At 45.4% G+C, this 1153433-nt stretch overlaps 3 protein-coding genes and 1 long non-coding RNA gene across 8 annotated transcripts; 1 reads left to right on the top strand and 3 right to left on the bottom strand.

The window, feature by feature from the left end:
• Nucleotides 1-37093: 37093 nt before the first annotated feature.
• On the bottom strand, nt 37094-80248 carry KCNK4 (potassium two pore domain channel subfamily K member 4). Its single transcript, XM_069205969.1, has 6 exons — nt 80060-80248; nt 64820-64940; nt 58441-58601; nt 57902-58088; nt 42419-42558; nt 37094-37952 (listed from the first exon to the last, which is right to left on the bottom strand). The coding sequence occupies exons 1-6, from the start codon at nt 80246-80248 to the stop codon at nt 37398-37400; spliced, it is 1353 nt and encodes a 450-aa protein (XP_069062070.1). The 3' UTR covers nt 37094-37397.
• Nucleotides 80249-381262: 301014 nt separating this feature from the next.
• LOC138259405 (uncharacterized) lies at nt 381263-466794 on the top strand. Its single transcript, XR_011198716.1, has 3 exons — nt 381263-381352; nt 464011-464061; nt 464907-466794. It is a non-coding gene; the product is annotated as an uncharacterized lncRNA (long non-coding RNA).
• Nucleotides 466795-470010: 3216 nt separating this feature from the next.
• LOC138259404 (golgin subfamily A member 4-like) lies at nt 470011-877886 on the bottom strand. 4 transcript variants are annotated; one of them, XM_069207148.1, is made up of 17 exons: nt 877823-877886; nt 836702-836768; nt 813752-813953; nt 783421-783617; nt 783009-783118; nt 718495-718592; nt 701624-701900; nt 701121-701323; nt 700655-700780; nt 683013-683141; nt 681744-681866; nt 631582-631708; nt 608533-610976; nt 573132-575121; nt 556039-556428; nt 553875-554045; nt 470011-472109 (listed from the first exon to the last, which is right to left on the bottom strand). In XM_069207148.1, exons 3-16 carry the CDS (start codon nt 813911-813913, stop codon nt 553909-553911), a joined length of 6513 nt encoding a protein of 2170 aa, XP_069063249.1. In that variant the 5' UTR covers nt 813914-813953; nt 836702-836768; nt 877823-877886; the 3' UTR covers nt 470011-472109; nt 553875-553908. The 4 variants fall into 4 exon arrangements, with proteins under 4 accessions (XP_069063249.1, XP_069063248.1, XP_069063250.1 ...); XM_069207147.1 differs by lacking the exon at nt 877823-877886 and adding an exon at nt 877228-877508; XM_069207149.1 differs by lacking the exon at nt 877823-877886 and adding an exon at nt 847062-847298.
• Nucleotides 877887-1017101: 139215 nt separating this feature from the next.
• On the bottom strand, nt 1017102-1148845 carry GPR137 (G protein-coupled receptor 137). Of its 2 annotated transcripts, none has more exons than XM_069207145.1 (8): nt 1148260-1148845; nt 1115696-1116872; nt 1091351-1091400; nt 1090698-1090923; nt 1084571-1084720; nt 1038014-1038142; nt 1024815-1024954; nt 1017102-1019426 (listed from the first exon to the last, which is right to left on the bottom strand). In XM_069207145.1, the coding sequence occupies exons 2-8, from the start codon at nt 1116065-1116067 to the stop codon at nt 1019261-1019263; spliced, it is 1233 nt and encodes a 410-aa protein (XP_069063246.1). In that variant the 5' UTR covers nt 1116068-1116872; nt 1148260-1148845; the 3' UTR covers nt 1017102-1019260. The 2 variants fall into 2 exon arrangements, with proteins under 2 accessions (XP_069063246.1, XP_069063247.1); XM_069207146.1 differs by having other exon boundaries at nt 1148159-1148387.
• Between the last annotated feature and the right edge of the window lie 4588 nt (nt 1148846-1153433).

Raw genomic sequence — 1153433 nt, 5'->3', positions numbered from 1 at the left:
GAAACATATCTTATGGTATCTCAAAATTGTACATTGAGTTCAATGTTTTCAACCCCTATAAATGGCATGGCTTATTTTTCAATTACTTTTCGTGCAAGAAACTGAAGAGAATATATAAAGAATAAACGAGTGTCAGGATGTAAAGGGAAATGCTTGCATAGGCTTAATTTAATTTCCACAGGATTTGCCAATTTACTCCTCTGCAGTAGCACAGGAAGCAGATCTATGATACGCCAGGACAGGAGTCATGCTAAGTGCACCTGCCTCAGATGCCAGCTGAATGATATGCAGCAGGAGGTCCTTCTCCCAGCCGCATAAAAACCCTTTTGTGACAAAGCTTCTTCTTTAATGCAGTATATGGCATGCAGGACATAAAAAAAGCCCTGAAAGCTTGCTCTTCGGCAGTACTGTATAAAAATATCCCTTTTGCTGTGCTTTTACAGACAAGCTGGGAAGGGTGGGGAGTAACACAGTGGGGGTGTGAGGGTATTTGAGGTGTGAAGCAGCACACAGGGGAGAGATCTAGGAAAACAAGCACCTTCATGGAGTGTTACATGAAATACAAAAAGTAGTTCCCCAAATATGAGTGGTGGAGGAATATAAGTCAGCCAATCAAAAGGACCTTAAAGAAGTTATGCTGCGGGGGGAGGGGGCAAGGAGAAGAGGAAGCCAAGTCATCAAATAACAAGCAAGGAAATGAGAGTAACAATAAAGTCAATCAAAGTAAGTACTAGTTAAGCTGTAAGCCCACAAAAGCTCTTGTGCAGCCAGACAGCTTGCACTGACTGGTAGGCAAGACCACAAAAATAACGGCTAAAACCTAAAATATTTTTTGGTCACAAAAAAAGCATACATTGCCACAGTAGTTCCTGGCACTGAAGAGAACTTCTTTGTGTATGGATGTGTTATTCTTGTAAGGGAAGAATACCACTACCTACAATGAAGTTAGTCAATGGTTGAAGTGGGCTGACCCATTGCCCAATGCTAAGTGCTGTAGGGAGCAGAAGAATGTGAATGTCAGCCGTCCAATGGATGCTGAAGGCTGGCTGAGAGCTCCTAAAAGTATATTACTCATATGATTTTAGTAAAAACCAAAAGGTTTTGGCTAACACCAGCCCTAAAAATGTGCTTGCCTCAATGCAAGTACAAACGTATTGCAAATGAAAGGCGGGGACCGGCAGCCCTTTGAAGAGGCAGCAGGTAACCCCAGGCCCAGACATTCCCCTCCAGCAGTTGTGTGACTGCACTCACCTGCTGGATGTGATGTCTGGGTTTACTTGTTTCCCTGTGCCCTACTCCTGACGTGGCCCTGAGGCAGCATACTCACTGTGCAACACTTCATATGTGGCACAAACTCAATGTATCACCACTGTTTTTCAAAGTGACCATGTCTGTGATGCCTCATCGGTATAGGGCAGAGTTCTGCAAAGTCTGTCCTGGAGAGCCGGGTCCATTGCAGGTTTTTAGCATATCTACATTTAGTAAAATGTAGATTCCTGAAACATCTTTTTCCTAAATGTGGATATGCTAAAAACCTGGCATGGACCAAGCTCTCCAGGACCGACTTTGCAGAACCCTGGTATAGGGCAATGCTATTCTATCATTTGTATGGGACCATGCCAGTTTTTGGCAAATGTTTAATTACTATCGTTCTATAATGAGGGCCTAGGATTTTATATTGGTTTTTCCGCCTTGCCACCCTCCCAATCCTTTGACTGATTCATAAACTTGTTACATCTCAGAACAGCAATTGTATTCTCACAGTCTGGTTTCTTAAATTATACACTGCTTATCTTTAGTGTTTGTTGAATTTAAGTACTCCTGCTCTAGGTATAAGCTATTTCAATATATTCACTCTCGAATTTGTAACAGGGGCTTCATTGAGCCCTGAATCTGTAAAAACAGCTTTCATCATTCATAACAATTTCCTGCAGTATGGCTAACTGTTTAGACTGATTTTGTTATTAGGGCTCTGTATCATTGCATCGTTACAATGGAGCTTTATAAATGACCTAAAAGAAGAGATACTATTCTCTGTGTGCCTATTATTTCAGTGTGGTTTGTAACAATAACATACCTTTACATAATAAAAATCCTACTGCAAGGTTTCTCTCCAATAGAAAAAAACATTGGGCCACATTACCTTCACTTGCCTACATAAATGGCTCCCAATCGAGTAATACACCACAATGGAACTCCCTACTCTCTGGTGAAACCTCTGAACCTGCAAACACCAAAACATCTGGATTAGAAACGTTCTTTATCTGCAGGCTCTTCTTCTCCCTTGCAAGGGCAGAACATGCTGGTCAACATCAAAATACACCCTCTTTTCAGAACGTCATGTACCTTCTTAAGAATATTTTCTTTGAGAAACACCTGCATCTGACAATCTAATCCTATCACCTGTGCTGCTGCTTTCTTATTCAGCTGCTATTTCTGCTTACTAATCCTCTTTTCCTTTGCATCTTTAGTATCTTTTTGTTAAATGAATATTGGATTCTCTAACTATATCACCGTGGCTATTGCTGATGCCATCTAATTTGCCTTTCACAGTGCAGCCTAATGCTCTGTTTTTCAGATTCCCCTCAGCTTCTGTCGTCTCTCTCTGCCATATACTGTTATGTTACATGATATGAATGTAGTTGCAGCATTGATCAGAACTCCTGTTTCAGTTTGTTTCACTGCTTTAATGTGGTGGACAAACTATTCTAGTCCACCACATTGCCCATGTAGTGAGGTGCCATGAACAATTCTTGCACCACACTAAAAGTAAGAGCCTTCTCGGGCAAGTACCCCAAAAATATTTTTTTCAGTCAGAACATGATGCAAGAGATTCCCTTGTGCCCGGAGTTTGTATATTTTTTAGATAAGCAGGATGCTTTTTTGCTTATGTCACACTGATGAAAGTGAAGCCATTTGAGCCATTACACTTTTACAGGTTTTACTTTGATCAGTGTCTGTTAAAAACGGATCAAGACAATGAGATATACTGCGGAAAAGTAGACTAGGCCACCTTTCCAAAGGTTCCTCTCCCTTGTGGATCACTGCTTGGGAAATAACACAGGACTACAATGCCCATGCAGGATCCACACAGAAGACATCAAGTAGTAGGTTTTGGCCAGGGTAGTGGTCCTCCTGGGCACAGACCAGTGCTCCCCCATAAATTCAAAACAATCAGTTTTTCTACCACTGTAGGGGTCATTATTGGCTTTACTCCCTGTAGTATCCTAGGTTTATGTATGCAGTAATGGTATTGTCAGGCATAGGCAGAACATAGCCAATGTGTTCTTATCTAGAATGTAACAGGGTCATAGAAGAATGTAAAGGGTGAGACGAGGAGAAAGGCTGAGAGACGGTTGAAGAGCAGATGGGACCTTCTTGTGCATAATAAACGTATCCTCCTGTTATCTTTTGCTCATGGACTTATTTATACAAGATCACCTTGTTACACTGGTGACGAAGGATGGGATTTGAAGATTCAAGATTGTCAACAGGAGGACTTTAAAGAATATTTTTTATTCTCTTCCTGGTATTGACACAAAGTTCTCAACACTGGACATAGCGTGATGTTAGACAAAAGGAACTCCTCAGTGTGTATTTGCCTGGGTTCATCATGGTTTTGGAATATGTTGGGTGATAAAGATAATGAACCCGAGGCTGACTAAAGAAAGCATCTTTGGAGGGCACTATACTTTCATTTTAAATGCAGGCAAGTGTGGGATTTCAGTGCAGCCGTGAACAGCTGTGTTCTGTGCATGTTTGGTTCAAGCGGAACAAGTGGATGTAAGATTGTGGAGGACACTCATTTTTATTTTTAATCCCTGCAAAAGGACTTTTGCCTTGGCTCGCGGTGTGAGCGAGTCCTGGATTGTGAAGGAGCCATTTGTTTGTGAAGGAGCCGCTTGCGGGGGTGCACTGGTGTTCAAACTTTGGTTTGCGACGTTGGAGAGTGGCGGTTTGTGGAGGAGCCGGTTGCGAGAGGGCTTGGAATATCGCATGTGGTGAAGTATTTAAAAATACCAAGACTCACCCGTTTCCTTGGCTGTTTGGTGAGTGCTCTCCTGCAGATTCACTCTGACGTCCTGGTTGCACGGGCTGCGTGTCAAAAATGGAATTAGTGAATACAACAATAAATCTAAAGTCGCCTTCTAACAAGGAGGAGTTAATGAGATTCATTGGTATGGCAGAGTATTATAGCAAATTCATGAAGGGGTTTGCTGAAATGTGTGTGAATATGAGAAAGTTACTGCGGTAAGGTGAAGAATTTGTTTGGAGTTTTGAATGTGAGGTGGAGTTTTAAAAAATTAAAGAAAGTTAGGGAAGGCCCCTGAGTTGAAAAACTTTGACCCTAATTGCAAACCTGTGTTAATTACTGATGCCAGTATGAAGGGTCTAGGTGGTGTTTTACAGCAAGAGGAAGACAATTCTGAACAGGTAGTACTGTTCTTGTCGCGGGCTTTGAAGGGTGCAGAATTGAATTATTCAGTGATTGAGAGGGAGGCCCTTGCAGTTCAGTGGGCCATTAAGAAATTAAGGAAATTACAGTGGGGAAGTAAATTTGAAGTGAGGACTGACCATAAACCCCTCTGTGAATTTGTTTTTAAAAAGGGTATTGATGCAATTTCGAGCAGACTCACCTAGTGGGTTGTAGCCCTGCAAGATTATGACTTTGAAGTGAAGTACATACCTGGAACACAGAACACAGTGCAGATAAGTGATGGAAACCAGGGAGGGGAGTATGAAAGTGAAAGTGAAGAGGATGAGATGGTTTGTGAAGTTGATTATAGTACTATAACTGAGGTAAATTGCTGAGATGAATGTGAATCTGATAAAATAATTTCAGAGGTACTATCAAAAATGAAGGGAGTTTGGAAGAATAGAAATGAGGAGAGTTTGGAATCTCAAAAATACTGGCATGTTGAAGATGAATTATCTGAGAGAAAAAGATTGTTGTTCCGTGGAACAAGGATGGTTTCGCCTATTGGACTTAGAGACAATCTTATTACCCTTGCACATTGTGGTCATCAGGGCATTTCAAAAACCAAAGAGAGACTACAGTTGACATACTGGTGGCCAGGTATGGACTGTCAAGTGGAAAGAGCTCTGAGGGAATGTATGCAATGTGTATTCAATGAGAAATCTGTCAAACCCAAGGTTCAACCCATGAAGATGGAATCGTCCTACTCATTCTTGGGAAGCGATCGCCCTTGATTTCTTAGGCCCAGTTCATGGGGATGGATGTGATACATATCTTATAGTCCTGGTTGATCTATATTCAAGGTGGCCAGAAGTAGTGTTTACCAGCGCTTACCAGGGAAATTGAAACAAAACATGTGATATATTTTCTAAAAGAGATATTTGGGAGCGAGGGTGTTCCTAAAACAATACTCATGGACAATGGGGTGCAATTAGTCTCCAAAGAGATGGAAATGTTTTAAAGAAATCTTGCTATCCTACACAAGAAGTATTCACTATATCATCCTGAAACCAATGGTATGGTGGAATGCTTTAATAGGGTGCTAAAAGAAACCATAGCTATGGCCAAAGACAGTGGACTAAATTGGAAGAAGGAGGTTGTAGTATGTAATTGTTTATGTTTTATTGGTATCTATAAATTATATGTGTTTTGCTTTAACTGTTCATGTTCCATGCACGCTCAGTGTTTGGAATCTTTTTTCATTTGCTAGCTTAGTTTATGTTCTTGAGAGCGGGTGACTTGGGATTCAGTCGGCCATTGCTTCAGGACGTGGACGCAGCTCCGAGTGTGGGTCCTCTTTATTGAAGAAAATAAACTCTTCTCTTACTCATACCATACGGCCTGCATCGTCTTTCATTTTGGCAATACCCTCCACTACAATTTGGTACCAGGAGTGGGGCTTGCCAAAGGAATTGCCTTCGACGACAGAGGACCCACCAGCGCACTGTTTTCTTTCGTCCTCCTGTGTCCTGGTTCCGATGCAGGATTGCCGGCTGTGTCTTCGGAGGCGGACGTCCAGACATTTTATTTCTCTACGCATCCACAACTTGAGCTGCGTGAGTAGGTGGGGCGGATTGCACTCTTGAGGAAAGACCGTTGAGTGCGGGCGCTTAGCCACTTCACGTGCTCGCTCCTCGCGCTTCTTCCAAGGCTATTGTTATTGTTCAAGTGTTGCCTTGGTTACGCTCTTCCACTCAAGCCCTCCTACTGCACTTGCGGCGCCGCTTTTTAAGCGTTGCCTTGGTGACGGCAATACACGCCTTCGGATTGGGTTTCTGTGGGTATCGATGTGTTTTGCTTTAACTGTTCATGTTCCATGCACACTCAGTGTTTGGAATCTTTGTTCATTTGCTAGCTGAGTCTATGTTCAGTCGGGCGTTGCTTCATGACGTGGACGCAGCTCCGAGTGTGGGTCCTCTTTATTGAATAAAATAAACTCTTCTCTTACTCATACCATATGGCCTGCATCGTCTTTCATTTTGGCAATACCCTCCACTACAGAGGTGGTTAAAAAAATTGAAGCGTACAGAGTTCCCCTTACTTTGTGGCAGTAAAAACTCCTTTTGAGCTGTTTAAAGGGAGACACCCCAACACCCTGGTAGCACGTAATTGGGTGCATGGTATGGAACTTAGAACTGGGAAGGTGGTGTCAGACACTAATTGGAAAGTGACAGAAGAAAAGAAAATAATGGCTCGCAAAGACAATTCTGATGCAAGAAAATCAGCATGAGAAACAAAGGTTCGAGTGGGAGATTGGGTATTGATTAGAAAACCAGTAAGGAAAGGAGGATATGTAGGTAGGCCTAAACCTGTGAGAGTGGTAAAGCTATTCACCAATGCTGTTAAGACAGAGGACTCTAGGATTTGGAATCTTAATAGAGTGATTGTAATCAAGGAGGACATTATTGAGAAAGAACCTGTAAGAAATGACTCAATAATTGGGGTCAGGAAATCTGAAAGGAGAATCATAATTCCAAAATACTTAGAGGCGTATGTTACATAAGTATTGTGATAGTCATATATGTTTTTTTTTTTAAGAAAAAGAATAATAGTTTGATGTATAATATTTGTAATAGTTTGATGTATAATATATTGATGTATAATATATTTGTTGTAACTCTGTTAACAATGTTTTTATATAAAGGAGGGGGAGTGTAGTATCCTAGGTTTATGTATGCAGTAATGGCATTGTCAAGCATAGGCAGAACATAGCCAATGTGTTCTGATCTAGAATGTAACAGGGTCATTGAAGAATGTAAAGGGTGAGATGAGGAGAAAGGCTGAGAGATGGTTGAAGAGTGGATGGAACCTTCTTGTGCATAATAAACTTACCCTCCTGTTGTCATCTTTTGCTCATGGACTTATTTATACAAGATCACCTTGTTACACCCCAAGTCTGTCACCCCCTCAGAGGGGCCAGAAAGCTTCCTAGACACTAGGGAAAAACTATTAACAAAAGAAGAGGTTGGGGCCCTTCAGAAGAGGACAAGAAGTCCTTCTGCCCCACACCCCCATGGGGCAGATTTAGGTTGTTTAGACACAATTTGCCCTTTCATTCAAGGGGGCAAAAAGCCCACTACATACTAGAGAAAAATGGTTAAAAAAGTCTTGTGTTGGCCTGCCCAGGCACCGCCCTGGCCCCCACCTCAGAACAAGCTCAAATGTCATTCCCCATCCCAGCGAGAGGGGCAGATTGGGTGATTTATCCCAAACTACTTCCACAGGAGGCAAACCTCCCACTAGACATCAGGGAAAAGTGAAATGCATCTTTCTGAACCCCCCTACACACACACACACACACTCTTTGAGGCAGATTGGTGGACTTTACCTCCAATCTGCCCACCCCACAAACACACACAGGAAGAGGGAGGGCGGGAAGACCACTAGACATCAGGCATTTTTTTTAAATGGAAAAAATGCAGTTGGTCGGCCTGTCCAAGAACCAGGTCTATCCTCTACTCCTAAAGCGTCAACACTCTTTCTGCCTTCCTGCTGGAGCCTAGACCACCCCTATCCCCATGGCAAGCAAGTGGAAATTTAGATTCTTTTGGTTGTATTTTTAATATATGGGCTGGCAAAGAGGAGGTAAATCCCAATTTGAATTCACTTGCCATGGTGAATGACGCACTATTCTGTTTCGGGGTCAGCCAGCACCAGGGAAACTTATGAACCCTATTCTTATCATGCACGATGGACCTATTCACCATAGGCCCTGGAAGTAGGGTTGTGGGAGGTGCTGCAGCACTCTCAAAATAAAACATGATGAAGTTCAGAAAGTAAGTGAACAATAAATATGTACTTAAATTATGTTTATCTTGTCAAATTGCTATGCATTCAAAGACAGAGGTCAAATGTCAAGCTATATCTTCGGGCAAATTGCTGCTTACTATTTTAACATGTAGATTAGTGTTTACTCTTCTTTCTCTGACTGCAAAGTTAGAGGATTTTAAAAAGTTAACTATTTAACAATCTTGCAGGGGTATAGTAAGTGTGAAGACTGTATGATGTCATTTCTTTTCTAACACTCAACATTTAAGTACCAGTAAGTTAACTGTGCAAATATTTCAAGATAATTCAGCACTTTGGAAAGCAGATATGAAGTACATTATTTTGGTAATTCTGAAGTGTAATGGCAACAAAGGTTTTTATTGGATCAAAACAAAACAAGACACTTTGCTCAGTGATGTGTGTTGTAAATGAAGATGGCTGTCTTGTAAGCAGGAGTCAGGTAGCCAGTCACACAGGTTAAATATGTAGATTTATTAGAATGAAGCATCTTAGGCTACAAGTAAATTAGTAAATGGGTAAGTGCCCCACCTAGAGCAGCATCCTACTGCTCAGCCCACTCTCTCCAACTGTCACTCTCTCCACTCAAGCACTTATCAACATTCCAATACATTACACACCGGCTTAGCAGCAGGGAACTAAGTAATTGTGGAGCAGTTGCATTTAAACAACATCAGGTTACAACCATGGGCATCTGTAGAAACATTTAAAGGGTGGGCACCCACTGTGACCTGTCCGCAATTGTCCGCGGCATCCCGGACTGTTTTTTGCAGGGGCCGCGGCTGTACTAGTGCAGGTAGAGTAACACTATGGCAGCCGTAGTGTTATGCTGCACTGTGAGCCTGCACACCAGGTTGCACATAAATCCAGGGGAGGGGCAAGCATCCCCCTTTCCCACTCCTGCAGATGTCCATAGTTACAACACATCTCTTCTCCTTAGAAAAACAAATACAAATACAATAGGACAAAAGATGCAAATTACAACTATGTAAGTTTTTGTGAATATATGAACATAGAAATCATCAAGCAAGAAAAAAACAAATACACTTCTAGATCAGTAAGATAGATAATTGCATGGCAGGACAAGGAACAAACACCTTTTACTACACCTGCTAATTCTTAGCCATTAATGAAGAACTAATGTTACATCAGGGTGCAAAACACGACACCCATGTTATACTGCATAGCACGTGCAAGACCAGTGCAAAAATAGGGTGCAACACACAACCCACTTTACTGCTCATGGATACATAACCACTTCACTTCTTCACTCCACACTCATCCTAACACACAGGGCATCTTGTGAAAATAACAATGGGTGCCTTTCAACCCTCAGAATGAGTATCTTTCCATCCTCACTTATCGCTACATACAGGGCATCTTCACACTGGGTATCTTTTAACCCTCACAGTGGCTCTCTTTCAACCCTTACTCCCTGCCACACACAGGGCATTTTGTGAACATAACACTGGGTATCTTGCAACCCTCGCAATAGGTCTCTTCCAATCCTCATTCATTCCAACATACAGGGCATCTTGTGAACATAACAATGGGTATCTTCCAACCCTCACAATAGGCCTCTTCCAACCCCACTCATTACAACACACAGGGCATCTTGTGAACATCATTGGCAAAAACAGGGCATCTTCGCAGTGGGTATCTTTCAAACCTCAATCATCCCCACACAGGGTATCTTGTGAAAATAACACTGGGTGTTCGCCCAAAATCCAGTTTGCTTTGTTGGGAGACCACACGCTGCTTTGCATCCAAAAAAGAAGGTTCAGGGTACTTTCCTCTCACATGTGTGTACAGTCCTGGTTGAACTGCCCCTCCTTTCCTATGGATAGCTTACACAATGTCCTACCTCACTTTCCGCAACAGTTGAAAGGATACTCCCTAAGCCTCCACAGCGACTTCCTGCACAGCACAGTTCTCCTCACCCTGATCAACTGTTCTCAGGACACCTTACCCGCTAAAGTCAGGACCGCCGACATGCTCTCTTCCCAGCTGAGAACACGCCTAAATGACACATGCTGTCTTATCTGAAGAGACATGCTGCTTAACAATGATGCCTATGCCCTACGTGAGCTACATGCGGCTATTTTCCCTAATGCCGCTAGTGTTCCAGTCCTTGTTTTCTTCATTGTTGGGTGATGAGTGCTCTCCACTCAAGCATTCATCAACATTCCATTACATCACACACACTGGTTGAGCAGCAGGGAACTGAGTAACCATAGAGAGGATGCATTCATCAGGTTACAACAATGTGCAAATGATAAATATGAACTGAAAATGATTTCCACACATTATAATTTGTACACTATATAGTTTTAACATTAAAATTGCATCTCATTGCGAATTCTGTTGCAATTTAAATGGAAATGGAAAATATGCTGTCGGTAAATGACAGTGCGCTATCGCAAAATGCTTTTGTAATATATTTGCGACAGTGTGCTCCAAAATGCACCACCCGCTACGTGCCACACTCTTACCATTTTCTTGCTGAAGGGGTGTGGCTTATTTGCTATTCTTGGTCTGTTTGTGAAGCTTGGATTTTTCACAATTTCTATGTCTTCAGTTACATAACATTGGTGGCAGTACCCCCACTCCAAAAATTGTTCCATCACCACTGCCACCAACACCCGTGGTATACCATTTCCACCATGAGATGAATGGGAACACAGATTAGTAGAACATTTGTTATTATCTATTTAATTTCTCTCCATTTTAACTTCCAAATCTAAGCTAACATGCAAGAAAGAACACATTTGGCAATATTCCATATGAATCACATCATAGGCTGGGTAACCTCAAATTCAGCATTCTACGTATAACCAGGATTTCTAAATTTGGTATATTGGGTGCATTTCAGAAATGCATAGGTTTTTTCCATACCCATGTTTCATTCATTAGATATACCCTATGAATTTCTGCATTGTTGGTACAAAGTGAAAACTTGTAAGCTGCAGCTTAGTTGTTGGCTCTGGGTATGGTGTGTGTTTTGGCTAACCAATAAACACCATTGCTCAAATTTATCATAGTATGGTGTTGTCCTTGCATAAGACTGGGTAACATAAGTGCAAATCAATCCTTTAGTCATATTTACCAAGCCACGCAAGACCACCTTGTGTGGCTCTGTATAGCTTTGTAAATCTGGAGTAACACAAGGCAGCGCAAGTCACTGCCTTGCATTAGTGTGAACTGGGAAGGTGTTATGTGGGTGGACAGTGGGTGTTCCCACACACCCACCTATCTATATTGGAGCATTCCCAGATTTACCAAGACAGGTAAACATGTGAATGCGTCAAAATGTTATGTCTTCCCAATAGAGTTACAAAAAGTAGAATATCTTTATTTCCCCCCCTTTTTTCCTCTTTCTAAGTGTGATGCATTCTGCAGCACACTTAGAAAGTGGAAAATGCCTCTAAGGATTGTTTTTGTGCAGGAAGGCGTCCCTTCCTGCTCAAAAACAATCCTGCTTGCAAAGCAGGCACCCTGCCATCATGATGCAAGTGTACCTTTGTTGGCACTAAGCTGTGCTGATTGCACTAGCGCAGAGAGAGAGAGCAGCAATACACCATATGTTAGTAAGTATGGTGAATTCTTGCTCTCTCCATTTGACGCAGTGCAGCAAGCTGTGTTGCTGTGCTGCTGTGTTGAGCTACGTCAAATAATGATAAATTTGTCTCTATATGTCCTCATGATCACAAGGATTTAACAGATGTAATGGTATATTACTTTTGTAAACCACTCAACTGGGCAAAAAAAATATTGATCCAAACATTGTCATCAATAGCTATATTTTCATATGTATTTTAAATATTGTTTTATTTCAAGTATTATTGTTTGTGGGAATATCATGAGTGATAAATGTAAATGACCCCTTGCTGAATTTGAAATTGAGTCTACTTTTTCTGAAATGTATAGCTGTCTGGTTTCACACATTGGTTTTACAGCTGTTTCAGGCAAGGCAGTAAGCATCTATGTATCCGCTTGAAAGACATACACATAAGAAATATTAAGACCAAGTTAGGGTCCCATTGTGGAATCACAAACAGCGAGGGAGTCAACATATGTGTCAATCCCTTAATAAACCTCATCATAACAGCTGATTTGAACAAGGATGGTTGATCCAGTAAACAAAGTGAGGCTGAAAAAACTGTCAAATAACCTTTTGTAGTGCCCAGTTCAGTGCCTTACTAGACTAAAGACAAAACAAACAGAAGGTTGTCCGACAGATTTGCCTTTAAGGGGTTATAGTTGCGAAAATCACGGCAAGTTATAAACTAGTCTCGGAGCCCAACATAAATGGATTTCATTGAAGGGCATCTGGGGGAAAGGATGACATATACCATGTCAGGCATCATATCAAACACCATAAATTGCAGCTACTCAATCTCTATACATGTAGGTGTGGCTTGCATTGATTCTGGTGGGGAATCGTGCCCTACTGCTGAGACAGGAGGTATTTGTGAAGTGACAGTCTAATTGGAGGACAGATGATCATGCCCAGGAGTTCCAGGTACCACTCTCTCCTGGCCCAGTCTGGGGATACTAGGATGACTTGGGCCCCTTTTTGATCTTCTTCAGAACCAAACTCAGTGAAAAAGAGATAAAGGCAGAAAGGCATGAAGGAGGCCCCTGTGCAACTCCAGTCAAATTGTGTCTCTAATGAGTATTTTTGGTGAAACCTGCAAAGCACACAAAATTGTTGCCACTGCTTGATATTGATGGTGGCCAGGGTTCATCCTACTGAGGTAAGATGTCCTGTGCCACCTCAAGATGCAGGTGCCAAGTTGTCTACTCTTGCATTTGTAGACCCTGCCTGGTGATTTGCAATCACATAGAGGGCCTGGCACTCTAACCACCTTCAGAGATGCAATGCATACTGGCACAGGACCCAGGACCTTGTTGCAGTACCATATCGCATTGCTTTTGTCTGTGAAAACCTGCACCAGCCTTCCCTTGACAAATGGTAGGAAGGCCTTCAGAGCCTTACAAATAGCGGGTTGTTTCAGCAGGTTTATGAGGAGTCAGCCATCTGCTGGAGACCAAAGTCCTTTGATTTGACCTCCACCTCCCCCAGATGTCCTCGTCATCCAACAAAGATGCATCCATCACCTTCATCAGCTTTTGGTGGGGAGGAGAAAGGGACCTGTTGCTGAACTAATTAAACTTTATCAATCACCACTGCATATCTGAGATGTATTTTATAAGAACTAGATGGTTTGGACAGTCTGTCTTGATTCTTGGCTAAACTTCAAGATTAATTGCAGAGCATGCATATACCCCCTGGTATGGTTGACAAGGAGGATGCATGAGGCCAAGAGTCCAAGAAGCCCCCAAAGTCACTGTCACCAAACTTGAAAAACTGGTATCTTAGCCTGAATGTACTTGATTAGCTACTGTGCAGGAAAAGTCTTGAATTCCAATTTGGCCAGGATGGCCCCAATTAATGTAAACCTCTGTGAAAGGATCCGGTGGGAGTTTGGCACCTTTATAATGTTGGCCTCCCAACATCCAGTCCTCTATTAGACTGCAATGCTAACTTATTTTAGTCCATTTCTTTGGGCAGCCTTGATACTTCATAAACCTGCCTCTCAGCCATAGTACACCAATGCAAATCTTCCATCCACTACTCTAAATCTGGTGAGCAAGACACACCCCTCACACCCCTCTGAAGACTACGGGTCTGATTTACATTTTAGCGGACGGATTTATCCGTTACAAGAGTGACGGATATCCCCTCCTCTGATATCTAAATCCCATTATTTCTCATGGGTTTTATATTTTGGTGGCCAGGATATCAGTTACCTTTGTGACGGAGTAATGCACCTGCCAAAATATAAATCAGGCCCTATATTCCATTTATCAATCATCGTCCCTAGGGTGATGAGCAATCTCGGGTATCTTGATGGTTGCCCCTCCCTGAAAATGTTAAATAGGGCTATTTTAGGAGTATCATCTGCGTTCCTGTGACTTGGCCTAGACTTGCACGTACTTCCTTCCAGTTGGGCCCGGGTGGAGGACATTCCCATATTAAATGCAAGAATGTGTCTCTGACCACACACTCATGTACAACTATCAACAGCAGTAAGCCCCATTCTACACAGTGGCATTCTAGTATAGTATGACCTGCGCAGTATGCATGCAATAGGCGCAATTGCAGTAATATGAATCCTGCACGAATTGCGAGTACACGTGGGTTTCTCAAAGCCTCCTTCCATTCTCCCTCTTCCATCTCACCCAGGAATGATTCCAAAATCCATTTATATATGGACTCTTGGGTCAGGTGAATTGTTCATTATTTACCAGTAGGTTACTGATATTCTCTCTTTCAGTAATGGTTCTGAGAGTAATAGGTCTTCTGATGAAGAGGATTCTTCTAGTATTGTAGCCCTTTCCATCTGAGATGATACTGTATGCCTGATGTATGTCTTTGAAGACCTCTGTGTGTGCTATGTTGTATTCTCTCTGCAGAAGCTCCCTTTGGATTTGGGCATAACCATTCCATATGTCTCCAAATTTGATAATTCCTATATTGGCCCAACTGGTAAAGGCCTGAAGCTCCACCTGATTCTGCCAAGATATCACTATCCCATAGTCTCAACTATGGGCTTCCTGTCCGAATCAAGGTAGGTCTTGACTGTCCTCTTTATGTCTACCATTACTTTCGTTTAGGTCTGGAGTTTCCTTGTGGACTTTGATCTATAGAGGGCCTGTTGGTATCCTCACACTCCCAAGGCCATATGGTCTGCCCTCAATGAAGGCTCCTCCTGGAGGGGGGGGGGCAAATGCCCATTCGTTGGTGACACAAGATGAGAGGCCCAATAAAGTTTTCACTCTTAACCGCAGATAATGACTGTGGGACTGCAGAATGTTATATGGAAATACATGTCCTGCAAGTCCAAGGACATCCGGTTGCCCTGATCCAGAGCAGACAAGATGAAGGCCACTGGAAGCATTTTGAATATGTCCTTCCACAGGAAGACTTTCAAGGGTTGAATGTCCAGGATGAGCCTGGGATCCCTGTCCATTTTCGGGGTGAGGCAATAGAGTAACAACTTTCACCTCTTTCAGAGTCCTGTAACTTCACAATGGCACCCTTGGAGAGTAACAAGTGCACCTCCTCTAGCAGGATAAACAGATTCTCCTCAAAAATTAATTCTGGTGTTGGAGGGATAGTAAGTGGGTGGGGGAGAGGCAGGGCATAGCTGTTTTCAACTATCTGTGCGACCCATCTGCCAGACATGATGGATTGCCAACCCTGGAAGAAATGTTGAATCCTGTCCGCCACTGGTTGGGCATGCACCAAAAATGGACAAACTAAGGCAGGTTGTTGGCCATTGTTGAAGAGGAGAAAGAGTTGAAAGACTGGTGTTCCTGCTGGCCTGAACAGTGCTTTCCAGATTTGCATCCAATGTTCTGAAAGTACTGAGTTTTAAGCTGCATCACTGGCTGGCAAGGCTGTCTCTGTCTACACTCCAGCCCTCTGGATCAGCTTCTACACCTCTGGAACTGATGCAGAAACTGTTTGGCAGCAGCCAGCAGTTCCAAGGAATGTCCTGTAGCTCTGCTGTCTTTAAAACATTCCAAACCAGAGTAAATTGTCTCTTTGAGGAGGCTGAATCCATCCAAACGAATGTCCATTAAGTACCCTTGAAAGTCTCTAGAGAATCCAGGGGATCACATTCAGATGTGTCTGTAATGGACAGCACTGGTACTGACTCGCCGAAAGATTAGAAGGCCCAATTCCATTTTAAGAAGGGTGAGGCTTAGTTTTCAGTATTCCTTCAGAATCATCAGCATGTCTGCTTCTGATACAGATACTGTCTGTCCTTTTCTTTCCAAGAACCAGTGAAAGTTTAAAGTCACAGATATAAACATCAACGAAACACAGGATGCGACATCAGTCTGGAACAAGTGCCTTATCTTAATTTCAAGGTGAAAAAAGAACAATAGCCAAATAAGGCCAGTCTGCATTGTCACATTTGTACTTTATTTGTTTAAAAGAAAGCATCTTAGACATATCTCTTTATGCTCATTGGTTACACCGCACATTCCTAATGGGATATTGGAAATTCCATCTTTGATAAGGTAGAGTACAAAATGATTGCCACTTGACCACTTGTCAGGAGAGGTCCTTTGCCACAGATTATCACACGAGATACTGCCAGAGAAGATATTGACTGCCGCCATATCGCACTTTCTACTGAAAGCTGATATCGAGCCCAGCCCGCCAGGAGCTGATGCTGATGCGATGCATGTTTACCTTTCGCGGGGGACACGGTCTTCCTGAAAACTAATAAATACATCACTTGGCTGTGAACAGGTATGCAGTGTGTTGGTTCTTCCTAAGAAAATATAGATGCAAGTTATGCTACTCCATGCTCTTGCAGCATAGCGCATATAAGTAGGTTTTAGTGTGTTAGGTTTTTTAGATGTTTTAGATTACATTTTAACCATGGTAGAAATGTTAATATTATTCTCAAAGTTCAGAACATGCATTTGTGCTGTTTTAATTATATTCTGTGTGGTAGTTTTAGATGTGCTGAGCAACAGGGCGCACCTGTTGAAATAAACACACAATTTAGTTAAAGTGTCTTTTTCTTAGCGCAGTTTGAGTGTGTGGTATTTAGAATAAAGAAACTGGTTTGCTTCCAATCATCACTGTGCCCCTGAATCTCTGTGTAGGGACTGTTAGTAACCCAAACGTATGGACACCACTTCAACTATGTATTGGGTGGGGCACTGTGGGGCTAAAAATACCTGTCTTTCTCATTCAAGTGTCGGTGCTTTGAACTAAGTTCACTTGTGTCACCCGTGGGTGTGAAAATAACCCTTGTAGAGCTGAGTCAGAGTCTTAGTTTACGCAACACCCTACAAAGGCAATCCTGTTTTTTTTTTATTATTTACTTTATTAAGAGCAACAACAGACATACAAATCTTAAGGTCAACAGTGTGCTCAACCAGTTAAATGCAAACAGAAGGCGCAATGAGGTCCAATACTCAAAAGGCATAAAAATTCAACACCCAGGCAAATAGCCTCTATAAACCTCAATAGCATAAAGTCACATCCATAGGACCTCTGAGCAGACAATACTGGGAGTGAAAACGACCCACACACATAATCGACAAGAAACATTGAGGAAGAATAGTGTATATCAAACGCAAGAGGAAAGTAGAAAGAAACAGGGCAGCCGTCTGGACGTATACAAAATGTCACCTATAATACAATAGGATATAGTAAAGTATCAGGGGAGCATGAAGATATCGCAAGCCGTCAGGGTGCAATTGCTGAACATTAGTCAATGAGCCGGTCTCCAAAAATTAGCGCAGGGGGCCCCAAATATCCTGCGGTCAGGATCCCTCCGGCATGAGGTCCCAGTATATCTGTAGCTGGTCCTGACAATACAAGGCATCACGTAACCACTCAGCACAGCAGGGAATCCAACAGCTCCCCCAACTCATCGCGACTCTGCGCTTAGTCAACAGCAGTAGCAGTCCTATCAAGTGCCTATGTGTAACCAGGAGTTACTCAACGTATCCCAGAAGGGCAAGCGCAACAGCCGGGTCTCAGTCGTCTGCTCAATCGCCGGCAACACCTCTGCCCAATACCCACCCAGCGCCGGGCAGCTCCACGCCAGATGCAAAAAGTCTGCATCAGGGGCCTTACATCTCACACAGTTCACCTCAGCCTGAAGACCAATATCCTTCAGCCAACGAGGAGTATAATAGAAGCAATGTAAAAAATTTAAATGTATAAGGCGCAATCTGTAATTAGGGGACAGCACTCGCTTATGCACACAGCAGCGTCTCCATACTTCATCAGAGATGGTTTCCCCCAGATCCATCTCCCATAGAGCTTTAGCTTTAGCTTCTTTCCCCTCCATCTCACGCTGCATACAGACATATAGCCTTGTAATAAGTCTACGCTGGGAATGTGCCGGATACAGGAGCTCCAGCGCCCCGCATTCCTTAGGCACTTCAGGAAAGCAGGGATAACGTGCATGTAGCACAGCATGAATCCTAAGAAAACATAGTCGGTGCAGCGTAGTATCGGGTACACCTCCAAGGGCAGTCTCCAGGGAGATAAATCTCCCATCTTGAAACCAAGATTCCAAGGTGGACAAACCAGCCTCATGAAGAAACTTGCCAACACAAATATCCTTCGACATCCGTATATCTCCCACGTCCATTATCGGCACTGAGGGTGCAAAGGCCACCCCCACCTCCGCGCGTCACAGGAGCGCCAACCAGGCACCGACCGTGCACACCACCGTGTCAACCCTCCGCGTACTGGGCCTAGGCCCTCCCATCAGCACCCTTGACAGTCTATCCGGCCACACAGCATCTCTTTCAGGTGCCAAGTGGAGTAAGTATTTGATAGGGTGTATCCAAAAATGTGCGAAGTGAGCCTGAGCACAATGGTAATAAGGTACCAGGTCCAGGGCCGCCAACCAACCCCACTCAAACGGAAGAGTCAGTTTTTCCCAGGATAAACGGTGGTGTCGACCAGCCCATGCCAAAGTTACTAAAGCCAATCAAAGCCGTTTAAAAAAACTAGCAGTAAGAATCAGAGGTGTGTTGAAAAAAGACATATAAGAACTTGGGCAATACAACCATCTTCGCTATAGCAATGCGACTGATCAGCGAAAGCGGCAGAGAGCGCCACCGCTCAAACTTCTCCTCCAGCCACCTAATGGCCCGTCCATAGTTAGCCAACCAGAGTGTTTCCGTGTCCCTGCTCAGCCATATACCCAGGTATCTCACTGGCCCCTCAGTCCGACAGAGGGGGTATCGGGATGTAAACTGCACCGTAGCCGCAGAGAAGGGCATTACTACCGATTTGGACCAATTAACAGTGAACCCAGATATCCGCCCGAATTCAACTATCTCGTCAAGCAAAGCATCTAAATGCAGGAACGTACAGAGTGACATCATCCGCGTGCATAGAGATTAACACGAATGCTGCAGAAAGGCCAAGCCTCTATGATTATAATGTTGGCGCAAGCGGGCCGCAAGCGGCTCCATCGCTACAGCAAAAAGCAGCGGAGAGAGTGGGCACCCCTGACGAGTGCCGCTAGCTATCGGAGAAGGATCTGATATGGTGCCATTAACTCTCAACCGCACGAGTGGTTCCGTATATAGCTGTCACGGTGTCTTTTCCTCGGGATCTGCACGCTGCTGAACAAGAAGGCCCACCTCCCGGCATCATCGACTCAGAAAGCTTTAATAGCACAGAGTTATGATGAAGCCAGGCAGGGGGAAGGGAATTAGGGTAGGGAACAGCTGGGAGAGAGATCTGAAAAGGAAGAGGTTAGTACTAGCATGCTTATACTCATTAATGACAATCTAATTCACCATTAGAGACTTTGCTTACATGCATCTTCATAATAGTAGATTGAAACTCTTTGTGATTGGGCAATAGCCCCTTCTGTAAATCACAACACCAAAATGAACTGAGACCTCAGAGTCCTGAGAAGACCAGAGATTTTGACCATGGAGACTCTCTGAAATATCAATCATAGAACCACTTATGCATTGATAAAACTCTAAACATTAGATCTCTGTTAAGATGACTCATAATACACTTAAAGAGGACTTTTTGAAAATCATTTAAAACACCTTAATATGTATCTCACATATCATGCATCTTAAACAATGAAACTGCGATTTCTTTATCTTTGAAATCCTTTTACAATAAAGGTTCTCCTGTGCATGAAAAGCGCTTTTACTGGAGCACATTGCTTCTGTGAATTGAAGCGCTTTACTGAACACGTTTTGCTGTCATGAACTGAAGCGATTTACTGAGCATGTTTGCTGCCGTGAACTGAAGCGCCTTCCTGAGCACGTTTGCTGCTATGAACTGAAATGCTTTACTGAGCGAGTTTGCCACCGTGAACTGAAGCGATTTCCTGAGAGCGTTTGCTGCCATGAAGTGAAGCGCTTTACTGAGCGCGCTCTACTGAGCGCGTTTACCGCCGTGAACTGAAGCGCTTTCCTGAGCACATTTGCTGCCATGAACTGAAGCGCTTTCCTGAGCGCGTTTGCTGCCGTGAACTGAAGCGGCCTAAAATGCCATGATCGTTAGCCTAGGGGAATGCTGAAAGTTAGGGAGAAACAACTCCCTTCTGACTTGGGCTCTTCACGACTTTACCGCCCACGAATACAACCTACTCGTGTCTGAATTCCCAAAGGGAATAACTGGAACCTTTGAGTTTCTGCCAAGCTGCCTTTGAAGAAATTCTGCTTGGCTCCAGAGGAAGGTCCCTTGAGGTCTGACTGCATCGAAGTCTTCAAAATAGTGAGCCACGAGGTTGGTTGTGGCTGGGCTTTATAGACCAATCACACCCCAAGATGGCTGCTGCCTTAAAAACATGGGAAATGTAGTCCCTTCATAGAATAGCACTGATAAGTGTATCTTGACCACCAATGGCCTGAACCTGCAGCTATGTGGGTTTTTCCACAGGGCAAGCAACGCTGCTGGCCATTCTTGGAACATGCGGGGATGACCAGTGGTGCACATAACGCGCCGCAAATCCGCGCAGCGGACCTTCGGGTGGAACCTGGACCGCGCGCAGCCTTGATCCTGACAAAAGCAGACGAATCAGCTTTATATTGTTGGAGCTCAGCCCCGCCCGAGCCAACAGTGCAAACAGATAATGCCAAAGAGTCAAAGGCCTTAGCAGCATCCAGAAACACTCATCAGGGTCAATCATACGGGAGATCGCAAAATAAGTTCGGAGGTTATATAAAGTAGATCGACACGGCACAAAACCCAACTGATCTGGCAACACTGGAGTGGAAAGCAAGGACTGCAATCATGCCACAATAAGTTTCGCCAGGATCTTATTATCAATATTTATTAACGAAAGAGGCCTATAGAAGTCGCAAGAGCACGGGTCCTTGTCAGGTTTTAAAATGATCTCAATAAAAGCTTCACGCAGTGAGGGTGGGAGGATCCCAGTCTCAAGAGCCTCTGCATACACCTCCAGGAGGTGGGGAGCTAATATATCAGCATACTCTTTATAAAAGGCTGGCGGCAGACCGTCCAAACCAGGGGACTTGTCCTCAGGCAGACTACGGATTGCATGAACAACGTCCTCAACCGTAAAGGAGTTATCAAAATATTGACGATGACCCCTCTCGAACCACAGAAGACTAATATCTTCAAAATAGTTAGCAATTGATGCCATGTTCATCCCAGGGGGCTCAGCATAAAGGTTCGAGTAAAATACAGTGAGGATATTCTTGATCTCACCAGTACCAGTACGACGCTCACCAGACGAGTCAGTCAACTCGACAATATAGTTACTGGCCCACGGCTTGTGAAGCATTGCGGCTAGCATCCGGCCAGCTCTATCCCCTTCGCCATATCTCCTCGCCATTGTGTTCTTCCCCAAAAAACAAACCTCACGAAGAGCAGCCTCCTCAAACTGTGTCATCTTCCCCTGCAGGTCCGCCAACAGGTCCGCCGAGCAGCTCAAAGTCAAGCGCCTTTCAAGATCAGCAATCTGGGCCTCCAACTCCACTAGCTCCTGTCGCAGTGCCCTCAGCACCCCATGCTGTTTAGAAAGTCAAACTCCCCGGATCACGAATTTAAAGGCCTCCCACACCGTTCCGGCAGAGGCCACCGGCCCCCGGTTCTCTGCAAAATAGTGTACAATAGCACCACAAATCTCCTATTTGAAAACCTGATCTTTCAGCGCCCCAGGAGGCAGCCTCCACATAAAGGTGCAACCCGGGCCACCCGGAACAACCAAGTCCAACAGGAGTTGAGAGTGATCTGACAGGGTGCAAGCCATATGCATAACAGAGCGCACCCAAAGCGTCACATCCCTAGTGCCAATTCAGCAGTCTAAGCGTGACCAACTGCCGTGCACATAGTTAACAGTACCATGTTTGTCCCGCCATAAATCCACCAGGGCCCCATCCATTATGACCCGGGACAGCGTTTGGGCAGCCGCCACATGCTGCGGGTGGGCCCGGCTCTCACAATCCACCTCATAATACAGTACCACGTTGAAATCGCTCCCCCCCCACAGCAAGGACCCAGGGCCCAACAAATCAATTAACCTCCCCACTTCAGCAAAGAATTCAGGATCATCAGAATTGGGGCCATATAGCGATACGAGTCTGCATGGCCTGTCCACCAGTGTTCCACGCAGCATGACATAGCGACCATTTGGATCTACAGACACCTTCTCAGTGCGCCACTGTAGCCCCCTACGGATCAAAATCACCACGCCACGCCACATGCATAACGCAAGTACATCGCAGCAAACATTCGAGGTGGACTCATCCAACGGGGCATCAACGAGGCCAACCAAACACCCATCCCAGACAGAACGGAGGGGCAGAGGGACCAACAATAAAGGGGAACATTTGCAAGCAGCCCACCCCACAGACGAATCAGCCACTAAGGCACATACTACGTGTTCCCGAGGAGGGTCCCTTGCGCCCCATCTGAAGGGGCCACTTAATCATTATCACTCAGAGAGCCTCCATCATCAGCAGCAGAACACAGGCTATCCAACTGCTTCCTCCTTGGGTCAGATTTAGGATACTTTGCTGCCAGTTTTGGGTCCGTAAAAAATGCAATTTGCCCTTATGTTGAACACGCAGCTTAGCCGGGTAAATGAGGGAGTATTTTCCGTCAGTCTGACTTAAAACGTGTTTAACTGGCAGGAAGGCCCCTGCGGGCAGCCTGCACCTCAGGAGTGTAATCAGGGAAAAAAATCGGTTCTGCATTATTGTATACCTCCGGCCGGTGCTCCCTAGCTAAGCGCAATATGGTATCTCTGTCTCTGTAGTTAAGTAACCAACAATGATGGGGCGCGCAGGACCTCCAGGCGGAGGCCACGGCCCCAGAAATATGTGGGCCCTCTCCACCACCAACATCCGAGAGAGCTCCCCAGGAAACAACGCAGATAACATAGTCTCAACAAAGTCCTCCATGCGCCCCATGTCCGTCGACTCTGGGAGACCTACAATGCGGACATTATTGCGGCGAGACTGAGCTTCCAAGTCCTCATTTTTATTCCTGAAATTTTCCACCACACGCACCATTTGCAGCAGCTTTCCCTCATCTCCACAACGTTCATCCTCTAGATCCGAGGTGCGGGACTCCAACTGCTAGAAGCGCTTGTCACTACCATCCACCCTTTCCTTTAAATGATCCATCTGTTCAGTGATATGGTCTAGCTTTGCATCAATACTCGCCAGGCTATGCTTAAGATTGACAAACATAGCCTTCACGGATGCCACAGGCAGATCCTCCACAGGCGGCAAGTCGTCAGCCATCCAGCTAGTTGAGCCACTTTTCTTCCATCCACTCTCAGAAGTTAACTTGGTCTGCTTCTGATCAGCCTTCCCCATGCCTCCCCCAGGCAGGCCAGCGGCGAAGCATCACCCACGTAACACACCAGCAGATGTCCAGCCGGCAGCAGGGCCCCTCAAAGTCAAGCCCCCGTGGAGAAACCACCACCCAGCCGGCTCAGAACAGGGCAAGATGGGGCAGAGGGGATGCAAGCGCCAAGGCCAAACCCACAGGAGGGGCACGCAACAGCTGCAGACCCAAAAACCAGCCAGGCCCCCAAGCACAGGGCCACTAAAAAAAAAAGAAGTCTCCGCCGATGATCTACACGGCCCAGCAGAAACAGAGTCTCATCAGGAAAAGGCGGATCCTCACCAGGGAAACCGCACACCATCTAGGGCACACCAATGGAGGCACGCAAGAGGAAACACCGCCAAGGGCTACAGAACGCCAAGCCGGCAGTATTTTATTCCAAAAAGAGAAATACAAAAAAAGGCCTCTATCCCGGGCAGACTTGCGCAACTGCAGGGACCCGCGGCCCGACCCATCCGCCAACCGGGCCCCCCCCAGACACATGGGCAGCACACCAAACCAGCCCGCCGCCAGCCCCCGCCAAGAGCCCAGGCCCGCCGTCACCAAACAGCAACCAAATCAACGGTGCCCAGGGCCACCAGCAGCAGGGGGGGTCCCCAGCAACCACTGGCACACCCGCAGCAGACTGCAGCCCAATATGGCCGCCGAGAGGGCCCCGCCGGGGTAGCAACTAAGCACTCACCTTGCGAACCGTGAGGGCAGCCTCCAGAACAAGTCGTTGATCGCAGGGAAGAGATAATTATGTTTATGTGGGGGCAACATTAAAGGCAAATAGGCAATCAGATGTTGTTGAAGATTTGCTGTAAAGCCTCTTTGAATGCCTCATTTTGCTGTTTGATTGATAATGCCCTGGGAAATTTTGGGTGCTTTAGGAACCTTCAAAAGAGAGTGACTTATATTGTGACACCCTTGTGCCTCCTCTTTGGAGTGAAAGTGGCAAGATGGTGTCAAATGCTGCTTCACTTTCTTATAGTTGCATTTGGACTTGGCCTTCGACTTACCAGACGACTTTGAGCATGAACTTGAAAGGTTGAAAGAGCAGAACTCACACCAAGACCAAGCCTTGGCTCACAACATTAAATAGGATATGTAAAGGCTGTGACTTATTTTTGTGTTCAATGACATACAACTCTGCCTCTCAGTTTCAGATCCCCTTCTGGTGTATGAGGGTCCACTTATCACACGACTTAGAATCCAGTCCTTGTGATAGTCTGTGACCCAAATCGGCTTTCTGCAGGGGCTGGTTGGCTTGACACCTGTTGTTTTCGGTGGGAACATGTTTCCCTGGCACACTGTGAAACTGTTGTGGAAGTCATCAGAAAACTGGCAAAATCAAAAGAGGAGTTCTGAATCTGCATCAGAAGGTGCCGAAAGAAAATAACTCACGTCAGTGTGCATTAGTGATGCTTATTTGTGGCTCTTTTCCCTCATTTCCAGAGTAATGTGAAGCCAATGTGTAGCTCCACCACCTAGTGCAAGGGAGTACTGCTATGAACAAATCTCCCATCCAATCTGGTACCTGGGGAAATTCTAAAGTGAGGAATCGCGGTTACAAATGTCCATCAGAAATGGAAATCTGAATTAAGAAATCCCGACCCATGACTACCATATTTTGGTCTTTAAAACAGACATGGAGACGTTGGCTTCACCTAGGGTATTATTTCTTTCTCACCTCTTGCTATTGACTGTTTAGTGAATCATTCCACCTCCTATGTATTGCTTGTAATGCAAAGCATGAGGGGCTATTGTGCATCCAAATAATGCAGTCAACCATCACCCCTTCAATGTTTTAATCATATTTATGAATTACGTAAAGCAATGCATTCTTTTATTTTGTTACAGCAGTGAGATACCACAAATACCACTACTGATGCTGCCACTACTACCACCATTAGCACCAGAGCATATGTAACTTGTGAGTGCATGAAATTCTTATCTATGGGTATTGCCAATGCTTGCTCTGAAAAAACACACATTTTGTAGACACTATTTTTTGTTTGTGCTACCTATATTATAAAAAAAGATAAACAAACGAATAATGCCTGAAACCTGGTCATAACCTTTACACTTAAAAACTGTAAACCATGTATTGTAAAACCGTATAATGCAATCACAGCACAATTAGTGTGAAATTGTTTTGTGACACGTTTGTTCGCTCCATTCCCTATCACACTAGCCTCTAAATTGGTGCAGATCGATTCGCCATTTTCTGGCACCAGTGCAACATTTCTGGGCTGGGCTTACCTGGAGCCTTCAGGAAATACCCTCACACCTTGTGCCCACTTACAACACTCCCGAAGTACCCACCCTTCCCGGTGCACCTCTTTTTCCAAACACGCCACAATTAGACATTGTGGTTTTATTAAATATTTATTTTTTTCCAAACTTACATTCTCATTACACTTTATTATTCGAACGTCAGACACACAATAAATATATAAGGCAACAGGTACATTTAATGTTATCGTGTATTCAAAGGAAGCCTATGAGCACGCCCCCTTTTCCATAGAGGCAAGACATGGAAAGAGACCACTTAAGACAGTTTCTCATGCTTTCTTTTCAGTACATTGGGCATGCCACGCGGTAAAAAATACATATACACATACCTTATGCCTAACAATCAGCTATGATACAAAAAGTAATATTAAATCAAGTGCAAAATTATTCAAATATCTGTCGTTTGCTTACAGTTTTGAGTTTTTTTCAAGCAGAAGTGGGCTGGGGTTCCAATAGGCCAGTGCCCCTAAACGGCTGGTATGGCTGGGGTAGAGTCAATATCATATCAGTCACTTGATTGAGTGTTCACATTCCTTATATCCCATACCCATTTAAGGCAGGCTTGGTGTGAGAGATGAATACTGCTTGAAATTATAACTTTGCCCAAAATGTTTACCTTTTCAAGAGCAATGTCGTAAACCAATATATAATATTGTTTGTGGAATGTGGCACAACCAGACTACGAAAGCATGTGGTGAAGAATGTCTTGACAAAATACCCCATTCCCTTGCTCAGCCCTAAAAGTTGCTCTTAGCTACAAAAACAAAATGTTCATGTGCGATATTGGGTGACTGTGCGATTTGGGTGACTTTTTGTGATCCTGACCCGCAGTCAAATATTCTTTGAAAGAGCTTCCTTTGTGGGGGGATGCGAGATTACTCTAGGATTTGTAGTCTAGTATCTTTAGAGGACATCACTTCCACTGCCCTTGTTTTTTAGATCTGGGCTTTGACAGTGCATCTGTCAGACGGATGTATTACTTACATTATGTATGGAATGGCATTGGATCCTATCCTTCCAACCTTTGTGGGTTTTTTTCAATCACCATTGGCTTGAGATGCCATCAATCCCTTATGGTCGCAGCCCAGTTCAGTAGTCATCTCTCAGCTAATGCTATCAGCTGTTTAGGTGTATCCTTCCATTTTAACTTCAGTTATTGCACTGACCTGCATGCGGGGATAATTTACTGCTGTATCTCTCTCTCTTCGGTCCTGCAGGCTCCCTTTATATCTTACTCAAATGTGCTAACACAGAGCGTTATCACATTAAACCCATACATACTGACTTTTCCAATTCATGTTTTTCCTGGCGGTAACATTCTGTGAAGAAGTGCCAATTCATATTTCGCAATGCTTCTCTTGCAAGAAACCAATTAAGGGAGCTTGAAGAACCTCAACTCCCCGGACCGACCCCTATGATGGAGGAAGATGAACAATTATTTGACTTGGGCAAAATTGACTAGGCCCGAACCTGAGCGAGCCCGAACTTTAGAATACTAAATTCACACTGCATCTAAATAAGTTTGCATCGAAGTGGCCTCTAAACAGTGCATGGTTTATTTATTCTAACTAGAATTATTAGGCCCAGATTTTACTAGAAAATAATCTGAATAGCCCAGAATCTGACCCAAATTAGGCCAGGTCTTAATACCTGAATATGAGAGGCAGGAACCTGCCTGGATCCGAATTCTGAATATGCTCCTGAATCTAAACATGGACGAATCTGTTCAGAGTTTTCTTAAACTACATAAGCACACGTGGCTATATCGGAATCAGGCTAGCCCAAGTTGTGGCCAAGTCTGAACCTGAGTACGCTTTATAGGTATATATATATATATATATATATATATATATATATATATATATATATATATATATATATATATATATATATATATATATATATATAGAGAGAGAGAGAGAGAGAGAGAGAGAGATTTTCGTTAGCAGGCGCATTGCTTCACTGAGCTATATTTCAGCAGCTTTAAAGTGACTTTATGAAGATTACAGATAGAAGGCTCCTGCATGTCTGCTTGAAATCTGATTTTTGATGCGTCAGTAGCAGACGTTCTGCCAGACGGTGCATAAATATATTTTCTTTCCACAGCTTTTGAAGCAGTTGGATCCGAAAATGGAAGAGCTCATGTAGCCCTAAAAGCTCGTGAAACACTTTGTACGGCGAAATGTAATCTTTCTCCCTTCGGGCATCAAGAGTGCATTTTCGTTATAGAGTTATGTATAGTGCTTCGAATAAAGTAATCGTCTGGGAAAAAAATCATATCTACAGGTTAGATGGAATTTCCATGCGCGCTGGATCCATGTTAATTGGGGATAAGCCCTTCTCCAAGAGCAGTGGCAAGGTCTGAACACATTTCCAGACGAAGAAAGGACCATTTTCTTTTTGTTTAAATCCTTTTTCATATTGAGGCCCAGGTAGCCCCATTACACCTAGAAGTCAGATTTTTAATTGACGGGAAGTGATTCTGTCCCGGCCGTAATGGCTTCAAATAGCTAGCCTTCGTAGGAAACATATGACACGATCTTGGCCAGCAAGGCCCCTCAACCGGGCCATTTCATTGCCTCTCCATAACCTGCCTTACGCACTGGAGACAGAGACCGCAACAAGCCCGTGATCGTCCAAGCAGGGAGTTCTGCAAGCGCAATGCTCCGACTGACCAGTGGGTGTCGCCGATGCACCATCTTCATTACGCTGACATCAATTCCTCGGCCATACCTAGGGTCTTGAGGGTCGTTTCACATTAAAAAGAGACCTCCTTCCCAACTGTCTACCACGAAGCCTGTCACCTCATTGGAGGACACCTTATAAGCAGGCCTCAGGCGCTCATCCCCCTGTTCTAACTGAGCATAATCTGAATCTTAAGCGATACGAGGTGCATTGTAAGGACAAGAGGGAAGATGAGATTGCATACTAATGTAGGTGGTTCCTGCCATTGTATAGAGATTTCCAAGGGGCTTGCATACATATCTAAATTTGGCATGTGGATTAAAGGTAGGCTGGCAGATATGAAGTCCTTTGCCACCCTGTCTGTTTTAGCTTCATCTGCCAAAACCTAAATGGGGCCCTCTATCTAATGTTGCAGAGGGTGAAAAACAATGGTTCATAAAGTCACCATAAGCAATTGCCTTTTGGGTGTTTGATTGCCAGTAGCATGCACGGAAATCTGAGACTAGCACTGCCTTCCAAGTTTAATACTGCCAATGTACGTGAATTCCAAAAAGTAGTACATTTTCCTCCATTCAAGGGATACTTCTATAGATGCAGATTTGCTACTTTTTTGGTAAACCTCTATATAAGTTCCTGATCCACAAAATGAACAAGTAAATACCTCAGGACAACAGAAAAAAACAACAGAGACAGTAAAGCTGACTCAGGGCCCCCAAACCCAACTACTAATCCAAGAAAGGATTTATTTGGTGTGGGTCACATCCCAAACAGTCCCAAAGCTAAATCCACTAGTCAGTCATGCAGGAAGTGCAGCCAAACGCAGATTGTTTCCAAATCCAGAGCCCTTTAACCCCACACAACCAACTTGTAGTGCAAGATGAAAGTAAATGGAGGAATTTTAAGTTGTGACCCTATAGTTATCCAAAATGAACACCACATCGGCCTCAGTTAAGAATGCTTAAGGAGTCTGCCATGAGTATGGCCAGCGAAGGACCAGAAAACATACCAAAAGGATGGAAATAATGTTTGCAAATAGTCTAAATCGCTCTCTGTCAAATTCCAAACCTTTCTTTTTCACTCACTGTGCACTCTAGACAAAGATTTGCCATATGTAAATCAGTACATATAATAGCTTCTCGTGACAACAGTCAATTATGTACTGCCAAGTGAGGTTCCCCTCCCTTCACCCCCTTCAGAATGGAACACAAGAAACCCCAGGCAGGTATGGGCCTTCTTAGGTCCTGTCTGTGAGGTACAGCTCGGATCTTGAGTCACCGTAAGCAAGGGACCTAGGCTTGGGCATACTTTTGGCCACTTAGGACGATACATAGAACACATAAAGGCAAAGGAATAGACAAGCACAGCTGAAACTTGCCCTCAAACTGCTAGCCAGCCTTGTAGCCAATTGCAAAGGTAACATATATGGCCTTAGAATGGCTGTCATTTTTTAACATTTATTTTGCAAACATATGATTTATGCAAAAAATGAGCAAAAATAAAAAATATAAAAATGGAGGAATGACTTAGCGATCCACACTACCCAGCCGAGGCACAAACATTAACTTCTTGTCTGGCAGCTCTGATCATGTGCTAGACAAAATGCTGCCCTCACATCGCAGCTTAAATATCCTTAATATTATTATTCTAAATAAATAAAATCGTTATAATGAACCACAACACTGTTTTTTTGCACACAGAAGAAAACCAGCTAGTGTGAAAACAGCATCATCCAGTTTATTTAAAGTCCTACTAGCCCACAGTCTGGGTCTCTAGACTGAATCAATAATTCAGGAGCAGGGCTTTTTCTTGAGGGCGCGCCCAAGTGGAGTTCACCACATTTCATTATGTGGTCCCTGCTTTCCCAGCATGCACTATTACCACTTAATGTGTGACCCAGAAGATGCGGTAAGGCAATGAGCCACAAGTGGCAAGGCCGCTGAGACCAGTGGTCTGGCACGCCTTTTGGCATTGAAAGATAGGCTTGTGATGGTCTGGTCACGTAAAAAGCTCCGAAAGTTAAGGCTTTGTGATAAGAAGCCAAACTTTGCAATACTAACAGCAAGGCAAGTGAACTGGAGGACACTGTTGCAGATGATCCATAGAAGGATGACCTAGTTCTCCACTGGCAGAGAATTGCCTTGTGGACAAGCAAAGCACAGCCTTGAACTGCGTCCTCAGGGGAACAGTGGACGTGGTGGACACTGGGTTGGAATGTGAAATTTACTATTCTAACTCCAGTCCTGGAATATTTGGAGGAAAGATGTAAATTCCCAAAGTACTTTTAAGATGGGTTGAAAGGTAGTGATTGTGCATTGCACTGCCTTGGAGGCATTGCTCATGGCAAAACAACTGGGACTACCACAATCAACACTGTACGCAGCGGCAGACACACCTGAGGGTGTGTTAGTGATCAGAGAAGGTATACATAAATAAATGTACACAATATTCTCTCAGGTGAGTTCTGTCCTTCACACATCTAGGGAGCTTTTTGCTCGGGAGAAAGAAGGTACATTCAGTTTGTACAAAAATCATGCAATCAAGCAGCCTCTGCAATAAGCGTGCAAGCGAGCAAACCTCTGCAACGAGTGCATATCTGTTCAATGAGTGGGCAAGTAAGTAACCCCTGCAATGAGATGTCAGTGAGCAGGGTGTGCAAGCCAGCAAGATAAACAATAAGGGAGTGATTCACAAAGATAAACTTGCACTTTCGTGTAAGTTTACATTTTTTGGGAATTCACAAAACTGCATTTTAATAGTAAGTTTACGGGCGGAAAACTCCACACATATAAAGATAAAACGTGGCTATCTTTTCATGTGCGGAGTTCTCTTCCCTGATTGCGGAATCTCTCAGCACTTGTAAACTTAATATTAAAATGCAGTTTTGTGAATTCCAAAACGTAAATTTACGGAAAGTATACGTTCACCTTTGTGACTCAGACTGTAGCTGTGCAAGTCACAGAGCGCACTACTTACTTTTGTAAAGAGTGTGAAAGCCAAGCAATTCTTTAATAAGTGTGTAATCGGTAACCTCTGAGGTGAGTATATCGACCATGTACATTTTCGGGTGTATATTAGTTGGTGACTTCTGTAAGGAGTGTGCAAGTCCGTAAGCTCTTCAGTAAGTGCAAAAGTCAGCAACCTCTGCAATGAGTTTGCAAACTAGAGCCCTGTTCAATGGTTGTGCAAGTCCGAGGCATCTTCAATGACCGTACATGTCAGTGAACTGAGTGTGTATGCCAGCATTCGGGCAATTAATTTATAACTATCCGAACATGCAAGTTACTTCTGCAAATAGTGTGAAAGTTAGCAAACCTCGAGTGTGCAAACCAGGTCTGAACGAGTGTGCAGATCAGGAACATTTACAATGAGCCAATCAATCAATCAATCAATCAGTATGCTTATAAAGCGCACTACTCACCCGTTAGGGTCTCAAGGCACTGGAAGGGATGCTACTGGTCGAAGAGCCATGTTTTGAGGCGTTTCCTGAACGTCAGGAGGTCCTGGGTCTGGCGTAACTGGAGCGGTAACGAGTTCCAGGTCTTGACGGCGATGTGTTAGAAGGATCTTCCTCCGGCAGTGGTGCAGCGGATGCGGGGGATGGTGGCGAGAGCGAGGCTGGCGGAGCGAAGATGGCGTGTGGGAGTGTGAAAGGTGAGTCTGTCCTAGAGGTAGGCTGGACCTGTGTTGTAGAGAGCTTTGTGTGCGTGGGTCAGGAGCTTGAAGGTGATTCTCTTCAGTATGGGTAGCCAGTGCAGGTCTTTGAGGTGGAGGGAGATGTGGTTGTGGTGTGGGATGTCAAGGATGAGGCAGGCAGATGCGTTCTGGATTCGTTGTAGCTTTGATTGCAGCTTGCCTGTTATTCCTGCATATAGGGCGTTGCCGTAATCCAATCTGCTGCTGACCAGGGCATGGGTGACGGTTTTTCTGGTTTCGACGGGGATCCACTTGAAGATCTTTTGGAGCATGCAGAGAATGTTGTAACAGGAGGAGGAGATTGCGTTGACCTGCTGAGTCATGCTGAGAGTGGAGTCCAAGATGAAGCCCAGGTTGCGTGCGTGGGTGGTGGGCGAGGGTGCGGTACCTAGAGAGTTGGGCCTCCAGGAGTTGTTCCATGCTGAGGGGTTAGGGCCGAAGATGAGGACCTCAGTTTTATCGGTGTTAAGCTTGAGGCAGCTTGATTCCATCCAGCTGGAGATGGCGTGAAGTCCGTTGTGGAGGTTGTTTTTTGTGGTTGTAGGGTCTTTCGTAAGGGAGAGGATCAGCTGGGTGTCATCTGCGTATGATACTATGTTGATTTGGTGTGTCCGTGCGATGTTGGCGAGTGGGGCCATGTAGACATTAAAGAGTGTTGGGCTGAGGGAGGATCCCTGGGGGACGCCACAGATGATCCTGGAGGCCTCTGACAGGAATGGCGGAAGGCGGACTCTCTGGGTTCTGCCAGTGAGAAGTGAAGATATCCAGTTGAGACCTTGTCGTGGATTCCGGCGTTGTAGAGCTGTGTACGTAGGGTGTGATGACATACCGTGTCGAAGGCTGCAGAGAGGTCCAGCAGGATGAGTGCCCAAGACAGTAAGCTTTGAGAGTGGAAGCCAATAATAACAACAGGAAGTGTTCGAGCAAGTGACTTATGTAACGTGTCTGCAAACCAAGAATCATTAAGGTAAGTAAAAACTATTGACTGGTAAACAGGGCAATGTGATGAGTGTGAAAAGTATTTACTTCTGTGAGAAGTGTGAAAATTAGCTATATCTGCAACGAGTAAGAAAATCAGCTATGACTTCGATGAGTGTGAAAGCCATGGGCCTTGGTAGAAATGTGCAGCAACCCCTGGAAAGAGTGTGCAATGCAGTGACCTCTCCAATGAGTGTGCATGCCAGAAAGCTTTGAAATAATATTGTAAGGCAGCAAGCTGTGCAAAGACTTTTAAGCAAGTTATCTGTAGAATGTGAATGCAGACCAGAAAATTTAATAATGAATGTGCAGCTCTTCATTGCCTTCAGATGTGCAAGCTAAGCCAGTGCTCAATTTCAGGGGCGGCTCCTCCATTAGGACGGAGGAGCGTTGCCCCCTCCGCCAGCAGCTGCAAACCTTTGAAAGAAAAGGATAATAAAGTATGTTTATTATCCTTTTCTTTTAAAGGGGTGGGGCCACTGGGGTAACGAGCAGGCCCACTCACCCTCATTGCGCATGTATGTTTGGCCGGCCGTCTCAGGCCGGCCAAACATACATGCGCAGTAGGCTGTCTCCAGCCCGGCAACTGTGTTTCCGGGCTGGAGAGAGCATGCACAGGCTCCCAGTCTGGCTGGGAGCGTCCTGGCTGGGTGCTCCCAGCCAATCCTGGCGCTGCTTTGAGCAGCGTCAGGATTGGTTGCAGGGCAGGCTGGGAGCCTGTGCCTGCAGCAAGACAGAAGAGGAGCGGTGCAGGAGCAGCGATGAACAAGGTAAGTGATTTAAAAAAATGTATTCATTTATTTTAATATTATAACCCCTGCCCACGCACCTCATCACCCCTTCCAACCCCTGCGAGCCACTCCTGCTTAATTTGTAAATAAAAACTTGTCGGTGCCCACAGCCTTTCTCTTAAGCACGCGGCTACTGCAATTAAATGTGGGACATGGAATACTGAGGCAGCTAGTCCTGAAGCCATTTCAGACCTCTTCAATCCATTTAAAGCCACTCCCTGTCCCTTCAGCTCACTCTTGCAGCTTTCTGCTTTCTCCCATTGTGATGCTGTTTCGTTTTTCTCTTACTCTGTCTTTCCCACATGTGTCTTTTTCTCGCAGTAAATGCTTGAGGCAGAAAAATAAGTGCCAGCCCTAAAAAATAAATGCTACGCCCCGGAAACAACAAGCACAAATCAAGCACTGAGCTAAGCACTCTGGTTTAATGCAGGGAGCGGTTGGAAGACAGTACATGTCATTAATTTCTACCAGATTGAATTCAATGGAGAAGTCAGCAACTCTTGAAATGAATGTGAAAGCCATACATGTGTAGTGGAAGTGTAAATGAAAGTGTAGTGAAAGTGTAAATCAGAAACACATGCAGTGAGTGTGCAAGACATGTGGCAAGGGTTGCCTTCTCGCCTCATGAGGCTGGGGAACCATGTGCCAAATCTGGAGCGAACATGGATCAAGTAGGTCTATTATGGTAGCTATAATCTTGCTTTGCTTGCAGATAACTAATTGGGCTAACGAACCCTGCAACAATGATTTGTAACAGAAGAGCCCAGGACTGCAAACATGGCGTTCAGCTGACACGGATGGAGGTATCAACCTTACATAAGAGTTTGAAATGAGTGTGCATGCCCATCAACATCTTCACTTAGCGTGCTAAACATAGAATATACCAATAAAGGCATGCCAGTGACCTGATTAATGAGCGTGCAAATCATGGAACTGTGCAATGAAAGTGCGTGTTAGCGACCCAAGCAATGAGATTACATGCTACAAAACGTGCCTAACATTCAAGAAGAAACACTTAAGGTTCACAATTACTGGTGCCAGAACATCACGACCAGAGACACCGTGACCACAAGCCCAGTGCATTATTAGAGGTCTTCTCAAGGGGGTATTCCACCAAAATATTGACTGCAGAAGACTGTGCTACCAGAATATTGTGGCAAAGAATGTTGAAGAACAAAACATCAAGAAGGTAAATTTATATGAGTAAGTGAAGATGTAACTTGACAATATATATACATACACATATCTTCAAGGTACGTAGATATGGAGTTAAGACTAGTAAGTAAATCTATACTTACCTACAAGGACATACTTCCTTGATATTCTGTTCCTCGATATTGTTGTCACAATATTTCGGTAGTACAATATTTCTGTTGTTGATATTACGACATACAAACCCAAAGGGGGAAGACCATCCAACAATGGAAGCGAAAGAATGCCCCATCAGCTTGCAACCTTGCAGAAACCTTCCATTGCTAGATGGGTGTTAAACTCCAAACAAACCAGGCTCTGTATTCAAACTTACATACCTTGAACACTGCTTTAAATGGAGAGATATTTCTAATGGGAGAGGTTTGGTGTGCCCCTTATTAGAAATATACGTCAATTTAAAGCACTCACCTTGGCTGACCCATGTTTGCTTGTTGGCAAACCTTCGGGACAATTTGAGGCAGATATTCAGGATTTCTACAATTAATACTTGAAATACATTTGTATTCCAAGTAGCCTAGAAAACATCCAGCATACATAATATGCCCTAAAAACTGTCAACACTGTGGTTAATAGAAGGTATGCACCCTAAGGGACAATATTTTTGTAAACAATATTTAGGCCACAATATATTGGTCAGACAATATTTCCGTAGATGATTTTGTGACATACAATCTCGAAGACCAAAGGAGAGTATCCTGTGCCTCTACTTATTGTACAGTTTGTTGTTTTTGTAGAAAAAAAAAATCCCACATTTTCTCAAAATCATAAGGACAACCCATTTATTTTCCTGCAGAGATCCTTGAAACTTATTGAATTTAAAATAGGAAAAATTATGATATTCCAATCATCTCCAAAAAATTATAATATTCTCTGCAGAACTGAATGGGCTTTTAGTATTATGGGATCTTTTGAAAGTGTATGTAAGTTTGTTTTTAAAATTAGAAGGATTAGTGATTAGACTTTCCATAGATTTCTGGCATGATCTGAAATGAGTATTCATTGGGATGGAGAAGATGGGTCATGTACATACAAACGTCCTGTTCTGTGCAGGAAAATATGACCATTAAAAGATTCAGTGTACCAGCTGCAAGGTGAGCTTGTGGTTTGGGAAAACTTGGGGATCACAAACAGGGAAGAGCCTCTGAAGGGGCAGAAAACTCAATCATGTCTTGCTGGCCTGCAGTGGGAGCCTATACGCATCACTGGATAAGACATTTAGGTATGTACCATTACAGAACTAGAATCTGCAAGGGTTAGTATCACGCCATTATAAAACCTTAAGCAACTGAGAAGTCACAAAAACAAGGTAGGTGGTCCTCAGTTCCTCATTTTAAGGCGTGATGTCGTAATGACACCGCTTTGGTTCCCAAGACATGCCTTTTCCCTTTTGGCATGCTGAGTAAGGCAGATTGGACATGCAAGCACAATTTTGGCGAAGTCTTTGAAGGCTGTACTCCTTGAAGCCAGGCATCTGTGAATGTAATTAATGTGAAAGGTTGGTGGCAGCTAGGACACTGGTTCATGGCCCCAGAATATGGCAACTCAGCAGAGGCATCATCATGGAAACAGAACATCTGTTGGGTCTCTGTCTTGGTGGGAAGAACATCACTCCCTGCGAAGTCAAAGGATTTTCACAGTATATTGGTAAATGTGCAAGGCACGACTTAGACTTCTGCCTGAACTTAAAGATGTTTTCTCTTGCCTTTTGAACATTTTACCTCTTGGCCAGCCAAAAAAGCCTTCATTGTGTCCTAATATTTAGATTGGCAGTCATTGCTCTTCAAGAAAGTCCAGGTATTTTGTAGAAAGTGGGGAGGGGGGACTGAACACAGCCAAGCCATTCATGATATAAAACAGCCACATCGCCAAATGGTAACCTCACAATGGCTGCCTCACACCAAGGAACATTGCATTTAAAACTTCACTGTCAATCAATTTAGGCGTTATGTGAATTAAACCTGCTGAATATAGGTTGCAGTTTGGATTCAGGCACAAGATGACATTGTGCCAGACTTTTCCTTTCTCCTCCTAACATATGATTGAGCAGTGGAAGTAGGACAGACATTGGCAAGCCTGGGGTGAAGTGCTACACATTCTCTCCTTTGTCTCTGGTTCTAGCAACAAGGTCCATTTTGATGTCCACTTGCCCATTGTCTTCTTTGGTGGTTCGGCGGAGCCGTTGTCTCCTCTTCTTCTTGCCCCGAAGCCGTACATCATTTGGCCCTCGTTCACTCTGCGTGTCAGATGACTCATCAATGAAAGCCAGGTTCTCACCGAAGTAGTCAATAGGATGTAGTTGGTTTTCAGTGTTGAGGCGGTTCATCTCTTCAACCCGCTTGGCTTCCACTGTGCTTGGGGAGGGGTTTCTCGACTTCGCTGGGGTCTGAAGCTTTTCCTTGGAGTAGTTGTTTGGATAAGGATCCTCCTCCTCTTCCTCATAGTCCTCTTCCTCTTCATCCTCATCATCATCATATTCTTCCTGGGATTCTGCCTCTTGCCCTGGCACTGTTGTCTTCCCTTTCCGTCTCCTGCCCTTGTGCAGTTTGTCTGGGAAGTTGATGCTCAGCCCTCGATGCGCCATTTTCATCTCAGCTGTCATGTTGGCGGTCCAGCTGGCTGCATGTGCAGTGAGGCCTCCCATCTGGAAACAGAGTAACAAAGCAGTGGATAGTCATAAGAGGAAGACCTTGTCATCTCTCTCACATAGCAAGCTCTTTGCAAAAAATATACCTTCACAATCTGAGGAAATGATTTTTCAGCCCTGACCTGGATAAAGATAATTTACACATTCCATGCCGTTCAACAGATCAGTGGTAAAATTCAGAAAAACTCTATACAAGAAACTGCCTGCATTGTATTTTATTTAGGAAGTGATCCTCTGTGTGTCTCTTATTAAAATGTTAGAGACACTCAGATAGATTTGGGCATGAGTAACACAACCCAAAGAGGAGCAATTCTTTATGCCCCACCTTCTGCATGGGCATACCTTCTTTCAATGAGAAGCACTGTGAAGCACATTACAATATCTTTTTGCAAGGGAAAACTTTTCGAAAATTGAACCTCAAATATATCAATGTGCTGAGTGTAGTGTTGCATGTAATTTAAACATGTAAACGTGTAAACGTGTACACTTTTCAATAATTTTACTACTTTTAGGCTGTTGACAAATTCTGTGCGGAAGGGTACACATAAGTGTTGACTTACGTCTCCACCCCCTAAAAAGGGGATAGAGCCTTATTTACAAGTGTAATTTACTACTAAGTCAAACAGTTGTAAGAGCAGCACTACTCATGGCCAATCACTGGTAATGCAACACCCTCCCATAGGAAATAATGGAGGCAGAGTCTTTAATTTAAACTTCATAGGAATTAATGTTAAATTAAATTAAATTCATATAGGTTGTTAAAAATATAAATAAATCTAAGTTAATGTTAAATTTATATATATATATATATATATATATATATATATATATATATATATATAAATATAGTACGTCTTAATTTATTCATAACGTATTATAGTAATCATTTTTCATTTAACAATCAATGTTGACAATACATTTTATTCAATAGAATGTAATTATTTTTAATTAATTCTACATGTTACTTTTAGTAATGATTAACGCATGATAAAAATACATGTTTTACTTTTTGTCCGAATTTATTTTTTAATTTAACCTTGAGAAAAATATGTTAATGTAATTTAAAACATTTTAACGAATGCATTTTTAATGGCAATAGAGGGCGGTAGTAGTAGTACATAGAATGTACTTCCCACATCAAATTGCTAAAACCCGCTCAATATGCAAAATTATTAAATACCACAGCACTCATAACAAAAGTTCAAATCTTTAGTGACCATATGTAGATGCATAGATCAGAGTCTATAGATTTGTATACCCAGAAACAAGTTTATTCTGTGGCAGTGCAATCCTTCATGTATTTCTTGATGCTTGATGACAATGGAACAAGACAGTCAACAAGTATTTTGTCACAAAACGTGACTTTTTCAAGGCTAGACAGTACGTTCAGATCAAATTCAAAGTATGGGTGGTCCAGAATAATCCTCCATTGAGAGTAAGTAATATGGAATGTAAAGAATTTTCAGCGCTCGTAGTATGAGCTCATAACGGCAGGTAGAAGTTACCGCATACGTCAGGTGTAACAGGCTATAATAAGCTGCCCCTAAAGAGAGGGAGAAAAATGTATCAGAGAAGCCACTTCTAAACGGATACCTTTTCCTCCCACTCACCAGGGGTGGCTTATCATGGCCTGTTACACCTGATGTATGAAGGCCTGAGGAATAAGTGAGGGAGGTACAGATAGGGAGTTTTATTATACTCTAGTGACCCTCAAGAGAGATCCTTCCAGAGTAAGAAAAATACTCCTCAGTAAAGTTGCCTAAATATAATTCAGCAAATTATTGGATACTTAGGGGCTGATTAAAAGTTTAGAGGATGGAAACATCGGTCTTTCAAACTCCAGACGAGGAGTTCGCCGCGGTACTGGCAACCTCCCCTGCCAGTCCCATTAAAACTTTCCCACTGGGCTGACTGGCGGAAACCAAGATTTCTGCCGGTCAGCCTAGTTAAAAAGATGTGGCAGCATTGCCCCTGGCTCATAATCGAGCCGGCGGAAATGCTGCCGCACGCAGGGGGCACCAGCACCTTTGAAATGCGCACTATCTTCACAGCTGACAGTGTGCATTTCAAGGGTGCTGGGCAGGGGGGCCATGGGCATTGGCAGTGCAGGGACCCCCCAGTGGCCCACTGCACTTGTTCTCCGCCAGCTTTTTCATGGCGGTGCAACTGCCATGAAAAGGCTGGTGGAGAACAAGGTTGTTATCAGCATGTCGGCGCTGAGTTCAGGGCCGCCCTGGCTGATTAAAAACAGCACTGCCGTCCAAGATCCTGGCGGGGACGGCGGTAGGTTGGCGGGTCTGGCCGCCTACCTCGTAATGTGGCAGTCTGACCGCCACAGCCGCCGAGGTTTAACTGCCACAGCAAGTCTAGCAGTCCTAGGACCACCAGACTCGTAAGTGGGCTCTTAGTCTGTGTATATTATAAAGATAAATATGAGCTGTAGTGTTCCTCTGTGGAGGACCTAGAAGTGGAAAATGTCCAGGAGCACCTTAGCACCAAGAAGCAGGAGTCCATGGGTGTTTGGAGCTTTGTAAGGGAGTAATTCCTCTGTCCAGTGACAGCATCCAACCACTTATACCGTGGCGAAAGTCACTTAGGAGAAAGGGAAGGCACCCTGTCAGTGAACACTGTGGCAGGAAGTCTGTGCTTGTCACACATTCCTGAGGTGTGTATTCAGTAACCTTCTAACAGCAACTGAGAAATGTCAATATAAGGCCCTTCAGCAATCCTGTGGTCAAGAGCGCTTCTTTTGGTTAGTAATTTCTCTTTAACACTAAGGCCTATATTTATACTTTTTTAGCGCCGCGCTTTCGCCGCTTTTTTACGCAAAAACGGCGCAAACGTACAAAATACAATTGTATTTTGTAAGATTGCGCCGCTTTTGCGCCAAAAAATGACGCAAATGCGGCGTTAAAAAGTATAAATATGGGCCTAAATGGCATCTCCTTTAGGAAGTATGGGTTATCATTCACAATAACCGGAGGGCATCTTGGATAGAGCATAAGAATAATTAAATTACTAAATTAAACTCTGTCGCCAGGAGATCTAATCTCATAGGTTCAAAGAGGATCAAAAACGTGAACTAGTCTGCAGTAGACACAGCAGCCTCTCCATATCTCAAAACCTCTAGGGAAGGGGAGGATCTATCCCAGTAACAGTGACCTCACAGAGACTCTTATCGTCTCTTCCCTGATTATAAGACTTCTGGGAATACCAGAAGGCACGGGATCTTTACCAGGCTCTTATTACATCACAGCAGGCTTCCTAGCCAAACTAAATAATTTTGTCATTACTTTTCCACTTTTAGAAAGGTGCATCTAGGCTAAAAATGCAACATTCATTTTGGCCTGTACTCAAGTGTTTATGCACTGAAAGCGAGTTGCCATTTAAATGGTGGGAAAAAAAACCAAAAAGCACAAGCACTGGTGGTCAACTGGTTGACACCCACGTTTGATTTCCTTATTTTTCTCTGTGCCACAGAGAGGAGAAATTAAGCCCCACAGAGTTTGAGGGCTCACAGAAGATGAAAGCCATCTAGATCCACACCAGATCACGATGAATGCACCACTGCCATAACTAGAGTTCAATCCAAAAGGCAAGAGAAACCAGAAACAATGAACCAGTGATTTTTCTTTGTATTTACCTATGATGAGTTTGGCGATGGTGATTTTTAGGGATCAACTGAAAGTATTTCTGGCACAATTCTGATAGGGATTTGGCATAATAATAAATGCTACTCGTTTTCCTTCGGCCACAGGGCAGCTAAATGGTTGCAAACTAAATGGTTTTGCTTGCAAATCTGCATTGTAAACCCTCCATCACTGATTATATTACGTAAGTTTCAACAATAGCAACTTGAAATGTATTGTCTTCACTGGCTTGAATTATGCTCTGGTATGCCGTGCATGATCTCTATGGCATCTGGAGCTTGGTATCTTTTGTGTGATGGTATAAAATGAAGTGATTGATCTGATATGGTCAAGTGCGAACTGATATTCCCTGGAATAACCGAGATGTTCCCTAATATGACAAGGCGTGCCCCGATATGACCTGGTCCGTTTCTAGTATGGCAATAACATATTATGCTTAATTTATGCCGGTGGTTTCAGGTGGTGGGCACAGGCACTCATTTTCTAGGGCCAGAACTTATTTTTCATAACTAGGCTTTGGCCAACATCAAGATATAAAAGGCAGAAAAGGAACAAGGAAAATAAAGATAGGAGAACACCAACAAAAGGAAAAAGTAGAAATGGTGAAAAAGAACAAGCAAGAAAAGTGAGAGAAAAACGGGACATTGTCGGGTGTAGGAAGACAAACCCATGGAAAGAAATCAAGACTGGGCAGCTTTGGTATTCGCTAACCCCAGCATTCCACAGTGTTGATGATGGGTTCCTAAGAAAAACTTTGCACTTATGTTTGTACAAACTAAGCACGGTTTACAGGCCATTGGTCGTTCTTCTTACCTCAGCTTTGGTTTTTCTGGATAGGACCCGTAGCCAGTTCCCTATCATGGTGAGGATGGAGGCAAAGTAGGCCAGGCCCAGCAGGATCCAGAACCAGACCAGCGGCTTATACCACACATATTCCTGCCCCGAGCTATCACCTAAGGACATGAAACACACACCAAGATAATCAGTCAGAAAAAGCACACAAAGCACTGAACATATAGATATCGAGGAGGAGAATGAATTTTCTGGCACTTTTAATACTCCACAGTTTTACCATTATTATAGAAAATCCCTCTCGATCCCTTACCACTTAAATTGACATCCAAACACAAAATTGTCATTTCTAGACATGTGCCTTGAACTTGTAATACAGCTGAACAACCCAAGAATCACTTGGCTTACAATCAGTATAGCTATTCTCACCAATCTGGCCTCCAATCCAGTTGTGGTACCGAGACTGCCAAATGTTGTGTGGTAGATAATGCTATGAATGTGCTGGATGATGAAAGTGCCCCTTTGCTTGTCTTCTCGGTCTCCAGCCATTGATCTCTCAGTGGGATATGGCATGGTGGATCATATGGATGGGCACTTTGAAAGGTCAACTCAATGAATCTTGAGCACCTAATCAGCTATAGGCAGGGCATGGGACCTTCAGGTCATGCTCCATGGCAATGCACGGATGCATGCCCAGGGTTCCATCTTCTTACCCACTTTATTTAAGGACTCTATGGAGTTACCAGAAGATGTGATGTTTCATGGGCATCTTCACCCACCAGAAATGAGTACACTGTACTCTTTTGGATGGTGCAATGTTTAAGACCTGTCCTTTGTGTGCTGGATTTGTCTCAAAATCATAAATGACGACGTCCGATGATCACAGAAATTAGATCTATCTAAGAGGAGCTTTCCTTCTTTTCATCTTGGGACACCTCTTCTTTGGTTCAGTCTTCGCTCTTTAGTCTTTCCTTACTTCTTATTAAATCTACTCTGGCTCCAGCTCTGTGATCTCCTGACTTGTCATTCTTCTCTCCTTTCACCCTCACCTCTCTATATTAGTACACCTAGGCTCTTTCCGGCTTTCTCTGCTGAGACAGATCAGATATGGACTTCTATCCTCTTACTTTTGGTTGTTGTTTCAAGACTGAGTTTGCTCTTATTATCTTATCGATGTTATACTTCATGGTTACCCCTCCACTAGAGGGCTCAGATTAAGATCACCTTCAATGCCCTTTCCATCTCTTATTCTGGTACAGAAGATGAGGGAGCAGGTGGTTACAGGGTTTTGGGAAGCCAGCAGGTACTCCGTTCCATTTATCCAGAATACATTTTTCAAAGAAACTTTGGGGGTCATTACGAACCCGGCAGTTGGCCTTAATGTGGCGGTATTTACCACCATATAATGGCATTGGCTGAAGCCAACCCGCCAATGACCACTCCAACCGCCACGGCGGTAACAGCTGCCCGGCTGAAGATATACATCTCCAGCCCGGCGGCCGCCATTGTTCCGCCTGCGGATTTATGACCCCGCCTACCGCCATGGTTTTCGTGGTGTTCGTAATGCCACGAAAACAATGGCGGTAGGCGGCGGTCTACTGGTGTGGCGCTGCTGGTGGCAGCAGCACCACCTTACCGCCATCCGCTGGCATGACTACAGTCGGATTTCTACCATTCTTGTGGCGGAAGTCCAGCTGTGGTCATAATATGGCAGACCGCTGGTAGCTGCGGCAAAGGTCTTTTGGCACCCGTTGCCGAGGTGGGTAGGCGGTTTTTACCACCGATGTTAAAATGAGGGCCTTTATCATCAACTAGCCCAAGGTCTCTAGAACTGTCAACATTGTGAATTATGCCCTTGCCACCACAGATGTTTTTCATAAAACTTTAAATTAAAGATTCATAAGTTAATGAAACCTTTGATATGTTAAGTTGAATGATTCATTTTTGCCGATGTTTGAAGGTGATGGAACTCAGCTCTGACCTTTGGGGAACGGTAATTAGTTTTCATTATCAGATTTTGACCAAGAGCAAGGCAGAAAAGATAGAAAGAAGGAAATAGAAGATGGATAATAATAGAAAACAATGACAAGGAAGGACAGCAGGTGGCGGAGCCAAGCCGGAGGCCAACATGGACATGCGACATTGAAGCTCTGGCAGAGGGGTGCCTTGAAATCACTAGAAGAGCTGCTTGTGGCGACTTGTCTGCAGGGCGACTCTTCCACCCGGCGAGACGTCGGAGGCCCTGCAGCAACAGGGGCTGCAGGAGAGCCTGAGAAACGAGGCCGGATGGCCCCCCTGGGCGGTTGGCTGCCCCCTCCTGTATTCATTGTGCCCTAGTCGCTTTGGGACCGTGGGCTCGCTCGCTGTGGTTGGCAGTGGCACCACCGAGCATGCTGGTCCCGGATGTGACTGTGCCACATGCCGGGTGGGGCCTGCCACGCTGTGTCTGCGGCCTGACCTGATCCTGCTAGCATGCTGGGAAGTGACAGAACAGATTACCTTTTAATAAATAAAAATGTAAATACATCGTCCTGGCCTTGTCCTTTTGAATGCCTATGACAAATGATATGACTACCGGCCTGAATGCAAGTGACGACATGTGGCGGCTAGGCTGCTGAGGCTGTAGTGCCTACACTGCCCTGAGTGGGGCAGGTATGGACTGCAGCGCTGCTCACTGCTGCTGTGGACGGTGGTTTCTAACAGACACAAGGTGCATTGATATACTTGGCTGCTTCAAATCTCATACCACATCAGACTTCTCCATGGGAATCCCCCTTCTTGCTTGCTGACATAACTTCACTCATCTACTATAGGCCCCCAGGATATAGCGATGTTGCGTGGTGAACCTAAGTAGTGTAAGCTTCCATTTGACAATCCCCATCCCCCCCTCCCTCAGAGACTGGCACCACCATGGAGGAGAGTGCGGCGGGAGGCAGGGCATTGGAACACCACACAGACCTCAATCCAATATTGCAAGAACTGCGCTCAGGATTTTAGGGGATAGACACAAGGTTTGATACACTGGCTGCTGAGCTGGCTAAAATGGGGGAGCGCTTGGAGTGGCAGGACGCCAGATTGTGGGGAGATGAGAAACAAACATCAGCAATGGAAGACGCCCACAATAAATCGGACAAGCATCTGGAGAGACTGGAGTCCAAACTATGCGCAGTCACCATAAAGAATGAAGACCTTGAGGCACAAGGCTGCCGGAACAACCTCCGCATGACAGGGATTGCCAAGTCAACAGACACTGGTAGGCTGGACACCTTTGTAGAGAAGCTATTGGGTGAGCTCCTAGGCAGGGAGAATTTTACAGATACATTTGTCATAAAATTCGCCCATAGATCCCTCGGCCATCACCTTGCCCGATCGTTGCAAGAGTGCTGAAGTTTAGAAATCGTGACATAGGAGCTACGACTGGCGGGAGAGGAGGGTCCATTGACATACCAAGGGATGAAAATCTCATTATTCCTGGATTTTACTATGGCGGTGCAGGTGTGTAAGGAAATGCCTCCTTGGCATGGTTACCCCTGACTTTTTGCCTTTGCTGATGCTATGTTTTGATTTGAAAGTGTGCTGAGGCCTGCTAACCAGGCCCCAGCACCAGTGTTCTTTCCCTAACCTGTACTTTTGTTTTCACAATTGGCACACCCTGGCATCCAGGTAAGTCCCTTGCAACTGGTACCCCTGGTACCAAGGGCCCTGATGCCAGGGAAGGTCTCTAAGGGCTGCAGCATATCTTATGCCACCCTGGGGACCCCTCACTCAGCGCAGACACACTGCTTCAGGGTGCCATGCCAACCTCACACTGCCTATGCAGTATAGATAAGTCACCCCTCTAGCAGGCCTTACAGCCCTAAGGCAGGGTGCACTATACCATAGGTGAGGGCACCAGTGCATGAGCACTGTGCCCCTACAGTGTCTAAGCAAAACCTTAGACATTGTAAGTGCAGGGTAGCCATAAGAGTATATGGTCTGGGAGTCTGTCAAACACGAACTCCACAGCACCATAATGGCTACACTGAAAACTGGGAAGTTTGGTATCAAACTTCTCAGCACAATAAATGCACACTGATGCCAGTGTACATTTTATTATAAAATACACCCCAGAGGGCACCTTAGAGGTGCCCCCTGAAACCTTAACCAACTACCCATGTAGGCTGACTGGTTTTAGCAGCCTGCCAAACTCGAGACATGTTGCTGGCCACATGGGGAGAGTGCCTTTGTCACTCTGTGGCTAGTAACAAAGCCTTCACTGGGTGGAGATGCTATCACCTCCCCCAGGCAGGAGCTGTAACACCTGGCGGTGAGCCTCAAAGGCTCACTCCCTTTGTTCCAGCACCACAGGGCATTCCAGCTAGTGGAGTTGCCCGCCCCCTCCGGCCACGGCCCCACTTTTGACGGCAAGGCCGGAGGAAATAATGAGAATAACAAGGAGGAGTCACTGGCCAGTCGGGACAGCCCCTAAGGTGTCCTGAGCTGAGGTGACTCTAACTTTTAGAAATCCTCCATCTTGCAGATGGAGGATTCCCCCAATAGGGATAGGAATGTGACCCCCTCCCCTTGGGAGGAGGCACAAAGAGGGTGTACCCACCCTCAGGGCTAGTAGCCATTGGCTACTAACCCCCCAGACCTAAACACGCCCTTAAATTTAGTATTTAAGGGCTCCCCTGAACCTAGGAACTCAGATTCCTGCAACCTAAGAAGAAGAGGACTGCTGAGCTGAAAAACCTTGCAGAGAAGACGGAGACACCAACTGCTTTGGCCCCAGCTCTACCGGCCTGTCTCCCCCCCTGCTGAAGACACTGCTCCAGCGACGCTTTCCCTAGGACCAGCGACCTCGGAATCCTCAGAGGACTGCCCTGCTCTAGAAGGACCAAGAAACTCCCGAGGACAGCGGCTCTGTTCACCCAAGACTGCAACTTTGTTTCAAAGAAGCAACTTCAAGACAACTGGGTTTCCCGCCGGAAGCATGAGACTTGCCACTCTGCACCCGACGCCCCCGGCTCGACTTGTGGAGAAACAACACTTCAGGGAGGACTCCCCGGTGACTACGAGACTGTGAGTAGCCAGAGTTGCCCCCACAGCGACGCCTGCAGAGGGAATCCCGAGGCTCCCCCTGACCGCGACTGCCTGACTCCCAGATCCCGATGCCTGGAAAAGACCCTGCACCCGCAGCCCCCAGGACCTGAAGGATCGGAACTCCAGTGCAGGAGTGACCCCCAGGAGGCCGTCTCCCTTGCCCAGGTGGTGGCTACCCCGAGGAGCCCCCCCCTTGCCTGCCTGCATCGCTGAAGAGACCCCTTGGTCTCCCATTGATTCCAATTGAAAACCCGACGTGTGTTTGCACACTGCACCCGGCCGCCCCCGTGCTGCTGAGGGTGTACTTTCTGTGCTAACTTGTGTGTCCCCCGGTGCCCTACAAAACCTCCCTGGTCTGCCCTCCGAAGACGCGGGTACTTACCTGCTGGCAGACTGGAACCGGGGCACCTCCTTCTCCATTGAAGCCTATGTGTTTTGGGCACCACTTTGAACTCTGCACCTGACAGGCCCTGAGCTGCTGGTGTGGTAAATTTGGGGTTGCTCTGAACCCCCAACGGTGGGCTACCTTGGACCCAAACTTGAACCCCGTAGGTGGTTTACTTACCTGCAAGAACTAACAATTACTTACCTCCCCTAGGAACTGTGAAAATTGCACTGTCTAATTTTAAAATAGCTATATGTGTTTTATTTGAAAAGTATATATGCTATTGTGATTATTCAAAGTTCCTAAAGTACTTACCTGCAATACCTTTCATGCAAAGTATCACATGTAGAATTTGAACCAGTGGTTCTTAAAATAAACTAAGAAAATATATTTTTCTATACAAAAACCTATTGGCCTGGAATTGTCTCTGAGTGTGTGTTCCTCATTTATTGCCTGTGTGTATGTACAACAAATGCTTAACACTACTCCTTTGATAAGCCTACTGCTCGACCACACTACCACAAAATAGAGCATTAGTATTATCTCTTTTTGCCACTTTCTTACCTCTAAGGGGAACCCTTGGACTCTGTGCATACTATTCCTTACTTTGAAATAGTGCATACAGAGCCAACTTCCTACAAGGAGGCTCACCGCAAATTCGTAGACACCAGGGTAGCGTTGCATAAGCTAGGGCTGCGCTATGGCATGTTATATCCAGCCAGGCTTAAGGTTGATGCTGATGGCAGAACCCGTATTTTTTACACCCTTAAAGAAGCCTTGGACTTCTGCGAGAACTATAACTGGGCTGGGTCACGCTTGGCGCAGACCTCCCCTGGACAATCCATGCCAGACATATATACCTCTGGTAGCATGGACTTGTTCCCACAGGTGTGGGACCACACAACCTCTCAATAATCTTATACAACACTGATGTCCCTACCAAAAGACTGTGATATCAGTCTCTGCGGTTTCAATTTTTTTATCCTTTCAAGTCATTTGCTCTTCTTCACTATAATGCATACCAAAGATTTACCACTGTAGCACTCACCGACAAGGTGTTGCTCCCCCCTTGGTTGAGGGTTGAGACCATGTTAATCGCTGGGGTTTTTTGTATTTGTCTTTGGGTTTTTTGAAGGAATTCACCTGGCTTGTTTTCGGTGAGTGTTGGTGGGGGGTTCTGGACATTTAGATATGTTTGAATTATTGTTTGTTTTTTGTATATTGGCACACTGCAACTCACCTCTAATTGACTTATTGACCCTCCTAGATGTCTCCATGAGGGTTAACATGAACGGGTCTATGTCCAAGTTGCCTTTAACCTTTATGTTCTGGAACATTAGGGGCTTAAATAGCCCCCCGCAAGGGTAAACAGGTAGTGCAGTATTTAACTCAACACAAAGCCACGATTGCATTCCTACAGGAGACACATTTGGCTAAACGTTCCACACATTCTTTTGCATCCCATTGGGGACCTAACTATTTTTTCTCCACCTACACTTCTTATTCACGTGAAGTCTGCATATTGAGCCGCAAGAAACTCTCCTTTCACATATCTCCACTACTGCTGACACCGATGGTAGATATATATTGGTTGAGGGAGTACTGGCCGGTCACAAAATGTTGCTAGCTAACATCTATGCCCCAAATCTAGACAACCCCGATTTTTTTCACATCCTGCTGACCAAATTAGATCGCACGGATGAGATAACATAATCATGGGTGGGAACTTCAACATGATAATGGATCTCCTAATGGACACCACGGCAGACAACCTGACATTGAAGCCCAAATCATTACGCCTCCTAAGGCACAGATGTGATACCCACCAGTTACAAGACCCATGGCTTGTGTAACCACAATCGTCTTTAGCATACAAACATTATTCAGCCCCACATAACACATGGACGTGCATAGATTACAGGCGGGTAACTCCCTCGCTTGCAGCATGCCTGACCTCTGTCAATCATTTGCCACGTACACTCTCGGATCATTTACCAGTGGTAATGGCATGCAATATTCCACATCCAGGTATGAGAGAACGCTGCTGGTGCTTTCCCACCCTAGCGCTTCAAGATGCTCTGTTCCACGCCAACCTTCAAAAGGTCTATAAGGGAACACTCTAAATTAAATACAGGGTCAGTCTCCATGTGTGCCTGCCTCTGGGAGGTATTGAAGGCCTATGCTAGGGGTATATGTATCGCTAAGTCAGCTGGCATCCTCAAGCCCATACGCATGAGCTTGCGTACGTGGAGACTGCTCTCCACGATCTAGACCGGGTGGGCACCTGTGTGGACGGAGACCTGAGTTGGGGATCCGTGTGGCTCTTATGGGGAAATTTTGAGAATTGGCAGATCGTGAGGTCCTCTATCTGGGGAAATATGCTACTGCACGCCGCTATGGTGAGGGTGAGTGTCCTGGGTGGACACTGGTGCGCCTGCTGAGGCCATCACACTCAGGGACCTGCACCCCAGAGCTGTATAACACTGAGGGGACTCATAGGGTAGCTACTGAGGAGGTACAATCAGAATTTCTTTCCTTTTTCTCCACAGGCTATGGCAATCACTGTCATCATGACACCTCGGTGTTGACTGGCTACCTGGAGGAAGTACTCATGGTGTGGCTCACAGCAGCACAACAACAATACCTAAGTGAGCCCTTCACATGTGAAGAAATAATAATAGCCATAGATGCTTTGAAGGGCTCTAAAGCGCCCGGACTGGATAGCTTAACCATGGAGATTTTATAAGGCCTATAAAGAGATTTTAGCTCCCTAACTTCTAGAAGTGTACAAGGAGGCTCTCACCAAAGGCACACTACCTCCAACTATCCGGGAGGTGGTCATCACTCTATTACCTAAACCTGGCAAAGACTCCGTTATTGCGTATCGTATCGTCCATGATCATTATTAAACTTTGATAATAAGATGCCGGTGAAATTATTGGTAATACACCAATCACAATTGATGGATAGCATCATCTCCCTGGTGCAATCAGGATTCGCCTCCCGCAGATCAACTGATATCAATTTGTGTGCATTAGGATAGATGCCTATACACCAGCATCAGTCGTCTTTCTTTAGGCCGAAAGGCATTCGACTCCCTGGAATGGCCCTTTCTTTTTAGTCACATGCCACGAACTGGGATTCCCCGGGCCTTCACTGTCCTGATCCAGCTACTTTACTCAAGCCCAACCGCACGAATCAGAGTGATCGGCACACTCTCTCCTCCCTTCCCAGTACACAGAGGGACCCAACAGGGCTGCCCCCTTTCCCCCTTGCTTTTTATAATAGCAACGGACTCATTGGTCCGACAATTACAACAACAACAAAAAACCTTCAAAGAGGACTGCAGTTTAGAACAGGACCATTAATCGTATCATTGTACGTGGGTGATATATTATTATTTATCCATCACCCGGACAGAAACTGGGAACCAGCATTGCAGGAAATTATTATTTTGGGGGCGTTTTCAGGACTTCAGATTAACTGGTCCAAAATAGAATTGTTCCCCCTGACTACCGCTATCACCCCAGTGACTACCTGTTAAATGGTGCACAGATGCAGACACGTATTTTGGTGTACACGTCCACCATGATAAATATCAAATCATACGCCTTAACTATGGGCCAGGGATGGAGAGATGCTCAAAACTTAAATAGAGCAATGGGTGAGACTGCCGATCTCCCTGAAGGACGAATTGCTATTATTAAAATAGTGGGTTTCCCTAAATTCTTATATCTCTTTATAAACATCCCCATCCCCTTAACTAATTTCTTTTTTGGAGAAATGCGCAGGAGGTGCTTGTACTCTACTACAAGAAGGGAGGTTTTGGCCTAACACATTCTCATCTGTACAACCTGGTGGCACAGTGTAGTTTCACATATCATTGGTACCACCCAGATAAGTGCATACAATACAACGTGCTCGAAAGAGACTTGATATACCCCGAACAATGCGAACGCTTCTTCCAAGGGGCCACGCTAAGGATGCGCAGACTCTCCCCCACATGCTGTGCTTGGCCGAAGCTGGCCCGTATGTTAGCGGACGGGACACTTAGAGACCTGCCCCTTTATACTCTGGGAGACGTGTTTCGGCATAGGCACGTCTTTTCTTGAACGGAGGACATACAGTTTTTGGCAGCATCACCTATGGACCACTTTGTATTTCATAGACTACAAAGAATGTTGAGTGTCCTTAACTCCACATACCCGCCCGCACCGAACAATTTTACACCGCGCATGATGCTCATTACAGAGACGAAGGGCACTAGGCTGGTCTCCAGGATATAAATTAGATGCTTGACCTTACTACCCTCACATAACACTGTGCTCCGCAGCTACTGGGAGGCAGATCTGGGGCACTCCATATCAGGTAAGATGTGGACAGACTGCTGCCCCCAATGCACAGAGTATCCATGAACAACCGCCACCGACTGATACACCACAAATTCCACAGGTGCATGTACGTCACACGAGCCACTTGCTCCCATGAATGCCCTAGATGTCGGACCCCGATTACATATGTTATTTATATGACATGGACATGCCCTACTGTCTCCCATTACTAGGGGTAATTGTTTACATGTTTGTCTCTTATGGTGGATATAGTACTAAACCCCGAGCTCCCGGCTTTGCTAGGCTATGTGAGTACCATTCCTACATCAGTCAGGCGATGTACGGCATTGGCATTACTGCTAGCTAAACGAAAGGTCGCCATACACTGGGGCTCACAATCCGCCCCTAAGGAAGAGACATGGATATGAAGCCTCATTTATTGTGACAGAAACAGCGAACTATACGCTTTCCTCCAACCATTAACATCACATCCCAAAAATATCCGGCAACCACTTAAGGACTACCTCACTACACAAGATGCTCATTGATGTGCTGGGGAGGCGGAGAAGGGGAGGAGATGGTAATGAGGCGAGGCCCCGGAATGTGAGCTCAGGAGCAGTGAGTGTAACTGGACACTACTATGGCGGAACTGTAGTACACACCTGACAAACCCCGTCAAATAAAGCTCATCTACTACTGTCGAGTGCAGCCTCATACGTATGGAATATTTTACACGTTGCTTATTTCTGTCTGCAATATTATTTTTCCTTTCGGTGGGAGAGAGTGGGTTGTGCATAATGTGCCATGTTATTTGTTGAATATTGATAAAATGATAAAGTTTTTAAAAAGAAAAAGGGAAGAGAGCAGTGGTGAAAAGAGTTAGCAGTAGCGAGAAAAAGGGATAGGAAAACATGAAGTATTTGGTGATGAAATAAAGAGGCATGAGGGGGAATCAAGACCTGGGATTGGGCGAAGCCTCGACTAGGCACTGCCAATGGCGGCCTCCTAAGTAAAACGCTGAGCCTCTGAAATTACGTTTCCCTTTTTTTTTTTTTTTTTTTACAAATTATTCACTGGGTAATTCTAATGCCTTACTTACACTCCTTCCCTATTCTTGATCTGAATGAAGTCCAGAGAGTGGACAGCTCTTCACTGACAGTTGCTTCTACTCTCTCCCTCTGGTCCATTTTTGGTGTACAGTGAACTGGAAATCACTCTACGAATATGAATTTTGAACTGAGATACCTTTCATTTCATTGAAGGGGGTGCGATGTGCTAAATTCCGTTTCACTCCTTTTCAATGTATTACAGAATTATTGCACACTTTTAAAAATTGCACTTAAAACATGTCCTTTAAGAAATATGTCATCTTCAATAAATGTACCCTGGTTCAGACTTGCTCATATTTATTCTAATATCTCAGTCAATAAAAGTTAACCTGAATAGGTGAGTGGACCAGGTGAAGCCACAAAGCCTGGGTAGCCTGGTGACCAGATGTAAGAGGCAACTTAGAGCATACACAGCATCATCAACAAACCGTGTAGGGATAAAGTGATGGGCTTGCACAGAATGCCTATTCCTTTTGTTACACTAACGTATATGTCTCACACAGGAGAGCTATGCCTCATTTATGCAGTTATATCTCAGAATATCTGCAACACAAATATCGTCCTACAAAAATATCAGCTCCAGAATATTTAGTACCATGGTATCAGGAAGGTAAATATGAATAGATAAGTAAATTAGTACACTTACCTCCACATCTATGTACCTTGAAAGTTTATATCTTCAAGGTATATAGTTGTGGAGTAAAGAATAGAATCGATGTACTAGTGTTATGTCCATATCTGTGTACCTCGAAGATATATCTTGAAGGTGCAGAGATGCAAATTTAAAAATAGTAACTCTATACTTACCTACATAAACCTGCATTATATTGCAGTAGTTGATATTCTGGATACTATATTTTTATAGGGCAATATTTGAAACTCGAAATACTGGTAGTACTTCAGGTTACACTGCACTGATAGGTCACAGGCAGCAGTACTATCCCGCAGCATACATTGACCTGATAGGTCACAGACAGCAGAGATAGCCCTCATATGAGGCTGAATTTACACGATCGGGCCTCACACAGCAGAATCACTCCTCAGGCTGCAGATTTATCTGTCAAGTCACACTAATCCTAACTAACCTATAATGTTATAGGCCACAGATAGCAAACGATTCTCACATGCTACATTGAACTGTGTCCTTGTTTAATCTCACAGTCTCAAAGAATGCAGAGCTGTGCCTCAGGTTACACTAATCATAGAGGACTCAGGAGGCATATACATCCCCCAGGTCACACCAATCTTAAGTGCCTCAGTTTGCAAGGTTATCACTCAGGCGATACTGATTTTACAGACTCTGGCTCATTCGGCAGAACTAGCTCCCACAATGCAGAATATGCATATGCTAAGAGTGCAGGGAGCAGAGCTAGCCCTCAGGATACACTGATCACACAGGCCAAAGAAAGCAGACATCTACCTTAACTCAATCTGATATTACATTCCCTAGAGATCAGATTTATCACTAAGATTATAATGATATTAAGGGCTGAGGCCTCACACAGCTGAACTATTTGCAGGTTTTACAGTGGGCAGTGCTAAGTTTCTAAAATAATGAGACAGGGCCCCAAATACTTCCCCAGAAGCCTGCAGCCAGGGCTATTGTCGGTGTGCCGAATCCCAAAGCTGTGTAGTCTTGATTCCACCTCATACCTCTTTCATCCATCAGCATACACCCTGCTCCTTTGTCTCACTCTTGCAGGTTCCTGCTTTCTACTTTTGTTATATTTTTCTGTCTTTCTCTTCTCCCTTCTTATCCCCTTGTGTGTGTTGCTTCTTTTGCTGTGGGTCAAAGTCTGATGAGGAAAATTAAGTGTTTTTCCTAAAAAATGAGTGCCAGTGAGGCCCACCTGCAACCACCCCTTAAATTAAGCAGTGGCAGCAGGCATAATAAAATATAAATACAATATTTAAATTAGCTGATCCTACCTTTAACCCAAAAAGACCTCAGGAAGTAAGGAAGTTGCATACCTGAAAGTGGGAAGTGATGAGAACCAGCTCTGACTTAATCCCTAGTCTTATGAATACCACCCAACTCTAACCCGAAAGGTTGAGAAGGATCTTGAATTATTCAATGGATGGATCCGTAACTGTGCAGTGGTAGTGGCTCTCATTAGGCCTGTGAAGAACAGTCATCCAAAAGCCTCGGTGCCACGGTACACCTCTGATTTGGCAGCTCTGAAAATCACTTGGATGGAGGTTGCGCCTTGCTTACATGCAGGAGGATCTTGCTCTTTATAAGGCCGCCCAAAAAGGTTATCATAGTCAAATAAAATCAGCAAAAAAGCTATTACATTAGAGAAATTGAAGAGGCTAGGTCTGACTCTAAAATGATTTTAATGTTGCAAAATCATTTTTGGCCCCAAGAACTTTAGCTAATGACATTCCTCCCTCTCAGACGCTCTGCAATCAAATTTCTGATTTTTTCGAGGATAAGATTCAAGATATCCAGCTTGGCTTTAGTTCTAGTATTTGCACTAATGCAGCAATTTCTACCCCTAAGTTGGTCAGTAATATCCCTCCAAAGGATGTGCTATATCAATTTGAGGAGATCTCTTTACTGCATTTGTCAAAGGTGATTCTATCTTGTAAGTCAGGATCTTCTGCTGGACTCCTGCCCTCCGACAATCTTGCATGCTGCAGTAGATGTGGTAAACCCCATCATTAACCACCTATTAAACGCCTCTTTGGATGCGGGGACAAATCCGGATGAGTGGAAATTGGCAATTATCAAACCCTTAGAAAAGAAGCAGTCATTGGTACCTACCACTCTTTCTGACCTACGGCCTATTTCTCTTCTGCCCATGCTAAGTAAAATCCCTGAGAAATGTGTCAATCAACAACTTATGTAGTTCCTTGAGAATGCTAACATACTCCAATTTCGACAATCCGGTTTTAGGCCAAAACATTCTACTGAATCTACTCTTCTTTAGGTCTCAGAATCCATCAAAATCACCCTGGCTGCAGGTAACAGCAAAGTATAGATATTGTTAGATTTATCTGTTGCGTTCGACACCATCTCACATGACATCTTACTGCACTGGGTACAAGGGTCCGATATCTCTGACAAAGGCTTAAGCTGGATGAGATCATTTCTGACAAACTGAAGACAGTCTGTCTCTCTTGGACAATTTTTTAACCAAAACAAACCAGTAGGGATTGGTGTGTCTCAAGGCTCGTTTTTAAGTCCGGCCCTGTTTAACATCTATATGGGAACTCTTATGTATTTAATTGCACACTATGGAATTGATACCTTGTCCTATGCTGATGACATGCAGTTGATCGTGTCCCCAGACAAGAATTCATCAAAATCTGAAATCAACCTGAAGTACTGTCTAGCTGACATTTTTCATTGGATGCAAGATAATCATCTTAAATGTAATTCCGAGTAAAAGAAAATTCTTCTGTTTGTGAAGTTTAATAATTCCCCCCCCCCCACACACAGTGGTGGCTATATACCACCCCTCCTTTTCCTACCATGGTTAGTGTGGCAAAAAATTTAGGAGTCAAATTTGACTCTGATCTTTCCTTCCTGCCACAATCCTCAGCGGTGGCTGGGAGGTGTTTCAGCCTCATAAAATCATTGTGAATTTGTTTTTATTTTCTGCTTCTGCGGCCAGGAAAACGGTGGCGTTTGCTCTGATTTCTTCAAGACTAGATTACTGCAACAGCCTTTATGAGGTCAGCACTAAACATCTGATTTGTAAATTGCAGATGATACAGAATGCTGCTGCGAGTCTGGTGCTCTTTCTTCCTAGTCGGTGTTCCAAATCAGGTGCTCTTTATATCCTGCATTGGCTTCCTATCCATAAAAGGATTTTATTTAAAATACTCCTGCTTGTTTACAGAGCTTCAAAAGAAATTGGACCTAAATATCTCAGAGTACGGTTCACATACTATGTTCCCAGAGGTTGCTAAGATCAGCCTCTCAGAACCTCTTACTCCTCCCTCCTTTCTGTCTAAAAACCAGAGGTGGAAAGTCTTTTGCTGTTTTAGACACAAAGGCATGGAACTTTCGTCCTCATAGCATGCAATTCATCGAAGTTTAAACCAATTTTAAAAAGGAATTAAAAACCTGGCTATTCCATGCCTCAGATTTTTTATGTTACTCGCTCATTTAATACATCCACAACTGTAGTGGTTATTTGAAGTTTAGTGCCAGGATGCTCCTTGGAGTGACAGGTCCGCTTTATAAGTACCCATCATTCATTCATTCATATGCTAAGACAACAAACAACAGACCTATCTCTTGAGTACAAGACTCATGCAGTCAACAGAAAGCCTGACTATCCTTCTGGTTGCACCGATTTTTTAGATCTCTTACAAAAGAACTAAGGCTTGTTACAGAGATCTTACAGGCATAGGAGAACCGTGTGTCAGTTTACCCACAGGCATAGGCCACGAGCTGCTGAGCGAACCTTCAGGTTCAGTAAATGTTACGGACTCAGCAACATCAAGGCACACAGTCCTTTTTTTACTATACTTCATTTTCAGAGTTCACTGCTCATAGAGGCACTAGCTTCAGACAACATAGCAGTTGCTCAGATTACAGACATCTTACTTTTTACAGACAGAAGATTGCTCAGGTTTTACTCACCTGCCACGTAGTCCCCAAAGCCAACAGTGGTCAGGGTGATTACCACAAAGTAGATAGACTCCAGCAGGGTCCAGGCCTCCACCCGCTGGAAGATGAAGGTGGGCAGCATCACAAAGAGCAGGCAACCAACCAGGATAAAGAGCACAGCAGAGATGACACGAACTATGGTGGGACTAACGCGCCACTTCTGCAGGCAGAGACAGAATCGGAAAAGAAACATTAATGGAATAGAAATAGACCATGACTGACCTACTGAGGAAGTTTGTGATCTCCCAAGGTCTCCATCCTATGAAATAGCTTGGCAGAGGTAGTCCCATGTCAAACAAGTAGGGCGTTTCTCAGGAGAGCCTCCAAAGTGGCAGCACCACATTAAATGTAAATTAATCTGCCACACTCCATTCATCCTTTCAGACGAACAGATCTATTAGGGAGGTGTAGTAATGCCTCTACAGGCCAGATCACTTTAGGGAAGATGTAACAGAACTAAAGAGGTGGACAAAAAAGAAGGAGTCATTGTCCCACCCCCAAAAATCACTTACTAGGAAAATTTGCTCCACTTTGCCAATGGCTTTCCTCAGCGAGGAGCCCAGGTGGTCGCCAACGCCAGCCAACAGTATACCAAAGAGCGGGATGCCCACCAGCGCATAGAAAATGCAGAAGAGTCGCCCTCCATCTGTCTTGGGTGCAGAGTTGCCGAACCCTAGATGGGCATGGGAAAACTCACATCAGGGTCAGAATACCTGCAGGCTTTCCACCTCTTGTTCATCCACACTTTGCCACCCCTCGAGCCCTCTTAAACCTCCTCTATCGCCCACCCCATAGCTGCTGTTTTCGTCATCTCCACCTACCACTCTCTAGTCCTTCTATAATCCCTTTTCCCCAAACTCTACTGTCCTCTGTGCTCGACTGTCTTCCTGTTTGCACTTGCCCTTCCTTTTCTTCTCAGTCACTGATTAGTGGGACTCATATCACTCCATGTTTAATGTAAACATATTTGCAAATGTACAAATTCTTGAAAAACTTTAATCTCTAGTGATTGAAACTTTTTTGCATCACCTTGGAATGTGTTAAACTATAATGGTTACACTTTATCATGTAAGAACAAAGTCCGAGCTAAAGGCTGAGCAGTGTGAATCCTGTTGCAGGAGACAGGGGACAGAGGGGATTAGGTTTGCCCTGTGGTCCAGAGCTCTCATCGCAATCTATTTATGGGATCGGTGCATGATGCTTCTGTCTGCTGGGCTTGTATTGTGGGGTGGGAGGATGTTGCTTTTGTCCGCCGGGCAGGGCTTTTATAGGTGGGCGTGATCATGCTGCCTTTTTCTTCTGGACTAGGCTTAGATTGTGGGGTCGGTGCATGCTGCTTGTACCACATTTCCCTAAGCCTGCTGCTTGTGTCTGCTAGGCTGAAATTTTTTGGTGGAGCCTGAGCAGGCTTTTGTCTGCTGGGCTGTGATTTGATGGTGGGGCCAGGGAATGCTGCTTTGATTTGTAGTGGTCATCTGTATTGCCCAGTGCATGCAATCCCTGATCTGAAGATCTGTGGTAATATTGTAGTGCTAGGACATGCAGCATTCATCCGGGAGCTATGTTTCCGTACTGAAGTCAGATCAAGCTCCTTCAGTCTACGCGGCTGCGTTTGTACTGTGCGACCAGTGAATGCTGCTTTGATTCAGAGGCCTGAGGTTGTATCGTGCAGCCAGAGCATATGGGTTTGATCTCAAGTGTGAATGTATTGTGGGCCATGATATGGTGCTTTGATCTGCTGTTTTGTGAGGCCTACACATTCTGCTTTGATATGCATGATTGTGCTTGTGTTGTGGGGATTGGCATGCTGTTTTGATGTGAATGCTTGTGGTTGCATTGTGGGCCCAAAACATGCTGCTTTCATCTACAGGGCAGAGGTTGTGTTCTGGGGTCAGGCCAACCTTATTTTATCTGTAGAGCTGTGTTTATAAGACAGGGGGCAGGGGCATGCTGCTCTGACGAGCAGGGTTGTGTTTGTATAGTGGGGCCATGCCATGCTGCTTTCATTTGCAGGGCCCTGGTTGTGCTGCGGTACCGGGGTTTGTTGTTGGTAAGGGAATGCTGCTTACAGTTTTCATTTGCGGAAACATGTTTTGCACGTCCAGTTGGATCTTGGTGGGTTGATGAACATGTAAAACATGCACAATATACAAAACATATCGCTGCACATCAAAATTGAAAGCAACACAAAAAATCATTAACCTAAACGTTCGATTAATTGTAAAGTTAATTAATAGTTTACATGGAGATATATAAAACTGTCGGAATAAGATGAATCTTGGCAAATTCTACTGAAATCAAAGGATGGCATTAAATACCCACACTAATAAAAGTGTTGAAAAGGTTGATGATTTGGCTTTTACATAGTGAACATGGTTTTACAAGTAACATTAACAAGAGAGAAATCTTTCATAAGTAACATTACAGCACCAAAGTCTCGGAGCAGGTTTACTTCTTATCTGAACAAGTACAGTATGGACGGCAGCACCCATGCAGCCTTTCATCTCGGACATCTCAGACAGGGCAGGTATAGTGTAACAGCTGCTGTGTCTAGCAGCCTCCACATACCGCACCAGATACAACCAGGCAGCAGCAATGCAAGCTTCCATCAGACACAGAACCACATAGATAATGTGGAAGCGATGCTAGCGTCCTTCAGACAAAGCAAAAATAACAGCCAGCAAAAGTGTTTCAGTTTCAGTTTTATTTAACAGTGTTCGGTTAACTAAAAACATTCCACAAACAATAAACACAAATAAAAAGATCATAAAAATGCTAAAAGGGCCAATTTTAGAGTATGCAAGCTTAATTATGTTTTTTTACGGATTTGCATGCTAAGTGCGTGCGAATATCTTTAGTTCCCAATCACTGGGAGCTGGGCCTAGGCCTGATCAGTGGAAGCTTCCCTCCCACATAAGTGAGGTGCTGTAACGGCAGCAGTAGTTTAAACTTCTCTCACACACAGATCAGGCCCAGGCCTGGCAGAAGCCCTGTAGTCTGCCCTCACGTATAAGCAGGAGAAGGTCCCAGGCCTTTCCTCCTCTTCATTAACCATCTGATGTCTAACGGCAGAAGATATATTCTGAGGTGAACTTGCAGTGATGGCTTCTCACTGTGAAAGGTGGAGCCGACGGTGGGTTTAGTGAAATGGCACCTCATCTACGAATAGTAGACTAGGCTTTGGGGAGCAAGTGCTACCAGGATCCAACTTGGGAAATCCGCTAGCTGAAAACTGTTACTGTGTGAACATACCATATAAATCAAATATGATCACACATCTTCCCAATCAGAACATCAGAGACAGTACTTAAGATGCACCCAATACTCACCAACCTTGCAATAGCACATTATCTGGAATTTATCAGATATCTAACAGCACACTCTCTCAAAAATATCATCATACAACATCTTTCCAGGTGGATTTGCATGTGATCATCCGAATATAGCAGGTGCCAGACAAAACTCTAAGTTACTTATGGACACAAGAGGTCACCAAACACATAAATTTGGAAAGCCGCTACCAAACAAGTAGCACTGATTAAACTTCGCCAGCATACACCCTTGTAACACTCTAATGAAATCAACAGAAACATACCACACTCTTCTGTGATTGTGGTGAGGTTCTTGTGCCTGTGGTTGAGACGATCACCTGTCCTTGATGATTTATCCATGTGTTTTACTCCTACAAGGCAACAATGACTGACTCTCAGAACACCTTACCTAACACCACAATAACATAGAAAAACATGTCAAGTTTTGCAGAATAACTAGTTTATCTCCAACTATTCACGCCATTGGAACCGAAAAGCTACACCCAACTCCACCATCAATAAATATGTTGCTATTGGCACATGCAAGTAACATACCTCTGTTAACATGTGGCTGGGTTTGACTGCACATCCAAAAGCAATCTATAGCCAACAAACCACCACACACCATTGATCTATTCTCGTCATACTCAGACATCACACACTAGACCGAACCCCTCGTGATCAGCAGTCAAAACAGCACCAGGGCCCCAGTGATTGCAAAACACTACTGCAATCAACACCACTGACACTAACCACACTGAAGTGCACCCTAGAAACATGCAATTAAAACGACCACCGAACAGTGAATCAAAAGATACCAACCTAGGTTGTGATATGTAAACAAAAAGCTATTTACTGCAGCAGAAAATAGACAATTAATGATTTGCAAACCCCAATCGAGAGAAAAATGGAAAACCCTTCAGCACACAGACTTAAAACAAAATAAAGGAATGTCTAGATAAAACTCACAAAGTTTCATACTATCTCATGCAAACCACTTGAAGATTTAGCACTGAACAAACTCTACTAACTACCGAGAACCAAATGTCACAAAATGACATACACTATCTTGCAGCAGGTTCCACTAGTTTAACTTTCAAGAACTACACACAAGGCCGCCCATTCTACAATGTAATAGAAAGGGTAGCTGAAAGTATTTAAATGCAAAAAGTATAACAAAACACAATATATAAAGCAAACAACTCAACATATTCCACAAAACATCCTACATACATCCAACACAGCTCAGAAATGCAATGTAGTAGGGTATCACCGTTAACACAACAGCGCATGCCCCACCTTCGCAACACCACCACAAACTATAGTAAACACAATTACATAATAATAAGCTGGCAAATTGAGCTTCCAATTAACCGGGACAGCAACTAAAAGCTTTTGGCAACACCTCCAGCCACACTCATTAAACTTCATAAGCTGTCAAACAATTAATAACAAGCATTTGCAATGCAATGGGTTTCGCATTTGCTCGAGTTAGAGCTATTGGCGTTGTAAATTCCTAACTGGACTTTTCTTCCCACATAAATTAAAAATGAAGTATAAAACATTAGTTGACATTAGCAAGCCGATTCAAAGCAACATGACGGCCATGAGAGCGAAGGAGGGACACTAAAGGAAAAAGAAGTTTGCTCAGTCAAATATATCAATAATCATGTAAACATCCATGTAACAGGGGTAGTCTGCAAGGCGTGACAAAAGCAGCCTCAAAGCGGGACAAATGTAAATCATTTACCAATGATAACAAGGGATTTTTGAAAGGCAAGCCCATGAACGAGTGAAAGTGCTGGACGTGAGGTGAGCATTGTGAAAAGCCCACAATACTTACAACAGGTCAAAGCACTTGCTCGATCTAAAAAACAGCTATTGTAAACAAGAGTACTAAAAGTACTCCACTAACCATTACAGCTCATAAAACCAGCTAGACTTCCACCTATTTCAGAATTATCAATATCAAGGCATGACGCAGCAAGGCCATACTAATGGCAGAATACACGTATTAAATACATACGTCAAACATAACATAAAATGGATCAGTAGATCAAACATATATATCAATAGGTACTGGAGCAGGGTGAACAGCAGAGGACAGGTGTTTATGCTAAGGCATCACACTAGAATCACAATAATTTCCTGCATCGTGTACCACTTAGGTAAGACCAGTGTAACAGTGTTCACTATGTAACACCAAATAAAATTTACACAATGTCTATTAGCTAATCTAAAACCTACCACAAAGTCCTGATTACGAGTTGAATGGAATTTGAGTGGGAATACTGGGTCTGGGATCTTCTACTTCAGCCCGTATCCCTGCAACACTTTCAGGCTGCTCCAGGTTTCCTCCCAGAAATGGGAAATAACCCCACAGACTTGGAAATCAGGGGTGGTTCTCCCACACTACGGCCGACATTTGAAGATACTTGATTTACTTTTGCAGAAGGTCTTGCGATCTACCCTGGTTTTAAGACTGATTTTGATGCCTAATACTATACGGAGGTTATAGTTATTGGTTTTAGCCTTGAACAAGTCTTGGTAGTTGTGCTGGACGATTCAGCTATGGATATGCTACTGTGAAGCTGAGAACGGATGAAATTGAAGATTTGCCTCAGTGGAGCTGAATAAAGGATCTGAAATCGGTTGCACATTATAGACTACTTAAGTGTCCTCTAATTGTGCTCACAAAATGTGCAACAAAAACGTATAAGTGCAGGACACTTTGGCCCTCATTATGACTCCGGCGGGCGGCGGAAGCCGCCCGCCAGAATTCCGCCCTCCGTAATACCGCTCCGCGGTCAGAAGACCGCGGAGGGTATTATGAGTTTTTCCCTGGGCTGGCGGGCGATCTCCAAAAGACCGCCCGCCAGCCCAGGGAAAAACTCCCTTCCCACGAGGATGCCGGCTCGTAATAGAGCCGGCGGAGTGGGAAGGTGCGACGGGTGCTGTTGCACCCGTCGCGTATTTCACTGTCTGCAAGGCAGACAGTGAAATACATTTTGGGGCCCTCTTACGGGGGCCCCTGCAGTGCCCATGCTGTTGGCATGGGCACTGCAGGGGCCCCCAGGGGCCCCGCGACTCCCCCTCCCGCCATCCGGTTCCCGGCGGGAGAACCGCCAGGAACTGGATGGCGGGAGGGGGAGTCGGAATCCCCAAGCCGGCACAGCAAGCTGCGCCGGCTTGGAGGATTCCTTGGGGGCAGCGGGAAACCGGCGGGAGACCGCCGGTTTCCCTTCTCTGACCGCGGCTAAGCCGCCGCGGTCAGAATGCCCCGCGGGGCACCGCCGGCCTGTCGGCGGTGCCTCCGCGTCCAGCGGCCCTGGCGGTTACAAACCGCCAGGGTCGTAATGAGGGCCTTTGTTCCTAGTGGTTAAAAAACACATATTGACACTAGCAGTGCATGATACACGGTAATCCTAGGGATGCCTAACACATGGTGGATCTAATATTTGACAACACACGATCACCTTAAAGGTGCCCACTAAATGGTGGATCTGGTGTTTACAACACATAATGACCCTCCCTGTGCCTCACTGAGGTTTTACTCCTGCCTTCTCACGCTGGTACTCACCAATGGTAGTGATGATGGTCCCGGCAAAAAAGAAAGCGCTGCCAACATCCCAGTGGGTGCTGCTTCCATTGGTGACATTGGCTGCTGGGTCTACACCCGCCCCCATAGCCTCCTTAACTTGCTGAAACGAAAAAGGAGAAACCAAGAGCAGAGAATCAAAGGCTAGCGCAAGTCACTGGTTAGCTCACTGCTAACAAGAATATAACCCACTCTGCAAGTGCACAGTTTTTGACCATTCAAATTCTGACCCCTCTCCTGAGACTGACAGCAACTGTGCAAAACGTACAATGGGGCCCCTTCACATCTGGTAACTGGACTGGCGCACGTGCCCTACCACCCCATCAAAGGTAAATTCATTCAGGCCAGCAAGCACATCAGATTGTAGTAATGTAGAGCCTTGAGTACCAGTGCCCTATGTGGGATGCAATTTTAACTGTGCTATATAAAATCTGACACTGTAGGTTCTGGAATGTATAGGTTACAATTAATAACATCTATTATCGGTTTTGACCAAACTAGGGTATAACGTAAATTTTGGTGCCTATTGCACCAAAATCAGCATATGGTGGTATTTACTAGGCATTTTCTTCCAAGTAAAGGCTGGCTGGCTTGATCTGCCTAAATATATCTCTGGTCGAGGACGTTACTGTGCCCAGTAATTACCGGTGTGGTAAAGTATGCACAAATTAGTAGTTGCAATCCCTGTGAAAAGATCATAAAAATCATAAAGGTGGCCCGTGTGCTTGATCGGTTAGTGATTTCTTCTGCCTTCTTGTGGTCCAGCAAGACACGGCAGACTGGACCCAGCAACACAGAGAAAGTGTCTGTAACCAAGCAGCAAACCTCTAAATAAGCGCAGTGTGTTGAGCCCCTGTGGCAGAGATATACGTGTGCCTTGCACTGTTAACCCATTTTATCCGACGCACCAGCAGAACATCCGTGGAGTGGGTAGTATTGGATTTCAAGATCTCTTAAAAGAAACATTTTTATGACGCTTTATAGAGCTCGGTCATATCAACCTACAGTAAGACTGCATCGGCTACACTGCCTCACTACATCACGAGTAACAGAAAGAAAAAAAAAGAAAAGAAAAAATGTTTTATCGCACAGTGATTGATTTTCAAAAGTGCGAACTGTACTGTGCCTTTAACTGTATATTAAGAAAATGCCTACACAGGGAAAAAGTCACAGACTTTCTCAGGGCTGTGTCCGTATAACTACAATTGGTGCAGCTTTCCACACATACTGCTGGGAAGTATTGTGAATTGCCAAAACACGTAAATCTACCCTGTGTGTAGGAGTACATCATTGGTCCAGTCCTGTTTCTATGGCTATTTTTAGAGTTGATAGTTAATGGAGCTAGGCTGCCAGGCAGACCGCTACGGTTATCAAGGATGCTATGATCCATATTCCCGTTGCATTAGTTGCATTGAAGCCCTAGATGCAAGGGGACACAACTTGGTTGGAGGTAGCCCAGGCAACCACGATGCTACGAAGAATGTCATAAAGTGTACAAACCTTTTATACACCCACCACTCAAATGTGATTCCGGATAACAGCCCAAATGATGATATTAGCATGCAAAAGAACTGGTCCACAGTCAAGGTTTGTAAGTCAATTTAGGGGGACTGTATGAGCTGACTGACAGTATGCACTGGACAGTTCAAACAGGAAGAGAAATTGAGCTAGAAGTCACAGTAAGTCTCCAGGGAATAATTAAATGTAAGTCCCCATAGATCATAAACATCTATTCACAGTTTAAAATGTTGGGTGGCGGGGCACCCATGCAATCTACAGCTTCATTGGGTAACTGGTTCCAATTTGCAACTGGGAAATTGTTATTTATAGTTTTGTGGAAGCTATCCCTGCACCTTCTCCAAAAACCTCGACACTCGAGAGATGGAAGGCTATTTCTATGTAGATCTGGATGCAGATCTGCCAAGGCATTGAAAATGGTTTATTTCATTTATTTTCATCCAGACATCAGTTGGATATGGTGAGGTGTCTGTCGGATTTCACCAGGAGTTTTTACGCAAAGAGACAAAAACGAACACACACACTCTCCCTTTCTCTGTTTAGAAATACTTCAAAAATGTTGGTTATTTCACAAAATAATGCACTTTCTCTCCCTTACTACACCCACCAATCCGCATTCCTCTCCCTTTCCACTGCCTCTTAAGCCCCTCTCCTGCTCCTTACTTGCCCTATAATGTATTGTAACATCATGTGCCAGCCTGATTGTCGGGAAATCTGAATCGCCTCCTACCCCCCAGTCATACTGACCAAGCTACGCCCCTGTCATTAATAGCATCTACCCGCCCTGCTCCCCATCCTTCAACCTCGTTTTTATGCCAAAAGCCAAAGAGAGAAAGCTCTTAAAGCCTTATTACCAGTGTATGAACACTGCAGCAAAACACAATGGTGAGTCTTGTAAAATTCCAGAGTACACGATCTAAAATAATGTGAATTACGCGCCAAGCAGCCTATAAAGCTGCACAGCAGCAGGTTTATGTTATGTGACGTTTTGTAAAGTGAGGTGAGGCTTTTCTCAGTTCTACTCTAAACGCTGTGCTCTCTGCTAAGCATAGAGATATCAGAGGAGGGTTTGGAGGGCAGGTGCCATGGAGATCTGCTCCTTGGGTTTTTAGGTAGGTGGTTCCCTCATTTGCATGGGGGCTTGGACCCATACAAATGAGGAAATCTCTTTGCTTTTGCACCTGTTATGTACTATAGACGCGGGCGCAAAGGCAAAGAAGCCATCAGGAAGCGTATTGTCTGTGCGCTACAAGAAGGTTGTGCACTGTCAGTGCCCCCCCTGATGGCAACCCTCTGGAGGGGGTGAAACATCCCCTTGCAGGTGGATGCAGTCACTCACTGCACCCGCCTGCGAGGGGATCTCTCACCTCTCTTAAAATTGTAGGTGGGTCGCCGCCGGCATAGTGAAACATGGAGCGTCTGCTTTCAAGCCGCTCCGTATTTCACTTGAATGCGCTGCCCCCAGGGCAGCGCGAGTTAGTGGCTGCCCTGTGGAGGTAGTACATTCATTCTAATGCAGTGCATTTCCCTTGTTGTGTCAGGCGCTTCTTTTGAATGGTGCACCTGGTGCAAACAAAAACAATGCACTGCTTTTGTAAACAAACCCCAGGTGGGCATGTTAAGGCACTGGAGGTGCTATGGGCACCCCAGATGGCGGGGAGGGAAGACCTGCTAGTTCTGGGGATGTATATGCAAAATGTTTAAGGGTGTAAAGGGTGCCCTTAGATGATCCTCTGAGGCTGTCCTGGCAGCAGTCATAGGGTGCTCCCAGCCAAAGTCTAAAGTTAAGAGGCCTGAGGTTCAGGGGCGCAACTAGACCTGAACTTTGGGGGCAAGGGTGGCTAGTACTAAACAGAGGCAATGGGGCTACTATTTCACACACCGGGGCCAAGACAGTATTATAATACACATTTTGGAAGACTAGCAGGTCCAGGTTTAATGTGCTAATGCATGGAAAAGGCATATGTGCCTGCCTGTAATTTCATGCTTTAGCACATTAAAGTCATATCTTTTGTCTTCTCCAATACAGTCCTCTGAGACATCAGGCACTGATAGAACTCGAAGAGTTCTTCACTAGACCTGCGAGCTTCGGATGTCTGCAAAATGGTCTGTACTAACGGAATCCTGTGCATGTCTGTCACATAGAAAAGAAAGAACTGAAGGCTTACCGGAAAAGTGTCTTTTCTGATTAAAAGTGGCATGAACTGCATAGTGATGAAATGTTGCCAGGGAACAAGGCATTGTCTGTGGGGGCTAATCTCCCAATGTACCCAAGAAAGTGCACCTGCAGAAACTGAGAAGTAGACTTGAGGTATTTAGAATAAACTGGGATAAAGAAAATTGTGGAGAGCTTCTATCTGGCTATCACACATTGAAGGGGGCTTGGCAACAGCTCAAAAGGAAGGGGTATCCACAGAGAATAATAAGTCGGGTACCTGATCAAAATGAACAAGCATGCACATGTTGGCATTTCTATAGCATGGCCCTAGACTGAGAGCAACAGAGTGTTGCACATTATGGGAGATAATGGAAAATGATTCAAGATTGTATTAACAAGTGGTGGATTACATCTTTTTGTTGCATGTACATTTACAATAGTATCTCACACATTTATATTTTTGGCACCTTGGGATTAATTGATTTTCCAAAACTGCATAATTTTCAGTCAGTGCAAACTGGATTCAAGCCAAGGTCCTTAGATCAACAGCTGAGCCACTAGACACATCTCCTTCCTTAGTTGATTTAATGGAACTTAAAAAAACTTCTAACATTTGATTTCACCACTGTTTGGGAACACTTATGTTCTGTTGATGTTTTAATATATCCATTAGGCTGCATTCCTCAAGCTGTATAACGTGTAGACAAATGCAAATTATTTTGGTATTTATATCCTATACATGAATAGCACCTAATTGAGTTGTCTCTTGTTTAAGGTTTATCTATTTTCATATAAACAATAGTTTACATTTAAGTACATACAGAGCATGCATACCGGGTAACTGTGTAATCTGGTCCAACATTATCACTGAGGGGTTCTGGTGATATCTTTGATCCTGTAGTTTTTAAATATCACCAGAAGCATGAGATGGCAATGACAAGGTGCTCTTTGTGTATTTTTAATATTACAAGATGTTTTATTAAGAGTGCAGCTTACAGTGGGCATTGACTGGAATTAAAATCTTGAGGTTTTGTTTTCTGTCATAAATAAGTTCTTGATAAAAACAATAGGCAATGGTGAGATCAGTGTATATATGTGAATCTGTTGCTGTAGAGTTTACAGCACAATTATAGATTTACTGAATTTGCCACATACTTTCCAAAATATGCAGATTTTACCAAAATTGTTGTTTCTAGCTCAAACGGATGAAAATACTGCCACCAGACATAGCGCCACATAATTTGCGTTTTTTGCTACATTACATAAAAATGCCCTTAGTCCTTCAAACCACATAATCTTAGTAGCCTGGACAAGGTAAAACCTCTTCACAGTGGTTTGGGGACTTCCATTATGACAACAAAATCTGATTTTCACAATAAACCGTGAAATATTTTCCATGGTTCCTTTAAAATACTTGGGTTTTATACTACTGTTTTTTGTGCAATAAAAGCACCAAAACATCTAATAGACACTTTTTAACTCGAAGATGTAATGCCTTTTCAATAATCTTCATTGTACCCATCCATCCATGTGGAAAAACAATCCTGGTGCGGAGGAGTATCTTTCTTAATGTGGTATTTTCTGTCATCAAAGGTAGTGTTAAAACAGCTGATGAATATTTTTTCAGTTTTTGGCCCTGCAATACTGCTTTAAAATGGTTAAGCACTGATGTGAGAGAAATGAAGCAATATCGTACATTATAACTATACAGCCAGTTCCCATTTTGTTATCTATAGGTTAATTTTCTTTTCAAAAAGCACACTTACACCAAAGCCAAACTTGCACCCCGTCACTGTTTCTTTCTCTCCAAATGAAAGAAGGGTGGACAAAGATGCATAGATGTAAATGTGTGCACGCTGCAACAGAAATGAATCATGGGAAGTAGTGTTGGCAGCCATATTAGTGAAGGAGGTGAAGCCATGTAAAAGTTTAATTTATTCTTGTTATGGTGAGCATCAGCAGCATAAGACACTTTTGCAGGATTACATTGAGATAGCCAGAAAGAGACCTGTGAGTAGACACGTGAATGTGGGAAAGTGTGTGCATCCCACCACCCTGCTGCACTCCTGTCAAAGAGCTCCTGTAGCTGCAGCTAGTGTACAACACCTGCACCCTTAGCCAGTGTTCAGCTCTTGTTCCTTCACCTGAACAGATGCCTGGTGCTCTCTAGCAGGAAGATGGAAGGTATGGTACGCAGAACTTTTGTCCACAAAGGAGACCATGATCTGAGGACACTGTGTTTGGAGTCCTTCCTTTTGTTTGCGGTGCCACCAGGTCATACATTAACAATTAACGTACATGCACGAACAGAGGCTCTTGCGCGGAATCCCTCCCATTGCACCCTTGAAAATTAGCTGCCTTCACAAGCTTTATGCTTGACTCCTCCATTCACTCACTTAGGGGTTTGCCTGTTTCAACCAAGCCAGGGAATTGAACATGTAGAAAGTCAAACTCTTTCAGTATGTGAAAGGTTTACGTTTGATACTCCACACGCAACACAATTTCAAAATGGACTAGACCACCTTTCACATTTCTAAAACATAGCTGCCAGGTGAAACTGTCACATCTGCAACACCTTACCTTCAACCCAGTACATAATTTGCTAATAAAAAAGTGTGCTGGTGACAAAAATGTTTCTTTGGAGATCAGTATTGGCACCATCCACAGCTAGCACCAGAACTGTCCAGTTACTTAGTGAAAGGCAGACTTCTTATGAAGGGAGCAAAAAAATGGGAGAAATGTGCTGTAAAGTTTGCGTTAGTTAATGTAGTCACCACCCCCTGGTTCCACCCCCTCAAAATGCTATTTTAATGGATCCCAGTCAACACATGCAGAAAGGTCACCAAACCTTTATCACCAGCAAGCTGAACTACGGTACATAATCTGTTGGAATCAGTATCTAACTTCTAGCAGAATTCAGACCATACAGAAGCCTCTGGCCAGACTCACACTCAGGCTTTCCTCAGCGTTCACATCAACCCACACCTCAAAGACCTCCACTGGCTCCCCATTGAGTGACCCACTCTCTTTAAACTGCTCACACACAGACACAAAGTCCAGAACAACCTCTAGCCCACCTACCTCAATAGCTACATCAACTTCAACACACCCAACAGACACATCTGCTTAACCTGACTCCTGCTCGCAAACATCCCTCACATACAAAGAACCAGAGTCAGCTATTGTGCTTTCTCCTACCTTGTGCCCAAAGCCTGGAATGATGCCTCTACACATTAGAGCTGTCTCCTTGGTACTTAAGCTCCACAAGAAACTGAAAACAGGGCTCTTCACCTGGACAAGGTTCAGTTGCAGCTGACATAACCCCTGGTTGCTCTAATATGTATGCAGGGACTTGGCTGCATCTGTACCAGAGCTCAGTTCTATCTGCAGAGGAGTTAGTTTAACTCTACAGGATGAGGACGCCTGTTTGCAGCAGAGCTCCACTGTCTCTGCACAAGGACCTATTTTTCTCTGAATTTGTTTATGTCTTCTAAGTGTTCAGCCTATCTTCAGAGGAACAACCAACTTCTTGATACCGAGCAGACTTCACCCTTTTGAATTGTAATTTGTGCTGTAAGAATTTGGACACATGGTGCTGTGTTCCACATTTGAACTCTAATCTCCATTTACCTTGTCTTCTTATCCCCTCTCAATGGCACACCCTCTTTATTCCCAGAGTATACTCTGTTGTGAACATCCTCTTGATGTTTATTGCTTTTATGTCATTTTGGTATGTCCTTCTGATGTATATTTGTAGTAAGGAAATTTCGAAAGGAAGGAAAGATCAGGCTGAGACAAGGAGACAATGTTAAATATGAAACAAGACAAAGGTGGAAGGTACGGGGTGCGAAGGGTCAGGTTGAGAAAAATGAAAAGGGGGATGGCAAGGAATAGGAGAGAAGGTAGCAATATGTGGAGTGGGTGACAAGAGGGGCATAGGGCAGATGAACAGTGCTGAGGTCTAGGTGACTATCTCTGGGGAACGCAATAGAAGTTAAAATGCACTGTAGCACATGGGAAGGAAAGAGTGGGCCTGAGCAAAAAATAAAAGTTAATTAAAAAATCAAATTTGAACTCTTGCCTATGAGCTTTAAAGCAGGTGGACTCTGGAAAAGTGGGGTCAGCTGAACCATGTCTCTGAAGTAGGTGTGTTAACCCACGGGGCTATACTTACTAGTTTGGATCCTGTGAAATGTGAATATGTCTTGGATTTGGAGCAGGCACTGTTCTCCCTTTGGCTTAATGTTTTCCAACCATTAACTGCCACTTGCAGAGATGGTAAGGATGATCAGGAGGTAGAACACATGAGAGCAGAGCGGATCGGGAAATGCCATGCTGGTGTGGCAGAAAGCTTTGGTGGGAGAAGTGCCACGTGCTGTTTATCCACATTGTAATTCTGAGCTGCCTCTTCAGTTTGTTATATGTTTGTCCACCAAACGCAAAGGGCAAGAGGCACACCAGGACCTTGTAGGAGGTGGACTGTGAGAAGTCAGACCCCGGCAGGCCTCGAACTGCACTTAGGAGCAAAATGCATCGCATGCACGTCCCTGCTGTGGTGAGCATGTCCAGCCCTACCAAAGCGAGCGAAAGAGCAAGTCTGAGGCAGATGAGCACAGTGAGGTACAGCACTGCACCGCTGCATGCATACGGCCTTTAAAAGTAACTGTGAGACATTGCGTCATTGTGAAGCCACCACCTTGATCGCAATCAGCTGCGTTTCCTTATCAGGGGCTTTGGGCCCAGCCCTGTCCCCACCCCGTGTGAAACACCAGTGCACTTTTAAATTTAGCCGTGTCCACGAAAACTCAAGTTTCATGTTTTTCATGAACACTGCCAGAGTGCACATCAGCCCTCTCTGCCTCTTCTCTAGGGTCCTGATGGCAGAAAGAGGTAGAGGGGTAGCTGAGAAATCTGCGGCGTGATCAGCTACTGATGGTGTTTCAAAATAAAACACCTTGTAGATGGATGTCAGGATGGCACATATGAGGGGCGTAGTTCAACCACAATCCCCTCACAGAGGCACAATCCATTTTATTAAGGAAACATACTGTGCATGCCTCAGGCAGTATATTTGCTAAAAATGGGGCTGTCAGGGTGTGCATTAGTGCATCTCTGAAGCCAATGAAAAGCCACACAGCTCAGCAGGGGCAGGAACCCCATCACTATCTGAGCTTCTTTTAGGCCTTTGCTTCCAGTCTTATCAAGAAGCTGGGAGAGCTACTGAGGTGGGCCTTCCCATTTTCAATCTTGCCCTTACTGCTCCGTCTGGTTCCTAGTTGGGAATCATGGCTTTCTGGTTCCAATGCCCAGCACCAGATTCTTGCTTTGAGCCTCCAAGTTGCCAGCTAAGTAAGCAAGGTAATTAAAACAAAAATGTTATTTCTCTATGAATGTGTGTATGTGTTTGTGAGCATGTTTGTGAGTGATTGAACATGAATGTGATTGAGTGAATGTCAGCATGTATGTTTGTGCATGTGTGTGTGTTTGAGAGTGAAAGTGAGAATCAGAGTTTAGGAATGTGTATGAATTGGTGAGAGTGAGTATGAGAAAGTAAGTGGTTGTGAGAAGTAGAGGTTGTGAGAGGGAGTGAGAGTTGTGGCTGTAGCTATGGATGGTGCAGCAGGTGCAGTTGCACTAGGGCACAGAGTTAGTGTGTGTGTGTGTAATTGTGTTAGTAAGTGAGAATGTGATTTTGTGAGTATGAGTATGTTTGCATGTGAGTAACAGTGAGTGGGAGTGAGTATGAGTGGGAATGAGCAAGTGAGAGAATGCAAGACTGAGTGGGGGAAGAGAATAAGGCTTAGATTATCAAAACTTTCACACAGCGTAGTGCAGCACCCAAAATTACTACGTCACATGAAAGGAAGAGAACAGGAAAGTGCCATATCTATAGAGAGATACAGCACTATCCTGCTCTCTCTCCTGAGCCCTGGCTCACAATTAGGCTGCTGAGCACCACGCGCACACCTTTGCACCTTAGGGCAGTGGTGTCTGTGTGAGTCTAGCATAAATTTTGTGCTGGAAGAGTACCCCTTTGACATAGAGTAACCCAAAGCAGTGCTTTGCAATGATTTGTGTTACTTTCAGGCAACTTTCCAATGCAAAATAGGTTTTGCACTGGAAAGTAACTTAAAAAAACATTTTGCGTAGATTTATGTAACTTTTATAAAGCAAACCCAGTGCAAATTATTTGTTAATCTGGGTCTAAATGTGAGATGGAATGAGTATACCTGAGGAAATTTCGAAAAAAAATGGGATGAATTTTTGGGTGGTACTTTGCCCACCACTTTCAAAGACAACCTCTGGCGGCTTGCACCAGAACTATCTGACAAGATAAGGCCCAATGACCTGAGCTGCCAACTGTAGAACTGGGGAAAGAGGTTTGGATCCTATTGTCAACTCAATATCCTGTGATCCTGTGCAAATCACGTAGGGCCTGATTTAGAGTTTGACAGAGGGGTTGCTCTGTCACAACGGTGACAGATATCCTGTCTGCCAAAATCTAAATCCCATTATGTTCTATGGGATTTAGATTTCAGCGGATAGGATATCCGTAACCTTTGGGAGGGATTAACCCCTCTGCCAAACTCTAAAGCAAGCTCTTAACCTCTGTGTGCCTAAAAAAAATCTGGTTTTGTGTAATGTAATCTGGAGCTCATGTACAGCACCCTGATATCTTTGGGCTGGGTTTGCTCTATATAAAACTGCACAAATAAAAAAACGACTGGCAGCCAGAAGCATTTTATCCAAAGGACTGGGAGTTCTACCCACTGGTCATCTTTGCCACCTACCAACCCCACTCAGCTCCTATTTTGCGAACATCACTTTGGATGTTCTTACGTTTTAATCAGTACTTATCATTTTTAGAACCAGAACCACAACCCATTCCCCATCCCCCAAAATAAAAGATGTTATTGGCAGAAACATCTGGAATATACATTGGTCACTGCATTTAAAAGGAGGAAGGTGCCAGAAATTGCCTTGGAAGTGCAGATGTGACGCCATATACCAGCACAATGGGCAAGCATTGTAACATGATAATTGCCTTTCACAATGAGAACCCCACTGTGTGGTTTTTGTCCTAGTGTCGTGAATCACCTGTGACCCCCATCGCCTCCTTTGAGGACTATGCAGCATTTTCATCAGATATCTATACAAGGTGGAACTGCAGAGAAAACACACTTGGATTATTTGTACTTTACCGAAGTGCTTATGGGGACCGTGGGTGGAGCTTGAAGGCCCCCGTCCGTCCCAGCTGGATCCTGTGTCCTGCAGGAGCCGGCATTGCTCCCGCACACAGGGAGCTGCTGCAAATAGCAGTTCCTTGAATGCAGAAAGCAATGTTTTCATTTCTCCCTCCACCCCCATGTTAGAGGACAGGGAAAGAGATGAAAACTCTGCTTTCAGCAAGCAGGAGAAGTTTTAATGCACCTGGTTGCTGAAAGCAGAGTATTTGCTTTTGCTTGCTGGGAGCTGTCAGTTCCTACCAAGCAAAAGCAAACAGCAACCTCCAGAGGGTGGGCACTTCAGGAGGTAGCAGGAGCCATCCCTAGGGGTGGATGTCCCCAAAGCCATGTATGGCTCCAAGAGGTGCTGGGTGGCACCCCTCCATGTTTTCACTTTTGCCCTGGGGAGGTGGAGGTCCTTTGAGCCTGGGGTGGAGGTGTGTCCGCAGGTCCCCCTTTATATTTCTTTAGTATGTTGACCCAGGCAGGCCCTTAGGGCATGGAGGGGGCTGTGCAGCTGCCACGCATACTTTATATACTTAGCCCCAGGAAGGTGGCGGTCTTTGGGGCCCAGAGGGTTTCAAGGGACTCCCCCTTATACTTGTTTAGTATGTTGCCCCGGGGAGGTGGTGGTTCCCAGTGCGCGGGGGCACAGAGTGTCCGTACCCCCTGCATATGTTGAACATTTCGCCCCGAGAAGCTGGTTGTCCCCAGACCTTTAGTAAGCCCTGGGGGTGAGGGTGGGAGGGATCTGAAGTTGAGTCTCAAAATGGCTTCCAACACTTCCTGGTTAAAGTGTCGGCAGCCAATCAGATCTTTGCACGAGATCGGCAGTGTTCGTGAAGATGTTGCGACCCTAGATGTACAACTTTGAATTTCCTTTGTCTTCTATTAAACTACTGAATGGATTTCCGCCAAATAAAAAAGGGTGATCTGCTGACCAAAAGCTGCAGTTTTGCCAAATTTGGTGTAGTTTCGCCCAGTGGTTCAGGCTGCAGGCGTGGCTAAAGAGTCTATGGGAATTAACAGGGGAAACACACTTTTTTTTTACCTCCTCTTTTTCTTAGCCCCCGCTTGACGGAAGATCTGGAAACATTCCATGCACAACTAGACCCAACTTGATACAGTTTTGGAAAATTTTGTGAAGATTCGTCAAACGGTGCCAAAGATATACTTCTTTTTTCTATGAAAAGTAGGTCCTAACTATAGCTACCTACTGTGGACTGCATGTAGGTAATATCTATCTATCTATCTATCTATCTATCTATCTATCTATCTATCTATCTATCTATCTATCTATCTATCTATCTATCTATCTATACATAAATATCACTGATAATATCAATGTAATATTTGCTGTAAAATCTTTGAAGAAAAAACTGTGCATGACGGGGCGTGAGTTATAGTTACCTTAGGGCACGAGTTATACTTACTTGAGATAATTCTAACTACAACAGGTGATTTTCTATGGTTTTGTACTTTTAAAATGTGAGCCTAAGAATTCTCTGTAAGTTGCTGACGTTGCTACATTCCATAATGACCTGTTGTGAGTGCGCTTTTGTTCAGGACAACCCTTTTTTGGTACAAATTAAACAGCCGTGAAGACAGCACCACTGCATAAAGGAGCAGATCTATGTGTGATTTTATGGATGGTCACTTTCAGAACAGCAGGTTGGAACATTGTCAGCAAAAACGATTTTCTTACTTTGAATTTGCCCACTGGAGTAATAAACTGTGTTTTATTATTTTGTTTGGCTTCAGAAACCCAGTTGTGATATTATTTTAAAATGTGCAGGACTACCCTTACCAGGATGCACTTTGCAGCTCACTTGAGGTCCACTGGGACAGAACATGTATTTAACTGATATCAGGTGCCTGCAATTAAATCTGCTGAGCAGCCAGGCAGTTGGCCTTTGAAAAAGGAAGGAATTGTTTGTTCTCTGCTGATGAAGGCATGAACCCAGAAACACGTGTCCAGAGATGCTTGAAAACATAAGCTCTGAAATAATGAAAATGCCAAAGAATTCTCTGTAAGTTGCTGACTTTCCTACATTCCATAATTACCTGTTGTGACTGCGCTTTCATTCAGGACAACTCTTTTTGGTAGATACATAGGCTCCCTAAATACCTTTTTTCCATGCAATATCCCATAGGGGTTTTAGACGTGACTACATTTCGAACTACTGAACAGAATTACACCAAATTTGGCAGAAAGCTTTATCGTTGACCAAAGAGTGCTTTTGTTATTTGGTGTAAACCTGTTCAGTTGTTTAGGAGTTATTAAAGAAAAAAGATGTATGTATATCTAGAGATGCCAACAGCAATGCCATGATTTGCTGCCACCAGATCAACCAGGAGGTGGTGGCAGCCACCTTGGGACTTAGGACTTGGCCTAAGTCCCAAGAACAGTGCAAAAAAAAAAAACCCACAAGGGGGCAGGATAGGAACTCCACCCAGGCCTAATAATTACTTCACAAATTACACATATTACATCAGTCATGCCACACATTTGATGAATCAGGATTTAATTGTAGGAGTACAAAGGAGCAGTTGGAGTGGCCGAAGTATTATGGAACAGTGGAGGAGTACAACTGTTTTATTTTAAAGCCCTGAAGAATGGCAGAGCTCGAAACACTTGTTGGCTTTATGTCAATTTGGAAAACAGAATGGCTGTTTAGCAGTGTGTCTATTTGGAAATCATTTCACTTGAAAATAAAAGAAGTTGACAGACAAGAAGTCAACTGTTTGACATTGTTATTTGCTCAGTATCTAATTTTGCAATTTACTGAATTACATTGGTGTGGTACCAGTGTACTGAGAATTAAACGCTGGGTACCATTCCTCATACCCATAACTTTTTCTATTTATATATACACATATATATGTGCACAATCTTGTCATCATTGATGTAATTTCAAATGTTGCAGTGATGTGATGCAGTGATTAATGATGTAATTGAATGTGTCAATAGTGATGTAATAGAGGCAATTACCAGTGCACGGCAAGGGTGTGAGTAATAGCTACTTTAGGGAAGACATTATAGTTGCTTGGGATAACCCTAACTACTGAACTTATATAGAAATATGACATACATTGTCACAAGAGTCATACTTTTCATGCTAATAGGAAAGGAAAAGTATTGTAAAATATACAATAATTTCCATACACCTATGTGAAGCTTCCATAACAAAAGCTCAGGTTATATTTACATTCTTGATCTATAGGCTATGAGATTTTTTAGGGTCCCATGCAGGGAATGACATGTAAGCTTTGTGGTTTTTCAGACACAGAAATAACTTCCCTAGCACCATTATTAAATATGTGCAAGCTATAGGCAGTGACACTCATTTTGGAGACAGATATTTATTTTTTTATCATCTAACTTTGGCCCAGAGCAGGAGAGAAAAAAACACAGCAAACTGAGAAAGCATAGGGAAGGGACAGATAGGAAATCATTCATTAAAAGAAAGCAAGGATGAAAAAGAAACTTTAACAATGAGATAAAGAGACTGGAAGTGTATGGTGGCAGACGTAAGAGACATGGGGCCTGATTCCGAGTGAGCCGCCGCCCGCCTCGCGGGAACCGCCATATGGCCGCTCCGCAGTCGAAAGACCGCGGAGGCCATTCAGGCTTTCCCGCTGGGCTGGCGGGCGACCGCCAGAAGGCCGCCCGCCAGCCCAGCGGGAAACCCCTCCCCACGAGGAAGCCGGCTCCGAATGGAGCCGGCGGAGTGGGTATGTGCGAAGGGTGCAGTTGCACCCGTCGCGTATTTCAGTGTCTGCATTGCAGACACTGAAATACACAGTGGGGCCCTCTTACGGGGGCCCCTGCAGTACCCATGCCATTGGCATGGGCACTGCAGGGTCCCCCAGGGGCCCCGCGGCACCCCCTACCGCCATCCTGTTCCTGGCGGGCGAACCGCCAGGAACAGGATGGCGGTAGGGGGTGTCAGAATCCCCCATGGCGGCGCAGCAAGCTGCGCCGCCATGGGGGATTCCAAGGGCAGCGGAAAACCGGCGGGAGACCGCCGGTTTTCCTTGTCTGACCGCAGCCAAACCGCTGCGGTCAGAATGCCCGGCGGGGCACCGCCAGCCTGTTGGCGGTGCTCCCGCATCCCCGGCCCCAGCGGTCCTTGACCGCCCGGGTCGGAATGACCCCCATGATGTGGAATCAAGGCCAGGCAGCCTCAATATTCGGCACCCACAGCATTTGCCAACCTCAAAATAGGGCAGCACTGGCAGCAGGCTCCTTAGGAAAATTTTGGGCTCTTGAATTTCTTAATATTACATTTCAAGTTAGCAATCCTCGAACAAGCTTACCAGGATCAGCTCATCGAGCTGTTCGGACTCCACACAGCTGTGCTCGGACAGGAAGCTGATGCGCTTGGCGGCCAAGGTATCCTGCTGCAGCCGCTCGTAGGGTTGCTCCAACATACGAAAGACGACAGCGCCGGTCACTAGGTAGATCAGCACGACGGTAAAGATGGCGAACACTGTCTTTTTCTTCATGACGTTGGTGCCGGGGTCTTGTGGCTCGCTGTTGAGGATGGACTCGTCCGAGGAGTAGGACACTGGGAGAATGCCCTGCTGCTCGTTGGGGCCCTGGTAACTCACTGGTCAAGAGAGAGAGAGGGAAGACAAGAATGTCAGCAATCTAACTACTCACAGTGTTGTAGTCACAGATATATATATATATATATATATATATATATATATATATATATATATATATATATATATATAAACTGTTCTCTAGTCCTGCACTTCTCACAAACAAGAATAGGCGTTATAGTATGTTCATTTATTTGATGACGTCTGCTTTGGGTTTTGAGACGTATTGTAACACCATTCACCAAATGGCTTTATATTATGGGGCTTTGTTTTGAGTTATTTAGATACTCGGTCCTAAACATGCCAAATGTCCCATCTGCCGTTTTGAAAGTGCATTAGAGCCTATGAGACTTGTAAAATGGCGTACAGGATTTCCGCTACGTTTGTGATGGAGTATCCCATCCGCCAAACTCAAAATAAAGCACAAAGTTGCAAGAGTAACAACAAATAACTGCAAAAATGGACCCAGAAGGCCAGATTATAGATTCATAAAGAGTCACATTCTCAAATTTCAAATCGGGAATCAAAGGCGTCAACTTGTTGCTTTGAAATGGCTTCAAGAGCACACAGTAGCACTGCACAAAATAACAACTTAAGTACATTCAGAAGTACACATTATTTCACTTGTTATCTTCATCGTCATTACACGGAAAGTTTATGACACAGTTTCAACAAAATATGCCACAAATATTTATAACAAAGAACTGCCAAATATGGCTACGTCTTAATTAAGGGCCTGATTAAGAGTGCGGTGGAAGGGTTATTACGTCACAAATGTGAAATACCCTGTCCGCTGAATTACAATTGCCATAGTATATAATGGAATCGTAATACGGCGGATGGGATATCCGTCGCGTCTGTGACGGAGCAACCCAATCTGCCAAACTCTAAATCAGGCCTTTAATGCGCAAAAATGTAGAAAACACAGTACAATCTAACATAATTTTGAGACAGTCCATCGAGCACGAACTGAATTACCTTGCAGTCTGTTGTGATGTGGTATATTGTGTAGTTGTATATTACAAAAGGTAAGTGAGTAGTGCTTTCATGTGCTCATTTTGTGGGCATTTTGTAGAGCGCTGAGATCTGTGGACTTTTTTAGGGTCGAGCCTGAGTTGCATGCGCTCGCGCATGCGTATCGCAGCGAGACTCTTTTGTATTTAGAAAAGGGCTTGGAGCCCTGTCAACTTCACGTCAGTGTTTTTTATTGGTTCGTGGGCTTCCCTAATAAAAGCTGCTTGCTTTCATTAGTCGAAGGCACCCATATGTCATGCCTTTTCCGGTGGCAAGCCCTCCTTGAGCGCAGCGACCAAGTACAGAAAACATGCGAGGCTCGCTGTTTTCCATCGGGCTCGTGGACTTTTTTTTCTCTAATTTAGGAGCGCGATCTCGCTTGGCAGAAGTCGAGCGCTTTACATACTTGATTTCACTTTTTCGGGTTATGCACATAAATGCACTTTTGCCCGATAGGTGAAAAGTCGGGTTAAGAGTTTACAACGCGATCAGCTCTAACATGAGCAGACGCGAGACTCGTTGCATTGTAAATGCTTGTTCTGTACTGCTCTTTAAATGTGGCCTGCAGATGGTCAGCGAAGAAATCTTCTCTTTTCACCTTCCACTACACGTGGTGGAGAAAACAGCTTTTTACAACGCGTTTGTGAGGATGATGGTGTATAAGTGTCCGTGCATGTATGTAAGCCTGTGTGGGTGTGTGCGTACATGATTTACTGTGCTTACAACTGTGACTGTGTGTGAGTGAATGTGGGGTCTCTAAAGGGGTATGGCCAAAGAAGAGTAACTAAGTATCTTTTCCAACAGGGATTGTCTTTTTAATGAAGGATGTGGCTTAAAACATGTAACCTACAATTCTGGGCTTCACAGAGCGCGGCACCCAGTTGAAAGCCACTCCCTGCCTCTTCAGCTCACACCTGCAGCTTTCTGCTTTCTCTCATTGTGACGCTTTTTTCGTTTTTCTCCTCCTCCGTCTTTCCCAAACGTGTCTTTTGCTCGCAGCAAATAAATGCTTGAGGCAGGAGACTAAGCGCCGGCCCTCAAAAATAGGTGCCGGTGCTCAGCACCGGAAACAACAAGCACAAATTAAGCACTGCCCACCAACCACATGAACTCACACAGACATCTTAAAAGGGATCCAATTCGCACTTTGTGCTATACAAGCGTCACGTGCAGCATGAAAGAAAAAAACTTAATGGTTGAGAACTGGCCATCGTGTCTCCTCTTTTCTCTATTATATTTTTTGCTTCAGCATGAAACTTTTGAGTTTAGTAGAATTTTAAAAAATACACTGACCCGTCAAGAGCCATTTGATGAAGGGTTACTTGTTACACACTTGTGAGCTTAACACCCAAGATATCCCTAAAATTTAACTTTTCGAAGCTTGCCCTTGAATGACGGCGTGCATCTCATACCATAACTTGCCAATTTCAGTCACTTTAAACTTTTGAGACAAAACCATAACTCAGTTTTTAACTATATGTTTTTAAGTGAATATGTATACAACAACTTCACTCGAAGGGATCCATTGGTTAAAGTCGACCCTCTAAAATGTGTAATAATTCCAAAGAGCTGTGCACCACAACTCCAACTATATTTGCTCATGACCTCACATATGATGTCAAAGATGGCATTACAAAGTTGCAATGTCAATGACATCCCTTTTGAGTTCACATATCACAGTGCCACTGACTTAATCAGATCACTTCAAATGTTGTTAGGGCTGTCGTTGAGTGGGTGGGGGTGTCAGGTGTTAATTCTAAAATTGATGAACAAAATGTAGCAACTGCCAAGTAAGTACAAATAACTTTAAATGCAAGGCACATTCATCAGTAACATCTTATGTTTTTAGGAGCACCAGGCACAGTACTTTTGAGACCCCCAAATTCAGAACCTCTTTCAATTTTGTAACTCATTTTCTGCTAATTCGAACACGCACAATGCCAAACAATATTGAATAATATGTCATATCTTCAGAAAAGTGGTCACACAAACCCAGCCAAAATATTTCTCGACTGGAGTCCCAAATTTTTTAAACTTATACTAGATAGAGTGAGACAGTGTGAGGTAGACATAGGCAGAGAACGGGAATTTAATTGAAAAAGAGAAATAGAGGGGATATAGGGAGAAGAATCGATTTCCCAGGGTGGCCGTTGGAAGGGGTAGGGGGAGGCAGTCGCAAACTGTCTCCATGCAGTAAAGAGTCATTGGCAATCAATGACCTTAAATACATTACATTTAGTAATTTTTTTATCAACATCTATCACTTAATTTGTGACACCAACAACGACAGAAAGGTGGCTTTGTCCTGAAAACAGGTATAGAAAATAAAAGGAAATGTGGATGTCTGTGGAAAAAAGAAAAGTGGTTTGTGAGACCGGTGAACTACAGGCATATGTGGAAAACGTTTTATCTCCCAGCTTCCACGCCTGCTAAACATGGAATGCTTTTTAGAAACAGTACTCTGCAGTACTAAACGATGTGTGATCAGTGTTTGTTTTGTAAAACAATAAGTGCTGGGACCAAGGCTGCGTAGTCCTGATTCCACTTCAAGCCTCTTTAATCCGCCATCCTTACTTCCAGTCTATTTATCTGACTTGCAGGTTCTTTTTCATCCCCTCTTTCTGCCTTTGCCACTGCTGTTCTTCCAACTTCTTTCCCTCTGTTGTGTTTCCCTCTTTCTTGCTCTGGATCAAGGTCTGATGAGTTAAAATAAGTGCCGGTCCCCAAAGATTAGTGCAGGTTGGCCCAACCTGCAACCACCAGTTCAGATTAAGCACTGTGTATAATAAAACACTGGACATATAACTGGTCGCAATCCTTTCAAACCTTTATTCCTTCCATCCCACACATCCCCCACTCTGTCCTCTACAAAAATGCTGATCAATGCACAATTTCCCATTTGCAAGATCTAACCAAGTGTCAGCTTGATGAGACAGGTTTCGAATTAAGGAACTGCTGATCAGAAATCCAGGCCCTGCTATAGGCTGGTGGGACTATCGCGCGCTCGCCTGACTGACAATCTCTTTAATGTGAGTGCAGCAGTGACAGAGCAGGAAATCTCATGAGTTTAGGAACATGTCAATCAGTTTGAGGAAGCCTTAAAAACAGTTGTGTCAAACTCAAAACCAGTAGTGTAGCAAGGGTACCAAGCGTTCTAGTGCAAACAAGGAAAATGGCCCCCCAGACCACTGGTTTATTAGTAAAATACAGCAATCATCAGGCTTCAGTGGCTGCCTCAGACCATAGGGTTCTGGTTCTGGTGCCAATGCACCTGCAGCACCATTGTTAGCTACATCCCTGATGAAAACCAAAGGTCATGGCATGTGGGAATGAAAAACCTGATGCCACCAAAAGACTGAGACAGAATCATTGATAAACTAGGCTGCCACTTTCTAGAGGCTGTAGCAGGGCTAGACTGGAAACCACAGTCATCCTAGTAAACACGCTTTAAATGTGCCTCACGCTGCAAGAGAATGTGGCTAAATTGCAGCAAGGCAGCCCTTCTGGCTCTGAAAAAAAACTGTTACGCTAAAGCCCACCAGGAAAGTGACAGAGTGGCAGAATGGTCAGTCCACCCCTGGTCAAAGGGCTGGGACACAATCACACCAATACCAGATCTCTGTCTCTGAAAGGCTTGAATGATTGGGTTATGGTCAGACACATATAAATGTAATTATAATTGTATTTATGTAGAGCTTACTATCCCTGAGGAGGGGTTGAACCACTTTTCGGCAAGAAGCATGCTACTCCGGAGCCGAAAGTGGATTAGTGGTGGATTAGTACATGGAAATATAAATTGTTAGTTCAAGCAGTGGACATGTGAGTGTGTTAGTTGGGTTGAACAAGAGAAAGGAGGGATAGAGGAGGGAAGAGTCTAGAAAGGGTTATTTGGGAGATTATAGTAGTAAAATCAGACCAGAGCCTTTCAAATACATTTACACGATGGCCCCTTGTTATCAGGGACAGCATGTTCCAATCCTGGACATTAATTTAACCGCCCACTAGATTTGGGGAGTCGGAGACCTGGTTCTCCTCAATTGAACAAATGGCTCTGGTGATCTGTAGTGAGAAAAGATTGACACAAATACAGTGTCCTGGATGACATAGAGAAATCTGGTGATCTTATTCGTATGGCCTCTCCACAAGCTTGAAGTTTGCGCATGGATCAGAATTCCAAGTTGTGTGGTAAGTATCACACCCAGGGCCTCATTTACAAGAGGCCTGGGATGCAGAAGCATCATTTTTTATGATGCTCCAGTGGGGCAGGCCTCTCAGTCATATCTATGAGGTGACTCAAAGCCACCCAGCGTTGCTTTCCAAGGCGGCGCAAAGTGCTGGGTTGCCTTACTCTACGACAAGGAGCCGTTCCATGGTGTTGCAGTGGTTTTACCACGCAAAACCCATGGGGTTTGACACATTCTCAGATTTGGATCTGTAAGCCTGTGAATGCATCAAAACTGTGCGCCTCCCTAGGGGAGGCGTAACAAGGAGAAATAGCTTTTTTTCTCCTTGTTTTTTCCTCTTTCAAGGTGTACTGCAGATAGAAAGAGGACAATGCTTCTATTCGTTGTTTTTGTGCAGAAAGGCATCCCTTCCTGCATAAAAACAATTGTGGCAACAACGCACCATGGTGCAAGGGTGCCTGCATTGGTGTTAGGCACCAATTTTGCACCAGTGTATGCAGAAAGGACAGAAATGCGCTGAATTTCATTAATACAGCACATTCCTGCCCTTTCCTTTTGACACAGGACAGCGCAGCAAAGAGACTTGCTGCTGCGGTGCCCTGTGGCAAAACCCAGTATATGAGCCCCCCAATGTTCATCCCTTTCAGATGCCAGGTGAAACCTGCTGATATATATTGGGAGAGAAGGCTGGAAAAAAGGAACAACATGTGGAATTCTGTACGTTAAATATCAATTTTGCATGTTATGCCTCGCTTTCAAACTCAAAACCTGAAACAGGAGGTATTTACCTCAGCCTATAAATATACCATCCTGGCCTGGGGAAAGGTATTTGGTAAGAACCCCACCCTATACCCACAGCTTGTAATGAGGAGTCTTAAGGGTTATTCTTGAGACCCTCATTACAGGCAAAGAGGGCTGGTACACGGTCAGCTACATGGCAGGAGAGGGCCCCTGAATAGTCATGCACCTGGAGCAGAGTCAGTCACATCGAGGTAGAGAACAGCGAATGGCTGAGGCAGCGTTATTGACGTAACGGTCGCTTTGTGTAAAGTCAGTAGAATTGGAGCCAGTCCAGCCTAATGCCAAGCTCTCCTCTGGAAGGCCAGTAGGACTGGGTGTAAGTTTTCAGACCCAAACCGTGTTGGGCACAATAAAGGAGACTCCAAACAGCTCAGGTCTCCAGTCGGAACTGCGTCAGCGCAGTTCCGTCTTTATTTTATCACCTCTGTTCTGCGCTCCGCCCCGACGAGCAGAACAGGATACATTGTTGGGGAGAGCCCGGATGGCTCTCTACATCCCTCCCATGTTTTACTTCACACAGAAGAGGAAATGAATACACTTAAACCATAACCAACTACAAATGCCATACCAGAGTGGGGAAGACGTGAACATGCAAATAAAAGAGAAATAGAAACACAAGAGCGGGAAAAAGAACAAAAAGGAAAACAAACAGAAAAAATGTCAATGAACCCGGAGGATACTCCAGCTGGTGATACGACCTCAAACGTGGGCTCCTCCTCAGCCAAGGGTACAGACAAAGGGCCTGATTACAACTTTGGCGGAGGGTGTTAATCCATCCCAAATGTGACTGATATACCACCCGCTGTATTTCAAGTCCATTATATCCTATGGAACTTGTAATACAGTGGGTGGAATATCGGTCACATTTGGGACGGATTAACACCCTTTGCCAAAGTTGTAATTAGGCCCAAAGTCTCTGAGTTGGCTGTTGGGCACAGGGTTAGGGTGCAGATGGTACCGTCCACCCCTAACAAGTGATTCCTCCTGGTCAGGGCTCTCACCCAGCAGGTGCCTCCTGCTGGGCACGGCTACCGGGGTCTTCTCTGTTCCGACTTCCCCATCCGGAGATTCAGCCATCGATTCGTCAACCTCTCCTTCCTCTATAGTCGTGCGCGACACTCCTGCTTTCCTGAAATGCAATATGTTTCTGGTGATTCTCTGTCTGCCTCTGGCTGCCATTATCATGGAGCCTCTTACACTGACGACCTGCCAGGGTTCAGGCTCAAAAGGAGTTTGGAATTTCTCTCCTGACCGGTGACTCTTCAATACCACCCGGTCCCCTTCCTGCAAGTTTCTGAACCGACCTTGCCTTCTTTCAGTGGCCTTCCGGTTCGTGCGCTCTCGGCGCCTCTGGGTGGCTTCGACATCTAGTTCTGGGGCCACCCAATGAGGGCCGGATGGGATGCAGTCCCGAGGCGGGACTTTGAACATCAGTGCAGCAGGCGCACACCCTGTAGTGCTGTGAGGTGTTTGGCGATAAGCACTCAAAAACTGTTGCAGACATTGCTCACTGTCTTCTCTTTGTTCAACACCTATTCTTAGGGCTCGGTTTAGAGTCCGCATGAACCTCTCAACGTCCCCGTTAGCCTGTGGCCAATAGGGCATGACCCTACAATGATGTATGGCCAGCCCCTCCAGGTAAGACCGAAATTCCTGCCCATGGAATGGTGGCCCATTGTCTGTCCTGATCTCATCGGGGAGCCCAAACATGGCGAATGCCTTCTGGAGCACTGGCCAAACATTCTCAAATGCCGTGGACGACACTACGTCAACAACAGGGAATTTTGTGCACGAATCAATGAGGACAACGGTCAACCGCACATCTGGGAAACTTCCAAAGTCCATGCTCAGCTTCGCCCACGGCTTCTGGCTTGCTGGTTCAGTGATGACTGGGCAACTAGGTGGGTCCCCTGATGTGATGACGCATGAGTGACATTTCCCCACCAATTCATCTACCTGACTGTCCATACCGGGGAACCACACCTTTGCTCGTAACCTTGCCTTAGTCTTTGCAGAGCCTTGATGACCCTGATGCGCTAACTCCACCACTCGGCCCATAAACTCTGCAGCAGCACAATTCTCCTTCCTCGAAGAACCAGCCCTTGACCATCTGCCGATAGCTCATCGCACACCCTCCACATCCCCTGCATGGCTACCTTGCACTCATGATTGGCCACTTGTGTCTTCTCCAGGAAGAGCTTCCATTTTCTGTGGTCCAATGCTTCCTTGACCTGGTTTAACACCATATCTTCCTTGGTAGCATTCACAATGTCTATTATACTAAGGGCCTTGGGACAGGCTGATTGTACAATCATGTTGAGAAACACTTCAGTGCTCTCCTCATCGTTCTCTTAAGAGTGATCGGTCGTCATTGGAGATGGATGGCGGGACAAATAGTCCGCAGGGTTATTCACTCCTGGTTGATAGGTAACGGTAAACCAGTAGGGTTGCAGGAGAACGGTCCACCGCTCTATCCATGGGGGCGCCAGATGAGGGCATCCGGCAAACAGTGCAACTAAACGCTTGTGATCCTTTACCACCTGAAACTCTTGCCCATACAAATACAGGTGAAAATGCTTGCACGCCCAACGAATCGCCAATGCTTTGCGCTCTATCTGTGCGTATCCTGTTTCAACGGCTGACAAAGCTCTGCTGGCATACGCAACCGGAACCCACTCTTGAGGGTTCTGTTCCTGAAGGAGGACAGCGCCCAGACCTACCGGACTGGCATCTACTACCACCTCTGTGCTTCTGTGGGGGTTAAAGTAAGCCATTGTTGCCTTGTCCAGCAACGCTGTTTTGATGTTCATGAATGCCTTGTCAGCCGCTGGGCTCCATTCCCACCGGTGCCCTCCTTTTGTGACCTGCCGGAGAGGCCCTGCCATTGTCGCAAGTTGCGGAATGAACCTCCCACAGTATGTCGCCATACCCAAGAAACTTCTTACTTCAGTGTGGTTCTTGGGAATCAGCGCTTGGCGAATGGCATCAGCTTTCCGCGGATCCACCTGTAGCCCCTCTTTTGAGAAGACATATCCGAAGAACTCCACCGATGTTTGGTAGAACTCGCATTTCTTCTTGTGGAGTGTAAGTCGGCCTCCGCTAGCCTCTGCAGGGTTGCCCTGAGATGTCGATGATGTTCCTCTCTAGTCTTGGAGTATATGAGGATGTCATCACTCAAGTTGATCACTCCCGGCAACCCTGACAGCGTCTCTCTTATCACGTTTTGGAAGACTTCGGCTGCCGAGGATACCCCAAAGCTTAGTCTCTTATACCGCCGGAGCTCGATGTGTGTGGAGACTGTCGTAATGTTCCTACTATCTGGATCCAGCTCCAGCTGGTGATACCCGGCATTGAGGTCCAATTTCGAGAACCACTGTGCCCCATTCAGATCAGCTATGATGTCATCCTTCGTAGGTGTTATGTGTCGCTCCCTCTTGATGGTCTTGTTGGGAATGCGCATATCAACACACAGACGGATGGCCCCAGGTTGCTTGGGCTTGGGTGCTATCACCAACGGTGAGACCCATGGTGTTGGTCCCTCCACCTTCTCGATCACCCCTTGGTCTTCGAGCAGTTGTAACTCTTTTTCCACTGCTGGCCGCAAATGGAACGGTACACGTCGGTGTCTTAGGGCGACGGGCGTGATTCTTGGATCTATGTGGAGTTTGATTCTTTTATCTTTGAGCCGGCCCAACCCTTCAAAGAGCTGCGGAAATTCGTTGATCTGGCGTTCAGCAGGGGAGTCGTATACCTTTAGCGCGAAGAATACCAACTCCAGCTCTTCCGCGGTGTGACATCCCAGCAAGGTACCTCGGTCTCCGGTCACCACATAAAATTTTGCCTGTGTTGCTATTTGCCCACTGGATACTGCCACTTCCACAGTGCCTTTTAGAGGAAGGGGTTCTCGGCCCCCGTAGTTATATATTTTGGTGGTGGTTGGGGTAAGCAATGGCGTTGGAGTTAATTGCTTGAACAGGGTGTCATCCATTACGTTTACGGATGCTCCTGTGTCTGTGAGGACGGTCGCCGATTTGCCGTTAATCAGAATGTTGCTCATGGATGGTGGTCGCTTTTACTGCTTCCCCTCGCCAGTGAATGAGATCACGAAGATGTCCTCGTCTTCTTCAAAGACTGGGTCTCTTTGGCCTGTGGCTGTTCTGGACTCATCGACGTCTTTAGTTACACTCCTGACTTTGGCATCTTTTCCTTTCTGGTTTCCTTGCCAGCCTCTCCCTGACCTGCACACCCTCGCAAAGTGGTTGTCTTTGCCACATTTGTTGCACGTTTTACCTTTCGCCGGGCATCCCATTGTCGTTTTGTGTTCATACCCGCAACTTCCGCAGGCACATGTTCCTTGTCTGACGGAGTTCGGTCTGCGCCCTGGCGGTTGACGGGTTTGTATGGTGTCTACCTGCTCTTCCTTCACCTGAACTGGGCGTGTGTTTTTTTCAGCGGCCAGCGACTGTCCCCTCACTGCCGCCATGGCATCTGCCCGGCTCGTCGATAGTTTATGGGAACGTGCCAGAACCAAGATGTCGTCGAGGGACATGCCTTGCTGGCGTAGGATGAGCTTCCGTAGTGCGTTTGACTGGCATCCCTGAATGATCTGTGCCCTAATCTCTTCTTGTTGATTAAGGCCTACGCACGAACTTTCCAATTTCCTTAGGCGTGCATAGAACATATCCATTGACTCAACATCCGTTTGATGCGCCTCCCAGAGTTTGAAGCGTTCAAAGTCTGAGTTTAACTGTGGGTCAAAGTGTTTGTTTAGGGCTTCCACTGCCGCGTTAAAGTCTGATTTATCACCAGTACCTGGGAGTGAATCAAATAGCTCTTGCAGCTCGTCTCCTCCCACCAGCAGCATGAGTGTTCTGCACACTGCCCCATCTGTCTCTCTTGTGGCACATAAGTAGTTTTCTAGACGATTTAACCAAAGGCGCCATCTTGGCGCTGCGTGGCCGGGTCAATCAGTTGGCTGAACGGGGGCAACGCAGTGACTGAAGAGTGAGTACTGGTGCCCGCCTGCACGGGCACTTGGGGTTTTTCTTGTTGTGGGGCGCTCATTATGCTTTTGGTCGTGCAGGCACTTTGCTGCTATATTGCAGAATTCTTTCTTGCAGCCTCTTTTGACAATGGTATTTTTTTTCACAGTTTAGAATGTCATTTATTATTGAACTTTAGCTGTTTGCACTTCTGTGTACTGCATATTCTGAAGTACTGGCACGTCTATATACTGTTTTTTTTTTGGCTCCACTATGCTTCTATTTGCCTTATGTGTGTTTCTACTTATTCCTCTTGAAATTCCTTTCTTTCTCTTTTTTTTTTTCCTCTGGGTGGGGGGGCTCCACCCACGTGTTCCTGTGCCAGGAGTTCTTTTTTTCCTGTTAGGGGTTTACCTCCCCCTTTTCTCTTTTTTTTTCTTGTGTGTATGGGGCTCCTGCCCCTCCGGCTCTTTACGCTGTGTTCCCCTCTACTGGGGAGCACAGCTCGAGCACACGCAGCTGTTTGTTCACAATGGGGTGTGCGCGGGCGCTCCTTGCCGCGCGCCGCCCCCCCCCACGTGTCATAGTCGGCCCCTGAGGCGCGTGCGCTGAGGAGCGCTGGCCGCGCCTCTCCCTTTTCCTGGGCTGCAGTAAAGAATCGCCCGAGGCCGGGTGCAGGACTCCTTCAGGCCGGAGCGGAGGCGGGGCTCACCTTTGGAGGTAGGGCACACGCCGTTCCTTTTCTTTTTTTTTTTGCTGCACGCAGCCCGGTTCCTCGACTTTGTGGCTGTCGACACGTCGTGGGGCACAGCACAGGTCACCACCTCCGTTGTCGTTTTCTTTGTTCTGCCTACGATTGTATATGCGCCGCAGGATTGCTGGATACCCGCCTCGTCACCAATGTAAGTTTTCAGGCCCAAACCGTGTTGGGCACAATAAAGGAGACTCCACACAGCTCAGGTCTCCAGTCGGAACTGCATCAGCGCAGTTCCGTCTTTATTTTATCACCTCTGTTCTGCACTCCGCCCGGGCGCGCAGAACAGGATACATTGTTGGGGAGAGCCTGGATGGCTCTCTACACTGGGTTCGAGTCAGACATCTTTCAGCATAACCTCATTCCTGAGACTGTAGGATTCTCCAGCCGCTCCCCTCGCACTTCAGAGTGTTAATCATAATTTGCTTTTCCTCAGAAATTAATTGGCAGGATCATACCATTATTAACTAAAGGCTGGCACAGGAGTGTGTGCTTATCGCTCAGCCTACAGGTAATAAGACGCCATTTAATCAGATTGAGCGGCCACCATTTACTGTCACCAAAGGCCTGTAAATAGAATTAATGGAAGAGGGATGAGGCCTGCGACAGCAGTGGCCACGCACCAGTAATCCAATCCAAGCAGGCTGCAAAGGTTAGGACGGCGGAACGTGCCCTTGGGCTCGTGGACTTTTACTCACAACTAGACTTTTGCAGTGGGCCAATGGTACAAATGAGACGGCAACACTGCATACCAACGCGTCCTCAAAAAAGAAAGCAAATACACAGTACACAAGTTTAGAAGTCATTTTAAACTCAACTGAGCACTGTGCAGACAGACAGCAATCCACCTGGGAAAACAAATTCAATAAAAGATTCAAATAAAAACACCTACGTCAACCACAGTCCCGACTAGAATATACCACATACACGGACCATGTCAATCAATCATTCTCTTCTCAACCCACACACCGAAAGCGGTGGCGTACCTATCATTAGTGGGGCAGGAGCTATGCTGTGCTGTGAAGAGCCCACTGCACTGTAGGTATGGTTGTCCTTAATGCCTATATATGGAGTCTAGGGTCTGGCTACTAAAGCTTGTCATGGGGCCCACAACACTCTTTTTACACCATTGACAGAAAGCGAATTTCATTGGCTATGAGGAGAAAAGAGAGCTATAAAATAATAAAATCTCTACAGAGCACCCCAAAAAGCAGTATAAACCTCAAGGAAGAAACTCAAAAGAAGAGAGCAGAATTAAAATACTTTTAAGTTCACTCTCAAAAACAAGAGAATGTAACTATGGCATCTTGAGGAAGAACCTCAGAAGACAAGAGAACTGCTACACCACCAGCAGGGAAAACTTCATTATGGAAGAAAAATAAACTACAACATCTTCTAACCGAACTTCAGAAAGACGGAAAACGTGTCTGTCCACTTTCGCGTCACTAAGGAGGATGATGTCAGGTGTCTACAGCTTGTGATCCAGTAGAAGAGATGGAGGAAGTGTTCTGATGGGTGAGAAAGGTTTGCTTGGTGGATGAATCCACTGAGGTCTGTAGGAAACATTTGCCACGTTTAGGGTGGATTTGATCAAAGGTCGGTGAAGCAATCCAAACGTTGGTGGAATGAAAGGTGTGGAAAAAACTACAAGCCACAATGGAAAATGCCACAAGAGAACTGAAATAAGGCAGTTGTCAACCCTCATCATAAATATTGCAGACTTCTGTAGGTGAAAAGGGGTACTTTCTTGGTTAACTAAGGTGTTGTTTTGTTTGCTGCAAATCACCTCTTGACAGGCACTATAGTTGTTTGAAATAGTCTACATTTCGACAGTTAGGTCGACCATGGCAGCGCACATGTGCTGCTTTTCCAACATGTTGGTATGTATCTGAGCTTTTAACCATGCCCACCGCACACCCATCACTATCACTCGTTCCTGGGCTTCTCTTTCAAAAATCCTTTCCTTTCATTGGTAACTGCTTTACTTTTGTCCCTCCTTAGGGCGATTTTGTTACTGCCTTGGGGACCGACCATGTTACATGGATAATTGCACATTTGCCGATAACTTTGACTGCAAGCAAACTTCTTTTTCCTTTTGTGTGTCTCCTTCATGCTCACGGCGGCACTTTTAATGTCTCACTTATGTCAAGTGTTTTACTTTTTATTTTCAGTTTGTGGGGCAAGAAAAGTCCAGTTAGTAATTTACAAGGCTAATAGCTGTAACTCGAGCACACGCGAGACCCATTACATTGCAAATGCTTGTTTCTTTTACAATCATGAAAATTCTGGTGCTCATGGCAACAGTTTATCTTCTGGCAATTAGTACCTATTTGTGGCCATCTTTTTTTAAGAACTAGCACTTAAGAGCACTTGCACTTGTGGTGTTGCAAATCAAATCAAATCAAATCATTAACATTTATAAAGCGCGCTACTCACCCGTGCGGGTCTCAAGGCGCTAGGGGAAAAAGGGGGGGTTATCGCTGCTCGAACAGCCAGGTCTTTAGGAGTCTCCGGAAAGTGGAGTGGTCCTGGGTGGTCCTGAGGCTGGTGGGGAGGGAGTTCCAGGTCTTGGCCGCCAGGAAGGAGAAAGATCTCCCACCCGCCGTGGAGCGGCGGATGCGAGGGACAGCAGCGAGTGAGTGGAGGAGGCGGGTGGGGACGTAGAAGCTGAGGCGTCTGTTGAGGTATTCCGGTCCCTTGTCGTGGAGGGCTTTGTGTGCGTGGGTGAGAAGTCAGAAGGTGATCCTTTTGCTGACTGGGAGCCAGTGCAGGTGTCTCAGGTGTGCGGAGATGTGGCTGCTGCGGGGTATGTCGAGGATGAGGCGGGCCGAGGCGTTTTGAATGCGTTGCAGGCGATTTGGGAGTTTGGCTGTGGTCCCGGCGTAGAGGGTGTTGCCGTAGTCCAGGCGGCTCGTGACGAGGGCGTGGGTCACGGTTTTTCTGGTGTCGGCGGGGATCCAGCGGAAGATCTTGCGGAGCATGCGGAGGGTGAGGAAGCAGGCGGAGGACACGGCGTTGACTTGCTTGGTCATGGTGAGAAGAGGGTCCAAGATGAAGCCGAGGTTGCGGGCGTGGTCTGTGGGGGTCGGTGCGGTGCCGAGGGCTGTGGGCCACCAGGAGTCATCCCAGGCGGACGGGGTGTTGCCGAGGATGAGGACTTCCGTTTTTTCAGAGTTCAGCTTTAGGCGGCTGAGCCTCATCCAATCTGCGACGTCCTTCATACCCTCTTGTAGGTTGGTCTTGGCGCTGGCGGGGTCCTTGGTGAGGGAGAGTATAAGTTGCGTGTCGTCGGCGTAGGAGGTGATGATGATGTCGTGCTTGCGTACGATGTTGGCGAGGGGGCTCATGTAGACATTGAAGAGTGTCGGGCTGAGTGATGAGCCTTGGGGTACGCCGCAGATGATCTCGTGGGTTCTGAGCTAAACGGAGGGAGGTAAACTCTTTGGGAACGGTTTGAGAGGAAGGAGGCGATCCAGTCCAGGCCCTGGCCTTGGATTCCGGTGGAGCGGAGGCGGGTGATTAGGGTGCGGTGACAGACGGTGTCAAAGGCAGCCGAGAGGTCGAGCAGAATGAGGGCGTCTGTTTCACCGTTGTCCATCAGGGTTCTGTCGTCTTCCCACATTGCCTCTCTTGTTTTTTATTTAACTTCTCCAAAAGACCCCTAATTTCCAGGTAGTCTTCCACCCGGTGAGTCTGTGATTCCCAGGTCAGGGATATCATTTTGATTTGAATTAACCATTAACTATCATGGGGTCCTGAGGAGAGGAATAACATCTCACAAAATCCCAACTTGATGGTAGGAATGTCCAGCTGCCACAGATAAACCATGAGAGGCACAAGTAAAAAGCATGTGTGTCTTGCACCTACCGTGAAACCCTGCAAGTGTGTACTTCCGCGGGAGGGCTGTAAGTGTTGCATACTGAGCCCCAACAGCAACATTTGATATACTGATTTGCTCATTTTTCGAAAGCACAAGTCATTGCAGATATTTGATTCTACATATAAAATCTTCATATCAGCTTATACAATGAAGCCAGAATGACCGGCAGGCATTGCCACATATGATCTTGATAAAAAGTCTCTTGTGTATGTAAGTTTAGTTTATTGATATTTATACACAATTCACAATCTGTCTCCGTACCTATGGGAATGCTTGAACGTTGACACCTGTCGCAAATCATAATCGCTTCATCAGGGCAACACAACATTCTGCAACTTATTTAAATGTACTCCCTGCATCTGGCATCTTCTATAGTCTTACCCAGTCCCCGGGCAACCCTTCCTTTCACCTTCTCTTCATATTTCTCTACACTTCCCCGCATTAGTCCACTTATTTAGTTCATACTTCCCTTCTACTTGAGTTTATCTCTCACAATAAATGTATGTTCAGGAAGCCAGTGTTTATCCTTTTCTAAGATGTACACACCTCTATGTAAAAAAGAACAAGAACAGACATTTCACAAAGGCAAAGTGAATAAACTACACCCCAAAAGTGCACTGCACTGCAAATATAAGATACAAATCACCCCCCCCCCACAAAACAATGTATATGCATTAAACACAAATTATTATAGTTGGCTACCCCATTAAAACCCGTGCTCCACCCAGCCATCTCTGAACAAGTCCTGCAGTCACCTGGAAGGAGCTGCAGTCGCCAGACATCTTGGAACTGGTGCCTTATCACACCAAAGAGATGGGGTCCCATAATAAGGTTGGCCAAATATGCTGATGTGTGCAGTGTGTGTTTCGTCTTGTGCCACCTTGTTGTTGAACACTGATTGTATATCGATCAGGGTGCATCTGGAATGAGGATAAACCCACTAATGAGGAAACATTACAATCATGGACATACCCTGTCAAAAAAAACTGCACGTGACGTATTGGACAATATTCCTTGTGCCCATGGGAATTAATGAACAAAGCCTTTACGAATGAGCTCAAAATGGTACAGAACTCAAAATGTGTGTTCAGAAACCTTATAACTCTAAGGGGCATTTACAAGAAAGTGGCGCATCGGCTCAGATGTGTCACTTTTCTTGCGTCACTCTGCGCACCCGTAACATCACCATGGTAGCGCTGTATTTACTATACAGGGCACCATGATGCATGTTAGCACAACATCCTCATAATCTATGACGCTATTGTGGTGTTTTGCTGGACTAGCGCCATAAATTATGGCGCTAGTCCAGCGAAGCACAGAGAGGCCCATAGGTTATTATGGGAGCATCACCTTAATGCCTGCCTGAAGCAGGCATTAAAAATGACAAACAAATGGTGTAGGGAAACTTGTACATTTTACTGCACCATTTGTTGGCCCTCCCTGCGTGGAAACACCCGCCTTGCAAACATTATACCTGGTGCAGGTATCATGTGGCGCAACGGGTTACAGAGCAGTGGAATGCATGCATTGCATCACTTTGTAAATATGGCGTACAGTGTGGGTCTCCTTAACGCCTCCTTGGCATAAAAAATATGACACCACGTTGGCGCAAGGAACTTGTAACTATGCCCCTAAATCTCTGCGTTATGTATGTACAATTGTGAGGTAAATGTTAGGAACTCTCTGGCATCTTCAAAAAGATCTCACTGGCCACATGGCTTTTGTGGCATTTGAGGAGTACAATTTCCAATACTTCTTGACCTTTGACCCTGCACATGGCTTCAGTAGTAGAGCACTTGCTACCTCATGGTGACAGGTCTAAAGACTGGGTGTGGGCATTACATGGGTGAAGAAGACAGAACAGGACCAAAGGCCAGGGTTGGTGTAATGCCCTGGATGTTACTGAGGGGAAGGGTGTAAAGATGGAACCCCTGTACTTTAAAAACTAAAGGGCAGAGGGAGAAGCAACTTTTAGAATCCACGACATGGCAGTTAATCCCCTCATAAACCCTACTAGACCCAACAGCGTGCACTTTTTAATTAAGACATTGTGGGGGTCATTAAAACCCTGGCGGACGGTGTTAAAGCGGCGGTAAGACCGCCAACAGGCTGGCGGTCTTTTTTTCAGTATTATGACCATGGCGGTTACCGCCATGGTCATCCGCCGCTTCTTCGTTCCGCCCGCCAGGGCGGAGACGACCGCTGGGCTGGAGACCTGGGTCTCCAGCCCGGCGGCCGTCACAATACTGCCGCCGGTATTTTGACCCGGCTTACCGCCGTGGATTTCCAGCAGTAGGAACCACCATGATATCAATGGCGGTAAGCACTATCAGTGCCAGGGAATTCCTTTCCTGGCACTGATAGGGGTCTCCCCCACCCCCCACCCCCACCCCGACTCCCTCCCCTACACCCCCACCACCCCTGCCACCCCCCAAAGGTGGAAGGGCCCCCCTCCCCACCCCAACCCCCAACATCACATAACTCACACACACATGACACGCACGCAGGCACCACCAACACACACAATCACACACACCGACACACATGCCTACATCCACACACACAGTCAGACACGCACACCCATGTACAGACATACACGCACACATCCATACAGTCATACATACTCACATACACACACTCATTGCCTAAACACGCAACACCCCCGCAAGCATACATGCACTCACACACCCCCTCTACATACACACACGCACACCCCCATGCACCCACACAACACCCAACACTCCCCCACCCCCCTCCCCTAACGGACGATTGACTTACCTGTTCCGTCGATCCTCCGGGAGGGGACGGGAGCCATGGGGGCTGCTCCGCCGACACCACACCGCCAACAGAACACCCCCGTGCCGAATCACAGGACGTGATTCGCTGGGCGGTGTTCTGTTGGCGTGGCGGTGGAGGTGGAGCAACCTCCACTTCCCCGCCGCCCGCAAGTACGGCTGTTGGCGGCTCTCCGTCGGAATAACGACGGAGAGCAGCCAACAGTCATAATACGCCGAGCGGCAAACCGCCACTACTGGCGGTCTTCCACGCGGCGGTCCCTCGTCGGTCTTGTTAAAAGACCGCCGAGGTTGTAATGACCCCCTGTATTTATTTAAGGTTTTTGTAAAGTGCCACACAACCTTGTAAAGCCACCTCACGGTGCTTGACTGAGCTACCATATTTTAACATGAACAGAGTTTTTCCTGTAAGGAGTGACCCCAACAATGTAATTAGCTTCTTATCAAGGTGAGGTCAGTATTTCATTAATTAAAAATAAAATGATAGTAATAATAAGTGCATGGGTGCCAAGGTATTCTAGATCCTACTCCTGGCACTGCCGAATGCCGTGGTTGCCCAATATAACAAGAATTGCTTACCTTAATTCCTCCTCAAGCCTTTTTTTCTTACCTCACTACACTTCTGTCTCTTTAGCTCACTCTTACAGGTTTCTTCATCCTTGGTTTCTCCCTTTCTCACTCTTTTTCTACCTGTCTCTTCAGCCTTCTTTGTCCTTTTCTGTCTTGCTCTAGGTCAGATTCTGATCATGGAAAATAAGTCCCTATCCACACAAATAAACACCGGTTCCCAACATCTGCAGGTACCGACACAAGTTAAGCAATGGATAGTCACATGATTAAATACATCGTAAGGCACAAGAATGCCACTCCAGGAAGTCAGTACTTCTCTCTGCTGGGCCTCCTTCCCCGACACCGAGGCACAGAATGGCATTGAGGACAAATTGCAGAAGCTCTTCCTGAGTGGTAAGTACAAAGGATACATAGAACTATACTATAACCAGGGCTACTGGAGTAATACGATTGTGCAGCTGCGGTGTTTTTCACATAATTACAGATCTGCTGCATTTGCCACATAATTCATTATCTGCTGCATACTCTGCAATTTGTAACCCCAAAAAATGATGTTGCTGGTCCAAACTGTTCAAACGTTACTGAAACGTGTTGTCTCACAGTGGAAACTCTTTGAAAAGGTTGTCTGGTCATCTTTCTGTTTCTTATTGCAATATTTGGGTGTTAAATGGATAATAATGAGGTGCACCAATGCCCAGACAGTGTAACCAGTGTAACGAGCATTGCCAAAGCCAATAGATTTTGCATAGGCAAAACCAAGGCAACCAACAGGTTTCACCTATGCAAAATCTATTGACTTTGTCCATTTTTTTACATGTTGCACAGCAGTTGAGCTGGTTTGCAACATTGCTTAAAGTTATAAAAGCACTATGATGCAGTGAACATTATCTACGTCATAGCGCTTCTTTTTTTTTTTTACTTTAAGCCATGTTTCAAACAGCTCAACTGCTATGCAACTTGTAAAAAACATTGGCAAAGCCAATAGATTTTGCATAGGTGAAACTTTGCCAAAGCATTTTTTTGTTGCTTTCTAGGCGGTGTTAGACCTGCCACGCTGTGGTAGTATTTCCCCAAACTTTTTAACTTTTTCCTGTAGATTTTGCTGATTATCTCTTAGTGGCCTTTGGGCACCTTCCCACTGTAAGTACTGTGTGAAACTGTGCATGCCTTTCTTACATATTTTAGGAAGCTGCACTTATCTGTGTGTAGGCACTTACACCTATGGTGTTCTTCAACATGAGTCTAGCCTGTCACAGCAGGCCAGTGTGTGCTCACTTGCACCCCTATGGTGTTCTTAAACAAGAGTCCAGTCTGTCACAATGGCCTGTGTGTGCGCACTCGTAGCTATCGTGTTCTTAAACATGAGTCCAGCCTGTTATAAAAGGCCAATGTGTGTGCATTGGCACCTATGGTGTTTTGAACGTGTGTCCAGCCTACCAATGCAGGCTTGTGTTTGCACAGGGGCACATTTGCCCAGGGAGTGAAGAATACTTATGTGTTTTTTTCCCTACCTATGGGAGTTGCTCTGCCCATAGGTTGATATGGGGAAGTTTATAATTACTCGTAGCTGCAATAGTGGACTGCAGGGGAGCAGACGCAAAATGTTTCCTATCATTGGATTCGTCCTGACCCCTTCCTATGGTAAAAGTGATTTTGTCAATAATATCTTAGAAATGCCACTTCTAGAAAGTGGATATTTCTATGCTCTTGAATGCTTTTGTGTGCCTTTTAAATTTGACTCCAATCCACCCTGGAGGCTGGGGGAACACATCTGTGCATTCCCCGGTGACAGTTATAAACCTTGGGCACACATCTGGAATGACACATCTCTGCCATTTGAGGGTCTGGCTGGAGAGATTGGAGGGAAGGGTTTTAACACTTTAACCTCTCAGAGCCAGATCATGGCCCCATTGAAGATTAAGATCTGCATTCCACAGCTCCAGGCAGGACAGAAAGTTAGGGGAGACATCTGTGATTCAAAGGGGAACCCTCAGTACCCTCTCTAACTTCAAAGGCACACTACAGTATAACTACTGGTGCCACAGTGCAGTAAACTAGAGATACTCTTGTCGGGACGCAGGACCGGAGATACTGGGCTGCGTGGTGCACACTGCCAGAGGAATCTGTTGTACACGAGGAATAATTACTGCCCTTGGAAGGAACTGCGCGCCCTTCCTGGATAGTGGCTGGCTCAGGCTGACCACCTGCTTGCTGTGTGCAACCCCAAAGTGTGCATTCCAAGGGCTTGTTGGCTTGCCCCTTGTTCTCTGGTGGAGGTTTGTTCTCTAGTGGAGGTTACATCAAACACCTCCCACGAGGGGCCTAGGGACCTACATCTTCTACCTGTGACACCTGGAGAGCGGTACCCTCCTGAGTGTCCACATCGTCTTCTGGGTGCCACCTGGTTGCGGCGTTGGGGTCATGGAACCAAGTATTGTGCCTGGAGACCGTATTGCCTGGTATGGAGCTCTAAAAGTACTGCCCAAATTCCAAGAGTATGGCCCTGCATTGGGGGGCATCCACTTTCATATGTGTCTTGTTGATGGTGGCTGGATTCACTGGTTGCTGAACACCAGTTGCTGCCTGCTTTGTCGATCAGGCTGCATTTCTTTCATGCAACATGCAGACTGCATTCTAATTGCATACAGTGCCCAATTCACAGGTTGGGACCCTTGGAGGTGGGGGTGTACCTGTGGCAGTTCTGCATTCTACCTTGTGTGACACTGCAAAACTTGCACCTGTGTGTGACTGGAATTGTCTGGTGCAACTCAAGTCATCACACACCAGACGTTGTGCCTCATTTGCAGAGAGGTACAGAATTTTTAACTCTCCGTCTGTATGACAGGAATTGTCTGGTGCAACTCAAGTCATTGCACAGTAGAGAGGCATGGGGGAGTGAATCTGTGTTCTGGAGTGCCCAGATTGCCTAGGTGCGACTTTGTTCAACCTGTGTCCTACGAGGTGCCTCCTCCTTCTGAGAGGCTCCCCTGCTTCATCTCTCACTCATTGATTGCTCCTTTTGCTGCACTCAGTGCGGCGGACCAACTCCCATCTCCTCACCTGGCCCTGACAACTCCTTGTTACCAAGTTGTATTGACGGAACGGGCCTGAGTGGTGAGAGTAAGTGATCGGGCTACAGAACGCTTCTGAGAGCGATCAGAAGCACATCACAAGATGTGGTGACCCCCTCTATGTGCTTCGCAGAACTATGCAAGTGCCTGGCGGCACGGTGGGGCAACCTTTGATTCAGCTTCCTGACAGGTGGCCAAACCTCCATTTGTTTGGCCGTCTGAAACCGCCTATTATCCACCCTCCTATCTTTTTCCCCAGGACCCTGAGTAAGTGTGACTCAGGCCATGATAGGCACAGTGTCCGGGGAGGAGAAAGGTTTACTTCAACTCCAGTCAGTTGCTGGTGGGGTATTGGAGGTTGGCGGAAGGGTGGAGGAGGGTTTGGACCATGGGGCCTGCGAGTACAATATCTATTGACCTGCTGGATATCAGTGCACTGCATCAGAGTGCTGTGTGTGTTTGTGTGTGTGTGTGTGTGTGTGCACAAGTGCATGTCATATAAACCTGCTTGATATCCATAGCACTAGGTATCAGTGGAGAGTGAGTGCATGGGAGTGACCGCCTGTGATGAACAATACTGCACAGTGGTGTTGCCCTACATGTTGACATGCCAAGCATGTATTTAGAGTGACATTGGTTTTACATGTGCGCCCTCTGGTCCACAAGGCTATTTAAAAGTGTTATAATTACCTATGTGTACACATGACCACTAGTGTTGTGAACCGGGGTTCCCCCTATAACTGTGTGGGATTGAATTAGAATATTTTTTTCAGGTGGCTCTTGTGCTGACAACATTTTGCACCACATGAGGATGCTGGGGGAAAAGTAGGATCTTTCTCAACGTGTACATATTGCTGATGTCATTTTAACTCGGTTGGGGCGAGTACTGCTAGTGATATTTCCAAATGTGATTTATGTCCAGAGATACATGATGTTCATGTTGTATTAACTAATGTGTGTTGAATATAAACTTTATTTACATACACCTCGTCAGAAGTCTCTTTTGTGAAACTCAGTGCATTTGCTGTGTGAAAGTGCTGTGCCGGTGCTTTACACATTGCCCCGTGATAAGCCTGAGTGCTTAGTGCCAAGCTACCCAAGAATGAGTGCAGGTCTGAAAGTTTTCAAATGGGCATTTTTAAATAAACACATAGTTCCAAGTTATTTATTGAGATCTTTTTACTTTCACTTTTTAATAGCTTATTTTAATCAGCATCAATATGAATTAATATATGCAGCTTTTTTTACTAACTCCCCTGTGAATATGGACTGATGTGGAATGCACGGAGGGGGTGGATTACATGGAGAACATGCAAACTGCAAAGTGATGTTGCAGGGCTACGCCATGAATTCATATATGTGAAGGGGGAAGAGAGTAATTTTAAATCCCAAGTGTATATAATGGAATTTTTTTACACTTTTGTCCCTTCAACACCTCCCAGTGTAGTAAATGTGATATAAATACAGTTACAATTTAAAAGCATGCACTTCACAGCCCAGTTGTTAACTCTTTGCACTGCCACTCAGAATCTGCCTTGAACATACGCTGTCTCAAATGGAGTCATGACCTGCACAAACTTTGTCTCAAACTGAGGCTTGAAGCGCATGAACTCCGCCTCAGGTCGTGCTAACGAGAAGTCTGTCAAACTGTGAAGTGGGACGAGAGTAATTTGAAATCCTGAGAGTATGTAATGGATTTTTTTTGCATTTTTGTTTCTTCAACAGCTCCTAGTGTAGCAAGCGTAATATAAATACAATTTAAAAGCATGCACTTCACAGTCCAGTCGTTAACTTTTTTCACTATTGCTCAGATGTGCCTTGAACCGACGCTATCTCAAATGGAGTCGTGACTTGCACAAAGTTTGTCTCAAACTAAGGCTTGAAGCGCATGAACTCCACCTCCGGTCAGGCAAATAAGAAGTTTGTCAAACTGTGAATTTGGTCCATAAAGGTGATATATGGTTTCATTTGGCTACCACTTATGTTCTATCTGTGATATGCACTTATTTACTTTATGTGAAGCGGTTTCAGAAGAAGGCCCTGACACAACAGACCTGTGTCAAACTGCATAAAAGAGAGAGAGTTAAAGTACTTTTTCACCACTCTTCCTGCTATGGCGACAATCTTTTGTACTTAAAAAAAAAACATCCACTCGAATGGATTGCAGGCATGAAATGAAAAACAAAATAGTATATCAGAAGTACGTGTCTGGTGGAAAGGCACTGGGTGTCAGCCATTGATCGCCAACCAGAAAGGGTACTTCGTCCAACCTCCAGGGAACAGCCAAAGCCGAGCAGCGGAGGAATGAAGAGACGAATTGCAGCAAGATGACGTCAGCAGCTGCTGCTGCCTAATAACAATCAAGACTAGGAGAGTTACCAGTGAAGGCTACCGATGGTAAGTAATGGGAAGTCTGAAGGTGGGCGATAAGCCCCTTTTCCGATTTTTATTCCGAATGCAAAAGATTTCGCCACAGTTCAAACGCGTGTAGGAGAAACCCAAAATTACTAAATAATGAAGTAAAATGATCACAAAATGTGCAGCATTATGCTGCATAATCTGCCTTTCATTGCCACATAATTTACTCAAACTTGCTGCATAATTTGGCCCTCCCCTCCTGCATCATTCCAGTGACCCTTGTTATACCTCTCCTACAAGAGACAGGTAATGAAAAATGAATGCATTGAACCCTAGGGTAAACATTAACCTGAAGGGCAGTGGCGTAACAATAGCCAGTGCGGGGGAGGGGACTCCAGGGGGTCCCCAGCACCTCCCAGGCACTGTGCACGACCCCTGGCCTAAAAGCTCCTGACTGCAGGTGCACTGACTTTGGTGACGGTGCTGTGTTTAAAAATAACTTATGGGTTTAGAAGCACTGCATTTGCTTGTGCATCCAGCAGTTTTCAGGCAACAATATAATGGTGATTAATGTTAGCGCTGATGAGATTTCAGAATTTTGTCCAGTGGCAGTTTTTACTCATCATAAAGTAGCGCAGACGGTTAATGTGCCTGCTGCGAAGAACGTGGTACTATGCAGATCGCAAAACTGTGAGTGAACTGTGAGTAGCACTTAAAAAAAAAAAGAATTGTATGTAAGCGAGGGGCTATTGAAAGTTGAGGGGCACTGTGGGATAATGGTAATGAGGGAATTCGTGGAGAAGGTCAAGGGGGGGAGATGGCACCAAAAAAGACTAGGTGCCACCAGCGATAAAGCCGGCCTTGCATGGAAGTGGGGGTGTGTGGTACTTTATGTATTTTGCAGGGAGGCCCCCTCAAGTTTCGTTACGCCACTACTGAAGCCAGATAGTTTCTTGAATCCAGGTACAGGTCGAAAATCAATGTATTGAAGGCAGAACGGGACATACCAAAAGCAAGGTTAGAGGGGGCGATTTCCCGGGGCTGATTTACAAGCAGCGCTCAATACACTTGCAGTGCTCTGCATCAGCACGGATATCGCCTTTGCAGAACGCGCAAGGGAAAAATATAATTCAAGCTCCTGGCAAGACCTAAGACTGATTTACAACATTTTGTAGGCAGGTGTCGGAGAACCCAAGTCCAGGAGAAGGTATATGTCTGAGATATTTTCCTATGTAGAGCTGTATGTGGAAAATAAAAATTCAACTTTCTCTGGTTCGTGAAATCTTCAAATAAAAATGCCACTTCCACTGGCTCATTAACGTGGAAACATAGAATGCAACCTCCACCGATTTCTGAAAGTGGGAAATAAAAACATCACCCCAGTGATTTGTAATACTGTCAAATAAAATAAAAAAGAGGTCAGCCAATTTGTGAAAGAGGCAAAGAAAAACTCTGCCTTAGCCAGTTTGTGAAATAGGAAATAAAAGTGCCACCTCTACTGATAGGTGAAAATAGAGCATAAAAAATGCCTTTGTTGATTTGCGAACGTGGAAAATAAAGATTCACTTCTACCAATTCAAGAAACTAGGGGCCATATGTACGAACAATTTTTCCCATAGACACAGAATGGGTAAAAACCTTTGCTACATCTGGCCCTAGGATCCTAAAAACTTCATCTCCACCAATTAATTAAAGAAGAAATAAAAAATGTCACCTCTAACAATTTGCCAAGGTGGAAAGTAAAATAATCCACCACCACCAGCAGCTCATAAAAGTGGAACATTTCAATGTAATTTCCACCAATTTGCAAAACTGGCAAAAAAATATTTGACATTTGCCAATATTTCTCTCTTATTCAACATCCACCTAATCCTATTACTAGACTTGATTAGATAGTTTAACCTCACCGGTTAGAATTATACAGATGTTACGCACATCAATGTACACATGGAGTCCTGGAAGACCTATGTACATCAAAACTAGATTGCCTCCATGATTTAAATGCATATATAATGAGTAAGAATCTCCTAGCTCAAAACTTCAAAGTCAGAGATCATGACCTGTGGACAGTGACACAAAAATAAGCCTACCCACACAAGGCCCAAGTAGCTCGATGCCCTTTCAGCTACAGAAAGAGAGGTGAAAAACCTAGGGTAATCCATGAATTCAGAAATATCCTTGAAGACACGCCAACAAGGTCACAAACAGCACCTTCAACACAACAAAAATACTGCAACATATCTTCCCATACCTTGCACACCAGCAAAATCTAGAGTCTATTCTCCCTCTTGTAGACTTCAGGCTTCACTATGCTGACAGCCTATACCTCAGCACCCAGTTGCATGATACGCAAAATATAACTGATCAAAAACCCTGCCACAAGACTCCTTCTCCACCTTCAATTCAAAGAATGCAAGACACCATTTCAGTAAGCTCTCCACTGGGTACTTGTAGCTAGGCAAGCAATTTTTAAAGTGCTTTGGGCCAGATTAACAAGAAACTGGTGCAGTGCTGTGTTGCGCCAAAATTAGCAGTGCCGCACCAGTTTTGTTAAGGACGGATGCACCATAATTATAAAAATACGGCGCACCCCTGCGTTTCCCCCTGCACCCATGCTAAATTAAGCAGCCTGCACCAACGAAGGCGTCCTTGCACCCTAGTGCAAAGGTGTCTGCGTTGAGGGTTGTATGTGCAGGAAGGTGTCCCCCTGTGCCTGCGCTATTAAGCAGCCTGCACCAACGCAGGCATCTTTGCACCATAGTGCAAGGGTGTCTGCGTTGAGGGGAGTGATTGTCTATGTGCAGGAAGGTGTCCCTTCCTGCTCATAAACAATCACCCATGAAATTTTGCTTCTTCTATATGTGCTGCAAAATGCAGCACACTTAGAAAAAGCAAAAAGCGAGGAGGAATACGAGTATTCATCTTTGTTGCACAATGCTAATGTCACCCCTGGGTGGCTTTAGATTTTGACACTGCCTCAGAATAACGAATTCTTGTAAGTCTGGGACAGCATCAAAAGTAATGGGTGTTGCAGTGGAACGCCCACTCCAACATCCATTGCATGCCTCTCTGACTCTGAAAACTGCATTGGAGGGGCCCATATTTACAAGGAGGCGTAAAGCCACAAAAAGTGGCGTTACACCTCCTTGTAAATAGGGAGAAGTCGTTAGCACCACCGAAGCATCGCAAAAAGTGATGCTCTTGTAGTACTAGGGCCTTGTAAATCTGACCCTATGAATCATCCACAGAGATTCCCAATGTAAAGGGTCACTATACCTAAAAGTTAGATTCAGGAAATACAAACAAAACAAGACAATGTGCTCAAGGCTTGCACTACATATAATCATATAGGGTTACTATAAGAAATCCACAGGAGCCACCCTTTTCTGAGTACAAGCTGTCAAGCGCTGGAACTCAAAACCAGAAAACATTTGAAGCATAAGGAACATTTACAGTTCAGAAGAGACTGTTTGCAAGATAACTACACCAACCCATAACCCTGGAAAACAATGCAGGACAATAATCATTCCTTCAAGTACAAACCCGGCCCACAGATATGAAATAAACCAATCATCACACTCTCTTCATATTTGCAAATTCAAACAACTCTTGATGTGCAGGTAAGTTGTGAAGGGCTGAACTGTGTCTACTTTATTACACTTGGGATGAAGTAACCTTCTCTGTACATTATAAGGGAAATGTAAGCCACCAAGGAGTTTCCTGACCAGATAAAGAAACAAGGTTGATCTTCATACAGTCATGGAACTCTAATGCAACTTGCAATATCCTTTTAGTGTATGGCAGAGGGTATTTATTCCCTTTTAACACATAGTCACACCATCTCCCTTAAAAAAAAACAATTAAGTCCTTGGTGTCTTGATTTTTCATCTTCATTGCAGCTAAACAGATTAAAAACAGAACTTGTACTGGAAATTAAACACACGAAAATTAGCATTTAGGAATCTTTGCGAAAAGATACTAGAGTCCGATTACTGTAAGTCAGGTTAACAAATGTTGTGCCTTAGAATGTGTAGAAGCACGAAGAGATTAATTCTTTCCTGTAATGACCTATAGTTTGGAAAAAATAAACATTTTGCTAGAAACATCCCCTTTTTGCTAATTTCTTTTTTTCTTTTTAGGAAAACATACTATATCAGATGGAGTGGGATTAGTAAATCTGACCCCTCCAAAGTCAAATAATTTTCCCTACTGTTATTTAGATTGCAGTGGAAATTGTAACTCTAAGGCCTCCAAAGTCCAACACTTTCCCTACTTTTGCTTATGTTGGAGCAGGTATAGTAAATCTAACCCTTCCAAAGTCTAACACTTTACCCACTTTTGCTTATGTTGGAGCAGGTATAGTAAACCTAACTCTTCCAAAGTCTAACACTTTCCCTACTTTTACTTATTTTGGAGCAGGTTAAAAAAATCGAACCCATCAAAGTCCAACACTTTCCCTACTTTTGCCTTGTCAGGAGTGGAAATAGTAAATCGTAGCTCTACAAAGTCCAACACTTTCCCTACTTTTTCTTACAGTGGAGTGGGAATAGTGGGAGTAGTAAATCAGACCCTTCAAAGTCCAACACTTGCTCTACGATTGCTTAGATTGAAGGGAAAACATTACATCTAACCCCTTAAAGTCTAACACTTTCCCTACTTTTGCCAGTGTTTGTGTGGGAACAGCCTATCTGACCCCTTCAAAGTCCAACATTCTCTCTACTGCTGCATGAATCGGAGCGGTAATAGTAAATCTGATTCAACCAACGTCCAACACTTTCTCTATATTTGCTTAAGTCTGAGTGGGAATAGTAAATTTGACCATCCCCCCAAAGTCCAACACTTTCCCCACTGTTGCTCAAATTGGAATGGGAGTAGACCTAACCCCTCCAAAGTCCAACACTTTTCCTAGTTATGCACACATTAGAGTGGGGATAGTAAATATGAGTCCTCCAGAGTTCAAGACTTTAACACTTTCACTACATCTGCTTACATTGAAGTGGAAATAGTAAATATGACCCCTCCAAACTCAACATGTTCCCTGGTTTTGCTTAGCTAGGAGTAGTTATATTTATTTTAAAGTTTCCTATATTATTTTCTCAATTTTTAAAAAATTATTCAGAAAGTTAAATAATCTGTAATTTTTTATTTTACACTTTTGATTTATTACTTTATTTTATTTTTGATGTATTTTGTGCAAAACGTTTTGCCACTGTGTATGTTTATTATGTTTATTGTTTTTCCTCATACATTTACGATAATTTATTTTTATTAGTGGTTTAAATAATTTTTTATTTTTGTAAAGTACATATTTTTATTTTATTTTTTATATATGTTCTAAATATATCCATGTACTTTCATTGTATAATTATTTTAAACTTTAATATCTAAATGAATATAAATATAATGATATATATATACATATATATATGTGTATATATATATATATATATATAATAATGATTTTATATATATATATATATATATATATATATATATATGGTAGTTATAGATAGAACCATGTTTCCATAGAATAAGTGATTTTTGACTTGCCTAAATCTTTGGCACCGTATGACGAATCATCACCAAATTTTCCCCCAAAAAATGTTACGGTGATTCTTGTTGCGCATGGAAAGTTTTGGGATATCTGTCAAGCAGGGACCATGAAAAAGGGGGCTCAAAAACATTGCATTTCCCCAAGTTAACCCCCATAGTATTCTTCCGACACAATTACAGACCAAACCACTGGATGGAATTGCACCAGTTTTGGCAGAAATCTAGCTGTCAGTACGCAGATTACGCTTTTGCTTATTTGCTGTGAATCTGTTCAGTAGTTTTTGAGATATTAAAGAGAAAATACATTTGTATATCTCTGGCTGCGAATATTTTGCAAATTCACAAAATTTGCAACATTTTCACAAATATGCGTGTGAAAAGAAGCATTGCAATTGGCTGACAGCAACCTGACTACACAATTGCGGCTGCCATTTTATTTCACAGGACATGGTCCCAGGAGGTGAAAATCCAAATTCAAAATGGCATAAGGGGTCAGGGTAAAGATACCCTGACTGCAGGGGTGTGAGATAGGTGTATTTTAGGTGCAATTTATGGGTTTAAAATAATTTTGCATCACCATGCATGATATTCACGAAAATTCACAATTATGGAAACATTTAAATGAAAAACCACATACTCATTCATACACAAATTAATTCACTCATACATGTACTCAGAGATTCATGCGTCCACTCACACACCCACTCAGACACTGATGCACCCCCTCACACCCACTCAGACTCACACACCCACTTTCAGACCCACTCAAAAGCTCATGCACCCACTCACAGATCCACTGACAGAGATAGGCCTTGTGGCAACCTGCACTGCCCACAGCCAAAGGGCGTACATCGAGTGGAGTTGGGTGGTTATAAGGGCTTGGCTGCAAGGCGTGGCTGTAGGCCAGGCCTTGCAACCAACTTCCGCCACACATGGCGGGGGTTGGAATAACGCATAGTAATTAAAATTGCTTTACCTTAAAAAAACATTGAAATTCACTGAAAAAAACAAAGGTTACAGGAATGTTATAGGTAGGCTCTGAATTTAATAGTAGAGAACCATAGAAATTCAGCAGTTATAGTTAAGATTTCTTTTACTTAACTATAACTCACACCCTAAGGCAGAGGTCTTCAAACTGGGGGGCGGGCCCCCCTTGGGGGGCCTCAAGTGATACCAGGGGGGGCGCCAAACTCTGGCCAAAAGAAATATTATACAGATAACATGCCTTTGTTTTAAGCAGATGCATGTTATTGCAGTTTTAAAAAGGTAACAGTACTTAACTGCAATGTTTAAATAGGTTTAGACCTATTTAAACATTGCCATCTTTCTAAAATAATTGTGAAAAATTCTGAGGGGGGGTCCAATGATTTTTATTTTTCAACTGGGGGGGCGCGGCATTAAAAAGTTTGAAGACCTCTGCCCTAAGGTAACTATAACTCGTGTCCTTGCCATGCACAGTTTCTTATTAATAATTTTATTGCAAAGGTTCCGGTGATAATATCAAAGATGCCATACAAGATCTTATCTATGATATGATATGTGGAGTTATTAGCTGTGCATTTTGAAGGTACGAGTATAGTTACCTCAGGGCACCAGCTCGAATTCAGCACTGGAAGATATCACATGTGCTTGGACGCTTTAGAGGTGCTTTTTCGTGTAACATTTGGTTAAAATGTAGACTGTTTCAGCCTGGAAGACATAAATTAATCCTGGGCCTTCAGATTGTTTTGTAGGTTGTGCTCAGGTGGCCATCTATGATTGACCTTTCAATTTTTATCCCACCAATATGGAGTAAATGTACAACATTAGGCACTATGGCCCTCATTACAACCTCAGCGGTCTTTTCCAAAGACCGCCAAGGCTGCGGGCGCCAGAATACCGCGAGTGCTGGCGGTATTTCTGGCTCCCTAGTACGACTTTTCTGCTGGGCCAGCGGACGGTAACAGTGTTATCATCCCCTGGCCCAGCGGAAAAGTCACATCAACATTGCTGCTGGCTCGTAATAGAGCCGGCAGCAATGCTGATGTGCAGCGGGTGCAGTAGCACCCGTCACGCATTTCACTGTCCGAAATTTGGGCAGTGAAATGCGCAACGGGGCTATGCCTGGGGGCCCCTGCATTGCCCATGCCACGTGCATGGGCAGTGCAGGGTCCCCCAGGGGCACCTCAAGTTCCCCTTACCGCTTGCCTTTCCATGGCGGTGTTTACCGCCGTGGCCAGGCTGGCGGTCGGGGACTCATAATCCCCCAGGGCAGCGGTGCTTGCGGAGGGGCCGGCGGTATGGCCACGGTCATAATAGCTGGCGCAACACCGCCAGCCTGTTGGCAGTGTTACCGCCAGCTTACCACCGGCCGCCAGGGTCATAATGAGGCCCAATATCTATTGTTAAAAAGTTTTAAAACTCCTCTTCATTTCACCAACACTGTTTGCTGCTCCAAGTGTTCTTTATCAAGTCCACTTTTTCTCCACCAGCGGTATCCTGCCTTAAAATCCTTAAAATGGTTCATGGCTTCTACATGTTACTGTGGGGATTACAGCCCTTCCAGTGATTACGTTATTTTGGCGTTACTGCACACAGCTCTCTGCTGACCCTCTAGCTCGTTTGGCACTATATAGATTCCTATAGACGTGCAGGCCACCACGCTTCTGCTACCAAGCAGTAATGAAAGTTATGATGCAGGTGGCAACAAACACACAAACTCCCAGTTTTAGACAGCCTCCAATCAGAAGCACACAGATGTGCCCTACATGTCCGGATTGACTATGTTGGAATAGGATCGGTATTTACAGCATCTGCTAAAAACTCATGCACTGGGGTGAGGCACATACCCCTTGTAATAAATACATCTTTTTCATAGTTTTGGCCCTTGAAACGAGGAATAGCATGCAGGTTTCAGTACTCAGCACACAGATATCCTGATGTTTTGCCTTTTTACATGCGTTTCTCCTCACAAATGTTGCTGATTTTACATGGCAAAAGTGGCCAGGGAAGGCGAGCATGGATTCAATAATTAACACACAACTTGGATTTTTGACCGCAATTTAATCCCCAAGTCGTAACCAGGTTGCAGTTGACTATGACGAGGTTCCAGTTAGCAATTACACCTAACAGAGCACATTAGGCAGAACACCTCACACACATCCACAAAATATGCTCTTTTGTCAGCTATAACAGTACCCAAGAAAGCTCTCTGCCTACACCTTACAATTTCTACTACATAGCGCCTTTCCAATCGTTATTATATTTCACCTTGCTCAAAAGGGACACACTAGGCAGACCCCCGGCACCCTCATGAGAACACCAGAGCACCAAAGCCACACAGTTGGTAAAGAGCTGCCAACTCAACAGCACACTACCACACCAACATACATCTTAGAATAATGCAGTTAAGCTTAGCATACACCTACTATACCCACAAAACATCACATCATAGCTATTTACCTGACTAGTGATGCTACCTAGAAAACATTCTGCACAGGCTGGGCAATGCACAACCAATCACCCGATTCAACAAAACTTGATTAAGTTTTTAGTAAAGCATCAATGCAATAAAAACACCCCAAAGATGGGTAACAGTCTCAAACTCATTTTACGTTCAGATTTACAAAAATAAACTATTGAAAATTATCTATTAATCACACAGAAACATGCAAACCTACACGGCAGATAAATGAAAATGCCAGAATTCTAGAAAAAGATTAACAACGTGACACAATGGCATTCTAACGGTAGACACATTTAGACAAATGCTGATGACAGAGTTCAGGGAGTGAATTTGTAGTAAGACATCAGGTATCTAGAGCAGTGGTTCCCAACCTGGGGTCCAGGGACCCCTGGGGGTCCATGAAGCCGCCTCAGGGGGTCCGCAACTGCTTAGAAAATGTACTATTTTTAACAGATTATGTCCCAAGCTTTGAGTAATGACTCAGTGGGGGGTCCCCGCATTCCAATAATGATTCAGTGGGGGTCACCGGGTTCCAATATTGATAAAATGAGGGTCCACAGAAGTCAAAAGGTTGGAAACCACTGATCTAGAGTGCTCTCACAGTAGAAGTCAGGTTACTAGATTGTCGTCACAGGAGCCATAAGGTTCCTCAAATTAAGACATTCAGACACTGTAGTGCAGTAGCCACCAGACATCAGGTATCTTGAAGTAAATTACAGTCAGACATCAGGTTCATGAAGTGAAGTCACAGTCAGATATTGGGTACCTTGAGGGATGTCACAGTCAGATGTCTGGTTCATGGTCACAGTAACACATTAGGTAAATAATGAAGTTGCAGTCAGACATTAGGTACCTGGAGGAATGCCAAAGTCAGAGGTCATGTCCTTTGAAGAAAGTCACAGTCGGACATCAGGTTTCTAGATCGAAGTAACAGTCCCAGATTTCTGGAGTGAAATCAGTCTGGATTCAGGTATTGAAGTAATGTCACCAGGGAGCATCAAGTACCTGGAATTATTCTCCAGTAAGGTCTAAGGAGTCGAGGGCCCGATTTACTAAGAATGGAGTTGGACAATTGGTCAGAGATTCCGCATCAGCTTTTACAAAATCCGTTCTGTTTTTGGAAAATGACCTATGTAGTAATAGGTCAGTTCACTGAAACCCAATTTGTAGTGGGTTGCAGCTCGACCTACCGCATGAATATTAATGATGTAGGTCACAAATTGCGACTCATTATGAATCATAGCCATAATCCTGAGGTCAGCAGACCACCATGTCTGGGACTGCTTTTTTAATAAAATATTTGTTTTGAAATGCAACCCCTTTCCTTAAAGGGAAACGGGATGCGTTTACAAAAAAAAAAAAAAATTAAGTAACATTTTTCAAGAGTAGGCAGTGGTGCATGGGAAAAAAAGAGTACTCTTAAAAAATGTTTTTTGTCAGCATATACAAAGGGAAAGGGGTCGCTTCGCTGTTGAAAAACATTAATACATACCATTCCAATTCAGTATTTGAAAGGGGTGCCCAAAACACGCGCCTTCCAATACCAAATTATTATTTGGTCCAAAACAGCGATTCGGTAATGTGTTACCAAATCGCAATTTAGGTTTCACACATGACAAACAGGCTTTTTGCTGTTGCAGAGGGCTCAATTCTACGAACTGAACCTTTTGCGAATACAAAAATCCTTCATACATGTGCCCCCTCAAGCGATATCAAAAACAGGGGTCAGGTTCCTGGAGTGAAGTTGCAGTCAGATAACATGTGTGTACACTGATATCACAGTCAGACATCATGCTTTTAGAGTGAAATCCCAGTCAGCCATTTGTCAGGCATCAACGTGACATCACAGAAGTCAGGTTCTGGATTGATGTCACAGTCAGGTTCTGGATTGATGTCACAGTCAGACATCATTTCTTGGAGTGATGTCACAGTCAAACATAGGGCACATATAATGCCACATTCAGACATCAGATTACTGGAGTGATGTCACCGTTACCACATCAGGCACGAATGTTGACACTACAATTAGATATCAGGTACTTAAAGTGACATCACAGCCAGGAGTCAGGCTCCTGAAGTGACTTCAGTCAGTCATCAATTCTTGGAGTGTTGTCACTGCCAGACATCAATTCCTGGAGTGATGTCTCAGTCAAAAAACATTCATGTTTGGTGGCACCACCGACAGACATTATGGCCCAGAAGGGATGTTACAGTCAGCCACAAAGTCCTGGAGCGGTGACACCATCAGACCTTGGTTTACAGTTGATGCCTCTGACAGAGAGAAGGAGAGGCTGACACTGGAGGTTGGAGTCTCAAGACACCACGCTGGGCACTCCGCTCTTAAGCGCCAGGAAGGGGAGCCAAAAGTCCCTACCCGCCGAGACTTACATACCTTCCTCATGCTAGCACCTGCTCTGACACCGCCCTGGATCCTGCACCTTGGGGTGCTGAGCTTCCCGACGCTCCCGGGTACCGGGCTCCATCCGACAGGATGCTCCAGTAAGGAGTCTCGGTTATCCGCGGGGCGCTCCTTTCTCGGTTATAGGGATGGAAATGGCGATGGGACCAGCCGCGGACAATAAGCACATGGCTGAGCTCGGCCACCCGCCAACCCGTGCACGCAGGGCGGCAGTACCGCGCGCGCCGCCAGCAAATGATGCCCCTCCAGTGAGGCTGCTCAGATTTAAAGGTACAGCAGCACAGCGAGAGCATCACGAGAGGATCCCGACACTGGGACGTGGAGCATCCTCCAAAGCATTGTACTGCGGCATCCTCAGGTGCTGAGTACCGGGCGTCATTAAGTCCTGAATACCACAGGCTCCTCGGACACTGGGTACCACAGCCTCCTCAGACATTGGGCACCACAGCCTCCTTAGGCACCAGGTACCATAGCCTTCTCAGACATTGGGTACCATAGGCTCCTTAGGCACTGGGTGCCACAGCCTCCTCAGACATTGGGTCCACAGCCTCCTTAGGTACTGGGTTCTACAGCCTCCTCAGGCACTGGGTACCCCAGTCTCCTCAGGTATTGGATACCACAGCCTTCTCAGGCACTGGGCACCATGAAATCTTCAGACACTGTGCATCACAGCCACCTCAGTTACTTCAGAAACGGTGTACCACATCCTCCTCTGGCACTGGGTGCCATGAAATCTTCAGGCACTAGGTACCACAGAATCATCGCGCATTGGGCAAAACAGCACCCCGAGGCTCTGGATACCTTGGCATGCTCGTACACATAATCACAGCACCCTTAGACACTGGATATCTCAGCATTCCGAGTCTCTGGACGCCACTGCGCCCTCGCACACAGATGCCACAGAATCCCCATACCTTTTTAACATCTTTCATTGTCTCTGGGTACAGTAGCATCCTCATACACTAGGCACTAAAGCATCCCAAGCACGGAGCAGCACAGCATCTTTAGACACTGAGAACTACAATAACCTGAAATAATGACACCGCATCCCTACCAGAACCTGAATACTACTGCACTATCGGAATCAGGGTATAGGAGCAGAGTCCGACACTGCATACTGTGGCCCTCTCAGAAACTGGGTACCAGATCAGTGAGATAATGGGGCAGCTAAACCTCAGGCACTGGGTACCACAGCACCCCAGACAGTGCATTCTAAAGTATCAGCCGACACTGTATATAGCATTTTCCAACACTAGTACAAAAGCATCACAGGGTACTTGGTGCAACAGCATCATCATCCACTAGACACTATAGCATTGTCCGGCCCTGGAGACCGCAGCATTCCTGGATCTCAAGCATTTTGCGTCGTAGCATCCTTCGGCGCTGGAAATCACAACACTCTGAAACACTGGTTAACAGAGCGTCCCCAGACATTAAGCCCAACATTATCCTCAGGCACTGTGCTCCACATCTTTGTAAAACTTGTGGTCTGCAGCATCCCCAGACACCGAGTCTCACAGCATCGCCAGACACTGGGTACTACAGTATCGCCAGGCACCGAGACTACAACATCCCTAGACATTAGGTATTACAGCATCCTCCAGCACTGGGAACTACAGAACGTCGGGCACTGAGTACCACAGCATCCTCAGACTCTCAGTACTACAGCGCCGTCAGACTCTGAGTACCACAGCATCCTCAGACACTAGAACAAAAGCATCATCAGATACTGAGTACCACAGCAACCTCAGGCATTCGGTATTACGGCATCCTCGTGCAATGGGGACCACAGCATTCCTAGACACCGGCTACTATATCCCCTCCAGGCACTGTTTATCATGGCATCCTTGGGCACTGAATATCACAGTATTCTTAGATAATGGTTACCAAAGCAGGATCATAAAGTAGACCCCACAGTATCCTAAGACATTGGGGACAAGAGCATTCTAAGGCACCGGGCACTAAAACAGCATCGGACACTGGGTACCAGAGTGTCTTCAGACAAGCGGCACTACAGCATCATCACAGGCACTGGGAACCGCAATATCCTGAAATACCGAGCCCGTATCATTGCGAGACGCTAAATACAACTATATTGTCAGACACTGGGTATCGCAGCATCACCAAACATGGGATACCACAGCCTCGTCGGGCCCTGGGTACTGGAGCATCCTCAGACAGTAGTGCAGCAGCATTGTCAGGCACTGGGTGCCACAGCCATCTCAGCCCCTGGTAACACAGCCTTCTAAGGCACTGGGCACTAAAGCATCCTTAGCCACCGGGACCCACAACAACCTGAACGGAGAATACAGCAGCACTATGGCCCTCATTATATCTTTGGTGGTAAAAATTGCCTACCGCCGTGGCGACAGCCGACAAAAGACCGTCGCTACCATCCGTCCGCCATAATATGACCCCAGCCGAATTTCCGCCACAAGAAGGGAGGAAATCCGGCTGTGGCCATACTGGCAGACGGTAGAAAGGTGGCGCGGCTACCACCAGCAGCGCCACACCAGTAGACCGCCGGCAGCCGTATTATGACAAATAATACGGCCTGGCGGTGTTCTGCTGGCAGGCACTGCTGGCAGTAGCCGTGTTCCGTCCCCTGCCGGAAGACCCCTGTATGCAGGTAAGTCGGGGTTCTGACAGGGGAGGGGGTGTTGTGTGTGTGGTGGGGTGTGTATGTATATGTGCGTGCATGAATGTGAGTGTGTGTGTAGTGTTGTGTGCATGCGTGTAGGCATGTATGCATGGAAATGTGAATGTGTGTCTGCGTGTCAATGTGAATGTGTGTACGGATGTGTGTGTGAATGAATGGATGCATGCGTGTATGTGTGTATGTCTGTGTGAATGAGTGTGCGTCTGCGTGTGTGTGTGTATGGGGGAGGTTGGCCGGAGGGGGACCGTGGATGAAGGGAGGGGTGTCGGGGGTGTCTGAGGAGTGTTGGGGGAGGGGGCCTCCTATCAGTGACAGGGAAGGAATTCCCTGTTCCTGATAGGGCCTTTCGCCATGGTTTTCGTGGCTTAACAAACGCCACGAAAACCATGTCGGTAGACAGGGTCATGATGCCGCCAGCGGTACAATAGTGCCTGCCGGGCTGGAGATTCTTATCTCGAGCCCGGCGGCTGGTACCGTCATGGCATTCGGAGTGGCACATTGGCGGGTTGGCTTCAGCCAACCGGCCTATGTCATAATGTGGCGGTAAGTACGGCCAGCCTGTTGGCGGTACTACCGCCACATTATCTCCGACCGCCAGGGTCATAGTGACCCGCGATGTAACTGTTAGAAATAAGGTCTCTGGTTGGCAGTCGGTTTGCACCTTGTCAAAGTAGGTACCCTCACTCTAGTCAGGATAAGGGAGATACCTGCTCAGATAACCCCTGCTCACCCCTTGGTAGCTTGATAAGAGCAATCAGGCTTATTGCAGAAGAAATGTGTAAAGCATTTGCACATAACACACAGTAATAAGTGAAAACACTGCAAAAGAACACCACACCAGTTTTAGAAAAATAACCAATATTTATCTGTGTAAAACAAGACCAAAACGAGAAAAATATAACATACAGTACTAAAGAGATGAATTTTGCAAGATTTACTCAAAAATACAGTTCCTTGAAGTCAATAGCTCCACCTGGGGCTATCATGGCATCATGGTCCACAAAACCAACAGTTCAGGCCGGCCCCAGCGTCATGGGCCAGCCATGGTGTTGGGGAGACCTGCAAACAATACCTTTGGAATTGCAGGGAGTCGTCATCCTAGCTGTGAGCTCCGGAGAGTGGCATCACAGCGCCGGTTCCGGAGTCAGTGCGGGGGTCATCGGGCCCTTGAAGTCACACGCATTGCACATTGAACTCCGGGTTGAAGAAATAAGGAGAGCTGGCGTGGGTGGCGTCGGGGGCTGCAGTGTGAAGCGGCACTATGCGACATGCGGTGCCCACAGGTCACGGTGCAGGCAGTGGCTTAGTGACGTTGTCCAGCGGCGTTGGTGAGACCAGGGCTGCGGTGTGACGCAGGGTGGTGTGACGTGCGGTGTCACCAGGTCACAGGGCAGGCAGCGCCGGCATCGTCGCTGGCATGCTGTCGTTGGTAGGACCAAGCCGACGGTGCAGGACAGGATGGTGCTTCGTGACCCTCATGAGCGGTGTCCACAGGCCACGGTACAGGCAGGGGTGCCTGGTGACGACACTGGAGTCGATGGTGCTGGCGTCAGTGAGACCAGTGACGCGGTGCGAAGCGGGGCAGTGCGGCTCTGTGCGGTGTCAGCAGGTCTCGGTGCAGGCCAGCAGCTTCGTTGACAGCGTTGCAGTGGTTTTCTCCTTGAACAGCACAAAACACACAGTGCCAGATTTAAGGAAACGTGGTGCAGCGCGGTGCTGTGCCAAAATTGGCAGTGCCACGCTGCGTCACTTTAGAAACTCAGGGATGTGCCGTATTTAACTGAATAAGGCGCACACCTGCATTTTCCCCAGAGCTGGCGCTAAATTTAGCTGCCAGCACCAATGCAGGCATCCTTGCACCATCGTGCAAAGATGTCTCAGTTGAGGGATGTGATAGTTTATGTGCCGGAAGGTGTCCCTTCCAGCACATAAACAATCACTAATGCGCTTTGGCACTTCTGTGTGTGCTGTACAATGCAGGACACACAGAAGTGCCAAAGCGTCATTTTCAAATGATTGTTTATGTGCAGGAAGGGGCACCTTCCTGCACATAAACAATCATTTCTGGCATTTCTTTCTCTTTCTATGTGTGCTGCAGAGTGCTGCACGCATAGAAAAAGCAAAAAACGAGGAGGAATAAAAGTATTCCTCCTCGTTGCAGCCTGCTAACGCCAAACCCTGGGGGTGGTGTTAGATTTTGGTACTGCCTCAGGTTTACGAAATTTCATAACTCTGAGGCAACGTCAAAATGCAATGGGTGTTGCTGTGGCACACCCACAGCAACACCCATTGCACGCCCCTTCCACGCACAGTGCTGCGTGGGAAGGGGCAGTGTTTACAAGGTGGTGTTAAGCCACAAAAAGTGACTTCCCGCCACCTTGTAAATACGGCGCAGTGCTTAGTGCCACAGGATCGTTACAAAAAAGTGATGTTCCTGTGGCCCTAGAGGCCTATAAATACGGCCCACAGTTCCCAGTGCTGTAGGAAGAGGAAACGGAAGTATTTGGTATCCCTGAGACTTCCAAAAGGAGGCAAGCTCTACTTCAAGCCCTTGGAGAACTTTCTCAAGCAGGACATATAGCAAAGTTCACACTTTGCACTCTTTTCAGGCAGAAGCAATAACTGCAGGCCAGTCGCAAAGCAACACAGTAAAGGGACTGTACTCCTCTTCCAGCTCTTCAGCTCTTCTCCTGGGCAGAGGTTCCTCATGATTCAAGAAAGATTCTAAAAGTCTGGGGTTTTGGGTCTACTACTTATACTCCTTTGTGCATTTGAAGTCAGAAAACTTCAAAGTTTCACATGTTTGCAAGATCCTTCCTTGTTCAGGCCAGGCCCGAGACACACACCTGGGGGTTGGAGACTGCACTGTGTGTGACCACTCCTCCCATCCCTCTCAGCACAGATGGCTCATCAGGATATGCAGGCTACACCCCAGCTCCCTTTTGTGTCACTGTCTAAAGGAGAGGTATAAACAGCCCAACTGTGAAACTGACCCAGACAGGGAATCCACAAACAGGCAGAGTCATAGAATGATGTATGCAAGAAAATGCCTACTTTCTAAAAGTGGTACTTTTCAAACTCACAATCCAAAAACCAACTTCACTAAAAAAATTATTTTTAAATTGTGAGTTCAGATACCCTAAACTCAATATTTCTATCTGCCCTGAAAGGGAATCTGCGCTTTAAAGTTATTTAAAGGCAGCCCCCATGTTAACCTATGAGGGAGATAGGTCTTGCAACAGAGAAAAACACATTTGGCAGTATTTCACTGTTAGGACATGTAAAACACACCAGTACATGTCCCACATTTTAAATACACTGCACCCTGCCCATGGGGCTACCTAGGGCCTACCTTAGGGGTGCCTTACATGTACCAAAAGGGAAGGTTTGGGCCTGGCAAGCGGGTACACTTGCCAGGTCGAATTGGCAGTTTAAAACTGCACACACAGACACTGCAGTGGCAGGTCTGAGCCATGTTTACAGGGCTACTAATGTGGGTGGCACAACCAGTGCGCATTTGATTTACAGGCCCTAGGCACCTCTAGTGCACTTTAGTAGGGACTTACTAGTAAATCAAATGTGTCAATCAGGAATAAACCAATCAACAATAGAATTTACACAGAGAGCATATGCACTTTAGCACTGATTAGCAGTGGTAAAGTGCCCAGAGTCCTAAAGCCAACAAAAACTGGTCAGAAACATTAGGAGGACGGATGCAAAAATATTGGGGATGACCTTGCAAAAAGGGCCAGGTGCAACAATAACCCTGTGTCGGCAAACACCACAAAAATTAGGTACCAAAGCAGCCTAACGCAGTCCATCTAGGCACTCTGACGCTTCAAGCCATAGCATCCTGGCACCTGAAGATACTACAGCTCATCCAACACGGCTTCGCCAGACTCATCCTGGACATTCCACACCACGAGCACATCTCCATTCACCTAAGAGACCTCCACTGGCTTCCTACTGAGAAAAGGATTAACTTCAAACTCCTCGTACATGCATACAAGACCCCCCACGACCTAGGACCCACCTACCTCAACCACTGCATTGCCTTCTACTCCCCCACCAGACCTTTCGGCTCAACAAGCACTAGCCACAGTACCCTGCATACAGAAGACCTCGGCTGGTGGAAGATCCTTCACCTTCCTCATGGCAAAGAGCTGGAATACCCTGCCCCTGAACCTCAGGCAGTCACCATCGCTGCATCAGTTCAGGAAGGACCTTAAGAATGGCTCTTCAAATGAAGCTCAGAGGACAAACCCTCTCAGTACCTTGAGACCCTTATGGGTGAGTAGCTGCTCTTTATAAACATTGATTTGATAACCAATCACAGCACCCAAAGTAGAAAGCTCAAGCATTTGGAACCGCAGAAATCCCAAACCTAATACAGAAACATCCTAGAACCCTAGGCATTTATGAACGTCAATGGGTGACGCAAAATCTCAACAATGGAAAATGCAGCATCCCAGGGTGCTAGCTACATCATTCTCAAACAGTGGTACCACAGTATTATGCCATTGACTACCACAGCATCCCCATACTGGCAACTTCAGCATCCTTAATAACATCGAACATCTGTATCTATCCTGAAATACAGAGTATCAAAGCATACACACAAACACTGACACACATACACACACAGTATAATAGCATCCTCAAACATTGGTTACCACAGCACCGTGACACTTAACAGTGTATATAACATCTTCAGATAGCTCACCTCCTGGTCAGCATCTGCTGCCCTTCCCAGCTCCTCCGGCTGCTGCTGTTGCTGCCTCTGCCTTTGCTAGGACGAACTGAGGGTCTCCTGACTCTCGGTTTGAGGCCCTCCTCCACCCACAGGCCCGTCCCTGCGCCTCATCCCTGGTGGTCTAGAGGCCATCACAAGTACGTTTTTCTTTTTCTTTCTCTCTGTCGCTCTTTCACTCTTGCTTTTTCTGCCTTTTTCTCTATCATCCCTTGTTTTTCCTCTATCCCTTTTTCCTTTCTCCCCTCTTTCCTCTGCCCCCCTCACTCTTGCGAACCCCCCTTCTTAATGGCGGCCGCACTGCTGGCACACTGAAGGCGCACCAAAGGCAAGCACGACTGTGCCCATCCATGCCTGGACAGCGGCAGGAACCCTAGAACTCCGTTAAAATACACCCTGGACTGCCTCCATTACAACTCTGAGACCCTCCCCCGCCTCAACACTGGACGTCTCAGCAACTGCTGCACCATCTCCCCCAAGGACACCCATAGACCTTTCACCTGCAGGAACTGCAACTTCAGCGCCAGCCTCAACAAGCCAAAGGTACTCTCCACACACAAAGATAACAATAACCTCTACAACCCCATTAACTACTTACTCCTGAACATCCGCAAATTTGGCTTGGGTAGCTTATGTGGACAAAAAGTTATGAGGGCCTAATCGGGAACTGCCCCTAATAGCCAAAAAAAGGCCTGGCACATGAGGGGGAAAAGGCCTGGCAGCGAAAGGGTTAAAACAGCACATTCGACACGTGGGGACCAGAACAGCAGGAGACATGCCAGACATTCAGTTATGGTTTAAATAAGCATAGTGACCCACCCGGCCTCTCCCTATTCTAGTCGGGATTGATTAGACAGATCCAAAGAAAGACAGCGGCTTTCCATCCATTGTGGCTTGCAGAATCAAACATGGTCCCCATCAGTGGCGTAACAAAACTGGAGCCCCTACCCACCACTCCCACCAAAAACATGAAGGGCCCCACCCCCTCCGGACTCAGGCCAGGCAGGTGCTATTGCTGAGCATCCCCCTTCCTCCCCCTGCACCTTCGGGTCTGCGAGGGCCTTTGTTACGCCATTGGTCTACACCAGACCTCCTGGGAAGCCCATATATTTCTTTCCTCCGCCTGAGTGGAAGGAGGGTCTTAAAGCTCCAGAAAAGGCCTGCACAAAAGGCTTTTAGTATTTGTTGTGGTCCCTTTAACGCAGGGCGTGAGGGCAGCAGTAACGAGGCCTACTTGGCAACAGAGACAGGAGCTACTCTGAGAGGCCTGTGGGGCTGCATATGCTTGCCTCTGTGGACTCCTTCTCTGATCATGGCCCGCTTTTAGCTCAGGAGCTGGCCCGGATGGCTCAAGCAGTGGCCAGCAACCACAGACTGTTAGTAGCAACCACCGATGTGCACAAAGGACCGGTTAATGGGCTCCCCGCGGTCTGTCGAGCTACAGTCAAACCACCTCTAGAAATTAGGGCTCCAGCAGCCTGTCACAGGGCCGTTGAGCACTGAAACAACATCCAAGGGCATCCCAGGGGCAACCCTGAATCAGTTCCAGGGGCATTCCAGGCACATGATGGAACATTCCACGGGCAACCAAAGAACATTCTGGGGTTTACACATGAGCATTCCAGTGGCAAGAACTGAGCATTCCAGAGAGGGTAAATGAAAATTCCTTGATTCAAGGAGAACTACAGAGGCAATCAAGGACAATTCTAGGAGCAGCTGAGGAGGATTAGAGGGGCAATCAAGGTACATTATAAAGGCAAACTGGGAGCGTTTCAGAATCAATCAAGATGTATGTCAAGAATCAATAACCATTCAAGGATGCAACAGAAGAACATCCCAGGATCTATTAAGGAACATTCCAGCAGAAATCATTGAACATTTAATGGGCAATCAAGGAGCATTTCAAGAATCAATGAGCCTGCAGGGAGTAATACAGGAACATCCCAAGATCTATTAAGGATCATTTCAAAGGTAGTCAAAAACATTGCAGACAACCCATGAACATTCCAGTGACTTGTGCGGAGCGTTTGAGGGAAAATCATGGAGCCTTGAACCAAGCAGTTCTATAGGGCTAAGTAAGAAGAACCGTAGGGGAAATCAAAGGACATTCCAGGGGCAACTCAGAAGGATTACAGGGGCAATAGAGGAATATTAGAAGACAACCTAGGAGTACTCCAGGGACAATCAAGGTGCATTTCAAGAATACACAAGCAATCGAGGAGCAATTTTGGAACATTGCAGGGTCTATTAAGGAGCATTCCAAAGCCAATCAAAGAACATTCCAGGGTCTATTGAGGAGCATCCCAGGGGCAGTAAAAAAGCATCCAGAAAACCAAGAAGTGCACTGGGCAATTAAGAAGAATCCCAGACCAACTGAGCAAAATTACAGGGGCAACTGTGGAACATTACAAGGCAACCTAGCACCATTCCAGTGGTAATCAACATGTAACTCAAGAACCAAGGAGCATTCAAGAAGCAATAGATTCGAAGGCCTAACAAAGAACATTCCAGGGGAAATAAGGAACAATCCAGGGGCAACAGAGAAGCATTCACGGTTATTTGATATTTTTTGGAGCAATTGGTGGGCTTTCAAAGGACAATCAAGGGGTTTTCTGGAAAAGTGAGGGTGTTCCTAGGCAGCCTAGCTAATGAGACTTAAGAGAGAAGTTAATACACCATTCAACATAAAAAAAAAAACATAGTAGGGTTAATTTAGAACAACTGCTTGAACAAAAATCAAGAGTTCAAAGGGTAAGCTGTAAAAACTTAAATGTGCGTTAACCATTCAACCCATCTGCACACAGCGGGTGAGAGGAGGAAAAGCTATCCCCTCAGAGTTAGAAAATCAGAGGCACCAGAAAAAACTGAGCTGCTGAGAAAATAAGGAGCCCCCCCTGGAAACCCGGCGACTCCTGTTAAAACTAAGAGACCCCAGAAAAAATGAGGGTACCATCGAAACATCTTGTTTTGTTCTAGAGTAGCAGGAGGGGGGTTAGGGGTGTTCGTTCACAATTCCTTCCTCTACGGAGCGTTTGGGCACATGTGCATCTGTTTACCAAGCAATGCGACAAGAACGTTCATCACCCCGTGAGAAAACGATTTTAAGCTGGTTTATTACGTCACATGGTTCAACAGAAGTCACTTTTAGTTTAGTAGCATCAAGAAGCTTTGGCGTAAGTGTGCATTATAAGTGAATAAACATAATAAACTGTCTCTGCCTAGCAGGGAGTATGGAGGGGGGTCAGTTTTTTAGGTACAGGTCACACAGATCTCCCTGGCTTCACCCCCTGAGGTACATCAAAGCAGCTGGAAACTATCGACCACAAACTCCACACTCTGCGACAGTCACCCCGGAACTGGGGGCCATATTTACAAGAAAGTGCTGCATCAGCTCTCATACGCCACTTTTCTTGCATCTCCATGCCCCTCCTCACGTCACTATGGTAGCGCTGTACTCACTATACAGCACACCATGGCGCACATTAGCACAATAGCATCATAATTTATGATGCTATTGAGGTGCTTTGCTGAATTAGCTCTATAAATTATGGCACTAGTCCAGCAAAGGACAGGGAGGCCCATAGGTTATTATGGGAGCATCACTATAAAGCCTGCCCTGAGCAGGCATTAAAATTGACGGAGAAAATGGTGCAGTGAAACCTTTTAAATTTCACTGCGCCGTTTTTTGTGCCTCCCTGCGGGGGAACGCCCCCTTACTCACATTAAACCTGACTTAGGTCTAATGTGGCACAAGGGGTTACAAAGTGGTGCAATGATAGCGCCACTTTGTAAATATGGCCCATGGTGGGGGCCTCCTTAATTCCTCCTTAGTGTACAAAATAATGACGATGGGGCGGTGCAAGGAGGCACAAGAGACTTGTAAATATGCCCCTAAGTTATAAAGATCAGAACCTCTTACCTGCAGAAAACACAAACACACCATTTAGGCACATTAAACTCTGAGCTACCTTGCTGAAATAGGACTAGTGACTTTCGAGATACACCTTCCAACAAGCACAGTAATATTCATTTATTGAGAATGCCACCTGAGAAGCCAAAACACTTCATAAGAACAGAGTAGAACGTGCACCATGTAGTTCACACACACAGAAAGCACCTTTTAAAAAAATATATTATTTCATTTTAACAACGTAACAACTATGCGATCATACATTATTGTTCGCCATATATATCTGACACATACCGAGCAACAGTACACCTCCTTATACCATGCCATGCTGCCCAGCAGCACACTGTTCCCGTGGTGTACCTTCAGAGTTCTGTCACTGTGTAGTCATGCATTTAAGGTGGTCTGATATCATTCTTCCTTTCTAATTTCCCAGCATATAAATCCCACATTAGACCCATCGGGTCGCGGCCTTCTTTCACCCTAAGTATAGTTAGTGGTCCAGCTTCTGCCTTTGCACACTTACACACAGAAGCAACCTTTATCCCTGACCTAACTTTCAGCACAGTAGACCCTCACGCCATCGCTATGTTATATTGCATGATAATATATCGCTTCTACTACATCACAAAGTGCCGGATGTATAAAGCTTTGATCTGCGAACAGTAAAAACCATTTTGGGATGTACAAATGCTATTTTGTGATACAAAATAGGTTTGTGAGTTGGTATTAGGAAGGGGCGTGTCAAGGATGTCCCTTCCTAATAGGGAGTCGCAAGGGGATGTAGGAATGTTTTGCGACCGAGAATGTGGTCGCAAAACATTCACAGCTACCACCAACTTCAAGTTGGTGGTAACCCATTCGCAAACAGGAAGGGGTCCCCAAGGGACCTCTTTCCCTTTGTGAATATGAGGCCAACATTTTTTAAGAGCAGGCAGTGGTCCCACGAACCACTGCCTACTCTTAAAAAAAGAAAAGAAGCCTTTTCAGTTTAAGTTCTGTAATGCATACCGTTTTCATATGAGGAAAACGGGATGCATTACAAAGAAAAGATTGCTTTATTAAAAAAAAAAATCACAGACATGTTAGTCTGCTGACCTCAGCAAGCCACCATTGCTGTGATGGTGGCCATTCCCAAAGGCATCGCAAATTGCCACCTGCTTCATGAATATTAGTGAGACAGGTCTCTTGCGACCCATTTGGGAATTTCAAATAGTGTTAAACACACTGTATTGCATAGCAGTTTGTGATTTTCTAATAGCAAATAGCAAAAAGTTGCTATTAGGAAATTGCAAACCTACAGGTACATACATCTGGCCCAAAAATTAGTATGAGAGATTGTGGAGGTAAGAATACTAATTTTGTTTTTCTTGCACTATTAATGCGGTTGCAAAAAACAGTCTCAATCTGAATACAGTTTTTTTACAACCACTAAACTATTGCACAAACTGACCTATCTACGAATCGGTCGTGTTCCAAAAATAAGGAATTAGAATGGGTCACAATCCAGTCTGCCTGATGACTGAGACAGATTGCAAATTGGGACTCTACGATTGCATGGCTTCTAAATAAACCTTTTTTTTAAAGCAGCCTGTTCTCTATAGCAGGGGTGGCTCCTCCGTTAGGGCGGAGGAGCGTTGCCCTCCTGCCAGCAGTGGCAGCCGCAAAACCTGTAAAAGAAATTGATAATAAACTTATTTTATTATTGTTTTCTTTTAGAGGGGCGGGCCATGGAGGTGACGAGTGTGAGGGGGAGTGCTCAGCACGCCCCCTCAAAGCGATTGTGTGTTGGGCCGGCCATCTCGGGCTGGCCAAACACACATGCACACAGTGCTTGCTCCAGCCCAGCAACACAGTGGCGGGGCTGGAGAGAGCCTGCATAGGCTCCCAGTTTGCCTGGGCGCTCCCAGCTAATCCTAACGCTGCTCTGAGCAGCATCAGGATTGGCCGCAGGGAAGGCTGGGAGCACGTGCCTGCAGCTGGCTGCAGCAGAGACGGAGGAGCGGCGCGGCCTACATTCAAGTAACCGTTTTTTAATTTTTTTTATTGTATTAACATTCTCCCTCAACCCCATGTTGTCACCCCCTGCGCCACCCCGCCCCATGTAGGAGCCGCGACTGCTTCCTAGAGGAAATGACACTGAATTTAAGAGGAAAAGTTAACTTTTTTCCTGTTTGGAAGTTGGACACTCATATCCTGACCATTTGTTTTAAACATTTTAAGTTAGATGGAGCTAAAAGGGATCCCTTCCACTTTGTGAATGGGTCACCCCCCTCTTTTTTGGGTGTCGGTAACTTTTCAGTTTTTTGCAACTGGATTTCAGTAGCAAAACATTGATACATAACAGACCGATTCGGTAGTTGGAAAGGATGCCTACATTACTCCCCTTCCAAATCGCGAAACGCCATCCATATCCAAACACGTTTACCTATTCTGAAACATATTTCCAAATGTGTGTAGAACATAAAAAAAAGTTATAGCATTTGCAACCCCTCTGATATACTGATTCGGGGACGGAGGTGTGGTCGAATTCAAACGCCCTTCGTACACGAAGCCCTGTGCACTTACCTGGACGATGTACTGGAAGCTATATTTTTGGAGGCCAATATCATTGATCTCAAACAGCCGCAGGCGCCTTAAGCAGCTGAGCTATCTTACCAGTTGTGTACGATGCTCTGGTTTCTGCTGGCGTCCGCTATTGTCGTCACTCGTGGACCTGAGGAGGTACCGGTGCAGCCCCACACTCGCTGCACCAGTGATCTGTGCGCTCAGCAGCCAGGCCGGACCCTCTGAGCAGCAGCGCGAACACTAACGATATTACACGGTGTTACTTAGCGATATATCACACGCTATGCTGCGCCGCGCAGTCAAGTGGCTAGAGACAGCCTACGCGATCTCTGCGCCTTGAGCCCCTCTGCATGTTTTATTTCAAGTATTAATCATTTTCTTTCTTCTCATAAACATTTTATTAGCCCGTCAATGCCACATGAAAAGCACAAAACAAACAGCACGTCGGCATTAACAGATTAAAAGGACTCCAGGCATCAATCGTGAGCGAGCGTAAACTGTCTCGATCCTTAGAGACTATTACCCGGCGGGCCGGGGCCTGGTGCCCCTTTGCAAAACTTAGTCTCCCTTACAGTCCGTGGGCTCCACGCACCCGACATAAACCAGGGGCCGTGTTCACATGTACCATTCCGTGGGCAATGAAGAAACCCTGGCTCCCTGCTGGAACAACCTAGATGGCGCCTAATGGTTCCCCTTCGTCCATACCAAACACTTCCTTGTAGTGTAGCAATATATAGCGCTTCTTAGCACTAGGGTGGCCCGAAGCACTCGTCTGGGTTGTTGGGTAAGAGGCGTCCTCCATTTTACGGCCGTCTACCCTGGTGCCAGGCTGCCTGGCACAATCAAAGATCAAGGATGGACATTCCAGGCCTAACTCGCAGTCTCGTGGGCCGTGCCCTCCTCTGCTCAGGAGAATGCGGACTGTATTTTAAGGAAAGCCTTTGAAACTAGTAGTCTGAGCAAAGAGGGGTGTCCTTGTGTGCTCAGGAGATTACCGAATGGGCAGTGCCAGGAGAGACATTTAGACTGGTAGTCTGGGCAAGGCACCGCTTGCTTGCAAGTTGGGTTTGTTTTTTAGTCACATGTGCTTTGAAGAGAACTGTGCCAGTAACAATGGCCTCAAGCAGAACAGGACTTAACAACTCGCACATGCTTTTAGGACTTCCACTAAAAGAACTGTAGCAAGATCACAAATGTTGGATTTTAATGCATTTTAAATTAGTAGGCCTGCCAGGGTGAAGAAATGTGGCTTCCAGATTCTGGGACAATTATCATTAACTCGTGTACTCTGAAACAAAGAAGGGAAGTCACAGAGGTCTCAGACTAATAAAGTTATTTGAACACATTCCATCACCACAGTAAATTTTGGAAGCATGTTTGAGAATGGTGTATTGTAGACATGTTTTACTTTTCACTGTAGTTATACAGCATTCACCAGTTCAACATCCTGTAGCACTATACAACACCCTAGGCCATCTGCATTAGTCTCTTCCTAATAGGACTACTTGAGCACTCTTTCATCCCGCAAATAAAGTTTTGGAAAAGTTTTGGGAAATGGTGTATGAAGCATATTTCCTCCGCTAGTCTTCTGTTCCTACTGGATTCGCCAGATCACAATACTTTTATGCTTGCCTATGCAGGTTGTTAGGAGAGCATAGGAGAGCACTACATTGCTGTCAGGCTGCAGAATACCGCACACCCAGGAATGTTGTTGGAGCTCTACTCCATGGTACTAAATAGTCATCTGAGTTCCAGGTCCCTTAAAATACTCTTGCTTCTGAAACTAATGGTTCTACCCTTTGAATGAAATGCAGCTCACCCCTGGAAAGATTGAAGCAATGCTTGTGTGACTTCCATACTAGGGTCTATGGCTGCATTCATGCTAGGATCTATTGTGTTGACACAGGCAGGAAAGAGGGAGAAATAGATAGGCCTGATAGTGTTAATCCCGATCTCATTTTCTTGTCAAAGAGAGAGTACTGGCTCTAACAAGCAGGAAGTAGGTACTACCAGTCAGTAAATACTTACATTTAGTATTTTGCCTTTCAACCACAGGCAATCTTCTAACCTAACTCTTTGCCTTCCACACATCACTGCATGATAAAATATATAACTTCTCTACCCCAGTTGTCGGTGTCGTCCCAAAAACTCTGCTATTTCTCCACTAGATAAATATAACAGTGAAAATAGTGGGACAGAGAACTGCCTCCCAGTGGCTCTCTAGCCTGCATGTGGATTCCTTGCACAGTGCAGATTGATTTCTAGATCTCTGTCATTCCTGGATTTATTTCTCATAATGTGTCTTGCTTCCAGTTATTTCGCTTTTCCCTCCCTCCATTTCTGTTGGCCAGGCACCTTAGGGCAACTACTTGGAAAGTACTGTAACTCTGATTCTATACCTGTGTCTTGAGAAAGACCTCTACTTCCACAACGGTTTTTACCTCATTTTTTGTCTTGTCTCATTTCCTTTCTGCTGGTCCTTCTATTCTACTTCACCCTTTCATCCACCCCTACTAATTGAGGCAACCTGTTAAAGGGTTGAAGTCCTATACAAAAAACAACCCGCTATTTGACAGGAACGCATACCGGAGGGTAGGTCCATTACTAAGGACCACGGACTGAATTTGTCCTTTCTAGTCCTGGGTTTTGCACTTTCCATGGAGCTACATCTCTCAGTTGGGAATGGGCGACCTTTTTCGTGATAGTATCAGTTGACTAAATGTAAGTGACTGTTTTTCATACTTGCTAATTGGAGAAGCTGTTTTTTTGGTCCTGATGAAGCGTCAATGGATCCAGATGGACCACTAGACGTGAAACATGTAGACCCCATATTAGAGGTACCACAAAGATTGTGGTCCTCTTGTGCTTTGAAAGTTGTTGAGCATTGTACTCATTTTTTACTTTCATCTTTTGTTTTTAACCTTGGTCTTCATTTCTTCTATACTGATTAAATTTATGATGTGAGTCAGAAATTAATAACCAATTTAAAATGTTTCCTTTTTGCTCTCTGATTTGTACTGGTGTTCGGTCCAGTCCATACCCATTAGTCACCCTAAGAGCAACACGGCTTAGAGCCCCCCATTCGGGGAGCCCGTCAGGCGTTGCAGTGCCAGCCTGGCGTGGAGCATTTCCCGATGATGATGCTAGTCATCCATTGTGATGCGTGAGGGCTTTTGCTCTTGAACTATTAGGTTCCCTAGACCTTTTTGTTTGTACTTGGAACAGTGTACCCTTGTTTGTTTATCATTAATTTGGGAGACTGTACACTGGACCATCAACCTCCCTGGTCCCTCCCCCCCTCTTTTGTCTTGTCATAAAACACTTACATTCAAGGTGGACTCAACATCTAAAATTAAGCCCCCCAAAACCACTGCAAAAATAAACGATACCAAATCAGACTGCAGTGGGAAATCAAGTCATTCATACCAAAAATGACTTAAACCTAGTTCCTTCCATGGTGGGCTAAGGCAACTCCCTACTGAGCGGCATTCCAAGGATCCATCTGGGCCCTTTAAAAGAAGTCCTGAATACAGTACATAAACGTATCTCCAGCTCCAGAATATCATCTCATATCATGTTAAACTTGATCATCCTAAAATGACTCATCCGTGAAATTTTGGAGCTCCAGATCACTCAAAAGAACAGAATTGCATTGAATTCTTCAATAAAACAAGAACTGTGAAAACATTTTCCCTCCACCAGATAGGACTAACCCATCATACATATTTTAAAGACTGAGTTTAAAATTCTACTTTTTGAGTGAAACTCATAATTCTGACAAGGCACAAGCCAGCCTGTGAAGGTTAAAGGGAGTTGAGAATCACAAAAGTGTTGCAGTTCAGAAAATTTCAATTTACATTTTTGTGGATTGTAATGCACTAAATAAAATGAGTTACTTATTGTCTTCCACTGTATTCATATTACCCCCAATAGAATATATGGATTTATATGCAACTTAATGTTTAATTTGTCCTGTGCCATCAAGAAGGGAAAAATTGAGTTTTTTTCTTGGCAGGCAAAGGTTAGGGAGAACTTCTTTGGACATATCTGAGCCCCAGCTTTCTATACCAGAAGCAGTGCTCTTGAAGAAGACTATGCTACAAAGAATTCTTGCAATCCTTTTGTGGTTGTGAAAAGAACAATCATTGCTTTTCTTAGATATAAATGCTACATCTTAAAACTATAGGACTGATTTATCAAGCTGCTGCACTGCTGCAAACTCACACACATGCAAAGTAGCACATCTTGATATGGTATTTCCTTTCCAGTGTAATACTTTTTTATTCTGGAAAAATTCCATTTTGTAGTGCAAATATTGCTTTGCACTCCTTGGTGTCAAGGAGTCATTCCATGGGTAGTACTTGAGTATTTCAGCGCTAATCCCCATGGTTTTTCTACTAAAGTTGTTAGGGATTTGCATCAAAAAATTACCCCTCTTCCAGGCAGGCCTGAACTAGGAGAACTTATCACATTTCACACACTGTATGTAAGCTGCAGTATATAGCATGCTTCCCATGTGGGAAATGTTTTAAAATCTGTCTAGGTATAGTATTTTGGACCGGAATGGTATTCTTCCAGTAAAAAAAAAAAACACCTATGCCAGACAGTGTGTACAAGTCTTTGTACTATGGTGAAAGATTTGTGTTCATCTTTATTCGGTTATAACAATATAACCATATGACACATAATAAATCAATAAAACATGTTTAAAAAATACAAAATACAAATCCTCTAAAAGCTTAAGTAGGATATAAACTAAAAAGATAAAAAATTGATGCTATTACGCCAGTGTATGGCACATTTGAGAAAAGACCCTAAATCACCACAAACTACATCATTAGGTACCAAGCACAGAAAAAGATAAGCTGGGCGACGTTGAACAAAACCCTTGCTCTTCAATATCGTCAATAAACACTCCCCTCTAAAGGGAGCATAAAAGTCACAAAAAAGAGTAAAGTGGGGTAGGGTCTGCGGAGAAACCCTATCACACGGGCAATGAAGAAGAGTTTTCGGGTAAAACTGACCAAGCGGAAAGTAGAAATTACCGTATTTATCGGCGTATAACACACACTTTTTCTCCCTGAAAATAGGGGGCAAATGATGTGTGCGTGTTATACGCCGATAAAATGTAATGGTTTTTTTTTCTGAAATTTCCTCTTAAAATGAGGTGCGTGTTATACGCCGGTGCGTGTTATACGCCGATAAATACGGTATATCTTATTTTACCATAGTGAAAACGAGTAATAAGCATCCTTTCCCATACATTGTGAACAACCAAAAGATAAAGCTCAGGACCCATCTGTGTCTTTAGCATTTGAAAATCCCTCACAGATGGTTTCATTAGTTCCACCGGTTCCCTGTTACCCGTCATACATTTCTTACAATTCTCCTTCTCCCAACACTTATTGGATCGTCTTAAACATTGTGGGGCATTAAAAATCTCTGGATGACCCAGAAGCATGGCAGTTTGTTTGATATATTGTAAGCAGGGGATAGCTAGACAGAGATCACAGGCCAAGCAGTCTCGGATCAGCTTCCTCTTCAGGGAGGTACATTCATTTGTCCAGACAAAAATCCACAGAAAAAGGGGCACAATCTTGATACTATCGCCAACAAAATTCAAATCCAATTCCTCATGCAGACAAAACCCAGCTGTATTGGCCCAACTCCTAGTAACCTTCTACAGAAGCGAATCTCCTAATTTTGGGGCACCATACTACCAGATTAACCCCAAATTGAGGCCCAGTACGATAAAACCTGTAGGCATTTATGCCTATACACCTCAAGAAGGGGTAAAATAGATTTATTTCCAACCATGGTTGAAAAATCAAAAGTGGCATTTACAGCAGCATTAAAACGAGAACATCGCCTAGCGATGCAGGGAACCCACAGGTCTTTGTCATCAAAAGTCACCCCAAGATATGAAAAATTGTGCACAAGACTAATTTGCTGCCCTTTTATGGTCAAAACCCCTAATTTACTCTGCAGCTTACCACAAACCATATAATGGGTTTTACCAATATTCACCTCCAAGTCTAGGTCAGTCATAAATTCCACATAAGCATTGACTGCTGATCGTAGGCCATTCATGGAATGGGCCAGCAACAACGCATCATCAGCATAAATCAGGGACAGCACCCTCTCCCCATACATTTTCGGGACATCCTTGCATCTGTCTGCTAGAAATTAATGCAGGCTATTGGTATACAAGAGAAACAGCACGGGGGCAAGAATACAACCCTGCCTCACTCCTCTATGTAGGTTAAAAGGATCTCTCATTTGCCCTTTATCCCATATCTCACAGAAGCGTTTGTACCAGAGTGGAGCTTTCGCAAAAACTCAACAATTTGGATTGCCAGACCCATCTTCGATAACAAGCGCCACAGTTTACTGCAAATTACCCTGTCAAAAGCACAGCAAAGATCCATAAAAGCAAGGTAAAGGGTGCCCCTCTTCACAATCTTACATTTGCCAATAAGCAAAAGTAAATTTAGACACTGTTCCTGGGACCCCAGTTCTTCCCCGAGCCTGTACTGCACCCAACTCATAAGATCATGCTCTACCACCCAAGTCTTGATGTGCTATAGGACAATGCAGCCCAAAATTTTCACCAAAGTGTCTAGCAGTGAGATAGGGCGATAGCACTTAGGGTCGCTGTGATTTCCTTTTGTAAACACTTGAACAATACAGGTGCATTTTCACGTGAGAGGGACCCCTGCACTCATCGCAGCATTTAAGACGCTTACAATAATAGGAGCCCACAGCTGAGTGTTACACTAATACAAATCCATAGGCATTGCATCAGGCCCAGGTGCCTTATGCGTCGGACTCTCCTGTAGGGCAACAAATACCTCCTCCAGGGAGAACCTAATAGACAGGCTCTGACCAGAGTCATCCAAATCAGCCACCTCTTCCCCAAGGGTCTCAAGCAAATAAATACTATAAAAGTGACTAACTCAAATATCGGGTGGAATATTACAGCCCATCCTCTCAGATGTTCTTGTCGTGAGGGTGCCCCTATTCACAATCTTCCAAAACAGACCTGCATTCTTAGTACGACATGCAAACACCAACTCATTCCACACCTGGTCTTTTAGCTGCCACTTCCTTGTCTTCAAGGAAAGCTTATACTGTGCCGTTGCCCTACTCACATGGTCATTATCTGTAGGCTGCTTTTTCAGTACCCTCTGCACGGTTTTCCTCGCAGTATGGCATGTTTTGTCAAACCAGCGGCACCATTGCTCACACGTTGATGATAGATCTAATGGAGTCATTTACTCTATCCAAGGCGTTAATCACATCTGCCGCTAAGGGGGTTTCTGACAAGAGGGTCCCAAGTATCAAGTTGAAGTTGTTATTCACCACACTTACAACAACCTGTGGGATATTAGCCTGCTGCCAACATACCCTATGTCCCTGATATTTAGCTACCATACCTATCAGGCCTATAACCGCCGTTAACAGCCTGTTACAGGAGAGATTCATGGTCATCCCAAGGGGATTGTGATCAATGTAATTTTGCTTTAGGACCCCACCTTGCCGAACCAAGTTGCTCGCTGAGATGGACACCAAAACATAATCAGCGTTAGGCCCCCACCCCTGCCCAGAAAGGTTGGGGCCTGGGATCCTGAGTTGACTCCCAGATCAAAGATATTAATCAGCCCCATCTTTGATAACCCCTTAATTAGAGTCCTGCCTCTGGTTTCCTGAAGAGCTTCACCAATAGGAAGACAATCCTCCCGATCAAAAGGATTGCCTAAGGTGAGATATCCACCATTCTTCGTACTAAAATCCCCTGCCACAATCACTTGAAATTAATTCAAGCAGGACTTTGGCAACCTGACTCCCACCCAGCATTATAAAAAATTAACAAGTAGAACATTATATTTGTTTGGAAAAGCCACCCAAAATAATTAGAATTCCCTGATGATTACATCTAATGTGGTACGCTTAATAAATCTTGGAAATCCGAACCAGGGTCACTAGCCCTCCCCAACCCGAGAGCGATGGCTGGGCAAACAAACAGCAGGAAGAAGCAAACTTTTTAAACCCATCCCATTCAGTTTCCCCCTCTGACCATGTTTCTTGGAACAGGATGAAGTCTAAGCTAGAGATATACCCTACATACAGCTTATCCTGAAGCTTGGTGTCATACCCTGCCACATTCCAAGAAATTAAGGAAGGCATGGACGAAATACCTCTGTCACCAGCGTCCTCCAGGATTAAAAAAGATGTAAGCCCCATTTTACCATACCCGAGACACCCATCTTGGCTGGGACAATAACCAGGCTTAATGGTCAATCAGTGTCCTCTAAGTCCGAGAGGACTTAAAATCTGCTATTCAGGCTAAGAATAGGCTGGGCACCATGCAAACTAGATACTCCTTGTGCACGGAAAATTTCTGGGTGTCGTGTGTGCCTGTAGAAGAAGCCAAGGGGCGCCAGCCCAATTGCCTCACAAGCGTAGGAATTTGTGTGGCAAGAAATAAATAAGATGACGGGCCAGCCCTGGAAGATTGTCCCAGTCTTCTCCAGCACAGTCTTCTGCAGCGGGCCCACCCACCCAATCCGTCTGACAAATAAAATATCCTCAAAATCTCTACATTTAAAATCACAGTTTTGCCCAACCAATGGTTAACCTTATTTTTCAATTGCTCTGTAGTTTCTCGTGAATCCGGTGGGAACAGAGATACATTAGTGAGAATTATCACATAGGGCACACAATCTGGTGGCAGCTCCAAGCAAGAATAAGAAGCACACAAAGCTAAATTAGAATTCAGCCCCCCATTCTTCTCTGTTACACGCACAGCCTTCCGAAAAGCCCTCCTACAGTTTCTGAGCACAGGACTGTCTCTGACCTGGCCCCCCACCCCCCAGGTCTTGCGGGCACAGCCACCGCTTGGCCGTGAGTTTGATTACCAAAGTTCCCTGCATTCGTGGGAGTATGCCAGGAAGACTGCCTACTCAATCCCTCCTGAGAGGTAGGAATAACCACCAAAGGGGCTTCCTTGACCGGAATAGGGCCCACAGGGCCATGAGAATCGGGCCCCATAGTATCACAAGATTGGACCAAACTGGCCCCCACCCTAGAAGATAACAGAGAAAACACTGATTCAGGCACATACAATTTGTCCTTCAAGGGCGGCAGGCAGTCTTCAGCCACGAGTTCTTTGATATGGCCCAATAACTTGTCTATAAAAAGAACTTGATCCTGCCCAGAACGAGGAAGCCCCTGGAGACAGGAAGGGGCGTCCAGATCTGCTGGGGCCAGTTTAATAGTTTTTTTCTCCAGATTTTTTCAGTGTTTTTTCTTTTTATTAGGCGGGCTACTGCAACTAGGGAACATAACCAAGGAGTCAGAAATATCCTCACTACTGCAGGCAGAGCCTCCCGGAGACACACTGTTAATTGATTCTGCCAAAAGGGGCCTAAGCAAATTGACCTGTGATGCCCCTAAAGTGCTGTCCCGTGTGTCAGTAATCACAGAATCATCTCTGTAGGAGGATGCTGGTTGCCGATCATTCTGTTTCAGGGAAAGGCATCTCTCGGCCAGGACTATTTCCTTAGATGCCACCCCCACAGCACGGGCCATGAAAGAGTTAAGCTTAAAGCTGATCGGCTCCCTTACACCCACTGGTTGATCTCCACTGCATACTGTCCTTTTCCTTCCCATTTCAAGATCACCCCAAACTCCTCACCAAACAAAAGGAATCATATTGCTTGCATTTTGGAAACACTCAGACAGCCAGACTCCGACTAAGGATATAAAGATAACAAGCATTTGCACTGTACTGGGTCTAGCATTTTCTTGAGTTAGAACTATTGGCATTTTAAATTCAGAACTGGACTTTTCTTGCCACATAAATTGGTCAATCCTGTCTCATAATTTAATATTTTCCTGCCATGTTTTGGTGGTCACTGGCAGCTACTGACATCAGAAATCACAAGCCCTTGAGGACAGATGAGATGAATGCACTACCTTGCATTGTGTAAACGTCTGAACAAAAATTGGAAAATAAGGCTGCAGAAGTATTTGATTTTTATTTTAACAGAAGAAAAAGTCTTGCAAGAGTTCTTGCCTTGCATTTCAACAAAGTTCTAATGAGGTTAACAAAAGCAGAGCAGTCTGAGAAGATTTGTGGTCCCAGTAAAGGAGATAAGCGATGCCCTGTGTGCGATGTCGTGAGTGCTGGCAGGGAGGGGCCCTGGAGAGAGAGACTCAAGATGCAACGCGAGGCTAAGCAAGTTTCACATCATTGCTTCTAGGTTTAGCTTTATTCTAGCAGAAAGGGCATATTGTGGCTTTTGTGAGCAGTGGGCTAAAGGACCGGTTGTTTCTTTTGTAAAATAAGCTTATTTTAGGAGCCAGAGGTAAACAAGGACAGCACTGAAATAAAGCCAAAACACATTTCAAAAACACATTTCAGCTGCATGAGAGGAACAGAATGCTGCAATAAAATGCAGGCAGCTACCAGCCTAAAACACCCACAGTAAAAGGAAAGCAGCACCAAAGAAATAGCAAATATAGACCGTCAAAGCAACGGATAAAGAAACCACCAAAGTGGAATAATACAGTAGTTGGTCACTGATCTGAAACAGAAAAAGGAGGGAGAAAAAGGCAGAACTGATCACGAGCGAGCAAGAATTTTCAAAGGACACTGCAACCAGCAAATTAAATTGCTTTAAGCCATGAGAAGTATACTAAAAGTAAAGATGAGGTCAAACGCTTACGCTCGACCTAAAAAGGGGCGTCACTCACCCGACTGTCCAAGACAACCAAAAATGCAGGGGTCGAAAAGTGAACGACTTTGGGGGGGAGGCCCAATCCAGCCTCAGCCGGCCGTGAATGGGCACAGACAGGCCCACTCTTGGCCCGGTCTTCACCCGGGCCGCACTCATGTGCGTCCTGTTCCGCAGTTCACCGGCCCTCCAATTTAGCATCTCCGGCCTCTTGACTGGTACGCTGGGAGATGTAGTCCATTGGAGTCAAGGCCTCCCCCATTTGCAACACCACTGGTGTGCATTCCACTGGTGCTAGGTGTCATTAAAGATCATAGCCGCATTGGCAGAGAGAAGCAGCAGGCCATATTTAGTCAATATGTCTTTGCATTGCTTTCTCCCCCTTGCACAAATAATAGTTTTGTAAATCTGCCCTAATGCATATAAGACATGCCTGTTTCAAAATGTCTCTGGCAGGTTAATTGTGACCCCTGGTTACAATCAGTCACTGGAAATCCCCTGGTAGCAGTTTATGATACATATGTTTCTTATTTTCCATCTAGATAGTTAGGGACCAGCTGGGTAACTGATTTCATCTAAGAGCTATTGTCAGAGAAATATAAAAAGTATGGGTGTGTGAAATTATTGGATTTTGTTTTTGTGTAATTACTCGAAATTTTAGAAAATAAGTAGAAATTACACATGATTTCGCAACATGTAAAACTGGCATTTAGTGCTATATTTTAGTGCAAAATGCAGCTCCTCCATTCTGGTTGTTCATTCTCCCATGCACTTGTGCTAAACTTTTGCAGGAAGCAGTGTGTAATTACACGACGTGGAGTAATAGTGGAATTTCGCATAACAAGCATAACAAAAAATTTCGCAAGATCACATTGGCAGAACAGAAATTTTATCTGGGCCTAGTAAAAAGCTTTAAAAGAGTATTGAGAAAGAACAAGGGCATTATCTTGAGATGAGTGTGTTGGAGAGAGTTCTTACCCTATGCAACATGAAATGTTAATCATGGTAAACATAAGTAGATTGGTAGTCCTTTCAAGAGATTCATAAAACTATTTTACAAAGGCAGCACCAGGGAGGCAACGTGGGAAACCTGCAGTTTTCACATCCAATCCCATGACAACTTGCAGCCAAGACAATTTTAAAATTATTACTATTACAAAAAAGCAGCAATGGATCTATATCCTATGCACAATGACCCATCCACTCCAAGTGGTTAAGTAAAAAGCTACTTATCTCCGCAACAGATCGTACCCCTGCTGCAAAGAGAGGCAATCACGGAAAAATGCACAACCACACAAGCTGTAATAACTATAAGTCAAAGTGCCCAAAAATAATTTAAGCCAGAAATGAATTTCATTCTATGTCATTTAGAAATCTGTATGTATAGAAAAACATATTTAATATTATTCGCACCCTTCTCAGAAATATAAATGTAAACGTGACTTAAAGTTTAACGTCCCTCCTAAAATGCCTTATCTAAATGTATGATCTCCAGAGATCCAAAATGAAGTCCATACAATCTTTGAAGTCTTTTATTACAGTTGTAATCCAGATCTTATGCCAAGCCAGATCGAAGTGGAGAACCAACAGCCAACACGTGTTTCCCCTTTACAATAAAGACTATTTCAGGGTTGTAAAGGCACATCAATAATACACAGAGGCAAATATGACTACCTCATACGTCAAAAGATAAGAAGGGAAAAGAAAATATTTGTGATGTTGTTCACAAGCTCGAAAGATGTGAGTAAAACAGAAACTACATCCCTAAAGAGAGTATAGCACAAGCAATAAAAAACAATATCCAAGCTACATTCATCGCAATCCCTAAACCATGTGAAAATTAGAAAGTAAACACTAAAACAAGTGATACAATAACCACAAAGTAGAAAATAGTACTAAATACCTTGACTACCATTTTCAATGATACCATCACTGAGCATCATCTAAAGATTAATTCTAAAGGGAAATAAATGTAAACCCCAAAGCATTATAAAGGACCAAAGAACCCAAACAAAATTAAAAATATATATATTCACAATAATTCCAAAGAACTTTGACCTACCAAAAATCTGAAATTCTTAATCGGTCACTTGTTGTTTAAGTATCATAGAACCGTGTCTCACTGTCAAATACAAAGAGTTGTCCAGTCAAACAGTAAATGTGGCCACAGCGAATAAGTGACAAGGATACAGACAAACAAAGAACCCCTTGATAAGGGTTTGCGTACCTAGAAAATATTTTTTAAAAACATCAAAATAAAAAATAACAATGTTCTGGACTTGTAGATATTACAATAATAAAATGATTGCTGGTAATCTGTGAACCCGTTAGGCAGACAGAGCTTGGAGGCTGGAGTACTACCGGAGAAGCAATAGATAGAAAAGTCGGACAAAACAAAGGCTCGGCTAGCCATCTGTAAATGGGCTCAGAAACACAAGCAGGATCCTTTGACTGAGGCCGATCTACCGGGCGGCAGCCCCAGCCCAGCCAGTCCTAGCTATGCCATCTGACTGGGTGGGTGTGGGGGTGGGGGAGGGGGAGGAAGGCTAAAGCCCTTTCAGCCCAATGGGCATTGCACACTTGACTCCATTTGTTGTGCATGTCCAAAGATGGTGGTTGGTGCAGGCCTTATCTACAAGTATTCTGACCTGGCCCACCCCACCCCACAAATAGCGGAAGGGGTGCCATTAGTCACGGTACTGTCTAGAGCTGGGGGGGGGATTAATCTGTCGTTGATGTTGGCACAAGAAGATGGTTACGTCATCTGGGTCTACCAACGATGTGTTAGAGGGCATTTAAGGGACAGCAAGACGAACAAGCAGCCTAGTTTTCCTCGGCCTCACACCCATGGGCAAGAGCAAACACTCACCCACCTGCGCCTAAATAAAAAGGAAGGAAATCCTAGTGTTGAACTCAGCTCATGTCTGCTGAGAGAAGGGGGAGACCCCAAGAATTGGACTGTTTTCATGGACTGAGCCCTTGGTGGAGTGTTGTTGAGGGGTCACAGGGCTGGCAGGAGGGGGGACTGACCCACTGGTGGCCCTGGACCCTTCTGAACTAAGCCTGAGTTGCCTAGATGTGCATGTGTAAGGATAGTATGCCTAGTGTAAAGTACCCCGGCAGGATCGCAGCACTATGAGGTATCCTGGTATTGTGTGTTGGAAGCAAGCAAACTGCAGGTCTCTCCACACCCCTATGTGTGAAGGTGGTATGTTACAATAAATGCATGACGTTGGTGTTGTGGCCAGTCAATGATCTTGTTGATGCATTGGGAGGGCAGGGGGAGATGTGATGCATTTGTACTACATGCTATTGGGGCCTTTAGGCACAATGTTTGCTGTAAAGGGTGGTATGCATGTTGGACGATACTATGTTTTGGTGTCATGCTGTACAGCTTGAGATGTGTTCCAGACTTGGGGTGATGGCATGTAGCAGCATCTTACATGTGGAGCAACATGTGAAAGTAGTGTGACGGAATAGCTTCACAGGCTGCATCTACAAAGCAGTATGACGTTTGGTCTGAGAGTCAGCTGAGTTATGATTTTGGAATTACCCAGGTCCTTATTACTTTTGTGAATCCAAGGTATGTTGTGATGACCCTTAATCTTTTTGGGAGCGTGTTTTTGTGTGGGTATGTCTTGTATGGGTAAGAGACCCACTTATGCAAGTGTTGGTGGGACTTCACCAAGGGACAACAGAAGCCCAACCGCTGGGGGCAGTATCAAGCCACTAGTAAGTAATATATGGAGTCCACCCAAAGACAACAGTTGCTCGTGCCTGGAAACATTGCTAAGCTTTTATTAAATATGCCGGAGTCCACCCAAGTGTGATGATAGTCCAAACACTGGAGGCACTGTTAAGCCATTGGTAAGTAATATGTGGAGCCCACTTAGAAATATCAGAGGCCCACCCACTGTTAAGCCACCATTAAATACTCTGTGAAGTCCACCCAGGTGTAACAGAAGTCCAGGCCCTGGAGACAATGTTAAGCCATTAGTAAATACTATATGTAGTCTACCCAGGTGATGCACTGTTCAGTTGTCAGTAAATATTGTATTGAGTGCACCCAGGAGCAAATGACGTCCATCCTCTGAAGGTACTGTTAAGCTACCAGTAAATGCAGTGCTTAATTAGTAAAAGCCTGAGTGCCGGTGCCCAAAGCTCTGCTCCGAATTCTAAGTCATCGCTATTAAATGTCTGTATAGTCTTCAGTCCACCTCATGCCTTTTAAATCCAGTATCAGCAGGAGCGTAGCTTGGTCAGTAAGATTGGAAGTGGGGGGGGCTTCAGATTTCCCAACAATCACACTGGCACCTAGGGGTCTATTTATCAAATTCTCACACAGTCACAAATGCTGTACTGCGCTGCGTGAGAAGGCAAGAGCAGAAGAGCACCATATTTCCAAAGATATGGCACTCTCCTCCCCTCTCTGTAATGCTGGTGCACAATCAGGTAGCCGTGGGCCACGCACATACCTTTGCACCGTATTGCAAGGGTATTGCATGAGTCTAGCACAGGTTTTGTACTGGAAGGATTCCTTTCAAGTACAAAATACAATGCTTAGGCTAACTTAAAAAAGTTTCCCACTTTGTATGTGTTCTGTGCAGCACACAAGCAAAGTCTGTAACAAAAGCAGAAATAAAAGCATTTCTCCTTGATAGTGCTTATTTGAAATGGGCGTATTTTTTTTCTTTTCTCCTACCTTTCTACTTTGTGTGTTTTTCCCTCTCTTGCTCTCATGAAACGTCTGAAGAGAAACAGTAAGTGCCAGTGCCCACCACTACCAACAACAATCTCAAATTATGTACTGAGTAAATGCCACAGATTCAGAAGGTGTCCATATGAAACCAACAATGGGATAGTGATAAAGCTCTACGTGTCAAAACTAATAGACATAGGTGGTCATTCTGACCCTGGCGGTCTTTGACCGCCAGGGCGGAGGACCGCGGGAGCACCGCCGACAGGCCGGCGGTGCTCCAATGGGGATTCCGACCGCGGCGGTAAAGCCGCGGTCGGACCGGCACCACTGGCGGGATCCCGCCAGTGTACCGCGGCCCCATTGAATCCTCTGCGGCGGCGCAGCTTGCTGCACCGCCGCGGGGATTCCGACCCCCCCTACCGCCATCCAGATCCCGGCGGTCGGACCGCCGAGATCCGGATGGCGGTAGGGGGGGTCGTGGGGCCCCTGGGGGCCCCTGCAGTGCCCATGCCACTGGCATGGGCATTGCAGGGGCCCCCGTAAGAGGGCCCCTACATGTATTTCACTGTCTGCTGCGCAGACAGTGAAATACGCGACGGGTGCAACTGCACCCGTCGCACAGCTTCCACTCCGCCGGCTCGATTCCGAGCCGGCTTCATCGTGGAAGCCTCTTTCCCGCTGGGCTGGCTGGCGGTCTGAAGGCGACCGCCCGCCAGCCCAGCGGGAAAGTCAGAATTACCGCCGCGGTCTTTCGACCGCGGAACGGTAACCTGACGGCGGGACTTTGGCGGGCGGCCTCCGCCGCCCGCCAAGGTCAGAATGAGGGCCATACTCCTTAGAATTCTATTTGATTGTATTGCAGCATTTATATAGCATTGATATAGCACATACTACCCTTGATTGTATGTGGGAAGTGTTTCCATGTCTTGCATGATGACCACTGAGAAGCTGTTATTGTGTTATGGGATGCAGCGCTTGGCATGGAGGTGGATGAAGAAGTGTGAGAGGAAGAGAGAGAGGCTCATGGTTTATGTTTTTTAATACGCCGGCAGCTCTGCAGGTTCCTATATTGTATTTCTTATCATCATAGTCCACTTAACTGGTTACTGCACAGGGTTGCTCAATCTGACATTTTGTTGAAAGTTTTTTTTTCTTCAGAGGAATGGTGACAGATTTGCTGTGATGGGCTTTGGTACTATCATTGAATGCCTGACTGCTGACTCTCATTGTGAGATGAACATAAGCGGTCGTAGTTTGTAGCTAGTTGGGATCTGCAGTGGTGACTAATAAGAGAGTCCTCCAGTTGACCAGCAGTGTATGAAAGATCTCTTCACTTATTCCATGTCTATTTAATTGGTGATAGCTTGTTTACTGGCTGGTACAGTACTGGATGATGGACAAGACCCACAGCGTATATGTCTTATATGAGTGTAAGATTATTAAGCTACAGGTGGCTGTTGACCACTGAGAGTTATGGTACTAGTATTAGTGTGGGCCAGAAGGGTTGTATATGAATTTACATTACTACATAATAACCTGGCTAGCCAAAGGCCGGCTCTTGTTTGCTTAACTGGATATAGATAGTAGTGAGGTGGTTGGGTTGTTCCACATCGGTGGGTTGTAAACTGTAGATTGAACTTGAAGGTGCAATTGTTTCACTGGGTTCAATTCCCAGGGTTGTGGGATGATGTAATTGTCTTGGAAATATCCATGTTTTCAGCTGACTTCTGAAGTATACATGTTCCTAGATAAGTTGAATCTTGGCTGGGAGCAAGTTCCAGAGCTTGGCAACCTGTACTGAGAAAGCAGTGCCTCCAATGGATCACTTCTCGGAAGGTGGTATGATGATTTTGGGGGCAAGCGTGGAGCACAGTGCCCTGTTTTGTTTGTACTGTTCAATTTAACTTGTAGATTTAATGGTTCTTTGTCTTGGAAGGCTCTGTGGACAATAAAGAGGGCCTTGGACATTGCCGTCCTAGCTATAGGTAGATAGTGGAGTACATGGACACATTTTATAGACTGTCAAAGTTATCTCACAAAGGTTTTCATTATGCAAAAATGGTCTTATCCAAAATAGTTATATGTATAACTCACAGAACACACAATAAAAAGTCTCTGTTCTAGACAATTGGATCCCTCCCGCATTCTTTTCTTGACAGCATTATTTAAATAATTGTCCGTATTACTTCTGTAAATCTTCTGATTTTATCTAAAAATGGAATGCTTACAAGTTTATTCAGTTTTCATTCATGAAGTCTGTACTGAAGAACATTATGAGCAACATTTTTGGATGAAATAGAATATTCACAGACGTAATACACAGTAATTTAAATAACTTTGACAAAAGAAATACGAGTGGGACATAGATTATCTAGAAAAACATTTTTAATAGTGTGCGTTATGAGTTGTATATTGAAAATTATTTTTGCAGAATGAAAGCCTTTGAGGCAATTTCGATAGTCTACAAAATGATGTATGTATGTAAAAAAATGGAATTCTACAAGGGGTTCTGTTAGCTTCTCCTTACAAAGTCACCAGTGAAAGCAATATGGAGTCTATCCAGGAGCGGAAGAGGCAGATTCCAGGAGCACTATTAAGCCATGAGTAAATACTATAGGCCAGATTTACAAGGGCCATGCGCCACTTGAGCGTCACTTTTTGTGACGCTCATGTGCCTCTGTTCAGTGAGCCACATTTACAAGGTAGTGCTAAGCCAGATTTACAAGAAGTAGCAAATCTGTGGCAGTGCTAAACACTAACGCCACCCCAGGGCTGGCGTTAGCATTGCATGACAAGAAGGAATACTTCAGCAGCACACATAGAAGCGCCAAACCACCAGTATAGATAGTTTATGTGCAGGAAGGGACATCTTCCCCCACATAAACAATAATTCTCTTCAACACAGACACCCATGCACGATGATGCAAGGAAGCCTACGTTGGTGTTGACAGCTACATTTAGCACCAGCGCAGGGGGAAACACAGGGGTGCGCCGTATTTTAGAAAATACATGGGATCCCTGCATTTCTAAAGTGACGCAGTGCAGCGCTGCCAATTTTGGCATAGCGCTGTGCTACACCACTTTATTGTAAAAGAGGCTCTATGTTGTATCTACTTAGGAGCAAGATGAATGTGGGTCTGAAGGATCAATCCATGAATAGGCAGGGTGCATATTATCAAAGATAAGAAAACCAGACAAACAGAAATAGTCAACAACTGTTTCCCTGATTTAGAAGCAAAACCGTCTCTTTGGAAAGGGACCTAAAAGGTCCCCTAAAATCCCAGACTGCAGGAAGGTCTCCCCTGAAGATAGAAGTAGTAGGTTCTCTAAGTCTATCACAGGAGCCACTGCTAACCCCACTGCAATGGGACAACTACTCACATGCAGAGACTGTGGGTAAAGAGTTTATTATACAAGCGTGGTCTCTTGCGGTTCTTGTTTATCGGCCCTCCGTAGTTCACAGACTCTCCCTACGTCTATGCCCTCACCTAGTTTTTCATCACAGATTGTAAATATTTCCACACCAGAGCCAACACTTACTTGGTTTCGCCAATATTTCCTCGAGTGTGTAAGATGATGCTGAAAATGTATGTGCCGAGCTACTGAGAGTATTTTACCACTGTTGTCCTCTGGATTTTGAAACTGAGTGAGAGTCGGTCATCTTTTTTTCTCACAACGACTTAAAAGGGGTGCAGAAGTTCAGATTTATCACATGGAAACCCACATGCCCAAAAATTGGTGAAGCATGAGTGGAATTCCAATAATTTGTGAGGATTACGGAACACTGGCTGACAACAAACACTGTGCACACCCTCTTGCTTGAGGTACAACTGTCCATTCTGGGCCAAATATGTAAGGATTGTATAGGGTGTGGCAGATTTTAGCAAATTTTAAATTAAGCTGGAAGTCACACTCTGACTCCTAGGCGTTACTCCGAACCTACATCATGAAGACAAAGCCCTATAATTTAGGCTATCCTCACTTAAAATCCTACATCTAACTACCATGAAGAAGAGAAAGCACCTTTCAAAAATATGTATTAACCTGCCTATGTTTAAAGGTGTCATTGACTAATGGTTGCATGGGCGCTCTCATGACGCAGCACAATTTTACACTGCACCTGTAGGCTTTTTTAAGTAATTAGTAAATCACCACAATGCTTTACATCACTTGCAGCCACCCAAGCTCTCGCGCAGAACCCTAGAACCTAAAGTTTCTGCTTTTAAATGTGGTGTGTGTTGTCTTAAACCACAAGCAAGAAAAAAAACGTGGGCTGGTAATTGTGCGAGGCGGACGCCTGAAGCACGGAGTCTGCGGATCACAGCTGCATTAACAGATTGCTTTTAAACATTTAAAAGCACAATAAAACCAAAATGTGCGGACTCAGTCAGGGAACATTTCTTATCACAGCAATTGAAGAGCTTTGACGCAGATGCAAGTGTGCCTGTTTGGGCTGCAAGGCCTGCCTTCCTACGCAGGGACAAACAGAACAAGCATTTGCAATGCACTAGGGCAGTGGTTCCCAACCTTTTGACTTCTGTGGACCCCCATTTTATCAATACTGGAGCCCGGGGACCCCCACTGAATCATTATTGGAACAAGGGGACCCCCAAGGAGTCATTACTGATAGCTGGGACCTAATATTATTAAATTTTTTTAAGCAGCCGCGGACCCCCTGAGCAGGCTTCGCGGACCCCCAGGCGTCCCCGGCCCACAGGTTGGGAACCACTGCACTAGGGTCTCGCATTTGTCGGAGTTACAGCTATTCACAGTTGTAAACTCCCAACCGGATATTTCTTGCATTAAAAGAAAAAAACAGCGCGATCGCACTGCTACAGTTCACACCTATCGGCAAAAGTGCAATTATGAACGTAACCGGCAAAAGTGCAATTAACTGTGTAACAAGGTCGATAGTACGCGAAGCGCTTGACTTCTGCCCAGCGAGATCGCGCTGCGAAAATAGAGAAAAAGTAGTCCACAAACCTGACGGGAAACAGCGAGCCTCGCATGTTTTCTGTACTGGGTCGCTGCGCTCGAGGAGGGCTAACCACTGGAAAAGGCATGATGTATGCGTGCCTTCCACTAATCAAAGGAAGCGGATTATAACAGGCAAGCCAACTTGCCAATGAAAGACACTGACGTGACATCGACGGGGCTCCGAGCCCTTTTCTAATACCTAAAGCGTCTCGCTAGTTAACGCATGCACGAGCGCATGCGACACAGGCTCGAACCTAAAAAAACCAATGGATACAACAACTCCACTCCTCATCACGGGTGAGGACATCATTGGGCCCAAGGGGCACACGTGATCCTGCCCTCCACTAATGGGGCGTTATAGTCGCATGTGGAATGTATCAAAGTGATTCCATGAGGCAATCACTACAACTCTCGCCTAAAACAGAGCAGCACAGCCTGTGGAGGAGACAACTGCTACAGACTGAGGGTATCATTTACGATGAAATGATGCAGCGTGACGCTGCAAGCCAGCTTGCTGTTTTGCTGCGTTGTTTTGAAAGTGCAGGGATGCATCGTATTTCCAGAAATACAACGCATCCCTGTACTCTCCTCAGCGCTGGCAAACTGCTGCCTACTGCCAATGCAGGCCACAGTTGCGCCATGGTGCATGGGTGCCTGCGTTGCAGGGATGATTGTTTGTGTGCAGGAAGGGACACCTTCCTACACATAAACAGTCACTAAAGGCATTTTCCTTTTCCCATGTGTGCAGCAGAATGCCGTCAGGTTCCCTGGGTGTTGTGTGGGACCACCCAAAGCAACACCCATGGAACGCCTTTTTCACACAGAGTTATGCGTGAAAGGGGATCATATTTACAAGGCCATGAAAAGCCACGAAAGGTGGCTTTGCGTGGCCTTGTACATATGGGTCTGCACGTTGCACCACAGGAGCTTAAAGATAAATGACACTTCGGTGGTGAAGTGTGCCACTAGGGCCTTGTAAATGAGACCCAAAGCTTTAAGAAACCAGTATACCTGTCAACAATGAAACCATCTGCTGAAAGAGAACATCACAACTGTCAAAGAAAAGCGTCACTTTATCCCCAAGTGGCTGCATGACTACACTTGTAATACAATACTAGAAAGTATCTCACTTGCTACAGGTCTTAAATATCTTACAACAAGTTTGTTATAACAGCTTTTAATAGCATTGTTTATGCACATGGTTACAAAATAACGGGGTTGCCTTTCTTGTCTTTTTACTTACTGATTCAAGTTGGATCACTAACAAAAAAAGATAAAAAACGCACAAAAGCCTTTTTTTAAGTGAACCGCAAAAGTTCAGAGGAAACAGAAGCAACATAGGGGCAGATGATGGACCGGGGAACATGTAAACAACACAGGGAAGGGTTGGGGCGAACACGCAAGCAATACGGGGAAGGGTGGGTGGCAACAAATGCACAAGCAGCACAGGGGAGGGGCCAGGAGGGACGGAGAAGAAACACAGGGGGTGTGGGTGGTACGGTGAAGCAACAGGGAAGGCAATGGGGAGTTGCACAAGGACGAGTGCAACAGGAAGGGGTGGTCGACAGAGAACAATTCAAGGGTAGAGAAGTACAGGAGGGTGGCATTTGAAAACACACGTACTTGCATGGCATGCTCAACAGAAAAAAAGTAGTGTTTAAAAAGCAAACAATGGAAGCAGACATGCTTTTCAATCAAAGCAATTGTAAGGTAACAATGCTTCATGGGAGGGATAAACTCAAGACTGATAAACTAGGGCAACAATAAAAAGAAGGCAAATGAGAGTGACCAGGAAAGCCAACAAATGATAAGCAATGGGTGGGCTCCAGGCATCTCTGTATTGTCACAATATACCTCGCAACAGACAGTGCACATGTTGTTTAGACGCTCAACCCAAAAAGGTCCTTACTCCCACCTTGAGAACTGGAGGATGTGTGGTTCAGATGACGGACAAAGCATCATTTCAATCAGCACATCTATTCTTTCTTCTTTACATTTCCAACTCACCATGACCTAAAAAATATTTCCACTGAACGCCTCATTAACCCTGACCTAGCACCATTTTTAGGGACCAATCATCCCAGCTAAGGAGCACCCCAAGCAAAGATCTTGTTACCATTCCACCACACTACAAGACTTACAGGGGCGGGGTATTCAGAGCATGAAATTACAAGCCTCCTACAAATGGGCCAGTAATGTCCATATAAAGTCACATCACACCAGGGCCCTTTATTACACAAAGGGTGCACTTTTACTGTTTGTGCAATAGCGCAGATTTAAATCGGTGCACTGTGCACAAACAGGAAAAGTGCAGCCTATTACAGATCAAACTTGTGCTGCCCTGGGGGCAGCGCATTCAAGTGAAATATAGAGCATCTACCTCAAAGCCACTCCATGTTTCACTGTGCAGGCGGCAATCTGCCTGCACTTTGAGGAGGAATTAGAGACCCCTTTGCAGGCAGGTGTAACGAACGGCTGCACCCGCCTGCCAGGGGATGTCTAGGAGGTCCTTGGGAACCACTTCACCCTCCTGAGGGCTGCCATCATGGGGCACACTGACATTGCAGCATCTTTTTGTGACGCACTTTCAGTGGGCTTTCTGACAGCTTCTTTGCCTTTGCGCCCAGTCCATCATACAGCGCAGACGCAAAGGCAGTGAGATTCCATCATTTGCATGGGGCCATGCCCCCATGCAAATGTGGGAGTGCCCTCTTGCGATAGCGCTGGTGCTACAGGTGCATCAGAGCTATCTGTATTACAGAAGGGGGCGTACAAGCATTTGCGGCCCCTTCTGTAATACCAAAGGGATGCAAAAAGCAGGCACACATGCCCATTGTGCCCCAGGGAGCTTTCCGTAGTTCAGCCCGATACTATACAAGTATTTGGAATTATATCAGCAGTTAGGAGAGCACAATGAAAGCAAGTTTTGTAATCATGAAGTGTGGTGGAAACAAAGATTCGAATAGGATCAAAAGAAATTAAGACACTTTATTTGGTAATGCGCAAATGACAAATATTCAATCAAACCTGATTACCACACATTATTGTTTACACTTTATAGTTTTAACAGTAAAACTATATGTCTGTGCAAAATGAATGACCATTTCAATGGAGAATGTGCTGTCTTTAATGGCAGCGTATTACCACACCATGCTTTAGTAAATACTTGTGACAGTGAGCTCCAAAATGCACCACTAACTACATACTACACCCTTACCACTCTCTTACCGACCTGAAGTGATTCATTTGCTACACTTGATCTTTGTATGACACTTGGATGTTTCACAGTCCCTATGAGTTCACTGATTTAATTTTGATGCCAGCAATCCCACTTGGAAAATTGTTGCAGCACCACGGGGGAATGTGAAGGTGTCCAAGTAGTGTTGTTCAACATCAAAGATTCATGAGACTTGTACTACAGTACATTTTCACTAACCTTGCTTTCCTCTGACTCGGAAAACCTAATATTTTGAAAGGGTGAATGCTGATCAGAAAAATTAAGGGACATGTTTGTGAGAGGAAGAAATAGCACCCGCAAAATCAGGGGTTCCATCATCTTCAGAAAAAAGGCCTGCGTTTGTTCACCCTGCCAGGTCATTTGGGGAAATGGGCGTGCAGAGGTCTGGATGTGGCATTTGTTGGAAACCCACAGTATGTGTCGGGGAGAGTGTGTGCTTTCCGTTAGACTTGTGGGGCAATTCACAAATAGTGATTGTGTATTGTGCAGAAGGTACCCTCTAACTTGTTTCTAGGTAGTTTTCTTGAAATGTATGCTGCAAAATGCACCATTTGAACATATTTTAAACAGATATCTAACGGGGGTAAACTTCCTACACCAAATTTCTTTTAGGTCTGGCACATTCGCTCAAACAATCCAGTTCAGACCTTGATTTTTCACCCACTACTTTTTTTTCACCAGCCGCCATTGAATTCTGGGTAAGAAAATACGTGATCCTCAAAACTGCAGTCTAGTTTTCAAAAATGTTTGGGGTGGACAGGTTTTCGTGGGTGCTGGGCAAGCCCAGGCCAGTATACATCAACTAACCACAATGCCAGAGTGGGTGTATTTCAAAAGTAAAATCTTGATGTTCCATGTTACATTTTTGGTCCTTCCCTGTTTTTGGTGATAGCCCACTGACAAAAGTGGGGTACTTTTTTTATTAAGAGAAGTGTTTCACAGAAAAGTGAGGAAAATCAGTGACGTTATCCAAAGTTTAATGATTGCAAGGGATTCTGGATAGGAAAACATAGTTGAATCCAAGCATGTCACACCACCCTGGACTCCCATAGGTGTCTAGTTTTGAGAAACGTCTGAGGGTGGTAGGTTTCCCTGGGTATCGGCCAAAAGCAGACCTAAATATTACTGCTACCTACATCACCAGAATGAGTGAATTTATAAGGAAAACTTATAATGTTTCCATATTGTCTTTCAGGGTGTTTCCCTGTGGCAATAGACCCGCCTACAAAAGAGAAGAAATACTTTTTGCAGGAGAAGTGCATGGGAATCATCTGTGGTTGAAATTGAGCTTTCCCTCACAACAATGTGAGACAAATCTGTGATTTTAGCTAAAGTTTGATGTTTGCATGGAATTCTGTGTAAGAAAATGAAGTAGGATCCACACAAGCCACACCACTCTGTGCTCTCCTGGGGATCTAGTTTTTAGAAATATCTGGAGTTGGTAGGTTCCCTGGATGCCAGCCGAACCAAGACCCAAATACTGCAGCTACCCACATCACCAGAATGAGTGCATTTCAAAGGAAAAATGTTGTAGCATTTTGGGGACTTTCCTGATGCTGGCAATAAGCTCATCCACACAATTGAGTACCACTTTTATTAGGAGAAGTTTTGGAAAACAGAATAATAGAGGATATGTTATTATAATTTGCATTTCGTTCTCATTTTAGACTTCTATATGTAAGTCAATGTGCAAGAAAAAAACAATTTTTCAAAATGCCCTCTAAAGCACATGATATCATGAATAACCCAAATTCAGAATTGTACAAATAACTACTATTCCTAAATTTATCATCTTGGGAACACTTCAAAAATGCATACGTTCCCTACATACCCACTTTTTATTCATTAGATTTTACCATATAAATTAGTGCATGATTAGTACATAATGAAAAATGATTAAAATCTGCAGCTCAGTTGATGACTCTTGGCATTGTGTGTATTTGAACAACTAACAAACCCAATATATTGTTGCAACCATACGTATTTGACAGAAGTAATGGTATATTACATTTATAGCTCAGCCATAGGGGCAACATAACACAGATGAAAATAAAGTCATGTATTTCTACTTTTTCCTACTTATTTCCATTCGTTTTTTATGTCAAAATTAGTTTATAAGGAAAAACCCTGAACGATCAAAATAATTGACTCTTTCTGAAATCAGAATTTTGCCTACTTTTCCGATATTAAATGTTTCCATGTTCACACATTGGTTTTACCGCAAACTGCAAATATGTAGAAACACCCAAAATAGAAAAAAATGCAAGAACTGTGAAAAAAATGAGTTTTTCACAACTCATCCTGTTCCTGAAAGCTGGGAAGAGATTGATCTTGGTACTACAAACATTTAATTCATGCTATTCTCAGAAAAAAACACATACTTTCCTGCAAAGCCCATTTTGTTTAAAAAAACACGTTTTGATACATTTTGGCTATTTTCTATGCTCCCCTAGAAGAGTACACAAATCGTGAGGACATTTGCAATCAACAACATATGGCAAAAATGGTGAAAATCTGGTGTGGATACCTTTTGTGGAAAAAAGTTGTGAAGATTAAAGCACAAACTGCCCGGAACATCAAAAAATATGCTCAGCTTTGCAGGGGTTAATACGCATTCAATTTGATGAGTTAATGTGATGTAACAATTATTTTATTAGTCGCATGTTTATTATAAATATTTGAAATTATTTTACATTTATATTGTACACTGAAATATGTTTTAAAAATAAATTGTGTAAAATTTCGCATAGGGAGACCTCCACCTCAGTGGTCAGGATGTCCACCAATCCCTAAATTCTGCTGTAGGAACCTCCACCCTTTAACTGGACTGGGTGGAAACATGTAAATCTATACATAGTTGTAAATCGTCACTCGAAAATGGTGAAAAAAAGAGTGGAGCGATACATAAAAGTGAACAGTTACATCTAGGTGTAGTAGTCGGTCTCATGTCACTATAGACATGGTTATATTTACCCTTGTGAATCAGGTCACTTGCATGAAAGAGAATACAGCTATTCCAGCGAGCAACCACTGCCATCCTGGCATGTAATGGAACATACACCTTCTAGAGGACAGAACAACTGTAGCCCTGGCTAGGAAGAGTACACATAACTAGTAGAGGTGACTTCCACTACAGCCGTGGAATATAGAGAACCCAGCACAACTACTGAAGGAGCCAGTCACTGCATCCATGTCATGTAAGAGAACGCAGTATGACTATTAGAGAAAAAAACACTGCTGCTGTCACAGGTGGGAGATGTTAAGGGAGAAGTTGGTTCAGTTGGATGAAAAGCAGGACTGACCATAACATAAGACAAACCTGAGGATATTTGCCTAGATTGCCTACGCAAAATAAATGTATAGAGTGCAGCAGACATGTCAAATTGGAAAAGGATGGAGAGCATTTAACTTTTCTCCATTTTTTGCCTGCCATGTATTTTTTGATGCACATCCCTTTTTATGGGCGAGCGCAAAGTGCTCCGTCCATGATGTAATCTCTCTTTGGGCTTCAAACCAGGCCCAGGTCACGTCAGTCACTTTCATTGGTTCCTGGGCTTGCTCTTTAAAATCTGCTTGCTTTCATTTGTTAAAGGCATGCATATGTCATGCCTTTTATGGTGTTTAGCCCACCTACACAGCACTGGTAAATTACTGAAACCATTCGAGGCTCGATGTTTTCAGCCCAGGTGTCCGAACTACTTTATCTGTTTATTTTTCCAGCAGCGCGATTGCGCTGGGGGTTGCATAGTGTGATCGCGCTCCGTTTTTATGTTTTCAATTTCAGCGTGATCGGGCTGCATTTTACATAGCGCAATCACGCTGTGTTTTTTTTTCTTTTAATTTGTATCAAGAAAAGTCTGTTTAGGAGTTTACAAAGCAAATAGCTCTAACTCGAGCAAATGCGAGCCCCCTTGCACTGAAAATGCTTGTTACCAATGTTAGTAGATAGGAATTAGAGTAAAAAATCCATAGGTGGTTGCATCGAAACACCCTTGTTTCACCAATAGTATGCCACCTTGATGCAAAGTTGCACCTGGCGATACCTTGAGCTACTTTAGGGCTACTTTCAAATGCAAATCAAGATTTTGTTGGAAAGTAAATCCGAAAGTAACATTTTGCGCCTGTTTCAGCACTTTTGTGGTGTAAACCCAGAGAAAAGTGTTGGTAAATTCCGACCCACCAATTTAGGATTTAAATATAACAGAGAGTTTTGGGTTGTCTACACTAATAAGAATGCATTACTATCTAAGGGACACATTATAGCAACCTATTATGTATTACTAGCCAAAGAAACCCATTTTAGCAACCTAAGAATACCAAAAATTGATAAAAAACAATAAGGTTCTAAACCTGTGGCTTTCAGTCTGCATGCAGCTCTTTGATGCCAGTTCATACCTCACTGTGCTATATTAGAAGGATTATGAACGGTAAGTGACAAAATGATCCCTGTGACATAGGCAGTAACCAAATGAGCTATCTACATAAAACATAAATCTGTGATATGCATGTTGCGTCTTGTGCTTTGCAGCAGAAACATTATCCATCTGTTCTACTTTATGATGAGTCAAAACCATGACTAGACAAATCACAAATCTCCCCATCCCTTGCGTTAGCCACCAGAATAATCTTGCCATTAATATCCCCCGAAAAATGCTGGGCACACAAAGATCTCTGCAGAGTATCCTTAGACGCTTACCCAGCACCCTCAGCACCGCATCTCAACTCTGCTGCCTCAGAGACTGAGTGCAGGGCTTTTGGACAAAAGTGAAATGTGGGTGCCAAGGACTGCACGCGCTGCCGCACTCCAGTAAACCTGCTCACATCAATGTGCTTGGATGAGGTAGACGTTCCTGGACACGCTGCCTTAGCTGGACTGCTTCAGATTGGACTCACACCCTTCTGTCCCTGCTGTTGCTCGCCTGGACACAGGAATGATCACCAATTTAAAGAAGTTGTTGGAAATGGAATGAATGCATTTCCATTAGCCACAAAGTCGCGGGCTGTCCTTTGCTTTAACTTCCTCTTTCACTTGGAAGGGCTAATTGGCTGATGGGGTGGAAACAAAGAGAGTGATGGTAGCGTTTCTGGTCCTAAAAGTCGTCACAAGGGCAATACTGCTTTCTCTGAAGCCGTAGTGCTGAGTCGGAAGAACTCTGGAGCAGTGCTTAATTTGTAAATGAAAAGATGCCTGTGCCCAAAACTCTCCTCTGAAACACGTGGCTGCTGCAATTAAATGGGCAAGCTCAGACTACTGAAGCAGCGTAATCCTAAAGACATCTCAGGCCTCTTTAATCCATTTACAGCCACTCCCTGCCCCTCCAGCTCACTCTTGCAGCTCTCTGCTTTCTCTCTTTGAGACGCTTTTCTGTCTTTATTTGCTCCGTCTTTCCCCATATGTGTCTTTTGCTCACTGTAAATGCCTGTCAGCAGAAAAATAATTCAATTTTGGTTAAACAAGGATCAGAAAATATGTTATTGATCTGAAGACTCTGTGGACCTTAAAAAGAGAAAAGGCATCTTGGCTACAACTATCAATTGTCAAAATTAGAAAGGAATTATCAAGGTCCTCTGGACTGCAAGAATTTCCAAACAAGACACTAAATGGCAAATAATGCCAGCCTAGTAACTCATCTTTCCGAGGCCGATAAATCGAGTGTCTTATTAAATTAGGTACTAGTAACGTTTGCTACTTCAAATGTAAAGAAAATGGAGAAGTGTGGTACAAAGTGCTATGTAAAAGGAAGTGCTTGTTATTAAATAAAACAAAACCATATAGGGTCTTCTTTTGTGGCTGATAAAATATTTAGAAAAGTCTCATATTCAGAAAATATATAGATCAGGGGTACCCAACCTTTTCTGTAATAAGAGCTACTTATGTTCAATGAAATCATCCTCAGCTCCTACTACTATAAGTGTTACAATAGTGACCACATAAAACAAGATTACATTAGTGGCTACTATATGCAAGATTACCAGAAGTGGTCATCTGAGTGCATCAGGTATGGTACCCAGCAGTAGCATAAAAAAGATAATAACATTAGTAATGAGTCTCCCCAACGCTGCACGATTTTTCAATCAAATATCAGCTGTCAAATTATTTTGAAAATGAAGTCATTTTTTCCCAAAACCAGCTTATGATTTCTGAAAATACACACGTTTTCATCTTGAATGCACACTTTTCAAAGATGGTTTTCAAGTATCAATTCAACCAAACAAATCTTTTCTACTAGTACAGAGGAGAGCTACTCACAGGTAGCTGGTGAGCTTCCTGTAGCTCACGAGATACTCCTTGGAGAAGTCTGATGTAGACATTTCCTTCAGTAGGGACAAGTGGACAAGAGCAGCGCCCCTAGAAGGGGGTCCTCGGCAGTTAAGGTAACCAGAACTTGAGAACCGAAAACCGGGACATTTTGAAAAAATAGAGGAAGGACTACAATTTTACATCAACAGGCAGCTCTCATCAACACAGGAACACAAAAGAGGCAGTAAGAAAGTGAATAAAATGTAATTTTTAAAACCAGCATCATACCTATTATTATAACAGCTGCTAACTAGCACAGCTTTAGATCATCCAAAAAAGTGACTCTCACTGTTTTCTGTCGACCTTCTCTAAAAACAGAAACATGAGCCGAATTTGCTGAAATTTGCAGACAGCTAGTGGAAAACCGGGACTGTCCTGGCAAATTCGGGACACCTGGTCGTCCTAGAGCAGGGAAGGAAATTGACCCCCTGGCCACTGTGATCTGTGATATACAGCAATGATCAGGGTTCAGCAGCCCTCTCATGCCTCTGGGCCCTGGCGCCACTGCACCTGTTGCACTAATGAAAGCAAAATCCCTATCTGCTTGTTGTGTCTGTTCAGCTCCTCTACCGACGACGATTTAAGTGCAGGGATATGAACAGGACGAGGTCACCTATCTGTCAGCTTCAGACTCCGGGTTGGGCTGGTCGGTTCCTGCGCTTGTGCTCAATTTCTGACCGGAAGGTTTCTGTTGCCAGTGCCCGTGTTCCGATCTTGGGATCGATTTGTGTTTATGTCTGCTTGGCAATTGGAAAATTGCCGTCCTGCAGATTTTGGGTGTTTTGGACCCGTGCCTCAGGCATATTGGCATCTTCTGCATAACCTTCTCGGTGGAATGGGGAAGAGGTGGGGACTACCGTTATGGATACGCAGTGGACTCTCCGTGCCTCATTGATTTATTATATCACAATTTTGAGCCGGCTGCTACCTGACTGTACACTTAATCTTTTGATTTCTAATTCTCTGCCTGGGAAGGGCTGCGAGGAGCCTGGAGCGTCCGCCCAGGGCGCGGGAAAGTTAACCGCTTGTTTCGATGCCTTCTCTGAGTGTGTGATTCCCTGCACCGGTGCTACTCTAGGAGTGTCCTTGAGGGGCCAACAGCAGTGGCGTGCAGGGGGCCCTCTGCAAAGAACCAGGAGGGGCCCCCTCCGGACTCACTGAGGCCAGGTGCTGTGCCGAAGGGGCCCCTGGAGATGGATTGCCCGGGAGTGGGGGGAGGGGGTGTTATTGCGCCATTGGAGAGGGTCCATGGTAGAGAAGCTAGGCCACTGGAAGAGGATGAGCATGATAGTGGTGACACCAGGGCATTGGGCCTGTAATTGTCCTGCCCCCCCCCCTTTCTGCCTTTCCGCAATTTGAGATGTAATCAGTGATATCAACAATTATGTCATTTAACATGTCATGGGTGGTGTACTATGTGAGGTCATAAGTAGTACGTAGCAGGGGCGAAATTTTAGTTGGCTCAGTGAAATATACTTGGTGAATCCCAAAATTTTCTTTGTTTTTGAGTGTTGGATTTTGTGTTATTTCAAAATGTAACTATAACATCACTTTAACCTTTGCTTTTTATTCAGTGAGTTTCGGTGTTTTATAAACGTGAGCTAAAATCTTATTACATACCTAACTAGATTGTCATTGTGAACTTTGATTGTATCATTAAGTTTCTGCTTTTGTTTGTAATGTAATTTGAAATCTCATTGCCATACCTATTACGTCACTATAACCTTCGTGATTTTCAATGATTTTCTAGGACTTTTTATTATATTCACTAAACGTCCCTGCTGATCACAGCTTTTGGCCATCCACAGCAGTAGGTTGACCTCAGGCACTCAAACTCCATGGGCACACAACCTTCTACAAAATGGCCTTTGGCCATGTGTGGTGCGGGATTGGCCATAGGGCCTGGCCTGTGACCAGGCTCTGCAGCCAACCACCTGCTGTGCACGGTCTTCCGCCATGGAATGTGTAGGGATGGCCACAGGGCACATACATGAACACTGGTAGAACAAGCTGTTGAGTTAAGAGAGGAAAAGTAGAAGGACAGAAATTGGTAAGGAACAGTAGGAGTTATGGTGGAGGTAAGAGATGTTAGGGTTCTATGGCATCTGTTATAGGTTTGCTCTTAATTTTGATGAAGCTGTTATGAGTTAGGTTTCATGGTAGGCTTTAATGCATGTAAACCATATTGTAAACACAGACCCATCACATAAAATGATCGTTTACACACTATTGGAGTGTATATCATGATTGCTACACTGTTCTTCAAGGTTACAGAAGACTTGGCACAGAAGAGGTATCATTTATGGGCCTATGTTAAGAGTCAAGCATGTCTGCAGGCGTATGTAAGTGCCTGATTTACACAGTTGTGATTGGGTGGCCTGGCATGGCTAGGCCTGGCAGGAGTTAGACTGCCCCGTATCAATATCCAGAAGACTCCTGGCATCTGACTCTGAAAGACTCTGTGCCAGAGGTTAGTGCCCAAGAGAGGTATACTCATCTAACATTGATGCCTTAACAGATGCGTCATCAAGCAGTGATACATTGCTTATATGTATATATAAGTGGTGTTACACAAGTGGCAACACTTGCATTGGATGGCTGGTATGCAGGACTTGGTGGATTCACACTCGCTTCCTTTACTCACTTGGATTGATCTGTTAACTTAAACAGGTCCTTGATGTATCCAGGATTTGAATGGGCCTGATAAACGTTCTAGGGTATTGTGACTTCTGAGCGGGACTGGTCATCTCATTTAATAAATACAACCTCTCTGCTTTGACACTAAAGTCACTGCTTTTTGTAGGAGAGCAAATGGGTGATTCCAAATTTGAGGTACTTTCCCCGTCAATTAGAAATCCTCTGTAATTTGTGAGAATAAGGTTGCTTGAACACTGTTTTGATATAAACCAAGGAGCAGCCTCCTCCTTGTACCTAAGTCGAGGTTGTTTGGTGTCTTAAAGTTTCACTGTTTGTGTGTTTTACGGTGTTATGATGGGGCTGCCAACCACTGGGGATACCCCTCCCACCACCAGCCCCCTTCCAGTCACAGTAATTCTACAGATCTTGCATGAGGGTGGAAGTTAGCAAACACTGAGTTAAATCTGTAGATCCTCAATCTTGACACAATTTATGGAGGCTGGGGATTTCTTTATAAACCTCAGAACCTAGTGAGTCCCACTCATCTGTTTTTGGAGATACATCACAACAGGATGCTTGTAGGAAAGACAATCAGTTATTCCTGAAAGTGCCTCTAGACTTTTATTTGTATGGTCGAGAGGCTTGTAATCTTGTAACAAGTGAAAAAAATCAACAGCAAGGTCAGTTTTCACAGTGTACCAAATAACTGAAAGATTATCCTAATAAACTAGACAAAAAATAAATAATCAGAAGTTTCCTACTACGAAGGATATGTGAAAGTTGATAGGTTTCATAATTTTATTAGCATTTATTTCCCTCATATCATCTAATTATTATTTATAGAGTACAAAGACTACATTAAATCTATGAAAACTGTTTGAGCAATGCTATCAAACAACACATGCCGCCTTCTTCCGGCTCAGCCAGATGCTCCTAAGAATTTACTGCAAACTTTCTAAAATCATTATCTGTATTTAGGCTTTAAAAAGTAACCCTTTACATTGTTGTTAGCTTTGCCAGATCGTTATGCCTCTTTTAAGATGTCATCAAAACGTTCGCCTTCTTTATATAATTTGTTTTGACACTGCTATTGACCTCTGTACTCCTAGGCTTGTCAAACGATCCAGTGACGTTTTAAAAATAATCAGCCTGGAACACAGCCCCACTCCTCTAATAAATAATAAAAGTACCCTTTGAAATACAAAATCTAAGCTTCATGTTCCAGTTCCATGTTCCAGTTCCAATTAATTTGGAAATCATTTTCATAAAACTCTGCCTAGGAGACCTATAGAGACAGATACCACATTTTGATTATGATAGTGTAAGGAAATCTCTCTTATTGCATGATCACCCCAAACATTTGGACTGATGGTGCTGGTTTTTCGACTCTCCAAGTGTGCTGAGTCCTTCCAATCAGGCTGCAGTGCCAGTGCGCTAACCCTAAAAACTGTATATTTAATTGGCTTACCTACATTTGGCATGTTAACTTACTTATAGGTCCCTAGTATATGGTACCTGGGTATCTAGGGCCTGTAAGGTAAGACTGTAGTACTGATTGTGCCACCACAAGTGTGACAAAGCAAAGCATGACTCCTAGTCTGCCCTTACCGGCTGGTATAGTGATGTTAACCTTCTTCCTTCACTTTGCCATTTAAACCAATAGCAAAGCCCCAAGCCTTCATTTTTAATATTTGTAAGTCACCCCTAAGGCAGGGCTATTGAGCCCTAAAGCAGGGTGCATTTTATTTTTGAAAAAGCATGGTTTTTTATATTGTGAAAATAAAAAATCTGCATTGCTGTTTTTACTGTAGAAAGGCTAGTAGCCCCATTGGCAAGTATGGAGTTACACAGTGACAACTCAACAGTGCCAGCTCCCACATGCGACTTCTAAATATGGTATGTCGGGTATCAAAATAATTGCTGTCTTAAACCTTACCTGTTGCTCAAGTCAAATTTAATGTAACTAGTTTACGAATTGCAACTTCAGAAAGTTGCCTCTTTGTTTCCCAAAGTTTCCATTAGCTGTTTAAGGTTGCACACAGCTGTCCTCGAAACTGCATGCTTCCCTGTTGGGGAGGGGTGAGGGTGACCCTCAGAAAGGAGAACAAAGAACCTGCTGAGGGAAGAGGTGTGACCTCCTCCTGGCAGGATGGCCTGAGTGGGTGTGACCCCAAAAAGCTAATTTCAAAGGGGAAGTCACCTTTGGAGGGTCAACAGTAGTCACAGAAAAAAGAGACTATTCTTTTGTTTTAGCCAACAGGCTGGTATCTCCAGCAGAGAGGGAAAAGCTGTCGTCAAACCATTTTTCCCAGGGAATTGTACTTCCAGCTTGGGCTAGGGAGTTCCACACACTGAGGGAAGGGTCCTGCCATTTTGAGAGTGGGTAGAATAGTGCATAAAGTGATAGCTAGATGCCACAATTCGCAGGGAGTAATCATCAAGCGAGAGGAGGCCTGGTAGCCCATTGGCTAGTTAGTCATTACATCTGCCTAGGTTCGTAGTGGGCATAAAAGTGGCATCCCTGCACCAAGACCTCAGATCAAGTCTGTACTGCAGAGATGACTGAAGAAGGATTGCTCTGTAGGTCCAAGGAAAGAGAGGCTGCACCAAAGACTGGATTGCACCTGCTGCATATGTGGACTAGCAAATAAACAACTTTGTCTGTGGTGCCCCACTCATGGAAAGGTTGCCCACAAATGCCAAACAAAGAAGGTGACTTCAAGAGCCAGCTGGCAGACTCTCTGTTACAGGCACAGCGCCATAAAAGCTGAATAGCTTGCACCCTTGAGAGCCCAGTGCCAAGAAGCCTGACTTCTGCTAAACACTGAGGTGCTGCTGGGGAGACTAAGGGCCTGATTTATGAAAAGTTAGCGCCGCCTTTCCATCATTTTTTGATGCAAAAGCGTCGCAAAGCTTACAAAATATAATTATATTTTGAGAGTTTGTGCCACTTTTGCGTCAAACAATGACGTAAAGGCAGCTCTAACTTTTCATTAATCAGGCCCTAAGTTGTGACCCTCAAAAGTTGCACCTGAATCTGTTGGACCTGGGAGAGTCACCAAAGGGCTGTTTGGCTACCGAGCAAGGAAGCAATTGACAACCAAAGGAAACCCCTGGTATTGCTCCGCACAGATAGTAGTAGACTGGCGGCAGCTTGTTTTGTATTGAACTTCACCTGGAATCTGTGGGAGATTGATCCCTGGCCAAAGTCACCTCCTCCAACTCGAGGATCAACGGCTGGACACAGTAAGATCTCCGACACCGGCTCAGCATCCTTGAGCATCTTCAGCATCCTGTATCCCTTGCATCAGGATCACTCCATAGACTTCAGTGGCGGTTTGACAATAAGATTCAGACCTGGACTGGAGGCTGCTAAAACTGACAGGTAACTGTCCCCCCTTGACCTGACTGGTCCCTGTAACTGGCTCCCTGTCAGAGGTGGCACCTCCAAGAGTGTCCATATAGCCAAAAGATTGTATACTCTACAAAAGACTTAACATAACCCCATCCTGTTCAGGACTATTGCCCAATAACTGCAATTAATGTTTTCAAACACTTTCTCTGTATCTAATGAGACTAACTGGGCAATGCCTACAAAGACAAATCTAAACAGACAATATGTACTCTGGGTGATAAATAATAATAAGGAAAGATGGCAGTACAATCATAAATGATGGTTTGTATGCTCCTTGGAAAGTGATCTCTCTGTGAGAGGACAATATTTGTACAAGGGCAAGGATCAGTTAGTCTTAGAGTCTAAAAAGACACCCAGCAGCTCTGATGGAAGAAGGACACTAGGTGAATCTCTGTGCATGATGTTTTATAATTCAATTATTTTTTGCAGTTCACATTATAGAAATTCTCTTCTAAACCTTCAGGTAACAACATGAAGCACTAATCAGGTCACAACACCCAGATCACATGATCATATAAAGGCAAATCAAGGTAACACATTGTGTTTGGCAAAATGAAACACGCAAGAACAGGCAGGGACACCCCTAGTATTTTTTGGGGCCTGGGCAAAAAGGCAATATGTGGGGCCACTCTAATTTTCAGACAACGTGACACATTCAGGGCTGTTAGGATCTCAATAGATGCCCCTGCTCCTGAAGCTGCTTTATGCAGACCCCACCTGGGCTGCAGCCCCCATGTCAGCCACCTACAAGCACCTCTGACAGCTCATAAAGGGCTGAAGGTGTGATCGTTGCTCATGTGTTAACACTGGGAGGGGGGTAGGACAACAGGCATCCCTACGTGCGTCTGTGTGGGCAGCTGGCAGTCGAGGCTCGCAGGGGGAAAGGGGCATCGCAGGGAGGTATCAAGTGACAAAAAAAAACTTACCTTCCTTGCTGTGCCGCGCCGCTGTCCTCACTGCAGGCACAAGCTCCCACCCTGCCCTGCAGCCCATCCTAACGCTGCTTTCATGCTGCTGGCAGCATGAAAGCAGCATTAGGATTAGACGGAGTGCCCTAGCTTTGCACTCAGAGGCAGAGTGGGAGCCCCTGCCTGCTCTCTCCAACCCGTCAACACAGTGCCCAGTTGGAGATAGCTCATTGCGCATGTGTGTTTGGCCGGTCTGAGTCAGCCGGCCAAACATACATGTGCACTGCCCCTCCTTCCCTGTCTTCGCCTGTGGCCATGCCCCTTTTACAATAAAACCATAATAAACATAGTTTATTATGGTTTTATTCTAAAGATTTTGCAGCTTCTACAGCTGACGTAGGGGGGAGGTTTTGGGGGCCACGCTCCGCCGCCATGGTGGGTGAGTTGCCACAGGCAGGCGGGCAGCTAGCCTAATTGCAGGATAAACTTGCAGAATGTGTCTCCTTGCAAATGAGACCATAGGAGGGGGCTCCCTTCCCATGGGCCTTGCCTCGCATGACTATAGCATTGAGGCCCTGGGGAGGCGTGCCTCCCTTCCATGGGCCCAATTGCAACGTGATGCCTTTCTTTCAATTGGCAAGGCTGGGGGGCACAAAATAACAGGTGCGGGGCCCCAAGTTGGGGGGTGAATGCAGGGCTCTGGGCAGCTGCCCACACTGCACATGCCTAACACCGGCCCTGAGTACATGGCATTAATGAATATTTAGTCAACTCTGGAAGACATTAGAAGCCATCTTAGAAAGGAAAGGGCCACGCTGAATCACTCTTCAAGTCTCACATGACAAACCTTTTTTTTTCACTTGTAAAAACAGTTTGCAAACAACATCTTCCCCTCCCCTTCCCACCCACTTGGGGCATCGTGTAGATTAATACTCTAATGGGTCCTTATAATTGCCCAGCCTAGGATGCGGGCTACGTTGGTTTACAAGTGAGGGTGTGGGTCTGAGCCAGCCAGGGTCCCAGGCCTCCCCAGAGCTGCTGATCTGTGTGGTTTAACAGAAGAGGGGCTAAGGGTCCAATGGGAACAGCAAGGTAGGGTTCAGATGGTACTGGCCCCATTGGGGGAGTTTGAAGTCTCAGGCTAGAGCAGGAGCCCGTCCGACAAGTAGACTAATTTGTGTGCACTCTGAGCCAGTCAAGGGGAGTCTGTCATCACCCTCACTGTGATGCTTTAGGTCTTGCACCAAGGCATCCCACTGATCTGCAATGGGACGTCGTCGCAGGCCTCTGCTTTCCTCTCCGTGGAGAGTCCTCCCTTCAGCTCTCACCCAGAACAAGATGTCTCCTTTCCAGGCCACTCCTGACGATGGGTGTGCAAACTTCCATCGCACTGTAAGGCACCGTTTGTCCAACAGAAGCAGGTGATCCAAAGACCTTGTTGTAACTTTAAGTTTTGGGGACCTGGGTGAAGTGCCAGTCAGTCAAACCTCAACGGATGTCAGCTTTAGTTTGCCTGTACCTACTGCTATTTTGGTCGGAACTGTATTCCAGTATTCTTGCAGCAATGGGCAGTCGAGATGGGCAGCTGAAAGTTTTCAGGGCAATGGTGACATATAATGCAGTCGCTATGCACCCCGTGAAATAAATGAAAACATTTCTGTGGTGCAAGGTAAGCCCTATGTAATACATTTAGTTGAATAAAACACAACTGCACATTCCTGGAAACCTTTCGAGGGTACTCTAAGGCCCTCTGCCATTCCTTGTCATTAAATGCCCTTTCCAAGAGCTCTTCCTTGTTATCTCTCAGTGGCTGCAGGGATATGTCTGCATGCTCTCGAATCCCTATAATCCCTATAGATCCAGGTTACTAGTCTGCGGTCTTGCCCCATGGTATGTAGAGCCTTTAGCAGGGCATTAGTAGAGAGCGCGTTTGGGGTTTCATCCCATCCAGTGGGAGGCATCCTTTGATCCTCTCATATCGTAGGATTTGGCCCTCTGGAAGACTAAACTGAATGTGCAGCGTGGAGAAGCCCATGAGCACATCCTCCTTGTATAGGTCACCTGGGGTGTGGAGACCGGCCCTCTCCCACGTCTCCAACTCCCATGCGATTATAGGTCGCGACTAGGAGGGCAGCCCACAAAGGGGTATGGCTGGGGCAAACAGAAGTGTGGTGTCTGTGTATGCAAAGCCCTTTTTGCACCAGGCTATGGCATTAGCCTTCAAGAAGGGGTCTTTACTACAACCTTCCCCAGAGGGAATAGTAGCTTGTTCAGTGCTCCATGGATCCAGGTGGATTATCTGGTTTCTTACAAATGGGTTCCCTCCAGCCACCTTGCTGGCTATTGAAGCTGGGCTGCCAAGTAATACCCATAGAAGTCTGGAGATACCCACTCTTCCTTGTCCAATGGGGGCTATCAGGAGCAAGTCCAGCTGCCCAAAATACATTTTGGGGATTACACAGGAAGGACTGCAAAGTAATAAAATAACCTAGGAACCATGACCATCTTGAATATTGCAATGCAGCCCAGAACAGATAATAGTTAAGAGGTCTAGAAGACCTCTTGGCATTGTAAGGATCTCACGGGCCCACCCAAATTGCTATCCAACAAGTCAGAGTGGGAGTGGTAGATATTAATTCCCAAATAACTAAATGTGGTAGTGGCCCACTGTATGATGTGAGCCCTGTGCATGATTTCTCTTTGCAAAGCCTTGTGTATCAAAGGGAGTACATGTGGTTTTGAAGGCTTGATCTTTAGACCTGAGATGCGACTGAATTCTGCGATCCCAAGTGAAATCGGGGTGAGGTCGGCTCCTATGTCTCGGACATATACCAGCATATCGTCTGCTTAGAGCGAAACTGCATGTGTGGTATTGACTACCGCCAGACCCATTGCCGGACTGCTCTGACACAGTTACATGGCAAGTACAAACAACAAGATCGACAAAGAGCAGCATGTCTTGTACCTCTGGCAATAGTATAAGCAGCCGATTTATGCTGACCTGTATTTGCCCATGCCTTGGGCACTCCGTGCTGAAGCTTAATCTATTTTAGCAGCTGTTGAGGTATCTCAAATTGACTCAGGGTTTTAAACATCTACTTCCACTTGAGGGCATCAAACCATTGCTTGGGGTTAAGAAAGAGGCATGGCAATCCCGGCCATTCTGTGGAGGCCTTCTCCAAAAATTGGTAAAATCTCCTAATATTCAGATATTCCTTACTGGGATGAAGCCAATCTGATTGCCGTGGATCGGCATGGAGAGGGTCGGGAGCAGTCTAATCACCAGGACTTTACTAAGGATTTTATAATCCGTATTTAGGATTGAGATGGGGCGTTAAATTGAAAGTTCTTCTGGTGGACCACCAGGTTTCAAGACTGAGGTTACTATTGCTTTGTTAGTCATGCTGGGAATGCACTGCCTCTAGTGCTGCCCCATACATTCATTGCAAGTTGGGAAGAAGTGTTGTAGCGAAGGCTGCATAGAATTAGGCGGAGAGGGTGTCGGGCCCTAACAGTTTTCCACTTGGCAATTGTCAATAGCTTTTCCTATTTCTTGTCCCAAGATCAGGGCTAGCAGGCTCTCCTACAAATTCCTGGGCAGGACTGGAAATCATAAGTTGCCCAAGAGTTATCTATGGCATCATCATCTGTTGAGAGCCTCGTAGTATTGCTGGAATGCCCCATTTATTTCCCACTGCATAGTGACATCGCGTCCTTTCCTCAACTGTATGGATAGTAATTGGCGAGCAAGTTTGCTGTGGTCTAATTAGCCATGCTAGTAAGTGCCCTGCCCTGACACTCTTGGCATGTGAGCACTCTGTGTAGGTGTTGTAGTCCAGGCAGATAGACATGGCTTTTCGGAGCTTCTTGTAATCAAGGGTCCCCGGTTGGGGTCCGTACAGCTGCTCTACCAAGGGTCATTAGGAGGACCTCCAACTATTTCAGCTCCACATGTAGCGTACCACGAGTGCCTATGATGGCATATTGCAGGCCCTTCTGAAAACCACTATTAATGCCTCCCACTCCACAAGTCCAGAAGGGGGAATTAAGCCACAGCAGCTGATGTTTCCGGGAGGGGAGACAACACCCATCCCTAATGGAATCCTATCTCCAGGGGTTGTGGTTAGGAAGGGTTTTGCCTAAGTAAGTAGCGTGGAGTTACCCACCGTTGCCAGAGACTGATCAAGAAATTTTAATGCAACTGGGTGTGCAACTCATAAGGGGTTGGGTAGAATGAATATTCCTTCATTCCTGGGTCCTGGACTCACCAGTAGTCTGCCAGTGCTGAATCACACACCCATGTCTGCAGAGCTTTGGGGTTACGTGGGGCTGGGGTGTTGGGCAGCGGAGGATGTGAATGGTCCATGGTTATGTTGAGAACCAAATTGAAATCCCCTCACAGTTGCCACGGCCAGCCCACCCACCCTGACAGCCTCTGTGAGAGTGTCGCTAAATAGTCTGCCTGGTCCACATTCGGCACATATAGGTTGAAGAGGACCAACGGGGATCCGTCTAACCTTCCCCTCAGCAGCACATACTGACTCTGCTCTTCTCTACCTGGTTCCTCTGTTTAAAACGGAACATTCAGCTTCAACCATACTGCTGCTCCCCACATGAAAGCAGAGTATGTGGTGAAGTATAGCTGCCCATGCCATTTGTGCATTAGTGTTCTCCCCTCCTCTTCCGTAAGACAGGTCTCCTGTAGGAACAAAAATTGTCTACCCAGTCACTGTAGTTGCACCTGAACCCTTAGCATTTAGGAGTTTGCCCAACCCGCACACATTCCATGTAAGTGCAGTGTATTTACTCAGACTCGCCGTGGTGTTGGCAGGAGTGGCTAGGGCTGGGCCCCAACAGTATCCCAGGGTTTTCTATGAGATAGAGTTGGATTATCAGTTTCTCAGGGGACCATAGTAAGGTCACTGGTATTATACCGAATCCAGGTGGAGCCAAACTCCCCTTCAACAACTTCTGGTCTGTTAACTGAACAATGCCCGACAAAACAGTAACAGGTGGACTATCTGAACAGATAGGAATAGCATATTATATGAAAGTTTGTGGCAGTTGCTCAATGCTACTTGTGAGGGTTTGGGGCTTTGGAAATTAGTAATGTAGGCAGTACAGTTGGCACATTGTACTCGGAGAAATGTAGGCAACTAATTTGAGGTGTCTTGGGGATCAATCGTCCACTTTAGGGTGTGCAAGGGCATAGCGTGGATGGCCAATAACGGATCTTAGTCAAGCATCACCCAGGTAAGGAAGTTCTAGCCATGAATGGCAGAATGCTGGAGTTGTCTGGAGTGGCACTCACAGGTTAATGTGCAGGTCAACCATAGGAGTTCAACTGATATTTGGGGGGGGGGACACTGGGCAGGATACTGGAGGTATTGCTCAGGTCAGTACCTGACTGGTCCCCACTGCCTCCCCCTGATTGCAGTGATGTTGTCCTGGCCCAGAATGCCTCCAGATCAGCCACTGCTGACCTACGGTCATCCCAGATCTACTGTGGGGTCATGGCCACCATGGTCCCCCTCCTCTTCATGTGTCCGGCCTTGCCAGATGCTGTCTCTGCATGAAGATCCTGGATTAGCCCCCGCCCCAAGGCCCAGTGTGAAACAGATCAATCCTTGTCCAGCTGTCCTCCAGCAATGCAACAAAGTGGGTTTTCTGTTCCACTATCACCTTTAATTTCTCAGGAAAGAGGAGAGAATCCATGGGACCAAGTTTACAAAAGTGGTTTTTGATGGACTAAAAGGAGGACCTCTGGGATTGGACTGCCAGTGTAAAGTCCATGAATATCATTTCTTTACAGTTGTTAACAGCCAAGGGGCCCACCACGCAGGCACCACTTAGGATGAGGTATTGATCTCAGAATATCAGGATAATTTGTATTATCGGTCTTGGGGGTGCTTTCGGAGAAGGGGCCTTGGCAAGAAACCGATGCGCCCACTCCACTGCATACATGAAGGAGAGACCGTGAGGGCACATCTATCCTTGGAGCCAATTTCGAGGAAGAGGGTGGTGTTAGAGTCCTCTATTTTTTCTCCTAGGTCCACTCTATGGAGATTATTCAGCCACGCCCTCCCTTCAGCGTCCATAGCTCGATGATCTAGAAGCCGAACTTGCTCCAACAGGGCAGGCAGCTCCTTCAAAATGACATTCAACTGTGGTACAAGTTTGTTAAGTGTCACCTCTGTTTGTGGTCTGCCATTCAGTTTCTCGTAGTTCTCCCTTAGTATATTCATGTATATGGCTAATGTGTCCACCTTAGCCTCCAGCTCGACTAAGAACTTCCCTACGGCCGCATGAATTTGTGCAGTGTCACTTAACTGTGGTGGTGCATCTGAGGATGACTTCACTGGCGTGGCCTCATCCAGGTCTGCAGTTCCCATCGTAGGGCATTCTGGTGAACCGGAATTTTCACTCCTTTACATTTTCCCACCTTAGCCTCATGCAATGTTGCAGTTCCCTCATCTGGCGTGGGGAGAAAGCAGGGGGTATAAGCGAGCCACCAATGTATCTGGGATCTGTTATATCGGCCCACCTGATCTCCCGAGGGGAGTATTCAGAGTACCTATGAAGGGGCTCCACTTGGTCTCTCCCACACTCTGGTGCTCAACCAGGTGTCCAAGACACCTCCCGGCTGCAATGCTGCTCGTCTCCTCCCAGGAATGAAGCACAAGCCCAGCCGTACACTCAACCGCTCCTCGGTGGGCCACAGGGACCTGGCGTCTCCTCAGGTACAGTGGCATAACAAAGGCCCCTGCAGCCCCCTGCTTTGCTGGGGGAGAGGGGTGAGCTCCAGGGGGCCCCCTCAGCACTGTACCTTGGCCTGACAGCTCCCGAGTGAGTCCAGAAGGGGGAGCACCTCCACGCACTGTGCAAGAGTGCCCCCTCAAGTTTTGTTACGTCACTGCTCAGGTAGGCCTATTCCCCCTCCAAGATCCAAGGGGGAGGGGGAAGGGCAGCACACATTCCAGCATCAGGCCTGTCACCGTATTACAGCTGGGCCCTAAGGGGGCCACGATCTACTTCACGGCCCTCCTCACTGCACGTGTTTGTTGCCATGGCCGTCAGTGCATTGTTTGCCACTTCCCTTTCACCAGGGAGGGAGGACTGCAGTGGTTCAGACCCCCCTCAGCTATGGGATGGGGGCAGTCACATCGAATATCGGGGGATTAGTTTGGCCGAGTGAGAAGCTCTTCTAACATGCATCCGCCATGTTGTATGGTTGGGCACGCCCACCCAGCACTTGACAGCATGAAGAAACCTATGGCCCTTAAGTCACTGGGTGTGATTCTAGGAACCACAAGCATGGCATTGGCGGTTGACACTGCAGAAGCTGTCTAGGATGCTCTACGTCGAGGTGAGGGCCAGGAATAGATCTGGGATTCCCTAAATCCCAGTTGAGGGCCCAGAACCCAATAGCTCTGTGTCCACTTGGTTTGACTATTCAGGCTGTTTGCTACTGAATGGGCAGCGGGGATCCTGTCTGAAGGTCCTATCTCCAGGTACCTACACCACGAGGACCAAGTCTAAGATACTGAGGTGCACCTGAATTCACAGTGGGGCCAGCGTGTGGTCCTCTCTCTACCGTTAAGACTGCAGGGCCCCATTTCCTCGTGTAGAGAGGGCTACTAACCCTTAGCTGGCACCTACCAACCTGGGGAATACCTCGGCATTCCAGTCGCTAACATGGCCTTGAACAAGCATAAGAAAAACAGCGATTTAAAAGACATGGGGCCAGATGTATTAAAATATTTTGCACTCGCAAACGGTAAAATCGGCCGTTTGCAAGTGCAAAATAGTGGTCTGCAATGCATGAAAGGCATTCGCAGACCACAAAGTAGAAATCGCTAAAATTGCGATTTTTAGCGTTGCGACCTGGATTTTGCGAATCGCAACTCGCGATTCGCAAAATCCAGGTCGCAAGGCAATGCTGCAAAAAATCGCAAATTGCGAGAATGGCATTTTGCACATGCAAAACATCATGATCTGCAACCAGGTGGTAACCTGGTGCAAAATTTAAAAATGCAGTAAAACTGCATTTTTAAATTGAACATGTAAAGCACACATGCCCTTTTGGCATGTGTGTACCTTACATGTTAAAAAAAAAAAAATTAGGGTGCAGGAGAGGGGGCCTTAGGCCCCCAGCACCCTGGCCTTTTGCATTTCCAAAATTGCGATTTCTGATTCAGAAATCGCAATTTTGAAATGCTAAAAATTCGCAGCTATGGGCCAACAGGCCCATAGCTGCCAATGGGGCCGGTATCGCAATTTGCGATTCGGTAATAGCATTTATACCGATTTTTAAGAAATCGCTATTACCGATTCGCAAATGTGATACATGGCCCTTTGCGAGTCGGTAATAGCGATTTCTTAAAAATCGCTATTACCGAATCGCAATGGGCCGTGATGGTACATCTGGCCCACAGTTACTAAATTAGTGGCCAAAAGACATGGCTCATGAAAGATCAAAGAAATAATAGCAGGGATAGCTGCAACCTTCCTCACAGAGACAAACACAGGGCTCCCAAGAAGCAACAGTCACCCAGTCTATCATGGAAGATCTATTTGATATGCTCAGGAACAACTTTTCAACTCTGTGGAAAGATGGCTCCAAAGACATGAATGAAATAAAGCCCAAAATAGAGAAACTGATTTCCACACTAGTAGATGGTAGTGACACCAAAGAAGAAGAACTAGAAACGTTTTCAGAGAAATGATGAACCTTGAAGAACAAAACATCAACCTCCAGTGCCATCTCGAAAATAGATCAAGACGGTCAAATATCTGGATATGAAAATAAGGGGACACTGAAAGCTACATCAAACAAATATTTCAGAATATACAGCCAGACCACTCAAAAGCCGATATCTAGCAGGCTAGGACACACTGTGCAAGCTGTCCACCTGGGCCCAGAGACAGAATCCAAGACACACTGTCCTGCATCCACCACTTCAGGCAGAAGGCTGCCCAGGCTCCCTTGAGGGACAGAGCCTATGGCCACATCAAGACCTTTCCCCCAATACCTTGCAAAATAATTGGCTTCTCCACCAGGCACTACTTTCCTGAGAGAGAAAGCAATAATAACCCCTTTTGCCTAATTTTCATGTGGAATGGTGTGTTATATGCTATTCACACCCCTTCAAAAGCCCAGCACCTACTGGGCCTGTCCGAGTTGCCTGGAAAGGCCTCCCCGACACCATCCCCAAGATCTGATAAGGGTGCCACAGCATGCTGCAGTAGGAGGTGGACTATGATTTCCCTAAAATAATCTCTTCAACCATTGCAGGATCAAATTCAACGATAAAGAAGAGTTGTCATAGACAAGCTGGAAGGGGGGGAGGTTGACTGTGAGCACGCTTCTCAGTTAGAAGGGTGGGAGACCAGTGGGACAGTCACGGCCTCAAAAGAATGTTGCTATCAGCTCTGTAGCAGACTGCAGCAGATCCACAACATGTAAGAAGTCTAGGGGCTGGAACACCACCTTACAGATGGTCTCATTGGATTGAGGCATAGGTAGGAATGGATGATGATTTTGTGCATGGATGGTACACCCAAGGATCCAATGGACTGTTTTAATAATCCTTTTCTCGATGTCAGAGACTTCGGGTGGGGGAGAGTTAAACAAGTTATATGTTTCCCTGTTTATAGTTTTAGGGTACCTCTGGATCACACATATCTAGTACCCAAACAATTTACACGCTCTAAGCCACCTATACAATCACCAAGATACATTGAAGGCTTCTGGTGATGAGACCATTTTTAAACAGCACACTTATACTAGGTACAATTTAAATCAAGAGACATCAAAAAAACCTTCTCACAGATCATGACTTCTCCAGATCATGAAGTTGTGGGGGAGGGTAACCTCAACATTGTACTTGACATCACATTAGATAGATCTAAACAGGAAGCGGGCCAGACTGAATCCCTATCCAAGAGGGGATTGGACTGGATGAGGGATCTCGGCTTAACAGATATATGGTGTTCTCTGAATCCTTCTAGCAGAGATTATACCTTTTATTCTGCTTCCCAACAGACCTATGCAAGACTTAACTACTTCATTAGCACATCTCACATCTTAGCTACATGCTTACTTTGCTGCCTTAGCCTTCTCGGACGTCTCGCTATTCACTGTCACATTAACAGAATCAGGGGAGAAATGATCCATGCAGATGAAGACATTGCACCAACTTTGAGCCACTTAAATGCTAATCTGTACCATGTCAACTCTCAATCAGAGATAAACAAAGAGTCCTACTTAGCACCTGTCCAGAATCTGTCTCTTGCACAAGAGCACGTCAACACACTGGGGTGGACATCATAGTGGAATTGTTCATCTTGGGGATAGCCAAATTACAAACTATCAAAGCCCCAGGCCCAGACTGTTACACTTCTATATTTTACAAGACCTTCTGTCCTCTTCTAGCACTAATCTTAACCTGACTATATAATGCCTTTACCCCCTGAGATCTCTTACAGACAGAATGAGAGAGGTGGTTATTACCATGACCCCTCAACCGGGCAAAGGCCCAACACAATGCACATCCTACAGATCCATATTCCTCCTTGTTGGAAATGGCCCTTTCTGCAAGGTTATCCCCAACCTTTTTGCCTTCCTCCTCCTATTTTTCTGACCTTCTTTTTGTTGGCCTAAGAACTCTGGGCACTTTACCACTCCTAATCAGTGCTAAAGTGCATGTGCCCTCTCCCCTAAACTTTGTATGATTGGCTTACACCTGTTTGTCATCCTTAATTTACACCATAACTCACTTGTAAAGTGGTATACCACAGACCCAGGACCTGTAAATTAAATGCTACTAATGGGCCTGCAGCACAGACTGTGCCATCCACAGAAGTAGCCTTTCAAACCTATCTCAGGCCTGCCACTGTAGTGCCTGCATGCACAGTTTACTGCCACACTGACATGGCATTTCAAACTACTTGCCAAAGCCTAAACTCTCCTTTTACTACATCAAAGTCACCCATAAAGTAGACCCTAGGTAGCCCTATGGCCAGGGTGCTGTGTAGGTAAAGGTAGGACATGTACTTTTAAGTTTTACATGTCCTAGTAGTGGCAAACTGCATATTTCGTTTTTCATTACTCTGAAGGCTGCAACACCCATAGATTAGCATTGGAAATTCCCTTACATATGTTTTAACTGGTGATTTCTGATTTGATTGGAGTAGCAATGCTATGTTTGGAATGGCATTGAGAAATCCTGCTTACTAGTGTGGTTGGATTTTACATTACAATTTTAGAAATGCCACTTTTAGAAAGTGGGCATTTATCTGTGCTGATAACTCTGTGTGCTTTGCAGCCTGACTCCAATCCAAGTCTAGGACAGAGTGACTGCTACACTTTGTGCATACTTTCCAGACAGCCACAACACAGGAGGGGCTGGGTGTGACAGGAGAGGCATCTGCATCCATCTGCATATTGATAGTCATCCTGGGCTGGGAGCGGGGGAGGTCATTCACACCTTACATGTCAATAGGCTGTGTCCTTCCCTCACACTAAGGGCTGATTTACCCACTACTGACGTCTGGAGCCAGGGCTGCGTTGGGGTGTAAGGGGTGGTGCTACACTTAAAAATCATTCTTTGAAGTCACACCTTGAATAAAGATATTTTGGAGTATAAGTACAGGGGCTCTGACCCCATGATTTTTAGAGCACTTTTGGAACTAGGACTGAACCTCTGTTAGAAGGACTGCTGCGCTGCACAAAGGACTCATCTGGTCTGCTGTTTTGCTGCTGTTGTCCTGCTACCTCCAATTTGCTGGGTGGAATAAAGGACTCACTGGATTGCATTTCTGCTTGTGGTCCTGTTGCCAGCGCTCTCTAACTGTGGTTTCACTAGGCATTGCGGGACTACCAGGAGGAACCGCCATTATTTGCTTTATGAGCTGGCCTGCTGTCTCCTCACTGTTCTAGTGCCCAAAAGTGTTCTCCTGGGACTTGTGGCTGCCAGGATTGGCTGTGGAACCCGGAGTCTGGCCGTCCGAGTCCTTGTACTTCTAACAAGTGCTTGGGGAGCGCTCCACGCTTCAGTTTTGCCACAGCGCGTTTTTGTTCCTCAGCGTGCAGTGAACACTTAATTTTATTCCCCATCAAAACTCTGGAGTTTTCAGCATAGCATGTGAGAGTGCGTCTTCCAGCTTCCACAGAGTGCGTGGCAAGCACTCTCCATTACTTTAAGAGAGTGGTGTCTGTGTAATACCACTATTCCCGCCCAGTGAGGCATCCGTGACATGCAACCCGGGTACAGGAGTTTTGTCCTGTGGCATCCTCCCTCTAATGAGACAGGACACCGATGGCCATGAGTAATCCTATTGGCGAGGGCTCTCTGTTGCGAGGACCGCCGAGAACAGGGCTGGCAGGCTGTAGGGCGCGACTTAGGGGGAAGAAGCCAGCACTGTGCTCAGACTGCGCAGAGACCTGGGGTTCCATACAAGCTAGCTGACTGCCAAGGCTGCCCCTGACACATCGAGAAAGGTACAGTGATCCCACTTTGGACCTTGGAGCTGCAAAATCTGCTAATAATCTGTTCTTCACTGCTGTGCCAGCTGCAGGGGGAAGGGGGCAGGCAGCTTTTAATGACCAGCGCCGTTTGGTGTATGTTACAACTTTGGCCATATGAGGGACCACGGCCAAGCATACCAGTGGGCTCTTGTCCCGTGCCTTACCTGCTCTTATGAGTTGCAAGAACCCCACACCAAGAAATCTCTACACCTAACCTACGAGGAATGCAGGTGCTCTGGCACTGTAGGATTATCTGCTGTGATTTATGTGTTCAGAGCCTTTTTGCACTACTCGGGACGAGTAGGATATTCTGGTTCTCCTACTCCTTTGCATGTTGCTTGGCCCAATAAGTTATTCACTGGCAGTAGGTGTACTGACTGTATAATTCCTGTCATCTTGCCATGGGGGGGTTTCTGCTGATGAACCTGCTTCCTTGCACAAACACTAGAATTATGTCAGTTGGGACTGTCATGCTTCTACAGGGATAGCTTGCCAAGTATATATGTGACTTTGTGTCCTTCCGTACAAAGCCTACTAATTTTGGAAAGTGCCTAGATTACAAAAGTTGTGATGTCTTTACGTCAATTTGAAGCCTGCACTGTCAGGATAAAGAATAATATGACAGCAATTGCATAGTATGCACAATACTTATGATTCATGTAGTTTTGGTCTATGTTATATGTGCAATACATACTGTATATCTTAGCGCATGTGGAGTCTCCTTTGTGGTGTATTTATTGTGTCACTGATGTGAATGTGTTGCAAAAATGCTTTACTGGGGAGCCTGGTTGCTCTGCGCCAAGCTACCAGGGGATAACACAGGTTATCTTTGGTGTGTAACTTACTTGCCCTGACTAGAGCGGTGGGATCTGCCTGGCTTAGGTGCATATGCTAGTCAACCAGAATCCTCATTTCTAACACTCCTCAATGTTGATATCAAAATATTTCCAGACGTGGGTCCCAGGCTCACTATGCCACTGGATTCAAGCTAGCCTGGCTGATGAAGGGTGATACCCTGAAACCGGTCCCAGGATGCTTGTTTCTGGTTCAGGGAGGACCTGGCCTGGCAGTTGGGCTGGACTGTTCCCATGGGGAACAGGGTCAAGACAGATTTGCATATGGCTGGGTCCAAACTGGGGTGGCATAGTGAACAACAGAATTGATGGATTAAATCCAGATCTGTGACTGGGGGTGAATGGATTGGTTCTACATTCCGCCCATCATTTGAGTTTGATTGCCAAAATATTTACGGGCATACTAGTCCATACATGCAGGGACTGGTGGCCCCGGCTCAAACCGTTTTTATCCCTGAGAGATGGTGCAGCGATAATACCAAATGAGTACTGCATATCATTGATAATGTCGCTCACATTAAGACCACAGCTCTCCTGCTCTCCATCGACGGTGAGAAGGTGTTTGACCATGTCCACTGGCTCTTCTTACAGTGAGGTATTTCCCCAAATTTGAAAAATGGATACTGTGCAATTATTCCCATCCTACCTCCTATATCCAAATTTAGAGTCAATGAGATAACATCTACTCCCTTTGAAGTGGCTAGGGGCACAAGCTAGGGCTGCCCATTGTCTCCTATTGTCTTCCCTCGTCTTTCCCCCCTATATGGAGCCTCTGGCTCAAATTATCAGGTCTAATCCCATAATTACAGGGATGAAAATTGGCAGCCGTAACATAAACTGGTCCTTTATGCTGATGATGCTCTTGCAGCACAGTCCAATCCTTGTAGCTCAATCCAAACCCTGCTACTTTGAAGCATTTGGGCGAGTGTTTGGCTCCAAAGTAAATACCCAGAAATCAAAGATATGGGCACATATTTATATATTTTTTTAGCAGCATTTGCGTAATTGTTTGACGCAAAAATGGTGCAAACTTGCAAAATATAATTGTATTTTGTAAGTTTGTGCCGCTTTTGCGTCAAAAAGTGACGCAAATGTGCCGCAAAAAAGGTATAAATATGGGCCATGGAGTCTTAACACACTGCAAAACACCTAAGACTCCCTGCTGATTTTTTTCTCATTCACATGGGCCAAGCACTACGTGCAACAAGGGGTCAAATTCTGCTCTGTCACAAATAGAACATCCTCATAGAACTTCACTGACTTACTAATAACTGCCTGCAAAGAAATGCAAACCTGGCAGATGGACAGACTGTCCATGCTAGGATGGGTTGAGTCGATTAAAATGATGTTTCTGTCCAGAACTCCTCGATTGATGCAGACTCTGCAGCCCCACCCTATCATTGCTGAGTGATTGCAATCTCCAGAAATTACTAGAGGGTTTCATATAGGAGCATAAAAAGCCCTAAATGGCAAAGAGCACACCTATCTATGTAGAGGGGTGTGGCCTGGGGATACCTAATATTAGAAAATATTCTCTAGTGGCACAAATCAAATAAATTGTAGAATGAAATAGGTCAGGTTTAGCGAAACACTGGTGCTTCATGGATCATGCATGGCATGCATTCACATCTAGAAAGTTACTTAGCTGCATAAGAAACACAGACGATGGTGTGTCTAATTTCTGGTCACTAGAGCCACACTAGATGCATGCAACAGGTTGTTTTCAAGGGACCTCACATCCATGCCTTTCCCTCACTAAGAGTTCTCCTATGCCATAGTAGGGACTGTCTGTTTAAAGTGGTAGAATGGAAACTACAAAAAGATAGGGGGCTTCTATAATGCTGAAGGTCTCCAATCTTTTGAACAACTGAAGGTGGACTTTGGTATCACCGAGAGAGAGGGTTTGCATTACCTACAGATTAGACACTAGATAACACATGCTTCCATTAAGCTTAATGGTAGCAGCCCGCTCACCATCTTTAAAAAATGTGTTGTCAAAAGGTGAGACAGTAAATGGATATTATCGACATCTAAAAATTTATTTGGACCTAACTCATGCCAGGAAGTCCTCAGTACAAAGAAGGTGAGAGGTGGCACTAGAACACATCGTCATTGATGAAGATTAGGCACAGGCACCCATACCCACTTGCTGTGGTGATGCCCCAAGCTAAAACAGCACTGGCGAGAGATATTAATTAATGAAAATGTAATGTTCGCCTCTAATGTTCCACAATTTCCTACATACATCCTCCTAGGTCTTCCCAATAAGAAACCCATCCCCTACTGTCCAGGAAGGGCAGAACATCAAGGCTTGCACTGTGTGCAGCCAAGCAAGTGATCACCGCCTTATGAGAAAAGAAACAGCCCCAGAACATGATGCTTGGCTCCAAGACTATGGGAACTCCTGGGGATGGAAACACATCGGAGGGTAGGGAGGCACAATTTGAGAAGATATGGGGCCCTTGGATCAATCAACTTTTGCCTCAGGAATTCAGTGAGTTTACTTGCTGTAGGTACTTGAGAGTGCTTGCTTCATCATACACATGATCCCTTCATCAAACAGGCAGAATGAACCAAACAAGCCTTCTTACCTGCCTACGGCCTCAACACACCTACCTAATCTCTCACTTCATCTTAAACCTCACCCCATTTAAGAGTGCATTATCTCACAAATTGCATCAGATTCTAGATGGGAGAGAGACTTCTTTTATATTTTAATTGTTGCCTGTTATACTTTCATATTACAAGTGTACTGTATCACACAGCTGTGAATTGTGACCCATCGGCCAGTGGTTGTAGGTGGGTGTATGTGGATAAATCAAGTAACAATAAAAAGATGTAATCCAAAGTGAGAGCATGGGCTCTATGTAGGGAATGAGGCTGTATAGAGAGGTTAGGAGCATAGAGGAGGGTAGGGGAAGAAGTGTTCATCAGGGGGTAGTATTGCATTGTACCCCATTGCTGAAGAAAGATTTGGGATGGGACTGCAGTCCGAGGCCTGGCTGCCGTTACAGCCGAAGCCCAAGACTATGTTTCTGTCTGGTAAAATAGAGTCTGGATTCCATGTACCAGGGAAACCTGGGTGCTGGAACACCTGCCCAGTCATAAGCGGGGGAGCAGAATTCCACACTACCACACCGGCCAACTTGTAATGGTGCCTGAGTGTCCTACTGCGGACATCCCACTAGTATCTCAGTCTAAAACCTCTTAGACCGACTACATCCTGTAATCATTTATGTGCATGTCCTTAAGAGGGTCTTTTTCATAATTTTCCAATTCCAATCAATGATAATCGTGATCCCATTCACCAGTTTTATGTTACCGACCCTATAGCTAGTAGTACCTCATTCAGTTTCTCCCCCGTGTAAATAGTGCAGGTATGTGAATTAACCCATAACTAGTCTATCCCACAAGTCTGTTTTTGCACCAATAACTTCTTTCAAGCTGGACTTTAAAACTACATTTATACGATTTTGGTGTCAAGTTCGTAAAACGGACAAACGTGATTTTTGTGCTGAAGTGCAAATTGTTTTACGTATCAGACACAATATGTTTCCCTGCATTTTTAAGTTGAAACATGATTAAACCTATTTCACAACTGGAAGTATGCACCTTCCTTTACTATTATTATTATTATTATTATTATTTTTTTTTAAATCAAAAATGCATGTCATGCGTGTCCAAGAAGGGCTGGATATCTTAATATCTCCGTTATTGGAAAAGGATTAAAGTGTCACAAGTAGGATTGATGGAAGACTTGAAGGGCACGTAAGCACAAGAAGCCCGGGCAGCGCTAGATCTCCACCACTCATCGTTCACCCAGGGTCTAAGAACCAGGGCATCATAACACTCTGGCACAAGTGACAAGATATAACACCCCGCTCCCCACACACACACACACACACACATGCGGAAACTAAATCATCAAAGTCAATATAAGTAATAATAAGGCAAACCGGCAATGAGGGTACAGTTTGAGCAAATCCTGCACAATAATTATGTACTCTGTGAACATATAAAACCCTGCTGTCATAACTTACACTAATAGGATACTTAAGAGCAGCAATCCCAAACGCTATTCACAATACGATGAAATAGAATCGTCATGCTCCCACAACGCCCACCAGGTCACTATGTCAAATGCTCCAATTTTCCAGTCGGACCCTTATCCTTCCTCCAGTCCTGTTCTACCTCATTTGCCATTTCCTATCATCTCCCCCACCTCGTGATGATTTTTCACCTCAACCAATTGCTTAGGTGTGGGCCATTTGGATATTCCTTTAATCACACGTTTCAACTTTCACTCAAATGAAGTCTCTGCTCAACCCCAGCCCCCCCCAGTTTGTCATCCTGCCTCTCAGCACATTTGATTTGTTTTATTATACCCGGGCTATGTCCACCTTGTGCTCTCCAGTTCTACTTATCCATTCTGGTTACACTGTAGCACACTGCAGGAGTAAAGGAGACCCCAGTGCGCGGAGCGTGGTGCGGTTCTATAGTGCCATAAAATTCTTTTAGGGTCGAGCCTGCGTAGCATGCGCTTGCGAGACGCTGTAGTAGTTAGAAAAGGGCTCAGAGCCCTGCCCATTTCACGTCAATGTCTTTCATTGGTTCGTGGGCTTGCCTTTTAAAATATGCTTGCTTTCATTACTGGAAGGCATGCATACGTCATGCCTTATCCAGTGGATAGCCCTCCTCGAGCGCAGCGACCAAGAACTGAAAACATACGACGCTCGCTGTTTTCCATCTGGTTTGTGGACTACTTTTTCTCTTTTTTCGCAGCACGATCTCGCTTGACAGAAGTCGAGCGCTTTGCATGACATCAACCCTGTTACATAGTTAATTGCACTTTTGCCGGTTAAGTAGATAATTGCTCTTTTGCCGATACGTTTCACTACGAGTGAACTGTTATTTCCGTTTGTGTGTCTATTTCCATTTTTTAGCAGCGCGATCACGCTAGTTTTTTTTCTCCATTTAATGAGGCAAGAAAAGTTAGGTTGGGAGTTTACAACTGCTAATAGCTCTAACTCTGAGAAATGTGAAACCCGTCGCATTGCAAATGCTTGTTATCACTTGCCTTCAATTTGGCGCCGTATTAAACCCTGTGGAGGCCTCCAGGCAGTCGAAGTTTCGCCCCCACCCCGCAAATAATAACCTAATACGTTTTAATTTTACCAACCAACAATTTTAATAAACCATTTTTATTACACAAAACTAAACATTACATGTACGTAATTTGCACTGATTTTGTTTTACAAATTGACCGCTGACAGAAGAGCTTATAAGAGACAAACTACTATGTGAATCTGATGTCTATGGTTTATGTACTTTAAGTTGTTAATGGGTACATTACATTAATACAGTATTTTCTCTTTAGAGTCATAAAAGTGAAGTTTTAGTTTCTTTGAGTTCATTCATTTTTTCCTATCTTTTAATCTAATTTAAGAAAGCTTGAGTGTAATTCTCTCTCAAGATCAAATCAATATTATTTTGATCCATAGTTGCGTGGGGCCCATAAGCCGGTGCCTCCTTTGCCTATTTGGTAATCAGGCACTGCTTCAAGTTAACCGACGATACACCAGCAACTGCACGTACTCTCGACTCTATTAAATTGTCCTACCAACCCATTTTTGTGTGGGTAGCACAACGCTGTCCTGTGAAGTCTCGCACTTTTTTGCCGATAATTTTTTTCAAATTATTCTGAGAAAAACTATGGTCCTTGTACTGAAGGATAACCGTTACTGCTAAAAATCTCACCACAAAACTTCACTGCAATTGCCATTTTCATCTCATTAATGAAACTAACCTCTTGGCATTTGAAAATACAAACAACAACCACAAAAATGTACTTTGCTTCCATTCTCGATAATGAAAATGCACCACTTCTTTCCATGGACACTTTCTACACATGCGTTCGGGCAAATCTACAGGATCGATAAGGCTCTCCGTCACTATGCCCAAGCCACACAGCCCCTCACAAGCCTTTCTTTTCCTGTCCACTAAGAGTGAAAGTGAACCCTTCTTTTCATGGCGGCTGTCCCACCGTGCCCTCATGCAATAAAGCCATCAACTTGCTTCGTGGACTAGTTGGCACCACCAGCCTGTCACCTCTTTCCAGAATTCCTCCCACATTGGACAGGATATTTCTGAACAGACTGATTGGTACTCAGCCAGTCTTGGTGAGTGGGGCCTTGCAAAGGGCCTTCTAGGCGTGGCCAAGGATCCGGAGATGGCGCATGCCTGATTTTCTCGCTCCGGAGGGGCCGGCGAGAAATTGTGAAAAAGCGCGCAGTCTCTGGGCCAATCGGGGGCCGAGCAGAGGAGTTATTCCTGCGGCGGGCACCGGGCGTGATCGGGCCCCCGCGGCGACCCCGGAGGGCACTGACGTGCGGACCTGGCCTGGCCGCGAGGGCGAGGGCTGGCGGCCTGGTCGTGCGGCTGAAGCCGCGGCCTCGAGTTGAACCGCGAGCGGTCGCGGCTCGGGGGCGGACGGCCCAAAAATGGCGGGGGACTCCGGACGAGTCTCCCCGCCGCAGCGGAGGTGCCGGTGGGGTCCCGGGGGCCCAAGTCAAGTGAAGTGAAGATACGCCCCGTCGGGTGGCGGAGCGACACTGCTCCTGAGAGCGGACACGGCCCCTGGCAGTGTTGGGGCCGGCCCGCGATCGGGACTGAGACGGAGTAATATGACGCCGGGGTGGCGGTACGGTCCATGAGCAAACTACGAGGCCATCTGACCGGTGGAGGAGCGCTGGACCCTGGCAGTTATCAACGAGGAGATGGGAGTGGCAGATAATGGACCCCGGCGGGCCCCTGTGGGCCCTGAGGAGATCGTGGTGGGCCAGGCTGGCCGATTGAGGTGGGATCCGGCATGGGGCAACCCAGGACTGCGCTGAACTGAGACTTCTGAGAGCTGACGTAGAGACAGAGGCAAGCCGACCCCCCCGACAAGATCAAACCAGCGAGGAAAAGGAACATCCAACGGTGCTGGTGAGTGAGGGACCGCCCCCCGGGGGAGCGGTGGGCAGATTACCCGGCAGATGGAAAGCATGGACCCCCCCGGGTACCCTGGAGCGCCAACGACCCCTGAATGAGCAGTATGGTGGACGGTATGTCTGAGGAGAATAGACCCTGTGGGGTAGTTGAGGGTGCCTGGATGTAATTTTGACGTCACAAGTAAAACAAGAAGGAGGCAGAATCGGCGCCAAGAGGAAGGGCGACCGGGCTGGGCCTACGGCGCACTGAAGGGCCCATAGCTGTAGAGACTAGCAGTTAACCATAAGTCGTCAACGCGGAGCCCCCAGCAACGCAGCCCGAAAATAGTTGGATCCGACGGGGTGCAGGGAACCTGCTGGGGAATACCTGGGGACTGAAGTGCGGCCTACAGAGAATAGGGTGCGAAGACTCGGAGGGGCGCTTACGATACCGCTGGGGCTGCTGTCGGGGCCCCTGGGGTGCGACCCCCTACCCGTCCGATGCCCCCCAAGAGCCGACACAAGCACAAAACCATGGACACTGCGGCTCTGACTGAGCGCAAAGAGGCAGGCCCGCAAGATCACACACAGATCAAAGTGCAGGATACCCTAGATAAAATACTCTGGGCGATAGAAGACACAAAGACAACGTTGCAGCGGGAAATCAACCAGGTTGCGGTTGAGGTGAGCCTGCTGAGAGCGGACCACCACAAACTGGTAGACAGAGTCAAAGAGACAGAAACTGTATTGGCAGACATCGCACCGAAACAGAAAGACCTGGTGGCTGAAGTGACTTCTCTTGTCGACAGAGTGACGCGCCTCAAAAAGAGAGCTGAAGATGCGGAGGGGAGGAACAGAAGAAATAATGTACGCGTGGTGGGCCTCCCGGAGGGGGCCGAAGGGACGAACATGGTTGAATTCCTGGAGAAGTGGTTCAGTACGACAGTGGCGCCTTTCTACACGCTGGAGCGGGCGCACCGAGTGCCGTCGAGACCCCTTGCTCCTGGTAGGCCCTCCCGGGCTGTGATCGCTAAACTATTGCATTATAGAGACAGAGACACCCTCCTGCAGAGGGCCAGGGAATCGGGCCCATTTAAAGTTGCAAACGGGGAGGTGACACTATTCCCGGAATTTACTCTGGAGGTACAAAACAAGCGAGCATTGTTTCTGACAGTCAAGAGAGCCCTAAGAGAAGAAGGGATCCAGTACTCGCTACTCTACCCAGCCAGATTAAGAGTGGTGCTGGAGGGGAAGAAAACGTTCCTCCAATCCCCTGAGGAGGCGTGGGAATGGCTGGAGACACACAGCTCCCAGGTGGGGAGGTCAGCAGGAGAGGACCCGCCTGGGAGCAGACCTCGCCGGGCTTCGAGAGGACGGAGGTCCAGAAACGGTCGACGACTGGCACCTACGCAAACACAGAAGGAGAAGGGCAGGAAGGCAGCCCTGGAAGCAGCGGCTCGCATGGGTGGAGAGCCGTCTCCCCAGGAGGGTTCAGGGGAGGAGTCGGACGACACACTGGTGTCTTCTGCTGGAGAACTGGAGCGCTCGGGCCGCGCCCCGAATGTGACCCCACAAACAGCTGACGAACTTGGCTAACCTAGACCCGTCGGGGGCCCTGGAGATAAGGCATGACATGGGAACAAACGGCCCCTCCGGACTTGGCCACCCCCCGGACCAGAACCTCGCCTATCTAAACAGACTGGCGAGTACTGCTGATAAGTGGTTGAACAAGTTGCACTGTTGCACAGTTTGCTGGGCAACCTACAGTTTGGGAGGCGCCCTGGGGATTGGGAGTTGGGATACACAGTTACAAGTTAATATGGCAAAGTGGGTGGTAGCAACCGACTATAGCAAGAACCTGAACATGCGAAAGAACAAATCCGAGGCTTGGGAGAGCCAGGGGCAAGGTCATCAGACTGATATTATGAGATGGCAGACTCCAATCTCTTAACATGGAATGTTAGGGGGATGGGCACACCAGCTAAAAGACACAAAATACTCTCCTATTTAAAGAGAAGGGGTGTGCAGGTGGCATTACTGCAGGAGACTCATTTGGCACCCGGGGAGGGAGAGAGGCTGAGACGCAGATGGAGGGGGCAGATATTCGCAACAGAATATTCAGCTTATGCAAGAGGCGCACTGGTGTGGATCAGAGCGGGGTCCCTTTTACAGTAGTCTCTTCCAACATAGACCGGGAGGGAAGATTCGTGATATTAGAGGGGAGGCTACATGGTATACCGATAGTCTTAAGTTGCATTTATGCCCCTAACCAAGATCAGGTACCCTTCATGACTGGTCTGTCGAGCCACCTCACACGTCAGTGCACCGGAGAGCTATTAATTGGGGGGGACTTCAATGCAGTACTAGACATAAACATGGACAGGTCTATCCCGCCTTTACAGGGGGCAGCGACAATCAAAACAGCCAAAAGGCTAGGCGAGTGGGTGGGCACGTGGGGGTTGGCGGATGTTTGGCGAGAGCATCACCCAACTGATAGAGACTACTCATATTACTTGGGTCTCCACCGGGTGCATACCAGAATTGACAGAGTGGTCTGCACAGCAGGCCTGATAAATAACATGAAACGCTCTGAATATCTTACCCGCACCCTGTCAGACCATAACCCCTTGCTATTAACGATGAGGGTATCGGAGGATAGACTCCCCATACCGTCATGGAGACTGACCCCCTCGGCACTTGAAGATCAGGCGTATAGGGAGGCCCTGCACTGTCAACTAGCTGAATATATTGAGACGAACAGTGGGTCCACCCCCTCTAGGGCCACGGAATGGGAAGCACTCAAGGTGGTGACGAGTGGCTACTGCTTGGGACAGTCGGTGGGGGTGAAGCGCACACTTGAAAAGGAACTGAATGCCCTAGAGAAGGCTATGCATGAGGGAGAGTTGGGACAAGGGCCTGCAGCTCAGGAGAATGAAAAATACAACCATGTCCGTAGAGAACATTCCCGGATTGAAGAACAACTTCGGTTCCACAACACGCAAAAATACTTAGCATCCCTACAATCGGAGGAGGGCAGATCGGGGAGACTGCTGGCGTGGCTGGTGCGCCCAGGAGGGCATAGTGAGCCTATCACGTGTGTACTAGATGGGGAGGGACTCCGCAGGTTCAGACCGGGCCCCATAAATGATGCATTTAGGGAATATTATACGCATTTATATGGGGAACCTAGCGACCTGCGAACGGAGACCTTCGATAAGTACCTGCAGCAAATTCCACTGCCAACACTGAACACAGAGGAGAGAGATAGTCTGGGGGGACCAGTGACAGTGGAGGAAGTAAGCGAGGCCATTGCGCAGTTAGCACCTGGGAAGACCCCTGGAACGGACGGTCTCCCCATGGATTTTTACAAAAAAAAAAAGTCCCTGCTGGCTCCCCAGCTGACAAAGATGTATGCGGAGGCACTGCACTGTGGAGAGCTACCGCGCACGCTGCGGGAAGCATTGGTGATGCCACTCCCCAAGACAAATGTCAGGGAGGCATCGGTGACGGACTTTAGGCCTTTATCAATGCTAAACAGCGACTTTAAGATTCTTAGCAAGATCATGGCCGACCGGCTGCTCCCCCTTATGACCAAGCTCGAGCACCCAGACCAGAACGGCTTTGTTCCTGGCCGCAGCACCTCCCTGAATCTGAGGCGGGTTTTCACGGTTTTGCACATGCCCAAAGACCTGAAACCCCCAATGGGGGTCTTGCTCGCGGTAGATTTCGAGAAGGCCTTCGACTCTATCAGGTGAGACTATCTAAGGACTGTGATGCTAAAAATGGGACTGGGGGAGGGGTGGGTGAAATGGGTGGACCTGTTGTACTCATCCCCGCTAGCAAGAGTAAAGACCGGAAAAACGATATCCAGTGCATACCCAGTGCACCGGGGAACAAGGCAGGGTTGCCCCTTGTCCCCACTACTATTTGCCCTGGCAATTGAGCCCCTAGCATCGCAGCTGCGACGGGAAGGTGTGGGTAAGGGAATCGTTTGGGGTCCGACTGAGCATATTGTCTCTCTGTATGCCGATGACATACTTCTTTACCTGAGGGACGGGACAAACGGACTCACGTGGGCGTTGGGGATCCTGGAGAACTTTGGGGGAATATCTGGTCTTCGCCTTAATCGAAGGAAAACATTTGTGTTCCCCGTGCTGCCAGGCAGCGTACGCCCTGATGCATGCCCAGCGGACGTAAACTGGGCCCGCGGACTTTTAAATACCTGGGCATACAAATATTTCACGAACTGAGCGACCTCAGGGATGGTAATCTTGGCAGGACACTCAGATCCCTGCACTCCTCGGTGGGGTTCTGGCGTTCACTGAAGCTAACAATAATGGCCAGAGTGGCGCTCTCAAAAATGATTATGCTTCCCCGCCTCCTCTACTACTTTGCTAACCTACCATTACAGGTCCCCTCTGCATGGTTCCGCAAGCTGAATGCTCTGCTCAGAGAGCTGATATGGGATGATGGTCGTAGGCGAACGGCGCTGTCGACCATATGTAGACCGACCCATGCGCCAAGTGGGGGAGGGTTGGGGGTCGTTTCTTAGACCTTACTCTGGCCCTCTATAAAAGACTGATTGCGAGGGGCTGGAAGTCCCCCGGCCACCCCTCACTGACTGAATGGAAAAGCGATGTCACAAGGTGGTCCAGGGCTGAGCTGCAGGTCCTTAAAGCCGAAGAGGCCAGGGGAGTTCGCCAGGACCCCATCGCTTCGGAATTGGAGAACCTAGTGACAAACTGGGACGACCTAACGAAGAGACCAATAGCGCCCGAGGGGATAGGGTGAAATAGTTAACATGGCCAATAGATGTGACTGCTAGGGAAGGTCCCTGAAACCAGAACGGGAGAAATGTCAGGCGCCAAAACAGACTACATGCAAGGACGGAGAGTAGAACGGGACAGGACACAACAACTAAAAAGACACTGGAGGGAGGGGAACGGACAGCTGGCCACCCCCGCACAATTAGACACGCCCCGGCAAAACCTCCCTTTAGAAGCTACACAGTTCCGCCCACATAAGCCAATAAGTTTACATACAGTTTGAAGTTGAGTTAAGTCTGTTATAAGGTCACAAAATACAAAAGGTAACAGGGGACACTGAAAGAATTGACACCCCAAAAATGGTGCGGTTAATGTACTGGAAACAATGATTAATGAATACTATATTGTAATTAAAAGGAACAAGAGATTGTGGAGCACAATACCTGTAATGTATAACAAGGACATGGCCCAATTTGTTGATATGTATAATAAGAACAAAATGTTGCTGCAAATAGATCTACATATGTAAAACAGCGAACAGTTAATAAAAATATATTTGAAAAAAAAAAAACAAAGGGCCTTCTACTGGGAGGCAGCACATGATACACCTTTTTAGGTAATTATTTATCCATTTGAGCTACAATTTTTTTTTTTTTAAACTCTGCAGATTATAGCAGATGATGGATTATGTGGCACATGCAGCAAATTTATCATTTTTGTGAAAAATGCCAAGCCCCACAATCACATATTCCAGTGGCCCTGCACATAGTAAGTGTAAAAAGAAGGACTGCAGGATGTACATTTTTTTTCTTAATACATAAAAATGTAAATATCTGTAAATGAAGTATACACATTTTTCAACATATATCAGCAATTAGGAAAGCACAAATAAAGCACATTTTGTTTTATAATTCTGAACTGAGATGGAAACAAAGATTTCAATAGGATCAAAACAAATCTTGGTGATACACAATGAAATACTGCAGCATTTGTTGCTTCCGACCCCTATGTGTGGCACTGAAGTGCTTACATGTATGGGCAGAAAGCTACATCACACAGAATGGTGTGTGGTTGGAAGGCGTTGTCTTTGTTTTATGATCCTGTAGGTCGAAGTGTTTCCATGTCATGCGTGATGACTACCGAGGTGCAATTATTGTGTTATTGAAGACAGCTCGTAGCAGTGTGGTGGGTGATAAGGTGTGAGAGACACATACAGTTTTATTTTTCAGTACGCAGGCAGCTTTGCACAGCCCTACAGGTCCCTCTATAGTATTTTTTATGGTTATAGTCTGCTTAGCTGGTTACTGCACTGGATGATCCAAGCAGAAATTGTGTGTATAGTTGTGGCCCTGAGCTGGCATGGCTACAGGGAGAGAGAAGTGGAGCGATCTACTGGAATGTGCACTGTTATTCGCATCCCATATCTGTGTGTCACTCTGACATGAGGAGAAGCAGCCATAGTGTATAGATATTTGGGACTTGCAGATTTGAATTAAAGCCTTCCAAATGCCCAGTAGTGTGTGACAGGACTCTTCAGCAATCACATCCCTGTTCATTTAGTGACAGCTGGCATATTAGCGGCACAGTACTGGTGAAGGACAACCTTTACATCAGATATGTTTTATGTGAATGTAAGACATGCAAAGTTACAGTTGGCTGCCGGCCACTGAGTGTTTTGGTATTAGTATTAATGCGAGCTAGAAATGTTACACTTGAAATTATATAACTCATAGGACAGCCCCCCTTAACTTGCCTGCCTTTCTAAAGTAGTTTGCTGTTTGGGTTGCTTCCAATCTGTAGATTGTGAGCTGTAGGGGGAGCTTGATTGTGCGACTGTCTTTCTGGGTTCTATTGTCAGAATGTGTGGAGGAGTAGCTGTCTCTGAAAAAGGCATGTTTTCAATTGTTTTCTGAAGTTTATATGCTCTTGAATGCTTCAAATGCTGGCTGGCACCGAGTTCTAAAGCTTGGCGGCTTGTAATGAAAAAGCAGTGCCTTCTACATATTTCTTTTGGTAAGATGGTATGATGATAAGTGGTGCAAGCCTGGAGCACAGTGTCCCATCTTTTTTCATTCCTTGAATTTACCTTGTAGGTATAGCAATCCTTTTTTTCTTGGAGGCTCTGTGGACTATGCAAAGTGCTTTGAACACTACCCTCCTTGCTATAGGTGGCCCGTCGAGTGATTGGATGACTGGTGTCAATCATTTGTTCTCTCAGGTGAATGTGGAGAAGTTTTGCAGCAGCATTTATAATGAGTTGTATTTTGTGTGTGTTGAATGTGGGTGCACCATGGTAAAGGGTGTTGGCATGGTCAAACCTGGAGATTACGAGTGTGGGGATAGCTTTCGGTTCCTGGTGGTATCCAAGGAATGGGTGGATGCAACCTTGGGCTTTCATTGTGTAGAATGCACTTTTTTTGACGTTAACATTTGGTATCAAATATAGTCCTGGATCCACAGTTATCCCAAGGTTTTTGTCAAACAATAATTTGCTGTGTGAAAACAATGGATAACTGTACAGGGCATTGAGTCGTGTTGTTCGTAAGTCAGCAACTGTCATTATGTTTCCTATTCCTGATTAACAAATGGGTGTTACTACCTAAACCTACCAGCTATTTAGATGCAATGTCTAATCAGAAGGCAGCACCTTCTTATATGGGATAGTGTTTAGTCTATTGTGCTTGGGCAAGTAATTACAAGTCAGGTATAACTTATATATTTGACTGACATTGCTCCAGTCAACACCAGCATGTTGTGAAATATAACCTGGTGAGAAAAGCCATCTGTTCTAGAGATCTTTATTTTGTTTGCAAAAGCCAGATATTATGTTAGTGTAATGCACCTATTTCAGTTGGCTGCAAATGCCCGAATTAGCAGTAGTGTGAATCTGAAATGACCCAATATAGCCTGTAATGTCAAAAAAATTACTCCTACAACTGACTCTTTATATTTAAAAAAGGTTAAATATCTAGATAACTCTGCCAGATTTTGACAGTCAACACACTGAGAACTAATCTCTCGGACCAAATATTGTGGAAACCATAATCAGCACTTTTGAGGCTGAAAAGCATTTGTTTTTAAATGAATCTATGTTGACACCTCAACAGGCCATCATCCAACATTTTCAGATTTTTATATTTTGGAATTCAAGGTCTGAATCTGATTTTTTAAATTTACTAACATCTTTGAAATGTTGCTTTATCTAAGTTATACATTGCTGTTCTGAGGGTCTATGTGATAAGGTACTAAATGCATAATACTTGGAAAACATTTGGGGTAATGTTTTTATTAGTAGAAGTGTTAGAACACTGAGTGGTAGGACATTTATGGATCCTCACAGATTCAGAAATTTTCTTTCACAGAAATATGAGGAAAGTCTGTGATTTAGCCAAAGTTTGGTGTTTGCAGACCACTCTGAGTAAGAAAAAATATTGAGAGCCACACAAGCCTCACCATCCCAGACTATCATATGTGCCTTGTTTTTCAGAAAGGTCTGGGCCTGGCAGGTTTCTCTGGCCAAATACCGCAGATACCCACATTGCCACAATTGGTCAATTTGCATGACAAAATATTGATGTTTCCATGTCTTAGAGGGCTAAGGGAGCATTCCTTTCACAGTTGATAGCCCAGTCATACAAGTGGGGCACTATTGTTATTGGGAGAAGTGCAAGAGCCCTTTGTAGTATAGTATTTTTGGAAGCCCCACAGATTCCATAGGGGCCTCTGCTTTCATTTTTGTACCACTGTGTAACGTCAGTGCTCACAGTGTAATGCACACTACAGCAAAACGAAAAATCCAACTCAGGACTTGTGGGAAGCATTTGTCTCAAGTCCTGACTTTGATTCTGGAAAACAAAATGTTGACGGTGTTTTTACCTGAAACGTTCTCTTATCCAATACTGTGGACCACCTGTTGAAGTTCACCACATTGTGACGGTAGAATGGTGGACACCAGCAAGTTGTCGTCTGCCTTAATGACATAGGATGGATGGTAGGGGTATCTAGGTTGCCCTGATAAAGGTCCTAGACTTTCCCCTGAGGGATCTTAGTGTGGCTGAAACATTTTGGTTGACTGTAAATAGAGAGAATGTTCGAGGCATAAGCTCACATTAGCATCCTGTTCTGTTTTTAATCCTTAAGTATTGATAATAAAATCAACAGCTAAAAAATAATTGTAGTCACTGTTGTCTGATACAGTTTGACAGCTAAAATTATTAAAGTAAAATAATAAACGTAGCCACCATTGTCTGAATGAATTTTTTTTAAAGATCGTGTATATATTCCATCACAGTTGGATTATTCTACTATTTATGTAGATTTTTTCCTTCACCCAACAGCCACAGGCAATGGCCATGTCGAGTATCTACCCTCTGCACTCAAATAGATAAACTGAACTGAGTGACCTATGCTAAAACAGCTTATTTGAATCCAAGAGTTCAAGACCATGTGACCCATACAAGTGTTTTTTTCAAGATGCAGATACGTGGAAGTTGACAAAAGAGTTGTTTGATAGCAACCAGTTAGCGAAGTGTAGCTCGCAGCCCTCACCCAACTGAGCCTGGCTCCTGGTGAGTGTTGTGTACATAAGTATTGCCTGCTGCACTCATGGCTCTTCCAGCTTGCAGCCCTCCCTGGGATGATCTGACTTCTGGTGTCAGCAGTATAAACACTGCTTGCTGTGCTAGTGCTGAAAGGTTCCCAGACAAAAAGTACCCAAATAAGCAGACCTCAGTGCCCTACACACGTGGATGAGTTATCTTGTCCCAGGCTCAAATTAGGCGATGTTGCCTTTCTAAGACGGTGACCTGCACAACTCTTCAAGGCTCATATGGCATAGCTGGTCCACTGCACTGCTTAATTTGTGCTTGAGGTTTCCGCTTCAGTGCACCAGTGCTTATTTTTGAGGGCCAGCACTTATTTTTATGCCTCAAGCATTTACTGCGTGCAAAATACACATATGGGAAAGACGGAGGAAGAGAAAAACGAAAATGCGTCACAATGGGAAAAAGCAGAAAGCTGCAAGAGTGAGCTAAGGGGGCAGGGAGTGGCTGTAAATGGATTAAAGAGGCCCAAGAGGGCTTCAGTATTACTCTGCCTCAGTATTCCGTGTTTGCACATTTAATTGCAGCAGCCACATGTTTAAGAGGAAGGCTTTGGGCACCGGCACATTTTTATTTACAAATTAAGCACTGGTCCACTGTATGCACCAGGAGCTCATCCTCAGTGTCAGGAAGTGTCACACTTGAGCACAAAGCAACACAGAAATAAGATACACAGAAAAGCTTAGGCCCATATTTATACATTTTTTTACACAGAAGCGGCGCAAACTTACAAAATTCGATTATGTTTTGTAAGTTTGCGCCGCTTTTGCATCAAAAAATAACACAGCGCTAAAAAAGTATAAATATGGGCGTTAATGTCACAAATAGACAACCAGCATGGGCAGTGCTAGATCTTGAACTGTCGGCGAACAGAACCTCCACCTCCTCATCATTCCATCATGGTTTTAAGAACTAGTGCCTCATGAAATTGAGGCACAAGTGATCAGATATATCAACAAACATTTGCAAAGCCATCAGGCCTCACCTTTCAGATACATTGGCTTTTTAGTCATGCTGTGCAGGAATCCCTTATGCTGTGCAGTACGGCTAAAGGAGGAAAACAAGACTATAACGGGCCTGCCCACGTCATTTTCTAGGTGCATGCACCAAGCATGCACTCCTATATAATGATGCACATGCTTCTTCCAGTTTGTTTATCGATCTGAGTTGGATCAGTAAACAAAAAGAAAAAAAGTAGCATTGTGGAGGGGAGCAACAAAGGGCGTGAAATCAACATATAGGTGCGGAATCACAAAATGGTGAATGTGGGGGAAAGCAACACGGAGGGCAATAGTAGGGCAGCACATGGGGAAAGTGAAAAGTGGAGCAGGAGAGAAAAAAAACAGGAGAGACAAAGCAGCATGGATCCTGGGGGAGAAGCACATGGCACAGAAAGAAATGCATGGGGCGACAAGCACATGAGGCTGAACACATTACAGAGTGGGGCAGGAGAGAAGAGCATGAGGGATACGGCTAGAAAACACATGCTCTTTTGTGAAGTGCTTAAACACAAAGAAATAAGTAGCAACAGGAAAAAATGAGTAGTGGAAGGGCACAAATAATAAGTCCATGCTCCAGGGCAGGGACAAACACAAGAAGAGGAAGTAAAGCTCACTCCAGGTAATGAATAAGAAGCAAGCAAACAAGAGAGATAATAAAGCTTACCAATGATAACCAATGGGTGAGCTTAAAGCCCGCTATAAGCCAACAATAGGTCTTTTCACCCACGGATCATTGACAGAATATCAAGGACAAAAATATTGTGTGGACAGTATATTGTGTCAAAAATATCTAAGACCAAAATATCAAGAAGGGAGGTGCAAATAGGTAAGTGTAGATTTATTATCCTTAACTCCAGATCCACGTACCTTGAAGATATTTATACCATCAAGGTACATATATGTGGTGTTAGGTACAGGCCACTTGTGCTATCTGGTAGGCAAGACCTAAAACTGAGTGAAAGAAAGAGGGGAGAAAAACAAACAGAGAATAAATGAGAGAAAGAAAGGAAGCCTAGGAAAAGAGAAAGGCAGTGATGGAGGGAAAGAAGGAAAAAATAAAGGAAGATGTTGCAAAAGAACCAACTACAATTAGCTTTTAGAAGATTTTCGGGTACATGGCCCTGAACTGCCAGCTTCCCAGGAGCCAGTTTACTAAGCAGACAAAGTTTAAAATGTTGCCACACAGGTGGGCAGCTGCATATTATCAAACCAGGCGATAACTAGTTATGTGCGAACTAATTAGAGACAGCCCCAGAGCTACTGGTAGGTCGCCATAATCTTGTAGGAGGCCACTGGTATAGTGGTGTTTACCTCTGCATGACTAACATTCGCAGGAAAGCATTTTCCATTTAAAGACAAAACCTTAGCCGTTGCTTGTGTTTGGCTTGGTAGCCGTTTTGTGATAGGATGGCAATGGTGGCATGAGCATCATTCTTTTGCATCCCAAACGGCTAGGAAACAAGGCTGCTTTGTTCTGGTGTGGGATGATCCAGTGGTTTACCTCTGATATAGACCCTTCCTTGATGGTATATGAGCCCCCTGTACGGCAGCATTCCTGCTGCCTTAGTCCTTTCAGAAAGAGCAGAGCTACGTGGGTGGTGTCATGCTTTGTGGAAGAACCTCTGTAACTAAACGTGGCATAAGGCCTTGAAAGCATCATACTGAACCTGCAGGCGGGGGTCTTATTTACTTGAAGAATACGAACAGGTAGTTTATTTCATGTCGGTGGGTTACATAAAGTAGCATTTGTTCACTCCAGTGTTCCTATTGGGAGTTTGCTCTATCACACCATTGCCAGTCTTCTTTAAACACAACTACGAGATGACATGGCAAGGAGTTAGCAACCATGTCATGGACGCTGAAAAAAAGAAGAGTGGGTGTGTGCGGTGCCCATGATCTCCACACCCACTGCAAGCCAGTGTGTCCTTGTCATCCACTCCAAGGTCACAGCATAGGAGTCGAGACTGAGTCTTGTGTTTACCCACAATAGTATGGACATCGTTTTTTCTCCATCTAGAAGGCCTCCGCTGTTGTTCTGGTGACCTGCAGCAGTGTGAGATCCAGCTCCTGTTACCATTATCCAGCCTTTACTCTGTAACAGAGTACGAATTTAGGGTTCATTAGTTAACAAGTACTGGCAGAGTCAACAAGTCTCAGTTTGAGGGCATACTGATTTTACAAATGAAAACTAACTGGAAAGAGGGTCGAGGGAGGAGCTGAAGCAACGTGCCAGAAAAATGTATGTGGCCATGTGTAGTGTAACAGGTGCTTGATGTAAAGCGCTCCAGTGTCACTGGTACTGAGCCCTACTGTATATCAAAACAAGCATTTGCAATGCAATCTCACCTTTTCTTGAGAGCTATTGGCATTGTGAATTCAGAACTGGACTTTTCTTGCCACATAAATTGGTCACCCCTATCTCATAATTTTGTCCTTTCCTGCCATGTTTTGGTGGGCACTGGTGGCTCCTGACATCAGAAATCACAAGCCCTTGAGGAGAGACGAGAAGATGACTGCACTATCTCGCGTTGTGTAAACGTCTGAACAGAAATTGAAAAATAAGGCTGGAAAAGTGTTTTATTTTAACTTTAACAGAACAAACAGTCTTGTAAGTATTCTTGCCTTGCATTTCAAGGAGCAGAGCAGCCTGAGAAGATTTATGGCCCCAATAAAGGAGATAAGCAATGCCCTGTGTTGGCAGGAAGGGCCCCTGGTGACAGAGACTCGAGATGCAATGCCAGGCTAAGCAAGTTTCACATAATTGCTTCTAGGTTTAGCTACATTCTACTAGAAAGGTTATATTGTGGCTTTTGTGAGCAGTGAGCTAAACAACTGGGTCTTTCTTTTGTAAAAGAAGCTTATTTTAGGAGTCAGAGGTAAACAAGGACAGCACTGGAATAAAGCCAAAACAAATGTCAGTGACATGGGAGGAGATGGGAGGAACGGAATGCTGCAATAAAACGCAGGCAGCTACTAGCCTAGAACACTCACAGTGAAAGGGGAGCACCAAAGAAATAACAAAAATAGACCATCACAGCAACAGATAAAGAAACCAAAGTGGAATAATACAGTTGTTGGTCACTGCTCTGAAACAGAAAAAGGAGGGAGAAAAAGTCAGAACTGACCACCAGCGAGCACGACTTTTTAAAGGACACTGCAACCAACAAATGAAATTGCTTTAAGCCATAAGAAGTATACTAAAAGTATACATGAGGTTGAACGCTTACATTCAACCTAAAAACTATGCATGTGGGAGAGAGGAATACGGGTGAGGGCGAAAAACTAACCAGGAGCGTGGAGGCTGTTGCACAGAAGCACCCTGTGCCATGGAATGGTAAGGGGCAAGCATCAGCCCCGAATCTAGGATTCTTGCTCTGGGAAGGCCATCAACCAGTATGGGTAGGCCACGAAAATGAATGGGCGGTGGCAAAAAAACAACAAAGTGCTGCATAGATCTGATCTTTTCTAACTAACATATGTTGACTTTTAACATTTTAACACTGTACCCACCAGCCAACAAGGTAGATGCTTTGCTTTTCCTGCTGCACTTCCGGTTTTGTTTGAGGGGAGGGACCTGCATACAGCATGCTCCTGGTCATGTCCAGTTGTAGAAATGTTCCTTCTTCCACACATGGTGTCTTTCCAGATTTTCATGTTTTAAAAAATACTTTGTCAGCTTTGCATCTTGCAAAGCACTGAAGTCTAAAAATGTGGTGCAGAAAGCCCTACTTTGCACACCCTGCCTAGCACCATAAGGTACACTTACCTTTACTTATTTATATTTTATTGCGTTTTTTATGCTTATTCAACGATTGAAAACTTCGGGTGACAACATTACAAAGGAAAAATGTGGAGAGTCTTTAAAATGTTCATATTAAAGTAATAACCAAATACAGAAAAAAGAGCAGGCACATAGGAACAATAAACCAATGTAGGCAGATGTACGCAGTTTCACCTACAAAATATTAATTACATGGTCGTTTTGAGTTCTTGTAATTACTAAGCATTTAGCTAGCAGCACTATTGTACATAACTACCCACTTTGTTTGACTTGCTCCCCTCTCTTAGCCAAGTACAATATGTTCCACCCATATCTCCCGCACCCAAATGTAGCAATTAACTCTCCCAGATTTACACCGCTGAAACCTGGTTTAGAAGACTCTATGGAGCATTTTAATTTAGGCCAAGTGGATATTAGATATTGCTGTTAACTCTCTGGCTGATGCAAATTCTTCCTCGTATAAGCCATTTTTATTGGACCTGTGTCTTTCTCCTCTCTGTTTTGAGGCCATCCACTTTTTTGTCTGAGACATTGCTTTTTGGCTATTCTAGCCTTCAGAAGGCTTCCCTTCAGAGGTGACACTTTCAGCATTCTGTTCTCCCCCTTTTTGAAAGACATAACAGCGTGCTTGAGCTGCCGGTAATGAGTTGCCTTGGTGTTTTGTAAAGTATATTTGGTTTGCAAATGTGTAAATAATACTTAACGTGTACCAAATGATAAAAAAAAGCTTTACTCATTCAGGAAACGAATACTGAGGTGTCCTCGACTAAACAAACATTGATATATAATTGCTAAGACTAGACAACACCATACTGTGCACTACAGAGCTGTGCTTAGCCACTCATTTAATACAAAGACTTCAACAGGAGTTAAGGATACAATCGGTGTGCAGTATGTACCTTAATACGCATATTTTGAAGGCACTGGTATACGTCAGGTAAAAGGCTTTTATAAAAAATAGTGCTATCCAAAATGATTACCTTATTTTGAATGATATGTGGACTCTTTTACCTTACATGCAGCTGCACTTGTTCCTATGAGTTAACCACTAGACAGCTATTTTATCAGCATCAGAAGAATGAAATACTGAGATGACCCCATTGGGAATCAAAAGATTGCCCTGCCAATTACACATAGGTTATTGCACAACACACCATTCTATCACATGTAATTATGGACATACATATGAAGGTGGTGTGAACTAATGACATGAGACATATAATGGTCTTTCTTCAACCCAATGATAGGGCAAAACATTCATTTTATTGACTTTTCAATTCATTAATTTGTCTTATTTTTCATATAATAAAGCAAGATATGAATAGCCGACTGCAGGAAGAAAATAAAACAAATCCTACTAGAATCTATTTGCTAATTGTATGTACATTTTCACTTATTTTTCTAAAAAAATTGAAAATCCTTTGCAAACTTTCTGTCATATCACTGTTTTTAGCTACCAAGTACTTTGTACATGCAGCTTTAAGCCTGATCTGTGTGTGAGAGAGCATTCAGGAGATCTGTGCTGCTCATTTCTGCATGACGGCAGCTACCATCCCTACTGACATCAGACCTGAACCCAGGCTTGAAAGAAGCCTAAATCCAGTTTCGGATTATGCCAAAAAGTTGACGAAGGCACCCAAATAAAGTGGCCCACATTTGTATATTGCACCCTTTCATGAAGCATTGCTTGGTTAATATCAGGGAGCTAATTTTTTTGTTATGGATCAATTCTGTTTATTGTTAAGGCAGATGCAAATCAGTCGAGATACACTGCTGTCAGCCTACAACCCTGGGGCCAGGAAATGATAACTCAAAGAAAACCCCCAATGTACCTCCCCTCTCCTCCTTCTCATATTGCAGCTTTGGTGACCCACACCAGCAGTATAGTGGTGTGAGTTGTGAGTCTGTGGAAGCCTGAGCGAGCAATCAACTTTCAAGTCGACATTGTGTCAGTAGGAGTCTGCACAGAGGGGAGCAGTTGTAGTCATTTAAGGTATTTGGGGAAGGTTAATTTGTTGAATTCAGCAGACAGGATAGTAATAAACGGGGCCCACAGCTCAGAGCAAGAAACGCGTCTCGGGTCCACAGCTAGGGATAACGTTTACATCCGAAAAATAAGCCATAATTTATGTAGCCATGCTGTGTAGTCAGGGATTGTACTGGTACCCCTGGCGGAGATTATGACCTGATGAGCAGCCCCTAGAGCCAGGGCCATTTGCCTTTCTTTCAGTGAGCGCAATGGATCTGCCTTAGGGTTATGGAGCCCTAGGATAGTGGAAGCAGGGAACCTCGGGGTAGTGTTATTGAAAGCCCCAGCTATATAATTAAGGATTTGTTACCAGTATCTGACTAGCTTCAGGCAGTGCCATAGTAGGTGCATTAACATGCCTGTACCACCAGAACCTCTCTAGCATTCCTTATCATGTCTTGGAAGATGTGTGGGAGTATGGCACCAATAAAAAACTATCTTGTATGCCGTCTCTGTGCTCACCATGTTTAGTGCAGTGTGGCGGGCCCAGTAGTAAATGTCCTCCCATTCTTTGGTGGTGAGTGCCCTGCCCAATTCTGTCTCCCATCACCCCTGACCTGCTGACTCTTCTTGTGTCTTAGTCCCTCCCAGGACTGCTTAAAGCTCAGTGATAAGTCGTCAGTCATCCCTTTTGGAAGACCCACCTCTCGAAGGGTGTGAGGGGTTGTCAGCGTTTGACCTGATGGCCAGTTGCAACACCCAGTGTCAAACTTGTAAGTACTTAATGTGGTCTACTTAATGCGGTCTACCACCTCCAAGCCGTAGTCCAACTTCAGGCAGTCGAATGAAATGATCCCCTAGGTGTGGAATAAGTAACCTATGCGCTTGCAACCGCCCTCCCGCCAGCCTCTAAATCTCTCCTGTTGCATGCCTGGGAGAAAGTCAGGGTTAGCCAATATGGGAGTCATGGGGGAGGGAAAAGACGTCAATCCAGCCCGCAGAACCACGGTATCCCAAACCCTGAAGGTAGAGCTGGTCACTGGGCACAAATAGAAGCACCACACTCTATCCCTGAGGGGTAGCCACAGTTCCTTCCAGATATGGGATCATTTCACAGCCTGGTCCATAAAGCACCAGTGTTTTTTGGGGGCAAGGCGACTCCAGTCCACTAAGAAGCAGAGTTGTGAGGCTTGGAAATATCTAGCTATCAAGAGGACAGCTCACCCCCCCCCCCCTTTTCATGGTCCTGCTTTAAAGTTTGTGCGTGTGGAGCTGAGGCTTCTTCCTCTCCCAAATTAACCTATTGATTTCTGGCTGTAGGGTTCTCAAAGTGTGTTTCGGTGGCATGAGCGGTAAGTCTTGGAAGATATAAAGAATCTGTGGGTGTACTGTAATTTTGACAGCTGCTATCCATCCTAGTCAGGACAGCTGCAACCATTGCCAGTTCACTAAGTCTGACAAGACTTAGGAGGTGAGGGTAGTGTAGTTAAGTGTCACTGTCTTTGCGACTAATCGGGCCAGCTTGATGCCGAGGTAGGGTATAGACTATCCTGCCTATCAAACAGAAACATGGAACAAAGATATGCCTCATGTTGCGGTGAAAGATACATGCTAAATATTTGGGACCTTTGTATGTTAACCTTGAACCCGGAGACTTCCTCAAATGAGGAAAGTTCTGTTGCCAGGGTGGGGAGGGATGACATCAGGTCAGTGAGAGCAATAATAACGCCATCAGCATAGAGGCTGATGACATGGCGGTCGCCTCCAAAAGGGATCCCCATAATGGTTGGGTCTGCTCGAGTACCCCTATGGATTGGGAAAGGCTGAGACAAAACACCATTGACTTTCACCAAGGCCTGTGGTGAACTGTAAATGCTCTGCACCCAACTTAAGAATCCCCCTCCAGAACCAGGGGCCAGGTTTAACAGAAAATGATGGTGTATGTTGCTGCCCCAAATTTGGCAGCTTCACACACCATCATTTTAAAAATGCCGGGACACGCCGTATTTACTAAAATAGACCGCACCCCTGTCTTTCTCCCTGTGCCAGCACTAAGTTTGCTGCCGTGCGTAAACAGAGCAACTTTTGCACCATAATGCAAGGATGGCTGCGTTGAGGGGGAGATTGTTTTTGTGCAGGATTGAACACCTTCCTGTACAAAAACAATCTTAAATGGCGATATGCTCTTTCTATGTGCAGCATACATAGAGAGAGCAAAAAACAAGGAGAAATTAAAACATTTCTCCTCGTTGCGCCATGCTAACATCACCCCTGGGGTGGCGTGAGATTTTGGCGCTGCCTTAGGTTTACGAAAACTTGTAAATCTGAGGCATTGTGAAAATGCAATGGGTGTTGCTGTGGCACACCCACAGCAACACCCATTGCACGACCCTTCCACGCAAAATGCTGCGTGTGAAGGGGCCATACTTTCAAGGTGGAGTTAAGCCACAAAAAGTGGCTTAACATCACCTTGTAAATGAGGCGCATGGCATTGCGCCACTGGAGCATCATGAAAAGTGACGATTGAGTGGTGCTAGGGGTTCCTAAATATGCCCCCAAATTGCTTGAAAGTTGCGAAAAGATAGGGCCAATACACCCTGTTGAATGCCTTTTCAGTGTCAATTGAGAGGACAGCCTCCATCCGGGACCAGTGGACCTTGTCCATAAGGTGGAGGACGTGCTTGGTGTTGTCCCCACATTGGCAGTTAGGGATGAACCCGGCCTGGTCGAGATCGACCAGGCCTGACATGAGAAGGTTTAGACGGTGGACACAGACACTGGTAAAAAGCTTAGCATCAATGTTAAGAAAGGAAATAGGTCAATAGGACCCACATGTTGCACTGTCTTTCCTAACTATACGGATGACTGAGATGGATACCTCAAGTATAGTGTTGGTAATGGTTTCCGTGTCAGCAAAGGAATTAAAAAGCCGGGTAAGTAAAGGGGTCAGGTCATGGCAAAACGATTTATAGAACTGAGGAGAGTAGCTGTCAGGAACAGAGGCTTTTAGCGGTTTCAAGCGAGCAATAGCTGAGACCATTACTTTAGTCCGGATGGGTTTCTCCAAGTTTTCAGTGTCACAAGGAGTAAGGGGAGTAATCGCCGCTGTCTCTGGGCAGGAAGATATTTTATCTACATGGCAATCAGTGGCTACGTATATTGTTTTTGTAGAAGTCTTGGAAGACATCTGCAATGTGTGTGTCTCTGCGAACCTCAAATCCCTGAGTACTATGTATCTCTTTCCACCGTAGTCGGTGGGCCAGCATTCAGCCACATCTGCTACTCCAGAGATAAAATGTATGCTTTAGGCAAAGCAAAGCATATTCCGCCCTGTAGAGGTCCGTGCACTTAAGTTGTAACCACACCTTTTCGAATTCCCGCCATACCCTTGAGGCCCCCGTGCATTTGTGTATAGTTTCTAGCTTGAAAACCTTTTGCTTCAGGCCTTGCCTTCTTCTTCTTGCGGCATATTTTTGCTGCTGAGATAGCAATCAGTTCCCCACTTACCACCAACTTCAAGGCCTCCCAAAGGAAGGTCACCAAAATTTCCCTCGTGTCATTGTTCCAGAGGAAGTTAGCAATCACTTCTCAGAGAGTGGCAACTGAGGACTCGGACTGCAGGAGGCTATCCCAAAAGCCTTCAGTGAGAGGGCCAACCGAAGAACCTACCCACTCTAATTACTATCGAGAGAGGCGCATGATTGGATAACGACATGGGAGCCATGGACACTTCCTGGACAAGCTCTTGTATTGTGGGGATGCAAGGTAGTAGTTTATGCAGGAATATGTTTTATGGTCTGCAGAGTAAAATGTGTAATCTCAAACGCTGGGATGGGAGGGTCACCACAGGTCCTCTAAGCCACAGTCGCCCAACCATCTGAGACCCTGAGTCGAGAAGGCACCAGATTGGCCAAAGTGTTGGCCAGAACGGTCCAAGTCTGAATCCATAACTAAGTTCAAATCGCCCTCCCACCAGGATGACAGCGTCTGGTGATTGTAGCACAAAGGTAAGGGTTCCCACAATGAATTCCTCCTGAAGGTCATTGGGTGCCTACAGGGAAACAACCGCGATGTGGAGGTGAGCCAGAGGATCAATACTGACAGGGGAACCAGCAAGATTTCATCCTATGGTCCTCCTTGGGGAGAAGGTGGGTCTCCAGAATAAGGCAGATGTTGCTGCCAGACATTTCTAGTAGAGACAGAACAGCAGTCACTTTGTCAGGTTACTAAGGCCTCAGACATTGAGGCTGGTAAATTTAAACTCCAGGGGGCCAGGGTAGGGTGCACGCCAACTCCTTACCCCCCAGAGAAGCTTCCACTAAGCCGTGGGGGTCCAAGCCAAACAAGGGAGGGTAGCTGGGCCCTAGATCAGATATGGAGATGTGATCATGCAGTGAGGTGTGATGGATTAAGGAATAACAAACTCCCAACAACATTAACAACCAAAATATAAGATTGGCAAGACCATCACAAATGGATAACTGGTAGCTGGGCATTGTCCATGTGAGGAAGTAGAGCACCGTCATCACTGAGTACTAGAGTTTAGCCAATTCTCCGCTGCCTTAGACCTGGCATTGAAGTGGAGTCCCAGGGTGATTTCAGATAGTGAGGTTTCAATGAGCGGAGGATGGCGATGGTCATGCCGTCATCTTGCCAGTCCAAATAGCACGCTATCCAGCCCTTCTTGGCATTCCTGAGCGCATTTGTTTGGTCTGTGAGCAAGTTTTTTTTTGTGTTTGCCAGTTTTCTGTCACATCGATGCAAGCAGGGGGGAACCCCAAGGGGACCCAGGCATTGATCCAGTAGGTGAGTCCTCCTCCAGCGTCTTGGATTGAAACACTTAGCTCTCCTCATGGAAGACCAGTCACAAAGGATGGCCCCATCCGTAGGACACCTCTTTGGAGTGGAGGTACTCAGTGATCGGCTTGAAATCTCTGCAACGCTGAAGGGTGAGCGCTGAGATAGCTTGGAAAATCCTTATTTGGTTACCATGAAAAAGGATAAGTTGTGCAGCACTGGCTTTTTTCATGATATCTTCTTTGGTCTGAAAATCATGAACACAGGCCAGGATGTTGTCTGGCTTTGTGCTGAGGCCGCCAGGTTGACCAACCTGGTGGACTTTGTCTTGCCGCAACACGGTGGCCTCTTCCCAACCCAGGACATAGCAGAACAGTGCTTGGGTGTAGCTTTGTATATGGGTGCCCTTAGATCCCACCGGTGCACCCCGGAGACAGATGTTGTTTCAGCAGGATCGATTCTCCAGGTCTTCTGCCTGGGCCAGGAGCCTGTCTTGTTGCTCGTGCAGGTGCTTGAACTCTTGTTGCAGCACCTCAACCTCTTCACCCCTTGCAAGGTCATTGTCCTCTAAGGAAGAAACCTGCTCGCCCACAGAGGTCAAGTCTCCTTTCATGTCTCGCAGTTCTTAAGAGAGGGACCGCTTGAGGTTGTGAATATCTGCTTTAAGCAAGTAAAACAAGGATGCCAGAAAAGCCAAGGTCACTGGTCGGGATCTCCCTTGGATTCCCCCTGGAGAGGTCACCTCAGGCCCATTACTAGATCCCTAGAGGCAGCTGGGGTGGAGCGCGTGAGCATGTCTCACTCTGAGTGTTCTCGCTTGCCCTTGGATGCTGCCATGTCAAATTGAAGTGTGTGTAGGCTGTGTATCTCTGGATTCACCTCAATGGAGCAGTCCTTAGATCATGCTCTTGCAGGCCTTTTCCAGTGTCTAGCGCACCAGCCAGCGGATAATGCAGAGGGGAAAGGCAGTGGTGATTTGTCCTCTCTACCGATAGGTTGACCAGCATGGGAGGACTCAACTAGTGTGGGACTCGGGGGTGGATGGTTTATGAGGCACATCTTGGGGCACGCTAGATCAGCTTCAAACTAATGCAGCCACAGAGGCCCCCGCACTGCCCACCAGAACCCCATCCTCACTGCGTCCTGGGCATCTAGCCGGTGTCTGTCATGGAAGAATGGAATAGGGCCCTTGAGTTGCTCCAGTGGTTGCTGGCATTACTCTTCCATCTAGAGAGGAATGTTGCACCTTGTGGGCAGAGTGGTAGACTGGCCCGGCTGTGCTATGGTTCCATGGTGCAAAAACCTCTGCAAGCACCGGGCCCCACTTGAGATCTCCGCTCAGGGACTAATTTGCTTGTACTGTCAGTAGGGGGCATCAGAGGCCCACCAGATCCGAGGCACAGTCGGCAGGCCTTCTCCGAAATCAGATTAGGCTGTGGGCATTAAGGTCATCACATGCTGCACTGGACATTTTGGGGCTTTCCAGCTCTCTAGCGTCACCCCTCCACCTTAATATGGCCCTCTCCTGAGGTAGCTGGTTACTGCCACTGCTAGGAGGTGTGTCTTGAGGTCCACTAGCCTTTTTGCTGGTGTCTGCCATTCTATCCCTCCTGGACCCACAAAGACCACCACTCATCGGTGGGAGACCCCTCATGACGAAGTGGGTCAGTGGCCTTATCCATGGGACTCTTTTTTATCCTTATGCCATTGGGCATTCCTACCACTGGAGGAGGCGGCAGGGAGCGGGTGGCGGTCCACAGTCTTGGGCAGCCGCCATCTTATCCAGCCATGTTGGCTGTATGGGCCACCGCTCTGCAGTCGGGATGTCCCAGGGCCAGGCAAGCCCCTCGCTTACAGCTCGCCCACCACAGCATTATCGGGGTAGGTAGAAGGGCAATTGGAGTCCCTGGATCTTCGCAGTCAGCAGAAAGGACAGTCCAGTCTCAGAGGAGTGATCAGCACGTCTCACTCTACTACCATCTTGGCCACGCTCCCTAACTTGTTTTTTGTTTACGTTTTCTAGGACAGTTAGCATTACCCAATGCTGAAAACACCATTTTTTCACTGCAGCTCACCCACACGTCTTCTGAAAAATATTTCCCTCAATCAGTTTCTCACTCGTAGATCCTCCAAGCCCTTATGCACCCTCAGATCTCTAAATTCTCTCTCTGCCATCAGGTCCTAAAGCTCCTGGCCATTCTTATGAATCTTTGCTTGCCCCAGGCAAACATGACCCCCAGAAACGTATGCGTATCCTCTTGTCTGTAGGCTTCTGTTCACCATTAAGAATGAATGTGCTGCTCCTTGCTCACCATCATTTGGTCTCTAAACTACTCACTTAATAAAAGGGCCCTGAAGCTTATTTCCACTCTTGGGTCCTTTAAGACTACTGCTAGAGCTCAGATCCCCATGGCTACAGCTCTCTCCCAAACGCCTTTGGATTCCAGCTCATTTTCTGGTCACCTGATTTCCCTGTTCGCCATCAGACCCTGTAGCTTTTGGTCACTCTTATCTGGAAGCTCCAAGACATCCTCATTTCGCTGAGGACCATGTTCACCATGAGATTCCACAAATGTTATACTCCTGTGTATCTCCCTTGAATGTCTGGTCATTGTAAAGGCATGAGGTCTACTGTCACCAGAAATGTGATGAAGCTCTAGCTCACACTCAATTCTCACTGTGGACATTGGGGGTGTACATTGGCTTCAGGGGCATTACTTAGTTAAAGGCTCTAACCCTCAGGTTCCTGAGGATCATGCTCACTCTTAGTTCCCCAAGCTCATTCTAAGATTTCAAGGCTCCTGCTTGTCCCAGTGACTCTTGCTCACGAGGAGGTGCCAAGGTTCCTGCTTAGTGCACTTTACCTGTAGCTCTGGTCCTGCTCAAGTGCCTAGAGGTTCCTTCTCAGGGAAAATGATCAACAAAGATCCTGCTCACCTTAGACCCCAGGAGCACATGCTCATTCTCAGGTTGCTGAATCTATTTCCCACTCCCACATCCCATAAGTTTTTGCTTACCTTCAGATCACTGACTTGAGCTCTCGTTGGGCTTCTGCCCCACCTTAGGTAGTCTGAAAGCTGCCTGCTAAACCTCAGACATCAGTAGCTATACAGATCCACGTTTTTCATGGATGCCTTTTTATTTGCCAGACAGACGTTTCTCTGGATGTGATGTCTAGGGGTCTAACACAGCTTGGGACTTGATGACTTTTATACTGTGGGAAGAGACATGATCTGAATCTGCTTGACATGCTGCAGGAAATCACTTCTTCAACTGTAGCCTTTCTTTTAATTTTCTATATATTATCTGTGTCCTTGCAATCTCCTTCGCTCACCGACACATACGAACAGTCTTTCACTCCTCCTGCCAGTTTATCCCTCTCTCCCCTTTCTTCACTCTCTCTTTTCAGTTGCACTGTCACATTCTCACTCAGCCCATCTATTGCATTTTGTATGTTTCCTAATGTCTGTCCATCTTTTATACCAACTTTTCATTCTTTCTCCTTCCCTCTGCCATTTTCTTATTCTACAAATGCATCTACCTATTTTAATCCCATCCTTTATCATGTTCCTTCCCATCCTTCCCCCCTCTTGTTTTCCACCTCTAATTTTCTTGTCTCTCACTCCTCCTTAGTTATTCTAATATTCCCCATTTCCATCCCCCTGCATTATTTCCCTGTCCCTCCTTTGACTCCTCTTCTCCTTTGTATCCCCTATCCTTCTTTCTTTTTCTAGCGCTCATGCCCGTATTCCCCACTCTTGAAATTTCTGTTGCCTCTTTGAGTTTTACTTCAGTTCTTTTTCCTGTCTTTGAAATTCTAATTGTCTTCAATTGTGTTTTCTCATGTAAGTTACCCTAATTTCTCTCTAGCCCATAAACTAGTGTGTGACCCACATCTAGTGTTGTACTTGGATGTGTCCCATTTATTGATTTGCTGCTGCCAGTAACTACTGCTTTATCAAACCTTGACATTTGAAGACCATTATCTTCACACATTAAATAGATTCCTGATCTCATGAGTGCTTTCAGTTCAGCATGCTTCCAAAGGTTATTAAGGGAAGTGGAGGGCCCTTGTTCTACCTTTAGTACAAGACAGACCAAAAGTCTGATTTAAAGTTGAGTGGTAAAGGAAAATCCACCTATTTCTGAAGGAAGTCTTAACAGTAGTGGAGAATCCACAGGTGAAATGAAATAAAAAATGAAATGTAGATTTAAAGAGTGGGGTTATCACCTGTGAGGGTCTCACAGCAATGTCCCTGGGCACGGGGAGATTAAGGCGGTCCCCGCCCACCATGCGGTCACTGCCAAAGGAGCACCCGCTGGCCCAGCGGGAAAAGCCCTGCAACATAGAAGCCGGCTCCGAATGGAGCCGGCGGTGTTGCAGGGGTGCGACGGGTGCAGTTACACCCGTCGCGATTTTCACTGTCTGCTATGCAGACAGTGAAAATCATGCTGGGGCCCTGTTAGGGGGCCCCTGCACTGCCCATGCCAGTGGCATGGGCAGTGCAGGGGCCCCCAGGGGCCCCACGACACCCGTTCCCGCCATCCTGTTCCTGGCGGTAAAAACCACCAGAAACAGGGTGGCGGGAAGGGGGTCGGAATGGAGATTCAGCCCAGACAGGGGAAATCTGGCGGGAAACCGCCAGATCCCCTTTTCTGACCGCAGATTTACCGCCGCGGTCAGAATGGGCAGGGAAGCACGAATGGCGGTGCTTCCGTGGTCCTCCACCCTGGCGGTCGATGACCGCCAGGGTTGGAATGACCCCCTAAGTGATTTGCCTAGAATCACAGGATGTTGCGCCAACACCAGTATCAAACCCAGGTCTCCAGCTCCTGAGGCAGTCACTCTGACCACTGCACTACATCCTCTCCCCAGGCAGCATTCCTTTTACCACACTAATCTTTTCTTGATGAAAATTCAGGTGGGTTTTACTTCAGATAGGGCACTTTCTCTAGGTATCACCAATCTCTAAATCAATCTGTAGATTTCTGGAATGTCAGATCTAAGAAGTGTGTGTGTGTGTCAGGCCTTGATCAATCCTCTCATTATTACTGACCAGGAAACTTCTAACAACCTCTTCTACACCCATCATTCATTTTGTCATTCACTGTTCTTTTTCTCCCTTTGTCATCGCCTTCTCTCCACTTTTACTTCCAATCATTCCGTCTCTATAGCAATCTGTCGTTCTACCCTTCTCTCCACTCAACATTTCCTCATTTCATCTTTCCATTGGCATTGTCCCTCTCTCCGTTTCCCCTTTTTCATTCTCTCCATTTGCTCATGCAGAATTATTTCCCTCCTCCCAGTCCTCTTTTCCTCTTTCAGTTTTTTCTTTCCCTTTCCTCTCCCCCACTCTGTTTGTCTCCACTCATCACTCTATCCCTCATTTCCCTTTTTCTGCCCCCTCTCTGTCTCTCTTCTTTGCTTATCTCTCCTCTGCTATTGTCTCTCCTTTTGCTCCAAGATACAGGGAAATTATTATTTTTTCACTGCAGCATTGTGAATTTTTTTTTTTACCCGTTTCTAGTCATATGTTTCTTTATTTGCAAAGTTATTTCAGTTATTCCTGCTTTTTCTGATATTCAGTCACTCTTGAGCTGTGCAAACCACTCTCTCCATTTCATAAACCAATGGAATTTCATTAGAACGAACCTCCCAGTCTCAATTTGTTATATCACTGCACAGTTTTTAACTCAAGAAGGCTGGGACCAGGCACCCCTAGCTTTTCTATCCCATGGTTGATTCCCGCTGCAAAGGAGTACACCTCCCTCGCCCAAGACTTGCTAATTGTACTGCTCAAAAGCAGCAGCTCCCCCTGAACCCTAGAATGGGAGGAGGAGCACCACATGCTGTGCCTCCTCGGCCGGGCCATTGATACTATGCACATGACAATGTGCCACCTGACTATGGGGCTCATTATGAACATGGCGGGATTCCCCGCCGTGTTCGTGCTAGCGGTCTAAACATAGCCCGCCAGCCCTATAACAGACATTCCACTGGGCCGGCCGGCGGAAACAGTGTTTCCGCCCACCAGCCCAGTGGAATGTTGGGCTAGGACATTGACGACGGCTCCACATGGAGCTGTCGTCAATGGTGCAGTGCGGCAGGTGCAGCAGCACCCGTCGCGCAAATCACTGCCCGTGAATCAGGCAGTGACCTGCACGACGGGGCTGTGCACAGGGGCCCCTGCAATGCCCATGCCAAGCGCATGGGCAGTGCAGGGGCCCCCGGGGGGGGCCCCGGAGCACCCCTTCTGCCAGCCTTTCCCTGGCTGGGGAAACCGTCAGGGAAAGGCTGGAGGAACAAGGGTTCTCTATCCGTAGGGTGGCGCAGCTTGCAGCACTGCCCTGTCGGATACAAAAATCTGCCATCGTCAGGCTGCCTGTCGGCAGAAGGCTGGCAGTGGCGGAGGGCCGCCTGTGGCGGTCTTCCCTTGTTTGTAATATGGCGGTCCAGACCGCCATGCCGGTGGCGGTAATTTCGGTCACCACCGCCATGTTCATAATGAGGCCCTATATCTTGCTGTGAGTCACATTCACCTAAGCTGCAGCAGGCATTCATATTAAGCAGAAGGAAAGTCGGCCTAGGTATGTGGACCCGCTTTTCCACTTCTGAATAGCCTTGGGCGGGCCAGAATCTTTCCTAGGTGGGCCCGGCCCACCCACTAGAACCAGGCTTTGGAGATAAAGGAGATAGCTGGATAGTGGAAGTGCTTCAGGAAAAGGAAAAAAAGAGTTCCCTAAAAGCAGCACTCGTGGAAGAAACAAAGAAGCCAATCAGAGAGCTGGTAAAGTGGCTATGCTCCACAGGAGGGACAAATACATGCTGGATGGACTAAAACAAAAATAGAGCCAGTGAATGGAAAGAAAGTAACTGTGAGTGACAAAACGAAATGTCAGTAGTAAGCAATGGGATTAATGTATCCCTAGGTAAGATTTCAGCATGTCCCCTTATATCTTTGCAAGCAGGCAGCTGCACTGTCTGTTAGGCTTTGACCTAAAAACAATTTATTTTAGAATTATTCCATTGTTCTGCGCACAAAATTGTTTTAACCCAATTTGACTTGCAACAAGACCATTGTTTCCTGTTTAATGAAGATGGCTCATAGTTAAATCTAGCTTCACAGCACAAACAAATGAGGACATAAAACTAAGACAGATATTCCATTGAGCAGTGGAAGACAGCCAAACCACAAATATGGCATATAAATCCTTTTTGTGAAGTCGACTTCATTGTGTGATACTGCTAAGTTAGCAGATTCCCTAGTGCTTTCAGCAATGGATGTGTGAACACATGGGCACAAACTCACAAGTGGGAAATCACACAAAGTACGGAAAGAGGCAGCAAAACTGCCCTATAAACACAAAGCATGGAAGCACATTTTGGTGCTGCTTTTTATTTAAATTAATTTTCATTAATTACATGCCAGAGAGAATCATTATTATTAGTAGTAGTAGTTGCATTAGGAGGAGTAATAATAATCACCACTAACACCAGTTTTGTATTATATTATATCATTGCTATTGTTATAAGGGGACTGCCACCATGGAATTGTCCCAAAATGGAAGCACTTAGCACTGTTGTCAAAGAAAGAGAAGGGTCTTGAAAGGTGCAATTTCCTCAAATCTGATTCTTGACCAATGTTGTCCGACTGGCCAGTCCACCATAAGTCCACAACTGCCCTAACCTCCGGCCTCCCACGGGCATATGTTTTTAGATAAAGATTCATGCATTGGTTCCGGTTTTCCGGTATTTCTGGCCTGCGTTACTGTTAAAAAATGGTGGACCTTTATGATTTTTTTTGGTAATGTTGTTACTGCTTGATGTGGGGGCAAGATGAATTACAACTAATGGGCACCTGGTAGGAGCATGATCAGGTTCGTAGACATCAATGGGAGAATACCAGCCAATATTCAGTCATCAAAGAGGTGAGATTTTTCAAGTTTCAAAAACACTAATTAACATATTGATTACAAAAGTGGAAAGCATGCCACATGGCCTATGGTTTGACAATGAAATCAAAGAAAATAACAACATGGCATGGGACATAGTTCTAAGCAAATGACTCTGTGACTTGATTATGTACATTTATGAATGTGTTATTTGTAAAGTACAAACCTAGCCGAAAGGCAGTGGAGGGCAATACATGATCAACGGCAAAGATACTGTCAGCAAGAGATTGGAGAGGTAGCAGGGTTCTGAGAGAGTAAGTGTATCACAGGCATACGAACCATGTGGGACATGGAAGCGGTGGATTTACCCCTCCAGATTTTGTAATCGGGGAACGCAGCATACTAGGGGCCAGATCTACCAAGCATTTTTCCGGACGCAAACAGCCCATCGGGCCATTTGCGAATGGAAAAATGCTTCTTGCCATGTTCCAAAAGCAAAATGCAACTTGGTGACTTGTTACTTATTACTAAATCGTTTTACGATTTGGTATTAGGAAGGGGAGAGTTTAGGGTGTCCCTTTCTAATACAGAATCGAACTGGTATGTATGAATGTTTTGCGACTGGAATGCGGTCGCAAACCATTCTTATTTTACCAACTCCGTAGAGGTGGTGGTAAACCATTCTCAAACGGCAAGGGGTCCCCAAGGGACCTCGTCCCATTTGCGGATGCATGGTAAATTATTTTTTAAGGGCACTACCTACTCTTAAAAAATGTAACGGTTTCTTTTTTCAAATGCATCCTGTTTTCCTTTAAGGAAAGCTGGTTGAATTTAAAAAAGATATGTTTTATTTAAAAGCAAATACAGAAATGGTGCTCTGCTGTCCCAAGCAGGCCACCATCTCTCTGTTTTTACCGATTCCCAATGGGCCGCGAACTGTGACCCACCTCATGAATATTAATAAGGTAGGTCAATTGCGAACCCATTGGGAATCACTAAATGTGTCAAGAGCACATTCATACATAGGTCTTTACAATTTCCTAATAGCGAATCACAAAGATTCGCTATAAGGAACTCGTAAAACGAACCCCACGTACACGTGGCCCTAAATCCCCTCGTATGTTTATTCTGAAGTGTAAACTCGCAGACAGAGCATGTCTGTCTGAAGCTATGCTGCACAGCGCCTAAGTCTCCTTGAAGCATTATAACCAGACGAGCAAACTCTGTGGTAGCTGTAATGCCTCTTTTTTTTGTTAATTATTGAATTGTGGTCATTAAGGTTTTGAACCACTGCTCAAAGTGGTCCTATGGTCAAGTCCGGCGAGACAACAGTTTACGGGAAGCAGAAGATGCTATTTAATATGATTGTTTCTGCTGGCTCCAATGACTTGAGAAAAAGCATGATTCTAGGAGAGGCTCAACACCTCCATGACCACAATTAAATAACTGACAAGAAACGATGGAGTCTCGGGCACCCACAGAGGTTGCTCCTATGGTTACAGCTCTTCAGGGAGACATTTGTGGAGAGCAGGATGATTTCAGACAGACAAATTCGGTTACAGTGTTTGATCTTCAGTGTCTGTGAACATATTACGAATAGAAAAGCACTATAAATCTTATGACTTTGCATCTGTATATGTGTGGATGGTGCTAGTTTTTTTAAGATGTAATAAATCCTCTTATTGAACTCCATATATTTATACTAAATGAATAACAATAAATGGATAACTGAACACAAAGCATTGTCCTTTGAAGTTAAACTGAAGAGAGATGGCTATAACTGTGCAGTTTCTGCCTTGAACTCTACAATATGCAATCCTGGGCTCGAATCCCAGCTCACCCACTTGCTCAAATTGTGTGATCCACAGCCCATTGCCTTACTTCATTATGTATTTATTTCCTTAACCATCGACGTTTGAGAATACACTAACAAAAATTCAGTTCAGAATCAGAGCTCCACAGAAACCTCACTTATATATGGGTAATATAAAATATAATATAACATTATATAATAATTTCGTATCAAATGTATTTACATATGCTATATAAATAGAGAACATGACATACTGTCAGATGTTAGGTATCCCGTGGCATGAATGATTCATGTTTGAAAAAAATACTTTCATTAAATGTCACTCAGTTCAACGATATGATTGTATCTAATTAATTGAGACACCGAGAAATGATGAAAAAAATATATTTTCAAGTCTTTATCATATTGTTTCATAACATTTTCTGCCTGATTTACATATTTTGATGACGTGGCTTATGCATTGGCTCTTAAAGCCAAGCCAGACCCCTGCCTTCGTTCTCCCCGAGGTTGTCTATGCACCCCCAACACACAAATGTAATGTCTTCTACGCCCAGCGGTGGACTGTTATTGCGGTGTAATGTGTTCTTTAAAGAGGTGTAGCTTCAGCTCTTTCTTAAATTAGAGCAGAATTTGGTTTGTCTGATTGATACAGGGATGGTGTTTCAGATTGTAGGTGCATAGATGGAGAAGGTCTGTTGCCTACATTTTTATTTCTTGCACATTTTCACCCGCAGTAGGAGCGTATTCTGGTTGTGGGTGTGGTGAGAGCCTCCAGAGATGGTGAGTTTGTCAGCAAGACAGACGTGGAAGCCAATCAAGGTAACTTTGTAAATAGCACATCTGGTTTTGAAGATTGTGTGGGCTGGAAAGGAGAGACACCGGAGATCAATCAGGGTGGTGATGGTGTTGTCATATTTCTTCAAGCTCTTGATGAGGCCTGCTCTGGCACGTAATATGTACTTAAGAGGGCTAGTGAGGAGACTGTGTGGAAGCTGTCGGGCACCACAGAAATGCCACCATCTAGTTGTGAAAGCACAAGATCTTGTAACATTGTATTCCGGGAAGTTTAAGAAAGCTGGTTCCCAGCAATCTACGTTTAACAAGATATAATAAATGTTAGGACCTAAAGGATTGAACGTTGATCAATGAGGCTTTTTAATCTCACTAATACTGTGTTAAAAGCTCCCGGAGCAATTGCAATGCAGCCATTTTAAACTCGAAGCAGACTTCAGAGTTCTTACATTTACCTTAGTTGACAGCCTTTCTCCTGCCCCGTATTCACAGCCCTAACTCACTCCCACAGAGTCCTTGCCTCCATAAACATTTGTGGCACCCTCCTCAGCCACAGCAGCTACCAAGTTTCCAAGATTCATGCATGAGTGACTAAATGTTTCTTCTTTGCATGAATTTGAAGTTATAGTTTATACTGAGATAAAAAGGACTATAGGCACCAGAATGCAAAGAAAACAAGGGTTGGCAAAGCCAAACGGTCTCGCCTTTAGGACCTATTTCTGTGCAGCATGACTAAAGGAAATACACTTTAAAATATAAAAGACACAGTGACTAGGCAGTCCCGTCATTTTGTAGGTGTGCGCACTACGCATGCTGGTGAGGGTCGAGCAACACAGCAGGCCATGGTGAGGGTGGAAGCAAATTGGCATGGGGGTAAGCAACACACCACAGGGTAGGGAAGCTACACAGTGGGTGGGGTCAGGAGGAACCTACACAGAGAGTCGGGTGGGAGGGAAGCAACATGGCCAGAAGAAGGTGGGGTAGGCAACATGGGGCGGAGTGTGACAGAAGCAGCATGGAGGGCAGGGGTGGGGAGGTGAAGCAATGATGGCAGAGGAGGAGGGCATGGATTGGGGGAAATAACACAGAGGGTTTGGGTGGGGAGGAGAAGCAATGGACAAGAGATGCGCACAGGCTAGCAGGCAAGTGGTGAAGGACAGGCGTGTGGAGGTGAAGCCATGGGTGAGAGAGAGAGAAGCAGTGCATGGGTGGGGAAAGCAACTTAGAGAGCAAAGGTTGGGAGGAGAAGCAACATACAAGAGGAATGTGGTCCTAGAGAAAGAGAAGTACACAGGAGAAAGAAAGCACCACAGATGGGTAGAAGACAACTACATTAGGGAGACAGCGGGGAACACACATGCACTCTTGTGGACTGCTTAAGAACATATAAACTAAATAGGCCCTAAAAGTTACAAGCAAATTGGAAATGCTCCAGGGCCGGGGCAAACACAAGATGGACAAGTCCATTGAGTAAGAAGCAAGCAATTAAATGTGACAGGAGAGCCAACCAGTGGTAAGCAATGGGCGGGCTTCAAGCCAGTGTGTGTTCTTGGCAAGCCCACAATATATATCTCGCAACAGACATGCTTTCTAATGGGCTCTACCTGAAATCTGGACCAGGCCAGCTACTTACAGATGAACAGGCAAATCTAAAGAGCTCAGTCCTTACAAGCCTACTTGGATTTCCCTACTGCTGGTCTGCCATATCTGGTGTTTGTAGAGGTTTCTATTTCTAGAGCCAATGTTTTTCAGTTGCTTTTATTGTTTCCAGGGCCCCTATCAACAGCTGCACAGGGTGACTTCTCCACTATGGTTTATATCAGTTTCCACTGGCAGACTGACACACATTGGGAAACTTACTCTGCCTTGGCAGAACTCCTTCATTATTTATTTGCATATGTATTGCAGGGGCAGCTTCTTCGTAATGGCAAAGTAGTGTCTCCACCATGGTTAAGAACCAGCAGCTGAAAAATAAAATAATAGTTTACTATTGTTTTATTTTTCAGTGCTTTCTCAGCCAGCATGTGAAAGGAGGGGCGGGCTGGGCCATGGGAGGAGAGAGGAGGAGTGGAGTGCACTAAGTGCACATGTCTATTTGGCCGTCCGTCTTTGGCCGGCCAAACAAACATGCACACTTAGGTTTCTCCAACCCAGCTGTGTTGCACAGCCGGGTTGGAGAAAATGCATAGACTCCCATGCAGTGGGGGAGCCTGTGTTGGTGTCCCAGGGAGTGCTGGAACATAACACCATCTGGAGGGAAGAAGAGGAGAGAGGCAGTAGGCGGCAGACTGGTACATTAAAAAAATGTTGTAATTATTTTATTGTTTCCCCATCTTCGTTCCCTTGACCCCACCACACCCCTGCCCCACTTGAGATTTGTGGTGGCTGCCACTGATGTACTGGCCATTGTGCTGACTTTTTCGATTTTTATTATATCTGAATTCAATGATTCAAAATCGGACCCTCAAAAAGTACATTGTAAATGCTGTGAGACTTTTCACGGATGCCTTAGCATGTAGAGGAGAACCTCGAGTGGTAATAAATAGCTGGTGAACCTCAATACCAAAAGAATGTCCCAGAGCCACATTACAGGTCCACTTGTCGGATTTTGAAGATGCCATGCACCATACTGGCGTTTGCACTCTGGAATCTTGAGCCCATATGTTGTGGACTGCAAAGTCCACTGTATGAACTTTGGCCCATTGGGACAAAGCTTATGAGTGTGATGTATGGGTTTGGATCCAGTCCACATGCCCACCATTCTTAAGAAGTGACTCCTTGAGCCCAAGGCCATTGACACCAGTAGCTGGGATCAAGAGGGCCAGAGCTTCTGGATTCCAAATTCTGAGGGGGGGGGGGTCTCTAACCCTGAAAGGGAGTAACCCCCTGTGTTAAAGCAATGCAGAAAATATTTTTTATCATTCGGTGAACCTCCGTAGTCGAGCTTGATAGGGCAAAGTTGTCAAGAATGATACTGGGATTGAAAGTAGATTATTGTAACTCTCTAAGGGCTGGTACAGCTAAAAAGTGCATTGCCAAACTCCAAGTAGTGCAAAATGTAGTAGTGAGAGCACCTCCAGACCATGTCAATTCTGCTAAACACTTCTTGAATTGATTACCTATATAGGACAGGATGAAATGAAACATTTTACCTTTGACATACAAGGCAATTTAGGGCAAAGCACAAGAGTATTAAATATATACTCTTGCCTTACATAATTTGTAAAAAACAATCCTAGTCCCACCCAGGTTCAAACAGGTCAGGGTAAGGGACATCCTGAGACAGGCATGTAATCTTTATAATAGCCTACTGAAACAAATGTGCTTAAACAACCAGGGTGTTTTTTTGGAGACTTTGAAGACTAGCATTTTCCAAAAACTGAGAGCATGTTTCTCTTGAACTAAGTGCTCAGTTGTATACAGAATTGAGCTCTATCTAAATAAAATAATGATGATAACCCTACATAAGAGGTATACAATGCCAGACTCAGGCCTACCATCATCCTTCTCAAAGTATACTTGTCACCTTTAGGGATTTGATACCGAGCCACAGGCCTCTGTATTTTTTTGTACCTGAAACTCCAGGTCTTCACAGTCCTTGTCTGCCAAAGATAAGGCCAACGCCTTCCAGTAGCCATGTTGCTTGACACTGGGTAGCTCCTAGGTGGTAAAGTGCCCTCCAGAAAAGGCCCCAATAGGGGGTAAAGGCAAAAACCTCGTAATAGCAAGGATCTAGCGCAGAATGTAGGATGGCCAAGCACAGGAAAAGAATGTTGGATAAGAAGAAGCGGAATCAAGAGCAAACAGTAGGATATAACTAAACAGGAACTACCTAACCACTGGAGAAGAATGGGCATGAACACTACGACTGGAGTACTTGAAGCATTACGACACAATGAGTAACCAGTGTTTACCCACTGTATAGAGGAAAAACAGTATGTACTTAAAATGTCATCTTAAGTTGACTCCTATGGAACTCTGCCAACTATGATTGGAAAGTTAAAAATCTTCCCAGAGTTATACGCAAGGCACTCTGGGAAGAGGAAGCTCTTTGAAGCTATACCTATCCCCAAGTAAGGCCCCAGGGAGGGGAATGTTGAACTTCATGGCAGCACTGGCAGGCAAGCCACCATGAGTTGAGTCTTATCGGGGCAGTGGCGGTCCACCGGCGCGTTTGTTCTCCCCTAGGACTTAGGGCAAGCCACACACCCCACCGCGGTGGGTGTGTCCACTGTCAGCAATCAGTGGGGTGGGGTGTGATGCTATGAAACAACACGGCCAGCATTCACTGCTGTTATCAGACCCCAGCACTAACCATCCCATAGAAGCTGGGCAAGAATCACCAACGGCCAGCTCCCCGTCATCCTCGCCAACCCCGCCCCCTCCATAGCACACAAAGACGACCTGAACATCGCAGTGCACACTTTTCACAAATGGATCTTCAACTGCGCCAACACCATAGTCCCCCTCAAAAAAATCAACAGCACCCATGCCAAGAAAGCCAGCTGGTTCACCACAGAACCCTGAGAATCCAGACGCACCTGTCGCCGCCTCGAGAAAATCTGGAGAAACACCAAATCCACAAAAGCCCTAAACAACTTCAGAACCACCACCTCTGCACACCACCAACTCATCATAAACACCAAAAAGAAAGCTATACAAAACAGAATCTCCTCACACGCACGCAACAGCAAGGAACGCTTCAGCATCATCAAGGAGTTCACCCAACCCAATAGTGAAACAACGAACATCCCTCCCGCACAGGACCTCTGCGACAGACCCACCACGAAATCAAGACCATCTATGACAGCTTCAACGAGGATAACCTACATGCAGAACCCCCTTCACTGAATCCCGACACCAACAAACCAACGATCACCAACTGGACCCCCCCTCACCACAGAAGATACACTGAAGACAATAAAGTCCATACACTCCGGGCCCCCCCACAGACCCATGCCTCCACCACATCTTCAACAGAGCTGCTAACACCATCGCCCCCATGCACCGCCTCACCATCAACCACTCTCTAGCTGCCGCCGCCTTCTCCAATGACTGGAAACACACCAAGATCAACCCCCTCCTCAAGAAACCCTCAGCAGACCCCACCGACCTCAAGAATTTCAGTCACATCTCCCTGCTCCCATTTCCAGCGAGAGTCATCGAGAAAGACATCAACAGACAACTCACCACCTTTATGGAAGACCACAACATCCTCAACGCCTCCCAATCTAGAGTCAGAAAAAACCATAGCACTAAAACAGCCATCCTAGTTGCAACAGACAACATCCGCTTCCTGCTGGACAAGGGAGAGATGGCAGCACTCATCCTGCTGGACCTCTCGGTGGCCTTCGACACGGTCTCCCACCACACCCTGATACATAGACTTCACGAAGCCGGCATCAGAGACAAGGTCCTTAACTGGATCCAATCCTTCCTCTCAGGCAGAACTCAACGAATTAAACTCACTCTTTTCCTCTCGGACCCCACACCCACCACCTGCGGAGTTCCCCAGGGATCCTCCCTCAGCCCCACACTGTTTAACGTCTACATGGCACCGCTAGCCACCATCGTCAGAAGCTATGGAATCAACCTCGTCTCCTACGCCGACGTCGCCCAACTCATCATCTTCCTATCCAACGAACCCAGCATAGCCAGTCACAACTTCTGCAAAGGCATGGGAGTAGTCGCCAACTGGATGAAAAACGTCTGCCTTCAACTCAACGCAAACAAGACAGAAGTACTCATCATGGGCCCTCAACCAGACGTGTGGAACGGCTCCTGGTGGCCACCCACCCTTCGAAAACCCACCCACCCCCACGAACCAAACCCGCAACCTCGGGGTCATACTGGACTCCAAACTTAACATGGAGCACCAGATCAACTCATTCACTTCCACCTTTTTCCACACCCTCCTCCTCCTACGCAAGACCTTCAAATGGATCCCCTCTAACACAGAAAGACCGTCACACATGCGCGTATTACCAGCAGACTGGACTACAGCAATGCACTCTACGCAGGGATCAACAAGAAACTTACCTGCAAACTACAGAACATCCAGAACGCCGCTGCCAGACTGGTCCTGGAGAAGTGTGGCACAATGGTTAGAGCAGCAGACCCTGATGCAGAGATCTGGACTGGGGCCAGGGTTCAATTCCCGCCTCGGTGGGTCTTGGGCTCAATTCCCTTGGACCAGATAATTCTCGCCTCGTGCCTAATCTAATTAATGGGTCCCACTCTGTAACTCTGGGCAATAGCTTGCTTAATCTCCACAACGGCCCTCACAGTGTTGGATGCTTGGCTTCACCCTGGGGCTGTCCAGGAGTGGGCGCCTCACAGGGAAAAGCCAGGAGGGGTTCCACAGCGGTATGCGTACAGCGCCTTGAGACCCTAATGGGTTTAGTAGTGTGCTATACAAGTGCGAAATTTACAGTCCTAGACCTGCCCCAACATTGCCACATCTCTCAACACCTATGCACACTACACTGGCTTCCCATAGAAAAAAGAATCACCTTCAAGATCCTCACCCATGAAGACAGAGCCCTCCACAACACCGGACCAGGCAAGTCAACTTCCACGTACCCCATAGGACCCTATGCTCAGCCCAGCTCTCTCTCTCGCCAACGTACCCCGTATCAGGAAAACAAGAACAGGGGGATGCTCCTTCTCCCACCTCGCAGCCACCGCCTGGAATGCCCTTCTGATCCACATCAGAAAGACCACCCTACTCCTCCTTTTCACGAAGGAGCTGAAGATATGGCTTTTTGAAGAACCCCCTCACTGCTGACGCTACATGCCTCCCCCCAGCGCCTTGAAACCCTTGCGGGTGAGTAGTTGCGCTATATAAACACTGATTGATTGATTGATTGATTGTTATGGGAAGGCATGGAAGCACAGTAGAGGTGCAACAGTATACTCCCTCTACAAAGACCTGGGCTTGTCAGAAAACAGTTGAAAGAAACTGCAGACCATGTTGAACTAACAAAGCACCCGCCCCGGACCATTTACTAGGGGAAAAACATTTCCACTGAATCAAAAACTGAAACATTTCTCTGAAGAATCTTGAATAACAAATCTCCTCTACTTCATATCCAGAGACATCATTCACTAAAGCAGGAGGAGGCCTAGAAAAGCTCCTATACAAAATGGCTTCAATTGAGAGGAATAACAAACAAACATGATGGATCTTCCAGTGTTGTGGCAACTGCAATCAAAAGGCCACAAGGTTGATCAAAGGGGCAATCTTAAAGGGACCATAAAAGTTGGGAGAAAATGACAAGGAAGAAGTCTGGAGGACAACCACAATTTGTCCCCTATTTTGTAAGTAGAGGCAATAATCCTACAGGAATTAGAAAAGCATTTCATCTTTTGTTTGGCCTCTTGAAGATTGATCAGTACCTTACTTCTGAAGGTGTGTAGTTGTTGGAAAAAACTTGGAGCCGCCTGAACTATGGTGGAAGACTTCAAATCAGATAGGAATGGATGTGGATGAAGACCATAAAGACAACAAAAAAGTGAAGTATGTGTAGCATTGTAAATAGAATTATTACAAGAGAGTTCAGCTAAAGCCAAAATCAAGGACCAATTGCTCTTAGCTGAGTTTTAAAAGCAACAAAGATATTGTTCAAGAGGTAGATTAAGACATTCGGTCTGACCATTTGTCTCGGAATAGAAACCAGAAGACAAAGACACGTCAATGTGAAGTGTTTTAAAAAAGGATTTCCAGAACTGGAAGATAAACTGAGGCCCTCCGTCTGAGATAACAACATTGTGGTAATCCATGTAACCGACAAATGTCTCTCAAAAAGACCTGACTAAATTCCTGAGCAGATGGAAGATTTTTCAGAGCTGTAATAGGAGCCATCTTAGAGAAAGCATCAACAGTTCCCATAATTACAGTGTTTCCCTCGGAGGATGGTAAGGCCACAATAAAGTCAGTGGAAATAGGATGCCAAGGTTCATGGGAAATGGGCAGGGGCCGAAGATAACCAGCAGGTGGAGCGCATGGGACGACTTATTTTGAGCACACGTTGAACAAGAGGTTACATAATTTCTGTATCCTTCCAAACAGTGGGCCACCAGAAGGAGCAAAGAATCAGTTTCAGTGTAGATTGTATGCCTCGGTGACCAGCGACAGGAGAGTCGTGACACAGCCTGAGTACTTCAGATTTAAGATTTTGGGATGGAAGATTGTGGAACCCCAATTATCTTTGGAAATGAAAACATATTGTGCTAAAAAACTAGGGATATATCAGGGTATCAACCGGAGAGACAGTCAGCTAGGACATTTCGGGAACCAGGAATATAGATAATGTTGAAGTCTTACTGATTAAAGAAACAGGTCCACCTAGCTTGACAGCTATTCCTACATGGCATATTTCTCAGATATTGTAGATTATGGTGGTCAGTTTGTATTCCAAATGGCTCTTGTACACCCATCAGCAGATGTCCCCACTCAGTGCAAGCTAACTTAATTGGCAGGAGCTCCCTTTCTAGGACTGAATAGTTTCTTTCAGCATCTAGCAGTATGTGGGACAAGTAAAAACAATTGGGTGTTCTAACTCGTCATCTTCCTGAAATTGCAGCAGACAGCACCAACAGCTCTGTCAAAAGTGTCAGTCTCCACTATAAACTTGCAAGTTGGGTTTGGATGATGCAGAATGGGTGCTTGAGTGAAAGCCTGTTTTAGTATAGTGAAGGCTTTATCTGCCAGTTTGCCCCAGCAAAAACTATGACTAAGCATTTCTATCTTAAAAAATCAGATTATGTTACTGGTAAGGAGAGCAAAATAATGTATAAATTGATGGTAAACATTAGCAAAGCCAAGGAAGTGTTGAGTTTCTTTGACAGTAGTGGGGGCTGGCCATTCCAATATTGCAGCTACCTTTTTGGGATCCATAGATACTCCTTGGCTCATCAGCCAAAACCCAAGTATTCCACTTCAGTTTGGTCAAACTCTCACTTTTCCAACCAACCATATAGATGGTTTTGTTGTAATCTTCCCAACACTTGGGCAACATGGGAACTGTGTTCTGCTGGATTCATGGAAAAGAAGGCAATATCATCTAGATAAATCAAATCTAATTGATTCAAGATGCCAGCAAATGGACTATCCATGAACCGTTGGAAAATTGCTCGAGCATTGCTCAGCCCAACGGGCATGACAAGGTACTCTTAATGACCCAAAGGAGTTCAAAAGGCAGTCTTCCACTCATCACCCTTTATTATGCGCAAAAGATGGTAAGCACAACAAAGATCCAGCATGGTGAAGGCTATTGGTCCCCTGAGTGACTCCAGAATGTCATTGATCAAGGGTATTGGGTAACAGTTTTTAACTTTTACCCTGTAATCTATGCATAGTCTTAATTCATTTGAATTTCAGGGTACGAAAAACATTGAAGCCCCACCTGGGGACTTGAACAGAGTGATGAGTCCATTATGGAGATTCTCTTACAAATACTGTCTGAGTACTTCTCTTTCGGATGCAGAAAGTGTGTATACCCTTCCATAGGGAATTGTTGCTCCTGGCTCAATTGCATTGGCACAGTCATACTCACAGTGGGATGGTAAGCATAATTCTTTGTTTTTTTTTACACAGTTCAGAAAAGTGGGAATATTGTTCTGGAACACTGTTGATAGCATTTATTGTTCTGAAATCTAACTAATTGCTTTATTTTTGCATTTTAGGAGCCCAATATTCATTGGAGGAATAGTAGTGGGGATGACAAAATTATGAAGATAACTTGATTGTTCAGGTCTCCCAATTGATGTTTGGACTGTGGCAAGTTAAACAAGGAATTCCTAGTATGATGGTGTGATATAAGGTGTGAAGAAATAAGGTCAAAAGAGACAATTTCCTGATGCTTACCAAAGCACAAAAATAAGGGATTAGAAATTTCTTTGACCAGTCTGAAGACCAAAAGAGTTCCATCCACAGTTTAGACTTACTCCGGTGATTCTTTCAGAACATGTGGAGGATTATTCACCTTTGCCCATGACTCATTCAATTAGAGGCCGCTAGCTTCACTATACAGTAAGGCTGAGACCAGTGGACTGGCAAGAAGAAGGAGTAACCAGAGTCTTCTGATGGAGCAATGAAAAGGAACTTGATGATCCTCTGTCCTTTTCCCTTCCACAAAGGACAGGGTTTGGGGTTTTCTGTAGGCCTTTGAGGTTGCAGGAGACAATTGCAAACCAGATGCTCAGACGATCCACAATACATGCAGAGTCCATTCTTCCAGTGATTAACTCTCTCTGCCTCTGATAACGATTCCAAACTGCATGGGTTCCTCACTTGCGGAGGGCATGGGGTCAACAGGAGGGACTTCGGTTCTGACAGGCGCCGAGGAATCCCACTGGTCGGGCTGAGTTAAGACCTTTGTTTCTCGGACCTGCTTTCATGCAGACAATGTTTAGTCATTAAGGTCAAATCAATTATTCCAAATAGGGTGGTAGGACGTGGGGACTGGATCAACTACTTATCCTCAATTTCTTCTTTCAGTCTTCTACAAAGGAGAGTCATCAGGGTTTCCTCGACCCAAGTAGTTTCAGCTGCAAGCTGGTGAAAACGGGTAACATAAGACGAAATGTCTTGTCCGCCTTGTTGGATTTGACAGAAAGTTCTTCAGCCATCAATTCTAAATCAGGCCTTTCAAATACCTTTTTAAATGTGGATGCAAAGGTGGCATAATTAGTCAGACGGGTCTTCTGTGGCTACTAAAGGGGTCACCCATGATAGTGCTGGACCTGAGAGTGCGTGATTAAGTAACCAACTTTGGCTCAGTCTGGTCCTGAGAGAATTGTGCAGGACAAACAGCAAAGAAGATAGCCAAGGAGTCCAGGAATTCTCTTAACTTCTTAGGGTCTCCCCAAAAATGAGGAGTTGCTGAAGAGACCATTGGAAAATCGAAGACTCAGGAGATCAGTGCTTGATGCAGTGCCAGATTATCATCATAAGGTTGCTGTATCTCTTGTGTTTGTTGTTATACATCAACGCATGTCTTGGTCCACCTGGACTGGTTACGCAGGGTCTAGCTCCCAAATACTATGACCAAACGTCGGATGTTGCAAACTTTCACTTTTAGGGATTTGAAGCCAAGCCACTTTGCCGCTGATACTGGGTAGCACCTAGGTAGAAAAGTGCCCTCCAGAAAAGGCCCTCATGAATAGGAGGAAAATGTCATAGGGCAAAAATTCCCTGTAGGCAAGGATCTGGTGCAGGATCTAGGATGGCCAAGCACCGAAGGAGAACGTGGGATAAGAAGAAGAGGACTCAAGAGAAAATGGTAGGATAGAACTAAACAGGAACTACCCAACCATTGAAGAAGGAGCAAGAACACTATGACTGGAGTCCTCGAAGCTTTACGATGCAATGAGTAACCAGGAACCTTATATAGGGAAAAAAACAGGAAATAATGAATACACCATCTTAAGTTGGGCGGCTTCCTTCAAACCTCATGGAACGTTGCCATCTTGGATTGGGAAGCTATAACTCTTCCCAGCGCCATGAGCAAGGTACTCTAGGAAGAGGGAGCTCTGGGGAGGGAAACCTGACCCCAAACATGTCTCCACAGAGAGAAATACTGAACTGGATGGCAGCAGTGGTGGGCCAGCCGCCACCATGAGGTGGGGCCCTTGGATGTAGGTGGCGGCCCTCAGCGCGCTTGTTCTCTGTGTTGCACCCATGACTCAGGGAAAGCCACGCACCCTGCCCATGGTAGGCTTATCCCAATGTCAGCAGTGGGTGGGGCATAATGCGCTGCTGCGATATACCCCGCCTGTGGCCAGCATTCACTGCTGGTACTGGCGGGCAGGCGAGGAAGCACCGCAGCAGCACAACATTTCCGTACTCTAATTTAACCATCTTCAATAAAGAGTTATTACTTTTCAAATAATAACCCTGACAGTCCTATGTATTGTTTATTAATAGCTGTGTAATCATGTATTTACCTCACCCTTCACACCATGTCTCTTGAGCCATGAATGCCTGACCAAGCTACTTGTGTGCCCGCCCCCCACCTTCTGTTTCAAAGCCAAGAATCCAATGTCATGGTCAGCAGTAAAATGATGCTGTCTGGCTTTCTGGATTGCCAGGAGAAACCTACAAATTCAAGGCCACACTAAGGGGATAACATACTTGATTTCTAGGAAATTAGACAATACTTTCACTGTCCAAGACAGATTCTTAGTCCAAGGGCCACCAAGGGCCTCGCTGCAGTGCGTGTGTGCCTGTGGTTGCAAGTGGCGAGTGCTAGCTTTTGGGAAACAGGGCTTATTTTTCATCATCAGACTTTGAATCAAAGCAAGGAAGCAAGAGGAACTCAGGTAGAACGCGTAGAAAAAAGAGGGAATGATAGAAAAACTGTCAGAACATCAGTATGAAAAAAACTTAATAAATGACATAAAGGGACAGGATGTGTACGATGCTGAAAGAAAGGTGAAGTGGAATCAAGACTAGGTAGCCTTGGTATTCATCAATTCTGACATTTGGCAGTGCCAGCAGCAGGCTCCTAAGAAAAACTTTGGGCTCCTGTACTTTTTTGTTTTTACAAATAAACCAATGCACTGCTGTGACAGCCAAGTAGAAGCAACTCCTCCGATGGTGAAGAAAGCTAATTGTTGATAGTAATGTGTTTCATTGATAATCTTGTATCTTGGAAGCCAAGGTTTTTGTTCCAGCTCATTTACTTGGCCTTATTATTTGAGCCTGGATAAATTAAGTCAACGTCTGAGATTGAGATCCCATATCAAGTACCCATATCTTCTAAAATGCAAGCACTACTAAAAGGGCTAAATGCTCGTATGAAAGAACTGCATAAATAAAGGCATACTTAATTTGTGCCAGTGCTTGCCAGTGGAAACCTCTGTCACTGATTACCTTTATAAAGGTCATTTGAATCGTGCCCCTTCTGTCATTCCAGGTTAGCCCGCCCAGGACAAGGCATGCACTGTCTCTCTTGGTTTTATCACGTTGGCTCGGGAGGGGTTGCCAATGAAATGCACCAAAGAGGGTTTTCAGAGTATCCTTCCTTCAACCTTACCATTTACATGCCTATCAAAAGTAACGTCACTTTCATAGGAGTGATGACAGTCACGGCATCAGACACATGCAGAAACTCGCTGTAACCTCCACATTTCATTTTGGGTTGCAGAGCTGCCTCCTCTATCAGTTATTAAAAATAACCGTTTCTTAATCAGGAGATGAATTAATGGATGTGTTTCTATATAATTGAAGCGATATAGGTTAACCTAACACAGCAAATGACAGCAAATGAGTTCATGGAGACAAAACCTGGAATACCCAACAAGAGGTGGGCAAAAATGATGGCCCGTATTTATACTTTTTGATGCAAACCAGCGCCGGTTTGCGTCACAAAATTTACCGCCAGCTAACGCCATTCCTAAGCGCCATGCGGGCGCCTTGTTTAAGGATTGACGTTAGCCGGCGCTGCGGGCTGGTCAGAGTAAAAAAAAAAATTACTCAAACCAGGCAGCAACGGCGTAGGGAAAAATGGGGGTTGTGCATCAAAAAAATGGTGCAAGTCAGGGTTGAGTCAAAAATCACCCCCATTGAAATGACTCCTGTCTTAGCAAAGACAGGAGTCATGCCCTCTTGCACAATGGCCATGCCCAGGGGACTTCAGTCCCCTGGGCATGGCCATTGGGCACAGTGGCATGTAGGGGGGCCCAAGTTAGCCCCCCCCCCCTATGCCACTTTAAAAAAAATAAAAAATTATACTTACCCCAAATTACCTGTACTTACCTGGGATGGGCCCCCCATCCATGGGTGTCCTCCAGGGGTGGGCGAGGGTGGCAGGGGGTGTCCCTGGGGGCAGGGAAGGGCACCTCTGGACTGCTTCCATGGTCAGAGACCATGGAAGTGGGCCCACATGTCCGTTAATGCTGCCCTCACCCAGGCGTTAAAAACCGGCGCTCATCAGGCTGTGCGCCGTTTTTTAAGGCCCTCCCCATACTGTGCGTCAAACTGACGCAGGAGTATAAATAAGGCGCACAGGCCTTAAAGTCATTTTTTGGATGGGAACACCTACCTTGCATGTCATTAATGCAAGGCGGTTTCCCACATCCAGAAAATGACGCACAATGAGTGATTTTGATGTTCGCAGGGTCGGGCGTCATTGTATAAATATGGGCAAGGATTGCGCCGAATGTGCGTCAAAAAAGTTTGGACGCACATTTGGCGCAAACAGAGTATAAATATAACCCTATGTTTCACCAGCAAACTTTTTTGAGATTTTCAAACATATTGCTTTGTCAAGGTTGGAATGTGTTTTTTTTCAAACTTAACAATATATCACCTGTGAGAGAATTTTCTTGCAAAACCTAATATTGGAAATGTTTTCCTTGCAATTTAAGCTTTGCAACAATTGCAGATGCTGAATAACTAGCTATGTTTTGAAAGAAACCACACAACATTTGCACAACTACACAACACTTGTTGGGGCGTGGCTAAGATGGCAGAGAGAACAGACGAGCTCTCATGAGTTTCGCTAAGACCTACACAATATCCTGCCAAATCCTGAGGTATCCAGGCCACTGATGCCTGGTACTGATCGCCACAAACTACCTGGGTGGCACATGGCACACATACATGATGTAATGCCAGGTCCTCACTGCTGATCAGCGGCTGGGTAACTTGCAGAACGAGGTGACGTTTCGGCCCTTGCCCGCAACTCTTGAGTGGAGAGCAGCCGAAGTACGATGCAGCACCACCAGCAGGCTGCGCATGCTCAAACTGCACTGCAAAAACAAAGCGGTAAGAGGAGCTGAGCTGAGCTATTCATACCTGCGATGCCAGACTGCATTTCTATGCCTCTTAGAATGATAAGCCTCTTGGGGTACCCTATGCTTGGGTGAAGCTGTGATTCTTGGCCCAAGCGAGTGATGAGGGGAAATGGTGCTTACCGTGACGCCAGACCTGCTCTGTACAGAGGGGATGAAAGCACCCACGGCAAGATGACGTGCCCAGCATTCCATAGGCGCTGAGCTACCTACAGTTCTGGTACAGTGTAATTGAAGCACAAAAAGCATCATGGCTCTGCTCCGACACCAAGAGGGAAGACCCACGGCCCGCTGTCCAAATGTGTGCCTTATAGCTGAAGTGCAGGTGTGAGAACGGAGACGCCTCCCAAACGGTGATTGTGATCCGCTGGATCTGAACGTCTCTTCCTATCCATTATGGTGGTCCCGGCATGAACAGAGAGGTGCGACTGTGAGTAAGCGGTTTCCGGAGATGTCTTTGCCAGTGCAGTCAACCCCCCTGGATACTGATGCTCTCACATTGAGGATACCGGATCCCCTGTGAGCGTGAGGGAGAACAAGACAGACACTACTAACCACCTGGATCTGGGATTCAAGAAACCTGATAACAGGGAGAACAGGACGGCCAGGGCTGGCAGGTGAGGTTGCTACTGCAAAGGATGTGAGTAACTTTCTGCCTGTACAACCTGTACACCTGGACACATTGTATGGCCCCTGTGTCACTGCGCCTGTGCGATGGGTCACCGCTTGATCCTGCAACATCTCTCTTCCCTGCAGTGCATCAATGACACTTTTGCTCCTCTTGCCTGGAACAGGGTTGAACAGCCTAGGGTGACAGCAGTGGATGGCCTCCCCTCTACTTGAGGACCCTCCCCCACAAAATATAAGTGCTACCTAGCAACAAAAGTGGTTGCTGGTCCAGGGACAAAAATGGGATCCATCACCCACGGTAAGGAGAAGGAACAAAGCTCTACACAACCCCACTCACCTGTGAAAAGCACCATGGTTGAAACTGAACCCAGCAAAAGCCTCTCCTTGGCCCCGAATGGTGATGCAGCGCTGTCTGGTCCTGCAGAGCCCGGCCTTGACCTGCTGGCCCAACTGGAATCCACACTTCTTTCAGCACAGTTAAAAAAAACTCCTGCATGCCATATGGGTCACCAGTACAGTGCTGGAAGCCAATACAGAAATGTTTCAATAAACGTCAATTTACTCTGGGCTGACCGCAGGAAGATAGTGGAAATGGTAGGGGGCCACATAGTCCTTGCTGACCTCCATGCGTCCGACACTGTTCGAACTCCAGATGAAATTGAAGGACATGCAGACAGAGGTGGCCTCCCTCCACAACTTCACAAACACCAGAAGATGCAGAGGACAGCTCGAGACGCAACAATGTCCACTTCTTGGGCTTCTCTAAATGTTCTGAAGGTCTGAGCACGGAGCTCTTTCTCATAATCTGGTTGCTGTATATGGTGATAAGTGGAAGAGTACCGAAATTGTTCTCGAAAGAACAAGCACTTTGCATCCTAGGATGACCCCACCTGGGCAGGGGCTGAACCAAGGCATGTTATCCCCTGTTTTCTTAACTTCAGGGATACTGCAGCTGTTCGAGACAAAGGGGCCTTGGCACCTTGAGAACCATACTATCAATGCTTATCAAGACTCCACTGTAGAGGTACAGCGGCTCCTGAGTTTCTGGACAGCAGTCAAAAGATGACTCTGGGAGTTGGACCTCAAGAATGCAATGCTATACCCAATGAAACTTAAGGTGGTGGATGGAGGAACCACCCATGTTTTTCTCCCCCCCGATAATGTCTGGACATGGCTTCACCCAAAGGGCCTGATTCCCAACGCCTTACAGGACCCCGCTCCAACTACGTGTTTGATTCCTCGACCCCGGTGCAGGAGGCGCAGATGAATGGAAGGTTGCCAAACCCTAGAACAATTGGCCCTGGACAGGTACAAGCCGTAGCAGAAGCACCGCACCATAGCCAAACCCCAACCTGAGGCATTGCAACTTCACCGAGTTTCGAAAACTGACTCGAACACTAGTCTCTCTGAATCCTTCCCTGGAGACCCAAACAGGGGACCAAAACTGACTCCAAGATTGGTAGATGATATATTATGAACACAAACACTGCCTGACCTGAGCAGCAGTTGGCTGGCTCCGTCTGTGAGATGCAAGTCAGTACCTTTTGTTCAGTGACTGTCTGGGGCCAGATGCATGGACATCTGACGTAGGGCCTCCCTTCCACTGAAGCATCTCCAATTATTGGTGTACCATGCCCCATGAGTACTCTGAACAGGACATGGTTTAATCTGTGTATTGATACGTACTCTGACATGGCCACTGTGTGCACAGCTGTGCCCTTACAATCCGCAATGCTCAGAATGTTACATGCCAAATTGTGCAACAAGATATTATTAATAATAAAATAAATGTAAACAAAAAACAACATAACATTTGTAGAGGAAAAAACTTTGTAACTTGACAGGACATGACAGGTTTCTGTCTAACACCTGTTTGTTTAATGGCGGTGGGTGCATATTTTCTGCATGCATGGATTTACATATGTTAACACGTTACACCCAGACCTATTAGCTTTGCCAACGCTTGTTTTTGTTTTTGCTTAGTGAGATGTCCTAAACGCACACAGTATATGCAGACATGGGACTTGAGCTCAGTGTTTCACCGAAGGACCATTTCTCAGCACTGCAGGCAAGACTGATTAGAGCCGGAGCATGGCTTGTTAGCATATAGTTGTTATGTGTCTGCAGTGGCATAGTATGCCTAAAGAAGATCTATAGGAATGCAATCCAAAACAATTACCTGAGGGCAACTTGAGTTCAAGCATCCACTCATCACTCTTTGTTTTTCTCATTGGTTGCAAATTAGGTCACTGCTGTTGTCCCTACCTTGCTCACCTTTGTTGTGTTTGCTACAGTGGCGACTGTTGTCATTGCTGTATTTCCTCCTGTTATAGCAGCTGTCATCCCTACAGTGGTTACAATTGTGATCAATGAAGTTGTTCCTGCCTCACTGCCAGCTGTTATCACTGTTGTTGTCAATGCTATGGTGGTTGTTGGGGTCACCGCTGGTTTCCTGTTATGATTGCTGCAGTTGAGACTAGCTTGGCCACTAGCTTGGCCACTTCTGTTATGACAATTGCTGCTGCTGCTGTCTCAACTGAAGTTACAGCTGTGGTTGCATGATGTTTTAGCAGCTGCTGCTACCTTGGCTGGCAGTTTTGATTGCCGCTCCTGTTACTGTTGTGGTGCCAGTTGTTTTTGCGGCTGTGATAGCACCATTCTCCCTGCTAAGGTTGCTGATGTGGCTGATGTAGTAATCCCTGCTGTGGTTACAGTTATTGTTCCTGTTCTAGTCCCTGCCATAGTGACAGCTGTGGCCATTCCTATGGTCCCTGCCGTCATTACGCCTGCGGTGAATAGTGGGCCCTCTTTTGTGACAACTATTACATAGGTGGTTCCAGCTGTAGTGGCAACGGTTGATATTGATGCTGTCCTTGTCATGTTGGCAGCAGTGCTATGGTTCCACCTGTGCTTACATATGTGGTTGGTGCTCTGGTCCCTGTTGTTTGGCAGCTGTTGTTGTTCCTACGATAAAGCAGCTGTGGTTGCTACTGTTGTGACAGTTCTTATTGCTGCTATGGTCCCAGCTGTTATAGCAGATGTTGTCGCTGTTGGAGTCCCCACTGTGCTCCTTGTTGCAGTTGTTGTGTAGGTCCATGATGTAATATGTATTTGTATCGCACACAACTCACCCAGGAGGGTGTTTGTTTTTTACAGCTGTGGTTCTGGTCGTTGTCCCTCTTGTGGTGGCAGCTGTGATTACTGCATGTCCCCTTCTGTAGTTATAGCAATTATAGCTGTGGTGGCAGCCGTTGTCACTGTTGTGGTCCCTGTGCTTGCAGTTATTGTTGCACCTTTTGATACTATTGCGATGGCTCTGGTTGCAGCTTTTGTGGCTTATATTGTAGCTCATATAATTACTTCTGTGATCCCTACTGTAGGTTAAGCTGTAGTGTCTGCTGTTGCTGCTGCCATGATTTTAACATGTTTGATGACATTGTCCCTGCTTTGATTATACAGTTGACCTCACTGCTCCAGTCTCTGTTACAGTCAAAGATTTAATCAATAAAGTGGTCCCTGTGGTCATTATTCCAGCAGAGGATGTGGCACTAATCCATGCTGTGCTGTCAGCTGTTATTGCTATTGTATTTGCTACGATGGACACAGTGGTTGCTGCAGTGGTCACAGATCTCGTGTTAGCTGTAGTGGCTGATGCCTTCACAGCTGTTATTGCTGCTGTGATCCATGCTGTGGTGGATATGATTGTTGCTGTAGTCCACGTTTGGACACGTACCAAGGTCACGATAAGCACGAGGCCAGCATTTGTGTCACAGAAGCTCCTCCGTGCAATCACAATGAGGGACTACATTTTTAATCCCCTCCCTATTAAAACAAGTCAATTCAACGCACCACAGCCGACATGAGCGTGAAGGAAGGACACAAAAGTAAAACAAGCATTTGCAATTCAACGGGTTTCGCATTTGCTTGAGTTGGAGCTATTAGCGTTGTAAACTCCTGTCCGGACGTTTCTTGCCACACAAATTAAAAGAAAAAAATGAAGAGTGATCTCACTGAAATTGAAAACGGAAAAACAGAGAGCAATCACGCTATGTAAACCCCAGCGCGATCGTGCTGCGTGGAAAATAAAAGGATAAAGTAGTCCGGAAACCATGCTGAAAACATGGAGCCTCGTATGTTTTCAGTAGTTTACTGGTGCTGTGCAGGGGGGCTAAACACCGGAAAAGGCATGAGGTATGCATGCCTTTCACGAATGAAACCTAGCGGATTTTAAAAGGCAAAGTCCACGAACCAATTAAAGTGACTGACGTGACATGGGTGTGGTTAGTAGCCCAAAGAGAGAATACTGCAGGGGACGGAGCGCTTTGCATTCTCCCCTAAATAGGTTTGCTCTCAGTCAAACATATTGGCAAACGTGCTATTCATGTAACAGGGTCGGTCACCAAGGCTGTAACAAAACTGCCCCAAGGGGGGACAAACGTGAAGCATTTACCAATGTCAACAAAGGATTTTTGAAAGGCAAGCCCACAAACGAGTGAAAGGGATAAGCTTGAGGTGGGCGTGGTTAAAAGCCCAAATAGATAACAACATGTTGGAAAAGCAGCGCTTATGCACTGCTATGCTCGACCTAAAAAAACACAATGCGTAATGATTAATTGCACAGGTCAACATTCAAAATCCCTCTGTGCAGTCTCTGTTTTGCTGTCACATGAGTTCTGGAAACCAGCTGAAGTAGTCTCTAGCCCTACCTAAAAAAGGGTCAGAAGAACCCTTAATAAAAGCTTCCGAGGTGAAAAGGTTGATGAAGTTCGTGCTGCCAGGAGATGGCCACTGCTACCATTGACAAGGGAAGATGGTGAGGAGGAAAGGTGAGCTTTTGATGACTGGAGGGACACCTGCAGTGAGAAAGATATGATGTGAGAGTAATGGAGGAACAAGGTAAGGGCCAGAGAAGGAAACCCGTGAGGTGCAGTGACGAGCCAACGATGAATGGATGGGCGCATCAAAGAGTCTAGACACAAATCTAAGCACAGGCGGGTGAGGAGAGAGAACAAAAGAAAGAGAGAGGAAGAGATGAACATATATAGAGAGAAATCTCTGTTGAACAAGTCAGGCCGAGCAAGAGCGATGCACTAAATTAGTGACTTGTTTTTGTAAGTTGCCTTTCCAAGCCAATTCCCCTGAAATGCTGGTTATTTCACTCCTGACTATTTCTGTGACTAACTGAAAACACTTAGCTTGCCTCCTCACTGTTTCATGTATTTCCCCAGGGATGGCAGGGAAATTTGGCTCCTTTCAGGACTGCCTTGACAGCACAGCTTTTGCAATTTTATATGGTCAATATAAAATAGTTTTCAGTAGCTCTACTGAGAGAGAGGCCTTGGCACCACCCACATCTTGATTTACTTGAGTCCAGCATTTGATTGGGTAGACGTAGTGTGCTCCCACAAATAAAGAGTGTTTGTATTGCAATGTTTGTCTTGTGCGAAAGCTTGCATTCAGTACAACAGCACTGATATGGTTATGGTAACACACCAATGATCAAGGCTATTGGCTTGATCTGTATATTATGTGAAGTTATGACAAAGGCAGTTGGCCTCTCATTATTGTTATGAAAAGCAAATGTTAATGTCAAAAGGTGTTTAAGGATGGATTGTAATTACACTGTGTTAAAGTCTGTAGCAAGGTATTATGTTACAGGGAATCTCGTAAATGACCATGGTGATCAACGGTTTTGGTGTTGGTTACACCATTTCGACAAACCATATGGGTAAAATATTTGCATTGTGCTTACCCTTGTTGAGACGTCTTTGGAGGTTTGGTACATTGTTTTTGCAAATGTACATTTGCATATATTTTCATTTTGAATTAAAAGATTTACACTGTGAAAATCCTTGATAAACACTGTTAGAAAAGGAGTCTTTGGTTGGCAGTCAGGTTAACCCCTGTCCAAGCAAGCAACCTCAGTCTAGGCAGGGTAAGTCACACACAATCCAAATTATCCTGTGCCCATCCTCTGGTTGCTTGGCACTGAGCAGTCAGGCTTAACTTAGGAGGCAATGTGTAAAGTACTTGTGCAATAAATCATGCAATAACACAGTATAACACCACAAAATACACCACAGTGTTTAGAAAAATATTTAATATTTATCTGAAAAAATGCAGGTCAAAACGATTAAGATTTGATAAGTACACTTTGAATTATTACTGTAGGAAATGATAAAAGAAGTCTTTAGTCTTTAAAAAGCAACAGATGCCTCTTGCAAGCACAAAGTACATGGTTTGCGTTCAATTTCTCAGCAAGGGACCGCAGAGGAGGTGATGCGTGGAAAACGGGGAGGTGTGCGCCGATTTGTTTGGCCCACACAGACAATGCATCTTTGAGTTTTCATGCAGGGTAGGCTTTGTGTCGATTTCCAGTGCATAGACTGGAATCCTCTTCGGGTTGCGGGGTTTTTGGACTCCCCGGGGACGATGCGTTGAAATACTGTGCATGCAGGACAAAGTCACAGGGGCTGTGTCGATCCGTTGGGCGATGCATGGAAATTTCTGCCGCACAGCAGGCGCTGCGTCGATTCTTCTCGCAGGAAGTTGGGCTGCATCGTTCCTGTTTAGCTTTGCGTCGATCCAGTGGGCAGTGCGTCGAATTTTCGGTCGCGACACTGGTGCATCGTCGATCTCCTTTTTGGGGAGCCATGCTGCGTCATTCCGGTTCAGTGTGCAGTGACTTTCTCACTGCGATGCAGGCTGTGCGTAGTTTCTTACTGGCTGTGTGTCGATTGTCGACGCACAAGGAGCTCTTTTGCAGACATGAAGTCTTTTTGGTCCTGAGCCTTCAAGGAACAGGAGGCAAGCTCTATCCAAGCCCTTGGAGAGCACTTCTAAGCAGACCCAGAGGACAGCAAGGCAGCAGGGCAACAGCAGGGCAGCAGTCCTTTGCAGAAAAACAGTCAGGTGAGTCCTTTGGGCAGCCAGGCAGATCCTCTTGGCAGGTTCCAGGGTCCCAGTAGGGGGTGTGGCAGTCCTCTGTGTGAGGGCAGGCTACTGTCCTTTGACATGTAAATGTCAGGCCCTCCACCCTCCCAGCCCAGGACGACCCATTCAATATGCAGATGTGTGCAAGTGTGACTGAGCATCCTGTGTTTGGGGTTGTCTCAGTGAATGCACAAGGGAGCTGTCACTAAACCTAGCCAGACGTGGATTGTTAGGCACAGAAGGATTTAAGTGCAGAGAAATGCTCACTTTCTAAAAGTGGCATTTCTTAAACAGTAATATTAAATCCAACTTCACCAGTCAGCAGGATTTTGTATTACCATTCTGGCCATACTAAGTATGACCTTGTTACTCCTTTCAGATCAGAAGCTACCACTCAAACAGTATATGAGGGTAGCCCTAATGTTAGCCTACGAAAGGAGTAGGCCTCACAGCAGTGTAAAACGAATTTAGGAGTTCTACACTACCAGGACATATAAACTACACTGGTATATGTCCTGCCTTTTACTTACATAGCACCCTGCCCTATGGGTTACCTGGGGCCTACCTTAGGGGTGACTTATATGTAGAAAAAGGGGAGTTTAAGGCTAGGCAAGTACTTTTAAATGCCAAGTCGAAGTGTCACACACAGGAGTTGCAATGGCAGGCTTGATGCATGGTTGGAGGGCTTTGGGTGGCACAATAAGTGCTGCAGGCCCACAAGTAGCATTTAATCTATAGGCCCTGGGCACCTGTAGTGCACTTTACTAGGAACTTACAAGTTCATTAAATAAGCCAATTGTGTGTAAACCAATGTCACCATGTTTTAAGGGAGAGAGCATATGCACTTTAGCACTGGTTAGCAGTGGTAAAGTACACAGAGTCCTAAACCCAGCAAAAACAGTGTCCATAAAGTGGAGGAAGGCAGGCAAAAAGTTAAGGGTGACCACCCTAAGGCTGTCAGGTTCAACAAACACTCTTAGTAGGGGTTGGACATTCTTTTGAGAACTATAATTGTGTTCATATTTGTAATTGTGCGCTGTATACCTGTTGGTTGCCTTGAGGGAAAGCCTGTGCTCTGTTTAGCAGGGCTAAGCTGTAATGGTGACAAGTCAATTTTAAATGGTAGAGGTCTAATTGGCTAATTTTGGAAAAGTTATGTCAGATGCCATAGGAATGGTCTGTTTACTTTGGAAGGTTATGAAAAGTGAAGCAGGCTTAACTTATTTTTTTCATAAAAACTATACATTACAGCCAATATGCCTTGAATGGTGGATTGTTAGTACAGTGTGTTGAGTCTGTTGACACATATTTGTTGACATGGAATCTCACAGAATACCTTAGTTGGAAAGGCGTTTAGTACTGATTACCCCTCTTCAAAGCCTGAGGGCAGAGGATTTACAATGTACTTCTGTAATAGTCCTTGCTAGACCCTCCTTTAGTAGGGCCTGACAGTTTGACTTACCAGCCAGTCTCTCAAAATGAAGTAACATTAATAAAAAAAAATAACATTCATTTAAAAAACATAAAAAACATATATATATATATATATATATATATATATATATATATATATATATATATAGGTCACTTAAAATACTATAGGTTACAGGGACTTTATAGTTAGGTTCTGAATTTACTTGTACAATACCAGAGCAATTCAGCAGTTATAGTTAGTTATTTCAAGTATCTATAACTCGCGACCTAATGTAACTATAACTTGCAGCCAGGCCATGCACTCGGTGCAAACAGAGTGTAAATATGGCCCAGAGAATAAATATGCCCCTAAATATGGCGCTAAGGCCATAGAGTCATTTTTTGCATGGAACGCCTACCTTGCATCTCATTATGGCAAGGTAGGTTTCCACTTCCAAAAAATGACTTTAACTCCATAAATTTGGCGCTAGACGGGTCTAGCACCAAAATATAAATATGGAGTTAGTTTTGCACCGAATTAGAGTAAAAAAAATGATGCTAATTCAGTGCAAACAGAGTATAAATATTCCCCTTAGCGTAAAAAAATGACGCTAATCTGGTTAGAGTCATTTATTTTGACTCTAACCTGCCTAACGTAAAAAAAATTATGCTAGCCTACCCTTTGCACCGGCTTGCACCATTCCATAAATATGGTGCCCAGCTGGTGCTAAAAAATGGTGCAAGCCTGTGCTAAACTTTTTGGTGCAAAACTGCGTTAGTGCAGTTTTACACCAAAAAGTATAAATAAGGCCCTAAATACGCCAAACATCGACTCAGCACTTCAACTAAGGCACACATGGCACGCATGAGCAGTATGTTCACACCACGTCAATGTATGTTCACACCACGTTTCCAAGAGAGCACTTTCCCCTTCAGGTAAGTTATCCCCTATCTCATTGCCACTTGTAGCGCCCTCCCAGGTCTGGGTACCCACCAATGACTACATCACACACAGAGCTGTACATCACATATCTTTAGTCCTCTGCATGTACCTGTGAACTCCAGCATTCTAAACCAAGCTTTCATTACATTCTATTCTAACGATTACGGAGCCCATTAGGAGGCAGAAAGGCTTTGTTCTAAAACTTGCAAGACATATATATATATATATATATATATATAAATATATATATATATATACATATATGTTACCTAGTGGCGATTGCCACTAGGCAGTTATATAGTTAGGACCATGTTTCCATAGAAAAGCTTATGTTGACTTGCCTATATCTTTAGCACCGTTTGACTAATTTTTACGACATTTTCCCAAAAAAGTGTTGCAGTGATTCTTGTTGCACTTGAAAAGTTTCAGGGTCGCGCGTCAAGCAGGGGGCGAGAAAAAGGGGACTAAAAAAACATTGCATTTACAATGTTAATTCCCATAGGATTATTTAGACACGACTACAGGCCGAACCACTGGACGGAATTACACCAAATTTGGCAGAAAGCTAGCTGTTGGTACGCTTTCGCTTATTTGGTGTGAATCTGTTCAGTAGTTTTGGAGATATTAAAGGAAAAACACATTAGTTTATCTCTGGCTGTGAATATTTTGCAAATATTTTGTGACATTCACAATTTTTCTGCGAATACACATGCAAAAAGAAGCGCTGCAATTGGATGACTACAACCTTACTACAAAGTAGTGGCTGCCATTTTATTTCAGGGGACAAGGTCACAAGGGTGAAAATCCAAATTGAAAGTGGCATAAGAGGCCAGGGTGAAGGTACCCTGACTCCACAAGTGTGATATAGGTGTGTTTTAGGTGCAAATTATGGGTTTACAATCATTTTGCGTCACCATGCACGATATACACGAAAAACAACAGACTCATTCATTTACTAATTCATTCACTCATACATGCACTCAGAGACTCAAGCGTCCACTCACACACCCACTGAGACACTCATGCCCTCCCTCACACCAACTTATACTCACATGCCCACTTTCAGACCCTCTCAAACAGGCATGCACCCACTCACAGATCCACTGACAGAGACAGGCCCTGTGGCCAACATATGCTGCCCACAGCCAAGGGACGTGTGTGGTGTAAGGTTGGTTGGTTCTAAGGGCTTGGCTGCAAGGCCTGGCTTGCAGGAGTTGGAATAACATATAGGGGGTCATTCTAAGTCTGGCGGGCGGCGGAGGCCGCCCGCCAGACTTCCCCCTCCGAAATACCGCTCCGCGGTCGAAAGACCGCAGAGGATATTCTAAGTTTTTCCCTGGGCTGGCGGGCGGTCGCCAAAAGACCGCCCGCCAGCCCAGGGAAAAACTCCATTCCCACGAGGATGCCGGCTCGTAATCGAGCCGGCGGAGTGGGAAGGTGTGACGGGTGCTGTTGCACCCGTCGCGTATTTCACTGTCTGCCAAGCAGACAGTGAAATACTTTTAGGGGCCCTCTTACGGGGGCCCCTGCAGTGCCCATGCCGTTGGCATGGGCACTGCAGGGGCCCCCAGGGGCCCCGCGACCCCCCCTACCGCCATCCGGTTCCCGGCGGGCGGACCGCCGGGAACTGGATGGCGGTAGGGGGGGTCGGAATCCCCTCGGCGGCGCAGCTAGCTGCGCCGCCTTGGAGGATTCCAAAGGGCGGCGGTACACTGGCGGGAGACCGCCAGTGTTGCCGGTCCGACCGCGGCTTTACCGCCGCGGTCGGAATGCCCTTGGGAGCACCGCCGGCCTGTCGGCGGTGCTCCCGCGGTCCTCCAACCCGGCGGTCATTGACCGCCAGGGTTGGAATGACCACCATAGTATTTAAAATCGCTTTAAGTTAAAAAACTACTGAAATTCCATGAAAAAACCAAAGGCTACAGGGAGGTGATAGGTTCTGAATTTACTCGTACAAAACCATAGAAATTCAGCAGTCATAGAGTTCTTTTAAGTAACTATAACTCACGCCCTAAGGTAGCTATAACTCGTGCCTTCACCATGCACAGCTAATTACTCCACATAGTTACTTAAAAGAACTCTAACTATAACTGCTGTATTTCTATGGTTTTGTATGAGTAAATTCAGAACCTAACTAGAAGGTCCCTGTAACCTTTGGCTTTTTTATGGTATATATATAAATCCATTGGAGTGCCAGCAAATCCTTCAGAATTTACCTCCTGTGTCGACGGCGCCATAGGCAAAAGCAGCTGTCGGAGGGAGTACAACTATTTTTTCCACCAGGCCAAACACAATGTGCCTTCCCGCCAACATAAGTTGGCGGATTGGGAGGGATATAGGCTGGGAACTTACCTTGGCCTCTTTTTTCACTCCCGTTTCCATCATAAACCCGATTGTCCAAGTCCTTCCTTTGCCTCTGCAACTTGACCACAAAGCAAATCAACCCCATCCTCACTTGAATCAAAGGTAACTGCCCTTTTTACCTGTTACCTTTTGAATCGGCTGTTTACATTAACCATGGACTTGTGCATTTTTAATTCACACTTACAAGCAATATTTTACTAATGTGCAATGCATATGTGTGTAATGTGGTTATTTAAGAAATTTAATAAAACACACCTTTATAATTTTCCTTCATTTACGAATTTGGTGCAGGCTGCCTTCATGGTAATGGACACTTATACAAAAAGTGACATTAATCCCAAATTCATAATGTGTCCATACAGGTGTGTTTAATCATTTGTCACAAACCATCAAATCATCTACAAATGCATTACACATTTTTTGGAATAAATTTTTTTAATGAAATTTAGAAACTGCACTAGACAAGAAAAAAGATTGTTTACAAGGAATGTAAAATTTATATTTGTGCAAAGCCTTAAGCATTTTATATATTTAGACACGTCACATTTTTCTATGTCTAGTGTATTTTCTGTAACTAATTACATTTTAATTTACTTTACATTTTTTAAATATGTAATGCATATGTGTTTATTTTTATCACTTAATAATTTAAAATTAACACACCTGCATTAACACTTTAAAAATGTGTAATTTTGGTGTGTGTCCATTATCATGATTAATGGTTGCACCAAAATGACCATGTCCATTTCAAATATTTATCACTAATGAATGCACTGTACAAGTATGTAATATGAAAAAACTATAGTGTTGAGAGTCCTAATTGTAGGTAAGTTTCTGTATCTCACATTTTCATAATTTATAGTGTTACTAATCCATGACTTGTAAAGAAATGTTAGGACAAACTTTGTGAAAAGAAAATAATTTTATTTTGGAATGAAATACCTCTCTCAAAATCTTTATTAACAAATACATTTATTGTAGTCAACAAAAATAATGCACAGCATTAACTCTTGGGTTTTTGGCCCAGAACTTGCCTCCTAAATAGAGAGGTAACCTCCTAGGGAAGGGGCATGTAGTGGGCACAAAGCAGGCACCGTAAGGATCCTTCTTGGGTGGCGTGGGGTTGGGTTTCACAGGGGTCAGGGACAGGTATAATGTGAATTTGGGTGGAGGAGTATGTGTTGGAGGGGTGGGTGAGTGTTGGGTTTGGGAGGTACAGGGAGCTGGAGTGGTTGATGTATGAGTGTTTGTTTTGCAGGTGCATGTGGGTTGGGTGCATGTGTATGTTTGGGTGTGTGTTTCTTGGAGGGTGTTTGTTGTTTGGGTGAGTGTGTACATTGGTGTTTAGTTGGGGTTGTAATGGGTCTGCTTTTGTAAGAGTATGTTTGTTTGGATGAGTGTGGGTGTTGGGTGTGTGTCTGTATGTTTTGCAGCTGCCTGTGTGCCTGGTGTATGTTTGGATATGTGTGGTGTAGAAGGTGTTTGGAGTTCAGTGGGTGTCTGCATTTGAGTTCTGTGGGTGTTGTTTTGTGTGTGGGTTTGTTTTTCTGTGAGTGTGCTTGTTTGGACGAGTGTGCTGTTGAGGTGGTTGTTATGGTTATGGTGCTTGTTGGTATGCTGGTAGTTGTGGGTATGCTGGTGGTTGTGGTGCTTGTCAGTGTGCTAGTGGTTGTGGGTGTGGTGGTGGGTGCAGTACCTGTGAAAGTAGTGTTAGTAGTGTGTGTATGTTGTTTGGGTGTCTGTGTTTCTTTGTGTGTTTGTTTGTGTGTGTGAATGCGCTGCTTGTGTCTGTTGGGGTGGGTGACTGCAAAGAAGTGAGTGTGCTTGGCTTAGGGGTGGGACTTGGGATTTGGGATGAGGGAGGGACCTGAGTTGAGGCACAAGGTTGGGCTGGTTGGGGAGCTGTGATGAGTGTGGAGGCTATTTTAGCAAGCGATCTCTGCATGCCAGACATCAAACTATGAATTGCTTCCAGAAGTGTAACATTTGTTGCATTTAGCAACTAATGCCATAGATGCCATTCACAATCACTGTCTGGCCTACAGGGATGCTGCATAAAAGGTCAATAGCCTCCTCACTCAGCTCAGCCAGGGGAAATGGGGGTGAGTTGCATGCAGCGAAGGAGACCTCAGTCCTTTTAGGGGGTCGGGTGTGGCCAACCGGGGTGAGGGAAGCAAGAGGGAGGGTGGAGATGGGTCTCTGGGTGGTGAACAAGGATGCGGATGGTACAGTTCCTGAAGGGTCCGCCACCACTAGGGACTGGCTTGTCGAGGCCTCCGAAGATGATGACCAGCTGGTGGCCTCCATTTCAGTCCCCTCACCTTCCATGGCACTTTGTCTATCATTGTCCGATGTCTCACCACCCGATACACAATGGCCGGCTGCTTCCCGGCCTTTGTGGCCAATGTCCCCTTCACCTGCTTGTGAATATGCTGAAAAGACATATACAATAGCCTTATTGTATCTGTGTGAATAGAACAGATCATGAGGTTTTTATTAAAACATTTTCAAAATGTACATATTTTACCTGCTTCAAGGCTTTAAAACTTAGGTTTACTTTTCCATTATCCCATGCATGTAGGGAACAGCTTCAAAAAACATTTTGTCACATTTTTTTAATTTCCCATTATTCGTCCTATAGCATTTATGATAATTTTTCTAAACCATTTTCTGTTTTCACCAGGAATGTTTAACACTTCTGAATGGTTCTGATTGGCTGTTTTGAATAGTGAACTTATTTTACAAAAAAATCTATTTCAAGCAAAAGACCTTTGTAAATTGTCCATCTGCAGAAGTTATTTTAACTAATCTCCTCTTCTTCAAATGTTATTTATCATCTGGACATACCAAAGGACACAGAAAGGTGGTTTTGGGGTGTGTGTTACTCTGTCACCAATGTGTATAAATTCCTGTCTGTTTCCTTAAAAAATGTTTGCCTATCAAATTTATTTTTCAAATAACAGACTGGCTTACATGCAAGTTTGTGAAGGAGTAAGACATCACACAAATCTGTCACTTTTACCATAAATTGAATAGTATTTGTCAGGTTGTCTAATATGTTTTTACAAAATATCTAGCCATTTATTCTCAGGCTCCTAGTCTTTTTGGCTCACATGTTCACTATTGTTTGGCTATAATACCAACTCTTCAATGTGATGTTTGGAACATCCACTGTATCATAAGTGCGTTAATGCCATGCCACCTGTAACAGGGCCAACATAACCTCTTTCACAATTGTGATGAAGCATCACACCTGACACAAACATCAATAGTGGCCTGTTTGGTACAACTGTCTCTTATAATATCCAATAAACTCATGTACATGTTTTTCTTAGGCAGGCATGTGTCTGCCAAAACAGTTCTTTGGTAGTGATCATAAATATAGTGGTATCATGTTCAACAACAAATATATACAAAACACATCATCATACACCTTGTACAAAACTTACACTTTCCAGAATTCTTCTTGTGCTCTGGACGTGTGTCAACCTTTATGTTGATGCCATCATTTCTTGCTGTAACAAAAAATAGTTATTTAACAGGAATAGCTAAAAAAAAGAATGTACCCCCTTGCTCCTGCTGTTGGGTTCTCAACTACCTATCAAGCTGGAGACAGGGTACCATGGGTATACGAGCCATTAGGGAGGTAAGAGTGCGGTGCACGTGATTCCCATGTTGGGAGGACTGGCCAAGCTGGACTTCTGCTGACTTCTTGGTTCAGACTCATAGGTCCTCCCATCTTTTGTGACAATGGATGCTGCTTCACGATGGCCTTTCAGATGGTTTACTTCTGATGGGAGTTGACCTGTATGGATATGAAAAATTAAAGTTTTTGTTTGCTTGTCTTGATGTAACACAATTCTTAGAATACAATCACAAGTGTTTTGAAACATAATCGATTCTTAATTTTTCTTACATAAAACTTAAAATTTGTAGTGACCTATTGAGTACCCTTATCCCTTCTCAAGTTCTTCTTTAAATTATCCTGGACAGTCACATTATCTAGGCCAGAAGTCTCCAACATTTTCAGAAGTGAGAGCTACTTTTGATCATTGAAAACTCATTGTGAGCTACTGAAGGCTAAGAACTTGCATTGTTAGCACACATCCCCATGCCTAGCTTCACTGACATTGATCATAATTTCCATAGAGCCAGATACTGTGGTTTGTATCTATTACAATGAGTAACAGCACTAGGAAAGGGCTACTATGTGTGTGATTGATTGCACTGTGTTTGGGGATGCATGAAATGTGTGTGTATGAAAGGGGTTTATTTTTACAGGTGACTGTGATCGTGTCATATGTACTTACAGCATAAGACATACCTTTCCCCATATGTGGCACTGTTATATGTATAACACAAACATAACACTTTTCATTTTAAATGGAAGAAAATTAAAGTGCAGAAAAATAATTTTCAAAAAGTTCATAAGATGAAAATGTTTCTGCACTTAAAATTTCTCGCATTCAAAAAATGCTGTATTTTTCCCTTACAGAACTACACACTAAAACAAAATAGGGCATCAAACACATGACACATGTGACTGTTGTAGTGTTGTCTGATTAGAATGTGTTCTAAAACAGACATCATGATTTTTTTATTTTTTTATTTACAAATAAGTGAAACTTCACTTCAATCACTACTCTTCACTCAGGAACTAAAACAGACATTCTACCCTGTGTTTCTGTAAAAAACAGAAGTTAGTGAGAATTATATTTTTCATTTTAAACATATGCCTGTTCTTCTGGTGAGCCATACAGCTGGCTATACAGGGACAGGACCTCCATTGCTAGTAAATCAAGCTCCTCCGCTGAGAAGTTAGGAGTCCTGTCACCTACCTTCCCAGACATCGTAGCTCTCAGAGGTCTGTAACAGCAGCAGAAGTGGAGGAGTGTTATTGGCTGCAGTGTTAGGAGGCAAGTAAGCTTTTTTTCGATACACCGCATACATTTACACAATGTGTGCAATTGTCAACAGATACGGACACATCCATTGGCTTTCATACATTGCTTTCACACACGCTAGCCTATAGCTTTGTCCGTCGTAGAGTTTACACCCACCTCCCGGTCAACTTCTGCCAACGGAAATGTCCTGACAGCGAGGTAAGGAGCCTGCCATTTTAGAATGTGAAATAGTCTGTTTGTTAATGTTAAGTGCGTCACTACCACTCAAAATGATGGCTAGCTTTTTTATACAACCAAATGCTAACGTTAATCATTTTTTATAACAAAAAACAGTAGAATGTAGTTTGTTACCATGGTTAATTATGATATTTGCGCCATTTTGTTTACACTATCATTGATGGAATTTTTGCAAAAAAAATAAAAAATCTAGTGTACATAATACATTTAACATGTATTATTTACACATTTCAAGAACAAAATATTAGACATGTCAAAAATTTTATCTAAAATTTAAAAATCACTAATAAATGTTGTGTACAGATATGTTAAGAAATCATGTAGATTTTTTTAAATACATGACATTTGTGTAAAATATAACATAAAGGATTACAAATGTTCTTAAAATATATTTTTCTAATTTTCTAATGCTGATGTATGAACTGAGGGAGAGGTAGAATATGACAGCCTCAAGTGTTTCAACCATTACCAGACCGCGCCACCATGGAAGAACGAGATATTATAAAAAATTCAGATGAATAGGCAAACTTTTTTAGATTTAGGTCATCAGCTGGAGCCAAATCCTCTGCCTCACAATAGGAATCTCACATCAATAACACCAACAGTAAAAACCATGACAGTACTCCATTTTGTGACCGCAGGGCCATTCCAATACACTGTGGCAGTATCTGGTGGAATGTCACAACCAACCTTAAGTGGTGTGCTACAAGAAGCACTTTCTGCAATGATGAGACACATCAACAGCTTCATACAGTTTCCACGAAATGAGGATTTTGCCAATGTGAAGAGAGGTTTCTATGCTTTGGGTTGCCTACCACATGTAATTGGAGCAATTTATGGCATACATATCGCAGTCGGAAGAACTTCCATTCAATCAATGTACAAGTTGCCTGCTTACATGATTTGTACATCACAAGCGTGTGTGCACGTTTTCCAGGATCAACACATGATTCTTTTGTACTGCAGAACAGCAGCATACCCCTGTAAATGTCCTAACTTGGAGAGGGCCTGGCTTGTTGGTAAGTACAATCTGTCAATTTGTTTCTAGGTTATTTTCAAGTTTACTGCTCTCCAACAGTATTACATAATTTGGCTCATGATTTTCTTTCTTTATATAGGAGACTCTACTTAGCCTAACCAACCATGGTTGTTAGCACCGCAGAGGAATCCAACAACGCCAGGGGAAGGCTGCTTCAGTGAGACCCATGGAAGAACATGGAGGCCAGTGGAGTGGTGCCTGAAGGCCAGATTCCTCTGTCTGGATAAGACTGGTGGATCCTTCCTCGGCTCACCTGATAAGATGTGCAAAATCACCATGGCCTACTGAATGTTTCACAACATAGCCCTGCAACAGAACATCCTATACATTGCAGAGGAGGGAAACCAAGATGAGCCACTGAGTGAGGATGTTGAAGTGCCAAATGAAGATGATAGTGGTGATGACGAAGGAATCAACTTATGTCAAGAGATAATTAACAACTTTTTAATGTAAGTGTAAGTATTTCTTGACAATTGTTACTTTATAATTTTGAACACCTTTTTATATGATGAGTCCAAAATGCTGAGAAGGCATTTTTATGAAGGGCAAGTTAAGGAACATCCAGTGAAAAAGTGTTTGTTGATGTAATTTGAGACACATTGAGTACTGTGTATTATGCTATTTTCCATTTTTGATTGTGTTTCAAGCATGTGTCTTCAACATTCATTTGTAATGGTTCTATTTTGAAATGTATTTAAATTTGAACATTTTTGTCTTGTTCATTTTAAGGTTCCTTCACCAAGTCATCTTCATTTGGACATTTCAAAGTTGGGACATTTTCAGCTGGATGCTGCTGTTGAGAAGTAGTAAGGGAACATGATTTGATTGTGGTAAAGACACACACACACACAATTTGGATGTACATATCTAATTTAAAGACTACTTGCACAGTAACGGAATTAACGTTTTGATGACTGCAGTAGACTTGTTTTCTGTAGAAAGGTGTCACCAAGGCAATATGTGCTGTTTAAATATGTCAGACCACATTGTTTTAGATGAGTCAATACATATGAATCTCCATTTATATTGGTTAATGTTTCAATTTGTAGGAAACTGTAAGAAGCTGTTGATGTGTCTCATCATTGCAGAAAGTGCTTCTTGTAGCACCCCACTGAAAGTTAGTTGTGACCTTCCACCAGGTACTGCCACAGTGTATTGGAATCATCCTGCAGTCACAAAATTGAGTACTACCATGATGTTCACTATTGGTGTTATTGATGTGGGATTCCTTTGGTGAGGCAGAATATCTGCCTCCAGCTGATGACATAAATGAAAATAGTTTACCTATTCAATCTGTGATTTTTCATAATATCCTATTTTTCCATGGTGTCAAGGTATGGACCTATACAGTAAATCTAGCCTGAAGTATTGTGATGATGCATGGTTAGTAATATATTTGAATGATTTGAAAAATGTAATTCATTACTATTTAATTAAACAATTATTTTGATGTGTGATTTTTGTCTTTGTTTGTTAAGCATTATCTACATATTATCTCTGATGCATTTACAATATTTTTCATGGTACCGTTTTAAAAAGTATGCTGAAACATGCAAACAAATTAAACAAAGTAATACAACACCAGTCTTGGAATGTATGTTTTTTTTATTGAAAACAAACAAAAGGTAATAATGAAGTAAAAAGGACAAAGAAAACAAAGAAAACAAAGAAATCATAACATCAATCATGGTGGATGACATCATTATACTAGAGCCTACAACAATATAATGTCCAATGTCCAAATTACAACTGGCATCCAAAAGGTAAATATGCCCATAAGATAGTCCATAGAGTGAATGGTAGTCACACACTGAGGGAAATTAGGTCCTGCATTTCTTGCTGGTGGTGGTGGAGGTCTTGCCTACCTCTCCTGCTGGTCCAGATGACTGTCCCCTCCTGAGAGTATATGGTGGACCCACCATTGCAGGGACTGAGGTGAGTACAAGTATTTCTTCTTGTGGCAGGGCCTCCCTGTGTGTGGCTGAGGCAGATTTAAGGGGAGATTTACAAACATTTTGTGCTGGGCTACCGTCACAAAAGTATTGCTAACCAGAACAAGATGTTTTTTTTCCTAATTTACTTTCCAGTGCAAAACATGTTTTGCACTGGAAAGTACCCTAAAAGTAACAGAAAGCACTGCTTTGCGTTACTTAATTCCAAGGGGGCATCACATGGGTGGCACATGGGAGTTCCCATTCCACCACCCATGCCTTATGAAGCAAACCCCTATCTACAAACAATTGTAGACAGGGTTTTAAGCCAGAAGTTATGGCCTTTTAAGAGCAGGGGTTAAAAGGAGAAATGTTTTCAGTTCTCCTTTCTTTTCTGACTTTGCATGTGTGCTGCACTGAGCAGCACCCACACAACATAGGAAAAGTTTTAAGTGTGTCTAAGCATAGTATTTTGTACTGGAAGGGAACCCGGAACCCTTCCAGTACAAAACTTATGGTAGACTCTCGCACACACCTTTGCACTATGGCCCAAAGGTGTGTGCCTGGCGCAAGGCAACTAAAATCTGTGCTGGCGCTAGAAAAATGGGAGGAGTGAGCCATATCTATGTAGATATCGCACTCTCCTGCTCCCTCCCTGCCATGCAATGCAGCGCTACATTTTTCGCTGCTGCGCTGGGTGACAGTTCTGTAAATCTGCCCCGTAGTTTGGCCAGACGTTGAAGGACCACAGACAGGAGAAGATGGTACAGGAAAAGCCCTACACATATGGTTGTAACAATCCTGCAGCACCCCAGTCAGGAAGTCCAAATTAGAGTCAGATTTTCCATCTCATAATTGTGCTCCCTCTGCAACTGCTTCTTCTCCCAGAACTCACTGAGGAGCTGGCCCATCATGTCTTGGGACTGAATGATAGCTCCTAAAACTTGGGAGATGGTGGCTGGGGTGACAGTGAAGCCAGTGACTTCTCTATGCTGGCCCACAGATTCCTTCCCACAGATCCTACCCCCACTACCCTGTGCCCTTCACCCAGGGTACCCATCCCACTGGGTCCAGTGGTGGTGGTAGTGTTGGCTTAACAGCAGCCAGGACTGAAAAGCACAAGATTGGTGTTGTGGTCTTTTGGACACAGGAAGTGGAGGTATCCAAGGCCTGTGATATAACTGCTTGGGGGGAGGTGTAGGTGTGGGTACGGTAGGGTGAAACTCACAGGAGCTGTGTGCCCAGGCAGACCAGATGGACTAGGATGCTCCTCATCATCTGGACGTGCAGGTGTAGTAACCTCACGGAAGGCTTCCTCCTAGTCCAGAGTAGAGGTATCCTCTGCTGTTGGCCCAGATGGTGGTTCACGTGCTCTTGGTGTTGGGCCTATGATTAACTGAACGTGAGAAGCCTGGATTGTACATCAGATGGTTTTGAGCAGAAAACTGAAGCAACCTAAAAGGTGAGAGACAGTTGATATCATTATTGTACCTTTCAGTTGTTTGTAATAAGTCACCTAACAGTTTAATCTACACACAGAACTCTTCAGAATAGCAAATAACATATTGTTTTGAAAGATTGAAAAACACGAATGAAATAAACATGGAATTTACCAAACTTTCTGCTCAACACAATGGAGTGGAGAAATATGTGCTAACCATTTTTAGTTTTAGTTAAACAAAGGGAACAGAAATAATGCTACAACTTTTTTATATAGAAAGGCAAATTAATAAATTGTTTGTTTTAATTAAATATGTGTAAAAGGTGGAAAACACGTTATCAACAGCTAAATTGTAAGAAAAAACGACATTTATGTTTAGTGAGACATTCAAAAGTCTAACTTACCAGCTCCACTCCACCAGGGAGCCTTCAGGATGTAGGATCTGCAAGGCCTTCTCCTCCCAGAGAAAAAGTTGTAGGGGCAGGTTTGGGGAGTCTGCAAGCTCCAGGGGGCCCCCTCAACCTAGCACCTGGCCTCAGTGAGTTCAGAGGGGGCCCCCTCCATATTCTGTGCAGGGGGTACTTCCTGTTTTGTTACGCCACTGTGTAAGGGGGGCTGGGAGAACCACCATCAGTCTTCTGGGTCTCCAGGTGATGCTTGGAGACCAAGGAACGCATTATCCCCCACAGGTCATTCTACCTCTTCCTAATTTCCTCCTCTGAGCGCAGGTTGTTTGCTATAGCATTCACTCTGTCAACTATTCTGGCCTGGGCTTGGGCCCTAAACAACTGTGGTTCAACTCTAATGATTTAATCCACCATGACTGACAATTCTCCTTCTGTGAAACAGGGATTCCTCTTCTCTGCCAATATGAATAAATAAAAATGAATGAAGTAGAGGACCCACAAGTCAAGGAATAAAAAAAAGACAAATGAAAAATAAACAAAGGGAGAAAAAAAAGAAAACCTGACTTGTGTGGCAATTTCTGCAGCAAAATGGTGTTGTGCTGTGGAATGGCAAAGGACCATGGCCTGAAATGGAGTGTGTTTTATTGTGTGGTATGCAGATGTTATTGATTAGCCAAAATGCATCAGGTGTGTGCTGGTAGCATCCATCCCGTAGCCACAGGCATAGTACACTGTTGAACGTGTCCAGCAATGGAATCCCTCTGTCAGGGATCTGGCTCTAGAACAACACCAGCACAACTGTGACATTTAAATATGCTTGGCGCACTCCTGCCATCATGATGGTGCCGGAGGAATATTAGCCAGCATAGGAGTCCACTGCATTGGCAGCGGGAAACCACTTACGCAGCAGAATACACACGACGGAGATTCAGCCTTCAGACACCTAAATCGGGTCTTCTGTCTTTACATCTCCTAGGTCTTACTATTGTAAGGCTCTGGCATGCCTATATTGTTTGGTGTTGATTAGGCTGTTTCCATTCTGCAGTCACTCAGGCCCTAATTACGACCCTGGCGGTCTCATGGTGGTGGTCAGAGCGCCGCCGATGTGGCAGTCCAGCCTCCACATTAAGACCAGGCGAACGAGCCACAGTCGGACCACTGGCACCTCCATGTTTCCGCAGGCTGGCGGCCTGGTGGTGCCGTTGGTCTCAATCTGCCAAGGCAGTGCTGCAAACAGTGCTGCCCTGGGGGTTACGAACCCTCTCTCCACCGGCGTTTAAATGGCAGTAGCATGGCCATGTTAATGCTGGCAGAGACGGGGTGCAGGGGGCCCCCATGGCCTGCCACGTCTTGCTTTTCAATGTCTGCTTTGAAGACAGTGAAATGTGCAACGTTTGCTGGTGCACCCTTAGCACAGCAACATTGCCGCCGGCTCAATTATGAGCCACCGTCAATATTGTGGGCTGGTTCCCACTGGGCCAGCGGGTGGAAACTCTGACCCAGCAAGAAACTCGTAATACGGGCTGCAGGAAGGTCACTGCACTGGCCTGACCACAAGACTTCGGCGAACTGGCTTTTCCCTTCACTGAAGTCAAAATGGAGGCCTCAGTCTTGGGTGTGTGTCTACCCTTGTTTTCAGTTTCGGCCCCCAGGTCAAATATTCTGCAAGCCTTAAATTTTGTGCAAGTGTTTCACAACATTCACATGCTTTATATTATCCCACTGTCCGTCCCAGTAGACTTGTAATGCATTTGTAGCACTTGTTTCAGTTTCGTCAAGGTACCTCTTCTTGTTTGTGGTTTCCAACAGTGTGATGGTGGCAGATGAAGACGCAGAGGGGAGTCAGATTTTTCACCCCGGATTCTAGTAAATATGTGTGCGAACAGCTGAGCTCATATGTTTCCAAGAATCATGCATGAATAGCTCATCCTTTCCAGTTTTTCCTTTTGCAATCTGGAACTTGTAGTTCTATTTATTCCATTATAAAATCAGAAACAAAAGTTCCAGAATTCAAAGAAAAGACCTGAGCTATTCATGCATGAATGTGGGTAACCTGAGTTCTCTGGAACAGTTTTTTAGGTAATGTACTACACCGGGTTACAAACCAGTCTGTTTTTCCATACTGACTGGTTTGTGGCCTTGGGCTTTATTTTATGAGGCAGGAAGCATTTTGCAACCTCCTGAGAATATTCAGGGGCAGAGGCCTTCAATGGACAGTAGATCTCCTGCCCTGCTTTTGTGTTCCCTGCATGTAAACATTTTTTTCTTAGCAGCCCCTGTCCCTTACTGGGAGCACGTCAGGAAAACTTGCATAGGATCATAACTACATCGTGTATAATGTAGATAAAATCGTAGACTTGATGCAAATTAACCTAAATAATTTTTAAAGGTTATAAAGTAAGCAATCATTTTCCTTTGAGTTATGTTTTTAATTATCGGTCTGTTTTTAGTGTCTGCAAAATGTAGAAAGGAGATGAAATAAACTGCCCGTCTGGTCCTAATTCACTCAAGGTACTATTTAGCACCATAATACCTACTGTAAGAGTGAACTATTTTTCTCTGTATATTGTTGATGCACCTAGCAACTTTCCACATAACCATTGCTCATTTCTGCTGTACATGTACACCCAAAATCTGTTGCGGCAGTCAGTTAAACAGAACTGAATGTCACAACTAAAACAGAGCAAAATACTACACCATTGTAGAGTTTGCCTGCGTTTCGGCAACCCCATTAGATGTATTCCCTGAGGGGTCAGAACGGGCACACCCCTCCTCTCCGAGGAGCAGTGGTTCTGCCGTTATGACTTATATCCAAAGGGTTACTAAAGGAGTGAGTGGTGGTGCGAAACTCAGTCGGAATGTGCCGCGCGCTATGCCCAGTTAATAAACGTATGGACATCGTATACCTTAGGCCTAGCGTCTCATTTCACACAGCACACCCTCTACAACCATTACAAAATGTAATACAATGCTAAACATCACCTTCTTGCAAATTAGTGCCGCCAAGACTGTTGTGTAATATTTTGCTGTGATATATAGACCCGCAGACTTCAAGGTGTATTGGAGGGGCTCAAAACCCCCAGCCTTAAAGGGGGCGCTTAGTGTTAGCTTAGATTTACAATGCCATCAGTTCTCTCATCCATCTATTAGTAGTGTGTCAAGTACGGGGGTTTCTTTGCAATCGCATTACTTTTTGTAACCACGACCCCAGGGAGCTGTGATGAAAACATGAAGCAAGGACAGAAGCTGAGGAAATTAAGAGAGGGAATAGAAAATTATCCCAAAAGGAACAAATGTGAAACTCACTTCATTGCTCAGCTTGGCTCCCCTTATGGTAAGATTAGAACAGAATGCAAAAATGCAAAGCACTTGGCAGAGCTTTCATAAGCTTACATATGCTGTTAGGGCTTTTATTGATGCACCAGTTTTCTTGCACTACCCTGCGCCCCCCTCTAACAACGCCATGACAGCACATTGTCAACAGCTGCATCAAACATTCTGACGCAGATCTGGCACTAACCCCTAGCTTTGCTGGACTAGCATAAAAATGTTGATGCTAGTCCAGCAATGATATGGGGGGGGGGGGCATTTAAAACAGCACAGCATCGCTTTAAGGCCTGTCCTGAGCAGGCATTAAAAATTTAAGCTGTGACAGTTGATAGAGCGGTCCGTAGTAATGATTTTACCTGTGTTCGGACGCTCTTTAGGCCGATGAATCTTTTGACTAAGTGGGAACTCTCTGTACTTTTATATCGATCAGTCGCATCAAATCAATAATCAATAACGAACATAAGCAATACCTTGAACGACATAACACTTAACAATTAATCCAGAATACATTTCGGCGAACCCTGACCTTTCAGTCAGGAATAACCACACCAGTTTATTCAAAGTTTGTGAATTTTATTTCACCAAAATTAATAAAGCTAGCACAATATAAATGTGTCTCAACACCAAATGATAAACGTAAATGAACATTAATAGCTGTCCATAACGTCAAAACAGGTGTAATCTATATAGCATTTGAATCACGAGGCATTCGATAATAGCAATGCAAATCACTAATACGATAATCTGAAATGAACTAATTGCATACATTTAGTCAGCATAACAAGATCTCAAATTGCAACGTGCGACATATGGAATCCTCATCTAACCTCAAATTAGCATCGGCATGTGGGACTTCATGCAAAAACAATTTAGCAACATTAATTTAGAAAAACTCCTATCTAGGGATCTTACCAAAATCAGCAGTTGGTTACCTAAAAGGAACACAATGCAATTTTACAATTTTCCTTTCATATTTACCAATTACGATCAGCATACAAGGAAGTCTTCGTCTCACAGGTACCGTTCTTCGGTCAGCATGGGTACCGTTTCTTGATCAGCATGGGACGGGACGAAGGGGCCAGGAGTGGACGGGGCAATTGCCTCACGGCGGCTAGGTAGGACTACTACTTCATGCAAAAGGGACAAATCAAAGTTAAAGTCTCTAGGGCCAGAATCATTCAAAGTCTCTTTCTCTCGATTAGAGAAAGCATCAAAGTCTCTCAAAATGGCGTCGCAGCAAAGTGGGCCATAATAGCTACGAAGTCTGCAAAATGGCGGGTATCGAGCTGGTAATGGCGACAATGGCTGCTTTCTTCTCGTGCACCTGGTTTTTATAGACAACAGTTCGAATCCAGTAGGGTCTCCATTGGAGGGTTCATAGGTTAGCTTCAAATTGACCAATCAAAAACGACAGTTCTCAAGCTTTTACTTAAGCATACATTATCCTTGGAGATGGGTACGCAAATAGCAACATTGTATACCAATTAGCTCACTTTCAGAGCCTCCATTGTCCGCACCTGCAAGTCGACCTTGAATTAAAGAGAAAATATGCTAGGCTGGCACGAAACCTTAAGATAAGCATGTGAACAGTTTCTGTGGAAAAGTACAGCTTCAAGAAAAATACACGTTTATTAGCACAGTGGAAAAATACGAGCATCTAAACCGTGAGACCGGACAACTAGGCCAAAGCCTCCGCTAAAGTCATGCTAAGCTAAAGCAATTCAAACAAGCAAATCGTAGCACACGTTTATGATTATGTCACCATCCTCTGCTACCATCTACTGATAGAGCGGTCCGTAGTAATGATTTTACCTGTGTTCGGACGCTCTTTAGGCCGATGAATCTTTTGACTAAGTGGGAACTCTCTGTACTTTTATATCAATCAGTCGCATCAAATCAATAATCAATAACGAACATAAGCAATACCTTGAACGACATAACACTTAACAATTAATCCAGAATACATTTCGGCGAACCCTGACCTTTCAGTCAGGAATAACCACACCAGTTTATTCAAAGTTAGTGAATTTTATTTCCCTATATTTACAAAGCTAGCACAATATAAATGTGTCTCAACACCAAATGATAAACGTAAATGAACATTAATAGCTGTCCATAACGTCGAAACAGGTGTAATCTATGTAGCATTTGAATCACGAGGCATTCGATAATAGCAATGCAAATCACTAATACGATAATCTGTAATGAACTAATTGCATACATTTAGTCAGCATAACAAGATCTCAAATTGCATCGTGCGACATATGGAATCCTCATCTAACCTCAAATTAGCATCGGCATGTGGGACTTCATGCAAAAACAATTTAGCAACATTAATTTAGAAAAACTCCTATCTAGGGATCTTACCAAAATCAGCAGTTGGTTACCTAAAAGGAACACAATGCAATTTTACAATTTTCCTTTCATATTTACCAATTACGATCAGCATACAAGGAAGTCTTCGTCTCACAGGTACCGTTCTTCGGTCAGCATGGGTACCGTTTCTTGATCAGCATGGGACGGGACGAAGGGGCCAGGAGTGGACGGGGCAATTGCCTCACGGCGGCAAGGTAGGACTACTACTTCATGCAAAAGGGACAAATCAAAGTTAAAGTCTCTAGGGCCAGAATCATTCAAAGTCTCTTTCTCTCGATTAGAGAAAGCATCAAAGTCTCTCAAAATGGCGTCGCAGCAAAGTGGGCCATAATAGCTACGAAGTCTGCAAAATGGCGGGTATCGAGCTGGTAATGGCGGCAATGGCTGCTTTCTTCTCGTGCACCTGGTTTTTATAGACAACAGTTCGAATCCAGTAGGGTCTCCATTGGAGGGTTCATAGGTTAGCTTCAAATTGACCAATCAAAAACGACAGTTCTCAAGCTTTTACTTAAGCATACATTATCCTTGGAGATGGGTACGCAAATAGCAACATTGTATACCAATTAGCTCACTTTCAGAGCCTCCATTGTCCGCACCTGCAAGTCGACCTTGAATTAAAGAGAAAATATGCTAGGCTGGCACGAAACCTTAAGATAAGCATGTGAACAGTTTCTGTGGAAAAGTACAGCTTCAAGAAAAATACACGTTTATTAGCACAGTGGAAAAATACGAGCATCTAAACCGTGAGACCGGGCAACTAGGCCAAAGCCTCCGCTAAAGTCATGCTAAGCTAAAGCAATTCAAACAAGCAAATCGTAGCACACGTTTATGATTATGTCGGATTAGTGCAATTCTAGTACACCACGTTATATAAAGCACGCGTATAAATGATGGCAAACTACTCTGAGGGCACATTTTGTCCCCGTACAATCTTTATTAGTTCGGTTAATGTCACACATGATTATTTCACATTACGTTTAAGCGTTAATAAATCAAAACCTTCATTTTCTGCTTCATCAATCCCTCCTCTGATGACTACTTGTCATCACAAAAATTTAGCCCACAAATTTTATTCCATTAAAATTCTGTCAGTTCCCTTTTCCTTTTAGTTCCCCTAGTTTGCGCTTTGTATTCTTCTGCCATTCTTTTCATAATTTTCTCTTCTTTTCTTCTTTTAATTCTTTCCATAATCATTATTATTCCCCTTTTTATTCCCCAAATTCCAAACACACAAATTATTACTATTAATATTCCTTCTATTATTTTCAATAATATTCCATTCCAAATTCCCCCAATCCAATGTCCCACTGAAGCAAGTCCCTTTCCAACCTTCTCCCACACTCCTGGTTCTTTCAGTTCCTTCAAATCTGCACTTTCTTTTGTTAGATTAGCAAGCATAGTTTTAATTTTCACACTATTGTCGGGTATATATGTACAACAGTGTCGGGCACCAATCATTTTGCAAACGCCTCCATCCTTTGCTAAAAGAATGTCTAAAGCAAGCCTATTTTGAAGAGTCATGGCTCTTTCCGCTGCAAGTTCAGCATCTATCAGGATTATAGCACCTGAAAACTTTGTCAACATGTTATCCACTATAGTAGACAACTTTCTTATTTTGATGGAATTCAACACAACTCCCAATGAAGGAATCATGGCTCCAAATATATCACCTACCACAGCAGCTGCGGTCTCTCTTTTCTGGATACGATGGGATCCAGATGTCTTTTGAATCATCGATACGTCATCCAGTTGATAAACCTTTGGGAACACTATACCCAAATAACATCTCCCCCACCATCCCTTTGGAAGACGATAATAGGCATTATGCCCACAAATGTAATATACACCTGGAATGACAGGGTCAAGTCCGTTCATCATGAATGTCCATTTGGCCTTAAAAATAAACGTATGTTTGCATTCACTCGCTCCTACAAAAATATTATCATAATAAGATTCACCTCGATATATACAAAATTTCCCTACATGCCAAGCATCTAAAGCTATTTTCCCTTGTGTCTTTATAGCAGCAAAATCATAATTATCTACTGAGGTCCTCTTATGTAGCTCTTTTTCTAATTTCGCCTTCATTTGTGCCCTTCTATCATCTGTGCGATCTAAAAAGCTTATTTCTACAGCAGAGACTGAGCAAGTAAGGTTCTCCCTATGAGCATGAGCCGTTTCAAAAGGTAGCATTGGCTCGAAAAATTCCCTCATGATTTTAGCATCCCAATCTTTAGCAATCTGGCTTAGCTGCGCTATTATAGGAACATAAGCAAAGGTAACATCATAATTCGAGTAAAAATACTGTATGTTAGTTTGACCATAAAATCTAGACATTACTATACTACATGTAATTCCGTATGTAAGAGGCATGTGGTGATAAGTTACCCCTTCCTTTACTGATGTCGGTATCTGTGTACACACATAACAATCTTTCGCATCCATAGTTTCAACATACTCTGTTAGCAAGCGATAGAAAACGTTATACGAAAGCTCTTTCTTATCATGCAAGAGCCTCTCATCCAATGCTAGTCTTTTCAATGGTGTTAGTTCAGTGACAGTAACAGGAGCAATAGTAGAAGCCTCAATATTCTCACTCTCACCCTTTCCATGCATTCCAAACACAATTGACATTATTATTACTACACAGGTAATTACCAGGCCTATACACACATATTTACAATATTTCTTTCTATTATTCTGCATAGCGTACCTAGTCATGATCTGTATAGAATCAGAGAGCTAGAAGCACCTACAAAAGAAACTATTTAGCGATTCAGTTACAGAGCTGAACGAGCGCAATGTTCACGCCGTCTTCTTCAAAAGGCCAGTCACTTATCGGTTAGCAGCATTTGTCTCAATTCAGCAATAACTCAGTCTTTATCAGTTTAGCAAGTCTCATCCGGTTTAACAATGTCTCAGCCGGTTGTTTCTTTCACGTTAGATTGTAGCGAGCAATATCATTTATTACTCTTTCAATCGACAGAGTCTATGAAACTTTTCTTTTCTATTGGTATCTCTTCTTCTTCTTCGTTCTCGATGCTTAGAGATACAAACTCGTCAGTCCAATCATCATTGACTGCATATGCCCATTCAGGACCGGAATATCTCCTGTTTGGTATCCTTTTCCTTTTCAATTTTGCTTCTCTTTTCGACTCTGCTTCGCTGGTACTTTCCTCTTTTGTCAAGTCTTTTTCTTCACTTGACGATTGTTCCACAACAGTCACTTCCTTTCTTTTCTCTTTCACTTTCGGCCTTCCACCTTCGTTCAAACTTTCTTTACCCCTTTCTTTTATTGGTGAGATACTTAGTCTTCTCTTTGCACCGTGTCCATTTGATGGACCTGCTGTCTTTTCCGTTGAAGCTTGAACCTTTTCGTTCTGTTCTGCCTCGTTCCCTTTTTCTGGGGAAGCAATCACGTTCTCTTTTCCTTTTTCTGTATCGTCTGTTTCTGGGAAAGCCCTCCTCTGATCAGGCTCTCCTGCCTTTTCACCTTCTTCGAGCCCTTCGTCACCGTTATTTTCTTCAGGCTCTTTATCACTTTCAGCTGCTTCAGGCTCCTTGTCACCTTCAGCTGCTTCAGGCTTTTTGCTACCCTCAGCTGCTTCAGGTTGTTTGTCACCTTCAGCTTCTGCGTCGCTGTCTGAACTTTCTCCTTGGTCTTCCCCAAGTGAGTCAGACTCTTCGCCCTCTAACGATATCTCTTTCTCTCCTGCTTCTGCTTGTTCGCTTTCAGTTCGCTTTTGTTCTGCCTCAGCACTCGGCACTGTTTTATCAGGCACTGGCAGTTTCAGCGCTTCAACTTCCTCATCTGTGGGGCACAACACCTTCTTTGTGTGACTGGCGTGAATCCAGTTGGGAACCCCCGCACACTTCACAGCGGTAGTTGTCGTCAGGATCACTTGGAAAGGGCCTTTCCAACGGGGTTCCAGACACGATTTTCTCACGTGCTTCTTTACCACAACCCAGTCACCTGCTTTCAGTGCGTGTCCTGGACCTTGGATCGGTGGCAAGGTGGTCGCTTCCACCTGGTGAGAGAAAGAGCGAACCACGTCAGCCAGTCCTTTGCAGTAGTCTAACACCATATCATCTGTAATATTCAAAAGCATGTTTGCGGGAACTGCAGGAAGTCTCATAGCCCTGCCCATGAGAATTTCGTGCGGAGATAATCCAGTCTTTCTATCAGGAGTGTTTCTCATTGACATTAGCACTAAGGGCAATGCGTCAGGCCATTTCAAATTTGTCGATGCACATATTTTCGCCATTCTCGATTTCAGTGTACCATTCATCTGCTCCACCAGTCCTGATGCTTCAGGGCGATAGCTACAGTGCAGCTTTTGCTCAATATTCAGCGCTTCGCAAAGTAACTTTATCACCTCGTTATTGAAGTGACTTCCCCTATCTGATTCTAAAGAGATCAGGAATCCGAAACGTGGTATCAACTCCCTCAACAATAGCTTGGCAACTGTAAGGCTGTCATTTCTACGTGTGGGGTATGCCTCAATCCAGTGACTAAAAATGCACACAATCACCAACACATATTTCAGACCCCCATGCACAGGCATCTCAATGAAGTCCATCTGCATTCGACTAAAAGGCCCGCTTGCCCTACCAATGTGACTCGCGTTCACAACTGTTCCCTTTCCTGGGTTCATCTGCTGGCAAGTGACACATCGATGGCAAACTGCTTCTGCAGCTTGACAAAATCTGGGATTAAACCAATCAGTTTTGAACAATCTTATCATGGCATCTCTCCCTAGGTGAGCTTGCCCATGATAGAACCGCGCAAGCTGTGATAAGAGACTATTTGGCAAAACAAATTTTCCCTCATGTGAAACCCATAATTCGTCTTGTCTCTTTATACATTGTGATTTAATCCAGGAATCCCTTTCATCCTCCCTGACATTATTTTGTAATGCTTTTAGTTCATCTATCGTATCTACAACCTTCAAGGCAAATGCTTCAGCCGGTTCGAGTTCTGGCTCATTTATCGTATTCCAATCATCCCTGAGTAATATACAGTTCAAGGCACAAAATCTTGCAACTTGATCCGCATATGCATTTCCCAGAGACACATAGTCCTGTCCTTTCGTATGGGCACTACACTTTACCACTGCAACTTCGGCTGGCACTTGAATGGCATGTAACAATTCCCTTATCCTCTCCCCGTTTTTCACTGGGGACCCTGAAGAAGTCAGGAAACCTCTCTGTGACCATAGTTGTCCAAAGTCATGCACAATCCCAAACCCGTATTGACTATCAGTGTAAATGGTGACTTTCATCAATGCAGACAGTTGACATGCTCTTGTAAGGGCTACAAGTTCTGCTACTTGTGCAGAATAGACTCCTTGAAGCCATCCCGCTTCCAAGACCCCTGTTACAGTACATACAGCATATCCTGCTTTCAAAATCCCCATCCCGTCTCTTAGACATGAACCATCAACAAAAAGAATTTGGTCATTTTCATCAAGCTTAGTATCTTTAATGTCCGGTCGAGGTTTTGTGCAAAATTCAGTCACCTGAAGGCAGTCATGCTCGACGTCTTCAGCGTTCTCAATTTCAGCATTTTCTCCAGGGAGCAAGGTAGCTGGATTCAACGTAGTGCACCTTTTCAGCTGCACGTTCGGTGAGCCCAGAATAATCGTTTCATACCTTGTGAGTCTTGCTCCAGTCATGTGTTGCGTTCGGGAGCGGGTCAAAAGTATCTCAACTGAGTGAGGGACCATGACTGTTACTGGGTGTCCCATCGCTATTCCTTCACTCTGAGTGAGGCTGATACCAACTGCTGCTACGGCGCGCAAACACCCTGGGAGTGCTGCTGCGACCGGATCCAAAGTAGCTGAAAAATACGCTACTGGTCTATTTACGCCACCATGGGCTTGAGTCAAGACAGACAAAGAACATGCATCACGTTCATGACAAAACAATGTGAAAGGCTTCGTGTAATCAGGCATACCTAAAGCTGGAGCCCTACACATGCATTCTTTCAGTTCAACAAAAGCATCCATCTCATCTCCTTTCAGCTCAATTTCATCCAAGGCATCCTTCTGGGTCAGTTTCAGTAGAGGCTTTGCTAGAGTCGAGAAGTTGGGAATCCACTGGCGACAATAGCCCACCATTCCCAAAAACTTCCTCACCTCCTTTCTCGTCTTTGGTGGACTCATTTGAAGTACACTCGTTATTCTTTCCTTCATTATTTTCCTTGACCCCTTCTCTATCTGGTGACCCAAGTATTTCACTTTCTTCTGACAGAACTGTAATTTGGAAGGAGACACCTTATGTCCATTCCTTCCCAAATGATTCAACAGAGCAATGGTATCGGCTGTGCAGCCACTTTCTGTCTTTGATGCAACCAGTAAATCATCAATGTACTGTACTAGGGTTGACTCGAATGGCAATTCTAATGCTTCCAAATCTTTCTTTAGAATCTGATTGAAGATTGACGGTGACTCAGAAAACCCTTGAGGAATTCGACACCAACTGTACACTCTATCTAGGAATTTGAAACAAAAGAGGAATTGGCTGTCCTCATGAAGAGGCACAGAAAAGAATGCTTGTGACAAATCGATAACTGAGAACCACTCGGCATCGCAAGGAATTTGAAACATTATCACAGCTGGATTCGGTACTACTGGGCAGCACTTGACTATGATGTCATTTATTTTCCTCAAGTCCTGTACGAGTCGGACCTTTCCACTCGGCTTTATTAGTCCCATTATTGGTGAATTACATGGACTGCTTAACACTTCTTTCAGTACTCCCTGTTTTACAAATTCGTCAATAAGTTGAGCAACTTTCATGAGGGTATCTTGTGGCATGTGGTATTGTGGGGTCTGGGGAAAGATTGCATTGGGCTTTACAGCCACTTTCACTGGTTCTACTCCTTTCATCAATCCCACCTCTTTCCCTGTCATATCCCACACTTCCTTTCCGACTGTTTCCCGTAATTCAGCTGGGATGTCTTCTTCAGTTATCATCGGGAAAAGACAAATCAGAGGATACTCTTCATCAACCGTTTCCATTTCATCCCCCTCTACACTATCCTCTTCTTCCCCATCACTGCTCGTCTGGATTGTTATTCCTTCGTTCGAACACATAATCGAACAACCCAGTTTGCACAATAGGTCTCTCCCTAACAGTGCTATCGGGCTTGAGTCACATACCACAAACTGATGTACCCCTTGATAGTTACCGATGCTGACTGGTACCGGATCTGTTATTGGGTTTGTCAGGTGTCTGTTTGCTACTCCCACCACTTGAACTGTCCTCCCTGAGAGTGGCAAATTTGGGACTTCACTGCTCTTAACTGTTGAACGTGTGGCTCCCGTGTCAACCAAGAATGAGACACGATGACCCATTACTCTTCCCTCTACGTACGGACCCCTTTGATCAACTTCCAAGGATGCCGCAAGCACACAATCTCCTTCTTCTCCTGAACTCTCACTCTCCCATACGTTGTTTATTCCACTCTCACTGTGTAATGGGAACTGTTGCACGGTGCCATTTGTGCTCATTACCTGACCCGAGACCTGTGGAGGAACCATCACTTGCTGCTGACTCATTGGTGCCAAAGGTATTTGCATTTGCTGATTAGGTACCATAGGTAACTGCTGTTGCATCGGCTGCATTTGCGTCATCTGCATACGAGGCATCTGCATCTGCATCTGCTGCGGCTGCATAGGTTGTAATCCCTGCAATTGATTTACGGTCTGAAAATTTGGGCTTGGACCTCTCAGTTTCGGTCCCCTCATTGTCTGAAATGCATTGACATCATTGTTTTGCTGACCAACACCTGCACCTGCACCTTCCTGCACCACCATCGGGCACTCGCGTTTCCAATGACCTACGATTCCGCACACGTGACACAGCATCACCTTCTTCATTGCCTGCACACCCGTCACAACAGTGTTCAAATCCGGACCATTATTTACAAAACCTCCCCTACCTCTGCCTCTAGGCTGTGGCTGAAACGCCACGTTTCCCTGCAACTGCGGCTGCGGTTGCGGTACCTGCTGTTGGAACCCTTGCATCCCTTGCAAACCTTGCAGACCTTGCAAACCTGTCTGAGCTGCCTTAAGCTGCATCATCATCACCTTCTCTTTCAGCCTTTTCTGTTTCACTTCAATTTCGTCGCTACAGTATTTCGCATAAGTCAAGACCTCGTCAATCGGTTTAGACTGCCAACAAATCAAATGCGACTTTATCATCTGACTTATCTCCGGCCTCAGCCCTTCCACAAATCTGAACACAAAATGGAGCATGTCCTTCGCCTCAATTGTTTCCGTGCCACTGTAATTCTTGAACGCCTTCAACAACCTTTCATAGTAACTATGAATCGATTCTTTAGCCTCTTGGGCAGTTCGATCAATCTTCTGCCAATCCACGTTTTTCGCGGGTACCTTCGTTTTCAAATGCTCAATCACCTTATAGTACAAGCTCATCACCATAGGTGATGGTGCGCCCGTCTCCCTGTCTCTCTCTGGTTCACTCGTCGGCCAACCTACAGCTCTTTTGCAATCCTCCCACAAATCTGCCGGAACCACAATCTCAAAGAGAGTGTTCAGATCTTCCCAGAGACATTTTGCAAGCTTCACAAACCTGTCAGTCTGCTGATACCATTCGATCGGTTTCTCTCTTAGTTTGGGAAAATCATCCGTAAAAGACTGAATGTCGCTTCTGTGCCATGGTACATGTACTAATTTTCCCCCTGCTGTCTCCCTCATTGGTAACATTGTTACTGCATCACTACTCTGTGGTCTTTTCTCATTGTGCTCTGTAGCACTGTCCCTCCTCTTTTCCTTCCTCTTTACCCACCTGCTTTCCCATTTGTCTAAGCACCTCCACACTTGTGCACTCTGCAGCAATTCTCTAAGGTGTGTCTTCATGCCTGCTGACCTCATGTGTTCAAAATCTGTGGTCCCAAAATCTAACCTGTAGCTCCTGCTTAAGTGTTTCATCTTGTCTATATCAACCCCGTTTCTGTCAGCTGCTTCTTGCAGACTCTTATGTACCTTGTTCACTTCCTTCGTAATCCTGGGACATAGATACCTCAGCTCTTCTTCCGTGTAGGACTCTAACCTGTTCACACCCATGGTCCCTTCCACCAATTCTTGTGCTTCCATGTTCAACCTGACCCTATTCATATAGTCTTCTCCTTTCCCACTAGCTGAATTTTGTGTGGAATTCAGACTGTTGTACCATTGTGTCAACTGTTGCGCATTTACCCCCATCAGCGTGGCATTCACATCGACTGCCATTGATGGTTGAGGCAACTTTTCAGTATTCGATGTTAGAGGTATTATCAGTGGGGGGCTCGACCTCACCAGTGTTGACTGAGCACATATGGGACTAAACTCCATCAAGGATCCGGGTCCATTTGGCTGAGCCGCTATCGGAGTTATCCCTGAAGTGTTCTCTATGCACCTTCTTTCTGTCCCATTCTGCAGCATTTGTCCCTGACCGCTCATACCTAAGTTAGGCTGACTATACAAAGGTACCGGTGGACCTACAGTAATGGGTAGGGATATCGCGTCTGGGTTCTGTCCATTTCCCATGTTCTGAGGCATGTTCATGCCCACACCATGGGTCATCATTGCCGGCATGCCCATCTGGCTCCCCGTCATCTGAGCATGTGCGTTTCCTCCCTGCATCTGTTTCTGGGGCAGCATAAACTGAGTTGATTCAGCTTGTGCCATTGTTTGGTTGTAACCATTCTGTACTCCCCTTACGGTTGGATCTAGAATCATTCCTGCACTGTTATCACTGTTGTAGTACCCTGGCATCTGCGGCTGATAATTTTCTGCTGGTTTCAACACGGGCACATCTGGATATATTCTCCTCACCTGCGGTATCTGCGGGGTGAACAATAAACTCGGGTCCTTAGATCCCGATGACGCTCCTGAACTCTGGGTTTCACTGTTCTGTACCGGTGCCGGAGGGGCAGAACTGGTACTTGGACCTTGTCCATTCTCTGCATAAGGCGGTGGACGGTCGTTCAGCAATTGCATTATCAACTCCTCATCCTCTAACTCCTCTTCTCTTCTCAACTTTTCCTCTTCCTCTCTATCCTTGGAACACTTCCTGTCTGTCTTACAGGTGGCTTTCTTACCTGTCTCCTCTCCTTCCTTAGTAATTGCGGGGAATAATTTTATCCCCTGAAATACATCTGACCTCCACACCTTCTGTGCATTATCCCACCTAGCATCCGCTAGTGTCTTTTCTACCTTCCTCATCCTTGTTTCAAACTTCTTCTGCTGTTGCTGTCTGGCCATTAGTTCCCAAATCACTAGAGCCTCAAACTGTGCTGGCCTTGGAGGCACCTTCATGTCGTACATCGTGAATCTCAAATTCTCTAGAATTTTTATATTGAATGTCCCATATATCGGGAACGCTACGCTCCCATGTTTCTCTGTCAGTTTGTGCCATTGCTTTAGCCAAAGACACGGAGCTACCCCCTTCTCTTCCATTACAATGTAAGCTGGTGTACCCTCGGGTGGCGTCTCTTCTCCTACGCTCGCTTTAATGTAAGACTCCCCCTTCATCGCACTCCTAAATGCTTTAAAGAATTTCATTTTTCTCGTCTTTTATTTCGCAACGTTTGTAATCAATAGGTGACTTTAATTCCACAAAATTTGTAATCAATAGATGACTTTAATTCCCGGAATACTCTTCACCTGCCTTTCCCCTTCCAATCGAGTCCCACGGACTGCGTCCAATCCGTGCGCGACCCTTCTCTGCAACCAACCTATCCCAGCGCGGCTCTCAGTGACGTCACACTCACACACACTGCGGCTGACAAAGCCTCGCGGCTAGTCCTTCTTCTCTCACCTCCTCTCGTAACAACTTCTTGCATATATTGCGAGCTATCAAAAAATAAAACAGATCTGTCGGTTTACTACAGGAAGGGTAACACAATCGCTTCAGGACCTTAGGGACCTTTCACCAGCCTCGGAACCTTTCACTAGCCTCGGCCGCTATTCCGTCTTTCTCAGTCCCCACATTCGCAAGCAAATCTGACCCGCAGACCTACTCTCAACTTGTCAATGATCTATTCTAGTGCACTTAGAATCTTGTCAGAGCCCGAAGTCGAAGTTTCTTTCACTCCCTAACACATGTACCGACTCGTTGACCACGCCCGATCAACCTACTAAACCGCTCAGACCACAACATGGATCAACATACTCCGGAGTCTCTTGACCTCGCAGGGCCCGTCTCAACAACAACAACCACGTGGACCTTTTTATGCACAAAGCGCCACACGCACATGAAGTTCGACGACTTCCCTACTCTCACACTCGGAGACGCACCTCCGATATCTCTATGAAGTTTGACGACTTCACTACTTCTACACTCGGAGACGCACCTCCGCTATCCTTAAAAAGAGAAAAAAAAAATCCTCGCAACCTTTTCACACACCCCGCGGCAATAAGCTGTGCAAGCGCAAAACCCTAACATCACTCATACCATCACTAGTACCGCCAACGCTGTTTCCACACCTCCGTTCTCTCCATCCGCAAGCTCCGAGATCCCGGGAAAGTCGCGGTGGACCTAGCCCATCATCATTCTGTCAATCAGTTTTATCCAAGAAAAATCTAATTCAACTTCTCGAATGAGGCCTCAAGATGCGTAACCGTTAATTCAACACCATGTATTTTAATAGTACAGGGTCCCAAAAGACGAAACCGTCCTCTGCTACCATCTACTGATAGAGCGGTCCGTAGTAATGATTTTACCTGTGTTCGGACGCTCTTTAGGCCGATGAATCTTTTGACTAAGTGGGAACTCTCTGTACTTTTATATCGATCATTCGCATCAAATCAATAATCAATAACGAACATAAGCAATACCTTGAACGACATAACACTTAACAATTAATCCAGAATACATTTCGGCGAACCCTGACCTTTCAGTCAGGAATAACCACACCAGTTTATTCAAAGTTAGTGAATTTTATTTCCCTATATTAACAAAGCTAGCACAATATAAATGTGTCTCAACACCAAATGATAAACGTAAATGAACATTAATAGCTGTCCATAACGTCGAAACAGGTGTAATCTATGTAGCATTTGAATCACGAGGCATTCGATAATAGCAATGCAAATCACTAATACGATAATCTGTAATGAACTAATTGCATACATTTAGTCAGCATAACAAGATCTCAAATTGCATCGTGCGACATATGGAATCCTCATCTAACCTCAAATTAGCATCGGCATGTGGGACTTCATGCAAAAACAATTTAGCAACATTAATTTAGAAAAACTCCTATCTAGGGATCTTACCAAAATCAGCAGTTGGTTACCTAAAAGGAACACAATGCAATTTTACAATTTTCCTTTCATATTTACCAATTACGATCAGCATACAAGGAAGTCTTCGTCTCACAGGTACCGTTCTTCGGTCAGCATGGGTACCGTTTCTTGATCAGCATGGGACGGGACGAAGGGGCCAGGAGTGGACGGGGCAATTGCCTCACGGCGGCAAGGTAGGACTACTACTTCATGCAAAAGGGACAAATCAAAGTTAAAGTCTCTAGGGCCAGAATCATTCAAAGTCTCTTTCTCTCGATTAGAAAAAGCATCAAAGTCTCTCAAAATGGCGTCGCAGCAAAGTGGGCCATAATAGCTACGAAGTCTGCAAAATGGCGGGTATCGAGCTGGTAATGGCGGCAATGGCTGCTTTCTTCTCGTGCACCTGGTTTTTATAGACAACAGTTCGAATCCAGTAGGGTCTCCATTGGAGGGTTCATAGGTTAGCTTCAAATTGACCAATCAAAAACGACAGTTCTCAAGCTTTTACTTAAGCATACATTATCCTTGGAGATGGGTACGCAAATAGCAACATTGTATACCAATTAGCTCACTTTCAGAGCCTCCATTGTCCGCACCTGCAAGTCGACCTTGAATTAAAGAGAAAATATGCTAGGCTGGCACGAAACCTTAAGATAAGCATGTGAACAGTTTCTGTGGAAAAGTACAGCTTCAAGAAAAATACACGTTTATTAGCACAGTGGAAAAATACGAGCATCTAAACCGTGAGACCGGGCAACTAGGCCAAAGCCTCCGCTAAAGTCATGCTAAGCTAAAGCAATTCAAACAAGCAAATCGTAGCACACGTTTATGATTATGTCGGATTAGTGCAATTCTAGTACACCACGTTATATAAAGCACGCGTATAAATGATGGCAAACTACTCTGAGGGCACATTTTGTCCCCGTACAATCTTTATTAGTTCGGTTAATGTCACACATGATTATTTCACATTACGTTTAAGCGTTAATAAATCAAAACCTTCATTTTCTGCTTCCTAACAGTGCAGAATGGTGCAGTGAAATTTTGTAGATTTCACTGGGCCATGTCTGCTGCCCTTTTTGCGGGGGAATGCTTACCTTGCATACATTATACCTGGTACAAGTAGATTGTGGCGCAAGGCTTTACAAACGGGCTCAATGGTACCATTGCACCAGTTTGTAGATGTGGCACTGGGTGTGGGATTTTTTACGCTGCTGTAGCATAAAAAAAGATAATGCTACAGCGTCACAAGGGGCTTGTAAATGAGCCCCTAAATGCCCTGCATTACTTCCCCTCTAAAACACACATGTGCTTTATAACACTTATTTTTTTCTATTTTGGGATTTAGGCAGCTGTATAAGCACTGTTAAGCACTGATATCAAAAGGTTTTTAAAACAATGAGAAAACACCTCTGAAATCCACAAAAATTAACACTGAAAACTGGATAGCCTATGTAAAACTAAGAAGTTTTTTTTTTTTTTATGGAGGACCCCTCAGCAATTTTCTAACTTAGGGCCTGATTTAGATATTGACAGATGAGTTACTCCGTCACAACACTGATGGCTATCCTGTCTGCCAAAATCTAAATCCCATAGGATATAATGGGATTTAGATTTCAGTGGACGGGATATCCATCACCATTGTGACAGAGTAACCCATCCGCAGAGTTCTAAATCAGGCCCTTAGGAGTGGGGCACCGGCACTTGTTTTTGGGGGCCGGCACTTATTTTTCTGCCTCAAGCATTTACTGTGAGCAAAAGACTCGTATGGGAAAGATGGATGTAGAGAAAAGCAAAAAAGCGTCTTAAAGCAAAAAAGCGTCTTACAGGGAGCAAGCAGTAAGCTGCAGAAAGCTACAAGAGTGAGCTGGAAGGAAGTGGCTGAAAATGTATTAAGGAGGCCCAAGATGGCCTCAGGATTACGCTACCTCAGTATTCTATGCTCGCACATTCAATTGCTGCAGGCACGTGTTCCAGAGGAGAGCTTTTGGCACCGCACGTTTTTATTTACAAAGTAAGCACTGTTGTACGTGTTCCCTGGTCCCTCGTGCAAAGAAGATGATTCCCACCCCTGCCACCCGTTGGATAGCAAAAAAAATCCATAATATTGGGAGCATTAGGCCCCTCACACCCTTGGGCCCTGGTGCTACTGCAACTGCTCTACTATTGGGAGCCACACCCGTATGTGGGGTGCTGAAAGGAAGCATCCTGGTTGTTACAGGATATTAAAGAGATGAGTTTTTGGCTTTAAAACTGAAAGCTAGAGATGCAGGGTCACTGGATTATTTAATTTGCGGACACAGCGTTTTCCGCATAACCACGAACTTGCCACATAATCTCACATCTGCAGTAAAATCTGTTGTTTTTAACCAAAAAACATTTGTTTTAAAAGTTATTAAAAACTCAGTAACACGCGTTGCTGTGCACTGCAAAGCTGTTAAAACGGTTAATTGTTAATCTCTCTGTTACTTATTGCTGTTTTTGGGGGTGAGACTGGCACTAACGAGGTGAAACTTTTGCACAGATAGCGTAAATGTGTAAAATGACAAAATAGAGAATTCTGTAGAGAGCCACCCGGGCTCTCCTATACTTTGTTGCCCTCTGAGGGCAAGGGGGTGGGCGTAAAGCCCAAGTTAATAAATAAAGAGACGGCTGCTGACCTGGCAGTCTGTGATGGTACCAAGCTAGTGTTTGGTCTCTGTTAATGATAGAGCAGGACGGGCCCACACTACATTGGCAACGGAGGTCGGATCCGCAAAGCCACAGAGAAAAGAGAAAAAAACAAAACAATAAAACAACAATCGCAGCACCCGCGGCGTGCAAAGCTCAACCTGACTCGCCCTGCTACACTCACGAGCCTGGTGGTGGACCTCCCCCACCCCTCGCTGTTGGACTGCAGGCACAGTGCGAGCCCCGCGTACCGACACCCAGCATCCACGAGCGGCCTACCTGCTCTTGACCACTCACTCCGATGCTCTGCTGCACGAGGGGTGTGCGCGCTCGCTACACTGAGCGCACCGGGGAGACGCTGCGTGGCAGGCGCGGTGCCTGTGGAGGCCTCGGGGTGAACAGCCCCGTGCGACGTCTCCGTCTGAGGCAAGCCGGCGTGAGGACCCAAGAAGGCGGCCCCCGCAGTGCCTGTCCACACGGCGATCGGGAGCAAGGTCGGTTTGGCCTTCTCCCTGAAGACTTCAGCTCACCTCAATTTGAAAAAAAAAAGAACATGCAGATGAGCAGCCCAGGTCAGGGGTTATTATAAGGTGAGAGGGCAAAGAAGGAACGTGGACAAGTCCCACAGTAAAATAACATGCACGTATGCAAGACTGATTGCATGTTGCCAGACAGCAGGGCCTGAACCAGGGCACACTGCCTACCACACAAACACACTGCCTGAAAAAGAAATACAGCATTACAACCAGAAGAGCCCAAAGTCAAACATACGGACTCCGTATATAGCACTCACTCTGCAAGATGAGTACATCACAGCAGAACCGAGAACAGCAGCCTGCACCTGCTCCCCCACACGTCACGCCTCCGCAGCGGCTCCACCCCCATTCATCCAGCTTATTGACCCTGCCACTGCTGGGCCGCGCTTGCGTCTCTGGCTCGGCCGTTTAGACAACTACTTCTGTGCCACAACAGAAACCGATGGGGCGGTGCGGATATCGTTGATGCTACATATGGGGGGCAACGAACTTCACCAACTTTTCGACATGCTCCCTAACAAAGGAGATGCGACGGACTACGACGCTGCGGTGGCAGCGCTAAACCAGCACTTTGACCTTCAACTTAACCCTGATTACGAACGTTTCAAATTGCGCCAGGCCCAGCAGACAGACGTTCTATGTTCTATGCCAGGCTCCGGAAGCTCGCCAGCACACGTGTGGGCCTGAACCAACACAAGAAGATTAGAGCGCAAATCATCCAGGGGTGCCGGTCCAACATACTGCGGAAACTAATCATGCGACAGCCCGGTATCTCCCTTGAGGAGATCCTGATCTTGGCACGCACCCATGAACTCTCTGCTGTCCGTGCGGACGCTATGGCCGCTGCAAGGGGCAAGTCCATGGCAGCTGCCTCTGCACCTCGCCCATCACCTGTGAAGGAGGAACAGGTCGAGGCCATGCAGACCCACCAGACTCCCACACGTTGTCAGAGCATCCCGAGACAAGGTGAGGGTACGTGTGGAAGCTGCGGATATGAGCAGAAGACGCAGGGGAGCTGACCAGCACGAGGAAAGTTGTGCAACAAGTGCGGCAAAGGTAACCATTTTGCCAGGATGTGCCCGATGGGAAAAGGGAGTCAGTGAGAGCCCAAAACGAAGGCGACCACAGTCAAAACCATAAGTTTGGGAGAGACTGCACCTAGGGGACACACAGACACGAACGTGCAGACGTTTGAGGATGACGACGAAGAAGATATCTTTGTCATCTCATTTGCAGGATGGAGGCAACAGAAGAGGCGACCACCTCCCATGAGCACGGTAACAATACATGACACTCCGGCAACCGTGCTCATTGGCACAGGGGCCTCGGTCAATATAATGGATAATGCCATGTACCAACAGCTCTCGCCTAAACCGTACCTGACCCCTAGTACAACAAAAGTCTACACGTATGGAGGTCGTGACCCTCTTACCCTGCAAGGCACCATAAAGGTTTCCATAGCGAACGGGACAACGCACCACCAATACAAAATTTTCTGTTGTCGAAGGAGACCGAGGCACTCTGCTGGGGTGCCATGCAGTGGAAGCTCTGGAACTAGTCTTCTTTGCCCGTCAAGTGTATGAGTCCCACACCGAATCTCTCCTCAGCAAATTCCTGCAGCTGTTCACAGGGCTAGGGAAACTCAAGGGCAAACGCGTCAAACTGCACATTAACCCTGATGTGACACCAGTGGCTTTGAGACACTGGAGAGTCCCCTGGGTTTCACCATTAGTGATCGCTCCCAAGTCCAAGCAGCCAGGGGCCATCTGCCTCTCTGTCACCATGCGTCTCCCCAACCGCGCCATTAAGAGAGAGCGTCACATAACACCCACCATGGATGACATTATTGCGGACTTGAATGGAGCTCAGTGGTTCTCAAAGCTCGACCTGAACTCTGGACATCACCAGCTAGAGTTAGACATGGACAGTAGAAACATAACCACATTCTCGACCCATGTGGGGCTAAGACGATTCAAGAGGTTGAGCTTTGGGGTGTTGTCGGCAGCTAAAGTGTTTCAAAACGCCACCAGGGAGACCCTCTCTAGGTTGGCAGGAGTAATCAACCTGAGCGACGACATCTTGATCTATTCTGATGCACATGAAGAACATCACCGCCGTTTGAGAGCCACCCTGCAGAGACTTGCCGACGCAGGTCTCATCCTCCACAAGAGAAAGTGTGCATTCTACGAGACATTGGTTGATTTCTTTGGGTACATATTCCCCAGGGATGGCCTGCAAATAGACCCGCGCAAAGCTGATGCCATCCGTCAAGATCCAACTTGGTGGAATGCAACCGAAGTCAGGAGTTTCTTGGGGATGGCAACGTACTGTGGCCGGTTCATTCCCAAGCTGGCCACGACAGCGGAACCACTTCGGCAGCTCAATAAAGCAAGTCATAAGTGGGAATGGAGCCCAGACGCTGACAAAGCATTCCACAACGTGAAAAAGGCCCTCCTTGATAAGGTGACCATGGCTTATTTTCATCTGAAAAAGCAGACTGAGGTAGTGGGGGATGCCAGCCCTGGGAGCTGTCCTACTACAAGAACAACATAACCAGGAGTGGGCCCCAGTGGCGTAAGCCAGCAGGGCTTTGTCCTACGAGGAGACCCGGTACACCCAAGTAGGGAGGGAGGTGTTGGCGATTCAGTGGGCGTGTAAACACTTTCACCTGTACCTCTATGGGCATGAGTTCCAAGTGGTAACAGACCTTCGGTCTCATTGTTTGCAGGGACCATGCGCCTGGCTCCCCCACGGATCGAGCGCTGGGCTGTCCTGCTCCAACCCTACCAGTTCACGGTCACTTACAGGCCTGGTGCGAATAACCCGGCAGACTAATTGTCCAGACACCCATCAACGGATACCCTTGACACGTCTCACAGAGGGGAGGAAGAGAACACCGAGAACTTTGTGGACATGATCATACAGTCAGCCTGCCCCGTGGCCCTAGCAGTGGCGGACACTGCAGAAGCTACGAAAGTGGGCCCAGTGCTGACCCGAGTCAAAAAAGCGCTCTGCAGAAGACAATGGAAACACTTCCTCGGAGGGGTGAGAACATATGACCCCGAAGAAAGAGCCACCATGCAAGGGATGTGGAAGGTGAAGGATTACCGTAGGAGGTAATGGACTTGTCCTGCGAGAACAGAGGATAGTCTTGCCCTACTGCCTCTGGAACCGCGTGGTGGAACTCGCCCACCAGGGCCACCAAGGAGCCGCCAAGACAGAGGTGCGGCTTAGAGCCAAGGTAAGGTTTCGTTCTAGTTCAAAACTGTCACTCCTGCATTATCACCTCAATTGAACAGCCTGTTTGCCCGGTGGTCACTGAACCTCCCAGTCAGAAGCCATAGTCCAAATTGAGCATGGACTTTGGAAGTTTTCCCGACGGGCAGCTAGCGGCCGTCACGATCGATTCATACACCAAGTTCCCCTTGGTGAAGGTGGTACCCTCCACTTCGTTTGAGAATGTGAGGCCTGTGCTAGACAAAACGTTTGCAGTTTTCGGACTCCCAGATGAAATCCGCACAGGCAATGGTCCGCCCTTTCAGGGCCAAGACTTCAAGAACTATCTGGAGAGATTTGCAGTACGGCATCGCAAGATTATGCCCTACTGGCCACAGGCCAACGGGGATGTGGAAAGGTTTATGAGGACTTTAAACCGTGCCTTCAGAATTGCAGTAGAAAAGAGCGAAGATGTAGAGCATTGTTTGCACCAGTTCCCACACAGCACCACCAACTGTGCAGCTTTGATGTTTAAGGTAGCCCCTCGAGATTGCATCCCGACTGACTCTCAGTGGGAGTCTCCAGAGCTAGACGTGGAAGCCACCCAACGAAACTGGATGCGAACCAGCTTGAAGGTGAATGAACGCAGGAGAACACATCCCTGAGACTTTCACCTACGCGGAAGTCGGAAGCCGGTGCCCTGGAGGGAAGTTTTAGACACCATTCGAGTCGGAGGTGTGAGCGGTAGTAAAGGTACACAGATCCATGGTGAACGTTGGTCGAGGAGAGAGGCGAGTGACGAGAAATGCATCACACTACAAGCGGGCCGGGGAATCAAGGATGCCCGAGGAGGAAGAGGAAGATGGTGCTGTGGTAGAAGGCGAACGTGGTGCAGAAGGAGGAACGAACACTCAAGAGGTCTCGCCACCTATAGAGATGGATCGGTCTGGTGACAGCGAGGAGGAAGCGCAAGTATGTCAGAGTGAGAGGTATCATCTTCGGCCCAATCCTGCACCCAGCCAGAGACTGAAAGATTTTGCCTGCTAAATGACAACTCGTGGCCAAGAGAACTCTGCTGCCTATAAGTAGGTAGATACACCCTACCATAAGGACATAGCAGTGAGAAGAACTGTTGGTGTAGCGACAGCTTTGAGGGAGGCACCGGTTTTTGAAATTGTATTACTGTTACGTTTTGTTGCCTCCTATTTCTGCTGTTCTTTCCTTTCTTTTCTTTTCTTTTATGTTTCTTTTCATTCTTTATTAAACCTTTGGAGTGATGTAGAGAGCCGCCTGGGCTCTCCTATACTTTGTTGCCCTCTGAGGGCAAGGGGGCGGGCGTAAAGCCCAAATTAATAAATAAAGAGACGGCTGCTGACCCGGCAGTCCGTGATGGTACCGAGCAAGAGTGTGGTCTCCGTGAATGATAAAGTGGGACGGGCCCACAACTACAAATACTATTCCTGAATGTGCCACATATATTTGCCTTTTCTTATTGCACAATTTAGTGAACCCTTCTGCATAATTGGGTCCTCACTGCTGCATGATTCCAGTGGCACTGGTGGGACTGTAGAGCATCTTCTCATCTTCTTTGTGACCAGGGTGACTCCATATGTAGTGGTTATTGGAGTGCTTAATTTGTGATTGTTGTTTCCGTTGCGGGGTACGGAACATATTTTTGAGGGCTGGCACTTATTTTTCTGCCTCAAGGATTTACTGCGAGCAAAAAACACACATGAGAAAGACGGAGGAAGAGAAAAACGTCACAATGGGAGAAAGCAGAAAGCTACAAGAGTGTGCTGAAGGGGCATGGAGTGGCTTTAAATAGATTAAAGAGGCCCGAGATGGCTTCAGGATTACGCTGCCTCAGTATTCTGTGTTCGCACATTTAAATGAATCAGCCGCCTGTTTAAGAGGAGTGCTTTGGCCAAGGGCACGCTTTTATTTACAAATTAAGCACTGGGTTATTGTGTCCTGGCTATGTGTCAGAGTTGGTAACCAAGAGACATGGTCTAAAATCCCAGCCTTGCCACTCCCAACCACTTAACGTGATTGCTAATAAGTCACTAACTGGGTAAACTGCATGTGGCACTGCGCCGTGTATGATGCAGAAGAAAATTGACTGCATGCATTCATTTGAATCTGTGAGGAATGGCAGACATAAAACCACTTCTGGAAAACTATAAAGATCAAACCATTAGAGTGCTCAACCTTTTAAAGTTGTCATGGAAGTCTTATAAGGAAACTCTAGAGCAATCTGAACTTCTCATTAGACGGGGCAAATATTAGAGGTTTGGGAAACGTGGACAAATATAATAGAAAAATATGAGTCACTTCAGTGCCACAAAACATGTCAGAATAGAGTAATATTATGGGGAGAATTGAAGTATTTTGCAAAACTGCAAGAAAGTGTGCAGATGTAAGGCTGTTTTCCTTCTATTGAGTGGTGAGGCAGTTTCAATTTTAGATGCATTTGTTATAATGGGGGGCATAACTAGGTATGGGTGAAATTTAAATTGTGTTGGCATCATTCACATGATTTGGGGAATTTTGAGTTACGCTCGTTTTGTAAAAGTTCCAAAATTACACAGATGCACCACATTGTGTAATTCTGCACCATTTGCGTTAAAAATTTAAAGCACAAGCAAATTATAGGAATTTCACACACCCTAGTCATAAAAGGCACTGCACAAAAACTATAATTCTGCTGCTGTAAAAAAGATTGTTGTATACGGCTTAAGCAAGTATCATAAAAGCCAGGGTTTCAAACCAGGTTTCTCTCTCTTGCTCTTGGTCAAAGTCTGATGATGAAAAATTAGTTCCGGTCCTCAAATTATAGTGTTGGTGCCCACCAACTGTAACCACCAGCACAAATTAAACTTTGGGGATTAGGCAGCTTTCAAGACATCAATGCTTTCACAGGGCTGCTCAGGTCTGCATGTGCTCTGGTGCTGGCTTTTCCCCTGACCCAAACCAAAGGAGAGGGGCAAGGAGGGGAGCTGATCAGCCTGATGGGGGATCCGATTGATCAGAAGCACATACCCTCACATACCTAAATAGGTGTCATCCTTCAGCATCGGGCTGCCCATCATCAGGCCAGTGCTGCATTGCCCAAGGGGCCCCTCACGGGCTCTTTGACGGAGATCTTCAATTGGAAAAATGCTGTAATGATGAATGCAAGTGAGGGGGTTATATGTGATGGGTGGTGAGATCCGTATGTTTAAATGTCTAAACGGTACACAATATAATTTGATATTATGGTCCCAATGACAAAAGTCAAGACCGGGAGTGGCTGTGCTTGGCAACAATGAAGCTAACAGCTCACAAGATGTAAATCAGGGTCAATATGTTTCTTGCCTTGTGTGTCCAAACCAGATCTTCAGCATATTTGTCGGGACCAGGAATATGACGCCCAACCTACACATGGTCCATCACAGTAAATTGCCGGTGACCTCCCATCTCTGCCTGCCTGGTCGGATTTTCTTGGCATGCTGTACCACAGCAAGGGTGATCAGCTCCCTCTGTTCTGACTGACAGCTTCTAACCCAGCCTGACTCCTTATCTGCATAACTCATGGTAGGATCCTTTTTCACTGTAAGTAGGATTGAACTCAGTATCTAACAGAAGATTGTGGTTTGACAGATCTGGAGTCACATTGCCTTTTTGTTCCTGCCACTTCCACTGCATGCTCTGAACCGAATGGCAATGCAAGACAAGAAGGTTGCAAAACAGTGACATGGGCTAGCAATCATAGGCATGAGGTAACAGTTTCTGTCCCTGGTGACCTCTGTTTAAGATCCATGTAGATTACTTTTTAAATAGGAGTTATTTCAATCGTTGACAACAGGCAACTGCAACTATCACAGATTCCATAGCTGTGCTCCTAGGATGTGTAGACGTATGAGTTCAGAGAAGATTTAAGATTTCTAGTACATAGATTTCTTATTTTTCCTGTCTCTATGTTGGTTTTGGGATCCATCCAACCAGGCTTCGCCTTCCTGCGTTTTAGCTTGGGTTTTTACTTGTCTCTAATTTCTCCCACAGAAATTAATTAGTGTAATTTGCCACCACTATTTGGGCTAGTGATTGTATCATAAAGTCAATGTTTATCCCTGAACAACAAGCCATTCCTGCACACAGAAGTATGACTCACTGTAAGGAAATCCACAAGGAAGGACTAAAGAAGCCACATATAGAAATAAGAATGTGAGAGAAAGTAAACAATTCTTATATTACTTTGAGGAAAATATCACCAGCGAAACTTTGACCAAAAGGAGCAATGCAATGATGGCACACTGTCATTTTATGTCAGGACCAGAGGCGAGAATTAGACTTGTCTTTCTTCGCTTTATTTTCAATCAGCAGCCATTAAAATGTTGTAACAGAAACAACATTAAAAATACACTTTCCAAGAAACATGGGAAAACACATTAAACAGTTAATCCAATCTGATTTAGGAACGCCTCTGAAGACCCTTCCGGTGCCAGAGGGTCACTTTTACTGAACTTGTGCAGCGTGCCAACCTACGTAAAACCCCGCCAAACTACGTAAGACCCAAGACCTCCTGACCTTAAGGAAGCGCCTCAAGACCTGGCTCTTCGAGCAGTAGCCAGTAGCAACCCCCCACCCCCCTTCACTCCGCACCCTCCAGCGCCTTGAGACCCTCCAGGGTGAGTAGCGTGCTCAACAAATAATTTGATTGATTGATTGTCAGTCGCTCCGTAACAACAGGGGCAGTATTGCTGTAATTTCTTAAACACTTCCAGCACCTGTTTCACAGATTGCTTGCAAGTAGGATATTATTGTGGGTGTGAGTGTCTAGTGGCTGAATTCTTGGGACATGATCCAGGGGGAAATTCTTCTATCCCCACTGTATCCCAGGGAGTGTGTCCTGACGTCCATTCGGCCAATCCTATACTACATTCAGTACCTTACATATTGTCTGGGCCTGCCTAGTTTGTCTGTCACACTCTTTTCCTTCATAACTGTTCCATACAGTCTATTTCTTTATGGAACACTCTGAGGAGGATTTGGAGGAGGAAATTAATGCCTGCCTCAAGAAATCCCATCTTCAGCAAGGTCTCACGTATTCCCAGTCTGTTCCCCTCTCAGAACAGACCAAAGAGGAGTTACAATGGTGTAGTCCCCATATGGAAGCTTGGAATGAGTGCATGATTTTTGTCTCCTTATCAGATTTGGTGATAGAGTTGGATGCCAGCGGTTCAGGCTGGGGCACTCGATGTAGGGACTTTTCCACAGGAGGAAAATGGCCCTCCACAGAGTAAAACCATCATATAAACTGTCTGGAGCAGTTAGGGGGGTCCTTCGCAGTGAAATGCTGGGCCACAGACAGAGCGCAATGCTGTGTTCTTCTCAAAATGGACAATGTAGCGGCGGTATGCTATATCAACCATCTAGGTGGAATAAGATTGAAAACTCTCTTTGACCTTTGCTCAGAGTTTCTGGACCTACTGGTTAGCTAACCAGATCTCTGTGTCAGTGGAACACCTTCCACAGGAGTCCAATCTAGTGGCTGATTGGTACCTAGAGAATTTGCAGGATGCCAGTCTTTGGAAGCTACATCCACTGGTGTTTTAAGCCATACAGACCAAATTGGGCCCTTTCACCATGGATCTTTTTGCATCTCAGCAGGATCATCAACTGGACAAATACTGCAGTTGGAGGCTTGACCACAATGCAGTTGCGACCAATGCTCTCCTTCAGGATTGTAGCAAGGAGAAGGGGTACACGTTTCCTCCCCCTGTGATGATCATGAGGTTGTCCACCCAGGTCTGGAGGCAACGGATGGATCTGGTACTTATCACCCCAATCGGGAGGTCTCAAGTATGATTTCCAGTTATGACAGAACTTTCTTGGGATTTTCCAATCCCTCTTCCCCTGCTTCCAGATCTCCAGTGGGATCCCAGGGGAATATTCACCTTCTGGTTCAAACATATGATGTTCTTTTATTTGAATACCATTCACAGGTTACATGTACGTAATGACTTGTTTTGTATTGATAAGTTTTCTAGCATGCATGAATTATCCGAGGTCTACTCATTTTATAGGCTATGTCTATGTGGTGTGATCTTCCTACGGTCAAAGTCCTATCTATTTGTGTTGTTTCTTCAGGGACAGACGTCATTAAACAAGATTGAACCTACATGAGTCGGCTGTTGTTGCAGGAAGAAAGAGGAGAATAGAGCTCCAGCGCAGAGTTTTCAGAGGCGTTGCTACACTCGGATTGGAAGAAATATTTCATGTGTTTTCCCAGTGTTTCTTGGGAAATGCAGTTTTAATGTTGGTTCAGTTACAAAATGTTAATGGCTGCTGATTGAAAATAAAGCAAAGAAAGACAAGCCTAATCATTGCCTCTGTGTTCTTAATAGAATTGAAACTTTCCGTTATGATGGCTAGGAAATTTTGTATTAACATTATCACACTGCACATCATGTCTAGAGGTGTTCAGTGCAGATAAGGGGCACACTCATTACTGTTGTTTGCCTGCATTCTACACTCAGTGACAGATGTAAAGCAAACAAAGAATCTGGCCCATTTATTTGCCTGTACTGAGTGGAATCAGGTTTCTCACAGAAGGAGTAGGGTGCGGTGATTAATTTGTGCTGTTGAATGCGGGTGAGGGACTCCTGCACTTCTTTTAGGGTCTGGATCGTAGTTTACATGATCAGATTTTGATCTAAAGCAAGAAGGAGAAAGGCAGAAAAAGGAGTAAGGAGGAGCTGAAACATAGGAAAACTGTCACAAACAGAGAAATTGGGGATAAAAAGAATATACAAGAGTGAACATTTAGAAAACAGGAAGTGTAAAGTATTCCACAACCCAGGCATTCTGCAGCAACAGCAGCAAGGTCCTACAACCCCCGCACTTATGCATTTTACAAATTAAGTGATGGCAGTGAGCTCCAATCTAGTCAGCTGTATCTGGTATATTCTCTGAATTAGTTCGTCCACATGTGTGACTCCCAGTAATGGTCTTACTTAAGAAATCCCTTCATTTGATAACACCCGTGGGCAAAACTTTTATTAGGCATTACATATGGCGCCAATCAGATAGAGAGTTCTACTCATCCCTGTTAATGAAGCCCCAAGGAACCATGAACTGGAACTGGTCTGCCTACAACAGCACTTCTGGGCCCTGCACTTCATTACCGCCAGCCTCTACACACAGCACATCCTGAATTTATTTTTTCCTAACAAATACAGAATCCAGAATTTTCACCCAGTACTTTTTTTGTACCAGCAGTTGCAGGAGATGGGCACCTACACTCATTGTTGAAAGTCAAGTATTATTTTTTTGTCATCAGTTTCTAAGCCAAAGCAATAGACAGGAAGGCAGAAAAGAAAGGAAAAAGGAAGAAAATGACAGGAAATCAGTGACAAAAAGGTTAAAAGGATGGATCTTAAAGAACCCACACCCCTTGGGTTGTAGGCAGTGGCTATGTAATTTCTAAAATGTTCAATGTACAGAACTGATCCATAAAAGATCCCGCACTAGCGAAATAAAGAGAAAGGAAGTGTATAGTGTTGATAGAAAGGCAAGGGGTGGAATTAAAACTTGTCAGCCTTGGTATTTGGCAACACCGGCTTTCCGCAGCACCTGTGACAGGCTCCTACAAATTAATCACAACTTCACCCTCTCTACCTGAACCCCATCCTTCCTTGGCCACTCACAAACTTTCTTCAAAATATTGTTGAACCGTTATTCTCGCCTTTCAACCTCCAACACACTTCTTGATGTGGGCTTACACACCATATAGATTTTTTCATCCAGTTCTTCTCCCTCTTCATTCCCTTCCCTTCCAACTTGAAGGTCCTGAACTTCCCCTCATTTCAGTACACTGTCAATGCCTGCTCTCGTAATACTCTGTTTCGCAACTCTGACCTACTCTAGCAGCTTCAGGCAGAAGCTTTCATGATCAGCTTCCCCTCCTGCTTCTATGATAAGATTTCCTACCAAATAATTGCCGCCATCACTGGTTATCACATAACTTTTCCTGATCTATTGACCCTGAGCAAACAGCATTGACCCTTATTTATGTCACTTGAATGCTGGGAGCTCCTGTGAAGATAATGGAGTGGCTCAGGGCCAATAATGGCTGATACAGGCTTTCTGCTCCAACATTCCAATGTCTGTCTTTCTGTTTCTCCCTTTTTAATCTAGAATATTCTATTGTTAGTAGCTGAAATATTCTAATAGCATTATATTGTGTCAGCCTCTGGTAACACCAATTGTTAAAAGCCCTCTCCCTTTTTATTACCACAAGGGAAGGTTTAAGTCCTTTAACACCGTTATGGTGCTCAGCAGAATGCTAGAATGCTACAGGAGCACTCTATAGGGAATACTGAAATGTGGTCAGCCAATCAGAATGTTTAGAATGCTGGCATTAACTACTGTTTTTGGCATTGATGTTTCTGTACAAAAGACATAAAGAAGAGACCACAGATGCGTTGATTTACCTTTGTTGGTTGAGATTAGAGGAGCAGATGCTAATAGCCTTATTATCCGCATGCTGTCAGGAAGTGGCTGATATTAACTGACTTTCCCCCTATTATGTGCCTTTCTATTTAGCTATTTAGATCGTGTCCATATTTGCTAGATGAATTTAACATAGGTTAACGCCCACTGGAGAGGGCTTTACCCAGTACTAAAGGTCTGAGAGAGAGCTATATACTTAAGCAATGACTGTACAAAAAGTAAACACAATCTCAAATAAGAATTATGTTCTGTACAAAACCTCAATAGGTGCTGATGGCATTTCTTAGGAAGCATTTGAATGAAGATAAATGCAACAAGGCGGGTGAAGAAGATAAAAAAAAACCTGGGGTGAAAGGTAAGGCAAAACAGAGGGCCGTTTAGGGAATGACGAGGAGGGGTGTCAGAGTCACCAGATCCTCAGGGTCTGCGCACGTTCCCAACACGTCCACCACAAGACAGCTCCAATACTCTGATTAGAATGTCACAGAGTCTAAGAAAGTCCACGTTGGGAAAAGGGGATTAGGTAGGGAACAGCAGGGAAGGAGACCTGTAGGAAGCAAAAAGGTTAAAACACACAATATCAAGATTATATCACATTAATCATTACTAGACTATGATTCTAAGCATTGTTATACTAGAAACATGGATAACTTAAGCATATACTAAATAGCTAGGCCTCAAGATGTCTGGTTACCTGTGAAGGAATCAAGAAGGATTAATACAACTGTTCAAATGAACCTCTCGATGAAATGTTACACATGGATTAGAAAACATCAGAACCTTCTAGAATTACGTTTTCAAATTCAAACATAGTCTTTGAATGAGGACAAGAAAATAATCTGAATGAATTCTATAACACCATAGGAAATGTACTTAAGGGACTGATTAGGCACACGCAATATAACATTTAGAATTCTAGCACTTTAGTTTCTTAGAATGCAGGACCATGAATTACGCACATTGCGGATTTCCACAAGAGTTTGTAAAATGCCATAAAATGGTTGCGCACAATGAATGACATTAATTAAGCACAAGAAATTAATCGCGCGTCTTGCCAATTCGAATGTTACCACGTAAATGCCAGGAAATGGTAACACACAATGCCTATCATGAATTAAGCACAAAAAATGAATCGCACGTCTTGCTGATTCGAAGGCCACCATGTGAATGCCAAGAAATGGTAGCGCACAATAATTAACGTGAATTAAGTACAAGAAATTAATTCCGCGTCTTGCCGATTCGAATGCCACCATGTGAATGCCAAGAAATGGTAGCGCACAATGAATAACATGAATTAAGTATAAGAAATGAATCTTGCCGATTCGAATGCTACCCTGCAAATGCCATAAAATGGTAGCGCACAATAAATATCAAGAGTTGTACACGAGCAATGAATTGCGCGTCTTGCCGATTCGAGCGTTAAGCATGTAAATGCCATTAAACACCAAGCGCACATTCATACGCCCAAGAACCAAAATGTTTCATCATGCAAATTAGGCCCAAGAACTCGAAAGCCTTCGAGAACGGGATCGGGGGCCCAGCCCGACCTCCGTCTTACCGCCCTAATCAAGAATCACCAACAAAGTGAAAGGGCAAGGCCTGGAGGGTCAAAGTAGGCCTCCGGAACAGGAGCTCAGGAAGTTGCTGCTGCTCTGCACCGGGACCTCTGAATATTGAGCACGTGGAGCTGGGCTGGCTCCCTTATATAGAGTCTTGGCCCAGCCCACAAACCACACCCAGACATGCTGCAGGGAAAGCTTCTAGAAGGCCCTGGAAAGGGACCACACCCTGACACACTCTGAAAACCTGCAGCAATACATTGCAAATGAACAGTATTTATAAGCACCTTGAAAATAAGTCTTCAGGATTAAACGCTGCAATGCAAAAGGTTAAACAACAGCATATCAGCACAATGCATAAATTACGTTATCTTGAAAGTGCTGGGTTTTTGCATTCTAGTCGCTCGTAGAGCGCGCACTGCCCTGATGTTGACAATGGGGCGCTTGCCACAAAAATGCTGGATACCCCATCCCTAATTGCCCAGTACCCCAATTTACAGGGGAAATCTCTGAGTTTCCAATGGCGTAGCCTCACCTGGCTACACCTTCGAACACCTTCACCCAGCCGGCGCATTCACCACAGGAACGACAGAGTATATGCACCGGAAAGCTGGGTCTATTTAGGGTGGGCCGCTTAACGATGACTCGAACAGGAAAACAACAAAAACGTTCCAACACGCAGGGAGAAAACACCCTGTGTGTCATGGGTATTCGGTATTTGTATTTTAATAACATGCCCTTGCTTTGAGTGTTGGTTTCTGATAGACAAAGGAAATGACAGCCCGCAGCCATGATATGTTAAGTCGCCCGGCATTATTTTTTTGCAAAAAGCACTTCTGCAATGCTGCCAGTAACACATTCAGTGGCTGCTCTTGTCTTTCCATAGTGATGTGTAAACTGGTACCCAATGTTGATGAGATATAACAAACATTCCCAGGTCTATGGTCCCCCCGGGACCGTGAACAGTTAATTCGGCACCTACAATAGGATGGCTGTGATCCTAAGCAAGTCTCTAGGCACGTCCATTCTCCAGTCTACGCTGTGCGCAACTCCAGCTGGTCCTCCAATTGGCCATCATTCTCCACCCCACCCATAAGCCAACTCACTTTAGATTAAGGCACCAGTCCCATGCTCTCCATCTACTCAACATTCACACCAGATCCTGGGGTGTCATGCAAGTCAGAAAGTATTGCCGCCCATGCAGTCAAATCATCTTCCATTCCGGCTTACATTTTTCAGTTCCACTTCTGCCACTGCCCATTCTGACATATACCGGAGCCAGCCGGAGTATCTTGGGGAGGGGATAGCCTTCAGCCAATTTATTGCAATGATGTGTTTTGGAAGAAGGATACTCTTAGAAATGGGGTCTCTGGTTGGCAGTCAGTTTACGCTCTGTCCAAGCAGGGATCCTCACTCTAGTTAGGGCAATGGAGAAACACACGTAGATAACCCCTGCTTACCCCCTTGGTAGCTTGGCACAAGCAGTCAGGCTTATCTCAGAGGCAATGTGTAAAGTATTTGTACCAACACACACAGTAATACAGTGAAAACACTACAAAGTTTAAACCACACCAATTTAGAAAAATAGGTAATATTTATCTATATCAAACAAGACCAAAACGACAAAAATCCAGCATACACAAGTCAAAATATGAATTTTTAAAAGAATAAGTCTTACTCCATAGAAAACTATGGAAACGTTGATTTTACACAAAGTACCTGGTTTGCGTAAAAAATAAAGCCGCACTGGCGAGCATGCGTCGGAAAAGCCAGCGATGTATTGATTCCTTACTCGCAAGTGAGGCAGTGTGTCATTTCTTCTCCGGTCAGGTAGGCAATGCATAGTTTTTCTCCCTCACAAGAGAGCGATGCGTCGATTTCCAGACAGGGCATCTTGGATCCGTGCCAATTCACGATGACTTTGCCGCTCAGGGATGATGCGTGAGAAATCCAATTGCATGGTGTTAGAAAACCATGCTGCGTGGGGTTTGCATCATTATCAGCAGCCGCAAGCAGGTGCTGCATCGTTTCTACAGCCGCAATGTGTCAATCTCTTAGCCGCAATGCAGGTGGAGCGTCGATTTGAGCCGCGAAGCGGGTGGCTCATCGTTTATCAGCTGCGTTGCAGATGGTGCATCGAAAATTTACCCACACAGTGTTCTGTGCATGGATTTCAGCTTTTGTTCTGCTAAATTTATCTTTCAAGGATCCAGGGACTCGATAGGACACCACTTGGCAGGGCAGGAGTCTCAGCAGAGAGTCCAGGTGCTAGAGGAAGTCTTTGATGGCCCTGAGACTTCAAAACAGGAGGCAAGCTCAGTTCAAGCTCTTGGAGATTCTTATCAAGCAGGAATGCACAACAAAGTCCAGTCTTTGTCCCCTTTCACAGGCAGAAGCAGGAACTGCAGGATAGCACAACAAAGCACAGCCACAGGCAGGGGCAGCACTTCTCCTCAGCTCTTCTCCATGGCAGAGGTTCCTCTTGGTTCCAGAAATGATCTAAAGTCTGGGGTTTTGGGACCCATACTTATACCCTTTTCTGCCTTTCAAGTAGGCAATCTGCAAAGGGGAGTCTCTGTAGTTTACAGGATCCTTCCTTGCCCAGGCCAGGCCCCAGACACACACCAGTGGGTTGGAGACTGCACTGTGTGACGGCATGCACAGCCCATTCAAGGAGTAAGTGACCACTCCTCCCTCCACTCTAGCTCAGATGGCTCATCAGGATATGCAGGCTACACCCCTGCTCCGTTTTTGTCACTGTCTAGAGGAGATTCACAAACAGCCCAACTGTTAGTCTGATCCAGACAGGGAATCCACAAACAGGCAGAGTCACAGAATGGTTTAAGCAAGAAAATGCCTGCTTTCTAAAAGTGGCATTTTAAATTGTGAGTTCAGAGACCCCAAACTCCATAGAAAACGCTATATAAATACTATTACAATACAATACAATATTTCAATCTGCTCTCAAAGGGAAACTGCACTTTAAGGATATTTAAAGGCAGCCCTCATGTTAACCTATGAGAGAGTTAGGCCTTGCAACAGTGAAAAATGAATTTAGCAGTATTTCACTGTTAGGGGATGTAGAACACATCAGTACATGTCCCACCTTTAACTTACACTGCACCGTGCCCACGGGGCTACCTAGGGCCTACCTTGGGGGTGCCTTACATGTATAAAAAGGGATGGTTTAGGCTTGGCAAGTTGGTACACTTGCCAAGTCGAATTGGCAGTTTAACACTGCACACAAAGACACTCCAGTGGCAGGTCTGAGGCATGTTTACAGGGCTACTAATGTGAGTGGCACTACTTGTGCTGCAGGCCCACTAGCAGCATTTGATTTACAGGCCCGGGGCACCTCTAGTGCACTTTACTAGGGATTTACTACTAAATCAAATGGGCTAACCATGGAAAAGCCAATTACGCATACATTTTACACAGGAACACTTGCACTTTAGCACTGGTCAGCAGTAGTAAAGTGACCAGAGAACCAAAACAGCCAAAACAGAGACCAGCACACAGTCAAAACATGGCAAGCAGAGGCAAAAAAGATGCGGGAGACCACATTAAGGATGCCAGGTCAAACAGATACCCAGTAAAGAAATTTCCTACTCAGTTTCTTGTTGTGTGGGGTTAGTATCAGGCCTAACAGAAAGGTATGGGGTGTGGGTTACAGGTCCCATCCAGTGGCCCTATTAGTGGACTAGTTTTGTGCCAGAGATGGGCTGTGTCATACTACGTGCATAAAATCTGCACAGGGCTCTTGCATCAGGCATATCTGTCCATTCAGGGATTATAAATAATATGTAAGATTTTAGATTTTATGCCTAGTGCGTGTAATTATATTGAATTAATTTAAACCAGCCATGTGAGCTGACCGTCTGTACTCCTGCATGAACTTTTTGCCACTTCTCGGCGGATAGGGGTCCCCCTAAGTCTCCCTTCCACCTGGTGCGGGCTTTTGGTATTATTCTTGGCAAGTCTTCTCTTAGTGCCCCACAGATATGCAAAATCAATCTGCACCCACCTACCGGTGATAGGAGTGATAACAACATCTGTGAGGGTTCTGGTGCCTCTGGGAATCAAGACCATATCTCCTGTGCTGTTGCAGAAATTTTTGCATATTGTAAGTATTGGCCCCTATCGAGCACAAAGGAGTCAATTGCGTCTTCTGGAGTCATAAATTGGCCCCTAAGGTATAAATCTCTAAGCAAGTCCTCCATCATTCCAATTCCGTACTAACATCACCTCCGCAATTGGAGAGAACAGTTTCAGATCCCATATTGGCATATCCCTCACACACGGGGCGCGCTGTAAACCCTTTTGACCGTTTCTTAAATTCGGCACACCTGTCGTACTATAAACGGAATGTCTAGTGGCACTTGCGTGCCCATTCATACGCAGAGTAGGGAGCAGCTGGCCCCTGTGGGAGCAACCCAACAGCTTTTCCCAGTTATCTGCTGGGCCCAACCAGTAGACAGTGTGTTGTAAATGTGCTGCCTTATAACAGAGTTCTATATTAGGTATCTCAAGTCCTCTCCGCCCTCAGGTCTGCTCAAACTTGCATGAGGAAGGTGGAGTGGCCCTTCCAATACCATTGAAGGAATCAAGTAACAAGCTTTCTGGAGAACAAGTAGAATGAGACCATATAAATATTCTACTACTCATTGCGCTACTTGAGCTTTTGCTGAATTCTTTCAAGCAAAATATGTGATCTGCTCGAAAGGTAGCTTTCTGTGATTTTATGTGTAGAAGACTCTGGACATTGTTTATTTGAATGTGATAACAATTCTTTACAAATCCTCTTTTTAAGTGATTGATGGTGTTATGTAGAGGCTTAGGGTGTAGGGACCCACCATATTTTTTTCTTTTGAGCTTTTTGTAAAGTATCACAGTGTGGTTTTCACTAATTTGCATATATGTAAGATGAGGTTATTTTGTGTAACAAGATAATGCAAACTGAATAGCGAAATGTGCAAATACATCATCACACAGGACTAATGTGCTGCTTTGTGTATTTCATTACATTAAATTATTCCAATTTGTTTCTTTTTATGAGCCCACAGGAGGGCTACAATTAGTCCCTCCAGAATCGAACTGAAGCACAGAGACCCTCCAATACGGTGCCAAAGTTAAATTCCAGAAAGGTCCTTTCTGTGTGAGCCATTCTGCCCCCAGATAGCATATCACCTCTGGTCTCCACAGGAACCCCACCCACACTCAGTGGGAGATCTGTGGGATGCCAACCAGATGTCCCAACAGGAGTAGCTGCCACTTTTTGCGCCTCTGGTCTCCACAGGAACACCCCAACCCCCCCAGTGGGAGAGCTGTGGGGTGCCAACCAGATGTCCCAACAGGAATAGCTAGCACTTTTTTTGCCTCTGGTCTCCACAGGAACCCCCCACAGTGGGAGAGCTGTGGGGTGCCAACCAGATGTCTTTACAGGTATAGCTGGCACTTTTTTATGTTAACATGCAGATCTGATAGTGGACCCCAAGTCATTATTAGGAGCATAAACGTTCCCCAAACACATCTCACACCCATCTAGGGTACCAAACAGTATTACATAGTGCCCCTCTGGATCAATTACCTGCCCTTTATAATGGAGGGAAACCCCTACAGAGCCACCCATATAGTGACTCCACGTACATCTCTGGAATACGAGGTGGCATGCAGTTGACTCTCCGTCTCTTCCAGAGACTGGGGTTACATTCACCCCAAACATGCATTTCTTTCAAAAGGGCAATAGAGACATGACTTCCCTTCAAATAGTCATACACTCTACAGCATTTCTTCAATTAGGCCTAACCTCTGACATTCCACGTTATAAAGTTAAATACTTCATCCGCAACTGTCTTGCAATATCAGCCCATTAACCGCTCAGAGGACCAGGACAAGCTGGCATTCAACAATCTCACAAGGTTCCACAGACATAGGTACCAGATTTTCCACATATGAGATCAGAAGTTAGTAACTTGTAAAAGCTTCAGACCAAAACTCCCCCTAACACCTCCTACCGCTTTGGCAGTAATTTTAACTTACCTTTCCAAAAGTCGATAGGCCGTAAAGTTGCATGTCCTGCCCAATACCCATAAGTTTAGCGAACAATCAACACAAGTCTCTTAATACAATAACTTTGAGCTGCGCTAGAGGCCCGAGCCGAGTGGGTGCTGCAAGGCCAAAACACTCAAGCAGCCCCCTTTGTGCTCAGACCCCTCTTTTCCCTATTACTCCTGCCAACTCATTAGTAATATTACGTGTACAGTCTGTCCACACCATCTTACGTGATATCATTGTCGATCTGTAGTGCTCTAATTGCTTAGGTGATCAGTTTCAGGGTTGTCCAGGGTGGCAGAAGGCCCTCTTACGTCACACAGCAGCTGCCACTCAGGCCACTTCTCACAGCAGAACAGTACTTACAGTTTCATAGATGTCATTTAGGAGGGACCCACAATTATGCGATCAATGCCCTTGCCCAGGTCACTCCTATGTCGCTGAAGCGAGCCCCAGGATTCCAGCAACCCACCTGCGTCCATAAGGGTGCCATCTGGACAGACCATAATTCGTCCTGTCAAGTTGGAGGTGTCACGTCCATTGTTTGTCTTTTCTATTTCTTCAGCTGGACTGAGTGTCTCAGTGTTCTTGTGACTGCCTCATTCGTTTCATGCCGACTCCTGGCTGGGCCCTCTGGGTAGCATGAATAGCCATTCACTTGCTTCCTCTGAAGTGAAAAAAAACAAAACTTTCTCCTCGTGGAACACCCTCAATTTCGTAGGATACGTCAAACTATGTCTCAGGTTAAGGTCTCTCAGGCACTTCTTGACCTTCAGGAAAGTTTCCTTTTTGTTTTGCACTTTTTAGGTATAGAAAGGGAAGATTGAGATGGGACATCCCTCAAACTGAGGGGGCCATGCACAAGTACATGTAATACAGCATACTGGTCCCTACAGTTAAAAAGGCATGCTATAAGGGCACTGTATTCCTGGCTGGGGCAGGGGCACCAGTGCCTGGTGGGGCTGCTCTATAGTAAAGAATTTTAAGAGTCTCTGAGGAAGCAAGGTACCAGTAAACCATTCTTCCAAAACAGTTTTGCAGATTGTCCCTCTGCCTTTTCCAGAAATCCTACAAATCAGAGATTATTTTTCCTGGCTCTCCCTTCAGAGTCTTCTATACATTCCTCCATTCACAGTATTAGGGTCTGCAGCGATGACAGTGGGGGTCATTCTGACCCTGGCGGTCTTTTCGCAAGACCGCCGAGTTACCGCCGCGGTGAAGACCGCCGGCCGCGGCGGTATGCCGCTGCGCGTATTCCGACCGCTGGCAGCGTTCCGCCGGAAAACCGCCAGCAGCCACACTGGCGGTTGGCGGGAAAGTGGAGACTGGTCAACCTCCACCGCCACGCCAGCAGAACACCGCCCACAGAATTACGACCCACATTTCTGTGTGGCGGTCTTCTGTTGGCGGTCTTCTGTTGGCGGTCACGTCCCTATGGCTCCCATCGCCTCCCGGAGGACCAACGCACAAGGTGAGTTGATCGTCCATGAGGGGAGGGGGTGGGGGGGTGTTGTGTGATGTGTGCGTGCATGGGGGTGTGCGTGTGAGTGTGTAGAGGGGGTATGTGAGTGCGTGTATGCGGGTGGGGGGTGCTGCTGTGTCAATGGGTAATGTGTGCAGTTCGGCGGGTGCACATGTCTGCATGTATGTGTGCGGGTATGTGTCCCCGTCGTGTATGTGTGTGTGTAGGGGGTGTGTATATGTGCATGTTGGGGGTGTGTGCATGTCGGGGTGCGTGTATGTGCATGTCGGGGTGGGGGTTTGTAACATCTCTGAGGGTGGCAGGGGGGTGGAGGGTGTGGGGGGAGGACTAGTGGGGGGTGGGGGAGACCCCTATCAGTGCCAGGGAAGGAATTCCCTGGTCCCGATAGTGCCTACCGCCATGGTTCGCATGGCGGTTCCCGACCGCCAGAAACCGCGGCGGTAAGCAGGGTCATGATACCCTTGGCGGTCTTGGGTCGACCGCCGGGCTGGAGAGCGCAACCTCCAGCCCGGCGGTCATGACCGCCGTGGCGGTCGGAGTGGTGAAGTTGCGGTCGATCGCGGCGGTGACCGCCGCGGTCAGAATGCCATTTTTTTTACCGCCGGTCTGGTCGCGGTCCGACCGCCGCCTCTCCGCCGACCGCCAGGGTCAGAATGAGGGCCAGTGTCTCTTGCAATGCAGTAATTTCTCATTGCAACACTCTCACATTGGCTTCCATGACCAGGTCTGCCACTTTCTGGCGATCCTTTCGAAGGAGGATAACATCAATGGCCATTGAGTCAATCTTGGTGGCTAATTCATCACAGGAGCCTTTGAAGGCTGCCATCACATCTGACAGTGACGGGGCTTGGTTCGGCATATCACTGGGACAGTTCTCCAGGTCTTTAGATGCCCCATATTTAGTTGGGTCGCTCACCAGTATGACATGGGTGTAATAAACATTTTTGTTGGACTGGCCAGGTCGTGCCGCTATGTCTTTTACAATGGTTTTAGAGTTGGGGCCCGGGTGTTGCTACCACTGGCACATATGTATCTGGCAGACCCGTGCACAGTAATTTGCTACTTAAAAAGCTGAGTTCGATAGTCACTGTCAACCTTACAATAGTGCCAGGGGTTGCTTCCACAACGACCCCCAAAGACCAGCTGTGTTTCCCCAGATAGCACTTCTAACACCCTGTTGTAGGGGGGTATACCCCCGCCAGACCAGTGGGAGCCCTGCACCTCTTATATCCAGGAATGTGGCTGGCAGGACGAAGCACCAGTCTGGCCTTCCGGACCCATTCGCTCCACTGCATAATATGACATGATATGAGTCCCTGGGCGCCACAGAAGTAACAGGATGTCATATGGAGGATGGAAGACCCTAATTTACTGAAACAGTTGGTCCTCACTATCCATCCACTTCTTTCAGTGAGTCATCAGGCTTCCTGGGGCCGGACAGGGATTAAGCCCTCAGGCCCCCACTCCTTGGCGCCAGGGGGCTCCCCTCATCAGGGCACCACCAGGCAGGTTGATAGGCAGGATGATCGTGTGACACTCATGCTCCTCCAGCCAGTCGAGCACTGCCGCCCCACTGATCTCCAAAGGTACTCACGGACAATCCCCGGTGGGCGACTCCTTTCGTTCATGGTTCCAACCGCAGGCCGCTCCCACTTTTCAACGGAATGGCTGGCTTGTCAAATTCTCGCCGGCCCTCCTCTGACACTGCTCCGGACCCGCTCACTGGTTCCAGGCCGCAGAGTTCTCAGGAGGGCAGCGCTGCACAGATGCAGAATCACACACTCAAACCCTTACTCCTGGGGGCCCGGTCTCTGCACCGTAGTCCCCTGCTTGATGCCGGAGCAGGTAGGCTGCAGTTCACTGCATAACAGGCGTGGGCCGATCACTGCATCAGGGCCAGCTGTCTCCAGTAGAGTGGCAGCCCGCACCAAGTTCATCCTATGAAACAGTCCGATGTTGGAGCGCCGCTCAAGTCATCTCCAGTCAAGGGCACACAGGCTGGACCCGGAGCGCACTTCCCGAGCCTTCACTCAGCACCAGGGTTGGGCCATCTCCAGTGGCTTGACAGGGTATGTCCCCTCAGCGCTCGGCACAACACGGGCAGCCAGCACAAATAACGTGAACCATCAAAGGCACCCCGGCCGCCCATTGCTCCAAACAGGGGTGCCTCCACCGCTCTCCCATATAATGCAGACAGGACTGGGGGGGACATAGACCCAAATTAGGGCAGATAATTCAGGATTTAATCAGTGGCCAGCAAGAGCTTTGTGAAAGGCAAATAGTTAGCCATCTTGGTTGGCAACGCCACCCCACACTGGTGTGTTGTCGGGCCGCCCACCCCAATTAAAAATATGCCATGTAGTTTGTGCAGTGTCACGCCAGTGATGTAAGTGGTCGCGGGGCACTAGCATTTCCAGCAAGAATGTAATCTGAGGGGAGCCGCTCTGACTCCCCTCCATGTATTTGTTAATGTGTTTGACCTACGGGTCACGTAGTGTTGTCTATATAATAAAGTGTGTCGAGTGGGCGGGGAACATACAGTAGACACAGGCGGACGAAGTAAGACCTGCTACGCCACATAGACACTACAGGCGTGTCATTGTTTAATTTTTGCGCTATCGCCAGCGCTCACCTCGTAGTATGTCAACACTACAGTCTGTAATTATTTGGAGGACAGACTGATAGAAAAAGAGGGACAGAGAGCTTGTGATGAAAGGAAAGACAGAATTTGGAAGGGAGATACAGAGCTTATGACGAATAGTGACAGGGAGAGAAGGAAACAGAAAATGTGTGAAGAATGGTGGGACATCGTAAGAAAAGAAAAGAAACGTCCTATAGTGAATACAAGAAGAAATGCATGTACTGGGTTCAATGGAAACAATGTTCCACAGGAAGTACAAAGATGACATATATCTTCCTTTAATGTATCGACCCAACACATTCATCAGTCCCTTAGTCTGTATTCCAACAAGCTCCATGGATGGCAAATAAATCACTTGTTGAGGTGCTTAAGGTCGTTACTCCATCCTGGGTGGCACTGGCACCAGATGTGTGCCTGTAGGAGTGTTCAAATCTGCCCTTACGTTTTGGAAGCAGTAGCCAGGCCATCTTCTTAAAACCTGTCCTCAAACAAATTCAGTCTCAAATTCCTAGCTTGCCTCTATTTCTCAGTATTTTACCTAAAAGGGAATTACCAGTTGATTTAATTGCTGGATTTAGAAGCAAAAATGTTTATGCAACTATTACAGATTGAACCTGAGCACTGAGTGATAACTGATATGTAGTTGCCTTTGTAACAAATAGGTTTTCGCCAGGGTGTTCTGCCTCCCATAATATAATGGTTCTCTCCATTTTGGTGCACTGCTCCAAGCACATATCAAATGCTCCTCTCTATGCTTGCCTTATAGATTACAAAGTGGCATTCAGTGGTGTGGATAGAAGTTTGCTCATATGTAAATTGCCTAGCTGGAATACTCCACCCATAGGAACTGGAAGTAGGGATGGGGGGATGCTACAGCACCTCTAAGATAAGCATGCTGGAGTGAGTAAAGGAAATGAGGAATAAAGAGGCCTTTAAATTTTGGTTTTATCTTGTCACATTTGCTGTGCATTCAAAGACGGAGGTCAAATGGCAGGCTATGTCTTCTGACAAATTGCTACTTATTCTTTTAACACAGAGATTAATGTTTACTTTTCTTTCTGTCACTTCAAAGTGAGAAGATTTTGTAAAGCGAACTACGGGACAATCTTACTGGGGAACTGGGAAGGAGAACGGGAAGGATGTAGAATGTCATTTTTGTGCTAACACTAAAACATTTACTTACCTGTAAATGTGCTGTACAAATATTTCAACAAATATTTGCCCTTAAAGCAAGCAAGGCACATTTTTTTGTGATTCTCAAGTGTGCTAGAAAAAAAGATTTTAACAGGATCAAAACAAATCAAGACTCTTTTCTTGGGATGCGCAAGTGATAAATATTGGCTGAACCCCCGGATGCAACACATTATCGTTTGTGCCTCTCCGGTTTTATCAGTAAAGCTGCAAATCAATGCAAATTTAGTGGCAAATTCAGTGGAAAACGTGCTGTCGGTAAATGAGTGCTTTAGTGATTTGTGTGCAACTGTTTGCTCCAAACTGCACCACTACCTACATACCACACCATTACCACTCTCCTGCTAAATGGTCGTGGTTCATTTGCTAAATATGTTCTTTGTGCGAAACGTGGGTTTTGTGCAGTGGTGTGTATTGGCACTCCTGCTTTACATGTTATCTACACAGTTCCTGGATCCGAGTTGGTTAGGAAAAGACTGATTACGCCTAAGCTGGGTGATGTCCAATTGTTATTACTGCAAAAAGCAGGTGATATCATTCTCCTTCTCACAATGATGAAGGGCTACACAGAGATATGGAGGAACTAGAAAGCTACACTCTTGGCCTATAGAATAGTTGTTAATATTAACAAAATTATGGTGATGCTCTTTGGCTGCCAAAGAAAAAACAGGATCAGGTGGCTTAACAACATTAAATAGTTAAGGTGCCTCATGTAATTATCTTGCCATGCGGTTTTAGACGTGATAATTAGAGAACTGATATGGTAATAATTAAAAGGCAAGTCTGTGGCTTTACCTAGTGCCATAAGAAAGTTGTAAGGAAAACCGATCGGCCCATCTATTACCCCTATTTAGGCTGCTATCAGAGCTAAAGGTCTTCCTTTTTGAGTATAGGAAATGGCAGTCTTCTCGGACAGATATATTTTTGGGTTAGTTCTGGCTCAATGTAGTTGTACAGATTTATTCATTATTGTCCTCTCTTCACAGTAAAGGCGGAGATTGATTTACGGTCAAATTCTTGAAACAATTATTATTTTGTTGAGTGAATTTTCTAAAATTATGCCATAAGGTTATGAAAGAATCACCAGGCATGCTGCAGAATCTGACCTGAAAAGAAACTAACTTCTCACAGTGTAATTCTACTAATCCTTGGTATTGCTTTTTGGATCCTTACACTATGAACTGGAAATTGAGAAAGAATGATTACCCTATATTCCTTTTTAATGTTTCAAATAATTGTTAAAAGTGATAATGGAATTAAAATCTTTTGATATCAAAGAAGTGTTCTGTCACTTAGAAAATACAGTGGTGTAAATAGTTTAATTCTATATTGGCAATCAAACCCAAATATTGTTAAGATAAGTATGTATAAAAAACAATCTGGCATTAATTAATTCACATTACATGCTTTCTTCAATCTTTGGCAGAGTTCTGGTCTACTTTGCAAAATAGTGGATTCCATTCAGAAAGATGCCGGTTATACATATCTTTCAGGTGTCCTTACAACATGTCTGGGAGAAAGGAAGCATTTGTTGCCCCCCATGTTTAGTTGCAGACCACGCCAATATGCAACCCTGTATAATATGAGTGAGGAGAAATTGGATTTGATGTCGAAAGTAGGTAAGTTCTTGGACTTAGCGTTAGGGTGCTTGAAGTAGGTATTTGATTATGGTAATAGTTACCAACACCCATCTTTACTGTAAGCATAAACAGATCAACAGTTTACATTTTTAAGGAGCTGTCTTGTGGGAGTACAAAATAGTTTGCTGATCCAGAATATCTGAATGTGAAACGATACCTGGCCTTTTTGTGGAAGTTGTTTTGAGAAGCAGCATTTTTTGCACATGCAAATTTTATCTTGATAGAGTTGTCCTATTAAAAATGTTCTTCTTTTAGCTTATGTATCATTATTATAGCTATCTACATGGAGGGATGGGGTGTTCTCTAGTTTTTAGGAACTTCTGATTTCATAGCTGTCTAGGACTTCTATTATGGTAATGATTTTCAGTAACCCTCAAAAAACTTTCTTTCACTTTGAATATGGCCGAAGTGTTGTTCACATTGGAAAGAGAACACCCACTGAAATGGACTCAATTGCACAACAAAGCTTTTGTGCTAGACTATAAACATGTCTGAGAAACAGAAACTGATTCTCAAAACATTTTCAGGATTTGGGTATAAAGCTTATATGTGGTGTAACATTGATCACTACATTCACCCTATTAGTCCAACAAATTATTATTTGGGTCGTAAGTCTCTTGTTATATGGTACAGCTCAAAGAGAGACCTTTGTCGACCAATCAATATAAAACTAGTAAGGACTCTCCATCTGTGAGGTAGTAAGTTTCTTAGTGTTTGAGTAGGGACATTGGCTTTGCGTTTTTTGGCTGCTGGAATGTTTGCCATGGTTTTATCCGCTGAAATTCTGAAGAAATATGGAAGACTGCCTTCCAGCCCGAGGGTCCACTTGAGCTGAAGTATAGGCATAACAGGTCTGATTATCTCTAACTGGGAAGGAAACATGTTGGCCGTCCTTAGAACATTTGCGAACATTTGTGAAGCTAACCAGGCAGGGGTTCTAAGAAAATGCACTTGCTGAGTCCAGGCTCCATACCCATATCCAGAGGAGAACACTCTGCATTCCATCATCGGTTGTCCCTCCACCAGTCATGCTTCTGGAATAGACCGGTAAAGAAGTTTCTTTCAAAAGAAAACACACCATCTGCAATCAGATGGCATAGAAAAACACACATGCAGAGAGAAGTTCATCATTTTGAGTAAAACTTTAACTCTGGGACAGTGAGTAGCACTAACACTTAACACCCAGCACTTAGGATCTAGTCTTGAAAATGCATTACTCAAAGTCTAAGTGCAGGCCAACAGGTTCACTTCCACTAAACTAGTTTTTCATCATCCCGACATTCTGGCGCTGAAAGCTCCTTAGGATCTGGGGGCCTAGCACGCACGAGTGATCTTCCGATGGCTGCTCCTTTTGTCCATGTCAGCGGCTGCATGTCAGAGTATCACGATTATAGTACTGACCTGCAAACAAATCCGCTCTGTAGTGCTGCGTACAGCTATATCGTCAAGGTAAGTACATCTATGGGAGATCAACCGTTTTACTTTTTTTAACAGATTTATTCAAAGTAACTATTCTAACCTCTACATCGCGCTACCTTGGCAATAGTACAGTAGTGGATATTATGGAGTCAATATTTATCACCACAATATTTTTGGTAAAACACTACCGTCTCTGCAGGCCTGACAAACTTTAAACACCATTTACAAGATTAGCTTTACACTGGCTTGCACATTTTTTAATTACATTTTATTGGTTGCACTTCAAACGGAATCAAAGATAGATACAAATCTGGGAACACTGAAGAAAGAAAACACGAAAGAAAACAGAAACACCACCTCCCCCTCTCCCTTTGGTGCCTCTCCTTATCAGAGCATTGTCATACATATGGGGTCTAACTCTATGGACATTCATGTTTGTACACTTTAATTCCGAAGGCTCTCCAGGCTCCCTTGGTTGTCTGTTGGCCATTATCTCTCCCTCCGTATCTGGGGTCTTTCACCAAGTCCTAGAATCCATCTGTGGTTTCAATATTTTATCTATCCCACCTCCCATCCGCCCCATATTTTCTCATACTTCTTTTCCTTACATCTGCCCTGATATATTTCCCTTTCCAGGATTCGGCATCTGTCCATACCCTCCCACCATTCATTGTGTCCTGGTGGTATCCCCGATCCCCAGTTCCTAGCTGTGTCTCTTTTAGCCACCATGAAACCAAGAATAATCCATAGCTTTTGAAACCTGGTATAATTAGTTTGTCCCCATATTCCCAGGAGAAGGTTTCAGTTCCAGAGGGTTTCCTGTGGCATCCTCCAGGCCCTCTCCCACCTCCCCCAGAACCCTACAATCTTAGGGCAGCTCCATAGGGTGTGATAAAAAGTGCCACTGTCTCCACAGCCAATTTGCATTCTTCGTCTTCCCTATCTTGTTTAGCAAGGATCTTGTAAAGTGCACATAGTGCAGTATTTTGAATTGTATTAGTTTAAACAATGCACAGTATTTTTCATTATAGTGCTGTATGTGAGAGAAATTAGTTTCCTTGATATCTCACCCTCTAAGAGGCTTAGCTCCAGTGGAGTATCCTCCTGTGTTTCCGGCTCTACAGGAATGCTGAGGCATAGAGCCGCCTTCAGCCAAGCACATTGTAGCCATTGTGTGTCTGCCAAGTGGTATTCTTTTTTCATGTTTGAAAATGGTACCACTCCATTCGCGTCCCAAACTTCAGCCAGTGACGATATCCCTATGGCATCCCAACACCTAAACCCTCTTAGGGCGATCACCTAAGGCAGTCGTGTGCCCTCCCATATAGGTGACCTTGGGGTCACACGGTTAGCCCACCCCATTTCTCTGGTAAGTTTCCGCCATATTTGGATGACCTTTGCTGTTGCTGGGCTGAATGCGGGTCCCAGTTTACCCCCCGTATAACCAGTGTAAGTAGCAGTTATTATGCATGGATTCCCTGTCCACCCATTACACCAGGTCCTCCCATGGGGCAAAGGCCCAGTGGTTAACTATGCTCACTTGTTCCACTTCTCAGAATATTAGGAAGAGCATTGCCCCATCGTATTTTTACCTTTGCAGTGTGCGAAGGGCAACTCTAGGCTTCCCATCCGACCAGAGGAGTGTGCGGACTAGGGCATCCATTCTGATAAAGAACAAGTCTGGAATGGGGCAAAGGGAGTTCCGGAGAACATAAAGGAAGCAAGGGAGAGCCACCATCTTAAATACCTCGCCCCTTCCCATCAAGGAGACTGTGAGAGATTGCCAGTGTTTAACCTCTGTTTCAAACCTTTTTAGGAGGGGGGACAGGTTTGCATCATAATAATGGGAGTGCTGACTGGTGATCCAAATTCCTAGGTACTTGAAACTGTCTAGCTCACCCCGCAAAGGTAATGTCAGTGTTTGACTGAGCATCCATGTGCCCACCGGGAATAGCAATGACTTATCCCAGTTAATTCCAAACCCAGAGACTTCACCAAATGCCGGGAAAATGCATCCTAGATTTCAGACCGAACAGGGCATCTGTGTCAAATATAGCAGGATATCATCAGCATACAGAGAGATACCTTCTTCTTTGCCACTGCAAGTCTACCATACCCATATCAGCACATCCGTCCTAATCCAGTTTGCCAGGCCCTCAATTGCCAACACAAATTGCATCGGCGGCAGGAGGCTGCCCTGTCTTGTCCCCTGTATAGTCTAAATTCTCGTGAAAGATAGCCATTGGCTTTCACTTTTGTGACAGGGTTGTCGTATAAAAGCCTAATCCACCTCAAGAATTTCGGGCCAAAGCCCATTTTTCACAGGACTTCAAACATATAAATGCATTTTACAGAGTCAAAGGCTTTATTAGCATCCAGGGAGACTATTGCTCTCCCTTTGGAGGAACTTGTTGTCAGGGCCAGGTTATTATGAAGCCGACAGAGATTAAATGCAGTGGAGCAGCCAGGTATAAAACCACTCTGATCCAGATGGACCAGAGTTGTCATTACTTTCCTGAGTCTGATCGCCAGCTCTTTAGCTAGGATTTTGATATCAACATTTAGTAGTGAGATCGGGCAATAGGAAACACCCTGGGCCCTGGCCTTGCCCGGTTTAGGCAGCAGAACAATCGTTGTCGATCTCATATCCCTGGAGAGTTCCCCAATGTCAGAGGCTTTTAGTGAGGCTGCATGCAAGTGCAGTATTGTCCACTTACAGAGCTTTCGGAAAAACTTGACCGGAAACCCATTGGATCCCGGGGATTTCCCCATCTGTAATTGCCCCATCACCTCTGACAATTCTTCCTCAGTGACATCCTCCTCTAGCTCAGGGCTCTGGAGGGGGGATAATTGTGCCATGGGACAGTCAGCGATGCATCTGTCTATTTCCTCTTCCAGTATATCTATGCGGGATTCATAGTATTCTGCCAGTTGGGTAGCCAATTGCTCAGTTATCCTTTTGGACTTCCTGACTGTCCCCCCCTTGATTGTCCATAGCTCACTGGTGAATGAGTCTCTTCATTTTTTCTTGCCTATCCAGGCTAATAATTTGCCTGTCTTGTTACCCGCCTCATAGAGGCATTTGCTTTTCAAAAGATATTGGAGTTTTACTTAATCTCTAGCCAGTACATTATATTCCTCCCTTTTCTGCACCATCTCTCTCTTTGTCTCCTGATCTGAAGCTGCATATCTATTCTCTAATGCTATGAGTTCACTTTCCAAGGTGAGTAATCTCTTGTGTCTCTTCCTCCTATCCCCCACTAGAGCCACTCCTCCGATGGTAGCCTTGTATGCCTCCCATAAGATCACCAGACTCTGTACTGAATTTGTATTTTTGGTGAAATAGTATTGGGATGCTTTCCCTAGATCTTCCACCACTTTTGTGCTTTGCAATCACCAGGATTCCATTCTCCAACCACTCCCTACTTGTTGGGTTCCCAGGGACATAATCACCTGCAACGGAGCATGATCACTAACTCCCCATGCCAGGTAAGTTTCCTCTGTAATTCTATGTAACATATCTGCAGTGGTAAAAAATAATCTATTCTTGAGTGGACATTGTGGGCAGCTGAGTCATATGAATATCCTTGTTCCTGTCCATGCAGGATTCTCCACACATTATAGAGGCCCATTGCATACGTGAACGCCTCCAGTTAATCAGTGGTAGGGTGCCCCTTCTACATTTTACTAGTTCTATCCAACCCAAAATCGATTTCTAGGTTAAAATCTCCACCCTGTAGTGTATGGGCTGGTGGAGTTCCCATAAGTATTGCACCTATCTTTTGGAGCACCTCACCCTGTAGTCCCAAGGATAGATATGCATTGAATAGTAATACAGAGGTATTATCATATTCTCCCAGTATTGCTATGTAACAGCCATATGGGTCCACCCATGTGCGGGTTGTGTGAAATGGGAGGGTTTTTCGTATAAGCACCATGACCCCCCTAGATCCTGACATATATTAAGCGTGCCCCACTACCTTAAATTTCCCCCTTTCCATGGCCCTATGTTGCATATCCATGAGGTGGGTCTCTTGTAAGTAAATTATGTCAGGCTGATACCTAGATAGTGCCTCGTATATTAGACCCCTTTTGATTTTGTGCCCCAACCCGTTCACATTCCTTGTTAAGAGGGATAACTTCTCCACAGACATCACATTAATTCGATTTAATAATCCTGTTGTACTGTTGAAGTAGTCCCTTCAACAAGTAGAATAAAAAAAACAATCAACATTGCTCCCAAATACCCCCTTCCCTACCTTACTGTGCAGTGATTTTTTAACGACCCCCCTTACCAATTTCGGGCATGTATCGATCCCAACCCCAAAAGGAAGGCTTCCTCCCATGTAGTAAACTTCTCTGAGGCATGACCAGGTGCTATCACTGTGGAAAACCTCCCACGTGCCTGTATTCAAGTTCCTCTGTCATGTCCCTTCAGAAGGGGGGATGCCCTTTGTGGAGCCCCCATCCGGCCCCAGGCCCAGTCAGGTAGGCCATGTCCAATTGAAGCATTATTGGTCCTCCGTTTCTCAGCCCAGCAGGTCGGCCGTCATCAGGGTAACCTTTAGAAGCTGTTCCTCCTCCGATCCCGATTGTTCTCTGCCACTACTGCTCGTATCTGGGGAGAGCTTCCTCCACATGTTGTTTGTCAGGGTCCCGATTTTCCCCTGGAGGTCTTGGAGAGTCTGCACTTGTGCACCCTTGATTTGCTCCTGTGTTGGGGTAGCAACAGACCCCTTTCGGGCTCTTGGCACCCTTTGTTTTGTCTTTTAATTTGTCTATTGTGTGATGCCATTCTCTCCAGGCTGGTTTTCATGGTGAAGTCCATGCGTTACCAGCCATTTCCATGCCTCCTGTGGTGGCAGTAGAAAGTGTGTTTTCCCCTAATATTCAATCGTAAGTTTTGCTTGGTACATCAGTGCATATTTTAAATGTAACTGTTGCAAGGTCTTCTTGACTAGGGCAAAGGCTCCCCTCTGTCTCTGGACCAGGTTTGTGTCGTCCGGGTAAATATTAGTCTCCTTTCCTTCAATCTTCCAAGGACCCCCCATCCTTGCTATCTGAAGGATCACATCTCGATCTCTGAAATTCATTAGCCTCACTATTATCCACCTTGGATAAGCCCCCGGTGACGGAGGAACCGCCGGGATCCTGTGGGCCCGTTCCAATGAGAAAAACTTGGAGGGCTTTCCTCCCAGCATTATGGCACTCAGCCAGGTCTCTAGGTATAAGTCCAGTGATGGGCCCTCCACCCTCTCCGGGACCCCAACCAGATGTAGATGATGTCTTCAGGACCTACTTTCGAAGTCCTCCAGCTTGCCCGCCTTTATTTCATTTTGTTATTCATGATGGCCATCTTCTGAGTGAGATCCTTCACCTATGGGACTGTTGTTTCCAGCGTATCCTCTGTTTCTTTAGCGCGATCCTTTAATTTCCCAATGGTCCTTTAACAGGAGGCTCAATTCCCCCGCGAGCGTTGCAATCTGTGTCTCTAGGGCAATCTTGGTATCATGTATGACCGCTAAAATCGCTGTGGTATGCTGAGTCAGGGCCTCATTCCTGTCTCCATCTTCTCGTGTGGAACCCTGGGGGGCACTCGCTGTGGGTGCTTCCCTGTCAGCCCGCTGCTTCCACAAGGTCCCCCACTAACATCACTTCTGAGCGGGCCCTAACCAGTGCTACAGCGGGAGCTGTTGTGTAGTATTCAGTCAGGAGGGGGGAAGACAAGAGAGCCGCAGATGGAAAGGTCCCCCCTCAGTAATTCTTTATAGAGTCTATCTATCAGCACATCTCCTGCGCCAGTGTCCACCACCCCTACTCCCTCGCTGCCAACTGGTGTCTCCCAGGCCTCGGCGGCCGCTCATCCACCTCGCCGGGCCGAGAGTATCACTCCCAGAAAGTGGGATCCCAGCCACCAGCAGTGGGCATCCATCGTCCTCTGTCTTCCTCTCTGACCCCAGTTACGCCCAAGGGGCAATTGCCACTGTCGCCCGCAGGCTGTTGAGTAGTCGAGGTGGGGTTGGGGGGGCACCACTGCCAGGCCCACGTTGCTCTCTCCGCCCCGTGTGTTACTGTCCCAGGATGAGGTCGGGTGTCGAGGGATACCTGGCGCTAACTTCTGCCAAAAAAGTGGGGGGAGGAAGAAGAAAGTGTACACAGTACCCCACATTGCCCAAAGCCTCCAACCGGTCCTGCCCCCTCCGCTGGACCACGTGGACAAAATGGCAGCCGCCGCGTCTCCACAGCGCCCAGCTGCTCTGTTTCTACCTGCACAGCTCAGCCAAACTGCTGCCTGTCGCACAGAATGTCCTTGGTTCACTCTTTTCTGCGGCCTTACTCCCCCGGAGCTCTGGCCCAGGCAAAGGAAACCTTGCTCTGTTGCCTCTCCGCCGCCGCGCCCCTCAGTCCTTGCGGCCCACTGTGACTTCTGTGCTGCCCTGTCCACCCTCCTGTGCTTGCCTCCATCCTCCCCTGACTCTCCCTGCCGCCCACTCGGCAGTCCCTCCCGCAGGCGCTCAGGACCCAGTGAGTGATAGAGACAACATCTACGGGCTCGGGAGCCCTGTTTCAGGATGCTCATCCCCCCACCAACTTTTTCGGGTGATGACTGTCGGAACTCCAGGCTACACGTCCGACTTCATTGCCGGCTTGACCACGCCCCCCACTTGAACATTTTAGAGCATTTTGCTCAACATCCATAGCTGCATCCCATGTTGCTTCACTATCACTAAGGGGTATGATATTAATATAGACAGGAAAACTTTACTAGATCGCATCTGAGTTTCCTTTGTTATGATTTGGCTTTATTGCATTTCATTTTATTGGTGTGCACTCTCCAGAGATTGCTATATGCACATACCTGGTAATGCATCACATTTATTGACTTTTGTTACAAATATAGGGGGTTATTCTAACTTTGGAGGAGTGTTAATCCGTCCCAAAAGTGACGGTAAAGTGACGGATATACCACCAGCCGTATTACGAGTTCCATAGGATATAATGGACTCGTAATACGGCTGGTGGTAAATCCGTCACTTTTCCGTCACTTTTGGGACGGATTAACACCTCCTCCAAAGTTAGAATAACCCCCATAGTCTTATACTTCCTTGTTACGTGTGAACTCAGATAGTTTAGCGGGGGCTGCAAACATCTCTGATCAAAGAGCATATCACATTTTTCATGGGACTTCTCTTCTGTTCAAGGTCGATACAACAGGGATCAGCGAGTTTGGTAACGAAATCCCATAATATTTACACAAGCAAATAGGTAATTCAGCTATGGAGCGATGTTTAGTGATGGTGAAAACAAGCGCAAACTTGCATATTAAAAATACCTTCTCAGGCAAAAGTGTTTTGTACTGGAAAAAATGCTTGTTTTTGTTTTGTAGACCCACCATATCAAGTATTTGAGTTTTGCATAGTGTTCAACATCTTGTCTTGCGACAAATGTAGTGACGAAAATTTGTTAGAGTTGATGAAGCAGAAAATGAAGGTTTTGATTTATTAACGCATAAACGTAGTGCTGAAATAATCATGTGTGACATTAACCGAATTAATAAAGATTGTACGGGGACAAAATGTGCCCTTAGAGTAGTTTGCCATCATTTATACGCGTGCTTTATATAACGTGGTGTATTAGAAATGCACTAATTCGACATAATCATAAACGTGTGCTACGATTTTGCTTATTTGAAATGCCTTAGCTTAGCATTACTTTAGCGGAGGCTTTGGCCTAGTTGCCTGGTCTCACGGTTTAAACGTTCGTATTTTTCCACTGTGCTATTAAACGTGTATTTCTGCTTGAAGCTGTACTTTTCCACAGAGACTGCTCGCATGCTTATCTTAAAGTTGGTGCCAGCATGGCATATTTTCTCTTAAATTCAAGGTCGGCTTGCAGGTGCGGACAATGGAGCCTCTGAGAGTAAGCTAATCGTGAAACAATGTTGCAAATTGCGTACCCATCTCCAAGGATAATGTATGCTTAAGTAAAAGCTTGAGAACTGTCATTTTTGATTGGTCAATTTGAAGCTAACCTATGAACCCACCAATGGAGACCCTACAGGACTTGAATTGTTGTCTATAAAACCCAGGTGCACGAGAGGGAAGCTCTCTCTCTATCTTCGGACATCCCGCCATTTTGACTTCGTAGCTACTATGACCCATTTTGCTGCGACGCCATTTGAGAGACTTTGATGCTTTCTCTAGTCGAGAGAAAGAGACTTTAATGATTCTTGCCCTAGAGACTTTAACTTTGATTTGTCCCTTTGCATGAAGTAGTAGCCTTAACTTGCCGCCGTGAGGCAATTGCCCCGTTCACCCCTGTCCCTTTGTCCCGTCCCATGCTGATCGAGAAACGATACCTGTGAGACGAAGACTTCATTGATTGCTGATTGGAATTGGTAAATATGAAAGGAAATTGTAAAATTGCATTGTGTTTCTTTTAGGTAACCAACTGCTGATTTTGATAAGGGCCCTAGCTAGGAGTTTTCTAAATTGATGTTGCCAAATTGTTTTTGCATGAAGTCCCACATGCTGATGCTAATTTGAGGTTAGACGAGGATTCCATATGTCACACGATGCAATTGGAGATCTTGTTATGCTGACTAAATGTACGCAATTAGCCCATTACAGATTATCGTATTAGTGCTTTGCATTGCCACTATCGAATGCCTTGTGATTCAAATGCTACATAGATTACACTTGTTTCGACGATATGGACAGCTATTAATGTTCATTTATGTTTATCATTTGGTGTTGAGACACATCTATATTGTGCTAGCTTTGTTAATATAGGAAAATAAATTCACTAACTTTGCAATAAACTGGTGTGGTTATTCCTGGCTGAAAGGTCAGGGTTCGCCGAAATGTATTCTGGATTAATTATTAAGTGTTATGTTGTTCAAGGCGTTGCTTACGTCCGTTATTGATTATCGATAAGAGGTGATTGATCAATTAAGGGTACAGAGAGTTCCCACTTAGCCAAAAGATTCATCGACCTAAAGAGCATCCGGAACGCAGGTAAACTGTTACCACGTTCCGCTCTATCAGTAGATGGTAGCAGAGGATGGTTTCGTCTTTTGGGACCCTGTACCATTAGGGTACATGGTGTCGAATTAACGGTTACGCATTTTTGAGACCCCATTCGAAAAGTTGAATTAGATTTTCCTGGATAAAACTGATTGACAAGATGATGATGGGCTAGGTCCACCGCGACTTTCCCGGGATCTCGAAGCTTGCGAATGGAGAGAAAGGAGATGTGGAATCAGCGTTGGCGGTACTAGTGATGGTATGAGTGAAGTTAGGGTTTTGCGCTTGCACAGCTTATTGCCGCAGAGTGTGTGAAAAGGTTGCGAGGATTTTCTTTTAAGGATAGCGGAGGTGCGACTCCGAGTGTAGAAGTAGAGAAGTCGTCGAACTTCATAGAGTTAGCGGAGGTGCGGCTCCGAGTGTGAGAGTAGGGAAGTCGTCGAACTTCATGTGCGTCTGGCGCTTTGTGCATAAAAAGGTCCACGTGGTTGTTGTTGTTGAGACGGGCCCTGCGAGGTCAAGAGACTCCGGAGTATGTTGATCCATGTTGTGGTCTGGGCGGTTTAGTAGGTTGATCGGGCGTGGTCAACGAGTGGGTACGTGTGTTAGGGAGTGATAGGAACTTCGACTTCGGGCTTTGACAAGATTCTAAGTGCACTAGAACAGATCATTGACAAGTTGAGAGTAGGTCTGCGGGTCAGATTTGCTTGCGAATGTGGGGATTGAGAAAGACGGAATAGCGGCCGAGGCTGGTGAAAGAGATCGAATAGTGGTCGAGGTTAGTGAAAAGTCCCTAAGGTCCTGAAGCGATTGTGTTACCCTTCCTGTAGTAAACCGACAGATCTGTCTTAGTTTTTGGTAGCTCGCGATACATGCAAAAGCTGTTACGGGAGGAACTGAGTGAAGGAGGATTAGCCGCGAGGCTTTGTCAGCCGCAGTGTGTGTGAGTGTGACGTCACTAAGAGCCGCGCTGGGATAGGTTGGTTGGAGAGAAGGGTCGCGCACGGATTGGACGCAGTCCGTGGCACTCGATTGGAAGGGGAAAGGCAGGTGAAGAGTATTCCGGGAATTAAAGTCACCTATTGATTACAAATCTTGTGGAATAACAGTGATCTATTGATTATAAACTTTGTGAATTAAAAGACGAGAAAATGAAATTCCTTAAAGCATTTAGGAGTGCGATGAAGGGGGAGACTTACATTAAAGCGAGCGTAGGAGAGGAGACGCCGCCCGAGGGTACACCAGCTTACATTGTAATGGAGGAAAAAGGGGTAGCTCCGTGTCTTTGGCTAAAGCAATGGCACAAGTGGACAGAGAATCATGGGAGCGTAGCATTCCCGATACATGGGACATTCAATATAAGGGTCCTAGAGAATTTGAGATTTACAATGTATGACATGAAAGTACCTCCAAGGCCAGCACAGTTTGAGGCCCTAGCAATATGGGAACTCATGGCTAGGCAGCAACAGAAAAACAAGTTTGAAACAAGGATGAGGAAGGTAGAAAAGACACTAGCGGATGCTAGGTGGGATAATGCACAGAAGGTGTGGAGGTCAGACGTATTGCAGGGAATAAAATTGTTCCCCGCAATTACTAAAGATGAAGAGGAGACAGGTAAGAAAGCTACCTGTAAGACAGACAGGAAGTGTTCCAAGGACAGAGAGGACGAGGAAAAGTTGAGAAAAGAAGAGGAGTTAGAGGATGAGGAGTTGATAATGGAGTTGCTGAACGACCGTCCACCACCTTATGCAGAGAATGGACAAGGTCCAAGTACCAGTTCTGCCCCTCCGGCATCGGTACAGAACAGGGAAACGCAGAATACAGGAGCACCATCGGGATCTAAGGATCCGAGCTTACTGCTCACCCCACAGATACCACAGATCAGGAGAATGTATCCAGATGTGCCCGTGTTGAAACCAGCAGAACACTATCAGCCGCAGATGCCAGGGTACTACAGCAGTGATAACAGTGGAGGAATGATTCTAGATCCGACCGTAAGGGGCGTACCGAATGGTTACAACCCAACAATGGCACAAGCTGAATCAACTCAGTTTATGATGCCTCAAAAGCAGATGCAGGGAGGAAGTGTTCATGCTCAAATGACGGGGAGTCAGATGGGCATGCCGGCAATGATGGCCCATAATATGGGGATGAACATGCCTCAGAATATGGGAAATGGACAGAATCCAGATGCAATATCACTGCCCATTACTGTAGGTCCAGTGGTACCCTTGTATAGTCAGCCCAACTTAGGTATGAGCAGTCAGGGACAGATGCTGCAGAATGGGACAGAAAGAAGGTGCATAGAAAACATTCCAGGGATAACTCCGATAGCGGCTCAGCCAACTGGGTCTGGGTCCTTGATGGAGTTTAGTCCCGTATGCGCTCAATCGACACTGGTGAGGTCGAGCCCCCCACTGATAATACCATTAACATCGAACACTGAAAAGTTGCCGCAACCATCGATGGCAGTCGATGTGAATGCTACACTGATGGGGGTAAATGCGCAACAGCTGACACAATGGTTCAACAGTTTAAATTCCACACAAAGTTCAGACAGTGGGAAAGGAGACGATTACTTGAGCAGGATGAGGCTGAACATGGAAGCACAAGAATTGGTGGAAGGGAATATGGGTGTGAACAGGTTAGAATCCTACACGGAAGAGGAGTTGAGGTATCTATGTCCAAAGATCACGAAAGAGGTAAACAAGGTACATAAAAGTTTGCAGGAAGTAGCAGACAGGAACGGGATTGACATAGGCAAGACGAAGCACTTGAGCAGGAGCTATAGGTTGGATTTTGGGACCACAGATTTTGAACACATGAGATCAGCAGGCATGAAGGCACACCTTAGAGAATTGTTGCAGAGTGCCCAAGTGTGGAGGTGCTTAGACAAGTGGGAAAGCAGATGGGTAAAGAGGAAGGACAAGAGGAGGGACAGTGTTACAGAACACAATGAGAAAAGACCACAGAGCAGTGATACAGTAACTATGTTACCAATGAGGGAGACAGCAGGGGGAAAGTTAGTACATGTACCATGGCACAGGAGTGATATTCAGTCTTTTACGAATGATTTTCCCAAACTGAGGGAGAAGCCGATTGAATGGTATCAACAGACTGATAGGTTTGTAAAGCTTGCCAAATGTCTCTGGGAAGACCTGAACACTTTATTCGAGATTGTGGTTCCGGCAGATTTGTGGGAGGATTGCAAAAGAGCTGTAGGTTGGCCGACAAGTGAACCAGAGAGAGACAGAGAGACGGGTGCGCCATCACCTATGGTGATGTGTCTGTACTATAAGGTGATCGAACATTTGAAGACGAAGGTTGCCGCCAAAAATGTGGATTGGCAGAAAATTGATCGGACTGCCCAAGAGGCTAAAGAATCGATTCATAGTTACTATGAGAGATTGTTGAAGGCGTTCAAGAATTACAGTGGCACAGAAGCAATAGAGGCGAAAGATATGCTTCATTTTGTGTTCAGATTTGTGGAAGGACTGAGACCAGATATAAGTCAGATGATAAAATCACATTTGATCTGCTGGCAGTCGAAACCGATTGATGAAGTCTTGACATATGCGAAATACTGTAGCGACGAAATTGAGGTGAAACAGAAAAAGCTGAAAGAGAAGGTGATGATGATGCAGCTTAAGGCGGCTCAGACAGGCTTGCAAGGTCTGCAGGGACTGCAAGGGTTGCCAGGGATGCAAGGGTTCCAACAGCAGGTACCGCAACAGCAGCCGCAGTTGCAGGGAGGCATGGTGTTTCAGCAACAGCAGCCGCAGTCGCAAGGAAACATGGCGTTTCAGCCACAGGGCAGAGGCAGAGGTAGAGGAAGTTTAGTGAATAATGGTCCGGATTTGAACACTGTTGTGACAGGTGTGCAGGCAATGAAGAAAGTGATGCCGTGTCACGCGTGCGGAAACGTAGGTCATTGGAAACGCGAGTGTCCGATGGTGGTGCAGGAAGGTACAGGTGCAGGTGTAGGTGTTGGTCAGCAAAACAATGATGTCAATGCATTTCAGACAATGAGAGGACCGAAAATGAGAGGTCCAAACCCAAATTTTCAGACTATAAATCAATTGCAGGGATTACAACCTATGCAGCCGCAGCAGATGCAGATGCCCCGTGTGCAGATGACGCAAATGCAGCCGATGCAGCAGCAGTTACCTTTGGTACCTAATCAGCAAATGCAAATACCTTTGGCACCAATGAGTCAGCAGCAAATGATGGTTCCTCCACAGGTAACGGGTCAGGTAATGAGCACAAACGGCACAGTACAACAGTTCCCATTACACAGTGAGAGTGGAATAAACAATGTATGGGAGAGTGAAAGCTCAGAAGAGGAAGGAGATTGTGTGCTTGCGGCATCCCTAGAAGTTGATCAAAAGGGTCCATACGTAGAAGGAAGAGTAATGGGTCATCGTGTTTCATTCTTGGTTGACACGGGAGCCACACGTTCAACTGTTAAGAGCAGTGAAGTACCAAATTTGCCACTCTCAGGGAGGACAGTTCAAGTAGTGGGAGTAGCAAACAGGCATCTGACGAACCCAATAACAGATCCGATACCAGTCAACATTGGTAACTATCAAGGGGTACATCAGTTTGTGGTGTGTGACTCAAGCCCGATAGCACTGTTAGGAAGAGACCTATTGTGTAAATTGGGTTGCTCGATCATGTGTTCAAACGAAGGAATAACAATAGAGACGAGCAATGATGGGGAAGACGAGGACAGTGTAGAGGGGGATGAGATAGAAACAGTTGACGAAGAGTATCCTCTGATTTGTCTTTTACCAATGATAACTGAAAAAGATATCCCAGCAGAACTACGGGAAACAGTCGGAAAGAAAGTGTGGGACATGACAGGGAAAGAGGTGGGATTGATGAAAGGAGTAGAACCAGTAAAAGTGATGGTAAAGCCCAATGCGATCTTTCCCCAGACCCCACAATACCACATGCCACAAGATACCCTCATGAAAGTTGCCCAACTTATTGACGAATTCGTGAAGCAGGGAGTACTGAAAGAAGTATTAAGCAGCCCATGTAATTCACCGATAATGGGACTAATAAAGCCAAGTGGGAAAGTCCGACTTGTACAGGATTTGAGAAAAATAAATGACATCATAATCAAGTGCTGCCCTGTCGTACCGAATCCAGCTGTGATAATGTTTCAGATCCCTTGCGAGGCTGAGTGGTTCTCAGTCATCGATTTGTCACAAGCATTCTTTTCTGTGCCTCTTCATAAGGACAGCCAATTCCTTTTTTGTTTCAAATTCCTAGACAGAGTGTACAGTTGGTGCCGAATTCCTCAAGGGTTTTCTGAGTCACCGTCGATATTCAATCAGGTTCTAAAGAAAGACTTGGAAGAGTTAGAGTTGCCATTCGAGTCAACCCTAGTACAGTACATTGATGACTTACTGGTTGCATCAAAGACAGAAAGTGGCTGCACAGCCGATACCATTGCTCTGTTGAACCATTTGGGAGAGAATGGACATAAAGTGTCTCCTTCCAAACTGCAGTTCTGTCAGAAGAAAGTGAAATACTTGGGTCACCAGATAGAGAAAGGGTCACGGAAAATAATGAAGGAAAGAATTACCAGTGTACTTCAAATGAGTCCACCAAAGACAAGAAAGGAGGTGAGGAAGTTTTTGGGAATGGTGGGATACTGTCGCCAGTGGATTCCCAACTTCTCGTCTCTAGCAAAGCCTTTACTGAAATTGACCCAGAAGGATGCCTTGGATCAAATCGAACTGAAAGGGGATGAGATGGATGCTTTTGTTGAATTAAAGGAATGCATGTGCAGGGCTCCAGCTTTAGGTATGCCTGATTACACAAAGCCTTTCACATTGTTTTGCCATGAACGTGATGCATGTTCTTTGTCTGTCTTGACTCAAACCCATGGTGGCGTAAACAGACCAGTAGCGTATTTTTCAGCTACTCTGGATCCGGTTGCAGCAGCACTCCCAGGGTGTTTGCGCGCCGTAGCAGCAGTTGGTATCAGCCTCACTCAGAGTGAAGGAATAGTGATGGGACACCCAGTAACAGTCATGGTCCCTCACTCAGTTGAGATACTTTTGACCCGCTCCCGAACGCAGCACATGACTGGAGCAAGACTCACAAGGTATGAAACGACTATTCTGGGCTCACCGAATGTGCAGCTGAAAAGGTGCACTACGTTGAATCCAGCTACCTTGCTTCCTGGAGAAAATGCTGAAATTGAGAACGCTGAAGACGTCGAGCATGACTGCCTTCAGGTGACTGAATTTTGCACAAAACCCCGACCGGACATCAAGGATACAAAGCTTGATGAAAATGACCAAATTCTTTTTGTTGATGGTTCATGTCTAAGAGATGGGGTGGGAATTTTGAAAGCAGGATATGCTGTATGTACTGTAACAGGGGTCTTGGAAGCGGGATGGCTCCAAGGAGTCTATTCTGCACAAGTAGCAGAACTTGTAGCCCTTACTAGAGCATGTCAATTGTCTGCATTGATGAAAGTCACCATTTACACTGATAGCCAATACGGGTTTGGGATTGTGCATGACTTTGGACAACTGTGGTCACAGAGAGGTTTCCTGACTTCTTCAGGATCCCCAGTGAAAAATGGGGAGAGAATAAGGGAGTTGTTACATGCCATTCAAGTACCAGCTGAAGTTGCAGTGGTAAAGTGCAGTGCTCACACGAAAGGACAGGACTATGTGTCTCTGGGAAACGCCTATGCAGATCAAGTCGCAAGATTTTGTGCCTTGAACTGTATATTGTTAAGGGATGATTGGAATATAATAAGTGAACCAGAACTCGAACCAGCTGAAGTATTTGCCTTGAAGGTCGTAGATACAATAGAAGAACTAAAAGCACTACAAAGTAATGTCAGGGAGGATGAAAGAGATTCCTGGATTAAATCACAATGCATAAAAAGACAAGACGAGCTATGGGTTTCACATGAGGGAAAATTTGTTTTGCCAAATAGTCTCTTATCACAGCTTGCGCGGTTCTATCATGGGCAAGCTCACCTAGGGAGAGATGCCATGATAAGATTGTTCAAAACTGATTGGTTTAACCCCAGATTTCGCCAAGCTGCGGAAGCAGTTTGCCATCGATGTGTCACTTGCCAACAGATGAACCCAGGAAAGGGAACAGTTGTGAACGCGAGCCACATTGGTAGGGCAAGCGGTCCTTTTAGCCGAATGCAGATGGACTTCATTGAGATGCCTGTGCATGGAGGTTTAAGATATGTGTTGGTGATTGTGTGCATTTTTAGTCATTGGATTGAGGCATACCCCACACGTAGAAATGACAGTCTTACAGTTGCCAAGCTATTATTGAGGGAGTTAATACCACGTTTCGGATTCCCGATCTCTTTAGAATCAGATAGGGGAAGTCACTTCAATAACGAGGTGATGAAGTTACTTTGCGAAGCACTGAACATTGAGCAAAAGCTGCACTGTAGCTATCGCCCTGAGGCATCAGGACTGGTGGAGCAGATGAATGGTACGCTGAAATCGAGAATGGCAAAAATATGTGCATCAACAAATTTGAAATGGCCTGACGCATTGCCCTTAGTGCTGATGTCAATGAGAAACACTCCGGATAGAAAAACTGGATTGTCTCCGCACGAAATTCTCATGGGCAGGGCTATGAGACTTCCTGCAGTTCCCGCAAACATGCTTTTGAATATTACAGATGATATGGTGTTAGACTACTGCAAAGGTCTGGCTGACGTGGTTCGCTCTTTCTCTCACCAGGTGGAGGCGACCACCTTGCCACCGATCCAAGGTCCAGGACACGCACTGAAAGCAGGTGACTGGGTCGTGATAAAGAAGCACGTGAGGAAGTCGTGCCTGGAACCCCGTTGGAAAGGCCCTTTCCAAGTGATCCTGACAACAACTACCGCTGTGAAGTGTGCGGGGGTTTCCAACTGGATTCACGCCAGTCATACAAAGAAGGTGCTGTGTCCCACAGATGAGGAAGTTGAAGCGCTGAAACTACCAGTGCCTGATAAAACGGTGCCGAGTGCTGAGACAGAACAAAAGCAAACTGAAAGCGAACAAGCAACAGCAGGAGAAAAAGAGATATTATTGGAGAACGAAGAGTCCGACTCACTTGGGGAACACCAAGGAGAAAGTTCAGACAGCGACGACGAAGCTGCAGGTGACAAAGAGCCTGAAGCAGCTGAGGGTAGCAAAAAGCCTGAAGAAGCTGAAGGTGACAAGGAACCTGAAGCAGCTGAAAGTGATACAGAGCCTGAAGAAAGTAACGGTGACGGAGGGCTCGAGGAGAGTGAGAAGGCAGGAGAGCCTGAACAGAAAGGGGCTTTCCCAGAAATAGACGATACAGAAAAAGAAAAAGAAAACGTGACTGATTCCCCTGAAGGTGGGGACAAAGAAGAGCAGAACGAAAGAGCTCAAACATCTACAGAAAAGATCGCAGGTCCATCAAACGGACACGGTGCAAAAAGAAGACTAAGTATCTCACCGATAAAAGAAAAGGGTAAAGAAGGTTTGAACGAAGGAGGAAGGCCGAAAGTGAAAGAGAAAAGAAAGGAAGTGACTGTTGTGGAACAATCGTCAAGTGAAGAAAAGGACTTGGCGAAGGAGGAGAGTGCCAGTGAAGCAGAATCAAAGAGAGAAGCAAAATTGAAAAGGAAAAGGATACCAAACAAGAGGTATTCCGGTCCTGAATGGGCATATGCAGTCAATGATGATTGGACTGATGAGTTTGTATCTCTAAGCATCGAGAACGAAGAAGAAGAAGAGATACAAATAGAAAAGAAAAGTTTCATAGACTCTGTTGATTGAAACGGAAGTAAATGGCATTGCTTGCTGCAATCTAACGTGAGATAAACAACCAGCTGAGACATTGCTAAACCGAATTGAGACAAAAGCTGCTAACCGAAAAGTGACTGGCCTTTTGAAGAAGACGGTGTGAACATTGTGCTCGTTCAGCTTTGTAACTGAATTGCTAAGTAGTTTCATTTATAGGTGCTTCTAGCTCTCTGATTCTATACAGATCATGCCTGGGTACGCTATGCAAAACAATAGAAAGAAGTATTGTAAATACGTGTGTATAGGCTTAGTACTAACATGTGTACTAATAATAATGGCAATTGTGTTTGGAATGCATGGAAAGGGTGAGAATGAGACTATTACTGCTTCTACTATTGTTCCTGTTACTGTCACTGAACTAACACCATTGAAAAGACTAGCAATGGATGAGAGGCTCTTGCATGATAAGAAAGAGCTTTCGTATAACGTTTTCTATCGCTTACTAACAGAGTATGTTGAGACTATGGATGCGAAAGATTGTTATGTGTGTACCCAGATACCGACATCAGTAAAGGAAGGGGTGACTTATCACCACATGCCTCTTACATACGGGATTACATGTAGTATAGTAATGTCTAGGTTTTATGGTCAATCTAACATACAGTATTTTTTCTCAAATTATGATGTTACCTTTGCTTATGTTCCTATAATAGCTCAGCTAAGCGAGACTGCAAAATATTGGGATTACAAAATTATGAGGGATTTTTTCGAGCCAATGCAACCTTTTGAAACGGCTCATGCTCATAGGGAGAACCTTACTTGCTCCGTCTCTGCTGTAGAAATAAGCTTTTTAGATTGCACAGATGATAGAAGGGCTCAAATGAAGGCGAAATTAGAAAAAGAACTGCATAAGAGGACTTCAGTAGATAATTATGATTTTGCTGCTATAAAGACACAAGGGAAAATAGCTTTAGATGCTTGGCATGTAGGGAAGTTTTGTATATATCGAGGTGAATCTTACTATGACAATATTTTTGTAGGAGCGAGTGAATGCAAACATACGTTTATTTTTAAGGCCAAATGGACATTCATGATGGACGGACTTGACCCTGTCATTCCAGGGGTGTATTACATTTGTGGGCATAATGCCTATTATCGTCTTCCAAAGGGATGGTGGGGAAGATGTTATTTGGGTATAGTGTTTCCGAAGGTTTATCAACTGGATGACATATCGATGATTAAAAAGACACCTGGATCACACCGTATCCAGAAAAGAGAGACCGCAGCTGCTGTGGTAGGTGATATATTTGGAGCCATGATTCCTTCATTGGGAGTTGTGCTGAATTCCATCAAAATAAGGAAGTTGTCTACTATAGTGGATAACATGCTGACAAAGTTTTCAGGTGCTATAATCCTGATGGATGCTGAACTTGCAGCGGAAAGAGCTATGACTCTTCAAAATAGGCTTGCTTTAGACATTCTTTTAGCAAAGGATGGAGGCGTTTGCAAAATGATTGGTGCACGTCACTGCTGCACCTATATACCCGATAATAGTGTGAAGATTAAAACTATGCTTGCTAATCTAACAAAAGAAAGTGCAGATTTGAAGGAACTGAAAGAACCAGGAGTGTGGGAGAAGGTTGGAAAGGGACTTGCTTCAGTGGGACATTGGATTGGGGGAATTTGGAATGGAATATTATTGAAAATAATAGAAGGGATATTAATAGTGATAATTTGTGTATTTGGAATTTGGGGAATAAAAAGGGGAATAATAATGATTATGGAGAGAATTAAAAGAAGAAAGGAGGAGAAAATAATGAAAAGAATGGCAGAAGAATACAAAGAGCAAACTAGGGGAACTAAAAGGAAAAGGGAGCTGACAGAATTTTAATGAGATAAAATTTGTGGGCTAAATTTGTGTGATGACAAGTAGTCATCAGAGGAGGGATTGATGAAGCAGAAAATGAAGGTTTTGATTTATTAACGCATAAACGTAGTGCTGAAATAATCATGTGTGACATTAACCGAATTAATAAAGATTGTACGGGGACAAAATGTGCCCTTAGAGTAGTTTGCCATCATTTATACGCGTGCTTTATATAACGTGGTGTATTAGAAATGCACTAATTCGACATAATCATAAACGTGTGCTACGATTTTGCTTATTTGAAATGCCTTAGCTTAGCATTACTTTAGCGGAGGCTTTGGCCTAGTTGCCTGGTCTCACGGTTTAAACGTTCGTATTTTTCCACTGTGCTATTAAACGTGTATTTCTGCTTGAAGCTGTACTTTTCCACAGAGACTGCTCGCATGCTTATCTTAAAGTTGGTGCCAGCATGGCATATTTTCTCTTAAATTCAAGGTCGGCTTGCAGGTGCGGACAATGGAGCCTCTGAGAGTAAGCTAATCGTGAAACAATGTTGCAAATTGCGTACCCATCTCCAAGGATAATGTATGCTTAAGTAAAAGCTTGAGAACTGTCGTTTTTGATTGGTCAATTTGAAGCTAACCTATGAACCCACCAATGGAGACCCTACAGGACTTGAATTGTTGTCTATAAAACCCAGGTGCACGAGAGGGAAGCTCTCTCTCTATCTTCGGACATCCCGCCATTTTGACTTCGTAGCTACTATGACCCATTTTGCTGCGACGCCATTTGAGAGACTTTGATGCTTTCTCTAGTCGAGAGAAAGAGACTTTAATGATTCTTGCCCTAGAGACTTTAACTTTGATTTGTCCCTTTGCATGAAGTAGTAGCCTTAACTTGCCGCCGTGAGGCAATTGCCCCGTTCACCCCTGTCCCTTTGTCCCGTCCCATGCTGATCGAGAAACGATACCTGTGAGACGAAGACTTCATTGATTGCTGATTGGAATTGGTAAATATGAAAGGAAATTGTAAAATTGCATTGTGTTTCTTTTAGGTAACCAACTGCTGATTTTGATAAGGGCCCTAGCTAGGAGTTTTCTAAATTGATGTTGCCAAATTGTTTTTGCATGAAGTCCCACATGCTGATGCTAATTTGAGGTTAGACGAGGATTCCATATGTCACACGATGCAATTGGAGATCTTGTTATGCTGACTAAATGTACGCAATTAGCCCATTACAGATTATCGTATTAGTGCTTTGCATTGCCACTATCGAATGCCTTGTGATTCAAATGCTACATAGATTACACTTGTTTCGACGATATGGACAGCTATTAATGTTCATTTATGTTTATCATTTGGTGTTGAGACACATCTATATTGTGCTAGCTTTGTTAATATAGGGAAATAAATTCACTAACTTTGCAATAAACTGGTGTGGTTATTCCTGGCTGAAAGGTCAGGGTTCGCCGAAATGTATTCTGGATTAATTATTAAGTGTTATGTTGTTCAAGGCGTTGCTTACGTCCGTTATTGATTATCGATAAGAGGTGATTGATCAATTAAGGGTACAGAGAGTTCCCACTTAGCCAAAAGATTCATCGACCTAAAGAGCATCCGGAACGCAGGTAAATTGTTACCACGTTCCGCTCTATCAGAGTCTACTGGCAGTAGCGATTTCTGCTAAAAAAGAGTCATTGCATCTCTGTATTACCGTGAACAATGCCTCACAGGCCCTCGTCCATTAGGTTTTACAGCCACCTCTCTGCTACCGCTGTGCAAGATCCAAGGATACACTAAACTCCCTGAGCCACACCCCTGCTCTGATGACTTCCCAAGCAGCACATGCAGATCACGAGGTACTCGTAACAAGAGCAGATGTTCTGTTGTGCAACCCAGCCCAGGCTTACACTGTGATTGTGTTGAAGGTGCTGCCGAGGTACCAGGTGATTGCTGAACGGAGGGCGACGTGTGAATTCCAGGTCCTCGTGAGTACCGGTACTCTCCTTGTTCGAGGAAAAGTGCCGGTACTCAGTGGAAGAAAATAAAAAAGTGACGGTACTCGGTACCAGTGAGTATTGGCTCCTTTAAAGCTCTGGCTACCACTTGAGAAAAGTCAGTCTTTGTGGCCACAAATACAAAAACAACAAGTGATGTCTTTGAGGCCAGACAACAGTGGGAAGTAGGGTTGCGGGAAGGCAAAGTCGGACCAGTGAGGGGCCCATGAAGATTGCCTACAGAAGACGGGGCAAGCCGGAGGAGGAAAGCTGTAAGTCTGTGAAAAAACACAGCTGGCATTGGCCAGCGTATTTCAAAAGCACCAATAGAGGCATTAGGGCGGGCCTACCACAAGGTCAAAAGAGCAGGAAGCTGCAGCTCCTGCACCGCGCCATGTCTCTGCAACTTTGTCCCACCAACCAGCCTACACCGGCATTGCAGGTGGCGCAGCTGCGAGAGTCAAAATGAATGGGAGGGCGGAGACAGCACACAGAAAATAGCGAAGAAAGCACAATCACCCACAAAAAAGAGCCTCTCAAACAGTGAGTGTCCTTGGGATGCCCTGCAGCAGGGGCACAGGGAGTAGGCGAATGGCCTGCAAAGGGTCAGCAACAAGCGGACACAGCACTTGCAGCCCAGGCAAGGCCTGAGGGCTGCCACACAGATGAACGCTTGACACATAGAAAGGGGCCTGCGACCAGGGCATGCTCAAAAGTGCTGTCAGAACTGACTTAAGGGTGAATCAATGGATTAGAGGAAAGAAGCTAACACACTCACTTGGGCGTTTACATGAGGGATGGAACATACGAATGACCGCTAACTCATGCTAACGGTGACGATCCGTGTTATTATGGATGTTACTGGACTACAGCCGCTTTTACACCAAGAAGCTGTACAAAGAATGGGCACAGGGAGGTGCTAGCAATGGCCAGTGAAGGGAAGGGTGATCACTTGCCCACCTGTGAGGGGTAATGACAGTACCAACCACGAAAACTGCCCAGCGCTCCCCACATGCTCCAGCAGCATCACCAAATGCCTGACAGACGGAAACTTCAAAGCAGTATAAGATCTGAGATCGTTCAATTGTTGAAGAGCACTTGCACGAAAGGTTCCGTTATAAATATGGCAGAAGGCCACAAACAGAACGAGGAATAATGTATTCCCATCAGATTGAATGTGTTTGCCCTCTTTACCTTGAGACTTGACACTTGGAGGCCTGTCTTTGCTTAAGTATGATGAATTAACACAGGGTTGAGACAGTAATTTATATAGGAGACTTTGGCTCTGGTTATGACTGGGTCAGTGGCTGGAATGCTGAACTATGTGGTTATTACCAGGTGGATTAAACACCTCACTGTTAGTTATATTTTAGCACCTCAAACCTTTCAGAATTTAACAGGGGAAAACAGTACAATACTTAATGTCACAAGTAGGTTTTGGTACAGTAAGCACCAAAATCCACACGTTATTTCCCAAAAGCGTGGAATAGGTGCTATCTATCATATCTGAATTCCGAACCCATGGGAGTCGAATTTTACTGTCAGCAATAAATAGCAACAGCTCTACCTACACGTTCATAGTTAGGATCTTTATTTCATCAGAAGACGCCCTTAAATTATTATTCAAGGTCTATTCATGGTTATAGAAGAACTATGATGCATTCAAACATCAGAAAAAATGCCCTCTGGAATTATCACCCTTTCCCTGTGCCTACTTGACACAATCGCTGCAAAGACTCTTCTGTTATGAGAAGAACCCAGGAGAAGGAAACTAGGAATGCAAACCAAGGTGATCTAAATCACCATGGGCTCAGGCACCTGATGAATTGTTAATGGCATTGTAGGAGTCTGTAGAACAGAGAAAGGTGTTTCTCTATAATTTTCTTTCATAGGTGGTTCTCTCAACTAAAGAATACAGCACATTTAGATTTGAAAATGCTACATTATTAAAAGCCTCAGCAGGCATTTGGAGAACCGTTGCAAAGCAGGTCCTAGGAAACTTGTTAAAAAATGTATTTGGCATTTTCTTCACTTTAGTGGGAGAATTGAAATTTTCTTTCACATTTGATATTTTCTTGACTTTTCTAAATTAGGAGAAGTGTCCATACCCTGACATTTTAGTCCCAGATTGAAAACATTCATGCAGCACAGTACTCAATGAAAACGTGATTCACAAAGGGACAAAATTTGCATTTCCATATGTATGAGGGTTGTGTGCTGATGATGTCATCAGCCATGATTGAGCTAAAGGTGGGGGTAGGGGGGGCAGGCATGCCAGTGGTGACTGTGTGAGATATAGGAAATCCATTCCGTATAGCTTTCAACAAGAGGTCAACAGTCCCAGGATAATTTGTGTAAAATGTTTAATTTTACATAAATTATACATATTACAGATATGAATACTACATGGTAATCTTCTTGTCCTTTGTTCGGTTTCATTTGGCAAAATCAGGTATTGCTATTTTATTAGATCTGGTTTTGCATAAAAACCTGTGTCCCAGATTTAAGAAGCACTAGTGCACATTAGTGTCATTTTCTTAAGCTAATGTGGTGTTAGGCTGCAAAAATTGCCACGCCATATTTAGTAGGTGGCGCAATGCATACATTGAGCCACTTTGTAACCTTTTGCGCCATGCATAATGCATGCAAAGAGGGCGTTCCCCCATCAGGGGAACTGCAAAAATGGCGCAGTGGAATCTAAAAGATTCCACTGTGTCATTTTTTGTGGCTACTTTTAACGCCTGCTCAGAGCAGGCATTAAAAGGTAGGCACACCATTGGTTACAATGGGCCTCTATGTACTGTTTAGGGTTAGTGCCCAAATTTTGGAGCTAACTCTGAACAGTACATCAATAGCGTCAAAAATGTTGACACTATTGCCCCTTACCCTGTGCCATGGTGCGCCATATTTTAAATACGGTGTACACATAGTGGCAGTAGGGAGGCGCTAAGGGGTGCAAGAAAAGTGGCGCTGCACCCAGTGCAGCACCAACGTTCTTAAATCTGCTCCCATGTGTTTTTGCTCTGGTACCACCCAATTACGCCCCCTATCCATAGGCTGTTTCTGGTGCTCGGCACTGGTACTTAACTGTCAACACCAGCACTTATGAGAGTCTGCCACATGGTGGCACTGTTTGACATGTTTAGAGATGGCAAGAACAAGAGTTGCTTATTAATATGGCCTACATTAAAATGACTCATACCTGCCTCCCAAGCCAATCTTATAGCTTTGGGGACCTGGAATAATCTGAATTGTTACACTTGCAGGAGTGTGATAGCTAGTAGTTGGGTTCATACAGTCATTGGCAGCGCTGACAGGGGCAATGGATAGGACAAGCTGCGGTGGCCTACTGATAAGGGCTCTGGCACTGGGATTGGTGCTCCATCACGTTAAATAAATCTAGTGCTGCATTTGCAGCCATTTTTGCCACACAATTGCTGTCTCTTTCTAAGGCAAGGTGGGAGAAAGTGTAGCTGCAATGTGTCACCTTGCGTCACACAAGCATATAAGGAAATATACAGTAAAGTAAATCTCAACCCTAGTGCTACTAGAAAATCGTGAGGGAGAAGGGCTGTAGACAGGTGCCTAGGTTTGGGGGAAAGAGGGGGGTTGCCCCCCCATGAAAAAAAATAAAAGAAGTAAATAGAAGGTTAAGGTTCAATGCTGATGGGATCATGGGGTAGGTGTTTTTTTAAGCCAGGTATTTCTTTGAAAATATTTTATTAAGTCTGATTAGGTTTTAACACACAATGCATTTTCTAGTGCAACTTGAAAACAAAGGTGAGCTGATGTGGTTTCGGTCTTCCCCGATTCGATGGTTGACCACTGCTTTGTCTCATTCTTGCTAAAATTGAAAAAAATATGCAAATAGGTTATGTAAATTATGAACATAAGAGCTCTTCATATATAGACTAATCTAAAATCTCCTTATTTGTAAGCCCCTTCCCAAAAGTGTGGCCTCCAATCTTTTCTCCTCTTGAGCACAAAAAAAACATTGCACCCAAGACATGGCTCAAACTCCATCAATACATCAGAGCCGCCTCCTCCTCACTTCTTGAGTTCTGCAAGAAGCTGACAACCTAGCCCTTCATATAAACATCTTGGGAGCAAACACCTACAAACCTTGCTCAAGCGCCTGGATATCCTCTTGGGTGATTAACGCACTGTACAAATCAACATAATATAACATAACATCTGTCATATCTGTCCTGATCTGTAGGCCAGAAGTTTGAATCTTGGCAAGGACAACTCAGACTTCTATCCTTCCAAGGTCATTAAATTGTGTACCATTACAATGGATAATACTAACACCTTTTATTAAGAAAAGGTAGAATATTCAAAAATAATGTGTGAAATACTAAATAAAAAGTAAGATATGCATTACTATCATTACTACTACTGTTTGTCTTCAAATCAGGCATTTTAGAACTAGCCATGTATAAGAGACAAGCACCCTGGTTATGTATTTGAGACTTCCAAACTATGAATTTATCAGATACCTGCATTCTGTGCATATATCTGAGACCTCAACATTGTTTATTTATAAGAGGCGTGTCACGACTCACGTGCTGCTGGCGCCTGGAAACCGCAGATCTAGTGGCGTAGGTCTTGAGGGTTCGGCTTTGGCCCAGAAAGGGGCGACTCTTTCTAGTAGCCACGGTGCTGCAGGCAGTGGAAACGCCAAGAACAGACCGTGCCCTTTAGAATTAGTGCCAGAGGGAAAAAACCCCAATAAAGGGGAAAAAACCTCCAAAAAATGGATTCCTGAAACGAAAACAAAACCAGGAATCAAACAGGAACAAAATGCAGGTAAATGCAAAATTGAAAAGATTCAGAACCGAAGGCTAAGAATCAGGAGCGAAGACACAATCTGAGCAGAAAGTGATGCAGCGCAAGGAAAGGGAGAAAACAGAGCCCTTATATACCAAGAAACAGGAAGTGACCAACAGGAAGTAAAAAGACACCATTTTAGATAGGGAAAAAGTACATAGGATAGAATAGAACGGGAACCATAGAAAATAGGGACCAAGGAATACTGGGAAGAAAAAGGTAACATGGGAAGGGGGAAAGACATAAAGAAAGGACAGAAAATGCCTCGAAAAGTAAAGAAGAAGAAGAAAGAAAAAGAAACAGGTAAGGAGGGGTCAGGGGAGAACAGGGACACCACAGAAGGCAGAGCGAGGCCCAAAATAATATCTGGGGCCTCGCGCTGTACAAAGAAGACTCGGGGCGCGCCGCGTCCTGAGAACGCGCTGTGCGGCGCAAGCCGAATGCTCGGCTCGCGCCGCACCACGCGGCGCAACAGTAGGTCCCCCCCCCGAAGGTCCAGGTTTGAAGGGAAACAAACGATGAAAACGAGAAATCAAAAGAGGGGCGTGAACAGAAGAAGCATCTTCCCAAGAGCATTCACTAAGAGGATAACCCTTCCAGTGAATCAAATACTGAAGACGCCGGTGAAAAAGGCGAGAGTCACAAATTTCTTGAACCTCATATTCAGGGACATCATTCACCAACACAGGAGGAGGACAAGGAAACTGACGAGAGAAAGGATCAGGGACATAAGGTTTGAGTTGGGATACATGAAAGACCGGATGAATTTTCCAAGTATGAGGCAAGCGAAGACGAACAGTGACAGGATTGAGCAACTGAAGAATACGAAAAGGCCCATAATAGCGAGGCGTGAACTTATTCAGAGAAAGACGAGAGGGCAAGAATTTGGAAGAAAGCCAGACTTTATCCTGAGGGTGATAATCAGGAGTGGGTCCACGTTTCTTATCAGCGATCTTCTTCATATACCTCTTAGTGTGCAATAAATTAGATCTAATGAGCTTATGGAGTTGCAGGAGACGTTTGGAAAAAGATGTAATGGCAGGCAGAGGAGAGGTAGATTGAGGAGCAGTAGGAAAAGAGGTCGGATGATAGCCATAGGAACAGAAAAAGGGAGTGACCTTAGAGGCACTATGGACAGAATTGTTGTAGGAATATTCAGCAATAGGAAGATAAGTGTTCCAGTTGCTTTGGGTGGAATTACAAAAACAACGAAGGTATTGTTCTAGTCCTTGATTCAAACGCTCAGTTTGTCCATTGGTCTGAGGATGGAAACCGGATGATAGTGCTATATTGATATTCAGTGTCTTGCAAAAATGTTTCCAAAACTGGGAAATATACTGGGGACCCCTGTCAGACACAATGGTATGTGGAAGTCCATGGAGACGGAAAATATGGTCGATAAATATCTGACTCAATTCTTGGGATGTTGATAATTTCTTTAGAGCAGTAAAGTGGGCCATCTTAGTGAAAGAATCAACAGTGACCATGATAACCTGGTTTCCAGCTGATGGCGGAAGTGAACACATGAAGTCAGTGGAAATAGTATGCCATGGCGTTGGTGGAACTGGCAAAGGCTGTAGTAATCCTGCAGGTCTGCTACGGGGAATCTTGACTTGGGCACATATGGGACAAGCCTGAACATATCTTTCGACATCTGATTTCCAGGTAGGCCACCAGAAAGATCGCGAAAGAAGTTCTTGTGTGGCCTTAATACCTCTATGTCCAGCAACCGGTGAATCATGGCACATCTGTAATGCTTTGTCTCGCACTCTGTTAGTAGGGAGGAATAACAGCTTCTGATGAAAAAAGAATCCTCCTTTCTTGCATAAAAAGGTTCTTAATTTCTCTATTTCGCTATTAGACAGGCTGGAATACTCCAGTTGTACCTCATCCAGAAAAGATTGAGCAACTCCAATGATCTTACTAGGCTCCAGTAGAAACTGAGATGGGGAAGGAGTACAATCTGGATAGCGTCGAGACAGAGCATCAGCCAGAATGTTTTGAGATCCAGGAATATAGGTGATGTAAAAGTCATACTGACTAAAGAAAAAGGCCCAACGCGCCTGGCGACTATTTTGGCATACAAAATTACGTAGACATTGCAGATTACGGTGATCTGTTCTCGCCTCGAAAGGCTCCTTGGATCCCATCAGAAACTGTCTCCATTCGATGCAGGCTGTCTTCAGAGCTAACAACTCTCTTTCTAGTACAGAGTAATGTTGTTCAGCTGAAGAGAGAATATGGGACAAATAGAAAACAGGATGTTCAAGACCATCATCTTCTTGAAGTTGAAGCAAGACTGCTCCAATAGCTTTTTCTGAAGCATCGGTAACTACGATAAACTGTTTATTGGTATCTGGATGTCTCAAGATGGGAGCTTGAGTGAATGCCTTCTTTAATTCTTGAAAAGCTGCTTCAGCCGCCTTGGTCCAGACAAACCCCTGTTTTAGATTTTCCTTCTTTAAGGTATGGGTTATATGGCTGGTCTGTTTAGCAAAGTCTTGAATGAACTGTCGGTAAAAATTTGCTAATCCTAGGAAACATTGTGTTTCTTTGATAGAAGAGGGAGAAGGCCACTCTAGAATTGCTTGTACCTTTTCTAGGTCCATAGCTATGCCGGTGGAACTTAAATGATAACCCAGATATTTGACTTCCGTCTTATCGAACTCACACTTTTCGGGTTTACAGAATAGTTGATGTGCTCGGAGTCTGTGAAGGACTTGTTTCACATGAGAAGAATGGAGTTCGGGGTGTCTGGAAAAAATAAGGATGTTGTCCAAGTAGATTACGAGTGTCTGGTTCAAGAGATCGGAAAATATTGAGTCCATAAACCTTTGAAATATAGCAGGAGCGTTCGTAAGACCAAAGGGCATGACTTTATATTCAAAATGACCGAACGGTGTCCTGAATGCTGTTTTCCACTCGTCTCCTTCTTTTATACGTAAAAGGTGGTAAGCTCCCCGAAGATCCAACTTGGTAAAACGTTGAGCCCCTCTGACTGCCTCTAAAATATCCTTAATGAGGGGCAAAGGATACCGATCCTTTATAGTTATCTTGTTTAGGCCTCGAAAGTCTATGCAAGGACGAAGATCTTTGGTCTTCTTAGGTACAAAAAAGAGAGGAGCCCCTGCTGGAGAAGATGATGGAACAATGAGACCACCCTGTACATTTTCCTCCAGATACTCCTTAAGAACTTCCTTTTCAGGTTCCGTGAGAGAATACATCCTCCCAAAGGGAACAACTGTTCCAGGTTCCAAAGGAATAGCACAATCGTACTCTCGATGTGGAGGTAATATAGGTCTGGATGGTTTTTGAAACACGTCTTGGAACTCTAAATAATGTTCAGGAACCCCTTGGACAGTGTTGATGGAATACTCCGTAGTACTCTTCATAGGTGTTAATCTGTTTGGTGACCAATATTTATCGGAAGCAAAGCAATTTTCTTGACAAAACTGTGAGGATAAAGAAATTGTCCGGGTTACCCAGTTCACATATGGGTTATGTCTAGTAAACCATGGAATTCCGAGAATAATGGTATGGTTGGGAGATGAAATGAGATCAAAAGAGAGGTGTTCTTGATGATTACCAAACTGTAAATTTAACATCAAGGTCGTAGTATCGACTGGACCTGAGGATATTAAAGATCCATCCACGGTGTGTACTTGTTCAGGAATGTCTTTGGGTTGAGTGGGAATTTGCAGATTAGTGGCCCATGTCTTATCCATGTATATACCACTAGCACCACAATCCAATAATGCCATAGTTCTTTCTTGGCGGCCATCTGGTAGTTGTAATATGACTGGTAACACGAACAAGTAAGTTGTATTGTCGTTGAATGAGCTGATAGAAGGTATAGCCAATGATCCCGTCCCCTCCCTTCTTACAGAGGACGGGAGGTGGCGTTTCCCAAGGGTCTAGGTGGACGTACAGGACATGTACGAAGCAGGTGACCGGCAGAACCACAGTAGAGGCACAATCCCTTCTTCCGTCTGTCTTCCTTCTCACTAGCAGAGAGTGGCCCTCGAGCAGTATCCACTTGCATGGGTTCCCCTTCTATATCTTTAGCAGGAGGACGAGATTCCCCAGGATGAGGTGGATACATCCGTGAAGAGCTTGGCTGAGACGCTCCTCTACTCCTTCTCTTCTCCATTCGTCGTTCTTGAAGACGATACTCGATGGAAAGTGCTTGATCCATGAGGCCACGAAGATCTTCAACTCTGGTGGAATGTACTAATTCATCCTTAATTTCTTCCTTAAGTCCTCTGCGAAACAAAGTTACCAGGGTACGCTCTACCCAAGTGGTCTCTGCCGCTAATTGACGGAAACGTGTAATATATCGGAGGACATCCTGGGAACCTTGCTGGATATCACATAATGCTTCCTCTGCCGATGCTTCCAATCCTGGGCGACTAAACATTTGTTTGAAGCGGGTCACGAAGGCAGAATAGTCCGACAATACTGGATCGTTGGATGACACCATCGGGGTTGCCCAGGCCAAGGCAGGACCGGATAATGCACTAATAAGATATCCCACCTTTGTCCTGTCATGAGAGAATTGGCTAGGTCTGAAGGCGAAGTAAACCGTTAATGCATCCAGGAATTCACGCAGTTTAGTTGGTTCACCAGAGAAGCGAGGCGTTGAGGCGGAGATAGTCGGAACATCGCCACTGCGGAGGGCCAAAGCCTGTCGTAAGACCGCATTCTCGTTGCGCAATTGTTGCAATTCCTGAGCTTGTTGTTGAATAGTAGTCAAAAAAGATGAATCAGGATCTGCAGCCGCCGCCACTGTGTCATCCATAGTATCAGAAGATGTCGGAACGGTTTTGCGCTGCATTCTGTCACGACTCACGTGCTGCTGGTGCCTGGAAACCGCAGATCTAGTGGCGTAGGTCTTGAGGGTTCGGCTTTGGCCCAGAAAGGGGCGACTCTTTCTAGTAGCCACGGTGCTGCAGGCAGTGGAAACGCCAAGAACAGACCGTGCCCTTTAGAATTAGTGCCAGAGGGAAAAAACCCCAATAAAGGGGAAAAAACCTCCAAAAAATGGATTCCTGAAACGAAAACAAAACCAGGAATCAAACAGGAACAAAATGCAGGTAAATGCAAAATTGAAAAGATTCAGAACCGAAGGCTAAGAATCAGGAGCGAAGACACAATCTGAGCAGAAAGTGATGCAGCGCAAGGAAAGGGAGAAAACAGAGCCCTTATATACCAAGAAACAGGAAGTGACCAACAGGAAGTAAAAAGACACCATTTTAGATAGGGAAAAAGTACATAGGATAGAATAGAACAGGAACCATAGAAAATAGGGACCAAGGAATGCTGGGAAGAAAAAGGTAACATGGGAAGGGGGAAAGACATAAAGAAAGGACAGAAAATGCCTCGAAAAGTAAAGAAGAAGAAGAAAGAAAAAGAAACAGGTAAGGAGGGGTCAGGGGAGAACAGGGACACCACAGAAGGCAGAGCGAGGCCCAAAATAATATCTGGGGCCTCGCGCTGTACAAAGAAGACTCGGGGCGCGCCGCGTCCTGAGAACGCGCTGTGCGGCGCGAGCCGAATGCTCGGCTCGCGCCGCACCACGCGGCGCAACAAGGCGAGCACACTATGCAATCATTGCTTCCATCCTAAGCATTTCCTAAAGGCCTGCACACTGTACATATATCTGAGTCAGGCATATTACATAAACATATTCAAATGCAAAACAAGTATTTAAGTAATAACAAAAAATGGTCGCTCAACTAAGAAGAGGGAGCACATCTTTATGTTCTGTATGGCTGGCCTTTTATTTGACAATGGTGCATGGTATAAGCAAGATAGGCCTGATTTCAAGTAAATATGACTACATTTAACAATAAAGACTGCATGTCTAAGTATAGGGTCTAGGTAAAACAGACTAGTTGTTTGAATTGTAATGCAAACACACGTGTTCGATCGTCATGCTTTAAAAACTCCATATCTTCCCACACTATTCAAACTAACAGCTCAGAGAAGGAAAGCTTTCTGATTCCCTGGTGCACTGTTGTTACTGCAGCTGCAAGGTAAGATGACTTTGTAGGGATCCATCTTTGTAGGAAAAAGAGAAAAGGAGCACTAACTTCCATCAGCTTCTGTAAAAGGACTTTATTTGTACATTCTTGTAGCAAATTAAGAGCCGAAGACAAGTGGCCCCGCCTCACTCCCCAAAACACCTAAGGTAATAATAAAGATATATAATGCACCGATAGAGGGCAGTGTTTGCACACTTGGGGTTAGTTTTACTAATATAGCACACATCACAGCAAACAAAATTGCTGTGCTGCATTGCAGGAGAGGGAGAGAGCAGGCCAGCACCATATTTACTATTCACACCCTTTTCCATTTCCCTGGCACACAATCAGTCTGGCTAGGGCCAAGCACATGCCTTTGCACCACACTATCTGCATGATGTTTAGCATAGGTTTTGTATTGCAAAGGTATCCCTCGAGTACAAAATACTATACCTAGAGAAACTTTAAAACTGTGTCGTACAGTCCAGCATATGTGCAAAGTTGCATGTTTTGGCGAGATAAAAACATTTCTCCTTTTTAACTACTTAATCAAAGAGATGTTATTTTTTGGTGCTAACCACTGTCTAGTAATATTAGTACATAGGGGTTTGTGTTACAAACCATGGGTGGTTGCATCAAAACACCCATGGGACACACCTTTAATGCAAACAAAGTACTTTGAGGCAGCTTTCCTCCACATGTCATGAAGCCAGAGGTTGGACATGGTGTTGGGATCACCCTAAATTCATAAACAGACGTGTATATTGTGAGAAGTGTTTATGATTCCATCATGAGCCTGTATAGGGGTGGAAAGAACACTGATCATTTACAATGCACTGTTTACATGTAAGGAGCTAAGTGAAGAGGACTAATAAGCATGGATATAGTTTAATTTGTTTATCACTGTGAATATCACGTATTGACTTGAGAAGGCCCACGCATTATCATGCTATGTAGAGTGTGTTCAGTCAAATTGGCCTGTTCACATCATCATCAAATCAAGGCACCCTTACACCATGTAGCAAGCAAGGCTGGTCTTGTACCCTGTTTGCACTCTGTGCACCTGAAACGCAAGGTGCCAGGTATTGTCTAAATACCATGCAATATGGCAAACATACCTTCATCATCTGAACATTTCAACTTAATTCCATGCTACATGTCCAATGTACTGCTGATACCAGTTATTAGTGAAGTCAATGTACTGTGCTTCATATGTACACACTGTAGATGTTCAGCATTCACAGAGCAATGTTCCTTTTCTTGTCTTTTAGGTGGACCTCATCACTACACCTGTGGCGGGTGAACACCTTCCGGGATCCTGATGCTACCAGTGAGTGTCTCCTGATTGTTTATGTGCACTGTAAAGAATGTGTGTGTGTACATGTATATTGATTTTCGTGTGATGTTTAAGGTGTATTTTGAGTCAGCAGAAACATCTTCAGCTGACATGTAGATACACAACAGTAGTAGAACAAAGTGGCATGTGCAATGGAAACGGCTACTTTGCAATGTAGTACAGTTTCCTATGTATGCATCCTCACATGATGGATGTATCTGAACCTGATGTGCTAATGTTGTGCCAGCTATGGTGTTGATGCTTATGGCACATGTACCTTCACATGTCCTGGTTATCTACAGATGTGCATTATTTCAAAAGTATGTTATGTATAGTACAGAGTAGGTGACATGTTTCCAGAAATAGGTGACATAAATGCTGTATGTTGCAGTGTGATTGACTGAAGTCATGTCAGACATTCATGCCACTTAAAATGGAAATTGTTCTGAGATCTATATGTGTACCAGTGTTTCAGTGTCTAAACACCATTAGTACTACAATGGACATGGCTGACCATGTGAGCCTGCTCAGCAATCCTAAACATGATTCCTCACTAGAATAGATGCCGCTGATGTATATGTAATGTGGCATAATCCACATGTGTCATTCAAGATTGCAAAAACAGTGTGCAAGCCACATACCCCTTTTTTAAGTTAGTGACTAAGGGCCAGATGTAGGAAAATCCGGCATTGCAACTCGCAATTTGCGAGTCGCAATGCCGGATGCAGGATGGTGTCCCTGACACCATCTGCGAGTCGCAAGGGGGTCGCAAAGGCCCGCCTCATTAATATTAATGCGGTGGGTCGCAATTTGCGACCCCCTTGTAAGTCGCAGCACTCACAGGGATGGTGGCCTGCTGGAGACAGCAGACCTCCATGTCTGTGACTGCTTTTAAATAAAGCAGTTTTTTTTCGTGCAATGCAGCCCGTTTTCCTTAAAGGAAAACGAGATGCCTTACAAACGAAAAAATGAAACATGTCAGTTTCATTCTTTCAGAGCAGGCAGGGCCCATAGGACCACTGCCTGCTCTGAAAAAATGTTTTCAAGGCCATTCACAAAGGGGAAGGGGTCCCATGGAGACCCCTTCCCTTTTGCGAATGGTACTGCAATTGCTTTGCGACCGCGTTCGCTGTCACAAAGCAATCTTACATCGCGCTGCGACTCGCAAATAGGAAGGGGAACTCCCCTTCCTATTTGCGACTTGCAGTCCCATTTTGCGAGTCGGTAACAAGGTTACTGACTCGCAAAATGGGAATGGGCATCGCAATGTGGGTTTTGCACCTCGCAAACCGCGATTTTCACTGTTTGCGAGGCGTAAAAGCCTTGCTACATCTGGCCCTAAGTCCGTTTTCCATAACAATGACTAACTTGGCTTCACCTCGTAGCACACATATATCATTGTATATTGCAAATGCCATTCCTGCGTCATGACAACCTGTGCATCCCTTTGAGTACTGCATATCATTGACATGTGAGACAGGGTGTCTGAGGAGCAAGAGCAAAATGGTACTGTTACGGAATTTGAGGTGACTGAAAATTTTGAAGGATGAACTTCAATCTGCCTGTCTGATGCACATTGCTAGTGTTGGAGTCCACGTGGCAATGTATGATCCATTTTGTCTGACAGCTTTACACAGGCTGTGTTTATTCCAAACTCTCTGCAGACAGAACATGTATGAGTCAATGTTTGACATGTCAGCTGTCCACATATGCCAATGCAGTTACATGCCTGACATTGCCCTCTTATTCAAAATGTCCTGTAACAGCCACCAGTTCTTACCTTTGTAGTGTTCTGAGAGGTATAGGGCCAATGTGTTAATTGCTACAGGCATGTTTGCACATTGTTGTCTGTATGCAGGCCATGTAACATTACACCTACTGCTGTCGTTACACATACTGGGCCAGATTAGGAACTTGGCGGAAGGGAATGCTCCATCAAAAACATTATGTATATCCTGTCCTCTGTATTACGATCCCAATATATCTTCTGGGGGTAGTATTATTGCAGACGTGATATCCATCATGTTTGTGACTGAGTAGTCCATCCGGCAAGTTCAAAATCAAGCCCACTGTATCCCAAAGGATTATTTACTATTGAAACATTTCTGGCTATTGTGTGCAAGGTAGAGCAATGTCTGCTTAGACATCTGAGATCTAGAGAATGCATGCAAACACCAATCACATGGATTAAGTATTTGTTGATGTGCATCTAGGTAACTAGCCATACAGATATGTTTGGACAGACACTTAGACATATAAAAGAACACATACTAATGTTTGAATGTCATTGTGTGATCTATGTATAAGTGTTCCAGGTATGTCCATGAATCAATATTGGAGAAGTGCCCAACAGGTCTGTTGATTTGGGGTTAGCTAGCCACATTCTGTCCATGTTAGAACTACCTGGCACAGAGTCAGTCAGTGCTGCAGTGGGTGTGGGTTTGTGTCATTCCCATTACAGTAATACCTTGCTGAGGCATGATATGTTTGCTTGCTACACAGTACTTATTTCACAAAGGTGACTAGAACATAATTCCTCTTCCAGGAAGTACCTACATGTATCGTGTACAATTCCATGTGTATAAATCATCATTGTTCAGATAATGTGTTAATAATGACGTGTATATGTTTTTTGGGCCAGATACAGCCAGTTCATACACTGACAAGGCCAAGACATTAGCATTTTAGCATTTTAACTTTAAGATAATGACATGTTTCCTATGATGGTTGTTCATGAGTTCTTACATAGGAGTCCTTTTTTGCTCTGGATATGCCACTTATGCTGCTAATACGTGTTCGTGCACGTAGCTGACGACAAAGGGGACAACCTCGTCTTGGTTTGATACATATGTCCTTCCACTCCAACAGATAACATGACCCCAGAGCAGATGAAAGCATGTTGGCTCAGGCTGGAGAGGTACCGCCACATTCTGGATGTAAGCCAGGCCTTCTGCAAATGGGGAGGAGGTTTGAGAAAGGCAAGGCTGCAGGGTCCTCGATGTCACCACCTCGGGGACATAGAGTGTCAGAGAAGGCATGCACAAGTGCAGGGGGAGACAGAACACTTTCTGGAATCTTGGGGCTGTGCCTGGGCCCTCAAATGCACAGTCACCCTTTGCACCACAAGCAGTCCAACCAATACCAGGGGCTGGATCCAGTGTGGACCAGCAAGCCAACACACACAATGAGCACTTTAAGATGAGACTGGCAGGCCTAGAACTTCAGGTGCAAACAATCTTGTAGAAAATGGACAAACTGCAAAAATCAGTTGACATGATTTTGTAACAAGTGTAGAAAACACGGACATGTTGCCCATCCCCTAGTATTTTGTTTTTGTATATGATGTTAGCATAGTTTAGTATAGATATTAGATTAGGGATAGGTTAGGTAGTTTGTAATCTTTTTATAGCTTTTCATATTTAAGTTGTTAGCTGGGCATAAGTGTGGGTAGCTTATTCAGGGGGTGGAGGGTTTAGTCTCTGTATAAAAAATAAAATAAAAAAAATACAAATATATATTTGTTTAGGTTTCAATGTTTAGTTAGTTTATGTGTAGTTTAGTGTATGTTTGTCCCATATTCTATTGTGTATGAAGGAGGGGTGGGGTGATGTTTAATAGGTCTGATGTGGTATATATAGATATTAATAAGTTAAGGATAGGTAAGTTAGGTTATTTGTAAGTTAAGGTAGGATAGATTAGTTAGCATAGGTTAGGATAGGCATAGTTAACTTAGGTTGTAATGTAGTTTAGGTTAGTTTTGTTTTAGATTTTATAAAGAACAGTTATTAACTTTCAATACAATACTGCTCCCTTATTAACAATGTGGCAGCTGTCATATATGCTTTTGCTGGATTAAGTCCATGATGTGTATCATGACAATACTTGTATATATGGTTAACTGGGTAAGCCCCAAAGCAGTATAGCACAGTAAGTTTGGAACAGAATTAATTAAGTGATCCTCCAATGTGGTAGTGCACAGAAAGTGGCATTCTTGATGTTAATGGACAACTGGCCCCATACAGGTATTCATCCAACTGTTGAATGTGTGTGTAAGTTTAGCTACATGTTACGTAGCAACACATAATTGATGCAATTGTGCGTAATCAAGGATATGTTGGCTCAAACACTCTTTACAGAAACATACACACACTCCCTTGCATCAATTTATTGTCACATCAGGGTCGAATGCAGACTAGTATCCATGAATATGTCCACCACCTGGGCAGTCAGATAATGTGGTCTGACCAGTGGTAGATTGTTAATTGTAGAGCTTCATGCATGTGACATTGGATAAATGCTTTCTAGTTCATATGCACATATGGTTCCCATATACTTTGGCCTTTGCCCTGTGCTAATTTTATAATGGGTCTATTGCGCACAATTTTTAATTTTGGAAATATGTTGAGTCTGTTGGGCCAGCACATCCAAAATGCTCTATTCCATCTGATCATTAACAGACACACAACAAGTTGTATGAGGGTAGTGATTGTATTTACAAGTGAACATAGGAGCAAGTTTCAAGTGGCTGTCCTTGGTTCAGCATTGTATCAGAGCCACAGATTGTCCAGATAGAGTCCACAGGGGATACATTGCATTGTATATATGTGGGAGAGGAGTGTTTCAATGAGGAAGAGATTTAGTTATTTCCAGTAGGGAAGTTCAACCACAATGGCAGTCAAAAATTAGTTGAGATCAACAGGTGAGACAGCAAATTGAGAACTGTTGCAGTTGTCAAGTACAATAGAATGGCTCAGTACTGGGCAAAGGAGAAACAGGCAATTTGGCACAGAGAGAAGCTACCGGGCAGTTTTACATTGGAAAGAGGTGAAGTCCACATCTTCCTACTCTGATATGTGTGGTGCTTCCCATGAGGGGGGTGTTGTAGGTGCTGGTTGGTGACAGAGGCACAGACGCATCAGGGGATGAAAATGTGGATCCCCAGTCCACAGCAGCATTTATCTGTGCCAACAAGTGGGGCAGCACTGCACTGACAAGGGCCTGCTGGTTTGCCAGCACAGCACCAAGGTTGCAGTGGTAGGCACCCATTGTGGCGATGTATGTGTCCTGCGTCTGCTCCATAGCCTCCAGGATGTTGCATATTTCCAACAGATGTCTGGCAACCTCGCTGGTGCCACTTTGGCAGGTCATTTGTTCATGCCTCTACCTCATGACACCAGTGATATCAGCCAGGAACTGTTGCGAGTCCACAGAGTGGAGTGTAGGTGTCTCGTATAGCAGACAAGGTAATCTTATTTGGACTGAAGCACCTATGGACTGCCTCTAGGGTGCCCGCCATGATCTCCATCCCCACCAGCCCCACATCTAGCATCTCCTGCTGGACTCTAACCGTACAACGTTGAAATTCTACTTGTTGGTTCTTGGAGTCCAGGGCTGGGGGTGGTGTGGCAGTTGGTTTTTGTTGTGAGCTGGGTGGATCCTCTGGACACCCTGCAATGCTGTTGGCCCTTTCCACAGCCAGAGATGGTGTGTCGAAGGAGGCAAGGATTTCTCAGAGAGTGTCTTGATCAAGGCTTGGCAAATCAAGGGGTTGGTCAAGGGGTTGGCATCCCAGACAGGCAGCTGCTTAAGAGTTGTAAGTGCATCCTCTACAATCAGGTCAGCTACTCAGGCGTCCTTGGAACATGGTGCAAGGGTGCTGGCAATTTGAAAGTATTCTGCTGGCAATTCGGCACTGTCCTGTCCAGTGTGCAGCAGCACAGGGGTAAAGGACAGGATTGCATGTTATCTAGCTGGTACTGGCCATTCCTCCTCTTTCTATGTGACACAAGGCAGCACAGCAAGGTGACTTGCATTGAGGTCCTGCACAGCTTAGCTTGTGATTCAGCCTCCATGTTTTTGACTATGTGTGGTATGACTTATGGTTCTGGACTGGTGCTGCACTTCACACATGTAATGGATAAAAGTGACGGCGCCTGAGTGAGGAGTGCGGCATATTACTGGGCTGAGTGAGTGACATTTCAGTGGCATTTTACAGGACATGATCCAGATTCTGACCCTCTGCCCTGCAGACAACGCAGTGGAGCATGGGGACATAGCTGGCTGCACTGCACAACATGACTTTTTGGCCCCCATTGCCGTTTGATATTATTTAACTTGTGTCTAGTTGTCCCTCGTGTGCTGCACTGTCGTGTCCAGGGACTCCAACCATCAACTCATCTAGGATAACAGCTGCCACCTGCCCTTCCAAGGAATCCAGGTCCTCCTGGAGCACAGGGCTCCCTCCTCCGGTCTGCGTTGCTGCCTTCAGGTTGTTGGCCAGTTTCTCCTTTGTCTGGCGCTTAGAATCGTGCCTCTGCTTCTTGCAGTCGGTGACAGACATTTTTGCTTCTCCCAGGCTGTTGATCTTCCCCCTGGTTGACTGTCAAATGGCCTCTTTCCTTCCTAGAGGCAATTTTGAGGCCACAAAAAGCTGGTGTTGGTGCTCTTTCGCCTCAGTGATCAAGAAGTAATTCTCCTCCTCACTGAAGGTTGCACTTCCTCTTCCCATGGGAGTCTGTCTTGACATATTGGCTTGTGCTGGGGTTGTTGTCCTAGCATCTGCTGCCTGCTCCATGCTTGCTTTCTGTGAAGTGTGCCATATTTTTCCCACAATACGTCGTTTTTTGTAGATTTTTGTTTACGCATTCCACTCTCAGAAGTCACGCAGGGTCGATCTGCGACACTTTAGGTGCTGCAAGTCAGCCCTGTGTCACTTTTGCAGCAAGAGTGTCAGATTTCCCTGTGAAAAGGCGCACATGGATGTTTCATTTTTTTGACGCACCCAAGCTCCTTACGCCATGGTTCACCATACTGCAAATAAGGCGCATCCATGGCGCTGGATCTGTTGTACTAAAGTGCAAGTATTTTTGACGCATCGCTGACTCACCGCAGCGATGTCAGTTCTTGTAAATGCGGCCCTCAATTTCTATTTCGCAGATTTTAAAATGAGGGTTTTTTTTCTACCTGCCTGTTCTATTCTACCTTTGGGGTGACGGGTGCTTGCTACAGTCCTGCTATTCTTTATTCAGACAGGTTCCGATCTCTGCTAGCTATGGCATCTCAAGAATGCATGTGTGAGAAAAACTAACTTAGTAGTTGACCTGGAGATCCACTTCGTATATGTGCTGCTATCCACTACGTGCAAGTGGTGCGCAGAGCGGCAGGAATGAACCGAGAGTACGCAAAGAGGTCCAGGTCATCCACTATGGTACCACTGAACTTTACTGCAGCTGCGCATTGCAGCCTAACAGGACATGTGGTGAGTGCAGCAAAATATTCTACATAGGAATACAGACACAGCTTGCAGTCACATTATCGTCAAAAATATAGACAAAAGGAAATCATATAGAAAATGTTTAACTGCCAGCAAAATGTTTAACGGCCAGTCTAAAATATGGTCTTGTTCTGTTAAATGTTATGTTAAAAAATGTATACCGGGCAAGGATGCCCCAGGCTGTGGCTTTCCCAGCCTCGTGCCCTTCCCCAGCCACGGCCTGGTGAAGAAGCACTTAGCCTCTCCTCATGGGTGCTTGCCATGTCCCTTTGCTCTTGCTAAATAAATGACATAAGATGGACTGTGGGCGGTGTGGGGCTTGTTGCAGGGATCAGGAGTTGAAGGCGGTTGAGCAGGGAGCAGTGCCATCTGTGGAGGAAGATTAAAGAGACTGTAGTGGATAGCAACGGGAGGCCGCGCTGGGCATTCGGCGCTGGGGCAGAGCAATAATCACACACACACAGACCAGTATGTTGCCCTGCACGAACTACCGCATAGGCAGGACCCACCTTCTTTTATTAAGTTGCCCTGACCTCCAATGTGGGGTCAGGGCGTGCGTGCAGGTATGCGTCCCAGCGCCAGGGCGTCACCCAGCACTGTTACATTCCTCAAAAACGTTCAACAAAGAACCAAATGATTGCATAATCAGGTTACCACAAGCGGGGCGTCCACGAGCCCGTTGAATCAGTTTGGTGAGGGTGGTGGCAGTCCACGGGGCTCTTGCACAAACACAGCCCTCGAGCCTCTGTGGTCTTGATGTTGTGCTGTAGGTTAGAATGGTCGGCTCAGGTGTTCCCGCCATTGCAGCCTCTCCTGGACTGGGCAGGACCACAAATTGTGGTGTAGGGCTGGCTTTGGTGTATCCCACTTCGGGATCTTGATCCTTGTCATTGCTCATCTGAGTGTCTTGGACCCCTGGGCACGAGGCTGCATGCCATCGGCAGATGCCATTTGGTGAAGGCAGGCACCTTTCTCGTTATGAAGTCTGAATTACTTCTTGCTATCATCATTTTGCCCTTCCTGGTGATGACCAGCAGAGGGCAGACTTCAAATGGAAGTCGGAACTTTCATCTTTGATGCTGATCTCTCACTAGGACCCAGTATCCTATCCTGATATCTGATGCCTTGGTCTTGCATGCATGACTGGCATGAGCGTTATTCTTTGTGCTCCTTGCATGCGTAGCGGTGATGTCAACAGGCTCCGGGGTCCATGTTGTTGCAAGGGGTATGCTGTCTTGGGCAGCACGCCTGAACAGAACATCAGTGGGTGCTCTGTGGGTCATGCTGTATGCTCCAAGAGTTTTGTAGATCGCCTTTTCGATGTCAACTTGTTAAGCGCACAAAATGCATATTAACTGGTCCAGTTTGCGCATCAGCCTTTCCACCTCCCTGTTGGCTGGAGGGCCACCAGGGTGTGATCCTCCTGTGTTTAATAGCTAGACTTTGTAGATATTGTTTGAAATCTAGACTCTGAAACGGGGTCTGTTGTCACATTTGAGGTCACACCTAAGGTTTTCGCAGATCTTGTTGAGGCACTTACTGGTGTGACTGAATGATGTGACCTGCATTACTTACACAACTGAGAATCTGGAGTAGGCATCAGAAATAACTAGTATATGCTGGTCGCCAGACAAACTGCTGAAGTCTACGCTGATGTTGCACCCTAATCTGTCACTTTGGGTGTCAGTCACGACTGAGGGGGTCTGTCTGGCAGTTTGCTGGCTTGGCACCAATGGCATTGTGCAACTGTGTCATCGACTTCAGCATCTAAGTCGGTAAACCACACTTTGTCTTAGTTGTGCTTTGGTTTTGGTGGCATCTTAGTGCCTACTGTGTGCAAGAGCCAGCATTGTTGTGTAATGTGTGAGGGGTAACGATCTGGTGGCTCCGTAGGAGGAGCCCTGGGGGCACAATACTGAGTGTATTGCAGTCATTTCAGAGGGTGGCCAGGCCTTGTTGTGTCGTATCATCATGCTCCCTTGTGTCCTGATGAAAATCCTTCAGTTTTCCAGATATAGCGGTTTCCCAAGTTCGTTAGATGGCAGGGTCAGATGTTGATGTGTTTGCAATGTCTTGGAGAGAGACAGAGTTAGGGTAAGTGAGCTCCTCCATCCAGTGAACGTAGTCAACTACGGTGAGGGAGAGGCTGGGTGTGCTGCTGGTCATAGTTGTCTGGAGAGGTAGTCAGCTCGATTTCTGCAGCTGGGTCAGTACCGCACAGTAAGTTAGTATTTTTGGAGCTGCAGGGCCCATTTCTCATTCTGGGTGGTGCGTGAGGGGTCATGCCGGCAAAGGGATATTAACGGCTTGTGATCAGTGATGACTCTGAGTGGGTGGTCATACAACTAAAGGTGAAAATGGTGACAACCCCACCTAATGGCAAGGGCCTCTTTCTCGTATGCGAGATTATTGTTTTTCAGTGTCCATGAGAGCTTTTTTGGCACATGCGAAAGGGGCCAAGTGGTCCTCTCCAATGTCTTGCATCAGCACATGACCTAGGCCAACAGGGCTGGCATCCACTACTAACTCAGATTCTTTGGTGGAGTCAAAGTATGCCATTATCGTGTCTTGGACAGTACCCTCTTGATGGCTTGGATTGCATCTCTCTCTACTGGAACCCATGCCTTGGGGGTTGAAGTCGTGATGAGGTGTCTTAGTGGGCCTGCTAGCATTGCCAAGTTTGGGTTGAACCTTCTGCAGTAGGTTCCGAGGAAGCTCCTGACTTCAGCTGCAGAGGAGGAGGTGGGTGTTTCTTTGAATTCCACGCATTTGGACAGGTCGACCTTGAAGCGGTCTTTGGAAACGATGTAGCTAAAGAACACCATCTTATGTGTGGGTAAGGATGAGGCCTGCTGGCTCGATCCTCGAGAGGGCAGCAAGCATGGAGCGGCGATGGCTGTCAAGAGTGGGTGCATGTATCGGGATGTCATCACTGACATTGATGACGCCATCCAGGTCTATCAGACCATCACAGATTTAATTTTGAAAAACCTCTGCGGCTGAAGATATTCCAAACTTGAGCCAGCGGCGGAGGCTCACATTTGTAAGAAAGGTCATGATATACCTGCTGTCCTCGTGGAGTTTGAGTTGGTGGTAGCCAAAGTTTATTTCCAGTTTTGAGAACCAGGTCGAACAGCTTAATGTTGCCAATGAGTTCATCTATGGTGGGAGATATGTGTTGTTCTCTTTTAATTGGTACATTGAGGGGGACGCATGTCAGTGCACATCTAGAGGCTACATAGCTGCCTAGGCTTGCAGGTGACTTCCATGGGTGATACCCACATGGTCGGTCTACAGACTTTCTTGATGAATCCCACGTCTTCCAGTTTTTATAGCTCTCCTATCACTGCTCGCTGAAGGTAGAAAGGGATTTGGTGGTTTCAGAGTGCGATTAGGTGAACTCAGAGGTTGATGTGCGGGGAAATTGGTGGACCTTTCAAGCAACCCAGACCAGTGAATAGGACAGGGAAATCACAAAGCAGCCTTCCTATGTGTAGGAGGCTGGCCTGGCTTATAGTGGGTACCAATGGTACTTACACCTTGTGCCAGGTCCAGTTATCCTTTATTAGTAGAGAAGTAGTGTTCTAGCAGCTTAGGCTTATAGAGGTAGCTATAGCAGAGCAGCCAAGGCTGAACTAGGAGACATGCAAAGCTCATGCAATACCACTTATATCATATAAGTACTATATCATAAGAAAGACAATACTCAGTGTTACTAAAAATAAAGGTACTTCATTTTAGTGACAATGTGCTGCCAAAAATATCTCAGAAGATATACTCCCTTAGGAGGTAAGTAAAACACACAAAATATACACAACAGACCAAATCAGGTAAGTAAAACAGGCAGAAAGTAGTGCAAACACTGTAGAATACAATAGGATGCAATAGGCCTAGGGTCAACACAAACCATATACTAAGAAAGTGGAATGCGAACCACAAATGTACCCCTAGGTTAGTGTAGTGTGTAGAGGGTTGCTTGGAGTGTAAGAAAACACTAAGGGTGTCCAAGATACCCCACCCCAAGACCCTGGAAAGTAGGAGTAAAGTACTACTATTTCCCCAGAAACACACTAAAGTCATGATAAGGGATTTTGCAAAGACCACAACATACTGCAAAGCACTGAAGACGGATTCCTGGACCTGGGGACCTGCAAAGGAAGGGGACCAAGTCCAAGAGTCACTAAAGTGTCCAGGGGGGGGGGGGCAGGAGCCCAATAAACCCCAGATGAATGTGCAAAATGGCTGCCTCCGGATGGAAGAAACTGAAGATTCTGCAAAAACGAAAGGTGCTAGGAACTTCTCCTTTGCGCAGAAGCTGTCCCACGGCGTGCTGGAGGATGCAGAGTTGTTTCCTTGGCAAAACACCTCAAACAAGCCTTGCTTGCTGCAAGAGTCACAGTTAGAGAAAAAGGGTGCTGCCCAGGCCCAGGAAGGACCAGGATGTCGCCACTTGGAAGAGGAGACAGAGGGGGCCCTCAGCAACATAGAGAGCCCATGCACAAGCAGGAAGCACCCGCAGAAGTCCTTGAACACGGGTTCAAGAAGTCTGAACACGGCGGTCATCTCAACACTGCCATAGGAGGTCCCACAACACCGGAGATCAACTCAGGGAGCTGAGCATCGCAGGACAGAGTGCTGGGGATCTAGGCTCGGCTATGCATGCAGGATTTTGTGGAAATGTGCACAGAAGCCCTTGTAGCTGCATAGGATTACTGTCTGGAGAGGGAAGGAAAGGACTTACCTCCTCCAAATTTGGACATTTGAACCCCTGGACAGACTGGGTCACTGGGGACCACCACCTGTGTTCCAGGGGCCACGCTCGTCAGGATGAGAAGGGTCCCAGAGTACCATTGAAGCTGAAGTTTGGTGCCAGCTGAAGCAGGGGGAAGATTCCTTCAACCCACAGGAGATTTCTTTGTGGCTTCCATTGCAGGGTGAAGGAAGGCAGCCCCCGGAGCATGCACCACCAGGAAACAGTCGAGAAAGCCGGCAGGATTAGGTGCTACAATGTCACTGGTAGTCTTCTGGCTACTTTGTTGCAGTTTTGCAGGCGTCGTGGAGCAGTCAGAGGTCGATCCTTGGCAGAAGTTGAAGAGAGAGGTGCAAAGGAACTCTGGTGAATTCTTGCAAGTCGTTATCTGTGGAAAAGCCCACTGGAGAGACCCTAAATAGCCCTCAGAGGAGGATTGGCCACCTGGTCAGGTAAGCACTTATTAGGTGGGGTCTCTGACGTCACCTGCTGGCACTGGCCACTCAGAGGCTTCCAGAGTGCCCTCACACCTCTGGAAACAAGACAGCAGAGGTCTGGGACACACTGGAGGAGCTTTGGGCACCACCCCTGGGGTGGTGATGGACAGGGGAGTGGTCACTCCCCTTTCCTTTGTCCAGTTTCGCGCCAGAGCAGGGACTGGGGTTTCCCTAAACCGGTGTAGACTGGCTTATGCAAGGAGGGCACATCTGTGCTCTTCAAAGCATTTCCAGAGGCTGGGAGAGGCTACCCCTCCCCAGTTTTTAACACCTATTTCCAAAGAGAGAGGGTGTAACACCCTGCTCTCAGAGGAAATGCTTTGTTCTGCCTTCCTGGGACTGGGCTGCCCACACCCCAGGAGGGCAGAATCCTGTCTATGGGGTGGCAGCAGCGGTAGCTGCAGAGAAAACCCCAGAGAGCTGGTTTGGCAGTACCCGGGGTCCATAGTGGAGCCCCAGGGATGCATGGAATTGGCTCCCCAATACCAGATTTGGCCTGGGGGGGGGACAATTCCATGATCTTAGACATGTTACATGGCTATATTCGGAGTTACCATTGTGAAGCTACATATAGGTATTGTCCTATATGTATTGCACGTGTGTAATGATGTCCCTGCACTCACAAAGTCTGGAGAAATGGCCCTGAACTATTTGGAGGCACCTTTGCTAGTGCAAGGGTGCCCTCACACTTAGTAACTTTGCACCTAACCTTCAGCAAGTGAAGGTTAGACATATAGGTGACTTATAAGTTACTTAAGTGCAGTGAAAATGGCTGTGAAATAACATGTGTGTTATTTCACTCAGGCTGCAGTGGCAGTCCTGTGTAAAGGTTTGTCTGAGCTCCCTATGGGTGGCAAAAGAAATGCTGCAGTCCATAGGGATCTCCTGGAACCCCAATACCCTGAGTACCTAGGTACCATATACTAGTGAATTATAAGGGTTTTCCAGTATGCCAATTGAAATTGGCAATAGTGACAAATTTAAAGGCAAAGAGCATAAGCACTGAGGTTCTGATTGGCAGAGCCTTAGTGACACAGTCACTACATAGGTATACACATTCAGGCCACAAACTATGAGCACTGGGGTCCTAGCTAGCAGGATTCCAGTGAGACAGGCAAAACCAAACTGACATACATGTAAAAATGGGGGTAACATGCCAGGCAGGATGGTACTTTCCTACACTATGTCTTCCACGTGCTCACTCAGGGCTGTTTTGCTGTGCCACAGCTAATGAGCACCTCAAAGTTCACAAAAGTGATGAATAACTTGACCTGGCATGAATGGCTGCCATGGGAGATGATACAGGAGAAGACGACGAATTGCAGCATGGTGCTTGTAATTCTGTATGCAAAAATGCAGGCGTCAGTGGGCTGCAGGGTAGGTTGTGGGACCAGGGAGTTGCAATGGTGAAGGCTAGTGCCAATCACTGAGGTACTTGTACTGGTGAGTGCAATGGTGGGGGTGTTGCTGATGTGGACTTTGCAGGTGGGGTGGATAGTCGTGCTGGCCTCCCAGTGTCAGGGTAAATGATATGTGGAAGATGTCATCGTCCTCGGCATCACCTTGACCGGGGTCAGGCGTGGGTGGCACATGACTTCGAGCAGGTGTGTGGTCTTATGTGATGGCTCTCACCCTTGGTGGCGATGCGTGCTTTAACCCCGACCCTGGTGGGTGGGGGGAGGGTGCAGCATCCGACACAATAGAATTTGGCAAATTGGTTGGAACGGCGAAACACTGAGCAAGTCTTTTTGCCGGCAGGGCAGTACGTTGCTCCGTCCAAACTACCGCATAGGCGGGACTCGTCTTCTTTTATTAACTCACCCTGACCTCCAACGCAGGGTCAGGGCATGCGTGCGAGTATGCGTCACAGCGCAAGGGTGTCACCCTGCACTGTGTTACAGTGACTACTATATAACAAATGCTTCTCATATTGAAAGTTGCTCTAGTGAGGCAAACCAGCTGTTGAAACCCCCATATTCCTTTGAATGGTGTGGTGTAGCTGCCTGAATTATCTAATGGGGTTGTACTGAAATGAGTGTCTTGTAAGCTGGCCTGAACCTGTGGACCTGTGTATGTGTGTGTATGCAGGCTTCCTGTGATTTTGCCTAAACTTCAATTGTTTAGCTAGGTGGGAGGTGTGTGATATGTCACTTTGCTGTTTAGTTCCATTGGAGGGATGTGTGTGAGGTCCAGTCCTTCGTGTTACGCTGTGCAACATTAAGTGATCCCATTATTATGCTAATTATTGATTTTGAATCTTGAAAGCGCCTACCTCTTTTTGGTCACAGAATAACAGATATTGTAATATAAACAGAGTAACATTTTGTGCCTGTTAGAGACCTGTCCGGTTCTTCTAAAATATGACTATATAACTAAATAGTACAGAGGCGCCTTGTTCTTCTCCGTTGTACGTGCTGCAACCACACTCCCTATTGTCCGTTGATAGTTTTAATTAAACATTTGACAGCCTTGAGCGCTCTCTAGGTATCTTCAATGAGCTGCAGCAGGATACGAGTGACATCTCGTGGTAGAAATGTGAACTGCGTTCAAACGGAACAATTATTGTCTGCTAAAACCAGATAAAAAAGCCATTGGGGATGGGATTTTACCGGATACGTTTTAAGGCATGGGCGGAGTGGGCTCTGGCCCAGGCCCCAGCCTTTCAGGGGGCTCCCTCTTAGCGCCGGCTCTGTCCTGCAGAGTCTTGCCCTGGGGACCTTCAATGATTCTTAACAGATAGTTTTAGATAATGTTTTTCTTTAATGTATTTTTAATGTGGGTGATTGATATGTGAGAGTCTATTATCGACATTTTGCAGATAAATGTTATATTTGTGTTTCATGCCACATCCATACAAATGTTTCTTTTATGTCAAAACAGGACCTCTCATATGAGAAATGGGAGGGTGTCCAGAAGTTATTTGGAGTAAAATTTGCGAGCGGCTGCTGTGTTACAGTATTGAAAACACACATCACTGTTCCTTAATATTAGATCTAAACACATTTCGAATATGAGCGCGTGTGCCCTGGCCACAGAGGGCACGAAAGTGCTTAACATTGGATCATATTTATAAATTCAAAACTGTTACAGGGCCCCCCAAAAATGTTTGGCCCAGGGTCCCCAAAATCCCTAAGATGTCCCTGAATTTGATAAGAAAAACCCGAAAACTAAATCCTTCACGAGAAGGAGTCTCAGATTCATAGCTGAATATTTGCATTATGGTGTACAGAGAGTAGTCCCTAAAGCAGACAGTTTTTCTCGCTTACAATTGTGTTGGGCGGGTAAAGGGATTTGTAGTTGTCAGGGCGAGGTTATGGTGTTTGTGACCCCGGGCACAATAGATTTTTAAGCCTTCCCATCTTACAGACATCTATATTAAATAGGGGGAAAGACTGTCTAAAAATTGGGAATGATAAATTGAGACAGGGGAACATTTTAATCAATAACACAGTACGATGCTTTCTGATTAAATAATACACAAAATATGAACTTGATTTTGCTTTCTTTATTTCTGCAGTGTATTTTCTGGAAACGCAGTACAAAATATGGAGAGCAGGACAAAGTAAGATGAAACAAAGAACACATATGCAAATAAAAATACATTAAGCAATGATACACAGTTGACGTCTAAGCTTTTATGGAAACGCCGAAAATATTCAAAACAACTCAGAAATGCTACTTAGAGGATGTCAGTATCGGAGGGAAAAGTAGTGTTTGAAGTAGTGCTTTCCACAGTTCAGGAATCGTCGTCGAGAACAATCAAAATCTGGAGTGTATTTAGCACAGGGCGCGCCGGGTGCAGTTTAATACTATCAAGATACAGAACAAAGTTCCACAGGAGAGCCATATATATTGAAATGAAAATGGATGGGCAGAGAATTGAATGTATTTAATATAATTGCAGAGAAACTGATACTGAAAATGTAAAAATGCGAGAACACTTTTCATAGACATATTATAGTGAAAAACGTGAGGAAAGAGTAAAGACCACAGAGTATCCAAACTGTGAAAAGAAGGATAAATTGGACAGAAGATCCGTGGGAAGTCCAAGTACAGAGAACAACAGTAATGCAGCAGCGCAAGGAAAATCATCTGAAACAGCAATTTAAATAAGCATCGGCCAGATGCTATGCAAAAAGGGTAAAATTAAAACAAAAAAGGCGCCATGACGTGGCCACAGCTATAGCTTCATTTTGTGGGCGCATCCATATATTAATACACACCTAGGAAATGAGACAGTTTTTTTTAATTTACTGATCCGAGATGGATTGGTAAATTAAAAATAAAATGAAAAAGAAATGGTACAAAATAGGTTTTTCCAGGTGGATGAGACGACCGCAATATGCTGCCTGATCATCCCCCAAAACATATATACATAAAAACCATAAGGATGGTGGGGATAGGGGTAGGGTAACAGAGGAGCGAGTGTGGAGGACAAGAAATGATAAGTGGACGGGAATGGGAAAAGCAACACACGAGGAAAATCAACATAGGGGGCAGGGGAAGGAATGTGAGTGAGAAAGTAACACAAAGACCTGTGATGTGAGAGTCTTGTGGAGGGACATGCTGCAGTTTATTTACATCAAAAGCTGGTACATAGGTTGTCACAATATCAACGGTAATTAACATCCTCAGCATTGGTAATCTTGCATTGTAATGTAAAGCATGTATTTCATAACTGCTCATGTGTATACTTTCAACTTTATTGCATATCAAATTCACAACTTGAATAATCATGCCATGTATCACCCTCACAGTTATCACGGCTCTCTTTAGAACGGTTGTCATAAATCACTTTTTTGAATTGCTGTGACAGCTCTCCTTCTGTCGATAAATTGGTACAGCGAGTCACAGCTTGGAGGCTACCCTTGCTACCAAATGTCTGGCTTTTGTGGCCCAGAGGTCATGCCTAGGCTGCAAGTGCCAAGACCGTCTACCGCAGACCATTTCTTTCCCCTTTATTTGCCCTCAAGTGTCCCTGCTGTGAGGCATCCCAAGGACCCTGTTTGGTCAATTGTGTCTCCCTGCCGTGAGCCATCCCAAGGACCTTATTCAGGCCATTGCCCTTTTACATCTTTGTGTGAAGATATTTATTAAAAACTTGTAACTCCCGCCACGCTGGCGATGGTTTGCCGAACCTCCGACAGCTCCCCCGAGAACTAGGAAAAACCCAGCAGCTTGAGTGGCCTGAATATTTCCAGGAGGCACATGTCTGTCCCTATGTTAAAAAAGGTGAACCCTGTCCTCTACATGAAATCCTGGCGTCCTCAGGTTAATAGGACCATGCCTTACAAACTCCCAACCCATGTCTTTACAGAACTTGCTCATTGCTATGTTCAACTTCCTCCTGTTCCTTCTGGATCTGTCTACTTCCCCCAGTTCTTCGCCCAGCCACTCATATGTCACAATGATTTCTGACCACACTATGTTGGCCAGGCGTGGCAGTCATGATAGGAGGATTACATTTGCTTGGATGGCCTCCAACAGGGCTTTTCGACCCATCGCAGCCAGATTGTTGCCCCCCCAGATGAATGACCACTATGTCAGGGTTCTTGTGTACCCGTGGCCCCTCCCATACCACCAGGAGAAGCTCCTTCCACTTCATTCCTGGTCTTTCCAAACCATATAGGCTTGTTGTTGTGCAGCCCTAGGCTGCCATCAAGTTTCTTGGTGCTCGCCCACCGCGGCACCCTTGTGATGAACAAATTTCCTGTTATCCACACTGTCCATTTCTGAGTTCTGTTCCCTGTAATGAGAGAGTATGCCCATGCTGGCATGATGCCAGCCTGATGTAAGAGTTAAACAATGAAGACCCCCACCTCCCTATGCGTTGGATCTCCTTCCCAGCCATGCCGTGTACTGCTGCAGTCATGGCAGCCCTGATGTAGAATGAGTGAGACCCAAAGCAGGTGGGTGCTAAGCATGCCCCTGCTAATGCCAGGCATAATACTGCTGTTATATTGAAACCTACTGAAGAAGCTACTGTCCTCGTGTATGAACAGTGGGAGCCACCCCTGCCTGTTCTGCATGTAGCTGCCAGTTATGCACACTTGGCAGTGCTCACTTGCCGTAAGTTACTTCAGCTACGTGACCTCCCCTCTCTTGCTGTAGTCAGTTTTTGACCTCCTCAGGTACAACACCAAATACTTGCCCCCTATTTGTAGGCCCTCCATTCTCAAACATGCCGAGCCTGGGGTCGCCCTTGATGGTGCTACTAACTAGCTCACCCTAAACGCCCCAAAGAACACAGCGAAAGTGGCCCTGAAAAAGTGAGTTTCCTTCAGGGGACCTGCAGAATCCCGGTTGACCTTTGGGATCTCCTTTAACCTCTCAAAGTCAATTGGTAGCCTGGCATCATGACACTATGGCTGCATGTGACCCCAGCCTTTCATTGCTGCGCGGCAGTAAAATGTGTTGGCCAGGACCACACCCCTGTGCAGCTTTGAGTGGTATGCCACTGTGCTCAGGTGTGTTTGCACCCAAGTTCTAGATTTGCCCTGTTTGAAAGCCCAACGTATAAATTATTCCACTTTGTCCCCCTCAGTCACCCTCCTGAAACGTTCCAGGCACTTAGGATAGCTGGTCACAGTTTTTGTAGCCAGGGCCCTGTCGATGACCATCACTCCAGTAGTGCCACATTCTTTGTTAATCCCATCTTGTGCCAATTCATGGGGCACCTGGAGATGCACTATTCATAGCCTAAAATGGCTCCAAAACCTTCGCTACCTGCCACATCTGTGTATAGGCTCAGCTGCTCCACCGTCACCTAGAGTTTCTGCCATACCAGGGTACCATTGAAGTTTTTCAAGAAGTCTTGCCATTGTCATAAGTTCCTCTTGACCCATATGGTCCGGCTGACCTTGAGGTGCTTCTGCATAATGCGTTTTATCAGCCATGCCAGATGCCTCGCGAATGTGTGCCTCTGAGGGATCACCCTGGTGGCAAATTTCAGCTTTCCTAGTAGCTGTTGTAGCTCACTGAGTGCCACTTTTTTCCTGTCTAGGAGGTTCTTGATATCCCTCTTTAGCTTTTCTACCTTTTGTACCAGAAGTCTACTTACCCCTTTCCCTGCATCCAGTTCTATCCCCAGGAAGGTGACACACAAAGTGAGGCCTTCTGTCTAGTGCTACCCCGAGCTGATCCAACAACACCTTGAATTGCTCAATCATTCTGTTGCATTGTTCAGAGTTTGGTACGCCTATAAAAAGGAAGCAGTCTAGATAGTGCAGCTTCCCTCCCCCTGGGCATCTCTCTTCCAATGCCCATTCCAAAAATGTGCTAAAGGCCTCAATGTAGCCACATGATATTGAGCAGCCAATGTGCAGTCATTTATCACAGTAAAAGGCTCCATTCCAGGTGAAAGCCTAGGAGATGACAACTATCTGGATGCACGGGGAGGAGGCAGAAGGCAGGCTCTATGTCTGCCTTTGCAATTAGGGCTCCCATGCCCTTTGTCCTTCACAGGTCAGTTGCCTCATCCAGTGTGGAGTAGGGTACTGAGCACTTTTCCCGATGTAGCCCATCATTCATTGAACCTCCTTCTGGGAATGACAGGTGATGAATGTGCCGGAATTGTCCCAGTTCCTTTTTGGGGACCACCCCCACCCCCAAAGCGGATACTATGAAATATTTTGGCAGGAGTTTCTCAAATGGTCCCAGCACATGGCTCAGTTCTAGCTCCTTGGCCACCTTCCTTCTCGCTACTTCGACACTGTCTGACACAGATTTAAGGTTGTTGCATAGTCGGTATGCAGAAGCCATTCCTAAAACTCTCCACTAACAGTTATGCATTGGCCCTCTTATGGTAATGGTTCAATAATTGTATAAGGCATCAGTATTTTATGGGCGTGGGGGCCAGTCCCCTTACCCCCATGTTCCCCTGTTATGACTTGGAGTTACTTTTTGAAGGGGAGCTTTTTCTTGTTGCTCCCTTCCCTTTTTCTGCACTTGGTGGACAGGTGGTTTCTTCAGCAGTGGCTGCACGCATGTTTGAATTTGCAGGCCGCTCCCACATTTGCAGTCACCTTTTTCAAACTTCCAGTGCGTGGCACCTCGCCTGCTTGTTACTTGGTACTGTTTCCCCTTGCTGCCCTGCTGGTACCAATCTGTCTTCCGCTTGCCCCTGCATGACCAAAAGGACTCCTCGTGTGACTCCACCCCTTCTCATGCAGCGACCATGTACTCCATAAAGCCATGCTATGTCCTGATGATTCCAGTCAATGATGGGTCACATCTGCATTTTTTGTCCTGAAACCATCATACTTTAACCAAGCCTCCCCATTATACTTCAGCTGCGTAGCCTGGATTTTGTGCTTATAACAATGCCGCTGCTGCCTGAGGAAATGTCTCCACAAACATGCAGGCCAAAGAGTGAAATGCATGCAATCGGTTTCAATGCACCTCTCTAACCTGTGCTTGCACTGCTCCTGCCTATCCTCCTTTTTCTTTGTCCTGCAGCACAAGGTCCAATCCTGTCTGCTTTGCCTCAAGCAGCGGAAATATATCAATGAACTCCTTGTACCAAATTAGCTCTCTGATGGTCAAGGGCACCATGCCAGCCAGCCCTGTCTCGTGCTATTATATGAGGGTCACCTGGGTAAGGTCTAATGTATTCGCTGGCTGGCTTGCCATTTGCCTCGCTTGGCGTGGCACTGCCTCCCCATGCTGCTATTGGGTCTACATCCTTAACTTCGCTTGTCCCCAGCCACTGCGTGCCGTGCTGCACTTCTCCCTGCACCTTGGCCCCTTGGGCACCCTGCTGGTATATGTGGCTGGCTGACCGGCATGCATCTGGCCTGCTGCTTGTGCCTCAGCGCTCTTGATAATAGTTGTAGGTGCTGCGCCACCTTGACCTAGGTTCTGCACGGGCCTGGGCCAGTAATAATGGCCCAGCCATGAGCATGGTAGTGGAAGTAGGGCCCCAGGCCTCCCATCCTCTGCCATGGCCATCATGCCGGGAGAATCAGCAGTGGGTGTAAGTATTGTGCCTGCCCAGGGTTTTGCCCCGGCGATATGCTCGCCACATTAAATACTCAGACCACAGTTGGCAATCCTGTGTGCTGCTATGCCTAGCAGTCCGGCCAATCTGTGCTGGGGGCTAGTCTTTGTGTTACCCTGTTGCACGCCCCCTTCATGTGCCTGTGCTGCGTGCCCTGAGCTTGTCTGAGGCGCCCCCACCTCTCCCTAGTAGTGCATGTCTCACTATCCGCTGGAGGGGGCTGCCTCGGTGCATTTTTGTCTTTGGTCCACCACGGGCACCGCTGTGGAGGCTGCATGTGCCTGCTGAAAGGTCACCAAGACCGAGTCCCTTTCATTGCCTTGTCCATCCTCGCTGTTTGTTGCAGAGCACAGTAGCCATCACCTGCTTGGGGCTGCAGCACCGGCTGCATGCCCCCTAGGTGGTGCACAGTCAGAGTCTGTGCTGGTGCTCGTGCTCCTGTTTTGTCCCTTCCTTTGGCTTCTTCGCTTTCGCTTTGTCCTCTGATCACTGCTACCCAGGCTCCAGCTGCTGCTAGACCCCCGTTGTTGGCACTCAGCTGGTTGTGCCTTTTGGTGCCCATGGTGGTGCTCCTCCAACCTACTGCTGCTTTCGCTCCTCACCTTCCTTTGTCCTGATCTGCCTTTTGGGCCTAGGACCTGCTCCATCAGCCACTTGCCTCCGTCCTGGTCTGCTGCCTGCCTCATCCTTTCTAGAAGTTGCTACATCTCTGCGATGCCTTAGTTCTGGGGACGCCAACCCCTCCCCCCGCTGCCCAGGGTGGCTGGCTTCCCACACGCAACTTCCACTGCTGTGTCCCAGGAGTCCTCACAGAACCTTGCAGGCTTCCTTTCTGATCTCTTCTCACACCCAGCCCTGGGGAGAGCCTTTTTGCTCTTCCTGTTCCTGCCCCTTGGTGGGCTCCGCGCATCCCTGCCCAGGTCAAACAGGATTACTTTAGAAGCTATCCCAGAGTCATTTGATGATCATCCAACTACCTTAGAAGTCATTTTCTCATCATCCGGTGTCATCAAGCTCTTGAAGTCATCAGCAAAGCTTAGAAACTTGTGCCTGATGACTTGAGGATGATTTAAAAATGACTACCTGATTACTTCACAAATTGAGATTATTCCTGATGATTTCAGGATGGGTATCTGATTACATCACAAGAAGAGATTTCTCCTGATGACTGCAGGATGGTTAGTGATTATTGCACTAACATTGTCTTGCCACCCCAGGGATGTGGAATTCCTATGCCCAACGCCCGGGACATCTTGTTTGGGGTCAAGGGCAACAAGTTTTTATGTTTACTTTGTCCTTGGGACAAGTAGGCCCAACCCCCTGCAGCACAAACCCTTTAGCTGCTTGTACAAACCCTTTAGCTGCCTGTTTACAGAGAGTTGAACTCTCTGCAGTTGAGGTAATGTGTTTCCAAAAGATAATGCTGTTCGAACTTGTATTTATGGTTCATTATTTGAAAGCCTACATTATTAGGGTGCGTGCTGTAAATAAATGTTTTAAGGTCACACTTCACTACTGACGTTGGTTCCAGTACACAAAAAAAAAAAACGTGTACACACGTTTGAAAAGTTTAGGCTAAGAGGCAAAGTATAATGCTCCCAGAATGCTCTCTGATTATATGCAAATGAAGTGTCATTTAGTAAAATGTGTTGATGCATGCTAGTATTTCCCAAAAATATTTCTAATGGAAAATCAGTGTAACCATTTTCAAAACGATTATGGGAAGCATGAAAATAAACAAACACTGACAAAGCCAACTGATCTGACATATTTTTATAAGTCTTTTAGTTTCATCAATGCGTGTCTTGTTTTGACATGGCTTTTGTAACACTTTATTGTTGTGGGAGCTACCAGGCCCTCAACATTGTAACAAACATTGGCAAAACCCCCCCAAAAAGTTTTTGAACTCTTAAAGCACACGTTGCCACCAGCGGCATAACAAAGGCCCCGCAGCCGCCCTCCAGGGGGCCCCGTCAGCACAGCACCTGCCCTGAGTGAGTCTGGAGAGGGGGCTCCTCCATGTTCTTTGCAAAGGGGCACCCTCCAGTTTCGTTACGTCACTGATTGCCACTGTAGTTCCTGACACTGAACAAAACTACTTTGTGTGGCAATATGCTCCTTGTGGAAGAGCAGAATGCAATCACTCACAGTAAAGCCAGACGAAAGAGAGAGAAATAGAAGTTTAATAAAAACAAAATGTCTTTGTTAACACCAGACCTAATTAGGGACCAAGACCCACATGTAGGTAGCTTTTTGCATGTCGCAAACTGCGACTTTCGCTGTTTGCGACGTGCAAAAAGCACATTGCGATGCACAAACCCAGTTTTGCGATTCAGTAACCTGGTTACCGAATCACAAAACGGGTTTGCGACTCGCAATTAGTAAGGGGTGTTCCCTTCCTAATTGCAACTCGCAGTGCAATGTAGGATTGTTTTGTGACCGCGAATGCACAACAATCGCAGTTTGCACCCATTTCAAATGGGTGCTAACACTTTCGCAAAAGGGAAGGGATCCCCATGGGACCCCTTTCCCATTGTGAATGTCACTGTAAACATTTTTTCAGAGCAGGCAGTGGTCCTGTGGACCACTGCCTGCTCTGAAAAAATGAAACGAAAACGTTTAATTTTTCGTTTTTGTTATGCATCTCGTTTTCCTTTAAGGAAAACGGGCTGCATTACAAAAAAAACAACAAAAAAAACTGCTTTATTGAAAAGCAGTCACAGACATGGTGGTCGGCTGTCTCCAGCAGGCCACCATTCGTGAGGGGGTCGCAAATTGCGACCCACCTCATGATTATTCATGATGTGGGCATTTGTGAAGCCCTTGCGAATCACAGATGGTGTCAAGGACACCATCCTACATTCGGATTTGAGACTCGCAATTTGCAGGTCACAAATCTGAACCTACCTACTTGTGGCCCCAAATTCTTAAAGAAAGTCACAAAAGTGCACCCATGGTATATGTCGTACCCCTATAAAATATTTGTGAACTGTATTTTAGCGTGGGTAAATACGATGTGTAGATTTGCTCATGTGAAAATCTATTGAGCATTTGCAAGTTCATTTTCCCTCCAGCCACTTTCTTCCCAACCCTGGAAGAAGTTCTAATTCTGCCATTGTCAGGAGTAAATGTCCAACCTTTCTTATTATGGGAAAATATTAGAGAGAAGCTGGTAAAATCTTTAACACATGCAGGTACGTAGGTTTGCAGACTCAAAGGCATTCCAGCCCTGGAACTATTGCTTACTGCTTCCTCCAGCCCCAGTATGCAGATCTGCAGAAAGGTGGCAAAATAAGGAAATTGCTACAGTAGGGATTGAAACTCCAAGTATTCAAGCCCTACTATGGTAGTAGCCCTGGCATAATCAGAGAGGCTATTAATTGCTGCCATAATTTGTCGCCACACTACATGGCACCAAAGGGACAAGTAGATCTTTTTACAGGACAAGTAGATTTGAGAAGCAACCTGTCCCCTGGACAAGTAGATATTTTAATAAATTCCACACCCCTGCACCCTATCCTTCAAATACTACAGGAGGTTAGTCAGTATTCAGTTTAACATCTAACAGTAAATTGGCCCCAGAGAACACGAGGTAAAATATTTCATGTGTTACACTTCGAGTGCAGTAACACCCTGCATGCCCTGGGGTACCTGAACTATGTTTCACACCAACTTTGCCTTTTAAACAAAAGTAAAAGCTCACTTTTGAGTTTCTACAGTAATTACACTGTTACTTTCAGCGTGCCTACCTTGCAATTTCATGCCTGTAGGTGCATTTAAACTAGCGCTCTAATTCAGAGGTGTGACTAATACCTAAAACAAAGATATTTTATTACCGACCTCAGAAGGATTAAAGGGTGAGACAGTTATTCTTGAATTAAAACCTGCAGGCTGCCGGTTAGTACCAGGTGTCTTCAGCAGGCACATTAACCCACTGAACTATCATACATTTTTCTAAACATGCACACTCTCTCTCTTTGTATATATATATATACATACATATATATATGTGTATTTATTGCTTTTAAGACTTTTCAGAAGGTGTAGAATTTTAGTTTAATTAGCATTTCTGCTTCATATGAACCACTGATTTTATATATGCACATTGCTTTTTTATCGGCCTCAGAAGGATTAAGGACGGTGTCTGTTTTTCTGAAATTTAAATATACATTTTATCAGCCTCAGAAGGATTATCGACTAGGTCTGTTTCCTGGAATTTAAATATATATTTGAAGTCTGGAAAAACTACCCAGTCCTTAATTTTTCTGAAGTTGATAAAATAGAAATGTGTATTTATAAAAAAGCTTGTTCCTGTGAAACAGAAAGGGTAAACATTCTGTTCAATGTTGCAAACCTTTTGAAAGTCATGATAGCAAAATGTGTGACATTTAATCAATATTGTTGTTATAACTATCAGTGACACATCAGTACATATTATAATCAAATCCTCATTTTTTGTAGTTTTATATAGCACAAAGTCGACCCAAAGATATTGGAGCGCTTTACTTGAGCACCAATTAAATTACACAAAGACGCATTAATTTGTTTGTTAAGAGAGATTAAGTGATGTGCTCATAATCACAGGATGTTGAGCGAAACTGAGACTCGAACCTGGTTCCTGATTTCCAAGCACTGCCCATAACGCCACACATCCTCTCACTTCTGTAAATCAGGGGTTGAATGTCAGCTGCTGAGATTTATCTGCAGCCTTCAAATTTACTAGGTCACTATCTTAGAACACAGACAGCGTGAGAAGGTTACACAGATGAATTATTTTAGCCCTCAGAACAACAAATGCGGCACTTTTGATGGCTTCAAATGCATAAGCAGCTGCTCTCACAGGCGACTGTGCACAACATGAAGAGCACAGACTTTTCTCTGACTTACTAGCAGCAGCTTTATAGCATGCTGAGTTCGGAGTACCCAGCTCTCACTTGCCCAGACAGTGCATACATGCTGTAGGACCAGTGGTTAATTTGTAAATAAAAACGTGCCGGTGCCCAAAGCTCTCCTCTGAAACATGCAGCTGCTGCATTTAAAAGTGTGAGCACAGAATATTGAAGCAGTGTAATCCCAAAGCCACCTCAGGCCTCTTTAATACAATTACAGCCACTCCCTGCACCATCAGATCACTCTTGCATCTTTCTGCTTCACCTGTAGTAAGGCTTTTCCGCCTTTCTTTGCTCCATCCATACCATATGTGTCTTTTGCTCGCAGTAATTGCCTGATACAGAATAATAAATGCCGGCCTTCAAAAATAAATCCCTGTGCCCCCCCAGGCAACCACCTGCTCAAATTAAGCACTGGCTCTGCGTCTTTTGAATGTGCAGTGGGAGTATCATGAGGGGCCTGCACAAGGTATCATTTTCACAACACTTACAGGAGAAAAGGTTTCTGTTTGAGCATGATTAGCGCATGATTTGGAGCGTGATTTGCAGCGGTGGAGCGCGCAATGCGTGCTGAAATATATATTCAACCGCCATCTTTAGGATTTGGGCTGTGTGATTAAACTTAGTATAGAGGGCCATTTTAATTGTTTGGGTTAAAACGATGCAAGAGATTTCAACATTTGAGCCTGAATACTGATCAATAAATCAGAAAGATGACTGAGATTAACGAAGAAGCTGAAATGGGAGGGAAATTAGAAAATTATTTAAATAAGGCACTGGGAAAATTTATACTTCTGATACAGTTGATAGTTACATAAACTATGGCTAAATCTTAGACAGAAGGTGATTGAAGATACATTTACTCCCGAAATAACTGTTAGTGAAGGCAATGGTAAGACACATCAAACTGTGCATGGTCACAGGTAAGAATGATCGAGATGAATGGGGACTACCCATCATTCAAAGTAAAACTATACCTCCTGGCAAACCAATCAAATGGGGGTTGCTTTGTTTAGACCTTGGTATTCTTTTTTGTTTTACTGAACTTTTTTGAAAAGCAGAAAAGCACAAAACATACCTTGAAGTGATTCCACGTTAGTTTCATCCGATTTAGAGGAAAGTGAAAGTTAAATGCACAGTTTGAGGACTATGCTTCATCAGAACTGCTTTTTCTGCAGTTATTATGCTGCATGAGCTTGATCAAAAGGCGTTAGACAGCTTTGCATGAGAACTAGATTATATTATGCAAAGCAATATTGATGCTTTTTTATTTGTTTTTTATTCATGGGGATATAAAGGGAATCAGAGGATAGTGAGCAGACACCAGGCAGATCCAAAGTCGGAAGCTCTGGTCAAGTAATTGGAAGTATATATATAATGCTTAGGAAGTATACAGTCTAAATTGAGAAGGTTGTCTTGTGTGTGAATTTGATTTCGCCATTACTTGCCTCGGAATGGGAGGCATTAAAAGCGGGTAAAAGCCAAAATAACATTGTTAGCTTAAAAATCAAGTCTCCAACTTGGAGAGAGAGCATTAGTCCATGTGCAACGTACAGTAATTTATTAAAGCCTAACTATAACTCCTAGGATGCAGTTTGTTGTTAAATGATACCTGAGAACTGTGGCCCCCATCTACTTAATAGGCAGTCCCTTTGTCAACACTATTACAACACTAAAACATATACCAAATGTCAGTGTTGGATGATTTTCACTGCAGTAGAATTATGCTCCTCTATAGGAGAGTTTTTGCCTTCCATTCTTTCCTCCATTTGGAGCTGCATGATTGTTTGTCTGTTTGCAATAAGTTTGCAATAAAGATTGTTGAGAACAATTTACAAGGGCTGTCCTGCAACCAACCTTGCTAAAGCCCGCCCGCATTCAAGCCATTTTGGCCAATCAGGAAGGGGATTGTTGTGCTCAAACCAACAATCAGGTTAATCGACCTCAGCCCATTCAGCTCTTTCTTCCACATGTTGCTGAAACCGAGGGAAATAATGCTGAGCCTTGGAGAAGCGTGTATGGAAACAAACAGAAGGGATTATATCAACAGTGTCTCTTTTCAAACTAAATCGAGGACTTTGCAGGGTGTTAAACTGAGCGCAGTGCTATGGCAGGAAGGGAACGAGTGTAGTGATCAGGGAGAAATAGATGAATGAGGTGAATGAGGAATCGGCCCTCCCCATCCCCCAAAGGTGAGCTGTTGACTAGTTTGGTATTTTTTAAAGAAAATCGGGGGAAGGGGATGCCTCGATCCTCATAATGGGCTTTTTCATTGTGCCTCCTTTCTCTTCTATCAGTCCTTTCATTTCTGCAGTGTATTCTACTGCAGCTTTGTTTCTTCCTGCCCACATCTAGCATCTACGCTCTGTTCCTTACCTGTGCACTTTTCACGCTGTAAGGTCTGTCCTTGCATGTGCTGTCTACATTACTTTCACTTTCTTCTCTATTTTCACACATTTCTCCAGCTCTTTGCGCTGCCAGCTGCTCTCTGCTTTTCACTAAAACATTTACATCTGATCTCGACCGTCTGCATTAACTCGGCTTGATTTTCACACCCTGCACACATGCTCTCCTGCTCGATCTGCGCTCGCCATTACACCTGCTCTCCACTGTCACAATTGCTTTACAAACTGTGCTGTCCACACCTATATAAGAATTAGCCACTCACCACCAGCATTCTCAACCCTCCACACCTCTTCTCCCTGCACGCTCTACAACCTGAACATCCATTTACCACTTTTGTAAATGCACGCTCCACCCCCCAAATTGGCTATCTACTTTCCACATGCACTTTCTACATGCATTCTCTCCACCGTCCACGTGCCCTCTTTACATTTAGGAAACCCAAAAGGCGATGCACCGCCACGCAGATATAAATGTTGCATAAAGTACAGAAAGAGTCCAGTACTCCAGTGATGTAGAAGAGTAATTCTTTCTTTTTAATACTTGTTTACAAGTCCGATGCTTGGTGTTTTCACAGTTCCGTAAGTAAAGCACATAAAACAATGGATGAACAGCCAACGCGTTTCGCCCGCAGAGGGGGCTTCTTCAGGGCTGTAATATAACATAAGAACAATGTATACAATGTACACTAAATTGCAAGAGTCCAATTAAATAAGACACCCGTAAAGTTCGAAATAAAAAATATAATAATCAATAAACCAGAGAGATACTATGTACCAATAAGAAAACAGCACTGTGAGACCGAAACAAAAGTACACAAAATTCGTAAGTGCATACAAGTACGCACATGTTAAAGATAACATGAAAATGCAATGGCATATATAATCCGAAAACTTAAAGCAGTGTGTAAATATAAAAGAGCCCCAAGTAATGAATAAACATGCAAGAAAAATAAACTCATCAAAGGAATATGCATGTGGAAAGAGGTTAATAAGAAGAAAAAGACACATATCCGTGTTCAAAGAGTCAAGTAGATAGAAAACATCACCCTGTGCTGAAGAGACGGAATCAAGAGACATATAGGAGATAGTACATAATATGGTAAAGCATACCACAGTGAAATCCAGTTAGTCGCAAGAAACAAAAGCAGTGCGTTTGGGTACAAAAGATGCCTGGCAGGAAAGAAACGCTCATAAGTCAAAACCGAAATAAAATAGAAAATAGAAGTTTCCGCACTTAGATTCAAGAAAAAACAAATGCGAAGCAAGTGCGGAAAAGATAGTCAGAAAAGTAACATGAAGAAACAGTAAACGGGCGGCAGGAAAGTCAGAAAAATGAATAAATAAACAGATCCCATTGTCACAAAATAACGTGGTCCAGCATAACAAGAAAAAATATTTTCAAAGACCGATATTACATGTGTGCAGGAAACGGGGTGCAAATACCAAAAAGAATATTTAAACATTAGATCGTAGCCGCTTCCAAGAAGTAGAGCAACATGCCACCGTAAACAAGTAGAATAAAATGTAGAAATAAAAGGGAAGACGGGAGGGTAAAAACATCTTATCAGTTTGGTTGAAAAGTAGTGCACGAAATAAAGGATAACACGGTCCGAACGACCGTTAAGGTAAATGCGGAGCCGGCACAGATATAATGCTGGTACTGAAATGTAAAAACGAACGGACGCCCCGGTTACGAGCGTCTTAAGTAAATTAAATGGAACCCGAAAGTCCAGGTTCTTAGAAAGAAGGACACAAAAATAAAGAAAGGACTATGGCGGGGGCCATCTTAGGGCTATGGTAAATTAAACGGAACCCAAAAGTCAGGGTTGATTAGAAGGAAGAGCACAAAAATAAAGAAAGGACTATGACGGCGGCCATCTTGGGGCTGCAGTAAGGCACAAGAAAGATCTAAAGATACAGTGAATAACTGTACCAAAAGAGTGTTAGAGAAAACACACAGAATCATTATAACCAAAGATGTGATTATTGAAGCAAAGAAGAAATTTGGTTTATGAAGTGGGTCAACAAAAGGGGTATATAGCGAGAGATTCTCACAGGGAGAAAGACCTAGTGGTGGGAAAGGACATCCTAGAAAGAGGGCGGGGAGTCAAATCAGAGAGGACAGTAAAGAAGGGAGATAATGAGAAGGGAGAAAGAAAAATAATATAAAAAGAAACATAAGTAGAAAATGGATGTGCCCAAAAAATATATGAAAAATTGCAGAAGTAACATAAGAAAGTGGTCAAGAGGAGAGTAGATTAGCCCAGAGGGGGTGAGGTACCCAAAAGAACACCCAAATTGTCTAGCAAGCATGACGAATCAAGTGTGTGAACAATACCATTAATATCCAATCAAAGTTAATATTAGTCTTGATATTGTACAATTCGAACATGTAAGAATAACAAACAAGGTTACATGAAGTTTACGCAGAACAGTATATACATGCAGTCTATTGAAAAACAAGGAGATCAAACTACAAAAAGTAATGGAATTCATGGTCGGTATTGTGGCCCAATTCCACCGCTCGCAGGTGGCAGATCCAGACTGCCTCCCTTTGGCGTAATGTCAGTTCCCTGTTACCTCCTCTGGGGTGAGTAGGAATGTGGTTGATTCCCTGAAACCAAATCAATGAATCATTAGGATGAGCAGATGCTATATGTGTTGTGAATGGATAGTCAGAATCCTGTTTTTTGATTGCTCGCAGGTGTCCCTGTATCCTAATTTTCAGAGAACGTTTTGTGCTCCCCACATAGATTTTGTTACATACACACCCCAGAACATAAACAACAAATTTAGTATTACAATTAATGAAGTGATTGATATTAAATGTCTTCGTATTATTGTAACAGAAATCCTTCGTTTTGTCACGACCAAAATCATGATGTGCAAAATCCCCTAGGTTTGATGGAAAGCCATGTGATGGGACTGGGAGCAGAAATGTAACTAGGACACAAATGGTCCCTCAAAGTTAATCCTCTGCGATAAGTGATCTTGGGTATGTAGGAAATACAACCTTTGAGGCCCGGGACTTCATTCAATAAGGGCCAATGGTGTTTGAGTATTTTGAAAATGTCCTGACTGTAAGCCGTATAGCGAGTTACAAATGACAGAGAATTTTTCGATTCTTGTTGTCCCTCTGTGATTTAACAATCAGAGTATTTTTTCTGGAAGTATCCATAATACGTTGAGCCGCTTGTGACAGAGTCTTTACCTTATACCACCTGTTCATAAACCTGTGTGTAGTAAGTTGAATCTGATTATAGAATTTATCATTAGTGCTACGATTGCGTCTAACGCGTACCATTTCTCCAAATGGAATATTCCGAATTACTGAAACATTCTTCAACACCTAGGGGGGGAGAGCCGGGAGACACTGATCAGTCTAGTGGGAGCTCCATATCCTCAATTGATAGTTGCACCTCAAAAGATAGTTGCTCGTCTAAACAAACCTCTTGTGGTGCCTCCAATTTGTTTGTGGAAATGGAGCGACTACGTTTAGGCACAAAAACAACTCAAAAAGAAACAAGTCCAGAAGGGGTGGGAAACGATGGAAACAAAGATATGGGCAAATCAGGAGTTCGAACCAGGTCCAAGAAGGATTAGAATCCATCCCCAGTAATTTTGACAAGACTGAGGGCGATTTGGCTATTATCAACCTGTCCGATCGTACTTTGAGTACTACTGAATGTAATTTATTGAGTAAAGGCTTGAGTTTCTGCCCAACCCAGACTAACGACCCTGTAGAGGTCCTTTTAGACCTATTTAAGTTTACTCGTCTTCTCAAACTTAACAACTACTTTACATCTACCCGTGATGATGACATAAGTAAATATCAGTCAGAGCCGCTGATGGATCAGTCCGTCACGGCAGATATTCATTTACCTACACACTCCGTCTCTGACTTACACGATTTAGAACTACTGATGTCCCTATCAGATGATTATAGGGAAATTGAGGGGATCTGAACGGATTTGGGAATATTAGAGAGAATTGATATTACTAGCGGTCTGAAACCACAGTCCAAATTTATGCCAGTCAATACTCATAGCAACATTGAATTGTTTAACAAAAAGGTATAGTCGGATTTATATAAATGTTTTAGCACACGTATTAGCAACTGGCAACGATTAAACAATTTATCTGTACCAGAAAGGGGGGCTCTTCGGAGCCTTAAAAAGGACCATTCGATTGTGATTCGTGAAGCCGACAAGGGAGGTAATGTGGTGGTCATGAACCGTACTGATTATATGGAAGAAATCAATAGCCAATTGTCTGATGTTACCTGTTACAAACATCTCACACATAATCCCATTGGTGACCTGATGGAATAAATCAATAATACATTGTGGGGATGGTATGAACTAGGGTTACTTACAATCGATGAATTTAAATATCTCACTGTAAAAAAAACAAAATTTCCCTGTATATACATACTTCCAAAGGTACACAAGGGTGGTGATTTCCCCCCTGGAAGGCCCATCATATCAGGCATAGACTCTCCGACAGAAAAAATGTCAGAATATGTGGATTTTTATTTACAGAAATAATTTATCTCCAATCTACCCTCGTTTATACAGGACAGCAAAGATATCCTCAACAAATTTGAAGACTTCACTTGGTCTGAAGATCTTATTTTTGTTACAATGGACGTGAGTAGTCTATACACATGTATACGTAAACCCTTTGGAATACAAGCAGTTACTTCATTTCTAAACACCAGGAATGCTGATTGTTTTGCACACAACCAGATGCTTGTACAGATGATTGACATTATTCTGTCAAAAAAAAAATTTCTACATGATAATGAGTGGTATCAACAGACACAAGGGACGGCGATGGGTTCAAAATTTGCTCCATCATATGCCTGTTTGTTCATGGGCTGGTATGAAAAAATGTACGCCTGGGGCAAACATGCCTCGCCTTGGACCGATTTCATTGTGTTTTGGGGGAGATACATTGACGATATTATCATTATATGGAATGGGACCATCGAACAATTGATTATATATCATACTTTTCTCAACAATAATCCTTATAATGTACAGCTCAGTTTACGCTACAGCAGAAACACCATAGATTTTGTGGACATCAGATTTTTTATAGAACAGAATAGCATACAAAGTGTACTGTATAGGAAATCTACAGCATGTAACAGTTTACTCCATGCTACCAGTGCCCACCCTATTTCGGTAATTCAGAATATTCCATTCGGAGAAATGGTACTTTAGACGCAATTGTAGCACTAATGATAAATTCTATACTCAAATTCAACTTACTACACATATGTTTATGAACAGGGGGTATAAGGTAAAGACTCTGTCACAAGCGGCTCAAAGTATTATGGATACTTCCAGAAAAAATACTCTGATTGTTAAATCACAGAGGGACAACAAGAATCGAAAAAATTCTCTGTCATTTGTAACTCGCTATACGGCTTACAGTCAGGACATTTTCAAAATACTCAAATGCCATTGGCCCTTATTGACTGAAGTCCCGGGCCTCAAAGGCCGTATTTCCAACACACCCAAGATCACTTATCGCAGAGGATTAACTTTGAGGGACCATTAGTGTCCTAGTTACATTTCTGCTCCTAGTCCCATCACATGGCTTTCCATCAAACCTAGGGGATTTTACACATGTCATGATTGCAACGTTTGCGCTTTTGGTCGTGACAAAACAAAGGATTACTGTTATAATAATACGAAGACATTTAATATCAATCACTTCATTAATTGTAATACCAAATTTGTTGTTTATGTTCTGGGATGTGTACGTAACAAAATCTATGTGGGGAGCACAAACCGTTCTCTGAAAATTAGGATACAGGAACACCTACGAGCAATCAAAAAACAGGATTCTGACTATCCATTAACAACACACATAGCATCTGCTCATCCTAATGATTCATTGATTTGGTTTCAGGGACTCAACCACGTTCCTACTCACTCCAGAGGAGGTAACAGGGAACTGACATTACGCCAAAGGGAGGCAGCCTGGATCTGCCGCCTGCGAGCAGTGGAATTGGGCCGCAATACTGACCATGAATTCCATTACTTTTTGCAGTTTGATCTTCTTGTTTTTCAATAGACTGCATGTATATACTGTTCTGCGTAAACTTCATGTAACCTTGTTTGTTATTCTTACATGTTCGAATTGTACAATATCAGGACTAATATTAACTTCGATTGGATATTAATGGTATTGTTCACACACTTGATTCATCATGCTTGCTAGACAATTTGGGTGTTCTTTTGGGTACCTCACCCCCTCTGGGCTAATCTACTCTCCTCTTCACCACTTTCTTATGTTACTTCTGCAATTTTTCATATATTTTTTGGGCACATCCATTTTCTACTTATGTTTCTTTTTATATTCTTTTTCTTTCTCCCTTCTCATTATCTCCCTTCTTTTCTGTCCTCTCTGATTTGACTCCCCGCCATCTTTCTAGGATGTCCTTTCCCATCACTAGGTCTTTCTCCCTGCGAGAATCTCTCGCTATATACCCCTTTTGTTGCCCCACTTCATAAACCAAATTTCTTCTTTGCTTCAATAATCACATCTTTGGTTATAATGATTCTGTGTGTTTTCTCTAACACTCTTTTGGTACAGTTATTCACTGTATCTTTAGATCTTTCTTGTGCCTTACTGCAGCCCAAAGATGGCCGCCGTCATAGTCCTTTCTTTATTTTTGTGTCCTTCTTTCTAAGAACCCGGACTTCCGGGTTCCATTTAATTTACTTAAGACGCTCGTAACCGGGTTCGTTTTCACATTTCAGTACCAGCATTATATCTGTGCCGGCTCCGCATTTACCTTAACGGTCGTTCGGACCGTGTTATCCTTTATTTCGTGCACTACTTTTCAACCAAACTGGTAAGATGTTTTTACCCTCCTGTCTTCCCTTTTTTTTTCTACATTTTATTCTACTTGTTATTACGGTGGCATGTTGCTCTACTTCTTGGAAGCGGCTATGATCTAATGTTTAAATATTATTTTTGGTATTTGCACCCTGTTTCCTGCACACACGTAATATCGGTCTTTGAAAATATTTTTTCTTGTTATGCTGGATCACATTATTTTGTGATGATGGGATCTGTTTATTTATTCATTTTTCTGACTTTCCTGCCACCCATTTACTGTTTCTTCATGTTACTTTTCTGACTATCTTTTCAGCACTTGCTTCGCATTTGTTTTTTCTTGAATATAAGTGCGGAAACTTCTATTTTCTATTTTATTTAGTTTTTGACTTATGAGCGTTTCTTTCCTGCCAGACATCTTTTGTACCCAAACGCACTGCTTTTGTTTCTTGCGACTGACTGGATTCCACTGTGGTATGCTTTACCATATTATGTACTATCTCCTATATGTCTCTTGATTCCGTCTCTTCAGGACAGGGTGGTGTTTTCTATCTACTTGACTCTTTGAACACGGATATGTGTCTTTTTCTTCTTATTAACCTCTTTCCACATGCATATTCCTTTGATGAGTTTATTTTTCTCGCATGTTTATTCATTACTTGGGGCTCTTTTATATTTACACACTGCTTTAAGGTTTCGGATTATACATGCCATTGCATTTTCATATTATCTTTAACGTGTGCGTACTTGTATGCACTTACGAATTTTGTGCACTTTTGTTTCAGTCTCACAGTGCTGTTTTCTTATTGGTACATAGTATCTCTCTGGTTTATTGATTATTATATTTTTTATTTCGAACTTTACGGGTGTCTTATTTAATTGGACTCTTGCAATTTAGTGTACATTGTATACATTGTTCTTATGTTATATTACAGCCCTGAAGAAGCCCCCTCTGCGGGCGAACCGCGTTGGCTGTTCATCCATTGTTTTATGTGCTAACTTACGGAACTGTGAACACACCAAGCATCAGACTTGTAAACAAGTATTAAAAAGAAATAATTACTCTTCTACATCACTGGAGTACTGGACTCTTTCTGTACTTTATGCAACATTTATATCTGCGTGGTGGTGCATCGCCTTTTGGGTTTTCTCGAGTAGGGCTATTTTAGCCTTTGTGGCTTCTCTTGCAGCAGGAGCCTTGGTGGATTTGCACGCCCATGCTGATGATAAATTACTTTATATTTACTTTGTCTTGTAAATTAACAGGTACTCACATGGATTTGTGCGTTGTTTATGAGCTTGCTGCAATTTTCATGTTAGCCTCTTTACATTTACTCCTCACAATTCACATCCACTTTCTTCCCTGTACATTACTATTCACCCAGACATCTTCTTTACACTTCACATGTTTACATCCTCCAATTGCAGTCTACAGCCTGTTCACCTGCAATCCTTTCCATGCTATATATCTGTTCCCAACCCTACAAATGCATTCTCCTCCCCCCGATACGCCCTACACCACCCAGACTCACTCTCCACCCACTCTCTACAATGTACTGCAACTTTCCACATGTGCTCTACACTATGCACATGCAACATCCACCCTATAACTCCGCTCTCTATACTGTGATCCACACCCACTCCAAGTCCATTTTTAACACCATTCACTACATCTACTGTGCAGCCACGACATCTACTTTCCACTATGAGCACCAGCACTCCATGACCCACATCCACCCACTAAAATATGCTCTGCATCCATTTTCCATTTATGTTCTCAAACTATACATTTGCCTTACCTCCTATCCATTCTCTTTCCATTGTCTGCACTCCATGCACTCTGCACATACACTACACACCACCAGCTACATGCACGATCCACCCATGCTCTCTACTCTCCAAACCCAATGTCTATGCTTTGCATTCACCCTCTACTTCTCTTCTACACAATACACACTCATTCTAAATCCTCTGCAATCATACTCCACGTTGCCCCCCACATTCACACTTTACATCCGCTCTATTCTCTCTCCTTGAAACACATCTCCCAGTGGCCAGCTGCTTTCTGCCATCTACATTTGCCCTCCTCATGGAGTTTCCACACTTTGCCTACCTTTCTGTTCTCCACCCTCCATAGGTGCTCTTCAATTGATAGATGTGTCCTTCACATGCAGTTGCCATCCAGTACTCTGCTTGCCACCCTTCACATTTGCCTCCCCACACTTCAGATCTGCTTCCCTGCCCCCCACATTTGCTTTTCACATTGCACTTCAACTCTCTGCTCTCCACCTTCACTATCCACACTGTGCATGCCCTCTCCAACCTCCATTTGGGACTTCGACTCCATACATCCGCTCTCCAACCTCAAGATACCCTGTACATCCACTTGCAATGGTCAACAGCCACTCCTATTATCTATTCTTCAGACTACTGCACCACATCTGCAATGCAGGTTCTACCCATTCTACTCTTATGTATATCTGCACTTCATGGTCTCTATCCTCTCTGCATTCCACATCCACACATTCCACATCCACATGCCCTCAGGGCACTATATAGACACTTTAGACACTGGTCATCTGTTTCACCCTCTAAATGTGCTATCCACCTCTCTTTTTGCTCCCCATACTCTCTTGTCACCCTCCATATGCAATCTTCAGGATCCAGGTGTGCACTCCACACTTCACATGCACTCTCTTCTGTGTATTCATTGTCTGTTAACCCTTCATATCTGTTCTTAACCCTTCACATCCAATCAAAGCCCTCTGCATCCACTCATCAAACCTCACCTACACTTTCCACCATATACATCTGCTCTCCATGTTCAGGTTCTACACTCTATCCTTTCATTGCACAACTCCCTTCTCACTGCAGTACATCTGATCGTTGCTCTTTATATTCTCTTGTACTACATGTGCTGACCATACTACATACGCAGCCTTGATCCTCTATATCTACTTTCCACACTGTACACCTCCTCTCCCCTCTGTAAATTTATTCCCCAATGTGTACATTTGCTGGAAACACTCCACTGCCTACATTTTCTCCACACCCAGTGCATCTGGCCTCTACCCTGTACATGCTCTCTCCATTTTGTACATATGCTCCTCACACTAAATTTGCACTCTTCTCTTCTACTTTTAATCTATACTTTGGCACGTCACATCTGATCTCCACCTTCCACCTGTGCGCCCCATTCTGCACATCACTATTCACATTTGCTATTCAACCTATACAGGTACTCTCAACCTCCACATGTCTTCACCACCCTAATTACACACTTGCCACCCTCCACGTGCTGTTTTCACTCTCCACATTCATTATGGTCTACATTCTTCCCTCCATCCTTTCTCCACACTACCTCCCCACATCTTCTGAGCAGGCTCTATATTCTCTTTCTACAATACATCTTCACACCACACCCACATTGACTCTCAAGCATCCCCTCTCCAACAAGTACTTCCACAAATCTGCCCACCACTCTCAACCTTCAAACTTATTGTTCATCCTCGTGGTGAGAATTTCAACTATCTTCCCCCTCTATCCATCCTGTACATCAGCTCTTCGCGGTACACAACCAATGTAAGCTCTTTTTATAAGCTTTCCAACTCCTTCATATCCTCACCCTGCCTTGTACATTTGCTTTCCACACGTGCCTTATCCATTCTCCACAAACACTCTTCGCGCTACATCAAATCTGTTCTCTTTTTCTGTTGTTTCGTTCTGCCCTCTACCCTACAGATTGACTCTTAGCCCATTTCATTCTCTCTCCAAGCACTTCATCTCTTCTGCATCCTACATACTAGGATCTGCATAACATCCACCACTGACCCTTTCCATCTCTGTCACATTCATATGCTCTCTCTCCACCCTCCGAAACCATCCTGCGCATCCATTATGACCCCTGACTTGAGCTCTCCACGTGTGAATGTCCACTGACTCTTCATCTCTGCTCACCTCCACAAGCACTTTCCATTCTTTTTCTTGAAACTGCTATCTCTTGATGTATGCAAACTGATCCACCCACCATACTTTACACACCATATACATGCTCTTATATTCACATTTGCCCTCCACAGGCACATCTGCTTCTTGCCGTCCACATCCACTCTTTATACTATACATGCACTTTCCACCTTCCATTTGCACTTACTACTCTATACATGTGGTCTCCACCCACTGGATGCATTCTTCAACCTCTCCATCCATTCTCCACTGTCCACATACACTCCACATCTTTTCTCCACACCATCTCGCCACATCTGCAGTGCAGGCTCCACCTACTCGATCTGCATCCTCTCTCTGCGTTCCACACCTACTCTCCAATCCCCTTCCTCATACTCTTAATCCATTCTCCACCCTGCTCTCCTTCACCCAATAAATGTTCAGCCCGCCGTCTACATGTGCTCTCTAGCCTGTATATTCAATATCCTTCATGCGCAGTCTTCAGTGTCCTCTTCAGAGAGTGCTCTCTGCGCTTCATGTGCACTCACTCCTCTACCTCCTTTGTCTGCCTTGTCATTCTGCCCTCCACATCTGTTCTCCACCCTACACATCAATTCAAAGTAGGCCTGGTGGATTTTTTTATTATGTCGAGGTAATTCGCATCATTTCAGGAATTTCACATTAAGCTTATGGCATACATTTCCTCTAAATTACACTATTGCACACCATTGACAAGAAAAATGTATCACTGATGCACGATTTACAAAAAAAGGTTTACTGCAAGTGCACAAGAACAACAGAAAGTGAGCGCTATTTACTGTGCTTTTGTTTTTTACAATATTTAGTCTGAAATGCGTTCTTGCTTGAAAAATTTACGTGAGGGCACATTTTGAGCTAAATTACCACGCAAAATGACGTATTTGAATTTTGCCTACTTCTGCGTAATTTCACTGAAATTTTGTCTAAGTGCACAGAAGCAAATTATGCACCTTTTGCACACCCCTAATTCAACGCGCTCTGTAACCTCCCCTTCAAGCCCCACAATCACTTCTCTACATCCAATCTGTTCTTTGTCCACACCACATTTGCTCTTAGTGGATTACATCCACACTCTGACTTTTACATCATCTGCTACTCTTTTTATTCACTATCTGCATCTGTTGTCCACCTTTGATATCCACCCAAGCACTCCCAATTTACTATCAAAGTCCTACCTCACTTTCCACCAAGTACAACGACTCTCCATTTTCACAGTTTACACTCATTCCTATGTGCACACATCCTTTCTCAATGATTTACATCCACTCATTGCCCTCTAGATCCTTTGACCAAACTCTGCATGCCATCTACTTTGGACTTCAACAAACAATGTCTGCCTGCTATATCCACTCTTCCCCCTACACATTCGCCCTGCACATTTGCTCCATCATTGATGTCCACTGTCAACTTGTGTTGTTCATGCTATATTTGCCTTCTCCATCATTCATTTTTACGCTCTGCACTTTACCTTCCCTGGCCACTCTGTGTTTTCCACCCTCTGCATGTGCTGTAAATACTCCACATGTGCTGTACATGCACTCTCCACCTTGTACGGTTGCTCTTATTTCCACTCTGCATGTCCTCTCCATTTGGTTCATATGCTCTAATATAGTCACAGCACTCCATGATTCCACCCAGCCAATACATGCCTCTCCACGCTAAATGAACACTCTCCACCCTAACATACGCTTGCCACCATCCAGATATTCTCTCCAAATACTTTACACATTCCTCGTGCTCTCTCCACCTTCATATGTTCTCTCCACCCTCCTTATTCTTTCTACCCAGTTCTTCCCTCTTCAGCCTCCACATGCTCTTTCCACTGTGTGTATTCACTATCTACCCAGTACATCCATTGTAAACAGTCCAAACCCTTCTCTCTGTATCTTTTCTCCACACCCACATAACCTGTTAAAATCATATTTTGCAGTAATTGCAATTAAGGATTGCGGTGACAGAGTTAGTGGAAGTGTAGTAATACTACAATAGTAGGTCAGGCAGAGATATGAAATGCTGTAATTGAGGGGCTTTTTTTGTATTTACTTAAAGATATGGTCTAATATTCTTATGGTGTAGCTGCAGAACAACTCTGAGAGAGAGATCAATCATAAAAAATTAAATGGATGCAATCATTATGGAATTATGCTGGACTCAGAAAAACATATCCAGAATTCCCCAGGGTCATACTGAAGTAATAAAAAAGAACCATGAAGTACTCATGGAGTTGTAAAATAATACATACACATCCTTAAGTAATCATAATCTTCTCCCATTCCCTAGTTGTAGCAAAGGCTTTGTGACGTACTCTGGTCCCATCCCCTAGTTGTCATGGAGACATCATGAACTAATCTTCTCCCATCCGCTATTTGTCATGGAGTCATCATGAAGTAATCTGCTCCCATCCCCTATTTGTCAAGGAGTCATCATGAAGTAATCTGCTCTCATCCCTTTGTTGTCATGGAGTCATCATGAAGTAATCCGCTCTCATCCATTTGTTGTCAGGGAGTCATCATGAAGTAATCCACTCTCATCCCTTTGTTGTCATGGAGACATCCTGTAGTAGTTCAAGATAATCACACATTTTCTAAAGAAGTAATCAGAAGACCATCCTGGAGTAGTTATTGTGATGACTTTGGAGTCATTTCATTTAAATATTTCACCCTATAGGCATACTCCATGATGGTTTGGGATGGCTTCACTGGATAATTACAGGAATAGCTCAGCTGAAGTCATCAGATGACTTCAAAATGACTCCAGGAAGATCTTCCTTTTTGACTTGGGTATACATAGCTACATGATAGTGCGTCATACTACTGCTCTGTGTGGTCTCTGCCCCCACTGCTGGGACTTGACAGCCTTGCCTTCAAGGGAGGGAGACATGGGGTGGGGGGGACACGATGCCCCAATACACAAAAACCCCTCTCCTCAGAGAAAGTGTATCCAAGCCCACAAACTTTTTCCCCCTCTTGTCGTGGTCTTTTCTGTTAAACCCCCACAATAGGAACTCCTCACGAATTTGCAGCCTGATGCCGGTGCTGCTCCTTTAAGGCTATTGAGTCTCCTCTGCCTTTAAGGAGAGGCATGTTGCTCGGCCTCGCGCACAGTCTCTGGACTGCAACGCAGAGGCTGGTTGTGCCCCGAGAGGCCTCCACACAGCTCGGGTCGTTGGAGCAACAGGTAAGTCCCAGAAACTTTGCTCCCTAGTCACTGGTCGGGCAGCATGCTCCCAGCCAAGCCGCTTAGTCCCCCAAATGCCAGTCGGGCTACGCGCTCCTAGCCACACCCCTGCCCGTGTCAGAGTTGCCAGTCGGGCAGCGTACCCTTCACCACACCACTGCCGTTCTCGGCACAGTTGCTGGCGCTCCTCACTCCATATGGGCTGCCTCAGAGGTTCTGCTCGTTGCTTCCAGTGGTGGCGATATAGCCGGCGATCTCTGATGACAGGAATTCCCCTGGTGATCAGTTTGTCCAGGCGACAATGTTGGGACACGCGTGTCCTTGTTGCCTTTAGTCGTGCATGTGGCCCCGCCCCCTCCCCTGGATTGGGTCATTCAAAACCCACATTCTTCGGTCACCTTTTGGTGCGCTTTTGCCGCTCTTGCTGCTGATGTGGCCCTTTGTTTGCTGTGTTAGCCGTGGCCCCTTTGAGGGTCAGCTGCGCCTCCCGGACCTGCAGTAGACTCATCTTAACATAGACCGGAGAATTATATATGACAATAAAGTTATTACAGGCATGTGTAGGTAGATTCCACACGACCTTGACTGATGGTAAACTGACACAGAATTTCTGACATTCAGAGCATACCACATTTCAGTAATGTGATCTGACTGTATTGCTCCGTAGCAGCATTCCAGTACAAATGTGAAGTAATCCAATTAACCAACATTTTTCCGATTTCTGCTGCACTGTAAAAAAGCACTTTAGGGACACGTGGTGTAAATTTCTCACGATAGTATACCAGGTTCATCTAAAGCTGGGCACCTCAACGAGAAGAAACTTTCTTTGCGACACAGCTACAATCCCGTTCAATGTTCATACAGGAGTTAGCACTCAAAAAGGATTTGCGGCTCCATTGACATCAGGGCCTCAGTCCACAGGCTTTTTTTATATTTAAACTTTTTCAGTACACTGTCACCTAGAGGCAGGATCATAAACTGTGTCTAACATATTGGGGCCTATTCACAAAGGTAGATTTACACGTGTAAATTTACTCACGTGTAAAGCTACCACTGTTCCTTTTGTTGTTCACCATTTCTGAGTACAAAGGTGCAGATTTACATGCCTCAACGCCCCGGGTGGTCCTTCACCAGAATTTACCAGGCTAAAGTTACTACTTTTAACTTTTCATACATAGGTGGAGACCTCCGAAACCAAAGCCGAGCTCTGCCAATAGGAAAGTAAAGGGAAAATTATTAAAGTTTATTAATATTTAAAACAATACATATTTATTTTAAACCCAACCTAAAAATGCGACAGCACATAAGCTTGCACGTTTATTAGTTATTATTTAAAATAAATGTATTTTGCGTTTAAGGCATATGTCAATATTAATAATTGTAAAGAAATTCCACCTACAGTAAAAAAAATTTTTTTATATTTAATATATATTACATTTTATTTAAAAATTATGTATATAACGAAATTCCATTATTACCTTTTTTAACATTTTTTAATAAATGTTCAGTGTAATTTTAATGTTAAATACGTTTATCAATTTATTATCAATACATTTTATAATTACTTATTAATATAATAATAATATATTAATAATATAATAATTAATATATGTATATATAGTTTTAAAGCTCAAAATAATGTTATTTGTTTAACATTATTTCCTCTGCAGTGTTATTTCAACCGTTTGAGTGCGGTGGCCAACCTGTTGATATCCACCACACAACCCTGATACCGTCACAGCGCAGTGCATGTTGACGGGTCACCCACCACACTAGAAATGAAAAAAGCTTCTGGTGAAAACAGCAGAAACATTTGTGTTTCTAAAATCAAAGTTGGGAAGGAAGAGAAAAGCTTACCTTGCATCCAGAGTTAGATTTTTCTATTGTTTTGCTGTTACGAGAAGCATTAACAGCACGTTGACATCACAACAAAACAAAGGATGGGTGTATAACTCTGCACCCTGTGCATTGATCAATGCGGGGGGCAACATTGGAAAGGGAACAATCTCCCCTTCCCTGTGCTTTCTCTCTTCCTACTTGGGAATTACTCAGGGCACAAGAGTTTTTCTGCTCACCTGGGGCAGGGGCGACACCGGTATTTACCCCTGTCTGCCCCCTGGGGAGCAGAAAGACCACCAAGGAATGTTTTCTTTACTGGGATTTACTGCAGAAAACCCACTATACTCCAGAGAAAATAGGTCGAAAAAGTGGGGTGACTGAGCTGTGCCCTCACCCCACAATGTGCCCAACAGTCCTTGGTCCCCACAGGGGGCCAGACTGGGGGAGTTTACCTCCAATCTGCCCTCGGGTTTGGGGGGGAAGTGCAGAAAAGCCCACTAGACACAGTGGCGGGGACAGCACACACAGACATCAGGCTGTGCCCACCCCTTCTATCCCCAGAATGGGCCCAACAGTCTTCCTGCCCTCTGTCCATTGGTTGATTGGGTGGTTTATCACAATTGTGCTCCGGACAGGAGGGCAAAAAGTCCACTGGATACCAGGGATATATTTTTGTGTTTTAGGAAAAAAGGGTGGGCCTATTTCCTTCCCTTAAAGCCCCAGCAGTTTTTCTGCCCACCTGTGGTGTACAGCATCTACATTCCCATGGCAAGCAAGAGGAAATATGGATTTTTTGGGGGCATAGTTCTGACATGGGGGCTGGCAGATTGGGGGTAAGTTCAAATTTTGTCTTACTTGCCATGCTGAATGGCTGAACTATTCGCGCCTGGGCTCAGCCGCCACCTACAGAAGCCTTCCAAACCCAGACATTTCTGAAAACTAGACACACAGTCCAGGGTTGAGTGCCTTTTATTGGATCACACATTTTCATGCCAAGAATGTTCTGCAAGCCTTTTACTTTGGTTAAAATCACAAATTTCCCTCATATTTGTGCAGGCAAAACTTCCGAAATCTGCACCATCCTGATGTATTCCAACCACCGAACGTTGCCACACTTATGATAAAACTGGTGCCCACTTGTGTGGCTGACCCTAACGCATTTGACAGGAATGGATCAAACCAGGGACAATGTAAGACTTGTCACTTGTTTGATTCTTTTCTGTCGTCCTTGAGCAAAATCAATGTGATTTCTTTGCCTTTGTTGTGCTGGGATAAGGGTTTTTGTTTGTCCCTTTTAGGCATCCCTTCTTCAATTTCGGAGCCACTACCCAATCTCTGAGACTTCAAATCACAATTGTTGGCTCATGGACAGACCATAGACCATGCTAATGGGCTACCATCAATAAGGAACAGAGACCCGAGGAGATTTTGTTCTGCAGCTCCCCTGTGCAGATTAAATATGCATTTGTACTTTTGGGCATTGTCTGTGAGGAAAGAGCTGTCCCTGTCAAACTTGTGCCAGATAAGCAGCTTATAGCTGGTTATGAGGGCATCTGCATTAACTCGTCGGAGGAACGCTTAGACTGACTGGTACATTTTCTTACATATACCTCAAGACACTGAACCTCCTTATCTATGTGGGAGGATAATGCATTGCTTTTCAGTGAACCAGATCTCGAGTTCCTTGTTAGAATGATTAGATTAACTTTGAGAGCCTTGTGCTTGTTGTTCAGCAGCTTCCTCCTGGTTTACTGATAGATTGTGGCTCAATGGCAAGGGTGGGCATTGATAGAAAAGCAGTTTCCACTATGAGAAATGTCCTCATTCTCCAACGGGGACTGGAACTTCAATTGGCAGTGCCTCCAAAGCCCTGGCCCTAACTGCACGATTATTGATGCAGATGTTCATGGTCTCCTGTACAGGTGTCCAGACCAGTGCCCCTCTCCCAGAAGCATGGCTTCAAACAGGGAGAAAGCCCGAAGGGATGGACGCATAGAAGCATGATCCATCTCTAAAGGGCCTGCTAGAGGTGATTGGATCAGATCCATGAAACAACAGCTGGATCAAAATCAGTTTTGAAAGTTGAGACTGGTGCCTGTGTAATGTCTTTGAACCTCAGAATCTCTACCATGGTTGCAAAGAATGCACCACGGCTGGCAGGAGCTGCACTGGAACAGATGGATTGGTACAGACTCCATAGCTTTCAGTTTCACATATTCAGATCATCCAAGGAGTCCAAACTGAGAAATATGGGCAGCACTGATGCAAAGCCTGTACTCAAGACCAAAGGGAGTCAGTTGTTATGTTATGCAGATCTGTAGAGTACACTATCACCCGGGAGGGTATCCTGGCACTGTGCATGTTTGAGTCTAGCTAAACCTAGCACCTAGTGGGTGTAATCGAAAAGCCAGGTCTTCAGCTTCTTGCAGAATTCATGCAGTGAGGAAGAGCCTCTTATGTGTAGTTACAAATCATTCCATGTTTTAGGAACGATGTAGGATTAGGCTTGAATGACAATGGGGGTAGAGGAGAGAGTCTTGGTGATCCTTTCCTTGAGAACGACCAGATCATGCTGTCGCTGGAATCAATGAAGGTGACCTACAATTGTTGGAGGGAGGGTCCCCGGGTAGGATGCCCCTCTGCCTCAGAAGAAAGGGTGCTAGGGACAGCATGCAGTGGCTGAAACGCTGCACTCATGCAATGTCTCCTTGAATTATGCACAGTAAGTCTGTAGGGAAACCAGGCCATTTGAGAGGCACCTTAAATTAATGGTAGTGCAAAAGCGTGCACCAAATAAACTCCAAACACATATGTTAAAAGGTTAAGCTGTTGCAAATGATCTGTGACATGGAACACATTACACAAAGCCAGAGCATTCCTGCATCAAAAAAGAACATCAGAGCCAAGGGATACCCTAGAAAATTACTAAATGAAAGACAAGGAGGTCTTGATTCACACCATTCATTCAACAACAAAAAGCAGAACTGCCTTGGACGCCTTTGTCTCTGGAGAGGAGGTGATGAATTTGATAGATGCAGGTGTGCATTATCAGTGAGCAAAGCTCTAGATTAACAGCTTTAGAAGCAACTTCTCATTCCATCTTTAGTACTCAGGGCCCGACTCAGGTGGGCTGCTATCCCACGGGATACTGCTCCATTCGATTCCTGATGTTCCCATCCCAGAATTATCAGACGCAGGAACACCAGGTCTGATTTTACCAGTTGGAACTGTCATCCAGTAATATCTAATGCAGGTTGGGCATGAGCTGCAGGTACAAGTGCACCCCAACCCCAACCCGAGATCCTTATGCCGCATGTGGGAGAATGGAAGGAACCGTGCCTGGAACGAGCCTTTCCTTCCACGGATGCCGCCAATGCCGCCCACCGACCACACAAGAAAACAGTTACAGTAATATGTGCCCCCAACTTGAAATTAATTGTCATTCACATATCAGCTTCAAACCTATCAGGACAATGAAGTAATGTAACCTCTAAACATATGCTCAATACTTCTTGAATAAGATAGGGGATGGTATATTTAGCACAATGCAGCTGTGCTGCGTTGCACAAGGTGTAGTAAGCAGCGAAGAGACATATATATTTTTAAAAAGTGTCCAAACCTCCACCTCCTCAACTCTGTTGTGCTATTCACTTACAACATTCTTGATGCGTTAGTATGTGGTGACCTGCAAATATTAATTACAAATGTTAGGAGCCGATAAATACCATTTTAAAGTTTAGCATGACCTGGACCTGTGACTGACAGTGAGTCGACACTCTCTAGCCCTTCATTTCACTGCAGCTAAAAGAGTAGGGGCTTAACAAACAAAGTCACTGGGCAGTAGCGCTTTAAGGCAAAAGGAGGGAGTGTCCTGGGCTGGAGGTAAAGAAACATTTCTAGGTGTCTTCTGGCTTAAAAAGACCTACTGTGGACTTATAGTAGGCTTACAGCCTGCCTATTGCTTAGCATTATTTGGCTTTACTAACTCTGTCATTTGCTTGCTTCTTATTCAGTGACTTACCTTACTCTTCTTGTGCTTATCTCTTCCCTAGAGCATAGCCTCTTTACAATCCTTTTTATTGACTGCCTTGTACCCTTCCACTATTCACATTTGGGGACCTACTTTGTTCTTTTTTCACTCAGCATTCCATAAGAAATACATTATTTTCTAGTTCTTTCCCATAAGTGCTGTTTCCCACCTCAAATAGCCACACCCTAATGCCCTGTGTTACCACCTGCTCTTCCCAGCTGGTCTCTGTAAAAGAGCAACAACAGTGATACTTTTGTTAGGGCTGAGGAACTGACTTTCAGGTTAGTTTTCATTTTATCTCCTGTATTCCACATGTTGCATGAAAGTACAAGCTATGACACATAAAGGCTTTTATGGCACTGAGAGAAAGGCCACATGCTGCACTGAGCTGGTGTCTGAGGCAAATGGTGTACTTCTCCTGGAGGCCCATAAATGTGCTCCTTAGGCAACTGCATTGAAATAAATGACTGAATCCCGCAGAAAGTAAATTTAGGCCTTCGCAAGTGTTTTCTTTTATATTATGACACTTCCTTATTCTTTTTAAAATTCCGTTCAGATTTTCTGAGGGGACACGTATTTGAAAAATAAACCATATCATTTATAAAAATTAAAAACATTGAATTCAATGTACAGTTTTGAAATACCATAAGATATGTGTTTTCCTCAGTATGTTTATTTAATTTTACTTTTTTAAACAATAGCATTAGCCACAGCGCTGCACTTGCATTATAAAGGTGATAACGTTTGGCTTTGCCAATGTTTGTTCTGATTTGGGGAGTAGTGGTGGTGAGGCAGTAGAGAGGACAATGACAAATGTGTCTAATTATTGTGGGGTGCTGATTGGCATCTCGCATGGAGTGCCTTCATACCTGGCCAGAAAGGGTAAAATGTCATTGCCCCTGGCACTTAAAAGGACTTTATAGATGAAGAATTTAGGGGGTTATTACAACTTTGGAGGAGGTGTTAATCCGTCCCAAAAGTGACGGTAAAGTGACGGATATACCACCAGCCGTATTACGAGTCCATTATATCCTATGGCACTCGTAATACGGCTGGTGGTATATCCGTCACATTTGGGACGAATTAACACCTCCTCCAAAGTTGTAATAACCCCCTTAGTGTCTCTAAGGCCATTGTGGACGATTAAGCAGGTTCAATCAAATGACACTGAAAAGCTCCATTTTCTTTGATATGCCTGGTCCCTGCGGCCTGCAACAAGGTGTTATAAGTGTGGGAAAAGAACTGAATGGCAAGGAGGGGATGGATGAACAATGAAGTTAAACATACCACAGAGGAAAGCAGTAGCATAGTGAGTGGTGGCTGTTCGGACACATGTCCTGTGTGTGTCTTGAAAAATCTGTATCGTACTCTTGTTTGTTTTTGTTGACCCCTGAGCCCACTTTCTAATGTTGTCATTCTTGACAAGACCCTTGCTCAGTTAAATATAGGCGCACGCAAAATCTACATCCAACCCAACTGACTACTCCAATTCACAACAGTCTATGAGGCACCTAACAATGTTCGCAGCTGAATTATAGTCGAGGTTAAAGGCCTTTTTAATGCACCATTGTGAGGAGCCAACTTACTGACTCGCATAGATAGAAGAGAATCATAGGGGTGTGTGACTGACCTGCAGGGCACCCCAACTGAGAGTATCTGAGGGGGTGTCAGTGAAGATCTCAACACAGACTACATGCTGTGGAGAACGGCTGGCAGAGTGCTGGCATGCTTTCAGACTGCTCATCCTGAATCCCCAGTGGTTGAGGTGATCCCTGATGAGGACCTTCCTCAGAGAGCAAAGATAAAAGCGCAAATCCAGAGACACTCCAGAGGTACAGTGGTGGAGAGCCTGGGAATACCTGTTTACATCAAAGAAGAGTCAGCTAGCCTGCAGGTTACCAGGTGATGGGATCTTGATACCTTCCAGGATGTGTAGGTCTCTAAAGATCCCAATAGGCAGGTGTTCCTTTAGGTCCATGATGAGTGTTCAATTCTGTTGGTGTGTACATGATGGGTTCGGTGCAGGCCACAGGTGAAGGTGCATCGGCCATCAAGGTTGCATGATAAGACTCCCACTTCATTGTAAGCCTGTTGATCCTCAGCCTGCATCTAGCGATAGGCTTTTTGTCTGAGCCATAGACATTTTCAGAGGCATGTACCTTTAGCATAGCTGTTTTTCATAAGACCTCAACGCATTGTGGTAGACAAAGTCCTTGTACACATTCGTTTGTTTTTTCAATCGTGTCGTGGACCCCTGGGGCTCCTTTATGGCTACTCAGGGGAGGCCACAACTCTTTATAAAGTTGAAGTTAAATCATATTAGTAGATTAATAAAGTACATATGCATTAAGAAGCATAATTGAAAACTGAAAGTTTTAAAATGCTTTGCAAATGTGAACTGAAATGGGAAGCTAAAAATTAAGTTGGTAGCTTGATTTGTTGGAGCAGGCAAGTACAGCAAACTTAATCTAGTGTGAATAATTTGTGGCCTCAATTGAAGCACTAGTATGAGCCGACTAAAAGATACCATGCATTAGGAGTAAAAAACAAAGTGATATGATAGAGCAGGGGTCTTCAAATTGTGGGGGGTCCCATTAGGGGGGCTGTAAGTGATCCTGGGGGGGGGGGAGGGCATGAATGTCACATGCCATTTGACTTTTACTTTTACTCACACACATGCTTACACACACTTTTACACATTCACACAGACACACACTCTCTCACATAAACAGACTCTCACACACAGGCACGCACGCACCATACATTTAAAAGTGTGTTTACTTACCTCAAATGCCAGTCGGGGTCATATTCTAGCTAATTGTACTCCATTTTTTATTACAGCAATAGTGAATAATCTAAACATAGGCTCTGACCAAAAGAAACATTATGCTAACAACAAGGCTTTGTTTTGAGCTGAAAAAATTTGCAGCAGCAAACCGCTCTGCAAAGGGCCATCACTAACACGTTTTGTCATTTATATCCAAGCTGGGAGTATGTCAAAAGGGAAGGGATTCCAAATACTCTTCAAAACCTCCACCCCACTTCTAATAATCACACTGTGGATATTTGTACTCGTTAGTAGGGCCTGCCTGATCAGAATAGTATGTTGGCATCATGTATTTGATTGAATTTTAAAACAGTAACAATGTAACTACAATGTTTAAATAAGTAAAGACATATTTAAACAGTGTCAATTTCATAGAATAATTGTGAAAAATACAGATGGGGGCCCATATATGTTTTTTATTTCACTGTGGGGGGCGTGGGAGCAAAACGTTTGAGGACCATTGTGCTAGAGCAGTGATACTCACAGTACGGCCCGGGAGCCGCATGCGGCCCTTTCGACCTTAACATGCGGCCCAGCAGCACTGGGCTGCTCTTAACTAGACTCGACACTAACATTAACAAATGTAAATAAACAGGCAAGCATTTATTTAAGGCGAGTTGAAGGTAAAGAAAAGAGATAAGAGAGGGGTTCTGTATAATGTAACATCAGAAACACATTCATTTTTAAAGACATATTTGAAGCAAAAATGTAAAAGCACGATAAAGTCTGCTCAAAATTCAAAAAGTGTATTTCATTAACACGCAGAAACTTCACCTTAGTACACCAGATTATATAATTGCATTGAAGAAATATATTTTTTCAAAGTGTTAATTTTCTAACCAGAATTTAGAAACATTCACTCCCCCATCTCCCACCCCGAAAACAATGCCTTTGATGAGCTACGAGGCAAGTCAGCTATGTGCACTCTTTCGGTAGCCTAGGTTTCAATTATACAAAAACATTATAGTTTATTAAATCGAATACAAAAAGGTTTTGTGCAGCACACATTCTAAAGTCATGCGAGGCCCTCATATGTGATAATGTACAAAAAGCAGGGAAAGTGAAATAAAACATTTGCTTAGGATCACACAGTTTGGTTAAGTGGAGAAGCCGTGATTATTCCCAAGTTTATGGTTTCACATTGTGCTATTCAGACACTAGTAGTATAGCTTTGCGTCCCTCACCCCCACTTTACTACCAACCCCCGACTGCCACCCTGCTGCCATCATTGCGGCCCTCGGTCACATCGAAGACCAAACTCTGCGGCCCCCGTGAAAATGTTTGTGAGTACCCATGTGCTAGAGTCTACAATATCCCTTCGTGTTTTAAAAATAAAACTTAATTTTGAAAAGCTCTAACCTTCCAATTAAAATGTTGATTTTCAAATTTTTTGCTTGTGAATTAAAAAAATAATTCCATAATTTGTGTATTTGTTTGATGTATATTTGTTTCTTGATTATTGTGTATTCTATTGGGGTTCAAATAATATAAATTGCTGAGGCAGGGGTCCGAGCTTCCATTACAGATTCCGTGGGGCTCCCCACTATTCCAAAAGTTAAGGACCGCTGATTTAGAGTAAAATGCTGATCAATTCTCACTGAGGCAATCTGACATCATGACGTTTTGATTTCATTGAAGAGTTTCATACAAGTTTAACCCTTTCAGTTGTGGTCACTTTGAATGCTGCGGAACAGTTCAGCTGGTAAAATACCCAGTTACCTATTTCAGTGAGAAAGCAATCCCTTGGGGCGGACCATTGGCACTTGAAGCTCCAACTTTCAATGACAGAAGCACAGATTTTAGCCGCACCAAACGTTTCACAGGTGTGCACCGCATAGTTTCATTCAGTAAGGTCCAATAGCATTGTGGTAGATGTAGTCCTTGTATCCTTCATTTTAATTTACAATCATTTATCAGTAAAATACTGATCATAATTCAATTAGGTAATCCTGAATTTTAAGTTAGTATTCAGTCTGGAGATTGTCTTGTATTAACTGAACAAATATTACTTCATTAACAGCGGATCAGTATTTTACCGTTAAATGAAGACTGAAAATGAGCTGCAAGGCCTACATCTAGCACAGTACTATGGGGCCTCACTGAAGGTCGCTCAAATGAGCACTACCACAAGCTGTGTTGATGAATCGACCACATGTCCTTCAATAATAGTAAAGACGTGCCTTCACAATCTGAGTAAAAACATTTTAAACATGTTTAAGGCTTATCTATCATTTGGATGTGCGCAGACTAAATAGGCATTCTTAGAAACAAATGTATGTATGTACAGTATCCACATAGCATCACATTAGTGGCATTGCAAGGACTCTGGGGCCCTAATATAAGTAAACCACATGCCTCTCAACCCCTGAAATATAGCCATAAGTGGTGTGCAGAGGACTCCTCAGACCCCTAGGCCTGGTGCCACTGCATCTGCTGCACTATTCATAGTTACACCTCTGTGTCACATTCAAAGGAGACAGTCTTGCACGCACGAAATGAAAGGATCATAGAAGAAGCCATGCCTATTCTTAAATACAGAAAGACACAGAAGAACCCCATTCAACAAACAAGGAAAGGATGTAGAAGTAACAACTTCCCTGTGTGTCGCATAACTCGTCTTATTCAGTCACTGTCACTCACTTAATACAACGCTGTCAATGGGAGTTAAGGGCACAATGGATGCAGATAACAGCCCAAACATAAATCTCAAAAGAAGCAAACTACATTATTTGAGATGCTTTTAAAAAAACACATCATTGTGCTACACAACATCCTGAGTCTATCTTCAATATTCACTGTACACCAGAGCACATTATTCAGTGTAAGCAAGATTATTTATTAAGCACTGTGATGTGTTCTTAAATCACACTTTACAGATGTAATTCAGCATTTTTAATTTTGGGAGTGTTGTCTTCTGCAACTATTGTACCTTTTAACTTCTATTTAAAATGTTTATTTTAACTATTTAACATATAACTTGTTTTATGTAGCACTTGCTACAGCAGATTTTGCCATTTTGTAGTGTGGTAAATAAGTGTTGCAGATATGTCAATTATATTATTTTTATCTAGCCACACCACAAAATAAAATGATGGACGGCGTGTCGAAACATTTCAAACACACACCCCCAGTCACTGATCTGGGTTTAATCTATTGTTATTTTGTTCGCCACGTCACCCCAGTTTGGACCCAGCCATATGCAAATCAAGCATGACCCTGCTCCCCATGGGAACAGTCGAGCCCAAACTGCCAAACCAGGTCCTCCCTGGACCGGAAACAGGCATCCTGGGACCGGATTCAGGGTATCAACCCTTATCAGCCAGGCTAGCTTGAATCCAGTGGCACGTTGAGCAAAGGACCCACGTCTGGGCGTACCCTGGCCACTTGAGGTGACTTTAGCAACACAAAAGGTTGCCTCAATTTCTGCGAGACAAAATAGAAATGCTGAAAAGGATGATTACACAAGTGAAGGGGCAGCTGCGGGGGTACTTAAACTTTAAAGGTGGTGTCACTGGCAGGTCTTTTCCCAGGAATATGCCAATAAAGGTGTAGAGATGCCTAACCAGAATGTCATCTGCAGGGTAAATGATGATTTTAGGATGAAAACAATGGGGCTGTGTGTGGCTGCTGGGAAATCGAGCACAGTCACGGGGTCCTCATTAGTAGTGGCCTTTAAAATTCCAATAAGGCCAGTACCAACAGGTAACAGCCCCATTGCCAATGAGAGCTCTGCAGGAACACCACTGATCACTCCTTTCACTCTGAGATTTCGGCTGCTAAAAGCACCTGAAATCTAATGTGAAAGTTCAGGAGAAAATAAGGAATTACTGGGTCAATCAGACACAGAATTAACTGATTCCCCTGGTAATTCTTCCGTGCATTAGTGGATCCTCAGGGTCAAACTCCTAATCTGTCAGATTTTCGACACCCCTCAATGCCCCCAACATCTTTAACTGTGAGGGTGAGGAAATACAGCCTCATGCTCCAGTCCACTCGTAATGATGGCCTCTGTCGGCGACTGAGTACACGGGGGGAATATGGTAGCCTGGCCTAATGAGTGATTTACAGATCATTTTAGCATCACGTCTCTGGCACTAACATGACACTTGGCTAGTGAGCTCCAGGTCTGGGCCTCCTTTCCGTGTGATGAACCTCTACCGGTGCAAGGTGTGGAGCAGCCGGAGGCGTGGGTCCTCTTCTAAACACCCCATAGCCGAGGCGGCTGTCCCAAAGACCGGAGCAAATGACAGTGGTCATACGCCGGCCCCATCAGCACCACATTGAGCCCATGCTCTTGTTGAGGGAGAACCAGTGGATGACATGGCCTCTCTCGGTGGCGTGGGCGTGTGTCCAGCCCCTAAGTACAGTGAAGATTGGCGAGCGGGGGGGTATTGGACTTCAAGCAAGGCACGGGGGCCTGACAGCAGAGGGAGGCACAGCCTGTATGCTCACAGGGCATGTCCCCACTAGCCTGTGATCTGGCAACCTTCTGGCCCGATCCTCCTCATCGCTCTTGCCCAGGATTGAGGTGAGCACCTGGCTACAGCCCATGGGCATCTGCAGGTGAGGTGAAGGGCTTGCCCCCCCCTGGATTTGGGTACAGCCTGGTGTGCAGGCTCACAGTGCAGCATAAAACTACTGCTGCTGTAGTGTTACAATGCCTGCATTAGTATGGCCTCGGCCCCCGCCAAAACGTTTGGGAAGCTGCAAACCACCCCCCATACCCTGAAAATATTTCTGCAGATGTCCATGCTACAGCCCTGACGACGCACAAGCCTGGCACTTGGGGGAGGCACCTCCTGGTAACAAAGGGCAGGACTGAGCACAGTAACCCCGCTTCCTTGGAGCGCACCAAAGATTGTCAGACTAAGTAGCTAGCGCCCTCTGAGCTTGGCTCCAGGATCACCACTGGTGCGACTGAGCTTCGCAATTTCACCCTGGTGCACACAAGAGTCTACACTGTCAGCCTAGCATTCAAAGGGCTCGAACCTAGGGTCCTGACCTATGGCAAAGCGCCCTCACCACCAAACAAAAATCTCTGACTGCTGGGCAGCCCTTACCAAACTGAGGAAACACAGGACATTATGGTGGCTAAGAAGAGCGAGTGGTGCCCCTAACCTAACTAAAGAGGATATACAGTCACATCTTGGCAATCTCCACAACAATCTCCACAACATGATACCACCAAGATGCAGGCCTTGAAGTCTGCTCTGGCTTCCAGGCTGGCTGATGTCTCAAGGGAAATCCATGCACTGGGCAACAGAGTTGCTACCAATGAAATGATATTATAACGATGAGCCAGGATATTGAGAAACTGCAAGAGACTTTGACGAAAGTGAAAGCTGAGATTGCCTGCCTTTGGGACAAATGTAGATCTGAAAGACAGGTGGAGACATGATAACATCCACATCATAAATGGTAATTGCTTAAATGCCATCTTTAAGTGCCATAGAGTGTGGTGAGAGATCAAGGAAGCAGCGCCTGATGTGGTGTGCCACCAGGAAACGCACCTCAAGGCTTCGGATACACACCTAATGCAAAATAGGATCTACTACATTCAGATCTCTGCCTCCACTCTCTCAAAGAAGTGAGGAGAATGGTAGTGATACACAAGGATTTTCCCTATGAAATAGGGCAAGTAAACAAACACAGCACAGAGGGTCGTTACCAAGGGTCATCTACGTGGCAGGCTCGCACAAGAGGAAACCATGCAACATATTCAGTGTCTAAGTAATCAGAGGCAGGGTGGCTATTTGGCCAGCTTTTCAAAATGTTAAATGTCTAGGTGCCCACCTCACTACTGTGGCTAGGTGATTATAATACAGTACTAAACACTCGATTAAACCAGCACCCAGGTGATAGGTTTGTGCAAGGCCTTATTTTGTCAACTCTCCTCCAAATCTTTAGGGATTTTGGTGTGGTGGACCTGTGAAGAAGCAGCTACCATAACGCACAGGAGTTCACCTTTTTTTCCACATTTTTATAGATTGTACTCTTGAATAGACATTATGTGGGTAGTACCTGACATCGTAGAACACACCTAAAGTGGTCTTGCACAAGGGGTTAGCAGTCTCCGATCATGCTTTAATCCAATGGGAAGGGGTCAGATCGACACGTCCAGACAATAAGCCACACTGGAGATTCGATAAATCCCTGCTCCAGGACAGACTGGCCGGGCAAGCCCTATGGGACACAATAACAAATTACTAAGAAGATAACAACGTGGGGGACATCCTACCTAATGTGCATGGGATGCCTTCAAAGCGGTTCTGTGGGGACAATGTATTGCAGAAAGGAGCAGACAGAGTAAAATATATGGGGACCACAAAGACTAGCTAGAAGCAGATTGCATGGCTGCTACAAGCCGCCATACAGAAACGGGCTCTTACAGCACTTGTGAGAGGCCATTGCCATTAGAGAAAAGTTAGACATGCTAACGGTGGAGAAATCAGAAAAAAAACCTGCTACACTGCCGCTAAAACATTTACGAGCAGGCTAACAAATTGGGTGCGTTATTAGCGCAGCGCCTCAGAAGCAGCACAGTATACATCTATTCATTGACAATATCCTCACAGTGACAAACCCCACACGATCAATCAAATAGGCGATGGAGGTTGTGAATACATACACCAAGGTATATAGGTTTCAAGTGAACCTACATAATTTGAAATGATGGGTGTGGGGTTGTCACTCAAGACACGTGTTGAGTTGACCCGTGCTGCTCCAGATTCATTGGGCAGCAGGTAATGGCCTCCGATATCTGGGGGTGTTCATTAACCCATGCTTGCACCAGCTATATGCATCTAATTACCCACTCCTTTTCAACTCTTTCAAAGCGGACTTAACTCACTGTAAACCCCTGCAAATCTCTTGGCTAGGAAGGCTGGCAGTCATCAAGCAGAATGTTCCACCCTGATTGCTCTACTTCTTTCAGACATTCCCAGTCAAGTTCCTGGAAAGCGAATTAAAATGCCTGCAGAAATCTATTGACATCTTTACATGGGAAGGAAACCGAGCAAGAATATCATGGGCGGTGCTGCGAGCCTGTAAGCATCAGGGGGGATTGACACTCCTGGATATTCGTAAATATTACCCGGCAGCCCAGGTCCGAATATTTGAGTGCTCCCTCTATGAAATGGAACAACATTGGGTGCACATGGAGACAATAGTGATGGAACAGACCCCATGGGCTGTACCATGGCTCCCGAAAACAGCAAGACCATCAGTCTGCTATGTCCCTGTGATATTGAAATCCTCCTTTGAGATTTGGGACACACTCACAGGAAACTCCAAATTGACTGCATTTCCCTTCAAAACATCATGGCAATAAAAACTTTACTCCAGGGATTTAGAGGGAAGAGGTATGTCCTAATACATTAGGATTTGCTCTCTTTTGCCCTCGATCCTTGGGGTGTGCTCTGCCATCTGCGGTTATTGCCCCTCATTTCAGATCAACTGGACTTACCATCCTTTGACTTACAGTTTTCAAGACGTAATGGTTAGAAGGTCATATTGTAGCCTAATTTCTTACCAGATAGGACCTTTTTTTTCAGTGGGATACAGTAAGACTAGAGTGTACCTCTGGTCTTTTGTATGCCTCCTTTATGTAAAATCTTGACAATGATCTACCTTCACCAAGACAGATCCATAACGACTGTTACACACACTAGATGCTAAGTTTAAGAAAGCAATTTCTCTCACTGGGCCATGTAGAAACCAGAGCCATGTGAGTGAGAGTTTAGAGTTACTACTGATCCACTGAACTGTCTTGTAACAATCATTGCCAGCATTGCAGCTTGGAGTCCCCGGTACCCTTGGTTGGTTCATAACCTTCATAAATGTGACCGGGTTCCATGGCATGTCTGGGGCTTATAAAAGTGCCTGATCCTGCCACCCCCCAAAGCTACTCATCAATTCAACGAGTAGCATCTGCTCTATTGATCGTTGATTGCCATTAATTTTTAACATAAAGTCACTGACTTGCAAATGCTTAAAAAGCTTTGTCTAGTCAAGCCAAATTTTTGCTGCAGTTCGGTATATGAATACACTCGGCCCTCGTTGAATAAGTCTCCTAAACTGACCTCCCCTGCTTTCTCTCACGCAAGACAGTTTTTGTCATCAAAAATGGTTGGCAAGATTGACGAACACCAGATAGGTGTGTAAATATTGTACTTTGCTATGCCCATTTTCACATTAAGTTGTGTCCAGATCTTGAATGCAGCCCCGACTGTCCTAAATATAACTTTTGTGTAGTAACTTGGGTCTGTAGTCCTTAAAAAGCGTCCATTACCCTCCTTTCCCAATATAATTTCATACACAGATGGCGGTCCTTAATGCCCCAGATCTCTGCCAGGCTTCCAGTGATAAAGACCCACAAGTGCTGAAGCATAGCTGCTTAATAGTAATATCTGAAATTAGGCACATTCCAGACGCCTCTATTTCTGGGAAGCACCAGTTATCTTAAAACACGTCTTGTCCTTTTGTATTCCTATATAAAATGACTACATTTCGCCTCCACTTTCTTAAAGCATTTCTGCTCGATCGCCAGCGGTATAGCCCTTAATAGATCTAAAACCTTTCCCAAAATCACCATTTTTGTTACATTCTACCGACCTATAAGTGTTAAATACAAGTTATTAATCCTCATTAGTTCCCTCCTGGCTCGTCAACGTTTTCCCAGAATTTAACTCCATCATATTCTCCACTTTGGCTGTCTCCATCATATTCTCCACTTTGGCTGTCTCCATCATATTCTCCACTTTGGCTGTCTCCATCATATTCTCCACTTTGGCTGTAATAAGTATTTCCAGGTACATTGCACTATCAACTCTACGCTCATCAATCATGTGTATTTCTTTGGTACATTCTATTTCTGTTTCCCCTTTATTCAAATGATAGCCAGATATTTTGCCAATAATTTCAGTCTCTCTTTCTACTTCTGTTATATCATTCACTGTTATTGGCCTTATTAGAACATTAAGCTCGAGCTGGGCTATAAATGGGTTGATATAAAGTGCAAATAAAAGGAGTGAGCATGGGCATCCCTGCCTTAATCCCCTTGTGATTGAGATCATGTCCGATTCCCTCCTCATTATTTGCAGTCTAGTGATAGGATTATGATACAGCATCTGTATCGCTGTTACAAAACCAGGACACAACCCTTTTCCCTTGAGTATCTCCCATAAATAGTTCCATGCGACCTGATCTAACACTTTCTCTGTGTCAAGCAGGATCATAGCCGTTGAACTCCCTGATACTTCTGCTGCATCAAATAACGAAGCCACCCGCCTGCGACCAGGGATAAACTCATGTTGCCAGGGTGAGACCAAGTTGGGTATGACCCTGCCTAAATGCATTGCATATACTTTCGAGTAAATCTTTGCATCGATATTAATCAGGAAATTGGTCTATATGAACCACGATTCGAGGGCGCTTCCATTCCTTCTAAACACCACAATGTTAGTAACTATCCACGAAGCAGAGGCTAAACACACTTTCTGTGCTTTGAGGGAGTTATTAACAATATTCTCAGCCAGGACAGATTAAAATATACAGTAGAATTTCAAAGGTATCTTTTCTGGCCCTGCTGCCTTTCCATAAGCCAGAGAGCTGAGAGTTAGCTTCATCTCTTCAGAGGTAATTAGAGAGTCCAAGCCCACCTTCTCTTCTTCATTGAGCTCCCCTACTTCCACTGCATCTAAATACTGTTTAACTTCAGCCAGCAAAGGGGACTCCTCTTCCTTACAGTTTATCGTAGCAGTTCTTAAATACTCTAACAATGGGTTCCAGGGTACTAACCAAGTGCCCTTCTTTGTCCATCCATTATAGCATAGATACCACTATGTACCTCTTTCTGTCGTATATGCAGTGTCAAAAGCCTTCAAACACTATCACTATACTAATAACTTTACACCCTGAGAGTTTGGTATTTCTCTGCTCTTTCCTTGAATAAAAATTGTTGATGCTAGCCTTAACTCCTACAATTCTTTGATAGATCTCCTGACCCCCTGTCCTTCAGCAAGCGACTTAGTATGTAAGGTTTTCTTATTCTGCCAGATGTTTATAATAATCCCGGACATAACCGGCCGGCTTCCTCTAACTGTGAAGACTAAAACTCCAACTTTTAATAACTCTCACACTACGCCCCCTGGGGCACTACCTCTACTCAAATCCATTAAATCTATCAGTCATTCTCTCATGTGATCTATATATTCTGATTTACGGAACAGTACCCTATCACAACTCCATGCCAGTGACGGCCTAGTTACTGCCAGGAGCTGACACTCTAGTTTCAAGGGAAAATTATCCTGGGAAATTTCTCGATACCAACCTCCCTCAATAGTCCAGCTGAAATCAAGAAATAGTCCAGCCAGGCAAATTATGAAGGTGTGAGAATTACGTAGAGCCTGGGTCTTTAACCTAGCCCAAACGTGATTTCCCATGAGGAGATGAACTGCTCTGTGTACCTCTGGGTTTTCAGCCCATATACATCCCAGGCAGTACTGAATTCTGAATAACATCTATGTGGAGATTAAAATCACCAAACACCATAAGGGAAGTTGTCCACAGAGCCAATTCCATATCCAAATACTCCATGACGGCTGGTTCATCCAGATTAAAGCCACAAATGAAGCCTACGGTAAAGTTTGACCACCCCCCCAACTTAACATTCTGCCATTGCCCACCTTCCTTGTTTATCCAAAAGACCTCACTTCACCATACCATACATTACTTCTAGCTAAGATTGAAATTCCCCTCATAGTAGTTTCCTGCGAGGTACAGATCAAAAGAGTACATCCTAGGGTCTTCAACAGAACTCTTTTGCCCCCAGCAATATGTATGCAATTTATCTTATTCTTTGCATCATAGTGTCACGACGTTTAAACAATTTCCAGAGCCTGACTTAGATGAAAAACGAGCTTTACCACAACCTACTCCATACTTAATAAGATGCAGCCTCACTTCATCAAACCCCTCACATTCTGTTCCTAAACCAGTTACCAGGGCACCTCTGAACACCCCTCAGCACTCTTGTCATCCAAACTCCTCATTTAACTCCCCTTTCTACCACCACCCTTTTCCACCCCTCACATCAGCCCTCCTCTCTTCTGCCACCCCACTTTCCCCCTCCCACCCTAGTGAGGCGTCCAGACTCGTGCTTAGTCTGCATGATGGTTCATGCACAATTCACTCTTCTGAGCCATAACATTCATCAATCAATAAACGGAGAGGAAAATAGAAAAAGATTTAGAGGAGATATAAGACAGAGAAGGAAAAGGTAAAGAACATAACCCAATGAATAACATAAATAGCTAAAATCAAGTCCAAGCTGATTTCCTTTGTCCTACTCCTGGATCCTGTGCCATGCTGCTCAGTTCAAACTCTCAAGGAATTCCTTCACTTTAATCTCTGACAAAAAAATGCAAGCTTTGCCATTATAAATTTTCTTAAGCCTTGCAGGATTTACTGGAAAGGTCTGCTCCCCTTTGTCCTGAAATGGCTTAATCATTGCCTCAACCTCTAAAGTCTCTTGACTGTAGTGTGACAAATGTCTAGTCTTACAAAGAAAGAGCACCCGCCTACACAACGCTTAAAGTCTGGGTGCAACTTTTCGAAATTCACCTGCTTGAGGAGGAAATCACCCAAAACAAGATAGCTCTAGGTTCCGCACTTCCCTGGTCCACCTGTTTCAACATTAGTGGAAATATGTGCACCCTTTGAACTTCGTGATTCCAGTTCCATCCTTCCAGCTCTCAGAAGGCCCTCTGGAATAGGCTGACAACAAACCTCTTACAATGCTGCCCTCTGCACCCTTTTCTGTTCTCAAAATCATTAGATTGTTCCGACTTTGCCGGTTCTCAAATTCTTCCAGTTTCCACTTAGTATCGGTTAGCTGTGCCTCATGTGCTACCGACTGACCCTTTATTGAGGCAAGATCCGACTCCAACACGGCCTCCTGGGTGTTTACTGTTGACAACATCTCTGAGATCTTTGAACGTGTTTTGGCAATCTTGCATATTCTCCAATATAGTTTCCTGGTCGCAGCTCGAGCTCTCCGGCTGTCGCAGCGTGTTTCCTCCCTATGTAAAGTTATCCCTTGATGAATGGCTACAATTGTTGGTGTCTCAGTTGTCACCAACAGCTCCTGGACTAGATGGTCTCGGGTCTCAACCAAGCTTTCATAGGCATGCTGTGTTGTAGTGTAATCCCATTTTAAATCACCCCATGTGCTGGCCCTTTGTCCCACCATTTCTGGAATTTTTCGCACTGTTGACCAAGTGTTGCCATCCAGAGTTCCCCCCCGGGGCAGAGTCACTTTCTCGCTCAGCAAATTGCCTGCTGAGTCACCTTCCGAGAGGGCAGAGTCATTACCTGACCTGTCTGACATTGAAAAAATACATTCCACAGCCTCAGTATCCGAGCCAGTCTTTGCAACGTCTGTACCGTCCTTCCTACGATTTTCCTTCACGGTCTAACACTGATGGGCAGCCTCATGGCCAGATGGGCCCACCTTGCCTAAAGAGTTATCCTCTCCTTGTCCTCCATTGTTCGTAGCAGTGGGTGGTCCGTGCAGCACACTGTATCCCCCAGCCTCAAGACCATGCCCCCCCCCCTTGGGCCCCTTCCTCAGTCACCTTAATACATCATTGAGACCTTCACTGATGTGCTGACCTGTATTCAGGTAAAAGAGGACCAGTCTTGCACCAATGCAAGACCCATGGAACTACCCCTCTTGGACCCTAAGTTGCAGAGAAAACTAAGGTAAAGTGTACACGTATTACAGCATCAAATACACTTTATAACAAATTATTGACTGGTTGATTCGTAATAAACACACCTAGGAGTTATTACCCCCCCCCCCCCCCTCACCCCCAAAGACTGATAACTGAGCTGCTGAGGCAATTTCTCTGCTGACAGCATAACGTTGTACCCAGAGGTTTATGGTTCTTCGTGGTTTAAAGGTATTTGTGATCATTTCTTGGTCACAGAACATGTTAGGGTTCTGGTTTGTAGTGTGGTATCAATTTTAATGGCTCTCCTTTGCCTCATGTAAATAAGCACCTATTCATTTTCAGAAGTAACCAGATATTGAGTGTAAATACTGTGTCATTCCCCATCGGAGTTCTAAAAGTTCTGCCAACTCCTCAAGGTAGCCTTGATTGCTCCTTCAAGCTGCTGCTAGAAGGCTAGGGGTACAAAGAAAGCCCTTAGTTATCCAACTGAAATGCAATTGGTTCCAAGGACAATGAGTATCAATCGTAAATTACAGTACCTAAAACAGACACTGACCAGTAACCACCTAACTGCCCCAACGTTAGAGAAAAGGTCTCATAAAGATATTTAAAACTCTTTGATGTTACAGTCGATTGATAGGTTAGACTTGACTACTAAGTTTGCAGGCATAACTTTTTACAGTAAATAATTTAGGGCATACATGCCATGTGGTGGATAAATGGAGTGTTGAATATTTTGGTTAGAATATGGAATAAAGTAGGAGAAGGCAGGGAGGCACTTACAGCACAACTATTGGAGAAAAAGGCTGGGGTCTTTAAGGATGTCTGATTCATAGTCTCATTCATAGTTTGAGTTATGTTGTTTAAGGTAGCTTTAGTGCTTATGTTGTGGGGTGTTTGGGGGTGGGGAACTCTAAGGATGTCTTGAGTAGGGCATGGTACATGGGGGTGACAAGCCCTACTGAAGGAACTGCAACCATGTTTTGGAAAAAGTGCAGAATACAGCAGAAAGGGATAGGGGAGTAGAAGGTAATTGACCTCGGTGTTATGAAAGTCCGGTGTGCCAGTGGAAGTGGTGGGGGCGTGATTCACGCCTATAAGGCAGAATAGACAGCTACTTTTCCCCATGTTGACATGGACAGGTTGAAGAATGGGAAAAGATAGAGAATGTCAATGAAAGGCCTTGTAGAGAGGCCTTGAAAAGACTAGCGCCTTATTTAGATATTGGCAGAGGGGTACTCCGTCACAACGGTGATGAATATCTTGTCCACCGAAATCTAAGTCCAATTATATCCAATGAGATTTAGACTTTGGCAGACCAGATATCCGTCACTGTTGTGATGGAGTAATCCCTCCGCCAATATCTAAATCAAGCCTTAAGTCATAACTTAGTAGAATTCAGCATGTGCTTATTCAAGTTTTGGGAATCCAGGGAGGGTTCTCAGTGAGAGATGACAGAAAGAAATGATTCAAGGAGGTAGACAGTGCTTAATTTGTTAAACAAGCATTGGCAGAGCCGAGCCAACAGGTATGACCTATGAGAGCTATTGGTTTTGGAAACATTTTGTAGCTGTGCTGTACAGCAGTGCAGATACTTTGTGGTGTGGTTAAACCTAATTTCAAGCAGCACTATGATGCAGCCTGGGCTAATGCACTTTTTTTGTAAAAGGAAAAATTGCATTAGCGCTGGATCACCATAGTCCTTTTTAGGTTGAAGCCTACCACACAGCACAGCTGTCTGGTTGCAAAGACATATTAAGGACATGCTGAAAACTGACCTAGAAATGCATTTCATCCATTGCTTACCATTAGCTTTGCCTTTTGTCACTCACATTTGCATGCTTTCTGTTCCCTGACTTTATTTGTTTTAGGCTGTCTAGCTTGAATTCGGCCCTCTCTTGAAGCATAGCCTTTTTACTACCTCCCTGATTGGCTCTTTCTATTCTTCCAAGACTTCCAACTTTTTGGGATTGTTTTTTTCTTTTTTTATGAACCATGTTTTAAAGCTATCTCTCCTTGTATGCCTTTCCTTCTCACCCCTCTCTGTATGAGCAATTTCACAAAGTATTGCAGCCCGTCCTGGACTCAAAAACCTCCTTGGAGGCCAAGATCAATACTGTCTCTCTAGAAGTTAATCTACTCACCGTAACCTGGTGGAGAGAGTTGACGAGTCAGAATCAACAATCACCTCCTTGAGACCCACCCTTCCAGCCCTCCAGTAGCAGGTGGAAGACCTACAGTTGGAGATTAATGCTCTACATTGACAAGCAGAAGATGCGGAGGGCCGCTCCGGGCATAACAATGTCCGGTTCCTTGGTTTTCCGGAGTGATCTGAGGGCTCCAGCATGGAATTGTTTCAGGAGGACTGGCTGATGTCAACTGTCCTGGAGGGTAAAGTACCAAGGTTCTTTTCGGTGGAACAGGCACATAGTACACCTGGTAGGCCGCCGTCACCTGGGTATCGGCCTCGCCTATTTCCTTAATTATAGGGACCGTGATCTGATCCTGCAATTGTTTTGCGCTAAAGGTCCCTGGAAATATGAAAACGTCAATTTTACAGCATACTCAGTCTTCACCACAGAAGTACGACGACGTTGTAATGCTTATAATGCAGTTAAGCAGAAACTCTTTGAACTTTCACTGAAGTACACCTTGTTGTTCCTGGTCAAATTAAAAGTGATACATGGTGATGTTGCGCAATTCTTCTCTACTCCTGAGGACAATTGGACTTTACTGCACGCCAAGGGAATAATGAGCGCAGCCGACACTGACAAACCAACAGAGGAGTGGATGACACCCCAATCTCTCTGCAGGAGGCGCTAGAAACAGACACATTGGCCCACCACAGAGCAGGTAGCCAGGGAGCGAGCGCAGGTGGTAGAGGAGGCCTCTCTTCTTGGTGCAAACTTGTTTGCGGTACTGTGCCACCAGAACTCCCTCTGATGCCAGCTCACTGATAAGCAACTCAGACTTCATTGGATGCCACGGCTCAGGGACCAGACGTGACGCCTAGACTAGCGGATGACTTGATCAGATATTTCAGGAACTTTTCAGAGATTGAGAGTCCATGTGTTCCTTCTGACCTGGCAGCCTGTCTGCTCGGCTGCCCAGTGGTCAGAATTCCATGTCTCGGATCCAGACTTCCCATCATGCACACAATGGTGGGCTACCGGACTGGAACTGCATTCCTAAAAGTGTTCCATGCCCCAGAGGGCCACCGAAATTGAAGAGGACCATGCAAGGATGAAACTAGTTTTGTTTACATACTGCTACTGTTTGCATGGGGGTTTTAGGCCGGAGACAACTAGTCTTACTGGCAAGGGTGGGGTTGACTTTAGTATGCTTTGTAGACGACCAATGGCCCATAGTTCCCGGGTGCAGGATACTTGTGATAGATCGTCACCACATGGCGGCACAACATTAGGGACTAACACATTTACACAACATGATATATGGGCGATCATCATCACACCACTGCCTCTCAATATAAATTGCTAACGTGGAATGTGCATGGCACGGCCTCTCTCTCTAATCGATGCAGGACACATTCATACTTTAAACGCCGCCACATACATATGGCGATTCAAAAGGAAACACATCTTGTACAAAGTGTACTGGACAGGGTGCGGGCTACATAGAGAGGTCAGGTATACGGCACCACAACATCTGCATATACAAAAGGAGTATTGGTGTGGATTGCCCCTGGTGCCCCCTATGTGGTTGATTCCCACAGGATCGATACAGAGGATAGAGTTGTGATTCTAGAGGGTCAACTGAATGGCCTCCTACTCGCGGTAGCCGGGATATATGCCCCGAATGTTCACCAACCTGGAACATAGCTGTTTCATATTACTCAACTTTCCATGCAAAGAGACAACAGGCAACTCATACCCATCCCTAAATCTTCTACATATGTTTATCTGGGGAAGAAATGTATGCATGTATGAAACAGCCATGTTCCACTCTGTGTGTGTTGTAAACTTTGGAGCGAGGTGTTGTCTTGTAGTCATTAAGTCTTTTTATTTGTTATCTTTTTCAGAACTGGAGGCAAACTTTTTGAATGATAAGATGGGAAGGAGCTATGATATCTATTTGACCACTGGGCGCTATTGTTGCGGGGGTACTCCTTTTAAGGTGATAGAAGAAGACTCTATGCCCACTGGGGCTTAATGTTTTGTTTGACTGAAATCTGTATCTCTGAGTATTTGGGGCATCATACAATTTTTATGTACGAGTCCACAGTGGAATATATTTTGTAACCCACTAGTATCATAAGGTTCTGTTTTCCAACCAAATTGTTATGTATTGATTCTGCATATTTTTATTATCACATTTTTAGCACAGAAACATTGCTACTTTGCAAAAACTGTTATTTGATGTAAAGCAGTTCTGATTTTGAAGAACAAGTTTTTCATAAAAAGTTGAACACACGCCATTGGTGCTGGTAATGTTACATGCTTCATTTAAAAGGGGAGGCAAGATGGAGCCTCACAGGTTGAGAAGGGCACTTAGGCGGTCATTCTGACCGCGGCGGGCGGCGGTCGCCGCCCGCCATGCGGTCACCGCCGATCTCATGCTTCTTCAGTACATTGATATCCTATGCAACGGTGGGGGATATTTTATATTTGACTACCTTTTTGCTTGTACTTGTTATACCTTTGATATAAATCAATATAACAAATATAAAAATATATATATGGTGGAGTGGTAGATAGAGTGGCGTTGAATAGAGACGCATATAGTAAAGTTGCGTGTAGTGACATGACTGACTGGATTGACATACAGTGGAGTGGTGAAGAGTGGAACAGGACACCACCGAGTAGGGAGTACCGAGGATTAGCATACAGTAGAGTGACTTAAAATGGAATAGTGTATAGTGGAGTGGACTGGCATACATTGCAATAACGTATATTGGAGTAGTGTACACTGCACTGCCGTAGAGTGGAATAGCGCACAGAGGAGTATTGTACAGTCGAGTGGCGTACACTGTTGTGGATTACAGTGGAGCGGCATACAGTAGAGTAGGATACAGTGAAACAGCACAGAGTGGAGCAATGTAGAGTACAAGGCGTAAAGGCGTAAAGTTGCTTCATCCCCTCAAGACTCCTGCAACCAGCTCAACCATCATAATTTTTTTTAAAGGAGCTTAGAGCTCCATTTTAAAAGAACTCTTGGGTACTACTTTTTTATTTATTGATCCAGCTCTGATCAGTAAATAAAAAATAAGATAGTCCCTATTGTGAATGTGTGCATGTGTTGACCAGGTGTGCCTACAAAAAAGGATGTGACAGTCATGTCATTAGTTCTTTTTCTCACCCACGTGCACAGCAGGTGTGATGCTGTACAACATTAATAAAGCTAATAGTGAAGCCAGCAAGAACTGGCCCAATAAAGTGCAGTGAAAAAGAGTGACAATGAAACCAAAAAATATTAAGCAATGGGAGAGCTGCAAGTCTCTTGTTGTATTCAATGTCTCTCGCAAGCAAGAGTGATCTTATCAAACTTATGTGGGCATCCTCTGGACTTATAGACAGTGGCCTCGGCTTGCATACATTATTCATGGTCCATGTTCCAAGACCATTCTGCATTACTCTGTGGCATTGCCACTCCCCACAGCAGTACTAAGTCACGTCTGGCCACTGTTAGTGTCACACTACAGAAAAGAAGATCATATTTAGGCACAGTCACCCCAAAACTCCAAAGGTGGTAAAAGACCAATCTGTTCTCTGACCACCGATGATAAACACGTTCCACCTGTTTCCAAAAATACTGAATACAGGGACATTTCCACAGTGAGTATAGTAGCGTCCCCACATGACCACAACCTATCAGGCAATTATATGTGTGAACTTTGCATATCTTGTACAGTCTAGTTTGTGTGTATTAGGCACAATGTAGGATCTTAAGCTGTTCTTGGCGAAACCCCGCTTTCATGTTAACCTCTCTGGGATAACAACATGCCTCTGCCCAGTCATCGTCCTCTAATTAGCCCAGAGCTCTCCCCCAGTGAGCTTTCAATGCCTCTAGCAGGCCTTGACAATTAATGTTGAGTGCTTTGTAAATCTGAGAAATAGCATGAATGTGTAGCGGAGCCAACAACACTCTATGTTCCAGCAGTGTCTCCTCCTCTATTCTGCGGAGCATGTCTGAGTAGCTGTGTAATACCTGTTTGACTTTAAGGAATCTTACAAACTACCCATTTACCAACTCTGCAGTGCCATTAGAGTTCTGCAAAGGATAGCAAAACATCTATTGCCCAAATGTCTCCTAGTTTGGAGAGTTGCAGCAGGACCACTGTCTCCAATATTGCAGGCCTTTCATGTTGACCAGCAGGTCCGATTCACATGATTGGGTATTTAATGTTAATTTATCTGCCCAGCCCATTGCCTTTGTGGCCTTCTTTCAAATCTCCGGAACAACTGCCTTCTGCGGCGGCATCTCTGAATGTCAGCCCCTGGCGTAAAGCCTATTAACATAATGTCTGTTTCCCATTGCCTGAACTGTCAGTTATCAAAGCCGGTTCTATTTGGAAGCCAAAGGCCCAATCATTAATCACTATTAGGTGAGTCACCCAGTATTAGAACTGTAGATTAGTGAGGGTGATTTCTCCCTCATACAGGCCCCTTGTCAATGTTCATAATGCGATCCACTGCGCATCCCTGTTCCACACCAGTGATCTTGTACCAGTCTCACCTGCCTTGAAAAGCGTTTCTGATATTTCATATGGTGTATTTCGTAGGATGTACAAAAAGGGCATATTTAATTTTCCTGCAAAGCTGTAGTATACGGCACAAGAGTTACCAAGGGATGGTATGTTAAACGTCACTAGTGGACTGCAGCACTTAATCGTGCACCACTGTCGTGACAAAGTGAAAACATGGCTCTACATCTGCCGCTGTAGCCTAGTTGGGCAGCTCTCAAATGCCAAATCAACATGGCAAAATAAACCCTATAGCCAAATCAAAACTTCATCTTTAATATTAATAAGCCGCGGAGGAGGACTGTGCCCAAGATAACTGCATTAGGAGAGCCTAAACTCCAAAAAGAAAGAGATTCATACCGAGGATTTCTATAAAAGTAAGCCAACTCCAGTAAAGCCTGCGTCTGAAGAGTTGCACCCATCACCCTCGGTGAGAAAAGTTACCGGTTGTAGGTAGCCTCGAATTCCCTCATAGGCATCCTATCGTTGTGGGCTGAAATCAAACCACTGAGTGAACTGCAGTCATTTGTCTTCAAACTTTTTACCAACTTTTTTGAAACTTTGAAAAATCCTATGTCCTGTTCCCACCAATAGATTTGTATTGTTCTGGTGTTTGTTTAAAGATAAAAATATTACCTATTGTTATAAGTTGGTGTTGGGCTTTTACTGTGTCATGTTTCTTAATTATTGGTTGTCTTGGTATTTGTAAATGCTGTACAGTTGCCCCTGTGACTAAGCCTGACTGCTCTGTCCCTCAGCTACCCAGGACTGAGCTAAAGCTTTGTGAAAGAACCTAACTGGATCTCATACAGAATTGTGACATCACTGCATGGTAATGTCTCACAACCACACCACATAATAATCCATTTTCCTACAGTCGGTACAACCATAATCGCTACAAACAATAAATCTAGCCAGAATCCGGCTAATCAGCTCACCCAGACATGAAAAATGTAATAAAACAAGCGGGATAGATTAAAACTCAACGGAGCCCTGTCCTAAAAGGCAGTGTCAATATGCATTGTCTACGAAGATTTCAGCTTCAAATAATCACGGTCAGCAGAAGCTGCCATCTGCTGATGTTCTTCAAGTAGCCTGAGTGTGAGGCCTGTGTGGTGTCAGCTTTGGAACTCAGACAAAATTAGCAACTGCTACGATCGATCTCACATCGAGTGATCACAAATTTCATTATAACATCCGCTCAAAGCACAGCCAATAGACTGCCATTATCTTGGAGGACATCATAGAAGAATATCACGTTTACGTTGAGAGCACGGATTTATCAGAAATAAGGCCAATTCCGGCCTAAGAGCCTGGAAAGAGACTGATTTTCTGAAGCTGCAGAATTGTGCTCTGTCCAGACCTTCAATGTTATTGAGTTTAATTAGTTTATAGCCGCCCATGCACGAACACCATCGAGACCAACACTGAGACCACGATCGCCTTGTAAGCAGTCGCTAACAGAAGGAATGGCAGCGCCATGAATCTTGTATTAAACGTAATAAAACCCCGGCTGAAGATTTTACGCAGGAGGGTTTAGCCTCCCTGCAAAAACCCTGCTCACGCCATCGTCAAACAAAATACCTGCCTATAGGTATTCTCCCTCCATTTCCAGCTTCTGGTCCCCAGTCCAAAATGCTTATGCTGTTGTTTTACTACATCAAATACCATTTCATGGTCTTTGCCCAATTAATTGTCAGCTATTTTGTACAATATGACGCACGGATTAAAAATGAACGATAAAAACAAGTGTTGGTGTGGCTCGGGAGAACAGCAACATCAAGTAAAGTATGGCTGCCAGTCCCTCCTTTAACAATTTAGGGGGATGATTAGCAACAGTCCTTATTAAATCTGCTGATGAAGAGAATCCCCAGGATCCATAAAGGCATCCCCTGCAGTCACACACAGCCTGCGCCTGACACAGGGATGGTCTTACACGATTACAAGAGGCTGGAGCAATTTATTAAATATAATCATACATGAAATGTGTACTGGCACCACCTCAGCCAGCATGTCTGTGACCCACAGACAACCTAAAATAAAGCAATGTCAGTACCTTCACTGCCGCCTCACCGGGAAAGACATCTGAAGGAAATGGGGTGCCGGAAAAAAGGCACATTTCTGACTGTCTGTGCCAGGGTTTCGGCTGAGGGGATGTGTATGGCTGTGCTGCGGTAGGCGCTATCTCTTTCTCTCTCTACCCTAAGGGCTGTGTCTGACTGTCTGCTCACTCAATCCTGATGGAATGTTTCTAGGATGTCACATTGGGTCATTGTTTGGAACATGTATGCCATCACTAGGGCCTTCCGGAGTGGAGCTCTTTCTAGCAGTGTGCTTACCACCCATGGTTCTAAGCTTCTTCGCAGACCAAAGTCCACAGTGCAGCAAATGTGTGAGCGTTGTCAGGTGTGCTGTGTGGTTAAGAGGCTGGCTAACCATTCTGTGTCATGTTTGCTAGGTCTTGGAAACACCTGTGGTTCAATTAAGGGTCACAGAGTATCCGTGTACCATATTACAGACTTGGATGTTGGATCTTGAGAAGTGGTTGCAAAGGCCTCAAGTGGATACCCCAGACACAGCATCAATTCTTTGGGTATCTTTTGAGTGGGTGGGCATGTTGCATGGGTGACCAGTTCCTCAGGGACATATCATGGGATGCTGACATCATCACTTTGTCCGTAGACTTAAGAGCCCAAATTGAAGCAACCTATTGACTCTTATATTGAGCTGTGGCTCAGTATTTTCCAATTCTGGCATCCATGAACGGCTGTCTTTTACCAACAGAACCAGTAGGAAAGCACCGCAGGTTTGACCCATAGGGTTAAAGTTCAACAGTTAAGGTTCAAAGTTATAAGTTCCTGGCTCAACTCCCAGCCGTGATTAGTTTAAGCATAACAGAACAGCGAGTGTAAGAGCCTGTTGGTGGCGTGGGTCCATCACCAACCACCAACAACAATGGGTGAGACTAAGAGCTCGGAGCCAAGGCCAATATGCACTGGCCCCAGCAGAGGTAGAGTAATTAGGTACAATGTCCCCAAACTGTTGTCAATCACCTTTTATTTCAATACTCATATGGATTACAACTTTTGCATCCCAAGCTAAAATTTTGTGTTTACTGACTCTTAGCAGGTATGAAAATTAGTGCGTGTGTGTATGTAAACCGAAGGGGAGGAGGGCAGCTAAGGGAGCTGTGCTCCTTTCATCCACCACTGGTAGGAGCATGGTCTGAGGCAGGGATCATTCGTTGATCAACCTAATCAACAAATCTTTCACTATTTTCTGAACGAGAGTGCCATGGACACAGGCAAAAAGAGTGACCCCTGGTGGACAGAATCATGTATCTGCAATGTTGAAATCAGGCGAATGTTAACGTGATATGCCTTCCTACTTTGTACAGCAAGAGGCAAGTACGTTGCTGCTCAGCTCACAAAATGTCTGTGTCAGAGACTTAGCAAAACAAAGAGGAAAACAGGCAACACACACATCACATAACGCACAGTCAACACACACACAAAGATGTACACAATTACAAAAACAGGCACACACCAAGGAAGCCGCACACATCCACACACAAACGTATACACAAACAGCCACACAAGTGCACAAAAGATGCACATACCCGAAAGAAAGATAAACGGAACACACATATGTAAATGATCACTAACACAGACAACACTAACACACAGGATACAGCCAAACACAGAGGCGAAATCAAAAACACACAAGCACCTTCTCGACACACACTCACGGAGGCAGACATTCAGGCATGAAAAAGAGCCATATGCGCGCACATCATAGAACAGAGATTTATATACAGATATTCATCACAAGCCACACGGCCAAGAGTCCGCATCAGAGGATGAGCCTGAAACCATCTCCAGAGCAGGTACGAACGCTCTACGCAGCTGAGGTCCGTCTAAAACCTCCCCAGCACATGGCGGTGGCGCCAGGTACGTACCTTATTCCTGTTGGGAGGCGTGGCTGTGACTGTTTCTGCAGAGCAGGGAGTCAAAAGCCCCACTCGCCACGGTCTGCCCCCTCAACATGATCCTTCTCCCTACACCATCACATTGTGAAAAATATTCTTAGATTGGCAGGTCGGAAACGTATTTCGAACTCACAAATAGCCCAGATACGAAAGGTACTCCAGAGCTTCACAAATAACAATTATTTATCGGACAAATACAGACTCATAAATACAAGAGGGTTATACTGTCATTTAACTGCCTGTTCACTCAAAAGCAAATACCACGACACACACAAACAGATACTACAGGTTACCCGATATATCTTGTCGACACAAATACCTCAGAAACACAGATCCATGACTGATAAATATTTCAAAAACCCAGTCAAACATCCAAGATAAACATACAGACAAATAGAACGGACAGCCGAGACACACAAACACCCCAGACAAGGTTTTATATCTAACAGCCCCTGACAAAAACAGATGCACAAATGACTCAGGCACTTACCGAAAGATAAATCAGATTCACAAATACCTTTTATGGAGAAGGCTCTCACCGACAGTGTTTGTTTTACCAGTGTTGTTTATTTGGGGGTAGCCTTCAGTTCTTGGAAATAGGCCCAACTCGCTACCTGGCGTGCTAAATGCCCTGCCATCCGATATGGCGGTTCTGGGCTGCGAGTGCCGTGTTCCGCTTAGCCCCCTTACTTTGCCATCTTACACCCTGCCGTGAGGCATCCCAAGGTGTGTGGCTTTTGTCCGCACACCCCCTTACTAGGTGTGTCCACCAATGATTTTTTGGTAAAACTTTCGCTGTCTTCCGCCACGCTGCCAGTGAGGCTTACGTCTCCTGGCAACTCCCCCTTCGTGTATTTTTTTTTTATTATTATTATTATTTTTTTTTCATTTTTATGCCAGACTAGCCGCTAGGTTGGACCAAAAGATGGTCAACCCTTCCTCTGATAAATGTACGCCGTCCGGCGCATAGAGCTCTGGTCTCCTCAGGTGGATCAGGCCATGCCGGATGCTTTCCCACCCGTTGTATTTGCAGTACTTGGCGACTGCCAGGTTTAGCTTTCTCCTGGAGTTATCCACTGCACTATCTGAAGTTGCCCCACGCCACCTGATCCGGGGGATTAGCTCTGACCAAATGATGGTGGTGTGTCCTAGCCGCCTGGCGATGCTCCACAGGACCTCTTTTATGTTGTTGAGGAGTGTCTTCCTCCCCAACGTGGTCAGGTCGTTGCCCCCCAGGTGGATGATAATGGCGTCCGGGTGTTCTTGGGCGGATTCGATAATTTTTTCAATTGCAGCCTGGAGCTGTGCCCATCTCATGCCTGGAAAACCCCACCACCGTATCCTGTTTGCTGGTCTGTCCTTTGGGTGCGACCTTCCGTTCCGTTTCCACCATGCCTCCAGTCTGGAAACAAATGAGTGCCCTATGATCCATGTGACCTTGGGGGGTGCCCCCGCCCCTGGAATGACAAGATACCGTCACAATAGGTGAGGCCGAATGTAACTTTTGAAGGCGTTGGAACGCCATCTACCAACTGCTTTGATTTCGTTTGCTTCAAGCCCCAGTGCGGCTGCGGTGGTGGCTGCCCCGATGCGAAATGAATGGGCACTAAATTCCGCCGCTGGGAAACCTTCCCTCCCTAGGGCTTTCCGCATGACCGCGGTGAACTGGAACCTGCTCAGGTTGTCCCCGTTGGCATGTTTGAACAGGGGGCCTGGCCCGGCCGGGCGAGCCCGCAAATACTCTCCTATGCTGACCACTGGGCAGTACTTTGGTTGGTTTATGCGCTTTAATCTGATGCTAGTGCCCTGGCCTGCTTGGTCCGTTTTGGATCGTCTCAGGGTTAGCCGTACCTCTTCTGGTTCTAGATGGCAGTCCCCGATCTGTAAGCATGACTTGTCCCCTGAGAGCTTGGCGGCTGCCGCCAGCTCGCCCACCCTGAAAGCCCCAAAGAAGGCTGTGGTGAAGGCTGCCCTGAAAAGAAGCTGCTCGTACCGGTCCTCCGCTACGAGCTGCAGGGAATTTATTAGCTTAATTAGTTTGCTGAAATCAATGGGGCGTCTGGTGTCTTTTCTACACCCCTCTAGGCGTTTCCAGCCTTTCATGGCTGTTTTTATATAGTGCGAGCCGGTGGGGTCCAATCCCAACTGTAATTTTGAATGGTGGGCGACCGCCGCAAGGTGTGCTTGTGCCCAGGACTTGGTTTTTCCCTGTTCGAATGCCCAGAGGATGAAATGCTCTGCTGCTCGCCTGGTTTCTGCGGCGTTGGTTAATGATTCTAAGCCCCCCATGTCCATAAAAACCTTGGTATACTTATCATACCTCCGCTGGGTTTCAGGCGTGAAAGCGCTCTTTACTAGAACGGACAGGTCTGCTCTGCCAGATCCCATAGCTCTACTGGGAAGGTGGTCATCCTGTGGTTTGCCTCTGGAGCGAGTTTCCTGAACCTGTCCATCTGAGAACGAGAAAGGGCGTCCGCACGTGAGTTCTTTGCGCCCTCTACATGCCTTGCCCTGATGTCCAGGTTGTTTCTCAACTGGATGGAAACTAAACGCCTAAGCAATCTCAAGGTGTTGTGGCAAGATGCCGATCCCTTGTTAATGGCCATGACCACTCCTAGGTTGTCTGACCACAGGGTTATTTTCAAGTTTTTTTAGCTGAGATTTCCATATTGTTAGTGCGACTATTATGGGGAATAGCTCTAGGAAGGTGATGTTCTTGGTGATCCCTAGCTCCAACCACCTGCGTGGCCATTTTGCCGCACACCACTCCTTCCCCAGGATGGCCCCGAAACCACAGCCGCCTGCGGCGTCTGTAAATAGAGAGATCTCCCTGGCAACCACCCAGCCTTTTCTCCATATGAGCTGGCCGTTGAATTCCTCCAAAAAGGAGTCCCACATGGCGAGGTCTCTTTTGACCCCGCTTCCCAGTCTCACGTGATGGTGTTTCTCACGCAGCCCTGCTGTCAACCGGCTCAGGCGCCTGGCGAACACCCTGCCTGCTGGGATAACTCTTGTGGCGAAATTGAGTTTGCCCACCATGCTCTGCAACTCGCCTAGGGTTGCTTTCTGTCTGCCCAACATGGCCCTGATGTCTGCCTTTAGCTTAGTTACTTTTTCGCGCGGCAGCCTGGATGTGCCTGTGACCGTGTCTAATTCTATGCCCAGGAATACAAGTGAGGTGGTGGGCCCCACTGTCTTGTCTTCTGCTAGGGGAACTCCCAATTCTTCAGTTAGTGTTTGGAATGCTCCCAGGAGGCTGGCGCATGTGGTTTCCTCCGCCCCGCCTATGAATAGGAAATCGTCCAAGTAGTGCATTTTTCCCCCTGCTGGGTGCCTGTTGTGGAGTGCCCATTCTAAAAATGTGCTGAACCGCTCGAAATATGCGCACGCAATGGAGCAGCCCATTGGCATTGCTTTATCTATGAATGTCTGCCCCTCGTGTTGGAAACCTAGCAGGTGGAAACTGCCCGGGTGCACTGGCAGGAGCCGGAAGGCGGATTCAATGTCAGCCTTCGCCGGGAGTGCCCGCTTGCCTGTTGTTCTGATTATGTCTATTGCGTCGTCTAGCGTGGCGTAGCCCACTGTGCACGCTTCTACTGGGATTGCATCGTTTACTGATGTGACCTCTGGGAAAGAGAGGTGGTGTATTAGTCTGAACTGACCAGGTTCTTTCTTTGGCACCACCCCTAGTGGTGAGACAATTAGGTCTGTAGGGAAAGGGGGGGAAAGAGGGCCCTCGATGCGCCCCAACTTCAATTCTTTGCTGATTTAAAAATATCTATGAACTCTTTTCGCCATATTCTTTCTTTCACTGGGAATGGGATAGCAGTCGCAAGGCCTGTTGCTTTGGTTGTCATGGAGGCGGGGCCCAATGAGGGCCTTGCGTATGATTCAGGTGGGTTACCTGTATTGGGCGCAGTGGTTCTCGCTGGCGCTCCCCAAGCCAACAAGGGATCGCTTGGGGCGGGGGGCTCTACTGTATTTGTTGGGGTGTTTGGATGTCTGCCCATGGGTTGGGTCCTGTCTACATTTGACCCTGCCCCGTCCCCCCGCAACAGCAGTGGCGCCAGTGACTTAAAACATTCTTTGATAATTGCGCTTATATGCTCACCCTCTGCTGGTGCGCTCGTTCCGCCCTCCGTCGGTGACGCCGCTGCCTCGACCTCTGCGTTCTGGATCACGACCCTTGCTTTCTTGGTTGGGTTGCTTGCTTGCTTCCCCTCCGCTCTTCGCCGCCTGCTTGGTTTCTGTGGTGGGAGAGCTGCTCTCTCCGGTGTCTTCTCCGGCGGCGATGTGGTGTCCTCCATGCGCTCAGTGGGTTCCCTGCTCTTGTCCTCCATCTTGGCGCCAAGCCAATCATTGCCTCACTTCAGCGCTTCTGCCCTCATGTGCGCTATCATGCTTTCCAAATCGTCCTGCTGCTCTGCTGCGTGGTCCTCCTCCATTTCGCTTAACTCAGGTCGAACAGATATGTGCCGGTTTTGGCCCCGGGCTGGGATTCAGCTAATTAACTCTTCTTTGCGTTGCCTTGATACTGGGAAAGTGAGTGCTCATGCTGCAGGGTCGCGTCGCGCTTGTGCGCGGTCCCCTGCAGGCCCTGAAGAGTAAATTTGCCGAGTTTTCCGGCTCCTGGCGTTGTTGTTAGTGCTTGCCGGCACGCTGGGGGTGTGTCCGCTTTTCCGGCTCCTGGCGTTGCTATAGTGATCGCCGGCACGCTGGGGGTGTGATCTTGCCGCTGAGCTAACGCTCCTTGAGCCCGGGGTCGCGTCGCGTTAATACACGCGGTCCCCCGAGGCGAAGGTATTGCTATGTAGTGAGAGCCGTGCGCTCTCTGCCAGCCCAACCCGCTTTGAGTCGCGGGTAACCGGTCCTCCTGCTGCCGCTTCGGCCGAAACCGCTTCCGGGGTCGCGTTGCAGTTGCGAACGCTGTCCCCCAATGCAATGCTCTTGGTGCCGGCTCTGCTCGAGTCTGGCCGGGGATGCGTCACGTACCGTGGTGGGTCCTAGGTTCCCCCCAATGCCACACAGCGATGGCGAAGTCCTTCGATGCGAGCCACGCGCTCGTTGGCGGCTCGGTCGCAACTGCCCGGGGTCGCGTCGTGTTAAAAAACGCGGTCCCCCACGCAGTTGCTGGCGCTGTTCGATAGCGCCGTGCGGTCGGTCCGGCTCGGACTAGCCACCCCACCGGGCGTCGCGTCGCGCTGCTGGCGCGGTCCGCCTCGGCAGGGACTCTGGGGTGTAAATGTACCGGTTGCCGTGGGCTACGGTCTGGACGAGGACGCCGGATCTGGGAAGCGAACCCGCGGTGCAACCTTCGTCCGACTGGCAGAGTTGCGCTGATCCTCGTGGAAAGCAGGTAAGGGGGGGGTGTAACGGCTGCAAGTCACCTCGATGCTTCTTTCTTTGGTGGCGCGCGTCGTCCTGGCCCAGCTGGTCCTGAATTTGGGAGGACCTGTAGGACGCGCTCCTTAAATCCCCAATCTTGACCCCCCCCTCGCCTCCCTAGGGAGGTTTCATTGGGGGGTTTGAAAGTTGCAACCCCCCTGCTATTGGAGGGGTCGTACCTGGCCCACTCCCCACTTTATGGTCATCCTGGGGGGTAAGGGGGGTGCGACGCTCCTTTGTTGGGCGCGCCCTCCCCAAACCGGTTAGACCGGTCCCTTTCGGGCCAAGGCGGCCGTTAAGGCGCCAGCCCTTCATGCCCCCTGCGGGGGCGGCCTCTGCACTCTCCAGAGCAGGTACGAACGCTCTACGCAGCTGAGGTCCGTCTAAAACCTCCCCAGCACATGGCGGTGGCGCCAGGTACGTACCTTATTCCTGTTGGGAGGCGTGGCTGTGACTGTTTCTGCAGAGCAGGGAGTCAAAAGCCCCACTCGCCACGGTCTGCCCCCTCAACATGATCCTTCTCCCTACACCATCACATTGTGAAAAATATTCTTAGATTGGCAGGTCGGAAACGTATTTCGAACTCACAAATAGCCCAGACACGAAAGGTACTCCAGAGCTTCACAAATAACAATTATTTATCGGACAAATACAGACTCATAAATACAAGAGGGTTATACTGTCATTTAACTGCCTGTTCACTCAAAAGCAAATACCACGACACACACAAACAGATACTACAGGTTACCCGATATATCTTGTCGACACAAATACCTCAGAAACACAGATCCATGACTGATAAATATTTCAAAAACCCAGTCAAACATCCAAGATAAACATACAGACAAATAGAACGGACAGCCGAGACACACAAACACCCCAGACAAGGTTTTATATCTAACAGCCCCTGACAAAAACAGATGCACAAATGACTCAGGCACTTACCGAAAGATAAATCAGATTCACAAATACACCGGCAGACACATACACGCATTCCTCACACACTTCCTAACATACAGAAGCACCCCAGAAACTTTCCTACATCAGACACAGTGATGAGATTATGCAAATAACCAGAACACACCCCACCGAATACCTGTCTCACACAGATACACACATACCCTGGACACACTCCTGCATAAATAATAAAAAGGCACAGATAAAATACTCAAAACACTTTACATAATACACCCCTAACATGCATTGAAACACAAACAACGCAGACACACATGGATACATAAACAGAGAAGAGACAAGTGGCCCTGACACGCAGATTCAATACCCCAGACATACACAAACAGCAGATATAAAACTACTCAAGGTAAACACATACATGAACATAAATATACGGATACCCCAGACATAGATACACGTAATCCCGCAGAGACAAATAATTCAGAAATAGAAAAAAAACCAAGATACACATGTAGACAAATAGCTCAAACAACACAGACACACAAACACCATAGACACTCTTATTGCTATCTGCACCCTCCCCTCCCCCCCCAAATAAAAACACAGGTGCACAATTACCTTAGACACTCTGTAAGAATACTCTGGTCTCACAGAGATACACAATGGACACACAGCCACAAAATAACTAAACCACAGAATGCGTACCTCAAAAAGTCCTTAAAAGTGCCATCCTTGACACACTTAGACCCGCATACACCCCAGAAACACACAGATACACAAACTCCTCAAAGAGACAACTGGCCCAGACACAAAGATTTACAAATACTCCAGGTCTGCATAAATACTTACATTCTTCAGACGAATGCACACATCTTCTAGACACTGACATACCTCAGATATGGGCACAGGACCCAAAAGCACACGAGACACACACAACAAACCAGACACAAATACTGATACACTCGCACACACAGAAACGCACGTGTCTAGATTACACAGACACCCAGGGAGTCTGAGCTTGTGAATACCAGCAGCAGCTCAGACTGTGATATTTTCCCAGGCATTAAACGTCACCTAATGTACCAAAAACGATGAACTCAATTATTATCGACCATGCTGCACAGAGGAAGGGACTAGGAATGAGGAGAAGGCAGGAAGAAGCAAGAAATGGACAGACACCAAGCCAACTTACATCCAACCCAAACCCTTCTCCCTCTCCCAAAAAACATCCGCTTCCTCCAGCCAAGAGCGGGTGATCAAATCCAAAGGTCGAGAAAAAGAAACAGACACTCACTCTTAGATGGTTTCGTCACAGAGCTTCGGTGGTAAGGCTGACTGGGAGACTCCAGCATTAACACCCGAGGACACGCTCAGGCGGTCTGACACCTCCACCTGGGAAGAGACTGACCAACACGCCCACTACAGAGAAGAGAATAGCAAAGAGAGCAACTCCAGCACACAAAAGGAGAATGGACTGTCCGACACCTCCACCTGTGAGTGACAGCTCACGAGCTGACACCTGTATCTATGTGGAGGGACGCCTCCTGACACCTGTCGGTGTGCTCAGGAGCACACAGTGCGCCACCACCACCTGCGAGGGGGAGCACAATCCAACGTTCGAACTATGGTCCGGCGGCACCTGTGGAAACACGTCCTAGAGTCTCTCCATCCTTGGTGGTGAGAGAGGGAGGCGGGGCCTTAAGGCGGACCCTTGACGGGGAATCCAGGGCTCCTCGTGGCAGCCGAGCCCTCACCAGTGCCTTGTCTCCAGAGAGCTGGCCCTGCGGCAGGCACTGGCCCCCTCATACACTCCCACGGCCAGCATCGTATCCTGAGCCTGCCTCTGCTTTAGACAGAGATGCAGCAAGAGGAAAGCGAATTAACTCTTGAATTGCCGCAGGCCCCCAAGCATAGAGCAGAGGAAGGGTTAACACAGGAGACTATAGGCACTGAGTGCCTTCCATTTCTGTAGTGCCGCACCACGATAAGGCTGCCTAGCGCTTGGTCTGAGAGAATCCTTCACATCTCCACAGACCTGTGGTGTTTTTGGGTTCAATGCTGCAATTCAATCCCCTACGGAGGGCAGCAAAGAACTGCCCTTTTAATGCCACCTGATGCCCAGTACCGTGACTGCTGCTCAAGTAGCACAACCTATTAAAGCCAAGTATTAGGGACATTTTTAAAGCACCCTTTCCAGACCGCCCGCTTCACACGAAGAGGCATAGCACTAGAACATGTGCACCATACATACATACACACACGCCCCGCTCAATAAAATAAGGCACATGTTGGTCGGTGCAAGGGAAGCCTGAGGATCAGCCTCTCTGAAGCATTGCTTGTCACAGCCTCCTTGGTTGCTGGGGCTCCCTACCAATGCTCCTCCCCTCAGGATCCCCAGAGAGGTCGACACGTGTGAGGTTGTACAATGTCTTGTGCAGACAGGCGATGGCCTTGCAGTTGGGTTGCAAACTTTGTACAGAGTTTGACTGGTTTGCATAAGGTTGGTCCTTTCTGTAATAGCACAGATGCACAAAATACAGTCTGATTTATATCTTGGCAGTAAGGATGCTTCCTCACAACAACAATGGAGTATCCTTACCACCAAGATAATAGTCCGCCCACCAGTTTTATATGCAGGTGGACTATTGGTGTAACCATGCCGGAGACTACTCCATCTCTGCCATGGTTCTACCCCTCGTATGGCCCACAAGAGTAGGGGCCACCAGAGGCTGACCTCTGCCCACTTAATTTAGATGGGTGGACAAACAGGTAGGTTTTCACGGCCCATCACTGCCAGTAAAACCCTGGTGGTAAGGGGCAGTGAAAACTGCTCAATGTTCCCCTTGCCATGGGAGAGAACTCGCATGGTGAGGGGAGCATTTCTTTTATTTTCAACAAGAAAATCCAGTTTTGGGGAAATGGCTGTTAGCTTGGTGATTATTTCTAAATTTCGCAGTGGGCGGAGTAGTCTCGGCCTGAATGACATTAGTTCCTCCACCAGGCCAAAGGAATGTACTCCGCCTGTCAAATAATAAATAAAATCCAAAATCACAGAAAACGCTGCGTAGACATATTTCGCCTGATTTTGATATGTTTTGTGAAGAATTTAAATCAAATTTTTGTTCTCCTGAGATGCTAAAGTAACATACCATTAGGAAAAAAAAAGCCAACTACTGCTTTTGGAAAGTCACCTGGAGTTGACAGGAGTGGAAACACTGAAGTTACACAGTCACAGGGAAAAGCTACACAAGTATTGCTCTCACAATAGCAACTGGTGGTGGCATGGAAGTGAAAGGGCTACTAAACAGTGCAACCACGGGTTCACCTGCTGCTCGTGGCTGAGTGTTGCTCAAGTAACAGAATCAAGTACTGCTTTTCCATTGACACCTGTAGGAATCAGTGGGAATGCCGCTGAGGAAACGGAGCCAAACATTGCTCTTACAGGTACACCTTCTGTCAGTGAAGGCAATGAGGCGGATCAAGCTAGATCCCAGACCCCGCAGCTATCATTGAGCCGAGCTTGACCCAGTGAAATATGCTGAATTTGTCCTAGTGTAATGTGTCTACCCTGGGACACGTTCAACAGTGGCAGCAATGTTGTGTGTTTTAAATTGGGAGCAGCAACCTGCAGGAGGTAAGCGGCTTTCCAATGTTCAGTTCCAACAGCCCCCAAAAGAAAAGCCTGTTTTAAAAGACCACCACCCCTTTTTTTGCGTCAATATCACTCTGGCTACTTATATGCCAAATGTAAAGGAGGGAAACAAGGCACTTTGATTGCTATCAGGTTTGAAGTACTTAGGAGAAACTGTGATTTTGAGGCTGATTTTTGTCTTCTTTCAACGCATGTTTGTAAGAAATCTGCATGCACTGTAAGAAAGTCAGATGTATCTGTACAAGTAATTACACAAATAACCTAAATAGCAGCTACTAATTTATTTAGCTTTATTTCACTTGTATACAGGGCCGGCTTTAGGGCGGTGCGAGCAGTGAGACTGCACTGGGTGCTGACCTGGATTGGGGGGTGCTTACCTCAAGGGGGCACTGTTTAGCAATGACTTACGAAACTTGCAATTTAAAAGCACCTATTGAAAAGTTCCTTGTGCGTCCAGCCTTCAGAAAACAATTAAAATGTCAAGAACCTCTTGTGACTAATGTTCCTGCTAGGGAGAGAGATGGGAGTTTTGTCTAGTGGCAGCTTTGACTCACCATAAAGTAGCATAGAAGGTTATTATGCCTGCTGCAAAGAACAGAACTATATTTTCCTTGGCTAGCTGGGTGGATTAGTAAAGCCAGCCTCTACAAGCAATTTAAAACAAAAGGATGTTTGTGGAAGGGGGACTATGGAGAGATGAGGGGCACATTTGCAAGGTTGTAGTGAGGGAATCCAATGAGGTGGTCATGGGGTGGAGGGCGCCAAAAAACACTGTTGCACAGGGCACCACCAGCGCTAAAGCTAGCCTTGCTGGTATATTATGCTAATAATCCCAATGGAGGCTGCCAGAGTGCTTTTCACAAACACAGATTTTATACCTCAACAATTAATTGTACAAGGGTGTAAATTAATGTACAGCAGACTTTACATAAGATATTGAGAGTTACAAGGTGAAGAAGTCGCATGACATCCACACTGATAGGAATTATATGTTGCGAGTGCATGGCCGACAGAAAGACAAAGTCATGATTAAAAACTAAGCAGTTGTTGGGTTTGTCTGCACTAATACGACTTTATTAATATCCAAATTAATTTAGCAACCTAAGACTAATAAAAGATTAAAAAAAGAATAAGGTTCTAAACCCACTGCTTCCAGTTTTCATGCAGCTCCTTGATGCCTGTTCATAGATCAGTGTGCTAGATTAGAAGGTCTGCAATTTATGAAATACAAGCAACAAAAAGGTCTCTGTGCTAAAAGCAGTAACCAAGTTACCTATCTACATAAAATACCAATCTGTGATCTGCATGATACATGATGTGCTTTGCAGCAGGCACACTTACGCTATAGTCTTCATGACTGAAAACTGTGACTAGACAATAACCGCCAGTTATCGCACTTTTAATATTATCCCCTAAAAATGGCGGGCACACAAAGAACTCTAAAGCAAGTACCTTGACAGCTTAAGATATTTAGAATGCAGCCTCTTTGTGACCAATTAAGTAAACCAGATAGAATTTTCTATTGCATTTACCCTCATTACCAATTTCTTTGTAGCAGAGTTTAGAAAAAATGTGTTCCATGACTTCACTTCAGGTGACTTCATCCCCTTTCTGCTGCCACACCCTGAACCCGAGTATATGACTTCCCCTGGGTATTTTTCCAAGTCCAGCAATGGTTGCTGGGCATTAATGGGAGTGTTGCAAAAGTAAAATATACAAGTTCTGCTCTAACAATGCTGCCCGAATGGCGTCACTGGGAGTGATGATGATGATGAGGGAATAAAGTTCCTACGAATGGACAGTGAAGTATTGCTCTTACAGGGACACTTACCGGGCATCTCTATAATGTTCCCGAGATAAAACAGCTCATGGGGATGGAAGGCGAAGTATTGCTAAGTGACTAAGATGGCTGAGGCTGGTTAGAAACCTTAGACATTTCCAGCACGTATTTGTATTTTGCCCCTCACTGCAGTGTGCATGCCCCGTCGTGGGCCTCTTGTTTTCTTCGACATAATGGAGACACAGGCTACATCTCTCTGTCAAGGCTAAAGGTGGCTGAATTGCATCTGGGTTACTTGGTGTCTAGTGCAGAAAGGATGGGGCCTTGCAGGTCTGGATGGACTATTTCCGGTTGAGCCTTGCTAGGCTGATTGCTATGGAGTTGCCCCCCCACCCGTAATGGCACAAGCAACATAATCGAGATGTCAGGTCAATTTTAATAGTTTTCTGTTTAGAAGCAAAGCTAAAGTAACATCAGTGTCAGGTGTCCGGAGTCTACTCACCATTTCCAATGCCCAGGACTCCTGGCACAGTATCCATGAACGGCAGATGGAATGACTGAGAAGGCTAGTCTCATGTGCAGGCCGTGCGCCTTGCCTCGAATCGTTGAGAGCATGTGGCGAGGTTTACCCTTTTCCACAATGTCCGTGCCCAATTTGTTAAAAAGTAAGTTTGGACAGGACAAAGTTTTATTTTAAGTCACTGAATGCTGGGGTTGCCGAAATCCTAGGCCGCCTAGTCTTGATTCAACCTACCTACACTTTCTGTCTCTATTTTATTCTTGCAGGCTCATTTTCATCCATGCTTTCTCCCTTTCTCACTGTTTTGCTACATTTCTGTTCCTCACTCTGTCTCCCTTTCTCACTCTTGCTCCGAAAAATAAGTCGTTGTCTGCAAAACTGAGCACTGACAACCAATGGTACAAATAAAGCACTCAGTTTGGATTGGTAACAGTATCTGAAAAAGGAAGATATACGTATTATTCTGATTGATAATTCTACCTCATGATTCCTCACCTTTTGAATATCTATACTGGTCTGAAAACGTTTCCAGTAGCTCTACCTCGATGGTAAGGGCACCGGCCTCGTTTCCTGTGCTGGGAGTGACATCATGTAGCATTACAGGGACTACAAAGTGCCACCACCATTGGGATGTTGATTTCCTTCCTTAGGTGGGGCCACATTACATCTAGGTCATCTAGATCAGTCAGCAACACTCCTTTCCTTTGTTCACCCTTTTTACTATGCTGAAGAGGAAAGGCTGCATAAGCTGGATCCTGAGTGGGCAGTCAGTTTTTATATTGACCGCACAAAGTAATGGACGAACAGCTCTTTGTGGGGTATGCAGTCAGCAAAAAGAAGAAAGTGGTGCAGAGAAGAACATTATCCAGATGGATTATATTTTCCATAAAGATCTGCTATGTAATGGCGCAGAATGAGCCCCTGGAGGGCATTGGGCACGCTCCATTACAGCCAAGTCCTCTACATCTACCCTAGCTAGGTGTGTCCCTGTAGGCGACATCTGCAGGGAGAACACCTGGTCATCTCTTCAACCCTTTGCCAAGCACTACTGCCTGGGTTTGGGGGTGAGGAGGGATGGGCATTTACCTAGTCTGTGTTGAAGGACTTCTAGTGTAATTGTCCATCAGGCCCTAGATTCCTAGGGTTGTCTTGTTGGAAATCTATTCAAGAGATGAAGAATCGGCACACAGAAGTATCCATTAGAATTAAAAGTAACTTGCCTTCGGTAATAATGTTTCTGGTGGATGCTTTTATCTAAATGGAAATTTAGGGATGAGGGGCAGTGGACAGTCTTCACCCCTTGGGAAGGACCTAATTGAGAGGGACCCAGCAAACGACGCTTTGTGCATAGAAAGGGCTGAAGGGCATGGCACTAGACCTGGTTGGGTCATCAGTTAGTAGGTTCCTGAGGGTCTCCGGGCATTAGCACATCCTAGTTAGGAACAAAAAAGATTTTCCATGTGCAGCAAGTAAATGGCGATTTGCTGTGAGGCACCATTGAGGGCTACCAAAACAGGTGGATGAGTGAAGGGCAACTACGGGATTCTAGTGCCCTGTTAATTGGGGTATGACCTACTCACGAGACAGAACTACCCACCTCGCTATGCATAATAGAGATATTGTGAGGCTGAAACAACAGCACCATGCTGCTAAAAAGCATTCGCAGAGTCAATAGATCTGGGTTTATTATGCTGAAGCATGCAACAAAAGCACATTAAATAGAGAAAAAATTAAGAAATGAAAGACATGTCTGTATTGAACGCTACCATGTCTTTAATACAGTCATGTTTTTGTTTTTTTGTCAATTAAAAATCAGGAGGCAAGGGACCCTTCATTATAGTCTTTCTTTAGTTTCTGTTGCATAGAAAAGAGGGATGATAATCAAGACTCACGCCACAGAAGGTTAATTTGTCATAAAAACAAACAAAAAATGTATCGAAGGCGAGGGGGGCTTCACCCTACACAGCCTCTTTTTAATACTAAACTAAAACAAGATTAAGAAAATACCTAGCCCTGGTGGCACAGGAAGGGCAGACAGGGTAAAGAGAGGGTCTGGCAGGCAGCTATAGAAAGAGCACGCAGGCGACAGGTAAAAGCAGGAAGGAGGAGCGAAAGGTGGCGAGCAGGTGGAAGGAGGAACATGCAAGGAAAATAATGAAATGCAAGAGGGAGAAAAAAGAGGGAATGGCGGGCAACAGAAACTAAGAGCAAGAAACAAAGGAAATAGGAAGGAGTGGGAGAGAGCCAGCTTCAGCAAACAGCGAGGCCTATCATTGTAAAGTAATCCCCCATGCAGTTCAGAGCAGGCACTCCACTGGAGGCAGAACAAAATACTTTACTAGCCAATCACCTCAATCAAGAGAGAAATACTTCTCTGGATGAGGCAAAATCTGGATCTGGAAGATTTTTTGTGAGCAGTTCTCTTGCCCTTTGGTAGGTGGCATCGATCGGCTCTGCATCCATCATTGGCTTCATGCGTGCCAGAAATTACATTGCAGTTCCCATAAAGGCATCACCCAGGCATGCCAAGGTTAGTTTCTTTTCATGAATTTCCTAGCCAGAGGCACAGAGCCATGAAGAACACTGACCACTGGTGTGTTAAAAATAGGGCCCTGAAAGGGATGGCTCTGCCCCTAGAAATCTGTTCATATGGCAAGGAGAATGGGAAGGTCAGTAAGGATTCTGCTGCTAGATCCAATCTCTCAGATAAGGCATTAACAAGTGTCAGTAACTTGTTCATCTGATAGAGACTTCGAGCTGCAGATTCCTTACCTTTGATTTAGATACCCAAGCAATACCATCCCTGGTGGTGGGTTTGCACACCAATTTCAAACGAGAAAGTCCTGCAGGACGGAACAGGCAAAGTGCACGTCCCTACGGACTTGACTGTCTGGGCAGTAGTGTCTGGCAAACATGTGCAGAGATGCCCACTTTACTGTGTGACAGATGCCCAGGACCGGGGCTCCACGTGCTAATGCAATGGTCGCAGCTTTAGCGCGGGTGGAATGAGCGTGCAAGCCCTCAGTTGGTTGCTTTTTTGGCCAGTGCATAGCAGATTTTAATGCAGAGAATGACCCATCCGAAGATGATCCACTTCTGCATGCCCCCCCCATTCTTCACATCTACATACCCCACGAAGAATTGGCCATCCACCCAGAACTCTTTTGCATGATCAAGGAAGAATGCCAACGTTCTTTTTGGGTCCAGGAGGTCCTCTCCTCTTCCTTAGAAGGATGTGGAAGTGCATAAAAAAAAGGCAAGGAGGCAAAATTGTGTTCTTGAAAATGTGTGACGACTTTTGGTAGAAAAGAGGCCCTAGTGCGAAGCACAACTTTGTCAGGATAGAAAGAGGTAGGGCAGCTTAGATGTTAAGGCCTGCAGCTTGCTCACTCTGCAAGCACAAGTAATTGCCACAAGTAAGGCTGTTTTCAATAAGAGAAGCCTGAGGAGACAGTTGTGAAGAGGCTCAAAAGGAGCGCACATCAAAAAAGTTGGAACTAAATTAAGATCTTACTGGGGCATAATGAATGGGGATGGAGGGAAGAGATGAGTAAGACCTTTGAGGAACCAATGTACAACAGGGGACTTGAACAAAGAATGTTGATCAGGCAACCGCAATAAGGCAGAAATGGCAGATAAATAGCCCTTAAGAGTTCCCAAAGCAGAGCCCTGCTGTGCAAGGCAAAGGATGAACAGTAGAACCTCAGAAAGAAAGGCAGAAAGGGCATCAACAGACTTGTCTGTGTGCCTTGCCACAAACTGTTTTCAATGACAGGCATATACCATTTTGGAGGAGGGATGCCTGGCTGCCAAGATGACGTTAAAGACTTCAGGAGGAAGGTCAAAAGCTGTTAACTGTCGCTGCTCATTCTCCATGCAAGAAGACGGAGAGTGGAGTGGTTTGGGTAAAGAACCCTCCCCTGCTGCTGCTCCCTTAGGGGCCGTCTGATCGACAAACTCAGCAGCTCCGGATACCAGATTTTCTATGCCCAATCCAGAGCCACAAGGATTACTTGGGCTCCTTTGTTCCTGATCTTCTTGAGAACTTTGGGCAGGAGTAGTATGGGTGGAAAGGCATAAAGGACGTCTGAGATACACTTGAGATCAAAAGCGCCTCTAAGCGAGGGTTGCCTTGGAAACTCCCGTGCACAAAACTGCTGACATTGCTTGTTTTCAGTGGAGTTGAACAAATTTAACTAAGGCTGTTCCCACTGCTGAAAGAGACTTTGGCCCTTATTATGAACATGGTGGTAAACACCGCACCGCCGGGGGCGGTGGTAAAAACCACCAATAGAGGTGCGGTCTGGACCGCCAAATAATGAACCAACTGAAACACAGGCATCCTGAAAACCACCCACCGCCAGCAGAGGAGTGGCGACAACGACAGCAGAGCCCGCCCACAGGCCGACGGAAAGGCCCAACCCGGCCATCAAAAAATGAACCACTAGACCGCCGTCAGTTCCGGGACGGAAACCACAGCCACGCAAAGCCAGGCGAAAATGAACCAAATATAAGGAAACACTCACCGGAGGCTAACACAACACGCCAAAGCAGACATGAATAGAGAGCTGCAGATCATGCAGCCCTTCTCCTTGCCATATACCTCCATGACGAGACTGCCGACGAAGACGACGATGGCAAGTACCGCAACCTACGAAACAAGGGAAGATAGGGCACAGTTACATACCGACCCACTCCACCCACCCTGCGACGCTCCCACATCCCTTCACAGCAGCACAAGCCATACACCCCACAGCAAGAGGTAATTACCAGACACAAGGCAAATCCAACCTGCCCAAAGTACATACATGTGCCCAACACCTCCAAACAATGAAACGAGAGACCAGGGATCCTGAGTGTGCCTCCAAAAACACAGGCAACACATTAACTTTAATTTCAGCTCTCCGAGCAAACAAATTGTAAATAAGGCCAATGGCCAGTCCATAATGGTAGAAGTCCCATGGGCCACAATGACTCCCACAAGTGCTACGGTACTCCACTTCATAGGGGCAACAATGGGGCATCCAGGCACCTCAGGGAACAGGGGCAGGGGGTGGGGATGTACGACGAGGGTGGGGCTTAGATTTGCATTCGGAAGGTAGAGGGGGTTTGGGTTTGGAAGGTGGGGGAGTGTGCTTGGATCGTGTGGAGCCAGATGGAATAAGCTAAGCACGGGTCTTCTTCCTCTCTGGGAAAGGGGCACGGGAATGTGAAGGGTGGACAGGGGTGGGCTGTGATGTGGAAGGAGCGGACAGGGCACGGAGGTGTGCACGTTTAGGTACGAGACGGGTGGGCCAGTGGGTTGGAATAGATCTGCACGGGAGAGGAAAAGTTTCTTTGGTGCAGTTTGGTTGGGCCTGGAGGAAGGAGTGGAGGTAGAGGGTGTGGTCGTAAGTCGTGTAGGTGTGAGTGTTGTGGGTGCAGGTGACTGGACAGTATGCTGAGGTGTGGTGTATGTGTGGTGGGTGGGTGTTTTGGTACGTTTGAGTGTTTTTGGAGGGGGGGGGGTGGACACAGTGTGACAAGACAGGCTGCCAGTGTGAATGTATGTTGTTTGGGTGTCTGCAAGTCTGGTGAGTGTGCTGCATGTGTCAACTAAAGTAGTTGTGGTGAGTGCAGGTGTGGTGTCTGGGTTGCATGTATGGATGTGTGCTATTGTAGTGACTGCAGGAATAGTGTCAGCAACTGTGAATGAAGGTGCAGTCCCTGGGGGTGTGTATGTAGAGGGGACAGACAGGGAGGCGGAAGAGGTGGGCACACTGGGGGAAGAGGATGTTGCTGTGTGTGCATGTGTATGTTGGCTGTGTGAATGCTTGTGGTGGGAGATGTGGTGCTTGTGTTTGGAAGTGTGCTTCTTGTGTGTTGAGGTGTGTGCCTGCATGTCAGATTGTGTGCTTTGGACAGGTAAAGGGAGTGGGGTGCTGGAAGGGGTAGAGGAGGCTGGAGGGGGGACGGAATGACCAGGGACACCGGCTGCCGTCAAAGAGGAGGCCAGAGCCTGAAAAGATCTCTGTAGGCTAGACACAGCACCGTGAATGTCATCCAGATAGGCATTGGTCTGCTGCATTTCTGATGCTAGCCCCTGGATGGCATTAACGATGGTTGTCTGCCCTACAGAGATGGTTCTCAGGAGGTCAACAGCCTCCTCCATGAGGGAAGCAGGCCTGATTGGGGCAGGGGAAGAGGTGCCTGGGGCGAAGGAGACGCCCACCCTTCTGGGTGAGTGGGCACAAGCAACTCGGTGGGGAGCAAATGGGAGGGCGGTGATGGAATGGGGGGTGGCGGAAGATGACACAGTAGGTGTGGGCCCATTAGGGTCTGCCACCGCCAGGGAGCTCCCATCGGAGGAGGTATTGGAGTCACTACCTCCAGTGGTAGTTGCCTCCCCCACGGTACTCCCCTCACCCTCCAACCCACTGGTCCCCTTGGGTCGGACGACTCTGCCTCCGAGGATCCGTGGGCCACTGCATCCCCACTCACCGGTGCCTCAGCTCCCTCACCAGATGATGCTGAGGTGCACAGACAACACAAGAGAACAGGGATGGGAAGACAAAAAGCAGAGACATTTGAAAATAGCTGAAGGGAGTGAACATAGTGATTCATACATACACCCCCCCCCCCCAGAATACCCTCCAACAAGCAGCACCTACCGCTCTACCCATGGCTATGCCCCTGACTAGTGCCCTGAACCCTGCTCTAAAGCCATTCCCCAAATAACTTAAGGACCCGAAGTGTAGGAGACCTGATTAAAACATCCCTACTCCCCACAGGGGCCATAATGTAGTCGGACATCAGTCAGAGTCCCTGCAACTAAGCAGCATAAACCCGAATGCACACACAGACATCCATCAAGGGTCAAAAAATGGTATGTGTACTCACCCCCTTGTGACTGCTGTGCAGCCTTCAAGCGCCCATCCAGGTCTGGGTACGCCACCGCCAGGATGCATAGCATAAGGGGGGTCAGTGCCCGACGGGCACCTCTTCCCCGTTGGGAGGACTTCCCCAGCTGGGCCTCACAGATTTTTCGCACCCAGCACCGCAGGTCCTCCCACATCTTCCTGCAGTGGGTGCTCTGCTGGTTGTAGACCCCCACGGTCCGCACCTCCTTGGCGATGGCATGCCAAAGTGCCCTTTTCTGGTGGGCGCTTACCTAAAAAGGACCCTCATAAATGTAACACAGAGGTCAGGCACTGGCCAAACATATACAGATGGCTATTCGTCCACTATGGGACAGAAAGTACAAACGGACTAACAGCACATACACACTCAGCATGTCAGGAATCCTGGCCCATCCAGGGTCAGAGGTGCACACATGTATGCTGCCAACACCAACCACTGCACACATCCATGGCCCCCAACCCTCCTATTCACCTGTACCTCTGGCCGTCCATAGAGCTTGGCGTACAGGGGCGGGACCCCGTCCACGAGCCTCTCCAATTCCATTTGGGTGAAGGCTGGGGCCCTTTACCCTGCAACACGTGCCACTTCCATGACCAGAGACAGGACACATCAGTACACTCAGTGGAGTACCTGCTTGCACGAGATCAGGGAGTCAAGTGAAGTCGGGGTGACGAGTTCTCGTACACACCGTGGCGGTGTGCACCGTCACCGCCGGGGACGATCATGATACGCTAGGATTCCCCTTATTGACATCCATGTTAACGAATGAATTTGCGCACGGTGGTAAACACCGCCTTACGCTCTTACGTCAACCGCTAGCGGTATGAGATCACTTCCACAACGACAGTTCTGGATTACATGGTGCAAACATTTTGGCAAAAACTACGCATTTATAAACCTACCATCTACACAATGCAGGCCCTACTGTTCCCTAAACACCCATAGGCATGTGACAATTAACATTACCTCACCTGACAAGCCCTGATCTATCGTTGTGGTCAAGTTGATGTTATGTCATACACATAATGCATTTGTGTCGCGACAATCAAGCCAGCAGTGCTCAATGACTGACAATGTGTGCCGATGTATGTGTGTTCCTCACTCGTGTTTCCAAATCCTCCTAGGTACAGACCCTTGTGGCGAGGAAGGGCCCCATCAGTGTACAGACCACTTGTGGATTTGCGGACCATGGTGGAGTGTAACATCATTATCAATTACAGACTCACCCGTGCAACTATTCTTGAACTTTGTGCATTACTGGTTCCTGCACTGACTCCGGCAAATCGTATTCAGCAAGCCATCCCTACTGAAGTGCAGGTGCTTTCTGTACTCCATTTCCTGGCCACAGGCTCATTTCAAGTGACAGTGGGCATGGGTGCTGGTTTTTCACAGCCAATGTTCAGCATTATACTGATAAGATTCCTGAATGCATTTGTACGACACCTGCAGTCCTATGTGAGGTTACCCCAAAGTACTGACCTCCCTGCCATCAAGTCAGACTTCTATGCCTTTGCCAACATACCCCATGTGATAACTGCCATTGATGGCACCCACATACCTATAATCCCCCCGAGAGTAAGAGAACAGGTGTACAGAAACCGGAAGAACTTTCACTCCATGAACATTCAATTGGAGTGTACTGCAGATCAGTACATCACACATGTGAATGCCATGTTCCCTGGTTCAGTCCATGATTCATTTGTACTGAGGAACAGTAGTGTGCCACAGAAGATGGAACAACTACAAGAGGACAGAGGATGGATCATAGGTAGGTGTTTCTGTCACTTATTGCCACATTGCAGACAGACAGCCTGTCTGCCTCTGAGGCTTTTCATTTAAAGTTGTGTTGTTAACCTTTTTCTAGGAGATTCTGGCTATCCCAACTTGCGTTGACTTCTGACACCAGTGAGGAATCCTTGAACAGATGCAGAGAGGAATTACAGTGAGGCCCATGGACCTACTAGGAGGGTGATAGAGCACACAATAGGTCTCCTGAAGGCTAGATTTCCTTGTCTACATATCTCTGGCGGTTCCCTGGCCCATGGCCCTGAAAAGGTGTGTAGAATAGTGGTGGCCTGCTGCATGCTGCACAACATGGCTGTGAGAAATTCTATCCTCCTCTTGGAGGAGGAAGGTGCTGTATATCCAGACCAGCTTCCTCAGAGAGGGGACGAGAGTGATCGTGATGATGAGGAAGGGGAAGATGTAAATTCCAGGACCCAACTGATACAACTCTACTTTCAGTAACTATGTGGGACAATTGGATGAGATTGGTGTCTGTGCATCATACTGTCAGTGTACCTTGTCATCTGGGGGTTGGAATATACTTATTGCCACTGTGCCCAGGTCTGCATAGGACAGAATACAATTTAGTGTATTTTTTCCAAACATATTTAGGCACAACTCCATGTAAGGCGAGTGGTGCATTTCATGCTACACCGGCACAAATAAAGGAGTTATCAACCAGTTGCATCCATACTTCACTTTGTTCACACATAGTGACAGGGGACATTGTAACTGGTGTGATATGTGTTTTATTTGGTGCAGGGATTAAATCGTGCAAATTACAGTGATGGCAGTGGCTCAAAGGTGGTCATCCAAAATAGCAACATGGTGGCAGCATTGTTGGCAGTATTGTTAGGTCCATCCATGCTTACATGAGTTTTTAATTATTGGTATCACTGTTTGGTGGTTGATTGAGTGGGATAGTTGGTGGACAGTTTTTTGCAGAGTCACTTCTTAGAGGGGGCCTTGTTCTTGGCAGGTGTTCCTGTGCCATATCTTGGCCTGAGGGTCCGCTTGGGTGCCTGTTGATGACCTCTAGGGGATGAGATGGATGTCCCCTGTGTTTCCTCAGAGGGTAGTACATGTGAAGTTGCTGCTGATGCTCTTATTGTCCGGTCTGTCTCCTGTGCTGTGGGGCAGCCACCTGTTCTCTGTGGGCCTCAGGCTGTGTTTGGGCAAGCTGCAGCAGCGCACCTGCTATGTGGCTGTTGTGGCATTGTGCAGGTTCCACTGCTCCATGGCCTCTTGGTGGTGTGCTTGATGCATCCTCTGACTCTGCTCCAGGGTGGATACTATCTGGGCCAATCTGTCCTGGGTATGGTGGTAGGCTCCCAGGACCTCAGAGATCACGTCATGGGCTGCAGCAGCCATCCTGTGGCTTCCCCCTTGGGCCAGTGATGCCCTCCCACTGGGCCTAGCCCCCTGAGCCTGTGTCCCCTGCACAGGTCTGGCGGTACCTCTTGTACTGGGGCCATCGTCTTCCTGCCTGTTGGTAGGGGGTGACTGTGGCCTCTGTACCTGTGTTCCACCAGTCTGTGGCCTGGATACACAGGTGTTGGGACGGTTGCCCTGGTCTGATGTTATTGGCTGGGTGGTAGGGGTGTCAGTGGTATCCTGGGTGGGGCTACTGGATGGTGATAGTCTAGGACTGTGTGAGGGGCCAGCCTGCTCATCAGTGTCCAGGGTTCCATCCCCAATGTCCTGTGAGGTGTCGCTGTCTCCCTGGGGAGCAATGCCACTCCTTGTCCTGTCTGTCAGGGTGGCATGGGTGGTGGTGCCTGTTGGGGGAAATGGACATGTCTGTTACATTTGCATGGTCAGATGGGGGCCAGGGGCCTGGGCGGGTTTGTGCAGCTTACACACTTTTGGGGCCATGGAGGATGCTTTAGTGGGGTTAGCATTGCTTTTGGCTTAGGATGTGGAGGTGCATTGTGGGTGTTATAGGCCATTGTGTTTCCTTGCAGGGGTGGGTGGCTGTGCACATGGAGGGATGTGGGCATGTTAGTGGGTTTGTGGGCATGCAGGGGGAGTGGATTCAGTGCCTGTGGGCTGGGTGGGGTAGTGGTCCTGGTGAGTGTTGGAGGGGCAGGGGTGGGGTGGTGCATGCATTACAGGTGTGATGGATATGGTGTAAATGTAGACAACTTACCAGAGTCCATTCCTCCAGTGATTCCAGTGAAGCCTTCTGGGTGCAGGATCGCCAGTACCTTTTCCTCTGGTCAGTGTAGTTTGGTGGTGTTGGTGGAGGTCCTCCCACAGTCTTCTGGACTGCAATGTAGTGCCTGAATGCCACGGCCCTGACCTTCCCCCGCAGGTCGTTCCATCTTTTGCGGATGTCGTCCCTGGTGCGTGGATGGTGTCCCACTGCATTGACCCTGTTGACAATAGTCTGCCATAGCTCCATCTTCCTGGCGATGGGTGTGTGCTGCACCTGAGCCCCGAATAGTTGTGGCTCGACCTTCAGGATCTCGTCCACCATGGTCCTTAGCTCCCTTTCTATGAAGCGTGGGTGTTTGGGGGGTGCCATGGTGAGTGTCGTGAATGGTGTCTGGTGTGGTGAGGGTGCTCTTCTGTGGTTGGATGTAAGTATGTGGATTGTGGCGTTCGGTGTCTGCTTCTGGTAATCTCTGTCTTCGCTGGACTACTTTTGTTGCAAAGGATTGTGAGGTGTGTCTGTGAGTGTTTTATGGTGTTGTGGATTTGTGTCAGGTGTGTGGGTTTCTAACTTATCCAATATGTGAACTTGTTACTGTTGGGTCCACTTGCCGTCCGTGGCGGGCTGCACCGCCAATGGCCGTTCGGCTTCCACTGACCGCCGAGGTGATTTGTGCATCATTATTTGGAGGGATGGGTGTGGGTGTGCTCGGTGGTGGCGGGGTGGGAGGTCCAGCATTTCTGCCTACAAGGTCCTGGCGGAGACTGGTGGACTGGTGATTTTTGTCAGAATCAGTTTTTTGGTTCATTATATGGCGGGTTTCTGTTCACCGTCGCCACAGTGGTCAGCGGTGTTTACCGCCATGTTCATAATGACCGCCTTTGTGCCACATGTGGATGGAGACCCCATTCGTGATCTGCTAGGCAATTTTGGTTGAGTTTGTTTGCTCTGGCAATCAGAGAGTCTGCCAGATGATGGACCACAAGGGATATGCCCTGCTGTTCCAGCCAGGTCAAGAAGCAAAGAGCCTTTTGATAAAAGATCCACAACCTCACTCTGCCCTGCTTGTGGCAGTACCACATGGCGGTGGTGGTGTCCGTGAATACCTGCGCTATCTTTCCCTTGATAGCGGGAAAAACACTTTTAATGCCAGTCAGATTGCACTGAGCTCCAGCAAGTTGATGTGGAGAGCCAATTCCACCGGTGACAAGATTCCTCTGATCTCCACCTCTACCAGATGGCCACCCCATACCAGAAGTGACTCATCTGTCACTACTGTCAGATCTGGTTGAAGAAGGGATAGGGATCGGCCTCTGGCCCAATCGCGGTTCATTAACCACCACTGCAGGTCTTTCACATTTCCCTCCAGGATCTGGACCATGTCGGAAAGATTCCCCTGATGATGCACCCGCTGGAACTTCAGGTCCAGTTGCAGAGTCTGCATATGCCATCTGTAAAGTGTCACCAGCACAATGCAGGAGGCCATGAGACCCAGCAGCCTCAGAGTCAGTCTCAGTGAAATCCAGGATAGAGGCTGAAACATCAGGATCATAGCCTGAATATCCTGGACTCGCCGCTCAGGAGGATAAGCCGAAACTGAACAGTGTCCAGAACAGCTCTGATGAAAGAGCGCATCTGAGAGGGAGTCGGTGTGACTTTGACACATTTATAGTGAACCCCAGTGAATACAGGAGGTTCACCATAGTATGGAGTTGGGAGACAACAGCCTGGGTCAAGCCCACATTCAACAGCCAGTCCTCAAGACAGGGAAGACTGAAAACCTAGATCTCCGCAGATGAGCTGCAACCACTGCCACCACCTTGGTGAACACCCGAGGAGTGCTGGTAAGGCCAAAGGGGAGCATGGTAAACTAAAAAAGGTTGTGGACTTCTGTCAACCGCAAGTAACGTCGGCGGGAAGGCAGGACGGGATTGTGAAAATAAGCATCCTGCAAGTCCAAAGATAGCATTCAGTCTCCTGGGTCTAGGGTAGACAAGACCTGAGCCAACGTGAGCATTTTGAACTTCTCCTTCTTGAGGAAGAAAAGGTCTAGAAAAGGGAGAAGACCCTTGTAGTTTTTGGGGAACAGAAAGTAGCGGGAATAGCACACACAGCCTACTTTTGGCACCGGAATCCTCTCTGTGGCTCCCTTGGCTAAGAGAGCCACAACTTACAACGGAGAAGGAACAGATGATCATGTGTCATCTGGTCATAAGATAGTGGTATGGATGGAGGGGTAACCTCAAAGGGGAGGGAGTAGCCCCTTGTAATGCTATCCGAAGACTTGGACTGCCAGGGGGGGCAGGTGACGGCGAATCCTGCTGCTAAAAGGGTGTCCATAGTGGTAGAGGGGCTGACTATGAAGGTTTAGAGGCTGCTGCAGATGGGTGGGGGAATCAAACTAACCAGACCGCTGGCCACCTGACCCATGAGGTAGGTGGGTCCCGCGCCCTCAGCCACGGAGAGGCTGAGCAGCAGGTGCAGGACTGTGGCTGGACGGGAATTGGTGCAGTAGGAAGCCCCTTCTGTAGCCACAAAAAGAGTGAAAGGGCAGATTTGGGGGGGGTGAGGGGGCACCCCTAGGCCCAAGGGCTTGGCCCTAGCCCAAGAATCCTTGAAGCACTTGAGAGCCAAATCTGCCTTGGTGCCAAAGAGATGGGAGACATTCGAAGGGCATGCCCATAAGGGGCGCTTGAACATCTACCAAAAAGCCAGATGTTCTCAGCAACGCATGCCCATAAGGGGCGCTTGAACATCTACCAAAAAGTCAGATGTTCTCAGCAACGCGTGCCGCCTCAGGGCCACTGTCGTTGAAACCGCTCTGCCTAGTGAGTCAGTCCTGTCCAGTCCGCAATGGATCTGAACTTCGCTGTGTTTCTCCCATCAGCAACAGCCTCAGAGAGTACAGCCCGGGCCTCCTCTGGGACCTTAGCAGCATTTGCACAACCATGTCTCACAGAGTGTGGGGAATAACTGCCCAAAAAGGCATGCAGTGTTCACAAACCACAATGCTAGGCTGGCAGAAGAAAACATTTTCTTCCCAAAAGAGTCTACTCTCTTGAATTCCCTATCTGGGGGAGCGGTAGGGAACGCGGCATGGGAAGTAGAGGCTTGGACCACCAAGTTCTCAGGGGTGGGGTGTTGTGTTAGGAAACTTGGGTCCCCAGGTGTGGGGCGATAGCGGCGGATCCTATGTACAGGAGCCGCTGTGCTGGATTTGGAGCAGGTACCCAGAAGGACATCCGTTAGGGCATCATTGAATGGGAGCAGGGGTTCAGAGTTGGAAGCTCCCAGTTGTAGCACCTCTGTTAGGAGATTAGGCTCGACTGCCACAGAGGGTAGGTGAAGGTTCAGGACCTCAGGCACCCTCCTTACCACCATTGCATAAGAGGCTCCCTCCTCTGTAGGCATGGCAGGGGAAGAAAGCATACCAGTATCTGGAGATGTGTCCAGTCCACTGGGTTCACCCAAGTTCCACGCAGGTCCATTTACTCTTTGTAGGGCTGGTATTCTAAAGGGTCCAGCAACCCCTCCCAGTGTTCCTCAAGGCCTAACCCAGCAGAATAGGGCTCAGGATCTGATTGAGCAGACAAAGGTCCTGCAGGTGTTAGGAGTTCCTGCAGGCATTGGAATCCGGCTCCGTTTTGGGGATGACCATGGGGATGGGGATGGTGCTGTTGGCGCCAGGAGCATTGGCATAGGGACTGGTGCTGGGGAATGCCAACGTGGTTTGACTGAGCGGTCCCAATCCAGGACTGGATCCCTGGGAGTCCATCAGCGCCAAGGCAGAAGCTGTCAGAGGGGAACCCGATGAGGCCCCCTACGATCTCATGGGGCCAAAAGCGCACTGGCAGGGTATAACTGCCCAAAAATGAGGCACATGGCTTCATAAAACTTGTTTAATTGGGCAGGGGGCGCTCTGGATCCCGGAAACTCAGTCGGCCCAGACGTAGGTTCCGAAGAACGAGGCCTAGAATGACAATGCTCTCTCATCCTGTCGGCTGACCGGCGAGAAGTCAAAGACTGCTTCGACTTCTTGCTTTTCTTCTTGTGCCTCAACGTACCCGATTGCGCGAGGACTTGGAATTGGATGATGATGATGATGACCTGGGACGCTGCGACCGGTCCCAGGACCTTCCAAGCAACCAGGACCTCAACTTGTGCCTAGTCATGTGCCAGGCTGCCGAAAGCTTTAGGTACTGCTCCCTCAAAGCCTTCAAATGCATGGCCTGACACTCGAGAGCACGACTTCGGGTCGTGGTCGTGCTCCAGACACCATAAGCAGATGAGGTGTGGATCAGTCACTGATAAGAGGGTAAGAGGATCTGCAGGGCCTAAAATCCATTTTTATGTGATGACATCTCGACACACCAGGAGGAAGAAACCTAAAAAAAAAGTCAACAAAAAGTAAAAAAAAAAAAAAAAAAAAAGGCCAGTCAAAATTTGACTGAGGGGTAGCTCTCTCTTGGATCTGCACTGGCTGGTGCATAAGGAAAATAACTGATGTTGGTGCACCTGGAAGGTGCTTATATAGGAACTGAAAAGTCATTTCTGGCGCAGATGACGGGTGCAAAGCTGATCGACGTCACATACCGGCACACAGTAGTACTGGTCACGAATAATCTTCTGAATGCAGAATGATGCCTGGGGAGATTTCAAAGGTAAGTAATCTGCAGCTAGAAGTCGCTATCAGATAGGATGTTTAGGATTTCTCCATTTAAAACCAGACTCTTTGAGCCACAAGATAATCTGTGTACACTTCTTATTCCCTCAGGAAAGCATCATTTATTACAGACTTAAGAGGATGATGTTGCTAGAAAACAACTTCCATCCTCAAGACTGGCACCACTAGGGGCAAAAATACAAAGATGTGCATGTCCTCAGAACTCCATGTTTTCTGGTACCACTGATCTGTGCAAAACCTTTAGAGAACTCACATGCATCTGGCCATTATGCACAATCACAATTGAGGATTCCATTGATCCAGTTGAGATAAGCTATATCATGCTGTGGATAACATGTTCTTCAAAGAAAGACATTTCTGGGAGACAGAAAAAGCTTAATCACTGACAGATTCATTCATGTGTCTTCTGTGTCAATTACAGTGTTAAAGTATATCTGTGTATGACACTAGGGCCTAAGCATGCACTGTTAATTGCAGGTGAGGCGGCTTCAGGTAAAACTGTAACCACAGTTTTTTCTCTGTATAATTAGAAACTGTCTTTACATTGGAAAATGTTTAATTGTTTGTAAGAGCACTGTCTGCTGAATCATTTGTTGATATGAATTTTGTACTGCGCTTGGTTTGATTATTTTTACAGTTTAACTGTATGATCGCATTGCAAGTGGCTCAAATTGCTTGGCTGGCCTTGACTCCGGAGCATGCTGAGTTTGTACTTCCTCTGCTGTAGCTCAGTCCCAGATTGCTCCGACCTCCACATCACAGGAGAACTACAGTTTTTGTCTTTTGTAGCCCAAAGGGATTGGTCTCCCACCCACCCCCAGACTAAACTATCCCCCTACTTAACCTCTTCTACTTGGGCTTCCATCCAGGTGTCTAAGTAAAGGACAGAGAGGTTAAGGGCATCTTTCTCAGTGTTTTGCCTGTCTGGGCCTATTAGGGCAAGGGAGGACCAGCAGCCACAACCCCATGTTTTCACTCTCTTACCCCTGACCTCCCACCCTCCTCAACACTCACTCTTCCCACAATCCTCCATCCCTCAACTCCCTCCCTAAACAACTACTAACCCTCACCAGCATCACCCTTCTAACAACTCCTACTCAAGTCACCTCTAGGTAATTTTTATGTATGCTGACCCTTGTTCATTTCTATTAACCCTATTCACCTAATACTGAGTTGCGGATAAAACTGCTTATTGTGGTGTTTTGCTTTTCTTCACACCATAAGACATATATTCGTAATGCCTTAAAAATGTACCTTCAGTGGTTATTTGTTGATTCCTGGTAGACACCATACAGCATATCCCCTTCTGTAAATAGTGTCTTTCAGTGATTTCCACTGGCTTAGCTCCTGTGTGGAAGACATAAAACATATGCATTATGCCAGCTGTGCCTTGTTGTGGGTTTCTCCCCTTTCGCTCCTGGACAGACTCCATTTAACATTCCAACTATGTGGGCTGTTTCTCTATCAGTCATGGATGGATCCCAGAGACCTCTTTCCCTCCCTTAAGCAGTGCCTCTCTATGATCTGCTAATTTTTCTTATGCCTTGATGCATTATTCCATATATCTTAAAAGATGAGCTCTTTCTAACCAGGTATTCACAAGCTACTTTGGACATTCATCAATGTAACACTACAGGGACACTGGGAAGCCATTGGGCTCAGTAGAGATGATCGCAATGCGTCGTCAGAGTTGCACAGGCTGTGACTTCGCTGTTGTCGAACAGCCTCTACGTCTGCGCTGAAGGGGTGATACATGGGTTCCAACCAGCACAGTGATTACGAAACATTGGTTTTTGCAGAACCCACTTCTGAGACAGAGGGCTGGAGGGGCCACCTCAGGCAAGGATAGGTCTGAAAGGTGGCATAGTCCAGCAGCACCAGGAGAGTTGCAAGCAGTCTTTGATGTCCCCAAAACAGCAGAAGAACAGGGAGCAAGCCCTTGGAGAAACTCTGGTTCAGCAGGATGGGTCCAGTCCTTATCATCAGCAGGGCAGAAATCAGCAGCCAGCAGGGTAGCTCAGCAATGCAGAGAAGCAGTTCATTGGAACAGTCAGTCAAGGCAGAGTGGCAATCCTTACAGCACCACAGTCTTTACTCCAGAAGAGTTTTTCCAAGTCCAGCAGTGATCTTATTTTAGGGGTCAGAGACCCAGGGGCATATTTATACTCTGTTTGCGCCGGAATTGCGTCGTTTTTTTTTACGCAATTCCGACGCAAAACTAACTCCATATTTATACTTTGCCGTTAGACGCGTCTAGCGCCAAAGTCCATGGAGTTAGCGTCATTTTTTAGCGTGGACACCTACTTTGCGTTAATTATATGCAAGGTAGGCGTTCCCGTCTAAAAAATTGACTCCGCGGCATGTGCGCCGTATTTACACTCCCGGGCAAAATTCACGCCCGGGAGTGGGCGGGTCAAAAAAAATGACGTACGGCCGCTTTTGCGCCGTTTTTTAGCACCTGTAAAAGGCAGGCGTTAAGGGACCTGTGGGCTCAGAAGGAGCCCAGAGGTGCCCTCCCATGCCCCCAGGGACACCCCCTGTCACCCTTGCCCACCCCAGGAGGACACCCAAGGCTGGAGGGACCCATCCCAGGGACATTAAGGTAAGTTCAGGTAAGTATTTTAAAAAAAAGAAATTTGTGGCATAGGGGGGCCTGATTTGTGCCCCCCTACATGCCACTATGCCCAATGACCAAGCCCAGGGGACAGAAGTCCCCTGGGCATGGCCACTGGGCAAGGGGGCATGACTCCTGTCTTTGCTAAGACAGGAGTCATTTCTATGGGGGTTGGGAGTCTGAAAAAATGGCGCAAATCGGGTTGAGGCGAAAAATTTGCCTCAGCCTGACTTGCCCCATTTTTTGGCGCCCAAGCTCCATATCCCCCTACGCCGGCGCTGCCTGGTGTACGTCGTTTTTTTCAACGCACACCAGGCAGCGCCGGCGGCTAACGTCATTGTTTAAATACGGCGCCCGCATGGCGCTTCAGAATGGCGTTAGCCGGCGCTAATTTTTTTTACGCAAAACTGCGTTAGCGCAGTTTTGCGTCAAAGTATAAATATGGGCCCCAGTACTTATAGGCCAAAATGCTTCTGATGGGGAGACAACTTCACAGGAACTCTCTGAAGTGCACAAGGATCCCTTTCAACCCAGCCCTGTCTGTCAGACTATCTGTGAGGGGTAATCAGTCCCTTGTGTGGGGTCAGGCTGTTTCCCTTTGAAGTGCAAGTATAGACCCCTTCCAGTCTCCCTTCCCAGGAAGACCCCTTAGTATTCAGATGAATGCAGATGCAGTTGAGTGTCCTGTGTTGTGGCTGTCTGGAGGGAATGCACAAATGTAACTGTCACCCAGCCCAGTCCAGACATGTAAAGGAGACAGGCTGTCAGGCACATAGAGCGGTACGAGCCGAGAAATGCCCACTTGATAAAAGTGACATTTCTAAAATAGTAATGCTTAATCCAACTGTACCAATAAAGAGGATTTTATCATTACCATCCCAAGGATATGGAACATGATGTGTCTACTCCTTTCCAATTAGGAATTACAGCTTAAAAGGATATTAAGGAATTCCCAATTCTAGTCTATTAGAGGAGCAGGACTCACTGTAGTGAAACAAGAAATAAGCTGTTTGTCACTACCAGGTCATGTAAAACATAATGGTACAAGTCCTGACTTTTACTTACATAGCACCCTGCCTTTAAGGGTATTTACGGCCTATCTTAGGGGTGACATGTAAAAATGGTTGTCTAAAGCTTGGCAAGAGGTTTTAAATGCCAAGTATAAATGGCAGTGAAACTGCACACACGGTCTCCGCAATGGCAGGCCTAAGGCATGTTTACAGGGCTACTTAAGTGGGTGGTACAATCAGTGTTGGAGGCCCACTTGTAGCATTTAATTTATAGGCGGTGAGTATATGGTATACCACTTTACAAGGGACTTACAAGTAAATTAGATATCCCAATTGTGTATACCCCCATGTTACCATGTTTTAGGAGAGAGGCAAGGGCTCTTTAGCACTGGTCAGCAGTGGTAAAATGCTCAGAGTCCTGAGGCCAACAAAAATATACAGCAAAAAAAGGAAGTTTGTGGCAAAAAAGTCTGGGTAAGACCACCCGAAGGATGCCAGGTCCAGCAACACCGGATTGTAAAATACAAACACACATTTTGATTGACCCACACTCAACAATACAAGCTGTTTTGATTGCTAGGCTCTGCCACCCAGAGTTAATATCATGCCTCCAAAAAATAATCAAAGTAGTTACCTAACTCACATAAAACAAGTACTGTGTGTTCCTGGAGCAGCGCTTTTTCTCCTACAGAGAATAAGTAGACTAATTAAACTGTAACACACAAAATATTGTTATCATCCAAACAAGAATGTTTAAAATGATCAATGTTCTCAATTAATATGCCACTGCAATGAGAAATGTTCCCAACTACATTGACTGTCACTGTCCCCATTCCTATACCAACAACCCCATCTTCTTTCCCTTCCCATCCCTGACTGCCAACTTTCCTTCACCAATATCTCTCCTCTCCATGCATACATTTACTTTCCCCATCTCAGCCCTCCCCTGTACTCATTGAGCCTTTCCCAACATCCATCCCCTTCAAATCTCTCACCGTAATGCTCCCAACATCTCACTTTCTCACCAGTCTTCTACTGCATCTACTATCCATTGTGCTCCATCCACCTTTGCTTGCTTCTTTTTTCCATTTACTGTGCTCCCTCTCTATACTCATTCCTGTCACTCCTATGTTCTCATCTCCTCCACATTTATTCCATTCCTACCAACAATTGCCAAACCTCTTCTCCAGCCTTAACCTCTGATCTCTACCAGATCAACCCTATTTCATCTCTCCATTCTCGCTAAACATCTCTCTTCAAACTTTCCTTTCATCTATTCTAACTGCATTTAACAAACTTTCCTAATTACTTCTTCAAGTCCACTCTACATTCCCCTCCACATTCCAGCCTGAAAGTCACTACACTAAAATATAGGCAGACCGTCACTCTTTCTTATTTCTCTTCAACCTCCTAACCTACCCACTGCTAATTCTATCTGCCTCTAACTCAACTCATTTGCTTTTCTACAGCCTCTTAAATGCAAAATCATTTAACAAAAACAGTCTGAACAGCTATTATATGGTATCAAACTCCAACCCTGATCTGCTCTTCATTACTGAATCCTGTCTAAGTGATAATGTGCTGCACACTCTACATGAAGATATACTACCAGGTTAAAAAATAGTTACTAGGAATTGCCCCAGGAAGACGATGAACGAGTACCTACCTATGTGGACAAAACCTCTTTAACTATAAAACCCACCCAAGATTTCACAGCTTCAAAATGGAGCTCTCTTCCCTTCCCCCTCTCTTATTCTCCAAACTTCGTTGCCTTGTTTCCTTTTGGCCACTGATCTTCCACTGCAAACCTACATTTGCCTAGCCTTTCCTGGACTTTGCTTCTAAGATTACATTTAAGCATTCCAACCTTTCATACTGGGGGGCTTCCTTACATGATGTGACAAACCTGAATGGTCCAGGACAAGATACCTTCTCTCTCATCTAAAATCATTAAAGCAGGTTCCATTGATCTCCTGTCTCGGATCCATGTATGGGTATACACTTGATACAATGTTCTCACTCATAACCCCATCACAGAAACTATCATATCAATCAACTATGATATAATTCAGTTACACCTTCATTTCTTGGCACCACCAATGAAGACTATACCCACAAGCCATGAAATAGCTATTAGGAGGAAACTGACTCTTTCCTCTTGTAACTAAACATGTCCTTACCTACCAACACATTAAAATAGTTAAGCAGTTCCTCCTCTAGCTGACATCACTTCTTGACTCCCTTATCCTAATCAAGATATCTTCAGCTATTCACCACTCTCAGAAAGCTGGCTGCCACATGAAGCAAAATCACCAAAACAAATAAAACTACTTGAAGAAAACTTACAACCAATAACAAACTGGTACTTCAACATCATCCCACAATTCAACAAACAACTGTTAAAAATGCAAGAAGACTTTTGGGTGTGTCGTAAAGGAGACCTTCCTATCAAAGTAACTTTACCGGATAGTAACAGAACTCCAGAACCTAGAATGCTCAACCTCCAAAGTCATCCAATCACAACAACTAGAGGACCACCATGCAGATTGCTTCTTCTCAAAAGCAAATGATCTGGAAAAATATATTGACATAAATTCAGAGGTCAAACAAATCCGTCCAGAAAATGGATGTAAATTGCTAGAGTATAGTGTTCAAAAGAAAAGCTAAAAACTAGTTCTCTCTCTATTGGATCAAGTTGCACAAGTAAACGTACACTTACTCTTACACTCTGTAGTAAATTTACAAGCGTTGAGTATTCACCATTTGCGAGTGTAAATTTAGTACAAAGTGTAGACTTGCAAGTCTTGACCCCCCTGAATTAATTGGATGGAGCCTAAATTATGAGCGTTTAGTTATTTCAAATGTAGGCAAAGGTCTCTCACATATCCCAATCCAGAAACTGGAATACTGTGCCTGGAATAGTAAAAGGCTTTTGTTATTTTTTTTATATCAGCGTGGATGGCGCATGGTAATCCTATGCTTAAAAGACTGTTGTAACAAGCATTTACAATGCATCGGGTCTCGCGTTTGCTCGTGTTAGAGCCGATCGCGTTGTAAACTCCTAACCCGACTTTTCACCTATCGGGCAAAAGTGCATTTATGCACGTAACCCGAAAAAGTGAAATCAAGTAGGTAAAGCGCTCGACTTCTGCCAAGTGAGATCGGGCTCGTAAATTAGTTTTAAAAAAAGTCCACCAGCCGGATGGAAAACAGCGAGCCTCGCATGTTTTCTGTACTTGGTCGCTGCGCTCGAGGAGGGCTAGCCACCGGAAAAGGCATGACCTATGCGTGCCTTCGACTAATGAAAGCAAGCCGATTTAATTAGGGAAGCCCACAAATCAATAAAAAGCACTGACGTGAAGTTGACAGGGCTCGGAGCCCTTTTCTAAATACTAAAGAGTCTCCCTGCTATACGCATGCGCGAGCGCATGCAAAGCAGGCTCGACCCTAAAAATGGCAAAATGATTTGTTGCGTCATAGTCCGGCAAGAATGGCAGTGTGCTAATCCTATGATTAAAAAGTGCTAGAAAAACACACAGTTGAGGTGAGTAGATTTGGATTGTCTATGGTGCCTTAGAGGGATCCACATAAAAAAGGAGCTCTACACCTAAAACTCAGGAGCTAAATCGAGTTTCCTGCTCTTTTTTGCATAATGTATGCAGCACTCTAAGCCTGAAAGTGCATTGTTTTGATAATTTTGTTATTACATTGAAACGTTATATATTGTTTTAAACATATAACTAAAATAATTTATTTTAACATTTCCTATGGGGTTAGTGACTAAAACTTTTGTAGTACAAGAGAAGTATTATTGTAGTACTATCATGCATAGTTCAGAATGCTTTTTGTGAATATGCCTCTGTGTTTAAGGAGCAGTTGTAAATCTGCTCAGTGATTTGCTTTTCCACATTGCTCACATATTGCTAATTCTGACATGAAGCACTGAAGTGTAGCAAATCAACTAATGAATTACTACGGGGAAGGAGCTATGTATTTTGTACCACAGAACAGTTGTGAGTACAATTATAGGCAGGCTTTGATACAGAGACTGGCAGGCGTTCCTAAATGATGACAACACTTAAAGCCTACTATCACTATGATATTGTTATTTTCAGATTGAACTGAGAAAACTATTGTAGTAACATTGAAAACAGACCAGGTTTTTTTAGACTGAAAAGGCGAAAGGGGAGAATGTGGTTAGACCAAAGCTAAAGTATCACCTGGAAGGCCCAGTATGCTGCCACTGCCAACAAAAAACCCTGGTATTCAATGTAATAAGACTTTATCTCGGATTATCTATTATCAGCAGCGGCTCGTGGTGCAAAAAGGGGGCGGGGTGGCATGTGGCAGGGGGAGGGATTGGGGATGAGAATTTGGAGGGAAAGAGAAAAAAAATAAAATAAAAAAACACCTGATTCCCCGCCATGCCGCTCTTCAGCCTCCACTGCAGGCACAGGCCCCCAGCCTGCCCTGCGGCTAGTCCGAATGCTGCTCTCATGCTGCTGGCAGAATGAAAGCAGTGTTTGGATTGGGCAGAGTGCTCTGGCTTGGCGCTTAGAGGCAGGCCGGGAACCTCTGCCTCCTCCCTCCAACACAGTGCCAGGTTGGAGTGGGCCCTGTCAGCATGTGTGTTTGGCCGGGTCGAGACGGCCAGCCAAACACACATAGGCACTGAGGGGAGTGCAGTCACGCCCCATGGCCCCGCCCCTTTTACAATAAAACGATAATAAACATAGTTTATTATCGTTTTATTGTTAAAGGTTTGCAGCTGCTGCTGCTGAATGGGGGGGGGAGGAGTGACACTCCTCCGCCATAGAGCAGGAGCTGCAACTGCCTATTATCCACGAATAATGCTACGGCCCGAATGGACCTCGATCCCATTGCTAGCTTGCAATATGTGGAAAATATAAAACTCCCTATTAAGACCCTATTGGGCTGCAAAGATTAATATCTACATTCTCGGTATACACAAAAAAGAACAGGATGGATACGTTCTAAAAAAACACACACAAAAAAGCCCAATGGCTCTCAACTTAATAAAAACATTGTTTGGTTCTCAGGGGAGGAATTGGTAACAACGGACATTTAAGGTGCAATTATCAAAACCCGGAACAATTTCACGTTATAAGTCGCAAAGACCAAAAGCTAAATCCCTTCACTTCACTTTCAAATCCCTGCACACCGAACTGTGTAGCGCCTCATTTGTTCCCGTTCTTGAAATCACCGATATTCAGCTAATGCTAACATACAGCTTCAGGTCCGAAACAAAGCGTGGGTGGGACTCAAATCACTTGGAAACCATTCAAGTCAACATTTATAGTCGCCTATTTAGATTGCAACCGTATATTTCACAGGAACAGATTTGCTTAGGATTTGGTCTCATGAAAGAAGAATTAGCTTGCCTAGGAGCAGTCATTAAAATTTACAAAAATTACGAGAAGTGCCAGAAAACTCCCTAAATTCCCGAATGTAGATCTTAATTACTATAATTAGAAAGCATAACCTGCGGCATGATTACCTCCACTCTGCACCGTCCTTATAGCCCGAAGCCCTCTGGGAATCAGCAGCTACACGGGCCTCCTTTAACAAAAGCTGTAAATATATCTGTGAGAATTTTCTCCTATTTGCAGGACAAAGATAGGTTTGCCAGGAAGGCTCACAGTTGGACGATAATAAAGTCCTATGCACCCCAACCTATAAGCAATATTCGGGTACCTCCTATTTGCCTCACACCAAGATAAAGTTTCTGAATTACACACTGGGCAGTCCGCTGAGAAAATACATAATCCCACACTGGCACCAGTGTTGGCTGTCTGCAAACTGGCTCTGTAGATATAAACAAGAAACTATACTGCATATTATATGTCCATGCCCTGTTGTGATAGCTGCACAGACATTTTCTGCAGATACACACTCTGATGCCTTACAAATCTACAGATCATGATCATATGTTTTATGACACCGCACTACATGTATCCAAGATGCTGGGAACTCGAATGCACTTTGCAGTTCCACTTTTCCTTTTAAAATGGATCAATAAATGTCAAACAGCTTAATTTTTCCTTCCAACAACAAACTTTGGGCCTGATTACGACCATGGCGGAAGGGATTCCTCTGTCCCAAATGTGACGGATATCCCGCCCGCTGCACTACAAGTTCCATTATATCCTATGGAACTTGTAAAACGGTGTGTGGGATATCCATCACATTTGGGAAGGAGGAATCTCCTCCGCCAAGGTCGCAATCAGGCCCAGAGTTTTTTAATCATGATAGTAATAATTTATTTTAAAAATGCATAATTATTCAGTCTTTTTTTCAACATTTTCTCTTAATCATGCAAATAAAAATCTCTGCAGAACAATCACTACAGAAACACTGATGGCCACAGTTTTATGTCCCTATTCTCAGAGTCTAACTGGTCAAAGTGTAGCAGCACTTTACTTGGAAATTATGCATCCATGTATTTCCAGCTACGGTATTACTTTATTGAAAATCCTGCCTTAGGACTAGTAAGGAAGTAGTAGTTTTTGTACATAAAAATAATGGTAAAATCAGCTACAGACCTAAATGAGGGACGTTGAGATTTAGAAACAATGGTTGTGTTAGCATTGCTCAGTTCACTCACAAAAGTCTCTTCTGCACACATGATAAAGTTATTTACCTTCAGTAATGCTCTTTCTGATGGATACTCCATCTAACCGCAGAATACTAACCTAAGAAAATGCCCCAGACACTAGGGGCCACAAAATGTAGTGGTGGTGCTCCAGCATGTCGATAGGTGGAGTCGTTTGGCTCTGCGCTCACTCCATATCACCTTAGAGAAGATACCAAAGCAGCGCCTCCCAAACGTGGAGAAGTCTGTAGAATGGACTCAAACCAAAAAGTCATGTGGAACTGGTTAGGCGAAATAATGTTCCAGCTGGATCTGGCTGTTAGGGCAATTCTTGGTGCATATATGCAGTGAAGCCTACATCCCTGCTTGGCAGATATTGAGAGCAGGTACACCTCGCACCAACATACTGGTAGTGGCCTGAGCCTGCTTGAGGGGGCTCTCAAACCTTCCTGGAGTAGCATGTCGGGCAGTGTGTGACAGAGCTTGATGCACAGGACTGTCAACCTTGGGAAGGTCCTTTTCTGTAAAGCCTTCCCTTTCTTTGTCATAGAAAACCCCACAAAAAGCTGATCATCGCCTCGACGGTTCTTGGTACGAGAAATGTAAAAACATAAAGCTTTTTTGTAGATGGAACCTACCATCCTCCTTCGAGGTGTTAGGAGAGCAACAAACGCTGTCAGATTGAAGGGCTATCTCAACGTGGAAGGGGATCACAATTTGAGGTAAGAAGGTCACCTGAATTCTCAGGATCAATTTGTCTGGAAAGAAGGTAATGCAGGGCAGTTGCACTGAAAATGTCTCCTGTTCACTCAAGCAATGAGAAGACATAGGCCTTCATTAGGACATTGGCGGTCCAGGTCTCACCCCCCGATGGCGTTGCGGTGCTGGACCGCCAGATTATGACCATGGCAGTGAATAGGCTGCAAAGCAGCCAGTTCATCGCCTGTACCGCCAGGGCAGTCGGAACGCCGACGGTATCTGGAGCCTCCTTTCCGCCAGGGATTGCCTGGTGGCAATCCCGCCAGCAAATCCCTGCCAGAAAGGATACTGGCAACAGGAATTGATATTCCTATCGCCAGTATGCAACTCCCCCAGCCACCCCCACATAGCCATGGGCCCCCCCACACCCACCCCATCCCAGCATGCACGCACCACACACACACACAATCACACACTCATACAAACACACACATATACTTGCACACACAACCACCACCCCTGCATCCATTCACACACTCACACAATTACACACATAGACGCACACAAACACCAACCCCCTCCAATCACATAAACGGACATCCCCATGCACGCACACACCACTCATCACCCCCCTCCCCTTCGGACGGGCACTTACCTGTTCTCAGTGGTCGCCCGGGAGGGGACGGGATCCTTGGGGCCTGCTTTGCCACCAGCGCCCTGTCAACTCAACACTGCCACGCCTATTACCAACTCATGATAGGTGTGGCAGTTTGTGATGACGGGGCGGTGCAAGCAGAGCAGCCTCCACTGCACAGCTGACCTCCAGTATGGCTGCTGGCGACTCACGCCATAAGTCATAATATGGCGGTTTGATGACTGCCTTCCCACACAGTCTTGTGGCTGGCGGGACTTCGGCAGTCTACGTTATAGACCGCCGAAGTCATATTGACGTCCATAATCACAATGAGGAAGACAGTTTTCAGAGTCGGGAGCAGCAGCAAGCAATAGGCTTGAAGGGTAAACACACAAGGAAAGTAAAGACCAAGTTTTTATTGTTTTTTCTTTTTTTTTTTGGATCAATTTTTATTGATTTAACAAGTGTTGTGGTACATTTACAAGTTACAGGCAGACATATTCAGGAATACTTGAAAGAGTATAATGGTACATTTTCCCTATGGTTCGCTGACAATTGTGACGTTGTGTAAAGTTTGGCAGGAACTCTTGGTCCTTAAGTATATACTAACAAATCAACAATGATGACAAATTAGGTAAAAACAGACACACATATTTGTGAAGGTATAAAAAAAAAAAAGAAAAAAAAAGAAAATACAGTGTATAAACTTCCTAGCTCATGATATAATCTCCACCCTTCATGTGCCCATTAGAGGATCGCTAAGTGCAGTGGACGACAGTTGATCAGGTAGAGGGGCATGATGGTGACTAGGGTCGTCTGCTGTGTGGGGTGAAAAGGCCTGGTGGCTTTACTGGAATTTCTTGAGAGGTGCAGCACCAGACTACTTCCCTGGATAAATCCCCTCAGTCAGGAATAGCCTCCTTAAAGGTCTCCAACTCATGCAGAAGTGAATCCCAATCTGACGCTATGGGAACCCTGCACAAGCCTCTTCACATCAGAGGACCGCAGATTCAGCTTTAACCCATTCAAGTGTCGCTGCGCACCAGTGTTTTAAGTTAGGCTGTGTATGGGCTTTCCAGTGTATAGCTATGGATCTGTGAAGTATGAGCTGCACCAGATCGAGAAATTTATTAGTAGATGTCAAGACCAAGTTAAACCCTTATTGGGGCATCAGAAATGATTTGGGAGGAAACGTATATCAAACAGTCTAGCAACCTCTTCAAATTAAACAAGAACAGAAGGTCTGTCAAACACAGAAAGGCAGTCCAATACAAGGCCTTGTCAAGCTAAAGACAATACAAACAAAAGAACTTCTGACAGCTTTGATTATAATGGGTCAGTGTCCCAGGTACCACAGCAGGTTCCAAACTTGTCCCACCATAGATGGGTTTCGGGGAGGAGCTTCTGGTGATGTGGATAGTATCCATCACTCCAGAGGGCAAATCGAATGCAGTCAACGACCACCACTCAATCGCCATGCACGTAAGTGTGAGTTGCAGAGTTTCAGGTGGAGGGTCCTGCTTTATTGCTGATTGGAAGTATTATTGCAGTAGTAGCCTGATCTGAGTGCAGATCCTCTTTATCAGGAGATCTGGGTACTACACTCTCCAAGCCTAATCCAGGGCAATGAGGATGAGCTGGACCTAGTCTTACTTGATATTCTTCAGAACTCTGGGCAGGAAAGATAGTGGCAGCAAGGTATTCAGGAGTCCCATTTTCAATACAGGCTGAAACGCGTCAGCTAATGAGTGATCATGTGGAAACTCCAAAGAGCAAAACTATTGACACTGCACGTTCTCAATGGTGGTGAATAGAGGTAGCTAGTGCTTTTCCCTACACCCTGAGACACCTTGGGAAGTGGACACCATTCGTGATTGACCAGAGGATGTCTGCTCAATCTGTCCACACTGGTATTCAGGGACTCTCCTGTGGTTGGTGAACAGGAAGTGCTCTTGCCAGCTCCAGAGGCACAGAGCTTTCTGGCAGAGAGCCCAGGGTGGTACTCCACTTTTCTTGTTGCAGTACCACATGAAAGTAGTGTTGTCCCTGAGAATCTGCACCACCCTCTCTATTATGTCCTATAAAATTCTTCCAGTTATCTTTCTTTCATGTCACTTCTCTCTTTTTTCTGTTATCTTTCTTCCTTGAAGCCTTACCTATACTTCTTGATATATGATATTTTTATAAAGCGCATGAATGCCAACGGCGTCTTTGTGCTAGGGTCAAACCACATAATTTACAGAACCTCGATCAAGACCAACTGCCCATCAATAAGAACCAGAGAACAACCAGGCTTTGAGTAGTTTCCTAAAATTCAGATAAAATGTATGGATTCTCAGCTGTATTGGTAGACTGTTCCAGCTTTGTGCCGTAAAATAGAAAATGCTTCTACCTCCCCATTTGCATCTCATCTACTTTCGAACATTAATTGTTCCAGAAGCTAAGGACTGTAACGTCCTTCGTGGCTGATACCAGGAGAAATTTATTTTCAAATGATCCGGGGCGGTGCCGTAAAGGGATATACGAGCAAGACACAGTGCTTTTAACTTAAATCTCTCCTTCACCGGCAGGGCACAGATTGAAATTTGGGAATCCTTATTAAAAGTCTAGCTGCTGCATTCTGAAGACATTGTATTTTTTCAGCAAACGCTGGTGGATGCCAAGATATAGAGCATTAAAATAATAGAGTTTGGACAAAACCAATTATGTAACTACTGTGTTCTATAGTTCCAAGGGGATATACTGACACAACTTCCTAATTTTTCGCAACAAGAAATAGCAGGAAGAAGTCAGTTCATTAACCTGGGAATCAAAAGATAAATTGTGATCAAAAACAATTTCCAGATTCTTGGCTGTGTACATAGGTAGGGGCAGTGTTCCCAAACTGTGAGGCCACCAAGTGTGATTCCAGGCTTGAACAGTCTTAGCAAATAAAAGAACTTCTGTTTTATCTGAATTCAACATAAGACTGTTGCTATTCATCCACTGAACAATGTCCCTCATACAGTTATTAAAGCGAGAAGCCATGCCCTGAGAATCATCAGGTATGGAAACAATTATTGCGTGTCATCCGCATATGCAACAGGGATAAAATCAAAGGAGAGCATCAATTTGGATAGTGGAGCAACATAAACAATAAACAGTGTAGGACTCAAGGTTGAGCCCTGAGGAACTCCAGCCGGCAAGGAAAAAGGCTTTGAGGCTAAATCCCCAAGAGCGACTGAATGTTCTCTTTGAGCTAAAAATGATCTAAAAAGCTTCAACGCCGGACCTCCAATACCAACCTCTGCCAACTAAGATACCAAAAGTTTGTATTACAGTATCAAAGGCTGCCGATTAATTCTAAAAGGATCAATGCAGCCTGCCCACCTGTATCTAAAATGCTTCTCACTTGGTCCATCGCAGTGATCAAAGCTGTCTCTGTGCTGCTTAAATCCAAACTTGGCTGAGTCTAATATCTCATTCTCCTCAACAAACTTTGATAGAGTGATGTCCATGTGTTTCTCAAGTAGTTGAGCTAGTAGAGGTAATTGTGAGATGGGACTACAGTTTTTTTACCTCTTTCGGGTCTAATGGCGTCTTTTCAAGAAAGGGGAGGATGGAAGCTACTTTCGATTCTGCAAAGAAAACATCCAAATGCAAAATGGAGTTGAGGAGCAAAGTCAGAGAAGGAGCAATGACTTGCACTACCTTATGCATCACTTTAGGAAGGCAAGGGTCTGAAGGTGCTCCAGATTTAGTATGCACAACCCAGCGGCTTACTCAATTCACTAAACCCTTGGAGCTTGGATTTTTTTTGTATTGATCAATTGCAGGATTGAGCATATTGTCCTTGACATTTAATTCATTAAACATTTTCTCACCTTTGCTTTGAAAAAAATCGGCTAATTGATTACAGAAAGGTTGACAGGGAGCTGAAGTAAAACAGAATGGTACCCTCCTCAGGATATCCACTGTTTTAAAAAGTTTTCAGCACCATTAATTCTTTCCAAGAAGAATTTGGTATTTTCCGATGTAATCAAGTTTTTATACTCTTGGATCAGATTGTTATATTTGGTTCGTTCTTCTGCTAGATAATGATTCCTCCATTCCCTCTCTTGTCTTCTGCACTTTTGCTTCAAATCTCTTAATTGCAAAGAATACCAACGTGCTGAAGGATTGGATCTAAAATTAGTAATAACTTTCACGGGGACATGCTCGCTTATGGTGGCACCTAACTATTCAGAAAATAATCTTGCTGAAGGGAAAGCAGCATCTGCTCATCTATTCCTGTGATCGTATTATACCAAAATTGAATAAAGAATTTCTAAGGAAATACAAAATCGCCTTCACACATTTGGACAGGTAATCCTATCATGGGAGTTTCTCTTAATTAGTTAAGGTGGAGGACCTTAGGTAAGTGACCCAACAACAAATCCGACACAAAAAACACAAACCCACAAAAGCCTCTTTTTTGGTATAACCACTTTGTTAACCCAAGACATTCTTTAGTGACTCCTCGCCCCTCCATCCTTCATACAGGATTGCCCCCTCCACTCCCATAAGCAGGGGCTGACCTGATCAAGCTATGCTTACCTACGAGCGTGACTGGGGCTGGATGTCCTGCTACCACTTGTGAGGCACTGCAGCTCAAGCGGTTGCCTCGCTCTGGATGCCAATGTCTCTTGTTCTCCCTGTGGAGTGGTGGTACTCTCCATGATCAGTCACCAGGTTGCAGGTGGATCCTTTCTGTTTTATGTTTCTTCTGGCGTCTCCCATTCTGTCTCCTCCTTTTCTCTTTGTTTAGTCCTTCTTCTATACCTTCTCTCCTACTTGACTTATGTCTTTCCACTTTCTGTTCTTTCTCTTGTAGGAAAGATGAGTCCTTTGTCTGTTTCCTAGTTTTTTCTCAGTTTTCCTATTCGTCCTTCCTCTCTAATAACTTTCTTCTATTTGTTTTTTCTGATAGATTCATGAGGAACCAGACTCATTTCACCAATGGAGTTCCTGGTAACTATGGATCATCTTTGTGCTCCTGTTCCCCATCCCCTTTCTCCTCACAAAACCTTTCCATTAGATTTTTCTGATAGGAAAAAAAAGGAACCTGGACAGCTTTGATATGATCCTTTCTCTGTTTATGCCTAACATCAAAGGAGTAAGTTGTAGAGAAAGGAAACAACGAAGAATTATTGGGTTACACCCCTCATTCCTGTGCATCAAAGCAAGAGGGGCATGGTCAGTATATGGAGAAAGTGGCAGTCTTTCAAATAATATCAGTGCTGGACAATGTCCCATTTGACAGTGAGGGAATTTTTCTCTACTGTAGGGCAATTGAGCTCCTGGGGAACAGCTTTCTATTTAAAACCAAGATTAGATTTTCTTGCTGGTCATTCAAGTGAGAAAGAACAGCACCCAATCCAATGTGTGAAGCATTATTCTGCAGAATAAAGGGTTTCCTAAAATCACTAGACTGGAGAACAGTATGTGAGGAAATGACAAGTTTTAACTCCGATAAAAACCCATTGGGCTGGCTCTAGATTTTACATATCGAAGAACTTTTGGACTTTCTCAACGTTAGTGATTAGGGCAGACAGATCACAGTAATTTGGGACAAATCTCCGACAATAACCTAAAAGACCCAGGAAACTTATCTTTTTGAGTTTATTTTTGGAAAAGGGGACTTTGGTTATGGCTTTAACTTTTTCCTCTTGGGGTTCAATTACACCATTCCCAAGGAGAAAACCTAAATATTTATCCTTACTGTAAGCCAACTTTGATTTCTTTGCATTGATATGGAGGTCAGCTCCTGAGGGCCTGTGAGATGCATGTCAAGTGACTTAAATGGTCATGCCAATGAGGACTGAAGATAATGATTTCGTAGTGTACTGTCAGTGATCACCCAGAATTTGATTTGGCAGTTTCTGGATGGTAGCTATGGCTCCATGTAATCCAAAAGGTAAGACTGTGAATACTATGGTAAAGACTATGAGTAGTGACAAATGCAGTTTTCTCTTTATCGTCTACTTTTATGGGATGTTTCAAAATCCTTTTGTTATGCCTATGGTAAAAATATATTTGGATTCACCCAATGCTCAATCATTTTGTCAATCTGTGGGAAGGGGGTATGTACCAAGGACTGTTTGGAGGTGTGCACTCCTTACAAAATGGCCACCATGAACAGCCAATATAGAGTGTGCACTGTAACATGGATGCAGTGTATCAGTGCTTTACACAGCACCATGATGTGTTCCTCCAGCCTGCCGGTAAGAGGGAGAAAGGACAAGGAAGTTGGCAGGAGAGAAGACACAGAGCAGGAGAGAGGTGTGCCACACCTCCTCGTCTGTGTCTGCTGCCCTTCCCAGCTCCTCTGGCTGCTGCTGCTGTTACCTCTTGCCTGGGACGAACTGAGAGTCTCCTGACTCTCAGTTTGCGGCCCTCCTCCACCTGCAGGATCATCCCTGCGCCTCATCCATGGTGGTCTAGTGGCCATCACAAGTATTTTCCTTTTCTTTTTCTTCTCTGTCGCTCTTTCACTCTTGCATTGTCTGCCTTTCTGTATCATTTGCCTTTTCTTCTCTCTGTTGCGGCTCACGCAACGCTGAAGAGGCAGGGTGGCACACAGGGCAATTAAAGGGGGAGGGAGGAAACTGGGGGATTGAATAAAAAAAATATATATACTTGCCTGTGCCACCACCGCGTTGCTCCTCTCCTCTTCTCTCCCAGCAGGCACAGGCTCTCAGCCTGCCCTGCGCCAATCCTGACGCTGCTCAGGGATTGGCTGGGAGCAATCAGCCAGGGCGCTCCCAGGCAATTTGGGAGCCTGTGCAGGCTCTCTCCAACCAACTGTGTTGCTGGGCTGGACAGAGCCCTGTGCGCAGGTGTGTTTGGCCGGCCCGAGACGACCAGTCAAACACATGCGCTCTGAGGGGGAGTGCTGAGCACTAGTCACCCCTGAGGCCCTGCCCCTTTTTCACAAAAACAGTAATAAAGTTTGTAATCAATTTTGTGGAAAAGGATTGCAGCTGACGCTGCTGGGGGGGGGGGGGGTTAACGCTCCTTTGCCCTTATGGAGGAGCCATCTCTGCTCTGTCGCTCTTTCACTTTTGCATTTTGTGCCTTTTTCTTCTATCACCCCTCGTTTTTCCCTAGTGCTTTTTCCTTTCTTCCCTCTTCCTCTGCACCCCCCAGCAAAGCACATTTACCACCCTCCCGCCTCCCAGCTACTGCTCCCCCCACCCCCTTCCCCTTGTTAATGGTGGCTGAGCGCAGCAGGCACACCAAAGGCAAGCTCGTTTGCACCTGGACCGCGCCCAGCACCAGGAACTCTAGTGGCTTCGGTTGTGGTCCCCCCAGTACCTCGAGACCCTCACCGGTGACTAGCCATGCTTTATAAGCATTGATTGAGAGAAGAAGATGGGAGGAACTGCCAACCAGGAAATTGCTGCTGATCCAGGACACCGAAGGAGAGACGCGGAAGGAGCTCCTGCGCACTGAAGGGCACTGAGGAAGAAACAGAGAGGCGGTCCAGGGGATACCCAAGCGGGTCTCGGTGAAAAGAGACTGAATCGCAAGACAATCACAGCAGCCCAGGGAAGGAAGACACTGAGGTGCCTTCTGCTATGGCCTAAGGCTAGGGCCATTGCTCCAGGCAAGTAACTTTGTACTGTGCACACGAGAGATGGTGAAGGGGAAAATAAAGAATAAGTACCAATACTCAGAACCTCTTTTATATTCCCAAGGGACTGAGCGGATGTCAGCAGCCAAATCAGAGGGAGGGAGACCTGAAGAAGGAACTCCACCAAGAAATTAGTAAAGAGTGGAGAAAACTCAGAGAAGGACCAGAAGTAGTTTGCACACTCCTCTGCTTAAAACTTTTTCCCCATTTATATCCTAGTTTTGTGACTACTTGTTAAAAACTGCTTAGATAAATAATAAACAAAACATAACAAGATATCCCAAGAGCAACTTGTGTGCCTCATTTTCAGTGCCCTGTTACATAGTAATTGTCAAATTTGGAGACTGTGTTGATAATTCTGAAATCGTGAGAGGATCAAACATAACAATCTGGTTTAGGAACTATACCTATGAAAGAGGGCCACTCACTAGAGGCCTCCATTTTTAACATTTGTTTGACTTCTCTCTGTATTGCCTCTCTACAAGCCTTGGATATTTGATAAGGTTGTTGTTTAGTCGTAACTCCCGGTTCGGTAATAATGGCACAAGGGATTAACATTGTCCTACCGGGTAGATTAGAAAAAACTGGGGAGAAGGGTAGTATCATGTGATTCTACTCTTGCTTTTGAGTTACACTGACCTTCTCCCCTGAAAACTTATTTTAGGGTGTTCTCTGTCTGTAAAATAAGGATTACAGAGTTAACCTCTTGAGGAGGGGGTCCCAGCCACTTCTTAAGTAGGTTAATGTGGTTGCCTTGGTTTGCGAGTTAGGGGCATTTGTAACTTATAATAAAGCTTTCCTATAGTTTCGATAGGGAAATTGCCATTTAGCTTTCAGCTTGTTCTCACTGGAGGGTAATAATACCAATGCACAATCCCCTACCTTTAATTCTCTCTATTTACTGTTGCCTTGGCTGGGTTTTGTCTAGTTGAGTCTTAGCTAATTCTCATAATTTCCCTTGTCTAGTTTTCAGTTGAATGGCATACTATAAGAGGTTTTTGTCATTTTGTGAGGGTTCTTCCCAGGCCTCCCTTGTCATCTCAATAAGGGTTCTCGGCTTTCTACCATAAAGAAGGTCACAGGTAGAACATCCCAAGCTATTCCGAACCTGATTACGGATGGCATACAAGGCCAACGGTAACAATTGATCTTAGTTTCGGCCTTCGCCAGTCATCATTTTTTAGCGTTAGTTTTGGGTCCCATTATAGTGCTCCATCAGATCATCTGTTTGCGGATGGTAAACTGAGGTATGTAAGTGCTTTATCCCTAAATTCTAGCACATCTGCTGCATTAATTTATATACGACTGGGATACCTTGGCTGGTTAAAATATCTTTTGGGAAACCGAATCAGAGAAAAATGTCAATCATGTGGGCAGAAATAATTTTTGTAGTGGTTGCTTTTAGGGGGGCAGCTTCTATGCATCATGTGGCATAGTCAATCAAGACCATCATATAGTTATTGCCTTCATCAGAAGTAATTAAGGGTCCTACCAACTCCAACCCAACCTTTTTAAAGGGGGTTCCTATGATAGGCATTTTTGCAAGGTTACAGCTGGAGCTAAATATGGATTTTTCGTTTATAAATTTGACATGTTTGGCTGTAGTTTTCAAAGCAATTATGGATTCCTGGCCAATACAATGGTTCTACAATGGGTTTTGAAGTTTTCACCAACACAAGATTCCCTGCTGATAGGGGGGAGTGACCAAAGCAAAGAAATTGCTCTCTGAAGAGATCAGGAATGAGCAACTGTGGTTTGTCTCCAATCTTCCCCATCTGATATAATAGTCTCTTTTTTATTATAAAACGTAGATATACCCGAGTCCCTCATTTCTCATCTTTTGGGCTTTCCGCCAGGCGTTTTGGAAGGAACTATCATTAATTTCTCCAGCTCAGAACTTTTTGTCCAGTTCCCATGGTTCAATGGTTAGAATTTCCTTAGGGGCACTCTCCACCTCTGTAGTCATCTTTCCCAGTTTTATATACTGTATGGGTTCTGGGGGTTTGACTCTTCATGCGCAAAGGGTGCCTGCTCTAACCGGGAATTGTCCTTTGTCAAACTAGTCCTCACGAAATGAAACTAAGGAACTGGGGGCTATCAGTCCCTATTATAAGTTCCTTGGGTAGGTTTGGAAGTACTTCTATTTCTATGAAATATTTTCCCCGTGAGTTCCACAACAGGGAATTTAGCAAAATCATACTCTTTTTGGTCACCATGTACACATTTGATGATGACTTTTCTCTGAGGTATTATTTGCAACTGACCCCTCTCTGATGACAGAAAATCTAGGTACTGAATCCAATAAAGCCATAACCCAAGAACGATTCACCAGAAGGTTAAGGTAATAACTGGGTCCTGCATCCTGTGTATAATAAGGGCTGATAGCACTGTTTATTTCCATAGGTTCTTTGTCGTTTCTCTTCGTCTTACAGAACCAGAGATATGCCCCCCACACACCACATTCAAAGCACTGAGGGCCCCTATTCTCTCCTTTTTCCTGTGGTCCTAACCTAGGGGAAGGAGTTTTGGTTTTATATATGAGAGGTCTCCGAGAGACTAGCAAAAGGAACAGATTTAGTATTCTTTATAGGTGCAAATGTACCTCTGGGGCTCAAGACTAAAGAAAAAAGAGTTAGCCATATCTATGGCATTTTCAAGGGTTAACCCAGAATGCTGTCTTATCCACCACTGAGTAGATACTAGGAGTGCTCCTATAAATTGTTCTAGATATATTTTATTCATATTTTCTTCCATGAGGTTTCAACAACTTAACCAGCGGCATCTTATAGTCTTAAAAAAAAATAGATCCAGGGGTATCTCATGTGTTTTCCTTAGTGACTTGATAACTCTCCTCATCAACGACAAGTCTTTCTAGAATTATTCACTTAACTTCTTGGTAAGGAGTTTCTCCTGGTAGGCTGATTGGGCTTCTACTCCTATAGGCTTCTTTAGCGTCCTCTACTGATAAGGGGGCCATGTAATATGCCCACAAATCCTCCAGCCAATGGCTGGCTTTGGCTGCTCCGTCAAAATGAATCAGGAAAGACGTGAGATCTTCAGCAGAAGTGTACTTCTGGAAAAATACAGTAGGTCCCACAGGAACAAGTTCTTTCTTTTGAGAGATCTCAACTGCTAACTGAATCTGTGTTTCAGACAATCTGTGTAAGTGATTGGTTTGGCATTTTACAGTGTCCTGAAAGATTCCTCTTTCTAGTTCGGCTGCCTTTTAAATCATTCAAGCGCCCACTCTAGTTTTTGGAGTCCTCCATAAGGCAATGTAAAAGGTTTCCTTATCTTGTTTCAAATGGACAATCCCACTCAGACACCATATGTTGTATGCAGGAGTGGGGCATCACAGTTAAATGGAAAGAAGGTTCCAGTATACCAACTTCCTTTTAGTTGTAACTGTAAAAAATGTTTATTGGATTTTTCTTTGAAGAAGTATATTTTGTGATTTTTAATTTGTCTCTTTGTGTTGCATTCTCTTATTCGTTCACCTGTTCTTTGCTGTTGACAATGCCTCTTTTTCCCTCCTTCCAGGTGCTTCCTTCAGGGGAGGACCGAGGTCTCAGACTAAACAGTGTGTGACAGGTAAGTATTTATCCGTTTTCTACTTCTTTTAATTTTTCCCTGTTTATTATGTCCTCTTTAATTCTTCCAGTTGTGTCTTTCTCTTATCTTACTTCTCTCCTTTTTATCTCTATCTTTCTTCCTTGAAGCCTTATCTATACTTCTTCTGCTCTTCCATCCCTGTGAATGTCTTATAGCAAAATTAAATAAAGTATTTCTAAGGAAACACAAATTCCCCTTACCACCTTTAGGCAGTTAATCCTGTGCTGGGAGTTTCCCTTAATTAGGTAAGGTGCCAGACCTTAACTAAGTGACCCAACAACAAATGAGGCACAAGAAAACCACAAACCCACTGAAGCCTCTGTTTGATACAACCACTTTGTTGCTTCAAGACACGCTTTAGTGATTCACTATCCCTCCACCTATCCTCCAGGACTGCCCCCTCCACTCCTGTATAGGAAAACTGACCAAGCCAAGCTATGCTCCCTTGTAAGTGTGGCTGGGCACGGGTGCCTCTCCGGTCCTGCTACTTCTTGGGATGCATTGCGGCTGAAGCAGTTGCCTCCCTCTGGACTTCAATGTCTCTTGGTCCCCTTGAGGTGCAGTGATACTTTCCAGGGTCTGACACCAGGTCTGCTGCTACTTTTCTCTGTTCAAGATTCCCTGCATCTCCCATTCTGACTCCTCCTTTCCTCTTTGTTTAGCTCTTCTTCTAGATGTCATCTTCTGCCTGCTTTCCATCGTTCCACTTCCTGTAATTTCTCCCGTAGGAAAGATGTGAGTCCTTGTATCTGTATTCTTGTTTTTTCCTATTTGTCCTTTCTCTCTCGTTGTTAACTTTCTTCTATTTTATTTTTTTCCTTCAGACGGCCTCATGAGAAACTAGACCCGGCTCACTGATGGAGTTGCTGGTAGGTGTGGGTTCTCTTCCTGCTCTTATTACTTCCCTCTCCTCACAGGCCAGTAACAGGTCTTACGGGGACAGAAGATGCTGAGGAAGGACCTGCTGGTGATAACTCAAATGGAAGCCCCTGATGTTTTATGGAGTCCAAGGGCACACCAGAGGGAGTCAGAAACAGAGTAAAGATGCAACATGGCCTCCTTGAAGGCCTTGATTTGCTGCAGTGTCAATGATGGCCATGGGGAATTCTAAGCACCTTACGACCAACTGAGGAATCCGCTCCATGGCCACTGATCACCAGGGAGTGCAACTTAAATTCTGATGCCCTAGAGTCTTCTTTTTAGAGTCATAATGGAAGGATAAAGTCAAGTTTGTTTCATTTTCTTATGCTTGGATTTGGACTTTGACTTACCTGAATATTTTGAGTGGGAAGTACGGTGGACACAGGAACAGCCCGAAACTACAACTTGAAATGGAAGTGGCACCTGTGTGAAGACCATACATTCTTATTATGTTCTGTGATGTACAACTTCGCCTCAAGGTCTTCATTTGCCTTTGGGTGTATTAGGTGCATTTAGCACAGTCACACAACTGTAAGGCATGTCCATAGCCCAGGCACACCTCGTGCAGGTTTGGGACTGACATCTGCTTCCTGAATTCACGGCATGGCTTGAGTCCTGTTGTTTTTGTTGGGGGCATTGTTCCCTAGCACACTGTTCATAGAGTTGCTTCGAGTTGTCAAAAGACAAAGGTGGAATCTGAGCTCTAAAACTCAGTCAGAAGGTGCAGAAAAAGTCAGAAGGAGCTGTATGATGCTACCTATCGGTGTTTCAGAGCAGTAGTACAAAATTCTGCACACTCATTCTGGCATTTAAGTGATTTTCTAAGGTGAGGAAATATTTGGTTAGAAATATCCATCAGAAACGTACTAGAGGTGCAGGTGGCAGTCAGGTACATGTTATGCCCACTTTCCTCATCTGTCACTATAGTTGCAACTTTCACTTGTAACTAGTATATTTCCTGCAAGAGAAGAGAGAGGATGGAGAAGGTAAAGGATGAGAAAGGGACAAAGATGAAGCAGGAAGAAAATGGAGTGGAGGTGATGGAATGGGTAAAACAGATGGAGGGATGAAAGAGGAAATAATGAAACAGAACAACATAGTAAAAGAGACTAAGCAGTAGAGGAGTAAGAATAATGTCATAAAAAGAGCGAGCTAAGTGTAGAAAGGAGGGACCCTCACACAAACAGAGATGGGGTTGAAAGGATAATGAATGAGAAAGAAGAGAGAAGCAAAATTGTGAGAGAACATGAATATGAGTAAACCTTAAAGACAGAGAGAAAGGAAGGGTAGGGTGAGGATTAGGAAAAGAAGGCAAGTAGAGATCACACTGGTGATAAAAAATTAAAGTTAGATGTAAAAGGCTAGTGAAAGAGAGTTGCCTGGGCAAATACAATCTATTAATCGAACAAGAATTTAGAGAGAAGAAAAAGAGGAATACAGAAGAAAAGTAAGGAGATAAAAGTGAGTGAGAATTAAAGAAACAGAGGCGAAGAAGAATGACGAAACAAAGACACAAAAAACATAGCACACAACACAGTTACACACACATTCAGTGAGAAAAATAGGCACCCAGACACAAAAGAGCAGTAGGCTCAAAATAAATGCATCATAACATTGCGTTCATTATCAGTGCTCCTGATGGGCACATCTCATTTTAGTCAATTTCCTTTACTTATCCGTAAGCATCAACATGATGCTAAACCACCCACTGATGCACTTGCTTTTTACTCCGTATGTCATGTCTACTCCAGCACTTATGAATAAAATACTTTTTTAGTTCTCACAACAGGAGATTATTATGTTTGACATATTTTTTATTAGGCCTAGCTACGCACTTGTTTTAGATGCTTTAAAAAACCTAAAGTCATCAATTGTTCAAAAAAGTACAATACGAAGTACTCAGAGAAATAGTGAGATTTGGGTCAGTCCCACCAGTCATTTGCATTCTTGTGTTTTACATGGGTTGCATTGCTTAAATGAGCCAATGTGGATGGTTAAATTGTCCAATTTATGTTCCCATTAGGGTTTGGCATTAGGTAGCCCTTTTGTAAGACATCAGATGTGACATGACATGTAGCTTGTAACTGATACTATGTGTGTTGCAAGGTGTATTTACTTTGCTGACACAACAGCATTTTATTGCTGGTTTGGGCATTTTTGTTTAGGAAGGTCTTACTCTTTGGATGCCTTAAGTCGTGATAAACACAGAGCTGTTTTCTAATTACTGACACACATTCCTGTGTTTTACTTTACTCTCATGATAACATACTGATTTACAGCAATTTTTGTTCACAAAGTAAGGTGTGAGCACATAGACTTTCTAAAAATATGCAACAGAAACACTGACCCTTTGTGAAACATGTCAACTATGCAATATTTGGATGTGTATGCCTTTGAAGTTCATCACTTACAAGACAAACTTCAATCTTTTGATTTCCTTTCAACACACTCTTCTTTGAGGGTAAAGATTAACTGTTTTTGCAGTTTGTTCAGCAAATGGTTCCAGATCCCAGTTTTCATACTGCATAAGCTCAAGATGTTGCTTCATTATCGGATTTTCTTTGTAGGCCATGAAATTGTGAAGTGCAATGCCACTTCTGATTTCACGACCTTCTTCTGTAACACCAAGGGATCAGTTTGCCCACTTAAAGCAAAATTATAAATTAGTATAAGAGCATAGGTGACAAGGAACAACAGCATAAATCTTGACAGTGTATAAAAGGTCTTCAACGCTATACAGTTAAGGGAAACAAAACCAGATGTGCCGAACCTACAAGTTACTTCTATTTTTTGCACTGTACTATTCTGCTTTGGCAATTTAGCTTGCTTCCCTCACTTTGTGAGATTTGTTAGGGACTTTTGTTTCAGTGTCGAATATTTCAACCAAACCACAAGCCAATAAATAATTCCCAGGCCTTAGTCATTCTTTTAGTGTGGTTACAGGATTGCAGACCCGAATTTAAAGGCTCGGAGACCAAGACTGTGGCCTGTTGGAAAGAACTTGCAAAGGACCATCCATTTGAGGAACAGATGCCAGGCAGTATCAAGACGACATTTTATATATTAAATCCTCTGAGGTAGTGGCACTAAAGGTGGTCCTGTTGACTTATGGCCTAGGAGCAAGTAGCTATCAATCGTGCACTTACCCGAATGAAGACAGGATGATGATCAGAGTGAATGAATGATCGAATCAGTTGTATACTGAGGTAGGCTCTATGAACAGAATTGATACTGGCCCCTCATTCTCAATCCTGTGTAAGAATCGACTGGTGGTAGTGCCGCTGCCACATGGTCATGGTATTACCAACTAGAAATTATACTAACTGACACAAAGCTTCTCCCACTGGTGTAATGGAGGACAAAATATGGTTTTAGCTCTACTGAACAGTTCAAGCACTAGCCCACCTTCCACACATTTTTTCCATGTAAAGTTCAACGGGTAATATTGCACCGGGCCACCCCAAACAGGGAGGCCCCGCCTATGGCAGCAGCGCCGGGCCAGAAGGTGGGGGTGGGGGTTGGGGAGCGACAGGCTCCCCGACCCCCACCCCGCAATGAAAACACAGCTGATTGGCTGTAGAGGGGCCCACGGCCCCGGAAGCACTCTTTGTGCTTTCGGGGTCGCGCACAGAAATGACATCATGCGGCTGCGGTTGGCGAGCGCGTCTTTCTCGCGCTCGCTGAACCGACCAGGGGGGCCTCAGTGGCCGCAACAAGAATTGAACTCTGTAAATACTTTGTTAACATGATTGTGGTTACTGCGTATAATTCTGATTAACAATATTTTATCAATAAAATACGGCCGGGGGTTTTACGACCTCTAATCCCAAAGTGAAGTACATTTAAGGTTTTTAATTCAAGCTTACGTCGGGGGGAGGGGGGGGGGGGGGGGGAGAACGGGACGAGTGGTGTTTGGTGGTAGGAGGCATCGGCGATACCCGGCCATATAAGATGAATCTGAGTAGAGAAAAAACTTGCCTCTGAGTGCAGTCTGGAAACAGAAACAGCTGCAAACGGCAATGCACCTGATTTCACATTTCCAGGGGGATGCAAATTGAGCCCATAGGTAAATACCATGGTACTGGGATTTCCAGGTCTTATGATTTCATTATGGAATTCACAGGACCCCTGATGCAGTGATAATGCACCAGGAAATCCCAGTTACAGCGGCATGTGATGATTTCCCACTGCAGTATTACCACACCATCAAAAGAAGTTTCTTAAAGAACAAGGAAATACCATAGAAATCAGCTTTTCTACAACACTTTAAACATGGAATGAACCACACTACTTAACCCAGGACATTTTTCAAGGACATACTTGGCCAAGTTTTACCTGGCGAAATGTGTTCTTAGGAAACGGAAGATATGATAACACCAACCACACTTATATCATCTATCTCGAAATACCAATTTGGGCATTCTAATATTTTCGTCATGAAAACCTTAAAAGTGGAAGGCTGAGTGTATGCTACAGTGCACTGAAGTACCATGCAATATAAAATGTACTGCACGTTTTACTGGATTTTGTGAAATTCAGAGCACCAGCTTTTGGTGGTGACAACCTGCCACGAATTTCTGGGATTCAGAAAGGGCAAACATGTGCAGTAACATGATTACTGAACAATTCTGCCCCTACTAACGGCTAAAAGGGATAATGGTGTTACCGCATATTCTTCCACATTCAAAAGTGCGGAGTTAGCAGCAACTTTTTGCTACCTTTAACAAAGATGGACTTTCTGTCCAGAAAGTTACATTATTGCATTTACTGGCGTCCTTATATTACTTTAAATAGAAAAACTATTAGACAGAAAGTTACAAAACTGTCCTTGGCGGGTTAAAACAAGTCACATGCCTATCGCCTCTGCGGGTCAGCGCTGAACTCCTGAGGGGGAGGGGGGCACTGGATGGTGATGCTGCTGCTGGCGAGTAGTTTACAAAAAGCACGCCCAATGAAGCCCCGCCGTGCTGCAGCCACACACGGAATAATCAACAAAAGGACAAGATGTTGGTAGAATACAAACACTTTATTGCAAGATGTGGTGTCCATCACCTAAGGAGCAGTGCCAGGTTTCAGGGAAACGTCAGCTTGTGCAGCACTGCTCAACGCAGGCACCGGTAAAGTGAAAACGTACCAGACAAACACATAAGTCTTTATAGAGTTTGGGGGATTCAGGCTTTGAGAGAAAGAAGAGTGGAGGAACCTTGAAGACCAGACTGAAAGTTATCTGTATCAATAGCTCCCCAGCTTTAGATTCATGACACTAGTATACCTCCCAAACCCCTTCCCCACTCTTATTGCCCTATGGCATCTTCTCTACAGCAGAAAAGGTATTCTGAGGTTTGTCAATCTGAGGAAAGACCTATGCTGGGCAAGGGAAAGTTATCTACCCCTTGCAACACCAGTTCTCCAGTAAAAGACACTACCACAGTCACGTGCTTAGAAAATGTTTCTATGACATAAAATAAATAAAAAATCTTCTGAAATGAGCAGATAGTTCGAATAATTCCCCTGGCATAAAACAATTAATCTCTCGGAAGCTACTAGTTTGTGGGATTAATTCACTTGACATAGAGCAAGGAATCCCTCTGAAACAGCGGATTACGATGTGAATCTGTGAACGAGACTAATGCTGGAGAAATAAGGCATTTAGACTTCCTCCATAAGTACTGTCCATCTGTAACCCAGACACCTATCTGTTTCAATCACCATTCTCCCCAGGAGGGCTCCACTCTTGTCGGTATGTGCTGCTCTGCCCTGTAAACTTGTCAGATAGCTTTGACGTGATGAGCCACGACAGGGCTCGCTGACGCGGAGCTCAGCTCCCGGAAAAGGCCAAGTCCCATCTCTGGGGCCCTAAGTGCACTTCTGGAGTCCGGCTCATTAGAGGAAACCAGGCAAGTCAGCTGTCCGTAACATGGACGGGCTCCCGGGGGGCCCAGTCTTCATCAGGAGGCTAATGCAACGCATCGCCAGCAACTCCAGTGCCCGGGCACGGGGAGGAGACCGCACTCTCAGCAGACTGTATCAGCAGTCTCACAAAGTGAGGTCTGGTGGTAAACTTTATCAACTGGAGGCACCCGAGGCACAGAGCTGCAGTGCCCCAAACATTAACATATATACCCAGCAGCAACCCTCGAAGAGACAGAGGCTGGTATAAGGGCCACAGTTCTCGTGTGCCAGGGCATTAGATAAAAATGAAAAAAATATACCGAAAACAACATGAAGAATGTCAAATAACAGTTTGAGTTGAGGTAATAATGATAAAAAGTTAAATACGAGTGCAAACATACATTCTGTTCTTATTAATTATGGAAAGGAATGGGTCAGGAATAATATTTGGGGAAACAGTAAGGGTTAAAATTAGGGTTATGATTAGGGTAAGGTATAGGATAAGAGTTCACATTACTGCTCCTATAAGGATTAGTGTTATCTTTAAGGTTGGGTTAGTACTGTGCTTAGGCTAGTTGTCATATTCTGCTTAGCACTATGGTTTAGAGATAAGGCCAGGGTTAGGGTTAGGTGGATAAGAGCAGGTGTTAAGAGTAGTGTCATCGGAAGCATTTTGGTTTAGCTGGTATTTGTTGTACTGCTTCTTTATAAGTACCGATTCAATGCTAATAAATGCATTTTTGTCATCGTGGTTAGCGAAGTATTTCGCCATATTATTACACAGATCTTGCGACGACACTCTTGGACTGGCACACCGAGGGGCATCCAGGACTCTCATGATGGGCGAGGGGTGTCTGGAAGGAGACCGACTGCACCTTGTGCTCTTCACAGCCGGCTTCAGAGAGCAGCGAGGACCCATGCACACAAGAAGGATGCCACCATTTTCTTTAGGCAGATGTCTTAGGTAGAGAAGAACAAACCCAGAAACCATACCAGTTCTGACCCTACATCTGAACTTGGAACAACCGTTTGTAAATATGCAGCCCAAAACCCCAGAGGGCTCCGGACTTCACAGCACGCGAGGACACATTCAGTAACACATGGTCTTGCGATGCAGAGTCTGGTGTGCTGGACAGGAATGGGTGGTACCTGAGGTCTCCTCTCGACCAGCCTTCCTTCTTGAGATCTGCTAGCAGAGGAAGGCACCAGCAGCTCTGAAACAACAAAGAACAGAACAAGTTACTTCCCTTCGGTAAGGCTTTTTTGGTGGATACTCCATGTAACCGCAGATTCCTCACCATAGAATACTCCACAGGCACCAGGCTGGATCTAGACCTTTTTATAGCAGTGCTTCTGCAAGCAACTAAGTGGTGGCGTGCAGCTCTGCGCTTGTTCCACCTCCCCAGAAGTGACGGGGCGAGTCACATGTAAGCGCCACCAGTTTCTTGTCTTTTCCTATTTCACCTCCTCCAACGTGGAGCATGAACAGTTATTGGTTATCGTGTGCTGAGTATTAACTTGGAATCTTTCAGATGTTATAAAGAGACCACTCCACAAAACGGGGAAGTGGGAGAGCAGTGAGAAATCTTCCGGTGAGAGTATCCAACTGAAAGAGCGTTACCAAAGGTAAGTAACTTGCTCTTCTGTCAGATACTTCTAACCGCAGATTCCTCACTTTAAAATAGATACCAAATCAGTATCTCACCAAGGTAGAGGGCCTGTAGAGCGGGTCAGTCCGAAAACTCTCACAGGATGAAGTAGACGAAGTGTCCATACGGCCAGAACTGGCTGTCAAGGCAGTAGTGCATCTTGACTATATGCAATGGCATTCACGTTGCAGCCTGAAAGATATCCAAGACTGCCACCTCCTGCACCAATGCAGCAGTAGCAGTCTTGGGCCAGGTGGAAAGGGCTTTCAGAGCTTCTGGGTGCTGTTTTCCAGCCAGTGCATAGGGGATGTTAATGAAGGGGACTAACCACCTCAACAGGGCCATCTTCTGCACAGCCTTCCCTTTGTTCACTCCAGAGAATCCCACAAATTGTATTGTCCACTCAGTGATTTTTGAGTATGATCAATAAAAAAATTAAAGTAGTTTGGGGTCCATTTCATGGAGTCTAATAATAATAGCAATAATAACAATAATAAAAGCATTTGTAGAGCACATAGTTACTCTGAATCAAAGTGCCCCAGCGCTGGAGTGAAGCACCCAAAGCCCAAACCAGATAGCACGTTAATGAAGTAGCACCGTTAAACAGCCAAGTTTTTAACTTTTTGCGGAACAATAATTCAGTTTTTTTCCTGTCTAATGTGCAGGGGCAGAGAGTTCTATCACTTAGCTGTTAAGGAGCTAAAAAAGCTTCCCCCAATACATGCTTTCGTTACAGTGGGAATAGATGCTAGCAAGCCCCCAGTGGATCTTTGACTCCTAGTAGGAACCAAGGCTTAAAAAAGGGTTCAGGTAACGAGATCCCTTGTCCTTAAGGATCATATGGCAGTAGCACATGGCTTTAACGATAAGCCTTTCCTTGAGAGGTAGCCGTGCAGTTTTGAGAGTACAGAGTCCATGGAGGACCGTCTAGGGAGATTCAGCAGTAGATGAGCTGACGCATTCCGTGCATGCTCAAGTATCATCAACCAAGAAGACTGTAAAACTCCCAGGTAAAGAACATTGCAGTAGCCCAGTCTGGATATAACCAAGGCCTGGACTTCTGTCTTACTGGTAGCTTTGGGAAAAAGTCCAAGAATCTTCCTGAGGGTTTTCAAGATCCCAAAACACATGCCTGCTAAGGTCACGTTCTGACTGTCAAAGGAGAGCTTGGCATTGAACCATATACTGAGTTTCTTGACTTTTGACTTGGATGGGGGAGGGGGTAAAGGACCAAGCAAGTCTGGCTACTTGGCAGGGGACCAAATTGATTGCTGGTTACCCAAAATAAGGACCTCTGTTTTCCCAGCATTCAATTTGAGACAGTTAAGGTTCATCCACTGGGTCACCTCTGATGAAGAGGTCCTTATCAGATCTGCTGATTCAGCTTCTTTCTGTGACAGGGTAATGATCAGTTGTGTATCATCGGCGTACGAAATGATGTTAAATCCGTGCAGCCCGATGATATCAGCCAGGGGATGCATGTACAGATTGAATAACGTAAGGCTCCAAGAAGAGCCCAGAGGCACTCCTTTGTGCAGTGTAAAACCCTGAGATTGAAAAGGTTTTAACAACAGCTAAAAGGTGTGGTTCTGCAAAAAAGAAGCTAGCCACTGCAAGGCTTTGTTACTGACATCACACCTCCACAACTGTTCGAGTTGGAGGTGGTGCGGCGCAGTGTCGAAAGCTGCGCTGAGGTCCAGCATCAGCAATGCTGCAGTGTCACCCCTGTCAATGATTTGACAAATGGACTTCGACGCAAGCAGCAACTCAGACTCTGCTATAAAGGGGCGAAAACCCGACTGAGTCCCATGAAGAAGCTCCTTTGCCTCAATAAAGGTCGAGAGCTGCTGATTTACCCATTTCTCAGCAACTTTAGAGGCAAAAGGGAGCAGCGAGAAAGCCCTAAAAGTTTCAGGCTTATTTGGGTCCAAACATGTCTTAAGGAGTGGCACCACAATAGTGTGTTTCCACTGCTGACAGTCCTGGCCTACCTTAAAAGAACTGTGCAACAGATCGCAAAACACAGGTACTGTAGCTGTCATTCCTTGCTCCAGAACTGCAGGAGCAGCAGGGTGGGAAGGGGAGCCCGACTTAACTGCTGCCACCAGAGAGGCCATCTCCTCAGGTTCAACAGATTTAAACAAGGATAGCCCCAAGCTATCACCAAAGGTTTGAGCAACAGACTGAGACATGGGACATCCCTAGACACCTCAGGGAAAGTGGAATAGATAGATGCAACTTTGTCAGAGCAAAACTGAGCTATAGCATTACAGCATTCTTCTGAAGCCGAAGTAGCAGCTGAGACTTAGTCCAAGGAGGATAAGGACTTCACAATTGCAAAGATTTCGCAGGAGGAATTCTGAGCTGCCTCGATTTTCCCAGCATAAAAGTCATGGCGTGTAACCCTAGTGTGCCTGTGATATGCCTTCGAGGTGAACCAATAGTTGGCCTTGTCAGTAGCCTCCCATCCTCTTTTGAAGGGTGAATGGATAGCAAAAAGGCCAGCACAGTGACACATTGCCCAACGTAGAAAACAGTCATGACTTTTGGTAGAAAGTGTGGTACAACAGTTAGAGCGGCAGACACTGATGCCGAGATCTGGCCCGGGACCAGGGTTCAATTCCCACCTCAGCGGGTCTTGGGCTCAATTCCCTTGGACCAGATAATTCTCGCCTCGGCGCCTAATCTAATTGATGGGTCCAACTCTGGGCAATAGCTTGCTTAATCTCCACACCGGCCCTCACAGCGCTTGGATGCCTGTCTTCACCCTGGGGCTGTCCAGGAGTGGGTGCCTCACAGGGAAAAGCCAGGAGGGGTTCCACAGCAGTATGCGTACAGCGCCTTGAGACCCTAACGGGTGAGTAGTGCGCTATACAAGTGCAAAGTTTACAGTTTTTAGAAAGGCAGCTTGAGTCCTCAGCACCAATCAGTCTGGAGAAAAAAAGGCATCAAGTAGCGCAGTTTCACCAAAAGTGCCTACAGTTCCCTCATGCTATGAGCGGATGTGAGTGCAATGAGGGAGACAGTCTTCAATTTCAGGGATTGCAGCAAAGAACTATGAGCTATGCACAGGCTCTGAAGGCATACACATGAGGAATGTCAAGACCAAGTTAAGGTCCCACTGTGGGTTGGGAAAGAACATGTAGTCAAACATTTAATAAATCTCATCTGAACAGGGATGGTTAGTCTGGCAAATGCTGAAGGGCTGAAAGGGCCAACAAAAAACCTTTTACAGTGCCCACTGCAAGCCCTGCTGAGCTTAAGACAAGACAAACATAAGGACGTCTAACAGCTTTGCCTGTAAGGGGTCTGTGTCGTGGGCACTGCACCAGCTTACAAATTTATTCCAGAGCCTGCCCAACATAAATGGATTCCATAGAGGAGGGCAAAGTAGCAGGAATAACATCTATCACTTAGAACACAGTCAATTTCTGCCCTTCAACCTCGACGCATAAAAGTGTAAACTGCGCAGATTTGCATGGAGGACCCTGTCTTGTTGCTGAGACAGGAGGTCTATTCCTTAAGTGCTAGCCTGATGCTCATGCTCAGGAGTTCTGGATACCACAATCTCCTAGCACAATATGGGATCACCAGGATGACTTGGGCCTGGTCAGATTTGACATTTGTCAGAATCTGGGGTGGGAGACAGCAGTGGAGGACGACGTTGAGGTGTCTCCTACCGCATTCCAGCTGCAATGCATCTCCTTATGAGTGTTCTTCTGGAAAGTCCAATCTGCAAAGTTGTTGACACTGCGCATCTCAATGGTGTCAAAAAGATCTAGCAAGGCTTCCCCCCACTATTAGAAGATGCTCTGCGCCACCTGAGGATGTACGTTCCACTTGTGATCTGTATCAGGATGCCTGCTCAGCCTGTTGTCGGCTCAGGTGTTCAGGGACCCCACCAGGTGCTTGGCAATCAGAAAGATGCCACTGAGCCTTGGCTCTCTACTGAGGGGCAAAGACCCCTGCTGCAGCATCTAAGACCCATTTTTGGTCTCATTCTTGAATTACCAATGGCAGTATTTTGCCTATGATAAACTGTACGAGCCTCCCCTTGATGGGCAGCAGGAAGGTCTTCAATGCCAGATGTATGCCCCACAGTTCCAATAAACCGATGTGGAGCTGGCCTCCCACTAAGGACTAGAATCCTCTGATATGTGACAAGTGGCAAGATTTGACCTGCCACTAGGGAGCAGAATCTGAGTGAACGCCACAATTTTCTTGTGTGTTCGATGACTTATAACTCACTCTCTCGGTCCCTAATCACCTTTGGGTGAATGAGCGTGCACCTACCCCATGACATAGGGCCTGATTTAGAGTTTGTAAGGCTCTTTACTCCATCACACACATGTCTGATATCCTGTCCGCCATATTACAAGTGCATTATATCCAATGGTACTTTTATCACTGCAGACAGGATGTCCGTCACGTTTGTGACAAAGTAACCTGTCCACCGAACTCTAAATCAGGCCTTTAGAGTCTTATCTAGAACCCTGGCATGAAAGACACACCTCAGAACTGACATGATTCCTGCAGTCAAGGTACAGACTGAATTCTTTTTTTAACATAAATATTGTTCCCAAGCACACAGTAAAAAAGTTTTGAAGTAGTTGGTAAGACCACAAATTTGTGACGGGTGCTACAGGCCAGCATTCCAAAGCAGCGGAAAGGAAGGAATTGACAACTACAAGCAGGTGTTGCACTTATATGTTACTCCACACCATCACATCCGTGGTGCTATGGATCCAATGCAAAGCTGTACAGCGTCACCTAGCTGTGTGGGAGCACTTTGTAAAGAATTTCTGGATCCAGCCTGGAGAGTATTCTAAAGTGAGGGTACCGTGATTAGAAGTATCCATAAGAAATATAAAAAATTCACAAAGATAGCAAGCTGGTTCTATTCACCTTGTGTCTATCTGACAAAACATTCCATTAACCACTGGCCCTTTTGCCCACTTGTGTTCTACCTTGGAGTACTCCCTGAACCCACCAGAGAGGATTAACAACTGTGAGAAAGGTAGTCCTGGGTCATGACTCACAGGAAAAACCCATGACAGGGAAGTGATCATTTTACCTTGAAATCAAATGTAACGCAATCCTGTTTTCATGTAGGGCATGCTTACTGTTAAGTTGGTCTCTAAGTGCTTTGGAGCAGAGTTAGTTTGCAGTTGTGGGTTTGCCCAGAGCAAGAGGCTTTGTGAGGAGATGCATATGAACGTACCATTAGTCACGAAGTAAATTAAGTGTGATATGGATGTAGAGTGCTCCCTATGGATGAGGCCCACAAGAGGTGTGGATCTTTAAACCAAGTGAAATCAGTATATGTTCTGGTTGTCTCTGCAGGATCCTGATCTTCTGAGCCTTAAACACAGACCGCTACAGAGCTGAATTTCATGTCTTGCAGTTTCCATTTCTCAAGCTCAAAGCAAGTCACTGCACACACGGTGCTGCATAGAGTGAAGATTGAAACCTAAAGGTGTGAGGGGTGTGAAGTGGAAATTACTGCCCACTGTGGTTTCTTTAACAAAAATATTATGCACTATATGACATGTTTACTTCAGGTTCTGTGTCAGTCAGTGGTTACTGAGCAGTTTTTTATTATGTATCACTTGTTTATTAATGGTGTCCATGGGTCTTGTATACTTCTGTGTGTTTTATTGCGTATGAAAACAAGTTACTTACCTGTAATTATAGTTTTCTAGTATTGGTATCTTTCATAGATTCACATGCTTGAACCATCCCCAGCCATCAAAACAGGAGTCCCCCGGTAAAACTAGAAAGCAGTAACATGTTAGACAAAGCCTATAAAAAGGCTAGAGAGCATTCACTTTAGCAACTTATCTCTATCACTTAAAAAGAACCAAACTCCAGCATCCTTTGGAACACTCCCCTCAGAGGCTTACTTCCCTCAGATATTCGAGCACCAGTGTGAACATGACATGGCATCAGTGATAAGGTGAGCCTCTCAGAGGAGGAGGGTGGGTTGCACATGATTCCATGAAAGATACCAATACTGGAGAACTATAGTTACAGGTAAGTAACATGTTCTCTTCTCGCATACTGGATCTTTCATAGATTCACATGCTTGAATCCGAATAGGTAGCAATTAACAAGTCATAATATAGATACATAAGTATATACATATCACTATATACAGTCATGATGAAGCAAAAAGTCAGTGTATGCTGGGATAGAACTTACACTGTGAGCTCAACTTCACTGGAATAAATGGCGTAATAGTTTGTTCCACTGCAGCATCTTCCAGAGCTGCAAATCTAGGCAGTAGTACTGCATGAATGTGTGTCTATTTCTCCACGGTGCTGCTTCACCAAACTCGTAATGAGGCCCTAAGTTTGCAGAGGGGATTACTCCGTCCCAAAAATGACGGATATCCCGTTCGCCGTTTTACAAGTTCCATAGGATATAAGCTCCCCAACCTTCTACATATGACGATGTCGTATTTACTAAATGCGGGGCCATGAAGTTTGAACATCAGACACATTGAAAGATTTGTCTCCTTCGTCCACCATGGGAGAGCTGCTCTCATCATTGGAGTGCTCTGAATTATATTGTTAAAAGATCCTAGATTTTGAATCCACTGCTCATCCAGCTCCTCCTGAAAACGTCTCTTTCGAAGAAGGCACAAGTACTAAAGGAATGCACAAAGACATCATTACTAATGGATGTTTTGAATAGGAGAATTGAAACAGACCTTTTTCTTTGCAGCGTGCTTGCCAAGGGTACGCCTCGTCCTCTACTGTATCCAGGATAGCACCCAGGAACGCTATCTTTCTAGACAGTTGAAGAAATGTTTTTTGTAGGTGTAGAGTAAGGCCTAATTTTTTTCATGATTCAGGCACACCCTGGTTGATTTTTTGGTGGCCCGGTGAGAATGTGTCAATTCAAACCAATCATCCATACATGGGAATACCTGATGACGTTTCTGCCTTAAGATTGCAGCTATTGGAGCTAGGCATTTTGTGAAAATGAGGGGGGGCTGGATTTTAGGCCGAATGGAAGAATTTTGAACTAATAATGGCTGTCGGCTACAACAAACCGTAAAAACTTTTGATGATTTAAGTGAATTGGCATATGAAAGTAAGCATCATGGATAACAGGTGAGTTACATAGTCATCATGATTTAGAAATTGAAGGCTGTAGGGAATCGTTACCATTCAAAACATTTGTCTCCTTTAATTATTGTTTATGTTTCTTAAATCCAGAAAGGGGCTCCAGTCCACTGGCTTTTTTTGTTCTCAAGAAGAAACAGGAATAGAAACCTCTTCCTTCCTGGTTTCCAGAGACTCTTTTTATAGCTCCCTTGCTAAGCATAGTTAGGATTTCTAACTTCAAGAGATGCAGACGTTTCTGGGCTGTTTTCTGAGTTGGAGTCAGATGCATTTTTTCGATAAACTCCAATGCATGACTGTAGCTAACCAGTTCTAAAACCCAGCGATCTGTTGCTATTGATTGCCACTGTGGTAGGTAACATGAAATTCGTCCCTCTGAGCAATAATGAGGAAACTTTTGTGCAACTGGCGCCTTCATCCCGTCACAGTTTTTTTGAGTCTTTACCTTGAGGGCTTTGCTTTTGTCTTTTACGTTGACTTGTGTAAGCTGCTGATGGAGGCTGTCTCTGTGGGTATTGCGCTCAAAATTGTCGTTGGTAAGGTTGGTATGTTTGATATCTGTACGGCTGATAACTTTCCCTGTAAGAAAATTGCCCTCTTTTTCTTGATTCATGAAAAGGCAACCTTTGGTACTGCAATGTATCCAAAGATCTTGCAGTATATCAGTATCTGATTATATTGTATCATCAACATGTTCTCCAAAAACAGCCTCAGCATTGTATGGGAGACCTAGAATCTTACTTTTTACTTCCGGCATGAAAGAAGTGGAATTTAGACACCCTTAGGTTCATAACACAGCCAAGTCTGCTAGTTGCCTGGAACCAGTGGATGCAATATTCATAGCACAGTCTATAATTTCTGAGGACGCTTGTTTCCCTTCTTGAAGTATTTTCCTAGACTCAGTTTGCAGAGTGGGTAAGGAATCAGTGACTAGATCCTGTCTCTACTAGATAATGCATTTACAAAGGTAAGTAACTTGCTCATGTGATAGAGACATCTTGCTGCAGATTCCGTAGAATCAGATACCAAAGTCATACCATCCTTGGAGGAGACCATTAAAAAGGCTCTAAGCAGAACAAAACCAGTGTAGAACAAGAGATAAAGACCTGAGATTCATAATAATTTAGGTGAGCAATCATATTTTCTACAACATAAAGGCCTGTGAAAGGAACCACATGTAAATAAAGCGATAATACATTTAAAACATGGAATAAAATTATCCATGTTAGTATGACAATTGTGTGTCGGAAGTGACACAACATTATGAATTTGAAACTATTCACGCCCTTAATGAGAAACACATCCATGCATGCTCATGCCACAAGAACTGGTAAAAAGACCACAGTAATAAAAGTCACAAAGACATTGAAAGCATTGGGATAACGTTAACCATGACAGTAGGAAAAATTTGCCAAATGACTCTATGAATATAAATTAATTTGCTTTTATGTTCATACCCGAACCGCGTGCTTGATACTTGTGAAGTACAGATCAGCAGGCCATGCCACTGAACAATACCTCTTTGCCATATTAAGTTCTATCCTAGCAGCCAGACCAGCTCTGTAAAAAAAAATCACAGAGAAAGGTCCATCTCCCTTGGACAAAGCATCAAAACTGCTCTATTAAATAGATGTTGAATACAACAATAGCAACTATAGGCATAAAATCATTTTTTTCCCTCAGAAACGTACATGAGATAATACAAATACCTCTAGGATATGTCTTAATATATATACTGACATAGGAGTAAAATATTTAAACACCTATGTACTAAAAAGACAACATTATTACTTGTAGGTACAGAAGTAAAGCCGAGTAATCAGTCAGACCATACTGATACAACAGTATGGAACTAAAAGTGGATACCATACCACCTAGGAAAGCAACAGCCATCAAAACCGACAGAGTAATGCAAATTGCCTGAGACACTACCATCAAGCAATAGTATATTATGATATATTAATATTAATTGTGTTAATCAAATGTTGGCATGATATACCTCAGATCACCTTTCATAAAAGTCAGTCACTAAGAGATGGCTTGTGTCACAATATGGTCACACAGGAGATATCGAAGAACCGAATGAGAGATTAGGGCTTTTTCTGCTGTATGAACTGTGAGGCCAGTATCAACAACTTTAACTGTACTAAACTGGAAATTCTCAATCAAAAGAGGCAACATACGATTAGGAGTACGCATAGCTGCAAGTCCGATTACTGTGTATTCTGTTTGATCTGCCCATGTAATAAGTTATATGTGGACAGTACCATACACACAGTTAAAAAAAAATCTTCTGGAACACAAACAAGCTATTAGACATAACAATCAGCAGTAGCCAGTGGCCAAACTCTTTGATGAACTGCACCTTCGAAATGATAATCTGGTCAGTTATGTTATGATAGATGCAGTGTGGCAGGACATTAGAGGAGGGGATGAGAGCGCAAATTATGTATACTAGAATCAAGATATATTCTTGATTTTGAGTGCATAACCCCTGAGGGATTGAATACAAGTGAAGAACTGTTGGTATGTGTGGGCTGAATAGAGGGTTTGAGAACATCTAATGTTTGACAGGGCTTTTATGTTGTTTTAAATTTGGTTTTAATGGGTATAACTTGAGCATAGTTTTTAACAGCATTTTATATATTTGTACTGTCTTTTTGTTTTGCACTTAGGTGAGTATTAACACACATGTTTTGCAAGTTGACCACCGCACTGTGCATTCGTTTGTTTATATCGTCATAGGAGTGGAAAAAGTTATTTTCAGAACTCTATACGTGGATTTGATAAATATATTAACCTCTTTGTGGGGCAGTCAGAATGTATATTTTTGTTTTGAAAAGATGACTTGTGAGATTCCCCCAACAAATATGTTAACTAATTCTCCACTACTATTATGTATGGACATAGTCAGTCAACATTGACATTGGTTCAATGAGAATTACTATCCACTAAGGTAAGACAGAGGATGGTGGAGAGTAGGTTGAATAACCCTTCAATATTAATATGTATACAGTCTATTTATACTGATGATTGTTTGATTATAATTATAAGCCACTACGGTATGATAGAGTATGGTGGAGGGTAGCAACATAATAATCAAAATATAAAGTATACTGATGTGCCATGTTCTGAGAACATAAGATGTATATTTTGAACTTCATAACTAACAAAAAGGAGATTTTTTGAAACCAGAAGGATTGAATGATAAGTTGGATATATGGATGGTGTTGACTGGTGAATTTCTATGGTTTTGTATGTTTGAAACATGAGCCTAATGATAATGTCCCTGTAACCTTTGTTTTCTTTAAGTGAATTTCTATTCTATTTCTTAACTATAACATCCCTGTAACCTTTGTTTTTTTCAGTGAATTTCTGTATCTTTTTTTAAATGTATATTAATTTTCATAACTATATGTCGACCACAGCCAGGCCATATTACGACCACTGTGGTGGTCCAACCGCAACACAGGCAAGTCACTGCCAGTGTGGTCGGACCGCCACAGACAGCAGTAGCCATCTCCAGGCCGCGCCAATACACCGCCCACAATATTACGAGTCCACAGACCGCCAGGATTTCCGGGGTTGTGCGACCGCCATGAAAAGGCTAGTGGAAACTGGTAGTATAAAAGGAGACATTCACCTCCAGGTACACAGACGCAGCCGTGATGGAACCCAAACTGGAAGTCTTCCCACTGCTATATCTTGCCATACACCACCACACTAACAGCACCAGTGACAACGACGAAGACGACAACCGTAAGTACCCTCCCCCCCCACCTAGCACACACTGGAGGGAAGGACAGTATTACACACCCACACACAACACACACACCCAGCACGGACTGTGACGGCCAAACACACACGCAAACAAACACCCATATCAACACACACATCTACAGACCCACAGGTACACACTAACTACACAAAAGCACATGCCATATACACACATCACGCCCAACAGACATGTGCCATTCACACAGCACACCACACACGCATACAACCGTCAATGTCAAACACAGCCATACACAACACCCTACAATCATACAACGACAACAACATCACAAACACACAAATGCATAGTCAGAAAGGCACATCAAACAACTCCACCCAAAAACAAATACTGGCAGCAATATGGAACAACAACGTACAATCATGTAAATAGTACAGACATCCAAACAAGGCTTCAGGTGACACACCATGTCCAACCAACATACAAAGTACATCACAGATGCATCACTATACACACGGACGCACACACCACTACCAAACAATGCCACACACACCCAAAACAACACATCACAGCAAGCACATGGCACAAGTCATCAACCCGGCAAATGCAGCAACATGGATAAATCCCATACACATACAACAGAAACATCAAAGTACACACCTATAACACAACCATGTTGAAGGAAATCCAGGACAATCTCTCAACCTTGATAGCTTCAGCTATGTGGGCAGATGCATTAAAATGATCATAAAAATATAAAACTATATACAGAAGAGGCTTACTGGCCAGTCCAAATGTCTGATGTGCCCCAGGCACATTGGGCAAAATTGCATGCTCCAACTTGGCTCCTGATTGCAAATTGGCCTCCACATGGCAGGGGCACCAATGGGGCAGGCAGGCTCCTCAGGGGTGAAGGGGGTGGGGCGGTGGTGGGGGCGTGGAAGTGGGTTCTTAGGTTTAGGTCTGGGAGGGGGGGAGGGTTTGGGCTTCGATTTTGATTGTGGGGAGGGGGTCTGGATTTTTGAGTAGGAGTAGGGACCTTGGGCTTTGGAGGGGGTGGTTTCTTTGCACGGAGAGGGGCATAGGAGGACTGGGAGGTGGAAGGTCTGGGTGGAGGCAGGGAGACATGGTGCTTAGGGCATCACGGGGTGGGACAGGAGCAGGGAACAGATCAAGACCGTCAAGGAAAACTTTTTTAGGTACACGGGGGTAGTCATGGGTAAAAGGTTTAGGAGTGGAGGTAGAGGGAGTGGTTGTAGGAGGTTCTGGTGTGATGGACGTGGATGCAGGTGTGTGCAATGTGTGCTTGTGTGTGGTGGGTGTAGGGTGGGTGAGTGAGAGCGTTTATGTTTTTGGGGAGAAGGGGGGAAGAGGTGCAGGGAGATGTGATGCAAGATGTGTGAGTATATGTTGGGGTGGTGGCTGCAAGTAAGGTAGATGTGCTGCATATGGTCATGACGGTTGTCGTGGTGAGTCCGGATGTGGTGTGTGAGGGGGATGTCTGCGGGTCTGCTCTTGTGGTTTCTGTGGGTATGACAGGACTGGTGCCAGGATCAGGGACTGTTGGTGTAGTGATGGCAGGTGTGAGTGGTGATGTGACTGTGAAGGAGGAGGTGGTGGAGGAGACAGTGTAGGGAGTGGCTGTTGTTGTGTCTGAAGGTGTGTGTTGACTGTGTGCATGCTTGTGATGTGTCCTGTGGTTCACACCTTGTCTGTATAGTGGGTGAATGCTGGTCTGTATGTGTGCTCTGGATGGGTGAGGGGTGGTGGATTGGGCACAGCTAGCCGGAGGGGGGACGGAAGATTGCGGGACACTGGCTGCCATCAAAGAGGAGGCCAGGGCCTGAAACAATCGCTGCAGGCCAGCCAAGGCACTGTAAATACCTTCCAGGTAGGCATTACTTTGTTGCATCTGGGATGCCAGTCCTTTGATGGCATTCACAATGGTTGACTGCCCCACAGAGATGAACCTGAGGTCAATGGCCTCCTCACTGAGGGCAGCAGAGCTGACAGGGGCAGAGATGCCTACGGTGAAGGAGACGCCCATCCTCCTGGGTAAGTGGGCACAGGGAACTGGGTGGGGAGATACAGGGAGGGCAGTGCTTGTAAGGGGGGTGGCGGACAAGGATGGTGCTGGGATGTGCCCAGATGGCTCCGCCACCGATAGGGAGCTTCAATCAGAGGAGGAATCCAAAGATGATGTTGCTGTACTGGTCTCCCCTGTGGCGCCCCCCTTGCCCTCTGTCCCACTGGTCCCTTCGGCGTCGGTGGACTCTGCCTCCTGGGTCCCGTGGGCTGCAGCTTCCCCACTTGCCGGTGCTGCTTATCCTTCGCCTGATGGTGCTGATGCACACAAGGATAGAAGAGGGTAGTGGGTGAGGGAGGGAGAGAAAGAAAGGGAGGAAAGGGTGAATACCTACCCATCTAGTACACATACCAACATGCAGTCTACTCCTCCCCTGGCGTGGCAAAGAATGGCTATGAAACATTGTCCCCTAATATTGGTCATGAAGACATAACCCAATTTGAAAGCTGTCACCTCCTAATTCCAACAATATGACCAGGTTGGACATGCTGCAGTTTATCATCAGTCGTTCTACAATGGTACAAACTACCAGCTACCCACATATACCTACCAACCTGACACTTTTGACACAGTTTGTCATATGTCCTACGTAATCCAACTGACACAATAGAAGCCCATAGAACTGATATTAGACAATCTGTACTCACCCGCTTGTGGCTGCTGTGCTGCCCTCAAGCGCCAATCTATCTCCGTGTAGGCCACTGCCAATATGCGGGTCATTAGGGGGGTCAGGGTCCTACGGGCATCCCTCCCTCTTTGGGAGGATGTCCCCAGCTGGGCCTCTGTGATCTTCTGAGCCACGCGTCACAGGTCCTCCTACCGCTTTCTGCAGTGGGTGCTCTGCTGGCTTTGGACCCCCAGGGTCTGCACTTACTTGGCAATGACTCTCCATAGCCCCTTTTTCTGATGGGCACTTGCCTGCATGGGAGACACAAACAAAAGGAGATATTAATGTAGAGTAACAGTACAGCTACAGCAGTGACTTACACACTGCATGCACACCACATGCTCATACAGAGTCCACAATACGCCATTATCATTCATACAACACAACCCAGGTAGTCAATCATGCCATGTCTCTATTCACCCATTTTTGCCATCAAACACCTCCCGGGCTGAAAACGATACAACATTGTACTGACCTGTTTATCTGGGACCCCATACAACTGTCCATACAGGGGTGGGACCCCTTCCACAAGTTTCTCCAGTTCCTTTGTGGTGAAGGGTGGGGCCCTATCTCCTGCAGGACGTGCCATTGTGACTTCCAGAAACAGAACACAACAGCTCACGCATTGAAGGTCTTGTTCACTTGAGTGTCAGGAGTCAAGTGAGCTGGGCTATAGAAAATGGTGATCATCATTGGCCCCAGTTTCCCATTAAGATCAATGTTAACCAATGAGGAGTTGCACAGCGGTTCCGACCACCTCCCGCCATGACGACTAACGCCGGCGGAATGAGGTCACTTACATCTGTCCTCTGCATGCAGGACAGGGGGCTGCCATTTTACATATTTTTAAGTTTTCAATGTCATTCTAGTGCGTCATAGCATGATGTTAGTCACTAGTTGCTGGATGTGCGATATCTACTCATGTGTACTCACTAGTGATGTGTCACCTGCCACAATGTCTGATGTATAATCTTATAAATTTGTGGACGTTTGATAACTGTATCCGACTTAGGGACAAGTTTACTATATCTGACTTCCATCTCTGTACAGACCCCTTGTGATGAATATAGCAATGGAATTGACAGGCAGGATTTCACAGTTGTGTAGTTTGTGAATAGTTGTTTCCCTGTGTTAGGTTTCAAATACCTCACATGACTTGTTCTGTTTTCCACTTCTATGGTGTGCTTTAGTAACAACAGTGTAACACATGTCCTGAAATGTGTTCTGTCCTATGCCTGGATACCGTCCAATGGGGAGATTGAGAAATGCACCAGTCTACCGGTCCTAAGTCGACATTGCTATGTGTTCTGTCCTATGCTTGGATACCATCCAATGGGGAGATTGAGAAATGCACCGGTCTACCGGTCCCAAGTCCACATTGCTACCATGGAAGAAAGACATATAATACAGACGTACCGTCTGAACTGTCAGACCATCAGGGAACTGTGTAGCCAGTTGGAGCTGTGTCTTCTGCCAGCCGTGCGTAATCCACAAGCTATCCCACTAACAGTACAGGTGTTATCTGTCCTGCATTGTCTTGCCTCAGTATTTTTTCAGGTGATGGTGGGACTGGCTGCAGGAATGTCACAGCTGATATTCAGTTTTGTATTGCAGGATGTATTGGATGCCTTACTCAAGCACTTGAACAGCTACATCAGGTTCCCACAACGTGCTGATCTGTACACTGTGAAGTCAGCCTTTTATGACATTGCACACGTTCCACATGTAATAGGGGCCATTGATGGCATCCACATTGCTTTAGTTCCTCCCAGGGCCAATGAGCAAGTCTACAGGAACAGGAAGAATCACTATTAGATCAATGTGCAGGTGGTGTGTCTTGCCGACCAATACATATCCCATGTGACAGCAAAGTTTCCAGGATATGTACATGAATCTTACATCTTGAGGAACAGCAGTGTCTCACAAATGATGTCGCGACTACAGAGAGAGAGAGCCTGGCACATTGGTGAGTATACCACTATCTATGTCTAACATCTATGCTTCTTTATTTCACAGTTAGCTCTATGCCTCTCATAGTTCCCTATTGAGTTGTGCCTTTGTGCACACAGGTGGCTCCGGCTACCCCAACCTGTTGTGGCTCCAGACAGTAGTGAGGTACCCTACAACAGATGGGGAGGACAGTTACAATGAGGCTCATGGCCAAATGAGGCCTGTAATCGAGAGGACATTTAGGATACTGAAAGCAAGATTCAGATGCCTACATATGTTCAGTGGTGCCCTAAAGTACAGACCACAGAAAGTCTGCCAAATCACATTGTAGCACATTGCATGCTACACAATCTTGCCCTGAGAAGACACCTTCCACTGTTGTATCATGCAGCCTCTGGTTCTCCTGCAAGGTTGTAAGTATTCAACTCATCCTGTCCTGGGATTGATGGTATGTTCCCAGGACTTCGGAGATTGCCTCCTGTCCAGTCGTGTCCCGTTGGTACCTCATCCCTTGACCCACAGTTGCCCTCCCACTGCCCCTTGCCCCATGTTCCTGTGACCCTGGCAAAGTGTGCCCCCTCCCATTGACACCAGGACCTTCATCGTCTTGGATGTTAGGGGTTGACTCAGGTCCCTGTACTATGGGGCACACTATTGATTTATCTGTCCTTGGGACACAGGTTTTGGGAGGAGGAGTTTCCTGTGCTGTAGTAGCCACAGCGGCGGGGGACTCAGTTGTGGGCAGGATGAGGCTGGTAGTGGTGGACTGACCAGTCATCCCGGATGGCCCAGGTGAGACGTCCCCTTCCAGGCATCCAGAGTTGTAGTCCTCAATTAGGCCTAATTCCAGGGGCTGACTGTCTGTCTCTGGCATTCTCTGCTGGGTGGCAGTAGCAGAGATGCCTGTGGATGGAGAGGAAGTGTGTTACATTGTCAAAATGTACTTGTTGTTCACATGGTTGTTTGCAATCATAGTCTTGACATGCTTTCCAGTGATAGCAATGATTGTGTATAAATTCCATCTATGGAATATCTTTCCACTGATGGACGTCACACTAATATCCATAGATGTAAAAGAGGCACTTCTAAGTAATAAGCATGAATAATAAGAGGTATACTTTAATACACTCTCTTATCAGAAGGTAATTAGTATACTGAAATTCCTGTGAAACTGCCAATATCCACACTTCCCTATAAGGGATACTAAATCTCGTAAGTTCAGAAAAAAACACTGTACAGAGAGGAGAACTCTGTACCCTCAAATGCGGGACTAATAGTTCACAAGCTGAGCGATCCCAGCCCAGCATATACACACACACACACAAACATGTGTGTGTGTGTGTGTGTGTGCACAGCTGCTTGACCACTGGCAATGTTTAAGGACTGATGGATAGTGCTGTTGTATGCTTGTAGTATAGAAGGTTGTGGTCATCAATGCTGTCATTGCCATGTACTATTGTGCAGTCCAAGAATACTATAGGTGAAGGGGGTGAGTAGGTTCTACATGCGGGTTTCCTAATGTGGAGTGGAATTGGCAGTTATACAAGGGTGGGGAGTGTTGCCTTGTGGTAGTTGTAGTACTTGCTACAGTGGGAGAAACCCCTGCACTTGCTGGGCCTGTGTAGGATTAGTGGTAGTGGGGAGGTGTGGCATGCAAGGAAGGGTATTGGGTTCAGGGTGGATTGGTGAATGTTAGGGTGCTGTGAGGGGGTGTAAGGGTGGTGGGGGTACATGCTGTGCAGGAGTACATGGTGCCCGGGGAGTGTTATTGACTTATCAGAGTCCTTCTGGTATTCTAGTCAGGCCCTCTGGGTGCAGGATGGTCAAGACCTTATCCTCCCATGATGTTAACTCTGGGGAGGAGGAGGGGGTCCACCTCCAGTCTTGTTGATGGCTAACTGGTGTCTTGCCGCCATTGACTAGACCTTTCCCTGTAGGTCGTTCCACCTCTTCCTGGTGTCCTCCCTTGTGCCTGGATGGCTTCCCACTGTGTTCACCCTGTTGATGATCCTCTGCCATAATGCCGTTTCCTGGCTATGGATGTATGCTCGACCTGTGCTCCAAACAGTTGTGGCTCCACTCTGACAATTTTGTCTACCATGACCCTCAACTCCTCATCTGTAAATCGTGGGTGTTTCTGTGGTGACAAGGAGGATGTGTTGTGGGTGGTGGGGTGTGTAATGTGCAGGGGTGTGCTGTTTGGTGAGGTGGGGTTGTGTGGCTCGGTGTGTCTGTGTGCAGTGGTGACGTGTTTGTTGTGTGCAGGGGATGCAGTTGTGTTGTATGTGCTGTGTGTTGGTGGGGTGGTGCCTATGGCATCCAGGTCTTCTATTTGTGCATTCTTCAGTTTTTCTGTGATTAATTCAGGATACGAGGGGTTGTGGGTATGTGTGTGTGTGGGGGGGGTGTTTTATAGTGCAGTAATCAGGTGTGTATGTGTGTCAGGTTTGGGGTATTTGTACTGTCCAATGTGGTGGTGTGTTTTGGTGGAGTTGATTTTTTGACTGTGGTGGTTCGGACAGACAATAGATTACCGCCATGCAAACACCACTGTGCTGATTTGTGGGTCGTAATTTGGAGGGTGGCGGTGGAACCGCCTCTCTGCTGCCCTTTGTTAGGCCGACGGTGTTGTATTTCTGGCTGTTTTTGGGCAGTCTGCAGTTTGTGACGAGAAATCGGCGGTCGTGAGACCACCAACACTGGTGGTATTTTGGCCCATGCACAGACGGCGGTCATCTGCTTAGAACGCCAAAGTCGTAATGAGCAGCATAGTGTCCTCAAGGCTCACAAGACAATAACGCTTTGGTGTACAATGTACTAAATCTGGCAAAAGTAGAGAACATTTACTCTCAATTATAAGTAATGTCTTGCAACACTCAAATATAATGCAAGTACTAAGGGTAAAGGTAGAACCCATATAAACGAATAATGAAGGTTACAAGCAACCTTCTTTGTAAACACAACAAGGAATTTTGAGACAGGCATTCTCAATTGTGTATAAATTCCATCAATAGAATATCTTTCCACTGATGGACGTCAAAGAAATACCCATAGATGTAAAAGAGGCACATCTAAGTAATAACCATGAATAATATACATACAAAAATATACTCCACCTAGAATAAGGTACATACCAGGAAAATATAAACTCTTGAGCCCAAGCTCTTCTTCAGAGTAAAGAAAACTTTAAGACCTTTATATCAGGTATCCTTTAATAGGCAAAAAAGAATAAAGAGCTGAAGAGCTGTCATTGACGAGTCGGAAGTGAAAATATACCACTTCTGCACTACTTATTGTAGAAGAAGGAACAAAGCAACAGTGCAACCGCACAATGCTTGCAAAACACCACTAAGAAGGTTGCCTGGAAGAAGGAGGTACGAAAACCCTCATAGGGTCCTAAGGCAATGTACGCCCCAAGGAGGGCAAAGAAACGATAACCTGTCATACAGGAGAAGAACAAATAATTCCTGCAGAAGGCAAGAACACCCCACAGGGTGCTACCGTTAGGTGGAACAGGAACAGGAAAGAAAAACTTCATGGGCACTGCCCAAGCATGGCTCATCTGTGTGAAAAAGCTAGGACAAATGTCCCACATATAAACCAGTATGGGAGGAACTAGCTAAGCAGAGTGTAGAGAGAAACATATCTAGTTTGCTGTTCCACTCCGTCTGCCGCGAAAATGCCTCAAAGCAGAGTCAGCATGTGCACTGAATAAATGGGCATCATCAAAAGGCATGCCAATCAAAATGGCTTGAACAGTTTCTGAAAATCGAGAGGTACATAATTAGGCACTGTAACGTTGTGCCACTGAAGAGGCCATGGCCTGACCAAAAGAGTCAGTCGTACCCATACCACAACAAATTAGTAACTTAGCTGCCTGCTGGCCATCTCAAATCAAAGGGGCATTCTGAGTATCATCCGGCAGCGATGGCAAGATGCATTTCAATGAGTCACACAATGAATGGAAAAAACATTCAAGAGCGCAAGATGTATTAAGAGAGAACAGAGCAGAACTAGTGGAGGAAAAAATACGCCTGCTACAAGTGTCAAGTCTTCTGGAATCTCTAACAGATAGAACAGGGGGGAGAGAGTCAATATCACGTGATGCGGAAACAGCCTGCACCACCAAGCTGTGAGGAGTCGGATGTCCTAGAAGTCAGGCTGGATCACCAGGGGCTGGTCGGTGCCTGTGAGATATAGACCAATCAATGGGGGCCCCTATACCAGGCTTAGTCCAAGTCCCTTACAAAATGTCATGTAGGGCTTCACTGTAAAGCAGAACTGGCTCAAACCCTGTTTGGCCATGATAGAGGACACCAATCAGAGGATCAGTAGCCAGTTCCACAGAGGGAAGTGTCAGATTCAAAAACTTCAGCAACTCTCTTCTGCATGTCAGCTAGAGAGGAACTCACCCACGTAGCAAGGCCGGTGGGTGGGGAAGAGGGCCAAGGCTGGACAAGAGCCCAAACCACTAGCTGCCCATAGATCAGCCAACTGGCAGTCCTCTGTATGAGGTTGTGTACTGTGAGAAAAGCCCTAACTGTCCCTCAGCACCTTCAAAATCATGTCCCTCTGAAGGACAAACTTGAGGAGACTCCCCACGAAAGAGGTGGTGGGGACAGGCATGACCAGCACCGTACCCGACATCAACCGGCACCCAAATTACGCTGTCTTGGCTTCGGAAGGGGAGAGGGGGACGCCTTCAAATGGTGCCACTGGCGGCATCGCTGGAATCAGCTGATCGGATACCGACGCCGAAAGTGGGAACCCTGAAGGGCTGTGCACCAGCGCCGTAAAAGCTTCAGAGTGTGAAGGCCTAAGTGGAGCCAAGGGCGATCCCGCCTTTGTGGACACAGTCCTTCTTGCACCTCCTTGGGGCCGAAAGGTGCTCCAGGGGAAGGTGATGTTCCAAAGTTAGCTTCAATTGAGTCATAAAATTCAAGCATCTGTGTCAAAGTTGCCTTGGCACTGGGATATGGAGGGAAACACAGGGTAGACTCAGGCCTTGACTCCTCAACTGAGGAATGGTGGGAGGCCATATGTGGTGAAATCAGCAACTGTCATGACTTTGAACGCTTGCATCATGACTTATTGCGTGAAATCGATGGGGAATGACATCCACCAAAATGATTCCTAGAACGGGCCCGAGAACGGACCGCAGTACGAGAAGAAGACCAAGGTTGACGGAAAGTCAGGGATTGCTCCGACAACCGCACCACCAGAAGCTTTATACGACGCTCCTTCAGCCGAAGTTGACAACAGAAGTCGCATTCTACGGACTCCTGGTGCTCACCAAGGCACCACATACAAATTGAGTAGGGGTCCGTGGCCAACATTTGTCATCCACAGGACCCACAGGATTTAAACTCTTTAGACATAGACAGGAAAAAGCACACTGGAGAGGAAGTTATATGGACTCCGTTGACATCACATCCAGTGGCCGACGTTAGTACGGAGTCACGTAATGCCCTCTTCCAATGCGCAGACATGCTTCGGGGAAAAAAGTTTTCTGGATCCAGTTTTGTGCCGGCGGAGGATTCTAAAGTAAGTAATCTGCAACCAAATGTCTCTATCAGGTTAGTCATCCCATTCAGCAGTGACATCCTGCCCTTCCCTTAAACCATCTTCTTCTCTCTCTTCATCTGTCGACATATCCTCTGCTGGAATCAGTTTAGATGTAGGTGTGAGCGCTTGAGAAGGAAGAGTATGCGGTGCTTGCAGGGTTGATGGATGCCCTTGAAGGGACTGGGCATGTACAGATGCTTCTTTAGATGAACCTCATTGTAAAGAGTCGTGAAATCTCTCATTGTAATCTGTAAGTAAATGTCTCAAATCTGCAACCATTGCTTTTGTTGTTAGAGATGTGAATAGGACTGATAATCATGTGAATATATGTTTTTGGTTGTGAAGCATAATATCCCTCTTCATCATAGTTGTTATCTTCATCATATGGCTGTTATTTCACATGGAAAATGCGCTACACTGAATAGCCCATCATCATCAGAATCATCGTCGTCTATAAGATTACTTGGTCGTAGTGTTGAGACTTTACTTAGAGATGTGTATTCTGGAATGAAAGAAATAGAATGCTTCTTCATTTCTATTACTCTTGTTCACGGAATTGTCACCAATGACATTGTCGTCAACGTTTTTATGGGTTTTTCCATTGCTGGTATTGTCTGTTTCATTGTTGACTAAGCCACTGTCGACGATGCTGACACCACCTTTCCCGTCAATGACATCTTCGCCTTTGATTGTGTGGTAGTCGACAATGTGTAAGTAGTTGCTGGCACACTCACCATTGTCACTGTCGCTGAAACCTATGTCGATGTCGATGATGAGAGTGTCATAGGCAATTTTCTCACTGATGGTGCTGTTGTCGACGACTTGTCTGTCGACCGTGCTAAATACGTTTTTAAAAATTTTTTGACAGCACATTAGTAGATGGTGTGGAGGGCTCAGACTTTGATTTTCCTGAGAGGGATTCTCACTTTTTATGCTTATGCAAACGTCTTTCTGAAGGATATCGCTCAGGCTTTGATTTTCCCGACTTTTCAAAGGAGAATTTTTTTTTTTAATGTTTTTGAAACCATTCCTCTGATGGTGTAGTGTGGTTAGTTTTACGTATCCTTTGCGCATTAGCTTCAGGCTTTAGGCCTTTGTGCACTTTGCCCTGGATGTATTTTATTCATTTGCTTGCAGCTAAGAGCCTCTGTGCACTTTGCTCTAAATGCTTTTTATTAGGCTTCGTACTGTTATTTTTCAAATAGCCAGTTCTACGGTCTTGTTTTTTATTCATATCACACTGTTTAGCCTACTTCAGCACTGGAGTTCTCCATAACACATTCCTGTTCACTCTGTGCTTCAGTCACGGATACAGTCTGGTACATTGCCGATAGACGTGGAAGGAGTTTAGTCTTTGGTATTCCTGCGTAGGGACATTTTGTGATCACGCTGACATGTTAGTTATAAAATCACTTCCTTGTCCCAATACACGGAAGAGGGAGATTCCGACCAGGGAACCACAACTAGACGCTGACTGCCTCGTTGCAGATGCTGAACCAAGATCACAGGCCTTTGCTCGGGTATGAGGGCTGATGTCTTCCCAGTGATTCAGAAAGGCAAGTTAGAAGCTTAACATGCTGTGCTCGAAATAGAACAAGCAGAGGGAGAGTAGAAACTAATAGACACGATGATAGCTTTGTTCTTATGTTTTACTCTCCTGGTGACTATTTCAATCCTACTGTGTTGTATGGTTCTGGTTAGTGCAGCTCACGCCTTATTATCTAAAATACAGTCGTTTTATTAAAACATTATATAAAACTTATACTGCCTTTGTCATTTGTATATGAGATCATACTGTAAAGGAGAGAGTTGGTTTGGATCTGAGTGACCACGACTTCCCTGAGAGGTTCCAAAGATGTCATGCGCTCGGCTGCCCAATCATCTCTTCCCCTTGGGAGAAATGAGGCACTGCTAGTTAGCCGGAGCAAAAAACGGATTTAGGGTGACAGAGTTCCTTACATGTGGGTCCGACTCAGTTCCCCACACCGTGATCGATCCTGCTGCCTAGAAATCCAGTAGTTTAATTTAGGATAATGAGAGCCCACGCGACATGGCGCCGCCAACGTTTGGTCTGGCTCTAATATTTAGGTCCGGCTGACTCTCTCGGTCTCACATATATTTTGACTCCTCGGTTCCGTAAGCGGACATCCTATTACTTAGTGGTTGGTTGTTCAAGCTTGAACTTTAAAAGGAAAACCCCGATTTTGGTGTGCCTTCTCTGACCTAGTGCTATTTTTTACAAATGGCGAATCCTAATGTAGTAAATATAGCAATCAATATGCGACAACCGCTCACAGGACATCTAGTGGCACATGGACTGACGGTCCAAGGGGGTCCGGTCACTTTTGTGGTGGACGCCCATGCAGCCTATAGAACAGAACTTTTTTATTCTTGGGTCGTATTTCCGGCAGTTGATGGGGGTACAAACACTTTTCACGAATACACTGTTGCGAATGTCCCTGGACAGTACAGGGCATATGCATACTTAGAGATACCTTTATCTTATCAAGAACACCATAATTGGCTTGATGGCGTCCTCCCACACACAGTAGCACAGGTAAGGTTAGGTCCACTGAGTAATGATGGTCCGACCTGGCCTTTATTGGCTACTTACACACCATATCCTGCGGTTGCTAACTTGGCAGTGGCTGACTTTCGTCGTTTATAGATAGACTTGGCAACTACATACAGAAGACTGGTTCAGTTGCAGCGCGTGCTGCTCCGGCGCACCCACAGGTGGTGGTTCCGGGTATCAATCCGCCCACTGTACACTCAGTTATGGGTAAGGTACTGGCTAAACGTGAGGAAACTCCATTTTGGCTGGCGCAAAAAATGAATACGCTGGAAGCAGTATTTCCCCATACGGGACCTCAGGATAAACATAGAATATTGACGATGTGTTTGCTGTATGGGATGGTTCCTCCGGTGGACCTTTGTAATACCTGGGGCACGGTGTTTGCCGCGCTCTACACTACGGCACACGGTACACCGACATTAGCTAATTTACCGGAAGTGCTTAAACAAATTCAAGATGAATATGGGGCTGCCCCTGCCTTAGATTTGGGCATGCAGTTAATGGACAATTTTGCCGCAGTTTCTTCTATTATTTTGAGTAATCTCAAGGGAGAGGCAGTAGCGCTAGCAGTGCGAATGCGTCTTCGGGACGTTCCGCAGATTAATCAGGAGTGGGAACTTCCGAGAATAATAGCTGAGACATATTCCAGTATTGGTCGCGATAGCCTAGGGGCTAGACCACAAAAACCCCAATTACAGGGTAAAAATACTAAAGACAATGCTAAACAACAGCAACCTGAGGGTACTGAAAAGCGCTGGGATAAAAAACAACAGCAAACACCTAAGAAAGATGGGGGACAGTCTCCGCAACCGGAGACCCTGCAGAATAGGTATAATCTCAGGAATAGGGATAATTTGAAGACGCCTGAAAGATATCAATATACTGATACACGTCAATCTCGTTCCTTTCAGGACTCCGAAGAGAAGTGAGAGAGGTGGGCGGTCAGAGCGGAGAACCGAGTACGTGAAACCAAGACAGGATTCACAGCGCTCAACGGAGGTTTCTATTAAACAAGAGAAACCGCTGCAACAAAAACAGCAATTTAAAAAGAAGAAAGTGGCAGCAGTCTCAGTTAGACATGCCGCTCAAGAAGAGAGTTCTCTTGACGAACAAGACATGGGCGTTGGCACTGTTAGACAGCGCGGCAGAGGTCACAATAGTTCGCCGGAGTCTTCTAGAGCATCTGGAGGTGAAAGCAACTGATGACTTCATACAAGTCGAAACGGCGGATATGCGAATCTCTGATCCTGATAGAGTATATCAAGTGACTCTGCAATTAGAAGGGGACATTGACCGCATTATACACGCCATCTTTTGGGACCATGTGGTAAAATCACATGATGTTCTGCTGGCCGAACAAGATTGGCCGCCTGACTTTGTTCGCGACTGTCCAGTGGGGGAAGAGGTTATTGCACCTTCCTTCTCACCACTTGTTCCGAGAGAACTAGCGGAGTCCTATAGTAAATTATGGGCTATTGCACAGGCCACCGCTCTATATAGAAATAATGTGGGGTGGGATAGACAATCACCTTATGTAATTCCAATAAAGGGCAAACCTCAGCCGCAGCCGCAGTATCCTATCAAATTTGAAGCGAGGGCATCGGTTAGGAATATTCTTACACAATTGGAGTACCAGGGTGTACTTGAGCCCTGTGTCTCGCCGATGAATAATCCCTTATTTCCGGTTGCTAAACCGGACCATTCATATAGGATAGTGGTGGATTACAGACATTTAAATGGTCATACACGCACATATGCCATACAGAATTCACATAGCGCAGCGCTTATGAATAATATAGTGCGTAAAAAATACAAAACAACGTTAGATATCTCGAATGGATTTTTCTGCCAAAATATAGCGCCCGAAAGTCGGCACTATACCAGTTTCAGTGCGTTTGGCTCTCAGAAATGTTTTGTCGTTTGCCTCAGGGGTATAAGAATAGCCCAGGACTGTTTTCGGCTTGTGTGACTGAAATTCTGCACGAGTTGGACCCTGAAGCGTTATCATATGTTGATGACATATATCTGACAGACGATGAGATTCTGCAACATCTAAGGCGTGTATCGCGCATTGTTGTGGGGTTTGCTGAAATTGGCTATAAGTTTAATTTTAAGAAATCGAAGATTGCCTTCCTCACCGTCATTTTCCTGGGATATGAGTTGTTGAGTGAGGGCAAGAGCTTAGCGCCACATTTTTTGGAAAAATGTGCTTTTTGCAGCCTCCTAATACGGTTCGGAAGCTCCAGTCATTGTTGGGGTTTCAGAATTTTGGCAGAACTTACATTCCTGACTATGCTACGCGTATAAAACCCTTATACGAGTTGATTCGCCCGAATTTTTCGAGTAGATTTTGGACGATTGAGCATACACATATCCTACGGGATTTGCAGACTGATCTTTTAGCAGTTAAACACTTACACACACGGGACAATAAGACACATTTAGTCATCAGGGTGATACCTGGGGCTGTTGGGTTTACATATGTCACCTTTAATGAGGGTGAGACAGTCCCGATTGCATACAAGTCCCACTTGTATTCTGCTGCAGAACAACGATTTGCGCAAACTGAGAAAATACTCACTGCCGTACAGATGGCTGTGATTAAAGAAAGACTTCTTGCCCAGGGCCAACGCATTATTGTCGTTTCCCCGATTCCGGCCTTAGAGGCTGTTACAAAAGCGAGTGTCCCTAATTCGAAAGCTTTACACCCGCGATGGATACAATAGGCTACGTCTTTGACAGCCACTGATGTAGATTACATCTTTGACCCTAAACTGCAGACTCAAGAATTTCTTCAATATGAAATGGAGTACCCAGTTCCTGCTGGCACATTGCCTATTGACCAATATCAGGTGGTCATGTATACTGATGGCTCTGCGCAACCAGCGGTTGGGACTAAGCAACAGTATTCCGCTGCATGTACGGTGGTGAGCGGCACTATGGAGGGGGAAGTGTTCTGCCCCGACATACTTATACTAAAACCTTGGGAGATTGCACGGCACAGCTGGCTGAGCTCAAAGCTCTATTGTTAGTGTTGGAGCACGCGGATCCGGCGATTTTAACATTGCTGGTCTGTGACTCCTACTACTGTGTTCAGTCTTTCAATGAATATCTACACTATTGGAAGTTGAATGGGTTCAGAGATTCTAAGGGCAACACCATTAAACACAAATTGTTGTGGGGTAAGGTTGCGAATCTGAAAGAAACGCTTCCTAAGGTCCATGTTGTGCATACACTTGGACACCAGCGCGTTGGGATACACGTTGCTGGGAATACTTTGGCTGATGAAGCCGCGAAGTCGGCAGTGGCTGTTGCCACTGTGGCCGCAGTGACTCGTTCGAGTTCCAAACCAGACACAGAGATTTCGGCTGCCATAAAAGCTACAGCTGATGGCACGCCATTTCCTAAAGGATTTCCTTCTAAGTATCGTTACTGCTTGAGTAGTGCGTTCAATGCTGTTGTTAATATTCCAGGCATTGGTGTACGTGATTTACCAAATAAAATTGAGAGACCTCGATTAATTTCTGCAGCACATGAGGGGGCGGCATCTGCACATGCTGGTGTGGCTGCCACTATTTTGCTTTTACAGGCTCGTTACTGGTGGCCTGGTCTCTATAAAGAGACAAAGCAATATGTCCTTTGTTGTGATGTTTGTAAACAAATTAAAGGTTCATCGGTTAGACGCCCGCAGCAGACACCCCTTCTAATTTCAAACAAACCTTTACAGTGTGTGTACTTGGATCATTGTGGTCCGCTGACACCAGATAGTGCATACAAATATATATTGGTAGCTGTAGATTCGTGCTCCAGATTTGTGTGGGTCTGGCCACAACGCTCGGCTGACGCTCGGACTGTTATTAAAGATTTGTGCATCTTTGTCGATACATTTGCAGTTGCGGCTTTTCATTCGGACCAGGGCCCTGCTTTTGCCTCTAAGGCATTCAGGAACACCATGGCTTCATTGGGGGTCCAACTCCAATTCTCGTCTCCATTTCATCCCGAGGGAAATTCTGTCGTGGAGCGTTTAAATCGTGATTTAAAGCAATCCTTAACGGCCAGAGTTATAGGTACGGGTCGTAGTTGGCTAGCACACCTGTATGGAGTACAGAGAGCACTTAATAACTTGCCTAGAAGGTCACTGGGGGGTCGTACTTCATATGAGTGCCTGTTTGGAACACAAATGTATGTTCCTGATCTAGATGGTCCTGGTGTGGAGGCGGCAGATACGCCCTTTGACATAAATGATCGTGTCACTGTTTTGCAGGACTTACAACAATTCCGTGAAGATAACTCTTCTGCAAGTGCTGCCTCCTCAGGAATTAAGGATGAGCCAGTAACTCCTACCGTTTGGATACCCAGGATTGGGGATCTAGTGTGTGAAAAGGTCGCAGTAAAGAAAGAATTTGGTCCTTCTTATCGAGCACCTGTCCCGGTGTTAGGGGTTAGCGGCACGAGAACTGTGATTTTACCGCCGCTGCAAGGGGCCAAAGGAAATCGCTTTGTTTCCATTGATAATGTCAAGTTACAACATGTGGCCGATTCTGCACAGCAGACCAAGAGGGACACCCAGTAGTTCCGGAATCCCTCTCACTACTGGGGAAGAAGTCCCGCTGCAGGTGACTTACACCAACGCTGTTTCCTCTCCGAGCTTGGGGAGGGTGGAAGATGATCTTGCGATTGTTCCACAGACGACGATTAATTTGGAATCTTTTGATCAAGTTGCTGTACGTTCTACTGATGTTTCTGAACATGTGGTTTATGGTGTGCCAAGGCGAGAGCCTCCATCTGCTTCTTTGTTCACAGTTGCACCTTTTGCAAGAACTGCCTCTGGCTGCTTCAACGACACTGATGATGCAGTGTCCGGCTCCTCGTCCTCAATGTCTTCAGTCCGAGGTCCACGTAAGCTGCTGTGTTGGCTTAAACACACCCATTTTGTTTTTCCTTGGAACTATTTGTGGCTTTTTATGGCTGTTATGACTCTTTTTTTGTGGTTGGGATTTGTGGTTACTTTTTTTCTAGTAATACATGGTCATTTTCTTCCTGAACGATCTGACATTGAGCACGTGGAGACTGTGTTAAAACCACATTTTTCGTCTCATATGGTTCGAAGAGACTTGTCCAATGTAAACATTTCTGCAATACCGATTCCAGATGGGATTGTGTGGGATAAAGTAATGTTTGATATATATGGTCCCACTGAATTGATTCATATACCGTATGTCCTCAAGTTATCAATGAATGATATTGTTACACCAGGCATTGTTTCTGATGATTGGGATGTGAAGACAGTAGATTCTATGCTGACAGACTTGCAATATTATACTGTCTATGACGATGAAGATGCTTACCTATTTAGAGATAATCATGGTGACATGTTTTGCTACAACTATTATGGACACCACTTTATTCATAAAGCAAGTAGACCTAAGTCCATATTTGATTATGTGCAATGGGAACATTGCCCAACTCCTCCACAGGGGAGTTCAAAAAACGTATTATGATAAATTTGCATACTTTTCTGGGAATAATCAACAAAATGCTAAGTCTTACTATTTTAAAGTTACTCCGTATGCTAATAAGCAAATGTTATTGACCGATACTAAATTACTATATTCAAATTTGTTTGTGTCTAAACTTTCGGTTGAGGGGTATGAATATTGGTTTAAGACTGTTGATTTGAAAAGTGTCTGGGGAACGAAAAATTGGCAAATGCAGGACAGGGACACATTATTTAGAGCTTGTATTATCCCTGTGCAGATGATTTTCCTCAATGACACGGTACAACAGACTAGCTGTTTGGGCTTGGCAACGATTAGAGAGTTAAATTTGCCTAGTATATCTGTCCCTTCCAAATTTAACAATTGGCAGCGATATGTTAATGCTACGTTTAGTGAGTTTACACACTGGGTCCAGAATGGTACGCTTAACACTTCATTGGTACATCTGGGCGGGTGGTTATTATGGCCTGTAGACACTAATAAGTGTCATCAATGTTTTGTCACCTCTTCAGGGGGGTTCAGGACTAGTAGGGAAGACCCTCGTTACATTTCACCAGAACATGCTGATATCATAACTACATACAGAGTGGGAAAGCTTTGTCAGCAATGGTTGAAGTCGTCCATGCTGGATGCAGTTAAATCACATCTCACGTTACTGTCTAATGATACTGACTTACAAGATTTTTTGTCAGGATCTAAGGTACCACGGAAGAAACAATTTTTATACAAAGTATATAATGAGATTTGGACAGGAGGCAGCGGACCTGATGCAGGCTTTGTCTGTTGTAGATAATGGCATGCATACCCTTTTAATCTGCCTATCTCCACTCTGCAATTTACTTCTTGTTTGAAGCACATTCCGGTGGGTAGATATGAACGGTTGGGAGACAGTTACATACACAAGGTGTGGGAGCTTCCCTTTCTATACAGATGTATTAATGGTTTGAGGGAGGTTTTTCTTAGCGGTAGTGAATGCAAAACTTCTGTCAGCCATTCCATGGTTTGTAAACAGCTGTCCTTGCACGGAGCGTGTAACGCTTCGATTGCTAACTTAGCTTGTTATCTGAAGGGAGTTCCAGTCCCGGTTATTAAAAACACTTTCCAGGTGCTTTCTAACGGCAGTTACATTGTTCTTAACAGCGAAAGCTGCTGTGGCATGCGTGCCGGAATAGTTTACGTTGTCGTTGTCACCAAGGCCGTTACGTGCTGCGGGAATGTGTTGTTTCCCCCCACTCAAATAAGGGAGGTAGCGGACCTCTGGCCTCATATTGCTACTTCCAAGGTTAATTTCGACAAGTTGAGTCGACTGAAGGCTTTATTGTTTCAAAAGCATGTGGCCCTTACATCTGCTAGCGAGACCTACACACTACAGGTGGCAAGGACATCAGCGGAAATACAGTCCCTATTGAATACTAACTTTCCGAGTCACTTTGGTGAACTTGTGGGACGTATATTTAATGCGTCCAGCACTGCTGGAATTGCACATTTTTTCAAAGCCGTTGGTGTTGGTTTTGCTCACACCTTCTCTTCCATATTCGGTTTGATACCTTCGGCTATACACTCTATTTTCGAAAGCATTTTTGGGGGTTTCCCGATTACTTTGGCTTTATTGGCTGGAGTCTTGCTATTGTTTCTATTTTTTCGCAATGGCTGTCCCGCCACGACGAGATCCTATATTGCTGCTCCCGTCAGCGCAGCTGTGTCGTGAACGCATGATGCAGCATTTTGGAGCGACACTCCTGGGATATTTGGAGTGTGACTGGTCTCTGTCATTCCGACCAGTTTTGGATTGTGTGCAACCCGTGTTTCGGTGCCTTTGGTGCTCGTTTGAACATGCACTGGCTTTCTGTCTCTCACTGCAGCGCCCTCCAGTGGTCGAAACTGATCTGTTGATGTTCCCGATTAGGGATCATTCCCAGACTTGTGCACTACGGTTGCGTTTGCGGTTACGTGAGGCAGTTTATGAGATTCCCTTCCTGGAAGAAGATGGTATTGTCTCATTCATAGGCCCTGCACGGGGTGCCGCCCTGAATGGTTTTGGGGCTTTGGAACACACCTGCTCCATGGTACTTTGTGGCGTGGATCTTCCGATATTGACATATATCGAAGTGGAGGAACTCCTGCTTTCTATTGCTTCTGTCTGACAATTGGATTTTTTTTCTCTCCTGCAAAATTGACATTATATTGAATTTAGCTTTATCGTCACATGTTTCCTAAATTTATGACTTTGTTGTCGTCTGACCTTGTCGAAATATATATCGTTTTATGTATTGTTTATATTTGGGCATACTTTTATATTACTGGAACCACTTGCTACCGACAAGGGGAGGGTGAAGTGTGGTTAGTTTTACGTATCCTTTGCGCATTAGCTTCAGGCTTTAGGCCTTTGTGCACTGTGCCCTGGATGTATTTTATTCATTTGCTTGCAGCTTAGAGCCTCTGTGCACTTTGCTCTAAATGCTTTTTATTAGGCTTCGTACTGTTATTTTTCAAATAGCCAGTTCTACGGTCTTGTTTTTTATTCATATCACACTGTTTAGCCTACTTCAGCACTGGAGTTCTCCATAACACATTCCTGTTCACTCTGTGCTTCAGTCAAGGATACAGTCTGGTACATTGCCGATAGACGTGGTAGAAGTTTAGTCTTTGACATTCCTGCGTAGGGACATTTTGTGATCACGCTGACATGTTAGTTATAAAATCACTTCCTTGTCCCAATAGACGGAAGAGGGAGATTCCGACCAGGGAACCACAACTAGACGCTGACTGCCTCGTTGCAGATGCTGAACCAAGATCACAGGCCTTTGCTCAAGTATGAGGGCTGATGTCTTCCCAGTGATTCAGAAAGGCAAGTAAGAAGCTTAACATGCTGTGCTCGAAATAGAACAAGCAGAGGGAGAGTAGAAACTAATAGACACAATGATAGCTTTGTTCTTATGTTTTACTCTCCTGGTGACTATTTCAATCCTACTGTGTTGTATGGTTCTGGTTATTGAGGCTCACGCCTTATTATCTAAAATACAGTTGTTTTATTAAAACATTATATAAAACTTATACTGCCTTTGTCATTTGTATATGAGATCATACTGTAAAGGAGAGAGTTGGTTTGGATCTGAGTGACCAGGACTTCCCTGAGAAGTTCCAAAGATGTCATGCGCTCGGCTGCCCAATCATCTCTTCCCCTTGGGAGAAATGAGGCACTGCTAGTTAGCCGGAGCAAAAACCGGATTTAGGGTGACAGAGTTCCTTACATGTGGGTCCGACTCAGTTCCCCACACCGTGATCGATCCTGCTGCCTCGAAATCCAGTAGTCTCATTTAGGATAATGAGAGCCCACGTGACAATGGATTGCGCTCGTTTGAAACACTATACTGGGTCTTTTACAGGGCCTTTTTTGGAGTTACCTGAGGTAATCTGCCTTCTGACCTCTCCCTTTTTCAAGCCTTCTTTGTAGAACTTGACTAATTATCACTATGCTCCTCATAAAGTACAGTATCTTTGGCTCTGAGATACTAAAGCCATAACAACAACCTCTGTCTTTTAAAGTGTTGGATGAAAAAGTATGAAGTATTTTACAACTCTTTACCTTGTGAGATGGGTAGAGACAATAGATGCAGTTCTAATGTTGATCCTCAGAATGCAGTCTCTTTTCCCACATTGCCTGAAAAGCCAGTTTTTAGCAAGCTCTAACATAGGTTGTCAGTTTTCTGTCACTTTTGGGAAAAGTATAGTTCAACTGAGCAAGGCTCACGGGAGACTCCCTTTGCACGAGGTGTGGTATAAACAGAGAAGGAAGCCTCTGAGGGAAGTGTTCCAAAGGGCAGTGCAGTCTGATCGGTTGGAGTTTGGTTCTTTTTAAATGATAGGGATAAGTTGCTGAAGTGTATGTTCTCTAGCTTTTTTTTTTTTAGGCTATTTTTAATAAAATTATATTGCTTCCAAGTTTTACCATGGGTCTCCTATTTGGAAGGCAGGGAATGATTCAAGCATGTGAATCTATGACAAAAGGTATTATTTAGGTTTCCACTCTCCCAAGGGTTGGGTGGTCCATAAGTTAAGGCTTACACTAGGGGGTGAGGAGGTTTCAGATTGTGGATAGTCTATGACACAGACCACAAGATTAATAAAAGATCAATGCCCAGTCAGACTTACATCTTCAAAAGAGCATTATATCATATTATGCTGTAGCATTAGTTAGCACCTTCCTACTCCTCATGAGATTTTGATGCTGTGCTTGAGGATCAGAGTATAGCTCTTTACTCACAAAAGAAAAATGCGATATAGCACAGTAATAATGAAGATGAACAAGAAAATAAAAGGTCTCAGCTCATCCTGGACTAACATATAAGGGATAATTTTGTAGAGTTTACCCAGTAAAATGCCATTATACAAATACTATTGAGGCCTATGGGTAACTTGCTTATGGGTCAGACTCTGTAAATATTCATCTCTAAGGGCCAGATGTAGCAAAGTGTTTGCGCCTCGCAAACGGCGAAAATCGCCGTTTGCGAGGCGCAAAAGCCACTTTGCTATTCAGAAATGCATTTTGCGAGTCGGCTCCGACTCGCAAAATGCATTTCCGACTCGCAAATAAGAAGGGGTGTTCCCTTCCTATTTGCGACTCGCAGTGGGATGCAATTCCATTTGCGACCGCGTACGCGGTCGCAAATGGAGTCGCAGTTACCATCCACTTCAAGTGGATGGTAACCCACTCGCAAATTGGAAGGGGTCCCCATGGGACCCCTTCCACTTTGTGAATGGACCCAAAAATATTTTTTCAGGGCAGGGAGTGGTCCAAGGGACCACTCCCTGCCCTGAAAAAATACCGAAACTAAAGGTTTCGTTTTTTTTTTAAGTGCAGCTCGTTTTCCTTTAAGGAAAACGGGCACACTTAAAAAAAAAAAACTGCTTTATTTAAAAAGCAGTCACGAACATGGAGGTCTGCTGACGTCAGCAGGCCTCCATGTTAGCGTGTGCCTATACTCGCAATGGGGCCGCAATTTGCGACCCACCTCATGAATATTGATGAGGTGGGTAATTGCGGCCCCATTGCGAGTATAGGTACTCGCTAACATGTAGGCCTGCTGACGTCAGCAGACCTCCATGTTCGTGACTGCTTTTTAAATAAAGCATTTTTTTTTTTTAAGTGTAGCACGTTTTCCTTAAAGGAAAACGAGCTGCACTTAAAAAAAAAAACGAAACCTTTAGTTTCGGTATTTTTTCAGGGCAGGGAGTGGTCCCTTGGACCACTCCCTGCCCTGAAAAAATATTTTTGGGTCCATTCACAAAGTGGAAGGGGTCCCATGGGGACCCCTTCCTATTTGCGAGTGGGTTACCATCCACTTGAAGTGGATGGTAACTGCGACTCCATTTGCGACCGCGTACGCGGTCGCAAATGGAATTGCATCCCACTGCGAGTCGCAAATAGGAAGGGAACACCCCTTCCTATTTGCGAGTCGGAAATGCATTTTGCGAGTCGGAGCCGACTCGCAAAATGCATTTCTGAATAGCAAAGTGGCTTTTGCGCCTCGCAAACACTTTGCTACATCTGGCCCTAAGTTTCTTAATTACAGAAAATGTTTCTCAAAGTATTGAGGTGAAAGACAGAAAGATCCTAAATATGCCATGTGTTCTATGTCTGTTCTTTGTCCTAGTTTCTACATGCCTGGGTACAAAGGAGGTCACCTTAGTCGATTGGAGGTGATGTAGTTTAGAATTCAGCAAAAATCTGGGAAAAATACAAAAATCCACTAACCAAGAGGAATGGCATTGCCAACTCACAAAGGCAAAGGCCCTTGGTGGTCCCTGAGCTAATCAGAGATTTCGGGTAGAAACACATCAGTGCAAAAACTGCTACTTATTCACAGGTGCAACACCAGGGTCGGGCAAGTCAGAACATACTTAAAAAGACGCACATTTTTGCTGCATACATTGTTTGCTGTGGGTGCTCGACATTCATACTGCAGAGGATCTCCAGCCATAAAACAATTAAACAAGATACACACAACATACACTGTTATAAAATGAAGGAGCACACTATTTGGTGAGGGCAGATTTTAGTTAAATTTTAGAGGCTCAGTAGGCACTTCTGTCAGGATTACAAGTGGCAATTCTAGTTTTCGCTCTCTACTAATCAGCTGCTGTCAACCTGCCATGATTCTCTTGCCAAGTAAGCTGACAATACCCGGCCTCCACTGTGAGTACAGGTACATTATGGGTGTATACCCAGTACAGCAGAGTCAACTGTCTGGAAGAGGAACATTAAGGGGGTGATTCTAACCCCGGCGGTCTTAGACCGCCGGGGCCAGGGTCGGCGGGAGCACCGCCGACAGACCGGCGGTGTCCCGCAGGGCATTCTGACCGCGGCGCTTTGGCCGCGGTCAGTGCAGGAAAACCGGCGGTCTCCCGCCGGTTTTCCGCTGCCCCTTGGAATCCTCCAAGGCGGCGCAGCTTGCTGCGCCGCCGAGGGGATTCCGACCCCCCCTACCGCCATCCAGTTCCCGGCGGTCCGCCCGGCGGGAACCGGATGGCGGTAGGGAGGGTCGCGGGGCCCCTGGGGGCCCCTGCAGTGCCCATGCCACTGGCATGGGCACTGCAGGGGCCCCCGTAAGAGGGCCCCTAAATGTATTTCACTGTCTGCTGCGCAGACAGTGAAATACGCGACGGGTGCAACTGCACCCGTCGCACAGCTTCCACTCCGCCGGCTCGATTCCGAGCCGGCTTCATCGTGGAAGCCTCTTTCCCGCTGGGCTGGCGGGCGGCCTGAAGGCGGCCGCCCGCCAGCCCAGCGGGAATGTCAGAATTACCGCCGCGGTCTTTCGACCGCGGAACGGTAACCTGACGGCGGGACTTTGGCGGGCGGCCTCCGCCGCCCGCCAAGGTCAGGATGAGGGCCTAAATTCCTTCCTGGAGTTTCTTCCAGTAGTCTGGAGAAGCAGGACCACTGGTTAGAAAAACACGTGGGACAGAATAAGAAACATAAAATAGAGACATTGGGCCTCATTATGACCCTGGCGGGCGGCGGAGGCCAGGGTCGGCGGGAGCACCGCCGACAGACCGGCGGTGTCCCGCAGGGCATTCTGACCGCGGCGCTTTGGCCGCGGTCAGTGCAGGAAAACCGGCGGTCTCCCGCCGGTTTTCCGCTGCCCCTTGGAATCCTCCAAGGCGGCGCAGCTTGCTGCGCCGCCGAGGGGATTCCGACCCCCCCTACCGCCATCCAGTTCCCGGCGGTCCGCCCGCCGGGAACCGGATGGCGGTAGGGGGGGTCGCGGGGCCCCTGGGGGCCCCTGCAGTGCCCATGCCACTGGCATGGGCACTGCAGGGGCCCCCGTAAGAGGGCCCCTAAATGTATTTCACTGTCTGCTGCGCAGACAGTGAAATACGCGACGGGTGCAACTGCACCCGTCGCACAGCTTCCACTCCGCCGGCTCGATTCCGAGCCGGCTTCATCGTGGAAGCCTCTTTCCCGCTGGGCTGGCGGGCGGCCTGAAGGCGGCCGCCCGCCAGCCCAGCGGGAATGTCAGAATTACCGCCGCGGTCTTTCGACCGCGGAACGGTAACCTGACGGCGGGACTTTGGCGGGCAGCCTCCGCCGCCCGCCAAGGTCAGGATGAGGGCCTAAATTCCTTCCTGGAGTTTCTCCCAGTAGTCTGGAGAAGCAGGACCACTGGTTAGAAAAACACGTGGGACAGAATAAGAAACATAAAATAGAGACATTGGGCCTCATTATGACCCTGGCGGGCGGCGGAGGCCGCCCGCCAGGATGCCGCCCTCCATAATACCGCTCCGCGGTCAGAAGACCGCGGAGGGTATTATGAGTTTTTCCCTGGGCTGGCGGGCGGTCTCCAAAAGACCGCCCGCCAGCCCAGGGAAAAACTCCCTTCCCACGAGGATGCCGGCTCGTAATCGAGCCGGCGGAGTGGGAAGGTGCGACGGGTGCTACTGCACCCGTCGCGTATTTCACTGTCTGCTACGCAGACAGTGAAATACTAGCAGGGCCCTCTTACGGGGGCCCCACGACAATCCCTACCGCCATCCTGTTCCTGGCGGGCGAGCCGCCAGGAACAGGATGGCGGTAGGGATTGTCAGAATCCCCTCGGCGGCGCAGCGAGCTGCGCCGCCTTGGAGGATTCTTACGGGCAGTGGAAAACCGGCGGGAGACCGCCGGTTTTCCCGTTCTGACCGCAGCCAAAGCGCCGCGGTCAGAATGCCCAAGGGAGCACCGCCGGCCTGTCGGCGGTGCTCCCACCCCCGTTGGCCCTGGCGGTTCTCTACCGCCAGGGTCATAATGAGGCCCATTGTGTCACCGTCCACCATGCAATAGAGACATGCAACCCAACAGAGGGCTTGTATTTGTAACACATTATTAACATATATTTCGGTGTACAAAAAAGCAAAACACATGACTATCTTACACTATAACTGCACAGTTAGGTACAGATATGTACAAACTGAATGCTCGAACTACATTCTAACACTGAATCACTGGATTGCCTTCTTAACCTGAAATATCCAACATCTGAACACAGCCGAGCCACTAAAAGCTGGAGCTCACAATTAAGGAAATGCCTCCAAAAGAAGCTGTCGGAAGAACGTGCTAGTCTGACTAAAATAAAAAGAAAGGCAAAGAGTGTGGCAGCTTCTGCTTGTGATTTTCTCATGGCCCATTCTGAAGACAAACTTCTATCTAGCTGCACATTCCTTACCTTAGAATAACCCCCGGGCGTCAGATTGGATTGAGATACTTTTTGGGCAGTACTTCTGCACACCAGTAGGTAGTGTAGTTCAGCTCAGTCAGCCATGAGGAAAGTCACATGCACAAGTGCCTAAATAGGCACCACCTGAGTGCACTGACCTTAGTCACTTTTAGTGACCTTTCTATGCCAGAAGCGCAGAGCCACGAAGGCTGCTGATGTACTAGTGTGCAGACACTAAGGACCTCAAAAGGTTACCCTATAAGGAGAAATATGTTGCCAGGGTGGAGAGGATTGGAAGGTCTGTAGGAAATCTGTGGCTAGACAGTCTGTACCATATAAGATGTTACCAAAGATACGCTGCTGCAGATTTCTTACCTTAAAATAGTTATAAAAACAATACCTTTCCAGAGAGATTTAGTTTAAGAAGTCCTGGAGGACCGAACAGGCAAAGTGCCCATCATGATGGACCTGTCTGTCTGGGCTGTAGTGCTTGGTAAACATGTGTAGTGATTCCCACGTTGCAGCCTAAAAGATGTCCAGGAAGGGACTTCGCGAGCTAGTGCAAAAGTTGCAGCTTGGACTATAGTGGAATAAGCATGCAGGCCCTCAGCGGGTTGTTGCTTGGCCAGTGCGTAGCAGATTTTAATCACAAATATAACCCATCATGAGATTGTCCTTTCCTGAATAGCTTTTCCTTTCATTCACCTGATGTTCCATAGTACGATCAATTTAGAATGATAACACTCTTTTTGGAGCCAATCAATGGAGCATCTTCTCTTTGTAGGGGTGAGGCAGAGCAAAGAAGGTCAGCAGTGTGATGGTCTGGCAGATGTGGAAGGGTGCCACCCTTTGGAAAAAATGTGGTGTATGAATGGGTTCATAGGTAATGTTCGCTAACCCTCCTGGCTGATGTAACGGCCACTCGAAATGCAGTTTTTAAGGTCAGAAGTCGTAAAGGGCAGTTGTGGAAAAGCTGAAAGGGTGAGCACATCAAGAATGTTAAAACCAGATTCAATGCCGCTGAGGCATGATGAAGGGTTTTGGAGGGAACAGATGTTGTAACATCTTTTAGGAATCGAGTGACAATAGGTGAGTTAAACAAGGAGGGCCGATCCAGCAAACGCAAGAATGCCGATATGGCTGAGAGATACCCTTTACTGTGCGAAAGCAAAGCCTTGATAGGCAAACAAAAGAAAAAATAATAAAACCTATAACAGAGGTTCATAAAGGGGATCAACCTTTTTGGTACTACACCAAGACACAAATCTGTCCCAATGCAACATGTATACAGTCTTGGTTGAGGGATGCCTGGCTGCCAGACTGACATCACTAACTTCAGTAGGAAGGTCAAAAGCTAACAATTGCTACTGCTCAATCCTCATGCATGAAGGCGGAGCATGTGAAGGTTCAGGTACAAGACCCCACCCTGTTGCTGTGACAGTACATCCTCCCAAGAGAGCAGCCTGATTGGTGGACCCATACTCATACTCAGGAGTTCAGGATACCATAAGCTCCATGTCCAATCCAGGTCATCAACAATAACTTGGGGCCGGTCGTTTCTGATCTTCTTCAGAACTCTCTGGAGGAGTGGTATCAGCAGGAAGGCGCACAGGAGGCCTGAGCTCCACCCGAAACAAAAGATGTCTCCGAGTGAGAGTCGCCTTGGAAACTCAAGTGTGCAGAAGTGCTGACACTGAGGTGGCATATAGATCTAATCAAGAGACCTTGTACCACCTCCAGATAGAGTCGCCATTTGTAATCCACTAGGCGTCAGCCGCTGAGTTCTTCCACTATGACGTTCAGAGAGCCACTCAGATCTTGAACCACCAGGGAAGTGCTCTGACTTTCTAGCCATGTGGAGAGAAGCAAAGCCTCTTGACACAGGAACCCTAACCCCACTCTGCCCTACCTGGTGCAATACTACATGGCGATGGTGTTGTCCGTGAAACTTGAACCAGCCTTCCCTTGATGGGAGGAAGAAAAGCTTTCAAGTGCCAGTCAGATGGCTCTCAGCTCCAACAGATTTCGGTGGAGCTGAGACTACCCTGGAGCCCAGATTCCTCAGAGCTTCACCTCTCCCAGAGGGCCGCCCCGTCCCAGAGGCCGCCCCGTCCCAGGAGCGGCGCCTCTGTCACTATAGTCACCTGTGGGTAGGGAAAGGAGAGGGGTCTGCCACTGATTCAATCATGGATTTTCAGCCATCACGGCAGGTCATTAGCAGCTCCCTCTGATACCTGAACTAGGTCAGAGAGATTGCCCTGATGCTGCACCCACTGGGACTTCAGGACTCACTGCAAAGCCCTGGCAGGAGTCACCAGGAGGATGCATAAGGCCATGAGGACCAGAAGCTTCAGAGTCAATGCCACCAAAATCCAGGATAGAAGCTAAAACATCGGAATCATAGCCTGAATATCCTGGACTCACTGTTCCGGAGGATAGGCCCAACACTGCACTGTATTCAGAACTGCTCAGATGAAAGCGAGCTTCTGAGTGGGAGTCAGATGTGACTTCAGCACATTTACATTGAAACCCCATCAAATGCAGAAGGTCAGCCGTAGGCTGGAGGTGGGAGACGACTGTCTGGGGCAGCCCAGTCATTGAGGTATGGGATAACTGGAACCCCCAACATCTGCAGTTGTGCTGCAACCACCACCATCACCTTGGTGACCCCTACGGGGCACTAGTGAGGTCAAAAAGAAACACAGCAAACTGATAATGTCTGTGGGCAGGCAGGTAGGAAATGTGGAAGTAGATGTCCTGCAAGTCCAACACTACCATCCAGTCTCCAGGGTCAAAGGCAGACATGAGCTAACATGAGTGTATTCAATTTCTCCTTATGGAAAAAACTGAGAGGGCTCAGGTCTAAAATACGGTGGAGGCCTCTGTCATTGTTGGGCACCATAAAATAGTGGGAATAGCAACCACAACATACTTCTGATGCTGTACCCTTTAAATGGCTCCCTTGGTCAAAAGAGCTTGAACCTCTGATGAAGAAAGGAGAGTTGGTCCTATGTCAGCATATCTGGGGTTGGTGGCATAGGTAGTGGGGTTTCAAAAAGAGGGATGGAGTAACCCGCTGAACAAATTGTAGTACCCACTTGTCTAATGTTATGTCCTGCAGCAGGGCAGTTGATGACGGATCCTGTCACCAAATGGGTGCCCGTAATGGTACGAGGGTAAAAACTAAAATGGTTTTGAGGCTGCAGCTGTTAGGGGATGGCAGATGTGGTGGACCTCTGGCTGTGTGTCTTACGAGGCTTGTGGGAACTGCAAACACGTTCACGTTTAATGGCTGGCCGGAAATGAATGTGGTTGGTAGCCCCTACTGTAGCCACATAAGGGGCAAAAGGCAGAATGGGGTTGGTGTGGAACCTTAGAGAGGCTCTAGGACCTAGCAGTGGGTCAGAGATCCTTAAAGCGCTCCAGTGCTGAATCTGCTTTGTCTACGAAGAGATAGGTGCCATCGAAGGGCATGTGCAAATAGGATGCCTGGATCTCCCCCTAAAAACCAATCAATCTCAACCAGGTGTGGTGCTTGAGTGCCACTGAGAATGCAATCACTCTGACTAGCAAGTCAGTCGTATCTAGTATGCAGCGCATGGTGAACTTTGCTGCGTCTCTGCCATCTGCAATAGCCTATGACTGGCTCAGACCTTCTCAAAAGCCATGGGCAGGACTTGCACAACAGAATCATAATCCTTGTATTTGTACCAGCCCATAAGGCATGCTTTGTTTCCCAACCTCAGTGCAAGGCTAGCAGAAGAGAACATCCTCTTGCCGAAGGTATTCAGCCTCTTGGATTCCCTATCTGGTGGAGTAATAAGGAATGCCAAGGTGGGTCCCAAGGAGGGGGTTGATGGCGGCTGGCAATTGTCCTTGGAGGAGAAGCCCCTGTGCATGTCTTGGCCCAGGCCCTAGCAGGCCATCACTCAAGGCTTTGTTAAAAGGGAGAAAGGGTTCTATGGGGAGATGCACCTCTGTCAAGACATTCTTCTTCACTGGCTGTCACAGAGGGCAGCGTAATTGTCCGGGTCCTTAGCTGTCCTTCTCACCTCCCAAAGCAAACAAAGATCATTCCTTCTTAAACACACTAGGAGGAGAGACCAGACCAGTGTCTGGGGAGATGTCCAGACCACTGGCATGTGCCACTTTTGGATCACTGACGCAATATTGTGGTAAAAGTATTGTTCATCACAATATCTTGCTCCTATACTTATAGTTGTAGGCACAAAAATATTGGACACTAATATCTAAAAATAGCCCAGAATGTTGATGTTTTAATATAAATAGAGTTTAAAGCAGTAAATGTTAAATATTGAAATGTATAAAATTAATAGGATGTATATTAAGTATATTTCATTAAGACTTAATACAATATATAAATATATACTTATATAAACCCACAACACACACACACACACATATATATATATATATATAGAGAATGTCACTTACCCAGTGTACATCTGTTTGTGGCATGTAGTGCTCAGATTCACATGCTATGCATAGCTTTTCTGACATATAGGGGGTCATTCTGACCCTGGCGGTAAAATCCGCCAGGGCCAACGACCGCGGGAGCACCGCCAACAGGCTGGCGGTGCTCCCTTGGGCATTCTGACCGCAGCGGTACAGCCGCGGTCAGAAACGGAAAACTGGCGGTGTACCGCCGGTTCTCCGCTGCCCTGGGGAATCCTCCATGGCGGCGCAGCTTGCTGCGCCGCCATGGGGATTCCGACCCCCATACCGCCATCCTGTTCCTGGCGGTTTTGGCCGCCAGGCAGAGGATGGCGGTATGGGGTGTCGTGGGGCCCCCGTAGCAGGGCCCCACCAAGATTTTCAGTGTCTGCCATGCAGACACTGAAAATCGCGACGGGTGCTACTGCACCCGTCGCACCCCTCCCACTCCGCCGGTTCCATTCGGAGTCGGCATCCTCATGGAAGGGTGTTTCCCGCTGGGCTGGCGGGCGGCCTTCTGGCGGTCGCCCGCCAGCCCAGCGGGAAACCCAGAATAACCGCGGCGGTCTTTTGACCGCGCAGCGGTATTCTGCTGGCGGGACTTTGGCGGGCGGCCTCCGCCGCCCGCCACAGTCAGAATGACCCCCATAGTGTTGGGCTCGGAGTGTTACAAGTTGGTTTTCTTCCAAGAAGTGTTTTCGGAGTCACGGTATCGAGTGACTCCTCCTCTCGGTTCCATTGCGCACGGGCATCGACTCCATTGTCAGATTGTTTTCCCGCAGAGGGTGAAGGTAGAAGTGATAGAGTAAAGAAATACAAAGAGATGTCCATGCAAATGTAAATGTATACACATATGCACAAATGTTAAAAACTTAAACTACAGGCTTCCGGGGAGGAGGAAGGGTGCATGTGAATCTGCAGCACTACATGCCACGAACAGATGTACACTGGGTAAGTGACATTTTCCGTTAGATGGCATGTGTAGCTGCAGATAAACATGCTATGCATAGACTACAAAGCAGTTAGTCCTCCCAAAAAGCGGTGGCTAGCCTGTAGGAGTTGAAGTTGTTTGAAATAATGTTTTTAAGACAGCTTGGCCTACAGTGGCTTGTTGTTTTGAGAACACATCAACACAGTAGTGTTTTGTAAATGTATGAGGGATTGACCATGTAGCTGCTTTACATATATCAACCACTGGTATGTTTCCTAAAAAAAACATTGATGCACCATTCTTTCTTGTACAATGTGCCTTAGGAGTGATCAAAGGTTGTTTGCTGTGATATAACATGTTTGTATACATCCAACAATCCATCTTGCTAAACCTTGTTTTGATATAGGATTGCCTGTATGTGGTTGTTGGAAAGCAACAGTTTTCCTAAAAGCTTTAGTTCTGTCTATGTAGTACATAAGAGCTCTTTTGAGATCTAGGGTATGAAGAGCTCTTTCTGCCACATAATCTGGCTGTGGAAAGAAGACTGGCAATTCCACTGTTTAAGTGATGTGAAATGAAGATACTACTTGTGGTAGAAATTTTGGATTTGTTCGTAGTACAACTTTATGTTTGTGCACTTGGAAAAAACTTTTTTCAAGAGTGACTGCTTGTATTTCACTAACTCTTCTTAAAGAAGTAATAGCTACAAAAAGGCGACCATCCATGTTAAAAATGATGGCGGTCATTCCAACCTCGGCGGTAAAAGGCGCTTACCGCCAGACAGAAGACCGCCATAACACCGCTGCGGCCGCGGTAAACCGCCACGGTCATTCTGACCCACAACAGGCAAACCGCCAAAATACCGACATCCACAAAAGTCCGCCACACCAAAGGTCAGCGATAAAGTGGCGATGACCAAACCTCCACCGTCACGCCAACAGAAATACGCCCATGCCATTACGACCCACGAATCCACGCGGCGGTCTTTCAACCGCGGTATTCTATTGGCGGTACACACCGCCGCGGTCGAAATACACATACTCGTACAAAACACTACCACATTGGACAATTCGAAATACACACACCTGATACACATACACACACCACTCCCACACACCCAATACAATATAAAACACACACCCACATCATCCACAAACCCCTATGACCAGAAATTCAGAGAGAAGGCGAGAGAGAGACACCACAGTCAACTACCAAGCATCCACAGGCACACAATACCAATACACACAGAACTTCCACGCACCTCACACAACACACCACTAAATAGCACCCCACCTATCACTACACACTCCACCCCACACATCATCCACACCACCCCATGGCACCTCAAAGACACCCCAGGTTCTCAGATGATGAACTCAGGGTAATGGTGGAGGTAATCATACGAGTAGAGCCCCAGCTGTTCGGGACACAGGTGCAGCACACCACCATTGCCAGGAAGATGGAGCTATGGAGCAGAATAGTCGACAGGGTCAACGCTGTGGGACAGCACCCAAGAAATAGGGACGACATCAGGAAGCGGTGGAACGACCTACGGGGGAAGGTGCGTTCAATGGTATCAAGGCACAACATCGCGGTACAGCGGACTGGCGGCGGACCCCCACCTCCTCCCCCAGAATTTACAACATGGGAGGCACAAGTCTTGAACATCCTGCATCCTGAGGGCCTCGCAGGAGTCGGTGAAGGAATGGACTCTGGTAAGTCTCATCTTCACTATTTCATCCCCCCCTCCCCACCTGCATGCCAACTCATACCCCCACCCTCACCCCCATCACAACTACCCCTTGCAAATGTCTCACCATCACAACCCACCCATCCTAAAACTTAGCCCTGCATGCGGCCCCAAAGCATGGACACCCATCACCAAAGCATGCCCAATGCACATACCCATCACCCCCCCGCCCCCAAAACACCGTCACAACAGCCCGCACAAAGGAATGCCAGCACTGCGGTACACGGGCACCCACCCACTGCACGCCATTGGCAAACACAGAAGCAATAACCATACTTTTATACCCCTGCAGGACCCGAACGCCAGGTCACCGCGCAGGAGGGTCCACAAATGTCCACTCCACCCCCAGAAGAGGCCCAAAGTGATGACAGCAGCTCTGTCTCCCTGGATCTAGATGACCAGCCCAGTCCATCGGGGACCTCGGGACAGTCGGTTCCCCTCAGACAGCCACAGGCCACAGCAGACCTTCCCCCCTCTGGGAACACCAGCACAGCACCCACCCAGCGGGCCCATACCTCTGTCCCCAGGACACGTCAATCAGCGGTGTGTCCACCACTACAGGGAACCCAGGCTAACACACCACCTCAACAACAACAGGGACCTGGGGGCAGTGGCAGTGGGCACACGGTCCAGGGGACGGAGGCCCAGGGAAACAGGGGAACTGGGAGGGCTGCTGTGCGACAGGGGGGGGACAGGCCAAGGGAACCCACTCTCCACGAGGCCCTCTCCTCCATCATGGGAGCATACCACCGCTCCCAGGAGACGATGGCGATGGTCCTGGCCAGGTTTCAGGAAATCCAGCTTCTGCAGGAACAACAGTATATGGGGTTCAGGGAGGTACTAAGAAACATCAGTTCTGCCATGGGTACCATCGTAGTGGGCCTGAATGAGTAAATCACCACATTGCGGACCACTGTGGCACCTCAAAGGGCCCCTGACACTAGCATGGACCAAGAACTGGCTACCACCTCCGCCGGCGCTAGTGGACAGGAGGCCCCGACACAAGACCAACAGGCCACCAGAATTCCACCCCCTGCAGAAGGAGAACCACCCCACAAGCGGGCCCTGAGATCCAGGAAGAAGACAGAGTAACATGTCAAGACCCCCGCCAGCAAAGGATACCGTCCTGATTGTCATCCCACTGTCCCACATTGTCACCCTGTCCAACCTTAAACTGCCCCTGCTCCACTTCCCACAGGCATTTGGACAATGCACCTGTGAACCTGATAGTCTGGACTCTGCCATGGACAATCCTCCACCATCACCCCTCACCGATTTGCAACCACCCATCCAAATTAGAGCACTTGAATAAACACACTTATTGCACATAAACAATCTGGAGTCTGTCTGTGATTTTAACAAATGTATTAGACATGACAGTGCCAAAATTGTTATTCACATTGTGATGCCAACAAACCGCTGTCACACAGCTGTAGTCCATGGGGAAACAAAGCAGATGTCACGCAGTGGGGCCCACAGCTCTGAAAACGGAAGGGAAAGTCACAACACAGTTACCATACACTGGGGGAAAAAGTCAGACAGTAGAGAGGTAGGAGTCTTTAAGTAAATGTTATATGCCAGTGTGTACTCTTACCTGTGTGTCACTGAAAATATTGCTCTATTACTGTGTTCCTGTTGTCTATGTCGTCCTCTTCGGCTTCCTCTTCTTCACTCTCCACAGGCTCCACAGCTGCTACAACACCACCATCTGGACCATCCTCCTGCAGAAAAGGCACCTGGCGGGGCAAAGCCAGGTTGTGAAGCATACAGCACGCCACGATGATCTGGCACACCTTCTTTGGTGAGTACATTAGGGATCCACCTGTCATATGGAGGCACCTGAACCTGGCCTTCAGGAGGCCAAAGGTGCGTTCGATCACCCTCCTAGTCCGCCCATGGGCCTCATTGTAGCGTTCCTCTGCCCTGGTCCTGGGATTCCTCACTGGGGTCAGTAGCCAGGACAGGTTGGGGTAACCAGAGTCCCCTAATAGCCACACCCGGTGCCTCTGGAGTTGACCCATCACGTAAGGGATGCTGCTATTCCGCATGATGTACGCGTCATGCACTGACCCAGGGAACTTGGCATTAACATGGGAGATGTACTGGTCTGCCAAACAGACCATCTGTACATTCATCGAATGATAACTTTTCCTGTTCCTGTACACCTGTTCACTCCGGCTGGGGGAGACCAAAGCAACATGTGTCCCATCAATGGCACCAATGATGTTGGGGATATGTCCAAGGGCATAGAAATCACCCTTCACTGTAGGCAAATCCCCCACCTCAGGGAAAACGATGAAGCTCCGCATGTGTTTCAGCAGGGCAGACAACACTCTGGACAACACCTTGGAAAACATAGGTTGAGACATCCCTGATGATATTGCCACTGTTGTTTGAAATGACCCACTTGCTAAGAAATGGAGTACTGACAGCACCTGCACTAGAGGGGGGATCCCTGTGGGTTGGCGGATGGGTGACATAAGGTCTGCCTCCAGCTGGGCACACAGTTCATGTATAGTGGCTCGGTCAAGCCTGTATGTCAGAATGACATGTCGTTCCTCCATTGTCGACAGGTCCACCACCGGTCTGTACACGGGAAGATTCCTTCATCTCCTCGCATTGCCCAGCGGACGGTGCATAGGAAGGACAACAGCGAGCACAGAGTCAATCAACCCACAGGTACGTTCCCACAGCTTGCACACAACACGATTCACTATGCATTGAATGGCTTGTATGAGTGTTGGTGCACGGCCTAGGTATGTGTGACGCAGTTGGTAATTAGGCCATGTGGGCCCTTGAAATGGCGGCTGCCTGACCTGTGAAGTGTGACAATGGGATATGAGGGCAATGCGCTGGCGTGGCACACCGTGGCGGTAGGCGGTCGAAGACCGCGGCGCAAAGCCGCATTGGTTAACATAGAACCCTATGGGTTTCACGAGCCAATGACGATGTGCGCCGGCGGTCGCGGTACGCACCGCCGCGGGCTTCACCGCCATTTTCTATCTACTTAATCACTCGATACCTGATCTTCCACAGGAGAGGACCTACACTGCAAGTGCTGCTGTGACCTCGGTCTGGAAGAGAAAATGGCTGCTACGACTGGGGAAAGGGCCCTTGCCTTCACTTCTGAAGAATTGGAGAAACTCGTGGATGGGGTCCTCCCCCAGTATGCGCTACTCTACGGTCCTCCAGACCAACAGGTAAGTACACTGGGACCATGCTTTGTGGGCAATGCCTGGGTTGAGTCGGGTGGATGAAAGATGGTGGGGAGGGGAGCGATTGAGGCATGCGTCAGACGACAGATGAGAGCATTGGCCACATGGCAAGGGTGGGGATGGGGGGCCATTCACATCAAGCATGCAGAAGGTGATGATTTTTTTTTCTCCCCCTGTACATGTCACATAGGTCAGCGCCCACCAGAAAATCAATATTTGGCGTGCCATCGCCAAGGACGTCCGGACCCTGGGGGTCCACAACAGACGGGGCACCCACTGCCGGAAGAGGTGGGAGGACATCCGACGCGGGAGCAGGAAGACGGCGGAGGTTCTGCTGGGGATGGCCTCCCAACGTAGGAGGGGGCCAGTCGTCAATTGACCCCCCTGATGTCCCAGATCCTGGCAGTGGCCTACCCCGATTTGGATGGGCGCGTGAGGACATCACAGCAGACACAAGGGGGTGAGTACACTCTCATTCTGGTGACTTTGCGCGCAGTGGAGGTGTCTGGGTGGGGGAGGTGGGCTGTGGGTATCTCTAGGCCAGGGCGATTTCTGTAGGCTAGGCCCCTCCGTAAGGCATGGCCCTGTGCCCCCGCCCCCCACCTCTGTAGGGTGCCAAGTACAGCTATTCATGGCCCTGTGTCATCTATGTGTGCAGTTGTCGTCCATAGGCTTGTAGGCCATGTCCCACTGATTGAGTAGTGGACCCCAAGTGCGCAGCGTAGTGCAGGGGGCTTCTGTGTCTGTCCTCTCCGCCAAGGGTAGCGGTAATCCATGCACTCAACATGTCTTTCTTTCTCCCACCACCCTTTTTTGTGGTCTTCCTGTTCATGTGTGCATTAGCATCATCAGGCGGAGGAGAAGTGGCATCGGAGCACGAGGGAGCTGCATCCCACATGGCCCTGGAGGGCCATGCAACGGACTCTGAGTACACCAGTGGGACGGAGGGCGAGGGGAGCTCCACAGCGGGGACTCGTGCTGATGTCAGTGGCAGCGACTCGTCCTCTGAAGGGAGCTCCCTTGTGGTGGCGGCAACATCCGTGCCCCCCGCAACAACAGGTACAGCCGCCACCCAGCGCACCAGCACCGCCCTCCCAGCAGCCCCTCAGCGTTTACCCTGTGCCCGCTCACCCAGGAAGGGGGGCATCTCCTTCGCCCCAGGCACCTCAGGCCCTGCCCCTGTCACCCCTGCTGCCCTCAGTGAGGAGGTCATTGACCTCCTGAGGACCATCATTGTTGGGCAGTCTACCCTTTTGAATGCCATCCAGGGTGTAGAAAGGGAGGTGCACCGGAGTAATGCATACCTGGAGGGCATTCATTCGGGTCAGGCTGCCCATCAGCGATCGTTCAACGCTCTGGCCTCAGCACTGACGGCAGCAATTGTCCCTGTCTCTAGCCTCCCCCCTCCAACTTCCTCCACCCAGACCCAATCCCCTGTACCTCTGCCTATCCCAGACACACCTACAGACCAGCCTGCACACACCTCAACACCCAAGGGAAGCTCATCCAGACATAAGCACCACACATCACACAAGCATTCACACAAGCAACATCCACATGCAGACACACCAACACCCACTGCCTCCACTGTGTCCCCCTCCTCCTCGTCTCCCTCCTCCCTCCCTGTGACGTCTCCACTCACACTTGCATGCACAACATCTTCAGCCACTACGTCCAACACCAGCACACCACCAGAACACTCCGCACACGTGCAGTCACCACCCCCACTACCATTTACACGTCCCCTGTGTCCTCTCCCAGTGTGTCTGTCAGCCCCTCTTCCAAACCACACAAACGCAGGCAGCCACCCACCCAACAGCCATCCACCTCACGACAGCCTCCAGCCCAAGCACCTGCACCCAAAGACACCAGACTTCACACTCCTACAACCACATCCTCTTCCTCCACTCCCATATCCACTACACCTAGCCGTCCCTCTCTTTCCAAATTGATTTTCCTTTCCAAACTTTACCTCTTTCCAACAACTCCCCCACCCCGTCCATCTCATAAGACTGCAATCAGCACCTCAGCCACCACCAAACCAGGACCTACCAAGACTGTTGTCCAAGGACTGTGGAGTCCCCCACCCTCAAGGGCAACTAGTTCTGCTAGGAGCCAAGGCACGGCCAGCCCACTCCCAGAAAAACACCCAAAGATTACCAGTGCCCGGCGCGAGAGGCCAAGGACACCAGGGACCAAAATCCCTACCCTGGCTCCGGCTGGAAGTGGGGTGCCACCTGGCACACCGCCAAAGGTGGGAAAGGGCCACAGACGACCAGGGAAGGCTGGGAAGGGCAGCACGCCCGACAAGTCCGGCAGCAGGCCAGCTGCCCAGGAGGGCCCCACCAGCCCCATCCCAGGTGTGCAGGAGGACACCCAGAGGCCCGGTACGGCAGCCCAGGAGGGCCCGCCAGCCACAGCCCAGCTGCCCAGGAGGGCCCAGCCAGCCGGAGCCCAGCTGCCCAGGAGGGCCCCGCCAGCCACAGCCCAGCTGGGCAATGAAGGAGCGCCAGCCACAGCCCAGCTGGGCAATGAAGGAGCGCCAACTCAAGCACCGCTGAACAGGGCAAGGACCGCTGAACAGGGCAAGGACCGCCAAGGCAAGCACCGCTGAACAGGGCAAGGACCGCCAAGGCAAGCACCGCTGAACAGTGCAAGCACAGCTGAACAGGGCAAGGACCGCCAAGGCATGCACCGCTGAACAGGGCAAGCACCGCTGAACAGGCCAAGGACCGCCAAGGCAAGCACCGCTGAACAGGGCAAGCACCGCTGAACAGGGCAAGGACCGCCAAGGCAAGCACCGCTGAACAGGGCAAGGACCGCCAAGGCAAGCACCGCTGAACAGGGCAAGGACCGCCAAGGCATGCACCGCTGAACAAGGCAAGCACCGCTGAACAGGCCAAGGACCGCCAAGGCAAGCACCGCTGAACAGGGCACGCACCGCTGAACAGGGCAAGGACCGCCAAGGCAAGCACCGCTGAACAGGGCAAGCACCGCTGAACAGGGCAAGGACCGCCAAGGCAAGCACCGCTGAACAGGGCAAGCACCGCTGAACTGGGCCCTTCATCTCAAGCACCGCTCCGCTGGGCACCGCCGTCTCATGCACCGCTGAACTGGGCCCTTCATCTCAAGCACCGCTCCGCTGGGCACCGCCGTCTCATGCACCGCTGAACAGGGCCCTTCATCTCAAGCACCGCTCCGCTGGGCACCGCCCTCTCAAGCACCGCTGAACTGGGCCCTTCATCTCAAGCACCGCTGAACTGGGCCCTTCATCTCAAGCACCGCTGCACTGGGCCCTTCATCTCAAGCACCGCTGCACTGGGCCCTTCATCTCAAGCACCGCTGCACTGGGCCCTTCATCTCAAGCACCGCTCCGCTGGGCCCTTCATCTCAAGCACCGCTCGGCTGGGCACCGCCGTCTCAAGCACCGCTGAACTGGGCCCTTCATCTCAAGCACCCCTGCACTGGGCCCTTCATCTCAAGCACCGCTGCACTGGGCCCTTCATCTCAAGCACTGCTGCACTGGGCCCTTCATCTCAAGAACCGCTGAACAGGGCCCTTCATCTCAAGCACCGCTGCACTGGGCCCTTCATCTCAAGCACCGCTGCACTGGGCCCTTCATCTCAAGCACCGCTCCGAGGGGCCCTTCATCTCAAGCACCGCTCCGCTGTGCACCGCCGTCTCAAGCACCGCTGCACTGGGCCCTTCATCTCAAGCACCGCTCCGCTGGGCACCGCCGTCTCAAGCACCGCTGCACTGGGCCCTTCATCTCAAGCACCGCTGCACTGGGCCCTTCATCTCAAGCACCGCTCCGCTGGGCCCTTCATCTCAAGCACCGCTCCGCTGGGCACCACCGTCTCAAGCACCGCTGCACTGGGCCCTTCATCTCAAGCACCGCTCCGCTGGGCACCGCCGTCTCAAGCACCGCTGCACTGGGCCCTTCATCTCAAGCACCGCTGCACTGGGCCCTTCATCTCAAGCACCACTGCACTGGGCCCTTCATCTCAAGCACCGCTACGCTGGGCACCGCCGTCTCAAGCACCGCTGAACAGGGCCCTTCATCTCAAGCACCGCTCAGCTGGGCACCGCCGTCTCAAGCACCGCTGCACTGGGCCCTTCATCTCAAGCACCGCTGCACTTGGCCCTTCATCTCAAGCACCGCTGCACTGGGCCCTTCATCTCAAGCACCGCTCCGCTGGGCACTGCCGTCTCAAGCACTGCTGAACAGGGCACCGCCGTCTCAAGCACCGCTGAACTGGGCCCTTCATCTCAAGCACCGCTGAACAGGGCACCACCGTCTCAAGCACCGCTGAACTGGGCCCTTCATCTCAAGCACCGCTGGCCCATTGGCGGAAGGGGCAGTGCCGCATCTGTGTCGGGCAGGGCTGCACGAAGCACTCTGGGCACCAGTCCCCCTCCAGAACCAGTGGACACTGTCATCCACTTGAGAGACTGTGGCTTTGCACTCCCCAGGATGTAACAGTGGGCAACCCACCCACTGTAGAGACTTGAGAGACTGTGGCTTTGCACTCCCCAGGATGGTACAGTGGGCAAGCCACCCACTGTATGGACTTGAGAGACTGTGGCTCTGCACTCCCCAGGATGGGACAGTGGCCATGGAGGCCCCTCGTCGATCTGGCGTCGTGTACTCATGTGGCTGAGGTGCCCCCCCTTCCCTTCCCCCTGAGGTGCCTGTAGTTTTTCTATCTGATGCCCCTGCAGTGTTCTCTCCGTTGGTGTCAGGTATCCTGTGTGGGCCTTGCCCATGTGATTTGGGCCCAGTGGTCCACGGACAATGACTGCTAAAATTATCGGACTTTTAATATTTATGTATATATTAGTTTTAAATGTGTGATATTTTTATATGCCGATTATACAATATATTCGACTGTTTATGATCTTTTCATTTTGTCTTTGCATTCTTCCGGGGGGTTTGGGGGTTGTAACAGTGATGTATTGCTATGCATTGATGTGTGTGTTGTAGTGGGTGAGGGTGGTGGTGGGTGTGTAGCGTATGTGTGCCCGTAATATTTTCTCCTCCCCCCCTCCCCTGTGTCATAGGTGCAGTACTCACCGTAGTCTTCTGCGCCGGCGTTCGTGCTCCTGGTAGTGGAGCAGGAATACAATAGCTGGTAGGATGTGTAGTTCGGGTTCCATGCTGTCCAGATTCCTCGTGGGGTGTATGGAGGTGAGCGTTTTCCGTTTGAAATGTCTGTTTCCGCCGTGTTTTTATCAGCGGGGCTATCGCCCCAGAAAATGTGGCGGATTGGTGGGTTGTGATAGGGTGGGCGGTACATTGACTCCCGCCTGTCTGTTGGCGGTGACCGCCGCGCTGTTTGTTTGTCCCGCCGTGGCAGTCGGAGTGTTAATGTGGCGGTCTCTGTTGGCGGTTTCCGCCAGGGTCAGAATTCCATTTTTTAAACCGCCAGCCTGTTGGCGGGTTAGCCGCCGCTTTAACACTGACCGCCATGTTTGGAATGACCCCCTATATTTGGCAAGAGTGCATGGGTTCAAAATGTGGTCCCATGAGTCTGGTAAGTTCAATATTTAAATTCCATGATGGAACAGGTGGTGTTCTGGGTGGAATAATGCATTTTAATCCTTCTGTGAAGGCTTTGATAACAGGAACTCTAAATAGAGAAGTATGTTGAATAGTCTGTAGGTATGCAGATATAAGGTGTATCTTGATGGATGAGAAAGCCAAATTTGATTTCTGCATATGAAGTAAATAGCATACAATATCTTGTATAGAAGCTGTAAGTGGATCTATTCTCTTAGATTGACAATAGTAGACAAATCTTTTCCACCTGTTTACGTAGTACTGTCTAGTAGTAGGTTTTCGTGCTTGTTTAATTACTTCCATACATTCTGATGGAAGATTTAAGTAACCAAATTCTATGACTTCAGGAGCCAAATCGCTAGATTGAGAGCATTGGGGTTTGGATGCCGGATTTGACCTTTGTTTTGTTTTAACAAATCTGGTCTGTTTGGGAGTTTGGAGTGAGGTACTACAGATAGGTCTAGTAGTGTTGTGTTCTAAGGCTGGCGGGCCCATGTTGGTGCTATGAATATCATGTTGAGTGACGTTTGACGTAATTTGTTGACTAGAAATGGAAGGAGTGGGAGATGGGGAAAAGCGTAAGCAAATATCCCTGACCAATTGATCCATAGAGCATTGCCCTTGGATAATGGGTTGTGGGTGTCTGGATGCAAAGTTTTGGCATTTTGGGGGTCATTCTGACCCCGGCGGTAATTACCGCCATGGCGGAGGTTGGCGGTAGCACCGCCAACAGGCCGGCGGTGCTCCGCCGGGCATTCTGACCGCGGCGGTACAGCCGCGGCCAGAAGCGGAAAGCCGGCGGTGTACCGCCGACTTTCCGCTGCCCGTCAGAATCCTCCATGGCGGCGGAGCGCGCTCCGCCGCCATGGGGATTCTGACACCCCCTACCGCCATCCTGTTCCTGGCAGTTCTCCCGCCAGGAACAGGATGGCGGTAGGGGGTGCCGCGGGGCCCCTGGGGGCCCCTGCCACTGGCATGGGCACGGCAGGGGCCCCCGTAAGAGGGCCCCACAAAGTATTTCAGTGTCTGCCTAGCAGACACTGAAATACGCGACGGGTGCAACTGCACCCGTCGCACCTTCCCACTCCGCCGGCTCAATTCTGAGCCGGCATCCTAGTGGGAAGGTTAATTTGCCCTGGGCTGGCGGGCGGTCTTTTGGCGGCCGCCCGCCAGCCCAGGGCAAATCTCAGAATCACCACCGCGGTCTTTTGACCGCGGTGCGGTGTTCTGACGGCGGTACCTTGGCGGACGGCCTCCGCCGTCCGCCAAGGTCAGAATGACCGCCTTTGTGTTTTCGCTTTTGAGAATAGATCTATGTCTGGTGTTCCCCACATTTGAAAGTACCTTTGAAGTACTTGGGAGTAAATCTTCCATTTGTGTGTCTGTTGGTGATTTCTGCTGAGGAGATCTGCCAACTGATTGTCTATCCCTGGAATGTATTGTGCTATTAAATTAATTTGATTGTGAATTGCCCATTTCCAAATTGTTTGGGATAGAAGGGACAGCTGAGATGAATGTGTCCCTCCCTGTTTGTTGAGATAAACATGGTTGTCATATTGTCTGTTTTTATGAGAACATTCTTATGTTTGAGAAGAGGTTGAAATGCTTTTAGAGCAAGGAACACAGCTAATCGTTCTAAGTGGTTTATGTGTAGCTGCTTCTGTTTGACATCCCATTGCCCTTGAATGGTCTGATTGTTTAGGTGAGCTCCCCAACCGATCATTGATGCATCTGTTGTAATTATGGTCTGAGGCACAGGGTCTTGAAACGACCGCCCCTTCAATAAACTGCTGTGATTCCACCATTGACGGGACATATGTGTTTGGCAGTCCAACAACACTGGATGTTGAAGTTGACTGTGTGCTTGTGACCATTGTTGTGCAAGGTACTGTTGTAAGGGCCTCATGTTTAATCTTGAGTGTGGGACTATTGCTATGCAAGATTCCATCATTCCTAGAATATTCATGATAAATTTTACAGTGTATTGTTGATTTGGCTGTATGAGTGGTACCAATTTTTGGAAAGCTTGTATCCTTTGTATATTTGGATACGCTAGGGCTAGTTGAGTATTTAGGAGAGCACCTAGATACGGTTGTACTTGTGCTGGTTGAAGGTGTGACTTTTGGTAGTTTAGAGAGAACCCTAGTGTGTGCAGAGTTTCTATCACAAAACAAGTGTGTTTTTGGCATTGTGTAAGATTGCTTTATTTTATTAGCCAATTGTCTAGATATGGAAAGACATGGATGTGTTGTTTTCTTAAGTAAGCCGCTACTACTGCTAGACACTTTGTGAACACTCTTGGAGCTGTTGTTATGCCAAATGGCAACAACTTGAACTGGTAGTGTTTTCCTGCTATGACAAACCTGAGGTATTTTCTGTGACCTGGGTGGATGGGTATGTGGAAATATGCATCTTTGAGATCTAGAGCAGTCATAAAATCTTGTTTTCGTAGTAGTGGAATAACATCTTGCAGGGTTACCATGTGAAAATGCTCTGACAAGATGTATAGATGGGGGGGCCTTAGGTCTGATATAGGCCTGAGGGTGCCATCTTTTGGGGGAATTAGGAAGTACAGTGAGTAAACTCCTGTTCCTTGTTGAGACTGTGGAACTAATTATATTGCTTGCTTTAACAGTAGAGATTGCACCTCTTGTTGTAACAGAACTGTATGTTCAGGGGACAACTTGTGATATTGTTGGGGAATGTTTAGAGGGGTGGATATTAGTTCTAGACAATAGCCATTTTGGATAATTGATAATACCCAGTTGTCTGTGGTAATATTTTGCCAATGAGAGTGGAATTGCTGTAGTCTTCCCCCACAAGGGATGTGTGGAGTGGAAGGGAGGGAAGATCTCACTGTTTAGGCTGTGATGTTGTTTGTTTAGAGGTTTGGAATTTACCTCTATTTCTGAAGTATTGACCCTTATAGGATCCTCTAAACCCACATCGTTGATACTGGGTTTGTTGTGATTGTTTTGTTTGGGAGGTGGAAGCCTCTGAGGATTGTGGCTTAAAACCTCTTCGAAACTGTGGCCTGCGTAAGGACCCTCTATATGGGGTGGTGTATAAAGCGCCCATTGCTTTCACAGTATCGCAGTCCTCCACAGCTTTTCAACAGTGGTGTCCACTTCTGGGCCAAAGAGGTGCTTCTTATCAAAAGGCATATTAAGTACTGCCTGTTCAATTTCTGGTTTAAAACCAGAGGAGTGCAGCCATGAATGTCTTCTGATTGTGATGGCAGTGTTTATACTCCTTGCAGCTGTATCAGCAGCATCAAGGGTGGATCTTATTTGATTATTACTAATCGCTTGCCCCTCTTCTACTTCTTGTTGTGCCCTTTTCTGGTGCTCTTTTGGGAGATGCTGTATAATATCTTGCATTTCATCCCAATGGGCCCTATCATACCTGGCTAAGAGTGCCTGAGAATTTGCAATTCTCCACTGATTTGCTGCTTGTGTAGCAACTCTTTTCCCTGCTGCGTCAAATGTTCTACTCTCCTTATCAGGAGGTGCTGCATCTCCTGAAGACTGGCTATTTGCCCTCTTTCTTGTTGCACTGACTACCACTGAGTCAGGAGGGACCTTGTGAGTAATGTAATCTGGGTCCGAAGGTGCAGGCTTATACTTTTTTATTAATTCTAGGTTTGATAATCCTAGCTTTTACAGGTTTGCTAAAAATTTGGTCTGCATGTTTAACCATGCCTGGTAACATTGGAAGACACTGGTACCTTGAATGTGTAGAAGACAGTGTATTAAATAAGAAATCTTCTTCTAATGGTTCAGAATGCATGGTTACCCCATGATAAGCTGCTGCCCTGGATATTACTTGGGTGTATGCAGTGGTATCTTCTGGAGGAGAAGGTTTTGATGGGTAAATATCTGGGTCATTATCTGGGATGGGATCAGGGTCATAGAGATCCCATGGGTCTGCCGCACCTCCTTGTAAATATAAAGAATGTGTTGGAGAAGGCAGTGGTGGTGGACTGTTGTGAGATGAGAAAGATAATTATGGAGATTGAGGAGGAGAAGTATGGAAAAGTATTGGCTTCTCCTTTTGTTTTTGCACCTTTGCTGGTGGCTGTACAGAGTCCCGTTCCTCTTGGAAAGCCAGCTTTCTTTTTGTCTTTAAAGGAGGTGCAGTGATAATTCTTCCTGTCTCCTTGTGGATATGTATTCTGGATTGTCTCCCATCCATAGCCTGTAAAATTAGTTCAATTTGAGGCTCTTCCTCAGAAGTCTAATGAGATTCTCACAATTGTCTTGATAGTCCTTGTTCTTCTCTATACGAGGACGTTTTCAGCTCTGAAGTGTGTAGTTTTTTCGGTCCCAAAAAGGTAGTCGAAGGTCTCGGTTCTGAAGCCGATTGCCGAATTTTCGACTTCGAAGAATGGGCTCCTTTACTGGAGTCCGAAACGGTGTCTTCAACAGATTTACTCGACTCTGAAGTAGACGGAGGAGTGGCCTTTTTAGGCACCGACCCCGAAGGACAGTCGCCAACAGTCTTTTTTCAGGCAGAACCATGACCTTCCGGCAGTGGTGTACCAAACGGCTTTAAAAAAAATTTGTGCAGGGGTGTAGGGGCAGATGTACTCACATGCTGGCCAACTGTGATGGGTCTGTCATCTTCCAATTCTTGTTCGGAGTCTATGTCTCGGATGGAGACTGCTGTCTGCGCTTGCTCTTCTTCCATGACATCAAGATGTTCGCTGCTTTTCGAAGCCATTTCGAGTCTTCGGGCTCTGCGATCTCAGAGGGTCTTCTTTGATCAAAATGATCGACAGGCCTCACAATCTTCCTCCCGATGGTCTGGAGAAAGGTACAAATCACAAACCAAGTGCTGGTCTGTATAGGGGTACTTCGCATGGCACCGAGGGCAGAATCGGGATGGAGTCCGTTCCATCAGGCTCTCCATGCGGTAGGCGTGAACAGGCCCGAGTAAGGTGCACCCGCCCCGATGGGCAGAAAAAATTAAGGTTCCGACAGTTCTACCGATTCGATGCTAGATGGGAAACGCGATCGAAACAATACCAACGAATAAGAAGGTTTTCTGTGGTTTTCCGAATCGAAATCTCTGAGCGAAAGGAAATACGTCCGAACCCGACCGCAGAAAGAAAACAATCTAACAATGGAGTCGATGCCCATGCGCAATGGAACCGAGAGGAGGAGTCACTCGATCCCGTGACTCCGAAAACACTTCTTCGAAGAAAAACAACTCGTAACACTCCGAGATCAACACTAGATGTCGGAAGAGCTATGCATAGCATGTGTATCTGCAGCTACACATGCCATCGAACATATAAATATATATATATATATATATATATATATATATATATATATATATATATATATACATATATATATAAATCAATTAAAAAAACAAAGGTCACAGGAACGTTATAGTTAGGCTCACTTTTTAAACGTACAAAACCATAGATATATTTATTCCCACTACAGTCTAAGCAACAGTAGGGAAAGCGATGGATGTCAGATGGGTAAAATTTACTATTCCCATTCCACTCTACACAACAGTAAAATTTTGGACTTTAGACGGGTTAAATGTACTATTCCCACTCCAAACAGCCCAACAGTAGGGAAAGTGTTGGACTTCGAAGGGGTATAATTTACCATTCTCACTCCAATCGGTGCAACAATAGAGAAAGCGTTGGACTTCAGAGGGGTGAAATTTACTATTTTGACTCCAAACAACATAACAGTAGGGAAAGTGTTGGACTTCAGAGAAAGAAATTTGACTATTCCTACTCAAATTTGTGCAACAGTAGGAAAAGCGCTGGATTTGAGAGGGGTGAAATATACTATTTGCACTTCAAATAACACAACAGTAGGGAACGTGTTGAACTGCCTAGAGGTAAACTTGACCATTTCCACTGCAGTCGAAGCAAAAGTAGGGAACATACTTAACTTCAAACAAATTACATATATGAGTGACTCCATAAATGTATAAAAAATATTAAATTCTTAATAACAAATTAACATAAAATATATATGCATTGAAACACCTAAACAATTGATCAATTTACATAATTACTATTCAATAAAAATGAATTACCATTTAATAAATAATTGTTATTCATCATCATCATATAATCTTTATTCTGGTTTAACAAATAAAACCATAAAAGACAACAGTAGAAAAAGTAAAATACGTCAAAGATATAATAAACATTTCTGTAATAGGACTGCTCCTGATTAAAAAAAACAAGCCATATAAAAATAAGTATGTACATCAAATAGCAACTGTAAATTAAAAAAACAAAAACAGGCCAAATCTGTATAAAATGCTCACCAACAAGCAAAGGGAGGGTAAAAGTCTTCCAAAGTTTTTCATAAAAAGAACAGAACATAATAAAGTGTAAGGTGTCCTGGGTGGAGATGTGCTCGTGTTTATATAGAACAAGTGCGGCTTTGAATGAACTCCCTCGAGGGATAGCCAACCGGTGATGTAATAAATCTGTCTGAATTGTGTTAAGATAAAACAATGATGATTTGGCATGTCAAGGGTTAAATATGGCTCTAGGGTGAAAGAACGTATGATCTAACAGTGGGTTTATCCCTTGCAATTACAGCTGTCTCTTTTACTTTCCAAGCCTTGAATGCCGCCTCGGTCCAGGCAACATCATCAATGACTATTGTATCAGGATTGTTAAACGCTTCAGGCTGTCCCATCTTACTGAAACAAACTTTAACATAGGTTAGTCAAGCTATGCTAGACGCACAATCGAAAGACAAACAATCCTTCAATATCAGACAATCAAGGTTTTTTTCAGAACCTAACCAAACAGATTACCTAAGTAACAAAGATCAAATCAGCAAAATATCAGACAAAAACACTAACCGATGTTCCTCATAAATAAAATGAGATTTGAGGGAGACATAAAGGCCTTCTTAGAAAATTGTTCTCAATTATATTTAACGCTGATTGGCAAAGCCCCAAATATCACTGCCATAAGCAGTGATAGGAACACACGTGGCTTTGCAAATATCAAGCATGATCTTAATATGTTTCCGACCCAATAAAAACAGCGGCAATGCCCGTGGCGAGCATATTGTATCTGGGAGTTACCAAGGAGGACCAGATCATCAATGGGGCGTATAGAACTCCTAGGTAGGGAAAAGTGCTAACGCGACCTAATAATATTATCTTTTTAAAAACAAAAAAAATATTTTATTGCATTTCACTAAGTCTTGCAGGACAAAACTGCAACAGCACTTTCAACAATCTGCCATGTAAGCAGTTTGTTAAGGACTAGTCATATACGTAACAGCTAATATCTATATTTCTAACATGGTTCACAATCTAGACAGAGGGGGTTATTCTAACTTTGGAGGAGTGTTAATCCGTCCCAAAAGTGACGGTAAAGTGACGGATATACCACCAGCCGTATTACGAGTTCCATAGGATATAATGGACTCGTAATACGGCTGGTGGTAAATCCGTCACTTTTCCGTCACTTTTGGGACGGATTAACACCTCCTCCAAAGTTAGAATAACCCCCATAATGTCTTGAGCATGCAAGTCAGTAATACATGTCACCATTACATCAACATGAGAACTCTAAACAACGGAAAAAAGAACATCCCTAACCATCCACCACCCACAAACTCCACCAGCAAAAACAATCCAAGTTCCATCCAAGTCAAACACATAACATTAGGAGTATGAAGAAAGTCCCAGCCCATGTTAAAACCAACACATCAGTGCCCATGTCAACAACCCTAGTCGGGGAAGGTAAGGGGACATGTTCAGCGCCCCGAAAACTATGGTAATAGTTGGTTTTATTTTATTCCCGCCTTAAACTGCCCTAACAGGGTATCCCACAGTGTGGGTATCGGGCAATTGTGTAATCCTCTGAATTCTTCCCTCCTCAACACCGAGCTCTCAACCAAACCCCAGCCAAAAACTTCTCATGCCAGCTCTGCTCTGCGGGTGAAACAGGTGACTTCCAACAACGTGTTGTCTGTCTCTTAGCAAGTAAAAGTGCCAAGTCCACAAATCGGAAGTGCGTAGAGAAGATGTAGGATGAGGATACAACTCCAGTATGCATTGCTCCATAGTGTCCCAGTACATGTGTTTAGTAAGGGTCCTAAGCGCGTTCCAGACTCCTTTCCAGTAACAAGATAACTTAGGACATACCAATATCATATGTAAGAGATCGGCCTCTTCAGCACAGCACCTCGGGGAGTGGGACACAGCCATAGGAAAAACCTTGTGCAATGAGGGGGGAGTCAAATATGCTCTATGGAAAAGTGTGTACTGAATTCCATTAAACAGGGTGCTGCGCGGTTTCGTGCTTGAGTATAAATCTTCCTCCCATCAGTCCATAAGAGTCATCAGCCTAACATGTAAATGGCAGTGCAGTCCTTTGTATGACCACTTAACTGACTCCCAGTGCACATGTCGTAAAGTAAATGTACCAGTGCATGCATGTCTGGTTCCACTCCTTGCGGAGACCAATGGTGACATATGAAACACAGTATGGTGGTACAAAGTCAAGGTGCAAAATCAATACCCTGTCTTCAAAGATGTCACTAAGCACTGCGACACCAGCGGCTTCCCAAGGTACCAACTTAGCAAATGTAAGAGCACCTTCAGGAGTGGGTAGACCACATAATAGAACGTTCGGAGCGTAAGCAGGCGTGTTGTGTGTGATACAAAGTGCAGCGTACCAATAATGAAGGGCATTGCAAAGGAGCAATAGCAAGTCAGAGAGGGGGGTGTTTCCTCCTGGCAGAAGCAACGAGTGTAAGCTCCCATTGTATAGTTTGGGGAGTGTATAACCAATTTCTTGTAGATGTATTGCTGCCAGTCAATAGGAGAGCCATTGTAAATGACTTACAAGGCAGTTGGACCGAAACGCACCACTGTCTGTCAGTAGCTGTAACTTACCAAGCCCAATGCGGCAACAGCCTTAGCCCCACATGGTAGATCAATAGAGTGTCTAGCGTCCTGAAGCTATGTTGTGGAATCACTATTGGAAGACTGACAAAATAATACAGTAATTTAGGGAGCATCACCATTTTGGCAAGACCCAACCTGGCGATCACCAATAAGGGCAAGGTCAACCAGAATTTTATTTGGGCTCACAGTGTTGAAATTGCCTTAAGCAAGTCCCCTTCAAAGAGATATGTAGGTGAACAATATATCTGGATACCTAAGTATCTAAAAGTATGATGTGCCACTTGGACCTTCTGATCACCAAAGTGGATACTATCCCACAACGCATCCCCTAATTTTTTTTTTTTTAAAAGCATAATGACTTGGAGTGGTTGACATGCAGGTCAGAAAATCTACCAAACCAGCGAAGTACATTAGAGCTAGGCGTAAGGTCAGTACTGAGGTCACGGACATGGGTAGCATATCATCTCCATGTAAAGAAACCAAGTGTGTTTGGGGCCCGAATGAAATACCCTAATTCCCTGCTTCCTGACGAAGTTTTTGTGCCAGGTGTTCCATTGCTAGCACAAAAAATAAAGGCGATAATGGGCATCCCTGTTGCATACCTCGGGATAATGGGTATTGCACAGAAATATGTGTACCCATTTTGGCCTGAGCCGTTGGATTGGCATAAAGTACCTTGACCCATGTAATGAAGGTGTTAGGAATACCAAATTTTCACAACATTGCAAATACGTACTGCAAGTCTAAGGAGTCAAGCATCTGCTGGAGATCAAGCATAAGACAGCCAGGAAAGGAGCCATGTGCTATTACCATAACTTGGTAGAGGCGCCTAATATTCAGTGAGGTACTCCTAGGTGGGACAAAGTCACATTGGTCAATATGTATCAACTCTGGGAGCAAATGTAGAAGTTTCTAGGCCAAGTTCTTGCAGAGGATCTTATTACTGGAGGTCAAATGAGAAAGAGGCCTATAAAAAGGAAAGATCCTCCTAGGCACAACCAAGCTCAAGTATGGAGGTGAACAGTGCTTGGCTAGTTGTTAGGGGTAAAGCTCCTGCCTCCAAGAAAGCCTTATAGACCTTCTCCAACCGAGGATCCAGACGAGTGGCATAAGTACAGTAAAATTCAATGGGTAGACCATCAATACCCAGTGTCTTATTATGCGCCATTCCTCGAATCGCAGTACCTAATTCTTCTGGCGTAGGAGGTATTGCTAAAGATGCGCTTGTTGCCTCTGGGACTCGCAGGAGTCTCAGGTAGCTCAGGAAGTAATTTCTTTCTTCAGGAAGTGGCAGAGGGCCAGCTCTTTACTGTTGGACATTATAGGAATGAAAATCATAATTAAGTGTGTAGCAGTAGGTGTGGTGATGGATAGGACTTGAGCAGGGGATAACTGCAGGCGAATCATACGGGGAAGAAGAGTACCTGTCCTGACACCCTCAGAATGAGGCTTTTGCATATATGTTCTGTAGTTTAGAAGCTGTAGTTGTTCTAGAAGTTCTGCATGCTGTGTCCTAATGGTTTGTAAGGTTGGACTACGTGAAGTCTCACGGGCTGTCTCCTATTTGAGGATTCCTAATTGTTTCTCTTTGTTTTGTAGTTTCTAAAGGACATACTGCTGGACCCCTGTGGTGGTTGCTATTGAAACGCCTCTGAAGCCTCCTTCACTGCAATGGACATGGTCCAACCTGTCACTGGCCCCACTCATCTGAAGGGTCATACCTTAGACCTTATTTTTAGCAATATCCCCGATCTTACCATTTCAGCCTCTGACACTTTACTCTGGATCATTTTCTATTGTCATTTACCTTCCCCTATGATGTTTTTAGAGATCCCCAACCTAGGCTCACCACTGTGGGGCGTACCTGGTCGAAGTTGGTACCAAGTAATTGGCATACTGCACTTCGCACCTCCTCTACATTTAACGATTATGCCTCCCCCAATGCTGTGGACCTATTTGATAGCTGGATCTCTACCTCTCTGAATTCAGTTTTGCCCATTAAACTGAGAACACAAAAACCTGCTCATAAGTCTAATCCTTGGTTCTCACCCTCTCTACTAGAACTCAGAAAGAACTGCAAAAAATTGGAGAGAATTTGGAGGAAAAATTACAGCTCCTCTGCTAAAGAAGCCTACAGACAAGCTACTAGATCCTATCACTATAATATTAAGGCAGCTCAAACTACCTATTATAGCAGCAGAATAGAGAATTCTTCTTCCTCTCAGAAAGAAATTTTTCAGATTTTTAAAGAGCTCACCATAATTCCTATGCCTCCATCCCCATTTGAAGCTTCCACTATATATAGTAATGTGCTAGCAGCTCATTTTCAGGATAAGATCACTAAGATATACTCTGGTTTTCTCTCATCTCCATCTCAGGAGAAGCCAGATGAGCAGGATACGAATCCTCCTTTTGCTATGACCCAGCTGACTCATTTTTCACCCCTCACAGACACGCTAACTCTTAAATTTCTTTCTAACATCAAATCGGGATCCCCCTTGGACCCTGCCCCCCCCCTATTCTTATGAAGGCTGCAGACATTGTTGTCGCACCTCTGACAGAAATACTCAATAGCTCCCTGTCTTCAGGTATTCTTCCCAAGTCCCTTAAAAATGCTATTATAAAACCTCTTCTGAAAAAACCAAAGCTTGATCCCTCCGTTCTGGACAACTACAGACCTATTGCTCTCCTTCCTATTTTAGCTAAGATTTTCGAGAAGCATGTAAACCTGCAAATGACCAGTTATCTTGAGAGCCACAAGCACCTACACCCCACTCAAATGGGTTTTAGAGCTCAACACAACACAGAATCGGCACTCCTTACGGTGACTGAATCGGCTCGTCAACTTCTAGATCAAGGAGGTCATGTTGCTATTATCCTTCTTGATCTTAGCAGCCTTCGATACTGTTGATCATACCCTCCTCTATGACAGACTCTCCAAGACAGGGCTAGGATGCTTAGCCCTTTCTTGGCTTTCTTCTTTCCTTACAGGAAGATCCTTCCAAGTTTTGGATTGTTCTTTTCTGTCTGACGTTGTGCCTCTGACTTGTGGAGTCCCACAGGGCTCTTCTTTGAGCCCAACTCTGTTTAATATCTATTTATCATCTTTGGCCACAGTAGTTACTCCCTATAATCTTTCAATGGTCACCTATGCTGATGACACTCAATTAGCGGTATCCCTTTCTAGTATTGGGGATTCCTCTTCTGCTAATCTGGCCTGCTGTATGAAAGATATTGAGGATTGGATGACCTTATCTAAACTTAAATTCAATGATGGCAAATCGGAGGCACAGGTAAAAAGCCTAGGCTTTTTGCTTGACCCTCGTTTGACGATGGAGCTGCAAGTAAAAAGAATCTCCTCTGCCTGTTTTGGCTTTATTAGAGCTCTTAGGAAGATTCTTAATCTGCTGCCTTTTACTGCCAGAAGCATTCTTGTCCAGGCTTTAGTTCTCTCTCGCCTAGACTATGGGAACTCTCTATATCTCAGTTCCCCAGAGTATGTAATAAAGAGGCTGCAGATTGTGCAGAACGCAGCAGCTAGACTTCTTATGAACTCCCCCAGGCACCTCTCTGCCAAACCGGCGCTGGTAACTCTTCACTGGCTCCCGATCAAACAGCGCATTCATTTTAAATCCATGTGTTTTGTTCATAGAGCCTTACATAACAGGGACCCTCTTTTTCTTAGAAAGCGGATCTTCTTCTATGTTCCCTCTAGACACCTGAGATCTCTATTTTCTTGACAGGTTTATATACCTCGTGTCAAGAGATCATGGGGTGGTAATTCTTTCACCATCAGGGCTGCCCGGTTTTGGAACACTCTGCCCTCTCAACTTCGCCACGAACCCTCAGAACTTCTTTTTAGGAAGAAGCCGAAAACTATCCTTTTTTGCAGTTAATCTGCCCCCTTTGGTCTTCTGTGATTCGTTGTGTACTTTAGCGCTGGGATGCCCTAGGGTAGCTATGCGCTCTATAAACTCATAAAACTAAACTAAACTAAACTAAACTAATCACAACCTTAAATGCCTCCCAGTCCAAAAACAGATAGAGGCGGTACCCTCATTCTCATTAAAGTAAGTGAAGATTGCAGTGGCCAGTGTGTCTCTTAATAAGGCATCTTCTAACAGTGCTGGTGGCATGCCCGATGTGGGTACTGGCACTGGCACCCTGCTCCATGATGGAGCAACTTTAGCGAGTTATGGTCAGAGAAGGCTTTTCCCAAACAAGTTGCATTGGAGAAAGCTGCCACCATATGAATCGGGCAGAGGATATGGTCCAGACGTGCATGCAGTCCGTGTGGTGGCAAAAAGAAAGAATATTTCTGCATTCCTGCAATATGAGCCCTCCAAACATCTAACAGTTGAAGATGGATTTGTCTTGTCTCACTGAGTCAGTATTGGGTAGAGCAGGATGTAAAGTCCAAATTGGTATTGAGGACTGCACTACAATCGCCACACAAAAAACAGGGCAGGTGTGACCACTCTGACAGGGCTGTTGATACCCTCTGTAAGAAAACAACTGGTGTAGTGTTCGGTGCATAGACACATCCCAGGACTACTGACATCCCATCCAGCAAACCCCGTACTAGGACATTACATCCCTGAGTATCTATTTTGATGTGCTGTACTTCAAATGAAACGCTAACCCTTATCCAAATTGCCACCCAATGTGCGAATCCCAAATATGTTGTTGCAAATAATTGCCCTCTCCATTTCATATGCAGCTTAGCGGCTTCAGGGGTAGAAAGGTGGGTTTCTTGTAAACAAAGTATATTAGCTTTCCTGCAGTGCAATTATGTTAGAACCCTACGGCATTTATGCACAGACCTTAGCTCCCTAACATTCCTGATCAGTATCTGTAGTCTTGTAAGACTGTCAACATGTTACTGTCACAACATAAGCCGATGTGTTAGGGACATTTCCGGCACAAGGAAAACTACAGCAGACTTGGTGGCCCAGCTAGTGAAAAAAAAACAGTAACCCAATGCTAGGTCCAACAAGAAAACAGTGTTCGACCAAACAAATTTGTACCAACAAAACATGAAAAACAAACGACCCACTGTGCAGTCACTTGAGGTGGGGGAGCAAGTGGAGTCAAGTGATGTCCACTCTAGGAGGGCACAAGAGGTGCAAACATCCCAACCCAGCCAGCCGAGAACTCAAGATAGGAACAACTGTAAGAAAACATAAAAGTCACATTACTGTAGTTTCAGTAGCTACCAGGTACACAGCAGCTACTCCACAGGCCCCCCTACACTGCCCAAGAAACATATGCTAGAACGAGGAAACGCCTACCAGAGCAAGGCAGACAATTAGATTGACATCAATAAACATACTGAAAGAACACCTTCTGTGAAGATCAAATCACAGAATCTGCAGTTTGCTGTGTCACCATCTGGAATAGCGCCATACTGGTGTTAGAGCCAGAGTCAGGGTTCACACTTGCCGAAGAGATTGAGAGAGAGAGGACTGGTGTTGCTGCAATGTCAGCTATGCCATTGTGCTCAGTACTGCCACTCTACCCTCTAAGGCTTGTTGTGGAGAGGGTGCCCTCTTTGAAATTGATCGCCTCAGCCATTTGTGGCAGCAAGGCAGGCCACGGTCCACCCTCTGTGGTCTCTCCGATGGGGGTGGACGATGTGCATGTGGGTAGCTGCGCTCCAACCAGTCCCAGGTGGCAATAGCATTACCAAATAACAATGAACAACCATCATGTATGATCTTCAAGTGGGCAGGGAACATTAAAGTATATGTAAAACCTTCAAGCATATGTAAGATCCTCAGCTGTTGTTTAAATGCCTGAAACGATGTGCGGCATCTCTGTACCTCCAGGGTATAGTCCAGGAAAAGGGATATCATGACACTGTCCACCCTGATAGGAGGTGCCTCCCTGGACCTTTTGCAGAATGTGATCACGGTTCCTGTAGTTAAGTATCTGGGTTACAATTGTTTGCAGCGGCGCTCCAGGTGGAGGGTGACGGGTCGGCACTCTATGAGCTTGCTCCACTGCAAACAAAGATGATAGGCCCTGAGATTCAACCATTTTTAGGAGTCATTCTTCAATGAAGAGCGTTGGGCTAGGGCCCTCCGTACCCTCCAGAAGACCTACAATACGTACATTATTGCAGTGAGCCCAGCCCTCAGCATCCTCTGCTCTCATGAAGATAGTGAAATTGCTTCTGGGGTCCCGATATAGCAGCAGTATTTGTTGCCTGTTTGGGGGACAAGCTCGGACAATGTAGTTTCTGCTGTGTGCATTTTGTCAGACAGCTTACAGTGGTCATCTCATAATTTACCCAGGTCTGCGGAGAGTCAATACAATGCTCAATGAAAGATCTGGAGTCACGTATTTTCTGGATTATTAGGTCTAGTTTGTCTGGTGGAGGAGCTAGGTTAGTAGGTGGCACACATTCTTCCAAGCTGTGCGTGGAGGAGCCATCCGATAGACTGCTGCGAAGGACTACAACTCTGTGTGGACAATGAGCGAACAGACTCAGTGCACCCCATGGCGGTATCCCAGCGTGGGATGTAGAGGAGGGACAATGGTCCGGAAGGCTGCTTCACATATGCAATAGTCAACTTTGGATCTCTCCAAAGGGCAACCCACCCGGACCCCTATGGTACAGCGACCTGCCTCTCAGCGCCTCATACAGAACAACAGGTAAGATGCATTCAGCACCAGCAGTAGGTTACCTTCAGGCTCTGAAGAATACACAAGGCGTGATATACCAACACAGAGGTGGACAACTAGTAGGAATTTCTAGCAGTGCAGGAGACAAATCCCAGCTGAACCAACCAGTCACTGTTCCCCCAGAAGCAGCATTTGAAATCGAGGCAGTCTTATTAAGGCCCAAGAGCGACTCATTTGTTTCCTTGTGCTCCCCCAGCAAGGCGACCAAACACCACAGCAAGCAAGGGTCCCAGCATCACTCAGATTGCGTGGCTGCACCCTTAAAGACCGGACATGTGAGCGTTGCAGCAGCTCAACCCACACCAGACCATCCACAGGATAATGGAGGCAATCAGAACAGAGACACAAGTTCAGTTTTTATTTTTTATATGGCACTATCTCTGGGCCCACACAACTGTTTGGCATCCAGGTTATAATGATTTGAGAGATCCCCAGATGCCCCTAATGCTCAGAAGGGCAGCGCACTGAACCTATCAGCCCCACAGGCCAGGGGGAGATCTCACAATGCACAGGCAGGTAGGTTGAACAGGCTACATTCACAGGCCATCAGCACTCACAGTTTGACGTATAGACGGTTTCATCTCTGAAGTCCAGTAGTAGGACAGTTAGGGCCCTGCCACTCACAAAGCTTCCGAACAGCTCAGCAACAGCTGCCCCAGAAAGAGGGGAATAGAATCACGCTGCCTCAGGCCTATATGCCGGGCACCACCAATCACGCCACCCAGGCCGTCGCAGCCCAGTCAAAGCAGCACCTCCAATCCCCATGAAAGAAAGGAAGACGGAAACCTCCAGCAAAATGCAGCTTCTTACAAATCCTCGGGCTCAGCAATAATGCCCGACCCTAACGCTCCAAAGTCAGTCTCCTCAGGAATGGGGGAACGGAGTTAAGGTGCCATGGAACTCAGCGTCCAGTGCCGCTGAGCATGGCATCCAGGCTGCTGCAGCCCAACCATACCAGAATCTCTAATTCCCATGGAGTGGGAGAGGGGACCTCCCGTAGCAAGCCCTTTCTGGTGGCTGTCCGTTGTTTTTCAGGTCCCCGGTCTCAGCTCTAATACCTGCTCCGTGTGGAACGAGGCAACGTGAGTGACAGGATAGTCAAGCCACGCCCGCATAGGCAGCCGGGCTCGTGCCACACGCGGCCTCCAACCTCGCATCGGCCAGGAAGGGCCCCAAACAACACCGGCTAAGCCGATTGCAGCCTGTTGACACCCGCAGGGACATTAACCTGAAAGCTTTTGAATTTGATAACTGAGGGCCATTCACCATTACCTGATTTGGTACAATTGGTGCTTAAGTCAAGGCTATCCATAAAGTGCACAAAAGAATTAAGCAAGCATTCCAACCCCAGTGCTGTTCTGGAAATAAGGACAGCTTTGTCTGTGTAACCTCCTCAAAGTTATTTATATATGGCGTGAAAAGGAACGGGGCCATGATACAGCCTTGGTGAACTCCCAATTCAATGTACAGTGCTCTGTGCATTGTCCAGTAGACCCATAACGGACTCAAGCAGACAAATTAAAATAAAGATCACACATCAACATGACTATATTGATATCCACACCCAGACACAGCATAATATACCATAGTTTTTCCCTACTTACATTATCAAAAAGGGAGCTCAGGTCCATAAAAGTCAGGTGTATATTGCAACTGATTGTTAACGTATTAATTAACTCCCAACCCAGTACCTATACAAAATTAGCAGCCCACACCTAAAATATAACTAAAACTTACATATTTAAAACAAATTAAACAATTAACAATTCATTATGTATTATTAAATATTACTTAACTCCCTGCTCTAGATACCTACACACCTACCATCTTGCAACTAAAATGAATTAAATTAAATAAGCATTCCACAATTTACATTTTTGAAATTCAATTAAATAATTATTAGTTAATTAACTTTCCACCCTATACTCCTACAAACCTAGCATCTCACAACTAAAATATATGTAAAATAAATCAGTATTCCAAATTTTACATAATTAAAAATCAATTAAATAATTAATAATAAATTGTTAATTAATTATTACTTAATTTCCCACCATACATCCCCAAAAACCTAGCAGCCCGCAACTAAAATATAGTAAAATAAATAAGCATTCCATAAATTATAATTAAAAAGTAATTAATGAACAATAATCAATTATTAATTATTACTTAACTTCCCACCCTATACCCCTACGAACCTAGCAGTCCGCAAATAACATATAATGAAAATAAATCAGAATTCAGTATTACTAAGAACTGGATAAATAAAGAAGAGAAGAACATGGTGGGACAATTCCTAAAATCAGACAAGATGGGTCCACCATGACTATTAGAAGGTATTGTGCACCTGAGGAGTTGTCTCAGCAGACAGGAGAGAAACAGAAGAGAGACTGTCAATTAGCTGAACAAGCAGCACTCACCCACCCTGGCAAACTATTCTGGTGCATAGCCCTCTGTTCATGCTTGTGAAGGGTGAGCAGGGGCCAGGCCCCTTGCAAGGCTGTGCAAGGCAATTGCACACTCTGTCCAAGTCTTAAAGTGGTTTTGCAATTGAGCAAAAGCTGAACCAGTGATCTGGCTTATCCTTAAGTGTCAAAGAAAACGTAGAATCTTCAAAATATCTGGGATGTGAATTGCAAAAACAAAATGTAAGAACATAAGATTGATTTTAAAATGTAATTAGTGTTCCTTTAACATATGGTAGTGTTTTCCCTTTTACATACAATTAGACCTCAGACTGAACTGGGAACCAGTTACCTTTCAACACCTAGGGATTAATAGGTACCTTTTACTCACTGATCCAACACAATGGATCTGGGCAGAGAGACACACTCCCTCCAAGCCCAGTTTTCTTTTTGGTCTTCTCTTCCGTTTTCAGTGGTGGCCCACGTGGCACTAGTGAAGATGGTGTGCTACCCGATTATTGTATTATTTTGCTAATCTTCCCATGCTCATCCCTCATTCCTTCTTCAGACACGCCACACAACAGATTTGGTCACTGGGGTGCCGTCGGATAGCTCTTTCCACTTTAGAGCTACCTGTGGCTGCAGGTGGATTAGGCCTTTCTTATTTAGAACATTTGAGTTTGCACCTTCCCTTGCCCAAACCGTATTTACAATTTCCTTCAGGGGGGCGTGGCCAAGATGGCGACGAGAACAGACGCTTGAACGAGAGCTCCGCTCACGGCCCACACTTACCCTGCAAGTTCTCGGTCCCAGGGCTCATGCAAAACGCCCTTGTAGCGCCCGCAATGCTGACAGCATAAGACGCTCCTGTGAACGTCTTGCAGTTCATGCAAAAACCTCTACCGGCGACGCACGGCCCCGACGCGGGCCAGAAGGAGAATGGAGACCACGGCATGATGCAGTTCAGAAGCAGCACGGACCGGGCACCGAGGCCGGAGGCGGCAGAGAGCGAACACCAGTGGAGCCTGTAGGGCAGGACCAGTAAGGGCAGGGAACAGACGGAACAGGCCAGCACGCGCCGACCAACGCGGGAACACAGGTTTGGGTCATCGGGCACAACGAAGGTACGGAGGCTTGGTGCGGCGGGGTCACCACGCCTCGGGCGTCCCCCGAATAGGAAGCCAACGCGGGGCGGGGGCGGTTACAGACAACTCCTACCCCCGACCTGAGAGCGGACAGAAAAGGCCCCTCGAGTGCTCGCCGCCCCGCAACACCGGGCCTGCCTGCACGCATCATTTGGTCCGGAGATATTTCTCCCTTTGGTGCATGGAGCCCTGATGGCGCGGAATCTCCCGCAGCACCTGAAAAACTAGTGCAAGCGCATTAGTGATCTGAACCACTACCCGCAACAAGGTCACTACTGAGGCGGCTTCAGCAATTACTCGCTCATGAGCGCTGGCGGAGTACGCTGAACTGCCCTGCCGTTTCCCAGGACATCAGAGGAGCTGTGTCTCTCGAGAGCCCCGCAGGCTGAACTGCAGCAGGCTCGCACTTCGCACCACACTGCCCTGGGTGGGGGGGCCCCCTCGGGAATCCGTCTCTGGTGACCCCTACAAAAAGCACCTTGTAAAAAGCACCACGCATTAGGGGAACACACGAGTCCGGACACCCGAGATAGCCCAGGCTGATCAACAAGTGCCAATCAAAGGAGGTCGTGAGAAGTCCACAGAACATCACCAGCCCACCTCGCAAAATCACACTAAATACGCAACGTGATTAAAACAAGCGCAAACATGGTTAAGCCGAAACCCCGAGGGGGCACTCCAAAATCAGACTAGAAACTCCACTATCAGAAGCGAAGGCAGACCCACACGACATCGCCCTGCGCAAGGTCACAGAAACTCTAGCCAATCACTCTATACAATTCGATAAAGTGTTACAGGCGTTGCTGGAAACTAGAACATCCCTCAAAGGGAAAATAGACGCAATAGTGGTGGAAGTCAATATTCTCCTCGCAGAACACCGCAAACTGGCGGACAGAGTCACTACAACTGAGTCAGCCCTCGAAAAGGCACAGCCCAACGTCGAGGATATGAAGGCCCAACTCCGGCGCCAGGAGGCTGAAATAACATTGTTTGCAAAGGCGGGCAGAAGGCTGTTCGCACCGAAATAATGTCAGATTTTTGGGATTCCCGGAACGAATGGAGCTCCCTAATGCAGAAATATTCCTGGAAAGATGGCTGAAAGAAAGTGTGCTAACGCAAAGTGCATCACCTCTGCTATCAGTGGAACGAGCTCACCAGGTCCCAGGAGGACCCCCTTGACCAGGGGCCCCCGCTCGGCCCTTAATAGCAAGGTTTTTAAACTACTGGGACAGAGATCAAGTTCTGCAGGACTTCAGGACATCGGCCCTATAAATACAGAAAACGCAAAGATTACAGCCTACCCAGACTATACAGCTGAGGTACATCGCAGACATATCACGTTCATTAAAGCTAAACAGGTGTTGCAGACTAAAAACATCCCATACTCCCTCATGTTCCCAGCTAGACTACGCGTGGTAGATGGGGACAGGACTCACATCTTCGCGACCTCAGAGGATGCGTGGACTTGGATCCATGCCAAAGGGCTGGCGGACCCCACCGAGGAGACACAGGGACAAGAGGACTGGTTGGTCCAACGCTCTAAAAGGAAGAAGAGATCGAACAATGGGATCACGACTTGCCCAACTAAGTCACAGGCAGCGGTCGAGCAAGACCAAGCACTAAAGGAAGCTAATATGTTTGCGACCATACGATCGCAGCACAACGAGGAAACTAGCGCTACAGACTCAGAATCAATAAGAAGCCAGCAAAGTCCCCCCACATCACCACTGACCTCTGGCCCAGAGTTCACAACACGCTCGGCTGATGACCTCTGAACCGCCACGTAATAATCAGGACCTCAGGATATTTTTGAGATCCTTGCAGAACAAAGCAACAGTCAGAGACGCCTTTGAGTAACCGGGACACCCTATGGCTAAGTTCACACAGATCTTGCAGCTCGCTCACGCCCACCAGCCCTCGCAGGAGATATGTGAGGGTCGGCATCCCACATTATCCATCGAAGTATGCATGGAAAGACTCCGGGGAACGTAACTCAGAAACTTGTAAGGGAAGCAGTATCATCCGAATGGGCCGAAACTAGGAGCAGCTCCTGACCACATACATGTGGCGCCCCCTAACCCAGATGGCTTACCGAATGGACCTAGTTAGGACACACGTTTATGCCGGCACCTGTTGTGCCCGGTTGTTTACAGTTATTTTAGTTTTTATAAGTTGTGCCACTGCATTCATTTTCTTCAACATGCACCAATTCCTTTATGCTCGTGGGGGGCTACGAGGGCTGGGGGTTGGGAGGTGGGGGAGGCGGGGCCTGGGATACAGGGGGACTGAATGGGAAGGACGGACTACAACACAACACAATTCCAAAACAAAATGACGTCCTATAACATAGCAACGTGGAATGTAAGAGGATTGGCCAACACTACTAAAAGTCATAGAGGTCACGCCTATCTCAAATGCCACAAAGTACATATAGCCATATTGCAAGAGACTCATGCTACTGCACATGAACTGGGTACCACCGGCAAGAGGTGGTCGGGCACAATATACGGTACTAAAACATCCACATATACGAAAGGGGTACTAATATGGATCGCCCCCGGAGTCCCGTACACGGTCCAAAGCACACATGTAGATGCAGATGGTAGGTATGTCTACTTAATGGGAAACCTAGACGGCAAACAACTAGCTATGGTTGGCATATATGCACCAAACACGGGACAGGGAGAGTTTTTCCGGACCACATCTACACTGTTATCGCATGACCCGTCAGTGCCCATCATCTGGAGAGGAGATTTCAACAGCGTAGCGGACATGTCATTAGACAGATCTCATCCCCCACTAACAGACGCCCAGAGTAGGAGATTGTCCCGGATGCTGCGGTCCTGGATGTCGGAGAGGAGATTACACGATATATAGAGAGACCTCCACCCCATAGACAGGGAATACTCTTTCTACTCTCCGGTGCACCAACTCCACACGCATATCGACTTACTGCTATGCTCGGACACGATCACACACTCAGTGCACAGTGCTTCCTACTTGGCCAAAACTTTATCGGACCACTGCCCCCTAATTGATACAATGCGATGGGGCAGACAGCACACACGCATTCCATCATGGCGCCTGCAGCCTACCCTACTGCAAGATCCCCCCTTCCGCGAAAAGCTAGCAGACACTATAGCGTCCTACTTCAAAATATATAACAACACGGCCACAACGCGCGCAATCGAGTGGGACGGACATAAGGTGGTGATAAGGGGCATGTGCATGTCAATAGCGGGGCTGTCCAGTGCGCCTTAGCCCTCGAACTGCACATCGAGGGGAAATTACGAGATGCAGAATGTAGAGCTGCTTCGAGCGTAGACGCTCGCATAGATGTGACCAAACTCAAAAAACAATGGGGCGATGCTGAAACCCGTTTAAGAAAATTTGACTATCGTCACTACGCGGCGTGACTTCATTCTGAGGGCGATCGATCTAGTAGAATGCTAGCTTGGTTAGTGAACGGCGAGCAACGACATACTCCCATAAATGCCATCCGTCTAGACACGGGCACAACAGTCAACACCCAATCAGAGATTAACGACGTGTTCAGACAATATTACAGCACCCTCTACAAGGATGGTCCTCCCCTGTCCGTGACACAATTGGGAGAATTCCTTCGGACCTCCCCACTGACTCGCCTGACGGCGGAACAGCAACAGGACCTGGACAGACCCATGGAAAGGGACGAGATACTACAAGCATTGAAACAGTTGGCTCGCAACAAGGCCCCAGGGGGAGACGGATTACCAATCAAGTATTATCAGACTTTCTCGACACAAACGCTTACACCCTACCTGACAATGCTTCAAGAGGCAAATGAATTAGGAACTCTTTTGGAAACACAGCGAGAAGCAATAATCGTGGTCCTTCACAAAAAGGGCCGCAACCCCTTGGATGTCTGCTCTTACCGTCCCCTATCGCTATTAAATTCGGACTGCAAACTTTTGGGGAAAGTGATGGCGAATCGCCTCCTCCCACTAATGCCCACCCTGATACACTCGGACCAATCCTGTTTTATACCCGGACGAAGTACCTCTACCAACATCAGAAATCTCCTGCGCCTAATCGCTGAAACCCCGGGAACAGACCACTCACGTGTAGCGGTCTCACTTGACGTCGAAAAAGCGTTCAATACGTTAGGATGGCCCTTTTTGATGGCCACATTGAAAGAAATGGGATTCGGTGCAGGGTTCTCGTGCTGGATATCAATACTATATGCTAATCCAAAAGCACGAGTCAAAACTGGCACTACTATCTCAGAGGAGTTCGAGATAAGGAGAGGCACTCGTCAGGGCTGCCCCTTGTCCCCACTCCTGTTCACACTAGCAATCGAACCCCTCGCAGCAAGATTGCGAACCGAGGCAACCCGCTGGGGTATCCCTGATGGAGCGGAGCACCGCATCATCTCCCTATACGCAGATGACGCACTAATATATGTCCGCAAATATCTGGGGGTGCACATATACCATGATGAATCAGATATAAGGGAAGGGAATCTCGACCGGGCGGTCAGATCAATAAAAGGGTCACTACCCTTCTGTCGTTCGCTACCACTCTCACCTATGGGAAGGGTGGCTATAGCTAAAATGATCATCCTCCCCCGGCTCTTATATTACTTTGCTGCACTGCCACTCGTGCTCCCAAAAACCTTTTTCGCACAGCTGACCAGACTACTGACTGAACTGATATGGGGAAGCGGACACCGATGCGTGGCCTTGACTAAAATATATCTCCCTCTAGAGAAGGGCGGGATGGAAGCGCCACAATTCGAATTCTACTATGCATCGGCGCAAATACACTGGATCATGCATTGGCTGCTGTATCCCCTCGGCCCGGTAAAACCGCTTGGTGAAAATACAATTAGGACGATCAGACGTGATGAGTTGGCTCATAGGACGAGTGACCTCTCCGCAAAATGGTAACATACTGATGAAAGTGGCTGACCGCATCTGGCACCGCTATGTGGCACGGGAGCCCGCACACCGCAATATTCACCTAAGATTTCACAGCTGGCTACGCCAGGAGTGGAGACACTACAGGGTTGACTGGGTCTAACGTCTTGGACTACAAAAGGTATACAGACAATTGGAGAATTGTTCGCTGAGGGCCAACTAAAACCATACGAGGCATTGGCGGAAGCACATAAACTAGGGCCAGGCGAATTCATCACCCACGGGGCATTACAATACCTAATACATAATACATGGGGGAATGGCAGCAATGAACCACAAATATTGCCTATCCTACACAAATTGTTGGCAGGCTCCGGAAGGCAAGCAGGTATATCTTGGATATACAACACACTGCAGCACTGTCCAGGGGAAGCGCAATTACAGGGCTAAGCTTAAATGGGAGACAGACCTAAATATACCTTTCACAACACAAACATGGTCCATGGCCCTCACAACTACACGGGAGGTGTCTCGTAATGCCCGCTTCCGATATACTCAACTCAATTACTTACATCAGACATATTTGACCCCAGCCTGAATAAAACGTATCTACCCACAAGCTAGCTCTGACTGTCCAAGATGTGGTCATGCAGAAGCAGACTTCTATCACATGACTTGGAACTGCCCACCGATACTCCGAGTATGGCACGATACCACACAACAGACTGCAACATGCGTTAACCTGCCCCTAGTCCCTACCCCTGAGACCTGCTTATTAGGAATACGCCATAAGCAAGGAAAAGATAAACAAAAACACAGATGCGCAGACTTAGCGTTTATCATATTTAAGTGACTCATTGCAACACAATGGAAATCACCTAGCGTCCCTGACACACACAGATGGGTAACTGACCTGTTACACTGGGCCAACGCGGAAGCACGGGTACTGCACACACTACGTGACACTGGAGTGGTGGTCAAGGGAGTGGACATATGGGACTCCTTCATAGATCAACTGAAGGAAAAAGATGACACCAGGCCCCCATGAATCGCAGACACAATACCCATACAGATCGAAGCAATCACTATACACCAGAGACGCTAGAATGACAGGACTAAAGCGCGGACATGTCTGCAGGCAACACATGCAATACCTCTCGGTTGTGCAAACCCGGCGTGACATGAAAAACAGGGCTGTCCCCCCTCTCCCTCGTACTTTCTTCTACTCGATGATCGGGCACAGCGGTGCTCTGGGTTCGCCCCTTTCAACGTCATTGCCTCCACTCCCTTCCCCCTCACCCGCACACGTGGGTGGTTCTCCAAACGAGCGGCTCCTCACCAGTTTTCTTAATTTATAATTTTGCTTTGCTTACTTGTTTGTTTGTTTGTTTTTTGTTTTTGTTTCCTCTCTCTCTCTCTCTCTTTTTCTTTTCTGTTAGCAGTTAACGAAACAGTTGTCAAATTACATTTATTGTTTAAATGTGGAACTTAGATTCTTTTAACATATAGTGACAAGTGCAAAGCGTTCTTCTTCAGGTGGAGTAACCTGAAATATTGATCCGATGACATATTGTAATCTCTGTAATCTGATAATCACAATAAACAGATTAAAACAAAGAAATACAATATCCTTCAGAGTACTCCCTTTCTGTAAACAGGCCTGTAAATCGTGTTCTTATCTCTTCACATCTGCTGTGCATTCAAGAAACAAGAGCAAATGTCAGGCTCTGTCTTCAGTGGGAGCTTGGTGTTTACTTTTCTTTCTCTGACTTCAAAGCAAGAGGATGTATGTGACAATCTTGCTGGATACTCGGGGTAGGAAAGAGTTTTTTTCTATCACATGACAACATTTAAATGAACTGTGCAAGCATTTCAGAATATATCAAAATTAGGAACACAAATGAAGCACATTTTTGAGAATTTCCACACATTTTTGTCTGTGCACTGTATAGTTTTATTACTAAAACTGTATGTCTGTACCAATGTAATGGTCATTTCAATCAAAAACATGTTGTTTGTAATGGCAGTGTGCCACCACATCATGCAAACTCTACTCCACTCTGCACCACTCCACACCACTTCATGCACTGCACTTTGGGACACTGCACTCTGTGGTACTCTACTCTACTGCACTCCATACCACTTTATGCTACGCCTCTCTGCTCTACTCTGTACCACTCTAAGCTAATCCACTCTATGCCACTGCGCTCGTCGCCTCTGCACGCCACTCCAGTCTAGGCCACACCAATCTACTCTGCACAACTCCACTCTATGCCACTCTGCAACACTGCACTGTTCACCACTACATTCTATGCCAAACTACTCTGCATCACTCCGCTCTACGCCACTGCACTCTACAGGACTATACTCTACTCTGCACTGCACCAGTCTGTGCTACTCTACTCTGTACCACTCTACGCCACTACACTCTATGCCACTCAAGCTACTCTGCACTCTACGCCACTGCACTATACACCAATCTACACTACTGCACTCTCTGCCACTCTATTGTACGCCACTGTACCCCACTGCACTTTATGCTACTCTACACTGCCCCACTTCACTATGTCACTGCCCTCTACTCTGCAACACTGTACTCTATGCCACTGCTCTCTACGCCACTCTACACCACAGCACTCTGCAACACTCTACTCTTCAACATTGCACTCTACACCACTGTACCTAGTACTACTGTATTGTATGCCAATACACTCTCCGTTACTGCACTCTATGCCACTGCACTTCACAGCACTATGCTCTAATCTACACTGCACCACTGTACGCTACTCTAAGCCACTGCACTCCATGCCACTCGAGTCTACTCCACACTCTACCCCACTGCACTATACACACCTCTACACTACTGCACACTCTACTGTATGCAACTCTACGCCACTGCACTCTATGCCACTGTACTCTGCACACTCCACTCTGCACCATCGTATTTTACACTGGGAGACAAAGTCTTGAAAAAGGGCCTAGACAAAACATTGAAAAAAGTCAGTCAAAAATAGGTAGCTCTCTTGAGATCGGTGCTGACTGGTGCAGAAAGAAAAGAACTGATGTCAGAGCGCTGTGGTGGCACCTATATAGGCACTGCGCATGTCAGTTTCGTCATGAATGTGGAGCTGAAAGACGCCACCTACTGGCGCACAGAGGTACTGCTCAAAGCGTTTCCTGATTCATTCTGATGCCTGGGGATTATTTTAATGTAAGGAATATCCGGCTAGATTTCCCTACCAGATACACAAAGATAAACTGCTCAGTAGAACTGAAGTTAGTGCAATGGAACAACAACTTTGCAAGCTATTGCAAACAAAAATTATGCTAAGTGCCTTTTCCCCACTGGCCATTGTCCAATTTCATTTTCTCCATGAGATGTATTTGGGCAGTCATGCTACTGTTGGTGGGCCCTGCATTTGTTCTGTCTGCAAAGGGAACCCATTCCAGCAAGTGCTGACTTACCTATGCTGCCACGCTTGTACTTCCATCTCTTTCATCACACACTGCTACCTTCTGAAGATGCAGGTGGGCCAGCCTCTGGTGACCGCTTTGGAATGGCTGCTATAGCACTGCCCAGGAGACCCCTTCGAAGCACGTAAGGGCAGGCGGGACCGGTAGGGATATCAGCAAAACCTGAAGAGTAACAAATAAAAACACGGATCAATAAATAACTTGTGAATCCCAGACCAATTCATCTTTAAAACACTCAGCAGCAGACAAGACGCAGATCAGATCAGAGTGCCTGCATCTGTGCTCTCTCATTATGAGACTTTTGGTGTCTGAGAATGCCTATGAGAACAAATATCTTTGTTCCCTATATTCATATGTGCTTGTCAGTAAGAGACTTGGGGCCTCACTTAGATGTTGGAAGAGCGGAAGCAGTGCTGCAAATCGACAGTGCTCCTGACTCTGCCATTGTGGTTCCGTGGCTTTGTCTGCAATCGGAGGAGGCACTGTGAACACATCAGGAGAGCCAGCACCAGCAGAAACCTCTGACTTGGTGGATACTCAGCCAACAATGGTCATCTAGCCTATTGATTTCAGGGTGAGCGTCTCTCTTTTTAGGTCAAGCGTGTAAGCGATCTGACACGTTGTAATCTATCTGTGGACTTTTAACTCCGCCCACAGCACGGCGACCACTATCACTCGTTCATGGGCTGGCCTTTCAAAAATCCTTTCTTGTCATTAGTAAATACTTTACTCTTATCCCTTCTTGGGGCAGTTTTGTTACCGCCTTGGACATCGACCCTGTTACATGGATTATTGCACGTTTGCCGGTGTGTTTGACTATGAGCGAAGCTCTTTTTCCTTTTGTGTCTCTCCTTTGCACTCATGCTCGTTGTGGCCATGGCGCTTTGAATCAGCTTGCTTATGTCAACTGTTTTACTTGTTATTTTCAATTTATGTGGCAAGAAAAGTCCAGTTAGGAATTTACAATGCTAATAGCTCTAACTCGAACAAACGTGAGAGCCATTGCATTGCAAATGCTTGTTTTTATTGCATCTATTCACCTTTCGAGGCATGGCAGATATGGTGAGGGGAATGTAGCATGGCCCACACGCAGGGGGGAGAAAACTCCCTGCATCAGGCCATTTTTTTTTTTTAACCTATTGAGAAAAAAACTCCCACTCATAGTTTGTCAAAGTGATGCTTTAAATCTTCAGGGGTGTGAAGGGAGACCCTGTGGCTCTATACGCACCACAAAGATCTCTGCAAGGCAAATAGAAAGGGTTGTCTAAAGAGGGATGACCACACTTGATAAGGTGGAGGAGGTCATGGCTTCCACCCCTCTGCGGCCCCACAGACGGTCCACCTGGGTGGCTAAGGTCTCAGCCTCTGCCCAGGTGACAAAATGAAGAACCATCCACCAGGGCCTAAATGACCCTGCTGGTTCCCGGTGCATGGCTAAGTTTCTAAGAACGAGACACAGCTTCCATCTGTTCAGCTGATTAAGGTGAACATGAAACTAGGATTCGCTCTGTACAGCTGTGGTTGTAAGAATGAGGCAAGCTATGTCCACATGCACCCTGAAGCCTGTGACAATGAAATACTTTGGTTCCCTATTGAGTGTGCAGAAAACCATTTTTTTTTCCTTTGCTTATTTATCATGAAAACTAAGAAAAACAGATCACAAAGTTCAATGCTAGTGGCCTTTCCAGTGGAGCATTGAATGCTTTTAAAATTGCACAATCAACATTCTCACCATTTTTGAGGTGGGTAAATTTGGAAAGTTGGTCATCACGAGAAAGAAAAAGCTACACAGTAAATACACTCTCACTGAAAATGCTAGCAAGTAACCGGTCTCAGTGCCAAGTGTGTGAAAAACAACCTGTAGATTGAGGGAAAACAAGAACCTCGTCAAATGGCACTAAATTCAATAATCAGGAACTTTGTAAAAGTTTGCTGACATTATAAAATGTATGCGCGCACCTGTGGAGCTGTGCACAGCTAATTCGCTAAGAGTAGACAACTCTGGTTTTCTTGTTGTCTCTGCTGAGTAAGAGTGAAGACTGAAGTTTTCTGTATATCATTGTACGGCTGCTGTGTGATACAGAAACTCTGTGTATGTCTGGGTCTACAAGAAAAAGCCCCCATGACTGCATACTAATGCATGTTGCCCACTCACCCTTCATTACGACCTCGGGCAGTCCATAGGGCTCATACTCTGTGTCATCGTGGGCCATGGACATCTTCTCCCGCTGCCTCTGAAGTCGCTGCACTAGGTCTGCTGGGTTTTCTCGCCATGTCCAGGCTAGTGTTTCCTGCCCCTCCATGTTGACTGTCGTTTCCAGGAGCTCAGTCTGGGTCTCTGAGTGACAGAGCTCTGGTCTTTCAGCCCCCCGTAACTCCACTAGCTCATTCTGAAGAGCAATGAGCGCCTTTGACAGAGTGCCGTTGGTCTCCTCCAGTGCCTGATAACTTTGCACGAGTTCAGCGTAGCGTTGCTGGGATTGATCTTCAGATCCCAAGCTCACACTTCTGTGCCACTGCAGCTCAGCCCCTGCAAGTAGTACACCTAAGAAGATATGGATAAGCAGATGGACCTTTGAGTATAAACACAAGGACAGAAATCGTCCAACTCAACATTGTGCCAAGAGTGAGCGAGCAACGTGTAGTTGCCCCAAGGCTGACCACAGCTCACTAAAATGTATAGTACCATAATCTCTTTAGTTATCTTCATTTGTATTTATTGAATGGACTTAACATCTTATCAAGAAAAGCTGCATACTTTGCAAAGGCAATGAGACATATTAGTGCAGCAGAAAACACTGGGTGTGACAAAATGTCAAGTTAGTTACCTTCTGTAACAGGCTATCTGCTAGAGACTGTATCTAGCTGCAGATTTCTTGCCTTAGAAGGTCCCCAGGTGTCAGACTGGATCAGCAAGATTTTTTTGTGAGCAGTACCCCTGTGCACAGGTAGTTGGCGTAGATTGGCTCCGTGTGGTCTGTCGGCATCGTCTGCGCTGTGACATCTGCGGCATCTATATAAGTACCACTCAGATGCACTGACGTCAGTCTCTTTTCACAACTTTCCCCCCCCAGAAGCGCAGAGCCATAAGGAACATTAACCAGTGGTGTGTAAAGCTAGGGCCAGGGAAGAGATTAGCCCTGTCCCACAAAATCTGTTCGCAGAGCAGGGAGGATGGGTGGGTAGTAAGGAATCTGCAGTAGTCCCTACCAGATAAGGCATTACCAATAGAGAATTCTAGCTGCAGATTCCTTACCTTATAATAGTTACCCAAGCAATACCATCCCCGGAGATTGGTCTGCGGGCCAATTTCAAACAAGGAAGTTCCGCAGGACTGAACAGACAAAGTGCCCATCCCTACGGGCCTAACTGTCCAAGCAGTAGTGCTTTTTTAACATGTAAAGAGAACCCACATTGCTGCCTGGCAGATTTTCAGGACTGGAGCTCTGCGTCCTAATGTAGAGGTTGCAGCTTTAACACTAGTGGAATGAGCTTGCAAACATTTAGGAGGTTGCGTTTTGCCCAATGCATAGTAGAGCTTAATGCAGAGTACAACCCATCTGGAGATGATTTGCTTCAGTACTGCCCAACCTTTTTTTCACTTTAAAATACCCAAAGAGAACTTGGTCACCCACCCGCAACTCTATTGTTCGAGAAAGATAGAACTCTTTTTGGGTCCAAATGGTGAGGTCCCTTCTCTTCTTTAGAGTGATGTGGAGGAGCATAAAAAGTAGACAGAGGTGACAGATTGACCTACATGAAATGGAGTGACCACTTTCAGGAGAAAGGAGAGTTTTGTGCAAAGCATCAGTTCGTCAGGATAGACAGTGAGGTAAGGAGGCTTGGATGACAAGGCCTGAAGCTCACTCACCCTTCGGGCAGATGTAACCACCACGTAGAAGGGCGTTTTGATCGCAAGGAGGCTGAGGGACATTATGAAGAGGCTCAACAGGAGCACACATTAATAATGTCAGTACAAGATTAAGGTCCCACTGAGGCATGATAAATGAGAAAGGAAGAAAGAGATGGACAAGACCCTTTAGAAACCTCATTACAATAGGGGACTTGAAAAGGGATGGCTGGTCAGGCAACCACAAAACGAAGAGGTAGCATAAAAGGAGCCCTTGAGAGTGCCCAGAGCAGAGCCCTGTTGGGAAAGAAACAGTATGAAGAAGAGGACCTGAGAAAGGAGAGCAGAGAGGATGGTCAACTTGTTTTTCTGCACACCTCGCCACAAATGTTTTGGATCAGCAGGCGTATACCGTCTTGGTGGGGGGCCGCCTGGCCGCCTAGCCGCCAAGATGACATAACAGACTTTGGAAGGATGGTCAAAAGTTGTTGACTGGCACTGCTCAATCTACACACAAGAAGGCGGAAACTGGATAGGTTTGGGTGGAGAAGTCAGCCTGCTGCTGCAACAGAAGATCCTCTCAAAGGGGCAGCCTGATCAAAGGATCCATAGCCACGTTCATTAGCTCAGGATACCAGACTGTCCATGCCCAATCCAAAGACAAAATAAAAGCTTTGGCCCGGTCCCTCTTGATCTTCTTGAGAACTATGAGTAGTAGTGGTATGCTCAGGAAGGCGTACAGGAGGCCAGAGTTCCACTCAAGATGAAAAGTGTCTCAGAGCGAGAGCTGCCTTCGAAACTCTAACATGCAAAACTGCTGACATTGCCCGTTCCCGGCGACAGCAAACAGATCTAACTAAGGCTCACCCCTCTGCTGAAAGAGGCCTTGCACTACCTCCGGATGGCATTGCTACTTGTGATCCTATAGGTATCTTCGGTTGAGTTTGTCCGTCCTGGCACTCAGAGAACCTGCCAGGTGTTGGACCACCAGGAATATGCCCTGATGTTTCAGCCATGTCCAGAGACAAGGAGCCTCCTGATAAAGGGTCCACGACCCCACCATGTCCTGTTTGTTGCAGTATCACATGGCAATAGTGTTTTTCATGAACACCTGCACCAGCCTCCCCTTGATGGACGGTAGTTTCAATGCCAGCGGGTTGCTCAGAGCTCCAAGAAGTTGATGTGAGGTCCAGAGGTGCCGGAGACCACAGCCCTCTGATCTCCACCTCTGCTGGATGGCCGCCCATACCAAGGATGAGACATCTCTCACTACTGTGAGATCTGGTTGGGGAAGGAAGAGGGTTCTGCTGCTGACCCAATTGTGGTTTGTTAGCCACCACTGCAGTTCTTTCACAGTTCCCTCTGAGATTTGCACCATGTCGGGGAGATTCCCCTTATGCTCCACCCACTAGAACTTCAGGTCTCATTGCAGAGACAGAATGTGCAATCTGGAATGTGTCACCAGCAGGATGCAGGAGACTGTGAGTTCCAGCATTCTCAAAGTCTGTCTCACCAAAATCCAGGATTTAGGCTGAAACATCAGTATCATAGCCTGAATATTCCGGACTTGCCATTCGGGGGTAAACCGGAAACTGCACTGTGTCCAGAGCATCTGAGAGGGAGTCAGGTGTGACTTCAGCAGGTTAATAGTGAACACCAGCAAATTCAGGTGGTCTGCCATAGCCTGGAGGTGGGAGACAACAGCCATTCATCAAGGTAGGAGAAAACTAGCACCCCTAATTCTTTGGTGAACACCTGAGGGGGCGCTGGTAAGACAAAAGGGAGCACAGCAAACTGAAAGTGCTTGTGGCCTACCATGAACCGCAGGCAGGAAGGGAATGTGCAAATATGCATCCTACACATCCAGTGCTACCATCCAGTCTCCTGGGTCCAGGGCAGTTAGGACCTGAGCTAACATGAGAATTTTGAACTTCTCCTGCTGGAGAAGGGAGTTGAGGGGGCTGTGGGTCTAGGATAGGATGAAGGCCTCTGACGTTTTTCAGCACCAGAAAGTAGCAGGGGTAACAACCACAACGTACTTCTGGCGTCAGCACCCTCTCCATGATTCCCTTGGCCAAGGGAACCATGCATTCCTAGCAGAGGAGGGAAAGATGATCCTCCGTCAGCCTCTCGAAAGATCATGGCATGGGGGAGGGGTGCTCACAAAGGATAGGGAGCAGCCCCTTCAGACTATTTGCAAAACCCACCTGCCGAATGTTATAGACTGCCAGTGGGGCAGGTGATGTCGGATCCTGCCACCAACTGGACGCCTGTCATGGTATGCGGGCAAATTATGAGGATTTGGAGGCTGATTCTGCCGGGGAGATGGCGGATTGACTTGACCGCTGGCTGAGCAACCCATGAGGCCTCTGAGTACCACACCCTCAACCATGTACTGGCTGTGGAGCATGTGTGGCACAGCTACAAAGATACCGTCACAGCTGGAAGCCCCTCCATTGCCACGAAAGGCAGATTGTGGGCGACGTGGGGCCACAGAAAGACCCAAGAACCTGACCATAGCCAGACTGTCCTTAAAGCGCTCCAGCGATGAATCCACTCTGTCTCCAAGGAGACAGGAGCCACCAAAGGGCATGTCCATCCATAAGTTTGGACATCACCTGAAAAGCCAGCCATCCTCAATCAGGCGTGGCACCTCAAGTCCACCATCGATGAAACCACTCTGCCCAATGAGCTGGTTGTGTCAAGTCCAGAAAGTATGGTTAACTTAACTGCATCTCGCCCTTTGGCAACAGCCTGAGAGAGCATAGATCAGGCCTCCTCCAGGACTGTTGGCAGCATATGCGCAACCGTATCCCAAAAGGGCGGAAATAGTGGACCAAAAGGCATGTGTTGTTCACAGACCACAAAGCCAAGCTGGCAGAAGAAAACATCTTCTTCCCCAAAGTGTCCAGCCTTTTGGATTCCGTGTCCGTGGGTGAGGTAGGGAAAGTGCCAAGATATACATGAGAAGGAAGTGGAGATCTGGACAACCAAGCTCTCTGGAGTAGGGTGTTGGGTGAAGTAATTTGGGCCTCCCGGTGTGGGGCAGTGGCAACAGGCAGTCGTCATATTCAAAGGAGCCCCTGTGCTGGGTTTGGACCAAGTTCCCAGAGGGATGTCAGTGAGGGCTTCACTGAACGGGAGTAGGGGTTCAGAGGGGAAACTCCGGGTTGCAGCACCTCCGTCAAGACATTAGTCTTGACTGCCACCAAAGGCAGTTGAAGGTCAAGGACCTCAGCTGTCCAATGTACCATCGTTTCAAAAGAAGCTCCCTCCTCTGTAGCCACGGTTGAGGGAGAAAGCGTACCAGTGTCTGGAGACGTATCTAGTAAACTGGCTCCATCCAGTTCTTCACACCAGTCCATATTGGGAACTTCATAGAACTGGTATTCTTCAGGGTCCAGTGACCCCTCCCATTTCTTCCCAAATCGTGGCCCACAGGAATAGTGGTCAGTCTCCGGCATGGTTCCAGTGGGCGCTGGAAACTGCGTTGTTCGACGCTCCTTCAGCTCCGTATTGGAGATCAGAATGGGCGCGGCGCTGCCTGTGGGAGACACCAGGAGCATCGACATCAGGACCGGGGCATGTCGAGATGGTATGATCCAGGAAAGGATCCTTGCAGTCCAACTGGAACCAAGGCTGGAGCTGCTAGTGCAGAACTAGAAGAGGCCCCTGACAAATCCTTGGGAGTCGAAGACACACCAGAGGAATCCACCAGGCCAAATATGAGTCACATGGCCTCTTTAAACTCCTTTAATTGGGTGGCTGTTGCTCCAGCCCTAGCAAATTGAAAGAAACGGAAGTCAGCCCAGGCACAGACTCAATATGGAGCCAAGCGATGGATGCTGCAACTTACTCGCCTTGTTGTTCGACGGATGAGGAGAAGCCGAAGATCTCTTCGACTTCTTCTCTTTCTTGTGCCAGGACTTACCCCAGTGGCCTGACGACTTGGACTGGGACGATGACCTTGGTTTCCGTGACAGCTCCTGGGGCATTCACTGAGACCAGGACCTTGAACGTCACAGCGCCACACATCGTGTCCCCATCAGCTTGAGGGACTGCTCTCTCAAGGTCTTTGGATTCATGGCACAGCAGTCAGAACATAACTTTGGGTCATGGTTGCACTTCAGGCACCAAAGGCAAACAAGGTGCTGGACCATCACCGACATCAGTCAGTGCCTGGCACCGTAAAGCTTGAAGCCGGCCTTCTTGGAGAACATCCCTGACACACCAGGAGAAAAACCGCAAAAAGAATTCAACAAAACGTTGAAAAAGCTAAGTAAAAAAGTGACTGAAGGTATAGCTCTTCTCTCGGAACAGCGCTGGCTGGTGCAGAAAGAAAAGAACTGATGTCAGTGCGCCTCAGCTGTGCCTATATAGGTGCGAGGGATGTCAATTCTTGTGCAGACGATGCATGCTGGGCCGATCAATGCCACCTTCTGGTGCATAGGTGTACTGCTCACGAAAAATCTTCTGGAACAGTCTGATGTCTGCAGAAATGCTAAGGTAAGGAATCTGCAGCTAGAAGTCTCTATCAGATTGAGTTTTTGCAGCAATAGTTGGTAAAAATATTTATGACATAAATAACACTGATGTCTAGTTGGGACTAAGTGGGGAACCACTATCAGTAAGTTCTGAGAGCTCATGAGTGTATCACAAAATCTTTGCTTTGAGTCGTCTTAGACCATGAGGTGAGTCTTTTGCACCTTCATGAATGCTTTGAGGGAGGAGAGTGTTCTTAGTTTCAGGGAATGGGTGGCTCCCATGCACAGCTGCTTGTAGAAAAAACGTTCATAATTAGTACAGTGCATGGAGTGATGTGGGCATGGCTGACCCATGGTAGTCTGCAAGTTAAAAAATCACTTGGACACATGCAAACACTGCTTTTGCCTATGTGGTCTGACCCTGAAGGTCAGAGAACTGGATTCAAGGGAACAAAGACTATTTGAGACTTTTCACAACCGTACTCCCACAAGACATGATCACATATCCAAACCATCCCCTAGGACAACTTATAGGCTTGGACGGGCACTAGAGCTGAATAAATAAATCCATGAAAAAGAATGGCAACATATATGAAACCATGCCTTAAAGGTCTCAACATGCAGCTAGCATTAAGAAAATACCTATATGATCCTGCAAAGGCCAGCCAAGCAGACATCATTATATTCAGGGGCACCAACAAGCTTCAGGAGAGACTGTGTGGAGCTAGTGTCATGTTCCATACCTGATGGTCATGTTAGTTGACACAGTTTTTCTGAAAGGAAGTAGTGTACAATAAGGCTATAACTAATCACCACTCCCCATAGATTCCCTGTTTGGCATTAAGGTGGGTACTATGGCTGATGTCACATGGGAACTCTTCTTTCCATTGGGGCCTCAGCTACTTGCAGCGACCTGTATGACTGTTTCCCATAAATGGAAATCTCTTGAAAAGTTGTCAACTGGTCCATCCCTTTAGAGGTTTGGTAGCTACAGAACATGCATCAGCATACAGAATACACCCACTAAACACACATGTTGGCCCCTCCAGTTCTGAACTATGCCTTGGGAGTCTCCAATATCATTATAAGAACAGAGTGTCTCTATAGGTTCCTCTGATCAAGCTAATGTATTTTAAATAATGCACTCTGTCCTCCGAAGGAAACACTGTCCTTGTTTTGTGTCAAGAGTAGCTCCCAGGTATGTTAGTGTCTGGACAAGTAACATGATTACTTCTGAAGTATTACTGACACACAATCATGGCAAACAATATTTCTGACAAAAATATTGTTTACCACAATTTCGTGATCCTATACGTTTGATGGTAAGTACAAAAATATTGAAAAAATCTAATTGACACTAATATTGCCCACAAATATACAAAGATATCACTTTTTTAATATAGAGTTTAAAGCCGTGAACGTTAAATATTTTAATATTTAAATTGAATAAAATGTCAAATAAATTCCACCAATATTTATTAATATATATATATATATAAACACACAAACACATACATATGGGTTCATGTATATACATATACATTAATATCATCAATAAAAATATATATTTTAAGTTTTATTTTAGTAAATGTATTATTATGAAATATATGTGTATGTGACACATAAATATTTGCATGTGTGTGTGTGTATATATATATATATATACACACACACACAAACAATTCAGTACCAAAAATATATTAATTAATTGAGGCAATAAAATATTAAACACTTAAAACACAAAAAACACATTTACTAAAATATAAACATTGAAAAACACAAAAAACACATTTACTAAAATATAAACATTGAAATACATTTTAAAACAACAAATAATATAAGATATAAAATGCTATAAAATCTATTTAACCAATATTATGCAGACTATTGGAATCTGAGATTTGATATACTATTGACACTCTAGTTTATGCAACAGTAGGGAAAGTGCTGGACTTCAGAAGAGTTAGATTTACTAGTCATACTCCAGCCACTGCAATAGTTGGGAAAGCTTTGGACTGAGAATGGGTTAGATTTACTTTTCCTACTCCAGTCACTGCAGCAGTAGGGGAAGTGTTGTACTACGGAGGATTTAGATTTACTATTCCTACTCCAGTCAGTGCAACAGTAGGAAAGCGTTGGACTTCAGTGGGGTTAAATTTACTATTCCCACTCCAGTCTAAGCAACACGAGGGGAAATCGCTAGACTTTGGAGTGGTCAAATTTACCATTTACATTCTAGTCTAAACTACAGTAGAGAAAGCAATGGACTTCGAAGTAGTTACATTACCTATTGCCACTACAAAGAATGCAACAATAGTGAAAGTGTTGGATTTCAGAGGGGTAACATGTATTATTCCCATTCGAAACAGAGCAACAGTCAGGAAGGTGCTGGACTTCAGAGGGTTTAAATTTACTATTCCCACCAAAACAGCGCGACAGCAGGGAAAGGATTGGACTTAGGATGGGTAAAATGTACTATTCCCACTCCTGTCTGTGCCACAGTAGAGAAAGCCCTGAACTGCGGGTGGGTAAAATGTACTATTCCCACTCCAAACATCACAACAGTAGGGAAAGCTTAGGATTGCAGATGGGTACAAACCTAGCAGCCAGCACCTAAAATATAGCTAAAAAATAAGCATTCTATAGTTTACATACTTAAAATCAATTAAATAATTAATAATTATTTGCACATTATTTTTAATTAATTGACTTCCAACCCTAGACCTAAAAAACCTAGTAGCCAGCAACTAAAATAGAAATAAAATAATTAAGTATTCCATGACTGACATATTTAAAATTCAGTTAAATAATTAATTTACAAATAATGTAGTTAATTATTACTTAATTAACCTCCTACTCTATACCTGAACAGACCTAGCATTGCACAGCTAAAATATAGGTAAAATAAATCAGTATTCCATATTTTACATAATTAAAAATCAATTAAATAATTAATGAACAATTAATGATACATCAATTAAATATTACTTAACTTTCCACCCTAAATCCCAACAAACCTAGCAGCCCACAACTAAAATATAAATAAAATAAATAAACATTCCATAAATTACATAATTAAAAAATCAATTACATTAACAACTACTAATTGATTTGGTAAATATTACCTAAGTGCACACCTAGCAGCCCACAATAAATTATGACATAATTTACATAATAAATATCAATCATATAATTACGTAAAACGTATTAAATAATTCATAATTATTACCTAATTAACTTCCCATCCTATCAACCTCCAAACTCAACAACCCAGTACAACACTAAAAATTAATATTAAAAATGAATTTAAACATCCTAAAGCAACTACAATTAAAGCTATATTTTTAAATAATTGACATTTATATAAACAGTAGTAACACATAAAATCAATATATCAACTAAATACATTAAAATAATCTTTAAAAACAACATTTTAAATTACTGAAAAAGATATTTATAACATTGCTATTATTTAAAATAATATTACTTACCTAAAAAAAAGATATTCTTGTCAACAATATTTTAGCATCACAAAATGTATGTATCACAATATTTGATTTTAGATATTTCTTTCTCCTGATAATTAGCACTCAATATTTTGTCCAAACACCCTTTTTAAAAGCTGACTTAGAGACACAGATGATGTAGTAAGGGGATTGTGATCTGAATGTCTTTCTCCAACTTTGCTGGATTTACTCCTTTGATCAGCCAGTCATCCAAGTATGTGTTTACAAGTATATACATATATAAGGAAGTACCCTGAATAGATACCTCTTCTCATTTTCTGACCGGGAACATGTACTCGTGCTCTTTCCTCAAACAGTGAAGATGTCTCCTTGACTTCCTCAACTAGGTGTTACTTTCTTGTTGGCACTGGCAGAAGAACAGAAGTAGATGATGCTCTGAAACAAAGAGTATCCATCTCAAACAACGGGCATGCACCCACTTGTCATGTATATTATCTGTCCACTCTTCTAGATGTTGAGTACTACTACTCCCACCTCACCAGAGTGGAACACAATGTGAGTTGGGGCACAGAGGAGAATTGCCTGAGATTGGAGGGTAGTCATCCAAATGAGTTAGAATATGGAAGTTAATGGGTGGGTTTGCATCTGGAGCCAGTCTTTACTGTTAAGAGTACCTCTTTTGTTGCTGCCAGTGTGCTTGGTATGACTATTGGGATGATTGCAATTTCTGCCTCTGCTAGCACTGGTGGAATTATTTTGTAAAAGTGGGTCTTAAACTATTTTTTCACTCGTCAGTCCAACTGCTTGAAGTATTTTCACATAGGTCTTTGTCCTCAGCATTTCCTTCTCTGTAATCTGTCCAAACAATGTGGGACTTGGGAATGTTAAGATTTTTAGTAGAGCATCAGGGTCGTAAGGTGGGTCATGTGGATCCTCTCAGAGTGATGCCATGGCAAACCCCAGCTATTCCAAGTTCTGCAAAATCAATACCTGAGCTTCTCACTAGACTTAACTGCAGTTGCTTTCGTGAACACCTTAAAAAAAAGGCCTGTTTCCGCTCCTTGGAAAATGTATCTGCAAACGTTTGACCAGATTCATGTATGAATCATCATATCATCCAAAAAGTGAGTTTGTACTAGCAGTTTTGTGAGCGTGTGAGTCAGTGTGGTGTATCTTCTTTCCTGCAGTGTACAACTATTTTCTTTACCTGCCAGTAGAGGGTTATGTACTCAGTGCTGATGCCTATCTCTTCTCCATATCCAAAACTATAACCAAATCGGGCTTTCAGTCTAAAAACTGGGTGATATTTAAGGGTGTGAGAAAAGTCACTGAATTTGAGTTTGCATAATTAAGCAAACTTTGGAAAAAGTATGCAAAATTAAACAAAATAGAAAACTGAAGTTCTGCACTATATTTTATTGAAAATGCACCCTGACACCCATTTTGGATGTGAAGACGCATTTCATGCAACAACAAAAAAAAAGCAAAGAAATGCACTGCATACAGTAGGCACTAGCATTCCTGTTATTTGCTTTGTTCTAGTACATGCACTCTATACTTTTGCTACAAATGGCAGGTAATTACGCTATGTGTCATAATTAACAGAAATATATTACATTACCCTGGTATAACAGAAGTTTCACCCTGGACTAGTCCTATTCAATAGGCCTATATTTTACCAGCCAAAGAGTATCTACTTTTCAATAACAGGGGTATGAAACCTTACTCTGCCATCTCCAGTTATACTGTTACTAGCAGTAGCTGGGTTCTAGGTGTTGGTCTGGGCTGTGGAAGGTCCATAATGCCTGGTACTGTTGTATGAGGGGTTTCTAGTGGAATGCTGAATTTGGATGCCCATCTCACCAAAACCTGCCGAATGTGATGTCATCCACTGTTGAAACCCTTGAGGGTGCACTTAGGATAGGTCTAGGTGTGTCAGAAAAACTACTGTCCCAACCATCTGAGGATTCATCAGGAGATTGAGATAAATGATGCCTTCCTTTTTCTCTCTTTGAGAGTGACCTTTGGAGCAAAATGTTTCTTCCCAGTGGAAGCAGATACGTTTCTGGAGGCACCTTTCTTTTTTCTTCTTGTTTTCTACTCTGAACCTTTCTAGCTTGCATCGAAGGCCAAATCCTTCCAGGTACTTGAGAGTCCTTCTGGACATCTTGGAGCAAACCTCACATTCATGGGGGAGCGAGTGCCTTGGAGTCACATCACACAGATCTGCAGCATTTTTCTTTCCACATTAAGGGTACCTTACAAAATAGGAGGCAATCAGACTAAAATATCAAGGGTAGAAAGCCAAAGACAATCTTACATTGATTTTTAGCAACAGAAGCAACTGACTAAAGGTGTTCTTTGAAGATTTCTGATAGAATAAAATCACAACAAATGGGTCACAAAACACCTATAATGTCTCAAGGGCCACTCTCATGACCCGGGATCAAACTGAAAGACAACTGCCAGCACAAGGCATACTGAGGTTGAAACCCTGTAGACCTCTAAAACACACAGGTTTTGTTTTAATATGTCTAATGGTAAAGGTATAAGACTTCCCTTTTCCCTTACTCTAGTCATACATAGACAGCTATTCAGATTTATAGGTGCTGTAATGAAGTTTTAACTAAGAGTTTTTAAAATGGAACAGGGAACATTTCATGAAAAAATGAGTCCTCTGAAAGGTTTTTGAGGGTGTTCTACGTCAGTAGATATGCTCGATTCTCCACCCTTGCGAAAACAGTATGTGGATTAATTTGTCAGGGTCCCGACATGCTGCAGGGAAATGTTTTAACAATTATTACTATGAATAAACATCTTATGATGCAGAATCACAAGACCTGACCTCCAGCCTGATGCTTCATGAAGGATCAGGAGAGGCAGAATAGTCAGAACTGCTGTTCTGCTGCAATGGAGCTACGCTTCATCTACATAGGACTTTCACAACGCCAAAACGCCCATGGCATCCCATAGAAGGGTGTTTCGCCTAAGAATAACAACTGGGCACACAATAAAGCCTCACAACGTCTGATACCACGAAGAAGTAAATACAGCAGCTTCTGCAGAGGGTATAGCATTTTCCCTGAGGTCCGTATAGAGTTTTCCTTAAGCCTAAAATGCGAGGAAAACAAACCTTCCCAGGGGGATCTTCACTCAGATAACAAAACCACACATTGTGCCTACATGGAAGCTGCTGCCAAGCCTCTAATAAGTGCTGGGTACCACCCAACTGTAAATAGGGCGAGCACATGATATATACTGTTACCTTCATGGATTAATTTAGGGCCGTATTTAAAGTCTGGCCGCGGAATATACTCTGTCAGGATGGCGGAGGACAATACCTCAGCCATTCTATGGGACCTCCACCTGCCAAATTCAGAGTTCCCGCCCAGCCCTATGGACAACTCTATACACCGAAATAAACCACCGTCATGACAGTATTGTCGGCCATAACAGCCATCAATCAAACTTTCAAAAACTTTATGTTTTTTAAAAACAAACTCCCAAAGCGGAAGTTGGTTTTTGAAAAGCAAAAAACTATGCCCCTTACACACTGGGGGTAATCTCCCAGAGTGTGGTGGTCATTACTGGGGTTCTTTTCTGACCCTTTTTTTAAGGCACTGATGGACAGGACAGCCCCTATTCCTTTGGAGGAGGACCGCCCCACTCGTTTGGAGGAAGTATTCCATTGATGTAGCAAAAGGAGCTTCTGCTGTGGACTGAGGGTTTGGTGGACAAGGTACTCCGTTGCTATTGCAAAGGAGTACTCTGTTCACCAAACTCTAAATCAGACCCCAAGTGCTTTACAGGATTAAGTTGTATCTCCAATCTATTGCCAGGAGGATCCAACAGAGACATCCTCAGATGCCGTTGATAATGGACTTTAAACCTGACAGAAAAATCTTCAGTGCGTTAGGAAGATCCTTGTCAAATCGCGGCAGCAGATGCATTCTAGTAAGAAACCGCGGATCACTATACATTCCAGGCTCCATTTATTCAGCTGTTGGCTGTCCCGAACAAGTAAGCAATGGCAGCTCAGGCTCAAAGGCAACATGCAACTTGCAACTTGCAAAGCATCCTCAACTGAGACGTAGGAGGCTCCAATTACTCTAAAACAAGGTTCACAGACTAGGACCTTCTCCAATTAATAGTTGTTGAGGCCTTTTCTCTCATGCAAGGTTCAGTAATTCTATATGCAGGCAGACGTTTATTTCATTAATCGTCTGCTTACAGCCTATGTGGCTATACCTCTTGTAATTGTGCCATATGTCACAAGGACCTATGATACTGCATAACTGAATGCAAATGCTCTGAACAGTGGTATCTGCAAATTTAGATTGGGGCCATGTCCATTTTATGGACATTTTGTGGCATTTTCTGCTGATATTTTTTACCTCAAACCTTATTGATACCTTTCTAGAGTATTGCCTGACCTCAAGTCACCACTTTCAAAGGCATGAGATCCTTTTCCTCTCCCCAAACACTCCACCCCTCAGCGAGGATGTCAAAGTGGTTGTTACAGTTGCAATAGATACACACTGATGTCATCTAATGCAATGGATTGAACGATCTTGGTGGTCCTGAATCTGACCACTTGAGAGAAGCATCAGCTTCTAAAGTCTGAGAAGGCACAAGAACAAAACTCTGGGTGAGGGTTATTGTAGATCAGGCTCTCCTTCGCCTCTTTTGCTAGCGTAGGTTGATTAAATGAGTGCTGGAAAAGCTAGCATTTAACTATTGCTGCACATCTGTCAGGATTTTGGAGGCGCATCAAGAAAAACATCAAAGACAGTAATTTTTCTTAGCCATTCTCTATTAAACATTTAGCTGCACAACAGATCTCAGAGGACGAATTTACGCTAGAAGATTTCCAGTAGCTGAAGTCACACATGTGGTGACATGGAAAATGGCGGTCCCACCATCTTTTAGGTCACTGTCAAATTTCTAAGGCAGAAGCTCTACTCTGTGGGTACCAGAACCAAGGTAAAACTGCAAGTTGCAAAGTGCGTCAAATGCCAAGCATCTCGGTTAAGTGTTGATGACCGCCAGTAAGAGGGGATGGACCTATTTTAGTTTCACTGCTGCGTCACTCATTTTAATCCAATGGTTGCTGTTAACTATTCTGTTTGGATTAGGAATTTGCTCAACTAGTTCAACACATCCATACTGTAATCCTATCACACTAATTGGTAAACACATCAAATTTCTGACACATAGACAAAAAGAGAAAGCACAGCACTCACCCATTTTCAGTGCAGGAGGTTGATACTGTGATGTGAAGTTCAATAACACCAAAAAGAAAATGTAAGCCTACTACACAAATTTCTGCCACCAGAGAGGACAGTGATAAACAGATGGTAAAAGGATACATAGAGAGACTAGGTCAATCAGCAATCCATAAACAGGCATACATGTTTTTTTCAAAAAGTACTTTCAAACACAGCACCCATTTAATGCTCCCTTTAATACACAAGCTTTGTGTCCTACTCAGAACCAGGGCATGTTAGAAGTTTGTGGCAGGTGTTACACTCTGACTGAGGGATCAGCCACTGGATGTGGTGCAGAGTATATTTCCAGGCTGTTGGGGAGGAGGAAGAAGTGGTTGAGCATGAAGGTCATTGAGTTAAATGCAGGCTGACAGAGGAAGATGAGCATGTACATTTTGAAGTCCCACTCCACAATTCATCAAGTCCATCTCTTCTGAGTTTTTGTTATTTTCTTTTCCTATGTTCCCTCAGATTTCAATTCTCAGATTTTCTTTGGCTTCTCACCTTTTAGTTGCAATACTATCCACAGTACTGCTGGCTTTCTGTTTCTTTACTGCTCTGACCAGGAATCTGGTAGGTCTATTTCTCTTTTTCATGTGTTCTGGTTGCGGCTGTATTTTGATTGTACTGGGTCTCTGAGCATAGAATCCTCACTGATATACAGGTATGCCTAACTCTATAGCCCTTAGTTTCCCCAGTGATTCATCGTTCAAAACCCTTTGTAGGAACTCTGGCGTGCAATCCAAGGGGCACATCATATTAAGAAAAAAATATTTGTTGGGAAGAAAACACATTATTTAGAGATACCCAATTGTGTCGCTGTGGTAGGTGCATTGTAAAAGAACCAATCAGGTCTGATTTCTTATGATTCAAATAGTTTGTACTGGGGGCACATGGTCTCATAAAACGTGGGGCCCAGGGCAAACAGTCCTGGCTGCCCTCCCCGTATGACAGCGCTGCATGGCATTGGTTATAGTTTGTTTCTTACTAGGAATTGTCAGATCTACTACACTGTGTCCCAGGTACATGGCACTGGTTAAACATTAGTTCCTTACCAGCAACATCTGAGTTAGTTCATTATGGCTCCTAAATACTTGTAAATTTATATTAGTTCCTCACCAGAAATCTCTGGGTTGCGCTCACTTTTAGTTTCATATACCTGACACTGGTTACAGCTTAATCTCTTACCATGACCCTTTGGGTCCTATTTGCCATGCCCCTCAGATACATGGCACTGGTTGCAATAGTATCTTACTAAAACTCTTTGGATCCAGCTCTCTTTGGACTTTGGATACATGGCACTGGTTAAAAGTTAGTATCTCACCTGGATTCTCTGGGACTTGCTCACCAACAGTCACATAGCAGTGGGTGTGAGTTAGGGCCTCATTTATACTTTGGTGGTATGTATACTCCATCGCAATGGTGACAGAGTATACATACTGCAAAGATAAAGGACCACCCGTCAGATTTAGATGCGGGCGGATTAATCATGACAGAGACTACTCCATCCCCACCTTGATTAAACCCCTCCGTCAGCCCAACAGAGTAAAGGGCCTTAGGATGCTGACCTCTAATTCCACCCATCTGATTTAGACAGGTGGAATTAGAAGTCTGTTTTCACTGCCTGTCACTGCCAGGAAATCCCTGGCAGTAAAGGGCAGTGAAAACTGCAAAATGCTCCTTTTTTAAATAAAAAAAAAACTAGTTTGGTAGAGAGTCATGGACCAAACTTCAAAAGTCATTGATAGGAACCACTGTGACTGCAGTTCCTGTCAATGCTTTAAAAAATGGATGCCTGCTTGGCGGTCATTTCTCAAAATGGGGGTTGGCACCTCCGTCAGGGTGACGGAGTAATTTACTCTGTCTCCCTGACAGAAAAACAGGCCGCCCGCCAACTTCTAAATTAGGTGCTTAGTCTTCTACCAGGAATGCCACTGATGCATATGGCAATGGTCATAGATTCAATCTTTTACCAGGAAACTTTGGTTACTACTTACCATAAGCCTCAGAAACATGGCAGTGGTTATCAGGTAGTATCTTACTAGGAATCTCTGGATCCAGCTCAATGAGTGCTTCAGGAATACAGCATTGAATATAAATTAGTTTCTCACCAGGAATTTCTGGGTTTTGCTCACTACGAGTCTCATAAACATGCCTCTGATTATAAGTTAGTTTCTTACCAGGAGTCTCTGAGTCCTGCGTGATGTGGTTTTCTGTCAGGTCCCCAGGGGTAGAAGGATGCACAGTAACACCTTCCTTGCAAAGCCACTGCTTTAACCTTGGTTCTCCTACGATCTCAGTCTGCATACCTTTATCCAGCTCTCTGTGGGATTGCAGTGACTCTTTCACAGGCGAACTCTGCAGGCTCACAGTCCTTGACTCGACCACACAAAGTGCATTTTGCTTTATCTGACCGGCCTGACCGCCTGCCTCTATCATTCTCTGCAGTTCCTCCTTAGAGTGTTCCATTCCATCTGACTGTCTACCTATTGCCTTTGTCTCAGACTGTTTGTCTCTAACCTGTGTCAGTCCTTGTAATGCACAAGTTTCAGATGGGTTCCAATTCTCTGGCACTGTACCTTTTATATGAGAGTCGGAGGATTTCACAGTCTCTGGCAATGTCCCTTTTGCCCAAGTTTCTAATAGTCTCTCCTGTGCCTGAGGCTTAAATGATGTCTCTGTTTCTGGTGTATCTTCCAGCTCCTGAGGCTCAGATGGTATGTCCATTTCTGTCAGACTCCCATGTACCTGTGTTTCCAATGGTCTCTCCATTTCTAATTTGCCCTCCTGTACCTGATAATTATTTGGACTCTCCATGTGGGTTTCCAACAATTTCTCCCTTTCTGCCCCACTATCCCCTATCTGATGTGCAGATTTTCTCTCCCTCTCAGGCTGTTCTTCCTCTACCTCAGGCTCTAATGGTCTCTTTAGTTCTGACAGTCTCTCCTCCAAAGGAGGTTTGGATGGTTTATTCCTTTCGGGAAACATAGTTTCCAATAATTTTTCTTTTTCTGAAAGGGCATCCTTTACCAGAGGTTTAGATTCCCTCTGTTTCTTTTGAGATGCTTCGTGTACCTGAGTTTCCAAAGTTTTCCCTCTTTCTTGCAGTCTCTTCTGTACCTGAGTTTCAAAGCCGTCCTCTCCTAATTGTCTTTCCCTTTTCTCAGAATAAATACCATAGGATTCCTGACATTCCTGAACTGTGGCTGATGCTGTCTGTATTCCTCCTGGCTCCTGTTTCTGGGGTTTTGTGGACTTTCCATCTGGCCCATGTCCCAGGAGGTGTGTGGTCCCCAAGTACTCCAGTGTTCTTCCTGGCTCCAGTTTCTGGGTGTGTGCAGGCTCAGGTGTTTGTGTTACTTCTTGCATCAGACTTTGACGGTGCATGGTATCTAATGCCCCTGATTTTCTTCCCTGCCCTTTTCTCTGATTGTGCATTGCCTCTCCATTGCATTGCATTTCTTGTGGACTCAGTCCCTTTGTGTGTAGAGATTCTTCATTAACGTGTGTTCCTTCTGGCTCCTGTCTTTGAATGTGTGTTATCTCTTCCTCTCCCTGCATTCCTTCAGGTTCTTTTCTCTGAGTGTGTGGGGTTTCGCCAATCAATTGTGTTACATGTGATATCTGTCTCTGAGTGAAAGGGATCTCCCCATTATTAAGTTTCCATCTTGATTGCAGTTCACTACCTCCACTTGACAAAGTTTCTGATATCTCCGTCAGTGGTCTGCAGCTCAATTCAGGTCCTTCCTGGGAGGTTCTCTCAATGTCTCCTATTTCCCAGAGCCATGCCTTCTCCACCAGCACCTTAGAGTCCAACTCATGCACATCCAAGTGTGTGGTTCCACAGTCCCTTCTTTCGCAGAGTTTTCCCTGCCTCCACAATGGTCTGCTCATTAGTTTGTGTCTTTCACTGGTGGCCACTCCACCATCTATAACCCAAAGTTTAGTTTCAGTCGGCAGAATCTTAGTATCTCCCTTTAAAACCTCTGTTGAAGTAATTCCACAATCGCCTCCCTCTAAAGGATCAGTCAGGGATTTATTGCCCAGCCAAGGTATGTTCTTGGAAGCTGACTGGTCATCTGAGCCTCCACAGTCACAAGCATTTAGCCTTTCTTGTTGGACTGTTTTTTCATCCAGGAGATCAGACACCATCCTGCTGATGACATCCACCTGAGGGGAATGGAAGGAAGCACAAGAAAAGTGTTATGCATCTGGAGGAAGCTGCAAGCATATGTAAGAAACACAAAAAGAAATGCCTCTTATACACTAAACAAAATATCCACAGAAACACTTTTAAGTGACAGTGGCATACTGGTCTTAAGGCAGAGGAACTTAATTTCAAGAAATGTAACAAAGATCAACTAACGTTTTCAATGTGGGTGATGAATTTGAGGTGTCAGCCATACAAAGACTAGGTTAATACTTAACCTAGAAATGCCTTTAGCAGTTGTACCTTTTGCAGTGAGGTTTTAAACCACAAGATTTTTTTCGGGATGCCTAACTGTGACTAAGAAATGGAAGACAAAATCTGTACAAAAATGGCTTTGCTGGCACTGCTAAGTGTAATGGCAGATAATACTGAGGGTTAAATCACAGCTTACCCAAAAAACATCAGGTGCAATATGTGCATTTGTTAATTTGTGTTTGTGCAGGTTTTGAAAATTAGTGAGTGCACAATTTGTGCCCATTTGGCAGTTAAGCATCTTTGGATAGGGAATAAAGTTCTAAACTATTCTCTATTCGAAATTGATAAAAGAGAATGTGTATTTTTGCCCAGCAAGTTTGGGACTACCTAGGAAACTGAAACTTGAGGAGGTGGAACAATACATGCATCAGGTTAAAATCCTGCATTCAAATTTAGGCACAGAAGTGGGATGTAGCTTTCAGACATCTTACATTTTATTAACATGTGCAATAAGTTACTTACCTTTGATAATGGTATTTCTGGTGGATACTTTATCTAACCAAAAGGTTCCTCATTTTAGAATATTTTCCAGGTGCCAGACTGGATCCGGAAACTTTATGAGCAATGCTCCTGTGCATTGTTAAATTGTGCTGTGTGCTTTCTGCTGGCTCCCTCCCTCCCCAAAAGTGAGCGAGTGGAGCTGCATAAAAGTGCCACCCTTGAGCACTTTCTTCCATAACTCTTTCTACATCTTCAGACCCAGAGCATGAAACAACTGTTGGCACCAATGCGCCAGTTCCTAATTTTGACCTTTTTTGATGTTAAAAGGAGATTACTCCACAGAAATAGGAGGTGGTTTAGCAGCAAGGAATCTGTGGTTAGATAGAAAGAGCATTACTGAAGGTAAGTAACTTGTTCTTCTGATGGATAATACTAACCACTGATTTCTCACCTTAGAATAGATACCAAAGCAGTAACTTCCCAAGGGCCGAGGATCTGTGGAATGGACTCCATCCAAAAAGTGCTACAGGACGGAACAGGGACAATGCCCTTCTCAGCAGACCTGTTTGTCAAGGTAGCAGTTCTTCGTGAACATGTGCACTGAGGGTGAAGTTGCAGCTTGGGAGATTCTGTGTACAGGCACTACAAAAGCTAACCCAGTGGGAGCAGCCTTGGTAGAACAGTCTCTCAGACCTTCCATAGATTGCTTCATGCCCTGTGCATAGATATTAATGCAAAGAACTATCCACCTTGACAGAGTCTTCCACTGCTGCACCTTCCCTTTCTTCACACCAGAAAACTCCTTTGTAGATAAATGCAAAAGCTTAAAGACTTTTTAGAGTCCAGCCGATGAAGCCTCTTCTCCTCTTTCAAGAGGTGAGGAGGGGCGAAGAAAGCTGGTCGGGTGATGGGTTACCCAACGTGGGAGGAAGTCACAATTTCAGGTAAAGTTGACTGAGTTCTAAGCACCAGTTTGCCAGGAAAAAAAGCAGTGTAGGATGGTTGCACTAACAGTGCCTGAAGTCCACTCACACAACAAGCTGCATTGATCGTAATGAGGAATAAAGTCTTTAGATTCAAAAACCTCAAAGAGCAGCTGTGCGTCATCTTGAAGGACGTATGCTTGAGAAATGTTAAGACAAAGTTAAAGTCCTATTATGGCATCATAAAAGTCTTGGGAGGGAACATGTATCAAGCCTTTAATAAACTATATCAACATCACAGCAGATTGGTCCGGCAAATGCAAAAAGGCTGAAAGGGCTGACAGTCTTTAGCTGTGCCACTGCAAAGCCCTGCTGGGCCAAACACAAAACAAACAACTGAATATCTTGCTTGTAAAGAGTGTGCCGTGTAGACTCAACAACAGACCACAAATTTGTTTCTGGGAACTGTGTGAATAGGCTTCATAGGTGGGCATCTAGTGGCAAGGATGACATCCATCACATCTGGTGGCAGACAAAAGAAGGTAACTACTGGTACTGCATCTTCATGCAAGGAGATGTAGTTTATGCAGGTTAAAGAAAAGAAACCAGCCCTGCTGCTGATGACAGAAGATCCTCTTGAAGTAGTAGCCTGAGAAGAGTGTAGATGCTCATGACCAGATGTTTCAGGCACCACACTCTCCCGGCCCAATACAGACCCATGAGGAAGACTTGGACTCTGTTTCCCCTGATCTTTCACAGAAGTCAATGTTGGAGATGCAGGGACGGGAAGGTATACAGTGTTCCATTCCAGCCAGAATGTATCTCCTAGCAGGTGTCTTTGGGGAAACTCCAACATGCACAACTTTTAACACTGAATTCTCATCAGTGGTGAAAAGATCTAGCTAGGGTTCTTTCCACTGCCGGAAGATGCCTTCTGCAACCTCTGAATGTAGACACCGGTTGTTATCTGTCAGATGTTGCTAGCAGAGCTCCTCAACACTAGCATTTAAGGATGCAGTTAGGTTGGTAATGATCAGGGAAATGCCCTGATGCTCCATACAACTCGAGAGACACAGAGCCTGATGGCACATCCCACAAGATCCACTGCACCCTGCTTGTTGTAGTACCAAAGGACAGTGGACTTGTCAATTAGAACCTTCACCTGCCTCCTCTTGACGGATGAGAGGAAGACTTTCAGCACCAGGCGAATGGCCTCTAACTCCAACAGGGTGGTATTGTGCATGGCATCTGTCAGAGACCAGAGTACTCTGATCCTATGACCTCCAGATGACCTCCCCAACCCAGTAGCTATGCCTCTATCACCACCATCAGCTGTGAGTGGGGAAGGGAGAGTGGCCTGCTGCTGGACCCACTGTGTTCAAGCAGCCACCTCTATAGATTGTGAGCCGTCTTATCCAAAATCTGGATGGCATCCATTAAATTTTGTTGGTGCTTGGTTCACAGGAACTTCAAATTCTATTGCAGAAGCCCGCATGTCCCACCTGGCATTGTAGACCAAGGTGATGTAGGAAGCTAAGAGGCCAAGAAGCCCAAGAACTGCTCTCACAGACATCCAGGATCGAGGATGAAACACCTTGATCTTAATCTGAACTTTCCAGGCTTGCTGTTGTGGAGGAAGAGCTTGAATTGCACTGTGTCCAGAATGGCCCCAATGAATGGGAACATCAGCGAAGCAGATACGATTGTGATTCATTAATCATGAACTGCAATGATGTCCAGAGGTTTGCCATCTCTTGGAGCTGGTCTACAACTAACAGTGGCAAGCCCACCTTCAACAGCCTGTCATCGAGGTAGGAAAAGACTGGTATCCCCAACCTCTGAAGGTGTGACGTGCCATCCACTTTGTGAACACCAGAGGGGCACTGGTAAAATCAAAAAGCAATGCTAGCAAGTAACACAGGTGTGACTGCTGAACAGGTATATGAAAATACACATGCTGCAGGTCCCAGGACTCTATCCTGTCTACTAGGTTCTGATCCAAGATCTGGGTCAACATAAGCATTTTGAATTTGCCCTTCTACAGAAAGAGATTCACAGGGAGATGGTCTAATGTGGGATGGAGGTCCCCGTCCTTTAACAAGGACTCCACCCTACCCCCCTCCATCCCCCCCGACAAAGGACAACTAAGGCATCTTAAAACTGGTCGCTGCGGTGGAGGACTGGTTGCGACATCACCATTCCCGGCCTGAAAAGGAGTGCAGCAACTGCAGCAATGGTTGGGGCGAATGATGCTGTGTGTAAGCCAGCTCTCTGCAGTAGTCCCCAGCCCCTAAATTTTCTAAACTGATGAGGGAACTCCATGGACCAAAACTACAATCCCAGGGAGCGTGCAGTGGCTCTACTGTCCTTAAAACACTGTAGAGCAAAATATATTTTTGCCAGGCAGGCATGAGCCTTCAAAGGGCATTTTCATGCTCAAGGTTCGCCTATCTCCAGAAAACCTTGTGGAACACATCCACTCGTGGTGGCAGAGTAAAATGCTCGTGCCAAACACTCTCCCCAAGCAGTCAGTATATCTAGGCCAGCATGAATTACATACTTGATCTTGTGCTGTCCATCAAGAATTGCTTGGGCCAGAGAGGCTTTAAGGTCTTCCAGGATCTCTGTCAAGTTCTTCATTCCCACGTGTCGGAGGACAAGTGCACAGCAGCCCAGCAAGGGGCAGGAACAGGGCTTTGACCAAGTACCCATCAAAGAATCAGTGAGGGTCTCGCTGAAGGGCAGCATGGGTCAGCCACTGTAGGCCCAGACTGTAGAATTTCCGTAAGGACATTAGTCTTCGTTTTGACAGAGGGCAGCTGCAAATCTAGGACCACATCTGCTGTGTACCACACCCGCATATGACTCTCTCTCTTCAGATGGTGGTCATTGTGATGAGTTCACGACCCACAACAGGAAATGTATACAGCCCAACTGCGTCTTGTAACTCCATATAAAAACTGTCACCATTATAATGAGGGCAAGATCACCATCCCCTACCCCACCATCATCATCTCCCTCTGGTGCTGTACCTTGTTCAGAGTCAGAGCTGAAGTAATGGGGCCTCTGTTGGTGCAACTGCACTGGTGGAGACATGGGTGCAGTCAGGACGTATAATGATCTGTTGCGCTTTAGATATTTCATAGTGTGACATCGCTCAAGATCGAGCTGAAGTCGGTTCGAGGTCAGACAGTGGGATCAGAATCGGATACGCTACAAGTGCCAGTGAAATTGGCACCAGCACTGAAAAATGGTGTCCTGATGCAGGCTCAGGCACCCAAGCAGGAATATGTATCGGAGACAGTAATGGACCCAGAATGGGCTGAAAGTGGTCAATCAGTACTGGGAAGGGCCTTGTTGGCAATAACCTCACTAGATGTCCCTGTGGGTCTTTGGGGCCCAAGGCATGTCAGAGGGAGCTGGAAATGCACTGATGATCTGCAGCATGACACTTTGAAGGCCTAGTTTTGCTACATTTTGGCTGATGGCTTGTGAAACTCGTGGCGCAACAGGATTAGCTGGGGGATCAGTTTTGTGCTCGGTGACTCCAGGGGAGACAGACTAACATTGTGAGGCCATCGTGCCTTGAATGGCAGGATGGGGCTGTGTGCCACTTTGCTTTTTTATGACAGAGTTTAGACTTTTGTTTGGATTTACCAGAGGACTTCGACCACCGCAAGAACGGCCCAGGGAGCAAGATCGAGACCACATCCACAAAGTGAATCTAAATTGGCACTTCTGAGAGGGTCTCGACTAACTATGTTTGCTGACATATAGTCCTGTCTCCCGGTCCCAGATCACCTTTGGGTGCAGGAGGGTGCACTTGCTTCGCAACTTTGAGTCATGCCCCAAATTCAGATACCAGAGACCCAGCTCGTGCGCGTAGGTGACAGACATTTGTTTCTTGCAATCATGGCATGGCTTAAAACATGTTGTTTTAGAAGGGGGCATAATTTCCTAGCACACTGGTTTAAAATATTGTAAAACCATTAAGGCCAGCAAAAGCGGGAGTGATGCTCCATATCTGTGCCAAAGGTGGCGAAAGAAAGAAACAGACGTCAGCATGCAGGGATGATGGGATGTGCTTAAAGACCATCACGTGCCGGGGGCACAAACCCAGCACGGAGCTGCACATCACCACCTAATGGTGCAAAGGACCATTGCTAAAAACGTTTTGGATACAGCTGCCTCTTAAGAAGTGTTTTAAGGCAAGGAATCTGCGTTTAGAATTATCCAACTGAAAGCAGGGATCAAGAATGCATTTGAATAACTCATCTAAGTAGAAATATTAACAAACAAAACACAAAATCATCATTACATATAAGCATAGCACTTGTTTTTGTAATTCTTGGTTTGCCAATATAGTTAGGAGCACAGTCACTGCTTTCACTATTTCAACTACACGGGTAGACTTTCTTGTGTAGTGTTTTATTCGAAGTAGTAGTCAGAATAATAAAAGGAAAAAACACAGGTAGGAAAATTATTTTTTCCATTCAAACATACACTGAAAAATACCTGTTGCCCCAATCTGTGTAGGACTTTCTTGAGCCCTGATAATGAACAAGAGGTAGTGATAAAGATAATTTCATCATTAGTAAACAAGAATGAGAACTTTGACCATTTACAGACAACAGAATAAATCCAAAATAATCTTCACACAGTGTGTGATTGAATACAATTGAAAATATGTCTTTCCAACTGCTTAAACACAATGCCAATATACCAAAGAAATTTGATGAGGTAATGTACTTTGGTTAAAGTGGTGCGTTCCGTCCAATAAATACCTAAATACCCACAATGATGAAGCACAAAACAGGTTTTTTTCATTGAATTTGAAAATTAGATTTGCCTCCAATCATTTTAGAAGTTATCTTTTTTACCTCCTTAGTTACTTCCTCTGATTCTATTCAGCCTCTTGATCGACATGATCACGAGTTCATGTTAATATATAGCTATCATGTGCTCATAGCTGCCTTCTGTCAGATACCTGAATTCTTTTGTCCACACTCAGAATTTTCAATTGTGTTCATAAGAGTTGATACAAATCTAAAACTGTTACATATTCTCTTGACTGTACTTATTCAGCACACCCACCTGGTCAATCCAGATTCAGACTAATGGAATCAGTTGATGATACTTTACAACAATAAGAAATCAAAACACAAATAGTAAATATTTTATTAGAAGAAAAATGTAGAATATGGTGCGTATTTAATACTTTATTGACAAAAAATCAAATTTTCTTTCTGAATCAGTAGTCGTTAATTCTTTCTTGCTACACACTCTATACTGCTCCAAAGGAAAGGAAGGACTTAGAATGGGATGGAAAGGAAAGGAAGACCGTACTGGTTCCACCCCTTACTTTCAATCTGTACTAGCTATTTATGGATAATGGTGACCCCCCTTAATCACCAATCAAAGCCATCAGAATGCTGGATATATTTACAGCACCAAAAGAAGGTCAGCCACAACCCACTTGCAGGAAATGTGCAAGACGCATCTAACAAGGAAGGGAGCTCCAACTGCTAGAACCTGGGAATCCTTAAGACTAAGATCACATTCTCCCGCAGGGTCTAGTAATGGAGAGAATTACACACTGCCACCCAGGCCTAGGGTTTGCACATGAAGCAAGAGACGACCTGGGCTAGGGAGAATATAGGGAAGAAAAGAAAATGTGGGAACGGAAAATGTGGGGCACCCACCTGCTGCAGGATGAACCTTTAACCGGAGTCTTGCATGTTTTTGTGGTGAGAGGACCAAATATCCTTCAAACTGCGGAACATCGCCACATATAGTAAGTCAACTCATCCTATTTCATACCTGCTATATTGTATTGTACTTTGCTTCTACTACTAGAAACATCAGCTATCTACACCACACTCCTGGATGATTAGATGCGAAAAGATTGTGAACACATCAGTGAACCTGCATTAATCCAACCTTTTAACAGACACACTGCTGAATCCACAACGCAGGGCATAGTCACACCATCTTCAGCCAAGGCCATTATGGGATGGTGGAAACAGAAAAAAAGCATTAAGCGCCGATATTGATCGTTATAATGAACATGTAATTCGGTGGACAATTTAAGGTCAACATTTACTCATCGCATTAGATGGAGAGCTCAATATTTTCTAAGAATACAATCATATACTCAGTAACAAGGACATCAAGATGTGTCCAACTTCATGGTCTTCAAAAAACAAAAACATACTGGTGCCAACTCTCTCTTCTAAAGAGAGTGAAACAATTTCTTCCAGAAAGTGACATCAGACCTGCTGATCAAGCACTTTTACTTTTGCATCCGCATAGTGATAATGTCCTGCTCCACAGCCTCCCAGACTACACACTGGCACCCATTGAGGACATCCATCCTGAAGAAACTTCATTAGCTCCCCTTGTGGCCCACACCATCTTCAAAACCAGCTGCATCATTTACAATCACAGCCAGCACGACCATTTATCTTGCAGATACGTACACCATCTCTAGTAGTTCTCGGCACACCCGCTGCCATGACACTATCAGACTGCAGATAAAGAATCGTAAAAAGAAAAAAAAAAAAGGCAGCAGGACTTTATCACCTATGCAAAGTAGATCTGGAACAACATTTCTGTAACCATCAGGATTGTCCCAATGCTCCTCCACCTTAGAAAGAAGTTAAAGAAGCAACTTGTAAAGAACACATCATGATTCATTAATAGTCCACAAATCAGCTGCGTTTCATATCACTCACTATTTTCATGCTTGTCTTTGAACCTGTAAATTGCTCTACTGCATTTTGGCTATGTTTGCACTATAGACATACCACATACATTCATACAAAAATACACGTTAATGGAAAACAGACAAAAGGGTCAAAAAGAAGGTAGAATTGGTACTGAGGGTGAGCGCAAAGGGGCAGGAGACTATCAGGTTCAAAAGCCATTACATACTTAAAGAGTGAAGTGAATAGGAACGTTTTTAGAACACTTCTGAAGAAGAGCCAGCCCTATGGTTGCCTGAGGTGGGCTCATACAACTTTTCTACAAGTTTGATGTGCCTCCTGTGAAGGATGTCTTCTTTGCTCATCTTGTTTTCAACTTGGGAGGTTTTAGTGGCATGATGGTTTGTGCTTCTAGAGTGTATGGAGCCACCAGAGTGTGTGAAACGTTTCGTCAGGTAGTTGGGTCTTCTCTGGTGGATGGTTTTGTGAGTTATGTAGTCATATTTGAATATTTTAATTTTATTCTGAACTGCAGGTGGAGTGCACACAGAACTGATGTAATGTGGTTGAATTTATTTTCTTTGTTCCTAATCTCATTGTAAAGTGGTGTGATGCTTTGATGGAATGGCAGTGGCTCCATGGATTGTAGAATCGCCACAATGGATTGTAGAAATGATCAAGGCAAGTGCAGTGGTTTTTAGTTGGACGGTGGGAAAGAATTTCTACTTACTTGAGCACGTGTTTGTGGTATTTTACAGATGTGGTGATTAAGAGATAGATTGGGCTAGATCGTGGAGCCTTGCAACAGTTGGTACCAGAGTAAGTGTGAACCCATCCAATTAGATTCCTAGAGTAATTCTTAACTAACTTGGTGTCTGGATTTCTGTGAGATTAGTACAACTCCTGTTTTCTGTGGATTGAGCATTTGGAATTTTTCGTTCATCCATTTTCTCAATTTCTTTAGGCAATATTCAATATAGTATCTAAGTGATATCTACTGAATTTGATTATGTTTTCAGCCAAGTTGTACAACAACGCACCTGCTGTGCAGCATGGATGAAAGTAAAATAGTAAAATGCTTACATAAAATAGTATGGTATGGCATCTCACTCTATAGTATGACGTGGTATGGTATGCTCTATAACTCTACAATATGGTGTGGCCTGTCATTGTACGTATGGTAAGATATGGAATGATATGCTGTGAACTGTCATTGTATCGAATTGTATCGTATGGTATGTTATGACCTGCCGTTGAACAGTATGGCATGGATTGTCACTTGTATAGTCTGGTACAGCCTCTCATTGTATAGTTTGGTGTGGTATAATATGGCCTCTCATTATTTAGTATGCTTTGGAATGGTATGGTAAGGCATGACCTGTCAAAGTATAGTTTGGTACGGTATTGCATAGTATGATACGGTATGACTTATCATTGTATAGTAAGATATGGTACAGCCTCTTACTGTAGAATACGGTATGGCGTGATAGAGCCTGTCACTGTATGCAATGGCATGGTCTGTCATTGTATACTAAGGTATTACAAGGGGTGTGGCCTGTCATCGTATAGTATGACATGGTATGGGTGTGGCAGAAGTTTGACTTGTGAACACTTGAGCAGCATACCAGCAACATCAGATGACTTTTCTCTTCTCTCTACTACTGCTCTCTACTGCACCAACGGTGGTGAAAAACAACAGCAAGTTTGAAGTAAGAGTACTGCATTTACTAGGATGCAATGGGTGAACTGTGCTGGAATGAAAGGCAGTGTGCTCCCTCACCCTTGTGTTTAAAAGGCTCCTTTTGGCCAATGAGCTGACAAGTTCACCTGGGATGCACCTGTGTTCCTGTGGTACTGTGACCTGTGAAGACTTGGACAGCATACCAGCAACCCCCAGATGACTTTTCTACTTTCTCTACTACTTCTGCTATCTACTGAAGGGCTCAACCCAGAAACACGTGTCTATAGATAACTACACTACTTGGCGGTGCAGAAGAGGACCATCTCGCGATGGGTAGTCCTCTACATCAAGATGTGGTATGCTTTGGTGAAAAAGCAACCCCCTGTGTGTTTGCGTGCTCATTGAACCAGTGCAACTGCTGCTACCACAGCTTTAGCACACAGAGTTCCAGACCTGGATATCTGCCAGGCCGCAACGTGGGCGTCCTTACATAAGTTCACCAAGCATTACTGCCTGGACAGTCAAGTCTGCAGGGACAGCTATTTTGGCCATTCGGTCCTGCAGGACTTTTTGGTGTGATCTCAGTTTGCAGCCCACCACTGGGGATGGTATTGCTCGGGTATCTATTGTAAGGCAAGGAATCTGCAACTAGAAGTCTCTACCAGATGTAAAAGTTACTTACCTTCCTAAAGATATATCTGGTAGAGACATATAGCCCCGCCCATCCTCCCCGCACTGCAAACTGATTTCTAGGGACAGGTACTTCTCTCTAAGGGCCCTAGTTTTGGCGCACCATTCTCAGTGTTCTTCATGGCTTTGCGCTACTGGCGTGGAAAGTCGTGAAAAGAAACTGACATCAGCATGTCGGGGTGGCACCTATATAAGACCACAACATCATCACGGCGACCACGACACCAACGACGCCTGCGGAGTCGACCAACGCCACCTAACGGCATGCAGGGGTACAGCTCGAAGAAAAATTCTCCAGATCCAGCCTGACGCCTGGGGAAATTCTAAGGTAAGGAATCTGCAACTAGAATCTCTATCAGAGAGACATTGTGATGGCTATTTTAAAAAAATGAGGATGGAGTGTACACTTTGTAGACTGTTACAGAATGGTTATTATGTGTATATAAATATTGGTTATTTTTGCAATGAAGCAGACCCTAGAAAAATAAACTTCTTTGAATATGACAGAACAATTTATTTACAGACCCATGGTACATCAACAGGTAGTACCTTTGCGCTGAGTCTGGCCTGTTTGTATGTGGCAGAGTTTGAAAGCAAATTCATCTTCAATCAGGAGCAACTTTGGAAAGATTTGATCAGACTTGGGCGCCGTTATATAGATGATGTCCTCCTGATATGGAGAGGGGACTCACAATCCCTTGATCATTTCTTAAAATGGCTCAATGAACAAAATCTACTCTTGTTCTTCATTGCCACAATCACCAGAGAATCTTTGCCCTTTTTGTACGTGGATATCAGATCATTAAAGGGCAAATTATCCATTATGGTTTACCATAAGCCTACAGATAGGAACAGTTTACTCTCATTTAAAAGTTTCCATCCTAGGTCCCTAAGAGAGAACTTACTATATGGAGAGTTCCTCCATGGTCGAAGGAATTGTTCAAATGTGACTGACTTTAAACAGGAAGCTAAGGTTCTTGAACAAAAACTGGTGGACCGTGATTACCCCGTGGCTATTGTGCAGAGGGCAAAGAAGAGACAAAGCAATTGCGATAGGGAAGCACTCTTGGAGGAGAGGATCAAACCAGCCATAGATCGATCTATCTGTGTTACAACTTTTAACACGGCTTCCAATTAAGTGAAACGTATTAATAATAAGAAATGGCACGGAGTCGACCGATGCCACCTAACGGCACACAGGGGTACTGCTCGAAGAAAAATTCTCCGGATCCAGCCTGACGCCTGGGGAAATTCTAAGTTAAGGAATCTGCAACTAGAAGTCTCTATCAGATGGACATTTTGATGGCTATTTTAAAGGAGTGAGGATGGAGTGCACACTTTGTAGACTGTTAGAGAATGGTTATTATGGCCCTCATTATGAACACGGTGGTAAAAACCGATGTGTTCATGCTGGCGGTCAAAACACTGACCGCCAGCGTCCCCGGATCCCCGCCGGCCGTATTAGGAACATTCCTGTGGGCCGGTGGGCAGAAACATTGTTTCCGCCCGCCGGCCCACAGGAATGCCTGGCTGGGACATGTGGAGCCGCCGCCAATGCCTCTGTGCGGCGGATGCAGCTGCACCCATCGCGCAGATCACTACCCGAAAATCGGGCAGTGAACTGCGTGATGGGGCACTGCACCGGGGCCCCTGCACTGCCCATGGCAAGTGCATGGGCAGTGCAGGGGCCCCTAGGGGTGCCCCAGTGCACCCCTTCCGCCAGCCTTTCTTTAGCGGGGAAACCCACCTTTTAATAAATCCACCACAGGCATCCGTATGGGTTTATTATTTTGAGAAGCTTGATACCAAACTTCCCAGTATTCAGTGTAGCCATTATGGAGCTGTGGAGTTCGTTTTGACAAACTCCCAGACCATATACTTAATATGGGCACACTGTACTTACAATGTCTAAGAAGAGACTTAGACACTGTTGGGGCATATTACTCATGCAGCTATGCCCTCACCTGTGGTATAGTGCACCCTGCCTTAGGGCTGTAAGGCCTGCTAGATGGGTGACTTACCTGTGCCACAGGCAGTATTTTGTGGGCATGGCATCCTGAGGGGGATGCCATGTCGACTTTGCCTTTTTCTCCCCACCAACACACACAATCTGCATTGGCAGTGTGCATGTGTTAGGCGAGGGGTCCCATAGGGTGGAACAACACATGCTGCAGCCCTTAGGGACCTTCCCTGGTCACAGGACCCTTGGTACCACTGGTACCTTTTACAAGGGACTTATCTGTGTGCCAGGGGTGTGCCAATTGTGGAAACAATGGTACATTTTTAGTGAAAGAACACTGGTGTTGGGGCCTGGTTAGCAGTGCCCCAGCACACTTCTCAGTCAAGTCAGCATCAATATCAGGCAAAAGGTGGGGGGTAACGGCAACAGGGAGCCATTTTCTTACACAAGACCACACCCCCCAGCCCACAGGCCAGGAGTCTCAGCCAAAGCTGGGAGAGTCTTCCTAGTCTGTCAGGCGAGGAAGAGTATGGAAAACAGGCTAGTTTGTTGCAGGGCATACTCTGCCTTACATCCTCCTGTTCAGGTCATTCCCTCTGGGGAACTGACCCACTTCCACAGTGATAGGACCTAGTCTGAATTGTCTCTTGTCTGTGTGTTTAGTGTCTTCACCCATTCTCTCTCTTTTGGGATTAGAGGTATCCACCTCTGCTAATCTTATTTTAGCCAGGGTCACCCTTAGCTTACCCAGAGGTTACCCATAGCTGGAGTAACCCCACCATGACCAACAGGGTCAGGGGGCCTAATTTGCTATTTGGCATGAGGTCAGACCACCATGTCAAGGACAGTGCAGCCATAAAGGCTAACACCCAGCAGAGGCCACTGACAGCTGTCAGTGCCCAGAACCACACCTTTAGCTCTTCACCTACAAGGGAAGGGGCTAAATTACAGGCTTCTTTGGGTTCAGGGTGCCTGTCTGCTGTGTTAGAGTGGGGGGTTACTACATCTTGTAGTAAACACCCTTCTTCCACTCTTTCTTCTCTTAGCTGAGGAGCCACCCACTCACGCTTAACAGTTGCCTGACGAGCCAGGACTTCTTGTGGGTCAGGTTGGACTTTACCAGGGCCACATTTGGAGTTCTCCCCTACTGGAACAGAATCTCCTTGGCTTGCTGGAACCTTGGCTTAAGGTTGTCCACCTTTCCTACTCTGTTTTCTTTTCTTTTTCTTCTGGGTACTACTTGCAGTTACTGCAGGGGCAGCACCTCCAGAATCCTTGGGAGAGTACTGGCACTGGACCAGTTCCTCTCTTGGGCTCTGACTAACCTCTGGGTAGTCATTTCCAAGGAGACAATCAAGGGGGAGGTCTGTACTGACTACCGCTCTTCTCCAGCTAAACGTCCCACCCACTTCTACGGGCACAAAAGCCACAGGCCTATCAGTGACCCTGTCTGGGCTAACTCTTACTCTGGCCGTCTCACCTGGGATGTACTGGTTCGAGAACACCAGCCTGTCATGCACAATAGTGTGACTGGCACAAGTGTCTCTCAGGGCAGTGGCTGGGATTCCATTCACCAGTAGGTGGTGGAAGTGTCTACTTCACTCTGGAATCTCCAACTCGCCTGTTGGGCCCTTTTTCCAGCTGAAGGCTATGAAGACCTCCTCTTCTGAGGAGTCATCCCCAACGGCTACACTGGTCACCCCTGGGATATTGCTAGGGGGTTTGTTTTTGGGACAAGTGTCCTTGGTGTGGTGCCCTGTCTGTCTACAGTTTTGGCACCATGCCTTAGTGGCATCCCAGTTCTTACCCTGGTACCCACCTTTGTTTTGGGTTGTGTCTTGGGGCCCACCCACCTGGTCTGGTTTTTGGGGGCCTACAGAGGACTCTTTTTCTTTATTTCTAGTGTCACCCACTTTCTCCTGGGGAGGCTTTGTAACCCCTTTCTTTTGGTCACCCCCAGTGGAAGTTTTGGTTACCCTAGTCTTGACCCAGTGGTCTGCCTTCTTTCCCAATTCTTGGGGAGAAATTGGACCTAGGTCTACCACATATTGATACAACTTTTCATTGAAGCAGTTACTTAAAATGTGTTCTTTCATAAACAAATTATAAAACCCAACATAATCATGCAGTTCATTTCCAGTTACCCAACCATTCAGTGTTTTCACTGAGTAGTCTACAAAACCAACCCAGGTCTGGCTCGAGGATTTTTGAGCCCCCCGAACCTAATTCTGTACTCCTCTATTGAGAATCCAAAGCCCTCAATCAGGGCAGCCTTCATGAGGTCATAAGATTCTGCATCTTTACCAGAGAGTGTGAGGAGTCTATCCCTACACTTTCCAGTGAACATTTCCCAAAGGAGAGCTCCCCAGTGAGATCTGTTTACTTTTCTGGTTGCACAAGCCCTCTCAAAAGCTGTGAACCCCTTGGTGATGTCATCCCCATCTTCATATTTTGTTACAAACCCTTTCGGGCTGTAGTAACTCTAGAAGTGCAGCTTGCGAACACCCCTTTTTCCAGCCACTCCCTCTGGTCTCGCCCACATTTACTATTAAATAGTAATGTGCAAGGATCTATCCATAGAAAAGATAGCAGAGGTGGGGATTTACACTTGCAGGTTTGTGAATAGCATTTCACAGAACTTTAATAGTACTAAAGTAGTACTACTAAACTTACTACAAAATGCAGTTTGTGAATAGTATTTTAGGCATGGTTATTAAAAGAAAAGATGTTGATAAATATAAAGTAGCTGTCTGAAAAACCGTGGCCTATCCCTCTGGTTTGGTTTTAGCTTAGATTTGAAATTGTTAAGAGTTGTGTGTCAATATTTTCATTGTGAACTATTGCCTGAACTTTTGTTTGTGCAGTTGTGTTAAGTTCTATTTTGTAGGCTACCCTTATGCAATAGTGGGGTGTCACCATAAGATAACCAGGTTTAGCTTAAATAGAGAAAGGTAAGTCTTTCAAGCAAAAAAGGTTGTGAATTCTGTTCTGTTCCACAGAATGAAACAATGCACTGACATGCATGAGCAATGTATCTGTGAGCGTGGTGCTTCTTTGTAATTGGAGGAAGGAAAATTATATTGGATGGATCAGTAGATTGACTTGTGTACGAACAGAGTTCAGCCACGCTAAAGCTTCCTTATCCACAAAGTGTGCTGCATTTCTTCCAATATTTCCAGTAACTGAAAATCCCTTATATGCACACGAAAGGGTTATGATGCAACATTATGTGGGGGTACTTACAGTAATAAACAATATCTTTAAATTATAATGATGTGCCTTTAGGGCAGTACTGTCAACAACTGTCTGAACTGCATAAAGCACTGTTCAGATATTGCCCTGACTCAAACCTATCAGTTAGATACACGTGAGAATTGAGAAGCAGATTTCAGACTCAGACTGGTCTGATGTACTCACCTACACAGTAAACTAAAGAGCAAAGCCATGCTTTTTTTGTGCATTTGCAATATCTACAGACTAATACCTCACACCGAAAGTCCTACATAAAATCCATCTGCTGAATAATGGGAAGTGTCTATCCTGTATAAAGGATTAGTCCAATCTTCCACCTAAGGTATGGACATGCCGAAAAGTAGGAATATTTTGGAAACAAATTGTAGAGCTTCTTCAAAGAGCAGAGGAAACTCTGATAACCTAATCCAAGCTACAAAGTACTTTTTGTCTACAGCAATGTCCAAAAAAGAAACACATGAATTCTAGAAACGTAGCACTAGATTTCTTCCTGGAAAACAGCAGCAGTCCACCTAATGGATGCAAGAAAATCCTCATGTACGACCTGTGGCACATAGGTATCAGGGAATAATTGTTGGTACAAGAAGACTGTATGCTGTACATACAAAGAGATCACAGAGTAGACAATGTCAGTGAATGGAGAAATATGTGTGAACGCACGAAGGATACAGATGAAGTGGAATACACAGATTGATACTTTTCATAATGTAATGTATGTAAAGCACGGTTCCACACTTGGTGAAATATGACACCTACAGTACTTATTTCATTGTTGTTATGATTAAACTAATAAAATGTCATTGAAAAAGTTTGTTTCCCGCTCAGTTGATTTTCTCCCCTTTTAATTCATTTTAAATTAACAGGCTTAGATTTCAAACATAAAAAATAGGATCATCCATAACGAAAGACAAGCCTTTTCATGTTATCAAGTTCAGGACCCACTGCCATGCATTAATCAATTTAAAATGTTTATTTAAAACAATATTCTCTGGGAGGATTAATATCAGATGAACTTCTTGGAAGTTAGGTTGGTTGAGGGTTCGGCTCAGTAAAGCAAAATAAGACAGGAACCTTAAGCAATGGTGCCGGAGTCTTACATCCTAAGATGTTCGTTAGATACAGCTCCTGTAGGAGGCAGTGAAAGCTCCATATGCTGGAAGGGACAGATCAATTGCTACAGAGACACGTCTAAAAGAGACCTTTTGCAGGGCCAGAGTGACGCTACAATTCTGCCTCAAAAGCTAATAAAACTGCATAAATAATCAGGAGATAACTTTCAGATGGTGTTAACTCATAATGAAATAAAAAAACAACCTGGTAAAGCCATTGATATCTTGTGGACAGACGTTGATGGAAGAGTCTACACATAGGCAGCATCATGAGTATTGAAAGATTAGTTTTTGCAACAAACAGAAATACTGGTTAAATTAAACTTTGCTATGTTACCACAGCAGGAGTACAGGTACATAAGTAAGTCTCTATTTCCCCTAAATAAGAGCATGTCAAACTTCCAGTTCAGCAATAGACCCTGCTTCATCCTGAACTTCAAAGGAAGTGTGACACAACTCTTCAGGTAATGTTAACGTTAATGTCTATTGTCAGATAACTTAGGGCCAGATGTATCAAGAAGGCCTTTTGCGAGTCGGAAATAGCGATTTTTAAGAAATCGCTATTTCTGATTTGCAAAATGCAACGTATCACATTTGCGAATCGGTAATAGCGATTTCTTAAAAATCGTAAATGCTATTACCGAATCGCAAATTGCAAAACCTGCCCCATTTGCACCTATGTGCCTGTAGGCCCATATTTGCAAATTTTTTGCATTTCCAAAACTGCGATTTCTTAACTGGAAATCGCAATTTTGGAAATGCAAAACCCCAGGGTGCGGGGGGCCTAAAGCCCCCTCTGCTGCACCCCAAAAAGTTTTTTAGGACATGTAAGGTGCACACATGCCAAAAGGGCACGTGTGCTTTACATGTACATTTTAAAAATGCATTTTAAATGCATTTTTAAAATTTGCACATGGTTACCACCAAGTTCAACTTGGTGGTAAATAGCGATTCCTTAATGCCCAATTCCCATTAAGGAATTGCTTCTTAAATGTGCTTTAGAATTTGCAAATAAGGAATCATTATTTGCGATTTCTTATTTAGAGAGTCGCAATTTGCGACTCTCTAAACAGGGTTACAATTTTAAGGAATCGCTATTTTAGCGATTCCTTAAAATTGCTTTCAGAATGCCTTTGATACATTCTGAAATGGCTTTTTGCATTTGCAAATGGGCATTCACACCGTTTGCGAATGCAAAAAGCTTTGATACATCTGGCCCACAGTGTGCCCTTAAATGCTATGTGAAAGAAGATCTTCATTTAATCCCCAGATAATGCTGTGGGCACTAATATGACAAGTGTGAGAACCGCAAAGACAGCAGACTACATGGAGGTGGGCAGTCTCTGTATGGACAAGCTCAAAGCTAACTAGTGATTGTCAGAGATTAACAAATTCACCCTGTTTCAACCCTGATGTACATGGACACAGAACAGTGTATTGTAGTCCATTTAGTTAAAACATCATTTTTCAATATATTTAATATATTTTGAACCATAGTAATTTGTTACTGTTTTAGGATGCACATGTTTTGTAAGATATTTAAGTCTCAAACAGATTACAGTTTAAATATAATTTTCGTTATATTTGATGGAGCATGGTGTACGGTTTGGTAGGAGAAATATAATGTACAAGTGCAACTTTCTCTCATTCTTAGTTACTTGTGTTCTAAACACCAGGGATGTATGTTGGTCAAGCTGGCCGAATGGAAACACTTGATTACATTCATTCCGTATGGGGCTATTGAGAGATGTTGGTAAACTCCTTAAAACTGAAGAGACCAACAGGCAGCCACTCTACGTGGGTTGAGAAAGGACAGCCCTGGATGTGTAGACATACTGTAATGGAGAGAGCCTAGGAGGACTCGGGTACACAAACTTAACAGATACTTTAATAACACCTGTATTTAGTGCTAGAGCTCGTCACTGCTCTCGGAATTCTAAATTAATAAAAGTATGACAGGTTTCGCACGTGACTCAGCGCCATCCCTTGGCACTCACAGAAAGGAATCTATATTATTGGAAACACAATGCAATGGGATGGAACATGATGTATAACTGACGGGACGGAAAGACTAAAGACCTGATTTAGAGGTTTGTAGGCATGTAAAAGAATAAAAAGACAGAATTACCACCAGCTGAATAAATGCCCACTGAATAACTTCTTCTATGTTGTAGTATAAAAGCAGATATTTCACTGTGCATCATACACATACAGATAGCAATTTTATTTATGCAGGACAAAACTACCACTGCCAGAAGAAATCCCAATATAGCTAATGTTACTACATGCAATGACGGGAATTTATGTCACAGTGAATCCCTAAATCAGGCCATATTGATGCAGACGTTTCTACAGTGAGCAGCATTTACTTATTCTTACATTCCAGCTCCTTTAGTTCTCTGTAAGAATATTTAAAAGCATGACATATAGGAGTGAAGCCAAAGAATGTTGTAGAAAACAGTTATTGAACAAAACATTCCAGTCCCACTAGATATGAGGACTTCCAGTGGAAGCAAAAGATGAACCTGTCAGTCACTTACCCACCAGAAGTAACCACAGATTCCTCACCATTAGAATAAACAACATATTAGTACCTCCCAAAGGTGAGGGTCTGAAGATCGGATTCAAACCAGAAGTCTTTCAGAACCAAGCAGGCAAAATGGCCCTCTCTGTAGACTTGCCTATGGCAGCTTTGGACCTAGCAAAACCCACAAAGAGCTGGTCATCCACACAGTGGTCCCTTGTATGGTCATTGTAAAAGATCAGGATCAACCAAAGAAGCCACAACGTTGTTGACGGAGTTGTTCCCAACAGTCCAGAGACACTTGCGATGGAGTGCGTGCCGGTCACAGTTTGGCACGGACTCCAGGCACAGTACCTTTGGTAAATGATGAAACAAGATGTTGCACGGAGTCAGGGAGGTGAAGCATCGCTAAACCCGTTGAGGTGTTGGTTCCTTACTGCTATCGATGAGGTGAGGCATCGGTTCCTTACTGCTGGGCAGGGAAGGTGAGACATGTGTTTCTTACGATTGCAGGGGAGGTGAAGCCATGTCTGTGCGAGGCATCGGTTCCTTACGATCTGGCAGGGTTGATGAATCCAGCAAGGCAAGACGTGCGGTGACGACTTCGCGGTATCGCGATCACACCACGGGGCAACAGGTGCTGCAGCGGAGTTGGGTGTCCCAGATGTCGGGACTTCAGGGGTGCTGTAGCGGTGTCAGGCCTGCAACGTCGGTCGTGGTTGTTGCGCTCAGCAGGGACCACAGCTCCTGGTGCAGGCAGCAGCGCAGAGTCAGGCAGCGGCATCATGTCCTGAAGTCGCTCTAGAGTCGTTGCACTTGTTTTTTCTTGGTTACACCAGAACTCACATCCAAGGGCCCAGGGCCTAGATTTGGCACCACTTGGCGAGTCAGGACTCTCAGTAATAAAGCCCAGGTGCTGGCAGATGAAGTCTTTGATGTCCCTGAGACTTCTTAACAGGAGGCAAGCTCAATTCAAGTCCTTGGAGAATCTTGGAAAGCAGGAAGCAGCAACCAGCAGGCCCGCACAGCAAAGCAACAGGCAGAGTGGCAGTCCCTCCTACAGCATCCAGCTCTTCTTTCTGGCAGAATTTCCTCAGTCCAGAAGTGTTCTGAAATTGTTGTCTCAGGGACCCAATACTTATACTAATTTCTGCCTTTTGAAGTAAGCAAACTTCAAAGGAAAGTCTTGTAGTGCACAAGACCCTGCCTTTCCTGCCTTGGACCCAGACACACTTCAGGGGGTGGAGACCTCTGTGTGCAAGGACAGGCACAGCCCTATTGAGGTGGAAGTGTCAGCTGTTCCCACCACTCTAGACCCCGAAGACCCATCAGGATATGCAGGGCACACCTCAGCTCCTTTTGTGTGACCGTCTAGAGTGAATTCACAAACAGCCCAACTGTCATCCTGACCCAGATGTGTACTCCACAGCCAGGCAGAGGCACAGAATGATTAAGGAAGAAAATGCCAACTTTCTAAAAGTAAACAAACACAAATGATGAACGGAATGCGGAACCAATCAAACATTATTCCCCAGTCACAGATCTGGGTTTAATCCATCAATTCTTTTGCTCACCATGCCACCCCAGCTTGGACCCAGCCATATGCAAATCAGTCTTGACCCTGTTCCCCATGTGAACAGTCCAGCCTGAACTGCCAGGCCAGGTCCTCCCTGCACTGGAAAAAAGCATCATGGGACCGGTTTCAGGGTATGGCAGTTCGGGCTGGACTGTTCCCATGGGGAACAGGGTCAAGAGTGATTTGCATATGGCTGGGGTCCAAACTGGAATGGCATGGCAAGCAAAAAAACTGATGGATTAAACGCAGATTTGTGACTGGAAGTGAATGTTTAATTTTCTCTGCATTCCATCCATCATCTGCTGTTTTTGTAACTTTCTAAAAGTGGCATTTCACAACTTACAATTTAAAAACCAACTTTACCAAAAGGTGTATTTTTTAAATTGTGAATTCAGAGACCTCAAATCCCATATCTCTATCTGCTCTCAATGGGAAATTACACTTAAAAGATATTTCAAGGCAATCCCCATGTTAACCTATGGAAGAGATATGCCTTGCAATAGTGAAAACCAAATGCAGCAGTAGTTCACTCTCAGGACATGTAAAACACACCACTACATGTCCTACCTTGGGCCTACTTTAGGGGTGACTTACATGTAGTAAAACTGAAGGTTTGGGCCTACCAAGTGGGTACACTTGCTCAGGTCGAACTGGCAGTTCCAGACTGCCCACAAAGACACTTCAGTAGCAGGTCTGAGACATGTTTACAGGGCTACTCACGTTGGGTGGTACAATCAGTACTGCAGGCCCACTAGTAGCATTTGATTTACAGGCTATAGGGACCTCTGGTGCACTTTACTAGGGACTTAGTAGTAAATCAAATAAGCCAAGCATGGAGAAACTAATCACCCATACAATTTAGACAGAGCGCACTTGCACTTTAGCACTGGTCAGCAATGGTAATGTGCCCACAGTCCTAAAGCCAGCAAAAACAAAATTCAGAACAGGATTAAAACAGGAGGACAGAAGCCAAAAAGAGAGGGAAAAACATGCCAAGAGCTGACAGGTCTAAAAGTGGCAAAGAAGGGCCGCAGGGTAATTGACTATCAGACTTGAAAGGGCCACACAACTTTTGACAGGAAGGTGACCCAAGTCCTATGCACCACATTGTCTTCAAAGAGAGTGTTATGTGGAGGTTGCTCCAACAGTGCGTTAATTTCACTCATACCATGTGCAAAAGTGATTGCGAAGAGAAAGACTGGTTTGATTGTCAGGAGCAGCAGCTCAAATAGCATGCACATGAGGAATGTGAGACGAAAGTGTGGTCCAGCTGTGACGTGATAAAAGGTTTTGAAGAAAACATGTGAGTCAGACCTTTCAGAAATGCATCAGATCAGGTGAGCTGAAAAAGAAAGGCTGCTCAGGCAAACATACAAAAGGCAAAATGTCTGACAGGTAATCATTAACTGTGCCCACTGCAAAGCATTGCTGGACCAAAGACAAAACAAACAATACATCAAAACATTTGGCCTGCAGAGAATCAAGATGTGGGATCCCACAAAAAAACACAAACATCTCCCACCCTCAAGCATAAATGGATTTTGTTGAATGGCATCTGCCCACATGAATGACATCCACTACCTCAGATGGCAAATCAAAGGAACTCACTTGTCGCCGCGTCTCCATGCATGACGTTAGGTGTTGGACTCACCCCTGTTGCTGAGATAGGAGGTCATCCTAAAGAGGTAGCTGGACCGGAAGGGAAAATGTTCAGGCTCAAGCGATCTTGGTAACACAGCCTTTCTGGCCTAATCTGGTTCTATCTAGATTGCCTTGGCCCAGTCTGTCATGATTCTCCTCAGAACTCGAGACAGAAGAGGCTATGACAGGAAAGCGTACAGTAGACCCAAGTCCCACCACAAATGGAGTGTGTCTCCCTGCTCTAGAGCACAAAAGTATTCTCGGCAGTGGCAAACAGACTGAGCCAGGGCAGACCCCACTATTGAACCATGCCTAGTAGCATCTATCGAGTCGGGTATAACAATGGAGCTAGTGCTGCCGTGGCAAGTTGGCGGCACCAGGCGCAATAACACTGAAGCGGGTGCCAAAGAAGGTTGCAGTCTCGGGGTAGTGCCGTTCCCGGATCCACCAACGGGATCCAAGTGGCTCAACTAGTGCTGAGGGTGAACCCGCCAGTGGAGAAACAGTAAGGGTCCCTCCCATACCCATGGGGCTCAAAGGCCATCCAGAGGGGTTGGGCCACCCAAATGTAACATGCATAGCCTCCTAAAACTCACTGAGTTGGGCCGGGGTCGCTCTGAGAAACTTGGAGAGTCACAGAGCCGACTCTGGTAAAGGCTCCACTACGGAGTGAGGCCTAGAGGGCCAACACTCCAGCACCAGGTCCAATGACCTTAACCAGCGTGAAGTTGAAGAGCACTTTGATTTCTTTCTTTTTTTTTTTTCTGTGACATATCCGACAACTTGAATCGAGACGAAGAACATTGGGAGCGGTTCCATGAGCAGTCCCAAGACCTTCTGTGCATTTGGGATGAAGAGCGTCTCAGGGTTATCGGGCGGTGAAGAGTTTTGAGGGACCACTTCCTCAGCACCTTGGGGTTCATGGTGAGGTAGTTCTCACAGGTCTCTGAGTCATGGTCCTGCTCCAAGCGCAAACCAAATGAAGGTCTGTCACAGACATCTGCCTGTGACAGGTGCCACATGGGTTAAAAGCCTGTTGGCTTTTTAGGGGACATCCCTAACACACCAGAAGATATACATCTCGAAAAAAGCCTTGCAACAGTCGAGAAAAAAGTCACCTACCGGCGCACAGGTCTAGCACTGTGAAAACTTCCAGATCCAAGCCAACACCTGAGAAATATTCTAATGTAAGGAATCTGCGGCTAGAAACCTCTAGAAACCTCTATCAGATATTTCTGAGTTGCAGTCTTGATTTTCTACTGTGTAAGATGGACAGCATTTTGGTTTTGAAGTAATCTTTTTCTTTACTGGAACTTATTGTTTGCCATTTGAAAACTGTTTGTGTGATGAAGACTTAAAATGTATATGAACACATTTGTCCAGATTGTCCAGTTCTTGAGATCGTAGCAAGCCACGATAGATGTGAAGTGTTCCAACTAAGGGAAAGCGATACGTCCAAGTAAGATTTCTTTCCATGAGTATTCAAATCTTTAGTGTATTTACCCAAAATGGCAGAGGTACTGGTCTCTCTCGTTATTGCGAGGCCAGTGGTACTTGCTGTTCACTGTGCAGGAAGATTATCCATCATGATAGAAGGCTTACCTCTAGATATATTGTATATCGCATCTAATGCCTAGAAAATGGAGTTTCAGAATTTGCTATCCTGCAGGCACACAATAGTTTCTATTGCTAAAGATTCAGTGTACCAAGAAGCATAGTACAACTGAAAGGAGGCACTCCTATACATGAGCCATAATAGGCTGGTTTAGGAATAGAAATCAGGTATAGGGCCTGCAGCGGCTTTGTCACAACCTTGGGGTGGTGTAAAGTTTCACTTTTTCAATTTCTGGGGAGTATGTAGCATTGGTCACTCTTGGCTTTGTTAGAGCAGAGGCATTATCAGTTTGATCTTGTGATGTTTCTGAAACAGAGTGGCGGTAGAATACTAGAAGGTTGAATTCTGGTTTGCATTTATTCTCCTAGAATATTTAAAATAGACTCCATCATCAAACCTGCCATGCCCAAATTGTAAATTTTTATAGTCGTAGCAAAGGACCTACCAATAAAAGCACAAGTCCTCTATTTGATCTTTTTTGGCTGACTTCTTGTGTATTTCCTTGGGCAAGGTGAGCGCAGGACCAGGGAAGTCTCTGGTATGTGTCTTACCATTAATTTAGCAGAAGATAAGAAGCACCATCTTCAGCCTTTGCACTCTTGTTGAGGATAAAAGGGAGTTTTTAAGTTATATATTTTTTTCAGTATGAATGCACCAAACCAAGGTATCCATGATACAAAAATAGGTGTATGAAACACGGGTGGAAAGAGGGACTACGCTTGAGTTTGATAGAGGGTTCCCTATGTCACAGGTTGAGTCAGTCTTCCCTGAAGACAGAGGTCCTCTTGAACATCTTGGGATATTGGGCAAAAATCTACGAGAGGAAACCCTTACAATGTTACTGATAGGAGCAGCACACCTCTTATATGGAGTTCCTGTTACAGAGATGCCAAACCTTCTGTTCTATGACAAAACCAAAAGTCACACCTTGGCAATTTGCAGCCTCTGATGAAATACAGCACTAAAGAGGTAAGAGCTCTCATTAGGATGTTTTCAGCTATGAAACATAAACTCTTTGTAGATCAGTCTGTGTAAACTGTCTTCATTCAATACCCGACTGAACCCATCATAACCCCAGTGCCCAGATAACCTCAGGGGTGAAAGAGTAGCGCTTTAGAAATGTTGATTGATTGACTGTATACTCAATGCACCACTTGAAGCAGATTATCAATGGTGTAGGCAATGTTACTATTTCGATCATCCTCCTAAAATGAATGAAAGTTCAAAAATGCATTCTTTCTGAAGGGAACGCAGTAGAAGATGGAGACACTAACCATGGGAAGCACCAGGAGAAGCTGATTCCTCTTTCCCAAGGCCGTAGCCAGGGGGGGGGGGGCAGCAGGGCCCATCCAGTCTATACTTTGTTTGATGGGCTAAGATGCCGTCCCATGCAGTGAAATGGCCCTAAATCACCAAGCATCAGCTCCAATAACTTAATGCAAGTGGTCAATCTGCAACTCACATTGCCCACCTACTCCTAGATGTCAGAACAGAGCCACATCAAGACTCTGAGATTCTCATGGGTTTATGCTACCTGGGTGAGAATGGTCAGATGGAGCGGAGGGAGTCAAGGAGAAATTATATTTTTAAAGCACTGTCTTAATGTGGTTACCAACAAAGAAAGGGATCAGGAGATTGTTGGTCCAGTGTACGTTCTCCCAATATGACTATTCACACAACAAATAAGTACACTGTTCCATATATCTAGGGGGACATTAATGTTCAGGAGCAAGAGCCCTCACACATCCAAATGGATGTCATGCTTCATCATCGGGATGCTCCACGTCAGACTGGCAGTGCAATATCTGACGGGCTCCCCATTTGGGGGCTCTTTGCCGGAGATCTTTTAGAAAGTGGCTGCCGTCGTGATCGTAATGGTCAGACACTAATTGTGGCAGGAGAGTAAACGAATTAAAATTGGTTAGTAACCCCACACCAATCTGCTTTAATGGATAAAAAAGTGAATAAAAAAAGGTCGCCCATCCCTCTTCATTCGGGGGGGTCCAGGTGTTTCGGGGAAAGCACGCCGCGGGTAGGTGCAAGGGACTGCCACCGTTAAGCTCCAATGGTGACTGGCTGGGCCTTGTTATTCCCCAAGGGGCCCCCGAATGAAGAGGGATGGGCGACCTTTTTTGACAGACAGTTTACTCAAATGTAAGTGACTGCAATATATTTTCATACATACACTAAGGCGGTCATTCTGACCCTGGCGGTCAAAGACCGCCAGGGCGGAGGACCGCGGGAGCACCGCCGACAGGCCGGCGGTGCTCCAATGGGGATTCCGACCGCGGCGGTAAAGCCGCGGTCGGACCGGCACCACTGGCGGGCTCCCGCCAGTGTACCGCCGCCCCATTGAATCCTCCACGGCGGCGGAGCTTGCTGCACCGCCGCGGGGATTCCGACCCCCCCTACCGCCATCCAGATCCCGGCGGTCCGACCGCCGGGATCCGGATGGCGGTAGGGGGGGTCGCGGGGCCCCTGGGGGCCCCTGCAGTGCCCATGCCACTGGCATGGGCATTGCAGGGGCCCCCGTAAGAGGGCCCCTACATGTATTTCACTGTCTGCTGCGCAGACAGTGAAATACGCGACGGGTGCAACTGCACCCGTCGTACAGCTTCCACTACGCCGGCTCGATTCCGAGCCGGCTTCATCGTGGAAGCCTCTTTCCCGCGGGGCTGGCGGGCGGTCTGAAGGCGACCGCCCGCCAGCCCAGCGGGAAAGTCAGAATTACCGCCGCGGTCTTTCGACCGCGGAACGGTAACCTGACGGCGGGACTTTGGCGGGCGGCCTCCGCCGCCCGCCAAGGTCAGAATGACCGCCAAAGTAGTTTCCCCTTCACTTAATATACATTCAGGAGAAGTTTATTTGATTGTAGGTCCTGAAGAAGCGTTATAGGATCTTTTAAGACCACAATACGCGAAACATGTTGACCAGACCTTAGGGGTCAGGTGACAATTTCCCAGATCTCCAGGTGTTGTTATAAAGTGGTTGAGAATGAACCCTCATTCTCCACTTTCTTTATGTTTTTAATCTTGGTCGGAACCTCTTCCTCTTGATATATCCATTAAAGCAGATTGCTGTGAGGTTACGAACCAATTTTAATTTGTTTACTCTCCTGCCACAATTAGTGTCTGACCATTACGATCACGACGGCAGCCACTTTCTAAAAGATCTCCAGCAAAGAGCCCCTGAATGGGGAGCCCGTCAGATATTGCACTGCCAGTCTAACGAGGAGCATCCCGATGATGAAGCATGACATCCATTTGGATGTGTGAGGGCTCTTGCTCCTGAACATTAATGTCACTCTAGATATATGGAACAGTGTACTTATTTGTTGTGTTAATGTGGTTACCTCCTACCCTCAGGTTTGTGAACTGCTTTAGGGCACCACCACCATTTGGTATTTTTTAGGGGTCGTAGTGCCTTTGGTCTGATTTAATGCTCCTCTCCTATTTTGCATTTTTATAATTTTCCTTTTGTCTTTAGTTTTATTTTAGCCCTGCCCACATATTACTTTATTGTGAAGTAGTCTCCTTTTTGTATCAAGGTCTTATTTTCATTATTGGAATGTGGCTTCAGTAGAGCTAGCTCAATGTCAGTCACCCCAAGACAGAGAACCCTTCTTCCCAGCACAGGTTCCAGAAACATTAATGAACAATGAATTGCATGCTTCTACATTTAAAAGGCTAGCAATCAATTTATTGCCTGAGTTTCAAATGATGATGCATGAAATTTATTTTGCTTAATAACACTGTGCATGGTACACTGGGGTGTAGCGAGATAGCCCCATCCACCTCCATAACATAATGCTGTTTGCATATATATATATATATATATATATATATATACATATACACACACATATATGTATATAATACATTGGGCATAGTGTGTTTAGAAAAAATATTTGGGGACTTAAAAATAATTTTAACCAAAGTGCTATAAATCTTCAAGCACTTTTTAAAACATATTTGTGTCTTCCTATCCAATTTGAGATTTATATAATTGTGAAGTTCTGATATAAGTGACTCCACCCATTGTAGCATCTACATTTGTTTTTCATACTGGTACCGGTTGTTGTATTAGCAACAACCACAATCCTTGCCAGGATGAACCACAAAAGTCACTAAATTAACCTTTGCTTAACTCCCTGGTAGCTTGGCACAAAGGTTGTCAGGTTTAATTTAATGTAAAGTACTTATACCAATTTAGAAAAATAGAGTAAATAAAATGATATTAGAACAACAAAAATCCAATACGTACAACCTGAGATATTACATTTTAAAGTTTTCAGTGAAATTAGAGCTTAAAGGCACACAGCACCACCTGCAGTCATCTGGTTATGCTAAGCCACGAGAAAGTCACAGTCAGGCCGATCGCGATGGAGTACAGGGCGTATACAAAGACTAGGTTAGTCTGGCTAAAAAGTTACCTTCTGAGTCTGGTGAGAAAAGTACTGTTTGCGTTGGAGGAGGTCATGAGGAGTATGCTGAGTGTAATGGACGGTGGTCGCTATAGAGTGAAGAGAAGCTGGGCATTGTAGACAGTCATTGTTGTAGCGCAAAGAGCTGGTCGAGTGTTGTGGATGGTAGTTGCTGAAGATTCTTCTTGGCGATTGTTGCTGTACAGCGAAGTGCAGGTTAGGGGTGACGAGCAGTCATTGTCAGCGTGAAGAGCAAGTTTCACCAGGGCTTTGCACTGGTAGTTGTCGTGGGCAGCAGAGTCTTGGCACACACTAGCTCGTTTGCAGTCGCAAGGAGCCAATACTTCAGGATTTTCACCTTTTCTTTAGGAGGAGTACACTCTGATGCCAGCCAAAGGTCCAGGACCTGGGTGGTACCACTTGGGGATCAGGACTCACTCCAGCAGAGGTCAGCAGCAGGGTGCAGGCAGGTCTAGTTAGAGCAGGTCACTTAGTTGCAGGGAGGCTTCGGAAGCTTGTTGTGCCCCTGTAGCACACACAGGAGGTCAGCCAAGTGACCCTTATAGTCACTATGGCTAGTGTGGAAAGAATAGAAGCAGGCCCAATCTTCCTGGTCAGGTAGCAAGGCAGTCCTTCAAGCAACAAGGACGTCCTTCTGAATCTTCCACAGGTCCAGGACAGTTCTGCTGAGCTGCTCTGAAGGTACAATATTTTGTGTGGGGGGACTCCCTGTTCTACCATCATACCGGGTTTGGAAAGTTCTTCCCCCGGTCAACTGTCTGAAGGTGATGAAAGGCAGGGCAGGCTTGGTGTTAGGTTCCTTTCTGTGTGCTGTAGGCAATGCCCTTAGAATTGTAAGTGAGGCTGGGCACAGCTCTCCTTCAGCTATCTTTTCAGCATGGGCAATCCCATCTACAGCTAAATCCCTTTTGTGTTACTGTCTGGAAACAACACACAAACCCCAACAGCAGAACCATCACAGTCATGTGACTCAGGACACTGGCAGAAAGGTACAGTTGGTTGGGCCAAGAAAATGCTAACCTTCTAAAAGCACAATTTTCTAAATTGTAACTTAAAATCAGACTTCACCATTAAGGAGGATTTCAAATTACAATTTATTGAGTGTAAAAGGCATATCTCTATCTTCTCCCAATCAAAGGTTATGACTTATTAAATGTAATAAATAAATCAGTGTTAGTCAATGAGACAGACAGGCCTTACAAAAGTGAAAAACGACTTTAGGAGTATTTCACTGTCAGGACATGTAAAACTTCAGTACACATGTCCTAATTTTCAAATGCAATGCACCCTGTCCTATGAACTTTGAGGGCCTCGTTTAGGGGGTCACTTATAAGTATTAAAAAGAAAGGTTTAAGTCTGGCAAAAGGTTTACTTTGCCAAAACTAAATGGCAGTTTAAAATGCACTACATACTGCAATGGCTGGCCTTAGACATGTTTTAAAAAGCTACCATAGTGGGTGGCACAATGAGTGCTGCTGCCCACTAATAGCATTTAATTTACAGGTCCTGGGTAAATGTCATACCATTTTCTACGGCCTTACAGGTAAATTAAATGTACCAATCAGGTAGATGCCAATTGTTTTATGTTTTATGCAGAGAGCACACACACTTTACCACTGGTTAGCAGGCAAAAAGTACCCAGATTCATAGTAGCCAACAAAAATGGGTTCAGCAAGGGAAGGCAGAACAAGACAAAACATTTAGGGTGACTCTGCAAAAAGGGCAAGGTCCAGCAGAAACCTTCACCTACATTAGTAATAAGGTGCATTATTGGAATCAAATTCAGCTTGGATGTACACCCTGCTTGGAGGGACACAGTAAAGATTTTTGAAAATCTCAATAAAGGTGGAAGGCAGTAATTGTAGCCTGTTAGACAAAGTAAGTAGCAATGTTACTTAGCTGAATAAGCACACAAATAATGTAAATTAACATCAATGACTTCTACATATTTTTGTATAGGTGCCACCAAATATGATCTCATGACCGCCAGACTCAGACTCGCCGGTGGAGGTCTCACTGACAGCAGGCTGGCTGTGGGACTGCAATATTAGGATTGTGGCGGAGCCGCCACAGCGGGACCACCGACATCACCAGGCTTCTGCCAGCTGGCAGCCTGTCGGTCCCAGTGGCTGTAATCTGGCAGGGCAGCGCTGCAAGCAGTGCTGCCCTGGGAATTACGAGTCCCCATACCGACAGCCTTTCCATGGCGGTGGGCGTCAGGCGCCCCTGAACTTGGCATGGGCAGTGCAGGGGCCCTCATGCACAGTCCTGTCACGCATTCAACTGCCCGAATTACTGGCAGTGGAATGCGTGACGGGTGCTACTGCACCCGCCGCACCGCCACATTGGCGCCAGCTCCATTAGGAGCTGGCGTCAATGTTAAGGCTCTGTTCACCGCTGGGCCGGCAGGTGGAAACCCTGCTTCCACCCACCGGCCTTGCTGTGAACTTTTAAAAGGGCCGGCGGTGTTCAGGCCGCACAGGCCTGTATGCGGATGGGAAATTAGGATTGTTAGGCACTCGTATGGGACATCTTTCCTTATACTAATACTGTTGGTTGCTGACAGGGGTTGCCACTAAAATTAACACTGGATAAGGGTCTGTACGTTAAATCTCTTAGATATTTCCACAGGAGTCAAATTTGACTGTTCCATCCACTTCTGCTCTCAGGTTTTATCTGTGTCAGGCGCTTGTTTTCCCCAAATTAAGTCATTAATTTTCTTTTGAATTTCTCCCTCTGACAACCAGGAAAACAGTGGCCCTGGCACTCATCATTTCAAGGCTGTATTACTGCAATAGCCTATACCTAGGAATTACTAAACAATTGTTGCATAAGCTTCAAATGGTCCAAAATGCTGCAGTTAAAGACTTGTTCTTGAGCTTCCCAGGAACTGTTCGGTCTCTCGGGGACTCTGGCTTCCTGTCAATAAGCAGATCCTTTTTAAAACCGTAACCTTGGCCACAGTACATTTCTGATCCATTTATGCATCATAGTACCCAAAGGACCTTGATATCCTCTAATTCAAAATTGATAGCTATGCCTTCTTTCAGGCTTAAAACAAGAGGAGGGAAATATTTGCTTTGTTGGGGTCTAAAGCCTGTAACTAGCTTCCCAGATCACTGAGATCCATAGAGATTGAATCTGCTTTTAAAAACTGAAAACCTGGCACTTTTCCTTACCTGATGAATTAGTTAAACTGATGACTGAATGTTTTTAGTTTTGGTTGTATCCTTGGTCTTTAAATGATATTGTTCTTTTCCCCTATAGGTTTAGTGAATTAGTCTTGTATCTGAAACAGTGCCAGGATGCTCTGTTCTAAGTAACCGTGCACTTTATAAATACATAATTTTTCATTTCTAAACAGGATCTGTTTGTGTAAAAATGCATTCTTATCAGTGAAGTCAAACTAACCACTATGTTACGCTCTGAATCATGAGTTTGGGCTTCTCCAGACCAAGCACTCTTAAAAAATGTCTACCAATATGGATGACATGAATCCTATACTGTGCAGTCCCCTTTGTCTTATATAACATTTTCTCTACACTTATTTACACACATTTGATTTGTTGTCTCTGTAAGTGTATGTGATGTAAAGTGCTCCGAAACCCTACACTGGTATGAGACGCGCTATAAAACAAATGAAATGCATGAGAAAGAGGGACTATGGAGAGATGAGAGGCACTGTCGGAGGGTGATAGTGGGGTAATCAAGGAAGAGCCCCAACAAAGACTGATGTATCCTGGTGCACTGTAAAGTCATCAGTTACTATGCTTTAACAGTTAATACAAATGAAAATATGTAAATATATGTGCAGCAGAATGCACCATTTTTGTAATTATTTCCCCACATTTTCTTGGAGGGAGAGCCCCTGCCTCTTAACCCCCATAACCCCCCCCCCCCAGACCATCTTGTGGTCAGGCTTGCACACTACGCTTGCTATACCCCAATACGGGGGCTGGTCTAACAAAATATGCCATGGCAGCTTTGGGTTCCCAATCCAGCTCTGACTTTCTTGGAGGAGAGATCGCCTTTCAAATACAAAGTTATCTTTTATTCTTATCAAGTTGTGATAAGTGTTACTGTCTGTGCCCTATACAGCCTTTCCTTGAAGGAGAATCCCACAGTATCCTTTAAATTTCTATTTATATGTTATCCAAATTTACTAAAGTTAGAAGACCCTTCCATCATGCTGTCATTACTGATGGGCTATGCCCCCCAAACATACACTGTTGGCTACGATCCTGCTCCTCCCTTATGAGAGGAGGAAAAAACACAAATTGAATGGGAGCATTTTGTGACACTTGGGTTGTGGCAGACATTGGACACACATAGGTAATCCTCACAAAGGAGTGAAACTGAAGATGTTTTTATGTGACAAACTCCTTTGTTAAGCTTTTTCTGGTCCTGCTTGCAAGTCCAGGGGAGAGACTGTGGGCATAAATAACCCCTAAATTTACATCTTGTATGCTTGCTATATAATGCTACTGCCTGTTTAGACTCTAAACTTCCATTTGAAAATACAGTTCCTAACTGAAATGCTGCCCCTGAAACAATACCTGGTGCTGAAGGTGTGCGTAGGGTAGTGCTGGTGCACCCATAAACTCAGCATGCTGAGCCTCTGCCACAACACGCTGGAGGTAGTTGAACTGTTCCTGAAGCACCCACCAATGACCTTTTCCCTGGGCTTCAGGCGGGACAGCAGCTTTGACTGTGAGTGGGAGGCAATTCTTCTGCGATTTCTCCAAGTCGCTCATAGGACCATCAGTATTCCCCAGTTCTTTCTGTGGTAGTCTCCTCCCTGTATCTGGCCACAGGTTAGCAGAACACTCATAGGCCTCTTGTGCGCCTGAGGATAGCTCGGGATTCAGCAGCTTTTGTTCCAACATGCCACTTTCCTGTGCAAGCAACATACACCCATTGTGCAGGTTCTCCAGCTTTAAGGGTTCAGTCCCTGTTTCATGACTGGGACCAGTATTCCCCTGGTCAGTGGCAACTGTGGTGAATACTGGTGGTATCTTGGTAATCAGTTGCATTCTTCCTGAGGTGTCATCTACATGACTGTTTGCCAGGTTATCTGCAGGGCTAGGTGAAAGACAGACGTCCTTATCTAGCAGGGACATCTCAGAGGGATAATTTGTTGACTGGTCCCCTTTTAGAATGCCTACCTCAGTTTGTTTTTCCAGTTGGTGACTTTTCCCTCCTTCTAGATAAGTCAGATGGATTTGAGGGTCTATAAGCAAATCCATGCTCTGCGTACAGGAGGGCAACTCAACAAGGTGGGCCGTTTCTGAACCTCCTTGGCTGTGGCATGTAAACTCTCCTTTATCCCAAGCTCGGGTTTCCAGATGGCCTTCAAAAACATTTGGATGCAAGCTGCTGCTAAGTTTAATTTCTTGTGAAATGTTTGCTGTATCTTTCCTGGCTGAACTGTCCTCTATCACCAGGGGACTGCCTTTCTCCAAATGTCCTAGCTTAAGGTGGATGAAGGCATTTTCCAAGCCTGTAGCATCTGATGATCCCTCAGATATGGAAGATTTGTCTTTCACTGGTGACAGCTGGGGCTTGGCCGCCAGCAGGGTCACATTTTCTGCATGCAGATGCGCCATGCACTGACTATACTGTTCCACTGTTTGCTTCAGATTGACAATCTGAGCCTCCTTTTCCTCCAGGCTCTGCAGTAAGTCACCAATGTTCTGAGTCTGGGTCTCAAAGGCCACAGTCAGCTGCTGGGTCTGCATATTAATGGTGGCCTGCAGGTGGTTGAACTTATCTTGCATTTCACTGGCTCTCATTTCCGCCTCCAATTTCTCCCCAGAGAGCGTTTCACACTGCAGCTTAAGGTCCTTCACTTTCTGCTCCATGCCTTCCAGCTCCGTGTCTCTCTGGTGTTTGGAGAGCGTCTGCTCTTCTTGACTCCTTTTCTCTGCATCTTGGTAGAATTTATTATAGTCCTGGGCTGCTTTCAGCTGTTCTTCCAAAGTGCGTATTTTCTCATTGAGTACTTGCATGTCATTGTCCTTTTGAGTCATTAAAGTGTTATTGGATATTAGTAGGTCACCTCCACACTTTTCTTCATCTTTCGTAGCTTTGCCCTCCAGTCCATGGACTTCTTTGGGATCCTCTCTACACTTTATGTGGTTTCGTACTTCTGGTTCTTCACCCTCCATGGCCTCGAGCTGGACATTGTCACGATCCTTCAGGTCACTTTGCAATGGGTTCATAACCACCTCCTTCTTCTGGATGTCAGATTCCCTGGCTTGCATTGCTGCAGAGAGCCGTCTGCACTCATCTGCCAATGTTTGGCTTGCCTGTTGATGCTCAGTTGACCTGCACCTCTCACTTGCTAGGTCCCCTTCCAGGCTAGACAGCTTTTCTTTCAGCTCCATCACCTGCTTCTTTAGCCGCCCAGTCTCCACAGTGTACTTCTTATCACTTTGCTTCAGCTTTAAACGAGCCTCGAAGAGCGCCTTTTGTCTCAACTCTGATTCCTCTGACTTTTCATCCAGCTTCAGCTTCAACTCCAACAGCTCAGTCTTCAGGGCCTGGTCCTCTGCTTGGAATCCTCCAAACCTCTCATTGTCTGTAGGCAGACATTGGCCCTTTTCCTCTGAACTCAAAAGCGCTCCAGCAGAGGCTCTTCTGTTGCTCTGACATGAAGTATCTCCCTGTTCACAAGCTAAGGCCACAGTTTCAGTATTCAAAGCCTTCATTTCTTCGAGATCTACTGAAAGGCATTGTTTCTTCAGTGTTGGCAATGCTGGCTGTGAGACATCACAGTCCCTGTGGAACCCATGCAATGAAGTTTTCTTAGGCTCCAGTACAACTGTTGGCCCACTCTTCTCTGATGTGTTATTATAAACCTCTCCGGTGACTTCTGGCAGTCTTCCTGTTTCATTTTGAATAGTGTTGACTTGCCGGAGACAAGAAGTTTTTCCTAATATGGAGGCTGTCTCCTTAGAACCCTCTTGCCTTCTTTTTTCTGTGTTCAGGATCTGGCAAGCTGAAAAAGAAGGAAAAGAATGCTGAATTTTTCACTTTATATAATTACTTTGGTTTAACAGCTCTTACCAGTAATCTATAGATATCAATCCTAGATGTAAGGAAAATGGTTTTGAAAGCTGAATTGTTTTACGCAGTAAGCTAGAAATACTAAATAATATAGGAACAGATATATGACTATTCCAATTGCAAAATGTGATCATAAAGAGCTCACTGTCGTTTTGTGGCTGGGATCTGATTTTGCAAACCAACCTTTGTATTAACGGGTTGTTCATAAAATACCGAATCATACTGGTCGCAGTTGACCTACCTATTTAATATTAATTAGGCGGGACATAACTTATAACTCACTACTATTGGCTACAAGCAGTCCGCAAGAGTAGCACACCACTGTCCCTGTGATTGTTTTTCAAAATTGAAAACTTTTTTTTTTAAATAAAAGCACCCTTGTTTCCTTAACGGACGGTTTACATTTTGAAAAACTTCAACATAGCAGTGGTCTCCTGGACCTCCGACTACTCCACCTGAAGCTGTCCCTCCAATTTGCAAAGAAGAAGGGGCTCAATGGGACCCCTCCTCCTTTAAATGAGTTTGCAGCCCAACTCAGTAACTTATCAATAGCTTGTGAATGGAATTCTGATTGCAAAGCATCAGTACATGCCCCTTCCAAGTTACATTTCAGGATTCAGCTCTAAACCTATTTTATCAGTTGTGTAAAACTTTACTGACTCCTGAAATGGGTCTAGTACAGACCAAATAGTAGTTTAATGGCAGCAAACCCTCGGAGTTTGCTAGTTAGCTAAAATGTTTAGTACTCTGTCCCAAAATATTAAGGTCTAAATGCACAACCACTTACATATTGCTAAGTCCTGTCAGTGGATGATACAACTTCACACTCCAACTACACCAAATCGACCTACTTGAAGATACTGTTTTCCACTTTTCATACACCTATCCTTTCTCTGAAAGACCGTGCAACCCATAATGTATGCATATCCATCACATCATCTTCTCTCACTGTTAAAACTATGTTAGATTCTTCCACCAAAATTCAAACCTTCAGGACATCACTCTACTATTTCCTTGCACTCTAAAACTTATGCAACACACCAAGGGGGTGATTCTAACCCTGGCGGTCGGTGTTAAAGCGGCGGCCAACCCGCCAACAGGCTGGCGGTTAAAAAAATGGGATTCTGAGCCTGGCGGGAACCGCCAACACAGACAGCCACCTTAACACTCCGACCGCCACGGCGGTACAAACAAACAGCGCGGCGGTCACCGCCAACAGCCAGGCGGCAGACAATGTACCGCCCACACTATTCCAACTCACCAATCCGCCACCTTTTCCGGGGCGGGAGCACCGCCGATAAAAACACGGCGGAAACAGACTACGGACGGGAAAACGCTCACCACTACGCACTCCAGGAGGAAGGAGGACAGCATGGAACCCGAATTAAACATCCTACCTGCTCTCGTCTACCTTCTCATCTACCACGAGTACGAAGTCCGGCGCAGACGACAACGGTGAGTACTGCACCTACGACACACGGGAGGGGGAGGACGAAAGGTTACGGGCACACACATATGCGACCCCCCCCCCAACTATGTACTCACCAATGCAGAGCACCAAGTCACAGTGACACCACCCAAACACCCCTGAAAAATGCTAGGACATAATCATATTTGGAATAAATATTTATGTACCAAAAAGCTCAAGAAAATTAGCGTACAACCATGAAAGATATCCACAACAAAACTAATGACATACACATCAGTGTATAACTGAAGTAACAAGTCCTGCACATCCTACGAATTCAGCATGTCCGTGGGCCAAAGTCTTGAGAAACAAGGGCAAAGCCCACACAGGAGACCTGAGTCCTTTGGAGAGAACACTGCAGGGGCATCAGATGTAAAAACTACAGGCACCTCAGGGGGAAGGGAAGGGGGGGGCACCACAGCCACATGAGTCCACGACACCAGATCCACGAGGAGCCACCATGCCCACTGGACCATCCTGGGGAGTGCAAAGCCACAGTCTCTCAATGTCTCTACAGTGGGTGGGCTGCCCACTGGACCATCCTGGGGAGTGCAAAGCCACAGTCTCTCAATGTCTCTACAGTGGGTGGGCTGCCCACTGGACCATCCTGGGGAGTGCAAAGCCACAGTCTCTCAATGTCTCTGCAGTGGGTGGGCTGCCCACTGGACCATCCTGGGGAGTGCAAAGCCACAGTCTCTCAATGTCTCTACAGTGGGTGGGCTGCCCACTGGACCATCCTGGGGAGTGCAAAGCCACAGTCTCTCAATGTCTCTACAGTGGGTGGGCTGCCCACTGGACCATCCTGGGGAGTGCAAAGCCACAGTCCATCAGGTGGATGACAGTCTCCACTGGTCAAGGAGGAGGCATGGTGGGCACAGTGAACCATAAACGGTGCTTGAGACGGCGGTGCCCTGTTCAGCGGTGCTTGAGAGGAAGGGCCCAGCGGAGCGGTGCTTGAGACGGCGGTGCCCAGCGGAGCGGTGCTTGAGACGGCGGTGCCCAGCGGAGCGGTGCTTGAGAGGAAGGGCCCAGCGGAGCGGTGCTTGAGACGACGGTGCCCAGCGGAGCGGTGCTTGAGACGGCGGTGCCCAGCGGAGCGGTGCTTGAGAGGAAGGGCCCAGCGGAGCGGTGCTTGAGAAGAAGGGCCCAGCGGAGCGGTGCTTGAGACGGGGGTGCCCAGCGGAGCGGTGCTTGAGAGGAAGGGCCCAGCGGAGCGGTGCTTGAGACAGCGGTGCCCAGCGGAGCGGTGCTTGAGAGGAAGGGCCCAGCGGAGCGGTGCTTGAGAAGAAGGGCCCAGCGGAGCGGTGCTTGAGACGGCGGGGCCCAGCGGAGCGGTGCTTGAGACGGCGGTGCCCAGCGGAGCGGTGCTTGAGAGGAAGGGCCCAGCGGAGCGGTGCTTGAGAAGAAGGGCCCAGCGGAGCGGTGCTTGAGACGGCGGTGCCCAGCGGAGCGGTGCTTGAGACGGCGGTGCCCAGCGGAGCGGTGCTTGAGAGGAAGGGCCCAGCGGAGCGGTGCTTGAGAGGAAGGGCCCAGCGGAGCGGTGCTTGAGAAGAAGGGCCCAGCGGAGCGGTGCTTGAGACGGCGGGGCCCAGCGGAGCGGTGCTTGAGACGGCGGTGCCCAGCGGAGCGGTGCTTGAGACGGCGGTGCCCAGCGTAGCGGTGCTTGAGAGGAAGGGCCCAGCGGAGCGGTGCTTGAGACGGCGGTGCCCAGCGGAGCGGTGCTTGAGAGGAAGGGCCCAGCGGAGCGGTGCTTGAGAAGAAGGGCCCAGCGGAGCGGTGCTTGAGACGGCGGTGCCCAGCGGAGCGGTGCTTGAGAGGAAGGGCCCAGCGGAGCGGTGCTTGAGACGGCGGTGCCCAGCGGAGCGGTGCTTGAGAGGAAGGGCCCAGCGGAGCGGTGCTTGAGAAGAAGGGCCCAGCGGAGCGGTGCTTGAGACGGCGGGGCCCAGCGGAGCGGTGCTTGAGACGGCGGGGCCCAGCGGAGCGGTGCTTGAGACGGCGGTGCCCAGCGGAGCGGTGCTTGAGACGGCGGTGCCCAGCGGAGCGGTGCTTGAGAGGAAGGGCCCAGCGGAGCGGTGCTTGAGACGGCGGTGCCCAGCGGAGCGGTGCTTGAGAGGAAGGGCCCAGCGGAGCGGTGCTTGAGAAGAAGGGCCCAGCGGAGCGGTGCTTGAGACGGCGGTGCCCAGCGGAGCGGTGCTTGAGAGGAAGGGCCCAGCGGAGCGGTGCTTGAGACGGCGGTGCCCAGCGGAGCGGTGCTTGAGAGGAAGGGCCCAGCGGAGCGGTGCTTGAGAAGAAGGGCCCAGCGGAGCGGTGCTTGAGACGGCGGGGCCCAGCGGAGCGGTGCTTGAGACGGCGGTGCCCAGCGGAGCGGTGCTTGAGACGGCGGGGCCCAGCGGAGCGGTGCTTGAGACGGCGGTGCCCAGCGGAGCGGTGCTTGAGACGGCAGGGCCCTGTTCAGCGGTGCTCTTCTGCACCGCGGGCCCTGTTCAGCGGTGCCTATCTCCACGGCGGGGCCCTGTTCAGCGGTGCTCTTCTGCACCGCGGGCCCTGTTCAGCAGTGCTCTTCTGCACCGCGGGCCCTGTTCAGCGGTGCCTATCTCCACGGCGGGGCCCTGTTCAGCGGTGCTCTTCTGCACTGCGGGCCCTGTTCAGCGGTGCCTATCTCCACGGCGGGGCCCTGTTCAGCGGTGCTCTTCTGCACCGCGGGCCCTGTTCAGCGGTGCTCTTCTGCACCGCGGGCCCTGTTCAGCGGTGCCTATCTCCACGGCGGGGCCCTGTTCAGCGGTGCTCTTCTGCACCGCGGGCCCTGTTCAGCGGTGCCTATCTCCACGGCGGGGCCCTGTTCAGCGGTGCTCTTCTGCACCGCGGGCCCTGTTCAGCGGTGCTCTTCTGCACCGCGGGCCCTGTTCAGCGGTGCTCTTCTGCACCGCGGGCCCTGTTCAGCGGTGCCTATCTCCACGGCGGGGTCCTGTTCAGCGGTGCTCTTCTGCACCGCGGGCCCTGTTCAGCAGTGCTCATCCAGCAGGTCAAGGGAGCCAGACCTGGCCTCGACTCCCTGCTCAGTCGCCCTCGGACCGTGACGTTTCTGGACCCTTCGGGGACGGACTCCTGGCCTCCTTAGTGTCCTCCTTCCCAGCTGGGATGTGGCATGTGGGGTCCACCTTCTCCGCGCTCCTGCTGCCCTTCCGCTCCTTTGATGGGGCTCTCGGGCCCTTGCCTCCCTTAGATGGTGTGGGTGGTGAAGTGGCCGCACATTGCTCCTTGGGGGCAGCCCTGTCGGTCCTCGCACGGCGGTCCTTGTTTTTGCGGGTCCTCTTGCCGGGGGGGGGGCTGGACGTGTCCTTGCTGCTGATCGATGTGTCACTGCTGGCAAAGGGTGGGCTCCAGAACCCAGGCACAACAGTGACACCCGAAGATGGGCTGGTGGTGGCTGCGGTGCTCTTGGGACTCTTTGAAGATGGATGGGGGAGCTCATCGGGGGGAAAGAGGTTAAGGTTAGCCAGGAAAAGTTTTTTAGGGCCAAGGTAAAGGGTAGGAGAAGTGGAGATGGAAGTGGAGGTAGAGGAGGTGGTTGTAGGAGAGTCAGGAGTGCTGTCATTGGGTGAAGGTGCTGGTGCTGTAGGCTGTCGTGAGGTGGATGGCTGTTGGGTGGGTGGCTGCCTGCGTTTGTGTGTCTTGGAAGAGGGGGTGACAGACACAGTGGGAGAGGACACAGGGGACGTGTACATGGCAGTGGGGGTGGTGACTGCACGAGTGTGGACTGTACTGGAGGGTGAGGTGGTGATGGAAGCACTGGCTGATGTTGGGGTGCATGCAGGTGTGAGTGTAGACGTCACAGGGAGGGAGGAGGGAGACGAGGAGGAGGGGGACACAGGGGTGGCAGTGGCTGTTGGCATGTCTGCATCTGGGTGTTGCTCGGGTGAGTGTTTGCGGGATCTGTGGTGCTTGTGTTTGGATGAGCTGCTCTTGGGTGTTGAGGTGTGTGCAGGCTGGTCTGATGGTGTGGATGGGATAGGCTGAGGAACAGGAGACAGAGACAGGCTGGAGGCAGTAAGAAGAGGGAGGCTGGAAACAGGGACAATGGCTGCCGTCAGTGCTGAGGCCAGAGCAGTGAACGCTCGTTGATGGGCAGCCTGACCCGAATGAATGCCCTCCAGGTACGCATTGCTCTGTTGCACCTCCCTTTGCACACCCTGGATGGCATTCAAAAGGGTCGTCTGCCCAACAATGAGCGTCCTTACCAGGTCAATGAGCTCCGCACTGAGGGCAGCAGGGGCAACAGGGGCAGGGGCTGAGGTGCCTGGGGCGAAGGAGACGCGCGCCTTCCTGGGCGAACCGGCACGGAGAGAAGACTGAGGGGCTGCTGGGAGGGCGGGGCTGGTGCGCTGGGTGGCGGCTGTAGCTGTAGAGGCGGGGGGCACGGATGTTGCCGCCACCCCTAGGGAGCTCCCATCCGAGGACGTGTCGCTTTCGCTGCTCTCACCAGCGGTCCCCGTCGTGGTGCTCCCCTCGCCCTCCGGATCACTGGTGCCCTCGGTGTCTGTTCCTGGGCCCACCGGGGCCTTGTGTCCTGCAGCTCCCTCGTGCTCCGATGCCATATCTCCTCCGCCTGATGATGCTAATGCACACATGCACAAGAAGATGAAGAGAAAGGGTGGGGGGAGAAAAAAGAAGACCAGGTTGAGTGCATGCAATGTCAACACCGTTGGCGGAGAGGACAGACACAGGTGCCTAATGCACTAAGCCGCGCATTCGGGGTACACTACTCAGTACTACTGACTAAGACAACAGGCCAAGAGACGTCAAACGCGCACATGGGAGATGCTGGACCTTCAATGGCTGTACTTGTCACCCTACCGAGGTGGGGGCCGGGGGCACAGGGCCATGCCTAAGGGAGAGGACTACACTACAGAAAGCGCCCTGGCCTAATGTCACCCACAGCCCTCCTCCCCCACCCAGACGCCTCCACTGCGCAGAAAGATAGGAGAATGTGCTGATACTCACCCCCTTGTGTCTGCTGTGATGTCTTAAAGCGCCCATCCAATTCAGGGTAGGCCACCGCCAGGATCCGGGGCATCAGGGTGGTCATGGTGCGACTGGCACCCCTCCTAGGTTGGGAGGCCATCCCCAGCAGTGTTTCTGCGGTCTTCCTTGTTCCGCGGCGGATGTCCTCCCACCTCTTGCGGCAGTGGGTGCCCCGTCTGTTGTGGACCCCCAAGGTCCGGACTTCCTTGGCGATGGCACGCCAAATCTCGATCTTCTGATGGGCGCTGACCTATTAGACATGTACAGGGTGGAAAGGAGGAAATCATCAATGACCTGCATGTTAGATGTAATTGGCCCCCCCCCACCCACTTTGCCATATGGCACATGCTCTCATCTGTCGGGCGTTGCACTCCTCATTCGCCCCCCACCCCACCAACTTACATCCACCCCAATCCACACAGGCATAGCCCATTCCATTAGCACCCGGTGTACTCACTTGTTGGTCTGGAGGACCGTAGAGTAGCGCATACTGGGGGAGGACCCCATCCACGAGCTTCTCCAACTCTTCAGACGTGAAGGCAGGGGCCCTTTCCCCAGTCGCAGCAGCCATTGTATCTTCCAGACCGAGGTCACAGCAGCACTTGCAGTATAGGTCCTCTCCTGTGGATGATCAGGTCTCGAGTGATTAAGCAGATAGAAAATGGCGGTCACGTCCGCGGCGGTGCGTACCGCGACCGCCGGCGCACTTCGTTATTGGCTCCGAAAACCCATAGGCTTCAATGTTAACCAATGCGGCTTTGCGCCGCGGTCTTCGACCGCCTACCGCCACGGTGTGCCCCGCCAGCGCATTGACCTCACATCCCATTGTCCCACTTCACACGTCAGGCAGCCGCCATTTCAAGGGCCCACATGGCTTAATTTTGACTGCGACACACAGGCCTAGGCCTTGCATTGCCACACATACACGCCTTTCAACCCATTGCCATTCTTTAACTGTGCAAGCTGTCTGTACGTACCTGCGGTTTGGCTGACTCTGTGCTCCATGTTGTCCTTCCTAGGCACCGTCCGCTGGGACTTGCGATGAGAAGGAGGAATCCTCGCGTGTACCGACCGCTGGTGGACCTGTCGACAATGGAAGAACGCCATATAATACTTCGATACAGACTTGACCGTGCCACTATCCATGAACTGTGTGCCCAGCTGGAGCCAGCCCTGATGTCCCCCATCCGCCAACCCACAGGGATTCCCCCTCTGGTGCAGGTTTTGTCAGTCCTCCATTTTTTGGCCAGTGGGTCATTCCAGACCACAGTGGCCATGTCATCTGGAATGTCTCAGCCTATGTTTTCTAAGATTTTGAGCAGAGTGTTGTCTGCCCTGATGAAACTCATGCGGAGCTACATCATTTTCCCCGAGGAGGGTGACTTGCCTACAGTGAAGGGTGATTTCTATGCCCTTGGACATATCCCCAACATCATTGGTGCCATTGATGGGACCCATGTGGCTTTGGTACCCCCAAAAGACGATGAGCAGGTGTACCGAAACAGAAAAAATTATCATTCGATGAATGTCCAGGTGGTCTGTTTGGCTGACCAGTACATCTCCCATGTAAATGCCAAGTTCCCAGGGTCAGTGCATGACGCGTATGTGATGCGAAATAGCAGCATCCCCTATGTGATGGAGCAGCTACAGAGACAACGTGTGTGGCTAATAGGTGACTCTGGTTACCCCAACCTGCCGTGGCTACTGACCCCAGTAAGGAATCCCCGGACAAGGGCAGAGGAACGGTACAATGAGGCCCATGGGCGTACTAGGAGGGTGATTGAGCGAACCTTTGGCCTCCTGAAGGCCAGGTTTAGGTGCCTGCATATGACTGGTGGATCCCTAATGTACTCACCAAAGAAGGTGTGCCATATCATCGTGGCGTGCTGTATGCTTCACAACCTGGCTTTGCGACGCCAGGTGCCTTTCCTGCAGGAGGATGGTCCAGATGGTGGTGTTGTAGAAGCCGTGGAGCCTGTGGAGAGTGAAGAGGAGGAAGACTCAGAGGACGACACAGACAATAGGGATGGAGTGATACAACAGTATTTCCAGTAACACCCAGGTAAGAATCACCCACGCCATTTCCCAATTGCTTCTAGCCTCCTGCATCTGTACTTTCTTTAGTTCCCCACAGATGTTTTTCAGTAATTTCTGCCTTTCCCTTCCCTTCTCAGTGCTGTCTGACTCAGTACCTGACTTCTGCTTGGTTCGCCCATGAAATACAGCGTATTGACATTGGTATGCTGTCATGACTAATTGAGAGAACAGAAATTGAACAGTAATATGTAATACATTTGTTAATAATACAGCATGACTCAAAACAGATTTGTGTGCAAAATGTGATTTATTCACAGTGCTAGATATCGGTACATGTGATTCTAAGGGTGATGGGTGGGGGTGGAGGAATATCCATGGCAGAGTCCAGTTCTCAGTCTCACAGGTGCATTGTTCTTTTGCCTGTGGAAGGATGGAGCATAGGCAGTTCATGGTTGGACAGGGTGGCAACGTGGGACAGTGGGAAGAGTTCAGGGGGTATGTCCTGCTGGCGGGGGTCTTGACATCCTACTCTGTCTTTTTCTTTGGTCTCAGGCTCCTCTTACGGGGTGGTTGTTCTTCAGCAGGAGGTGGGGTTCTGGGGGGCTGTCGAGGTGTTGGGACCTCCTGTCCACTAGCGCCGGCGGAGGTGGTAGGCTGTTCCTGGTCCGGCCTAGTGACAGGGGCCCTGTGTGGTGCACCATGGTCCCGCAACGCGTCCTCTATCCTGTGGAGGGCCAGGATGATGGTCCCCATTGCGGTCCCGATGATTCTCAGCTCCTCCCTGAACCCCATGTAGCGTTCTTCCTGCTGTGCCTGGATCTCAGTGAACCTGGCCAGTACCGTCGCCATCGTTTCTTGGGAGTGGTGGTATGCCCCCATGATGGTGGTGAGGGCCTCTTGGAGAGTGGGTTCCCTGGGCCTCTCCTCCCCCCCCTGTCGCACAGCAGCCCTCCGAGCTGCCCGGTTTCCCCCGGCCTCTGTCCCCTGGCCGGTGTGCCCGCTCCCACTGCCCCCAGGTCCCTGTTGTTGTTGGGGTGTTGGGTTAGCCTGGGTGCCCTGTAGTGGCGGACACACCGCTGATTGAGCTGTCCTAGAGACAGAGGCATGGGCTCGCTGGGTGGGAGCTGTGCTGGTGTCGGCAGAGGGGGTCGGGTCTGGTGTGGCCTGTGGCTGCCTGAGGGGAACCGACTGCCCAGAGGTCCCAGATGGTCCGGGCTGGTCATCAGGTTCACTGTCGACAGAGCTGCTATCCTCAGTGTGGGCCTGTTCCGGTGGTGGGATGGACACTTCTGGACCCTCCTGGCTGGTGTGTTGTCGTTCGGGTCCTGCATGGGGTAAGAGAGTTTGGTTATTGTTTCTGTGTGTGCAATAGCATGCGTGTTGTGGGTGCCCTTGTCCCCCAGTGCAGGCATTCCCTGGAGGGAGGTGTTGTGAGGGTATTTAGTGGGGGGGAGGGGTTAGTGCAGTGGTCATGCTTAGGTGATGGGTGCCCATGATTTGTGTTGGCATGCAGGAGTTGGTGTTGGGATGGGTGGGTTGTGCTGGTGAGACATTGTCAGGGAGGATGTGTGCTGGGGGGTTGGGGGTGAGGGTGGGGGTGTGGGTTGGCATGCTGGTGGGGTGGGGGGATATAGTAGTTGAGATGGGACTTACCAGAGTCCATTCCTCCGGCTACTCCAGCGAGGCCCTGAGGATGCAGGATGGTCAAGACCTCTTGCTCCCACGATGTAAATTCGGGAGGGGTGGGTGGGGGTCCTCCGCCAGTCTTCTGGACCGTGATGTTGTGCCTGGAGACCATCGATCGGACCTTCCCCCGTAGGTCGTTCCATCTTTTGCGGATGTCCTCCCTATTCCTGGGATGCTGTCCCACCGCGTTGACCCTGTCCACGATCCGCTGCCATAGCTCCGCCTTCCTGGCTATACTGGTGTGCTGCACCTGCGAGCCGAAGAGCTGGGGTTCCACTCTTAGGATTTCCTCCACCATGACCCGGAGTTCTTGGTCCGAAAAGCGTGGGTGCCTTTGGGGTGCCATGGGGTGGTGTGGGTGAGGTGTGGGGTGGTGTATGTGATGAGGAGTGTGTTGGTGAGTGGTGCTTTGTGCTACTATGTGGTGTGTGTGATGGTGTAGTGTGCCTCAGTGTGTCTTGCTATGGATTGTCTGCTGTGTCTCTCTCTCCTTCTCTCAGTAATTAGGGTCGCAGGGGTTTGTGGGTGATGTGGGTGTGTGTTTTATAGTTGGTTGATTGTGTGGGAGTGGTGTGTGTATGTGTATCAGGTGTGTGTATTTCAAATTGTCCAATGTGGCTGTGTTTTGGTGATGTGTGTGTATTCTGACCGCGGCGGTGTGTACCGCCAATGGAATACCGCGTTTGAATGACCGCCGTGTGGATTCGTGGGTCGTAATGGCATGGGCGTATTTCTGTTGGCGTGACGGTGGAGGTTTGGTCATCTCCAGTTTATCGCTGCCCGCCGATGTGGCGGGCTGCAGTGGAGGACGGATTTTTGGAGGTTTGGCCGTTGTGGGTCAGAATGACCGTGGCGGTTGACCGCGGCCGCGTTATGGCGTTCTTCTGACCGGCGGTAAGGGCATTTTACCGCCGAGGTCAGAATCACCCCCCAATTCTTGCCCTAAGCTGCCTAAACATTCCTATTTTAACCAAAACTCTAGACTGGTTTGACTTCAATCAACTAGCTACCTCTATTGGGCTGGACGGCAAACCAAAAGCAGCCCAGGAAATATTTTTAATTGCAGCCCCATATGCCATGGAGCAAATGAGCCCAACACCCCAAGGAGATTTAGGTGAAGTTCTGCCAGACTCAATTAAAACTAATGACATTTGGAAATCCTCTGCCAAGAGCATTACCACAAGTTGTCAACCCGAGACAGAATGGTGATTCTTGTTCCTTTGACAATTGTAGCCCATAAAACATTCTTTACGAGACAAAAATACTATGAGATCTTTTATTAGCTTATGCCAGTGTGCCGACATAGGAGAGCTTCACCAAAAAGTAAGCTGATCTCTCTTTGGACCGACTGCTTAGAGTGGAGAGTCCTCAAAAAGGAAAAGTTACATACCTGTAGACATAGTTCTGCATCCTAGGAATCTTCATTTAAGTCATAAACCTTGAATAATTCCTCGCTGCTTGTGCAGACCCCAGGAACACCTTCTTCAATATATATTTTAAAAATCCAGGGAAATGAACTTGACACTGAAAGTCATTTTCCATATAGTCACAGTGGAGACTGTCAGAGGTGTATTTTTCTGATTAATGCTTGAGGGGATATAACTGGGAAAATTTGCACCAATAAAGCTTTCACACTTGCAATGTTTTGTCATAGTAAAAAGGCTGCCCAGAAACCACAGACTATAAATGTATAATGGGGTGTGGTCCTATGAAGCTTCAGTGGGAGAGGGAACAAACAATTAACCATACATCAAAGACCTCCACTAGGTACAGATTAATAATTGCAAAGGCAAAGACACCAAACAGTACCTCAATCCTGTGTGTCAATGATTACCTCATTTCATTCCAAATTATCTCATCTGTTTGGTTTTTCAAAGAAATCCTTTAGTAATGGTTTAAACATTCCCCCTTACTCATATGAACAATGTACTAGAAACAGTATCTTATTACAATAGACTCAAAACAAAAGTATTTACGTAAAAAACATACCACACATGAATCTTACATACAAAAAACAAGGTATAGGTTTGTTTCTTGTATTAGAGTCCGCTTCCTGAAGTGAAAGAGACAAGCCCTGATGATGACCTTGTTATTAATACAATTGCCCGCTATCCTCATTGTTCGAAACATATTTATTACTTTTTCATCAAAGGGGAATGTTTGATGATTGCCTTGTATAGCATTGTATGCATTTTGGAAAAGGAAACAAGAAGCAATAATTATTTGGATGCATACAGGGGTCATACATGTATTTGGATCCAAATTCCCCTTGTACGGATGGGCATGAGAGACTACATCTATTCCAAGAACTGAGCAGATAGCTTAAAGAACTTTGAAATGTATTGATGGGACTCTTTTGAACTTTTAGAAGAATGGCAAAACAGAGGGATGTAATAAGTCTGGATGTTTTTAAAATGTAATATTCATGTGTTGTATGTTTTATACGTAAATACTTTTGTCTTGAGTCTATCGTAATAAGATACGGTTTCTAGTACATTGTTCATATGAGTATGGGGGAATGTTTAAATTATTTCTAAAGGAGTTCCGTGAGAAGCCAAAAAATGAGAGAATTTGTTTTTAAATGAGGTAATTATTGATACACAGGATTGCATTTGCGATTTTTAAGAAATCGCTATTACCGAATCGCAAATATGATACATTGCATTTTGTGAATCAGAAATAGTGATTTGTTCTTAAAAATCGCTATTTCCGATTCGCAAAAGGCCTTTTTCATACATCTAACCCTTTTTCTCTTAGTGTGTCTATTGTCGCCCCTAGAAAAGTGAAGCACTGGACTGGAGGGGATATTGATTTTTCTGCATTGACTTGTAATCCCAGTTTTGCTCAAAGAGTTGTTGTCGTAGCATAATATTTATTAGATTTGTGCATAGAATCTGCCCTAATCAGCCATGCGCCTAGGTATGGATATGCAAAAACACATTTTTTCCTTAGTGTGCCGCTAGAAATGTCTTGCATTTGGAAAAGGTTTGAGAGGCTGATTTCAGACAGAAAGGAAATATGGTGTACTGATAGTGGTCTGCTCTTACTACGAATCTTAGGAACTGTCTGCGACCAGGTGTTGTTAGGTCAACCGCACAAAGCCAATCGTCCTTCTTATGTGTGGGAATATTAAATGGAGTGAAAGCATTCTGAACTTTTCTTTTTCTGATGGATTTGTTGAGTAGTCTGAGATCCAGGATAGGCCAAAACAGTTTTGAGTGATTTTTCTTTTGAACAAGAAAATATCTGGAGCAGACCTCCTTGTTGATTTGATTCAGTGAAACTTTTCCTATTGCTTTCTTGTGAAGGAGAATGGATGTTTCCTGCATGAGGTTTGTGTAAATGAGCTGTCCTGAGTTGTTGTTGAGGTGCTCACGGTGGGGTGTTTGTGAAGCAGAGTGCATATACACTTTGAATGATGTTCAAAACTCATCTTTCTGATGGTATCCTTTTCCACTCTTCCAGAAAAAATTGTACTGCTCCCCCCACAGCAGTGGGAAATTGCAAAGGGTGTGTCTCATTGTTTGGATTGAGTGGAGCTTTTGTCATTGTTCTGTGGATCCTTGAGAGGTGAAGAGTTCCTTCTCTGATACCTGCTTTGGAAAGGCCATTCCACTTGTTGCTGCGGGTAATGGTAAGGCCACCTAGGAGTTCGAACCTTCTGGTAATAATATTGCCAGTCTCTGGGTTTGTACAGCTGTTTAAAAGCCATCTTTTCTTCTTCAAGGCCAACTGCTTTGAGCATCTCTGCTTTGTTCTTCATTCAAAGCATTTCCTCTTCCTTATGCTGTCCAAAAAGGGAAGAACCAGAGAACGGTAAGTTAGCAATTTTTAACTGGGATTCTGGTTTCAGAGATGAAAGTCTTTGCCAAGAGGCTCGCCTCAGAGAGTCGCCATGACAGAAAGCATGTTCCAATGTGCCACTGTGGCTGGTGTTGAAAATGTATCTTCCACAATGTCCATGAGACCTGGAAGAAGAGGGAGAAGAGGCCTCGGGTGGCTTTTAGTTATAGGGTCTCCAAGATCACTGACACTGTGGGTTGAGGAGTATCAAGTGTGATAGTTAGCTTAGAAGCTCCTCTCACAAGGGCACATTGGAACATGATGATATTGTCGACTGGTGAAACCCTAGTTGTGGAGTGAGCTGGAGAGGTTGGTGTGTATGACAAGGTAGAAGTTGTATCAGGGGATCTTGACCTTGATCTTGTTGGTGGGATTATGAATCTTACTTGTGAACGTGGTGGTGGTGATCTAAGCGGGGATGGAGCCTTCAATTTCCAAATCAGAGACATAGATGTTGCTACAGAACACTGTTGTGCTAGATACATCTGTATAGGCTGTAAATGATGCTGCACAGGGTAGATGGAATTTTAGGTCTAACAGGAGGAAGACCAGTATCTGGATCAGGAGATGGAGCCTCTGAATACTGCGACGATCCTGACCAATAAGAGGAAGATGAAACATCTACCTGAGAGTCTCTTGAGGTCGACAGTGATGTTATCAATGTCATGCATATCCTTATTGTCAAAGCTGTAGTCTCCAGCGCAGAGATATGACCCTTTGATGCCAAGTGCGTCTTTCTTTTCTATGTCTACGATGAGTGGTGAGATTTTGACGATGATCGCTGTGATCTTGAGATCGAGTGATGAGACTTTGACGTGACCAATGTAACCTTGACGTCGAGTGATGGAACTTGGACGTCGATCGTGATTGAGATGGCGGAGCTGTTGTGGTCTTCAACGTCGTAGGTAGTCGGGTCTTCGATTTAGAAGTTGAATATGATGTGGATGAAGTTGTGTTAACATTGAGCCCTCCTTGGAAGGGGAACGGGATGGTGCCACACCTCACAACGTTGATGTCCTTGACATTGGCAAATGGCGTTGATGAGTGATGTCGGTGGCGGATTCAAGAGGAAGACTTTTTTGTCACAGATTTCCTTTTGTGGGAAGCTGAATCTATTTTGTGCCTCTTCTCTGGAGAGTGGTGGGAGGGAAAACTCTCAATTCTTGTCCTTTTATTCGTTCTTGATCAACTTTCATATCTTCCATCCAAACCTACACCTTGTCTGTCCTTAAGGGTTCTTTTAGACATTTTGCTGCAAATGTCACAGCCCTTAGTGAGGTGTTGAGGTGTCACCACACATACCTTTATAGGCATTAGAACTCACCTTCTTTCTGCCACAGGAAGGACATTTCATGAACAGAGCTGGCATACTGACAGAAACTTTTTTCAAAATTCCCAAAACAAAAGGTTGTACTTGAAAGAAGACGTGTTAAATAGTCAAGTAGTAAGGTTTTAAATTAAAAGTGCTGAAATAGGTTTTGGTAAAAGTTGTAGGTGAAGAAAACACCTGAGGTGTTCAAAGATTCTGCGCGAAGGAGCTGGAAAAAAGAACTGACTCTCTGAGGCACACTGCCACTGCAGTGTATTGTGGGATGGGGTACCTCTGGCGTCCTTAAAGGTACAGGTCCCTTTTTTAACCTTCTCCCTGATAGCCTCTCAGGCTGTCTTTTCCCTTTCATGCTGTCTGTGGTTTCTGGGCAGCCTTATTCCTATGACAATGGTGTTGCAAATGTAAAGGCTTTATCAGTGCATATTTTCCCAGTTAAGTCCCCTAGAGAATTCATCAGGAAACTACATCTCTGACAGTTTGAGTCTTGAGTCTCGCAGATGCGGTCTTGGGTTCTGAGGTGAAGGAAGGGAACATGGGAGCCTTGTGGGACTACGCAGATGAGGTCCTTGGGTCCTGAGGTGAAGGAAGGGAGCTTGGCACATTGTGTTCTATCGGTCAGGAAGAAGGCTAGCCACTTGAGAGGTGGTCCTCGGATTCCAGTTTTGTGGAGTATGGAGATGAGTTTGCAGTTAGAGACGGCAGCAGAAAGCTCCAGGAGGATGAGTGCAGCAGTTTGGCTTTGATAAAGTATGTTGCGAATGCCGTCTGCAGCGGAGATGAGGGCTGCCTTGGTGCTGTGGTTGCTGCAGGAGCCTGATTTTGGGCGGTCCAGGAGTTCATAGTGTTAAACGTAGTGGGAGAACTGACAGTTGATTGCCTTTTCTATGACTTTGGCAGGGGAGCAGGGTGATAAGAGATGGGTCACTAGTTGCTGAGAATTTCAGGGTCCGACAATGGTTTCTTGAGCAGCGGGGTGACTGTGGCGTGTTTCCAGGCATCCAAGAAGGTGACTTTTGCTATAGAGGTGTTGATGGTGGTTTTGAGTGCTGTGCTTAACGTGGGTCTCCCTGGATCAAAGAAGAGGTGGGAACATGGGTCCGTGGGCCACTGAGTGAATGGATGCCATTATGGCCGCAGTGTCTTCGCTGGTCAGAGACTTCAACTCCGCGAGAGGGGTGACCTTAGTGGTGGATGTCAGATGTGAGAGAAGGATGGTAGGGTGTGGTTGAGGGTCGAAGTTCCTGTACATTGTAGATATCTTGTCATGGAAGAAGTCAAATAGTGGTGGCAAAGTTCTTGTGATGGGCTGATGGCACTGGAGGTGGCGGCAGGACGGGCGAATTCCTTCACAATGGTGAACAGAGCTTTAATCCTCTGGATCAGAGCTTTCTTCTTGATCTCTTTCAATTTGTGATGGTAACTCCTGAGTGAGGTCTTGAAGGCATTCTTGGAGGTGAGCTCTTGTGAGGTTCTTCAATTTCTTTCTAACTGCTTACTTCATTCATTGAAACAGTCTGTGTTACTGTTAGTGTCATCTGAGAAGGTTGGCGGCTGGAGATGGAGGGTGATGAGGCAAGTAACTTTGATCACATCTCTTCATTTGCAGCTAGGGGTGTGTAGCCTCTCAGTCGGTGCGGTAGATGTGGTAAAGAGGTTAAAGTCTATGATGAAGTGGTCCATTCAAGTGAGTGGGGGAGACATGGATGATCTTGATTTTGCAACTGGAGAAAAAGATGGGGTTCAAGGTGTGTCCTGCAGAGTGTGTAGGGCACTTCACAAGTTGAGTGAAAGAGGGGTCGTCAAGATGGAAGTTGAGGTCGCCTAGGAGTAAGAAGTCTTTGGTGTTAATGGCGAAGGGTGTGACACGGTATGTGAGGGGGATGCTGAATTTGCTCCAGGATCCTGGGGGCCAGTATGCTAGGATCCCCCTGATGGTGGATTTGCCGTCTGTCTGGAATTCAAAATGTAGGTGTTCTATGAAAGTAGTTTCTGGGTCGTTGATGGAGGTGCATTTGATGGTGTCTTTGTGGATGATGACGATGCCACCTCCTGGTTCGGTCCAGGTGCAAGATCTTGTATCCTGGTGGGATGTTGTTGCCGGTGTCTGGGGGAGACAAAGGGTTAAGCCAGGTTTCGGTGAGGAAGAAAAGGTCAGGTGAGTGGGTGAAGATGAGTTCCCAGACCTCAGTGTGTGCTTGAAGCAAGAGGGTGTTGAAGAGCATGCATGCAAGCGATTGTTGGTGAGCCAGTGAGGCTCTATGTAGTGTGTGGGTGTGGGAGGTGGTCAGGAGAGGTGCTGTATGAGTGGGTGTTTCTGGAGGGTGCAAGAGTGCTGCATGAGTGCTGCATGAGATGAAGAGACAGTGTAAGAATGTGAAAGGACCAACCGTGGATTGGGGTGTGGTGAGATAGTAGAGGTCTTGGTTGTGCTGGGGTTGAGTCGCAAGAGTTTCGCAAGGGAGTATCTGCAGGCTCCCGAAAGACCTGAATTCCTGGTGCTGGACACAGTAGAGGTGCGGAGGGGTGCAGACAGACTTGCCTTTGGGATGGTGGTACTGCGGCCTGCATTAAGTAGGTCATGAGGTGGGCAAAGCTAGGAATCAGTGGGAAAAGTGGAGATGGGAACTGGGCAGCAGCGATGCAGGCAGAAACAGGAGCATGAACAGGTGCTGGCACAAGAGCAGGTAAGCTGAGGCTCACAGGGTGTGCAGGTGCCTACTCAGTGCAGTTGCTGGGGTGTGCAGGGCTAGGAATTGGCAGGAAACGGGGAGGCAGGAATCAGGCAGAGGTGATGCAGGTACAAGACAAGCAGGCAGAAACAGGAACAGGCCCTGGCACAGGAACAGGTAAGCTGAGCAGGAGCAGGTAAGCTGAGGCTCACAGGGTGCCCTGGTGCCTACATGTCGCTAGTAGCCAAATTTAGTATTGCTCATATGTTCCAGTTCAGTAGGGTACTGCTTATGTATTTCAGGGCTCACTGGTGCTAATTGGGTATGGTAGAGTTTTGCTCAATAAGATAGCCTGTCACAGGAGATTGATAATGCTGAAAAAACTAGTGCTCTCATTGTTCCTGGGGTACTACATCATGCTACGGAGGACTGGGGTGCAAAGGCTGCTGTAGGGTACTTTTTTCATTTCACTGAATGAACGTACATGGTCACAGAGTAGCGTTGTCTATCAGTTGCAAATATTGCCTTGATGCCAGTGTCCACATTGCTGTATCATTTAAAATTATCCTGACATTCCAATATCCCCTTTGGCTTGGAATTTATCACTGCCAAGCCTGTTTCTACATTGCTAAGGCATGTTAATTTTAATCTCTGTATCTTTTTATACGCTCTTATGGTATGCACAATTGTATTGCCAATGTTCAAATTAGCACTGACCTAGTGTTTATGTGAGGCATAAATGCATGCCAATCTGCACACTTCTTTGATATATAAAGCTCCTTTGAGAATTTGATATCCACAGAAACGTGCGTTAAACAACAATACTGTCTGAAGATCCCAGATCAAGACGCAACAATGGAAGAGTGAATGAGGAGTGGTCTCCTTGTTTGGTTGTAGTAGAACGTTTTAGGGGTTCATGGGAAATGTGTGTATGCTTGTATTCTTGGTGGGTTGCATCAATTTGTATCAGGGGTTCTTTAACAATAATATGAAGAAAACAATGATGAATAAAAAATTAAAGATATGTAAATGAAAATAAGAAAGTGTAAGAAATGTAAAATGAAAATAAGTTATGAATAACAAAATAAATACCTGAAGGATTTTTTCGGGGTCAGAGACAACATTGGATTAAACCATTTATTAATGTAGATAGGTTATGTGGGGATGTTTATTATTGATTGATGTCTTATACTTCGCCCTTTTGTCCCGAACCTAACATAGTTTATTTTGGCGTACCCTTCTTGTTGGAAACGTGAGACTAGAAGTATCCATCAGAAAAGTTAATTTAAATGAGTGACGCTCTCCTTAGTTGGCTAATGCTTTGAGGGCGGGACTCTGTCCACCATGAGTATTCAGTACATGTTAAATGCCCCCAAAGTCACGCTGGATGCATATGTCAGGCATCTTATCAAGAGTGGAAAATAACATTCACACTCAGCTTTTTAGCACAAATGGTTACTTACAAACGGGTCTGATGTAAGCTCTATGGGGGTTATTCCAACTTTGGAGGAGGTGTTAATCCGTCCCAAAAGTGACGGTAAAGTGACGGATATACCACCAGCCGTATTACGAGTTCCATAGGATATAATGGACTCGTAATACGGCTGGTGGTATATCCGTCACTTTACCTTGGGAAACATCCTTTTTTTTCCGAAGGTCGTGGTTAACGAAAGCGCAACAACGCTTTTTTTAACCACGACTTCGGTTTTTTGTGCCTTAACTATGTATGTTCTGAACAACGAACATGCGTGGTTAAGGTACAAAGAAGGGACTTGGCGAAGGTAAGTGTGGGTTTAGGTTTTGGGGAGGGGGTGGGGGGTCAGGGGGTTTTAGGTTTTGGGCTGGGGTTGGGGGGGTGGGGCGTTTTTGGTTTTGGGGAGTGGGTGGGGGGGTCAGGGGGTTTTAGGTTTTGGGGTGGGGTTGGGGGGGGTGGGACGTTTTTGGTTTTGGGGAGTGGGTGGGGGGTCAGGGGGTTTTAGGTTTTAGGGTGGGGTGGGGGGGGTGGGGCGTTTTTGGTTTTGGGGAGTGGGTGGGGGGTCAGGGGGTTTTAGGTTTTGGGGTGGGGCGTTTTTGGTTTTGGGGAGTGGGTGGGGGGTCAGGGGGTTTTAGGTTTTGGGGTGGGGTTGGGGGGGTGGGGTGAGGGATGTAGGGTGAATGGTGCCTATTGCTAATGATTTTATCAGGAATGCCTTTACAACGAAATATCGTTGTTAAGGCATTCGTGGTAAAATCATTAGTAGTAGCAACGAGGTCGGTGTTCCGACCTCGTTGTTAAGGCAGTAGTTTTTTTTGCAGTCGTTGTTTCGTCGTACAGTCCTTTACCGTCACTTTTGGGACAGATTAACACCTCCTCCAAAGTTGTAATAACCCCCTATATTATGAACAAGTGGAAATTATCCTGAGCAACTGGCAGTGCCCCTCCACCACAGCTCTCCAATCACACTACCCACAAGCATGAGAACCTACAACAAATCCTGCTCACCTGTTGCTTGTCCCACAGAGCCATGACTCCGCTTTCCCACCACTCGCCTTGTATCATCTTCCACTGAGGACCATATCTCGCTAGATATTCCGGGTTTTGAAGGCACAAGCTCTTGTCCCTTGGATGTCTGCAGGTCAGATGATAGGTAGAATAGCAGAACAGATATCAGAAAAATGCACCCAATCCTATCAATTAAGGTAAGAATTGCCAGGAACCCAGAGGTCACACCAGACTTTGACGGCTTCTGCGCTGCGTACCGCACTGGCACACAGCTCACACACGTTGGACATCACACACTTTAAGTGCATACAACACAAGTACTATACACCTTTTGTCCTCCTCAGCAACAGCTGTTAGATCACTAGAGACAGAAGAAAGGGAGAGAAAAACAGACAAAAGCAATAGTAAGCAGTATAGAGAAAACAGAATAAAAGACAACATGCAAAAGAGAGTAAGCACATACATTAATACATAAAGTGTAGGATATAAAAAGAATTATTCTAAAGAGGCCGAGCATCAGCACCAGTATGCAAAACAGAGCACTAAGGACACCAGGCAAAATGGTTACTGTGCAAATGTCAGGACATAAAATGGTGGCATACAAAAGACATGGTGAAACCCAAACAGCATGTCAGATATGACCTACTGCATGCAGAAGACTCACTCTTTACATGTTCACTGACAAATCATTTTGATCCATAGCTGTACATGATAAAAATCCTGGCATAGAGTGTCAGAGCACTCAACATGAATTGAGCTCTATCTAGATCATATGAGGTGCTGTGGGAGCAACTCATACCGCACAGAGGAGATTGTATAAAGAAACAAGTTTTGGATAAAGAAATATTTTAAAGGTAACACTGGTAGTTTTGCATAGAACATCTGTGATTGTGTAGCGAGAGAAAATCAGAGTGAAAGAATAAACGGTACAGAGTGACAGAGGGCAAGCATGATTAGACTAAAAGAACAGCAAGAGAGGTGGGTGCCAAGAGGGTGGTTGGAGCATTATATGAACTATAAGTGGTATGTTAAAGACAGAATGAAAAGAGCATTGCTAAATACAGAACATAAAAGAGAGATGGCAATAGACAGTGTGCAAGCTATAGGACGTGCAATGTATTAAGAGCAGAATTGAAGACAAATGATTCAAAGAACAACGCATGAAAGAGAGCAATAATCAGAAATCACCGCATTGCACAGAAAGCAGCATGCAAGGAACACGGCATTAAAGAGCAGTATGCAAAGGGCAACCGGTAACTGGAAGTGCTCAAATGAACAAAACGCAAAATGATGAGTGGAAAGTGCACCAAGAAAGGAACTGCACACAAAGTACAGCATGTACAGTGCAAAGTGAAGTCAGAAAACAGAAACATGCTAAGACCAACAAATAAAAGGAAAGTAGTCCACAAAGGACAGCAAGAAAAACAGAACATGCAAATGTTAAACAGAAAAAAAGAAACATGCAAAGCATAACAAGATATCTCCAAAAGGACATCAAGAAAACTGGTCTATGAAAAGGAGAGCACCCAAAGGTTGCAAGCCATACACAGAGTGGAGAGGGCGGCACGCAAAAAGGCAGCAAGTAATGAGGAGCACTCAAATGAGTCAAAAGAGAAGAGTGTAAACGACAGAGCCTGTCTGGCAGTTCACAAAGGGGCGCACAAATGTTTGGAACACAGAGAACATCACACTAAAGGCAGTGAATAAAAGAAGGAAAAGTTACTTACCTGTAAACATTGTACTTTATTATTAGTAATTTCATTCTATTCATAAACTTGTGGAAACTTTCCATTGTCAGGAAGACTCCTAGAACTCTTTTAAAATTATACAAAAAATAAGAAACAATGATTTTCCTTTTTGTTGTTTTTCTGGCATGAGACATTACACTGGAAGTACGCCTCTGCCCTTGTCCAGGTTACCTGCTCTCTGAAAGTCCAGCACCAGTGTCGGTTGACACAGCTCTTTTTGCATCAAGATAAGGGAAACGCCGATTAATCCAGGTACTAATGTTTGCAAAAAGTTTGAATAGACCTCTGATATATAATGTGCTTTGCATCTTTTTCTGCTTTTGAGCCCGTCATCCCACTCATTTTTTAATGTATTCATTATGAATGCATAGTTTGTTTATTATGACACTGATTTTACTCATTAAAAATGTGATACTTTAGTACAAGTTGCTTCAATAGCTCATGCGTAAGGCATTTCTTTCCCATCTTACATTACAAATCAAGGGGCATCGTGCCCTCATTATAATGATGAGAAATCGTATATTAGTCGGATGCAGAGGTATTTCGACAAAGACATTTTTCAGCTTCAGAGGGAGCATTAAAGCTGTAAATAGTCTGCATGAAGGCCATGTGCTGGTGCTGTCTGTTGTTTTCTCATCAAAAGCAGGCCTACACAAGGACAGAAACTCACCTCACTTGCTGATTAATGGGAAAATGGAAAAGCTACGAGTGAAGGATACTCGTGTAGATGGCACTTTTGGAGCTAATATAAACAAAGGCAATGGAGCGATTCCGATACAGATTGATTTCATCTGTGTATATTATTCATTGATCAACATCTAATATGTAGCCATTTTTTCTCATATTTACATTTTCCTATTTTTACTAATATTTTTATTTCTGCATTAACTCATTCATAGAATCTGCACTAGAAGATGGCTCCAAAATAAATAAAGCCTTTTAAAAATACATAGGCGGCCCCGTCGCGCATGTCACTGCCCGATTTATGGGCAGCGATATGCGCAACGGGTGCTGCTGCACCCGCCACACAGCTACATTGATGACGGCTCCATGTGGAGCCGTCGGCAATGTCCAGGCCCAGCATTCTGCTGGGCGGGCTTGCGGAAACACTGTTTCCGCCCGCCGGCCCAGCGGAATGTTGATTATTCACCCGGCGGGGTCCTCAATGGGCTGGCGGTCAGTGTTTAGAACACCAGCCTGAACACGGCGGGAAATCCCGCTGTGTTCATAATGAGGGCCATAGTGTGGATTTCTTGTGTTAGTCCATCTCTTGAACGAAGGGGCTCCAGAACTAACTGCTAAATATAATCCTGCAGTCTCTGACAGGAATGATTGTTAATTATATATAGTATTTCCAGGTAAGTTAGGAGAGGTGCGTGGGTCACAGGCTTTCTATTCAGCCTGTGTTGGCAAGCTGAATCATACATGAGCTTGCCACGTGTCTGTCAAAGTCTATCTAGGCTTTAGTTAGTAGGGGACTTGTAAAAACGCATCACCTCCAAATAGCTCTTCTACATATATTTCAAAGATATGACTTGTAATGCATTCAAATCAAGACACCCTGCTTAAATATTGCTGAAAAAGCCGGGATACTATAAGTCAAATGATTACCTCGAATTTTGCTATCTTATTGTTTGTGTAAATAATATCTTAATATGGACGTATAGGAGGGAGCATTTTAGTTTGGCTTCACTGCCATCATGAAGACTTTATATTTTAGTGTTGTGACAGACCCTTTGTTATCTCTCTGAAACGGTCACCATGTAGATAGTCTCTTCAAGTTCCATGTATAAGAGAATTTCAGGTTTATTGCTTTCATCAACCAATGAAATATCGACCTCCTCTGGATGCAGAAGGCTGAGAAAAGCATGCCACACCTTTTGGGTTTCTCTTCACAATATCACATTTCCTTTTCTTCTTCATGCTCAGATGCTTCCCCACCATCACCAAAAATGACTTCTTGAACATCTTCGACCTCCACTTTTCATGTCTAATAGATGGCTAAAGTTTCTTTCCATTTGAGGTCCTAGAATGGAATCCAGAAAAGCTGAAGGAATCAAGCCCTCTTCTTCATTGGGAAAACATGAAGAGTAGCTTCAAGCTATCTGACAGCTTCTTTGGTTTAGAATGACGACAGGGCGACAACTGTTTTCAGCTGTAGATCTGCAGAAGCAGTTCATTAGGACAACAACAGATTTGATGATAAGTATTGTCCATCAGTCTTGCGATGAGCAATGGTATAATCAATGGAGAGCTGAATGATGGCTGTGGCATCAAGGCGCAACAGTCTGACGATTAAGTTATAGCTGGAAGTGGCATGGGAGCTAACAACAGGACGGACAGGCACAATAACTTTGGTAACGCTATTAACAAGGACAAAGATTTTATTTGCCAAACTTCCAGAAGGGTTTTAATTCTAGAAAGAATATGCCCTGTCTTTTGAGTCAATTTCTATATTTATCTGAAAATGAATGCCTATCTTTAACCTAGAGTAAGAAGCAGTGATATACTCTGATTCTTTATGTTTTAGGGTGTGAAGAATACATAAATATCTGATACGGGTTGTCATGTTCTTTACTCTGAAATAGTACATATTCTAAGAAATTAGCTTGAAACTGAGAATACTAAGGGAAAACCCTGTTCTCTAGAGGTAAACCCAGCAAAGTGATCTCAAAAACTAGACAGTAAACTCCAATGCCTCTCAAATCTCACCACTGATTGGGTGAAGGGTTTACCTCCTAATGTAGGTAAATGGGCATCATAATAAGGATTAATATGAGAGCACCAATATTCCAACCCAGATTGTGCGTTTTGTCTACCATTACTAGCACATTTTAAAGTGCATCTGGTAGCATAGTCATATTGATCGATGTCAGAATATCAATAGTAAAAATATCATCTGACAGAAATGTTATGTAGTAAAATATTGCCCACAAAAACATACTTCCCATTGGGTGTAGATTTTCTATTATTACTTTAATAAGGACAACGTATTTGGAATCAATGTGTAGAAAAGGAATGGTTTCTTACGTGTAAACCTAGTGCTTTTTCAAGGGAATCGCCACTGAAATTATAAGCACTGTAGAGTCTCACCCACATGTGAGGATCCCTGAGCACCTCTTTACCATATATATTGTTAAATGTGGATGTTTGTCTTACTTCAGGAAGGCCAGGATAAGCACTTAATTTAGTAAAATGTTTTGCAACCTATAAATGAGGCTACGTTGGTCAAATGCTTTAATTTGCATTTAAAAAAGGTTAATATAGAAGTAAAAACAGGGAACATTTCCAGGAGTTGTGCAATTTGCCATATAAATAATATTCACAAAACCTTTTTTAAAGGAAAATGGAGAAGAAGGAAGAGGAAAAGGAAAAGGTAGACCTATAGGCTACAGCTCTGTAGATTTGAAAAGTGACTTGTGCTTTTAAAGGCTCACAGTCCACCAATATCCCAACATGCCCAGCAGATGACAGTTACCCGAGGTGTTTTTTACAGAGTAAAAGATAGTATAAATAAGGAAGCATGCTGTAGAATGTCTGTCTCTTCGACTTCTGCTTATGATCTGAATAGCAATTCCCCTAGGGAAAACTAGGATTACAAGTAAGAAACCATTCCTCCTCTCACAGGGTATCTCCACTGATCTTCAAAGTACTGAATAAAGTACTGAGCCCATCCCTACAAATGGCGGTATAAGAGTAAAAGACGATCCATATAGAAAACTAAGTTAAGAGATTCCTCAGGAAAGCCTGTCCTACTTGAGCATCCGTTTTAGCATCTGAGCCCAAACAATAGTGACTGGTAAAAGTGTGAGCTGATTTCCACACAGCTATTTTTCATATTTCAGCAATAGGAATGTTCCTCTTCAAAGCAGCTGTAGTTGCTTTCCCTCTAGTGGAATGAGATTTTGGTCTACTAGACAAATCTTTATTTGCTTTCAGGTAGCATAACATGCTGTAAGAAACTATCCACCTGGATTCTAGATTGTTTAGATGTGGATAAACTTGTACATACACGGCAATATTTACAAACATTTAGTTAGACTTGCATATGTCTTTTGTTTTACCTAGATAAACTTTTAAGGCATGTCTGACAACTAAAATGTGGAGGGTTCTCTGCTGAAATGGAAGGGTGCTGAAAGAAAGTAGGCAAAGTAATAAAAGTAATAGATTGATTAATGTGAAAATCCGAAACAACTTTGGGTAAGAATTTCAGATGAGTCCTTATAACCACCTTACTGCTATGGAAAACTGTATATGGCGCCTAACCTTGAATCTCACTAACTCTATGTTCTGGCATGATAGCAACTAGGAAAGCTGCTATCCAAGAAAGGTGTTGTAAAAAGGCTTTATGAATGGGTTCGAAAGGAGGAGCCAGGAGATGTGAGAGTACGATGTTCAATTCCCAAGGAGGGAAAGGGTGGCATATTGGAGTAAAAACTTTCTTGATACCCTCTATGAAGTATTTAATAACTGGGACTTTGAAAAAAAGTGGTATGGGAAGGACATTTTCTATAAGTAGCAAAAGCCGTCAAATGTACTTTAATAGAAGAGAATTGTAAGCCGAATGTGGCCAAATAAAGCATGTATGGAAGCATAGCTTCTTCTTAGCACATAGTTGGATCAATGTTCTTGTTAGAACAAGAGATACAGAATCTCATCCATTTAAAAAAGTAAGCTGAACATGTTGATAGACATTTGGTCTCTTTGGAAATGTTCAAGCATTCCTGCGGTAACTGTAAATATCCATTTTGAACAAGATCAGGACCCATGCTGCCAAACTCAAAAGAGGAGAGACTTGGATGAACCATCTGACTTTTGAATTTCATGAGAAGGTTAGGTCTGCACTATAGCTTGATGTGTGGATGTTCCGAAATGTGGAACAGGTATGTGAACCACCAATGTCGGGGCCTCTTCAAAGCTATCAAAATCATTTTGCCCTTCAAGTAAGACAGTTTGATGATTACTGATGGAATCAGAGGAAAAGTGTAGAGAAATAAGCAGGACCATTTGATCCACATGATATTCCCCAATGTCACTGGTTGGTAGTACTTTGAGGCGAAGTTTGGGCATTTTTTGTCATCTGCGGTTGCTAAATAAATTGATATGAGAAGATGTTTTGAATGACATTGTCGTGTAGCACCTATATAATATTTTTCTTGAAGAATCCTTCTTGGGGAGTTTGCTTGGGTATTCTGTACACCCAGTAGATGGGTTGCAGTGATTCTCAGGTTCCTGGCTTGCAACCAATTCCATATTGTATGGGATTCTAGTGACAAGGCTCTGGACCTTGTTCCCCCACCATCTTGTTCAGATAATACATCATTGTTGTGTTGTATGTTGTCTGTGAAGGTGATCCATTGGCGCTCGCCTACCTAACAGAGAGGCATTGGTCACTACTGTCTCAGAGGGAACATCCTGATGGAAAGGCATCACTTATAGGAGATGTTTTGACTTGCACCACAATTTGAGGGATTGCCTCACTTTGAGGAAAAGTGTGATCTTGCTTTCGCAATTGCCTGGGTTTTGACTTCACTGGCCCTCAAGACAATCTTGTGGTGGTCTCATGTGGAGATGGGCATTGGTCATTAGAAATATATATGAGGACATTGAGGGGGTCATTCTGACCCTGGCGGTCCATGACCGCCAGGGCCGGGGACCGCGGAAGCACCGCCAACAGGCTGGCGGTGCTTCCTGGGCCATTCTGACCGCGGCGGTAAAGCCACGGTCAGAAAAGGGCAACCGGCGGTTTCCCGCTGGTTTACCCCTGGCCCAAGGAATCCGCCATGGTGGCGCTGCTTGCAGCACCGCCATGGGGATTCCGACCCCCTTCCCGCCATCCTGGCGGTAAATACCGCCAGGAACAGGATGGTGGGAACGGGTGTCGTGGGGCCCCTGGGGGCCCCTGCACTGCCCATGCCACTGGCATGGGCAGTGCAGGGGCCCCCTCACAGGGCCCCATAATGATTTTCAGTGTCTGCAAAGCAGACACTGAAAATCGCGACGGGTGCCACTGCACCCATCGCACACCAGCAACTCCGCCGGCTCCATTCGGAGCCGGCTTCATCGTTGCTGGGCCTTTCCCGCTGGGCCGGCGGGCGGCCTTTTGGCAGTCACCCGCCGGCCCAGCGGGAAAGTCAGAATGACCGCCGGGGTCATTTGACCGCGGTGCGGTCTTTTGGCGGGCGGTGCCTGCCGCCCGCCGGGGTCGGAATGACCCCCAGAGTCTAGAAGAGATGACACTTTTCTCACCATTGGATGAGAGACTTTCATGAGAGACTGACATTTCAAACATATAGATAAAAGTCTCTCCTCTGAACGATACAATTTTGCTTTTATGGCGTCAATAGTTGTTCCTAGATAATGAAGAAACTGAACTGGCTATGAAGTCGATTTTTCTTGTGACTGGCATGAAGATCTAGCCGACAGAGTAGATATAGTTATTCTATAATGATATTGTGCTTTTTGTTGCGTTGACACCTTGATAAGCCAGTCGTCTAGATGTGGATAGACAAATAATCTGTGCTTCCTGAGATGTGCGGCGACCACAATCATGCAATTCGAAAAAAGGTTCTGGGGGCTGATTTGAGGCCAAATGGAAGTACTTTGTACTGGTACTTGTTGTGTTCTACTACAAACCTTAGGAAGTTGCAGTGTTTTCTGGCTATCAGAATGTGAAACTATGCTTCCTGAAGATCTATGCAACACATCCAGTTTTCTTGACGGCTGTAAGAGTAAAATTAATGTAAAGCTAACATTCTGAATGTCTCTTTCTGAATCCATTTGTTTGCAACTTTTAGACAGATCTAGTATGGGTCTGAATTCATTTTTGGGACCTTTATTTTTTCACCAAGAAATAACAGGAATAAATCCTCGTTCCCAGTTAGTTGAGCGGTACGAGCTCCATCTTCTGCAGAAGGATGTTCACTCCTGATCTCAGCATTTTCAGATGTTGATTGAAGGATTGTGATGGAATTGGTGATGGAGGACTGGTGAATCTGAGACAATAACCATTCTGTTCAACATTCAGAACCCAAGCATTGTTTTTGATGCATTTCCACTCTGTCAGATATACTGAAATGCTTCCTACTACCGGAGTGGGTAACGGAAAAAGGGGAAGCACAGGCTCACTGTTTGGAGCCTGTAGGAGGCTTTCGTGCTTGGGTAAATTAGTGGCCTCCTCTTCCCTTTGGCTGTTGCCTTTGACGTTGCTGGAAAAGGCATTTTCTGCTGCTGGTGGTGGTGTTCTTGCAACCACTGGGGGTTTTGAGCCCTCTGTGGCAAAAAATGCCTCTCTTAAAGTTTGTAAGGGTGTTTCATTGCTCCTTACATTTCTCCAGGTCAACCACCTTCAAGGTTTTCATCTCTGTCTTCAGGTGAGCCACTTGATCATCTGTATGACTGCCAAACAGAGTGTTACCAGAGAAAGGAAGATCAAGTATTCTAGGCTGAGATTCCTGCTTGAGTGCCATGAGACAAAGCCAAGAATGTCTTCTGAGAGCCAATCCATGACAGTAACCATGGTCTGCTAGCAAAGTGCTGTAGGGAGTCCCATAAGGATCTATCATATCTGCAGAGAGGGGCAAGATGCACTCAACACTTTCATGGTTGTGTCAGCTTTGCCGCATACCTTATGCCCCACTGAGTCCAGTTTCCTGCTTTCTTTATCTAGAGGAAGTATGGAGGGAGGAGGGAGGATCAGTCACATAAACCTTCTTTGCAGCTAAAATCACAACTGAGCCAGGAGGAAGGTCCGGCCATAGGAATAATGGGTCTTGCTCCAGAAGGTTATATTTTTTCTGAAGCCTAGATTGGCTGCCATTGCTGTAAGTAAAAGTTCCATGGCTGGTTCTAATGAAACTGGAACTAAAGGTAAATGCTGAACCATGGTGAAAAGTCTCAAATGTTACCAATGTAGCCACTGATCAAGCAAGCAATGAATTTTCAGTTTTGTTGCTCCTCGAATAAGCACCTTTTAAAAAGTGTGGATGTTAACTGGTGAGATGTTTGGCTGGAGAGACCCAGGGCCTAATTTAGGTCTTGGTGGTAATGGTCCTGCAATCAGCTGTCCAACTGAAAACCTATCTGCCTCCTTGGCAGTCCGCCAGCCAGATTTAGATGTTGGTGGTCCTATAGGCGAAAGCCGGCTCAAGTCCTGCTGACTCTGCCAAGGATTCCCATTTGCCGCAACAATGCCATTGAGAAAGAGTGGCTGGCGGCGGCACTCCAGCCACACTTACTGACGTGCAGATTTGAATGTCCCTTACCGTCAAGCAAAAAGTGGCAGTCCGACCTCCACTTCTGACTTGGCAGATTGGGGGGTACTCATTTTTTCCCCCAAGTCAACTCCTATTTCAGGCTGGACACAACTGGACGACTGGACATGACCCTTCCATCGCTGGACACAAAGATAGCTGTGTATGTTGGGGAGTCACTGCAAATGAGCTCTGGATAAATGCAGACATATACACGTCATAGTATTTTTTTTTTTATTACTGTGACATGCTTATGTCGGGCAGACATTTGTATCAGATACAGATGGGGACACAATGGTACACAACACACACTGCACATGTACACAACTGTCAATATGGCGTCAGTATTCCTTGCCACATGAATTCTGGCACCACAATGAGGGTACAATCACACTTTGCTATCTGTGTCCATGTGTGCTCACTGCAAGGGGACATATACCTGTCATGTTGTGCACCGAGTTGTGTGTGCACGATGCAAATGGCTCAGTGAGGTGGAGGGAGGTGTAGAGGTGATGTGGTTGTGTCAGCATGTGTGCCACTTGCATCTGGCGTGGATGTTGTTGTGTAAGCTGTGTTTTGTGCAACAGTCAGGTGAGTGTTATATGGCAGTGATACTCAAAGTACATCCTGGGCGCCGCATGCGCCCTCCTGACCTTTCCATGTGGCCCTTGTTTAACAGCAGTACTGGGCTACTGTTCACTCGACTTAGCACCAACATTAAAACATGATAAATATAGAGGCAAGCCTTTATTGAAAGGATAATTGAAGTTAAAGAAACAATATAACTAAGTTGTCCTGCATCATATACCTTTAGGAACACCTTCATTTTCCAAACCATCTTGCAGCAAAAATGTAAAAATATGATATGGTCTCTTCAAAATTCAAACAGTGTATTTCATTAATATGCAAAACCACTGTACCTTAGCATTTCAGATTATATTAGCGCATTGTGAAGTTTTCTTTAAGTGATAGTTTTCAAATATGAATTTAGAAACATTCATCTTCACCCCCAACCTGACAACAATGCAGAATAATGAACTATGAGGCAATTCAGCTGTTATGTGCACTCTTTGGGTGGCCTAGGTTCCTATTGTACATGAATAGCATTATAGTTTATTAAATCAAACACGGGAGAAGGTTTTGTACAGCACACTTCTTGAAGTCATGTATTTCGAGGTCCTCTTGTATGTGATAATAAAAGAAAAAAAGAGGGAAAGTGAAATAAAATAATTGCCTAGGATCACACAAGTTGGTAAAGTAGGGAAGCTGGTATTAATACCAGGTTTTCTGGTTTCACATTGTGCCATGTATATGCTTCCAGTAGGAAGCTGGCCTGGTGTGTGGTGAGCACCTATGGTGTTATCATCTTATACCAGGTCCAGGTATCCCCTATTAGTGAAGTGTAGGCAGTGTCTAGGAAGCCACGGCTCTTTAGAAGTAGCTGTGGGTGAGCAGCCAAGACTTATCAAGGAGACATGCAAAGCTTATGCAATACCACAATAGTCACACAGCACTATCACACATGAAAGAACCACACAGTGTTACAAAACTAAAGGTACTTTATTAGGATAACACAAACAATAGAACACTGAATAGGCAATCCCCAAACTGGAGGTAAGTAAACACACTATTATATACACATTAGCAATCAGTAAATAGCATAGAAAGCAATACGTATTGGTAAAAGCAATAGCAAATGGTGAAGGCCCTAGGGGAGGGCCAAACTATATACAAAAAAAAGTAGAATGTGGAAGGCAGGCCCCTCCCCAAGGAAGTGGAATCGGTAGAAAGGACCTGGAGGAACTAGGAATCTCAAGAGGTGAGTACCAGAGTGGCCACCAGAGACCAGGAGAGCAGAGGTAAGTACCTGGTTTCCCCAAACCCCAACAGGAGGATTTTGGAAAAGGGTTATGCATACCCAACCAAGACTGGGAGAACCCAAAAGTGGATCCTGACAGAAGAGGACCTGCAAATGAAGAAGATCAAGTCCAGTTTGTGATGGAGCATCTGGTTGTGTCAGGAGCCACTACCAGCCCTTCTGTTGATGCAGAACCAGGTCAACAGTGCAGCACAGGAGATGAAGAGGAGTCCCAGGAGTGATGCAAGTGATGTCCCACGTCGGCGGTCGGGATGCAGTCGATTAGTATTGCCACCAACCACCAACAAGCTTTGGAAAATGCACGAGACAGAGAAGGTTTGCAAGGCTGAGTGGAGGACCAGCAAGGTCCAGGGGACTCAACCCAAGGAGGGGAGTCCGGGGTGACCCTTAGCAGTTGGGTGAGTCAAAAGAAGAAGAGACAGCCCCCACAGTCAACCCACTGGCAGCAGGCACAGGAGTCGCAGTGAGGCCCACTCAGCACACATGAAGAGGAGTCCCATGTCGCTGGAGCAGCAGGAAGGAGACTGTGCTTCATAGGACGGAGTGTTCTGGGCCGGGGCTACAAGGAGCCTGAAGATCCCTTGGAGGAGGAGCAAACAAGCATTGATAGCTGCAAGAGTCATGGTACTCAGGGTTGCTGTCCTGCAAAGAAAGGCATGGGCTTACCATCTCCCAAGATGGATAGCTGGTAGAGAGGACCAAGGGGACCACTCCAGACCACCACCTGTGATGCAGGATCCACGCAGTTCCAGAGGAGAGCAGACCCACGCAGTCGGTCGTCAGTGCAGTTGGTGTTTGCAGATGCAAGGGAGTAACTCCTTCACTCCAAAGGAGATTCCTTCTTATTTCTTGTGCAGGCTGAAGACTCACAGCCATTAGATGAGTCACAGCTGGGGAAATGGTGCAGTTGCTGGAAGGAGCCGGAGAAACAATGTTGCAGTGCGGAGTCGTTGCTGAAGTTGCAGATTGTCGGTTCCTGGAGAGTCTAGTTGCAGTCCCAGTGGCCAGAGGATGCATGAGTCCTGCTGGAATCTTGCACATCGAATCTGAGGACCCACCCAAGAGGGAGACCCTAAATAACCCAGGAAGGGGTATTTGCCACCTAGCAGGGTGACCATCTATCAGGAGGGGGCTTCGACATCACCTACCTGACCTGGCCACTCACATGCTCCCAGTGGCCTCTGCCCACTTTGGATTCAAGATGGCAGAATCAAGTGGCCACCTGGAGGAGCTCTGGGCACCACCCCTAGGGTGCTGATGGACAGGGGAGTGGTCACTCCCTTTCCTTTGTCCAGTTTCGCACAAGAGCAGGGACTGGGGGTCCCTGGACTGGTGCAAACCGATTTATGCAAGGAGGGCACCAAATGTGCCCTTTAAAGCATTCCAGTGGCTTGGGGAGCCTACCCCTTCCAAGTTATTTAACACCTATTTCCTAGGTGTTACCTCCCTCTCCCACAGGAAATCCTTTGTTCCACCTTCCGCTGCCTGAGCTGGTGAAGCAGCAGGAGGGCATAAACCTGTCTGAGGGGTGGCAGCAGCACAGGCTGCCCGGAAAACCCCAGAAAACTGGTAAGAGCAATGCTGGGGGTCCTCTAAGGAGCCCCCAGAGTGCATGGAATCGTAAAGCCAATACTGGCAACAGTATTGGGGTATGATTCCAACATGTTTGATACCAAACATGCACAGGTTCGGAGCTACCATTATGTAGCTGGACCTGTGTCCAGTACACGGGTAAAATGGCCTCCCCGCACTTATGAAGTCTAGTGTAATGGAGCTGGATTACATAGGGGCACCTTTGCTCATGCAGGGGTGCCCTCTCACACAGGTGCCCTCTACACCCTGCCCTCTGGGCTAGAAGGGCCTACCATAGCAAGGCTCAAAAAATCTACTCGACCACTCGTTATGGCAAGGTTTTTTTTATGAGGTCGAGCTATTTTTAGAATCCACCCGACCCTTCTGGTGAGTGGACAAAGACCAGGTGTTCTGTTCAGTCAGAAACTGAATTAGCAATTAAGATGCCTTTAAATCTTATTCTGTCACATTTGCTCTGTGTTCAGAGACAGAGGTCAAAAGTCAGTCTGTCTTCTTGCAGTGCAGATACCTTTCCTTGTGACTGTAGAGTTCCAGGATTTTGTAAGGAGAGCTGTCTGACCTATGTGAAAAGAAAGGCTTTTGGTATCAGGTTTTTCCTAACACACAACATTTATGTAACTAAGTCAACTTTACAAACATTTCAAAATATATTTCAGTAGTTGTGAAAGACCATTTTTTGTACTTCTGTGTGATGAAACAAATATGTTAATAGGATGAAAAAAGAGTCAGAACACTTTACTTGGTGATGTGCAAATGATAAATGTTTTCTGAAACCCAATTTTCACAGATTATTGTTAATACACTATATAGTTTTATCAGTAAAGCTTTAAGATAGTGGGACTGTTTTTGGACATTTCTTGGAAATTTACTGTCTGTAAATGACAGTCCGCTACCACATCATGCTTTAGTAATATATTTATTAAAAATGAGTGTTTAAACATATACTGAGAAGCACTCCTGTCCTGATGGCAAAGCTATTAGTAAACTAAGAGGCAAGTCATGCATGGATCATGTGTACACTATATGTGGGCTGGATTTATTACACATGGAGCAAACGTTTAGTGTATTTAATCAAACAAAAGAGGATTCTTTTTTTTACAGCAGAAATGCTGAACTCACATATTTGTAGGTGCACTCATATGTGGAAATGAAGAAAAAGGCGACTGTAAAATACTATATTTGCCTAGGATCACACAATTTGAGACCCGTTTCTGTGTCAAGTACATTCCAGTTAGGTCGAGTAGATTATTTAAACTACTCGACCTGCACAGGGGTGACTTACATTGACCTTGTGCAGTGACCTGTAGTGAAAGGGTGCGTGCACCTTTTCACGCAGGCTGCAATGGCCGGCCTGCAGACACATTTTGCATGGGCTCCCATGGGTGGCATAATACCTACTGCAGCCCATGGGGTACCCCTGGTGCCCCAATGCCCTGGCTACCCAAGTACCATATTCTAGGGACTTACATGGGGGCACCAGTATGCCAATTGTGGGGTGTGCAAATTCCTAGGCAACGGAATTTAGAGGGAGAGAGCACAATCACTGGGGTACTGGTTAGCAGGATCCCAGTGAAAATAGTCAAAGCATACTGACAGCAGGCAAAAAGTGGGGTAACCATGCCAAAAAGAGAGTACTTTCTTACACTTTCCTCCTTACTGCCCTATCCCTCCCTGCCCACCCAGATTGCCACCTTGCTAGCATTGATGCGACCCTCAGTCACATTACAGACCAGGCTTTGGGGCCCTTGGAAATGTTTTTGTGAGCATCCATGTTGTATGGCGATTGTTGTTGTGATTTGTGCAGTTGTGCCTGTGTGTGAGTTTGCTTGTGTAGATGAGTGTGTAGTTGTATTGGTTGTTGCGGTTGTATTGTGTGTGGGTGCAGCATCAATAGTGTGTGTATGTTGTGTCACTGATGTATGTCAGTTTGTGTTTTTGGCATGTACGTGTTGTGTTGTGGTGAAATGATAATGATGTGTACGTGGTATGTTGTGTTGTGTGTGATGCAGGGGGAGACATATGTCAAGAGTAGACTGTGTGTGACTTACCTTTATATCATAACCACTGCCATTGTCCGATGTCATTGGGTCCCACAATGCCCTCCCTCTGTCAGCAAACTGGCAGCAGGACTGTAACATCTAAATATGGCGGGAGGAACACAGCTGACTTGACTGTCTCATTGAATCCACTGCCGCAGTGGTTTGGCGGTAAGGAATATGCAGAGCTGCTGGTGCGGCATTTGCTTGATATTTTTGTGGAATCCCTGGAATGTGGCACACTTCCTCCTTCGCTACGAGAGGCGCTTATTGTCACTGCTTTTTATGGTGGCGATGGAGCCACTGAGTGCGCGGTTGCGGCAGCATCATAATAACCAGGGGTGTGCGTTTTGACAGTGAGCTATTTTGTTATAGATGTACACCGATGACGTTACCCTGCACGTGAAGGACCCACACATCAATCTAGACCCTATCATACTAGAATTTATAAGGTTCGTCAGGCTTTCGGGCGTTACAATAAACTAAATCTGTTATTTTTCCACTGATGGATGCCACGGCCCTGCATGCTTCGAAGTATCCGCTTCACTGGGGAATTGAGCCAGTGCGTTATCTGGGAGTTTGGCTGTGTAGAGATGTGAATGATCTCTTGACCGAAAACTACGGCAGAGCGATCTCCTGGTTGGAGCGCAGGACTGAGGCCTGGTGCTCTCTCCCCCTCTTGCTTATGGGACATATCGCAATCGCCAAGATGGTGGTCCTGCCTCAATTCTTATATTTATTAATTAATACCCCCATGCCTTTTGCATCCTCTTTTAAGAGAAGGCTCCCCTCGTTATTAATATCTCTGGTCTGGGCTGGTAGGCAGGCCAGAATCTCATGGGATATGCTAACCCCTTCGAACTGGGTGGACTGGCGGCTCCGGATTTGGAGCTATATTACAACTGCACCCAGGCACACTTTGCTAACTTCTGAACCTATCATATTCGTTACCTGCCACACACTGCCCCTGAAAAGGGATCCATTTGGACTTTCCAGGACACTATACTTTCCAATACTTTCCCTGCTTCAGCAGGCACATGGGCATAGACACAGTAGCGTGCACGACTTTGGCTTGGAAGGTGCTCTTTCGTCGCACTGGCGCTTCAGCTCTGTGTGCTCCCTCCATGCTGCTACTAGACCAACCTGGGCTGCCTGTTACAAGGGAGGGTAATGTGTGCATGCGTCTTCGCAATATGCAGCTATTATTGGTTCCTTGTACCCGGAGGGCCAATTAGTGACTCCCGCATCAGTGCTCGGCGAACCCTCCAACTCTGTATTCCATTGTTTTACCTAATTCCAGATCCGGGCAGCAATCGGTGTGAAGCACAGCGACTTTCCCTCATCTCCAAAGGTATTTCAGGCCTTGGAGCTGCTATACTGTGCCCCACGGCCTAAGTGACTTGTCACTTAACTATATGCAACTATGCAGGCTATTGCTCCATTTACTAGGCCGCGCACCAGGGTGCACTGGGAACATGTTTTAGATATCATTTTGTCCAAGGATGTCTGGAAATACTGCTCTGCGCATATGCGCACCCTCTCCCTTAATTATTGGCTGCACTTGATTCATTTCAAGCTTATAAACTGATTATATTATACTCCTCAACGGATCTGTCGCATGAGATTGCGCTCAGACTCAGGGTGTCCTAAGTGCGTGGTGACTGACGCAGACTTTCTGAACGCCGCTTGGGGTTGCAGTGTGATTCAGGCATTTTGGCAGGAGGTGTTTGGTGTGATTGATGAGATATCTGGCTTAGTGCTCCCGCGCACCCCACTGCTTGCACTCGTAGGGTATGTTAAGGACATACAGCCTGGTTGTAGGACATTAGTAAGTATGCTACACATCTTAGCGAAGCGCAGAATTGCGATGTATTGGGGCTGTGATTGCAGCCCACGCAAGGCGGACTGGCTGAAAGATGCGGTGTACTGTCATGAACAACTAAATCTTTATTGGGACTTAATGCCAGAAAACTCACGACCTGTAGACATATGGGCCCCCTTTCAGGCATCTATTCACATACAGGCTGTAATGCCTGGGACATAGGTGACGCTGAGTTCTAGCACTGTATTGGAACCAGTTGGGTTGTTGAGTAGTCCATCCTTGGAGGTTGCCCATGAAATATATGGTAGTGTTTCTGCATTGCGATTGTAGACATGCATGATTCCCCCCTCCCTTCCCCTGTTTAACGGTTATCTACTTTCAAGGATTCCACTGCCATCACTAATGCCTTTTTCTGCAATGTACAACTTTGTTGGCTATTGTATCTGTAAAGTCATCTTGTTTCAAGTGTATTTCAGTGATGGACAGCACTGATTGATTGACTAGACACTGACGGACTGAGACTTTCATGTTGTTCTGGTACTTGTTGTCATCTATATGTGAAACTCAATAAAAATATATTTTAAAGAACAATAAAAAAAACCTTGATCTCCAAGGGGAAGCAGGAGGTCTCACTGGAGAAACAGCTCCCAAAATACCCTCTGTCTGAGGAAGAGGTGAAGATGAAGTACATGGTGTAGGCACTGAAGGAGCTGGCAGAGATGGAGGAGGTGGTGGAGAAGGCTGCGAAGAGTTTGGAATAAAGACGGGAGACAATGGGGAGCACGTCCTGAAATATTCTGAGTCAGAAGCTGATGGAAACCTTCTTGGTTTCAATTTCCTGACCCATTCTGCAGCTCTGGTATGCCTTGATGTCAACATGTTTATTAATGTTGATTGACCTCTATGTCTTCACATCGACAGACTTTTCAATGTCAAGTGTCTCCTCTGTCTGGATATCTTGGAATTCTTTGACGCTGACTTCCTGTGTTTCACTACCAAATGCCACCTCCTTCTCGACTCAGATCTCAAAGGTGAACATGTAGGTATAGTACCTCGTCTTGAAGTTGATGTCCTCGACCTAAAACAATATCATTTTTGAGGAGTTCTTCTCTTACTGGATCTCCCTCTCCTGAAGTCCTCAAATGAAGATAGAAGAGCCCTGGTAGAGGACTGACCCTCACCTCGCTCTCGTGATGCTTTACCTTCAGACTGGCCTTCCTGCTGTTTGCTTTGCTGTTCAGCTCAATGAAGGGGAATCTTCTCCCTGTCCCTCAGGGTACGCCTGGAAAAGGTCTTGCAGTACTGACATCTTTCAGGAATGTGACTGTCAGGAAGGCAGATAATACACAGATCATGAAGATCTGATTGGGATGCGGAAATGTTCAAAACCGTTGAGTCAAGGTGTTGACAAAAAGTCTGAGTGAAATTTTGAAGGAAAAAGCCAAACATGGCTGAGCTCAGCACTTCAAGATCCTTTTACAAAGAGCCAGAAAAAGAGAACTGAAGTAGGTGCCACCTACTGGACATTATAAGATATTGGTGGGCTGTGAGGTCTTAAAGGCACAGAGTCCACTTTTCAAATCTGCAGCCTACGTACGGGTCTACATTGTCCTCTTCTTTCTTCTCCAATTTCCTTTAAAAAGTTTAAAAATGAGATTTAGAAAGACAAATTAAGTACCCCCTGGTAATTTTCCTGTTTTTTAAATTATAGAATAATCCTTTTTTAAATGTAGGTTAAAGCAACTCACCAACGTAGCCTCATTTATAGGCTGCAATTTTTTTTAATTAATTAAGTGCTTATTCTGGCTTTCTTGAAGAAAGGTAAATATCTACACTTAAGAATATATATTGCAAAGAAGTGCTACGTAATCACTGCAGTTGGGCGGGCAATTTCAGTGCTTATGATTACCAAAGGAGAACCCCTGGGAGAGAACCATATTTTTGTCAGATTATAATTTGGGTATGACGTTCAGGTACTCTACTAGTCACACCATAAACTCACCTTTTCTTTGCTTAATTCTTCACTGTCATGGCTTGCATGACTGACCACCTCTTACATCCACTGGTGTACAGAGGACTCTGTAAGGAGAGAAAAATTCCATGCCAACCACAATACAAGAAAGCTAAGCTAAAGAAGCATGTGACAGCTTATGGGGAGGTGGCAGCTGTGGAGAATACACAAAGAAAACCCAGAACAAGACGAGTGAGAAGAGGAGTTTGAGGACTACATGGATGAGGCTTCAAATTGTAACCCTCCATGTCTCGTTCCATGGCCAGACTAATCTCTTCATACAGAAGTCCCAGCTCAGAAGGGCTGTGCTGAAGAGTTTATAGATGGAGAATGGATGTCAGTTATATTAGAGAAGAACCAAATTAACCTCATGTGAAAAAAGAATAGCTCAAGAAAGGGTGGTTCAAGAAAGAATGGCAAGACTACCTCAAGAGACAGAAGTGAAGCAGTTCGAGCCAAGTCCAAGAACTATCATGGTAGCATCACAATGGAGAGTAAGTTAAGTGGCACACAGCCTGGTGCACTCCAGACCAAACTCACACACACAGGAAGTTTTAAAAAGTTGTAACATGCAAATATAGTAATTTTCATAATCAGCTGTATAATGAACCAAATGAATAACAAGAAATGGGATTCTGTACCGATGAATAGTTTTCCTCGAGTGAAATTCCTTTCAGATGGAAAACAATACAAAAGAACCATCTATGAGCAAGTGATAAAATGAAAGGCCCCAAACCAGTACCTGGAAAACATTGGAGGGTGGCACTAAATAGAAATGTATGAACTCTAGACTCAAGCACTTAGGGGGCTGGACAGCAGGAATTCAAGTTATGATTTACAAAATATTGTTTGCAATTAAGATCATTTTATTTACATTTTGCGAGGAAGTTTGCTAAAGTGACAGATGATTTTTCAGCACATGGGTGCATAAGAAAACAGAAAAAAGACTGAGGACCCACTGCAGTATAAGTAAGTGTAATTCTGAATTTCTTTTGATGCATTTATTCCTTATTATAGTTTCAGACATTATATGCTTAAATGTCACCAAAAATACAAATAATTTGAAGTTTGATCTTCATATTGAGCCAGAATACAAAGAGTTGCTAGTATATGGGTCAGTGGTATTTCCTATGAAAGTTAAGGCCATGAATACAAGGCTTGATATGTACCAGCTTAAAAGTTTGTTTTCAATTATTAGTGGGCCAGAGATCTGGAGGGACCCGGGCCACTTAAAGTTCCGGTGACAACGTTTCCGAAGTAATTATATCCCCACAGAACTTATCGCTAACCTACCCACCACCAACTAAGACGGCCACCTGGCCCAATGGACGACCTTTATCAGAAACAACACAGCGGCAATCATGCGGACCATCCACTAGGGGCCCCAACAGACCCATGCTTCCACTACATCTACAACCTGGGAATATCAGCACCAACCTGACCCACATTATCAACACCTCCATTACATTCACCACTTTCCTGCCCGGAAGAATGGAAACTTGCAGAAATCAACACCCTCCTCAAGAAGCCCACAGCCAACTCAAATCAACTGAGCAACTTCCGATCCATCTACGTGCTCCCCTATTCACCCAAGGTGATTGAGAAAGCCATTAACAAGCAACTCACAACCCACCTGGAACTTCACCATCTTCTAGACAAAACACAATCAGAATTCAGAAAGAACTACAGCACCGAAATACAGCCACCAACAACATTCAAAACATCTTTGACTGAGGAGAAACAGTGACCTTCATCCTGCTCGACCTCTATGTGGCCTTCAACACTGTCTACCATAACACCCGCATCAGAAGACTCCACAAGACTGGCATACAAGGAGCTGCTCTGAAATGGATCTGTTCCTTCCTCATGGGAAGAACCCAAAAGGTCAGGCTGCCACCCTTCACATCAGAGAAACTGATATGCGGTGTCCCACAGGGATCACCCCTCAGCCCCATTTGTTTCAAGATACACATGACACTGCTCACCAATATCATCCAGTCACAAGATATCATTGTCATCTCCTACGTCAATGACACCCTGTTCATACTCTCCCTGACGAACAAGACAAACATCACCAGAACCAGTTTCACCAAGTGCATAACCATGATAGCAGACTGGATGCGAACCAACAGCCAGAAGCTCCACTCCGACAAGACGGGAGAACTGGACTTCGGCAACAAAACCACCCCATCAGAATTCCACCTTTTGGCCATCAGAGGTATGACCAACAACCACAGACCACGCAAGAAATCTAGGGATTATCCTAAATGACATGTTCAACATGACGGCTCAAGTCAACCCAGTGTGAACCTGGTTCTTTCACATCCTATATACACTGCAAAATATCTTCAAATGGTTTCCTCAGAACACCAGACAAACCATCACATAAGCACTCATCCCCAGTACTCAACACTCTCTACACTGAAATCTCCAAACTCCTACCCATCACATTGCACTTCAGGAAGCTTCACTGGCTTCCCATTCACAACCGCAACCAATTCAAACTTCTCCCATACACATTCAAAGCCCTACACAAAACAGGACCAGACAGCCGCATAAACGTTCACCAAACCACCAGACACCTACGCTCTGCTTCACTGTCACATACACACATGCCCCACATCTGCAAAAGCAAAACTGGAGGTTGTTCATTCTCCTACATCACACTCAAGACATGGAACAACTTCCCCCAACACATCAGAGCCTCATCCTCACTTACTGAGATACGCAAGACACTGAAGACCTGCCTCTTCATACAAGCACCTTGGGACCACACAGCTACACACCTTGTCCAAGCACATGGTTACCCTCTCTTAGGGTGCTATACAAATCAACATAACATATCCCCGTCTGGGTTACTGTGGGGCATCAAGACAGAAAGGTATTACATATATCCAGATGCCTCTTAACATGTTTCTCACATGCGTAGCTGGGGGGGGGATGTGCGACACACCCAAACAGATGTATTCATGGCTTGGCAGTTGGGTCTTGTTCTGCGAGGGGTCTGTTATTGCTGTGTCTGTGTTGTTGTTTTTTCTTGTCATGAGCCAAAAATGAAAGACAAAACAGTGACCTTTAAAGTAAACGAGCGAGAAAGACAGAGCGAGATAGGTCACTTAATTTCAAAATGTGAAAACAGATAACCTGGAATCAAGATTGGCTTCCCTGCTTGTACAAATTGAGTCACCCTAGGCAAATATTTTGTTTCACAGAATCATCTGATGTTGGGCAGCAAGGCGCTTCAGGGACCGTCCCCTCAGCAACTTGGGGGTTCATGGCGTGGCAGGCCTCTTGGACCCACTCCAACCACCACAGGCAAATCAAATGAGAGTCTGTCACAGACATTTACCTGTGACAGGCACCACATGGTTTTGAAGCCTGTTGGCTTCTTAGGGGACCTCCCTAACACCAGGAGACAGAATTTCGAAACAGCCTTGACAAGTTCATTCTCCGCCCACCTCATGTGCAGGGAAATAATTTCAGCAGTGCTTGAAGAGGTAACTCCTGGATGGTAGTGGGTACCCAGGAGTCCTCACACTAAACTATGTAGGATCGTCACGTGGTGCAATCCTGAAGATGTCAATTGAAACAAAGTGGTTTTCATTACAACCATGCAACGGTGTTAGAATGACAGTTCTGGTACCGTGTATTCCCAGGACTGGAATCGGTGCTCTGTAGAACGGGTCAAACTTTTCTTCACAGGTATCTTTTCACAAACTAGATCCCCAGCTTTAGGAATGCAGCCTGTGGTTGGTGGCAAATCCCTGATTCCCAAGGTGGCGGCATGTGCAGATGAACTTTCATCACGAAACTGTTGCAATTCCTGCAAGACAGTGACATGTTAATTTATGTCAAAAGGTGTTTCTGCCCCCACTGCGCCATGGCCATCAAGATCTGGGACATACATAGGTATCCCAAACAGGACTTCTTAGGGGGTACGTCCTCTCAAAGACCTTCTGGGCAGATTATTTAGTGCTCTGTGGACTCCTTACAAGTGATGTAGCCAACTATGAACTGAACCTAATACTCTAGCTGTTAAAGATTGCTTTAAGTCTTTGTTTTTCCACTCTCACAATCTAATTTCCCTCGGGATGATAAGAAGACGAGAAATGCAATTCAACACCCATTGTTGCTATGGTGTCCCTGAATGCCCTGGAGGCAAAAGCAGGACCCTGGTCTGAGTGGAATGCCCCAATGAAGACTTGCAAATCTTTAGTAACAGTTTGAGCATCAGCCAACCATAGCAATCTGGAGCATGAATCAACAGCAACTAAAATATATTTGTATGCACCATCTAGTTGTAAGGGACGACAATGGTCCAGGTACACACACTGCAATGGTCTGAAACTAGGAGGGGTGTCTGCGGTGGGCGTTTGATGGTGGATCCTTTAATTGATTGACAAATGTCACAACTAAGGGCATACTGCTTGGTCTGTTTGTCTAGACCAGGTCACCAATAGTGTTTCTGCAGAAGTGAGATGGTAGCTGTCACACCAGCATGAGCAGAAGCAACCCCTTCCTGTGCTGCTTTGATGAGATCTAATCTCTGGTCTTGGTTGGGGATCACGTGATCGCCCACCCCTGGTTTTGTTCCACATGCAAGGTTTTGGGCACTTAAGTAGTAGGAATATTTAGCAGGATATTCTTTTGGTAGGGCTTGCCATCAGCCAAAGCTTTTAAGGCAGCCAATGTTTCATCATCCAGCCTCAGGATTGGAAGTTCAGGGTCTCTGTATGTACCAGTGCCAAGATCAACGCTTTTAGCTCTGCAAGTTGTGCTGTGCAGTCCTCTGGGGTCTGCGTGTGGTCTGTTGAGGCTGGAATTGACCTTCCCTCATTACCCTGCAAACAGCTGCACAAGCAGCAGAATATTGATGTTTGGTACCTTCAGCTGGTTGAGCTGAACCATCGGTGTAAATGAAGATTCAATATTGTTCAGGAGACAAAATGTCAGAGGATTTGGGGTGGACGTGGTGTACTCTAGTTCATGCTGGAGAAATTCTTGGGTCTGGAGTTTTGGATCAAAAACATAATCAACATCAGTAGCAGTCAGGCAGGCAGCCCATTGAATCTAACCTCGATGCAATGTTTTTGTATTCAAAACGCTTGCTTTGGTGACAACCTCAAGGGCTGGGATTGGGTTAACAACAATAATGTATTTCCTTTGGGCTAGCAGTCTCTCCTTGATAACGGCCATTTGGACAGCAGTCAGTATTTTCTCTGTTCGTACAAAATGCAGTTCAGCACTGGAGTACAAGTGTGATTTATAAGCTATGGGTACAGTGTCACCTTCATTGAATGTGACCGATTAACCCAATGGTACCAGGAATTACCCAGATTACCAAGTTTGTTTTATTGTTACTTGTGTGTAAGTGTTTTGCTTCAAGTAGGTCAATCTGTAATGTTCTGAGAATTTGTATGTGTTCGGGTGTCCATCATTTGCTTGAGAAGTTTGGAAGGATTAAATCATGAAGTGGTTTTATGCATTGTGCATATTCTGGAATGTAGATTCCCTCTAAAATTAAAGAAACACAACAATGACTGTAGTTTCTTGATGGTATTTGGTGGTTACAATTGAGCACATTTCTCTATGAATTGTGGCCCAGGCTCTTTCCCTCACTTGATAGTTTGTATCCTAAAGAATAGGATGCTCAGAAAAGCAATTTTTGTTTTCTTGAAATTGAATTTGTAGCCTTGTGCAGTGAATCCCAAAATTATGTGATCTACCCTGGCTAAGCGTGTGTTGAGATAGTCGTCTGTTAGATGTCATTGGCAAAAGACAATGCCTCAGAAACAATATCTTGCAATATTGATGTTACACGGGCAGAGAACAATCCAGGACTGTTCTTATACCCTCGGAGAGAGATGACAACATATTCTTTGAGAGCCAAGTGCTGAGAAGGCAAAGGTGCTACATTTTGGAAGAAAAAAACTTTGTAACTATCCAAGGTTGTTTTGTATTTTTTGCGCACTATTTTGTTGATAAGTGCTGTACTATGTGAACTTGGCATTTTAAAAGTGTGTGTGCGACAGTTAAGCGTCTATAATCTAAGACTTTTGTGTATGAATGGTCCAGCTTTTCTACGGGAAACAAAGGGCTATACATAGCAGAGACACAGGGTTCAATTACTCCCTGGTCATCAAGTTGTGAGAGAATTCTGCTCACTGGTGCTTTAGTCTCATGCTGAATGAGATATTGTGGTTGTATTAGTGGAGTGGATCTACTTAGTATGACATGGTAAGGGGAATCCCTATCCCAACCCACATGGTTGCGGTACAGCACTGGTGCTTGTGCCATACCCAATTTACAGCGTAAGCTTCTTTTACTGAGTCTCGAACAAGGACTGCGAAAAAAGTCAAAATTACATCTTCTCCTTATGGGAGTGTACAGACAAATTCAGGTGGCCAATCTTTCTCTGCCAATAGTATGTCGTAACTTAGTGTTAATCTTCCCAAGAAGATCACTTTAATGGTGCATTCAATGTCTCCCTCAATTTGAATTTTTAGTTTGTAAACCCCATCGAGTGGGGCGATGTGCCTGTCCGCAGTTTCGACTTCAAGGAATTGGTTAGTGTCAAGTCAAGAAGATCTGGAAGAGTCTGCTAAACTATTTTGACCTCTGCTGCGCTGTCTAGCAGAGTCACTGCCCAAGTCCTTTTCTTCAGTAATGGTCGCAATATGTGTGGCATGTTTAGTCGAAATTGCCACAATCTTTTTTTTTGAGCTGAGGTTTTTGTTGTTGAAGTTTCTCTTCCTTTTTGACATTGTGACTCCTTCCTCTGTTACACAAACTCATTTCAGTGATCTGACCATCCTCCTCTCTCACTGTGTTTGTCGGGTGAGTCCTAGAAGAAACAAGATATCAAGTGTCAGTAGGGCGTGGCTTCGGGCGTCAAGATGGCGGTCGCACTCTGAGAGTGCTCTGGACCCCTCCGTCATCCGCCCGAAATTACCACGATTTGGCGATCTGGAGGTGCCGCGCCGGCTGTCCCCGCGGTCTCCCCATCTCACTGGGGTCCCGCTGAGGTGAATGGTGGATAGATCGGACCCCGTTCACGAGCCGCGGCCCGAATGCTAAAATGGCCGATAGAGCTGGACTGCCTCGAGAGGGCCGTTGCTGAACGACCTGGCCCCTGATGTGGATGCTCTGGGCGCCGTAGGAAACGAAGAAGACTCAGCGCTGGGCCTCAGGGCGCGAGCCCCATGAACTGGTGGGGCGGCGCTACCCTGACCCACAAGCGGAGCCCCTGGTGCCCCCGGCTGCGCCGCGCACATACCTGGTGGCGCTGACCCGGAGCTGCGGCGTCCGAACCGCCTGGAAGACGGGATCCTCCGAGATCCGCCCGAGCGGCGTGGGAGCCGCTAAAGGGGATCCCCCTGCGGCGAAGCCCCTCCGGATCCCCGAGAGAGGTGAGCGGCGTGCGGGGTACCGGCGGCTGACTGAAGGGGCGTTGGCCGTGCCGGGGCCCGTGCGCTGAGCCGGCGCGGCGCTCGCGGTGCCTTGAGAGGGGTTCCCCCGGGATTCCACCCGGACGGGAAGGAGAGACGCGGGAGGAATGCCGGCCCACGAGTAGGCGCTCGGTGCCCTGGTCCGGACCGCCTCGAGGGGGGGGTCCTCCGGGGCTTATCTGGCGGCCGGGGAACCAAAATAGGGGCATCCCCCGCGGCACAGCCCCCCCACACACCCAGGCGGAGTGGGCGGCGTGCCGGGAGTCCGCGGTGAACTGAGAGGGCGATTGAAACGCCGGGCCCAGCTGCTGAGACACCACAGTCCCCGAGACGCATCGGGGAACGGGGAGGCAACCCCCAGGGTTCGCCGGGCGGTGAGAGAGAGGCGCAAGAAGAACGTCTCCCGCAGCGAGAACCCCTGGCCCCCCACATGAGGAGAGTAATGTGCCGTGAAATACGATGAACAAGATGAGTGGCAGTTGCGCAGGAGCCCGAGTAAAACAACCCTCCAAAGTGAGAGGAACCTGGAATCCTGGTCCGCCTTCTGGGGCCCAGAATAAATGGGGCCTGCTGCAAAATCCTCTGAGGTGGGAACGAGCCGAGCAAACAATAGCAAAATCCTTTGAACCCTCCACTGGCCCACGCAGTTGCAGCTCAATCAATATATACCCATCACCACTGACCGGAGACCAGGTGCCCGAGCCGGAGTGGCGGCGGACCCGCCACCGGGACATCGTGCCCCCAAATCCACGACCCCGGCGAGCCAGCGTGACTGCATAAACCTACCCATCGCGAGAAAACTTCGCCGACGGTTGACTGCTCTGACACACGTGCCGGAACACCCCAAGGAACCGTACAACTGACCTCCGCCCCCCGTATCAAGATGGGGAAAGACAAGGCAAACAAACAACCCCCGGTCTCCCAGCAAAAGATCGACCAGTTCACGACACCGGCAGGTCCCCGGGGGGGAGGAGACGCGGCCAGTGGAGGTCCCGCTATGGATGGAGTGAATGCCATCCTCCAGGCGATCCAATCATCGCAAGCAGCCGTAGAAACCAAAATCGAGGAAGTGCGAGAGGACATGGGTCTTATTCGACAAGATCTCAGAAATGCGGTGAGTCGCATCACCGACGTAGAAGCCCGCGTCTCCCAGACTGAAGATGAGCTATCCGATCTTAAAACTAAAGTGGCCCAGCTACAAACCCGAACCAGCGAGTTGCACCGCCGTGCAGAAGATGCCGAAAACCGATCAAGGCGTAACAACCTGCGCTTTGTAGGATTCCCAGAGGGCGTGGAAGAAGACAAGGCCTCCGAATTTCTGGAGCAGTGGATCAAGTCCTGGATGCCAGATCAAACCCTCTCGGCATGGTTCCCCGTCGAGCGTGCCCACAGGACCCTCGCCCCACGCCCCCCTCCGGGTGGCCCCAAACGCCCGATGATTGCACGCTTCTTTAATTTCAAAGACCGAGACAATATCCTTAAAGAAGCCAGGCGCACCGAGGACCTCCAATGGGAGAACCACAAGATCTTAATCTTCCCAGACTACACCCGTGAAGTCCAGACCCGCCGCCGATCATACGAGCACGTAAACCAAAAACTCAGAGCAATGCAGCTCTCATATATGCTCCTCTTCCCCGCAAGACTTAAAGTACTCATGGCTGGGAAAGCGTACTTCTTCGAGTCTCCTGAGAATGCATGGGACTGGCTAACAGAGGAGGGTGTCGGAGCCCGGAGGGGACCTATGAAACCAACTGGAGGGGCCCCTCGCGAGGGCCCCCCCAGTGGAGGGACCCCGGAGGAGCCGGAGGCGCACCAGATCCCGTAGAGGAAGGCAGAGGGACTCAGGTATCCCCCCCAACGACGAGGCGGCTCGGGACCCCGATACAGAGACTGAGGGAGTCCCTGTCGGGCCCTCGATGCCCGGGACACAACACAAGCCGCGGACGACACCAGATTGAGCCAATCCCCGGTGCTTGGATAGCTTGAACCGATGGGCTCCCACTGAGTCACACCTGAAGGAATTGGGACCCGGACTCACACCCGCAGACTCCGGAGGGGATACCGCAAGTGGCGTTATTGCTCCTCAGCGCACACTGCGCAAAGCTTGAACCAGACCCGCTAATTGCAATTGATCCTACTAAATGGAGGGGTCCATCACTCCACCCCAACGACAGTCCATCTGGCTGTTAAGTTTTGGTTGAGAAGTTGGGCGACAGATGCTTCCAGGGAGGGAGTATGGGGTGGGGGGTGGTTGGGGGGCAAAGAGTTTAAAACGGGTTTAGATAGTAGAACGTTTACCGTTTTTTCTTGTTTTTTTCATTATTTTAATATTTCAATGTTATGTTTGAGACGGTCGTCCCGGAGTCCACAAACAGGCAACCAAAACTACACAATACCCACACAGTCCACGCCCGACCCCCACTGACCCACATTATCTCATGGAACGTAAATGGTCTACTTGATAAGATCAAGAGATCCGCAGTATTCAATACCCTCCGCAGATACTCCCCCTCAGTGGTCCTATTACAAGAAACCCATCTCCTTGGGACTAAATGCCCCATGCTCGCACAAGGAGGATATGACAGGGTTTACCACGCGGGCTTCTCCAGAGGATCCAGGGGGGTGGCCATTCTGCTCCATCGATCACTACCTATGGTGGTTACAGCCACACAATCCGACCCCCAGGGCAGATTCGTAGTAGTTAAGGGGACCCTCCATGGGTCACCGATAAACCTTGTATGTGTGTACGGACCCCCGGCGGGACTAGACGCATTCTTACTCTCGCTTCGCCGTGTGGCAGCGGGTCTCCCCCAGGGTACCACCCTGCTGGGAGGGGACTTCAACGCCGTCCTCAACCCCAGCTTGGACGTATCCGGTGAAATCTCCACCAATAGATCCGCCCGGGCCGCGAGTCTTAGCAGCTGGGCAGAAAGCCTTGGCATGTGCGAGGTATGGAGAACCTGGCATCCCAGGGAACGCCGGTACACGCACACCTCGGCTGCCCACTCGACACAATCCAGAATTGACCTCATATTCATGCCTGCTCTTGACATCAATAACGTCACGGGTGCGGAGCTGCTGCCCCGCGGGGTCTCAGACCACGCGCCAGTGCGCATCTGGTTGGGCGGCACAGACCCCACCAGACGCCCGATATGGCGCCTGAACACATGGAATTTACAGGACAATGATTATACCCAAGAAATTAAGAACCACCTTACCCAATATTTCGAACTGAATCTGGGATCGGTCCAATCTCCGGGCACCCTATGGGCCGCATGCAAGGCCACTCTTAGAGGACAAGCCAAATATCTCCTCCGCTCACGCGAACGTGCCAGAGACTCACAACTGTCCAAGTTGGAGACCAAAGCACTAATCCTAGAGCGCCAACAAATGACCTCAGCGTCAGCCTCTGTTCTGAGACAGCTCACTAGGGTTAGAGAAGAAATTAAGCACATAGCACTGGAATCAGCAAAGCATATTTGGAGGGCCTCAGCAGCGCGAATATATGGCTGGGGGGACAAAAACGGGAAACTCCTGCACTGGCTGGCCACCCGCCCTCTGGCCAACAGGGTCATACCTGAAATCATGGAGGACTCCGGTTCCCTTTCCAAAACTCCTATAGAAATTGCGCAAAGGTTCGCCTCCTATTACACGCGCTTATACGCAGAACACCCCCGACCCACTGCCAAGATAGAGTCCCCCCTTTTAAACGACATCACTCTTCCCAGTGTTCCTCTGGCGATAAGGGATAGACTAGATGAACCTATTGACCTCGCAGAGGTCATAAGTGCGATCACCAGCTTGGCGCCGGGCAAGACCCCCGGGCCAGACGGATTCCCTGCGGAGCTGTATAAAAGGTGCAGCGACATTCTGGGCCCCCACCTGCTCAGCATGTACGAAGAAGCCGAAAAACAGGGCCGCTTCCCCAATGAGATTGACCAAGCCACAATTGTGGTGATCCCTAAGACCCAACCCCCATCACGACACTGCTCGGCATATCGGCCCATCTCACTTCTGAATACAGAGATCAAAGTGCTGTATTCGATCCTAGCTTCTAGACTAAGGGAGGTGATACCCACCCTGGTGCACCCCGACCAGTGCGGCTTTATGCCTACCCGCAGTACCCGACACTGCATCAGGCGACTACACCTAGCCTTGGCACATCACACGACCTTGTCACACACCCCCCTGGCGCTACTCCTACTTGACTTTGAAAAAGCATTCGACACAGTGGATTGGTCCTTTCTGGACCATGTGTTACTAAAAAATGGACTTGGGCCTAAATTCCGAAGACTGGTGAAGCTCCTCTATTCCAACCCGACGGCCCGGGTACAAGTGAACGGGGTGGTCTCCGACCCGTTCCCCATTGGCCGCGGCACCCGACAGGGATGCCCGCTATCCCCGCTGCTCTTTGCACTAATAATAGAGCCCTTGGCGATATTGCTGCGAAATGACCCCCTGATTGAGGGTTGGCCCTGGCCCAAATGCCCAGAGGACCGAGTGGCGCTATACGCGGACGACGTTCTACTGTACATTTCCAACCCGGCCAGAAGTGGTCCCCGTGTCCTACAACTTCTAAGCCTCTTCGCGGAAGCCTCAGGACTGATCCTAAATCCTAAATCCTAATAAATCCTTACTGGTCCCTTTACACCGCTCCCGGGACTGTGTAGACTGGCAGCAGAGCATCCCAGTGCGAAGGAACAGCTTTAAATACCTGGGAATATACATCTCACTACTATCCGAGCTGACTTGTGAGCTCAATATCACACCACTAACTAGAAGAATTAAAACTGACCTACAGCGCTGGAGGGCTCTCCCCTTAAATCTGCTTGGCAGAATAGCTCTCTACAAAATGATGATCCTCCCCAGACTCCTATATTTATTGCAAAACTTCCCACATCCCATCCCCAAGAAATGGTTTGCTGAGATGGATTCACTGGCGCGTCAATTTATGTGGAACGACGCCCGTCCGCGACTCGCGCTTAAAACCTGTCAAAGAGACATTTATGACGGGGGGCTGGGCATGTCCAACATCCATTATTATCTCCACGCGATGCATCTGGTCGTGATCAATGACTGGGTGGGGGGCGGGTGGTCGGACCCGGCGTATCGGCTGGAGCTCCGGTCGCTGGGCTACCCGCGGATCTTCGACATCCTGTACGGGGGCCCGATCTCACGGGACATCCCAGACGTGACCAAAGTGACTTTACTGGGTTGGCGGGTGGCCCAAAGACTGTCGGGGTGGTGGGGACGCCTTACCCAGCAGACCCCGCTGTGGCAGGGGAGGCACCTAAGGGAGGTGGCGAATCTGGAGGGCTTTCAGAAGTGGGATAATATAGGCATCTCTACTCTGGGTGACGTATGGGAGGGATCACATATGCGATCATTCGAAGACCTCCAAAAACTCTTCTCCTTAAACAGAACGCAATTTCATAAATATCTCCAGCTCCGCCACGCCCTACTAGTACACGTACAAACTGGGGACAACATACCCGAACATAGCCCCATGGAGGCGAAGGCACTGACGGGGAATCTGGGTAGGGGAGGTGTTTCCCAGATATACCGCGCTCTGATCGCCAATACCACCTGCCCCCTAGAGGGGCCCCGCCAGAGATGGGAGGGATGGGTGGGCCCCATGGATGAGATGGACTGGAGTGAAGCACTGATGGATCCCCGTACCCTGACAATGGCCACCCGCTTCGGGTTAATTCAGACCTTTTACCTCCATACAGCCTACCTCACACCAGCCAAACTGCGTCGGGCGGGCCTCCAGTCCTCAGCGGAGTGCCCGCGATGCATGAACCCCGCAGCCGATTTTTTTCACATGGTATGGACATGCCCAACTATATCGGCCTACTGGGGAACGATCGCACACGAGATCTCAGGAGTCCTACAGGAGAACATAGAAAGGGAACCACTACCTCTCTTATTGGGGATTATGGGAGACACTGGGCTGAGAAGATCAGATCGAGCATTTCTTGGGATGGCATGCCTGGTAGCTAAGAGGGACATAATGGCGGACTGGAAAGCCAAATGCGCCCCAACACTTACCAAATGGAGACGGGGTTGGACTGGTGTGCACACCAGGAAAAACTGGTATACGAGGCCAGAGGATGTCCAAATAAATATGATAGGGTATGGGGGAAGTGGGAGGCCGCAGCAACCACTTAGGCGATGTGTGACTCTTATTTACATTGTGGTGCCTGGGAACCAGGACTTGAGACCGACTACTGTTAGGCGCCATGTTGGCACCTTGTTAATAAGTGTATGTTTTCTTTACCTTTTTCCTTCTGCAAAATCAATAAAATATCTTTATAAAAAAAAAAAGTGTCAGTATATTGGTGTCTGTTAGGGGTTTTTAAAGTTTCCCTATTTCTAAGGTCGTAACGCTTTTCTGAGGTCTGTGAATGTGGAGATTCTCCTCTTTTCTTTTGTTTAGCTTTATTATTTTTCAGGAACATAAGGAACAATTGCAGAATTGACTCCTTCATGGTAGATCGGGAGTGAGGCAGAGTGACTCCTTGATGCCCTTGTGACTTTTCTGAGGATAGGGAGTGGTGAAATGAGGAATAGTCTGCTTGACCTTCATGTGCTTCAGTTTTGACTTAACAGAAGACTTTGACTGTGAGGAAGTCCTGTCAAGGAAGCAGTCTCGAAAGGGGAAATTAGTTCCTGCTCTTAACTTCAAGCCAGTGCGTGGACTTTGAAGTTTCGCCTCATGTTCTGCAGATACAGCTTTGCTTCATTGTCCCTGATCAGATTCACAAGGGTGCATTATTTACACGACCTGGAGTTGTGTCCTGAGTCAAACCATCAGAGACACAGTTGGTGCGGATCTGTAACTGCCATTTGTTTCTGACATTCACAATAACATTTCAGCCCTGTAGTTTTGGGAGATGACATTGTTCACTTACACACTGGTTCACACATTTTTGGAGAAACTTATCAATCTCAAAAGAAAAAAGGGGAGTGGAGCTTCAAATTTGCATTTCAAAGGCACAGAAAGAAAGGAACTGACGTCAGGGACAGTGCCTGTGTGCAGCACCACTCAGTCACTTCCAGGACGGAAAAAAGTCACAGTGGAGCTGCACGGCACCACCTGCTGGTGCACTGAAGCACTGCTGTGTAAGCTTTCCTGATCAAGTCTGGCATCTGGGATATTCTAAAGTTGAGGGATCTGCGGGTAGAAGTCTCTGCAAGAAGTCTGATTCTGATGCAGGCTGACATGCTCAGGAGGTGATTGAAGTGAAGCGTAGTTTAAAAAAAATAAAAGCTTGGTACAAACAGTAACAGTTCCTCTAGTGAGTTGTACCAATGAACGTTTTATCAACCAGTTGTCTAGGTATAGGTATACCATAAGACCTAATTTTGGATTGGGAGCGGTGACTGGTGCATGCACTTGGTAAATATTCTGGAAACCGATCGGAACTGAAAGTCAGGATTCAGCACTGAAAATAGCCATTGGTTACTTCGAGAGTTACCATTCTGAATGACTGCTTTCTCAGGAAAACATTCATTTGCTGTAGGTCCAGAACTGGTCTCTAGTCTCTCAATGTCTTCTCTTTCATGAAAAAGAATCTGGAGTTGATCCTACATTTGTTGTACTTTTGGGACTGGTTGGACTACTCCCTTCCGTAGCTCGTCAACAATTCTGCTTTTAGAAAGCAGAGGAATCTGTGCTTAACTTTGGGCAGTGCTGCTGTTGGCAGTCGAATAGGTTATAAGGTGTATCTGAAATGAATTTAGCTTTCAGATTAGTAGGCTCCACTATAGGGCAGGGTCCCGTCTCTGGCTCTTCAAAGTGGCTGAGAAATATGCTGTTGCATTGCACCTAGAGCTCTGACCTGCTTTGTACAGGAGGTCTAAAGGAAGTTGTCCACTACAAGCCTTGCACCTGAGCTTTGCTGTGCCTGCAAGCTGTTGAAATCTTGTTGGCAACATCCAGCGCTGAATCTATGAGCGCTGCAAACATGTTCTCACCCTTGTTCAATATGGACATCACTTCCTGCTTTTTGTCATCTGGAAATATTCTAGATACAAAGCAATGCTAGACCACATCTGGTGTTCATACCATTTAATATAGCCATTGCATTAGCAGTGCTGAGTCACATTGCAGCCGAAGACACCCTCCCCCTGAAAGCATACATCCTGGGAACCTCTCTGTCTGGGGCAGCAATAAAAGATGCTCCTGGGCTTCTAGACCTCCTTGCGCTGCTTGCATTAATACTAAATCTGCATTGGGATGTCCCACTAGACAGACTGGAGTATTGTCTGTAACTTTATATTTCTAGTCTAGCAGGAGTATAGCTGCAGCTGTAGTTCCTGGCAGATGCATTCATTTTATGCCATGCTGCCACAGATGGTCTACTGGTTCTCTAACGTCATATAGAAAGCAATACCTTTCTTTGCTTGTCACTCAGGGGTTCAATATTTTCGCACCTCTGTCCACCAGGGAATGGGACCTGTCATCTGGTGGACATTCTATTGAGGGAGATGTAGATGAAAGAAGCTCCGAGGTTGGCATTATTTAGCCATTCCAATCATCTCCTTTTTTCCTTGAGGGTTATGGCAGTTTGCCTTCTTCCATGTTTGAGTGTTGGTCGTGATGTGAGGCATATACTTGTATTGGTTTTGGTAGGATATCTGTGAAATATTGGACTTGATAGGTTGGTACTAGGGGAACTAGTGAGACAGGTTCAACTGGCGTAGAAGGTTTGAGGTGCTGTTCATGAGTATTTTGTTCCTGTGGTTCCTGCAGATTCAGAGATTGGGCCTGTAGTGCTTTTGACGGTTGATGACCTGGTTCCCTTGGGAAATTGGTGTAATAATCTTTCATCATGTGCCTTAGGTCCTTGATAAGATCTATTGCCACTTGCATTATGGGGCGTTTGTGGGTTTTTCATATTATGCCTCATAAAGATCATGCATGCAACCATAGGAGAGATATTTTTCAGCCGACTCTTTCTTCCTGTATCAGGGATGGTTAGGGTGATAGGCGTGAGTAACCTGTTATATCTGTATTGAAGATCCATGCTCCTCCTCTGTGTCCTGATTGTAAGCCTTCTCATATGGATCATTAGGACCTAATTCTTTCTTTTCTTCAGCCTCTTTCTCCATCAGGTTGAAAGTGATGGTATTTTGCTGGGTGTGGTATGTTCTGACAATATGTCTGACTTCTTCTCTTTGTTGAGTCTGTTGTTGATGATGATGGCATCAACAGTAGTATAGTCGATGACTTGATCAATGTCAGATTTGTCCACAAGCTGGTCTTTGTCATTGGTATGCTAGATGATAAAATTCATGAAGACTCTGTGAATGATTTAGTCTTTGGTGATTTTGTCGATGGGTTGGTCATCAACAAGGTTCACAATGGCATAGACGGTTGTCTTGTGGACTGAGGCCGGTCTTCTCCATGTCTCCTCTTAAGAGCTGTTGTCGACGACTAGTCATCATACCGGGTTTTCGACGACGGTGCTGTCAACTGTGCTACTCGTGACCTTTTGACATCCTACAAATTCTTCATTTTAGAGTATGGCGGTGGCGGAATATCTGTGACACTTTCCTTTCTTTTACCCATGATGGAGATAATGGGCTCAAAGATTTTTTGGGGAGCCTTTTTATGGATTTTCTCCTTAAGCTCTTTTAAATAAGATAATGCCTCAGTTGTAGATTCTATAAGACATTTTAACATCTTTTTATCCTTTGAGGATTTAAAAGTTGAGCCGGATTAATTCCCTAAGAAAGAGGTTTCATTTGCCTTATTCTTCTGAAGTGCTCTCAAAAGCCTTCCATCTTAGTCAGTGACAGTTTTGGCAGAAAATGTTCTTCAATTTTCTGGTCTTTAGGTAAATGGTCAGGGTAAACGCAATACATGCATTTCCCATGGCGGTCATCAGAGAACACCATTATTTTCCCACAAGAGTCACATGCCTAAAATAGGCCCTTCCTACATGATTATCTCAACACAAACCCCCTACTTAGGTAAAAGTAATATTTCTGAAGAAATACCTGGAATTATCGAAGGGATGCTACTCTCTAAGACATACAGTAGAAATCTTAGGTCAGATGGTCTGAGTGAAGGCTAAAGCTGGAGGCACTCTTCTACTATGAGGTGGATGAGCACCTGACGTATCACTCTTCGAATGCCATGCGGACTGCTGTTTATTACACTGCAGTTGGAAATTTGTAGTGAGACTGCTACATCGACAATGGAAAATTATTGCAGGATGTCAATCTATGAAGGATTAAATGCTGAAAAAGTGGCTATTAAATAAGTGAAGGATTGGGGTTATGTGTACTGATGAGTTAAAAAGTAGTAGTAACTCTGCTAGCAAGATTTTTAAATTAAGAGGATTTCAGAAAGGAACTGAGAGTAGCAGGGCATTGCTGGGTGGAGGAGTGCCACTTTAACAAGGGACACTGGAATTATATGGCAGTGGAGATCCTAAACATCTGAAAATGTTGACTAAATTATGCGACAAGAGAGCTTAATTTATGCTGTAATTATGCATACTCCATTAAAACAGCTCTGTAGTACAATATGAACAAGTTACTTACCTTCATTAACACCTTATCTGGTAGAGACAATATCTAGCTACAGGTTCCTTACCTTAGAATTATCCCAGACATCGGACTGGATCTGGAAGCTTTTTCATAAGCAGTATCCCTACGCGAAGCCAGGTGGTGTCATTCAGCTCCAATGAGTCATCTGTGCCAGAAGTGACACCCACGGCATCTACTCAGGTGCCACTCAGGCGCGCTGACATCAGTTTGTTTTCACGACTTTCCATGCCAGAAGCGCAGAGCCATGAAGAACACTCACCAGAGGTATGGAAAACCAGGACATTGAAAGGGAATTAGCCCTGTCTCTAGGAATCCGTGGGCCGGTGAGAAATCTGCAGCTAGATATAGTTTCTACCAGATAAGGCACTACCGAAGGTAAGTATCTTGTTTCTCTGATAGAGACTTCTAGCTGCAGAACCCTTATTGAGAATAGATACCCAAGCAATACCATCCCCGGAGGCGAGTCTGCAGACCAATTCCAGACAAGGAAGTCCTGCAGGACCAAACGGGCAAAATGTCCGTCACAATGGACCTGACTGTCTGAGATTGGATCGAATACTCTGAGACTGGACTACAAAGCTGCAGGCGATGGGCACGGAATACCTGGGAAAAACCTTTTGCAATCACATCCTCTTACAGATACAGTTTGAATGGGGCGTGCCACATCCCCAGGTCCCTACTTGGTAGCTGCAGCTCACGCTTCTCAAAGACCAAGTCTTTGGAAAAACTACTAGGGATCGTTGTCACACTATATAGCTGAGATACAACCTTCTCTATCAATAGATTGAGAGGCGCTGAAAGTAGTACTGAGGGGACACTGCATACGTACGATGGTGGGAACCAGGGCAAGCCTACAGAAAGACTTAGTACACATTGAACAGACATTAAGAGCTTTGGAGCAGTTGGCCCATGCAGATTGTACATGCCGGGCTGACCTAACAGAAGCTCTGAACTGACATGCCCAGCTTATTGAGCAACTATGCTGCCTATATTTCAGGGCAAATCAGACAAAAATGCATGCAGAGGAAGATGCGTCTGGCCGTTTATTAGCATGGCTATTACGCAGTGCCCAACCCCATTTGCCCATCACTGCCATTCAGTTGGCCCCCAAACATGTAGCCACCACCCAGGATGACATACACCGCGCATTCACTATTCACAACCGATCTCTCTACAACCAGCCACCTGAGGATCGCCTGCAGACCATCCACGACCTTCTTACCGAGACTGACCTACCCTCACTAGAACCTGGGGATAGAGAGGAAATTAACACACTGGTTGAGCTACAGTAGATACGAGCACCGCCACGCAGAAGAGCCTGGGCTCAGATGGGCTCCCCACTGAGTTTTATACGGTATATGAATCTCTGCTGGCCCCCAAATTGTTGGAACTATATCAGTCTGCTCTAACAGAGGGCTGCCTGCCACCCTCACTAAAAAAAATCCCTCTAGGGGTCCCTTCCCAAGACTTGTAGGAACACCTTGGAGCTATCCTCATATCACCCACTGTCCGTGCTGGGGTCGGATTAAAAGAGTCATAGCAGGTCGTTTATATGAACTTATGCCGCGATTGGTCCTTACTGAGGAAAATGGTTGCATATCTGGACGGTCCACCACTTTCAATATTTGCCGCCTGCACAGGGTGATGGAGCTCGCTCCAGTTCAGTGGCCATATGCAGCATGCATGGTGCTGGATTTGGAGAAAGCTTTTGATATCATAGACTGGGACTATTTATTCTCAGTACTGACTAAGATGGGTATTACATGCAGACTGCATAGAATTATCGAGTTACTGTACTCAGAACCTACTACTAGAGTTAAAATCGGTCACTGGATATTACAACACTTTCTTGCAAACAGGGGCATGCAACAATGTTATCCGCTGTCCTTGCTGCTTTTCATCCTGGGGTTGGAACCAACTGCAGAGCAGCTTCGTCATAGTGGCCAAAACTGAGGAATTCCGCTGAACGGAGAGGTGCATGTTGCTTCGCTATATGTGGATGACATTCTAATTTACACATGTCATTTTCAAAAGGGTATAACCAACATTCAGAACATCTTACAAGCCTTCTGAGGTGCCTCAGGATTAAGAGTAAATTGGGCAAAGTCCTGCTTATACCCCCTTAACTCACAATGTCCTCCACAGCAGTTCATAGTAGATCAACAATATATAAACTGGGAGTCGCACATATTTAGATATTTAGGGATACACATATATCACAAGACACAGGATCCAATAGACGGCAACCTCACTAAAACCCTTGCATCGCTGCACGCACAAGTGACATTTTGGAGTACGTTACCTCTTATGGTACAAGGTACGGTGTCTCTATCATAAACAGTGATACTCCCTCGTCTATTGTACTACTTCCATAATCTTCCAGTACACATCCCTAGATCCACATTTAGCACATTCCATTCTGCCCTGGGTAATTTGATCTGGAACAAGGAGAGACAGCGTGTGGCGCTCTCCAAGCTACAGCTGCCCATAGATAGAAGGGGTCTTAGGAGCTCCAAATTTTAAGCACTATTATTTTGCGGCACAAATACAGTGGCCTGCAAGCTGGCTAGCGGGATGCCTTCCTGAGGAATTAGGACTGCCCACCCCTGAGCAAGCACCGAGTATGGTTCATCAAACTTTTCTCCCCCATGCACGACTTCCATGCGTCACCAAGAGACTAATGAAGGTCGCCTACATTCGCTTCCACCGTAGTCTTGGGTTAATGCCACAAGTTCCCCCACATTCTCCCGAAATACCCATATATTCCATGACCCCATTCACGGACATGATAGGGAGAAAAGGGACGGCAGGGTGGGATGATGCTGGAGTAGAAACCCTAGGGACCCTATTTCAGTACAGAATGCTCATGCCTTACGACAGCTTACAGGATGAGATAAGACTACCAGCAGGTCACTTTCTAGCTTATGCCCGTCGAGTTGCAGAGCTTGGCAGGCTGTGGCGCATTACAGACACAGAGCCTGATCAACACCCACTTGTACATGCCCTGTGTAATACGGGAGGAGGCCACAGACTCATTACATGGTTTGATTGTACCCTAGTGTACACTATACGCGACCTATTAGCTGCCATCCACTCCAATTGGGAAACCTACATAGGTAGAGAACTCATAAAGAAAGAGTGGGACAGAGCACTTCTATACTCTAGAAAGCTGTCTAGAAATGCCAAATTTCAATACATACAGCATAACATCTTACACAAAGGGTATTCTCACTACACTAGATGTTTGGTTCCCCGCTAAATGCCCACATTGCCACCAAAATTAAGCAGATATGATACACATGATTTGGTGCTGCCCAGCAGCCACTGGATTGTGGATTGCTGTTTCTGAAGCATTGAAGAAGGTGACTGGACATACAAACCTCTGCATGATAGAGAGCTTATTACTAGCATTTTTCAAATGCTTGCCAAATGCAATAGATGTGAACTGCCTCATTTACTTGGCACTACTAATGGCTTTGCCATGAATTGGAAAGCTCAGGTATTACCAGATGTCAAGCATTGGTGTGCAGCAATGCTAAAGTAGTGTAGAACTGAAGACCTGGCATTGTGGCGCATAGAAGTTTGTAAACGTGTGAGCTACTGCCCAGAGCAGGAGACTTGGAAACACTATTGCAAGGCCTCCATACATACAAAGAAGAGCTAATTGATTAAACATGGATATGTGACGGCAAACACACCTTCCTGAAAATCTGGGTTTGCTGTCTTTCCTTTCCCTACTCCTATGTAAGCTACAAGGCTCCCCCCCAGACACATACACTGTGTCGTTTTCCAACAGACATATCATTCTACCGTCACCTGTATTGACTCTACGGCGTGTGAACCAAATGACTCCTGTTGATACTATGATTGTGTAATTGCAGTAGAAGAGATAAGTATGCATATCTCTTAAATGCATGCTACAATAACGCTATTGCAATTGCTGTACGCTTGTCACTATGATAAAATTCAATAAAATTAGTTCCAAAAAAACCATGAAGGACTTGACTCTCCAGGCACTAATGTTTGGTAAACATGTGCAGGGAAGCCCATTTTTGTGCCTGGCAGATATCCTGGACGGGAACTCCATGTACCAACGCAGTGGTTGCAGTTTTCACTCTGGTAGAATGAGCACGCCAGCCCTCAGGGGGTTGCTTCTTGGCCAGTGCGTAGCAAATCTGGAGATGGTCCTTTCTGCACAGTACAACCCTTTTTAGCTCAACATACTCCATGAATAGTTGATCATCCACCCAGAATCCCTGTGTGTGGTCAAGGTAGTGTAGGAAAGATCCCTCTTTTTGGCATGGTTAACCACACTTCTTGCGTGCTATCAGTGTGCTTGGACAGTTTTCACTGGGATCTTGCTATTCAGGACCCCAGTGATTATGGTCTCTCCCTCTAAATTTGGTTGCTTAGGACTTTGCACACCCCACAATTGGCATACATATGCCCTAATATAAGTCCCTAGCATATTGTACTTTGGTACCCAGGGCATTGGGGCATCAGGGGTTGTCCATGGGTTGCAACATTTTTGTGTCACCCATGGAGCCCATGCAAAATGTGTCTACAGGCCTGTAACGGCAGCATGCGTAAAAAGGTGCATGCACCCTTTCACCACAGGTCACTGTAACTCACCTCTATGGTAGGCCCTCCTAGCTCAGAGGGTAGATTGCAGGTACCTGTGTGTGAGGGCACCTCTGCATGAGCAGAGGTGCCCCTACGAACTCCAGTTCCATTCGTAAGTGCGGGGAAGCCATTTTGCCTGTGTATTGGACATAAGTCACTACCTGTGTCCAGCTACATAATGGTAACTCCGAACCTGGGCATGGTTGGTATCAAACATGTCAGAATCATACCACAATACTGTTGTCAGTATTGGTTGTATGATTCCATTCACTTTGGGAGCTCCTCAAAGGGCCTCTAGTATTGCTCCTACCCGTCTTCTGGGGTTTTCCGGGCAGCTGCCATCCGACAGACGGGCATCTGCCCTCCTGCTGCTTGACCAGCTCAGGCAGGGGAAGGCCTTCTCCCCTTGAAAATAGGTGCTACATGTTTTGGGAGGGGTAGCCTCCCAAGCCACCGGTATTCTTTGAAGGGCACATTTGGTGCCCTCCTTGTATAAACTTGTTTGCACCAGTCTGGAGACCCTCGCCCCTGCTCTGGCTTGAAACTGGCCAAAGGAAAGGGGAGTGACCACTCCGCTGTTCATCACCACCCCAGAGGTGGTACCCAAAGGTCCTTCAGTTGGCCACTTTGTTCAACCATCTTGAATCCAAGATGTGAAGAGGACCCTGGGAGCATCTGAGTGGCCAGGTCATGCTTGTGACGCCACAGCCCCCTCCTGATAGGTGGTTACCTTGCTAGGTGACCAATCCTCCTTCCTGGGCTATTTAGGGTCTCCCTCTTGGGTGGGTCCTCAGATTCGACATGTACAATTTTACCAGGACTCCTCTGCATTGTTTACTTCATCTTCTGGCCACTGGAACTGCAACTGGACTCTTCAGGAACCAACAATCTGCAACTCCAGTGACGACTCCGCTTTGCAACATTGTTTTTCCGGCTCCTTCCGCCACCTGCAAGATTTCCCCAGCTGTGCATCCTCTGAGGTCGATGAGACTCCAGCCTGCACCAGGAAGTAAGAAGGAATCTCTCTTGGCGTGAAGGATTCACTCCCCTGCATCTGCAGGCACCAACTGCAACAGCGACCAGCTGCGTGGATCTGTTCTCCTCTGGAACTCTGTGGATCCTGCATCCCAGGTGGTGGTCTGGAGTGATCTCCTTGGTCCTCACTGCCAGCTATCCAACATGGGAGACAGTAAGCCCTTTGCCTCTCTTTGCAGGGCAGTACCCCTGTGCACCATGACTCTTCCAGCTACCAGTGCTTGTTTGCTCCAGCTCCAAGGGATCTTCAGGCTCTGTGTAGCCCCAGCCCCCAGCACAGTCTCCTCTCTCCTGCTCCAGCAACGTGGGACTCCTCTTCAGAAGTGCTGACTGGGCCCCACTGCGACTTACTCTGCCTGCTGCCAGTAGGTTGCGTGTGGGAACTGCGAATGCTTCTGTTGGTTCTCCCGACTTCTGAGGGTCACCTCGGACTCCCCTCCTTGGGTAGAGTCCCCTGGGCCTTGCTGGCCATCTTCAGCCTTTCAACTCTTCTTTTTCTTTCATTTCATTTGCCAAGGCTTGTTGATGGTTCTCTGGCACCACTGACCCACTGCAACCCAACAGCCAACGTGGGACACCATCTGCATCGCTTGAGGGACTCCTCTTCATCTCCAGCACAGCACAGCTGGTCTTCTTCTTCCCCATTGACCTGGCCCTGCATCCACAGAAGGGTGAGCAGCGGCTCCTGCAAAGACCGGACACTCCATCACAAAATGGACTTGGTCCCCTTCCTTTGCAGGCCCTCTTCTGCGAGAATCCACTGCTGGGTTCTTCCAGTCTTGTCTGGATTTTGCACAATCCTTTTCCTAAGTCCTCCTGTTAGTTTTGGGGAAAACCAGGTAATGACCTCTGTTCTCCTGGTCGCTGGGGTCACTTTGATACTTACCTCTTGGGGTTCCTAGTTCCTCCAGCTCCCCTTTAACGACTCCACATCCTTAGGTGGGAGAATGTATCTTGCATTCCCCTTTCTTAGTATATGGTTTAGCCCTCCCCTAGGAACTTCACTATTTTCTAGTACTTTTGTGTCAATGCTTGTTGTTTCTATGCTATTTTCCAATTGTTAATGTGTATATAATTAGTGTGTACTTATCTCCAGTTGGGTGGAACTGCCTATAAGTATTCTAGTGTTGTGTTTCTATAATAAAGTACATTTATTTTATTTTTGTAACACTGTGTGGTTCTTTCATCTGGGATAGTGCTGTGGGACTATAGTGGTATTGCATAAGCTTTGCATGTTTCCTAGATAAGTCTTGATTGCTCATCCACAGCTACCTCTAGTGAGCCCTGGCTTCCTAGACACTGCCTACTCTTCACCAATAGGGGATACCTGGTATAAGGCTATAGCACCATAGGTGCTCACCACACACCATGCCAGCTTCCTACAGGTAGAGCAACAATGCTTGTTTGGGGTCCAGACGCTGGAGAAACTCCTCATCCTTGGACGGGTAAGGTGGAGCATAGAAAGTAGGTAAGGTGATGGATTGACCTTCATGACAGGGCATGACCACCTTTTGAAGAAAGGCAGCCCGTGTCCAAAGCACCACTTTGTCAGAATGAATAGATAAATAGGTTGGCTTAGATGACAAGGCCTTTAGTTCACTAACTCATCGAACAAATGTTATAGAAACAAGGAAAGCCATTTTGATGGTGAGCAACTGCAGGGGTCAATTGTGAAGCGTTTTAAAGAGAGTGCACATCAAGAATGTGAGAACCAGAGCCAAGTCCCATGAGGCTTGATAAAGGGTGAAGGGGGAAAAAAGATGAACTAACCCTTTCAAGAATCTATATACAATAGGAGATTTGAAAAGAGAATTTTGACAAGGCAATCTTAGGAACTCAGAAATAGCAGAAAGATAACCCTTAAGAATGCCCTCCTGGGCAAGAGATAGACTGAAGAGAAGAATCTGAGAAAGGGCATATGGCGGTGGGGGGGGGATGGAGTGCAGAAATGGATCGCCACTTGCTAAGAGAGCCGCAACTTCCTTGCGGAGAAGGGAAAGATGATTATCCGTCAGTCTGTCTTGAGATGGTGGAAAGGTTGCCACAAAGGGGAGGAAGTACCCCCTGCAAACCCCCCATCCGCTGTTATGGACTGCCACTGGGGCAACGGATGGCATATCCTGCCACCAACTGGCACCTGTGATGATATAAAGGCAGATTAGGAGTATTTGGAGGAGTGCTTTATTTGTAAAATATTAAGTGCTGGTGCCCCAAACCCTGCTCCGACACCTGCGGCTAGCAATATAAAAGGTCAGAGCACGAATAGCAAGGGTAAACAGTCCTGAATCCAACTCAGGCCTCTTTTATTTACTGCCAAGCACTCCCTGCCCCATTAACTCACTTTTACATTTCTATATTTCTTTTCCTCTGTCTTTTTGTTTTGTTTTTTCCTCTGTTGGCCTGGGAAATGTCTGATGTGGAAATGTAAGTACCAGTCCCCAAAATAAGTGCCAGTGCCCCCCATCGACAACCACTGGGTCAAATTAAGCAGTGGTTTAGAGGCTGCAGCTGTCAGGGGTTGGGGAAGTGGACTCACTTGACCTCTAGTTGCCTGATCCAGAAAGCCCGAGGATATCGGTCCCTCGTCACGCAAGGCTGGTAGCCCTACCCAGAGCCACAAAAGGAGGGAAAAGCAAACTGGCGGTGGTGCCGGGGCAGAGTATAAGCCCAAGGACGGAGCCGTAGCCCAACTGCCCATGAAACATTCAAGCGTTGAGTCTGCTTCAAAGAAGACATGACATCCCCCAAAAGTCAGTAGTACGAAGCCAGGCTGGCACCTAAGGGCCACTGTCAACAAAATTGTTCTGGCCAGTGAATCGGCTGTGTCGAGTCCACATCGAATTGTGAATTTTGCTGCTTTTCTCCTGTCTGTTACAGCTTGATAGACACAGCCCGGGCCTCCTCCGGGACCACAGGCAGCACCTGTGGAACCATATGCACACAGGGTGTGAGAATAGCAACCCAAAAGGCATGTGGTGTTCAAGGACCACAATGCCAGGCTGGTGGTAGAAAACATCTTCTTTCCAAGTGTTTCCAGCATCTTGGACTACCTCTCTGGCGGAGCAGTAGGGAACACGTCAGGGTTGACATGGGAGGTGAAAGCCTGGACCACAAACTCTGAAGAGGTGGTATGTTGCATGAGGAAATGTTGGTCCCCCGGAACGGGGCGGTGGCAACTGGCAATTTTCCTATTCACAGGAGCCTCTGTGTTGGGATTGGACCAGGTACCTAAAAGAACAGCCGATGGGGAGACTCCCCGCTGAAGCACCTATGTCAAGACATTCGTCTTGACTGCCACTGAAGGCAACTGTATGTAGAGGACCGCCACAGCTCTCTGCACCACCATGGCAAAACATGCTCCCTCCTTCACAGCAATGGTGGGGGGAGAAAGCATGTCATCATCTGGTGAAGCATCAAGGCCACTAGTTTCATCCAGTTCCTCACACCAGTCCATATCTTGCTCCGGAGTCCAAGCTCATAGGACTAGGGCTCAGGATTTGATCTGGGAGGCAAGGCTCCAGATGGCGCCAGATACTGCATCTAGCGATGCTCCTCCAGCTGCGTACTGGAGTTGGGGAGTAAAATGGGGATGGTGCTGCTGGTGGGCAACGGTGGGGCCAGGGAAGGTCGAGGTGATATGACTGGATAGCTCCGGATCCAGGAGTGGATCCCTTGGGCCCCACTTGCATCGGCAGGGGCCCCTGCCAACCCCGCAGGCCCAAAGGCGAGCCAGAAGGGTTGGCATGAAAATATGAGGCACATGGTGTAATAAAATTCATCTAGTTGGGTGGGGATCACTCGGGCTCTGGGAAACTTGGGGAAGCGCGGAGTCAGCCTGGACGCAGGCTCAAACGTGGAGGAAGGCTTAGTATGCAGACACTTCTGTGTCTTGTTGGCAAGAAGTCAAAGTGCGCTTCAACTTCTTTTTCTTCTTGTTTTTAGACTAACCCGAATGTCCTGAAGATTCCGAATGCGGTGGCGACCTCGGACTCTGTGACTAATCCCGGGACCTTCCTCTCGACCGGGACAGCAACTGGCGCAGAGTCACACAACAGGCCACTATCAGCTAGTGGGAGTGCTCCCTCAAAGCCTTGGAATTTATTGTGCGGCAGTCGGAACACAACTTCAGGTCATGGTCACGTTTGAGGCACAACAGGTAAACAAGATACAGGTCCTATATCGGCGGGTGGCAGGTCCTGCAGGCTTGAAGACGGCCTTCTTCTTAGACATAATGTCACATAAGAAGGAAAATCTCAAAAAAGCCTTGACAAAACATTGAAAAAGTACAGTCATAAAACAATTAAAGGGGTAGCTCTTCCCAGATCTGTAGCTGGGTAGAGTGGAAATGAAGTACTGATGTAAGCATGCCTGGGGGGCCCCTATATAGGTGCCACGGACATCACTTCTGGTGTGGATGACACTGACAACACATGCAGAGCTGAGCAGCGCCACCTACTGGCACACAGAGGTACTGCTCACAAAAAATCCTCCTGATCCAGTCTGATGCCTGGGATAATTCTAAGGTAAGGAATCTGCAGCTAGAAGTCTCAATCAGATATTTAATTTAATATCTATCACATCATTTCTGATTAGGATCATCTGCATTTTTGTGATTCTTCCAAAGTCTGAACAGTTGAGGACACCGTCTGCAATGTGGACATGATGTTATGTTAATAGTGTCAACAGTGAAAAAGAGTCATGAGTTATCCTACACACTGTTTGAATTACATTTAAGTATTTCAAATTTTAGTTTTCTGCTGCAGGAGAGAAGACCTTCACTGAGACCATCAAAAGGAAATCTTTACTCTATTTGGGCAACTTTTTTACCTATTTAAATGTATGATTACTGTGATCAACAACTGAAGGTGAAGATTTTTATAAAGTGGTTGCCAATAAATCCTACCTGACTTTAAGAAACATTTAATTGATTTATTTATGCATTTTATAGCTTTTGTAAAGCAGTGCGTACCACTTCCTTTCGTCTCAGAGCACTCAGGGAAGGGATGCAAGGATGACAAAGAAAAGAGTAGCGTTTCAGAAGAACAGGTTAATCAAAAGATTGAAAAAGATTGTTGACAGGGGCCTATCTCCTTGGGTGTAATCGAAAAACAGGGGTAACCAAAGCCATGGATAAAGAGGTCAGTTTTCAGAGATTGTCTGAAGTTGAGGAACTCATTTTCAAGTTTCAGAGTGATGGTAAGTATTCCACAGAGAAGAGTCATTCACATGAATCTTTCACCAAATGTTTTGTACCACATCTGACAAATGGAGAGAAGGCTGAGAGGAATAAGCTGCTTGGTGAAATAGCTTGAGAAAATTGAATTGAAAGCTGTCTTGGGTAGAGAGTGGAGAATGTTGGTGCCAGAGAGACGTGATGATGTTGGCTCATGTAAACATGTGTTGACTGGAATGGTTCTAAACTGTCTGTAGTTTTTATTGAGAAGTCCTGAATAGATGGATTGTAATAGTAAATGTGGGACATAATAACTGCAAGAACTAGTGAAATTTACTGCTGAATTGGAGGAGACTTAGGAATTCTCTAAGAAGACATAGTTAGTGTAAGATTGTTAAGAGCAGTTCTTATACAGGGTAGGAATGACAGCACCGGCATGCCAGTGAAGAGGTATTGAAACCAGATGATTAATGGCAGCATTTCCAGCACCCCGTAAAAGTGCTTCATTTGTTCTTTGCTGAAGAAGGGATTAACCCAGAAACACATATATGTGTCCAGAGATGTACAGCAAAGGCTGCACCTATTTAGAGGTGAAATATTTAAAATTAACAGAGTACGATATTTTGAGGAAACTACATTTATCATGATGCAATGGGGCTGATCGTTTGCTGGGATGTTCGGCAGGTGTGCTCCAAACTGTTTGTGACTTTAAAAAGGTTCCCTTGAGCCACTGGGCTGACGAGCTCTGGAGCAGGCACTGGCATGCCAATGAAGAGGTATTGAAACCAGATGATTAATGGCAGCATTTCCAGCACCCCGCAAAAGTGCTTCATTTGTTCTCTGCTGAAGAAGGGATTAACCCAGAAACACATATATGTGTCCAGAGATGTACAGCAAAGGCTGCACCTATTTAGAGGTGAAATATTTAAAATTAACGGAGTACGATATTTTGAGGAAACTACATTTATCATGATGCAATGGGGCTGATCGTTTGCTGGGATGTTAGGCAGGTGTGTTCCAAACTGTTTGTGACTTTAAAAAGGCTCCCTTGAGCCACTGGGCTGACGAGCTCTGGAGCAGGCACCGGCATGCCAGTGAAGAGGTATTGAAACCAGATGATCAATGGCAGCATTTCCAGCACCCCGCAAAAGTGCTTCATTTGTTCTCTGCTGAAGAAGGGATTAACCCAGAAACACATATATGTGTCTAGAGATGTACAGCAAAGGCTGCACCTATTTAGAGGTGAAATATTTAAAATTAACGGAGTACGATATTTTGAGGAAACTACATTTATCATGATGCAGTGGGGCTGATCGTTTGCTGGGGTGTTAGGCAGGTGTGCTCCAAACTGTTTGTGACTAGGAATGACAGCTCAACCTTAAAGTACAGTCCCAAATTTCAGGCCCATTCAACAGGGTGCAGAGGAGTGCTGAGTGATTCCACCCATATCGCAGGAAGAGGAGGGGGGAGTTTAAGATATCAAAAAGCAAAATCTCAGTTTTGTTGTCAAATTACAGACAGAAATAAACCAACATGCACAAGAAGCATCAGTACAGTGTCACAGAATGAAATAAAATCAATTGAAATGGAAAAGGGGGAACTTTCACAGGAAGCGATGGATACTATAACCATGCACAACACTGAATATTACTTTAGTGTTAGAGGTTCTGCCCTTGCACAGTATGAGGAGGAGGAGCACAAGCACGAAGCAAGACAGCAGTCTTGTTCCTGTGCAAATATAGCATCAAGCGAGTAATGAGACATCAAACTATGACATCTCTTGAGGAATCTTTAGATATGACTGGGACAGTACTCCAGGAACGTCATGTGAGACTGGGACAACAATTGAGAAATCTTATAATGCTATATAACATAATTCCAGGAACATGTAATTCAACTTTGACATTATTTTGTTGTCTGAACACCACTACAAGTAGAGACGTTTAACTTAATCCAGGGTGTTTATTTGGGCAGTTTACCTCAATATCAGCTTGCAGTTGTTCAACTTTGCTCTGGCAAATTTGAGTCTCCCGCTCTGCCCTTCGGACAGCCTCCCTCAGTTTCTCCAGCTCCTTCTCCCCACTCAGGTGTTGGGCTTTCAGCTAGTGGGAGAGATGCAAGGGAGAAAATATCTGTCAGGAGAATGGAGCACTTTTTATGCTGATGAATGAGAAAACAACAAGGGGTGGCACTAGAGCTAACGGGCATGAGGCATTGATATTTCTAAGAGCAGCACTGCAGGATTACAGTTTCTGTCTACCGTTCAAGACACCCTGGGAATTCAGGATCATCTTTTAGGCCGCAGGTGATATATGACAGACCCATACCATATCTTACTCATTAAAACAAGAGAATATCCTGAAATATTTTTAATGTCAAGATTGTGGCTCCCTATGGAAGTCAGTGCTTCTGGACTGTAGGATAGTTATTTATTTATTTAGATTGTTTGATCTGATGTGAACTGGCTTGTGACCAAACAGCCTTTTCATAAATCAGTTGGGTCTCCAAACACTTAAAAATCAGGGGAGTCCTCTTTATTGGAGGATTGTGGATAGTAGGCAGAGATTTCAGATCTGATCAACAGTGTTTTCCATATGTATTCAGGAGAGTTCTCATTCTTTTTTGCTGAATATGGCAGCGCTTACTGAATGGTATATTGATGGGGTTGAAAAGACTCTTTGAAGAGGCTGTTCTTCATTTTCTTAAATCGTTCAATATTTGTCTGATTTCTCACATGTTCCGGTCCTGGGCCACTCAGCCTCAATGTGAATTGCAACTGAATGAGCCCCTATTCCCACATTTGCATGGCTAACCCTGAAGTTTCTGCTGGGAGGATAGGTGATGAATATAGAATTAAGGCATTTTGTTATCTCCAAAGCAAGGTCCCTCCAAGCTGAAATAAAGCACATTACAAAAAGTGGAATGAAAGGGCAAGTATAACATAACTCTTCGAGGAAGCCTATTGTTGACAGCACCAGTCAAAGCAGATTGTGTGGTGAAGAAACTGCCTGTGATAGGTGTCCATCGACCAGTCACAGTATTTTTATAAAACAGACTTCCAACTTGCGTTCTATTAACATTTAAATGCCTTAAGACCCTCTTCAGCAATTCTAAATGAGAATGATGCTTCTTGAAATGAACCATGGTTGTCCTGTAAATCTGTGAGATGCTCAGGACAAATTACCCAAGCCATTCCAAACCTTCAGCGCAGTGTTATCTAGTAGCATGGCTCCCTAGTCTCATGGTACCTTGTCTGCCAGGGCCTGCAACTCCTGCCCATTGTTCTTTGCCTGTTGAAGCTCCTGCCGCAGACGGGTGCACTCTTGCAGATGATGTTGTTCCAGGGCCAGGCACTGCTGTTGGTGAGTACTGACATCCTGCAGAAAAATAAAATCGAATAACCAACCCTGAAAGGGTCCACTTAGATTTCCCCATAGTTCATGAACAAAGTGGAACTGCAATTAAATGACTGCATGTGGATGACATATTTTTCCATCATTATCACTATTCTTTTTTTTTTTTTCAGAATTATTCCACCAGCCAAGGAAATCCAAAAACACTGTTAAAATGCATTACTTTGGTTCTTTAAAAACAAAAATCCTACGCTCACGTCTTTCTTTTCTTAAAATGCACAGGATGAGTCCATAACTGCAAAACTGGGACATCATTTCAGACTCACAGCCAGACAACTGCCATCGTTATTTTTTTCTCAGCAACCACCATAGTTGTATATATTTGCTTATCATGAGAACATACCATAACAACAATGCTTTTTATTTTGTTCTATTTTCCTTCATAATTTGTCCTTTTTCAAATAAAATTTGTTTTCATTAGTTCTGTTGCTTTTGGTTTTGCAGCATAAAGATTAATATTTGTGGTGGAAATATGTGCAAGTGAGATTGGTTAAGTGAACTTTTTTATTGCTTCAAAACAAAGACAGAGATTAGAGACCTCAAACCTCTGTGTTTCTGGACCCTGGAAGAGAGAGGCCATGCTTTTTCAGTGCAAGTTTAGTTTACCACAAAATGAACAGCTTCCTGGGGACCTTCTGCAGAGGTTGCCTCCAGTCTTCAGGCATGTGAAAACGGTCTCCATCCCTATAGAAATGATCCAGAAAGCATATGCGTCTCTCTTAAAAATTACTGAGGGCCTCAATTTAGGACAACCGCTGTAAATCAGTGGTGCTCCAGTTCAACCAAACATGAGGTTACACTGCTCTATTTAGTGTTGAGGGGAAGGTCTGTGTTTACACAAGTGAAATCTCTGCTGCCTTCGCCAGTGTAAACCTCTGACATTTTCTGTGTCCATGTCCACCAAGTAAAGCATGCCTGCTATGCAAAAGATGCCATACACGGGAAGGGAAAATGGAAAATGGCTCCAACAGGCAGGGAGAAAACTCCCTGCATATCATGGTCATTTGTATTTTTGTGATGAGAAAATATATATATCCAAAATGCTTCAGAACCCCAAGGTTAACCCTCCTTTGAGAGGAAGGAAACGTGCAGCAACCCCCCATGTGCGTTTCCGTCAAATTTGGGCCTCCAACCCGAGAGGCGAGTTCTTCGGGCTCCCTTTCTCCCCCATTAACATATTACATTTAAGGGACACAGAGAGAGATGGGGACAATGTCTTTCAAGATGTATGATGATTGGCCTTAGGAGAAAAGGCATAAAATGTCTTCTTATGCGAGTTTCCCTCATTTAGTGTCCGATGATCTGGTGGATCCTGATGGTGACCCTGTGTTTGACCCTACGTCAATTCACCATCCTAATTCGTCGGAATGGTTTCCTTCCGACCATGTTTCGGAATAAGTTTCCTTTTAGCTCAGACATGCACTAGATAAGACATCTACAAACAAATTGAAGTCCGAATGTCTCAGGCCTTCCCTTCCCTTTAAGGTGGCTGATACCCCTGCCATCTACCCCAATATGCTGCTGTTTTTTACTAAATTTGGGAAAGATACCAAAAAAGGGGTTGATTGTGCCTGCCGAACTGTCAGGACAGACTTCTGGACCTAGCTGGACCTTTGACTAGGATTTTTGATCTTGCTGAGGAAGCAAACATGGAGGGCACTCAAGTGGAACAGGAGATGCTTTCAAACTGGGCTCAACGAGCGATATGTATGTTAGGCAGTGCCAAATCTTATATTTCGCAAGAACGACACAAAAGCCTTTTGCTCAGGATGACCCCAAACTCAGCTCATTAGTCTCCAAGGAGGAAGATCTCAATGCAGACGGCCTCCTCTTTGGTGATTCCTTTATCAAGGAAATGAGCAAATATGTCTCTACATTTAACTCATTGGACAAACTCATTCGTCTATGAAAAGGATTTTTTTCCAACAGGTTTTTTGGAAGAGCCGGCAAAGGAAGGGGTTGATTTGCCAGCCGTTAATCAGCAAGAGGGCAATCCCTCGGCAGAAGCTCCTGCATCCAAGGCAATCAACTTGACGTCTATCAAGGGTACAAACCCCAGTTCTATCCCCGCCGGTTCTGCGGAGGCCGCACCAGGGGATACAGATCCAAAGTAGACCAACTTGCAGGTAAGAACTTCCAGTTCTGGCCTTCCTCCAGTAGGAGGCAGACTGGGCTTATGTTTAAATGCTTGGCTTTCTATAACCTCAGACCCTTGGGTGATCCAAACGGTTCAAGGTTACTGCATAGAGTTATACCAAATACCTTGTCAGTCCTTTCGGCCTCATCCTCTCCTTTTTTCTCGAGACCAATTTCATCTGGTTCACGATGAAGTACAATCCTTACTAACAAAGCAGGCTATCGAAGAAGTTGTTTACGACCCCTTCGGATTCCTCAGTACCATCTTTCTAGTTCAAAAGAAGAACAAAAAATATCGTCCGGTTATAAATCTAAAGGAGTTCAACAATTCGTTGTATACCATAATTTCAAGATGGGAACTATCCTCCATCTCAGAGATCTCCTCCTTCCCAACGATTGGTTGGTTCGTACACATCTTCAGGACGCCTATCTTTCAGTGCCTGTCCATCCCTCCTTCCGGAAGTTTCTTCAATTCCAGTGGGAGACTTCTTTCTTTCAGTTCAAAACTCTTCCCTTCGGTCTTTCTTCGGCCCCTTGGTGCTTCACCAAGATCCTCAAACCAGTGGTGGCCTCCTCAGAGCTCAAGGGATAAGGCTTATCGTCTTTCTCGACAACTTCTTTATCATGGCAAAGGACAAGTCCTCCCTCATGACTCAGTTAAATCTTTGTCAGGGCCTTCTGTCACGTCTGGGTTTTCTCATAAATCTTCAAAAGTCTGTCTTAATCCCTTCCCAATGTCTCGAGTTTCTGGGGTTCTTAGTCAACACAACGGAGTCAGTTCTTCAACTTCCCCAGCACAAGGTGTCTTTGATTAAGAAAGAGATTTGCCATGCCTTGTCCCTCCCTTGTTGTTCCCTACGATCCCTAGCTCGTCTGGTAGGCCTTCTTTCTTCCTCCATTCAGGCCATATTTCCTGGTCCCCTTCATTACAGGGCCCTCCAGAGGTTGAAAATCCATCACCTTCGCAAAGGCCTCACCTACTCGGATCCGGTCATCCTAGATTCGAAGTCCAGGGAAGAACTTTCATGGTGGTTGAGTCATTTAGATGCCTGGAACGGGAGAACAATTTTCTCTGCCGCCACAGATCTTGTCTTAGAGTCAGATGCAAGTCTGACAGGTTGGGGCGCAAGATGTGTTCTACTCTCGACTGGGGGTCGATGGTCCGTTCAGGAGTCTTCACTGCACATCAACTGTTTAGAGATGCTTGAAGGTTCCTTTGCCATCCAGTCCTTTACAAAAGACAAGGTAAAGTGCTCCATTCTTCTGAGAACGGACAATCTATCTGCAGTAACGTACATATACCGCCTAGGCGGAACAAGATCCAAACCTTTGGCTCTCCTGGTCAAGAGTCTCTGGGAGTTTTGTCTCCACAAAAACATTTCAGTCAAGGCAGAATATCTCCCTGGCAAACTGACGTAGTGGCCGATTGGTTCTCCAGACAAACCCAAGACTCAAGCGAAGGGCATCTTCACCCTTCCATTTTCAAGCTCCTTTCTTCTCTGTGTCTTTAATGAAATCTAGCCTTTCTGACATCAAGGCAAGGAAAATCTCAATTTTCAATACAAAAAGTTCAGAAGGCTTTTCAAACATGCCACCCACTTGGCAAAATTGCATTGTCATCATGTAGTGAGCAGCGCTTGAAGCAGTGATCCCTAAATAAGGTGGATGGTCCTCTGCCAGTGTGGTGTAGCCCATAGCCTCTGACATCCCCATACCTTCACAATATGATATTTGATTTTAAATGACACTGGTGTGCTGGTTTTCCAGTTCTCCAGCAGTTAATTATGGCACAGAGCAGATTTGCTGTCATGCACTTATGCTTTTTCTGATCACTATAATACCAGTTTGTCAGACATCTCTGAGCTGACCTGGGCACTCTTCCCTACCCTCTCTGCTGTCCACGAGCAAAGGCTCAGAAGAGCCACCGACAAACAGTGACTCCCTTGGGACAGCATTACAAGTCCCATCTCTGTGTCTAATTGTGGGTGGCCCGTTCTTTCTTGCTCACGATCTCCCAGGCAAGATGCCACCCTTTGATTGGCCGCCCTCCCCGCGACTCACTCATATAATCAGTACTTTCGGTTGGCGGCTACCAGGTAGGTCTAGGTGCAAGGGCTACATTGTGCACACGTAAGTACTGTTGTTACTCCCTTTGGTTTATTTTTCACTTGCAGCGGGCCCTGTGTTACCGGGCTCACGTGCCTGTGTGTCAACCCCATTCCCTGCATTCTCGACCCCGCTGAATGAGCAGTTTTGACGCCTTTTAGAGGCTCTTAGTGTATTTTACTCTTATGGACATCTCGCCACTTTGACACACTGCCTGTACAAATGTTGTTATCCATTCAAGCGGGACATGTTATACCGGGCTCTTGTGCCCGTGTGTCAACCCTGTTCCTTGATTTTTTATCCTGCCGTATGAGCGGTTGTGACGCCTTTAGAGCCTCTCAGTGCATTTCACCTTTATGGACGTTTCTCTACTTTGACACTCTGCCGGTACAAATGTTACTACTCGACAATGTCCGCACCCTGTTTACTTTGGGGCTTGCCGGGTACACCGCGATATGCCAAATTGGTGCCCACTTTTGGTTATCCGTCTGTTGTTTTTCTCAGCGATGTCTTTGGCGTTGACTCACTCAGGTGTGAGTTCCCCCTTTCTTGACCAGCCTTGACTCGTTGAGGTCCGTTGATTCATACTTTTTCATTCTTCTGGAACTTGCTCCCTTAGGCCAATGAGCCGGTTATTGAGTTATTTTCTTAACTAACGGTGGGTTTTTACACACCATCTGTTTACTTCATAGGGTCTACAGGGAGTGCAGAATTATTAGGCAAATGAGTATTTTGACCACATCATCCTCTTTATGCATGTTGTCTTACTCCAAGCTTTATAGGCTCGAAAGCCTACTACCAATTAAGCATATTAGGTGATGTGCATCTCTGTAATGAGAAGGGGTGTGGTCTAATGACATCAACACCCTATATCAGGTGTGCATAATTATTAGGCAACTTCCTTTCCTTTGGCAAAATGGGTCAAAAGAAGGACTTGACAGGCTCAGAAAAGTCACAAATAGTGAGATATCTTGCAGAGGGATGCAGCACTCTTAAAATTGCAAAGCTTCTGAAGCGTGATCATCGAACAATCAAGCGTTTCATTCAAAATAGTCAACAGGGTCGCAAGAAGCGTGGGGAAAAACCAAGGCGCAAAATAACTGCCCATGAACTGAGAAAAGTCAAGTGTGCAGCTGCCACGATGCCACTTGCCACCAGTTTGGCCATATTTCAGAGCTGCAACATCACTGGAGTGCCCAAAAGCACAAGGTGTGCAATACTCAGAGACATGGCCAAGGTAAGAAAGGCTGAAAGACGACCACCACTGAACAAGACACACAAGCTGAAACGTCAAGACTGGGCCAAGAAATATCTCAAGACTGATTTTCTAAGGTTTTATGGACTGATGAAATGAGAGTGAGTCTTGATGGGCCAGATGGATGGGCCCGTGGCTGGATTGGTAAAGGGCAGAGAGCTCCAGTCCGACTCAGACGCCAGCAAGGTGGAGGTGGAGTACTGGTTTGGGCTGGTATCATCAAAGATGAGCTTGTGGGGCCTTTTCGGGTTGAGGATGGAGTCAAGCTCAACTCCCAGTCCTACTGCCAGTTCCTGGTAGACACCTTCTTCAAGCAGTGGTACAGGAAGAAGTCTGCATCCTTCAAGAAAAACATGATTTTCATGCAGGACAATGCTCCATCACAAGAGTCCAAGTACTCCACAGCGTGGCTGGCAAGAAAGGGTATAAAAGAAGGAAATCTAATGACATGGCCTCCTTGTTCACCTGATCTGAACCCCATTGAGAACCTGTGGTCCATCATCAAATGTGAGATTTACAAGGAGGGAAAACAGTACACCTCTCTGAACAGTGTCTGGGAGGCTGTGGTTGCTGCTGCACGCAATGTTGATGGTGAACAGATCAAAACACTGACAGAATCCATGGATGGCAGGCTTTTGAGTGTCCTTGCAAAGAAAGGTGGCTATATTGGTCACTGATTTGTTTTTGTTTTGTTTTTGAATGTCAGAAATGTATATTTGTGAATGTTGAGATGTTATATTGGTTTCACTGGTAATAATAAATAATTGAAATGGGTATATATTTGTTTTTTGTTAAGTTGCCTAATAATTATGCACAGTAATAGTCACCTGCACACACAGATATCCCCCTAACATAGCTAAAACTGAAAACAAACTAAAAACTACTTCCAAAAATATTCAGCTTTGATATTAATGAGTTTTTTGGGTTCATTGAGAACATGGTTGTTGTTCAATAACAAAATTAATCCTCAAAAATACAACTTGCCTAATAATTCTGCACTCCCTGTATTTAGTGAATGGCAGCCAAAGTCAGTTTTTGACACTCCATATTGGTTATGATATTCACCAGGCACCCTCATGCTTGCCCCACCCACCCAGTGGGCTTTTCATTCCTAAATTGCGACAGTGATCATGCCACTACATTTCAACATATGAGATTATTGATCTCCCAGTTTTGATCAGTGCAGCTCCCGCTTTAGTAAGATGGCTGGGGCCTTTTTGATATACTGCATACTTAGTGTGGCAACTATACATCTCCCAGGTGTCTTGGTAGTAACCCTGCTACAGAACGGGTATTCTTTTATGTATTAATTTTTCTTTATTTCAGGGCCACTGTAGTTCCTCGGCTTGCATTTTCCCCAGGGGCCCTTTCCCTAATATAGGAGGGTAAGAGACCCACGTTTAATTACCTACAGCTTTTCATGGTGATTGACACATGGAGTTGGCGGGTCTACAATGAGTGAGAATAATATTTTGACACATAGCATGTCTGCATGTAACCACCGAGTGCCACTACACCATTCTGTATATTGATGTTGTGACACTAGTAATTGTATGTATTTTTCTGTCTTCTTGTTTTTTCCCACAAGTCCATAACTATTAAGGTTTTTGCATAGCTCTTTATGTAAGTTACATTCTTTCCAAATTTCTCACACTCACTTAAGTTCTCCAGTGTAGCTTAGCAGTTTTTGTTCTTTGGTCTGGAAAAGCGCCACCTGATCTGCATGGACAATAAAGTTGTGAAACATGTCAACTAGTATCTAGGGTAGAAGGATTAATCATTTCTCTTCCTACTTTCATTTTGGTAGTGTGAAGGAACATTATTTCCTTTATCACTCCCCCTCGTTTTTAACCTTGACCTAGATCCTTCGTGTTGAATAAACATACTGTTGGTAGGGTCTAGAGCCAATTTTAATTCACACTCTCCAGCTTTTCACTTCTCCTCATAGATCTGAATCTACCCCTACGCTAAATCATGGTGCGCATTCAAAAAGATCTCTGGCAAAGGGCCTCCTTGAGGGGCCCGTTGGACATTGCAGCGCCAGTCCAACAAGGAGCAGGCCCCATGATGAAGCATGACATCCATTGGGTGTGTGAGGGCCCTTGCCTCTACTTTTAAGAGTGCCCTACCGACCTGTGGTTTCCCTGTGGAACAGTGTACCTTATTTATTTGTACATAGCCTCCAACACCCTGGTAAACCAGGATCCTGTAAATATTTATTACAACTAAGTGTCCTTTCGATATGCCCCTATCTACTTGTCTTTGGATTTCCGGTCTCACACCCAACTGACGACCAGACCTATCTATGCATCAAATCGCCTCCTTGATGGTGTTGCCAAAGATGTGCAACAAGGTAGGTTTCTTTTGTCATCATCAGAACGGCCATTACCTGTCAACCGTTGTTGAGACAGACTCATTATGAAAATATGCTTCAACATCAAGCCATGGCCCATTGTTGGGAACACAATCGTCTGCAGAGTTAGGTGAGAAAGGAGGGTGAATGGCCATCAATAGGTACAACTACCAACAGAGAAAAGTGGTTGGTGTAGTAAGAGGCATGTGGCAGAAATACGGTTATCTAATAGACTAGTAATACTTGCACATAAAGTATTCACTACTGTCTTAGGGAATACATGCATTTAAAACTGCAAAGTTATTTTTACTGTGAACTGTTGAGGTATTATAGAACAAGTTACTTACTTTTGGTAACGCCTTATCTGGTAGAGATATACTCTAGTTGCAGATTCCTTACCCGAGAATTTCCACAGTGTCAATCTGAATTCGGATATTTTTCTAGAGCAGTACTACTGCACACTGTTACGTGACATTGGTCAGTCCTGCGTCAACCGTCGGCGTCATGCACGCCGGATAAGATGTCCCAAGCAATACCATCCTCAGAGGAGGGTCTGCGAACCAAGCTCACACTAGGAAGTCCTGCAGGACCGAACAGGCACCCATCCCTATGGAGCTGACTGTACAGGTGGTAGTGTTTGGTAAACGTGTGCAGGCATGCCCACAGTGCTGCCTGACAGATGTCCAAGACTGGAACTCTGCATGCTAACACAGTGGTTGCAGCTGTCACTCTGGTAGAATGAGTGCGCAAACCCTCCAAGGCTGCTTCTTAGCCAATGCGTAGCACATTTTAATGCAGCGAACAACCGATCTAGAGATGGTTCTCTTCTGTACTGCCTGACCTTTCTTCGCACTCACATATCCAACAAAGAGTTGACTATCCACCCAGAACTCTTTGGTACAATCTAGGTAGAACGCCATCGCTCTTTTTGGGTCCAAGCAATGGAGTCTCTCCTCTTTCTTAGAAGGATGAGGGGATGCGTAAAAAGTAGGCAAGGTGATGGATTGGCCTACATGAAAGGCTGTAACCACTTTTGGTAAAAAGGAAGCCCTGGTACTAAGCACCACTTTGTCAGAATAAATGGAAAGTTAGGGTGGCACAGATGATAATGCCTGCAGCTAACTCACCCTACAGGCAGATGTGTTGGCCACAAGGATGGCTGTTTGTAACATCAGAAGCATGAGAGGACAGATATGATGTGGCTCGAAGAGAGTGCACATTAAAAAAGGGAGAACCAGATTCAAATCCTATTGGGGCAATATTAATGGTGATGGAGGAAAGATGTGGGTAGGACCCTTAAGGAATCTACTAACAATAGGAGATTTAGGGGTTGGTCAGGTAATCTCAGAAAAACAGAGATAGCAGACAAATAACCTTTGAGGGTGCTCAAAGCACAGCCCTGCTGGGCCAAAAGGACCTCAGAAAGAGGAGCAGAGAGGGGGTCAACATACTTGCCTGTGCACCATGCCACAATTTTGTACCATGGAAAGGCATATACAGTTTTGGTGGAGGGCTGCCTGGCTGCCAAAATAACATCACAGACTTCTGAAGGAAGGTCAAAAGCTGTAAACTGCTGCCACTCAATCTCCAAGCAAGAAGGCAGAGACTGGACAGATTCAGGTGGAGAACCCTCCCCTACTGCTGTGACAGAAGATCTTCTCAAAGGGGCAGTCTGATCGGAGAACTGATGGCCATGTTCAATAGCTCTGGATACCAGACTCTTCGTACTCAGTCTGGCACTGCAAGGATCACTTGGGCCCGGTTATTCTTGATCTTCTTGAAAACTCTGGGCAGAAGTGGTAAGGGTGGAAAGGCGTACAGGGGGCCTGACATCCACTCGAGACGAAAAGCGGCGCAGAGCGAGTGCCTCCTTGAAAACTCTAACATGCTAAACTGCTAACATTACGGTGTTCTCTGTGGAGGCAAACAGATCTAACCAAGGCTCTCCTCACTGATGAAAGTGACCCTGCCCCACCTCCGGGTGGAGACACCATTTGTGATCAACCAGGCTTTGATGGCCGAGTTCGTCAGCGCTGGCATTCAGAGAGCCAGCCAGGTGCTGAACCACCACGGAAATGCCCTGATGTTCAAGCCAAGTCCAGAGCCTCCTGACAAAGAGTCCACAACCCAAACTTGCCCTGCTTGTTGCAATACCACATGGTGGTGGTGTTGTCCATGAATACCTGCATTACTTTCTCTTTGAGAGAGGGAAGAAATGCTTTCAATGCCAGGCTGATCACCCTTAGTTCCAAAAAGCTGAGACCAGGCGCCTCTGATCTCTGTCTCTCCTATGTGACCACTTCATCCCAGGAGTGACGCATCTGTCTTTACTGTCAGATCTGGTTGGGGAAGGGAAAGAGATCTACCTCTAACCCAATTGCAGTTCAAAAGCCACCACTGCAGGTCTTGTGCAGTTCCCTTCGAGACCTGGAACATGTCGGAGAGACTCCCCTGATGCTGTGCCCACTGGAACTTCAGGTCCCACTGCAGAGCCCGCATATGCCATCTGGCATGTATCACCAGCAGGATGCAGGAGGCCATGAGGCCTAGCAGCCTCAGAGTCATTCTCACTGAAATCAGAGATAGAGGCTGAAACATCAATACCATAGCCTAAATATCGTGAATGCGCCGCTCAGGAGCTTAAGGCCCAAACTGCACCATGTCCAGTACAGCTCCAATGAAGGGAAGCGTCTGAGAGGGAGTCAGGTGTGACTTTGGCACCTTTATAGTGAACCCCAGCGAATGCAGGATCTAAGCCATAGTCTGGATGTGGGAGACAACAGCCTCGGTTCAGCCTGCCTATAACAGTCAGTCATCGAGGTAGGAGAAGACTAAAACCCATGACCTGCGCAGATGAACTGTGACCACCGCCATCACTTTCGTGAACACCCAAGAGGCGATGGTGAGGCCAAAGGGGAGCACAGTAAACTGAAAATTCTTTTGGCCTACCATAAACGCAAGTAACATCTGTGGGCAGGCAAGACGGGAATATGGAAACAGGCGTCCTGCAAGTCAATGTAACCATCCAGTCTCCTGGATCCAGGGCACATAAAACCTGAATCAGAGTGAGAATTTTGATCTTCTTGTTTCTGAGGAAGAGATTGAGGGAATCTAGAATAGGGCAGAGGCCCTTGTCCTTTCTGCGTACCATAAAGTAGAGGTAACAACAACCACAACCTACTTCTGGCACAGGAAACCTCTCTATGACTTCCTTGGCCAAGAGAGCCGTTACCTCCTTGCAGAAGTGGCAAGTTATCCTCCATCATCCGATCATAGGATGGTGGCATGGACGGAGGGGGTTTAGCCCCTTCGGACTATTTGCAAAACCTACCTGCCTGACGTGATGGACTGCAAGTGGGGCAGGTGATGGTGAATCATGTCTCCAACTGAACCCTTGTTGGGAAGTGTCAGACTAGGAAGGTTTGGAGGCTGCAGGGAGGTGCTTGCAGTCAGCAGTGGACCGGCTGGATCGCTGGCTCCCTATTCAACGAGGATATTGGATCAGCCAAGCAGAGGGAAACGGATGTGGTGGGACGCCTCTTCCGTAGCCACAAAAGGAGCAAAAAGCAGGCTGAGGGGGTGAGGGACAGCTGCGACACCCAAGGACCTGGCCGTAGCCTGGGACTTTTTAAAGCGCTCGAGCGCCAAGTCTACTTGTCTCCAAAGAGACGCGTGCCATCAAAGGGCATGTCCTTAAGAGTGGATTGGACATCCCTCTAAAAGCCAGACAACCTCAACCAAGTGTGGCGCCTTAAGGCCACAGTCGATTCAACCAATCTGCCTAGTGAGTCGGTCGTATCCAGGCCACATCGTATTGTGAACTTAGCTGTGCCTCTCCTGTCAGCAACAGCTTGTGAGAGAATGGCCCAGGCCTCCTCCAGGACCTGAGGCAGCTCTTGCACTACCATGTCCCATAAGGTATGGGTGTAACGGTGCAAAAGATATGCAGTGTTCACTGACCGCAATACTAGGCTCTTCTTCCCAAGCTGATCCAGCCTCTTGGCTTCCCTATCAGGGGATACATAGGGGAATGCGCATGGAGACGTGGATGCTTGGATAACCAAGCTGTCAGGGGTTGGGTGTTGAGTGAGGAACACTGGGTCATTTGGAGCCCGTCTATGGCCGCAGCCAACTGTTCTGTTCACGGGAGCCCCTGTGCTGGGTTTGGACCAAGCCCCAGCAGGACATCAGTGTGGGTTTCATTAAAGGACAAAAGGGTTTCAGAAGAAGCCCCTGGCTGAAGCACCTTTGTCCATAGGTTAGTCCTGACTGCCACTGAAGGCGGCTCGAGGCCCAGGACCTCGGCCACTCTCCTTACCACCACGGAGTAGGACGCTCCCTCCTCCGCAGCCATGGTAGGGGGAGAAAGCACGCCAGTGTCAGGGGACATGTCCAGACCACTTGCCTCACCCAGGTTCACCTGCCAGTCCATGGGATCTTTAAACTGGTATTCAAAAGGAGCCAGAGAACCCTCCCAATCCTTACCACAGCCCAACCCAAGGGAATAAGGGTGGGGATCCAACGCAGGGAGCAAGGCCCTGTTGAAGTCGGAATCAGGGTCACAGTGTCGGAGTTGGTAATGAGGATGGGTTCAGCGCCGACCGTGGGCTTGGGCAGCATCAGGAGTGCAGGCATCAGAACCATCGTTGGCGAAGGTCGAGATGGAATGACTGATGCCAGTTTGGATCCAGGAACGGATTCATGGATGCCCTCTGGAGCTGAGGCCGAAGGCGGCGGTGCAGAAGGGAGGGGGCCCCCTGCTGACTCCGCAGGGACCAAAGGTGCTCAAGCAGAGTCCGACTGCCCATATATAAGGCTCATAGCCTCATAGAACTCGTGGAGTTAAACAGGGGTCGCTCCAGCTCCCAGAAATTCTGGGAGACACAGAACTGACCCAGATGGTAAGAGGCACTCCAAAATAACCCCCATGCCATAGCAGAAAACGGCTTTTTTTCCCAAACATAAAATTGTTTTTCAACATCAAAAAAACGTTGAAAGTTTGATAGATGTCATGTTGGCGGAGTCATTCATCAAACTTTTAATGCATTTACAGGAACCATCATGATGGCGTCTCCTGGCAATGCAAGAGATGTCCACTGGGCCGGCAGACATCTCTAAATTTGGTGGGCGAAGTACATTTATCATGGCAGGAGTAAAGTACTCCGTCATGGCAAGGCTACATAATACATCTGTAAGACTTTACATCAGCCCTAAATCTCAATGTGATTATTCAGAAGGCAAAACAGAGGCACTATAAAGTTAAAATAATTTAAGAGCATAGCTATTATGCCCACTGAAGTTAAAGGATTCAGGTATCTTTAGACACATTTCTGAGTGAATAACACATCAGCTCCTGTTTTACCTAAAAGCACATAAAATGGAGGGGGCCCACTGTGGCATGTAACTGGCAGTTTAGATGTACTGCTAGTACAGCATTTTGAAGGGAGTTGTAGTGAAAATTCACGGAAGAGTGAAAGAGGGAGATCCACTCTCATTATGTTTTTAATGTCAGGAACTTTGTTAACAAAAGAGGTTCATATTGTTCTTCCATATATTGAGTATAAGAATTTAGTTACCCAAGCTTTTGACAACAACATACTGTGAATTAATAGATCAACTTCTGTCTTTAAAATAAATCACATATTTTATTTCCCGTCCCTTTTTATTTTAAAAGCTTTCGAAGCTCTGCTAAATATGGACTTGGATTTCAGCTAGGTATCATCTTCTAAATAAATGCGATATATAACAAATGAATGAATGTATTGAGCAATACCTTTGATGTTGCTCTTCCTCACAAGAAAAAAATTTGCACGTATACTATTGTCATTGAACAAAAAAGAAATCTTATTACAAGTGCTTCTATCTTTTGAATTTTGCCACTTGTGATGGCAGATTTTGCAACAGTTCCAATGGTCTCTGTGAATTATAGTTTAAGTTGGTTAAACCTAAATAAAATAAGAACATATTTGCATATACATATTGACAAATTGCACCAGAGATATACCAAGTGATTAAGGGTTCATGTAGGATTTGTCTGATTTACAATGGGGTTCCTATCCCTGACAAACATGTGGTACAACAGTCTCATTTGTAGGTGGGGGACCATTAAGTTTCCAACAGCAGATCCTCAGTTGGGTTAACTGTCAAAAACCCAAGACCCGGCACCATAGGACCACTGGATCAGTACATTTTTCCTGCCACTGTGTGCAAACTCTTGTTTGGGTGCCCCAGCAAGAAAAATGCTTAACGGTCCCTACTTCAGCATAAAACATTTTGTAGGTGTGTTCCTGAGACAGAAAAGCCAAGGAATAGCAGCTCCTCTGCTTTCCAATTTCGGCAAAAGTGCTCCTGCTTTATCAATGGGAGTCTTTCATTGAAAAGATCACCACCAACATGATAGAGATCTCTAAATATGGAGGGTGGTTGCTAGGCAGGTCCTCGCTTCATTGGTGGACTGGCAGACCATTTGTGGAGGTCAACATTACCTTGTTGGTATGGTAACTGGCAACGAATATCGTATCCTAAAAAGTGTCTCAAAGAATTAACCATGTTTCATTATAGAATATCCACTTCCAAACACAATTAAGAAACTTATTTTGCTTGAACTTTTGAGGTTCAATGCGTTTTTCATCCCTCTTCAGTACAAACATTTCTGCCCCCTAAAAATATAATCATCCTATATCCAAATCAGTCCAAGTGCAATATAAAGATACATTTGAAGATGGAACTCTTGGATGGAGAATTTTACTTAGATGAATTAGGTGTGACTACTTGATGTTTAATGATACCAACATGCTTCTCTTTTGATGGAGGCAGTCAAGCGGTTCCAATTATCTGATTACTCTCACAAAGATTCTCCTTGGTTGTTGAGAGAGAGGAACATATCTGATACTGGGACTTTTTTTTATCACTAGTAATACCAGGTAGTTGAAAGGAAACTATAGCCTCTGCAATAATATATATGCTCACCATAATTAAAATGTTGGAATGTAACTCTGAAGGCAAAATTTAACATATTTGTTTGCACTGTGGGGCAACAGTAAAGTTAAAATAGAGATGGAGAGAATCAAATGGGGAGGCTAGAGTGATAAAGCTATAATGCTGGTCAAAGACCTCTAGAACCTTTTGGGTCATATAGTTTTCATCACATTCAGATTCAATATGGTCTGTCTAATTTTGATTTTTACTTTTTCCAAAAAATTAAAAGCTGTCATAACGAAATTAGGTTCCTCTTGCCTTACCATGGATGCTCTCAATTTTGCTGACTAAGATCATTTGGCTCTAAAATTGTATAGATTACTGACACATGAAAAACTGGGAAAGCCTCTCTGAATAATTCCACAAGGAAATGCTGGAGTGATAATACTGAAGTATATAGCCCTGACAATATAATTGAAATGACAGAGCGTATGAACAGACAATTTCCTACTCATGTATGCAATCTAGATTCTTTCTCTTACATGATCTAATTTTGATTGTGGTCAAATTACATAAGCTTAGTCTTAGAGATTCTGATTTATGCTGTCATCTTGAAGCAGAGGTTGGGAGACTTCCCCTAAAGTGCAAGAAAATAGACCGTTCTGAGACTATTTGAGAAGGTAAGAGGAGACATTTTTGGAGCTCAGATTTCCTTTAACACCTACGTGGGCATTGATGTGCTTTGGTGGTGATATCAGTAAGTTATATGTCCCAAAGATTTAGACCGTCTATATTTGCTGCTGGCAATTACATCCAAGTCTGTTCTACAATGTTGGGAGAACTTCGGAGAAGTACTGATTCATATCAGGTGGGCTTGAGTTACATATGTCAGGAAAAAACGATGATGTATATTAAAACATTTACAAATTACATGTACACTCTAGTGGCATATCATGGTCCACTCCAGACAATTAAATGCAGAAAATCAGGCTTTCTTTAGGTTTTGCTATCTGTTCTCAGATGAATTCCTCCTTTTGAACTTGACGAAGAGGTGGTTTCTGTTATTATAGCATATGGGACTTTTCAACTGCATTCCCTTGACTCCACTACCTCTCTATTCAGCAAAGATTGTAAAGAGTGATGCCTCAGGGACTCATTAATTTGCTTAATGTTCCATTACTTCTATGTTTTTATAACTATTATTTGAGTTTCATGGGGCTGTTAACTCCAATTTTGTTTCTATGTTGTTTGTCATCCAGTATTACATTTTAAAAAATCATTCAGCACACGTGGTCATATGATTGTTATTGCTGTGACAATTATTATTGTAACTTTTATTATTGCAGAACTGACAATAAAAAGAATAGATGTAGATCTTGTTCCTCTTGTTCTTTTCACCGGTGTTAGTATACCATTGTCTATGTTATGTTACGTGAGCTTTGCTAACAGTAATTAAGAGTCGAATAATGAGGCTGCGGAAAGCGCACAATGGATTGAAATTAACTGAATATTGTGAGTGCTGTATAAGCAAAAACATTAAGTGCAGAAGGAAACAAACATTTTCGGTATGTTACTGGAGTAAATGCCAGAAGGAAAAGAGTAGTCACTGTGGTATACAGAATGACACTTTAGGATTAAAATGTAGTTGTGAACAGAAATATATACCAAAACGAGAGAGTAAAGACAAATAATGATATTCCATCTCCTTTGCATCTGCCCCTGGACTGAGTTGCTGTCTCGTAAGAGTTTGTGAAGTGCAAGTGTGTCCTCAGTCTGTGTCTACTGAGCCACTAAGACAACACTGCTGCATCCCCAGTACAATTCTCCTCTCAGGTGGTAACCAAGCATGCTTGCTACAAGATACTGTGGCTCTAGCTGGCATGCATAGCAGCTCTGAGTGGTCACTAGCATTAGGCTCCAAACATGGTTAATTATGCCCCCACACAATCTTTCACCAACATTCGTTTTGTAAAATGCACCAACAGTTTCTTGCTCCTTCTTTACAGCAGAAGCTCCCACATCGGTCACCGGTGTTGCTGAGACAAGAGTACTAGTATCAGGGCAAATAGTAAAAGAGGGGCAAACAGGGGAAGGTGAAGCAGGTTGTGTTGATCACTACAAAGGTCATCTATGCTCTCACTACAACTCTTGCATCAACACCGTCCAGCAACTAGCACGCTTCCACAATTGCTTGTGTCGTACTGATTTGACCCGATATTGTTTCACTCACTGCTGTCCACTTGAAGTGAAAGTATGTTGGCCTAGGGAGATTTCGAGTTCTTTAGCACAGTCCCGTCCAAGTGAGCTCTACAGGGCTCAACCGTACACAAGTAACCTCTATCTGATGTGCGGTAAAACCAAACCATCTTTCTCCATCAGTAGTAGGTCACACATCAGACTCTCAGTTTTAAACTCCTTGGTTCTAATCTTGCTAAGGTTCACTTCTGTACCACTGATTTGAGTGGTGTGGCACTTATTCTACTTTTTTGTTGTGTTCCTAATTTGCTTACTACTCCAACCTCTAGCCTTCATAATGGCCCAACATGTGCAATACATACAGCCATGCAAATGAGGATAACCAATGCTTTACAAGGTTAAGCTTGCTTTATCGGTGAAAGAAAAGCTTCTGTATATGCATTGAACATATAAAGGAAGCTGACTAATAAACATAAACAGGGAATTGGCCCAATTAAATAATTACATTCTCACCTGCTGATACTCCTTCTCTTTCTGCTTTAACCTCTGCTCCAGATTGTGCTTTGCTGCTTCCGCGTTTTGTCTCTGGCACTTCAGCTCTTCAGAGAGATTCTTCAGCTTCTGCTCCAGTGTGATGCGCTGGAAGAAAGACCAAAGAGTAATGAAAGAGTCCAAATGACAATGCCCATTAGCCAAGTCTACAAAACCCTGCAGATCTTGTGTTTTTCTAATATCCTACTATCAAAGGCAAAACAAGGATTCTGCTGCCAGATTTAAATCTCTTCATCTCTTCTCTACACCTGTTCCTTCATTCATCCTCCCCCGTGTTGCTGGAGTGTTGTTGTGTTCACCACCTCACAATGCCTTTGCAGGCCAGTTGGCTCCTACCGTTTCGTACCTTGGCCTATTTTGCTCTGTTATAGCTGTACCCATCTCATCGAAGCCTTTGTTACTCCTGTTTTCAGGGGCCCCACCTTACCTGGGTCTGGTTTTGCTCCTGCTGCACAGCCTGGCGTTGCAGTTCTTCTTGCAACTTAGCAGCCTTCTGCACCTGCACAGCCAAGTCACTTCTGGTCCCTTCCAGCTGTCTCTGCAGGTCCTGACACTGCCGGACGAGAACCTGGTCCTCGGAATGCCGTGTCTGTAACTGGCTCTTCAGCTGCGACACAATGCATCTAAGTTCTGCAGGACACAAAGAGAAGAGTAACAAATCACCATCGGAATACCAGCTGTGTTCGTATCTACAGACAGAACAAGAAGCAACCCTAAAGCATTAAAAGGAGTAAGATAACTGGAAAAAAGAAAAAAGAATCAAAAAATATAAGCGCAATAGACAGATGGATGCATCAGCAGAACAGAGCACAGCAAGAACACAAGCTCTGTAAGAAGAAGCAAGCTAGGACATTGCAGATACGGAGGTATCACTGTCTTCTGTCAATATCAGCTATGCTCCTTCTGTTAGTGGAGTTCACTTGTTCTTACCTTCATTCTCCCGTACAAGTGGCTCCTTTCCATTCACCTCCTGACACTTTTCTGGGACTCTGGCACCACTACTGCCCCCATTTTGAGGTGCAAGTTGGTTGACACTGGTCGGAGAGGGAGGGTTCTGACCCCATGAGATCTGGGATGTAGGGACCCCTCTGTGTGGGGTGGTGGAGCGCTGCACTGGGCTACGTTCTTCTTGCCAAGGAAACACTGGTGATTCTCTCCGTTGGGGGGCATCCAAGGGGCTGTTGCTTCTACTCATCTGTAGTTGTCGCTGTTGGATGACAGAAAGGCACAGTCAAAGTGTGGGAAAGAAACTGCCAATTCAGTCCCCACCTTTCAGTATTGGGTGTTGTTATTACTGTGACATTTCCATCACTTCAATGCCTGTACTTAAAGAATTTGTGCTCTGTGTTTACCATTTTGGGAGCCTCACAGTCTAAAGATTAGCTTGGAGATTGCTTTTGGAACCTCCCAAGATAGCGAAGGAGCACTGTCATGACTAAAAGTGTGATTATCTTGTAGAAGAGCATAATACTCAATGACATACGACCACAATATTCACATAAGCAACCTGTGAATAAATGTTATATTGGAAATAGACATTGATCAGTCATCATAATATATGTAGGAGACAACGGATGAGCTCAGAAACCGCACTGGTGAACTAGGTACCGTGCTGAATACAGCTCAAGACACAACTTTATTAAAAAAGGAGGGACTATCATTACAAGGCAACTGTTTAAAACTGAAATTGTGCACGTAATTAGAGTTTGTCAGGCATCTACTTGATCCAAGTATGTCCCTCTATCCTGAGTGCAAACACCCGCTCCCATACACCGCCCAATATTTATCTTCTGATACAAACATAGAAAGGCACCACCAAGACTCCATCTTTTCGCAAACTTCAACTCACACAAAGAGATAAGTGTCTGCTCTAAGCTGCGTGAGCCTATGAATGTATGATCAAAAAAGTATAAGTGGGTCATATGACAAAATCTTGCTGCCTTTTTGTCATGAGGTAACAAATAATAAAGTCATGCAGCAGAACACTGATAATACCAAGCCTACTTCTTCTCTGACAATTACATTTCTAAGCTGAATCCAACAACGGTCATGTTTTAACACCTTGTCTCTGTTAGACCTCGCCAACTTCCTCATCTCCCTCAAAGCCAGTTCCTGTGAACATGAAGCTTTACTCTTGTCCTTCAAGAAAGCCCTCTCTGTAGAAGCTCTTTCACCACTACTCAGCTTTTTTCCATTGTCATCACCTTCTTCACACAAGCTATCTTCCCAGAAGCCCTCAAGACAAGTCAGTCAGATGCTCCCTCTAAAGAGGGACCTGAAAATAGACCCTGATGACCTTGCAAATCACTGGCCTATAACTCATTGGTTCCTCGTTAGCAAGATCACAGTAAAAATCTTCAGAAAACTCAAAAATTACATTGGCACCACCCATCTCTTGCAAGACGATGAATCCAGCTTCAGATCATGCGGCAACACGGGGACAGCTGTCTTAAACCTCACAGAATACACCTTCCTAATCAGAAGATATTCCTGCCTACAAAGGTGAATTCTGCCCTCTGACATTGCCGGATCACTAAGTAATGTTCAAATCAACCTCCCCTCCTTACACACATCTTTAAGTCTCGATTTGTATACAGTGGCAATGACCTTCATTGATTCTCCACTTACCTATTAAACTGAAACCAGTTTATTCACATGGACACTGCCAAGGCCTAGAAGGTCCCTAAAACCTAAGGAGTTCCGATGGCATCAGGAATTTGAGACCAAGGCCAGTAAAAAAGACAGGGCTAAGAAAACATCAGAAGACAGCAGGAAAACAAATTCCAGAATGGAGCATAGAGAGAAGGTGGAAAGTGGGCCCAATGAGGCTGGGTAGTCATAACAGGAGAAGGACTCAGGTCAGAAGCAGATAGATGACCAACAGGACAACAGGAAGAGCAGCATCAGCACTTCCTGGTTAGATTAAGTATAATAAGTTGGATGGGAAAACTTGCTTTGTAACTCACTTTGTTGTAGGGCTGTTCATTGCCAAAAAGATTTGTCCACTGTTAACATTCCCTTTCACGTTGGTTGTATTTCCCTGACCTCTTACCTGTCCCATTTTGCTACTTTATTCAAGATTTCCTGGCATTATGAATTACCTGTGTTTTCTCCAGGCCTTTTGACAATCCGCATGTGTGTTTATTGCTGGTGCTCCTGAGTCTGGGGAGGGTTCCTAGAACTTTCAGGGTTGTCTACTGCCCTCTTACTGGGGTGACAAGTAAAGATGCATTGTTACTGAGTGACCATAACTACGCTTGAATGTTGTGGTGATATCATAATATGTAACTATGCTTTATTTAAGGTGTTTACTTGTGAAAAACCATAGTAAAGCCCTGTGTGAAGAGTTTGGATGTGCACGAACATAAAATCAGACCGTCAGAACCAACTCCAGGGTTTGTTTTTTTCTCTCTCTTTCTCTCTCTCTCCCCTCTCTTACCCCATTTTCTAATGTGATGAGAGTAAATCCGGCATTTACAAGTTTCTGTGTGCACTTTCCCTTCAGTCAGGAGAGTGGTGGATTAGTATTGGTAATCAGTGCTGCAATCTCACTCTTCAACAATCGACTTATGACATCTGCATTTCATCCAGTCCCCCATCATCTTCAATCTCTACCCTGAGCCATTTGGGGCTCTACTCATTGATAATAACATCAAAATTCACAAACAAACCAACAACGCACAACCCTATTCAAAAGTCTTGTCCACTCCAAACACCCAGAGGCTCAAATATTACTTGTACCATATCCAGACTTGGTTTTGCAGCATCTGCATGAAACTTAGTATACCAAAACAGAGTTCAAGCTATTCACCAAGAACAAAAACCAACCAATTGTCCAAACCTGGCTGAATGAGATGAATCTGAACAAATCTGATCCTCAATTTTCACCCCCACACCAAGTCATGTGGATTCACACACAAACCAATCTCACCCGCAAGGAACTCATCACCCAGAAAGCCAGGCTAGACTAGCTACGGCTATCTCTACTGAAGAAAATTAAATTATTCCTATCTGAGAGTAGCTTAGTACTGCTGTTCAAAGCCTCATATTCTCATATCTGTAGTCTTACAATGACCTACTTCACCACTACAAAGAACGAACGTACAGTTCCCCCCTGCCAACAGGCATCCTATATGCTGCAGCAAAACTCATCAAGGGCTGAAGAATAATGACCACCTCAGCTCCATCCTGTTAGAACTCCACTGGCTCCCTCTGTGACCTGCACCATCTTCAAAATCAGTGACACCAGCCACAAAGCCATCGTGAATGGCCTCCTGCCTCTCTAGCTGACAGGGTAATATCTTCAGGTGGCGTTCGGCACACCTCCAGTCAGGATCTAGAATGACATTCCCATACCCATCAGAACCACCCAAACTCTGCTTCAATTTAAGAAAAATGATAAACAGAACAAGGACAATCCACTAAGGCTAGTAAGAATCTGAGATATACATTATAAATAAAATTTGCAATTGGGTTACCAGCAACCTTAAATGTATATTTTAAAAGAGTTTCTGGTGGATTAATTAAGGAAAGAACTAAAGATGCACCTAAAAAGAACTACATCACAATGTAAAAATACCCCATTTCCACTCTCAGAACTTAGATACCACTCCAACCACTTGCTGTCTGTGTCTTTACCTTTCACCATGTACAGTGTTCAGCGGTCGTTCAACTGTTTGTGCTATAAAAATACCACAAACATGTATACAAGACATACATACATGATCTGATATTGTACCAGTAGGCAGAGCATTGACTGACTGCAAATGGAAAAGACAATCAATGTCTTTCCTCTGGCGATCTGCACAGGGAATCTCTAATGCCTAGTATATTACCTTGCTATAGTCATGTTTAATACCATATGCACCGAATGTAGAAAAATGCCTATAAGGATATTTTAATGTGCATTGCACACACTACACAATATTTGCACGTCTTGATGCTCTGTGTTGCGTAGAAAACGACCATCGTGATATTATACTGTTTCTTGCACACCCTGTAGTACTGTTCTTGCACATATATATTATTGATGTAGGCACCTGGGTACCCATTTGTAACAATTATTACTTGAATGCTTACATCCACTGACATTTAAGGCAAATCCTGTCACTCCACATTGACTATTGATCACTCTCTCATTGTCATTGCATCTATAATAGCTAAGAAGCCCAAATACCCAATCAAAAAGATCTATGGGAATTCAATGAAAATCAACGTTGGTGAAACTGATTCTGTTGACCTGACTTGTCTTATCTGTTTCTGCAAATTTTTCATCTTGAATGGCACACACAAAACTGACAATACCAACCTGGTGAATGTCCTTCTTACAAAAATTCCTAAACCCAGCTTGTTTCACTTCTTTGTTTTTTATCGCCCCTCCCTGGCCCATCTGTTTTTTCCAGACAAGTATTGTAACTCATCTTTCAACCTTTTCAACATAACAAAAGACGTCATAATGACACAAGGTCAAAAACTAGTCATTACAGGCTATGATATGCCTCTGACAGAAACACGCGCATGTTTTTACATTTATTTCTTCCTTTGTGGAGCAGTTTTAAAAGCACTTTAAAGTTCCTTGCACATTCAGCATCTTTCCGGCAAAAATAAAAGCGTCAAGATAACTTTGGTGATTAATGTATCTGATGAAGAGAGATGGGAGTTATGTCTAGTGGCAGTTTTGACTCATGTAAAGTAGCACAGATGGTTAATATGCCTGCTGCAAAGAACTTGTATCATGCAAAGAACAATATTTTATGCGCGTGGCACAGTGGGTTGCTGCTTTTGTCACAGAGATTTTCTTGTGACCGTGCAGTTCATATGCTACAATCGTAATCTAGCACAGTGAGCTATAAACTGCCATCAAAGAGCTGCATGCAAACTGCATGGCACAAATTAGAAAGTTATGTTTTTTTCCCACACTTTCCTTATGCTAGTGAAAAGAGTTTGCTTGTGTAGAAATACATTCTTATTATTAAAGTCAATGCTAACCACTGTGTTATGTTCTGAATCCTGGGTTGTGCTTCTCCAGACCAAGCACTCTTTGAAAATATCTACCAGTGGGGATGACATGTGAATCTTACACCTTGTAACCCTTTGTAAAATGCTCCGACACCCTACAGTGGTATGAGAGGTGCTATAAAACAAATGAATTACATGTAACAGAGAGCCTATGGAGAGATGAGAGGGCCTTTTGGTTTTACTTCCGTTCCTCACCATATATTTATGTGAAAAAGCTTTCTCAAATCTTGCGTACCTAAGAAAATAATCAGAAATCGCCTGGGCAATGTAGAATCTGATCTGAGGATTCAGCTTTCCTAAGTAAAACCAGACATTGAAATGTTAGTCGCCAAGATGCAGCACCAATCTTCCGATTCAAATGTTTCAATTGTTTTAATATTTTTTCAATATAAAAAAATTAAACCTTTAGTAATTTAAGTATTTGTTTGGTGTGTACTTGTCTGTGTATGTTTTGTGAATTACTGTTTTAATGTTTGAAATTTAAATCATACAAATTGCTTGGGGATCCCTGGCTTCCAGTAGCGATTCAGTGGGGTCCCCAGGAGTCAAAAGGTTGGGAAGCATTACCCTAACATTTATCTGTATCAATTCTCCATAGCAATTGTGAAACTAAAAGACTCACTCAAGAATAAGGTCCTTCATTTCCAACATACTACTTCTACTCCATTTTTTTAATCTTACTACATCTCCCTCACTTGAACCCCTACCTCTGAATAAACTATTTTGAAACCCCAACCCCTTCCTCTAAGAAATAAATCTATTTCATCCACTGTTAAATCCTATCCCTAATTCCTTCTCAACCTCACTTGAACATACTGAAGAATAACCTTTAGCGAAGTAGTAACACTTGCTCAATCTCACCTAAAATACAAAAATCTAAATTACCCCCATCCGAACAATTTCAGGCACAGGATAAGGCTGTTGCCCAAGTAGAAATTTTCAATAAGCAATAACAAATGTATCTTATGGCATGACCCCAAAACTACTTCTAAGACACAAGATATGTTTCAGAATCTTTGCAGGCCAGCCATGGTGTACACAAATGCATTGCAGTCCTGAGGGCACTTTGCAATAAAAAGTACTCTTAAATGAAACTGCAGCTGAAGAACAAAGAACATGGAACCTTATGGTCAGCTATTTCTCCAAAGACTGACCCTGTCTATCTCTTCCCTTAAATTGTGATCCCTCCCATAACTGACATCACAGAGAGGAACCTAATTCACAACCGCATGATGACCAAATATCCCAAACATCTTTTAGAATCACTAATAAAGAATCCACAAAATATATTCTTTGCTACAAGATAAGCCTGTATAAGCATTACATAAAAAAAAGAAATAATTACCAGCGCTCTGCATAAAAAAGTAAAATGCATTCTACTAAACTGGCACACCGAGACAACTAAGGCACAATCCACTGCTGACACAATCACTAAATTTCTTCACCAAGACATGACTTCACCAAGTCATGTGCATGAGAATTACACAAGAAAATTAAATATTTAAAAAGCCTAGAAAAATAGACACCACCGTAATACACCACTCCCCAAGAAACAACAAAGCCTTCAAATAAGAAATTATAAGCTTCAAGATCCCCACATTACTTTCATATGATAACTACCTACTATCTGGAGACATTATTTTCAACAGGAACAACAATTATGCCTCAATCAAAGCCCTGCAAGCTTAAACATGTGGTCCTTCTCAGTGCTCCAAGAGAGAAAATTGCAAATTGTGAAAACAAAATAGCAATACGTGTCAGTTTAGAGATAAACCACATATAACAAATACCAAGGGTCAAGGATGAATACGGACTGAAATTTTATTTATCAAGTGACGTGCAGTGCTCAAGTGTCCCACACAAAAGGAGTAAAGTTACTACCAAATTAAAAGAATATCTCATTAAAAAAAGGTTTGTCAGAAGCAGCTAGGAGTATATAATGAGATTGGTAATGGAAGGCAGAAATAAACTCCATCTGGGATTTGAGGCAAATATTCCAGTCAAAAGTAAAGTGGATCTGCATGACCGGGTCAGTCAAAGCCCTTTCATCCTTCTTTCTTGGAAGAGGTTTAGTGAAACTATCAAACAAACCTACACCTGAAAGAAGCCACATTGAAGCACAATACTTACGACCACATACATTCTATTAGAATCTATTTAAACTGACTGGTCAGAACAGCACATTATTCTCTTCACTAGTGACATACTGAAATGTCATTTGAAAGCACAAATGAAAACAAAATAGGAATGGGTGTATAACACACAAATCAACTGTTTGGAAAAACTAAACCCATTGATCAATGCATATACACCAGTAGGTTCCAATCTAAATCACCCCCTACCAGTGGAGAATCAAAAACAAAATTAACAAAGAATGGTCCTTACATAGCCCTAACTCTGAAAGACCAAATAACCTGCCATCTTGAGGACAAAAATGAAGGAAGAACCCACACAAAAATGAGGCAAACTTAAAACTGCACAGGAAAGGTAAAAAAATAAAATCTTTAATACTAAGGGCCTGATTCTAACTTTGGAGGACGGTGTTAAACCGTCCCAAAAGTGGCGGATATACCACCTACCGTATTACGAGTCCATTATATCCTATGGAACTCGTAATACGGTAGGTGGTATATCCGCCACTTTTGGGACGGTTTAACACCGTCCTCCAAAGTTAGAATCAGGCCCTAAGTCTACAGTCTTCATTAACCAAACAACAGCTTCAAAAAACTAACTAGAAAACTACTGAAATTGTAGAAGCTCATTCTACTCAAACTTTTGACTCATTCAGAACAAAGCTATCATAAAATACTCTAATGAATTAGGCAAAATCTTTCACAACAAAATATATAAAATATGTAATTGGAGTGCAAACAGTCGGGATACCCTCTTGACCAAGTGATTTAAAATGCAACAAAAAGTTGCCGACTGACAGTTCGGCATACTTCACTGTTCTGTCCAAGGGAAACTTCAAAGAAATAATAACTTCAAATAAATCTTGCAGTTTCCAACTAAACCCTTTACCTTCTAACATAGATAAACATGTAAATGCCACCTTACTTCCCTGTCGAGAAAACAAAATGAAAAATCACCTCCCTGAACCAATGCATAGATCACACCTTCCTGAAGAAAGGAATAATCCCTTGAATAACTTTTGAATTAAATTAAAACTGTTACTGGTCTACCATTTCCTCAAAATATTCCAGGAAAAAAGTGCAGCAACAAAATCACGTTACTTGTGAAAACTATCTCTTCAACAGCTATTAATCAGGTTTTCAATCAGGGTGTCAGAACACCATTCAGAGGGCCACAGGGAAAGCAGGAAATACATGGGGCATCTGTGGGTGTTGAGGTCTTTTACTCCTGATGTCCTGAGCAACTGGGCCAAGTATCCCTTCTGCATTTGACTCTCAGAGGTAAAGAAGGTCGAGCAGTCCGAGGCTTCACCAGGGGAGTGAGGGGTAAAAGACACTGGGGGTGGACTAGGTTCACAACTCAAAAGTACGTTCATAAACAGCAATAACTGATTGTTTAGTCAAATACTTACTTCTATGACAAAAAAGGAGTATTTATATACCGACAAAGTAAAATATAGCACAAACGATGTACACAGTTCGCTGAGGTCAGGGCTCTTGCACTTTAACAGGCAGGTTACTTAGCCTCTACCACTAGCGGTAGTGTCTATTACTCATTACCCATTCACTACTTCCGCTGAGTTCCTCAAACGCAGTTTGCAAGAGTAGTAGTCTGTTGTCCTCAAGTTACACCCATGCAATCCTGTGGAGACAGCGACCAGGGAGTCCTTGACACTCCTCAGATGCTGGTAAATTTCCTTAGGTTCTCCCCACAAGTGGTGGGTGGAGAGGGTAGGGGGAATTCAACACTTCTGGTATCAGTCGGGGCTTAGACCCACACAGGTCTCCACAGAGGCCTCTTCCATTCGATGGTGGTCTCGACCAGACCACACTCCTTGCCTTTCCCCACCTGGCATATGGGATCACCGCCCTTGCTCTGCACACAGGCCATAGCCCAATCGGAAAAGCAGTGATCTCCTCAGCAGCCCACTTGGCATCTGGGGTTGCTGACTTCGCCCTGCCCACAGGATGTGGCTCGATCGGCACAGCAGTGATCTTCACAGAGGCCCCATCTAGCATACGGGGTTGCTGACTTCAAACTGCACGGGAACAACACGATTGGTACAGCAACATTCACAGCTCACTACATGGCGGTCCTCCTCTGGCATACCAGGGTTGCTGAGTTTACACTGCATACAGTTAACAACCCGATAGGTGCAGCAGCCATCTCCTCACATATAGCTGCAGGAATCCTACCGCCAGGATCCCCCAGTGGTCCTCGCACCCTCCACCTCTCTCCTCTTCCTCATAGGGCCCACTTAGCACTGGTGCTCCAGGCTCTTGGGGCAGGTGATTTTAGACTCCCCTGGTGATGTCCACTTACTCTGCTAGAGACTGGCAGTCTTTGGCCCCCAGTCCTGGTCACAGACAGAAGTCTTGCAGAGCGTCTCCTCTTCGTGCAGCTTGACTGGCTGCTTGACAGTTGACAATTTTGAGGGTCTCGAGCTTTCTAATAGTCCATTTCCAGACACCAAATGTGATTTAGAATGTGAGTCCTTGAAATTTATGTTGGGGTTCTGTTTCCTTTTGAAGTGCCTTTTCCTCTGCCTTGCCCTTCCTCCAGAAGGCAGCATGTCACAGAAGGAGTAATTCGAAGTCTGATAATCCTGCAACACAGGTCATGAAAGTGCCATGATGTTCACACCTAAATGTCAGTTACAGTGATATGTGTATCACAAGGTTACTCCGGGCCTTGGTCCTGCTCTTTATGTATCTCTTTTCAGCCCCATCTCCTTCCTGAGATGTGCAGAGGCCCCTCCCCAGTGACCTATATCTGAATCAAAGAGCACCCTTTGAACTATACTGAAGAGCCTGGATCTCTCTTCCTCCAGTGTGTCCCACCAAGCTCACAGGAATGCAGCAGTCCACAAATCTATATGGAGGGATTTCTCATGTTCCTCCAGTTAGCCCTGGGTCTCCAAAATTGATACCCAGATTTTCAATGGATTGTACCATTCACAGGCACACATACGCTTTGCATGTGCACATAACACACATGCACTGCACAGCACTACACCTCTGATATATAGGAACATTAAAATGCACACATACACCCAGTACATGTATAACACACACACACTGCACAGCATTGCCCACCAAACCAATGTAGGCCAACGGTGCATTAGGCACACATTTAGCAGAACTTTAAGTGAGCATGAAGGCCTCATTCCGGTGACACAGATAACAAGCATTAGCAAAGCCAATAGGTCTCACCTATGCAAGAGCTGCGGCGGTGCCAATGTGTTTTAGCCATGTTGTACACCAGTGTAGCTGCTTTTTAGTATGGATAAAAGTTAGTGGCATGAAGGAGAGTAACGTGGAGTGTTGCTGAGTGAAATGGCAAAGACTAGAATAGAGTGTTGTGTAGTGAAGAGGCATATAGTGGAGTCATGTAGAGCGGTGTACAGTGGAGATGAGTACAGTGGACTTGTGTAGACTGTATTGGCGTAGAGTTGGAGAGAATAGTGGCGTAGAGTGCAGTGGCATAGAATTCTAAAGCATACAATGAAGCGTTCCAGAATACAGAGGCACAGATTTGAGTGTTGCATAGTATAGTGCAGTGGCCTAGAGCGCTGTGGTGCAGAGTATACTAGAGTGATGTAGAGTACAGCGGCTTAGGGCCAGATGTAGGAAGCCTTTTGCGCCTCGCAAATGGCAAAAAACGCAGTTTGCGAGGCGCAAAAGGCTTACGCGATGCACAACCTCAAATTGCGAGTCGGTACCGACTCGCAATTTGAGGCTGCGACTCGCAAATAGGAAGGGGTGTTCCCTTCCTATTTGCGACCGCATCGCCATGCTGAGTTGGTTTGTGACCGCGAATGCGGTCGCAAACCAACTCGCAGTTACCATCCACTTGAAGTGGATGGTAACTCATTCGCAAAAGGGAAGGTGTCCCCATGGGACCCCTTCCCCTTTGTGAATGCCCCCAAAAATATTTTTTCAGAGCAGGCAGTGGTCCTATGGACCACTGCCCACTCTGAAAAAAACGAAACTAAATGGTTTCGGTATTTTTTCTTTTTGCAGCTCGTTTTCCTTTAACGGAAACGGGCTGCAGAAAGAAAAAAAAAAACTTCTTTATTCAAAAAGCAGTCACGGACATGGTGGTCTGCTGTCTCCAGCAGGCCACCATCCCTGGGAATGCCTAGACTCACCATGGGGTCGCAAACTGCGACCCACCTCATTAATATTCATGAGGTGGGTCTTTGCGACCCCATAGCGAGTCGCAGAAGCTGTCTGAGGCACCTTTCTGCATTTTTTTTTGCGAGTTGCAAATTGCGAGTCGCTAGTACTCGCAAAATGAAACCTACCTACATCTGGCCCTTAGAGTGCAGTTGTGCAGAGTATATTTGAGTGGCGTGGAGTGGTGCAGAGTATGGTGGCGTCTAGCAGTGCAGAGTAAAAAATGTGTTACTTACCTGAAACTCTCGTTCTCCAGTACTGGTATTATTCATAGATTCACATGCTTGAATAAATCACCATTGTCGAGGTAGGAGTACCACCTTTCATTCTAAAGCAGTGGAAGCAGTATACATAGCTTATAATGACAAAAGACACTGGTTTTTATAGCTTATCTACATCATTTATAAAGAACCAAACTTCAGCCAATCAGGCAATAGCAGCCGCAGAGGCATCTTCCCTCAGATTTTCTACCGTCCGACAGGGACTTCTGCCGTCTTACTATTCAACATCTGACATAACCTGAATCCTCGAAGAAACAACTCTTTAGACCTTGTGGGACTTGTGGCAAGAAAAAGCTGCACTAGGAGAATCCTCAAAAGGAATCTACTGCCTTCACTCTGTCCTCAAGGTAAGGGACTATAAGATTTGTAGAACATTTTCTTCCAAAACTGTCAAAGTCAAGAGAGGGGAGGCTGTTTTTAGGATTCCAAAGACCTAAGGCTACAGCTGTTGTTTCTAAGGCAGAGAACTTTCGGGTTCTCTTGCCTCACAAGAAAAGTCAACAAAAAAGAGAGAGATCACAACAAGAGTCACCAGAGGAGCATGAGACTCCCACCTCGATGACAGGGATGATTCAAGCATGTGAATCTATGAAAGATCCAATACTCTAGAAAATATAGTGCCGTAGAGTGCAGTGGAATACAGTGCCATGGAGGAGAGTGGAATGCTGTAGAGTGCAGTGGCGTAGAGTGGAGAGATGCGAAGTAGAGTAGCATAGAGTGCACTAGAATAGAATGCAGTAGTGCATAATCGAGTGGCATAGAGTTCAGTGATGTAGAGTGCAGTGTTGCAGATTAAAGTGTCGTAGAGTGCAATGGTGTAGGAGTGGTGTACAGTGCATTGGTGCAGAGTGCAGTGGGGTACAGCAAAGGGGTGTTGAGTAGAGTGGTGTTGAGCAGATTGGCGTAGAGTGCAGAGGTGTTGAATATAGTGATGCAGCAGAGAGTGCAGTGGCGTTGAATGCAGTGGCACAGAGTGTAGTGCTATAGAGAAGAGAGCTCCAGAGTAAAGTGCAGTGGCATAGAGTGGCATGGAGTAGAGTAGAGTGGACTGGTGTGGAGAGCACTGGTGTAGAACAGTGTTGAGTAGAGCGGTGTAGAGTCCAATGGCATAGAATGCAGCATCATACAATTCAGCAGCGTACAATGAAGTGTCATAGAATGCAGTGATGTAGATTAAAGTTGTGCTTAGTAGAGTGTAGTGGTGCATAATGCAGAGTTGTAGAGCATTTTGGAGTACAGCACAGTGGCACAGGCTAGTGGCACAGAGTGATGCAGAGTGCAGTGGCTGGAGTGGTGCAGTGGTGTAGAGTGCAATGATGAAGAGTAAAGTAGTGTTGAGTACATTGGCATAGTGTGCAGTAGTGCAGAGTAGAGAGGTGTAGAGTTCAGTGATGGAGAATTCAGTGATGCAGAGTAGAGTGTTGGAGAGTGCAGTGGAATAGAATGGCAGAGTGCAGCGGCATAGAGTGCAGTGGTTTACAGTAGAGTGGCATACAGTGCAGTGGCATAGAGTGGAATGGCACAGAGAAGAGTGGCGTAGAGTGTAGTGGCGTAGAGTAGATTGTTTTAGAGTATAGTGAAGTGGTGCAGAGTGGAGTTGGGTAAGGTACACTGCAGTGGCATACAGCAGAGTAGCGTAGGGTGTAATGGCATAGAGTAAAGTGCTGTAGAGTGCAGTGACAGAGTGTAGTGGTGCAGAGTACCAGAGTGGCGTACAGTGCAGTGTGCAGAGTAGAGTGGAGTGGAGTGGCCTAGCCTGGAGTGCATAACTTTCACTTGCACAGAGTAGAGTGGTGTAGGGTAGAGAGGCGTAGACTGAAGTGGCGTAGAGTGCAGTGGTGCAGAGTGAAGTAGAGTCCAGTGGCACAGACTGCAGTGGCGTGGAGTGGTGTAAAGTGGAAATGGTTCAGAGCAGAGAAGAGTGGAGTGGAATGGAGTGGAGTATGCATGGAGTGGTAGCACACTGCCATTACAGACAACACATTTTCAGTTGAAATGACGGATACATTTCCACAAACATACAGTTTTACTCATAAAACTTTACAACGCACAAACAATAATGTGTGGAAATAGCATCACCTAGTGTATTGATTTGTTCTGATCATATTAAAGTATTTGTTTCCAACATACTTCAGAATGAACACAAATGTGCTTCATTTGTGCTTTCCTAATTCTGATATACCCTGAAATACTTGCACAGTTTGAATGTTATTGTGTGCTAGAAAAAAAACATTCCTACCCTGACATCTAGTAGGATTTCCACATAAATCCTCTCACATTGAAGTCAGAGAAAGAAAAGTAAACACCAACCTCCCCCTGAAGACAGAGCCTGACATTTGACCTCTGTCTTTGAATGCACAGCAAATGTGACCAGATGAAAACAAGATTTATAGGACTGTTTACAGAAAGGAGCACTCATGGCAGAATACAAAGAGAGGTAGTGTGAAAAGGCATTGCTCCTTGGGAGGGGCGAACTCAATATGAACACCCTAAAACAAATAAAGCCAGCAATAGAAAGACAGAAAATGTCAATTACAAACCGCAAACCCAATGGAAAGCAATGGGTGGAATGCACTTCCATGGAGTCTTTCTGAATGTTACCAAGATGTATATAGCACTGTCTGATGGGCTTCGAACTAAAAAGGCCTGTTTATTCCTACAAATCACCACACGGTATGCTGCCACCACTGCACTTCTACCGCTTAGCACCTGGCAAACGCAGAAGGTTAGTGCTTTGGGCACCCTTCCCGGTCCAAAAAGACAGCAATCCACGAGACAGGCCTATGTCATGGCACGCATGCATGATCTGGGTTTGCCCAAGATAAAAAATAAAAAAATCAGCATCAGGGAAAATATACAACAATATACAACAACATCAAGATTTACCTAAGGATCTTTGATAACCACCCAACTGAATGCCTTTCCAAAATTTAAAGAAGGGTGAACGGACAGAAACTAAAACTGGGTCAAAACAATATCATATTCCTGCTAATCACTGTCAATGTTGAAAACAATGCTATGAAGGGTGGCGTACACACCTCAAAAGAAGTAGATGTCTGCACAGAACTGATAGAGAATGCAAAAGCTATAGACTTCATACTAGAGAACAGACTAAACATAGATAGCCCTCTAAAATCTTTGATAAAATGACCTCAACAACAATTAAGACTCATATAATTTACAAGGAGATCAATTCCCAAAGAACATCTTAGAGAGCTATTTAAGTCACTGACACCCTCAAGACTAAAATGTAGGATTTTTCTCATCACTTATCTCCCTGTTGTTCCAGACTAATCCACTAAATCTTGTCCTTCATGCAGCTGAAAGATCAATCACAGACAGAAGGAAATTTAGCCAAAGCTCTCCGGCACTCAATGAACCTAAATGACACCTATTCGAAGATTTACTTATAAATCTGCTTGTAATAATTTCAAAGCTCTAAAACTGAACACTCCAAATTATGTGAAAAACAGATTAATATCATGGAAACACAAGACAACTGTGCCACACCAGAAAATCTCCAATTGGAAAAGCTTGATGCAACGAAGCCTACACCATGACCTGAACATTTGTTCGGATGCTCTGCAGTACCTACCCAGGTTACCTGAAACTGTCTGTGTTTATCATTTTGGGCCAGCATATGTTTCTTACTGTGTAGACCAGAAGCATCATTGTATAGAATCCTTATGAAAGACCCTGTATCCATAAATGGCTGGGTATCATCAAGTCTAGAAGCAGTCTGAATTAGAAAAGATACACTAATTTGGAATTGTACATCAGAATGAGTGGCCTTCCTCACCTCCTTCCCCCTACCCAATCAACTAGCCTGAGTTGAAAATAGTACACAGTATGTGAAACTGCTAGGGTCACAAATTCCACTCAACATACAGCAAAACAGAAAAATCCCCGGAACTAGGTGTGATTAAAGATGGCTGTGAGGTTTGAAAATTAATACCGGTATTTCCTGGGATAGTGATGTTGCATAACTGCCATGCCCATTTTAGAATTACTTGTGGATCAGAAACAAACTATTGAGAACTCTGAGAAGGAAATAACTTCTGATATATGAAATATGGACTTCAACAAAGCCATATTCATAAGAGTTGTGGTCATGGCCCTTGTTGGAATTCAACTTGCAAGTGTAGTTGTGCACAGCAGGCTGGAACCAAAAACAACGACATTAAAGGGCAACAGGTCTCAAGCTAAGCACTTAAAACACTGTTTTTGTACAGAATGGCTTAATAGGCTGATTGTGACATCCTTTTAAAGATTTTTGATAATTATGCTCGGCATAAAGGTGCTATATATCGACTGCAAGGCAAAAACATGTTGATTGTTTTATCCATGGGATGTAACAGTGGACGCATGTGAAAGAACCAAAACTATCATATTAGGACCTTAGAAGAGGTGATGAAATTTAACAGTGAACTAACGTGAGATACCAAGTCTGCAGCCATGTTTTGTGGTGATAGGTCACTGTTTTTCATTTTGGAATGTGCTGTAAAAATGTAAATAGTAATACTAATGATTGATGAAGGGCTCAGTATGACAGGTCAGTGCCACCAAGGTATGAGGTTAAAAAATTCCAACTCACTAAATATCACAGCCTGTATAAAAGTCATTCATAAATGACAAACAACTTGTCAAAATGACCTTAACAGAAATCTAACCATACCAAGGGATCCATTTCTTCTTAAAAGTTCTATTTAAGAAATTTCAGGGACCAGAGGCTTAAGCTACTAAAACCAGTATTACTGTGAGTCTTCGCAGAGGGCTTCGAGAGATGACGTAAACATTCTGCACCCCCAGCTTGCTGACCTGGGTATGCCAGAGAGGTGTGTGAAGTATGTCAAATAGGGCCTCTTTCACAAAAATAAATCAATATGACATAAAGAACTAAAAGAGAGAAATCCCAGAAAACGAAACAAAGCACCAGAGAGAAGAGAAGCAAGTAGGAAAAAACCTAGAATGAGAATAACAGAGGAAGAAATAAAGAGATGGGGAGGACTGCCATGAATATTAGCAACAGAAGGAGACCAGAGGCAGTAATCTGGCATGAGAACCAGGAGTAAAAGCAGTGGGATAAATGTCAGGAAACCAAAGGGAGAAACAGAAATAAATGAAACCACAACAGATAGACATTAGTGAGACAGAATTCAATGGGCAGTGTAAATGGGGTTCTAATACTCACCCGCATGCAAGGAGGGGAAGGGCTTCTAGTGACCCCAGTGGATTGTTCTGTGGTGTTGATGATGTTCCTTATCTGGTACGGGGATGTCACATTAATATCTAAAAGGTCCAAGCAAAAAAGTATTACAATACACAACAAACTAATGATATTTTTTCCAAAGGAGGTAGAGTAAAGGGAATGGATTCTAAGCTAAAACGTAAAAAAGGAGGGATGCGTATTGGGGTAACTTACAATGAGGAGAGGGCAAGAAGAGGTGATGATGGAGATTGAAGGAAGAACAAGAAATGGTTAGAGTAGAACAGAGTTGGTATAGACAAAAGTAGCTGAATGATACAGCAGAGCAATCTGATACACTGGCAGGTACCTCAGAGCGTTAAAGTGCCTGCTGCAAACATATGATTGATGCCTGAAGGGTCTAGGTTTCAATAGGAATAGGACCTAATTTTCCCTTTCCAAGGTAAAAAATAAATAAATAAGTACTTGTGAGTGTGGCTAAAAATAATTAAGATCATTTACAGTGATAGAAAGCATATTGCAAAAGTGTCTTAAATTTGGTAATACTCTTTCTGGTGGATATTCTATCTAACCGCAGACTCATCACCTTTTGAACTGTCCATGCACAAGGCTGGATCTGGCACATTTCCAGCGATTACCCCCATGTGCCGAAAAGTGGACACATCAAATTTAGATACAAAATCGCACCACCGTATACAGGCTCCGCTCCTGCACAGTGCAATCAGTTTTCTACTAAAACTCTTCTGCACCCAAAGACGAGGATTAACAGTGACAGACTGCAAATATGATACTGTACCAAACCTAACCTGGGCTTTTTTAGAACCTTAAAAGTACACTCCACAGAAAGGGAGGGATGAGGGCAGTGAAGAATCTGCAGATAGATGGAATATTCACCAGAAAGAATGGGTTCTTACTTGTAATCCTAGTTGTCTCTCAGGGGAATCGCCATTAAAATCATAAGCACTGGATAGTCCCACCCATGTGCGGGGATCCCGAAGCATTTATTTAAAATATATCTTCTTTAGTGTAGACATTTACCTTACTTGAGGAAGGCGAATACTAGGACATAATTTGTTGAAAATGTTTTGCAGCCTATAAAAAAGGCTACATTGGCCAATTAGTTTAATTTATGTTTTAAAAAAGATCAAAATATCATTACAAAATTAGAAGAAATCTCCATGAGCTAAATAATCTTTTCTTATAAATTTCTTAATAACTTTTTAAAAAAGAAATGGAGAGGAAGGAATGGGGCAATGTAGAAATATAGGCTGTCCTAGTTGCACATCTCTTCTAGCATCTTAATTCAAACAATAGAGACTCGTAAAAGTGTGAACAGATTTCTCTGTAACTGCTTCTCAGAATTCTGCAACAGGAATATTGCTCATTAAAGCAGCTGTTGCTGCCTTCCCTCTGGTAGAATGGGCCTTTGGTCTACCAGACAGAATTTTGTTTGCTTTCTGATGGCATAACAGGATGCAAGAAATTATCTACCTGGATATAGACTGTTTAAATGTGGCTAAAGCTGTAAATACAGAACCATCATTTACAAAGAAATGATCAGTCTTAGGTTTATCTTTTGTTTTGCTGAGACAACATTTTAAGACCTTTCTTATCTCTAAAGTGTGTAGAGATCTGTTTGCTAGAGAAGAAGGATTCCGAAAGAAAGACAGCAAAGTAACAGACTGATTAATGACAACATCCAAAATAACTTTGGTCAACAATTTCGGATAATTCTCATAACCACCTTATTACTATGGAAAATAGTATATGGTTCATGAGAACGTGCAGGTGTGATGACAACAAGGGAAGCCGTTTTCCAAGAAAAGTGTTGAAATGAGGCTTAGTGAACAATTTTGAAAGGGAGTTCCAGGAGGTGTGAAAGTACTATGTTCAGTTCCAAAGGAGGGGAAAGAGGGTGAATAGGAAAAACCTTCTTGATACCCTCTAACAAGTCCTTAATAACTGGGACTTTGAAAAAAAAAAGAGGTTTGTGAAGTACATTTTCTATGACAGTAATAGCCACCAATTGGACCTTAATAGAAGAGAATTATAACCCGGGCGTGGCCAAATGAAGCAAGTATGGAAGTAAAGCTTGTTCTTGGCATGTAGTTGGATTAATGTTCTTGTCAGAACACCAGATACAGAATCTCTTCCATTTAAAAGAATAAGATGTACTAGTTGATGGAAGTTTAGCTTCTTTTGGAATATTCATGCATTCTTGTGGTAAATTCAAATGTCCCTTTTGTACAGGTTCAGGAGCCATGTTGCCAATCTCAAAGAGGAGAGACTGGGATGGATCATCTGGCCTCTGAACTTCATGAAAAGGTCTAGACAGCACAGCAGCCTCATGTGTGGATGTTCTGAGACGTGAAGTAGGTCTGTGATATTTGTGTTAGGTCCAAGAACCACCACTGTCAGGCCACTCCACAGCTATCAATATCATTCTGGCCTTCGAGTAAGACAGTTTGATGATTACTGATGTAAATGTGTATATAAATCTGCCTGACTAGTTGATCCATAGAGCATTCCCCAACATCCCTGGTTGGTAAAACCAAGGGGCCAAGTTTGGGCATTTTTTTCTGCAGTTGTGAGTAGATATGCTTGTATATTCCGGACTCCGGGTAGATGGATCACAGTGATCCTTAGGCTCCTGGCCAGCAACCAATTCCATATTGTGTGGGCTGCCAGTGATAAGACTCTAGACTTTGTTCCACCTTGCTTGTTTAGATGGTACACTGTTGTTGTGTTGTTTGTCTGAACAAAGAGGGGTTCCGTTTTGAAGAATGGCAGGAAAGACTTCAGGGCTAGATGAGCAGCACTTAGTTCCAGAAAGCTGATATGTCATTGCCTTTGCAGAAATGACATATCTGAATTTGAAGGTGATCCATGTGTGCTCCCCAACCTAACAGACATGTGTCAGCCACTATTGTTTGAGATGGAACATCCTGATGAAAAGGAATCCCCTGTAGGAATTTTTTTGGTTGACACCACCATTTGACGGATTTCCTCTCTTTGAGGGAAAGTGTCATCTTGTCTTTCCAAATGCCTGAGTATTGACACTACTGGTCCTCCAGACACTCTTGAAGTGGTCTCATGTGGAGACAGGTATTTGGCGTAATAAGTGTAGAAGATGCCATTAAGCCTAAAAGAGATGATACTTTTTTCACAGCTGGATTAAAAACTTTCATGTGCGATTGATATTTCAGAAGTATAGATAAAGGTCTCTCCTACGAAGGATACACTTTTGCTTTTATGCTTTTGATAGCTGCTCCTAAGTAATGAAGAGACTGAACTGGCAATGAGGTCACTTTCTGGTGATTGGCATGAAGTCCTAGCCGATTGAGAATAGAAAGAGTAATTTGATAATGATGTTGTGCTTGCTGTTGCATTGACACCTTGATAAGCCAGTCATCTAGATATGGATAGACAAATATTTTGAGTTTTCTGAGGTGCGCGGCGACCACTGTCAGGCACTTTGAAAAAGTTCTGGGGGCTGATATGAGGCCCAAAGGAAGTACCTTGTACTGGTAAAGATCCTGAAGATCTATGCAACAGAGCCAGTCTCGATGGATTTGAGGATAAATTTGATGTAATGCTAGCATTCTGATTTTTTCTCTTTGTATCCATTTGTTTGCGACTTTCAGATCTAGTATGGGTCTGAATTTATTTTTCAGACCTTTATTTTCACCAAAGAATAAACCCCGTTTCATGTTGGTTGAGAGGTACGGGCTTCACCACATGCTTCTGCAGAAGAATGTTCACTTCTGATCTCAGAATCTGTAGATCTGTAGATGTTGATTGGATGATTTTGGTGGAATATTTGGTGGAGGACTGGTGAATCTGCAACAATAACCATTCTGTACAATATTCAGTACCCAGGCATCTTTTGTGATAGATTTCCACTCTGGGGGATATTTGGATGTACTTTCCCCTACCGGCAAGGGTAACTGAAGAAGGGGAAGTAGAGGCTCATTGTTTGGAACATGAAGAAGGTTTTCCTGCTTGAGCAATTTGATGGCCACCTCTTCCTTTTGGTTGGAGCCTTTGATGCTGCTGAAAAGGCTTTTGTTGTTTCTGTTGGTGTCCTTTAGGGGGTTTGAACCCTCCCTGGATAAAAACATTTCTTGTAAGGCTAGTAAGGATATTTTCTCTATTCCTTACATTTTTCTGATTAACTGCTTTCAAGGTCTCCATTTCACTTTTCATGTGAGCCATCTCCTCGTCCGTAAAGCTCCCAAATACAGTGTTGCAAGAGAAGGAAAGGTTGATAATCCTCTGCTGAAAGTCCTGCTTCAGAGCTGTTAGATGAAGCCAAGAATGTCGCTTGAGAGTCAATCCATGGCAATAACCATGGGTTGCTGGCAAAGACGGATAGGCAGCCGCACTGATCACTTGGTCAGAGACCATCATGCTATCATTCATAATTTCTGTGAAGTCCTTCCTGCGGTCTCTTAGGAGATCATCCACAAATTTCTGTAGGGACTCACACAAGGATCTATGCTACCTGCTGAGGACAGCAGATGTGCTTGAAGCTTTCAAGTTTGCAGCTGCTGTGCTGCATACTCTGCATTCAACAGAGTCAAGAGTCCTGCTTTCTTTGTCTGGTGGAACCGTGAATGAAGGATTAGTAGAATGAATTTTCTTCGCAGCCAAGATCACAACTGAATCAGGAGGAGGATCTGTCCCCAGGAATAACGCGTCCTGCTCCAGTGGGTTATATTTTTTCTGAAGCCTTGATGGAATTGCATTGGCTGAAGCTGGTGTGAGGAAGAGTTCCATAGCTGGTTCTAACAAACCTGGAACCAGAGGCAGAATGTTGGGAAGAGTCTCAAATATCACAAATTAAGCCATTGTTGGAGTAGGCAGTGGAATATTTAGTTTCATAGCTCCTCGCATGAGTACCTTGTGAAGGGTATTTATGTTGTCAACTGATTAGACTACTGGCTGAGGAGAGTCATTCTAAGTTGGTGAGTATCTTCCAGTCTTCCAGCGCTAAAAGATAAAGTTGAATAAAAAGACCTCCTTCTAGATCATGACCTAGACCTGGACCTAGGATGACATCTGTGTCTGTGCCTACATGAGCCTTAACGAGGAATGCCGACGGTGACAGCAACATTTGGAAGTTGCTCTTGATCGAGACCTGTGTCGAGATCTAGATTTTGCCTCTGGAGACTTATATCTTTGTGGAAAGGCTGGATGCCTCACCAGTGATGACTTTCTCAAAAGTTCCTCTGTCCCAGGATAGGCAGAGGTGAGGGAAGCAGTGTAGGTGCTGAAAGTGCTGGTGGACGTGATGGAGGAGGTTGTGGAGAATCTGTAAAGAGGAATGGCAAAGTGTACACTCTGGAGTATTCTGAATCAGAAGTTCTTGCTCTCGTTTTCCTGACTCACTCCGCAGATCTAGGATATATCAACATTGAACGGTTTCTCAACATTGAGTATTTTCTATGTCTTGACATCATGGACTCCCTTGACGTTGAGTGTCTCGAGTGTCTCGACGTCATGTAATCCTTCCACATTGACCTTCTGTGTCTCGATGTTGAATGTTGTTAATTCAGCTCTTGATAGCAAGCATATTGACACTGTACCTCGCCTCGATGTCCTCAACACTGAATGCGAACTATGTTGTTTTTGTAGATTCCTCCTCATGTCGGGTCGCCCTCTCTTGGAGGCCTCAGAGGGAGGTGGAGGAGATCTGGTAGAGGACTGACCCTCTCCTCACTCACATGAAGCCTTAACTTCCGATGGCGCATCTTGTTCTCTGCACCACTCTTGAGCTCCATGGAGGCAAATCTTCTCCCTGTCCCTCAGGGTACGTCTGGAATTTTTTTTGCAGTGCTGCCATCTGTCAGGAAAGTGGCTGTCAGGAAGGCTGAGAATACAGAGATCATGAGGATCTGATTTGACCTTTCTACCACAGGCAGGACGTATACCAAATGAGGATTGCGTATTATTTGACTTGAAAAATAATTTTCCTGTCAGATAATGTCATCAAAAACACTCTAATTCTTCAAAGAAATCGAGTAAAGTTGCTGACAAGTAGTCTGAGAAAGATTTTTTAAAGAATAAAACCAAAAAAGGGCCAAGTTCAGTGCTCCAAGATCCTGTCACCAGGAGCCAAACAAAAGAACTTAGGTAACTGCCTCTTGCATGGGTATGATGGGGCACAGGAGGGCTGTGAGCCATTATAGGCACTACGGTACTGCAGCCTAAATGTCTACACTGCCCCATTCCTTCCTCTTCATTTTGTTTGAAAAAAGGCTTAAATGAACGATATTTTTAAGAAACAATATTCAGCTTATGGAATTTTCTTCTAGTTTTTTTGATGATATTTTGACCCTTTTTAGATATAAATTAATTAAATGGCCAATATAGCCTTCTTTATAAGCTGCAAAACATTTTAAATAAATTATGCCCTAGTTTTGGCCTTTCTGATGTAAGGTGAATGTCTACACTAAAGAAGATATATTTTAAAGGAGTGCTCCAGGATCCTCGCACATGGGTGGGACTATTCAGTGCTTAGGATTATCAATGGAGATTCCCTAAGAGAGAAAGAAAGTTACCAAAGGCAACTAAGTTGCTCTTCTGATGGATACTTCAAACTGCAGATTGCTCACCTTAGAATAGATACTCAAGCAGGAGGGTTCATAGAATGAACTCAGACCAAGATATCTTGCAGAAATAAGCGAATAAACTGTCCTGCCTGTCGAGTCTGGCTGTCAAAGAAGTAGTGCTTCGTGAACACATACACTGACACCCATATCCACCATGTCAGATTTCAAAGACAGACATTTGTTCTTCTGATGGATACTTATAATTGCAGGTTCCCTTACTTTTAAGTACATACCAAAGCATTACCTCCCAAGAGGTGGAGGGTCTGAGGAGTGAACTTTAAATCAAAAAGATCTGCAGAACTGAAAAGGCAAAATGATCCTTCCGTCAGACTTCAGAGTCAAGGCAGTAATGTCTGGTGAAGAAATAATAATAATATACACATAATCAGATAAAAAATATTTATCAACACAGGCATATGCAGTCCATAGCTGTTTCAATATGGTGGTTATGAAGGAAAGAGCCAATTCTTGAGTAGTCTTCTGAAGACAAGATAGTTATCTGTGGATCTTATAGTTGGGGTAATGAATTCTATAGTTTGGCTGCTTGAACGGAGAAGGATGTACCACCCATAGTCTTTTTCTTGTATGGTGGTGTTCTAAGGCGGGTGCCAATCTTGAGCGGAGGTTTCTTTGTTGAATGTATTTGGTTATTTTGTTTCTGATAAAAAGCGGTCCTGTTCCATGTATAGCTTTGTGGGTGATACAAAGCTGCTTAAAGGTGCATCTTCTGGGACGGGTAACCAGTGTAGTGCTCTCAAGGCAGGGGAGATGTGGGCTTGTCACTTTACATGTAATAGTATCCTGGCTGCGGAGTTCTGAATACGTTGTAGTTTTTTCATAATAGATAGGGGGTCATTCTGACCCCGGCGGGCGGCGGTCGCCGCCCGCCTGGAGGGAGCCGCCAGAAGACCGTACCGCGGTCGAAAGACCGCGGCGGTCATTCTGGGTTTCCCACTGGGCTGGCGGGCGACCGCCAAAAGGCCGCCCGCCAGCCCAGTGGGAAACAGCCTTCCCACGAGGACGCCGGCTCAGAATGGAGCCGGCGGAGTGGGAAGGTGCGACGGGTGCAGTTGCACCCGTCGCGAATTTCAGTGTCTGCAGAGCAGACACTGAAATTCTTTGTGGGGCCCTCTTACAGGGGCCCCTGCAGTGCCCATGCCATTGGCATGGGCACTGCAGGGGCCCCCAGGGGCCCCACGGCACCCCATACCGCCATCCTGTTCCTGGCGGGCGAACCGCCAGGAACAGGATGGCGGTATGCGGTGTCAGAATCCCCATGGCGGCGCAGCAAGCTGCGCCGCCATGGCGGATTCCCATGGGCAGCGGAAAGTCGGCGGTACACCGCCAGCTTTCCGCTTCTGGCCGCGGCTGTACCGCCGCGGTCAGAATGCCCGGCGGTGCACCGCCAGCCTGTTGGCGGTGCTACCGCCAACCTCCGCCATGGCGGTAATTACCGCCAGGGTCAGAATGACCCCCATAGAGATGATCCATGGTAGAGGCCACTGGCATAATCCAGTTTGGATAGTACAAGCGAGATAGTAGCCTGCACCTTGTGTGGAAATCCGAGGAGTGGGAAGATGCGTCGTAGAGTCTTCAAGGTGATGAAGCTTGTTCGTGCTAATTTGTCCACTTGGGCATTCATTGTTAACTTGGAGTCCATGGTGATTCCAAGGATTTTAACTTCCTTGGATAATTGAGGAGGTGGTCCGAGATCATCAGGCCAGGCGCACAGTGGGTCATAATTTTTAAAGTCACCACATATAAGTATTTCTGTTTTGGAGGCATTTAGTTTGAGACGGCTCCAAGTCATCCACTGATCAATGGCTCTGAGGCAACTGAAGATTTGTGAGTTTTCAATGTTTTGGGGGCATTCTAATTTAAGTAGTATTTGTGTGTCATCTGCATAGTTGTAGCATGTGAGATGAAAATCATTGATCAGTTCTGGTAATGATATCATGTAGATATTGAAAAGCAAAGGTGAGAGGATTGATCCTTGGGGGACCCCTGCTTTTGTGAGGTAGGGTTTGGAAAAGAAGGTGGGAGAATAGATGATATGTTTTGAAGGTAGGATGTAATCCAGTCGAGAGCAGTCCCTTCTATGCCGGCTTCGTGGAGTCTTTGAATTAGGGTGTCATGGTCAACCATATCAAAGGCAGCCGAGAGGTCCAAGAGAAGTAGTGCAGCAACGCCATTGCGGTCGACTGTGTTTTTAAGATCATCCCAGATTGCTATGAGTGCTGATTCAGTGCCTCTTCCTGGGTGGAATCCAGTTTGGTAGTCTGAAAGTATAGAATTGTCTTCAATGAATTGTGACATCTGGGTGAATGCTGCTCTTTCTATCAATTTGCCAAGGAAAGGTCCATTTGTGATAGGTCTGTAGTTGTTGAGGTCTTGCAGGTCTAGGTTTGTTTCCTTTAATAACGGTCCTATGTATGCCCTTTTCCGGTCTACAGGAAAAGTTCCTGTAGATAAAGAGTTGTTGATGATTCTTCTTACAGGTGTGGCAGCAGAAGGAGATAAAAGAATGTTCTTGAAGATGTGTGGTGGGCAAGGGTCAGAAGGGCAACCAGAAGGTCTGCTTGCTTTGACCAAATCCATAAATTCACCTTGTGATATTTGTTTGAAGGACTGTAGAGGCTGGGTTGGTTTATTCTTAGAGGGTATTTTAGGAAAGGGGTTGGTGCTGATGGTTTTCTTCTGTTTTAAATAGGAGTCCAATGTGTCTGCCTTGATTGTGTAATGAGTTGCCATTTTGTTTGTGAAATCTTGAGTAGTGGGATGATTTCCTTCCATGCATGTAGGTTTTCGAAATTCATTGAGAGTTTTATAAACTTTTTTGGTTGCAGATTTAGCATTTTGAATTCTGTCCGAGTAGTGCCTTTTTTTAGCTTTTTTGATTGATGAATGGTATATTCTGTTAAGTTTGTGTAGCTGTAGTTTGTCTTGACTGTTGTTTGTTTTGAGCCAGGTCCACTGCAACTTTCTGATTTGTGGCTTTATCTTTTTAAGTTCTGCGTTTCTCCAAGGTGTTGGTTTTCGTTTGTCCTGTTTAGTTTTTCTGAGTGGTATTAGGATATCAAAAGCTTCCTGTAGCCATTCAAAGTTTTGGAACAGAATTAATTGTATCTAGATCTGTGCTGGCTGTAGTTGTGTTTCTAAGTCATCAAAATTGAGTTTCCTCCAAGGTCAATAGGTGCATGTATGTAAGTAGTTGTTGGGTGTGTTGATTTGTGGAGTTTTATGTCGGAAAGTTATCAAATGGTGGTCTGACCATGTGATTGGCGTGATGCTATGAACGGTAACTAGTTCAGGCTTAGCAAAAATGACATCTCGGATGTGTCCAGTGACAACTGTGGGATTGTGTACGAATTGATGTAAGTTCAATGCGACTAGGCCAGTGGTGATAGCTTTTGAATGGGGCATATTAGGTTTGTCAAACCAAATGTTTAGGTCCCCAAGAATGCATAGGTTTGAGTATAATGTAATAAGGTTTGAGACTGTATCCAGAAAAGTATCTGGGAATGCTGAGTTGTTAGGTGGAGGTCTGTAAAGGAGGAGAAAGTTACAAGAGGAAGTTGGAGTAGGGTGGCATCTGGACAAAGTCCGCTTCTGAACTGCCTCTCTTTTCTCAGTCCCCTTCATACTGAAAGCAGCTGGCTAGCCTTAGTACTACTTAGTCCAGTTGAAGTGAAAACTAGGAGCCATTTTGAGGTCTAGCCTATTAAACATTTTGTCATCCTTAGAGGAATATGGCAGAGAGAAAAAGTAGGAAGCATTATGAACTGTCGAAAGTGGAAGGGTGACACCACTTTTGGAAGAAAGGAAAAACAAGCACAAGTCCATAGCACAAATTTGTCAAGAAATAAAGTGGTATACTGCAGTTACCCTGACAGCAGTTCATAGATGGCGCACAGAAGTAATGGGAATAAGGAAAAGTGTCTTAATGATTAAAAGCCTCTGAGGACAGCAGTGCATAATTTTGAAATGTATACATATCAAAAAGTGAGAACCAAATTAATGTTCAAATATTTAGACAGAGCAGTGGGAAAAATCCCACACTCAGGAGATCAGAGTAGCACTCTCTCTTGGCTTACTCCAGGGCTGTCAGGATGATGTGAGAGAAGTGCTTTCTGATCTTCAGAACTGAGAGCAGGAATGACCGGGGTATAACGGCATATAGGAGGCCGCATCCCCAGTGTAGGCAGAATGAGTCTCCTAGAGAGCCATTAGACAGAAACTCCAGTGAGCAGTAGTGGCCACAGTGGGCATTCTCTGCAGTGCTGAAAATATCTACCCAAGGCACGCCGAACTGGGAGAAGATGTCTTGAACCACTTTTGAGTGAATTCTGCAGTAGTGGTCCAAAAGATGATGCCTGCTGAGCTCCTCGTCCCTGGCATTTATCAAGCCTGCTAAATGACTGGAAGTCAGGGAGATCCCTTGGAGGAAAAGCAACTGTTAGAGTCTCATCACTTCATGGAATAGTGCCCACAACCCGACCCTGCCCTGTCTGTAGCAGTACCACATAGTGTTTTTGTTGTCTGTCAGGACCTGGTCTAGATCCCCCATGATGGATGGAAGAAAGGTCTGCAGGACATGTCAGATGACTCACAACTTCAGAATACTGATAGGAGGCCCATGCTCCACTGGAAACAAAAGACCCCTGATTTCCACCTCACTACTATGAGGTCTGGGCGAGGCAGTGAAAACAGCTGCCATAGGTCGAATTGGCATTTATAAGCCACCTCGGAGGGTCCTGGGCTGCCTTGTCCAAGATACAGATGTTGTCCGAGTGGCAATACCAACTGCAGAGCTCATCTCTGCCAACAGGAAAGTGGAACCAACATACTGCATGCAGCATGGAAACCAAGACGCTTCCAAACAGTCTGTGTCAGAATACAGGATTGTGCTTGACACACTGAGAGCATAACCTGACTGAACTGAAGGAAATGGAAAGGCCTTGAAAGCCACTTTATCAGGACAGCCCCAAAGAATGGAATCCTTTGCAGATGGGATTTCGGTGGGTTGATGGAGAACCCCTGGGGGGGTGGGGGGAACAGAGAGCATACCTGCAGGTGATGACTGAGGAAGATGATCTTGCTTTCAGCAACTAATTATAGAGGTGCAGCAATAAGTGTATCCCCAACTTGCAAAGGTGGGCAACAACCACTACAGTCACATTTACAAACACACAAGGGGCTCATGTGAGGCCAAACAACAGGATGTGTCCCCGTCATCCTGAGCAGAGAGGACCTGGGCCAGAGTCAGCATCTTGAACTGCTCCTTTCAAAATAAAGCATTCAAAACTTGAAGACCTAAAATTACTCTGAGCTTGTCAACCTTCGGCCACAAAGAGCAGCAGGAGTAGCACCCTGTAGCCTTCTCCTCCTTGGAAACTCTCTCTACAGCCCTCATTGCTCAACAGTGACTGAACTTCCTGTGCGAGGATGGAGGCTGAAGTCTCAGTAAGAATTGGAAGGACATGAGGGGAGAAGATATGAATGGGAGGCATAACCATTTTGAAAAAGTTGCAGAACAACTTGCCAGAAGTAACTGCAAACCACTTGGTCATAAAAAATCAAATTGTATCCTGGCCCCAAGTGGTTCCATGCAACTGACAGTGGGGATCAGAGTGATTTAGCTCCAGTGCAGCCAGGGAGGAGATAAATGCAACCTCTGCTGCTGGCTGTGGCCTCTATCCTCTGGAACCCTAACAGATATGTATGGGGGCTGCACATGCTCAAGGGCCGCTTATGGTAAAAAGCAAGGTCTCACAAATACCCTCTGAATTTCAGTATTTGAGAGAAAGCCGACAACAAAATTCCAGTGAACTGATGGTGATGCAGCTTTCCTTGAAGCTCTCCAAGGCAAAATCTGTCTTTTCTCCAAAACAGGCCTGGAACCATCAAAAGACATATCCATAAAGGAAGCCTGAACACACCCAGAAAATTATGTGGCACTCATTCATGCCTTACATCAGATCACAACACTAGTGAGCATAGCATGACCTACACAACCTGTGGTATCCAGAATGGCTCTCAACATATACTTAGCTGCATCATGACCATCATGGTTTGTCTGTGAAAAAGCATTACTGTAAATTTTTATGGAATGGGCAAAATAACTCACTGGCCACATCACAGAGGACATGCATATAGCACCCAAACAGATATACCATGTCCAGGATCAATACCAAACCGGCAGAGGACAACACTTGCTTACCAAAAGAATCAATGTGCTTCTACAACCTGTTTGTCGGCGCCAGGGGAAAATGTTTTGGGTTGACCTTGTTGGTGGAGGCCTGAATCACCAAGCTTTCATGGGCCAGGTGATGAACTCCAAAGAAATAGGCCGAGGTGGCAAACCAAGTAAGCAGATTAACCATGGTTTCAACAACTGCCAACTGAATGTCAAGCATTTCTGCAGCTCTGCCAACTACCTCTATAGGAGAGGCAACCTCCTCTGTAGAGGACCTCAGCTTGGAGTCAAATTCTGTCTCTAGGGACGTGTCTAGGCCACTAAGATTCTGCAAATCAACATACAAGCCATCATCATATAATGAACAGGGGATAAATGATCCAGCTCCTCTCATCATCATGGAGAGAAATATTTTGAACATTTCGGACGATTTCTGAATCTGGTCCAAACAGGACCTCAAAACTCTGGTAGTATTATCATTGAAGCAGTATCACCGCCTGTGATTCCTCCCAAACCAGAGGCTGCGCTTTTGCTGCCTTGTAACAAGACATCCACTGAGACTGGACCAGAATGAGCTCCAGATCTAAAACTGGAGTCGTTATCAGATCCAGAACTGGTGTCTCTTGAGCCAAGCCCAGCAGAAAAATGGTTAAGACCAGTCCGGCCTTCGGCGCATGAATTGAAGTATGGGCTAGTGTCTGCTGGGCCCAGCTGTGAGCCAATGAGGTTAGTTGGCATGGGGAAAGACCCCATTAGCAGAAGTCTGATTAAGGACTCCTACAGATCCATGGGGGCCCAAAAGCATTCTAGAGGGACCCGCATGTGTCCAGAACAACTGCAGCAAAGCCTCCATGAAAGCCTCCACTTGTTGTGGGGTAAGCAACAGCCTGGGAAACTTCGGTATATCAGGATCAGTTTAGGGCTGGACTCTTATTTCTTACTGCATTAGAAGTGACAGGAAGGAGGCAAATCACATTTACACTCGTTGCATTTATCATGCAACCTGACCTTCAACTTTGTCTATGACTTACTCGTGGACGCTGACATGTAGCAGAACACGGACCTGAATCAGGAGCGGGCCTGGGACTCAGAGCACAGCCTACAGCACTTTTTACACAAGGTGACATACATCTTCACCTCACGTTTCCTGATGGCCTTCAGGTAAATCGGGGAGCATTTGTGACCGGACATTAAGTCATGCTGAAATCCTAGACACCACAGACTTTTTGAAGGTTTGCCACCTGTGGTCTTTGGGAAGACACTTCCCCAGCACACTGCCAAAGAAAACAATTTGGGGGTCGGTAAGACACAAAGCGAAGGTTCCACTATGGAGTTCCAGATCTAAGTTGAAGGCCGCAGAAGGAATAGTTTCTTACCTATAACTCCAGTTTTCTCAAAGGGGAATTTCCATTATAGTCATAAGCACTGAATAGTACCGCCCACGTGCAGGGACCCTGGAGCACTTTTTCACAATATATTTCCTTATGCGTAGATGTTCGCCTTTCTTCGGGAAGACCTGCAGAGTCACTTATGGGAGAAATTATTATGCAGCCTTATAGGAACAGGTTACAATGGCCCAATTCTTCATCTTGTACTTTAAAAAGGGGTCTGGAGATTACATATTTATATAATTTAATTATGGTTTTGTAAAATAGCATAAAGGTCTTTCACAAAGCCTTTTTGTGGTTGAGTAGAGAGATGAAGAAAAGCAGGGCAGTGTAGCCCCATGGGCTGTCATAATATGAGTCAAAAATAGAGGCTGTGCCTTTAAGAACACAGGGACCATCAATTTCCCATCATGCTGAGTAGGTGGCAGTTGCTTCTTTTTGAGGCGATGCATGATGAAATATAGGTCCACTGATCACTTCTGTCCACTCCACCGGGGAGGAGGGATGGCTGCTTATGACTATAATGGAAATTCCAATACAAGAGAACTGGAGTTACAGGTAAGAAACTATTCCTTTTCTCGTAGTAGGATTTCCATTTATAGCCATAAGCACTGAATAGAGTAGCAAGCCCATCCCTACTGAAAGCGGAGAAGACAAAAAGTGAACTTAAGTAGAATTTTAAGCAAATAGATTTCTGAGAGAGGCCTGTCTTATTTGAGTGTCTGCTCTGGCATCAGAGTTTAGACAGTATTGCTTGGTAAATGTATGGACAGATCTCCACATGGCTGCTTGGCAAATATATGGTATAGGGATTTCTCAAAGTGTGCTTTAGGCTTAGCTGATAGAATCTTGTTCGCTTTTTGATAGCAAATAAGATGCAGGAAACTATCCATCGGAAGATGGATTGTCTGGAAGTGGCTAAACCTGTACGGACCGGACCATAGTTGATAAACAAATGGTTCAATCTGCGGATGTCTAGTCTCTTATCGAGATAGAATTTTCTAGGGAATTAAGAGTTCTTTCAGCTAGAGTAGAGGGATTCTGAAATAATGTACATGATGATGTGGTCTGATTAACATGGAAATCCAAAATAATCCTTAGGGAGGAATTTCATAACCACTTTCCTGGAGTGGAAGACTGTACGGTTTGTGAGAACAAATCACTTGGATCTTGCTAACCTTGCAAACTGATGTTATTGCTACAAGGAAAGCTGTCTTCCAAGAAATGTGTTGCAGGGAAGCTTTGTGAATAGGTTCAAAGGGATCCTGCATAAGAAGAAAGAGTACAATGTTAAGCTCCCAGCGAGGTGAAGGACGCCTAATGGGACGGAAAACCTTAGTCAACCCTTCTAGAAAATCCTTGATTACGGGGATTTTGAAAAAATAGGTTTGTGAAGGATATTTTCTGTAGGCAGTAAGGGCTGCCAGGTGAATCTTTATAAAAGAGAATTGCAGGCCAGATTTTGCCAGATGGAGTAAGTATCGAAAAATGACATCTTCCTGGCAAGATGTTGGGTTCACATTCTTAGAGGAACATAAAATGCAAAATCTCTTCCACTCAAAGGCATATGTGGAATGTGCTGAAGGCCGCTTAGCCTTTCTGAGGATGTCCATAGAGTTTTGTGGCAGATTCAAGTGTCCGTACTGTGCTAGCGCAGGAGCCATGCCGTCAAATTCAAAGAGGAGGGATTGGGGTGTACCATCTGGCCTCGAAACTTTATCAGATCTGGTCTGCATGGCAGCTTGGGATGTGGACAGATGGACTGGTGCGGGAGGTCCATGAACCACCATTTACTAGGCTACTCTGAAGTTATTAGGATCATCTTGGCTTTCGAGTGGGACAGCTTGATGAGGACTGATGGAATCAGGGTAATTGGCGGAAAAGTGTAAATAAATCTACTGGACCAGCTGATCTATAGGGCATTCCCCAGTATCCCTAGCTGGAAGTACCTTGAGGCAACACTTCAGCATTTTTTGTTTTCTGTGGTGGTGAAAAAGGTCAATGGCTGAGGTGCCCCACAGTTGGAAGATGTCTTCTAAGACGTCGTTGTGTAAGACCCACTTGTGGTTTTCTTGCAGAAGCCTGCTGAGAGAGTCTGTCTGAGCATTTTGCACACCTGGAAGGTGAGTTCCTGTGATCATTAGGTCCCTGGCTATGAGCCATTTCCAGATTGTTTGGGCCTTGTGTGACAGGTTTCTGCACCTCTTACCTCCCTTCTTGTTGAGGTTGTACATCGTGGTTGTATTGTCTATTTGAACAAGCAGGGAGTCGGATCTAAAAGATGGGTGAAATGCCTTCAGCCCTAGATGGACCGCGCATAGCTCTAGGAGATTGATATGATATGTCAACTCTCTCTCTGACCACTTGCCCTTGATTTGGAGTTGATCCATGTCGGCTCGCCATACCAGCAGTTCGGCATCCGTCACTATTGTTTGAGGAGAAATCTCCTGGTGAAAAGGCATCCCTTGAAGTAGGTTTGTTGGACAGCACCACCATTTCAGGGACAGCTTCGCATGACAGGATAGGTTTATCCTGTCTTCCCGTTTTCCTGTCAGGTGGCCCCACTGGTCCTCTAGACATTCTTGCAGAGGTTGCATGTGGAGTCAGACATTGGTGTGAGGAAGACGCAGGAGGCCGTCGAGCTGAGGAGAGAGGATACTGTTCTCACCATTGGATGGGAAGCTGTCATGAGACAGTAACACTCCCAAAGGATCAATAAGCGCCTCTCCTTCGAAGGACACACTCTTGCCTGTATTGTGTCAATGGAGGCTCCCACATACTGTAAGGTGTGAACAGGGACACGTTGACTTGGTGAGGTTGACATGGGGGCCTAACCTATGAAGTAGACTGCAAGCCCAGTTGTAGTGAAGCTGAGCTTCATGAGACGTTGACGTCTTGACTAGCCTATCGTCTAGGTATGGGTAGACAAATATTTTTTGCTTCCTGAGATGGGCAGCCACCACTGCCATGCACTTTAAGAATGTCCTGGGTGCTGACTTAAGACCAAATGGAAGTACTTTGTACTGATAGTGGTCTTGCCCCACTATGAAGCTCAAGAACTTTTGATGTTTTCTAGTGACTCTAATATGAAATTAAGCATCTTGAAGGTTGATAGAATAGAGCCAATCCCACTGGTGTAATTGGTGATAGATTTGGTGTAATGACAGCATTCAGAACTTTTTTCAATGAATCCCCTTGTTGGCTGTTTTGAGGTCGAGTATGGGTCTGAATTCGTTCTTGTTTTTCTTTTTCACCAGAAAGTACCTGTAATAAATGCTGTCCCTTGTTGTTGGTGAGGAACGGGTTTTATCACCTGCTTTTGTAACAGGATGCTGACTTCCGACCTAACAGCGTGAGTTGGAAGCTGGACAGTTTCGGAAAGACGACAGCGGAGGACTGGTGAACCTGAAACAATATTCAGAAACCAGGCGTCTCTTATTATGTTTTGCCACTCTGCCTGGTAACGAGATACACTTCCTTCCACCCGAGTAGGTAACAACAGAAGGGGAAGTAATATTTCAAGATTTTGACCCGGATGGTTGCTTGCCTCTTTGAGTAGGTTGCTGGGTGGATCTACCCCTAGTCTGCTTCCCTCTGTATGTTTGGTAAAGCCATTGATGCTGTTGCTGTCCACCACCTTGTTGGCGTCCTTGATACCATTGGGGGATTTGAACCCTCTGTGAATTGAACAACGTTGGCAGGGATGGAAAGATTTTCTTTGCTCACTGAGTTTCTCTGAGACAACTGCTTTCAGAGTCTCCATTTTCGCTTTCATTCTTGCCATCTCATCATCGGTGTGGCTTCCGAATAGAATAGTATGGGGAGAACGGGAGATTTAATATTCTCTGCTGTGACTGTGGCTTGAGGGATATAAGGTGAAGCCAAGGGTGCCTTCAGAGAGCCATGCCAAGGAGGTACACATTTGCCGCTAGTAGGGCAGAGTCTGCAGCAGCACTATTGATCTGATTGGAAACCATTAAGCCTTCATTTAGGATTTCTATAAAGTTTTCCATTTTTCTCTTGGGAGATGTTCAACAAACTGCTGCATGGATTCCCACAGAGGCCTGTCATTCCTGCCTAAGAGGACTAGACGCTTTAAGTGTGTTGCTGCCGTACTGCAAAACTTACGGCTCAAGGATTCTAACTTCCGATTCTCTTTATCAGGAGGTACTGTTGAAGTGGGAGTAGTGGCCTGGTGTTTCTTTGCTGCAACTAGAAGTCTGGGGTTGGTGAGGTACGGAGAAAGGCAGGTCCTTGCTCTTGAGGAGGATATTTTTAATGAAGCCTGGATGGAGCTGCCTTAACAGAGGCTCATGTCAAGAGGAGATTCATACCCAGTTCGAAGAGTTCTGGCCATAGTGGCAGCAAAAGTATTGGTGCAGACCTATGTTGAAGGGTTTCAAAGTTTACTGATGTTGTTGGTGAGGGAGTCGACATTGTAATGTTAAGTTTTGCAGCTCCCCTCAACAAAAAACTCTTGAAAAGTGGTGATATCATACACCAGTGATACACGTGGAGGTGGGGAGTCTGAAAGAGTTAGAGAGTATTGTCCTGCAAACAGGGAAGATATCTCTGTGGTGTATCCGGAACAAGACCGTCATGAATGGTAACGATGGTAGGAGCACCTGGATGATGGAGATGAGCACCTTGAGCTATGATGGTGGTGCCTAGAATGATGTTGCAATCTGGAATGCGGTCTGGGTCTCAGTGTGGGAGCAAATGATGCCGGTACTGTTGGTGGAGGAGGCGGTGGCAGAGGTGGAGGTGGCTAAAAATTAGATTTTGGAGGAGGAGGAGATGGTGCTGGCTGAGGAGAATGTACTTGAGTACTCTGAATCTGGAGAGGAAAAGATACATCTCCTCTTCCTTCTTGCCTCCTGTAGTCTTGAGGATGTTGAAAGGCTTCTCGACGTTGACCTGCTTGTCGAAGGTGATCGTCATTGCCGCCTCGACTTCGGTATGGACCTAGACCTTCATCAGCGCCTCAATATCGATCTCGACGGAGAGTGTTGTGGCGGCCTCATAGTCGCTGGGCTCCTCGACATCGAACGACATCTGTGCATTGATGGTTTTTATATCGATGTTGAAACACCTTGCCCCGGCCCTTTCTCGACGTTGATCCATGAACAGACGGCATACAGGTCTGCACTGTACCTATCCTCAGCGCTATCTGGGACCAGTGGTGTTTTTCTGCTGTTTTGTTCCTGCCACCTCTCCAGAGACAGATAATAGAGCCCTGTTAGAGTTCTGACTGCTCTCCTCACCTTGAGGTCCCACCTTCATACTGCGTTTGCTGTCTTCTTTGCTCTTCGAACCATGAGGGTAAACCTTCCCCCTGTCCTTCGAGGTGCGTCTTGAAAGTTCCTGCAGTGATGACAAGACTCAGGAACATTACTTTCTGGGAGGCAAATAATACACACCTGAGGATTTGTCTTGCCCTTTTTTTCTCCCATCGGCTAGGCATTTGTCAAGGGAGAATGAATGAATGAAATGGTTGTCAACAAAATTCAGTTAAAAATTTTGAGGAAAAAAAGCCCAAAATTGGTCAAGCTCAATGTTTCAGGGTCCTGTCAGCAGGGGCTGGAAAAAATAACTGAAGCAACTGCCAATTGTTCAGCAAGATGGGATACTGATGGTCCCTGGATTCCTCTGTTTTTTTTTAATTCATAATGACAGCCTATGGGGCTACACTGCCTTGCTGTACTTCATCTCTCTACACTACCAAAAAAAGGGTTTGTGAAAGATATTTATGCTCTTTTACAAAAACATGAAATCATATACATATATAATCTCTTGGACCCTTTTTTAAGTACAAGCTGACGAATTGGGCCATTGTAGCCTGTTTCTATAGACTTCATAATATTTGTCTCTCTTAGGTGACTTTGCAGGCCTTCCCCAAAAAAGGCGAACATCTACACTTAAGAAGATAAATTATGAAAAAATGCTCCAGGATCCCCGCACGTGGGTGGGACTATGCAGTGCTTATGACTATAAATGGAAATTCTCTACAAGCGAAAGAAAGGTACTGATGTCAGTGCATAGTGGTAACACCTATACTCAACTCAATGCAGTTTTTTCCAGAGTCACTGCGATGTGCTGCGGAGCCACCTGTCTGCATGCAGGAGCAACTGCTGGAAAAGTTTTGGATCCAGTCTCTTGCCTGGGGGAGTTCAAAAGATGAGGAACCTGCAGTTAAAAAAATCCATCGGATATTAATATTGAACACGTTAATTACCACCAGTAATACCTTATCTGGTCGAGACTACCTACCACAGATTCCTTAAGTTAGAATATTCCCCAGAGATCAGACTGGATCTGTAAACTTTTGGTGAGAAGTACTCCTGCACCTGCTAAGTGGTGCCGGTTGACTCTGCTTGGCATCCTCCACGTCGGAAGTGACATGCCCAGGACCTATACAGACACCACCCAAGTGCACTGACGTCAGTTTCCACACCAGAAGCGCAGAGTCACAAATAACACTGACCACTGGTGTGGAAATCTATGGCCCTTCTAGGGATGAATGGCTTTATAATTCAGTCGCAGAGCAGGGAGAATGGATGGGTTGGTAAGGAATCCGCAGCTAGATAAGAGTTTCTACCAGATAAGGCATTACAGAAGGTAAGTAACTTGTTTATCTGATAGAGACTTCTAGCAGCAAATTCCCTACATCAGAATAGATACCCAAGAAATACCTCCCCACAGGTAGGGCTGTGATGCGGATTATCCTGTAGGACTGAACGAGCAAAATGCACATTCGCCTGACCCTACTGTGCTTCGTAAATGTGTGTAAAGAAGCCCATGTTGCTGCCTGACAGAACCAGAACTTTATACGCTAACTCAGTGGTTGCAGCTTTGGCTCTGGTTTAATGAGTGCACAAACCCTCCAGGGGTGCGTTTTGGCCAGTGCAGACTACATTTTAATGCAGAGAACTATCCATCAGGAGATGGTCCACTTCTGCACCATCTTCCCTTTCTTGGCTCCAACATGCCCAATGAAGAGTTGATGGTCCACCCGGAACACACAAGTGTGATCAAGGTAGAACAACAATTCTTTTTTTGGGGTCAAGTCAGTGGAGTCTCTTCTAGTCTTTAGAAGGGTGAGGCAGAGTGTAAAAGGTAGACAGAGTGATGGATTAACCTACATGGAAAAGGTGCCACTTTCAGTAAAAAAGATGCCTAGTTCGAAGAACCAGTTTTGTCAGGAAAGAAAGTGAAGTATGGAGGATGAGCAGAGAGCGCCTGTAGATCACTGACTCTCATGGCAGATGTAACTGCCACTAGGAAGGCCGTTTTGATGGTGAGAAGTTTGAGAGGGCAGTTGTAGAGCGGCTCAAAAACAGCATACATCAGAAAAGAAAGAAACAGATTTAGGTCCCACCAGGGCATAATAAAAGGCACTGTTGGGAACATGTATTGGAGACCTTTTAGTAACCGATGTACAATAGGGGATCTGAAAAGGGATTGTTGATCTGGTAACCGCAGAAATTGCAGAAAGATAACCTTTTAACATGCCTAGAGCAGAGCCCTGCTGGGGTAAGGAAAGAATAAATAAAAGAACCTGAGAAAGAGGTGTGAATAGATGGTCAAGATGCTTATTTGCACATCATATCACAAACTTACTCCAATGGCAAGTGTATACTGTCTTGGCGGAGGAGCGCCTAGCTGCCAAAATGAGATAGCTCACTTTGAGCGGAAGGTCAAAATCTGTCAAATGTCACTGCTCAATCTCCACGTATGAAGGTGAAGCATTTTCAAGTTCAGGTGCAGGACCCTGCCCTGTTGCTGTGACAGAAGAGCCTCCTGAAGAGGCAGCCTGATCGGAGGTTGAATGCTCATGCTCAGCAGCTTTGGATATCATACCCTCTGTCTGATATCAGACTCTCTGTGCCCAATCAAGAGCCACAAGACTCTCCCCTGCCCAATCCAGAGCCACAAGAATGATGATTCTTCAATGCCCACTCATTCTTGATCTTCTTGAGAATTCTGGGCAGGAGTGGTATTGGCGGAAAGACAAATAGGAGGCCACAGCTCGACCTGAGATGAAAAGTGTCTCCAAGATAGAACAGCCTTGGAAACGCCAGTGGGCAAAACTACTGAGATTACACATTCTTGGCAGAGGTGAACAGATCTACCCAAGGTTCTTCCCACTCTTAAAAGAGACCTTGCATCACTCCGGGTGGACACACCATTTGTGATCGGGAAGGGCACCAACAACTCCGTTTGTAAGCTCTGGCGTTCAGAGAACCCACGAGGTGTTGAACCACAAGTGGCAATCCAGCCATGTCAGAGACGCAAAGCCATTTGACAAGGGTTCCACAACCCCACCCACCCCAACTTGTTTTTTTTAGTACCACATGTCAGTGGTGTCCCTCTGAGATGTGGACCATGTCGGAGAAATGCTGTGCCCACTGGGAAATCAGATCTCGCTGCTGAGTCCTTATATGCCAGCGGGCATGTGTTACAAGTAAGATGCAAAAGGCCATAAGGCCCAACAACCTCAGGGTCATTCTCACAAAAATCCAGGATACAGGCTGAAACATTAGTATCATACCCTGGATATTCTGGAATCACCAATCGGGAGGATATGTCCAAAATTGCACTGTGTCCAGAACAGCTCTGATGGAGGGGAGCATCTAAGAGTGAGTCAGGTGTGGCTTTGGCATACTGATAGTGAACCCCAGCGAATGCAGAATGTTCGCTGTAGTCTGGAGGTGGGAGATGACTGTCTGGTCTGAGCCTGCCTTCAACAGCCAATCGTTGAGGTAGGGAAAGACTGGAACCCAAGTGTTCTTGGCCCACTGTCAACTGCAGGTAATGTCTGTGGGCAGGCAGGGCAAGGATGTGGAAATAGGTGTCCTGCAAGTCCAACACACTCATCCAGCATCATCCAGGACTTGTATGAGCGTAAGCATCTTGAATGTCTCCTTTTTCAGGAAGAGGAAGAGAAGGCGCAGGTCTAAGATAGAATGTAGCGGGATAGCAAACACAACCTACTTCTGATGCGGGCACCCACTCCATAGCTCCACTGGGCAACACAGCTAACACTTTCTGAAGGAGTAAGGAGAAGTGGCCATCCGTCATCATGTGGTAAATGGGTGAAATAGGAGGGGATTGGACACAAAGGGGACAAATTATCCCCTTCGGACAAGCTGCAAAACCAAACAGTCGGAAGTTTATTCAACTCTAGTGGTGCAGGAGATGGCATATCCTGCACCCCAAAGGATGCCCATGATGGCCATAGGGCTAACACAAGGGGTTTGGAAGCTGCAGCTGTCAGGAGGAGAGGGAGGTGGGGGGGAGGGGGTGGGTTTTGTGGACTTGCCTAACTTCTGGCTGCCTGTTCCATGTGGTCTGTGGGAACCGCATTCTCTGCCATGAAAGGATTGGGAAACGTAGGCGCCATAGTGGCTGGGAGTGTAGAGACACAGCTGGAAACCCCTTCTGTGGCCACAAAAGGGGTGAAAGCCGAATTGGGGTTGGCAAGGGGCCATCGAAAGGCCCAAGGATGTGGCTGTGGCCCGTCCTTGAAGCAATCCAGCGCTGAGTCCGTCTTCTCACTGAACAGAAGGGAGATATCACAAGGTACATCCATGAGCAAAGTTTGGACATCCCAGAAAACTCAGTGGCAGCAAGGCATGGCGCCTAAGAGCCTCTGACAAGAAAATCACTCTACCCGCGACTAAGTCATGTCTACTGCACATCTTATGTTGAATGTGGTTGCATCCCTCCCATCAACAACTGCCTGAGAGAGTTTGGCTCAGGCCTCCACCCAGACCATTTTACCGAGCCCCAAGTTGTATGAGAGTATTGTGACAAGAGGCATGTGGTTTGCACTGATCGCAGTGCCAAACTAGCAGAAGAGAACATCCTCACCCAGAAAGTATCCAGCCTTTTGGATTCCCTATCCGATGGGGCGTTAAGGAATGCGCTGGGGTTAATTTTGGACATGGAGGCTTGGACCGCCAAGGTCTCCAGGGTGCATGAGGAAACTGGGGTCCCCTTGGGGTGGAGCGATGGCCAATAGTCCTATGCACAGGAGCCCCTGTATAGGGTTTGGGCCAGGCGCCGAGAAGGATGTCTGTAAGGGTTTCACTAAATGGGAGTAATGGTTCTGTGGGGGCAATTCCTGGCTGAAGTACCTCCGTCAGGGCTTTTGTCTTGACTGCCATTGAGGGCAGTGTAAAGTCCAGACTTCAGCCGCCCTCAGCACCACCATAGCAAATGAGGAACCCTCCTCTATAGCCACGGTAGGAAGAGAGATCAGGCCAGAGTCTGGAGAGGTGTTCATGCCACTGGCATCCACCAGATCCTTATACCAGGTGTCCTCAGGATCCTCTATTTGATAGCTGTAAGGGACCGCAAACCCCTCCCACTTATCACCCAAAGTCCCCAAATGTATTTGACTAAAGGTAAAAAAAAGGTCAGTTAAAAAGTGACTAAGGGTAGCTTTCTACAGATCTGTGCTGTCTGGCATGGAAAGACAACTGATGTCAGCGTGCTGGGGTGGCACCTATACAGGCGCTGGACATGTCACTTCCGGCATGGTGATGCCACATAGAGCCAAACAACACCATCTACCGGTGGCTAGGGGTAGAGCTCACTAAAAGTTTCCAAATCCACTGGGTAATATTCTAAGGTAAGGAATCTGCAGCTAGAAGTCTCTATTAAATTACTGAAAGCACAGAGGAGTAGGGACAGGCGGTGTATCACAACTTCATACAAGCCGGCTTATAACAAAAGTATACAATAAGCCACCGCCTCAGGCTCTGTCCCTGGCTTAGGGGCAGGGCAGGACAGCACAGCAGCAAAGGTCCCAAACAACATAGAGGGGCCACAAGTGCTGCCAATGTGATAGCAGAAATGCTTGAAATAATCTCAGCCACTGGTAATTACTCTGAGACGCAATCCAGTCCTCCTTGTTGTTTCTTGAGTAATGCACTAAGTGCAAAGGGTATGCGCAGTCATGCATTCTGTGCTCACTGTGCCAAAATACATAAGCTATACCTCAGTGACAAGGCCTAAGTATACCACAACTGGTCTGCTGGAGTTGCATGTATTCCATCTAGTTGGAGGGAAACTGGCCTGGCAGTTTGGGCTGGACTGTTTCTATTGGTAAAGGATAAGAACTGATTTACATAAATTTGATCTCTGTCCAGAGAGGCATAACGTGTAAAATCCGATGGACTAGAAGGTGGCATTGAGCAATCATTAGTTGGTTTGGTTAATTCAAGCATTCGTTTCATAGCCTTGTTTTTTGTTGCTAAATGGAATACCCAGAATTGGATTTAGTGCTCACTGTACCAAAGGACTCAGGCTATACCTCAATGACAAGACATAAGTAAGTCGAAACAAATCTGAGGTTGTTTGTGTTCCTACCAGAAGAGAGCCTGGATTGCCAGCTGCAGCGTTCTTTTTGGAACAGGACTAGAGAGCCTGTCAAGATTCATTTGGTGAAAACTGGGTTTGCATATTTCACATTTGGCCTGACGTGGTTACACCAAAGTGCAACATGGTGCATTCATATTGATGCAACAATACATGGTGGATTCAGCTTCTTTCTACCAAAGAGTTTATTTCTTGAAGGAATACAAGCCAATAGTTTCGAACCCTGTACTGAAATGGCAGAAGGCATATATAAATCATACACCATTAAATATCTAAGAGATTTGGCTGCTGTCCGTTTTTTTCTGGTTAACCCTGTGTTTTCCTCAAGTGAACACAAGTTCATTTTTTTCAGTGATAGTTCATCACGTGATCTGTGCTCTAATGTCTAATGATGAAGGAATACCCAAAGTGAACCTTCACTCTGAGTTGGTTACTTCCTAGTACTTCTCTTAGCCCACATTATGCAGCAACTGGCAGTGATGACAAAGAACTAACAGCCCAGGGAAATAGTGGGGCACTGTTTACTGGATCTACCTGTCCTGTGTCCTTAACTGGGGTTCCTTTCCATGATCATGTGTGGGATATTATAAATACTCTGTCTATGTGTGGTGTGTTTTTGTCAGCGTGTTGATGAATGTATTGAGTAAATGGTGAGATCCATTTGGACCCATTGTGTCCTGTACAAAATGGTGGCTCATCTACAGTAAGGCAGGCTTTGTCTGTTTTGGACATGGCAGCCCACAAGAACTGCTTTCAAGACCCTATTTCAATAACTTATGCAAACAGCACCTGGTTGGCAGGGAAGTCCTATTCCTTTGTTTAGAATAGATTTTGCCCTGAAAAACATTCTACCAGCGATGGGAACAGAGGTGGCCACGTTTCTGCCCAAGATCCTTCACATTCTCCTTCTTAAAGGAGAACAAAGTGAAAGGGAACTGCCACCACATGAATGCAGCATCAAACAGAGAAAAATCTCTGATGTCATCAACCTCTAATGCCGTGCTCAAGCCGCACCACACCTGAAGGACATAGGCATGCACAGTTTCTCACCTGGACATACACAGCACTACACAACACGAGCCCTGCCTACCTAAACAACAATGTTCAGTTTCTTCCCCCTCAACCTTCCAGAACCCCCTCATGGGTGATTGTGGACTATAAAAATACTCATAACATCTACTCAGTTGTTCTCTACAGGTTCCTGCATCGATGCAACTGATCTGTGGCCTCCATCCCCCATGGTCCTGATTTCAATCTGATGGAGGCAATAGGTGACCTTTCACATGGTGATAGCTATGTGCAGTAAGACACATGCCTTCACCTGGCCACAGTCTCCAACAGCTACCAGCAGACAACCTAAGACATGGACCTACCAGGATGTTAAACCTTACGCCACACCTGGGAAGACTCCAATAAACTCACAACATATGTGAAGGTTTGGGAAGGAATGGTTTCTTATCTGTAATCCTGGTTCTCTCTCAGGGGAATCTCCATTGAAGTCATAAGCACTGAATAGTCCTGCCCACGTGCGGGGTTCCCAGAGCACTAGTTTACAATATATCATCTTAAGTGTCAATGTTTGCCTTTCTTCAGAAAGGCCTGGGGCAGCACTTATGATACCAATGTTTTGAAACCTATAAAGAAGGCTATTTTGGGCAATTGCTTCAGATTGCATTTTTAAAAATGGTTATATGTGTTATTTGAGTGTTTAAATCTCATTCACAAACCTTTATTCCGAAGGGAAAATATGAAGGAGAGGATAATGTGGCCATATTGGCTGCAGCTATGCAGATACAAAAAAAGAGAGAGTGTGCGGCAATAAGGGCTCTCAGCACACCAGTATCCCATCATACCCAGCATGTGGCAGTTGCCTCAGTTCTTTTTACGGAGACAGTGGAAGTATTAGGAAGGAACAATGTCCAACAATCGTGTCTGTTTCGTCCACCGGGGAGGAGGGTGGGTTGTTTATGACTTCAATAGAGATTCCCCAGTGAACCAGGATTACAGGTAAAAAAAACATTCCTTCTCTCTCAGGGGATCTCAACTGATAGTCATAAGCACTGAATAGAGTAGCAAGCCCATCCCCGCATCTGCGGTGGAAAGGAAAAGGGAAGATCCATAGATCAGATTAGGCGAACAGATTTCTCAGGGAGGCCTGTCCTGCCTGAGCATCTGTTCTAGCATCTGAGTCCAAACAACAGTGCTTGGTAAAACTGTGAACAGATCTCCATGTAGTTGCTTTGCATATCTCACCAAGTGATATATTACTCATAAAAGCAGCTGTAGCTGCTTTCCCTCAAGTGGAATGAGCTTTAGGTTTACCAGACATAACCTTATTTGCTTTCTGGTAGCATAACAGGATGCAAGATACTATCTGTAGGAAAGCAGCACCTTTCTGACATAGTTACCCCTACTTTTTGCCTGGTGTCAGTGTGTTTAGACTGTAGCACACTTGGATTCTGCTAAATAGGACCCCAGTGCTCTCACACCTAAATTTAGTTAGTAAGTAACTTTTACACCCCACAACTGGCATACTGGTGCACCCAGGTAAGTCCCTAGTATATGGTACTTAAGTACTTAGGGCATTGGTACACCAGGGGTCCCTCATGGGCTACAGTATTCACTGTGCCACCCATGGAGGCCCATCCAAACTGTGACTACAGACCTGCCATTGTAGCCTATGTGAAATGGTGCATGCACCTTTCACCCCAGATATAAGGTTTACCTTATATACCAGTCACTGTACTCTGACCATAGAGATCCCCCCTAAGGTAGGCTCTTCAGCGCAAGGGCACAGTACATGGATTTCAGTTTGAGGGTCGCCCTGCATGAGCAGGGGTGCCCCAACAAACCCTAGACTCCATTTTCTAGGCTTTGTGAGTGCGGGGAATCCATCTTAAGGTATGTAGTGGCACTGGTCAACACCTTGGAATCATGCAACCACACTGATTCCAGCACTAATTGCATGACACCATGTACTCTGGGGGTTTCCTAGAGGACCCCCCATGTCTGCCTGTACAGCTTTGCAGTGTCTGCATGCCAACTTGTGGTGCAGCCGACCCCAGACACTGTTCTGCCCCTCTGCTGCTGAGCCAAACTCAGGTAGGGGAAGGCAGAACAAAGGATTTCCTGTAGAGCAGAGGTGTGATCGCCTCTCCCTAAGAAATATGTGTCACTAGGCTGAGGTGGGGGTGCCTCGGAGCGCCACCAGACTGCTTTGAAGAACACATTTGGTGCCCTCCCTGCATAAAGTAGTTTACTCCAGTGCAGGAGCCCCAGGGCTTTGCTGCCAAACCACACAAAAGACACAGAGCTCTTCCAAGTGGCCACTTGATTTAGCCATCTTGGAAATATGATGAGCAGAGGCCCCTCGGAGCATCTGGCTGGTTAGTCCAGCTGGGTGACTGCAGAAAGTGTCCAACCCCCTTCATGGTAACTTAAGGGCTCCCTGGAGGGTTGGACCCCAGATGCGTCTGCAAGACTTCAATATCCGTCTGCAAGTCTATTCTGGAAGACACTTCTGCAACCTGGACACTAGAAATGTTGCTTGTCTTCGTTGGGCCTGAGAACTAGACTGTAACCAGTAGAGGGCTCCTACTGCAACTTTGTTTCCAAGTTCTACAAGACTTCTGCAACCTTCGTTGCCATGCATCCTCTAGAGCCACAAGGAGTCTGCCTGGACTTAGGAAAGCAAAAAGGAATCTCTCTTGGAGTGAATGAGTCACTCCCCCACATCCGTAGGCAAGTCAACGTCAATGACCGGTTTGTGGATCCTGCAGTCCCCCAGACTCTTCAAGGCTCTACAACACAGGTGTTGGTTCTGTGGCTTTTCAGAGGTCGGACCTGTATTCTATGCAACTGTGAAGTCTGTGGTCCCTCCTTGGAGCTGCTTGGCCGGAACCCCTGTGCACTGCGTCTGTTTGTTGTTGCCAAGGCTTGTTGGCTCTCCAGTCCAGAGACCTCCTAGTTCCAAAATGCCCCAGCCTCCAGCACTTCACAGGTCCAAGAACGACTTCCTCCCTGCAACTCTTGCGATGAGGGCATTCCTCTTTGCTGTGCTGCTGAGGCCTCCCTGTGATTTCCTGTGCCTGCTGCCAGAGGGTCCTGCTGGGGGCTCCATCAATTCCTCCTGGTTCTCCTGCTTGCTGAGGGCTGACTCTGACTTACCTGCAAAAGTAGAGTCTCCTGGACCTTGCTGGTTCCCCAAATCATGCAACACTTCTCTGCATCAGTGCAGCACTTCTCTGCATTTGCCAAGGTTTGTTGGTGGTCCTGCAGACCACTGACCTCTCTACAATTCGACGACCTGCGTGGGAAAGGTCCTGGATCTTTCTGCATTCCCTGGACTTTAAAGCTACACTTTTTTGGCCACCGTCCTACAGGAAAGCATCACCAAGAAAGGTGGCAATCCCCCTGCACTGCTTGGGCATCCCTGGATGGTCTGGACTCCCTTCCCTCTTTCCTTAGGTCCTCTTCTTCCAGAATCCATGCATAGATTCCACCGACCTACTCCATTGGTCACGACAACAGCTGAACACCTGAGGTCCATCATTGACTTCAACAGGAGGTTCCAAACACAACTTCAACCCGTGCTCCTGGGCTCACTGGTGTAGGGATTCCCCTTCTCTGGGTATCAATGGGTGGGGGGAACTCCTGAACCTCCCTTGTCCCAACAGGTTTCCTCGGGTCCTCTGGGAAGGGTCTTAGAACTCAAAAACTCCAACCACGACTTCCCCCTGGTTATCCTATGGCCATTGACCCGGGGTTACAACTCTGCAGACGAGCACAAGGGGAATCCAAGCTACTTACCTTTTGGGTTTTAGTACTTCCCTAGTTCTAAGAGTCCTTGGGTGGTAGTTTGGGTTGGTAGTGATTTTCGCATTCCATTTTTTAGTATATGGTTTGGCCCCCCCAATAGGGGTCCATTCTACTCTATACTTTTACTTACCTGTTCATTAGTATATTTTTGTATGTTCATAGCTCCGGTTAGGAGATATTCCAAAGTTAGGTTAGAGTGTGTGTTATAATAAATAATCCACTATTTTTCTAACACTGGTGTGGTTCTTTCCTGTGTGTATATCACCGACTGACCTATGTGGTATTTGCAACTGCATTACACCCTCCTGGATAAGCCTTAGCTGCACTCCACAGGTACCCTTTGAGAGCTCTGGTTATCTAGAACCTCCTACACTATCACTAAGGGTTGCCTGAACCCAGTCCAAGGTGCCCCACTTATAGGTGTACACCATATACTGAGCCAGCCTCCTACACTGGCCATCAGAATATACATTGTTTAGAAATGGCTAAACCTATACGGACCGGTACATGGTTTACGAACAATTGATCAGACTTACAGATATCTTTTGTTCTATCCAGATAAAATTTTAAGACTCGCCTGACATCTAGAGTATGGAGAGTCCTTCCAACTGGTGTGGAAGGGTGCTAAAAGAAAGTAGGCAAGATGGCGGCCGCACCTTAAAGGTGCTCTGGACCCCTCTGTCATCCGCTCAAGAAACGCGGATTAGCGGCCCTCCCCGGAGGAGAAGGGAGACGGCGGAAGGTCAGGGCAGCTCATGGGGCGTCCGATCTGCGTCCCGGAGTCCGCGGGCCCAAGGGGAGCCGAAAACGAACGGAGCGCCTCACACTCAAAATGGCGGGTGCTCCGAATGCATAGAAGGCGCCCGGCAGAATGGCGATGATTGGGGCCGCGGGCGGCCTGCCTGAAAGGAAGGGGAACCGCAGAGACAGTGCGTGGGACCGGTGACACCTGGTACACGCTGCAAACCCAGCAAAACTGAGGGGGAAAGAGGAGATTCTTCGCATGGGGCGTCCCACGCACCAAATGGCGGGCGCTCCGAGGGCAAGAAGCGACAGAACCTAGCGGCCGCGGCTGGGTGAGGCCTGTGCCCCCGCAGACAGGAGGGGAGAGAGGGCGACACCGGACCGGTAGAGGCGCGGGTGGCGCTGAGGCTGGGGCGAATCCGACGGCCCGGCGAGCACCAGGGAGCGCCCCGAAGGACAATGACAGATCGCGGTGGCCTCCCTGCTTCTTCCTCCCCCCGCGCTGGTGAGTGACTGCTGCCCCTGGCCCCATCGATCCGGGAGGCACTCCCGCCCCCCCCCCCTTCCGGAAGACACAGCGGAGACCCCCCCGTGACTAATAACCTTCGGTCACCGGGAGCCCCAGGACCAGGGGGTGTGAGGTGGACGAGGAGGGGAACAGGCCCTAATGGGGATGCTGGTGTGAAGAGAGACGGAGGTCCCTGTGGTCAAAGGTGAGGAGTGTTCCCCCCCCCAATCTGTACCACGAGAAAGGAATTGCAGCCAAGGCACGTCGGCGGAGGTGGGCACACCGGCAGAAGTGGGCATTCCGGCAGAAGTTGATGAGAAACACGGTATGGGGATAACCTACAAGCAGGCCCCAAAAGGCAGTTAAAATGGGCAAAGATAGACAAACCCGCCCCGCCGCCGCGCAGAGGCGCATCGACCAATTTGCCACGGGCCCCAGTGGAGCCCCGAAAGATGACCGAAGGGCAGAGAGTGGCGAAGGGAAGCAGGCCGGGAACAGCGACCTGGCGGCTATCCTTCAAGCAATACAGTCGTCCCAAGAAGCGGTGGAAGCCAAATTGGAGAAGTGGGGGTGGATGTGGCCCTGGTATGCCAAGACCTTCGTAATGCAACAGCGAGGATTGCCGAAACGGAGTCCAGAATCTCCACGGTGAAGATGATCTGGCGGCCCTCAAAACACAGGTATCAACACTAACAACTCGGACAGCAGAACTATACTGAAGGGATGAAGATGGCGAAAACAGATCCCGCCGCAACAACCTCAGAATTGTGGGACTGCCAGAAAACACCGCCGCCTCCTCCCTGGCCATATTCCTGGAGGACTGATTCCGGTCCTGGTTGCCCCGGGATCTTCTGACACCCTGGTTTGCGATTGAACGCGCCCATCGGGCCCTGCAGGCTAGACCCCCCCGGGCTCTCCACCGAGGCCAGTGATCCTTAGACTTTTCAACTTCAGAGACAGGGATGCGATACTCCAAGCGGCAAGATCAAAAGGAGACCTGCACTGTGATGGAACCAAAGTCATGGTGTTCCCAGACTATACCAAAGACGTTCAAATGCAACGCCGCTCGTTTACAGAAGTTAAACAAAAGCTGAGGGCGATGGAGGTGCTGTACCGCCTTCTCTTTCCGGCCAAACTGAGGGTGGTTCACAACAATGAGACCTACTTCTTTGAATCCCCCGATCAGGCTTGGAAATGGCTAACTGAAGAGCGGCGGCTGGCACTCACTGGACAGCAGAGGAACAACCAGCCGCGACGACCGGGGGGTTCCCGCCAGAGAACTCGTTCCAGAAGGCGCAAGGAGAGGGGAGACTCGACCTCAGGCTCCCCCTGAGGATCCGCGGAGGAGACAACCCAGGGGCCTGGGGTAGAAGAGAGACCGAGAGACACGAGAGGGGACCGGCGACCTGGAGACTCTGGGTAACTGCTCCCCGGAACAGCAGAAGACATTGACCACTCACGAAGCCCAGTGTTGTGAGTCCTCCTCCGGAGAGGGGAAAGTTGGGCCAGGAGGGCCAGAGATCAAGACGAGGTCACAGCGCTTATGTTCAAGCGTAACAAAACTTAACACTTCTTAATCCGCAAGTATGGAGGGGTCCACCATAGCTCAGACACTAAAAGTTATCAGCTCGTTATGTTTGGGAATGAGCTGTTGGTATTGGGCGACAGATGCTTCTGGGGGGAAGTATGGGGTGGGAAGGGAGTTGGGGGACATGTTTGGTTCTACCCAGCCAACAGGCTGTTGTTATTGTTCTTTACAGTTAATGTAGGTCTATGGTCTCCACTACCGGCTGGAAATAATAGTAGTAGGTCACTCCGACAAAAAAAGCGCACAGGCCGAGCTGAATTCTGTCAGCCCGGGTTCGCACGAAAGGAACCGAAGGAGAGATTAATGAGGTCAGTTTATGGATGGGTAAGGGGGGAGGAATGGGGATGACTCACATAATATCATGGAACGTCAACGGGCTCCTTGATAAGATAAAAAGGTCAGCGGTGCTCACTTACATTCACAGACATAAACCCAACATACTCCTAATGCAGGAGGCACATCTCATAGGGAATCAATGCCCCTTCTTAGCCCGTAAGGGATTTGATAGGGTATTCCACGCAGGGTTTATGAGAGGCTCAAGAGGGGTTGCAGTATTGCTGCATCACTCACTACCTCTGGTAGTGAGACAAGAATGGAGAGACCCGCAAGGGAGATATGTGGCGGTCTCAGGTACGGTAGAGGGCCAGACAATGAACATTGTGAGCGCTTATGCTCCCCCGAATATGGTGCGTAAGACTCTAGGAGATCTGACAAGACTATTAGCGGAACTGCCCCCTGGGAACACGGTGATAGGGGGCGACTTCAACGCAGTCCCAAACCCAGGGCTGGACACGAGTGGGGGACCCTCAGCCCATAGACAGGCCTTGGCCACTAGTTTGGAAGGACGGATGACATCAACAGGGCTTTGTGATGCCTGGAGGGCGTGGCACCCTAGACGCAAACAATTCACGCATAGTTCGGCAGCCCACAGCACACAATCCAGGATAGACCTGGTGTTTGTGTCAGCCAGGGAATGTGGACACCTCTCCCACATCGAGATTCTACTGTGTGGGATCTCGTACCCCGCGTGCCGGTTCGGCTCAAGATGGGCCTCGCAGACCCGCTGATACGCCCCATATGGAGGCTAAACGCCTGCCATTTACAAGACGAAGAAGTTGTTGATAGCTTAAGGGAGTCGTTACGTGATTACTTTAATATTAATGAGGGCTCGGTGAGATCACCCGGAACCCTATGGGCTGCAAGTAAGGTGGTACTGAGAGAGACAGCTAAGGGCCTAATCCGTGCTCGGGAACGCACCCGGGACTCCCGAATCGCCCAGCTGGAGGCCCGTGCCACTCTTCTTGAAACAGAGCAAGAATCACACTCGAACGAACGGATAACCAGACACCTCTTGCTGATTCAGGAGGAGTTACGTAGTTTATCCCTAGAAGCGGCAAAACACATGTGGCGCGCCTCCACGGCACGAGTGTACAGTTGGGGCAACAAAACAGGGAAACTACTGTATTGGTTGATTTCCCCGAATCGTCACTGAGATATGCAATGAACAAGGGGAACGGTTGGTTGAACTCCAAGAGGTGGCCGAAACGTTTGCTAAATTCTATAAGGCCTTATATCGAGCGACAAGTCCAGAAAATACGGGCTCCCCAGACTGGTTCCTGGCAAATTCTTCACTCCCGGTTCTGCCCACGGCGGACGTACGGGCTTTGGAAGAGCCGTTCACGGAGGCGGAGATCGGCGATGCCATAGCGGCAATGGGAGTTGGGAAAACTCCCGGGCCGGATGGGTTTCCTCCAGAATACTACAAAAGATTCAAGGAGGAACTGGTCCCACACCTAATGAATCTCTATGCTGAGGTGGATCAGAAAGGCCTCTTTCCGGACGGGCTAGACGTTGCCACCATTGTCGTACTGCCTAAGACCCAACCCCCCTCCCTCTCCTGCGCTGACTATATATGATGGCGGACTGGGCATGGCTGATCCTTACCTGTACTACCTGGCGACACAACTCCTGGTGGTACACGATTGGTTCAACGGGGGTTGGTCAGACCCAGCATATCAGGTAGAATTAGACGCTTTGGGGGATCCCCATATCCTGGATGTGTTATACGGGGCTCCGATCCCCAAAGATTTGGAGTCCATCACCAAGGCGGTATTCTTAGCGTGGAGAGCGGCTCTAAGGCATGCTGGCAGAAAACAAAGTGGTTACCCGGCAAACACCGCTGTGGCACGGCAGTTGGCTGAGAGAGACAGCCAAATTGGAGGGATTCAGGAAATGGGACACACTGGGAATATCCTTGGTGGGGGATGTGTGGAAAGGAAGTTTGATGAAGTCCTTTCAAGAAATGCAGCAAGAGTTCCAACTATCCCGAAGCAATTCTTTAGATATCTCCAGATCTGGCACGCCCTTGCTAGGCACTTGAAAGAAACGTCCCAAATACCGGAGTTCAATCCAGTCGAGGCCAAAACACTCATGGGCAGCCGGGGGAAGAAGGGGGTCTCCCAGATCTACACAATTCTAGTCACAAATGCACCCGGGACCTAGGCCACCTTAGGAAGGGATGGGAGAAGTGGGTGGGACCACTTGAGGAAGAAGACTGGACAGAGGCACCGATGGCTCCCCGGACGCTGGTGGTGTCGACGAGGCTGAGGGCGACACAATTCTATTTTTTACATAAAGCATATCAGTCTCCAGATAGACTGTACAAGATGGGTGCCCTCAGTTCTGCTCAATGTCCACGATGCAGGGAGGACCAGGCTGATTTCTTTTATATGACATGGTCTTGCCCCGTGATTCGAAAGTTCTGGGAGGGAGTAAACCACGAGCTGAACAATGCCTTGGGATCATCACAGGTACTGACCCCCAAAATGGTACTACTGGGTGTGATGAATGACATGGAGGGATCTAGAGCAGATAAGACGTTGGTCGGAACAGCGACTATGGTGGCCAAGAGAGACATAGCGGCCGCTTGGAAGAGTGCCAAGGGTCCCTCCCTTCAGAAATGGAGACGGGGGTGGACTGGTGTGCAGCGCAAGAAAAAGTGGTGTATGAATCAAGGGGATGTCCCCATAAATATGAAAAAATATGGGGGAAGTGGGCGGGACTGCTAAGCTAAAGGGGCTCAGACAAAATGTATACACATGCTCCTCTTTCCTCTCTCTCTGTACTGCCAAATTATGGTACTTCGGATCTTTTTAGATATCTCGAACACATAAATGTTAGACCAGAATTAAGTGTCCAGTCGGTGTCAAATAGACCAAGGTTTGTAAGTTACTTGTATATTTTACCTGTACCTTCTTTAAAAACAATAAAATTTGGTTATAAAAAAAAAAAGAAAGTAGGCAAAGAAATGGTTTGATTAATTTGGGAATCTGAAATAACTTTCAGTAAGAATGATGAGTCCTCATAACCACCTTACTGCTAAGGAACATCGTATATAGTTTGTGAGAACATAAAACCTGAATCTCACTAATCCTAGGTTTTGATGTAACAGCTATGAGAAAAGCAACTTTCCATTAAAGGTGTTGTAATGAGGATTTATGCATGGGCTCATAAGGGGACTACATAAGGTGAGAAAGTACTGAGTTCAACTTCCAGGGAGGAGATGGACAACACATTGGAGGGAAAACCCTTTTCAAACCCTCTAAGAAGTCTTTAATAACAGGGATTTTGAACAAAGAGGGTTATAAAAGACATTTTTCGTAGGCAGTAATTAGCGTCAGATTAACTTTAATAGAAAAGAACTGCAAGCCTGATTTGGTCAGATGAAGGCAAACATGGAAGAATAGCCTCTCCTTGGCATTTCATAGGATCAAAGCTCTTGTCGGAACACCAGATACAGAATCTTTTCCATTTAAAAGAATAAGCTGAATGTGTTGATGGACGTTTAGCTTCTCTGAGAATGTCCATGCAGTCTTGCAGAAGGTTCAAATGCTCATATTGTACTCGCTCAAGGGCCATGCCGACAAACTCAAAGAGGAGAGATTGGGATGAAACATCTGGCCCCTAAACTTTGTGAAAAGGTGCAGCTTCATGTGTTGACATTTCAGCATGGGGGAAGGTATGCGAGCCACCATTGGCGGGGTCACTCTAGAGCCATCAAGATCATTCTGACCCTTGATTAAGACAGTTTGATGATTAGTGATGGAATCATGGAGATCAGAGGAAAAGCGTATGGAAGTTTGCCAGACCAATCAATCCATAGGGCGTTCACCAGAGTCTCTGGTTGGGGTTACCGCCAGTTGAAGTCTGGGCATTTTTGTTTTCTGCAATTACAAATAGGTCTATGTGAGGAAAACCTCACATGCTGAAGATGCTTTGTATGACCTTGTCGTGAAAAACTCACTCATGGTTTTCCTGAAGAACCCTGCTTAGGGTGTCTGCTTGAACACTTTGAGACCCTGGAAGATGAGTTGCAGTGATTCTCAGTCCTCTGGCTATCAACCAATTCCAAATTGTTTAGGCTCCACGAGACAAGGCTCTGGATCGTGTTCTTCCTTGTTTGTTCAAAATAGTTCATCGTTGATGTGATTTCTGTCTAAAAAGATGGAAGAAAAGCCTTCAGCACTAATGGAATCACTCGTAGCTCGAGGAGATCAAAGTGATAAATACTTTTCTTTAGAGAGCACGTTCCCTGGATTTGTTAGGTGATCCATATGCACTCCCCAACCTAACAGATGCATCTGTTACTATTGTCTGAGAGAGAACATTCTGATGAAAAGGCATCCCCTGAAGGAGATTTTTCAGTGTGCACCACCATTTCAGGGACTTCTTTGCTTTGAGTGAGAGTGTCATCTCCCAATTTCTTGAGTATTGATCCCACTGATCCTCCAGACATTCTTGAAGTGGCATTTTGGTGAGACGGGTATTTGGTGTCAGAAATATGCACAATGCCATCGAGCCCAGAAGAGATTAGACTTTTCTCACTGTGGGATGAGAAGCTTTCATGAAAGAGTGACACTTCAGATGGATCGATAACAGTCTCTCCTCCGAAGGATAAATTCTTGCACATATGGTGTTAATAGTGACACATAGATGATAAAGCAATTGGACTGGACTGGAGGGGAGGTCGATTTATTTTGATTGACCTGCAGGCCTAGTCGATGGAGAGTACTGACCGTCATCTGATAATGGAGTTTTGCCTCTTGCCATGCTGACGCCTTGATAAGCCAGTCGTCTAGGGATGGACAGACAAATATTCGGAGCTGTCTGAAATGTGCGACGATCACTGCCATGCACTTCAAAAAGGTTCTGGGGGCTGATTGGAGGGCAAAGGGAAGCATCTTGTATTGGTAGTGATTGTGACCTGAAACAAATCTCAAGAATTTGTGATGTTTCCTGGCTAACAGAGCATGAAAATATGCATCCTAGAGAACTATTGAGCAGAGCCAGTCTCCCTGATAGATTTGGGGATACATTAGATGTAATGCAGGTATAAATAGTTTTTGGTGCCTTTCTTCTTCACCAAAAAATAAGGGGAATAAATTATTGTGCCTCCTTGGTTGGGAGGAGCGATGTCCGCTGCTTGCTTTTGCAGAAGGATGTTCACTTCCGATCTGAGTATTTCTAGATGTTGATTTGATGGCTTTGGTGGGATATTTGGTGAAGGGCTGGCAAATCTGACACACTAGTCATTCTGTACAATATTCAGAACCCAGGCACCTTACGTGATGTATTTCCACTCTGTAAGATGTTGTGAGATTCTTCCCCCTACCGGAGTGGGTAACAGAAGAAGGGGAAGCAGAGACTAATTTTTGGAGCCTATAGAAGGCTTCCCTGCTTGGGCAGGTTGGTGACCCGCTCCTCCTTTGGGCTGACGTCGTTGGTGCTGCTGCAAAGGTATTTGCTGCTGCTGCTATTGGTGGTGATCTTGTAACCATTGAGGTGTTTGAACTCGTAAGGCTTGTGTGTCTGTGTTGCTCTTTACTTTTCTCTAGACCCACTGCCTTCAAGGTCTCCATCTCTATTTCATCTAAGCCATTTCATCATTGGTATGACTGCCAAATAAGGTGTTACCACAGAAGGAAAGATTAAGAATTCACTGCTGGGATTCTTGTTTTTGGGCTGTTAGACGAAGCCAAGAGTGCCATCTAAGGGCCAACCCATGAGAGTACCCGTGGGTTGCCAGTAGTGAAGAATCATCAGCAGCACTAATGACTTGGTAGGAGACCATCATGCCCTCATTAACCACTTTGAGGAAGTCCTCTCTTCGATCTCTTGGGAGGTCTTCTGCAAACTGCTGCAAGGAGTCCCATAAGGCTCTGTCATATCGGCCTTACAGGGCCAATACACTTGCTGCTTTCATGGTGGATGGAGCTGAACTGCACACCTTGCGCCCCACTGAATCAAGTTCCTTATGCTCTTTGTCCCGAGAACGGTAGACAAAGGAGTAGGAGAGTGCACATTTTTGCTGCTAAAATGACTACTGAAACAGGAGGAAGATCAGAGAGAAGGAAAAATAGGTCGTGCTCTGGAAGTCCATACTTCTTCTGTAACCTTGACAGAGCTGTTTTGGCTGCAGCTGGTGTAAGGAATAGCTCCATGGACGTTTCCAATAAACCCGGGACTAGGAGCAGAAGGGGTCTGAACGATGCCTGTTGATGAAGTGTCTTGAAGATCATCAATGTTGATGTTGTTGGGGTAGGCAATGGAATGTTCAACTTTCATGCCCCTTGCACAAGCACCTCTTGAAAAGTGTTAGTGTCATCGACTGGAGAAGTTGTGGCTGAGTGAGTCGGTAAAAGTTGGTGAGTATCTTTCAGCACTGGAGGAAGAGGTAGAGTAGGGAGATCTGAGTCTTGACTGTGTTCTAGATTTAGATCTGGAGGCTTGACGGTAATGATGTATGTGACAAGAGGATCGTTCTGAAGAGGTGTGTTGAGGCCAATGGCATGCTCTTGACCTATGATGTGATCTGGAGTTGGGGATCTTGATCTTCAAGGAGAAACAAGAGGTGTAGTTTACATAGGTACTTGCACGGGTGTCTCTGACTGTCGAGGAGACGCTGACGATGGAGGTGGAAGAGGAGCTGGAAGAGGTGGTTGAGGCAAAGAAGGTGTAGAAGAGTCTGGAACTAAGGTAGGCCCTACAAACGTGAATATGCCCTGGAGTATATTTAGAATCAGAGACTGATGGCAAGCGTATTAACCTTGATTTTCTGACTCTCTCTACAGGTCTGGAGTGTCTCAATGCCGACAGACTACTTGAAGTTGATTTTCTCCTACACCTCGACATCGACAGACCTCTTGCTGTTGAACTTCTCCTGTGTCTCGATTCTGTGTTACCCTTCCACATAGGCCTCCTATGTCGCGATGTCATATGTCACCTCTTCGATGTCGAACCAGCTCACAACAGCAAACATGCAGGCACTGGACCTTGTCTCCACTTCGATGTCCTCAATGTCTACATGCAACAATGTAATTTTTGATAGTGGTCTCGCTTTTTGGATCTCCCTCGCCTGGAGTCCTCAGATGTAGGTGGAATAGCACTGGTAGAGGGCTGGCCCTCTCCTCGCTCCTGTGACGTCCCTCCTTCAGACTGCACCTGCTGCTTCCTGTGTTGCTCTTCTGTCCCATAAAGACTTATCTTCTCCGTGTCCCTCTGGGTATGCCTGGAAAAGATCGAGCACTGTGAACACCTGTCAGGGATGTGACTGTTCAGGAAGGCAGATGTTACAGATGTCATGTAGGTCTGACTTGGCCTTCTTTTTTCCACAGGCATTACACTTGTCAAATAAGAATGGCATTTTATTTGACAAAGGAAAAATAAAGTCTGTCAGAAAAACACTGGAACAGATTAAATCTGTTGAGTGAACCAGTTGTCAAAATTTTCCTAGTGAAATTTTTGAGGGAAAAAAGCCATAAAAGGCCGAGGTCAGTGCTCCAAGATCCTATCACCAGGAGATGGAAAAAAGAACTGAGGCAACTGCCACCTGCTGGGCATGATGGGATACTGGTGGGCTGTGAGTCCTTAAAGACTCGGACTCTATTTTCAAATCTACATAGCTGCCGCCTATAGGGCTACATTGTCCTCTCCTCCTTCATCTTTTCCCTTTTTAAAAAAGGTGTGTTAATGAGATGTAAACACTCAAATAACGATTACCAGTTAATTTGCCTGTATTTAGATATTTTTATTACCTTTTTTAAAAATGTAATCTGAAGCAATTGGTCAATATAGCCTTCCTTATCCACTGCTGAACATTAATGTCTTACCTGTTTCTCCAGGCCTTACTGAAGAAAGGCAAACTTCTACACTTAAGATGGTATATTGTAAAGAAGTGCTCTGGGATGCTGCACGTGGGCAGGACTATTCAGTGCATATGACTATGAACGGAGATCCTCTTAAGAGAGAAGCTATGAGTTCTAGGAAGATGTACATTTGATGTCCACGGGTGCCACTCACAGACACACTAGTGTCTATTTGGAAGTTGTGCCATATAGTGGCCTGCATTTCCACTGCTCCTGGGATGACATTATTGTATCAAATTTTGGTGATGGTTGTTAGCTGCATGTTCCAGCTTGTTCCATTCGCACTACTCTTGGACAGACCTCACAGACTCATATTATGCACGTACAGATTAGGGAGGTGCACCTTGTAATAGTTTGGGCTTTGCGCTGAACCTCAGAGGATTGGTGTATCGCTAAAACAACATTCAACACTTCTTTTTAAGACCAGACTACAAACTGCTCTCTACCAATCAATCAATCAATCAATCAATTTATAAAGCGTGCTACTCACCCGTCAGGGTCTCAAGGTGCTGGGGGGGAAGCTATTGGTTGAATAGCTATGTCTTGAGGTGTTTTCTGGAGGCCCGGAGGTCTTGGGTCTGGCATAGTTGGAGCGGTAGGGAGTTCCAGGTCTTGGTGGCGAAGGATCTTCCTCCGGTGGTGGTGCGGTGAATGCGGGGGACGGAGACGAGGGCGAGGCTGGCGGAGCGGAGCTGGCGGGCGGGGGTGTGGAAGGTGAGTGTCGTTGAGGTAGGCTGGACCTGTTTTGTGGAGGGCTTTGTGTGCGTGGGTGAGTAGTTTGAAGGTAATCCTCTTCGATAAGGGTAACCAGTGTAGCTCTCTGAGGTGGGCTGAGATGAGGTTGCGGCGTGGGACGTCAAGGATGAGTTGGGCGGAGGCGTTTTGGATACATTGCATTTTCTTTTGTAGTTTGGCCGTGGTTCCTGCATAGAGCGCGTTGCCGAAGTCCAGTCGGCTGCTGACTAGGGTTTGTGGCTGTTTTTCTGGTTTCAACGGGAATCCACTTGAAGATCTTGCGGAGCATGCGGAGGGTGTTGTAGCAGGAAGAGGAGACTGCGTTGACCTGCTGAGTCATGCTGAGTTCTGAGTCAAGGATGATGCCCAGGTTCCGTACTTGGGTGGAGGGGGTGGGGGCGGCTCCGAGGGAGGTAGGCCACCAGGAGGCGTTCCAGGTGGAGAGGTTGCTGCCGAGGATGAGGACCTCTGTTTTGTCTGTGTTTAGCTTGAGGCGGCTTGATTCCATCCAGTTGGCGATGGCATGAAGTCCCTTGTAAGATTGCTTCTTGCTGCTGTGGGGTCTTTCGTGAGGGAGATGATCAGCTGGGTGTCGTCTGCGTAGGATACTATGTTGATGTGGTGGGATCGTGCGATGTTGGCGAGGGGAGCCATGTAAATGTTGAAAAGTGTTGGGCTGAGGGAGGATCCTTGAGGGACACCACAGACGGTTTTGGAGGATTCAGATAGGTAGGGCGGAAGGCGGACTCTGGTTTCTGCCGGAGAGGAAAGAGGAGATCCAGTTGAGGGCCTTGCCGCGGAACCCGGTGCTGTGGAGGCGTGTTCGAAGGGTATGGTGACAGACGGTGTAGAAAGCTGCGGAAAGGTCTAAGAGGATGAGCGCTGCGGTTTCGCCTTTGTCGAGCATGGTCCTGATGTCATCTGTGTCAGCAATGAGTGCGGTCTTCGTGCTGTGGTTCTTGCGAAATCCGGATTGGGAAGTATCGAGCGCTTTGCTGTCTTCCAGGTAGCGGGAAAGTTGGCTGTTCACGATTTTTACAATGACCTTCGCTGGGAAGGGGAGGAGGGAGATAGGCCAGTAGTTGATGGGGTTGTCTGGATCTGCTTTGGGTTTTCTCAACAGGGCGTTGACATCGGCCTGTTTCCATCTCTCCGGGAAGGTGGCTGTCTCGAAGGAGCTGTTGATGATTGCGCAGAGCTGTGGTGCGATGATGATGCTGGCTTTGTTGAAGATCTGGTGCGGGCAGGGGTCTGAGGGGGAGCCGGAGTGGATGGAGACCATGGTGTTGATGGTGTCTTCATTGGTGACGTGGGTCCAGGAGCATAGAGGGTTGGTGTTGTTTGATGCATTGGGTTTGTGGTTGTCTGTGGTTGGCTGATGGGTCTGGGGTTCAAAGCTGTTGTGGATGTCTTCAATCTTTCGATGGAAGTGAGTGGCGAGGGAGTTGCAGAGTTCCTGTGATGGCGAGGGTTCGTGGGAGCAGGTCCTGGGGTTGGAGAGTTCTTTGATGATGCTGAAGAGCTCTTTGTTGTTGTGGGCATTGGTGTCTATTCGGCTTTTGTAGTAGGTTCTTTTGGTATTGCGGATCAGCTGGTGATGTTTGCGGATGGCAGTCTTGAGGGCGGTGTGGTTGGATTTGGTGGGTGCAAGGCGCCAGGGCTTCTCCATTCTTCGACATTCCCGTTTGGAGGCCTGCAGGGCGGGGTTGAACCAGCTGGCCTTGGGTCTGTGGTGGGAGTCTGAGGGTTGTGTGAGTGGTGCAAGGGTGTTGGCGCAGTCTTCTAACCATTTGTGCAGGTAGGTGGCGGCTGTGCTGGGGTCCCTGGTCCTGGGAGGGGGTGCCTGGGTGAGGGTGGAGATCAGCTGTTCTGTTAAGATTCTGTTCCAGTAGCGGCGGGGGGTTTAGTGGTGAGGTGGTCAGTGACCGGCTTCTGAAAGGAGAAATGGATGCAGCGATGGTTGGTCCATATGAGCTCGTGGTGTGGCTGAAGGAGACGTGGTTGCTGGCTGAGAAGATGGGGTTGAATGTGTGTCCTGCGGTGTGGGTGGGTGACGTGACGAGTTGCTTGAGGCCAAGGTTGGCAAGGTTGGCAAATAGGTTGGTGGTGTTGATATCGTTGTTGTTTTCTAGGTGGAAGTTCAGGTCGCCGAGGAGGATGTAGTCCGTTGAGGCAAGCGCTTGGGAGCTGATGGCGTCGGTGATGTTGTCGCAGAACTGCGGTCTGGGGCCTGGGGGTCTATAGACCAGTGTTCCTCTGAGGGTGGTGTTGGCGTTGATGTGGATTTTGAAATTAAGGTGCTCGGCAGATTTGGTGGTGTGGTGGGAGTTGGTGGAGACTCTTATGGTGTTTTTGTGGACTATGGCGATTCCTCCTCCTGGTTTGTTGCTGCGGTCTCTTCTAGTCATCTTGTAGTTTTCTGGTATGGCTATGTCTATGTCTGGTTCTGAGGCCGAATTCATCCAACTTTCAGTGAGGAATGCGAAGTCGGGCGAGGATGTGGTCAGTAGGTCCCAGAGTTCGATTGCATGCTTGTGGATGGAGCAGGTGTTAAGCAGGATGCATCTTAGGCGGCTGTCTGAGGCTTTGAGTTGGAGCTTGGAGGTTAGGTTGCAGATGAAATTGCAGGCTTTGGTGCGCATCGTAGTGGACTGGAAGCAGATAGAGGAGATTCCTGGATTGAGGGTGTGGAGGTCATTGGCAGTGTATTGGTGATTGGTGGTACGGGGGCGTGTTGGCCTTGGCTTCGGCATGCCAGCGGTGCAGCCGCCATAAGAGGGGAGGTGGGAGGGAGTGGCAGCTGGGAGGAGGGAGGGATCGTCAAATGGGAGAGCAGGGGGGGCGGGGCAGCAGGGCTCTGAGGTGGGAAAAGGGAACGGAGAATCGAGGTGGAGGGAGGGGGGCAGGGACGCGGGGACGCAGCGGCGAGGCAGAGCCGAAAAACAGGGCAAAACACCAAAATAGAAATGGCACCTGAGTGGAGCAGCGGTGTAGAGGAAGTGACCTGCCTGCCAGAAGCAGGGTCAGAGGTCGCTTCCTTCACCGCGCTGCGGCTGCCATAAGAGGGGAGGTGGGAGGGGGTGGCAGCTGGGAGGAGGGAAGGATCGTCAAATTGGAGAGCAGGGGGGCGGGGCAGCAGGGCTCTGAGGCAGGAAAAGGGAACGGAGAATCGAGGTGAAGGGAGGGGGCGTGGCTGCGCGGACGCAGCGGCGAGGCAGAGCCAAAAAACGGGGCAAAACACCAAAATAGAAATGGCACCTGATTGGAGCACCGGTGAGGAGAAAGCGACCTGCCTGCCAGAAGCAGGGTCAGAGGTACCAACGAAGCTCACACACTGGGATAGTTTCCTACCCAATTGCCAGATGATGGTAAGCATGTTAAATGTACCCAAACATGATGCTGCTTCTCTTACATCTCTCAGCTCCATTTCAGTTTTTAGCAAAGCAAACCAACTGGAGTACCAATGTGAACCTCATTAAAAGTCTTGAACAGTCAAGTAACTATAACTCATGCTGTAAGGTAACTATAACTCGCGCCCCCGCCATGCACAGTTTTTTCATCAAAACGTTTACTGCAAATATTATATTGATATTATTAATGATGTTATCAAAGATGTCATGAGTGCTCTAATTTATGGGGTAATTAGCAGTGCATGGCACGGTCGCAATTTATAATTACTTTAGGGCATGAGTTACAGTTACTTGAGTTAACTCTAACTATAACAGGTGAATTTCTATGGTTTTGTATGTTTAAAATGTGAGCCTAGCTATAACAACCCTGTAACCTTTAGTTGCTTAAATTAATTCCTATGTTTTAAAAAAAATTCTATTTCCTAACTATAACATCCCTGTAACCTTTGTTTTTTTCAGTGAATTTCTATGTTTTTTCTTAATGTAATCTCATTTTTTTTGTGATTGGGTGTGTGAGAGTCTAAGTGGGTCTGCGAGTGGGTGTGTAAGTGCCTGAGTGAGTCTGTGATTGGGTGCTTGAGGGACTGGGTGTGGCTGCGAGTGGGTGCACGAGGGTCTGAGTGGGTCTGTGAGTGGGTGCGTGAGGATCTAAGTGTGGCTGCAAGTGGGTGCATAAGGGTCTGAGTGGGTCTGTGACTGGGTGCGTGAGTGTCTGAGTGGGTCTGTGAGTAGTGCTTGAGTGGGTGTGTGTGGGAGGAAGATAGAAAAATAGAAATTGAGAGAGAGAGAGAGAAAGAGAGTGAGAGGGAGAGAGAGAGAGAGTTTTTAGGCTTTGATGAACGATATACTTAGAATTAGATATTTGTGGACAAATTAAAAAGCAAAATGTATTTGTCAATCAAAAAGAGTGAGATCACCTTTCAGAATGAACCTTAAACCTTTGAAGTTAAAAAGAAAGTAAAGAAGGAAAATAACCACAGAAACACCTGGACTAGAACCCTCAACTTTCAGTACGAGGGTCTGTGACCTTAACCTTTGGGCCATAGGTGAGTACTTACTGTGATGCTTCCAGACATACCTATGATAGCCAACCTGTGTGTGTGTGTGTGTGTGTGTGTGTGTGTGTGTGTGCACCTGTCCTAGCCGGCTCACCAAGTGCTGTGGGAGCAATGTTTTCATCTGTTTCCGTGCACGCATATTTGCGTGCAGAGAAACAGATGAAAACTCCACTTTTTGGCAGCGGGAGCTGTTTGACAGCTTCCACTATCAGAAAGCAGACTTCATTTGCTTTTACTTTGTGGCAGCTATCAGCTTTGGATTTAAACTTGTGTCACAGGGAATTGGCGGTCCTTGGGGCTGCAAGGGGGCAAGGCGGCCCCCTACATCAATTTTCTACAGAGCCCTGGGGAGGTACTAGTTCCTGGGCTGCGGGGGCCGCCTGACCCACCTCACATTGGATTCAAACTTGTGTCCCAGGGAGGTGGCAGTCCCTGTGGCTAAAGGGGGTCAAGGTGCCCTCCCCCCACATCCATTTTCTATAAAGCCCCAGAGAGGTTGAGGGCCCACACTTTAAAAAAAAAAAAAAATGTTTTGGCGGATCCACTGCAATTCTTGCCAAAAACGTTTTTTAAAATGCTTTTTTGCTCTAGCAGTACCCTCTGGAACCCCAGCACTAGCTATAAGGAGTCAGGGTGTCCCTACTCTGGCCCCTGTTCTTATTTTTTATAATTTTGTATGGGACTCGGCTGAAGTCGAGTCTCAGCACGGCTGCCAACATTTCCTTGTTGAAGTGGTCGCAGCCAATCAGATCTCAGCACAAGATTGAGGGGGTTTGCGGAGCCTTCGTATACCTATATATACAAATTTGGATTTTCTTTAATTTCTCAAAAACTACTGAACGGATTTACACCAAATCACAAAAACGGTACTTTCTGGACCAAGGGCTACCTTTCTGCCAAATATGGTGTAATTCCATCCAGTGGTTCGAGCCCTATTCCTGTTCAAAATCCCTATGGAAAAATGCATGGGGAAAAAAGCATTTTGGGATTCCCCCTTTTTCTCGGCCCCCACTTGAGGGATCATCCCGAAGTTTTCCAGACATGCTGATTGGGCATTGTATTTTCTTGGAAAGTTTTGTGAAGAGTCATCAAAAGGCGCCAAAGTTATTAGCAAAACCAAAAAACGCTTTCTCTATAGAACTAGGTCCTAGCTATAACTACTTAGTGGCACCTGCCACTAAGTAATACATTTAGGCAGGACACATCTAGGGGGGATTCCTGAAGGTGCAGCACCCTTTTCTCTGCCACAGATGAGTTAATTAGTTGGCTTGGATTCTACTAAAAATAATAAGGGGAATGCAGCCACTCTTAGATTTGAACCTACTGGTAAGGGAATGGCCAGAGTATCCTGGAATCTTAAGTGGGAGAGCACAGATTGTTTCTATTGCAAACCACACAAACATTCTGTCTCTGATTTGGCGCTCACCATTTCAATTTCCCAAATCAGTATGAGAAACAATTAAGTACAGATCTAGAAGTCTTTTCTGTGTCTGGCTGACAAAGCTAAGCATGGCCTCTGAGGAAAGCTCCATAGGTAACTTTTCTAGCTGAAATATTTGTTACTTTAACAGACATTCTTAAAATCTGGACTTATGTTCATCCGCCACCATGCATCAAAGTTTCTGCTGCCAAGTACTGTACATTAGGAAGAAATTGAAACCATTTAGGTATTTTAGAAGTTGAAAGTGTTTAGACATTTTGACCAGAGATGGTCACAACTGCAGCTTTAAAGTCACTGTCTCAAGGAAGGATGGCAAAAATGAATACTGAAAGTCTACTGAGAGGGCCGGGGGACTATTGGAGACCAAGCAATAGCCAAGATGGTAACTTAATGATGAGGCTCTAGCTGTCTGCCACAATCTCGAAAATAAAAGAGTAGCAACACCTGTTCACCAAAATGGTACTTGTTTGTAATATTAAAGACAAAGGTAATATCTATATTTCATTCTGGCAATGAGCTCAGGGTCCGCTCCTGAGGTACACTAAGTATTGAAGCATGAAGCGTGTGCAAATGAGAGAAGCTTCTCTGCTCCTCCTGCTACCAGCACAATGGGATGGAATGATGAGAGCGTGGCCTGTAAACATATTAATGTCCATTGGGGGAGTTTGTTTCTGACTTAAATGCCCTAGGGCTTCATGGGATGCTTGTCCCATCAGGCCCCCCCTCTATGGAATACATATAAACTCAATGATCTGCGCAGGGTCCTTCACGCCAGGCATCAGGTGAGTGCACATTCAATCAGCAATGAGAAGGTAGGGAGCTCAGCATTGGCATTACAGGTAAGACGCTGAGCTGTCAAAGCATGGATACTGATGAAGCAAACAGTGGTTTGGATGTCTTGGATACAGGGACCAATTGTACTAAAATGTTGGAGTTTCTCAGGAGAAACTGGAGATTCCAGTTGAGTCATACCTGGACAATGTTATGTTTGGAAGCTATCTGAGCTCTAATGTATGTTGAGTTCTGAGAAAGGAGCATGAGGAGGCAGCAACCTACTGGCCTACGATATGGTCATGGAACCCTCCAGGTCCACTCTGCAGTTACAGCCCCTTGTGAATGTGATAGTTTGCTATGGCAGGTCAACCAAACACTATTTAACCCCCTGCTTTGTTGGATCAGATGGAAGGCCCACAGAGATCTGCTGGGCTTGTCGACCAGATAGCAAATAGAGGAGAATGAATCAGATAAGATGATTTTCTCTAACCACAGGGGGCAAAACAGTGGACTGCACTCACAAGGGTGAGGGCCTAGATACTCATGAAGACAATACTTCTGATGTGATCTGCACAAATGGTAGATGTCAGCCAAATCTGGGGCAAGAATCCTGCTGGAAGTGGTGCTGAACTGCTTTCAAGGAGAAATGCCCTTCCTGCTAAGAGAGGAATTTCTGTACTGCATTTTTTAGAGAAGATGGAGTTCATTCACTCAACTGCTTTATGATCTTTGGGAGCCATTATAATGATTGACTTGCCAGCGAACATAGGGTTGCATAGCTCCTGTGCAGGAGGAAACCACCACATGTATCTACATTTCCTGGGGTTCATAAGAAAAAACATTGGCTACATTGTTATTTGGTGGGCCTGCTTGGTCTTTGACCCTAAAAGCTCCCAGGGCGCAACGCAAGCCCTCCGCACCAGGTGAGAAGGTGGGCGCTTCTTACAGCCTCGTGCAATATATAGACGACTAATACAGTTTGTAATGTGGACTTTGAACACTGCCCCAGCAAGGGCTGCTCCAGCTGTCGATCAATTCGCTCTTATAGGAATTTATCCTCAAACAGTACACTCAATAATGGGCAAAGCACCCACAGGACAGGAAAAAATTCCTTTCTGGAATTGGGGGTATAGTCTTCAACATAATTTACACTACTACGCATGGTACCCTGACACTTGCAACCTTGCTGGAAGTGTTAAAACAAATTTAAAATTAACACAGGGCAACCCCAGCCCTGGACTTGGGGATGAAACTGAAGCGTAACTCTGACACAGTCTCCTGTATCATATTAAGCAATATTAAAGGGGAAGCAGCAGCACTGGCCATTCGCCAAAGGTTCAGGGAGATTTCTCAACACAACCAGGAGCATGAGCTGACAAAGATTATCTAAGAAACTTATACTAGTATAGATCGGGACAGTCTGGGGGGCCAGACCAAGTAAACTTCAAATTCAGAGTACCACCCCTAAAGAACTAGTTTGTGTACTAAACAAACACAAGAAGGTTCTAAAAATGCTGAGATAAACGAAAGCAAGACAAAGACAAAAGAAGTCAGAGAGGAGAATCTCCCCAACCGGAGACCTCTGAAAGAAGATATAATCTCCGAAATAGAGAAACTTTAAAAACTACTGATAGACACCAATATACTGATACACTTCCCTCTCGTTCCTTCGAGGACACACGGATAAATGGAGTGAGAGAGTGGGCTGGTCAGAACACTGCACTGGCAATACGAAGCCGAAGAAGGACTCACAACGGTTCCTCAGAAGTTTATGTTAAAAAGTAGGACAAATCTCCTCAACAAGAACCTTAATTTAAAAAGAAAAAGGTGGCAGCAATTTCCATTAAACATGCCAGCAAGGCTGAGAACATTGTTGAGGAACAGCACGTGGGCAGTGACTATGCTAGTGCGCGCATCACAGGTCACGATTTGTCACCAGAGTCTTATAGATCATATGGATGTAACAGCAACTAACGACTTTCTGGTCATACAGACAGCGGACAGGCACATCTCCCCACCTGATGGGGTTTATGAATTAAATATCCAAACTGATGGGGACATAAAGCGCACTATTGAAGGAATTTTCTGGGAAGCACTTAACTGTGATATTCTATTTGCAGAAAAAAACTGTCCACTTGAATTTGTCCGCAAGCTCCCACATGGGGATGTAATTTTGCCTTCTTTCTCAGTCCTAGTTCCAGATGCAGTAAAGGAAGCCTATGTTACTGACTGGGCTTTTGCGCAGGCTCCCACGCCGGACCACTACCACGTAGGGTAGGATTAAGAATCCCCCTATCATGTAATACCGATAAGGTCCATAGCCCAGCCTCAATCTCAATATCCGATTAAACAAAAGGCTAAATCCACAGTGAAAGAGATTCTCACACAACTTGAGTACCAGAGAGTAACTGAACCTTGTGTCTCTGCAATGAATAACCTGTTATTCCCCGTTGCAAAATCAAACCATTCATATAGCATAGTCTTAGATTACAGACACATAAACGGTCACACTCGCACATACGCAATACAAAATGCACACAGTTTATGCCAGAACCTAGCGCCTGAAAGTCAGGATTTAAGAGCTTTTAGCTCATTAGGCTCACAGAATCGCTTTGCTGATTACCTCAGGGGTATAATAAGTGCCCAGGGTTGTTTTATGCCCATTTAAAATCAATATTACATTATAATGACTGGAGGCGCTGTCACATGTGGATGGTATATAACTCACAGATGATGACCTCAACATTCATATTGCCAGAGCAGATCAAACTGTGTTTGGATTCACTGCCCAGGGCTATGAATTCAATTTCAAGAAAACAAAAAACGCTTTTCTAAGTGTTCAGAAATCTACTCGATCACTTGCTATGGCGAGCAATTTGTTTTTAGGTCGAGCTATTTTTATAACCTACTCGCCCCTTCTGGAGAGTGGACAAAGAACAAGTGTTCTGTTCAGACAGAAACTGAATTAGCAATTAAGATGCCTTGTCACATTTGCTCTGTGTTCAGAGACAGAGATCAAAAGTCAGTTTGTCTTCTTGCAATGCAAATACTTTTCCTTGTGACTGCAGAGTTTCAGGATTTTGTAAGGTGAACTGTCTGACCTGAGTGAAATGAAAGGCTGTGGGTATCAGGTCTTTCCTAAAACACAACATTTTTATAACTATGTCAACTTAACAAACATTTCAAAATATATTTCAGTAGCTGCGAAAGACCATTATTTTGTACTTGTGTGATGAAACAAAAATATTTTAATAGGATGAAAAAAAAGTCAGAACACTTTACTTGGTGATGTGCAAATGATTGAATATTTTTTTCTGAAACCTAATTTTCACATATTATCGTTAATACACTATATAGTTTTATCAGTAAAGCTGCAAGTTAGTGGGAAGGTTTTTGGACATTTCCTGGAAATTTACAGTCTGTAAATGACCGTGCACTACCACATCATACTTTAGCAATATACTTATTAAAAGTGAGTGTTTAAACATAAACTGAGAAACACTCCTGCCCTGATAGCAAAACTATTAGTAAACTAAGGGGCAAGTCATGCATAGAACATGTGTACCCTATATGTGGGCTACATTTATTTAACATGGAGCAAACGTTTAGTGTAATTAATCAAACAAAAGGAGACATTTTTACAGCAGAAATGCTGAACTCGCATATTTGAAGGTGCACTCATATGTGAGAATGAAGAAAAAGGTGACTGTAAAATACAATATTTACATAGGATCACACAATTTGAGAGCCACTTGCAGGTCAATTACATTAAAGTTAGGGCGAGTTGATTGTTCAAGCTACTCGACCTGCAGGTCTAGTAACATTTTTATTATTTTTTTAGGCCTGGTGTCCTATTCCTGGAATACGAGTTATCAGAAGAAGGCAAGAGCCGGGCGCGCATTTTGTAGGGAAATGCGACCAACTTCAGTCACTAAATACCATCAAGAACCTACAGTCATTACTAAGTTTCTTAAATTTTGGCAGAACATACATTGACTGACTATGCACATTGCATAAGACCACTTTATGAATTAATTCATCCAGATTTCTCAGACAGACATTGGACACCAGAACATTCACACATTCTCAGAGAACTTCAGCAGGACATACTAGAAGCAAAACACTTACACACACGCAACAACAAAACAAACTTGGTCATCAGAATAATTGCTGGTGTCATCGGGTTCAGACATCTTATTTGTATTCAAATGCAGAACAACATTTTGCACCCACAGAAAAGATACTCACTGCTGTACAGATGGCTGTCATTAAGAAGAGGCCACTAGTCCAAGGGAAACACATTATTGTCGTTACCCTGTACCAGCCTTGGAGGCTGTTACCAAAGTAAGTGCTCCTAATGCTAAGCATTACATCCATGCTGGATTCAATGGACAATGTCCCTGACTGCCACTGGGGTTGATTACATTTTGGACCCAAAGATACAAACACAAGGATTTCTCTAATATGAACAGGAGTGCCCCACACCTACTAACACAGTACCACTTCATCAATATCAAACTATCTTTTACATTGATGTTTCAGCACAAACAGTTGCAGGCACTAAACAGCAATATTCAGTCACCTGTGCAGCCATAAGCGGGGTAATGAGAGATGGTGCATTTGCCCTCACAATACTTACACGCAAACCTTAGGAGACTGCACGGTACAGCTGGAAAAGCTTGGGGCAGTAATCTTGGCACTGGAACATACAAATCCGGAACAGTCCACATTAACTGTGTGAGATTAATTTTACTGTGTCCAATCCTACAACAATTATCTCAATCACTGGCATTTGAACAGGTTCAGAGACTCCAAGGGGAACACCAGTAAACACAGAACGTTGTGGGGGAGGGTAGGCTGATCTTAAGGACAGACCACCTGATGTTCATGTAGCACATATACTGGGCCATCAACGTGTAGGAGTAGATGTTGTAGGAAATACTTTGGCTGACAAAGCTGACAATCCGCAGTTGCTACGGCTTCTGTTGCTGCAATAACTCGTTCTCATACGAGAATGGATAATGAGATGCTGGCTGCCGTGAAAGCTTTGGCTGACGGCCAGCCTTTACCAAAAGCATACCCTGCAAGATATTCCTACCATGTTATATGTTGCATTTACAACCATTCCAGGGGTGGGAGATCGGGTGATCCCCAACCAAGACCAGAGATTAGATCTCATTGAAGCAGCGCATAAGGGTGTCACTTTTGCTCATGCAGGTGTGGCAGCAACAATTTCTCTTTTGCAAAAACGCTTTTGGTGGCCAGGTTTACACAAACAGTGCAAGCAATACGTCCTTTGTTGTGACATTTGTCAACAAATAAAAGGATCCACCATTAAGCACCCACTGCAGACATCCCTCTTAGTGTCAAACACATCACTACAATTTGTGTACCTGAACCATTGCGGTCCCTTACAACCTGATGCTTCATACAAATACATCTTAGTCACTGTATATTCTTCTTCTAGATTCCTGTGGGTATGGCCACAACGGTCGGCTGTCGCTCGAACTCTTATTAAAGATTTTCAGGTCTTTATTGTTACATATGCAGTTGCAGCATTGCATTCGGACCAGGGCCCTGCTTTTGCCTCTAGGGAATTCAGGGACACCATGAGGACGATGGGTGTTGAGCTTCATTACTCCTCCCCCTAGCATCCTCAGGGTAATTTGGTTGTGGAGAGGAGGAATCAAGACTTAAAGCAATCCTTAACAGCGAAAGTACTAGGTTTAGGCCGTAGTTGGCTTCATCACCTATATCTGGTCCAGAGAGCATTAAATAATCTGCCCAGAAGGTCCTTGGGAGGTCGCACCCCTTATGAGGTGTTATTTGGGATACCTATGTATGTCCCGGACCTTGATGGTCCTGGCATGGTGACGGAGGACACACCGTTTGACATGAATGAACGTTTTGCTGTTTTACAGGAGCCACACCAATTTTGAGATCACAATTCATCCACCTGTACCCCCATCTTGGGAATAAGAGATTTGCCAACAACAGCTACAGGATATATTCCTAAAGTTGGGGATCTGGTTAGTCAAAATAGTGCTGTGAAGGAGGAGTTTGGCCCATCCTACAGAACACCAGCCCCAGAACTGTCATCCTACCACCACTGCCTGGTAAAAAAGGAACAGATTTGTCTCCACTGACAACGTCCAATTGCACCATGTGTCCGATCCTACACAGTAGACCACGAGGTCCCTTGGGTAGTACCCGATCCCCTCTCACTACCCATCAGGACATACTTCTCTACAAGCAACAAACAACATTTCTGCGAGCACCAATGTGTACAACAATGCTACAATCACCTCCTCGAGCACTGGGAGGGCAGAGAATGAGCTTCCGCTGATTCCAGTCACCACTTCACTGACAGGACATATCCAAGATGTCTATACTACTCTAATTCAACACAGACAGACGGCATCGCCTACAATGAGCCTCCACAACAAGTGGATTCACCCACCAGCTCTACACTGGCTCCTGTATTTGCACAGACTGCTTCTGGTTACTTTGTTGATATTGATGATTGTTCCTAGAACTCATCTGCTTCTGCAACAGAAACTGTATGAAAAACATGTAAACTGTACATATGGCTACAAAATAACTATTTGGTTTATCCATGGTATTTCCTGTGGATACTGTTGACACTGCTTGCCTTTCTGCTTTGGATTGGCTTTGTCATTGTTTTCTTTCTCTTGATAAACAGTCATTATCTTCTTGAACGCTCAGCTGTTGTGCCAGTGGATGAGGTTTTAACACCTTACTTATCTTCCCATAAAATTCGAAGAGACTTGCCCCTTGTGAACATTTTAGCAGTTCCGATTTCAGATTGGATTGTTTGGAATAAAGTGCCCTTTGGTATGTACGGTCCTACGGAGATCATTCAAATTTCATATGTGTTTAAAATATAAATGACTGATGTTATTACACCTAGTGTTGTTTCCAATGACTGCTGTGTTAAAACAGTTGTTTCTATGCTTTCTGAGCTTGAATACTAAACTGTATTTGAAAGCAAGGATGTGAATATGAACACAGCGAATTGGGGAAATGTTCTGTTATAACCATTGGAGACATTACTTTCTGCACCAAGCTAGTAAAGCCAGATCAGTTTTCAATTAAACACAATGGAAACATTGTCTGATTCCACCTGTGAGGAGCTCCAAAACATAGATAGAAAAGTTTGCATATTTCACTGGGCATGACACTGGAAATGTTTAGTCATATTTCAAATTACCACCTTCCAAAGTGAGAAAATATTGCTAATGGACACAAAACTGATTTATTCAGATTCCTTTGTTTCCCAACTTGCTGTTGAGGGCCAAGAGTACTGGAAAAAACTATTGATGTGAAGAGTGTATGGGAAACAAAAGATTGGCAGATAAGGGGTAGGGAAGCTTTGTTTAGAGCATGCCTTATTCCCTTATAAATGTTATTTTAAAACGAAACTGTCCAGCAAACAGCCTGCTTGGGGTTAGCAAAAATAAAAGAGATGAACGCACCCAGCACTCCATGACAGATAAATTTCACAATTGACAAACATTTTTAAATGTCACTGAAGATCCACTCACAGCTTGTTTTCAGAATGGTACCTTTAATTCCTAACTTTCAAGTCATGGCGGGTGGTTATTGTGGTCGAAGGACACAAATGGTTGTCAGGCATGTTTTGTTAATTCCTCAGGGGGTTCAAAGCAACCCGGCCAGACCCTCGCTTTGTCTTGGGCTGTGCCAACAATGGTTATGTTCTTCCACCTTAGCAGCTGTAAAACAACAGCTTAGTCTCCTTTTTGAGGAAACAGACTTACAAGATTTTTTGTTAGAACTGAGGAAGTCACGCTCAAAACATTTCCTCATTTGCCATATATAATGAGATCTTGAAGATTTCTCAAATGGAAGCTGCTGCACGTTTAAGGCAGATGAAGAAAACATGGAAAAGGCTTTAGCAGAATTTACACCTTAAAATATACTGTGTCATCTCCAATTGACATCATTCAGGATAGCATGTCCTTTTTACAACATGGGCAAAGTCAGATGTGTTCCATCAGCAGTTAGGTTGGACATTGCAGGTTCTGAAAAAATGGCTGCATATGCATAAATAGTGGCAAGTTATTTGCTGCTTCTAATTTGTCCAGGCAACAAGAGATAATGGTTAAAAAAGAAACTAGCTACATCATGCTTAACACTGAAATGTTAGAAAAGTTTGCTTTTACTTCAGCAGATATTCCCTTAGCAGCATGGTTAATACATGGAGTTATAAATCTGCCCATTTCCACCTTTCGTTTCACAAACTGTTTAAAACATTTTGCTGTAGGCAGATATGAGTGGCTAGGAGACAGTTACATACACAAAGTTTGGGAGCTGCCTTTTTATTTCAGATGTCTCAACGGCGAAACACAGGTCTTTCTTAGCAGAAGCAAATGTGAGACTACTGTTAGGCATTCTATGATTTGTAAGCAGGTGTCCTTGCAAGGTCTTTGCAATGCGAGGTCACAAACGTGGCATGCCATCTGAAGGATACTCCAGTCCCTTTGATTCGTCCAGTATTTCAGATACTTTCGAATGGAAGTTATGTGGTTCTGAATGATGAAAGCTGCTGTGGTAGGAAGCCTGGAATTTCTTATGTCATTCTGTTTTTTTCAAATGGTAACTTCTTGTGACCATGTTTTATTACACCCCCCACACAAGGGATAAGAGTAGCAGGCTTGTGGCCCCACATAGCTACTTCTAATTAAATTTTGACAAGCAGAGCGGACTAAAGGTGTTATTGTTTCAAAAACAAGTGACCTTGACATCAGCCAGAGAGACGTACAATCTTCAGATAGCAAGGCCCTATTAAATACCAACAAAGACACTTTGGAGAATTGGTGAGCAGAATTTTCAAAGCTTCTAGTACTGCAGGGATTGTGCACTTTGTTAAGGCTGTCAGTTCTGGATTTATCAGCACCTTCCAGACCATGTTTGGAGTCATACCTTCAGCCATACATTCACTCCTTTTGAGTGTCTTTGGCGGATTTCCAATTACTTTGGCATTAATTGGTGGAATAAAGCTGCTGCTATTTTTGCTACGCAGTGGCTGTCCTACCTTAGCAAAGGTGAAGCTACCACCATCACAGCTGTGGCGTGATCGCATGATACAGTACTTCGGAACCTCATTGCTGGAAGAGCTGGAGCATCATTGGTAGTTGACATTCCGACCAGGACTAACATGTGTGCAGCCGGTTTTCCACTGCATTTGGTGCCCCTTCGAATGCACACTGATAGTGTGTCTTGATGTGCAGCCTGTGCCTCCTGTGGACATGGATCTGTTAATGTTCTCGATGAGGATTCATTCACGGACATGCCCCTTGAGACTGAGAGTCCCGAGGCATCTTATGAGCCACCACTTGTGGATTTCCTGGCTCTAACGACATCTGGCACAATGGACCGTGCAGTCTCTGCGGGTCATTCTGCGTTTGGGGTTCCTTCACACTTCAGCTCTGTGGATCCCTCTGCTAATACTTTGATCCATCTGTGGCCTACCAAAGTGGAGTACTTTCGCAAGACTATTATTATTGTTGATCTGACCATTCACTTTTTCTCAAAATGTAAAATGTGACACCACATTGCCTTTCAATTCGGTCTGTGTGCCAGCCTGCTTTGCTTGTCACTTTTGACATCAAATCCCTTATGTATGATTTCACATTTGCTTTTAGGTTTTTAGTTTGGAGCATTTTTTAAATTTGTTCTTAGCACCCTAGTTTCGGCAATAGGGGAGGGTGTTGTGGGACAGTTTTAGTTTTGCCTGCATACAGGAGTTGAGCTTAGTTTCGGCTTGCAGGCCTGTGCCCTTTTACCTAGATAACATGCTCTGCTATATTATTCATTTTTATTTATTTTAGCATTGCTTGCATTTTAGAAGAAATGTTTTTATTTTATGATCAGTTGCCATTCCATGAAAGCATCATTATCAGTAATGTTCGTATTAGATTCTCATCACGTTCTTTGCTTTACGTTGGACAAGAACAGAATGTGAACATGTCAGGCATTTGTTATGATATTGCCGATACTAGTTTACACACACAATCTAACGTTTAGGTACATTTCCACCTTGAGATGTCTGCATGAACAATAACGTGCCTTATAAAAACACCTTATGAAACCAAGGCCATTAGAGGGATTTCCACCCAGGATATTCCATCTATACTGCATGACACTTTACAGCAGACCTCAGTCTTTTTGTCTCTATGAAGCCTGATTTGGAGACTGAAGGCTGACCTTATTCTAGGTAACAGGGTTTCGGGTGCGTCTCATGGACACAGCATTGGCAGACTAGATTTATCACGCTGTGCTCTCTTTAGGGTAGAAAGTACGCTTTAGCGAGAAGTTTGCATATTCATGTTTATTGCTATATGTTGGGGTTGTTCATATTTACAACGCTTATTTTCACAATCCTGATTTTGTTACTTGTCATTATCCTAAACACTGCAGCTCAGCAATTTTTTAGCATATTGCATTATTTCCAATGAATGTATTGAAAACTATCCTGCATCTTCTTTCTTGCCTGTGTGTGTGTAAGAGACACACTGCTAACGAGAGAAAAGGGTAAGACTTGTTCCACCGCGATTTCCCTGAGAGGTTTTCAGAGTCTATGCCAGAAATCACCTTTACTATTTGGGTTTTAGTGAGATGCTGCTAGAGAGCCGGAAGGATTGGGCCGACAGCTGTAAACTGGTGTAGGAGTGACTCAGTCGCCTACAAGTAGAGGTGCCCGCCCCTAATCCAGCAGTCTTGCAGAGATACAAGAGTCCTTACGACAACTCTTTCCTTCCATATATAGTCTACAATTGGTATTGCTCTGACCTTCTAGACTGATCCTTGAAATCATATAAAAACAGTCCGTCTGTTTAGTACTGATGGGCAGTTGAAAACACTTGGTCGCTATCTGCATTAGCATGTGAAAACCATCAATATCTCTCGCTGGAGAATCCACTGGTTGCGGTGCTGGAGGAGAAGGTAAAGGAATGAGGTAATCATCCCATTCACTAGTGATGGTGCAATTGTCTGTTATCTTGCCTTCCACCCAGTCTCCATCATTGTCAGCATCATCATTATCTGATGAGGAAGGTTCTTCTCGAGGAAGCATTGCAATGCAGTATTGCTGAGTCATTCTTGGAGTAGGTGGTGGAGGTAGATGTTCTGGTGATCTAGGCGCAGGCACAGTTGATTGTTGTGCTTCAGCTGGTTTTGGAAAAAGCTTGTTATGGTCTGTAAGCATACTTTGCAGGTCTTACACTAGAGTAGCTGGAACCTGGACCATGCTGGTGGTGGTGGAGGAGCAGCATAAGGATGATACTGCTTTACATAGTGATCGCTCTGGTAAACAGGCTCATAATAATGCAGTTCTTCCTCTTCATCCAGCTATTTAACATGTAACTCGGAAGGACTGTGAGATGCACCAAACATCCCCTGATCGTTGTCCGGGTACTGAATATCTAATCAATGGCTGTGAATAAGTGGCGACACCTCTGTAGGTGACGTGAATTCATGATAAACATTTTGAGGAGATGGTAATACTGTTGTTGACGAGGTTTTTGACGGTATCGTCGAAGGTGTGGGTAACAATAAAATGTGGATGGTCTCTTTTTGGGTTTCGCCAACCAACAGGAGGATTTTTCCAATGTCTGTGTCATCGACGAGGTGTTGTTTATGAGTTGGTTGTCGCCGGTGGCACTGATGCTGATGCAGTCAGCAGTGTTGGCATTGTCTTTGTCAACGTCACGTCACTGTCATAGTTGACGTGATGAATCTCGTCGACGGTGTGGTGGTTGTTTTCAACGAGGTAGTCTTCACAGATGCAGAAATCGTTTTTGATGTCATTGAAGATGGGATAGATGACGACGGTGAAATCATTGTCGGGCTTCTGGTCACTGCCGTGGATAATGGTTTTGATGTATTTGGTGTCATTCAGATAATGATTTCAGTTTCAAAAGAAGGGTTGTAGATGGAGTTGAGGGCTCAGTTTTAGAGTCTGAATGAGCCCTTTCTTGTTTTTCTTCATGAGAGGAGCCATCTGCAGCTCCATGGTGGGTCTTTTTCAAGGCTTTTTTTACTGTGATGAGGGGAATCATGGCGAGACCTCTTCCTCTTTCTGTAAGTCTGTGAGGAGATGGAATACTCACAACTTACTTCCTCAGAAACAATGACCGTCTTGGTTTCAAGTTTCTGTAGCCATGTTAAAAGCCTTCCATAACAGTCTTTTAGGGTTTTTGTAGAGAAAGTTGTGCATATCTTGCAGCCTCTCACCTTGTGGGATGGATGAAGGCAATTTGTACATTCTTTGTGAGGATCTTCCAAATGTTGCATTTTCTCACTATAGGTGGCACAAGTTCTAAATAGTCCTTTCTTAAGCAGAAATCACCAAATCAAGAAAAACTGAGCAGAGCTCAGGAGACTCCCTCACACAGGACATGCAGTGAAAATCTGAGGGAAGTGTTGGGAGTGTTTTAAGGGTGCTGTCGCCTGATTGGTCATTATACAACTTTGGTCCTTTTTCAAAAAGGACATGGATAGGCTATTAAGCTGAATCTTGCATTCCCTTTATAGCCTATTATACTGAGAGATACTGCTTACTATAATACTGTGGGACTCCCAATCCGAAGAAAGGGAATGATTCAAGTATGTGAATCTATGAAAGATGTGCCAATACCGGAGAATCAGGTTGTACAAGACCCCAAATGTACAGGCGATGTTCTATTGCTGCCTTGTACTTCTTCTCAACTCTTAAGGTGACCCCCGTTGTTTTACTGGGTCTCTAAATGTTTCTACTGCACACCTCGTCATGCTTTTTAGCACGGAAACAAACTAGACTGTGCATTCTGTCTTTGAGCGCATCTCCACTTCCTCCTCACATGTAGTTTACCTTTGTAGCAATCAGCTAGCCTTTGGATGATGACATCGTAATCTCGTCCAGGCTGGAAGGTTTTATTGAATAGGGCCACAAAGATGGATCCCCCTGGGAATCCATGCTCTAGTTATGCCAGTGGTTGTCACAATATTCCATAGGGATGGCCTCCTCACACGAAACAGAAATGTCTAAAACAGGCTCAGTGTTAGAGTCCATGTACAGTGAATGTGCTGGTGAGATTGCCCAAGTGAATGAGGAAGTGGAAGTGGGCTAGGGTCTCCAGGCATATGTGTCTTTGGTACGGGATAGACCCAAGTTCCACAGATATGGCCTCTTCAAAAGTAAACTTTTCTTTCTATGAGTGTACTTGTCTTGACAGTGTCTGCTGTGGGGGATGTGAAAGTATGTGTCCTGTGACTAGATCTAGGCAAATCCATCTCTGTCTAACATCAGACTGCCCTTGTTCCTGTGATGATGTATGCTCACTAGTTGTCTGGGCTTGTTTTGAAGTGCACTTCAAAGCCAACATCAGTTTTGAAGAAGGTGTCTCTGGATCTTGGTGACGAGAGGGGGTCTACCTGCATCAAGGCTTAATTGGCTGATGTGGGTGCGCTTTCCAGGGCTGAGATGTGTTTTCAAAGTTGACTGGTCCCAGGGACAGGGATAAGAGCCAATTGTCAAGACCTGATTGACGCCATCTCTGGGTTCAAAGCCTGGCTTTCTCGATGCCGATGCTTGCTTGAGAGTTGAGAGCTCCTGTAAAGGTTGAATTCTGAAGATCCTTGGACAATGTGGGTCCTTTAGGTGCATCTGGAGGGGCAAGGAGATGCCAGTTCTCTGAAGTTGGAGTCCTCTGACAACACATATTCTGGGCCCTGCACCATTTGGCATCCTGGGATACCATATGGGCCTCCCTTCTATCTGTTGGTTTACTACCCTTGATGTCTTTGATGCATGGCTTAGTCAATAGCTCTTGAAGAGCTTCAGGACTAGATTGTGCAGTGTGCCCACTAATGTTCCGCCTTTTAATTGATACCCTTCTCATTTTTAAAAGCCGAATAGTTCAATTCCTTGCAGTCCTTTGGTAAGCAAAGGTTACAGACCCTGTGCTGATGTGACCACAGGAGGTTGCTGTTGCATTTAGGGCAGAACTGGGAGGGTCTGATGTCCATAATCCACACCCCGCGAGTCATTCAACCTGGCCTCAAATACTTCTGGAATGGGTTGATTCAGACTTGTTGGGGCTGTCCTACATTGTCTTTGAGTCTTGTAGGTGCCAATTCTGGTCTTTGGAGTCAAACTATTGCCTTCTGTCACACAGCGGTCCTGGGACTCTGAAAAAGTACATCTGAACCCAATGGCAGAAAAAACTATCTAAGATCTAGTGCATTGCGGGTTTCGGGGAGAGATCACAAGTCACTTTGAAACCGAAATATCTAATTTGAAGAGAAACAACCTGTACCATCCGCACACTACACTAGATGGCAAGAATGGGCAAAGAATGTATTCTACAGCAGCAAATGTTGCAAACCCTTGAATTATAATACCGACTGGGCACCACCCACAGCAATGACTGGTCTGCATAGGCAAGTTCCGATACCATCTCCAACAGTCTTCCACTACACTACTCATGCAATACTGTGCTGCAACATGCATGCTACAACACAACTAGGGCACACTTTCAAACTTCCACCAACCAACAGTCTTGTTATTCATGCATAACAAACAGAGCAGATATTTACTCATCCACCTGAAAGGTATATTGCCCCCCACATGGAATAAGAAAACGTAATGCTATTACCAATACAATAAAATACCAAAGAAAGTAAAAGAATAATTTGAGCAGCATACAGATGTTACATAGAAAAAACAGGGGTTCCAGACGGTGGAAGAACACAGGAAAACTCAGGGGTTAAATTAATCATAGAGGTGAGGGGTCACAAGGGGTCAAGTACATAATCAAGGGAAGAGTGGAAAAGGTTGTTTGTTTTATTTTGGCACCCGGTCTTGAAGACCACTATCCAATAAAAATTCATAAACATTGATAAATAAAGGATGTGAACAATCAGAAATGGAAAACAACCAAGAAAGTCAAAACAGTAGAAATGTACAGGAGTCATGAGGGGATAAGCAAGAAAGAAAAGTCAATTTCCAAATGTGTTATACCGCACATAGTTTAAAAGGATTATTTGGCTACCAAAGTCTCTCCATTTTTGGGACAGTTTAGACATTAAAAACATACTTGATGCAAGTGTATGTAGAATGTCCAAGAAAAGAAGTGCAAAAGGAAGACAAGGGAAGGAACAATCTTAATCCCATTCTTTGCATTTCTATACTCCTTTCTAGGCTATGTACTGTCATCTCACGTACTACCGCCAGGATGTTTCAAACTGCACCCTAGTTTATTGGTTGAGGCACAACATTGAGATAGCCAGGGGATAACTGACCTCTGAAGGGGCATGGTGGCACTGTCACAAAAGAAGACAGCATGATCTACAGAGGGTGGGGAGACCATCAGAAGGAGAAACCTGGTCAGAATGATCTATAGTAGTCCCAGGGACAAAACAAGAATCAGCTGAAGAAAGACTTACCTGAGTCCACAGTGAGGGTCAGAGATCCTGAGCTTCTGACTCTAAGAATGATGCATGTGAGGGTCAATGAGAGGTCACCTCATGTGCCAAGGTGGTAACTGAGGCAGATCTGTGGGTGGGAATTGACAGATAATCTCCAAGCCATATGTGATGCCTACTGTTTCTCACCCTCTCCAGCTGGTAATGGTGATCCAGTGCAGCTCCAGGGGGGCGTCAGGAAGATCTGTGACTCTACTGGGTTCCCCGAAGCTTGAAGTTTCTCCAACTCTGCAAGGCATCTGTGCAAAACAATAGAGAATGGTGAGGACTGAGATCCCAAAACAGGCAACACTACTTTAAGCATTATTTCTTCAAGCCTGTTCATCAATCACGTTCTGTAACTTTACTCATCATCAGGCCACATAATCATGCAGACTCTGAAGAGCACAATGCCCAGTGGCTATAGAAGAAAAGGTAGCGTTATAAATCTTGAACCAAGATAAATCAATAAAATTGCATCCATGCAAGAGGATGTGAGGAGCAATATGTCTCCAATCGTAGGGACTGCCCTTTCATAGAAATTCTCAGTATGGGTGTATACCTTTTTAGCTCCTGCTCCAGACTGCTTATCTCCTTCTTGGAGGCGGACAACAGGCCCTGTAAGCTGCACACCTGGGCATCTTTCACCTGGAGCTCCTGGGTTAGCCGCTGCCGGGCCCGCTCTGAGCCTGTGCACACCTCTGCCAGGTTCTGCTTCTCCTGTGTAACTGCAGCCAGTTCGGCTCGGCCCTCCTCATACTTGGAGACACAGAAAAGACAGAAATAAAAAGCTTTATACAAGGATAACACTTCCGTCATTGATCGGAAAAGAGAAAACAGCATTCAGCTCACCTGCCTTACCTACCTACTCTACTGGTAAAACGTCTGGCAGACAGTCCTCTCACTATGTGGAAGTTTCCATAACCCATCTGATAGAAAATATTTAGCATGCCTTTCAGTGACAGAAACACTCCAAATTCTTTTCACTAAATGATAACATCTCACATTCTTCTCACAAACTGAAAATAAAGTCAATGTTACTCACTGTAGTATCACCTGCATTTTGCAAGCCCTCACAGTTTGGAGGAATTCTCCAGTTTCTGGTGGGAACTCTAAAAACAGAGCAGGTTCCTCCGGCTGTATTTCCTCCACAATGATGTCCACTAAGATGTGGGAAGTTCAGTATGTGGATTGCACTCTACATTCAGAGTGTCCTGCAGAAATTGGAGGATTTTCTTTTCCCTCCAAATATGAGGGTCTAAGGGCCTAATTTAATCATGGGTTGATGCAGCCCTGCACCAAACTATTTTCTTTTTCATTTTCAAAAACAAATTCCCAAAACGGGATTTTCTTTTTGAAAATAAAAAATGTAATGCTCTCTTCGCCATAGGTGTCACTTCCCACGGTGAGAAAAGCATTATTACCATTTTACTGTCCCTCACCACCAGGGTTTGCCTCGTGATGATGTACAACAATAAAATGGCTATATGTCTGCCCATCCTAATTGGGTGGGCAGACGTTTAGCCATTTCCCAAAAAGCCCCTTACTCCATCGGGCAGTTGGTGAGGTTTGACTATGGTAGTGACGCTGTAGTCACCGCTGTAGCCAAACCTATGGTCCACCTGTATATAAATCAGGCGGGGAGGGACCATTATGTTGGCAATATGTATACTCTGTTGCGACGGAGTACACATACCTCCAATGTATATGTTGGCGGTATGTGTACTCCGTCTCAACAGAGTATACATACCACCAACATATAAATTAGGCCACTAGTCCTCCATCCACTTAAGGCATGCATATGGAATAACAAGGGATTGAAAGATATTGTAGCAGCTGTTTCCTTTGAGAGTCAATAAACCAGAGAGTAGACAAGAGCTCATGCATCCAGAGACTCTCTCTGTTCTCTGATTGACACCAAAGGTGTATTTGTTACAGAGGGTAAGGATAACTCTTTGCCCAGAACGAGGACCCTACAAGTAATGAATACCTTGGTGAATATTTTTGGCGTGCACACAGAAGCTGCTCAGTTTGGCATGCCTTTTTTATTTGGTGGAAACCTTTTAGCATTCATTGAGATATTTAGCAATCTGTTGCTTTTTGGGCAGGGAAACTCCAAAAATCTGCAAACTTCAAAGTGCTAAGCATATGTTAAATAAATTATAAAAACTGAATAACAAAACAACTATTCCTGCCCAAAAATAATAAAAACAATTTAGCTAGACCTTCCCACAAAAATGTAAGGAACTATAAAACATTTAAAAACAATCTATTGATAAAAACATTTTATTAGTCCAAAACATCTAGGTTGCAGAAACTAGTTTACATTTCTGAACTGTGATTCAGAACCAATTTTTGGAGACACATATTTGTTTAGATGAGTTACACAATCAACGTTATCTTTCATATAAAGAAAACCTGAAGATTCATTCTTTCTGCTAACATGACTGTCACAAGAAACCTTGGGATATGAAGATCAAAAAGCACTTTAGAGTCTGGTAGACGGGCCTCTGTTCTACAAGGGGTTCAAAAGTGACAGCCTCCACCCCAAGGCAGGGGACAGACAACTGTAATTGGAGATCTCCGTGTTGTTTGCGCAGCTCTCTATGCTATAAATGGAGTTACCACCACAGCAGCTCAATACACAGTATTTAATCTTCACCAAGCATGTACCTTGTTTAAAGTTCCTGCTTAGCACACTATTTTGTTCAAACAAAACAAACTTCCAAAACAGGTGATTTCTCTTAACAAAATGTAAACAGCCCTAACGTGCAGGGAGTTTATTCACTAGGTTTGGAGACCACTTAACATTTTCCCTGCTATTTTATGCCTTAATTTACATGACAGTCACAGGCAGAGAAAATGAGTGATGGCCATCCCTCCCTCAATAGGGTAGGACTAGTGGTCCTGTGGCAGATAGATCACCTGGGCAGGCGTTTCCATCGTCAAAATTAATGTGGATCCCTGGGTGATAAATCAGAGGGTCCCCATCTTCTAAACAGCAGGATAATTGTGGGTATGGGGGAGCAGGAGAATTGCTAGTTAACATGGTCACTCCACTGAACCCTAAAAGAGGACCAGAGTATTGCAGTTACTCTTAAATGCAACTAGTTGGTTTTAAGCATCAGACCAGCTGAGCAGGAAGAGTACAGTGCCAAGAGCAGCCAGGGAGTAAAGTAAGAAGTGTAATAGAGGGAGGTTAACCAAAGGCCTAGATGGAGAGGTCTGTTTTTAGGGATCTCCTGAATTTGAGCTAATAATTTTCAAGTCTCGAGTGGGGTAGAAAGAATTTCATAGCGAGCATGGAGAGATCTCCCATCAAATTCCTTATATCTGACCTGATGGATGGCGAGTAAGATAAGAAAATAGAGAGGTCCATCGGAATGCCTTCCAATCACCCCATTTTGCTAAGAATAAAACTGCTCTACAATTTTACTGCAGATTTTAATTGCAGCAAAACTGGCCTTATCTGATTCAATTTGTATTCCTGAATGGACAAATGCAAATTGCATTACAAAACATTAGTAACAGAACATGTGCATGGATTAATCTCTAGAGTCCAATGGCAAAGCGATTTGTTATTTATGCATGGTTTCCTGGCTGCCTAACAGATAGTGACATTTTCCTCACAGACCAGTGACAGCTCAGAAGAACAAGTTATCATTGATAACTCTTTTTCTGGTGGATACTCTATGTAAATGTTGATCCCTCATCTTTAAATATTCTCCAGGTGCAAGACTGGATATGGAGATTTTTTTATAGCAGTGCTTCCGTGCACCCCTAGGTAGTGCTGTGCTGCTCTGGGCACGTCCATGTCCATAGACATTTTGGAGCGGAGCCACATAAACGTTCCACCTTTGCATGCTAATGTCATTTTCTGATCTTTTGCATTTTTGAGTCCTCCGACTCAGAGCATGAACAATTACGGTGCCCCTGAGTACTAACATGGGACCTTTTTTATGTTAAAAAATACCACTCCACAGAATGAGTAGGTGGGAGGGCAAAGAGGAATATGTGGTTAGATGTTGTCTATGAGAACCTGCACCAGCTTCCCCTTGATGGACAGAACGAAGGCCTTCAGAGCCAGATGTATGGCCCATAGTTCAAGAAGACTGATGTGGAGCCTGCCCTTCTCCTGAGACCATAGTCTTCTGAATTCCACCTTCCCTAGTTCACAACCCCAGCCTGCAGTGATATGTATGTCACCACTGTCAGCTCAAGGTGGGTATGGGAGAGTGGCATGCCACAGGATAAACTGCTGTCAGTCACCCCCCACCGCAGATCTTCAGCTGTCTCCTCCGAGATCTCGACAGCGTCAGAAATGTGGCTTCCTGCTGGGCCCACTGGACTTTATGTTCCACTGAAGGGCCCAAATTTGCCACAAGGCATTGTTAGCAAGCAGGATGCACGACACTAAGAGGCCAACAAATCTCAGAACCACCCTCACTTGGATCAAGGAGTGAACCTGAAATATAGGGATCATAGCCTGAATGTCTTGGACTTGTTATGCAGAGGGAAAGCCCTGTACTCACCATGTCCATGATTGCCACAATGAATGAAAACCTCTGAGAGGAAATTAGGTGGGACTGCTGCTCGCTTGTGGAAAAACCCAACAATTTCAGAAATTCAGTTGTGACCCGACGATTGGTCCACCATTGATGGAGATGACCCCATTTTCAGGATCTAGTCATTAGGGTATAGGAATACAGTGATTCCTGCCCTCTAAAGATGATGGAAAGTGACCCAGTCATCACTTTTGTGAATACTTAAGAAGAGCTGGTGAGGTTTAATGGGAGCACTGTAAACTGAAAATGCTCCTGGCCCAACCTGAACTGCAAGTAAGGCCTATGGGATTGCAGAACGGGTACAAGAAAATGCACATCCCGCAAGTCCAAAAACACCGTCCAGTTGTTTGCAAAAACCAACAGCCCCAAGGAACACACTGCAGTTCAACCATCTTTAAAGAATTAGAAAGCGAAGTCCACCTTCTCATCAAAGAGGCAAGATCAAATAATGGGCATGCTCAACAGTAAAGCCTGCACATTCTCAGTAGAACCTAGTGGACCTCATGCAGGCATGCCGATGAAGGATCACACTAGAACCAACCACCCTGACAAAGCAATCCATGGTATCCAAACCTGCACTGACAACATATTTGGCCACGTCTTGCCCATCGTGTGTTATCAAAGGGGTTGTCAGATCTTCCTCAACTACCTCAAGAGCTAGCTAGCCATGTCCCAAAGAAAATGGCTGTAATTACCCAACACAGAGACTGCAGTGACAGACCACAATGCCAATCTGCATTGGAAAACATGCATTTGCCAAAGGCATTCATCCTTGTTCCTTATCCACACGAGGGTGGGGAATGAGTTGGATTCTCTTTACTGGCTAAGGCTCACACAATCAGGGTCTCTGGAGTGGGATGCATGGTGAGAAAGTCCAGGTCGCCAGGCGTCAGAGAATGATGTCTGGTCACCTGCCTGTTGACAGGCGGGCAAGAACATGGCTTTGACTAGGTAGCTGTCAGAGTATCATTGAAAGAAAGTAAGGGATTAGACGTTCCTGGCCCAGGCCATAGGATTTCCATCAAAACATTTGTCTTACTCTCAATGTACAGAAGCTGTAACTCTAACAACTCAGCTGCCCCCAGACCACTACTGCAAATGAGGCCCTGTCCTCCATTGGTGGCACATTTAGCAGGTCAAGTTCCATCATTGAGGAGGTGTCAAGTCTACTGGTGCTTTGTTAATAATGGTATAAGCATGGCCACTGCAATTATGCAATTCTGCAGACACAGCTTTTTTCTCTTAATTATCGATTTGCGACATCTGCCACATAATCCATCATCTGCTGCATAACCTGCAGATTTTGAGAAACAAAAGGAAAAAAAGAAAAATAATGAACAGGCAACCCTGTTATAGCGCAAATCTGTACGTTCAATAGAACACAAAACGTACTGCTGTAGCAAATATGTCAATGTCTTTTGTTGAGTCAAAAAATATATGACTGTTCCCTGATGAGTGAAGCAAAAACATGTATATATAGTAGTTGCCAAACAATCTCCCAGTCACCAGAACAAAATGCACTTCACATTATCAAACTACACACATACCATTCATATTCTGCATACCATCTTCAAAAGGAAAACATTAAAAAACATGAAACAGACTTTGTACAGCGCCATATTGAGTCATGTGAACACCTTCTTTGAATACCCAGGTCGAAGCTGTGTTCTTGCACAAAATCAACATGAAACATGTATATATGCAATCCCCACTAGTGGATTTGCATAGTTAACAGGACATAAGTTCCTGTACACATAGTCTATTCAGACATTATTCATAAGTCGTTAGGTTAGAGAGACAAAGAAAGAACACATTATATGAATACAAATTCACACTCTGTTGTTGTCAGTACAAATGCTGCGCAGGTGACAACGCATGAGTGGTCAGCCATCTACACACCTTCGTCAGGGCACAGAACTGTGGATAAAAAGGGGGGGCGGGGGAGATAAAAAGGAAAAGGCCTGGGTGGTTATATAAAATGCATTCCAGAAATGAAGCTAGAAAAAACGATGGTAAACAGGTAATGCATACTGGTGTAAAAAAAATAGTTACCAGGCTTCTAAGCACTGCACAAGTTACCTCGGGGACACCGTCCTCCTCACAATCCAGGAGATAGCAAGGGCAAACAAGCGTGCAGGGCACCGACTAACTCACCAAGAAAGGTAAGGAAAAGGGGTCAAAAGTATAAGACCTCCAGTAGCCTTCTACATACTGCACGGAAAACGGAAAAAAGCAATGAACAAGGGCTGTCCCTGTATTTAGTGAGTGAACCAACAAAAAGTTCCGGGTGAAAAATTGAGTACCTTACATAGATAGAGTTAGTGGGGCGCATACGGACATGCGGGAACTTCGGATAAATCACGGCACCACGGCACGGACGCTGCTTATACTTTCAAACCTCGGGCAAGAATGCCAAGAAAATGTGATGCCATTTGCAGTGTCGGCGCGTGTCACGTGACACATCCAAAATTATAGAACTAAAGGATGGCCTCAATCAAGAAGTAAATCAACAGTGAAATGCGAGGAAAGAATCCTATTTTCAAAAGATTGGAAAGAGAATATCCGAGCATTAATCTTTTATTAACGAGCCCGGGCACGCACACTGCTAATAACAGTCATCGTTAAGTTTAGGACATGTCTAACATGATGCATACAAGGTACCATAAATTAAGAACTACTGGAGAGTGGAAAAATAATATGAAAGCCTCCAAATGAGACCATATCATTTCAGAAAGGTAGGACAGATAAGTGATACTGACTTCAAGGACCGGTTTATGAAACATTTTCCAAAGAGTCTCATCTTTGAGGCCCTTCTTAGCCATGTCTACATTAAATATCCAGAAGACCTCTCTCTTCTTCCTGCAAGAATTATTCCCTATTTTTGATGTTATACATTTTCTCCAAAATAGTCCATTTAAGCTCATTCAAGCTCCGTATGTCTCTGTTCAATACAGTGATCTACCATAGGGGCCATAGGTTTCTTGTTACAAATGGCCCATTTGTGTTCCCTGTATCTGATCTTGAATTATCTCCCTGATTCACCAACGTTGGTTACGTGGGCATATAATAAAATATACAATATTGCTTTTTCTACAATCATGTTCAGTTTCACCATGGTGCTACCATTTGAAATGTTGTCAAAAACAATGGCGCTGTTGTATGCGTGGCATTGTCCTCAGCGGTGATTCCCAGTGACCCGAGAGTCACCATTAATCGATTTCAGAATAAATTGAGAATGGGACAATGGTCTCACTTCGACCAATCGATCCCCTAGATTTCTGTTGCGTCAAAATGCAAAAAGAGGCTTAGGAAGGATCAGGCCATCTTCACTGCTGTTCAGAATATGACAGTGCATTTATGACCCATCTGATTTTATTGTTAACGTTGGAATGTCTGACAGCACATACACGCTCAATTTCCTTCTGCCTTCAAACATGCTTTCTCGATCATAATATGTTGCTCTTTTGTAAGCCACTCTAATCTATCTCCTGGGATAACCCCTTCTAAGGAATTTCTTTTTGAGTACTTCCACATTCCAGTCATATTCCTGTATGATACTACAATTTTTTTGAATTTACAGGAATTGACCAAAAGGGAAGCCCTGCTTCTGGCATCTCAGGTGAAAACTTTAGAAGTGAAGGAGAGTACTGTGTGCCATGGGTTCGGTATACAAGGAGACTTGTAGTTGACCTTCGTCATTATAAATCCAAATATAAAGGAACTCAACTTGAGTTCTACAATCTGCAGATTTTAACTAAAAAAAAAATGTTTTTAGCTCAAACGGATCAAAAGTTACTAAAAAAGTGATGTTTTAGGTCTCGGTGGAAGGCACTTTGCAAAGGTCAAGTGCTCAGCTTTCAGAAGCCTATTTCGGTATTTGTTTGTTAAACTGGTACTAATGAGGGGAAATCTTTGCCCTGACAATATTATCATGTGTCAAAATTACACAATAATAAAGTAATACTATAAAAAAAATGAGCCGCATTATGCCACATAATTTGCCTTTTCTTGCTGCATAATTTAGTAAACCCTGCAGCACTGTTTGGTGCTCATCAGCCGCATAATTCCATTGGTATAAGGCACCATCTGTGTAAAGAGGTGGGAGGAGGCAACTCCCATCCCCATCAAGATAAACATCATGAGGTTCATAATTGCAATGCCATAGGGTTAGAGTCAGAACCAAAAAGATGATGGAGCCGCTATTGATAGCTGCAATAGGGTAAAGGCACAAAATTGGAGTCAGTCTACATGAGGATTAATTGCGCTTTTGTAATTCTGAATCATGACGTCAGTCGAAGTCCGACTAATGTCAGGTTGGGATCTGACATAGGCGTCAACACCAGGTCACCTTTCAGCAGTGTGGGTGTCGGCCAGAGGAGAACCTGCAGATGGTAATCTGACTTGAGGCCCCTGTGGTTCCTTGCGCGTCACAGGGGGCCAGAAGCACTCTAAATATCTTCACCATGACCTCTTTGAAGGCATCAAGCTGCTGTGGGGTTGACAATGGCCTGGGAAACACAGTGTGCATCTTGATCAGCTGATGAATCGGCTCAGTTACAGGTGAACTTGATGGAACACGACTTGCATCTTGACGCCCTTGCGCCTTTTCCTTTAAGTTGAGTTGTAGGATGGGGTTGAGTCCCGCTTTGCTTTTCTATGATGTGGTTTGGACTTAAATTAAGCACAAGACTGAGTGGGAATTGGAACTGACGCTGGAATGTCCCCAAGATCGGGACTGGCACCAGTTACACAACTCTGAGAGGGACGTACGCAGAAGCCAGAACTACTTCTTGTGCTTGGAGACATAAGACTTCACCTCCTGGTCTAGAATCGCCTTTGGATGCACGAGGGTGCACTTATCGTACAACTTAAATTAGTGTCCAGAGTTCAAGCACCAAAGACACACTTCATGAAGATATGTGACTGACATCTTCCTGCAGTCACAACACAGGTTGAATCCTGTTGTTTTCAATGTGAACATTATTTCCTAGCACACTATACAGAGTTTGGGAGTCATCAGTAAACTTACAAATTGAGGAGTGTAGCTCCGGATCTGCACCTAAAAGGTACAGAAAGAAAGGAAAGGATGTCAGCGGGCAGAAGTGGTGCTTATATGTGGCTTCACATTGTCACTTCTGGAGCAGTATGGAACCAATGAGGAGCTGTACAGCACTGTACCAGTGCTACAAAAATCTGACACCAAGTAACATTCGAAGGTGAGAAATATGCAGTTAGAGGAAACCATCAAAATCACTAGTATCACACACTTAACATCACTGTCTGACACCCTCCTCTTAAACAAGCCTCCTTGATAAAGAGAGGACAGTGTGTTCCCTCACCAAGCACACATGGTCTGAAAACCAAACTTGATTTCACAGAATAGAGCTATTACTATAATGCTGAATGTGGCGCAGCTGCAGTCTGCTACAAAGAACAGGGAGGGGAGGAAGAGACTATAGACATGCCCTATATCACTCAAAGGGAGCTCGACTTTCTTCAATGCATGTCTAGGGTAATGCAAGTTCTCCTGTGACCTAAGCAAGTATATAGAGAAAAACTTTCACATTTGGAAGATTGGTTGTATTGCCAGCTTGTGTACAGACCACTCGTGAGGAACTGATCTTAAACAGCTCACCTTGTCTATATCTTGGTTGATGTCAGCCCCTAGTTCTTCGTACAAAGATTGTTTTCTAGGTTGCAGAAGACCGAATATCACAGATAGACAAAATACATTCTTTAAATAGGTGCCAGCTGAGGGTGCCACAACGCATCCAACATGGTGGCCACACTCTCAGAGAGCCTGACTGCTGAAATGACGGATGGCTGTAGCACAACAGACACACCATTCAATCCCAAGGTTGCCTCAATGGACATGGCAGGTGGAAGGAAATATTCTACATGCTCTTTTTTGGGTCACACTATGCGCGACACCAAAAAACAAAGGCAAGTGACTGATCCCTCTAACCATACATCACAGCAGGTATAAGATGGCCAATCTGTGGCTGGAAGAATAGAGGCACAATAGATGTTTTTGGGCCAGTTCTTAAGGTGAGCTGGCCAAGATATCGGAGGGATTCTCTGAGAACAACAGAAGCAATTATGTTGTGTTCCACTATCACCAGTCAAGTAAATCACACAAGTGAAGTCACTGGAGACGTCCGGTTGAGCCAGGTAAGCACCACACTCTTATTCTCCTTCAGTAAGGGACTGCTAAATGTGCACCTTGCTGTTAATTTGCGAAATCCACTGACATTTAAAAGGGAACTATCATCTTAAGTGTTAGAGAGTAAGGGAGAACAAGGAACGTCGGTGGTCTAATCAAGGGGGTGGGAAAGTGAAATGGGCTTCCGCAGTAGAAGAAATATAAATTAATTCTGGGTAGGTATTGGAAAGGGAAGCTAATTTCAGCCCACACAAATGGGGAAAATCCAGTATTGTTTTTAGGGTTATACAATGGGCCAAAGGTTACTCAGTAATGCATCTCTCAGTCACTCAAGAAGCTAGCAGAGTGATCTTGGTGTGGTCGAGACATTGCTTCCTGCAGGGGAAACTGCACAACCTCAGATAAAGTTTAGCTCGCTTTTTCTCACAAAACCTGAGGGTTCAGGGGTATTCTCCACTTGGGGTTCACCAGCTACCTGTTATTTTCTGATCCATTTGGTTGGGATTCTCTCGGGGTTAGACACCCTCCTTTAACTGTCTATACATCTTTAACACAACCTACATGATCTCCACGCAGTCTGAGTGACAATGTCAATCCTGTGTTTCTCTGGAGCCTTGAGTGGCTGAAGCAGCCACTATTCTTTCCCTGTCATCCTTATTGCCAATCATCACTTGAGCCTCTGATTGTGCCATATGACTCCAAGTAAGTTGTTCGGTATGATCAAGGTTCTCAATTTTATTGATCAGATGAGAGGTGTCAAAATCAATTGTGCCCAGCAGCCCCCAGAGTGTGCTCCTTTTGGAGCCCGTTCCATCCGGTAACATGTTACGCTACACTTGTCTTACAATTCTCCTTCAGTCCAAGGTCCTTTTCCTCCATACTGTCAAATCTTTAATCTTCTTGCATCAATACGCAGTGTCATGTTGTCTGCACTACCCTGCCTCTGGCTCCTCTTGCTGATCCTTCCATCCACCACATGTTCCTGGCTTGAGCATAAACTGTAACTCACAGTTGGTACTTCTAGGAGCCATGGGTAAGGTCCAGGCCCCTATACACCTGATTATACATCCCAATGGTTAACCGTTCTCATTTGTTTTCTTTTTGTATCTTTTGTGGAGTGACAGCTTATGACAGACTGTGCATCCTTCTGTATAGTCTGGCCCAGCTGCCTCTGGAGCAAAATGGCAGTACACAGGCCACACTTTCCTCCAGAATGCAGTCATGACATTTCTTTAAGTGACACAGTAAGAGCACTACTGCAGCCACCTTAGCGGTTATTGCTGTGCTACTGTATATGTAATGAAATAGTAGAGAAGATTGAAATTGTAGCACCCTCCCAATCTGGGAATTGCATCCCCTTGACGTATTGTTGGTCCCTTGCGGGATTTATCCTTTGGCTGAACTCTTGTTTGTTAAGTTACTCTCACTCTAACTGTTGTCACTTCATGAATAGTATATCAATAACTCTCTTACACTGTAGCTGAATTTACAATAAATTTAATTTCTCATGATCATTCATCTGGTTCCATCAATAAATGCATGAAAATGATCATCCCATTGCATTTCGGGTGTTACTCTTCATCAGGGGATATCATTTCCAAGGATCAAAAGACATAACCTAACTAAATAAAGTGCACTGAAAGTCAAATACAACATCAGTGTTACATTAAATACATTGAACGAGTATATACACATGATGTTCAGCTCAAACAACTTCCCAGATATCCTGGTAAACATCTATAAAACATGAATTGTGTAAATTAACCTGTTCCAGTTCGTAGGTGTTTAACTTATGGACCATTAGTACTCAAGTGATGAGTGAGTGTGCGTGTGCATCTACCAAATCCATGAAGGTTAGGCTAACATGGTGCTTAATTAATATCTTAATTAATGGATGTGTAAGCATAAGTCCTAGGTAGCTAGTGCCATATTTCTGCATGTCCAATGCAGACAATGTACAGTGCCCAACAGAAAAGCCAAAGAAAAACAGCATTTGAAAGACGCGGGTGCGCCTCACTGCGCGGCTGTGTTGCACAGTATGACCTAATATGTAAATACAATGTGGGAGGTTCGAAGACGCATGTAACTCGCTGCATTGGTAGCTCACCAAAATGGACCGGCTCCTCCCATGTGGCATTCATGACATTGTTCTATGTGTATGTGCCTGCGTTCATCGTCATAAGAACAGAACTAAGTTCACCCACAACCATAAAACTAAAATAATGAGCAGTAATTTAGTCACAATGATGAGATACACATATTGCAGTTACACTTGAGAGTCACACTAAATGTTGTGCACCAAGGTGACCAGCTATTCGCAAGTCATACCTCTTTGGACGACAACCACAATGGTCGCCAGATGAGCCTCATTCCTAAAATTCTCATTGTAGGGAACTAATGATGAACAGTCAGTGAGTCTATTGAGGAGACTAAGGGCTTTGCCCTCACCAGCTGCAGCTGGGCATTGACGCCTGGGCTGCCCCATGGTCAGCTTCCTCCCCGTGCCTCAGTCAGGGGTGGACTCCGCAGACTGCCGTGCAAGAGGTACCATGGGGCAGGTGGCTCCTGTCACCTCCTTCCTCTTTTCAGTTCCAGGATGCAGGACCAGAGTTCTCCAGGAGTCATGTTGTTTTGCCTTCACAAATCTCGTGCACTAGGCACTCTAGGGAGATTCTCTTCCTGCATGATGGCATCTCTAAATGCTGCGTGCTAGAGGGTTCTAGTTCAAAAATAACAAGTCTGAACAATGTTTACCCATCACTTTTTCTGTTTGAAATAATCTCCAATTCACTCATACATATTGTTTTTTTTAGTATTACCACAATTCTATTATTAATTCAAGATGGTTGAAACCTTCCAGATACATCACATCCTGTTAAGCACCTCAAAAGGAGGATCCATTTTGAGTCCAGTTGCGTCGCAATTGTTTCTTTGCGTTTGTTCACTCATTGGACTCTGTGGAATCTCCACTCTGAACAGTTGCCGCTTGTTCTTGCTCTATCTCTTGGGGTCTGGCCTGGTCAGTTGAAAGGTTTTTCTTGTATCCAGTTTATTCCTTCCAGCTGGGTATGATTTCTGGAGCAACAACCGGGCAGGGAGTAAATCAAGGGGGCAAATGTGGATCTGTGGAACAGTTACGTTGTCACCAAAGAAGTCTCCAGTTCAGTTCCAGACTCTACGGGCGAACTGTCATAGAAATCAATGGAATGGTCCTGATACAAGTGATACAGGATGTTGAGGATGCTGTTGGATGCTGTGCGATCTACCAGGAGCTTCCTGGGGCTACACTCCGGTCCAGGGTCTTGGTGAGGTGGCTTTGGCTACAGGGGTCAAAGTCCCTCAAAGTCCTGGTGGGATCCAGCAAAAGTCCAGGTGCCACTAGACTACTGGTCTCCGTTCACAACAAAACCAGTGGTTCGCTTTGAAGGCTAGTGTCCTTCTTGGGTGACCAAACTGGTCTCCCAGGTCGCAGGCCAGTGGTCAGCAAGGATCAAGTGATTATGGCTACTGACTAGCCAAGATGGGCTTCTTCAGCTTTTGTGGCCCTGTAGCTGAGAAAAGCAAGTCAGTCAACTGACTCTTGGAGCCAACTCTTCTCTGCGGGGCTCAGGGATGGCTTTTCCCTCGAGCCGGGCACCACAGGCACAATCCTCTCTATGCTGCCCCAAGGATCAGCAGGTGCAGTCCATTTGGTGGTGCAGCCTCTCTTTGCCAGGTCCAGGGAACAGCAGGGCAGTCTTTCTTCAGTCCTACCACCAGTCTATATGTGATCTGAGGTATGGGTTCAAAGGGTGCCATATTTATGCCCAGAAAGTGCCCCTAGGGGATGCAACGGTCACTAGCAAATGGCCTTCTTTGATCTCTCTCACCTGACATCTACCTGCAATGTGTGGCATCTAGCAATCCCATGATACAATATTCTTTCCACTTAAAAAATGGTACAACTTTTCTCTTGGTGTGCAGATCTTGGTAGCCCACCCTAGAGGTGTGGCTACCTGGGGATTAAACGACAAGGAAAAAACAATTTCGCAACTATTTTCCCAACTCTGTCTCCGTCGCCAAAGTTTCTACTATAACAAAAGGGGAGCCCCTACTGATGTGTACACTCTCTGCCCTTCAAAGGTGGCTTTGCCTTTGAAGCTCACTTTTTGGGCTCCCACTTTGTTTAGCTTTTCTGCCAGGAAGAGATATACATCGCTCATCAGATCCTTGTTGTTCTTCCCAGGATTCTTTCAGACTCCTCCCCACGGGGCAGAAATCTGTCTTGTGGCCAGCAACCATAAAAGGCCACTGAAAACAAGTGGCAACGTTCTAAATTTACCTTTACTAAAAAATTACATTAAATTCAACTCAAGCATGAAGTCAAATTTAATGTCCCAATTCTTTTGATACCCTGAAGTATCCTTTTTAGTAGTCCTAGTCAGAAGTTAGCACTATTGAGTCATCACCATATATCCCTGCACTCAGGAATGGGGCTACTAGTCATGATTACAGTCAATACGACAATTTAGGGTTTTTAGGGTTTTTACTCTCAGAAAAAGTAAGACACATGTGCTTCTTCTTAATATACAGTACTCTGTTTTAGGACTTGATAGGCCTGCCTGGAGGGTGATATATATTAAAAAAGAAGGTTTGGGCTTAGCCTTTGACTTGAAATGGCAAAGTAAAGTTAGCAGTTTAAAAGTGATCTGCCAGCCACCAATGGCAGGCTGTGAGTCATGCTTTTGCTTTTTCACACTCATGATGGCACAACTGATGCTGCAGTCCACTAGAAACACTTTAATTTACAGACTATGGGTACTTCTGGTACCATATACGAGGGACTCACATGTATGTCTGGTTATGCCACTTGGGGTTAAGCCAATTAAGCATGTAGTTTTATGGCTCAAAGCCCATGTACTGAGTGCTGATTACCAGGAGTCAGAGCATTATGCAATTGTTACACCAGTGCCTCAAAGACAAAAATGGGGGCAAAATGTGGGGTGAACATACAAAAGGTTTTCTCCCTTACAATGGCTGAATATTATTTCAGAGTGTTTATTTTGCAAAATGTCTATAACAATTGTTTTTGTAGAGAAAGTACCACGTCACCAATGTAAGGACATGACAGAAAAATTATGGAAATTACCTAATGGCTGAAAGGTACTTTACTGTGACCACTTTTGGCTGAAACTATGCAAATACCTTAATAGTAAGGGAGCAAAAAAAATCACTTTGACAAAAAGGGACCAAATACAATGTGCTCATATTTATTGAAAAGATATGATTTCCCCACCAAAGAACTGAAAACATGACATAAGGCAATTCTGCTTTTGAATACATTTCAGTAACTAGATTCATGTATTGTAAGAATCCAGTATATTGTATTTGTGCTGTGTTATTATACAACAGCTTTTGCCACTAGGCATCACAGCACTATCAGACCTGGACAGTAAATGCTAAACTGTATTGAAACTAGTAGGAGTAAAGGAAAGTTTTAACCTGTTTTCTGAATGTAGGTAACATTTGATTTTCTGTGAATGCAGGCTGCTAAGGTTCTGTGCCATGCAGATGCAGCCATGCCAAGCCTTTACAAATGCTAGAGAACCGTGCATCAGGTGGAAACCGTGAAAGTACTAGCTGAATCAAGAATCTGAAGGTGCTCAACTGGGCCAAACTTTTAAATCGGAAAGGAAGCTGAAATTCATTTTTTTCCACTGGGTGTAAGGCTGCTCAGATACATCCAACTGTTGCCATTTTTCAGGAAGTCACGAATATGCAAAATAGTGGCTCATGTTCTGAATCCACCTTTAAAAGTAATTTAATGTAACAGAAACATAAACAGTTCCATTGTAAAAGAACAGATCACAAATGTCAGAGGGCTAATCTACAGAATGAACAACACAGAGGATATAATCAATCCTTGAGGGACTCCTTCCTGATTGAGGGTAAATAAGGTGGAAAGCATACTTAGTCAGCGCGATCTGTCAAAAAGTCACTCAACCAGGCAAGAGCTAGACCCTAGATTACTGTATACTCAAGTCAAATCAGTAGAATTGTGTCACTGTTGGTGTTTAGTGTCTAGAACGAGATAATAACTCCAGGGAGTTCGTCCAAGGCTCCAACTAACTCCATTTCTGAACTCTGAACAGCCTTTCCTTTTGCACTTCCTATACCTCAGCAAAATTGTCACATATTTCACATTCCTTTTTTTTTCTCAAACTGCAAAGCGAGAGGACTTTACGTGAGCAGGGTCCTGTTGGGACGTAGCACTGGCAGGTTTAACAAGCACTGGCAAAGCCAAAAGGTTGCGCCTATTTGAGAGCTATTGGCTTTGCCAATGTATTTCTGTCATGTTGCACAGCAGTGTGGCTGTTGTTTAGCATGGCTAAAGGTTAGTGACATGGTGTACAGTAGGGTTGCGCAAGTGCAGTGGCATAGAGTGGAGTGGACTACCACAGAGTAGCGTAGAGTGGAATACTGTAAAGTAGAGTGGAGTGGTGATGTCTACAGCCAGGTAGTGCCCTAGGGTAGGATGGCATAGAGTGGAGTGGCACATTGTAGAGTGGAGTAAAGTGGAGTGGCATAGAGTAGAGTGGCATTGAGTGGCACAGAGTAGATTGACAGACTGGAGAAGTGTAGAGTGGAGTGGGGTGGTGCAGGCTTGACTGGAGTGGCATATGACAAAGTGGCTTAGAGAAGAGTGGCATAGAATTGTGTGAGCAGAGAGGAGTTGAGTGGCATAGAGTAGAGTACAATACAGCAGCGTGGTTTTTAGCAGAGTGCCGCATAGTAGAGTACTATATAGTGGAACAGTATAAAGTGGAGTGACGCAGAATAGAGTGGAATGGTGTAGGGTGGAGTGGCGTAGAGTGGTGTAGAGTAGTGTGGCACAGAGTAGCGTGGCATATAGTAGCGTGGCACAGGGTACTGTGGTGTAAAGTAGAGTGGCATAGAGTGGAATGACATTTAGTGGCTTGGAGTGGTGAAGAGTAGAGTGGAGTGGCATAGACTGGTGAAGAGTGGAGCACAGTGATGTAGAGTGGGGTAAAATACGCTGGCCAAGAGTGGGGTGAAATGGGGTACAGTGGTGTAGAGCAGAATGCAATAGGGTAGAGTACAGTGGAGTGGCGAAGAGTAAAGTGGTATAGAGTGGTGTAGAGTGGTACAGAGTGACAAAGTAGAGAGGTGTACAGTACAGTAGCTTAAACTGGAGTGCTGTAGAGTGGCACAGGGTAGGGTAGCATAGAAAAGAGCAAAACAGTGGTGTAGAATGGAGTGGCATAGAGTGGTGTGACGTAGAGGGGTATGAGATGAGAGACAGAGTGGTGTAGACTTAAGTGGAGTGGCGTAGAGTAGGGAGGAGTGTTTTTTAGTGGAATGGAGTGCAGCAGAGTGGCCCACAGTAGCACAGAGTGGGGTGGACTGGCATAGAGTGTCATGGTTTAGAGTGGCACTAAGCAGGGTGGCAAAAGAGTGGAGTGGCATAGAGTAGAATGGAGGGATGAAGAGCAGCGTAGAGTGATGTGGAGTGGAGTGGAATGGAGTGGTTTAGACTGGAGCAACGTAGAGTGCAGAGGAATAGAGTGGTATGTATAGTAGGATGGCTTAGAGTAGAGTGGTGTAGAGTAACGTGGAGTGGTGTAAAATGGCATAGAGTAACAGAGAGTAGAGGTGAGTGCTGTACAGGGAAGTGTCGTAGAGTGGCATACAGTGGCGCAGAGTGTAATGGTGTAGAGTTTTGTACGGCAGAGTGATATGGGGCAGAATGGGGTAGAGTACAGTGGGGTGGCATAGAGTGGAGTGGAAAGGTGTAGAGTAGCGTGGCATACAGCAGAATGGCCTACAGTGGCACAGAATGGAGTGGCGTAGAGTAGAGTTAGTTACGTACAGAAGAGTGGAATGCTGTAGAGTTCCAAAGAACAGAGTGGAGTAGCGTAGAGTAGGGTTGCGTGCCATAGAGTAGAGTGGGGTAGAGTGAACTAGCACGGAGTGGAGTTGAGAGTTTTATAGGAGACTGGAAAGGAGTGGCATAATGTGGAGTGCCGTAGAGCACAGAGGTGAAAAGTAGAGTGGCTTAGAGTGGTGAATAGTAGAATATGGTAGAATGGCTTAAAGTAGAGTGGCATAGAGTGGAGTAGCATAGAGTGTAGTAGCATACAGTAGAGTGGCATAGAGTGGAGTGGCATAGATTGGAGTGGTATGGAGTTGTGTAGAGTTGCATGGCCTGGAGTAGCGTAGAGAGGACTGTGGTACAGCAGAGTGATGAAGAGTACTGTGGCAGAGAGTGATGTAGCAGAGTGGCATAAAGTACAGTGGCGTAGAGTGGAGTGGCGCAGATTGGCATATGATAGAGTGGCACAGAGCGGAGTGGCATGAAGTAGAATGGTGTAGAGTGGCGAGGTGTGACAGAGTAGAGTGGCAGAGAGTGGGGTGGTGTGGCGCAGTGGTGGAGGGTAGAGTGGCACAGCCTAGAGTGACATAGAGAAGAGTGGTGTACAGTAGAGTTGCATAGTGAAGAGTAGTGTAGAGTAGAGTGGCATGTAGTGGCATAAAATTAGAGTGGAGTGGCATGAAGTGGCATAGAAAGGCGCAGAGCTGAGTGGCATGGAGTGGCCTAGAATGGAGTGGTGCAGATTGCGTATAGTGGCTTTGTATGGAATGGCGCTGAGTAACAGAGTGGAGTGGTGTACAGAAGCGGAGAGTAAAGTAGAGTGGCGTAGAGTAGAGATGGGTGGAGTGGCATAGAGCAGACTGGCATAAAGTAGAGTGGTGTAGATTGGAGTGGCATTTAGTAGAGTAGAGTGGCAAAGAGTGGATGGGGAACAGTGGAGTGGCAAAGAGTGGAGTAGAGTTGTATTGTGTGAAGCGACCACCTGGCGCAGAGTGGAGTGGCATAGAGGTATAAATGACTTACTTTCGGTAACACCTTATCTGGTAGAGATTCTATTTAGCTGCAGATTCCTTACCTTAGAATAATCCACAAGAGTCAAACTGGATCTGGAAGTTTTTTTGAACAGTATACCTGCGTGCCAGTAGGTGGCATTGTTTGGGTCCCTTCAGCGTTGACGGCCACACCTGGTACATATATAGGCACTGCACTAGCATCAGCTCATTTCACAACTTTCCACGCTAGAATTGTGGAGCAATGATGAAGACCACTGGTGTGAAAAAATAAGGCTCTGAGAAGGGTTTCCATACTGCAATTGGCTCATGGAGCGAAGAGAATGGGAGAGTCGGTAAGGAATATGCAGCTAGAGTCTCTACCAGATAAGGTGTTACCAAAGATAAGTAACTTGTTCATCTGACAGAGACTTCTAACCACAGATTCCTTAGCTTAGAATAGATACCCACGCATTGCCTTTCTGGAGGTGGGTCTGCAATGCCAATTTCAAATCAAAAAGTCCTGTAGGACAGAACAGACAGTAATGTTTGGCAAATGTGAGCAAAGATGCCAACATTGCTGCCTGGTAGATGTCCAGGACAGGGACTCTGCAAGCTAACGCAGTGGTCATGCCTCTGGTAGAATGAGCACATAAACCCTCAGAGTGTTGCTTCTTGGCCAATGCGTAGAGGATCTTGACACAGAGTACTATCCACTTCGAGATGGTCAGTTTCTGCACGGCCTTTCCTTTTTTAGCTTCTATGTAACCCAAGAAGAGTTGATCGTCCACCCAGAACTCTTTTTTATGGTTAAGGTAGAATGACAATGCTGTTTTTGGGCCCAGGCAATGGAGTCTCTCCGACTCTTTAAAGGGGTGAGGCAGAGCAAAGAAGGTAGGCATGGAGATGTTCTGGCCTACATGGAAGGGAGTTGTAGTGAAATATGTGTTTTTGACCACTGACTTTGTGTTTCACCACTTTGCACCTGAATTAGTTGCTCAGTGTTCACCAGTTACAGACTACATTTAGTATTCAGTTTAGCTGCCTATTGACTTTATCGTAGCATTAGACACTGCCATGTTAAAGCAGTCTGTATTTTTCCACATTGTAAACTGTGATGGTTTTCGTGCTCTTTCTCACCAAAGAGCTAGGACATATTACTGGGGGAAGTTAGGCAGTCAGCACGATAAGAATGTACCAGACTGATGTTTATAGAACTGGCCAGCTCCAACCTGTTTCTTTCAATTCTGACCTACATTAGCCAGCATTTTTGAATATTTCTTTTTTATGGGATAGGTTTTTCCAGAAAGCCCTTCTCCGGTTCTTTAAGATATAAAAAGATGGCCCTGCTCACCAGCGGTGAATTCCGAAATCTCGGTCAGGATTAAACATCAAATGCCTGACACCTGTCCCGTGAGGGTGGCGATCTCTTTCTCGCAGTTGAATGGGGTCATCTTCTTGCTGGCATGAGAAAGATGAAGAGCTTGGCAGGCCCTACAGTGATGAATTTTTATTTCATTATTTGCTCTGCATGATATAATCATAACTACATATATTTGCTATGTACATTGCAGTTGAGTATCATTTTGGTACATTTTCCTTTACATTCTGTGACTATTTTTAAACATTTGCTTTTAACATGCTAACCCTACTTTTTAGGAACCTCGTGGTGAAAAAATAATAAATGTCTTCTTTGAACTGAGAAGTGCTTTCCAGAGGTTTTTGTCAGCTCGGTCATTAGTGAAAGCAAAACAGGAGTCACAACCTTTGGAAGGAAGGAGGCATGTGTTCAGAGGACCAGCATTGTCTGGGTAAAAAGTGGTGTAAGGTTGATGTGGAACCCAGACTCTGCCAAAGATCAGGATCCTCGGATCTCCACCTATCACAGATGGGTGCCACATGCCAGAAGTTGTGCATCTGTGACCATGTCTGAGAGATTCTTCTGATGCTGTGCCCACAGGGATCTAAGGTCCCACTGTACAGCCTGCACATGCCAACTGGCATGAGTAACCAGCATGAGGTCATGAGGCTCAACCACCTCGCGTCAGTCTCACCGAAATCCAGGATAGAGGCTGAAACATTGGTATCATAACTTGAATGCCCTGGACTTGCCGTTCGGGAAGATATGCCCGAAACTGCACTGTGTTCAGAATGGTTCAGATGAATGGAAGCGTCTGAGAGGGAGTCAGGGGTGACTTTGACATGTTGATAGTGAACCCCAGCAATTGTGGAAGGTTCCCCATAGTTTGGAGGATGGAGAGGACTGCCTGGAGCAAGTCATCCTTCATCAACCATTCGTCGAGATAGGGGAAGACTGGAACCCCCGACTTCCGCAGATGAGCTACAACCACCACCATCACTTTCCTGCACACCGAGAGATGGTGATAAGGCCTAAGGGGAGCATGGCAAACTGGAAGTGCTCTTGGCCCACCGTGAACCGCTGACAACATCATCTGTGGGCAGTCAGGATGGGGATGTGAAAATATGCATCCTGCAAGCCCAAAGTTAGCATCTAGTCTCCGGGGCCAGGGCAGACAGAACTTGGACGAGCGTGAGGATCTTGAATCTCTACTTTTTCTGGAAGAGGTTGAGAAGATGCAGGTCTAGTATAGGACAAAGGCCTCTGTACTTCTTGAGCACCGGAATGTAGCAACCACGACTGACTTGTGATGCCAGCACCCTCTCTATGGCCCCCTTGGCCAAGACAGCCAGCACTTCCTGATGGAGCAAGTAGAGGTGGTCCTCCGCCAGCCGATCATAAGTGGGTGGCAGTGGTATAGGAGTAGTCACAAAGGGGAGGGAGTTGCCCCTTTGGACGATTTGCAAAACCCAATGGTCGGATGTCACTGCCCACCAGTGGTGCAGATGATGGCATATCCTGCCCACACTGGATGCCCATGATGGTCAGAGGGCAAATTAAGGAGTTTGAAGGCTGAGGCTGCAGGGGGTGGTGGACTGACCTGACCTCAGGCTACCTTTCCCACATGGTCTATGGGACCCATGTACTTGGCCACGAAAAGGCTAGGAAGCCTGCTGGCCTTGGGGGCTGGCAGGGTATGGACACGGTTGGAGATCCTTTACACCCCAACGAAAGGGACCGAATGCGGTCTGAGGTTGGCAAGGGCCCATAGATAAGCCCAAGGCCCTGGCTGTAGATGTACTGGCCTTAAAGTACTCCAGTTCAGAGTCCACCTTCTCTCCAGAAAGACAAGAGCCATCAAAGAGCATGTCCATATGCTAGGCTTACCATTCCCCGGAAAACTAGTTGTTCTCGGCAAGGCATGGCATTGCAGTGCCACCAATGAAGAAATCAATGTACCCAGCGAGTTGGTTGTGTTGAGTACACATCGTACGGTGAACTTTGCTGCATCTCTCCCGTCTGTAATAGCTTGGGAGAGTACGGCTTGAACCTCCTCCAAGACCATAGGCAGCACTTGTGCAACCGAATCTTAGATCACTTATTTGGGAACTGAGGACACTGGCCAAAGCGGACTGCAGCAATGTGGGGCACTGGTGAGAGCAGACTCTAGGTGATGGCCTAGTATCACAGGTCTGCTACCAACCATCAGAACTATGAAGTGAGGGTGCCTTTCTCTCCTGCTTCCTTTTGTAAAGAAAGACCTTTGTTGTTGTCTGCCTGGACAATTAACATCATATGCCTGACTACTTTACGCAAGGACTTAAAGGTCAAGCAGATCACTTGAGGTTCATTAAGTTTATGTGAAGGGATATTCAGATCAGTGCAGTAACCACTGATAGGAGTTATATCAGCAGCGGACCTCAATTCGAATTCTGTTGAATCAGTCCCTAATCTGTGGGCACTGTAAACGGAAAGGGCTCCCGAATAGAAATAGAAAGTTGAAATAATGTGTCTACTATCCAAAAGTTAGGAGGATATATTGGTGTATCAGGATAGACTTTGACTGAGTCAAGCAACAGACCCCAATGCAATGACAGGTGAAGCTTATCTAAGAACAGCACTGTGCCCTTCTTAATGGCCAAAATGCTCCCTATGGAAGGAAAGGCCTTTAAGAATCTATATTCTAGAATGGCCCATTTGATCTGGATACTTCTTGAAAGAACAACAGAGGATTACAGGTAGCTCAGAGTGAAGCCCACATTGAAAATACTGAATAGCTACCTAAGGACCACAGTCAGATTGAAAACTGTCCGCTCCCTTGAAGTTCCCTTGCAAAGCAATCACCCAGCTATGGTAATCAGTGGACAACCTGCAGCGGCAGCAAGACATCTACATAAAAAGGTCCTATGTGATGACTCTACATTCTGCATTAGGTTTGAAAGACACCATCTTCTCTTCGGACTGCTGGTTTTTTCATGTGAAGTAGATACCTCCTGCAGAGATACGTCATGCAGGATTGGCACATGAAGATAAATGTCTTTTGAGTCCATTGAACACCACCAGTTGTTCTTATGGACGTCTGTCAGTATCTGGACCAGATTCAGCATTTTTTAATTCTGAAGGTAGGAGGAGCTAAATTACACTCTACAGCCCTAGAATGCCATGCAACGCAACTCCGAATCTTCACCATACAGGAAAACTAACATGAAACAACAACTTTGTTCTCCCTAACAAGGAAATACATAATATTGCTCTATGGCAGAAGAAACATCTATAGGTGTCTTACAGACAAAAGCATTTTCAACACTTCTCTCACCATAAGTGAATTATTCGCATTTCTCTTGGAAATAACCAACCTGCCTCTTTATCAGCAGACAAACACTGAACTCTTCTTTAAAGGAAGAAGACATTCAACGTTTCTTTTACTTTTTTATTTCTTTCACTAACTAAGAACATCACCATTCCTCTTACTCAGAGGTTCTTAGCAACATTGTTCCTGCTGTCAAAAAAATACGAAAAATTCTCTTACTGAAGTAAAAGCAACATTTCTTTTGCTAACAGGCAAGCGAGTATGCAGTCTTCTAATTTGGGGGAAAACATCAACTTCCTCTTACAGACATTAAAACGCAAACATTTCTCTGTCACATGACTAATTGTTAGCAGCATCCATCTCCCATAAAGCACTGTTAATGTTAGGTCTTTCTTTACAAAAGGAAGCATGTGATTTAAAAGCACTGTCTTTACACCTGAAACCACTTACCTGTGATCAAGGGTTTTTACCCGAAACGCGTCAGGATTTTCTGAGAGCTGTTATTTTATTCTGAATAAAAGCATTTGGAAATTACAGGAACTGGGCCCATACATATATATATATATATATATTTATATTTGAGAGAGTGTGTGTGGGTAATAATGTACACAGTAGTTCTCATATATATGTATATATACACATTACATTTAATTTGCATTTTATACCAGTATGCAATTATCAAAACATCTGTAATTAATAGAAAATGACCATACAAATATTTCACAAACCCCTCTTTTAAAAGGAAAAGGAAAGGGCATATAAGACATTGTTAGCCAATAGGCTGCCATTCAAATAATAACAGAGAAAACTGGCACCGTGCTTTTAAAAACCTTACACTAAGTACCCCATGTATCCCTTCATGCCTCACAAATGACAGTTAGGTCAGGTCATTTTTATGGTGATAAGGAATCCTGAGCGAAGGAATGTATGAGAGCTGCATTTATATCCATCTGCGGAGGTTGGAGGGTTGCTTATGACTTTGATGAGGATTACCCTGGAGGAGAACTAGGATTACAGGTAAGCAACTTTTCCTTCTCTTCCAGGCGATCTTCATCAATGTCAAAAGTACTTAATAGAATAGCAAGCCCATCCCAGAACAATGCAGATGTGAAACAAGAGCAGCCGTCGCAGCTACCCAAAAAGATTCCTCAAAGGAGCCTGCCCTACTGGAGTATCTGCTTTAGCATCAGAATCAAGACAATAATGCCAAGTTAAAGAATATACAGATCTCCGTGTGGCAGCTTTACATACTTTGGAAATAGGTACATTCTTTAGTACAGCAGCCGTTGCCTCTTTTCACCTTGTAGAGTGGGCCTTAGGTAAGGGGTTGTTAGCTAGCTGATAGGAAAGGGTTATACAGGAGACTATCCACCTAGAAATCGTTTGTTTGTAGGACGCCAAATCTGTTCTCATTGGTCCATAGTTAACAAAGAGATGGTCTTTCTTATACATTTGGTTTTATCTAAGTAGAACTTTAGTATTCTTATAATGTTTAAAGAATGCAAGGCCTTTTTGGCTGGAGTGGAACTGTTAAGGAAGTAAGTTGGAAGTGAGATATTCTGGTTAATGTGGAAGTCTGAGACCACCTTCCGGAGAAAACTAGGATGAGTTCTCATTACTACCCTATTCACCACTGGCGTTTTTAAGAAAAATGTATGTGAAGGAGACTTTCTGTTAGTTGTAATGGCTGCAAGATATACCTTTATGGAGGAAAACTGCAGGCCAGATTTAGCTAAATGGAGAAGATAAGGTAAAATGACTTTTTCCCAAAATTGGAAAATCGGATGGAGATCATTTCGGGTACACTGTAAATAGAACCTTTTCCATTTGAAAACATATGATTAACTAGTGGAAGGTCTTTTGGCCTCTTATAAAATATGCATACATTCCTGCGAAAGGTCTAAGTATCCATATTGGAGGAATTCATGAGACATGCTGTCAAGTTCAGGGAGGGAAGGTTGGAATGCAGTATCTGTCCTCCAAATTTGTATAGGAGATCCTGCATGCACAACAACCTCTTGTGTGGTCTCTCTGACAGATTAAGAAGGTCCTTGAGCCACTGGGGAGGCCATTCTGGGGCTATTACGATCATTCTGGTCCTGGATGTGTACAGTGTGACAATCACTGCAGGAATTAGAGGAATACGTGGAAACGCATAGAGACATTTCCTTGATCAACTTAACAAACTGGCATTCCCCTTCGAACCTGGTTGGGTGAACCTGGATGTGTAATCGATGCATTTTTTATTGTTTGTGTCTGCAAACAGGTCTAATTATGGATGTCCCCATTCTTGGAAATGTTCTTGCATGACGTCATTGTTTAGAACCCAGGTTTGATTTTCTTGAAAGTTTTGGCTGAAAGTCTGCTTGACTGTTCTGGGCACCTGGCATGTGAATGGCTGTTATCGTTAAGTTCCTGGCTATTAACCAATTCCAAATTGCTTCAGCCTCCAGAGGCAGGGGGTGAAATGGATTCCTTCCTGTTGGTTCAGGTAGTGCATGGTGGCCATGTTTTATGTCTCAACAAGGAGAGAGATTGCTGTTATAGATGGGAAGAAGGACCTCAGACCTATACGCACTACTCTCAATTACAGCATATTGATGTGATAAGTCTTTTCCTTGTCTGACCAAGCACCCTGAGTCTGTAGGAGACCCATGTGAGCACTGTATCCCTGGCGAGAGGCATCTGTGATCAGTGTCTGTGTTGGATGGTCCTGAGGAAAAGGAACCCCTACCTGCAAGTTTTTTCATTGAGATCACTATAGTACAGATTGAATTGTATCTTATGTTAGAGTCAGCTCATCTAACCAGCGGTTTGAAAGCAGATTCCACTGATCTTCCAGGCATTGCAGCAGAGGTCTTGTATGCAAATTTGCATGAGAATCTATGAAGATGCAAGATGCCATGGATCCCAGTAGAGAAGCAATTTGTCTCGTAGACGGATGGTAAGTCTGTATGAGAATGCAACAATTCTGAGTGATTGATGATAGTCTCTCCTCTGAAGGATACACTTTTGCATATTGTGTGTCCAGCATCATACACAGCTAGTAAATGTTTTGTACTGTGTATATTGTAGACTTTTTGAAGTTGATTTGAAGGCCCAGATTGTTAAGTGTCTCAACATAAATTTGATAATGGTCTTTTGTCTGTGAATGGCAAGGAACTCCTTATCAGCCAATTGTTCAGGTAAGGATGGACAGATATTTTCTGTTTCCCTTATAATGCTGCTGCCAGGGGAATGCACTTTGAGAATGTTCTTGGAGCCGATTTCAGGCTGAATGATAGTACTTTGTACTGATATGTCGAGATCCCATTTTGAAGCGGGGAAACTTCTGATGTTTTGAGGAGACTGGGATGTGGAAGTTTGCATCTTGAAGATCTATCGAACACTTCCAGTCCCCTTCATGAAACTGTGGATAGATCTGGTGAAGAGCTAGAATTCTGAACTTCTTTTGTATGTTTTTGTTCGGTACTCTCATATCTAAGAGAGTCTGAACTCTCGCTTCGGACCTTTCTTTATCAGGTAATATAGGGAATAAATTACCAATCCTCTTTGGTGGCATGGAACAACCTCTATAGTCTCTTTCTGTAAGAGAATACTGATTTCCTTCTGTAAGAGCACTTACTGATACCGTGATATATTTACTGGATGAACAGAAGGAGAAGGGAACTCAAAACAAAGAAAACAGCAATTCTGAACAATATTCAAGACCGATTTGTCTTTTGTAATTCAAGATCAATCTTTCAGGTACTTGGCGATACTTGCCCCCCACTGGAGCGGGTAAAGGAGAAGAGGGAAGTGAGGACTCATTGTCTGGCAGATTTGTTTGAGGATGCAGGTTGTTGTAATCCTCTTTTTCTGGATGTTTTTTTAGGGTAATTGTGAGACATTGCCTGCTGCTAGTGATGTTCAGTCCAATAGAGGGCTTGAACCCTCTGCTGGAAAAAATGCCTGTTGTATGGCCTGTACCTTCTGCAGAACTCTTTCTTTTTCCCCATGCCAACAGCTTTGAGTGTGTCCACCTCAGTTTTCACCCTGGACATCTCTTCATCTGCATGGCTACCAAAGAGGGTGTTGCCTGAAAATGGTAAATTCAGGATTCTCTGCTGTGCCCCTGGTTTGAGACCTGTTAGATATAACCAGGAAGATCTCCTCGCACAGATGCCATGCGATTACCCATGTACAGCTAAATCTGAAGCATCCACTGCTGCGCTTATGATCTGGTTAGAGACCAGACCTCCTTCATTGAGGTTCTTCTGAAAATCCAGTCTTCTGCTTTAGGTAGTTTTTCTGTGTACCTGCTGAGGGAGTCCTACATATCTCCATATTAAGACGGATGCACTAGCCACCTTCATATAAGATGCAGATGTCCCAAACATTTTTCTTTCTGATGGAGTCTATCTACCTGCTGTCTTTGTCTGGAGGGACTGAAGATGTAAAGGCTCTAGAGCAGAGGTCTTCAAACTGGGGGGCGGGCCTCAAGTGATCCCAAGGGGGGGCGCCAGGCACTGGCCAAAAGAAACATTTTACAGATAACAGGGCTTTGTTTTAAGCAGAAGCATGATTTGCGTACCACAGCCACAATCAGTCCTGAGAAATAACGGATACTGGTTAGGAGCTTTATACTTTTTTAATAATTTGAAATTAAACTGGCTTTAGGGGTTCTGGTGTCAGAAATAACTGCATTGCAGGCTCCAAGAGTCCCAGGACCAGTGGCAAGAATTGTCTTGATACGCTCTATAATATAGAGTATCAAATATAACAGATGACAACATTGTAGCTGTCAGAATGTCTTTGCTTAGCTTATTTCCACCTCTGATAAAGACATCCTTAAATGTTAACGGGACATCTACTGGGAACACTCTTGCTAGAGGTGTGTTCTTCAAAGTTGAAGAGTAGTCTTGCACTGAGGAGCGAGAAGTGGAACACTAGGAGGGTGTTCTTCTTGATCTATGTCTGGAAGTGATCTCATGAGATCCCCTAGACTGTGAAGTGGACCTGGTTCGAGAAGCTGCCTTAGATGGAGGACTGTGACGAAGAGAACTCCTTGATCTGCAAGGAGACCTATGTGCGGTAGACAGGCGAGGACTCCTTACCGGAGGTACTGATGGCTTCCTTTGCAAAAACCTAGAAGAAGGTGTCCCTTTAGGTGATGGTGTATGCGGCATAACTCTTGATGGAGAGTACATCCGCGAATAGCCTGAGTCCGAGGAATGAGGCACATCTTTTCTGTAAGCTTTCTAGCCAACACGGTGAAATATTCAAAGGTGATTGAAACAAAGGCCTGGTTTCAGAGCGAGGCGTTAATTCTGCAGAATCAACTGGCAAAACGTGTACCTCTGTCAATGTCGAACGTGTCTTTTCTCGTGCGGTTGATGGAATGAGTATCAACAGTTTTTCTTTCTACTTCGACTGGACTTTCTGTAACTGTGTTGATGTCAACCCTTTTGACTTCGACATCAATGGATGTCTGAATCTTTTATGGAGATTGTGACGATAATACATGCCTCAACATCAACAAATGTTTCCTTGCCGCCGCTAAAGACCTCGACCGCAATGTAGGCCTTGGCATAGAATGGCGCCTTTTGGCCGTCGATGGAGTTTTTGACAGCAATGGGTGCCTTGATGTTGTGTGCCAGATATGCTCCAACATCAGTGCCAAACCCATTTCCAACATTGACTTCAACAGTGAACAAACATGAATTTTCTCTGCTCTTGACGCCATACCTCTCGACATTGACCGGGATCGTCGTTTTGGGTGTCTCTCATAAGATCTTCCTCTGTGGAGTGTTCCAAGATGAGAGGAGGGCTCTTTGGAGGTAGACTGATGCTTTCCAAGGCCTCTTGACGATCCCTCTGTTCCTCTCTCTTGGAGTCCATGAAGCCTTATCTTCTCTTTGTCCTTCTCTGTCCTTCAGAGTGCATCTGGACAGTTTCCGTCAATGAGAACAGGATTCAGGATGATGGGACTCTGGAAGACTCACAATACAGATTGAGTGTCAGTCTGAGCCTTCTTCCCACAGGAGGGACACTTCACAAAAAGATAAGGCATAATTGACAGATAACATATATATTTTCTGTCAGAAAAACTGTTGTCTGTACTCTAGGTACTAAAATCTTTCAAGAGATGTTGGTTTGAAAAAGGGTTGAAGAGATTTTTCTGACAAAAAAAGTTAAAAAAAGACATAGTTCGGTGCTCCAGGATCCTAACTGTAGGTGCCAGAAAAATTAACTGACCTGTCACCTGTGAGGCATGATAGGATATATGGGGTACTGTCGGGTTCTTCAAGGCACAGTGCCAGTTTTCTCTCTTAATCTTTGAATGGCAGCCTATTGGCTAACAATGTCTCATATTCTCTTTCCTTTTAAATAGAGGTTTGTGAAACATGGTCATTTTCTGTTAAGAACAGAAGTTTTGGTAATTAAAAAAAAGTCATCATCCATCACCACCGACGCGTTTCAACCTGCTGGTCTTGATCACAGTTTTTTTTACTGCAATAAAGAAGAGAGAAAATTCTTCCTCCTGGAGTGCAGTGGGGCACGTGGGTGGGACTATTCAGTGCATATGACTATTGATGGGGATCTCCTGGAAGAGAACCAGGGATCATGCCCCAAGATTTACATGGGACACACCTTTTGTTTCTGTTTGTGCAAAGCCATCTCTAGCGCCTCCATCTGTAACTGTTTCTGCTGCTTCTCCTTGGACAGCTTCTCGAACTGCCTCTCTTGCTCCGAGATCTTCTGCAGGGCCCTGCTGGGGAGTCCCACTTTCCATTCTTCTGCTGTCCAACTCATGATAGGGTGCTTGCTGTTCCGGGAGCTCCTGTCTCATTACCTGTCGGAGGAGAATACCAGTTATGGAAGAGAAACTTTCAGAGGAGTTCAGGTGTCACAGAGAGGGCATCAATGATGAATATCAATATACTCCTAAATAATTGAAGACATAGCCCTCATTAGGAGAAGCCCAGTAAAAGATGTGGCACTTATCTTACCTGATAACATCTGACTCCCCCAAGTCAGAATTTATCGGGTACTATAAATATCAGTCAATTCCCCCTTATGGGGAAAAAAAATGTGGATTTTAGTGTTTTTTGCACCAAAATACATGTTTTGGTAAATGCTGGGCATTTTGACCTTAAGATATTTATCACAAAACCCATAATTACCATATATGCAGTAAGAAAAGTTAACACACATATCACAATTAACCAGGCCACTCTTAACAATTTTTTTTATTTCTTCTTAAACACTCAACTTTGAAGTCCCTCTCTGATCAACTGATACAACCAATCGGCAAGTTAACTATGTATGGCTTCACTATTACCATATATGAGCCATAGTTACACACTATTAAACTGTAATGAAGGGTGCAGTTTGTTGCTCATGTACCCCTGTGAGGGACCATGTGAGCATAGTCTCCAGCAAAATAAAATAGAGCTCCAATATCAGTTGAAACAAATATCTCACTTGTGAGCTAGTTTCTGGAACAGGGGCTCAGCAAAAACATAATTAAATTTGTGGTCCTTTAAAAAAAGCTCAGTAATAAAGGGGCTCCAATTATGATGTGTAAAAATGCAAAGAGCAGTTGTGGATCTACACTCTTAATTACACCACATACTGGACTGGCAAGCAGGCTGAGAATAAGTGGTCAGAGATAAACATGTAAGAAGTTTACATATAAACAAGAAGACTGCAGAACAGAGCTAGGAGAAGACAAAGCTGAAACAACAGCCATCAACCTGTCCCTGCCACTACACACACAACAAACATCGTCAGAATGGTGAGATATCACAGGCAGGGCATCAAGCTAAAGATACCAACAGTAAAGAGTCTTTGAAACCAAATGTCATTTTGTTGTTCCTAGTGTCCTTTTCCATGAAGTACAGGCCACCCTGTTATTCTTTCTCTCAAAGAACACACTACCACTGTAAATGCACTCATAGCAATAAAGTGAGTGAGGGTTTACTTCAAGCTTCCCACAGCTCAGGTCATAAGGTGTCAAAAATATGAGTGACCTCTGATCAGAACTTATAAAGCGGTTGAATGACCCAGCCTTTGTCAAGAGCCCAAAAAAACACAACAAAGCTTTCAAAGTTTTGTACCCCTTACAATTGAAAATTGTAGATCAGTGTCTATGTTTTATTATAAAATTAGTTTACATTCAGTTTTTAGATTTGGCAAAAAACGTGTTTCCTGTTTGACGTATATGAATCCCAGTGTGACAATGGTTATTTGCGCATCTACTTCTGCTTACCGCAGAAGAAAATGTAAACCATGGACACAAACTATATCCCACTGTGGTACGTGAAACATTGCCAGATTTCAACCCAGCACACATCATGAGCAGCTCGTGCCAGTGTTATGATCATCAGAATTGTCCCAGGACCGAACTATATTCTACGTAAGAATGGGAGGTGACGATTATACTCTCTTTTATTTGACAACTCTATAGCCAAGTTCAAAACACTATTTAAAATGCAGGCAAGACAGTAAACTACGTATCCTACGAGTCCTGCAAAAAAACACAATACCAAATGACATCTAAATTCAACGTGCAATCAGGGGCGTTAATGTTGAGATGGTCACCCTACTTGATGAGATTATATACTGTTTCACCAATTTTGGGAAACCTTTAAAACTAATAAGAATAGGTTCCTGTGCTAAGACCCTTCTCACTAGTTGATGTCAGTCAATCAGATGAGCTGAGGTTAGCTCCCACATTTCATCCCAGGAACATGTTCTGCAGTCCAGAAAGGCAAAGGCAACGCAAATAAAAACAGGTTTCCGTATTCAGGCACAGAATCTGTGCCATCTTTTCAAGTTCACCTGTGGGGTAGATTTTTGTGATTTGGCAAGTAGATCTCTCTTTTAGGTATTCATTTTACCTTATAGGGAAAGAGTGGAGTATTTTGCCAGTGCCACACTGGACAGCATTGCACTATGAGAGATCTTCACTGTTGCCTCTGACAAGGCACACTCACTAGCACAGGAGTCAGTGAGCCACCAAAATCTGCCTCAGTGACTGATGAAAAATAGGAATTTGATCTGTATATCTCTGTCTTAGGGGAAATAGCCCCCTTAGGTTGAGTTGTCAACTAACCAAACGTAAGTTTCATTATGGACTGGTTGGAATTCTGAACACAGGCACAGAAGTTAGAACCAGAAGAAAGCAAGAGCCTCAAAGGTTGAAGGATTGTTCACTAGAAGCATGTGTTGCATGAATGTGGAAAAACAAACAAAAACATTTCTTTCTCTAAATGACGAGAAAAGCAATCAAATTCATTTAGACTTGTTGAAATTAAAATGGAAAATTACAATATTATGTTACATATATATATTTTTTTTTAAACTAGAATATATCTGTAAGGGTTTGGGTGTACTATATGATATGGCCCTGGGGCCTTACCATGAAGTATGCTCACAAATACCGTCTTGGTTTCAGTTAGGCTAGTTTATTTACCCTCAAACTCAACCCTGGGTAGCTGTGGCTGCAAGCATTAAGAGTTAGCAAAGAAACTACGTGTAAAGCATTTAACAGCACCAAACCACAACATAAAGCAATGACACACAAAAGAAAGAAGTCACCAAAATAGATTATAGTTTTTGATGAATTTTTTAGGGACCTTGATGGACAAAATCCACCAGAGGGTTACAGAGATACAGATCTTAGAAGATATTATCACTTTTAAATGCAACTACAAACGAGCATGGGGCAACAAAAAACTTTAGAAAAGTTTGAAACAGTTAGTTAAGCCACTCCAGCCCGGGCTGGGTGACCAATTCAGGAAGGACAGAGGTCTAGGAGGCCAGAGTGGACACTTTGGATAGTTACCTGGCCACCAGAGCCTTTTTAAAGCAAGATCCAAACTTTATGGGACAACCGCCGTAGACATCAATGGAGTGGTCCTGACGCTGATGGATGCAGGCAAAGGATGCTCAAAGGATGCACCGGCTGTAGTGCAGTTGATGGAGGTGTCTTTGTGGGTGTTACTCGGTCCATGGGTGAAGTGGGGCGAACCTGGCCACAGAGATCAGGCTCTCTTGAAGTCCTATATGTTGCAGTAGCAGGCCAGCTGATATGGGGCTACTGGTCAGCCTGCACCTCGGTTGGGGCAAAATCCTTAGTTGGGGGCTAGTGTCTCTTGGGAGCGATCCTGACTTGGACAGCACTCCCAGGTCAGCCCTACTCAGTGCAACTTTTGGCAAACTTGGTTTTGTCCTACTGGGTGCCCAGCAACTGGTGGTGACAAAACCTCTGTGGTGGCTCCCAACTTGTCAGTTTGAACTACATCAGCTCTTGTGTCCCTGGAGTCTGGTACCAGGAGATCAGCTGACTGATCACTGAAATCACTGCTGTAGGTTGGGCATGTAAATACATTTTCCCTGAGCCAACAGCTGCAGGTACAGTTCAAACTCTGTTTGCCCAAAGTGCAGCAGGTGCAGTCCTTCTAGCAGTGCAGCGTGACTTTGAATTGGGTCCAAGGGCAGCTGGGTATTCCTTCTTTGTCCTCTCTCCGATTCTAGAGTGATCTGAGGGTAAGACTGCCAGAGGTGTCATATTTATTCCTGGAAAGTGCCCTGAGGAAACCACAGTCACTACCAATGGGCTACTGAATTCCATCCTACCTAGTGACGAAGTTCCTGTGATGTGTGGCATCTGGCTATCCCACAGTGCCATATTCTTGCCCTTTTCAAGATGGCATTGTAGTGCCTTAGAACCGTACGTGTTAGGACCGCGTACCTACGGGCGGATGTATGAAGGAAATTACGTAACCAATTTGGGAGGTGTCAGTGTGTGGTCCTAACATTTTTGGAATTTTGTGAGTTCAGATATATGTTGTACGCTGATGAGTAAAGATGTTAACTTAGAGTTGCATGTGTGGTGTGTTTTTGGGCATGCTACTGGTCTGAGGGGGATGGGACAGGTACAACCGTTCCTCGGTTATGAGGAACTTGGTAGCCCACTCTAGAGTTGTGGCTACCAGAGGGCTCCATGTCCTCGGAAAAAACAGTTTGGGGGTGAGTTTTCTCTCCTTGACCCTGTCTACACTTTGCAGGATCAAAAGGCATCCTGCTCAGTGGTGTTGGCGCTACTTCCCTCACTAAGGCGGCTTCACATTTGGAGCTTGTCTTTTTGGCAAAAGCCCTGAGTGGCCATCCAAAGAGAGGAGGTGACACCTCACTCTGCGGCAACTGCCTTTGTTCTTGTGCTGGGGAATCATTCACACATCTCCCCAGGTGGTCAGAAAGCTACGAAAGCTACCAGGTCCTCTGTAAGGCCGCTGGGCTAGCCGGAGTACAGACTGGCAACTTTCTAAAAGTTGCTTAACTTTAATTGTGGTATTAAAGTTGATCTAAGGTTGGTTATAATGCTAGGATTAATTTGAAACCTTACTTGACCCAGTTAGGTAGTCCCATTCAGGAGCAGCCGGGTTGGGATGCCAACTGGTAAGCGGTGTTAGCCATTGGTGCTACTAATTTTATCCACAGCAAAACGACAATTTGGAATGGTTTGCTGTTAAAACATAATAAAAATATATTTCTTACTTAACAAAATACAGCTCCCTGCCTTAGGGCTCTATTGGCCTTCCTTAGGGGAGACGTATATATTGTTAAGGGATAGGGTGGCTTTGGACTGAATGGCAAAGTCAAACTGCCAGTGTTTCTGCCCTTCTAGTCTACAGTAACAAGCCAGGAGCCATTTTGTACCTTGGAACACTCAGGGAGGCAGAATCAGTGCTGCAGCCCTGGGGGGGACACTCTGCCTTACATGCCCTGGGTACTCTGGGTACCATCAAAACAGTTAGTGGAGCACACATATAAATAAGCCCTAACTATCCAGAGTAAAGAATTCAATGATCATTATAAATCAATAAGAGAACAATAAAATGTGATTTAGAGATATAGTTACTAAAAATATAAACAGATATGTGGCAAATTATTATAAATGACTCTATTTATTCAACACAAATATATCCATTACAGAATACAATTCCTAACAATCCTAATTCCAATACATTAAAAAGATGTCAAAATGTGATGTATAATCCAGCCTGATTTTAGACAATTCAAGAAAAGTCCATCCGTAGACAATCTCACAAATGTTGACAGGATTCAGCCATATACTATGGGCTTATAAATTAGTCAGTGTCTGCCAACTGGGGTAGCTAATTCGGCATGCACTATGTATGGGGTTAGAACACTGGCAGTGAGGTCTGGTTAGCAGGCCTCGGTGCACTCTCAGTCAAAGTACCAGCAGCATCATTCCAAAAACGTGGAGGTGAACATGTAAAAAAGAGGCATTTCCTTACAATAAGCCATTTAACAGTACTGAAAACACATCTTTTCAAAATATTTTTTTAGAGTGAGACTACAACGCTAAGTGCTTTCAATTGTTTTTTTGTTTTTTTCAATAAGCAGTGGCAACAAAAGAAACTCCTTCAGATGTATTTGTTTGTGCACAAATGGCAAACCATTTCTACTTGTTTCTTAATTGTCTTTTTATGGTTTAAATAAATGATATGGAGAAAGACTTTTGAATGCGAAGCATGAAGCAGTGGGAAGCCCATGCAGCCAATGCTACAAACTGAAATGGTGGTTTTGCCATGATACATCACAAGGTAACAGATCTTCCTCCATGAAGGCCAAGGACATGATAGAGCACTGATGAAACCTGAGGAAGATCACAATTGTGGCAAGACACATGGGTGCAACCCAAAACAAAGCTTAATGGAAAGAAGATGAAATGGAAAAAAGAATATCCAAGAATGTAAGAACAACTGCACAATGTTTTTTTTTTATTCTCAACTGTTACTAAGTACCATTAGTACTTGACCACTGAAGTCTTTTATACCCTTCACAAGCCTACCTTTCTGTTTCATTTTGATTAAACTGACCACCTCACACACTATCCTTTGTACCACATATACAGAGAGAAGAGCGTGGACAGACATTAATAGCTGCATTCACGAATAACAAAATCAGCTATGTGTATTTGTTTTTATGTTTAATCAAGAGTAACATTCCCACCAGCATTTGAACAGTATTATGTTAACTCCAACAAACTGAGGCAGTGGGCTTTGAGGGGGAAAAAAGTATTTCTTTTTTTGTATGTCCACTTTATTTTGTTCACATTTTTTATATAAGTGCATCAGTCGTCAGTGTCTGCTATAAACATGAACACAGCGTATGCAGAGAAGAAGCACAATCAACACGTATTTCGAACCCAGTGACAAGTATAGACTGGTGTTTTACCTACTTTTACAGAATATAATTTGTGATCTGTATATTTTAGAAATCGGCGATTAAGGTAGAAAGACACTATACTACCACAAACTAGCAAATGTGGTATCCTGTCAGAGCACAAGAAAGAAGACGAGATGATGCACTCGAGCCCTGCATCCTCTATATCAAACAAACTAGCTTCTTGGTAACGTTTCCTATTTATTCTACGATCATGTTGCTAAGAGTGTTGTAATAAAGAGATGACTAAACAATATGATCCTCTGGATATTTAACCACATTTTTACTTATTGGTCCTTACCCACTCGAAAAATCCCTATTAATGTCGGGAAATTGTGGGAAGACACAGAAGAAAGTAAAAAGATAACTCAGTGCAAGACATGTGAAAGGGAAAATGCAGGCATATTGAAATGGTGACGTAATAAGAGGAAAGGCTAGCACACTCTAATCACAACAGTGCACACAGTAAATGCAACTGGAAAAGTGCCTTGGAGTCATAGTGCATAAGGTGGAATACCGGAAGTAAAACAATAATGCGGGTTAACGAAATTGCTAAGTGCGTCCAGGGACAAGTGCTCAAGAACACACATGATATCTAGCACAGTAGGGTGCCTGAGGACTCAAGTGCTCTTATACAGAGTCAGCTGCCATCTTCATACAGGACCTACAAGAGGCAACATTGAGAAAGTCAAAGGACTCTCTCGCTGACAGTTTCAAAGTCTAAAAACACAATGAAAAATGCGGCAAATGAGAGGAGTCCCTTGGCACTCTTTATTTTTGGTGGGATTATTGGGGGAAACTACGTTAAAAATGATTTAAACATTTAATGTGAGGTAGCTGGTGTGCTCATTTCTCCCTCTTGACTGGGCTTTATATTTGGTGTGTAGAAAAACAGCGTGCGGCAGCTGGGGATCTCACAGGTAGTTAGGGAAGAGTTTCAACAAGATTAGGCCAATTACAAGGAAAAAATAACCTGAAGCTGGAATTAAGCAACAGCACTGCCCTGCTTACCTTTCAGTCATCTTCATCACATCCATCTGGAAGATAGACAACTTGTCTATACATAAATAGTCTACAGTTGTCAACCCTGAAGCACCTTTTTGATACCAATGTGCAAACCAGAAAATAAGAACCGGTACAAGGAAGAGTAGGACTACTGCAAATTAAGATTACCAGTATCTATCTGTGGCATTACACCTATGCTCCTCTTCCTTGTGCACGTCCTTCATGACTAAGACAATGGCAAACACTAACAGATTAGACATGGAATAAGAAGGAAAAGTAGTTAGGACCAAATTAGGTTCAAAATGATGGTGCAGATGTCATTGCAAAAAAAACCTATTTGACAAGCTTTCAGAGCGTTAAAAGAATCTATGAACTTTTCACTTAAAACCAATAATGTTGCATAAAGGTCTGGGTAATACCCTGGGTAGAGGTTCTGCATGTACCTGTAATGGAACACCCCTGGAAAAAAAAATGACATAGCGTCCAGTACATTCTCTAACGTCTAGGCCAGAAGGGGAAAATGTGCCAGAGCATAAGTTGTTTGTATTGTGAGCAGATCATCCACTTAAGGAGACCCTGGATGCACCCTTTCCCTCTTCTCTCATGGGTCACCATAGAATGGGTCTCATCTTTTCAAATACATCTGAGTAGCCTGCTTTCCATCCAGGTTGTGCATGGACATTTTCTCTTGAGAAGAGAATTCATTTTCTAAAGTCAGGAGGCACCTTCTTGTGAAGAACAAAATTCCAACAATATGTTTGGGTAGACGTTTGCATCTCATCATAGAATAAGGGTGAATTGCCAGACAACCAAACATGGCTCCCTAATCATAGGGTACTTGGCCCACTTGACATGACTGAAATGATGGCCATCTGAAATATAACATGGTAGACGCTTCAGCTCAAATGGGTCGGACCTTAGGGCTTCCAAGACCAAACAAGGGTGCCAGGAAGGAAATAAGGATATCTACCAAAAATAGAAGACAGTAAAACAATGAACCAACCTTAACATCCGATCATTATCCTCATTATCCCCATCTCTGGATTTTCATACCTTTTGAATCACTCTTCACAGGAACCGTAGGAAAGCTACAAGTAGCCCCAAAGCTGTGCTTAATTTGTTAAAAGAAAAAACAAGTGTCAGGGCCCTCATCAAAAGGCCACTGCAGCTTGCCCCACCCACAGCTGCTGCCAATGACAGTACAAACACTCCCACTAACTCTCACAGGCCAACAAGTGTGACAATTCAGACTATTCCAGGCGCTCAAAGGTATAAGAATGGTCTGGGTGGCGGGTATTAGTTATTTTATCAATTATATTGAATTAATAAACAACTGTTGTTGTGCTCATCTCTAAATAAGACAAACAGTGCCACCATGTGGCAGACTATCCTGAGTGCCAGTATAAGCAATTAAGGGGGTCATTCTTACTTTGGCGGGCGGCGGAGGCCGCCCGCCAAAGTAACCCCGTCAGAACACCGCACCGCGGTCGAAAGACCGCTGCAGTGATTCTGAGATTTGCCCTGGGCTGGCGGGCGGCCGCCAAAAGGCCGCCCGCCAGCCCAGGGCAAATCAACCTTCCCACGAGGACGCCGGCTCAGAATCGAGCCGGCGTAGTGGGAAGGTGCGACTGGTGCAGTGGCACCCGTCGCGTATTTCAGTGTCTGCATAGCAGACATTGAAATACTTTGCGGGCCCTCTTACGGGGGCCCCTGCAGTACCCATGCCGTTGGCATGGGCACTGCAGGGGCCCCCAGGGGCCCCGCGGCACCCCCTACCGCCATCCTGTTCATGGCGGGTTTCCCGCCATGAACAGGATGGCGGTAGGGTGTGTCTGAATCCCCATGGCGGCAGAGCGCGCTCCGCCGCCATGGAGGATTCCCCCAAGCAGCGGAAAGTCGGCGGGAGACCGCCGACTTTCCGCTTCTGACCGCGGCTGAACCGCCGCGGTCAGAATGCTCGAGGGAGCACCGCCAGCCTGTTGGCGGTGCTCCCGTGGTCGGTGACCCTGGCGGTCACCGGCCGCCAGGGTCAGAATGACCCCCATAGTGTCAGCACCAAGCACTGGAAACCATTAGTTTAAATTAAGCATTGCCCCAAAGTAAACTTACCCTGAAGAAATTGCAGAACACTAGAGAATGTGCGTGCAGCAGGATCTAAATTCCTGCTTGTGCACTTCAAGCCACATCTACCTACACTAACAATGTATACATATTATCAATGTTCGTATTTGTGTAGTTAAGTGTAGTAAATCTATGCTTAGTTATGTATATTTGAATTCACAATAGGTCTGCTAACTATAATCTTGCTACAATACTTTTAAAACACAATATATTCTGATAGGTATAATTAATTCAAATCTTTGTCATACAGATCAAACACAAGTATATTTTGTACGGTGTGCTAATTTTTCAGACCTGGCATCTGAATACTGAGCATGCCAAACTTTTTTGTAGCACAAGTAGAAAACAATTCTGGACTTGTACTAAAATAATCTTTACTCTTTTCCACTTGTACTGTTTTTCATCTGTTTGGTACTGACTACTAACACTTTGCTATTGATGTAAGTTATTGAAATGTGGAATTAGGTTCATAGTTTATCATACAGTCTTCACCTGGCATCAGCCTTTTTGAAAACGGCAGGAGACCTCGTCTGTTTGAATGTTCAATGTGTCAAGGTGTATATAAAGTGTAAGTACTGGTGTTTCATTTGCTTTCCTCCTTGAAAACGTTAATGGCTAAAACATAACTTAGGGGTGGAAGGTTTAATGGCGGCTAAACACATTCTACCATTGTTAAATGAACCTTCAGAAGTGGAAGCTTTTAAGTATTCTTCTAAGCAGAGGAAAGAATTGTACTGTAGGAATGAATTGAATATCAGAAAGGTGTACATTTTATTCCAAGGACCAATATAGAGCTTTATGGATGATGGTAGGTGCATGCTATGACTTTGAGAGCATAACCTATACCAGATTTAGCGATTCCACTTTTGAACGAAAGCTCCGATATTAGAGATCGAAGGACACAATCAATTGGGAGTGGGGCAAATGCATTTAACAATCTTAAAGTATGTGCAGGAAATAAGGGGCGAACAACTAACTGATGTGAGCACAATTACAATTTGCCATGTCATGTAAGAATCCTAGATGGAATTAGTGAGGAGTGTGTATGAGAGGAGAGTAAAGATCTTTTGTTAAAGGTATGGAAGTGCAGTGCATTTAGACAATTCAAGGAATTTGACTGCAACAGATAACAAGGATTGGCAAAGCCAAAGGACCTGGCTCAGCAAGCTGGTACAATGGTTATTTTTTTTTATTGCAAACGTATGCCATAAAAGTAAAAAAAAACATGCTATCAACCAAATGTGGCCACACTATGCTTGCAATAAAAACAAGCATTTGCAATGCAACGGGTCTCGCATTTCTCCGAATTAGAGCTATTAGCAGTTGTAAACTCCCAACCGGACTTTTCTTGCCTCATTAAATGGGAAAAAAGAGCGTGATTGCGCTGTTACAGTTCACTCGTAGTTAAACCTATCGGCAAAAGTACAATTATCTACGTAACCGGCAAAAGAGCAATTAACTATGTAACAGGGTCAATGTCATGCAAAGCGCTCGACTTCTGTCAAGCGAGATCGCGCTGCGAAAAAAGAGAAAAAGTAGTCCACAAACCGGACGGAAAACAGTGAACCTCGTATGTTTTCAGTACTTGGTCGCTGCGCATGAGGAGAGCTAACCACCAGGAAAGGCATGAGGTATGCATGCCTTCCAATAATGAAAGCAAGTAGATTTTAAAATGCAAGCCCACGAACCAATGAAAGACACTGACGTGACATGGATGGGGCTCTGAGCCCTTTTCTAACTACTACAGCGTCTCGCAAGCGATACGAGTGCGCAAGCGCATGCTAGCGCAGGCTCAATCCTCAATACTAGACACAACAAATATGTGTAAGCAAATGAGTATGCTTTCACCCATTTATTCTGTAGTGCAAAAGTTATACCTCATCTTTTCGTCGCAGGGCATTCAAATCAAAGCAATAAACAACACGGTGCAAAGAGGAGCAAGTTTTAACACACTCTGCAGAACAAGAGATGCATAGTGACATAGTGAGGATCATTCAGATCATTGCTGGCACGTCCATCAACAGAAAAGGAACACAGGCCCCATTCTGGGTAATCATTATCTCAAGAAAAAACTGTAAAAAGTCACTACGGCACGGAGGTGGTGGGACAAGCTGGCAAGGGGGAAGCCCATGAGGCCTACAGAACGGGACCCTCGCCTCTCAGAGCCTGCAGATGTTTATTGTGAGTACAGTGTCATCACCTCAGGCGGTGTTGCTGGCAGAAGAGAAGCTCTTTGAGTGGGAGGGTCATATTTTGCTTGCAGGCAACTGAGACACTGTAAAAGGGTTTGTCCTAATGGAGCTTCAAATGTACCTCGTTCATCTGACCCATTGGAGTTTAACCAGATCATACGTACAAAATCCATACCCTGAGTACAACGACAGAGCAAGAGGTACTGATTATACCATGAACATTTTGATTCCTGGAGATCAGAAAGGGCCTTATGTTAACTGTACGATAAATAGAAAACCCACTAGCCCATTAATACTGGTGCCAGTCAATCAACTAAAAAAAACTGCGAATTTCCTTCACTTCCTCTCTTGGGCATGTCTGTACTAACAGTTGGTGATTCCAATAATTCACACTTCTAATACAGTCTCCTTCACTGTTGGTCCCATCACAGACAAACATGCTTTTCCTTTAAGCCCTGCTTCCTCTGCCCATTTGTTGGGTTGTGATATTTTGTGAAAGTTGAACTGCATGGTTTTCTACAAACAAGAAGAAGCCTACCTCAATTCTGAAGCATGAAGCAGATGAGGTCCTTGCCCAGTTGTGCAAAACCCAGGCGTATTATTAAAAAATGTCTGAACACTTGTCAGAATTACTTGTATAAGTGCCCTCGTCCTTAATGCCCACAGGGGCTAATGACACAAAATAAAACCTATGAAAATGTTACAGTATCCTCAAATGCCTGAAGCAGGAATTCGGCCAGCCTTTACAGATCTTTTCAACCAAGGTGTTTTGATACAGATCATTAGGAGATGTAGTACTCCTATACTCCTTATTATAAAGGCGGGAAAGGCCAATGTGTACTGATTTGTTCAAGATTTGAGAGATATTAATAATGTGGTTATTCCTAGTTTTGCTGTTATCTCTAACCCTGCTACCATCCTTTCCTGTATCCTGCTAATGCCCAATGGTTCACCATGGTGGATTTATGTTTCGACTTATTTTCCATGCCCATTCATGAAGATAATCAGTTTCTCCTCAGTTTTTCATTTGACTGTTTCTAACTGGCATGTAGGAGGTTTTCTCAAGAGTTTACGGAATCTCCTTCTATTTTTTCCCCAGGCTTCAAAGAAGGATTTAGACACCCTAGTCTTTCCCGAAAATTCCACCTTGGTCAAATATTTTGATGATCTTCTCCTTGCCTCCGTTACTTTAGACCAGCGCAAAGGTGAATCCATCTACTATGCCCACAAATTGACGAAGAAATGTCAAAAGGTTTCAATAGAAATCTGCAATTTGTTCTTCCTTGTGTATGATATTTAGGTGAGAGGATCTCTGTGGGAAAGTGCCACCCGTAGATGAATGATTGAAGCCATCCATAAATTACAACATCCAGTAACCATCTCCCAGGTACAATCTTTCTTGAGTATGGCTGGGTATTACAGAGAGTGGATCTGTGGGTATACAGCTGTTGGGAAACCATTGCAAAATTATATTCAAAATGACACCCCTGAGCCCTTGCAATGATATAAAGACACTAAACATACAGTTGTACAAATAAAACTACAGACTTGCCTCCAAGTATGTCTTGGGGGCTCCCGATTACACAAAACCACTTCCTCTGTATTGCCACAAACAAGATGAATTAGCCCATGTAGTGTCATGGTGATAAGAACAAGGCCCCAGCATACTATTCTTCACTTTTAGACCCCATAGCAGAAGCACTCCCTTCGTGATTTTGCTCTGCATTCTCGCCTGCCCACCTTGTCATAGCTTCTAAAAACATTGTATTGAGTTCGACCTTGATTATGGCTGTTCCTCATGTTTTTGTTGTTCTCTTCCTCGCCACCAAGACCCAACACATTTCCAATGTCAGGCTTTCCTGATACGAGATTGTAATATTGTCTGTCTCTCATATCATGCTAGTCCGCTGCCTAACTCTAAACCCTGCATCTTGTTGCTCAAAACACTCTATGTACTATATATGAGGTAGGTGAGAACTGCTGCCTACCCAATATAAGATGTGTCTATGTTGCCAAGCTTGATACCTGGACTAGAGCTTGAGTTCTTGCTAAGAAACTCAGAGACTCAAAATGTGCTTTCGGAGTCACACAGGACTTTGGTCTTCTCTGGGTGCAGAGGGGTGGTGGGGGGTTCTAACTTCCACCAGCATCCCCTTAAAAATGCCTGAACACATCTTCTGCCACTTAAGACTGCAGTTATCAAACTTGCTACTCACTAAACTCATGATGAATTTTCTCCAGGAGATTCCCTTGCTGATCCTTGCCTTATTCTTGAGCAATGTTGCTGCTATGTATGCTGTACAGACGGATTTGTTTCCTGTTCTTAGTTTAGGGATCTTACCTGTTACAGGAGCAAGTCGAAAACCAATACTAGAAAAAACATAATTGTGCAAGATACCAGGAAGGAGTTTGAGCAGACAATGTGAGAAGTGCTGTCACGCGGAAATTCCTGCTCCCCAACTGCATACAGCTGTATCATGGAGCTACCCATGTTGGGACTGTATGATTCATGCCACTGCAACCCATTATTTTGCACCATCCTTTACTTCTATTGTCCAGAATGAATACCACTTGTGTTATTTACCAGTCTCATAGTATCGGCAGTGGAATCAAGACCACCTCCGCTGCCCGCCCACCCACTTCCTTGGGGTCTCTCTTTGTCCATTTACAGAAAGGCCCAAGTGTCAAAACATGCTTCTTACTGTTATGTGCCTGCAATACTATGTTTGTTTTCTAGGTGGGCTGAAGTGTATCCATCTGCAAGAGCAGATGCTATGACTGTGTTGAAGTTCCTACTCAGGGAGATCGTTCCATGGTTCGGTACTCTGCAGCACCTTTCAAGTGACCAAGAAACACACTTAATTTCAGTTGTAGGTCAGGAGATCTGCAAAGCTTTAGTGGTCATGCAATATTTCCACTGTGCCTATCGCCTGACTCAACAGGGAAAGCTTAGCGCCACTGTAAAGCACATATGTATAAGATATTAAAAATCTTTTCAAAGACCCAATTGAAATGACCTGATGCCTTACTGTTAGCTTTGTGCTAAATCATAGGCATCCCAACTCAAAGAACGAATCTCAACAAGTATGAGGTAGTTACAGGATGCCCTAGGATGTTTTCTCCAAATCTACCTGTTCTGCTGCTCAATTAGACTTGCAACTGAATATTGATGCAGTTCTCCAATACTGCCAAAAACATATTTGCTGTCTCTACTATTCTGCTCTCAGGTTCAAGCTGCCTTACCTGACTGCCCATCCAAAGTTTGCCACAGTCTCCAGCCATATGACTGGGTCTTGGTCAAAGTGCACTAGAGAAACTACACCTTCCAGCCCTGCTGAAGAGGATCATGCCGTATGCTACTCGTCACATATGCTACTCGTCACAATCATAGCCGTTAAGTGCTGTGAATTGCCAACTTTGTTCCATCCCCCTCAGTGCTGGCATGTAGCACCCACACTGGACGTCTGCCCACCAGTGCCCATCTACACACCTGCAACGGACCCCAAACCTAAGCAGCCTGCAGGAACTAGTGCTGCTTCTACCTCTTCTCCTGCAACAGGACTGGGCATTCAAGGCTAGCCTACACCACTTGCTACTGAGGGGAATCGGTCCATCTGTCCTGGTGATTCCATTGCTACTTCCCTGCAGCCGTACAGCAAGGCGCCCACTATCTCTAGTTATCACCTCCGTCCAAACAACCAGCCTCCCTACATTAGATTCCCCTGTGGATCTGGCCGCACTCTTTGCTACTGCCCTCATTATCCGATTCCTTGTGGGACACCTCACAGAAGTTGAATGGGGTGCTGATGAAACACCAAACTGCACTACGCCTGTCCGTGTAACAGAACAACTCCACCATCATGTTGCTGCTTTATCGCCAAATCATAAATCCTTCTTCCTAATGGATTTGCTCACTTGCCTGTTGACAACGGGGGGGAATAGGGTAGTGCTTTTGATCTCAGTGCCCCTCTTCAAAAAATATTATTGTCTTGATATGTTCTATGATGGGCACCGCCTGCTTGAGTTGGCTGACACTCCCCGAAATCAACACGATATGAAGCTTTGTGAACATCTTGATCCAAGTAACTATTTTTCAGTATGTTGCCCAGTTTGAAAACTGCTTTCTTAATGGTAAGTTGTTTCTTAAGCGTCACTTCTGAGACAAGTTCCCATTTATTTTGCAGCATGTACCTCTTATTCCTGGTAACCATAAGACTGGACTGGGGATTGTTACCTTGGATGTGTGGTCCCTGCTATTAGACACTTTCCTGAGCATCCTTTCAGTGACCCTGAAGGCGCTATGATCTTTACATTTTTTTGTCTAATTATGGAGAGAGGCAGACTGCGAAATAAGGCAGAATGCTAAAAAACTAGGGCAAATCATTAACGCCACAGACATTACTTTAGGCCTGATGTCTAATCAGCTAAATGCTCAGAAGACCATTTCCATGCAAAATCAAATAGCTTTTGGCTTTGTCCTCACTGCCAAGGGTGTGGGACATTTTGTACGATAGTCATGTCAGAATGTTGTACACACATACTTAACATATCTCGCAGCATCCATGAGCAAATACATCACTTCAAGAGTAGCGTTAGGGAACTCCATGAAATTCAAATTACCTTAATAAGCTCAAGTTAGTGTAGCCTTGTTTTGAAGTTAACATAAACAAGTGAGACACTGCAGACTAAGTGGTCAGCTTTCTTTCACACCCCACCAGCTTCTCTGTTCCAAGGTAATCATGCATTCTTCCAATGAGAAGCACTAGTCATCTGCTTGCTAGAGGTCATCATATTAAACCGGATGTTCTATCCTCTGCTTAGTGTATTATAAAAAATGTATAAAGGGAAGTCAGAAATGTAGTGAATTTTGCATTGTATGCTCCAACGACAAATTGCTGGTCAGCTGAATTTGTGAATTCACACTAGAGTATTTTTGCTGCTTGCTATATTTTTGCATTAAACATGTATTAGACTTCAGTGAGCTTCTCAGAGTATTCCTTTTCTTCCACAGAATCCAAACAAAACATGACATTTCAGTGTGATATCCAAGTTTATGGAAGAATAAAAGAGAAATCAACTGTATTTCTGAAAACAGGTCTGTAATTTTACACCGAAGTGAACAAAAATGTGGTGGGTGGAATGCTTGAATTAATCTCAGCCCCTAGTAATTACTCAAGCCATATTAGTCCATAACTTAATCATCTTTGGTCCTGCTCCGACAGGAACAGCCCAGCCCGATCCAATCCAGTCTGTACGTTTTTTTTTGCCCACCATGCCACTCAGTTTAGATCACGCAATATGCAAATCAGACTTGGTCCTGGTCCAATAGGAACAGGTCAGTCCGAAATGCCAGGAGAGGTGCTCTCTGAAAAAGAACACGTGCAACCCAAGACTGGTATCAGCCTGTTCAGGCAGGAGGAGCATGATTCCTGTGGCACAGTGAGTATGAGACCCAGGTCAGGGCATTCACCATCACACTTAGGCCGTCACAATGAAGTAATAAAAAATGAAGTAATAAAAAATGTGGTGAGTGTGGTGCGCCGACAGGGCTTCCAAGGATGGGACCGCATCGGTATCTCCACACTGGGTGATATTATGTGGGGCAGTGTTCTTAAATCGTTTCAAGAGTTACAATCAGAATATGAGATGCATCTCGGTCAATTTTACAAGTATCTGCAATTACGCCATGCTATCTGTACGTATTTATGCACTCTTTCAGATCTTCCAGACGTTAGCCCCCCTGGAGGGCCAACTATTGATGGGGGATAGCTCACAAAATTTACCATATATATCAAACTCTAATCACTAATAGATACATTATGCTTCCTGCCCTCGGTGTGGCATGGCAGGCCGACATTAATGACATAGACAATGGTGACTAGACTGAGGCCCTGAGGGCCCCACTCCGTGCAGCAATTTCTTTGCGCCTTCGGCTGATTCAACTAAAATATTTAGATCGGGCATACTACACTGCCTTTTGTCTATGGGACTGATTGATACCCCTAATTTCCTACGCTGTGACACAGAGTAGGCACGTTTCTCCATACTTCATGGAGCTATAGCGCATTGACCCGCTTCTGGAGGAGGGTGGTATCCTGTGTGGGCGAGGCCCTCGCCTGGGTCATTTCTTTGACCACCAAAGTTGCTTCTCCTACGTAGTGTAGAGGGAATGGGGGGAACAGATATAAGCGCCATCTCTTATTCGTTGTACTTATGCAAAGAGGGACATTGCTCGCCTATGGAAGGATAGTGTCTCACCGTCCCTAGGGGCATGGACAAGAGAGATGGACTTCTGCATGGGGCTGGAAATAGCAGTGTTTAAGGCCAGAGGGTGCCCCCAGAAACATCGAAAGATTTGTCAGAGATGGGCAGATTTCTGTGGCTTGTACTTGGACCCGGAATGCACGGCAGAGTCGCGACTGGAGGACGAAATGGGGCTTTGTTGCCAGTGAAGTATGGGAACATGAGCTATAACTGTCTACTGCTTTTAGATGAGAGGGTGGGTGTTGTTTGGGGTAGTGGGGCGGAAACCCGAAGCAGATAGTGCATTTGTTTGTGTTTATACATTTTTATTTCTAGCTTATCCTGCAAAATCGGCTACATGTACATGGATCATTGGGTCCTTTTTCTGATAATATCCAAATAAAATTTGTTGGGGAAAAAAAATGTGTTGAGCAAAATGCTTGAATTCATTTCAGCCACTGGTAAGTTACTTGGGGTCACATCCGAGTCGATTGCTTTTTTTACCACCATGCAGCTCGGATTACACCCAGCAATATCCAAATCAGATTGCTACTGCTACAATAGGAACAAACCAACCCAAACTGCCAAGCCAAGTCCGCAATGAACAGAAACACAAGAAATCGAAGACCAGTTTCGGCCTGTTTGGGCATCTTCAGGATGGCGTAGCTTGGTTCCAGTGGCACAGTGAACACGAGATCCACGACCATACCTTTTGCACTTAGGGCATGGCACTGAAGCAAAAAAAAATGCGATGGGTGGCATGCTTGAATTAATCTCGGACACTGATAATTAATATGGGCCGCCTCCCAATCCATTGTCTTTTTGCCCACCAAGCCACACCTGATTAGACCTATCCATATGTAAATCAATCTTGGTCTTGCTCCAACAGAAACAGTTCAACCCAAACTGCCAAGCCAGGTCCTCTGTGAACCAGAACAAAAGTAACCCAAGACCAGTTTCGACCAATGTGGACCTTTTTACTTGGGTGTAACTTAGTTGCAATGGCACAGTGAGCACAGGACCCATGTCCGGGCATACCCTTCGCACTTACGGCATTGCACTGAAATAAAAAAAAAACGTAATGGATTGAATGCTTGAATTAATCTCAGCCACTTCTAATTACTCGGGCAACATCCCAGTCCATTTTTTGTGACCACCATGCCATCTCAGATTAGACCCAGCCATCTGCAAATCAGCCCTGGTCCTGCTCCAGTCAGTCTAGTCTGAAATGGAAAGCCAGTTCCTCTCTGGACAGGAACACAAACAAACCAAGACTGTTTCAGTCTATTTGAGCCTCATCAGACAGCTGCAGCGTGGTTCCAGTGAGACAGTGAGCAGGGGCCTGGCAGCACGGCTGGACTGTTTGTATAGGCACAGTGGGCAAAAAACAATGGTCTGAATGCAGCCATAAGCAATAACCAGTGGCCAAGATTAATTCAGGTATGCTTTACATCACCTTGTTGTTTTTGTTGTAGGTGCCCTAAGTGCAACAGGTATGCCCAGACATGGGCAAGTATTCCCTGTGCCACATGGCTCATGCTATACCTCTTTGATGAGGCCTAAGTAGGCCAAAGCCGGTCTGGGCCTGCTTGTGTTTCAATCTGGAGGGTGCCTAGCCTGGAAGTTCAACCTCGACTGTTTCTATTGGAACAAGAGAAAGATTGGTTTGCAGAAAGTGTGCTTCTGTCTAGAATGCCTCAGTGGGTGAACAACGATGGTCTGGAAAGCAGCCAAGATTGACATTAGCAGAGATTGATTCAAGCACTCATTCCATTATTTTTAGAGAATTTTACCCTTGTACACCCCCAGCTGCTGAGGAAACAAATGTCTTCATTTTGCCAAGAGGAACTTGAATATTTATGTCACACTATTTCACCCTAGGGTATTGGACCAAAAATTACTCAAGTGGAGGCTACAGAAGAAACAGAAGAAAAACTCAAGGTAACTAACAGACCAAATCATGTTTCCTTGTTAGTGGCAGAGTTTTCTTTTGAATTGTTTTGACAAAACAGAGCCGAAGTGGTAAGTTTACCAGGGAGGCTGCGCAGAATATTTTCTCTACAAGGCTAAAATAGATTGCTAATTCACAGTGTTTAAAATCTTTCAAAGTGGGAAAAAATGTGTATTTTGACTGAACGTCAGAAGTTATGGGATGAAGAAAGATTTAGCACAGACGTAAATGTACTAAAACCACATATTGCTTAATTTGAAGCCCACTTTTTCAAAAAGCTGAAGGGAAATAGCGGTAAGGCACCAAATGCTTGCTTCTACTTGGACACTGGGGCACTGACGGACTATCCTTTGGACAGGAGTGTGAGAAGCAGTTCTGTGTGGGCTAGCAACAGTCGCATCGGATTAGTGAACAAAAGATGGAAAATTATTAAGTATAAGCTGAGGATGTTTTTTGGTCAAATAGTGGCCTGGAGAGAGCCGCTTGTGAGGCAAGTTAAAACTGAAAGGGGATTTAGGGTAGAGCAATGTAGTGTTGATAGAGGGAGATTATATACTTTTTTCGGCTACAACAATGTTAATGACCGTTTGTCATCCCAGCATGTCTATCTTTAGAAGGATTGTACAGTAACTTTTGGTGAAGACTAGGAGTGTAGGATTGACAGAGCTCTTCTGTAGCATATGGACAGCGGGATGAGTGACTAAACTTACAAAACAGTGGTGGTGCCTTTAACCACTGTGAGGCTGCTCTAGGAATAATGACATCAACGTTAAGGGTTTGTCTACCATGGTATCAGGTAGCTCGAGTAATGCTACCGTTCTGATTACTGTTTGAAAATGGCCAATGGAAAGGATCGGAGATAAATTTACCACTGAGTTGGTGCTAGGTTTCCTGGAATATTTATTTGGGAACAGTAAATGGAAACATAGAAGTGCAGATACTCTGTATCAAAGTACCTGCTTGTTTCTGGGAGGTGCCGGTACTCTCCAATTAAAAGAATTACCTTTTCCTTGAGAAGTGCAAGTACTCTCCCTCTCAAAAAAAAAAGTACTGGTACTCAGTACCAGACAGAACCGGCCCATTTAAACCACTGTTTGAGAAGAAAAGTCTTTCAGCGGAACTAGTGTCAGAGGAGAGCACAATTACTATGTAAAAATTGTGCGATGTCCAGAGTAAGACTGTAAATCTGAGTGCTGGAGAGAGTCAGCGGTGTAACCAGAAGTACTCTCGCCGGTAGGGCAGAGAGCTAATAAGTGAACGTTTAAGAGTGCTGTTGGGTACTGGCTGGCCTAGCAGAAATGATTCAAAGGGACTGGGTTAAATATATTGCCGAATGACACACTTTTAAGCACTATAAACTGGTAAAAAAAATATGTAGAATGTAACGACTAATTTACGGAGGATTGTATATGTTTAATCACATTAAACTTATATGATGAAATTAACACTGAACAAGGGGGGTTCTATTTCCATTGCATTTATGAGACCGTGTGTCACATGACAGCAAACAACCCATCACCTTCTGGATCTTTTGAAGGAAAAGTTCTCCTCAAGAAGTGGCTAAAATGGCTACTTTTAAAATCTATCGTATAAAAAACAAACGCACAGAAGCAGAAATCAGCTGACATGGGGTTACAATAAAAAAGCACATTTATGCACTCTTTCTCTTCAACTTCCTATTTAGTATTTTTCTTTAAGCCACAATAGCTTCCTATCAGTTTCAGCCATTGTAAAAGCCAGCAATACATGTATAAAGTAATATTAAAACCTTACATTGCTGCCTATAAAAAGAAAGTAAAGGCAAAATAAAAGCTTTACGATATTTAAATATATACTCTTACATATTCATTTACCATAATCATAATATCATTATAAGTTAAAAAAAAAAATGCGTAGACATTAATGTGCCCCTACCTCCCTGGCACCAAAAGCTACAGGCTGGGATGCCTCTCACGACTGACTGAAAGTATCATTATGGCATGTGGTCGCATGCCAATAAGAATTGTGCCACATACAGTTATTTGGTGTATGTGGTGTTTGCGCTATCTGAAATTATCAACAGACGATATCCTCAATTCACAGCCGTTCAGGGGTTCATTACACACATAAAGATCTCTAAACGATGCTGTCATGTGGGAAAATCTAAGAGGGAGATTTGGGGAATAGTAGACGGGTCGCCTCGACCGCGTCCACTGAGTCTCCCCATTGGCGCCGTTCGCGCGTCTCTCTTGACTCGCTTCAGCGTTCCCATGGGAACGCCACTAGACGCTGCAGGCCCGGACTTCCGGGACACACAAAGAAAAGAAAAGACGGACTGCCGCGGGGAGGAGTTTTGGACGCTATCGAAGGAGACGGAGGAAACGAAGACGCCGAACGCCAAGGAAGGAGAAGAGACGCCGACCACGGAGAAGGATATTCGCAACCCTGAAGCAACTTCGGAGACGGACGAAGCAGTTCCTGTTCGAGCCGAAGTCCTAACTGCCTACAAATCCCGCCACGACCCTGGAGGGTCGTGGCTAAAGCAGGTACGGTCCTTCTTAGGACGGAGTGCTTATAAACGGAGTGATAGAGGACAAGGAAGGGGAGCCGGGGAAAGGAGGGAAGGGTCGGAGGGGGCCCTGGGGAAAAGAGAACAACCGGGCACGACTGGGGAGCACTCTCGGCACAGCTCTGAGTGGTAAGAGTAAGAGCGTGCCGTAAAGTATCTGAGAGCCACAACCCCGACTGGGCACTATCTTTTTCTACCCCTACACCACCTAACCCCGAGCACCTTCCCTCCTTGCATGCCACCTCTAAACAAACACGCCAAGTACCCCACAGCCGACTTACCTTTGGTATCCTCTCTGTTTTGTTTCCGGTATCCGAGGGGGACCAGATAAACTAACATCCACCAAACCTAAAGGAGAAGAGAATACCCGACAATTAAAGGACAAGAAGACTCAGCAAGACAAACGGACAAGAACAATTTCTCTACACCCTTTGAACTGTACTATATTTAAAATAAAGATAAATTACTCACCGTACCTAAGCCTTCGACTCCTCTGTACCGCCAGTAGCCTATCACAGTGGTGTCAGAAGTGGGATAAAGTAATTTGAGAGGCTACTGTGAGGTACATAAAATGGGGGAAAAACCCACGCTTGAAGACATGATTAAACAACTGGCGGAGGGCCAAAGACACCTCCAACTGGTCTGGGAGGCGCACCAACGGGAGGCAAAAGAAGACAGAGAAGCCTTGCAAACAGCCTTAAAAAGCCAAGCTACGATCATGACTACAACCAGCTAGTACATGAGACTGCGCTGCAGAAATTAACTGACACCATAGCAGCCAGCAAGGTACACCCTAATGTCCCGAGCTCTGTCTTACAAACGTTCCATGAAGGGGAAGACCCAGACTCCTTCTTCACTAACTTCAAACGTGTAGCCTCTTCAGCCCAATGGCCTGAAGAACGGTGGGGCCAATATATCGCACCTCTTCTCACGGGAATCCTACAGACAGTTTACCAGGCCGCTAACCCAGGAGGCACCACGCCGTACAAAGATATTAAGAGTAGCATCCTTGAAAGGGTCGGTCACGATACAGAATATTACAGAATGAAGTTTAGGAAAGTAAAATGGGGACAGAGCGAGGACCCTCGTACTTTTTACTTCTGGGTTAAAGACTTGGGATTAAAATGGCTAGGACCACTGGGGACAACCAGGGAAGATGTCATAAAAACGATTATTCTGGAGCAGTACCTAGACTCTCTCCCGAATAGCACCAGAAATTGGATAAGACAACATCCCAAGGTGGATACTGATCTAGCAATAGACCTCGCCTGTGCCTACCACCGGTCGGCGGATGTTAAGTCTCTAAACCCCAGAACACCAGTAAGATCGACCCTGGCCCCTCCAAAATATCCATCCCGACATCTAGTAGAAGAAACCGGACCACACAAAATGGGAGAGGGTAGTCCTATGCAGCAACCCCAGTGTTTTAGTTGCGGAGAATGGGGACACATTGCGAGGGCATGTCCCAGGAAAAATGACGGGGTCGAACCGATGGAAATCGGGGTTACCCGACGCCGGGTATTATGTACAGGAAAGGGAAACCACAAGTTCAAACAGGTCATCAAAATAAATGGAAATCCCATAGACGCCTTAATCGATTCAGGTTGTAGTCAATCGGTAATACGCAAGGACTTATTGAATTCACCAGAACCAACACAAAACCAGTGGGTCACTATCTGTTGTATTCATGGGGACAAGGAACAGTATCCCCTGGGGTTGGTCAAGATAGAATGGAATGGGTACCACGATTTCCTCCCAGTGGGGATTATGGACAGGCTGATAGAAGATTGTATAATCGGGACGGACTATATCAGGTTCTACGATCTTCTCAATAAAACCCGAATACCCCAACAATCCCCGGACTGGTGGACAGAAGCGCCCTTTTCAAACACATACATTAAGAGTCCTCCTACACGCGTAAAACTAACCCGGAGAGAGAAAAGACAAGAAAAATTAAAGTATCAGGAGTCCAAGAACGAGCCAGAGTCCGGAAAACTAGTAGCAGGAACCGGCGAGGCAGCCGTGTCCTTTAGAGACAGTCAGCGGCAAGACCCTACTCTCTGTCACACCTGGAACATAGCTAAAACAGAAGCCACAAACGAGGTGGGTCCTTATTTTTTAATACAGAAGAACCTTCTGTATAGAATTACCACGTCTACAAAGGGGGAGAAGAAACAGTTGGTGGTACCCGAACCCTATCGAAATCAGGTTCTGTTTTTAACTCATAACCAGCCGGGGGGAGGTCATTACGGTCGTGAAAAAACGGAGGAGTATCTCTTGCGGAGATTCTATTGGCCAGGAGTCTATGCCCACATCAGAAGGTATTGTCTACAATGTCCTAGGTGTCAGTTAACGGGACCAGGAACCCCCAAGAGAGCTCCATTACATCCCCTACCCATTATTGAGATCCCTTTTAGTCGTGTAGGTATGGATCTGGTAGGACCCCTCCTTCCCTCATCCAGAGGTCATACCTACATTCTGGTATTGGTAGACTACGCTACGAGATACCCCGAAGCAATACCCTTATCCAGCATGACTACGAAAACAGTGGCTCAAGCGATGATAACTTTTTTTTACTAGGATAGGATTTCCCCAGGAAATCCTCACCAATCAGGGCACCCCTTTTAGGTCAAGCCTTATGAAACAGATATGCAAGCTATTAGGGATCACCCAGATAAAAACCGCGGTATATCACCCCCAAACAGACGGTCTAGTGGAACGCTATAACTGTACCATAAAAAACCTACTGAGGAAAATGGTAGATGACTCTGGAAAGGACTGGGATCAGAAGCTACCTCTGGTCCTTTATGCCATCCGGACTCATGCACAATCCTCCACGGGATACAGCCCTTTTGAATTAGTTTTTGGAAGGCAACCACGTAGTCTCCTTGATATGGCCGCAGAAACATGGGAAGAGGAAGAAGAGGAAGGGAAACCCTTACTAGAATATGTCCATAAACTTAAATCACACTTACAAACCATATGGGAAGATGTGCAAAGTCATCTAGAGAAAGCACAGACAACCCAAAAGAAGTATTACGATCACAGGACTAAACTACGGTCTTTCCACCCTAATGACCAAGTTCTCATAATGCGACCAACCTCTGAAAATAAACTTTTAGCTAAATGGCAAGGACCTTATAGAGTGATAAAAGCTGTTTCCCCCGTCACATACCTCATCGAATTACATCCACATCCAAAACGAACCCAAACATACCATATAAATTTGCTAAAGAAATGGGAACAACCAGTAGATGTCAGTAGCAACGCAGCTGATGGGTTTTTCGTCACTCCATCCACGGGTCTAGGGTTGGACCTTTATCCGACTAGCGGCAAAACCCCAGTAGAAGCTCCATGCTTGAATAATTCTCTGCCCGAAATGGAAAAAACACAGCTATCCTCCCTATTACGACAGCACTCCCATTTGTTTTCTGAGACGCCAGGGAGAACCCATTTGATCCACCACCAAATTAAAACACCCGAGGGCCAGACTATTCGGCTCCGCCCCTATCGCATTCCCGAAGCTAGGAAAAACATCATTGAGGAAGAAATAAAAAAAATGCTAGCCCTAAAGGTAATCGAACCCTCTGTGAGCCCCTGGTGCTCCCCGGTGGTTCTCGTCCCAAAACCCGATGGATCTGCTCGATTCTGCATCGATTTCCGGAAGTTAAATGCCATATCACTCTTTGATACGTATCCTATTTCCCGTGTAGATGACGTATAGAGAAGTTAGGAAGAGCCAAATACTTATCCACCCTCGATCTCACAAAAGGGTACTGGCAAATTCCCCTCGCGCCGGGGGATAAAGAGAAGACATCTTTTGTGACCCCATCAGGCCTTTATCATTTTACTGTCCTACCTTTTGGTCTCCACGGGGCCCCAGCTACCTTTCAACGCCTAATGGACCGGCTACTACAACCATTTCATACCTTTGCAGCAGCATATTTGGATGACATTATAATCTTTAGTGACACATGGTCCGACCACTTATGCCATCTCAACGAGGTTTTCACTGCCTTGGCGGACGCCGGGTTGACGGCTAATCCAAAGAAATGCATCCTGGGGAATACACAAATATCCTATCTGGGGTATATAATAGTTAACGGGACTCTACAACCTCAGAAGAGTAAAATCGAGGCCATATCTCAAGTACCGATACCAAAGACCAAGAAAGACCTACGCTCCTTTTTAGGCTTCGTGGGCTATTACCGCAGGTTTATACCCCAATACTCCACGATTGCCGCCCCTCTCACTGATCTCCTGAAAAAACGTACCGAAGCCTTCGACTCCTCTGTACCGCCAGTAGCCTATCACAGGAATAAAATGGGGAAATTAGTTTACATCATACCTTGCCTGGTGAAGATGAAGTTGTAAGTGGGAAAAAGCTAAAATAGCATTACTTGTAGTTTAAAACAATCAGGTGTCTTCAACCTAAATTAAGAGTGTTGGCACATGTGAGTATACCAAACTGAACACTAGAAAGGAAATAAAACAGAGAAGACATACAATCAGATTATGAACATCAGCAGTAAGGGTGGTTATACTAGAAACAGCCAAAATTGCACACAAAAATCCAACTGAAATACAGCTTTGCAGGCGGTATCACTGATCTCATGGAAGTATTCCTCTACTTAAAAGGTGGGTTATAATTATCGACCAAACTAGGTGAATTGATTGAAAATCACATACACTCTCCAGAAAAATAGACGACGATTTATATACAGCAGGGTTTCCCAATCAGTACTGTTGGTGAAACTGAGAGTTTAGGCTTCAGCTGAGCCAGCTCAGATGCACATTTTAAGAAACATCTGTTCCTTTATGCACAAGGCCTAGGCTTGGAGAAAGGGACATTTTATGTATTTTTATCCTCTTGCTTCCAGTCTGAATCTGGAAATTGAATCTCAGATCTGGGGCCAAAGGTAGGTGCAGGACCTATGGATAAGTGACATAGCTGCCGCTTTGTAGCACATGTGATTTAGATACCACCAGCTAGTTTTTAAACAAAAGGTATCCTTCAGAGACCACCAATTCAGGGTCCCTGAGCTGTTTATCACATACACTACTCGCCCAACATTGACAAGTGGCTCCTATGCTAAAAGATCATTAGCATGCTCTGAGACACTACACTAGATAAATGGGACAATGTTTTAATCCTTCTGATAAATCCTTTGACAGGTCGGGATAGGAGTATTATGTAATGTCTTCCTTAGACGAAAATATCTCTAGGTAGGATATATACTGGTGTGTTTTACATGTCCTGACAGTGAAATACTACCAAATTCGGTTTTCACTGTTGCAAGGCCTATGTCTCTCACAGGTTACAATGGGGGCTGTCTTTAAATAACTTTTAAGTGCAGTTTCCCTAAGGGAGAAGATAGAGGTTTGGAGGTTGGGGTCTCTGAACTCTCAATTTAAAACACATTTTTTTGTAAAGTTTGTTTTTATATTGTCTGTTTGAAATGCCACATTTAGAAAGTGGGCGTTTTCTTGCTTCAACCATTCTATGCCTCTGCCTGCTTGTGTATTCCACGTCTGGGTCAGATTGACAGTTGGCCTGTTGTGAATTCCCTCTAGACAGTAACACAAAGGGAGCTGGAGTGTAGCCTGCATATCCTGATGGGCCATTTGGGCTAGAGTGGAGGGAGGAGTGGTCACTTACACCTGAAAGGGCTGTGCCTGCCCTCACACAGTGCAGTCTCCGACCCCCTGGTGTGCATCTGGGGCCAGGTCTGGGCAAGGCAGGATCGTGTCAACAACAGGAACTTTCCTTTGAAGTTTGCCAACTTCAAAGGCAGAACTGGGTATAAGTAGTGGTCCCAAAGCCCCAGACTTTTAGAACTCTTCTGGATCAAGAGGAACCTCTGCCAAGGAGAAGAGTTGACGAGCTGGAGGAGGAGTACTGTCCCTTTGCTGTGTGTGCTATGCCGGGTTGGCCTGTAGTTGCTCCTTCTGCCTTAAAGAGGGCAAAGACTGGACTTTGTTGTATATCCTGCTTGAGAAGTTTCTCCAAGGGAAAGACTTCAGCTTTATCTGTCTACAGCACGGAGAACTGTGTGTTTTGTGCTGCAACAGAAGAAAAACCACTGGGACGTCGCCAACCACGCCGCTTACTGCACTGTGATCTAACAACGCCACATGGAGCAGTGTCCCATGTCACACTGCAACCCTGGTTTCACCGACGCTGCCACCTGACGCTGTCACCGAGCCGCTGCCTGCACCGTGACCTGTGGGCACCGCATGTTGCATCATCCTACTTCGCACTGCAGCCCCAACACCATCTACACCAGCGCTCTTCACTTTGTCATCAGCCAGGAGTTCGATCTGCAACGGGTGTGACTTCAAAGGCCCGACGACCCCTGCACTGACCTCCGCAACAGATGCGTGTGACGCCAGCGAAGCCGCACTCCGGATCTCATTGCAAGGATCAAGGCGCCCTGCATTTCCAAGGTACTGTTTGTGGGTCTTCCCAACACCATAGCTGGCCCACGATGCTGCGGTCGACCTGAACTGTTGGATTTGTTGTTCACGATGAGCTATCGACTTCAAGGAACTGTATTTTTAAGTTAATTCTTGCAAAATTCATATCTTTATTACTGTATGTTGGAATTTTCTCGTTTTGCTTTTGTTTTACATGGATAACTATTGGCTATTTTTTCTAAAGCTGGTGTGGTGTCCTTTTGTAGTGTTTTCACTGTATTACTGTCTGTTATGTGCAAATGTTCTACACAGTGCTTCTAAGATAAGCCTGACTGCTCGTGCCAAGCTACCAAAAGGGGGTGAGCAGGGTTTATCTCAGCTGAGTATCTCCCTTATCCTGACTAGAGTGAGGGTCCCTATTTGGACAGGTTCTAAACTGACTCCCAACTAGAGACCCCATGTCTAACAGCGCTTACTACCCATGAGGAGTGGTGGCAAGCACTACATGAACCCGATAAATGGGATGTATATTTTTTTCTTTTTAAATGGGTTTGCAGAAAATTGGCAAAAATGGACAGAAAATGGCAAGTTGTATTTATGCAATGGCCTTTATATATGGCGCTTATTACCCATGACGAGCAGTAGCAAGCACTATATAAACGTAATAAAGGGGAGTCTTTTTTTTTTCTTTTTTAATGTGTTTGCAGTGGTTTAGTGTTACCAGACAGTTCAGACTTGTCTATCAATAGCATCACGTCTTCCATTCCTGTTGGGGCGGAGGGGGTTTGGCTTTTTTTTTCCTAAAACAAATCCAAGTAGTGGCTAAAAAATAAGAACCTGCACAGTAGTTTTGGCAAGTAGGGCAATGGGCAGTACTTTGCTTCGGTGGTTGCTGGTGAATGGTAGAAGAGTCACTAGAATTATGTGACAAGAGATGACCAAAGTATACAGCAGGTTTTACTAAATTATTTGGCAAGAATAGGGATACTATGCGGTGCAATGTGGCACATTTTGTGATAGCATTACTTCAATATTTCATCATTTTTTTGTATCTGGCTTAAGTTTGACTTCACTAGTACTAGCTTAACACCCAAAATACAAGAAAAAGTAACTAATTGCAGATAGTCAACCTTTCTGTAAAGGCTTCCTCTGCACATCAACACAAGTCGCTGCATTTTCAGTAACTCTTGATCCATTGGATCTGGAAACACATTTTCTGGTAAAATCTGTAGTATGTGGCAAATGCAAATCCATAATGATGCAAATAAGGCTGGGGCCGCAGAATTCCACTGGCACTACTTATTAGTGCGGACAGGCTGTTTTAAAAACATGGTCCCGCAGGCAGCAGTCCAGATTCTCTGAGTAACATAACCCTGTTGCCCTGTTCTTTCTCAGAAGGAATGAGAGCTAAGGTCCAAGCACTGATGCTGCTTGTGAGTTCGTCATGGAGTATTGGCTTCAGGTTGTTAGCTTGACAATAACATCATGTCACGCAGTTACTCTAACAGTCTATACTCAGACAGTGGTGCAGAGTAGCCTGTCACTGTGCTCCTCTTCCTCATACTTGCGCTGCGGCCACGTTTGGCTAGAGCAGGATATGCACACTAAAGAAGGGGACACACACAATATGCAAGGTCCGTATGCCTTTGAGGGGGAGTACTGGGTGCTAACCTCTCATTGTTCACTTCAGAGAAGGCCCTTGTGTGCCTGTCGCCCTGTCTGTTTAGTAGATGGACACACAATAGACTGAAGAGGTGGAGCAGGTGAATCCAGGTGAAGCAGACTCCAATGACAGATGGAGCAGATGTCATATAAATATATTGTAGAGCTCATTTACAAACAGTTGATTTCTTGCACTGAGTTAGAGCTGATTCCCTGGTACACAGAGAGCCAGTTCACAGGCCAAGTTGAGCTATTTCAGTGCTCATTCCAAAAAGGTAAAAGCTGTTCTCTGTGGGGAATAAGATACTTGGCACCAGCTCGTTTAGTGGAAGTACCAAAGACCGCTTCTCCAGGGTAGTCTCCAACATGAAAATAATTATAAGGTATTTTTTTCCAAAATCATTAAACCAGGAATCCAATTTAGAGGCCCTGAATGTTTCTGATCACCAGCAGCATTAGCTTGTAGAAGCAAGAGCCCTCACCCGCCCCAAGGTGGCATGCTTCATCGTCGTCCCTGCTCCTTGTTGGGCTGGTTCTGCAATGCCCAGCGGGTCCCTCAAGGGGACTCTTTGCCGGAGCTCTTCTCAATTTACCAAAGTAATACTGGGGATATGTTGTATATCCTAGTATAATGTTGCGAAGATTGGAGAAAGGTGTTATCTAAAATTGACTATAGATATTTCTAAAAAGATTTTTTAATACAAAAGACAATGTCTATGTCAAGGTTAAAAAGGTGAATGAAACTTGGGAATATAAGGGTCCTGGCTTCTCCTGAATGGAAATGGTGTAATCCAATGATTAGTTATTAGCGTGAGGTCGACATGTTTCATGCCTATATCATCAATATCGAGTGGCATTTCTTCAGGACCAAAAAACTATATAGGTGTTCCTAATCTTCATTCCGGTGGAGTAAGAATACTTTGCAATAAGTGTTATCCAGCTGCAATGTTTGCTGTGTAGTGTAACTTACATTGAGATGTGTATGCTCTTGTAATTGGTGACCCTCCTTTAGTAAGATATAGGCCCCCTGGTGATTGTGGTTTGTTGTGCCTTCGGCGATTATGCTGACGCAGAAGCGGTGGTCCCTTCACCTACTCTATGTCCACGATCCTGACATGGCCTGTCTCTGATAAGAAGTGACGAGAAGGGGAGAAATGAGGATGAAAGTGAGAGAGAAGGGACTGATTGAAGAAATTGTGGAACGAGATATAGAATACTGAAAAAGAAGAAAGTGAAAGTATGAGGGAATATGGAGGGAAAAGAGGTGAAAGAAATGACAGGATAATGTGACAGAGACAGCAAAGGAGCGAGGAGTGTGAAATGGCAGAGTCAGTGATGTGTGAACAATCAGCACAACAATAGGGCAAATTATACCAGACATTTCACCAACTCCCTTTGCGCCCCTCTTCACCAGAAATCTGGATGTCACCTTGTCAGTGGGTGATGCCAGTGCTGGCAGTGGATGTCACAGCAACCAATTTCCAATGTAACATTTTGAACATCAGCACCCTGACACCTGGAGATCTGCATTTGAATCCAGAAGGGCACTTGTCTGAAAATTGTGCAGTTCTGGGCAAATCACTTAATCTCACTGTGCCTCAACTTTAAATTTGTGTGATGCTAGTACAAATGTGTGTAAATTAAAGTTTTAAGTCCCCACTTGAGATCACTTCCCATAATGTATAGTGCTCCAGGGCTAATCAGCTAGGACCATGCAGCATAAATATCAACACATTCTTCTTTTCACATTTGTGAATGGGTATTCCACTTACCCCGCTTTGTGAATCTCCTACCGTTTGAGCTATTGGTGACCCATCCTCATTTTTGTGACAGACAGATATAAACCACCCATAATTTTATTAATCCCAGTACATGCTCCACATCATTAACAGGATTCACATGACTACCACTATGTCTGCTTGGGCATATTCGTGTGCTCATTGGGAGATCCTGCCACAAACATCTTTTTGTTCCATGGAAGCATTTGTTTATTATGTGGCTTTTGTTGCTTCTAGTAAGAAAAGACACCTTTCCAATAAGGCTTCAGTGTTTTCATTTCTGTGCTTCAGACATGAAGACCAGACACAAAACTGGCTTGGCACCATTTTGCAGATCTCTGAAGCTCGCAGTCCTGGTGGACACTCCTGAAGCTTCAGCTGCGCTTAATGTCTCAGGAGAAAGCATGTGCAAAGCCAATAGATCTGGCTTTAAGTTTTTTTTTTTTAAAGGGCTTGTGTAAATGCTGTTTGCGTGCTTCTAGCGTATGAAAGGCAAACCTGTTGGTCTTGCTAATGTGTGTTCTCCTACTAGCTCCGAGAATGCCTCCGCCCCAGTGCGTGAAGTTGTAGCCCCACCACCACCGTACCCGAACTACTAGCCTCCTCACCCGAAGTTCAAATCTAGTTGCGCCTCGGTTGTTTCCACCAGGGAAGGGCATGAAACACCACTTGGATGGACAGACCGCGACAGGCAAATTACATTCATAACTTTACATAAGCGTGAAAAAAAAACACCGGTCTGGTTGCTACGAAGCACCTTCTCGCGAAAACGACTACACGTTACCTCAGCGCTCACGCTGCGACGACATCTTGAAGAGGTCGATGTAATATTATCGATCGGGCTCACAGGTGCTTCGGATCTGACTGATAAGAGCTTTAAGAGCATGGCTCTGCAAGGCGGACGAGGGCCAGCTCAGCAGGATCACCGGACGGGCAGAGCGTTTAATAACCTCTAGGTCCATCCAGTCCGCCTCCCAAAGCTTTCACTTAAATAACATGATTGATGGGACTAGCAGGCCTTGGCTCCTTTCGTCTTCCTCGGTCAGCGGGGGCTTGCTAACCCTGCTGACCCCATCACAGCCTGGGGGACGGCCTTCACCTGTCTACAGGCTCAAATGACGCCTCCGTTCAAAGGAGACAACTCGACCAGCAATCATTAACCACAGGTTAGGGGAGAGAGTCCACACTGAAAAGCAGCCTCCCTCGCACGCGCACCCCTGGCAGTGCACGCGCCCTAATACTGTCCTGCAGTAAAGTCCTATCAGAGCAGTGAGGTCTAAAGACAGCATTGCCGTTGTCTCTGAAACCAACCTGCAGCATTTCCTGTCACTCCGCCACTGAATCTACAGGTTGTGGAGTCTGAGCTGCCGACCGCAGGATCGGGGAGTCCGGTTCGGGTCTTGGCTTTGGTTCAACATCCCGTGAATAAACCTCTTCGTGCGTCACGTAAATATATACATGAACTGACCTTTTGTAATGCAACCGGTGTGTTCATCATGTAAAGCGCACCGATACCCTTGCCGAGTCTGCGCTGTATACAATTGCAAAAAGCTCTGTCTACCATACATAACTTAGGGACATCGGGGACTCGTGTAATATTTTTTCCTGGCAATTCTTAAATAACTTGTGCTTCTTGGAACCTCTTCGGAAGCAAGCATATAATTCAAGATATTACACGACCGCTCTCGACTACGAAACCATTGTTTGTTATGCCTAGAAAGGTACCAGGCCTGCGGGCCAATTTAGGGCAAAACTAATATTGGCTGCAAAATTATGAAAGAAAGATTGGAGAAAATCACAAAAAATAGGAAAAGTGCAACCGCTCTATACATCATGCTTGCTTATCTTTTTCAGACTCAAATGCACGTGTTATGAATGTTATCGTGTAAACCTTCGCATTGCCAAACTTCTAACACCGAAACAGTGGCCTAGCAAAGGGCCCCACAGCCCCCGAAGGGAGGGGGAAGGTGTGTGTGGGGGGGGGGGGGGGAGTCGTTCTAGCTCCAGGGTCCCCTTCAGCTCCCTGGCATGGAAGCTCCTGACTGAGTTCGGAAGGGGTGCCCTCCATGTACTTGGCTGGGGGTGGGGGGGGGGAGGGGGACGGGGAGGCTCTAGTTTCGTCACATCACTGAACCGAAATATACAGTTGTTCTTTAACAGTGAAATGTGAAGTCTGCCATTTCAACAATTACTCTTATTTCTGGCAGGAGCCCATACACTGTTCTGCCAATGCACATTAACTCTTAGCCAACCAGCACAACACCTCCCGGTATTCAATGAGTGTCAGCAAGGCACGAGCATGCCAAAGTAGGAAAACGATGGCCTACACATGGCACCCGTATTATTTCAACACTAAGCTCCAGACTTAGTTGTGTTAACACAGCCAATTCTGAAGTTTCAGGACACAATGTTCTTTAGCGTGGTTCCAAATACAGCTCTCCACACTAAGCTAGCTGTATTGTGCCACAACCTCTGCCAATGCACCTCAGCCCAGCCATGAAGTACCTGCTGTTCGAGCACCATGGTTCATTCACAGGTCTTCTAATGCACCGCAATCTGTTCCTAACCTGTCCCGGAAGCACTCCCTGCTATTCCTTTATTAGGCCAACTCAGCCCCTATCCGGGCGCCTTAATGCCATCGTGCAGCACCCTACTATTATAGCACTGAAGCCCCACATAGCTGTGACAAAGTGCCTCATTCCTTGAGCAGAACCCGGAAACAAATACAGCATAAACAGAGTGGCAAAAAGAATGGTAAGAGGATACGGAAATGTCTTTAACCTTTGTCTCAATCAAAACTATTCCTCTGGTACTTTAGCCCACTGGCACTTAGGCCACCGTAGGTAACTGCCTTCCAAGTTCCATCCCTATGCTGCCAGGCGAGGTGATAAGCATCCCTGACAGTGAAGGCTAAGAGGGAAGGCCCAGGTGATTTAAGACCTGCCGGCGGACACCATATCTGAACAGACGTACATTCAAACACCCAGAAAGATAGGGTATGTTGGAGGCCCCCAAGACTGTGCACGTAGTGGGTATGTGACTATTATTCCTTGGAAACATTATAGAAATGCACCATGAAAGGCTCAACACAATGTTGATTGAACCGGACTGTGACAAAGGATACAGTCTGGAAACATGGACATACGTTATCTCTTTCTCATGGATGCCTAAATCCTACCCACAAGAGAATGTCACGTAACTTTTCTCAGTGAAAGAATAAGATGTATCTCAGTATTTGAGGTCTTCTTTGACTTCAGGACAATCCCGATTGACGCCTTATTAAGGGCAGGGTTTTTTTCGGCCCTGTTGCTTCCTTATACACCTGTCACCATTTTAGCACTTGGGCAGTTTTACAATCTACCCTTGACTCAATCCGCCATTAGTCACCCAATACAACCCCGGCCTAACTCCCCAAAATATTCACTCCATATCACCCATCCAGGGACGAGGGACCTAAAACTGGCCTCCTTCCATCACTGTGCACTGCTCCAGTGTAAACTGACATTCTTTTAGTGTGTCTCCACAATGACCCCCACCACATATATTTTTGAAAACATCCAAAAACCTACATATTCCTCCCATCATTTATCCCCTAATATCAAGCACCCGAGCCTCCTTGACTCCCGCTTTCCTTGATACTCTTATCAATGGAATGAATTTCCAGTCTTTTCAAGTTATTAAGCGCTATATATGATTACATTTAGAGCGTACTGGGCTATAGTCTAAAAGTGTGCAAAATTAGAAATACAAACCATAACATTTCTGGCCACACTACACACCTACAAAAAACAGTAGCTCCAGGACACAGTGGTTCGCAATGTGGAGTAATATGTGTACTCACGGACATCCAAATAAGTATGTCTTAAATTATCAGCCACAGTGTGAAAACAAAATGTCTTTCACACCTGAGCCATTGGTTTAACTCTTGTATCCCCCAGCCAAAATAATACTAAAAACCACAAAAAAACAGTACCAAAGGCCTACGTATTATCAAGTGATTTGTGACAAAACTTTAGAAATGAGATGTCCGTTTTAAGGCCACTAATTCTTATCAACATAATGACATGATTATTATTGGTCTCATCAACCACCACAAGTCAACCAATGGGGTCCAAGAGAGCCCTGAAGTCAATGGAATTAAGAACCAAAGCAAAAACTTCACAGAGCCAGTTGCATGAACAACCGAATCTCTGAGTGTCCCTACCCAATGCAACCCTATTGCTGTTTATCACAATCTAAATCATCTACTCTGGTTTCCAACATGTATGCAGGGGCAGAAAAATATTGGAGGAGCCATATATAACATATAAAATAGTTTAAAAACCTAGCATTTTTCCACTCATCCCCACCATCCTCGACATATACACCCACCCACAAATGAAAAATAATCTCCTGGCCTCCTACCAACCACCACTGAAAAACTCTCTCCGCTAATCTCTACGTATTAAAAAAAAAATACCTGCCTTCCTATTACCCATCCACACCATGCTCTTCAAGTACTGCGCCATGCCCGCTTACAGTGGAAAAAAAAAAACAGCTGTCCCATGGCCATCCACCACTCTTTGACAAATCCTCACTGCCCAACTGAAAATTAGTACCTGGCCTCCTGCCTCCCACCACCCTCGGCACCAACCCACATCCTGCCAGTCCAAAGTCTCGCTCCTATATTGGATGCAATTGCACGCACTGGTTTTTCCATACAAAACAGTAAACTGGACAAATGCTAATAAAAATAATAACGACATATAATTTCTGGTTCCAAGTTCAGCAGTAGCAAGATTACCAACATCTGGTGTTGTGCCCTCAATTCGCAGGGTACATTAGAGACAAGGATGATTCAAACATGCAAGTGTACATGGAAGAAACAGTGGTTACAGAGTAGCAAGGCCACCAGTCATCAGTTTGTCTTTATTGTTCCCACCCTGTTACCCAAAGAACCATGGTTAGTAAATAGTTGAATCAATTAACCCTTCCCATCATCGGTAAAGTATTTGTTCCACCTAGCCCTAGGGCTTGCTGTGGTAATCCCCACAGGTAGAAGAAAGGACTTAGGCCTAGGTGTCGTTTCCTCTCCTGTGGCCCCAAGGAGGCACGATGCTCAGTATAAATAAGAGTGTGGCCCATATCCCTACAAAGGGTGAAAACGCACACATGGTCCACTTGCATAGAGGTGGTCTACTCGTGTTCACTCGATGTAGCGAGCAGCTAGAGTCCCATGTCAGTGCATGTCTTGCCACTCAATCTTCCAGCCAGATCAAAGTCTGCAGAGCATCCACATAGTGCAACATAGCGCAACCTCCAAACCAGTAAGAGACCAGCAAGATCGGCTCAATGTAGCAAAATAGGCGTCTTCAAGGGATGGCCCTGTTGCAGGCTAAGAAAATATAAATGTGTTGCAATCAGTCTAATGCTCATCCCTACATGATAGGGTCCCAGGTTCGGCTTGGCATCCACCATTTGCAGGTGTCTCCCTCTGGAGCTGTGACAAAATGTCATAATTTATTTACTATTACTTTCAGTTTGATCAGATGAAGCATGGCGTACCTAAGATATGCGCGCTTCGGTCTTCCTTCAGTGTGAAACAGTCTTCTTAGTGTTTGGTCTGCTAATAAAAAGTCTGGATAGGAACTCACCCGGACATTCTCATATTGTAAATTGGAAGCATGCCTGGCACTCCCAAGGACGGCATCCCGGTTTCTGTGTTTTAGAATTCTAGTGAGGAAGGGTCTGCCTGAGACCCTGGTCCACGTCTAAGACCAAACCCGCGTGTCTCTTTTCTAAGAAAAATATCTGATTGTGGTAGCTGGATGGTTCTTCTTGGCCTAAAGTACACCGATGCCTTCAGCATCCCACCTGTAAGAGCTAAATACAATTTCGCACCAAAAACATCTTATTTCTTGCCTTCCAAAATACTTTTCACTTACCACACCTCTTTCAGCGCCACTTCTGTATGTCAGAACAGTGACAACAATGTAGTCACACTAAGGGGGTTATTCTAACTTTGGAGGAGGTGTTAATCCGTCCCAAAAGTGACAGAAAAGTGACGGATTTACCACCAGCCGTATTACGAGTCCATTATATCCTATGGAACTCGTAATACGTCTGGTGGTATATCCGTCACTTTACCGTCACTTTTGGGACGGATTAACACTCCTCCAAAGTTAGAATAACCCCCTAAGTCTGAATATGGAGAGAATGTGCTGTACCTGTGCGCTATGAGGTAAGTTCATATCTAGGGTCCCCACGGCAGTTTTAATGGCAGGGTAGTGCTGATGCGCAGAACCAGGTTCTCCTTCACATAGCAGATATTTTGCAGAACAATTTACTTTTAGACAGTGGCACAGATTCAGAGGTAAAGACATCTGGATAACCTCTCTTTTGAGATGTGGGGAAGCCTACAGATCGCCTCCTCAGCAGGTGGTGGTGGGGCCCACTCCTGAGGGTGGAGGGTCGTTTTCCTCCTAGACGGACTACACAGCAGTGATCTAAACTGTAGAGTTTGCCACCCAATTCACGGAGCTAAAAGCAGATATGTCTGCCGTTTTATGGTGGTAGCTGCAAGCACCCATCATCAGCATTCAAGCCTAGGCTCTTTGATAACGGCCCATCTTAGCGCCCATAAAATGACAAGCATTGATGCCAGAACACCCCAAACCCTAAGCAACCAGCTTCTGGACCCCACTGACTATTTCTGCAGTGCACAGCCGCCCCTCCGGTGGCACTGCCTGAGGCCGAGGTACTTATGCCCAGATATACCCTTACTACCAGAAGCTTTCAGACCATTTATTCAATGCTCCGAGAACACCTGCAAGCGCTTACTGTCCCTAAGGACACAAGCAAGTCTTCAGCCATTTTTTAAAGGTAAGATGGTATGTTATATTTGTGGAGGCAAATGGAAGGGATTCCAGGTTAAAGCTACACAGAGTGAGAATACTCAGCCTCTTATTCTGGCCCTTAGGGTTTCAAGAACTACTAGATATTTTTCATCCAAAGAAAGAGAACTGTAGATATGTCTATGTATCCTCACAATCTACTGGCCACCCGATTAGTGGCTCTTTTTATGAGATATGCACCAGTAGGGACCGCTGGATTTATGAAGCATCTCAGATTATCATTATACAATCCCCAAAATAAAGAATCCTCATCCCAAACTGCCCCAGGAAGATCAGAGGACAACCAGCTGTCATTTTCCAGTACACTTTACACACTACAAGCTTTTAATACTGAGTCACAACCAAGTGCTAACTCCTTCTAGTCTGCTGTTCCCTCCACCTACCTTCTCTTGCTAGTACCTCTTTAAATACACACCTCCCCAGAACAACAGTGTTCTTCTGCCTGCATGAACTCATCCTAGTAACAGGGAATCTTGCCATCATCCTAATCGTCCTCCTTGTAACCCTCTCTGCATGAATTACTGTAACACCGACTAACAAAACCACGCCCAAATAGTGGAAAGAGTCAACCTCACAACACTCAACTTGTACCTCCACCATATCAAATCCCAACCAAATATTAGATGTGGAGCAGCACTACAACTGGGTTTCTGATGGCTTCAAAATATTCATTCCTCTCAATGTGTTTATATACTCTATTCGACTTGTGTGCTTGTGGAACCCCATGACGATAATGGAACTCTGTGATGCAGCATGGTGCTTCAGGAAGGTCCACATTCTAGAAGCTGTCATTTGTCCTGGGCCCCTGCTATATGAAAACTGTTTTTCATGTTATGTACAATGAGCATTCAAGAGCCCTCTACCAATGCCTCCCTCCCTCAACTTGATTGGTTTCTAGGCCCTTGAAACACATCGTCATCACATCCTCTTTATTGAAAAAAAAGTCTGCTGATGTGGAAATAGTGGCTCATTGCCAGATTCTGTCCGCTACCCAACTCCTAAAAAAAAAATCACAGAAAGAGATGTGATTGGACAGTTGCAATAATAGGTAGAACTTAACCATCTTCTCCATGACAACCAATCAGGATTCCAAATATGGAGGGGCACTGAGAGTGCACTAGCCAACAAGACAGATGGGCTTCTCTCTGTGGGTGAAGATAAGGAAACCACTGTGATTGTCCTTTATCTGCCCGTAGCTATACAATCAACCACACCATTTGTGCAAAGGTTTGAACTCTAGACATGAATCTCTGGAGAGGCACTGCAGTGAATCCATTCATTCCTCATGGACTGCAACCAAAAAGTCAGACTAGGATTAATCGATTGGTCAACACCTTCAGTAATGTTTTGCATTCCTCAAGGCTATTTCCTCTTGTGCCTTATTTTAAACAAGTACGTACAGACTGACATACCCCATGAACAGTAAAAGGAGAACTTCAAAATCTAGGCAAGTCATAAACAAATCCATGTCCACTTGGAAAATGGTCTAGAGAATACAACTAACTTCAGCATTTGCTCTACTGGAATAAGACAGATTCCTGTGCATTAACAGTGATAAGACAGCAAACAAGGGATGTGTAATTCCTATAGCCCAACACCCAGGACTTATTGTTTGGGGTCAAGGGCAACAAGCTTTCATGTTTATTTTTGTCCTTGGGACATGTAGGCCCAAGCCCCTGCAGCACAAACTCTTTGGCTGCCAGTTTACTGTACGACAATATGGATCATGGAAGGGCATTGTCTACAGTCAATGTAACATTTGCGTCCATATGTTAATGGTGTTCAAACTTGTATTTATGGTCCATTAATGCAAAGCCTTTATTATTAGGGTGAGCGCGCACTGAGGAAATGTAGTAAGCTCAGACAGCACTACTGATAGTAGTTCCAGTATAAAAATGTGTACATACGTTTGCAAAGTTGAAAAATATGAGGCTGCGTATAATGCTCCCAGAATGCTCTCTGATTAGACGCAAATATTTGCAGAAGCTTGAAAGCAATATGGAGGATTCTTTGATTTCAAAATCAAAACGTTCATTAAAAAATGCAATGAGAAAAAAAATGTTTTGCTAATCTGCTGTGAAATGTTGGGTACCATTTCTTTGAAGCATCATTTAGTAACGTGTTGATGCATGCTAGTATTTCTAAAAAAAATATATTGATAATGGAAAAATCAGTGTACCCAGTTTCAATGAGATTATGGGAAACATGAAAATAAACAAGCATTGTCAAAGTCAGTACGTTCGACATCGGTCATCAGCCTTTTGGTTTTGTCAATGCGTGTCTTGTTTTGACATGGTTTTTTTGTAAACGTTTATTGTTGTGGCCCTCACTATTATAACAAACATTGCAAAAGCAAAAATATTTTTTGGTCTCAAAACGCACACATTGCCACACTAGTTCCTGGTATTGAACACAACTAATTTATGTGCCTATATGCTCCTTGTAAAAGAGCACAAAGCTGTCACTCATAATGACACCAGCAGAGAGAGACAGAATTGTAATAAAAACAAAAGGTGTTGGTTAATACCATACCTAATTAGGGGCCCAATTCTTAAAGGAAGTCACAAAAGTGTACCCATGGTATAGGTCCTTGCATTAGTTCAGATTTACAACTCATGCATTACCAAAAATTTACAGAAATAGGCCAAGAAATAGTATTTCTATATTTGTTAACTACATTTTAGCTCAAGCAAATATGTACGCCTAGAATTGCTCATGCGAAAATCTGTTGAGCATTTACAAGTTCACTTTCCCTCCAATTATGTTTTTTCCCCAACTGTCAGGAATAAATGTCCAAGCACTCTCGATATGGAAAACAATTTCAGAAGAGCTGGTAAGAACCCCTAAAACATGCAAGTTTGTAGGTGTACATAGACTCAAAAGGGCATTCGAAACCTGGAACTGTTGCTTACTGCTACCTACAGCCTCAGTATATACAGCAACGGAAAGGTTGCAAAATAAGGGATTTGTTTGTATTCAACCCCTACTTAAGTGAGAGCCTGGGTATATTCACAGTGGCTATTATCAGAGCCCTTACATAATGAGATTGCTGGCATGATTTGTCGCATCGCTACATAGCACCAAAGGGACAAGTGGATTTTGCTACAGGACAAGTAGATTTATGAAGCAACCTGTCCCATGCACAAGTAGATATTTTATTAAATTCTACACCCCTGAGCAAACGTTTAATGATCAAAGATCCTGAGCCTGATGCACTACTGTGTAGCCTTCTAAACTCGCTTCCTTCCGCCTCACCAAAAAGAGAAGCTAGGAATTCGGGTTGAATACCAGCCCCACCTTTGCTTCTGAGGTCACGGAAAGTGGCACTGACGTACAGTCATACCGTCTCAGGAAAATTTTCATACTCTTCCTCACTGACCACAGAATTGACTTTATGTGATCCCACATTCTGGCATGCTTAGATGACTGTAACATTTCCTAATCTTTTCTCCTCATTAGGAGTAGTTGTGACCCATCTGCTACACTATCCTGGAAGAGACATCATTTTACAAAAGGCCTACACTCTCGGGAAACTTCAACTGGAGAACAAAGCAGTCTAGATCCTCCCAAACTACACTGTGGCAGTTCAACAGCAAAGGGTCTAATTTCACGAAGTCATAAGGCAACTAAGATCAACAGCTCTGCAAGGCACGTTACTGTTTTCTGCCAAACTGAAAATAATTGAAATGAACAAATCAATCTTCTTCACAGAACCTCAAGAAGTGGGAGATAGCTTGAACAGAGATGAATCGATAAAGGAGAGAAAGTTAAAAATGCAAGTCAATCGAAACACCTTAAAAGGAGAACACTGAAACCATGACGGTTAAAGGGATCCATGAGAAGTCAGACAAGAGTGCAAAGATAATCGGCTGCTGCATCCGCAGGTGCACTTTCACTTTGAAGGTCACCATTTACATAAAAAGAAACATCTTCACACTCATCTAACTTGCATTCAGGAACAGAACAATCACAAATGTGAGATGGAGGTTGTTGGAAATGGCCCTTTTTGCAGGGTTACCCCCAAACGTTTTGACTCTGACCCAATGTTTTGACTGTGTACTGCATTTCGTTTTTGCTGGTTTTAGGACTGTGAGCACTTTACCACTGCTGACCAGTGCTAAAGTGCAAGTGCTCCCTATATAAATTGTATTGATGATTGCTTTCTCCATGATTGGCATATGTGATTTACTAATAAATTCTTAGTAAAGTGCACTATGTGTGCCCAGGGCCTGGAAATCAAATGCTACTAGTGGGCCTGCAGCACTGATTGTGCTACGCACATGACTATTCCAGTAAGCATGTCTCAGACCTGTCACTGCAGCGTGTGTGTGCAGTTTTAAACTGCCATTTTGACCACTCGAGTGCACACACCTGCCAGGCCCAAACCTTCCCTTTTATAACATGCAAGTCACTCTTAAGGCAAGCCCAGGGCACCCACATGTGCAGGGTGCAGTGTATTTAAAAAGTAGGTCATGTAATGGTGTGTTTCACATGCCCTGATAGTGAAATATTGCTAAATTCGGCTTTCACTATTCTAGTGACTCCACCTCCCTTAGGATAACATGGGGATTGCTTTGAAATATCTTTTAAGTGAAATTTCCCATTGGGAGCAGATAGAGATTTAGAGTTTGGGGTCTCTGAACTTAAAATGTAAAAATACATGCTTTGGTGAAGTTGGTTTTTGAACTGTAAGTTTGAAAATGCCACTTTTAGAAAGTGGGCATTTTCTTGCTTAACCATCCTGTGCCTCTGCCTGTCTGTAGAATATACATCTCGGTGAGGATGACAGTTGGGCTGTCTGAGTATTCACTCTAGACAGTCACACAAAGGGAGATGAGGTGTGCCCTGAATATGCTGATGGTTCTTCCTGAGCTAGAGTGGTGAGAGGAGCTGATACTTGCAAGGGAATAGGGGCTGCTTACACAAAGCAGTCTCCAATCCCCTGGATTGTGTCTTGGGCCAGGGCAGGGAAAGTCAGGGTCTTGTGCGCCACACAGACTTGTCTTTCTCTTTGAAGTTTGCCTACTTCAAAGACAGCAATAGGTATAAGTACTGGACCTCTGACCCCACAAAGTTAGAACACTTCTGGACTGAGGACATTCTGCCAGGAAGAAGAGCTGGATGCTGTAGGAGAGACTGCCATTCTGTCTGTTGCTTTGTTGTGCTGGCCTGCTGCTTGCTGCTACGGTCCTGGGAGTGAAATGACTGGACTTTGCTTTCTACATCCTATTTTCCAAGGTTCTCCAAGGGCTTGAACTGAGCTTTCCTCCTGTTAAGAAGTCTCAGGGACATCAAACAGTTCATCTACCAGTGCCTGGGCTTTTCTGCTGAGAGTCCTGACTCTTGCCAGCTAGTGCCAACTCCAGTCCCTGTGCCCTGGGAAGTGGAAGCTGGTGACCTGAACGAGAAAATCCATGCACTGACACGCAGTGGCAGACAAATCGACGCAGCACTTGTCTTGCGGCTGAAGAACAGATGCAGTGCCGGTCTTGCAGCTTCAGAATCGACGCAGCGCCTGTTTCAGCGTGATTCCATCTACTCAGCGCATCTGGATTTTCCACGCATCGTCCCTTGGCGTCAATTTCTCCCAATCCCGCACCCCAGTCAGGAACCAAGGATGCATGTCTGGAAACCAATGCGTCACATTTCCTGAAAGGAGAGAATCGACACATCACCTCCCATGCCAGTAAGGAACCAACGCATCGTCTCACCTTTGAGGAAAGAATCAATGGATCACCTCCCCTGCGCAGTAAGAAACCGACGTATCACTTTGCTTTTCCGGCGCCTCACCTCCCCTGAGGCCTGCATCATCTTTGTTTTCGAAGTATCCCAGGTACTATCTGTTAAAAAGATACAACTATAGATTCCTATGGATTCCTATGGATTAAGGCTCATTTAAACCATTTAAAAGTTATATCTTTACTTGTGTGCGTTGGATTTTTGTAGCTTTGGCCTTGTTTTATTCAGATAAATATTGGCTATTTTCTAAATTGATGTGAAGTACTTTTGTGGTATTTCAATGTGTTATTGTTTGGGTGTACAAATACTCTACGCATTGCTTCTGAGATAAGCCTGACTGCTTCAGTCAAGCTACCAAGAGAGTGAGCAGGGGCTATCTTAGCTGTATGGCTCCCTTACCTTGACTAGAATGAGGGTCCCTACTTGGACAGGGTGCAAACCACTGCCAACTAGACACCACATTTCTAACAAGGGGCCTCCCCATTCATAAAAACATCAGCAGACGATCTAGGAATACTGAAACTAAACCCCGAAAATCTTCATGACTTTCAATGATCCCTTCTTGTAAGTGGGATGGCGGGTTGCTGCGTGAGAGTTATATGGTTTTAACAGAACCCAAAGGTATATGCAATGGAGCGGATGGTCTGGAAGAGCGGTGGTTGGTCCATCCACCTCCCTAAATTACTAACCTCTCACACTGAGCAACTGGCCTAAATTCATAACTGTGAATACTAATGGGAAGTTTTCCTACTGATCTGCATTGGGGATGGAAGTTGGGGATTTTGGTTAATGTTTCTTTTCTCCCCTTTTTTCCGAGGGTCAAGTACACATATCTTTTTGTCACTACTGAAAGAATTCATATAGAGAGTAGTTTCACTTGGATGGGGCAACCTGAAACTGGGGTCGTGGTGTGGAGTTGAGGATGGGGTTGTATGTCACAGAAGGTTGATTTATAATATAGCTAGCCAGAAAAATATATAATTTCATAGCATGGATTGTGAGAGGAATGTGGACAATTCGAAAAGGTACAAGATACACTGTAGTGCAAGAGGGTACATATAGCATTCTTCTAAGAAACTTATTTAGCAAGACAAGAAGTAAATTGTAACGAAGATGGTGAGGAAAATATATGAAACAGGCTTCTCCTCCTATGCTAGGGTAGTACTACAATGGATACAACATGGTATTCCCTTTGTTCCATTAGAAGGATGCACTCAAAGAGGGAAGATATGTAGTACTACGATGAATACTTGATGACCAGGAACTGCACCTAATACAGCTCAACAGGACTTTACACAACAGTGTGAACGATTATCGAGATAGCCAATTACCCAGCTGTTAAAGGGTGGCAGCTACAACGGCATACTAGATTTAGATCTGGATAGTTCACGGCCACCATAAGCAGACACCTTGCTAAGAAAGACAATTAGGATACTGACAAATTGAAGAGCTGGTTGGGACCTCATTGATGCATTCTGAGAAATAACAACCAGAAGTGGGTCTGTACTCAAATCACTCCCCGACATATGGCTTCCATGTCAGGCTATATTGTGTCCCGACTTCTTAGCCCTTAATAGGCTCCATTATCTACTAGTAATATGTGGTGAGAATATGGTCAGACAATGACCCACTTCTGATTGCGCTGGAATGGATAAACCCGCACACAGTGATTGCTACTTGGAGGTTACAGTGTTCCTTCTTAGAAGATAGACCTTTTATGCACGTCAACATTATTTTATGTGTGGCCTCAGACATCTTGAGGAAATGGGGGGCATTCCAAGTAATAGTAAGAGAACAATGTAAAGCCAGTTAGTGGGCCATGTAAAATGCCAGAGGAAAACTTAAAAAATGGGGAAAATCCATTCCTACTGAGGAACAATTGATGCTGAGGGACACTCACATAAACCACCAATTGTTAGCTGAGATAAAGAAATAGGCTAAAGTCCTAGAATTCTCAAGGGGCCTTATTTATATGAAATATATAACCAGGACACATGCTGAGAAGGGCAAGGCAGAATGCCTGCTTGCGTGGCTGACCAGGCCTGCACACAGTGGCTTGCCTGCTGAACAGATTAAGGGTGAACGGGGGCAAAACAGCGTGTACCCAAACTGAAATGAATGAGGTATTTATGGCATACAATACAAAATTATACAACTGTGCAAACCCTGCGTTAATAAATAACATTCGGCTAGATGCACGGAGCATTTCTGCAGGCACAAACAGCCCGATTCACAGAATGATCCATTGCTGCCCAACGTTTTATTTAGCACTTCAATGAGATGAAATTGGATCAAACAGTCACCCGCCCTGAGCCTATATGAGGACAAAAAGAGACTTACCTGTTCCCTACTAAACAAAGAGCAGTGTAACTGCAACTCTCCTATAGTCCAGCCAGGTATGCAACATCAGGTAATGTATTTCCTGTACTAGTGGTAACTCAATCTCGGCTCTGTATTTCACTATTATGCATTTCATGTCTCTGGGGCTCATCAGGGCGTGGTGTTTACATTGCGCTCAGTAAATAATGAGAGTAATTTCAGGTTTAGGATCTCCGCCCTGTGGCATTCAGCTGAAAGGAAATCAAGCATGGCAAAGATGATATGCCTGGCCGTGGCAAGCAAGCAATGTTTTTTTTTGCAAGTATGTGCAATAAGCAAAAACAATTATCAAAAATATCAAAGTAAAGGAGTAGCTTAGCATCCACGGCACATTAGGCCTGGCATATTATTTTTAAGCAGCTGTGGGCAGGTGATCAGGCAAAAGGCCATCACTCACACTGTAAGAACAAATAGACTGACCCGTTCCCACCTGCTGTATGCTCTGGTGGGTAAGCAAAATATGACTGACACTTGAACAGACCAGTCAATGAGGAGGACTGATTAAAAAAATCCTCTATCAACATACAGGTGTACGTATTTTTTGTATAGTTGTTTAGTGCTGTTGTTTTTGAATACACACAGAAACTCATAATTTGGAAGTTGGTGTTAAACAAAAATTAACAAAGGACGGGCATACAAATATGGTATCTGCTTAGCATTCTGCCCTGCCTTTAATGCTACTGTTGCACTAGCAAATGCATAAAGTTATACACATCGCCCCCAGCTAGGGATCTCTAAATATGGCGGGTGGGCCTCCGTTAGAAAAGCAAAGGTCAAGGCCTCCACTGGCCTTGCAGGATGGCAGACTGTCCACAAAAGTATAAACGAGCCCCTAAAGTCCTTAAAAGAGTCGTATCGGGAATCCTCAAGCTGACAACGAACAAGAAACACATCTACTGCTGTTGGAATGTGCATGCATCATTGCCCTTGGTATCGTAGTTCTTTTCCATGATGATTTGTAAATCGTAGCTTGGCTAGTGATCTCTGTAGTCATTGAGCTTCAAAACTCTTATGAGTGACCATACAAATCCTGTCAGGCCACCATCTAGAAAGCGCCTGCACAAAGGCAGTTTTTTCCTTCACGTCTAAACCTCCACCGACAAATACTTACAGCTCTTCTTCCAATACTCTTACCTGTCAGGCACTCACTCCGAGACTTCCAAGAATGTTTCAATAATACTGCTTATCCAAAAGTCACTATTATCCATCACTCATTACTCACCAAGTAAGAAGCATCCATCCACAAGGAGGATCAAATAAAATAATCTCATCTACATAAACTGCAACACCAGTTCCTTTGCTTCTACATTTACTATAAGCAACCATTTTTTCTGCATGCTCATTAATGCAAGGTCTGCTAATGGCCATCATTCAGACATGTTTCACCTCAAACCATGTGTACAATTTTGATTACATTCAATTACAAAATCCAGATTGAATTTAGACTGGCAAGCCATCACTGACTTTCTTGCACAACAAAGCTATGCCATCACGCAGACAAAACGGAAGGATCTCCATTCCTCTTCAAATATTTCCTTTACTGTAAAATACACTTTCCCTCCATTTTTTCTTCTTTTCTGTATCTCAAAGTCCTCTCAGCCTTTTTCTCAACTTCATATAACTCTTTCCAGCTCCCTACAATTAAGGGACTTCTAGACTTTATAGTTTCCCCTTTCTGCGCTGGTGAAACACTCGCCATCTTAATACTGATAGGTCAGGCCATTTTCCTGCCCATTTTCTTATACAGTCCAGCACAATACAACCATCCCCTGAACCCAAAAGAAGGAAAATCTGGTCACATCCACAGAAACCAATGATGTCTTCTGCTATTGCAGATATTGTCCAACCCATACTCAACCAAACTGCTTATCCACTGTCATTAATACTTCTTTAAGGCAACAATACGATATACAGAGTACCTTGATTTCCATGCCCCAATTCCATTAAATCACTTATGGGAAAAGCTAAGTCAGCCTTGGTTCACAGATTTGCTTTTTCATTAAACCAAGAGAAATAGGGATGTGGAAGCAGCTTGGTGCATTTCCAAACCTCCCACTGAACAAATCAGGCGGAAAGCTTTCTGAATGTCTTGAACCCAACACTTTAAAGGGATTAAGTGATACAGCTGAGAAAGGTACAGTGGGCAGGCACTGTGCCAAAACCCGACTACGTACAGCTGAATGCCATACCCAGCAGAGGTTGACTAACAGAAAAAGACTGGGCGAAAGGTCGGACCGCTTGTGAGGTTCTCAAATCAACCCCACTGGACATCACATCAGGCTAAATCTAAACCTTGCTTTCCAGAAAGACCTAAAGACACAAGTCTTTAGGCTTTACCGCCTTTAATGAATTCTCACTGAACTCATCTCTGCTTACAACCCTGCGCCTACCAGACAGTTTTTAGGTGTCTGTAGGCTGAAGCCTGTTGTGGGCCATATCAAAATAACAGTGGGCTTAAAGCCTGCCCATTGCTTTGTTTGTTGGCTTTATTGTCACTATCATTTGCTTGCTTCTTATTTGATGGCTTGCCTCCTTTTATTATATTTGTCCCTGCCCTGGAGCATAACATCTTTATCAAGCTTTTGATTGGCTGATTTGTAACCTTAAACTGCTCGAATGTAGGAAACTACTTTTTTATTTTGTATTAAGCACGCTAAGACGCTGCATATGTTTTCTTAATATCTCTCATGTGCTACTCACTCCCTCTAATACCCTCCTAATGCTTCCCCTTAACCCTGCCCCCCAATATTCTCCTCTATTGCTCTCTTATCTCTCACAATAAAGTAAATACTTTCATTTTAATTTTTTTGAGAGCCCGGCAACTGCTGTTTGCTGCCGGGTCACTCTGTAGTCCACAGCACCTTTTTCCACTTGCCTGTTGCTACTTCCACCACCCACTGTTTGAGACCCCACGCCCCCACCATTGCTCCTCACCATTTAGATACACTGCATATTTTATTAGCTTTTTGTTTTTTGGGGGAGGACCCGGCAGCTACCATTTCCTGCTGAGCCACTCCGTGTTGTAAAAAGCACTTCTGAGGAAGAAGAGTGATTTGTTTTTATTTAATCAATCTAAGTAGCATCCACCACTTTGGATCAGTAAATTAAAACAAATGTCATCCGTGTATTTCTCTTGCACATGCAGGAGCGCGCTTACGTCACTATGATCATGCATAGCTGCACCAACAGCATAACACGGCCTACTGGCACAGGGCACGTCATTGTGCTTTTTTTATTTATTTATTTTAGCATAGCATCGGCAAAAAGCATTAGCAAAGCCAATAGATCAACAAGGAGAGGCTTTGCCAGTGCTGGTTTTGTAATGGTCTTCTTAGATCACTATGTTACCTTTAAGGTGCTCCACTGCCTCGTGGCTGGGACCGTGGTATAGAAATACTTTAAACAAACAAATAAAGAAAAAATTGAAAAATTAACTACAACGACGAGGACAAATAATTTTGCAATATTGTTTGGTCACTATTAACAAAAACCTGGACTTAACTATGTACTCATTAAAAATATAATGTGTATATGATATGGTGCCCAGACTATTGCACAGCCTTCAAGCTCATCTTTTTGATACAATTAAGGGATTTCAGCGACCAGAGAAACTAGCCTGAAGGTAGACTACAAATTGTTTGAACATTTCCAAAAACATCGCTTTAGCAGTAGCAAAAACTCAATATCAAGTGTGCAGCTACAGGGAGTATTCCTAAATCAACCTCCTTATCTGGCAACCATATTTACGATTTCAGGTGGCCAAAGCGTGTCGACAGCAAAAACTCTTTATGTTAAAAAAACATCCACAGTTGAGACTACACAATCATAATTGCACCACTCTGAAGCAAAGTCCATCTGGAACGCCCTCCCGAAAGACCTAAGAACCAAACCTATGTTACTGTTGTTCCACAGAAGTATCTAAACTTATCACTTTCATATTTATCTGAATAACCGAATCCCTACTGAACCCGGATTCCAATAAACACTATGATGACAACTGTATGATGACAAGTGTTTAATGTTTGTTATATACATCAGTTCCTCATTATAGTGTGAAACAAACTAATACCTTATAGTGCAAAAGCTCTATGTTAATCCATTGCATAACATTTATAAAATTAAATGTAATAAGATAGTTTGAATCTAGTCTGACAACTTAAAATTTGCGGTAAATTTCACACAGCAGCACAATGGCCTCCGCTCAGCTTACACTTCCTGGCTCAAGATGAACAATGGGCTCTCATCATCATAATTCATCTCAAGCTAAACGGATACCAATTATGAAAAGTTATAGTCAGAGAATTTGCAAGAAGTTTAAGAATCTTTCCAGTCTGAAAAATACTTATAGATCAATTTAGATGGAACAAATTCCCAGACAGTAGCATCATAAACAAAAAAGGGATTAGTTCTCACCTCAAAATCTATCACCAGTGCAGGCAATGGTGTTTCGCCATATCATGCTTTGACCTCCAGCAGCATAAATAGCTGATTAGATCTTAGATGGAATAGATTGCCATATTTGTCGTAAGTTAGAGTTGGCTCAAAAATGACAAGCAGTAAATCATTTCAAGACCTCAATTTAGCCTACCTATCAGCACACACCCAATGGGCATCCAAAGTACACCTTAGAATTTGTGTAATTAATAATTTATTATAAACTATTCAAACAAAGTTACTGATGAATGTTTAAGCCTAAAGGGAATTTGTTGGAATAAAGCTGTGTCGTCACTGCAGTTGAAAATTGTTAACATCAATTCCCCAAGCTTCAGTGGCAGTGAGTGTATTGCAGTGAACAGGCTTCAAAAGGTGACAAAGGAAAGAAGGGTGTGCCTTGCTAATGTATGCCAAGCCCATGTTCATGTACTGTGGATGTGTGATTTACAGTTTTCCTATAGAATAACCTCTAACAGTGTGTGCCATGAGCCTGCGTTCTTACAATAGCCCAAAAAAGAGGTATTCTGAAAAAGGGGAAGCGAAGATATGACCTTCCCACTACCTCAACACCCCACCCCGCCTTGGAGTCTGTGATATATATGAGCAAGTAAGATAGGGAGGGAGAGGACATGGTAGAGAGAGAGACAGAGAGACTCTGACTTAGTAAATTAGTATTTTATGTTTGTAATTGGAATCTTCTTTTTATGATTTACCTTTAGACCGTTTACATGATGCTGTTGGTCTCTGAATCCATGTGTGGTGATCATCAACTGCCTATGCTCACATCCAGGCATCACATGCAAGCTGCCCCTTCCCTCCATAACCCAGTGGCCCTCAATTGTTCCTATTTGCAGATTAGTCCTTGTTGACGACGTGCCCTAACGTTTTGTAAGATTATTATTTAACATCGGATAGATATTTTTTCAAGGGACATCCATTTGTGATTTCTGGCTAAAGGTATTGATTTTGTGGATTGTTGGTTCGTGACTATACGTTTTAACGTAATTTGTCAGTTGTATTTGCGGCTGGACTATGTAGGTCTGTGAGTGGGGTTAACAGTCAGATTTCAAATATATTCCTAAAAACAAGGTGGTGCTGTGTTGGGGAAATGTGGGGAAGTAAAACATTCCAAAACAGTTCAAAGGAACACTTGCCCTCAACGTGTTAGTTTGTGGACAGGCTTCTGAAGGCTCAAAAGACATCATTTGATCTCAGCATTCATCTAGGTAAGTATTTCGACACCTTAACCTTAAAGAATCGTGTCCCCTTCCCATGGTAAGCCCTTTACGCAGTGTGCCTTGAAACTGACTCACTGGGTGATAAGGAGCCTGCGTAAGGTTCTCAATGTGGATGAAAAGGTGGTATTAGATGAGTGTGTATTGCTAGAAAGGCTGCGATTTTCTGTAGAGTTTAGAGTGTGAATAGTGAGTTTAAGTAGTCGGATGTGAAGGAATTAAGGCAACTATGACATTTAACCTTGTATGGTATATATGCTAAGATATGGCATAGTGCGAGGAGATTAATGAAGCATGCCTGGACTACTTTCTTGATGTGAGTGTCTAATGAGAGTATGAAGACCATAAACTGTGGGTTTTTGGCTAGGACAGGAAAATGGGCCCATGCTGGCCGGACCGCCAGTTAGATTGCATTACATGACTATAATTGTCTCATCTGGGTTATTTTCAGGTGACCCATGATTATCAAGATATTGATTTCATGCAGACATTCCAGTTGTGACTGCCGGCAGGGAGGTATACATCTACTAAGATGACTTGTGTTGCATTAGCATTGTTGTGGGATTTCAGACTGAAGGGCAGGATCAGGGGGATAAGATATGTTAACTATGCAGTGAGTCGTTGTGAAGGCATGTTAATCCTTGGGGGTACTCTGCATGTTACTCAATAGGTTTCTAATGAGTAATGTGATATGTTTACCACTCGAGGAATGATGTGCAAATATTTGGAAGGCTAAGCTTTCAAGTGCGGAAAAAACATTGTAGCTTATCTGTTAAAGGCTGACAACTTGAAGGGGATGTTTAATCTAGGGTTATTTTGGTTAGTTGTGGCTTTTAAGTCTCTCCACACTGCTATTAGTGGCAATTCAGTTTCCCTAATCAGATGAAAACCCAGTAGTGTGTTTCAAAAGTGTGATAAAGTGGCAGAGGAGTTTTTCTGGATATATTAGAGATGATGTGTTTTCTGCATGGTCAAATGGGTCAAAGGAGGCTCATTAGGGAAGGAATCTAAATATTATGACTTTGAATCCTTCTGGACCAAGTCCAACTCTAGGAGGAAGCTCACCAGAGAACAGAAGATACCCAGCAGAACGGGTGTGGTTGTGCTATGTGTATTTGTAAATCGCACTATCACCCAATAGGGTATCCTGGTGCTGTATGCAGGTGCAAGGCTGTCTTGGCCTACAGGGGGTAGGTGGAAGTCTATTTTGAGAGCCATATGTTCAATAGCAGGTCATTCCTGGTTTTAGAAGCAGTGTACCAGAAGTCCTGAATGCCGGCTCTCATTCTGTGTAAGAAGGGAATGTAAGCGGAGAGAAGGTGCTTGCTTTGTTTGTGGAATGAGACCTGGTGGCTTTGGTCGGCTGGGTCCATGTTGCGCAGAGCTTTGAACGTGTGTAAGAAGTTTGAAATGTGCCCGTTTCTGTATTGGAAGCCAGTGGAGCTCCCTGAGGTGTGGGCTGATGTGCATGTGGCGTGGAAGGGTGAGTGTGACCCTGGCTGCTGAATTCTGAATGGTTTGAAGTCACCTGTTGAGTTGCTAGTTGATAGAGACATAAAGGGTGTTCCCCTAGTTCGTTTTGTTTGTGACAAGGTCCTGTGTAATGGTTTTACATGTTCTGGTTGGGAGCCATTTAAAGATTTTCCTCAGCATCTTTGTGGTACAGACGCAGGAGGCTGTGACAGCGCTCCCTTGGGTGATCATGTTGAGTTGCTGTTGATGATAATCCTGAGGTTCTAGGTGTGGATGGCAGGAGTGGGGATAGAACCGAGTTTAGCTGGCCACAATGTGGAGTGCCACAGCAATGAGTTCTTCACGAAAATCATGACCTCTGCCTTTTTGGTGGACAGTCTCACAGGTGACAGTTGGTCTTCATCCAGTTGGTGACCTCAGTCATGCAGGTGGCAAACTTAGTTTGGGTGTTGTGACTTTTGTCCGAGGTGGAGAAGATCAACTGTGTCTTGTCGGTATAGGATAGGCCATCAATCTCATGGGTGCAGATTATGCTTGTAAATAGAATCATGTATGTGCTGAAGGGGGTTTGGCTGAGAGATGATCCTTTCTGTACTACACAGATGAGGCTGAAGGGATTGGAGCAGTGGGGTCCAGGCTGACTGACCAGTTATATAATGTGAGATACTGTCTTGAATGCCGCAGAGAGGTCCAGGAGGGTAGAGAATGTTCTTGAAAACATCAGGCAGACAGGGGTACAGAAGAGACACTGTCTTTCTGCTTTTGCTTGTGGATGAGTGGTAAGCTGAGCTGAGTCAAGGTGGGTGTACTTTCGTTGTCAGGTCTGGCTGAGCTGGTTAGATAACCATCATGATATACGTTAAAGATGTAAGTAAAGAGAGGCTTATGCCCCTTGCTGTATGCTGTAGTCAGCAAAAGAGAAATGTGATTGACAACAGCAGACCAATGGATAAGCAGGGGTGGCAGTAATCACCTATAATTAGGAAAGACCTCGAAATGTGGGATGAATTGGGTTTCCTTCCATAGATAATACAAAACATGTCATGACATTTACATCCAGAACTCTCATTTGCAATGTCTCAGGACATCTGCATGGAAAACCCAACAGAAACATTACAGGACCATTGAACCCTCCTATCACATTACTTATCCTGTTTTAATTTGTTGACATGGCACATGGATATTTTGATAAATTTATGTCTGGTGCTGGCAACTCCTAGCATTCTTTTCTTCACCTGAAGCTGTCATAACAAATTTAGTCCCGGTTTATCTCACTATTATAATTTTACTAAGCTCAACAATTGTTTATTATATTAGATTCCTACTTGATACCGACCTTTGGTGTACTGATCCCGATTGCTCACTGGCAGACTGTAGGTGGCAACACAGCTGCACCGATTTCATAGTTGTTTAATTAGAAAGAAACAAGAACAGTTACCATTTAGTTCACTGGAAATATGCTTTCTAGGAAACTGTTTTCTTTCATGTCACAAAGACATTTATAACTGTGCACAAGTGCTACTGAGGTGCAGAGCTGAAAGCTCAGATGTCCATCTACCAGGTACTTCTTATTCACGGAGTTCCGAAGGAAGGATCCTTTCCCAGATAACCGAGAACAACACACTGACCACTTAAGAAGATAACCACAACCTTGTGTTGCACAATACGACATTTAAACTTCTGTTCTTCTATACCACATGAGACGATGGTCAAGCTGCCATCTTCAGGAGCTGGTACTGGTTACAACTCTAAGTCAATCACGTGCTGATGATTCTAATTGACTTGACTGATCAAGCAATACACATGGACCAACAACCTAACAAAGGATTCAGACAGATTAGAAAACAAGAATAAGCATTGGCAAAGCCAACAGGTCTCACTTATACAGGATCTATTGGCTTTGCCAATGTGTTTAACCATGTTGTACACCAGTGTAGCAACTGTTCAGCATGGCTAAAAGTTAGTGGCATAGAGGAGAGTGGCATGGAGTGTGATAGAGTGGAACTGCAAAAAGTGGAGCAGAGTAGAGTCGCAGACAGCGTAGTGTATTGGAGTGGCACTGTGTGTAGATGTGTAGAGTGGCATACACTGGAATGGCACTGAGCACAGTGGTCTGGTGTAGAGGGCATTGGCGTAGAGTGTTGCAGAGTAGAGTGGCATAGAGTGCAGCTGCACTGAATTCAGTGGCATACAGTGCAGGGTCATAGAGTGCAGCATCAGAATGGAATGGCGCAGAGTGGAGAGGCACAGAGCAAAGTGTTGCAGAGGCAAGTGGCACAGATGAGAGTGGTGCAGATGAGAGTACAGTGGCGTGGTCTAGAGTGCAGGGGCGCAGAGTAGAATGGTGCAGGGTGGAGTAGCGTATAGTTGAGCAATGCAGAGCGCAGTGAAGCAGAGTAGATTTGAGTGGCATAGAGTGCAGAGTAAAGTCGAATGGTATAGAGTGCAGTGGCGCAGACTGGTGTGGAGCAGAGTAGCACTGAGTGGTGCAGAGTAGAGTTTAGTGCCATAAGTGCAGTGGCACAGAGTGCAGTGGTGTAGAGTGGAGTGGCGTAGAGTTTAGTGGCATAAAGTGCAGTATTGTAGAGTAGAGTGACGTAGAGTTGAGTGGCAGAAAGTGCAGTGTTGTAGAGAAGAGTGGAGTAGAGTGGTACAGAGAGCAGTGGCGTAGAGTACAGTGATACGCAGTAGAGTGCAGTGGCGTAGAGTGAAATGACCGTGCAGTTGTGGAGAGTGCACTGGTGTAGAGTGCAGTGGCATAGAGTGGAGTAGTACAGAGCATAGTAGAGTGCAATGGCGTAGAGTAGAATATTTCAGAGTAGAGTGAAGTGGCGTAGAGTCAAGTGGTGCAGGAGAGTGCATTTTGTAGAATGGCATAGGGTGTAATTAGGTAGAGTAAATTGGTGTAGAGTACAGTAGCATAGAGTGCAGTGGTGCAGAGTAGATTAGAGTGGCATACAGAGGATTGACAAAGTGCAGGGGCATAAAGTTGAGTGTTACAGAGTAAAGTACATTGGCGTAGAGTGGACTGGCGTACAGTGCAGTGGCATACAGTGTAGTTCTGCAGAGTGTCATAGAATACAGCGCATAGAGTGGAGTTGTGCAGGGTAGATTGGTGTGGCCTAGACTGAAGTGCTGTAGAGTGCAATGGCAAAACGGGCAGCGGTGTACAGTGGTGAAGAGTGGATTGGCATGGAGTAGAGTGGTACAGAGTAGAGCGGCATAGCCTGAAGTGGCGTACAGTGCAGTGGCATACAGTGAATTGGTGCAGAATGCAGTGGCATGGAGTGGTGCGAGGTAGAGTGCAGTAGTGTAGATTGGTGCAGAGTGCAGTGGAGTGGCGTAGAGTATTCATGGCGTGCTAGCACACTGCCATTACAAACAACACAATTTTATTTGAAATAACCATTACATTTGCACAGGAATACAGTTTAACTAATAAAACCATACAGTGCACAGACGAAAATGTGTAGAAATTGCATCACCTAGTTTAATGATTCTTTTTGATCATAAAAAACAAGTAAAGTAAACAAGCACACTCAGAAGACAGAGCCTGGCATTTGACCTCAGTCTCTGAGTGCACAGCAAATGTGATGAGATAAGAACAAGATTTACAAGCCTGTTTACAGAAAGGGAGCACTCGGAAGCACTCTGTGAATAAGGCTTTGGCGAGGAAAGGACCACAGTCATGTTGGCCAGCCCAAAACAAATAAAGCCAGCAAATGGAAAGCAAGAAAAAAGGTTGGGATCTAAAAAATGACGAGCGCAATATCTAGTTGATATGCCACTCAATGCATTTGATTGAAAATCGAGATTGTAATAATAACATGTCATGAAGGCCCTTGTTCTGTTAGAAAACTTTAATAATTCTTTCATATATCTCTTTGTTAGTATTGTGAAGAATTTTATAATCTCCTAGGATGCATCATGAGGAACACTGAAGATAACAAGCATTTGCAATGCAATAGGTCTAACATTTGCTTGAGTTAGAGCTATTGGTGTTGTAAATGCATAACTGGACTTTTCTTGCCATATAAATTGGTCAAACCTGCTGCATAATTTGGTCCTCTCTACCACAAAATTCTAGTGGCCCTGCATATACCAAAAGCACTTCCAATTACATTCTTCCTCAAACTGTGGCAAAAAATGAAAATGTTGCCATTATTTATTTTATTGTTTTGTATTATTATCTTGCCCCTCTCCCCAATCTAGTGTGGTGACCCAGAGATGACCTAGACAGAAAGAGCACGTTGTGCTGTGAGTTATGGGCAAAAATGTTTTGTAAAATTAATGGCCCGCAAAGCATTATGGAGTGAGTTTCTGAGTGCAGCGAATATTGTAGTGTCTTGACTGTAATGCTCAATACATCCACTAGAGGACACCTTAATAAAAATAGCATTTGTATGTAACCATGTAGTCAACCCCTAGAGGGTACAACAGCATGAAAACAGAACAGCAGAAAGTAATGCAGTGTAACCATATACGTAGCCCATAGAAGACACAGGGGGTCATTCTGACCCTGGCGGTCCGAGACCGCCAGGGCTATAATGACTGAAAGCACCTGCCACAGGCTGGCGGTGCTTTCTTCCCTATTCTGACCGCGGTGGTAAAGCCGCGGTCGCACCGCCGGGGCCGGCAGTTTTCCGCCGTTTCTGCCCCGGCGGTGATAATCCGCCAGGGCAGTGCAGCAAGCAGCGCTGACCTGGGGATTATGACCCCCTTACCGCCAGCCTGTTTCTGGCGGTTTTCACCGCCAGGAAGAGGCTGGCGGTAAGGGGTGTCCTGGGGCCCCTGGGGGCCCCTGCACTGCCCATGCCATTGGCATGGGCAGTGCAGGGGCCCCCTAACAGGGCCCCGGACAGCTTTTTACTGTCTGCATGGCAGACAGTGAAAAGCGCGACGGGTGCAACTGCACCCGTCGCACGGCCGCAACACCGCCGGCTCCATTCGGAGCCGGCTCCTGTGTTGCGGCCTCATTCCCGCTGGGCCGGCGGGCGCAAACTTGGTTTGCGCCCGCCGGTCCAGCAGGAAAGTCGGAATGGGGGCCGCGTGAGTGCGGCTGCATAGGCGGCCGCATGGCGGTTTCCGCCTGGCGGGCGGCAGTAGCCGCCCGCCAAGGTCGGAATGACCCCCATAGTGTCGTACACATTTTGAGGCCTAGCAGGCCTACTGCAATACTTTTGCAACGAAGACCCATAAAATACAAACTACTCCAAGCTATAAAACAAAAGTTCCACCCATGAGAGCTTAAAAAGACAATAAATGGTGGGGAAGTTACTATTTTGGGGTCCCTCCCAACTTACTTTGGTGACCCAGAGATGATCTGGACAGAAAGAGTGTGTCGTGATGACTTCTTTGATGGTGGTTCTACTGTCCTAGGACCACCACAGGCTGAGTTATGGGCAAAAATGTTTTGAAAAAGAAATGCCTGCAAAGCATTATGGGGCGAGTTTCCCCAAGTGCAGTGAGTATTTGTATTATTGGCTCTCCCGCTGTGCCGAGAGGGCCACGTTGAGGATTTCTGTGTTTTTTATTGCTGTAACTGCTCCAGTTTGTATATTAGCACAATTATTATTGTGGTAGTCATTTAAAGCGCCCCTTAGATTTAGCGCTATATGAAACTTCACTGTAATGTAAAACGGTTCTCCAATTGAGTCTGCGCTCAATTAACTTTTTTAAAAAAAAGATCAAATAAATATGAAATAAAGAAGAAAAAACGACATGCTCAAAGCAAGGGAGAGGAAGAAACAACATACAGCCAGACATTGCGAAGCGGCGCGGCAGAAGAAAAAATAGAGCGCCACACTAAGGTATCTCGCTGATCGTGCAATAATCCATGTAACAGGGTCAGTCTCCAAGGTGGTAACAAAGCAACCTCAAGGCGAGACAGACGTAAAGCATTTCCCTACGACATCAAGGGAATTTTGAAAGGCAGGCCCAGGAAGAAATGAAAGTGATGGGCATGAGATGGGTGTGGTTAAAGCCTGCAGAATAGATTACAAGAGGTCGAAAAGAGCAGCCCTTTCACGCTGCTATGCTCGACCTAAAAACTACAAAAATTATTGAATATGAGGGGTGCATCGTTAAGGTCTTCACATGTAGAACCGTTATTATAGGCAATCAATTGCTTCCACCATTATCAAAATACCATTACCGCATCAGTTACTTCTCTTGATTACCTTCCCAGGATCTTGGGGACAAAACGGAGGTCAACACATTGAATCAGTGGTTCCCAACCTTTTGACTTCTGTGGACCCCCATTTTATCAATACTGGAGCCCGGGGACCCCCACTGGATCATTATTGGAACACGGGGACCCCCAAGGAGTCATTACTGATAGCTGGGACCTAATATTGTTAATTTTTTTAAGCAGCCGCGGACCCCCTGAGGAGGCTTCGCGGACCCCCAGGGGTCCCCGGCCCACAGGTTGGGAACCACTGCACTGAATGATTCCAAATTCTGGAACTTTGTATCTTGTGACTACACTAGATGGCAGACACAAAAAACTACACACAAAAATTAGTGAACATGAGGAATGCATTGTTACCGACTTAAATGAAGAACCCTCAATATGGGCAATCAATTTCTACCACCAAAATCATGATAACATTACGGCATCAGCTGCTTCTCCTGACCACCTTCACACGATCTTGCGGATAAAACAAAGGTCTACGCATTTAATGATTCCAAATTCTGGAACTCAGCAGCTTGTGACTAGACATTCCAATGCTCCAATTGTCTGTGTGCTCCTGTTGCTATGGCTGAGTGAGAACCACTATTCACGGTTCTCCTCCTCCATCAAATAACTCCTGAGCCTCAATGTTCATTGCTGTTATCGACTTCCCATCAATGTGTCCTTAAATCCTGCATCCCTGGCCTAATCAACACCAGTTACCACCTGATACAGTTAATTGTACGAGATCAACTGTGTTATAGTGATACTGTTTCTTTAAGAATTTGAGCTGTATGTTCCATTTGTTTTTCTACTACTGCTTTTTTTAATTAAACTGACTGGGTCGGGTGTATTGTTTACATAATTGTGCCACTCCAACATATTCAGACCAGGAACTTTGCCCTCGGTTTTATTTATTTTTTAAATGGCAGAGTTTCATTTTAAGAGATATTGTTCCACCATTGTGCAGGATTATCTCAGCTTAACCGAAAAGAAATGTTGCCCTAATCCTTCTGGAACAAGGATCGATCCTCCCAAATATTGAGCCTGACTCACTCAAGTCTCTGCTGAGAGTGACCCTTAAACAATATGTGTTACAACAAACACAACCAGATTTCCGCAAGAGCTTCTGAAACTAAAGCCTCTGTGCCTTAAATAAAAAGTGAAAGCACATGACACCTACTTCCTTTGATGTGCTTTTCTGAGCAGGTCCACTAGCTAAAGGAGGCATGTTACAAAACATGAGTGGCTTGACTCACATGGCACTGACAGACAAAAGATCTGCTTGTATTAAAAATGTTACTTTGGTTTGCCTCTGTACTACTCTTAGTATTAGGACGAAAACACTGACTATACTCTGGGTTTTGTTCAAGTAAAGGGGGCATACTTGTGCTAAGCATGCTGGTTCTTGCCTTGGAACTCTTCTAGACCCTTGAAAGTGTATCCGCCTTATGTCCTTGGCTGACTAGTCTCACAGCAGCAACCCAACAAAGAAAAGGAATCTCAAGAATGGTGGGCAGCCCTGCCACACAGGGTTAAGAGCTCTGATACCCAGTCTACTCCACACCAAAAACCATAATTATAATTCTGGAGAGACTTCTCTCATTGAGGCTCATACTATATGGTCTCTGTACCATCCTATCCATCATAAGAGGGCTCAGGCACCAACACTGACACCTTGATCAAATCAGTATAAAGACTTACATCTGTTGAAAATATTGGCGCTATCCCGATGCAACCTGACAAATAGATTTAATTTTATGAGGGGTCTGAGGGATCCACCATCATGCCACTGCCAACACTGAATGGTGCTGGGGCATACACTGCCAATGTAGCCTGGGAGCCAAGCTTCAGATCAAGAAGTCACAACTAGTTTTATAAGAGCAAACATTTTCCAGGAAGTCCCTGCGTCAGGAAAATGTCTGTGTATCCCCGCATTTATGCACATGCGCCTGGTCATCTCCTACTTGCTCAAGCTTTCGTAGATCCTGAGCTCCGCAGCCACACCAACAAACACACACCACACGAGTTCACAGGGATGCACACAAAGATCCCTCGAAAACGAAAGCAAGTAGCCCTCAATGTTCCACATCCCAGCTCTTTTTCAAATAAATTATAAGGGGTTGCGGTAGGGAGCTTTATAGCATGTCTCATGCCTGAAAATGTGGAACAGAATATTTTGTGAAAGGATTCTCGTCAAAAGGAGCTGTTCGCTGTGTTCAATATTTCCCGCTTAAACATGGGGTGATCCGCAGTTCACAATTTCGAATCCAAGAAAGGCCCACTCAGAATTCCATCTTTCGGAGGTCATTGAACTCTGCGCCATTAAAGTGAATAATAGCATTACTAGTTGTTTACAGAGCTTGGTATGGGTATAAGTGCAGTATGAAACGCTGCTTAAAAACAAATAGTTCATATAAACAATCTCTTCTTGCCTCCGACCACTCCAAACGTCCAAGATACAGCAACTTTGTCCAGACGCCATTGACTTTACGTTTATTTTTAAAACAAATACCCCACAAGTAGTTACCCACATGGACGCCCCCGACACCACCACCGCCCCTGCGAATACCCGATCCGGTTTCCGTGTGAAAAAAAGGACACCGCTGGATGTTTAGGACTCACAGTTTGCCGTTTCCTTTTACAAACTGATGTGCACAGTTGTTCTACCCCCGGAGTCCGCCCTGCCTCCGATAAACACGTCCGGCAGCAGCTGAGATCCCACGGCCGATGCCAGGCGGCCCTCAAGGGGCGCTGCCAAGGGACACCCGCGGCCCAGTGTAACAAGCCCGGGGTTGGCTGCGCACCAATGACACGTGCTCTGTTTGTGTTACTTCTGCGATGGAATAAACCGGCCTGACACTGTCTCAGCTCCGTCCCAAGGCTGCGCACGGAAGAATGCGGGCGAGCAGCATTCCCGCACGCAGCGCACTCCCACCCCCCGCACCCAGCGCCTAGAAGGAGGATTCAGAGGGATAAATAACCCTGGCTGACCAGACCACGACCCAGGGTGGCCACGGGGCTGCTCTTTCCAGCCTCCATCTGTACCACAGGCCCTCGGTGTCCGTGACAAACGCACCTCTACCCACAGGGTGCCGGGATAGCGAGAAACCGGCAGTCACAAACTAATCAGAGGGTCCGATGCCAGTATAACAGCTGTCAGGCTGGCATTCGGTGCCAACCGTCCTGACTCAGATGAGTTTCTGAACGTGGCACTTACCTCCTGTCTTCCTGTGGAGGGCAGTATTGTCAGTTCCGAAGTGGGGACAAAACAAGCTCAATATCCCTGCAAAAGAGGCCCAAAAGAAGCGCAGGCTGTGACAAAATCTCCCTAAGAAGTCCAACCCCACCCAACAACAAAAATAGGCTACAGGAAAAAAAAGAGAACGAGCGATCTTGTTACTTACTTCCAGTGCTTCCAAACAATGTTACCTACGATTCTGAAGGCTTTTTCTAGAAAACTGAATACTTCCGTGCGTTTCTGCAAGAATGTGCCTTTAGAGGACCGAATCTGCTTACTAGTAGCCTGTACTTGGAGTTTTAATAGAGGCAGTTGAGTGGGCTCGAATGAATCCACCAAATGACACTGAACCACAAAGTCGTACACAATGTAGTATGTAGAGGAGCTTCGTTATGTATTTTTTGTTATGGGCATTTTTAAAGCGCTGTTAGTCATTGTTGTGGCACCGCAGTGTATTTTCATCTGAACATCTCGCTGTTACATTAGACTGGACGAACCATCGTATGAGCCTATTTTGATTTGTTGGTGTTAAATTGTGTGTGATTAGAAGAGAGTTTGCTCAGTGCTTGTTTTCAGGTGTTTTAAGTGAATAATTTGTGGTAATAAAACGAGTTTTATCTATAAAGCTTTGCAGTGTGTCGTGACTGGTGCAGCTGACTTTTGACTGCAACTTTTGACGTCACAATGTTGATCTACACTTGACCATGTTGACATTATATTATGTGAATTGATAATAAGCTAATGGTAAAGTAGTACACTTAAAAGTCTACTTTGAGGTGCATTCACTGTAGAGTAGGATGTGTGTGGTATAACTATATAGAATGAAAAATAATCATTGATTTTGATTTCATATGTTCCCTTATGATGTTAGAGAATAGTTATCATTGAAATAATGATTTTCATCACCAATGTGCATTAAATGTTATAAGTTAATGTTGAAAGTTGCAGTTCCCCACCATATCTATTGATCTGTAGTTATTTCATATTTGCAATTTACTATGATATGAAGTCAGAAAAGATTTATTCGTGGCAATTTTATAAATTTAACACTCACTTGTGTTTGCCTAACATGAATAAAGTGTGCCATTTGAATTTTTTATTTTAGTTTAGTCGTGTTAAGGCCTGATAGGCCTGAGCTTCATAGAATGTGGGAAAGTTGTTTTCTTTTTGCTAAAATGTAATTTCTTTCCAGATGGAGTTCACATGAAATGTTAGTTTGGAACTATATGTACTATTGTGTTAGTCATAGAGAGCCTGGGAAATGAACTTTGAAGCCGGTACATGGAGAAGCAAAGAATATGAAGCCTAGTTCTATTCAGTATGTTGCAAAGTTGTGTGGGACACCGAGGACAGATACCTTTCCAGGACGGTCTTGGGAACGTCTACCTATGCTTGTCATATGATGTGAACGGATTGGACAAAGAAATCTTACGATCTGTATGGCATTACCAATAGACAAATCATCATTAACTTTGGACCTTAATTTATTGTTTTCAGTTACTTTTAGGGGCAGAGATCCCTTGGACATTGAGAGGTACAGACCTCTTTACCCCTGTCCTGCACGTTCCTAAATGCTTGTTGAGAGGACTTAGATTTTCTCTGACCCCTTTTTACCATTTTACCTACCCTTTTCACTTATTTTTTTCCAACCTTGGTTAGTTTAATTTTGCCCCAGATGTAATTTTTCCAACTTCTTTTTGTCCTTTATTTCTTTTTTTTTTACTTTTTGTCCCCATGTCTTATAGCCCAGCACGTCTATTAGTGACTCACTGTCTTTGAGGGATCCCCATTTTTGTTAGCTATTTAGATGATTTCAGTTTGCACTAATGCTTAGACGGATTGGACAACACATATTTGCTGAGCACCAAGTGCTCAGCAAGTAAGTGTAAAGCCCTTTAACTTTATTTCCAATTTGGGTTTTCATTGTGTGGCCACATTGGTCATATTGTAAATTAAAAGTTGATTAATTGTGATGTTAACCTCTCTTACTCCCTGCTAGGGTGAAAAGATTGTCAACCTCGTTTAGGGCATACCTAAAATGCTCCATCACGTGCAATTCAGAACTCCACCAGCTGATCTTTCGAGTTGTGTCCTTGCAACTTTAAACAAGCATTGGCAAAGCAAGAGCTGTTGGCTTTACCAATGTGTTTAAACCATGTTGTACACCGGCATGGCTACTGATCAGCATGGCTAAAAGTTAGTGGCATAGAGGAGAGTGGCATGTGTGTCGTACAGTGGAATGACAAAGAGTGGAGTAGAGTGTTGTAGAATGGAGTGGCTTAGAGTGTTGTGTTCTGGAGTGCCATAGTGTGGAGTTGAGTAGAGTGGCATAGAGTAGTGCGGGCTGGTGTAGATTGCATTGATGTAGAGTGTTGCATAGTATAGTGGGGTAGAGTGCAGTGGCATTGAATTCAGCAGCGTACAATGCAGCATCGTAGAATGCAGTGGCCTAGATTAGAGTGGAGCATAGAAGCATGCAGTGGAGCAGAGTGGAGTAGTGCACAGTGGAGTGGCACAGAGTAGAATAGCATAGATTGCAGCAGCATAGAGTGCAGTGGCATAGAGTTGAGTGGCATAGAGTGCAATTGCTTAGAGTGGTGCAGGGTAGAGTGCCACAGAGTGGTGCAGAGTAGAATATATTGCCACAGAGTGCAGTGTCGTAGAATGGATTTGCGTAGAGTGGAGAGTGCAGAGTAGAGTGGCATAGAGTTCTGTGGCTGAGAGTGCAGTGTTGCACGGTAGAGTGCCAGATTGCAATGGTGTAGAGTGGTGTTGACAGCAGTAGAGTACAGTGATGCAGAGTAAAGTGCAGTGGCTTACAGTGCAATGACATAGCGTGCAGTTGTGTAGACTGCATTGGCATAGAGTGCAGTGGTTAAGAGAATAGTGGCAGAGTCCAGTGGCATAGAATGGAGTGGCGCAGAGTGGAATAGAGTGGGATAAAGTGTAGTGGTGTAGAGTACATTGTTTCAGAGTAGAGTGAAGTGGTGGAGAGTGGAGTGGTGCAGGGTAGAGTGCAGTTGTGTAGAGTGGCATAGAGTGTAACGATGCAGAGTAAAGTGGTGTAGAGCGCAGTGGTTCAGAGTAGGCTAGAGTGGCTTACAGTAGGTTGGCGTAAAGTGCAGGGACATAGAGTTGAGTGTTTCAGAGTAAAGTGCATTGGCATAGAGTGTATCGGCATTGAGTGTAGTGTTGCAGAGAAGTGTAGAGTACAGTGATGTAGAGTGAAGTTGTGCAAAGTAGATTGCTGTGGCTTAGACTGGAGTGTAGTAGAGTCCAGTAGTGTGGAATAGAGTGGAGAAGAGTGCATTGGCATAGAGTAGAGTGGTACAGTGTAGATTAGAGAGGCGTTGCGTGACGTAGCATACAGTGCAGTGCTGTAGAACGGAGTGGTGCAGAGTGCAGTGGTGTAAAGTGGAGTGGTACAGAGGAAAGTGCAGTAATGTGGAGTGGTGCAGAGTAGAGTACAGTAATGTGGAGTGCTGCGGAGTAGAGTAGAGTGACGTAGGGTGGAGTGTTCATGGTGTGGTAGCACACTGCTATTACAGATAACACATTTTCAATTGAAATGACCATTACATTTACACAGACATACAGTTTTACTAACAAAACTATACAGTGTACAGACAAAAAGGTGTGGAAATTGCATAACCTACTATAATGATTTGTTTTGAATTTATTAAAATATTTGTTTTCAACACACTTCAGAAATAACACAATATGTACTTTATTTGTGTTCCTAATTCTGATATATTCTCAAACACTTAAGCAGTTCATTTAAATGTTGTCTTTGGTAGAAAAAAAACCCTCTTTCCTACCCCCAATATCCAGCAAGATTGTCACATAAATGCTCTCACTTTGAAGTCAGAGAAAGAAAAGTAAACAATCACCCTCGGAAGTTAGCGCCTGACATTTGACCTCTGCCTTTGAATGGAAAGCAAATGTGACAAGATAAGAACACGATTTACAGGCTTATTTACAGAAGGGGAGCACTCGGATGGATACTGTAAATAGGGTTTGGGCAAGGGAAGGTGTGAACTCAAGCTGGACAGCCTAAAACAAATAAAGCCAGCAAATGGAAAGGAAGAAAATATGAGTTTCAAACTACAAAGCCAATGGCAAGCAACAGGCAGAATGCATTCCTAGGTCAGCTTTCTGGTTGTCCCCAAGATGTCTTTAGCAAACCAGAGCGCTGCGCTGTCTGGCAGGCTGTGACCTGAAAAATGTTTGTTCGAGCTGAGGTGTCTCATGAATCCTGGTAGTGCAGTATTTAGTTGCTGCTGCCTCTCCATACAAGCAAACACTTTAGAAGAGGAACATGGAAGATTAAAAACATTAATTGGGGAAATGCATTTCTCCCAGTGACTTATATTGAAGCAGAGGCAATTTCAAGTGGGGGACAACCAAAACACAGCCATGTTTGCTTCAAAAGTCTTGAGTCTTCCATCTGAATCAGGCCTACTGGCATGTATGGCCGTCTGACAACATGCCTAGGATCGTAGAAGTCACGTATTTGTAGGGTAAGCAGTGGGTATATCCCTCTCCTACTTTCTGTGTCTGTGGAACTCATGACAATTGCTATGACGCAGTACAGGAGGGACGTCACTCTGCTGCACAACTGTTTCACTTTATAGCTCTGCACCAGCAAGTCTCCTGAACACCAAACTTTGGACCTTTTGGCCCTGCAGTGGAAAGAGTGTTGGGCTGAGATGGATCCCAGGGACTTCTGTCCTTCTTGACATAGTACACCCGTCCACAACAACAGTGGATTTTCAAAAGATCTGCTGGCAAAGTCGTCAAGTGAAGGTCGAGTTCTGGACCATACTCTCAGTTTTGGAAGGATTGATAGTCACAGGCTGGTACCATACTGGTATCATATCAACGAGTGTGTGATTGTTACCATTCCCTGCAGGATGACCCTTGGTTTACCAAAAAGTATTTAAAGAAGGATTGCTACAGTTTCTTTAACAATCTTGAGCTTCAATAGCATTTTTAGAAAAGGTGACAATAATGTGAAATAATCAGTATGTGCTTGTTACAATGTACACTTGGTATTTTACATTTTTTGCAATCCTTTGATGAGGTTCGAAATAATATCATCATGAAGAACATTGAGGCCATTAAGCAGCTGAATAGCTCAGTAGTTTAGTTTAAGAACCTCCTGCCTAAACCTGTGTGTCAACTGCAAGTCACAGATTTAAATAGGACTGGGCCTCCTCAGCCATTCATTCTCCCTGAGTCAATAAGATAAAGGCTAGTGATGCCCGAGTACAGTTAGCACCTTTCTAAGAGAAAAATACTGGCCATTTATTGTTCTTTTAAAAGTCTGCAAAGGCCGGGACATGATGCTAAATAGGATTTAAAAAAAGTGCATATATTCATTTATAACATGACTTTTATGCCTATATTTATTCTAATTATTAGTCTGGGAGCATTACCACACCTCTAGAACACATTTAAATCTGCTTTATAAATTTGCCATGTGAAGTATGTATATTTGCTGTTTGAAGTATGTACAGATAAGGGTTAAAATACCAGCTTTATGAGAATTTGTTTAGTTTTGGTCCAGCTATGACATTAAAATGCCGAGGTGCCAGTAGAAAACCAGTTAGGTGGCAACCGTAGGCCTGAGTGATAAGAACCTGCCCCAGACCAGAATGACAGTGAATTTAATATTTTTGTCCAGTGCTGTTTGTCCTGCTGTTCAGCTTAATGCCTTCAGAATGGTCACAGTGTTGCCAGCATGATCTCTTTGATCCAATTGCCGGCAGCTTGCATTTGAGACCAGCTCTGTGAAACACCTGTTACACACATAAACACTGGGTGCAGAAAGGAGCAGAGCTTCATCATCTACATTATCTGTATTGGGGATACATGATGATTGTAGATGACATCACACTTTTAAAAGAAACATAATTAATGAAAACAATTGCATTCTATGCAAGCTGCATTAGTCTTTGTTGTTTGCTTCTGGTAGTGCTGCTTTAACAGATTCTTGAGTCACATGTACCCATTAGTTTCTAAACAGCGCCAAGAAACTCATTAAAAATTGCCATTATAAGGCACATGCAATACAAACACCACTGCTGCTATGGGTTTGTGGGGGAGGGTTTTGTCCGCACTCGCCGCTCCTATGTCCAGGCTCATGACACTTTTTCTTTTACCAAGGATGTCTTTCATGTGGGTGAATGAAAGAACATTGTGTGATGGTACCACTTTTCTCCCACTCTACCTCACAAGAGGCCTACTGCCTCTTTTGGGTCTTAGTGTGTCTTAAGTATTCTAGTGGGTACACCTATTTCTGGTCCCAAAGGTGTTCAAATGACTCAATGTAAGCATGAATGTAATGCTCCAGTCCTGGGCTTCTCAGTTTCAAATCAATTCTCTATATACCGAATGGGTGGTCTTTCAATCTCATATGCAGGGGCGCAGCTTCAGGGGGTTGCTTGGAGTGTTACACCCCCTAATAAATGTATTTTCTGATAAACAGCTGGGTACAGGTGTTTCAGTTGGGTATTTTGAGATGTCACTTGGATATCAGCAGGAATATTTACATACACACAGACAAAAAAACACACACACACACACACACTCCCCTTCTCTGTTTTGATAACCCTAAAAAATACTGGTTACTTTTTACAAAATATTATATCTTCTCTCTTAGTACTCCTACAAATCAGCATTCCTCTCCCTTCCCGTAGCCCTTCAGCCCCTTTCATGCACCTTGCTTGTCGTATAATGTATTTAAACATTATATGCCAGCTTGATTGTCTGAAAATCTTAATCTCACACACCCCAATCGTACTTACCAAGTTATGCCTCTGCACATATGCCTTCCAGCAGCAAGAGGGCAGCACTCTTCAGCACCAAGGCATCTGCATAGGTAGGAATGAACACAGGTTGAAGGAATGATCTGTCACCCTGCAGTCAAAAAGCAAGTCTTACGACTACAGAGCTGTCGGAAGCAGCAGGGATCCACATCTTCATCTGTCCCTTCAGTAGCGTTTCAGGCATTAACATATTAGAAAAGGGAAGTGGGTCTGTGACACTGCATAACAATATAAGAAGCTTTATGACACTTTTAAGGCTTATTCTAGTGTCATGGCGATTGCCATTAAGTAATCAGAGAATTATCATTCTGTCCCTCTTCTTTGTTCAAGAGTTTACACTATGAGAATATACCAAGTGGAGAGAAGCAAGTAGCCAAAAGAAGGCACCAAGGAAGTCGTGCACCAAACATGATCTATATGAGAACAACCTTCTCATATGCAATCTTCTCAAGACAACCTTGAGAAGAGAGTTATTGCTTACAAACCAGCAAGGTAGCGGCCACATAAAGCTTAATGAGGCAGGTCCCATGCGACACATTTGGGAATTGCAAACAGTGTGTGTTACACATGGGGTCTGTAGTTGGCAGTGGGTTAGCACCCTGTCCAAGTAGAGACCCTCATTCTAGGCAAGATAAGGGAGATACCTGCTCAGATAACTTCTGCTCACCCCCTTGGTACCCTCACGAGCGGTGTCCACAGGCCACGGTGCGGGCAGGGATGGCTGGTGACGACGCTGGAGTCAATGATGCTGGCGTCGGTGGACTAGTGCTGTGGTGCGAGAAGGGATGGTGCTTAGTGTACCTCACAAGCTGTGTCCACAGGCCATGGTGCAGGCAGCAGCGCTGGTGTCAGCAGGAGCAGCATCGTCGGGGATGCCCAGGCTGCGGTGTAAGCAAATGATGCCGGAGTGTGTGGTCCACAGGTCGTATGAGAGCAGGGGCTCGGTGAAGTCGTCCGATGATGACATCAGTGAGACCAGGGTCGAGGTGCAAAGCATGAAGTGCGGCCCCTTGCGGCGTCAGTAGGTCACGGTGCAGGTCAGCGGCGTCGCTGGTGGCGGTGTGGTGGTTTCTCCTTTTGAACAGCACAAAACGCACAGTTCCCAGTGCTGCAGGTTGAGGAAACTGAAGTCTTTGGTATCCCTGAGACTTCCAACAGGAGGCAAACTCTACTCCAAGCCCTTGGAGAACTTTCTCAAGCAGGACACACAGCAGAGTTCACCCTTTACACTCTTTTCAGGCAGAAGCAGCAACTGCAGGCCAGTCCAGCAAAGCAACACATCAAAGGGACAGTACTCCTCCTCCAGCTCTTCAGCTCTTCTCCTTGGCAGAGGTTCCTCTTGATTCCCAAAAGATTCTACAAGTCTGGGGTTTTGGGCCTATTACGTATACCCCTTTCTGCTTTTGAAGTTGGCAAACGTCAATGCAAAGTCTCACATGTTTGCACGAGCCTTCTTGGGTTGGAGACTGCATTGTGTGAGGGCAGGCACAGCCCTTTCAGGTGTAAGTGACCACTCCTCCCTCCTTTCTAGCTCAGATGGCTCATCAGGATATGCAGGCTACACCCCAACTCCCTTTGTGTCACTGTCTAGAGGAGAGGTGTAAACAGCCCAACTGTCAAACTGACCCAGACAGAGAATCCACAAACAGGCAGAGTCACAGAATGGTTTAAGCAAGAAAAATGCCTACTTTCTAAAAGTGGAATTTTCAAACTCACAATCCAAAAACCAACTTCACTAAAAGATGGATTTTTAAATTGTGAGTTCAGAGATCCTAAACTCCATATTTCTCTTTGCCCTCAAAGGGAATCTGCGCTTTAAAGTTATTTAAAGGCATCCCCCATGTTAACCTATGAGGGAGATAGACCTTACAACAGGGAAAACCCAATTTGGCAGTATTTCACTGTTAGGACATGTAAAACACACCAGTACATGTCCTACCTTTTAAATACACTGCACCTTGCCCCTGGGGCACTTAGGGCCTACCTTAGGGGTGCCTTACATGTAGTAAAAAGTAAAGTTTAGGTCTGGCAAGTGGGTACACTTGCCAAGTCGAATTGGCAGTTCACAACTGCACACACAGACACTGCAGTGGCAGGTCTGATCCATGTTTACAGGGCTACTAATGTGGGTGGCACAATCAGTAGCATTTGATTTACAGACCCTGGGCACCTCTGGTGCACTTTACTAGGGACTTACCAGTAAATCAAATATACCCTTAATCCCTGTAAAACTGACAATTGTGCTCAGAAGTCTCCATGCAACAAATTGATCCACACAGCTATTCTCTATCCTGTAGGGATCAGCTAGTAATAGCCAGATTTTTGCACAGGGATTACCAGCAAAAAATGTTATTTTCAGCAACAATTATCCTGCGTATAATTATATGTTACTTGCAATCGAAGCCATAGTAGGTTATTATGTTGCCATCAGTCAGTGCTTAGTTTGAGCTGGTGGGTGCCAGTTTTTTTTGGGGGGGAGGGACTGGCACTTATTTTTGGGGATCAGCACTTATTTTTCTCATACCAGATATTTCCAAAGTGCAATAGAGGACAAAACACCTAGTTTGGACAAATGAATGAAAAAAAAGACAGCAAAACCGTCACAGACATAATGCAGGAACCTGCAACGAGAAAAAGGGGCAGGGAGTGTCTGGTAGTGGATTAAAGACTAATGGCATTGATATTTGGCGCGCCGACGTTTAATTGCACTGACTGTGGGCTTCTGAGCAGAGCTTTGGGCTCACACTTGTTCTTTCACAAATCAAGCACTGATCAAAATTCCTTTTAAAGCATACAAGAACCCTCTCAACACCCATACTGACCAGACTTAAGCTACTATTTCACATTCCTTTCTCTCTTTGTTTCTCTCCTAAACCTCACAAATGCCTCCCTCCCTGCAGCTCAGAGTGTCTCACTCGCATGCCTTTCAACCTAGCTTTCTCTGCCTCTTGTTTCCAGTCTCTCTTGTATCAAGCAGAACATTATCCCAGCCTAGCGGTTCCCCCTTTGTGTGGTAGATTCTGATAACGTTCACTTGACCCACCAAGTATGTATAAAGGGTACCGTGTGTACCGTGTGCACAAGCCACTTCTTTGCAGTGCTTAATTTGTATTAAAAAAATGAGTACCTGCTGCAGCCCAAAGCTTTGCTCAGAAGCCTATGGCCGGTGCTATTGAATGTTGGGGTGGCTATGTAGTCATGATTCTACCTTCTGCCTCTTTAATTCACCACCATCAAACTCTCACTTCCCCCCTTTATCTCACTGTTGAAGGTTCCTGCTTTCTCGCGTTTTTTTCTGCCTTTCCCTTTCCCCCTCTTTCCATGTGTCTTTTTCACTCTCTTGCTCTGGACCAAAGTCTGGCGAGGAAAAATAAGTGTCAGTCCCCAAAGAATGAGTGCTGTTGGACCCTACATGCAAACCTGTCTCAAATTAAGCACTGTTTATTTGTATATGAAGTAAACAGTTGACAACTGTTTAAATCAAGTAGTCTATTAAGGCATGTCATCAACCCTGGGTAATCACAAAGACAACAAGCATTGGCAAAGCCAATAGGTCTCGCCTTTGAAATGCGAGAGCCAAACTATTGGATTGGCCATTACTTGATTATAAAGCCTCGCTCAAAAAATGAAAACGTTAAACACAAGTATATATTATAAAATACTGGAAAAGCAAACGTGTATCGTAACGTATCTAAAAAAATTACATTCAAATCAATATCTTCCTATATTTATAAATGGCATGGTTTACTTTTCAAATATTTTTTATTGCAGAAGCTCTAAACAGAATTTAAAATGATAATGAAATGCTAACTTTTTAAAGGAAAATGCTTTCCAAGGCCTGACATGCTTTCACAGGACTCTCACTTTGAACCAGCTTGGAAGAAGTTAAACCTCTGTTTTAATAAAAGTGATACTTTCCACAGTTTACCCCACAAAAATAATTTGCTGGTGCATAAAAAGCATGGTGTTATAGCTAATTTTTAGAATGCTTGTTGTCTTGACGTCACAAGGATAAAGGGTTAGATTGTCTACACATCATACACAATGATCTCTGCAATATTCTCAAAAATATCTATATGAAACATTCAGGCCCATGCTTTTTATGTGTGGCCCAGAGTGGCCTCTTTCAAAAGTTTTTCATTGACTTTCAAAAGGGAGATGTTTTAAGATGAAATGGCTAAAGGGAGTTAAGTGGCTGATGCAGCTGTTTCCATAGAGCATAATGCTTTAGCAATGTCTACATAGCACCTCCATTTAATAAAGAATGCAATCCTGTTCACACTCCAGTCACCTGAAAAGAAAAAGGACTTGCCAATTATGAAAGTTACAAGTCAGTATGGCTCCTGATTTCCAGGGTGGTTCAAACAGCCTAATCACTATAATGAGGTTGAATGGGCTGTCTCCATCTCCCTCAAGCCTGCCATATTCTTGTTGCTTTTGACTGGGTTTGTGGTCCCCATCTTACTCTACTGGGAATGAACAGGCAGGCCAACAAGTAGACAATGTTTGCAATGCACACTGTGACATTCAGTTCAAATCATGTGGCCCCAGCATGAGGAATTTATTTTCCCTTTAGATCCGACTCACTGCGATAGAGCCTTTGCTCAGCAAGCACGCGTTGACTAAGCATGTCCATTTTAGCAAAATATAAAGCACTAAATGCGCTACGGAGGGAGGCATGGGGAGCAAATTGAGGCTAGCTAACACTGGTAATGAATACTAACAGCTGAATGCTGCTCAGTGACATCATGAGAAAGATGCAGAGTTTGGCAGCAACAACCTGGTTATCTTCTTGTCCCACAAAGGAAAGACAAGTGTTTTGTGCAGCTGGAGAACGAAATAGCCTTCTCAAAAGGCATGTGTAAAAAAAGGAACAAACAGGGTCCATGGTGAAAGTAGTCTGCATTCCTCTTTCCTGTAAACGATCTCACTCTGAAGTCAGCCGAAAGCAAAGTAAACACGAGCTCTCTGGAAGACACAGCTTGACATTTGACTTCTGTCTTTGAATGCTCAGCAAATGAGATGAGATAAGAACACAATTTAGAAGCCTGTTTCCAGAAAGGGCTCTCCCAGGAGGATACAAGTAGATATGGTTTTGTGATGGGAGGAGCGAAGTGAACTTGAAGAGCCTAAATCAGCTAATGAAAAGCAAGAAAATGTGAGTTACAAACCACAAAGCCAATAGCAAGCAACGGACAAAATGCATTCCCAAGTCAACTTTCTGAAACTCCCAAGATGTCTTTTAAATTCTAGACAGCTGCGCTGTCTGGTAGGCTGCGACCTAAAAAGAGAGTCACACAGCATCAGTGTGAGTTCTGGGTCAAAGGCATCTCCAGCTGTGGTCTGTTCCTCACTTTTCTCTCAGTAAAGACCTGTAATTAAGTGGGCTCTTGGGAACCATTTGTTTTGCTTATTCATACAATTGCTTTTACCGAAGTGGTGAGGGGCATGAGCCTCCCTTTGAAATTGGGATCTTAGTCACCTCACAGAGAACAGATAACACTGTCATAAGACCAGACTGCTTTTATTCACTTAAATTAATTTTTTACTTTTTCTACGAATTCTTCTTGTGAAAGCTTGATTTGAAAATTAGTATGTTCATTTATTCGAAGCTGTGTACTAGTGATTTAGCTTCTCAAATAATTATACAGAGTTCATTGAACTTTGATGTGAAATGAGAGCCAAAGAGATACCACCCACTGGCTAAGTTTCACAATGTGTAACCAGAAAATCTAGAATCAATCCAGGCTTAACCTCCTTCACCAAATCATGTGATTTGAGCAATTATTTCACTTTGCTATGCCTCCTTTTCCTAATCACATTTGAGAGCACCTTGAAATGCATCAGTTTGGTATGCACAAAGTTTAAAAACTTGTCTTGTAGATAGCTTAATAGGTAATAATCTTGCCCCATTTTACTATTACAATATAAGCCATTCATAGTAGCACCAGACAACTGACTTGTCTTGGGGTTACTATAGCAATAGTTGCCTGGGCGGTGGGTTATGGCAGGAGGTCCAGGGCTTTCAGTGGATGTAAAAAGTGAGGGCCCTTGAAAAGGGGTATGGCGTATGTACTTAAGGGAGTGCATTAAACAAATAAACAATTTCTGTGATTCCTATAGTGTTCCACTTGCCCCACTTGCCTGGTATGCTGGTTCCTCTCTGAGCTTTCTGTTATTGCATCAAACATACACTTTAAGCCACCCAGAACTATTGTAATTGGCAATAGTTGTTAGTTGTTTAAGATAAATAGTTATCAACAATGATTTGGTTGTAAATAATAGTGATAATGTTTCATTTCTAAAATTATGAGAATGTAAATTAAACATTACTGAGGCCTGTGGAAGAGATGGCGGTCTTCAAAAGTGTCTCAATGACTCCATGTTAGGCATGTAAACCCATTTTCTCTCCAAATCTCGTCCATCTGCATACCCTCAGCACCCTCTTTTTACTCTCTCCTGAATGTAATTCCTTGCCTCTCCTTCACTAGCCCCACAGGCACTATGCATCCACTCACCTGTAAGCACTGCGTTTTCTTTTACTTTCGTCTTGTCAATATTTTGACAACTGTGTACCTCCTTCAGACACATTTGCACAGAATCACAATTGCAAGTGGAATGCGAGACCATTGCTCTGCAAGGATTGGATGACCATGTGGCCTGACCACCTTTTTTACCCAATGACAGGCACTGTGAAAAACTCGCACTGCCTTCATCAACTTCAGAACTCTCAACCGAGGGCTGTTATAAACCTTTGAGATCACTCAGTTCAAAGTATGCACTATACAAGAACAATATGCTATACGATAAAAATGCAAAAACACACAACACCCTTGGAGAATGCAAGAAAAACATGTAAATAATATAAACAGAACTACATTGCTGACATGGATTACCATTGATATTTTTAAAATTCATCGTTCAGAATTCGCTCAGTGCTTCTGCTAGTAGAGTTAAGGACACGAATATGGGGCCCAGCAGAGACCTATTTCAGTGTGTGTTTTAATTAATAATGAGTCTGAGGTCCAGAGGGGTACGGCCCACTTAAAACCCTGGGGAGGTTCATTAATGTTTCTAAGTTCATATGTTTAGGAACTATCCCTTCTAATAATTGTCACTAAATTGACACCTGCAAATATTACAGAAACACGCATTTCTAGTGTCTTTATCATATTTTACACTACGTTTGTCGTACAATTTAGGTACCAAATATATTGCTAGCTCTGCTCCTGTTTTGATTCTTAGATCCAAGCCAGCCCTCGCCCAGCTAGCCTATAAATTAGCCTCCTTTCCCCCCTCAAACTTCAAAATTCACAAGTCACCCCCATGAGACACGTTGCAGCCAGCTACATAACGAGCACTGATTGCCAACAGAAGCCATGCTAGACAAGGGCTTTCTATCATGCAGCCTTTCAGAACTTTTTTACGAGGTCCCCTTAACCCTGATATCATCGCCCACCCGAGCTCTGGTCAGTGGCGGTTTCTCTTCAAGGGCGTCGGGGCTCCGCCCCCTTTACATTCTCGGTGAAAAATAATGCATGGAAGCAAAGCTGAAACTGCTTCCTTAAAACAACTTAATGAACACAGTGTATATACATGTTGAATTCTCTTTCTGAGGCTGCTCTACACTACGGAATGACCGTACTCCTTGCAGTGGTGACAGTGGAGTGACGCTTTCCTGGGCAGGCACAAAGTCTAGAGAATTTTGCTGGCCCGACAATCTCACAGCCCTGAGGCCTGTGAGGTCACAACTCGGCAAAGACACTAAATCAAAGGTTCAGTCTCCACCCCGTGATGACGTGGAGGTAGAGTTAGCTCTGGGCGTTTCAGATTCAAGCCCTGCAGCTCTCGGCCTCCACATCAATCAGTGAGAGGAGACCATTGTCACCACACCCTTTTCCAACTCGTCACAGTGTGGGGTGGTACCAGACCCTGTGACGAGTGGGGTAGAGACTACAAGCAGGAAGCCACGAAATCGAGTGTGCGCAGTGTGTGAGCTGGACTTTTGAAGACACACTGCGCAGACTCGAGGTGCTGCTTCCCACGCTGCAGTTCATGCTGGATGCCTTTTGAGCTCTGGTATGCCTTAGATTTACTGCCAGCAAGCAGACTCGTGGGGACAGTGAAGCAAAGAGCAAGTTGTTGCACATTGCATGTGCGTGTGTTTATTTGAATTAGTCAGCATCCCTGAGTCCCGACTCGCCTGGCTTGAAGCTTCCCTCCATGTCACCAGGTGAGGCAACAAAAATGTCAGCTGGGGGTCATAAATAACGTGAAAGGGTGAATGGGTGTATGTGTGAGTGAATGGATGGATGGCTGATGGATGGATGTGTGAGTGAAAGGGTGGGTGGATGGATGTATGAGTGAAAGGGTGGATAGATGGGTGAGTAAAACAGTTGGTGGGTAAAAGTGAAAGGATGGATGTAGGATGGATGAGTAAAAGAATGGATGGATGAGTGAAAGAGAGGATGGATGGATGGGTAAAAGGGCAGATGGATGATTAAGTTCAAGAATGGATGATGGATGGATGAATGAAAGAGAGGGTGAAAGGGTAGGAGGATAGATGAGTGAAAGTGTGGATTGATGATGAGAGAAATTATGGATGCTTGAGTGAGTGAAAGTATGGATGGTTGAGTGAAAAGTCAGATGGATGGATGTGTGAGTGAAAGGTAGGATGGATGGATGGATGAATGAAAGGGTGGATGTATGGGTGAGTAAAAGGGTGGGTGGGTATATAAGTGAAAGGATGGATGTAGGATGGGTGAGTAAAAGAATGGATTGGTGAGTAAAGAAAGGATGAATGAGTGAAAGAGAGGGTGGATGGGTGGATGGATGGATAAAATGGTGGATGGATGAATACGTGAAAAAATGGATAGATGCATGAAAGAGAGGGTGAAAGGGTAAATGTATGGATGGGTGGATGAGTGAAAGGGTGGATGGATGATGAGAGAAAGTATGGATGGGTGAATGAAAGGGTGGATGGATGATGAGAGAAGGTATGGATGGTTGAGTGATGGTATGGATAGATGGAGTGAAAGTGTGGATAGATGGATGAACGAAGGAATGCACGGATGAGTGAAAGGATGGATGAGTAGACGAATGAATTGATGAGTGAAAGTGGGTTGATGCATAGATTAAAGGGTGGATGGGTGGATGAGTGAAAAAATGGATAGATGATTGAAAGGGAGGGTAGATAGATGGATTAAAGAGTGAATTGATGGGTGAGTGAAAGGTGGATGGATAGGTGGATGAGGGATGGATGGAAAGATTACGAGAGATAAAATGATGGATGGATGAGTGAAAGGATGGCTGAGTGAAAGGGAAGGTGGATTGATAAATGGATTAAAGGATGGATAGATGGATGAGGGAAATAACGGATGGATGAGTGAAAGGTAGGGTCGATGGATTGATGAAAGGGTGGATGGATCAATGAGTGAGTGACTGAAATGATGGATGTGTGAAAGGATGGATGAATGATAGGTGCGTGGATGGATAGGTTTGATGGCTACATATTGAGATGAATGGATAGACTGGAAATGTATGGGTGGACAGACAGAATGGTGAAAGACTGAATGATGGATGAAAGAATGAATAAATGACAGAATGAAATGGTGGATATCAGCAGGCGAATGGAAGGAGGAAATGGGGAATGGATACAATTAAAACAGGAGCGCTCTTTTGGGAAGGGATGTGATGACTTGCTTTGTTTGCTTGGTGCCATATAGAAAGAGCTTTAGTTCGAAGTGCGTGGTGTTTCAATTTTCTGGCATCTCCCTTGAACCAGCCACAGAGCAGATATAGTTAACGCTGGGCCAGAAGTCCCCAAAGGGCATGCAAACCCATTAAAACTCCTGCAGGGGAAGGTGCCAAGTGTGCGCACAGTTGTGACCGAAACGCATGCCAAACATGGTATATGTTGAAACTGCCCATTAACATGTTTAGGGGGCAGTGATGGATTCATCTGTTAGTGCAAACATGTTGTGTGGCCAGGGAGACAGATTCTCTCCCGACACCATCTTAGTGTTGGTGTAAAAACAGACAGTACAATTAACATGATATATGTGATTTAAAACCATGCTAGCCACTGTAGTGCACATAATATGCTATACGATAACATGTAAGGGGTGTGGGGGTGGAGAAGGACTCAACCACTAAAGTAATCACGTAATATTGCAAAGGAAGGCTAATTCTTCACTAGTCCCCATCCGCTGATCAGTGTTAAGTAGCCCACAATAATGTGGAAATAACATGGATTGTACTTAGAAAAATGGGTTGGTGCCAAATTGAAAACACTGAAATGGTGACTAGCATCCCAAACATTGACATGCTCCCCACCCCCCACAATGTGAACCTCTTCCTCCCCCCACCCCGGGCCAAGCCCAGCCCCACCACTCTCAAACTTCACCAACCGCCACTGGCTCTGGTGCCCCCTGGGCCGGTTTTTTTTTATACCGCCGGTATTTTAGTGTTCTAGTCAGTACAAAACCTGTATCCACGCACACGTCAAAAAGCAAACATATATAACAAACACTTCTGGAAGTAAACAGCTGCGCTAACGATCCCTGGCTACTAATTAAACTACACGAAGGCAGAAAAAGTCATGTTACAAGGGAATTCATACGATTTTGTTTACAGGCCTTTTTAGTATCAAGTGCAGACCTTTGCAGACTCTAAACACAAGAACACATGGCTGGTATTTCCCTCTTGGGAAAGTGGCGATCCTATCACCAGCTCCTCCATTATCTTCCGTTTCAGCTATGGACGCAGGTAAGTGTATCCCCTAAAGAGGTACCGTCTGCTGTCTTTTGTACCAGGATAATTTGCGTTATTGTGCTTTATTCCAGAATGCTCCAGAAGAGGTTTGCTGAAAGGATGGTGCTCTCCTCCCATCTGCTGTCATTTTTCGGTAATTGTAGTCTCTTCTGGAAGCAAGCACAAAATGTCAATATAGGAACGGAAACATTCTTAAAAACAATTGATACTGGCTCGCTTTTGGGGGGCTCAGGAGAACTGCAACCGTACCAATGTTTAGGCCATAAACATAGGAGAAACAAAACGTAGACCCGGATACACATAAAAAGGTATAGGTGCACCGACTGAAACAGCTTCTGCTGTATCTGTTTAAATACCACCAAAAGCCAGCACCACTACCTAAACCGGTGCCGCACTGCCATCTAGTGGCATTTTCCACAGTGACTATCTCCCTAGTTTTTTTTTTTTAAATATTTTATTTGCTTTTCCAGATAACATAAACGTTGTCAGACAGAAACAAAAACAAATGCAGCGATTTGGTCACGCTTTCCTACTTGAGTGTGAAGAGAAATGTAGGCCAGTTGCAGGAGTAAAACCCATTTTTAAGGATTGCCTACCTGTCAGCGCTTGGTGTCTGTGAAAATGCCTATTGTCAGTTTATAGTGGCCTGAGAGTCCCCCACCATTGCTTTTCATTGTGGTTGTACTTATCTTGTGTTTGCCACTGGCCACCCAGTCCTCTCTTTCAGTCAAAGGAAGCCCCACCATTATACCGGAGGAGCGCCCCCCTCTGCTGCCAGTGCAGCAAACTTGAAAAAAATAAAAAGGTGATAACATTAATTACCATTTTAATTTTGTACTGCTCCCAGCCCAGCAGAGTTTGGGGGTGGGGCATTGCTGCTGACTGGCAGCAGGGGAGTGGCGCTCACTTCCCCTAGTTTATACTGGCAAAGCAGTTGTCTTGAACCAGCCAGTCTCACATGTGCAGTGTAAACCTGTCCGTCTAGCTGTCTTAGACAGGTGGGTAGAGAGCAGGCACAGGCTCCTTGTGCCTTCTGGAGTGTCGAGGCAGCCCGCTCCAGATAATTCTATGTCAGGACCGGAGGCTTCAGATTATGCTTTTCTCTCTCTTTACTGCCAAAACTCAGCAGCCAATGAAATTTAACAAAACAATAGAACTACATTTCTCATAAACACAGTAGTTCCAGTCCACCAATCACCATTAACCTGTCCATATAACTGTCCCCTGCGACGTAGTCCTTCCTGTTTCTTTGCTGCTGCAGCCAAGAGATAAGTGCATTCCTTTCCTTCATTACACTTCATTCGAGAAAAAACTATTGTGTACTTTATTTGTTTCTAATCCGCCACAACGTGGAGCGGGAGCAGGCTCTGAACGCACTGGAGTGCTCTTTCCATGCGACGCGCCCTCGCCCTTTTTCAGTTTTTCATTGTGTTAGAGACCGGTACTGCCGGCGCGCGCGCTAGCGTCTAGCTTTGGAGTCGTTCCGACTCCTAGACTGCGGCGCGCGCTAGACAACGAGTCCTCTTTTCTTTTCTTTTCCATGCGCGCGCATGCGCACTACTCGTTTTTTTCCGATCGGGGGAGAACAAGTTGTGTGCTGCACGCCGAAGCCTGAGAAAAGGCTATTTTTAGTGAGTTCTTTCAAAATCTGAACCGCTTGAGTCCTAGAACGCCCGACGGGGCGATTATTACGTACACAGCTTGGCTGAGGGGTTAGCAGGAGCTCCCTCCACACCTGAATTATTGTTGTGCCATTATTAATAATAATATCTAAACAACTATAAAAGAATTGTGCATGTCAATTAAGTATTGACCTGTTTTCCTGCTGGGAAGGACGATTCCCCCCGTGATCTCCTCCATCTTCCTCTGTGAACATGGCGTACTGCGCCAGAGAGGATGATTTCTATCAGGACCAACCTGATTTTACTGATGAACACATGGAGGAAAGACTAGTGGAAGCCCTGGGATATCATGTCCAGGACTCCGTAAACCAGGCTCTTATTAATACGCTAAAACCCTTTGCTCAGCCCTTAAGAGGATTTGGGCAGCGCAAACTGAGGGATCGCGCTCTGCTAGAAGCTGGTTCACAACCCGACCAAATTCCAGACCTGGCTGTGTCACAGGGAGCCTTGAAAAGACCTTTATCGTCAGCCGACATACTAGCAAATATGGCCGCCTCTGTGATGCAAGATCACGGCTATGATGTCTATTCCTCCTTAGACACTTCTGAAGGTAATAGAGAATCTTCGGGTAGGATGGATGACCTCTCTTCCTCTGCGCAGTCCTCAGTCTCAGATCAGGATCAAGAGGATCCCAAAACATCAAGGAAAGCGCAAACGCAAATCTCACAACACGCAAGAGCGTACTTCCTCTTATTGCAACCTTTCCTTTGATCCAGAGAATATAACACATCCAAGGTCCACTGAATGGCTTCCATGTGAGGAAGTGGCGCAATATGTTCAAGATCATATCCATAAGGGGTTTGACTGAGAGGTTAGAAATACTCTTCGTTCGGAATGCCCGCGCCCCTCAATCAAGGGCAAGGTAACAGAGACTCCAGACCTGGATCCAAACATGGCGACTTTTATGCGAAAATTCTCAAAAGATCCGAAGAAGGGTTTGGATCGTGCTTGGAAGAATTGCCAGGACCGACATCTTGATATCTCCGGCCCCATCACAAAAATACTTGAGTTAGCTGTCCAGGCCAAAGAGTCCGAATCGTCTCTTGACCCGCAGACAATCTTAGAATGGGCTCAACGAGCAATCTGTCTACCAGGAAATGCGAACTGTGCCATGTCGACAGAGCGCAGATGCTCCTTTCTCATGAGAATTGACCCGAAACTGGCAGATTTAGCCCCCAACGATGCAGGCCCAGCGGCGAATGGCCTTCTTTTCGGTGACAAATTCGTGAAAGACCTGGGGAAGTATGTTGCCACCTTTTCCGCTTTAGATAAGGGCCAATCCTCCATGAGGAAAATGTTTAATAGAGGCCTTTTTGCCAGGGCCGGACGCTTCAGAGGCCGAGCGCCGGGCCGTGGCTTCAATCAGGCCTCAGGCAACTACAACCAACAAGGATACTTCTCCAGGTCGGGCTTCTACCCCTCCCGAGCCCGCAGAGGCCGCAGTTATCGCAACAGAGGCGGCGCCAACTCCGTCGAAGGGCCATCTACAGGTGAGAATCATTCCCTTTTCAGAAGTTTTCTTGGGAGGGAGATTGAAAGATCACTTAGCAGCTTGAGAACGGATATCTCAAGATCCGTGGATTCTTCAAACTGTTCAGGGTTACAGGATAGAATTTTATGCTCCGCCGCATCAGGTGAATTTTCCCCGTCCCCTTGTTTTTTCCCAAACAGACGGTCATTTCATAGACATCGAGATTGCCCATTTACTCCAGAAACGCGCCATTTGCCGCTCCGGGCCACACCCAAGTGGGTTTGTAAGTTCGATATTCCTGGTTCAGAAAAAAGAAGGTGGCTCTCGGTTAGTCCTCAACCTGAAGGAATTCAATTCCTGGGTGGTTTATCGTCATTTCAAAATGGAAGGCATCCACCTCTTAAGAGACCTTCTGTTAGAGGGGGATTTCCTCGTTCGATTAGACCTAAAAGACGCTTATCTTTCAGTTCCCATCTTCAAACCTCACAGACGTTTCCTCCAATTCAGTTGGCGGGAGACTTGGTACGAGTTCTCCGTCCTTCCCTTCGGTCTTTCTTCCGCCCCGTGGTGTTTCACCAAACTGTTAAGGCCCGTGGTACAACTCCTCAGAGAAAGGGGTGTTCGTCTCATTATTTATTTAGACGATATCCTGATCATGGCTCAGTCTGAAGAGTCAGTCCTCCTCCACCTAGCATGGACAATCCAACTCTTGCAAGAGTTGGGATTTCTCATCAACATAGACAAATCGGTCTTAATCCCATCCAAGGTTGTTGAATTCTTAGGGTTTCAGGTAGACTCTGTCAAAGCACAGTTGTTTTTACCTCTTGCGAAGAGGAAAACTATCAAGAAAGAATTGAGGAGAGCCCTTGCCTCTCAGACTATATCATTAAAGACCCTAGCATGCCTAGTGGGTCTTTTAGCTTCCTCAATTCAAGCAATCTTCCCAGGGCCGCTCCATTATCGGGCCCTTCAACGTCTGAAGATTCTCCATCTTCTCAGGGGCCTTTTGTATGCGGAGCAGATTATCCTGACGGACAGGGCCAGGTCAGAAATCAATTGGTGGTTAGAACACATAGGGGTCATTCTGACCTCAGCGGTAAAAGGCCCTTACCGCCGGTCAGAAGTCCGCCAGTCTACCGCCACGGCCGCGGTAAACCGCCACGGTCATTCTGACCACCAACTGTGAAACCGCCAAAAATCCGACATCCAAGGAAGGCCGCCACATCAGCGGGCCGCGGAAAACTGGAGATGACCAAACCTCCACCGTCACGCCAACACAAACACGCCCATGCCATTCTGACCCACGAATCCACGCGGCAGTCTTTCAACCGTGGTATTCCATTGGCGGTACACACCGCCGCGGTCAAAATACACACCCAGCTCCAAAACACTGCCACATTGGACATTTTGAAATACGCACACCTGAGACACATACAAACAACACTCCCACACATCCAATCAACTATAAAACACACACCCACATCACCCACAAACCCCCACTAGTTGGAAATCGGAGCGAAGGCGAGAGCGAGAGAGATAGAGATAGAGAGAGCGAGCACAGCAATAGAAAACCCCAACACACACAGGAACCCAACTTCATCACCCACACCACATCTACGCACACATCACCACATATCACCACGCACATCACCACAAACACCACCCCACACCTCATCCATACCACCCCATGGCACCCCAAAGTCACCCAAGGTTTTCGGACCAAGAACTCCGGGTCATGGTGGAGGAAATCATGACGGTTGAGCCCCAGCTCTTCGGCACACAGGTGCAGCACACCACCATAGCAAGGAAGGCTGAGCTATGGCAAAGGATCGTAGACAGGGTCAACGCTGTGGGACAGCATCCCAGAAATCGGGAAGATATCAGAAAGCGATGGAACGACCTACGGGGGAAGGTGCGCTCGATGATCTCCAGGCACAACATCGCTGTGCAGAAGACTGGCGGCGGACCCCCACCCACTCCACCCCAATTCACAGCATGGGAGCAAGAGGTGGTAAACATCCTGCATCCTGATGGCCTCGCTGGAGTACACGGAGGAATGGACTCTGGTAAGTCGAATCTCAACTACTTCACCCCCCCCCAACCACCAGCATGCCAACCCCCTCCCCCCCCCCCAATATCACCCCCCAGCACATAACCTCCCTGCCAATGTCTCACCAGCACAACCCACCCTAAACAACACCAACCCCTGAATGCCAACACAAACCATAGACAGCCACCACCAAAGCATGACCATTGCACATACCCATACACCTCCCCCCCCCCAAACCCTCACAACACCTCCCACAAGGGAATGCCAGCACTGGGGGACAAGGGCACTCAAAATGCACGCCATGGCACACACAGAAACAATAACCATACTCCTTTACCCCTGCAGGGCCCGAACGCCAACACACAGCCACGGAGGGTCCAGATTTGTCCATCCCACCCCCAGAACAGGCCCCCAGCGAGGACAGCAGCTCTGTCGACCTAGAACCTGACGACCAGCCCGGACCATTGGGGACCTCTGGACAGTCGGTTCCCCACACACAGACACAGGCCACAGCAGACCCAAACCCCTCTGGGAACACCAGCACAGCTCCCACCCAGCGGGCCCATGCCTCTGTCTCGCGGACGCGTCAATCAGCAGTGTGTCCGCCACTACAGGGCACCCAGGCTGACCCAACACCCCAACAACAACAGGGACCTGGGGGCAGTGGTAGTGGGCACACCGTCCAGGGGACAGAGGCCCGGGGAAACAGGGCAACTGGGAGGGCTGCTGTGCGACAGGGGGGGGAGGACAGGCCCAGGGAACCGACTCTCCAAGAGGCCCTCACCACCATCATGGGAGCATATCATCACTCCCAGGAGACGATGGCGACGGTACTGGCCAGGTTCACCGAGATCCAGGCACAGCAGGAGGAACAGTACATGGGGTTCAGCAATGAACTCCGGGACATCGCTACCGCTATGGGGACCATAGTCCAGGCCCTCAACCGGATAGAAACCACATTGCGGGACCATGTGGCACCGCAAAGGGCCCCTGTCACTAGCCAGGAACAGCCTACCACCTCCGCCGGCGCTAGTGGTCAGGAGGCCCCCACAGAACGACGGGCCACCAGAACCCCACCTCCTGCTGAAGAACAACCACCCCGCAAGAGGAACCTGAGATCTCAAAGGAAGACAGAGTAGGATGCCAAGACCCCGCCAGCCTAATATCCCCCCGGATGTCATTCCACTGTCCCACAGTGTCACCCTGTCCAACCTTGAACTGCCCCTGCTTCATCCTTCCACAGCCATATGAACAATGCACCTGTGCGACCGAGAACTGGACTCTGCCATGGACATAACTCCACCCTCACCCATCACCGTTTTAATATCATGTACCAATATATAGCACTAAAAATAAATCACTCATTGCACAGAAATCATTCTGGAGTCAGCCTGTATTAATTACAAATGTATAACACATTACTTATCAATAATGTTCTGTTATTTATGTGTGGACAACATACCGATGTCAATAAGCATTAGTCCATGGGCTAACCAAGCAGAAGTCACGCAGTGGGTCATACAGCACTGAAAAGGGAAGGGAAAAGTAAACTTCAGTTTAAAAGAACTGGGGGGAAATACACAAAGTAAAGATGCAGGGGGCATTCAGTAAATGTTAAATGGCGTGGGTGATTCCTACCTGTGTGCTACTGAAAATACTGTTGGATAACTCTGTCCCTGTTGTCTGGGTCGTCCTCTTCGTCTTCCTCCTCTTCACTCTCCGCAGGCTCCACAGCTGCTTCAACACCACCATCTGGACCATCCTCCTGCAGGAAGGGCACCTGACGTTGCAATGCCAGATTGTGAAGCATACAGCAGGCCACGATGATCTGGCACACCTTCTTTGGTGAGTACATCAGGGATCCCCCTGTCATATGTAGGCACCTAAACCTGGCCTTCAGGAGGCCAAAGGTTCTTTCTATGATCCTCCTAGTTCGCCCATGGGCCTCATTGTACCGTTCCTCTGCCCTGGTCCGGGGATTCCTCACTGGGGTCAATAGCCAAGGCAGGTTGGGGTAACCAGAGTCACCAATTAGCCACACACGTTGTCTCTGTAGCTGTTCCATCACATAAGGGATGCTGCTATTTCGCATCACATACGCGTCATGCACTGACCCAGGGAACTTGGCATTCACATGGGAGATGTACTGGTCAGCCAAACAGACCACCTGGACGTTCATCGAATGGTAACTTTTCCTGTTTCTGTACACCTGCTCATCGTCTTTTGGGGGTACTAAAGCCACATGGGTCCCATCAATGGCACCAATTATGTTGGGGATATGTCCAAGGGCATAAAAATCACCCTTCACAGTGGCCAAATCAACCTCCTCAGGGAATACAATGTAGCGCCGCATGTGTTTCGTCAGGGCAGACAACACTCTAGACAAGATTTTTGAAAACATAGGCTGAGACATTCCAGATGACATGGCCACTGTTGTCTGGAATGAGCCACTTGCCAAAAAATGGAGGACTGACAGAACCTGCACTAGAGGGGGAATTCCTGTGGGTTGGCGGATGGGGGACATCAGGGCTGGCTCCAGCTGGGCACACAGTTCATGTATAGTGGCTCGGTCAAGTCGGTATCGTAGTATGATGTGGCGTTCTTCCATTGTCGACAGGTCCACCAGCGGTCGGTACACGCGAGGATTCATCCTTCTCCTCGCAAGTCCCAGCGGACGGTGCCTAGGAAGGACAACATGGAGCACAGAGTCAAGCAAGTCACAGGTACGTTCACCACTGCATGCATAGCACACGATTATCTATGTATTGAAAGGCGTGTATGTGTGGCAATGCAAGGCCTAGGCCTGTGTGACGCAGTACAAATAATGCCATGTGGGCCCTTGAAATGGCGGCTGCCTGACCTGTGAAGTGGGACAATGGGATGTGAGGTCAATGCGCTGGCGTGGCACACTGTGGCGGTAGGCGGTCGAAGACCGCTATACGAAGCCGCATTGGCTAACATTGAGGCCTATGGGTTTCAGGAGCCAATGACGAGGTGCGCCGGCGGTCGCGGTACGCACCGCCGCGGTACGCACCGCCGCGGGCGTGACCGCCATTTTCTATCTGCTTAATCACTCAAGACCTGATCATCCACAGGAGAGGACCTATACTGCAAGTGCTGCTGTGACCTCGGTCTGGAAGTGATAATGGCTGCTGCGACTGGGGAAAGGGCCCCTGCCTTCAAGTCTGAGGAGTTGGACAAACTTGTGGATGGGGTCCTCCCCCAGTATGCGTTACTCTACGGTCCTCCAGACCAACAGGTAAGTACACTGGGTGCACATTGAATGGGCTATGCCTGTGTGGAGTGGGGTGGATGCTAAGTTGGTGGGGTGGGGGGCGAATGAGGAGTGCAACGCACAACAGATGAGAGCATGTGCCATATGGCAAGGTTGGGGAGGGGGGGCCAATCGCATCTAACATGCAGAAAAATGATGATTTTTCCTTCCCACCCTGTACATGTCAAATAGGTCAGCGCCCATCAGAAAGTGGACATTTGGCGTGCCATCGCCAAGGAAGTCCGGGCCCTGGGGGTCCACACAAGACGGGGCACCCACTGCCGCAAGAGGTGGGAGGACATCCGCCGCGGGACCAGGAAGACCGCCGAGTCACTGCTGGGGATGGCCTCCCAACCTAGGAGGGGTGCCAGTCGTACCCTGACCCCCCTGATGTCCCGGATACTGGCGGTGGCCTACCCTGATTTGGATGGGCGCTTGAGGACATCACAGCAGACACAAGGGGGTGAGTATCAGCACATTCTGCTATCTCTCTGCTCAGTGGAGGCGTCTGGGTGGGGGAGGAGGGTTGGGGGTGACATTAGGCCAGGGCGCTTTCTGTAGTGTAGTCCTCTCCTTTAGGCATGGCCCTGTGCTCCCGGCCCCCACCTCTGTAGGGTGACAAGTACAGCTATCGATGGTCCAGCATCACACATGTGCGCCTTTGTCGTCTCTAGACCTGTTGTCCTAGTCAGAAGTACTGAGTAGTGTACCCCGAATGCGCGGCTTAGTGCATGAGGCTCCTGTGTCTGTCCTCTCCGCCAACGGTGTTGACATTGCATGCACTCAACCTGGTCTTCGTTTTTCTCCCCCCACCCTTCTTCTTCGTCTTCTTGTGCATCTGTGCATTAGCATCATCAGGCGGAGGAGAATTGGCATCGGAGCACGAGGGAGCTGCAAGTCACAAGGCCCCGGTGGGACCAGGAACAGACACCAAGGGCACCAGTGATCCGGAGGGCGAGGGGAGCACCACAACGGGGACCGGTGGTGACACCAGCGACAGCGACACGTCCTCGGATGGGAGCTCCTTAGCGGTGGCGGCAACATCCGGGCCCCCCGCCTCTACAGGTACAGCCGCCACCCAGCGCACCAGCCCCGCCCTCCCAGCAGCCCCTCAGCCTACGCTCCGTGCCCGCTCGCCCAGGAAGGCGGGCGTCTCCTTCGCCCCAGGCACCTCAGCCCCTGCCCCTGTTACCCCTGCTGCCCTCAGTGAGGAGGTCATTGACCTCCTGCGGACCATCATTGTTGGGCAGACTACCCTTTTGAATGCCATCCAGGGGGTAGAAAGGGAGGTGCATCGGAGCAATGCCTACCTGGAGGGCATTCATTCGGGGCAGGCTGCCCATCAACGATCGTTCAATGCTCTGGCCTCAGCACTGAAGGCAGCCATTGTCCCTGTCTCCAGGCTCCCTCTTCTGACTGCCTCCAGCCTGTCTCTGTCTCCTGTTCCTCAGCCTATCCCATCCACACCATCAGACCAGCCTGCACACACCTCAACACCCAAGGGCAGCTCATCCAGACACAAGCACCACAGAACCCACAAGCATTCACGCAAGCAACACCCAGATGCAGACATTCCAACAGTCACTACCACCTCTGTGTCCCCCTCCTCCTCGTCTCCCTCCTCCCTCCCTGTGACGTCTACACTCACACCTGCATGCACACCACCATCAGCCAGTGCTTCCATCACCAGCACACCCTCCAGTCCAGTCCGCACACGTGCAGTCACCACCCCCACTACCATTTACACGTCCCCTGTGTCCTCTCCCACTGTGTCTGTCACCCCCTCTTCCAAGACACACAAACGCAGGCAGACACCCACCCAACAGCCATCCACCTCACGACAGCCTCCAGCACAAGCACCTGCACCCAAAGACAGCACACCTGACTCTCCTACAACCACATCCTCTTCCTCCACTTCCATCACCACTTCTCCTACCTTTTACCTTGGTCCTAAGAAAGTTTTCCTTGCTAATCTTGACCTCTTTCCCTCCACTGACCCACCCCCTCCATCTGCAAAGAATCCCAAGAGCACCTCAGCCACCACCAGCCCAGCTTCGAGTGTCACTGTGGTGCATGGGTTCTGGAGCCCACCCTTTGCCAGCAGTGACACTTCAATCAGCAGCAAGGGGACAGCCAGCCCCTCACCAGGCAAGAAGACCAGGAAGCTAAAGGGCTGCCGTGAGAGGACTGACACGGCTGCCCCCAAGGAGCAAAGTTCGCCCACTTCACCAGCCACAACATCTAGGGGAGGCAAGGGCCCGAGAGCCCCATCTAAGGAGCGAAAGGGCAGCAGGGCGGAAAAGTCAGCCAGCAGGAGCGCGGAGCAGGAGGGGCCCACAAGCCCCATCCCGGGTGTTAGGAAGGACACCAAAGGGCCCAGGACTCCGTCACCGAAGGGTCCAGCAACAGCACGGTCGGAGGGCGACTGAGCAGGGAGTCCAGGCCAGGTCTGGCTCCCTTGACCTACTGGACGAGCACCGCTGAACAGGGCCCCGCCATGGAGAGGAGCACCGCTGAACAGGGCCCCGCCGTGGAGAGGAGCACCGCTGAACAGGGCCCCGCCGTGGAGAGGAGCACCGCTGAACAGGGCCCCGCCGTGGAGAGGAGCACTGCTGAACAGGGCCCCCACGTGCAGAAGAGCACCGCTGAACAGGGCCCCGCCGTGCAGAAGAGCACCGCTGAACAGGGCCCCGCCGTGCAGAAGAGCACCGCTGAACAGGGCCCCGCCGTGCAGAAGAGCACCGCTGAACAGGGCCCCGCCGTGCAGAAGAGCACCGCTGAACAGGGCCCCGCCGTGGAGAGGAGCACCGCTGAACAGGACCCCGCCGTGCAGAAGAGCACCGCTGAACAGGGCCCCGCCGTGCAGAAGAGCACCGCTGAACAGGGCCCCGCCGTGCAGAAGAGCACCGCTGAACAGGGCCCCGCCGTGCAGAAGAGCACCGCTGAACAGGGCCCCGCCGTGGAGAGGAGCACCGCTGAACAGGGCCCCGCCGTGGAGAGGAGCACCGCTGAACAGGGCCCCGCCGTGCAGAAGAGCACCGCTGAACAGGGCCCGCCGTCTCAAGCACCGCTCCGCTGGGCCCTTCATCTCAAGCACCGCTCTGCTGGGCCCTTCATCTCAAGCACCGCTCCGCTGGGCCCTTCATCTCAAGCACCGCTCCGCTGGGCCCCGCCGTCTCAAGCACCGCTCCGCTGGGCCCTTCATCTCAAGCACCGCTCTGCTGGGCCCTTCATCTCAAGCACCGCTCCGCTGGGCCCCGCCGTCTCAAGCACCGCTCCGCTGGGCCCCGCAGTCTCAAGCACCGCTCCGCTGGGCCCTTCATCACAAGCACCGCTCCGCTGGGCCATTCATCTCAAGCACCACTCCGCTGGGCCCCGCCGTCTCATGCACCGCTCCGCTGGGCCCTTCCTGTCAAGCACCGCTCCGCTGGGCCCTTCATCTCAAGCACCGCTCCGCTGGGCCCCGCCGTCTCAAGCACCGCTCCGCTGGGCCCTTCATCACAAGCACCGCTCCGCAGAGCCATTCATCTCAAGCACCGCTCCGCTGGGCCCCGCCGTCTCAAGCACCGCTCCGCTGGGCCCCGCCGTCTCAAGCACCGCTCCGCTGGGCCCTTCATCTCAAGTACCGCTCCGCTGGGCCCTGCCGTCTCAAGCACCGCTCCGCTGGGCCCTTCCTGTCAAGCACCGCTCCGCTGGGCCCCGCCATCTCAAGCACCGCTCCGCTGGGCACCGCAGTCTCAAGCACCGCTCCGCTGGGCCCTTCATCACAAGCACCGCTCCGCTGGGCCATTCATCTCAAGCACCGCTCCGCTGGGCCCCGCCGTCTCAAGCACCGCTCCGCTGGGCCCCGCCGTCTCAAGCACCGCTCCACTGGGCCCTTCCTGTCAAGCACCGCTCCGCTGGGCCCCGCCGTCTCAAGCACCGCTCCGCTGGGCCCTTCCTGTCAAGCACCGCTCCGATCTCAAGCACCGCTCCGCTGGGCCCCGCCGTCTCAAGCACCGCTCCGCTGGGCCCCGCCGTCTCAAGCACCGCTCCGCTGGGCCCTTCATCACAAGCACCGCTCCGCTGGGCCCTTCCTGTCAAGCACCGCTCCGCTGGGCCCCGCCGTCTCAAGCACCACTGGCACAATGACAGTGCCGGATCTGTCTCGAGCTACTGTTCACGGTTCACTGTGCCCACCATGCCTCCTCCTTGACCGGTGGAGACTGTTATCCACCTGATGGACTGTGGCTTTGCAATCCCCAGGATGGCCGAGTGGCCAACCCACCCACTGTAGAGACTTGAGAGACTGTGGCTTTGCACTCCCCAGGATGGCCGAGTGGGCAACCCACCCACTGTAGAGACTTGAGAGACTGTGGCTTTGCACTCCCCAGGATGGCCGAGTGGCCAAGCCACCCACTGTAGAGACTTGAGAGACTGTGGCTTTGCACTCCCCAGGATGGCCGAGTGGGCATGGTGGCCCCTTCGTGGATCTGGCGTCGTGGAATCATGTGGCTGTGGTGCCCCCCCCTTCCCTTCCCCCTGAGGTGCCTGTGGTTTTTTCATCAGATGCCCCTGCAGTGTTCTCTCCAAAGGACTCAGTCTCCTGTGTGGGCTTTGCCCTTGTGTTGCTACACTTTGGCCCACGGACACTTGGAATCTCGTTAGATGTGCAGGACTTATTGCCTCGGTTTATCGTATGCACTGGATATTGAATTTGGATTTTTGATTTGTTATTGCTATTTGACCGTGACTTATCAGTGGTTTTTATTTCCCATAAATTTCGAGTCACTATTTAATTATGTCCTTGTTTTTTTTACGGGGGGTTGGGTGGTTTCACTGTGACTTGTTGCTCTGCATTGGTGTGTACATGGTTTGGGGGGGTGGGTGTATCGCGTATGTGTGTGCACGTAACCTTTCGTCCTCCCCCCTCCCCTGTGTCGTAGGTGCAGTACTCACCGTTGTCGTCTGCGCCGACGTTCGTACTTGTGGTAGATGAGCAGGTAGACGAGAGCAGGTAGGATGTTTAATTCGGGTTCCATGCTGTCCTCCTTCCTCGTGGAGTGCGTAGAGGTGCGCGTTTTCCCGTTCGTAGTCTGTTTCCGCCGTGTTTTTATCGGCGGTGCTCCCGCCCCGGAAAAGGTGGCGGATTGGCCGGTCATGATAGTGTGGGCGGTACATTGTCTGCCGCCTGTCTGTTGGCGGTGACCGCCGCGCTGTTTGTCGGTCCCGCCGTGGCGGTCGGAGTGTTAATGTGGCGGCCTGTGTTGGCGGTTCCCGCCAGGGTCAGAATTCCATTTTTTGGACCGCCGGCCTGTTGGCGGGTTGGCCGCCGCTTTATCACCGACCGCCAGGGTTAGAATCACCCCCATAGTTGCCTGGAACGGCAGGGCAATCTTCGCTTCGAATCCAGAGATGATTATAGAATCAGATGCCAGCCGATGGGGCTGCGGAGCCCGCTGCAGCTCTGTTCAAACGGGGGGTCTGTGGTCCCAGGACGAACTAACCCTTCACATCAATTGCCTGGAACTTTTAGCGGGAGCCTTTGCTATTCGATCCCTGTCTCCCCAACAGGGGAAATGTTGTATTCTACTCAGGATGGACAACATTTCAGCAGTTCAATACATCCACCGTCTGGGCGAGACCAAGTCCCGGGTTCTAGTGGAGATTGCGAAGGAGTTTTGGCAATTTTGTCTTCTCCATCACATATCGGTAAAGGCGGAATACATTCCGGGTTGAGCCAATCTCATTGCGGACTGGAATCCTCGATTCCTCAGAGATGGCAGCGATTGGAGGCTGGATCCTCTGGTATTCAACAGGTTGAACTCTCTTTGGGCTCCTTGTGTGATAGATCTCTTTGCCTCCAGACTCAACACTCAACTGACATGTTTCTTCAGTTGGAGACCAGACCCTTTGGCGGCTGGGACGGACGCATTTCTCCAGTCCTGGGAGTCGGGGATGCTTTATGCGTTTCCCCCCTTCATCATGATTCAGAGAGTACTCTCTCAGGCGCAGAGACAGAGGGCGGCATTGATCTTAGTGACGCCCATCTGGAAAGCTCAACCTTGGTTCCCTTTGGCAATGTTGATGTCTTGCGCGCCCCCTGTAGCGATTCCCCAGGACCCTCAACTATTGCTAGATCCAGTGGGATCTCCCCATCCTCTAATATGGAGGGAACAACTAAATCTCATGGCGTGGAGAACTTCCGGAGACGCTGGCAAGTGCTGGGAGTTTCGGACAACGCAATGTTCTTCTTGTCACAATCTTGGGCTCCTTCCACTCACAAACTATATCAATCTGCCTGGAAAAAATGGTTGGATTGGTGCAATCAACGAGATATTGATCCCGTGGGGTCTCCCATTGTTATGATCATCAATTTTCTTTCAGAATTAGCGATGCAAGGCCTAGCTTACAGAACTATTAACAATTTCAGATCAGCAATCTCAGCAGGTCATCCCCATATAGAGGGTAAACCGATCGGGGAACACCCGTTAGTATGTAAGCTGTTGCGGGGAATTCGCATTGTGACTCCTCCTCAGCCCAAGTATACTTTCCTGTGGGATGTAGATATTGTTTTAAAATTCTTAAAATCATGGCCAGTTAACGAGGATCTTTCACGCAAACAAGTTTCAGCGAAGTTGAATATTTTGCTCTGTCTATTATCATGCCGCAGAGTGTCGGATGTGAGAGCTCTGGATCTAGCAGGTAGAGTATTTACTCCTTCAGGAGTTTCGTTTACTATTTCTAATCGTACTAAGACTTGTTCTAGAAGTGTTGCATACCCAGCTTTCCCGCACCATCAAAAGCTATGTATTGTAAAATGTTTAAAAACTTATGAAGAACGTACTAGAGAAGTACGCCAAATTTTCAGGGTCAGTTGTTGATTTCTTTACAAAAACCCTTTGGTCCTGTTTCAGCAGCGACGTTGGCACGTTGGGTCCGTTGGATCCTGCAAGAAGCTGGGATTGATATTTCACAATTTGGGGCACATTCTGTCAGGGGAGCGATGGCATCTAAGTCATTCTCGTATGGTTCTCGTTTAGAGGACATTATGAGAGCGGCTGACTGGTCATCGGATTCTACATTTAAAGTATTTGATCATAAACCAATTGTGGATGTTGTATCAGATGTTGTGGATCAGCTTTGAACTAGCATAATCCGAAGCCTCCGGTCCTGACATAGAATAAAAAAAATTCTAGCTATCGCGTCAAGAATTTTCAATTCTATTAAGGACACGGAGGCGAGGATTATCCCTCCCATGGTTAAAATATCTGTTATTTTTCTTATCTGGAAAATAGAAGTTTATTGTACTATTTTAACTTTCAATTGTAACATTCCCACCCTATTGATGTAGAGGAAAGACTAAAATTCCATGACTATTATTATGGCTTCTTTTTTCCTCTAGGCCCGGAAATCAAAGGTGTTTGATCAAGTCTGGATCTTCCGTTTGGTTCGGTTGAAGTTCTAATAGCCTGAATGGTGATATTCCCCGTCAAGACGCGGTGTCAACCCAGGAGTGACGTTGGATACAGGTTCAGGAGTGTCCAGTTCGGTTTCAACTAATCTTATGGTTTATTGCAAAGAAAGAGGGAGGACTACGTCGCAGGGGACAGTTGTATGGACAGGTTAATGGTGATTGGTGGACTGGAACTACTGTGTTTATGGCAAATGTAGTTCTTTTGTTTTGTTAAATTTCATTGGCTGCTGAGATTTGGCAGTAAAGAGAGAGAAAAGCATAATCCTCACCTCCGTGTCCTTAATAGAATTGAAAATTCTTGCCACGATAGCTAGAATTTTTTTTATTCTGGCGCTACTCTCAAGCTGCTCATTTGCAGCATGAAAGCAGAGTCGGGGTTTGGAGAGGGGAACTGGCTGAGGCTCCAGGAGGTGCTGTTGCGCTGACTGCACGAAGAAGAGGAGCAGAAGTTTAAGTAAGTACTTTTTTCTTTTGGCCCACTGACAGGCACTGTGAGAAACTCAGATTGCCTTCAGCTTTAATTCCAGAGCTCTCAGTCACAGCCCGTTATAATAACAAGCAATGATTAAGAGCTTTGGAATGTGAGCCTAAAGGCATTTTGATTTTTTTTTGCCATGCCTGCCACTGTACTGCGGTTTGACGACCCTCCACTGCTTTCAGCAGGCATCAAAAAGTTTATTGACAGTAAAAAATGTTCTACCTTACACAACAAGAATTTTTGAGTTCTATTAAGGACACGGAGGCAGGATTATGCTTCTCCATCTTTACAATACAAAAATACAACAGCCAATTAAATCACAGTAAACTTAAAATTTCATATCACATGAGCCCTATGTGCATTACAACCATCACCTGCTCCAAACGTTGTGAAACTAGTCCGTTAAGTTTTAGAACCACCATATTGATTCCTCTTTCTGTGCAACATAGAACCAATAAACAAGCAGTCTGAGCCATTGCAAATAACATAACCATGTCGAACGTTCAATCCAAGAACATTCCAAATGATGAACAGGTCAGCTTGCCACCAGGCCCGGATAATCGAACAGATCCTGTGTGATGTGGCAAGCCCCAGTGACATAACGAAACTTGACGGGGCTCCCCTGCAAAGTAAACGGAGGTTCCCCCTCTCTCTGGATTCATACAAGTTCTCTCAGGCCAGGATATTGTGCTGAGGGGGATCCCTGGAGCTCAGCTTCCCACACACCACAGGGGCTGCAGAGGCCTTTGTTACACCACTGGCGAGCCCACATAGAAGACCCGGACCGGAACCTTTGGACCGTATTTTCTTTTCTCTTGGCTTCTGATTGCTTCCTGAAGAACAGAAATGGAAAGCCCTAAATACTGCTCCATTACGACCAGTACAAGATCATCATTAGCTATAACAGGGTGGGTAAACAACAACAGTAGGATATTTTAATGTAATAGTATTGCATATCTGTACAATCTGGTTATCATAAATAAAACCCAGGTGGGATAATCCTCGCCTCCGTGTCCTTAATAAAAATTAATTCTTGCCGTGTAAGCTAGAATTTTTTTTTCTATGTCAGGACCAGAGGCTCCGATTATGCTTGTTTCAGGCTGTGATACCACCAATGAAGCAAACTCCATGATAGGTGTGTAATAGAATGCTTTGAAAGCAGACTCTGAAGACAATTTGGCTGCCCTCATAATGAATTCCAAACAGGAACTAATTGCAAACTATACGGGTGCCATAGCTCCCCTAGTGGAATGGGTGACAAACTTAGAAATATCAATGCCTGGTTCAACCAGGCACCAGTGCACCCAGCTAGCCAGCAGTGCTGCCGACACTGGCCTGAATGGTTTCAGCAATGCAATTAACAATTGCCTCCCCATGATCTGGCCTGAACTAGTTTGGCAGGTGGCATAGGCCGCCCGCCAAACTCTTTGGGCCGGAAAACTGCCACTCCAGTTTTCCGCTTGCTGGCCCTGTTATGAGTTTCCCACTGGCCCAGCTGAAAACAGGCCACAACATTGATGCCGGCTTGTAATTGAGCCAGCGGCAATGTTGTGGTGCGTCGGGTGCGACAGCACCTGTCGTGCTTTTTACTGCCGGTAAATGCCTGCCGAGTGCATGAGCAGTGCCGGGGCCCCCATGGGGCCCTGACAACCCATTTCTGCCAGCCTTTGCATGGCAGTCAGACCGCTATGCAAAGGCTGGTGGAAAAGTAGGTCGTAATCCGGAGGGCAGCACTGCTTGCAGCACTGTACTGGTGAATTAAGAACACCAGCACTGCAAGGCCGTTGGTTGTCGGCCACCGGGTGGTGCCAGCGTTTGGACCGTGGCGGCTCTGCCACGGTCATAAATTGGCAGTCGGACCGCCTCTGTCGGCGGTGGCCCAATCGCCAACCGCAAGTCTGGTGGTCCAAGGACCGCCAGACTCATTATGAGGCCCTTAATTTTGCATTATTTGGGAAAGCTGGATAAGACACAGATCTGGAATGTGATTTAGTACGACTGGAAATGGAAAAAGAAGCTCCAGCTGGAGAAAATACTCTACCTGAAAGATCCAGAGAATGAACATCTGACACTCTCTTGCAGCAGATTAAAAATAACAGTTGTTATTTTAGCAGATAGCTGCTTACTGGATAATGCATCATTATCTGGCCACAGCTCAAAAAAACCTGAGGATTATGTTGAGGTTCCATAAAACCAAGTATATCAGTTGAGGGGGCTTTGTCAGTCTAATGCCTAGCATTAGTTTACACACCAAAGAAGACTGGCCAGTGGGCTTCCCCTCCACTGGGCAATGACCTATGGCGATCGCGGATCGAAAGTTATTCACTGACCTGTAAACCAGATCTGAATCCCCCAATGAAGACAGAAAATTAATCACCAAGAAACATTCTGCCCCCAGGGGATCAGCACCCTGTTCGCTACATCAGCTAACCCATCTCTGCCATGCCGAAGCATAACGCTTGTGGGTATCTGCCAACCAGGCCTATCAATAAAAATCTAGTTTGTTGCAAAATTCCTGGCATACTCCATCTCTCCCATGAAACTTTCTAGGGCGGGGGAGTGAGTTGCTATGATAGAATCAGGAGATGAGGATAACCCACAAGGTCCAACAACAGATTCTGACCGTAGGGAATTTTGGCTGGACAGGCACACACCATCTCCAGCAAAACTAGGAACCACAACTGTGCCTTCCATATCAAAGTCATTAGAATTATCTCCACTTTCTGCCTCTGGACCTGAGACAAGACTATGGAAATCATTACGAAAGGGGGAAATGCATAACTACGAGCTTGCAACCAGTCCTGGAGAAAGGCATATGTCGCTTGCACCATGCGATGCAGACACCAGCTAAAGAAAATCAGAAGCTGACAATTCATTTGGGACGCAAGAGATCCACCCTTCAGGGATGCCAAAGGAGTTGAGGGTTCTGAAAACTCTTGGACGAAGCCACTAATCGCAATTGTCCCTGAGGTACAGATGGTGCTAGCTGGCTACCCCATTCTCCTGCCCTGGCAGATATTTGGTCAGGATGGAAATCTAATGCTGGAGACAAAAATGCCAGAAGTCTTTGGCGATCTCTGCCACAAGACGGGACGTTGTCCCACCCAATCTGTTGACATACTGCACTGCTGAGATACTGCACTGCTAAGATGTTGTCCATCCTCTTTTAACATTGGTCTGTGGCTGAGCACGGTTGTTTGGTACCCGGCTCGTTTGAAATTCAACTTCTTAGCTGTCTTTGATTTCTACTATCATTTGGTGTAATTATGAGAAGCCTTTATAACTGTGATAATTCATTGAGAGAAGGTAAGAGTAAAGAAATACCTTCTGGTTTCTTCTCAATATTTGAAGTCCGATGATGACCCTGCACTGATTAATCTGTTATACAGGTCGAAACATCGACAGAACTCATAAATCTCGACTGGTTTTTAATCTTGAATGTGGATAGGGATATCCAAAGTACAGATATCAAATACAATACCACACCATCTCTTTCAGTCACATGTATATTTTGTATATATAGCACCAGTGCACTTTTTTCTCCTTGTCACTTTGCACTGCACCATCACTGTACAGGAGCACCTTTGACATTACGATATTTTGATATTCTGGTATTGAAATTGTTTTCTGAATATAAAATAAAACTGCATCTAATGTCTGAAGAATTTCCTCATTGAAGGGGTTCTAAAATAAAAAAGTGTCCGTGTTCCTGGGTTATGGGTTAATACCCTGTATTTTAGACTATGTCCATCCTCAACAAGACACAATAATCTTCAATGGTGACAAACCTCTGAAGGCAAAGGAGCCCAGTAGGAGCTCCAAGCATTTGATCTGAAGGAGTAACTATGTCTCCGACAAATGGCTGCTAGTGGAAACTGGACTGCATCTCGTTCCCCAGCCCCATCTTCTGGCATCTGACTCTATGATGATCTCCTGGGAAGTGCCAAAAATGTCCCTCCCTTTCCAGGACTCCATGTGGTCCAACCACCACAAGATCTCACTCCTGGCTTCCTCTGACAAACTGATCTGATCCACATAAGAAATGCCCTTCTGCAGATATTGAACCTTCAACTACTGCAGAGTTCAGTAATGTAGAGGCCCTGGGAAAATCGCTTTGATTCACAAAGCCAATAGAACTACAATCCTGGACAATAACTACAAAGAAACAGTTTAACTGGTCATGCACATCTCAACTCTCTTGATCGTCCTTATCTTCTGAGGAAGGAGAATGAGGAGGGAATGGACTGAATCTATCTGGAAACCCAGAAATTCCAAGGGTTGACTGGGGGATTTCTGCTCATTGATGACAAACTCCAGATCCCGCAACAGCTGAAATAACCAACGTAAGGTGGAGGATGGTCGTAGACTGATCCGGGGCCATCAGGATGAGATCGTCCAAATAAACAATGAGATTAACTCCTATCACTCAGAGAACTTCCACCATGGGAGTCATCAGCTTAGGGAAAAAACACAGGGCTGATGACAAACCAAGGGGAAGTGCCTTGAACTCGAAACAGCGGCCTTGCCAGATAAACTGAAAGAAACTCCTGTGTGGAGGAAATATGGGGGCTGAGACATACGCATCTTTCAGATCCAAATGAGCCATCCAGTCACCTGGCCGAGATCTGGAATTGATGCAAGGTCTCAAAAAATCCAGTACGTAACCCTAGAACGCCTCCAAGACCCATGGATCATGTGAAATACTTCACCAGGTGTCCAGAAAAAAAGAAATCCTGTCTATCATAATAACTTATGAAAGTAGGATAACTCTCATCTGTAGCGCAAGAGCCTTGCCCTGCTCTGTGTGAGTCTCTGTTATTTCTTCTACAGAAACGGCCTCAGCCGCCCTGATGACAGGAGGGAAAGAAGGTGTTCCACTTGAGGCAGCATACCACCCCTCTTGGTCATGAGATGGGTAACTTGTTGGAACCGATCACGCCATGTCAAACGCTCCCTGAATCATCCAACGCTGCCAAACAGGATTTGTCAGGACACATTTTTGAGGGACAATTGAGCTTTGTCCAGGGTGCTATATGTAGACACAAACTTTATCAGATCTTTTAAAAATGGGCCACTAAAAAAGTCCTTCTGCTACCTGTCCTGCTTTGGATGAGGCCAAACAATTTAACTTGGGGTCAGTACGCATCAATATACAAGGTCTGTGCTCCACAGAGATGGCACAGTTAGTATTTACTAACTGGCAGACCGCTCTTTGGGCCCGCCTCACCAGGATGTCCAAATCAATAGGGTGTTAGTGTCCTTCATGTGATACGTAATTGTTAGGATCTTTGTTAGGGGACCTGACATATCCAATAACTTATCCCGCAGTTATAGCAAGCTCTGTTCAAGCCCTTTTTAGGGTCTTTTGAGTACTTCTTCAATAAGGTGACAATTGGCGGATCTACCTCTATAGTATCCATGACCTTCTCCATATGAGGCGGTCTAGGACATTCTGCTCTTAACCGTGCCCTAATCTCCTTCTCAAAACTTTGTCTACTGTTCAACTGCACATAATGTGGGAATTCTGGTGGGGGGACCCTATTGGACGACCACAGATGGACAATGTCATTAAGTTCAAATTCTAGCACCTTGACCCAGAGGACATTGACAGACCAAATCTTGTTGCTTGGTCCTGGTTGTCAACTTGATTGTTAAAATCCAAATGGGAGGAAGATGAGTCAGAGTCATCTAGGATCCTATTTGAGGACGACTTAATAGGCGTGTCAAACAGAGAGGGCTTACTGTAACCATGATCACCCGCTAAAAAATCTGACAGTTTCTCAAAGGCCTTCAAGTAATTTCAAGTGGCACTCTTGAACTTGACTTTGCCCTTTTTGGGTTTGGAGCTGTTCTTGTCACCTACCCTTGATCTGTGTGGGCTCCAGCCATGCTGTAGGGCGTAGTCATGGTATTGTCTAGGAGATGGACCTAATGCCAAAGCCAGGACCTTGTTCACTGAGTGCTGGATGCTGTTATACAGTGCATCCACTATCAAGTTCTAGACTAGAACCAGGTTCCTCCTTGTACTCTTCGTAATCAGACTCAAAGGGAGCACATTGGGCCATGGTGTGCAATAAACACTCAAGGAGAAAGCACAAGGGTCAGAATATGATCCAGTCAGGCCAAAGCCAAAATATAAAGAGTGGAGAAAGCTGCCTAAATCAAAAGGACTTTGGGCACCAAGCCCTTGAGCAATTATTACAACCCTGACAGACTTAGCTGTTCAGGGCAGCAAAAGGGGAGCTACAGGCTGGACTGATATCCTCAATGCAGCAAGGGGGGCTGTAAAGATCGCTGATAACACTGAGGTCAGGTACGAGCAGCTTATTCGAAGACAGTGGTATAGAGTGCGGTCCAGCAACAGAGAAATAGAACTGTGCTCGTCCAGAAAGACCAACACAATCATTTTCCCACCAAAATAATATTCCAGGTGTCAGGTGATTGTCAGGAGCGGAAGGTAGCAACGCATGCTCCAAAGAACAACACATAAATGCGCAAAAATAAAAGACATCAAAAGGAGGCTTTAACAAATAGTGTCCCCCTAAAGCAGAAATAATACCAGTGACAAAGACTCATTTAGCTTAATACACATCAATACAATCATACACTCATAAGAAAAAACAAACAGGCACTTAACTGGCTGTGCAGCAGCAAAGAAAGCAGGATCAATATGGTGATTTCAATACTTAAAGGTCTAGCTTCATGATGACTGGAGCATGTGATGGTTGTAGCATCCACGGAGTTCATGGATATGAAGTTTTAAGTTTACTGTTATTTAATTTGCTGCTGTATTTTTGTGCAGTAAAGATAGAGAAGCATAGTGAGAAACTCTGATCCTGACATAGAATCTCATTATCTATCACCTTTTCACAGCAGATGTCCATTATTTGTCTTCCTTCTATGTCACATTCTCCTAAGGCTCACGTCCGCCATGCTTTTTCCACTGTTTTGTCTTGTCTGCTGAAGGTTTTTTTGTTGTTGTTCTTCCTGCTGTTCTTTTTGGTGTGCCTCGTTTCTTATGTCTTGGTTGTACATTATGCTATTCTGGGTGCCATACAGGGATCTCACTCTTGACGTCTTTCTTTTGTTGAGGAAATTCCTCAATAGGGATGCCTAGGAGCGGACAGGCGTCTCCGGACATAGTTGTGTATTGTGACACCTTCCAATTGAAGATTTGCTTGAATGTATGGCCCCATTTGTCTTGTGCGTCCTTGCTTCTGAGAAAGTCTGTTAATTCTTTTAAGACTGTGCGCTTTATTAAGGTCAAGGCTGACAGATCTTGGTAAATGTGGAGTAACACTCCGGTATATATGATATCTCCATTTCTCAGGACTTTAGACATCCTGCACTCCTTGTCTTCCTAGTTGAGACATTTCACTATGATGCCTGGTGGAAAACATTTTAATGTCTTTCACTGTATGAGTCCTCTCCAGTTTGCATTGCAAGCCGTCTGTTTTTTTGAGAACTGCTGAGGCAGAATTTGTACATTTTGTCCTTTTTTTTTTAGATTCCTATTATCCTGATATTATTTCTCCTGGAACTATTTTCCAGCTGCTCCTCTTTTTCCCAGAGAAGGATGTTTTATTGTTCTAAAGTTATAGACCTAGATCTACAATGTCCCATGTCTAGGACTGCGTCATCTGTCCATTCTTCCAGCATGTTGGCTTTTGCTCCAAGTTCTGAGACATATCTAGTAATAGCTTTAAGTTCATTTTACAGTTCCATTTTGACAGCTATTATTTCTTCTCTTTAATCTCCTTTCTTGGTCGGACACGCCAGAGTTGTCTGGTAAGAGAAAGGTAGCCCTCTGGCCATATGAGCCACCAACTTCGTAGCTGCCGTCCACTAGCGGCAACTGCCACAAATCTCAAGGGGAGGGGTGGGGGTTGGGTGTGAAATAAAAATATATATATAATCATTTAAAAAACAAAAAAAACAGAAAAAAACTTACCATTCCCCATGCCACTGCCGCCTGCCACTTCGTTTCGCTCCTCTGCTTGTCTGGTGTCCCAGCAGTTCCTGGGACACCAGCACAGTCTCCCCATGCAATCATTGCGCCGCTCTTATGCTAAACCTAGCATGAGAGCAGTGCCAAGATTAGTCTGAGAGGCTTCGTCTGCCACTCAGACACTGCATAGGAGTCTGTGCAGTTTCTCTAACCGGCTGTGTAACACAGCCGGGTTCGAAAAATCTAAGTCTGCATGTGTTTTTGACCGGCCTAAGACAGGCAAACGCACATGTGCACCTAAGTGCACTCCACTCCCCCTTTCCCTCTCTCATGGCTCAGCCAGCCCCTCCCTGCACATACTGCTGGCTGAGCCAGCAGCTGAAAAATAAAACAATAGCAAACTATTGTTTTATTTTTCAGCTGCTGGCTTAGCCAGGGAGGTGTCCCTGCTTCGCCATTGCAAAGGAGCCGACTCTGTCATCTACTATAACCATAGACCCTAACCCAACTCCCCCATAACACTTTCTCATCTTTCACCATCCTCCCCTAAACCTTTCACTGTACCTCATCCATTGTAACCCCCCACTATTTGCAAGCACCATATCAATCAAATTAATATATGTAATACAATGTACCATTCCAGATGCTTTTTGCAGTACACATTGGAATTTATTAAAAATTGCCAAAATCCAATTTTCTATGATTACCACCATATTCAGAACTCACACCAATCCCTACTCTTGCAACCCCTCTTTCTCCCAATTTTCCCTTGCAAAGGCATGATGACATCCACATACTCCAGTTTCCAAATCGTTTTTCATTGTTGCCATTAAATGCACCATATGGTTTATAGTGCCATGTAATGCAATTTTTCCTTTTCTCCTCAGTGCTAGCCAAATTCTCATCTCTTTTTCCCCCCTCCCCTTCCTTTTGTCCTTTACCTTCATACTCAAAGCCTCTATTGTTCTTTTCGTCCCAGCAACCACCCTTAACGCTTTTGGATCTCCAGCCTCTGTAACTCTCCTTGGTTCTGTCATAATTCACATCTCGCCTATCACCCTGATCAGGTGGAGATGACGTGCGTCCTCAGTTCTTGTAGGTCCTGCTCTGGCCGAGGTAGGGGGTGACCCCTTCCGGTAGCCATTGTGCTGCTGACAATAGTACGCCACCACAGTCCGTACCCTCCAGGAGGAGTTCCAGAGGAAACACCTCGAAGGGAAAAAAACGCTAGAGAGGAACTCCCTGGAACAGGAAAAAATGGCACATGAAAATCAGAACTTCCATGGCAGGAAGAATTTAACTGGAAAGGCTGGGAAAAAACAAGGGCAAAAACGGGAATCAGTGAGAAAACCAGCCGGAGCGTGACCACCATGGGAAGAAGTGTTGCAACGCAAAGAGAACAAGCATCTGACCCCTTACATACCCCTTAGCAGGAAGTGACATGCAGAAGAAGTAGGAACGCCATCTTGGATTGGGAGAGGGGCTATAGAAAAAGACAGGAGAAGCACCATTTTAGTAAGGGAAACAGATGCATGCAGGGAAGTGGAGGGGAAAAAACAAGAATGGCATGCTGGGAAAGGAAACAACATGGCCCCACCAGGAAAAAGAAAGAAGAGGAGAAAGCCCTAGATCAGGGCACCAGGTAAGTGAAAGGGCTGGTGGTGGGGGCGCTGGCACTCTGGGCAAACATCCACGCCGCGCATTGAATGAGGCGAGGCCCGAAGCCCAACCCTGGGCCTCCGGCCTCGCCACGGGCCAGAAAACGGGGCGCAGTCATAAAAAAGGGCTGAGGCGGCCCCCACGATCCGAAAAATGGACCGCGGCCCCCACTGCAGCCCAACCAGGGGATGCCGCGGCATGACAGCAGGCCCCCCCCAAAGCCCCAGGTTTGCCCGGAAAAAGATGGAAGAAACAACGGACCAAGAGAGGGGCATGAACCGAAGAGGTGTCATCCCAAGAACATTCCCTAAGAGGATAGCCCTTTCAGTGAATGAGAAACTGGAGACGCCCTGGGAAGAACCGAGAGACACAAATTTCTTGGACCTCGTATTCGGGCACATCATCAATCAACTGAGGAGGAGGACAGGAGAATTGTCTGTGAAAGGAACAGGCACAGAGGACTTCAACACAGACTTTAGGATGGGACCCATAAGAGCAATAAAAAGGAGTGACCTTTGAGGCACTATGTACTGCGTTGTTGTACGAGAATTCGGCGAGTGGTAAGTACATAGACCAGTTGCTTTGCGTAGCATTGCAAAAACTGCATTAATATTGTTCAAGTCCTTGATTTAGGCGTTCCATTTGTCCATTTGTTTGTGGATGAAAACCAGATGCAGGGCCACATCTATTTTCAATGTTTTACAAAAATGTTTCCAAAAGCGTGAAATGTATTGGGAGCCACGGTCCGAGACAATGACTTGAGGGAGGCCATAAATTCGAAAGATTTCCTGAATAAAGATTTGGCTCAATTCTTTTGCAGTGGGTAATTTCTTTAATGCAGTAAAATGAGCCATTTTAGTAGATGAGTCAATTGTCACCATTATAACTCGATTCCCTGCGGAGGGAGGTAGGGAACACATTAAATCGGTGGATACATTATGCCAAGGAGCTGGTGGAACGGGTAAAGGACGAAGCAATCCAACTGGTTTGTTACGAGGTATCTTGGTTAGTGCACAAATGGGACAAGAAGCCACATAGCTTTCAGTATCAGTTTTAAGCGTGGGCCACCAAAAAGAGCGAAGGAGTAGTTCTTTGGTGGCTTTGATACTGCGATGACCGGCAATGGGAGAATCGTGACACATCTGTAGGGCTTCTGTTTGGAACGTCTTTGTAAGCAGGAACAATGCTTCCTTGTGATAATAGGATTCTTTGTCATTTCAATTTTGTCGAGGGTTGAATACTCAGACTTCACTTTATTGAGAAAGGATTGTACTAGTCCAATAATCCTATCTGGTTCAATTAGGTTTTGTGTAGGAGAACCACTGCATTCCGGATAACGTCATGACAAGGCATCTGCCAAAATATTTTGAGAACCAGGGATGTAAGTTATGTAGAAGTCATATTGACTAAAAAAGAAAGCCCATCGGGCTTGGCAACTGTTTTGGCATTGGAAATTACATAAACACTGTAAATTTCGGTGGTCTATTCTCACCTCAAAGGGTTCTTTTGATCCCATAAGGAATTGTCTCCATTCATTATAGGCTATCTTTAAGGCAAGCAATTTTCGTTCCAAAACAGAGTAATTACATTCTGAGTCAGACAATATATGGGATAGGTAAAAGACTGGATGTTCTAATCCATCATCACTTTGTCTTTGCAGTATTGCAGCCCCAATTGCTCTTTCCGAAGCATCAGTGACGACTATGAATTGCTTGGTGGTATCAGGATGCCGTAAGATGGGAGCTTGCGTGAAGGCACGTTTAAGGCACGTTTTAGGTCTTGAAATGCGGTTTCTGCATCTTCTGTCCAACAGAAGCCTTTCCGTAGAGTCTCTTTATTAAGAGTTTGCGTGATATGACTCATTTGCTGGGCGAAGGCAGCTATGAATTGATGATAGGAATTGGCCAATCCTAAAAAACAATGGGTTTCTTTGATGGAAGAGGGGGATGGCCAGCCTAGAACAGCTTGCACCTTGTCTGAGTCCATCGCAATACCAACTTGGGTGATATGGTACCCCAAATACTTCACTTCAGTTTTGTCTAATTCACATTTTTCTGGTTTGCAGAATAGTTGATGTTGCCTAAGTCTTTCTAGTACTTGGAGTACGTGCTTAGTATGATGTTCTGGATGAATGGAATATATTAGAATATCATCTAAGTAGACAACCACCGTTTGGTGTAAAAGGTTAGAAAAGATTGAGTCCATAAATCTCTGAAAAACAGAAGGAGCGTTGGTTAGCCCAAAGGGCATTACACAATACTCATAATGACCCAAAGGGGTTCTGAAGGCGGTCTTCCATTCAACACCTTTTTTTTACACTTTGAAGATGGTAAGCTCTTCTAAGATATAACTTAGTAAATTTCTTTCCTCCTCTGACGGCTTCCAGAATATCTTTTATGAGGGGCAGAGGATAGCGGTCCTTTATGGTGATCTTATTTAGCCCGTCTATACAGGGACGTAGATCCATTGTCTTCTTTGGCACAAAAAAGAGGGTAGTCCCCGCGGGTGAAGAGGAAGGAGAAATCAAACCACTCTGTAAGTTTTCCTCCAGATATTCCTTGAGTATCTTCTTTTCAGGCTCAGTAAGTAAATACATTCCTCCAAAGGGTGCTACAGTATCAGTTTCCAAAGGAATGGCACAATCATATTCTGTATGAGGTGGTAGCACTGGTCTTTCAGGTTTCCCAAACACATCTGCATATTCCAGATAACGACTGAGTACCCCTCGGAGAAGGTTATTGGAACAACCTACTTCTAGTGGTGTCAAGAGCATACTCTTCGGGGACCAATACGTTCCTGGTAAATAGCAGTGATGTTGACAGAATTGGGAAAAAAGTTAAATAGTTCTGGTTTCCCAATTGATATAGGGATTGTGTTGTGTTAGCCAGGGTATACCTAGGATTATTATGTGATTCGGTGAATAAATCAGATCGAAGGATATATATTCCTGATGTTTCCTGAAATGTAAACACAAGGTAGGAGTGGTATTAGTGACAGGTCTAGAAGCTAAGAGGGAACCATCAACCGTATGAACCTGCTCTGGTATGTCCTTAAGTATCCAAAAGATTTTCTTTTCCAACGCCCATATCTCATCCAGGTATATACTACTGGCCCACAATCCAACAAGGCTAATGCTCTCTCTTCCCGGCCGTCAGATAACTGCAATGTGAGGAGCAAAAGGAAAAGAGCTGTTATTTCTTCTCTGGAGGAGCAAATAGAAAGTATCTCCAAACATCCCGTCCCCTCCATTCTCACAGAGGACAGGAGTTGGCGTTTCCCAAAGGTTTTGAAGGGCGAATGGGGCATGTATGAATTAAATGAACAGCAGCACCACAGTAAAGACACAGTCCCTTCCATCATCTGATTTCACGTTCACTAGCAGATAAGGGTCCACGGGCTGTATCGATTTGCATAGGTTCCTCCTCAGTAGCTCCTCTAGATTCAAATCGAGTCTCAACAGGACGATGTGGGATAGTACGTGAGGTTCCTGAATGTGATGGCACACGATTCTTTCTGTTCTCCATCCTACGTTCATTAAGACGATATTCTATGGCGAGAGCTAAGTCCACTAAACCCTTGATGTCCCCCACTCTTGCGGAATGCACTAGTTTGTATTTTATTTCTTCCTGAGGACCTCGCCAAAAAAGGGTAACAAGGGTACGTTCTACCCAAGTGGTTTAGCTGCCAATTGCCTGAATCGTGTGATGTATTGTGAGAGGTCCTGGCTACCCTGTTGGATATCACATAAGGTTTCTTCTGCAGTGGATTCAAGTCCAGGGCGTTCAAATATTTGCTTAAAGGCAGCAACAAAGCCCAGAAAGTCAGACAGACGGGAATCATTTGTGGCCACCAAAGGAGTCGCCTAGGCTAGAGCCGGACCAGACAGGGCACCGATCAGGTATCCTACCTTAGTCTTGTCTTGCACAAATTGTGCAGGTCGAAACGCAAAATAAACTGTCAGGGCATCAATGAATTCTCTCAATTTGTTGGGATACCCAGAGGTGTGGTTGCAGAGATGGTGGGAACATCAGTGGTCCTGGAGACTAAGACTTGTCGTAAAGCCGCATTTTCGGTTCGTACCTGTTGTAGTTCCTGGGCTTGTTGTTGAATAGTCAGGAGCAACATTTGGCTTGTTCTTTCTGCATTCGTCGAAGGGTCCTCCATGATCCTTGACCAAGACTGGAGTTTTGGGCGTGGCAATCTGTCACGATTTACCTTTCGCTTACCACCCTGATTAGATGGAGATGATGTTTGACCTCGGTTCTTGTAGGTCCTGCTCTGGCCGAGGTCGGTAGCCACGGTGCTGCTGACAATAGTACGCCACCACAGTCCGTGTTCTCCAGAAGGAGTCCCAGAGGAAATACCCTGAAGACAAAAAACCTCTAGATAGGAACTCCCTGGAACAAGAAAAAAGGTAAAGTGAAAATCAGAACTTCCACGCATGGAAAAATTTAACTGGAAAGGCCGGGAAAAAACAGGAGCAAAAACTGGAATCAGAGAGAAAGCCAGCCGGAGTGTGACCACCATGGGAAGAAGTGTTGCAACGTAAAGAGAACAAGAATCTGACCCCTTATGTACCCCTTAGCAGGAAGTGATATGCAGGAAGAAGTCGGAACGCCATCTTGGATTAGGAAAGGGGCTATAGAACAAGGTACGAAAAGCACCATTTTAGTAAGGGGAACAGATGCATGCAGGGAAGGGGAAAACTATAATGGTAAGCAGGAGCATTATTCCACCCCTCTGTCCAACTGCTCATGTACGTTTCTGACAAGGAAAACATCTTCATTCAGCACGCCTTACAGGGTGGTGAATACCGTCTGGGGCCTTATTACCTAGATGGGTACGCTGTAACTAATGGTGTGTCAACGGCCTTTGAATACAATGGGTGTTTTTACCATGACTGTCCTCGTTGTTACAAACCCCACAAGTTTAACAGGCTGCTGGGTGCCAAGTTTGAACACTTACACCGTCACACTGTGGTGAAGAAGCAAGATGTTGAAAACTGCGGCTTCGTTATGGGGTCCATTTGGGAGCATGAGTGGATAGATATGCTAATATTGGATGCAGAACTTGTGTCTTTCATTAACAGTTGCGAGTTACTCAAACCTATGGAGAACCGTGACAACTTATTTGGGGGGTGTACAAAAGCTATACAGTTGTACAGGGCTGTGGACGAGGGTGAGAAAATACACTATTATGACTTCACAAGTCTGTATCGGTTTGAGAACAAACAGAAGGTATACCCCATAGGCCACTCCACCATCATAAATAGGAACTTAAAACCCATAAGAGAATACTTTGGCCTAATTAAATGCCAAATCTATCCACCCGGAGATTTTACTTCCTGGTGCTACCATACATAGTCGACGGTAAGCTAATGTTCCCACTATGTTGAACATGCGCTGAAAGTAAAGAGACTAGCGAGTGCAGACATAGTGACGAGAAAAGGATGCTGGATGGTACCTGTTATAGCACTGGGGTACAAATGGCCCTGGAGAAAGGATACAGACTTGGTAAAATGGTGGAAATATGGCACTAAGAAAGGACTACAACTTGACTCTTTTCTGACTATATCAACTTATTTCTGAGAGATAACCAGGAGGTTTTGGGGTTTCCAGAATGGTATGTTTATGAGACCTCTAAGCAATAGCACATCAACGGTTACTAAACTCACAAGGGTATAGGCTTGAGGCCTGAGTTCATCAAGGTCAACCCAGCAAAGTGTCAGTTGGCCAAGCTCTGCTTGAACTCCTTACGGGGAAAATTCACACAGAGTACAAACTTGTCAAACATGACCATAATAACAGATCCTGAAGAGCTGTTTATGTATCTTTTTGCCCCGAGTTATGAGGTGTCCAGTTGCGAGTTTATCGATGATGAGACTGCAGCTCTGTGTTGGAAATGCACAAAGGAGTACCCCACAAAGTGTACCAATATAAACATCTTCATAGCCTGTTTCACAACCACTCATGCTCGTTCAGAGTTTTACAAGGTGTTGGATAAACTTCAGGACAGGTAGTTTGTATCACAATACTGACTCTTGTTATTTTTGTGAACAAAGTAGAGGATGAAGACCCTCCACTAGGTGATTATCTAGGAGATTTAACCGCCAAACTAGAAAAGGACGAGTACACAGTGGAGTTCACCTCAGCTGGCCCGAAAACCTATTCTTACAAAACATCAACCAACACAGTGTGTATGAAAGTCAAAGGCATCACCTTAAATGTTAACAACACCGTCAAAATCAATTTTGACAGACAGTCTAAAGGATCTAGTGAACGAATATGCTATGTCAAATGACTGTGACAATAATAAAACAATTGTTTTACAGCATCCTAGCATAATACGGTCAAATAAACTGTGGGAAATTACAAAACAACTGCTGCATAAATCCTTACGTGTAGTGTTTGATAAAGGGTCCTGACTGAGGGCTACAACACCTACCGTATGGTTATTAAAGGTACATTAAAGTCTCAAATCCCCATGACTATGGACACCAGATTGCAACATCCGTTCTCCTGCATTTTAGCAGGTCAATCAAATTGGTTAAATGTTATTTTATAAAGAAGCTGTTAGAAAATGCTCTGGGGGTTTTATCCCAAACCCCTAACAATATTGTATGGCTTTATTCATGCTTGCAAGATCTTTACACATAACTATCCCTAAGGTTACCAACATGAAATTTCTAGAAGGCATACCTAGTAATTTCAACAATGATGCATTGTTACCCAAACACCTTGGTGATTGTAGGAGATCTTATGCGCGAGGGTGGGGATCACCTTGAGATAGAAAAAGCTTTTACCCAATATTCACACCACCACAAACTAAGCATATGCTACATTGTGCAGAACCTGTTTTATAAGGGTAAAAGCAGTTGTTCTATAGCTCTCAACGCCTCATACCTTGTTTTATTTAAAAAACCCTGTGACAAACAGCAGATATCTATCATCGCTAAACATATGTACCACAGAAACACACAGTTTTTCTTGGACACCTCTAACGACACTACCATGAAACCCCACAGATACTTACTGGTAGCCTTAAAACCTAATACTCTAGAAGACTACAGACTGCATGCCGATATTTTCCCACCTGATCTCCAGGCGCTTACACACCTAAAACCAGACCCAGAGCCTATAAAAAGAATTGTTAAAAAGACTTTTGTAACATTTACACTCTAAATCTTATATTATAAAGTGTTGACCATGTCTGCATGTGTACGCCGGAATTTAGCCCTCCTAAAAAATGCTAGTCAGAGCTAGCCCCCACCAAAGAAAGACCATCCTGTGCGTGGCTGCAGATGACTTAGTGGCTGCCATTTTAGAAATCGCTCTAAACATCCTTAAAGACAATGTCCCTATATTAGAGAGCCAGTTACGCATATTGAAGAAGAAGCACCACCTTATCAAAAATGTTAGGGGGCTTCCCTCATTTCTAAGAAGAAACTGGTAAAGCAGTCGGTGGTTTTATAGGTTCACTACTGGGTAAAGCAATACCTTTAATTACAAGCCTCCTATCAGGGAACTGATTGATTATGCCCAAAAGATGTACATGATGCTGTACCAGCAGCTGGAACAGTTGGGCCCATCTACGGGCGATGCCTGCAATATACGGAAAAATTAAGCGCTACGCCTAGATGAAAGACATTTTGAACTGTACTGATTTAAAACCTCACGACAAAGCAGGTATTTACTCCAGAGGTCTACAAAATGTTTTACAATATTTCAAGCAATGGCATGATGAAAAAAACAAACTGAATCTATATAGCCCTGACTCTGAACCACCTCCACCAAACCCTGCAATGCCTCAAGATCAACAACCACCAATGCCGTCACCACCAGCAACATCCTCAGACGTCTTTGTTAAAGAACTTTAAAACAAATATAAGCAAAAGGTACAGAGGTGAGGCGCAAATGTTACTAAGTAAAATGTCAGCCTCTAAAGACCTGACCTCGTGGAATGAACAGGCGAACTCCTCTACGAAGGTCATCCGGTTGTTGGGTCCCACACAAACGACCTAGTCAAAGGTCTAAAGCATCCAAAACATTAACTCTCCAGAACACTCCTAGAGGCTGGGACCAGTTTCTGCACGCCTCCGCTGAACTCAACATTCCTTGGACTATCGTCGGTAATGCCAACCACAGATGTATAGTTGAAAGCTCCCATCCCCCAAACGCCTGCACCATCTTTCGTTCCCTGGTTATCCCACTCCTGGAGCACACCTGGAACTTAAAAAAAAAAGATCCTGTCCAAACCGCACACGTAGTTAAATGTTTGATGTTTCTTCTGACTTTTGATCTGATGAATATGTGTTCCAATGTTTGTATGTATAGCTTTGCAATGCATAATGTATTAAAGGATTTTTCTTCATTTATTTCTTCAGTAAGTTTAGTAGCATAATGTTTGTACTAAAAATGTTTGCAATAAACACTTTCAACTTTTCAATATGCTTCTGTCATCTTATAAAAACCTTTTTAAAACAAATGTGTTTCCTGGCATCAAAATAAAGATGTATACTATAAATTCATGTTTAAATTCTTTTATTGTAGAGATTCACCGTTACACATACAGGTGTTACACAACCTTACACTTTTGACACCACGTTCTGTTTTAATACAGCTTGACATAGACCGGATGTTTTCTTTTACATATTTCACAACAATACTGCCATTGTTTACTAGAATGCTCAAATATAGATTTAAAACATTTCTAAACATCATACCCTCAGACATTTTACTAATAAAATATATACAATGTTTCCCACATGTGATGGCTAGAGGATCCTGTACCCGCATCTTGTTATACTCAACCTTAGCCGCAGCTTTTTTTGCATTCTTGAATATAAGTTTTGTACAGATGCTACGTTTGGGGATCGCCACTGAAATATCAAACACTGTAACCTTGTCGACATCCAAAAACAAGCCCACCTAGTGTGTTTCACCTTTGTAATGCAGATCTGTGTTGAGGACAAGCAGGCGAGGTCTTTGTACACCTATTTTCACTGGTAGTGTGATGCTTGGAAAACCACGTAAAAAGTATGTCCTAGTGTATTTATGACAGCTTAAGAACTTGGGTATCTGAACAGTGTCCATTTTACAATATTTGAAAGATAGCCTAACAGAATTTGTTGTGTGGTTGACCTGAATGACGCTGTTGAATACAGAGAATACAACCATGTTCACATTGGTAGCCAAGGGTTGACTAAAACGTGCTTCGGCTTTTAGATTTCCATTTTTGATCAAATTATAGTGACCATTGACTTCCATGTCTGGCGTCAGATTGAAAGTAAACAGTGTGTAGAATCCCCCCTGTTCTTCTCTTGATACAACAACTCCAGAGTCCTGCAGGTGTTTCCCTGTTATTGAAACCAGACCAAGATATTCCCTGATAAAATTAGCTGTTCCAAAACACAGTGTGTACGGTTTAGCGGGAATCACAGACTCCTCTTCGACAGCGCAGCGTAGTTGATGTTGTAGTGTTTGAAATTGAAAGGGTTTGAGGTACAGAGGCCGCTAAAAGCTGTATTGTCTGCAAAAACTATGATAACACGTTTTGGTAGTTGCCTCAGGAATAAATTTTGCTGTTGGGTTAATTTGGTGCCAGCTGAGATGCTGAATATCTCAGAGCTACTCTTTCAACTGCGTACTTGGGGTTTGATAGTTGTAAAGCTTTGGCATGAGCCAGTCTTTACACTCTTTACAAACCAGCTTGCAGACAGTATAACCAGTTTACAATTCTGCATCCTCAATGATGAGACAGAATGAGTCCTTGTTGCGGGTAAGTTTGATCTTTAGAATACTCTCAATGTAGGCGCTATACACGTATATGTTATCGCTTTGTATGATAAGCCGGTCGCCGAGGGTGATGTCCACCTGATTAAACATGGTTGCGACTGGTTAGGCGATCGTCGCCACTTTAGTGTCGTTCACTATGTTGGAACCATCTGCTTTTACAATTTTACACATAAGGTGCAGCAGCGTATTGTTGAGATCCAGATACATATCTGCGGACCCGGGCACAAAAAACTCTATCTGCACCAAAGGTGTCAAAGCGGCTAGTGACAATACCTCCATGAAAAAAGAGTTTTCAGTGCTGGTCTGAGTGGGTATTAGAAAAAACAAGTCTAACTCAGATTTAGCGCATTCACCCAATGCACAATGTTTGAATGCCATGTTTGCAGGTTGTTCCGTTTCAAAGATATTCACGTTAGCGTCCATTCTCTTTTTCTTCTTCAAAGCTCTCTTCGGACTTGCAGTTCTTCCTTTGTGAGCGCTTTTTGAAGAGCACTGTCTTTTTTATAGGGGCCGACAGCTCCCTGCACCATGAAAACCCTTGCTTCCTTTTAACTCATGTGGGAGACATGTACCCCTGCCCGCTCCTTCTTGAGGCTGTTTATTCATGCGTTCAACAACCGCAGACATCACAGAACCCACCACATCCTATGCAATGTTCGTAGCTGCCGCTTTAATGTGAGGTTTTGTAATCCAGTAGTGTAAAGAAATGGCTCCCTGTTGCAGTTACCCCCCACTTTTTGCCTGATACTGATGCTGACTTGACTGAGAAGTGTGCTGGGACCCTGCTAACCAGGCCCCAGCACCAGTGTTCTTTCACCTAAAATGTACCATTGTTTCCACAATTGGCACACCCTGGCATCCAGATAAGTCCCTTGTAACTGGTACCTCTGGTACCAAGGGCCCTGATGCCAGGGAAGGTCTCTAAGGGCTGCAGCATGTATTATGCCACCCTAGAGACCCCTCACTCAGCACAGACACACTGCTTACAAGCCTGTGTGTGCTAGTGAGAACAAAATGAGTAAGTCGACATGGCACTCCCCTCAGGGTGCCATTCCAGCCTCTCACTGCCTATGCAGTATAGGTAAGACACCCCTCTAGCAGGCCTTACAGCCCCAAGGCAGGGTGCACTATACCATAGGTGAGGGTACCAGTGCATGAGCACTGTACCCCTACAGTGTCTAAGCAAAACCTTAGACATTGTAAGTGCAGGGTAGCCATAAGAGTATATGGTCTGGGAGTTTGTCAAACACGAACTCCACAGCACCATAATGGCTACACTGAAAACTGGGAAGTTTGGTATCAAACTTCTCAGCACAATAAATGCACACTGATGCCAGTGTACATTTTATTGTAAAATACACCACAGAGGGCACCTTAGAGGTGCCCCCTGAAACTTAACCAACTATCTGTGTAGGCTGACTGGTTCCAGCAGCCTGCCACACTAGAGACATGTTGCTGGCCCCATGGGGAGAGTGCCTTTGTCACTCTGAGGCCAGTAACAAAGCCTGCACTGGGTGGAGATGCTAACACCTCCCCCAGGCAGGAGCTGTAACACCTGGCGGTGAGCCTCAAAGGCTCACCCCTTTGTCACAGCCCAGCAGGGCACTCCAGCTTAGTGGAGTTGCCCGCCCCCTCCGGCCACGGCCCCCACTTTTGGCGGCAAGGCTGGAGGGAACAAAGAAAGCAACAAGGAGGAGTCACTGGCCAGTCAGGACAGCCCCTAAGGTGTCCTGAGCTGAAGTGACTCTAACTTTTAGAAATCCTCCATCTTGCAGATGGAGGATTCCCCCAATAGGGTTAGGATTGTGACCCCCTCCCCTTGGGAGGAGGCACAAAGAGGGTGTACCCACCCTCAGGGCTAGTAGCCATTGGCTACTACCCCCCCAGACCTAAACACGCCCTTAAATTTAGTATTTAAGGGCTCTCCCTGAACCTAGAAAATTAGATTCCTGCAAACTACAAGAAGAAGGACTGCCTAGCTGAAAACCCCTGCAGAGGAAGACCAGAAGACGACAACTGCCTTGGCTCCAGAAACTCACCGGCCTGTCTCCTGCCTTCCAAAGAACTCTGCTCCAGCGACGCCTTCCAAAGGGACCAGCGACCTCTGACTCCTCTGAGGACTGCCCTGCTTCGACGACGACAAGAAACTCCCGAGGACAGCGGACCTGCTCCAAAAAGACTGCAACTTTGTTTCAAGAAGCAGCTTTAAAGAACCCTGCAACTCCCCGCAAGAAGCGTGAGACTTGCAACACTGCACCCGGCGACCCCGACTCGGCTGGTGGAGAACCAACACCTCAGGGAGGACCCCCGGACTACTCTACGACTGTGAGTACCAAAACCTGTCCCCCCTGAGCCCCCACAGCGCCGCCTGCAGAGGGAATCCCGAGGCTTCCCCTGACCGCGACTCTCTGAAACCTAAGTCCCGACGCCTGGAAAAGACCCTGCACCCGCAGCCCCCAGGACCTGAAGGACCGGACTTTCACTGGAGAAGTGACCCCCAGGAGTCCCTCTCCCTTGTCCAAGTGGAGGTTTCCCCGAGGAAGCCCCCCCTTGCCTGCCTGCAGCGCTGAAGAGATCCCTTGATCTCTCATAGACTAACATTGCAAACCCGACGCTTGTTTCTACACTGCACCCGGCCGCCCCCGCGCTGCTGAGGGTGAAATTTCTGTGTGGGCTTGTGTCCCCCCCGGTGCCCTACAAAACCCCCCTGGTCTGCCCTCCGAAGACGCGGGTACTTACCTGCAAGCAGACCGGAACCGGGGCACCCCCTTCTCTCCATTCTAGCCTATGCGTTTTGGGCACCACTTTGAACTCTGCACCTGACCGGCCCTGAGCTGCTGGTGTGGTGACTTTGGGGTTGCTCTGAACCCCCAACGGTGGGCTACCTTGGACCAAGAACTGAACCCTGTAAGTGTCTTACTTACCTGGTAAAACTAACAAAAACTTACCTCCCCCAGGAACTGTGAAAATTGCACTGTGTCCACTTTTAAAGTAGCTATTTGTCAATAACTTGAAAAGTATACATGCAATTGAAATGATTCAAAGTTCCTAATGTACTTACCTGCAATACCTTTCAAACAAGATATTACATGTTAAATTTGAACCTGTGGTTCTTAAAATAAACTAAGAAAAGATATTTTTCTATAACAAAACCTATTGGCTGGATTTGTCTCTGAGTGTGTGTACCTCATTTATTGCCTATGTGTATGTACAACAAATGCTTAACACTACTCCTTGGATAAGCCTACTGCTCGACCACACTACCACAAAATAGAGCATTAGTATTATCTCTTTTTACCACTATTTTACCTCTAAGGGGAACCCTTGGACTCTGTGCATGCTATTCCTTACTTTGAAATAGCACATACAGAGCCAACTTCCTACAAGTAGCCTCTTCTCAAGAACAGCATGGCTCTTCTAAACAAACTACGGAAGAAACCACCCAACCGGCCCCATGCATAACAGGGGCCCCTTGAAAGTATGGTGGTGGCCCTCCATATCCAGCCTGGTTTCTGTAATAATCCCTGTACATAGAAGGGTTGCCGTATGTTTTCATAACTACCACAATGACTTGTTAATAGTCACTTTGGTTTCTTAAATGACACTTAACAATAACTTTCCCATATTTAAAGGACACCGGCTCAGACTGGTTGTCGAAGATAATGATCAAAATAGTTTCAAAATGTTTTTTAGAAATTGCTAAGTAGTCAGGTTTGTTGTATTGAATATTAATCATCGTGTTATTTTCACCCTTCACCTAGACCCATCTTAGCAGCAGTGAATAGCTATCCCCTGTCCACTGCAGCTCTACGCACATACATCTTTCTATGACCCTTTCTATCATCATTCTACCAAAATACATACACTACCCTTGCATATGCTTGAGTTTTGAGCATGACTTGCTCGCGTATTGGCTCTCTTTGGGCATTGTTGACAAGACCTTAATCATATCAGGGTGGACATATTTGTTTTCCTTGGACAGACCATACACCACCCTTAACAGCTGATATGCCTTGTCGCTATACACATAGAGTGTATAGAAGCCGCTGTTAATATTCAGGCACAATGGGTCCGCTTCTACTTAACTTTTTATATGTTGTACTGTTCCTGAAAACCTTCTTAATTCACCCGTACAGCTAAACACTGTATTGCGATTTGGAGCTTTAAGAAACACCTTCCTTCTAACATTATCTAACACAAGCTGAATATTCATATACGGTTCAGTGTTGGCTATTGATTTGTTGATGGCTTTGACCACCGCAGCAACGGATGGGTAATAGCTGTGAGAAAAGCTGGCGTGGATGCTCAAAGGGCCTTTGTCATGCTTTAGAGTAAATTTGGCCTCAAGCATTGAAAATGTATTCCATGCTGGGGTACTAGAATTCTGATAGGGATACATCTCAATCCCCTTTCACGTCCACTGGTTTAGCCAATTTCACTGTATAATTAGAAATTTGATTGTTGGGGAACATGCCCTTCGAGGCACTGGACAGCAGAGTAATATAATATGGCTTTGTCTCCATCTTTTATGTCTACAGCTTTACCTCCCCATACTTACACACCCTGCAGGGAGCTGGCCAACACCCAATTGTTAACTTTCTCGGGCTTTCCCCTCCATTTGACAGAGACCTGCCTGTTAGCCCCGCTACCTTTCCTTTTTAGAATCTTTTCAACCATGAAACCACTATGCGGATCGTCAGGTACCTTTTGTAACTCCTCCTTGTAAAAGACGCCTGACACTGTTCTCCCATCGCAGTCCTTTAACCTGTAAATATATACATCCTCTGCAAGCTCCACAGTTTTCACTATAAATATCTCATCCCTAAAAGTCTGTTGGTAACCCTTCTTAAAGACCCCTGTAAACTTTGAAACCCTACCATGGTCACCTACTTTTAAAAGAGGCTTCTTTACACCTGCAGCAAACCGGCTCCTGTACGCCGTTCTCCACACCTTTAATGAATTATCTGGCATTACCTCTATAAGAGACGTTTTGATGGGTCTGTGGCAACTGGCGTTATATACATCTATAAAAGCCTGTAGAACATTCATGTTTCGGTAGGTGTTGTAGGCCGTGAAATATCTCCACATCTTAGACTTTAATGTTCTGTTAAACGCTCTCTAATGGCTGCTTTTACCTCCATGTGTGGTACAAAATGATGAACAGTGTGCTATTTTAATATATTCTGAAATGATTTGTTTAAAAATTATTTTCCTACGTCTGTTTGTAGTTTTTGAGGGGTTCGACCTTTCCTGACGACAGCTTCAAAGGCTTCTGTGATGCTAGTCTCACTTTTATCATTTAGCACTTCTGCAAAAGTGTACTTGGACAATACATCTATGACTGTAAATATATATCAGGCACCATTACTATGCTTTAGTAAATCTTGAAGTTTGATTATGCCCTCCTGCCATTGATTATCTATTTGCGCATTAACAATGGTAGGTCTCCTCTTAAAACGTCTTCTGGCAGGTTTGTGGGGTGAATACACCTCTTCTCCAGATAACCAGGTCTTCACCTGCTCTCTGCTTACCGGCTCATTTCCAATTAGAGCCCTTCTAAACAATGCTTTGACGCTTCTGAAGCTGCCGATCTCTCTTGTATAGCAATAAAGCTTCCTTAGACCATCCACCAATATGTTATCAGCCGCTACAACCCATGAAATGAAAGCCGCTTGTTTTGTGTAGGTCATTTTATAAAAAATAAAGAATATTTGCAATATAAATACAGCATAGTTTACAGTTTCTTGGTATACGTCTTATCGTCGTTGTTGGACAGTTTGCTGTCTTTTTTCCCTACATATACATAGTATGACACATGCTACAAACATTACTAGGGGCCGGGTCGCTAATTGACCTCAGCGTCACAAGTTTTGATATTTTTACAGCTATACACTCAATGGCTCTAGACACGACTTCCCACTCACCCCTCCTATAACTTTGTACACTCAGGATACTGACAGCATTTAAAAGTTCGTACAGTTCTAGGCCAGACAATACAAAACCTTTATTTCTGGAATAATCTTCAGTCAGAAGCTCTAAGGCGCTGCCTAACCCTGTCGTTGGCGACAGTCTTAACTCCTGCATATGACCTTTGTACGTGCTCCAGTATTCATCCATTGTAGGTAGCCATGCGTTGATACACCATTTGGCGATACACTCAGGACTGTTGCACAGACTCGCCGTGGACGGCTTAAAAAGCTTCAGACAATGCAGAGTTAAAGGGTGTATTTCACCTATTCCTTCTTTAAGCACGACCTATACCAATCTGGCAAAACATAGATATCCTGTGTGAAACTAATAGGCATTTTGGGCCGCAACATTCTGATGCTCGTCCTAAAAGTGAGTAAGTACGTAATGTTAAATAAAACAGTGATGAGCCCCCTACCCTCGGACTCTGCATTTTTTTTAAAACAGACTTTGTGGGGCTTAAGAGCCAGTTCTGCTATTTTTAAAATAAATATCGCACATACTGTACATCTTTCTATGACCCTTTCTGTCACCCTTCTACCAAAATACTTACACTACCCTTGCATACGCTTGAGTTTTGAGCATGGCTTGCTCGTGTATTGGCTCTCTTTGGGCGTTGTTGACAAGACCTTAATCATATCAGGGTGGACATATTTGTTTTCCTCGGACAGACCATACACCACCCTTAACAGCTGATATGCCTTGTATGGGTATAGCCTGCTACATATATGGTGGATTGTTTTTGATGCGTATGATCCGTATAGACACTTGTGGGCCTCCTGCTGTGGATCATTAATTTTTTGACCGTAAGAAAGGCTATAATAGTCACGTTTTCACAACAGTCACAACGAAAACTTTAACAGGCCATATGGCATCGTAAAGGACGTCCGGAGTTTCCTTTTCGAAATCTGTGCTGTTATAAGTACAAACACATTTCTTATGTGGCTCTTTGTTTTGGCTTGTAAAACTTTCAAACTGTTTTGAACAGCATAAGCAGTAAACATTTACGTTGTTAACCTTTGACGACGGCCCCTCAACCACAGCTCTTTTGCTGATACTTTTGACGGTTCAAAAAAGAAAAGAAAGACAAATTATTAGTTAAAATTAAAATATCGGCATATATACGTTAAGGCCCATATTTATACTTTTTGACGCAAAACTGCGCCAACGCAGTTTTTTCACTCCCAACCCCCATAGAAATGACTCCTGTCTTAGCAAAGACAGGAGTCATGCCCCCTTGCCCAATGGCCATGCCCAGGGGACATCTGTCCCCTGGGCATGGCCATTGGGCATAGTGGCATGTAGGGGGGCACCAATCAGGCCCCCCTATGCCACCAAAAAAAAATACCTACCTGAACTTACCTTAATGTCCCCGGGATGCGTCCCTCCAGCCTTGGGTGTCCTCCTGGGGTGGGCAAGGGTGACAGGGGGTGTCCCTGGGGGCATGGGAGGGCACCTCTGGGCTCCTTCAGAGCCCACAGGTCCCTTAACGCCTGCCTTTTGCAGGCGCTAAAAAACGGCGCAAAAGCGGCCATACGTCATTTTTTTTGACCCGCCCACTCCTGGGCGTGAATTTTGCCCGGGAGTATAAATCCGACGCACATGCCTCGGAGTCGATTTTTTAGACGGGAACGCCTACCTTGCATATAATTAACGCAAAGTAGGTGTCCACGCTAAAAAATGACGCTAACTCCATGGACTTTGGCGCTAGATAAATATAAGATAAGTATAAATATGGAGTTAGTTTTGCGTCGAAATTGCGTCAAAAAAAACGAGGCAATTCCGGCGCAAACGGAGTATAAATATGCCCCTCAGTGTCTATAGTTTTTTTTTTTTTTTACTAAACTCATCATTTTCACGGCACCCAGCAGCTGCTCTGAAATCTTGAGAGACGTAAAGATCCACTGGTGCATAAGCGGCATCAGAGTTTTCAGACGGCTGCTGTACAACGACTGCCTCCAGAGCAGTTTCCTCCTGAAAACCCATATCTTCATAGACCGTGGAGTTAGGAGGCGCTATAGATTCTTCATCATCTTCTGTGTCGCGGAACTTGTTTCCAACATTTAAGTGGCAGTGCTGCTGCCAGCTTTAATTGGGGGTATCAGCTGAGGTAACTTGAGGCTGAGTTTTTCGAAGCCGATGGCAGAGATCCTCTTGAAAACCCACAACCTCTTAATCCCCATCTTTAGGGGGCACCCTGCTGTGCGTTCTCATCCAATATTGTCAGTATTAGGGTACGATAATATCTATCGATAGTGTTCAAGCCTCCCGTGAAGGTCGCCTTTTTGATGATGGGGTTGTACCTCTTCATAATGCCAGGGCAATCTCTTTCAGGCTGGGGCTCCGGGTTTGGCATTGGCCGATTAGGAGGCTCCTTATATGCATTCTACCGATCAAAAAGGGCACACTCCTCTACAGCAAATTGTGGACACTTACTCACCCATGGTGGCTCTGATTCGCTGATGTTGGACGCATAATACCGACTCTGCATGAAGCCCTCTTGTTGGAACAGTGGTTGCAATGCTCAGTGTTGGGATGCACTTCCATTTTGCTACCTATTTACTAGGCTTTGAATCCTGGCACCACTGACACAAAGCATTTGTTACACGTTTTCACTGTTTTCTAATACAACTATGGGTGCTTTCACATGAATAGGTGCAGAAAAACATGAGAAGCCCTTGCAAACAAAACCAGATCTATTAACTTTCACCCATTCCCTGTCTTGAATTGCCAAGGTTCTCTGTTGTCATCCACAGTACTATATTTGTTTTCTCCTTCAGTCTTTACACCTACCACCATTTTACTGACCCTACAGTTTTCCTGGACGTTCGTTCTTTGTTTAATTTAGATCCTGCAACCTCACCTCTCAGTAACGTAAGGGATACACCGGAACTTATGTGAGGGGTTGTTCTGATGTCTATACCATATCAACAATTACTTCCCTCCAATGCAACCCATTGATAAGTGCAAGTTGTAATTGATCCTTGATGGTGTGGTTCACTTTCTCGACTAAATCATTACTGTAGGGAGAGTATAAGGAAGTTAAAATGTGTTGTATGTCTGATTTTTCCAGGAAACTCTTCACTCCTCTACATACTAGCTAACTACCATTATCAGTCACTAATTAATTGTCACTAAGTCATTGCAGAACGCAATGACTGCATCAGAATTTCTGTTGTCTGTAAATTTCACGTCGGCCATTAGGCATGTAGTCCACCAAATCCAAAGCATACAAAAGCACCAAAGTATGCTGCCATTAACACCAAAAGGTCCAAACACACCAAATGTCACCTTATACCAAGGTGTGTTTTTTACTATCACAGGAGTGATAGGAGACGGACATATCACTGTGATTTGTCACAAAGGACACACATACAACATTCATGGACATAATGTTGAATAGTATTGTCCACCCCAGGCCACCATAAATCCTCTGTCACCCTACGCTTCATAGAGCAAACACCAAAATGACCCTCAAGAGCCAAATCTAGGACTCTTCTACAAATGCAACCCAGGACTATCAACTGTTCACCCCTGCACGTAATGCCCCCAACAGTGGACAGTTCTTTTGCAACCCCTCTGTAGGGAATCAACACTGCAGGGGAATGTTTGTAAATGCCCTAACCATTTGCAACATAGTTAGAAACATTCTAAAGCTTCTTGTCATCAGACATTGCCTGCAACCACTCCTACCCAGATAGGACCCTATTCATTGTGCTATCAATTTAACTTAAAGCACACACCATCTCAAGACCATCCATTGTTTCATACGATTCTTCACTCCCCTCCAGTGGCAATCTTGACAAACAATCAGCCATACAATTCTTGGCCCCTGCCACATATTCCAACATGTAATGACATTCTTGCAATCTATATTGCATTTGGCAATACACGGGGTAGCTCTTCTACCTCTGTTTTGTGGTGAAAACGTCTACCAACGGTTTATGATTTGCCATTAAAACAAAAACTATTCCTCCACAAAAAGTTATTAAAATGTTGCACTCCCCACCATAAACCCAAATCCTCTTTCTCTATTGTTGACTATGTGACTTCAGCTCCCCTCAAGGTCCTAGAAGTGAAAGCAATGGTTTCCTCATGCCCATCCCTTCTTTTTTGCATGAGAACTGCACAGAGCCCTACATTACATTATCATTGGAGAAGATACACATCATTAAAGGTTTAAGTTGGAAAGTTTGCACAGTCTCCTTTATTATCAACTCAAAGTTCACTTCACATTCTGCGTCACACACATACCTCCCATTTTTTTTAAGGAGACAGTTTAAGCATGCTATTTGTCAGAGATGTTGTTGACAAACTTGGCATAGTACTCTACTAAACCCAGAATTAAGCAAAGCTGGTCGTTATCTTTAGGTTTTAGTGCATCTTGGATGGCTTCTAGAATCTTCACTTGGGGTTCAACTACTCTGCTTGACACATGGTGCCTCAGATAATTCACACCCTTCCTGAAAAACTTGCACTTGTCTTTCTTTGGTATTAATCCACTAGCTTTAATGATTTCTAAGACACACCTCACTCTGTCGTGAGGTTCTGCCTCCATCTTAACAAATATCAAGATGTCATCTTGGAAGAATGTGACCCCCCTTAGTGTTTTTAAAAAGATAGTATATCAACTATTGAAAGATGGCTGCTGCCGACGCCAGACCAAATGGCATACGGACATAGTGATAGACTCATTCAGGTGTAACGAATTATGTGAGGGATCTAGAATCCCTACTTAATAAGCTGAAGACACATCCAAAGAAGTGAAGAAACTAGCACCATCCAAAGTTGCTAGCATTTTGTTAATGTTAGTTAGGGGTTGACAATCCATTCAAATTTTAGAATTTAGATCTCTTAAATCCACATAAAGGCTTAGGGACTTGTCTGCTTTGCACACTAGGACTATGGAGGACAGCCACTTCGATCCCTCAATGAGCTTGATAACGCCCATGGAGCACAACCTCTCCAATTAGAGTTTCAATGAATTGTGCAAGCTTAATGGCAGCTTGTGTACCTTGTAGGCCACTACTTACACAGTCTTTAAGGACTTTATGATACTAGAAGCCTTTGAGTCTTCCTAATCTCTTGTTACAAACCTCAGAAAATGAGAAACCAGAGTCCACCATGAGTTTAATATACCTATCATTCACAGCAATCACACAAGATAGAGGGTTTCCTTTTACGTGACCCAGTCATGGACGATATTTGCACGACACCACTCCACTCCTGTCCAGAGGGAGATAACAGCAGTACAACATTGGTATCCTTGTCATGGTTAGTGAAATCCTCATCAGTGGGTTTAACCCTCTGTGAAGGAGTGGATGTTTGCCGAGAGCTAGCTCTGCACGCACGTGCAAAGTGCCCTTTCTTGTCACATTTAAAACAAGTTTGATTCACAGCAGAACAGCATTTAGCATTCCCCAAATGTGACTTGCTGCCATGGCGGAAACATGAAGACTCATTCTTCTCTCCCTTTGTCTTGGATGGTATGACTTCAGTATTTCAAACGATACTGGCTTTTACTCCCTTCACAGGTTGTTATGTATCATGTTTCAAGTTGAGTGTTTTCACTTCACTACAGCCTTCATGCAGAATGGAGGATGCTTTTGGCTAGATTTACAACTGTCTCCAAATCAGGGTTCTCAGTGGATTAAAGTTTCTCTTTAACTTTCTTGCTGCTTGTTCTTTCAATTAATTGATCTCAGATTAGTTCATCTCTGAATTTCCTATAGTTGCATGTGGCAGGAAGTATTCTGAAAGCAGCAACAAAATCGTCAATTGATTCCCCAGGAATCTGCGAACTAGAAGAAATTTGTGGCACTCTAATACAATATTTTTTCTGGGAATAAATATTTTATCTGATGTTTTGATGATGGATGCATAATCATCAACCACAATGGAAGAATCACCATCTTCCCCTGTGCCAGTGTGCACACTAACTACTTCCAAAGGTATGGGTTTCAATATGATTCTACCTTCAGAACCCAAAATGTGTATTAGAAGTGCTTTTTTTCTTTTTAGATGTGAACATATCCTCTTCAATTTCTTCTAAATAAGCTTCAAATGTTCCTTCACACTGTTGCCAGTTTAATGGGTGAGTGCCTGGTACTTGAAGGAATGATCCTTGTTCTAATACTCTTTCCATGAGATGTCCATATGTGGGTGGGTTGCTGCCATACCTTAAGTAGGATAACTTTGGCCAAAGTAACTCAAATTTTAATAAAACTTTTCCTGGATAACGGAATACACGCTGAACTATGTTGTGCCTCTGTCTGTATTTAGTACAAGGTAAGTGTTATGTTCAGACTTGGGTAGAATTACATGGAAAGAACAAAGGTGTGCCTGTCACCAACTGTTGATGCAGTCTTCCTACTAGCATAATAAAAGTAAAGCGCAACACTTAAGTTCAAAATCTACATATGTTCCTTTCACCGTATGTCAGTGTAGGCCTTCCAATAAACATAGATATTTTTTCAATGTGTTACCTTCCCAACTCAAACTGGCCACCAAAGGATCGTACTTAAGTTAAAACAATGTCCTTAACAGCCAAAATGGCTGCCACGATGCATGTTTTTCTAAAGCTAATAAGGCTAATTTTGGAATAGTTCCCAATCCCACAAAACGGCCACTAGGAGGGCATGACTTTGTGCTCTTTTTTTGGAGCCGACAGAACCTGACACAACGAGACAGCTTACAGGTTGGCTGCTAGGTATGCGTGTGTTTCTATGGCCGGTGGAGCTCGGAGACTAAGGCCCTCATTATGACATTGGCGGTAAATCCCACTTACTGCCATTCTGACTGCCGCCAACATACAGCTGCAGCAGCAGATATCCGTTCACCATATTATGACACACACACACACCAGTCCGTCACTATTCAGCCACATACACAAGTCCGCCACACCAAAGGTCAGTGATAAACTGGCGGTATCAAAACCCACACCGTTACACCAACAGAACAACGCCCACCACATTATGACCCACGAATCACCACAGCGGACATTCAATGGCAGTAAACCATTGGCGGTACATACCACCGCGCTCAAAATACATACACACATACAAAACACCACCACATTGGACAATTCAAACTACACACACTTGACACCCACACAAACCACACCCACACCACTATAAAACACACACACACTACCCACAACCCCTTACGAATACAAACCATTGGCACGAGACAGACACCACGACCACAGACAAGACCAGAGCCACATACCATCTACACCTATACACAACCCACGCACCCCACATCACACACCCCAACACATCATCCTACACACCCACACAACACCCATGGCACCACAACGTCACCGCAGATTCTCAGAGGAGCTAAGGGTTTTGGTGGAGGAAATCATCAGGGTAGAGCCACAGCTATTTGGAGCACAGGTGCAGCAGATATCCATTGCTAGGAAGATGGAGCTATGGCAGAGGATCATGGACAGGGTCAACGCTGTGGGACAGCACCCAAGAACTAGGGATGACATCAGGAAGAGGTGGAACGACTTACGGGGGAAGATACGTTCTATATCAGCAAGACCCCAGCTCGCTAGCCAGAGGACTGGTGGTGGCCCCCCACCTCCTCCCCCACAACTAACAACGTGGGAGGAGCAAGTTTTGATGATCATGCATCCTGAGTGCCAGGCCGGAGTAGCAGGATGACTGGACTCTGGTAAGTCAACTCTTTACTACTATCACCCCCTACCTGCATGCCATCACATACCCCCACCCTCACCCTCACTCCCATCACCCCACCACTTCCCACACACCCCACCATCACATCTCACTCATCCCAATACCAAGCCCTGCATGCCATACCAACGCATGGACACCACTCACAGACCTGCATGGACACCAATCACCAAAGCATGCACACTAGAGAGAACTAATAATTCCACCATACACCAACGTACACAAGTGAAAGCTGCCAGGGCAAATACAACTGAAGAGGGCAACCCACCAATGCACAATATGTCACACACAGAAACAATAACACTGCATTTACATCCTCACAGGTATCCCAGTCAATGTCACCAGATAGGAGGTGCCAGCAACATCAGGTCCCCCCACAGAAGAGGCTCACAGCGATGAAAGCAACTCTGGTCGTCTGGATCTGGATGACCAACCCATCAGGCCCATCAGGGACCTCTGGACAGTCGGTTACCCAGGCACAGTTGCACACCACCACAGAGCCTCCCCCATCTGGAAACACCACCACAGCACCCACAGAGCGTACCCATACCTCTTTCCCCAGGACACGTCAATCAGCAGTGTGTCCACCACCACCGGGACCCCGGGGCACACCTCATCCCCAAGACAATCAGGGACCTGGGGAAAGTGGCAGTGGGCACATGGTTCATGGGACAGAGGAACAGGCCCACAGGGAAACTGGGAGGACTGCTGTGCACCAGGGGGAGGACAGGCCCAGGGAACCGACTCTCCAGGAGGCACTCACCGAGATCCTGGGAGCCTACCAACATTCCCAGGATACGCTGGGCCAGATCCTGGCCAACGTGCAGAAGAACAGGCGGCTGCAGGAGGGACGATACCAGGGGATCAAGGAAGACTTGCAGGCCATTAACACTAACCTGGTCTCCATTGCAGGGGTGCTGGCAGACATGGCCAACATTATGAGGGAGGCAGTCCTACAACAGCGGGCCCCTGCCACTAGCCAGACATCTGAACTGCCTTCCACCTCCGCTGCTGCTAGTGGACAGAAGACCCCGCCACAGGACCAACAGGCCACCAGCACCCCTTCCCCTGCAGAAGCAGAACCACCCTGCAAACGTTCCCTGCAATCGAGGCAGAAGCCAGAGACTATTGCCAAGACCCCGCCAGGAAATGAAACTCTCCTGACTGTCACCCTTATGTCCCACACTGTCACCCTGTCCACATTGAACTGCCATTGCTCCCCTTCCTATGTCCCCTTGGACAATGCACCTGTGCTGCAAATAGACTGGAACAATACCCTGGACTTTCCTCAATCATCACCCAATCCCAAGCACTTGCCCCTCTTCTTCTTAGCACCTCAATAAACACCTCTTTAAAAAAATACTAGTATGGAGTATGTCAAATGTTTTAAGTATGTATTTGTTTAACCAGGTTCAAACATTGCAATTCAACTGTACAGTAATGTGCACATAGGAAAGACCTGTAGTGTCCTGCAGTGATCACACCAGGAGCGATAGTGGGGCACCAACATCTGCAAAAAGAGTTGCCAAAGGGTACAGTGAGTGGGCACAGAATTGGGAAATAACAGCATGCCAGTGACAAAGATAAACCAAAACATGACAATGAAATGTGAAGTAGCACTGACTTACCTGTGTGTCATTGGAAGTATTTTCGAATCACTGCAGTTCTGTTGTCCTTATCCTCTGCCTCCTCATCCTCACTGTCCACAGGGTCCACTGCTGCCACACGGCCACCTCCAGCCTCCTCCTCCTGCAGAAAAGGCACATGGTGTCTCAAGACAAGGTTGTGCAACATGCAGCATGCCACGATTATCTGGCAGACCCTCTTGGGTGAGTAGCACAGGGATCCACCTGTTAGATGGAGGCACTGAAACCTGGCCTTCAGGAGGCCAAAGGTACGTTTGATAATCCTTCTTGTTCGCCCATGTGCCTCATTGTAACGTTCCTCTGCCCTTATCCTGGGATTCCTCACAGGGGTCAGTAGCCATGATAGGTTGGGGTAACCTGAGTCACCTGCACAGCTTGAGGGACAACATTTAGGCACACACTATCCAATATGGACACACCATACCCATACACCAACATCTACTGGGTGGGAACCAGGGCTCACCTATTAGCCACACCCTGTGCTTCTACACACCATCTGTACATTCATGGAGAGAAAACTCTTTCGATTTCTAAACATCTGTTCGTTTTGCGGGTGGTGGGGGACAAATGCAATATGTGTTCCATCAATTGTCCCAATGATGTTGGGGATATGTCCCATTGCATAGAAGTCAGCTTTCACTGTGGCCAAATCCTCCACCTAGGGGAAAACGATGTAGCTACACATGCATTTAATCAGGGCAGACAACACCCTGGTCAGCACTATTGGGAACACTGGCTGTGACATTCCTGCTGCCAAGCCCGCTGTCACTTGGAAAGAACCAGTTGCCAAGTAATGGAGCACAGATAGGACTTGCACAAGCGGGGGGATCCCAGTGGAGTGTCAGACAGCAGATATTGGGTCAGGCTTCAATTGGGCACACAGCTCCATGATTGTGGCCCTGTCAAGTCTATAGGTGAGGATAATGTGCCTGTCCTCCATTGTTGCCAAGTCCACTAGGGCTCTGTACACGGGGGGATGTCTCTATCTCCTATTCATCCGCTGTTTTCGCAATCTCTGGTGCAAAATAGTGAGGAGCCGGTCATAAACTGAACATTGTAGCCACAACAGTACAATGCATGATGTTACTAGTAATGCATAAGTGGTATTTGTCCTGTATGTCCAATTTTGAACTGTGATGCAGTTGTTATCCAGGGCCTGCCCCCCCCCCCCTTGAAATGGCATCTGCCTGTCCTGTGTGGAGGGAGAGGTGGAAGTGAGGTAATTCCGCTGACGTTGTGCGCCGTTGTGGGAGGCAGTTGCGAACCGCTGTGCAACTCCTCATTGGTTATTATTGGGCCCTATGGGGTACAGTAGCCAATGGTGATGTACGTCGGCGGAGACGGTATGTACTGCCACGGACATGACCGCCATGTTCTATCTGATCACTCACTTCCTACCTGACCGTCAACAGGAGAGGCCCTACACCGCATGTGCTGCTGTGAACTGTGTCTGGAACCTACCATGGCCCGTGTGACTGGGGAAAGCGCCCCTGCCTTCACCTCGGAGGAGTTGGAGCGACTGGTGGGTGGGGTCCTAGCCCAGTACTGACTACTGTATGGGTCTACAGACCAACAGGTGAGTACATTGTGAGCACGATGCATGGGGCATGAATGCATGGAGTGGTGTGTGTGAAGGCCTCGTGTAGGGGGGGTTGGTGGATGTACCCTGGGCAGCGTGCAGCTTGTGTGCTGGGCCCTGTGTGTGCAAATGGCGAAGTGAAGGGGTATGGTGGGCCATAAGTGTAACAGGCAGGACGGTCTGACTGATACCTTTTCCTGTGTGTATTTCTCTGCAGGTCAGCACCCATCAAAAGAAGGGTATATGGCGTGCAATCGCCAAGGAGGTGCGGACCCTGGTGGTCTACGGCAGACAGAGTACCCATTGTCGCAAACGGTGGGAGGACCTGAGACGCTGGGCACGGAAGACGGCGGAGGCCCAGCTGGGGATGGCCTCCCAACGAGAAAGGGGTGCCCGTCGAACCCTGACCCCCCTGATGGCCCGCATACTGGCAGTGGCCTATCTGGAGCTGGATGGGCACTTGAGGGCATCATAGCAGCCAGAAGGGGGTGAGTACAGTTCTCATCATTACTACTAATGCCTGGTGGAGTGGTAGCCGGGTGGGGGTTGTGTGTCAGTGGTAGCCCCTAGGCGAGGCCTGACATTGCAGAGTAGGTCCCATTTTGGCAAGGGTTCTGAAGTGATAATCCTGCTACCTAGCTTGTAGGCATCCACTACTGGTCTGGGCTGTGTGGGTCCCAGGTGTGCTGCAGTTGGTGGTATGTGCCCCTCCCCAGGCTAGCATTATTACTGGTAGTGCATTGCTTAGTGCGTAGGGCTATTCCCTGTGCGTGAGTGTGCTGTGTGCTCCAACGGAGGTGTTGGTGCAGACACTGACCCAGTGTATCCTTTGTCTCTCCCCCTTTTTGTTTTGTCACCCCGACCTTATGTGCATTAGCATCATCTGGCGGAGGAGCAGAGGCACTGGTGACGGAGGTAGCTGCATCCCACAGGACTCAGGAGGCAGAGTCCACCGACGCGGAGGGCACCAGTGGGACGAAGGGCGAGGGGAGCACCACAGCAGAGACTGGAGGGGACAGTTCGGACACATATACCTCCTCCGATGGGAGCTCCCAGGTGGTGGCGGACACTTTTGTGCCCACCCCAGCTACAGCTGCCACCCCCGTACCAGCACCGCCCTCCCAGCAGCCCCTCATCGAGTTGCCCGTGTCTGCTCACCCAGGAGTGTGGGCATCTCCTTCGCCCGAGGCACCTCAGGCCCTGCCCCACTCAGCCCTGCTGCCCTGAGTGAGGAGGCTATTGACCTCCTGCGATCCATCTCTGTAGGGCAGTCAACCATTGTGAATTCCATCCAGGGGCTGGCAGCCCAAATGCAACAAAAAAATGGAATCCTGGAGGGCATTCCCACTGGCTTGGCAGCCCAACAGAGATCAATCCAGGCTCTGGCCTCCTCTCTGATGGCAGCCATTGTCCCCGTTTCCTCTCTTCCCCCTCCAACTTCCTCTTCCCAATCCCATTCCCCTCAACCCCAACCTATCCCATGCACACATACAGATGAGCATGCACACAGGACAACACACAAGAGTGGCACAGGCAAACACAAGCACCACACATCATCCGACAGGCACTCACACAAACACCATCCAGATGCAGACATACCAACATCCACTGCCTCCACTGTGTCCCCCTCCTCCTTCTCCTCTACCTCCCTCCCAGTTCCGTCTACACTCACACCTGCATGCACTACATCCTCATCCACTACCAGCATCTCCACCACACCAAGCAGAACACCCACCTCACTGGCAGACACCATGCACACGTCCCCTGTGTCCTCTCCCACTGTGTTTTTCCACCCCCCTCCCAAGGTACACAAATGCAAGCACTCAGACAACCAACAGGCATTCACCTCACAACAGCATCCAGCCCATGCACCTGCACCAAAAATCAGCAGACACCTCCCACAACCACTCCCTCTTCCTCCACTCCCCAACCTTCTCCCACTTCCCGCCCCAATGTCTCTAAGAAGCTTTTCCTCTCCACCATTGACCTCTTCCCTACCCCTCCCTCCGTCCTTCAAGTCTGGCCACGGTGGCCAAAACCCAGACAAGCAAATCAGCGATCCAGTCCACAGGCCCAGTAGTCTCCACAACCACTTGTGGTGGGCAAGGATCCAGGGCACCGTGCAGCCTCAAGGAATGGGTGCCTGCCCAAAGCGCTGCCAGGAAGGGCAAGGAGCCATCCCCAGCTGCTGCCAGGAAGGGCAAGGAGCCATCCCCAGCAGCTGCCAGGAAGGGCAAGGAGCCATCCCCAGCAGCTGCCAGGAAGGGCATGGAGCCTGCACCAAGTGCTGCCAGGAAGGGCAAGGAGCCTGCACCAAGTGCTGCCAGGAAGGGCAAGGAGCCTGTACCAAGTGCTGCCAGGAAGGGCAAGGGGCCTGTACCAGCGGGCAGGAAGGACAAGGGGCCTGGTGGAGGGACTCAGTCGGAGCCCCCACCACCAACCATGGTTGTGCAGCCGTCCGAGGCTGCAGGGGATGGGCTGGAGCCTCACTCCACCACTAGCAGCAGCACCAGCACCACCACCACTACCACCACCAGTGGGCAGCCGTCCGAGGCTGCAGGGGATGGGCTGGAGCCTCCCCCCCCACCAGCGGCAGCAGCACCACTACCACCACTGAGCAGCCGTCACCGCAGGGGGGCGGTATGTAGTCCTACCTCCATGGGCTGATGTGAGGCCTGACCCCTACAAATCCTGTGGGAATGACACCCAGGTGAGAGACTGTGACCTTGCACTCCCCAGGATGAGAAGCACATGGCACGATGCTCCCTCCAGAACCAGTGGGTATGACACCCACTCACCCCTTCCTCCCCAGGATCAGAAGCACAGGGCACAATGCCCCCTCCAGAACCAGTGGGTATGACACCCACTCACCCCAGCCTCTCAAGTATCAGAAGCACAGAGCGCGATGCCCCATCCAGAACCAGTGGGTATGAGACCGACCCACCACAGCCTCCCCAGGACCAAGCACAGGGCTTGGTGCCCCCTCCAGAGCATGTGGGCAAGTCACCCACTTGAGAGACTGTGGCCTTGCACTCCCCAAGCAAAGAGCACAGGGCATGTTGCCCCCTCCAGAGCATATGGGCAAGTCACCCACTTGAGAGACTGTGGCCTTGCACTTCCCAGGACAAAGAGCACAGGGCATGTTGCCCCCTCCAGGCATGTGGGCAAGTCACCCACTTGAGAGACTGTGGCCTTGCACTGCCCAGGACAAAGAGCACAGCGCATGTTGCCTCCTCCAGAGCATGTGGGCAAGTCACCCACTTGAGAGACTGTGGCCTATCACTCCCCTGGACAAAGAGCACAAGGCATGTTGCCCCCTCCAGCGCAAGTGGGCTAGTCACCCACTTGAGAGACTGTGGCCTTGCACTACCCAGGACAAAGAGCACAGGGCATGTTGCCCCCTTCCAGGACCATTGGTATTGTTCCATCTGCCGGCTGAGGTGCCCCTTTGTCCCCTGTCCCCCTTTGGTGCCTGCCTATTTTCCAAATGATGCCCCTGCAGTGTTCTCTCCGTGTTGCTGCAGGTGACAAGTGGGGCCTTGGACTTTGGCCTGTAACCCTGTGGCCCACGTACATTGAGGACTGGGCAGTGTCCCTTGAACTGTACATATGTATATTGCATTTTTGTATTTCTTTGTATTTATATTATTACACTCACTTTATAACATTACTGTTGTCCTTGCATTATTCCTGAGGGTTACGGGTAAATGTGTTTTATTTCTACATCTGATTGTGTGTATGGTGTTGGGGGTGTGTGTTGTGTGTGTGTGTGTCACTCTATTTTTCCTCCCTCCCTCCCCTGTCTGCTAGGCGGCTGTACTCACCGTGGTAGTCTTCGCCGTCATTGGAGTTCGTGGTGGAGCAAGACATAGAGAAGCATTGGTAAGATCTGAAGTTCTGGTTCCATGGCGGCGTGGTTCTTTCCCGTTTCCAAAGGTGAGTCCTTTCCCTTCTGTGCAGTGTTCCCGCCAGGCTTTTGATGTCGTTGGTACCGCCCCAGAAAAGGTGGTGGTTTCCTGTGTCTTAATACAGTGGGTGGAACATTGGCTTCCGTCTGGCTGTAGGTGGCTACCGTCGTGGTGCCTGTTGTTTCCGCCCTGGCGGTCGGTGTGGTAAAGTGGCTGTCTATGGGAGTTCTCACCACCATGGTCATAATTTGGAGGTAGTTGGTATTATCACCAATTTATCACCGACCGCCAGGGTTGTAATCAGGGCCTAAGTGTGTCAGAGCGGTTGGTAGCGCAGATCTCACCCACCTTATAGAAGCAATATGTCCACACCAGTATGCACAGCACAGATCAGCAGTCAGGATCTTAGATAGTCTCTACAAGTGCCAAATGACGCTGTACAACTCAGCAGGCTAGCAATCCCGCAAACCATTGCTGGGTTGCTTACACATCGGAGCACAGAGGTTCAGCAAAGAGGAGACACCAAAGTTGACAGTTTGTCCCCATTGAAAGGAAGCTCCAAACTCAGAGGTAAGAGCAAACACAATTAGTCCGTCAGCTCCAACATCCCAGCAGCAACTGAAAACAAAACCTCCAAACAGAATCCACATGGCATTCCACAAAAGGAACTGCCAGAATCATACAAACCCCACCATTCTGAGCACCAGCCCAGCTCACATCCTAACATGGAGGCGAAGGAATACTGAAAAACCATCACATATGGAGAATGCTGGAACCTGCAAGAGTGAGATGAAGGGGCAGGGGGTATCTGGCAGTGGATCATTGGTTTAAGACTACCAGTCTTGGCATTTGGCGTGCCGATGTTTAATTGCACTGGTTAAGGCATCTGAGCAGAGCTTTGTGCACCAACCCTCTTTTACAAATCAAGCACTGCAGTGACAGAGTCTAGCAGAGATCAAATTCAGCAAAATGTTAGTCAACAAAGAGGTGAGCGACTGAAGCCTCAGCATCCATCAGCAAAGGATGTCCAACTTAGGCCCCCAAATCAACGATGGAAGATGTGACAGTGAAGTAGGCATATGGGCACTGCGGAGTTTCCCCACACCCTCTCCAAGAACGCCCACCAAAAGACACATTTTGCTCCACATGCCAATGCCCTAATCACTTTGAAAGGGCTTGCAGAGGGGGACGATGTCTGGGAGAAACCTGTGGAAGGAAACAACAACAATGCCAAAAGTCATGTTGATGGCCTAAGAAACTGCCGTCCACAAGTGGGATCCTTCCTCTCTGGAAGACAGTCGCGAGGATAGAGAAGACGACAAATTATTCCTGATATCATGCATGACAGAGTGCCATGAAGGATATAGCAAGCTGTGACTCACCTGCAAATCACCATGTCAGGGGATTCCATAATATCCTTGATAAATACTGGTGCTTCAGTAAACATGATGAGCATTTTGATGGACTACACCCTTATCCAACTGTGCTACCCATAAAAACCAAGATATTCACATATGTAGGTGTACACCCCATTCCAGTTGAGTGTGTATTCAAGTGTCTCATCCCATCTCACACGAAGGAACAACATGCAATGCTCCATTCTTCTTTGCTACTGATGTGGTACAGACCCTGCTTAATTACTCTACTGCGGAAGAACTATGACTAATACAGTTTGGGGCAGCCATTAAGTAGTGAAGTGTAGATGAAGTACTGAATAGCTTCCAGCACCTCTTTCGTTGGCTTGGTCAACTTCAGGCATCACCAGTCTCATTACATAAATCTAACAGTGAACCCTGTGTCCCTCTGCCGCCACTGAAATCCTTTAAACCTATGTCTTGCCCTGGAAGCAGAGTTGCAAATACCTGGAAGCCCTTGGTGTCATCAAAAGAGTCACCGGCTTTAGCCCCTGGGTCTCCCCAAAGGTTATGGCCAGCAAACCCAAACAGCCAGAGAGCATCTAAATATACGTATATATGTGTTTTCCGAAACAGAGCCGCAAGGGGGGAACAGCATATTACACCAACCATTGATGATCTCATTACTGATCTAAATGGAGCCCGATTGTTCTCCATGTTATATTTAAACTCTGGACCATCAACTTGAATTTACACAGGTAGATACAGCTGTCACCTTCTCTTTGAGAAACATGCCTCACAATGTGATTAGGGAAGTTCTGCCAGGCCTAGAAGCATCCTGTATGGCAGTTTTGATATTCTGATCTTTGTCTCCACAATATCCGAACACCAGAAGAAAATCATATTAACCCTACAAAGAATTGCAGTTATGGGTCTGACTCTCAACAAGATCAATAGCAAGCTCATACAGAACTTTGTTGGAACTAACCTACACAACATATCCCTGGGTCTGGGGAAAGGCAGATGAGACAGCGTTTCACAACATCAAAGACGCACTACTTCAAAATACAACTATGACATATTTCGACCATGCCAAGGAGGCAGAGCTAATAGTAGAAGTCAGCCCCATCAGACTAGGAGCATTTCTATTGCAACACAGTAGAAGAGATGAATGGGGCAGATTGCCTTCCAAGCAGAGCATTAACCAGCACAAAGAAATGCTTTGCACACATAGAGAAGTCTGCTCTTGTCATCAAATGGGGTTGTGCACACTTCCACCTATTCCCTGAAAGGACAGTCCTAAGTAATGACAGACCATAAAGCCCCCATATCACTATTTGCTGGCACAGCTCTCATCCTCCAGTGATGATTGAAAAGAGGGTCCCCGTTTCTAGAAGTATGAGTTTACTCTAGGGTACAAGCCTGTTTGCACAAACTTGGCTGACTACCTCTCACAACACCCTAAGTCCGAACAGTCAGCGGAAGCCTGATCAGGAGGAGGCGATGACGAATATGCAAAGCAGCTAACCACTGTGAACTTCCCCAGAACCATTGGGCTAGGTGAAATTGCAGATGCAACCAAAGTAGTCAGTGCCTTCAGCAGGCCATTGCTGTGTAAAATCAAATCAGTGGAAAAACATCCTGCACGACATAGGGGATTGTGTTGAGGACAGCATTATAGATTTGCTGTTGGAGGGAAATTTATAAAATAGGACTGTCAAATTCTTAATGGGAGAATAGACAGAAATTGACAACATTGAAACAGCAGTCAAAATACTTGTACATTTGCTAGATTTCACCAGATAGGGTAAAATGTTGCGTGGGTGCGTAGCCACGGAAACCAGGTTATGATCCATTATCCAAATTCTAAATCTTTTACGCTTTGAAAACTGTTTTTGTGTTAGAGAATGGTTTCTAGGTTTTCAGACTGGCCTGACAATCAGATGGAATGTTGAGAGATCAAAATGGAGTCTGTAGGTGCCAGGCAGTTAGGTGAAGTGATTTCAGACTGTGGTGCAGGAACTTACCATGATCCTTAGTCTGAAGACAACAGAATTAGGATGTCAACTGAAAGATTCCAAAGATCTATGCACCAGAAATGCCTGGTCCAAGCTGGAGCTACCAGGAACAACTTGTAAGTCTATTTCTCTAGTTTCTGAAGAACTTGTGGAACGAGAGTGATTGAAGGTAGAGTGTTTGCAAAGATTGCCAATGATGAAATTGAAAAAGATGTTCCCCTACTTCCTTACCAATCCCACAGTACCACTGCTTACTTGCAAAGACTCATCACTTAGCACTAATGGGAGCAACAAACAGAATGAGGGATGGGAATGTGAACCCTACCTTTTGGAAATCTGTAGCAACTTTTGCGTATCTATTTCCTATTTGTGGCAGTTCCAGTTGTGCCTTCTAAGAACACCCACCTGGATGTACCCCAAACCCAGCATATGTTTCACTCACAGTTCAATGATGTGAAGAAAGACCTTGCACCGGAGTTTCTACGTCTTTTGAACAGCATAACATTACTTGTCCAGACTTCATTTCATACATAATGAATATCAAAAGGTAAGAATATTGTAATTTATGTATGGAATATATATATTTTTTAATTGCATATAAGATTGTTTACTTTAGAACAGTTGTAGTAAATATTGTTTTTAATTGATTTAATATATATTAGTAATTATATATTTTTCAAGTATTGGTACTCAATATAAAAACGTTTGATATGTTTTAACCTATGGTTTGTAATTTTAAAGTGCAATTTACCTTTGAAGAAATGTAATTAGTAATTTATAATGTAGTAGCAGGTTGCTAGGCTTGAAGTGGGAATAAGATGGAAAGCTATTTAAAATATAGGCCCTCATTACGAGTCTGGCAGTCCAAGGACCGCCAGACTTGCAGTCAGACTGTCGCACTCCTGGTGGTCAGACCGCCATGAACATGGCTCCTGATGGGCTGACGATGGTCGGACTCGTGATCTCCCATGGCGGCGCTGAACTCAGCACCGCCGTGCTGATCACAACTGTTTCCGCCAGCCTTTGCATGGCTGGGACCCTGACAGGGAAAGGCTAGTGGAAACAGTGCTGGGGCCCCCCTGGCCAGCACCCTCGGAATGCACACTGTCTGCTGTACGGTTTCCACTGGTGTGACCGGCAGAAACCTCAGTTTTCGGAGGCTTCCACCAGTCAGCCCAGTAGAAACCTTGTGATTGGGTCAGGGAGTGGGGGAACGCCTACTCTGTGGCGGTCTTCTCTCCACAGGGCTGGCAGTCGGCCCTCCAACCTCGGAATAAGGCCCCTAAATTGTTTTTTAATTTGAATTTATTTCTGTTAATTCAATATTTAATCGGTAATTCATTAGGTAAATTAATTAACTGATTGTTATTTAAATTGGTTTTTAAGTTTATTTTGTGATTATTAATGGATATATAAGCTATATAGTTTAATTAGTAAGTTATAATTTACTAGCAGGGTGTGAGGTTTGCAGAGGAATAGTGTGGGAAGTTATTTAAATGGTACATTTTTCTCAGATTAAGTTTTAATTTAAAGACAGTATTTATTTGGTAATCATTCCAGTTCCCAACATAGTTTGACCAAGTTAGCTCTTATTTGTTCTGCTACATCGGTTAAAGGCATATTCAGGAAATTACAACAGATGCCAGCTCGCAACACGTACTATCGATCTGAGGTCATTAACCAGACATATTGATCCCTCACTCCGGTATACTCCTATTATCGTGAATACCTTCACCATTGTTACTCTAAGCATGTTGCATTAATGGTTGCATCTTTAGATGATTTACATTCGATTGTATAGCAAATTTAAGTCAATTAAAAAAAATATTTGGTAATTATTTGTGTACATTTCTTAAATTATTAATTGATGTTGAGAGGTAAGTTAAATGAGCTAATGAACTTGTGTGTTTCTGTGCAGCTTTTCTTACTCTAGTGCAAACATGTCCGTGCACTGCCGCTCTGCTCATTAGTGAATGATTGCCTAGAATGCTGTTTGAAATAGATAAGGCAAAAATCAGCAAGGTCAGAGATGGCTCTGCTGATCGTGGGGAGTTGCAGAAATGTACTAAGGGCTATCTTTCTTTACTCTGGTCTGCATAACATGTATGATTTACAGGTTAATCTGTCTTTCTGGAAACATTCCTGCCAGCCATATATCCAATTTGACAAAGGCACACAGTAGGGTATAACAGATTGCCAAGCAGCCCCAGTTGTGATTTACAGTTTCTCTTTATACTTCATTACATAAAACATAGTAGACAATGAAATTCATTCCTGTGCAGTAATATAGCACTTTTTCAGGGCAAACAACAGACCTGCCAACTCACACAGTGCTACTGTGTCTCACACGATTTTGGCTCTCTTCACACGATCACCTGGTGAGGAGCCAAAATCACACGATGGCAGACAAGAGGAGCTGGACCTCTTTGGCAGCTGTAAGCAGTCGGTGTCCATTAAGAGGTGTGTGAAAACACCCCAGGAAATCGATTGCAGCCCCAGCAACCTTTGTTTTTTGTGTTTTATGGGAGGGTGGGGGAGATCACTGGGGGCAAGGCATGGGAGCAGCCATGCCTCAAAAGGTAGCTCTTAACATAAAGCCCCACTTCCTAGATTGCCACGCCCCCTTTTATAAAAGCAAATTACATGTGCAAATTGGCAGGTCTGAAACAATCATGTATCTCTGTTCATCATGTTTTCACTTGTTCGCATTGATCCCATCGCTTTCTCCTTTGTGCAGTCACTTTCCATGATAATAAATACGGTTGTCCTACATAATACCAGTAACACTTCTGACATTGTGAAATTACTGCCAACCATATATAATCTGCGAGAAACATATAAATATCTTCTAAATAAAGTGGCAGTGTGACATGCTTCTGAATTTCTGCTAAGAGTGGCAAGTTGCGTTGTAGAATGGTAATAAATGAAGCTGATTACACCTTCAGTGTCTGGTTTTGGCTGACGAGGTAACCCGGCATCTTGGAGTTAGAAACTATGTGGTCAGTTCGTTGACAATATTTTAATTATTCAAGTGTATTTTGTGATTTTTTTTAAAGCTAAATACATTTTATTAAATAATGTAATTACTAATTTACACCTTAGTTTCGGATTGTTCGGTTTGGAGGGGAAAAGGGTAGGAAGTTATTTAAATTATATACTTTTTACAATTATTTTAATGGTAATTAAGAATTTATGTTGTAATTAAATAGGTACATTAATTGTTAATTAAATGGTAATGTGTTGATGGGGTATGTAATTAATAAGGGCCTCATTACGAGTTTGGTGTTCGGACTGCCATTGTGGTGGCTGCTTAAAGACCACCATGTTACGAGTTACACAGCCAGGACCACCAAAACCCAGCCCAAAAAACAAACAAAAAAAAATGACCCACTGTGAGAAGAAGTAGGAGGACCCGAGACGCTGGGCCCAGAAGATAGCGGAGACCCAGCTGTGGGTGTCCTCCCAACGTCGACCAGTGCCCATCGGACAGTGACTCCCCTTAATGGCCCGCATTTTGGCAGTGGCCTACCCAGAGCTGGATGGGAGTTTGAGGGCAGCACAGCCCTTTGCCAGGTGATTGAGTGAGAGACTGACTGCTTCTCCTGACAATGAGGGATTTGTCATGTGTCACAGATCATTTGGGAGCTAATTTGTGTAGACGGGACGTGTGTTTCCAACTGGTGTGCTCTGCCTTTTGGACCTGGGACCTAGGTCAAAACTGTGGGGAATCCTCAGTCCATTTGGTCTTTAGGGAGCAAATATGGCTGTGTTTAATGTACGAATATTCTGAATTAGCTCCTCTGGTGGGTGTTAGTTTTCACCAACAGATCACTCTTCCCAAATGTTACAGTCCAAAGGTAAGTAGGATGCGGTTCACTGTACTCTGCCATGTGTCTGGGGATATGTGTAGGTTAACACCTACCACCCGGGAGCAAGTTTCCTTATGTGTACGATGGGTGCTGGTGCCTCACTGCAGTCTGTGACACGTAGGTGTCCATCATACATGTGACATGACTTACATGGCTAATTGTTGGCAGATGTAGCAAGCTGCTTTACCAAAGTAAGTGGGGAATGTGCATTGTCATGAGTAATGTCATCATTGTAGACATCATTCCTTGTGCCTGTATGTCTGCATGTGCTCCACTCCCCTTAGGATACATATATATGCATTTGTTTTAGGCATGTGTTAGCCATGTGGATGGGATGATGTCTGGAGTGTCTCACATATATGTGAATGGAGTACTGTTGTTATAATGGTACATCTAAAATGGTTGTCCATGTCGTGTGATGTCTCGTCTGACAGATACATTCATGCCTCATAGTATGTCAGTAGTCATGTAGAACTGCATTAGCCATGAGGGACATGACAGGTAAGGCTAGAGTGTAGTTCCACTTCATGTTTATATGTACCCTTGATGTGGAATCATGTTTTGAGGCGCACTACACCTGTATAACGATTGGGCATTGTGCCCTGACTGTTGGGATGCGTCATGGATTGACTTGTGTCATGTTTGCATCACATGTATTTAGAGTCAAGAATGTATCCGCAGACAGATGCAATTCTTGCCATGTTTGATATGTGGTAGTGATGTTGCTTCTCATTGGACAACAATTTAGGATACTTCTGTTAGTGATTTCAGGACCTGTGTCTCTCCTTCTTCCACGGTACAGTTGTCTGCTAAACATAAACATAGACGATGTCATTGTGATGGGTGTCAGATATTGGTGGTGGATATCCTGGGCCATACAGATTCATTGTGTGTATTCTGGAGACATCTTTCCTTGAGATTTAGGACCTGACTTCATTGTTGTTCCTTGCAACACCACATGTGGGGCACATCTACGTGACCTTGCTACTACCTCGACTCATTTTGGGCAGGTGTCACTTGTGCAGCTGTACATTGTTGTGATGTGCCAATGGTGACATGGATATTTGGATGTCAACTACTCCAGGTATAGCACATTTATACCAGTGTACTCTGCATTTCCTTAACATCTGTTATTGTTGGTACATCAGTGCAAAATAGATGTGTGCATAGGCTTGATTCTGTGTAATTGGTAGGGTACCTTACAATGGGATTCAATTGTTGGCTACTAGTTTACTGGGGTCTGCTGCATGTGGCACAGGTTTCAGGGTGGAGTGGTCACCTAGTTGTGGAATTATTGGTGTGGTTGCTAGACTTCATCCATGCTACTGTAGTTGTCTGAGAGCCTGAATTTCTCACGTTACTTTTGTATTTCAGATGGCATTTATGGTTTTGTATTGGCACATGACTGTGCCAATTAGCTGGCACTATTTGTGGGGGGCTACTTGACATGATGGTATGGTTTGTCTCCCAGAGTTGTGATTGAAGTGTTTTCATGTCCTCCTTGTGACCCTATTCCTCTTTGTTTTGGCAGCATCAGCACAGGTAGGCGAAAGAGTTGGGGCTGGGCTGAGCTGAGTGGGGAAGCATCTGGCCAAGGGACCTCGGGTCAAGACCCCACTGACACAGAGGGCCCTAGTGGCTCGGAAGGCGAGGGGAGTGCCACGGGGGAGACCAGGTCTGCCTCAACATTTTCATCAGTGGTCACGCCCTAGTGGTGGCAGATCCATCAGGTAACCCCCCCAGTAACTTCTTTGTCTGCCATCCCCATTCTAAAACTGCCCTCCCTGCTGCTCCACACCCAGTTGGACGTGCCTGCTCACCCAAGAGGGTGGGCATCTCCTGCCCCTCAGTGAGAAGGCTATTGACCTCTTGAGCTCTAGCTCTGTGGGTCAGTCCGCCATTGTGAATGCCATCCTGGTATTGGCAATCCAAGTCCAGCAGACCAACGCGTTCCTGGAGGGCATTCATGGTGCAATGGCTGGCCTACAGAGGTCTTTTCAGGCTCTGGCGTCCACACTGACGGCAGTCAGTCACCCCTTGTCTTCCGTCCCTCCTCCACCTTCCTCCTCCCAGTCCAAATTCCCCCTTCCCAGACCAACCCAAAACACACAGACAGACTCTCATGCTTCCACTTTAACAGACAAAGGTAGCACACACAAATACAAGCACCACAAGATACACCAGCACACACATAAACAACATCCACCCACAGACACAGCAACAGTCACGACTTGCCCTGACACCCTCCACCCCCACCATCACACACATGTCTGCCAAACCTACAGTCACCACATCAACAGTCACTGATACAGCCACCACATTCATCCTACCTGCAGACACCACCCCAGCAGACCCCAGACATCCACCCAGGTCCCCACAACCACAACTAGACACACCTACATGTACCACATCCACCATACCTGCAGTCACTACCCCAACAGTCACCCACCCATCAAGGCATCCCCGAGCAGCTCCACCCCCTCTCAGCCCAAGACACATAAACACCCTCAACTCATCCACCCAACAGACACCCACCACACACAAGCATACCTCCCACATGCACACACCCAAGACATCCACTACTAACATCTGACAACCCTCCCTCAACCCCCAAATTCCAACCCCCTTTTAACTCCCGTCCCCATGCGTCAAAGAAACCGTTTAACTTTTGTGATCTTGGCCTTAACCCTGTTCACCCCCGAACAACATCCAAAAGGACCTCTACCCTCTCCAAGGCCATCACTTCCACCCCCAAGGCCTCCCAAACATGGCAGTCAGGAGTCAAGTAGGGGTCCAACACTGACTTATGAACTGGTCATTTAATAAACCCAACCAGATGTTGGCTTGTTGGGTACACCTTTGTCCTGCTACTCATTTCCTAGCTTTCTGTTGTTCCCGAGTGACTTTGGTTGTGTGCCTGTAGTTGTGTGTGTTTTTCCCTGCTTGCTGCTCCATGTGGTGTTGTTTGCAGTATGTGAATGTGTGCAGTGCTGTTGTTCCCCCAAGACAAGGACTTCTTTTGTGTGATGGGTGTGTGTGTGTGTAAAAGCAATGTGAGTGTCATGGCATTGTGTAGTGTTCGTCATGGTAAGTATTTCTTTTTGTGTTGTGCGATGTGGACATGTATGGTGTCCCGCGGAAATGGCTATTGTATCATGTGATGTGTGCCTTCCTGAGTTTTGTCAGTGCAGACATGGTGTGTTCAGTTGTGCAAGGTTGCTTTGCAAATGAGTGTGTATCTGTCCATTTAGGGGTATGTTCCTTGCAGCTGGTTCGTGTATGGGTATGTCCCATGGAGTGGGAGTAGTGTGTGATTTGTTATGCTTGCCCTTCCCCATTGTGTAGCTGTGTATGACAATTTCTTTTGGTATTGCTTGTCCCTGAGATCCATGTAAGGCCATTTCCTGTGTGCATGTGGTCTGATGGCCCTCTTCATCATGATATGTGTCCCAGTGCACCCTCCTTCCATGTATGGTCCCGATGCTCCCATCCCAGCTGTGCAGGTTTTGTTGTCGTGGTGCACTCTTCCTATTTTGTCTATTTGTCTCTCCATGTATTTTGTACATGCCATTGTGCTCCCATTGTGGTGTGTGATGTGTGTGTCCATCGCAGGATTGTTTCATGGTGGTGTTGTATGTGTTCCATAGCACATCAATGGATGTTTGTGTTGTATGTGTGGAAAGTCCCTGGCCAGTGTTGGGTGCGAGTGTATGTATGTTATTTGTATATGTGCAGTAATTGTGTTGTTGCTGTGTGTGAGAATGTTGTGTGGCCATCAGTGTCCCTGTGCCTGAGCTGTGTGTAATTGTGTATTGTTCCCGTGCAGTGTGTGTGTGTGTGCTGGCTGAAGTGTGCGTATTATATGTGTGTCTGTAGTTGTCCGTGTTAATGTATGTCAGTGAGTGTGTGTTGTGCGAAATGTGTAGCTGCTGCGCGTGGTGTACCCCCACTATGATGAGTTTGCAGGCACAGCGTGCTGTTTTTAAAGGGTTGTTACAGGTAGAAGTCTGTACTTACGGTCGGTGTCGTCCACGGCGGCGTTGATTTCGTTGACTATCTGCGAGCAGGAACAGTGGCATGATTTTTGCAAAGGGCTCCATGGCAGCTTTGGACGTGTGAAGCTGTCTGCAGGTGAGAGTCTTCCTTTATTGTGTCTGTTCCTGCCAGCTTGTATGTGATGGTTGGACCGCCATGGCCACATTGGCGGTGTGCAACCTCATAATGGGTCCATCGGAAACATGGGCTCCGCCAGCATCTTTGTGCTTCCAGTTGACCGTGGCGGTTTGTGGTGTCTGGCAGTGGCGGCAGACCACTGCCAGTCTTCTGTTTGTATGATCACCAAACTCATAATACGGCGGTCCGCTCCACCAGGCTGTTGGTGGTCGGACTGCCAAACTCGTAATCAGCCCATAAGTTTGTGAAATGAGTTTCATAAATTTTTGTGGTTTTATTTTGGTAATATTTAATTACTATTTTAATGTTATTATTGTTTTTATTTTATGGGCAGTGTTTGCGATTATCTTTGGGTTTTTAATTTTGAATGATTAAATCTTTACTTATTTACATTAAATGTTATTGTTTAATATATATATATATATATTCTTATGTTAAATATGTTTTAATAATTGTGCTTTGTCAGTGATTTAAATATTTTATTAATATATTTGAGTAAAAATGATACATGTATTCATTCCTAAGTCCAACATTTTCCACGGTTTCGTTTTTGTTGAAGTGGGAGTAGTGAATCTAACCCCACCAAAGACCAACACTTTCCATACTGTCGCTTAGAGTGGAGTGGGAATAGTAAATCTAACCCCTTCAAACACCATCTCTCTTCCTATTTTTGTAGATTAGAGTGGAAATAGTAAATCTAACTCCATCAAAGTACGACACTTTCCCTGCTTTTGGTTATGTTGAGGAGGTAATAGTAAATCTAGCCTCTCTAAAGTGTAGCACCTTTCATACTTTTGGTTAAATTGGAGGTATATTACTAATTTTTGCCTGTGTTCTTTAATTTTAGTTGTTGTTTCTTTAATAATGAGTATTGTTTTTAATGCTTATATTATTTTAAAATGCACTTTTGTATTTGCAATCACATCTTTATATTAAATTTTCACATTACTTTTGTGTGATTTGTTTTTTGTAATATAGGTTTACATTTTTCAGTTATTACTATTTTTAATTGGTTTTATATATTTTTTAAATTCTATATTATTTATATACCTAATTCACTGAAATTAATGTAAACTATGAGTTATATATTAATTTTAATATTTAAATTTGGTTACATATATGGGTTGGTTGTATATATATTTTGTACATTATTGTTAATATTTTTAATTTAATATATTTTTTAGAAAATGTTTAATTTTGTGTATATGTATATATCTTACTAAATGCTAGCAGCACTAGATAGTTATAATTAGGACCACAGGGAAATAATAGGAAAAACTTTTTTTGTTTTCCCTATAACTTTGGTGCTGTTTGATGAATATTCATGAAATTTTCTAAAAAAAGCTGTCCACCCACCTCAGTTGCGCCCTGAAAAGCTTTGGAATAATCCATCAAGTGGGGGTATGAGAAAAAAGGGGGGGGTACCAAAATGTGTTTTCCCCAAGTAATTTTCTATAGGAAAATTGAACAGCAATACCACAAAAACTGCTGAACAGAATTACACCACATTTGGCAGAAACCTAGATCTTTGTTCTAAAAGCATGCTTCTTATGATTTGGTGTAAATATGTTCAGTAGTTTTTGAGAAATGAAGGTTCACATTTATGTATATAATCACACCGCAGATCCATCAGATCAAAATATTTGATCTGATTGGCTTCTACCACATCAATAAAGCTGTGCTGGCAGCCATTGTAGGACTCAGGCACTCAGCCCTCTGTCCTGTTAAAAAAAAAAAATGATAGCAGGTCAAAGTAGGGTGGCACCCCTCTCCTAGCCTTTTTAGGCCCCAGGGACCCTAAACCCTGGCGTAGAAGTGTTTTAAACAATGGAGAGGGGATGTGCAGCCCCCTCCCCTGAACTATGACAGGCCTCGGTGTCCCATGTCATGGGGCCGACTTTTAAATTTAGGGGAGCGAGGTGTGCTGCTCCCTTCCCCAATCCTCACAGAGCTAATGGAGACCCCATCCCACAGGGTTTTTTTTTTGGTGGGGGAAGGTGGCTTCGGCCATACACCCCTTTCCCCAGAGCCCAACCCAAGAGGTGCCCAGGGGACCCTATCCCACAGTACACTGCTGTTTCCTGCGAGGGAAAGTGCAGGTATTCCCTTCCTGCCCTCGCCCGAGCAGGGAAGACAGATTTGCTCCTGTCTGGTCAGAAGCACAGAAAGCAGATGCTCCTGTCTTTGAGGGGATCAAAGAAATGGAGCAGGCTCCCGCCAGCACCACAATGGGTGCTGGCTGGGGAGGTACTATGGGGGTCTTGGGACTACCCCTGCGGCTGTCAATGACAGGGGGTTGTGGGTGCCCCAGGTGGGCACAAGGGCATCCGCAGTATAGTAATAGCTGGCTCCCGCCAGCACCCACAATGGGAGCCAGCTGGGGTCTTGGGGCTCCCATCGCAGCCCCCAACTATTGACATGTTGCAAGTGTCCTGGGTGGGTACCGGGAGAACCCCAGTAAAACAATTGCAGGGCTGGGGAGCTGGTACGGGCTGCGAGAGCCTTAGGGCACCCCCACAGCCCCTAACATTAAAAGAAGGTGTGGGTGCCATGAGGCACTAAAATAAAAAAATCTAAATAAAAAAAGGAATAATAAATTATTGCCATGAGCTGCTCCTTTATTATTTACTATCCAGATCAGGAGCACCCCAAAACGCCCTCCAAATGCTTTTTTGTTTATATTTTTGGCTCCTGGTTTTTGATCCAAAAGAGGTAGGGGCATCTCCAATTATTTTCCTAATGCTGTGAGCCGCTGCAGGGAGTACAGCAGCCCCACCAGCAAAATTTTAAAAAACTCCTACATCATTGAATCCATGGCACCAGGAGAGCCTACCATATTTTTTCAAGCACTATGAGGTGGAGCTATAGGCTTTTCAGCTAGAATGCAACAATCCCTTGAAAAACAAAAAGGCATGCTGATGTTTTTTGTTTAATAAGACTTTATTAAAAAAATATGCTAATCACTTATTAAACATTGTAATGTGTTCTCTTATCAAATTTACATTTGATTATAATTAATAAATTAATGGGGACTTTACAACAAATACAGTAGGCATACTTTACATATGTTGAAGTGCTGACCCCTTGATAAAGCCAATAGGCCTGCTTATTATATTTTAATATTCTGACCCTTTGACAAAGTCAGGAGTTCTGCTGTACTTAAAATGATACCCTTTATATTGTTACATAATATAGTCAGCCATGCACGCCTGCAGCCAGGTTCTGGGCCCAACCCCACATCATGCAAAGACTGCACGTTGGAGGGGTCCGTATGCCAGCAGTGCGATAGACACAGGGCCTGGCCAGAGGCCAGTCTCATGCCACGGATGGCAAAAGGCTGGGCACTGCTGGCTGTATGGCTCCCACAGGGGGTGAGGCCCAGCGGAGGATCTGGCTGCAAAGGAACCCCTGTGGACAGATTCTCCTGCACTGGCCACCAGCCCAAGTTGTTCATCACTGCTGGAGACACAGGTACCAACCTCCTGAATGGCCCACTTCTGATGAAGAGCAAAAATTCACTGGTTCAAAGCATCCCGTTTCACCAGGTTGAAGGGACACTGATTCGGATGCACCCCAGAAGGAGGAGGAACCACCCCAAAATCTATATTGTAGCTGTGCTGGACATTGTCCAAAACCCAAGCATCTGAAGTAGACTCCCTCCAGGCCTGGAGGAAAAATTCGAAGGTGACCCCCAACTGCATGCTCCAGACCCATCATATATGCCATGAGCGAGACTTTGGAGGGTGAGACTTGGGTTTCCACTCACAACCCCTTCCCACCGGAAAGTGCCCCTGGCACTGTACAAATTGCCTCCGCCTTGGCTGGTGCAATGGGGACTTGCTCTTGGAAGAATGTTTATCCCCAAAAACAGACTTCAGGAAGGAGGAATGCATCTTCTCTTTAAACAGCTTATGAAGCTTATTCTCCAGTTCAGCATCAAACAGCACAGACTCCTTGAAGGGCATCTGGAGCGCCGAAGATTTCTGGGCCGCATCCAACCTCCAATCCTTCAATAACAGATTTTTCTGAGCCGCCACACAGGTACTGCCTGCGAGAGCCGAGGCCCTCACCACATCAAAAGACACATCGGAGAGGAATTCCACCTGGTGTTTGATAAGTTCCATTGCTCCTGAACAGTCTGAAGATTCATACAGAGACTACGTATCAGAAATAAGAGATTGAGCCACATTTGCAGTGCCCTCCCTCTGATTTCTTTGACTGTCTGAGGCCAGGTGCTGAGATTACCAGGGCCCACCGCTACCACTCCAACTACTGACTCATACCTGGTAAAGCACTAGAGAAGCCCAGAACACTGGTCATCAGGCTACAGGACTGATGTAATACGAGGCCCGCCCCCAGGGATGATCACACTGCTCTGACTGACATGGCTGATTGAGCCCTGCAGAGGATGGGGTGACTGGATGTGCTGAGCAAACCATGTATAACATCCCCCTTTAGTAACTTAGAACAGGGGGCTTTTTCCCTCTACCCTCCTCCCTGCTGGGCCCCTGTAGGCCACGGACATCTCTATATGTGCCCAAGCTGTCCCTAATGAGAGTGCTGACTACCAGTTGCTGAAGAAGGAGGAAGAAGCTCCTTGAATTAAAAATGTATACTATGGTGACGGACATGAGGCTCTTGCGAGATGACCAACGGAGTCTAACAGAAAGAGTCACTACTACTGAACGCTCCTTAGGCAATATTACCCTTGAATTGGCGGCCATATATGAATGGATGTTGCACATAGAGGGTAGTAGTTAAATCCTTGGAACCAGGGCCAAAGATGTTGAAAATAGGGCCAGGAGGGACAATATTCTGATTATAGGACTGCTGGATCATCTGGAGGGCACCAACGAGAATATGACTAACTTTCTGGAAAAATGTCTTTGATCAGAGGTGGCCCCAGAAGAACTCTCCCTATTTTTTGCACTAAAACATGCACACTACGTCCCTGAAAAACCACCTTTGCCTGGTGCTACTGCCAGACCAGTGGTGGTCAAACGTTTGCACTACAAAGACCATATTCTGTGCCACAGCTGGCTTAAAGGGGACGTAATGGTTGAAAACCATAGGGAGACAATCTTCCCTGACTTCACAAGGTAAGTCCAAAAACAGAGAGCCTCTTTTGTGGTCGCCACAAAAGTCGTCAACTACGGATTTCCTTAGCCATATTGTTCTCAGCCACTTTGCAAGTAATGGAGGGGGATGATATGTAGTTCTTCAGTCATCTCAATTGAGGTGGGACTGGATTGATCACTTCCCTCTGGCAAGGTGGGATACTGCTTCTGGAGACCAGCGGATGACCAGGAGGCCTCCCTGGAGGGGTGCCAAAGGTGGGACTGCTGCGGTTCCATCGCAGTACCAGGCACAGCATGAGCGTCAGTGAGCAGTGAAGATAGTGGCAGCTATTAATGGAGCAGGCTCTGCCCCTACTTCTGTGGCTGGGGATGATGAAATGAGACACACTGGCTCTGACCTCGCTTCCACTTCCAAGCACAAGTCAGAGGACTCCTTACCGCAAGTTACCTCTGGCACTTCAGATGAGATTATTTGAATGAATCGTGTTGGCTGTGTACGAAAGAGCTCTGGTTGAGCCACACCTATGTGTGTGTGGGTGATGCTGACACTGTCATTGTTCTGTTACTGGATTGAATGTGGGCTCCAATATCCTGTTTGCAGCTTTCAGATAGTGTGATGTGAGGCTGTGAGGTGTCTTGATTGGTGCACCCCTCCTCGCCCCCAAAACCGATGTTATGCATCTGTTGACTGCACACGTATTAGCTATTCATTTACTGGTTTGGATGTGGAGTCGTTTTCTTCTTGTTCTGGGGAGTTGGGTTACTTGCTGTGGTTTTTGGTGGATTCTATGTTGGGTGGCCTCTGGCTGCCTTCCCTGGATTCTACAACTGTGGTTCTGGCCCCCTTGAGAGACTGATGGTTTAGGCCCTCTGCTTTGGGAACTGTGGTGCCACTACAGTTCCTCCATATGGCGTCCACTCCAACAAATAATTTTGTTTGCTGGAACATTTGGGTCCTAACAACATGGCAAAAAGATATAAGGTGCACACCTATCTAAAGAGAGGGAGCGCGTATAGCCCTTCTACAGAAGCCCCATCTCACTGTAACTGAGAGGGAGGCATGATGCAAAAGATGGCGGGCCAGATATACGCCACAATGTATTCAGCCTTTGCCAGGGAAGTTCTGCTGTGGATCTCACCTGGGGGAACTTTCAAAAAATAAAAAAACGAGTGAACTGATAGACCCTGGCGGGAGGTACGCAGAGGTCACAGGTCTGGCAGGTTGATATCTGGCTGTCGGTGGGATCTAAACTCCTAACACAAATCAGGGGGGCAGGGGGTAGGGGGGTGCTTTAATGAACTGTCCAAAATATGGGCCCATTTATGACTCAGGCCACACTGATGGGTGAGGATTATAACAGTGTTGCTGACCAGATCTTTGATCTATCCCATCGGCCACTAGGCGATTCCCCAGTTCTGTGCTTAGCTCGTATATTTCGAGACTGGCAGCAGCGGTGGGGATTAGTGGACTCTTGGAGGTGACTGCATCCTATGGTCAGGGATTATTCCTTCTACTCCAGTATGCATGACCTCCAAGTCAGACTTGATAATTTTTTGTGTCCCCCTGGGACCCGTAGGGCCGTGCGCAATGTAGAATATCTTTCTCGAAAAGGTTTGGATTACATCCTGTGTAACTCTCCCTCTCCACAGAAAGTGCCCCTGGGTACCGAACTGGCAACTACGTGTCGAAGCGCTGGAAGACCTAGTGTTACAACATACTATCTGTAAAGTGTGCGGAACTACCTTGTAGGCAATGCTGCCACTGCTGCCTCACCTGTCACTGAGTGGGATGCTTTTAAGGTGGTTCCTAGGGGTCGCTGTATTTCTCAAGTAGTAGGGGTGCGGCACACACTAGTAGGGGAAGTTGAGGCCCAGGAGCGAGTGCTTTGAGCATTAGAGGTAGCCAGACCTCCAAACATAGGGTTCCAACAGTCATTATTAGACGCTAAGGAACTCTTAGCAGTCCAAAATGAGAAGCTCTGCTGCGTCGATCACTAATAATATATGGTCCATGCCCATGGGGAGCGCGATAAAGTGGGAACACTGCCGGTGTGACTTGCCAATCCAATGTCCAGGGCTCTCTAATCCTGGAGGTGGAATCAGACACTGGTGTGCGCTCTATAGCCAAGCCGGTATTAATGGCAGGTTTGAGGAGTATTATAAGTCCTTATATACCACCCCACCTGCTCTGGCCTCTCAGGCTCTTAGTGATTTTTAGACCCAGTGGCCCTGCCAACACCTGCACATAAGGCAGAGGAACAAGGCAGTGCTATCACATTCCAAGAAGTGCAAGCTGCAATTAAAACTGTGGCATGAGGCAAAGTTTCCACAGTGATTGGCCTGCTGATTGCGTTTTATGCAACATATGTGGAGGACTTGGCATTTACAAGGATCCACCGGTGAAGCTTTGTCCCCCGCCATAATGTTAGGGCATACCACCCCACCCATGCTTAAGGTAGATGATAAATACTCAGTCGGGTATTGGCCAGTAACCTTTTAACCCACATGCCCAAATTGATCAAGCAGGGCTTATACCAGTGTGGTTAATATTCAGAGACTTTTTTCACTTCTGAGAAAAGCAAAGGGTAGCGGTCATGGAGAGAGACATCAAAAAAGCCTTTGACAGTTTGTGGGTTTCGTCAGCGGCTTAGGCTCCTCTACTCAGGACCAACAGTGCAAGTACGGACTGGTAAATTGATCTCAAACTCATATGAAGTGGGGCAGGGACAAGACAAGACTGCCCACTTTCCCCATTGCTGTTCACTATTACAGTGGAGCAGTTAACCAGTAGTGCATGCTCCGGGGAACCCTGCCGGAGAGTAGAACTACAGGGCAAGTCGCATTATACCTCCTTATATGCAGACAGCATGTTATGTGATGTGGGCGCAGATTTACCAGGAGTGAGAACTCGCCTGCAGCATGCTTTGGGAAGGTGTCAGGTCTGTGCATTAATTGGCAGAAACCCCATCTTTTTCTGCTATGTAGCAATGTACCTCAATACCGGGATCTGCGTGGCCTTATATGGTAAGGGTCAGGTCTGAAATATCTGTGTGTCAAGATTTACCATGATCCCCAAGATCTACTAAACTGTAATATTGGTACTGCCCTTCAGGTCTCTTCGTGCTAGCATAAGCTTCTGGAACACCCTGCTGCTAGTTGTGGTGGGTAGAGTTGCTATGGCCAAAATGGTAGCACTTCCCCGGTTACTGTACTTCCTCACGATGTTGCCTCTTCTTATTCCCCGTCTGATCTTCTGGGATCTTGTATCACTGATGACTGACTTGGTGTGGGGGACAAACAGTTGTAGAGTATTGATGACCAAACTACAGCACCCAGTAACGGAGGGGGAACTGGTGGCACCAGACCTGGAGGACTTTTATCTGATCGCCCAGATTCAATGGTTCAACCAAAGGATTCATGCTCGGATGAACTCTGGGAAAGAGGATCTCTGCTTGGGGATCCCAAGATCTAGGTCCATTTAAATCCACAACAACCTCTTCAGGAGGGCTTCAAAGTATCAGCGCTGGTGGCAGCGACGCCTACAGCAAACCCATACTAGTGCACCTTATTTGCCAGACCTGCCTTTACAATGGCTGGAGTTAGTGGCCGGTATGGGGCCTTTAGGGGGCTTGTAGAATGGTCACCATATGGAGTGACCCGCAAAGGGGTCTCCACAGGAATGGAGAACTTCTCCTATTTGACGACTTGTCAGTGACTTAAGAGTTAAAGTGAGGCCAATTCTTATTACACCAGGCAGTAGTCTAAACACTGCAAAATCATTGTGGGCCAAGCACTGCAGAACCTCCTACCCATAAATGTTGCCAGGTACTCTGCACTACGATTCGTCAAACTAAAGCATTTATGGGGTGTTAGAAATGGGGTTTTTGGTTGGCAGTCAGGTTACCCTCTGTCCAAGCAAGAACCCTCACTCTAGTCAGGGTAAGTCACACACAATCCAAACTATCCTGTGCCCACCCTCTAGTAGCTTGGCACGAGCAGTCAGGCTTAACTTAGAAGGCAATGTGTAAAGTATTTGTGCAATAAATCATACAATAACACCATATAGCACCACAAAAATACACCACACAGTGTTTAGAAAAATATGGAATATTTATCTGGATATTTGTAGATCAACACAGTAAAAGATGCAATAAGAATTGGTAGAAAGATCACTGAAAAGTGATATAAAGTGTCTTAAGTACCTGGTTTGGAGTGGAAAATCTCCGCATAGGGCCGCAGAGGAGGAGATGCGTGGAAAAGTGGTGTGTGCGTCGGTTTCGCCCCTTCACACACGGACTTGTGTCGTTATTTTTCACTCTGGGAAGACGTGCAGCGTTTTCCGGCACGCGGGCCGACTCCTTCTATGGTTCACGGGATTACCAGATGTCCCAGCGTCTGTGCGTGGATTCCTTGGCTTGTTATCCGGCTTTGCGTCGTTCCGGGAGGCTGTGCGTGGAATTTTCTTTCTCACGGCAGGCGTTGCATCGCGTCGATTTCCTCTCTGGAAGTCGGGCGCCATTGTCCATGCGAGCCCGTGCGTCGAAGTTCCAGTCACAGGCGTCGCATCGAGCAGTGTCGGCGTGCAGCGATTTTCTCACCACGGAGCAAGCTGTGCGTCTAATTGTTCGGCGCACGAGGAGTCCAAATGAAACAGAGAAGTCTTTTTGGTCCTGAGACTTCAGGGAACAGGAGGCAAGCTCTATCCAAGCCCTTGGAGAGCACTTTTTCAGCCAGACAAGAGTTCAGCAAGGCAGCAGTCCTTTGTAGAAAGCAGACAGGTGAGTCATTTGAGCAGCCAGGCACTTCTTCTTGGTAGGATGCAGGTTCTGGTTCAGGTTTCCTCTCCAGCAAGTGTCTGTGGTGGTAGGGCAGAGGCCCTGTTTTATACCCAAATGTGCCTTTGAAGTGGGGGAGACTTCAGAGAGTGGCTTAGAAGTGCACCAGGTCCCCTTTCAGTTCAATCCTGTCTGCCAGGGTCCCAGTAGGGTGTGTGGCAGTCCTTTGTGTCAGAGCAGGCCCTCCACCCTCCCAGCCCAGGAAGACCCATTCAAAATGCAGATGTATGCAAGTGAGGCTGAGTACCCTGGGTTTGGGGTGTGTCTGAGTGAATGCACAAGGAGCTGTCAACTAAACCTAGCCAGACGTGGATTGTAAGGCACAGAGAGATTTAAGTGCAGAGGAATGCCCACTTTCTAAAAGTGGCATTTCTAAAATAGTAATATTAAATCCAACTTCACCAGTCAGCAGGATTTTGTATTACCATTCTGGCCATACTAAATATGACCTTCCTACTCCCTTCAGATCAGCAGCTGCCACTTCAACAATGTGTGAGGGCAGCCCCAATGTTAGCCTATGAAGGGAGCATGCCTCACAGTAGTGTAAAAACGAATTTAGGAGTTTTACACTACCAGGACATGTAAACTACACAGGTACATGTCCTGCCTTTTACCCACACAGCACCCTGCTCTAGGGGTTACCTAGGGCACACATTAGAGGTGACTTATGTGTACAAAAAGGGGAGCTTTAGGCTTGGCAAGTACTTTTAAATGCCAAGTCGAAGTGGCAGTGAAACTGCACACACAGGCTTTGCCATGGCAGGCCTGGGACAAGGTAAAGGGGCTACTTGAGTGGGTGGCACAACCAGTGCTGCAGACCCACTAGTAGCATTTAATCTACAGGCCCTAGGCACATACAGTGCACATTACTAGGGACTTATAAGTATATTAAATAGTCCAATTGGGTATGATCCAAAGTTACCATGTTTAAAGGGAGAGAGCATATGTACTTTAGCACTGGTTAGCAGTGGTAAAGTGCACAGAGTTTAAAAGCCAGCAAAAACAGAGTCCAAAAAGTGGAGGGAGGCAGGCAGGCAAAAAGTTAGGGGTGACCACCCTAAGGCATGCAGGTCTAACATTGGGCTTATAACGGACATACACCCCCCCACCCCCCACCACCAACTGACTGAATTTTGGTAGCGGTGATACACGAATAAACGAACTGACCCATTGGGTGATCCCCTGTACTCCTATGGCCTGCCTACTTGGGGGGTTTCCCATGCCCAAATAAGTGTAAAACCACTACTAGGTTTGTAGATCTGGTGCTAATCCTTGTGAAGTGGGAAATAACCATGCTTTGGAAGGCCACCTGGGCCCTACACTGACTAAATGGAGGGACAACCTTATCAAATAGGCAGGTTTGGAAAGTGCTGCATTACTTTGTGAGGTGAAGAGAGGGACAGTTCGATTGATTGTGCCCGAGCCTGGAAACATCAGGTAGATGGGCTTAAAGGACCCAAACTGGACATCCCGGACTGGTCCCAGGTACCAGTAACTGAACTGGATCGAGTATGATTAGAACCAACCTGATCCCAGAGCAGTGCATACTCTGTGAGTGTTTGAACATGGAGGAGAACTGTCCATGTTGGTATCACTGTTAGGGTGACCACTCATCCGTAATTTTCACAGACTGCCCGTAACTTATCCCTGCTGTCCGTTGCTGTGATGGATTAACTAACAGATGGCATTTGTCCGTGATTTTAGCCTTTGGGCAAACGCACTAAAGTTAATTTGACAATGTAGTTTCCCCAGCTGGAGTGTAAGGGAGGGAGTCTCCTTGCTCTGATCCCAGAGGAGGGCAGACAGATAAGAAGCAAGCATTCTTGTCAGGGAGTCTCCTTCCTGAAAGAAATGCAAATGTGGGCAACTGGTAAATCTGCAAATGTAAGGGGGCTTGGAAGCCTGTATTGGCTTTAATGGAAGGAGTCACTTGAAGCTTTCTGAGGGCAAAGATATCTTCTTTTAGAGAGGTACTGTAAGGGTGTTCCAAACTGAGATGCGAGTGTGTGGTTTTAATGGACAGTTATAAAAAATGTTTGCACTAGGTATATTCTGTATGGGCCATATGTACGAACACATTTTCCCATAGACACAAAATGGATAAAACCCCTTGCTAGATCTGGCCCTATATTATTGAAATCTGTAATTTAGAAGCAGTTTTTATGTTTAACTTAAATTCATTAGTGCATTTTGTGGCAGCCTAAATTATGCTGTGTGTAATACATGTTTAAAATAATGGCGTGCACATTCACAGTTTCAGGGACCTCATAGTATTAACAAACATTGGCAAGGCCTATAGGTCTCGTCTATGCAAGACTTATTGGCTTTGCCGATGTGTTTTAGCCATGTTATACACCAGAGTGGCTGGTATTCCGCATGGCTAAAAGAGGAGAGTGTGGTGGAGTATCATGGAGTGCAATGTCCAAGAGTGGAGTTGAGTGGAGTTGAGTGTTGTAGAGTGTCAGAGAATGTTGTGTTTAGAAGTGGCATACAGTAGAGTGGACTGATGTAGAGTGCAGTGGCATAGAGTGCAGTGGAGTACAGCAGATTAGATTGTTTCAGAGTAGAGTGAAGTAGCGTAGTGTGGAGAGGTACAAGGTAGTGTACAGTTGTGTAGAGTGGCATTAAGTGTAATGGTATAGAGTGCAGTGGTGCAGGGTAGATTAGAGTGATGTACATTGTATTGACGTAGAGTGCAGGGGCATAGAGTTGAGTGTTACAGAGTAAAGTACACTGGCATAGAGTGTATTGGCACAGAGTGCAGTGGCGTACAATACAGTGTTGCAGAGTGGCATAGAGTGGAGTAGATTGGTGTGGCCTAGACTAGAGTGGTATAGTGTGCAAAGGTGCAGGGAGCAGTGGTGGAGAGTTCATTGGCATAGAGTAGAGTGGTACAGAGTAGAGTAGATGCGTAGTGATAATTGACATAAAGTGAAGTGCTTTAGAGTGGAGCAGAGTGAAGTGTCCCAGAGTGCAGTGGCATGGAGTGGTGTATAGTGGAGAGGTGCAGAGTAGGGTACAGTGGTGTGGGGTGGTGCAGAGTAGAGTGCAGTATGCATGTTGTAGTAGCACACTGCCATCACAGACAAGTTTTTGATTGAAATGACCGTTACATTGGCACAGAGAACGTTTTACTAATAAAACTATACAGGTAACAGATGATGATGAGGGGAAATTGCATCACCCAATGTAATGATTTGTTTTAATCATATTAGGGTATTTGTTTCCAGCACAGTTCAGAATTAACAAAAATGTGCTTCAATTGTGTTCCTAATTCTAATATATTTTGAAATCCTTGCACAGTTCACTTAAATGGTGTCATGTGATAGGAAAAAAAACTCTTCCCCACCCCCAGTATCAAGCAAGATTGTCACATAAATCCTCTCACTTTGAAGTCAGAGAAAGAAAAGTAAACACCAACTCCAACCGAAGACCAAGCCAGACATTTGACCATGTTCTTTGAAAGCGCAACAAATGTGACGAGATAAGAACAAAATTTACAGGCCTTTTTTTTTTTTTTACACAAAGGGAGCTCTTGGAAGGGTACTGTAGATAAGGTTTGGGCAAGGGAAGGGATGGATTCAAGCTGGACAGCCTAAAACATATAAAGCCAGCAAATTGAAAACAACAAATGTGAGTTACAAACCACAAAGCCAATGGCAAGCAACAGGCGGAATGCATTCCGAGGGAGGCTCTCTGACTGCACTTAAAGTGGCAGCCATGGGATTCTTTGTGGGCAAAGTCCAGTATTATAGCCCACTCCGTATCTTGCAGAGGTTTGGCCACATCAATCTCCCAGATAGTATGGCGAGAAGCCCTGTAGTAGTCTCCATGTTGCAGGAAAGGTCTGTACAACTATCTTAGCAGTTTGCCACCAGTCCCTATGGTGCAGAGCTTCAGGCACACCTCAAGTGGGGTCAGTGGTAAGTGGCAGACATGAAATAGGGCATTTAATGATTGTTTAAGGTGCTTTTAAGTAAAGAGTTGACCCGGGTGAAGATAGTAGTCTGCCACAAGGGTTTGGAAATTTAGTAGCTCGCTGTCCACAAACAAATCCAATTTTAAGACACCTGCAGCATGCCACTAACTGAGTTGCCCTGAGTGCAGCCATCCTGTGCGACTGGGAAGGCCTAGCAGAGGTAGTGCAGGAGTGTAGGGTTTCTTCATGTCAGTGAGTTTATAGCTTCTAGCACGGCAAGAGAAAGCTGGCCAGGATAACCCCAGATGGTGTTTCATAGAATGGTCAGTAGGAAACCGTGGTAGTGGAGTAAGCTATCCTTAAAGTTTTTACGTATAAATCCCATCTCCTGCAAGGGGCGGCAATACAGCCAGCAAGGCAGCAGTTGGAGCTGTGCAGCTAAATAACAGCATTCTAAGTCCAGAAGGCCTAATCCACTTGCAGTCACAGGTATCTTTAGAGTGGAAAGAACTACCTGACGGCGCCCCAGAGACCAAATCTGATGTGTTGCATGTCTGAAAAAGGAATGAGGGATGAGCAGGGGAAGGTTTGCAGTATTATACAATAATCAGGTAGCACACCATCTTCATTAGTGCCATGTGGTACATTACTGAACGCGGAACAGAAGATCAAAAAGCAAACTGGGCTTGGAGGGACCATGTTTCTCTGCCCAGATTCCCATTGTGCAGATACGTGGGGAAAACGTAGATATTAACCCCCTAGGTATCGAAAGGTAATTGGTTCCCAGTTCAATCTGAGGTCTAATTGTATATAAAGGGGAAAACAGTACCTTGAGTTTAAAAACACCAATTACTTTTTAAAATCTTTCTCATGTTCATACATTTTGTTTGTGCAATTTACATCCCAAATATTGAGAAGATTCTGTGTACTTTAATGCTCAGGGATGGGCCAGATCACTAGTTTGCAAAACCATTTTAAGACATGGGCAGAGTGGGCAATTGCCTAGCACAACCTTGTAAGGGTTCTGGCCCCTGCTCATCCTTCACATGCACAAACAGCGGACCATTGCACCAGAAGAGTTTGTCAGGTGGGTGGGTGCTGCTTGTTGAACCACTTGACAGTGCCTCTTCTGATTCTCTCCTCTTTGTTAAGACAACTCCCCAGGCATGGAAACCTTCCAATACTCTTGATAGATCCATCTGGTCTCATTTTAGGAATTGTCCCATCTTGTTCTTCTCTTCCTTATTTAACTAGTTCTTAGCAACAACCCTTTGAAAACATGGTTTGGGTCTTCCATCTGATCTCAATTTCATCCTCCTCTTTTAATCTCTTTGATTGGTAGTCTGGGCTCCCAATTCTGAGATAACTGTAGAGTACCGGACGTACACTCTAGTGCTGTGAGACCACAGACAAGATGTGGGTATCTCACATCCTGACATTAGGTGTGAGACTGTCACCCACACCATCTGCTCTGCCTCACAATTTTTTTTTAGTTTAAAGTCCACTGGAGGTTGAGGTGAGCCAGATGTTTGTGTTCAACTTGTTTGAACTACCATACGGTTACTTACAATAATGTTTCCCAAATGTTTGCCAGAGGTTTTAAAATGTTTACAAACATAGGCCCTCATTATGAACACGGCAGACCGTTCCGTGCCACCGGCAGTGGTGGTAAAAACCACCAACAGAGGAGCGGCCGGTCCGCCAAATAATGAACCAAACGAAAGACCGGCATCCAGAAAACCACCCATCGCCAGTAGAGGAGTGCCGACGACGATGGCAAAGTCCGCCCACAGGCTGACGGAAAGGCCCAACCCGCCCATCAAATAATGAACCACCAGTCCGCCGCCAGTTCAGGGGCGGGAACCACCACCACACAAAGCCAGGCGGAAATGAACCAAATCCAATGTAACACTCACCGGAGGCCCTCGCAACGCGCCGAAGCAGACATGGATAGAGAGCTGCAGATCATGCCAGCCCTGCTCCTTGCCATATACCTCCACGACCGAGACCGCAGACAAAGACGACAATGGTAAGTACTGCAACATACGAAACAAGGGAGAAAAGGGCACAGTTACATACCCACCCACTCCACCCACCCTGCAACGCCCCCCAACCCTTCACAGCAGCACAAGTCATACACCCCACAGCAAGAGGTACTTACCCGACACAAGGCAAATCCAACTTGACCATAGTGCATACAAATGCCCCACACCCATAAACAATGAAACGAAAGACCAGGGTACAAAAGTGTGCCGCCAAAACATAGGCCTCACAGAAATAGTTAATTAAAGCTCACAGAGCCAAATACTCCAAACAGGGCCAATGGTGAGTCCGTACGGCTCCAAGTGCCATGGGCCACAATGGACCCAACCTGACTCCCAAAAGTGCACGGTACTCCACCTAATGGGACAACAAAGGGGCATCCAGGCAGCTCACGGAAACGGGCACGGGGAGGTGGGGATTTGCGACAGGGGTGGGCCTTGGATGTTCGTTTGGAAGGTGGAGTGGGGGTGGGCTTGTCCTTTGAAGGGGGGGGGTGTTTTGAGGGGGTGGAGCCAGGTGGACTAGGCTCTGCCCGGGCCTTTTTTTTCTCTGGGGAAGGGGCACGGGAATGTGAAGGGCGGACAGGGTTGGGCTGTGAAGTGGAAGGAGTGGAAAGGGCAAGGAGGTGAGCACGCTTAGGGACAAGACGGGGTGGGCCAGTGGGTTGGAAGAGGTCAGCACGGGAGAGGAAACGTTTTTTCGGAGCAATTGGGGTGGTCCTGGTAGAGGGCGTGGGAGTGGAGGCAGAGGAAGTGGTATATGTGGTGTAGGGGTGTGTGTAGTGGGTGCAGGTGACTGGACAGTATGTTGTGGTGTGGTGGATGCATGATGGATGGGTTGGTGCGTTTGTGTGTTTTTGGAGGAGGGGGTGGACACAGTGGGAGAAGACAGGCAGCTAGTGTGGATGTATGTTGTGTGGGTATCTGCAAGTCTGGTGAGTGTGCTGCATGTGTCAACTACAGTAGTTTTGGTGAGTGCAGGTGTGGTGTATGGGGTGCATGTATTGATGGCTGCTATTGTGGTGAGTGCAGTAAAAGGAGCAGCAACAATGACTGAAGGTGCAGTGCATGAGGGTGTGGATGTAGAGGGGACTGACATGGAGGCGGAAGAGGTGGGCACACTGGGGGAAGTGGATGTTGTTGTGTGTGCATGTGTCTGTTGGCTGTGTGAATGCTTGTGGTGGGAGGTGTGGTGTTTGTGTTTAGAAGTGTGCTTGTTGTGTGTTGATGTGCTTGACCATGTCTGAATGTGTGCTTTGGACAGGTGAAGGGAGTGGGGTGCTGGAAGGGGTAGAGGAGGTTGGACGGAATGACCAGGGAAACTGGCTGCCGTCCAAGAGGAGGCCAGAGCCTGAAAAGATCTCTGTAGGGCCGACACGACACCGTGAATGCCATCCAGATAATCATTTGTCTGCTGCACCTCTGATGCTAGCCTGTGAATGGCATGGACAATGGTTGTCTGTCCTACAGAGATGGTCCTCGGGAGGTCAATAGCCTCCTCTGAGAGGGCAGCAGGGCTGACCGGGGCAGGGGAGGAGGTGCCTGGGCCGAAGAAGACTCCCACCTTTCTGGGTGAGCGGGCACGGGCAACTCGGTGGGGAGCAGAAGGGAGGGCAGTGATGGAATGGGGGGGTGGCGGAAGATGTCACTGTAGGGGTGTGGCCACTAGGGTCTGCCACCGCAGGGGAGCCCCCATCGGAGGTCTCGGAGTCACTACCTCCAGTGGTAGTTGCCTCCTCCATGGAACTCCCCTCGCCCTCCCACCCACTGGCCCCCTGGGCGTCGGATGTCACTGCCTCCGAGGATCCGTGGGCCGCTGCTTCCCCACTTGCCGGTGCCTCAGCTCCCTCGCCAGATGTTGCTGCTGTACCAAACCAAAACAAGAGAACAGGGATGGGGAGACAAAACAGGAGAGACACTTATAAATAGCAGAATGGAGGTTCATAATGGCCAGACATACACCCACCCAGAAGACACCCCCAACGTGCAGCACCGTTCACTATGCCCATGGCCATGCCCCTGACTACTGACCAGAATACTGCTCTACACCCATCCCCTGTACTACCTAAGGAGGCGACGTGTGGGAGACCTGACAAAGACACCCACACTGGTTACAAGGCTTAAAGCCAGATTTTCTTGGCTGCGACATTGTAACTACAGATGCGCAACTGTAGCTCCCTGTTAGCCTCGAAGAAAAAACGTTATTCGAAGGCACGGAAAAAAGGGAACTGGCGTCTGCACGTCGACGAGGGCTTCTTATTGCCTAGATGACGTCATATGGCGTCGCGTGGAGTCAGGCTATTGTGACGTCATCGTCGACGTGCAGAGCAAGAAGAAATTTCTGTTGAAGCTGTCGCGAGGGGAGAATTCTTTAGGTGAGGAATCCACAGGTAGGTGTATCCATCAGAAGCACACACAGACATCCTTCCAGACTGAAGAATGTGATATGAGTACTCACCCCCTTGTGACTGCTGTGCAGCCTTCAAGCACTCATGCAGGTCTGGGTACGCCACCGCCAGGATACATCCCAGGAGGAGGGTCAGTGCCCGGTTGCCACCCCTTCCACGTTGGGAGGACTTCCCCAGCTGGGCTTCACAGATCTTACGCGCCCAGCGCCGGAAGGGCCTCCCAACTCTTTCTGCAGTGGGTGCTCCGCCGGTTGTAGACCCCCAGGGTCCGCACCTCCTTGGCGATGGCATGCCAAAGTGCCCTCTTCTGGTGGGCGCTGGTCTAAAAGGGTGACACAGATATGGAACACAGAGGTCAGGCACTTGCAAGATAGGTACAGCTGGCTAATTGTCCACTATGGGACGGACAGTACTCTCAGACTAACAGGCCATACGCATGCAGCATGCCATGCACAACAGCCCATGCAGGCTCAGAGGTGCACACATATGTCCATTCAACACCATCCATTACACCCAAATAGTTCCCCACCCCCCAAACCCAGACTCACCTGTACCTCTGGCCGTCCGTACAGTTTTGCGCACAGGGGCAGGACCCCATCCACTAGCCTCTCCCGTTCCTCCTGGGTGAAGGCCGGGGCACTTTCCCCTGCAACACGAGCCACCTCCATTGCCAGAGGCATGCCACAGCAGTACACACAGTGGAGTACCTGTCCGCATGAGATCAGGGAGTCAAGTGAATAATAAATGACAAAATCGCGTACGTACCGCAGCGGTGTGCACCGTCACCGCCGGCGGCGATCATGATACGCCAGGATTGAGGAAATTCGATTTTTAATACGATCGTATCGACCCGCCATTTTGTGGCCCGCCGCCATTTTATGTTGCCTTCACTCAGGCAGCACAGCGAACGAAGTCCATTCTGCCTTAGACATCACTGTAGGAGCTTTAAGTAACATTACAGCTGAACTACAGGCTGATCGTCTTATGACCTTGCAGAACCGTGTTGCCTTAGACTTTGTTCTTGCGGACCGTGGTGGAGTATGCAAATTGATCGGATCAAGTTGCTGTATTTTCATACCTAATGACGCTCCGACAGTATACCAAGCTATCTCTAAGTTACACATAATCTCCGAGTCGATTCATCAGGACGAAGGAGATTGGTCCTTTTCAGAGTGGTTTTGGGGATTACTGTCCAAATGGGGTTGGAAGGTATTGACATTCTTTGGAGTAATTTTAGCTTTTATATTCTCTTGTTGTCTTTGTATGCACTGCGGTCCTGCCATCTGCAACCTATGTGCTACTGCATGTATTCCCAAACCCAAGTCACAAAGAGCAGAGAATATCAAAATGATGGTACAGCAACAGCTTGATGACCTCATGGCCATAGACATCGACTCAGATTAACATGAGTTTGTGTATCTTGCCTGAGTTCTGGCAAAAGGAGGGTCTGAGGAAATTCGATTTTTAATACGATCGTATCGACCTGCCATTTTGTGGCCCGCCGCCATTTTATGTTGCCTTCACTCAGGCAGCACAGCGAACGAAGTCCATTCTGCCTTTTCTGCTTATTCTGCAACATGGTGTTCAAAACAGCCTTCTGCCTCTATCTTTACAAGGCTGGTATTAAGGTCTGACCGAGTACACTAATCCCTGTCTGGTTTTCTAATCCTTGTTTCAACTATCTGTAGGCTCACACTATTCTCCGCCGATCTTATCTTATCGTCTGGCCTTCGCTGTCCTTTGCTAGTAATCTCTCATTTCACAACTGTCCTCCAAACGCACACAAACTTATCGCACCACATGCAACTTCGTTGTGGATCGGTTAATGAATTAGTTCAAGGGAGGGGTGACAAACACAGCTGGAGGGGAGGCAACCTTAAGTCACTTGATACTTTGTTTTCCAATTCCTTCTATTGGTGCTGTCTTGTTTTCCGACATTTCTATTGGCTCTGTTCTATCTTTACATTATTCTTACTGGCTCCTTTCTATGTGTTCTGGGAGTGTATGTAGTTAATAAATGGTTTTTATACGGTATATAAGATTGTGCGCCACAAAGTAAAGTGGCAGTCTCCTGAGAACATACCTTGTGTACTTCTTGGACAACTGTACTAGCTGCAGCTAATAAAATCTGATCTTTTACGCCTGACAGAGTGTCCCGTGTCTCTGTTAGTTGAGGCAGGTGAATCCAAGGAGATTTCAGGCGTACCCTGCGCCGCCAGGCCCATAAGGTTCTGGTTCTTCAACTGGCGCCCAACGTGGGGCGGCTTCAGCGGTACCGGTTCTGCCTGAAGGTCGTGAGGAACCCCGCAAGAAAATTCTGGAGGAATCGCGAGCCACGTCAAGCGACCCCTGTATGTCGAAGTGGTCCGAAGGTCTTTTTCAGCACGGTTACTCCTTCCTGACGGCTACTGACGACTGCTGCCCTGACTGCCGCCCTGCCTTGGCCCTTTCTTTGATGATGTATGGTAAAGCGAGACGATAGACGGGCCTCTGTTGGTGTAAGAAGACATCCTTAGTTAAGTATTTGGTGGGTCGCGCCCACAAATTTTGGTCTTTGTTTTGTCCTTAGGTCCTTAGATTTGGCCATTGCAGTGGCCAAAGCCGAGGGGTAAGTGCATTTGTGCTGTGTAAACTGAAAGTTTTACCCCCTTGATGTTTGTGAACAGCCAGTAAAAATCGTGAGATGTCTGGTCTGACTAAGTTTGGAAAACTTTGTTGCTTTGGTTGTAATAGGGACTCCCAGCTTGAGGACTCCTGTCCGATTCCTTCGGTTGGAACTCCCACATATGAGCTCTATTCTAAACATGGTGTTGGTCCTATTGCCTTTAATAAGACATGGACCCGATATACAAAGAAAGATGGTGTTTTAAAATGGCCAGAAAATGGTAGTTTCGAAACTGATGTGCTAGATAATTTAGAAGCAACGTTATTTAAAAGAAAAGCCCGGCCGGCAATGTTTGACTCTTTTCGCCTTTGGCGTAAGGAAGCCAAACAGAGAGAAATTAAACAAGCGAAACGAGATAGGAAAACACAGGGAATGACGATTATACAGGCTGCTCAGCAATTCAAAGATGATGAAATAGATAATGCAATGGAAATTTCAGACAGACAGCATCGAATGGCAATAGATAAATGCTATCCGACGTTGCCTATCTCTTCCCTTGATAAGAGAAAAGATTTTGAGGAAGATTCCTTAATGTCCCACTTATTGAAATTGCCTCCGCCCTATGTACAAGGTGCTAATGCACCCCCGATGTTACAGCCTGTTCAGCCGCCAGTTGTGCTTCCGCCTGCTCCAGCTTTTCCACATTTGCCTCCTCAAGTATTGCCTATGCCAGCTTTGCCTTTAACTCCTTTGCCTTCTGCTCCTTTGGCAATTCCTAATGCTCCTTTAGTTAATTCACCTAATACCTTGTCCCCTATCCTTATGTCAAATTCTCCATCTATGCGTAAGCAATTTGCAGATACTGTCTCTGGTCTCTTATCACCTTTCTTTGAAGCTTTAAATGTGTCTCCAGCTTTTTCTCGAAGACAGTCTCGTAGTCAATTCCCAGACTCCGAAGAGCGAGAAAAATTGGACTCACTTGCTTATAGATGGATCAAGAAGGGTCCTCAATATAGTACGTCTGATATTATGTCCACCTTTCTGCAATGGAATGCACCTACGCAGAGATATGTTTTTAAAGTTATGTGCGATACTCTCGCTAAAGAATGGGAGGATATGAATTTGGGTTCGGTCCCACAGGATCTGTTAGATGTTCAGGCTGACTTTGACAAAGGACTTATTGTGGGTCCTAAGGTTGAAAACGCTGTCAGAACACTTATTTCTTTCAGATCCCTATTGTTCTCACAGACTTTTCCTGATTCTGATCCTTCAGTTAGGACAGCACTGAAAAACTATCCCATGAGAGAGGTTTCTCCAATATGGAAGGAAGAAGTTGCAGCAGCAGGTGCTAATCCAGCTATTCCTGCGCATTTTCAGCGCATATGGATACATGTCCCCTGGAAAAGGTCTGAAGTTTTAGCACTTAAACAGTCACTACCAGATTCACGCAAAAATCCTGCTGGTTACTATAAAGAGTTGTCGCAAACAGTTGATGCATGTACTATGAATCTAGCAGATATTGACATGTTGATGGGAAATGTAGTTCCACAGACAATATGGGCTAAAATTCGTAGAGAGGATCACGCTCAAGAATTAGGCGGCGATTGGAACGCTATTATTGCCGCAGATAGAGGTCAAGTAGGTGGTGCAAAGCCCGACGCTTTGATCTCAGAACTCCCTGGTAGGATTATTACATTAATGAAAACAATGATGCCTGCTTTGAGAGTTAATTGGGATAAGCTAGCAGCATGTAAACAAAAGAAAGATGAAAGTGTTTCCGATTTCTTTACCCGATTCGAGGAGACATTCATTGATCACAGCGGTCAAGATATGGCTACAGAAGGGGGACAGCGATTATTTGTGGATAAGTTCGTATATAACTTGCTTCCTGAACTATCACACAAGCTAAAAGACTCCGAGAGTTCATGGGCAGTTTCTTCTTCCGCCCAGATATTGGCTACTGCACAATATTATGAAAATAGAGACAAAGAAGAAAGGGAAAAACAAGAGAAAAAGACGAAAGAATTAAAAACTAAAGTTCTCTTGCAACAGGCTTATCCTCCTCGTTATGTTCAGCCTCAGTTTCAACAGCCTCCGCAGTTTCAGAGGTTGTATCAAAAGCCTGAACCATTCATTTCAAGACCTTTGCTAGGTCCCAATCAATGTGCTTATTGTAGGGAGGAAGGTCATTTTAAGAACAGTTGTCCGGCATTGTTGCAGCGTAATGGAGCAACATCTGCTTCACGAGGTCGTGGTGGTCCTCAGTCAGCAAATAGAGGTAGAGGTCGAGGTGTGTTAACCCAAGAGCAGCGTTCTTTTGTTCCTCCAAATTCCGGAAATTACTTTGACCAGCAAAATGTTAGGTCTACACAGTATTACAGTGAGGATCAGTATATTGAAGGAGGGAATGAAAGTCTTCATTTTGAATAGGACAGCCATGGACAAAGTAAGGGGGTTACGTCAATTCCAGTGGATCAGAATGGACCTTATGTTAATGTCACTACAATGGGTGTTTCAGAGCCATTTCTTTTAGATACTGGTGCCATGAGAAGCTCTATCATTCATTCTAAACTCCCTGGCGCACCTTTGTCTGGCTTAACGAATGTATCTGTAGGATTTTCTGGCGCCCCTGTTCGCAATCCAGTTTCTTGCCCTTTGCCTGTTTCAATAGGCCCTTATGATTTAGAAGCTCCGCTTCTTCTGACGAATGGTTGTGGTGAAAATCTGTTGGGTTTAGATCTATTAAAAAGAATGCATGCTACGATATATTGTTCACCTTCTGGTGTATACCTCACTCTAGGACAGAAAATGACTAGTCCAATGTACTTATCAAAAGATCAATTCCCACCTGAATTGCTTTCTCTTCCCGAAACGCTTTGGGCTACGGGTCCGAATGACGTTGGTTGTCTTGAGATCCCACCTTATGTTGTTACTCTTAAGCCCAATGCTGAAATGCCACGTATTCCGCAATACAGAATCTCTACTGAAGGTGAGAAAGCACTTCTGGAAATTGTCCATGATTTGATTCAGAAGGGTGTGGTTGAGGAAACGAGAGGAAATACATGTAACAGTCCTGTTTTTCCGGTTCTTAAACGCACTGATCCTTCTCAGCCTCCTGTTTATCGTTTTGTAATTGATCTTCGGGAGGTAAACAAAATTGTCGTACCGCAGTTTCCTGTAGTCCCAGATATCACTGCTCTGTTGACGATGATACCTTCTACAGCGACTTGGTTTTCAGTTATTGATCTAAAGAATGCTTTCTTTAGTATTCCCATCGCCGAAGAGAGTAGAGATATTTTTGGTTTTTCCCTCGGAGGCCGAAGCTTCCGGTTTAAACGCGCACCTCAAGGTTATTGTGAAAGTCCCTCTATTTACAGTCAAGCTCTAAAATGTCATCTTGATGCCTTTTCCTTACCGTCCGGTGCCGCTCTCATTCAGTACATGGATGACTTATTAGTTGCCGCTGATTCAGAGGAGATTTGCAAAAACGTGACCGTTGCACTGTTGCGTCATTTGTTTGATCTGAATCACAAGGTTTCTCCTTCTAAATTACAATATGTCTGTCGCGAGGTGACTTATTTGGGTCATCTCTTGTCAAAGGAGGGACGACGATTGACCCCCGAACGAATTCAGGCAATTGCACAAATGTCAGTGCCATCCACACAAAGAGAGGTACGTGCCTTTTTGGGCATTACTTCTTATTGTAGACAGTGGATTCCGAGTTTCTCTTTATTGGCTAAACCGCTGTTGGCGCTAACTTTAAAAGATACGCCTCAGCCTCTTCCGTGGACTGACGAGTGTCAGAAGAGTTTTACTGATTTGCGTATTGCTTTGTGTTCTGCTCCTGTATTGGGTACTCCTGATTACAGTAAGCCCTTTACGCTCTATGTCCACGAAAGAGAGGGTTGTGCATTGTCAGTCTTAACGCAGCGTTTTGGAGATCAACAGCGACCATGCGCATATTTCTCAGCTACGTTAGATCCAGTAGCTAAAGCATTGCCTAGTTGTCTTAAGGCGACAGCGGCAGCAGCAATTTCTATTCGACAGTCTGCTGGAGTAGTGCTAGATAATACTCTCATTGTTATGGTGCCACATGCAGTGGATACTTTACTAAATAGGACAAAAACGCAGCATCTTACGAGTGCTCGGTTGTCCGGATATGAGCTGACGCTTTTGGCTAGTCACATACACATCAAACGATGTAATACCCTGAATCCAGCTACTTTATTGCCTCTTCCAGAAGAGAGAGATGTCTCTGAACAGCATGATTGTTTTCTCCGTACTGAAGAAGAGACTAAGGGTAGAATTGACCTAAAAGACACGCCATTAGTGAATCCAGATGGAACACTATGGGTAGATGGTTCTTGTTTCAAGCTCCCGAATGGAGATACAGTTTCAGCCTACGCTATTACTACTTTGCATACGATTGTGGAGACAGCACGCATTAGACATAATTCAGCTCAGGCAGCTGAATTGATAGCCTTAACTAGAGCGTGTGTGTTATCCAAAGGAAAAAGAGTAAACGTGTACACTGATAGCCAATACGCTTTTGGTGTAGCGTTTAACTTTGGGCGCTTATGGAAGGAAAGAGGATTCTTTACTTCCCATGGTACTAAGATACAACATGGTCAATTAGTGACTGAACTTCTTGAGTCACTTACAATGCCTACTCAGATAGCGATCGTGAAGTGTAGTGCACACAAAAAGATTGTGGACGATGTTGGTCGAGGAAATGCATTTGCAGATGAGGTAGCGAAAAAGACAGCCAGAGACAACACAAGTCGAATGTATGTTGCAGGTCCCGCAAACTGCGTAAGAGAAAAGGGAATGTGTGAAGATACAGTAGAGAGTGTGAAATCAATTCAAGGAGAGACTACGGAGAATGAGTTGAGAAAGTGGAAGGAAAGTACAGGAATGTTAGATGAGATGGGATGTTGGGTTGAATTATCAGAACATCAACGTTGGCTGTTACCAGATGCTTATGTACTACCTGTAGTTACTATGGCACATGGTCCAGCTCACCTAAGTGCAAAAGGAATATGTAAACTTCTGGCTCCAGTGTGGCAAAATGAGGGGATCCCAAAGTGTGCAAATAATGTAGTAAAACATTGTATTGTTTGCTTGATGTACAATCCGGGAAAGGGAACCCCAACTCCAGCAGGTCATTTTGCTCCTCCAACATATCCATTTGAGGTGTTGCAGATCGATTATATTCACATGGAACGATGCAACAACCTTCAAATATGTTCTGGTGGTAGTATGTGCTTTTTCTAGATGGGTAGAAGCCTACCCTCTGAAGGACAATACTGCTTTATCAACTGCCAAAATACTTTTGAAAGAATTCTTCCCTAGGTTTGGTTTGCCGCGCATTGTCTGGAGTGACAATGGGAGCGAATTTGTGGGTCAAGTCATGCAAAAAGTTTGTGCAGGTCTTGGCATAAAACAGAAGTTCCACGCGGCGAATCACCCACAGTCGGCTGGTTTAGTAGAATGCTACAATGGAACCTTGAAGCTTAAAATTGCTAAGGTGCAAGCTAGCACAGGACTTAATTGGCCTGATGCTTTACCATTGGCTCTTCTGTCCACCAGAACAGCAGTACACTCTCGTTTGGGGCTTAGCCCTTACGAAGTGATATTTGGTCGCCCAGCTAATGTATGGGGAGTTCCTCGCCCTAAGAAATACTCAGACTTGCCATACCCGATGTTGATTGACTACTTGCATGACCTTACAACTAAATTGCGTGTTCTTCATCAACAGGTTCAGAGTGCTCTACCAGAGGCTTCCACAGACCCAGGTCATTCCATCCGACCAGGTGACTGGGTCTGCACGAAAAATTTCCAACGACAGAGAAATTTGGAGCCCAGATGGAGAGAGCCACGCCTGGTTCTTTTGACCACAAGAACAGCAGTTAAAGTCGAAGGAAAGAAAAACTGGGTGCATGCCGTGCACTGCAAGAAAGTGCCTTTGCCCTTGCCTTTCGATCAGTGGGTCCGTAGAGGCATCAGTGACTCTGAAAGTGAGAAAGTTCCGCAATTTGTACCATTCAGTGATGCGCGTCTAATTGGAACACTTTCTGAGAAAGAGGACGACGACATCCTTCAAGAAGCAATACCATCGCATCGTCGCTTGAACACGACAAATCCAGGAACATTGTTTCAAAACCAGACTGCCTCTGGACAGGAACGCTATAATTTGAGACCAAGACCAAAGAACTTGTAAATTTCTCTCCTATGTAGTACTCTATCCCGGTTGCAGGGTCACGGTAGGAGTCTTAGTTACGACCTGAGTAAGTGGCAATAGGCCTGCAGGACCTCACAATGTCATAGGACGGTAGATAATCGTGACTACAGTGATTGAGGAAGATTGCCGTGAGCATCCACTTAGAAAGATGGAGGCTACATTAGATAAAAGAGAAAGTAAAAATGTAAAGAATAATTGTAAAGAAATATGTAGTCGTTGTAGTATTGCTCTATGCGTCATTATATTGTCGTGTATTCTTTTGGCATCTGTAAACTGGATCATTATTACTCTGCAGCAAAAAGTTGTCTCTTCTCCTACCTCTACATCTTCTTCTACTATCTCTCCGCACCTATTTCACACTCTTCCCCAGCATGAACTCATCAGAAGAACTGAATACTTTAACAATTCCTTCGTCCAGTTGTTACATCAACATCAGTTAGTGATCAAAACAACTGACTGTTGGGTGTGTGGACTCATACCACATACGGTAGAAAAAGGAATGCCATATTTAGTTCTTCCATTCTCCTATGAAGGTTCCGCTTGGGCTTATTTTGTCATTTTCAATAATGCATATCAAAGTAAAATTAAACAACCTGTCAGTTCACATAGTGTTGGTTCAGATTTCAGTCATAATTTATTGATAAAGGGAATGGTAGCTATGGCTAAAATCATGGAAAAAAGTGAAGCTTCCATAGATGAAAGAAAAGCATATACCAATTGGAACATAACTAATTACATTTCCAGCCTCAATGATAAGGTTGAGCAAGGAAAATCTCCTCCGATACGGGTCATACCCCAACAAGGAAATTTCTGTCTGCAAATAAATGGTAGAACTCCAAACACCGGACAAAGAGAAAGTTTATGTTCCCATACATATGTTTATTCAGCCCTGAATTCACTGCCGTTAGTACCATCTCAAGGTACATACTTCGTTTGCCACGATAGGGCTTATACATGGTTGCCAGCTGATTTCTCTGGTACTTGTTATATAGCCTTTCTTCTTCCCCCTACATACACCGCTCCTGCGAACCATCATAAAAATAGATATGGCAGAGGGATTGTGGATTCGAAAGACACAGCAGGACAAGAGGGAGGAGATTTCCTCAAAGGATTTCTTCCCTTCTGGGGTCCAATGGCCAACAGCAGAAATATAAGGCAATTGGTTCGTGTCGTAGAAACCACCATAGACATCACTGTAGGAGCTTTAAGTAACATTACAGCTGAACTACAGGCTGATCGTCTTATGACCTTGCAGAACCGTGTTGCCTTAGACTTTGTTCTTGCGGACCGTGGTGGAGTATGCAAATTGATCGGATCAAGTTGCTGTATTTTCATACCTAATGACGCTCCGACAGTATACCAAGCTATCTCTAAGTTACACATAATCTCCGAGTCGATTCATCAGGACGAAGGAGATTGGTCCTTTTCAGAGTGGTTTTGGGGATTACTGTCCAAATGGGGTTGGAAGGTATTGACATTCTTTGGAGTAATTTTAGCTTTTATATTCTCTTGTTGTCTTTGTATGCACTGCGGTCCTGCCATCTGCAACCTATGTGCTACTGCATGTATTCCCAAACCCAAGTCACAAAGAGCAGAGAATATCAAAATGATGGTACAGCAACAGCTTGATGACCTCATGGCCATAGACATCGACTCAGATTAACATGAGTTTGTGTATCTTGCCTGAGTTCTGGCAAAAGGAGGGTCTGAGGAAATTCGATTTTTAATACGATCGTATCGACCTGCCATTTTGTGGCCCGCCGCCATTTTATGTTGCCTTCACTCAGGCAGCACAGCGAACGAAGTCCATTCTGCCTTTTCTGCTTATTCTGCAACATGGTGTTCAAAACAGCCTTCTGCCTCTATCTTTACAAGGCTGGTATTAAGGTCTGACCGAGTACACTAATCCCTGTCTGGTTTTCTAATCCTTGTTTCAACTATCTGTAGGCTCACACTATTCTCCGCCGATCTTATCTTATCGTCTGGCCTTCGCTGTCCTTTGCTAGTAATCTCTCATTTCACAACTGTCCTCCAAACGCACACAAACTTATCGCACCACATGCAACTTCGTTGTGGATCGGTTAATGAATTAGTTCAAGGGAGGGGTGACAAACACAGCTGGAGGGGAGGCAACCTTAAGTCACTTGATACTTTGTTTTCCAATTCCTTCTATTGGTGCTGTCTTGTTTTCCGACATTTCTATTGGCTCTGTTCTATCTTTACATTATTCTTACTGGCTCCTTTCTATGTGTTCTGGGAGTGTATGTAGTTAATAAATGGTTTTTATACGGTATATAAGATTGTGCGCCACAAAGTAAAGTGGCAGTCTCCTGAGAACATACCTTGTGTACTTCTTGGACAACTGTACTAGCTGCAGCTAATAAAATCTGATCTTTTACGCCTGACAGAGTGTCCCGTGTCTCTGTTAGTTGAGGCAGGTGAATCCAAGGAGATTTCAGGCGTACCCTGCGCCGCCAGGCCCATAAGGTTCTGGTTCTTCAGGATTCCCCATTGGCATCCATGTTAATCAATGACGGTGCGAACGGCGGTAAACACCGCCTTATGCTGTGACGTCAACCGCTAGCGGTATGAGGTCACTTCCACAACGAAAGGCCTGGATTACAGTGGGCAGACATTTTGGCAGTAACTACGCATCTATAAATAAAAATGTGCGCAATGCAGGCCCTACTAGCCACATGAAGCACCTAAGCATGTGACCATTCCGTTATATACCACACATGAAAAACTGTTCCCTCATTGTGGTGTAGATATAGATCTGTCAAGAAGCAGTTAATGTTGAGTCACTACAATGAACTATGCAGTGCACAATTGATGACAATGTGTGCCTATGTATGCGTGTTCATCACACCTTTTTGATACCCCTCATAGGTACAGACCCTTGTGGCGAGGAAGGGCACCATCGGTGTGCAGACCACTTGTGGATATATGGACCATGGTGGAGCGTCAGATCATAATCAATTACAGACTCACACCTGCAACAATTCAGGAACTTTGTGCTTTACTGGATCCTGCACTAACTCCGGGATATCGTAATCAGCATACCATCCCTACTGAAGTGCAGGTGCTCTCTGCACTCCATTTCCTGGCCACGGGCTCATTTCAAGTGACAGTGGGCATGGGTACTGGATTTTCACAGCCAATGTTTAGCATGGTGTAGTGCTTTCCTCTTATCTAGTTTCTAAGCACTAACATAACACACTAGAAATGCACTTGTGAGGTCAAAGAAGACTTTTATTGTTGTTAATTCTTCCCCAACCCCAATTTTTATGTATGACGAATTAGTAGCTTTCAAGTCCGCGTTAATCAAACAAAATATATCAGTTTGCAATATACACAGCAGGTTATATTTATAAGATATTGAATGCAAAGCAAAACAAATACTTCACCGTGTGGGAACTATCTACAGCTTCATCTTTCTAAGGTCTGCAAGCTGATGACCCCTGTCAGCCGCGAGAAAGAGAGATTCATCTACCCACACGGGATTGCTGGCAGCCTGCGCCAAGCTCCAGCACGAGGTCCGGCAGATTCGAATCTGACTCTCTGCAGACATTCGTTACAAAGGTGTGCCCCCTCCTCTCGGACCTGGGAAACTGAGCAAGCCTTTTGGAGACTGGCCAGGTCTCCAAGACTACTCCTGTTCCCAAGCTCAAGCAGAGAGAACAACACCCATGTACTCTCTCTTATCATGTCTAGTCTACTGTGAGAGCAAAACATCTTGGTTCATCTGGTGCAAAAACACAGCTTGGAAAAATACAGCTTGGATTCTCAACTGCAAGATCTAACTCCACGTTAAAGGCAATAGGCAGCTAACCTAGATATCAAATGCAATGTCTAGTGTCATGTCAAAGCCAATAAGCATCTAAGCTGAATACAAAATGCAATGTCTTATATCATGTCAAAGCCCATAGGCAGCTGAGCTGAATACAAAATGCAATGTATAATATCATGTCAAAGCCAATAGGCAGCTGAGCTGAATATAAAATGCAATGTATAATATCATGTCAAAGCCAATAGGCAGCGGAGCTGAATATCATGTCAAAGCCAATAGGCAGTTAAGCTGAATACAAAATGCAATATATAATATCATGTCAAAGCCCATAGGCAGAATATCTAATAGCATGTCAAAGTCAATAGGCAGCTAAATTGAATAAATCATGTCAAAGCCAATAGGAATGCAATGTCAAAGCCAATAGGCGGCTAGACTGGATACAGCATGTCAAAGCCAATAGGCAGAATACAGAATGTAATGGCTAATGCAATGTCAAAGCCCATAGGCGGCTAAACTGAATACAGAAAGTAATGGCTAATGCCATGTCAAAGCCCATAGGCGGCTAAACTGAACAAAACATACCATGTGCTACTGGTGAACATTGAGCAACTAATATGCGCAGTGGTGAAACACAAAGTCATTGGTCAAAACAAAACTTATCAAATGGCAGTACATTCCGCCCTTTGACCAATGAATTTTTGTTTCACATATCTCTTGTTTCAAACAAAAACAAAAAAAAACATCAGATCAAAGCAATCCCTGTAAAGCAATAGAAGTGGATTAACACATTGATTTCATAACCTTTCACATCAGATACATCTACATAGAAAAGACTGAGCAATTTTTTTTTTTTCTCTGAATGAGTCTCTAATTCAACAGTGTTAGCAATTTGATGTGGCATGAGTTCTACTCATGTAAAAGATGCACGGTCCACCTGAAAGGTTTGCTGGAAGATAAGCAAAAGTCAGAGTTCCATACGAGAGGGAAGAAAAAAAAAAAACACAGCTTAGTTCCAGTGGAAGAATGCAATCAAACAAGTTGAACTTGAACTGAAGGCGCAGTTTGCGCAAAATGGATCCATGGTGCTGGCACTTTACTCAGCCAGGTTCAGGTTGGGGATTCGGACCCTTCCCCGACCCCACACGCACACACCGGAAGGGGGACCACACAGCACACTCAGGGACAGTGGCGAAACGTGGTAGGATCTGCAAAAGAAACAAGTATGACTTTTCTTGCAAATAACATTTTTCATTTAAACTGCACCCTTCCTCTTTCTTTCCCTGTTTTATGATCAGCAGGACGTTTTTGGGGCCCTTTGTTATATTCTCTGCAGGTTCTGGAGGGTCACTTGGGGCTTCAGCCCACACATCAGCACTGAGGTTTTTATCTGCTGCGCCACAGCTTCCCTTTTCTTGCACTGTCAGAAGGGCTGGGGCAGACTCCTTCTTTACCAAACCTCCATTCACTGCACTTTTGCCAATTTGGGCCATTCTGTCTCCAATTTGTATGAATGAATCAGATTCTTTTCTATGTATCAGCATAATTTCGATTTTTCCTTGGTAATCTGCAGCAATCACTCTCCCTAAAACCTGATCAATTTGCCATTCCTGTCCTGGTAACTTTCCTCTCCCCAACTGCTCTGTGACTGCTTGCATGACAGATTGCTTTTGTGCGTGCTGCACAGTTTTTATCAAAACTAGGGGAATGTGCATCTCTCTCATCTCTGCCCACCTGTAAGTGGCTTTTTCTCTCAGCTGTTCACATTTCTGGGGCACCCACTTAGCCATCCCCACTAAGGCAGAATTCTGGGTGAACACTTCTCTCTCTGAATTTTTCTCATTAACATCTGCAAGGTAATTGAACCAGTTAGGTGCTAAAACATTAGCAATGAACCAACAATCAGCGTAAAAATGACACATCTCACGTAGCTCTTGCTTTAAAATCTGACACACATTATAAAACGCTGTTCCTTCTACGGTGCCAGAAAACAACATTTCAGTCAATGAATCATTATTAAAACAAACATGCTTTTTATCTTCAGTGGACACGAATTCAAATGGTGCACACAATTTCGTTGATAACTCTTTTACCTGTGGTACTCTAGCCCTGTCTTGCAAGTACCAGATCCATTGTATGATCCTAGCTAGGGGCACTATTTTCTTTCCTTGTTCTTGAATTACATGTACATAAGTATTTCCTTCTTGCACTGCGCAGAAACCTAAAGTCTGCATTATTTCATTTGCCAAATCACAAGCGCGCAGCTGCATATAATTTTTCACAGTGACCATATACAAAAGTGTTAGGATTTCACTCAAATGAGGGCTATTCTTTTTCCAAAAATCAAACAAGCTAATGCAACTCGGTGTCTCTTGCTCTAAAATCCTTCCTTTTACTTGTGCATTTTGCAACGGTAACTCGTAAATCACATTCTGGTCTCTCTCGTCCGTGTTATCAGTTAAGGAATGCATTTTGGCTGCCAAAAACCCTGGCTCACACGAAAACTCAGTGCAGCTCGGAGCTGTCTTAACCCCCTCATTACTGGAATGGGACAAGAAAGATTCTTCAAAAACAGCCCTTTTATAACTTTCAGTCGGGCTAATTTGCTCACGTAAATTCCTATTTTCATGTTCCAACTTCCTACATTTCTCCTGCATTTCTCTGTAAGCAGATAAAGGTATCCAGACCTTTCTGTCATCATTACTTCCAAAAGACACGTTTTCTACGTATGTACGACAGGAATTATTTCTCAAAACATTATCAGGCCTTTTAGCTACACATGCATTTTCTTCTGTAATTCCCCAAACAGAAAACAATTCACAGTTTTTCTTAGCACCATCAGGCAGTTCATCAACACATGTATTCTCAGACATGGTCTGCCGTGCTACTGTGATTCCCCAAACAGAAAACAATTTCTGTAATTCTCCAAACAACAAAAAAACAATTACACTTTTAAAGTGTGCACTTAGAAATCTACCAACTCGTCAACACCCTCTTAATCACCTCTTAATGACCGACCCCACTCCTGGTACCAATTGTAGTGCTTTCCTCTTATCTAGTTTCTAAGCACTAACATAACACACTAGAAATGGACTTGTGAGGTCAAAGAAGACTTTTATTGTTGTTAATTCTTCCCCAACCCCAATTTTTATGTATGACGAATTAGTAGCTTTCAAGTCCGCGTTAATCAAACAAAATATATCAGTTTGCAATATACACAGCAGGTTATATTTATAAGATATTGAATGCAAAGCAAAACAAATACTTCACCGTGTGGGAACTATCTACAGCTTCATCTTTCTAAGGTCTGCAAGCTGATGACCCCTGTCAGCCGCGAGAAAGAGAGATTCATCTACCCACACGGGATTGCTGGCAGCCTGCGCCAAGCTCCAGCACGAGGTCCGGCAGATTCGAATCTGACTCTCTGCAGCCTGTTACATTCGTTACAAAGGTGTGCCCCCTCCTCTCAGACCTGGGAAACTGAGCAAGCCTTTTGGAGACTGGCCAGGTCTCCAAGACTACTCCTGTTCCCAAGCTCAAGCAGAGAGAACAACACCCATGTACTCTCTCTTATCATGTCTAGTCTACTGTGAGAGCAAAACATCTTGGTTCATCTGGTGCAAAAACACAGCTTGGAAAAATACAGCTTGGATTCTCAACTGCAAGATCTAACTCCACGTTAAAGGCAATAGGCAGCTAACCTAGATATCAAATGCAATGTCTAGTGTCATATCAAAGCCAATAAGCATCTAAGCTGAATACAAAATGCAATGTCTTATATCATGTCAAAGCCCATAGGCAGCTGAGCTGAATACAAAATGCAATGTATAATATCATGTCAAAGCCAATAGGCAGCTGAGCTGAATATAAAATGCAATGTATAATATCATGTCAAAGCCAATAGGCAGCGGAGCTGAATATCATGTCAAAGCCAATAGGCAGTTAAGCTGAATACAAAATGCAATATATAATATCATGTCAAAGCCCATAGGCAGAATATCTAATAGCATGTCAAAGTCAATAGGCAGCTAAATTGAATACATCATGTCAAAGCCAATAGGAATGTAATGTCAAAGCCAATAGGCAGAATACAGAATGTAATGGCTAATGCAATGTCAAAGCCCATAGGCGGCTAAACTGAATACAGAAAGTAATGGCTAATGCCATGTCAAAGCCCATAGGTGGCTAAACTGAACAAAACATACCATGTGCTACTGGTGAACATTGAGCAACTAATATGCGCAGTGGTGAAACACAAAGTCATTGGTCAAAACAAAACTTATCAAATGGCAGTACACATGGTACTGACAAGATTTCTAAATGCATTTGTACGACACCTGCAGTCCTATGTGAGTTTTCCCCAAAGTACTGACCTCCCTGCCATCAAGTCTGAATTCTATGTCTTTGCCAACATACCCCATGTTATAGGTGCCATCGATGGCACCCACATACCGATCATCCCCCCAAGAGTCAGTGAACAGGTAATTATTATGCAATGCGGGTGAGATCTAATGGGAGAAAAATGGCGCTCAGGGCTATGGGGTAAATATTGGGTAATGCCTAAATTACCATACGGTGCACCCTTGGGGGACCACACCCCTAATCCCCAACTGTGTGGTAGTCCATACAGCTCATAATAATAAACAAGAGGTACTCGTTTATATCCACAAAGTTAAATAAAAAGTACAGAAATATCTGTTATAATCATTGAAATGTCTGCAATTGTAGAACAACATTCCATGTATCTCTGGAAACGTGTCATGTGAACACACACAATAAAATGCGCAATAAATTTCAGTGTAATTCCAAGTATCTTGTGCTTTAATGCCAATGTCCAATTCTAGTTCAGTTCATATTGGTGAAAGTTGACAACCGTAATAATCCAATCCATTCCATGGCCGACCATCAATGTCCCAAATCATTCAGGCCATTAAACTACGGTGCTTGCCATATGTAATGTTCCATTTAAAGTCCTCAGCCACAGCCACAGCCAACACGTGTTTCGTCCGGGGAATACCCCGTTGACTTCGCCAGGGCTGCCGTATATCACAGAATCTGGAGTACATCAAATGCAAGCCGTCTGCTAGTAAGCGCCAATGTGTTCTGCTTCCTTGTCGTCTTTATTGAAGGTCAATGTTTATCTGGGTCCGGAGATATATGTAACATGCGTGTAGTTAATTCCGATCCGAACGTGAGTGTGCGTCTGAACCTTCCCACCTGGTTGTTTATTGTCAGTGAACAGGTGTACAGAAAGAACTTTCACTCTATGAACATCCAATTGGTATGTACAACAGACCAGTACATCTCACATGTGAATGACATGTTCCCAGGTTCAGTCCATGATTCCTTTGTGTTGAGGAACAGTAGTGTGCCACAGAGGATGGAACAACTCCAAGAGGACAGAGGGTGGATCATAGGTAAGTGTGTCTGTCACTAACTGACACATAGCAGACAGCCAGGCTGTCTGACTAAGGGGCTTAACAATGACTACTCTGTATTGCACCTTTTTCTAGGTGATTCTGGCTATCCAAACTTGCGTTGGCTCCTGACACCAGTGAGGAATCCCAGGACGGCTGCAGAGAGGAATTACAATGAGGCCCATGGACATACTAGGAGGGTAATAGAGCGCACAATAGGTCTCCTGAAGGCTAGATTTTGTTGTCTACATACCTCTGGGGGTTCCCTGGCCTATGGGCATGAAAAGGTGTGTAGAATAGTGGTGGCCTGCTGCATGCTGCACAACGTGGCAGTGAGACATTCTATCCCCCTCTTGGAGGTAGAGGGTGCTGTATGTCCTGATCAGCGACCTCAGAGATGGGAGGAGAGTGATGGTGATGATGAGGAAGGGGGAAGATGTCAAATCTAGGACACAACTGATACAACTCTACTTCCAGTAACTGTGTGGGACTTTGGGCTGACATTGGGGTTTGTGACACATACTGTCAGTGTGCTCAGTCATATGGGGGGTTGATAATGATAGGTGAAACATGGTCCAGTTCTGCATGGTACAGATTGATATTTTCTGCATTTAATTAGGGCCCAGATTTAGGCACACAAGACTCCCTTCATGCACAGATTTGACAATAAAGTAGTTTTCAGCCAGTTGCATCCATACTACACTATGTTCACAATTTAACACAGGGGACAGTGTTACAGGTGTGATATGTGTTTCATTGGTTGCAGGGAGTGAATAGTGCTATTTACAGTGATGGCAAGTCGTAAGGGTTGGGTGTCCTCAAAGCCAACATGGTGGCAGCCTTGTTGGTAGTATTGATGGGTCCATCTTTTCTTACATTAGTTCACATTGTCTCTTAGCAATGTGTGGTGGCTGATTGAGTGGGATGGTTGCTGTGCAGATTGTTGCTGAGTTACTTCTTGAAGGGGGCCTTGTTCTTTTCTGGGGTTCCAGTGCCATATCTTGGCCTGAGGGTCAGTTTGGGCACCTGCTGTTGATCTTCAGGGGATGACATGGTAGACCCTGGGGTTTCCTGTGAGAGTAGTTCCTGGGATGTTTCTGCGGATGGTGTAATCTCATGGTGGGTGTCCGGTGCTGTATTGGGGGCCTCCTGTCCTGTGTGGGTCTCAGACTGGGTTTGTACGAGCTGCAGTAGTGCTCCTGCTATGGTGGCCATTGTGACATTGTGCTGTTTCCACTGCTTCGTGGCCTGTTGGTGGTGTTCCTGCTGCATCCTCTGACTGTGCTCCAGGGTTGACACTATCTGTGCCAACCTGTCATGGGTATGCTGGTAGGCCCCCAATACCTCTGATATCACGTCCTGGGCTGCTGCATCCATCCTGTGGCCTCCCCCCTGGCCCACTGCCACCCTTGCACTTGCCCTAGCCCCCTGTGCCTGTGTCCCTTGCACAGGTCTGGCAGTACCACTTGTACAGAGGCCCTCGCCTTCTTGCATGTTGGGAGTGGGAGACTGTGGCCTCTGTACCTGTGTTCCACCAGTCTGTGGCCTGGATACACTGGTGTCTGGAGGCTTGCCCTCGGCTGCTGGTCTTGACTGGGTGGTAGGAGTGACAGTGATTTCCTGGGTGGGGCTGCTGCATGGTGACAGTCCAGTACTGTGTGAGGGGCCTGACTGCTCATCAGTGTCCAGGGATCCTTCACCAGTGTCCTGTTAGGTGCCTCTGTCTCCCTGGGGGCACTGGCACTTCTTGTCCCGTCCGTTAGGGTGGCATGGGTGGTGGTGCCTGTTGGTGGACATAGACATGTCTGTTACAACTGCATGAACGTTTGAGGTGAACCGGGCTGGGCTATTTTGTGCTGGGGTTACTTTCAGTGGCCTTACAGGGTGCCTTTGTGAGGTTGACACTGCATTTAGCGTTGACTGTGGGGTTGCATTGTGGTGGTGTGTTTCGTTCCACTGTGGGTACTTGCAGGGGTAGGTGGCTGTGCACAGGGGGAGGGATGTGGGCCTGTTAGTGGGTTTGTAGTCATGCAGGGGGGGGGTGCATTCAGTGGCTGTTGCCTGGGTGGGGTGTTGGTCCTGGTGGTTGTGGGTGAGGTGGTGCAAGCATTAGAGGTATGGTGTATATGGGGTATATGTTGATGTCTTACCCGAGTCCATTCCTCCAGTGAGTCCAGTTAGTCCCTCATGGTGCAGGATGGCCAGTACCTTTTCCTCCCAGTCTGTGTATTCTGGTGGTGTTGGTGGCGGTCCTCCCCCAGTCTTCTGGACTGCAATGTGGTGCCTTGATGCCATGCCCCTGACCTTTCCCCACAGTTCGTCCATCTCTTCCGGATGTCGTCCCGGGTGCATGGATGGTGTCCCACTGCATTGACCCTGTTCACAATGGTCTGCGATAGCTCCATTTTCCTTGCGATGGGTGTGTGCTGCACCTTGGCCCCGAATATTTGTGGCTCCACCTTCAGGATCTCATCCACCATGGTCCTCAACTCCCTTTCTGTGAAGCGTGTATGTTTGGGGGGTGACATGGTGAGTGTGGTGAATGGTGTCGGGGCTGGGAACGCGGTGAGGGGGCTCTTCTGTGGGTCGGTGTGCGTCTCGTGTATGCTGGCGTTCAGTGTCTGCCTCTGGTGCTCTCCGTCTTCTTGGCCTGGTTTCGTTGCAAAGGATTGTGGGGTATGTCTAGGGGTGTTTTATGGGGTTATGGATGTGTGTCAGGTGTGTGGGTTACACGCTAATCCAATGTGTGCAGTTCTTGCTGTTAAGTCCACTTGCCATCCGTGGCGGTTGGAACAGTCAACGGTCGTCCGGCCTCCACTGTCCGCCAAGGTGATTTGTGCATCATTATTTGGAGGGCGGGATTTGGGTGTGCTCGGCGGTGGCGGGGTGGGGAGGTCTGGGATTCCCGCTGACAGGGTCATGGCGGGGAGTGGTGGTCTGGTGATTTTTGGCAGGGTTGGGATTTTCGTTCGTTATATGGCGGGTTTCCATTCACCGCCAACGGCGGACTACTGTTCACCGTCGCCACGGCAGTCGGCGGTGTTTCCCGTCGTGTTCCTAATGACCGCCATAATCAGAATTTTGCTGTTGCTTTCTGTCCAAGAAATATTGGGTAGATTTGGGTACGAGTGAGAGACTTCACACAGTGCTGAAGGGCATTAATTTACCACTGAATAAGGACGTAATGTGACACCTGAATGTGGTATACCAGGAGGCAATCATAAAAAGACCATAGTGAAAATATATGCACTGATAACGTAGTGGGGTATGGCTTCTCCTTGGTGTTCTTTAATTTTTATCCTGAATTTTGACCAGTCATCCTGAATTTTTGTCCTGATTTGTTTACCCCTGAATCATTTACAATCCTGTCCAGAATTTACCTCCATGCCACGTGGTCACCCTAATTACTGTTTGTGAGAAGGCATTGACAGAGGCAAGGAACTGGCGGGGTTAGGGTGAAGGGTGCTTCTCTAATAGCACTGCAGAGCTCATTATTATAGTAATGCACTGTGTACATTGCTTTTATATTCTATGGTACTTTCCTAGAAGTTCTATTGTGATTCATGTACGAGGTTTACAGACATGTCTATTTTTACTCTATTGAGCCCGGGATTGTGTTGCTCTGATAACAATAAAAAGTTTGTTTAAAAACAGTGTTTGGTTTTGAGAAGCACACACTCAAGATTTAAAACATACCACAAAGGATTGGGATTGGCTTTACAAATAAGAATTTTCTATCCAAACTAACTTTTTTTTAATTTTTTTTAACAATAATGATAATGAAAAGCCTGTGGGGGGGAACAATATTGTAACATATAACATGCACTTTGCATGCAGCTCTTTGGTGACAGTTCATAGGTCACTGTGCTAGATTAGGATAGTAACTCATGAACTGCAAGTAACTAAAGGATCTCTGCGACATAAGCAGTAACCAAATGAGCTATCTACATAAAATACAATTCTGTGATCTCCAGGGTACACAATCTTTGCAGTATGCATATTAAACCCCTCTGCTACTTTATTATTAATTAAAACTGCCACTAGACAACACTCCAGTCTCTCTCCAGCAGAAACATTAATCTTCATAGTTATCCTAACATTTTTATTGTTGACTAAAAACTGCTGGACACACAAGGAACTCTGCGGCAGGTACTTTTAAATGCATATGTTATTTCTAAACAAGGGCCTGTTGTAGTCTTTTTCGTGTGGGGTCCCAGAGAGAACATGTACTGTGAGGAAAGGTAGACTGTGCGCATCTTTCAGGGAACATAGATGATGATATGCCTTTGTGGTTCCTCAGACTTGGCAAGACTTGAATAAGACTCAATCCTTGGAATGAATTTTATCCATGAGAAAGATTTCAATAGCTTAACCAGCCAAGCATAAAAGCACAAAAACACTCCTTATCTTCTGTAAATTGTACATGGATGGCACAGGTGTCTAAAGGAGTGGTTTGGAACACACACAATGAAGGAAAATTAAATATGAATCTGATGGTTTTTCTTTTTTTACAGCTTTACAGCAGTAGAAAAGCACAGCAGCTCAGCATTTGTGGGGAGCTGTAGCTCTGAATCTCTCCACCTCACTGGCCACAGTATGAGCCACACAATGAGGTGAGTGGACTACACATAGACTATGGTGTTTTCATTGTTATGGAAGTGTATGCACACTGTGCTACTTTAACCTTGACAACAAAGGATTCCCAGTTAATGAAGCATGTGAATCTATAAAGGATCCAATGTTGAAAAAACTGTAATTTACTTACTGCATTTCACTTAGGCAAATGGTTCTAGATATTGAAAAGCATCCTCAAGGCCTTTATAGATCAAAATAAATTCCCTGCATCATGGAGAGACTCCTTGGTGTAAACTATTAATAGTAACAGGGTTTACCCTTTATGTGGAAAATATTTTATATGTATAGTTTGTCAGGCAATTCATAAAACTGATTTTTGAAAAAAGGCACATTCAGATTGCATTAGGAACTATGTATTTCTTGTTTAATGCTCAGTCATTGAAAGCATTCTTTTAAATGTTCTTAGATAATCTGAATTATACAAATTAACTCTTTTAGTTGTATGTGATGCTAAACTGTATTTTTACCTGGCCTACACAAGGCATCTGTGTAGCAGTTTCACAGAATGGCATCCGCTCGTCTGAAGTAACCTAATACCACAGACCACTCTTAAAATATGCATCAGAGGCTAAAATTTCTCCCAGAACTTGGAGGGACCCGCAAATGAAGATGTTTGGGTCTCCTAAAGATTAGCTGCGTTTAGTCAAGGGAGTAACCAAAAGAACTGCCAGAGATACAGGCACTAGCACAGCTGGTGGGGGAGTCTGGGCCACAGGAATTGGATGGGGGAGAATCTGAGTCCAGGACATGAATGAGTGGCAAGGATAGGGTCTTTAACCTAGGGGTGAATTATTTTAGAAAGTGGTAATAAATAACCAAACCCTTCAAGAGGCATTCAGTAGTATAAGGTTGGCTGATTTTTCCCAGAGGACAGGACCGCTGGTGTTGGCAGGAGCCTCATGCGGATGGCGGGGAGGGGTGGATGCTCACACAGAAGTAGAGATATGGCGGGGGCCCAAAGTATGCGAGTGAAGTTCACTGTTATTTAATGTATATATGACTCCAAGGACCTGGGTTGCCATGAGTAGGTGCTTAAACAGATAAACCCCTCCACCCCCCCCCAACTACAGGAGGTCAAAGAGGAGGCATCTCGGTATCGGTGCAAAGGATGTAGGTATGGCAAAGCATAATGGGCCCTTAGTGAGACTTTAGTTTACTGAAATTTAACACAAAGAAAAGCCCTCCATAGCTTCTGTGAGGGAGCAGATGTTCTCCCACAAGTGGTGGCTTAGACTGGATGAACTAAAGCCGGTTGGAGGCCGTAACCACAAGAGTGTGTGGGGAACACCTTTTTCTGTACGTTAAGATCTTCTCTAACAATCAAAGTTAGAATAATTTTCTGTTGTGCCAGAGAACCCCTAAAACACTTTTTCCACAGATTATTTCGAAAGAGAGTTATGAATCTAACTTGTCCTATGTAAATAATACTCTCTCTAAACAGAGAATCAAGTCCAAATTTTTCCCAAACTTGCATTCTTCTGATAAGGAAAAAACACAACAGAACTCCACTCCTTACTCTTAGACTACAGCAAAAGGATTTCTTCTGGGCACTAATGAACAAGTTACTTACCTTCACTAATGTTCTCCCAGTAGATACTCAAACCACAGATTATTCACCTTTTGAATATTCTCCCGATTGTCAAACTGAATCCAGAAACTTTCAAGCAGTACCCCTGCGCACCAGAAGGCAGCATTGTGTGGCCCTGCACTAATGTAGTTGCACTCCCAGAGTGACATGCAGAGCCACATTTAGCACTATCATGCCACCAAAGTTGCTTAAATTTGGTGCCACATGACCCGGCCTAGAACTGCCCCTGCTCTATCACAAGGCAAAATTCCACAAACTCCTTCAAACACTTATCTAGAATTCCAATGTGCAAAGAACACTGTCACCCCCTGAAACCACAGAGTACGTACTTTGTAAGGGACTGGCACAAGCAATTGTCTGTGAGAGTGTACTACTCAATTTGTCTTTGGTACTTGGGGTGGGACCATGACTCCAAGGCCAGAAGCAACTGTGTCTTGATTAATCTGAAGGCCATTTAGCAACATGAGGCAAAGGTGTATGTCACCAAAAACAAGAGGACTCCACACTGTGATGGATCAAAGTGGAAGGAAAGGTTCTAGTCCCGTTCTTGAAGTCATTCCCATGGCAGATCTTGGTTGTGGTCAAAGTCACCAAGTTAATCCAAAAAGAAGCAAAAGACGTCCAAGTGAGACTCGGGCCCTTATCGCTACTATCGAACTTGTGAAAGGAGGCAAGAGCGTATATGTGCCTCTCGGTCACACTCCCGAAGAACGAGTTACTTACCTTCGGTAACGCCTTTTCTGGTAGATACACTAGCTACCTGTGGATTCCTCACTCATTGAATTTTCCCCATGCGTCAGCATCCCTCTGACGGAAATTTTCTTCCTAGCTTCTGCACGTCAACGAGGACGTCACAATTGCCCACGCGACGCAGTCTGACATCATACAGGCAATAAGAGGTCCTCGCCGGCATGCTGACGTCAGTACCAACATTTTTTACGTGCCTTTAAGGCGAACAGGCAAATACAAACAAAATATATAGATTTGAAACGAATGCATCAAATAAAATCTTATATCGTAAAATTTAATTAAATCAAATAGAGAAAACATCAGCATAAATATGCAAATACGCAAAAATATATAATTATATCATCACAAAAATATTTAAATATATATGTATATACATATAAAAACAACGCAAGCATGTATAACATCTGCATCATAACAAATAAATCAATTACCAACAGGAGCTCACCCAAGGAAATCTTGGTAAGACCAGACAGGCAACGGGGAGGCGGGTGGGACCGTGAGGAATCCACAGGTAGCTAGTGTATCCGCCAGAAAAGGCGTTACCGAAGGTAAGTAACTCATTCTTCTGATGGATACAACTACCTGTGGATTCCTCACTCATTGAATAGAGTCCCAAAGCAGTACCGCACTCGGTGGAGGGTGCCTGAATGGTCAAACCAAGAAATCCTGCAGCACCGACCATGCAAAATGGCCATCCCTCCTAACCTCCGAATCCAAGCAATAATGCTTTGCAAAAGTGTGGAGGGATGACCAAGTTGCGGCCTTGCAGATGTCAACCACAGGAACACCCCTAGTCAAGGCCGAAGAGGCCGACTTAGCTCTGGTGGAATGAGCTCTAATTCCATCAGGGGGTTCCTTCTTTGCCAGAGAATAACACAGCTTAATGCAAAGAATGACCCACCTGGAGAGTGTTCTCTTGTGGACTGCCCTTCCTCTCCTCTTTCCCACGTACCTGATGAAGAGTTGATCTTCCAATCTAAACTCCTTCATTCTGTCGATGAAGAAGCTCAGCGCTCTTCTCGGGTCCAAACGATGCAGTCTTTCTTCCTCTTTCGAAGGATGAGTTGGAGGATAAAAAGAGGAAAGTGTAATAGACTGACCCATATGGAAGGGTGAAACAACCTTCGGCAAGAAAGCAGCCTTGGTCCTCAACACCACCTTATCCCCAAAGAAGGATGCATACGGGGGCTTAACAGAAAGAGCCTGCAGCTCACTCACCCTTCTAGCTGAAGTAATAGCAACAAGGAAAACAGTTTTTAATACCAATAGCCTCAAGGAACAAGAACGCATCGGCTCAAACGGTGAGCCCATAAGAAACGTTAAAACTAGGTTCAAATCCCACTGAGGCATAATGAAAGGAGTGGGAGGATATCTATTAGTCAGGCCCTTTAAAAACCTTAACACTAAAGGAGATTTAAATAAAGAAGGCTGGTCAGGCAGACACAGAAAGGCCGACAGAGCCGACAAGTAACCCTTAACTGTCGCAACTGCACAACCTCTCTGTGCCAGGGACAACGCAAAAGACAAGATATCCGATAAGCGGGCACGTAAGGGATCAATTTGCTTCTCTCCACACCAATTCACAAATTTAGCCCACCTGCTAGCGTAGATAGATTTAGTGGAGTGTCGCCTGGCCGATAAAATAACATCCACTACCTCAGGTGGGAGAGAAAAGGAACTCTGGTAGCCCCGTTCATTCTCCAGGCATGAAGGTGCAGGCTCTGGAGGTGTAAAACCTGCCCCTGCGATTGCGAGAGGAGGTCTGCCCTGATAGGAAGACGGAGCGGGGGACACAGAGAGAGTTGGAGAAGATCTGAATACCATACCCTCCTTGGCCAATCCGGAACTATTAAGATGACTTGGGCCCGGTCTTGGCGAATTTTCCTCAGAACCCGAGGAATCAAAGGTATGGGGGGAAATGCGTAAAGCAACTGGTCGCACCAGGACATCTGAAATGCGTCCCCCAACGTTCCTTGCACCGGATACTGGAGGCTGCAGAACAACGGACAGTGCGTGTTCTCCCGAGTGGCAAAAAGATCTACCCGAGGGAATCCCCACATCTGGAAGATTTGCAGGGCTAGAGCTGGATGAAGACGCCACTTGTGATCGGTCGAGAAGTGCCGACTGAGACTGTCCGCACGCACGTTCAAGACTCCGGCCAGATGGTTTGCTACCAAGCAAATCCGATGGTCCATTGCCCAGGACCATAGCCGCAGAGCTTCTCTGCAGAGAAGGTACGAACCTACTCCTCCCTGCTTGTTGACATACCACATTGCGGTAGTGTTGTCTGTCAGTACCTGAACTGACTGACCGCGAAGGGAAGGGAGGAAGGCCTTGAGAGCCAGACGTATCGCCTGCAATTCCAACAGATTTATGTGAAACATCTGTTCCACTGGAGACCAATGACCTTTGACCTCCAGGTCCCCCAGATGAGCTCCCCACCCTAGAGTGGAAGCATCCGTTATCACTGTGGTCACTGGAGGAGGCAGAGAGAACGGCCTTTCTTGGGAAAGGTTGCCGTCCGCAGCCCACCATGGAACATCCACTGCAGCGTCTCTTGAAATCTTTACCGATCCCTCGAGATCCCCTTGGTGCGGAGTCCACTGATTTCGGAGGCACCACTGAAGAGCCCTCGTGTGCCAGCGAGCATGAGTGACCAACAGAATGCAAGAAGCGAACAGACCGAGCAGACGAAGGACCTTGAGGACTGGAATGACCGCTCCACTTTGAAACATTGGAACCAACGCCTGAATGTCCTGAATCCGCTGAGGCGGAGGAAAGGCCCGATTCAATGTGGTGTCCAGTACTGCCCCATGAACAGGAGGCGTTGAGAGGGCTCCAGGTGAGATTTGGGCATGTTCACCAAAAAGCCCAGATCGAACAACAACTGAGTTGTCGACTACAGGTGACGCAGCACAAGCTCCGGAGACTTGGCTTTGATCAACCAATCGTCTAGGTAAGGAAATACCGCTATCCCCTTCCTTCTGAGCTCTGCTGCAACCACCGCCATCACCTTCGTGAAGACTCGAGGTGCTGAAATCCTCAGGTCCAGGATTGGTCTCAACCGACCATCCTTCTTGGGGATCAGGAAGCATCTTGAATAACAACCCTGACCCATTTCCTGCTCCGGAACCAACTCCACTGCACCCTTTGAAAGGAGGACCAGAACCTCCTGTTATAGTAACAGGAGATGTTCTTCTGAACAGAAGGATGGACGGGGCGGGATGGGGGTGGAAACTCCCGAAAGGGAAGGGCATAGCCTTTCCCCACAATGCTGGTGACCCAGGAGTCCGATGTTATTGCCTCCCACATGTGGAGAAAGTTCATTAACCTCCCCCCTACAGGAGTGGTATGCAAAGGAATTGGTGGATGACTAAGGATGAAGAGGAAGAGGCAGAGTGCTGCTGGGCGGCTCCTCTGGTTCGGACCCTCCCCCTGTATGATCTATAGGGGAGGGCAGTGGCGCCTTGCTGCTGAAACCTGCCCCGAAAGGAGGAGCCACGACCAAACCCCCTAAATCTTCTAAACAACCTAGAAGAAACAGAAGAGGAGGCTTGCAGGCCTAACGATTTTGCTGTGGCTCTACTCTCCTTAAATCTTTCAAGGGCAGAGTCCGCCTTTGATCCAAAAAGTTTATCCCCATCAAAGGGAAGATCCAGCAGGGCTGACTGAACATCGGATGAAAACCCTGAAGAACGAAGCCAGGCCTGTCTCCTTGTAGCAACAGTGGTGCCCATAGCTCTGGCCACAGAATCAGTCGTGTCCAGCCCTGACTGGATTACTTGGGTCGCCGCAGCCTGAGCATCAGAAACAAGGCACAACACCTCCTGAGGCAATTCTGAATGAGATGACTTGATCTCCTCCATAAGGGCGTAGATGTATCTGCCCAAGATGCATGTGGCATAGGTGGACTTGAGGGCCATACTACAGGATGAAAATGCCTTTTTCGAAAGACTGGTCCATCTTTTTAGAGTCTCTGTCCGAAGGCACACCCGGAAAAGAACCTGGAGCAGTGCGAGACAGACTTGAAGCTTGTACAAGCAGGCTTTCTGGAGTCGGGTGCCTCGACAAAAAGCTCGGATCCGCAGGAGCCACACGATACCTATGCACCACTGTCCTATTAACAGCTGTAGATGAAACTGGCTTTTTCCAAATCTCTAGAATTGGATCCAGGAGAGCCTCATTAAAAGGCAAAAGTGGCTCTGCAACTGCTGAAGCCGGATGTAGAACTTCCGTTAGTATGTTGGGTTTTGACTCAACCAGGCGAAGAGCTAGCCTCCTTGAATGAAGCCTGGCCTCGATCCTTGGCGTCGACAAGGCGTCCGCCGACGTCGATGACTTCGCCTGACGCCGATCCATCCGACTCCGGATCCATCGGCGCCGTGGGCTTCTTCGGCGCCGACCGAGGTAGAGGATGTGAAGGCGAAGAACTCTCCGGCGCCGGAACAGCAGTCCTCATTGGAGTCGCAGGTCGAGTAGGCGACGCCAAAGGAACCGGCGCCGAACCAGCACCTCCCATTGGAAGGAAGGGCATGAAAGGTGCCGGTCGTAAAGGAGCCGGAGCACCCATATTAAAGGCCAATGGCCCCGAAGGACCAGCCGGACCACCACCTAAAGCCATCTGCTGAAAAATGGCAAACATCGCATTTAGAAATGCGGAACTATCGGCACCTGGCACCGGGAATGCCGGATACTGCGGAGCCTGAGCCCGAGGTGACAACGGCGCCGGCCCCGGCGTCTCTGAAGCAGGTGAAAACTCCTGTTCCTGCTGAGGTACGACCTCGAAGACAGATGGCGGAGTCGTAGGTGAAGTCGGGGATGCAGGAGGCGACTGCGGCTGAGGAGTGATGGTGGGACTAACCTCCCATGTTTTTCGGCGCCGAACCGAAGGCGACCTCGAGCGTGAACGCTCTCTACTCGACCGGCGCCGAGATTCACGACGGCGCCGGGAGTCACGGTGACGCCGATGAGATTTAGGCGATTATGATCTGCACCAATGCCGCTTCTCTTTCTTTTTGGACTTCACCAAAAACAGCTTCGCCTCCCGTTCCTACAACGCCTTAGGATTCATGCGTTGACAGGATTCACATTTCTCCACTTCATGGTCGGAGCTCAGACACCACAAGCAATCCACATGTGGGTCTGTCGCCGACATCTTGCCTCCGCACTCTCTACAAGGCTTAAAACCCGACTTTCACTGAGACATCTCGAAAAAAAAAATAACTAACTACGCAGATAAGAAACAGTTGCTCCCTCGAAGAATAACCGTCGCTTGAAGGCACGGAAAAAAGGGAACTGACGTCAGCACGCCGGCGAGGACCTCTTATTGCCTGTATGACGTCAGACGGCGTTGCGTGGGCAATTGTGACGTCCTCGTCGACGTGCAGAAGCTAGAAAGAAAATTTCCGTTGGATGCTGGCGCATGGGGAAAATTCAATGAGTGAGGAATCCACAGGTAGTTGTATCCATCAGAACTCTATCTCCTTTGGATCCAATTCCAACACTCATCCCTGGATATCAGAGTGTTTGCTGCCTTCAGCGGCACAGCAGCAAATCCAGGAATTTTATGATACCATGAAGCGCCTGTTTTGCACGCTGCTGGTTGCCTCTGGCACACCTTCGGGCGTTAACGAAACTCGAGGACCTCCAACATTGACTCTGCCAGCGGGACCACCATCAGCACCAGTAAGAACCTTCGGGACCATTTCAGGTCCTGCACCAGCTTCAGTGCGGTCATCGGTATTGGGGCCACACCCCATACCAGACTTCAGAGTATTGCGTCCAGTCTGATGCCTCAGAAAGTATTCAAAAGGTGAGGAATCTGCAGTTAGAAGTATCTATCACAAGTTTTTTTTTTTTTTTATGACAGATCAAATGGGGAAATCTGTGCTTACTGTTAATCCCTAGGTGTTAAAAGTGGCAATATCTCAAGGGAAGGCCCAAGTGCCACAAAGTTGCCTTTCTTGGGTTTCTTTTTGTGGACACTCTTAGGGCTAGGTTTGTATTCATTATCACGGAACAACTTTGCACAATTGTATGTTACCAGAGACAGGACAAACAGCTTTCTACGTGTTCTACAATCATATTAAATCCATAGAGTCAATATTTGATGCACAGGAATAGTCCTAAATTAGGAAACTAGGGAACAGTAGCGGGCTAACAATTTGTGTAACTCGGAGCTAGCTTGAGTGTTTGTCCAATCTCTTAGTGCCTCGAGGTAGACCCCAGAAGGAGGGCCTATTGTGCACCTTGCCCATGGGGAAAGACATTAATTATATCGCTCAGTCCCTCCTCCATCGCCCCCAACTACAAGCAGAGCGGGTACTGGATCCCCCCAACATGATTTCTGATGGGCTTTTGATGTAAGATATTCATACTGATAATCGTTTGCCTTTTGATTTAATAAAGAATCAAAAAGTGCATCAATGTCTGGGAATCTCAGATACTGTAGAGAGATTGCTGGGTCCTGTAATGCAGTTTGGAAGACAGCAGACATGTTACCGATGGAAGAACACATGCAGATAGGGTACAAAATTCTTAAAGAGAAATACTTTGTCTGTGCTTACTGTAAATTACATCCAACTAGTGTGAAGAATATGGGCTGCAACATAGGAATACAGAGACGTCTTCTTTGAACATTATTAGTTAAAGGGGTTGTGGGATGGTGTTGTTTGATGACACCACATTATTATACAGGCCCACACTTCAATTGATATAAGGGTTTTCAATAGTGGGCCTCACTCCGCAATAAAGACTGCCAGAGCAAAGGCATCCGCTTTTCTTGCTGTTCTGATTAAGCACTCTGGTCTAGTTATCCTCTGCTGATCCAATGAAGATGTGCCCAATTCGCACAGAATTGTGTGCTTGCATCCTCACACTGCCATACCTACAAGTCTAAAGCACAAAGTCCAGCCACAATCCTTCTGGTTGGTACCACCTGTAAGTCCCACTCCCAAACAATAAGCCACTGACTGATCATAAACCTGCATATCAGGTATGGTACACAGAGAAGGGTCTGCACTCCTTCTCGACTCAAAGGCCTCCTTAGCCCGGTAAGGCACCACATGAAATCTCAGTTTTCTCTACAGAAAAAAACAGACAAACTACCTGCACTGGGCCATGGCCACTGAGACCGGGGGAACTAGCTCTCACAATTCGAAAACTAATGGTCCTGTAGCTGCAAGCCTGGGGCATGACCACCAACAGCCAATAGTGGTAAAATGTTGAAAGTACCAAAGCGTACTGATGACAGATTCAAATTATTTTTTCTTTCTTTATTATGTGCTCTGTTCCTATTTTCTCGCAGATTCTACTTCAACACTGCTTTTTGTGAAGAGAACAAAGACCCGCTCACTCACACTAGGTGTCATGCTTCATCATGGCGCTGCTCCTTACCAGCAAACATGGACTACCTCTGTCCTATGAACCCTATGTTTGTGATGCATCATTGTTTACTGATTATTCTTTCGGCTTTATTAAAAAGGGTTGAAAAAGTAGTAACGTCATTTGTCTGTGAAGGTGTGTAAGAGGGTAGAGAAACCATTGTGTGTGAAAGAGGCTGTAACAATTGAGATCAGGTTATACATACTAGACAAAGACACTTGAAAAATATGAAACAACCCACCTTGTAGAACATACTTCAAGTAAAGGGACACGTCCCACGAAGCTCATGTAGTGAATGCAAACATATCACACATACAACTGAGATTGACCTAGGCTTAGCAATTCCCTGAGAACAGAGATCACTCAAAAATCAAAATATCCACTATGTGAATAACATTACACACTCATGCAAATTACACTGCATAGAAGTGACCACACAAAAGAGTCTAATTGGAGTGGATGGTAATTGAACAAATGAAACCTATAGGGAATGAAAGACTTAAAACTATATTACTGTTGCCAAAGGAAACAAGATTTATAAACATTCTAACCACACAGAGGTCGGAAAGATGAGACTGTCAGGGACTACCCAAGCTCTTGAAAAAATAAACACAATAGAGTAAATACAAGATGGAACACTTGCCTCTCTCTTAAGTGGGTTGCACATATAATATCCAGCCAATAAGTACTAGGTGCAAGTATGAGCTTGTGAAAGAATTTCTTATGTGCATATAATGCACAGGATCTGACTTTCACTTAACAGTATTCTAAACTCAAAAAGTATTGCTGCACATACTGTGGACGTCTAGACAATGTAAAGAACTACAGATACCAGGAAGCTGAAGGACGTTATGACAGGTAGACCCAAACAATAGTGCACGCCCACATCGTAGGGATTTACATCATTGAAGAATAGACTGAGATCGAAACAGCGAATACAAAACCACATTTGCACTAGGATATATTTTAAGTATTATGGAGGCATTAGAGCCTGTTTATAAGACGTCAAATATTACTACAGCAATTAGAGATTTACATATTCCATAAATGCGTACTTCAGTCTGACTGCTTCCCCTGAAATGAAGTCCCAAATATCCCAAATATTCAACTTTTGCTCCAACAAACTGCCCTTTTTGCGAAGAGTGAAACCTGTAGTCACGATTCTGCTCAAGACTTGTTGGAATGCTTCTTTGTGATGGTCTACAGATTCCCCCAAACCAAAATGTCATCTTGAAAGAAAACAACATTTTTGAGGCCAGCCAAAACATTTGACAGAAAATTATGAAAAACAATGGTTTTCAGGGATAACTCAAACAGTAGCCTTGTAAAATGATACACCACCTTCTGTTATAATGAAGGCTGTCAATGTTATGGATTCCAATGATCTGCTTCTAAATAAACAGCTACTTTCCACAAAGAAGGTTACTGAGTTAACTTCATACTATATTTAATTTGATCTGCTTTTGTATAAACATCTTCATCTTACAAAGAAGATTCCAGATATAATTTACTACACACAGATAACTATATGAGATTCTCTTTTGAGGGTAATACAATAACTCATTTCACCGATAATCAAATGTCCTTTCTTTTATAAGTTCAGCCCCAGGGACCACTGAATATTCTAAAGAGGAATTAAGGAGAAGGTTATAATACGATTTATTTTCACATCTTCCACAAACATGTTGGCTGTCTAGCACAAGCAAGGAGATCATAATTACTAAAGTTTATTACCTTTAACTGTGTGGTTGTTCTGCAACAAAATAAATGGATTTGTGTCCCTCAGTATGCACAATCTTAGCAAGAATGTCCCCTGGTAGCTAACTTGAGATATTTCACAGCTCTCAAACTCATAATAAAAATACAGATCTTATAAGAGTCCATCTAGCAAAATCTGTTGCTCGCAAGTAGAGTCCCTATGATGAAGTATGCTAAATTTAGTATGCAAGGGGTCAGTATCCTTTTAACACAAGAATCAGTGTTGAGACCGAATCTACAACAACATAGGAATGCAGCACATAATAAAGAAAGGAACCAAAAAATAATTTGAACAACAAATTGATAATCTTGGAGTTTTTGGCTTATGTATTGGGAGATAGGTATAGAAGAGGTAGTTAAATTTTGCCAGACAATTACTTATACTTCAGAAATTAAGTTCTGGGATGTGTTGGATAGGGCACCCACACCTATATCTAAACACATGTATCTGAGGCAGTATGAAAGATAAAGACTAAGGCAATCTTGGAAAAGCCTATCAAATCTGCCTACTGGGTAAATCACAAGAAAATGCAAGATTTTGGCGCAAGTCCCTTTGATGACAGAGTTAGATTTAGACAGTTTTGCTTAAATGCTTGTTTCTCATTTTGAGTTTGCTCAGAGTTTCACATTGGCATTTGTTTTACTGAAACAGACTAGCCTGCTAGCCATGTGGTCTAAGGAGACTTAGGGTATGTGGAGTCCCATCACAGGGGCATGCAAAGTCCTAAGCCTTGTGCAGGAAAACACAGAAAGGAGCTAAGCAGAGGAGGAGACAGGAACAAGAAAAAAGAGCACAGTGGCATAACACCCATCTCAGCTAAACACAAGCACTATTTATCAGAGTCCAAAATGTGACTTTATGAAGTACATTGTTGTCCCCATCCTTCACTTAAAGCCATTTTACTTTGGAGGTGACTGGATAGTAATGGGTCGTTAATAATGCAGAATAAAACACACATTTCCCATGCAGCAATTTACTGGATAAATCATCAGAACGCAAAAGCTATCCGGAGATTAAATTATGTTTTTGCTTCAAGGGGATGCACACAAATGCAGTCTGTCAGATTCAGACTGGATTGAAGATAGAGCTTTTTAGATTGTCTTACTGCTGGTCCTGATGAAGGCAACAAGTAACAATGCGAGCCGAAACACACCTAATCAAGTAAAGCAAACTGTCAAGAGTTAAACATAAAAAGCTTGTTTATTCCACAACTGAGTAAGCAATCACCAGACAAGTTTTATTTTCGCAACACAGTGTTCATGGCATTTAAAACAGGCAGAACATATTTCTGGTCCAGTGAGTCCCAGATTGCATACAGGCCAAAGCAGTAATCTATTATAGATAACTGAGGTGTGACTGTTCAGTAATATCTGCAATAGGGTGTTCCAACCTTATAATAAAAGAGAGTGGGGAGCAGATAATCTAAAGTGCAGGGGTGCAGGCAGTTGGACTACAAAAAGGTCTGTAAGGATACTTTTGGAAACATGCTTGGAAAGATAAATGTAGCCCTTCCTCCACTCTTCCATGTAACGCTCCTCTCTCCCATACTGCATTGGTATTGTTCACAGGTATTCTCACTGAATTGGGGGTGGGAGGGGGAATTCATCTCAGGAAATTCTTCTGATCCAGCGCACCAAGACTTAAAATCTGTTACCTCAGAAACTCCTACATATCACATTGTTTAAAATATGTTGTACTGTTGGGTGCTCTTTCAGAATGCCTGCAGGAAAAGGGTGAGGATGCCACTTTCCAGCAAATCTAGAGAACATCCTGTCTCATTGAAATGGACATTAATAATAAAGTTTCCTTGAATTGAAAATGTGACTTTCTAAAGGCCGAATAATATGGTCTGCCCAAGTGCCTTTCAGGTAGTTTCTACTTCTTCTTCTCAAATGGCTTGCTATTTGATAGATAGCATCACGGCATGGCCAGACCTGACAAAAAAAAAAAAAACGATCTGGAGAAGTGCACAAGGTATGGATCAAGCACCTCCTCAGCTCATAGTAAAAGACAATATGACAGTCACAATCAAGGATAGATGCCTAAAGTTTGGGTATAAAAACTGACTTTTACAAGGGAGAAAGAATAAAAATAGCTTCACAAACAGAAACAGATGCTAGATCCTACACTACCTTAATACTGCCTGGGTGAAGCAATGACACAGGGAGGTGTAAAATGCTAGTAATGCACAGTGGCCCAAGTAGGGTTCAGAGTAGGGCCTGCAAAGCATATCAGTTTCTTCCAGTGTTAAACTAACATTGTGAGAAGCCTCTGGCTTGCCACTGAGGAACACCTTTCCTTCCAGAGATAGCCACAATCACATTAGGAATGCCTGTGCATTCCAGAAGAAAGGATTAGGCTATCTGGCACTCTATGAAGTACATTACCAAAAGCACCGAACAGACCCAGAAGCCCTAACGTCATCTGCTTCTGCTATCAGCATCAACACCATTTACAAAGAGACTAACCAAGGGCAGAGGCGTGGCAGTGTATGTTAGCTTATACATGTGGCTGCTGGTGAACTCATCATTTACTTCAGAGACCAAACATCTAGAAAGGCAAAAAAATATAAACATTTGAACTTGTCTTTGAAAAGGTATAGCACTCTGGCATTCCCCGGTCAACTGCTCCAGGCAAATCACCTTCTCCCAGCATGTGGCACTAGTCTGTTATATCAATCATTTTCACCAAGGCCTGCAAGAGAAAACACCTGCTAAAACTGTGCAAGATGAAATGATGTGCAAAAAGAGATCTTGAGAGTAACTGCCAGTGGGAGAATAGAGAACCAAAACCAGAGAGAGATAGACCAAAATAACTGTACAAACATCTAACAGACATATAAAAGCATTGGCAAAACAGATGAGGGCTCAATCAAGTGTAAGAGGATGGGTGCAACTTAAAACTTATACGGAAGAAAAGACAAAAGATCGCCCAAAAAAATAAACAAGAAACAGAAGGCAAGAAAATAAATGGAAGAACAGCATGGTAGCTGGTGAAACATTTTTATGGGAAGTGGTATGCAAAAAACAAAAAAAAGACAAAGTGCTTGCGAAACAGAGAAAACCAACCACAGGCATCCTTCCTCATACAAAGTCCCCGGATAAAGCAAAAGCAGAAGGCAGGACCATCTAATAATAGACACCTTAACTCAGCCTCACAAACATTCACACTGTAGATACAACAGGAGACAGTCTTTTGGCAAAAAAAGTTCCAGATGAGTGCCTTTCTCCTCATTCTCTCATGATTAAGTGCATCATTTTTTCCAGTGCAGAGGTCTGTTTTCAGATCAGTGATCACAGACCACAAATGTGCAAATTCACCGATCAGCAGTCTCACAGAGTTATGCCTGTGGGGTAGAGTAGAGGCTATGGTGATGGTTGCTTTGTGTATGGTCCTGGGAAAAAAGCAAAGGTGCTGTGCGAGGTTGTGTTAAACAACTGTGGTCGCTGCTACTGTGGCGGCCAACGGAGCCATACCAAGGTATCTTCTGAAGGCTAGCTGACAAGCTGTAGGGGAAGAAAAGAGATAGGATAATATAAAATTACTCAGGGAAACATGGAGATACAACGAAGACACAATAGTCAAGATCCCTGCTTTTTTTCAAAGCTTAGACAACATCAACTACATATGTAAAAGCTAACATTGCTGCCATATGCTTGGGGTTAAACTGCTAGCAGCAGACAGTGCAAGAACATCTGCTGCACTGGACACCAACTGTTGTCAGCTTCTTCAAGTTTGAGAGAATGATTTACAGACACAAACAGCTCACTTCGAAAAGAAGCTCCACTGTCACACAAAACAATTACAAAAAAGAAACATAATGGGGACAGATTTAAAGCTCTTCTGAAAGTACTTTTTTTTTTTTTTTTTTTTAATGGAAGAAATTGTTACTTGTATTCCTGTTTCTGCAATGTAGGCATCCTCAATAAAGTCATAAATGTTGGAATACTTTACCGCTACATTCGGGAACCGCAGACCACTTCTATCCAATATTTAAGATGGGGAGAGAGTGAAGAGTTCGGCATGACGAAAAACAGCAAATTATCTGCAAAAAGCATATCCAGGAAAACTTTTACGAATATTTAGAGTTTTTGATGTATAACTATGTGAAGAACGCCCCTCTCAAAACTACATTATGGCACCAAAAAAAAAAAAAAACACAGCTCGATTCCTAGGATGTCTAAATAGAAATAAAATTAAAAGAGCAGTCCAGGGGTGTCCATATCCCATGAAGCCTTGTCATGGTAGTTGCCTCACAGAGTCAGTTCTTCCAGAAGAGTACAGGGAGATGGTATAGATGTGCAGACCTGTGGCCACTACCAGATTTGTTGAGCTGGTAGGTAAAAGGGTCATGATCTCATTCCGTCTCGTTTGTTTAAATAATGCACATTGTCTTGTTGTTTGACTGAATGGGAATTCTATTTGTCAGAGATGGCAGGAATGCTTTGAGAGCTGGGTGGACTGCTCTTTGGTCCAAATATATATGAGTTAGTGTTTTTTCCTTTCTGACCATAAATCTTGTACTGATAGATCACCTGGATGCTTTTCAAAAGCCACATCTTGTAGGAGCGTGTTCTTTTTACAACACCAGGAGACAGGCGGATTTGCTGTTATCATGAGCTGAAGTCGGTCATCCCAGGTGTCTCTTCACAGAGACCACTGATCTTATAAGCATTAAGTGGCTTTATATGTGTTCTTTCATTCAGGAAGCTGCAGATAGTCACGTATTCTAGTAGGAATAAGACTTGATGAGTTATTGGACTTCTGAAGAGATTACACTTCCCCTGGGTTGCTAATCCTCTGAACGAATGCTACATAAAACAGAATCTCACATGGAAGGTAAGGGTAGGGTTGTGGGAGGGGAGAGAGGGATGTACTAACTTTTGAAAGTTTACCTCTAAACCCAAGCAGTGTAACAGCAGGATTGTTGTCTACACCTACTGTGCAACTTTCACTGGAATGTGAACCTTTGTTAGCCAATAGTCCAGATATGAATAGATGAAATTTCTGTTTACAGAGACAGACTGCCACTACTGCTATGCACTTGGAGAAAGTCTGAGAAGCAGGCTGCCGACTAAAGGATAGAACAGCATTTTTGGATGCGAGATTCTGAGAGGATTTATTTCTTGAACCTAATCTTTGATAGTACAAGTTTAAATGCTGAGGAGATTTGTACTTCTTCAGCAAGCAAGGTGTAGCTGTCTTCACAATGGCTGGTGATAAAAAGTCTTCTTCCATCTTCTCCAACAGACCTGGTATGAGAGGCAGCAAGGTGTGGGGGAAGCTCTTGATTGTAAAGTCTCCACAACGATAAAACATGTGGTTGAGGAATTTTTAGACAAATGTTCATCTTTAATGCTTCCTGAACCAATGTCATGGAACATGGGGAAGTCATCCATGGATGAAATCCTCAAAAGGAGATGCTGTTTAGGATTTGGGTGTAAATCAGGAGAACGTGTCCGCATCAGACCTGAGCTCACTAATAGAGATTTAGTAGACTGGATGCATTTATGCTTAGGCCGACAAAATTCAAACATCCAGATGACAAAACAGCCTCCCATGTTGGTTCTACTAAAGGAGTGTACCAAGGTGTCTTCCTCATGTGAGGCACAGCAGTATGCCTTGTAACTTGTACATATGTTGGTGCAGGGGGTGATTGCAAATCAAAAGGTTGCTAATGTTCTTGCAGCAGATCTGGTGTTGGAATGATGTAATGTGAAGAAATTACAAAATAAGAGACTGAGCCGCTGAAGGCAAGATTCTCAACTCCTTCCTAGGAGTCAGCTCACTAGATTGGCTCGATGTGCAAAATCTTGACGTCCATATGCAAAATGTATGAAATGCTTGACGATTTCCACTGGGTTGCTTGGTGTAATGGTTACTAATTGTAAGAAGCCCCAATCAGCCGGATTGAATATTACCACAAACAAATATGTTGTGATATTTGAGATGTGTTTGGGCCACAGTTACATTTAAGTATGAACTGAAATGCAGCACAAGTTATTAACGTTACTATGATTAAAATAAACTTGACTAATTCCACTTTTTGATTAACCAGCAGTAGGTTGGTTTTACATGACTGTCATTTCAGTATTCCCCACTGTGGTGGTTTAGTACGATATTCTTGGACAGTTCCCTCCTTGTCCGTTTAACTGTAGCGATAAATGAGCAATTGTTGTATTACAAGACTGTAATCTTAAGGACTGGAGTTCCTGTGACTGTGAGGGCAGTTAGATGTTGTATTGCATTGAAACTGAGGTGTGAATGTTGGCTATTGAGTGGATTGATACAGGTCTGTGTTATATTTGTTTCATTTAAGTGCAAGATAAAAACTCCATCATTAATTATATGGAATCAATGTTTCTAAATTAGAATGATGATGCATGCAGGGCAAGGTATTAATACCTAGCCAGATTCACAAGTGAGAAGATTATTTAGATGAGATCTTCTCAGCTTAGTACAAATTATATTTGTCTCTGGATGGTGTAAGTGTTTTTCCACCAATTAAGGACTTGTCCTTTTTATTTTGATGTGTTGTTATTTGAAGAGTTTATAGATTGGCTGGGGTCTAATCTATGTTTGAGATCAGGTGGATAGTGTGATTGAATTATGATATATTCTAGAAAGGTTTAGGCACAGCACATGCTATTCCGATTATCATATGAATAGCAGTGACAGGCCACAAACTAATATTGATTAACCTATATATACAGGTACAATCATGGGATGAAGTTGGAATGTTATTTACGGGAGGGCATGCTATGCTACATTGATCACAATAAAATAATACTTTGGAAAGCTCAAAAAGATCCTCAAGGTAATCACTGTTCGAACGTTTAGTGTTAAGAACAAGATTATTTTTTTTACTATGAGGGTCTATTTGGATTACCGATTTCTATGTTCTATTTGCGAAGAATATATGTATATTTATTTTTTAATGGGGTCTTTAAATTATTTCTGCAAATGCTATGATTGGTAGAACATGGATTACCTGTTTTGCTTATATAAAGATTTGCACTCTTTAATGATTTTTTGACGTGTGGACATTTATTTATGTGGAACACATTTTTCTGTGGTTTTGACTCAATGTATATATTATGTTCAACTCCCATTGCTATCAGCTACTATTGGTACAAAACAAACACTTGTACACAGGGATATGAATTGATGTTAGCCTATGTCGATAATGATTGGATAACTTATAACTATGTTCTTTCCAAATGTAATAATCGAGAGTTATGCCAAATAGAATATAATGTTATAATATAAATCACTACCTCTGCTTTTTCCAAGTTGTTTTCTTAGCTTGCTGATATACTTGATATGAACCATTAATTGTTGTACTGGGTTCTGAGGGTTGCAATTGCATCTCTATTTTACAGTATTTTAATTCTTGTCTAATTGGATTAAGTGTCTGTCATTCAAAGTTCTGAAGACGTTTCAGTAAGGAACAAAATCCGCAGGATGGGCTGGTCGCCATTCTCTTTTTTTTACTATACTTAATTTGTAAAATAAACTAGTCAACTTCTGGATGAAGAATGGCTTTGGTGTGAGTATTGTGAACTTAATGAAGATAGGGAATGGACTCTTGATATATTTGAGCTTTGGAGCGCTTCACCCTACAAGACTTCCATATGTGAAACTTCAAATTGTGTTTTGGTGTCAAATGGGATGCTGTCAACAATTGTGACAATATCAAGAGGACAGTTGGTGAATGCAACATTGACAATGGTTGCGAATGCATCAGCATCACAAACCTGCCTGTTGGTGAATGAGTGATGATGTGCCATCAGTGTCAAAAGTGATCTATCTTCGAGGACGAACAAGTCCGCACCATCCCCCTTCAATTGACTGCAATAATGTTTTTTACTATCTCTTTGTGTTTTTTCTATCTCTGGGTCTCCCTCTAGGGGAGTACTTAACGGTAGAAGGCATAGTAACGTTAGAAGCTCAGGCTTCCTTGGAGGCCTTGCCACTTTTCTTTTTCTCTTTAATCCTGTAGGCTTCAAGCTACCCTCGCAGTCTGATGCCTTTTATCTTTTAAAGATCTTCTTGACTTTTTTTTGCAAAATGCGCAACTCCTTGACCATATGTGAAGCTGGGAGGCAGACAACACCACGAGACGGTCTGTAGCAAAACAAATTCCTTCCAAAAGAAGGCCACTTCAAGAAAAGTACAAGTATAGAGCCAGAAACAGGGGGGGGTGAATAAAGGGAATACAACTGTAAATGTTCCTAGCAGCAAAAGACATTGAGTGACGTAAAAAAGCTGCATGTTCTGAGAGAAATGTATAACACAAACAGGTGAGGCATCACCCAGACTATTCCAGGATCCTACATACACAAGCAGGAATAAGAACCGATTCTGTCAGGAAACTGCCATCACAATGCATCATGCAATATGAAAGTCCCTGAACTCCTAAAGAGGCACCTAAACTGCCCTTTTCCTCTATATTTAGATATGTTAGGCGTGTGTTGAGGGGTACTGAAATGAAGTTTTGATGAAGGGCATCGCTGATCTATTTTTTTGTTTAAATAAAAAGCCTAACTACTCAGACAGTTTTGCATGTGTAGGGATATTGGGGGTAAATTACTGTATTTTGTCATGCTGAACTCTTCTTTTGCTCACAAATGTTCTGGGGTCTCTGTACGCAGTGGGAAGTTATTCTAAACTTTATGACTATCAACGAATAGCCTACAATGCAGAAATAAAGCTATTATCGTCGTCTTGCATCCCTTTGGCAAGCTCTCAGATATAGCTCACTGATATTGTCAGTATGCAACAACTCTGCCTGTGGGCATACGCAGATGCAAATTTTTATGAAAACCTCAGTTGGGTTTCTCAACTAGGCACTGTGTGACTGCAGCTATTTTACAGTTGTGCTCCTCCCTTACCTGCGTGTCTCTTCTCCATCTGGCTCCCCTACAGGTGATGCCATCCATGAACCCACCACATGGCTGTCCCCTTGGTGTGGGTTGTCAAAAAAGTACGACCGAGAGCCAAGAACCTGCTCATTGATAGTTCCAGTTGAGGTCTGTGAGAAAGGAGGAGAGAGACTGTAAGCTTGGAGACTGCATACAAGGATAGACATCTTTTTTTTTTTTTTCAAATATATTTTTATTAACTGTTTGCTGTTTTACATATGTAGGTCTGTTTACTGTAACATTTTGTTCTTATGGTACATTTCTGCTCACTGAGCCGCAACTCTGTTATACTTTGCTTGCGATGCGTGTTACAATTACTTGTACATTTCAATGATATTATAATATAATACTTATACATCAGTATTTCCAATTCTAAATCAGATCGCTTTTATGTTGTCAGTACTTTCAGAACCCCTTGTTACCTCTTGGATATTGTGACCTAATAACAGACTTAACTCAACTTCAAACTTTGAATAAACTTATTGGCTTAAGTGGGTGGATCTGCTTAATTTCTTAATGGGGCAATTGTCAGGGCATTACTTGTTATGTTGGGTTGGCCTGTGCTTCGCACCCCTCCGTCCTCTATCATTTTAGTTATTGTGTCCTGTCCCCCCGCTCTCTCACTCTCCGCGTCTGGCTCGGAGGGGCGCCTAGTATTCCTCCTGTCATAGTTACGGGGACCTTCCCCCACGATCCTATCCGCTGGCCATTTCAATTAGTTCATCCCACCCCCTCAGGTGCTTTTGGTCTCTTTGTTAGGTCGTCCCAGTTTGTCACTAGGTTTTCCCACTCCGAGGCGATGGGAGTCTGGCGTACCCCCTGGCCTCTTCGGCCTTAAGGACCTGCAGCTCAGCTCTGGACCATCTTGTGACATCGCTTCTCCATTCTGTCAGAGATGGGTGAGTGGGAGACTTCCAACCCTTCGTAATCAGTCTTTTATATAGGGCTAGGGACAGGTCAAGGAAACAGACCCCTACCCTACTCCACTTGATGCCGGTTCTAAGGCCCAATAGACACATGATAGGGGTTGGCCTGAGCTCCATCTCGAACAGCTCCGTGAGGATTGCCATCATCGCGTCCCAACCCCTCTGGAGTATCGTGCATCCCCACACCATATGGTCAAAGTCGGCCTCACCGTCCCCACATCTTGGGCATGTCCTGGGCACCCCCCCATATATGCAGTGCAGCCGTTGAGGAGTGAGGTATGTTCTGTGTAGATAGTTGTATTGGATGTATCTCAGCCTCGTGTTGCGCGAGATCATCCTGGGATAAGCTAGTGCTCTGTTCCACTCGGATTCAGACAGATCCCGCCCAATTGTCTTCACCCATTTTTCTCTTAGGGAATGCAGGGGGTCCACTGCTGCTTCTATTTGGGCCCGGTATATTTTTGCAATCAAGTGAGGTTCCTCTCCTGCTGTCAACAGGAGGTTCAACACCCTGTGAATCGTGGGTTCCGCGTTGATCGTGTCCCAATGCTCTTTCAGGGTGTGCACCAACCTCCTGAAGAGTAAAAATTGTCCTTGCGGCACTCCCCCCCCTGCTACATCAGCGAAGCTCCTCAGCACCCCCTCCTTGAATAGCCCCCCCACTGTCACTATCCCTGCTCTCGTCCATGGTCCCAATCCCAGCCCCCCTCACTCCCCCACTCCCGGGTCCAGAGCGACGGCAGAGCGGGAGAGTACAGCGGTCCCACCCCAGTCCTTTTCTCGCACCGTTTCCAGCATTTCATCGCCACATTGCACATTATGTTGTCTCTTATGGGGGCAATCTTCCTGCCCACCATACTTGCTGCTATCCGAGCTGTGTCTATTACTCTGTGCGCGGTAGCTAGGTCCAGCCGTCCCCTGCCCGCTAGCCAGCCGGCCACCCACTGTAGCTGGGATGCCAAGTAATAAGCCTCAAAGTCAGGAGCACCCAGCCCCCCCCCCAAGTGTGTCGGTCTACAGATGGTCGAAAGCGCTGTTCTCCTGCGACCCTCATCCCATATCAGCTCTCTGAGCAGAGCATTCAGCTCTCGGAACCATGCAGAGGGGACCTGTAGCGGTAAGTTAGCAAAGTAGTAAAGGAGGCGCGGAAGCATGATCATTTTTGAGAGCGCCACTCTGGCCATTATTGTTAGCTTCAATGATCTCCAGAACCCCACCGAGGTGCGCAGGGATCCGAGTGTCCTGCCAATATTCCCGTCTCTAAGGTCGTTCAATTCGTGAAATATCTGTATGCCCAGGTATTTAAAAGTCCGCGGGGCCCAGTTTATATCCGCTGGGCACGCATCAGGGCGCATGCCGTCTGACAGCACCGGGAATACAAATGTTTTCCTCTGGTTAAGTCGGAGACCAGATATGTCTCCGAAGTCTTCCAGTGTCCCCAGTGCCCACGTGAGTCCACTTGTCCCGTCTCTCAGGTAGATAAGTATATCATCAGCATACAGAGAAACAATATGCTCATCCGGACCCCACACAATTCCCCTACCCATGCCTTCACATCGCAGCCGCGAGGCCAGGGGCTCAATTGCCAGAGCAAACAGCAGTGGGGACAAGGGGCAGCCCTGCCTAGTTCCCCGGTATACTGGGTATGCACTAGAAATTGTCCTTCCGGTCTTAACTCTTGCTAGTGGGGATGAGTACAACAGATCCACCCATTTCACCCATTCCTCCCCCAGCCCCATTTTAAGCATCACAGTTCTTAAGTAGTCCCACCTGATAGAATCGAAGGCCTTCTCGAAGTCCACCGCGAGCAAGACCCCCGCCATCGGCCTCAGGTTCTTAGGCATGTGCAGAACCGTAAAAACCCGTCTCAGGTTCAGGGAGGTATTACGGCCGGGGACAAAACCGTTCTGGTCAGCGTGCACTAGCTTGGTCATAAGGGGGAGTAGCCGAGCAGCCATGATCTTGCTAAGAATTTTGAAGTCGCTGTTTAGCATTGATAAAGGCCTAAAGTCCGCCACCAAAGCTTCCCTGTCTTTTGTCTTGGGGAGTGGCACCACCAAGGCTTCCCGCAGTGTGCACGGTAGCTCTCCTTGTTTCAGTGCCTCCGCATACATCTCCAGCAGTTGGGGAGCCAGCAGTGATCTGTATTTTTGATAAAAATCCATGGGGAGGCCGTCTGTTCCTGGAGTCTTTCCAGGTGCTAACTGTGCTATTGCTTCGTTTACTTCTTCTACCGACACTGGACCCCCCAAGCCGTCTCTCTCCTCTGCACTCAGTGTAGGCAGTGGAGTTTGTAGTAAGTAATTATCAAAGACCTCCGTCCGCAGCTCACTGGGTTTCCCGTACAACTGCGTGTAGTATTCCCTGAATGCGTCATTTATGGGGCCCGGTCTGAGTCTGCGCGATCCCTCCCTATCTAGTACACAGGTGACCGACTCACCCTGCCCCCCTGGGCGGACCAGCCATGCCAGCAGCCTTCCCGATCTGCCCTCCTCCGCCTGCAAGGATGCTATGTATTTTTGCCTATCATGACATCTGAGCTGCTCTTCAATACGGGAGTGTTCTCTGCGGGCACGGCTGTATTCTCCATTCTCCTGGACTGCCTTCCCCTGTCTCAACTCCCCATCATGCATATCCTTCTCTAGGGCTTCCAGTTCCTTTTCTAGCGTGCGCCTCACCCCCACTGACTGCCCCAAACAGAAGCCCCTCGTCACCACCTTGAGTGCCTCCCATTCCAAGGACCTAGATGGGGTGGACCCACTGTTCGTCTCAATATATTCTGCTAGGTGACAGTGCAGGGCCTCTCTGTACGCCTGGTCCTCAAGTGCTGAGGGGGACAGTCTCCATGATGGTATGGGTGGTCTATCTTCTGACAACCTCATCGTTATTAGCAAGGGATTGTGGTCAGACAAGGTGCGGGCTAAGTATTCCGAGCGTGTCATGTTATTCATCAGGCCTGCAGTACAAACTACCCTGTCAATTCTAGTGTGCACCCGGTGAAGACCCGAGTAGTAAGAGTAATCCCTAGTGGTTGGGTGATGCACTCGCCAGACATCCGACAACCCCCACGTGTCCAACCACTCGCCTAATCTTTTGGCTGTTCTAATTGTAGCTGCCCCTTGTAGAGGTGGGGTGGATCTGTCCATGTTTGTGTCTATCACTGCATTAAAATCACCTCCCACTAATAGTTCTCCGGCGTGTTGGCGTGTGAGGTGTCTCGATAGGCCCGATATGAAGGGTACCTGGTCTTGGTTGGGGGCGTAAATGCAACTCAAGACCATTGGTATACCGTGTAGCCTCCCCTCTAATATCACGAATCTTCCCTCTCGGTCTATGTTAGAAGAAATCATTGTGAATGGGACCCCCGCTCTGATCCATATTAATACACCTCTTGCATAGGCTGAGTATTCTGATGCAAACACCTGCCCCCTCCACCTGCGTCTTAGCTTCTTTCCCTCTCCAGGCGCCAGGTGAGTCTCCTGCAGTAGTGCCACCTGTACACCCCTTCTGTTTAAATAGGAGAGTATTTTGTGCCTTTTAGCTGGTGTACCCATTCCCCTAACGTTCCAGGTCAAGAGATTGTAATCTGCCATTTTGTGATTTCAGACTAGTAACATTGTCCCCGGCCCTCCCAAGCCTCAGAGTTGTATTTCCACATATTCATGACTTTGCCGCAAACTAATTCTGCCACCCACTGTGCCATATTAACTTTTAACTGTGTAACCCAACTCCCGATCCCCAGGGCGCCTCTAAGCCTGTAGGTTGCCCAGCTAATTGTGCAACAGTGCAACTTGTTTAGTCTCTTAACAGCAGTACTCGCCATTTTTGGATAGGCGAGATTCTGGTTCGGGGGGTGGCCAAGTCCGGAGGGGCCGTTAGTTCCCATGACACGCTCTATCTCCGTCGCCCACCGCGGGTCCATGTTAGCCGAGTTCGTCAGCCGTTTGTGGGGTTACCTTCGGGGCCCGGGCTGAGTATTCCAGGTCTCCCGCAGAGGACACCAGCGTGTCATCCGTTTCATCCCCAGAGCCTTCCTGGGGGGATGCCTCGCCACCCATGCGTGCTGCTGCTTCCAGTGCTTCCTTCCTTCCTTTCTCCTTCTGTGTTTGCGTAGGCGCCAGTCGTCTGCGGTCTCTGGATTTCCTTCCCTTCGGAGCTCGGTGAGCCCTGCCCCCATTCGCCCCCTCTCCTGCTGGCCCTCCCGCCCGTGAACTGTGTGACTCCAGCCATTCCCACGCCTCTTCAGGGGATTGGAGGAACGTTGTCTTCCCTTCCAGCATTACCCTTAACCTGGCTGGGTAGAGTAGCGAGTACTGGATTCCTTCATCCCTTAGGGCTCTCTTGACTGTCAGAAATGAAGCTCGCTTATTTTGCACCTCCAGGGTGAAGTCCGGGAATAGTGTCACCTCCCCGTTTGCTACTTTGAACGGGCCCGATTCCCTGGCCCTCTGCAGGAGGGTGTCCCTGTCTCTGTGGTGTAACAATTTAGCTATCACTGCCCGGGGGGCCTGCCCGGAGCAAGGGGTCTCGCCGGCACTCGATGCGCCCGCTCCAGCGTGTAGAAAGGAGTCAGGCGCCCTGGCGCCACTGTTGTGCTGAACCACTTCTCCAGAAATTCAACCATGTTCGCCCCCTCGGCCCCCTCCGGGAGGCCCACTACGCGTACATTGCTCCTTCTGTTCCTACCTTCCGCGTCTTCAGCTCTCTTTTTGAGGCGCGTCACTCTGTCAACCAGGGAGGTCACTTCGGCCGCCAAGTCTTTCTGTTTTGGTGCAATGTCCGCCAGTGCAGTTTCTGTTTCTTTGACTCTGTCCACCAATTTGTGGTGGTCCGCTCTCAGCAGGCTCACCTCAACCGCGACCTGGCTTATCTCCCGCTGCAGCGTTGCTTTTGTGTCCTCAATCGCTCCGAGTATTTTATCTAGAGTATCCTGGACTTTGAGCTGCATGTGGTCCTGCGTGCCCGGTCCCCCGCTCTCAGCCGGAGCCGCAGTATCCATGGTTCTGGTCTTGCGGCGGCTCTTGGGGGACATCAGACTGGCTTCCGGCCTTGCCCTAGGGGCCCCAGCAGTGGCCCCAACGATGTTTATAGTTCCACTCCAGGGCGTCACTTCCACTCACCATAAGTGGCACCTTTTTTGTTCCTGGTTGATCCTCAACTGGGCCCCTGCGCTCCGTCCAGACCCGCTGTTTTCGGGCCGTGGCGTCGGGGGGTCTTTACGCCAACTTTTCCTGTTTAGCCGCTAGCTTCTCCAGTTCTTGGCCCTTTGGCACGTCGTGGGCTCACGTCTGTCTCCCCTCTTCGCTGCTCCGCTTTGCGTCCCACTTGGCATCCTTATTGCACCAATAACATTTCTGGGCACCCTGTTTCACCCCTCTGGGGCTAATCCCCCTTGTACTGTTTCCTGCCCTACTCGTTTAGGGGTCTCCGGCCCTCTAGGGTGCCCAAGGGATTCCACAAGTCCATCCACTGGTCCTTCCACGTTCCGCTCACCCCCAGGGTGCGATCCGCCACTCACCGGTTCCACAGGCTGTTCCTCTTGCCCAGTTGATTTGATCCTGTCAGTTGGATCCTCCCGCCTCGGGCTCCAAGTCCGCCCCCAGGTGGCTCAGGCAGGCGCGGTCCCGTGCCACTCTTCTCTGGCACCCTACCCCAAGGGGCCACCAGTCGCACTGCGAACTCACCGATGTCTACAGGGGTTCACCAGGGTCCGCTTTCCTCTAATCATTTCACTTCTTCGGAGTTTGCCGGGGCCCCGAGCTCCACCTCCAGTCAAGCGGCCTCGTGGCCAGCTCCCGGGTCGCACCGTCACCCCGGTGTCGTGCTGCTCCTACTCTCTCTATCGGCCACTCGTCGTCCCCACTCTTCTTCTCTGGGGTCATGCTCTTGTCTAAGAGCAGCGCCTCAAAGCGTGTCCACTATTGGGCCACCGGGCCCCAACCGGCGACCCCGCCGCAGCGGGGGGGGGGGGGGGGACTCCCTTGGCGTCCCCCGCTGCCCTCGGGCCGATCGCCCTCGTGCCGCCTCGGCCCGCAGTTCCGCCCGCGGCCACAAACCTCGTCCGTAGGCCGGCCCCCGTATTCATCTGGGGCCAACCGCCTCTAGGGGCATTGCCATGCCATGCCCTGATTAGACGCGGTCACTCTTGGGCTCTCGGGCCCCCTCCGAAGCCCGCGCCGCCGCGGGGAGACCCGTCCGGGGTCCCCCGCCTCTCCACTCCGTCTGCCCTCACGCCGCTTCGGGCCTCGGCCCAGCACGAGGCCGCGGCTTCGGCCGCGCTCTCAGGCCTCCAGGCCCCGAGCCCAACAGCTGGCCGGTTTCGCCCCCCGGCACTCTCCGTGGTCGCCGGAAGGGTCCGCGCCCTCTTGGCCACTCCCTCCGGCCCAGTCCCTCCGCTCGGACCCCGGCAGGCCCGGAGAGGGCACGATTTCAAGCACTTTCTCGCCGGCCCCTCCGGAGCGAGAAGTTGAGGCGTGCGCCATCTTCGGGTCCTTGGCCACGCCCCCCAAGGATAGACATCTAAGACAGACTAACAGGAGGTAGAAGAAAAACTACAATGAAACGACCAGGTGGAAATGAAGAAGAGAGACAATAATTCTTAGTGAGCATCTGAGGGAAGAGACATAAGATTTGGGAAACAAGAAACTATGTTGAGACTAAAGTAGTGAAAAAAATAGAGTGACTATTCAAGACTTATTATGTAGGATGATAAATAAAGAAGAGTAAAACTAGAGACTGCGATGAATGACAACAGATAGAAATGTTTTTTCTCTAAAGTCTAATTCATTCTAAACTGTTCTGTACTAACTACTTTACTTCTCATTTTCTTTCTATGAGTGAAAAATATGCTGTTGACAGGTACAGCTGCCCCCTTTAAAATACAAATGTGCCAGTGAATGGCTTCCTTGACCAGGTCAGAGAGAGAGTCCGTGTCAGGAAAGAAAGACTTTGTGCTTTGCCACTTCCAAACGTGCCGCACCAAAGAGGGGGCACACACCAGTGGCAGATTCTGGGGAGAGGAGTCCACAAGGTGGACAGGCAAACAATTGGTCTGTTTGAGCCACTGGCTCAAAAATGTTTGCTTGAGCCACTGGTCTCCTGGAGAACTCTAGCCCTGCTCTATTTGCCGGGAGTAGGCTTGGTGTTCATGGGCAACATACCATTGTAAGTCAACAAAATATTTGATTCACTGTTTAGGGCCACCAGCCCACTTGTTGAGGGACAATACATCAGTACCCCTTAGCTTAGTGCAGAAAGAATGATGCCCCAGAATATGACAAGTGGCCAACCAAGTGTTTAGGAATCCCCTCAAGTGGAAACTTATTGCAACCTGGCTCTTTCCACCTATGTGAGCAACAATAGGCCACGTTTCTTCCTTCCCACCATATTGGAGGCTCAGTAAGAGAGAGGTGGGATGGCATGCATTTTGCTCAAGGGATTAGATTAAAGAATAGGTTCAAGGTACTAATTTAGGACAAGGACCCTGTAATCAGTGAGATCCACCCATATCCATTCATCCTTCATGCCAGTGTGAGGCTGTTAAGGCCAACACACCACTGTATCATTGCAAGTGTAATAGGATTGGTTTTCTTCTTCTACGACCAAAAATCAGATTTAAGTCCAAGAAAAGGATCTCACTTGTTACACTACTGAAGGGTTGCAACTGTGTCCAGCCAAGTCCATATAATAAGGGTTGTGGTACAAAGGAGGCCCATAAGTGTGTGATTTCCTCATACTTAAAAGAAAATGAAACATTGTAATACATTCATTACCATTTTATATGGAACGAAGTAAGTTATAGCACTTAGACCCAGAAAATAATTTCTTTTTCAAAGATCTTTTTATTAGAAACGTAGCAAGCAATAAGCAGACAAATAGGTCACATTGAATCATTCCTTGACATAGCTTAAAAGATGCATAATATTGAGACTTTCTCACTCCCACATCCTTCTGCCATTCCACTGCTCAAAGTACAACAATTGGGGTAGGTCAATTAGATGGAGAGATATACCCCCAGTCCATTTCCTATTTAGGAAACAGTAAGCACCCCCTATGATCATTCCACTTCCCCCATATCTTTATCCATTTCTACAGACATGCACGACTTTCATATGTCACTTTCTCGGCCAACATGCACCAATCAATGTCCCTCTTCTAGTCCCGCACTTGTGGCAACAATGACACCCCCATTACCTCGCAATATTACGTTTGGCTACTGCCAGGCCCAAGGTCATCCAAGTTTGCGCCATACGATTCAAATCAGTAGTATCCCAAACATTAAGTAAGCACCATTTAGCTGAAACTGCCATACTGCTCCCACATAGATCATTCATGCATCCAACCACTGATTGTCAAAAACGCTGTATCTCAGGGCAAATCCTAATAGCGTGAAAGAAGGAGCCTCGGTGGCCGCACTGTGAGCGGCAGCTTGCATCAGCTGCCCCACCCATTTTTACCACGTTGGTACATGCAAAGTAAGACCTGTGGCGAATCTTCAGTTTCTCAAGGTGAAACCCCAAATCTATGGCTATCTCCATCGGGGAAGCTAAGGCTTCAAGCCACTAGTCCCCCAGGTCCTGGTCCTACTGCTCTTGCAACCTCTGGAGCACATCCAGCAGGTCATTAATCACTTTTTTATATGGAAAGGGACATTTCTTTGCAGGACATAGGGTTGTCTGACATTCTATCCTCGAGGGGTGAGGATTCAGGAATGTCCTCTCCCTTGGGTCTGAAGTTTATGCCTAATCTGTAAGAAGTGAAAAGTCTAGGTAGTGGGCTAGTTGGTGGTCACGCTACAAATGGGATAAAGTCTCCATGCTCCAACAGAACGCCCACCCTAGATAGGCCTATTAGATCCCACTTTGCAAATCCAGGTTGTGCAGAAAATCAGTATTAAGTATGCATCATCTCTTACTCCAAAATACCTCTCCTGCTTGCACAAAGAGCTGCATCATCCTAGATAGTCTATAGTGGGATAAGGAACAACCCTCTGGCATACATGGTCACTCATGGATCCCATGAATTACTGCAAGCAGCAATTACATGTTCAGAAATCTTCCTTTGGGCATGGCGTACACTAGGTGTTAGGGTTGAGTCTGAACTGAGAGTCAGTGGTGAATCTCTTACTTTCCAAGGAATAAAGGACATATTTTGAAACACAGGGACCTCGCTAAACCGCGATATGTATATTGCGTTAGTCAGGATATTTGTCATTTGCATGGATGACTGCTCAGCGCGTTAAGAATTTGGCACCTTCAAATCGAGTTCAAGCTAAAGGCCACAGGTTTCACTGCAAAGAGGGAATACTTAGCTTTTCATCTTTCTGAAATTTATGAAACGCGTACCACGGAGATGTGTAACATTTGATTTTTACAACACTACCAAACTAATACTGTAGAAAGTGCTTTATAAAAATACATTTTGTGTAGGTCAGCATTTTATGTGCATGTGGATTAGAAACTATCCATATTATATTTATCCTTATGTTATGAACTGTTTTTGTACTGTCTAGATCTTTCAGTTGTGATAAGGTCCCATTGTTTTTGTTATGCGGTCTAATACACATGCTCATCTCCTGCCTAGTTTTCACCAAGCCTGTCACTACTGCCTGCTAGTCCATAGATACACTTTTCAACACTTTCTGCCCTTTCCCATTCTTTACTAAGTCACTTTTCACCAAACTGGTCATGATTGTCTGTTCTCAGATGTTTCTTTCTGCTTTCCTCACTATGTCTGGCCTCCCCTTCTGCTTCATCTTTAATTGTATTAGTAGCGTGTACTCCTCTCTATTCCTTTCCTTGCTGTTCACTACATTCAGCAGGCGTGGCTCCTCCGCTTGGGCGGAGGAGTGCTGCCACACCGCCAGCAGTAGTAGCTGCAAACCTTTTGCCAAAAAACAATAATAAACTATGTTTATAATGGTTTCTTGGTAAAAAGGAGCAAGGCAACAGGCTGTAACGCGCACCGTCTCTGGTTGGCCAAACACACATGCGCAGTAAGTAGGCTCTCAGTGCCGGGCTGGAGAGAGCAGGCACAGGCTCCCAGTATGCCTGGGTGCTCCCAGCCAATCCTAACGCTGCTCTGAGCAGCGTCAGGATTGGCTTCATGGCAGGCTGGGAGCATGTGCCTGCAGCCTGTTTGTAGCCTAGGAGAGAAGCAGCGCGGTAGCAGAGGCACAGGTAAGTTTTTAAAACAATTAATCCCCCCACCCCACATCATCATCGCATCACCACATCAGCACATCACATCACATTGCATCGTCACATCACATTGCATCGTCACATCACATTGCATCGTCACATCACATTGCATCGTCACATCACATTGCATCGTCACATCGCATCAGTACATCATCACATCGCATCACCACATCATCATCACATCACCACATCGCATCGTCACATCACATCACCCCAACATCACCACATCACCACAACATCGCCACGTCAGCCCCATCGCCACGTCAGCCCCATCGCCACGTCAGCCCCATCGCCACGTCAGCCCCATCGCCACGTCAGCCCCATCGCCACGTCAGCCCCATCGCCACTTCACCTCCATCACCCCCCCCACGCACGCAACACTCCTATTTACCACTACAAGCTGCTCCTGACCTTCTGCTTTTCTGTACTACTTTCCAAAACTCCCAGTGTTGTCCCTTTGCCCATTCTTCACCCGCCATGTCAGTACTAGCTGCCTTTGCCCACTTCTCACTGAGGTGGTCAACACTATCAACCAATCTACTCTTCCCAGTGAATCTGTCCGAACTAGATATTTTTCTGCTCTTCCTAGCTTTGCCTTTTTCCCACCAAGCTTCTCACAAATACTTGTCTTTCCACACTTCCCTCCCAGCATGTAAGTAGCAATGACTGATTTATTCTGCCAATCCTGACATCTTCAAAACTTGTCAGCACAGTGTGCTCCCTACTTTTTATCAAGCCAGACAGTCTTGTCAGGCTGTCATGGAGCCTCTCACTAATTACTTCTAGACCACTTGATGCCAGGTGACCTTAACTAGAGACAGCGGTCTGCAAATGCACTAGTCCTGCCTCTTTCCTGGACTTATGCCATTAGAGGCTAGCTCCTGCAAACTCAGCACTAACAACTTGAAATTAACGCCTACAGACTGCTTACAGATGTCTATTGTTGAAGACCTGTTGTGTACAATACCAATATTTAGAGGAGAATTTTGGTCAGATCACTACTTTGATTGGTTGGCTTTCTTTCCAGCCTAATTTGCTTGCTTCTTATTCAGCAGCTTTCCTTCCTCCTATTGAGTTTGTCCCACCTCTGGAGCATACCATCTTTTTGACTGGAGGACTTGTCGTTCCACGACTGATATCAGGGAACAGCTTTGTACTCTTTATTCCAGCACTCCACAGAAGTGCAAGTGCTTTCTTGCACTGGATCCTGTGTGTTGGTTAACCTTCAAATTATCGCCCCCTCGCCTGTGCTCAGTTTTGCGTTTCCCCCTTTGGCCCATCAGCTTGTCTGTTGCTGCACCCACTTCTCATTCCACTTGGCTTTTTTATTACTTTTTCCACCTCCCAAACGTATATTTGTTGCTCACCTATTTGGCACTGTTGCCCTCTTGCTCCCTGCCACTCAACTGTGTTCAGGTACTCGTCCCTCCTCCCACTCGCCACCTACATTACTCCCTGTCTCGCTTTTCATTATTGTTATTTTTGCTTTACTTTTTGGGCTGGCCCTGCAGCTTCAATTTGCTACTGGGCTGCTTCATTCTTCATCATTCACTTTCACATGTCTTTTATTCTGTTTTTTAATTGCCCCAATCTAAGGTGAGCATCCGCAACCCTGAAACAGTAAATTAAAAGCACAAAAACACTGCTGCAGTATTGTGACGCATGTGCATGCATAACAGACACAGGTACCAATGTCATTAAGTTACACTGGGCATTTTGGTTCTTTTTGCAAATGCTGTTGAACGTTGGCAACAAGTGTTTTTTTTTCCATCTACTAATGCTGTGCAACAGATTTGCCATTTCCTATTAATGTAAACAACAGGTGTTAGTACTACCCACCTAACAATACTCTTTATGCTGGCCATAACACAATGGAACCTAGGATTTGAAGGTCACACAATTACCAAAAGTGATGGCTTACCTCACTGAGGTATCTAACAGAACACTCCTACAGGGCTGCATAACGCCATGCATAGAAAAGAATGAACTTAAGTGACCTTGAAACCAATGCATCAATGGACATGAGGTAATGTCCCACACTCACCAGGTCTTGTGGCGGCCGGTGCACTCGGAAAAATCCCACCAGGATGGCAGTGGGCAACAGCTCCCAGAAGAAGAGAATCAGACCGAAAACCAGGTAGCCCTTGTCGCCAATATCAGCAATAAGATCTGCCTGGAGGAAGATGGCAAAGAGATCTGCTCAGACACTACATATTAGAAAATGTATATTGAGCCGCAGAAGTGAAATCAGACAGAGGCTACAAACGCCGAGGGATGTATATGGGCATAGTTGTCATAAGTTTGCATTTATCTAGCAACTGCAATTATGGTTTGATATAAAATCAACAAATGAGAAAAAGCAGATATACATAAAGAATGATCAGGTTGTACTTTTAAAATAAATATACCCTTATAAAGGGACCTTAAGTCTTTCTCGCCTAGTGCACTGCTGCACACAGGTAAGATTCCAGTCCACCTTTAATTGTATTCTCTGGTGACAGGATCTACTGGCAAACACCAGTCTGGAATCTCATCCATTCCTCCCACAAAACAACAATGCATCTTCACTCTGGCTGCCTTCTTCAGATGTCTTTCTTTTACCAGAAGGACATCACCAGGTACGTGGCTCTGACCTTCTGTCGGCACTGATCAACATAGCAACATACATTCTCTCCAGTAGCATAGTGAAGATTTTTTGTGCCATTTTTGGCCTACGTTCCTCGCTGTTCTTTTGGTGTGCATTTATTTATTGTTTTTTTTTTTACTTTGGCCCTTAAATACAGAAGGGGTGCATCTTAAGTCACCAGAAAAAAATGTATATATGTATGTGGGGTTGTTGGCGTATGACGTACATCATTTTTTATTATTGTATGGTGTGTCACATTTAGAGTGAAAGGATGTGTGGCACTGCACAGACTGTAGGTGGGAGTTAAGGACTTTTTTTTATTTCAAAGCAACTGTCAACATAGTCAAATTTAACTTTCTTTCCACTTGAATTTTGAGGGAACTTCTATCCCAATAACACAATACAGCCATTGACAGAGTAGTTATCTGTTGACAACTCAATGGGTGTAGGAAAGTGCCCCTTTTGACATGGTCATCCCCCCCTTTTTTGCCACTGGTACTGAAGCTTTTCGACTGAAGGAGCTCTTTCCCTAAAACAAGGTAAAAGATCTAATTGTGTACAATTGTCACACACTGTAGTACCTCTCTAAGTCTTAAGTAAATGGTACCACTGGTGCGTACGACCTGCATACTAGAGAGGGTCCCAAGGGCTGCTGAATGTATTGTGCCACCCCTGGGACCCCCCCCTAAAAATACTGCATAGCCTGCCATTGTGAACTGCATGTCATGGTGCAAGCCATGAGTGAAAACACGACATAGCATACTCATTGTGTGCCATGCCCAAGACACTGCATCTAATATGTGTAAGACACACCTACAGACAGCCCTAGAACCTAAGGCAGGGTGCATTAAATTTAATGTGAGGACATATCTACAAGAGCAGATATGCCCCTGTGATGTCTAGTTCAATTACTAGATATTGCAAGTGAACAGGGAAGCTACCTTAAGGTATGTACTGGGCACTGGTCAATAGGGGTTAACCAGCTAACTAATGGCTGTACTGAAACCTGTGGTGTTTGGTATCAAACACCTTGTCTTAATAAGTCCATACAGATTTCTGTATTGGATTTATTATGACATGCACCCAGAGGGCACTTTAGAAGTGCCCCCTAAAAACCTACTAGTCCTCTAGCGTGCTGGCCAACTGGTATCGACCAGTCTGCCACCACAGACATGTTTCTGCCCCGCTAGAGGAGAGAGACCACATTCTGACAGGCTGAAAACAATGCCTGCTTTGGAGTAAGGTGCTATCACCTCCTCCAGCATGATAGCTGGTGAATCTGCATATCACGGCCAAGGAGTTCAAAGTCCCTGCCAACTCGGATATGCAACCCAGAGTTCCCCCCGGACGTGGGAGATGCCACCCCCTGCCATGAGGCCATTAAGCACCAGGACAAGTGGGTAATTAGTTATGCAGAAGGTGTGTTGCACTACCAGGCTAGCCACACCCCTAAGGTGGGATGCCTGATGTGCTCCACAAAAACAAAAAAAAGTCATCACCATCTTGTTTTTGGGTGGAATTAGGAATTGTGGGGCAGAGTTATGCCCACTACCTACAGGAAGTGCTCATATAGGGGGGTGCAATCACCATGGGGGGTAAGTGGACCATTGGCTACTATTTTACACTCCCCTTTATATCCCTAACTTAAGTATTAAGGTGGCCCCCTGCACCGGAAGAACAGATTTGACTGACTGAAGAAAGAAGAGGATAAAGGAGAGACGAAAAAGTGAGAACTGTGGACTGCTGGTGGACTTTTGTCAAGCCCTACCTGCATACCTACTTCTGTCCCAACGATCACCACAACCAGATACATCCTACCGCTGTGCATCTTCCAAAAGCCTATCTGGGCCTCATCAAGACATCAGCATCTCCCTTGGATTGGAGGAGCAACTTACCTGCAGCTTGCAGGCACCAACCGCAAGGTCCAGCTCACCATTCTGCTGATCACCAGGTCCACTGATGCAGCAGCCATCCAGGAGGAGGCCACCGAGCTCCAGGAGGACAGACCAGTCTCCCCACCACGTAAGAAGACACAAGGATCTATTGCATGTCTCCTGCACTAATACCGGGGGTACAGGACCCCTTGCAACAACCAAAGTTTGTTTGAGTCCAACTCGGCCTCCAATGTCGCAGAGACCTACCAGCCGTCAAGAGACATCAGCAACATAGAGGCCAGTATCAAAAGTGGCCCACCTGTCCTGTTTTGCCTCCTCTTGCAGATCTAACAAAGAACCTCCAGTGCCTTTGACGCAGGAGCACCCGCAGACCAGAACCCACTGGCACCTGAGCTTCCTGGCTTGGGTCCATGATAACAGACAATACTTCCCTGCTCCCAGAACCCCCACTGATGAAGCACCCCATTAGGAGCTCCTGGACTTGTCCCCAAGTCCCCCCCTCTGCAGCATGTTTCAAGGTGTTCCCCCATCTTTGCCAACCATGCAGTCTGCAAGGCACCCAACCCAACCCATCCACACCTCTGCACCAGACTCCCCAGGGCAGGTAAAACTGAACTGCTGGTGTTTTCTGTGACCTTGGCCCACTAGCAAACTACGACCAAAACAGGATCCCCCAAGATACTCCTGCAATTACCAATATGCAGTACATGTACTTTACTTTATCCATTGAAAGTCATTACCACGTAAAAGCACTGTGAACTATAGCTCTGCAACAGTACTTACCTACTATGAAGATTTTAAACCTCTATCTACCAGTAAGGGTCGCCTGTACTATCTGTATAGTGAACTGCTGCATTGGTACAATACATAGATAGCCAGCTTCCTACAGTGGGAATACACTTCGAGTATGCACATCAGAAGCATGTAGGCAAGTTACAAACACTACACAATTCTGCCTAAGATTACCCATGTGTCGGAAGCTCACTATAACCTTCACTGCTTCTGAAGGCATCCTAGATCAAGCTTAAGTGGCATCCTGGATCAAGCTTGAGAGGCTTACTTGGATGCACAGCATGTCATTTAGCAATTTCCTTGCCTACATGCAGCAAGATGTTCCCTTGTGGTCAAGAGTAGGACCTGGAGAGGTGCTGGAAAATGTATCTTTTTTTTTTTTTTTAAACATACGTTTATTGGTTTTTCTTTCTCTTGTACAGTGTTTCCGTGCAGCATACAACTTCATAACAATAATTCAATAACATTTCAATAGCTGGTAAATATGTTAACAGAGTATTAGGCACACTGTACTTCTTTGGCTGAGGCTATTAAGCAGTATTTCTTGACACTACACTCATCGTACAAGTGTTGTAACTTTCCGTGAGGCCCAGGGCTGTGTTCCTGTACGCAAGTAAGGGTAAGTAGTGTCTCTGGTCAATCATGGCATTTCACTATGCATAACACCGGGCTTCAACATTTCAAGATTTTTGTTTAATGCAGCTGTAATCTACTGCCAATCCAATAAGTATACAAAAAAAGGGAGAAGAAAATTTAAAAAAAAAAAAAAAAAAGAAAAGGGGAAAAAGAAGGAAAATGAAACAGCAATCGAATAGAACAACTAGTAGTCTCTCCGGGAGCTAATTGAAGGATACCTTAGAATGGAACGCTAATAGTGGAGGGTCAGTGAATGCTTGTTTCTAGTATGTGGCCAAGTGTACAGCTCATGTACATATGGTAGTCATGGTGTATATATCTGTATAGACATATACACATCTATATGTGGGGTGGGTGTGATTAGTTTCTGTGGTGTGGTCCCTCCCATCTGTGTATTCTTACTCCCCGCCTTGGGCGGCAACATTGTCAACCTCCCCATCCATCCATCTTGCTCTGTTCTGGCTCTCCGGATGTTCCCTTCTGTCTCGTACCTCGGTCCACAATCCCGCTATGGGGTGTATCCTAAGACCATGCACATCTTCCGTCTCAGAGCATTTTCCTCAGCTTTGGACCAATGTGTAACGTCCCAAACCCCGGCCATCAATTGTGGCCCGTCTCAGATTTCCAATATAGAGTGATTCTACACCTTGCCAAGGAGAGTGCCAGATCCAGCAATCTAGTGCCAATCCTGCGCCCCCTGGGCCTAGGGAAATCTTCCAACAGGTCCACTGCTAGTGTACAAGGAAGGGAGCATCCCAATGTTGTGCCGAGGTGGAGCATCACCGCACTCCAGAAGACCTGTAGCGTTGGGCAGTCCCACATCATGTGCCCAAGGTCTGCTTCTGGGAGACGACATCTGGGGCATATACCAGGGTTTCTCCATAAATGACATGTAGTCTGTGCGGTGCGAGATATGTCATGTGTAATATATTAAATTGTAAATATTTAAGTTGTGTATTCTGGGAGAGTTTGTGTGGGTAAGCCATTATTCTGTCCCAATCTTTATCATTTACCTCTTGTTCAAATAGGGTCCATCATCTGTTCCTAAGTGCTTTTAGTGGTCTCTGACTTAACTCTAGTAATACACCATAGCGCCATATCATTTGTCGTCTTGTTGAAGATAACTTAAGCAGCAAGTGGAGCACTGTGTGCTGTTGAGGTTCTTACCTACCGTTTCCCCAAGAGATTTGCATATGTCCACGTCAGAGCCTCATAGGTTAGAAATTGACTGTGGGGGAGTGCATGTTCTGCCATCAAATCAGCTAATGGTAGGAGGGAACCTGACAAATAGCAGTCTCCTACGGTGGTCACACCAGCCTTAGTCCAGTTCTTCAATTCGATCGAGGTAAATAAAGTAATGGGGTCACAGTGTGGTAGCCCTACCAGTGGTTGGTTGGGTCGATGGATAAGGGGGTGTTTTCATTGTTCGTATGTTACTCCAGCTGTACAGTGCCACCTGAAGCATGACGCCCGGTTCTGTGATGGGCAGGACACAGCATTTTAGCCAACAGCAGTCCCTGATGGGGAGTCAAGTCCATAAAGTCCAGGGAGTCCCTTTGCTCACTATCCAGCCATCTGGCCACCCATAGGAGCTGTACGACTATGTAATACAGTTCGAACTCTGAGGCGCCAAGTTCACCATCTACAGGAGTGCACTGCAGCACTTTTAACAACACTATTGCCATCCCAAATCAGTTCACAAAGTAGGGTGTTCAATTGTCGGAACCACGCTACCAGTATTTTGATAGGGAAATTAGAAAAAATACAATAAGCTCAGCAGCATCACCATCTTAGAGAGTGACCCGCAGGCCATAGGTCCTAGTTTAAGGGACCTCCAGAAGGGCACACATAATCAAAGGGAGCGCATCGCTCGCCCCAGGTTTCCCTCCCTCAAGTTGTTCAGTTGATGATAGATTTGTATGTCAACATATACATTTGTATGCCTAGATCAAGTGGGTTTAGGTACGTCTGGGGTACATGGGAACAGGCACGTCTTGGTCCTGTTAACTTTTAAGCCGGATAGGGTCTCGAAGGCTTCCACGTGGGGCATTACCTCTTTAGTGGACCTTGTGCCGTCTGCCAGAAATAGGAGGAGATCGTCTGCGTATAAGGAAATAACAAGACTGTATCTCTCCAATGTTATTACATTGTCCCACCTTCACTTCTGAATAATTCTGCTAGTGGCTCGATGGGCAAAGCGAACAACAGAGGTGACAACGGGCACCCCTGCCTCGTACCTCTGTGCACTTTGTAATTTGTCAAAATGACAGTCCCTGTCCTAACCCTTGCTGTCAGTCCAGTATAAAGAAGCGTTACCCACTTTATCCAGTTGTCCCCGATCTCCATTTGGCGCATTACCTTCAGTAGGAAGACCTATTGGAGCGAGTCGAAAGCCTTTTCTAGGTATACCGACATGAGCATTGATTCTGGTGAGCTCGTAAGATCTGGGTGGTATAAAATATGGTAAAGCCGTCTAAGCTTGAGGGAGGTACTACGTTGCGGTATGAAACCATTTTAATCCTTGCGTACTAGGCTTCGCCTATAGCGAAGTAGTCTAGTCACAAGTATTTTGCTCAGAATTTTCAAATCTGTGTTGAGCATGGACAGAGGATGATAGGTCGTAACTCGGGCACCCAAAATGGTGGTCCTGGGCTGGTGAGAGGGCGGGGGGGGAATGACTGGCCCTTCTTTAAGGTCTTATTGTACTGTGTCATCAATTGTGGCGCCAGGAGGTCTGCAAAATGTTTGTAAAACTCTGCTGGGAGTCAGTCTGGTCCTGGGGTCTTACCCGTAGCCATGTCTTTAATAGCCAGTTTGATTTCCTGAGCTGTCATTGGGCCCCCAATACCAATTCGTGACTCTGATGTCAAAGTCAGGAGGGTGAGATGTTCCAGAAATTTGTCTTGTATACTGTCCGGGGGAGTTTCTGGAGCGTTATATAGAGTTTTGTAGTAGTTATGGAACTCCTCATTGATTTGTTCGAGGGTATAAATGAATTCACCAGTTGCTGTTGTCAAGTGTGCAATTGGGGTGCACTGCAGTTGTGGGTGAGCAAGCCATGCCAGCAGGTGCCCAGATTTACCCTCCATATCATGCATCTTAGCCACGTAAGTCTTATAGTTATGACATCTAAATTTTCTAGTGCATCATTGTAACAACCTTTTGTATCTTTAAGGAGTTTGTTCTGGGCCGGGTCTGATCCCAGTGTGTTTCCAATTGTGTGTAGTGTAGGTTCTAGTGCGTGTAGCTCTATTCGAAGTTCCATGCCAATGCCTACAGTTTGACCCATGCAGTGGCCTCGGACTACCACCTTGAAGGCTTCCTACTCTAAAAGCGTAGATGATGCTGTGCCTTGATTAGTTGTAAAATACTCAGCAATGGCAATGCGCAGGGCATCCCTATAGGGAGAATCCTCAAGTGTCACTGACTGTAGACACCAAGTTGGGACTGCTGGTTTATTGCCCATGAATCTTTGCTTTAAAAGCAAGGGGTTATGGTTTCATTATTGTCCGGCTAAGGTACTCTGTGTGGGTGATACGCTGGCATAGTCTGGTAGTGCATACAAATTTTTTCAACCTAGTATGGAGTGAGTATAGGGAGGAATAGGATGAATAGTCGCATTCTGTGCCATGCTGTTCACACCATACATCCGTCAGCTCCCAATCTTGTACCTAGTCCCTGAAGCCTTGTGCCAATCGGTGGGTGTGAGTCCCTTGTAGTGGGGGCGTGGATCGGTCAAGATGAACATCTGCGGCACAGTTAAAGGTAACCCTCCCATCAGTTGTCCCATGGATGTAGACAATGTGTATAGAAAAGTCAGTTTGTCTTGATTAGGTGCATATATGCTACACAGTGTTATGTCCTGTCCTGCAAGTTTACAGCTGACCAGGACGTATCTCCCATCTTTGTCAACCCAAGATTGGGAAAGTTCAAAGGGGACACGAGCCCTAATCCACACCAGTGTGCCCCATGCATAAGCAGAGTAGACGGCACCATATAGTTGCCCTCACCATCTACGGCAGAGCTTTTCCACTTCAGCTCCTACAAGGTGGGTCTCCTGGAGCACGGCAATCTGCACCCCTCTGTGAGTCAAGTATCTATGTATATTGTGTCGTTTGGACATTGATCCCATTCCACGGATATTCCAGGTCAGATAGGTACAGTCTGTACATCTAGTAGCCATTACAGTATTGTATTCATATCAAGCATTCAGTCAATTGTAGCGCTTACCTCCAGGCTTCTTCGTGCGGACCCCGCAGAGACAAATAACAGTAAATTACCCATCAAATAACTCCCAGTACCCTGGGCCACACAGCAACGGCTGGTCACCCAAACTTACTGTAACCCTTTGTATGTATTTTGTACGGCTGTCCACCAGACACCTACAAGGGGTCAGGTGGGAGAGTGCAGCTAAACGTAGCACAAGTGGTGTTGGTCTGTCCGGCCCGGAGTGGCAGGACTGCTGAAAGGGAGTCTTTGTAGTGGGGATTAGTTTACGTGGGCCTTGTCCCAGACAGCGTTAACGTCCCCATGCAGGGGTTTCATCTTCATACATTGGCCTGCAGGTAGAGTGAATCAGCTGTGGCGGATGATATCACATTTTGCAGGAATCATTGACTTCAGCAGGTCCAGTCTTCAGCCTCTGATAGGCTGGTCTGTGGGTGGCTCATCTATTTTTAAGCAAGGCCTTCAGCAGTCTGCAGTGTTACCACTGGCATCTTGCTTCCGGCCAGGACCGAGTCCACAGAGAATTTATTGGAGGTGTGGTCTGATTCAGACTACCAGTAAGCCTGAGTTCCCAGATCAGAGCCTTCCCCCTAGGGCAGATGCATGTTTTTGGGATCCTGGTTCTGAGCCTGCAGGGCCGTTTCTGCTGTCTGCACTTGGGTCCTTCTTCCACCTGATGGAACCCCTTTGGGAGTGACCACGTTTTATAGTTGTCGAGCCAGTTCCATGCTGCTTGCGGGTCTGCGCAGAAGTGGGTCTTTCCGTCTTGCACGATTCTCAGTTTTGCCGGGCATATGAGAGAATACTTGAGTCCCTCCTCTCGTAGGGCCCATTTAACTTTGCCATAGTCCACCTTCTTGGACTGCACTTCCGCCATGTACTCTAGGAATAACAACACTTTGCCGTTTTCGACAGTGCATGGGCCATTTATTCTTGCTTGTTGGAGAAGTGTATCTCCATCTCGAAAATGTAGTAGTCTGGCTACCACTGAGCATGGCACTCTGTGTGCGCATTCTATTGCAAAGGAAGGTGTCAGGTGAGTTGGGGCTATCTCATTCCTCATCCAATGTTCAGGGTAGGTTACCATGTCCTTCCGGAAAACCTACAATGTGAACGTTGTTTCTTCTGCTGTGGCCCTCCGCGTCTTCCGCTCAGCGTTCCAGGGTGCATACCCTATATGAGAGGGCTGCAACTTGAGGGTAAAGTCTAATTGTGTTAGACATAGCTCTTCAAGGCCTGATTCAATCCCTTTCACCCTGACTGCCATTTTGTGATGTTCTGCCTGCAGGAGTTCCATTTCCACCGAGACCGCCCCAGTATCCTGCTGGAGTGCTTCCTTCATCTCAGTAATAGCAGCTAGTATTTTGTCAAACTGTGCCTGCATCGCGTGGGCTGCTCTTTCCAGGTTCGGTGGGTCCCTCTTCGCTGTTTGTTGATCGTCTACCGTCTCCTGTTGTATTCCAGCAGGCTTGTTTCAGAGTTTTCCCTTGGTGACCTTACTGGGCACTCAATGTTGTGGTGTTGTTTTTATCTGCAGAGCGGGATAAGGCATGCAAGTTAATAACAAGGATTGATGAATTCACTCAAGTGGTTACAGTGGTGTGGTTGGTCAACTTCTCAATGTTGTCCTATGCCTCTGTTGTCGGGCCCATGCCGCAATGTACAGAGTGGGTCACAGGGCAAGGACAGTAGTAGCCTGTCAGGCTCAGCATTTAATCTAGTCCCTCCTCCGAGTCAGGTGTATAAGCGGTTTCATATATTAATTTTTTTCCCCAGGGTGGCGTATCTGCTGGGGCTGTAGGGTGTTTCCACTCACTCAACTGGTGTTGTGCTGTGGTAACTACTGGACCGGCCGACTGGGCGATCCCTATCACCCGTCAGATATTAATTCCAGCGGGGTTACCGCAGGTCACTTAGGCAGGCGTTTACCGTCTGGGACCACTTGGCATCAGACAGAACTGGAGTAGGTGGGGGCAAGCCCATTCGCCTTGGCAGCTTCAGTTGGCAGTTCCAGGTAACTTGTCCCAGCCTTCCAACAACAGTTCGGGGCAAGGGCGTGGCAAGGTAGTTCAGCGCTGGGGTCCCTACTGGCAAGCGCCACAGTATGGATGGAGTGGCAGGTTGTGAGGTAGCCCAAGGGCCACCGAGATGGTGGGTGGTGGTGCAGGTAAGAGTGCGCTCCTGGCCTCCCTCGGCGGCCTCACCTCTGCAGATGCCCTAAGTTTGTGCAGCCCTTAAGAGCGTCAACTCGGCCATACCCTGCTCAGCCCGCTGAAGGATGGAGGCCAAACAGCAGGGTATGTGTGCCTGTCTCCGCAGGCGGCCTTTGCAAGAGCGAGGTGCAGGGTGCACTCAACTTATCTCTACGTATGTCAGGGGTAGAGCGTGCTAGGCCTCCCCGCCGAATCCTCCAGTTCAAACGGCAGTAGGCAGCTGAGCAGGCCCAGTGCCGCCGCAGGCCCCTTTCGGGCGTCTGCTCCCCTTCCAGTCCCGGCCTCCAGCAAGGATGTGGGGTCACTGGTCGTCACCCCGACCTCTAGTGGTTGCGGCTGCAATCTCTCTGGGTTCCCTCCAGGCAGGCAGGCATGCAGCGGCGTCGGGCAAAGCAGCCAGGTGGTCTGCGCCCCACCATTGCACTGTGTGTGACCGGTTACATCAGGTCAGGCAAGGTCCAATGCATGGCAGCCAGCACGCCCGTCCCATGCTCTCACCCACTTCATAGCTGTTAGTGTTTTTTTCCAGCGTTATTGAGGACCCCTTCAGGTGGTGAATGTTTACTGTGTTGACAGCTGTCACACATCAGAGTTTGATAGGCCCTCTCAGATACTGATTTATAAGATTCAAGATTAGGCCAGAGTGGAGCGGTGCAATTATGCGTCCGCCATCTTGGCCATTCAGCCATGCCTCCAGAAAATGTATAATTTTTTCCTAAATCCATCATGCAAAAACACTAAGCATCAAGTATTTTCGTATGTTGTGAGCTCTCTGTGGAACTCTTTGCTGGGTGGTATTACAAATATTCATTATCTCTTTCAATTTCAGAACACACTAAAATCCATCTGTTCTACTAATGTTTCCTGGCTCGATCTGTCACATCTTTGGGATTTTAACTACACATAATTGTAACATTGAAACTAAAACTGTAAAGCCTGTATATTTCCTTCAACAAGGGAATGTGGAAGTAGGCATCCTGGAGATATGGGAGGTTAGAACCCAGTTCAGAAGGCCACAGGATAAGCAGGAGCCACTAAGTTCAACCATAGGGGTTGAGACATTTTACTCCGATGTCCAGTGGCCCGACCCACTATTGATCCTAAGCAACTGGATCAAGGTCAGTACTTGACTCTCAGGAATAGTGTGGTCTGGGTAGACCAATTCGCAATAGGAGGAAGTGGTTACAGAGGAGTGAACACAGACTCGTAACTCAAAATACACTCAGTAGCAGTAATACATTTTCGTCTACCCAAATACTCCCTTTTATGATAAAAGAAGTATTTTATTTTTACCCACAACACCACAAAGGGAAATAAGACATTCACAAACAACTGTACAGTCCCCATGAGGTAAGGGCTCTTGAGTTTCATAGGCACTTCCCTGTGTCCCACTCTAGCGACAGTGGTTATTCCCCATTCACTCCAGGCAATATCCAAGGTACGCACCACTAGTAATCCATGTCTCAAGAGTCCACTCTGACTCTGTATTATAGTCAAAGGTCTAGCAAGCAAGTTCCCCCAGATTGACTGGCCCTTAATCAGCCTTACCCACACCAGCAGGCTCAGATCGGACGGAGTTCCTGAGTGCACCCCTACTCCCGGAGCAGCAGTAGCAGGTTCAGGTGAGTTCACTGCATATGACCCAGGCAAGCTGCGCTCTGCAGTCCTGGCGTTCCTCACACGCCGTCAGGCAACTGCAGCAACCAGAGGTTCTTCGTGGCTCCTCCTGACAGGTTAACTCTTTGGTCCATCCTACAGTGCGGGGAAGCAGTGCAAAGGCCCTGATGCTGATTCTTTGTCCTCGTGAAGGTGTGTAGGGGGTTTCCATGATGACCTAACTCCTTTGGCAATGATCCTGACCAGATCATACTTTTTGCTGATCCTGGTGACACCCTTCGGCATACAGGGCCATGTAGCTCTACTGCACATGGGCTCCAATCCGATTGGCACAGCACGTTCCTTCACAGCAGCCCCGCACACAACAATCCAAGGGCTATGGCCCCTTCCACAAGCCAATTTGTCCACAGTGGCGCCTCCTGGCGCTCTCAGTTACCAGCCCCTTACTACCCAGAGGTTCCGGCCTGGCTAGCACAGTGATGATCACAGTTCACTTCATGGCAGCCAATCCTGTCGTACGAAGTTGCAGACTCATCACTGCACACAGGGGATGACCTGTTCGGCACCGCAATGTCCATGGCTCACTTAGCAGCGGCCTTCCTCAGGCATACGAGGATCGCTAACTTTTTCCTGCACATGGGCGATGACCAGATCGGTACAGCAACCATCACCTAACACCTTATAAAGGAGGTCCACTAGATAGGATTCCCCCACTGAACCTTGCTCCCTCTAACGCTCTGGTCTTCCTCACAGGGCACACTGGTCTTGGCATGCAGGCAAGCGCTGTTGCTCCACAGCAGGTCATCTTGGATTCCCTGGGTGATGTCCCCCCACCCAGCTGGGAAACTATTAGACCTTGGCCCTCACTCCTGGTCACAGGCAGAAATCTTGCAGAGCTTCCCCTCCTCGTACTGCCCAACTGGCTACTGGACAATTGACAATTTTTGGGGTCTCAAGTTCCCCTTCTTATAGTACATTTCCAAACACCAAATGTGATTTAGAGTCTGTGTCTTTGAAGTTTATGTAGAGGGTTTTCTTCTTTTGAAAGTGGCCACTCCTCGGATCCTTCTCTTCCTCTTGAAAGTAGTCTTTCGCAGCAGTAGCAACTCCAAAGCAGAAACCCCCCTCAACACAGTGCTTGGGAGTAATTAGCATTCACACTTGGATGTCAGCCACAGTGACATTTGTATCAAACAGTTAGTCTGTGGCCCCAGTCCTACTTTTGATGATTCTCTTTTCAGCCCCATCTCCTTTCTGAGATGTGCCTAATGACCTTTCTCGGAATCAAAGAGTGACTTTCGAAGTGTACCAGGGAGCTTGGCTCTCCCTTCTTTAGTGTGTCCCATCCAACTTACCGGAATGCAACAATACAAAAACCTCTCTGAGGGGAATCCTCTACCTCTTCTCCTCATGTTTCACCATGCAGCCCTGGGTCTCCCAAAAATGGAACCCAGAGTCCTCCATGTACTGTACCCTTTACATGCACACCTACACCCAGTACATGTATTCAACTTACATGCACTGCACAGAACTGTGTCCTTCACGTACTGTACCACTCACAGACACACATACACCCAGCACATGTATTTAACATGCACACACTGCAAAGCACTACAACCTTCATGTATTGTACCACTCACAGGCACACATTCACCCAGCACATGCATTTAACATGCACGCACTGCATCGTACTGCATTATGCCTGTACTGTATTTTCTCAAGTAGACATACACCCAGCGCAGGTACACCGCTTAACACCAAACCTATGTGGGTCAAGGGGTGAGTTAAGCACACAGCAGCAAAACTTTAAATGAGGGAGCTTGTAGACCTTACTCTAGTGACAGAGGTCAACAAGCATTAGCAAAGCCAATAGGTTTAGCCTACGCAACATCTATTGGTCCTGTTAATGTTTTGTGGATATGCTGAACAGTAGCATTGGCTGCTTTGCAACATGGCTGAAAGGAAATAGTGCTATGTGTTAACCATCGCAGGCTGCAACATTTAGCTTTTTTGTTAACTTTAAGCCATGCTGCTCAACAGCCCACACTGCTGTGCAAAAGATCTAAAAAACATTGACAAAGCCACTAGATCTTTCATCGTTGAAACCTATTGGCTTTGCGAAAGCTTGTTTTTTTGGTTTTGTTTATTAAATATTTTGTCAACAGTACTGTCTCAGGTGAAACCTAATGAACGTGACTTGGGCAATGTAAATGGTGTGCATGTAAAGCGCCTGTCCGCACTATATAAAAAAAATAAAAAAAAAGACGGAATGGAATATTCATGTGCAGTGCACATCATACAGCAAGTTACATCTCTCACAATCCAAATGTTCAGTGACTTTCAATGCCTTTCTAGATTCCATGTGAATGAACTGCAATGTAACACTGACCATTTATGCAAGTAACAACAGATTCCCGTTTGCCCTCATACTGAATGATGTTTGCTTTCATTGTCCAGCTCCTTTCTCATTATTATACCTCCCCTAAATGGTTGAAAAGACAAGCCAGAAGTCTTGGGATTCAGACCTGTGACTTGGAAGCCAAAGACCGAGCTGGTCAGCAGGCACCCAACCGCCTGAGCTACCTTATCTGGATGAGTGAGTACTTGGATGGATGTATACTTGGATAGATGGCTTTGGTTGGGTGGATTTAACACAATCCTATACAGGACATTTTACAAAAGCCTAAGTATGAGTGAACATGTAATTACAAAAGATAACCCATGCTGTAGTAATAAAAATAAACACATGGAATGCCACTGTCCTCTCTGATCAAATATATCTAAGCCCACAGTACCTTGGCGATGGGATGTCCTCACAGTTCTTGAATCACCTGCAAATTTGCCTTTTGGTGCTCCAAGGCTGAAAAGGTTGTTTTACATGGAAATCACAGGCGGATTTGAGCCCTTCCTCTTATGCTGTTTTGCCTCAAAGCAGTTAAATAGATCAAACGGTTCTTGCATATGCTGAGATTATTGTGCAAATCGCACTTGTGAATCCAGAGAAGAACTCAGGCGCTCATCTTCCCGAAGTTGATAACGCGCCGCTGGGTTGTGGCTCAATAGTACCCGTGAATCACTTCTCTGTAAAGCCAGAAGGCCATGGAAGAATGCATTTTCTATAACTCCCACACCTGGATCACTCCAGTTCCATTACAAATATACCCAATTACATTTGTCCCTTAGCTAATATACTGTTAATAATCAAACTTACTGCAATCATTTTGTGGAATACAAAAAGGCTGCAGTTATTTATTAAAAAACATGCAAGATTGCCAGTTCAACCATTAATTATCATCTGTAACAGAAGCACCATAAACATGTCACATGGTCAAAAATCAATCACAGGTATCATCAATCACTGTCATAAATCAATCTCACAAGGTCATAAATCAATTGTGATTGATCAGGCTTTAGCCATCATACACTATTGTTACATTTATTTCCAGTCCTGGCCTCTGCTTGTCCTGTTTTCTGGAAATTGGTTTAACATGTTTCTGAGGAGGGTAGCCTCTTGTTTTAGTTTAGGCACAACTCGCTACCTTGTGAGCCCTGTCATTCGTCCGGCAGGTCTGGGCTGGGCTGCGAGAGCCGTGCTCGGCTTACTCCCCTTGCTGGCCCCTTTCACCCTGCCCGAAGGCATTCCCAGGTGAGTGACCTTTCCTTAGCACTTCGCCTTACTAGGTGTGTTTGCCTTACAAAAATGGTTAAACCCCTTTTTCTGTCCACTACACTACCTGTGAGGCTCACGTCTCCAGGTAGCTTCCCCCATTTGTTAATGCTGTGTGTTCTCTGTCATGCGCAGCCAGCCTGGACCATGACTGCCCACAAATTTGCCCAGAAAACTTACATCCCTTCTGTAGATAGGTGTACCTCATCTGAGGCATACAACTCTGGGCGTCTCAGACAGATTACCCTGTGGCAAAGGCTTTCTAGCCCTTTTGCTTTGCAGTATTTGGTGACTGCAATGTTTAGTTTCCTCCTGGAATTATCAACTGCACTATCTGACATGGCCTCCCGCAAAGTAAGCCTGGGGATAATTTCCGACCCAATGATGCTGGTGCTGCCAAACGCCCTTGCTGTTGCTGTTAAACCCAGCCGAATATCATTCAGGAGGCACTCCTCCGGAGCAGAGTCAAGTCGTTGCCCCCCCAAGTGTATGATCAGAATTCCCGGTTGTTTCTGGGCTGTTTGCAAACTGCGGAGTGTCGTTGAAAGCTGCTGCAATCTCATGCCCAGGTAACCCCACCATGTGATGCATGTAGCCTTTGGGTCTTCTCTTCTTTTGCTGCTGATGTGGTTCCACCATGATTGCATTCTATGAATAAATGAGTGCCCCACCACCCACACTGTTCTGGGTTGAGCTCCTGTCAAAAGCAACCGAGAAAAAAATGCTGTCAATTGTCAAAGTAGCTGGACGTGCCCAGAGCCCTTCGAATGCGGGCATGTATAGCTTTTCTAAGAGCTGAGGCGCCACCTGCCTCCCACACTGATGTCGCCCCTCCTGCAACCCATGCTTTGCCGCTATTGTGGCTGCCCTTATTCTAAATTAATGTGATCCAAATGCTGCTGATGTGATGCCCCGTTGACTCAAAGATTTGCGCGTAGCGCAGAGAATTGGTACTTGCTGAGCAATTCGCCATTACTGTGAATGAAGAGAGGGCCCGGCCCATTGGGATATACTGCCATGTAATCCTTCAAACAGAATACTGGGCAGGACCTTGTGTCCTCTATGCAACTGAGTTGTACTCATGTGCCCTTGCCTCGCTGATCGGTCTTCGATCTCTTGAGAAATAGCTGAACCCCAGCACCATCCAGCCAGATGTCTGCGGCTTGTTAGCAAGTTGTTCCTGCCTCTCTTTTCACTGGTGCCACCAGCTTGTTCATTTTAAAGGCCTTAAAAAAATGCAGTTATTAAGGCTGCTCTTAACAGCGTGTACTCATATGGGTTGCCTGCTGCTGCCTTTAGGGCATTAATTAGCCCTACCAGCTTTTCGAAGTCTATGATCGCCTTGTGTCCTGTCTCTTCCTCTCGAGGGGCTTCCAACCTTTCATGGCAGCTCTGATGTAGTGACAGGCTATGGGGCCCTCAACCGTCTGTATCTTCGAAAAACGCACCACCGCTGGCAGGTGGGCCTGAGCCCAGGATTTTGTTTTCTTCTGTAGATAATCCCATTTGTTGAAGCATTCTACCACCTGCGCCATGGCCTGGGGATCCCCCAATGACCTGAACCCTCCTATTTACATCAATGACTTGACGTATTTGCTGTAGCACCTGTAGGTCTCCGGCGTGAGTGCATTATCTACTAGTAATGACCGGTCCGCTCCGCCAGTTCCCACAGCTCTTTTGGAAAGGGTGTCATCTGCTGGGCCTTCGGGGCTAGCCTCCTGAACTTGTCCATCTGAGAACAAATGTATCTGCCAGTGAGTTCTTTATGCCATAGACGTGCCCTACCCTAACGTCAAGGTGTCCCTCAAGCTGCAAGCTAACCAAGCATCTCATGAGTCTCAATGTCTCCGGGTACGTTGCTGTTCCTCTGTTAATGGCCACAACTACCCCCTGATTATCAGACCACAGTGTGATTTTCATGTCAAGTAGTTTGTTATTCCACACTGTCAGGGCAACTACTATGGGAAACAGCTCAAGAAATATGATATTGCATGTAATCCCAAACTCGGCCAACCTCTCTGACCATCTCCCAGCACACTACTCCTTGCCCAGTATCGCTCCGAACCCACAGGTCCCTGCTGCGTCTGTGAATAGGGCTATATCTTTGCCCGTGACCCATCCTTCTCTCCAGATAAGGAGTCCATTGAAATGTGCCAGAAAAGCATTCCACATGGCCAGGTCCTTCTTGACCCCAGCCCCTAACCTGACGTGGTGTTTGTGTATGCCTGCTGTCAATCTGCTCAAATGCGTTGTGAACACACTTCCAGCTGGTATGATCCTTGCTGCAAAGTTCAGTTTGCCAATCATTCTCTGCAGCTCTCTAAGGGTTGCCTTTTCTTTGCTACATATAGCCCTGATTTCCTCGCTCAGCTCTGAGACGTTGCCGTCCGGTAACCTGGATTTCCCTGCGATTTAGTATAATTCCATGCCTAGGAACACTAGGGCTGTGGCCTGTCCTACTGTCTTTTCTTCTGCTAAAGGAACCCCCAGTTCTTTTGCTAGATTTTGAAAAGCCCTCGAGGTGCCTACACATTCCCCTGTTCCTGCTTTACCTACAAACAAGAAATCGTCCAGGTAGTGCATCTTCCCCCAGGAGGGTGTCGCCTGTGGAGCGCTCACTCCAGGAATGTGCTGAACCGTTCTAAATGCACACAAGATATGGAACAGCCCATTGGCATGGCCTTGTCAAAGTATACTCCCCCCTTGTGTTGAAAACCAAGCAGGTGGAAGCTCCCTGGATGCACTGGTAGGAGACGAAAAGCCGACTTAAAGTCTGCTTTTGCCATCAATGCTCCCCTGCCTGCTGCCTTTACCATCTCAATGGCGTCCTCTACCGTGGCGTAACCCACTGAACATGAGTCGGGAGGAATCCCGTCATTAACTGATGCCCCTTCTGGAAATGGAAATAGGTGGTGTATAAGTCTGTACCGGCTATCGACCCTCTGCCGCTTCCGTGGTCTCTGCATCAACTCCTGTTCAGCCCCTAGACACCTGGCCTCCTCCTGAGAGTTTGCGTCTTCGCCCGTCTGATGCTCGCTGTGTCCCTCTTGTATTTCTTCTGTTAACTTTTGGCGCAACCATTACTTTCCTCGCTCTGTTGCCTCCATCCTCATTTTTGACAACATCTCTTCCACTTCATCATGTTGCTTGATACATCCCTGGTCTTCCATATACCATCCTATTGGTGGCTACTGGTGTTGAAACGCTTCAAAAACTGGCCCCTGTTGAGCTGTCACCTCTCATGAACAGCGTGCATTCTCAAAAGTTCTGTGCATCGCTTTAGAATAGCCATGGATGTATTACTGTGTTGCTGCACAAGTCAAAATTGCTGTCTTTTTAACATGGAGTGTGGTGGGGGTGGAGGGATGGCCACACATGCAAATCCCCGAGCGCTACGCTGTTAAATTCTCTTCTCCTGCGTTCACAAACAAAAAAACATATGAATCTCGCTTTATAGCTGTAACTGATTTATTGCCGGACTGTTGTCAAAATCCAGCAATCGTCGATGTAATGACAGCGCATGAATCCTTTTTTTTTTTATGCTCGGAAATGCTCACGGTTCCAACTGTGCGCTTTCCCCTTTAATAGAGGCTCTTCCTGCCTCGGTTGCCGGCCAGCCATGCCTCCCTACGCACAGAGGGTCTTCAGCTGAGCCGTCAGCCCAGACGCGTCAACACGCCTGAAATGCTCCAAGAGGGCTTCCTTTGCATTAGCACGGCATGAAACAAAGCAGCAGCACCTAATTTGAATGGTGGGCTCACCTTTTGATGCGGGGCACAACCCCGACAGATGGCTCAGTAAGAGGGTCTGGGCTTCAGTCCCACTCCGCTATCGATCGCCAAGCAGAGTCACGTCACCCTGCAAGGCGATCCTTTGCTGCCACGCTGATGACAGGGGATGGCGGCACAGTGAAACCAACCACTAGAAAACTGCGTGGAAGAGGGCTGTTGTCACCCTCTGCACAGTCACATCGCTAGCAAGGCCAGCAGTCCCTGCAACCTGGTGCCGGCCCTCTGCTGGACAACGCCTCTGGTTCTTGCTCTGGGGGAAGGAGTTGTGTCGCTGCTGTGTTGCAGCTGTCCTCCAGGCCCCCAGGAAAGCTCGTTGTGCACGCCTCTGATGAAAGCGGACCTCTACATCCTAGGGTCATCACTGTCGACTGCAGCTGTCCTCCAAGGTATGTCTTCACTGTCCTTCCTGCAAAACACGTGCGCTGTCCCCTTTCGTTGTAATGCCGATTTGAGGGGACAGCACGCTTTATAATCCCCATGCTTTTGACCCACTCACGCTGAACCCCCGTCCCTTTATTGGGGCAGGGTTTGAATAATCCTCGGCCCCCAATGGCCCTTAACCGTTGCTTCTCGCCGCACCTGGCACGCTCCGCCACCTTTGAGCCAATGCTCTGTTTGGGGGCTATCTTTTATGTGGCCACCAACCCGTCAAACTGGTCCTTGCAGGTCCAAGGCGGTCGTTATGGCACCGGCCCTCTATGTCTACTTTGAGGGTCGGCCCTGCAAAAACATGTTTTTTTTTTACTCCCCTGTAGTTCACACCAGGTAGTTGCAAAACACGTTAACCCAGGATATATTATATTGGCCAACTGAATACGTTTTCATAATGCCAGAACGGGGAGTTTCACAGGGTTGAACTAATCCAGTGGGTCAAAGGAGATTACAATCAAAAACAGGTACACTGTGCATGAAGTGGATGTAAACAAGAGGATGGTTCAGCGGGTTCAGAGGCAGCTGTAAAAATCGGTGTATCACACAGTAGTATCCTCAGGCGGCAGCAAGAAAGTCATTGTCCTCGGTCACGGGCCACTCTAATTATGCAGCAGGGTTGAGCAAATCACGCGGCAAGGAAAGGCAAATTATGCAGCACATTTTGTAATAGTATTACTTCAATATTTTGACATTTTTAAACTAGGTAACACTAGATCGGCATTGGCTGCACCTAAATTCAGCTTTGCAAAAGGCCTTTCACAGTGCGGCAACATGCTTTGCTGCATTTTTAGTAACTTTTGAACTGTCTGAGCTAGAAACAATTTTCTTTTCTAAAATCAGCCAATTTTTTGATGTGACAGGAGCTAAGATGCTAAGAGGAGGAGCACTTAAGTATTTCAAGTGCATTCAGAGGTAGCTCGGAGTCTGCTGCACCACTATGTCGTAAATCCAGTCAGCTAGAACAGAGGCACGCACACGAAGTGGGCTGAAGGGGCCGGTGTGTTAAATTGAGCCAAGGCCCAGGAAATGTGTCCCCGGAGAGGAAAATGAGCAGGAAATGACAAGGAGAAGAAAGGGCGCCAAAACAAGCAGCAGAGACGTGAATCTTGCCAGCCAATGGGCAGGCCTGTGGGATTAAAATATTTACCCCAGGGCATCATATCCCCCACCCTTAAGAGTGCGCCAAGAGCTCGTGCATTTTTTAGGGTGGGCACCGCTCTACATCAAGACTATGAGATAACCTGCGGATCTTCCCTTCAGTTGCTGGCAGGAGGCTTGAATCACCGCTGCAGCCCTGGAACATCGTACAAGTGTGATGAGGACGGGAGTGTTGTTGGGGAAGAGTGAGGACCAAGATCACCCCTGCGGCCATGGAGCATCGAGGGTGCTGAGGAGCAAAGGAGTGGAAAAACAGCTTCACACCAGGGCCCACCTACTAAGTCGAGAGGAAGTCGGCGTGCCCATCTACTAAGCCAAGAGGAAACTGGACTGCGACTGCCTTTCAGGCACAAGAACACTGCTGCGGCCCCAGAGCTTCGAGCAAGGTGAGGAGTGGCAGAATGAAAAGCAAGAGGCATGCCGGGGACCTCCTAATAGCTGAGAGGAGGCCGGGCTGGAGCCGCCTTAAAGATGCAGGCGACGCGCCAATCCCGGGCCAAGGAGGGATACCAGCAAAGAGTGTGGAAAGGGTTAAGCGCCTGAAGGTGCTCCCCCTCCGCAGCGAGACTGTAACAGGCAATGCCACATGTGCGTGGCTAGGGAAGCGCTTGGATTGTGTGGCTTTTGTAAATATGCTCGTTTCTGCCCATGGAGCAGAAAATTAAAGAGATGAGCGCTGCAGAGATAACCAAGACAGAGAATAACGCTGCCTAACAAGACTGTATGCATGTGGTAATCAAGGCAGCAAGCAATGCCACCTAGCAAGACTGTTTTTTATTGGCACGCTGTGGCCCGCCCTATTCAGCGCTTATTATGCCATGGGGGAAAAACTGCGCAGTGCAACAAAAGTGAAATGAGTGTGAAGAAGTGCTCTCTCAGGCCCATTCCGATGGCATCAGTACAAGCGCCCCCTTCTCTGAAAGCACATGGGTACAGCCCAGGATGGCGACGTGACCCGTGGGGCAAAAGGGGCAGCTAGCAACGATCAAGGGTGGCAAAAATCAGAGCTACTAAGGCTGAGCAGGCCAGCAGAGTGGATACAGGGACAGCCTGTCGTAGTTTGGACTCTTGCTCTAGGCAAGACTGCTGGTTAAAGGATGACAGTACTTTTGTTTGTAGGCGACTACGTCTTTCCTACAACAAGTCGCAACTGTTGTCCCAACCTTACCGGCTCACTAGCAGCACCTCACCAGAAACACAATAGTAAGAGGTGATTTGTGGCAGCCTTTACGCATGGACTCGAGAGTAAGACATCTCAGGGAATGTCGTGGTTAAACGGAGATTACCCCTGTCTCACAGATGTATCATGTCTCATATAAACGCAGGCAATGACAAAGATGCAGTAGAGTTTCAATAGTTTTTATTCAACATAACTGCAATTTGCGATAAGTTGCATGGGCTGCAATGATTAGGATGATGAATAATGCAAGTAACAGAATTGTGAAGATGAGAGTCATTATTACTAAGACCCCCACCATCTTGCAATGCATAAAAAAGACATACAGGATGTAATATGCCCTAATTCCCTAATGTGAAAGGCCTAACCTCCTACCTAAAGGACAGCTGGGTTTGTTAAACCTAATCTGCCAATGCCATGTCCATGAAAGGATCCCCCAACCCTCGTTACCTTGGAATGAGGTCTCTATCTCAGACTCCGTAGGGACACGAAGACTGGGTCAGCGTCAAGACGACTGAAGCATCAATATCAGCCCTCTGGTCGGAATCCCTCTGATTGTCTGTCTAAAGTGCGATATATTTATACAGATCTTCAAGGACCCCTGACTTAGGTGTGTTCCCAAACAATAGATAACAGACATGCCTGGGACGGCAATTAATATAAACAACCCCTCGAAAGTATAGAAAGGGAAAATCCCTAAGTGTGAACACCTACTGTTTGTTTGTCTTTGGTGCTTGTTCTTGACGCCTTAGCGCAGTGACACTGATACTGTAACTCATAACAAGTGGCCTAACTCTAAACAAGGCAGCCATTTTAGAAGAAATAAATAATTAAATGTGCTAAGACAGAGCAAGCTAAGTAGGTTAAAAGTCACTAGGTGATGGGGGCACGAGTCTGCAAGCCAAATGCTAAGCTAACTCCTGTTATCCCATTAAAATGAAGTTAGGATTCACTACAAGCCCACAGGGGACGACGCGACCCGACCCACGGTGCTGGAGGCCAAGTGCATCCAAGCCAGTCTACATCTGGGGACAGCCCCCATGGGGGTGATAGGACCCAAGCTGGTTGCACAGTCACAGAAAGGGCAATGAGGACAGTCAGTTGCTGGCAACACAACCCGTCTGCGCATGTTTGTGCAGCAACCTGAGAACAAATGTGTAACCAGGCAACAACATGCAGCCAGAAGACATTGATGAGATAATTAGGGTAGCGAGATAAGCAGCGGCCACACATAGCAAAGAATAGCATTGAACCAGCTGAGAGGGGAGCAAGGTTGAAGGAGCAGCCTGGAAGAACCCAGTGACATTGGCGAAGTAAGGAGCAGTGCGAAGACCGCCCGGAGGAGACCGAAGAGAAAGATGAGCCAATGCATCGCCAGCAAGGGCGGCTACAAGGAGGAGGGGGGGGGCGGATTAGTGGATAAAAACTAGAAGAGGACCCCTCCTGGACTCCACACCCCACACCATCAACAAGGCCAAGCCTTCGAACGGTGAGCAGATAACCGCGGTTGTGCAGGACTGCCTAAAATCATTTGTGCCATTGCTATTTGCCAACACTGAAGAGGTAGACACGCTGGTGGGAAGCAAAACAATGGGTCCTGGGGGAGCGGAGAACAACGGTGGGAATCATGCAAGTGCTGCCCACACACAGCCCCCAAGCAAAGCAGCCACCAGTGAGGAGACACCATCAACAAGCAATAATGAACCGGCCCCCATGGAGGCGAGGGGAGCAAGCCAGGGGGAAAAGTCCAAGGCCAAAATGGTGGCAGGCGAGTGCTAGAGGACTACAAGAGGGGCACACTAAGACACCTATACAAGATGTCAAGGGCCATGGGCCTAGCCAGCCTGGTACTGTTGGCGGTGAAAGAGCGCATCTGGCGTGAAGACTTCACAGACATTTTCACACTGCTGGAGATTCAAACAGAAGGGCTAGCTCATGTGTCGTAGAAGGATGAGGACAGGAAAGGGAGCGCGAGTCAAAAAAGAAAGGAAGTTTGATAACTGGTTAGACGTTGTCAGAATAATGGCTTGTGTGGTAGTGAAGAAGTTCCCCCCCATTGTGGGAAGGACTCATGGTTATACAAGTCCAAAATTAATGAGGTATACAGGCAATTTGCAGGGGAAGGGTGGTTGAATTACAATAAAGGCTTTAGAATGAAAATGGAGGCGCACCCAGACATGGTGTGGGACAAAGAGGATGTCTCAGGCTACATGGACAAGATGATTGTAGCCAGGGAGGCCAGGTCATGGTCTTGGAAGCACAAGCAGCCCTTTCACAAGGCCTATTACAAGGGGCACCAAGAAAAGCAAAAGTCCTTCTTTAAGCAGAAGCACTTTTTAAGTTGGAAAGGGGGGTCAACAAGGAAGCGCTCCCCAGCACTATGTTTCAAATAGGACAAGGACAAATGCACCTGGGGCCCAGCATGTAAGTTAAGATGTGTACTCGACCAGTGGGGTCTGGTGGTGGGGAGGGGGAGGGGGTGGACCCAGCAGTAACAGAAAGAAAGGTAATGGGGATAGAGAAAGAGAATAGGCAAAGTGAGAAAGAAGTAGCCCAGAGGATGAGAGGACACAAAAAGGTATAGGGGGCTTTCAGCTAGCCTGCTCTCCCATCAATACCCACAGGCTAACACTGCTAGCTAACCAATATGACATAGGGCAGACGCATGCTTACTATGTGGAGGTTTGATAAAGGGTTCAAAATTCCAGTGACAGGGCACATCAGGACAGGGGAAACCAAAAACCTTTGCTCAGCGCTCCAACACCCAGAGATAGTGCGCAAGAAGATTCTGAATGAAAAAGATTTAGGTCCCCTGGGTGCGGAGAGGCCAAAAAACCTGATTTCCTCACTAGGGGTGGTACCCAATAAGGAGCACGGCCAATACAGACTAATACACCACTTGTCTCTACCCAAAGGGGAGTCAGTCACTGGTGGGATTAACCCCATGGTCGGCGCAGTTAGCTATGCATCAGTAGATGATGTTATTGATTGAGTGTGAGCAGCAGGGCAAAGGCATTGATAACAAAGGCAGACATTGAATATGGCTTTAGACTCCTGCCAGTGCACCCCCGAGAGCTACCACCTACTGGGTTTCCAATTTAAAGGGGAGACACAGTTTGATAAATTGCTACCCATGGGGTGTTGCATATTTTGTGAATTATTTTGAGCGCTTCGGCAGCTTTCTGGAATGGACACTGCACAGAACGCACCAAGGGGGAGGTGGGGCAAACTCCACTATTTAGATGTCTTCCTGTTTGTAGGTGATACAAAGGGAGCTGAGTGTGGGAACCTGCTTAGCACTTTCCAACAGCTAGTGGTGAGTTAGGTGTGCCTTTGGCCACAGACAAGACAGTGAGGCAGGAGCAAAGTAACAACTGCTCCAGTGGGCTGGGAGCAAAGCCAACTCCTGCTGCAATCTAGGATGGGTGCTGGCAGAGCAGCGGGCCCTGGGCCTCCACCTGCAGGCCCCAACAAGGGAGTAGCGAGCCATGCCCTGGCTATGTACTGGCTCACATCAATCAAAGACGGCCCCTGCTGCAGCAAGGAGGCAACGAAGGCCCAGGAGCAAGGGGGTTCCGTGGACCTTATGGCTAGGTAAGATAATAATATCTTACTTTTCATTAAAACAAAAAAACACTTAGAAATACACTGAAAAAACCCCAAAAGGTTTAAGTGACGTTGTAGTTAGGTATAATATAATCTTACTTGCATAAAAAAAAAAAAAGAAATCCACTGAAAAAAACAAATGTTAAAAGAACGTTATAGTTAAGTGAAAATGGCAGTTAAAACATAGGTTTAAATTAACAAAACCACTGAAATACACTAGTTTTGGTTAGCTAAAGCAACTGGTGCTCTAAGGTAACTACAACTCGCGCCCTCGTCATGCGCTGCTAATTACCCACATATAACATCACTCATGACATCTTCTCTGATATTACTGATAACATCACTGCAAGATCTAAAATGACATAATTGATGATAGCACTTTGCATGGTGGGAGGGCAAGTTATAATTACATTAGAGGACGAGTTCTAGTTCTTGATACAAATAGAACCTGTGAATTTCAGTAGTTCTGTTAGTTTTAAACAGTATGTTTTAACTGACATTTTCAATTAACTATAACACCCCTTTAACCTTTTTTTTTTTTTTTCAGTGAACCAACAGGGGTGGGATGCACACATCTGTCCAAGCATTCAGAGGGGCTTTGTAGTTGGCAGAGGTGCGGAGGCTGAAGATAACGACTATCCCTGGCGAGACTCACTTTTGTGTTGTTGAAAAAAACTTCTGTGGCACCTAAGGTGGCCACTGTAACGGCTGCCTTCCAAAGTGGTGATCACAGACACCAAATTTCTGAAACTGTGAAACTTTTTCCAGGGTGGAGGCAAGATCAAATGCTCTAGCAGTGGCCTCATTCTGTTTAAATAAATATTCAAAGTAAGCCTTTAATTTCTCCTCAAATTGTCTTAGTCATCAAAAAAACATATTGATCCATTGAGCCTTGACACCAGAAAAGTAGTGAGCGTGCATGCATTGCGTCTTAATATAAATACTCCCTGGATAATGCCACTGAGTACATGGTGTCCGAGCCACTCTACATTATCTGCCTGGATTTATCCATGCAGTCCTGAAGAAATTCCTTAATTTGATTCCAGCCAATACCTATGGCCTAGTGAACATATCCCATTCTAGGAACACAGTGCCAAACTGCAGGAAGCAAACATCTTTTCACAGCGATTCCAGTTTTTTCAAACGTTGTCAGATTTATGGGATTAGAATCCTGCTACAACTGTTTCCTGCAAAGGCCTATCACACCACTCATGGCATATACCACTCTCAAAGTTGTGGAAGATATTTCTTCTATGGAGTTGAAGATGACAGATGCTGGATTAGGGCACACACTTCAGAGATTATTCTAATCCTCTAAACTTGAAATCTAACAGACAAGGGACTATACTACGTAACCTTGTATTTTTATTATGGTCCAGGCTGGTAGCTTTTGGCACCGTCTATGGGGATCTCCATAGTCCACTAACCGAGCAACAAAGGCGAGCAGTCATCTAGAGGGAGCCATATGCTATGAAGTCTCAAAATTATTGAGTACATTGCTTGAGGATATTCAAAACAGTCACTCATCTAGTTAGAACTTAATATACAACAGACTCTCTGGGTGGCGATCCCATTGGAGAAGTTATTGTCTGTATCTACCAAGAAGACTTAGAAGTGTTTTTTTAGAAACTGTATGGTACCTTTCTCATGAGCGAGGAAGGTCTGAGTTCTTGAAAACTGCCTGACTGAGGGCCATACCTTTATTGATGTTCCACCTGCAAAGCCTTATACCTCACTTAAGTGATGTATTGCACAGAAGGCGAACTGTTCCTCTTTTTAGAGATTTTTGACCTCAAATATCTTGTCGGACTTAACCAGAGGAGGAAGGCGGAGGTGACATTTTCTAAAGAGACTCACAGGTACTCCCAGCAGTGTGCATGTTGAGGCTGAGTGCCCTGGCGCACCATGCCTTAATCGAGTACTTAGGTGTGGAAGAGCACTTTGGTTCTGAATGCCTCAAACGCTATCTTTGTGGCAAGCAAACAAGTAGAGATGCTCAAAGTCTATGTTAACAACAACAACAGGAAACCCACGGATGGGTGTACGTAGTTTATATAATTAGAAACCAAGAGAGTGCAATAGCTAATTATCTGAAGAGTTACACAAAGCTTCTCTGCTAATTGTTGATAAAAAAAGATGGGTTCCCCTTATCCACTTCCAGTGGCATGCTTCATTGGGTACCTATTCGTCAGAACCTTCATGTAGGTGCATAAAGGGCTCCTGTGAGAAACTGGGTTGTTGGTTGACTGGTGTCAAACCTGGTCAAGCAACAGCCACAATCCCTTGCAGGGTGAACAACAAAAAGTCACTAAATTAACCTGTACTTAACCCTGGGTAGTTTGGCACAAAAAGCGGTCCGGGCTCAACTTAAAGGCAATGTGTAAAGTATTTATGCAGCACACAAACAATAATAAAGTGAAAACACAAAACAAGAAAAATCCCCAAACAATTTAGAAAAATAGAGTACATTTTCATAAATTATTTGACACCAAAACAATTCCCATCAGTAAAACTGGAGTTATGAATTTATAAAAACTTTAGATTCAAAATAGCACCTAAAAGATCAAAGCGCCAACCGTAGACATCTAGTTGTGCTAGACTGGGTGAAAGTCAAAAGTTAGGCCCGACCAAGTTGGATCATGGGTCAGACACAAGAAGTGGATTGGGCCCAAGCAGCACTTACTTTCGGACTTAGAAAACATCTTGAAGAAAAATGTTTAAGAAGGTAAAGTTCAGCGGGGCAAGGCTGCAGGTGGTGTCCGAGGAGGAAAAGCAGTAGTTGGATGCTCGTGGGTCAAAGCCGCAGTCAAGGTTTCTACGTTCGGACTAAGTTGCCAAAGCGGACGTTGAAAACCTCTTGCGGGACAAAGCAGAGGGCTGCAGCCGAAGACAGTTCAACAGTCAGATAACCCTTTAGTGAAGGACCACTGAAATGGATTTGCTGCTGCAAGAAAGAACACAAGGGGAGAAGCCTTGAAGTCATTCAGACTGGTGATGCACCTCAGGTAGATAGGCAAGCAGGTTGGCCCCTGTCTCCTCCTGGTTCTCACAGCATTTGTTGGCCAAATTTTGTTTATCCTCAGTTTTGGAAAATAGCGATCTGGGCACTTTTATCACTACACCCAAGGGTCCAGGAGTGGTGGGACACCTCTTGGTGGTTGAGGACTCACTCAGGTTGGGTCCAGGTGCGGTTTCAAGATGGAGGGAGCCAGTTATGCCACTGTCGCTCTGAAAAGGAGGCTAGCAAACTCAATCTCTGAGTCACTTCTGGAAGTCCTGGGTGCAAGTGCAGGGCACAACAGCAGAGCTGGCCTCCGAGGGTTCAAGGCAGGCTCCTGGCAGCAAAGCAGATGTTCCAGGTACAGCATCAGTCTGATAGAGTGCACAGCACATAACAGCACCAGGAAGTCATCCAAGAGTCCTTCCGCAGGTCCAGTAGTGAACTGAAGAGGTGGGAGGGAAGGCCCTATTTTTATATCCTGGTGCTTTGCTCCTAGAAGTTGGGAGAAGCTTCTTTAAATCGTCCTTAAAGTGCATGGAATTTCCCGACTCCACTGCCCTGGCTCCAATCTGGCGTTTTAATATAAATACTCCCTGGATAATGCCACTGAGTCCATGGTGTCCGAGCCACTCTACATTATCTGCCTGGATTTATCCATGCAGTCCTGAAGAAATTCCTTAATTTGATTCCAGCCAATACCTATGGCCTATTGAACATATCCCATTCTAGGAACACAGTGCCAAACTGCAGGAAGCAAACATCTTTTTACAGGGATTCCAGTTTTTTCAAACGTTGTCAGATTTATGGGATTAGAATCCTGCTACAACTGTTTCCTGCAAAGGCCTATCACACCACTCATGGCATATACCACTCTCAAAGTTGTGGAAGATATTTCTTCTATTTTCTGACCAGCTGCCTCAATCTTCCTGTCTTCACTGTCTGTGGAGTTGAAGATGGCAGATGCTGGATTAGGGCACACACTTCAGAGATTATTCTAATCCAGGCAATACCAGGGCCTAATGACCTTTTGTTTGAGGGCAGAGCGCATGATATCCAAGTGTAAGTGTGGCTGTGCTCAGCTCTGCCCCCACCCCAACCAGCAGATGGCCCATTCAGGCAACCTAATCCCGCTATTGCTGTGACTGTCTAGGAAGAATTAAAAAAGTCTGACTATCAACTATACCCAGTCACATGACCCAAGAAAGGCTGCAGGCACAAAGGGCTAAAGTCAGGAAAATTGCAACTTTCTAAAAGTGTCATTTTCAAAATTGTAATGACAAATCCTACTAGACCATTAAAGGGGGATTAGCATTACAATTTCATAGGCACAAAACATGATATATCTATCTCCTCTCAATTAAGAATTACAGCTTATGAAATGTAATAAGGAATCGCTAACTTTATCCTATGGGAAGGGTAGGTCTCACAGTAGTGAAAAATGACTTTGGGAATTTTTCACTACCAGGACATGTAAAATGAAAAAGTACATGCCCTACCTTTTAATTACAAAGCACCCCTAGGGCCTACATTAGGGGTGACTTATATTTAATAAATATCACAATTGGTTATAAGCCAATGTAAGCACATTTTAGGGAGAAAGCACAAGCACTTTAGCTTTGGTGAGCAGTAGTAAAGTGAACAGAGTCCTAAGGCACACAAAGGTGAATTTAGAAAAAAGTGAACAGTAAAGGTAAATGGTTTGTGGGTGACCCTGCAGACAGGGCCAGGTCTAATAGAGCCATCAGTGGGGATTAACAGGGCTGTATCAGGCAGTAAACACCAATGAGGTTCATTACTTACCACAATGCTATCTACAGCAGAATCAGTGCAGTCCGGCATCCTAAATCAGGCTCAAAACCCAAGAGAGTACTTCGTCCTCAAGGGGTGCATCAAAACGTTGTGTCTGGTTTCATTCTCTAGCATCCGATGAGATGTTGAATCTGCCACAAGTGCAACATGCAACATGCATCGGGACCAAACATGATTCAGCCTGCCTCCCTTGAGAAGTTTACCATGTGAAGAAACTACTGGTGGTAAATAAACTGCCACAGTACTTAAGATATGAGAAGGGGCAGCTAGCCACCTGTAATTGCATTGTCTAAATGTGCCATAAACCTTTTAAAAAAATGAGGGACTCAAGTGAAAAGTTAAAACGAACTGGATATATTAGATCTGGCTTTGTCTAGACCAGAGGTTCCCAACCTTTTGAATCCTGGGGACCCCCACTGAATCACTACTGGAAGCCAGTCACAAAAAAACACAAACAAGTATACACCAAACAAATAATCTCATTACAAAAGATATAAATATTTTATATTGAAAAAATATCCAAAAATTGAAACATTTTAATGGGAAGGTTGGCACTGCATCTCGGCCACTAACTTTTCAGTGTTTGCTTTTCTTTAGGAAAGCTGAATCCTCAGGTCAGAGTCTACATTTCCCAAGCTATTTCTGTTTTTACTTTTTTAGGTACATAAGATTTGCTAAAGTTTTTTCACTTGAATATGTGGGGGGAAAGAAAGTGAAACCATAAGGGCCTCCCATCTTTCCATAGCCTCTCTGTCACATGTAATTAATTTGTTTTATAGCACCTCTCATGCCACTGTAGGGTACTGAAGACCTTTACAAAGGACTACAAGGTGTAGGATTCACATGTCATCCACACTGGTAGGCATTTTCTAAGAGTGCTTGGTCTGGAGCTAGATTACGGTTGTAACATATGAACTGCACAGTAACAAAAAACTCTCTGACAAAAGCAGTAACCCACTGTGCTATGCACATAAAATACTGTTCTTTGCATGCTACAAGTTGTTTGCAGCATGCATATTAGCCATCTGTGGTACTTTAGATGAGCTGTAACTGCCACTAGACAAAACTCCCATCCCTCTCCAGCAGATACATTAATAACTAAAATTATCTTGACACTTATTTTTGCTGTAAAGATGCTGGATGTACAAGGAACTTTGTAGTGCTTTTTAAAATTGCTGCACAAACGAAGTAGTAAATAAAACAACACTGTGTTTCTGCCAGAGCCCCCAGCTGGCAAGTACCTTCCTGCTGGCCCAGGTCTGCGGACCCCTGGGAATGTGTCACAGACCCCTGGGGGAGAGGAGCGGGGGGCGAACGGACCATAGCTTGGGAACCACTGGTCTAGACCACCATTTAATCCAATTGTGTGGGTGAACAGTTTAGATACCATTTCTGTTCTCTACAATGCAGGATCGGACAGTCCTAACTAGCTGAATAAACTTCTTCCAAGTATGGTCCATTAAAGATCCTGGTCAGTGTACCTCTGAGTTATATAAGAGGTTGCTAATTTTGTAGATAGTTTGCCCAGTCATAAGTTTCTATGATGTTCAGTGATTCTTGTTCTGACACTTTTTGGGTCATTATCCTCATGCAGTTCAAACTTCAGGGACTAGTGAATAGATACACCACAGATTCACTGTTACAGTTGGTATAGGCCTATTACAGTCATCCCTGGTTAAGCTCTTCTGTGACAGAAGGGAATCTACATACCCCATGAGTCCCACATAGATGGAATTCAGTTACTTTTGGGAGAGATCACAAAGTAGGTTGTGTAGACACTGTAGGGTTAGTTTTAGGTCTTGTGCTGACCAAATGAGCCCTCGGAGTCCTACCCTGTTTGAAGTTAAATATAAATCTTTCAAACTTGACATTACAAATACTGAGGGTACCACACATTTTTGATACGCTTTGTAAGTTGAATCGAGATGGTGGAAATATACAGTCAGACAGGCCAGTCTCTGTTTTCTCTTTTTAGGTGGCTCAAAATACTGTTAGGGTAGAGTGCTCTGTGGCAATCAAATCATTTCAGAAAGTTCGTGTTGGTTAGTTTGGTATACACAATTTGCCTTCCTTCTCTATCAGAAGAAGATCAAGGAAAAGAATGTTATTTCTTTCCAGTGTAAGCAGGCTTAGCTTGTTGTGAACGCGCTGCCCACAGGGCCTACCCACCTTGATTAAATGTAATTTTCATACTGTAAATACTTCTGCTAGAGCCATTATCAAGGATACTGGTTTATGCTATTTGTGTTTTTCATGTTATTCTCCACTACTTGGAGGGAAGCTTTATAGGGGATGTTTCTGGAGAGCACCTCTACATCCAGAATTATCAGGATTTCAGTGTCAGGATCAAATGTTAAAACTTTAACTAGGTTAAGGAAATCCTTAGGGTTTTTGATAAAAAGACAGCTTTTTCTGCACCCCGGCCCGCAATAGAAAAGTCACCAAATTGTTCTAAAGATTCCAAAATGAAAACCTCTACCACAGGTATCATCAGGAGGAAGGGTGCATTTATGTATCTTTGAGAAGGTGTAAAAGTAAGGAATTATTGGTTTCTCTACTTTTAGGAAATCCCGTTCCTATTTAGACAACCACCCAGCAAGATCACTTTAAAAAAAACAACCAATGAATTTCTAATATTGCCCTCGTCACTCAGATCATTTTTTTATAATGTGTAACTGAGGCAAAGGCTTTCGTTCTTATGGTCCATTCTATTTTGAAGGACAATGACCCCCCCACTCCATCTTCCTCAACTTTCTTTTATTACATGATGTGATTTGTCTTTAAGTTAATGAGATCTTTTGTCTCCATCGTAGACATATTGTTAAAACCTCACATGTTCTTAGATTCCAAGGCTGCAATAACCCCTAATAACTGCATTTTCAAAAGTGTACTGCCGGGGGATAGAAGGTAGGGAGGGCTAAAGCTGGATTTTTTCATAAGGGTCATATCTGGGTTGACTATATGTGATCCTATCTGTATTTTACCCTCGGCTCCATCTTGACCACTGACTCCATTTTGTGCTTAGCTTCATACTCTGTCAAGTGTTTTCCGCACACAGCTTGTGCAATGTGTTTTCGCTCTTTCTCACTGAAGAAGTACATAACATGGAGGAGTGAAGAGCACAAATGATGAGATGTCCCAAGCTAAGAATGTTTACGGAAAGGCAGGGAATAGCTCTCTCTTGGAAAAACACCACAAGACTTGGCCAACCTCTAGTGTGTTCTTTTCAACACTGACCTCGTACGGCCAACAGTTGAACAACAACTCGCTGTAGGAGAGGGGGGGATTTTCTAGAATTCTCCTCTCTAGCTTGTTTAAGGTATATAACGGGCAAGCTTGATGACCGGGGATAGACTGAACTCATTCCAGGATGGGGACACCTTTGCCTGGTTCTTTCCCATGGAGGGTAGTTCTCTCTTTCGCGGTCAGTTGAGTTCACGGCTTGCTGTTGGCAAAGAGATGATGGAATCGAAGAGCCCCATGGTGATGCATTTTTAATTCTTATTTATTTTTCTTAGTCTGTAGCAGAGCATAACAATCTGGCGTCGTCGTCAGGATGAAGAGGGAAAGTTGAAAAGTGAAATATGTTTTTTTTTTTAAGTCAAAAGCAGCTGCACAAACAGTGTCTCAAGCCTCATGTGAAATTCCAGGGTGGACAAAGAACCTTATAATGTTTTGGCGACAGAATGGTCTTATTTCTCAGGACTTTCGGAGTTTTGGGATGAGTCCCTGTTGTTTTGTGTTTAAAAAAAGTACCCTTTGAACGTAGTGGTGATTTATCTATTTTAGGGCAGCGAGGGTGGATACTGCTATCTGCCCACAGAAATGCATGAGAAATACAAGCAGTTAGAACAGGAGAATTGACAATTAGAAAGGCAGCTTGCGGACACTCAGAATACTGTAACTATGCTGTCTTGTCACAATAAGTTGTTGCAAGATAAGGCCGATACTTACCAAACCGTTGCAGAGAAGGCAGCTGTCCAAGTCGCGCAGAATACATTTCGGAAACGCAGAGGTAAAATAAATCAGAAAAAACTTCATTTAGCAATTGCTAAAGCAGGATCAGATTGGAATCCAGATTTCTGGGACAGCTCAGATTTTTCAAATTCTAGCGATGGAGGTTAAAAAAACCTGGGGGCCAGTGTGAGTCAAATGAACAGAACGTAGTTCATGCTCAGCCAATCTTTAGATGAAAAGTACAGAACAACCCACAGAATCCAGCAGGAATTGAAATGTACTCTCTAGAAGATTACACCCAGCAAGAAGATAATTATATTATAGATAGATTCAAGCAGCGGGCTGGGGAAACATTACTCACCTGGATGGTGCGATTATTTGATTCCAGGGCCTCTGGAGTAATGGTAGATATAGGAAACACTCTTAAGTTTGGTACCCTTAGCACTGACCTGATAATACAGTAACAGTTTAGAAGTTAATAGGATCAACAACAAATCACCCTGCTGCAGTTAGTAGTTGAGGGGTGCAACCATAAGTATCCTACAGAATCAGATTGGCCACCAAATGACAAACCCTGGTGCACTTTACGAGATGCAATGTAAAGAATTAAAGAGGAGGGAAAGAAAACTGCTATTTTCCTGAGTAATGCACATCGTCTTTTAAGCGGACCGCTCTCTGTGTCAGTACGAAACAAAATCATACGCCTCGCTCTTCCAGCCTATAAGCAAGTAATAATGAATCTCCTAATTAATCAGACAGGGCAGTCATTGAAAGATGTGCTAGGGGCGGTTTGCAAATTAGGGGACTAAAATAAGCCAGAAAGGGTTTTAAGATCTGAGAGTCTCACAGATAATAATAAAGTATCTAGGAGAGACATGTTCATGGCATTGCTGAAGGATGGTGTCAGCAAGGAGCAGATTGATGGCATAGATACTAAGTTTGTGGGAGATGTACCGTAAAAGAGGGCTGGATCGGAAGGAAGGTAGCAGAAAGGTAAACAAGCAAGATAATAAATGTGCAACTCAGAGCCACCACAGGTGCAAGAGGATGGAAAGGAGAGAGAAAAGTATTTCCTTATGAGGGAAAGAGGAGGAAGATTTGGACAGCAAGTGGTTAACTGCAGAGAATACAGCAGAAGGGGAATCTGCTTGCAGATATGAAAGCACATATCCAGACCTGACTTGGGCAAATTTTGACAGGTTTAAATCAGATTAGGAAACTGGCAAAGCTCCGGTACAAAGTTAGGCTCATAAAGATAAGACCCCATGTTTGTTTAGAAATACACTGGAGACACAAAAATATGCAAAAAGTTAGAGCATTAGTGGATACTGGAGCGGAGGCCTCTTTAATTTATGAAAATCCAAAAAAAATTCACTGGTCAGCACTATACCATCACAGAGTTGGGGGAAAGCAGATCCCCACTGTGCAAACTACAGTGCAAATGAAAATAGGGAGAACCTAAAAGAGAATATACGGTTTTGATTGTTCCCCTTCTCGAATATATAATAGGATTTGACATTTTAAAAGGAATAACTTTGTATTTGGATGATGGTTGTAATCAGTTTGGATACATTTCAGAGGCAGCTTTGAGGGTGGGCCATTTGAAGATATCCCCTAGTGAAGGTGCCCCCAGCAACCAAGATAATCCGCTTGAACCAGTATTGCATCCCAAGAGGGCATGAGGAAATAAGTGTAACCATCCAAGAAATTACTGAGGCTGGTGTAATAGCTCCAACCACCACTGAATGGAACAATCCCCTGTGGCCCATTTGTCAACCTGACGGGTGCTATAGAACGATGGTTGATTACTGCAAGCTCAATAAACATACACCCCCTTTGACAGCCGTGGTCCCAGAAGCCATCACATTGATTGAAAGAATACAGAAGCATGCAGGGACCTGGTATGCAACCACTGATATTGCCAATGTTTTCTTTTCTATACCATTGACTCTTGAAATTCAGGATCAATTCAGCTTCTCATGAAACGGCAGACAATTCTGGATACTATGGCTACCACCCAAGGGTACTTACAAAGCCCCACCATCTGTCACTGGCTGGTGGCAGAATACCTTGATGAAGATCTCTCATTCCAGGAGTGTAATTGACCCATTATATTGATGAGGTGATGATTCAGGGAGAAACACAAGAACAGTTGCAGACTCAGTGGGAGCGGGTTGTGGAACTCTTGAAGAGTAAAGGGTGGATGATTAATCCAGACAAAACACAGAGACCCTCTTAAAATGTAAAGTTTCTAGGGATTCAGTGGAATCAGGGACAAAAAGAGGTGTTACCGCAGGCCAAGCACAAGATTTTGGAGTTCACCACTCCCCGCTCTAAGCAAGAGACACATCCATTCATTGGATTGTTTGGTTTTTGGAGTCAACATATTCCTCATTTGAAACAGTCAAAATGGGGAGCACCCTGTCTTCCATTCCAGCATTTGTGACCCCAAGGCATCATGGTAAATGCAGTCATTAGCACGAATTTGAATAGAGTTTTGAAAGTTTTTTACCATAAGTTGGTGCGGCGAGTGCTGTATCTTCGGACACGTGTTTCTGGCTATTTGGCCGTCATCAGCGAAGAGCAACATGTAGCTGGCGGGGTTGCTTGAAATGCCGCCTTGAAAGTATTCACAGGTTTAAGTACCACTCAGGAAGGCGCACAGGTGCTTCACCCGAGCTCGTCAGCTCAGAGGCTCACGGGAGCCTTAATTACAACAGTCAAAATGGGGAGCACCCTGTCTTCCATTCCAGCATTTGTGACCCCAAGTCATCATGGTAAATGCAGTCATTAGCACGAATTTGAATAGAGTTTTGAAAGTTTTTCACCATAAGTTGGTGCGGCGAGTGCCGTATCTTCGGACACGTGTTTCTGGCTATTTGGCCGTCATCAGCGAAGAGCAACGTGTAGCTGGCGGGGTTGCTTGAAATGCCGCCTTGAAAATATTCACAGGTTTAAATACCACTCAAGAAGGCGCACAGGTGCTTCACCCGAGCTCGTCAGCTCAGAGGCTCACGGGAGCCTTAATTACAACAGTCAAAACGGGGAGCACCCTGTCTTCCATTCCAGCATTTGTGACCCCAAGGCATCATGGTAAATGCAGTCATTAGCACGAATTTGAATAGAGTTTTGAAAGTTTTTCACCATAAGTTGGTGAGGCGAGTGCCGTATCTTCGGACACGTGTTTCTGGCTATTTGGCCGTCATCAGCGAAGAGCAACGTGTAGCTGGCGGGGTTGCTTGAAATGCCGCCTTGAAAGTATTCACAGGTTTAAGTACCACTCAAGAAGGCGCACAGGTGCTTCACCCGAGCTCGTCAGCTCAGAGGCTCACGGGAGCCTTAATTACAACAGTCAAAATGGGGAGCACCCTGTCTTCCATTCCAGCATTTGTGACCCCAAGGCATCATGGTAAATGCAGTCATTAGCACGAATTTGAATAGAGTTTTGAAAGTTTTTCACCATAAGTTGGTGAGGCGAGTGCCGTATCTTCGGACACGTGTTTCTGGCTATTTGGCCGTCATCAGCGAAGAGCAACGTGTAGCTGGCGGGGTTGCTTGAAATGCCGCCTTGAAAGTATTCACAGGTTTAAGTACCACTCAAGAAGGCGCACAGGTGCTTCACCCGAACTCGTCAGCTCAGAGGCTCACGGGAGCCTTAATTACAACAGTCAAAATGGGGAGCACCCTGTCTTCCATTCCAGCATTTGTGACCCCAAGGCATCATGGTAAATGCAGTCATTAGCACAAATTTGAATAGAGTTTTGAAAGTTTTTCACCATAAGTTGGTGCGGCGAGTGCCGTATCTTCGGACACGTGTTTCTGGCTATTTGGCCGTCATCAGCGAAGAGCAACGTGTAGCTGGCGGGGTTGCTTGAAATGCATAGGGGCTATTTTATGCTGGAGTGTGAGGCAGTGTGCTCCCTTTTTTTGTGTGTCTAATTGACGGCTCCCGTGAGCCTACGAGCTGCCGAGCTCTGGTGATGCACCTGTTCGCCTACTGAGTGGTACAAAAACCTGTGAAGACATTCGGCGGCACTTCAAGCAACCCCTTCAGATATATTTTCTCTCTGCTGATGACGGCCGAAAGCTAGAAACACGTGTCCAGAGATACAGCACTTGCTGCACCTACTTAAGGTGAAAGACTTTTTGAAAAATTTCTCTATCTTTAAATCAAATGACTGCATTTACCATGATGCATAGGGGCTATTTTATGCTGGAGTGTGAGGCAGTGTGCTCCCTTTTTTTGTGTGTCTAATTGACGGCTCCCGTGAGCCTACGAGCTGACGAGCTCTGGTGATGCACCTGTTCGCCTACTGAGTGGTACAAAAACCTGTGAAGACGTTCGGCGGCACTTCAAGCAACCCCTTCAGATATATTTTCTCTCTGCTGATGACGGCCGAAAGCCAGAAACACGTGTCCAGAGATACGGCACTTGCTGCACCTACTTAAGGTGAAAGACTTTTTGAAAAATTTCTCTATCTTTAAATCAAATGACTGCATTTACCATGATGTATAGGGGCTATTTTATGCTTGAGTGTGAGGCAGTGTGCTCCCTTTTTTTGTGTGTCTAATTGACGGCTCCCGAGAGCCTACGAGCTGACGAGCTCTGGTGATGCACCTGTTCGCCTACTGAGTGGTACAAAAACCTGTGAAGACGTTCGGCGGCACTTCAAGCAACCCCTTCAGATATGTTTTCTCTCTGCTGAGGACGGCCGAAAGCCAGAAACAAGTGTCCAGAGATACGGCACTTGCTGCACCTACTTAAGGTGAAAGACTTTTTGAAAAATTTCTCTATCTTTAAATCAAATGACTGCATTTACCATGATGCATTGGGGCTATTTTATGCTGGAGTGTGAGGCAGTGTGCTCCCTTTTTTTGTGTGTCTAATATTCCTGATTTGAGTCAGATTCTAGCCCCTTTGAACAAAGTGACAAGAAAGAAGCACGAGTTTGAATTGGGTGAACCGCAGCAGTGTGCGTTTGATTTGGCAAAGGAGGCAATTCAACAGGCTTGAGACTTGTAGCCAGTATAAGAATGAGACACTGAGCTGCATGTAACCGTTCAGGGGCAATATGCAAATTGGAGTATGTGGCAAAAACAGGGAAGAACGAGGGTGCCCCTGAGGTTCTGGACTAAAATGTTACCCAAGGCTGGGGAGCGCTACACTCCCTTTGAGAAATAGTTGTTTGCATGTTACTGGGCTCTAGTGGACACTGAGCAAATTACCCTAGGTCATAATGTGATTTTGAAACCTGAGAGTCCAATAATTCAGTGGGTGAGGAGTTCACCTAAACCTCACCATACAGGATATGCACTAGAAGCTGGTATCATACGTTGGAAATGGCACATACAGGACAGGGCTCGAGCGGGACCAGCAGGCAGAGCCGCTCTACAAGAACAGGTGTCGCAAGCCCCAGTGCAAGATGAGGAGAGGGTGCAGGAGGTACTACAGATAACAGTCACCAGTGAGATGGGGTGAGCCATTTAAATCCTTGCCCCCGAGGATAAGAAGCATGTATGGTTCACCAATGGTTCAGACAAATATGTGGGAGCTAAAAGACATTGGAAAGCAGTGTCATATAATCCAGTCACCAAAAAGTTGTTAACCACTACAGGAGAGGGGAAACAGTCAATATGCAGAGTTGTATGCTGTGTACTAGGCGTTGAAGCAGGAGTTACCTGGGGCTTGTCACATTTATACTAATTCCTGGTCCACCGCCAATGGGTTAGCCACTTGGCTTCCCACATGGCATGCACATAAATGGCAAATACATTCAAAGGAGGTGTGGGGCAAAGAATTGTAGCAGGAAATTTGGGAAATGCTGGAGCAAAGTACTGTCACTGTGTTTCATGTAGTTGCTCATTGTCCCACTGGTTCACTAGAATGCTGGTTCAATTCCCTGGCAGGGGACAAAGCCAAAATTGCAGAGCCAGAGGTGGCGACACCGAATTCTGACTTGGTGGGGATGGGTAAATGCAGTGGTTCCCAAACTTTTTCGACACGCGGCTCCCTTCATCTTTATTGGCCATTGCCCGCGGCTCCCCATTATGTCACTTTTATTTGGGTAGGCGATGTAAGCCCAGCCTCAGGAGAACTTCAATTTTTCTCCCTCCAAATAATTGAGATGAAGACGATGAAGGTATTGGTAACAAAATAAAAATATAAGTTGTTTACTTTAAGAATTTTTTTCAATTCAGTTAAGTCAGAAACAATACAATATTAAGGGCCAAAAATGTTTCCATGAATTAGCAACAGTACTTGATCATTCATCAGTGCTTAATTTGTGCTTGTTTCCGGTGCACAGCACCAGCACTTATTTTTGAGGGCCGTCACTTATTTTTCTGCCTCAAGCATTTACTGCGAGCAAAAGACACATATGGGAAAGACTGAGGAAAAGAGAAAAACAAAATAATGTCACAATGGGAGAAAACAGAAAGCTGCAAGAGTGAGCTGAAGGGGCAGGGAGTGGCTTTAAAATCATTGAAGAGGCTTGAGATGGCTTCAGGATTACACTGCCTCAGTATTCCATTTCCCCACATTTAATTGCAGCAGCCACATGTTTAAGAGGAGGGCTTTGGGCACCAGCACATTTTTATTTACAAATTAAGCACTGTCGTTCACACTCACACTCTGCAGTTTCTAAATTATTTCAAAGCCTTCAGCTTTTGAAAACTGTGCTTTCCAAGTTCCACTCGGTCTGTACCTCCCATAGCCGTTTTTCTGGCCTCCCAACGAAAATTGCCTTTCCTTGGCAGCAAGACTCAGTAAGTAATCTGATTTGGGCATGCAAGTAAGGGAGGACTGTCGGCCTATAATTTATTTTGGACAATTTAAATAGCATTTTTTAAACACAAATGGGGAAAAAAGGAAAGGTGTGCTTTATAATGAGAAAAGGGCGTCATGACCAACCAGATTGGCCGACACTGAAATAACTCATTTCTCTTTTTTGTAGTTCAACAAAATAAATGCAGAGGCATGGAAACAGATCATGTGCTCCAGTAGTTATACTTAAAATCAGTAAAAATAGCCCTGTTACATAAAAGTTCATACTACTGTCTCTTTTTTGGGCGCAAACCATTCAGTAATAAAAATGTAAATATTTAAATGTGATTGTATTTAGCGACATGCTACAAAAATTAAGAATTTTCTTTAACATCAATGGTGCATCATAAATCTCCCCTGCAAGGCCGTGGAGTGCACGCAACTTGACCCTGACTTCTCCTAGCAAATTAACTCGGTTCATTCCAAATAAACTATTTTCCTGTTTTTCGGACGGGGGCTCCCAGGGGAATGGTTTTGTGAAGCAGAAACTGGATCATTGTAAATAATTCTGTCGTTTATAAGACTCTGTAAACACTGTTATCAAAGCCGCCTAGATGAAGTGCAGGATAAGAGGAGCCCCATTTAATTACCACACCGGTGCTGGTTAGGAGAATTTTCTGAGCATTCCTGAAATATCCGGTCCTGTCGTGCCCTATCTCTCACTCTAGATTCTCCTAATTATTATAATAATACTTACCTGATTTTCCTAAATTCGACAAGGAACTTCAGGGAAACACGTCGGATGTGCGCACTGTTGGATGTGCGCACTTCAATGAGCATGGCCTGATCACACTGTTGTCTTCGCAATTGCTGCACTCCTTGCAACGCCTTAGAAGCGAAGGCTCTGATTGTGTAATTCCCCCACATGAAATGCCAAATTAGTTACTCGCCGCAAAAGACCGTTTACCTCGTCCTAAGAGATAATTTATAAACTGCACATAAATCTTTTAAATTGTTCCTGTCATGTTTCCAAAATGCACGTGGCGCCCCTGGCAACTTCTAATGGCGCACCGGGGTGCCGCGGCGCACAGTTTGGGAACCACTGGGTAAATGGGATCACAAAAAATGTGGACACCTAGGAGAGAAAGCCCCTTACAGGTGGGCAGAGATTAGAGGGATACACATTCACTTAGACTTTATAAAAACTGTGATCGTGCAATGTCCTATTTGTCAACACACAGCAAAGATCTGCCCACAAACTGTCAGAGGTCAGTTGGGGAGAGGGAAGTTACTGGGGCAGATACGGCAAATTGATTACATTGGGCCACTACTGACTAGTTGTGGGTGTCAATATGCTTGCACATTAGGGGGCACTTATTCTGGTTACTTGATTGCGGCTGTTGTAAACGTGCCACTCAGCATAATACAATCAGAACTCTGGACCTGTTAATGTTATATTATGGAGTCCTGCTTCAGGTACAGAGTGACAGTGGGTCACATTTTAAAGGGAAATTGGTACAAGATTACTATGTACAACACAACATTGAGTGGATATATCACATTCCTTACTATCCACAAGCTGCAGGACAGAGAGAGAACGGCTTGCTGAAAGCCTAATTATGAAAACTATGAGATGGAACCTTGAAAAACTGGAGAGAGCACTCAAATGAAGCTCTCCAGATCTTGAATAATCAACCGCTGACAAATGCAGAGACTCCGCAAATGCGGATGCTGACCCCCACATTACAGATTCAACCACATGTTGCGTCCAACACCATCATGTGCTGGGAAATAAAACCTAGAGCCTTAGCTCTGTACAGAGCCACACCAGAATCTGCAGGTCTTGACTTACATGCTTTAAAAGCGTGCACATTGAAACCGAGAGACATGGCACTTTATGAAACAGGTGCTGGAATATAGATTCCCCCAGAACATTTAGGATTAATTGCTCCCAGATCAGGATTAGCACTCAAAGGTATTCAGGTCTTGGGGGAGTGATCATTGCAGACTACCAAGGAGAAATCAAAACCATTCTCCTGAATAGTGGAGACACTGACTTGATACTACAATCTGGAGACAGAATTGCACATTGTCTCAGTGTATGAAGGAATAGTAAAAAAGGGGACTGCCCCAGCCCTTCTTACAGTGCGTGGGGAGGGAGGTTTTGGTTCAACTGACAAAAACCCTGGTGCTAAGGTGTGGGTAAAATCTCCAAATCATCCTCCTGAAATCATTGCAAAAAGGAAAGATAACATCCTCCTGGTTATGAAGCCTGGGAAGGAAAAGTGGGAGCATGTTCCAGCTGACAAATGTTATTTGCAAGAATGATCATACTCGTCTCTTTTACAGATCATGCTACACAGTGTCTATGCCTTGACTGTACTGTGTAGTCTCCTTTCGGGCATGTGCTGTCAGGAGGGACCGAAGATCCCAGGCTCTGAAATGATTGATCGATCAGGTTGAGCGACACCTTTACTGCACTTGACCGACAACGTGTGGGTACAGCTGGCAAAAGTGGCATTCAACAGATCAGACTTCTGCATGGGAGCCCTGCAGAGTATCGTGGATGTTCTAGCGACCTGTTTTTATTGCAATACCCACACCTGCAAGTGCCCTCTTGGATATTTTTAATGCCACCAACCAGGATGGAGATGTCCAAAAACACGACGTGATATCCCATTTTAGCCGTTATGAGTACTGTATGTTTTGCCAAGGATCGACCGATCAAAAATGGGATAATTTGACCCAAATAATCACGTACAATATCACTACATGCGATGTCTGTTATCAGATGTCTTGCAATCCTCGTAACGTTGGAAAATGCGCTCAACAGTGCCTAGAGGCAACAACAGATTCTTTTCAAATGATCCCGTGGGAACATCGAACTTTGTGTTTTTACCAAACGGATCAACATTGCAAAAAAAGTATCCAACCACATAGCTTGTCATCATCTAGTGACTGCTGCCAGTCACATCAAGCATGTTAAACTACCCGTAGGTTGGCTCTTCTCGTGTGAAAATATAATCCTCACCTATATTCCAGCTACCATAACTGGGGGCCTGTGTACCTTTACAAGATTAGGACTCATGATTCTTCCATTTAACTCTGTACATACTCGTTATCCAAGGGACGCAGTTCAATTAAGTGAGGACTGTGATTCGGATATTCAATTATTATCCAAATCGGAGTATATAAGTTTGAGTCTTTCTATTGTAGGTATACCCGGATTAATTGTTTATAATACTCAGGTTATTAATAAGTTGGAATGTTTAATGGTGAAGATCATTAATCACACCTCTATTGTTTTAATTGAGTTATTGCTCGATATAAGAGGTACTAGAAAAGCTGCATTGCAGAATAGGGCTGCAATTGATTACATTTTGCTAAAGCGCAATCATGGGTGCTCTGAATTTCAGGACATGTGTAGTTTTAATTTGTCAGATCATTCTAAATCTATTCAATCCCATATTGACACTTCACATGAATTGGTGAAAGGAGTAAAACAAGGTGTGGATAAAGGGTGGTGGGATTGGTTGTTCCAATGGTTACCTGATTTTGGGCAATTACGCCAGGTTTTAGGTGGCTTGCTTAATGTAATTTGTGCAGTAATCCTAATCTGTTGTATACAATGCATACCTAATTTGCTTACGATGTTTAAACCAAAGAGGTAATCTTACACCAGTATGTTATGAGAGTCACTGGTCAAAGGGTGGAGAGTGATGCTATTGGTATTTTCCCTTGGCTCCATCCGGACTACTGACTCCATTTTGTGCTTAGCTTAGCATTCGGTCAGGTGTTTTTTCGCACGCACCTTGTACAATGTGTTTTCACTCTTTCTTACTGAAGGATGAGTACATAACATGGGGGAGTGAAGAGCACAAATGATAGGATGTACCAAGCTAAGAATGTTCTTTTCAACACTGGCCTGGTACGGCAAACAGCTGAACAACTCCTCGCTGTAGGGGAGGGGGGATTTTCTAGAATTCTCTTCTCCAGCTTTTTTAAGGATTCTGAGGGGTGAACTTGAGGATGGGGATAGATTGAACTCATTCCAGGAGGGGGGACGCCTTTGCCTTGTTCTTTCTTATTGAGGGTAGTTCTCTTTTTTGCGGTCGGCTGGTTTCACAGCTTGCTGATGGCAAAGAGATGATGGAATCATCGCTGTCTGCCATTGTTGCTCCCTTCCCCTCATGTTACTCTTTCCCACTTAAAAAAAAAAATATATATATATATATATATTTAACAGGAGCTTGCGCTGCTGTGCAACATGTCTTAAATACCTTGACAAAGCCTATAGATCCTGCATAGGCAAGACCTATTGGCTTTGCTAAAGCTTGTGGTTTTTTTCTCCGTCTTTTCTCTTTCCATGGCCTAAAAAGAAGCCCCACTGATAATAAAACTTTCTGCTTGGGGGAAATAGAGCTGGCCTGGGTTGATACACTTGTTCAGAAGTATTCAGTGCTTCACCATCAATGCTTCGCTCTTTGGAACCGAATGCACAGTTATGTGGTGCTGGTCTCCACTTAGTGTTGCCTTTTTGTGTTTAGGTTGAGCTGGTGGTTGCGTTTAGTATTCATCTTTTCCTTATGGAGAATCATGGCCGAATTTCTGCACATCTTTCAAAATTTTAGAATCTGTAAGAAGCATTTACATTGGGTCATCCAAATAATGATCTTACCTATCTGTTTTTTGTAGAATTGTTTTGCCAAGGGTTACCTTTCGAAAGTTTAAGATCGAAGCAAGTGGCAGGAGAACACTGGAAAAAATAAAGTGGTTCAGGATTCTAGTTTTTTTTTTTTTTTTTATTGTGGCCATTCAGTGCACCAAAACTATGTGGGTGGAAATTCCTGTTTCGCTATGAGGTTGTGCCTTCTATTTGCTAACTTTCTTTAATTTGCTCTCTTTCAACAATGGAATTAAAACATTTTAGGGGCAATAGTCTCTCAAAATTATCTATTTAAGGATCAGATCATTAAATTAAATAATAAAAAAAAAAAAAAAAAAAAAAAAAGGAACACAAAGGCATCAGACTGCCAATAGTAAAAAAAAAGGTTTTCTTTTTGTAATGTGTTTCCAAATCCCACATACAAATAGACATGGTCAGAAAATATGAATCTAATATGAAATAGTAATGAATGTTGCAAGTATAAATTGTGTAAAGACAAGTCTGGGCTCCCTAATTTGACCAGAGGCTGGAAGGGGAAGATGTATTATCCAAAGACAACCCTTCTTACCTGGTCTGAGACATTGTACCAGTCATAATCAAAGGAATCAATGTGGGCACGTCTTGTTAGAACCAAAGACACAAGATTGTAACAGGCTCGGCTGGTGGAAAGGAGGATCAAGGTGCCTCCGACAGTTGCTGTCCTGCATACTGTAGTGCCCTATAGTGAAAAACAATACAAATAAAAACAGCTCCCTCTCTCAGGATAAAAGCATTTGCAATTAAAATCAGGAACAATGCATACTATTACAGTAAACATGTTTCCATCCTTTACCCTCCCTTCAAAGATCATAACATTTATTTCAATCGGTCATCAGATGAGCGCACATTCTTTTGGGTAGCATTTCTTACCACCATGCAACTCAAATATTTTAAGCCAGTGGTTCCCAACCTTTTCACTTCTGTGGACCCCCACTTTATCATTACTGGAACCAGAGGACCCCCACTGAATTATTATTAGAATCTGGGACCCCCCCCCCCCCACTGAGTCATTATTGGAAGCTTGGGATGCCGGCCTAAACACGGTCAATGATTTGAAACACAAACCAATACACAAAAATACAGAAACAAGCATTCAAACAACACATACACAAATGATAACACATTTTGTTTAATTTGCAAGCAAATATAAATTTAAAAAAATAACAAAATTTATTAGGAAGGTTGATGTTGGAGCTTATCTAAATTCAATTGAAGCCACACATCATTCATACTATATCCTGTTTGATGCACCTGCCCTGCTCCCACGAATCAATCGGAGTATACCAATTCAATTTTTAGCCTCAAATTTCTAATTCCTTGACATTTACAGCAAGTTTCAAAATTTTAAGTTGTACATTTAGCTACTTTATTTATATACACTTTATTAACCTTCTTAGCAATAGGGTCTCTAGTTGGCAGTGGTTTGCACCCTGTCCAAGTAGGGACCGTCACTCTAGTCAGGGTAAGGGAGTTACACAGCTAGGAAAACTCACCCCCTTGGTAGCTTGACTCAAGCAGTTAGGCTCATCTCAGAGGCAATGTGTAAAGTATTTGTATGCGCACAGTAACATAGTGAAAACAAATGTACTCCACACCAGTTTAGGAAAATAGCCAATATTCATCCAAGTTAAAACAAGAACAAAACAACAAAAATCCCACATTCACAAGTAAAGATACAAAATTTTCAATATTAAAATGTAGCATAGCGCTTAGAATCAATAGCTCCATCTATGGCTATCACAACGTCTTAACTGAGTCATCTCCAACAGCTCAATGCCACTCATAAGGGAGTGCGGGCCAGTCTCAGGGTTGCATGGATCCCAGTTACAATACCTTGGAAAACGATGAGGAAACAAGTAAATTGCACGGAGTCAGGGAGGTAAGACATCGCCGGAGTGGCGTCGGTTCCTTACTGCCACTAGGGAGGTGATGCAGCACTGGTAGCAAAGCATTGATTCATTAGGACAAGGCAGGGTCGATTGATCCAGAAGGTCAAGACGTGAGGCATCGACTTCGTGGTGTCGCAATCACACCAAGGGGCCACCGGTGGACGTCACTGACACGCGCTCTGGACTCACGCTGTGGCAGCACTTCAGAGTCAATGTGCTTAGTTTCTTCTTAGTTGTACCAGAGCTCACTTCCAAGGGACCAGGAACTGGATTTGGCACCACTTGGCAAGTCAGGACTTTCAGCAAAAGAGCCTGTGTGTGGCAGTTTTAACAAATCTAACTTTCTGAGCAGTCTGCCGACTTTCTGCACTTGATTTGGCAGTGTCAAAGGTTACAGAAATATTGGCGAGAAGTAGTGAACCAGATTAGGGAAACCACTGGGTGGGATATCCCCTTAACTGTCACTGGTTGTCTTCTGGGATTGTTGTCTTGCGACCAGAAGAGACAGCTGAGCAGGTAATTTGCAGACTTGAGTCTCACTGTGGCCAAGCTGAGAATTGCAATACACTGGATGAGTGAGCGAGCCCCAAATAAGAAGAGCTGGGAGAAAGACTTACGGGAATAGGCGAGTGTGGAAGAGGAACATATGAGGCACACGAGAACAGATGTGAAATTGCCTGAGGTGCTACTTGCATGGGGACTAATGATACAGGAATTGACAGGGTTGATACTTGATGGACAAACTGGGCCAACTTTTCAACAGACTCCTAATGTGGAGGTAGGGCAGGAGGAATCTGATACGATATAAACCCACAGACCAGCCCACAAACTGGACTACCAATTTACCAAATTTTAAGAAATTAGGCGGAAATCAGATACTGAAATGCCTTTAGCAGTAAAGAGTACCGGCATGGAAGGGGTGGTAATAGGGATTGGGGGGGGGGGGGATGTTGGGGATGATATGTTTGGTTTTTTCCTTTTCTACATCTAAAATGTGTTGTAATGCAATGGTAACCGCCAGCCAATGGCTGGGTAGAACATACTGTTAAAAGGATTCACAAGAACAGTTTTTGATTGCGTGATGTAAGCATTTGGATAAAAAAAAAAAAACCTTAATAAGCAGTCGAAGACCCCTTGAGGAAACTTCATGGACCCCCAGGGACCCCTGAATCACAGGTTGGGAACCACTGTTTTAAACCCATTATGAGACTAGCCTCATCAGGAGACAACCTAGGATAAATCCGGTGACCATAGTGCAGATCCCCAGGGCATGTGTAGCTGGCCACAACACCAATTTATTCTGCCAACTAGGAAGCAAAGACCCTTATTACAAGCTGTACAGAGTAGAAATTCCCTGTGGAATTAACACAATTTTAAGTATGCCAGTGTTCCCACAACTGGATTTTCCAGATGGAAGAACACAATACCTCATTTTACTGGCCGGAAAATCAGATAAGTAAAATCGCCTTGAGAAAGGGCTGCACTGCAGCCTGGACCCGTTCTCCATCCTCTACGGACTCTCAACCAAGATGCTAGCCAACATTCTCCTCTCCCACGCTCCCTACCCCTTGAGGAAATTTATCACCTGTTCAAAGTAGGTAATCAAATGACTGTGTTAAACCCCCTGGGGACGGAATTTCTGTGGGGAATGAAACCCAGTAAGTTTGAGTTCACAGCTATTCCCTACTCTGGGGCAACTAACTTGTAACTGTAAATACTGCAGGAATTCTATGTGGAGGTTCCAGCTGGTAGTGTAAGTTTTAGCTGCCCAGAATCTTCACACAGAATTGCTCACAAGTTGTACTCGGTCATATAGAAGTATGCAAACATCATACAACACAAAGGACCTTATTGGCAATTGTGCTGTAATGTTCTTTTTGTGCCAAAGTTATGCAAATTTAGAATTCCTGCAGAGTTTTGACTTGCAAGCAAATTTACAGTCCTTTTGGTAATGACATGGCATAACTGCCATATACGGGACTTCACCACCCCGTGGCTGATGGTAAGGCAGAGAAAGAGGATTACTTCCAAACTTTGTCTGCGCTGTAGGAATCATAATGTAGAATATTCCAGTCTACATGCAAGGATTCCGGAATATTTCAAGTCTATATAATAGGATGTGCATTTAAGAAGAAAGTGTGATCTGATGTTTTTCTAAGCAGAAACAAACTCTTCCATAGCTTGTGTGGGGAGTTTTTTTCAACATTCTTAATTTAACATGTTAACACAAAGCAGTAAAATCTCTCAGTAATGCTCTATAGATAATTCCAAAGGTCAAAAGGATAAGGTTCAAAAGAGGTAACAAGTAGCCTCATAGGCAGAATTCAGAAAGAAGCTGACGATATTTTTTAAAGGAGTCAAATGTGTCACTATCCTAGCATGCCTTGTACTTTCAGTTGTTTGACAGCCTCTGTTCTTTTTGAAGAAATTAAGCTCATACTAATGAATGAAGAACTCTTTGCTATTGAGACTAAGGCAGAGGGAGGATTGTTCATGATGTCAATGAAGATTGTCATGAGACCAAAACTATGATACCTAAGATACCTTGAATACTAGCAAGGTTTCATTCTAGAATATTTTAAATAAAGTTGCTCCAAAAACAAAATAGTATGAAGCACAGACTTCTAACCAAAAATAAGAACTCTGAACTCCGTATTGGTAGTGTACATTTCAAACTGTGAATCATGAGAGTTTTCTATGATTTCAATGCCACTGGAATATGAAGTAGGCATCCTGTCAATCAACAGCACATGGCAAATCCCAATTTGTGAGCTGGGAGAAGATCCAATAAAAGGGCCAGCATCCGAAATGTTTTTTCTTTATCTATTTGTTGGCCAATTTGATATGTATTTTTGATCTTGTTTGTGGGGCATTTTTAAGCAAAAAAAATACCCTGAGTACATGTGTTTTACTTTAGAAGATTGAAAAATGAGTTTTCGTGCTCCTTTTTCTTTCAAAGTTGCAGCTTCTTTCTGTCAGTTTGATGTTTTGGCACAGTTTTCAGGACGACCAAAAGTGGCAACTTTTTGAGCCGAACTGTATTACTGTTTTGAATAATTTTTTGGTCCCAATTGTCATTGGTAATAGATTTACCACTTAGATGTTTTGAGGCACTCATTTCCACCAGAATGGCATTTAGAGAAGTCGCCAGGCATTCACTGTCTGGAGTGGAACAGTGCTTTTTCAGAAGAGGAAGACTGCTATTGTTTTGTACTCTTCCTTTATATCTCCTTTCGTTGTAAGCGACCTTGCAGCTGATGATTTTGTTGCTGGGGTTGCGAATTCGACTATGGGGATTGAACCTTCTGCCTCGAATAGCAGCAGCTATCACAGTGGTGAAATAAGCCTTTAAGAACTTTTTCTTTCTTTTTTTCCAACGCCACAGCTTTAAGAGTTTTCGCTTCATTTTTATTTTTCTGCCTTACATCTTCTGTGTGGAGACCTAAAAAGGCAAACCGTGAAGGAATGATTCACAACTGTGAGCTGGATATCAGCTTTGAGAGATATTAAATGCAGCCAAGAGGCCCTATTAAAGGACCTAATATGAGAGAATTCAGAAATCACCATAAGTCTACCTTGTCTCCAAGTCAGAGGCACCAACGGCTTGATCGGAGAACAGCATGCTCCCCAGAACCAACTCAAAGTCATCTTGTTTTCTCTTTCTTGGAAGACCATCACCAAAACTTTGAACTGACTCCTACAGCGCTCTGTCATACCTTCCTAACAACACATTGTACTGGCTGCTTTAAAAATCTTTATCAGAGGTAAAACAAATCATTCCGTCAGCAGAATCTATTAGCCTATTATCCCCATCAGGTGGGCGGAGCAGATGTTTCAAGAGCAGAAGCATGCTTATTTATGACTGCAGAAATGATCTCAGAATCTGGTTTATGCTCGCTGAGTAGATATTTAGGGTCTTGATTCAGTGATTTACATTTCTTTAGGAGCCCTGGTGTAGCAATTCTATTGATTGAAGAAGAAATAAACTTCTGCTTGTTTTGCAAAGCAGGGAATCAAAGGAAGCAAAGGCCTGGGAGAAGCTCACGGCCATAGCACCTTCATATTCACCAATTCTGAAGCTCACTGAACCTCTAGTGGGACGTTAAAGTTTTTTGCACCCCTGACCAACACATCAGAAAACACTCTGATATCATCTATGGGCAATGACCTTGATGAGGATCTAATATGAGACTTGAGAGTATATGAAGAGGATGAGTCCAAAAGTTAAAGATCATCTGTGTAAGGAGACAGAGACCTCTTACTTTTGTGTTTGTGATGACTGTGTTCCCATGGTCACTCTGCAGGAGAAGCAGGAATGAGGAACTCTGGGATACGCACCAATGGTTTAACATGATGTCTAAGATGAATGTGTAAAATTAAAATCTAAATGGAACTTTGTTACGTTGTCAGTGGCTATACTCAAATTTTTACATGGATCCACCTTAACGGACTGACCAAGGACACTCCTGATTTAGGTAATTTTTCAGGTGTGTGCTCTGCCCTTAAAGTGTCAGGTGGAAGACAAACTATTTTCCCCACAGGATCTGGTTCATCTCATCCCAATCCCACACCCTGGGATCCACAGTATACAGAGATCTTCAGAAGTCATCTGCACCTGTATCCCTTTTTACTTCAAACAAACATGCAGTGTCTCACGGAAAAAACATATTTTGTTCAAGAATAAACAGAATATGATCAGTCAAGGGCCAGGATTAACTTTTTAGCTTTCCACTGCTTCTTTGATGGATGGACAGATGCATGGCTCACCTTGGCTTCCAAGTAAATGCTGGTAGAGGGAGACATCCTGGTGACCAAATACAGACACAGGGCTAGCGAGACAGCGCTCAGCATGAATAGCGAATCATTGATTAGAACCCGTACTAGAACGATGCCCCAACTCTCCAATTGGCGGACCTTGGCAAGGAATGCACAGGTGATGTTTACTGAGAAGAAGAGAACACTGGCTAGGAGACAAACCAATCGCACCACGAGCCTGAGAAAGAGAGAGAAGATCAGTTAAAGAAAGATTAGCTCAATCCTTAACTACTCAGTGCTCAAAGAGTTTAACAGCATACCTGCAGGCAGATACAGCCTCATCTAGAGCCCTTCAAAACAACAGGCAATCTGTGCAGGCCCAGAGCCACCAGGTGCCCTGCTATACTTTTCGACTTCGAGCTTCATTAACTATTTATAACTTTCACAGTAACCTTGCTCCCAAATAGAAAGAATCTAGACGTGCCTAAGAATCTATGCCTATGTCGATAAACAACATAAAACTTAACTAAAGAACTATAAAGGAATGAAAAAACATGTACTGGTTGTTTTAAAACCCATCATATTGTAATTTATTTTTAAAAAAAGTTCTGTACTAGGCCTGTTTCCTGACATTTCAAGTGCAAACAAAAAAAAAAAGTACTCACAAGCCTCTGCTGGTGTCATGCTGGTACCTTGCTTTGGCTTTAAACACCACCTAAGAGAAAAAAAGAAGCACCCTACGTTAATGCCTGTAACCACAGCCCTTCACATACCTCTCCCCACACACACAATGGGTAGACTGAAACAGAGCTCTTCCACTGTGCAGCACCAGTGCCAAAGCCACTTCATGGATAATTTCTTCTCCAGAGCGGTCACCAGGCAAGAAGGACATTTAACGGTAGCACTGGCTGGGAAGACCAAGCACTGAAATAACCGACGAAGCCAGGGGTGCATTTGTTGATGTACTTGTAGATGTGGCAGCGCCTGTGGAACTGATGTCCAAAAGGAAGTAACACATGAGCACTGCAATACAACTGACTGACAGTAAAGCATCTGGAAGAGGAGTGCCATCAACAAAACATAGACTCTACTAAATGGGGATCAATCTAGAGCATGACCCAGTTGGTGCATACAGATACCCAAGAACGCAGTCCCACAATCCCTAGACAAAGCTGGAGATAGACAACATAACGACTTGCCAGGAGACCATTTCTTCAACTCATTTTAGTGACATCAACAACAAAGTCTAACAAAGTCTTCTACCAATGACAGACTGCCCCACGGGCATGGGTGGAATTACTCTCCATGTTTCATGGACCTCCCTCCGACCTAATGACAATTAAGAAACAGTTCCCTAATATTAGAGAAAACCTAATCCAGTTCTGTGAAGATTTGCAGTGTGTTTTTGAGGAGTACAGACTGAATTGAGCAATTGTGAATTAATTGCTGTTGCGGGTGATACCAACTTAAGTAAGAGATAGGTTGGTAGAACAGTCAGCATGGCTGAGGCAAAACCACGCAAAAAAAAAAAAAAAAAATTGGGGCTTCAAGCACAGTAGAAGATGCGCTGTTGAATGTAGTTGCAGAGGTCTGCCCTTTAAAAGTAGATTGGACTAAGATCTCCAATAGCAAGCAAAATAGGAGTGGGTCACCACAGATTACCTAAACAGTCTTAAGATACTGTTTAAGAGATACTAGATCATAGTCCATCATAAGGAGACGGCTCAGAAAGCTGTAGGTGCTGCTTTTTGTCCAGGAACTGTTACTGAATGAATGGAAAGGGGCAAAGGAAGAGGCAGGAGCAGCCCAGAAAACCGGAGGATCATTTTTTTTCCCGTTAGGTCAACTGTCACCTTACAAATGGGATTGCCCAAAAGTTGTTTCAAACATTTTTGGTCTTGCTCATCTGCCTGAATTTCACCAAGGTACACAGGAATCCTATCCTGATTTTTAGGACAACCACAGAGGTTCAGACTGGAACCTTGATCTGCAGGAATTAGGATTTTCATGGCCAAATGTTGACTGTCTGATCAATGGTAAATGCTGTGTTAGTCACTCTGAAAACATCTGAATTTCCGTCATTATCTGTCTTAAGCTTGTCCACTGAAATGGTCTGTATTTCCAACCAGCGGGTTCCCCATCACTTCTCTAACCCAGTTCCTACATCTCTCTGACCCATTATGGATAAACATGCCTTTTCACTGAGTCTTAGCTCATCTGTGTGGCGCAAGACATTCACCAGTACCATGAGAGATACTGGCCCTCCTCTGGGAGAATACCAACTGTCAACCTGCAGTGAATAATAATGAGCTGTCTCCTGATTTAACCAATTTACTTTCCTAGGTACGTTCTACATTTTGGTAGACAGCCAATGACAGGGGATTTTGTGTCTCAAAAGAACTCATGAAGATCAAGATCAACCCACAAAAGAAGCTGCCTTGGATACTTCAGTATCACCCTAAACCTATGACAGAAGCAAGATTTCATCCTGTGACTGGTGACTTACTCAAACAGAGGGTTTGGGACCTATTGTCACTAGATTTAATACTTTGATCTAGCCTATCAAAGGCCAACATGTACAGAGTTGTGCATGATCTGCATATCATAAATTATGTAGTTAGCCTTAGCTTTTGTGTGATCCCCCATTACTATTCTTTCTTTCATCCAAGCTCTAAATGGTTTATCCTGGTGGAACCTGGGTCTACATTTTTTCCATCTTTATACCGGCAGAAAGTCAGTCCCTCTTCACATTCTCATACAGTGGGGATCAACTTTCTCAGCAGAAGCTCCCACTCAAGAATTTACATTGTCTCCGTCAATCTTTTCTCAAGCTTTAAAGAAAGATCCAGACATAATGGTCTTTCCACAGAGTTCTATTTGGGTTCAATATGTTAAAGACCTTTTCTTCGCATCAGTTATTTTAAGCCACTCTAAGTTAGATTCCCTCGTTACTGAACAGGCTGGAGAGTGGCACATGGCTTCAAAGGAGAATATGCAGTTTGTCTTTTCAGTGTACCATACCCTGAACATGAAATCTCAGCCAGTGACCACCACAGGTCATCAGACTGCACTGAAGCATTCATTAGTAACCCTGTTCAGTGACTGTCTCCCTGGTAAGAACTTTCATGGGTTTGGCTGGGTACCTCGGAAACCTTGCAGTGCCCTAAAAAGGCCAAAAATGCATGTGGACAAATAAAGTAAGCACTGTCTTCTGCGCCTGTGTCAGAGCTTCAGATTTTGCTACACTGTTTACTCTGTATCATCATTAATGCACTGGTTTTGCCCTTGGGGCAACAGACCTACGATCATGGGGATCAGAAAAAGCCTGTTGCTTACTATAGTTCAGCTTTGGACCCAGTCGCAGCTGGGCTCCCCGCATGTCTTCACTCTGTAGCGGCTGCTGTCTAACTTGTTGTAGTCACTGGAAGTAACATACTGAGTATCACTCTGATTGCTATGATCCATGCTGTTGTTGCATTTCTTCTCATTACCAAACCTCAACACATTTCCACTGCCACATTGTCCAGATATGAAATACTATTATTGTCTACCTCTCATATTACTCTTGTCCGCCGCTTCACTTTGAATCCCTCATCACTGATACCCACCCTTAAAGAGGGAAAGACCCAGGACTGCCAGATCGTGACTTCCCAGGTCACCAAGCCCCCTATTAACTTAACTGACATTCCTAAAACAACCTTAGCTGTGAATTGATGTATTTTTATTTATGGCTCATATCTCAGAAACAATGAGGTGTCCTGGTCACAGATTATGCTGTTGGTACTTCATACCAAAATGTAAAATGTTGCAGATTACCCAATGTTAAATCTGCCCAGCTTTCTGAGGTCATTGTGTTAACTTGTACCTGCATTCTGGCCAAAATAAAACATTGTAACCATTTACAAGGCCTCAAAGTATGTGTCTAGATAGATGCCCGATTTTGGGGTCACATATATGTAAAAGGGGTTCTCAAAACCTGCAGGACTCTACTAAGAATAGGAAATAGTTACAAAATCTGTTGAATGCTTTGATGTTATTCAAAACAAACTGCAGGTATCAAGTGAACTAAACCACAATATCCTTACAATGAAGAGTCCTAAGGAAAAGCCCTTGCAGCTTCAGCACCAAAAGGATGGCTCAGACGAGTACTGCTCATGCTGCTAACTGATTTGTTTCTGGTACCTTCCTTGAAAAAGATTTGCCCTTTTTGCAGGAAAGAGCCTCCGAGAGTGCGAAATAATACTTTATTAAGCTTAAGTGGAGTTTTTAGAGATGGCTTGGGGCATGTGGTTGCAATGAAATTTCTACTCCCCAACCTTGCACTGCTGCACCTCCGCAAATAGCAGGGAGTTTTTACTGATATTCTGAAGCCTCTTCAGTCGAGCCTTGACACCAAGGTGCCTCAGTTTGGTTCTTTATAGGGCATTTGGAAAAAGGAGCGTGCAATGCCCCAGTAGTAGTGGAAGCCCACAGTGACAATACTGGCTTAGCAGTTTCTCTACATTGAGAAGACATCACAGAGGGACTCAGTAATGAGGCTGGTTTGGATTCCATACCACAAGCTGATGTGTCAGTTTCTGCTAGCTATTTCAACTTTGCATCATTCCTCTTCATTTTGGCATACCATGATAACTTCACCACTTCAAAGCCCCAAGTATATCAACATAGCGAAAAGTTTTAAAAATGATCAACCTCCACATTGGGTATGGAATTGGATTATAATTTCAGGGGTTACCTTCATGTTATGGATTTTAACTGTGTAAATGTTCCACACATGGTACATGGAAAGTATCTTCCAGAGGAACAGACTTCAGATTTAGCTAACATGATATTACAACCACATTTGAGGGAGTTTATTACTCATAAGCATCATAGTGATGCCACCAAATGACAGTATATTTTAGACAAGGGTCAATTATAAAATACAGATGCCCACTGAGATGGTACGGCTACATCTTTTGAAGACACTAAGATTTAGTTAGCCACGGGTGATAACAAAACTTTTTTCCATCCAAAACTGTGTATCTACATATTGCTAATGCGTCTTCTTCAGGCAATGGGGGCATGCTCAACATTAGCCATTCATACTGAATCTTCATTTGATGAAAATGTGGTGTCTTTCTGCTAGAGTTCTAAATAAGGTGTGCAAGCATTTCATTTTCTACAGCAACATAAAGTATAAACTAATATTATGGTTAAAAAGCACACAGCAATTTATTCACCTGCTTTTATTAAGTTCTGTTTAGCATTAGGGTATATATTTTGCGATACTTCTATTTCCTTCAACATCACACAAGGAACTGACTTTTGGCTAGCACAGGGTTCTATTTTCTGCCTGCATGCATCATATTTCTGAAATCATATTTCTGAATAATACTATTCAGCAAACATATTGCAACACTTCTAGATAGAAGCACAGAGTTACTGCCCAAAGAGGTATTCTCATTTTCCAGACTGGTCTTGGAAAAGAGACCTTTCAGACAAATAATTAAGAGGACTTGTAAATAATGGTACTTTTCCTGCAGGGAATTAAACATACAACAGTGAAGTTAATTAAGTGAGTACAATAAACTGTATAAAAAGAAAGTTCCAGGTCCGTTAGCTACCGCAGGAGCTGCTAGAGACATTCCAGTTTATGATGTTCAGTATTCTGCAAGGAGATTAATACTTTTATGCGCACACACCACAGCCCATCCATTCAAATTACTTAAATCTGTATAAAGCCCAGTTCATCAAAGAAGAAATGCAAACTATTAACTGTGACCCTTCCTATATTGTTTCATGCTAAATGAACCTCTATTCAACAGCAACAGTGTGCATCTGTGCGACCGGTAAGGCAAACATGCTTCAGTCTTATTGTTAGTAACATGGTGCATAAAACGTACACACTGTGAAACTGGTTTCACTGCCCCAATGCTGTAAAAGACCATGGGGGTTATTACAACTTTGGAGGAGGTGTTAATCCGTCCCAAAAGGGATGGTAAAGTGACGGATATACAGGGGGCGTGGCCAAGGACCCGGAGATGGCGCACGCCTGAACTCTTAGCTCCGGAGGGGCCGGCGAATAGAAAGTCAAAATCGTGCCTTCCCCGGGCCGAATGAGGTCCAGGCTGCGGGGCGAGACCAGAGGAGGGGGCCGAGCGTGTGTGGGCCCCTGCGGCGACCCCGGGGGTGCCGAATCTGCCCGTCGGGGACTTCGGAGTCTGCGGGTCTGAGCACGTGACAGAGGCCGCGGCCTTGCGTGGTGCCGAGAGCCGAAGTGGTGAGTGCACGGACGGCACAGAACAGCGGGAGGCGCCGAGCAGGCTCTCCGGCAGCGGCGGAGGTGCTGGCGGGGGCCAGGGGGCCCAGGTGAGATCGCGTACAGCTGAAGCGCACAGAGACTGTGCCACTGGAAGCGGGCGGCCCCGGAATAACAGAGGGGGCAGGAACGGGATCGAGGTCGCGGCCTTGGGCGGGGCCGTAGGTTGAGGCGGCCCGGAGGCCTTGCGTGGACCAGAGGAGAGGGCCGAGCGTGTGTGGGCCCCTGCGGCGACCCTGGGGGCCGAAGTGGTGAGGGCCCAGGTGAGATCACGCACTGTGGAGGCGCACGGTGACTGAGACACTGGATACGGGTGACCCCAGAAGAACACAGGGGGCAGGCCCGAGATCGGGGCCGCGGCCACGGGCAGGGCTGCAGGTTGAGGCGACCCGGAGGCTGAAGAAAGCGGAGGTTGCCGGCGGAGACTACGAGCTGGGGTGGAGATGCCATTTGGGTTCTGGTGGCCCAGCGGAAGTCGCACTCTGACGGGTGGTGAAGTGGTGCTGCTCTGGGCCACGGACGAGGCCCCTAGGAAGGATTGGGGACGAAGCGAGGCCAAGAGCGAGAGAGAGGCAGTGTGGAACGATTTCGAGGTAGCGACGTGACCCGGGGTCAAACTGCGGGGCCGCTTGACTTGAGGTGGGCCTTTGGGCCCTGGTACACACCGAAGAAGCGGAGAGAACGAGGGATAACGGGACCTGGTGGACCCCTGCAGACACCGGTGAGCTAGATGCATGGTGGCTGGTTTGACCGAGCCGGGGGCCGGATCGGGGTGGCCCCGGACGGAGGTGGCCCGTGACCCATGGGGGTTGAATGAGTACCCGGGGCTGAGGAACCCAGAAGATAGGATCAAGCAAGCGAGGAAAAAGGGCCGACTGTTGAAGCTGGCGGATGGCGGATCGCGCCCCCGGGGGCGAGGGGTGGATTGCCTAAAAGGTAGAACCGTGGACTCCCCCGGGCGCATTGGAGTACTGGAGATCCATAAAGGAGTAGGACTGAGCACAGAAGTGTCCCTGGTGCAACAAGGGAGACAAGCGGGAGGAAATTTAGTGCCACGATGAAGAGTGACAGTTGAGAGTCCATGACGGGCTAAAGGACCCGGAGCTGAAATGGATAGCGCTTAAACGTAGAGCGCCTGGGGAGAGGCATTCCGAAGCGGAACAACTGAAACAGCTGGGGCAGCTGTCGGGGGCCCGGGGCGAGGTCTGCTGTTGATCAGATGCCCCCCAGGAGCCGCCACAAGAACAGAACCATGGCCGCTGCAGCTCAGTCCGGGAGCGATGACTCGGACCCACAGGGCCACATGCAGATCAAAGTCCAGGATACTTTAGATAAAATACTCGGGGCGATCGAAGACACCAAAACAACGTTGCAACGGGAGATCAGTCAAGTAGCTGTGGAGGTGAGCCTACTGAGAGCGGACCACCATAAACTGGCAGACAGAGTCAAAGAGACAGAAACTGTACTGGCCGAGATAGCACCAAAGCAGAAAGACCTGAGGGCTGAAGTGACCTCCCTGGCCGACAGAGTGGCGCGACTCGAAAAAAGAGCTGAAGATGCGGAGGGGAGGAACAGAAGGAACAATGTGCGCGTGGTGGGCCTCCCGGAGGGGGCTGAGGGGGAGAACATTGTTGAATTTCTGGAGAAATGGTTCAGTACCTCAGTGGCGCCGGGGCGCTTGACCCCATTCTACACGCTGGAACGAGCACATCGGGTGCCGGCGAGGCCCCTTGCCCCGGGGAGACCCCCCCGGGCCGTGATAGCTAAACTCTTACACTACAGAGACAGGGACTCCCTCCTGCAAAGGGCCAGGGAGACGGGCCCATTTAAAGTCGCAAATGGGGAGGTGACACTGTTCCCGGACTTTACCCTGGAGGTGCAAAACAAGCGGTCTTCGTTTCTGGCAGTTAAGAGAGCCCTAAGAGAGGAGGGAATCCAGTATTCGCTACTCTACCCAGCCAGATTGAGAGTGATGCTGGAAGGGAAGACAACATTCCTCCAATCCCCTGAGGAGGCATGGGAATGGCTTGAGTCACGTGGCCCTCAGGCGGGGGGTCCCGTTGGAGAGGGCCCGACCGGTGGCAATGCTCGCCGAGCCCTGAAGGGAAGGAAGACCAGAGACCGCAGACGACTGGCGCCCACACAAACACAGAAAGAGAAAGGCAGGAAGGAAGCACTGGAAGCGGCAGCACGCATGGGTGGGGAGGCATCCCCTCAGGAAGGTTCTGGGAATGAAACGGACGACACGTTGGTGTCCTCTGCGGAAGACCTGGAGCATTCAGCCCGAGCCCCGAAGGTGACCCCACAAACAGCTGACGAACTTGGCTAGCCAGGGCCTGCGGAAGGCGCCGGGGACTGGGCATGTCAAGCGTAATGGCGGCCCCTCCGGACTTGGCCACCCCCCGGAACAGAACCTCGCCCATTCAAAATGGCGAGTACCGCTGATCAAAAGTTGAACAAGTTGCACGGTTGCATAGTTTACTGGGCAGCCTACAGGTTAGGAGGTGCCCTGGGGATGGGGAGTTGGGATACACAGTTACAAGTTAATATGGCAATGTGGGTGGCGGAATTTGACTGCGGCAAAGACATGATGATGTGGGAAAATATCCTCGCGACTGGGGAGAAGCGGGGGTATTGTCACCAGAATGAAATCATGAAATGGCGGACTATAATTTATTGACCTGGAACGTTAGGGGGATGGGCACTCCAGCTAAAAGGCACAAAATACTCTCTTACTTAAAGAGAAGGGGAGTACAGTTGGCATTACTACAGGAAACACACCTGGCGTCTGGAGAGGGAGAGAAGCTAAGGCGCAGGTGGAGGGGGCAGGTGTTTGCAACAGAATACTCAACTTATGCAAGGGGCGCTTTAGTATGGATCAGAGCGGGGGTCCCCTTCATATTGACCTCTTCCAATATAGACCGGGAGGGAAGATTCGTGATATTGGAAGGGAAGCTACAAGGTATCCCAATAGTCTTAAGCTGCATATACGCCCCCAACCAAGACCAGGTCCCCTTTATGACGAGCCTATCGAGACACCTCACACGCCAAAGCGCTGGGGAGCTATTAGTAGGGGGGGACTTCAATGCAGTACTAGACACAAATCTGGACAGGTCCACCCCGCCTCTGCATGGGGCAGCGACAATCAAAACAGCCAGAAGGCTGAGTGAGTGGCTGGACATGTGGGGGTTGTCGGACGCCTGGCGAATGCACCACCCAACGTCTAGTGAATATTCATACTACTCGGGTCTCCACCGAGTGCATACCAGAATTGACAGAGTAGTCTGCACAGCAGGCCTGATAAGTAATATGACACGCTCAGAATACTTAGCCCGCACTTTGTCTGATCATAATCCCTTGTTAATAACGATGAGGATGTCGGAGGATAGACCCCTTATACCATCATGGAGGCTTTCTCCCTTGGCACTTGAGGACCAGGCGTACAGAGAGGCCCTACGCGGCCACTTGGCAGAATATATTGAGACGAATAAGGGGTCTACTCCTTCTAGGGCCTTAGAATGGGAGGCGCTTAAGGTAGTGACAAGGGGCTTCTGCCTGGGGCAGTCGGTGGGGGTGAGGCGTACACTTGAAAAAGAATTGAATGACCTGGAGAAGGATATGCACGAGAGGGAGTTGGGACAAGGGAAGACAGCGCAGGAGAATGAAGAATATAACCGAGCTTGTAGGGAACACTCCCGCATTGAAGAGCAACTCCGGTGCCACGACAGGCAAAAATATCTAGCATCCCTACATGCGGAAGAGGGTAGATCGGGGAGACTACTGGCGTGGCTGGTCCGCCCAGGAGAGCAGGGTGAGCCCATCACATGTGTAATAGACGGGGAGGGGTCTCGCAGACTCAGGCCGGGCTCCATAAACGATGCGTTCAGAGAGTATTACTCGCAGTTGTACGGGAAACCCAGCGAATTGCAGATGGAATCTTTCAATAGATACCTACAGCAAATCCCACTACCAACACTGAGCGCAGATGAGAGAGACAGCCTGGGGGGACCAGTAACGCTAGAGGAAGTAAATGAAGCTATAGAACAGTTAGCACCCGGAAAGACCCCAGGGACAGACGGTCTCCCCATGGATTTCTATAAAAAATACAAATTGCTGCTGGCCCCCCAATTGACAGGGTTGTACGCGGAGGCGCTGCAATATGGAGAACTACCACAGACAATGCGGGAGGCTTTAGTGGTACCGCTCCCCAAGACAAAAGACAGGGAAGCTCCGGTGACGGACTTTAGGCCTTTATCTATGTTAAACAGCGACTTCAAAATACTTAGTAAGATAATGGCTGCCCGGTTGCTCCCTCTCATGACAAAGTTAGTGCACGCTGACCAGAATGGTTTTGTCCCCGGCCGTAGTACCTCCCTGAACCTGAGAAGGGTGTTTACGATCTTGCACATGCCCAGGGATCAGAGACCGCCAGAGGGAGCCTTACTCGCGGTGGATTTCGAGAAGGCCTTCGATTCCATCAGATGGGACTATTTAAGGACTGTGATGCTTAAAATGGGGCTGGGGGAGAACTGGGTAAAATGGGTGGACTTGCTGTACTCATCCCCGTTAGCAAGAGTTAAAACCGGAAGGATGATCTCCAGTGCATACCCAGTATACAGGGGAACTAGGCAGGGCTGCCCCTTGTCCCCGCTACTGTTTGCCCTGGCAATCGAACCCCTGGCATCGCAGCTGCGATGTGAAGGCGTGGGCAAGGGAATTATTTGGGGTCCGTCCGAACATATAGTCTCCCTGTATGCAGATGATATACTTATTTACATGAGGGACGAGTCAAGAGGACTCACGTGGGCATTGGGAATACTGGAAGACTTCGGGGGCCTATCGGGACTCCGACTTAATCGGAGGAAAACATATGTATTCCCCGTGATGTCAGACAGTGCACGCCCAGATGCGTGCCCAGCTGACGTAAATTGGGCCCCGCGGACATTTAAATACTTGGGCATACAGATATTTCACGAATTAAACGATCTTAGGGACGGTAACCTCGGCAGGACGCTTAGATCATTGCGCTCCTCGGTGGGGTTTTGGAGATCATTAAAACTAACAATCATGGCCAGAGTGGCGCTCTCAAAAATGGTCATGCTACCACGACTCCTCTACTATTTTGCTAACTTACCACTACAGATCCCCGCGGCATGGTTCCGAGAGTTGAACGCCTTGCTCAGAGAACTAATATGGGATGAGGGCCGCAGAAGAACTGCGCTCTCGACCATCTGTAGGCCGACGAGGTTGGGAGGCCTGGGCGCCCCAGATTTCGTAGGCTATTACCTGGCATCTCAGTTACAATGGGTGGCCGGCTGGCTAGCGGGTAGGGGGCGGCTGGACCTGGCCACCGCAAACGGTGAAATTGACATAGCTCAGATTGCAGCAAATATGGCGGGCAGGAAGATGGCCCCCATTAGAGGCAACATAATGTACAATGTGGCGATGAGATGCTGTAAACAATGTGAGAGGAGGACTGGAGTGGGGCCACCATACTCTCCCGCTCTGCCGCTGGCGGCCGTCGCTCTGGACGTGAGGGCGGAGGGGCCAGGGGGACTGGGTTTGGGGCCTTGGACGAGAGCAGGGATAGAGACAGTGGGGGAGCTATTCAGGGAGGGGGTGCTGAGGAGCTTTGCTGATGTAGTAGAGGGGGGGGTCCCAATAGGACAGTTTTTACTCTTTGGAAGGCTGGTGCATACCCTGAAGGAGCATTGGACCACGGTCAATGCAGAACCCGCTCCCCACGGAGTGTTGCACCTCCTGCTGACAGAGGGAGAGGAAACTCACCTAATAGCAAAAATATACAGGGCCCAGATAGAGGTAGCAGTGGATCCCCTGCGACCCCTAAGAGAAAAATGGGTGAAGACAATTGGGCGGGACCTGACCGAGTCAGAGTGGACTAGAGCACTTGCTTACCCTGGGGTGATCTCACGCAACACTAGGCTGAGATACATACAATACAACTATCTACACAGAACATACCTTACTCCTCAACGACTGCACCGCATATACGGGGGGAGCCCAGGACTTGCCCCAGATGTGGAGACGGGGAACCCGACTTTGATCATATGATGTGGGGATGCACGATGCTCCAGAGGGGATGGACGGCGATGACGACTAATCTCATGGAGCTGTTCGGTACGGAACTCCGGCCAACCCCCGACATTTGTCTATTGGGCCTCAGAGCTAGTGCCAAATGGAGCAGGGTAGAGAGTCGTTTCCTTGACCTGTCCCTGGCCCTTTACAAAAGGCTGATTACGAAGGGTTGGAAATCGAATGCACCCCCTTCATTGACAGAATGGAGAGGCGATGTCACAAGATGGTCCAGAGCTGAACTGCAGGTCCTTAAGGCCGAGGAGGCCAGGGGAGCCCGCCAGACACCCATCGCCCCGGAGTGGGAAAACCTAGTGATAAGGTGGGACGGCCTAACGAAGGGACCAATGGTACCTGAGGGGATGGGAGGAACCACTTGAGAGGGTCACCTGATGTGCTTGTAAGCGAAAGTTCCAGAAAACAGGATGGGAGGAACATCAGGAGCCCCGCTGGCCCGGGCGCAGAGGGAGCGAGTACAGAGGACAGGACGCAATAACTAAAAGAACGAAGGAGGGAGGGGAATAGTAGATAGACCGCTCCTACATAGTATGAAACTCTATGTCAACCCCCCCCTCTTTGAAGTTAAGCAGCCACACCCACATGAGCCATTAAGCCTATATACAGTTTGAAGTGGAGTTAAGTCTGTTATCAGGTCACCAATATTAAAAGTAACGAGGGGCACTGTAAGTACTGTCTCCATAAAGTCGGATTGATTAAGTGATGGGAGCAATATTACACAAGTATTATTAAACTACTGAATTGAGCAAGTAATTGTGAAACACAATGCAAACAAAGCAAAACAGTGGTGCGGACAACTTAAGAGATGTGTATAATAATGACAAAACGTTACTGTAAAATGACCTACAAATGTAAAACAGCAAACAGTTAAATAAAAATATATTTGAAAAAAAAAAAAAAAAGTGACGGATATACCACCAGACGTATTACGAGTTCCATAGGATATAATGGACTCGTAATACGGCTGGTGGTATATCCGTCACTTTACCGTCACTTTTGGGACTGATTAACACCTCCTCCAAAGTTGTAATAACCCCCCATATGTCTTCTCTGAGAAAGGAACAATTAGAAACCTTTACAATCACATATTTAAACGGCCTTGCTTGCACAATACCTTTTTAGTGAAGATCAATGTGCAACAGAATGCAGAGATGCGTCCTACGTCCCACTGTCTACACAAAAAAGTCAATGCTGAAACATATGTTCTGGGTGAACAGACTACTTGGGTGGTTCTAGGTTTATTTCTTTTACCACATTCATTTCCTGGTGCACAGGATGTTCAAAGTGGACTGATTAGCGTGGTATCAAAAGTTACATGATTCATTTATTTATTGCTACTGTGAATTATCTTATCAATATTACTATGTAATAGAAGATGTGCATGAGCTAATTAGCACTAATGATTGTAAAAATCATATGGCTAACACAAATCTGGTGATACCACTATATATTTAGAATCTGCTTTGAAACGTTTAGGATTCGAAGCATTCTGAAAGCTGCTTCTCCTGATCTCATACAGAGTTATGCTTTGTTACTAGAAGAAAATGCAATGACTATTCATGCTAAAGAAACCGTTATTATCTACAAATGAGAATAACACATTTAAGTGTCCCAACGGCTGTACAGTGTTACAGGGTGACAATCTTACCACCGCAAGTTGAAACAGTCATTGATCTTGGGTTGCACAACATTAAACCTTCTAAGCTGAACGTTGATAAACATGATGCAATAAATTGATGGTGCTTCTTATCACATAAGATATTGCTCATGATTCAATTCTGATTTCAACAGTGCATCAACTAAGAAAATAGCTTCATTACTTCCATCTGCTTATCAGACTAATTTGGGTGACCTATGTTTGGGGCTTCTAGAACAACTTTAGCCTCTACAGTGTACAAAAGAATCTTCACACTAACATCACAAATCTTTAAACACCTGCTGCAAATGTGACACTCAGGTGATTAAAGCCATGAGCAACATGGCTGTGGCATGGCCTTCCAAGCTCCATGATTATACATGCAGCTCTTGATAACACAAATCCCGTCCAATGTTGTCCTCACCGGCACTATCAGATGCTGAAGCTGATCAAGTTACTCAACAGCAAGCACCATCTGATTCTTATTTTGAAAACACCTTGATGCAATTGCTGGCTACAGATTTGTCAGTGACACCGCACCTGCTGCTATAAGTCCATCAACAATCAACCTCATGCACGTTTTGCACCTATGGCATTCTTGGCCATTCAACCTACGACCTGGCTCTTTTCTTTGTAGTTCAATTGAAAACTGGATAAAGGTTCTTCAGCTGGTAACCACTTATGGTATGATTTGCTCTGGAACGGTAACAGGACGGCCCAAACTTCTGTTTATCTGGATTTTTCATTTTGCAACTAAGATTCCTGCTATAGTTCGATAAATATTGTTTGGAACATATCCCAATTGTAATTTTTCTGATTGGCAATGATTGAATCATTCAGCCCTTGTTTGGAGAGTGCACGGAAGAGGAACATTTTGACAGATTTAAATTTGCACATATAATTTCGTTTTGAAATGTTGAACTCAAATAACGGACACGCACCTTCACTGAACAATAGAGGGGATGTTAAAAAAAAAGTTTGATTTGTGCTTACATGAATACATTTGCATTATTCATTTCCCACCATAATTCCCTAAACACACAACGTATATTTAAGTGTTTGCTATTATCATCATTTCTGACCCACAATATGAAATTAATATGTTCTAGCAAAGTCATATTTCAAACGTTTTCTGTTGCATGATGTTTTTCTGCTTCTTGGACACAATTTATAAACGTAAAATTAACCTAATTAAGAGTTCAGCATTGCAGCTGTTTTATGTCAATGCCTAACACAATATTAAATCATGTACAAAGTTTATAGACAGATTGCCTCATTACCTTATTTGAGTACACGTCTCAAGCGTGTTTGATATCTTCTGAAGGAGGTTGAATAGAGACTTCACATATTTTTCGAGAGTATGTGTAGAAAAACCCTGGACTTTGTTATTCAGGAAAGACTGTCAAATACTATGTCGGTCAGCTGAGAACCCTGCCAATGAACTCTGAGCTCACCGCTTCTGATCCAAGAGGTAGTGGGGCAGGGGCTTGGAATTCCTATGGCCCGATGGCTGCCAGCTTACAGTACCACATCATGACGCAGGGAAGGGAATGGTATACAGGGGAGGTAATGTGTCCATATGCTAATACCTTTCAAACTTTTATTTATGGTTCATTAATGCAAAGTCTTTATTATTAGGGTGAACGCTGTAAATAAATGTTGTAAGCTTGGACTGCAGTACTTCCCACAGTAATAAATAAAAAAATAAAAAAAATAATTAATGAGTACACACGTTTGCAAAGTTTAACAATCGGATTCAACATGTAATGCTCCCAGAGTGCTCTCTGATTAGATGCACATATTTGCAGAAGCTTGAAAGCAAGATTGACAATTCTTTGCTTTCAAAATAAAATATTCACAAAAAAATGCAACTAGGAAAAAAATGTTCTGCTAAATTATTGTTCCATTTCTTTGAAGCATCGTTCAGCCAACTGTTTTGATGCAGGCCAGTCTTTCCAAAAAACATTCATATTGGAAAATCAGTTAAACCAATTTCACTGAGTATGAGAAACATAAAAAATAACCAAAACAAGCACCGGCAACGCCAAGGAGGTCAGACACTGGTGGTCTGTCTTTTGGTTTTATGAATGTGTGTCTTATTTTGACATAGCTTTTGTAAAACTTTATTGTTGTGGGAGCTTCCACCCCCCACCGTTGTAACAAACATTGGCAAAAAGCAAAAATCTCTTTTGGTCACAAAAAGTACCCATTACCTCTGAAGTTTCTGACACCAAGCAAATCTACTTTGTGTGCCATTATGCTCCTTGTGAAAGAGCAGATTGCCATCACTCACAGTGAAGCCAGCTGATAGATGGAAGGAATGAATTTTAATTAAAAACCAATGGTCTTGGTTAACACCAGACCTAATTAAGAGCCGAATTGTTAAAGCAAGTCACAAAAGTGCACCCATGCTATATGTTTTGCATTAGGGCAGACTTACATACTCCATGAATTCATATGTATTTACAGAAATAGACCAGGAAATCGAACTCCTAGAAAATATTTGTGAACTGCATTTTAGCACCATTAAATATGCATACTCATGCAAAAATAGGTTGACTGTTTAGAATTTCACTTTCCCTTTAACCACTTTTTTCCACCCCTGGAAGACGTTTTACTTCTACCCTTGTTAGGAGTACATTTCAAACCTTTCCCAGTATGGAAAAATACTAAGGAAGAGCTTATGAAAACCCACAAAACAGGCAAGCTATAAGGTTTGCAGAGACTTAAAAGGGTATTCCAACCCTGGAACGTTTTCTTGCCGCTGCCTCCAGCCCAGTATGTAGATCTGCAGAAAGGTGGCAAATTGCTAGTATTCAAGCAGTACTTTAGTATTAGCCCTAGCATAACCAGAGAGGCTATTATCAGAGCTCTTATATAATCAATCAATCAATCAATCAATCACTGCACTGTAAAGCGCGCTACATACCCGCAAGGGTCTCAAGGCGCTGGGGAGGGGGGATGCTACTGGTCGAAGAGCCAGGTCTTGAGGAGTCTTCTGAAGGCCAGCAGGTCCTGGGTCTGTCGTAGGATGGTGGGGAGAGTGTTCCAGGTCTTGGCGGCGAGGTAGGAGAAGGATCTGCCGCCGGCAGTGGTTTTTCGGATGCGGGGACTGTGGCGAGGGCGAGGTTGGCTGAGCGGAGGCTTCGGGTGGGGGTGTGGAAGCGGAGTCGGTTGTTGAGGTAGGTGGGTCCGGTGTTGTGCAGTGCTTTGTGTGCGTGGATCAGGAGCTTGAAGGTGATCCTTTTGTTGATGGGGAGCCAGTGCAGGCCTCTCAGGTGGAGTGTGATGTGGCTGCGGCGGGGGACATCAAGGATGAGTCGGACCGAGGCGTTCTGGATGCGTTGGAGTCGTCTCAGGAGCTGGTTTGTAGTTCCTGAGTAGAGGGCGTTCCCGTAGTCGCGTCTGTTGGTGATGAGGGCCTGGGTAACGGTTTTTCTCGTGTCGAGGGGGATCCATTTGAAGATCCTGCGGAGCATACGGAGGGTGTTGAAGCAGGACGCGGAGACGGCGTTGACTTGCCTGGTCATGGAGAGAGTGGAGTCGAGGATGACCCCCAGGTTGTGTTCGTGGTCCGTGGGTTCCGGGGCTGTGCCTAGTGACGTGGGCCACCAAGAGTCGTCCCAGGCTGATGGGGTGGGTCCGAGAATGAGGACCTCCGTCTTGTCTGAGTTCAGCTTCAGTCTGCTGTCCTTCATCCAGTCGGCTATGGCCTTCATTCCTCTGTGGAGGTTAGCTTTGGCGGTGTCGGGATCTTCGGTGAGGGATATGATCAGCTGGGTGGCGTAGGAGAGGATGTTGAGGTTGTGTTGTCGTGCGACGTGGGCGAGGGGGGCCATGTAGATATTGAACAGTGTCGGGCTGAGGGAGGATCCCTGTGGGACGCCGCAGATGATCTCAGTGGTTTTGGAGCGGAAGGGTGGGAGGCGGAGGCTCTGGGTTCTGCCGGAGAGGAAGGATGTGGTCCAGGCCAGGGCCTTCTCTTGGATACCGGCGTCATGGAGGCGTTCTGATAGGGTGCGGTGGCAGACCGTGTCAAAGGCTGCTGATAGGTCCAGGAGGATGAGGGCAGCTGTTTCTCCTTTGTCCATCAGGGTCCGGATGTCGTCAGTGGCGGCGATGAGGGCGGTCTCGGTGCTGTGGTTACTGCGAAAACCAGATTGGGACGGGTCCAGGAGGTTGTTGACTTCGAGGTAGCGGGTCAGCTGTTTGTTGACAATCTTCTCAGTCACTTTTGCCGGGAAAGGGAGCAGGGAGATGGGACGGAAGTTCTTGAGGTCATTGGGGTCCGCCTTGGGCTTCTTCAGAAGGGCGTTGATCTCGGCGTGCTTCCAGCTTTCTGGGAAGGTTGCTGTCTCGAAGGAACAGTTGATTGTTTTCCGGAGGTGGGGCGCGATGGCTGCGCTGGCTTTGTTGAAGACGTGGTGAGGGCAGGGGTCCGATGGGGATCCGGAGTGGATGGAGTTCATGGTTTTGATGGTGTCTTCGTCGCTGACGCTGGACCAGACGGTCAGGCGACTTGTGCGAGTGGTAGTCGCAGGGGTGGTGGACTCGGTGGTGGGTGAGGGGGGGGTCGGGGTTGAAGCTGTCGTGGATGTTGGTGATCTTGCGGTGGAAGAAGGTGGCCAGGGAGTCGCACAGGTCTTGATGGCGGGATGTCGTTGGTGATGGAGCTGGGGTTGGAGAGTTCTTTCACGATGCTGAAGAGCTCTTTGGTGTTGTGTGCGTTGTTGTCTAGACGGTCCTTGAAGGCGGTCTTCTTGGCGGTCCTGATGAGTTGGTGATGTCTGCGGGTGGCACTCTTGAGGGCTGTGTGGTTGTCTGGTGTTCGGTCGTGGTGCCATTTCTTCTCCAGCTTCCGACAGGTGTGCTTGGAGATACGGAGGTCCTCAGTGAACCAGGCGGCTTTCTTGTTGGTGTGGTTGGTTGTAAAGGTCTTGAGAGGGGCGAGGGTGTTGGCGCAGTCGTTGATCCACTGTGTGAGGTTGGTCGCAGCAGTGTCTGGGTCGGCGGGTGGTCTCAGGGCGAGGGCGGTAGTCAGTTGATCCCCGGTGACCTTGCCCCAGCAGCGGCGTGGTAGCTGTTGGGTGCGGTGGTGTGTGGTGGGTTTTCTGAAGGTGAAGTGGACGCATCTGTGGTCGGTCCAGTGTGGTTCGGTGGTGTGGTTGAAGGAGACGTGGGGGCTTGCGGAGAAGATGGGGTCAAGCGTGTGTCCAGCGGCGTGAGTGGGTGTCGTTACTAGCTGTTTGAGTCCGAGGTTGGCGAGGTTGTCGATCAGGGCGGTGGAGTTGGCGTCGTTGTTGTTCTCGAGGTGGAAGTTCAGGTCCCTGAGGAGGATGTAGTCCGTGGAAGCGAGGGCGTGGGTGCTGATGAGGTCAGCGATGGTGTCACTGAACTGTGGGCGGGGTCCGGGAGGTCTGTAGAGGAGAGTTCCTCTGAGGGTGGTGTTGGGGTCGGTGTGGATCTGGAAGTTCATGTGCTCGGCGGTGGTGAGGGTGTCATCGGTGTTCGTTGAGATTTTGATGGAGTCTTTGTGGATGATGGCGATTCCTCCTCCCACTCCGTTGGTGCGGTCTCTGCGGGAGATCTTGTAGCCCTGTGGGATGGCTATGGCAATGTCTGGTGCTGAGGTGGCGTTCAGCCAGGTCTCCGTCAGGAAGGCAACGTCAGGGGCAGTGGAGTCTAGGAGGTCCCAAAGTTCGATGGCGTGCTTGCGAGCGGAGCGGGTGTTGAGGAGGATGCAGCGGAGGTGGTTGGGTTCTCTGGCTGGTGGTGTGGAGGGTTGGATGCTGGTGAATCTGCAGTTCCGGCAGGTGAAAGGCCCCTGGGTGCGTTTCGGGGTGGCCCGGTAGCAGGGGTGGTCTCGTCTGGTGTTGAGTGCGTGGAGGGTGCTTGCGTCGTAGTGCAGTCTGGCGTTGCGGAGGGTGCGAGTTCCAGGGGTTCTGGTGCTGGGTGCGGTCCAGGCGCGGACGGGCGCAGACGGGCTTGCCTTAGGCACGCCTTCGGCGCGCCAGCGGCGCGCCCGCTGCGCGGCCTCCATATGAGGGCAGACAGAGGGAGGAGCAGCTGGGAGGTGGGAGCGGGGCGGCCAATGGGAGTGAAGGGGGCGGAGCAGCAAGGGAAAAACCCGGGGAAAAACCCAGGGGAAAACCCGGGGAAAAAATGGCGGGAAAAGACGGCGGGAGAGGGACAACAGAGCACAGGGGTACAGAAAGCAAAACACAGGGGCACAGAATGGAAAAAACAAGTGGCACAGAAGCACAAGCTCAGGGGAATAGAAAAAAGGGAGCGAGTAGTCAGGCGGCAAAAGTGGCAACGGAGGTTCAACCCACAGGGGGCTGCGTGGCAGATGGGGGGAGCGACCTGCCTGGTGACATATAATGAGATTGCTGCCATAATATGTCACTGCTGTACATGGCAAGAAAGGGACAACTAGATTTTTTTTTACAGGACAAGTAGATTTATGAAGGAATATGTCCTATAGACATGTAGATATTATATTAAATTCCACACCCCTATGGGGAATTTTTATGGAGCGTATTTCTAACAAAGGAGCAGACATTCAAATGCAGGCTCTTGTTAGCTCTGAAAAGAAACGTTAAGCATTTACTGAATGTTACATTTTTCATCTTTGCATCTACATACCACGTATCTACAATGTACACTACGGAGTCTCTGGCGCATCCTAAGGAAATATGTCCAAGGGAGGGTTGATGAGATCACGGTCTATGCCCCTGCTCTTTTGGCTCAAAGTAAGAAGATTTATGCTTTGGAATTGGCTCAGGTATTGCTATTAGTACATTCCAGTTAAAGCTTCAAAATATGTGCATCTCTTCTTTGGCATATTTTGGAGGTGCTTTAACTAGCTACTACCCAATGCCATTGCCACTTACATTCAACCTACTGGATCACACCAGCCTCCTTTAATCAGTTTTTCTTGTATCACATTTGAGATTTGCAAAGTGCTTATAAGCCATCACACATATCATGAAGCATTCCTTCTACAGGGCTTAAACACTATCTAGGCATCTTCCTCACACATCAGCTCTTTCCCTAAATATTCCTCCCATCTCATCACTAAGCTTTGAAAATCTGAGCAGCATTAACGACATGCATCAGTGTCATCAATTTCCACTTTCAGATAATGGTTAAGTTGTTCCTGGAAGTGATTATTTTCTAACAGTTTAACACAGATTCCTATCCTGGGTTATGGAGAACCCACCTCAAGAATCTTTAGGATCTTGCTAGTAAATGAAGAGCCAGCAAATCTGTCATACTAATTGAATCTAACCAGAGAGATACCAGAGTGTTATGAATCATCAAGTTCTGCACTGTTCTCCTATCATGATGAAATCGTCTAATTTTCACCAGGGCACTAGCTTTCAGATCCTGTTAGAAAGCTGAACCATGACTATGCTAGTTGATGTGTTCTTTCTCCTTGGTGAACTATTTCCTCACATGGAAACCACAAGAAGTAGGAAGAAATTACAATATGACAGCTCGTGTGGGCAACATCTTTGTTATACCTAGCAATGTGCTTTATCAGTTTCGTTGCAATTTTTTACTTCATTTTACAGTGCCACTGGCCTTGCTCTCACGACATCCTTAAGGAATGATATTCTGTTCTCAATTGCATTGGATCTATTATTAATTGGGAATTACTCCTTCCTGATCGACTTTTCATTTGCTGCTTTTGTAGTAAGCATGTTTAGCTCCCAGTAAGAATTATTTTTCATCTTCCTCAATTATAGGTCGAGTCACCAAAAATATCAGGTTATTGGTCTGCTAATAGCAGCACCTTAATGTGTGAACTTTTAAGGGATCTTGTGATACAGAAAACTGAAAGCGATCAACAACTGCTCTATTCCAGCCTGTGCCCACTATCACAGTTGCCAAGCCTTGAGGTAACCTATTGGTATAATTACACCTAGTGATATAGGGAATGCTTAAACTCCGGTCTCTTTTCTTGCTAAAGATTACTCCCATGCAACTTGATTGCTGGATAAAAATCTTTCCCATAAATCTTCCTGTAAGCCATATTAAAACAAGCATTTGCAATGTAACAGGTCTCGAGTTAGAGCTATTAGCAGTTGTAAACTCCCAACCGGACTTTTCTTGCCTCATTAAATGGAAAAAAAAAAAAAACGAGCGCGATCATGCTGCTAAACAAGTGAGATTGCGCTGTTAAAAAAGATAAAAAGTAGTCCACAAACCAGACGGAACCAGCGAGCCTCGTATGTTTTCAGTACTTGGTCGCTGCGGAGGGATAACCACCGGAAAAGGCATGACGTACGAATGCCTTCCACTAATGAAAGCAAGCATATTTTAAAAAGCAAGCCCACAAACCAATGAAAGACCCCGACGTGACATGGGCGGGGCTCCGAGCCCTTTTCTAACTACTACAGCATCTCGCAAGTGATATGCATGCGCAAGTGCATGCTATGAAGCTCTACCCAAACAAGCAATACGCATGTGCAAGCGCATGCTACACAGGCTCGACCTTAAAAAAACATTGACTCTCTAACAGCTGTGCAACAACACCATCACTGGAGTTTCCATGGAGCCTCATCGAGGACAAGTGTTGTCCCATCCATAAAAACCAAGATCAACATCATAGAGGACGCTTATGAAATTAGTTTTCAGCTACCAATTTTCAATACCAGAGATCACAAAACTGCAATCTGTGGAGGAGGTGTCGATCAAAACAATCTGGGCTACAGCACAGGTTTTGCAACCATGTGTCATGGAGTGATGTGGCTCCAAGAAGTGTCTCAATAATATTACATTATAATCTAATATTGCAGACATCGATCATGCAGCCATATAGGTCTGCAAGTCCATCTCCCCATGTGCACAGGTTTACAGTTAGTCGTACCAGGGTAAAACAGCCACATGTGGTAGTCGCAAACTGGAGAAGGCTTTTATAGTGTTCCCACGCCCCAATACAACTGCCCTTCAGACAAAGAAGGTCACCGAGGAACTGAACTTGCAAAGTTCTTATTTACATAATGTTGTTGATAGAAATAGCACGGTTGGTGATTAACATCGTAAGCTCGACCTAAATCATGTCAGATGGTGGTTACACTCATCTTTTGGCAACATGTGAAACAAAATATAAAGCAAACATTTTCACTATCATGAAACAAACACTTTCATTGTCTCCTTTTTAATTCCATCATCCCCAGAGGAGAAACAACACATTAGTTAGTTTCCGAGTACATTTACTAGTTTCCGAGTACATTTACCTACCTCCCTTCGTACCCAATAATGCATGATTAAAGACTCAAAAATAAGCGAAAGAGAGACGGGAATAAAGCTCAAATTCAGAATGGGGTACTAGGAATATCACAAGAGATGGCAGAAAAAATAAAACAAGGGGAATCAGAAATAAAATAAATACGCGAAGGAAGTGATGTAATTAAGGGGAATGCAAACCCTGAAATAACAGTGGCTGGGGGAGTAATGGAGTCAGAGAACCGAATGGAGAGCAAAAAAGGAGCAACAAAAGAGGAAGAGCACTAGAGAAAGGAGAATCGAGAATAAGGAAGAGGGTTTAAGATTACACAAGCCACTTCCAGATTTGAGCTCAGTCTGCTTTGGTAGTAGAAGAAAATCTGTTCCAAGGGTTCCCTTTGTTGTTCAGAAGCACAAATAATCACACTGTGCTGTCACCTTAACAACCCCATAATGGAGCACTCACTTTTGTTTTAGTCCAAGCCGCTTTAGTGTGACCGACATGGAGACCAGCACTGTGGTAACTTATCTCCTCTTTTCTCGCATGTGGCTGCTTGAACTGTTCAGTTACTCTACCATCCACAGTGAGCTTATCTCAGGGGTTCCCAGTGATAGCGCCTTAGTTCTCCTCCCTCTTAGATCACTGCAGGTAGTAGGCGCCCTCGAAGATGGCTCCTACCAATCTGAATAATATTACCAGATTTTCAAACTAGCATATTGTTCCAACATGGAGGTGTATACATAATTAGATTTCGGATATGACCAGGTCATTATGGATCCAGGGTAATAAGCATTTTTGATTCAGCGAGAAGAAGCAATAAGAGGCAAAAGTGTGCTTCACATATGCATGTGAAGAGGTCTTCAACGCGCTTCACTTGCAATCATATGCTTCATATTCTAGGATTATATAAAACTCTGAACAGCATTGGATTATGCTACAGCTCTTTGGCCTGCTGTTTTGAGCTGGCATGTTCTTAGCTCCAGAATATTCTGTCGAGCTCCAGTCCAGCTGGCGCTGAATGTTAAAGCTGGTTACCTTCCAATACAGTAACTCAATTTCAACAACTTCAGTGCTGAAGGCGCACCTACTAATAGTGGTCTTGCAATCAGGACGCAACAACAAGGGGGTTGCCTACTCCTTGGATGTGCTCACTCAAGTGTCACTGTCACTACTTTCCAGAAAACATCTTCTACAAACTATCTAGCAATCAGCTCACACCGTGTGGCTTCTCGAAGCAACTGAGCCTTCACTTCTATTAAAGAGGTGAAGAATCACCCTCTAAATATAGGGACTCAGACATGGTCAGAACTGCCCCGTGGGACGATTACAATCAGGAGATAAGAAGGTGAAAACAAAATACGAAAAACAGGAGTGTTGACCAGAAACAGGACGGAGAAGCAGGAATAAGGGAAATACAGAGACAACCAGACACTGAAGTTAGAACGAGGAATAAAAGTAACAGAGGAAGAGACAGATATAGGTAAGCTAAGGCAGTGCAACACGAAGTCCACCCGAGGTGCACTTAGAAGCTCAAAGTGTGCGCCAAAAACTCACAAATAAGCTCATAGAAACTCGTGGATTTTCATAAATTGAAGAGGAAACTTCAGAAATTGATGAAAAGGAGTACTCATGTCATGATACATTACATTGAACATGCTCATTTACAGACATTTATCGGTCCCTCCCACAGCTCAGGGCCTGAGTCCCAAGCCACCCACCGCAATTACCTGGGCAAAGTATAAGTTCATCAGGCTGAACGTGAAGAACTGCAAGCACACCGGAAAGCAGTACAGGAGCCAATAAAGGAAGGGGCCAAGATGGTTGGCCTGGATCGCGTTCTTGAAGTAGAAGGAGAAGAGTGTGGCCCGCAGTGCCGCCCAGAGGAGGCAGAGTGAGAGGAACACTGTCTGATAGCTCAGCTTCTTGTGTCGGTAAAGCAGCACCAGCCACAGTTGGGTGTAGATAAACAGAAAAAGCAGGAGGTATAGTGTTGTGTACAGAGAGGTGAGGCCAAGCTTGACAGCTGGTGGTAAAGCCGGGTGCAGTGGCTCAGGAGGTACCATCTCTGAGAGATTGTTTGAGGGAGGCATCCTAAGCATATCACGGAGCTCCTTGCAGGGCAGGTAACCTAAAACAGAACGTGCATAGGACTACCTCTCAATCTGCTTCCAAGCTAGATGTCCTTAAAACAAATGTAAATGAATGTTATCCAAAACCACAATTTCATATCCAAGATGAGTCACATACTCGGCCACCAACACACCAGAGCAATATCGAGACTGCATAATGGATGCGCAGAATATGCTGACTTTGCAGGATGAATGTCCTCCGAGTTTGTGAGTCCCAGTCCTGTCCATGGGTGTCTTTGAACCACAGCAGCTCCTTAATGTGAAAAGATCAACATTCTTGGCCAAAGATGGAGTGGTGAGAATGTTTTTAACAGGCCAACACTTGCATTCAAAGAAACCATCAATGTTGTGCCTGGAGTCCCCACTTCTGGCTCACTTTAGCTCCCAAAACTGTTTGGCACCACACAGGCACCCGAGTACCATTTGATCCATATCCCATTTATCCAGAAGAGAACAGGATAATCAAGCTGGGACCCAGACGCTTCCCAAAAGTGGAGTCCCACTCTCCAGGATAAGAGTAGCCAAGTAAACCGCTGCTGAGCTCAGTCTAATCCTGTAGAAAGCCACCAGGCATGGCTCCTGACATGCTGAATGCTAAACACTGTTTCAAGCCCGGCCCCCTTCGATGTCTTTTTGAACAAACAAAGAGCCTGTGTGCAGAGTACAGGACACCGCGTTCAGTGCCCCACAATGACTCCAGGTTCCAATTTCCAGCCAGACAGGACTTCTGCACTCACAGCCCAGGAGCTCCACCGCGTGACCTCCTTGCAGGTGACTGAAAGAAGCAAGAAAGAAATCAGGTGAGGTTATCTTGGCAGCTTTGAAGTAAGGCCTAACAAAAATAAAACAGCCAGGAGGAATTGTTAGGGTTACGTTATGAAGGTCTTTTCAAGTGACCCATTTGTTCAGCCTCTTTGCAGGGATGCCTATCTGGTGTTCCTCGACTTATTTAATAGTGGCATCAATACGGATTTGGGCAGAATGGGGTACATTTTGTCCATATTAAAAAGAACTTCAAGAAAGGAAGTAAAGAAGGTTGACAAATGTAGACATGAATTTGCATGCACCCTCTACACTATGTTAAATGCTATTAGTAAAATATGTAATAATTTTCTGTTAGCAACTGGCCTTCACAATTTTAAAACAAACTTTTCAAAAAAAGCAACATACTCCACCAACGCGCGAATAACTTTCCAAATACTACAAAATAAAGCTCAAATCTAGATTTACAAGTTTTTCGATTTTAACAATATTTTACAATGCCACAAATAAAAAGTCATATTTTATCCTGCATTACCATCTCAACAGGGAAAAGCACAGTTGGTTAATATATATTTTGGTTGACTTAATGTGACACTTTTGAAAACAGGACTGGTTAGGTGGTAAAATGAATTTGAACTAAAATATGACTGCATAGCTTCAAAGATGATTGTCACTCGAGATTCTTTTAATAGCAGCTTCGGTTACAACTTCCTTAAATTCAGCATACAGATGATGTCTTAACTCGGTGCACTGTCGAAACTCAGTCACCCGAGTGAATCGAAACCATGTTTGTTCCCTGTACAGAAAAATATTAATGCGGCCTATGAAGGGCGTTATTATTTAGATCACAAAGTTGGGCCCTCAGAGATTGATAAATGGTGTCCTAAACTCTTTTTGTGCCAGGTGAATAAGGGGTTCGTGTTAATGCTTTGCCTCTCTATCAGCCTATTACACTTAATGCCCAATAAAGCTCTGCTCATAACATTCTTGTATGCAATCACTAGCATCGTACATTGTGACTCGATATTACCAGTGTTCTCCAGATCCACAACTTATTGTTTTGCTATGGTGGAAGCATCCGAACATTTGATTATAACTAAAAATTCTATCAGGCTAAGCGTCAACTTGGACAAGCATTGGCAAAGCCAATAGGTTTCAGCTTTGTTTTTCTTTTGCATTCTATCTTACTAACTGGGTTATAAATATTAGAAAAAGTTTATAATACTGTTTGTTTTAAATTAGATAATCTGTTAATAGTTGTTTAGGTTGTGATGATTATTCAATTAATAACCCAGGGTTCCCAACTTGTAATGTGTACCTTATTTAATATGCCATTTGAGTACAGAAATGTGTGGTTAGTAAAGTGCCACTGCACCAGCAGCACCATTCAATCGTGCCCCTTTTAACTGCAAGGTAACTGCACTTGTGACTGCCTCTTTAGTAGTAAAATATAGCAATATTTGGGGTTTAGAGGGTTTCCCAGAGCTTTCGGCCCTGGTGTCACTGCACCTGCTGCACCATTCAAATCATGCCCATAGTGGCTGCAAGATAACCGCACTTGGGGCTGCCGGTTTAGATGTAAAATATATCAATAATAAGTGTTAAGTTTTTGTTCCCGGTGCCACTGCACCTGCTGCACCACTGAAAACATGACCCTAGTGCCTGCTAGATAACAGTACTTCTGACAGCCTGTTTAGTAGTAAAATTTAGCAATAATCTGTGTTAAGAGGGGTTCTGACACCCTGTGGTCCTGGTGCCACTGAACCTGCTGCACCATTCAAATCATGACCCAAGTGCCTGCAAGATAACTGCACTTGTGACTGCCTGTTAATAAGTCACTGAGAGAATAACAATTTGCAATAAAACAACACCCAATTATACAAATGATTTTTCTTTAACCCCTTCGCTGCCAGGCCTTTTCCCCCTCAGCCTTTTTGGCTATTTGGGGCAGATAGCGCTTAGGGCCACACCATTTTTTGTCCACATAAGTTACCCACACCAAATTTGCGTCCTTTTTTTCCAACATCCTAGGGATTCTAGAGGTACCCAGAGTTTGCGAGTTACCCTGGAGGAGACCAAGATATTAGACAAAATACAGGGATTTTTTTTCTTTTCTTTTTTTTGTAAACAAAAATAAGGGGGGGGGGGGAGAGCTGCAGAAGAAGGCTTGTGTTTTTTTTTTTCACTAAACATGGCATCAACAAAGGGTCTGGGGGCTTATATCACCATCTTACCAGGTTTCAGGAGCAGGCAGACTTGATTCAGAAAACCACATTTCCAACACAATTTTGGCATTTTACTAGGACATACCCCATTTTTACTATTTTATGTGCTTTTACCTCCTTCCAGTTAGTGACAGAAATGGGTGTGAAACCAATGCTGGATCGCGGGCAGCTAAACATTTCTGACAAGTAGACAAAATTCTGAGTTCAGAAAGGTGTCATTTGTGTAGATCCTACAAGGTTTTCCTACAGAAAGTAACAGCTGAAATAAAAAAATACTGATGGTGAAAAAAAAAAAAATAAAAAAAAAAAAAGCCATTTCTGTCCAAATTTTCTTCTATAACTTTTTCCAGCTAAGGCAGATTTTAGAAAGCAATATACCGTTACGTCTGCTGGATTCTTCTGGTTGCGGGTATATATAGGGCTTGTAGGTTCATCAAGAACCCTAGGTACCCAGAGCCAATAAAGGAGCTGCACCTTGCAGTTCATTTAGTGAAATATAAAGAGTGAAAAATAGGTATCAAGAAAACATTTGGATTTGGGGGACCCACCAGGGGTGCCCTTTGTCTCAGTTGCTCTTTGCTGTGGCGATGCAGCCTCTTGCAGCATGGCTGCGACAGCACCATAATGAGAAGGGCCTGCCGTTCAGGCAGCGGCTCATTTTAATATCCATGTATGCTGACGATATAGCGCTATATGTCCGCGAACCGCGCAGCAATCTAGACTTTCTGTTAGACGAAATAGTGCACTTCGGTTCCTTTTCTGGGATTCAGATTAATTGGTCCAAGTCTGTGGTGCTGGCCTTGTCGGCCGAGGTGACGAGTTTCCCCTCCCGGTTCCCAATTGAATGGGCGGATGGCCCAGTTCGCTATTTGGGAGTTTGGCTTAGCTGCAGTGTGGAGATTTTATGGCAGGCTAATTATGGTAAGGCACTTTTGTGGTTAGAGGGGAGGATGGAGGCATGGCATTCGCTGCCGCTCTCGCTGATTGGGCGTATTGCCATTGCGAAAATGGTGATTCTGCCTAAATTTCTGTATCTGTCTGTTAACCTCCCTATCCCACTTTCTGCGAGCTTTTTGCGGCGTCTCCGTTCTGCTCTGATAAGACTGGTCTGAGCCAGCGGGCAGCCTCGTATTGCTTGGGCGAAGCCGAAGCAACCATTTGAACTTGGTGGTCTTGCTGCTCCGGATTTGGAGCTATATTACTATTGCGCTCAGGCGCATTTTGCATATTACTGGCTGCATCCGGTTCGATATCTGCCGCACCTTGCGCCTGAGTCGGATTCTGTGTGGCCGGACGACTTGGTCCGTGTTCTGGGGCATCATTCCCGGTCTCGGGTGCGGGGCCTTGACACGGTGATGTGCGCCGCTCGGGCTAGGACGGTGCTGCTGAGCTGCTCTGTGGTGAGCTTCCCCTTTGCTCCTTCATTGCCAGTTCTTGCGGTGGCGGATCTGGAAATGTTTCGAAATGTTAGACTGCAAGATTTTCTCCGGGAATCTAGTTTAACTGCCCTGGGTGATTGGTTTGTGAATGGTCGATTGATTTCCCCCCAGAGAGGCGCTGGATGATGGATGTGCAACAGCGTTGCAGCGGCTGTATGTGTTGCGTGCTTGCGCAATGTTACGTGCTCGATTCTCTGGTCTTACGGAACCTCCAGTGGAGTGTCGGGCCTTGGAGGTGCTGTGTTGCGCCCAGTCGCCGCGTAAACTTATTACTAAATTGTATACAGGAGAGGCGGAGTGACTGGTGTGAGTCTGCTAGAGTGCGCCGGGAGGCAGATTTGGGTGAGCCTAGATCTGAGCAGGAGTGGCGAAGATGCTGTGAGCATATGAAAGTTTTATCCCCCAATTATAGACTTCACCTGATCCACTTCAAATTCTTGCATCGCCTCTATTATACCCCTAGCTGTCTCTACTCGATGGGCCTGCGTGCCGATGCATGCTGTGAGCGATGCCGTGCTCCCGCGGCTGGTTTTCTACATCTTGCGTGGGAGTGCGCTGAGGTACATGCTTTCTGGGTGGAGGTTGTGAGAATGATTGAGGAGAGGATTGGCTTGAGGCTGCCCTTCTCCCCCAGAGTAGCGCTACTTGGTTGTGTGGATGAGGTGAGGAGGACCCACAGGCAGTTAGTGGGCCTACTCCTGTTTTTGGCCAAGGGCAGGGTTGCCATGTGTTGGGGGCGGGGTCGGCCCCGCGTGGATCTGATTGGCTGTGCGACGCCTCCTTTTTTCAAGAACAGCTGCTGATTTTTTGGGAGTTGACCCCAGAGGGTTCCCGTCTTCGGGATATTTGGGCTCTGCTGCGCTCCTTTCTGGATGCTTTATAATTTGGGTGTGTGCGTAGTACATGATAGCCTATGTGCTTTGCTGTTTTGGGTGCCTTCACTCTCCTCTCACGATGTGGTAAGAGTGCAAATCTGTTTGCTGCCAGTGCCCTGCGTTCTTCTCTGCCTGCCTTCTTTTCCCCTTTCTATTCTCGGTTATGTCTAGTTAATAGCCCGAAGAGTAAGCTGTGAACTGCCTCAAGATTGGACTGATGCTGACGTTTTATTGGTGGAGGCTGGAGACCCCTAGTGATCTGCGGGGACTTTGATGTGGCTTATTGCCACAGAAAGACTCGAGACATGTTTGGCGCTCTTACATAATAGGTGGTGGCCCCTGGGACTAGATGGGGCTTGGATTCCTTATCCTTATGTATTGACCTCTTTAGGCTGTCTTTTTACTGCATTGTTGTATGTTACCCTTCTTTATTAATAATAAAATTTATATATATTTTTTTTTTTTTTTTTTTAAAGCTTTGGATTTCCTAAACGGGCACAAGATAAGGTGTTGAGAAGTAGTGGTTATTTGCACATCTCCGAATTCCGGGGTCCCCATACTAGCATGTGAATTACATGGCATTTCTCAAATAGTTGTCTTTTTTTTATTTATTTTTTTACACACAGTCTTACATTTGGAAGGAAAAAATGTGGAGAATGACAAGAGGCAATAACACTTGTTCTTCTATTCTGTGTTCCCGCAAGTCTCCTGATAAAAATGGTACCTCACTTGCATGGATAGGCCTAATGCCCGTGATGGGAAACGCAACATGGACACATCACATTTTTACATTGAAATCTGACGTGTTTTTTTGCAAAGTGCCTAGCTGCGGATTTTGGCCTTTAGCTCAAACGGCACCTAGGGAAACCTAGCAAACCTGGACATTTCTAAAATTAGACACCTAGGGGAACCCAGGATGGGGTAACTTGTGGGGCTCTCACCAGGTTCCGTTACCCAGAATCCCTAGGAAACCTCAAACTTTGGCAAAAAAAGAAAAAAAAAAATATATATACTTTCCTCACATTTCGGTGATGAAAAGTTCTAGAATCTGAGGGGAGCCACAAACTTCCTTCTACCCAGCACTCCCCCAAGTCTTGTGATAAAAATGGTACCTCACTTGTGTGAGTAGGCCTAGTGCCCGCAACAGGAAATACTACAAAACACTACCTGGACTTATCAAAATTATCAAATACAAAACTACCTGATTATGCGTTGTGGGGGAGAGGAGTGGGGGGCACCTGTGTTTTTGGTCCTGGGCTCAGCAGCCATCTAGGGAAACCTAACAAACCCAGACATTCCTGAAAACTAGACACCAGAGGGAGTCCAGGGAGGTGTAACTTGCGTGGATCCCCCAGTGTTTTGTTACCCAGAATCCTCAGCAAACCTCAAAATTAGCTAAAAAAAATAAATAAAAAAAATCTAATTTTTCCCAAATTTCTGTGTGGGATCACCGCACCACCACAAATTTCCTACCACCCAACGTTCCCCCTCAGTCTTCCGATAAAAATGATACCTCACTTGTGTAGGTGGACCAAGTGCCTGTGACAGGGAAGAGCCAAAAACATGTTTAAAATGGGAGGGAACAAAGAAGGTCCAAAAGGGCAGTTTGGGGAGTAAATGAAATAAAAATTAAAAAGGTTTTTAGGCTGACAAGTAGGACAGACTTTTTATCGTATAGATGCGGCAATGCTGGGTGGTAGGAATTTTGTGGATTCCGGAAGGTTCCATCACAAAAATGTGGGGAAAAATGTGTGATTTCAAGCAAAGTTGGAGGTTTGCAGGGCATTGTTGGTAAAAAAAAGGGAGCGGGGTGCATGTGAAGCACACCAGCCTGAACTCACCCAGATGTTTAGTTTTCAGATGTGTCTAGGTCTCGTACATTTTTCTACATGACAGTGTCCCAAAGTCCAAAATGTGCAGTCCTCACCATTCCAAGTGGGATGATTTTGAGAGTTAGCCAAGCTCTCATGGCCCTAATGTAAAACCAAAACCCAAAATAATCAAATGTCCTCTTGCTTACCATGGGATAAGATGTTTTAGTGTGTGGGGGGAGAGCTGAAAGGCTGTTACCCCCTTCAGTTGGGGCGGGGGCATAATCATGCCCATACTGGTTGGTAGCCACCGCCCCACTATTTTTTATTTTTATTTTTTTTATTCCCTGTCATCTAGTTAGCTTTCTTGCCCCACCCAGGGGAGTGGATCGGGGACAACTGCCCCATATGCCCACCGGTGGGCAGAACAACTTTGCCCTCATTTATTTGGGGTGGGGTATGGCCAAATCCCCACATTTTTTTTTTTTTTTTAAATCTTCACTGGTCTCTGGGCTTTCTGCCCCTCCTGGGGCAGAGGGGTCTTACAAAAATAAGGTGATCTCTCCCCAGAAATGCCCTAAAATAAGTTTTGACCGTCCGCCGAACTTCCAACTGAGAGATTACTGCCACACAGGCTACCTCCCCGCTGACCCCATTAAGAATTTACCGATAGGTCAGCGGGCAGAAACCCGAGTTTCCACCCGCTGGCCTAGCAGGAAACAGGCTACAGCATTGTCTCTGGCTCGTAATCGAGCTAGCAGCAATTCTGTAGCCTAGGTGCACCAGTACCCTTGCAATGCTCGCTCTTTGCGAAGCAGACAGTGAAAACTGCCAAGGGGGGCCCCGGCACTGCCCATTCCAAGTGCACTGCCCATGCCAAGTGCATGGGCAGTACTGGGCCGCCTGGACCCATTCACTGCCAGCATTTTCATGGCAGTGCTACCGCTGGCAGAGAAGGGGGCCATAAACCCGAGGACAGCGCTGCCCTGGCGGATTAGGACCGCCACCATCTCCAGACCACTAAAGATCTCCGATCCTGGTGGAGCTGGCGATTCCCTGGCGGCCTGGCCACCAAGGTTGAAATGTGGCGCTCAAACCGCCATATTGGCAGTGGTCCGACCGCCATCTGCGAGTCTGGTGGTCTAGTAAACGCCAGACTGGTAATGACCCCCTAAATGTTTTCTCCATGTATAATAAGAATCTAGCCCACATATATGGGACATACGATCCACGACTTGACTCTTAGTTTACTAGTAACATTGCCATCAGGGCACGATTGTTTCTCAGTTTATGTTATTACTAAAGCATGATGTGGCAGCACACTGTCATTTAAAGAAAACAAGTTTCAAAGAAATGGCCTAAAACCATTCCACTACCATGCAGCTTCAATTATAATACTATATAGTGTATTAACAATAAGCTGTGAAAATTGGGTTTCACAAATCATATGCATCATTTGCAAATCACCAGGCAAAGTGTTGTGATTTGTTTTCATCCTTTTAAATTTTTTTAATATTTTTTCATCACACAGAAAAAGTACAAAAAATGGGCTTTCACAACTACTGAAATTTATTTTGAAATGTTTGCACACACAAAATTTAAATAACTCTTTGTACAGCAGTTCAGAGAGTTCACCTTACAAAATCCTGGAACTCTGCAATCAAAAGGAAAAATAATTGAAAGACAAACTGACTTCTGGCCTCTGACTCTGAACACAGAGCTAATGTGATGAAATCACTAGATTTAAAGGCATCTTTATTGCTCCTGCACTTTCTTACTGAACACAACACCTGTTCTTTGTCAACTCGCCAGAAGGGTAGAGTCGGTCCTGAAAATAGTTCAACCTGTTTAAATATGACTCACCACAGCTATTGGGCGAGTAGAATTTTCGAGGCCTGAAGCAGGAAGTTCAGATAAGTAAGGGGCAAAGCAGGGATGGGTTTTTAGCTCCTTTAAAGATTTTTATATTAACTTAGGACTTCGCAACCACAATTGAAGCTCTCTGCAGGTGAAACCTAAAAACCAAACCCATAAATTCCAAGTCAGGGTGTAAGGCCACAATGGAAAATGACCTTGGAAATTGTGAAGCGGATTCGTAAAGCTCGGCTAATCACCCTGACAAGGTATCCAGGCGCTTGCAGGTCCCGGAGAAAGTAGTGAAAACAGGGGAAAAAGCAAGGAAAAGGCACACAAAAAGGGGAGAAAAGCCAGGAAAAAGCAGTCAAAACAAGGAGAAGGCAAGGAGAAGGCACACAAACAAAACAAGGGAAAAAGCAAGGAGAAAGCAGTGAGAACAAGGGAAAAGCAAGAAAGCACAAAAATGGGCGAAAACAAGGAGAAAGCAGTGGAAAACACAGGAAAAGCAAGGATAAGGCACACAGAAAATGGGGGGGAAGCAAGGACAAAGGAGTGAGAATGGGGGAAGAGCAAGGAGAAGGCACTCAAAAAAGGGGAGGGGGGGCAAAGTGAAGACAGGAGCAAGAGCAATGCAGCAGAATGGGGAGAGCTGGGCCTGGAGAACACTCCAGAGCTTCAGTCATACCTTAGGCTTTGGTCCCACAAACAGGATCTCAGTAGAACAGGTCAAGCAGTTCTTTACACTTTGTGGAACTCTTCGTCCCCTTTTCCCTATTAAAACGGTGTGCCTCCCAATTACCAGTGTTACATAAAGTAATTTTCAAATATGAACTGGGAGACCAGTTCTATTCCTACGCCTGATGTACTGAGTCATTTGCAACCTGGGTTTCATTCTGCGATGCGATGGATGTACTAATCAGTTGCACTGCCAAATGTATATTCAAAGGAGATCGCAAAACTCTGTAATGGAGGGACTGAGACCTACGAGAACAGAAGACATCTATCCCTGTGTCCGTGTTTCTTACACAGAAGCATCTTTTTAAAAGCAGCCCTGTCCCTCAAAGGAACTGGGGTTTCTCGTTAGGCCACCTTCTGCTCCATCCGAGGGTGCTGCTGCCACATTTAACAAGGTGGAACGTTGCCACTCTGTGAATCAGTTTCTACCCCATGCTGGGTGTGGGTAATTGGTCAGGAGATTGAAACTGAAAATGTGGTCACAAACATAAAACCACATTACATTCAGAATTGAACGTAAGAGGGGAGGTGCCCCTTTTAGTTTAACCCTCCCCCCCCCCCATTTGTCATTAGGAATGAGTCACTAAGGCTCCTGCTGAGCCATAAAGACATTTCCAACTTGCAAAGTACCTTTAGTACACTACAAAATACAATTTTGCAGGTGCACACCTTGTGATTAAGCACATTGCATGCTTTACAACCACAAAAGAGTTTCATACATCAGCCCTCAGTACCCTTAAATTAAGGAGGTAAGTAAATTATTTGACATTAAAACTATATATTTTGTCTTAGCTGAACACACAACATATTTACTGATCACAAAATATTTATCAAAACTCACAATTGTCCGCGATATCCCACTGCCGCCCTATACATATAACCTATCTGCATTCATTAAAAAGTAAATGAGAATCACCTATCAATCAATATGAATTTCCACTATTATAAGAATGTCTGCAGTAGCTGCTAAACAGGAGTGGGTCTTGCACACATGCTTGCTGTACACCATTAGTTAGGTCAATCTTGCATGTGAGCTGACCTTGTATTACAGTTTTGTAACACTGGTTGAGTCTTTAGGGAAAAGCTGAACTATTCCTTAAACACTGGTTAAAGAACACGTCTGTCAACACTGTCAATAGTAACTTGGATGTCCATAAAGCAGCAACATGGGTTCCTTTTTGATTAGATTGTTCAATGTACCATTTGTCCCCAAATAAGAGTGAAAGCAAATCTGACTAAGGAACCTGCTCCACTAGACTTAGTTTTCGAATGACCTTAAAAGTAATACATGAGCCCTTCATTTACCATTAGTGTAGTCTAAAAGGGACATGGTCGACAACACATCAACATTTTACCCAACGTAACCAGGAGGTTACTGTTTCCTAATAATTCTATTTAATGAGTAGCATGCATTTGTTTCAGTATGTTTTGTCTTAATACATTCAACAACTCTCTTAGATACTTCATACACAACCAAAAAGGCAGCCACTGCCTCTGCAGGTTATCGGAAAACAGATTTAAATAGAGTCTTCTAGATCAGCAGTCCAAATATGAATTTCTGTAGCAGAAGCTGAAAGGAGGTCCTGGGTGACAGCACATTTTCTTTCTAAATGTGCCACTTGGACTGACCACAGATCATCACATCTTTGAAGTCTCATATGCTCTCATTGGCCCACTGTGATATTATGGCCCATGTGCTTGATTCCCCAGAGAAGTGATGAGGAACTGATCACATAGCCCCAGTACCCTAGACATAGCACCAAAATGGAACAGAGAGGCTTAAGCTTCGATTCCCAGAGAAGTGACATGGAAATGATCGCATAGTCCCAGTACCCTAGACATAGTACCAAAAAGAAACGCAGAGATTTAAGCTATGTGACCCTGATATAAAACCATTTGGGCAAATCACAGCTGCAGGAACAGATTCTGTCAATGCATATTAGAGCTTACTATTTCACAATGAAACTGAAAAATAGAAAAGTAGTTGACTACAATTAAAACACATTTTAAATAAAAGTACAACCAAGCAATTGGCCACTTTGCTGCATTGCTATGATACAATAGCCATCAAGCAATTCACTCACACCATGCGACATTGAGAACCACTTGGGCTTTGGTTCCAAAAGTAAAACAAACGTTGTACCAAACTTCTCTTGCTGGAAAAGAAAAAAAATGCACGGCCAAACACCTTTTTATTTTTAAAAGTTGTATACTTTTGTTTATTGGAAGTTATTCACCGTTCAGTCTTAAACTCCTGCTCTACTCCCAGTCACAGCTTTCAAACTCCTAATTATGACACACAATGTTGTATATAGTGATGCCCTCCTCTTTCTGAAAGAAAAACATGCCTGCTCATCTGCTTGGACTCTGAACTCTGCCAAGTTAAGCCTTGTGGTACCTCAAAACTGCAGATTGAATTCAATGTTTTCAATCTTTAGAAATGACATTGGTTATTTTTTCCAATGTTGGAAAGGCCTAATTTACATAGGATTCAACCGCTTGGTATTCTGCAACAGCAAGCATCAAGCGTTGGTCCTGTGTTCAATGTGCCACGGGATTCAACCTATCCTGGCTGATGAGGGGTAATGCCCCGAAACCGGTCCCAAGATGCTTGTTTCTGGTCCAGGGAGGACCTGGCCTGGCAGTTCCGGCTGGACTGTTCCAATGGGGGGGCAGGGTCAAGACTGATTTACATATGGCTGGGTCCAAACTGGGGTGACATGGTGAGCAAAAAAAAAACAAAAAAAAACAATGGATTAAACCCAGGTCTGTGACGGGGGTGAATCTTTGGTTTGTTCAGCATTCCATCCATTAGCTGTTCTTTTTTGCTCATGTAGATGCAGGACCACACTGAATCCACCAAGGGCATGGGGGTTCAAACAATAAAACTCTTTTAGGGTCCCTTCCTAATCAATTGTTATCCTTTTTTAGAAGATTCCCACGAACAAGGCTGTCACTATAGCACATTAGCCTGACCTCAGTGCTCCCTCCATGAATGGGGTTGAGCCCACATGGTGTTTAGCATTACCCTGGGTGTGGACCTAATGATGAAGCATGCCACAAAATTAGCATAAGGGTGAGGGTCCATATATAAAAAGGGAAACTTTCTTCAACCCTACATATGGGGCTGGGAATAGGTATTTGATGAGTTCTGTTAGAGTCATTCCTATCTGCTGGTACGATTATGACTAGGGGAAACAGAAGTTCTGGTAGTCCGTAGAAAGTTTCTTCCTCCCGGCTTGATGACATTTTTTATAGCAGGGGAAAGCTGTGGGAGAATTTTGAGATTAAACCCTCAGAGTAGGGAACAAATGATCATGATATAGTTGAGTGACCATTTGCCTCCACCCTGCACCCAGAAGAATCAAAAAAGCACCTTTATCCTGCTTTGTCTTGACATTTCACATAATAGGCTTCATTGAAAAGTTTAATATATAACACATTCAAACTGTTTTGAAATGGCTAAGAATCTAGGTCTGACCTTTCAGAGGAGGAGGCAAGGCTCATTTTTTCTGGGCACCCTGTCCTTAAGGATACCACAATAGCAGAGGCATTAGAGACAGCTGTAGATTGGACTGCTTTGAGTGACCTTAAAAGTGATCAGATTAAAAACCTTTTACATGGTACCATCGTAACAGAGCCCTTAAAGGCTAATTAAACACAGAATGGTCTAAGAACCCAGAATTTTTTTAAGTGATCCGGTCTTCAGTAAGGTATTGTCATTAGTTGCGTGGAGATCTACAGGGGATAGCTTATCCCGATTTTAAAAACTGCCAAGAGTTATCGGACACTCTTCTCGTAAAAATACAGATGAGTGAGAACAATCTTAAATACCTCCTCACCCAACAGAAAGTACTAAAACTACAGAAACATATTACGAGATTCAAACATGAAAAAGTCTATGCCTATTCTATTGAGGATTAGGTGAGTAGAAAGTCGAGTTGGGGAGATGGTGTATCGCCAGTGGATAGCTTGTCTTCTGCAGGAGGTAGATCAAATAGTGGGGAAGACCAGAAAAACAGAGAGGACAACCCAGGTATACATTTCATGGGATTCCAGCCTTTCTTTCAAGTCCCCCTTCACTTTCCTCATCCCTACCCGTATTTCGGGTGGCAAAATACATATCCTCCTCGGTTCAGCCTGGGTGAAGAGATATCACAGAATAAGCATTTTTAGGACGAGGCCAAGGACGAAAAAGGAGGGAAGAAAAAAAACAGGAACAGAGAGTACATTGGAAGCACACTATGTCACGAGTCAGCACCAGGAGTATGATCAACGAAATGAAACAAAGCATTAGCTCAGCAAATTATTGGTTAACCTTTCAGATAGCATGCTAACAGAAATAGAGCAGCATTGAATAAGGGACTAAAAATCATCCCCAGATCAAATCTTGATAGGTTTCTTTTATGTTGTGAGCTTGATGACTTTTTTTTTATTTTAGAAAGATCAAATGGAAAGCCTTCTTTTCGAAGGAAACAAATTTAAATGCAGACACTGCATTGGGTTAAAAGATGCAATCCACTTTTACCTCTCTACCAATATGGTACCAATTGAAATCCTCACCTTGAGTCAGCAATGGTGAAGGGGACTGGAGAGACTGAATAATCAGAGACACCCTTTTAAAAACTTGAGTAAGGAGGAGAGAATGGTTTTGGACAGACGAAGTAAAGATGACAACCTAATTATAAAACCCACTGGCAAGGGTGGAGCAATGGTTGTACAGAACTCTTTTATAGGCAGAGCCACTGGAATTATGTGGCACAGGAGTATCAAATTATGCTGCAGTGTTGACTAAATTTTGCACCAATAAAACAGAAAGTATGCAGCATAACGTAGCACTTTTTTGATAGCATTACCCCATTATTTTGTAATGTTATACATGGTAATACTCAATGGGGAAAGATTTCACCTGATTGCTACCAGTTTAACAATCAAATAGAGAAATAACCAAATACAAGATGACCAGTTAACTGCAGCAAAGGTCCTTCCAATGTGCTCAAACACGTTGCCACGTTTTTAGTAACTTTTGATCCGTTTGACCTACAAATCTTTTTTGTTAAAATCTGCAAATTATACAGCAGTTGATGGATTGTGTGCCAATTGTGGCAAATTCAGAATTATGTGGGGGGGGGGGGGGAAAGATTTCCTTATTGGATTGGATGTGGAAAGTCTATATGCCAGCCTACCCCGAAGGATATCCTACATGTAATTGATTACCTAATTTTTCTTCATATTGGGCTTATACCACATTAAGACACTTTGCCCTAAAGTGTATGCAAATGGCTCCTAAAAAAATATATATTTCTGAATTTGAAAGAACTATCTACCTGCAGGTACACAGAACATCAATGGGCAGTACTTTTGCCCCTATCATACTATGCATCTATGTACATCAACTAGATATTACTTACCGTAGACAACCCCTTCAGACATCACATACAACTATGGTAGAAATACACAGATGACATCCAGGTAGTCAGGGAGGGGAATTATGATTCCGCAAACAGGTTTGTCACATGCCTTAAACAACAGACTGAATGCCTGGCATTCACTCATTCGATTGGAGGAACAGAGTATCACATCTTAAAATGTGAAGATCTTCTATGAGCAAGGGTAACTACTGACCAACATACATCCCAAGGTATAGACGGGAACAATTTATTGTGTTTCAGTAATTTTCATCCATGCACCTTATGTGAGAACATATGTTACAGGCAGAGACTCTGCCGCAGTTGTACAAAAATGAATGTCCTTTAGAAACAAGCTACTATCTTAAGTGTCTACCTGAGAAACCCACCATTTAACACACAAAAAGTATTGAAGCAAATTAAAAACAACATTAGAGGGGATCTTGTAGAACAGAACTGGCCCAAACAAAGTGTTGACCAACTGATATGCATCACCACTTGTAATAAATATCATCTGCAATGATATAATGAAAAATCACCAATAGAAACTGGCAGGTTTTGAACTCTGGAGGCTTGAATTTTGAAAAAACGCTCTTTGCACATAAGCGGGATAGAAATCAGAAGGATGTTTTGGTGCACATCAGGAACTTGAAGAGAAGAGAAATTTTAGAGGATGAACAAACTGTGTGTGGGAAACCCACAAGTAACTAAACATCACCCCTGTGGGGATGTAGTGAATGCCATTTGACTAAGAAGACAAGAGAACAGGAGTTGGGACTAGGAAAAGCCTGTATTTAAAAGAAGCATACTGATTGTAATCTGAGTGAGGTGTAGTGTTCCTCATTACATGCCCATGTAATTTCCGCAATATAGGCATGACTTGTAGAAAAGTGAACAAATGATATCTGAGGATCTGTGTAATCGATGCCATAAAAGAGCCACCACCAAGGTGGCTAGCCACTACATTGATGAGGGCCATTTAGTAGATTATTTCAATTGAACCATATCATAGCAAGTACGCATCACATTTCACACAAATCAAACTTCCAAGGTCCTATTTAAGAAAGAGCAAAGGCAGATTTAAGTTGCCAACTTATAGGCATGGCCTCTTGACCAGATCCACATGGTAGATGGGATGTAAAGTACTTCTGCCGTTTGCCAGACAAGTCCTACCTTTTTCTTAAAGAAATACCGACTGAAACTGCTTATAAATTCATATAGCAAATGGAAGCAGATCACTGGGGCTCATGAGAGGTGACAAATTGTGACACGGGATATAGATTCCAATCAGACAGTAACTTTACAACAACACAGTTTGATAGCAAAAAAGTATAGACACTATTGAAAGATGGTGGCTGCTATGGCCGTAATCGTGCACCAACTCCACAATGTTGTGCTTACATCACATGTAACGTCTCCACAGCGGATCAGGAGAAGTTTACAGCACCTCTAAACAACAGGTGAGAACTCAGAGACCTTGGCTACAGGGCCCATGAGTAGAAGGGTTAGGTATGGCAGCCAGTTTAGGTAAACAGAGTACTAAGTAGAAACTGTGCATGATTCTTCGAATTTTTGATCCTTGGCAGGTGCTGCTTAAGAATGATTAGAACATGGCTTCACCAACATATTCCTTTCGCAGGTTGTGACACCAGACCCTAACCAACCTGTAGCTACCTAAGGAGTAAAGAAACCCCTAGTTATGTGTATGTATGCATTGGTGACACAAATTGTGACCCATTCACCCGTGACAACAAGTGTATGGTAAATGGATTCACATGTTGTACAGGCAATTTGAGACCAGTACAATGGGGCAACCTCTCAGACATGATTCTGATTTGCACACTTTCATCTATATTAGGGTGGAACGAATAGATGACGCAGCATACCTATTTGTTGATGAGCATGAAGAAAATTATACACATTGATACTCACAGTGAGAGCTGATCTCAGCTTGCGTTGATTCACAAAGGCACTTGTATACACAGATTTTCTGATTATTATCAAGATACCATTTTTTTATGGGTCTACTCCCACAGAAAGGAGAATATAGGGCAATTTCCTGAGCACAACCTATAGGAGCAGTAACAAATGCACGGTGTGACTGTCACCTGCCATTGGTGCATGCTCCATAAAATAGTGGACCCCAAAATTTGAGGATTCGCCAGCAGGATCATAGGTCCTGAAGAAGTTTGTCAAATTGAGTTCAAAATAAAAAGTGTCGACCGTATAAATGCAGGGGCACACTGAATGTACCAAGGCCATCAGCTGTGTTTTCAGCCTTGCCAGGGGAGGGTGGGTGTTGGGGGGAGGTCACAACAGTAAACCTTTTTAGGGTACCATCCTACACTATTAAAATCCTCTTTTATGAGATTCCCACTATAGACCACAGAACGGGCCTCTGTGATATCCAACTGCTCCCTCCAAGAGTGGGGTGAACCCACCCGGTGTTTAGCACCACGTTGAGTGTGGGCCCAATGATTAAGAATGGCACACAATTAGCATGTGGGTGAGGAACATATATAAAAAGGGAAACCTTTTTTATCCCTATGTATGGGGTGGGGACTAGAAATGCAATGAGTTCTGTTAGGGTCAGACCTCTCTGTTGGTATGATAAGGACAAGGGGAAGCGGAGGTTATGGTAGCTGGTAGGAAGTTTCTCCCTTCCTCCTTGATGATGCTGTTCTTTTGAAGACAAGCTGGGAGGGATGAGGAGAAAACCAGTGTGGTCATCAGGTATCAGCAAATAAGAGTGGCAGCAAAGCTAACCAAAGCAATGGGCGAGACTTAGGCCCACTGTAAGTTCATAATAGGTCTTTCACAACCAGACAGCTTGCATTGTCTAGTAGGTGATCTCTAAAAGTGGCCTCCTTCAGTTTTGTTATCTTAGGATGAGAAACGATAATTTGCGGCCCCCAAGTTGCAGATGCTTTCAAGTGCACCAGAATTCCAAACAGAAGGTTTACTACAATGGACTTTTCTGTTTACTAAATATAGTTCTATTTAGCCCGTTCTGTGGGACTTTCTGGGTAACTTTTAAGCTTTACCACTAACCATCACTTCATGTATAAATGGATAGGAGCTTGGGACATCAAATTGAGAGGTATACCTTTAGAGATGGATTTCATTACAAGACCGGATGGTATCATTATGCATTAACATCCTTTAATGCCATCCCAAGCAGCAGCGCTTAAAGACTGCATAACATCACAAACAACATTCCAGCACTAGAATCCTTGACCATATAGTCTCTGAATTGAATTCAATTCCTGTTTTTATTGCTGCTCAAGTACAGAAAAGTGGCACTTAATCTCTTTGATCTTTATTAACTGTAAATTATTTGGTTTGGTCTCCAATTTAGGGAGATTTGTTTTGTTGTGGGTAGTTTTAAGAGTCAGATATATATATATATATCTCAAAACAATCCTTGCTTCGGAAGAAGGAGCACGGACTCGATGGATTCAGAGATTCCTCACAAGTTTCATTTCAAAAGCTTCACCAACACATTTCGGCAGTCGCTTTGACCACGGTTGGTGGTCTATAATCACACACACACCCTTTAATACATTTCATATTAACAATAAACAAAGGACAAATGTTCCGTAGCTCATTTAGAGCACCATCTTGGAGTATGCAACATTTATATTGCTGACAAACAACAAAGAACAGGTGTTCCTTAGCTCATTTAGGGCCATATGTACCAAGGGGATTTACCCATTTTGTGTCTATGGGAAAATGTGTTGATACATATGGCCCTTAGAGTGCCATCTTGGAAACTACACCATCTGTTTACCAGTAACCATTCTTACTCATCCTTAACCCCTTCCCTGCCAGGCCTTTTCCCCTCCTGTGTCGAGCCTTTTATTGGCTATATGGGGCAGTTCGTCCTTAGGCCCTCATAACTTTTTGTCCACATAAGCTACCCATGCCAAATTTGTGTCCTTTTTTGCAACATCCTAGGGATTCTAGAGGTACCCAGACTTTGTGGGTTCCCCTGAAGGAGACCAAGAAATTAGCCACAATACAGCGAAAATTTCCTTTTTCTTTTAAAAAAAATGGGAAAAAAGGCTGCAGAAGAAGGCTTTTGTTTTTTTCCCTGAAAATGGCATCAACAAAGGGTTTGCAGTGGTAAAATCACCATCTTCCCAGCTTTCAGGAACAGGCAGACTTGAATTAGAAATCCCATTTTCAACACAATTTTGACATTTTACTGGGACATACCCCATTTTTACTATTTTTTGTGCTTTCAGCCTCCTTCCAGTTAGTGACAGAAATGGGTGAGAAACGAATGCTGGATCCCAGAAAGATAAACATTTTTGGTCCTGGGCTCAGCAGCCATCAAGGGAAACCTACCAAACCTAGACATTTCTGAAAACTAGACCCCCGATGGAGTCCAGGGAGGTGCGATTTGTGTGGATCCCCCAATGTTTTCTTACCCAGAATCCTCAGCAAACCTCAAATTTAGCTAAAATTAAAAAAATAAAACATTTTCCCCACATTTCTGTGTGGGATCACCGCACCGGGACAAATTTCGTAAACCCCAACGTACCCTCAGTCTCCCGGTAAAAATGATACCTCATTTGTGTAGGCGGACCAAGTGCTTGTGACAGGGAAGAGCCAAAAACATGTGAAAATTGAAGGGGAACCAAAGCGAGTCCAAAAGGGCAGTTTGAAAAAAAACATTTTTAGGCTGACAAGTGCAGCAGAATTTTTATCGATATAATGAGACAATGCTGGGTGGTAGGAATTTTGTAGATTTCTGCAGATTCCGGAAGGTTCCATCATAAAAATGTGGGGAAAATGTTTGATTTCCAGCAAAGTTGGAGGTTTGCAGGGCACTGTGTGTAAGAAAATGGTGTGGGGTGCATGTGAAACACACCACCCTGTAATCACCCAGATGTTTAGTTTTCAGATGTGTCTAGGTCTTGTGGATTTTTCTACATGGCAGCGTCCCAAAGTCCATAAAATGCAGCCCCTCACCATTCCAAGTGGGACAATTTTGGGAGTTAGCCAAGCTATCATGGCCCAAATGTAAAACCAAAACCCCAAATAATCAAATGTCTTCTTGCTTGCTGTAGGATAAGATGTTTTAGTGTGCTGGGGAGAGCCGAAAGACTGTTACCCCCTTCAGTTGGGGTGGGGGCACAACCAGGCCCATACTGGTTGGTAGCCACCACCCCACTATTTTTTTTTTTTAATCCCCTGGCATCTAGTAGGCTTTCTGCCCCCCCCCCCCCCCCAGGGTGTGGATCAGGGGTAATTGCCCCATCTGTCCACTGGTGGGCAGAAAAACTTTGGCCCCATTTATTTGGGGGGGGGGGGGGGGAAGGGGGGGGAAGAGTTGTGGCCATACCCCCAGCCTCATATTTTGGAGAGAAAAAAAAAAAAATTTCCCTGGTCTCTGGTGGGCTTTCTGCCCCCCCTTCTGGACAGATGGGCGTCCCAAAAATTGGCCAATCTGCCCCCAAGGGGGGCAGATATGGCCAACAGTAATGTGCCCCCATGGGGAGCTACCCTTACCCAAGGGGCCGCCCCCCTAAAGAAAACCAGGCCCTGGTGCCAAAGTGGTTTCTGCCCCCCGGGGGCAGATCGGCCTAATAGAAATACGCCGATCTGCCCCCAATGGGAGCAGAAATGGCCTAAAATAAATCCCCCCCCCCACAGGGAAGTGACCCTTGCCTAAGAGGTCGCTCCACTTGCGTGAAATTGGCACCAAAAAAAAAAAATCCCCGGTATCTAGTGGTTTCTGCCACCTTTTGGGGCAGATTGGCCTAGCAAAAAAAAAAACGCCTATCTGCCCTCAGGGGCAGATCGGCCTAATAGAAACACACCCAAGGGGGGCAGAAATGGTCTAAATATAATTTGCCCCCCCAGGGGGAGCGACCCTTACCTAAGGGGTTGCTCCCCACCTCTAAAAAAAAAAAAAAAAAAAAAAAATGGTCCCTGGCGCCTAGAGGTTTCTACCCTGCCTGGGGGCAGATCGGCCTAATAACAATATGCCGATCTACCCCCGTGGGGGCAGAAATGGCCTAAAATAAATGTGCCCCCCCCCCCACCCCGGGGAGGGACCCTTGCCTAAGGGGTCGCTCACCTTCCGTGAATTCGCCGGCAAAAAAACACTCCCAGGTGTCTAGTGGTTTCTGCCCCCCTTGGAGGCAGATTGGCCTCATAAAAATAGGCCGATCTGCCCCCAAGGGGAGCAGAAATGGCCTAAATAGAATTTGCCCCCTAGGGGAGCGACCCTTGCCTAAGGGGTCGCTCCCCACCTATTGAAAGAAAAAAAAAAAAGTCCCTGGCGCCTAGAGGTTTCTTCACCCCCCCGGGCAATTCGGCCTAATAACAATAGGCCGATCTGCCCCCAGGGGGAGGGAGGAGAAAAGGCCGTGAAAAAAACTGCTCCCCCCATCCCCCGGGGAGCGACCCTTGCCCAAGGGGTCGCTCCCCTTAAGCCAATTTCCTTTTTACAATAAATCCCTGGTGTCTAGTGGGCATTTCAGAAGCCGGATCGCTTCACGAAATTCCTTTCCTTCCCTTTGAAGCCTCTCAGGCCCCCATCATGTGATCGCAAATGTGCACTGATGTCATCAGACGTCACTGGGAGGGTTGGGGGGAGGCTCAGGGGTGGAAGGTGAAGGGTTTTCCCTTCCATCCCTGCCTTGGTGGGGGGGGGAGGTAAGCCCACGGAGGGAGCGCTAGGCCGAGGACCTAATGGTTACGTCCTTGGCACAGGAGCACTGTGCTGGTGGACGTAACCATTACGTCCCCAGCACAGAAGGGGTTAAAGAGTCGGACAAGGGTGGTAATGTGGTGGTATGGTCTAAAGAGAAATACATGAAGGAAGGAAAGAGACAGCTTAATGATGAGAGGTGTTATGAACATGGTAACTTTTTTACAATAGGCCTAGCTAAGAAACTATATGAGGAGATGCTCATAAACTGGAGAGAAACAGGCTCTCCTAGAATGGGGAGAATATAATTTCTTAAGATGCAAATATCCGATAACACCTATCAGGGGTGTGGAATTTATTAAAATATCTACTTGTCCAGGGGACAGGTTGCTTCTCAAATCTACTTGTCCTGTAAAAAGTTCTACTTGTCCCTTTGGTGCCATGTAGTGTGGCGACAAATTATGGCAGCAATTAATAGCCTCTCTGATTATGCCTGGGCTACTACCATAGTAGGGCTTGAATACTTGGAGTTTCAATCCCTACTGTAGCAATTTCCTTATTTTGCCACCTTTCTGCAGATTTGCATACTGGGGCTGGAGGAAGCAGTAAGCAATAGTTCCAGGGCTGGAATGCCTTTGAGTCTGCAAACCTACATGTTTTAAAGATTTTTACCAGCTTCTCTCTAATATTTTCCCATAATAAGAAAGGTTGGACATTTACTCCTGACAATGGCAGAATTAGAACTTCTTCCAGGGTTGGGAAGAAAGTGGCTGGAGGGAAAATGAACTTGCAAATGCTCAATAGATTTTCACATGAGCAAATCTACACATCGTATTTACCCACGCTAAAATACAGTTCACAAATATTTTATAGGGGTACGACATATACCATGGGTGCACTTTTGTGACTTTCTTTAAGAAATTGGGGCCACAAGTAGGTAGGTTCAGATTTGTGACCTGCAAATTGCGAGTCGCAAATCCGAATGTAGGATGGTGTCCTTGACACCATCTGTGATTCGCAAGGGCTTCGCAAATGCCCACATCATGAATACTCATGAGGTGGGTCGCAATTTGCGACCCCCTCACAAATGGTGGCCTGCTGGAGACAGCAGACCACCATGTCTGTGACTGCTTTTCAATAAAGCAGTTTTTGGGGGTTTTTTTTTGTAATGCAGCCCGTTTTCCTTAAAGGAAAACGAGATGCATAACAAAAACGAAAAATTAAACGTTTTCGTTTCATTTTTTCAGAGCAGGCAGTGGTCCGCAGGACCACTGCTTGCTCTGAAAAAATGTTTACAGTGACATTCACAATGGGAAAGGGGTCCCATGGGGATCCCTTCCCTTTTGCGAAAGTGTTAGCACCCATTTGAAATGGGTGCAAACTGCGATTGGTTTGCGCCCGCGGTCACAAAACAATCCTACATTGCACTGCGAGTTGCAATTAGGAAGGGAACACCCCTTACTAAATGCGAGTCGCAAACCCGTTTTGTGATTCGGTAACCAGGATACTGAATCGCAAAACTGGGTTTGTGCATCGCAATGTGCTTTTTGCACGTCGCAAACAGCGAAAGTCGCTGTTTGCGACATGCAAAAAGCTACCTACATGTGGGTCTTGGTCCCTAATTAGGTCTGGTGTTAACAAAGACATTTTGTTTTTAATAAACTTCTATTTCTCTCTCTTTCGGCTGACTTTACTGTGAGTGATCGCATTCTGCTCTTCCACAAGGAGCATATTGCCACACAAAGTAGTTTTGTTCAGTGTCAGGAACTACAGTGGCAATAAGTGACGTAACAAAAGTGGAGGGTGCCCCTTTGCAAAGAACATGGAGGAGCCCCCTCTCCAGACTCACTCAGGGCAGGTGCTGTGCTGACGGGGCCCCCTGGAGGGCGGCTGCGGGGCCTTTGTTATGCCGCTGGTGGCAACGTGTGCTTTAAGAGTTCAAAAACTTTTTGGGGGGTTTTGCCAATGTTTGTTACAATGTTGAGGGCCTGGTAGCTCCCACAACAATAAAGTGTTACAAAAGCCATGTCAAAACAAGACATGCATTGATGAAACTAAAAGACTTATAAAAATATGTCAGATCAGTTGGCTTTGTCAGTGTTTGTTTATTTTCAGGCTTCCCATAATCGTGTTGAAAATGGTTACACTGATTTTCCATTAGAAATATTTTTGGGAAATACTAGCATGCATCAACACATTTTACTAAATGACACTTCATTTGCATATAATCAGAGAGCATTCTGGGAGCATTATACTTAGGCTCTTAGCCTAAACTTTTCAAACATGTGTGTACACGTTTTTTTTTTTTGTACTGGAACCAACGTCAGTAGTGAAGTGTGACCTTAAAACATTTATTTACAGCACGCACCCTAATAATGAAGGCTTTCAAATAATGAACCATAAATACAAGTTCGAACAGCATTATCTTTTGGAAACACATTACCTCAACTGCAGAGAGTTCAACTCTCTGTAAGCAGGCAGCCAAAGGGTTTGTGCTGCAGGGGGTTGGGCTAGATAGAATTCCACATCCCTGGGGCCTATGATGTATTTATTACCCAAACTTCATAAAGATGCAATCAACCCCCCAGGCAGGCCTACAGTGTCTGCAATAGGCTCTCTGATGGAAAACACTTCTAAATGTATATATTTTTTTCTTACGACCTTTTGTAATGACTTTACCAGCATATCTAAAAGGCACGACTCATTTTCTGACCATGAGTGGTATGGGAAGAAAATTTCTTTATGAGTACCTTGGATGTGTCTAGTCTCTATACTAGTATACATCATGAATTAGTTATTAAGGCAATTAGACACTTCCTAAGGCCGAGATCTTTGTCATTGCTACTACACACAGAGATGTTGTTAGATATGATTTGGTTCAGTCTTACGAATAATTTATTTCTATTTGATGACACAATTTACAGACAGAAACAGAGAACTGCGATGGACACGTGCTTTGCCCCCAACTATGTGAATTTGTTGGCTGGTGGGAGGAGCAGGTGTCCACCGACGTCCCAGCCTTCGAGGATCATGTTGTGCTGTGGGCATGATATACAGATGACATCTTCATCATTTGGAGAGAAGACACTACCTCAGCTGAGAATTTTGTGAGTGAGCTGAATAATAATCAGCTTAATTTGCAATTCACGGGTATGATGAGTAAACAAAGAATTGAATTTTTGGATGTAGAAGTATATTTTGAGAATGATAAAATCAACACTAGATTACATCGAAAACAGACTGCTGGTAACAGTCTTTTGCATGCGACGAGTTCACACCCAAGAAAACTCATTAACAGTATTCCATATGGTGAACTTCTGAGAGGGAAAAGAATCTGCAGCACTAGAGCAGACTATGATCGTGTGAAAGATACTATGCTCAAAAGATTTGACGAAAGAGGATACAATTATAATGTTGTGCAACAGGCGAGCAATTGAGTAGATGCTGTAGAAAGATCCTCTCTACTCTACCCTAAACGATCTTTAAAAGGTGAATAAACTATCAGATTCATTACCAATTTTTCGTGTCAGACCTGTCGGCTACGCCAAAAATTTCCTAAATACTGGTGTATCCTGAAGACAGACGACCATATAGCTAAAGTTATACACAATACACCACAGATTACTTTTCGCAAAAGCAGGTCTTTGAGTGACAATTTGAGTAATAGTTTGGTAACATCTCAAACTCGATGTAGAGAGAAGACCAGGGGGAGAGAGAGAAAAAAAAAAAAAGAAAAAAAAATTGGTGGGTTCTTCTGTTGCACAAAATGCAAAGCATCTAAACAAAGTAAGGACTGTACCCAAATATGGGTCTCTTCAAAATGAAAGCACTTTAACATAAATGATACATATAAGTGTAATACAGATTACTGTGTATACTGTCTGATATGTCCATGTGACAAACTGTATGTGGGAAGTACCATACATAAAGCACAGAAAGGAGTTCTGGAACATTTGAGGGCTATAAAAACAGAAAAACAATATCCGGTTGCAAGACACTTCCTAGAGTCACACAATGGTGATCCAGAAATGTTGAGATTTGTGGTTAGTGATGATGTGAAGTGCTATGTTATAGGGGGAGATAGGGAACATGATTTACGCATTTTGGAATCAAGATACATCATAGATTTTGAGGTATTAGTTCCCCTAGGTTTGAACTCAAGTGAGGAACTGGCAGTACATCTAAGATAAATTGAAAAAATTATGTCATTGTGGATGTAATAGTCAAAAAAAAGTTGCAGGTGGATTTTTTTAATATTGGATGTATGGATGAAGACACACATCCTGTGGGAAGGCCATTGTGGAGATGCAATTTTATCTGGAGATTTAAGAAAACAAATATTATTGAGCAACTAGTCGAGAGATGGATTTGATTGGGACTGTGAGACTAGACCCACTAGGGCAATACATTGATACAAAATAGATCTCTACCAATCCATCTTTGGGTTATAAATAATGATTTATTCAGGGAGATTGAATTATGACTAAGATTATAGTGAATATTCATGATAACCACAAGTGAAATAAAAATTGCGGGATATTGATGGTATACAAATTTTGCAGGCTCCAAGATGGTGCTCCAAATGAGTTAAGTAACGCTTGTTCCTTGTCTATTGTTAACTATACAAATGTTGTATGTTCCAAGATGGTGCTCTAAATGAGCTGAGGAACCAGTGTAGAGATGGATTTGACTGAGACTGTGAAACTAGGCCCACGAGGGCAATACGTTTATATTAAATAAGTCTCTTCCAATCCATCTTTGCAAGATTAATAACTAGGATTCCGCAAATGAAACAACATATTGCGGGGTAATGATGAGTAAGAAAGGATACTGGTAAACAGATGTTGCAGGTTCCAAGATGGCGCTTTAAATGAGCTAAGGAACGTTTGTCCCTTGTTTATTGTTAACAATACAAATGTTGCATGTTCCAAGATGGCGGTCTAAATGAGCTAAGGAACACCTGTTCTTTGTTGATTGTCAGCAATACAAATATTGCATGTTCCAAGATGGCGCTCTAAATGAGCTAAGGAACATTTGTCCTTTGTTTATTGTTAATATAAAATGTATTAAAGTGTGTGTGTGATTATAGACCACCAACCGTGATCAAGGCGACTGCCGAAACGCGTTGGTGAAGCTTTTGAAATTTAAACGTTGAGAAATCTGAGGCCTTACGTGACTTCTGCTTCATGCGAGGTGGGTAATAGATCAGTCTGCTTTGCTGTTTCTGTCCGGAAGTGTGTCGCAAAGCTTGTGAAGGTCTGACTCTGCGAGCATGTTGTTAAGGAATTCTTTAAGGAGATGCGCTTTGGACATCCCGCGAGATTTGGGGCACCATTTTAATTTGGTTATTTATTAATATAGTAATTTGTATTATACAATAGTGCTTTTACTGCTTATCGTCAATTGACAGTTGTGTCAGTTGCAGTTAAGAGATTTCTTGAGGAGGTTATTTAGGTGGTTCTGAGCATTGGCACTGTTGTTCGTGGATTAAAGCTGGCTATTTTACTGGCAATCTTTTGTCATTTTTAGAATACTTCAAAGAAAACGTCAGGTACCGAGATGGAGATGCTGGATGTCCCTAAGTGAAAAATTAATGAGGCAATAATTAAAAAAATTATTCAGAACAACATGAAAAGTTGATTTCACAAAACTTTAGAAAAAGTGATGGAGAAAAAGAAAAGAGCAGAATCTGCTAATAAATAATGGTCATTATCGGAGGGTGATGCCGAAAACGTTGAGAAACAAGGTAAGAAAGAGAGGAAAACAAAAGTATTTAAGTGAAGAGCAGAAAAGCACTGGAAGAGCAGTTGGCCCTCGTGCCTCAAAGGCTAAAGATGTCCTATGCAACTGAGAGAGTGTAGTTTAAATATTACATATTATAGACATGAAATGCTTATGTTTAACAATGCTGCATTAATAATATTATTCATTGAAACTTATTCATAAACGTGGAGAATTGTTCACATGTGCAAACTAATGTCAACTATTAATCATTTATATTATGCCTAACTGAGCACATTAACACGTATAAAACTGCATTCATTAGAACTCGTATATCTTAAGTTAGCGTGAGTCGAGAACTAGCTGTATAACTCTCATATTAAAGCGTATTTTTCTGTTTCTCCAGTGTGCTGACTTGCAAAAGACCATGACCCAGTGATTGTTCTTTTCCTTGTTTGCAACAATGCTAGATTTTCTCATTCACATGCTAGCAGCTTTTAGTATAAATTATGAAACTTCAAAACAATTTTGGACACTTTCAAGGACGATAAAGCGTGGAGAAGAGAACTTTTGACCTGACGTGTGCCGAGGAAATAAAGTAACCCCGGATGTGCCACCTATGAAAAACGTCAATTATGAAGACCAATTAGGATTTAGAGAATTATCGTGAAATGACAAATGCATTACTTAATGTATAATTTGATTGGTTACCGATAGTGAGGTGTAGTGACTGACCAATAGAATTTTGGGGGAATGTATTTTGGAAAAAGGGATAAAAACCCATGACACAAGAGACAAAGTGCATTAGGTAGGGAATGATATTGATTGCATCCAGAAACTCTGTCACTCTATTTGGTGACTTGAGACTTAGACAAAACCATCCTTGCCCATAGACTGCCCCATTACACTTTCCTCCTTATGAGGAGAGTGTCCCTTGCCTTTAACTTAGATAGACTGACGGTGATCTAACTGATGTCCTGAAGACGATGACTGATCCTGTATGCTGACCTATTCTGAGGAGGGTAATTATAATTATTGCTAATGGAAATACATTTATTTGCCTTTTCTTTCTAGGTACCAACTGCTGTATGTTTTGATTAGAGATCTTAGTTAGATGTTTTCCAAATTAATGTTCTAAATTGTTTTGCATGAAGCCCAACATGCTAATGCTAATTTGAGGATAGATGAGGTATTCACTATGACTGACGGAACTGACGTGACTGACGGAGTGCTTTGCTGAACTAAGAGCTTTAGGAGGTATTATGTATTGCGATCTGTTCTTATTCGCATGATTATCTTATGTTCCTGATCTTTACATTATTGAAAGCTCATCATAATTGTCGCTTTGTGATTATGTTTATATGCTTCTTGGTTTCGAGATTAATGCATTTGCTATTAGATTGTAATCAATAGGGAATAAAATTCACTAATCTCCATTAAGGTGTGGTTATTCGTGACTGAAAGTCATGATTGCGCCGAAGGTTTACTAATGACTAAAGTGAAATATATTTTGGTGTTAACTGTTGACAATGTTATTGACATATTGATCAGTTATCTCGTCTTACGGTGTCTCACCACTGGGTCCAAAGATTCATCGGCCTAAAACGAGTCCTGATGTGTTTAAATTAACATAGACGGACGCGTTAGCACAGCAAAAGATGTAATAAGAAAGGTGTCCTAAACGGCGCAATGAATTTGAGATGTCAAGATGATGAGTTTATGAATGAGGAATTTGTGGAGAAGTAGAAAGTAGTTTTTGATGAATATATATTGGATTTAGAAAATGACGGTGATTGCGAGGATGAATTAGTTGGCGATAAGAACTGTCTTCTACTTCCAAGGACTCTATAAAAATTATTTGCGGGAGGCAATGTTTTCTCCCTATAATATTAGGCACCCCAGAAGCGCAGATTGGTGACCTTTAGACAAGCTGCGCAATTTATAAAGAAATGAATTTGAAATCCTTTGGAGAGAATGTAAAAAATATTTTGAAGCTGGAATGTTCTGGGCGGGTTATTGATGACAAGGTCTGTCTCACATCTAATTTGGATTCTGCATTGATTACCATTTTATTTAAAATGGGCAAAGATCCTACAAAAGGCCTTGAGAGGTCACTTAAACAGTGCCATGATAAGCTCTTACATGTAGTGGGTCCGTTAGCTCGAATTCTCGACATGGCTGAGGAGGCATATATTATTGGAACTCTACTGGATCTTGATGTGTTAAGAGGATGGAGTCAGATAACTGTTTTTTTTTTAAGGGAATGCAAACACAGGACTTGATGCAAAAAGAAGGAAGGCAGTGTTGTTTAAGATTAACCCCAAATTGGGTGACCATGGGGTAAAGGAGACAAGTGAAAACCTAAAAGGCTTATTGTTTAGAAAGAACATGATAAAGAGCTTAAGCAAATAGGTTTCAACATTTAAACCTTAGATAAGGCCCAACACAATACGAGAAGGATGTTTAGTGGTAGTGTTTCGGAAGGGCTGGCAAAAGGGGACTTTCTATTGGCTGAGGGTTCCAAAAGTCCCTTATGTCCAGAGAGGAGGAAGAGGTTACTAGGCAGGTGCAGGATCCAACTTTTACCCTCCGAGAGGGAGATTTCAAAGAGGTTGACGAAACAAGACTGAGGACAAGGATCAACAGGCTTCCAAGGTGAGCACAGTGACTACTGTTGGTTCTTTCTAAGTAAGAGTCGGTTAAAGTTCTTCAGAAATTAATGGGGATTGCTTACACAGGATCCTTGGGTTTTAGAGACTATTCAAGGATGCAACGTAGAATTCATAGAAAAACACACATTTAGCTGTCAAACTGAAACTTAATGCTGGCTAAACATCCTTCCTCCAAACAAAACCATGTTATTTTATGAAGAAATAAGTTCAATTTTCGGCCCACATTGGAATATTATCAGGTTTGGTGAATAGATGTTTTTTTCACCAACAGAAGATTTTCATTGTAATCAATGGATGCGGGGATGCCGGGATGCCGTTTACATCTTTATTGGTAGGTAATCCAAATCACGTCCATAGAAACAAAAATAAATAAATGCAATCCAGGCCCAGCAACCACTACCGAAAATATCAAAACGTTGGTCACAAGGCTGCTCATTAAAACAGTGCTGAATATTCATGTAAACTAGAAATTACCATACGGTAATGTCAGTTAAATAGTTTCTATGAATTTAATTAACATATTCAGCAGGGAGCCAGGAAAAAACAAAAAATACAGCATTTTTGCAGGTGCAAAGTCCTAAGCTTCAAATTGGTGGCAGTATATAAATTAAATGTGCAGATTCAAATTTGGGCAAACCATAAACTATATGAACTACTATGCTTTCACAGCCAACGTCACTAAAACAACATTTAATAATAATGTATGTATCGATGGGGAATGAATTCCACATAAATCAAAGACATTAAACCATAAGCGCATATACTCAATTGTAAGCATGCCAGATACTGAGATTAAACAGCATTGTTGTAACTGACATATGAAGTAAGGATGCATAATGAAACTACTCCGTTTCTCCCCTTCTAGAGTCACTACGTCTGGTGCAAAATTTGTAGTATTAATTTACACTGCTGTTTTTTTTTTTTTAATAATGGTCTTCTAGCACAATCCAGCCACAGTCCCAACATGTTCAATGTCTCCAAAGCGGTATTGAGTGTGATACGCAACGGGTTGTTGTAAGGAGCGCTGAGTTACAGGATGTGTTTTACAGAAGGCACATTAACCCTCTATGTTACTTCATGAGTGAAAACGGTGACTGGGCAAAACATAGAACTCTCCCAGGACTGCGTTAACCACTAGAGTACTCTTACCGCTATTATATTCCTCTCAAAATTGCAGGGCAAACAAAAATCTCAGCAGCTAGTCCCATTTAATTGGCAGTGGATTGTTTTAAATAAATTTGTAAATTGACATGCTACTTTTCAAGCTCTGCCCTCGTAACTCAATCCCTTTTCCTCCTCCACACCTTAACACTCAATTTATGGGTTCCTACAGTCATTTTTTTCTAATTTTAGCACGGTTTTGGAACATTTTGAAAATGGTGAAGTTTACTTTGATTCTTTGGATTACCGCGTATCGACAAGTCATTTTCACACGTAGCAGGTCGTTGACTCGAGTAACCCAGCCACAAACGAAGTAACTACACCCATAACAATCACACAGGTGCCGCCTCTTAGGAAAGGTGTCGAATGCAGGCGCACTAGGCGCAGTGCACTTTTAGCCACGGTGATGCACCTGTTCAGGATGTTGATGGCTGTCACAGCAGTAACATACAGCATTCAATCAAGGCCATCAAACTACTACCACACAGGTCCTAGCGATACCAAATATACCAGCCTAAACGCATATTTCGCCGAAATTGCCGAGATGGGCAAACTAAATAATTACATACTGTATGAATAAATCAAGCAGAAGCGAGCAGTTAGGAAAAAGATAAGCGAAAACTAAATTCCTCCAATCGCGATAACATATTTAACAGGGATAAGCATATTTCTATAAACACGATATATAAATTAAGAAGAAAAGTAAAAAGTATTGAGTGGTCTAAAGTTACCGTTTTTAAGAACCCTTTATAGGGGTTTAGATGTAATGGTAACATCGGCCACTTTCGGCTGGAAAGCGAGATTAAACACGAATACCATGAGCGTTACTTACAAGGACCATCCACAAACTCAATCCAATGTCTATTGCCCGTTATTTTGATCTTTCAACAACCAACATTTGTTATTTTAGTACTTCCGGATCTCTTGACGGCCTATCCCACGGCTGAACGTTTTGAGTGCGGGAATGGGCGGAACTCGTGACGTCTTAGGGGATACAGGATTGGAGCATTGCCGTCACCTCCACCAATCCTAGTGCGTTGCATAGAACTTCGATGTGTTGATTGGCTGTGAAGTCTTCCACGGTCTGTAAACACCATATGAGAAGTACAGTTCCCACTACAACGATACCATTTAATTCTTGATGAAAATTGTTTGTTTCTGCATCTCTTTCGACGGTGAGACGTAGGTGAAGATATGTTCCTTGTTCGACTCCCCGACACAGTAACAATACGCGAGTGGAAGTGGCCTGGGGGTTCCCTACTGTTTTCTAGTTTTTAACTGTGCAAATCTGGAGTGGACAGGGTGCCGACTTTCATTATCGCTGCATTTCACCATACCCACGCGAAACCATTTGTGGAGGCGGGACCTGACGGGGAACCAAAAGCAGCCACTGGAAACACCACCTCCTTCCCTTTTCCACCAATCATTCTTTATCTTTTCTTACTTTGATCGCTTGCTCAGCATTCCCCTCGCGTAGCCTAAGCTTTCCCTCGAATGTTGAAGCTCAGTTGCCTGCTGCAATTAATCTTGGGGCGCTGTGGTATGAAATGAATGGGCAGCCTGCAGGGATCGGCGATCCTCACTGTTGCCCGTGACCCAGGACCTGTTGTCCTGGACCCTCTCCTGTGCCGCATCTCCACAGCTGTTGATTGTTGCTTCCTGCCAGGAGCGACACAGGGAAACATCGCACTTGCAACACACAATAGGTCCAGCAATTTTTTTAATTACAAATCAGCGATTCTTTATGGCCTTTAACAGGCCAACACATATGTATATCTGTGTACATGCATGCTGACTTACACACGCATTGTCACATTTTAACACATACGTGTATATATATATATATATATATATATATTTATATACCTTCACACGCACTTTTCGCAATGGAATCTGGAGGTGACACCTGTAGTTTCAGCTGCGGCCCAATGTATGTACCTCCCCACCCACTAAAAATCACTTCTAGAGAAGCCACTGGTGGCGGTTTGGAGATTGTGATCCACACAGGGTTTATCACCTACTGCATTGCTCTAAATCAGACTTAAGCTCTTTAAAAGATAGCGAGCTGAACTAATATATTCCCTTCTCAAGTACTGGTGACTCTCGTGGGGCAGCATTTGCAACCCCATTCTGTCTTTAGCAGGTGCGTCACCGCCTGTTACAGGCGCACCACCTAAAGCAAACCAATGTCTAGGCCGAGGCAGAAGCCATCACTTTTTTTACGTTGTGTTTTTAGACTGGTTCATCCGCTGCTGCTCGCGGTTCTATGGTAAACACTGCCTTTTTATCATGCTGTTTGTTTTTTTCAGAGAAATATTAATGTTACCCATTTAGCAGTGTGATGCTGGTATTTGCATTTTAATGGCTGTCTCTGCCCTTCCACCCCCTGGACTGTGTAACTCGGAGGGAAAAAAGCAGGAATTCGGAAACTAAATTTTATTTAGCATTTCACGAGTCTGTTGAAATGGTACTATGACATGCGATACCATTTGCTATTACTGGCTTTTCAACCAAAAACATGTTGCATTATGGGATTGTAGTTTTGTTTTTAACACTTTCATTATGGATTAAACCCCCGCCAGATTTCACAGCAATGTTTAGCTAAAATGCTGGGACTAGTGAAACTCAGACGGAAGCAGAATAACTTTACATAAAACATCAAAAGTAAAAGACAAGTAGAAGTAGCGGGAACATCACACCGTTTTCTCACACATACAGGTGCATCACAGGTAGCTAACGCGGTGTAGATGGAATGAGAGGTTTTAAAAGAATGTTGTACGCTATTCATAATCAAACATAAAAGTACAAGAAGGACCACACTGACGGTAGAAACCTCTTACGGAATTACCATACATTTATGTATGCACATAGGATAATGAACCCTCACCTACCCGTTGTTGTGTGCTTCATATGTGAGTTCCACATATAGCACAGGGAAGCATCCAAGAGTACCAATGTTCAACTTATGTCAACATTTGTCTTCTCACATTCTTAAACTGACAGACCTATTCTAAAATTGTGCGGTGAACAAAACATGTTTTTTTCCTGGTGTCTCCCTACCACAAGATCATAAACAGGAGGGTCACGTCCATTCAATAAAACCTTTTGTTTTTTCATAAGATGAGACACCAACATTGGCATCGCCCCTTCTTTATAGAACAATTACACTTTGGGCAGAAATAATGCAAGTTTTCCTCCTTCAGAGGACAGGCAAGGTAGAACAGCTGTAGGACAAACTTTTCTCATAACAGGGCACATACACATTGGGGTACACCAATGCAAGCTTTGCTTTCTCTCAGAAAGATACATCATGGAACTAGCAAAGCAAGCTTCCCTCTTCTACAGAAGGCAGCACGTGCAATCTTCATTTCCCTGCAGAACAGATCAAGCAAGACAGACAAGTACAAGCTTTCATCTTCTCCCAACCTGTCTTTTTTTGTCTTATTTCTTTAGTCCCTCCAATCTATGGCGTTTTTGTAGCGCCACCCGCTGCTCTATTTCTCCTCCATTCCCCATTGTCCTTTTAAAACAAAATGTTTTATTTTACATCTTTTGGAGGGCTTGGCAGTTTCCATTTGCTTCCAGGCTGCTCCCATTTCAGAAAAGCGCTTTCATGCAAGTAAAATTAAGTTTACCGCCCAAAACGACACCTGCAATCTTGGATTAGTAAGCAAAATAAATAAATTGTGTCTGCTTTATTCAATAGGTGTGTGCATGCGTGATGAAGGATGCACATGTCTACAGAATGGCGCAGCAACCAGAAGCTTCATGATGTATGCAGGCATTGGCCTTCATTACAACCCTGGCGGTCAGTGATAAAGCGGCGGTAATACCGCCAACAGGCTGGCGGTAATAAATATTATGACCACGTTGGAAACCGCTCACACAGACAGCCACTTTACCACACTGACAGCCAGGCGGAAGTCAATGTACCGCCCACAGTAATAATGCACACCTACCCGCCACTTTTGCGGGGCGATACCAATGACATCAAAAGCCTGGCGGAAACAGAACAGAGTAGGGAAACAACTCACCTCTGGAGACTCAGGGAAGAACCACGCCACCATGGAGCCTGAGCTGCATGTCTTCCCCATGCTCTTCTACCTTCTGCTCCATTACGAACACCAACGCAGGCGAAGACGACCACAGTGAGTACTGCCGCCTAGCACACAGGGGAGAGTGGGAGGAAAAAGAGAGTGACACACACACGCAACACCCCCACCCCTAACACCACACACACAACCAGATACAGTAACATAACATATACACCCCGGGCCCCTCAGGAATAATGCAAGGACAACTACTATAGTGTAAAAAGGCTGTAATAAGATAAATATAGGTGAAATACGTGCATCCAAATCAAAAAGTATATGCATATTTGCAATGCGAGGGACACTGTCCAGCCCTCAATGTCCGTGGGCCACAGGGCCACATCACAAAGTCCAAGGCCCAACCTCACTCCTGCAACAACACAGAGAGAACACTAAAGGGCCATCAGGTCGAAAATAGACAGGCACCTCAGGGGGACGGGTAATGGGGGGCACCTCAGCCGGAAGATGGTACAACACCACTGGTCCTGGAGGGGGCAACATGCCATGTGCTTGGTCCTGGGGAGTGCAAGGCTACAGTCTCTCAAGTGAGTGATTTGCCCACTGCTTGATCCGGGGGAGTGCAAGGCCACATTCTCTCAAGTGGGTGATTTGCCCACTGTTTGGTCTTGGGGAGTACTAGGCCACAGTCTCTCAAGTGGGTGTTTTGCCCACTGCTTGGTCCTGGGGTGTGCAAGGCCACAGTCTCTCAAGTGGGTGACTTGCCCACTGGTTCTGGAGGGGGCAACATGCCCTGTGCTTGATCCTGGGGAGTGCAAGGCCAGACTCTCAAGTGGGTGACTTGCCCACTGGCTCTGGAGGGGGCAACATGCCCTGTTCTTGGTCCTGGGTAGTGCAAGGCCACAGTCTCTCAAGTGGGTGATTTGCCCACATGCTCTGGAGGGGGCAACATGCCCTGTTGCTTGGTCCTGGGGAGTGCAAGACCACAGTCTCTCACCTGGGTGTCAGATCCACAGGATTTGCTGGGGCCAGGCCGTACTACAGCCCATGGACACAGGACTACACACTGTCCGCCGGCGGTGATGGCTGCTCAGTGGTGGCAGAGGTGGTGCTGGTGGCGGTGCTGGCAGTGGTGGGGGGAGGCTCCAGCCCTTCCCCTGCAGCCTCGGACGGCTGCCCACTGGGGCTGCTGCTGCTGGCAGTGGTGGGGTGAGGCTCCAGCCCTTCCCCTGCAGCCTCAGACGGCTGCCCACTGGGGCTGCTGCTGCTGGCAGTGGTGCTGGTGGCGGTGCTAGCAGTGATGGGGGGAGTCTCCAGCCCTTCCCCTGCAGCCTCGGATGGCTGAACCACCATGGTTGGTGGTGGGGGCTCCAACTAAGTCCCAGCACCAGGCCTCTTGTCCTTTTTAAACAAACAGCAGCAAAGGAGGGGCTATACGGGAGATTTGGAGAAAAAGACTCCTGGTCCCGTGTGTAAGTCTCCCAATAATTGATAAATCAAATTGCTGTACACACGGTTCCAAAAAAGCAAAAGAAGGTTCTTTAGAACAGAGGTTTCCAAAAGAAGCAGTATACTTGAAGCAAGAGCCCTTACTCACCTTCCGGTGACATGCTTCATCATAGGGCCATGCTCCTCGTCAGGCCGGCGCTGCAATGCCTGACGGGTCGGGGACTGACAGCGCTCGTAGGTGGACCTGTACTTTCGGTACCACTACAAACCACAGTGGATGTTCCAAGCCTGACATTTCCCCGATGGGGCCCTACCATAAAAATTTGACTTCCCTAGTAGGGGATTCGACAAAATCTTTTCATAGTAACTTTTTTCATAGGATTAGGTACGTACGAAGGTCCTGACGAATCGCGTAAGATCATTTCTGACTAAAAATAGCGAGAAACATGTTGACCCATTTGTTTGAGTAACACAGGGATCCTGTGTTCTCTCCTTCTGTACTATTTCT

This window comes from Pleurodeles waltl, chromosome 9 (assembly GCF_031143425.1).
Source record: "Pleurodeles waltl isolate 20211129_DDA chromosome 9, aPleWal1.hap1.20221129, whole genome shotgun sequence".
Lineage (NCBI taxonomy): Eukaryota > Metazoa > Chordata > Amphibia > Caudata > Salamandridae > Pleurodeles > Pleurodeles waltl.
Note: the sequence above shows the minus strand (reverse complement) of the source record. Positions and strands in the feature narration are given on the sequence as shown.

Excerpts from the sequence above, each read along its gene's own strand:
- KCNK4 (XM_069205969.1), bottom strand. The coding sequence starts at position 80,248 with ATGAAGAAAAAGACAGTGTTCGCCATCTTTACCGTCGTGCTGATCTAC. Across the intron at positions 58,089-58,440 it reads AAGTGGAGCAAATTTTCCTA|AAGTGGCGCGTTAGTCCCAC; the intron begins GTAAGTGATTTT and ends CTCTGCCTGCAG. Across the intron at positions 37,953-42,418 it reads CCAGAAAAACCAAAGCTGAG|ATGGGAGGCCTCACTGCACA; the intron begins GTAAGAAGAACG and ends CTCTGTTTCCAG.
- LOC138259404 (XM_069207148.1), bottom strand. The coding sequence starts at position 813,913 with ATGAGTTGGACAGCAGAAGAATGGAAAGTGGGACTCCCCAGCAGGGCC. Across the intron at positions 701,324-701,623 it reads ACTTGTACGGGAGAATGAAG|AACTTAGATGCATTGTGTCG; the intron begins GTAAGAACAAGT and ends TGTGTCCTGCAG. Across the intron at positions 556,429-573,131 it reads GCAGGACTCAGAGACTCCTG|GTGTACTACTTGCAGGGGCT; the intron begins GTAAGAAACTAA and ends ATATCTTCTTAG.
- GPR137 (XM_069207145.1), bottom strand. The coding sequence starts at position 1,116,067 with ATGCTTAGGATGCCTCCCTCAAACAATCTCTCAGAGATGGTACCTCCT. Across the intron at positions 1,084,721-1,090,697 it reads GCATTTACTTGGAAGCCAAG|GGCACTACAGTATGCAGGAC; the intron begins GTGAGCCATGCA and ends TTTTCACTATAG. Across the intron at positions 1,019,427-1,024,814 it reads GATGGAGAAGAGACACGCAG|CTTGTCAGCTAGCCTTCAGA; the intron begins GTAAGGGAGGAG and ends CTTCCCCTACAG.